The sequence below is a fragment of the Rhinatrema bivittatum genome, chromosome 14 (genome assembly GCF_901001135.1).
Source record: "Rhinatrema bivittatum chromosome 14, aRhiBiv1.1, whole genome shotgun sequence".
Lineage (NCBI taxonomy): Eukaryota > Metazoa > Chordata > Amphibia > Gymnophiona > Rhinatrematidae > Rhinatrema > Rhinatrema bivittatum.
Genome location: NC_042628.1, coordinates 13,216,662 through 14,342,135, shown reverse-complemented (window position 1 = coordinate 14,342,135; position 1,125,474 = coordinate 13,216,662). Strand labels below are relative to the sequence as shown.

General features: G+C 44.3%; 20 protein-coding genes and 4 long non-coding RNA genes across 50 annotated transcripts; 12 read left to right on the top strand and 12 right to left on the bottom strand.

The window, feature by feature from the left end:
• Positions 1–6,126: 6,126 nt before the first annotated feature.
• Positions 6,127–33,580, top strand: GET4 (guided entry of tail-anchored proteins factor 4). Of its 2 annotated transcripts, XM_029576677.1 has the most exons (9): positions 6,128–6,358; positions 16,293–16,371; positions 16,515–16,596; positions 23,737–23,886; positions 25,643–25,781; positions 28,750–28,890; positions 28,990–29,065; positions 30,639–30,711; positions 32,128–33,580. In XM_029576677.1, exons 1-9 carry the CDS (start codon positions 6,210–6,212, stop codon positions 32,214–32,216), a joined length of 978 nt encoding a protein of 325 aa, XP_029432537.1. In that variant the 5' UTR covers positions 6,128–6,209; the 3' UTR covers positions 32,217–33,580. The 2 variants fall into 2 exon arrangements, with proteins under 2 accessions (XP_029432538.1, XP_029432537.1); XM_029576678.1 differs by lacking the exon at positions 30,639–30,711 and having other exon boundaries at positions 6,127–6,358.
• A 10,149-nt stretch (positions 33,581–43,729) lies between these two features.
• Positions 43,730–141,353, bottom strand: ADAP1 (ArfGAP with dual PH domains 1). The gene is made up of 11 exons (XM_029576634.1): positions 141,092–141,353; positions 101,038–101,168; positions 98,937–99,028; positions 96,426–96,508; positions 59,844–59,956; positions 56,460–56,606; positions 52,219–52,302; positions 50,679–50,741; positions 50,315–50,386; positions 49,830–50,058; positions 43,730–49,389 (listed from the first exon to the last, which is right to left on the bottom strand). Exons 1-11 carry the CDS (start codon positions 141,333–141,335, stop codon positions 49,361–49,363), a joined length of 1,287 nt encoding a protein of 428 aa, XP_029432494.1. The 5' UTR covers positions 141,336–141,353; the 3' UTR covers positions 43,730–49,360.
• An 8,479-nt stretch (positions 141,354–149,832) lies between these two features.
• On the bottom strand, positions 149,833–152,035 carry LOC115076233 (cytochrome c oxidase assembly protein COX19). Its single transcript, XM_029577454.1, has 3 exons — positions 151,833–152,035; positions 151,203–151,314; positions 149,833–150,683 (listed from the first exon to the last, which is right to left on the bottom strand). The coding sequence occupies exons 1-3, from the start codon at positions 151,912–151,914 to the stop codon at positions 150,596–150,598; spliced, it is 282 nt and encodes a 93-aa protein (XP_029433314.1). The 5' UTR covers positions 151,915–152,035; the 3' UTR covers positions 149,833–150,595.
• A 5,617-nt stretch (positions 152,036–157,652) lies between these two features.
• Positions 157,653–175,550, top strand: LOC115076100 (cytochrome P450 2K1). Its single transcript, XM_029577216.1, has 9 exons — positions 157,653–157,853; positions 160,254–160,416; positions 162,693–162,842; positions 164,480–164,640; positions 166,394–166,567; positions 169,825–169,966; positions 172,021–172,208; positions 173,362–173,503; positions 175,316–175,550. Exons 1-9 carry the CDS (start codon positions 157,653–157,655, stop codon positions 175,501–175,503), a joined length of 1,509 nt encoding a protein of 502 aa, XP_029433076.1. The 3' UTR covers positions 175,504–175,550.
• A 3,619-nt stretch (positions 175,551–179,169) lies between these two features.
• C14H7orf50 (chromosome 14 C7orf50 homolog) lies at positions 179,170–311,326 on the bottom strand. 6 transcript variants are annotated; one of them, XM_029577037.1, is made up of 5 exons: positions 311,118–311,326; positions 308,687–308,822; positions 199,223–199,425; positions 187,637–187,718; positions 179,170–181,641 (listed from the first exon to the last, which is right to left on the bottom strand). In XM_029577037.1, exons 2-5 carry the CDS (start codon positions 308,819–308,821, stop codon positions 181,456–181,458), a joined length of 606 nt encoding a protein of 201 aa, XP_029432897.1. In that variant the 5' UTR covers position 308,822; positions 311,118–311,326; the 3' UTR covers positions 179,170–181,455. The 6 variants fall into 6 exon arrangements, with proteins under 6 accessions (XP_029432897.1, XP_029432895.1, XP_029432896.1 ...); XM_029577035.1 differs by lacking the exon at positions 311,118–311,326 and adding an exon at positions 310,796–310,946; XM_029577036.1 differs by lacking the exon at positions 311,118–311,326 and adding an exon at positions 310,759–310,938.
• On the top strand, positions 210,299–259,503 carry GPR146 (G protein-coupled receptor 146). 2 transcript variants are annotated; one of them, XM_029577031.1, is made up of 2 exons: positions 210,299–210,381; positions 252,708–259,503. In XM_029577031.1, exon 2 carries the CDS (start codon positions 252,751–252,753, stop codon positions 253,750–253,752), a length of 1,002 nt encoding a protein of 333 aa, XP_029432891.1. In that variant the 5' UTR covers positions 210,299–210,381; positions 252,708–252,750; the 3' UTR covers positions 253,753–259,503. The 2 variants fall into 2 exon arrangements, with proteins under 2 accessions (XP_029432891.1, XP_029432890.1); XM_029577030.1 differs by lacking the exon at positions 210,299–210,381 and adding an exon at positions 249,105–249,335.
• LOC115075993 lies at positions 265,218–272,914 on the top strand. The gene is made up of 2 exons (XM_029577029.1): positions 265,218–265,596; positions 269,587–272,914. Exon 2 carries the CDS (start codon positions 269,640–269,642, stop codon positions 270,690–270,692), a length of 1,053 nt encoding a protein of 350 aa, XP_029432889.1. The 5' UTR covers positions 265,218–265,596; positions 269,587–269,639; the 3' UTR covers positions 270,693–272,914.
• Positions 278,323–284,956, top strand: LOC115075997. Its single transcript, XR_003852665.1, has 3 exons — positions 278,323–278,456; positions 278,618–278,703; positions 284,554–284,956. It is a non-coding gene; the product is annotated as an uncharacterized LOC115075997 (long non-coding RNA).
• GPER1 (G protein-coupled estrogen receptor 1) lies at positions 285,037–286,263 on the top strand. The gene has a single exon (XM_029577028.1). It carries the CDS (start codon positions 285,142–285,144, stop codon positions 286,231–286,233), a length of 1,092 nt encoding a protein of 363 aa, XP_029432888.1. The 5' UTR covers positions 285,037–285,141; the 3' UTR covers positions 286,234–286,263.
• Positions 311,327–311,382: 56 nt separating the features above from the next.
• On the top strand, positions 311,383–315,030 carry LOC115075996. The gene is made up of 3 exons (XR_003852664.1): positions 311,383–311,576; positions 312,849–314,014; positions 314,894–315,030. It is a non-coding gene; the product is annotated as an uncharacterized LOC115075996 (long non-coding RNA).
• An 8,279-nt stretch (positions 315,031–323,309) lies between these two features.
• On the bottom strand, positions 323,310–326,764 carry LOC115075953 (histone H3.3). Its single transcript, XM_029576936.1, has 4 exons — positions 326,618–326,764; positions 325,516–325,661; positions 324,779–324,932; positions 323,310–323,716 (listed from the first exon to the last, which is right to left on the bottom strand). Exons 2-4 carry the CDS (start codon positions 325,641–325,643, stop codon positions 323,588–323,590), a joined length of 411 nt encoding a protein of 136 aa, XP_029432796.1. The 5' UTR covers positions 325,644–325,661; positions 326,618–326,764; the 3' UTR covers positions 323,310–323,587.
• An 8-nt stretch (positions 326,765–326,772) lies between these two features.
• Positions 326,773–347,002, top strand: LOC115075954. 2 transcript variants are annotated; one of them, XR_003852656.1, is made up of 3 exons: positions 326,773–326,908; positions 343,924–344,078; positions 345,362–347,002. It is a non-coding gene; the product is annotated as an uncharacterized LOC115075954 (long non-coding RNA). The 2 variants fall into 2 exon arrangements; XR_003852657.1 differs by lacking the exon at positions 326,773–326,908 and adding an exon at positions 335,327–335,448.
• A 4,783-nt stretch (positions 347,003–351,785) lies between these two features.
• LOC115075813 lies at positions 351,786–355,554 on the top strand. Its single transcript, XR_003852612.1, has 4 exons — positions 351,786–351,826; positions 353,544–353,628; positions 354,446–354,583; positions 355,454–355,554. It is a non-coding gene; the product is annotated as an uncharacterized LOC115075813 (long non-coding RNA).
• A 698-nt stretch (positions 355,555–356,252) lies between these two features.
• UNKL (unk like zinc finger) lies at positions 356,253–445,740 on the top strand. 3 transcript variants are annotated; one of them, XM_029576614.1, is made up of 16 exons: positions 356,253–356,387; positions 357,665–357,874; positions 390,540–390,716; positions 390,879–391,012; positions 392,482–392,617; positions 393,260–393,377; positions 398,406–398,490; positions 401,231–401,388; positions 406,447–406,635; positions 411,267–411,332; positions 412,709–412,886; positions 425,199–425,291; positions 427,484–427,711; positions 432,559–432,761; positions 435,439–435,696; positions 440,457–445,740. In XM_029576614.1, exons 1-16 carry the CDS (start codon positions 356,323–356,325, stop codon positions 440,610–440,612), a joined length of 2,454 nt encoding a protein of 817 aa, XP_029432474.1. In that variant the 5' UTR covers positions 356,253–356,322; the 3' UTR covers positions 440,613–445,740. The 3 variants fall into 3 exon arrangements, with proteins under 3 accessions (XP_029432474.1, XP_029432475.1, XP_029432476.1); XM_029576615.1 differs by lacking the exon at positions 406,447–406,635; XM_029576616.1 differs by lacking the exons at positions 356,253–356,387; positions 357,665–357,874; positions 390,540–390,716; ... (6 more) ...; positions 411,267–411,332; positions 412,709–412,886 and adding an exon at positions 421,873–421,905.
• A 1,116-nt stretch (positions 445,741–446,856) lies between these two features.
• GNPTG (N-acetylglucosamine-1-phosphate transferase subunit gamma) lies at positions 446,857–462,219 on the bottom strand. 2 transcript variants are annotated; one of them, XM_029577625.1, is made up of 11 exons: positions 461,979–462,219; positions 458,330–458,384; positions 456,537–456,604; positions 455,767–455,821; positions 455,552–455,635; positions 454,613–454,706; positions 452,246–452,360; positions 451,692–451,774; positions 450,983–451,108; positions 450,308–450,389; positions 446,857–448,758 (listed from the first exon to the last, which is right to left on the bottom strand). In XM_029577625.1, the coding sequence occupies exons 1-11, from the start codon at positions 462,043–462,045 to the stop codon at positions 448,631–448,633; spliced, it is 957 nt and encodes a 318-aa protein (XP_029433485.1). In that variant the 5' UTR covers positions 462,046–462,219; the 3' UTR covers positions 446,857–448,630. The 2 variants fall into 2 exon arrangements, with proteins under 2 accessions (XP_029433485.1, XP_029433486.1); XM_029577626.1 differs by having other exon boundaries at positions 446,857–448,755; positions 461,979–462,218.
• A 53-nt stretch (positions 462,220–462,272) lies between these two features.
• On the top strand, positions 462,273–468,480 carry TSR3 (TSR3 ribosome maturation factor). 2 transcript variants are annotated; one of them, XM_029577628.1, is made up of 8 exons: positions 462,273–462,323; positions 462,514–462,624; positions 464,320–464,462; positions 464,813–465,029; positions 465,872–466,065; positions 466,809–466,979; positions 467,893–467,956; positions 468,060–468,480. In XM_029577628.1, exons 3-8 carry the CDS (start codon positions 464,336–464,338, stop codon positions 468,229–468,231), a joined length of 945 nt encoding a protein of 314 aa, XP_029433488.1. In that variant the 5' UTR covers positions 462,273–462,323; positions 462,514–462,624; positions 464,320–464,335; the 3' UTR covers positions 468,232–468,480. The 2 variants fall into 2 exon arrangements, with proteins under 2 accessions (XP_029433488.1, XP_029433487.1); XM_029577627.1 differs by lacking the exon at positions 462,273–462,323 and having other exon boundaries at positions 462,469–462,624.
• Positions 468,481–470,067: 1,587 nt separating this feature from the next.
• Positions 470,068–622,196, bottom strand: BAIAP3 (BAI1 associated protein 3). 2 transcript variants are annotated; one of them, XM_029577623.1, is made up of 34 exons: positions 622,044–622,196; positions 584,370–584,510; positions 549,669–549,756; positions 545,645–545,731; positions 543,731–543,838; positions 542,553–542,612; positions 539,787–539,853; positions 526,557–526,770; positions 525,559–525,603; positions 524,833–524,910; positions 521,498–521,603; positions 520,063–520,170; positions 516,241–516,333; positions 511,631–511,734; positions 507,359–507,476; positions 505,471–505,595; positions 505,259–505,349; positions 500,991–501,047; positions 499,705–499,802; positions 496,501–496,552; positions 495,007–495,158; positions 493,825–493,948; positions 492,304–492,447; positions 489,433–489,528; positions 487,666–487,881; positions 486,609–486,677; positions 482,673–482,752; positions 480,123–480,231; positions 478,699–478,770; positions 478,145–478,228; positions 475,786–475,906; positions 474,225–474,348; positions 473,671–473,876; positions 470,068–470,920 (listed from the first exon to the last, which is right to left on the bottom strand). In XM_029577623.1, exons 2-34 carry the CDS (start codon positions 584,504–584,506, stop codon positions 470,817–470,819), a joined length of 3,537 nt encoding a protein of 1,178 aa, XP_029433483.1. In that variant the 5' UTR covers positions 584,507–584,510; positions 622,044–622,196; the 3' UTR covers positions 470,068–470,816. The 2 variants fall into 2 exon arrangements, with proteins under 2 accessions (XP_029433483.1, XP_029433484.1); XM_029577624.1 differs by lacking the exon at positions 516,241–516,333.
• An 84,434-nt stretch (positions 622,197–706,630) lies between these two features.
• On the bottom strand, positions 706,631–757,155 carry UBE2I (ubiquitin conjugating enzyme E2 I). Of its 2 annotated transcripts, none has more exons than XM_029576668.1 (7): positions 756,745–757,155; positions 727,009–727,085; positions 726,688–726,771; positions 718,759–718,831; positions 713,902–714,011; positions 713,700–713,779; positions 706,631–707,323 (listed from the first exon to the last, which is right to left on the bottom strand). In XM_029576668.1, the coding sequence occupies exons 2-7, from the start codon at positions 727,072–727,074 to the stop codon at positions 707,260–707,262; spliced, it is 477 nt and encodes a 158-aa protein (XP_029432528.1). In that variant the 5' UTR covers positions 727,075–727,085; positions 756,745–757,155; the 3' UTR covers positions 706,631–707,259. The 2 variants fall into 2 exon arrangements, with proteins under 2 accessions (XP_029432528.1, XP_029432529.1); XM_029576669.1 differs by lacking the exon at positions 756,745–757,155 and adding an exon at positions 756,363–756,548.
• A 23,621-nt stretch (positions 757,156–780,776) lies between these two features.
• On the bottom strand, positions 780,777–841,659 carry KCTD5 (potassium channel tetramerization domain containing 5). Of its 2 annotated transcripts, XM_029576387.1 has the most exons (7): positions 841,147–841,659; positions 810,343–810,451; positions 806,224–806,315; positions 803,367–803,462; positions 799,234–799,350; positions 791,881–792,006; positions 780,777–787,094 (listed from the first exon to the last, which is right to left on the bottom strand). In XM_029576387.1, the coding sequence occupies exons 1-7, from the start codon at positions 841,360–841,362 to the stop codon at positions 787,065–787,067; spliced, it is 786 nt and encodes a 261-aa protein (XP_029432247.1). In that variant the 5' UTR covers positions 841,363–841,659; the 3' UTR covers positions 780,777–787,064. The 2 variants fall into 2 exon arrangements, with proteins under 2 accessions (XP_029432247.1, XP_029432248.1); XM_029576388.1 differs by lacking the exon at positions 799,234–799,350 and having other exon boundaries at positions 841,147–841,639.
• An 11,875-nt stretch (positions 841,660–853,534) lies between these two features.
• On the bottom strand, positions 853,535–932,002 carry PDPK1 (3-phosphoinositide dependent protein kinase 1). 4 transcript variants are annotated; one of them, XM_029576382.1, is made up of 15 exons: positions 931,586–932,002; positions 894,403–894,660; positions 888,741–888,783; positions 887,946–888,083; positions 887,386–887,530; positions 886,180–886,277; positions 882,100–882,429; positions 875,526–875,601; positions 874,477–874,545; positions 874,103–874,199; positions 868,320–868,493; positions 867,308–867,525; positions 863,183–863,240; positions 860,464–860,616; positions 853,535–855,821 (listed from the first exon to the last, which is right to left on the bottom strand). In XM_029576382.1, the coding sequence occupies exons 2-15, from the start codon at positions 894,601–894,603 to the stop codon at positions 855,708–855,710; spliced, it is 1,914 nt and encodes a 637-aa protein (XP_029432242.1). In that variant the 5' UTR covers positions 894,604–894,660; positions 931,586–932,002; the 3' UTR covers positions 853,535–855,707. The 4 variants fall into 4 exon arrangements, with proteins under 4 accessions (XP_029432242.1, XP_029432241.1, XP_029432239.1 ...); XM_029576381.1 differs by having other exon boundaries at positions 931,591–932,001; XM_029576379.1 differs by lacking the exon at positions 931,586–932,002 and adding an exon at positions 931,193–931,458.
• Positions 932,003–990,844: 58,842 nt separating this feature from the next.
• IL21R (interleukin 21 receptor) lies at positions 990,845–1,028,736 on the bottom strand. Its single transcript, XM_029577247.1, has 10 exons — positions 1,028,165–1,028,736; positions 1,019,170–1,019,282; positions 1,018,106–1,018,191; positions 1,015,953–1,016,067; positions 1,014,639–1,014,844; positions 1,013,498–1,013,643; positions 1,009,064–1,009,235; positions 1,007,059–1,007,170; positions 1,003,749–1,003,833; positions 990,845–994,121 (listed from the first exon to the last, which is right to left on the bottom strand). Exons 3-10 carry the CDS (start codon positions 1,018,170–1,018,172, stop codon positions 993,237–993,239), a joined length of 1,788 nt encoding a protein of 595 aa, XP_029433107.1. The 5' UTR covers positions 1,018,173–1,018,191; positions 1,019,170–1,019,282; positions 1,028,165–1,028,736; the 3' UTR covers positions 990,845–993,236.
• A 13,410-nt stretch (positions 1,028,737–1,042,146) lies between these two features.
• Positions 1,042,147–1,077,528, bottom strand: LOC115076257 (interleukin-4 receptor subunit alpha-like). The gene is made up of 10 exons (XM_029577498.1): positions 1,077,382–1,077,528; positions 1,065,911–1,066,031; positions 1,062,971–1,063,115; positions 1,056,501–1,056,670; positions 1,054,350–1,054,501; positions 1,052,707–1,052,857; positions 1,051,460–1,051,559; positions 1,048,028–1,048,106; positions 1,046,115–1,046,200; positions 1,042,147–1,046,017 (listed from the first exon to the last, which is right to left on the bottom strand). Exons 2-10 carry the CDS (start codon positions 1,065,978–1,065,980, stop codon positions 1,044,199–1,044,201), a joined length of 2,772 nt encoding a protein of 923 aa, XP_029433358.1. The 5' UTR covers positions 1,065,981–1,066,031; positions 1,077,382–1,077,528; the 3' UTR covers positions 1,042,147–1,044,198.
• Positions 1,077,529–1,079,305: 1,777 nt separating this feature from the next.
• On the top strand, positions 1,079,306–1,102,110 carry NSMCE1 (NSE1 homolog, SMC5-SMC6 complex component). Of its 9 annotated transcripts, none has more exons than XM_029577503.1 (9): positions 1,085,427–1,085,531; positions 1,091,294–1,091,486; positions 1,092,224–1,092,368; positions 1,096,917–1,097,038; positions 1,098,171–1,098,248; positions 1,099,647–1,099,793; positions 1,100,049–1,100,165; positions 1,101,021–1,101,141; positions 1,101,938–1,102,110. In XM_029577503.1, the coding sequence occupies exons 3-9, from the start codon at positions 1,092,251–1,092,253 to the stop codon at positions 1,102,033–1,102,035; spliced, it is 801 nt and encodes a 266-aa protein (XP_029433363.1). In that variant the 5' UTR covers positions 1,085,427–1,085,531; positions 1,091,294–1,091,486; positions 1,092,224–1,092,250; the 3' UTR covers positions 1,102,036–1,102,110. The 9 variants fall into 9 exon arrangements, with proteins under 9 accessions (XP_029433366.1, XP_029433363.1, XP_029433368.1 ...); XM_029577508.1 differs by having other exon boundaries at positions 1,091,294–1,091,531; positions 1,092,293–1,092,368; XM_029577507.1 differs by having other exon boundaries at positions 1,091,294–1,091,531; positions 1,100,052–1,100,165.
• A 494-nt stretch (positions 1,102,111–1,102,604) lies between these two features.
• ZFAND2A (zinc finger AN1-type containing 2A) lies at positions 1,102,605–1,109,928 on the bottom strand. Its single transcript, XM_029577509.1, has 8 exons — positions 1,109,720–1,109,928; positions 1,109,284–1,109,378; positions 1,107,980–1,108,111; positions 1,107,238–1,107,389; positions 1,104,885–1,104,992; positions 1,104,734–1,104,797; positions 1,104,307–1,104,381; positions 1,102,605–1,103,715 (listed from the first exon to the last, which is right to left on the bottom strand). The coding sequence occupies exons 1-8, from the start codon at positions 1,109,772–1,109,774 to the stop codon at positions 1,103,686–1,103,688; spliced, it is 711 nt and encodes a 236-aa protein (XP_029433369.1). The 5' UTR covers positions 1,109,775–1,109,928; the 3' UTR covers positions 1,102,605–1,103,685.
• Between the last annotated feature and the right edge of the window lie 15,546 nt (positions 1,109,929–1,125,474).

The following is a 1,125,474-nucleotide window of genomic DNA, read 5'->3' as shown; positions in this document are numbered from 1 at the left end:
ACCCACTGCTCCAGAATAATAGGAATTTTTTTTTATTTTTAAATACTAATGTGCTCTCTAATGGAAGTTAGTTGACACAGTGACGTACATAAAACATGAAAATATATGGTTTGAGGGATAGCTGATTAGTATCAGCAGAGAAAACCTTATGAAATGCTCTAAAGAATACTTTTGAGTTGCACGGTTAATATACTTGGGAAGTCACATTTTGGGCACATACCTAGTACCTTCATCACCATACATTAATACAACTGATTCAGTTGTCTTTGGTGTGTCTGCTTTCTTTTGGCTGACTCATACGCCATTTTGTATGAGTCTCTTAGGAAGAGCACCCTCTTCATTAATAACTGGGAGTGTTGGCAATAGCCTGTTTTCTAACTAGAGTGAAATAACACTTCTCACTTGTCTCTTTAAATATACTGTTTCTGCAACTTGTAAATAAGTGTAGGGAAATGCTGAAGTTACTCATCCAGGCACATTTTTTAAAACCTTGTTACACTGTAAATGGAAATTTGCAAAATATTTTTTCATTCTATTAGGCCAGGACTTCCCAAACCTGTCCTGGGGATGCTATACCCAATCATATAGTCACTGCAGATATCTTGAAACCTAAGTGATAAATTTGCATACACTGGAAATCTAATACATGCAAATTTACCTCATTCATATTCTTGTGGAAATCCTGAAAACCTGACTGGCTGTGGGTCCGTAGCACAAGTTTGGGAAGCCAAGAAGTCTTTCATGTGGTTCAAAATAATGTTGATTTGGAGTAAAAGAGACTTAATGCATGGAATAATACTTTGCCATCTTAATTACCATGGTCTCTGTAACTGGTGAAGCGAGTGTTGCAGAGGGGTTAGCAGGTTTCTTTTTTGCAGCTGATACCAACATCTATAACAGCTGTTCCTGAGGGAAAGGGCAGAATGAGATGCGAGAGGAAAATGTGGTTCGTTCTTGCTAATTTTCATTCCTATAGTACCACAGTTCAGTCCAGACTCCTGGGTTTTGCCTCCCTTCCAGCAGATGGAGACAGATAAAGTTTTACTGACACTGTAACTTAACCCGATGTGCCACCTGCAGTCCCTCAGTATTGACCTGTACCCAAGCCAAGATGGAATAATCAAAAACTCAATGTAACCCATTCCCCCTCTCCTGCCGAACAAGCAGGAGGTGGAAAAATCTCTAAATCTGAACAATCCTTTCAACATATAAAACGGCATGTACGGCCATCACCTGAGCCAAAAAATCCAAATGAAAATACGTCAGATTAAACACAAATAGCACAGATCAAGCGGACTCTCCAAACCCAGGCAGGACTCTGGGCTGATCTGTGGTTCTACAGGAATGAAAATTAGCAGGTAAGAACCAATTTTCCTTTCCCTATATGTACCCAGATCAGTTCAGACAGCTGGGATGTACCAAAGCTTCCCTAAACCAGGAGAGACTGCTATGTGGGAAGCTGCCAGCACCTCCATCCCCCATAGAAATCAGCCTTTTCAAATCAAAATCACTGCAAATCATCCTCCTATATGCCCCACCCGGAAAACTATAACACAATATATCCACCCTAATAGAAACCATCGCCACCAACATTGACATGGCCATACCTGCAATCGTTCTAGGGGACTTCAACCTACACATGGACAAAACCCCACTCTCACCAATCGGCAAACTACTCCTAGAAACCATGACAGCCATTGGATTCAAACAAATAATCAACACCCCCACCCATAACTCAGGACACACCCTAGACCTAATATTCACCAACAATCACATAGACCACCTCCCAACAGCCTCCACCATCCCCTGGTCAGACCATAAACTCATCCACACCAACCTACAACTAAGTCACCCACCCACAGAAGCAAACCAAACCAACAAACTCATCAAATTCACCAAACTATGCCCAATCAACGAACTCACCGAAATCCTATCAATTAAACTGAAAGACCTCAACATGAATGACACAAACACCACCACGAACTCTTGGACAGCCATCAACACAGAAGTAGCAAAGATCAAATGCCCAACTATCAAAAAAGTAATCAAGAGTGCTAACAAATACAAAACATCCTGGTAACCACCTGAACTAAAACACATCAAGCACCTCCTAAGCCAATCAGAAAAAAATGGAGAAAAGATCCAACCCCTCAACTAAAAGACAGATACAGAACAATACTATATATCTACAGAATAGACATTGAAAAAGCCAAAAGAGATTACTAGGCCAGAAAGATCCATGACCACCAATTTAACCCCAAAACCTTATTTACATATGTCTCAGACCTGATACAACCTAACCCCAACACACCTCACCAAGATGACTGCCAGAAATTGCAAAGAACTCGCCAACTACTTCAATGATAAAATTACTAAAATAATCGCCACCAACCAGCCTCCACCTAACTCAGCATATCTCACCACACCATCCTGGACCCCATTTGAAACAGTTGTCTCAACCGAAGTAGAATCGATAATCCAAAAATTAAACCCAGCTGCACACCCCATTGACGCCATCCCTATAAAACTTCTAAAGCAAATCCCAAACATCATAGCCAGACCCATAGCAGACATAGTGAACATATCACTTGAACAAGGCACTTTCCCTGACTCCCTCAAGTGTGCCAGCATCAAATCAATTCTCAAAAAATCACAACTCGACAAAGCCGATCCATCAAATCACTGACCCATCTCCAACCTTCCCTTCATCGCCAAGATCCTTGAAAAAATTGTCAACCATCAACTCTCTGCACACCTGGAAAATCACAACATCCTATCCCCATCCCAACATGGATTCAGAAAACACTTCAACACCGAAACACTCCTCCTTTCCCTCACAAACCACATCCTCAGAGACCTGGACCACGGCCACTCCTACCTCCTCATCCTACTTGACATCTCTGCCGCCTTTGACACTGCCAACCATGAAACCTTACTAAACAGACTAAGTGAAATCGGTCTAGGCAACACCACACTCAACTGGTTCAAATCATACCTACCAAACCGGTCATACAAAGTCAGACTTAACTCTGCTGAATCCAAACAAATGCCCCTTACACATGGTGTACCTCAAGGTTCATTCCTTTCCTCCACCCTCTTCAACATCTACATCCTTCCCTTATGCACGCTTCTGACTGGATTAAACCTAACCTTCTTCCTATATGCAGACGATGTACAAATTCCACTCTCCATAAAAGAAACCCTCTCAAACACTAAAAACCTGCGACAACCACCTTCTGAAGATAACACAACTACTGTCTCAAATGTTCAACCACAACAAATCTGAAATACTTCACATTAAGAGATGACATTGTTTTGTTGTTAAAGACAACCACGCAGCAGCTGCAATAGACGATAGAATATCCTCCTCAGCCAGAGATCTTGGTATTTTTATTGACAATGAACTCAACATGAAGAAGCATATCAGCTCCAATACTAAAGGATGGATTCTTCAAACTGTAAATCCTCAAAAAAATCAAACCACTGCTCTATGCCCAAGACTACAGAACAGTACTCCAAATACTGCTATTCTCTAAACTCGACTATTGCAATGCCCTACTCTTGCACCTCACATCCAATTCTCTCAGGCCACTACAACTGCTCCAAAATGCAGTGGCAAGACCACTCTCAAACACCAAAAACTCTGAACACATCTCACCAATCCTCAAAAACCTGCACTGGCTGCCTATCACACACAGAATTCAATACAAAGTCCTAACACTCATACACAAAGCACTATACACTGAAAATTTTGACTAGCTGAGCCCTGCCCTTCACTTTCAAGCCACCCAGAGAATACTCTGATCCACTAACACTGGACTCATTCCTCCACCATCACCAAAAAGCCCCACCTAACCTCAACAAGGAAAAGATCCCTAACAGGAGCAGGTCCACCACTCTGGAACAGCCTGCCACATCAACTTAGCCTCAACCCCACAACCCAATCATTCAAAAAGAACCTCAAAACATTGATCTTCAAAAAAAGCATACCCAACTACCACCCACTACAAGAATACGAGCTCTCCCTCACACACCTCCCAACCTGCTCCCTCAACACCCACATCAGATCTGCATAATGACATATTACCATTAACCCCAAAAACACAAGCTGTCTCACTACACTTGATGCAAAGTTTTTACTAATTTCTTGACATTTAATCTATTTCATAATCCCTCCCCACAGACCAACTGTTATGCAGGCTACAAAGTTTCAATACAAAATGTTATAAAATTTCAATACTTGTTCAATGCAAAATGTTACAAAGTCCAATGTAAAATGCAATATCTGGTATAAAATGCAACATGTTATAAAGTTCAATGTAAAATGTTCAATCTTAAACATCACAATGTTCCACTGTAAAACAAGCAGTTATGCAGATAGACTCCTCTGTTGCACTGTAAACCGGTGTGATATGTTTGATGAACATTTGTTTGGTTTTCTATACCAACCAATCAAACAAACAAACTGAGATGAGGAAAGCATGGCTTGTGCACAATTCTGAATCTTGGGTGCAGCAGAGCCAAAGTTCTAGCAGCCATATCCCTTACCACCTGTGGTATACAAGTTCACTAACCAAATCGGCAGCCCATATACCACTCACCTGTCTTCTTGGGCATTTATAGGTAAAGTGAGATGGAGTCTAAATGTATTGAGGTCTGCTGCCATTGAGTCATAGCAGGAAAAGTCCATATGGGGTAAGGGTAGGGAAGAAGCAGGAGTCCAGAACCACCAACTGATGAAGGATGATGAGCTGAGGGAGACAGTGTGCTTTGTCCACCTTTAAGACAATGACAGAAGAAGAGATGAGATATTAAGGCCAACTTGTGGCTGAAGCCTACGAAACTATTACTGAAAAATGTACTTATTCTCTAGCCCACCTTCAAATTCAACTTATACTTTATCTCCTCCCGTGCCAAAGCAGCCATGATTCCAGGGGAACATTCATAGGTAACTGCTGCTTGTTTTGTTTCTGCAGTTCTCTCCAGCCTGATTATGTACCTGTTGATCTGTTTTTGTTTTTAGTGTTATATATGAACAAAGGCATGAAGTGCCCATCCAAAATCCATACAAGTAAACTGTAAATCAGTAAGATACCAATAATGGCCATGGTTGTCTTGGCCCTATTTCTCCCTTTGTGTTAAAATTTGGAAGAGATAGTGGTGTGCCTTTCAGGCCAAAATAACCTCTTGCTGCAGTATAAGTCTACTACCTGCCCTTTTTTTTTTTAAAAATATATAAAAACCTTTTTGTTAAGGTAGGGATTCCTTAGTCCTGAAATATTTTAGCAACACTGAATTTATACTATATGAGCTGTTCTGCGTCCACTCTCCCTGTCCGTTGATGATGCTGAGAGATAGCACTTGTAGCTCTTTGGGAGTCACTGTTCTGGTCATTACTTAAAAGTGATACCTACTGCCTGATTTTAGCTTTCAAGACTGCATAGCGCCTATTGTTAATAAGTGGACTAGGTCTAAAAAGAATTTAATAAATGGATAATGCAGTGTGCATGCAACAACTGATTAGAGAAGGCTGCTCCAGTACATCACCTTCAGGAGTAAAAAAAAAAAATAAATTATTTTCCCGCTGCATTCATTATCTCTCCTACTACCAATGTCAAACACCACTGAGGTTGGTATCAACATTTATCCATGGGAGTGTGGAGCGTCATCCTTGCAAGCATAAATAATATTTCTAATTTCAAAAATGTTCCTCAAGGGCTGTAAGATACAATCCAGCTCCCACTAGTAAGAATATTCTCCCTCTCAGTGTGTTAAATTATTCATCCTAAACTCCTACCGAAAAGCTAATCATATGTGCAACACAATTAAAATATGCGGGTAATTACAGCCGTTTATTATGTCTGAATCTTCCTGCTCTCTTTTTTTTTTTTTTTTGGATCTTTATGAAGTAATTTTCCAGTAGGGAGAGGATAAACTAGGGATGCTGCACTACTGCCCGCCTCCTCAAGACTGACTTCATTAAGGATGACGGTAAATACGAACAGTGACTTTTTCAATCTCAAACAGGAGCCCACTTCCGTTAGCGATCACATGGGGAACGCTTTTACGTCATAACGCGCAGCTTCCGTCGCGCGTACGAGACGGGGAAGAAAAATCAGAATTGACTCCCGCGCGCCACCGTATAAGTCCCTTCCGCAACCGACAGGTGGACGCAGCGCACTTCGTTGTATGGGTGCGTGCGTCCAACGATGGCCGCGACGATGGCGGAGCAGGAGGGCTCCAAAAACAGCGCGAGGAATCGAGGTGGGGTACAGCGGGTAGAAGGGAAGCTGCGAGCCAGCGTAGAGAAGGGGGATTACTACGAGGCCCACCAGATGTACCGCACCCTCTTCTTCAGGTACGAGCGGGACGTCCCGCGAGCCGACGTTCCAGAGCTTTCGGGCCACTCAACCGAACTCCGGCTCTACACCTAGCTCCGCCCTCCAATGTCCGGGTTGGTGGGTTTGCCCGACTGCGGCTCCGTCCTTGGCTGCTGATTGGGCTTCGCTTACTGTCAGTCCGTTAAAGGCCCGATGCTAGGCTGGGGTTGTAGTGAGGCAGTGTCCCCGTCGCCTGGGGAACAAGCCCCCACCCCCACTCGCAGAGGCCTGGGCTCGACCTCCCACACTGGTCTGGGCACAATCCCCGAGGATGGGGAAAGTTTATTTCTAGCCGCCCTTGCTCTGTCCAGCTGTGTTTACAGCTGTAGGGAAAGAACAGACCATCAAAATAAAAGAAAGTGTTTCCCCAGAGCCAGTGTCTCTTTGGTTTCAGCGTGTGGAATTTAAAGCTACTAGGTAGCTGTTGATGTGTGGCCAGATCATTACGACACATGTTAGTCACTGAGGCGCACTCTCTGTCCTCACCCTTAATCACGAAGTCTCTGATGGTGGCTGGGTACAAGAAAACTTAAAACCACCATCTGAAATGGGTTTGTCGGGCATAATTTACTTCACATGTTTTGTAGTGCTTTGAAGATTGACAGTTAAAATAGAATGAAAAAAATATTCAGTCTGTATCCAAGGCACAGAAATCCAGGGGAGCAGGCAGTGTGAGATGATAATGGGCACAGAACAGAGAGATGGGGAGAGGGTGATTATATCTGATGAACTCAAGGTATCAGGCACTGATAATCATAACTATGGTAAAACTTACATACAAAATGTAATATTCTATAATCATCTCTTCTTTTCTGAGCATGCTATCAAAATGCTCATCCACTGTCACCTCTCGCTTAACTACTGCAATTTCTTTGCGGGCCTCCCACTGAACCATTTTTCTCCACCGTAGGCTATTTAAAATTCAGTTGCATGACTTACCTGCTTTCAGCATGTAACCCCCTTTTTCTCAAGTTATTACATTGGATTCCTATCTGTGTCCGAATACAATTCAGGGTCCTCTTACCCATCTACAAATGCATTCACTCAGCAGTTCCACGTTACCTATCTTCTCTCTCTCCTTGCACTATTCCTCATGAACTCAGATCATTGAGCAAGTTGCTCTTATCTGTGCCATGCTCTATTGCCAACTCCCAGCTCTGTGTTTTCCATCTTGCTGCATCTGTGCCTGGAATAGACTTCCCAAGTTGGTGTTTCACACTTCCTGTCTGGCCTTATTAAAATTCAGTCTCAAATCTCACCTTTTTGCAGCTGCTTTTAAATCTTAACCACTTCTCTATAATAAATACGCTGCCTGTAGATTCTTCTTTGTCTTGAATAGATTGTAAGTTCCATGGAGCAGGGTCTGGCACTTATGTTATCTGTTCAGTGCTGTGTATGTCTAATGGTGCTTTTGAAATGATAAAGAATAGTAGAGTACAGAAAAGGAGGTAATAAACAGATCTATTGGATGTATCTGCAAAGCTAATATAGATTTGAGGCAGTCTAGAGAAGGGCTACCAAAATGGTGCTAAATCTGTACCATGATCCCTATGAAGTGAGGTTTAAAAATCTAAATATGTTTAGCCTGGAAGAGAGTAGAGAGGGGAGACATTTGGATACCTCAAAAGTTTTAATACACAAGAAGAAGCAAGTATTTTTTAATGGAAAGCAAGTTTTAGAACAAGGAGAGTTAGAGGCTCAAAGGGAGTGGATTTCAGAGTAACATAAGGAGAAATTTCTTTATGGTGGATAAAAAGATTCTTCCATGGAGTCTAAAACAGCATCCAAGAAAGGATAGGTTAAGTTCAGAGGATCACTAGATACCAACTGATGTGAGGCTAAATCTGGTTAATGAGTAGGCTCTGCAGCCTTGCATCAGGATGGCCAGACTAGATAAGTCTTGTAGTCCTTTATTGCTTGTCATTTCTCCTCTTTGAGATTTTATTTTGGTGGTTGTTGAGGTACTGTTATCTAAGTAGCTTCCTGATTAATAAGATTAAACAGGGTTGGAAAATTCCTGAGTGCTGGGAATTTGGTGTTTATTACCTGCTTCTAGCTCAAGCCCAGGAAACGTCATTGTAGCTGCTACTACCTGGGTCAATCCCTTCCAGGCTGAAGGGATAGGGAATGAGAAGCTAGTAGAGTGGGAGAAAGCCAAAAAAATACAAGCAAAACCCTCACCAGACAAAAATCCAAATAAAAAAAAAAATACCAAAAATGACAAAACACAAAAGCAAGAAAGCAAAAATGAAAAAAAAACTTTGAAATAGTCAAAATGGATAAAAAAAAAACAACCCAACAAAAAATAGACAAGACAGCAACAAAGCCCCAAAAATAGACAAGACAAAAAATTACAAGAAAAAATGTTATTCCTGGTCTCTTAAAAAAAAAAAGTGGCTGTCCAAGTTTTGTAAATATTTTTGCACCCTTGAATTTGACTAGTGAAGAAGCTTACATTTAAATCTTGCTGTTGCTGCAAAGCCTTTCCCATTGTGGGAAACAGGTGCATTTTGTGGTATCTCTGAGTGCTCTGTTCTGGTTGCAAAAAATATTATGACATTTCAGCAGAAAGTGCTCTTCATGTAAGGTAGCTCACAATCTGCTTGGTTTTAAGACTTTTTTTTATTATCAAAGGGGGATGCTTTCACATTACTGAACAATAAGGTATTTTGAATTCTGAGCATTGTTTGGCCCTTTAGGGTCCAATGTAGAAAAGTGTGGTGGGCTGTATGCACCATGAATGTGCACCCAAATTTGCTTGCAGACTTTACTCCTGATGCAACCGTGAGCTTTGCTCAAAAAAATGTGTATGCAGACTTGCATAAAACTATGCGCACAAATTAGTGCTCCTCTGTTTAAATCCCATGTTAATGAAGGTATTAAATATTCCTCCCTAATGCAAAGAAGCACATAGGATTAATGCATGGTTTATGCACATAAATAATACTTTGTGTGCAGAAAATGTTTTCTATGCCGCAAATGTATTAAATGTTTTGCAGAATTTCAGCACACAGTTTATTATGTTGGCCCCTTAGTGTCAATGTGCTGAGCAAGATGTAAATGGAAAGTATATATTACGTTAAAAAATGTTTTCATAAGTTTTTCAGTTTCTTTACACTTATGAAGAGAAGAAAAAGGGAAAGGGAAGGAGTTTGTAAATATTAATCTAGACCTTAGTATATTCTTTGACCTTGCATACTGATATTTCGGGGGGGAAAAAGAGGAGGAAGACTGAAAATATGTTGGTCATTTTCCAAGTTTTAGTTAATTTTAACAGAAGATACATGTTTCTCTAAAATAGTATTGTTTTAGGGCAGGACTTCCCAAACCTGACTCCGGGACCCCACAGCCAGATGGGTTTTCAGAATATCCACAGTGAATATGCACGAGATAAATTTGCAGATCATGGAACCTCAGTATATGCAAATTTATCTCATACACATTCAATGTGGATATCCTGAAAAGCCAACTGTCTCTGGAGTCCCCAGGGCTGTTCAGCTTGGAGAAGAGACAGCTGAGGAGGGAGGGATATGATAGAGGTCTTTAAAATCATGAGAGGTCTAGAACAGGTCAATGTGAATCTGTTTTTTACTCTTTCGGATAATATAAGGACTAGGGGGCCCTCCATGAAGTTATGGACTGATGAAACAGCAAGAGAGGCTATCTAACCAAGCCTGGAGGTGACAGTACAGAATTAGAAGCCAAATGTCCGATCTGGATTCTTTATTGACAGAGACAGATATCTTTAGACAAGCCCGACTCGCCCTCTTACAATGGGGCTGCTTCAGGGGCTACAACATACAAACAAATAAGACACATTAATAAACAAATATAAATCATAAAAAACACATATTTTAAAACTGACATATAAAATGGTAACATCCATATATGTGGTGTAACATGTAAAACAGAAAAGTGATAAATGAATATGTGTATCTGGAAACTATTAAATGTTCTTAATTAAAAATTGTATTGCCTTTACCTCAGCTTTATCATTTTAGGATTTCTGAGTATCCGGGTTGAAAATTGTAATTGTACATCAAATGGTCTGAAACGTGTTAATAGAAACAGGGGTTTAGAATTAATAAAATCATCATTACAAAAACACTTTGCGTTTGTCCAATCTCATAAAGAATGTACCTCTGGCAGATTGTATTATCCTGTGTCGCAGTTTTTTTTAAAAACCAAACCAACGCTCTTCAGGACTGTGAAAAATATCGAAAAATTACATCACTTTAAAACAATGGCACTATTCTTGTATATATGGTTATGCATTGCAGAAATGTCACAGTCATTCAACCAAACTAATGGATCCATACTATTGAAAAAACAAGCGTTTTACCCCAAAATATTCTAAAATAGAGAATCCAACATAAATACCACTTTCATAATCAGACAAATAGTTTAAATATAAATAAACAACTGAAACCTAGCAATTGCATCACTTTGAAACCATGGGTACTATTCTTGTGTATAAGGTCATATATTACAAAAGATTGTCACGGTCACTCGAAAAAACTATACTGAACCCATACTAACTAAAAACCAAATGCTTTGCCCAAGAAAAATTTGAAGATAGAGAATCCAACGTTAAAGCTGCTGTTTTAGTCAAACACATAGTATAAACATAAATAGAAAGCTAAAACATGGCAAAGATAATTTTTATAATTTGATGCGCTGAAAAATCTGTGGTCTCGTTGCAGCAACAAACACTCGATCTCTCTCCGATCGTAAAAGGAAAACCTAAAGATGCCGGCAACCTTTAAAACACTTAAAAAAAGGTGCCAAAAAAGTTGTCAATCAAAAAAAGAGGCATGGACTAAAAATACCCGTATGTACATAGTGATTGAGTGGCTGTGGATAGCCGTTTAGAACTTGACACGTTTTAAAAAAAACAAATGGGTGCCTATAGATTACTTGAGACTAACCTTATTCTTGATTTAAAATAAATAATAATAAATATGTAAAAGTACGATGAAATTTGGTTAAAAAAAATGAAAAATGAACAATGCCACAATATAAGCACAGGGAACTGATCGAAGATGAAACAAAATAAAACCTCATCTATAAACTGAGTTGACTACAGAGATATAAACAAACAAGCTAAAAATTAAACATAAAAAATAAACAAAAATAATGATAAAAAACCATAAATAATGGAAAAATAAATAAATACTAAAAACACAACCTAAAAAATGTTTTATAAAAGAGGAAATAAGAGAACAATAAGTGATAAACCAATACAAACATAAAAATGTGAAGCCACACCTCAGTTAAAAATAAAACCAAAAAATGATTGTACTCACGCCTGACCTCTAAAAATAACCGGGAAAAAGTTTATGAAAGTGGTATTTATGTTGGATTCTCTATTTTAGAATATTTTTGGGTAAAACGCTTGTTTTTTCAATAGTATGGATCCATTAGTTTGGTTGAATGACCGTGACATTTCTGCAATGCATAGCCATATATACAAGAATAGTGCCATTGTTTTAAAGTGATGTAATTTTTCGATATTTTTCACAGTCTTGAAGAGCGTTTGGTTTGGGTTTTAAAAAAAACTGTGGCACAGGATAATACAATCTGCCAGAGGTACATTCTTTATGAGATTGGACAAATGCAAAGTGTGTTTGTAATGATTTTTATTAATTCTAAACCCCTGTTTCTATTAACACGTTTCAGACCATTTGATGTACAATTACAATTTTCAACTCGGATACTCAGAAATCCTAAAATGATAAAGCTGAGGTAAAGGCAATACAATTTTTAATTGAGAACATTTAATAGTTTCCCAGATACACATATCCATGTATCACTTTTCTGTTTTACATGTTACACCACATATATGGATGTTACCATTTTATATGTCAGTTTTAAAATGTGTTTTTTATGATTTATATTTGTTTATTAGTGTGTCTTATTTGTTTGTATGTTGTAGCCCCTGAAGCAGCCCCATTGTAAGAGGGTGAAACTCGGCCTGAGTTGGGCTTATCTAAAGATATCTGTCTCTGTCAATAAAGAATCCAGATCGGACATTTGGCTTCTAATTCTGTACTGTCTCCTCCATGAAGTTAGCAATGTAGCACATTTTAAACTAATCTGAGAATTTATTTTTCACTCAATGCACAATTATGCTCTGGAATTTGTTGCTAGAGGATGTAGTTAGGGCAGTTTGTGTAGCTGGGTTTAAAAAAAGGATTAGCAAAATTCTTGGAGGAGCACCGGCCACTCACCGGTGCGCGCGATTCAGTATTCAAATGAGGTGGTGCGGTAGAATCGGGCAAAAGGAGGCTCTATGAACACTAGCGCGTCCATAGTGCCTCCTTTTAGCCCAGAGCGGCGGCTGTCAACGGGTTTGACAGCCGACGCTCAATTTTGCAGGCATCAGTTCTCGAGCCCGCTGACAGCCACGGGCTCGGAAACCGGACGTTGGCAAAATTGAGTGTCTGGTTTTTGGCCCGACAGCCACAGGCCGAATTCAATTTTTTTTTTTTAACTTTTTTTACTCTTTGGGACCTCCGACTTAATATCGCCATGATATTAAGTCGGAGGGTGCACAGAAAAGCAGTTTTTACTGCTTAGCTGCACATTTTACTTTCTGTATCCCACGCGCATATCTAATAGGGCCATCAACATGCATTTGCATGTTGAGGGCGCTATTAGTTGCCGCGGGTTGGACACGCGTTTTCCTCCCCCTACTGAATAAGGGGTAAGGAAAAACCGCATCCAAGAGCAGGCTAACACTGCGCTCCGTTGGAGCGCACTGTACTGTATCGGCCTGTTAGAAATAGCCACTGCTATTACTGGCATTAGTTCATGGGATCTACTTAATGTTTTGTAACCTGGATTGACCACTGTTGGAATCTGGATGCTGGGCTTGATGGACCCTTGGTCTGACCTAATATGGCAACTCCTTATGTTCTTGTGAGGTGGTAGGGCTGTCATAAGGACTATCAGTACACGCCAGCTCAGTCTTCTGCTCAGTGCAACCTTCCTACTGGCTCTCTCACTCTGCTGTGGTATCAGTCAGCTGGAGTAGACAGTGGAGGGTGGAATCAACAATGGCAGTTGCCAAAAAAAGCAGTAGCAATGGCCATAGTGATGGGGGTGGTATTGCTGGCCGCCTGAGTCAGATTTTCTTTTCATTCGTGCTTCTTTGCCTTCACTTGTAAGGGCTAGTTGCCTGTTTGTGTTTAAATTTGAATTTTGCTATGCGTAAAAGAAAGTGTTTAAACATGGATAAAGCATTGTGTTTAATAAGTTATGGGGCAGTGTTGATGTGTGCTCCACAGGTGTTTAAATATAATAAAAAGTTATTTTCCCTCTCCTGGTTCCTGAGCCTGTTAGAGAGCTGTTGTGGGAGCATGCTGCTCCTGATATGCTCAGGGGGGTGTTGAAGCAAGAATTTTCTTGGTGTACACCACGCCCTCATCTGAGGAAGAAATACTAACGTTTTCATAAAAATATAGCTGTTCTCTCTTTGTGAGATGGTTAAGAAGAGGTGGTAGAGGTACGGAACAGCCTCATTTTAGAGATGGTTGGGGGGGAAACATTGTTGAAAATCTAGAAATATGGGAAAAGTACTGAGAATCCTTAATGGTGGGAAAGTGTCAGTAAATCTGGAGCTCATGTAATGTGTGTTTTTGAAATAGAGAAAATGGGCAGAGTAGATGGACTGTGTCATCTTTATCTATGTCACATTCTGTGTTTACAGGTTTCTTTACTGGACTTTAACATAATATACAACCATGGTAGGACATTACAAAATGGCCTATTTTTGAGTTGTACACATTGAGCTACCCCTTTAAACATGCAACCAAAGAATCATCTTGTTAGCTACATTCCAGAGACCTGGTCTGTGGCGGCTTTGAATGATTGTGTTTCTAATGGAGTTGACTGTTTGATAAAGTGAACTGAGATCAACAAATTCTCTTAATTCCTACCAGTTTCTCCCCTAGTCAAGGTGGCATTGTAATGAAATACATCTGACAACTTGAATTTGCCTTTTAATCAACTAACCAGTGGAAGGGCCCGGCAAAAAGAAGTATAGACTTGAGCTTCCCAATCGCCAGGAAACCCCTTTTCTCCGCTGAGGACAGATGCGTGTACTTGTCAGAGCGAGTAAAAGTCCAGTGCAAGAAATACAGTTTTGGGTGGGATACTGAGACGAGATCCTAGTGAAAATAAATTGACCATTGAACCTCCCAAATAGGCAGTGCATATATGCTTTTTTTTTTTTTTTTGCAGCACATAGCAAATAATAGAGAGAGAGATGCACTGTGTAAACCAAAGAGATGCTGATGGGTATAGCACACACATGGATGTTTATCTTGTCTGTGAGATTAGGAGGGATTCTGTGGTCCACTTACTGAGGCCGTGGAGGATCAATACAACTTTTCATCTGTTAGTTTTCTTATTAAGTTGATTTATTCTAAATTAAAGTAAATTGTCAGTATAGGAAATTAAAGAAAATTGTCCATTTTATATTTTCAAATGGAGTTCTGCAGCTTAACCTCCTGCACACAGTAGAACCTTTCTTTATAAATATTCAGCCTATTGCCAGTACACCTGTTTTATGTAGATTACAGCATACAAATAATGCCATCTCATGGCAAAATAAAGCATAAACATTGAAATATAATCACAACTATGAAGACACAAAAGCTTCTTGGAACGGATATGATTTTAAAAGTTTTCTAAAAGATTTATGGTTATCTATTCGACATAACTGTAAGGGAAGACTTCCATAGTGTGGGGGCAATCTGGGAGAAGGCTGTAGAATTGGTGTCCTGCAAGCGAGCAACATATACATAAGAAGCAATCAACAAATGTGAGCCCGCAGATCGCAATAACCTAGTTGGACAATACCAACTAAGCAAATCTGTAGGATAAGTAGATCTTTCTTCGTACAGCACACGAAAAACCAAAAGGAGTATCTTACATTTGATCCTCTGTTCAACTGGAAGCCAATGCAGGACTTGGAGAACAGGTGAAATATATTCTACAAGTGGCATCCCAGAAACTAAAAGGGCCACAACATTCAACCAGCTTGCAAGGCCCACAGTGCAATAATCTAAAGTAGTCAAAACAAATCCTTGAATAACTGATCTAAAGTTATGTGTCTAAGAAACACTTTGAAGTTTATAAGGCCTTATCACAGATGTTTCTCCCATTCTGTGCCAGTAGTAAACAATCTTTTAAAAAGTGGGCTCAGCATGATGTCTTACATAATAATATAGTAGGAAATGATGGCAGAGGAAGGTCAGTTGGCCCATCCGGTCTATCCACGACTTCTGGTCTACGCTGCAGAAGTTTGACCAAATCGGTTTTTGTTGTCTTTCCATCATGGATCTCATTTAAAATTGACCTGATGGGCCGTGTCATTGTTGTGCACTGTCATTAGAGAACTTGGATTCAGTTCCTTGGGCTGTCCAGGGGCTGTGGATGTTGCAGAGAGAGTTTCAGCATTTGCTTGATGATGAATTCCCACATTAGCCTGGTTCTGGATGGCACTTAGACCAGTCATTTCAGGCAGCCTTTGATCGATTGCCAGAAACTGGCACAAGTAGGGAGGAGTGTATAAACCCCAGGGTAGTTGGGCTATGGCATCTGAAGCCTTCAAAGTAGAGACCAGTTCAAGCTGGTAGCCTAAAAGAACAGGAGGAAACAGCTAAGCCAAAAAAAAAAAAATGACCTGATGTTCTTGCCTCCTTGAGATTAACCTTCATGTGGCAGAAAAGTATCATTGTAGTAAGCATGGATTCATTTTAAATAAAATTGCTTCCATGCTTGCTTTTCGTTACAATGCACGTAATCATATGTAAATTCCTTCTAAAACATTAGCTGGAACAGATTGGCAGTATAACTGTATAATGTCATCCTAAAATTTTTCCAATTTGTTTTTTTTCTTTCCAGGTATATGTCACAAAGCAAGCACGTAGAAGCGAGAGAATTAATGTATTCGGGAGCCTTGTTGTTCTTCAGCTATAGTCAGGTAAGCTATTTTGCTTCATTTTCATACCGACAAACTGACACACAGGAATGTGTAACCCTAAAACCAGTTTTCAAAGTTGCTGTTTCTGTATTGACTTTACAATGGCACACTAAATTTGTTCTCTTTTCTTGCACTCGCTGTAGCAAAACAGTGCTGCAGATCTATCCATGCTGGTTTTGGAGTCCTTAGAGAAATCGGAGGCAAAGGTAACTGATGAACTGTTAGGTAAGTGCCTCATATGTTTGAGTGCATGTAGACTCAGGAGAAAGGCAGTATGTTGCTTTTTGAGCAATAATTTGGTGAGATCTCTTTTTAATATATTAATCTCTTTTGACTGAGTTAGTTTTGTTACTGAAGTGATGATGTGCATGCTTTTCACAAAATGAAACATTAATTTTACTGAGAAAATATTGGAAAGAAATATACAGGTCATTTTTATCCTACTTTTGTTCTGGGAAATTGGCCTTACAAAATAATCTGTTCCTCCCCCTCCCCCAATAGCTACTGAACAGTTTATATGATTTCCTCTAAATTTGTGCCACAAATAGTGCCCAGTAACCCCCAGAATGACAGGGAAACAAAGCAGACCAGACCAGTTTGGTGCTGTTGAAATCTCATGGAATACATTGTGATATCACTAAGCATTTTTAAAGCTATCCTGCCATTGGTTAGTGCCTGCCTGTCGCCACCAGCTAACTGTCTAGTTCTTGCCTACGTTTTGCCTCTCAAATGATAACTTTTTTAAACAATATTTGCATCCTTAATAAGTGTAACCATTTTAAACCAGTTAATTTAAACTGTTAACCATGTAAGTGATAAGTACTTGGAAGAGCTGATTCCCCAGGCTGGAGGCAGGGAGGGGATGCACGCATCCACCCTGCCCCTTTCCCAACATGCCCACAAACTCCCTGGTTGGGCCACTGGGGGAGCCATGCAGCATGCCAAGGAACGAGAACCTTGAAGTTGGCCCTGGCTAACTCGAACTGGTGCCCGACTCATGCCAGCCAACATTAACAATTTTAGAGGTTCATATTCAATAACTTGTCCCATATATTCAGTGGGATAGATGTCCCTCTGAAAATACTTGCTTAAAGTTATCCAGCTATGTTTGAATAGAACTGATTAGATTTTTAAGTTATTCAGCCTTGTGTAGCTGGATAACTTGCTACGTAACCAGTTCCTGTTCATACCTTGATCAGTCCAGACTCCTGGGATTATGCCTCCCTTCCAGCAGATGGAGACAGAGAAAGTTGCACTGGCACATAACCTGGAGTGCCAGCTGCAGTCCCTCAGTATGTCTCTATCTCCAGCAGATGGTAGAGGTGCAATCCCTGCAGTCTGGGGGGAGGGAGAAGAGAGTGAAGATATTTGTTAGGGTCCCTCTCTGGAGGTTGTTAGGCCCTGGTGGGGCTATCCCTCCTGGTGTTGAGGGGAACAATCAGGGGGGTAGGGGACCCTTCTCTGCCTTGGCATTTTGCCAGCGGGGGTGGGGGGGGGGGTGATCTAACTGGTGGGGCCAGTTCCCCAGGAGAACAGGTGGAATCCAGTCGCTCTTCAGTCAGAGAAGTACCCTTTTTCATTCCTCTGTCTTAATAAAGAATAAAAAAAAAAAAAAGAAAAGCTTAATTGAAGGCAGGGGAAGAGGTACTAGTGGCCGGGAAGGCTGCTTTTAAGTTTTGGGGCTGTTCGGAGGTGAGTTCTCAGGCACACTCGGCGGCGCGACTGCTTTTGTCACGTGGTCAGATTCACCTCAAGAAGACATTTGAGGTGTCTGCCCTTGGCATTCATGCCGCGGTGTACAGTAGTTTCATGCAGAGGGCCAGTTTACGCTGGGTGCAGCAGTTACAGGCTACTAGAACGCTATCTCCGTCCAACGCTAAGCAGGTGGACTGCCTGGAGGCAGCAGCGACCTATGTTGTGGATGCTTTATATGACCTTATCAGAACTTCTTCCAGGGTTATGATATCTGCAGTGTCAGCCAGAAGGCTCCTCTTGTTGAGGAACTGGTTGGCGGATGTTTGGTATAAGGCTCGGTTGGGAGCCCTACCATTCAAGGGAAAGCTTAGAGGAGCTAGTGAAGTGGCTCGGAGAGTCCAAGGGCCATAGGCTGCCAGAGGATAAGCCAAAAGAGAACAGGCGTTCCTTTGCTGGGCATTCCCTTGTTCGGTGAGCAGGCAATTTTGTCCTGGTAGGTCCTGAGTAGGAGCTCAGAGGCAAGGCACCAGGAGGCAGCAATCCTGGAATCAGCCCTCTTTTTGAGGGGGCAGGAGATCAGGCAGAGAAGGCCTTGGCCAGGGTTCTGGTGGAGCAAAATTCTCACAATGAAGTGACTCCGGTCCACTCCTCTCTCGCTCCTGTGGGAGGACGTCTGATTCTGTTTTACGAGGAGTGGACCAAAATCACAACAGACCAGTGGCTCCTCAGTGTGATAAGAGACAGCTACGCGTTAGAATTCTATCGTCCGCGCTGGGACTTATTTATGGTTTCCCCCTGCACCCCTGGCTGCAAGAGAAAGGTGGTTCAAGGTACCATGGATCAGTTACAAGAGCTGGGAGCCATAGTTCCCATTCCTATGGGGAAACAAAGGATGAGAAGGTATTCCATTTATTTTGTGGTCTTGAAGAAAGAAGGTCCCTTCTGTCCAGTTTTAGATCTGAAAAAGGTGAATGTGGCTCTCAGGGTTCCTCTCTTCCGAATGGAGATTCTGAGGTTGGTGATTGTAGCAGTGCGCAAAGGAGAATTCCTGGTTTCTCTAAACTTGACTGAAGTGTATCTGCATGTTCCAATCCGCCCAGATCACCAGCGGTTTTAGCAGTTCATGGTCCTCTGGGAAACATTTTCAGTTTTGTGGCCCTTCCGTTTGGGCTGGCCATAGTGCTGCGAATATTTCCCAAGGTGATTAGTTGTTGTGGCAGCAACACTCAGGAAGAAGGGCTTCTCTGGATGACTGGCTCATTCGAGCGAAGTCTGAGGCCCCGGGAGCTCAGGCGGTGTCTCGGGTCTTGGAGCAGCTGCGGTCTCTGGGCTGGGTAGTGAATTTGACGAAGAGTCATCTCACTCAGTCTCAAGTTCTGGAGTTCTTGGGAGCACGTTTCGACACTGGAATAGGGAAGATGTTCCTTACGGACGCTCATATTCTCAAACTGCAGAAGCAGGTGTGCAGGTTGTTGGATGCGGCAGGTATTGGGCTCTATGGCCTCGACATTGGAACTGGTCCCTTCGGCCTTTGCCCATATGATGTAACTGAAAGAAGGAGATGGACTTTAAATCCATCTCCTTCTTTCGGTTACCTCACGGCTTTGATAGATCAACTTTCTTGTTTCTTTGCCCATATGAGACCTCTGCAGTGGTCTCTCCTCTCACATTGGGATCCGTTGTCAGAGCAGTTTCACCTTCCTTGAGGAGCCTGCCAGGCCCAGTCTTTCATTGTGGCTTGGTCAGAACATCTTAGGCACAGAGTGGACTTGGAGGTTCCAGACTGGGTGCTAGTTACCACCGACACCAGTCCCTCCAACTGGGGGGGGGGGGAGGGGGCGGTGTGCCAAAATCAGTCGGCCCAGGGGCAGTGGTCCATGGAAGAGAAGTCCAGGTCTTGTTTGGTGACGAGGGCAGTGTGGTACGCGTTACTTGCTTTTCTGCCTCTCTTGAGCTGCTCAGTGCACATATTGTCGGTGACTACATCAACCAGAAGTCGGGAGCTAGCCCAGGAAGCTCATGACTTGCTCCACCTAGCAATGCTTGCAGCATCTCACATTGCCGAAGTGGACAATGTACAGGCGGATTTTCTCATTCTGCTGAAATCGGACCCCGGGGAGTGGAAGCTGTCGGAAGAGGCGATGGTTTTGATATTTCGCCGGTGGGGTACTCCCAGCTTGGACCTGATGGTATTGTGAAAGAATGTCAAGGCACCCCGGTTTTTCAGTCGCGGAAGAAGGCACAGAGCAGAGGGCACAGATGCTCTCGTTCTACCATGGCCCCGGGGAATTCTACTCTACATGTTTCCTCCATGGCCCCTGATAGGGAAACTGATAAGGGGATGGAAAATTACTATGGAGAAGTGATTCTGGTGGTGCCAGAGTGGCCGAGGCACCCTTGGTTTGCAGATCTGATCAACGTGGCAGTCGAGTGTCCACTGCGGCTCGATCATTTGCTAAACCTTCTGTGGCAGGGCCCAGTATTTTCGGATCAGGTGGATCGCTTTTGTCTCGCAGCCTGGCTTTTGAGAGGCAGCATCTGAGAGAAAAAAGGATATCTGGAGGATGTCGTCATTTCTACTTTGATGCAGGCTAGGAAGACTTCCACCCCTTTATCATATGTCAGAGTCTGGAAGGTTTTTGAGTCCTGGTGTACCAGCCAAGGGGTAGTCTCCACTCAAGCCTCGATATGTCACGTCTTGGATTTCTTGCAGGAGGGTTCGAAGAAAGGTTTGGCCTTTAGCTCTCTTAAGGTGCAGGTTGCGGCCTTAGGCTGTCTTTGAGGCAAGGTGCACAAGAGTGTCGTTGGCTGCTCACCCGGATGTGGTTCACTTCCTTCGCAGGGCAAAGCATCTGTGTCCCCCGTTGCGGAGAATATGTCCCTCATGGAACCTAAATTTAGTCCTCTGAGAAATGTGGGGGCTCTCTTTGAACTTTGAGAGAGGCAATGGTGAAGGATCTCACGTTAAGTGGTGTTTCTGGTGGCCCTTTGTTCAGGGTGTCTGACCATCTTTTTGTGTTGTGGAGTGGTCCTAAGGAAGGGGCAGAAGGCTTCAAATTCTGCAATAGCATGATGGTTGAAGAAAGCAATAAGCTCAGCTTATATCTGTAAAGGGCGCCCTGTTCCGGTGGGATTGAGGGCTCATTCGTTTCAGTCTCAGGTGACTTCTTAGGCCAAATGCCAGCTGGTATCACCGCAGGAAATTTGTTGGGCGGCTACTTGGAAGTCTTTACACACTTTCTCTAGACATTATCATTTGGATGTCCAGGCTCCAGAGGCCATTGGTTTGGTGAGAGTGTTCTTCGAGCAGGACTCTCGCAGTCCCAGCCTAATTAGGGAAGCTTGGGTACAACCCAGGAGTCTGGACTGATCTGAGTATGAACAAGAAAGTAAAATTGGTTCTTACCTGCTAATTTTCGTTCCTGGAAAACCACGGATCAGTCCAGAATCTCGCCCTTCTGCTATGGATCTATTTATATATAGGCTGCAGAGCTACTTCAGATTTCAAGTGGGAGTTACAAAGTAAAGAGTTTTCTTTCAAGGAAGAGTTTATCCTCTTTCCCCTTGCTCGTTTGTGGGAAATTGTTTTGCATGTTTGTTAGGATTGTTGTAGGAATAGTCTTGGCTTGGGTGCAGGTGACACTCCGAGTTATATGCCAGTGAAACTTTCTCTGTCTCCACCTGCTGGAAGGGAGGCGTAATCCCAGGAGTCTGGACTAATCCATGGTATTCCAGGAATGAAAATTAGTAGGTAAGAACCAATTTTCCTATGTCTTTGAAGATATCTGGTTAAGTAGCACTGTAAAGTTAAAAGAAAAAAAAAAGTAAAGCAGGCTTATGGCACAGTTTTCTCCATCCCTCCCTCCATCCTCCTCAAATTTCATAAAAGGCCCTGCTGAGCTGCACACCTCCCACTCCTAAATGTGATTTAAAATGTTGCAAAGTTCCTAAGTCATGGCCCCACCCACCCTCAGTCCCTAAGTCCTGGGTCACCCACCACCCAGTCCTCACAACTTGCCTGGAACCTGGGAAAACCCGAGGTGGGAGTGAGGTGTGCAGTCTGTCAGAAGCACAAGCTCCCCACAGCTGGCAGTACTCCGTGCTGGAAGTGTGAGCTGCGGGGAGTTTGTTCTTCCGCCACTGCTTCTGACAGAACAGCGGGTGGGGAGGGGTCCGGGGAGCTGTGTCCCAGGGTTTAGGGATTAGGGGTGGGAAAGGGGCTGGTAGGGCGCAACCTATGGATCCCGCAACATTTTATTGCATTTAGCAGAGTTGTGGGGAATGAGGGGTGCATGGCCTGGCAGGGCCTTTTAGGAAATTTGGTAGGAGGGGCAAATTGTGCCACAGGCCTGCTTTACATCTTTGGGGGTTTTTTTTGTTTTGTTTTTACTTTATAGTGCTACTTAACGTGGATATCTTTTGAAAATGGCCCTCTAAACCATCTAAGACTTTACTGATCTTGTAATCATTTGAACAGTTAATATTTTAAATTCCTAATACAAATTCATAAACAAACATTGTCGTAACCATATGCAAATTTCTGTACCAGAGGAGAAAACTAGGCTTCAGGAAGTCTTCACACATTTTTGTTTTTCAGTAAGGGTTATTATTTATTTTTTTTTTTATTCTACTGTAGTCTGGGGAGGTAATTTGGTAACATTGTGCATAAGTTCCCACCAGTTTTCAAAGTGGATTTAATTTATATAAGTGCTCTCTGCAAATGTTCCCATCATAATCTGCCTGCACAAGTTAGACTTACTAAAACATCTGCACCAAAGTTTTCAGGAAACTTTCATTATGTTTTGTTTTTTTAAAATACATATTCGTACCTAAATGTACTTTTGTAAGTTCAGTCCCAGTGAACCTGCACACGAACATGACTTAAAAAGCGTAAGTTTAGCTGCATATCAGCCCGGTAGTTTTATAAAAGGGACAGATGGCCCTTTTGAAAATTATCCTCCCTGTGTTCTCAACCCTGAGGCACTAAATCAGACTGCCAGTACGGTTTTGTCTTGCCCATCACACAGCCTTTACTTATTGGTTAAATAGCCATTAATTGAAGTAATATTATAAAGGATAGACTAGTTCCCTGGTTGCAGGTTAAAATTTCCTTAACTTACTTATGTCTCAAAAGTCTAAAGGTATTGTCAACCATGCCCTCATACACTTGGGGGCAGATTTTCAAAGAGCTACGCACGCCGGGCCTATTTTCAAAAGGCCCGGGACGCGCGTATGTCCCCGGGCTTTTCTGAATGGGCGGGATGGGGGCATGACGGGGCGGTCCGGGAGACATGGCCGAGGAATCCGGCATAGCGGCCTGGGGATCGCGCGCCAGCACAGCACTTGGCCGGCAGGCATAACTTCTAAAACAAAGGTACAGGGTTTTGGGGGGTTTTTTGGGCTGGGGGGGAGGGAACAGGGAAAGCCAGCTGGTCTCCCCGAGGGCTTGGCACCCCCTTGCACCCGCCAATTCCTGATTTCATAACATGTGCGCGGCTGCGCGCGCATGTTATAAAATCAAGCATACATTTGTGTGCACCGGGTAGTGCACACAAATATACCCCGTGCACGTACCTTTTAAAATCTGCCCCTTGATGTACAACAAAGAATGACAGAGCCTTTAACCAGTAGACAAAGCAATTTTGGATTGTTTACTTCTATTTCTCATAGAAAACTTGGCAAAATTGTTCAGTTTGATGGATCCAAACTCCCCTGAAAGAGTGGCTTTTGTATCCAGGGCACTGAAATGGTCCAGCGGCGGCTCAGGAAAACTGGGACATCCAGTGCTGCATCAGTTGTTGGCCATTACACTGTGGAAAGGTAAGAAGCAACTACCGACTTTCTGGGAACCTCTAAAGTTAAAAACAAAACTGATAGAACACGCACAAGGGGCCGCTGAAGGATCAAGATGTGCCTACGCAGCCCAACCCCCTATGGTATGGGGACTGTGTGGGCTCAATGTGCCTGAGCAGTGGCATAGCAGACTGTAGAGGGAAGGAGAGGAGGAGGCTGGAAGTAAAGAAGAAAAAATCAAATAGCAACCCACCAAAAGAAAATATGATCAAAATAATATAACACAAAAAAGAAGCAATTAAATAATTCTTAAAAAAAAAAAAATTCCCTGGCTGCTATAAAGTTTTAATTTAAAGGGTTTTCTCAACAGATCTAGAGATTTGAATTTCCTGTCCATTTCACCAGTAAACTTTTATCTTAAGTCATTACCTGGCTAAAATATAGCCAAAGAGGCAGGACAGGGGTCGTGTCTAAAATATATGCAGCTAGCATCAATATTCAGTGCCAACCAGGTAAGTCTGGTCCAAAAAAAATCGCTGTATCTGGCTAAATCAGTGGTTCCCGACCCTGTCCTGGGGACCCCCACGATGAATATGCATGAGAGAAAATTTGCATGCAGTGCCTCCATAACATGCACATTTTCTCTCATGCATATTCATCGTGGATATCCTGAAAACCCAACTGGCTGGGGGGTCCCCAGAACAAGGCTGGGAACCACTGGGCTAAATGATCCTGAATTAGGGTTGCCACCTGACTCCATGCCATAAGGAACAGGCTAATCCGGTCCTGGCTTTGCCTAAGAAAATCAGAACTCCAGGTCCCTGCATGCAGTGTGGTCAAACTAGGAATGGATTAGCCTGTAACTTATGACATGGAACCAGGTGGCAGTCCTTGCTGAATATCCGGGTGCCTTTCACACTCCCCAGCCCAGTGGCTATAGACTTAGGTATATTGTCTGGTACTTCATTTTTCTAAAGCTGTTTCCACCTCTGTAAATTGAAAAGCATGCTGCTTTGGTTATTCATAAGCTGTGAAACGTTGACCAGCTCCTGCTGCACAGTGGGTCCTAAATTGGTGTGGCGCTGTCTAGCAATGCAGACTTGTTTTGCGCAGAAGGGAAACTGATTTGTTTGGGAGGAAAAATGTGTCACTGGTGTTGCATTAATTTCAGAGCACACAGAGCTGCTCCTGTTCAGCCGTGTATCTTTGGTCAATATCATTTGCTTTTCTCTTTTTATCCCTTAAATAACTATTGCAGAGCACCACAAGAAAAGCTACCAGTAGAGGAAGTGTGAAACATCTTTCGTTTAACCCTTTCTAATACAATGCATCTTGCACTGTTTAGTTGAGGTCTCATGGCTGGATTATGCATATATTCCAAATCGAATAATCAACACCCAGCGGTTTTCTGTAGTCTGGGAAAGATTAAATACTCTAGAAGTACCAAGATGTTTCCAAAGCACAAGGAAGTATTCACTTAATGCTTAAGATAAAAAAGGAAAATGATGGGAGAGTTGTGGAATTACACAATTTAGGTATATGAATAATTCAGATGCATTGTACAGTCTCATACCATATTTGATGACGGGGAAATTAATTCCTCACAGAGATTTCAAGTGGTACCTTGAGGCTTCCATTCATTCTCCAACACTATCAAAGAGCTTTTCACATGACCGTGTGTAAAAATGTCACAGAAAGTAATTTTCATTGGATCAGTTGCCCTGACTCGTGAACTTCTTCTCTTCCCCACTTCATTTAAAACTTTTTATTTTTATTTTTTTAGAGCAAAACTATTGTGAATCTCGGTACCACTTCTTGCACTCCACAGACGGAGAAGGATGTGCTAACATGTTAGTAGAATATTCTTCATCCAGGGGATATCGCAGCGAGGTGGACATGTTTGTGGCCCAAGCAGTCTTACAGTAGGTGTTCAGTGGCTCCATAGGCAGGCCTTGTCTTTTACCTTTAGATAAAATAATTAACATGATCTGTCTAACTGCATACAGAGGTAGAGGGATACAGTATGAGAAGGATGTTAAAGGCACAATGGCACTAAAACAGAGTTGAAAGTTAACATAGATCCTTTTTTGGAAGTAGCAGGTAAACTGTGAATTTTGGCAACTGCAGCGAGCAATGTATCCTGCTTGTAACTTTTCCCTCGTGATCTGTCAAAGGCAAATCATTCGGTCATAGATAAAACCAGGAGAGAGGAGGGAGGCTTGCTTCACGGTAGACTTTATTTTGCTTCCTGTGTTTTTATTTTAGCCTCACTCTGCTGACAGTTTTCCCGTGGGAAAGCATCTGAACTAGAAAGCTTCATTTGTTCTTCGAGCACAGATTCCCCTAATGTGGACAAGGTCCTAGTCGTTTTAAGATGACTCCTGTCATCCTCCAAGTTCCTTCCCATCCTCCCATTTGTTTTAAAATATTAGTAGGGAAATGCCCCTTAATATATTTTGATATTTGTAACTCTAAAATGAATACACTGAGAATTGGCTTTATGTCACCTAGAAATTTTAAAGGCTGCCTGTGTACCATACTGAATGAGCAAACACGTATTAAGCCTGAATCAAAAAATAAAGAGCCACCTATACAACTTTCCTCTGACCAAAATAACAAACCAAAACAGAGAGTATCATTTATTTATTTAAGGTTTTTATATACCGGCATTCACGAAGTGATCACATCATGCTGGTTTACAAATAAACAGGGGTGCAATAAATACATCAAAACAGAAATAACGTGTCGAAGAAAGCAGTTACAATTAACAAGGACTATTGAACTGGGATCAGAGGAAATAAAGATAGTTTAGCAGAGACTAAATTATATACAAGGATATATATATAAGGATATATACAAGGATTTATAAGGATTATATACAAGGATATATATCATCTAAGTAATAAACAGGCACTGAAATCTTATGTTTATGTGAAATAGCAGGGTGTCAGCAAGCCGAGAATTGCTTGAACATCACAATCGCATAACACAAAAGGGTCAAAAGAATGAGACAAACCTGGTCCTTGCTATTATCCATCCATATAAGGAATAAAATGTTTGGTCCTTATATATCTTTTGAAGTCAATTTTAATGCATATAAAAATAGTTCATCACATATATACAGCCCCTCATAAAGTTCAATTTGATATTAGCTAATGTTTTGATACATCTGCAACAGGGGAAGCAAAATTCAAACATTCACTTACCACTAAATATTATTTTTAAAAATTTATAAGGACTGAACACGTTTTGTCCCTTATACTGGTGGATGATTATCTAAAAGGACCAGATCCATCTCTTCCTTTTGATGCTTTGTTGCTATATGATTGAGAAGTTAAAATAATTCCCGGCTTCCTGACACCCTCCTATTTCACAGAAATCTATGAGTTCAGTGCTTGTGTATTGCTTAGATGATACTCTCTATTTTGGTTTATTTTTCCCCTGAATCAGCTTAAGTTCAGATATGTTACCCTGTGGAATCGTTTGGTTTTTGTCAGTATTGGAGCCCCAAGTTTTACTCGTGTCCCATATCCTCAGAGCACCTGATTCTTGTGAACTGTAGGTTCGTATTGCACAGTGTAGAACTCGCATCTTGAATGTGTCAGAGGCAGTTTTTGCATGGAGGGAAAGAAGAATTTTAGCAAACAGTAACTTGATGTCTGCAGTTACCTATGAGCACTGATCACACCAAACCTCTATGTTCATGTCAACCAGAAAAGAAACCAGCCAGGCACAATGAGCCCTTAAACTCTTCTTTATTCAGCGTTCCGCCGTTGCTTCAGTTTGAACGTGGAATGCTATGTTTAGCTGTAATAGGCTCCCGCTATCAGGTGGAATGACTTGAAACTGCATGGCGCACGGCTTCACTTTTCCATAAACTGACATTGGGTGCTTGCATGCTAATCCAGTGGCTTCTCCTTATATTCAGCATCCCAATGTGCTGGTTCCTTTGCAGGTAAAGCCTGTGAGCATCATCACTTGATATTAATGTTTGCATTACTTATAAAGCATCGCCAGTGCTCTACATTCTGCCTTCTATTCTCCTAAGTATGTTTTTAAGAAAATAAAAAATCTAGTGACAGAATTGGCTGTAAGGTTTCCTGGAAATAGAGCTAGCAGTAATTCAAACGTAAACTCCTCAGCATTTTGTACAGGAACAACGTCTGCCATCTGATCCATGGAAATACACATGTTTGTTTATATACGATGTCCACTCACCACCCATGGAGGTTTAATCCCCCCTTGGCATCTGTGCCAGAGCCTCATGGTTAGTTTTCCAGCACAGTTTAGGAATTTAAGCTGCTGAAATGCATAGTGCTGATCTCATTCTGCTCATATTTGTTTTTATTCACATATTGCAAATACTGTAAGTTTGCTATTAAAAAATCATAAAATAGCCAGATGAATTCGCTCCTGGCATAGCTTGTCCTGTCAGCACTGCCTTCTCCACATGCTCTGAAAGGGAATTTTCTGAGTTTGTAAAATGGCTGCTTAGAAAGGAGCTGAGTAAAATTTAAGGAAGGTGTTGATAAAAAAAAGTGTATACTGTATGTTCCCCAGTTGCGTGATTTTCAGAACGTGTGATGCATGCATGCCTGCATCTAATGTTGCTGAACGTTATGAAAGCTGCCTAGAGAGTTACTAGTGCCATTTTGCTTTGGAAAGTGGAATTACGCACATTTAGTGAGTCAGTCAGATTTCAGGATCTTCTAGGTGAGCTATGTAAGAGAATGCTATAAGCGCTTTGTAAAATTTATTTATATAATTAAAGGATGAGGTGTGGTTTTGTGTTTGTTTTTCTTTTGCTTTGCTTCTATTTAAAACAATTATAAACAGAAGAGTAGCTCTCACAGCAGAGATTTGTTTACATGTTTTACTTTTCTTTTACAGATTTCTGTGTTTAAAGAACAAAACCAGCGCCTCGGTGGTTTTCACAACATATACACAGAAGCACCCTTCCATAGAAAAGGGGCCTCCCTTTGTACAGCCATTGTTAAACTTCATCTGGTTTCTCTTGCTCGCTGTGGACGGGTACGGCGAATTTTCAGATTCCAGAACCATTTTTATTCTGCGTGCATTTTTTTTTTAAAGTTGTATCTGGTTACCATTTCTTGCCTTTTTGTCTTTCAGTGGAAAATTAACAGTTTTTACAGTATTATGCGAACAGTACCAGCCCTCACTAAAGAGAGACCCCATGTACAATGAGGTAGGTTTGCTGACATTATTACTGCACTGTGATTTGTTAGGATGTAACCTCATTAAATAGCACTGCTATACGGTGAGAACATTGGGACAAACTTCCTGCATCTTCTCTAAGCCCACTGTCTGCTCCCGTTAGAAGACACCTCAGTGAGGTCAGAATGTTGTGACTTTCTGATTGGATCTCACGGTAGGGTTAGAAAATAGCTATATCTATCTTTATTTTCAAGTCAAAGGTTTTCTCATTCAGCAATTGGTTAGAATGAAATTTGTAATGTCAGGTGTTTTTTGTTTGGTTTTTTTTTGTTTTTTAATCATAGTTTGCTGTAGGATAATTTTAAAAACATATTAAAAATTAGGGATGTGAATCGTGTCCTCGATCGTCTTAACGATCGATTTCGGCTGGGAGGGGGAGGGAATCGTATTGTTGCCGTTTGGGGGGGTAAAATATCGTGAAAAATCGTGAAAAATCGCAAAACCGGCACATTAAAACCCCCTAAAACCCACCCCCGACCCTTTAAATTAAATCCCCCACCCTCCCGAACCCCCCCCAAATGACTTAAATAACCTGCGGGTCCAGCGGCGGTCCGGAACGGCAGCGGTCCGGAACGGGCTCCTGCTCCTGAATCTTGTTGTCTTCAGCCGGCGCCATTTTCCAAAATGGCGCCGAAAAATGGCGGCGGCCATAGACGAACACGATTGGACGGCAGGAGGTCCTTCCGGACCCCCGCTGGACTTTTGGCAAGTCTCGTGGGGGTCAGGAGGCCCCCCACAAGCTGGCCAAAAGTTCCTGGAGGTCCAGCGGGGGTCAGGGAGCGATTTCCCGCCGCGAATCGTTTTCGTACGGAAAATGGCGCCGGCAGGAGATCGACTGCAGGAGGTTGTTCAGCGAGGCGCCGGAACCCTCGCTGAACGACCTCCTGCAGTCGATCTCCTGCCGGCGCCATTTTCCGTACGAAAACGATTCGCGGCGGGAAATCGCTCCCTGACCCCCGCTGGACCTCCAGGAACTTTTGGCCAGCTTGTGGGGGGCCTCCTGACCCCCACGAGACTTGCCAAAAGTCCAGCGGGGGTCCGGAAGGACCTCCTGCCGTCCAATCGTGTTTGTCTATGGCCGCCGCCATTTTTCGGCGCCATTTTGGAAAATGGCGCCGGCTGAAGACAACAAGATTCAGGAGCAGGAGCCCGTTTCGGACCGCCGCTGGACCCGCAGGTTATTTAAGTCATTGGGGGGGGGGGGGTTCGGGAGGGTGGGGGGTTTAATTTAAAGGGTCGGGGGGGGTTTTAGGGGGTTTTAGTGTGCCGGCTCACGATTCTAACGATTTATAACGATAAATCGTTAGAATCTCTATTGTATTGTGTTCCATAACGGTTTAAGACGATATTAAAATTATCGGACGATAATTTTAATCGTCCTAAAACGATTCACATCCCTATTAAAAATAGATAAAAATGAGGTCATTGTCCAATTTCTGTAAAATAAATCAGTGCTGCAATGCATTTTAATTCTGCATTTTTTAAATTCAGGTTATTGATCCGATCTTAAGTGTATTCAGCTTATTTCCATGTCTGTATTTCAGTACTTAGACAGAATAGGACAGCTGTTTTTTGGGGTACCACCTAAGCAGACGACATCTTATGGAGGTTTACTAGGTAATTATGATAAGAAGGGAAATGTCTTAACTCTTTTTTTTTTTTTCATTTGTACACTGCTTTGTAGCCTCTTTAGGAGAGGTGGTTTAAGTTGGAAATATTTTTTACCCTTTATTTATATAATTTCATAAAACAATTACAAGCAATATAGATAAACAGCAAAAAAAAAGTCATTGCAGATTACAAACACTAGCAAGAAAATAAACAATATACAAAAGAGAATAGATTAAACTGCAATCACAAATATATACGCACAAAAATAATGGGATGAAAGAGCCAATGGGACATTATCTCATAAGAGAAAAAACAATCAAGAAAAGACTGCAAAGAAAGTTACCAATTGCACATTCCTGCAGTCTTGAAGCTAAGGTGTAGATGTGGGGTTTACAATTATCTTACTATCCAATAAGGATTTTAACTGATTGGGTTCAGAAAAAGAGTATCTGTTTCCATCTAACTTAGGGTGGGGGGCGGGCCTGCAAAAGCAGGCAGCGCTCGCACCCCCGCGGTGTTATCGCTGCCGGCTTTCGCACCCAATAGCGCCACCGTGAAAGGTGGCGCTACTGGCAGCGATAAGGGGTCTTACCTTTTCACCGTCAGCGATGCTTTTGCCGCGTCCGCCCTGATCTAGCTATCGCACGCGAAAAATCCCTTTTCACGTGCGATAGGGATAGAAAATGACCCCCCTTAATTAGATGCTTTGAGGGACAACGCAAAAAAAATTCTCCCCCAAGACCAAGAACAGTTTCTCTCAAGTGGAGAAAAGCCTCTTCTCAGTTTTGAGTCTGTCTTGAAACATCTAGGAAAATCCAAATTTTTTTGTCCCATGATCAGGGCATTCTTGTTAGCTAAAAAAAAAAAAAAAAATCAAGATCCAATTTTTTTCTGGTACAGAAGAACAAGAAATGTTATTTAAGATGATTATTAACTCCATTAAAAGACCAGGCACCTCAGTATCATAGCAAGTCAGTATTCACTGCCTTCTAAGTTCTCTAAATCATTAAAACTTATTCCTACTATAATAATTTAATTGTTACTATTGTAATGACCACATAGGTTAGTGGAAGTACATTTCACAGGAAGAAAATATTCTTTATCACCAAATTACCAGCGTGTGCGTTGAGTGCATGCAGAGACGTACATTTTGTGTGGTTACTATCTGCTACCCTCGGTGGAGTAGGACTCTTGTAAGTGGCAGTAATACCACTTTAATGGACACCATTACATAAGCATAAATATAACAGAAGGGCAAAAGCAGGATTGCTCTGTGTCCTGTCCTCTGAGACTTTCCCAGTCTGCCTGCGAAACAGGGACAGCCTCCTCCTGTAAGAAGCTCTGCAGCAGAGAAATTCTCAGAGCAGATTGGTATATTGTGGAAATAGATTCAGGATAATGAGCTTCCTTTTCCTTTTACAGGAAACCTGTTGAACAGTCTGATGGGTGCAGGAGAGGAGGAGGATATAGGAGATGGCCCAGACGATACTAGTCCCATTGAGCTTGATTGAAAGAAGGAGATCTTATCAGAATAGGAGCTGCATGGATAAGAAAATTGGATAATTTAAAAAGACAATTTCAGAATTTCGGTTCTGCAAGCTATTTCCAATTGATTATGAGGACGCCTTCCATCCTGTTAAAAAGGTGGTTTAAAATGTTTGGTCTTTTATTATTTATGTCAAAAGGGTAGCCAGCTGAACTGCTTGGGATACTTACTGGCAAACTTTCAATAGGCTGACTGATTTTGACTGCAGATTAGTCCTTTATGGTTTCAAATGCAGTATTCCCTTTTGGAAAATAGTACAAAATAAAGTATAAAAATATGTACCGTTTCATTTTAAAATGCATCTTCTTTTCAGTTGATCCTGAACAAAATGCAGTTCATGTCAGCAAGGACTAATTTGAAAGGCAGGGTTAATAGTTTTACTGCTTTCTATGAACCTGGTGCCAAGTCTGTTAGCCAAAGAACATAAAAGGCCGTTCATGACGCACACAAATGTAAATAAGTCAAAACTAAAAGTACCTCCTCCTTAAGTCACTCTTCCCCAGGCCATCAAATTGGATGATTCATGCAGCATGGAAGGAAGTCCGTAAAGTCCGTCTGTAGGTGAAGTTGAGCTGTAGCGTGCAGCTTGTTTAGTGTTTTGACTTTCATTCATGCTTCCATGTGAAGTGACGTTTCAGGATGTATCCAGCTGGATCTGAAAACAGCCTCATCCTGGTTGTGCACGCCACATTAACATGTACAAACACACAGGCACGGTATGTAACCCCCACCACAAATAAATTTCAGGCACCTGGATTCTGTGCTTGGTGTGGATTTTTTTTTTCTTAAGTTCTGTAAAAGTGTATAAGGGTGAAAGTTGTATCACAAAAAGCTGCATTGTGCTGTATGGAACAGTTTTTTCAGTTGCTCTTGAAAACAGTTATTTAAGAGAAAAACTGCTACATAAAGAAAATTATTCTTGGTAATATTTATTATTTAGTGGGTGATCAGTTCCTTTAATGTTTTGTGTAAAAGAGCAAAATATACAAGTGTTAATTAAAAAAAACAAAACCTGAAAACTTTGAGTTAGGCATAATCCCTTTACACGGTTTCATCTTTCAGTGTGATGCACCCCATGTTACCAGTCTAATCAAGGGAGGGAAAGCAGAAACTTCCTTTTCCAATAAAAGGCCAATGCTCTAAACTCAGATAATGTAGGCATTTAATGCACATTAATAATCACAAACAGCACTGTTGACACACACAAAGTAGCTTGGATGAGTGTTGGTGCAAAATCTATGCGAATGAAGTAATGATATGCACAATAACTCATTCCCTATTAGCACAGTAAAAAAAAAAAAAAAAGTACAAATGTTAAAATGTGCAAAATGTAATGCAGATGCATTAATACCAAAAATTTCACTACATCTTGTGTAGCTAAGATTTTTGCATCACACTGCACATTAACACATGTACTTTACTGTCTGCTGTAACTCATGCCTCCTGTACATCTCATTGGCATCAACCATTAATAAGTGGGCCAGTGCAGTTTAATACATCAGCCCCCTATATGACTTAGCATCATGTGTGCAGCCTATATATTTTAATGTACTTTGAGGTAAAAAGATATTTTGTGTTCTTGTAGGGTTGAAATAAATGGGACTGGTGGTACTGTTTTGTAAGAGATGCTGAAATACGCACCACACTTTATTTTTCGTCCAGTTCTGTGGACGTGGACAGGTGCATCGGCTGAGGAATTGGAACATGCAGAATATAGTCTTTTAAATAAAAAGTAAAGAGTTATAGGCAGCAGTTCCAGAAGCACTGAGGTTTTGGAGTCTTGGAGAGATCATTTGCACCTAGCCCAGGGACAGGATTTTACAGGCAGATTTAGCATAAACATTGGTTTCTTGTTTCATAGGCATATATATATATATATCCACAGAAGAACTTCACCCAGGAAAGGGGTGGAGTATTTTTAATCACGTATTGTTTTGAATATTGAATCCTATTTTTTTTTCAAATTGGTTAAAAAAAAGTAGAATAATCTAGAAACTTATATCACAGAATTCTATCACTATCCATTTCATATAACAGGCAATGCTTTGCTAGGTGAGGGTCTGCACATGTGACTGAGGTGAGGTATTCTGCTGGCGTGTCGTTTCTAGGTAGGGCTCTATAGCAGCCTGGCTTGTTCCATTTTCCTAATGGGAGGAGTACTGGTGTCTTAAGGCCTGGTGTAGTATTTTCAGTGTTGCCTTTTCTTAGGTAAGGTGGTTACTGTGTAAGTGCTGGAAAGTGGTGTTTTGGTATGGGATGTTTACTATTTATGCAATTTCTGTTCAGACAGAGTACTTATCTTTCCCTTGTGTCATTCTTAACAATAAAAATAATACTGGACCTTTATTTTTTTTATTTCCGCCGTGAATGGTAATGAGCAGTGCGTCACACATGTGTGCATGGTCTGTCAGGTGTGTCACGATGGGAAGAAGGTTGAGACCCACTGAGCTAGAGGATGCAGAGTTGGCCCCAGCACCTAATGGATGGGGATCTATGCTCATGTGGCCCCCAGCGGATCCAGTAGCATGAGGAGGGGGCTTCACGTAAGTGGTCAAAACAAAACAAAAAAAACCCCACAAGATACATAAAGAGAGCTACTTATTTTGAGTATGCGTGGCCGGGGAGAAAAGGCCCAACTCAAGCTGCGAGTCGGGCCCTTTCTCCCCAGCCACGATCATGCCCAGAGGTTTGTCTTGCCGCGAATGCAGCTCCTCACGTGACGGCCTCTGCACTTCGTGCTCGCAGGGGCGTGAAGGTCCAACTCGCGCGCCAGTATTGTCCACACGGTCCCGGACAGGTCAGGCAGGCTCAGCGCGGGAACGGCGAACGTTTTGGGATCGCTGCAGGCAGTGGCGTGAAACGCAATGGGGGGGTGGGGGAGAAGATTTTACCCCCGGCACTGTCTCCACAGCGTGGGCCTTCGGGGGAGGGCACCCCCTACGGCTCCAGAGGTTTTTTTAAATGAGGATAGCCCTGAGGGGGCTGCGGATTCCTCATCTGACTCCTTTTCATCAGAATTTGTACTTCAGATGCACAAGGCTTTTAAAGCCGAAAAGTCAGGCTGAGGAGCAGCTTTTGTGCCCACCGTCCCGCAAGCGGTCTCTGCGCCATTCCGGTTCCAAAGGTGAGGCAGAGCCCAAGGAAAAAAGGCCTTTGCGCCCAGGGCTCGTTGACACGGACACGGATTCTTCTTCATCTGGGACTCCTAATAATCAGTCCCTGCCCACAAGGGGGGGGGGCGGACGGAGATCCTGACTACCAGCCCAATCTCCTCCAGGGGGGCACAGTGCTGGAAGGGGATGATCCAAAGGTGGTTCGTCTTTTTAAGAAAGAAGAGTTGAACCCACTTATCCCAGTCATCCTGGGGGAGTTTGGCGAAGGGGCTTCCAAACCTGAGTCACGATTGGAGTCTATGGATCTGGTATTACTGGGTCTCAGGGGTCCCACAGTGTCTTTTCCTTTTCATTTCTCGGCCACAGACCTCTTTCAGGAATGGGATACTCCTGATTTGGGGTTAAAAGTCAGTAAGGTGATGGATAAGCTGTATCCTCTGCCGGAGGATGCTTTGGACCTGCTGCAAGTTCCGAAGGTGGATGCTGCGGTGTCTGTGGTTACAAAGAAGTCAACTATACCGGTTACAGAAGCGACCGCCCTCAAGGACTTGCAGGACAGAAAGTTGGACTTGCAGCTCAAAAAGGTGTTTGAGGTTTCCGCGCTGGGGGTCCGAGCAGCAATGTGCAGTAATTTCGCTCTGCGTGCAGGGCTTCGCTGGGCCCAGCAGCTCCAAGCCAAGTCAGACCTCTCTGAGGGGGAGGCTAGCCAGGCGAAGCAGCTGGAGGCGGTCATTGCATATAGCGCCAATGCTCTACATGATCTGTGCACAGCAGCCAGATCCATGGTCTCAGCTGTGTCCGCGCGTCGGCTCCTCTGGCTACGGCATTGGGCTGTGGATACTTCATCCAAGTCCCACCTCGGTTCCCTTCCTTTTAAAGGCAAGTTGTTCGGGAAGGAATTGGAGGATATGATCCAATCTCTGGGGGGAGAACAAATTTCATAAACTGCCAGAGGATAGGCCTCTGTCCAGGGGATCGTTCACAGCACGGGTGCAGTTCCGTCGTAATCAGAGACCTCAACTGGCGCAGTCCTCAGGCTCCTTCTTTCGTCCTAGTTCCACCAGACAACCGTCATGGAATCAGTGCTTGTTAGTGTTTGAGGTAGTTGTGGGTGGATCCTTCGGCCCGTAGCAGATGACCATGGCCCCAGGGGAAGATCCCCAGAGGGACCACCAGTCAGGCTCAGAGGATGGAGACAGACACACACTAGTTCTTTTATTAAACAGTATATTGAACCACCAGAGGTGGCAGTAGTGAGCCAAAGTGCCCAGCTGGGCTGTAGTCCCTCAGCTACTGGAACAGCAATCCTGGATAACTGAGCTGTAGAGAAATTGAATATAGTGAGTAGGCAGGGTATGCAGAGTTCAGGAACAGAACCTTGATGGTAACACTCACACAATAGTCTCTTAGAAGCAGCCCAGGAGCTGGAATGACATAGGCCCTCTAGGAGCGAGTACCTGGGTCCAGGGAATGCTCTGAGAGAGAGACAACGTAATTCACTGATGTTGTAGGCAGCGATGACTTCCTGGCAGAAGTGGTATTCAGTAGCAAGTCCGGGAACGAGGGCCCTCAAGGAGCAAGTACTGGTTCCAGACTGCGATCTGAAAAGCAAAAGAGAAAGCGAGGCCCCCGAGGAGCAGGTACCCCTGGTAAGTCCGAGGAGGCAGAGTAGCAAGGTATGCGGAGAGCAAATCCCATCCGCAGATACCTGGAGGAAAGCCCTTGCTAACTAGATACATTAGCAATTTCAGAGCCCTTAAATATCCGGTGAGGATGACATCACCTCAGGGGGACGCCCCTGAGGTTCGCACCACTGCTGGTACTTGAGTTGGGGCCGCGCTGCGCACACACCCCTAGGCTGCTGGGAACATGGCAGAGTGCAGCGTCCAGCCGGTCCGGGGATGCCGGAGGGGAACAGCGAGAAGACGCCGCGGCAGTCAAACCTCCAACAGGCAAAGAGGGAGTCGCCAAAGCGGTAAGGTGGGTGTAGTGGAGACGGGCAGCGACGGTCGCAACAGTCCTTTCAAGGCAGGCGTTTCGGCAAGCCGGGCAATTCCCTGTCAGCAGCGGGGACTAAGGCCTCGCAATGAGATACTGCCGGTCCAGCCCTCAGTACCCATCCTCCACACGTGGGAGCCAGGCTATCGCTCTCCTAGGAATGGACCAAATTAACGTTGGACCAGTGGGTCCTCACCGTGATAAGTCAAGGTTATGCATTAGATTTTATACACCGTACTCTGGACAAGTTCCTGATCTCTCCCTGTGGGTACCGAGAAAAAACAGGAGGCGGGACAGGGAACACTCCAATGCCTGCTGGCCCTGGGAGCTATAACGCCGGTTCCATCTGCAGAGCTACGCAAGGGTTGCTACTCCATTTACTTCATTGTCCCGACAAAGGAAGGAACGTTCTGTCCCATCTTAGATCTCAAAAAAGTCAACCCATGTCTTTGGATACCGCGTTTCCGGATGGAGACTCTTCGGTCCGTCATCGCCTCGATTCGACAAGGCGAGTTCCTGGCGTCTCTGGATCTCACGGAGGCGTATCTCCACATGGGCATTTGGTCCTCTCCTCAGAGATTTCTCCAGTTCTGCATCCTGGGAAAACATTTTCAGTTTCAGGCTCTGCCCTTTGGTCTCGCCACCGTTCCCAGGATGTTCACCAAGGTAATGGTGGTGGTGGCAGCACAGCTCCGGAGGGAAGACCTGCTGGTGCACCCTTACATAGACGATTGGCTGATTCAGGCGAAGTCCAAGGCTCTGTGTCGCACAGCCATCCGCAATGTGCTTCAGCTCTTGCGCTCCCTCGGTTGGGAGATCAACCTTGCCAAGAGTCAGCTAGTCCCCTCGCAGACGCTGGAGTTCCGGGGAGCTTTGTTCGACACTGCACAGGGGAGAGTGTTCATCACCACGGCGAGGATAGTCAAGCTTCAGGGTCAGGTGAGGGACCTGAAGCCCATGCAGATGCCCATAGTGAAGGATTACTTGAGAGTCTTGGGGTCCATGACATCTACCCTGGAATTGGTGCCCTAGGCCTTCTCTCATATGCGTCCGTTACAATCAGCATTGCTGTCCCGCTGGAACCCGGTGTCGGAACAGTTCCATCTCCCGCTGCCGCTTCTGGATTCCGTGAGACACAGTCTTGACTGGTAGCTGGTCTCCGAACACCTCGAGCGGGGTGTTCCCCTGGTCATGCCCGACTGGACGGTCGTCACCACGGATGCCAGTCTCTCCGGCTGGGGAGCAGTTTGTCTGGGGAAGTCTGTTCAGGGGCTGTGGTCCCGAGAACAATCTCAGTGATCGATCAACCGTCTGGAAACCAGAGCCGTAGCTCTGGCCTTGGAGGCCTTCCTTCCACTCCTTCGGTGGAAGTCGGTACGGGTATTGTCAGACAATGCCCCATCAGTGGCCTATATCAATCGCCAAGGGGGCACCAGGAGTCGTCCAGTGGCAACGGAGGCTCATTACTTAATGGACTGGGCGGAACTGCATCTCGTCAGCATTGCGGCTTCCCACATTGCCGGGGTGGACAACGTACAGGTGGACTTCCTCAGTCGCCACCATCTCCATCCCGGAGAGTGGGAGTTGGCTGACAACGCCTTTCAGCTCATCTGCGACTGGTGGGGCAGGCCGTGCATGGATCTGATGGCCACGTTTCAGAATGCCAAGGCTCCGCGGTTTTACAACCGACGCAGAGAGATGGGGGCCGAGGGGGTCGATGCCCTGGTTCTTCCCTGGCCGACAAACATCTTGCTGTACGTGTTTCCTCCTTGGCCATTGATCGGCAAGGTGCTCAGAAGAATATAGCTTCATCCGGCACAGGTGATTCTGGTAGCTCCGGAATGGCCGAGACGTCCCTGGTTTGCGGATCTGCTTAATCTGTCCATCACTGCTCCCCTGCGGTTTCAGGAGTCCGCAGCTCTTCTTCATCAAGGGCCCGTCTGTTTGGAAGAGGCGGATCGCTTTTGTCTCGCAGCTTGACTTTTGAAAGGCAACGCTTGAAGAGTAAAGGTTATTCGGATGCGGTGGTCACCACACTGCTGCGGTCGAGAAAACCATCTACTTCCCTGGCTTATGTTAGGGTCTGCACAGTTTTCGAATCTTGGTGTTCGGATCGCGAGGTGGATCCTACGAGGGTGTCGGTCTCTGACATCCTGGCTTTCCTGCAAGCCGGTCTTTCTAAAGGTCTTTCATGTAGTTCCCTCCATGTACAGGTGGTGGCGCTCAGTTGTCTCCGAGGCAAGGGCCAGGGGGTTGTGTTGGCCTTACACCCAGATGTGGCATGTTTCCTAAGGGGGGGCTAAGCACTTGCGTCCTCTGCTTCGCCTTCCATGTCTTCCTGGAACCTCAATTTGGTGCTTTCGACCCTGTGTGCACCACCTTTTGAGCCCATAAAGTGGTTGACGCTAAAGGATCTCACGCTGAAAGTGGTATTTTTGGTGGCGATTTCTTCGGCACGTCGGGTGTCGGAATTGCAGGCATTGTCGCGCCGGGAACCTTTTCTTGAGGATTTCAGATTTGGGGGTATCCTTACAAATGGTCCCCTCCTTTCTCCCAAAGGTGGTGTCCTCCTTCCACTTGAATCAATTGATCGAACTTCCTTCTTTCTCTGATGTGGATCGATCTGATCTGATAGCCAAGTATTTACAGAAGCTGGTTGTCCGCAGGGCTTTGCTGCGGTATCTGGAGGTTATGAATCCTTTTCGGGTATCGGATCATCTCTTTGTTTTGTGGAATGGTCCAAGTAAAGGCGGGATGGCCTCCAAGGCTACCATAGCTCGTTGGTTGAGGGAGGCCATCGGCTCCGCGTATTTACTGCGTGGTAAGACAGTACCGATAGGACTCCACGCTCATTCTACGTGTTCACAGGCCGCTTTTTGGGCGGAATGTCACCAGGTGTCACCCCAGGAAATTTGCCGAGCGGCTACTTGGAAATCTTAACATACTTTTGCAAGACATTACAGATTGGATGTGTGAGCTTCGGAGTCTGGGGGATTTGGAGAAGGGGTGCTCCGTGCGGGCCTCTCCGGCTCCCACCCTCTGTGAGTTGGCTCTGGTACATCCCAAGTGTTTGCACTGATCCGGCTACGTACAGGGAAAGGAAAATTAGTTTCTTACCTGATAATTTTCGTTCCTGTAGTACCACGGATCAGTCCAGAGCCCCGTCCTATAGCTGTGTGCACTTAAGTAACAGAGAGTCCGCTCATATACAGTTTGGTTTTTTTTGTGTAAGGTTACTTACCATGCCTTCTCGCCTGTTCCGTCGGTTCTGTTCTCAGTTGGGGTTTTCAATGAACCTTAAGTTAGTTAGCTGTTGAATTGGGTTTTATTCCATTCTGCTTTGAGATTACATAAGACTGAGGGACTGTGGGTGGCACCTTGGTTTATATGCCAGGGTTTGTTTTGAAAAACTTCTCTGTCTCCATGTGCTGGAGGGGAGGCAAAACCCAGGTGTCTGGACTGATCCGTGGTACTACAGGAACGAAAATTATCAGGTTAGAAACTAATTTTCCTTTATAGCAGTAACTAAAAACAGGTTTAGTTGAGCTGGCCTCAAGAAAGAAACTGTTTCATATTCTACAGCAGTATTCATGCATATCATTAACGTTTCTTACTCCTGTTGCATATGTCAACCCTTTAAGCTGTCAACAGCTTGTCACAACCCAGGAGAAGCAGGATTTGCCTTGGAATACAAAACATTTTCACACTGAATTTAGCTGGCATCTGATGCGGGGTACGTAGCCAGAGCGACCATGTTGGCGTCCAGTGAATGTTCCTTTGCGGAGGTGAGTGGGAAGAAGAGTGTGCAGCATGGCAGCAAATTACCACACAAAATTAACTCTAATCTTATTAGCAAATCCACCCCGTAAAACTTCAGGGTGTTCATTTTAGCGGTGCACCAGGAGTTTATAATGAGGTCAAGTGTTATGATTTGTGAAATGCAGCAGGAACGCGGGGAAGGTTCCAAGGAGAAGGCAGAGTTCATTGCTGCTTTTTATTAATCAAAGTTTTAGCAGCCACTTTCTCTAAAAACAAAGCTTTCATTGCCCATTGGATAAGTTTTCCAAGGGACAATGCACAGGTATTTTACATTAGCAGTGTTTCCCACACTAAGGGATTGATTTAAAAAAAAAAAAAAAAAAAAGGGTGCATGCACGTCCCGGTGCACTCACATGGACGCGAATGTTATAAAAACTGATGGCCACACTCGCACGCCCACCGGATTTTAAAATCTGCGCTCGAGTGTGCGACCGGCTCGCAACTCATGCACAAAGGGGAGGATTTTATAACCTGCACGTGAGGGCGCAATTGGACATCCCACTCCACTCAAATAGCGGACTGGGAGGGAACTTTCCTCTCTCCCTACCCTTCCTTCCTCATCCCCTTCTCCTCCCTGATCCCTAACCTAACCCTACCTATCCCTAATTTTTTTGGTTACTTTTGCTTATGCTCTTATGTTGGTGGAGCAGTAAGTAATCTACGTGCACCATCGGGCTGCCGGCGCCTGCTTCCCCGGGACAGCAGATAACGGTGCTGTCCCAGCCTGCCCCCCCCCCCCCCCCCCGGGTCCCCTCTTTCTTTAGGCCCGGCCCTTCTGCGGGTATCGCTGGTTACATACGGGGCCGGGCTCTTTAGAAAATGCATGCGGCTCGCACAGGGCCTGGCCGCACGCGGGCCTCTCAAATTTGGCCGAAATAAAATATTTACCTTATAGTGCAAGAAAATACATTTTACAAGGATGCTTTGATCTATATTTTGATACAGGCAATGGCCTTGGCTATGTGGGAGCAGTTGTTAAAGCCAAGATTGTTGCACCAGTGCTTAAAAAAAACAAAACTGGATTCCTCTGGGCTGCCGATTTCCCTTCCACGCAGGTGTGAGGTGCGCGCAACAGAAGCCCCTGCGCAGGCTCTAATTTGCCATCCAGATTCCTTTTTCTGATGGGATCCGCTAGAATGGAATGGCGCCTCCCTCCTCCTTCAGCACCACTGGAGCCAACAGCGGAAGGATTGGCTTTTTCTGGCCAAGCGTTGAAACAAACTTCTTAAAGGATGAAAATGAAGAAAAGGGTGCGTGGGCGGGTGCGGACCTTCCTAATGCAACTCCGACCGTGCTCTCTGCCTCAGAGGGAACGGGGAATTGGACTCAAGCAACCACCGAGGGCCCCTTTTTACAGTCTGTAAACGAGATACGCGTGGGGGTAACCTGCACGCCACGGCAGCCACTACCCTAAGCTTGCTGGGGAGACTGGATGGACCGTTTGGTCCTTTTCTGCTGTCATCTCTCTGTTTCCTTGTTTAGTTCTGCTGACGAGGCACAAGGGCTTGCTTTACTCCACCACCACCACCACACTGCCGGAGGCTATTTTCCCCTTCTTTCACGCTGTTTCCTTTAACTTTAGAGCAAGGGTTCCCAACCCTTCAGGGAACATGGACCCCCCCCCCCCCCCCCCAACACTTCTCTAATTGTTGCCATAACAAAAGAAATCATGAGACGCACGCCAGAATCAGTCACAAGTCCATAAAACTTTGCTGTAGATGGGTGAAGGCCATTTCCAAAGCTATTTAAAAATTGCCTTCAATCCAGCTGATGAAGCATCCGGTTGAGCGCAGTACTGCTCTGTTCAACTTGAGGGGGGAAATAAAATGTAACACACAGGTGCAGACACCAAATCAGCATTTCTACACCTCGGGCTGCTGTCTTAACTCAACAGCAGTCCCCAGCAAATGATTCTGTCATTGGCATCCTGTGCAAACAGCAGGGGAAGAGAACCCGTGCCTCAGCCGCCACGAAACCCAGTAAAAAAAAAATGTATCCTTGGCTACAAAGCTTCCCAAACCTTCCCCACAGGGCCTTCCACCCTCCAGGAGAAATGCTGGAGCTTTCCCTAGCATTTAAGCTGCCCAAGTGAGACCACAGGCTCTAAATAATTTACCAGCAGCTCCCTTTGCATTCTGACCAGGACAAACTCCAGCTTGGAAAAATCTGCATTTTCTCTTTGCCCCTCTTCCCCTTCCCCAAACAGCATGCACAGACGGTCCTGAAAGCCCTCCGTGTCCTGAGCTGCTAAGCTTCAGGTAAAATAATGTAGCTTGAGATTTTTTTTTTTTTTTTTTTTATAAACAAGCTGTGTTATTTGATGTGCATTGTTTAGGATATTAATGAGCAGGTTAGCATAAGTTTGCATGCCAACCGGCTCATTATAATACGTGCACTACCGGGCTGAAATAACGCAAGCTATTTCAAATACCTCACATTATCCCTGTGTAATATGCTGTTTCTCGTGTGGTGATTGGCCTAATATGGCTTTTTTAAGGAGCCCCGTACTTTGAGCAAACCACCGCGTGAAATAGTCAAAATTCTGTCATCTCTTTATGCAACACAATAATTTATTAATTTGAACATTGTTTAGTACCACAATTGTATTAACAATGACATAACACATGTATACAATCAATATGATGACATTCACCATACAAACATTGACTTAAGAAATGCAGTTTACACTCAAATGTGTTCAGTTGTTTAAATTGTCAAGTTTAATTCGTAGGTAAAAATTCCATCATGCTATCTACAGTATGGTATTTAAGTTCCTGCCTGCACCGAGGCAAGATTTTCCCTTTTTTTTAATTTTCCAAGTTGGTTCGCACCTCATCACCATGTTGCAACATCGTATTACACAGCACTTGCAGACTCGTGAAAACAGGAGCAGTGCACGAATTAGATGGCAGCCTTGGCACACACGGAGCTTGCAGTAGGCAGAAGGCGGCATTAAACCACTTAAGACCTTATTCAAAAAAGGATGTTTCCCTATTCTGTGCTTATGAAAAAAAATATGGAGTGAATAAGGCCTACTGGGCATTCTACAAGTATGGACCCTGGCAAGTCGTGTCAGTATTAATTCAAACCCTCCAGCACCAAAAGTGTTTGCGCCCAAGTAACCCTGGCTTGTCTTCCACTCACTTTTATACTCAACAGCAAAGCAGCTCTCTTTATGTACCTTGTGGTGTCAGCTTTCCAGGGTGCACTGGGCCCTATTTCTAAAAGATTTCCTTCCAAATGTTGCCTACAGATTCTGTTTCCTGTAGGAAAACAGAGACATCCCCTCGTTAAGAAGAGCCCTATAAAGACACAGCTGTCCTTTTAAGCTACTGAAAACCAAATGTGTGTCCAAAGCCTGAACCTAGCCAAGAGCCTTGGGTTATTTCTTGTCTCCTTCAACTCCAATCCACACGTTGCTCTTTTCCAAGCCCCTACTTGCCAAGGTACAGAATTTGTGCTCGTCCAAGTATACGCATACAAATGGAATGCCGAGCTTGTCCTATCAAAACTGGCTACGTCCATAAACACACACACATGTAGCCTAAAATCTAGCTCAATGCGCGTCTGCCCGATGATCATAGCCTGAAAGGGGCCTCACAACAAGCAGCTACCCAGGAGAATGTCGGTTTACATATTACAGGAGGAAGAGGCTTGGGCTAAATTCACTGCCTCCTAAACCACTGGATGCACAACCGTCGCACTGCAAACGCATGGAGCAGGTTAAGCATGGGGGAGGGCAAGTTTAATAGCCGTTGATGTGCGTAAATCGTGATTGGTCCGGCTAAAATGGCTCGGGTGGCACATGTTCATCTCAGAGCGGCTCAACATCTGCAGTAGCTTTAGCCGCAGGAAAAAGGTCCCTTGTGGGTGTGTTCATGTCACATGACGCCCAGACATGTGCTAGTTTCCTCCCCTGCTCCTTTCCACTGCCCGCAAAAAGTAGTAGGCACACAGTATGCACACGCCTTTTAACACACAACACACTTTGCAGTTGCTCGTGCCAACCGTGCATGTTAACGGCCTCTACGTAGCTCGCCACCGCGTGGGCTCTTTGAAGCTTGTTCCGAGAATAATTTGCACCAGCCCCAAATCTATCAGCAGGAGGATACGCGTCTATTAAATTCAGTGCTGTGTAGCTGCTCCTTCTAACGATAATTGATGAAGCCGCCTCCCCATCCTTTCACTTTCTTTGGGGAATATTTCATTGAGGTGTTGGAAATAGCCTTTAAGCCCCTATAAAAAAATATTTTATTACAACTGAGAATGTTCAGCTATGATCACTGATTTTCAGTTTGTTGGTTTGTTTTAAATGGATAATTTCTATGCAGCCAGGGAGGTTAATGGCAACACGCCCTGACCTCCGTTGTATTTGCAGTTGCTGGGACGGGGAAGCTCATTTTGATGGAAGTTAAATCATTTATATTAACTTTTTTATACCTTCCAAATGATTCATCAGTTACTGATTGTAACAAGTAAATGTTGCATCAAGCATTTTTGTCAAATCTGGAGGAAAAATAAACCTATCATTGGGTAATCGTTCAAAGCCTTTCCCTGCCTGTAGTCCTGAAGCTTCTTGCATAATTTTGGGACGATGTAACTTGTGTGAATTCTTTTCTTTTTTAATCCATGACATGGTTTCCCCTTCAGAACTTTTGAAGTGCTCTATAAGTTATGGTCCTTCACAGCAAAATGTACAAGAGAAATAATGCACATCTGAAATCAAATCTATATTCGCCTCATAAGTAACAGCTCTGGTCCTCCAGTGATGCTCTCTGTAAGTTCACAATGCACAGATTGCATACAGCTGTTTGCCGTTAGTGTTTTTCAATGCATTTCATACAGCTACATTTATTTCTAGAGGAATATGATGCTGCCTTTCAGTAACTGAAATTCTCTATTTTTTTTATTGCCTACCTGACACAGTGATGTGTACCAGCTGGCACTATTAGTAGCCAGGAAAAGCTTTAAATCATTTAGAATTCATAGGAATTCCTGAGAAGATGAGCAAATGATTGCACATGGCTGCAGCTTTCCATAAGCACTGCCATGGTTTTCTGGGATGTTCCACACAAAAGGGCAATCTGGAATCTAAACGGCAATTAAAGCAAGAAGCAGGAAAATGTGATTATGGATGACCTGGCTCTCAGTCTTTTAAAGGCTAACATTTGTTTTCTGCCTTTTAATGTTAGTTCCCGTCTTTTTCACAACTTGGTTTGTGATTTCTAGATCTTTAGCGTCACCCTTCACAGAATCACAAAGTATGCTATATAGAGCTCTGCTGTACACAGAAGGCAGCCATGCTATGTGAGAAAAACCTATGAGGGCCTAGTTCTACTACATGAAATGCAAATCTTCCAAAGAAAATCCTGAAATCTCACACGAGGATGCTTGCATTTCCTTTCACTATCCAAAGGCTTGCATGCTGGGTCTTCTCATATCATGGAAAGATCGGCAATCTGTACCCTACGTCTCCATCCCTTAATGCACCATAACTTAATGACTTGTGGGAAGAGTTCACATTTCTTATGCAGTGATTCTGTGATGCCTGAGAGTTTGAGGCCACCTCAGAACAGACATGAGAAGAAAGGGGAAAAAAATCCCAAATTATAACCACCGTGAGTGAAATAGGGAATGATAGTACCAAGACTAGGGGACACTCCATGATGCTAACTTGTAACAGATTCAGAACAAATTGGAGAAAGCATTTTTCACTCAGTGCACAAGCAAGCTGTGGAAATTGTTGCTGGAGGATGTGATCAAGGTATCTAGCATAGCTGGGTTTAATAGGGGTTTGGGCAAGACCCTGGAGGAAAAGTCCATAAACAATTATTAGCCAAGGAGACTTGAGGAAATGCACTGCTCTCCCTGGGAGTGAGCAAGAAGTAATGGATCTACCAGGTAATTCCTGCTGACCTGGATTGGCCACTATAGGAGACAGGAAAAATGGGCTTGATGGACTCTGGATCTTACCCAGCATGGTATGTTTTATGTTTCTAACCTGTGATACTATGAGAAGGATGAGTGAGAGGAACAAAAGATGTCCCACATGATTAGCAAAATAAATAAGAGCGGGAATGTACAGAAATATAGGAACCCAACTTTGAGAAAAAACTATTGGGCTTCAGAGCTCTTGGATTCACATAAGTGCTTTTCTTCCCTGTGGAATGACAATATTTTATGTTTAAAACTTAAACGATAAATCTGTACATGAACATTTGGTAAAGCTCCTTGTTTTGAGTCAACATCAACTCATGCAATATTTTCTACCGTGATTCTTTTCTTTTTTGCTCAAGCAATGTCTTACTACAACTTTGGACTTCCACCTCAACCAGACCCTGCCCCTAATGGAGCTATGACAATGAGTTTTCATTTGAAAGTACCTTTTTTTCCTCCTAGTTAGCCCAGACATCACAGCAACAATCCTTGTCAGATGCCACAGACTGTGGCTCCCTCCAGGACATTATATGTTTGTACTGGTCTGGCAAGGTGGGTGTTGCTACTAAGCAACTTCCTCCCCAAAGGATTGGGAGTATAATTTTTAAAAGACAGAAGGATGAATGCAACAGGCCTCTTGCTTGGAGCTGAGCATTTCCATCAATTAAAACCTTCATACAGGTGGCGTAGTCGGCAGGAGCAGCATTCCAAAGTAGTGCATGTCATACAGAGGTGAGGCAGGAGCCAACTGCTTTTTTTTTTTTTGTGTAACTTACACACATCTGAAATACAGTATTTGGCACATGTGCGGTCACAGAATCAGCCCATAATTACCAAAACATTATGAAAGATCAAGAAATACTAAATGCAGTCATTAACCAAATTAGTTACAGAAAATCAGGACATGAAGATACAAGGATGAAAAAAGAACAATCCCTACTTCAGATCCCAGTGCACAGAGTGATAGTATAGGCTTAGCAAGCTTCGCCTACAGCTTATGAACACAGTCAAGCCTTTCAAAGCTTCAGGGAATGCTGTTTTGGGCACTCGATGCAAATGGATCTGAATACTCGAGCTCTTGACTTTATCGCAGTTTTCACGCCAGTATATCATCTGCGACTGTACACAGCTCTAGTTTCTAGGACTTTGACTTTGCCTTTCAGATAGTTGCATTGACATAGCTGTAATTAGAGTATAAGTTTGCAAAAAGTAACTAAGGCTCAGATTCAGTAAAAGCTTTTCTCCCATTCTCTAGCTGTAGAGACAAAAGCTTAGTATATCAGGCCATAAATGTACCATGATGGGGGTAGAAGAAGTCCAGCAAACACATTTTCAAGACTTCTGTTCAAAGACGGGAAAAGGAAATGCGCCTCTAGAAAAAGTGTTAACTAAGCAGACGATGCAGTGCACCCACAAGGCATGGCTACAATTTTTCAGCTTTACAGTTTTACCTGCCACTTGCCCATGGAACTCATTACAAATGTCTTTGATCACCAAAAGGACATGTGTTGCTCATCTCTATATTTTATGTGGGATTAGAGGGCCAAAGCTTGACACGTTATCCACATTCCGTAATTTGTTTCTCCACTAATGATTATCATGCAACCAACTCATCCCGGTGTGGAAGCAAGACGGCGTGGCATTACTATAATCACTTGTGCTCTGAAGGGCATTTCATCACTGCACTGATGTCCCACAGTTGACATCGGATTATTGTTTTAAAACTCTGAACACTTTTTTTTTTTTGCTGTACCTAGTGTTCTTCTCATAAAAGTACTCAAAGATTTATCAGAAGCTAGTGGAGAGGAGAAGCGAGAGCAGTACAGTACACCAGATCCTCACCTCATTGTGTGGAGCAAAAACATGAATGCAAGAGCCACCAGTGTGGGTTGGGTCATCACGGGATAGCATCGTTCACGATGAATGTCCCAACACACGTTGCCAGGAGCACAGATCATCATGCTGACAACATGCTAGGTCTCTCTGGTAAATCAAGTCTCTGAAATGTTGTAGTGAGGAACGACGTAAAAATCCTGGCCACAAAATTTTTCAGTTCTACTGGAAAAGCCATGGAGGCTCAGCAGCTTGGCCATCTCCTTCCTCATTTGGCCTTTCCCTTCCTTGTCCGACAAGATTACATGAAGTATTTTGTTGTTTTTGTTTTTATTTCTTTTTTTATTTACAATTCAAAGAAAATCATGTAGGTGTGCAAACAGAAGTAGGCTCCTTGGTTCCACCCCCTTTAGGGTTTATGTTTGAAATGGGCTTCCACTGAAATGAAAAGGAGAAACACAGCTGAAAGAGTGAGCTGGCAAAAATTAACCGAGCTTTTCCATTCCTACCTACAACAGCAAGGTTTGGCCAAAAAAAAAAAAAAAAAATTCTGAAATTTCAGTTGCAAAGAGAACAGAAATCCTTACAATAGTTTCTTCACTGCTATTCCTCCACTATGTGAAAATTACAAATGTAAATCAATGGGTCCATCTTCTGCCCTCTTCCATCCCTTGGCCGTACAGTGCCTGAGAAGAAACTTTAGCAGTCTGGAAAGCATCTGCTGGCATTCATGAGACTAATAATGGGATCATCTCCAACTGCCTACTTTATTTGCTTTCTTATGACAAAATGCACACATTCAATTGCTTCTCCGCACAGCACCACACAGCTGACGTTCTAGCTAACGGCTCTACGGGTATATAAAAGGCATCTCCCACCTGCGTATTCCTGAGGCAGCATGGGCCTGCTAATCACTTTCTGGAAAGCCGTAATCCAGCTCTGCTGTTCATCTTCCGATTCGCAGGCAAACAGGAACTTTCTCTCCGGGGTGACTATGGTGATTCCGTACTGCCAGTGGCTTCCCTGCGTCGAGGCGGGGACTCCTCCCAGCACCTTATACCCGTGCTCTTTGCTGCCAATAAAGACTTCGCCCCTGGCAAAGGCATCCTAGGGGGAGATGCAGCGGCACACGTTTATCTTCTCATACAGAGCATTCTCGCTCTACTCCATCCCTTCCCCCCTTAGTTTGCTGAACGTATTGTGATGAGTGTTCAGTACCAGCGCACAAAAAAAAAAAAAAATCAATAAAACCCCGGCAAATCCAATAAGGGCACTTTGCCGATAACAAGCCATGACAGAAGCGGATAGGGCAACGTCAAAATCCTTCCTTATGCTGTCACTTACCCTTAAATAAATGTCTTACCAGAGGATCTTTGAAGTACATCAGCCTCCTGTTGTCTATAGTGAACCATCGTTTCTTAAAACCTTCAGTGTGCTAAAGTGAAAAATATGAAACAGACAGAGAGCAGGATAAGTAGTAAGAGGGCAAAGGAGGAAAAGATTTCTTCAAGGCAGCCTAACCCAAAACGCCAGGGGACACCGAAGCCGCTAAGGAATCCTTTAAGAGTTTAAAGTTAGCAGTGAGGGGTAAATTACCGCTTTCTCCGTAACCTCACGAAGGATCAGAATCCTGAATTCTACCCTTTGCTCTGGGGATTTACTGACTTGGGCAGCGGCTTAGCTTCTGCTCGTCAATGGTTTTTGCTCAGTTTGGAGGGGTGACTCACCTTTGGCCCGGTCTTTTCCATGTACCCTTCCCTGAGATAGTTTCTAGTAAGCTTTGGCACCAGCTAGAAGTGGTACAAATAAGAAAATAAGAAAAAAAAAGTCTTATTAGAGGCATAGCGGAAATGTCTCTGAACAAAGCGACGTCTTTACACTGCGAAGCGAGGGAGGGAGGGGACAGATGGTGGCTTTCTGAGTGACGGAACAGACCTTTTTTTTTTTCCTTCAGCGCTCTTGTGAGAACAATAGATAGCGCTGAAAAAAAGAAGAGGTTAATTGCTTTAATTCAGAATTTCAGGGAAGTCGATGTAAATCTGGGGTCATTCACATGGTATGGAAGGCACGGGACATGAGCCTTCGGGGGTAAAAGCCTAATGGTCCCTTGCTATGCTTGGGTCCGCTGCGCTCTTAAGTCACTCAGTAACCTTGTAAGCTCTTCTGGCAGGGACAGGGATTTATCGAACCTGAAAACTAATAATGCATTGCTTGGAAAGGTGGACTAAAAATCCAAAAGTTATTATAATTATATTAGCAACAGATTTGTAGAGGCAGTTCCTCCCCACACTTTCTCTTTACAGATTCGGTGGGAAAACCTACGGTTACTGAAACATTCTTCATTCTGCTTTTCCCTAGTACCTTCTTAGCATGCAATGTCAGTTTTTCCATCTCCCAAGGTCACCAAGGCACAATTAAGCAAGGAAATCAGCTTGGTAGAAGAAATGCTTGCTAACCTATGGCCGAACATAGATTTTTTTCCTCCTTGCCCTGAAGGTGATTTTAGTCCTGCCTGCAATATTCAGGTTCCCTCAGGCACGCAGGGAAGGGATTTCAGAGACTGCGCGAGCGGGCAGACCCCAGAAACATCACGAAGCCGAGTTCCCAACGAAAGCGCCATCCCGCCAACTGCGCACCACCGAGTCAGATTACGGCATTTAACTCCGCCGATAAAGAATCCAGAAGCGGGGCTTCCCGAGCTTGCTGGGAAAATATCCAACCCTCTGTGCGCTCCTTCAGTGCTCCTAGAAAAGCTGCTCTTTCTGAAACTTTTCATTTTCGTTTTATAAAAGAAGAGACATTCCTAAAACTTTAACGATCACAGCAAGTACAATGTCAAAAACGTAAGAAAATAGCAACTCCGTATATGACATTTGTCTAGTATGACAAATTTGTTCACCTTCCCTCCATCCATTGGCGAATAACTTTCCCATCCCAAAAACAAATTCCTTCCCACGTCCATTAGAATCCACATAAAGCAATCCCTCAGGGAGTGGCCCTCTTCTGTCACTCCCAGTACAATAAAAGCTTTTTGAGTAATACATTTCCCAAGAGAAAATCCCAAGTGAGGTAATAACAGGTCCGGCGCCCCGGAGAAGACTTTGTGAGAAAGTCGCAGCTCACGTCTTGCAATAGACATGGCTTTCTTTTTTTTTTTTTTTTTTTTGGCCTGGCTCCTTTGGACTTCCAGCTCAGTCGGAACCAGGACGGAGATCCTGACACCCTGAGCCTTCATATGCACAACGAGGCAGCAAGGGAGAGACTTACATCGATGTCGCTGGCTCCGGGGAACGCCACTTGCAGGTAGTGGAAGCGAGCGGCCCGCATGGCGTTGAACCAATCCACCATCTCCTGTTTACAAAGGGAACAGCAGCAGCGGCAGCAGTCAGACCCCAGGGGTTCAGAGCACAGAAGCCCAACTTTTCTAAACGACGAGGAGCGCTAAACTCAAACACACAAAGCTCCCTTGCCTGGACACAGTGAAGGCATTTGTTCAGTACTGGGGAGGCTCGAGCACCCAAAGCTGCTGGCAGATGTGGTTCAGAGGACACCAAACTTTCTTGTGCATCAACCACTAATCCAACAGATTGACCTGCAGCAATGACCGGGAATGTTCCTTCAGACAAGACGGGCACACAAAGTAAATAAAAGGGCAATATGAGCTAGAGTTTTTTCACATTTCTCAGCTCTGCTATTCTGGGATTGTCTTTTGTCTTTTTCTTCATTCTCCTTTCTTTTATATTTCAGTACATTTTCGCATCTGACATTTTTTATTCTTTTTTGGGGGAATGAGAGTTGTGTGCTTATATTATTATTTTATAATGGTCATGCCACCTCTTTTTGTAAACCTCCTTTCACAGGTGGCTCAGTAATGTGTTTAAAGGGTCTCTGTGAAGCCCGGGGACCCATCTGAGACACACAACCCAACATAAAGCCCCTGCTCCTAATCACACACCTTCCCAGGTCAGAAGTCCCAGCTGGCGAGAAAATGGGCCGTTTCTGGCTGGAAACAGGCCAGCTTTGCACCGAAACCTGAATGCTGGCCTTTGATTTTTGTGCTTAGAGTTAACAAATTAATAGTCCTTTGAGAAACTATTTGAGCCGGGATGGTTTTAGGATTTTGCCGCCCCTGGGGCATTTTCGGTGCTTTCCCACCCCCCCCCCCAGCCTTCTGTATGAGGGCTGCTACAGGGCAGCAGAATGAGATTCAGCAGGGCTGGAAGGCAGCGGATCCTAGCCAGCCCTGGGCACAGGCATAATGAGGGTGGCTACTGACAAATCCAGGGCTCTGTTTCAGTCTGTTTAAGAAACGCCTTAGCTAATTGGGATTCCTCCAGTCTCGGGGAGGTCCAGGAGGTTACACATGGGACTGCGCGAGGCTCTCTGAGGGCGCTCTTCTCTGGGCGATGCAAGAATCAGCAGGGGCTATTCCTGGCTAGAGAAAACCCTCACGCCCAAGCCCCTGGGCCCCTTCTGCTGCTCCTGGCAAAGCCACTGTAAGGAAACTCCAAGCCGCTCGTGTCGTGCTCTGGAGTTCCTGCAGAGGGAGCTAGAGGGCCATCGGTGTTCTCCCCACAGACCTCTCTGGGGAAATCTGCAGCCCGTCCCTGGGAACCTTCCTGTTGTCTTTGCCCTGAGATTTCAGAGCCTCCCTCCTCCCTGGTCTATATATTTTATTTAAGGATTTTTGAAATGTTCTCTTTCTGTCCCCGTATCTGTCACTGCTCTGTTTTACACTGATAACCTTTGCATTTTTTATTTTATCTCTTTTTTACAGTCTCCTGTGATTTTCTTTGGACCCTCCTCTTTTTTTCCTGCTCATTGGTTTACATAATTTAAGATTTATTATAATTGCTAAATGCTGTAATTGGTGTTAATTGCTCATTTAGACTTGGTGACGGTTCTGCGTTTAAATACTCTCAGCCCTGTATTTAGTGCCAATAAACCCCTAGGTCACCTCTTCACTTGCTTTTTTTCCCTGTTCTCCGTCTGCTTTCCCCCTTCTGTTCCAGCTTATCCCTCCCACTTTCTCCTCCCTTCTTCTCACTAGCCCTCTCCTCACCTCCTCCCACATATGCATTTTACTCTCTCTTGCTCAGACTGCCACCTCCACCATCTATAGAAGACGTGTAATTATGCTCAGCATCTCTAGATGTTTCCTGCAGCTGACAGAGCGTAAATCTGGAATCAGCATATTTGGATTCCCTTGCCATATTCGGGTCTGATCTAGACCCTGTGCACTAAAGAAAAGGACACTCGTCTGCTAAGGGAATTTGCTGCTATTCCTGGCAATAACTTTCATGTGTATTTTACCTCCCTATCAAGGACAAAGCACCTGGACCTTTTCATGTCTTGAAAAGTTTTCGTATAGTTTTGTTTTTCATTTCCAGTTTATTCCATCATGGGTCCGTGGTTCTTCCAGGGGCCGGAGTCATCCCCAGCTCCTAGCCTACTGCCCCAGCTTTTCAAGATGGCCACCGGTCAACCAGAATTGGCCTCGAAGCATAATGGCACGGGGCTCGGTTTGGCCAGTTGGAGCAGTGGGGGATCGTTTTTGCCCCTGGAAGACCTGTGATGGGTGGAAGTCAGGGGATGCTGAGGGATGGAAGCCCCTTTGCTTATGCGAGTCTGGTGGGCACAGAAATAAACTGGGACTTGTTTCTAAACCTGATGTTTATTTATTTATTTATTTTATTAAACCGCAGGGGTGATTCAAAACAAAACAAAAGAAAAAAAACAAACTAAATTTTGTTTCATTCCATTTTGAAAATGAAACGAAACAAAAAAGGAAAGCCCTTGACGTTTCTTGCAGGTGAAGGGATGTGCAGAGTAAGATCTTTATACACGGAGGGAATGCAGTAAGGAAAAATCTTGTCTGCTTCTTGTGTCCTCACGCACCCAGAAAGAATGGAGCAATTCTTTCGTAGCCCCTTGAGCTACCTCTCTGTCGCCAGCTAGGATTGCCACCTGGCTCTGTGTCATAAGGACCAGGCTAATTTTGTCCTGGTTTACCCTACTGCATGTAGTTCCAATTGTCCCAGGAATAAACAGGACTGGATTGGCCTGTTCCTTATGACATGAAGCCAGGTGGCAACCCTACTTACAGCTCCAGTGATTAAAAGGTGTTTAAAGCATGTCATTGACATGCCCCCTTACTGCCTGCTTTATATGTAAAGCAGCACTACTGGCCCTAGTGCAGGGGAGGCCAGCCTGGTCACCCAAGAGCCACAAACAGGCCTGGCTTTCAGGATATCCACAAAGAATATATATGAGATAGATCTGCATACAATGGAGGCAGGGCATGCAAATTCTCTCATGCATATTCATGCAGGATATCCTGCAAAGCAGGCCTGTTTTGTGCCTCTTGAGCACCGAAGAAGTTGGGCCACCTCAGCCCTAGTGGATTGAAAAGACAGGTTGAAAAGCCCTACAATAAACAGAAAATATCACTTTTCATTCCAGAGCAAGGTTTGGCACAGGAGAGAGCTGATAGCTTCCCTTCCCTACAAAGTCTCAGGCTTTGGCTCAGCCTGTCAGGTGGTCCCATGCTCCTGGGGCAACCTCCTGGTAGGCCCCCCCTTTTTTTTTTCCAAAAAACCTAGAAACTTGTTTTCCCTTTGTGCGTGTATGAATAGCACTGCGTTAGCCCCAAAGTGTCAGCCCAAGCCGCAGGAAAAGCCCAATATCAGTGAGCTGCCTCTACTGTCCTACAAACACTAACCACCAGACACCACAAAATCATTGTATATTGTGGGGTCTGGGGTTTTATGTTACTGACGTACAGGCTTTTCCACCACTTATTTTGTTACCTCTAGCCAATTCATCTCTGCAAGTTATGACACCTTTGTGATTATGAAAAAAAGGGATCCAAGTGGACTCCACAGGTCCCATACAGTGAGATCCTTGGAAAATCCTCAGGCTGAGCCGAGGGAAGGTTTAACAGCCTGCAAAGGATCCCGTTTTCTCCAGAACAGCTCTGCGCTTCAGCTCTTGCCCGATAGGTGTGATCGCACGATTTGTGTAGTGCGGGGCAATCGCAGGACAAAATGGCAAAGGATTGATTTTGGTGCCTTGGCTCACGTGTTTGCAGACTGGCACAAAAGGGTAGTGTGATACCGCCCGCCCCATCTCGGCTTGCCACCCAGGGCAGCTGCACTTCTTGCTCACCCCCTTAGGACAACCCTGGTGTTATGGTTATGGGATCACACACACTGAGCTTTACATGACTGGTGCCACCTGACGCTGGGGGAGAGCTGCACGAAGCCCACAGTGCACGACAGCCGAAAAGAGCGGAAACAGGAAATGAAGCCAGAAGCAATCAGTTCGCTGCAGCTAAAGCCGATCAATTTGCCATGGCCAAAACTGAACTGAAGATTCGGTTACAGCCATCTAAATGAATGGAAGGTACTCAATGCAGAAAAAGCCCTTCCTGCCAGCAAGGGGCGGGACTGGGAGAATTTTTCATGTCAGCTCAGCCCATGCGGTGTCGTGGTCGCTCCTGCTCTTACCTTGCCATCTTCATGGTAGACAAAAATATTCCTTGTGCTGTTGTCTTTCAAGTAAGTGATTTGCAGTCCATTTGGATTTCCGATTTTAGTGGGCTGGAAAGTGGCGTTTAAATGCTCAATCTTCATAATTGCTTTGGGCTCTCTTGCCTGTAAAACACATTTAGGTCACTGGGCATCTGAATAAAGCAATGGCTTTTAGACCAAATAAAAACATTTCACGTCTTTTTTTTTTTTTTTTTAAACCCTTGACTTTAGGCTTTTATCCAGAGCGCCTTGGCTACTACTCAGCTCAATGCAGCTGCAGAAGGTGCTTTTTACAGAGAGAATTTCTAACAACTGCTGTCAGTGCTTCAAGGCTGGGTGACACTTCTGCTAAATGCAGCAGAGTTTGTGATAACAACATTAAAGTAACTCTCAGGCTTTGTTTTAACACCCAGGACACTTCACAGTCCGCAGTGAATGGTCCTCCACCAGGGCAGATGTGTTTCATTCACTGGAAAGTAGGAACCTCATACTGTCACACCAGACCTGATTTAATAAGGGCATTTCTTTCACTGGCACAAAAACAGAGACCACCCTTAATAAATCATATTCAAAGGATGGATTCAGAAGATTGCCAAAAAGGAAATGTCCTGACTTCCCTTGACTCCTGAGAGACCGATCTGCAGCACTCTAGGCCCATTACTCCCTCAGTTTTTCATACAGTCTCACCTGAACCCATAAGAAACAGAGCGCGATGGCAGATAGGGACCCCAAGATACCTGGAGCCTGCCCAATTCATTGGCTGTTGCATTAGCAAAATCCATTCCCTTCACATTCTCTGCTTATGCCAAGCTTAACTGAATTCTCCTCCTCTTTCTGTCTCCATCAAATAAATACTTTCTAATTTTACTCTCGAGTCTTCCGTTCCACTCTGTGCGTGCCCTTCGGTGACACAGCAATGCACAGCAGGGACTAATTTGATGTCTTTCAATATGTCAGTCGCATACACTGCAGATGTAAATGCTGGCAAATTTATGCGAATGGGCTGCACCAAATGGGTGAGGGCGAGAGAGAGCGGGAATAGAGGGCTTCCTACCTGAAACGCTCTCATCCCGCAGGCCTGCAAATCATCCAAAAAGGTGCGCTATGAGCAGCCATGCCAGGCATGGAGAGTGCACTGTTTTGCAGCCTTAAGCATTACCCTCTGCCTGAGAAATGTCAGTGATTTTGTGACCCTCTTTAAAGCTGCCAAAAATAAAAAAACTTTTCGTTTTCAGCCTGAACCCAAAAGGCTGTTTCTCGGAGGGAGTGCACTGCAGCCTGGGTAATGACAACGGGACATGCAAGGCTGAGACACTGACTGGGGGAGAAGTCACAGTACTGAGGTCACCATCCGAGACTGCTGATATTTCCCCATAATCAGAAATGAGGTGAAGGGCGGGCTAGGTGCTCAGTTGGATCTTATCATTCAGCACAGACCATCGTACCGAAATCTACAGGGAGCGTTTCAAATCCCGTCAATGACGTACACCCTCGTCCCATTCCTGCCCCACAGACTAGCCCTGCATTTCCAGGGCTGGCCAACCAAACGAGCAGCCTAAGAAGCTCCTAATCCTTTCTCAGAAGGCACCTGTTTGAAAAAGTATTTCATCCATTGTGACAGAGCGGAATAAATATGAGCACCTTGGCTAAAACAGAGAAGGTTCCCGTATGAGCACAGCTAAAGGGGAACGCAGGCCCTGGCTTAAAAGCTCATAGCACTCCAGTTAGAAAAAATAGCCCCTGGAAGTGCAGAACTCATGCACCACTTCTGAAACCACCTTGGAACTGCTGACAAACAAAAGCAAAAAGGACTGAGAGGCTTTAGCAGACATTGGGACAGAAGCGAGGGGGAACTAAAGCACCTGCAAGTCCACTGAGCTTGCCCAACCTTGAAAGCAGGCAGCTTTTCTCCAAGGATTTAATTTAAAGCAAATTCCGTAAGGAAAAAAAATCATGGAAGTAAAAATGCTTGTTAAAATTGTACCTAACTCTTAAACTGAGCACTTTGCCCAGAACGTTTGGCTGCAGGGGTGGATTGGCCTAGCGGGGCATCTGGCATCCCCCAGTGGGCCGGTCGCACTGGTCACGTGGTCTTCATCTCAGCTCCTGCTGAAATGAAGCCGTAGAACAAGGCCTTCGGTAGGGCCGCGACAGAATCCAACCCGTTGCGGCCCAAGGGAGATCTTGATGGGGCCGCGACGGAGCCCAATCTGCTGCGGCCTGAAGGAGGTCTCAGCAGGGCTACGACGGAGCTCAACCGACACAGCCAAGGGAGGTCTCAATGAGGCCATGATGGAGCACATGCCGATGTGGCCCGAGAGAGGTCTCAGCAGGGCCATGATGGAGCTCAACTGACACAGCCAAGGGAGGTCTCAACGGGGCCATGACAGAGTGCAAGCCGATGTGGCCCAAGAGAGGTCTCAGCAGGGCCATGACAGAGCCCAGTCCACTGTGGCCAGAAGAAAAGCCTACGGCCCGAAGTTGTCAGAAAGATGCATCTGGCGGTAGCAGGGCTGCTGCCTCCCACCTCCCCTCCTGCACTAAGTAAGGGCATCGCGGGTGCAGCCAAGGCATAGGAGGATGCCTGAGAGGGGGGGGGGTGTGTGTGTGTTTGTATAAGAGAGTCTGCATGTGTGCATGAGAGAGAACCCCTGCATCTGTGTATGAGAGAGACAGAGCACCTGCATTGTGCATGAGGGAGTGCGAGCCTGCATATTTGCATGAGAGAGCGCCCCTGCATGTGGGCATGAGAGTCTGCGTGTATGAGCCTGGCATGTATGTATGAGAAACAGAGAGAGCCTGAATGTGTGTGAGAGCCTGCATGTGTATGAGGGAGGAAAGAAGGTGGGAAAATGCTGGGGTCACTGCTGAAGGGGGAGAAAGTGGTGGTGGTGGAGGAGAGATGGTGTGGATTAGCAGGGATGGGGTGAAACAGAGAAAGATGATGCAAATTATTTGTTGCCAGAGGATGTGGTTAGTGCAGTTAGTGTACCTGTGTTTAAAAAAGGTTTGGATAACTTCTTGGAAGAGAAGTCCATTAACGGCTATTAATCAAGTTGACTTAGGGAATAGCCACTGCTATTACTGGCATCAGTAGCATGGGATCTTCTTAGTGTTTGGGTAATTGCCAGGTTCTTATGGCCTGGATTGGCCACTGTTGGAAACAGGATGCTGGGCTTGATGGACCCTTGGTCTGACCCAGTATGGCAATTTCTTATGTTCTTATGCTCCCCCCATCCCCTTGGCTAATCAACAGCAATGTCACGTAGACCACAACTCAAAAGTTGCCAGGTATGGCCATTGGACCAGTAGCCAACCTCAGGAACCAGAAGGGGTCCCAAGAAGGCACCAAGCACTTACATCATTTTTGTTGAAATACTTTAGCGCTCCTTCCCGTTCGGACAGGATAAATTTCCTACTTAGGAACTGCCCGTTGTCACGACCTCGCTTCCACAGAAGACCTTCCCTGTATCCTGCAGGAGAATGAAGGAGAGAACGTTATCAACCCCGAAAAGGAAAAGCATAAAGAAGGCTGGCAAAACACCGAAAAAGTCTTTTACTCCACTGCCCCGAGGGCCCTGCAGCTCCAACGTCCCTTCAGCAGCACTACAAGTCCCTAGATGCACCGGGACGGGCTCAGCCTGACCCTTACGACAGGGAGCTATCTGCTGACCTTTAGCAAGGCAGCAGCACGCAAGCTTCTACAGAGAAGTGGGATTTATAGCCGGAGCCAGAGCACAGAATGAGATAAATCACAAGGCCCAGGTGAGACTGGTAGGTGACGGGGCCGTTGATGGGCTTTATTTTGCTTTCTGGGTACAGGCCGGTGTCTAAGAGGGCACTTAGTAGATCGGATACATTTTTGGGGGCTTGCTGTCCCCTGTATACAGAAGGATGAGAAGCAGCTACCAGCGTCCCAGAGCAAATCTCTTTTGCCTGAAGGAGGTGCTGCAGGCTCTCTGCACAGCACGAAGAAAACATGGCAGACATTTGTTTTGGGGTAGGGTTGGGGGCAGGGGGGACTTCCTGATAAAAAGGTTTGTACTCGTGCAGAAGACCCACCTTTCCCCAACTTTGACTTGATGCATTTCACATGTGTTAACCCCTGGGCTGCTCGTCCCGACTGAAGCCCCAGGAACCCCCACCTCACATGCAATCCGTCCAGGATTCCCGGAGCGGAGGGGAAGACTTCTCTTCCAGGCCCTGGCATTGCACTCGGCGAGTCCCGAGTTAAAGTTCATGTGTAAAACAGCAGTAAATCACAGCAGCAATAATCACAATCAGGCCGAGCGCAACGTTAGCCCCCGTTTGGCTGCGCGTTTTTGACGCGCTATTATTACCCCTTATACTGTAAGGAGTAGTAATAGCGCGTGGAAAACGCGCGGCCAACCCCCCTGAAATTAATAGCACTCATCACATGCAAATGCATGTTGATGAGCCTATTAGGTAGTCACCCGCGATACAGAAAGCAAAATGTGCGGCCAAGCCACACGTTTTACTCTCAGAAATTAACGCCTGCCTAAGGCAGGCGTTAATTTCAGATGGCACTGGGCAAGTGTACAGAAAAGCAGAAAAAACTGCTTTTCTGTACACCCTCCAACCTAATATCATAGCGATATAAAAAAATAACTATTTTAAAAAAAAAAAATAAATCTGCCCACAGGTTGGAAAACGGACGCTCGACTTTGCCGGCGTTTGTTTTCCGAACCCGTGGCTGTCAGCGGGTTCGACAACTGGCGCCGGTAAAATTAAGCGTCGGCTGTCAAACCCGCTGACAGCCACCGCTTCTGTCAAAAAGGAAGCGCTAGGGACGCGCTAGTAGTGTCCCTAGCACCTCCTTATTAGCGCAGGCCCTAATTTAAATATAAAGAATCGCGCGCCCAGAAGAGGTGCCTGGGCTCTCCCGCGGACTTCATTGAATGGGCCTGAATGGAAGCACTGGACACGTTCCAACAACTCTCACTGGTGAACGGTGAAACTGGTGAAAAGTCTTTACAGCTTTATCGGTTTCAAATGTAATGTTACAAATTGAAATTCTTTAGTAGATTTGTAACTGTTCCCCTTTTTAATAAGCTGAACTGATGGTTCAATTTGAAATCCAATTAATAAATCCAATTTCTCTTGTCTCTCCAAAACATGGGGCAGTTTAATTACCCTTCAGTCAAACTGATGATGTCACAGACACAGTCCAGAAACCCCCCCCCCAACCTCTCCTGAAGTTCTTCCTCCTTTTCTCCTTACTACTCACAGTAAGGACTGCCTCCATTGTATGCAAACCTACCTCATGCATATTCATGTGGATGCCCTGAAAGCCAGGCCTGTTCCTCAGTAGCTACCTTAATAGCAGCAGTAGCCATTTTCACTCGCTCCAGCCCCAAGATGGAGGACATTGCCTCTGCCGCGCACCTAAATCCCTGCTGTTGCCATCAGACAGAACGACAAACTCAGTCCTCCTATATCACACCATAGCCTAAGCCATGACTTGGCCCCAAAAGCATCTCCTCTATGGTGAGATTCAGTGACTGGATCCTACTGAAAGTCAGAAGGCAATCTACCAAAATCAAGATGCCCTGCTGGATGAGTCTGTGCAATGCCTGCAAAGTGCCCCCCCTGCCACCGATAACTTTTTTTTTTTTAATTAAAAAAAACATTTTTTCAGACTGCTAGAGATTTCTTTTACATACGGAACTGTCAAAGGAAACAGTTCATGCGTCGCTCCCATATTCTGAACCCAGCTAAGGTGTCATTTTAAGAGAAAGCAATCGCTCGCAGACGCTCAGTGGATTGACAACCTCGGCAAGAGGTATTTTCACTTGAACGGATCTCTGGACTGCAGAAATTCCAACGCACGCATTGCAGCCCAGAAAGAGGACTGTGCCGAGATCAGTCACTGCAATCCAAGACTGAGGCCAGCTCTGGAGGAAACTTCCCGTTTAGGATCATTTTCACCCACGTTTTGCTGGAGGGAGTTTCCCTTCCCAACCACTTCTCCATAAAAAATGCCATCTCACTACGAAAAGGGGGCGGAGGAGCCTCGTGACTGGCATTACAGCCTGTGAAATAGGACAGCCACCAAGGGACCTCAGATTGAGTAAGACCTGTGACAGAAGAGCAGGGCGTAACGGCAGACTGAGAGGAGCACGTAGTCTTTAACTGTCAACTTCTTTGGCGTTTCTGTGGAACCAGGAGACCAGGGTCCAAATCCCCACTTCTGCCACCTGCACCCATTATAACCTTTCTTGGGGAGGGACCTGCACAGTACTCTCTCTGGTGGAGGGCGCTATATAAATGCTGAGGTAAATATCATGCCCACAAAGATGCTCCAAAATCTAATTTGGTACAGTACGGATTCGGTATGTCTGCCATCTTATCTAAATGGACCAAATCAAAACCCAGAATGATTTTAATATTGAAAAAAAAAATCCAGTTTTGCTATCGTCTAAATTCAAAATGAACATTTCAGATTGCAAGAAGCTGCATATTTTGAGCTTAACTTTAAAAAAAAAAAAAAAAAAAAAAAAGCCTGGATGATCCCGTGCTGACTGCAATCCCCCTGCTCCCCTCACTCCACCCCCTCCCCAAACAGTCTGGTAAAAGTGGCTACCCTGACTTATGGAAAAACAGTACCATCTACAGACCACGTAACCCAATCTGCTGAACCTTAAGCCCAACTCTCTCCCTGCAAAGCAGCTTCCAGTGCATAAACGTTGACAGCTGGCAGGCAGCGCACACTGGGAACACGTTAAGAGACAAAATCGTGGAAGGCAGTCTGCAGCTTCCTCTCCGGACCTTCTGTACCCAGACAGGAATGCTGATGGTTTAATGTCAGAGAGAGAGGCTGCCCCCAGGAGAAATGCGACTCGCAGAATATCTTCCGATTCTGCTTTTCCCTTTGGCGCTCAGAAGTGGCTTCCCTAACTTCATGGACAACGTGTGCATTCTATCATTAGGAAAGACAGCATTCAGTACAAGGATGTCCAGGGTTGCACGCCCCCCCCCCCCCCACCCCACGAAGCCTCATGTTCTGCACAAAAATTAGGACTGGGATAGTGTCGCACATCCTAAGAAGAAAACCAGGCATCCCAAACCCTGATAAGAGCTCTGCCCAGAAACATTGCCGAGTTAGGGACGAAGGAAGTCCAAGGTGCTTTCATTTTGACTCCTTTTGGTGTTTTTTGTTTTCTTCTTTTTGTTATAAAGAAAATAGTTAACACATCAGCCAGCAGGTTGCACAGCTTGAGGCAAAAATCTGGCTTTGGATGGCCAAGGGCTCAAATTCTCAGTATCTCCGGGGAGAAATGCCAGAGACGGATAAAAAGATGATGTGAAACAAGAAGAAGTGCAGCCTTAGTTCCTTTCCCCCCTCCCACAGGCCCTGCAGTGACGTCAGAAGCGACCCTCCACCTACTCGCTGCAAGGCCGGAGTGACAAGCTTTCCCGGGGCTCCCAAATCCCAGGCCAAGGCGAGGTGTACATTGGGGGTGCAGCAGGCAGATCCTCGCCTCAGAGGGTTTACACAATCTAAGGACTTCATTCAACTAAAGCCTTTTCCTCCATTTTGCGTCTATGGGGAAAAAAAAAAAACCAAACTTAGTGAATCTTTTTATTGAATATCAATATTTATCAAATCTAAAAAGCGAACTAACATCAAAAACAAAAATACAGGAGATTACAAATAATTATAATCACATATAACAGATTTTGAGTGAGAAAATTACAAAATCTTCTTTAGGAATTAAAATAATTGGACAAAGGTTTCCAAATGACGTAGACTTGCCTTTTTTTTTTTTTGGTTTAATTTCATTGCTACCGCATTTTCATACCCATGTATCATATATATAGTATTCACCAATAAGCACCACTCAGAAAACCATTATTTTTCCAATTACTAAATATCAGTTACAGGGCATGCGCAAGGAGAATGTCCAACATCTGCCTCGGATTGACAGTGAGGGTTTCATTGATAGCATAAGATCGTAAAATGATTATTTTAGATGTTGTAGGCATAAAAATTGGCAAGATTTTAATAACATAGTCCAACTCTCGAGTCCAAAAAGGCCGTATCTTAATTCAGTCTTATAGCATATGTTGTAAGGTGCCTTGGGTTTGTTTACAGTGCCAACAGTTACTGGACCTAAGCAGGTCCGCTCTATGCAGTCTCGCTGGGGTCCAAAAAACTCAATGGAGTTTAAAAAAAAAGAAACTGTGAGGCTGCCTGAGTGGGAGATTCTCATATTTTGGGCCCAAACTCTTTCCCCAAGTTGGTGTCCGAGGCAACGGCAAGTGATGGGGCTTGCCCAAGGTCACAAGCGGCGGCAGTGGGAGCAGTAGGATTTGAGGATTCTCGGCCTGCTGCTCTATGTAGGCTCCTAATGCTCGTCTGTTCTATGGGAGATGCTTATATCCTTATTGGTTTTCTGTCTTGCCAGCCCGATCAAGAGTTCCCCTGAAGTGAATGTAGGAGAAAGAAAAAAAATCCTCTCTCATAAAGCGCTGCTGGCTCTGAAACAGGTGAGGACCAAAAGCCCCACTTCCAGCTCTCAGACAGGTAGAGGGTGTGGGTGCAGGTGAGGCCTGCTTCGGAGATACACTTGTATTGGGAAGGGAAGGGAAGCCCCAGCTGGCTCTGGGAATCCAACACTTTGTCAGTCGCAGCTTAGTCTGTGCCAGGAGCCTGGTACATTTCTCAAAGCCCACTGAGCTTTAACTTCCCCTGCCATATTTCACATTAAAATTGTTGTTTTCCTCGATACTGCAATTGCTTCTTTGACTGTGAAGCTGGAGATACGAGAGGCAGAGCCAGATTTACCTCGGATGCGCCCATAGGCCAGAAGTGAGTGGTAGCGGGGTTGGATGGTGGTGGGGGGAGATCCCTTCTGAAGCTGCACTGGAATGAGCAGAGGGATCCCTTCCAATGATGGAGAACATTGGCCTCCATGTTCACACTTGGCAAGTAGCCAGCAACCTCCTCTTTCCTCTCTGGGGACTCTCTATCATCTCAAATCAGTCCCCCTTAAGGGCACGCAGCACCCCCTCCCCCTAGACACAAGGCAACCCATAGGCAGATGCCCACTCTTCCTCATGGAAAATCCAGCCTCAGCGATAGCCAGGAGAGGAAGTCATTCTGCGGACTGGTACAGTGAAAACTGCCGAGTTCTGCTCACCATCATCTCCGTGAAAGTATCTGAAGATCTTTTGACCACCAGGCAGGCAGAGGCGGCTTTTTTTTTTATGTCTGTCAGATGGCACATGAGCCAAACAAAGTGGAATACGTTACATGTAGATGTGATGGCTCTGATTACCCTGCAGACTGGAAGAGCTTTAACATAAGCTCCATGAATAATTCAGGGCCTATTACCTCACTGATCAATACTTCTGGCAGAGATATCCATCAAGGACTCCCTTGTGTTGCTTGTCATACAGAGACTCCCCGGAGGTTGCTTCCTCACTGCTGAGCCGCCTGCCTGGCAGGGGATACTGCCCCACACCTCCTGGACTCTGAGCCCTTAAAAGCAGGGAGTGGCCGAGAGGTCGGCTTTAAAGACATCCAGTGTGGGCTGCAGCTAACAAGTCTTGGAGTAGCTTCAGGTTTTCCTTCCTCCCAGTCCTGAAATGTTCGCATGAGCACTGCTTACAAAAGACACACATTCTCCGCCACGGTGTCCCTTCCCCACAAATACGATTAACCTGTGACATTTTGTAGAAAGTCACAACGTATAATTGTGCGCCACGGATGGCAAGGGGGCGAGAAGCAACGTCCCAAAGAACTGACAAGCTGATCACCCCAGTGACTTAGATATTTGTAGGGCATTTCACAGACAGATCTGAGAAACTGACCACTGTCATTTTATGCTGCTTTTTCTCACACACACTCTGAACTGTAACTTCTGCTTCTAGTCATGGCCTCACACCTCCTCAAGGCACATCTGTCCAGAGCCAAGCACTCCATGACTGCACATGAACTCAACGAAACGCCAGTCCAATGAGACTTTCTTCCACGGCCACAGGTATCGGGGCCACTGGCTAGACCCCGCCCCCCCATCTGATCACTTCTTCCATTGATCAACCCACACCAGTTTCGAGCCACATCTGGTCAGCACTGGCTGGTAGAGGCCCCACTAGAGAGAGTTGCAGCTGAGGGGCAGTGGCCTCTCTCTCTCCACCTTTGCATGGCACAGCTGAGCCCTCATCAGTTTGGGGATCCTTCTTTTACTGGCTGAACCGTGGCTAGAAGACGCCATCATGATCTCAGTCTGCACACAGCCGGTGGATGTCTGGTGAATTTAACTCCGGCAGCAACTTCTTGGCAAATATCAGGAGGGACTTCCATTTGCAGAGCTGGTGGCAGCAGTGGGCTTCTGTGTTCCTGCAGAGTCCAGCTCCTTGTGGTGGAATGTTCTGACTCACGGCACACGTTGCAGAGGAGCAACCAACACAACACAATACTAGAGAGGAATACGCAACGTACAGCATGAGGGGCATGCAGGGCATGGTCTCTGGGGACGAGCCGACAAGGAAACTAGTCCCATTCCTTACAGGGGGCTTGTAGCTTCATTTACTTATCTTATTTACATCCGTTTTCAATCGCCATTTCTTCAAATGCCCAAGGTGATGCATAAGATCAACATAAAAAAAAAACCAACTGCAATCTTAAAAACAAAATACAGAACAAACCATAAAACCAGAAGCAACAACAAACTACAAATGTCCATACACAACACCCTACAAAACCCAGGATGGGCACAGCTGGAGGACTAATTCACTAACCCACAACCCAACCTGAATCTAATAAGAGCGTTGTCCAAGTTGCTCATGCACGGCCTCTCCAGTGATTAGCAAACGGGCCCCTCCCCCACTCTCTGTTCTGCTGTATAAAAAGAGCACTGTTACCCAGGGATCTCCTTTCCTGGGACCTCATCAAGTGCATTACTCCTTAATGAAACCAGTTATGATTAGCATAGAGCATTTACAGCAAAAAAGATTTCCTGCTGCTGCTCTGTTTTTGACATCTGCTAGGCGCTCGCCAGTGTGAATAATTATCCCGCTCAGCTCCAGCTACTCAGAAACTAAGGCATGTCAAAGAGCAGACAGATTACTTCCGCACTATGCAATTAACCTGCTCACCTGCTGTATGATCAACTTCATCATGGCCAATTACTTCTTCCACATCCAGATGACTCAGGAAGGCAATGCTTTCTGAAAGATGACTCAAGTCAACACAGACTAAAGATGTCTCAATTGTTTTCAAAAGGATCTCACTATTAAAAACCTAACAGTAATAAAGCATTCAAGGGGACGGCTGCTGAAACAGGAGCTGTGCTTAACTTTACGACCTGGGACGTAGTGAGGGAGACAGGGGAATGCCTGCTGCTGGGTTTTCAACATGGCGGCTTGCATGCTCATCTAGCTGAAAGGTGGCGAAAGTGGGTAAGACTGGCCCGGTGGCTCGGTTGGAACTGCAGCTCAGGCCCTTCCTCTCCCCGGATGCCAGAATTACAGCCCACGAGTGCAGGCTTCTGGAAGAAGCTTTACTGCGTGACCCCTGGCTAAGGACTATCTCCTTCCCGCCTGCGTTACGAGCTTTAGGAGGGGGCGAGGGGGTGGAATTGCTGGGTGGGTGTGAGTGAAGGCTCGGGTTGCTGGAACCCAGCCCTAGTTCTGATCTAAGGCCGAAAGGAGCAGGAGGAAACTGCCAGACCCAAAAAACCAAGGCTGACTTGGAAAAGTTTATGCAGCAGACAGCTGGGGCATGCATGCTTAGCTTAAGCAGCATAGACGGAACGGCTGAGCCGGGATGGTCCTTATCTGCCGTCATCTACCGTGTTTATCATCTTACTAAGGGAGCTTGAAACTCTGCAGATCATGTGACCTGGAACCCTTAAATTCTCTCTGCTTCCATCCCCCTGGGATGTGCTCAAACACCAAGAGATACAAGCTCAGCCTTCTAGAAGGTACAGCCACAGGCCAGCCTCGCAGGCTGAGCGCAGAATGCTCGATACCAGGCTGATATTGCCTGCTTCACCCAGCCTGACAGCGGGTATTGTATAATTTAGCGTTGTAGATGCAGAGCGTTGGCAATCTGCTGGCATCTGAGTGCAGCGCATCAAACAGGAACAGTACGGATGGATCCTGGGGCCGGGAATACTGCGGAGGCAGTGCTTACAGCTGCTATCACACACTGGTGGTACCTTGTGGCCTGGCTCGGGGTGCACACATACCGGGTATGTCTGTGGCCCCAGCCGAGGATTGTTGATCCAGTGGCTGGGCTAGATGGGAGCAGGGAAAGAGACAGGGGAAAAGCTCCAGCTAGTTGTGCACGAAGACTCACGGCACCGTAATGCAGCAAAAGTTTGATTCCAGTCAAACAGAAGGAAACCGCTGGGCCCAAATAAATACACGAAAACAGTGCCACAGAATCAGTTTTAGGAATATTGCCTAGAAAGGCAAGTGCAAAGTCGTCTTTTCATGCAACCAGAGATGCCTCGGACGTCACAGTGAAAACTCAGGAGGGGGCCGTCACGGGCTGTGCACTTTCCCCCTTATATAAACTTATCAGGTGAGAGTCTATTGATATTTCATCCTTCCTACAAACTCGGTTGCGCGGGAGCAAGTGTTCCCATTTTTATGATAATGCTGCGATTTGCTATTTATGGGCTGCCAGATTGATTCTGCTAAGGGTAGGCAGAACTATTTTGCTGCACAGAAATATTTTATTGAAAATCTAATAGTTACCTTACCTTTTATGACGTGGTTTTCATTGCAAAGCATTTTGTTTTACCAGCGAATCTATAAACATTTAACACCTTTTCTGGTATAAACGCTGCTCCGTATCAGGTTTCTGTCTAAGATGGAACGCAAGGGGTTCCAGAAGCACAGAGGAGGGGGGGAAGACGCCCATCAACGTTTCATCTCCAGCCAAGCTCTCTCACCTAAACTAACGCCATTCCCCGTCTCGCCTGACGTGCCCAGAGGTCAGAGGTCCCTCGGCTCCTGTAAGCGCAGCCCCTTCCTGTGGCTGAAACCTGTTCCTGGAGCTGGGCCAGATTAGTAATGGCCCAGCTCCAGTAATGGTCGCCGGAGCACAGGCTCCGTCCTCACCTTCCTTAACTCGGCAAACATTCCCTTTTTCCTTCTGATAAGGGGAGCTGTGGTCCCCTCTGGTCTGGCTGGAGACTAATTAACCCCTGGGCCTAACTGCCATAGCACAGCCAAGGGAAAACCGATGAAGACAAAGCTAACTAATATTATTCTAAAGATGAAACAGGCGTCCAGTGCGGTTTCATTTCTGACTGACTGGAGTGCAGTATTTACTTATCAGAGAAATGTTGTACTTCACAAATATATCTATCCTGAATTTTTGGACCTCTGCTTTTTAAAAAAAATATACATGCATTGGTGCCACAGCACTACAGATACATTTTAGCCTATACAATTGATTTACTCTTTGCTGAGGCTTGAGCCCTTACTCCAGGGGACTGGGCACTGCTTGCCAGTACCCTCAGCCCATGGGGATTATTGCTTAAGAAAATATCGCACATTTGCCCCAGGTCCACATCCCAAGGATCTAGTCGGTGTTCCGAAATTACCAGGGCATGGCAACAATGAACAATTTCAAAGAGCGGGACTTTAGCTGGAAGGCTATAAAACGGCGCAGCCGATGAAATGAACGCAGGCTCCTTCCAAAAACAGCCTGCAAAGAGCGATGGGTGCTGCAAGCTCCAACCGAGGGAAGCCAGGGTTCAAATCCCACCACTGCTCCTTGTGACCTCGGGCAAGTCACTTTACCCCCCGGTTCTTCGGGTGCAAACTTGTGGGGTCATTAATAAAGGATTTTCTTCCATTTCATGTCTATGGGAAAAACGCTTTATTAAATAGGGCACTAAGGTCGTGAGCCCTTTCAGGACAGGGAATCACTCCAGTACCCATTCTGAAGTGTCACTAAAGGCAGATTATTATTTTTGTGATGTAAGAACCATTGCTTTTGTATTTTTCTGTGATGAATTGTCTTATTGTATAAGTTGGAAAATCAATAAAAAATAAATTAAAAAAAAAGATTTGTTTTTTTATTTTTTTTTAATTAAAATTAACCTTCATACACAAATCACATCTGAAAGCCAGGGAGCAATTTGAAAAGATGAGGGCTCCGGCTGCAGCACGGCAGAATCTCTGGCTACAGACAAAGAGATCCTTGATCCAACCTCAACCCGCTGTCATGTCTAACCAATGCACCGCTTTTGGGGTGACGCTTGGTTTTCTTTATAAAATGTGCACTGCTGCAACACAAGGTGTCACCCACTTGCAAAGAAGGCCGCACCCACAAAACGGCAGACTCCAGCTCAGAGTTTTCACGAATGCCTTTTGTCTGAACCGCCCAACGCTTTCTTACTTCTGCAGCTCAGGCATGGTTGCCTGAGATGGGTGCATTGTGGGCGAGCTACCGCGTGAGGGCAACCGCTCCTCCATCACCTGTACATAAGAACATAAGACATGCCATACTGGGTCAGACCAAGGGTCCATCAAGCCCAGCATCCTGTTTCCAACAGTGGCCAATCCAGGCCATAAGAACCTGGCAAGTACCCAAAAACTAAGTCTATTCCATGTTACCGTTGCTAGTAATAGCAGTGGCTATTTTCTAAGTCAACTTATCCAATCCTTTTTTAAACCCTTTTTTAAACCCAGCTATACTAACTGCACTAACCACATCCTCTGGCAACAAATTCCAGAGCTTAATTGTGCGTTGAGTAAAAAAGAACTTTCTCCGATTAGTTTTAAATGTGCCCCATGCTAACTTCATGGAGTGCCCCCTAGTCTTTCTACTATCCAAAAGAGTAAATAACCGATTCACATCTACTCGTTCAAGACCTCTCATGATTTTAAACACCTCTATCATATCCCCCCTCAGCCGTCTCTTCTCCAAGCTGAAAAGTCCTAACCTCTTTAGTCTTTCCTGTGCGTGTGCTCCTCCCAGGGGAGGAGCTCCGAAATATCCACAAGCTCCGTAAAACACTGAACAGGCCACCCTTGTGCGATGGTCGTGCACAGCATTGGGGTGGGTGCTGTTTTCACATCCCCCCTACCCCTTTCCTCCATTCCCCACAAACTGCTGTGTGTGTCAGGACACAGGTAAAGAGCCAATTGTAATTCAAGAAAATAATCAATTAGGAATACCGAATATGAATACAGGGAGGAGAATGAAAATGAATATCCCTGCAGATGGAAAAAAAAAAAAAAGAGTTTGATTTACATTTTTAGTGTCATTACATCGGTACAGCATTTTCCCAGACTAGATTAGAGCTTTCAACCGAGCTCCTCATTTCTAAGATGTATTTGGACAGGTAATTTTACAATGCACCAATTAGCATTTGATAAACGGGTGAAAGATCCATTAATATACAGACGCTGCTCGTTCCGCAGATGCAGTCATGAAGCGGTACAGAGCTGGGGATTCTCCTGGCTCTTTTGCTGTAGCAGGACTCGCCCTGCCTGCAAGGAGCCTCCGTCCCGAGGAAGAGGCAGACGTGCAGTGCGGGCGCAGCGTGGGCGCCTCTGCTATAACCAGGGGTGGGCACTGAGGGGCTGAGGCAATAAGACGCGCACGCAGCCTCATCCCCTGGGCGCCCAAAGCAATACTTAAATGGGGACAATTGTGCGTCCCTAGCGCTCAGATGCTTCGGGCGCCCAAGACGAGCGTCCGTTTTTATCCCGCTCCTTCTGGTTGATTTTGCTGAGGGTGCTGAAGACGCCCATGGTTAAGCGCACCTTGCTATGGGCGTCTAAATTGTGCATCCGGAAGAATGTTTTGTTTTTTTTTTTTAAATCAAGCCAATATACATTTATTTTTCCACACCGCAAGCAGTAAATTTAAGTCTCAAAACAATAATGAGTAGGAGGGACCACAGGGGACTGTATGTTTTAAATTTCTCACGAGCCCTTGACTTGCGGAGTGAGACTTTACCCCACCTCCGGGGTTGGAGTTAAATTTTGCCACAGTAAGAAGTGCGCATTGGGCGCCCAGCGATTTTCTGCATCGGGGACGGTAATAGCCAATAGCCTCGTCCACATGGAATTTACACGGGATGAGTGCCAACAGCCGTGCGTTTGTCTGGGCGCGCGTTTCGGGCTCACTGATCTCCGTATTGCAAGGCGTGCTAGTCTAACGCGCCCAAAACAGGCGTCCAACCGCGTGTAAGCGAGGTGCGCCAGGGTGGATGCACTTTCCTGCATCGGTCCCTAAATGATACTAAAGAGAGACCGAGGGTGGCCTCTCAGATGCAATTCCCAAGAAGGGACCTGAAGCTGAGCTGACCGCAGGACTCCCAGTATTTCTTCCAAACGCCTTCCTGCACTCCACTTCACCACCCCAAATCCATCCATACAAAATAAATACGTGAGAAAAGAAATATCCTATACTTTTTATCTCAGGATAATGGGAGCACCACTTTCCAGAAATATACATTTAAATCATGTGAGAAATTCAGTAGGAAATACTGGCTCCTTATAATTTGGAGAACACATCATGACACAGCGTTGATTATTTTCACCAATTCCAGAATGGTTGACTTCCAATGAGTGAAAACCACTGTGCATGGCCTTCAGTTCTTTCCTCTATTGCCTCCCACATCCCCTTTCACAGAGCGCAGTACTTCTCCGCCTGGTCTAGCTTTCAGGCTATTGCTAATGAATATGCTGCATGCATGAGATATATTTGCATACATGGGGGGGGTCTCACTGCCAGGTTGATATATGCAAATGTGAAATTCAGATCTGCTAGGGTGCTCTCCTCAGGATCGGGTTGAGAACCACAGATATATAAATCTGGTACTGCAGCACCCTCTTGTGGCTGAGACAGCAAGCTGCTGCTCTCTCATGAGCTACTTCCAAATGCTGCGCCTTTCCAAGCGCAATCTTTGACTCGGCCGTCATTCCATTTCAGACTTATATTGTAACATTCACATATATGTTTTAAATTTCTCAATTTGGCGATGTCGACGATTAACGAGCACTGCATTAACAGTGCATGAGGACATTTGCTGCAGTGTTCACACTGGGTAAGTAGCCAGCATCCAATGTACACGTCAGCTCTATCGCACAGGCCGCTACTTAATTTTCCATAGTGCTCCCCATCTCATATTATTTTCCAGTCACTCAGAAATCCAAGGAGGAAAGGTCCCAGACAAACAGCGCAATCAAACTCTCTCTGACCAGGGAATCGGGCTAATTAAAACCTTCGTAGTATTGTAATGAAATTGTAGCGGCTGTACAAAAAAAAGTGCACGGAAGCAGCCTGTGGGAGCTGAATGAGTCATCCCCTCAGAGCCTGTGCGATCTCAGAAGAATTAATAGCAAAAATAAATGTATTTAATTTAAAAGGACAACGCCAACCAGACATATAAAGCAAGATATGGCACCCTTCCCCCTCCCTGTGCATGCCCAGGTCACATGAGCTCTTTTGTCAATAAGAAGAAAATATTAATTCAGCCCCCACACAGAGACCCTTACCATTCAATAACCCTTCAGCTGCATTCAGTTTCGGCCATGCCTTATATAGTTTCAGCCACTCGCTCCGTGATACTGGGCATGCCAGTTTCACACGACACGGTGACATCGAAGCGCCTTACCGTGATAACGAATTGGGGGCTATAGGTAAGATAAAACTGCAAAGGATTTACAAAAATAAATAAATATAGGTAAAAAAAAAAAAAAATTGCTTTCTCTAAAGGGACCCAATAAGAATGCAAGAGGAAAGGACTGGGAGCCCCAGAGCAGCAGCAGTGCCCAGCCTGTCCCCACCGGCCGGCTCAGCGATGCGGAACTGCAGAGGACGTCAGGGGTCCCAGGACCGGCCTCTCACACACAGAGCTCAGAGTCTGGGCCTCGGCAGATCCTGCCACGACGTCTCTCAGGCTTGGGTGTAAAACTGGGATTCGGTGCTTGCGCCTCGCCAAGTGTGAAAATCTCTAGATACCTCGGGAGCTGCTATGGAGTGGTGGGCACGCAGCATGCAACGTTTAAAACAAAATTCATTTAGTCCTATGTTTGCCAGGAAGAACCTCCTTTGTGGCTTAAAACATCTTCTCATGCTTGTTCTGTTTCCCTCTTTGTCTCTTGGGACTAATTGCAGCATCTTCTGGATCAGAAGTCAGTTGCTGTAGCAAAATATATTTCTATAGTTCAACATTTTTTTTTTAAAAATTCAGCATTTCAGCCAATGCAATGGTCTGCTGTTAAGAGCCGTGGGCATTGGAGTCCTTGCACTTCCTGGACCCAGCTTAGCCAGGGTTCACCTACCAGGATCTAAAGGGAAGCCAAGCTCTTCGGCACCCCCGATCCTTTCCGAGGACCAGCACTGTCATGGCTGAGTTATAGAGGGGAGCCGGGTGGCCTAGTGGTTAGAGCAATGGGATAAGAACCAAGGTTAAAAGTCTATTTGCCCCACTGACCCTCCCTGTGACCTTGGACACGTCATCTCCTATTGCCTCAGGTGCCCTCTTAGATTGCCAGCTCTCGGGTTTCGGTAAAGCTGCTACCGCGATCAGGACCGGGGGAGAGGGGCAGGGGCCCTGGAAGCAAACACTTATTAAGAATTCGGCTTGACCTGGATAACTTTGGGTCTGCTCTCAGGCATGTCTAGAGTTAGCCAAAGAAATTAGCTGGCTAGCGCCAAATAATCGGAGTTAACCAGATTAAGTTATTTGGCTATCTCAGCTCCACCCCAGAATGCAACCAAAATGCCCCTTTCTTATTTGGATAAATCTTAAGTCAGATGACAACTTATCCAGCTAACGTTTAGTCAGATAAGGGGAATATTCATAATCTGCCATTTCGACAAATAACTTGTGAGTTATCCATCTAAACGGATGTGAATATTGGCCTCAATCCATTTGCAGCCCAAGGTCCACAAAATTACATTATATCTCATGGGACTGAACCTTCACATAGGACCCTCAGTGCTTCACGTCCTACGTGGGTCAGTATAAAAAAAAACTCTGCTGAAATTAAAGTGCACGCCTGCTCTCCCAATCAAAGAAATTGATCAGCATTGTCCGACTGTAAGATCTGTGGAGCCTTGTTGCTGTGGTGAGATTGGCGCAGCCTACAGGGCAGGTCACGAAGGCCCTCACCGACAGATGGTGGAGCGATGCAGAAGACTGACTGAATCGGAGCTTCACCTATAACCAAAACCCTTTCTTCCTTGGGTTGAGCTCTCAGGTTCCGGGGGCTGGCGGGTCTCAGGCCAGGGTCTCTGTGACAATGCTGCAGAGGCATTGATCCAAGGCCAGACTAGGGTGCGAGGCAGGGGAGCCAGCAAAAATGATCAATGTCCAGGCAAGGTTCAGATCCAGACGTCAGTCTGAGGGAAGGCAGGGAGGCGAGGCAGGTAGCAGGAACAGCAAAACCACACACTACACACAACGATGCAGGAGACCCCTTCCTGAGGCCCTGGTAGGGTGTCTGAGGCTGGATTAAATATCAGTGGCAGCTGACGTCAACAGAGGCTGCCCGGACCCGAACTCCCGCCACAGCTCCTTTAAGAAGTGTTGCGCACTGTGTGGGCACGCCTAGAGGGAGCGTCCGCCGGAGGAGAAGAACAGCGGGGCCTGGGCGTGTGCGCCACATGGCGTGGCTTTGACCGCAGGGAACAACATTCCTACCTCGGATTCAACTACTATATTATCTTTTCCTTCTACATTAATGTATTCACCAGTGAGGAGAGGCTAACTGGCCTGTATTTCACCACTTACTCCCTAATGCCATTCCTTAGGAGAGGGAAACCTCCAGCCTGTCTCCATTCCTATGGAAGCACTCTCGTCTCAAAAGTTCAATTAAACAGATCAATCAGCAGGCCCACGAGAACTTCTCGGAGCTCCCTTAATACTGAGGATACAGTCTATACAGCCTCATATTTGTATCCACTTTTAGTTTTGCTAGTATCATACACTGTTCCACAAATGCTGTGACATCTACCCCACTACCCCACACGAACTCCTCCTCTATCAACTACTCTGCTGAAAACTGAAGAAAAGTATTTTAATGCTTATTCTTTCTCCTTTTCTCCTCTCAGTCTTCTCTCTGCATGTCCTCCTTTTGCAGATATCCCTTAAAAAAAAAATAGTCTTGTTCCCTAGCTTTGTCACTATCTATCCCCCTGTTGCATGTTAGCCCATCCTGACTACCTTCCCTGTATTTCTCGGCTTTTCTAGATATTCTTTCCTGTCCTCCTCTTTCTGAGATTATTTGCACCTTTTGAATACTAATCTTTTTGCCCTTGATTTTTCAGCCACCTCCTTGGAAAGCCACGCAGGTCTCTTTCTCCTCTTGCTTTTATTTACTTTTGTAGCATAAAAATAATTATAAATAATTATAACTTTTACTGCTGGGAACAAAATAAATTGCAAATCCAGCTCCAGGCGTCACAATTTCATTTATAAGGCAAAACACATCTGAGGTCAGAATAACGACTGTATTTAACATTCTAGAAACACCTTCTTTTTTTGTGCTGACCTTTAGAGAAAGAAAAAAAAAAAAAGGAGATTGAGATATACAAATGCAATAGCTCTACTCTGCCATGGATACTGGATCCCGACACAGCAGCTCCGAACCACCTTGAAGAATCAGGTAATGATTACAACAGCTTGGTCCCACCATGAAAAAATCGAGTGATGATTATATGCTTTGAAATGTTATGGATGTGAGGCAAATAATAATAATAATAGAAAATTACAACAGCTTGGCCTTGTGTTGAAAAATCAGGTAAGGATTACAACAGATCAGGTCCCCCAATAAATAAAAAAAAAAAATCAGGTAATGCTCACAACAACTTTGTACCACCTTGAAGGATCGAATCTTAATGCTTACAAGGGCTCAACTCTGCCTTGAAGAATCAAGCAATGATTTCCCCAGCTCGGTGGCACCTTGAAGAACTGGGTAGTGATTACAAAACACCCCCCTATCATCTGGCCAGGTTTCAGGTAATGAGAGAAAGGAGATTGAAGTAGGTTTTGCACAGAATGTCCTGTGTGAATGCGCGTCATCAGCCTGAGGATTTCAGCGTTTAGCTGCAACCGTGAAAGGTGGGAAAGCAAAGCTCCCAGGCTAGGAATTTTCCGGAACCGCGATTCTGGCTACATCACAATACGAGAAACATCGGAGTCCTAAGTTTCAAACTCTGATAGAAAGAGGAAGATGTGTCAGGACATTACACATCTCGGCAGTAATGGACAGATTTTCAGCCTGAGCAGAATGAAACCCCCCCCCGAGGACTTGTGTTTTCAAAACTGGAAAAAAAAAAAAAAAAGCTAGATAGATGGAAAGTGTTTGCATATTCTCTCTCGACATTTTCTTCTTGTGCTCTCAGCCTTGTGACAGAGGTAAGAAAGGTTGCTGCTAGATGGGAGGTAGCTGATTATTTGGGCCACGAACTTGACAAAACTAAAAGCCAAAAAAGATCTGAATTGGTGACAGAACTAGAAGGTCGTGGGCACAGGAATTCCTCCCAGCAAGGAAAGGGCAGTGGGACTTTGCTATTCCAGAGGGGACGGACCCAGTGGCTGATTGAAGGTCGAGTTTGAGTTCCCTCTCTCTCCAGACAAAGCAGGAGCCCAACAGCAGAGCCAAGGAAATGACCAGCAGCCAAGGGTCAGCTTGAAGACAATGGATTCCTCCCTTATGGGAAAAAAAGGGGGGAGAGGATCAAGAGAGAGAAACAAAGGGAACCAAGGAGGGTTTTTTTCTGAACAGTTAATTCCCCTCACTATCTGAATGGGCTGTTTAATATTTCATAGGAATTGATATTTACTTAGATGTACTTAATATTTAATTAAACACAATTTGGTATCTGCCAGGAACTTATACAAATTTAAGAAAACTTGTAAATACTGTTTATAGTCCCATTTGTTTTGGGGAAGGGGTTTTGGTGCTGCAGCTCCACCTTGAAGACTCAGTAATGATTACAACCGCTCCACCGTACCTTGAAGACTCAGTAATGATTACAACCGCTCCACCGTACCTTGAAGACTCAGTAATGATTACAACCGCTCCACCCTACCTTGAAGACTCAGTAATGATTACAACCGCTCCACCGTACCTTGAAGACTCAGTAATGATTACAACCGCTCCACCCTACCTTGAAGACTCAGTAATGATTACAACCGCTCCACCCTACCTTGAAGACTCAGTAATGATTACAACCGCTCCACCCTACCTTGAAGACTCAGTAATGATTACAACCGCTCCACCGTACCTTGAAGACTCAGTAATGATTACAACCGCTCCACCGTACCTTGAAGACTCAGTAATGATTACAACCGCTCCACCGTACCTTGAAGACTCAGTAATGATTACAACAGCTCCATCCTACTTTGAAGACTCAGTAATGATTACAACCGCTCCACCCTGCCTTGAACAATCAGTAATGATTACAACCGCTCCACCCTGCCTTGAACAATCAGTAATGATTACAACAGCTCCATCCTACTTTGAACAATCAGTAATGATTACAACAGCTCCACCCTGCCTTGAACAATCAGTAATGATTACAACAGCTCCACCCTGCCTTGAACAATCAGTAATGATTACAACAGCTCCACCCTGCCTTGAACAATCGGTAATGATTACAACCGCTCCACCCTACCTTGAAGACTCGGTAATGATTACAACCGCTCCACCCTACCTTGAAGACTCAGTAATGATTACAACCGCTCCACCCTACCTTGAAGACTCAGTAATGATTACAACCGCTCCACCCTACCTTGAAGACTCAGTAATGATTACAACCGCTCCACCCTACCTTGAAGACTCAGTAATGATTACAACCGCTCCACCCTGCCTTGAACAATCAGTAATGATTACAACCGCTCCACCGTACCTTGAAGACTCAGTAATGATTACAACCGCTCCACCGTACCTTGAAGACTCAGTAATGATTACAACCACTCCACCCTGCCTTGAACAATCAGTAATGATTACAACAGCTCCACCCTGCCTTGAACAATCAGTAATGATTACAACAGCTCCACCCTGCCTTGAACAATCAGTAATGATTACAACAGCTCCACCCTACCTTGAAGAATCAGTAATGATTACAGCTCAGCCCACCTTAAAGAATGAGATAATGAATAAAACACCTTTGACCTGCCTTGAAGATATGAGTAATGATTTCAACAGCTTGGCCGTGCAGGAGAACCCAGTGAGAGATTCGGGAAGTCTTGTTTTTGAAAGTAAGTTGTGTACATGCTTGAAGCGAAGGAATTGAGTACCTGGAGATTCTGACCTTGGTCCAGTCTAGTGAATAATGTGAACTGAACTTGTGTATTTTTCTGCTTGGAAGCAAAACCCCTGTTGACTAAAGTCCTTTGAAGTTATTGGAATTGTGTTTATTTTGAAACCTGCTACATGTAAGCCAGGACATTGCTGCTGTGTTTCCGTTTTGAAGACAGCCAATTTTGAAACCCTAAAATATTTTGGTTCGCATTAGCAGAGGCTCACACCTGACAACTGGGGAATGATTCCAACAGCTCAGCCCCATCCTGAACAGCAGGGGCCTGATACAACAGCCTCGCTCTGCCTCGTCCAACCCAGCAAGGGGGAGCTATTTTCACCACAAGTTAATATAAACTTCAGGGAGACAAAAAAAAGAAGAATAGTGGCAGATTTATACAACTAGCTGCTCATCTCCCTCCCCCCCGCAGCTATCATATGTGATGTGATGATATGTGAGAAGGAAAAATAGCCATAGCGTCCAAGATCCACCCCATCACATGCTTAGAGAAGACAGCAACACAGCTGATGATGTAAAGCAAGTGAATCACATAGACCAAGGTGGCTGCCTACAGGCACTTATCTACTCTGCCCACCGGCAAAAGGGAGAGACTGCTTGTGTGTGTGTGTCCTCCCCACCCCCAGCCACTCTCTTACTCTGAGCGTTGTTCCCGGGGATCAGAAGAAGCGTGCCCTGTAAAAGCCACTCTAGTCTTACAATGGGCATTCGCACATTTTAGAAAGTAGCAGATGCCTTTAGAGAAACCTTTGCAACTGATACTTGGTAAAGTACAGCACCCATCCCTCCTAGCGCAGCACTTACCTTCCAGCTCATTGTAATTGCAAATTTAGGTTTCCAGGTTTGGATTTATTCATGATTTCCAGGAGTCACATAAAAAGGAAATTTAAGGGCTCAGAGACCAAGCCTGGCTGCCACCTTTTTTTTATTTCCTGCTCCTATTTCAACATTATGGGCCTGATTTACACAAAGCTTTTTCCCGTAAGCTCACGACGGGTAGAATGGTTTTATAAATCAGGCCCTGTCTCCTGTCTGTGTTACTGTCTGCGCAGGTTAGTTTGGTTTTTTTTTATGGCTTCTAGCATTTGTTATTGTTATTTTTATTTAGAATGCAGTTATTATTTGTAGGTTTTTCCTCTTTCTTTTCTCTCCCCCTGGCAAAATATCTCCTGGTACTAAGCACAGAAATGTCTCATTTTCTCAAATGGTTTTCATTGCAGGAGGCCACATCCCCAAGAATTCATAAAGGTAAAATGGAAACAAAACAGAAACAAAGGGGGATTTAATTAACAAAAGAAGACAGAGGCGTAGCTTCAGCTTGGTATGCCATCATGTCTCAGACTAATAAAAAGAAATAAGAAAGTAGGCTGTTTGATTAATCGCCTTGGAGACCTGCAGACTTGGTGAAGAAAGGCAAATCTGCTGCTGCCTATAGCAGTTCCAGCTAATGACTTTATTTACAGCTTGCAATAAAAAAAGAGCAACAGAGAGAGAGAGGGAGGGAGGGAGGGAGGAGAGAGAGAGAGAGAGCGCGAGCGAGGGGGCCTTGGGTATTTTCCCCAGTCATGCTTGGCTTGGAAGAAAAGGCCACCGAAGAACAATAGACAAGTCCCGATACGGGAAAGGCTGGTGTTTGTTTTCCAGATTAAAAAAAAAAAACAAGCTAAACCCATCTTTTTTCCATGCTGTAATTTGCATTTTGTTCCTAGTGCTTTCCTCGAAATATTTTAGCTGTATCATGTGTGTCTACTCTCCCCTCTGACACGGAGTAGGACCCTGCTAATAGACCAACAGGACGATGCAATATCGGGCGCCAGGGTCAGCGGCGCCGCCGAACGCGCGGTTGGACTCGCGTTTTTGGACACGTAAGATTTATGCCCGGTGCGATGCCAGGATTAGCGCGTCCAAAACGGGTCCCGACAACCGACGCTCTATTTTACCGGCATTGGTTTCTGAACCAGCTGACAGCCACAGGTTAGGAAAACAGAAGCCGATAAAATTGAGCGTCTTTTTTTCTAACCGCTGACCGGCGGGCATTTTTTTTTTTTTTTTAATTTTTTTTAATTCCTCCGACTTAATATCGCTAGGATATTAAGTGGGTGGGTGTACGGAAAAGCAGTATTTTCTGCTTTTCTGTAAACTTTTCCGGGTATATGAGGCTTGGCCGCACATTTTACTTTCAGTATCCCGGGGACTAATAGCCTCAGCCGAGCGCACCGTACTGAATCGGCCTGAAAGTGCAGCCTATGCCCTGCTATTTGAGAGCTCCTGCGGCAGACCAGTACCACACGACAGCGGCACAATAAGAACAACACGATCTCGAGATCGTGGTACCGCAAGCTTCTTTGTGAAGGGATCTCATGGGCTTTGAAAGAAAGCTCGAGCACTGCAGCATCTCTGAATTATTCTTAGTGAGCCAAAAAAAATGGATCATAACCTGAAAAGAATCCAGTTTCCTCCAAGCCCGACAGGACTCTACCCGTACGAGAGTTTACGACACAATAAAAATGACGGTCAAGGTTGCTCTGGGTGAGAGAGCCCCCAGGAAATGCTGACTCAGCTGCCAGTCTTTTTCTGATCAGCTGCAATGCATGGAAAAAAAAACAATTAAAAGAAAACCAACAAAGGAAATGGGTGTGGAAAAGATCATCATATTAGCTTAACGAATATCTTAAGATGACAGCTTTCAGGGTTCCTGAGGCGCTCCCTTCCTGTCACCAGGTGATAAGTAGAGATTACAATGCCAGATGGAGGGAGGCTGAATAGTGAGGTAGGGAACTTGTCCTGGGTTTCTTTCTACCAGGCCCAAAACTTAGACTGAACGTTGGGATTGCTGAGCTCAGGTTCTGCTCTCTGGCTTGGTTGGGGCCCCGGGAAGTCTCAACCACGACACCTTAAAGGTTTGGATATATTGGGTTCTAGCATGGGCAAGGAGTAGCTAAGCAGATAGGAGGAGGGGAGCGGGATTAACGTAGCTAAATAACGCAGGCTGGATCAAACCAAGGATCACGGCCCTGCAGCCTCACTAAAAGGTCCAGTGCAACTTAGCTGGAAGTCGTGAGGCACAAATAAATAAATAAATGTACATACAGCGTTAGCTTTCAGAAAACAAATAATGGTATCGCTCGGATTTGGAGGTGGTTTTGCACTACATTAAAGCAGTGGCAGCCTTCAGGCTCAGTGTGTGACCCATCGCTCATCACCTGTCACACACACGGAGGTAGCACCTGCTTCCCAAGCAGCAGTTACAGGTAAGGCAGCCACCTGGAGCCTCAGCTCTCCCAGATCAAAGGGCCTTTCATTCTGCTACAGTTTCCTACCCGTGAGATCAGATTTCTGGAAACAGAAAGGAACTTGCTGCTTGGCTGTCGTGAGATGTATTTATAACAAAAAAAAACCTCACACATTATTTTCTTGGCCAAGATCCTAAAAAGTAAAATCCATCATAAGAAGCAAAGTTTAAAAAAACACAAGGAAAACCAATTAATTATTTTGGAATGAAATGGCAAATGGATGAACTAAGTATTACAACGGCTATATACATATTAACATAAATCACTCTCCAAAAATGAAGGTCTATTGATGAAAATAAAAGTTAAAAAGGAATTATATTCTTGCACTTTATTATTTATTAATATGCACACTGTTTGATGGCTATTGCCATCGGGTGAGTGTGATGTAGCACTGCAGCTGCCAGTGGCTAAATGCATGTCTTCCTTGCCTATGCATAAGTCTTCCTTGCCTATGCATAAGTCTTCCTTGCCATTACATTCCTTCTCCACCCCCAAGATTCCTCCGGTGCCTCTCTGCAGCACATCACAGGCAACTGGAACCTTGTAGCCCCAGGCTAACTCACTCAAGACCCCAGAGAGAATATGCACAAGCCTGAAGATGTGGGGGACATGCCCTGGCATCTTGTCCACCATGCCCCAGCTATGGGTGAAACAGGCTGAGCAGGTAGGGCTTCTGAGCCTTAGGCTGGAAACCTACCTAGGAGAAGGCGTCCGCATGCACTGCTCCACTTGTGGCAGCTTTTGCGCCAGTCAGCACACGTAGGTGGACGAGAGAGCGAGACTGGGACTGCGCGAACCTCTCGCGCTATCACCCACTCATGTGCACCAGATGACCAAGTCCTGCGGTAACAGGCAAGCGGGGACAGGGGCAGGTTGGAGAGTCTCTATCCTCAGATAGCCCACGTATCATGGCCATTTGCCACAGACTGGGGTAGATGTGGCACTCGTATTCTCCATGGGTAACAGAGCAGCCCTATTCAGGGATAGCACTGCTCTCCTATATGGGAGAAGGTATTGAAAAGGAACCCTAATAATTGCCTACCCAATCCACAGCCTGCAGGATCCTGCTCCTGGCTGGGCATCCAATGATGCAGATCAAATGCCAAACACAATATGAACTTTGCCATACGAAACGTGCACCCAGACCGATCAGAGAAGGGCTCCAGCCTACTAAGCAGAACGATGTGGCAGCTCTCAGAAGAGCTGAGTCTGGTGGAGGCTGGGGCAGGCGACGTGTTTGTCTTGATAATAGGAGCATGCACAGACCTTTTTTTAATTTGTATTTTTTTTTTGTTTCATTTATTCAAAATGAAAAACAAACAAAAAATAAATAAAAAATAAAACAAAAAAAATTGTCTGATTCTCTCCATGCCCCCCCCCCCAAAAAAAAAAAAAACACGACACCTCCCAGGCCCTTTCCCGATGCCTCAACCTCCCTTGGACCTTCTAAGCCCATGAAGTGCTTAAAATCCATTCAAATCTTCACAGAGCGGGAGCAATCCCCGGCTGCAGCCGACGCCATTATTGCCGGGGGCGGGAGTACTCGTGAAGGACCCAGGACATGGTGTTTGTTTGTTTGTTTTACTGGGGGAGGAGGAAATTTCAGTAGATTAGACCATTCTTTTTAAACAAAACAAAGGAAAATACATTTAATGTAATTCATTTTTCTTTCATTTCATTTTAAAAATGAAATTTAAGAAATTGTTATTTAAATCTCCCATTTAATTTCAATGAAAGCAGAGAAATGGGAACGTAAACCAAGAACATTTAGAGGGGGTTTTACAATTTGTACATCTCTGTGATGCCTGGCAGATATTTATAGCAAAGTCATCACTCTCCCTCTACCATGGCTCATACTGAGGATATCAAGGTTGCCTTCTTCCAGCAACTGGACAGAGCCATAAAGCCTGTCCCTCACAATGATAAACTGATATTCATGGCTGACATCAATGCAAGAGCTGGTTGTGATATAGCCTCATGCAACAGCGTGCTGAGGCACCATGACTGTCAAAGCCAACTCAAATGGTCTCTTGCTTCTGTCTAAATGCACGAAATACAAACCTGCAGTCACTAACCCCATGTTCTAGAAGCTAAACAGGTACAAGGCTACCTGCGGATGAAGCCAGACTCCAAGCAATGGTATCTTCGGGACTGCATCATTATCAGATAGAGGAACGTTCCTCATGTAACCGCACTATGAAAGGTGCGGATTGCCGGTCCAATCACAGACTAGTTAGAAGCCAGATGTCCCTCAATGTACAGCCGCATCACAGACAGAAAACTTCAAAACATTAAACATCTCCAAACTTCAAGATTTAAGAACGCAGGGGCAGTTAACAACATAAACTAGCTGCACAGGTCCTAAGCTCCATCTTCACACATATAGACTATGAATTGGCACCGAGCAAAGTTTGCAATGCTCTGCAAGTGCCGATATTCTTGGCTTCATTAAAAGGAAACCTCCGACTGGTTTGGTGAAAATGACACAGTTCTAGACAAGGTGAACATACTTTCACCATGCACACACTGCTGACAAACCCCTGGGAACGAAGACTCACCACCTCCGAGTCATGCATGAAGTTCAGATTCAACTTGGGCAAATGAAAAACAAATGGTGGCAGAAGAAAGCCAGAGAACTTCACAGCTAAACACAACATCACACTTTTCTGTCAGAGCTGCTTATGGTAGTTCAACCTTTCATTCAGCAGATGGTGCTAAAATCCTGACAGAGAAGACCAAAATCCTGAACTGTTTGGCATAACACTTCAACTCTCTCCTGAAGCTCCTTTTCAGCATCTCTGAAGAAGCTCTGAATAAAAGGTAGAGTTGGAACGCCATCATCTTCGCGTGAGCTCCACAAAGTCCTTAGCCAGGCTCCACCAGGGAAATCCCCAGAACCAGATGGCATGCTGCCCAAGATTTTCAAACCAGGAGATGATTACATGCTCCTGATACCTCCACAATTCAAAGCATGGGTCTGTGCCCCAGAATGATGATTAAGATGCATTAATCATCGTCCGTACAAGAGGAAGGGCTCCTGGAACAGATGTGCTGGCAGGTAGGTGGACTATAAATCACTGTAAATAAATAAGGGTGACGGAGCTACCTGCGATCACCAGCACGGAATTTCTCTGCTGTCTATGACCGGGAAGAATGGTGAAGCCATTGAGGGACAGCATTTTCCTGAAATCACTATTTGTGGATTCAGAACTTGTCTGGAGCAAAATCAAGATGTAAACACAGTTTCTGGAAGAACTACATTAAAAAAAAACGTAAACTCTGCCTGGGTAAATATCAGGTAAAAGGGTAGTCTGAAGCTTGCTCACCCTTTACCCGGGGCACATTCAGGTTGGGGGAAGAAAATAATGCAATTTATTAACCTTTCACATCTATGCAGATTACATTCCTGTATCTTCTGAAAAACATCTGCAAATCTCTTGGCAGCTTTACAAAGTGAACGCACACTCTCACTTAAAAAATGGGCGCAGGCACCTCGATTAGAAAGAGCCGATGGAGTCTGCAGCAATGCGGGCAGTTTGAAAATTGCACCTCCCCCCAAACCAGAGCCACGGGCCGATACAGTAAAATCGCGCCTCTTTTTGGACAGGAGCGGCGGCTGTCAGCAGGTTTGACAGCCGACGCTCAATTTTGCCTGCGTCGGTTCTCGAGCCTGCCGACAGCCACGGGTTCGGACGCCGGCAAAATTGAGCATCCGGTTTTCGAGCCGCAAGCCTATTTCAAACTTTTTTTTTTTTTTTTTTTTTTTTTTTTTTTTACTTTTTTAAACTTTCGGGACCTCGCCATGATATTAAGTCAGAAGGTGCACAGAAAAGCAGTTTTTACTGCTTTTCTGTGCACTTTCCCGGTGCCCGGAGAAATTAGCACCTACCTTTGGGTAGGCGCTAATTTCTGAAAGTAAAATGTGTGGCTTGGCTGCACATTTTGCATTCTGAATCGCACGCGAATACCTAATAGGGCCATCAACATGCATTTGCGTGCTGCGGGCGCTATTAGGTTTGGGAGGGTTGGAAGCGCATTTTGGACGCTCTATTACCCCTTACTGAATAAGAGGTAAAGTCAGCCTGTCGAAAACGCGCGGCCAAATGCCGGCTAACAGTGCGCTCCGTCGGAGCACATTGTACTGCATCGGCCCGTCAGTCAGTCGCAATGGCCTGAGGCAAAGCCTTGACGCCCATCGCGAGCTCTCTCCACGGAGGGACAGTAACAGGAGTGAGGGACGGCAGATAAAGATGAAAATGGAGCGTCCAGTCTGCTCAGCAGGTTTCTCTGAGATGTAACAGGAAGGTTCCCCCCATTTCTTTTTCCTCTTTAGGCAGAAATGTTTTGGTTGATATTGAAATTAATATTAAAGGGGCAATTGTCAAAACTGTGTGCAGGGAGGTGCATAGTCCGGGGGTAGTTATAACCGTGGACTCCGCAATAGTTCCCGAGGGAATAAAGCGCCCGCAGAGGCTTGCACTCGCTTCTTTGGTTGATAGTTTTAGGACAAAACAAAGTGCGCATGTTTGATGATGGAAACCTTTGTACCCATGTAAGTAGCCAGTGGCCAGGGTTACTAACTTTGAAAATCACCTTCTAACATAGAACCATAGAAAAAGACCAAATGGTCCATCCAGTCTGCCCAGCAAGAATTTTATGAAAGTGACTGCCGCTCCGTGCAGGTTACCCCTATGAGCCTGTTAAGGGTAGTAACTGCCGCTCCGTGCAGGTTACCCCTATGAGCCTGTTAAGGGTAGTAACTGCCGCTCCGTGGTTACCCCTATGAGCCTGTTAAGAGTAGTAACTGCCGCTCCGTGCAGGTTACCCCTATGAGCCTGTTAAGAGTAGTAAGTGCCGCTCCGTGCAGGTTACCCCTATGAGCCTGTTAAGAGTAGTAAGTGCCGCTCCGTGCAGGTTACCCCTATGAGCCTGTTAAGAGTTGTAAGTGCCGCTCCGTGCAGGTTACCCCTATGAGCCTGTTAAGGGTAGTAACTGCCGCTCCGTGCAGGTTAACCCTATGAGTCTGTTAAGGGTAGTAACTGCCGCTCCGTGCAGGTTACCCCTATGAGCCTGTTAAGAGTTGTAAGTGCCGCTCCGTGCAGGTTACCCCTATGAGCCTGTTAAGGGTAGTAACTGCCGCTCCGTGCAGGTTACCCCTATGAGCCTGTTAAGAGTAGTAAGTGCCGCTCCGTGCAGGTTACCCCTATGAGCCTGTTAAGGGTAGTAACTGCCGCTCCGTGCAGGTTACCCCTATGAGCCTGTTAAGGGTAGTAACTGCCGCTCCGTGCAGGTTACCCCTATGAGCCTGTTAAGAGTAGTAACTGCCGCTCCGTGCAGGTTACCCCTATGAGCCTGCTAAGGGTTGTATCTGCCACTCGGTGCTATCAGAAGCCTTATGTTAAGGTTGGTAATATTTAACAATCAAAACTAAGCAACTGTCAAACCCATAACAAATTTGCTGCTAGCAACATTATTTCAGGGTGAGCAGCCTTCCTGATAATTCAGACAATGCTGCTTGAATGGGCTTTGCTTTTGGACGTGGCCTCAGAAGCAGCCCTGTGTTTTTTCCCTACAGCCTGCACATCAGTACCCCACACCATAAAAGTCAGGGCCCGGTACGGTCTGTCTTCTGAATTCAATCCCCCCTTTTCCCCTCTCCGTCATAGCAGAGAGCAATGCTGCATTTGCATCAAAAGCGTCAAGTCTAAGTGGTTAGGGGTAGTAGCCCCCATGCCTGCTGTTGAGGGTAACAACTGCTAAACGTGCACCGCCAAATTCCAGCCTCAACCACAAGGGACACTTCCCAGCCTGGTCCCCCACACGAGTACTTGGCCTGCTTTTTGAGGATATCCAGAATGGCTGTGCCAGAGATAAATCTGCATTCAGGGGAGAAGGTGCATGCAAATACATTTCATAGGTATTCATTCCGGGATGTCCTGGAGACCAGACTGGTTGGGTGGTCTTGAAGGCCACTTTGATAACCACTGGGCGACCCAATGGATAACTTGGTCTAAAAAATAAAAGAAATGCAGAAAATCAAGCGATCGCTCTCCCAGAGCTTCAGTCTCTGATCTGCAGCTGGGCTCTGGTGACTTATGAAGCTCACGTGAAGAAGGGGGTGGATCAGCCAAATCCCTGCCCTAAAGTTATCCGGATAACTTTAGACGGATCTATTCGGCTGAAGGCTTTTTCTTCAGGCTAAGGTTATCCCTGGCTAACTTCCCCACTCGCTGACTTACTCAAGAGAGGCCTAAGCTCCCGTGAATTCCTGCCCATCGTGAGTGAAACCAGCAAGAAAACGCTCAGGGAACTTCACCGTGAGAGCGAACGAGGCACTGCCCCGGCGCGGATCCCCAAGCGCGTACACAGAGCAGCTCTCCTCGTTTGCCGCCACCCTCCGGCTCAACACGTAACACCCCCCCCCCCCCCCCCCATGCTGCGGGCAATGATGCCGACGTATTTCCCCGCTTTTTTTTTTTTTTTTTTTTTTTTAAGGGGCATCAGAACTAGATCACAGAATCCAGAACATTATGACATGGAGCTATTCTGAGCTCCTGCTAGGACCTGTCGCTCTCCCTCCTGATGCGCCATAACGAGAGCCCCTGAGCCTGAGGTAGAAGCTGTGGCTAAGACAACATCCCCGGGCTCTGGGGTGCTCTTCTGCCAGGGACTGATCTCCTGCCAACACAATAGTTTGAGCCAGAGTACTATTTATCGCCTCGCACTGCTACAAGTATTGATCGCTTCCTTCTAATGCAATGAAGGTGATGAGAGTGCAAAGGAACGGCCCGGGCATTCCAGAAAGCTGTGTTTGCTGCTGCAGCCCGGTACATTTATCTTGTGCTGCACAATCGCTTACAGACCGACGGGGGTTGCGGCGCATGGTGAAGCAGGGATCTCAAATATAAAAATGGGACTGATTTACACGATTTTACTTTCAACAGTGAAGCACTGCACAACGGTGGCAGCACCTGTCCCAAAGAGCTTACATGATGATTAGACAGCTGCACAGCAGCGCTGCTTAATGGTGACGGCTCTGCTACTATAAGCACCTGCCCGCAGGAGAAGAATTCTTTCCACTTTATGCCTTCTGAGTTGCACGCACAAAGCTCGGCGTTGGCAATGCGTGCTTTTTCAATGCTATAGTAATTTGCCTGCCACTAGCTTACTGGATCAGGAGTTAACTCATGTTTCAGGGCATGAGCAGGAAAAATGTGGGCTAATACTCAGCAGACATTTTTTTTTTACTCATGTGTTATTGCATCGGCTGCTTCCTTGTCTCATACAGCGCTGCCTGGATAGTTCACAACTCCCTGTCTGATTCTTTTTATCTAAGTGAACGATGAGATGGGGGAGGGGCGGAAATGTGCCAAATGAATAGGATCAGGGTTTGAAAACCTCACCCCTCAGGGAGGAAAAGCAGGTGCCGTGTGTCCCTGCCACTGCAACCCCCTCCCAATATGTGTCAGGGAGATGGGAGGTGAGTGTGCATCTCTTCCCCCTCCCCACCCACAGCCCTCTCACTCCTCCTCCTCCACTCCCCACCCTCACCCAGGTACATTCCTCTCTCCCCGCTTCCCCACCTCACCAGCTCTCTCATTCTGCTCCTCTCTCCCCACACCCCCAGCCCTCTCACCACTCCCCACCCTCACCCAGGTAAATTCCTCTCTCCCCGCTTCCCCACCTCACCAGCTCTCTCATTCTGCTCCTCTCTCCCCACACCCCCAGCCCTCTCACCACTCCCCACCCTCACCCAGGTACATTCCTCTCTCCCCGCTTCCCCACCTCACCAGCTCTCTCATTCTGCTCCTCTCTCCCCATACCCCCAGCCCTCTCACCACTCCTCCTCCACTCCCCACCCTCACCCAGGTACATTCCTCTCTCCCCGCTTCCCCACCTCACCAGCTCTCTCATTCTGCTCCTCTCTCCCCATACCCCCCAGCCCTCTCACTCCTCCTCCTCCACTCCCCACCCTCACCCAGGTACATTCCTCTCTCCCCGCTTCCCCACCTCACCAGCTCTCTCATTCTGCTCCTCTCTCCCCACACCCCCAGCCCTCTCACCACTCCCCACCCTCACCCAGGTACATTCCTCTCTCCCCGCTTCCCCACCTCACCAGCTCTCTCATTCTGCTCCTCTCTCCCCATACCCCCAGCCCTCTCACCACTCCTCCTCCACTCCCCACCCTCACCCAGGTACATTCCTCTCTCCCCGCTTCTCCCCACCTCACCAGCTCTCTCATTCTGCTCCTCTCTCCCCATACTCCCAGCCCTCTCACCATTCCCCACCCTCACCCAGGTACATTCCTCTCTCCCCGCTTCCCCACCTCACCAGCTCTCTCATTCTGCTCCTCTCTCCCCACACCCCCAGCCCTCTCACCACTCCCCACCCTCACCCAGGTACATTCCTCTCTCCCCACTTCCCCACCTCACCAGCTCTCTCATTCTGCTCCTCTCTCCCCATACTCGCAGCCCTCTCACCACTCCCCACCCTCACCCAGGTACATTCCTCTCTCCCCGCTTCCCCACCTCACCAGCTCTCTCATTCTGCTCCTCTCTCCCCATACCCCCAGCCCTCTCACCACTCCCCACCCTCACCCAGGTACATTCCTCTCTCCCCGCTTCCCCACCTCACCAGCTCTCTCATTCTGCTCCTCTCTCCCCATACCCCCAGCCCTCTCACCACTCCCCCACCCTCACCCAGGTACATTCCTCTCTCCCCGCTTCCCCACCTCACCAGCTCTCTCATTCTGCTCCTCTCTCCCCATACCCCCAGCCCTCTCACCACTCCTCCTCCTCCACTCTCCACCCTCACCCAGGTACATTCCTCTCTCCCCGCTTCCCCACCTCACCAGCTCTCTCATTCTGCTCCTCTCTCCCCATACTCCCAGCCCTCTCACCACTCCCCACCCTCACCCAGGTACATTCCTCTCTCCCCGCTTCCCCACCTCACCAGCTCTCTCATTCTGCTCCTCTCTCCCCATACTCCCAGCCCTCTCACCACTCCCCACCCTCACCCAGGTACATTCCTCTCTCCCCGCTTCCCCACCTCACCAGCTCTCTCATTCTGCTCCTCTCTCCCCATACTCCCAGCCCTCTCACCACTCCCCACCCTCACCCAGGTACATTCCTCTCTCCCCGCTTCCCCACCTCACCAGCTCTCTCATTCTGCTCCTCTCTCCCCATACTCCCAGCCCTCTCACCACTCCCCACCCTCACCCAGGTACATTCCTCTCTCCCCGCTTCCCCACCTCACCAGCTCTCTCATTCTGCTCCTCTCTCCCCATACCCCCCAGCCCTCTCACCACTCCCCACCCTCACCCAGGTACATTCCTCTCTCCCCGCTTCCCCACCTCACCAGCTCTCTCATTCTGCTCCTCTCTCCCCATACTCCCAGCCCTCTCACCATTCCCCACCCTCACCCAGGTACATTCCTCTCTCCCCGCTTCCCCACCTCACCAGCTCTCTCATTCTGCTCCTCTCTCCCCATACTCCCAGCCCTCTCACCATTCCCCACCCTCACCCAGGTACATTCCTCTCTCCCCGCTTCCCCACCTCACCAGCTCTCTCATTCTGCTCCTCTCTCCCCACACCCCCAGCCCTCTCACCACTCCCCACCCTCACCCAGGTACATTCCTCTCTCCCCACTTCCCCACCTCACCAGCTCTCTCATTCTGCTCCTCTCTCCCCATACTCGCAGCCCTCTCACCACTCCCCACCCTCACCCAGGTACATTCCTCTCTCCCCGCTTCCCCACCTCACCAGCTCTCTCATTCTGCTCCTCTCTCCCCATACCCCCAGCCCTCTCACCACTCCCCACCCTCACCCAGGTACATTCCTCTCTCCCCGCTTCCCCACCTCACCAGCTCTCTCATTCTGCTCCTCTCTCCCCATACCCCCAGCCCTCTCACCACTCCCCACCCTCACCCAGGTACATTCCTCTCTCCCGCTTCCCCACCTCACCAGCTCTCTCATTCTGCTCCTCTCTCCCCATACCCCCAGCCCTCTCACCACTCCTCCTCCTCCACTCTCCACCCTCACCCAGGTACATTCCTCTCTCCCCGCTTCCCCACCTCACCAGCTCTCTCATTCTGCTCCTCTCTCCCCATACTCCCAGCCCTCTCACCACTCCCCACCCTCACCCAGGTACATTCCTCTCTCCCCGCTTCCCCACCTCACCAGCTCTCTCATTCTGCTCCTCTCTCCCCATACTCCCAGCCCTCTCACCACTCCCCACCCTCACCCAGGTACATTCCTCTCTCCCCGCTTCCCCACCTCACCAGCTCTCTCATTCTGCTCCTCTCTCCCCATACTCCCAGCCCTCTCACCACTCCCCACCCTCACCCAGGTACATTCCTCTCTCCCCCGCTTCCCACCTCACCAGCTCTCTCATTCTGCTCCTCTCTCCCCATACTCCCAGCCCTCTCACCACTCTCCACCCTCACCCAGGTACATTCCTCTCTCCCCGCTTCCCCACCTCACCAGCTCTCTCATTCTGCTCCTCTCTCCCCATACCCCCCAGCCCTCTCACTCTCTTCATCTTTCCCCTCCAAATCTGAGCCCTCTCTCTCCTCCCCGCACCCTCTCTCCGTCCTCCAGGGCCTCAATTGGAGTTGAAGATGCAACTTCTTCCTGACGGGACTCCGAGTGTCCTCCTCCTCCTGCCAGCTCCCAGTCAGGGCCAAAGACAATAACACTTCGCCCCAGAGAAAAATGCCAGTTGCTCCAAGCAAGGGGGTGAGTGAATTTTTCAAACCCTGGTTAGCATGATGGGCCGAGAAGCATAAAACCCAGACTCAAATCCCAATTCTGCAATCAACAGACAAAATGATTTGGGGTAAATCACCTTATCACTGTCAATGGTCGTCATTTAAACTGTAAGCTCTTTGGGATAGGGACTTGCTGTACCTGGATATAATTTATTCCGTAGCACCAAGGTTTAGGGCACGCTGTAAATGCCAAAATAAATAAGAATTACATAAAGCTGTGACTGTATGAGCCAAGACGACAGAGGTCCAATAAAGAGCATTGCAAGCTGCTAAGAATCCAGAATTCCCCAGAGCAGAGCAATGCGGCTCCTGGGACTCTGCCTCGGAGGGCATCGGCGATTCCAGAACTGGGCACTGGAAATGCCTGGGAGTGCCCGCGCCCACCAATGCTTTTAATGGGCATCTATGCTGCTGATTCTTCGGTTGGCTCTGCTGAAATGCTGAACGTTCACAGGAGGCCTGGCTCCGGCAGGGCTGTAAAATCTGCCCACAAGCTTCTGATCCCATCCATCCACCTCCTAGGGGCTGAGCAAACTCTCTCCACCTGCTCTTTTATGACTTTGTTAATAATGCAGTTCTGGGAAAAAAAAAGCAAACTGCCCATTACCCAAGCCGTGCCATCGACCCGCCTCACGTGACAGCACACAGCACTGAATGCTGCCTTCCTCAGCTGTGAACCTTGGCCCCAGTCTTATGAGGGATGGATCCATGCCATCTGCATCGGCTGGGAAGGAGGAACCATTCCAACCGAGAAGAGAGCGAGGAATAGGACCTGCAGCACTCAAAGACCCAGAGCCACCCGCAGTGCCCATCCCCCCCTCTCCGACTAAGGGAGCCGGCCAATTCTTTCACCCCCATGGTCCTCAGGATCTCAAAAATAACTTTGTGGCATCTGCCTAGCACCACTGTCCCTTTCTGCTCGCCCCCCGAGCTCTCCTTTCGAGGTCCCAGTGTACTATGGAGGCTCTAGTCCTGACCATAAGAAGGTAACGCTAGACAGAGCACAGAAGGTTGAACATACAATTTAATGTTTACACGGAATAATAAAAATCAACAACCACCACCACCACAAACCCCATTGCCAGCCTGCGAAGCAATCTCCTGTCTCAACCAAAAAGATCCCACGGCTACCCCGGCCAGAGGTCCTTGCCACTCCCCTCTCCCCCAGCCAGTCGGGCCTTTCAGGATATCCCTAATGAATACGCTTGAGAAGCGGTGCATGCAAATATATTTCATGCATATTCATTTGGGATATCCTGAAAAGCCACTTGGCTAGGGGAGCGCCCCAGGACCGGTTTCAGCACCGCTGCTAAAAGGCAGCAAGCCTCAAAGGCGGGAAAACCAATGTGACAGCTCTACGGAGGTCCTCTTCCTCCTCCCCCCCCACAGGCGTATCAGGCTGTTTATTTATCACTCTATACCCTTTTAAGAAAGGTTTCTTCATCCCATCCTCCCTGGGGGTGCTCAGGGCCCAGCCTCAGCAGGGTGGGTGTTCTCAAAGGACTGTCCGACTCCCAAAACATGGAGGCAAGGAACTTTTCCTAAAGCCAATTTCAGGTACTAAGAGAGCAGTAAACACGTTAAAGAAGGATCCGTGCTCTTCAACAAATTCAGCTGGTTTAACACAAGCAAACACAACCACCCCCAGGACCATTTTAAGTCTGATGATGCGAAACAGGAAACTACTTACATTTAATTTAAAAGGACCCTTGACCTGGCATGAGGTCTGACTGCCTCTCTCTTCTCTCAGCTGTCAGATCCTAGACACCAACTGGTTGCTTTGGAGAAGTCTTCCCAAGGTCTGCATAGGATCATTCCCCAAGCATCCACATCACTGCTACTTTACCAGCATTTCTTCAAATGTTCTACAATGCTCGAGATGCAGCAGTACCACGGTCTGAACCAAATGCCCGATTGACGTGCGGCTTTCTCAAGTATTTACCATTAGTGTTGTGGTGAGCACAGAACCACCCAAAGGTGACCCCTGTCCATGTTTTTCCGACAATGGAATGCTGCCCTCAAAAAGACACAATTTCCTTCCGTTCTAATCCAGCAATACATATCCGTCTCTGTGCGGTGTGGCTCATGCACATCAAGGCTCTGGTTCAGCTGATCCCACTGACCAGGTCAGGTTCAGTCTGTGGCCTGCAAGGAGCCACCCTGTTACCTAATGTCCCATGTGTCCTTCTACCCTCAGAGCCTGGCTGAAAAAAGAGCCTTTGGTCTCAGTCGAGCTTTTCCCGGTCAACAAATTTAAACAAACACACACTACTACATATATCGCTGGGCCAGGCCATCGGGATTTTTGACTCAAGCATACACAAGGGCTGAACCCTGTGTCCTAGATGTGCACACAGAATTTTCTGATGCAAGCATAAAACAGAAGGGAAAGCTGTGGCTGGAGACATGCAAAGCATAGATCATAGAGAGCCAGAACTGGAAGAGGCCTCAAGAGGTCATTTTGACAGTCACTCCTCTCCCCGCACCCGCCTCCACTCCCCACCTAGACTTGATAACAGAGCAAGCAGCAAATCATGCTGTCAGGGGAAAGTCACAAATACAGCATAAAGTCCACTGTCTAGAGAGAAGAGCCAGGCGTTTACTACCTGCTGAATACGACTCTTGCTTCTCTATGTAAATGAATTCCTTCCTCTCGTACTTGGCTCTGATCCACTGCTCTCGAAGAACTCTGGGAAAACACAAAGGGGACAGTTCCAGGGTCAGAGAGGCAGAGAGGCTTATTTCTCCCATAAGAATATTCAGCAAACATGCACCGATGAAGGCACAGGAGCTCTCGAAAGCTGGTCTCACCTAGAGCTTGCCTGTTGGCCATGTCGTCTAGGTCTCCGCGTGGGCAAGCATAACAAGCACGCCATTTCTTACGGGCATAAAATTGGAAAAACCTCCCAATGAACTGGAAGCTACCTGAGCGTGCTTTAAATTCTTACATCTTTATTTTCACCAGAGTTGTATTTAAGTGACGAAAACCCAGAAGCCAAGGTGCAATCTTAGAGATGAGAGGAACACAAAAAAAAAGGCAAGGCTGAAGCCCTAGTGTCAGAGAGGACCGAGACTGTGCCCTGCACCGGGCTGCTGAAGTTGGACACTGGGGCCACAAGCGGTGCTCCTGGCAGTGCCGACTGAATATAAAGCTTCAGGGGATGTGGGTGGCCTAGCGGTTAGAAAGGACTGGAGCCTGGAGGCTCAAGCGGCAGTGGTCCACGCTGCCATGTGGCGTGACCAGGGTTCAGCTCTCGTCGGGCTCTCTGCTTCCCAGTTCGGCAGTGGCAGTGCTCACAGCACCCCTGTGGGGAGGAAGGGAGTCTTGCTCCTGGTGAAATGGCGACACCTGGTGGCTGGATTCAGGACTGCTGGCTTCCAGAAGGAGCCCTGCTGCATAGCTCCTGGCCAATGACCATTTGCTGCTACAACTGAACCAAAGTACTTCGGGAGGGCATATAAAAGAAGGAGGGAAATCCCTAGGTGGTTGCAAATGAAGGCTCCTGGCCTCAGATCCCAGTCCTGGTTCCAAATGAGCTGGAAGTGCAAAGGAGCAGTAGGAAACCGGGAAGAAAAAAAAAAAAAAGGGAGACCTGGATTCAAATCCTGCTTTTGACACTCATCATTCATTTTGGGGAAAAGTCATTTTATTGCTCAGATACCAGGCTAGATTGTAAGCTCTCTGCAGCAGGCACTTGTATCTGCATTTAATTTGTTGCAAAGTGTCCTGTGCAAACGCTGGAAACAATGATAGAAGCTGATGGAAACAGCAGAAAGGTCTACGACAAGCAAGCGTCTGTTCTGGGATGCAAAGGCCCGGGATTCCTCAGCTCCTTCTCCCTCCTGCCTCCGCAGGCCATCAGAAAGAGCACCATTGTTACTCGCATATGTACGCTCCGCTCTCCGTCCGAGGTCTGGCCTTTGGATACTCTTCCTCGGGATGGGGAGTGCGGGGCACTAACAGGTTGGGGTTTTTTTTTTTATTCCTGTACAGCCCTGGAAGTCAAGTTGTAATGTTTTTTTCTGGCTTCCAAGGTTGCAGGAGATCCAAATTGATTTTATATTAGTTTCACAACTGTGATTTCTCACCTCAAACCTGTCTGACAGCAAGGAGGCATTAGAGGACTTTGTTAGCCTGGCAGTGAAATTCAGCCATGAGAATGCACTGGAAGCCTGGGAGTTAGTGCCCTAGAAACGCCCTCGGCATGTCTGTGTCAGCTGCTGGAGTTTGGAGATATCACAGTGGGGAGCACCAGGTAAAAGCACTAAGCGGCAATATTCTCAGCTGCATGGGGCATTTCCTGGCCTTAGGTGTCTTCTCGGGTTTCTAGGGAATTCCCTGCACTTTGGGGATTATTGCTTTAACACAGGAGGCAGGGAGAGGTGAGGAGGCTGCTGCTGGGAGCCGCAGAGGGGCATTTCTCGCAGTCTGTGATATCCTCTGTCGGACCAAAGCAAACACAGAAAGCAGAATCTGATGGCAGAGAAGGCCTTGTATGCTCCTATAGTCTGCCCAATTTATATCCTCCTGCAGTGCCACACGCCTCAGTGGATCATTCATTTATGTAGGTAGCCCGCTAGCATGAAAATAATGCTCCTAGCGGGTAACCACAGAAAAAGTCACCACAAATGCAATCATACAAGCATAAAATAGACATTTACAATTTAAAGCAGGATAAGTACAAAACTAATCCATAAGCAGCAAACAACAAAAAAAAAACCATCCATTACATTCAGCATTACAAAATGCAAGAAAATTCATAGAGCAAGGGAATGAATGAGCAGAAATAACTCCCGTAGATGAAGATTACATTCCCCTCATGACTTTAGTGCTCATTAAAAATAAACTTTATTAATGCATTGAATGCAGCGAGGCGGCGTGGCACTGTTTCATGCTTGAGGCATTGCATGTGAAGAAAGTATTTTGCAAATGAATTTAAGGAAAGATTAAAAATAAAAATGACAATTTGAAAGCCTCAGTGATCAGAAAAGAAAACCAAAACACTTCCTAAGGCACAGCCAGTTCTGATTAACCCACAGCACCGTATCATGCAAGCCCTCTCCACCTGGAAAATGAGGAGAAATGTGGCCCAGGCTGGAAGCGTTTGGCTACTTACTGACAGTCGGAGAACACGGGCTTGTAGTAGAAGGGCGGCACCTTTGATTCGTACTTCACTTTTGCTACATTGTTTCCGGTGCAAGCCATAAACTAAACAAAAAGAAAGAAAGAAAGATTAAGCATTTTTACTCTCTCTTTTTCTTAGGTCCTTGGGACCTGCCTGGCCAGTCTGCATTTCAGGATTTGCACAAGGAATATGCAATAGACCTGATGCATATTCATCGAGGAGCCCCCTTTAATAAGATAGTTCCTATGCTGATCCAAGAGAAGGTTTCACAATCTCATTTTCTCCTTCATTAGAGAACTGCGAGTTTCCCAGCACAAATACTTGTACCGTGCGGATGCAACGAATGTTTGGACTTCCTAAAAGCATTACAAAGTAACTGTATCCCTAGGTTCGTAATTCACAGGGCGTGAGGCTGGACAGGTCATGGATTGGGATTGAGGTCATGGTTTGTTCTAGCCAGGTCCCTGTCTTGTTTAGCCATCCTCAAGAGGAACAGACACAGAAAACATTACAGTACAAAGGAGGGTTTGGGTGCCGACACTTTTTAACACAAAAAATGTATTAAGGAAGGGTCAAGCTTGACCCCCCTGCTCCTCCGGTCAGCTGGAGCTGGGAATGCTACCCAGGCAGTGTTCTTAACCACCGGCGGTAGGGAGTCTTGGTCAATGTTCAAGGGCGACACCTAGGGGTCGATTATGTGCCCATCGGGGCAGGGACGGAAAGCAGGGGAACAGTCCCCAGGTAGTTACGAATGAAGGCTCCTGGTGCCGGATGATTTAGAGGTCCAAAGGGGCAGGTTGAAAACAAAAAAGTCAAGGGGCTTACACCCAACGTTAAAGAATAACCGAGGGGTCTGTTTTCAAAGGATTTGGGATTCTAACTTTGGGAGTTAGGCTCCCAAATTGGCCCTTTTGAAAATTCGCTAGGCTGAGTCCCTAAATTTAGGAGCCTGAAAAAGTGGGTGGGGGCAGGGAAACAACTTTAGGAGCTTAGTCCCAATTTTTCAGCACTAGGCCCCTAAATTAGGAGCTGAAAATCTAGGCAAGAGAATAAAAGGCCAGAATTTAGGCTCCTGAATTTTAAATCCTTCACTTTACGGTGAATTTTTAGCTGAAAACAGAGGCATTTATAGCTGGACAGCCCATTATTTGGCTAAAATGTAACAGGATAACGAAGGGCATTTCTGGGAGGAGTTAGCGTAACTGGGTAACTCTGGTCATGCTGTGGAGTAATCCTAAAGTTAAGCGGATGAACTTAGCGTGGCCACACCAGTGAATATCCCTCCAGAGTTAGCCTCAATGGCTTCTAAGCACACTGCGGCACGTGCGGCAGTGCGCGCATGTTTTAAAATCGGGTGTACATTTGTGCGTGCCAGGTAGCGCGCACAAATGTACCCCACGCATGCTGGTTTCAAAATCTGCCCATATATATATATATATATATATATATATATATATATATAATGTATTCAGCAACATAGCAACTAATCTTAAAGAAATCATAATATCCACAAGTGACGTTTTACCCCATTGCATGCAGGGATATGTAGTCTTTGCTTTTCTTAGGGAAATGAAAACTGCAGTTCCCTGCATGCAGTGGGATAAAAGCAGCGCTGGCTCAGCTTGTCGCCTTGTATATATGGAGCTCTATGGCCACCCTATGATTGGAGCAAATCCCTAAATTAGTCGCCATCATTTAAAAAACATCCATAGATCTGGTTACCCTCAGCCACCGGGAACTCCTCTAACTTAACCTTCAAGAGGTTTATGCAACGCCTCTGAAGGAGCTTACATTTTCTTCTCATGCAAATAAGGAGACCCTTGTTCCTTCTACTCTGCACAGATCAAGGAAAGGTCCCCTTGGCACCTCCTTCAATCTCCTTTTTCTCTCCCCAGCCTCGGGTTTTGGCGAGTTACTGTAATTAGTACGTATAATTTAACTGGTAAAAAAGCATTGAAAATAAAAGCCCTCCCCGGGAAAGGTTGGAGATGGAAGCAGGTACGATTCATGGCCCGAATTCAGGCTCAATCCATTGGGTCCCTGGGCGGCAGCGGCGGGTACCAAGCTAATCACTGATGTAAGACATTCTTACCTCGACTTGAATATCATCCCAGGCATCTAAGCGGACGGATTTCACTCGACTGACTTGGGGGATGTTGCGGTGAATCCCTGAACAGTTTAAGCAGATAAACGTCCCCAAGGTATGCGATGCCCAGTCTGGATCTAAAAAACAAAAACAAAACAACAAATTAACCTCAGCATCTGGAAATGCAGCCAACGAGCAGGAGGAATTCAGAACCGAATGTGACAAGCGCCAGCCCTGCTGCTGGGATTGCTAACTGAGTCTCTTTCACCAGGAACTGGCAAATTCAGTGCTGGTTTTCACCCCCAATGGATCTGCGGTTCTTTTAGGGAAATCAATGGGACGATCGGATCTACGAGTTCAGAATAAAACCAGGCCCAGACAAGCCTGCTCCTTATGGCATGGAGCCAGCTGGGAGCTCTATCTGCTGACCTTGGATCGAAGCAGAGGTCAGCAGCATGGCTGAGCCACGGAGCCAGCCCGAAGCAAGGCTGGTTTACATCGCCTAGGAAAATACAGTAACCAGTACAGAATAATCCTAAATATAAGATACGATGATCAATACAGAACGATCCTGATTATACACAACAGCCCTATGCCCACTCTCAGTGGTGAACAGGCCAAGCTGTAACAATCATCCCAAATAAACCCACCCCTGCCTCACTCAATACAAAACTACCTCCCCTACACCACCAGAAAAACCCAGCCCCATCACTTCAAAATCCCCCAGGGGACTCCTACCCTACTCCATCCTGAGTGTTTCCAGGTCATCCCCAAAGGAGCTCTCCAGAGAGGATGAGCAATCTACCCTTGAGAAACTCATCAAGAAATTATAATTATATAAATGTGCTAAAATTAAAATGTATGAATTACTGCTGCCTGAGCAGTAGGGACTAATTCTGCAAGGTGTTGCACGTATAGAAAAAGAATTAAATAAATAAATAGGGAACAATAACCCTTGCTGTAGTTACACGATGTTAGGTTCCATATTAGGAACTACCACCCAGGAAAAAGATCTAGGCATCATAGTGGATAATACTTTAAAATCGTCGGCTCAGTGTCCTGCAGCAGTCAAAAAAGCAAACAGAAAGTTAGGAATTATTAGGAAGGGAATGGTTAATAAAACGGAAAATGTCATAACGCCTCTATATAGCTCCATGGTGAGACCGCACCTTGAATACTGTGTACAATTCTGGTCACCGCATCTCAAAAAAGATATAGTTGCGATGGAGAAGGTACAGAGAAGGGCAACCAAAATGATAAAGGGGAAGGAACAGCTCCCCTATGAGGAAAGGCTGAAGAGGTTAGGGCTGTTCAGCTTGGAGAAAAGACGGCTGAAGGGGGCTACGATAGAGGTCTTTAAGATCATGAGAGGTCTTGGAACAAGTAGATGTGACTCGGTTATTTACACTTTCGAATAATAGAAGGACTAAGGGGCATTCCTTGAAGTTAGTAGGTAACACATTTAAGACGAATCGGAGAAAATTCTTTTTCACTCAACGCACAATAAAGCTCTGGAATTTTTTGCCAGAGGATGTGGTTAGTGCAGTTAATGTAGCTGGGTTCAAAAAAGGTTTGGATAAGTTCTTGGAAGAGAAGTCCATTAACTGCTATTAATCAATTATACTTAGGGAATAGCCACTGCTATTAATTGCATCAGTAGCATGGGATCTTCTTAGTGTTTGGGTAATTGTCAGGTTCTTGTGGCCTGGATTGGCCTCTGTTGGAAACAGGATGCTGGGCTTGATGGACCCTTGGTCTGACCCAGCATGGGAAGTTCTTATGTTCTTTCGGAAGGGATACTTCACAACAGGTCACAATACAAGGAAACGTCAACACTTCCTTTAATAAAACACAGTTGCAGAGAATGAGCTTTCCAACATAAGCAGCCTCTCAGTCACCGCACGACAATCCAGCACAGACTAAGAAGCTCCAGCTCGCGGGGTCTGAGCCAGGAGCAGAGGGTGGCTAGGGCTGTGCTTTGGGGTCCCTTTTCAATGAGTTTTATTTTTGTTTGGAAATGAAAACGGGGCCCTCTCCCCTCTCCCCAGGTGCCCCTTAGGGCACTGCTGGCTAAAGTCCAATTAGGGAATTTAGGATGGCACCGGCCGGCCGGGATGCAAGCACCGTTTTGTTGTAAAATGCGCAGGCCGTGCAGTTTTAAAATACCGACCTGATGGGCTACGAGCGCCTGGGGACTGTTTCTGCCCCGTTAGCATTTTAAAGAGCAACAATGGGGTAAGAGGCATTGGGGGGGGGAGGGGCAGGGTGCCTCTTTTTTATTTTTTCAGTGATGGCAAGAAAGCTACTCCCTAATCCCTGCTTGGCATCGTAACTATGGGGCGAGTTAATGCTCTGCCAGCCAAGCCCGCTGGGGACAGGATGAGGTAATGTCCATTGCCCAAGTAGGAGAATTAAACCCCCCCCCCTCCTGCTTAAACTCCACAGCCCCTGGCAAGGGAGGGATTCGGTAATTGCGCAGTGAGGACAGCGAGCCAGGCGCGGGGTCCATGGAACGAGCCCTGTGCAGGAACTACTGCTGCTCTGACCGGACTAAGAGGAATCTGGTATGAGATTAGGAGCCTGCAGGCAAAAAAAACACAAATGTTCATTTCGGTTTGTTTCGTTCAGGGGATTTTTTTTTCCAGTGCCCTGATCTCCCTCCCTCCCTCCTGCCCCCATCCCCCAAATTACATTCAATATAGCAGGGTCGTGGCTCCCCAGTCTCACTACCTGCCACCCTCCAAAAATTAAATCCAAGGTAGCCGGGCTGAGTGTGCTGCAACCTCCCTCCTTCCATCCCTCCAAACCGAACTGAATGTAGCCAGACCCTCCCTCCCCATATCCCCCCCCCTCAAAAGGGGGCCCTGGACTTGGAGAAGCCCTCACAGCTCCTCCTGCTTTGCGAAATACTAAGGGGCAATACTCTGGACGGCCTCTGCACTTAAGCATTCATTTCTTTACCTCATGGCCGTCTCACTCGGTCCCGACCTGGGATGGGTCCTGTTAAAACCACAGCACACGCGACACCGCTCTGTTTGACTCTGACGCTTTTAAAAATAGGTCACATCTCGGTCATCTACTCTGTGGTTTTCAACATATCACACAGTCGAAGCATTCACGTTAGAAAAAAGTATTTGGGCGTCATCTAAACGTGGACGCGAGGCTCACAGGAGGCCTTTTATTGATCTGAGAATACACTGGAGGTATCGAGGCTTCCTGCCTCACCTGCAGGGGCCCTCACACTCAGAACAAGGACACACTCCACTCTCTCCTGAACTCTCTACTGAGGTACAAAATATTGCTTTGTGCTCATCACGGCACCTGTGGTCCTGGGCAGGACTAAAAGTGCTCCGGAGCCAAACCTGACAGGAACCACAGCCACCTAACTGCACGTCCTTTTGCTGGCAAAATTTGAGGCCCTTGGCACCTGCCCAGCGATGTGATATATTCATAAAGATATTCCATGACACTTCAAAGCAGACTGCATTCAGGTACGAGAGGTGCTTCTCTGTCCCCAGGCGGCTCACAGTCTAAGTCTGTGCCTGAGGCAATGGAGGGTGAAGTGACCTGCCCGAGGTCACTAGGAGCAGCACTGGGATTTTAAACCCTGGCTTCTCTTATTTGCAGCCAATTGCTCTAATCACTGCGTTACTCCTCCAGCTCCAGCCTACAAGAAAGGCAGGATAAATGAGGTCAAAGGTTAGACAACACTGACACTACACCAAGGCACTCTTTACTGACCACGCAACAGCACTATCACAAGCCTCAAGACAGAGTAGGGGAGGATTCTGTGGGAGATCAGATGCAATTAGGTGGCTCGGCATGAGAGGCTTTGCTTTGTGGGGGTTTTTTCAAATCCAAGAGAAAACGAGAGGCTGAGGCTCTCTCAGACGGTGTAGTATTTTTGTCCAAGCTAAAAATATATTTGCATGGCACTTGCTGGGATTTGTTAGATGTTGCAGTTCACCCCATGCTGCTGGATTGCTGCACAAGGTAAAAATATTGCCAGGTAAAATATAAAGAAACAAATATCTAAAAAGGGAAAAACAAGGGCAGAAACTGCAGAAAAATCAGAGGCAAATTCTGGTAACATCTGAAGAGTGACACATAACACACGGACGGAAAGGACAAGATGTAAACCAAGATTCGAGGGCTTGCAATGATCCCTAATGTAGGATCAGCCATCATCAGAGAGAACCTTCTGGTAAAATAAAAATACGAAACAACCAAAATATCACCAGGGATGAAGGGAGAGGGCTCTTAATAGCCCGCATCAGTCAGACGTCTTGCCCTGACTGCACGCGGATTGATGTTTTACTCATAAAAAAAGATTTAGCAATAACTCCGGTCAGCAATACTGCACTTAAGGCAGAGCTGGGTGAGCTGGCAGCCAGGAGCCCAGAGGCCACTGATCAGCAAGAGCGGAGGGGCGAAAAAAAAAACTCAATGCATTTATCTCTGCTGTACATGGCAGATTTAGTTTGGATTGCACAGCCAGATTTGGGTGTTGAACTTAAAACAAAAAAATAAAATAATAATCAGGGGCTCGATTAATCACGCATGATTTGTATCAATGAAAGTTTACACAGATACAGGGCTGTCCTTGGGGGGGGGGGAGAGGCTGGTGAATAGGGACAAACTCGCAGGGCCCACACCCCTAATTTCAGCATCCCAGGGCTGATGATGTGCCCTGGGGCCTCCCCTGCAGGATAGAGAGTAACTCAGGACCTCCTCTCCCAGGGCAGGCTGAAGGCGGCGACAGCACAGCAGTGAGGTGAATCTATCACCCCAGAGCAGCTCCCACCGCATCCAGAATTACTTCTGAAAACCAAGGGCCTGCTTGTGTTTCCTTAAGCGTACGGGAGAGACGTTTCTCTGGGAGGGATCTTTAGGCTGGGCCGGGGTTTGCTCCGCACACACATCATCGCGGATTCTCTCCGTTTACTGCTTTCCTCTCGGATCTCCCACCTCGCCTGCAGTTCTCTCTGCGGTGCGTCAGGAAAACTTACGTAGAGCGAAGCCTCAGGATTAGCCCACCCTGCTGAGCCAGTGATAGTCCCCTCCGGGGGGGCGCCAGTTGGCACCATAGGTGCAAAGAAGTGTCCGCTGATGCCTTTCATGAATTTGCTTGGGCACCAGTGAGGCAGAAAGTCACAAAGGTGCGTAGGGCATCGCTCTGGCAAGCGATACAAGAAGCACTGGCAGACCTGCAGGTTTTGAAGCAGCGTTTGAAATGGCCCCAAAACATTAAGGATTTAGTTAAATGAGAATAACGAGGTGCCTCTCGGGAATCATTCGGACACAGTACGTAGAGAAATATCCGTGTGCAGTCTATTGCGTCCTCCTTCCCATAAAAAAAAAAAAAAAAAAAGGATAACTCAGCCAACACGTCTCCCTTTTGGTAATTTCAGATTGTTCCCAATTTATTCTGCATGTTCAGTTCTGAAACCCACCATGGGAAATAAACACCTCGGTCCAGCGGAGACAGCCGGCCAGCGTCTGAGGCCATGTTGTGCCCTGATCAGTCACTAACGCTGGGGGGGGGGAGGGGGCACACAGAGGGCCTCAGAGCGCAGCGCGATTTGCTTTCAGACGCTGGAGATGTGGGGGAGAGACGATGCAGCTCCTTTACCTGCCCCCCTCTATTCTTCGGGTTTGCTTCATCTCGACCAGAATTTCACCCGCAAAGTCTGCTGGAATGAAAAGTTTTCAGTTTCGGGGGTAAATGTCGTTTGCCTCTATGTACGAAGGCTTAGAGAAATCTGAAAGCATAAACCCAATGTCGGAGACTGTTCGGTGGCAGACATCCCATCCAGAACCACAGGCCGTTGGGGCCGCCAGGACCGGTCATGCATGCTTTGGACCAATACTGCCGCTGCACTAGCCACGCAAAGCCTGAATGCAGTTTTTCCTTCAGGGCCCACTAGCACTGTATGTTTTAGGGCTGCACGTTTAAACAGATTCATTCTGCACAGCGTTTGCAAGTTTAAAAGTGCTGCTTGATATGCTTCACAACTGGCAAGCCTGGGAAAGGATTTTGCCGGGAGGACACTGAGGTAGCCCTTCCTCTAAGGGGATGTTCAGAGTGGGGGGGTTTCCCCCCCCCCATAAAAGTTAAAAGCTTATCCTATTTCCTGAACTGGGAAAACTCCAGATAGTGTTCGAAGCGACCCAGAGGAGGAGATGTGTAAATTGTGTGCGAGGGGAAAGCATGAATGGTTGAAGCTTGGTGTCTGGTATAAAACTGTGAAGGAGCAGGAGAGTCTGAGGAGGTTGCAGGCCACAGGAGAAAGAAGGGAGAAAACCGTGCGCCAGCCGGAAGCCCTGCTCAGAGCGTGTAAGTGGGTTACAAGTGGAGACTGAAGGAACAGCTGAGAGCACCATCTGCTCTGCGGGGACTTTGAGAAGCCCTGCAGAAGTCAAGGACAAGCGAGAGAAAGAGAAGGTGGTTTTGTGCTTGGAGAGTTCTCCTGAGGAGCTGGGGGGAGGGGGGTGTGGGCTGCAGCTAGGGCAGAGGCACCAGCTGGCTATTTTTTTCGCAGAGCTTGAGACTAGCACTGGCTCCAGAACTGCCCCAGAAAAGGAAGCGTCTGAAATCCTAACAGCTTCTAAAGCGGGAGTAGAAGTTTTGCACTTCTGTGGCAGAAGGAGATTACTATCCAGGACCCTCTCTTGGGTCCTCAAATGAGATAGAAAGAGAGACTGAAAGGTGAAGAGTGTGGGGGAACCAGATGTTGTGCAGAGGTGAAGTGGGCCCTTGGGTGCGTTGGGAGTGACCTCTACAAAAGCTGAGCACAGGGAAGGTGAACCGGGGTTCCCCAAGACTCAGGGAGTAACCTACACCCCAAAGGAATGCCTTTCAAAAAGAGCTTGGGACTGAATTTTGGGGATTTGAACACAATGGCCAGATTGTGGACTAACTGTTGATCTGTTTTGGCTAGCCATTTTTATTGACATACCAACATTATTTATTTTTGGAGCACAAAAGCCTTGTGACCAGTGAAATTCACAGGGATGTATCTTCAGTCAGTGTCCCCCCCCCCCCCCCCCCCCGGGATAGCCGGCCAGATGCTACCCGGGACTGGGATGGTAGCCCCTTGGCACAGGGGCTACTTATGAAAGGCAGCGATGAGGAGCGCGTAGCCTTGGCCCAGCGTTAAAGTACTGCCTGGCCCGGTGACAGAAGCGAGGAGCACTCCTCACAAGTCTGGGAGGCTACGCTCGGATAAATGCTTTCCAAGCCAAGAGGATTTCATTACCACTGCACTGTTTTGCAAGCTTTCTATCTGGCACTTCATTTCACTTTTTCAAAGTCGGTATCCGTCTCCACCCGTGGTGTACAGACTTCTGCTCCAGGACTCTGAACATTAAACAGCGGCAGTAATAACGTTTGGCACCCTGTAATGGATTCTGGTTGAGGTCTTACGTACCAAGACAGTTCCAAGGTTTTCAAGATCTCCTCGTGGAAGAGGCAGGTACAGCTCTTTAACAAACCTCGTGTCAACCACCTTTCTAGATCATTTCACACAAGCCCCCAGCAGCAGCAGCGGCTGGAAGAGGCCCTGAAACAGCCAAGCCTCGAGGGATAGGGTGGACACTGCGCCAAAAAGGGAGCAAAATACCCCGCAACGTAAAAGTCAAGCCACCTCTGGTAGTGCTTCATGCGATCCCGACTCAGTGAACATGGGTTCACCATCCGGGGATGACCGTGTGGCTCTGTGCAACCCTCACTGTGCTCTGAAAAAGACTGAAAGATTAGCGCCAGCCTAAGAAATACCCGACAAGGGGCCAAAGGAATGAGCTGAACTGAAAGCAAAAAATGCAGACCCCCCGCTTTACAGTCCCAACATCAGAAGGCGGCAGACGACGACTGCAAATGTCAGAAAAGGTCATGGCAGAACTGGAAACCAGTGGTACAGATACAGTCCTCTTCCGTCAGGAACAAAGATCAAATCCTCAGATTCTAGAAGGGGCTGAAATGCCTCGCTGACTTACACCGATAGCTCTCGCTGTAGCTCAGTGATAACAAGCACCGGTGTTCAGCTTCTGCCACCAGTAACACGAGCTATGAGCTTCCTGATAAAATGCCACAGATTCTGATGAAAAGGAGTTGGCTGGACAAGAGCTTAACTCTACCTGGTATCTCACAATATAATCTCAAAAGCCTCCAACTCCTGCAAACTACAGCTGCTCGAGGTTTGGGAGAGCCACACGGCATCGGAATGACCGCACAAGCAAAGTGCACCGGGTCCCAGGGGGGAACGGGACACAATGCAGAACACTTTGCTTTGTCTTCAGATGCATCAACGCCACACCCAGCCGGGGTATCTCTCCTACACTCCCGCAAAAGAAGTCTGATCCTCCTCTTCTCTCCCGCTCTGGCTTCTTCCACATTAACTTGAACCAGACCACACGTTCTTCTGCTTTGCCCCTGAATTCTGGAATAAGATAATCTATCTTATTCCACTATCCCGATGCCTGGAGACATCACACCTTGCCTTCAGAAGTAAAAAGTGTGGTTATTCAGCCATACCTTTCCCTGAATTTCACTTCAGAGGGTACCCACTTTAACTGTGATAGCCACAGAAACCACTTTTTTTTTTTTTTTTAAATCACTGATTAATTACATCTTATACAGCCTCCAAAATATACCCCCCCTTCCATGTCCTTATGCATATAACTGGGCACTTTTGATTTCCATTCATCCCAGAGATTGTTGTGGATTAACAGTGCATGAGTTGGGCAGGTTACGCATGTACACACACTTGCGCAGTCTCTCTCACACACCGTAACACATTCACACACACACATGCATGATCAATCTCACTCCTATCATGTTACCATTACCTGCTATTAATTAAGTTGACATATAATAACCACCGCTATCATTAGCAACGGTAACATGGAATAATAGACTTCGTTTTTGGGTACTTGCCAGGTTCTTATGGCCTGGATTGGCCACTGTTGGAAACAGGATGCTGGGCTTGATGGACCCTTGGTCTGACCCAGTATGGCATATTCTTATGTTCTTATCCACCACATATACATTCTCTCACACATGCTCACTCTGTTCTCTCCCTTTTATACACACACGCACACACATCCCTACTCACTCTCACATATACATTCTCTCACACATGCTCACTCTGTTCTCTCCCTTTTATACACACACACACACACACACACATCCCCACTCACTCTCCCCTATGCCATGCCCACTCACATTCCCTTTTCTCCCTCTCATACCATTGCTCACTCACACTCACTTCTATCCCTCTCTGACACACAAACAGCATCACACACACGTTCACTCATTCTCTCTCCCACTCCGAACCTACCAGGGGAAGCAACCTCCTCCTGGTTTGAGCCCGCAGGGCAGCAGTAGTTTCCTCCTCTTTCTTTGTTGGGTTTATTTGGCGTTGGCAACAGCAGCAGCAGTAGCCTTTTTCTTCAAGCCCGTGTGACCAAAAGATCTCCATTTTCATCTTTTTGCTGCCTGGGTCGATGGGAGACCACCTTTTTCTGTCACATGGCTACATGCTGCTGACTCTCCACCTTCTTCCCACCTGCTCAGCCCAAGTAACTTCCTGGGCCAAGTGGGCTAATGGGCTGGACGCTCATCTTCCTTTCAGCCAAGCAGCTGATTCCCTGCTTCCAAGGCTTGGTCTAGGTGTCTTCCTTCCAGAGCCACGCAGACCTGGTTCTGCAGCCTACCCAGAGTTTTCTGGTGCTGGCTTGGAGACCCGACAACCCCTTTAGAATTCCGGAGCCTCCAGGCCAAATTCAGAGAATTCCCAGGAGTGTTTATGCCTACTTAACTGAATTCAAATTTAACCAGTATTGAACTATAAATCCGATTGTAATCAAATGTTTATAAATAAATAATAAATATTCTGTAGGGCCTGCCAGACGTCTAATAACCAGACCTTGATTTACTGTGCTACCATGTTCAATATTTCTCTGCTCACCCCTCAGGGATCCCACCAGGCCAGCTCGGAAAGTAATACTGCTCTAGCAGGGCCGATGTAGGTCTGGATCCAAATGAGAAACACAATATATATGCAACAAAGCAAAATCCCCAACCCCGATAGCAGATCAGGTCTGCTCAGCTTCTCTCCTGGTCTAATACCCCAGACGTCAGCTGATATAAGAAGGGCTCCCCAGAATGTCAGGAAGGAAAGGGCAGAGGCCGTGCCCCCAGAAGGCGCCCAAACAGCTGCATGCTCTGGTGTGGCACTCAGCACACCTCTTGGATTTAGACATTGAACTCGGTGGTGGTGCTGTGCACCTGCATGCAAGGGACCTGCCTCTGATGCCCAGTTTAGGCTGACTGGGGCTGATGCAGGGAGCCCCATTCACAGCCCCCTGAGGGGGAGAGGAAGTCTCAGTCATTCTACAATGGCGCCATCTAGTGACCATACTCAGGACCCACGATTGCAGGGCTTCGACCCTAGTGCATGACTCTGGGCCCAGGCCTGGATATAAAAAAAAAGATCCCTGGGCAGTTGCGAACGAAGGCTCATGGCACAGGATCCCAGCCCTGATTCTGACTCAGCTGGAAGTCCAAATTAACATGAGGAAACGGCCTGGTCAAAAAGAGGAAAGTGGATTCCCTCTGAGTGATGATCATTGTGAATTGGGGGATTTTAACAACAAATGCTCCAGGTGCATTACCAGATGAAAAGGAAGTCAGCCCAATGATACTGTTAAACACCTTGTCACAGGGGCTGTCAGAGAAGTAATAAGAACATAGAAACAAATGCACCTCACATGCCTTGATTTGTCTCTTCACCCTTGCTTTCCCTTCCTGCCAGCATCAACGTTTGTACTGAAGCTGATAAAACAGGCGTTGGTTGCTCCATGGGCATCAGCTTTGCGCCAAGGCGTACCCCTTCCTGTTTGGCAGACCCTACTGATTTCCCCTGAGAAAAACCAGGACTGCATCAACATCTCAAGTTGATACGGCATTAGGATGGGCCACTCTGCGATGCCATCATGGCCGCCAGTCATCAACCAACCACTTGGTGAAGTCCCGGTTTGCCTCATGCCAGTGAGTCTTGAGCCGCAGGTCTGGCCGTCCACCTCTTGCTGTGCCAGACTTACTGAACAAAGGGTTGCCACCTCACGGGCCGATTTAGTCCCGGGGCCACTTTGATGCTGACGCTATTTAAGTCCTGAGGCGGCATCAGCCCTTGAAGTGTTCGAAAGCTCCTCCCACCTAGATTTACAACGGCGGGAGCGGGTAGAGAAATCAGGGGGGGGGGGCACCGCCGTGCCCATCGTCATCATCAGAACCCAACGCAAACATCACGCAGATAAAAAGGTGCAGGATGAGTGCCACCTGAAGACCTTTCAACTCAGGGGGAAGGAGGAGATGTGGCCACGATATCAGGTCCACCACCTTTTATTCCCAATAAAACCCTATTCGTGCACAAGAAATAAAACGTTATGTGGACACACAAGACACGAGAGCCACGGCTCAGGCGGCCACAGGGAAAGCAAGGTGGTATCCCGAGCACGGTACGCTAACAAGGTCTCCGTTGCTTGCAGATACCGCAGCGAAGGCCAGTAGGGTTTTGGGCGTTGACCAACATATTAAGAGTTCCCTGGTGCAGTGACAGGAGAGAGAGGGCGTTAAAAGGATATCCCCTATAGCAATCTGCCTGGCCCTGCATTACCAAGCGTATAAGGGTAGGAACAAAACAGAATTATTTTAATAAAGTCGGTTTACCACATTGGCCTTTGATAACCGTTGACTTGGGGTTGGGTTGTTTTTTTTTTCTGTTCTAAGGCGTTAAGTTGAAGATCATTTTAAGCACAGTTGTCTACTAAAATAAATTTCTGCTGAACTAGTCAGCGCTGCATGCACACTGCACACCATCAGCAGCTGAGTATCCTCATCCATAGCCTCTTCCCCCCCTCCACCAGGTGGACAGGCGGCGATGACCTGTGGAGAACAGAGCAACGTAGCATCCTCTACAGCCGACAGCGAGCTAGAAGCAGCAGCAGGTCTGTAAACACTCACTCTCGCCAGGTCGGTGCAGTAAGCTGAGCGTTAAGAGCCGGTGCGCTGAATTTATTTATTTAAAAAGGACTTGATCTGTGACAAGTTAGTGCTAAGCATCAAAGCCAAGGGAGTTCAGCTGAGAACGCTCAGAGCCCTCACACCATCCCCATGAGAGGCCAGAGAGATGCATAAAAGAGAGAGAGTGAACAAGCACTCACTCAGATTCGAGTGCTGAGGATATCAGAGCATGAAATGGCGCATCATGTGAGCAACCACAAAATGCAGCAAGCAGTAAAGCACCGACCTGCCAGGTCTCCTGCACCGGGCAGGAGTCTCCCGCTTCGGACGTCAATTTCGAGCTCTCCCGCGCAGGGGCAGGAATGGAATGGGAGGCATGGCCCCCCCCCCCCCTTCAAGGTGTACGGGGAGCGCAGCCGCCACTCCTCTTTCACCCACAGCATCTGTAGGAAGATCAGGGGGAGCAGTCCCCCTCCCCCCCCGCCGCCAGCTCTGCACTGTCTCTGTCTGTCACTTCTAGCTCCTGCTGTTTGATCCCTCAGCTCCCAGGATGAAGAGCAGGCAGTGCCATCCCGGGAGGCCGAACCTGCTCTCGCTGCCGGCAGTGCAGGGGACCTGTATCCGCCGCTCAGATCAGAAGATAAGGAGTGCTGAGGGACGATGTCGGAGCAGGGGGAGGACTGGATAGGACACACGAGCTGTGAGAAGAAAGGCGGGGAACAGATGTTGGGGGGGGGGGGGGGGGGGGGGGGGGAGAGATTCTGTGTAAGGGAAGAGAGAAGCAAAATAAATGCCGGAGAAGGCAGGGAGGGCAGGGGCATTGCCTGGGGACAGATACCAGGTAAGGAATGAGAGGAAAGGGGCACAGGCAAGGGACGGGGGGGGGTGAAGGGACAGCTGCTGAGATGGGAAGGGGGTGTAAGAGGTTTCTCATGAGGAGATCAGACGTACGGTGAATTGTTCCCTCACGGAGGACCCTAAGCAGGCAACAGTGCCACCCATTTCCAAGACTGGTAAAGGAAGAGATACCCTCGTTCTCACTACCTGCCTCCCAAATTTTGAATCTGCTCACTCCGGCCAAGATTTTAGAGCGAGCAGCATTAATTCAATTGGATGAACGTCCGCAGGATCACGAGATGCTTGACCGTAGCCGGTACGGATTTTGCAAGCTTTCTAACGCTGAACGTTTATTGCTTGCTCTGTGGGATACCTGGTTGTGTGGTTTTGTGTATTAGTTTTAGCACAAAAATTATTACGATCTGATTCATCTCGTTTTTTCAAAGGCTTTGCTCAATGCTAAGAGCCTTACCCGCACATTACGATCAATTGGCCAGGGTCAACTTCAAGTGCCCCCCCACCTGCAAAATTACAGACCCCTGAGGTCGAGGTCCAGGACTGATCCAGTTCTCTGCCAGCTGGGCTCAGGATCGGCTAAGTTTTTAGAAGACAGTTAAAAGGAGGAGTTTGAGCGACAAGTCTGTTTTTATTATTTTGTTTTATAATTTATGTTGATTTATTCTGTATGTTTTAATAATGTTTTGTATGTATTGTTTTATATTATGTTTATTTGAATTTTAAAGGTCTGCTTACTCCGCACTGAACTCAGCGTTGTTGGAAGATGCTGAATATAAACTTTGTAAAATAAATGAACAAAGATACTGCGGAAGGGAGAAAGGCAGAGGATGGGAGCAGATGTTGGGGAGGAAGGCAGAGGAGCAACGGTGGTGGAGGCAAGGGGTAAAAGGAGAAACTACAGATATGAGATGGGGAATAGGAGGATGACGTAGAGAGGACAGGAATGGAAGGGAAGGTGAGAGAGAAATGGAGTTGGGTGGGTGACAGATGTGAGAGGAGAGGAGTGAGAGGAGAGGATAACGAAGGGAAGAGAACTGAGGAGGGCAGAGAGCATGATGGATCGGACCTGTGATGCAGGAAAGAGAGAGAAGGGGACCAGGAATGAAGGAGAGAACTGGGGATGGGGGTGATAAAGAGAGGACCCTGGGATCTGGGGGTGGGGGGGGGGGGGGGGAGGGAAAGGAATCCAGGATGTTCATGTAAGAGGAATGAGGAAACTATAGAGAGGCAGAGAGAGAGAGAGAAAGGGGAAAAAGAAGGCAGAGCCAGAACAGGCAGAGGTTCAGAGGGCAGAAATAGAGCTACAGACGCACAAGTTGGAAAACTGTTGATTTGAATTTTGGCAATGGAGCTCCTGATTTATTTTAACTCTGCTAGGCAGAGAGTCCAAGGCAAGGTGCCCTCCGAGGCGGGGGAAATGGATAAATCGGTCTCTCTCATTCATTTCTGCTGTCACCGGTGTAAATAAAGTTTTGGGGGGTCATCCCGTGTTGCGTTGTGCGGGGGTTGCACGGCTGAAAATCTTCATCTCAAAAGCTGCTCCCGCCTTTGGCAGTTCCGAAGGCGGCACAGAGAAAAAGCCAGCATGCCGCCGGCTACTGCGGTGCACGGCACGAAGCTGGCAAGTGCCCACGTAAAAACCGTGGTAAAGAAATAAGTGCTCTGCCAGGGGTCGCAGACAAAAAACAAACAGCAAAGAAAAATGACGCACGGCCTGGTTGAGATTGATGGCAACAACCTAATCAGCAACCCCGACGGTGAGATCCTGTCCATCTACGACATCGGAGCAATGCGGGGACAGAATTCAAAACGGTTTGGAAACCTCGCACTCTCACCTCGCGGTGCAGAAGGAAATTACGGCCGCACACAAGACAGTGATAGATAGCGGTGCGTCAGCGAGCGTGATGGGGTTAGGAAAACTCTCTCAGCATTTTGCAGGCTGGAACAGCAAAATCACAGCCAAGTCAGGCACAAGCATCGCATTAAGTGGTTCAAGGCTTCTCTCTGCCACTTGCGACTGATTCGCAAACTGCATCGGGTCCAGGTAACGCAGGATGCGCACGCTAGTCACTAATGGAACGGATTACTGCAGCCTTCTCAGATGTCTGCAGATGGGTCCAGGACACCGCAGCCCCGGGTAACGATGGGCCTGAAGAGCTCTGAGCACATTACCCCTGGGTTGCCAGTATTGCAGTGAATTAACTTTTACGTGCTTTCCATTGCGCACACACGTGTCTGTGCGGCCAGGATCCCGATTACTCAAAGAATCTTTGCATTCACTTATTTAAAAAATGTATACCCATCGGGTCAATATTTCTTCCGATGCCTACTGTATTCTTGTTGTTGATTTTTTTCTTGTATTGTCATGCGAATAAATAAAAATTAAAAAAAAAAAAAAATGTAAACCCGCTCGATCTACAATTCTCGGTGGTTTTACTACTCACATTTATAAAATTATTGTACATAAAACAAAAGTCATAAACATAAGATGGCTGCACCCGCTCGATCATCCTACAGCATCAGTTGCAGTGTTAGCAGTAAAACCCTCCATACGGCACACTGCTATTTCAGATAACAAAAAATACAGGCCCTGCAGTCAAAATCATTATTCCCTACATAAGACTGGTAGTGACTGAATGCCTGAATAAAAAAAGCTTTCAAGCTCTTCCTAAAAAGAGTTAATAAGACCTCATTTGTAAGCTTCTGCAGTAACAAATTACAAAGCACAGGCCCTGTCACCCCACACACACACACTGAGGGGACCTCTCTAAGTCTAATCAGCTTGACAGATAGAACATCCAATAAATTAAAAGAAGACTGTGATACATGGCTTGGATGATAGAGTTTCAATACAGTATCAAAGCAAGCCTATTAACAGACAGAGATCAAGGTTAATACTCGATGTAGCCTTTTAAGAACTGGCGTAATATTCTCTCCCAGTACGGTTCCAGACACTATGTGGGCCACTGCTTTCTGGACCACGGCAGGCCCAACAATAAGGCATTACAATAATCTATCTGTGCCATTATTAGGACTTGAACAATGGTTCTGAGGTCAGACATCTAAAAAAAGGTTTGTAATTCCTTATTTGTCAGATTTTTTAGCATTTGTTTAACATGAGGTGAAAAGCAGGTGCCGAATCAAAAAGAATGTCCAAATTTCTGCGCTGATGATTTGTCGAGCATCGTCATCGTGGGCACCTCAGGAACAGGAAAATGAGCAAGCAAGAATGATTTCGGACCCAGCTTATTCAATGCAAGCCATCTGTCTGTTGCAGACAGGCATTCGGCAATATAGGCCAAGGCATTAGGCACCGAGAAGGAAACGGAAAAATTAAAACTGGATATCATCAGCATAGATCTTATAGCCAACGCCTAAATTCGAAAGAACACGCCAAAGCGGAGAGATATAAACATTGCAAAGAACAGAGGGCAGTGCAGATCCCTGAGGTACTGATATTTTGCACTGGCCACGAAGTCGACTTTTTGATGGCGATCCTTCAAGTAAAACGTGAACCATTTCAGAACAGTGGATTTAATACCAAATGATGAAATGCCTTCAAGCAAAATCCGGGTCTCTTCAAGATTGCAGCCCATCTCGGTTTAGGGTAGCAATCGCTCGCAGCATGGCTTTTAGACACAATGCGTCTGCTTTACGGAACAGCGCGGCATTGCACCTACTGGCAGGGGTCCGGTTGAAGTTTGGAGAAATTGCTGAAGGCCCGGTGGTTTGCTGAAGCTTATGGCAGTTAGCGACAGGCTGAGGGAGGAAGTGGGGTAAGATTGGGACATGGAGGGCAAGGGAGGGACAAGAAGTCATAAATATGGGATCGATGGGGGATGATACGTTTGGAAAGGATTATGTTTGGATAGGTTTTATTGGGGGGGGGGGGCCTATGAGATTTTGGTGTTTGGGTTGTGGATTATGTTTATTGCTGTAAACCCCCTAGAGATTGTTTATATCAAAGGGTACATAAAATCAATTAAATAAATAAAATAAGCACCACTGGGACACGGTGTGCTACAAAGAGAAGATGAAGGGAAACCATACTGCAGAAAATTTCACTCTAAACAGAAACCACTTCTGCAATCTAACACTAGTAAATGCAGAAATCTTCTAGAAGGAAATCTTGTGCCAGAAACTCATACAACAAACTCATGCCTTGGTGCAATCAGTGCAGAAGAGCAAACGCAGCAAGGTTCACTATCTTGAATACAAGGATGCACGTGAAGACCTGAGGAGTCTCCAGGGCACATCACGCCTCCAAATAGACAGATCTATTCAGTCTGTGCCACATCTGCCATGTCAGGTCCCAGCGGCACCGAAAGGGAAATTATCAAGGGCTGTAAAACAAATGGAAAAGGATAGCCTCATTAGCAAAGTGACAGAGCCCACAGAACAAGTAAGCAGCGTGGTAGCCATAAAGAAACAGGTAAAGCTCCACATCTGCACAGATCCAATCAATTTAGAATGAAGCGGTGCTCAGGGTTCACTACCAGATGCCCACAATAGAAGAAATTCTACCAGACTTAGTCAAAGCAAAAGTATTTTCAGCTGTGGGTGCCAATGACAGATACTGGCAAGTTCAGTTAGGTGAAGAAAGCTGTTATCTCACCACATTTTGGACGATGCAGATGGCTGAGAATGAAAGCTGCTGCAGAGAACTATCAGCATCGCCATGATAGGCCTCAAAGGAATGAGCATCATAGCAGGTGACAGTCTAGTGCATGATGTGACGACACCATGGAAGAAGCAATAGCCGACCAGGGCAACGATTTCAGGAAACTCTCAGAAAAAGCCGGAGTGGTCAATCGTAAACTCAACGAAACAAAGCAGATGCACCACATATGGAACCCCTGCTGACGTACCAGAAAGTGAGGGCAGAGCAGCCAATGCCCATGCCTCTACGTGCAAAGTCATTTCAACAGTTTTACGAACTGTAACCGCCTAGCAAAATCTCTTCTTTATCGGATGCAGCGGAACTTCTTGAGAATGATAGTGTGGACTTGGCCACCCCAACATGACACAGCTCTCAACCACATCAAGCAATCAATCACCAAGCATCCTGTACTGAAATACTGCGATGTACAAGACAACGTCACCATGCAGCGTGATGCCAGTGACACTGGACTTGGAGCAGCTAGTGGGTTTTGCTTCCAGATGCTTATCACAGAAACGTGTGCGGATTGAAAAAGCAATTGCATTTGCTTGTAAAATCTTTGACCAGCAGATCAGAGTACAAATATGCAGATGCCAAATCTCGAGGTAACTTTTAAAATACCACTGCCATCAGCTCTAAAGCATCTGCCAGGTATGCTGCTACGGCTACAGCGCTACCATCTAGACACTGCCTACAAAAAAGGCAACCAAAATGCATCTCAACCTTACTTACCTATTACCTGCAGTTATCTTATCATCTCATTCATGTTATTTGACAAATTTTTACTGTCTATTTTATATATCTTTCACATTTATTTTAATATTTATTGATTTACGTTCTTTTGTTCAATAATATGTTGATTGTTTTAATGTAACACCGCACGTTATCTGTTTAATACTCTGTCTATTGTTTCATGTAACGCCTTACCGGCGACAGTTTTGTTCTATGGAAACCAACTTGATTTGATATGTATATCGAGAATGTCGGTATATAAAAACTCTAACTAAATAAATAAATATATTGCAGAGTTCTTATCCGGGGCAGCACTGCCACAGCAACACAATGAAAACGGACCAGAGGACAAAGTCCTGAACCTGCTGAAAGAAGATAAAAAACACAAAGAGACGTTGAGAGCAATCAATCAAAGGCAACTATGTTCCCATGTCACAGCAAAGACTACGAAAGAGGCAGAGTACCACACGCTACTGGATAAAGAGCTGCAAACCTTGATATCTGTTGTTTTACAGCTGCGAAAGAGCTCCCGGGGGTCACGCGAGAGTACTGGAGCCATCGCGGCAAGGAGGTCCATATTCGCTAGGCTGATGAGCAGCAGTTACCGGGGTGAAGTTATCGGAATATATCTGGGCAAGTTATATCCAAATAACTTTGCCCTGATCCCAGAATGCTCCCTGGATTTATCTGGCTAAATTCAACCTGGGATATTTAAACCTTGGGATTTATCTGGGTATCTCAAAAATTACCTGGACAAACCCCTTTGAATACTGACCTCATTATATTCAAAGGCAACCAAATCATAGCCGAAGCCGTGAAGAAAGAAAGAGACGCATTATCGCGGATACACAGCAGCCACTCAGGGTCAGAAGCCTGCATACGAAAAGCAAGAGATGTACTATACTGGCCAAATATGAATAATGGCATTAAGGACTTCCTCAGGAGTTGTGATGCATGCACAGAGTCTCAAAGAAGGCAGCAGAAAGAAACACTGAAGACACAAACTATCCCCGATAGATCTTTAACAAGGTAAACTGCATGGGCCATATGGTCTTTGTGTGCAATCGTGTTCCCTGTTTTTATGCAGGAATTAACCTTTTTGTTAACTCAGACTTCAGGGTGATAGTCAAACTATCAGATACCCAAGCAGTCACAGTAACAGAAAATAATGCAGCACTTCAAGAGATATGACACACCAGACTGTGTCGTCTCAGATAATGGACCACAATTCACAAGCAAGGAATCTGCAGAGTTTGCCAAAGAATTGCAGTTTTGCAATATCACGGTATCTTCGTAGAGCATCAATGTAATGGCAAAGCCAAATCACCGGTCAGAATTGCAAAAACTGTACAGAAGAAAGGTGCAAAGGATAATGGATGAATATGGCAAAATCTTCCTGCTGAGAACATGCTATGCTGTCCCGTCCGATGTCTGATGCCCAGATGCACACGTACCTTAGTGCCAAAAGCCACTCAACTATTGAACCAGAACTGGTGGAAAGAGTCAACAGACCAGGTAGACCAGAAGCTAAAAACTACAAAGACAGCCAAACCAAGGACCATCTGGAGTTACAACCTGTGCAAGTCCAACTTTTTCATCAAAACAGATCCAGACCCCGGAAACAGGTAACAGGCGAAGAGCAGGTCAATCCGCGGTCACTCACCATCAAACATACCGCCAAAATCACAGCTTCAGCCACCCATGCTACCCTCCACAAAAAGAGGACACTGCAAAAGATGCGTCATTCCCGCAGCATAGGCGAAGGGCTGTCGGAATCAAATACAGACGAAATGGAATTAAGGTAGGTTGCAACTCTCCCTGGAGAAGAGACCAACACCATTGCAAATATGAAGACCCAAAATGCAGCAACATTAACCCACCTGCGAGATTCAAAGGCTACGCAGAGAGCAAAGGATGAAATAGTCACCCATCACGACTTGGATAGTGCTTCCCAAAGTTACAGTTCTTGTTAAAATGTGATTTTTTTGTTCTCTCTCTCTTGTATACAGTTTCATTGGGATATAGGCTTGCAAGGTAAGGTGCTGTCTCAAACAAATACGAGAGAGGGGATGTTAGGATAGAGAGCAGACGTGCGGCAACAACCTGCAGAGAGCAGAGCAGCATCAGATCAGAGGGCAAGCTGCAGGAAGCAGACCTTGAAGCTAAGCTCTGCCTTTCTGAATACAATCCAAGTTGTTGTAAAGCCGATGAGCCTGTCTGGAGAGGCTGACGGAAAATTAAAACCAGATTTACTAGCCCTGCGAGTTTTCACCCAACTAAGTCAGGATTGGTTGCTCGCTGGCCTAACTTCTCTGCTGCTCCCCATCCCGCCCTAGGTTCTCACCAATAGCAAGTGCTCCTCTCTGACAGAAAACAGCAAAAAGCATTTTATAAATAAGGTCTCCTCTGGGGGTAAGCGGGCAGTGCCCCGGCCTCTATTCTGTGAAGTTCAACGGTTTGTAAAACATTCGGCCCAGTAATAAATCTACTGCAGCATGAGGAGAGAGACCTGAGAACTGTCTGTAATAATCCCCCACCCCCAGTTACTGCTCCTTTTGGATTATTCCAGGCCCCCCCCCCTGTACAGAAGATATGGGTGTGCTCTGGTTATGCTCCAGGAGGAGAAGGAGACTGTTCCGGAGATGGAGGAGTTCTAATGCGAGAGCTGCGTGAAGACTCCCAGCCTGCTGATGGAGAAGTCAGGAGGAAGCTGCAACGTTCCCAAGGTGTGCGGGGCACAGACGACACCTTTCTCCCTGCCAGGTGCATTCCAGCTGGGGCTGGCAGCTCCTGCAGACCATGGGGGCCCTGCGTGGTTCACGCTGTGAAACGGCTGGGGTGGGAGCAGACGGCCCTTGGAGAACCTGATAGGGAGCACTGTTTGAAAAGCACTGGCTGTGTGAGAACACGGATATTTCTCAGTCTGGACTAGAGAGACAGAGGCTAAAATCTGAGCACAGACATCTACACGCATATCCTGCAAACTGGAAAGTGCATGACCCGGATTATGCAAAATAAAATCAGTCGGTCTGGAACTTTACCCTTGGTGTGGACGTCTATTTTGCATCACTGCACCGACACACAGCAGGAAGGCTTTCCCAAAGTCCATGTCCACGTCTGTAAGAGCCCCATAGTCTAACCCAGAGAAGGAAGGCTTGGCAAGGAACAGATATATCCATGACCCACCAATCAGAGAAAATCATTTTCCTGTTTTAATCAACCGGGTTGAAATTCTGCTTTAAGGGGCGTTTGCCAATTTCAAAGTGGCCACTTGTGCACATCACAAACCCGGCACAGCCAACTCTGATCAAGGCAGCCCTGGGGTTGAAATCAAGCACATGCAAAAATTTGACAAAAAAATAAATAAATAATAAATTAATTAAAATAAATAAAAGATTCATAATCTGAAATTTTACCTTTCTAAATTACTGGTGAAAAAGATGCTGCTGCTTTTCACCTTCATTTCTCGCCCCGCAATAAAGCGATCAGTGATTCGCTGAAAGACGTTATAATGCACCACTGCAGGTCAGGTGAGCTAATGCTGTTACCTATCTTAATCTTCCTGCCCTTATGTGAACTCTTCTGGTTCTAAGTATCTCTTCTTTTTGTTAAACCGTTCCGTGTAAACCGATATGATGTGAAAACGAATACCGGAATATAAAAGCTTGAAATAAATAAATACAAGTGTCAAGGTGTTAGGCACAGGGATCCCTCTTTGCGCATGTGAGCTCTCGCACAACGCTCGCTGTCCTGGCACTAAGGATCCGCGGAGTTTGTCTCGCGCTTTCCCAAGGCTGAGGACAGCGGGAGAGGCCAATATTCCAAAACTGAGCTGTGAAATGCAGGCTCCTATTTTCAGCCAAACTTAGGAGCCTAAGTTTCCAGCTGTAAAGTCACAAAATTTAGGATCCTAAAACAGAGGCTCCTAAGGCCAGGCCCGCTCTTCATTTGCCTAGATTCAGGCTTCTAGGTTAGGTGCCAAGTGCTGAAAATCAGGGCTAAGCTCCTTGTTTTGCTTCCTCGTCCTAACCTCACCCCTGTAAGTCACCCACATTGTAGGCTCCTAAATCTCGAAACTCAGACCTAGTAAATTTTCAAATGGGCCCATTCAGGAGCCTAACTCCCAAAGTTAGGAGCCCAAAAGCTCTTTGAAAATTGACCCCATAGTCTCAATAGCTCATCCCAAATGTTTAAAGTTGATCTGAGGAAAAGGTCTCACCCACAGCTCATTGGTACAGATCCAGGAGGACCAACGAGGCAAGGGCACAACTTAATTCCATTTCCCCCACCCGTCATGGCTCCGAGTTCCAGTCATTCCACGGCACTGGAATGCTTCCATCAGATCACACCTCCCGTCTCCCCCCCTCTGCTTCTTTACAGAGCCTCCCACCCCCAGGAGCACTAAAAAGGACTAAATGGAAGGGACAAGATTTTAAAAAGCCCTTATAAAACCCAGGGAAGAGAGGATTTTAGGTAGGAAACGCATTACCCTGGTTCTGATCTTTTAATGAACGTTAAACAACTTGACGGTGCTGCTACAGTAATTTTCGTCTAATTAAATTCTTTAAACTAACTGAACCAATAACAGTAAATTAATTTAATGGGATAAAAGATCCGAGTTGGTAGAAAGTTAAAGAACAGCCAGAAAGGAGTAATTTAGTTGCTTGTATGCACGAAATAGTCAAAAACATTTCTCTATTAAAAACTTAACCACTCAAGTGAAGACTTCCAGTAATATTTGGAAACAACCTTTTACCCTGTTCGTTTCTCCTCCTCTTTAGCAACTTTTTGGCCTAGCAATTTCCTCTTATTCGTTTCAGAACCAGTCTCTACTGAACTTTCATTCACAATTACCCAGAATATTCCCCCATTTTATAACCCCTATAATTCCACCCCCTCCCCCTAACTCAGCCCGGCTTAGCCAAGGATCATAAACCACAGATCCTTCTGAAACCCAACCAGTGCGGACTGACAGATTCCCCTCCCCCCCCCCCCCAATCCCCATCCCAGGGGCCATGAATGCTCCCCTCTGAGGCTCCAGCTCCAGTCGGCCCAAGGAGCAGAAAACCTCACCCAATCAGCAAACCCCCTTTTCCTTCTTTACCACTTTCTTAATCTCATTCATCTCTTTCCAAATATTTATTAAATTATATTCGCAAAATCTATCAGAGAAATATATACATAGACGAAAACAGGAAAATCTTTTGTATACTTTTAGATTATTTCACGTTTTTATACATTTATAATATGTTCAATAAAAAAGTACAGAGAGATGCTGGTCTAAAATGTTCTGTCTAAAGAAGATTTGAGTGGAATCGGACCAACCATGTTAGTACTTACAGTGCAGAGCTGTGAACCATTATAGAGTTAGAACTGAATCTCACACCTTCATCAAGCACCAGGAGATCCCGAGTACCTCCACCGATCACCAGGACTCCTCGAGTAGCTATTGCCAAGCACGAGGAGACCCTGGTACCTTCACCAAGCACTGAGCAACCCTACGCACCGGGAGACCTTCCAGCAAGCAGCAGAAATTCCTGAGCAGCTCCGTCACACTCCAGGAGACCCTGCGCATTTCCACCAAGCATCAGGAGTCCTTGAGTACTTCCACCAGGTATTGAGAGACCCTGAGCACGTCCACTAAAGTATCAGAAGACGCTGAACACTTCCACGAACCAGCAGAACTCCCATTAGCAAAGCACAGTTAAATCTTTTGGATTAGTGTTGTTACTTGGTCCTGCTTCAATGTGGCAGAAATTTTGGATGACCCTCCTTATCTTTAATAGAGTACACAGCTCCATAAACTTGTTCGCAGAAAGCAGTGTTCACAGTGCAAACTTGCCCAGGGTTTTCCAGTTTATGAAGAGACAAAATGCTGATACATCTGACCTTTAGACAGGTACATTATTGTCACTCTTCAGTGGGTCAGTTTGGGAATTTGGTCAAAGCAACCCTAGAATCCTATTTCCAAGAATTAGGGAATATCGGGATTCAACGCTTCTCTCCTCAACCTCTCTGGGGCAGCCGCCGCTCTTACCTGGCTGAACTACAACTGACCGCCCCCCCTGATGTCATCAACTGGGCACCAGGATAAGAGCGAGCGTGACGCCGTAGGCGTTGCGGGCTGAAGGAGCATGCACAAGAACCATGCCCCTTTGTGCCGACCCAAAAACATCAGAAACTACCGCAGAATTGGATTGGGAACCAGCCACCACTTTTCAACAGTTGCAAGTAACTTATAAGACTGCTTTAGGACTCAATTTTAAAAGTCAGTTATGAACATGAGCCACAATAGTATTCAAACAATATCAGGCCAAGGAAAATACAGACACTGGTCAAAAATGCAAACAAAATTTCTCAAACAATATAACAACAATATAAACCAGTCTACTACGCTGGTATCTTATATGACGCTATCGTTAATTCTAATAAATGCACGGTGTTTAACAAAAAAGATCGATATTATCAATGACTTATTGATATATGTTCATCTTACAATAAGTGGTATAACTGAAACATGGTTAAAAACAAGTGATACTGTACTAATTAGTCAAATCAATTACCATCTATATAATGTTATCTCTGTACCAAAATTAGGACACAACGGAGGGGGCTTAATGGTAATAGCTAAAAAAGAACTAAAGATTAACCTCCTAAAACCCAATATGGTACCACCATTTGAAATCATTTTAAAATCTGAAAAATGGAGTCTTTGTCTAGTCTATTGTCAACCTGTACTATCAGAATATAGCAGCTCCCCCCTGATAGAAGTGTTAGCTAATAATATTAATAACCAAACCCCAACTGTTATCCTGGGGGATTTCAACCTACATATTGATGCCACTCCCAAATCAACTGCATGGGAGGATTTTCTAGATTTAATTACTGCATTAGGATGGGAACAATTAGTAACAGGACCTACACACAGAGCAGGACACACTTTAGATCTGATTTTTATAAATAAAAAACGTTATTGCATGTAACAGACTTGATTCACAAAGCATTCCATGGTCAGACCATAAACTTATTATTGCTAAGCTATCTATTCATAGCAAAATCAGCTCAGTAAAAGATGAGCACATAGCCTTTTCATACCGAAAAACCCATGAATATAGATGATCTACACAAGAAAATATCTGAGCAATTGATAAATATTTCATATGATAATATTCATACTGCAGTTGATTCCTGGAAGCAAATAACCACACATTGGTGGCAATGAAATCAGTCCTATTACCAAAAATGTGCAGAACAATAAAAACAGTCATCCCTGGTATAACTCTGAAATAAAAGAATTAAAGAACATTATGAAAAAAAGAAAAAACTATGGAGAAAATCACCATCTCTCATTAGGCTAGGAGCATACAGAGCACATCTTAGTAAATGCAGAATGATCATAAACAAAGACAAAAAAAAAAAGACAATTTCATCCAAAAAATATATCAAATTCAATCCAAAACTACTGCTTAAGGTAGTCACTGATCTAACTAAAGGTCGCTCAATATCTCATGAAATAAATATTTCTACGCCTCCATTAACTTGCATTGATTTTGCAAACTTCTTTAAAGAGAAGATTGTGAAACTAACAGAGTTTACCACCTCCTTGTCTAAAGAATAACCCTACACACACACACACGCACACATCTGGCACCACTGAATGGTCAGCAGCACATCTGGAAATACAACAAATTATAAATAAAACGAACCCAGCAACGCATCCTGATGATGCTCACTCACTCCTTACATCACAAGCATTGTGAATCCGTTGCTATCTGCGGGAGAACGTCCCTCCCCTCTTAAATGTGCATCAGTTCAACCTCTCAAAGGCAAACAGTAATGACACTTATAGTTTAAATAGTTATAGGCCAATACCCACCTTACCATTAATTGCAACAGTTATAGAAAAAGTGTTACATGCACAACTGTCAGACTTTTTAAGAGAATAACAACAACATTTTATTCCGAAATCAATTTGGATTTTGAAAAAATCCTAACATGGAAACCTTACTTTTATCTATGGCAGATTTCATCCTGCGAGGATTTGATGCAGGACAAGCTTATTTGCTAATCTTATTAGATCAATCAGCTAGCTGCATTTGATACTGTAGACCATCTTCTTCTCCCTCAGTGATCAATTGAAATTGCTTTGTGTGGTACTGCACTAAACTGGTTTACCTCTTTTCTTGAATGCAAAACTTTCACAAATAACATCCCCATGAAAACTGGTGTTCCACAGGGGTCTTCACTGTCGGCAACATTATTTAACATACATCTACTTCCACTGTGCAGACTATGTGCAGGCTTGGGCAAAATCTTTTATGTTTATGCTGATGATATTCAATTTTTAATTCCAGTTGATACCTCAGCTGAGCATACACTCAATACATTAAAAATGTATCTTGCAGCCATACAAAAACTGTCGCATTCAAGACTGGTTCTCAACTTACAAAAAACAGAGATTCTGTGGTTAGATAGAAGACAATAAATACCTCGTTGCCTTTTCCTATGCAAACACAGAATATTAAGATTGTTGAATTTACTCGATTTGGGAGCAGTAATTGATTCCAACTTAACAATGAAAAAACATATTAACAACATTTAAAACAAATCGGAGAAAGTTCTTTTTTACTCAACGCACAATTAAACTCTGGAATTTGTTGCCAGAGGATGTGGTTAGTGCAGTTAGTATAGCTGTGTTTAAAAAAGGATTGGATAAGTTCTTGGAGGAGAAGTCCATTACCTGCTATTAAGTTCACTTAGAGAATAGCCACTGCCATTAGCAATGGTTACATGGAATAGACTTAGTTTTTGGGTACCTGCCAGGTTCTTATGGCCTGGATTGGCCACTGTTGGAAACAGGATGCTGGGCTTGATGGACCCTTGGTCTGACCCAGTATGGCATGTTCTTATGATCAGAGCAGGTTACAATAAACTACGGTTGCTAAAATGCTTAAAGCCTTTATTATTCCAAGAAGACTTTTGCACAACTTTACAAACACTAATATTCTCGAATCTCGATTACCGTAACGCTCTCTTGCTTGGACTTCCAACATCTACTATCAGATCCCTACAGATGTTACAAAATGCCACAAGAAGGGTGCTTAAAGGAAGTAAAAAAATACGATCACATAACTCCAATTTTGAAATCTTTACATTGGCTACCCCTAAAATTTCAAATTCACTATAAAACATTGTGTGTAATTCACAAAATCATAAACCAAAAAGCTACAGAGTGGCTGAGTGCTTCAATGCACTTTCGTACCCTACAATGTAATCTGAGCTCTGCTAACGACGGTTTATTGGGCGTAGCCTCCCTGTGGAGCCCCCATCTAATTGAGGTAAGAGACAGGGCACTAAGGATAGGAGGTCCAAAACCGTGGAACACCACGCCAACAGAACTGAGGACGCAAAAGAATTCAAAGCTTTCCAAAAAGATCTAAAAACATGGCGTTTTCACAAGCATTTGAGAGTGAGGTAATTAAATAATCTAAGGAGAAAGAGAATATGCAAACCTCGTTCTTCGTGACATACATTGTATCTTTTATTGGTTTAATGGTATTTTATATTTCTACGAGTTAAATAGATAATAATTGAAGGTGTTGTTACTTATTGTTTGCTGTGAACTGCCGTGATTGAATGTAACAGAATGATGGCAGTTAAATTAAATAATTAAATATAAATAAGTAAAATCTGCCAAATGCTACTTAAGCTGTGTGTGAAAGCAACACGGCAGAGGTCCACAGTGACCCGCATTCACCAGCAGTGAGAGGGAAAGTGCTCCCAGGCACAGGCAATGGTCCTTTTCTTTCCATTCACCTCTTCAGGGGATCTCGGCATTGTTCTTTTTTTTTTAAGACATCGTAGGATGTCTCCGGGGTCAGACCTGCCTTCATGTACAGAAATACACATGGATGATTATACAGTCACAGGGAACACTGGAGGGTTTTACTTTAGGTAAACCTCTCCCATGGTTACTTTTTGTCAAGCATTTTATGCTTGGTGTACTGTATTCATTTTTAAGCTGACTGCAATTGAAAGAGACAAAACCCACTGGAGAAACAAAATAAAGAATCACACTGCCTAACATTTTACTTACAATAAAAGTGGAATCCAGAGTCTGCCCAGGACCCCAAGAGAAGAGGACCAGCTGCAGGAAGGATGCCAGGGGATGGGGACAGTCTGAGGGTGTTGAACAGATACCTCCATTTTCAGAAGACGTGAATTCTGAATGTAATGCAACAGACGGCATCTTCAGTAAAGTCTGCTAAAATTGTTCTCTTTCTTTACACGTTGGCCCTTGCTCAGATTTAATTCTTGCACATTGCCAAAATGCTAAGATGACGCTGTGCTGATGCCCCAGTCATGAGCAAATATGCACATCTGACAGGGGCCGGGAGGGCTCTCTGCACACAAAGCTTTGCCCCATGGCACGGAGCTGTCTCTGCACAGCGCAACAGGCTGCGCCGCCCCTCCAGAGTGCTCCAGGCTGTAACAAATTATAATCCAGTTAAACCTGCAGCAGCGAACACCTTCGCATGCAGTAACTGCTCGAGGACGGCAGTTAGGGGCCCCGATTCAGTGCAGAGATATATATATAGACTGTTAATCTTGGGTTCTCCCAGGAGCTAAGTGATTCAGGGGGAAGTGCAGACTGAAACTCTGTTTCACTCAATTTGTTTGAGAACCAAGGATACCCTGAGGGAGCAGAGGGGCAGAATCTGTCTGAGGAAGCACTTAAAACATCGCCTGCGAGATGTATTAGCTAGCAATATCTCTTCAGAAACTTTTCCTGGTCCCTTCATGCACATCTGGCAGCAGCAGCTGGACTGCCCACGTGGGCTCAGATTTAACACTGTTCGAAGGCTGCGTGGAGCATCTCCTGGTCCTCAGTGGCGGATACGTTCAAGAGCAGCCCTACCGAATGAGGAGCCAGATAGAGAAAAGGAAGCCAGACGGGGCCGAGCTAATAGGCCGTGTGTTAAGGGAGTAGCAGGCTGATGCAATTCTGTGCGCTGGTTCTAAAATCGAGCGTCCATTTTCCTAACCGGCTGACGGCCACCTCTCCCGGGCACCTGCTGCCGAGGAGGCGCTAGGGACGCGCAATTTCCCCTAGCGCCTCTTTTTTTTTTTACCGCAGCACCTGATTTCAATATTAAAACAGGGCGCCGGGGAGAGTTGGATCGGCGCACGTTAAGGGAGCGGGCGCTCGGTCACCAGCACCTGTTTTTCGTGCTCAAATTCAGCGCACAGTTTCTCAACTCGCGTGCTAAAAAAACAAAAAAATGTAATTCCTCATGCAGTAAGCAAATTGTATGCTAATGTACGAGCAGTTAAAAAGGTACACAAACACTAAAATGTGCACATTTTAATTTGTGCAGGAAGAGTGGTGATTTATGTGCACAAAGAAGCACAAAATCGCTGTTCTGCGTGCACAGAGGTACTTTAGGCGGGTGTTGGTGCGCACAAACTGATGATGCAGGAGAGGGTAAGGACGTAGACAGGAGGCAGGACCCACGCCCCGGGGCTGCTGTCTCCCCCTCTCCTACCTACACCCTGCAGGCGGCCTCCTCCGGGAAAGGATTCTGGCACTCCACCACCATTTACTTTTCTCTGTTTGCTTTCTTAGAGATTTCAGCTGTGGCAGCAGGGCTGATGTTGGTCTGGATTGTTGGTCACTCGTTCATCAGGTGGGGGTGGAAAAGTAAGGTATCAGTCAGGTCTTATAGGCAACACCTTGGCATGATGGCAAAAGGCATGCACATCACCCGGACGGGCAAGCAGGGGATGAAATGGGAGCGGCCGAGTTCCCATCATGAAGCAGTGGACCAGCACCTTGGTATAACTGGACTGCATCGTTCATGGTGGTAACGATTTGGGCCCCCTCTCATGCATATAACATATCAGGAGGATCTGGAGCGATTTACCTAGCAGGAAGAGACTATGCTCTAACATTATCCCCCAGACCTCACTGGTGCATCAATACAGTTAGGAATAGGGGACTAGGAAAATGTGAAGCAGTGGGTTGGTCTTTAGGTAAAGCATTATGGTGAGAAGACGAAGCATGAGGAGATAGCAGCCACTGGTTCTGGGTTGGTCTTTAGGTAAAGCATTATGGTGAGGAGAGGACGACTGGTTCTGGGTTGGTCTTTAGGTAAAGCATTATGGTGAAGAGAAGACGAAGCATGAGGAGATAGCAGCCACTGGTTCTGGGTTGGTCTTTAGGTAAAGTATTATGGTGAGGAGAAGACGAAGCATGAGGAGATAGCAGCCACTGGTTCTGGGTTGGTCTTTAGGTAAAGCATTATGGTGAGGAGAGGACGACTGGTTCTGGGTTGGTCTTTAGGTAAAGCATTATGGTGAAGAGAAGACGAAGCATGAGGAGATAGCAGCATGAGACACAGTGAACGTAAGGAGGAAGGCAGGGTTCCAAGCCCAACCAAGCTCTCATTAGAAAAGCTTGGCCACAGAAAGGCCATTCCAGTCAAGAGAGATGACCTGCAGAAGGGTCTTCAGCCTGTTTTAGAGAGAGTCTTCCCCCCAAGGCCTGATGCTACTGCCTTGGCCTCCACATAATGACATCACTACCTCAGGTCCCTGCATGATGATGTCACTGCCTCAGACCCTGTGTAATGATGTCACTGCCTCAGACCCCTGCATGATGATGTCACTGCCTGAGCCCCCTTGAGAGTCGATGCCTCTGATCCCAGGTGACGATGCTACTGCCTCAGTCTGCAGCAATATTTTCTAGTTTATTGTACAACTCTTAGAGGTCTTAGGAAATTGTGTGTTCCGTCAAATTACCTAAATAAATAATAAACTGTGTCATGAGTGTTGACTACCTATGATGGAGGACAATATGGAGAGAGAAAGGATTTCTGCAGCCTGCCAAAGATAAAATCTCCAGACCCTGAGGAAGCTGAACTCCCACGGTCAGATCTCACAGTGTTAGCGTCAGAGAGCTCCGGCTAACTACACACACACACACACACACACACTTCCCCTGAGTAGTGTCCTGTATCCCTCGCTCAGAGGTTGCAGACTCTCACCACACTGTAAATTATTTCCAGGCCGGTGCAGCACTCTAGGCATTAAGAACCTGGGTGCTGGATTTCAGCTCACAATTTTAACGCCCAGATTAACTTTTTTTTTTTTAAATCCTGATGCAGTAAGCTAATGATACGCAAAAGCACCTCGAGTATAAAACGTGTTTGGCACAGGTCGATCAGCGCCATTAGTTGCCACCACCACTTACCCGGATAAGTTAAGGTGGCAGCAAAATGGGATTTTTTATTTATTTATTTTCCAGCACGGCAGCGCTGGAAACTTAACTCAGTCTCTGACCCAGAGTTAACCCTTTCAACCCTAGGTTCCTATGGCGATAAATCAGTCAACCCTAATTTCCTCGGGAAAACCAATAATTTCTGTCAATGTGCTATTTTTAATATTAGTATTGGTTATTCAGTGTGTGATTATACCAATTACACGGGAGATAACGGGTGTGGATATTGATATTAGGCCGTCCCTGAATTCAGGGACAATGGGCTCAAAGGGTTAAGTTTTCAGCGCTAAGAAAAAGTGCGTTTGGCCAATGTGGCTCTCTGCATCGGGAATAATACTACTTAATGCAAATATTAGAAGAGATTTCCTTGCCAGAGCGCTATGCAGCACTCCCGGTTTTACCCGCACCCTTTTCTGCTGGTAAAACTCCTTTCGGCATCAGCCTGTGACTCATGAACAACCTTAAAAAAAAACAAAAAAAAAAAAAACTACAGCAATGCTGGAAGCCAAAACAGAAGCAGTAACCACAGCTCCTGTCTGCACAGTCATTCCCCACACTACTTAAGCATCATCCCAGACTTTTACACCTACTGAAACAGACGGTTGGAAGATATTTATTCTATCAATATCTCCACGCACATCATGTGCTACACAAGCGGTTTGGGGACTATACAGATAAGGCATCGTGTCCCTTTGCCCCTCTCTAAACAGCATGCTCAGTAGGAAACTAATCTCGGCAAGCAATATATAGCTTCCAGCGAAGAGCAGTTCCTCAAACACGGCCGAGATAAGACCGACACGGGCAAAGGATATTACACGTGGAGAGAGAGACGAGGTCGTTCTGCAAAGGCGGCAACATGATTCAATACATGGCAACAATAATATCAAACATTACAAGATAACCTAGCAAAGGGTACCTTCCTCCTGCTCACAGGTGGTACAGGACGACTCTGCAGCTCGCACGGTAAACGTCCCAGACGTGGGAACTTGCACGGAATACATACGCAAATGATGCGGGACCATCACTTAATTAACAAATCTCGGGACAAAATGATGTACATGGGGATCTTCCCCTTCAGTTTTTAATTTTTAGGAATTTCAATGTTATAACAAAAAACAAAATATCAGTGGAAAAATGACTTTGTTCAAACACACAGGGAAAAATCATTTTTCCACCGATCTCATTTTTGTTGTAACACTGAAATTCTCAGAAAAAGAAAATAAAAACTGAAAATTAAGGTCCCTACATGTACGCCACTGGCGGAAGGAGACACGACGACGCATCATTTCCACAAGACACGAGTGCGGGCGCGGGTTTTTTTTTGGATGCTGCTCTGATTTGGGCAACGATGCTGGACATCCTTCATGCCTCCCGTCTGAGGCTCGGGGCACGTGTGAGTGGACGTCTGCAGGGACACGTGAGACGGTAACACAGTGTGGGCAGAGGGAGCCTTTCTGACCCTACTCGGGCGCTCATGGAGAAAGATTTCTGAGTCGCACACCTCCTGGTCACCGAGCTAAAGTTAGTGGGAAATACACACACCAATGCCTGCCGTGACGTAAAAGCTGCGTTCTAACTGCGCTTCCATTTTACGCCCATTGGGAAGGGCGGCGGGATGGCTTCATAGGCCACATAGTGGCACAGCATGCAGATACTTTTACCACATCCACATTTGTAGTAATTTTTGTAAGCAGAAAATCAGGCCCTAAAAGCACTCATGGGCTTTGCACCCGCCGTATGTGCAGGGGGAGAGGAAGTGGGGTAAAATGGCACGCAGTCTTCTGAAAGTGGCCCGTAAGCGTGCCGGCTTCCCTCCCCAACCAAACACGCCCCTAGGAAACCTCTTTTTCTAATTCGGCTACAATGGGTGCCCTATGGAAGCCAGCATTGCACTTTTAGCTGGAAAAAGGGAGCAATTTTCAGCCAGGGCAATTTCCTCATGTAAAAGGCTTTAAAAAAAAAAAATCGCACCTCCCCCACCCCTTTGAAGGCAATTTTCAAACCTGTGCGGGGCAAGTGATAAGATCGCAGATACCTTCACCCCTGGATTTTGCACCAGTTTTGAAAGAGAAAGTGCACGCAAACTTCCTCTGACGGTGACTTTAAATCAGGCGCACATGTGCATGCGCTTGCCAGCTCGTGTCCAGAGAACATACGTGCGTAGATGCACGCGTGCTATAAAATAGCCTGGAGGTGCATCCACATGCGCGCAAATCCTGTATCTACCGCGTGAGTGGGGGATTTTATAAGGAACTTGCACCAACGCCATTCGCCATTTTCCCAGTTCATTCCCAGTTGGCCCAGTTTAGGGATGGGACTTGCAACCCTCAGTTTAATAGCCTCCCTCTGCCCCGTTAGCTCCAACCCTTAAAACCCCGCCTGACCAGCCTAGAATTTTTTATTTTATCACTTACACGTCCATCCACGGCAAAACTAAAGTTCCACAGCAGGGGAGCCGGCGCGCGCCTGTGTGGGTATTTACACGCCAATCTCTTGGCCCTCTCCCCATGTGCCTACGCCCCCGCCCCTTTCTCAAAACCTCGGGCTTGTGCGCGAAGCGGGAGAGACGCGGGTGTTCGGGCAGCTTTTTAAAATCCTCTCGGCGTGCGCCGAGGCAACTTGTGCGCGCATCTGCCGCTCCTGGCGTGTGAGAACCGCCCACGGACCCTCGATGTTCTTCTGCGCATACACGCGTAGCAGTTTTGAAAATCCCAAACTGTGCACGTTGGTGCCTCCTTGACCTAACCCCATGCCGGGAACGCCTTCGTGAAAATGCGGGTAAAATTGCACGCATTGTGGAATCGGCGTACAGGGTGGGCCATTTTTGTAAGAGTCCTTTTAGATGGTAAATGGCCTTTGAAATTTGCCTTCTGCATGTATTTTTGCTTGGGGATTTTCAAAGTAAAAATGTGAATAAAAGACATTTTTTTTTTTTTGACAAACACCTTCTGTACCTCGATAACTTTTGAAGTCCTTGCTCACTCTCTCTCTTTCTCCACTGCTTAAGACTGCATTTTGGCGATGTGATGGATGGAAATATAACTTTGATAACTAATCATTTCCCTGCTGGTAGCGCCCTACACCCGCAGAGGGATCTAGCAAAGAGCTGGCGCTAGCTGAAGTCTTTGCACCTAGGTTGGGTTTTTTCTGGGGGGGGGGGGGGGGGGTGAGGGGGTCCTCCCTTACCGAGATTTCAGGAAATTAATTCCTAGCAAAACACAGATGCACCATTTCAGAACTCTTCAAGGATCCTCTGTGAAAGGATTGGTGCGTGTCGCCGATTCCAATTACAGCTGTTTTACACACTGCAACATATTCCAAGACACAAGGGTTTGCCAGGAAGAAATGTATCCCTTTAAGCATCCAACTCAAAAGAGGCTGGGGCTTGCTGATATATTGCAAGGATTTATTACTCACTCTCCCACCAGAGTACAGGACTATAGAGTGGTTCACATCCATGAGGCAAGGTACATGTAATGTAATAAATAATACAAGATGTGGCGAGAGGGCCCCGATGGAAGATGCAAGGACACAGCATGCAGGATGTCAATGCTGACAGCGGTAGAGCCTAGGAAAGAGCGTGGAGGTGGAAAGAGCGTGGAGGTGAAGGGCGTCACAAATCATTGGTGGTCTGCTTACTGAGGGAGACCACGGCACTGTCGTTGGCTAAGAAGGGTGGGCTGACATGAATCTGAATCTATTCAATTATCCAAGATAATTAGTATCATAAAAGGAAAGCAGAAAGTGACCCAATTGGTCCAGCCAGTATGCCCAGCAGGTTTATATTATTTTTATTATTTTAGGGTGGTAACTGCCACTCTCTACAGCAGCGGTTCTCAACCTGTGGGTCGCGACCCCGGCGGGGGTCGAACGACCAAAACACCGGGGTCGCCTAAAGCCATCGGAAAATACATATTTCTGATGGCTTTAGCCGCTGAGAAGTCGCGCCACCGTCTGCAGCAGCGCTATTCAGCTGGAACGCACGCCGTTATGGATGCGCGTTCCAAACTGAATGCCTGCGCGCATGCGCAGACGTGCTTGCATCATCCTTCCGGGGCCTAAGGGGCGGGGGAAGCGGGGGGAACGCTCCACAGTCCATAGCAGCGCATTACATGTGTCCGGCGCTTGCTGACGTCATCAGTGGGCGGACGCAGCAAGCGCCGGAGGACAGAAGCCTAGGAGGCGGAGAGGCAAGAGGCGGAGAGCCAAGAGAGCCTGCGAGACAGCCTACTGGTGTAAAAAAGGTTAATAATGTAAAAACAGTACACACACCATACACACAATACTGTGTAAGTGTAAGGTGCTTTGTGTGTAATCATTACACAGTACACAAAGCAGCTTACACAAAGCACCATACATTTAAAAATGTGAACTACATCGGTCTTATACTATAAGAGACCACTATAAGATGTAGTTCACACTGTTCCCCGATGTATAATTATGTTTGATTTGTAGCAATGAGAATACATAATGCATATCAGGTATTTACATTCCGAATCATAACTGTAGCAAAATTACAGTTTTGAAGTAGCCACCAAAATTATTTTTTGGTTTGGGGTCACCGCAACATGAGGAACTGTATTGCGGGGTCACGGCATTAGAAAGGTTGAGAACCACTGCTCTACAGGGTCCCCTCATGCCTTCAGTTAAGGGTAGAAACTGCCGCTCCCTGCAGGTTCCCTCCATCCCTTCTGTTAAGGGTAGAAACTGCCGCTCCCTGCAGGTTCCCTCCATCCCTTCAGTTAAGGGTAGAAACTGCCGCTCCCTGCAGATTCTTTCCATTCCTTCTGTTAAGGGTAGAAACTGCCGCTCCCTGCAGGTTCCCTCCATCCCTTCAGTTAAGGGTAGAAACTGCCGCTCCCTGCAGGTTCTTTCCATTCCTTCTGTTAAGGGTAGAAACTGCCGCTCCCTGCAGGTTCCCTCCATCCCTTCAGTTAAGGGTAGAAACTGCCGCTCCCTGCAGGTTCCCTCCATCCCTTCAGTTAAGGGTAGAAACTGCCGCTCCCTGCAGGTTCCCTCCATCCCTTCAGTTAAGGGTAGAAACTGCCGCTCCCTGCAGGTTCCCTCCATCCCTTCAGTTAAGGGTAGAAACTGCCGCTCCCTGCAGGTTCCCTCCATCCCTTCAGTTAAGGGTAGAAACTGCCGCTCCCTGCAGGTTCCCTCCATCCCTTCAGTTAAGGGTAGAAACTGCCGCTCCCTGCAGGTTCCCACCATTCCTTCAGTTAAGGGTAGAAACTGCCGCTCCCTGCAGGTTCCCTCCATCCCTTCAGTTAAGGGTAGGAACTGCCGCTCCCTGCAGGTTCCCTCCATCCCTTCTGTTAAGGGTAGGAACTGCCGCTCCCTGCAGGTTCCCTCCATCCCTTCTGTTAAGGGTAGGAACTGCCGCTCCCTGCAGGTTCCCTCCATCCCTTCTGTTAAGGGTAGGAACTGCCGCTCCCTGCAGGTTCCCTCCATCCCTTCAGTTAAGGGTAGAAACTGCCGCTCCCTGCAGGTTCCCTCCATCCCTTCAGTTAAGGGTAGAAACTGCCGCTCCCTGCAGGTTCCCACCATTCCTTCAGTTAAGGGTAGAAACTGCCGCTCCCTGCAGGTTCCCTCCATCCCTTCTGTTGGTAGGAACTGCCGCTCCCTGCAGGTACCCCTCATGCCTTCTGTTAAGGGTAGAAACTGCCGCTCCCTGCAGGTACCCCTCATGCCTTCTGTTAAGGGTAGGAACTGCCGCTCCCTGCAGGTTCCCTCCATCCCTTCTGTTGGTAGAAACTGCCGCTCCCTGCAGGTACCCCTCATGCCTTCTGTTAAGGGTAGGAACTGCCGCTCCCTGCAGGTTCCCTCCATCCCTTCTGTTGGTAGAAACTGCCGCTCCCTGCAGGTACCCCTCATGCCTTCTGTTAAGGGTAGAAACTGCCGCTCCCTGCAGGTTCTCCTCATGCCTTCTGTTAAGGGTAGGAACTGCCGCTCCCTGCAGGTTCCCCCTCATGCCTTCAGTTAAGGGTAGGAACTGCCGCTCCCTGCAGGTTCCCTCCATCCCTTCTGTTGGTAGGAACTGCCGCTCCCTGCAGGTTCCCTCCATCCCTTCTGTTAAGGGTAGAAACTGCCGCTCCCTGCAGGTACCCCTCATGCCTTCTGTTAAGGGTAGAAACTGCCGCTCCCTGCAGGTTCTCCTCATGCCTTCTGTTAAGGGTAGAAACTGCCGCTCCCTGCAGGTTCCCCTCATGCCTTCAGTTAAGGGTAGGAACTGCCGCTCCCTGCAGGTTCCCTCCATCCCTTCTGTTGGTAGGAACTGCCGCTCCCTGCAGGTTCCCCCTCATGCCTTCTGTTAAGGGTAGAAACTGCCGCTCCCTGCAGGTTCCCTCCATCCCTTCTGTTAAGGGTAGGAACTGCCGCTCCCTGCAGGTTCCCTCCATCCCTTCTGTTAAGGGTAGGAACTGCCGCTCCCTGCAGGTTCCCTCCATCCCTTCTGTTAAGGGTAGTAACTGCCGCTCCCTGCAGGTTCCCTCCATCCCTTCTGTTAAGGGTAGAAACTGCCGCTCCCTGCAGGTTCCCCTCATGCCTTCTGTTAAGGGTAGGAACTGCCGCTCCCTGCAGGTTCCCCCTTTTTGTATTTTCATCCTTTAGCCACTAGGGATCCTTCATGAAATGTACACTTAAGTCGGCTCACCCTTCCTAGGCAGTAACAGTATTATGGTCTCCCCAAATAAGCAAAACACTGGAAGCACAGCAAGTCTGGAAAACAGATGCTAAATGGTGAGGTTTCAGCTTTGTAAACAAAAAGTTGTAGTTTTATCTTTGCCTGTGCCTCAGCAGCAAAGTAAATAAGGTGCGAGGAAGCTGGTTTTCAAGCTATCCCGCCTGAATATTCATCACGTATGCTGCACACCTAAGCTTTAGGCCCCTAACTACTTTGCATACCTGGGGTATCCTACAGACCCGACATGACTGAAGCTCTGGAGGAACAGGGTGACCTGCTCCCTTGTTCTTCTTCTCGTAATCCTATACTCAAAACACAGTCCATTGGCTAGAAATCACCAAGACAAATGTAAATTTCCAAGTCAGTTATTGTAAATGCACAACAGGTAAGTATTGTTCAGGAGAAAGGGCGCTTTCTAAGAAAAGATGCTGAGATGAGGCTGGAAGAGGTGACGGTAGCGTGGCACTAGAGGGTAGGGGAATTCTAGAAAGTGTGGGACAAGCAGGGAGGAACCCCTAGAAGGGGAGAAAAGTGAAGCTAACACCGGAGATGAAACCAATTCTGCTGTAGTGCAGGGCAGGTAAAAAAAGGGCTTTGCAGTTTTCATGTGATGGGCACTGCTGACGCTGCTCTGTTTATCCTATGATAAATGCAATCTACCACATCTGGACAATACCCCAGATGCTCTATTTCTATATATGAAGCTCCTCCTACAGGCTTTTAGACACTCTGTTAAAAGAAAATGTTTCTCCAGTGTAAGATCTACTTTTCTGTGCTACTGATTTCAGAAGGACCTTTATCTGTGGCATCAGAAGTGCTCATGCAGTTTTTGCCTGTGGAGATATATTTGTGTGCTATAGATAATTAGACAGCCACAGAGATATAATCCATTTTTTACATCTGGTGCACTCACACCTAGATGAACACTTTTCTTCTATTAAAAAAAAAGGGGGATTAATTTCTTGTGAGATCTCATGGAGGTGCCCTGACTTATTCTGAGCCTGAAGCCTGGGGGCTGCACAGGAAACTCCAGGGACAGATCTTAGATTCCTGGCGTGCACTGCAGTCACAGGCTCCTTCTGCATCTGTAATGAGACCCACTCAACAGACTTCCTTACGATTAATGTAATAATCGGTGCATCCCGGCCTGCATTCCCCGTGCCAGGATGCTCAGGCAGGTGCAACCCCTGGCTGCAGGGTGGATCCCCCCCCACCCCCACCCCGGGGCGACGGTCTGCAGTTTCACTTTCCCAGGTTTGCTAAGAGTTGCAGGCAGCAATGAACCCGCCCGTGTGTGGCTATTGCGACACCGAGCAGAAGTGAGAAGCAAGCCTGGCACATGGAGAGCATTCAAAGGAGCAGAAGGCAAGCGCAAAGTGTAAAGTCCAGCGCGTGCTTAAAAGGCCCCTTTTGGCAGCGTTAATCCGGGCGTAGGAAAGCCCGGGCAACGCTGCCAGGCAACAAAGCGGCAGCAGCCCAGCCAGAGAGAAGCGGAAAGTTTCCCCCCCTCGCTCTGCAATGCAGCTGCTCCCGCCCCGATCCCCGGCCGGCAGCACCCACCCGGCGTTTCCAAGCCACCTCTCCCCCCCCTCGCACGCCTGAAGGGCGCGCGTTAAGCAGCGCTTCCTCTTTCTATGGAGCTATTGTTGTGCAAGGACACAGCGCGAGCTCCTGCTCTTCGTGTGGAAACTGATGAAATTGCTTCCTAGAGAAAAAAACCCCACAAAGTCAAAAGAAAAAAGAAACTTGAATGCTAAGAGCTTTCCAATGAACGCCCAGGGCAGGCTCAGCGACCCGGTGCAAACCTTCCCACCCCGCTCTTACCGGGTGCCCGGCAGTCCGCGCACAGGCTGTTGCCGGGTCTCTGGAGCAGCTCCAGCAAAGCCCTTTTGTTCCGTTCCTCGGCCATGGCCCGGCGAAGGGGGGGCTGCGCAGGGCGGGGAGCCGGGCTCATTTGGTCCTCATGCTGGCTGGGGAGGGAGGCTCCGGCCGTCCGGGAGCGGCGGCGGCTCTGCCCAGGCTCCTCCTCGTCCCTGCCGGGGCGATCGGCGCAGCGCTGGTTCCGCATTCCTGCCCAGGAGCGTGGCCGACGGGAGCCTGCTGCCCCCCAGCGGCCGTTCCGAGCAGCGCAGCGCCGCCCTCCCCCCCCCCCCCGTGTACCATGCGCCTAGGGGAGAAGCCCACGTGCGGGCTCCCCCGCTGGAGTCTGCCCCCACAGTCATTTGGGCAAGTGTTAACACATTCAGATCCCCAGGGGGGGGGGGCCAAGGAGGCAAATACAAACCAAACCCCCCTCCCCGGAGAATATCATAAGGTCTCCCCTCCCCCAGTATTAGAAAACGTGCAGAGAATGAGGGCTCCCCCCCTGACGAAAAGATAAACAACTTGGAGAAGAGGGCACAGGATAGAGGAGTGGAATAAGTTAAGAGGCAATGAAACAATAGTAAGACGAGGTGAGATTCCAGGTGTAGAAAGATATTTGTTCAGTTAATGAACAAGCAGAGCAGGGAAAGTGTTGCCATAGAAGGTTTAGACAGGTTTCTAGGCCATAAACAATCATTAGTCGGCTATTCTTGAGTATCTCCAGCGTGACCACTGTTGGAGACAGGATGCTGGGTTCAGCTGAGCATTGGTCTGTTTCAGTACATCTCTTAGGCTCTTCATCGTGCAACGATCGGAGCTTGATTTTGAAGCTTTTTTTTTCATTCCAGGGCAGGTCAGAATCAGGTCCTAAGGGGTTTCTTACTTTTCCATACACAGTGACTCATCCCATTACTATCCTCATAAAAACACGAGAATCGCCATATTGGGTCAGATCAAGGATGCCGTAAGCCCAGTATCCTGCTTCCAGCAGTGGCCACGGACCAATTCAGGTCATAAGTACCTGGCAGGATCCCAAACAGGGGTTGCTTGCAGGAACAAAAGCAGCCTGGGGAATTTTTTCAGAATCCAGGCCTGGGTCTGATTCCCTTGTGGCCTTCCCTGCAGCACCTGCTCCAACAGTTTTCCCAAAGCACAGCAAGATGTCTCTTGAGAGGTACATCATGTGACCTGAAACGTGACAGAATTCAGCCAAAAACTCTCCAACATAAAATTTCACATTCTTTGCTTAGTAGAACACATCCTAGAGCGGGGTAAGCAAACTGAGCTGCAGTCCCCTTCCATCCATGCAGGTTTAGGTACATGATTCCTAATAAACCTATATAGGTTTGTAGATACTGCCCCCCTAGTGCACAGTGCCATTTGTGGTCCCTAGGCTGAAGGAAGGGAAGTCCCACCCACTAACACCTTCTGCCCCAGGCACCAAGAAGGTGAGGACCGGAGTCTGTCCGAAAGTGGGGAGGGCTCCCACCAGGCTGGTCTCAGACCCAGGAATGGGCCACTACACTGGATTCCTGGGTTGGTTTTAAAGGCTCTTGCCAACTAATCAACTCTGGAACCAGTTGCCAAATAATGAGAAAAGCACACTGCCAGCCAGTGGCAGATTGAGGAAACTTTACTGGCACAGACCCACCGACACAGATAGACAGACAGACTCTTTCGTTCTCAGGGTGGGTCTTTGTATCTGACAGTGAGAGAGAGAAAAAGACACCGCTACACACTCTGACACAAAGAGAGAGAGAGTGAATGTGTGGGTCTGAGTGTATATAACCCACTGACCCAAACGCAGCACAGCTCAACCTGCAATCTTGCTTTCTCACAACGTTAGTACAGTCAAGGCTGGTGCAAGAGGATGAGGTGCCAGAGATCCTTGCACCCCCCCCTCCTGCAGCTCAGAGTGACCTGCCATTGCCCCCCCCCCCCCCCACCAAAATTTTAATATAAAAAATGTTATAAATGCATAAGGACAGAGTACTGTATTCTAAGATAAAAACTATCACAGCAATATGTGTGATTATATGTATGTGCACTGCTATGGTGCCAATCAGAAAACCCTAAAAAAAATAGAAACTTGGAACCCATATTACATAAGGCCTATTGTAAGACTTGGGTGTGGGTTTGGGCATCAGGAAGCCTTAGGTAAACTGACTTATCATAATATAATAAGCCTCCTATGCCAAAACGCCAGCTTTTAAACAACAAGCCTACCTTTGAAAAGCCAGCACCGCAAACATTACATCAGGCCCTAAAACACCAAAGCACTTCCTGTTAGGAAAACTGAAAAAAAACAAAAACAAAAAAAAAAAAACCAGGCTGCTGTAGAACCCTAGCAGAATATCTCACCTCAGTCACACATGCAGAGCACAGACAGATCCTCACCACATATGGACTAAAGAGACCATAAAGTAACAATGGAAATATGCAGGCAAACACTGAACAGGAAACTGCAACAAATCCGATCCCGTATGTGGTACAACAATGGACAAACAGAATCACCAACATTCCTCATAAAACATCAAACAAAAACATAAGATTTCTAATCATAAGTGAAACCACGTTAAGAAAAAAAAGAAATTTCAAAACAGCTGACAAATAGAACATCCAATAATTAAAAAAACTCATATCAAAATTTAATTTTCCAAACATCAATAAAATACTTTAAACAGCAGACACTTCAAATAACATCCAATAATTTAAACTAATAAGGACTAAACATAAACCCTGTTCTCCATACCTGAGAACTTTTGATTACAGTCATGCTGAGTGTCATGGATTTCTCCTCTCACTTTTATACACACACACACACACACACGTACATTCATTCTCACTCACACATGCTCTCTCGTGCTTGCACACAGGCTCACTGACTCATTCCCACTCTCACTCTTCTCCCTCAATAAGTTAAAAATGTTTTTATTTACATGCGGATTCAGGCAGGACCCCAAAAGAATGGGGACTGGGTGGGCTCCCTGTGGCCGCTCCCAGAGGGGGTATCATTTGATGCAGGAAGGCGCAAGCTGGAAGGCCCCAAGGCTGGTTGTGTTTTGTTTTTAATTATTTTTTTTGCCACAGCCCAAAAACATGAGGGAGGCTGCCGCTGAGAGGCGTTCAGCCCAATAGTGAGGCAGCACCAGGCAGTTTGTGTGCCGCTTCCTGCCGGCAGAGGCAGGGCGAGGGTGAGAAGAGGCGTGTGTGACGGGGAGTACTGCTGTGGTGATGGTGGGTGAGGGGAGGAACAGGAGAAGGTCCCTACAGCTGCTGCCACATGAGAGGTTCAGAGGCTGGAAGGAGAGCCTCCCGCTACAACAGAAAAGCTGCTGCGGGGCCTGGTGTTGGTCGCAGGGGCTCTGCGGGCATCTGGCTGCTGTGACCAACACTGACCACATGATTGGCCTGACCAGCCCATGGGGGGTATATGCTCAAAGCCCCAATAGGCCAATCCACCTCTGATCCCAAACGGGAGCTAGAGTCCGCGCTGCTAAGGTGCAGGGATAAGCAGTGGCTTGTAAGTTTTAAAACAAGAATAAAAAAAAGCAAAAAAAAGGTAGGGAGGGGGGGAGGGAACAGGGGAAGGCAGCGCGGCCTCGGCGCTTGTGCAACGTAGAAAATCGGGCACACGTGTGCAGGCACCTGTACGCCCGCACACCTCTTAAAATCTACCCCTTAAAGTGGGTCTTTTTCCACTTCGTGTTAGCGATGTAGATCAGTCCTGATCTACATGAGTGGTTCTCAGATCGGCAGGGGTCATGTGATTTTTGGCTTGACCTAATTTTAATAATTTGTAGTGCAATTAAAAAAAAAAAGTATCACAGAGAATGAAAAAAAAGAGAGAGGGGCGGGACCATTCAACCTATAAAGACTGAGATGAGAAGCACTCACCTGCAGGAGTCCCAGCATCTCTCTTCAGCAGGTAATGCCAGTCCTGCTAAGCTGAGCCCCGCTCGCTGTACACACCCTGGGGCTGCTGTACGTGCCATGTGTTAAGGCTGTGCACACGGTTTCTTAAACACACACGCTAAAGAAATTTAACCTCCGCTGCAGCAAGCAAATGATATGCCAACGCATCAGGAATTTAAAAGGTGTGCAAACCCAAATTTAAATGTGTGCTCAGCATTTTACATTGGCTGAGCGCACATTTTAACTAAGAAGGGGGAGGGGGAAGGAGCGTATGTGCACACAGGAAATTGTAACGTGCACAAAACCTGATTTGTGTGGATAAATACTGAGGTGGGAGGGCAGCATGGAGCACAGCAGGGTGCAGAGGAAGCTGGGAAGAAATTGCCAAACTGCAGCTTCTTGGTTGCCATCCCTGCCAGCTCTGCTTCAGAGGCTCAGGGAGGTGTCACCCCCTACCCCATCGCCTGCCCTGGACACATGGCTGCCAGCTGGCAGAGTCCGTGAGCCTCCTGGGAGATGGGAAGTTAAAGAGGGAAATACAAGGACAGAGAAGAGAGAAACAAAAGGGACTCAAATCCTTAGTGCAGGTCCAGTACCAGAACCCCAGCTTCTGCCCATTGGCTAATGGTAGCCCTCCTCAGACTAGGAGTTACATTCCCAGCACTAGGAAGATGTGAGCTACTCCAGGGCACCTCTCTACCCTGGGGGGGGGGGGGGGGCAACAGAGCTACACCTTCATTAGCACAGGATTGCCATGTGACGGCTCGAAGCAATACGCAGTTTTACCTGCATGAAACTCCTCACGGCACTGGGAATAAAGAAGGCACAGAAAAAATGTCTGCACCACTGAGCGCATCTTATAACATGGGGCTCTTTACAAGCTGGGAGAAGATCGCATTCAGACTCAAACCAACACATTCATTTTTCACAGAAGGTTGGCAAAAAGTCAAGCGGAAGAGAGGATTGCCAAGGAGATAAAAAATGGTGACAAAACATTTTTCAGATACATCAGCGAAAAGAGAAAAGTCCATAGTGGTATAGTGAAATTGAAAGGTGGAAATGATCAATGTGTGGAGAGAGACGAAGAAATGGCAGAAATATTAAATGAATACTTCAGCTCTGTATTCACTAAAGAAGACCCTGGAGAAGGACCATTTCTACACAAGAAGCTGGAGGGTAGTGGAATAGATGAAAATCATTTTACAGTAGAAAATGTATGGGAAGAGCTAAAGAATCTGAAAGTGGACAAAGCCATGGGGCCTGATGGGATTCATCCAAGGATTCTGAGGGAGCTCAGAGATGTGCTGGCGGGTCCGCTGTGTGACCTGTTCAATAGATCCCTAGAAACGGGAGTGGTGCCGAGTGATTGGAGAAGAGCGGTGGTGGTCCCGCTTCACAAGAGTGGGAACAGAGAAGAGGCTGGTAACTACAGACCGGTTAGCCTCACTTCGGTGGTGGGAAAAGTAATGGAGTCACTGTTGAAAGAGAGAATAGTGAAATATCTACAGTCCGGAGAATTGATGGACCAGAGGCAGCATGGATTCACCAGGGGAAGATCCTGTCAGACAAATCTGATTGACTTTTTCGACTGGGTAACCAAGGAATTGGATCAAGGAAGAGCGCTAGATGTCATCTACTTGGATTTCAGCAAAGCTTTTGATACGGTTCCGCACAGGAGACTGGTGAATAAAACAAAAAGCTTGGGAGTGAGTGCCGAAGTGGTGACCTGGATTGCAAACTGGTTGACGGACAGAAGACAATGCGTGATGGTAAATGGAACTTTCTCTGAAGAGAGAGCGGTTTTAAGTGGTGTACCGCAAGGATCGGTGTTGGGACCGGTCCTGTTCAATATCTTTGTGAGCGACATTGCGGACGGGATAGAAGGTAAGGTTTGTCTTTTTGCGGACGACACTAAGATCTGCAACAGAGTGGACACGCCGGAAGGAGTGGAGAGAATGAGACGGGATTTAAGGAAGCTGGAAGAGTGGTCGAAGATATGGCAGCTGAAATTCAATGCCAAGAAGTGCAAAGTCATGCATTTGGGGAGTGGAAATCCGAATGAACTGTATTCGATGGGGGGGGAAAGGCTGATGTGCACGGAGCAGGAGAGAGACCTTGGGGTGATAGTGTCTAATGATATGAAGTCGGCGAAACAATGCGACAAGGCGATTGCAAAAGCCAGAAGAATGCTGGGATGCATAGAGAGAGGAATATCGAGTAAGAAAAGGGAAGTGATAATCCCCTTGTACAGGTCCTTGGTGAGGCCTCACCTGGAGTACTGTGTTCAGTTCTGGAGACCGTATCTACAAAGAGACAAGGACAAGTTGGAGGCGGTACAGAGAAGGGCGACCAGGAAGGTGGAGGGTCTTCATCGGTTGACATACGAGGAGAGATTGAAGAATCTAAATATGTACACCCTGGAGGAAAGGAGGAGCAGGGGTGATATGATTCAAACTTTCAGATACATGAAAAACTTTAACGATCCAAAGACAATGACAAACCTTTTCCAACAGAAAAAAATCAGCAGAACCAGAGGTCACGAGCTGAGGCTCCAAGGAGGAAGACTAAGAACCAATGTCAGGAAGAATTTCTTCACGGAGAGAGTGGTGGATGCCTGGAATGCCCTTCCGGAGGAAGTGGTGAAGTCCAAAACTGTGAAGCACTTCAAAGGGGCATGGGATAAATATTGTGGATCCATCAGGTCCAGAGGACGCATATAAAGAGCAGGTAGTAAAATACTGCACGGAGCGGCAGTAGCCACAGAGGCATTCACGGAGCGGGATGCCAGTGGCCAGTGGTAGGTGTCCACCTTCATGGAGCGGAAGGATGTAGGGCTGTCATCTCCCAATTAAATAAAAAACAAAAACAAAAAACAAAACAGGGATGGGATCCATCAGGTCTAGAGGACACATATAAAGAGCAGGTAGTAAAATACTGCACGGAGCGGCAGTAGCCACAGAGGCATTCACGGAGCGGGATGCCAGTGGCCAGTGGTAGGTGTCCATATAAAGAGCAGGTAGTAAAATACTGCACAGAGCGGCAGTAGCCACAGAGGCATTCACGGAGCGGGATGCCAGTGGCCAGTGGTAGGTGTCCACCTTCACGGAGCGGAAGGATGGAGGGCTGTCATCTCCCAATTAAATAAATAATAAAAAAACCCAGGGATGGGATCCATCAGTTCTAGAGGACGCATATAAAGAGCAGGTAGTAAAACACTGCATGGAGCGGCAGTAGCCACAGAGGCATTAACGGAGCGGGATGCCAGTGGCCGGTGGTAGGTGTCCACCTTCACAGAGTAGAAGGATGAAGGGCATCCATCTCCCAATTAAAAAAAGAAAAGAAAAAAAAGAAAAAAAAACAGGGATGGGTTCATGGGCTTATAGGTATTACCAATTATTAGGCTTTTCAATATTTGATGATAGTTAATGTGACTTTCAAGGCATTCTTCACTTTCGGTGCATGTCCGGCATGACTCCTTGCTTCAATGACAGGGGAAAAGAAAAACTGATACTTCACACATTTCCAGCATTGCCCTCTGCTTCATGGCAGAGAGCTATGCTGCCGCTTACCCAACTAATCAAACTTAATATTTCACTTGGAAGCAGCTCCAGCACTGCTCTCTACATTAATGGTGGGGGTGAAAAGGGAATTAGAACATAAGATTACTAAGAGCCAAGAGAAACAGTTAAGTATGAGAACAAATGTGTGAAGCTTGCTGGGCAGACTGGATGGACCGGTTGGTCTTCTTCTGCCGTCATTTCTATGTTTCTATGTCATTTCATTTCATTTCTATGTGAGAAGATTTGAATCCTGGGTAAAGCAGTGGCCCACCTCGTTCTCATCACTAGTTTCCCCCCTTACTAACGTCGGAAAGGGCTCGTGTTTGCTCCCTTGGCTGGCTGGACATACTGCGCCACTCACAGCCTTTAGGCGGGAGGGAGAGAGAGAGAATCCCAGACAGACAATGGTAACACCTATGCATTAGGCAGTGCCCATGGAAGGTTATAAGAGAAAGGAAGAGGAGGCAGCCTGGGGCAGTTATGAATGAAGGCTTCTGATGCTGTAGCACAGTAGAGGCAGGTCCTAAGGCTGGAAGAGAAAACAGACTCTTCCATAGCAGAGCTTGGCCACTTGCACCCCAAATAATGTCAGTGATAAGCTGAAGTCCAATATCCCACCGTGTAAACACTACTGGAAGGGAAACAGACAGCGAGCAGATGTGATTTTAGGGAAACAATTATATAGGCAAAAGCAAAACGCTCTGCCTTTGTAGACAAGACAGGCATAAGTAAGCCATTCTGGTCTCACACCAGTGCTTCTACTGGACCATTAACACTGCAGCTACATCTTGCCAGTTCATCCATCAGTATATAATAACTATTACCAAAGCCTTACTGTTACTGCATTACCACGGAGAAGCCTGGCAGTTCCTCGTGCAGACTCGCAAGTATAACTATTTCCTACTTAGCTAATACATGGGGGGGTGGGGGGGGGGGGGGGGGGGGGGGGGGGGGGGGAGGGAGAACACATTGCACAAGAAGTTGTTTGCAAGCTGGTGGGAATATTTACATCCAGCCAAGGGGAGCACCTCTCTCAGAATTAGTCTTGCTCCAGTCTCTTCTCCCACTGTCTCGCACCCCACTGAGTGAGTGAAGCACAATGGGTGCGCTTAGGTTCTAATGTCAACAAGAAAGGCATACGGAACTAAGAATGGCTGCCCACACACGTCAATCACAACCATTTAAAAATAAAAAATTCTCCCGCATAACAGAAAAAGGAAGCACATATGAACTTAAATCTCCCTCAAATTATTTTATTTCTCAAAAGGGTTATTGGCAGAGCACAGCTTTATATCAGCACTTTTATTTGAAAATCCTTTTGCATAGCAAGAGGGGCCCACAAGCATTCTCTACAGCAGGGTGGCAAACTCCAGTCCTCAAAAGCCACAAATAGGCCTAGTTTTCAGGCCATCCATAATGAATATGAATAGAGGCAGCATGAGCAAATCTATTTCATGCATATTCACGGTGGATAACTTGGAAGGCAGACTTGCCTGTGGCTCTTCAGAACCAGAGTTGGCTACCCCTGCTCTACAGGATAAACTTGGTCACACAGAGCTGAAAGGCTAGAGATATTACAAGACATCCAAAATCCCACCCTTGGGGACAGAAAGCAGACAGGCAGGCTTCCAGCACCTTTCCTCACCCTTGTGGCAGAAGGCACGCAAGAAGGCTTCTGGTACCTCTTCCCATACTCTGAGTAATGGTGCTGGCTGGAGTAAAGCATGCAGTTTTGCTATTTGAAGTCAGTCCTGTCCATTGGCATATAAGTTGAGCCACCAAACTTATTCCATTTTAAATTCCAAATTCGATTTGGCTTTGGTGTCAATTAAAAGTGGTATTTACATTTTCTTCTGAAAGGACATACAAGTCATATTGTTCAAGAAACTCTGAGTTCTACCATAGCATCCAAGACAGAAAATCTCCACATGATGTACAATATGTACTAGAGCTCTGATTTACTGATAAAGTGCTCAGAATAGCTTCCTTTTTATGACTTATTGGGCTCTGCTTCTTTTGACTCATCCACGAGATCTTTAAAGCCCAGTTTTTCCAGAGGCTCTTTGGCCATAAGTTGTCTATGTAAAAAAATAAAATAAAATATTTTTTTAAAAAAACAGCACGATGACAAAGTCATAAGCCACAAATTTTAAATTCAGTGTTTAATATCTGTAAATAAAATGGTTTACAATATAAGGTAGTGACCACCTTTCCCTAAAAGACTGTTACCTAAAGGAGCAGCTACCAGCTGAGTACTGAAAAAAAATTTCATTTCAAACATGTAAATATGTTCATGTTTTTAAATGTGAAAACATAAGAGGCTATTAAAAAAAAAAACAGAACAAAACAATAACACATGCCTCTACCTTATGTTTTAAAGGTTTTATGCATAATTAGCTGTAAGGGAAAACCTTCCCAAGGAGGTTAATTAAAACCTCGATTGCATCCAAGATCAAACTAGAAAAGATATACATTTTTAAGCCTTTTTTTCAACCTAAACTTCTGGGGGTGCTGCTGAATGCAGTTATCCAAAGCAGAAGCATGGTCCGTATTATCACCATCGGTCACGCCGCACGGTTATGCCAGCTGTGTCTTACCTTTCCATTCTGCACTCCAAGTAGGATTTGGATTCGGGTCTGCACAAAGTACTTTCAAAGTGGTTTTCTCTGAGGCACTTCATGAACCTCTCTTTGAAGTCTTTACATTCACCTGCAGTACAAAACAATCCATGCTCAAATCTTCAGGTCAGGAAAAAAAAAAAAAAGACATAAGCACAGATTTCCCTGGTTTACACCCGGGAGTGCTTTACTGGTTGAAGCCTTAAAACAGAAGCCCTATGAGACAAGTTTCGATTGCCGTTTTGCCAAGCACAGTGTCAGTCCACTGGCAGAGGCAGGCAGGCAGTACTCAGCGAGTTTATTGACGAAGCACACAACATCCGCCCTGGCTCTTAACAGTCAGGATCATCCCCTTCCCCCTCACTTAAAGAAAGCCACCAGTTAACCCCACGGATTTCAACAGCATCGTCCATCAAACCTAACAAAACCGTTCTATTAATTATTAGACAATGGAGAGGGACAAATCGTTCCCTTCTTTGGAACGAATGGGTTTGAGCGATCACGAGCTCCAGGCGCAATTAAACCGAGCAAGCGTGGCAGTGGATCAGGTGGGCCACACACAGTGACGCAGGGCGAGGTCCCAGGACCGCGACACCGTGGCGCACTCACCGAAGTGGTCCAGCGGGAAGGAGCCCTTGTCCGGCGGCTGGGGCTTGAAGCTTTTGGCCCCGAAGTTCATGGCCGTGGACATGGCACCGACTTTAAAGGGGGAACGACGAGAAAGCTGCGCCGGCTACGGCCTCCCACGCCTCCCAGGACTCAGGAGACACTTCCGGATTCCGGCTGTCAACCGGGCCCCGATTGGCTACCCCAAGCACCGTTTCATTGGTGGTTTAAAGCCTTCCTTCTGATTGGCCTGCTTTTGTCTTCTGACTGCTTTTTGTCCGTACTCTCCCCTCTCCTCTGATTGGTTGCTGCCACGTTCCCCTTGCACGTGGCCAGCTTTCCTGCCCCTTTGATGTACTGTTTTTGTAATTTGGAATAACGGTGCAGGTTGTGATGTATTTTGCTGCCCCCTAAAATAATACAAAATGAAAATAGATGTTTGCATACGAGCTGACAAAGCGTACAATAAACAGCCTTACTTAAGTAATGCCGTTGCAATTTTGGGGGATTGTTTCTTAACTATTGACCGAAGGCAATTGTATGTTTTGTTTTTATTTCTCTAAGACAGAGGTTCCCCCACCTGTCCTGGGGGACCAGCAGCCAGTTAGGTTTTCAGGATATCCACAATAAATATGCCTGAGATAAATTAGCAATGCCAAGGAAGGCTATGGACTAGAAGTAGGCATCTCTGTTGCATGATGGCCAGAAGGTCCTCCCTGCAAGGGTCCTGAGTTCTGCCTATGCAGCATTTCCAGCTGTAGGGGTCAAACAGAGGTCCTTCATATGGCAGTGCATGGCGCTAGCTCATCTTTAGATGCAGTTGTCAGAAACTGAGAAGGGAGCTGGGGCTATAGGGTGGTTCTCTGTACTAGTTATCTTTTGCAAGCTTTCCTATTCATTAATGTAGTAGATTGCTTTGTCTGTTAAGGCCTTGTGGCTCTACCCTCTGGACCTCTGCTTTCCAGAAGGAACACCCGCTAGATTGCTTTCAGCTGAGTAGGGTCCAAGCAATGAATGGACTAAGTGAATTGGGCAGAGGATATAAAACAGGCGGGAGGGGACGACCCCAGACAGTTCTGCATGCTCATGCTGCCATAGCCCAATAGAAACAATTCCTATTCAGCTAGATACCCAAAAAAGCAGGAGGAAACTGCCCTAGGCAAATTAAAGATAAAGTGCTTTTGGAGAAAACAGAAAGGCGATCTGAGAATAAGACCAACAGAAGGGATGAATTAATTAAGAAGCAAGGAGGTTGAGATTTGAGAGGAGTGGGGGTTAGTGCTGCTTGTGTCTTCTCAGCTGCTCTTCTGAACTCCTTCCACTAGAGACTGCAAAATGTTGCTCATTCTACACAGTAGTAGTAGCAACTCAAGTAGCAGAATAATACAAAACATTTAATTTAAACCAGTAGTTCCCAAACCTGTCCTGGGGGACCTACAGGCAGTTGGGTTTTCAGGATGTCCACAATGAATATGCTTGAGATAAATTTGCATGCAATGGAAGCAGTGTACATAAGAACATAAGAAATTGCCATGCTGGGTCAAACCAAGGGTCCATCAAGCCCAGCATCCTGTTTCCAACAGAGGCCAAACCAGGACACAAGAACCTGGCAATTACCCAAACACCAAGAAGATCCCATGCTACTGATGCAATTAATCCTCCAACATTCGCCGATTCAAGGGAAACCTTGTTCAGTGGTATTTCTTGTGTACGGTGGCTCTGTTCAAGGATAACCAATTTGTGGTTATCCTTTTCATTCGCCCTGTATATTACTCTTTATTATTCATACTTTAGTACTTATTTTCTTTATTTTATTTTCTCCTTCCTCAGGAGCAGCCTCTGAGGGAACTTTCCTTCCGCGTCCCCCCACCTTCCCCTCCCTTCCCCTATCTAACCCACCCCCCCAGCCCTACCTAAATCCCCCTCCCTACCTTTGCTGTACAAGTTACGCCTGCTTGAGGCAGGCATAACTTGTGCATGCTGCCTCGACATCCCCCGGCACATGCCGCAGTGCCGGGGGACTCGGGACCACCCTCCCGGTCCGCCCCCGAACCATCACCACGCCCCCGGACCCACCTCAGACCGCCCCAGGACACGCCCCCAGACACACCCCCGGTCGGCCGACACGCCCCTCCCGCCACTTTTACGAAGCCCCGGGACTTACGCGCGTCCCGGGGCTTTGCACGCGCCGGCGGCCTATGCAAAAGAGGCGCATCGGCGTGCGAGTGCCCTGCGCGCGTAAATCCAAGAGGATTTACATGCGCAGGGCTTTTAAGATCTACCCCAAAAGTTTTTAGCAGAAAGTAAAAAAACTCTTTCATCTACTATTTTTATTGAGAACAAGAAATCAATATGTCCAGCGGATGAAAAGTAAAGCCTTTGAGATTCTGAATTTAGACAATGATCAGTTAGTTCTGCATGCTTTAACCTGAAAAGATGGGAGCATAGTCCGGGGAGGTTATATTTATTTACTAAAAAAAACTACAGAAGAGACAATCAGGGATGTGTTAACAAAATTACAGTCAAGAAATGAACAATTGCCTAATAACCAAATGGTTAATCTGATTTTCAATTTCTTCTTATAAACAATCCCTGTTTGTTTACCTAAAAATTAGGGGCACCCTTTCATACAAGGATTATAGAAGAGACTGTCCAAATCAGCTTAGTGGAAAACTGGCTGTACACATTATTACAGATCACAGAGTTGCACAGAACACCATGTTCATGGTTACCCTGATGGCCTTTGAGCAACCATGTTTAGTAAATGATATTTGGACAGGGAAGCACATATAATAGCTCTTAGTACCACACAGTGATTTAGAAAACATGAATTCCAGCAACAGGAACTTATCTTAAATGTTCAGATTCAGATTTGCTGAGCTATCCTATATTTGCCTTTTTGTAATAACAAAGATATTCTTTAGATTCCAGATGTAATTACATACAGGATGGATTCTGCTTATAGGAGCTCTCAGTAAAGTATAATTTAGTTATGATGGAAGCTTTGGATATTCCCAGAAAGCTCTTTCATTTACAAATACCTCCTGGTATTCCTGCTTGACTCCAACATAGTTCCTAGAGAAGTCTGTTGAATGTGATATATCATTTCTGAATCTGAATACAGGTGGAAATTCTTTTAATTAGTTTGTTCCATTTTATTAATTTTGAACATTTCTATCATACTAATCTGAAAATATTTGTTCCTATAAGTAAACAAAAATATAACAATAAAAACAGGATAATACTCTACTCAAAATAAAACAGAATATAAACAAAATAATGACAAAATATAACAAAATATATAACAAAATATAACAATAAAATCAGGATAATACTCTACTCAAAATAAAACAGAATATAAACAAAATAATGACAAATAAAATAAAACCCAAATTCTCAACCCTGCTTAATTATGAAGAGCAACTGAGATGTAATCTGGAAGAAACCCCTCAAATTATTACATGGAAATTATTAAGGAGGACATGAAAAGAAAGGTAGGCCCGGCTCAGGCCCTCCATTATCAAATTCTGTCTTAGACATGGATTATGCTGATAAATATCCACATTGGTGCAGCTGCTGCTTTAAAACGAATTTCAGAATCAAAACAAGAAGAAAGTCATCAAAATCATGCATATGCCTGGGATTTTGTTACACTTTTCAACATTTTGTTTTTGTCATTAACTCAACACAAGGAAGGAAAGGCAGCTTTGGCAAAGTAATGGATAGTTTGCAACGGCCACTGATCAGATTCTGGCAAATTTCAATTAAGTCAAACTCCAGGACCACAGTTGACCTTCACATGAAGCTTGAACCAGATCATTCATTTTAATAAAATTATTGTTCCTTCAGATGGACCAACAGATGCATTGAACCACAGCATAAATGCTTTTCAGACATGTTGAAAAACACAAAAAATAGGAAGTGTTCACTCCTTTATTACAGCAGAGATCATTTACAAAATATTTTGTAACTGGTTTATGCTCCATTTTATATTCCTGGGAAAATAAATCAGTCATTTAAACAATTGTTCCAATGTCTCTACAGCATAAACCCTATTACAAAATGTTCCTTTTTTGGAAATGAGAGAAGATAATTATTGCCTGATCAGGGATAAGATTAAAATTCTATACCTGCAAACAAATTATAAAAACAAACACCTGTTGATCTCTTGGGAATATCTGCTCTACCAGCAACACCTGCTCAGCCAAACTCTTGACAAATGTCTATCGAGTTTCTTTTGGAGTGAAGGGAACTGTTTCTTACATAAATGTCCATAAGGTTAATAGTTCACTAACATTTTAATTTTTGGAAGTTATAATAATAGTGAGATATCTCTGCTATGTGGCCCAGATGCTGTAAGATCCATGCTCTATTCTATGAAACGTGGAGAAGTGGAAAACACCATCAGCATGACAGAATCACACTGGCCTGAATATCTTTCTTGCAGCCTGAGAAATTCACTGGATATTTGGATCTTCATGTGGCTGAGGAATTTTGCATTTTAATCCATTGGTTCGAGGCACTGGCCATCCAAGGGTATATCCATTTTTTTTGGCTTGTTTGGGCTTCCAGCTCAATCTGAACCAGCCTTTTGGGCAATTGCATCATAAACCTTCCTGTACCCCAAGATTCTTCACATCGTCTGTCCGTATCTAATATACTTCCCTAGTCCAGGCATTGCAGTGATGGTCCGCGACCAGATTCAGCAGACCATGATTCCCTCCAGAGCCTAGTATGCAAGCACCCCCCCCCCCCAAGTCTAGCCAGGAGGGGTCATCAGTGACCATGACCAATGGTTTATTACTTGACTATGCTCATTGACTGTACCTCACCTTGAACATTTATTATAAACGCAAGTCATAAATAATAATAAAAATAATTGATTATTATTAATGGCTGAAACTATCAGAAGCTATGAATGCTACCTCCGAACCTTGGCAGGCCCAGGAAACAAAATCCAGATCTCGGACTTCAACCTGGGTCTTCCACATTGCAGTGCAAAGCCTTCCACGAAGCCAGCCTGCTAAGAACCATTTTACATGGTATTCCTGCACTGCTCCACTTGGGTTATGTCTCAGCAGTGGTGCCCTCCTCCTCCTATATTTGACTGGTATCTCTCTTAATACTTGTTCATTCATTTTTGTCTAATTAAAAGTTCACCGATATGTTTCTTTGGACCAATTTAACCTTTATTGCTATCTTGTTAGCTGTTGCATAGCCCAATATCATTGGAGGGTGTATTTTCTTTGGTGAGCTATGGTATTTTAGAATTAAATTGGGGATGGAAAAGAGAGCTAATTAAAGTTTTACTTAGGCAATACAATATATAATCCTACTCTAGATCCTGAGGATGAACACTTTCTCGAGAAACAGCATGTAGCAAACCGAATGCATCAAATAAGCAAGCGACTTCCACCTTAAAGACCCTCAAAAGTGCATGAGGTGGAATAGTAGGGATTTTTTTTTTTAATCAATTTCTAAAATTTGCAGGCCATTCAGAGTACAGAGAAAATATGTATGAAATTGCATCTCCAGTTTTGAATTTCTACAGTTTGATCATACTAATTCGACACTAATCTCCCGAGTAAATAACGTGGTAAGGACCGAGGTAGGGGAAAAGGCAGATGGCTCAGATGGAATTACCCACAACAAAATACCTGCTGCCGATTGTATACTTGGCGGTGCAGAGGCCTGTGGTGACGAAACAGTGCAATTCACCTCCAGGTATGATCGGGGTGTTCTGAGGTGAGGAACTCTGCCTTTATAAATACCACTAATCCTGCAAATCCCAGCATCTGTACTCTTATCCTCACTGGAGGGACCATGACGCTCATAAACTTCATCTTGCAAAACTTGAGTATAAACTCGTTGCTATGTTTTGTGACAAGTTTAGCAGCCTTCCTTTACTTTTGGAAAGGCTCCAGGAAATCAGCGGTCAGAATGCCCCCGGGTCCGTCTCCCCTCCCTATCATCGGGAACCTGAACGTGGTGGACCTGAAGAAACCCCACCAGTCTCTGATGGAGGTAATTAGAAATAAGGAAGCGTAATCTGGCTCCGATTATTGGCTCATTCCAAAATCCATTTCAGGGAGGGCAGCTGTCCAGAAAGTTTCTGCAGAGTTGCTAATTTAAATTCCTCGCAGACGGTGGTAACATTTATTGACCCATCATGCAAATTATTCAGAGACGATGCTGTACAGGAACTCTGAAGACCACACAGGTTCCTGTTTCAGATGTTACTCGGTCTCTTCCTCTAAATGCTTTTTTTAAATTTAGATTTATATTCTGCTTTTCAGGCACTTCACCTTCAGGTATTGTAGGTATTTCTCTGTTCGCAGGGGGCTCACAGTCTAAGCTTGCAAGGGGCATGCGGTCTCAAAAGCTCCTGTACATCATAATCCGGTTTTCTCTGGAATACTCCGCAACAAAAAATGGTGTGAAACATTTTAAGTAGATGGAAAGTGATACTGAGTGGCTTGGGATGCACCTTTCAGATTTCCAAAAAGGTTTCTGTATCTACCGCTGCAGGCATGTTTTTGTTACAATGGGTATTAAATGTTCTGAGTAAAGATCCACTACTTGTCTCCAGAAGCCTAGCAAGGATTTTAATTCATGACCACTAACCAGGACTTAATATGTAGACAAAAGGAAGTGGAGCGGGGGCGAAGGGGACTAGAGCCAGCGCTAGGTGTGAACTCTCTCTCTCTCTTTCTCCAAACATACAGACCAGAGCACTCTCTTCACATGCTTCCTCTTCCATCCCCAGCCACTCTTCACCCACCAGTGCTCAATGAGGGGGTCAGGATGGAGGATCAGCGGGGTATGGATAAAGAGGATGGGGCTCTTTTTTGCTACCATCCTCATCTCTGCCCTGGTGATCCTGGTCCTCTATCCCCAGCCCCCACCGCCTGTGATTACCCCCGTGATCCTTGTTTCCCTGTAGTCTCTGTTCCTATCCAGTGGTCCTAGAGCCTCCCAAATCACTTCCTCAATCCCTGGTGATCCTCAAGTACCCTCCCCCCAAACCTAATGGTCACTAATTCCCCCTCCCCAATAACTCTTCTTCTCTCTCCTTGACAACTAAGGCACAGGCCTCCTCTTCTTTGTGGGACAGGGCAGACTGGCTTGCACCAACTGCTCCAAGCTTCCTTGGATGGAGTAGGAGGAACAGGGAATTCAAGAGCGTCCTGCTGTTTCCCTCTTCGATGCAGAGCAGCATTGCCTGCGCTCTTCACTCACTCTCTGCTCTCTTCCTCTCCCTCCCTCCCCTGGTTGCCTCTCTCAACGACTAACCTACCACTCTGCTCATCCCACAGTCCCGCTGATCCCCTCACTGCTACCCACAGCTCCATCAATCCCATCACTCATTCTTTTGCCCCCCACAAATCCCCCCTCCCGCAGTCCCTTGCTCCTCGTTCCACCGTCACATCCCCTCTGTTCTCCCCTTACCTCCAGTATGGTCACCAGTGGCAGAGGCAGTGGGCGCTGGGAAGCCAGAATGATAAGGCACCAGGAAGCGGACAGACCTGTAGTGGCAGCAGCACTGGGGTTGACAGGAGTCCACCCTCTGTCCCATCGACCTTGGCCTTTTCTCCTTTATTGCCTCCTCACTTGTGCCGGCAAATCACACAAAAAAAAAAAATCAAGGTCATGTGACTGCTCCCATCTCCTACTTCTCTGCTCTGCTTCCTCTGCAGACCGGGGGACCAGAAATGATCCATGCCCCTACCGGCCCTGCGCCTTTCTCGCAGAGAGCCAGAAATGATTTACACCCCCGGCTCTGCCCCACTTCCTCAGACCCTAGAGAAAATGTGGCAGAACAGGGTTCTGGTTCATGCTACCAGAAATTAAGCCCTGGGAAACAAGACACACAAGGGGATTGAATTAACACAAGTCTGAAACTTGTAAGCAGTGGCGCCAATCATCCAAGCCAGGACTGAAACCTTAATGATTGGCAGTCCTGCTCACGTTTCAAACTTTCTGTGCCTTTTCTTTGCTCTGCAATATTTGCTTCAGGATCACCCCCCCCCCCCTCCCGAAGAGGTAGGGAGGAAGAACAGGAGGAAGTGGATGAGGGAGCAGAGTGGCTGCTCTCTGCCTCCTCCAGACTCACCCTCTGCCCTGAAGGTTACCTGGAGGGGAGGGGCTGGAGCCCAGCACCCCTGCTGTTCTCTCTCTCTTATGTCTGAAAAGAAGTGGGGGGAATGCCCCTCTGAGCCCATTCCCCCACAAATTAAACCCTGCTACCACCGCAGTATACAGATTCGCAAAAGCCACAAATAAGTTAGGAAAACCCACCAGTAAGCAAAAGAATGTATTTCTGATCCATTTGAAGGAAGGTTGAATGAGGACAAGTCCTGTATTAATGACACCGTCATAAACTTCGTTATTTTTGGGGTTGTTTGTTTTTTTTATACCTTTAAGCTGTCTGAGAAATATGGCGATGTGTTTACCGTGCATTTCGGACCCAAGAAAATGGTGGTGCTAGCTGGGTATGAGACAGTGAAGGATGCCCTCGTCAATCATGCAGACGACTTTGGAGAAAGAGCACATATCCCAATCTTTCACCGAATGACCAGAGGAAACGGTAACGCACCTGTTCTCCAATTTGTGCCAAGTGCTCAGATGTCAGCTTTACTCGGCTCTCTCTCTCTGTCTTTGAAGCCTGTTTGTTCTCCTGAGCTGTTGATTTTCTCTTGCAAACTTTCACCTATAATCTGCTGCCAGTAAGACCTGTTGCCTTAGCTATAGCTCTTAGTTTATAATAATAATAATTTTATAAGAGGGAGCAGCTTCAGATGGGCCTGATTTTACCAAGCATCTTTCCTACATGCAGAGAATGATGAGGTCCATATTCAAAAGCATTTAGCCGGCTAACTCAGCCGTTAGCAGCTAAATTCATATTTGGGCACATATCCAGCTAAACTCTCGCCACCCAATAAGTTAGTTGGCCAGAATTTAGCTGGCAACGTTAGGGGCGTTCGAGGGTGTAACTAGGAGGAGTTGAGTTAGCCGGCTACTTTAACTGGCTAATTTCAATATTCAGATTTAGCAAGATGACTTAGCCAGCTAAGTCTGATTGGGCCAAAGAACTGCCCTAAAGTTAGAAGGCTGTAGTGAGCTCAAATTTTAAGATAGCCGGCTATATTCAGTTTCACTATTGAATATACCTCCGAAGCCAGCCGATAAGTTTATCCAGCTAACTTTGCTAACGGGACTATATTTGAATATGGACCTCGAAAAATCCAGTTACGTGTGTATAATGTTAGGGTACCCTGACTAGTAAGGGGGCAGTAAATGCAAATTAGACTTGGAATGTTTTCTCCAGTCAATTAAAGATTACGTTCAGCAGACACCTAGCCTGGAGCTTATTTCAAAAGTGTCCAAAGCACTAAGTTGAGAGGGGGATATGAAATCAGTGGGAAAGTCCCCCAGTAGCTGTGAATGCAGGCTCACGGCGGCGTAGAAAATGGAGGCTGCTTCCGACTGAGCTGGAGGCTCAAACTGCAAAGGTTTCCTCTCCCCCCGTAGGGAGCTGCCCTGTCTGTGGCACAAGACATTTCAGCATTAGAACTCTTTACCACTTGACGTTCACGTAACTATAAAGCTGAGGCCAATGTTCCTGTCTCAAAATAGAGCCTAGAACAGAGGTTCCCAAACCTAGCCTGGGAATTTGCATGCACTGCCTCCATAGCCTGCAAATGTTATCTCATGCATATACATTGTGGATAACCTGACTGCCTGGGGGTCCTCCAGGACACGTTTGGGAAGCACTGGCCTGGAATATATTAATTCCACTCCACTAAATAATTTCCAGTGTGTAGGAAAATTATTTCTTCTGTGCCAGACGCGAGCCCGGAGTGCAGATTAACATGGACATAGGCTGGGCTTAATGGCTCTCTGGCCTTCCTTCAACCTAATCTACTCTGTACAATATAAAAACAACAACTTGTTTAGACATTTTTCAGATATTAAACAAACCCATAGGCCCCCGAGCCCTTTGTTTTAATATTTCATATTTATAACCCAGGTGATCTAAAGATCTCTCCAGTTTACAAAGGAATATTCATATATAAATACAGACAGCAGAAGGAAAACAACATACAGCAAACGTGTCAAAGCCCAAACATATATACTGCCCTTCTTTAAGAGAAAATAAACTCAATTATTGACACATGCCCAGCCTATAATGACCCTAGGTCAAACACAGAGCTGCCCTGACAAAAGCAGCAGCTAAATATCAAAAGCTTTGAGCTGCTTCCTGAAACTCCCAAGAGATGTTGCATTCTTGAGATCCTCTGGAAGCCTTTTCCAGAGGAGGGAGCCAGTGACATCACGAGCCTCACCAAGTCGCACCAGTTTGACTGAAGGTACATGGAAAAGACTGCGAGAAGATGAAATGGAGCGTGCGACCAAGGCGAGAGATTTTTAATATGTGAAAACATCGAGGGACTAAATATCAACACTAGGACTTTGAATTAAATTAATGTTAAGACTTAATCTTAAATGATTTTGTGAAAACAAGGCCCGTCTCGTCACAGTGAGTAGAACTGGCGAGTGTCTCTTGATGAGAAATTGGTAGCGCACCTCAGGCTGCTGGGAGGAGGAACATGGTTACCCCGTGTCTCTGTTTAGGGGAGTAACTGCCGCTCTGTGCAGGTTCCCCCAGGCCTCTGTCGCTCCGCCCTGGTTACTCCCCATAATTATGTTAAGGGTAATAAAATATTTACAATCGGACAATGCTGCTCGAAAGGGCTTTTCTTTGGGTCTTGGCTGTAGAAGCAGTCCTGTGCTTTTCCCCTGATGTCTGCGCTATCAGTCCTGTTGAACGCCTGCTGTTGCTCTTTCTACCTCTGTCTCTAGGCATAGCCTTTAGCCACGGGGAGTCCTGGAAAATCATCCGGAGATTTGCCCTATCCACGCTCAGGGATTTTGGGATGGGAAAGAAAACCATCGAGGCCAGGATCCTGGATGAGCTGCAGCCCCTCATTGAATATTTTGACTCTCATCAGGGTGAGTTTTGTTCTGGTTTCTGCTGGCAGCTGAGGCACATTTTATGATCCACACGATACAAGGAGAAGAGCTGAAACCTGGTGCTGGGGCTCTTAAATCTGCTTTCCCTACAGGGTCCCCCCTTTCTTTCTCGCTTTCAGACCCTTCTCCTTCCCAGTCATTTTAAAAGCAGTTTGGTGCTCATTGGTCCTCAGTTCTTCAGGATCTTCTCGGCCTTTCCACTTCTTGTCTGGGTCTCGCTTGTCTAACACAGCAGCGATGGGAGTGGAGCTCACTCACGCTGATGTGGCCAGTTCAGTTTTTCATGCATAATTTAGCACCGGCAACCTCTCTATCCACCCCCTACACCCTCCATCTCCCCCTCCCCGCAAGGACCCTCTTTGTATTTCTGTCTCCCTCACCCACAAACTTCTCTTCTGCCCTCCCAATGCCTTCTCTCCACAGCTCCCACTCCTTGAACCACCAAGGACTGTACGGTCATTCTGTCTTCAGACTCTGCAGGCTCATGGGTTAGGCTGTAAGCTCCATGGAGCAGGGACCATCCCTTATGTGTATCAGTACAGCGATGGGTATGCTTAGTAGTGCTTGAAGTAGTCTGGAACTGGGCTATAGGTTGCCGAGGGCAATACCTTTGCAGTAGCCCTGAATGTTCAGAGACATGATGACAACATTTTAAGCCTTTCCTAAGCTATCAATTACTTCATTGTGACATATGTTACATTTTTAAATAGTTACAGTTACTGGATGTGCTCAGAAACAATGTAACTGGTTATCATAACAGTTCTAGCCACAAATCAGCCCATTCAGGTGGACGTGACATGTATGTTCATATCGGGTGGATATTTCATGGACCCCGACACAGGAACTCAAGAACCATATGATCCAGAATGGATTCAGGACACAACACTTCAGTTTTTGTTGAATCTGCTGATACAGTTAAGAAATAGGAATTCTAAGAATATAAGATGCACCATGCTGCTCAGATCATAGGTCCATTGAGACCAATATCCTGTCTCCGACCATGGCTAGTCTGGGTCTCCTGGAGAGGTGGTAAAGGGGAGATGTATTCCTTGTTGATCACTCCCAATAGTGAGAGGTGATTGTCCCCTGTAAAGTGTTTCTCCCTCGCTGGGACTTGAGTGTGTTTTCCACATTACAAATGCTGGATAAAAGCATCGATCCTGGTTCCATCATGAAAACATCCTGGTATTCCCCTTCCTCTGTCACCTACACAACATTCTTTGAAATAATTGAAATGCTACCAAACATTACCCGTTTCTTTGCCCCAGTAATTCATTAAGGGCCTATCTATCTTTTCCGCACATTTAAGGGGGTCTGATCAAGGTATATCTTCTCTGGGCTTATTTCGTGCTTTTCCACAACAAATGCTCAAAGCATGTTAAAACAACTAAATACAAATAAAAAAAATACAGCATAATACATGAAAGAAGACATCATATAGCATTAAAATATAAACATTTTTTTTAAAAACTACTCCCCAACACCTGACTCCTGCAACATAATCCATCATAAAATACAGCTTAGCTGTAAGAAATGCTATTTGAACAGTTATATTTTGGATTTTGACATCTTAGGTTTATGAAGCTGTAAATTTGTTTTAAATGTCTGCCATGTAGGTAAACCATTTGACACAAAGGTTATTGTGAACAGCGCTGTGTCCAACGTCATCTGCTCCATTTTATTTGGAGGAAGGTTTGCCTATGAAGATCCCACATTTTTAACTCTGTTGACATTGTTAAGTGAAAACGCCAAGCTGCTGGGAACTCCTTTGGTGCTGGTAAGGTTCATTTTACTTCCCCCTGTAATACCCGAATCTAAATTCAGTGCACCTTCTAACAAAATAAATCTTCTTGATAAAATATAAGTTTTACCATGTGCTCATTAGTTGCATAGTAATTATCGCAAAGGTGAATCAGCAATTAGAATAGAGATTGCATAACGTGTTCTGACTTTTGGATTACTCACAGCAAACTAAAAAGGATTATGTTCATTGTAGAGAGCAGTTTTGAAACTCTCTGCACAGGGACAGAGACCGTGCGTGCTTTTTACCCGCAGCTTTGCACGAATTCTCAAAACAAACGTGCAAGTCTGACTTTTGCTTTGAATCTTTGCCACGAGCACAGGTCACGCTCGGTCACGTGCACCCACGTTTTCTGCAGCAAGTGGAAAAGGCCACACGTGAACGTGGTTTTCCTCCCCCCCAGCCCTGAACACGACACCTGCCCTCGGAGGATCGAGGAACGCCATGCGCTGAGGAAAGGCCATTTTCAGACCCCTAATCTAATGCACAGAGATCATTTGGAACATCGACTGCTCCATGATCAATACCCAGCATGTTACTATCGAAACAAATAACTACTTTGCAATAGACACAAACAGTTTAAATACGTAGCATGAGGCATTAACCTTCGGATAGTGAGATTATAGCTTTTCCTCCTACCCTAAAAGACATGGTGATGTGGTCACCAATGTATTCATTCACTGTTTCTCTCCTGGGATTTTGGCTTGCTTTGGTTTTCCTCTTGCACAGATTTCTCTCTTTAAGGTGATTCCTGACCTTCTCCAGATGGAGCACTATGCATGTGAACTCTTTCATCTGGTATTCACAACCCAGGCTGTGACCGTGCCATGCTGGTTCAGACCGATGCTCCATCGAGCTCAGCTGACGCCATCCTGGGTTTAACTCCACTGCATCTAAAGCATCTGCAATTCTGAATTCTCTAAGTACAGCAAAATTACAATTTAAACATTGTTATTCTGCTTTACAAAGCTGACATGGTTTCACCAAAGCAAATTACAATTGCAAATAATAAAAAATCACCCCCTCCCCCATTAAAACCCAATTTATAAAAAACAAATCTCAATGTAACTGTAAATAAATACTGAATAAGGGGTAAAGCTAGTGCATCGAAAACGCGTGTCCAAATGCGCGACCACTGGAGCGCAATGTACTGTATCGGCCTGTAAGAAAGCCAGGTTTTCAGGGCTTTGCGAGATATCAGAGAATCAGATGCCTTTCTAAGTCCTAGATGCATGGGAGTAACACTGAGCTCTTTGCTCATCTTATGATAATACGTTCACAGACACTGGGATGTAATCATGGAGAAATATTCAGAGCATAGTCCTCTGAGTCCAGACCCCTTGGATCTAATCAGCTTTCCTTACTTGAAATGTAGAGGGATTTTGTCTCCATGGGATGCGCCAAAATTTGGATTAAAAAAAAAGTTTTTTCATCAACAGTCTGCAGAGGATCTTAATACGGATAATGTTTCAGAAACGTTCAGCCTTGTACTGGGGTAAAAAGATGAGAAGGAAGAAAGAAATGTGATGCAAGGACTGGCAGCCGGAGGGAAGAGCGATTGGGCCAGCTTGTCACGAGACTGCCATGCAGTTTCACCTCCCAGGGGTGCTTCAAAAATTGGGAAAAATCCCCCTCAAAAACCTCTGTAGTCATCGTAAATGTTGCAGTAAATTGAGCAAATGTAAAATACTTACCTGCGACCGTAATGCTTTCTGGTTTTGTTCGATAGCTGTACAACTTCTACCCGTATCTGGGATTCCTCTTTGGAGCTCAGAAGAAGGTGTTAAAGAATGTGGAACAGCAAAATGTCTTCCTGCAGGGCTTCTTCAAGGAGCACAGGAAGGAATTCAGTGCCAATAATATAACCGGCTTCATCGACGCCTACCTGCTGAAACAGGAGCAGGTATGCATTCGGAAGTGCTTTCTGCATTCATTTGCTCATTCTCTTCAGGTGATGTTGACCTGCATTTTGTAGTGAACAAGATATGGGGGGTGGGGGTGAGGGTAATCGCAGAAACAATTATTTTGAAAATTAAACACCCCCCCCCCCCCCCCCCCCCCACAATGTGTCCGGATCAACAGGGCTGCAGAAGAGCCACTGCAGCAGGAGCATTGCTAGGGGATATTTACCCCCTGACTGCTGGGTAGCTATAGACACCCTTGGAAGATCCCCCTGGCTCCACACAGGGCATCCTCTGACTGGTGATAGTTTATAAGGGGCATTGCTGGGGGATATTTACCCCCTAACTGCTGGGTAGCTATAGACACCCTTGGAAGATCCCCCTGGCTCCGCACAGGGCGTCCTCTGACTGGTGATAGTTTATAAGGGGCATTGCTGGGGGATATTTACCCCCTGACTTCTGGGTAGCTAGAGACACCCTTGGAAGATCCCCCTGGCTCCGCACAGGGCGTCCTCTGACTGGTGATAGTATATAAGGGGTATTGCTGGGGGATATTTACCCCCTAACTGCTGGGTAGCTAGAGACACCCTTGGAAGATCCCCCTGGCTCCGCACAGGGCGTCCTCTGACTGGTGATAGTTTATAAGGGGCATTGCTGGGGGATATTTACCCCCTGACTGCTGGGTAGCTATAGACCCCCTTGGAAGATCCCACTGGTTCCACACAGGGCGTCCTCTGACTGGTGATAGTATATAAGGGGCATTGCTGGGGGATATTTACCCCCTAACTGCTGGGTAGCTAGAGACACCCTTGGAAGATCCCTCTGGCTCCACCCAGGGCATCCTCTGACTGGTGACAGTATATAAGGGGCATTGCTGGGGGATATATACTCCCTGGTTCCGCAGTATATAAGGAAGGGAGCCACAGAGGCACACTGGGCTTCACCCAGTTTTTCACATGGCCCTATTCCCAGGGGCATCATCCAGGAGAGTCCTTCAGAATCAGAACATTCTTGCCCATAGCCTACTCGGACCCTTCCACCAAGAACATCTGGATGAAGCAACCCTTCAGGCCATAGGAGGTACCAGTGGAGAGGGAGGGGACTTGAATCAGAGAGCCTAAAAGGCAGAGGCCAGGAAGCAGCAGAGAAGGCATAGGAAAGCCAGGGAAAAGCCAGCGGACATTTACCTTCGGTTGCCAGGAAGGCACCGTCAGAAGGGGCAGTGCTGGGAGCAGGCCTGGTGAAGTAGGCACGGGGATATAATTTTAAAACTCTTGAGCATTCTACCTAAGGGGAAAATCCTCTAGGGAGCTGCTTGTGGGGACAAAGTGCCTACCCCATGCTAACCTCCTGCATTAGGATCCGCACCACAGCACGAGACCAGTATCATCAGTTTATCCGAGCTGTACAGACACCACAGTGGCAACGTCTTGGACAGAAAGGTAGCTTGCATGGGTGGTTTTGGTTTTCATAGCGATTAAAAACCTAGAATCAGTAATTATCAGCACTGTGCTAGGCTTACGGTTAGCATTTAAACTGGTTAAATAGTTTTAATCACCTTTACTTTCACACAGGATATACTTTTACAAGAACCCTTCAGAAAAACGTGCAGCTCTGTGTGGGCTGGTGGATCTTGCCACTAATTTTAGAAGTTTGATCTGGTCGGCTGCTTCCAAAAGAGAAAGGGAGGAGGAAGTGGAGGAGGAATGCATTATTATTATTCAATTCCGGAGAATAAACGGAAGAGCAAGTAACTTGGCTACCCAGTCAGAGCTAGTGCAGATTCCGATCAGCTATCCAGTCTGTTCTCACCATCAGGCCAGTCTCCAGTATTCATGGCTTTTAATTACTCATGTCCTATCCCGAACTGCTGCCAAATAGCCCCAAAAATTAACCAAACAGGCAAACCTGCAGAAACAGCATCCTTGATTCCTTTTCTGGGTCTGTTGCTAAACGAACACCTTCCTTCAGACGGTAGTGGTTCATACATATGCTGCAGACACTTACGGTATGTAGAGGCAGGTATAAACCTCTGTGTAATAGCTTGTAGCTTCCTTCAGGGCTGTAGCCTGCCACACTCCAAGACAGATCTCAAGCCGTAGGCTCCCCAGGCTTCTTGCTAGGATAATCCCGCCTGCAGTGATAGCTCCAGGTTTACTACACTCTCCTTCCAACCAGCCCTTGCTTTTCTGGCTATCTGCCTCACTGGCAGATTCCTGCCCCTTGCACGCTCCTTGACCCTCTGATCCTCAGCTGCTCCTTTCCCATTTTATCAAGGCCTTTTTTTCTCTTTGCTCAAACCACATCGTAATTGGCCTCACCAGGCTCCAACAGGCTTCTGAGCGTAGCATTTCAGTTTTCCTACTTGCAGTGCTTTCTGCTGCCCTGGCAAGATAACTGCACCTTATCCCTGCTCTGCTCCCTGCTGGCAGAGTCCTAAGTGTATTACGCACTACGATCCCCAAGAGTCTCTTCTTTAAAGCCACATTCTTGTCTCAATATCCAACTGAAACAATCTTCTGGGTAAGTCGGGAACTCTGGAGCTGCTGAAACAGATTCAGACTCTGGCCGTCTTCAGGGGACTCCGCTTTTTCCAACTTAGAAGCACTCTTCCTGGACAGGTGAAGAGCAGAGACCTAGCCTTGTCTTCCATGAGACGACGTCCATGTCTCCACCAACAATCTCAGGAATCCACTCTCCCCATACGAAGGAATCCTTCATACGGTACACGGATATCCAGGAAACCTCGGAGTCCTCCTTGGACTAATCCCGGAGGCCTGGGCACCCCGACCTTGGATCCTAGCCACCTCCTTCAGCACCTCGCTGTTGAGAGAGACATCCCCACGCCAGGACTTCTGCCCTTGGAGGAGACCCTGAAGAACCCTGCACTCCTTCATCTGCTGACACCTCCCACTCCCACTCCGACGTCACTCAACATGCAGGGGTCTAGTGAAACCTGATGCACTCTAGTAAGGGGCAAATTTAGGAGCCTCTTATTCTAGTATCTAAGACCAAAGCACACACACAAGAATGAACGTCCCGAGCTAAAAGTCATTCCATTGCATACTGGAGTCTGCTGATTGGTAGAAGGAGCCAGTTAATTACCTCATTTGACTGGGGATGCTATCTGTTCACAATGGGCAGGAAACAGTTTTGATTTTTTTTTCTAGCAATAAATGTGGCACGTGGTACCCTTGCTTACTTTTCCTAATAACTACATTTTAACCCATTATGTTTTGTTTTTTTTTTTGTCTTAAAGGAGTCTAAAAACTCAGATACTTACTTTCACAATGAAAACCTTCTGTATTCAACATTAGACCTTTTTGCAGCCGGCACAGAAACGACTTCTACGACTCTCCGGTGGGGTCTCCTCCTGATGATGAAGTATCCAGAGATTCAAAGTAAGGCCTGCTCTCGTCTTTAGCATTAAATAAGGAACGGGGGGGGGGGGGGGGGGGGGGTCAGGCTTCTGCAAATGCAGGCAGCCAACCAGATGGCATATTAAATGGTCCAATAGCTTGCTGACTGCCAAATCTTGGATCAGCGGGTGAGACTCTAAACCATATATATATATATATATATATATATTTATTTTTTATTTATTTATTTTTTTTAATCAGATTTGCTATGGAAAACAAAATAATAAAAAAAAAACCATCAGAATCTTTTGTGATTGCAATAAAAATACCGTTGTGGTTGAACAGGTTCTGCTGAGATTGAACTCTATCATTACTGGGTGGGTGCATATCTGCTTCCAGGTGGTGGTTTGGGGTAGTTCTTAGGACTTTTATGGTTACTTTTCCCAATATTGTGTTTCCTAGGGTACCAAATGCATTAGAGTCAGGCCGGCTCAGTGACTTAGTGGCAGGTGCTGACTTCCATAATACAAAAGGACCTGGGTCCAATTTACTGGGCATCTGGTCTCTGTTCCCCCTGGGTCAGCCAGGGCTGGAGATGCTGCAAAGGCAGTGTCCTTAGCACCTGGAGAGGTGGCCTGGGGAAGCTCCAACCACTGCTGTTTGACCTGGGAGAGGAACTGAGCTGCTTCCAGCTGAGCTGAATGCCCCTCAAGAGCAGGAAGTGGAAAATAAATAGCAAAACAAATAAGGAAATATAAAATAAAATAAATCCACTAGGACTTCTGCTTCCTTCCATTAAATTCAAAATGTGCACAACCTGGAGGTGCTTATCAATTGATGCGAGGCTTGATAATTTGGAAGCAGTGATCCCGCCAGCACATTCACACCCCTTCCAACGCCCTTGTGCTCTCACCTAGTGATTTTGTGGCACGTTAAACCTGATGAGGACTTCTGGATGTATCAGATAATTTACGACGCCTGAGTTTTATGACTCTAAGGGCTATGGAGGGAATGGTATGCACTGCCCAATGGAAATATATCATCAGAAATTCCTTTTTTTCTTTTGAACAAAGTATTTTTTGTGGAGCAAAGGAAAAACATCAGTTTCAGCAGACTCCTACGCACTGTGGTTTTTAAGTTGTGAGTTTGACTCTGTAGCTTCCAAACCAGGACATCAAAGAATCATGAATGTATTCCAGAAGCAACAGGAAAGATTCCAGCGAAGTGAATAAAATGCAGAGCTAGAGAGAAAGGGTCTGCAAGCTCTGAAGTCGGTAGGTTTGAGTTCCTGCTGATAGCATATTTTCCAGCCTAAAATAAAATGGGAGTCAGAGGTCACTGACCTGCCTGGCCCTGGAGAGCTGCTAATAAAGGCTCAGGGTGAGATGGCCCAATAGAGGCTGGTTCTGATTGCGCTTACCCAGCTAACTCTGGTCAGCCCATACACCTGTACTAAAGGTAACTGGGTAAACTTATCTGGCTAATTCTAAGATAGCCAGATATATTTAGCAGTGCAGCTAAGTAAGTTTATCCAGTTAACCAGCCCAGCCACTCAGTGGCTGAATGTGGGCTTCCTGGGCCTCAGTCCAAAAGAGCTTCCCCTATGTTTGAGCACAGAGAGGATGAAGGGCTTGCTTAGGAGGGATTAAGATTTTTGACCAACAGCTTCATACACTACTCATCACATGAAATCAGGAGAAATGAATTAAAGCAAGGTCTCTTGTAACAGCATCGAGACCCTACAGGTTTGTACTGTGCTTGGACACTTCCTGGGGTTTCTCGGCATCTAGTCTAATCACTCATGAGGTACCTGTGCCAGACACACACCTGAAAGACTTTGTAGTGACTTGAGAAATAAACACTTTGCAGTGTCCCAGTGCTATAGGATCATTTTCTCCTGACAGCTTTAAAACATGTGATAATGATGTGAGTATTATCTATTTGTCATGCTTTTCTATTACTATAGGGTATGATTAGTACTATGAATATTATTTTATACAGCAATTTCATTTTATATTTATAAAGGTGATTAAATAAGAAACTAAACTAATATATGGTCCTATTTCACTTTCTCTCCCCCCCCCCCCCCTCCAAAGAACGGGCTCAGAAAGAAATTGACACTGTTATTAAACCAGGGCAGGTACCCAAAGTGGAGGATCGGAGAAATATGCCCTACACTGATGCAGTGGTGCATGAAGTACAAAGGTTCGCCAACATTATTCCAATGAGCGTATCACGGGCAACCTCCACCGAGGTGCACTTCAGAGGTTACTGTATCCCAAAGGTAGGGCATTGTTTCGTTTGAGAAAAACTTGACTGCCTGATGTATACTCAGAATTGGTTTTTATTATCTAGCAACTTCAGGCCCTGAAGTTAAAGGCTTCTGGGTAGATTCTAATCTAAAGGCCAAGTACTGGGAACAGCAGTCCTATGCCAGCTACCCTGGGTCAGCCAGGGCCGACGATGCTGCGGAGGCAGCAACTCCGAGGGGAGCTTCGTGTGCTCAGGGTATTAGGATGTGGTTAGGTGGCTATTCTAGTATTACATGATATTTTGTTAGCAGGTTTTTTACTTAGCCTCCCTTAGTGACAGTAGGTTCGGTTTAAGTTGGTTCCAGTTTGATATAGCGACGTATTTACTGTTTTGTATTAGTTTACTTTACTGATGATTAATGATGAATTGAAGATTGTTCATTGTACTGTTTTCCTCTTTGTAAACCACTTTGGCTTGTACTTTAGTGCAAGGAAGGCAATCTGGAAATGCAAATTAAATTAACATAAAACCCATCACAGAGTTTGTGGAATGTAAAAAAAGATAAATGCTGCATATGTGATTATTGATTTATCATAGTAACAACTACTCCGCAACCCCAATGAAGATTCTTACCATCATGAGCGATGGCTGCCAGCTTCTGCCTTTGCGTAGTTTTGTCACTTCATGAAGAAATGCCCCTTTCTAAATATCTGCTGGTTGGAAACCATTTTAAAAGGCTGATTCACAACAGCTAAACCCTCCCTCTAGGTCAGTCAGCTATCAGCTGTGCCTCCATGGGCCCCCATCTCGAAGTGTTATGTGTCAGCTTCCTGTCTCTGTCCAGCACTGTCCTATCAGTGCTAGAGGGAAATAGAAAGGCTAATGGGAAATCCTTCAAACCAGGGCTAAAGTGCCTGTGATCAACAGTTAGGTCACGCCCCTGACATGCACTAGTTGATGTACCAGACTTTAAAAAAATATATACATTTTTAACTGATTGTAGAAGATATTACTGTGCAACATCCACCTACACAATAATAACTTCTAAAATGCTTCTATTAACATTTTTCAAACCATGTTTGTGCAAAAGGGACTGTCTCTAATGAGAGAACGAAAGAGAAATGCATAATTATAAAGGTACATCACACTTGCACTACAGCACCGTCCATCTTTTGTTTCTATAGGGAATCGAAGTGGTGCCTCTTCTGACCTCAGTACTATATGACAAATCCCAGTGGGAAACTCCATATGAGTTCAACCCTTCTCACTTTCTTGATGCTAATGGAAAATTTTTGAGGAAGGATGCATTTATACCTTTTGCTGCAGGTAACTACATTTTGTATTAACATAGTAAACGATGGCAGATAAAGACCCAAATGGGCCATCCTGCCTGCTCAGCAAGTTCTTTAGGGTTGTAACAGCCACTCCATGCAGGTTACCCCCTTGCAGAAATGTTACCTCAAGTGTTACCACAGGTTACTCGTTTCTTCACCTCCATCCTCTAGCTGTGTTTATCTCCCACCCTTTTGAATTCATCCTATCTTCCGGGAGAGCATGCAATGCATCCACTGGTCTGTCCATGAAGAAATATTTCTCAACATTGTTCTCAAATCTACACTTGGAGTTTCATCTCATGAGCCCTAGTTCTGCAATTTCTTTTCCATCAGAATAGGTTTGATTCAGGTGCATCATTAACAGTTTTCAGGCATTTAAAAGTCTGGCTCTCCTCTCCTCCAGGGTATTCATATGTAGGTCCTTCAGGCTCATCTCACATGGCTTTCGGTATTGATTCTGGCACAATATACATATGTTCAAAGCCGTCAAAAGCATAAGAACAATTCAGTAATATTTTCTGATGAACACGTTCCTACAAGATATCCCACTGGGTGTTCACTTTCAAAATTACTTGAAGGGGAATAATTAGAAAGGCCAAGCCAAGATTCTTGCAATCACATTCAGCAGCATTTCCGTGGAATGGCAGAGTGGGCTAGGCTGGGTCTCACGAACCTGAGGGGATGCTTCCGGTTACACAAGCAGATAAATTATGTACAGGAGCCGCTAGGGAGCTGCTGCTGCTGCTGCTGGATCATCACATTGCAGATTGCTCCTGTGAAGCATTGAGTTTGAGTGAAGCAAGGGGGCTGAGTGACGTAGATGTCGCCTGGGCAGCTACTGACCAGAGGAAAACAAAAGTGAAGCAGACGGTGCTGCTCTGTCACTAAGGGCCGGATTTTTAAAAGGCCCGGCGACACGCATAAACCCCAGGGACGCGTGCAAGTCCCAGGGCTGGCAAAAAAAGGGGCGGGGTCAGGCTCCCAGCACAGTGGCTGAAGTAAGTTCGGAGATCATAAAAAAAGCAAAGGAAAAGGTAGGAGGGAAAGGGCGGTGGAGGTAGGGGAAGGAAAGGTGGGATGGGGCTAGGGAACGGGGGAAGGCAGCACGGCTTGGCACATGCACATGTTATAAAATCGGGTGTACATGTGCGCGTGCGCACCTTTTAAAATCTACCCCTAAGTTCCCAACGCCTAGAAAAGCACAAGCTTCTGTCACATTTAAAGAAAAAAAGGTTTGTGGATTACCAAACATTTGTGAGTGACTGCTGCCAAGCGGCATTTGCTGCTCGTCCCTGATGCAGAGCTGCCTGCTTACCCAAATTCTGGGGGGGAGGCTTTTTAGCCAGCCCTGATTTTGAAATTACACCCCAAAGCTTGCTGGCATTTGTGGTCCCCGATGCCGAACTCCGCGCTGCAAGTCCCATAATGCATCAGAATGGGCCTGTAAACCAAATCCAGCACTGGCCTGAAATCTGCCTCCTGGAACTGCAGCTCTGCTCACGTATTCCGGCACAAATTACCGTTGTGCATTAAACTCGCTGTTTGTGTGTGTGTGTGTGGCGTTATGGGCTGAACGTCCCCAGTCACCCGAGCCGCCAGCAATGCCGCTAGGGATGGCAGCTGATGCCCTTCCTGCTGATTCACCACTTGGTCGTCTTCTCTAACTCTTACCTCTGCAACAGATGCGCCGGTCCCCCATAGTCTTTAAGCGAATGCTGGTTGCAAAGAATCAAAAAACGCCCCACGCACTGCGCGCTCATTCCTGGCGAAACCCGTGCTGAACTCTGTTTGTTCACGTCCACAGGAAGAAGAATTTGCGTGGGGGAAAGTCTGGCCAAAATGGAGCTCTTTTTGTTTTTCACAGGCTTACTGCAAAGATTTACTTTTCAACCCCCTTCAGGGGTCACGGAGTCGGATTTGGATCTTACCGCCGACGTTGGCTTCCTCTTGAGCCCCATGCCTCACTCCGTCTGCGCCGTCGCCCGGGCCTGAAAGGAATGCTGGCCACAGGCTGCGACCGCTGGCCCGAATTAAAGTGACGCCCCTGCCTCAAAAAGGACTTTTCCTTATTTGGTGTTGGGGGGGGGGGGGGGGGGGGGAGGGAAATATTTCTTGAACAAGGCCTTAAGAGTAGCGCCCGTAAGGGAAGGAGGCTTAACTGCATTTTCAAAGCTGTAGTGATTAGGCATCTTAGCAGTTATAGGATGGGGATGGGAGGTTACTGTCTGTTACCAACACTCAGGATACAGAAGGAAAAGCCAGCATGCAAACTGCAGGCAACGTCCCTTCAAGCTGGAATGTAGGACATGTACTTTGTTGTGGTTTTTTTTTAAGGTTGCAGCAAGGATAACGCTACCAAACTTTGTATCCAAAAAGCCCCAAATCCTGGAACTTAGGCTTTTAAATGTTTACAGCTAATCAAACTTACGTTGTATCACTAAATACATTCTGTGTTACTCTTCTTTTGTGCTCGTTTTCATTTTAAGCTTAGGGAGCGTTTGATGGTGCAAAAGCTCTAGCACCTCTGCTCAGCACCTGTGACTTGCGGCAACAAGCATCTCCCCTCTTCTACTAAAACTTTGACACATGCCACGTGACTTTACCACCCGTCAGAGGTTTCCTCCACTCAAGTTAAGCTGCACCCCTGGCAAAGGCTGCCTTCACTATTACTGCTTGGTAAAAGGGCACTAAAATTAATGCTACTGTCAACCACCACACGATTGTAGCCATGGTAAATGTGCAAATGTACTATTCACACCTTAGTTGTTTCATACCCAGAACTCAAACTCATGTGAATTACCACAGGGTACACACCACAGACAGCAGCACATGTGGTTGGACAGCACCTATGCCCTTGTGTGCGAAACAGAGGACAACACGCACAACCATGAAGATCATGGTACCATCTGCATCGGACACACTTCACAACACCTTCTAGAGAGGCTTCAAACAAGTTTTAACCTCATTTTAGGATGGGTAAAGGCTGATCTGGAGTTAGCTTCCAAAGCCACATGAAACGGTATGAGAAAAACACTCCTTGTGGCTTCCAAATAAAGTCAGCCCTTCAGAGGATAAGAACATGTAGAGTTAAGGTTCACAGTGCTGTAGCAAGACATAGAGCCTAGACCAAGGCACTCCTGAGCAACTTCCCTATGACATTCCCCGCTCTTATGCACTTCTTATGGTCTTTTAGGCCAGTGTCCTAAAGTGCCATAAGATGGGTCATTAACAGGTGCTAATTGGCTCCTGTTACCTGTTAATGACCCATGCTAGTGGCAGGCTGCAGCAAGGGCGTTGCCCAGATCCTTTTGGAAGGAACATCTCTCACATTAAAGTTAGTGCATTAATGTTACGATTAACACAAACGCCCTAAACTAGATCTCACCACGGTGTACTCAAGTGCACAAACACTTGCACATTTTATCACGTTATTTCACTAGGTATTCACGGGTAATGAGCTAGTTTGCATAATTATGCAGCTCGTTACCCAGTTTGCATAGATTTTGCCCCAACATTCACAATAGCTAAATAACTTGTTAAAAGCACAGATAGTGTGCATAATCGACATAATGCACATTTACTCCATCATCAGCAGCAGCACAGTTTGGGACATCAGCCTCTTTATTAAGCTACCTTTCCCCTTAATTAATTATTTATTAATTATTATTTTTATATACCAACATTGTATCTGAGATATCACACCAGTTTACATTCAGGTACTGTAGGTATTTCCCTATCCCCAGAGGGCTTACAATCTTTTTATTCCCTCCTACCTCAGGCATCCCATTGCATCGGAGGCTCGTAGTTACCCTCCAGAATTCACAAATAGGCTCTTTAATTGCTTGAAAATGTCTGTTGACTTAAATGGTCGGAGCCCAAGCAGACATTTGGTAAAGTGAAAACAGCTGCACTCAGAATTGGTGGTTTCAGGCTTCAGAGCAGGGGACCCTACCCTCGGTCCTTTAGGGCTGCAATCTGGTTGGGTTTTTTTTGGATTTCCACAATGAATATACCTGAGATGTGTTTGCAGACAATAGAGGCAGGGCATTTAAATAGATCTCATGCATATTCATTGTGGAAATCCTGAAAAACCCAACTGGGTTGTGGCTCTCAAGGACTGAGTTTGAGGACTCCTGCTTTTGAGTGATTTATAGAGTGCCATCAGCGTACATAGCACTATACAAAGGGAGAAAGAAAAGCAGTCAAAATGTACATCAAGCATAAAAAAAAAGGATGGCATTGCAAGGGAATTAACTTCAGGACGATTACCATGCATGGAAACAAAATAGGAGTAGGAAAACCATTTGTTGGATATTTTAAGTCATTCCTCAAGTGGAATAAGATATTGGACATATCTTACTCACAACCCAGTTGCACCATTTTTGTCCTGAAGCTGAAGAATTTGCAGAGAAGTCCCAGAAAAATAAGGCTGGGAACAGCCAGGACGTCCAAATTTAGCATCTCTTTGGTTTGCTGGGAAGAATCCATCCCAGTATGCCCTTAGCTTATCCCCCAAGGACGGCTGTGCTAGTGACCGAGCTCCAAGTGCAGGCCCTGCTGCCAGGGATGGGTTGTAAGAGACTCTCACTCCCCTATTATTCACCTGGGACCTTCTCCCAATTCCGAGATGTTCCAGCCATTCCAAGACTTTCTCACGCTGCCAACTATCACCAAATTCCAACGTGTATATATATATATATTTATATATATATAAATTCTCTGCTTGGTGCCGGGTGAAAGCTGGGGGGGGGGGGGAGGAGAGGGGGGTTGCTCCCACAGGCTCGGTTCTGCGCCCTTCCCACACCTGCTCACACTTCAGCGAGAACAATATCTTCCCTGCGCAGGTCTATGATGTCCTCTGCTGCCCTACATTCTGCCTTATACCTAATGGCACTGCCTGCAGCAAACAAATCAGTCTCCGCCCTGGCAAGTGGATGTCCTTTTTAGCAAAGGAAACCACTATTTCTTGAAGCGACTCGTGAAAAGACTTATGGAGGCCTCAGCCCTCTGCCCCTACTCCTGGACAGGCCGTCTATAGCAGTGCAAGTCCATGCAGGCCCGGTGGCTTTGCCAACCATTCCGCCCCTCCGCTGGGGACTTTTTTTTTTTTTTTTTAACCAGGTCACCAGCCTGAAACCCTCAAGTTGCTGCTTTTTCTCACTGCAGCCGAAGATAAAGGTGCAGGCTGCTGCTGCTTACTCCTACCTGGTACTGTTTTACTTTAGAAAATCATCATTGCATCCTTTCCTGAGAGTTTGTGTCAGCAAGTTCACCTGGTCCCATTCCCAATATATATATATATATATATATATATATATTCCCCCCCCCCACCCAGAAATGGCCCCATTTTCCTCCTGCATCAGAGAAATACAAAAACAGAGTTACCGACACGCTGCACTGGCCTTCAGACGTTCATGCAGGCTGCAATAGTGGGAGAAGCCTTTATTATCTGCGGTGCTGGAGACGAGGAAGCAGCTGCGCGGGGTTAGGTTATACCCCCAAGCACCAGATGATGGCGCTCACATCCCACCAATGAAATCTCTCTGGTTGGCTCCATTTTCTGTGGTTTTGTCCTCAGGCTTCCAATAGGCTTAACTGGGGTCAATAAGGAAATTGGGGGGAAAAGTTTTAATTAAGAAGGTGGGGATTTCTTTATACTTTTTTTTTTTTTTTGCTTTGTATTCCCAAGCGTGGGAAATCCTAAGATGTACTGGATCCAGGTGGGTTACTGATAGGGTAGATTGGCTGCACGCCCTTGGCTTTAGGTTAGGCTGGCACTGTTAATAGGTAATTATACCCTTTCTTTGTTTGTGTTTTATCTTTTAATTTTTTGTGTTTTGATGGCTGGTACTGGATTATTTTGTTGCGTGCATTTATTATGAACGTTTGATTGTTCCCTGCAGAGGTTTGTGGCTCAGCGGGCTATAAATTTTATAAGGAAATAAACCAACTTGTGATCAGGGCACGGGTAGACAGAGACCGGAGAAGACTTTTTCCAGATCATGTGATTTCTTTTATCTCCATCTTCCCAGCTTATCATTTATTGTCAGATAAATGCCACCTTGTGTATGTTGGAGGGGAGGGGAACAGAGGCAGTGCGGAGAACGTGAAGGCTCCTTTAGCCACTCGGTACAGCTGTGTCCTTGTGTGGGGGGTGAATTATGTGGATTTCATGCACAGGCAACAGGAGTCTTTGATGCCAAACATAGAACTTTATTCTCCTTTCTTGTGCAGATACAGAGACCCAGTAAATGTCAGCAGATGACGACCAAAAACACCCAATCCAGTCTGCCCAGTAGCAACTGTAGGCGCAGCAAGCCAAGGCCGACCAAATTACCCCAGGGAACCCAAGCCCCATGCCTGCTGTGTCCCCTTTAGGGTTGCACCTGCTGCTCTGTGCAGGTTGCCCCCAGGAAGGACACCGCACCCATATCACTGCTGCCCCGGGCTTCAGTACCATTCTCTTACCACTAAGGATCTTTTGTGTTTATCCCATGCTTCTGTGAAGTCTGGCACTGTTACAGGGCAACATCTCATAGCGAGATAACTCCTGCCTGCCTCCTCCGATCACGCTCGCTGCTTTGCTGAAGACCTGGTCAGGATCCCAGGCAGGATTTTACCTGAATACCACAAGTACTGGTGACCATATTTCCCAGTTTGCGTCTGAGTGCGACTGCGGAAGATGCTTCAGTTCGTACACCCCTCACTGGCACGCTGCATCGTCTCCCCCCGATTTCTGTCCACAAGATCCTGGAAAACAGGAGCGGTAGCTTCCTCCTTCGACATTCATGCTTTTATTGTTCATTTGTTCGGATCACTTCCTTTTATCTCCTCACCCGAAAAATAAGCCAGGCCTGGGCGCTGCTCTACGAGGAACATCCCCCTCAGCCGCAGGACAGGGCAGAGGCCGGCAACGCCGTAGCTGAGAAAGGAGAATACGCTCTCCTCTTCCTGGCCCACTGGGAGGCTGTTTCCTCCCTTCACCCAGATCAGAGCGAGGCAGCGCCTACTCCCGCTCTTCTGAGCCCGAGGGGACACCAACTTTATCTTCCCCTGCTGGGCCTGGAAGTGATGCTGCCTATGGGGAGCAGGGCAAACAGTGCAAATACAAGGACTCCCCCTCCCTGCATTTGGTGAAGTAAGAGCACAGACCCTCCCTCAAATACAGAATGAATGGCCACAAATTGCAAACAAAAATCACATTTCTCTTTGCTCTGCTGTCCACGCCAGGCTCACCCCTCCCCTTCCTGTTCCCTGCCGTTGCCTGGGCAGGGCGGGGCTGGACCAGGTAGCAGGGGGGGGGGGGGGTTTCTCTCGGTTAACTGGGATTCAGGGCACCGGCCTAGAGAGTCACGAGCAGCGTGGCACACCTCCGTGGTCAGGCAGTGGGACCTCTGCCATGCAGGGGCTGGGGCACCTGCCTCTTTTGCCCCCATAGGTTAAAGTGGCCCTGCAGATCGTCCCCACAAATCAAACTCCAAAATGACATCGGGGTAGTCTGAACAAATGACCGCATGCCAGGAGACCAAACGTTGTTGAATGAGCTGTTAAAAGTCCCCAGAAACCTGACCCCGTGTGGTGTTCACTTATGGAACGGGTTTCCAGAAAACGTGGTGGTTTCAATGATCCGTGATTGCTGAGTTACTCTTTTCAGATCTAAGCTAGAGGCGAGGAGCCTGCATTTATACAACAGACTATCCAAGACACGAGGATATCAGAGACTCGTTTTTAGGGGCCGCGGAGCAAAAATATCTTAGCAAATTGTCAACCAGATGCCTACAAATTCAAAATGCCTACAAAAATGTACAAACGAAAGAAGGCAGTACAAAGAGGTGCCAATAAAACCAAAGACACTTTGTCAAGAAATGCAAATAGTTCTGAGAGATCTTTACTACAAATGCTGACAGAGAAGTTTTGGGGTGACCGTGAACTGCAGGGGCACAGCTACGACAGCAGTTGCAGGATTTTTCGGGCCCTTTCCAGCTTCTCCAGGAGCGCGCCGTCTTCAGAGTCTGCGCCATCTTCGTCTTTCTTCATGATGGCTTCTGCTTTCTGTACGGTGAGCTCGCGGGCGCCGCCCTGCAGGCCCTCCAGGTACTCCAACAGAATGGAAAAGTATTTATCTGGAACCTAAGAGAATACAACAGAGGAAGCAAAGACAAGTGAGGACAAACCACATCCATGTAAGAAACATAAAAAATTGCCATGCTGAGTCAGACCAAGGGTCCATCAAGCCCAGCATCCTGTTTCCAACAGAGGCCAATCCAGGCCACAAGAACCTGGCAATTACCCAAACACTAAGAAGATCCCATGCTACTGATGCAATTAATAGCAGTGGCTATTCCCTAAGTAAACTTGATTAATAGCCATTAATGGACTTCTCCTCCAAGAACTTATCCAAACCCACATTCAGAGCGCTGCTCAATTTCAGTCCCACTGAAGATGACCCCACCTTCATCAGGCCATGGCCCTTGATCCAGCTTCTCCTGACATCACCGTCTGATTGGTCCACTGGCAGGGACTGTCCCTTTCATGCCCGAAGACCAGAGAGGGGCCAATGCAACGCCAGTTTTCAAAAAATGCTCCGGAAGTGACGCAGGAAGCTATGGACTAGTGAGCACGACATTAGCGCTAGCCAAATTGGTAGAAGCTATCCTTCAAAACAAAATTGCTGGCCATATATATATCTACACATGGCTTAATGGAAGTCAACATGCTCTTAGTAAAGACAAGTCTTGCCTTACCAATCTATTAGATTTTTTTTTTGGAAGGCATTAACAAATATGTGGATAAAGTTGAGCCAGCTGATTCAGTGTATTTAGATTTTCATAAGTCATTTGAGGCATAAGTCCCTCACATGAGAGACTCCTGCAGAAATTTAAAAAGTCATGGGATAAGAGACAGTGTCATATGGTGGATTGATAACTGGTTAGAAGACAGGAAACAGAAAAACTAAATCGTTAATTCTCTAAATGGAGAAAGGTCAATAGTGAGTGCCCCAGGGATATGTACCGGGACCTGTGCTGTTTAACATATTCATCAATGATCTGGAAAAAGGATCAACGAGTAATGTGCTGAGATTTGAAGATAACATTAAATGATTAAAATCGCAACAGATTGTGAGGAATTGCATAAAGGGCCTTCTGAGACTCGGAGACTGGGCATCCAAATGGCAAATGAAATTCGATGTGGACAAGTGTAAAGTGATGCACTTAGAGAAAAATAACCCCAACCGCAGCTTCACAATGCTGGCTTCCATATTAGGAGTCACCACCAGGAAAAAGACCTCTGAGCCCATAGCTCAGTGTGCGACGGCGGTCAATAAAGCAAACAGAAGGTTAGGAATTATTTGGAAAGGAACAGAGAATATCCTAATGCCTTTATATCGCTCCATAGGGAGACCGCACCTTGAGTTCTGTTGCAGTTCTGGTCCCCACATCCGCAAAAGATACAGAGCAGGGCAATAAAAATGCCAAAGGGGGGTGGAATGACTAACAGGTTAGCGCTCTTCAGCTTGGAAGAGAGAGGGCTGACAGGGGATTTGACTTAATTTTATAAAATCATGAACGGGGTGGAATATTACTAAATCAAGAGCACACGCCATGGAACTAACCACCAGAAAATTTAAAGCAAACCATAGAAAGTACTTTTGCACTCAACGCACAATGGAGCTGGACGTGGTCAAGATGACGAGCACAGCGGGGTTTAAAAGAGGTTTCCTGGAGGAAGCCCATAAACTGTTATTAGTCAGGCAGATTTGGGAGCGAGCAAAAAGAAGCAGATCTACTTTTGGGATCTGTTGGGTTAGACAGGATGAGGGACAGATTGTCCCATCGGGGCTTCGGGCATGTCCTGGTGACCTGGTCAGGCCAGTCAAATGCCTGGTGTTGACCACAGCGGCCCCCGTGCCTGCGGAGCTGCTACGACCAACACCGGGCCCCACCGCACTTCTTCTCACAAAGAGGCCTCCCCCTGAGGCTTTTCCGCTTACTGGCTCCTTATCTACTTTCAATTTTTCATGAAGGCAGTGGTAGGGCTCCCTGGCCCTGGTGCCACTGCTGCGCTCTCAGATCTCCCCGTCCCCCATCTTCAGCCATGGTGGTGGCAGCAGGAAACGGGCCTGCAAACTCTTCTGACACCTGCTTCAAGGTTTCCTACTGATCTCCTCTATATAGGCCCCCCTTACCCTCGGGATGCATTATGGAGGCCTTGCAGCTCACCCCTTCCCACACTAAGGCACACCTTTTCCTGGAAGCCCACCCAGATCCCATTCTCCTGGGGCCCGATCTGGATCCCCTCTAACTACCAATCAGGCCGATGCAATAACGTGCGCTCAGGCTGGCGCGCAGGTTGACGCGCGTCCATAACCCCCGATGCAATAAGGGGATCGGCGCGTCCACAACGCACGTCCGAACCAGCGTGTAGCTAAAAGCGCTCATCACATGTAAATGCCATGTTGATGAGGTTATTGGCTAGTACCCCCGATGTAAAAAAATAACCGTGCGCCCGACGCGCACATTTTAACGCTCAAAAATTGACTCCAGTTTTGAGGAACCCCAAAAGTAGAACTAAAAAGCAGAAATTACTGCTTTTCTATGGTTCCTCTTATTTAATATCGTGGTGATATTAAGTCAGAGGAACCGCAGAAAGCAGCAGGTCAGGTTAGGAAAACGGATGCTCAATTCATGAGCGTTCGTTTTCCTAACCCGTGGCTGTCCAATTACAATATAGTAAAACTCCCATAGCAAAACAGCACTAACTCCCAACACTCAAACAATAACAATCCTACCTATGAAAAGGCAACACTGCAAATAAATTACACTGAGCCCTAGAACACCAATATATCTCTTACTGGGAAAATAAAACAAGCTAGACTGCCTCAGATGCCTACAGAAACACTACACATTAGCAGAATACTACACCTCAGTCACACAAGCAGAACACAGACAGACCCTCACCAAATACATAATAAAGAGTCCAAGAAACATAAATAGAAATATGCAGACAAAAATTAACTGGAAACTGCAACAAGCCAGACTCTATAGAGTGCAAGAATGGAAAACAGAACCATCACCATTTCTTATAAAACATGAAAAAAATCAAGAAATATAAAACATCAATCATAACAGCAAAACCATACTAATAAAAAAATAAATACATTTGTAGCAGTTTCCAAACACCAATAAAAGTGCCAGACACATCAAATAATGGTTAAAATGAATAAGGATTTTTAAAAATCCCCCACTCTCCATACCTGGGAACTTTTGATTGCAGTCATCCTGAGATTGTCATGGATTAGTCTGGGGTGCGCAGACACCTCCTCCTCTCTATTTCTCTCACATACTCACAAATGCATGCTCGTTCACACACACACAGGCTCTCACATGCTCACATACATGCTCACTAACACGCACATGCTCTCTCACACACAGCTCACTGACGTAAATAAAAAAAACGTCTGCTTGGACATTGATGAAGAATAATCACCTCAGTCTTGGCCAAGTTGAGGGCAAGCCTATCATGCAAAAGCCGATGGAAGAAAGACATACTGATAGCATCAAATGCGGCAGAGCAAGATGACTGCACAGGAACAGAAAACTGTATGCCGTCCATGTACAAGCCATACCCTGAACAGAGTCTTGCAAGGAGTCAGCATATCGGGGCCATGCAAATGTTGAAAAGCATGCTCAATAGCGTGGATCTCTGGGGCACTCCAGTTGTGAGTGGGGTGAATTTTCTGTTTTCGCCCCCTAATCTTCCACTGCAATACAGTTTCTCCAGTCATAGGCTATTGCCCAGAAGGTAAGCCAGAGTTGACTGCATAGCCCTGCTAGTGGCGTCCTCAATCTGATGAGCAGGGGTGGCTTTTGAGAGATGAACATTCCTCATCTACACTGCAACGAGCATTGCCCGCCCAGCCCAAACCACCCAAGGAGTGGGAGCCCAAGCTGGACTGTGCTTCCTACATTGGTAGGAAGCACAGTAGAATGGCTAGGACCTCATTTTTGGATTTTCGTACTGAAGCAGGTCCCATTCTTGGAACAATGTGCCTCGGGCAGAATATTTTCTGCTTTCATGCAGGTTCTCATCAGAAGAGTGCTTTCTCTCTTTTCCCTCTTCTCAGCTTTTGCGCCTTACATCTGTCTGGGCCTCTTTCCGTGCGCTGGGGGGCAAGCCATAGCTTTCACTTCTGCACTGGACCGTGGTTGAAGGCGGAAGGATCTCAGGCCTTTGTGTTCTCAGGCCTTTGAACGGACTCCTTTCTGCACAAGTAATCCATCCGCCCAGCCTGCCCCCTCTGTTTATTTAAAACCTCATTTGCAAATAACTCTAGAGGTGCTCTCTCTCTTTCTCTCTCGCTCACTTCTAACGAAACAAACAAACAAAAAAAAGCAACGGCCAAACTTTGCCTGCGGTACCCAGATTGCTGGCAGAACCCCAGACCGTGGAGTGGGGAAGCAGAGCAGGAAAGGCACGCTAGAGAAAAAACCACAAGCAGGCCTGCGGGCACTTTAGAAGATCTTTCCAAAATAAATCCTGGCAGAGTCCCTGAGATGCAGTGGGGCAGGCAACAGCATAGTGCGACTCCGGCGAGGCGCTCTCCTTGTATTTACTCACAGTGTCTGCGCCTTTGTGATCCTGCACGTCAGTCGCTTGCCTGCCACGGTCTGAGGGAGCCAGGGAGCCGGGCAGACTGCTGAACACTTTTCTTACGGCGTGGGAGCTAAGACGTTGAATGGAGCAGGAAACTGCTCTCTCTCTCTCTCGTTTCTCTTTATTTTGGCTTCCAAGTTACAGAGAGAAGGTGCTCGCACACTCCCCCTTTCCCAAGCTTGGGCTACAGTGCCGTAGGGTCTTCACAGGCAGCTGCTCAAAGCTTCTCTCTCCCTCCCCCCTCCCCCCCCCCCCCCACACACATCTAGCCACTCGCTGTGGCACTGGCCGAGGGGCACGGCACAAGTAGGCACTGCTCTGAGCGAGGGCTGGGATTCCCTCTGGGGGGCTGTCCAGTCCTTGCTGGCAAGAGGAGCAGGGACCTCACTTGGGCAACCTGCAAAAGATCTCGGTTTCAACAGTGTGAAGGGCCCCGGGTGTCACGCTGCACAGCAGACGTTTGTCTGTTTAAAAAAAGAGCAGAGAGCAGAGCCAAGCACAGTGACCCTAGGCCTGTCTTCTTTGTGGGGAAACCGACGCAAGGCGCAGCGATCGTCTGGCGCTGGAGTAAATCCTGGCCAACGCTGGGGGACACGTAACTCGGTGTGGGATGTTATGATAGCTCAAGTTATTGGAAAATGAAACTGAAGACATGAAGCAAATGATTCCAAATCTGATGTATAAGGAGGGAAGCACGAGCTGCTAGTAAAGAGACTTATTCTCTAAGGGTTAATCTGGTCAAAAATCACAGAGGAAGATGACAAGACCTGAAATGGTGGAGACCGGCATGTCAACAGATTCTGGGCACGCCTGGGACTGACGGGAGGGCAGTGGCAGGAAAACGGGTGCGAGGACAGGTGAAAGACATGGGGGGTGCGGGAAAAGCAATAGTATTGTCGGCGGGTTGATGGCTTTGAGAGAAGGGAAGAAGCAGTGCTGCCGGCAAGCCTGGGAGCAGCACTGTCAGTGGTGGGCTTTGAGAAGGGGAGGAGTCATTTTGGCCATGATACTAAGATGGACATGCAAAAGTATCCATAAAAACCTGGTCTTACAGTTTGGCCAATATGGTGCTGTTTCAGGAAGTCTTACAGAAAAGTAGGATTAAAAATGGAGTCAGCTAGTGAGCAAAGGCAGTAACCAATGGCCAAACAGCTTTAAAAATACTGCGTGACATCACACTGTGCTCAGAGTTCCCTGCAAATTTCAACTGAACCTTACAGGAAAGAAAAGGAAACAGATTCTAAGTATGGGAAGAGTTAGACGGGTGTCACTGGCTACTCTACGATCCGCGGCAGAAATCTGAGTGAAATTTAATGAATGGTTTAAAAATACGACAGCTGTTAATCACCTCCTCGGCCAAATTGAATCTGAATGTGTATTTGCTTAGTAATCTTTTGGTTGCCAGCCCAAGGCTTCGACTCTTTCACATCCAAATCATCCTGTAACTTGAGGACAATAAAGCGATACAAACCTTCTCTCGGTCGTACATGTGCAGGAGAAGCCAGGTCTGCCTTGTTTTCTGAAACTTCCAGTGCTTGGGTCTTTCAGACCAGCTGCGAAAAACATAAAAAAGATTGAAGAAAAGTACAGTTAGTTAAATATATGCTCAAAGCTTCGTTTTCTTTCCCACAGTATGCGTCAAGCAAACATTTCACAGCTGAATGCTCAGAAGGAACAACTGTTGAAAGGACATTTCAGGTCATCTCTTGGGCCCTAAGAGCAGAAGGGTGGATTGGATGTGATTTCTCAGGGGTTTGGTGTGCAACATGACCTTCAAAGTGTAGCACAAGCGGCAGTCGGACCAAACTGATTTTACCAGAATGTGTCCCGACAGACTCTACAGTGGAACCAGGATGACTAAAGAGTGAGGGGCAAGGAAGGGTTAAGGGAACAGCCACCCCAGCAGCCAAGAATTCCTGTCGTCTATTGGTCCTGGAGAAAAATGGAGAGTGGTCTCTCTAAGCTGTGATTCCTTATAAAGGAAGGGGTGGGTAGGTGTTGTCTCAAAAAACCCACGTAATAGAACAACGTGTACACGATATACTCTGTGCGACAACTCAACCAAGCAGCCGAAAACGTCTGCTCCCGGTGATTCAGGGAGTGGGCACGTGTCAAGAACTTACGCCTTCCTTCCTGTGGTGTTCTCATCCCTGTGGGGGCTGTGGTGGTAAGAAAGGGGTCTACTGAGGGGAGGTGGTAAGGAGGTCCATGTGAGCAAAAAAAGCATCAGAAAAATTTGTCAATTATTTTTTCTGGCCTGGTAGTTTCCTCCACCCCTTTGGGCTTCCAGCTCAATGGCAACAAGCTTCTGTTGGCCTACGATGTCATGAGCCTTCATTCCAGGTAGCCTGGCATTTTTTTTCCCCCTCACTCAGCCAGGCCATCACAGCTACAGCCCTAGGCCGGGGCCACAAAACATGACTCCCTCTGAATCTGCTCAATGAGGACCCCAAGTCCAGCCACTAGATGTCGCCAGTGTGCAGTGACAGACTCCCTCCTACCTTCACTGCCTCGGCAGCCTCCCCAGGCCCCTGTGGACTCAGCAAAACAGAAGATCTGATTCTGGGAATCCAACCCTGGTCCTTTCATGTAGCAATACGCAGACTGCCACAGAGCCACCGGGCCGGCCCAGCCAGAGTAATTCTCTAATGTCTTCTTGGTTGGTACTTAACTGCCCCCCCCCCCCCCCCACCCCAGCAAAAACAACTGCACACTGGAGAATAATGAAATGCCCTGCGGTTTCTCTATAATCCGGCTTGAAGCAAAAGGAACACAACAGCATTTCCATTTCTGGATTCGACAATATATAATAGAATCACCACCATTACTCACAGTCTGTGTACATCCTTCAAGTTATTGCACTCTGCTGGGAATTTGAAAGCCTGCCGAGTTCAAAGTTATTAGATTTTCAGCGGGAATGTGCAAAACAAGGTCCATGGTAAAATGTTATGTTTTAAATAATAATTAGAACAAACATCACTCGTCCAGGGGGACCAGCTGGCAAGAGCGCTAACACATGAAGGATTTGTTGCCTCACACTGTCAACAAGCCCAGATATGTAATTACAGAATCATTTGCATCCTCTCGGCACTGTTCATGCACACGAGGTCTCAATGTGCTGTTATGTTCACAGCGCGCAGACACCTCCGGGATGGATGACTGCACGCGTGCCGGCCTGCATGCTGCATGTGGAAGCTATGACTACGTGCGGGGGGATGCCACGGCACGAGGTGAAACAGCTGGCCCATGGCCTGTGACGGGAAGACAGAGGCAGGGTGCATCCATTTTAAATATATAGTATATAATCTCCCCCTCTTTTATACTGCCCTCCCAATGCACTCAGCCCACCAGTGCAACAATCCTCCGTTGAGGGCCCACAGATTGCGGTGACAGAGACTCCCTCACCCTGTCCCTTCCCGCTGGGTGTCACCTTGGAGGGATGGCTAAGATTCACACTGACCCCTTCTCTCCCCCCCCCCCCCCTTCGGGGACTGTGAACGCTGCCTCTGCAGCATCCTCAACCAATCGGCCAGCTGGGAACATAAGAACATACGAACATAAGAAATTGCCATGCTGGGTCAGACCAAGGGTCCATCAAGCCCAGCATCCTGCTTCCAACAGAGGCCAAAACCAGGCCACAAGAACCTGGCAATTACCCAAACACTAAGAAGATCCCATGGCTACTGATGCAATTAATAGCAGTGGCTATTCCCTATGTAAAATTGATTAATAGCCGTTAATGGACTTCTCCTCCAAGAACTTATCCAAACCTTTTTTGAACCCAGCTACATTAACTGCACTAACCACATCCTCTGGCAACAAATTCCAGAGCTTTATTGTGCGTTGAGTGAAAAAGAATTTTCTCCGATTAGTCTTAAATGTGCTACTTGCTAACTTCATGGAATGCCCCCTAGTCCTTCTATTATTCGAAAGTGAAAATAACCGAGTCACATCTACCTGTTCTAGACCTCTCATGATCTTAAACACCTCTATCATATCCCCCCTCAGCCGTCTCTTCTCCAAGCTGAACAGCCCTAACCTCTTCAGGAATAGCTGAAGATTCTCAGTGCAGACCAGCATGAGCCGCTCCAGCTTTTATTGGGAGGTTAATTAGCAACCCCTGAACTGGGAAGAGGAGAGGCACCTACTGAAGCTCAAAGCAAAAGCTGGCATGGCCCATGCTACTCTGCAGCAAAAAAAAAAAAAAAAGAGCCAAAATCGGTCCTGTATAAACAATATCAAAAAAACACAAGGAATCCGCCACTAGATAATTTAACTGCACTCTCCACCAAGCTATTGCAACTGAAATTTAGAAGAAGAACTTTGAAAATTTTTTAGAAAAGTCGCATCAGCAAGCCTGACAACGTGTTCTGCTTTATGCAGAGCTGTCCGGTCTTTTAATCATTTGTGGCTATCGAATTTTATCAGACAATACCGGCAGGTCCTGATGAGGAGATACATCTAACAATATTTTCACTGAAGAAGCAACGCGACGCTGCGAAACACCGGCCACTGTCGGGTCAACGGTGAATAATTGTTTAATGGGTACAGAAGGCCATGGGATACAATTTAAAGCTTTTCTCCAAATATATGTAAGCACCTGCTGGTGTTGACTGATAAAATTCGGTAGCCACAAATGATTAAAAGACCGGACGGCTCTGCATATAATAGAACACATTGTCAGGCTTGCTGATGCGGCTTTTCTAAAAAAAAATTTCAAAGATCTTCTCAAATTTCAATGGCAATAGCTTGGTGGAGAGCGCAGTTAAATTATCTATGGCGGATTCCTTGTGGGTTTGTTTTTTTTGACCATGCTACTCTGCACCAGGAGTCTTAAAAACAATTCCTGCCCTTCAACTAATAAACCAGTCCTCCCCCCTTGAAACAAAAACAGAGGGGAAGAAAGGAAGTGGAAACTTAAGTGACCCCTTCCAGAAGCTTCCGGGTGGCTTCCAGCACTCCTGGCCTACGCTGCTGCCAGGGCAGAGTCTGGAGGAGAAGCACCTACTTCGGTCCCCTTGAGACGAAACCACTAAGAGCGCGCTGAAGGCTGGAAGGAGGAGCGGCGGGGTCTGGCTCCTGCTCTGGGAAGGGACCCAGACTTTCTCGGACAGCTCCTCCTGACAATAAATAACTTTAACAATACTTGGGGGGGGAAAAAATGCTGGAAAACCAAGGGGCTGTGGTGAAGGGAGAATGGAGCATCTCTGAGCTGTGCTGGAGAAGACGCCATGCATGAGGCGGGCACAGACCAGGTTACAGCCTGCAGCCCCTCGGAGGTCCGGGGCTTTATTTCATGCCCATTACTTTTTTTTTTTTTCTCTCGTGCACTTGCAAAAGGTTTACTTCCACAAACATCTGCATCGATTTTCCTCTCAATGTAAACTTTCCCACAGGGGTCATCGATGCCAGCACAGCAGACAAGCGACGGCTGAATCTGGTGGCTTAGGCCCAGACTGGGGCAAATCCGCAGGTCAGCTCCATTCAGTGCAGTAGAAACTCGTTCTGATGAACTTTCCCCCCCCCAGACACAAGAGAACTTGCAGGGCCGGTTCTTCCCCAGATGATTTCACTTCAGAAAAGCTTTGCGTCGCAGTGAATGAAGCACAAATTCTAACAGAAATCCGCGGGTGCACGCCGCGTCACTCTCGGGGCCGAGATGGGCACGCAAAACTTGCATTCAAACGTCAGCGTCACGGAATGCAAATCAAACGCACGGGACTGGGTCAAGGCTTCGGAGAAAGCTGCCACTGTTTCCACTCGTGGATCTTTCTCGAGGCAGCAGAGGGGGCCCTGAGGAGATCAAACACCTTTTCCACGGGGCTCCATTCTGCAACGTTATGACGGAATTGGAACGAGCACGCCGGAGCCGGGTTTGAGATTCTGACATACGTCTGGGGCAAACGTCTGGGCCGCGTTCGGAGCGAGCCCCAGAGAGTTCCAGTCCTGTCAAACATCATTTGGGGGCCCTGGTTTACCAAGCATTTTTCTTATCAACACAAAATGGGAGAATACCTTTAAGTAAATGAGTTTCTTCGTTTGTTTGTTTGATCATGCAAGTTATTCGGTGTGAACTGGATTTCTGCAACTCGGCCACTGCGGTGTGGCACACAAAGTCGAAGACTTCAAATTTTTCAGATGGCCATTTAAGGGGGAAATTTTCAAAGCTCTTTACACACATAAAACTGGGTTTTAAGCACACAAATGACTGACCCAAGCTCGGTGCATATAAAAGCACTTTGCAGGGGGCAAATGATGGGCAGAGTTAATAAGAAAATAAAAACTTGCTATACTGGGTCAGACCAAGGCTCCTTCAAGCCCAGGATCCTATTTCCAACAGTGGCCAATCCAGGTCACAAGTACCTGGCAAGAACCCCAAACAGTAAATAGATCCCATGCTGTTATCACACAGTGATAAGTAGAGGCTATTTCTTAAATCTACTTAGTTAATAACAGTTTATTGACTTCTCCTCTAGGAATCTGTCCAAACCTTTTTTAAACACTACTACGCTGTCTTCACCACATCCTCCGGTAATGAATTCCAGAGCTTAAATATGTGTTGAGTAAAAAAAATGTTCTCCAATTTGTTTGAGTGTGCTACATACTAACTTCATGGAGTGCCTCCTAGCCTTTGCATGTTTTTTGATAGAGTAAATAACCGATTCACATTTACCTGTTCTATTCCACTCATGATTTTATTGACCTCTATCCTATTCTCCCTCAGATGTCTCTTCTCCAGCCAGAACAGACCCAACCCCTTTAGCCTTTCCAGGTAGGGGAGCTGTTCCATCCCCTTCACCTGTACCAATGCAACTATATCTTTTTTTGAGATCTAGTGAGCAGAATTGCAGACAATATTCTAAGTGTGGCTTCACCATGGATCGATACAAAGGTATGACAATTAGCTGTTTTATTCTCCATTCCCTTCCTAATAAGGGAATGACCGCCGCAGCACACTGATGTCCACCGTGAAAGCCCCAGCTTCTTTCCCTGGCACTCACTCACATGCTTTTTTTATTTTAAAAAGCGTGTGCTAAGTGTAAATGCATAAGTCATGCCCTCCAGAGAGTGAACGTGAGCGCGTGGCTCGGGCAGTTACCCAAAAAGCTCCAGAATGAATTTGTACGTGGTCAGTGCGCTTTGGAAACACTTTAGTACGGCACAATGTCCACGCAGACTTTACTGCCGACGGGCTACCACAATGGGCCCAGCCAAACAGCTGAATGAAAAGCAACAAAAACAGCGAAGGCCCAGTGCGGTGGCGAGATTTACCTTTCAGAGACTGCTAAATTCACAGCTTATGAGCCTTGGCAGTGTCTTTGCACAGGGATACATTCCTGCAGGTCGTTTTAGCTCTTCCACAGCCTGGACAAGGAAAGAAAATTCATTCACAGTTGCATCACAGCGCAGCGAGCCAGACAGCCACGCTGTACGTCTCTGCTATACTTTTCCCATGTTCAACAGGGGCAGGCGGGAAACTGTTAAAGTGATTTTCTTGCTCAGCGATTAAATCCATGGAAAAAAAAAAAAAAAAAGCAGCTCCCTAGGAAACCATACATTGCGAATCAGGAGCGCCAGCTGCAAAGCTGAGGCACAAAGCGAGATTATTGTGCACGCACGTGTCATGCAACACAGGACAAACAACCTGTTTACCGTGCACAGAACACTAAACTGGATTCCCGCCGGAAGGGAGAAGAAAGAAGACGCAAAACAGAAGGGATGCAGCTGTAGAAGCCGCAACTTTTAGTTCTCCTTAACGTCCAAATTTTTAAAAGAAAAATACAAATTCCGTAAAAGAGAGCTGCTCAAACTCTCTGGATTCCTAAAACAAAAATTATAAGTGCATGCAATTTGACCTGTTCTGGAGATTCACATGCACAGTTTTTTGTTACGTTTTGGGCAGATTGTTCCGTCAGCCGCACGACTGCTCAATAAGAAGTCTTCTATATACACAATTACTACTTCGCTGTTTTCATAAGGACTACCAGATCTGAGGGTGGCCCTATATGTGCCCGACTTCAGTTATTTAAGTTGAACAGATGTTCTGATGCTTTCACGTCGTGTCAACAGCTTGCACTTTCACTAACTTTTCCAGAGGTTCCTACGCCCACGTTGCACGGGCGGGAAATCAGAAAGAGCGCCAGGGGAACTCCGTGGGGAGAAAGAACAGGAGAATTGTTATTGCATTAAAACCGAGCGGAACCCGTGACAGAGGCAGAGTTGGAACACCAGGATTAGAATCGGGTTTTGGGCACTGTTGCCCAAAACCCGATTCTAATCCTGATTGCCCAAAACTCTCTAAAGCTAGTTTTGCTGCTTTCTGTCCAGTCGCAATAAGCTGCCATGCATAACTTCCATCTATACCGCCATCCACACACACAACCCCAAAGCTGATTAGCTGTGCAGCACTCAGAAGTGGTCGAGATAGCAGGACAATTCAGGGCCATCAGATCGGTCCATCAGGAATCGTTCTCTGTGAAAACATTGTCTCTGCATTTGGATCCACACAGGAACCAGCACCAACAGGGTCGGTTCTGTACCGAGGAATAGGCAGCAGTGACAGAATCTGCAATTTTCCTTCTGGGAATACCACGGGGCATTAAGGTTGGATTTAGGGTCCTGATCGTTTAAGGACCTTTCATTAAAAAAAAAAAAAAACCTCCACTCAAGTTGCAAACTGAGTATCCTCTCTCAAAGCGCATTAGGCGCATCATGCACAGTCGCCTTTCCCAATGGCTGGAAGGAGTCCATCTTGCTCGGTAGACATCCAACTCGCTTTCAGTCACCGCAACACTTCCCAACCATCCAAACTGGTATTAGAGCACAGCACTTGATGTTCCTTTTCTCAATTTTCACCGAGAAGGTGATGAGAAGGTGACCTCTTCTACAGAGGTGCGCAGCCCATCCTAAGAATCCTGTAGGGTTGTCCCCCTCTCCGGGGGACAACCCTACAATAGCAACTGAGCCTTCAGCCTTTCATTGGGAGAAGCTGGCGAAAATGAACGAGCAGCAACTCGAGGAGGATTTTGGGCTTGCTAGAGATTCCCTCCCAAAAGGTAAAATAATTGATGGCCCCCCATGAAGAAGGACTTGGCAGGGACTTGGAATGCATTAAATTACCGAATATGATCTGACCCATAAATCTCTCTCTCGCTCAGCATAAACAAATCCAGATGACTGAGGGGCTCGCAAAGGTTTGCACAGTAATACAAGAGTTACAGTCTGGCATACTGGGGTTTTTTTCGTTTTTATTGCCCAAAGACTTCTCTCGAGACATTCCGGCCTGAGAGCCAGGAATCGACCCCTGGACGGTCCGCATGGCACTGCCCACTGATGCACCAGGCTGGTCTCTTGCATTTCCCAGGAATATTTTATCCATCTTAATCTCTTTTTTGGGGTTTGCAGCTTCTTCGCAGTTAGTGACTGTTTTCTAAAGGGACTATTATCTTTTCTGACCGATTACATTATTTTTAAACCCAGTCTTCTTCCATTCTGTTTGAACTGGCGGGTCTGTAACCCTGGCTCCTGCTATCTCCATCCTCGGCAGCAGCGCGCAGGGTTTGTTGGGCCAATGGCGCAATGCGTCTCGGCCTAAGTAAGATTTCCAAACAATCCGTTAAGAAGCCCCAGAGCTCTGCAGAAACAATGGGAGCTTTATTGCTGCAGGACCGGCACCGTTTACACGTCAGAAACTGGAGCCGGATCACCGATCAATGGCGGTGCCACACGCTGCCTCGTAGCGGGGCTTGATTCCCGGGCTAGGTCTTCCCTTCCCTGGGCGAGCAGGGGCTGGGGGCTGAAGCGGAGGCAGCGGTCAGTCTCACGCGCCACCCAGCAGCGACGCCCAATGGCCAGACTCAGCGTCCACCTGACTGCATTCCAGAGGGAGCTGCGGTCTGACCCCCCCCCCAGCCAAGGACTGTCCCTGCGATGACTAGGCTAAGAGAGTTAGGATGGGGAGAGAAGACAGGAGAATAAAAGCCAGGGTGGCTGCAAATCAAGGCCCGACAGAGGCCAAGATCCAACTCTCAGCCGGAAACGCAAAGGAGCAGAAAAGGAAAAATTAGAAACGAGATTTTTAAAACTACAATAAGATACGGTTACTGTTTAAGATACAAATAACTAAAACAGGCATCAGTTAATGATTAAAAATTTCATTCATATCAAAGACAAATATCTATTTTCAATACGTAAGAAAAGCCAGTTTTCTACTGAGCAATATAAAATACAAAAGGACTGTAGGGTCCATCTCATCTGCCCGGCTCTGTAATCCCCACCACTTCCCCAGAGATCTCCTGTGCTTGCCCCCGGGCTCTCAGACACCGCCCTTGCCTCCCTCACCTCCACAGGGAGGCTGCGCCACGCATCCACCACCCTCTCTGCAAAGAATTACCCCTGAGAACGCCCCCCCCCCCCTTCACCCTCAGCGCTCCAGAGCCCCCTCAGACTATTTATAAAGGCTGCAGCACTTGGGGTTGTGTTTTGTTTGGGAGGTTTTTTTGGGGGGGAAAACTATTCTTAAGTACAACAAGAACACCTGTTTTGTATTCTTCCTGTGTATTCAGAAATGGAAAATCCACAGCGGGGCTGAATACCAGCCAGTTGTTGGCGCAGTTTCCCAGCTGTTGCACTTCATCTGTCCAGAGGTTTTGGGCCCATCGAAGGGTTGGAGAGCAAACAACCAAGCCATTATTATAAGGTTTTCATCCGGGGCAAAGATGGGAACAGAAGCAATCGGGGGGGGGTCAGCTGCCCTAAAGCTCAAGATCTGGAGCTCTGAGCTTTTATTTCTTATCCAGATGGAACTCAAATTTTAAAAAAATGACTTCCGCTCCAATACTAGTGTTTTAAACACACACGGTCTGCTAAACAGTAACTTTCTGTGCAAAAAAAAAGCATACGGAGCTGTCCAAGGACACCACAAAAGAGAGCGTTAGGAGACTACTGAAACCTACCAAGCTATGGGGACAGCGACACTTGTGCCAGATGCTCTGCCCTGAACAGAGGAAGAGATCTCGTGGAGGCTCAGTCACCAGAAGGGATGTCCTGGCTGATTATGTGCAGCTACTGCTTAACTTTAACTTGCTATCACCATTCTACTCTATTTGTATTACAGAAGCACCGGAAGGACTCCTGGGCTAGGAAGACTTCAATTCCCAAAATGCTCTTTGTTTAATTAATTCTGCAGGCCCACGTGGGGTTAAGTAAGCGTTAACTTCGAGAGCTGAGTGAATGTTGGGTCGGCTTTTTCTTCTCTTCTCTCTGACAGGAATGCGGTCACAGCCAGAGAGTTTTGAAGGCTGCAGCGAAGTTGGGGTTCACCCCCCAAGGACTTCGCATACCATTAGCTTCCTCTTTTTTTTTTTTTTTAGCAGATGACTTAACTCTTGCCTTATTACATGAGCTGTAAGTGCTCCACGCCAGGGCTCTCACCTCCCTCCACGTGTAGTGTGTGCCTTGCACTCTGCTTTTCTTCCCAGACCTCACTACAGAAATAAAGGAAAACTTATCCCTCGCATCGCTGAGCTGACTGCGTCACGGCGCACATGAAACCTCCTTCAGAGCAGGCCTGAGGAGGTCCCAGCCCGCATGGATTTTAAAGCAGCAGTGCACACACCACCTGTCAACGTCTGATCACCGAGCCCTGGGGTTAAGGGAAGGGAGGTGCGAGGGGGGTAGCCTAAAATACTTTGTTTGCCTCGCTTGCATCCACACCAGCTTCAGTTAAGACCCCAGCACTTCTGCAGGCAGGTTAAACCCCAAGAGGTTCTGTTTTCTTGAAGATTTTCTCCCGTTCTATTCTTATGCCAAAAAAAAAAAAAAATCTGTTTAAACCGTATAGGGCTGAAGGTTAAACCTTCAGAGACTCAAAGTGCACGCACGACTGAAGTCCTGCTCCTGCCTGCCAAGTATCTGAATCTCTTCTTGGCACAAAAACTCCTCAAGATGACTTTACAAGTGATGCTGGGGTTTATTTACAGCTCTGTACTTTACCCAGCCAGGAAGGAATGCCAGCCATGTTAACAGTGCTACGGGAGGTGTCCCACACAGATCTCCGATTTGTACTGTACAGAACGCCTGGGGCGTCCCAACAGCTTGGAACAGCTTCCGTCTTAGGAAGGAGTCTCCAGCTCAAACAGGCCAGCACGAGATGCACGATTCAATGGCTGGAAAGCACAGGACTGGGCTAGCTATCCGGCCAAATAAAAATCCCTAAATAACCTCCAGGGGGTTAAGATAACACTTGAATCCAAAATTAGCTGTGTCCGCCAGCTCCTCCCTAACTGGACCCTGATTGCATGATGCGGAAGGCACCCTCTGAGGCAGGGCAGTCACTGGGCTAAAGAGAGCCCTGATGATCAGGATAGGGGAGGGGAGAGCTAGGGTCCCCCCTACAATCCCTTCAGGTCCCACTTGGGCGAAGGTGGGAGTGGAGGGGGTTCCCTCAGATGATGAAGCTGCAGGGGAGCAGGCACGTGGCAGCTTGCGTCCACCATTGCAATGACAACAGTGGCTTGGTGCACTGGCGCCAGTCTCCCTCACCCCTTTAGGGATTCTTCAACCTAAAGAAATCTGCCTGAATACCACTCTTGCCACTGCCTCCGCATCTTAAAGCTTCCGTTTCAATTAACCTCAAATGTGTGCAAAGATCTCTCTTGCATATTCAAGGCGGATGGTTTAAAAACCTGACCTGTCGGGGTGGCTGCAAGGACTGAACTACAAGCAGTGATCTTCCTGTCCAACACGTAAAACCTCTAGGTCCTCTCGGAGGAAACAGATGCATTCACCTCAGGCGCGTAGAAGCGGCGTCGTACCTGGGCTGATCCGGGGGACAGCTCTGCTGCTGTCCAAAGATCCAGCAACAAAAGCATTTGTTGGCCAGACCACAGGAGAATAGCGGTAAGAGCGCAGCACAATCCACCTGCATTTACCCACTATGCAATCACTTCCTTCCTGTAATATAAATCTTACACTTCTAGACAGATGTTACATTTCAAAGCAAAACAATTGATGACATCAGAGCAAGCGCCTTGAGTAGCGCGAGGAGCAGCCTCACCTCAGTAAATACTGCAGCGCCAGCTCGGAGCCGGAGGGCTTCTTGGGGTCTTCTTTCTTGCCACCGACTCCAGCTTCTCGCATTAGCTTCTTGGCTTCCTTCTTACGCTCTTTCTTTAATTTCCGTTCTAGTACCCTCCTCTCCTCCGGGCTCAGGTCCTCTCCTCCGGGATGCTGCACCGTCTCACCTTTTGCTTCTGTTGCCTGGAAGAAAAGAACAGCCCAGGGAGCGGTCACGGCAGGCTTCCCCCCATTTCCATCCATCAAGCAGAGCGGAAGCTCCAGCGGAGGCGTCCCAGACTGTGCGGGACTGCACGGGTTACTGTAAACGCGGCTCGGAGGAGGCTCAGGTTCTATCATTCTGGCTCCTGCTAGAGCCGGGGTGGATGAAGTGTTGGCCCTGGACAGTATCCCAGGTAAGCACGTCTCGCAAATTAACCCGATTCTTGGGTCCAACTTATGCAAGTTGGGTTAGAAGTGGCAAATGGCATTTATTCTGCTACACTAATGTATTTTACTGTGCTCATGAACCAAACAACTTTTGTCCCCTTTCTGGGGAGGAAGGCAGTATATTTACTTATTACTAACAGAGATTTGTTACTCACTTTCCTACCCGGGTACTCACAGGGAGGTGCAGGGGGAGAACAGAACCAGAAATGCCTTGGGGGATATCTGCCCCCCCCCCCCCCCGTTGGCGACTCTGGAGGAGCAGCAGCAGCCGCCTTTTCAGGGCCAGCTACAAAGGTGAAAAGGGCCGGCCCGAGAATGCAGTACAGGAAAGAGAGGACACGAGGAAAACAGCGCATGCATCTTCCACTTTCAAACGCGCGCCTGTGGCAGGTGGAAAGCGACCGATGCTTGGCACTTATTAATTTGCAACGAGAAACAACACGAGTGATTTCTCTTTTCTGTACCTGAAGGTGACTCCCCTCGAGCTTTCAAGTGAAAAGGCGAGCGCTAAACAGGAGCAAATAACGTAAACAAGCCTAACGTACGTGGGCTACTTGACCTTCTCCTCCCCCACCCCAAACCCCTCTCACTCACCCCTAAAGCGAAAACCAAAAGGCCCTGGAGGAGTAACCCAGTGGCCAGAGCAGTGGCCTGAGAGCCAGGGTCGCTCCTTCAGACCTTGGGCAAGTCACTTTCCCCCTCCAGAGTCACCGCTGTGAAGAAGGCTGTAAGCTCTCCGGGGACAGGGAAACACCCACAGTCCCTGAACTGTAATCCGCTTTGAGCCACTCACAAACGGTGGAATACAAAACTTTAAAAGCAAACGTTGCCTCTTAGATTCCCGTCTTTCCGCCACTGCAAAAGATCAAACAAAAGCTTTCCAGCTTATTTGGGGGAATGTGGACTCTGTACTGCCTTTGTCTCGCTCTGGAGGAAGCTCTGCACCTGTTGGGGTGCTTCTCACACACGGGGGTCACACACACACACCCCGGCACTGGAGGCAGCAGGAGACCGCGCCAGCTGTTTGCTCCAACTATTGCTTTTATTTTTGTTGTCCCGCGCCTTGAGCAGGTTAGTGATCAGGCGAGCAACGAATGCAAAGTAAAGAAACCAAAACACATTAAAAAGCAGCGTCAGGGAAGGAAAAACAAGAGTGACGTGGACCACAACTTCCAATCCAAAATTTAAAACAGCATGCAAATCAAAAGCAAATAAAACTAGAGAGGTAAACAGGAAAAGATCACACGCACACACAATAGGATGCAAGGGAGCCAAGAGACTGTGGCTAATGCCGGTCTGTTTCTATGGAGAGCATCGCATTACGGCTGCAGCAGCCGTGCCTCCCTCCCGCATTCTCACAGGACTGTAAATGTGCCCCCCCCCCCCCCCCCAACACATTACTCACGGCATCAAAACTGTCTCCTCTCCACCGCTCCCAAAACCCTGGTCCCCTCTCCTGAAATAGCAAACCTTGGGCAACCTTTGTTTCCAAGTCAACCAAAAAGCAGCTCTTGGCCCTATCCCTGGATGTCCTTCACAGCTGGGACGTCAGCAGCCCCCCCCCCGTGGACTGTGCCTACACCATGGCGCCATAGAGCCACGCCGAAGATGGCGCCATGGTGTAGGCACAAATACCACCATGACCTCTTCCCAAGTCATTTCCCCCTAAAGGGAAAGATTGAAAGGCACAGAGGCAAACGAAGGCATCTTTGGAGATTAAAACATTGCATCAAAGAAGGTTACTGCTCATTTCTCCCCCATTGTCTTCATTCAGATGACGACTAGATGAACTTTTCTTTATGAACTACTTTAACAGAACTTTATGTAGGAAATTCCCACACCTGGAACATCTTCAAAGGTTTGTCGAACCAGCTCAATGCAGCCCTTCTCAGGTAACCTTCAGATACCTGAAAGGTTTTAATGATGCACGAACTTCGGACCTTTTCAGTTGGAAAGGAAACAGTAGAACTAAGGATCATAAGAACATAAGAAAGAAATTGCCATGCTGGGTCAGACCAAGGGTCCATCAAGCCCAGGATCCTGTTTCCAACAGTGGCCAATCCAGGCCATAAGAACCTGGCAAGTACCCAAACACTAAGTCAACTTCATGTTACCATGTATCACAAAATGAAACTCCAGGGGGGGACGATTCAGAACCAACGTCAGGAAATATTTCTTCACAGAGAGGGTGGTGGATGCCTGGAATGCATGAAGACAAAAACAGTGAAAGATTTCAAAGAGGCACGAGATAAACCTAAAGGCTAGAGAATGGAAATGAAGAAAACCATGCATGGGGGTAACCCGCCCGGTGCGACAATTACTACCCTCAGCAGAAGCACGGGGATTACTACCCTCAACCAATAAGCCTCGATACTTTTGACGCAACTATAAGGTCACTCTCCGCTTTGACGGCAGGGAGGGGAAGGGGAAACTGGATTCAGACGGCAACCAACATGGGCCCAGACTCTTACGGTCTGGGGTACTGATACGCAGACGTAAGGGGAAAAGCACAGGACTGCTGCAACGGCCAAGTCCAGAAGCAGAGCACGTCAGCATTTGCCTGAATTTTCAGGAAGGCTCCTCACCCAGTAAAAACGTCGCTAGCAGTAACAAGCTAGGGGAACCTTTAGGTGCCTTTTAGATGCTCGTGGGCCCCAGACGGTAAGATACTTAGCATGCTCATTTTTAAGGTCATAGCGTAACATTTCAATATCCGCTCTGTCTGCGATCTCCAATATTCAATGTCTGGGCACATCTTCCAAAAGGTTGCCTTGGTAAATCTCGCTGCCGAAAGCAACTACCCTGCCAAAGCCCAGTATTTAACAGGGATTGGGACCCATTCCAAGTGCCCAATAAGCCCAGCTTTGGCAACATCCGAACAGGAACTCCAAGTATACCAGCCAGCTCTTGTGTAGCTTGCTCCCACTATGTCCCAGCGTGACCACAGCCGCTCCAACTCTGAGCTCCGGCTTCTGAGAAACACAGAGTAAAATACAGGGATACGATATGTCCTGTTTAACAACTTGAGAAATCCAAACACACCAAAGCACGAGCTAGAACTGCACTTTAGCTATCGGTTAACACACGACAAGCGCAGACAAATTCTCTGTTTGTCCAAAGTTTCTTTGCATCAGTAATCTCTTTAATATGGCAACTCCACTGTTAGACACAAAACATTTCAATTTAAAGGGTCCCCGACACGGACCCCGTGTTCGCCAAGCTGGCTGCGTCGGGAGAGATAGCACAGTTAGGGAATTGAAAAAAAGATAGAATCAGACGTATCAGCAGAAGCAATTGAAACAAACTTTACCGACTTTAACCAAAAGAACGCCTCTTCAGCATTTGACTCCTGGGATAAAATAATCAATGAAATAGCTGACAATCTAAGCCCAGTCCAGACGAAAATCCTGCAAAATATACAAAACTCCACTAAACAGAAGAAGCCATGGTACAACGTTGAGCTAAGACGAACTAAACATTCACTGAGAAAACATGAGAAACAAAGGTGAAAATGCCCATCCACAGACTCATCATGAAAATTCAGATCCCTCCTAGCAAAATATCGTACACTTATAAAGCAAAAAAAAAAAAAAAAAAGAATACTACGCCAAACAGATTTACGGAGTCTTATTTAACTCCAAACTACTCTTCGATGTTGTAAATTACTGACGGGATATAGGATTAACCTGCTCTTACATGCTGACGACATCCAGTTCTACATTCCATCTGACTCATCATTTGAAAATACAGCATCACCACTCTCAAAACACATGAAGGCCATTCAGCAAGAACTCTCTACAACAGGTGAGAAGAAAGGGCAGGCCGATGACAGAGGCAACATTTTTTTTTTCCCTCGGTAGACTCAGTGGTAAGTGAGGAAAGGAGCAGTGGCCACCCCCACTGGCCTGTGCACACTCAGCCCTGCCCTTCCCCTCATGACCGGTCCAGTGATCTGCAAGCAGCAACAGCTTTAGTAATGAAAATCAGTGCAGAGCCTCTGAGCCACAGCGAGCTCACGATCCCTTCTCATGCAGGCCTTCTTTCAACCACAGAAAGTCACGCACGGGCAGGGCCTGTACACGTGCACTGGCTCATAGGCCCCACGCTGATGTCTACCACTAATGCGGCTGCTGGTGCTTGAAGAGCACTGCCCCTTCAGGCACTTCTGACCCCATTCGAGGTCCAGACCCACACCATGGGAAGCCCTGCTCTAGGAGGTGGAAAGTAGATTGAAACTGTCCGTGCCGGGGAAAAAAAAAATATCCCAAGAGCACAGCTAAAGAGGTGATGACACTGTTGCATCCTCACAGGGCAAAAATGCTACAACTCCTAGAGGTCACGCCACTCACTTCCATACCAGGGGTCTCCAGGCTCAACAGCAAGGGCTTCAAAGCATACACCCCCCCCCCCCCCCAATACCAATCAAAAGGTGGAGGACCACTAGCCATAGAACATCAGTGCTTGACACAGCAGCGTTATCACCCGCAGCTCCACATCGGACTGGTTCTAACTCACCATCTCCACCCTGATCCAATTTCACCGAGATCCAAGGAGTTCTAGGTCACCCAGTAAAAATGTTACACCCCCACTCAAGTAGATTAAACGATTTGTCTTTTGTTTGCAGCTGACACAAGCAGCGCAGAGAAGCATGCACACATCTTTCATCTATTATTCAAAGACGCAGACAAAGTATATCCAGGAAGAACTGAGCCTAACCCTTAACGGAAGAAAAGAAATACCAAGCGCATGGTAGGGCCAAGATCAGTTGCACAGGAAACAAACAAAAAAAAAAAAATGTGATAATTAGCATGGCTTGGCATCAATTGTTCATGTTTGATTTAAGATGCAGTAGAAAATGCTTGAAGCCAGGTTTAAACAGGAAGGCATTCACAAGCTGTCACGTGACCAGAAGCATGCGCATGAATGAGATATGCTGGGAGCGTGCAATACCAGAAAATGCTCCGCCTTTCGCTACTGCGAGTAAAACTGCTTTGCCAGCAGGCCGCGATACAATTAAATATCACAAAAATGTTGTAAGTGCGCGACTCTTTCAGACCGCAGAGGTCCCCTATCCAGACGGGACCAACGGCTTTCAAAGGAACATTCTTCACGTGGCACCTAAGGCCTTCAGAGGGGGCTCTGTTCGGATGGAGCTCCAGGGCCTGCACAGGGACTTTCTTTGGATGGGACACCCCCAAACTTTCAGAGGCCTTTTTTCCAGATGGGATCTAAAGAAGGAACAAATGTAGTCTCAAAGCTCACATGCAACAAGGTTTGTACAATTCATATGATGGTCTAACAAAAAGGTTCACGATCTGCAGAGAATCATGGTGGGTTTTTTTTTACAATATCAGTACAACCACACAAACTCTGCATAATATCAAAACCTACATACACACACACACACACACACACACACACACAGTATGTATATTTTTTAAACTTGGCGTGTTTGGTAGCAGACCTAGTACAGAGCTGTCTACCATCGTTCCGACATGGTCATGTCATAGGGGGATACCCTAAGAGCAACGCTTGCCTCAGGCATACTCAGACATCCTCCTCAAGGGTTGAAGAAGAGTTTCCAGCTCCTGCTGGCCTTAGCAGCAGGAATCTCAGCAGAGTTTTAAACATGTATCCAGCACGAGTCCCCCCCCCCCCCGAGCTGCTGCTACAATCCACTTTTTGTTCTGAACAGCACAGCCCTTTCCCAGTCATCACACACGTGCGTGGGCTTAATACCCGTCACATAAAACTTTCACATGAGCAAACATCAAATACACTTCTAGAGCGCACCGCATTCAGTTTTAGAAATTTCCAGGAATTGCTGAATAATAGAAGTTACAGAAGTAGAGAGGTTTATTCACAATGTTCAACTTGCTCCCCCATGTGGAAAATAGAAAGAATCTCTGGTATCTGCCACAAGTGAATGCATTTCAGAACCACTGCCAGAGTTATATTTAATCAATATTCATCATCCATCAGCCACTACTGGGGAATGCAATTTACTCCTCATTTCTTTCCAGACATTTTGCCCAGAATGTTTCAAATAATTTGTCTGAAGGATCCTGTAATCTCAGTTTCCATAACATATCACCACTGCAGTTTCATTTATTGTAAGATTTTAGGGTTTGTTTAAATTTGCTTTTTATACACTGTGGATTTCAAAAATATGACCTGAAACAACATATATAGGCAGTGTCTATAAATATTTATATACCTGTGATACCAGGGGATACAAATGATATCAAAATGATAGGCTAGGTCAAAATGGAGGAGGGGTGGCACTATATGTTAAAATTAGCATAGGGTCAAACACATTAAAAGTCCTGCAGGTGACAAAATGCACTGTGGAATCTCTGTGGATAGAAATTCCATGTGTGATGGGGAAAGAGTATAGCAATGGGGGTCTACTACTCTCTACCTGGCCAGGATGGAGAGACAAGATGATCAAATGTCAACAGAAATTAGAAAAGCTCTCATATCAGGAAACGCGATAATAGGTAAACATCTCATCGGGATATGCATGGAAGATGAAGTTCCTGGAATTGATGAGATGAGGGGGACTACATTAGATCTAATCCTTACTGCAATGCAGGATCTGGTATGAAATGCAACAGTGGTGGGCTGCTTGGCAAAAGTGATCACAATGTAATCAAATATAAAATAATTGCTAAAGGGAGTAAACTTATTGAAGTAGCATTTAACTTTAAAAAGGGAGACTATGATAAAACGAGAAAAAAACAAAACCAAAAGGGGACTAAATGTATTGTATGCATTAAAAAAAAAGGTAGAAAGACCACCAAATGATTGCCAGCATGGTTAAGTGGGGAGGTGAAAGACTCTGAAAGCCAAAAAGACATCTTTCAAACACTGAAGGTGGATGCAAATGAAGAATTCCTACTGTCAAGTTGGATGCAAAACATTAATAAGGCAACCAAAAGAATTTGAAAAGAAGCTTGCCAGAGAGGCAAAAAACTCAAAATAAAATGTTTTCAAGAGTAGCCCCTGTCCCGTTCTGGGTACAGGGGCAGGGCCAAGGCCCCATGACCGTTCCGGGGGGCCCACACAGAGGGGAAAAAATAAGTTATCAAGGCCCTTAGGGTCTACTCACTCACTGGGGCTCTTCTTGCATGCCAGCCAGACCCACTCCAATGATCACGCTTCACTCCAGACCGTTCAAATTAACGTCTTTACCGAAGAAAAACTGATGGCAAAGCAGAAAGCCCAAACTCATAGTACACATAGGGTCGTGCCCCATTGCTGCAACTAACAAAGCCTCAGACAGGTCAGCTCTCTGGGACAGGTACCCTCCTCCAACCCCAGGTTTGGTAGCTGTAATCTCTGTCTCAGCTGGGACTCTTGGGGGCTGATGGTATTAAGAGCAGTCTGACTCGGGTGACTTTCTCAGATGGGCTGCCCCTACTGGTCCACCAAATGCTACACAAAAACATCTTCTTCCTTCTCTCTCTCTTTGGACTCCCAGGCACTCCACTCTTGGAATCCTCACTCCTCAACTCTCAGCAATCCACTCGAGAAGACTCCCCCCCTCTCATGTCGGAACATGGGTTTTTTTTATATTACTACTTTGCCCCTCCCGATGGGGAATGGTGCTCCTCCCTAAAACCTCTCTGACATCACCGAGCAGAATCTGCTGAGACCCAGTCATGCTGAGGGCACTCGAACCATCCTGCACGCTTGTAAGGGGCAGGGATATTTTCTTAGGGGCTGAGGAGATACATCAGGACACACTTGGAAAAATGGCCCCTGGCCCACTTCTACAGTGCTGCTGGGTTTTTGCAAGAAACTATTTGTGGATGTGAGACGCAAGAAAGAGGGAAGTAAATACTCACTGTTCCCTTCCAGTAGGCACCAGAGGAAGCGTAGCAAGGCAGGGGACATGTGCAGGCCCCTGTGAGCGATGGACTATTTTTGACGATACAGAAGGGAGAATACCATAGAGGGAGGCAGATGCTGGGGAGGGGGGAGGTAAAGGAGAGAGGTAATAAAATATACACATGCACGAAGTTATGATTCATTATGAACTTTTGTACCTTTTGTACAATGAAAGAGAGGAAACTATGCATACTTTGGAAATAAATGATAAAAATAATCAACAGGGGTGCAAGGGTGGGAGCACTGTGTAGTTGACAGGACAAAGAAAAATATGTATCCTGGTGCCAAGGGTCGTACAGCGAAAAACGTGTGTATAAAGGGGGTGCAGAAGACCCGAGAACTTGGAGAAGGCTAGGACTCTATCAGAGTGCACGCTGCCTTCTCCCCAGGAAGACATTATTTACGTATAATGAAACATATGCTTGCTGTTATGATTCAATAGTAATAAAAGATAAATTGCCTGTGAAATTCCAAAAAGGTCTTCCTGTATGTTTTCTGAGACATATTTTACAGAAAAGGGATCCGGGAAGGTTTAGCCACAGCAAGCAGTCTAATCTAAAAATACAGATAACTAATTAGGGAACTGAAACCCTTTGTAAAAAGGAACAGTAAAGCTGAGGCTAAACAGGGCAGAGCCAACATGGATTTAAGCAAAGGGACATCTTTCCTTACAAATCTGTTAAGATTTTTTTTGAAAGTTAACACATATGTAGATGAGGGCAAGTTGGTTGAGATAGTGCAAGATTTTCAGAAGGCATTCATCATAGTCCATCAGGAGAGACTTATCAGTAAATTTAAAAATTATGGGATAGCAGGCAATGACCTATTGTGGACTGGAAACTGGTAAAAGATAAGAAACAAGTAGGACTGAATGGTCATTTCTCTGGATATGTACTGGGATCAGTACTTTTTAGCACATTTATAAATGATCTGGAGAGGGGAATGAAGAGTGAGGATTCAAAGTTGTTAGATCATGAGCGGATTGTGAGAAACTGCAAGAGGGGGGTTGAGTGTTTAAATGGCAGATTAAATCGAAGGCAGACAAGTGCAATGTGATGCACGTAGGGAAGACTAATGCAAGCTATAGTTACCTGCTGCTGCTGCTGGGCTCCACATTCGTCATCACCACCCGGGAGAAAGATCTTGGCATCACTGTGGAGAATACTTTGAAATCCTCGGCTCAGTGCACGGCGATGGTGGTAAAAGCAAATCGAATGCCAGCAATTATTAGGAAACAAATGCAAAAATAAAACAGAGAATATCATAATGTTTCTGTATCGATCCATGGTGAGTAGTGTGTGCAATTGTGATAGTGGAACTAGAAAAGGGTGACCAAAATGATAAAGGGAACTAGAAAAGGGTGAGCAAAATGATAAAGGAATGGAGCAGCTTCCCCTATGAAGAAAGGTTGAACAGGTAAGGACTCTTCGGCCTGGAGAACAGCCGGCTGAGATTATGGGGTGGAACAGGTAAACAGGGAAAGGTTACTTACCCTTCTGGTCTGTGCTAGGACGAGGGGGACATGCCATGAAGCTTAATAGGTAGCACATTTATGACAAACTGAGAAAAAAAAATGTTCTCTCAGCCCACAAACTGTGGATTTATTTTTGCCATAGAAAACAATGAAAGAGTTAGCATTGCTGGGTTTAGAAAGGTTTTGGATAAGTTCCTGGAGGAAAAGCCCATAAAACGATTACCCTTGTAGGCTTGGGAAAGCCACTGCTTATCCCTGGTGATGAGCGAGGATTGGACCTGTTCCTTGGGACCTGGATTGGTCACTACTGCTGGAGACAGGCAGCTGGGCCGGCTGGCCCTTTGTTTGGCCCGGGATGGTGCTTCTAGTGTTCCTTAATGGACTAATTTAATATATTTCCCGACTGGCTTTCTCTTCCCTAGGTCAAAATGCATCAGCTAAACAAAATATTCAATCTGATTTATGGGAAAATACCGAAAAATCTAGCTCTGGAAATTAAAAAAAAAAAAAAAGTCATACTTCCCCCTTAGCTCTTTAAAAGTAACTTTCATAAAAGTTGACTTGTTCCTATGATCTTACAACTTGGCAGCAGAAAGCCTGGGAGGAAATAGTAACTTGCTTTGGAAAAGATTTTGGAATCTCAAGTGAAGCAGGGAAAAAACCCCCAAAACCTCAAACACGTTCTGGAAGAAGTCAGACGGAAATGAAAAGGACTCTTGAATGTGTAGAGACGAGTTGGGTTTTTGCAGGTTCCAGGGCATTTGTATTTCCTGCCAAGCGACCCTAAGCCCGGAGTTTTCTGCGGGCACTCACTGTCGCCCTTCAGATCCATTGATGCGGGTTTTTTTTTTTTTTTTTTGGGGGGGGGGGGGGGTTTACATCGCTGGACTGTTTACTACTCGTACCCTCCATAATGCAACTTTGCACGCAAACTGCAAGGAAAAAAAAAAAACATCCACGAAAAAAAGTAAAACCAAATGTGACTCGCGTTACATTAAACCCTCGGAAGTTACAAACACCCCCAACCCGCCCCCGCCGGCTCGGATTCGCCACTGCTGTGGCTCGATTTAACGCGCTAAGGGGCTCCGAGAGTAAATGAGAGCCAGGAAGCAGAGCAGCTCGCCAGCCTCCACCGATCGCTAAAAGCCCTGGGCGAGGGGCGGTTGCTTTATTTACGTTCTTGTGCTTCTCCTGCCACTCCGTGCCGCCTCCCTCCCCCTCCCCTCTCCTCTGAACTCGCCAATAAACGCGATCCGGGGCTCCCCGGACAAGTGCAGCGGCGCGGAGCGGAGCGCGAGATGGCATGCGGGGCGCTGAGGGCCCGATCGCACGGTGCTGCCTGGGTAAGTGCCCCCTGCCCGGCCGTCTGGCAAGCGCGCGGCTCTGTTTGTTTTTTGTTTTTAAGCCCCAGGGCCAGCGTGCAGCCCCCGCACCCCCTGCAGAGGCAGTCGCCTGGTCTGAGCAGAAAGGGCCTCCTCGTTGTTTGAATTGGGGAAGAAAAAAAAAAAACAAAAACCTTTGCACACCGCAGCTTCAAATCAAATGCATCTTGGGGAAATAAACCAAAACGAATTCTCTAACAGGGTGCATCTGCTCGGGCTGGTTCCTGTACGGTGCCTCACTTTTTACATGACAGGGTGCATCTGCTCGGGCTGGTTCCTGTACGGTGCCTCACTTTTTACATGACAGGGTGCATCTGCTCGGGCTGGTTCCTGTACGGTGCCTCACTTTTTACATGACAGGCTGCATCCAAAACAGATGTGCCCGCAGCAGCAGCTCCCCGAGGCAGGGCTGCATGGTCTCTCCCAGGCTATTTTACAACTCTCTTCAGTTTTTAGTTTGTTTTTTACTGCCTAGGGCGGGGACTATGCCGGCTGAAAGTGGGCACGGTCGGGTTAGTGAGTCTGAATCTCAGTTCCTGCGGCGATCCTCATAGGTCAGTGATGGCCAGGTCCTGCCCCTCTGGGCTTCACTGTAGTCGGGGGCTGGGGAGTGGACCCGCAGCTCTGATGAGTTGCTATAGCACTGACGGCTCGATCCAGTAAGGCCGCGGTAAAAACAGTGCGGTAGTGTCAGGCGCACCCTTCCTCCCCGCACGCACAGTTCTCTTCACTAACTCCCCGATACTCTCCTCTAATCGCATGCAAATGCATGCCGCGGCTTTAAAGCGGTAGGGAAGGGTTATGGCCGGGTAACCCATTTTACTGTATAGGCGCTTAATACAGCGCCTATACAGTAACCTGGGTGCGCTGGTACCTGTCATTTCAAATGACATTTGAAATGACAGGTACCAGGAAGTGTAAAAATCAAAATTTTTAAATACCTGTCGGAGGGCCGCGTGGGTCCAGGCGGCCGGCGGGATCCGGGGGGGCCGGTGGTCGCGTGTTAAATCTAGGCCGCGGGCGGGTGGGCGCCTGTTCCAGGCGGCGGCGGCAGCGGGGGGACACGCGTTAGTTCGAGACGGCCGGCGGGCGGTGGGTGGTCGCGTGTTAAATCTAGGCCGGGTCCGCACAGGCGCACATTCACTGCCGGTGGGGGCTGCCTCTCCCGGCAGCCCCCACCGGCAGTGAATGTGCGCCTGTGCGACCCCTGCAATTCAGCGCTCAAGGCAGTCACATGCCGTGACGTCACGCCTTGAGCGCCGACTTGCAGGGGTCGCACAGGCGCGCATTCATTCATCCAGGCGGAGGAGCCGGTGGCGAAAGCAGCCGGCTCCTCCGCCTGGATGAATGAATTCATTCACTGCCGGTGGGGGCTGCCTCTCCCGGCAGCCCCCACCGGCAGTGAATGAATGAATGCGCGCCTGTGCGACCCCTGCAATTCGGCGCTCAAGGCGTGACGTCACGGCATGTGACTGCCTTGAGCGCTGAATCGCAGGGGTCGCACAGGCGCGCATTCATTCATTCACTACCGGTGGGGGCTGCCGGGAGAGGCAGCCCCCACCGGTAGTGAATGTGCGCCTGTGCGGACCCGGCCTAGATTTAACACGCGACCGCCCGCCGGCCGTCTCGAACTAACGCGTGTCCCCCCGCTGCCGCTGCCGCCCGGAACAGGCGCCCACCCGCCCGCGGCCTAGATTTAACACGCGACCACCCGGCTCCCACCGCCTGGACCCACGCCGGCCGCCTGGACCCACGCGGCCCTCCGACAGGTATTTAAAAATTTTTATTTTTTCTTCTGACAGGTTTTATGTGTCCCACATCATTACATTTTCTCGATCATCTCTGTATCGCTTTTTTTTTAAATTGTGTTTTATTGTTTTTGAGTGTCTTAAGCGGTGTCGATGGATTTGTTACTAGACTCACAGTCCTAACTCCTACTAGGGGGAGGCGGTAAACTAACACGTTACGGCCGCGGCAAAACAGTGCGTTACTAATGAGAGAACCTGAGCGCGCGTTACGGTATTGAAGGGGAATAGCTAATTCCTTCATTATACAGCTAATTCGTTCATTTACATGCCGGGTGCGGGAAGGCTTACGCGTCTGTTTTAAGAAGCACTACGGATGCGCAAAACTGGAGACTGTATCGCTGGTTTGCCTTACGCGTCCGAATTGTGCGCAGCGAGCTCGTTACAGACGAGAAATCTTCAACTGAACTTTACTGGATCGACCTGTGAGTCAGGGCTAGGGGTCGCGGCAGCAGTGGACACAATCCGTGCCTGCTGATAGGGGCGATCGAGGGCTCTTGGAAGAACGTGGCAGAGCCCAGAAGTTCGAGATGACCATGGCAAAGTTTACCTCGCTATTAGTTGTGAAAGGACCTATCTTCCAGAAACTCCTCCAAACTTGTTTTTTTTTTTTTTTTTTTTTTTTTTAAACCTAGCTCTACTACCAGCCTTGACCATGACCTCTGGCAAAATATTCCACAACTTGACTGTGCTGACTGAAAAAAAACTTTAAAAAAATTTTCTACCAGTTAATTTCATGGAACGTCTCCTCCTCTTATTTAAAAGGGTAAATAAATGTTCCCTCTTAACCTGTTGCACCCGACGCATGATTTTATAAACCTCTATTCTTCTCCAAGTTGAAGATCCCTAACCTGTTCAGATTTTCTTCACAGGGGAGCCATCACATCCCCTTTATAATTTTTTTTTTGTTGCCCTTCTCTGCACTGTTTCTAGTTTCAAGTTTTCTGTGATGGGGGCGAGCAGCACCGCACCCAATACTCAAGAGATGGTCTCATCCTAGCTGTATACAGAGGCAGGATGATGCTCTCCCTTTTATTCTCCATTCCTTTCTGAATAATGCCTGGCAGGCTGTCTGAGGCTTTCGATGTATTGTCCAGAATGGATTCTTTTCCGCCCTGTGAATCACTTTCCACTTCATTGCACTAACGTCCCGCTGCCCTGTGGAGCCCCAGTGCGGCTCGGTCCTCCTGCAGTTCTTCCCTGTCTGGGTTTTAGCTACATTGAATGATTGATTGTGTCTCAGCTGCAGATTTGTTCCCTTTTCCAGATCATTAATGCATACATGAAACACCGGATCCAGCGCAGAGAGCTGGAGTAACTCCACATTGGGGGGAAAATGGACTGTTCAGTCCTGCTCTTAGTTTCCTATCCCTGGCCGTTCCATCTTTGATTTACACAAGTCCTGGCCCAGTTTGGAAATTCAAATTTGTGTGTCAAAGTTTCTGACCCCACCTCTCGTGCAAAGAATGGATCCAGTCTGTTTCTTCAGTACTTATTCTCACTGCCTTTAAATGACGAGGGCGTATTAATATTCCGGAGAGCTGGTTGCGTGGTCTCCTTTGACGGAGGTGAAGCTCCACCTAGACCAGGGGTGGGCAATTCAGGTCCTCGAGGGCTGCAAACCAGTCGGGTTTTCAGGATATCCTTAATGAATATGCATGAGAGAGACCTGCATACACACTGCCTCAGTTGTATGCAAAATCTATTTCATGCATATTCATTAGGGGTATCCTGAAAACCCGACTGGTTTGCAGCCCTCGAGGACCGGACTTGCCCACCCCTGACCTAGACCCTGACGTTTTCACAGCTTGACCTCTTGGGTTATTGTAGGTCTTGAGTTTCTCTTTTTCAAAGAAAGGCAGAGCAGATAAGGGCAGAACTGATGAAGTCATTCTGGCCTCCCTGTCCTTCTGAATCACCACTAGAGCTGCCAACTAGCCGGGCCCAGCACCAGGCAAATCAGGAAGGGTCAGGGGAGGGGGGGTCCCCTCTCAGTGATTTGAAATCCTGCAGAAAGGGAAATAAAGGGGGGTTACAGTTGCCAGAGGAGAGGCAGAGAGTCAGTGATATTTCTAGAAAGTTGGCAACCCTGGCCCCACTACCAGAAACCCCAAGACCTGCCTCCCATCGTTCCTCAACACGCGTAGCGAACCTTATGGCCTCGCACCCACAATTTAAAAATTATAGATTTTACATGAGAAACAACATTCAAAGTGTACTCTTCTGAGGTGAGCATACCACAACATAATGTATATCATTTTTATATGCACTGCCGTGGTGCCAACCAGAAAATCCTGCAAAAAAAAAAGACATTTTGGAATCCGTATAGGGCGTGGGCTTGGCCCTCAGAAAGCCACGAGTAAACAATTACAATTAAGTAAACTCCCCCTACCAAAACAGCACTAACTGCCAAGCATGGAAACAGTAACAACAACACTGCAAGTGTTACACCAGGCCCTAACACACCACCGGGTCTGCTATTAACAAACAGAAGAAGATAAACTGCTACCGTATGATCCCTTCACAGAAACTATGCAAAAAGCTTACCTTGGGTGCACATGCAGATTACAGAGCCTCACCAAACATATAGAATAAAGTGGCCATAAAACATAAAAAGAAACGTGCAGACAAAAACTGAACTGGAAACTGCAAGAAGCCAGAGTCTAGATAAGTGCAACAATGAAAAAACAAATATCACCATTCTTCATAAAATAATAATAAAATCAAGCAATAACATTACTAAAACCATACTAATAAATATATACAAAAAATACTAACAGATCATTCAGTAATCAAACATTTTATAAAACAGCAGACACTCACGCACTCTCGCTCCGAAACGCACCAAGCGGCAGCAGCCTTCACCTTCAGCCCACACAGCTGACGGGACTTCTTTTTCGGATGCTGCTCCTTTCTTCTGACCATGATTGCACCTCCTCCTTTCCAGCTGCACAGGCCCACATGACCACTTGCTCTTCTGGGCCCACAAACAGGTCGATACAGTAAAGTGTGCTCCGTCGGAGCGCACTGTCAGCCTGCTCTGGACGCGTGTTTTCCCTTACCCCTTATTCAGTAAGGGGAGGAAAACACGCGGCCCACCCACGGCACCTAATAGCGCCCTCAACATGCAAATGCATGTTGAGGGCGCTATTAGGTATGCGCGCGGGATCCAGTAAGTAAAATGTGCAGCCAAGCTGCACATTTTACTCTAAGAAATTAGCGCCGACCCAAAGGTCGGCGCTAATTTCTTCCGGCACCAGGAAAGTGCACAGAAAAGCAGTAAAAACTGCTTTTCTGTGCACCCTCCGACTTAATATCATAGCGATATTAAGTCGGAGGTCCCCAAAAGTAAAAAAAAGTAAAAAAAATAAATAAATTTGAATTTGGCCCGCGGCTGTCGGGCCGAAAACCGGACGCTCAATTTTGCCGGCGTCCGGTTTCCGAGCCCGTGGCTGTCAGCGGGCTCGAGAACTGACGCCGGCAAAATTGAGCGTCGGCTGTCAAACCCGCTGACAGCCGCCGCTCCAGGCCAAAAGGAGGCGCTAGGGACGCGCTAGTGTCCCTAGCGCCTCCTTTCCCTCGTTTGCACCGCGTCGCCTAATTTGCATACTGGATAGCACGCACCGGCGGAGAGCGGGCGTTCGTCCACTCTCCCGCGGTCTTACAGTATCGACCTGAAAGGCGGAAAGAACGAGGCGGCGCAGTCACTGCACTCCTGCCACTGCTGTGCCTCTCCCAAAACTGTAGCGTCCTAGATAGCCTTGCACTTTCTCCTGTTCACATCCCTCCCCCCCATATATATATTCTTCCTCTCTCTCTTTTCCCCTCCCACCTCACTCACTCACCTTCCCTTTCCCTTCCCCCCCCTTCCCTTCACCTTGCCTCCTCTCTCATTTAAACCCCTCCCCTCACCGGATTTTCTCGTTCTTTTCTGCTGGTGGGATGTGGCAACCCCACTGCCACGACACCTTCCCGTGGCACTGCATGGGGCGGCTCTCTGGCCTGTGGGTTGGTGTCTCGTGGCAAGGTGAGGCAGCCTCCTCATCCTGCCTAATGCTAGGCCAGGCCTGGATTATATTGGATGTAGGGACCTTCGATTTCATTCGTTATTTTGCTGACTCCAGAGCATCCCCAATGCTGATAGCATTCTGAGCGCAGCTCTGCCACCATAGTGTGCTGGGTTGTTTGTTTGGGGTTTTTTTTACATAGTAGATGAAGAGCCTTTGGCCCACCCAGTATGCAGTCTCGTGTTTGACCTTGGAGGCTGGAAGTCTCTTCCCCTCCCCCTTGATGCTCCTCTAAGGTTGCACCTGCGGTTTTGCACGGTTTATAAACCTACGTGCTGGAGACTTTAAAACGTAGCCTGGTTGCCTTTTGCACGGCTAAAGGACGTTACTACGGTCCTTTCCATTTTATCTGGATGGGACAGAGGTGTGGGGGTTGATGGGCAGTTTTGTCCACTCACACTGTTGAGTTTTCCAGCCAAAACATGAGGCGCCTCAGCACTCCAGGCCAACCATCCTTTAATTCCAAGGTCATTCAGCTGACACAGTTACCATCACTGAGCGTCCTCCCCTCTCGTGTACCGAATTTTCTCTCATTTCTGAGAAGAGTTTGGGGGGCTAAGGCTCCCTTCCCCCCCAAAAAAAACCCCACAATCTAAAGCAGATTAGGGCTGTGCCGGGCTGCGTCTCAGACAGCCGCGCAGCGCAAACAGTGCGACAACAGTGGAGTCTGCGAAGGAAATGTAAAAACCAAAACAGACTTAGAGGCACGATTTGTAATCTAAAATAAGTCTAGAAACACAAAAAAAAAAGCCCCAAAGAAACCTAGGAATTTCAGTGGAAGAGGATTGCAACTGAAGCGTGTTCAGCTCAGGGCGCTGTTATGCTCGCTCTGCGCTGGGCTCGGCCCCGGAATTTTTTGGGCTCTGCCCGAGGTGCTCATGACGAGGAGATAAGAGATCCAAAGTCAGCCTCGCAGGTACACCTTGCATTTTTCTCTCTGGTAATTCAGATGTCAAAACGCTGCGCCCTGATTTTATAAAAAAAAGAGCGTTTTTATCCTGCGACCTTGAGCTCTTTTACTCCAGGGCCTCTCGTGGTTCGTCCTGCTGAAGCAGAAACTAGAAATGAAGTCTGTGCCACTCCGGGTGTGAACGGCGAGCGCCTGAGGCTAGCTGCAGAGCCGATAACAGGATGGCGTGTTCCAATAACTCACGCGGAATGGCTAATTTGTTCCCTTGTGGCATCCAAGCTTGGCACCAGTGTCTTTTTTTTTTCCACAATGGCTTTGCTCTAGGCTCCAGCAATTCCCTCAGCCCGCCAAAGAATGGTTCCCAGGAAGCACAAGAGCAGATGCATTTTAATTAAGCCAGCTCCTGAGAACCTGAAAGCACACGGCCTTATCTTATCCTCCTCTTCTTACCAAATACCATAAATCCCCTTCCAGGAATGTTTTTTTGAAGGTATAATGATTGCTCCACTGTGGTTTAAGGGATTGCCTGTTGATAGCACCGGTATCTTGCAATATCTTGGCATCATGCACTGCTTCCAAAAATTAGGTTCTGATGGGGATCAAAAATACTTTTATGACCTACAGCAGAATGGCTAGGACCAGAGGGTACCGCAAATCTGTCAGGATTTCAAGACACCCGTTCCGAAGATTCATGAGATGCTTTTGCATTCACTGCCTCCATGGCCTGCACATGCTTCTCATGCAAATTCATCGTGGGCATCCTGACAACCCGAACGGCTTGTAGCATTCTGGTGTTGCCTACACCTGCTGCAGATTGCGAGGGAGAGAAGTGGTTTCTGGTGCAAAGGATTTTGGCAGCTGTGTGCAGGCTTTCTAACGTCCTTCAGATAAACAGCTTCAACATCTCAACCTGATCTGTTCAGGATTAGTCCTTACCTACAAGTTTTCTTTTCAAAGTATTTTTTTTGTCTAAGGGGGGGTGTTAGCCTCTTTTCACCTTTTTCTTTAAAAACCCAACCATCAAAGCCCTTTTAGATCACCGCTCCATCCTGTTCCCCACATGTACTCTATTGGCCAGGCTCAGGTATTATTGTTGCTGCACAATGGATGAGTTTCCCCTCCCTGATGGGGGCCCCCACCACACTCCTAGCCTCGACCCACCCAAGGATGAGAAGCCAGGGCTGGGATTTGAACAGGGGGGAGTCTCCTACACGGCAGTGCTGTGCATTGCAAGTCAGCTGGGCCCTTCTTCAAAGCAATACAAAAAAAAAAGGTACTTTGATACTACATTCCTTAAAAACAAAGCTACAGCACCGTATAAGTATCCGAATGACAGCACGTCACATCTTGCTTTAAAGGGTAGAGCTTTCTTTTATGTTCGGTGTTAAAGATACTCCTGGAACATTCAGAACATCTGACATGAAATGCTGATCTACAAGGCTGCACCATCTGACACGAAATGCTGTCAAAATTGTTCAGTGAGGAGTCACAACTCTGGTGTGTGTTGCCGCTTCACAGGGGCAGGCTCATGGGAGCTGTCCTGCCCAGATGCTATTTCGTCTCCAGGCTATTGTTAAAATCCACAATGGCTGCGGCTGTTCCAGCCCTGCAGCTTTCTACAAAAAAAAACAAAAAACCGTTCCTGAACTGGCAGCCACAACCAGGCCAAGCCAAGTTTGGCACATTGCACCGGCTTCACTTCTTTAGCAGGCCGAGAACGACCCTTTTTTTTTTTTTTGCTCTCTAACATGCTCCCCCCCTCAAACAAAAAAACTGGCTGCTGGGAACCCCTTCTGAACTGGAGCAGGAGACAATGAATTCAAGCAGCAGCAGCAGTGGCATCCCAGCCCCTGGAGATCGCCCCTGTGCTTCCCGATCAGAATATTTGGGCATGGAGCCAGCTCCGATCTCCCGTGCCCCGGGGCTGGCAACACCCAGTGGCCAGATTGAGGGCCCGAGATGGCAAGGGCTTCAGGAGCAGCACTGGTGAAACGGCCACCGGCCCAAGGCCTGCCGCTGCTAGGACCGGGATGGAAAGGGGGGAGGGGGAGAGGAATCGAAGGCTCCTGGCGCCAAAGCAGGAGGAGGAAAGGGCCAGGTCACAACAATGCTTGGCCTGTGCTGAGGGGAGGACAGGTGGGCACAGCGGGACCAGGTCAGCGCAGGAACTCGGGACTAGAGGGCCAGCTGGGAAAACAAAAGGCCGGATCCCGAGCCATGCCTGGAGGTGGGAGTTGTATTCCCCTCAAACTCACAGCCAGTTAAAATACGCTGAAGGCAGCATTTGATTGGCCTTTTAACCTCTTGACTGCTTGCCAGTAAATTGGGTTGAGGTGAAGAACCTAAGACAGCAAACAGTCGGGGAGGGGTCCATCTTGCGCACCCCTCTCCCAGGAAGTGCGGAGGCTCTAAGCAAAGCCGAAGCCTCAGATCGGACACAAGGAAACTGCTGGGCTGGCTCCCGACTTCAGAGCTTTGGATAAATTGTTCCTTGTGCAAAGGACCCCTCCCCACCTGACGCTAGTGGGGGGGGGTTAACCTGGATCCGGTGCAAGGGACCCACGCGCAGCACGAGGGTCTCTTCCCTGCGCTACAGGCGCGGGCCTAGCTCTTCTCTGCATGGGCAGAGTTCCCGGAGGGGGATGGGTTTGTACGTAGGCGTGCAAGTTTTCTCACTAATCCGCTGTAAGTGCGTGCAGGTAATTTTTCTGGTGTAGTCTTCAGGTGGAGGGGCGGTAGTTGAATACTTTCACTTTGCGAATATGTGCAGGCTGGCAGGTAAGAAATACTAATTATTGATAACCCTCTCCGCTTGAGATGAGAAATGAAAATGTAAATGTATTCCTAGAAATCCCGTGCTCTCACCTACCAAAAAGTTCAAATGAACTATCTTTTTGATCTTTACCCAATTCAAGGTAAGAAATACTGGCAGGCTTTCCACCAGCATGGGCAGTTTTAAAATTACCCCTAGAGCAGGGGAGGGGGTCCTGGCACTGGTCAGATGGTGGAGGAGGGGCGCACAAGATGTTTGGCCTTTTGTAACTGAATCTAATTTGACATTTGGCGGGGGTGGGGGAGGGGAGAGACTGTGACCTAAAAACACTTTGAGAAACACCCGATCCCGAGCAGCCGCTGGTCCAGGCTGGTTTCCTGCTTCTTTTCTAATGCATTTTGGCATTGTCCTTTTCAGTCTGCAGGCTTTTTAGTCTCTCCATTCCTCCAATCCTTTCAAGTAATACTAAAAAACAAGGGGACATGACATAAAACCGACAACCTGCAGATTCAAAACACATCTGTGGAATCTGTTGCCAGAGGGCGTGGTCAGGGTGAGGAGCATTGCGGGGTTTAAGAGAGGTTTGGACAAGTTCCGGGAGGAAAAGTCCACAACCCATTATTAGCCAGGCAGACTAGAGAAAGCCACTGCTCTCCCTGGGAACGAGTGACGGGAATTAGATCTACTTTATGGGATCTGCCAGGTACTTGCGAGCTGCACAGGCCGCTGCTGGGCTCAGTGTCCCTTGGTCTGACCCAGCATGGCGGTTCTTAGGCTCTTGATAAAAGGCAGGAGAGAGCAGGTCTTGGTGCACCGTTGCTTAATGGGCTGACATCCCCCACCCCGATGTTTGCACAAACCGAAGCAACAGAGACTCGAGCAGCAGGATGGACCAATCTGGTTTCTTCCATGTCCACCTTTGATGCTGCATCTAAACATCAGAGATGTTGGCAAATTCCCGAGCCGCCATCACGGTGCCCTATAATCCAGACACGTCACTTTCCATGATCATTCCAAACTCCTCCAGGGAAATCTAACTAGGGTTGGAAACCCAATCTGGTGTTCGGTGAGCTGCCTCTGTGCATTCAGTTTCTGTGTTGTCGGTGCTCCATAGAATCCATCCCTTTAACTCTGCCCCTAGGCATCTCCATTTTTACATTTTTTTCTTTTCCGTCTTGTCCAGTTCTATGTGATCACTGCCGTCGCCTGTGACTAGGTAGTTAACTTTCACTTATGCACAAGGACTGCAATAAAGCCTTGAACACCCCAACAATGTTCATAACTATTCAACTTGGCCAAAGCTGCCAGTCCAGAGCCTCCCACCTCGATGCCTTGTGGTTCTTGTTTACAACCCAAGATGGTGAGGAGCAGCAAGGCTGGCAGAAGCAGATACCAGAGCTGCCTGGGACCAGGTTGCAACCCCAGCCTTTGAGTAAAGTGAAGGGAGGGGGAAGAACGGACATCATCCATCATGGGGCGGGGGGACGTGGTAGGATGCAGGTGCCGCTGCCATTTGGCTTTTCTCATCATTAACCGGCGTAAATTTTGTCAGGTTTCTTTTCCTAACTATCATGCTGGGAGGTAAAGCGAACCATCACTGTAACCAGCAAGACAAATTACAGCCGACGGCCGCAGCAAACCGTGGAGAAGCGCTCAGGGCAGCACAGAGAGTCTACAGGGTGGCGGCAAACGTGACTGCCTGAGGCTACAATGCATTGCCCCCTCCCCAAGAAAAAAAAAAACGACAGCATTTACAGCTTGACAAGTTTAATACCTCAGTTTCGGTCCTGAAATCAAAAACAAAAAGACACGACTCGCTTGGTCATCATTGCTCGGGAGAGGCAAAGGTTGCCAACCCGCCCTCAATGCCCGGGGGACAGAGAGATGCTTTAGGGAGCTTGGTGAGCGAATCCAAGAGAAAGCCGGCCTGTCGCTTGTGTGCTCGCTCGTTGGCTGCCCACGGAAGGCCAGGTTGTAGCACAGCCTGCGAGATTTTACAAGACAAAAGATTTTTTTTTTTGTTGCACTTTGAAGACGCCCAGTACTGTATCAATTATTCCCAGGGCCAGAAAGAGTTCAGGCGGAGGCTATGCACAAAGCCACCGGGGCCCGGTTTATTTAAGGAGTTTCCCCATAGGCCCAGGGCGGAAGCGGGCCCTTTTGATGTGCCGAACACCTCCCGCGCCTCACGGAGATGCCACGTTTGATAGCCGGTATCCACCGCACCCTGCTTCTGATTGTCCTACATAAAGTGGAAGTCAAAATTGTACATGAAAACGGAATGCGTCCAACAGCCCCCCTCCCAAGCAAGACGTTACCCGACAAGAGGCGCCAACTAAAACTTGCTGGTGAATTGGCAGCAGCCTGAAATGTGTATCAGAAGAAAAAAAACCACCAAAACTTTAAATCGGGTTTATCAATCAAATGTCATTATTCCAATCTTAAAGGCCCTGGCGCTCCTGGCAGAGGCAGAATAGGTTAAGGAGCTGCGTTTTTGGCTCCAGATATTTAACCTCATTTGTGGGCACATTCCTGGGGATGCGTCCCGCTACGGTGGGGATGTGACACTTTAAATATGGGAACAGTGGGGCAGATTTAGTAAAACATTCTTTTAATTTTTAGACGCACACATCACACAAGCGCTGCTGCTGCCTCCTTTATAACATTAATTAAAGCAGTGTCGCTGCCATCGCTGATGGGAGATGGGGGATGTATTTGTTATAGAAGTACAACTGTACCGTACTGAGGTCCTCGTCAGGAGGACTTAACAGTTATTATTCAAAGCCAGGACCAAAGGCTGAACTGCACTCAGAGCTGCATGTGTAGAAAAACAAAACCCAAAAAACCAGATGCAACAGCTCAAATCATTTCAGATATGGCTCCAAAAATAATAATCACGCTCACCTCTCCTCAACCCCTTAATTTCCGCCTGAGTTTTAGTTTCTGTCTCTTGTATGAACTTTTGGGGATTTTTGTTTTTTGAAGCCGTGTGTGAGGGCTGAAAGAACAATTCTACAAGTCCAAACAGCCAGGCCGTGTGCAGAAACCGCCCCCCCCGAGCAGGGAGATCCGTTAGAGAAGTGCGGAGCCAGCCCCGCTTACCGGAAAAGGCCACGGCGGGTCACTTCCCCCTCCCTGTGCTCGCTGGTCTGGGCATTGTTGCGGCCTGCGCTTTTCCTCTGAACTGCTATTTCTGGGCGAGCAGCGTGCGCTTCGCTTCCTGCCCACCCCAGAGCCGGAAAGAAAAGGCAGGAAGCGAGCACAGCAGCAACCAAAGGGCTCAGCGGACCGGAGCCGGGCAGGAAGAGGGGTAGTTTGCTCTCCTGGTTGGTAAAATGTTGCTTGCAAGCAAATGCTGCACTGGGAACGTTATTTCACTCCTACTGCTAGCTATGACTTCTATAGCCTCCCCTGTACAAATGCGCACACGAGACTGCTCCTTACAGTCTAGAAAAGGCCAATATTCGGGCAAGTTTTCTTTCTTAAGAAATAGCTTTAAAAGCCACAAGGCTAGGATCAGGAGAACCAGGCGCTAACAGTGAAGAACAGCTTCAAAAAGGCGAGGTTTTAGGCTGAGCAGGAGCACGAGGCAGGGTTTCAGGAGGTGGGAAGCACAGGAGGGAGATGGGGGTGGAGGGAGACTGCAGAGTGAGTGCATTGCTGGGTGACTGAGAGAACCTGAACTCTACGCAGAAGCAGCTGGGGAGCCAAGGGTAGGAATTTTTTTTTTTTCACTACAGCATTTTGTTTTGCCATCCAGGAATTAAAAAGAAAAAAAGGTGTTTAAAAAGAAGTATCTGGCTTATTTTTCCCACGGATATTTATTTAGATTAGAAACTGCTGTCATTTCAGGCATGGACAGAGCTGGTGGCGCCCTAGAGGAGCGCCAGCCGGCGACACCTTTTCAAAAGCCGCCGCTGCGCACAGGTCGCTGGCCCCCTGTACACAAGCTTTATGGATCATGACCTGGCCACATGGACCGGTGAGGGTTTGCGATCTAGGGCATGGCAGGAGGGGGGGGGCGTCTCCTTTTCCAAGCGCAGCTACAGTTCAGAGCCCAAGAGTCCTCTCTGGTTCCTGTAATTTAAACCATCCTCTGCCCAGGCCGGCAGGAGTGCGTAACAAAAGTGATGCCTGAATGGCTGCCGAGGGCCATCTAGGAAATCTTAATCACATTCCAGGGCTTTCAGAGCCCAGATGCAAGACGGCTCACGAGAGGCAGAAATTCCTGCTCATTATTTCTAGAGCGCTACCAGGCAGTGGAAAACTGTGTTTCGGGCCTCTTTCTATCATAACTCGTTGCCTTCCACTTTTAAAGCCACAGCTCCATGCTCACTTATATCAAGAACCTGATGGGCCCCCCCTTCCCACTGACAAGTGAGCTCAGAAATCGGCACAGCTTGCCTTTCCCGCAAAGGGTTTCCAGCGCTACAGATAAACAGCTGAGCTGGTTCAGTGTGGCCTGCACTGCAAGAAAACAAAAAGCCATGTACACGGCGATAGAGTAACATGAGAGACGAAGCTTCCTCTGGCCAGAGATGGTCGGAGGATGTGTGAGTGGTTACTGAAGACCTAGTCTGCAAATGATTTAAAAATAATAAATTACCCTGACTTGCATGCTTTTTTTTTTTTTCTGACCCAGCAGTTTCCTCCAGCTCGATCGGAACCGGCCGCTGTTGGGTCACGGCATCATGACTTGGGGAGTTCCCCCCCCCCCCCCCGCTTAACCCAGTCACTGCAGAGCCGGCCTGTCGGGGGCCACACGCCCGGGCCCCTTCTCGGAACCCTGCGATCACGCGGCCCCCTAAAGCTGACCGCTAGGCATCGCCGTTGCACACTGGCCGAAACTTCATTTCCCCCTGCGGCATCCCCAACCCAGCCTGGGGATAAAGGCGGGCCCCCTCCGCCAGGCCAGACGCCGGTTTTAAGGTGCAAGCGAACGTTAGACATGGCGAGAGGCGGGAAAAGGTGCCCGGTGCAAGACATTAAAAGGAAGGCTCGTTCCAGTCACAGTCATTCCAGTCTTCTGCTTGCAAGCTGGGATTTTTTTTTGGGGGGGGGGGGGGGGTTGGTAAGTGGACAGATTTCAAGGCAATGTTTAGAATCCAGAACCAGTGCCTGCAGAGAGCCCCATGTGTCGGACCCAGCTCAGAACGAGAGTAAAAGGCCAGAAGCTTGTTTACAAAATTTCAGATGGAAAAGTGAGGGATAATGGAGTTGCACTGCTGGCCCGAAACTGCCGGAGCAGGAGATTTAACTCTCTCTTTAAACACATTTATTTATTTTATTTTTATATACCGACATTGGATCTGAGATACCACATCGGTTTACATTCCGGTACTGTGGGTATTTCCCTGTCCCCAGAGGGCTCACAATCTAAGTTTTGTACCTGAGGCATTGGAGGGTAAAGTGACTTGGCCCAAGGTCATGCACCAGCCGCAATTTTTAAAGCCTCTTTTTTTTTTCCCACAGGCTTGTGTGTTTGGCAAATGCAAATCCACACAGCCAAGCGATGGCCACCTCCGTTAGTAGAGTTCAGAGTCATTAGTCCACCTCTAGGGTGTGGGGAGGGAATGCTCCTCTAGAAGACGGGGAGACATGGAGGCTGGCTGCGCCGCGGCCTTAGCTGGGCGAGATCCTGTTGCAGCAGGGACCGCTCTCAGCGCGCTCCTTCAAAGCCGACACCTCGGCGAGTGGGATCTAACATAAGGAACCTGTGTCTGTAATTTCCATCCGTTCCTTGATTCAAAAGAGTCGTGGAACTTAACTCCACGGCCTGGGGGACCAAGAATCCTGGTTTGTAAGCTGCCTTCCCTGCCAGGATGCTGGGATTCGAGGTTCTGGCTCAGCGCAGACCCAGCACGGGCGCTGCTTAAGGCAAGAGGAGCCGACTTTCTGGGATGCCTACGTTTACAATCTGCACAGAGGCCCGCGCCGTGACCAAACTCCTCCTCCTACCCCCCTGGCATGTCCTGAAAATCTGGCCTGGGCAGGACATACCAGGGGGGTTTGGAAGGAGTTAATGGATCTGCATGCGGCAGGCCAAAGCTGCTCATCTCCGTGATGAGCAGCAAAGCTTCAGAAGTTTAGAAGCTTTTAAGAAGAGGCTAACAGGTCTTGGCTGAATTCTAGTTTTTTGGTGTTTTTTTTATTTGGAGAGGAGGTGGGGGAAGTACAGACTTCCTCTTCAGCCCAGGTAGGTACTGAGGATGCAGCGGTTCCCACTGGGCCAGGAAAAAAAGTTTGTGTGTGTGTGTGGGGAGCCCAGGGAACCACCAGGACTAAGTTTAAAAAAAAAAAAAATTCCCCACAGAAAATAGCTTTTTACAAAGTATCGTACCGTAGCACTAATCTTTTATTTGCTTTTCCAAAGAAAATATTTTGCCTGAAATGTTCATAGTGTGACTGCTTTAAAAGCTAGACTTGCTGGAGCAGAATGAAGCAAAATAAACACGTCAGTCGGCCTGGACTTGGAGAAAATGTAACAGCATGGAAGCTAAGTGAGCTCTTCAGCTCAGCTGGTGAAAGATGCACTGCATGCGCTGAGAGATGGGAGAGCATCTCCCTCTCACACGGCTACTATTACATTTTGACATAAATAAATCTACGTTGCCCGGCACAGTGCTGCTTCCAAACAAGAGCTCGGTACTCTCGGACAGCAAAGCATGCATGCTGTCCAGTTTGGGGTTACTCGGCCCTGCAGACAAAGATGTGCCGGGTCGTCCAGCAGCAGTGCAGAGTCCTGCCTCCCTCTGGTGACCAGCAGGAAAGCGGAGCATCTTTATTCTCCAGCACTGCAAGATCTACACCCCGTGCTATGAAGCTACAAAAAAAATCACTGTAAGCACCACAGGGCAGGGAGGGTCAGTGGAAGAATCAGGCTATAAGATTTTAAAGGCGGGCCACTCAACAGGGAAATATCTTCAGAGGGAGAGCCGTGTTAGTCTGGTGCAGCAAACACGACAGGAGTCGGGTGGCACCTTATAGGCTTACCAATTTAGTGAAGCACGAGCTTTCGAGGACAGAGTCCACTTCCTCAGATGCAGGAGTCTATAAAAGGTGCCACCCGACTCCTGTTATTTATTTATTTATCTATTTTGCAACATGGTTGAAGTAATGGACGTCTGCCATGCACCCTGATGCTTGGTCGCTTTTACCCTGGTTTCTTGGGTTTCGGTTATCATGATCCAATGAATCCCCACCCCCGTTGGCAAAGCACCCAGCTCCATAGGTGGCGTTTAGGATCGCAACAGTTGAGTATGTGGCCAAGAGAAATATTTACCTTTCTATAGGTTCTGGTCCTGCCCCCCTGCAGGGGGAAAAGGGAGTTGCGTGACCCTGAAGATCCGCATTAGTTTGGTTTAAACGACAAAGTTGTTACATTAGTTTTGCAGCCCAAGACTATAAACAGGGGAGGATGGAATCAAACATGCTCCCATGCTGAACTGCTGCTTGAATAGTGGGGGGAATTTAATCTGCTGGGGAGGTCTCTAGACACTGCTCAAAGAATAAACGAAGAGCGGAATAGAAACGAATCCGTTAACCTCCACGAACGGAGATCGGGGGAGGCCTGGTTTATCAGCAGCCCTAGACTTGCTGTGCTACAAAGCTGGTCTGCACCCATGTAGTAACCCGGAGCAGGGAAGCATTAGCAGTTATGTACTGCACGGAAAAATGTATCTGCCGTGGAACGTCGTGCTCTCTTTTTTTCCCCCAACAAAAGGCCCTTTGTGCCCTCCCCCTCGCTAAAACGGCTGAACCTTGACCAGCAAGGGATGAAGATATTTCATCCATGGAAATAAAATCCTGCAGAACAATGTGGGTCTGTTCTGGTGCCCCCAGTGATATATAAATACACAACGCCAATTAGTGAGCAATTCCAGTGCAGAAGGGTTTTGCTGGTGTCATAACTTATGGCTGGATCTTTTCGTTAGACTCCTTGCTGCCTCCATATCACCCACCCCCTCCCCAAAAAAACACACAAACACGTACACATTCCAAGAGCCCAGTATGTAGCTGCTAAAATTCTGTTCCCATTCACCCCTAAAAAAAAAAAAAAAAAAGCAAGCCTTGTGCAGGTTATCTGTGGAGGGAAGGAAAGGGGGTCTTGGCGCCCCCAACTCTGTCAAACGCTGCACCTTTCTGGTTAAATTGCAGGTTAACTGACGAGGCCCAGACTCCCATCTTCCAGCAGGGCGGCCCACTTCCTGTACCTGAAGGGATGCTTTCACATTTCCGATGCTACTGCATCCTGCATCCACTCTCCCCATCCCCGTTTTTAACAAACTTCAGCAGACCTGCCCCCAAAATGCCTTTGCTTGTAAATTCTGCAGTTTGACCTGCGGTGAGCGTATATTACGATTGATAAGCTTTCTATTCTTGTTCACTGCATTGGAGCCAAGTGAGAGATAAATAATTGTTGTTGTCGTAGTGGTATAAATACTTTTTGAATGCAGGCCACTCTTCCATCCAGGAACAGCTACGGTCCGGGTCCCTCTCCCGTCCCTGTCCAGGCAGGCTTTAGACAGCCTTGCTTTTCAAAAGATTTGTTTTTCCCTCGCTCCACGAGAACAAAATAATTTTGGGGAAAACTGATCCCTGACTTGTTTTGGCGAAGGGCCTAGTGCAGATCTGCTTATCTGCTCGGGGATCGGGACTCTCTGTAATTTCATCTCTGCCTCACGAGGCCTACCCAGATATTTCCAACAGGGAAAGCTTTTGCAGTGCTGCAAGCGGGGGGTGAGGGGAAGAGAGGACCTAGCATTCAAAAACCTTTTGGCTCGGTCATCTCCGGGGAAATGCTGCAGTTAAGGTTTCTAGAAGCAAGCGATAACTGGCTGGAGCGGCACAGTTCAAGCAAGCAGTGATGCTCTTTTGTTTTAAGAGAGAGTCGCAGAGGCGTACACTAGGGGAGAGGGGTGCCATTGCCGCCGGCAGGAACGTCCCGAGGAGGCGCGGCAACGCTAACCCGAGGAGGAAAAACCCCGTCAGCAAAAAAGCAAGAACCTGCAGCTGCGCCCGCCGGCATTCCCTGGAGCCGGTGCGGCAGCAAAGAACAGGCCCAGCCTTGCCGCCGGCGCTCCGGGAGCCAGTGGCAGAAGAAGAGGCCCTGCGGCGTATCTGGGAACTCTCTCCGGCTCGGACTGTAGAAAGGGACTTTGCACATAACATTCAACCATTAAAATATATTAAATCTTCCCACGGTGGACCAAGGGGGGGTGACAAATTCCTCTTAATTACAGTAGAGGAGCTTTGAATCCTATTTAGAGGAAAGCTCCCTCTGCAATTTAAGACACTTTACTTTTATCGGATATTTTTCAAATTGCTTTTTGGTCTGAAACTTTCCTGTAAGGTCAAATCATGTGCTGACCCCTTTGAAAAACGTAGGCACACAAGCAAACAATCCCTTAACCTGGCAGGCTTCTCGTTCTGATTATCTGAGACGTATTCTCGATACCGATGGACCTTGCTTTTAATTTGATGACTATTAGCCATTTTTTTTGGAACTGTGCTCGGTTTACTTTCTCATCTTTTTTTGCCGAGGACGGGTGGCTCCGACGTCGCCACTTGTCTTCTGAAATATCCGCTGGCCGCCCTCAGCCACTTTTGTCTTGGAGTCGACAGGATGTACCTGAAACGAAGCGCATAACATCTCCTCCTGCTCCAAACGCTGCCTGGTGTCCGTTTTATCGTATGCGCAGCCAGCACAGGGTGAGGTAACGAGGCGTCCCTGCCACCATGCTGCAGTGGGCCAGGGTTATTTAGGTATCCGCCAAGCCCTTCAAGGCGGAAAGGCAAAAAGTAATTGTATATTATTCTGGTCCATTCGGTTTCTAAGAGAGGCGAGGTCTACGATTTCATTCTTTTCCCGGTGTGACTATTTCCTGTCGGCCATAGCTTGCTTTTTTTTTTTTTTTTCCCCCTCCATGTTTTATGAAGCGATTTTACTTTTCTTCCTCCCTCATCACCTCTGCCAGAATTCAGCCAGATGGGCGTCATCCTCTGAATGAACCCTTTCACATAGGCACCCGGGGGAACTTCCTGCTGGATTCCCCGCCCAAGTTGTTTTGAGCAAATGGCGCAGGAGGACTTCCCGTAAAGCAGAGTTCCAACATAACCAGCTAAAGGAGTCACTGAAATGTAAGCTCGTGTGATGCCGAGGGCCTCGTTCCTGCGGGCGCTGCCTACCCAGTGACACGGCTGCACAAGGTCAGGCCCCACTCCAGCCGGCCGGCGTCCCCCTCTCCCTCCTCTGTCCTTCCTGGGGCAGGCAGGCTGCGGTCCGGTCACTACAGCTCATGGGGGGAGGGGACCTGACCATGCACTTGGCACGAAATAAGGGACACGCGCCTCAAAAAGAAATAACTTGTTGGTTTTGCTACCAGAGGTTACTGGGACTGCACAGTACCCCCTCCCCCACACGCTTTCAACCTGGCAGGGCAACCCTTCCATCCTACCATTAGAAGAAATCACGCCTGCAGAGTCATTGGAAAATGCACCGAGCAGTGAACCTTTAAAGTGCTGAGATCATGGAAGGTGCACCGGCGAAGGAGGAGGATTTAGGCACACAGGGGATCCGGATCAGCCAGCCTGCTCAGTCACAACGTCAGGAAGAGAGGAAAGGCCAGCCCAGCATATTCTGGGCAGGAGGGCATCTTGCTTCATGGAGCTGGACATTCGCCGGCATTACGGACCGGCCAGCACCTTGTGTGGCTTCCTACGGCTTTGCACTGTGCCGAGTTTTGAGCTTAACTTTTAGAGAATGCACAGAGGGGGGTCACATCCAAATCTTATTCTAAAACTGTGCACCAGACACTTCATAAAATCCGCTCTAGTGCTTTAAGTGCATGCTCTTCCAAACTCGCGCAAGCTGTTTCAGGCAACACGCAGGAGGCACTGGGGGGGCGGGACGACTTTTGAAATGGGTCCTGCATACGCAGGTAAGGAGCGTGCATATGCTATTTTACAAAACAAGAGTACACACGTATTTTTAGTTTTGCACAAGCATTTTACCGGGGGACGGGGAGGGGCAGTCTACAGGCGCTCCCCAGGACAGGGTTCAGAAGTGTGTGCGGTAGTTGCTATTTTGTAAGAGATGTACGCACTACAATTTGTTTGTATACTTTTACACCTGCTAATTGACTCGCACAGGTGAAACTGGACCTGGCTGTAGTTTCTGAATGGGAGAACTGGGGGAGATTTATGGTGAAGTGCTGATTCCAAGCACTTGCACATGCTTTATGGAATATCTGCTTCGGTGAGTTTAATTCTGGGTGTGTATCTGTGCAGCGTCAATTATTTTGCACATAAAATACACACTCGTGTGCCTAGGGAAAGGGCGCGCTTTCCTGCATTGGAAACAAACACGCGCACTTTTGGAGCAGAATTTTATAAGCTGCGGCATTTTATAAGCCGTGCAGCTCCTGCCACACTGTTCATAAAATGCTAGCATAAGTCTCCGTGCGTCTCACGGATGAGGACCGTAAGTCTCTGTGCGTCTCACGGATGAGGACCGACCGGCCCATTTCCCCATCTTCTGCCCAGCTCTATAGTCACTCGGAGATCCTCTGTGCTTGTGGCCAGCTTTCCTGGAAGTGTAATGTAAGTCACCCGAGCACATAACCTTGGTGAGGTTTGGGTAGAATCTGCCTTCTGCTCCAGATGCTCAGCACGCACACACACACACGCGCTAAGACCACTTTCTGTATTCGCATCATACATATGCCAAGCACCTGGTTATCTCCAGCTGTTTTACCACATGTGTACCACAGAAGCAATTATATAAAACTTTATGTAACTTGTTTTGTATTCTGTGTCATAACAAACTGACATCTCTCAGACTTGTTTGCTTTCTACAAACACCAAGCAAGAGTCTGACCCTGCCCCACGCTTACAAGTTACACTGGGGTCCTCCATGTACACAGAAAGAGAGAACGCTCTGCTGGCAACAGGGCAGACACGGGGCAAAAGGTCTCAAAAAAAAAAAGCAGTGTGATGTCCTCCGCTCGGGCTGGACACCCCAGGCAGTCACCCTGGTTGTCCAACCCTTGTGACAGCCCTGATATAGGACAGGTTCAATCACTTAGCTGTACAAGTGTTTGGTACATATTTCGTTTGACCCAGTAGTTTTCCTCCTGCTGCTTCAAGCTTCCAGCTCAATCAGAACCAGCCTAGCTTTGCGTTCCTCCCTCCAACTTAGCGCTCCGTCGTTGCGGCACCAGCCAGGGGCCACAATGGTTCCAGGATCAGATTTTATGTGCCCCCCCCCCCCCCCAAGGTCACCGCTGAATGACAACGAAGACTCCCTCACCCCTCAGAGGCTGTGAGCACTAGGGGCCACAGCATCCCCCAGCCCTGGCGGAGGACCTGAGGCAGGAATGAAAGCGGAGGCTCTCCGCACGGCAGCACGTGGCACTGCCCTGGGGGCCTGCCCTATTCACATTATTATTATTTTTTTTTTTTTAATTTACTGCAGATAAATACTTGCAGGAAATACCATGCAGCCCATCCATTCAAGAGAGGGTCACAACCCTGGCAAAATTAACAGTACAAGGAATCAATTTCCCGCAGCTTCACAAAAGGGGGAGAAGTTCACAGAGAATAAAGAAATCAAAACAAGCTGAATGCAAACTTGTGCACAAAGCACCACGGAACATTCGCCCGGTTCTTCAATTTGGCGCTTTTCTTTAAAAATCAGCCAACTCTCGGGGGCGGGGGGTAATTTTCAAACTGTCCACCTAGATCAGGTGTCTGCAACCTTTCAAAAGAGGCGGCATGTCATTTATTTATTTTTTTCTTTTGTTCAAAATATTCTGAGAACCACAACCCTGTTGTAACTCGGGACATTTGTGTAAAGGTTTGAAAGAAATTTAACACATGGCTTAAATGACAACGGCCTGGTGACGGACTGGGAGGAGCTGTCCTTGGCGATAATGATCTGTTGAAATGTTTTAGTGCCTGCATCCATTTAATGTTGTTATGAGTATGCTGTAATGTAATTAGTAAGGAGATTAAGTATTTTTAAATAAAATGCCGCCTCCCATTCAGCCCCAGTCATTAGTCACTTTCTGTCACTAGGACTCTCCCTCTCATTTCCCCCTCTTCTCAGCTGGCAATCTCGCTCAGGGACCACCGTTCAGGCATGTGGCGCGCCCCTCACCTAGCTGCAAGGTTTGTACCTGATTTTAAAGGGGAAAGTACCCACTTACTATCCCCCACCCCCACCCCCTCCGAAAACCGGCACAGACGCCAAGGACTCACAGACTTTGCACAAGCAAAATTCCTACGTTAAATAATAAAAAAATACGAACCACGCGTGCCGTCTTCTGATCCCGCACGTTAGCCGGACAGAGGGAGATTGCCCGAGGGCTTGCTTCCAGGTGCAAGGGGCTCGTGAAATCCGGCTCTCTGGGCGCGCACATCCCTTGCTTGCAATTTCTCCTCCTCCTCCGAGGCCGCAGGAATGAAATCCTTGGAGGAAAAGCTGCGAGCGGACCTGGTTCTTGCCCTCTCTCGACAGAAAACGTAAACCTGGACCTAAATGTTTCGGTTTTTTTTTTTTTTTAATATGTAAAGAATCAGACTCGGTCCCAAGCATCATCGTCTATAAGAACGAGCTATCCCTTCCTATTAATGGAATCGCAGAAACATGACGGCAGAAAAAGGCCGAACAACTCATCCACTCTGCTCATCCGTTCAATTCATTTAGCGTCACTCCCCTTAGAGATCCCCTGTGCATATCCCACGCTTTCTTGAATTCAGATACTGGTTTTGTCTCCACCACTTCCACTGGGAGGCCGTTCCACACATCCGCCACCCTCGCTGTAAAGGAATATTTCCTAGGATTACTCCTGAGTCTGCCCCCTTACATCCTCATCTCATGACCTCTCATTCTAGAGCCTCCTTTTCCATTGTAAAAGGCTCAGCTCCTGTGCATGGAAACCTTTGAGATATCTGAATGTCTCTATCATATCTCGCCTTTCCTCTAGGGTATATGTGTTTGTTTAATAATGCGATGCGCGTTGGTTGCATTTTTACTTTTTCCAGATCATACTTTCGCTTATTACAAATGGGATAAAGCAGCGTGGTTGCCCCATTAGTCCACCTGAACGCACGGAAACAGAGGTCAATAAACAAAGAAATATTAAGGGATCTCTCTTTGAATGAGCTGCATACATTCCTGGACTAGCGTGTATGTGTTCAGGTAATGTCAGCTTTACTTTCCAGCTGATCACTTTGACCTGAGGAAGGGATTGTACCTCCTGAAAACTTGTCAAGAACTCCGTTAAGTTGAGCCAGTGAGAAGGTAGCATCTTATAGTTGCTGGTTTCACTCATTACATAAAAAGCGCTGACATTTTGAGCAGTGGCTCAGCCTGGCACTGTTGGTAATTAGAGAAGCTCCTGTGCCCAGCCCAGCACTGCTGCAGAACAGGTTCACCCCCCTTCTCTGCCCCTCTCCTGGTTGCATCAGACGGCTGCTCTTTGCCACTGTGAAAGGTCAGGTCAAGATCCGAGTCCACTCACCTTCATTCTGCCCTTCCACACCATGCCTGCAGCAGAATTACTGTTAGGACAATGACTGGACAATTAACGCCTCTTAGACATGTCACTGTGGAGGGGGGGGGGCCTGTGCTTCTAACGGAGCACAGCTGAGGCTCAGAGGACGTATGCACACGTATGTGCGCGCACCCGCGTGCGGTCGCAAATTCCGCCAAAGAGCCTGCTTTATCTCGCTGAAACGAGGAAACCTGAGCTCCTGCTGAACTCCAGTTAAACGGACAATTCAAAGAGACAGTGGGGCCTGGTCCAGTCAGCTTTCCTGCCATAGATACGGAGTGGGAGAAAAGCCTCCGAGGACCAGGCCGGCGCTCTGTCTGCTGTCCCCCTCTCCAGATATCCAGGCAGGGCTTCCCAGCAAGAACCAGGCCGGACGCTCTGTCTGCTGTCCCCCTCTCCAGATATCCAGGCAGGGCTTCCCAGCACTTGCCTGCAAGGTGAGGCTTATCTTATCTAGTAGCTTAACCAGAAAATCTCTCTCAAAATCCACATAATCACTAAAGACTATTATTTGTTCGTGTGTGGCAAGCTGATATATTTCTCAAGTCCCTACCTGCAGCACTTAAGCCACTGTTTAGATGTTTTGGATAGCTATTTAAAGACACGGCTCCTTGTACCTGAAGCAGAAAAAGGTTGCCAAAATCAAAATTAGTTACATAAAAAAGCAAGCTGATAGAAACCAAACTTTTTTTTCTTTTTTTTTTTTAAAGGTTTCAAACTTTAAGGATTCAAACTTAAGGCACCGGTAACGGTTTCCTTCCTCAGGCAATGGATTCTTTAAGCAGACGAGTCCTAGGCCCCGACAGGAGAGCACGCCCTGCACACCTCCTGCAGCCTCTGGCCCATCCGTGCTGCGGCGCAGTCTCAGCCTCCCTTCACTTGGTATGGGAGGATGGACTGACGTCGCACTCATTTTTCCGGCTTGTGCAGAGGAAAGCGGGAAGGTGCAAAAGCTGCCTCACCCCGCGCCATCTCTGACAAACCACTGCACGGCCCACTTTCTGCCCCAGCACAACAGCCCTGCACAGAACCGGGGCGACCGTAGCCGAGGACCTCGGGTTTCAGATCACTCCCCCCCCCCCCCCTTACTGTAACCCAGTCAGGAAGACGCAGGCCTGGGAGACATAAGTTGCCTTTTAAAATTCCTAAGGAAACCCCGCCGACGTCTGCATCGGCCTTACAAATCCACCACTCGGTGCCTCTGTGTGCGTTACCCGTTCTGCACAGCTGGCCCGAAGGTTTGTGGGCGGACAAGGCAGGCTCGCTGGGTAGAAGTGAGGCACTGGCTTTCTCCCCCCACCCCTTCCATGCCTCAGAGGCTGTGGCCCCGCCTGACTCTGTCACTTGCCCTCGCAGACAGTCCCTCGTTCCCCCAGGATGGTGCGCGCCGCCTCCGCAGCACGCCAGGCCCAACCAGCCTTCAAGGGGCAGCAGACTCAAACCCAAGGCTTTTTTTTTTTTTGCCTGGCACTTTCCTGTCGCGCCTTTGGTTTCCAGTGTAATTGAGAATAGTCTGTTGGGCTACGGCGCCACGAGCCTTCCTTCGCAGCCAGCTGTATCCTCCTCCGTGCATCAGGGCTCCCTTCCAGAGCCCTGCAATCATGGACCGCAGTCTGGTCGCAGGTGGTCGCACCATTATGAGAGGACGGCGGCTCCTGCTGCCAACACCACCCACCCCCCCCCCACCACCACACACACTCTGCTATTAATCAAGTCGACTTAGGGAATGGCCTCTGCTATTACTGGCATCAGTAGCATGGGATCTTCTTAGTTTTTGGGAACTTGCCAGGTTCTTGTGGCCTGGTTTGGCTTCTAGGATGCTGGGCTTGATGGACCCTTGGTCTGACCCAGCATGGCAATTTCTTATGTTCTTATCTTCAGCCCCAGCTGACTCAGGGAGTGGAAGGCCTGAATTTAACCTCCTCACAGCACTGCCACTAAGCCACCAGGCTGGCCCTAACACCCAGTATTTTTCTAAGGCTGGATGTTCACGTGAACATTTCCATAATATCATTGGATTCAAACACTGTGCTTAGGTCCATGCGAAGAAGTCCCAATCCGTATATTGCTGGCTCAATCACACCAGAAAACCCACTGAAACATGTCAGAGTGCTGTAACCACCTGAAGGGGCATCTGTGTACGTCTGCTGCTGTCACTGCTGCTTGGACTGCACAGAAAGCACCAGCGCTGTCGTGCGCTTCAGGGATGCAGACATCCAAAAACAAAGCTGCAGATTGTGAATAGTGGCGGGCCTAACTTCAAACCTAAAGCCTGCATAGATACTGATCCCTGACGCCAGCATGCAAAGCATGCTGTAGCCCGAACCCGTGGAAAGGCGTGTGCGCCCACATCCCCACAGTTACCATGCACGTCCAAATAAGCACACCACTACCCAATCCGGAAAAGCTGCACTACAAAGCATCTTAAAATGCCTGTCAGGGCTGCCTTGAGGTGCACACTATGAACAAGGTTTAACTAGGCCAATGCTAGTAATTATAGACTAGGTGAATCCTAAGATTTATTTATTTATTTATTTATTTAAAGGATTTATATACCGGAGGTTCCTGTATAATATACATATCACCCCGGTTTACAATGAACAGTAAATATCGCTTCAAGTTAGAGGCTTACAATGAACATTTATTTATTTATTTATTTATTTATTTATTTATTTAGAGTGAATGGTCCAATGTGGTTTACATTAATGCAAAATGTTTAAAAAAAAAACAAACCACTTTAAAACAATGGACACTGTTTCCCTCACCCCAGCAGCAAATGTTATATTCTGCAGCGTGAGCGAGCCCGCACATAAGAGAGACTGTGGACCCTGCTCCCTCCACACAAAGCTCTCTTTAATGTAAGTGTTTAAACGTCAGTAGGACCATTTACAGCTAAGATAAATGACTCTGGGAGACATGGATTCACTTCTATCGTTCCTGCTCCGATCTTTTTGCAGAGCAGTAACTGGACAAAATGTCACCTCAGGCAAGGTTTGATTTCTGTGGCTCCCCTGCCCTTAACGGGCTCAGGTACTCGCAGATTGGCTCACAAGGACAATGTAGCACCCCCTCCAGCTTGGTGACCCAGGGGGGGTCACCTCGCTTGCCCGTCCCCTGCTATAAAGGTTACTTACAGCCTTTCCATTCGTCTGTCTGCACAAGTAGCTGGCCTAGGGTTTATCTGGGAATATTTACCCGGATACCTTGCCTGCTCGCCGGCTGACTGAGAACGGACCTCGCAGTGCTTCCCGCAAACACTTGCACTGGATACAGCAGCAACGCACCATCTGCAGCCGATCGTAGCGGTCACTAAGATGCAAATGCATCCAGACGCACTCCCTGCTTTTAAACCCGGAGCAGACAAAAGTTCCCATCTGCTGCAATAAAATCACAGGACACCCCCCCCCCCTCCCAAATGAACGGAGCCCACAAACTACACCGCTGATTTGCTGACTCTTCAGTGCTTGGGGATGGGCGGCCTCCTTCCATTAAATAAAGCACACCCCACGCAAGCTTGCATGTGCGTGAAGCTCAAACTGGCCGCTCAGGCTCAGAGCGCATCAGTGAGCTGATATTTCTCTCTAGGTCGGGCCCAAGCTTGCAGTTCGCTAGCGCATCTGGTTTTGACGGACTTAAATGCGTTTCAGTTTGCCATAGGTAGAGAGAGACACAGCTGGGGGTGAAAAAAAAAACCAAAACTGTCGGCAATTACTTTAAGGGTTTTATCCGTCAGTACACCTTTAATGTAGCTTAGAAAGCGCATCAACTTCCCTGGAACTGTGCAAACTGCAAAGGAGTTTATTTAATCCAAAAGCAAACCTCAGGCTCTGTTTCATTTGCAGTAATAATAATCTCTCTCTCTCTTCATTCAGGGTTGTGCATGCAAACCCTGCAAAGATGAGAGAGTCCAACCTATAGCTCAGCAGTGGTGCTTGTGGAGATGGTGCCAGCTGGGTAAGTAAACAGATCCCCAGCTGAACCCAGACCTTTTCAGCCTCGGCAACTTCAAATGGCGGAGAGAGCCCTATGCCTTCACTGCAGTTCACGGCCCCTTTCGCTGAAAGGTTGATTTTTTAATTTTTAACCAAAAAAGGAAATGCAAAACTCCAGCAGCTCTGTTCCAACACAGCTTTCAGGGAAAACCGATGCATTCAGAGAGGTCTGGTGGCCTTCGAGGCGGCAAGGCCGTACATCAGAGCTGGCCAGGCTAGACCTCAGCAGGTCAAGGCCGGAGTCTGCTTTCATTTCCTCCTGTTGTTGGGGAAAACCAGCACAGCCGAAGAGCTCCCCGGAAAACCACAGTCTGGATCTGACATCGTTCTGGGGCAGCCGATAGAGGAGCACGCACAGGACTGAGGACAGCCAGCCTGCACTGGGCTCCCCCGCTATCAGCTTCCTCCCACAGCATGAGAAGTTTCAGTCAGATGAGCGGTGGTGGGGGAGAGTTGGAGAGGAAGGGGGGGGGGGGGGGGAAGTGGCTGATGCTTCCTTCGCACCAGACGTGGTGTGATCTTAATAAGACGGATGCGCGCTGGTGGGAGGAATACATCCGGCCACAAACAGAAGCAGCAGAAGTTTCTAATATTAAACCGAGAGGTCGATATTCAAAGAGTTTGTCCAGGTAACTCACAAAAGTGTTACATTTTCTGCCTGGTTAAAATTTAACCAAATTTAAAAAAAAAAAAATGGCAAGGTGGGGGCATGGATATAGTTTATATGGCTAGCACAGAGAATCAGCTGTAGACACATAAGGCTGTCCTAAAGTTAGCCAGGTAAACCTACCGACCTCAAGTTGATTTCTAACCCGCTAGGCAGAATACTTTTCCCACGATCGGGTTCAGTTTTTCACATTTGCAAGGCTGGGGTGATTGGGCTTGCTAGCAGTGCGAAACGAAAAGGGATGGATTTTCTTCAAAATATCTAATTTTTTTTAATTAAGACATACAGAGCCATCAGGCAGGAGAAGCAGCAGGACTTGGGGACTGTGATCCGGACAGAACTGTCTAGAATGAGATCACCTGGGGCATTTCCCTTTCCGACAGATTTAAAAAGCTTTCGGGGAGTCCACTCACCCGCACGTTATTCTGACGATTCCTGTTCTCCTGATCGTCTACCTTTTTCTATTAAGGCCAAATTTTCTTTCTGAAATATTGCGATCTGCGCGTCCATTTTCGCCACGCACTCTTCAGGATCATTCTTTGACCTGGAGCAGTCGCCGATTCTGTGCCTCCAGCCCTTCTTTCATCGATTTGGATTGGGGAGAGATGATCCTCTAGAGCTGCCGAAACTCCTTTGGAGGGTGTCTGAATTACCCTCTTCAGAGACGATCGCCAGCGTTTTTTCAGCTTCCAGAACACGACTTTTTGCCTTAACTGATTTCACCGTTCTGACCCTCATTGCTCCGTGTTATGTGCAATCGGAACGTCCAGTCAGTTTTTCCCTTTCCACCAGGGGAATCGTTCTGGTAGAAAAGATTTGCAAATTATCCGCTCTGGGCACGGCGTAGGCAGGGGAACCCCCGGAGCTCACTCTCTCTATGCGTCTCTTTAGTGTCCTTCCATAAGCAGAAGTGCATTTAAGGATTTGTACTTCCAATTTCTCTAGGAAAAAAGTGGTCTGTTTTTAGTCTGATACAAACTGATCCCACCTAGTGGTGGAACCAGTCATGATTATAAACTTAATTCTGCCTTTAAAAGGGAACTAAGAAAAATCGGTCTAAGTCAAACAAAAACCAGTTATTACGTGACAGTTTAAAATAGGTTTTGGATAAGTTCCTAGAGGAAGAAATCCATAAACTGCTATTAATTATTAAGCAATAGTAGCTTGAGATCTTTTTAATGTTTGGGTACTTGCCAGGTACTTGTGACTTGGACTGGCCACGGTTGGAGACAGGATGCTGGGCTTGATGGACCCTTGGTCTGACCCAGTACGGCAATTCTTATGTTCTTATAGAAAGAAAAAAAATAATCTGACACCGTGGTAAAGGAGAAAAACAGAGCGACACTGCTAACAGAAGTGTCAGTATCAAGCAACTATTCTGTATACCAGATGGCAAGAGACAAGATCCTCCAGTACCAAAAGATGCAATCAGAGACCAGGAAAATGTGGCCGAAAGATACAGAAACATTCCCAACTGTTTTGGATGCCTCTGATCTGATAATAAGAGCCTCCAGGTGCACCATGATCTCTTGCCTGTACATATTAACATCCGTGGATCCAGAAGGAAGCTCTCTCTGGCACAATGCGAGCATTAAGAAGAGCATTAGCAGTGAATGTGAGGGATTAAGATCATTCCCAGCATACCCTGGCTTACAAGGGAGGTACATTTCTGGCATGGTGTGTGTAAAACAAACCCGTCTGGGAACACTACCCCCTCCCCCTCACAAGAGAAAACAAAATTGCATAGACTCCAGCAAGCTGCAGTGTGGACAGCCGTGCCAGAGAAATGACTGACGGAGATTTCCCAGTTCACTAAAAGAAACCACAAAACACAAGGAAAGACAACAGTCTGGCCCAGAGGCCCAAAACAGGCCCCCAAGTCTAGAAAAGAAGAGGAGAAGCAGCTCCCAGCCTGGGGACACGTTAGGAAAGTCGTCTTTTTTACAGCCTCCCCCGTTCTTCCCAGATCATCATGGACGTGCACCTTCACGGTCTTCTCAGCCCTTAGGGTCGGCACACGCATGTGGCTGTCCCCTGTTGCAACAACCGCAGCAGAAAATGGTCAGGGCTGTGTCAAGAGTTTTGTTTCTCCTTCCTGCGAGCTTCCTCGTCTCCCTGGATCCATTTCCAGCCTCTCTCATATATATATATATATATATATATATATATATATATATATATATATATATATATATATATATATATATATATATATATATATATTTATTTATTTATTTATTTATTTTTTTTGTAAAGCCTCTGTGGCATTCGCGCTCCCAGCGACTGCAGCTTGAGCAGATGTTTCCCAGCTGTTCGTGTCAAAATAAAGGCTCAGGGTCCCTGTTACGGAAAGCCTTGAACTGCAGGTGCAGGCGGCCGATCAGCCGTTCGCTAGAGGCCAGCTCCCCCCTGTAAGATTTTTCCCTACGATGGGCAGATGCCTGAGCCATTGACCGTGGAAACCTGAGCCTAGATTTTGGGGGGTTTCATCCTTCCAGAAGATGCTAAGGATATGTCACAGGCAACGCGCACGTGAACACTGGTCAGCTTCTTCTCTTGTATCCTTGTCTCAGGCATTACAGGCCCTGACTCGGGTGTGGTCTGCAAGTCTGTTGTTCTTTCGGACTCTGTTGGTAACCCTAGACAGCACGGGGCTAGGAATTTGTAACCCATTTGAACAATCTGAGAACCAATGAGACTCCCGGTGGGAGGAATTTTATTCCGAACTGATTCCAAAACCCACCGGGGACCTGTGTTGGCCCGACGGGCAGTCTGCTGGTCCACATAAGGGGGGGAACAGGAGGAGGGTGCGAATTCTGCGGGGACGAGGACACGCTGGCTCACGCCTTCTTGCGTCGTCCAATACTGACGCCTTTCCTGGCAGAATTTAAATTCTGGGTACACTTCAGCCCACATCTGCTCATTTTTGGCTGCACCGCCACAAAGAGCCCCAAATTGAAGGCTAGGGACCGCCTTGTGAATTTCGTTCTTGCTACCGCAAAACATGTCATCCACAGAACCGGAATTGCGGGGGTACCCCGGAGGATTGTGCGGTCCAGGATGGCAGCAGAATTCGAACACGCGGTGGCCAGAGACAGCACTGAGGAGCTCGTTTGGAAATGGGCAATAGGAAATGGACTGGGCAGTGTCACCCCTGGCCTTCAGCCTTCCCTGCAGTTACATCCAGGTCGAAGAGAGGGTTTTCTTTTGGGCAGTGGTGCATGGCCTCCTTCGGGAGCAAGTGCACGGGAAGTGTGAGGCGTTCCCACCCTTAGTCACGAGCCTTGGGGGTCCCACTTGGGCAGATGGGAGCAGCCCTGAAGTCGGCCGCCCCCTCTTCAAAGTGGTCCCAGGAGTGAGACACCCGAGCAGAGGTAACTTCCTCCCCATGCTCAGAGCTCGAGAGCTAAACCACCTTTAGGCAGCCAGTCATAGTACCATCTAGGACTTCAGTTTTCAGTCATTGTTTGCGTCTCCTGCGGGATGCAGGAGCCGCAATAGAATTTTTTTCTCACGTTTCTGTCGCGGGGGAGCCATCAGCCTCCCTCCCGGAAACTCGTTTGCGTTGGACTGAAATATCGCAATAGGGAAGTCAGAACTGCAAGTCCCTGCATGCAATGGGATAAAAGCAGGACCAGATCAGCCTGTCCTAAAAATCTGGAGCCAGTTGGCAACCCCTATTCTACGCTGATCGCTCTTCCTGGCCGCAGTGTCAGCAGGTCCGGATGCTTCTTACTTTGTAACTCACAGCCTGCCCTCTGCATTTTAATCTGCAGCTCCAGCTTGCTTTCATGCTTTTCTTATTTCTGTCACATACAAGAGCCACAATGATGATAGTTGTTTCAAAGTGTCTGGTGATTTCCTGCCTCTTTGAACCAGTGGCTATGTAACAGGTTTTGGTTTTTTTTATACAGTAAGCTTTTCCTTTTGGCTTGGAGTGCTGCCTTCAAAAATCATCAACCTTGCAATATCACAAAGATACGTTATTACTGAACTTCCCTGCTCGTAGTTGGGTGCCTCATAATTAAACTGGGGTTCTCTCTCTACCACTCTTCATGGTACACCACAGCGCATTCTCCAGACTCTCAGGGCTTCCCAAATTAACAGGTTCTCGGACTTAATAAAATGACGGTTCTTGTCCAGGCTAAAATGCAACATCCTCCATTAAGGATAAGACATTGAAATCTTCGGCTCAGTGTGCTGCGGCGGTCAAAGAAGCAAACAGAATGTTAGGAATTATTAGGAAGGGAATGGTGAATAAAATGGAAAATGTCATAACGCCTCTATATAGCTCCATGGTGAGATCCCACCATGAATACTGAGTACAATTCTGATCACTGCATCTCAAAAAAGATATAGTTGCACTGGAGAAGGTACAGAGAAGGGCAACCAAAATGATAAGGGGAATAGAACAGCTCCCTTATGAGGAAAGGCTGAAGAGGTTAGGGCTGTTCAGCTTGGAGAAGAGACGGCTGAAGGGAGATTTGATAGAGGTCTATAAAATAATGAGTGGAATGGAACAAGTAAACGTTAATCATGGGAGTTCTAGAACGGGTAAATGTGAATTGGTTATTTACTCTATCGGATAATAGAAGGACTGGGGGGCACTCCATGACGTTAGCAAATAGAACAAATCGAAGAAAATTATTTCACTCAGCGCATAGTTAAGCTCTGGAATTCAGTGCCAGACGGTGTGGTTACAGCAGTTAGTGTAACTGGGTTTAAAAAAGGTTTGAATACATTTGTATAGGATAAATCCATATACTGCTATTAATAAGCAATAGTAGTTTGAGATCTTTTAATGTTTGGGTACCTGCCAGGTACTTGTGACTTGGATCGGCCGCTGTTGGAAACAGGATGCTGGGCTCGATGGTCCCTTGGTCTGACACAATATGGTATATCTTATGTTCTTAACACAGGACTTGTCATACTCTGTCATCCCAAAGGTCCAGCAAGCCCAGAATCCTGTTCCCAATAGCAGCCAATCCAAGTCACAAGTACCTGGCAGGATCCAAAGGGGTAGATAGATTTTGAGCAGCTTATCCCAAGAATAAGCAGTGGATTTCTGCAACTCTACCCTAATGAAATTTTCTTTCAGGAACTTATCCAAATCTTTTTTAAACGCAGCTACACTAATAGCTTCCACCACATCCTCTGGCAACAAATTCCAGAGCTTAATTATGCATTGAGCAAAAAAAATAATTTTCTCTTATTAGTTTCAAATATATTACCTAGTAACTTCATTGTATGTCCCCTGGTCTTTGTACTTTTTGAAAGAGTAAACACCTGATTAACGTTTACTTGTTCCATTCCACTCATCATTTTATAGACCTCTATCAAATCTCCCTTCAGCTGTCTCTTCTCCAAGCTGAAGAGTCCTAACCTCTTTAGCCTTTCTTCATAGGGGAATTGTTCCATCCCCTTTATCATTTTGGTCACCTTTCGTTGTACCTTTTCCAATTCCGCTGTATCTTTTTTGAGATGTGTTCAGTTCTGGTCACCACAATACTCAAGATGAGGTTGCATCATGGAGCGAGAGAGGCATTATGATATTCACGGTTTTATTCTCCATTCCTTTCCTAATAATTCCTAGCATTTTATTTGCTTTCTTGGCTGCTGCTGCACACTGAGCAGATTTCAATGTATTTTCAATGATGACACCTCGATCCTTTTCCTGAATGGTGACTCCTAATGTGGAACCTTGCATTGTGTAGCCATAATTTGATTTACTCTTCTCTAAATGCATCACTTGTCCACATTAAATTTCATTTGCATGCCCAGTCTCACAGTTTTGCAAGGTCCTTTTGCAATTTCTCACAATCCTCTTGTGATTTAACAACTTTGCATAATTTTGTGTCATTGGAAATTTGATCCTCACTTCTTGCCCCCATTTCCAGGTAGTTTATAAATATATTAAGCATGGGTCCCAGAACAGATCCCTGGAGCACTCCATTAGTCACCTTTTTCCATTGGGGAAAATGTACCCTTTAGCCCTACTCTCTGTTTTCTATCTTTTAACCATTTGGCAGTCCCTAGTAGGACACTACCCCCCATCCCATGACTTATTAATTTCCTAAGAAGTCTCTCATGAGGAACTTTGTCAAATGCTTTCTGGAAATCCAGATACACTAAATCAACTGACATCTTTATCTATATATTTATTTATACCCTTGAAAATATATAGCAAATTGGCGAAGTAAGACTTCCCTTGGCTACACCCATGTTGGCTTTGCCCATTAAACTCGGCCTATCTATATGTTCAGCAGTTTTGTTCTTTATGATAGTTGCTACCATTTTGCCTGGCACAGACGTCAGATTCACTGGTCTGTAGTTTCCTGGTTCACCCCTTGATCCCTTTTTAAAAACTGGCGTTACACTAGCAACCCTCCAGTCTTCAGGTACCATAGACGATGGCAGCTCTTCTGCACGTGGACCACCTTTTTTGGTTAGCAGTCACCTCCCCCAATTTTTTTTCTCTTTTCCCCTACCTCCTAGCCCCCCCTATTCGGTGAACATTTTTTTTCCATAATTATTCGTGTTGATCGTCTTGGTTGTCACTTTCTGTTCTAAGGATTCATTTTGTGGTCGTGGTTGGCGGAGGACCCAAGTGAAAAAAGAAAGTTTTAGTATTTGGAATCGATGGTGGAGGTGATGTGCTGTGGGATGGGCTCAGCCCTGCAGGTATTTGGCTCCTTGCTGGCTGTGGGTTAAACAAGCCTACAGGGTCATGAGCCCTGGGGGGGTAGTCTTAACTTGCTGGTTGTGGCGGTTAAGCTACCAGGGCTGGCTTAATTGGGTATAGTTACGTTATCTTGCTTGGGGATTGAATTTTGAATAAAAGCTGCGGCCTTTGATCTACCAAGCAGTGGCGGTGTGCATTTATTTGTGGCGGATGAGAGGGGATGGGAGCATGTTGGTTGGTCCAGGGTGCCTTCATATCATTTAGGCTTCTAGTATTTGTATACAGACATTTCAAAGTATGTTTTTTGTTTGTATTAATGACCTGCTTATCCGTTAATGGGTAATTTGGAATCTTTCTGCTCCGTCTGCACTTTACTTAAAGGCATCTGATCCCATTTGGTATTTATTGCAACCTCTCTACTGGGATGCCCTATTTTCCCTGTTCTCTTAGTATCCGTCAGATGCATCATTCCGAACCATGCACTTCTGAGCAACCCATCATCTAGTTCAAAAGCTGCGCTATCTCCTTTTTAAAGATGAATGCCAGCAGCCTGGTTCCACTATGGTTAAGGGTGGAGCCCATCCTTTCGGAAAAGCACCCCCTCTGCCCCAAAATGAAACCCAGTTCCCAACAACCCTGAAACATTGTCTCATCCATGCATTGAGACTCTGGAGCTCTGCCTGCTTCTGGGGTCCTGTGCATGTGGAACGGGGAGCACTTCTGAGAATGCTACCCTGCGGGTTGTGGATTTCGACTTTCTGCCTAAAACCCTAAATTTGGCTTCCAGCCCTCCTCACCCATAGAGGTTAACCTCCAAGAGATGAGGGGCTCTAGGCAAGCCACGTCCCAAGCAACCTTAGTGTCCAAGAGTTCATGGTGTAACTTGCTCTGGTGGAACGAAGTTGATTTTGGTTAAACTGAGCATTTCTTTGACTTGCTTGTTCTTTGCATACATTACATAGTAGATGATGGAGATAAATATCCATTGGCCTATCCCGTCTGCCCGATCACTTTGGTGTACACTAGTAAGGATATATCCCAGTTGTAGAAGATTGCGCTCCTTATCCGTGTCAGGTTTTGTCATCTTCCCGTTCTGATATTTAATCCAGCATCCTCGGCCTTCCCCTGCCTCCCCCAGCTCCTCATTATACCAGGCTTGGTCATACTCTGCACAGGGATGAAGCTTGTTATTCAGACATCCAGCCGCCTATGTCCCTCTGGTCACCACCAGCATTAACCTGGTTGGTTTCTGGGGAGCTGTGACCTGCTGATTTCCACTTGGCTAGCGCGAAGCCTGCAGTGTTGCTAGCTGGAGCTTCCTTTAGCCATAACCTGGTTATCCCTTTGCCTCTGCGCCGGAGGGATGAAACAGTGGGCTGTTTGCAAACCTGCATCCTTCCAACCTGCATCATACCACTGTCCTCATTATCTAACCCCCCCAGCATGCTTGAAGTCTTTCGTCGTACAGGTTTCCACCTCTGCTGGGGAACAAGTCCAGACTTCGGCAAGGCAACCGCCTCCGGCACCAAATTCGTATAAGGCACCAGAGCCTTGCCCAGGTCCAAATCTTCTGCTGTGCCGGTTCCCTCTTGGAACAGAAGGAAGATGAATAAAAATCAGCACAGGGCCTTCAGCAGCCCTCCTGCACCGATGGACCCTGTCGTGTCCTGCCCCTCGCGTGGGTTTTCCTGCTAACAAGAAGCTCGTGGGGCTGCTGAAGGCACTGAGGTGATTTTTGCTTTCTCTTCTGTTGCTGCAGCAGCTTCGAGGGAGGGCAGGAGAGAGGCCCTGAGAAAAGGATTTAGGCAAAGGTATCCTCCCCGCAGCCCACAGCGAGGTGGATAACGCCTTCCCCCGTTGCCTATGGGCGCAAATCCCATTGATCCAGCCCTGCTGGCGAGTTACTTGCAGGCATCTATCACATTTTCAGTAAAGCAGCATCTGATAATGTTTTAATTCACCAAATATGGACTTGACTACAGTATTTGCTATTTAAAGCAGCAGTGCCTTCTACACGATTCGTTTACTGCCAGTGGCACAGCAGGAAGTGGGGGCGGGAAACCAAGGGCCTGGGCACCCCTGTTCTCAGCTTCAAACCCGTGCTCCCAAAACCATGCTTTATTTTGAAAAAGCAGCCCAAAATATCCTGCACCCCCTGCTGTAGTAAAGGGGCCGCCCTCCAGCCCCTGGCAAAAAAAAAAAAAAATCACACATTCCTTCCCCCGCAGCAGTGGGCAATGCTGCGTCAGAACAGCTTGCACAGGGGCTCAGTGAACTGGAAAGAAAACGTCTGTGCCTGTCAGCCAGCCAAGGAGGGGTTGGTGTAAGGCGGCTCCTTCAGTTTACTGGAGCGCAGAAAACACCAGGCCAAGTCCGCCATGAACAGAAATCCCAGGGCTGCTGCCAGAGTGTACTTACCATCCTCATCAATTTATTAGTATACCCAAAGGAAAAGTACAAGAGCGCAGAAGAGATGTCATGAAAGCCAGAGATTCCACGCAGCAGGATCCCACCGCTTGCTAATTCCGCTCAGCACTAACTTTACAGGACCTAAAACGTTACTTACTTCTCTTCTGGGAGAAATAAAAACTGTCCTGAAAAGCAGCAACGGACTCCATGCCATCCCTAGGAAGGGTACAATATACTCTTTGGGGATCTGTGAAGTTGGTGGTTCACATCCTACAAACTATGTTCTTTTGCTCAGCTTCATGCTGCAAATGTTATTTAAGAGCCCTTGCCACCTGATGAAGTGGCTCTTGTAGGGCACAAGGCCCACGGGAACACCCACGCACCTTGCGTTCTGCTGGAACAGGGATGCACAGTGCATGCAGCAGGTCCCTAAAAGCTGCAGATTCGTACAAACGATTTCTGCCTTAGTTTTCTCACTATTCATCTCTACAGCCACATATATATAAATACAAATCTATAAAATCTAGATATGCCCACAGGGAGAAAGATATAGCTATAGAGAGTGTATATGTATTAAAATAGCCTCTGATGATCCCATTGAGTTCTCTCCTCCTATGGGAGAAGAGGGAACCCCCGAAGCTCTGGCAGCCTGTCTCCTGCACCACAGATACACTGCACTGTACCATTCACTTGCTTAAGTTCCACGCTTGGCACGGCCGTGCGTTGGGCTGCAGCTTTCTGACCTTCCAGCCCGTTTTCTCGATCCGCAGCTGCCCAGATGCCAGCGCCTCCTTGCTCACCTGCAAGCCTGGAACGGGTTCCGGTCCCCCGGGCCGACTCCCCCCCTCCCGCTTCTTGTAAGTGGCTGCAAGCAGAGCCAAGGGAGGGGCCTGTGCAGCTCGCCAGGCGGAGCCAAAACTTTCGGAGTAATTTACTGGATGGGAAAACAAGTGCAGCGGGCAGACGGAGCAGGGGCTGCCGGCGAGCACCCAGCCTCCGGCCTTCCAGCACCGACGAGGAGGAGGGGGGGAACCCCCCCCCCCGAGCGGAAGGTAAGGCAGCAGCGCCCGCCGATTAGCGCGCCCTTCGCAAAGCGCCCTAATTAGGACTGGCGGAGGGGGGAGGGGAGCCTGCCCTGCCTGCCTGGCACGCGCAGCCACTTCCAGCCCCGCAGCTTGAAAGGGAGGAGGAGGAGGAGGAGGCGGGGCTGCCGAGGCACAAACATTTCTTGCAAAAGCTCGCGCGCGCACTGCTCTTTGATGGTGGGGGAGCTCGCGCCCGGTGTAAGGTTTCACGTGCAGCAGCAGCAGCAGCAGGGCTCCCTCCCCCCCCAGGCCAGTCGTCAGGTCCTGGGCAGCTTCGGCCGCAATAGTGACTCGAAGCAAGGGGCGGAGGCTCCTGCCCGAAACAATCCCAGTTTAACACAAATACTTCGAGGTATTTAAGAGAGGACGCACGTCGTCTGCAGAAGGCACGGCTTTGATTTCGTGTCTGCGTGCGCTAATTCTGCAAAGCCCGTGGCGTTTTAGTGCGCTCATACCAGCACCATGAACGCCCTCCCTAACTATTCACACCCTCTCTCTCCCCCCTGTCCAAATAGCTGCGGGTCTAACTGTGAAAGTTAGAGGCAGATTTCCTAACAGGAAAGCACATGGGTACTGCGGTACCTGCGCCCCCGGTAGCGAAGAAAACGGGTCGGAACAGGAGGTGGGGTAAGAGCGAAGCTGCTATTCTGCTCCTGCTGCAGATGGAGGCAGGAAAAACAATGCACGTTTGAGGTTGAATAGAGAGACCCCGCCGCCACCTCCTTAAACGAGGACGCTAGAGTGAGCTGCTCTGCAGAGGGACCTTTTCCAAAAAGGGATTCTGTGCAGGGGGGGGCTAGGTCCTTTTGGAAAACTCGCCTTCCACATGCCCTAAACAAACTGATAAAAAAAAAAAAAAAGGAGGGGAGGGGAGGCTAATGAACTCTGAAAGCTGCAGGGTGCACTTGCATCCCAGGGGCCGGAACGTGTCCTCTTCCGGTGGGGGTGAAGAGGAGAGGCGCACGGGCTTTAAGGAGGGGGGGGGGGGTGCACAGTTCAAGAACAGAGTCAGGGCAGTGCTAGAAATCAGCAGGTAGTAACACATCCTAGCCTCTGAAGAGAATTACACACAAGAAGCACAAAAAAAGATTCACAGTAAACAATAGTAGGATTCAGTTCCGAGGGCAAGTCTTCTGGTCACTGGGTCAGCTAGGGTAGGGGATGCTGCAGCGGTAACCATTCAGAGGCTCTCGGGGGAGGGGAGAAAGTCTTCGCCATCACTCAACCGTGACATCCAGCATGGCTCCCTGCTTCAACGGCAGGGGAGAAGAAAAACAACCAATAAGGGCTAATAACATACAGGTCGATCCAGTAAAGTGTGCTCCGTCGGAGCGCACTGTCACCCTGCTCTGGACGCGTGTTTTCCCTTACCCCTTATTCAGTAAGGGGAGGAAAACACGCGGCCCACCCGCGGCACCTAATAGCGCCCTCAACATGCAAATGCATGTTGATGGCCCTATTAGGTATTCCCGAGCGATCCAGTAAGTAAAATGTGCAGCCAAGCCGCACATTTTACTCTAAGAAATTAGCGCCGCCCAAAGGTCGGCGCTAATTTCTTCCGGCGCCAGGGAAGTGCACAGAAAAGCAGTAAAAACTGCTTTTCTGTGCACCCTCCGACTTAATATCATAGCGATATTAAGTCGGAGGTCCCCAAAAGTAAAAAAAAAAAAAAATAAATAAATTTTGAATTCGGCCCGCGGCTGTCGGGCCGAAAACCGGACGCTCAATTTTGCCGGCGTCCGGTTTCCGAGCCCGTGGCTATCAGCGGGCTCGAGAACCGACGCTGGCAAAATTGAGCGTCGGCTGTCAAACCCGCTGACAGCCGCCGCTCCTGTCAAAAAGGAGGCGCTAGGGACGCGCTAGTGTCCCTAGCGCCTCCTTTCCCTCGTTTGCACCGCGTCAGCTCATTTAAATACTGGATCGCGCGCACCGGCGAGGGGCCGGTGCGCGCGCCGGGAGAGCGGGCATTAGTCCGCTCTCCCACGGACTTTACTGGATCGGGCTGATAGTCTGGGTAAAACAAATAAGCATGGGTGTAGCTTGCTTATTGCAGCGGCTACTACCCCTAACGAATCAAGCTAGATATTTCACTTGGATGCAGCTCCATCACCGCTCTCTACATTAAAGGTGGGGGTGGAAGGGAAATAGAACCAAGAGCTAAGAGAAACAGATAAGTATGAGAGAAAAAATGTGTGAAGCTTGCTGGGCAGACTGGATGGGCCATTTGGTCTTCTTCTGCCGTCATTTCTATGTTTCTATGTGACACAAACCGGCCAGTACCATACCGATGCTCTAAAAATGTGCGTCCAAACCGGGCATACTTTAACGCGCAAAGGAGCCACCATGCTGAAAAGGCCGCGCTGGGGGTAAATAGTGCGTCCCTAGCACGCCCAGGAGAAATGGTCAGGTGGCAGGGTTCCGGGATGTGCGCTGGTTGCTGCAGTAGCTGGCCCGACGGGTGAATTGGGAGGGGGATAAATGCCTGGATAGTTGTGAACGAAGGCTCCTGCCGCCAGCCCAACCCCAGGCAGTGGTCATTGAGCTGGAAGCCCAGGGCAGCAGGAGGAAATGGCCGAGGCCAAAGAGAACCAATTTTTAAGCAGAGGGTGCTGTGGGAAGGCAATGAAGCATGGATTGCAGCAGCAGATAAGGACTGTGAGGCCCATTTAGCCAACCCAAGGTGTGGAAAGTAGTTTCCTGGCCATGTCGTTCATTTATATGGTGCTATTGGTGTACTCCGTAAGCCATTCGGCTGCAGAGCTAATGACTCACAAAAACCTCTCTTTGAGAGCTTTCCCCCAGAGGCACATAAGGGGGAAACGGATGAATTAGGCCCTGTGCACACCAAGTGATAAGTAACTTAGGGAAAGCCACATGGTGAGTGATGGATAGTAGAATTGGACCAGGCATGGTGCGTCACTGACGCACAAGGGAACACACCTTAATGAGTAACTCGGCATCATTCCACTGGAACGGAGGCATTCAGTGTTATTCCCAACAAATATTACAACACTTGCTGAGGAATGTGCCTCATATGCAACTACTTTTCTGCACGGCTGTTATTCAGGATCATTTCCAAACCTTTTTTTTTTTTTTTAAATCAGATGACTCAGTGAATCCAGTAAACTCCCACCAGCACGTTTCTGGCCATCAATCAGCTCTGTTGTAGTAGCATCAGAGAATAACTGTTTTCTTAATGCTAATTTGGTTAAAAAAAATAAAAAAAAAAAATGTGAGCAATTGCAAATTCGTAGTTTTACTGGAACATAAGGGAGCTTTTCTATTGTAACATGTACAAAGCCTTGTGTTACTTAACTCACCCTAATTCTGTCCATACAGCCCAGCTGGTGACCAGCAGTGAAGAATAGAAGCTAGGATCACTATGTGGAGCTGTGAAGCCTTCAATGCTACCAAGAACAGCGAGGACCACCATCTCTGTCATGATTTCCAGCTTGTTCTCTTCGTCTTCTCAATACTCTACCTCCTCATCTGTTTTCCAGTTGGACTCTGTTACAATGCTCTATTGGTCCTAGTCAACCTTTACAACAAAGCTACCATGACGATGCCAGATGTTTACTTTGTCAACATGGCCATCGCTGGCCTTATCATCAATGCCGTGGCACCCATATACCTGCTGGGACCTACAAACACCAAGTGGGCAATCTGGACTTTTAATAATGAAGTTTACATTACCTTAATAATTTTATTCAACATCTCCTCCTTGGTTATCATGTACTCTACAACGCTGCTCAGCCTGGACTACTACATTGAACGTGCTTTGCCAAGAACATACATGTCAAGTGTGTATAATACAAAGCACGTGTGTGGATTCATCTGGGGAGGAGCCATGCTGACCAGTTTTTCATCGCTCCTCTTCTATGTCTGCAATCATGTGTCTAGTAAAATTATAGAGTGTTCTAAAATGCAGAACAAACAGGCAGCTGATGCCATCATGATTTTTATTGGGTACATAGTCCCAGCTATTGCTGTGCTGTACGCACTTGGGCTAATCATGCGAATACGAAAAGAAGCCACGCCACTTGACCAAGACACTGGAAGACTAGATCCATCTGTGCATAGGCTTTTGATCGCTACAGTCTGCATGCAGTTCACTCTGTGGACACCTTACTATGCCACACTCTCCCTGAACATCTTTACTAGTACACAAATCAAGGCAGTAGATGAAAACTCTCTCCGCCTATTCCATTTCCTCAAGAACTTGTCCAAATTCTTGGCCTTTACCAGCAGCTTTGCGATACCTCTGCTCTATAGATACATCAACAAGAACTTCCCCAATAAGCTGCGTCGGATGCTTAAAAAACTGCACTGTGGCAGTGAAAGCTGCTCCCATGAGCGCAGCACTGTTCAGCCAGTGATGACATAGCGCGTCAGAGAGGTTGCAGTGCTTAGGCACTGCAGGAATTACAAAACTGGTTCTTGAAGACATCCTGCTCGGAGATTACGGTGGCGGAGTCTCCCAAGACTGCCTGCTCTAATAGGGCTTCTAGTACCACCAAGAAAGCGAGTCATATTTTATTTTAGGTTAGGATGCAACTAATTGAGCGAGAACCGCATGCAGGCACGGCGGCAGCTGCCGCATTCTTGTCGTAACATCGCTCGTTTAGAGAATTTGATAAAGGGTTACTGGAAGCTTTGACTGAACACTCAGCACTTTGTCAGAAGGAAAATCTTTTCACTTGCTAGAGGAAAGAATACTGTTAAGTTAAACAGGGATTATGTTCTTAGCTAAGAATACAAGACAAAATGAAATTCCGAGCAGCTAAAAGTTAGAGTTGGTGCACTGTAATAAGCTATATTAATAAACCAGCTTGAGGATGACCCGGTCTACATGTGAAGGAGACTTGCCTAGCCTTACCAAGTTAATTACAAATCCAGCACTATTTATCTTTCGGTTTTCATGACTATGTTACTGTACACAGATGATCCATTGTTCCCCACGTAGTGCATGTATCCATTTCTATCTGCATAAAAATTCACAAACTTGAGCGGAAGGGAAAACTGTTGTGTACTAAGCTGAAGGCGCCATCTATCTTGATCTCAAGGAAGCTCGGTTTAATTTTACAAAGATTCCAAACGTGTTCTATCTACAGTTGTGGGGAGACAGATTTTATATATATATATCATATATATATCCACACATACCAGAAATGGTCATTAAGCTTAATCGAGTGTCCCAAACGAACACTGGCAGATAACGGCAGTCTACGCCAGGCTTCTGCTGACTGTAGCGGGAGGGGGGGACCCCTTTCACTGCTTTTCCTTTGCTAGTGCAAAGCAGCTGATGTGGCAAAGAGCAGAAAGTATGTGGCTAGGAATTCTAAGCATGGGCTTACTGAGGCAGATTAACGTTGGTTGGGTGCAGTATCAAAGAGGAAAGAATCTTACTTTCACCACAATAAGCTACAGTACGTGCTCTGCAGCCTTACAGCAGGGGTTACCAAGTTCAACCTTTTTAAAAAAGGAATTTAAATTTTATATGTGGATAGAACTGGATGGAGATCGGATCTGCTTATAATCCCCCCCTGGCTCTGCTGATTTAAAGGCACACGCGGGGTCTGTTGGAGCTGCACTGTTTTCTACTTCTTGCAAATCGTAGTAAGCTGAAGGCCAAGGGAGGGTAGGACGTAGTTAGCAGGGCCGGATTTAAACTAAGGGTGCAGCACCCTTCTTCCTCGGAATAATTAGAGAGTGCGAGGCAGAAACCATTATAATTACACCTACCCCCCCCCCCCCCGAACTCCGGATTGTCCCTGCCTAGATCTTCCCCCCACCCCTGGAATCATTGCAGTGCTTATTATACAGAGCGGCAGTGGCCCTTACCCCCCCAAGGAAAGCAACAGATCCTGCCCCCTCACGTCCTCTCAGCATGAAAACCCATAAGAGGTGGGCGCACCGCATGGCGACAGCTGGCAGGGGGGCGGGGGAATCCTGGATGGAAGCTACAAGGCGTGTTTTGGTGCCTAATAAAATGTAATGCTGGAGGGCAGCTGTTTACAGAGGACCAACCACCACGGGCCCCACCTCTTACAGTCTGGGCTACTGAGACGTAGACCTAAGGGAAAAAGAACCAGGATTGCTCCCACGGCACAGCACATCAAAGCAGCATCGTCTGAGTTTTCAGGACAGCTGCTCCCCCAGTAAAAATGTTGCTTTGTTTTAATATATTAGGGGGGGGGGGGTTAACCTGCACGGAGAGGCAGTTGCTACCATAGGACACTTGCTGGGCAGACTGGATGGACCATTTGGGCTTTGTGCCAGCGCTTCTCTGTTGCATTGCTTGTGCCCAAGTCATGGCCCAATAGTCACAGGCGCCCATGGGTTGTGTCAGAAGCATCCGCTCGGGTCCCCGGCCTGTGGGAAGCGCTGAGAGACAAGGTCAGACCTGGCTCTGGCTAGCACGGTCTCTGGACCCAAATCATTAACTGCAGCTATTCCGCCGATAAGCGACGTGTTGGAAGAAACAACTCTCGTTCCCCACCTTCCCTTTGCCCCGCGTGTCCGCCCAGTCCAGTCTGTTGCTTGGCGTGAACGTTTCTACGTTCCTGGCTGTTCTTAAACGCTGAACCTGGGAGGCCCTTCTCATTCCAGACGAGTTCCACAGCAGTAAGGCACTGCCGCTCAACCATCACATTTTTTTTCTTGAAATACAGCACGGTATATGGTTCTGTGAAGCAAAACTTGCATGCAGCCTGAGCGGAGATGATAAGACTTTCCACACTGTTAACCCTGTCATTAAAATGTTCAAATGCGGTGCTACAAGACCAGTCACGATGGTTGCCTTTGCAGCCTAAGTGTCTGCTGGCACCGCTATGGTTTTAACAGTTAAAAATTCAGTCTAAGCCATCCCCGCAAGGCTGTAAAACCCTGTCTGGAATGTGCTCTACAGCAATCAGCAAATGCAAGGCGCTTCTGTGTTTTATAACTTTACATTCCCTCTGTCTTTGAACTTCTCTAGTTGCTACAAATACAGAGGGGTTCACTAGATTTTTAGCTGTAATCATCCCTATGTTGTCAGTGAGCCAACGTTAAGCAGGTCTCTTTTTTTCCCCCCCATCAAATATCTCAGTTCAGTCCTGCCGCTGGTTGCGATGGAAGGTCCCCGTGACGTAACCACGCAGTCTGACCAAAATGATTCTTTCCTGGTTTCACCATCTCCTTTGACTGACGGCGATGCGTTTCGGCTAACTTGGGCACGCCCTTTCGTTTGCTAGGGATGCACAATGCCTCTCACATTGGCGAAATCCCACTGCAGGGAGTTTTGTTACTGGGCTTGGGGAGGGTGACTTTCAGAAAATGCTGAACCGGGTACATTGGCACAGGTGAAAGGGGAGAACTGCCCACCCCTTGCCAAACTAAAAATACACATTGGGGGGGGGTGTGTGTGTGTGTCAGTCACACAACATGTGAAGGCTCACTTGCAGTGTGAGGAGGGGTTCAGGTTGGGGGAGGAAAATCGTAAACAGAGATGGCACTGGAAAATCCTTGCACGTTGCCCACTGGAAAGGCAGGTGGTCTCTGCAGGCAAGAGTGCGCTCACAGCAATGGTCAGAGGGAAAGCATGAATATTCTTTCCCTTTGAAACTATGGGCAATGGTTTTATCTCATTGCACGCAGGGTCTTGTACTTTTGACTTCCCTAAGAAAAGTGAGTGGTGGGGCAAAACCAGGAACTCATCAGCCTGGCCTGACAGTTGGGAGCCAGATGGCAAGCCTAGTGCAAAGACCACAGGAACTGGATTGGATATTAAAAGGTTACACAGTTTTCTTTTTAATTTACGCGTGCATGGGGCAATTCTCATTTAATTTCAACAAAATTAAAAAAAAAATAAAAAACCCTTCCGGAAGACTATAAAAGAATTCTCCTCCATCCCTTACCCATGTTTCTGTCTCTCTGCCTTCGTGGCTCTGTACTGCAGCATTCCTCCTCCTTTATCCTACTTATTGTCCCTCAAAGCTAAACGTCACCAGCATCACACACAGGGAGGGTAATTTTCAGCAGCCCTCGTAGGGTTACAGCCTGGGGGTGCTTTGTGCCGCTACAGGTGTGGACACAGCCGCAGAAAGCAACCCTGCTTGCACTTTCCGTGCACGCTTCTAAAAATGAAAAGTACAGGCGGAAATGCTTCCCCCCACCCCGCTCCCCAGAACGTTTACTGCGTGAGTGTGGGGCAAAAGGAGGCACAACCTCCCCCCCCAATCTGTGCACATAAAGCGAGGTTTATACCCGTAATTATTATTTATCAAGTAATGCATGCAAGACATTTTGCTCCTGCTCTGAGCTTGCAGATTTACTTCTCTCGCTCCCTAGCAGGACCTCGGCACTTTCTCTCTCTCTTCCCCAGGGTAAGGAGCTTGAATCCAGCCCTTCCGGCTCCTAAGAAGCTCTCCCCGTTGTGCGCACACTTTTAGACTGCTGCTCCTTGTGGGCGCCGGGAGAGCGATGTGCTAATGCGATTTACAGGTCAGCCTCGGACGGCAGCGGGTGCCGCGCACCGCTAGCAAAAATCCGTGCACGCCGCTTACTCGGCTCTAGAAGGGCGGTTGTCCCTGAAAAACAGACCCGCTGTACAAGGCTGCAGAGAGAAAAGTATTATTTCACCAAGATGCTGAGTCCTGCAGAGCAGAGAAGACTGACATTTAAGTCACAACGCATTGCGTACGACTTCCCATATAAGTATTACCTTATCGTTGTTACAGAGCATGATAGTCAAAACTCATTCACGTCGGGGGTAAGGGGAAGGAGACATGGTTCTCTTCTCTTTAACCTTCTACAGGGATTTTGAGACTCAGCCCTTTTGATAAGTCTGAGGCAGGATTGGGGAATTTGATTCTTCCATTGAGTTTCGGTGTACGAGAGTTAGCTGCCCTCGGGTGTCCTGTTTGCTTAGGTCCCAGCACCTCTTTCCACACAGCTCACAGTTTTAATCTTCCCTTAGACGCCAGCTACCAAGCTGCTTATGCTGAAGATACATCGTAGTTAATGCAATGCCAGGAGAGAGACACCTGCCCTGCACCCTCACTCGTATCACCACATCTTTCTGCCGAAAAAGGAAAAACTCACAGGCTAGGGCATTGTTTTATTTTGGTCCCACATTAACAGCCTACTAAGAATCCAGATCTTAAAGAAAACCCTCTCCCAGTTCATTCTGATCAGTAAATTTTGTTGTTTGGTTTGGGTCCCCTGTGGGTAACTTCGTTTTTTCCATGGTTCCCGAATCTCATATTAGTGCACACTAAATCCAGTTTGTGCGCACTAACACGAAATATGCATTTTTCTGAAATTTCGGAAAAATTTCCTTCGTTTCAGAGCACTCCCGAACCATGATGAATTGGACAATTTCGTTGAAATTGTCTAATGCGTTTAAAATGAATGCACCTCTCTAGTAAATATATCTTGTCATGCTAACCACCCCACCCTGGGACTGCTATAAATTGGAACAGCCTGACATTACGGAGGTCCTTCTGTGCACTACAATTCCAAAACATTTTCCCTAGCAGGTGTTCCAGTGTGGGCATTCCCGGCACAGGACTATGCAAGATCTTAACAGGAGACTCTGCTGACATTATGGCTTCTTGGAGGGTTTTCTTTTTTCATTTCTATACCAGTAATAAACCACTAAGAAACAGCAAGTCAGACGCAGAAATTCTAAAATGTAAGGTATTCAGATGGTTAGAAGATAAGAGAAACGTGTGCGCACAAATGGTGCAGCTACCAGGAAAAAGCAGTTTTCTGTTTAAATGCCAGGAACAGACTCTGCCGTGGCCCAATGTTCTCTCACTCTCGTGTAAATAGATCTGTTTGGTAAGTTAATAAAAAGTCCAAGTACTGTATATCCGAGAAAACAAAAACCAACCTACTGATGTAAAAAGCAGAGTTTATTAAGTTATTTCATTTAAATGCTAACTCTTTGGAATGTATGAAGAGAACTGTATGAGAATGTATATGGAGGTATTGTCTATTTAGGAGCTCAGCACAGGAACGTGCCGTTATTAACACAGTATTATTTGCAAGACAGAGTTACGTTTCCGGATTTGTGCATCACTCGTACTGCTTTGTAGTTTATCCTTCTACTGAAAGATTAACCCTGTCACACCAATAAACTTAATTCACCTTCTCCAGCCGTGCCGGTGTTTTTTGTCTTGGCCAGAAAACTGTGGGCGGACCTGCGACAGCTCCTCTCTCACTTCCTCACCCGAGAACTGAGCTTATGGTACTTTTGTGCAAGGAGGAGACCAATCGTTTGGATCCTGTCCTATTCACAGTAAGCGCCTAAACCATAACGTGGCGAGTAACACCAGAAAGCGGTGGGGCTCGGAGGCATGCAAGTAAAAAAATGTTTCATGGGGGAGGTTAGTTTCATTTTACTGCACATTAAAATTTAGCATAAGAAACGGCCGCGCGTCCCCGGCGTATGTAAATGAGGAGCGCGGTTCCTTTTGAGCAGATACTGCGGGGAGCACCTCTGCTGCCTGGCAGGACCAGGACTGGGGTTAACGCCTGGCTCCAGCGCTTGGCCTGATTTTCCCCTCCTCACAGAAATTGTAAATCCACGTGCAAAAGATACAAGTGCGACCAGAGCTGGACCTGCCTGCCCCTGAAAAAGAAATGGAGACACTTGGCAGGCCTTGATTCTGGGTGGAAAAATAATTAGAAAACCTGAGCACCAGCCAAACATTTTAGGGACCGGGGCAAAAAAATATTTCTCAGCACTTTTTTGGTTTGGGGGTTTTAGACAGAGCAAAAAAAAAAAAAAGTCAATTTTTCTTCTTTTTTTTTTTTTTTCCACTTTTGTAGGTGAGGTTTTCCCCTTTTTCTGTGTGTGAGTTTTAGATTTTTTGGAGGCAGCCCAGTCATAGCTACGGCGGCATCCTGGGCCTGATGCCACAGCAGAAGCTCCTCCTGGGCCCGAATCGGCGGAAGGTACCATTTTTTTAGGCACCTCGACCTCTGCCAGGCCTGGACACCCGCTCAAGCAGAGATCATAACATTTTGGCCTCTAGAGAGGTAGGACCCCTTACATGGAGCTTGGGCGCCCCCTGCAGTCCCCTCCACTCCTAGCCGCCCTGCTGGCAGAAACCCCCTCCCCACACCCCATTCTCAAAGATTCGCTGTGGACCCTGACAGGGTGCGGCTGAACATCTCAGAAAACGGGGAACCCCCCATGCTCAGAACCTTAGGGAAAGAGGGTGCACGCCTCCTAAATGTTTAATGAGATGTCTGCTTTCATTGTGTTTGTTCTCATAAAAATGCAAGGGACTCCCTCCTACCAGTGCACACACACACACACACACGTTATGGTGCTGTTATTGGCTTTACGGGGGTCATGTGCAAGAAAAAGACCAAGCTGCCCATTGAGAAGGGGAGATAAGGCCAAAGCTGAAGTGGTTTGTCCAGGGTGTGCCTGGGCACAATGCAGCAGGAGCTAGCAGGCTCCTTCCCAGGAAAAACAACAACGAGAGCCTCCTCGCCGACAAGCAATGCAGAAAAGACATTTCCAGCAGAGGGATTGCCTGGAAAGATCAATAAATCCCACTGCAGTAATTAACACTATCCCCTGTTCACAACTGCAGAGCATCTGTGAATTAAAAGCAGCAACACCAGCAAAAGCAATAATTATGAAGTACCGTAATTCTGCTGGCGGTGAAACAGATTGTGCCTTCCTCATGACGCCTTTCTGAGACGTCCCTGTCTGGGAAAACCCCTCCAGCTTTTGCCCATTTCCCATTGTGTGTCTAGGGACCAAACTGACGTTTTCAGCACATGCAGAGCAAAACAAAAACAGAACAATACAATACGAGTGTCTGCTGCAAAATTCTGAAGCAGCACATGCTTTGTCCTGGAATTTAATCTCCTGTAGCTCCCAGCAGGAAAAAAAAAAAAAAAGTGAATCCAGAGGAAAAATAAAAAACATTTGCAAGAAAGATGTGCACAAAACACACATGGGAAATAATTTTCATTTGATTGCGTGGTTTAGCCAAGGATGCCTTCCCCAAGGTAGAAGATTACAGTCCACCTTGATGTCAAACACCTTGGAGACAGTCGATGCTCTGCAGTTAGGACGTATATTGGGCCTGCACAGCAAAGCAGGTGAAGAGAGTGATTTTAAAGTGAGTTTTCGGGGTATGTATTGAGTGATGACTATTAGACTCAAAACAGCATTGTTTCCTGCATCGCCATGCAGTCCAGGCTTGTTTATTCATTAAACAGCCCAATATATACACACTTTTATTTTATTTATTTAAAATTGTTTATGTACTGCTTTTACAACTGGGGCTGGTCAAAACAGTTTACCAAAAGATCTGAGAGGCCACAGCTGGACTGATTTCCTGGAGAACTGTACCTCAGATTTATTGGTCCCCAGTGCATCAGGGCAGACGTGGACCTGTGCTGAGGCGAAGGAGGAACAAAAATCTGTTGACACATAATTTTGCATTTAACACAAACTACTCCGCTTCTGCCCAAAAATACCCCTCCCCCTCCCAAACACCCATTGGTCTTCAGATGTCTGACAGCAGGAGACGGTACAGAATGGGAATTAGCACGTGTATGGCCGGTGGGAGATCCCATTTCCACGTGATCATCGCAAGGCCCTTGTTCGGCCACGTTAAAAGGGGCTCCCAGTCTCCACAATATACAAAGTTTGGATCGGTTGCCATCTATTTCTGTGGGTGTCAGAAAAATCAACTTACTTCCCAAAAGAACCCAAAATTTGTCTGATGAGCTGGAAGCTCCTTGACACAATGGAGTTGCCCCTCTTTCTCCAGCCTCAAGAGATTCTCCTGGACCCTGCCCAAATAATATTAACCAGCAAAACAGGTTTATGAGTCTCAGTTGGATGAGCTAACCTGGCTGCCAGGCCACGCCACTTAAAAATGAGAAGTAAAAATTAGTAAACGCTGCCAATGCTGCTGCCTAACTGGACTAAGCCAACGCGGAGGTGGCTTAGCCCATCCTGCAAACATCCAACGAAGGAAGTCTAAACTCTCAAAAGCATCCCATGAAGGGATTAGGCCAGCACAGTACGAGAATATCCACACCTGCACCTGGTTTGACAACCTTTAGTTCAGCAACAATTGGAAATATTTGCAACTAGAAGTCATTAAAAAAAACCCCAAACAAACCCCGCCTTGCTGAACAATCCTAAACATGGTCTCCAGATGATCACACACACGTTCTCTTTCAGCCCATCGCTAGCATGGCACATTTTCCCCTCAGATTTGTAAGCAAAAAGCACGCTTGAAAGTGCCACCTTGTGGCCAATGCCAGACACTGCCAGTGCCCTCCGTAAAGGGGAGAGCGTATTGTTCCCCGAGTCCACACGCTGAGGCCCTGGATGCACTAAGATGCCCTGGGCTAGGCTGTGCACACATCTGTATAGGTAGAGCTTTACTGCTAATGTAGCAATGAGTTCTGCACATACAAAATGTGCACATGGCTTAACGCTCCTCCATGCAAACTCCATGTTAATCAAGGCATTTGCTATTACTCCTCAATGCAGAGAGATACGTACACTCAACTTATTCATTATGTTGTGTTTCTGCTTAACCATGGGAGAAATGAGCTGACTGCAATTAATGAGCTGCAGTGCAGTTTATAAATCAGGCCCCAGAGGGCACCTTTCGCCTACTTGCTTTTTCTGGCAGGTTGCAAAATGTGCATGGCTATAATTTATTTTTTCCAGTGTTTGCACTATCCCTGGGATTGGAGTTCTAACTCTCCTAAGCTAATCACAGATGCATTAGGTTAGGCTAATAACCTGTCAGCTTCCAACTGTTTGTTGATTTTTCTTTCCAGATATCTAAGCAATCACAATACATCAGCTACCCACCCTCTGCACACTCAGACCTTAGGGTTGCCTAATTTTGTACTGTAAACATCTGCAGGGGTCATTCTGGCAGTTAACTCTTTCCTACACTACACGCTGCCCTGAAAGCAGAGCTGCACCTTGCTTAGCTTTACGGGCAGAAATCACAAGCAGTTTCCTGCAGATCTGAACTGGATTGGTTTCATCTCCCTTGCGCAATGATTGTTCTGGCTCTCTCTTTGCTTCAGTTTTTGGTATCGATAATCTCTTAAACTGAGAGATAAGTAGGTGGCAATCAAAAGCAAGGACTCATCCAAGTGGAGGAGCAGCCTAGTGATCAGAGGAGAAGCAGGGGAGTCAGGGTTCAAGTCCCAGTCTCATCCAGTGAAGCTCCTCGAGACCTTGGTCCTGATGTCAAACATCAGTGCATATTTTCTTTATTTAAATGCTAAAAATAAATAAATAAATAAAGGAGTTAACTAATGGAATGCTAATGCATCAGGAGTTTAAAAAAGCACTCTGATCCAAACATGTATACACAAAAATATACTTAACATGAACAAATCATGGTTTCTGTGCTCCCAAAACACCTTTCATGTGTATAAAATGATCTGTGCACATCCACCATGATTTATGCTTTAATGTGCACATACATTCTGAGTCCAGGACCCCAAGCCCATAGACTAACACTAGCTCCAGAAATGATCCTCAACCTTTACAGCATTAAGCACATCCGAGTTAAGCCTGCAATAACCAATGCCTTGATTAACATGAGACAGACATGGAGCTGTGCTAATGTGTGCTTTACTCATGTTTTTGCAAACATGTTTTGTGCGCTAAACTAGTTACATTCGGGCCGATTCAGTAAAGTCCGCGGGAGAGCGGGCGATTCTGTATTTAAATGAGGCCCGGCGGTAAAAACGGGCAAAAGGAGTCGCTAGGGACACTAGCGCGTCCCTAGCACCTCCTTTTGGACCGGAGCGGCGGCTGTCAGCGGGTTTGACAGCCGATGCTCTATTTTGCCGGCGTCGGTTCTCAAGCCCGCTGCCAGCCATGGGTTTGGAAACCGGATGCCGGCAAAATTGAGTGTCCGGTTTTTGACCCGACAGCCGCCGGCCAACTTCAAATTTTTTTTTTTATTTTTTATTTTTTACTTTTAGAAAGTTTTGGGACCTCCGACTTAATAAGTCGGAGGGTGCACAGAAAAGCAGTTTTTACTGCTTTTCTGTGCAGTTTCCCAGTGCCAGCAGAAATTAACGCCTACCTTTGGGTAAGTGCTAATTTCTGAAAGTAAAATGTGCGGCTTGGCTGCACATTTTACTTACTGAATCGCGCGGGAATAGCTAATAGGGCCATCAACATGCTTTTGCATGTTGTGGGCACCATTAGTTTCGTGGGGGTTGGATGCGCGTTTTCGACGCGTCGAAAACGCACATCCAAACGCGGGTTAACAGTGCACTCCGCCGGAGCACACTGTACTGTATCGGCCTGATTGGGAGTAAAGTTGAACACACAAAAATGTACACCCAACTATGTGTTAAATACGTTCAGTCAAGCGCCTATTATATCGGGGTCTTACATTGTAAGCCCTCTGGGGCAGGAAATTATCTACTGTGCCTGAATTATAATTGGCCTTGAGCGCCATAAATGCCACACAATCCCAATTCAATGTTTTCCCAAAAAATTAAAGATTTGGGTTGACAAATCTGCAAAGGATCTCAGCAGCTTGCCAGGAAAACATTGATTAACAATGAGCACCAGGGGCCTTCTGCTTTCACAGCTGACTTTTTGTGGGGCCACAAATGTGAGCAGAATGGATTCTGTGTTCAGGCTGCAAGAAAACAGAGAAGTAAATCACTGCTGAATGCTTGAGGTTTTCCTGCAGTATCTTAAAAACACAGGCACATGACCCATTCCCTCTGAGTCATAAACTAAAAATGTGAAGCTGCTCACTTTAAATAAACTGGACATTTTCTCTGGCACACGGTTTGTTTTCTCTATTTCTCCCTTTGTTTAAAAAAAAAAAAAAAAAAAAAGTGCTTTTCAGGAACTGGAGCAGCAATCGTTCCAGCGCAGAAAAGTTAAAGATGTAGGTGGCATCAAAGAACCACTGGATCTCCTAAAATAGGCAGCAGCACCGCGCTTTCCTCTTCTGTAGCCCTGAAATGGACAGCACTGGATGAAGCAAAGTCACATGGAGGGGGGGGAGGCTTCCTGTCCTGTTTCTCTAACTCTGCATTTACTTACTCACTACCTGCTTTGCTTTTCCATGGTAAAGGAAGGAGCACGTTCACTCAGAAACCGGATTCTGGACTATGAATTCCTCTGCAGCCGCGAATGCACAGCGACTTCTAAAACTTTTGGGTCGCTGAAAAAAACATAACCACATCTGTCTTCTCTACGGTAAGTGTTCCATTTAACTATTTATAAAGGCCGTGTAATTATGTGCAAATACTCACTTTAAGGGCCGCCTTGAATATTTTAAATTTTTCTTTCCTATCTAACCAAGGCGTAACTTCAAACGTGGTAAAAGAAGGTGCCGAAGGCATCCTGGTCCCTAAAACTAGTTTGCTTTTCAAAACAACAACAAGAGTAGCGGGGCTGGAGAAAGCTGCCTTGTTTCCTTTGGCTGCTGCTAAATGTTAACTTCCATCTGGCACCCACAGCTCTCTGGCCTTGTGAGCCTGGGAGTTTCCAGCCCGCCTTTGTGTTAGCAATAACTCTGCTTTTTATTCCAGGGCATCACAGTGAACAAATAGAACAAGATGGCAGGCACACAAAAAAAAACAAAACCATGCCCGGCCCATCTCAGGGACGGGAGACGCAGAGCACCTCTCGGATTAACCTGTACAGGGGGCAGATGGAAAGCATCCACCCCCCTGCGAAGGAGTTTAACCAGGAATCATGGATAGACTCCCCTCCCCCAACCCCGGACTCTCCAGGGGGTTATCCTACACTTTGCAAATTGCCAATGAATCACATCCTTTGGACCAAATTTAGGCTTCGAGCCAAAACAGCGGAAAATAAGTCTGCTTTTTAAATAATGTATCTTTTGCCCAAAGGATTTAATATCCTGAAACCTCTGGAAGGGAATACATTTCACAGAAAAAAACGGTGCAGGTAAAGTCAGAAAAATTACTGCCTGATATGCTATCCAAAGACATATTGAAGGTGCAAAAATTTGTGAAATCATGTTGGACTAGAGGTCTCTGTGCTAAGTCCGAGACATTGCTCTGAAGTGCCTGAAAAGTGGAATATAACTAAAAAATAAACATTCAAGATGAAAATGCAGTAAACCAGAAATACATAAAACACACACACATACCTCGAAGATAATGTATTCATGGGCCCTTAAGCACCATTTGCTCCTACATGCTTTCCCCGACCAGTGCGCTCAATAATCAACTTAACCAAGTCTATCTTATTCTATTTTATAATTTATGTACTACATTATTTATTTTATACTTAATTTGTTAAAGTCTCTCATTTTATTTAGGTCTCCAATTAATACATTGTCTTTATTATTATTTTATCCAATGTATGTATTCTATTTAAAATGTTTATGTATGTATTGTTGTTACCCGCCCCCCCGAACGGCACGGGCTATAAATACAATTAAATAAATAAATGTGTGCAAAATTAGCACAAAAAGCAATATTCCTTTCCCAGGACCAGATTGAGGTGACTTGCCCATAGGTACTTGGGGGAGAAGTATCAGCCTCCTCCTCCCTGTGAGGGATTGGGGTAGGACACTCCCTCTTGCCAAAATCCCCCCCCCCCTCCAAATTGTGTGCCTGAGGATGGGCCCCCAGTAGAGCTCACACACTGAGGGGACCCTGCGATGCTCCGCCCCTTGCACTGGCTGCCATGGCAACAGCAGGCTCCGATTTCAGTGGAAACGCTCTGGTGGTTATAAGAAGGATTGGGCGCTGGTTGCCTGCATTGCCTGCGCCTAAAATCGGGGCCTGCCCCTTCCTGCAGACTTTTTGTGAATAACACCCGAGTATGGCAGAATGCTCCGAAGAGGATTGCACCTTTCTTAGCATTGAAAGGAAGGAGCTCAGGCTGGCCTGGGGGCAGTGCCACGTGGACAGAGCTGCGTTCAAGTCCCAGGCCAGACGAAGGTCGAGGCTGCGTTCACAGCCCTTGCGGAAAGGGGGTCCCAGTCTTTTGACCTTTGCTCTTCTTTCCCCTACCCCCCAATTTCCTCCCTTCTTCTGCAGGCCGGTCACCGCTCCTCGCTCCTGCCCCTCCCTCTCTTTCCAGCCCAGGGCCACTGCTGCTCTTGGCTGCGGTCACTCCTTCCAGTCCAGGGCCTTTGCTGATGTCCCCTATTCCAGTCCCATCTTTCACTGCTCCTCTGCAGCCCCAAATCCCTCCTTCTAGCCCAGGCCGACACTGCCTTCTACGGCCCTGGTGGCTGCTGCTGCTCCTCCCTTTCTTGGCAGGACCTGAATTTGGGCAACCTGGCACCCAAAGCTTTTTTTTCTTTTTACAGTTTTGTATCTAATGCTTCTGTGACTCCAGAACAGAACGCTTTGTGGCAATATTTAAAGCAAAAGGTTGGATTAAAAAACCTGATCCAGAAAAGGTTGGGATACAGCCGAGATTATGGTTCTTTCCTTGGAGAAACCCCCTACCTACAGATGCCAGTCTACGTTAGTCTTGGTACAAATCCCTAGCTTTGGAGGTCAGACCAGGTGTTGCAGTTAGCTGCTGTTTTGCAAAGCCGTTTTCATGCGCTTTGGAAGCAGCTCTGCAAGCTTCAAGATATCTATTTTTACTTCTTAACTACAGTACTCTGGCTACCACTTTCTGTTCCAGTTGGAGCCACATTCCTTGTAACCAAATGCTAGTATCATTATACAGAGACTCTCCAAGTCCTAGAGCACACAGAAAAATAAAATTACCATCTAAAGCAGGCAGGCTTTTAAAATGGCCCATAAAGAAAGCAAAAGCAGGATTTATTGCCATCAATGTCTCCTGAGCAAACATTGATTTATGGCTCTTTTGCTCGCCGCCTGTTTGTTTAAATGAGACAAGCAGTGACCATTTCTCCAGCAGCAATGTTATTTAATAGCACCTTCCAGCCATCATATTTTGGGCTACTCAGCAAAAAAGTGTAATCTTTCTTGCTTAGAAAATACATGTGGCTCAATGTAATTAAACATAGAAACATGTCGGCAGAAAAAGACAGCAGGGCCCATCCAGTTCGCCCATCCGTCCAATTAATTTAGCATTAAAATGCTCATCACTTCCTTAGTAACTGAATTCAAGAAAGCATCCCATTCTCCACCACTTCCACTGAGAGGCCGTTCCACACATCCACCACCCTCCTTGTAAAGAAATATTTCCTAAGATTCTACCCCTTACATCCTCATTTCATGTCCCCTTGTTCTAGAGCCTCCTTTCCACTGTAAAAGGCTCACCTGCAGTGCATGGAAACCTTTGAGATACTTGAATGTCTCTTATATTTCCCCCAGGGTGTACATGTTTAGATCTTTAAGTCGATCCCCGTACGCTTTAGAATGAAGACCACTCTGACCATTTTAGTAGCCGCCCTCTGGACTGACTCCATCCTGTTTATATCTCCAGAACTCTACACGGTATTCCAAGTGAGGTCTCACCAGGGACCTATATAGGGGCTGGGGAGACTGCCAATGCGCAATCATACCTTTTTATATATCACTGGCCCAACATAAGAATTATCCAGAGATGAGGATCTCCACGAGCTTTCCAAACCACTTCCCACTAGACAGATTAGGCTTCTCCATTCCAACCAGCAGTTTCTTCTAAGTGGCACTCAGCCTAAGCAGAAGCATCCCAGGCTGGTGGCTTTCGAAGCACCAAAATGCCGCTAGCTGTCCCTTCCCATAATTAACTTTCTCAATATGCAATGCAATGCTATGCGCTAGTTTGCGATATCTAAATGCGTCTTTTGTCTTGGGATTTTTAAGTCTGATTTTGTTTGTTTACTTATGTGATATGATTAGGTTTGTGATTTTATTGTAAGCTGCCTGGATATTTCAATTAAATGAAATGAGAAGGTGCAAAGGCTAGCTAATGGCCGGCCAGTGCCATTTTGGAAACTGGCTGTTGCCAGGTCTGGAGCCTAAGGGCTATATGGGGAGGGGGTGGAGATGGGCTGTACCCAGGGTTTCTATAACTGAAAACATTTAAGCTATGTCAAACCACTGGCATAATAAAAAGGCAGAAGCACCAGGTTCCCCACCATTCATTAGTCACTTCTGGCTTTAAATGCAGCTGGGAAACCGCCCTGCCTGGCCCCATGCATCTGTCTGCATAAGATCTTCACCCATTTAATGGGGACACGTAAAGTGTTTGGCAACGTGAATCCATTCCTAGCTGAATGTGTCTCTGTTTCCATGGTAGGTTGGGATCTGTTCTTCTGATCGGCACTGCAGAGGAGCCACGCTGGAAGGAGGATGGCCCCGTGCAACATGACATGGATAAAATATCCAAGCCACGACTTCCTGAATCCCTCCATAAGCATTGAAGATGTGATTGCGTCTCAGAGCATCATCTCACGGGCTCTGCACTGCTACGTTGCCTTCTTTATCCCAGCAGGTTTAATAGCAGGCTTACTGATCCTGGCCATCTTTTTCCGGCATTACTCAAGGCACAAAACCTCGGAAAAGCTGGCTATACTCATGCTGGACTTGGTTATTACCGACATAGCAATTGTCCTTTTTTCATTCACTACAATAAGCAGGCCTAACTATTTAGAAGCAACCAACCTCAGCTGCGGCCTTCTCTCCTTCGTCTTTAACATCTTCTATTTCAATTCGCAGTTCCTTCAGACTCTGATGCTATTCCTTCTGCTACTGCAAGGAAACGAACACAGGGCTTCACTGGTGACGGGTGCAAGCCCCCTGCTGTGGGTGTCCCTCCCACTAGCCTTGGCCTTCCTGGGCTCACTGGTAGCCGTGGCCTTGTTGGGTACGGCCGCATGCCTTCATGAGAAAACCTACTGCCAGACGGACCCCCTCAATGCCTGGCCAGAATACGACATCGTCAAGTTTTCCTTTGGCTTTGCGATTCCCTCTTTCTTTAACGTAGTCTTCCTGGTGCTCATACTGGTTAAGCTGGTGAAGGCCGAAGCTCTCTCAAAGGAAAACGTGCCCAGCCCCACCGTCATGCTGTGCATTGGCTTCACCACGCTCGCGTGCCGTCTGTTTTACAACGTCATGCTCCTCCACAGGACAGCACTAAAGCTGCAGAGGCTCAATGGCTCCCCCAGAGAAGAGCTGATTATGAATGCTGCAGAGTTAGTGCTCTTCAGCGAGAGCTCTGTTACGTTGCTCTTCGTCCTTTTTCTCCACAAGCCCTACAAGGATGCAGCATGGAGCAGCATCCAATATCTCAGGCAGAAGTGCAGACGGAACGAGACGGCCAACAGCAGTGGTGCAAGCCCTGCTGCTATTGAAATAGAGGACGTGAACGTTTCCAGGAGATCCCACACAATACCTGCCACCTAGAGCAGCAGCCGAACTGCCCTTAAGTTATATCATCCGCTGATACCAAACTGGCATTGAGTCACGGGTGGAGGGGGAGCACCGTCCGTGGAGCCGGAAAAACAACACAGACTGGATGTCTCTAAGAATTATTTCAGAAGTGGCAGTAATGGATGATCAGGGAGATAACAGAGAGCCAAGAGGCCTTCAGTCTCCCCATGTTAATTGAATTTCATCTTGTTTTTTCTTTTAACAGATTTGCCCTTGTAGTTATCAAAGGCTGCTTTAATACACCTGCATGAGGCTATGATTAGATAGACCAGATATATTTGATATACCAGCTCCATAAATATGAACAAAAAAAAACCAGTTTTCTCCCATGTTGTGTCTATAGGAACATGTGTAGTAAACAGAGCCCTTAACTAGTTAGAGGGACCATATGTTTAACTAGCCAAGTAAATCTTTTGAATATCGACCCCTTGGAGCCTGGTCAATTTCCAAAAGAAGCATTCCTAAAATATACCGTACAAGGGCAGATTTGAATGCTCATATCCTGCCAGGATTGTAATCATCGCCTCAGTGGAAACAGAGGCCTTCTCATTTCATATGTTAAAGTGCTCCTGGTTATTTATCAGGATTGTGTATTTGCTGGTGTAGTGTTTAATTTGCATTGGCCTGTAAAAAAAAAAAAAAAAATGGTACTTTAAAAATCAAAAAGATTACAGCTGTGACTATATAATGAACATTTATTTTTATTTAAAAACTCTTCTATACCTTTGTTAAGTTAGATAACCATCACAATGGTTTACAGAAAGGCACTATAAAGAAAATTTTAAGTGGTATAGATTACAAATTAAGCATGTGCTATCATAGTACGGTAACATATTTTAATACAATCAACTATGTGCTTAAGTTAAGCCTATATGTTGGTAAGGAAATTGTTATGCGGTTCAAATCTAACATTACTATGCATTTGTAGGTAAAAAAAACAAAACAACTGTCTGCTTGGTGCATCCTTATCGACTGTTTTTCTCCTTCTGTTTTTATAAAAAGCTTGTTTAAAGAGCCAGGTTTTCAGGTTAGTTTTGAATATTTTCAAATTCCTCTGCAGCCTTATTTCGAGTGGCGTGGAGTTCCACAGCACGGGGCCAGCCAGCGACAGGGCTCTCTCCCTTACCTGAGTGAGGCGTGCTGATTTAACAGCGGGGACAGTTAGTAGCGCCTTATTGGCAGATCTCAGGTTTCTGTGTGGAATCAACAAATCTGCCCACATATCTAGGAATACCAATTTCAGAAAAATTCACAAGTATTAATTTTGTTCATAATCTTACTTGTGGAAATAGCCGTTTTGTTCTTTTCTAGAGCTGCGCAAATTTTATAGGAAACCCACGGCTTCAACCAGAATTTATAAGGTCAACGAACAAGTTGGGGGGCACGACCCTTTTAATCGAACCACATTATTTATTGCTTCCTGGGAAAGTATTAAGATTTAATTAGTAAAAATTGAAGATCTCTCTTTTTCAAACTCAAAGCTCTTCCCTGCAATCCCAACGCAGGGCTTCAAGAGGCCGTCAGGAGAGCAGTTATTCCAATGGTCACCCTCCTGTGGCCTGCACAGTATAGAACGGGTCTGCACGGCTGCAGAATGCATTCTGGATTACTCACCCTCGTGAGGCAGGGAAATCCCTAAACACAGGCACTCATGGTCTGACAGTGAGTCTGGGCCAGGAAATGAAAATCCTGTCTCCATAAAGGGAGAAGGGGGGGAAAAGGAAGCCATAGGGAGAAGGGGCAGCCCAGAGGGAGCCGAGATGACCCAAGACTGGCCTTGGAGACTCAGCCCACCAGTTCCATAGGTCGGTGAAAGAAAGCAAGGGAAGCCCAGATCATCAAAATGCAAAATACTGGGCTGGCTGGCACAGGAACCCTGGCTGAGACGGGAAGGGGAGGGCGGCATCCATCCAAGCACCCTGCATGCACGGCAGCTCTTCCTGGAGGGAGGCCAGGATTAGGTATCCCTCAAAGATTTCTGTCTCAAAGGGCACAAGAAGTGAGCTTTCGTTTGGATGGAGGCCCTTCAGATGTCCGATAAAAACATTTTTTTTCAGGTCTGCTTTTGGCTGAAATGGGGGTTTATTTAATTTCTTCTGCCAGTTATTGGGTGTCCATGGACTGTACCATCTGACTCAATGTTGTTTCTTAGTCTTAGGACATTTTATCCATAATATATAGATATATTTTGTTGACTTTCTGTGCTCTTATGTTGAACAGTTGCCCTTGGGCTTCATTATTCTGTTTGGTTTTTTTATCATATGCCTATTTAATTTAATTGTATTTAAAATAACTGTTTAAGAACAAGATAACAGAAGAGACATGTAAATTGTTTTATATTTCCCATGTTTATGTTGCTGTGCATTCTAAGTGTATCTTAGGTTTTTATGGATTCTAAAGCCACATTGGGTTTATGGTAATTGTTTAAAAAATTAAATTTAATTAAGGGGTCGATTTATAGAGAGTTCAGGTGCCCAACTTAGGGAGTTAGGACTTGGACTGAACACCTAAATTCAGGCTCTTAATTTTACCTTAAAAAATGGGCAGCTACAGGAGCAGAGCTAGGGCGCAGAAAATAAAAAAGTTAGGTTCTTAGCATAGCTTTTCATTACAAGGCTCCTAACTTAGGGCCTAAAGTTCATTTGCCTAGATGAAGGCACCTAAGTTAGGGAAGGCTCTGTGCAGGTGACTTTTCAGTCGAAAACTTAGGTCCCTAAATTCTTAAAATTTAGGAGCCAAACTTTTTTTTTTTTTTTAAATTGACCCCTAGGAATCCAGCAGAATGCTTGCCTCTACTCCCTAGTTTATTGTAAACCAGTACGATAAGACCTGGTCTTGAGCATCGGTATATTAAAAGAACTTAAATAAATAAATAAAATAAAATACTAGATGAGATCATGGCAAAGGCTTACTTAAGGATTATTTTGTTTTAAGTTTTGCCTAGCAATTGTGTTTCATTGTCTGCACTAAGGCAGTGCATCTCCAAGGACTTTTTAAATAAGCTAACCCTTTGTATTCGTTTAGAGCGGTCTCCTGGTGCCAACAAGAGTGGAACCAGGCTGCCGGCGCTTAACGCTTAAAAATGGAGACAGAGCAGCTTTTAAACTAGGGGAACGCCGTCAGTCACTCGGACGCACATGGATCAGAGGGATGCATCTTCCAAAGATATCTAGAAAACAGGAGAGAGAGAATATCCCAGTAGAGAGGTTGTGGGCCCATTCGGCGATGAAGTACTGGAGCCACTGAAGAATCCGCTTTAGCCTGTCTTGCTCCATGAAAGCAATGAAGCTGTGGCGACGTACACTTTAATTGCTGTGAATGCCCTAAATTCCCTAAAATGCCGGCATCTTGGGCCTCAAGGGCCTGGCCGAGTTTTGCCTTCCAAGAGCCTCCAAGGCTTTGATTCCCCTAGGCCTCTGACTTAACTTTTCCAAATCTTCCCCAAATAGTAGGCCTCCTTTGAATGGTAACCTACAAACGGCGAGTCTTGGATACAGAATCTGCCACCCAATTATGCAGCCAAAAGGCGCCTCCTGCCTGCTGCCCCTGAGGTCATTCGGATGAGAACATGCACAGCACCAGCCAAAAACGCTAGGCTCTTCCCTCCCCGGGAGCTGCTGAACCCAGCATGCTACCGCTCAAGCAACACAGCCGCCACAGACGGCAGCCTGAGGAGCCACGGTGTTAGCTGGAAAGGCTGGTTTTAAAATAGCCCCCGTTTTTCTGTATCGAGGGTCCTTCAAAGCTGTCCCGTCTAACTGGTACCATTGTTTTGTGGGTTAAGCACTGAATGGGCAGGGCGTCCACCCTGGGAATTCTCAGATTGCTCCTTTCTTCTAACAGCAAAGGGGTAGCTCTTACTCACGATTCCACCTCGCTTTAAACCTCCCTGGGGGGGGGGGGGGGGGGGAGACGACCCATTCTATCAATATCATGCCCTGTAAGACTGGACTGTAGGGGAAAGGAGACCTCTGAATTCCTTGTAGGATCGGATCACTTTCCATCTGGTCCCTCAGCCTTAGTCCCTGAAATTCTGAGAGCGGCCATTTTCTTACAAATCAGGACCGACGTTTCTTCTCTGTGGAACAGTCCTACTCTCAAGGATTCCTCGTCCCGTGAAGAATGGGTCCCGTCTTCTGGGCTAAGACTCTTCCCCCCTGAAACAGATCCCGCCAAGGATTCCTGTGTAAGGCTCTGCATGGAGGAGGCTGAAGCCTTTAAAGCAGCTGGGAAGGGGGCCACCGGGTACAAGAGGCACCATGCCAGGTGCATAAGGAGCACAAACCTCAGGTGGAAGGGCTTCGAGCTCCTGTGGGGCTGAATCTGCCCAAGGCTGGCGAGTGAATCCCCTCCCTGCTGAGGAGGCGGCGCCAAGGGAGGTAAATTGCGAGGGAGCTGCAGGCTTTCTGCCCCTAAATTTGCTCCTGTCTGCTGCTCTCAAGGAAGAGTTCTGGTGCTGGGAAGCTCCTATTTTGCGGGGACAAGGAGAGCGTTAATTCTTCTTTTTAAATAAACAATGCAGACAGAAAGATAAGAAGATGGTCAGAATCCACCTGGAGCTGCAGGTCGCACCCCCGTGGTGTCTATTAAGCACGGCGCTCCCTGTAACTCCCCCACCTTTTTTTTTTTTTTTTTTTTTAATAAGCTGCAATAAGTGCTGCAGGCTGCCATGGGGAGGGACCTGGGCTCGATTCTTGGGTCAGCCCATGTGTTCGTAGCCCATGGGCGGGGGAGAACTCATCAGGCAATGGCGATACCTAGCAGGACTCTGGAGAAAGGCCTAGTGCATGGCCCCTGCTCTAAAGCGAGTTAAAAGCAGGATATAAAACCCTGGGGCGGCTGGACCTGGATAAATGTCAGCCCACCAAGTAAAATGCAGGCACCGTCTTGGGTTCTGCTCACAAATCAGTGAGAAGGTTTGCTGCAAAATTCGAAGATTTATAGTGATGCAAACATTTTTGTGCTGTGGCCCCCGGGCCTAGATGGAGACCACTGGCTCATTTCGCATACGTCACCTTTTGAAGTCCACACTGACCTGAATTTGAATCATCGACCTGGAGGTGAAAAGCTGGGTAAGGCAATGATAATTTCCCTGAGCCATTAAGCACTTAAAATGATTACATCAACTTCTGAATGCAAGCAGTGCAACACATTTGAACTGATTAAGAATCTATTAAAATAAAACTGTGCTCAATTAATATCACTTTGCACCATGATGGATGCACCATGTCTTAAATAAATCTACCCTGACAACATGGGTAACTAAGAATTTCTTCAGTGCAAGGAAATGCAGCTTCTCCACAATTCCAAACTCTGCGATTATTTTGTATTATGTTCTCTAATTATTTCATGTCTGCTCCCTTGGCTCCATAAAACAGCATAAAATGTTGCCACCGTGATAAAAATGCTCGTTTTAGTTTCAGATGGTATGGGAAAAGCGGCGGAGAAATTAAATTACAGGCTCCTGTTTAAGGTAAGCGAGCGCATTTTCAGACGCATCGCCTTGCGTTCTGCACTACAGCACAAAACCCGTGCAAAGCTGCACTGCCCCCCCCCCCTAGCAGAGGTCTGGCTAAGCCGAGATGGGGTTTCGGATCTTATTACCCCCGCGCCTGTGTGCAGAAGCCATGCTCTCCAGGCTTTTGGATAACGTAAACCTAACCACTTGGCCTCCAGACTCACGGTTCAGAGGATTAAACCCAAAAGGGGTATCCAGTGCTGATTTTCTGTTCAAAGAAGCGCCAACGCCTAGGCCTTGAGTTTCAAAATGCTTGCAGTGCTGGGATGGGGGCGGCTGTGGCTCTTATTCCACCAGCCTCCAAAAATATCAGGTCTCCCCCCCCCCATCCCACCGGCCGCCAACCCCCCCCCTCCCCCAGTTGGCAGGGGCTCATCCCGCCAGCTGCCAAAGACAGGAGGCTGCCGCTGCCCACCCACCTGACCCCCTGCGGGAAGATAGGGAGACAGGAGGAGAAAAGGCCTGGGTTGTGGGTGGTAAAGGAAAGATCCTCAGAGGCAAAACACACACACACACACACACGCACCCTCCACCCGGCACCTTTTGTTTCCTCACAGACCTCTCTCCCCTGTCTTTAGTATCAGACTCAGGAGTCCTTGCAACGAAATGGGGTGCAAGGAATCAGAATCAGCGAACTGGAAAACTGCACTAGAACCTGCAGGGCCTGCTATTTCACAGGCAATTATCTCCTCTCCCCTTCCCGGGGACTGAAACCAGGCAGGCTAGAGGGGGGACCTGCGTGTGGACTGGGCAAAAATGTGTTGATTTAACAGCCTTTCACTCTAGAGAAAACATTACAGCTCAATGCTTCACGTGTTATTTTTCAAAAGTAATTTTGGCCTCATTCAAAAAAAAAAAAACCCAAAAACTATTTTTATAGTTTGCAAAAGAATCACAAAAAAAAAAAAAAAAGCTCCTTCAGCCCTGCATGTAAGCTAACCTTTTCCCCCTCAGCAGTTACCAGCAGGTGGTGCATGCGCTCCCAGACCGGAGAGCTCCTGTCTGGCCTGGATCCCTGAACACGCTGGACACAATCGGCAGAGCTGCCGAGCAGCGCCGGACACTCGCAGCACCCGTACAGCACAATAAGAGTACGCAGCAAGCTTGAATGGTCGTAATATATCAGCAACAAACCCCCCAAAAACCACAGGCTCCTGCTCTGGGATGTCTGGATACTTCTCATCACATTACAATTTATACTCTTAGAATAAATGTTATTACTGCTGTCATCATTTGTGTAGACAGAGATTGATGCACCGGGTTTATTACTGCGGTATGTCCAAGGTGACCAGACAGCTCCCTGGCATCTGAGCCAGTCCTGGTTTTAACCCTTTCGTATCCAGGGACCTGGGGCAAACCGGACCTAGGAGTTCACAGGCGGAAAGGGGGTGAGAAAGCAGGGCTGGATGAGCCTGGCGCTGACAAACGTGGGAGTTGTACATCTGCACTTAAACACCGGGGCCTACGCTATCCTTTTTCTGAGGCTTGTATTAAAGTTCTTTTTACCGTAACAGTTTCACTCAGCAAAAAAAAAAAAAAGTTTAATATAGAATTAAAATCCATAATTGATTGCAAAAGTGACGTCAATATTCACGAGGAGCTGGGGAAAAGGCCCCGGGCGGGTGCAGGAGGAGACACCAGAGCCTCGCCTTCTTTTCTGAATGTAGCAATTTCCCCTACAATATAATAATACCCAGTTTAGGAAAGTGGTAGGAATTCATATTTCACGGCAATCTGGTGTGTGTTGTGTGTGTGTGTGTGTGTGTGTGGGGGGGGGGTTAACTAAGTGGAGGGCAAGAACCTTTATCGCTTTTAAAAGATTCTCCTTAAGAAAATGCATTTCAAATATTAAAAAAAAAAAATTTAAAAAGAGAGAGAAGGAGCAGCCTGTGGATGCAAATCTTTTCTTTATTTTACTTGCCTGCACCGATCACATCATCCGAAAGCGCTTAGCACTCAGGGGAAGAGCTCCCCCCCCCCCCAGAAATCCTCTTACTGCCAAAGCACGGCTCCGAGAGGTCAGCAGAAGTGGGGTTAACAGCAGCCTTAAGAGGAGGGCTCCCTTCAGCAGCCCTTCCAGAGCAGCGGGGACCCTGGGAAGCTTCAGAGCTGCTGCTGCTGCTGTTGCCAAGGACAAGCGGCACGAGCGGGACCAAGGCTGCCAGGCTGACAGGCACCTGATGGGACCCGGACGCTTTGGAAATGAACGAGCAGGCAAGGTGGGGCTGGGTTTCCTTTCATCGTTACTGAACCGCTGCTAGGGAGCAGCAAAGCCGGGTGGCATATCCCACGGCCGGCTAGCGGGGGGGGGGAGGGGGGGGGGGGAGAAGGGCCCGGAAAGTTTGGGAGACGCTAACAGCTCCATTCACGGTAGGTACAGAAGGACGCGGACACCACCGGAGCATCTGGACGAAAGTGACTGCGGAGAAAAACGACAGACGCTCCGACGCTGAACGGCAGCTGAAGGTAAACCAATTCCTGTTTTATGGCACAAACTTTACAGAGAGTGTTTCTGACAGATGTAGCACTGGTTCTTTTGCCAGGCATTTCCCTTAACGTTAGAGGACGGATGATGGCACTTGGAAAAGGCAGCACACAAGCTCAGTCGAGATCACTCTTGTTTGCGGTGCATCAGGACAGTTGTGGCTCCGTGCTGGGGGGGACTGATTAAGGCACAGCTGCAGGCAAAACCCGGGAATTCTCTATTAAAAAAGAGTGGCTGCTTTAATGAACCATTTTTGGCTGCTTTCCTGAATGCCAGCTCTCAACGTGTGCCAAAAAAAAAAAAGTGGGAGATGTATAGAACAGCCTAACGTGGGAGGGGGTGAATTGTACAAGTGTGGGGAGTCATTTTCAAGAGCAGGGGGCATTTGTGGGCACCTGTTGCTCGGGGGCCAGTGGAATTAAATAACTGTATAGCTGTGTTACACAATGACATAGGGGGGTCCAGCACATTCAAACACTGACTGCCTGAAACCCTGTATGTGGTAATCCAGGGAGGAAGGAGCGCATTTTCAGCCGGCTCTGCAGAAGAAGAACAAACGCCTTCCGAACCCTGAATGCGGCGATGACCAGACCGGCATGTAGCGAGGTCATCACATCCAGCGGCATCTTTTCCCTTCTGAACTGACCCGACTGCAGTCCTACGCTTTCAAAGCCCAGGCAAGAGTCCCCAAAACTTTACGCGAAGTGTCACGGCACGAGCCACAAGATGATGTGGTCTCAGGTCAAGAGACGGACACGTGGGTGGAACCAGGCCTGGCGCAGCCACTGCCCCGGAAGGAGCGGATATAAAACAGGCAAAAAAATCCCCAAATAGTTGCACGTGAGGGCTCCTGGGGCCAAATCCCGGTCCTGGTTCCAAACTGAACTGGAGATCCGGGTCCAAAAAAAAATAAATAAAAATTTACAGCACTACCGTGGAGAGCCGAGATGAGCTTAAGTGGGCCCGCAGCTGACCTGTGACTCTGCCCGGCACGAGTATTTACATCCTTAATGAAAACACACCAGATGGAAAAGACCACACTTTTTTTTTTCCACCAGACTTGAAACGGAGCTTTGCCAGGTTCATTCAAAGAAAAAAAAAGCAAGACTTTCAAGGGGAGGAGAAGCCAAGAAAGGCACCTGAATGAAAAAGGGGAGCTGTTTCTTCTCATTCTCTGGGTTTCCAGAAACTGGGGCACATCGGTATAACTGGTGCGGACAAATACGTTACATTTGTAGCGCCTGCTGTAATTAATGCATATTATCTACATATTTTAAAATGTGTATACAGCTAGGGAATCTGGTTCTAAACAGCAGGCGCACTGGGACTTCTGGCAGGATTTACATACGTGGGGTGGATGCACATTCTAAGAAATCTCTAACATGCACCCCTCCCCCTCAATCCAGATGTGGGAGAACAGAGCCCTGGGGGGACTGACAGATGTGCACACCTATTGTTCCTAACCTACCCATTTTCTTAATTCATAAAACGAGCACAAGCCACTTCCTTTCTTTTGGTAGTGAATTTTGGTTTTTGTGAAGGGAGCGGGATGGGCCAGGCCTTGGGGAAACTGAGGTCCTTTCGTTTATCCACAGGACAGGCAGCAGGGCAAGTGCGGGTTTCTCCCACCCTCTGCCCCGAATCAGATCCAGGGTGGGGTGCGGATTGCACCTCCAAAGGGTGCAATCAACCTCCATTTTCAAGTGAAGGTTCCCAGAGGCCCATACTGTCTCCTGTATTTTGAAATTGTCTGACTGAACGTATGTAGGGGAGAGGCGAAAAACAGTTTGTTCGTTCATCAGAGTAGGAAAAAAAAGTGGCTACTCGAGCCACGGACGCATCGCAAGTCTGACAGCATGTCATCGGCACAGCTAAATGTGTTCTGGCTCCAGCACGTCGCAGACATGTTTAGACCTCAGCTCGGCATCTGCCGTCTTATTACTGTGCAGGGTCAGACAGCCACCGGGCTTCACCAAAAATGCTCTGTGCGCTCTACATACAGAAGGCGGTCAGAACTGGAACAAACCGCATGGCAGCCGCCAGTGTTAAAGGGTCCACGGAACGTGGACGCATCACCTCCTCTCTCAGTGGGTCTTCAGGGCGGTTTCGATAAACCAGCCGACATGCAAAAGGTTCGTTCTAGGCTTCCAAACTTTGCCCCTTGAGTGAGATCTGCCAACACTTTTGGCAGCTCTGCAGCGTGGCCATAAACCCATTTAGATAGACTGGTCTGAAACTTCCAGTATGGACAGAGCCGCTCCAAATACAGATTTCCCAGCAGGCGCACAGGTTTGGGGGCAGTAACGTTTCTGCCACACGGACCCGCGAGCCTTTCCCAGCGCTCCATGCAATGGCTCCACTGTTATCAGAAGGCAATGCAGGGACTGAGTCGGACCGGGCCTTATGCTCACAGACACCCCCCCACCCCCTGCATGGAACCCAGAGGCGGAGGGCCCTGTGAGGGCCACCACCTGGTCCTCCTCGGTCCCCGTGCTCCCTGAAACGGGGCTAGAGCCAGAGCACTGAGTCTGCAGAAGGGCAGCGAGTGAGAATCAAATGGGAGGCTCTGAGATGGAGCAGTAGGCGAGTCAGGGGGCGAGGGACAGCATGACCCCAGCAGTGCCCAGGAGCAGCAGAAGCAGATATCCATCCCGGACATTACTAGACAATGATGATCATTCATGCACAGACCTGCAGCTCTCCACAATAACAAGACAACAGGAGATGAATAGACAGGGTCTATCACACAGCGCACAGAGTACATCACAATGTACCGCAGACAGCCTGCAAGAACTCATTTCATAAGAACAGGACATACTGGGTCAGACCAAGGGTCCATCAAGCCAACAGTGGCCAATCCAAGACACAAGTACCCAAACATTAAATAAATCTCAAGCTACTATTGCTTATTAATTAATAGCGGTTTATGGATTTTTCCTCCAGGAACTTATCCAAACCTTTTTTAAACCCAGTTACACTAACTGCTGTAACCACAATGAATTCCAGAGCTTAACTATGCACTGATTGAAAAGGAATTTTATTCAATTTGTTTTAAATGAGCTACTTGCTAACTTCATAGAATGCCCCCTAGTCCTTCTATTATCCGAAAGAGTAAATAACCGATTTATATTAACCTGTTCAAGTCCTTTCATGATTTTGTAGATGTCTAGCATATCCCCCTCAGTCGTCTCGTCTCCAAACTGAAGAGCCCTAACCTCTTCAGCCTTTCCTCATAGGGCAGCCATTCCATGCCCCTTATTTTGGTTGCCCTTCTCTGCACTTTCTCCAGTGCAGCTATAACCTTTTTGAGATGTGGCGACCAGAAATGCATGCAGTATTCAAGGTGCGGTCTCACCATGGAGCGATACAGAGGCATTATGACATTTTCCGTTCTATTAATCATTCCCTTCTTAATAATTCCTAACATTGTTTGCTTTTTTTTTTTTTTTGACTGCTGCAGCACACTGAGCTGATGATTTTAAAGTATTATCCACTATGATGCCTAGATCTTTTTCCTGGGTGGTAGCTCCTAATATGGAACCTAACATCATGTAACTACAGCAAGGGTTATTTTTCCCTATATGCATCACCTTGCACTTATCCACATTAAATTTCATCTGCCATTCAGTTTCATGGGGACAATCAGGGTATTTTATTTCTATTAGGCGTTCCGTACATTAAAGACTGTCCAAGTAATTCAGAAAGTTCTGAACGTGATAAAAATAAATTAACATTTTTTGGGGCCATTTCTGAATGATGAGGCGGCCCCCTCTGTTTAATCTGGATAAATGTCCTCGGTGTAATCAGGGTGGATCCAAGGAGTCGCGTTTCTTCCCAGATATGCTGAAATGCACGAACTGGGCTCAGAAAGCCAAGGCTGATGTTTAAAGTAAAATTATGATTCACCATCCCCCCGACATAGGAAACATTAAATTCCATACTGTACACTAGTCTCCTAGCTTGCGAGCTCAGCTGCTCTCCCCTCCCCACAGGATGGGCCGTAATGCACTTTGCTCCTCAAGCTGGGGATTAGCGTTAAGACCCTCACTGTTAATTGGAAGATTCTGCTATGCTCCAGGGAAGGCTGAGCAGAAGAAGAAGAAGAAAAAGTATCTTTTGGAAATAACCAGCTGGGCTGGCTCCTCACAGGACAATGCTGACCAGAACCAACGTGGTGGCATCGCCCAGCGCCAAAAGACCCCAGCCAAAAATGTTATTAAGGAAACAAAAGTAGGATCTGGGCAAAAGTACTTTCCAGTAGTAGATGGACAGCCATGTAAGAATAATATAGTAAAATTATTTGGTTTCTTCGTCTCCTCCTGCGGCTCAAATATATTAAAGTTTTACAGAACACCCTCTCCTGCCTGACGTGGGAAAAAAAAATCTGTGAGAGGGAGAAAGGATAAAAAGAGCATGCAGGCAACGGATAAAAGAGAAGGGTGATGAGAAAAAGAGTGGAGAGACAGAGAGGGAGGGATAAGCCTGGAGTGAGAGAGGGAAGAGGCTTCTTCACAAAATAACATTTGGGCATAGGAGAGCTTCAGTGTGATGGGGGAGAAAGGAGATTTTAATGGGGGATCTCTGCCCTAGGGTACCAGCTCGAGAGACACACAAACAACGGACCATGCTAGAGGGGGAACCGGGTCGCTCCCTGTTAATCAGATTCTCCCCTTTGCCTCCCAGTCGCCACCGCAAATACTAATGCCGACTGCAGATCTCTCTCTATACCAGGAAACAGAGACAGACAGCTGGACGTGGGTTAAAGAATTAATGCCAAGGTGTTACATTATTTAGACATGGATTTTTTTTTTAATTTTTCTATAAAACCTGCAATGCTCATAGCTGCTCGAGCAGGAAAGCTGCAGGTAGTCCTTGAAAACTTGGGTCTCCAGCAGTCACAATACAAGGGAGAAGGTGAACAGCTAGATGTGCTTCTCATCACTGCACTGTCCAATCTCTCTGCACAACTGGATCTTAACATTGTTGACCATGCAGTCTGACAACATCAGCATCCAGAACTAATGAAGCTGTAAATGAAATGCATACAAAAAAAAAAAAAAAATCACACACACAGAACTTTATACACACAGCAGGAGCTCATCAGGTATTTTGCAATATCGAAACATTTTTATAAACCAAATTATTGGCTTAACAGGGAAATCCACTGGTTAATCTATCAACGGACTTACACATAACCCGGCCACTGAAAGAAAATACCCAACTAACCGCAATCTATAAGGGTCACACTGCATCAGTCCTAGTTTTTCGGAGCTGCAAGCCTAGAACTGGCTCAATATGTGCCTAATGGATGGGAGCTGTGTCTGGGGTCAGCACATGAAATTACACCAAGGGAATGGATCCCGCATCCATGAAAGAAATCTACATTTGCATGCACGCACCGGGAGCCCCATTCAAGCTGGAATACAAAAGTGCTTTTCAAAACGGATGTGTTCTGATGCAAAGTCCAACGGTCAAATAAAAAGAATGAGTGCCAAAAGGAAAAGGTAACCCCCCAGGTATTCCTATAGGAGGGTAAAAGTGGCGGGTGACGATCTTCAGACAGGGTAAAAGGCTTTCGAAAATGGCTCCTTCCCCACCATGAAAGCCACCGCGCTGGCCACTCTCACTGTGTGTGATCTTTCCCTCTGAATGAAGCCCAAAACCCAGACTGATTTAATCAGAACTTAAAACAGCTATGAAAATAAAAACAAAAAACAGAGGATGTGCACTTCCTTACATCAATTGCTCGAATGTCAGCCAAAAGAAAAAATGACGCCAGTTAGTTAGTCGGGCAACAATAAAATGTCATTTTTTTTATTTACCAATTACAGGTTGAGGGATGTACAGATCAAGCACACAGTGAATCCTGAGGGGAAGGGAACGAGACATCTAAGATTTCATTGCGCTCAAGAAAGGAGCAGAAGAGGTACCCGTGAACGCGACAGTACATTACAGCGCTGGGTAGAACCGGTTTCTGGGATGGCCAATGGCTACTGAACCAGGACGACGGGCACCCGTTTATCCACACTGCGAACGACTCTCAAAGAAAGCCAAACTGGAAGAAAACGCTATGCCGGACAGAGAAACTGCAAGCTGATTTAACCCTGCGAAGACCGCGCGTGGACCCAGCCATGGCTCAAACAAGCATCTATATAACGGTGCTTTGGTTCCTGTTTTGTTTTAAACACTGAATGAGGCTGCAAAAGCCCACTTAATCCACAGCTGTTTTCTCAATTTCTTACACAGCTATCGCTTCTTTTTTTTTTTTTTTTTTTTTAAAGCATATACATGTAATTTTGAAAACAAGAAAAAAGAAAATTCAGAAAGGAAGTGATAATAAAAGTAACAAAAATAAAAACATTTTGGCACTGAACCCAACCAGTACCCATCCATGCTACTTTTACAGCTGCACCTTTAACATGGAGGTTTACACAAGGACGGCACCACCTGTTCTGTACAACATCACCTCTTTTGACCTAAATGGCTCGGAGCTGTGCAACACAAGTGTGCCATTAAGCCTGGCTGACACATCAGACGAGCAGCAGAGTTATATTATCAGCCTCTTCCTATCGTGCCTCTATACTATTTTACTCTTCCCAATTGGCATTTTAGGGAATGCTTTGATTCTGGTTGTGAATATCAGTTTCCGTGAAAAGATGACCATCCCAGACCTTTACTTCATCAACCTTGCAGCTGCTGACCTCATCTTGGTGGCCGACTCTCTCATTGAAGTCTTTAACCTGAACGAGAAGTACTACGATATCACCGCCCTCTGCACCTTCATGTCCTTATTCCTGCAGATCAACATGTACAGCAGCATCTTCTTCCTCACCTGGATGAGCTTTGACCGGTACATTGCACTCGCACGGGTGCTGAAGTCCAACCTCTTTCGGACTATGGATCATGCCCGGCTCAGCTGCGGCCTCATCTGGATGGCTTCCATCTCGGCTACACTAGTGCCTTTTACAGCTGTACAGCTCCAGCACACTAAAGACGCCTACTTCTGCTTTGCCAATGTCAGAGAGATCCAGTGGGTAGAGATAACTCTAGGGTTCATCATCCCCTTTGTGATTATTGGGCTTTTCTACTCATTAATCATCCGTGTCCTTAGGAAGGCTCACAAGCACAAGAGCCTTCGGCCTCGTCGACAGAAGGCGCTGAGGATGATACTGGTGGTAGTCCTCGTGTTCTTCATCTGCTGGCTACCTGAAAATGTCTTCATTAGCATCGGTCTCCTTCAAAGGAACGAAGACGCCAATTCCAGCAATCAGTCTTTCATGCACAGTCATCCTTTGACCAGGCACATTGTGAACCTGGCAGCATTTTCCAACAGTTGTTTAAACCCCATTATCTACAGCTTTTTGGGGGAAACCTTCAGAGAAAAGCTGCGAATGTACTTCAGACAGAAAAGGAACGTGTCTGCCTTGAACCAGTTCTGCCATGCCGCAGTGAAATCTGTTATTCCTGACACCTCAGAGCATTCTGACGTTAGATATAACAGCGAGGTATAATGACGAGAGACAGCAGAGAGATGGCACATTTATAAATATGGAAGGAAAAAAGTATCCACTATACAAATAAAAGTAGAAGTTTAACCAGAACGTGTTTTGATGTTGACGTCAATGTGCAAATGAAACGACCATAGGAAAAGCCTTATTTTAATTGGGCTAAGTAGTATGACAGGTAATCCCTTTAAGGCTTAGTTTTCAGGTGAATAGTAATGAGGATGTTAGTGTTTAGATTACACCCAAAAACCAGCTTGGAAAACAACAAATGGGGCTAAATAACGTGCATGATGTGTGATGGGCGCATACCATGTGACTGAGCTCAGACCCTTAACATGGCTTGTCAGAACTGTATTTTAAACTGCACGAAAATTAACAGAGCTCATGCTTAAAGGAACGCTGGACTTGACACACTTTTAGAGAGGCTGCCTGCCAGATAATCTAAATCTGAAGAGTTTTGTCTAATACCTCTCCTTTAAGATCAAAATTGACAAGGTTTGTATATCTTAACCAGGATGGGGCAGCTCCTCTTTAAGGAGCCGCGATGTTGCACTATCACCAGATGCTGCTCATCGGTTCCAGGAAGCAAAACTATAAAAACCAAATTTACTCATTTCCAGCACTTTAAACAGATTTAAGCTTCCTGGCTTCTGAAGTAAAACTTGCTAACTGATTAAATCAGTCTGAAGTGTTGGAATAAATGCCAATCGGTTTTACATTTCTTTAGCTGCGGCCCACACGTTGGTGGATCAGTTTATAAGCCGACTGATTTTAGGGCACACCTGGCAGACTTATCCAATCCTGAGGCTCTCTGTGAAGGAGCAAGGATTTATGCAACTGAAACATTTTGCAAAACTGTAACTGAAGGAAGACAGAGATGCCATTTTATCACCAGGACAGAAAAAGGACCGAGTTTAGAAAGAGTTCAGAGCTAGTTTTTAATTAAAAAAACATTGTAAAACGACAGTTAAAACCTGGGATGCTTTGCCTGAGTTTATTTTGCTTGAAGCATACACAGGTAGCGCCAACACAAAGTCTGTAGTGAGAGCCGATTCATTTGCAGTGTTAGGATCCTGCGCCCACCATGAACCTAGATCAGAGGCCACGGGGCCACAGTGTGGCTCAGCATTCACGTTTCCCCAAGGTTGCGGAGTGGGCAGTCGTGCCAGGTTCATTTCTAAAGACTGGTCATGCAGAGACCATGACTGCTTCAGAATCTGTTCATGAAATTATTAGATCTTGCTCATACCATAGAGCTAACTATACAAAAATAGACTGTATTAATGCTTTTTATGTCTCCGAAAGTAGACTCTATAAAGATACTTTTAGGTTCATCAAACCTGAGTTAAGCACACCTGATATTTGTCTTTAAGGTTTATAATCATCAGTCACTTATTTAAGATGTGTTATTATTTTTCTATTTTTGTTTGTTTTTTTACTGATCGACAGTCACTTAACTTCCAAGGTGCTGTGTTATCTGCAGACTTCCTCGTAATGCTCGTTTCTTTTCTGCTCTGTGCCCGACACAAAGTTATAGTGTTCTGTACAAAACACAGCACCTCGGAAGTTAAGTGACTATTGATCAGTTTTTTGAAGTTAAGTGACTGTCGATCAGTATAAAGACAAACAAAAATAGAAAAACAACACCACATCTCAAATAAGTGACAGATGATTATAAATAAACCTTAAAGACAAATATCGGGTGTGTTTAACTCATGTTTGATGAACCTAAAAGTATCTTTATAGAGTCTACTTTCGGAGACATAAAAAGCATTATTACAGTCTATTTTTATATAGATAGCTCTATGGTATGAGCAAGATCTAATAATTTCATGTTTATTTAATTCTTGTACACATTGGGTTCTTTTGAAATCATCAAAATCTGTTCAGGCAGAGATCAGATAGGCAGCTGGAAGGATAGGGTAAAGAAAATGTCTCCATAGATGTATCTCAACTAGGTACTTCAGCTCACGGGGGCTGCTACAACGTTACAAGAGATGAAGGGTGTTAAAGAGATGACTGTATAGTTAAAGACTTGGGTATGCACTAACTCTCCTGCAGACCTAAATGTTTCATTGCACAATGACCCCCCTGCACTCTCTAATATTACTAACCGATAATAAGTTTACTTAAGTCAGTAATTCCATTCCAATCTACACAATTGAATTTGTGGTGTACGTTCTCTCATGTGGTTGTTAAAAATGTGAAGCTTCTTAACAGCATGGGTCTAATGAAACAGAAATAGTAAGCATCTCAGGGGGCCTTACCTAGGTGCACCCCAAATTTAACTGTCCAGTTGATCAACAGTGTCAGACCTAGTGATTCTACCTATGTTGTTCCCTACCCCTATGACTGGCCTCCTGATGCTCTATCACTTCAATCCAACTAAAATGAGAAACATCAATGCATGCTTCTCCATAACCAATAAAGCCACTTTACACCATGGTAATGCATCAAACAAATCCATTGCTGCCTATCAGAGGACAAAATACTGAATAGCCCATGCCTTAACATGGCTTTTCTTATGTTCAGGCTTTGAATGATAAATGAAATCAATTAAATCATTGGCTTTTACTAATCAAAGACAAATTTTTACTTCAAATACAAAAAAAAGCCACATTCATAATGTATTTTGGGAGCTGTGACTATTCCACATAGAAAAAGGATTATTCTAACAAGCACATTCTTGAGTTAGAGCTCAGGGCTGAGGAATTATTGATTAATCGCCTATTAAGTAATTTAACAACATCTCTCCTACAAACACGCAGTCTCTGCTCTCTGACATGACATAACAATAAGAGTAGACAAAAGCAGAAAAACACCAATTGGCCTATCCATTCTGCCCAATTATTCTTATCCACACTGCAAGGATATCTCCTAGCTGCCAACCACAGAAGTTTGACCACTTGCAGGATATTTTCTCCTTATCCAAATCAGTTTTTATTTTTTTCCCCTCATTGGTTCCCTATCACTCTGGGGAAATGTGCATACAAGATCCCATATTTAATCTAACACCAACCCCACCTTCACCTCAACACATCAATATCTTTTACCAGCAAGCTTTGTAAGATCTCAACTGCTACCAAAACTAGCTAGACTGTTGCTCAAACATCTGGCCTTGTTTTACAGTACCTAGTACCAACAATCTGCTGGCAACAACATGGTTGACTTCTGGAGGGTCGAAGTCTGCCAGTACCGACCTGGTGAGAGGCTCCATGGCCTGCAGTATCGCTAGGTCATAATACCTTTATCCGCCCTCTGTTTTATCCTATTCACATCTCCTCTTGCCTCTGCTCTTGAGGGAGTTTACAATACTGCAACCTCCCAACCTTGTTCCAATCACTGTCAGAGACTATGATAGTAGATAAGGACCATTAGGTCCATCTAATCTTCCCAAGGTCATCCTGGTACAGTTCATCTATCATAGAGCTCTTCTTCCTCCCAGGCATGCTCCCATGCTTTCTGAATTCCATTAGAATTGTTGTTTCTATCATCTTCAATTGAAGGCCAATCCGTGTATCTACCACTCTTTCAGTGAAGAAGGATTTCCTGATGTTTCTCCTTTTTGCCCCTGGAGCCTTATACTACAACTTCCTGTTCTAGAACATTATTTCCTCTGGAAAATGATTTCATTTTGTGTGATTTAGATCTTGGAGGTATCCAAATGGTTTTTTTTATCATATCCCCCCCCTCCCCCCATCTCTCTTCCTCCTCCTCTGTTTAAAAAAGATTTTTCTTCTACATTTAATAAAGAATCCATTCTTTAACCCCCTTTATATACAATGCCCCTGCAATGATTCTCCGGTCATATTCTGCTGCAGTGCATTTGAGAAACCTTTGGACACTCTACACATTCCTTTCATTGAAATCTCCCAACAAAAACACAAATGCACTTGGGTCCCAGAGGCCAAAACTTTGCTCACGTCACAAGCAATAACACTATCCAGGGGTCGTCTTTTCTTTTTATTTACCCTGGAGAAGAGGAGAAAGACGGCAATCTAAACAATCTGACCATATCCGAGACGATGATGCATTAAATAATGATCAACATTTATATGCTACAAAAGTTTACACCACAATGTGTTATTCGCAAAGTCTAATCCCCTTAAACATGGCCTCCTTATATAACAATAAAAGTCTCTGTACTGCTACAGCACTTAAGAGCCAAAGAAACAAATGGACTTGGCCTCTCGTTCTCCTTTCCATTGTAAAAGGCTCACGTCCTGTGCATGGAAACCTGTCAGATATTTGAATGTCTCTGGCCTATCTCCCCTATCTTGCCTTTCCTGTAGGGTAATCATGTTTAGGCCTTTAAGTCTATCCCCACATGCTTCAGAACTAAGATCACAGACCATTTTAGAAAGCCGCCCTCTGGACAAACTGCATCCTATTTATATTCTTTTGAAGGTGCGGTCTCCAGAATGAGATGAATCACAGATAGATAAAAGCTGCCCAGCCAGTAATGGGCAACGTTATCTAGGACTACTCACCTGTGGGCCTAGAGTTTTAAATATTGTGGATGCCACCCCCTCCACAGTTTGTCCTAATGCCATCTTCTGACATAGTCTCCAAGAGAGCCGATGTTTTAGAGGAAGATTTCCAACTTAAGTGGTTGGATTTGGCAGTCCCATCTGCCCCTGGGGCAAGCACAGATCATTTTGAGGGCTCTCGACATTCTACAATGACAATGTTGAGGAAACAAATACCTTAAATAAGATAAATAAGATATTTTTCAGAGGCCAACCAGGACTGTAACATTTGGCTGGCTGCGGGACGGCCCCACAAACAGCCGCACTTACCCCAAATGACATGGCCAGGATGCCGCTAGGCTGCTCCTCCTGCAGGCTTTCCAAGGTGTGCGCGCACAAGGCCCGCCACCCTTAAATGCCCCACGGCGGGAATCAGGACTGCAGGTGCTCACTGATGGTGAGTATTTAAAACCCCAGTTGCGCTTCTAAGCCTTGCCTCAGCATCAGGTCCTCCTGCCTAGCAGTCCGTGTTCCTACTTCCTCTTCTTGTGCCTTGCCTTGTCTCCTTTCTGTGCCTCGCCCTGTCCTGGTTGTCCATCTTGTGTCTCGACACTTCCTATCTGTTTCTGCCTGACCCCTGGCTCTGACCCTTGCTTGAAACCCGATTAATCTCTTGCCTGCTGCCTGGTACTTAACTTCTGCTACCAACTCAGACTACTCCTTTAGATTTCTGCCTGCCCCCGACCTTGGCCTGGACCCTGCGTACTCGCTGCCAGCCCTGGCCCCATCTAACCGCTCCTGGCGGAACACTGCCGGCCCCTGGAACCCAAGAGCTTAACCTGCGGGGAACGGGGCTGGTACTGGTGAAGTCCTAGTTCCAGTCCCAGTAAGGGCGTGACCACCAGCTCTTGGCAAGGGCCTAGCAGGTTCACTGTGTCAACCACGCCCCAGCCCAAGGGCTCACATCCGTGACACGGAACTCAGCAAGCGTGCCGCTTACAGTTTCATATTAAACCCCCCCCCCCCCCCCATGTCCGGTTCTCAGGGTCATCAAAATATGTAAGTTAACCTAGTCTCAAGACCAAATGCACGCAAACTTATTTCAGGAACACTCATTGTAGACAACTTAAAACTCATTAATGCTTTCCTTTCAGCAGCAGCCATTGAGCTGGATGAACTCCTGGATTACCTCAAGCTCCCCGGATTTACAGACATGGAGGGCTCTTGGGAACATTAGGCACATCTGTCCACCGTTCACCGCAACTCGTGACAATGTCCTCGCACACACATTACATGCAAGTGCTGCACTGTTAGCTGCATCTCACCGAGGTTTTCAAAATGAGAAGCAGCTGAAATGGTAAAACCCTGAGACAGGCACATGCAGCCTTACTACAAAGGGTGTCCACAGCTGGGCTGCTGCTCTTTGAATGCTTTCTTTGCCTGCTGGCATAACATCAGTCCTGCTTACCATCTTTTCTTCCCTGTTAATTACTTTCAATAAGAGTTGAATTAAAGCATAATGTAATCAGCATTTGCTTGCTGATTGTTTAAAAGCATATCAAACAGCAGTTCAGATAATTACCTTTGTGCTTGAAAATCTACATTTCCCCAGGTGAGCACAACAACTCAGTCAGGAAACAATAAACACGCACTGGCAGATAATTACCTGCAGTAGCTGCTGGTCCTTTAATCTCGGGGAAACAGTGTTTATAAGATACTGAGCAGCAGGGGCCACCAGCAGGCAGATGCGTACAGAGGGGGGCTAGGGCGTCTCTGCCATCACTCACCGGTGACAATTGGTGGTCAGATTTAGTGTTAGCATTAACCAAGGCTCAGGGGAGGAAGTCGCAGTCTGCGGCCCTTGGAAGAGGACTGGGCTGAGATGGAAGAAGCAGGGAGGTAAATGGGGGGGGGGGGGGGGGGGAACACATTATAGCCCAGTGCAGGCAGGCTCCCCAAAACCAAATAACTTTTCTGCGTGTGAACGGGAGGCCGATTCTAACAGCCACAATCAGAGGATCACGCCTTCACGCGCCAACCACCGATACAACAAATCGTGGGTGCCCTCCACGCGCCTCCCCTGTCCTAACACTTCCTAGACAAGAAGCCGGCAGTGACCGTACTCAGGGCAGCTTTACCGGCGCAAAATGGCGGGCCCTCGTCTGCAGCGAGAGCACTTTCACGCGAAAGCCACGGGTGAGCGTCAGCGAGCTCAAATTCTGTCATCGCTTAGCTGCAAACCGTGCGCTTCTGTGCCCACAAAATAATCGAGCGTTTCCACTACTGCTGTTAATCATTTCTAGAGCACCACCAGACATAGCCCTTTTACTGGAAGAAGCTGCCTAACGCACAACAATCCCTTCGGCCGCTTCCATCTGTGGTCTGGACAGAACGGCAAACAAGCAAAAAGCCCAGCGATATTCAGTCTGGGAGACCCATTCAGAAGCTGCTCCCGCTTTCTGATCCCTTGCCCCTTCCCGCAAAGAAAGGTACAAAAAAAAAAAAAAAAAACTATTTCCCAGATTTGGTCCTTGATTTGTCTTTCATATATAAAAGTCTTTAGTGCCTCAGGACAGCAGGATATTACTTGAGCTAACCAGAGAGCTCCGTGTCAAAAGGCGAGACACTAAGATAGCTCTGGTTATTTTTCCCCAGTGCATGCAGGGAGGTGCAGTTCTGATCTCCATAAGAAAAGCGTTTCCCTGCAAGCAGTAGGGTAAAACCAGGACTGGCTCAGCTTGTCCCCTCTGACGTGGAGCTCTCTGATTATTCTAGTAGTCTCACAGCTAATTGAAATAGAAAAAAAAAACAAACGTCTAGATAAGAAGGATTGCTGCTTTGTGGGGCAAGAAAGGAGGGAGCAGTTCTTACTCCCCTAGGGATCCAGGCACACAATATACTCGCTAACATTTCCAGTTCTGCAGGAGCCTGCGGGTCCAATGGGGAAAGCGCTATTGTCGATGACTAACAGGCTGGGAGTCCAAAATGCATAAATCAACACCACGCGGGGTGGTGTTCACTCGCCGGGGGCAAGTGAATGCTGAAGGCTGGCAGGCTTGCACGCAGCATCGTTGGCTCCAATAAAAGGTGCAGAGAAGAAGGAGATTTAGATTTAGGAAGCAGTGCCTGCTACTTGGAGCAAAAATTAAACCTTGCAGCAAGTGAGAGGGGCCACTTTACCACAACAGGAGAGGGGAGGGAGAGAACCCCATTCTCCAAAGAAAAACCCTTTCGCTAATGAAATGTAGCTTGAAGGCCCCCAAAAGTGCATCGTCCTCCTCTGGTCATCGCAGCTCCCACCATAACTCGGGGGTCCTTGGAGGTGGCAACCAACCAGTGCTCTTGGAGGGGAGGATCCACTGGCTCGCCAGTTATTTGAATTTTTAATCAGTCCACAGGAGCCACTTGGGTTTTCATTTAAATGAAAACTTTTAAGGGTAAAATCCAGTTGCGTTGGAACCAGTCATGTGAACTCCTGAAACCCCATTTTAGCACAGCGAGCACATTTTTCTTTCGATACTTCTTGTCCAGAGGTTATTTTTGCCAAAAGCACAATATGCAGCATATTTTCTCTTTTTTTTTTTTTTTTTTTTTAAATATTTACTCCATGGGGAACTGGAGTTTAAAAAAAAAAAAAAAAAGGCAGAATGACGCAGGCCTTGCCACACAAAAATCACCCATTCATGCCTAACAGAACGCGCATGCCTCCAGCAGAACGGGCCACCATGAGGCAAGAAGTAAAAGAGGTGAGCAAGAGACATCTCCAAACTTGCCAAAGACAAACCCTGCAAGTCAGGCAGAGAGAGAGGTTTCAATGGCTTCACAAATCTGGAAAAATTAAACCTTCAAAACTGCAGTCAGATTCCACAGCGTTTACGCACGCCCGTTCCTTTCCAATTTGTTGTAAAACGGCAGAGATGAAATGCACTTTCAGTTTTTGAAAGTATCTCCGACGGGAAGGTCCGCCAGGAACCAGAATTCGTCCTAGGGTGCATCACTGGTCCACATATGAATTCTGGAAAAAGGTGGTGATGACCAGGACCTGACAAGACCAGATTTGAAGATGGGACCAGTGCGCTCAGATACAACTAACAACCTGGGAATGACTCTTCTGCTGGCCCAAGAAACACAACCTAAGAAGACCAATATGACTGCACCTGTTCTGAAGGTTACCATTGAAAACTGAGAGCACACGACTTCCCCGGCTCAAATTCTGCCATCTAGCTATGAATCTCTGTTATTTAACCTTCTCTGCTATAATGATTTGGAGGGGGGAAAAAACAACTCTGGGCACATAGATGAATCTAGTGTACTCAGAAGAATTTACCGATAGGATTGTTGACATAAGTGAACATAAAAATGCTTTTAAAGATAAAGTGAAACCTTTCTGAACTGATCTAATAAAGGCTGTCAGCACGTCCATAGTGAAGTGCTTTCTCCTGGTGTGTTTACATACCCTGTGCAAATTAAGCCCTGCTCCCCACGGTCCAACTTCCATGAGCAAACTTAAAGGATGGTATAGATCCTTTGGAGTATATTTATTTATCGCCTGGGAGTCTGGTGTAATTACTCTGGTTGCCAAGATGATGAATTAACTGAGAACATCTCCTGCTAGGTTTCTGAAGTCTGTTGATTTTGGAACATAACACGACAGGACCTTTCCAGAAATCTAAATTCTAAGCTGAGAAGATAATCTCCAGAGCCCAATGTCGGTGAAGTATGGCGTGCCAGCCTCGTGGATAGAAAAGTAAACATGCTACGACGTTCTGAGGACTCAGAGAGGCACAATTCTAACTACAGAAACAAGGGCTGGCATGATCTTTCGGCAGCATTCTCTTGAGGATGCTACTTTGAAAAATTAAGTGCTAATTGAGTCATGAATAAAGCCATAACCAGCAAGATAAGAAGGGCTGACCTGATGACCCAGTGGTAATGCTGCATGTTGCCATGTGGAGGACCTCCTGGTCCGGCTGGGGAAGCTGTCCCAGTCATTGCTCAATGGCGACACCTACTGGCCAGACTAGGGATTTGTTAGCCAGTTTCCTGAGTGCGCCACTGTTTGTGGCCCCTGGTCAAGTTCAGTCCCCATAACAGTTGAGCTGAGCTGGGTTTATAATACTAGGAGAAACCCCCCCCAGATAGTTGTGAAAATGGTTTCCAATTAGGCACGCGCCTAGGGACGCCTGGTCCACAGAATGCTGAGTGGGGTGGAGAGGAGAAGAGGCAGCATTTTCAGCAGGGTGCGCTACCCCCCACTCCTGGGGATCGTGGGAGAGATGCCGCCCCCCCCCCCCCCCATCTAAGGGTATGAAAGCTGCAAATCCACCCAGCCCCCCCCCCCCTCCATGTAGACGAATACAATAGCCACTACTCCGCTCCCAGATTAAAGGACAATTATTGACTATGGTTAAAATCAGGAGAACAAGGATGCCAAAACTAAGATTTATCACCTGGAGAACGAGTTTACAACAACAACAATAGAAAAAACAAACAAACCATGAACAAATAAATTACAAATATCAAATCACAGAACTCATGGGGGAGGAGTAACGCTTGCACAGGATTTCACAGGCAAAAGTTGTCAGCACTTACATTTTCTTCTGTCCTAACTCTGCTTTAGACATACGCAGGCCAATGCAATACAGACGCGCAAAAACGTGCATCCAAACCAGATGCACTTTTTTTTTTTAAACACATGCACAATCATCTCTCCTGGGCGCTTGATGCAACAGGATAATGAGCCGCTGCGCTAAAAAGGATGTGCTAGAGATAAATTGTGCATCCTTAGCGCATCCATAGCATCGAGCGCCCAGGAGACGTGGCTGGGTGCGGGTTTGCAAAACGGAAGCTCCTAAATTGAGTGTCTGTTTTCCTAACCTGACTGCTGCTAAGATTTTTTTTTTTTTTTCACATTGCTGCTTTCTGTGGTTCCTCTGACTTAATGCTGCCATGATATTAAGTTAGAGAAACCAGAGAAAAACTGTATTTTCTGCTTTTCTGTAAACTTTTGGGGTTCCTCGAGACAAACGCCAGCTCTGGAGCAGGCGTTAATTTTTGAGAGTAAAAATGTGTGTGTCGGGCGCACATTTTTTACATAAGGGAATACTAGCTACATGGCATTTACATGTAATGAGCGTTATTAGCTACTTGCTGGTCTGGACACGCTAATCCCCTTATTGCATAAGGGGTTATGGATGCGTATCCAAAATGCACGACCAACCAGGGGTTAACCTGTGCGCTAGCCTGAGCACATGGTATTGCATCGACCTGCTGGAGGGCAAACATGTAACACCGCAGGTTAACATATGCAGCAAATACATGGATGAGTTACACCAGTTTTGAAAAGGAACAAATGCCCACACATTTGCTTAGAAAATTATCGCGGCGAAAGGACCTGCATAAGTTGCACGAGCTATCCAGGGCGCACGCATAAGCATAACCTCCACTCCATCCTGGCCCACAGAAACACTTTTGCACAGACCGAGTAAACTTGCAGATGAACATGACGTCTATGCGCAAGTTTATTTAATCAGCACGTCTTAATATACTGCCCAACTCCGATACAGACCTGTCCGGGCGCTGTACAAAAAAACAATATGCAACAACAAAATTACGATAACCCCCCTGTGAGTGGAAAACATGGCCCCCAATGTCCGACGACACACGGGAGAACCTGAAGACGGGTCTATTGCTTGCTCAGTTGGCTGCTCCGTTCCCAGTGCAAGGAACATTTTTAAAAGGGGTCTAAGCTGGGTAAGTAAGAAGTTAACCAGCTAACTCCCCTGGGCTGTGAATTGTACCTCTCAGCACAGCTAAATGTAGATGTCTAGTTGTAAAAAAAAAAAAAGCACTGCCCCAGGGGTGCAGTGGAGCAGGCATGGGAAAGCACACATCTAGATTTGATTTTCAGACCTACATTTGTGGGTATACAAGGTGCTAGACCTCCTGTGTAAAGGTTTCTTTAGCTCCTGCTGGTGTACCACTGACCGGTGCTGTGCACACAAGAATACTAATTCTACATTTAATATGGCAGTGTGAAAACCCCAGGAAAACCGTAAATTAATGCAGTAATGGAAAGATGACCAAGATCATTGCAATGGCCACTGACCAGACAAGAACAAACTGATAAGCAAAAGCTACAGAAAGCCATTCTCCTTCTCGCAGTCACTGCATTGTCCTTGTATAGTGCGTTCAATACTTCCAAGTTTCTTCCTTACACACACACAAAAAAAAAAAAAAATGTAAGTGATGACATGAGCGAGATTTATCCCCATTCCTCCCCCTCCAACCCTGATACTAAGTAGCACAGCCTGTAATTTAGAAAAAAAAATATTTAAGCAAACGTAACTTTCACATGGGGTGGGCCACTGATGAAGAATGCAGTGGAATAATACTGACTTATTCTGCCTCTCACAGTCAAGAGGACATTTCAGCTTCTCTCTGGGCTTTCTGAAATAATTAAGCATTCATTCTAGGACTTGTTTACACAGCACACAGTTGGAGGCTCGTTTCTTGCCTGGGAAAAGTATCTTCAAAGTACTGCTATTTTCCCAGCTGCAACTACCCCATCCTGGGAAATCTGTTCACGCCACTCCATAAATAATTTTCAAAGGCCGCTCAGCCCAAGCTTCACGTGTAATGTGTCCGAGACACGCGGAGCGCGAGAGTTTATGGATACCCACTATCAGTAAATCAGAGCGCGACTGTCACAGAGTAAGAAAGTGGCCAGGAACCTGTAAAACCAGGCCACGCTGCTTGGGATTTTGTTTTTGGCTTCACACGTCGGTGGTCTTCAACCCTTTGCTGCACGGAGCCTGCTTCAATAGTGTCACGTGGGCTCCGAGCCGCTCCACCCACCAGCATACTTTGTTTAGTTAAATTTAATATCGCAGGGAGCAGTGCTTCTCCATCCGGTCAGGTTTTCAAGGTACCCCCACAAGGAAGATGCACAGGAGAGAGCTGTATTCAAATCCATCTCGTGTATCTTCATTGTAGCTATTCCTGAAAATGAAACTGGCTGGGTGTGCCCCAAGGACTGGGTTAAGTCGCCCACAGTGCGGTTCTCATGCAGCAGCTACCAATTTTCCAAAGCAAAGTCATCTGCACGAGCTCATTTTGAAGATCCATCTGAGAGAACACGCACAAAGTTATACCTGCTCTGTGCGTCTCAATTCCGGGCAGGCTTGCAAAGTCTGCTTTGGGTGCACATAAAAGGTGCGTGCCAAAAGGGGTTACGTACGTGCTTTCATACACACAAATCCCGGCCAATTTTTATAACAAGCCATTTTGCATGCGTAAACACGTTTTATATGCGCAAATAGCTTTGACGTTATCTCCAGAATTATTTCAACCACCAAACCTACTGAGAGACAACAACATGGTCAAATGGAAAACCTCTCTGCTTCTTCTTCAGCTGTGGTGGAGCAGGGAGGAGGAGGAAGCTGCTTCCTGCACGCAGTCCCCACCTCCATGTGCACCCCACCCCCGGGTTGCAAATCGCTATTCTAGTGAGGTCCAGCACAAAAAGGTGAGAATCAGAATCCATTACACGTAAAGAGAAGTGAATTTTCAGGAGAGAGAAAGCTTGCGTCTAACCAGTTGAGCGCCTTCCTGATCCTACCTCATGGGTTAGAACGCCCCTGTACTGCAATGAAATCCACATGCTCAAAACATGAAGCACAGTTTTACTTTAAGACCATGACTCCTACCGGTCAAACACAGGATTAACCATCGAACCCTAGAAGGATGGGCTTGGACAAGACTTCGGGAAGTTTTCTATCCCAGCCCCAAGACACAATCCACTGTACCTAGTCTGCTCAAACTTCAGCCATGAGGTTTTCACCAAGACACATTGCTTTCAAGGAAACCCAGAGACGTCCTACCTAAATATCAAGACAGCACAGCACCTTTGTTTGAATGTCGTTTTTTAAATTTTCTCTTTCTAAACAAGGTTGGGAATCCCAAGCAGAATTTTATGGGAACAATCACAGCAGATGTCGCATGCTGACACAGCAACACAGCAGGCTTTGATAGTATTCCAGTTCTGAAGACCACGTCTCTTCCAAGTAGAAAGTTACAGACAGAACAAGATCTGTACTAGTTTGTTTTTTGGGGGGGGTGGGGGGCGGGGTTGTATTCTTGTGCCAAAAGTTGACATTTTGGATAATACTGCTCTTCATTCTAATCTGGTAGTGGCAAGATGCATCTCTTTTTTTTTTTATATTTAAATCTTTTATTGGCAATGTCATATAACCTAGACACAAACCGCTAGTACAAAACAGTGAGAACAGGTACATAAAAAATTGTGAAGTAACCAGCTAACAATAGACGCCAGTATATATGAATGAGATCCCCAATTCCCCCCCTCCCCCCTTAGAGGTGTACAACCAGATGCAAGTTATGAAGGACAATGCACAGGAAACCACATTAAGATGCGTTGATAGGACAGTTGAAAATCCGAACTCAACACTGCCGGCCAAAAGAAGGCCACCAGAGCTCCCCTGGTCCCAGAGGATGCCGGAGGCCGCGAGTGCTTTATTGCAGGCGCCATTTTCCAGCGGAATACATTAGACCAGACAGAGTAAGCAATGATCAACCAAGAAAGCCCCGTTGCCAGCATTCATATAGTCCCCATGTCTTATGAAAGGTATGAAGTGACTTATTCTTGTAGGCTGTAATACGCCCCAAACTGTGCATATTTTGAACAGAAGCTTGTATCATCTGCAACTTTGGGACTCGTGGATCCTTCCAGAGGTGAGCTAATGAACATCTCGCTGCTGTAACCACATATTTAATAAAGTAGTCATGATATTTATAGCCATCTTTCCTGTCATCATTGAGCAACGCTTGCGATGGGGTCAACTGAAACGGAATTCTCAATATTGTAGCAATCAAGATGCATCTCTTTAACGTTAGCATCATCCACTTTCCAGTCTCAAAGCAACCAGTTTTTATTTGTGGTCTACGAAGTTAGATCACACAGAGTTTCAAACATATCCGCCCAGAAACCAGCTGAGTCATGCCCAGCACCACAGGACAAATGAACTAAATTCAGTATTGTCCAACTTCCTCACAAAAACACAATATTGTAGGCAGTTTGTTCTCTGTTCTCCGAGTGAGCAGGCAATGGAAATAAGGAGCCAGTCAATGGGTCTATATAGGATGACATGCTGGGCCAGCACTGCCAGACTTGAATTTCAAAAGGACCATTGACCAAACATAGGCCTGGATTCACCATTCTAGCGCAGAATGGTGAATCCGGCGAAAATGGGGGGCGGGCTTGCGAAAGCCGGCAGCCTTCGCACCACCATGGTGTTTTCGCTGCCGGCTTTCACACCCACTATGAAAGGTGGCCCTATTGGGCGCACTACTAATGATATCATATCTTACCTTATCGCCACCAGCAAGGACACCGCCGCGTCCGCCTCCTCACCGCCCAACTCCGCCCCCGGCAAGCTATCGCACGCGAAAAGGGACTTTTCGCGTGCAATAGCGGCTTAACACATGCGATAAGCCTTACAAAATGACGCCCATAATTAGAAAACGTCTCCCCAGAAGTGGTGGAAGCAGCAGACTGAAGGAGGCAGAGGTAGATACCATTAACACTAAACCACCCCAGGTGGCCAAATTGAGCCTCAGAGATAACCAATGAACTAAGTCCATTTTGTGGGAGGTGAGGGTAGAGGAGGACATTCTAGTCACTGCGTCAATATTTATTTATATCACTCAATATCCCGCTTTTCCCACAACATCAAAACGGCTTGCAAAATTCATCACAATAAAATCAAAATAATCCCCCAGCCTACCCCATAACATAAAATCATATAATAACCCTCAGATCAAACCATTGCCCCTATTCTGCACCCACATTACAATCAATCAAACCCAGCAAACCTCATCCTTCCCACAAACCCTAACCATTAAGCTAAAACCCCATCCCCCACCCCTCATGACAACTCTATATTTAAACACCCTGGCTACACCCCTACCTTCAGAGAACATCCATCTAACGGCCCAATCAGTACCATAATAAAAGATCCAAACAAGTAAGTACCTAACCAAAGTTTTGAGCTCCCCCACCTCAGGTCCTATACAATGTGCCACCGCTCTTACCCCATTAATGCTGCACAAAATCGGTGTAGGGTAAGCCCCAGGGACCGCATTAATTATCCAGGGCTAGGACTGACCACTAGTTAGAGAGGGGCATGTCAGAGGTCATGAGATTAAACAGCATTCTGGTACACTCCGAGTCAATGACAAATTGAAAGCAGGAGAGAGCTTGTAAATTATTTGACTTCAAAAAAATCCAATATACAAAAACTGCAACGGAGGGAAAAACCAGGTTTTGACACCGACTTTGAAGCAATTATGCTGAATTTCCTAACTGTATTACAGTTCTTACATAGGACTCAAATGGAAAAGCATTTGGGAAACACGAACCTAAGGTCCTGATGGGGTCCACTCGGGACTTTCCTGGCAGATTTCCAAGGGCAACAATGCCTTTAGTGGACAATACATCACTAGAGTCTTAAGGTTACTGACCTTGGAATGCCTGACACTGGAATTATACGCCATGTACTGCACCACCGGACAGTCAAAACCATTATGCAAGCCGTGTTATAATCTTGAAAGCAAAGGCATTACTAGCACAAGGACCCCAGAACTAAATAAAACACCAGAGGTCAAATGGGATCGATGGCACTAACCAAAGGAAGCAAACAGGGCAGACCTTGCACACCCCCCCCCCTAAAAATACGCTTCTAGTCTTAAAATAGTTTTTGAACGCATAAGATGTGGGTAACAGTTTTGTTGCACAGGGCGGCTTGATGCTGGGATCCGCTGTGAGGCCTGGCTTTCACCTCATCATGTGCGATACCCAGAACGCCCCATGCAAAGCATTTTTGTTCCCCTTCATGCAGTTTAAACAGCAGCCGGGCTCTGTAATAAGTTCATCCTGCGCTAAGGGCTTTCACTGGCTTACTAGAACATGCTTTGCAATTTGGTACAAAAGAAAAAAATTAATTCTTCCAATAACAATGTCCATGATAAAACTATTTTTTTCCCCTTTGCTTATACCATGATTACAGGATGTTAACTAGTGAAGAAATCTGGCTAATTTGTAATGATGCAATTATAATTTCCCATATTCTTGTCAGGTTTCTGTGTCCTAGTATCTATGGAAACTGTCACCATGGATGACGCAATGCTTCTTAACACTCCTGAGGCGGCACCGCCGATTCCAAACACACAGGCCAGCTCGGTGCTTTCATGTTAAGCAGATCCACCCTCCTTCATGGCATTCATCCTCTCCACAAAACTACGGGTTTTACAAGACAGCTCCCGGCTCCAACACATGGGAGTCCAGAAACGCTGAGTTATCCATTGCACAAGACAAGCAAAGAGCCGAACCCCATGGCAGTACCCCAACTCCTCCTCCTACGCATCACAGAATAATGCGTTTCCATCCTGGGGATGGCTATCCCGGCACGCGCAAATCTACAATGTATACAGAGCTGAAAAACGTTTCTCTGCTGTTTGCAGGGTTTCTTGGGAATAATCGTCCACTAAGCCCGCCGCAGTGGCAGCCTATCTAAAAGCTCCACTGGCAACTCAAGACCCCTGGTTAGGCCCCAGCGGAAAAAGGACTGGGGGAAGGGCACGTTTGGGGCTTTACCGCTTTGCGGTTATAGAAACTGACAGAGACGATGGCAGGAAAAGACCATAGGGCCTGTCTGGTCTACCCAGCCACCCGACAGACAGAAGTAACTTTGCTCTTCTACCAAGTGCAAATCTCTGTATAACAGGAAGTGCCTCCACATGGCCTCTTGCTCAATCAGTGACACTGAAGGGTGCGTTAGGGCCTGTCTGAGGGTCCATTCGTGGCACTACGCACATCGTATCTTCTAGGCCCTGTGTCGGCCAGGGGATGCAGTGGAGGCAGCATTCACAGCCCCTGGAAGTGGGGGGGGGAGGGGGGAGGAGGAGTTGTGGGTCACTGTAAAGGGTGACACGGCTACGACAAAGGGGTCCAGAAGGAGCCCTTGTGCGTGGCTTCCAGCCACAAGTCCGTTGCTACAATAACCAGTGAGAGGAGCCATACCCCCAGGATAGAAATGAATGAATGAAGGCTCGTGGTACCAAATCCCAAATAAAGCAGACAAACATAAGCCAGTGAGCAGCACCCGGCGCAGGGCTTTCCTGGCAGGTTTCCACAGCCAACACTGCATCGCCAGCGTCTTAACGTCTCTGACCCTGGGATGCCTGAAACTGGAATTATACTCCATGTGCTGATTACTGGTATAATCTTGAAACCAAAAGCATTATTATTATTATTGCAAGGATATTTCGGAAGTATTCAAAAAGCAGAGGAATCCTTTTCAGATTCTGCTTATTGTCGGACACAGGAAAATAATTATTTTTCATCACTCTGTATGCCAGCAATGCAAAAACCTTTGAATGGTGTGACCACGACTTGCTATCCTGGAATCATTTTTAGGAAAACTTGGCAATACATTTCCAGTATCGTTCTGGGCGAGGAGGAGAGATTTGTATTACACTTTGGCTAATGTAACACTCAACAAGTACATTTCACAGGCTCTAGGAAGCTGTCCTCATCCAAGTTATTGATTCCTAAAGTGGAATGCTATCATGTGCCATACACACAGGGAATTCTCTACGTGACTGGAGGAAAGAGACCCGCTGCCAGAAAAACCCCTTAGGATCCACCAAGCCAAACCATCCTCCCCAGTTCAGAAAAAAAAAAAAAAAGTCAATTACAATTTACAAAATCAATGCCAGAATCTAGAAAGGCCACCACCCTCATATGATGCTCAGTGACAATGGTCTTGCATGCATTATCATTCCCATGTCTTGCAATTAGTTCCCATAACCAATCTTCTAGCTGAAAATGCATGCATTTGCTAATGCTTAATTCTTACATTGATTATAGGCACAATGGATGTGCAATTAGCAAAATGACTATTTAGAATACAATGTTTAAAAGCAGCGGTTCTGCTATTTGTACATTGCTGGCTACGTGACAGTGCAACCTTCTAGCCCTCTGCACAAAACCTCCAGTCAATTCCTTCATTTTCAGAAGTACTTTCAAGAGTAGTTTTTAAGCCTCCCATGGCTTCCCAGTTTGTAATCATTGCTCCCCTGCTGGTTCAGTAGAAGCGGGGGATGTTCTGCCAGGTCACGACCTGGAACCTATTGGAACTTTCTTCCTTTTTCCCGCTGCAGAAGGAATGGAAGCTGGAAGCCTCCACTGGCCTTGATCTGGAACTTTATTTCTTAGAAAATGATCACTATTGAGAAGAAATGAGAAGTCCAGGGATATTACGGATACCCTGGGCAGAAACCGGTAAGATGTGTGGTAGGTGGCATGACCAGTAAAAGAAAAGTGTTTTAAAATATTTTTTAAAATCTGAAGGGAAATATAGAAATGTTTCTAAGGAGGAGTAAAGATGTGTGGTTGCCGTGTTCGCCCACTTGGTGATGCAGAAATAAAAAAAAAGACAAGATGTAAATCTCCAAAGCTCATAAAAAATGCATTAAGTTAGTCCCATAAAAAGATATTGCCTATAAATGTATTTGTTAACCTTTATTTCAGAAGAGGAAAAGCATTTTAAGACTTTTTTCGGTATGCTTCTAGGAGACACTGCTACCTTCAAGATATCCTTAAATAATAATTACTAATTAACTAGCGTGCAACGCAAGCATTTTTTTTTTTGATTGGAGCATTTGAAGTTTTCCCTCTGATGCCCATGCCTGCAAACGTGGAGAGTAAATAAGGGTGTGTCACATAGCAGTGCTTTCTTTTTAAATTTATATTCTACCTTTCTTGACACTTCAGAGCAGATTACATTCAGGTACTGTAGGTAATTTCCCAGTCCCCAGAGGCCTCACTAGGAGCCTATGTACTACTGATTTTCTCCCTTGTGTCTATGGGAAAAATGCTTAGTAAGTCAGGCCCTAGGTTTGTGCCTGAGAGGGAAATGACTTACCCAAGGTCACAAAGCATGTCAGCGGGATTTGAACTCTCTTCCCTGGTTCACAGCCTGCTGCTCCTCCGCTTCTTTGTACTATTTTATTTTATTAAATCTATTGAAAGTGATTAATGCTTGCACTGCACACTACTTAATATATCTCTATATATCAGCTCTGCAATGATTTAATTTCAAATGCTGCTAGTCTCACTCAGAACCCTGACAAAGGGGCCACCAAGCGTGTAGTCTTCCGAGTTAGACAATGGCCAACACTGTCCTCTCAGAAGACGCTTATTGCAAAAGTTCTCCAGCTCTTTGAATGTCAAGTAGTTAACATTTGGGCTCAGAAGTAACTGAAATTGGTTTGGTTTTTTTTTAATCATCTCAGGTAGGCACCTTAGAAACAAGCACACACTGGGCATATTATGTACTCTGTTCATTTCAAGTCATGGTTGCAGACGTCCAAAAGAAACATTAGGCTACATTCATTCTGCAGCACAAACCAGATGCCTCGCCTTTTAATTCCAGCCAGGTCAAGCACAGCAGTGTCCTAAAAGAATCCACCCAAAAACCCACCTCTCCCATTGCTTTAGGTACCCGCTTAGATTATCAGCTCTTTAGAGCAGAGACTCCTCATTCCTGAATACTTATATCTTCACTATATGGTCAGTAGCGCTATGAAAATTATAAGTATTATTATTATAGTATTACAAACAAGGTAGAAAAGAAAGTCAGTGCATCTTGGGAAAATAAAAAAAAAGCAAATACTTAAATATTATTCCATGACAGCTGAAGGATGCTGCTGGTGGGACAGACCATTGGTCTCCCATGAGCAAACACTCCTAATTGTGCTAAATGTGATTCGATGCCTATAGAAGTAATGTGAATCATTATCCAACTAGTGTAAGGGATCTACTGCCCCTGGGAATGAGCACTGTTACACTACATGTACCCTTTCATCTACATAGATGGACAATGTTCAGAAGGGAATTTTATGTGCATACTAGGAGTAGAAAATGGATGTATTTTTGTGTCCCACAAAAAAATAATTTAGTTTGTGTTTTATGTTCAATCGAGTTTAAAAGAACAATTTTTGTTGGGATACTGAGAGTAGATCCTGCAGGAAAAAACTTAGGGACGTTTACTGAATGTCCTGAAAGTCAGTGCAAATATGTTTTTTGGAATGTGCCTGAAAAGGTGACAACATAAGAAATGATACAGAGAAAGATGGGGATCTCTTCCAGGACTTATGAACCCCCTACTTGCAGCACAAGTCAGCCTTCTAGTGCAAGACCCCACCAGACTTTAAAACATCAATTAGTCCAGTCCGCAAGAATCACAAGCAACCAGTGCGTCTGGTTTTTCCATTTCATAACCACCAAAAATATTCCTGCGATATCAACGCACACGTTACGTTGGTAAGAGGAACATTCATTTGCATAGGTTCATTATCTTGAATACACAAGCCCATTGGTGACCCTCAGTCATCCCTGCACTAAATCCACTAAGATCAATATTTATAAGCGTTCTCTGGTATTCTGGTACATATCTAAAAATAAAAAGGCATGACAGAAATTAAGAACCAGCACAATAAATAAAACCTGTCAGTAAACGCTCAAAGAATTTCCCCCTACATATAGCAACTGACTTGAGCAGTGTTTCTTCCAGAAAAAACACATTCAGTTGTATTTCCAGGCAAAAAGCACGATAATGCAGTCAAACTATGCTGAGCTCCCAGAAGGAGAGAGAACATCGTCAAAGTGATTTACTTTCAGAAAAACAAGAGTCCCTGAAGTCTCGACGTGCCGGCTTACTGCAGCTAGAAGAGAACCACATTAAGAGGGAAGAGCAAGCCCCTCCAGGCTCGCAAACAAGAGGGAGAAACAAAATATGCAAATTCACCTGTCTATTTGAGTGAATACGTACAGATACATTCATTGGAGACAGCCTAAAAGCAGACCTGCTGGAGAACAAGGGCTACCAGAACTGGGAACCATTATCAGTTTTGGCAACTCTACCAGCTGCTCTGTTATCTTTCTATTTCTAGGTTTACTGGGATTTTCTGCTGTTTTTGCTCAGGAAAACGTACACATTAACATGAATTTAAAGAGACACTGCCCATCCTGTCTTTTTTAACCTAATATTCAAAATAGCCTGTCAGGTGAGCCTAACTTCAGTGACAGGAAAAATCATGGAAACTCTTAAAAAAAGAATAAAATCACAGAACATATAGACAGGCATGATCTAATGGGACACAGCCAGCAGGGATTTACCCAAGGGAATTCTTGCCTCTCAAACCTGCTACATTTTTTTTGAAGGGGTGAATAAACTTGAATCGGTAGATGTGATGTATTTGGATTTTCAAAAGGTGTTGGACAAAGACCCTTATGAGAGCCTTCTAAGAAAACTAAAAAGTCATGGGTTAGGAAGCGATGTTTCATGGATTACAAACTGGATAAAAGACAGGAGACACAGGTTAAATGGTCCTGTTTCCAAACAGAGGCCAATCCAAGGCTCAAGTACCTGTGCTTCTGAATTCTACTACTGCTCTGGTCTTCACCACCCCCTGCCCGAGAACATTCCATGCATCACCACCCTTTCTGTGAAGAAAGACTTCCTGACATTGTTCCCCAGTCTTCCCTCTTGGAGTTTCATATCGTGATCCCTAGTTTTACAGCTGCCTTTACATCGGAAATGATTTGATTTTTTGTACATCATTAATTCCTTTCAGCTATTTGAAGGTCTGAATCATTTCTCCCCTACAGAAAGCAAGGCCACAATGATGTTTGCACAAAAGAAGCCACTGAAAAATCAGACTTGGTTGGAGCCAACAGGTCATTTTGCTACTTGGATAAGGTTTAGTGAGGTGGGCTCACTCCACACAGGAAAGCTTTTAAGAATGCAGCAGTTATCCCATGTGCATCAAGTCATCAATCCGAATCAACATAATTTAGAAATTGCTTCTTGAGAAGCACACGCTTTAATCCACACTCAGGTTCTTACCTCAGAGTCACGTTTCTTTTTCTTTTTTCGAGGTTCACTTTCATGCACAAGTTGTTCTTGTTCCTCTGTCACTGAAAGCAACTCACTTTTCTTTTTCTCCTTAGATTCTGTGGGTTTCTTTTTATTCTTTGCCATCCTGAAAGAAATAAACCCACACTCTTGACAATAGGTTATGTTTACTTTCATGACCAAACAAATAACACCTCTCCTCCCCATCTGCTAATGTAGCTGACTTGTACCCTGATTGCAAAAAAAAAAAAAAGCAAGCACACAACATACATGCACAATAGTTTTAAATTCTGAAGAAAGGATCTATGTAGACTTGAAAACATAAGTAAATCATTTCCTCTGGATTATTTTTATACTGATCCAATAAAAGCCAGCAAAGAACATGGAATACAACAGCTGTTTTCTCTTCAGAAACATGTATAGTGCTGCAGTTCAGTCAAATATATATTTTAATAGTTTGTAAATTTGTATGTCAGCTTATTTGCATATAGTACAATTCAGTACAGTAACTAGGTGATTTCACTGTTTTACTGGAATAACCCCCAATATCCACAAAGTCAGTGGAACAATATGAAGGCAACAGATGTGGGGTCAAGGGCAACATCCTTACAAGAAGGATTGAGGTAAGCTAGAAGATCTGCATAATTTACTAAAAGGTTTTTTTTCCCATGCTGACTGAATCTATGGGAAAGATGCTTATTACATTTGGCCTGTGTGTGTGCCATTTATCCAGGGCACACTATCATATAATGTATCTGTAGTGATCTATAGCAGTCTGATTTGGTTCTGTTTTCCTAATAGGAAGTGTATTAGTGTTCTAGGGCATGGTGTAATATATGTGCAGTGTTACCTTTTCATAGAAAAGATGGTTACTGTTTGAGTGCTGGCAATTAGGGTTCTTTTTAGTACAGGAGGTTTTCTATATTGTAATGGTAATTCCGCTTATTCATAGCTTTCTGAGGGCCAAGCCCACACACAAAAATGTAATTGAATAGGAATTCCAAGTGTCTTTTTTGCAGGATTTTCTGGCTGGCACCTCTGCAGTGCATATTGTAAGTGATATTTGCCTCAGAAGACTGTACTTCTGAATGCTCTTTTTTCATGTTAAGTCTGTTATAAATGCATAATTGAATTGTACATCTGTAGAGGGGATGGGCAGATAGATGTGGGTGTGTAATGTTTACTTGACCATGGGTTCCAAGGGGGGGGGGGGGGGGGGGGGAGAGAGAATCAGTTTTTTTTTAAATATAGATTGTTAGAGAGAGCTGGACTTTTTTTTTGATGGATACAGGACTGAGACTGCATGATGCGGGGGGAGGCAGGGGCAGCACAGGAATTGTTCGCACAGGGCAGCAAAAAAGCTAGCATCGGCCCTGAAAGCCTGCCAGGACACGGCAGAGCCCCTCCTGCCAAGGCAAGATGATACATGTGTTGCAGGGAAAGTGCATGAGGACGTCGGATACCCCAGGGGCCAGTTTTGAAAAAATCCCCCTGTCCAATATTTTCCTGCAATCCGCCCCTGCATTTATCCTTAGGCACTTTTTGAGCAAGAAAAAATAATTGTCCATCACACCATCATTTCAATAAATTGTAAAATACTGAAAGAATTCGTTTGGTTAAAAAGAGATAAATTGCCTTGTTAACGGCTTTCCAAATGCAAGTCTAGTTGTAAATAAAATGCTGCCGTTGTTTCCATTTATTTCTCTTTTGCACGTGTGTAGTACCACGTTTGGTTGCAAATTCAGAACCACGTTAAGACGGTACACTAACTCGCTTTCAAGAAGAGCAAGCATAACCCAACACTAACTACCATGAGTTGTGTGCTGGCGGCAGCAACTAGCGCTATTCGTCACGGCATTAGTTGCGTATCACAACCTGGGCGCCGTGAAGCAATTTACCAACCTGCCCAATCACCATCTTAACCTGCCCAATATCACAGAGGTTTCTGAAAATAGAACACCAAGGAACTCGGCCATCGTTCCGGGCTTTGCTGGTTGGGCAATGCTCCGAGCCGGAAAGTAGATCTTCCCCAAGGTGCCTACTAGAGAAACCTGGCCACTCACTTATTTTAGCGATTAAAAGCACATAATCGAGCCTTACTCTCTCGCTTCCTATCCGACGCTGACGCCCACGTGCTCCACGGCGATGCAAGCTCTTTAAGTGAGCGCCTTTGTAAGATCCAGCCGCCTCTAGCCAGGGATTGGACCGTCACCGCCCGAAGGCGAATTCCCATTAGACGCCTGTTTAACCATGAGCCCATCAGCCAATAGCAAACTGCTACAGTCTAGCAGCTCCCACCTCCTCTTTCCCGCCCCCGCAACGATTAAGTTCTTCCTGATGAGCTTGAAACTGGGGACGTAAGCAAAGGGCGCCGGAATAAGAAAACCGGCGTCGGCATAGTTCGTGGCTTTCGGCCGCGCACCTAATTCTGGGTAGGCGCCGTTACTAGCGCTTGCTGACAGGTGTTTGCGTGTCGCAGTGCAGCAGCAGCAGCTGGAGAGAGGCGGTAGTGAGAAGGGCGCCTTGTTAGAACGAGGGTGCTTTCCGCTTCTCGTTGTTTGCCTCCACAAGTCCCGTGCTCTGCCTGCCGCTTCGCTCCGTTTTCGAAGGCTGGCCAACCACAAGATGGCGCCGCGCTTAGGTTCGAGTAGGGGCTACTTTGAGAGAGGGGGGGGGGTGTGTCTCTCTGCCTGTGACGCGAATTGTGTCACTACCGCTTCCGGCGACCTTCAGCCAGCCGGGCGTGGGTTTGAACTTAGGGATCATGGCCCTGGCGGGTGATTGATTCATGTTGCTGTAAAAAGCCTTCGCAACGGCTTCTGAGCCGAGAAAGCTATAGCAGGACCATGCGCTGGAACCTATTCCGGGCTATAAGATCGAGGTAGGGACTCCTGACTCTAATATCGATGTCTCCCTGAGTTTCACATCCACGTGAGGTGTAACATAAATAAATGAAGATGAAAGATGCATAGGGGCCATCATGTTAGCCCTAGCAAGGTTTTATTAGGGTTGTAACTACTGCTGCTCCGCGTAGAGTAAGCCCACGCTTTCCGTTTAGGATTCTAATTGTCACTACCATCCTTATCCTATGCCTTTCTTTGCTTTCCGAGTGTCCACCACGCTTTGCGTGAAAAAAAAAATGCTAATGTTGGTCTGGAGTTCTTGCAGCTTCATAAAAGTCTGTATTATTTCCCCTGTCTTTCCTGTTCTCGGGTATACATGTTTAGATCCCCCCACGGCTTATCTCATATGACTTAGATTGTAGGTGTGCTAGAGCTTTTACTACCTGGTAGGATGGTGTTCGGATTAGAGTTGGTTGTGAACGATGATGGCTCTCGCTATCCTTCTTTAGTTGAGTATAATCTTTTAAGTCAGATGTATATAAATCCTCATATAACCCTTACATCATTTTTAAGAGACATGTGTAAAGTACTTATAAACGGGACTTCATTGTCACTTTGTTTTCATTGAACGATTGTTTATTCAAACGTCCATATTTATCCTAGGTCCTTTAAACTTTATGTACATTTCTTAATTTTACATTAGCAATTCATATTCTGTGTGAACTTTATCTTAGAACACCCCCAACACAGGACCGTTGTGATTTCTGCATCAGGGGGATCAGGCCCCTCTACTCTGTTTAAAAATTACAGTGCTGTACCATTGGAGCGTTAACTTTTTGTAGTAGAAACACAGCTCAGGTGAGAATTCGTTTGGTACAGCATTGTATTCACCACCTACATGAGTAAAAGAGAACAATTTTAGATTTATAGTCTTGCACACAACGAGGGAATGCAGAAAATTGAAATCGGTCCCATACTTCAAATTTCATCAGGAAAAATCTTTAAATTATTAACACGGCATACTCCATTGCTTATAGATGCACAATTCCTCAGACACAAGAGGTCCCCCTTTTCGACACGGACCCATGTTTTCGCAAACGCGGCTGTTATAGTCTTAACAGTTCAACCATTTGGGTTTGATCATGGAAGTAGAATATCATTCATGAATTCTTGCAATATGCCAATATGATGTAATTATTTAAAGTTGTAGCATGTGAGTTAGCGAGTAGTTTAGCCAATGTCCTGTAGTGATTAGAACCATTCCATGGCAAATATCTTTTAAACAACTATTCCTAACTATCTGTGTATAGGAATGCAGTCCACGGAGTGAGAGGCCTGACGCAGGACATCACAAGATTTTCAAAACAAGGATGCATGTCGGGATGTTCTCCTAAACTAAGTTAAGAAATCTACATAAAGTTTAAAGGACCTATGATTATCATATGGGCGAGTGAATGAACAATGAACTGGTTGGGGGTCCCCCAGGATAGGTTTGGGAACCTCTGCTCTAGACACTTACAGACTGGTGGCATAATATATCTATAATATAAGACAAACAATATTGATATAAACTAATACCATACACTGCAAAAAGCTATTTAATAGCTTTTTGCAGACATCACAAAAGAACTAAATCTCATCTAACTGTTGATAAATTTGCATGACAATTCAAAAGTTCAATAATTTTCACCATTTTTTTTTTTTTTTAAGTTGATGGTGTAATGGATAGGTACTGGTAATAAATTGTGTGGGTAAGGCAATGACACAGGAGATCAGCAGAAATGTTTACTTTCTAAAACAGAACTGTAGTACAAAAGTATTCTAGCAAAAAACATTATACGTGGCATAGACCATACATCAGAGACTCTAGCATATGTACATATAAGAAAAAGATTTACTACCAGTACCTACCCATTACAGATGGCTGTTATAAAAATATTTTCCGGGTTAACTATGGCTTAAAAATGTAGTTGCTGGTAATGCTGTTGATATGCTGTTTTAAAAAAAAAACCAAAAACAAAACTTAAATCTGCATTTAGCTATAAAATAATAATCTGAGCAATATCATAATGCAAAAAATGCAGTTTCAATAACATTAACTTCTTGAAAATTGACACTGCACAACAATTGGCACAGGTTTGAAACCTGTGGGCAGTAGTGCCAATTGCCAAGGCTCCTGTGCCCAAATAGACAATGACTACGGTTGAAGCCGTAACAATTGGGGGGGGGGGGGGGATACAGCTCTTGAGTTTCAAACTTGTACTAATTCAATCCCTTTTGCTTGCCTGCTATTATATGTGCAATGTACATGAAGATACTAAAAATTCTCTTTTCCCCGTAGGTTGTCAAACAGTGGTAATTCATGAATAGGGACATTTTAGAATTTAACTTTAAAATGCCTTTCAACATAGTATTGTGTTTTGTTTTTCAATGGCATTTTCAGAATAAAAAAATATCCCAGCTCCTGTACTTTGAGGTTAGTTAATTGTATTTATTTAAGACATTTATAAACAGTTATTTCAAATGATCTATGGTGGACAGATAAGTCGTAAAAATGAAAAGCGAGACAAAGTGGTTTCTTTATTGGGAGAGTACAATGTGCTTTTAAGTTATTACAGACTCTGTGCATAGTTATTGGTGCCACAGAATAGCAATCGAAACAAACACAAAATGTGGCATTTACTGAGTGAGCTCATCTTAATGTTTTGGGGTTTGGTTTTTTTTCTCAGTCCTGCATCAGCAGAGAGTTGCTTGATGGCTCCAAAAGCTGTGAAAACTATTGTGTTGTAGCCACCATGTGAAAGTCACTGCTGTGCCCTCACAAAATCCCCTCAAACACATAAACTCTATCTATAGAATAATTTTAGCAGTGTCTTTTATTGTTTTTTTTATTTGGGGAGGGGCAAATTTGGGAAAGTGCACGCTGGTTACTTCCCTGAGGGTCAAGGGGATTTCTAGGGTATGTTTATACACTACCCTCCATATTTTAATGCAAAAACACGTTTAGATAATTTAGTTCATACTTAAAAAGATTACAATGATTGTATTATTAATTTAATTCAGTCCTTAATAGACAGCCCATTTTGAAGGTCTGTGAACCTTAGTTAGGCTCCCCACCATTGTGATACAGAGTTTAGGTGCTGTTTTAGTAACTCATCAGAACATTTGTGCAGACATCATTCCTACATGTGAAGTACAAATATTAGCATGAACAGGGAAAATTAAAAAAAAAAAAAAAAAAGTGAGGTGTGACCACGTTTTATTCCAAAATTTGGAAAACTAAAACTATAGTCCTATAAAAGAGAGGAAATGTAAGACCCAAAGATGCTTTTACTATCTTCCATCTCATTTATAGCTCAGCCCAAGCCTTTAGAACTGTGGCTACAGCTCGAAGAATTCCTCAGAAGAGCAACCACGATAGTACGGAAGACAAAGATTCCCAACCCATTCCGTTTTCCACAAGTAAAGCCAGCCACCGGGTTTGGACCGTGGCCAGATCTCTAGGAAGTGATGAGCAACGGCCCTGGTGGAAAGTTCTTCCTCTTAGCCTACTTCTGACAGGATTTGTGTTCTGGTGCTTTTGGAGAGAAGAAACGGAAGTGGATGAACTGTTCAGTAGCCTTCCACCATTCCATGAAAAAGATGTAGAGGACAAATCCCAGCCTCCCAAAAAGGAAACCTAACTGGCTTTGCTTAGGTGCAGACTATCATGAAGCAAATGACTGTTTTAAAGATGCGGGCTGAAAACTTACTGTAAAATGTTTACTTGCATGAGAGCCCTTTAAAATATCTCACCAAACAATGTCAATAAATATTTACTAAAACCACTTAATTTGTGTGACTTCTTGAAAGATCCTCGTTAAATTAAGTAATGGCAGTATAAACCAATCTAAAAGCAGGCCTGTTTGTTTCCCTTTCATTTGCTGTTCCCATTTAGTCATTGCAGGATGGCATTGGAATATATCCCAGCTGATCATCAGAAACATTGACATCAGTGGGTATAGCATATATTAAGGGAATTTAAATTTATTAATTATTTAAATTCATTAAATTTTGAACTTATGTACACTGTTCCAAGTTTCATACCTTGTTCTATGTAATGCCTTTTGGCAATTTTCATGTTCTGTTTCAATGTAAACCGATGTGATCTTTATTTCATATAGGAACACCGGTATATAAAAATCTAAAAATAAATAAATAAATAAATTTAATCACTGCTTTTCTGTACACCCTCCAACTTAATATCATAGCGATATTAAGTTGGAGGCCCCAAAAGTAAAAATTAAAAATCGACCCGCGGGTCAGAAGACGGATGCTCAATTATGCCGGCGTCCGTTTTCCGAACTCGTGGCTGTCAGCGGGTTTGAGAACTGATGCCGGCAAAATTGAGCGTCGGCTGTCAAACTCACCGATAGCCGCCACTCCTGTCAAAAAGGAGGCGCTAGGGACGCGCTGGTATCCCTAGCGCCTCCTTTTACCGTGGGCCCTAATTTGCATAGGCCACCCGCCCAGGAGAGTGGCCTGTGCCAGGAGAGCGGGCGCTTTCCTGCTATCCCGCGCGTTTTTCTGTATCTGCCTGATAGCTTGAAGGTATTTAAAGTCTATCAATTGCAGGAGCAGGGCCTCTTTCAATAGAAAGGAGGCTCTGGAGCAACAGAGTATGGGATGAGGGTGAAAGGGTAGACTCGGGCATAAGCTAAGGAAATATTTAATGAGGGATACACAGAACAGTCTCGCGGTGGAGATGATGGTACTCTCTTAATTAGGGATAGCACAGGGTATCTCAGAGTGAGTGAGAGTTTGTAGAGCTAAGAAATTGTGGAGGGCAAATTAGATATAGTGTGGTCTTTTTTTTTTTTTCTACCATTTTTCTCGGTTCCTGGATTAATTGTTCATAGGATATTTTGTTACACATGACTTCAGGAAATAAGGGCTATTAGAGGGAGGGAAGAAATAATTTTAATGTTTTTGAAGAAGTTCATAAAAGGGGGGGGGAGGCCTTATAAAGTGACAATCCTATGTTGAGGGTGATTGGAGAAGTGTTGAAAACTAGACCCTCGTCCTTTTTTTTTTTTTGGCACCCACGATTCCAATTTGGAGAACTGGGTGTCTTAGGCGTGCTAGTCATGTGTTTTATTGTAAGGAGGGGGGGAAGATAAATATTCAGAAATTGAATTCTCAGGTCCTTATAGGAGGTTCAGGAGGAAATTGGAAAGTAAGGATATGTTCAGGGAATGGAAAGAATTTAGCTTTATAATTGTTGCTTATGACAAGCTTTTCAAGATTTGGCAGAAACTCTTGACTTACCGGGATTGTTAGTTATTCTTAAGATAAACCATTTCGTGCAGTGCTGAGCTACGTGAGTGAAGGACAGGCTTAGGTGGTAGGTTAGAAAAATGATAAATTTATGACAACATGGAACAAGAGGGCATGTAATTGGTTTCTAGGTTTTTCTACATTTACTTACAGGATGTCCTAATATGTCTTCAATAATTACCAAAATTAAGGCTATTAAATATATTAACATAAGAACATGCCATACTGGGACAGACCAAGGGTCCATCAAACCCAGCATCCTGTTTCCAACAGTGGCCAATCCAGGCCATAAGAACCTGGCAAGTACCCAAAAACTAAGTCTATCCCATGTTACTGCTGCTACCACGTTCTCCGTCCTGGCTAGGTACATGGCCCCGAGCACCATCCCATGGAACGTGGGCCACAGCCAGATCGTGACTGCAGCCTGACACAGGAATTACAATCCTGTGCCTGTTGATATAGCTCATGGCTAACTGGTTGTTGGTCTGCTTCAGGACAACGTTGTTGGATCTCTCAAAGCCCATAGCATGTACCTGATCACCCTGAGCTCCAGCAAGTTGATTTAACAAGAGCATTCCTGAGCGGATCCCAGATGCTGGGGATCAAGCCCATCTCCATGAGCTCCCCACCCCCTAGTGTAAATGCATCCCTAGTTAGCACAAGTTGAATAGGGAGACTCCAAAAGGAAATCTGTTCCAGATTGGAAAGTACTCGCCCCCACAGCAATAGGTCCCAGAGAGATGGGGTGACTCAGAAGGAATGCTGGAGGCTGAGTGGCCTTGTGCCACTGTGACCTCAGGGTCCATTGGGTTTTGCAGATATGTAATTGTGCCAAGGGAGTGACATGAACTGTTGTGGCCATAAGGCCTAGCCTCAGCATGGGACAGGCTGACACATGCTGGCTCTGTTGAATTTCTGCTGCCGTAGTTGCCAAGGTGACAGCCCTCTGGTGAGGCAGAAAGGCCTTGGTCTGAGCTGTGTCCAGCAGGGCTCCTATGAAGTCCAATTGCGATGACGAGCTGAGGTAGGACTGGGTAGTTGAGAACAAACACTAAGGGACTCCAACACCCAAATGGTCAAGTGCATGGATCTGACAGCCCCTGCCTGCGACATGCCCATCGTTCAGGTACGAGAAGACAGGCACTCTGTCTGCGGCATTTCGTGAAGACCCATGGGATGAACGTGAGCCTGAACAGCAACACCCGATACAGGGAAGTGCTGTTGGCCCACCACGAATCGGAAATAGTTCCTGGGACCAGGGAATATCTCACTATGTGTGTATGTGTCTTTTAGGTTGGGGGGGGGGGGGGGCATAGCCAGTCCCCTTTTAGCAAAAGGGGAATGAAGGGGTCCAGGGAAACCATCTTAAACTTTCCTTTTTTTTTTTTTTAGAAACATATTCAAGACCCTTAGATCTAGGACAGAAGAGTACTCCTTTTTGGAATCAGGAAGGACCTGGAGTAGAATCCTTGCCCTCTTTGCCCTGGTGGAATGGGCTCGACCACGCTGGTCGTTAAGATGGAGAAAAGCTCTGTTAGTCGTACCACCTGATGGGCACAGAGGGCAATCTGGCAGGTTGTGCAATAGATTCAATTGGTATCCCTGGCAGACAAGAGACAGAAGCTACTGGTCTGGGGTTACACTGGGCTACTGGTTTGAAAAGAACCACAGTCTGGCCCCCAACTGGAGTGTGTCCTGGGTATAGGCAACGGGCAGATGCTCCCTGTGGCCCAGTCAAAACCTTGTCCAGCAAGGTAATTGAGGAGCCGGCTGGGGCATGGGGGGCTCTCTGCTGCCTGGGCCAGCCACAGGAGCCCTGATGGTATTGACAGAAGCGAGGTGGCAGAGGATCATTTTTCCTTTGGCAAAAGAAAGTCTTCCTTGGCCCTGGTCCTGCCAGCTTCCTGAGGATGGATCTGGAGTACTGGTAGAAAAGTTGTTGGAGGGTTTCATGGTGGTCCCGAAGTTGGACCACAGCATCCCTCGCCCCATCTCCAAAGATTCTCTGCAGTACACAGCCCGTCAGAAGTCATGCCTGTACCTCGGGTTGGAGATATGAGGCCCAAAGCCATGCCAGACTGCGAGTACCAATTGCCCCTGCAGAAACTCTTGATGCCATCTCAAAAACATTATAGGTTGCACAGACCTTGTTTCTGCACTCAAGGCCCTTATGCACCAGCGACATGAGGGTGTCCTGTTGCTTGGCTACCTCCTGCATTTGCTTCCAGATATCCTGAGAGTACTGGCTCATGTAGAGCTGGTAGGCAGTGATGCGGGCAATAAGCAATGGCACCTTAGAACACCTTCCTCCCAAGAGTGGCTATCGCTCTGTGGGCCTTCCCCAGGGGTGCCAAGGAATGCCTCCAAGAGTGCTTGGCCCTCTTGAAGGCAGATTTGTCCACCACTGACTGGTGAGACAGTGGATTCTTATCAAATCCAGCAGCCTTCTGGAAGTGGTAGACTCTATTCTCCTTCTTATTAACAGGAAGCAGTGTGAGGGGGGGGGTGTTCCTATATCCTCAGCAGCAACTCCTTAAGGTTCGCTTGTACTGGGATTGCCATGATCTTCTTAGTATTTTGTGCCTAGCATCCTCCTCTGTTAAAAGAAGGCCTACCAAAATGATAAGGGGATGGAACAGCTCCCCTATGAGGAAAGGCTGGAGAGGTTAGGGCTGTTCAGCTTGGAGAAGAGACGGCTGAGGGGGGATATGATAGAGGTCTTTATAATCATGAGAGGTCTAGAACAGGTAGATGTGAATTGGTTATTTAGTCTTTCAGATAATAGAAAGACTAGGGGGCACTCCATGAAGTTAGCATGGGGCACATTTAAACTGAATTGGAGAAAGTTCTTTTTCACTCAACGCACAATTAAACTCTGGAATTTGCCGCCAGAGGATATGGTTAGTGCAGTTAGTGTAGCTGTGTTTAAAAAAGGATTGGATAAGTTCTTGGAGAAGTCCATTACCTGCTATTAAGTTCACTTACAGGCCAATACAGTAAGGAGCGGTAGGAAGAGCTGCGTTACTGCCGGGCGCACCCGCGGTTGTCGCACGCACAGTCCAGCTCACCTACCGCTCGATACTGTATTTAAATAGCTTGCAAATGCAAGCTGTGTCCAAGAAGCGTCCGTGAAGCGTTAGGCCTGCGCAACCCATTTCACTGTATAGAGCGCTATACAGTATCCTGGGTGCGCTGGCCTAACGCTTCATGGACACACTGGTATCTGTCATTTCAAATGTCATTTCAGGAAGTGGACGGTTCTTCTACGCTCGGGATTGCCAGTCCTCTCTCCCCTCCTCCGGAAGCAAGGCGCAGGGAGGGGGGGGAGAGAGGACTGGTGAAACGACATGTAAAGTGTAAAGCAACGAAGCGACTTACTTTTCTTGCAGCCCTTCTCCAGAGACGGACCGCGGCTCCCCTGCTTCCTGGGGGCAGCCGGCGGCGAAAGTGGCCCTGCCGGGGAAGATGGATGCCTGCACGGGCGAAAGCGGCCCCTGTGTGTGCAATTGGGCCGCTCAAGACGTGACGTCACATGCCGTGACGTCAAACGTCGTGACGTCACGCCTTGAGCAGCCCAATTGCACGCACAGGGGCCGCCTTCGCCCGTGCAGGCATCCATCTTCGCTGGCAGCTGCCTCCGGGAGGCAGGGGAGCCGCGGTCCGTCTCCGCCGATGTCCGTCTCCGGAGGAGGGCTGCAAGAAAAGTAAGTCGCTTTGTTGCTACTTTTTATTTTTGCTTTTTTCCGCTTTTGTTGTTTCGGGAGGAGGGGAGAGAGGACTGGGGCTGCCCCGGAGACCAACATACATTGACGCGGCCAGGGCAGGTGAGCGGGGGCTGGGGGAAAGTTTGCCGCCTACCCTTACCCCTGCCTCTAATGCAGGGGTAAGGGTAGGCGGTAAGTTAGCAAGTTAAACGCGCGGCAAAACTGCAGGTTAAAAAAGCGATAGTCGGGGCGCTTGTTACTGTATGGGAGGGAATAGCTAATTCGATCGTTTACATCTAATATACATGCCGCGGGCGGAAGGGGTTACCCGGAGATTTAAAGAGGCGGTAAGAATGGGTTAAAGGGGATAGTGTATCGCGGGTTGGACTAACGCGGCCGAAGAGTAGAAAGCGGGTTAGAAGCAGGGTAACCGCGGCTGCACTTTACTGTATTGACCTGTTAGAGAATAGCCACTGCCATTAGCAATGGTAACATGGAATATGCTGTTTTTGGGTACTTGCCAGGTTCTTATGGCCTGGATTGGCTACTGTTGGAAATGGGATGCTGGCCTTGATGGATCCTTGGTCTGACCTCTTATGCCATGTTCTTATCCTCTGCCATCACCCTCAAGTGGAGATTTCCTTTACTCATCTGAAGGGTCTGATGGGAGACCACCCATAGCCTTGGAGGACTCCATCTGATCCTTACCCAGAGGCCTAGGGACCATTGATACAGGGGACGGGGCCCTAGCTGCTGGGCCTTTGACCAGATACAGGCACTGGTAAAAGTAACTGGGGGACTACAGACTTCAGCTTCTCTGGCAGCCCCTAATCACTGAGTAGGGAATGGCTTTGGTGCCCTACTGGACACTAGCACCAGCTTGGATGGTAATGCACCAATGAGCATGTAGAGCTTCTCCAGCAGCAGTAGGTTGACAGGTAGCACTGGTTCTGGTGCCATAGGCCTGATGCCCACTCCAGTTCAACTGTTGCTGATGCCAACACAAATTGGGAAGGAGGAGGGATGGCTAGATCTTCGTTGGATTCATAACATTTGAGTGAGTGGCACAAGGAACCATACAGTTGCAGCCCCAGCACTGATTAATGAGTGACCCTCCTTCCCCAGCCTTAAATTGGTCACCACATAAGCTAGTGCATCCCCAATGCTTCTCAGCCCTGTCTTTCCCTGCTACTGAGAATGATGATCCTTTGTCTTAGCTCCTCTGGGTCAAGAGCAATAGTCAATCTCCAGTCCACCTGACAGTCCTGCTGATGTTATGGTGGCCATTGGTGCAGCTCCAAGGTCCACTGATGCCAATACCTTGAACTTTGACCTGAAGAACTGCTTCATGTTGCCTACTTGAAGCCAATGTCCCTTCAGGGTCAGTTCTGTGTGCAGATGACAACCCTGTCCCACACGTAATGGCCCCAAGCACATGCTCCATGTCATGGGGAACTATAATAGACATATTCCTTAGGCACCAGGGGCATTGAGAGAAACTGGATTGGGCATGAAGAAATGAAAGGGCCTGTAGACACTAAATTATGGTAGTAGCCATCAATGGCTGCCAGGCACTAGGACAGAACTGCCTGTGGTGGGGGGGGGGGCTGAGCAAATTCTGTTACGTCTCCATTTGTGGAAAAATACCCAAAACCCTGACTAGGTTACTAAAGGCAGGACTGAGAGGGACCTGCCTATGCAATACTGAAAACCATGATGGAAAAATGTTTTCCATGAGGGTAGAAACAAAGTGAGCTCACTCAGCCCGTGAGAGTTACAGCTCATGGGAGAGGAGAACCTGTGTGAATGGATGGTGTATAGGTAGGCCTAATCAAAGTTCTAGAAACTGGTATGTTTTCTAGAGTAGGACTTCATCTAATGGCACCTAACCCTGATTGGGCTTGTCCCCTACAACTCTCCTTTACAAACTCCACCCCTTCCTTCCTTCCTTGAGATTTTTTTTTTTTTTTAATAGTAAAGTGCATTTTATGGGCTACTTAGTACAGCAGCCAGGCCTTATTATCTTGGGTAAGTTATTTCACGCTATTGGCCCAGGTCTAACCCTACAGTGGGGCTGATGTAAAAATGTGCCCAGAACATGTGTGCTCACTTGTATGCTACTTTGCCATCACGGCTGGGCTTATAACCCACTAATATAACGATCCTACACAAAAGGAGGGGCTAGGACAAATGTACAGCCCTAGTACCCCCTCAGCCTGGAGGTACACAGGAGAGATGGTTGTCAAGCTGGGTAGAAGATAGATGCTCTCACTGTCTTTGCTTGTGGTACCAGCCTCTACCCCCCACCCCACAAGGTCCAGGCTCTTTGGTGATAAGGTTTCCTCCCTCCCCCCCAGTTGGTTCCTCCTCCATGGCATCTGACAGGAGGATTTTTTTTTTTTTTTGTTGATTCACCCTTTAGTATAACAGACCCACGCTGGTATAAAATTGTCCCTGTAGCAGAATTACAGAGAGTAGCACCCACCTCCAATGCAGCTATTGAGTAGCTGGTGATGGCTGTACTAATCCCCTATGGGCTGGGGTTATAGACATGCATTCAATTTGGTTAAGCCATGGGTAGCTACTACTGTACCTCATTGTAAGCCCTCTTCTTGGGTTAGAAAAATAGCTACAGTACCTGAATGTAATCTACATTGAGGACTAGTGTTCTATTCACATTTTTATAGTCAATGCCTCTTTGCACTAGCTTTCCATCAAGGTACAGCCCATTGCCAAATTCAAGGGCAAACATGAGGTAGCAGAAAGTTTATTTACAACAGTTATCACAATGTAAAAAGGCTAGTTTAGAGCATGCAGACTATTAAATCTAATAGCATGGATCACAGATAAAACTGCTCTTCATACAAACTTTGATTCTGAAAAACCTGAGCAAAGATTGAGGGAATGTTTGTTTTTATAAAAATTGTTACTTTAGATGTAAACCACTTAAAATTGAACAAACTTATAAACATGACTTTATACTGGTAGTTTATTTACATTATTAAAAAAAGTGATCGGCTCATGAAGTGTCAAGCTCTCTCTCCCCGAATTCTTCTAGCCAACTGGATGTCCTTGGGCATGATTGTAACCCTTTTAGCATGAATGGCACATAAATTGGTATCCTCAAATAAGCCAACCAAGTAAGCCTCACTTGCCTCCTGGGGGGAAAGAAAGCCATAGTTTAGATAAATTGGCATTTTAGCCATTATGCAAAGTTTTAGAATTGCATTCCTCCTACCCCCCTCATGTTATTTAAGCACCTTCACACTGCAATAGGTAGTAACAAGCATTAATGTTATAATTGCATTTATAGACTACCAAAACCTCCAGGCACTAATATCTAAAAAAAAACCAACTTGCTTTCACACAACCCGTTCAGGCCTTTTGTATACTTTAGTGAATTTATAACTACTTTCCTTGCATGAAGTTGAGCTCTAGTAGGTTAGAACCCAAACTATAACAGAAGTTACCTAACATTGCTGTTCTCTAAAGGTATGCATTCATATTTCCAAATACCTCACAGAAGCAGTGACTGCCTGGGAACTGTTCTAGTGAAGTATGCCAGTATGGAGAGCAACTTCAAGTCTCACATCAGCAGCAGAAGTGCCACCCACAAGGGCTGCAATTGCTCCATGCTGGCACATGCAGTGGAGCAGTTGGCAGACAAAGGCCAGGAAGCTGTTTAGAATGATAGGTTTGTTGTGGCAAGGTGTAGCATATGAGCAATAATGGAAGTGGAAACAGAAGCAAAGTAAAATTAAGTGGAAAAGGTAGGCAGGAGTAAACTGGCAATGAAAAAAGATAGCAAGAGAAATGGGAGAACAAGGAAACGTGTCACCAGTTCATCCCACGAAAAGTATTAGCATTAAGGCTTTGACAACTGGAGGATTGCAATTTTGAGCATATGCCTTCATGAGTGTGCACTTACCTCAGTTTTAATAGCCTGGGAGGTGGAAACCATTTCAGCTAACTGGCAAGGTGTTACAGTCCTTGGCTAAAATGAGTGGCCTGTGCTGAACACATTTTAACTCCATACATTAGCATAATTAGCTTACTGCATCAGGAACTTAAAGTAGCTTGTACATAAGGAAACTGCATTGAGTTTCAAGTACACTTTGAATGTACAGCTTTCTGCATCAGCCTGGAAGTTTGCTAGCTCTAAATGCTTATCAGAACGATGGTGGCCATGAATACCCCCATTAAAAAAAAAGTTAAAATACCTGCAAAGCTCCAATAGCAGCACTTTGAAACCGCAAGTCTGTTTTGAAATCCTGTGCAATTTCTCGTACCAAACGCTGGAAAGGGAGTTTCCGGATCAATAACTCAGTTGATTTTTGGTACCTCCTGATTTCTCTTAGGGCAACTGTGCCTGGTCTGTTTGAGATAATGATTGCACATGAAGTAAATACTAAGCAAGGCATCTAACAAGGCAAGTTACCCTATACCAACCTCACCAGTATGCAAAACTGAGCTCTGCCCCCTCCCATATGGAAGTCTGAGCCCAGTCTGGAAGAAACGTTGCGACAGTGGACAGTACAGCCTACCATTCCTCCCCCTCACTTACCAGCTCCTAGCAGCTATACAGGACAACAGCAACCTTGCAGTGCCTTCTGGCACATCTTCCCCAAAAGTACTGCATGGCCCCTGTTCTCATCCCATTGACCAGGAGCCAATGAGCGAGGTTGGGGGGAGGGGTTAAAAGAGAACCAGGGGGCAAGAGGCAGTAGAGGATCTTTGGGAAGGGGGAGAAGGGAAGCAATTTTAGCATCTCAGTTGCACACTTCCTACATTTCATAGTTATTCCTCATCCTTGGACAGGCTTTTACCACTAGTCCTTTATAATTTGCAGTTCTTCTCTCCCCAAAAACAGAGTACATAGAAAATGGCTTTAGAACATTCTAGCATATATAATCTTAATACACATTACAGACTAAAAGAGATAAGAAATCATCCTTACCTATATCTATGAGGTTTCTTGACACCACCCGTAGATGGGGCACTCTTCCTAGCAGCCTTAGTTGCCAGCTGCTTCCTGGGAGCCTTCCCACCAGTAGATTTACGGGCTGTTTGCTTAGTACGAGCCATGGTATATCACTTTCAATCCTATAGAAGGGAGAAACCAGTCTATTAATAGGTATTATAGAAGCTTCACAGTTAGCCCACTCTTAAGTGATATGGAAGCCTTTACCGCTTACTGTTTCCCACCCTGGAATAATCAGACTACATGTTTACCAAGAAAGTGGTAAAAATAAACTTGCCAAAAAAAAAAAAAGTCATAAACAGGAAAAGGCTAATCCCATAGCTCGCTGACCGTGAACCCTTCCACATTACGAATGCAATCCGCCAGATAAGTCTGCTCACCGCTAGGGGAAGCCCTCACGGTCACCGTAAAAATACGTTTTTCGTTAATTAACGCTCCCTCTCCCCTCACAAGAACTACATGCCCCCAATATCCGTCTACTATTAGGACCTGATACATCACCCTTCCCCCCACCAACCCTCGAAACTCACTTTCCGCGAAGCAAGCGAATTGAGATCTTACTTTTAAGTTCACGAGCCGTTTAAAAAGCCTCCAACTGCCTTACAGAGAGCCCACCGAGTGTTGAAGAAACCGGGGAGAGGGCTTCAGAGGAAGCGGAGGTGGGAAGCGGTGGATCTTATACCTCCCCCTCCGCCGTCTGCTTCCACCATTACAGAGCAGCGCCACTACACGTTACCTTCCTGCCTACAACCCGGCGCCGTGCAGAACATGGCGACCGCTGGGCCTACGGCAGCCTCCCGCCTCCCCCGGCTCGCGGGCCAGCGGCTTCCCTCACCCGCCCGCCCGCCACCCGTCCCTCTGACCGCCCACCCCCCCACCAGAGCCAACTCCTCAGCCGCACCGAGGCGCGAACCACGCGCGGTAACGGCACCGCCGCGTACCCTCCCGCTCGCCACCAACGGACTCCCGGCTCGGGGGGGGGGGGGAGGGGAAGAAGAGTCACGCACCCCGTACAAACCAAAATAAATAAAATAAGCTGCTCTATCAGCAAGCGCTCAGCCGCTGACTGGCTCCTTACCGAGCACGAAGAAACAGCGGGCGCGAAGCGAGACAAGGCCAAGTGAGCGGCGGCTCCGTCGACAACTACACCGACACCTTCCCAACGGCGGCAATTCTTCGTGCCGAGCGGGCGGCCCGCCATTTATACCAGCTGTGACGTCAGCACGCTAGCGCGTGCCGCCTCCCCGCCACCATTGACTGGTGCGTCCGCCTGTTAAACTAGGCCCGTCGGCGCCAGTGTTCTCTCTCGCTCGAGACGTTGCTGGTTAGTGCACGGCTACGAGAGGGAAGGCTGGTCTCAGCCAATCAGGTACGGACTGCCGAAGGCGTTAATGTAAAGTCAGAGCTGTAACCAGGCCATGTGCTAGAGAACTAGAGATAGGTATTGGGTATTATCTGTCTTTGTCCTTGCCTATTATCTGTTAACATTGGCTTATGTGTATGACTCTTTCAATTGTAGACTGCTTTGATTTCCTTGATAGAAAATGAGGTTTAATTAAATTAATTTGAGTTTATAAATTGATTAATTTGATTGAGTTTATAAATTGTTTAATAATAATGATAGTAAATAACAAGCTAAGCAAAGAATCCAATCTAAGAGAAGCTCTATGGCTAAGTAAGGATATTCCCTAAGTACACCCAGACAGTGAGAACTCAAGTGCCCAGTTATGTATTGGACAGACAAGGTCACAGCCTCACCCAGACACAATTCTGGCAGCCATGGTTTGTAACAATTGTAACTTTCTTATAGTCTCTTTAGGAATTCCTAGATATAGACTATTAATAGACAAATCTTGACATGATAAATGCCCATGTCACAGTAACTAGACTATAAGCATCTAAAACGTTGCACAGCTGATGCGTCAAAGATATAAGAATGATCATATCAAATTTGAAATCTGTACCTTCATACTTCTCTGGATTCAACAGGAGTTTGCTTTCTAACATCTGTAGCGTAACACAGTGTTTCCCAACCAGTGTGCCTTCAGACCTGATCAGATGTACCACGGAAAAAACAGATCCAGGCCAGCAACTGGCTCTGCTCTTAGAACTTCACAGAGAGAAGAGACACCAGCAGTGGCTCTTAAATGTCTAGCAATTCCTTTTTTTGAACCTGTGCAGACATGCATGTCTCTTCATGCTACAGCATGAGCCCTGGATTGTGGTAATGGGTAGCATGCAGGGTCTGGATAGTGGGGACCCAAATTGTGCAGCACACAGCAACTCATCTTTCTCCTCTTGAGTCGCCTCCTTTGAGTTTTTCCAGCTTCTGTCTTATTCCCAAATTCAGTGAGATGGGGAGATCACGGTAGAACTCTGGCAGCCAAGGTAGCATACCAAGTCAGCTGTCCACACTACATCAACTTCTCCCGTCTTCTGAACTTATATATATATATAGAGAGAGAGAGAGAGAGAGAGAGAGGGTGCTGGTCCACTATGATGAACTTATGTGTCTCCATCCCTTCCCTCCCATTAACATTTTGAAGAGTCTAGCAGGGCTTTCAATGCTTCCATACTTTTTCTTGTGACCATAATAGTCCTCTCCATGTCCGCATCGCCTGCTCTGTGAAGACTGGTGTGCCATGCAACATTTTTGTTAACATAGGTGTGTCTTGGACTTGAAATGTTTGGGAAACACCTGCGTCACAGATTCAAGACATTAATTTTTTGTATCTAGGCTCTTCCATCCTGATCAAATGCTAGGTATAAATGCACATCAGCAAAAATGTGAACATTTAATCCTTGGCATGTGAACCGGTCTGTCAGAGGCCTCATAGAAAGATTGAACAGTAAAGGGAACCAACCAAGGAAAAGAAGCTTACTGATCTAAAACAATTTGTTGCTCCAGAAAAGACTGCAATCAAAATACTAATCCACCCTCGCCTTGATAGGTATGACCGTAAGATGCTGTGATCGAATATATCAAATGCTGCAGAGATATGTAATAATACTACATGTGGGACTGTGCCCGTATTTCATGGGTAGCACAGATCATTAACCAGAGAGGCTAACAAAGTTTCAGTGTAATAATATTTCTTAAAGCCCAACTGCCTACAGTCGAATAGTTTCTTTTCATTTCACATTCATAGACCTCCTTATTCATAAAAACTACAACCCAAAGTGGTTAACAGTAAGTTACAAAAACCCAATACATAACATAAGCATAAATCCCCTTCCCTAATCCCCACTCTCACTTAGGGTAGAGCAATATTACATAATCAGCAGAGAATACAATAACATCAATATAACACATCATGATAAACATATAATCAAATAAGAGTATACAGAATATTTACTAAGCTTCCCAAAAGTACTTCTTCCTTCCAGAATCCTTTAACTGCCCTTTCAGTTTTGACAGAAACAGTGTATTAGATACAGGGCAACAGCTGTTCAAATCATTAGGATCTAGGGAACTCTTTGTTAATAATGGATGCACTGCCACCATCACCACCACTTTCAAAGCTTCATAAAGCCCATCTTCAGTCCTGAGCAGGAATCAACAGATTATGAATGCTTCACTGTCTGAAGTCTCACTCAGCAAATGTTACTATTTATGTGATTTTTATGGTGTTATCTAAGTAGTCTGCAGTAGTCGGAATGCAGCTGAGATTGAAAACAGGAGGTAGTAACCTCCCCTGTGAGAATGAGATAACAGAACAGAACGTCAGAAGGAATTAATCTGGTCAGTGTCCCTGAAAAGAGTTCTGGCAATACTTAGTACTTTCAGTCACCAAAATAGCATTCAACAGAGATTCAAATAGAAACTTATCAATGCAATTTGCAATTAATGGCAAAAAAGACATAGATATCGTAAGCGAAAAAATTGCAATTGGACCATCATAACACACATGTACGTGCAATTCAATTTTCCAGCAAGAATTGCATGTATGGTGACTTATGTCCAAGTTCTCCTACACTATTTGGAACCTGCTTAAAGGTTGGCAACTCTTACAACAATTGTTGTGGATAACTTGGGGAGGAACAGAGGAGAAAAGGAGAGACTTCAGCCCAAACAGCTATGATTTCCCCCTATTTTGACTACAAGTTTGGTCTCTGCAATGTCCTTGTTTCACTTTAGCGACAGTGTGTTGAAGGAGCCTTGCTGCTTTTTTTATATTACCCGTGGAGGTACAAACACTGTGATTTGCCTGTGGAGGTGGACAGTGCAAATATTTCTGCTGCTGTGAATAAAACAGGAATGGTTGGAAGCACCACTACTGCCCTCTGTCTGAATTGGTAGCTGATGACCATGGTGCTATTTATGCCGCCAGCCATGGGTGAGGGCCCACCCATAGGCTTCACCTGCACTGTGTTAGAGTTAATGCACTAACAGGAGCTGCTTCCATGCCAGAGGGGTCTAGTCGAACCGTCACAGTGACGGTTTCTCCTTGGATGGTCCCATATTGCTTTCAGTTCCGAAAGAAAAACTCCGGACAGTATTGTATCACAAACCAATTATATTGTTTTAAAAAAAACTATGTACCGGACCGTTATGGCACCTGTGTAAATGAATGTTTCGGCATCCTTATTTTATGTGCCCTATTGTAAACCGTTGTGACGGAATCTACTTAACGACGGTATAGAAAAGACTTAAATAAATAAAATAAATAAATCATTTCAACCACGGCTAAATAAGAACCCAGTAACCCAAGCAGGGGTTGAGATCTGCCTACCAGACTAGGGTTACGTGTATTTTTATGTGCAATAGATTCACTTCCAAGAGCAACAAAAGTCCTCTGTTTGTCCCTCATCCCGTGAAGCAGATTTCTGTCTGCTTGTGTAAAGTCTGACTTATTTAGAAACCTTGTAAGAATGGGGAAGAAAACTGAAAAGTGGTCCTACTATCCCAGGAGGATGGAATAAAGGATTCAGGGAAGGGAAAAAAGTGAAAATAGAACAGGGGAGAGAGCAATTCTTATGAGCACTTTTTTCCCCCATAAGTTTTATGGGAAAACATGATTTCGGTTTCTAGCTTTACATAGATATTGTGAGGAAGCTCCTGTTATTCTGGTGCGAATCTTAACGCAGTCCTCACTTCCTCTTCTGCTTTCACTCTGCACTACTCCAGCTATGGCTTTTCAATTCCTAGAAGCATTCCAACTCTAATACAATTCAAGTTCAGTTCCCAACAGCTGCAGATTCTCCCTTCCTCTCTGGGTCAATGGTCAGGGAAAAGCCATGTTCAATAAACACAGTTAAAAAAAAAATAAAAAAAAGCAGATGCAGTTCCTCCCTTCCTCCTTTGACTCAATATTGCAGGGGAAAACAATATTCAACAATTGCATTTCCAAAATAGCTGCAGTTTCTCCTCTCCATGCCTCTGCCTGTATCGGTCAGGGAAAAACGACGCTCAGCAATCGCAGTTCAGAATCAGGTGCAGTTTCTTCCTTCCCGCTCAGTACTACAGAAAGAAAATCACATAAAAAAAGCCCTAGTTCAAACACAGTTGCAGTTTTGCCCTAACTGGGTCCTTTTCACTTATTCCATCCCTGTGCAGACCTCAGACCGTTTGTCAGGGCCTTGCAGGTTTTGCTCTTGCTCTGGTTCAGGGGAAAAGCCAAACACTCTTTCTCCTGTATTTCTCTGTCCACTTCTTAAATGCCTCCCCTGTGCCTCAAGTGATGTCAGAGTCCTCACTTATCCAACTCCTAGTGAAAATCAGAGAAAATTCTTTTTCACTCAATGCACAATAAAGCCCTGGAATTTGTTGCCAGAGGATGTGGTGAGTGCAGTTAGTGTAGCTGGGTTCAAAAAAGGTTTGGATAAGTTCTTGGAGGAGAAGTCCATTGACGGCTATTAATCAAGTTTACTTAGGGAATAGCCACTGCTATTAATTGCATCGGTAGCATGGGATCTTCTTAGTGTTTGGGTAATTGCCAGGTTCTTGTGGCCTGGTTTGGCCACTGTTAGAAACAGGATGCTGGGCTTGATGGACCCTTAGTCTGACCCAGTATGGCATGTTCTTATGACATTCCCAGAGCTAGGAATGGGACCCAGCATGTTTTTATGACATTCCCAGAGTAGTAATGGATTAAGACATCTTTGGGGCACCTAGCACCAAGACTTTGTGAGGGAGGAGGCCTTTTCTTGTAGTTTGGAATGGTATTTAAAAAAAAAAAAAAACCCCCACAAAAATTCAGTGTAGAATCTGAGCCCAAGTGCACCGACAGGCTTTGCCCCTCGCATAGGCTTTCTAGGTAACAGGAAACCCCTTTGTGGAGGAAGGGGCAGGACCGGAGCAGGGTCTGTGAATGCATTCAGGTTCAGAGACTCTGCACTTGAATGTATTCTTTTGGCTTTTAATAATTCTGCCCACTTAACAGTCAACCTCCAGGGGTGGGGTGGAGTGAGGACTCTGGGCACGTACCTACTGTTCCTACTGAGTCATCTAGCACTGCCCAGTGTGGACCCTTTGTTATATCTCTCCTTAAGGTTTCTAGGAGATTTAGTCTCTTATATTTTTCTTCTTAGCTTTCCTCTGGGGGCCTGCAGCACCATTCCTGTCTTCTATAGTGGTTCTGTTGTCTTGCCTACCCAGTCTTTGAGATGATAAGAGCCCCTACTCCATCACACTGTCCTGAAAACTTAGTTGCTGTAGGTTGAATGGTTCAGAAAATGTGTACACAGACAGGCAAAGTGAATACATAAACAACTTTTTTTTTTTTTTTAAAGAAACAGCATTACTTCACTCTCCTTCCTCCCAAGAAGAAGGATTTACTTGTTTCTTTCAAAATGTTTAGTTCAAGTAAGAGGATCCCTCCTTCTTAACTGATTTAGTTGGCTAAGTCGAAAAACTGTGAGTGCCTACCACTCTGAAATATGGCTCTGTGCTCTCATTAGGAAAATAATTACTTTTTCATAAAAAGTCAGTATTTCTGTTATGCGGAGTTTGGGCTGGTGGGTCTCCAAGGACCGTCTGAACCTGTTATCCCTAGGGCCATGTCCTCCTGTCCCTGCTTGCAGTGATCCACCCTAGCCCAGGATCCCTCGCTGGGCTGGGAGTTCAGGAGGACGGGTACAGATAGCTGTGGCCGGTGCTTTAAGGTGTTCTGAGGGAGTTTCTTATGCGCCCTCACAGGCAGCTAACGGCCATGAGGGCCAACTAATCTGCACATTTTCTTCACCTGCTGAATGAAATACTTCTTCCTTGCTTGATCTTGGATTTATCCTTGCTTTACCACCACTCAGGAGCCTTTATGCTTGGCCCATGCTTTCTTTCATGTTTATTTTTTATTTATTTTATTTATTATTTTGCTATACCGGCTTTCATGACAGGAATCACATCAAACCGGTTTACATTTAACAATGTGTGTAAGGTAGAGAGAACTCAAACCACAGTAACAAGAGCATGGTTAGGAGAGTGAAATAGTTACAATAAAACAGGGAAGTAAATAACTGGGATCTGGAAAAGAAAAAGGGGGGGAGATAATTGAGCAGTAAAATATTTACAGGGTAGCAAAATCGATTCCAATATAATACAATTGTATAGCAAATGACATTAATAACACGGTAATGGAGATGACGGAGAAGTTAGTGGTTTCTTATTTAAATCCATTTTTTGATAAAGTGTTTGTGATGTTGGGTGAGGATCTCGCCCAATGTTGTTACTGATGTTCCCCTTCTCCTCACACAAACGTGATTCACCTTTTGAAAGTGACCATAGCATCCTTGTTTTATAATCTTACATTCCATACCGAGTGGTATAATTGAAGTAGATTGTGTTGCGAGGTTTGTGTAAATTGAAAGCAATGACATCACATGAACACACTATTTTTGTCTAAGCTACGATCAGCTAAGAGCAAGAGGGTCATCAGAAGAGGCACTATGGACAGAGAAACCTATTTTTATCTGATTTGTATTTTTCTCTGCTTAATTATGATTTTAGAAATTGTATGGATTTCATTTTTTTTTAAGTAAACCTTTATTATTTGAACCCCACATATGGATTCTGAGCCTTTGGATCATCAGACCCTCTCACAGTATTGGGCTACATGTGAGAGCGACTGTGCAGCCTGGAAGTCCCTAGGGCCCTGGAGACTTAGGCCTCCTCCCCTTGATCCCCAGGGCTACTTTTAGCTCTTATTTGCATTGATGTCTCATTGAACGTTATTGTTAGCCCTTAATTAGGTTTATTCATGTTTTATTGAAAGCTGCTATTGTATAATTGTTTTAATTATTGTATTATTTGTATTGGGCCCGTTGCACATGGCCTTGAGAGATATGTATCAGGAAGGTGATGGATAGGTGTTTTATAAATAAATAAATTTAAATATTTAAGTGTTTTTTGTGGATCCAGAGCGAGTGCAGACAACCCTGGGACTGTGCTGTGACCCTTTGATAAGGTGGCCCGAAACCAGAAGGGAGTTACAGGGGATTGAGCTAGCCCTTGCTTGAAGCAGGTTTGAATTTGATCTCCATTGCAGAAGCAGTGCACATCAGGCAAAAGAAGGAAGGAAATGCAGCTGCTGCTATTGTAGCCATAAAGATTAGTGCTACCACATATACAATCTAAAGTGAGGGTGGGGGACACAAAGAAGAATAAAAAGGGGAAGGGGGCCTAGAAGATGTATGGAGGTTTGTCCCCTTTATTAGTTGCTGTCTTTTGGAGACGGGAAGCCTTCCTTTTTTGGCACACACAGAAGTGTGGTTGAATTAGCACAAGTTTCAAGTTTTGAGCACTGCAGTACACTGATCATGAAGACTTTAATTTTGGACCCCTCGTACTCAATAAAGATTACTTCCATGCAGGCCAATTCTGAAAAACGCGCTGGAGAGCTGGCGAGCACCCGCTCTCCCGGCACGCGCGATTCAGGAGGGTGGCCTATGCAAATTAGGGCCCACGGTAAAAGGAGCGACGGCTGTCGGCGGGTTTGACAGCCGACGCTCAATTTTGCCAGCGTCGGTTCTCAAACTTGTTGACAGCGGGTTCAGAAAACAAACGCCGGCATAATTGAGCGTCCGTCTTCTGACCCGCGGGCCGATTTTTTAATTTTTTTTAATTTTTACTTTTTTTTTTTTTTTTTACTTTTGGGGCCTCCGACGTAATATCGCCATGATATTAAGTCGGAGGATGCACAGAAAAGCAGTTTTTACTGCTTTTCTGTGCACTTCCCCGGCGCCGGCAGGCGTTAATTTCTGAAAGTAAAATGTGTGGCTTGGCTGCACATTTTACTTTCTGTATTGTGTGGGAATAACTAATAGGGCCATCAACATGCATTTGCATGTTGCGGCGCTATTAGTTTTGGGGGGAATGGGCGTGCGTTTTTGACGCGCTATTACCCCTTACTGAATAAGAGGTAAAGCTACCATGTCCAAAACGTGCGTCCAAATGCGGGTTAACAGTACTGTATTGGCCTGATAGGCACGACTGGGACAAAATAAATCCCTTTCTGAATATGGCTCTTAGGGCCTGATTTACTGCAGATCCCCTGCCAATAAACACTTGGAGGCCAATTTTGAAAGCCATTTACCTGAATAAAATAGCTTGGCTGCCAACTGCCCTCCTCCGTTCAGCTAAAAGCTTGCACGGGCTTCCATAGCACGTCTAACTAAAAATATGCACCAAGAAGTGTCCCTAGGTGGCACTTCAAACAGGACGCGCTTATTTTGTCTTCCTCTTGGCCAGCAGCACCAATTGCAGATGAAAATAGCTTTTAGCGGCCAGGGGGGGGAAAACGACTGCGATACAAGTGGGATAAAAATGCCCGCGTATGGCTGCATGTTCGAAATTCGCCCCACCTCCACGCCCGGCCCTACGTCTTCATCGTCACTTCCGGCAAGTATTTTGTGTGCGCGCTGACTGGAGAAGGAAGGCTTGCGTGAGGCGCGGGCCCGTGAGCGCTGCTTATGGTGCGCTCGGGATTCTTTTAAATCTCTTATTAGCTGCAAGCGTTAATTTTTTCCCTAGTTTCCTCTTTCCCAAAGTACTTCAGTAAGGCAGGGCTCTCTTTCTCTCTCACTAGAAATTTCCATCTTCAGAAAATATGCCATGCACTGACACCGGCACGTCCCTATGATCCCCGAGCCTCTCCCACTAACAGCTTGGCCTAACATTTAACACTGAGCAGGCTCCGATCGCCTGCCCTCTCGCTGAGATCTCCAGGTTTGCTCCTTCGCTGCCATTAAATGCGTGCAGGGGCGCACGCGGTCCCTGCGCCTTGCTCTTTGCAGGGCACTGGTGTCCGGGCCACACTTCTGCAGCCCACAGATTTGGAGAGAGATCAAGTTTGAAATATGCATAGCTGTTGTTTAATTTTGTAAATAAGAAAAAAACCCCACAATCTGCATGACTTCATTGCAACGGTTTACTTTACAATTCAATAAAAAAAATGTATCATTTTGAAGGGGTCTGAACGCTTCAACCTGACAAAGGACTTCATGTACCAGAATTCCCTGCTTCATGACGGGTTTACTTACAGTCTGCAATACAGCTGTAATTAGGACATTGAGAAACTCTCTGTCAGCACATTGCACATTTTCATTTTTTGGCTTCGCTGTTCTTATTCTCTGATAAGCTTTCACTGCTGTAACCTAGAATAGAACAATGGATGTATTATGTGAAGGGCTGTATTACTGCAGACTCGCGAATTCCTTTCCAGAACTGCAAGTCCCAGCAGCCTCTCCTGCAGAACATGGGAGAAGTTTCACGAAAGTTCCAGGGTGTCTAGGGAGGGGGTCAGTAGCCCCTTCAGCCGGAATATGCTTGCTCAGCAATGCTTAGAACGCATGTGTAAAAGATAAGAACTGTAAAGTGCATAAGAGTCTGCTCCTGGAGGGGAGGGGCATGCAGTTGTACTGAGCCTTTGTCTTAGCTGCATCTTGCTGGCAATAAAAGTCTATCTTTACGGATCAGTTGTCTGGACCTCCTTACTGACTAAAAAAGAGACGGTTACATTTGGCGAGCCTCAGCCAGGAGGTACCGGGGACGCTATTTTAGCCCCCCAGTTGGTCCAGGGGATTTTGTGGCGGAGTGATCCCCCAGACTTGCCTGGTGAGTGGCCACCGCTGAGTTCAGTGATCAGGTATCTGAGGGGGTCATTCCACGGAGATCCTCTGAGACCTTTGGGCTGGTGATCTGGGAAGAAGGCTTTCGTGACGATCGGAAGAACCCTGCAGGCGAGTATTATGGGAATGATGGGAAAAGTGAAGAATAGCTAAAAGAGTAGCAAATAACCGGTCCATCCGTGAGGGGACCGAGGGGGCTTTGATCACACCCCAAGCGGTGGTTTGGTAGGAATTGCATTCCGAAAACCACGCGCATAAAAAGAGGAAAAAGAAGTAACGCATACGATAGTGGGAATAGGTTTCTTGTTGTGTGAAAGTGACCCTTTTGTGTCTGACGGATACGGACCCCTTACCTATCCGTCTTCCCTTCCCTCCTTTGTCTGTGAATTCTATCCTGATGGGAGGGGGCGGTTCGACTCCATTAAAAGTCATGACGGAACACTATAGGGAAGTGTTCGATAGGCATAAATGTACAAAGCCCGGAATGATTCAACAATGTACCCATAGGTGGCCCAGTTTGTGTGTAAACTGGCCTCCGGTAGGGACTTTCGATTTCCAAACGGCCACAAGGGTCCAGAATATAGTTATACGAGAAGGGAATCCGGGTTGCCCTGAGGATTAACCGTACATAACTGCTTGGATTGCAGTTATTGAAAATCCTCCGTCGTGGGCAAAGAAGCTAGTAGAGGGAGCCGCCCTCGTAATGGTAACTCAAGTACGCAAAATGGGGAACCGGAAGTCCCCAGTGTCTGTCTGTCTGTAAGGTACCTGTAAAAAAAAAAAAAAAAAAAAAATATTCTACTGTGGTAGATCGGTTAGACAAATTTCTTTTTGTGATCAAATGCATTATTTCTTTTGATAACTGCTATCTGTGAATTGCAAGCACATGTACCAGGGATTTTTTTAATTGTTTTAAACCCTAATAAGAAGAGTTTTGGTTTACAGATGCTGCACAAGACTACTATACAACTAATTAATTTACAGTGTTAAGTTAAAATACTGATTTGATTGCTGAAGAATGCATTTACTGGTGTTGAAGTTTAGAACTTGATGGCAGTTAAGGGTTAACGGCAGAGATAATTACAGGAGAGAGGAGGGGATCGAGCCAGAGAGAGAAGAAAAAAAAAAAAAAAAAAAAGGGGACATTGGGCTAGCCTGGGTGAATGAAGACAAAGAGAAAGAAAAATTGTTTCGTTTGTTTTAACAGAACATTATTGAAAGTTAGTTCATGGTGTGCGTATGTGAATAAAGATAGAATTGTGGTATGTTAATTAAAAGAAATTGTAGCTCCGAGTTTCTGCTGATTAAATTTATTCTCCAAGGTCCTTGCTAAAACTGTCTGTAATCTGACAAAGGATTGCTACTTGCAAAGAAATACCAGAACCAAGGGTCCCTTACAAATCATTTAGTGCCTTATGATGCAGGCTATTTTTAAGACATTTTATAGCAGCAAATTAATTGTTACAGTACAAAGTGGAATGGTGGTGCGTCCCACTGCGCGTCAGTACGTAGTGCGTAGGCATTCAATATGGCTGTGCGTTTCATGCTGGCATTGCTAATCAGAAGTTTTAGTTTTCTCATATCTTCTATCCCAGTGTCCTCCCTATGCTTATCTTTCTATTCTCTAATACCATGTTAATTATTGTTCTTACTTGTCTCCTATATATTATCTGTTATTTAAAAGTTACATTGGAACGCATGATAAAGTATGAACTCTCTTTTGCTGACGCAGTTTATTTTGAAGCTGTCTCTGGGAAATTTAGAGAAATGATTAAAAAAAAAAACCAGAGAAAACGAAGACTTAATATTAAAAATTTTGATTCAGTGGCAGGCGCAAGATAAGGATTATTGGAAGTTGTGGGCAAGAGAAGGGGCCACTATGCAAGATTAGGAACAAGAGCAAATATGAGTCGGCCCAAATGATAAAGTAGTGGCCCACACACACACACACACATATATATATATATTGCAATTATGTTCTTTTACCACTGGTGGGGGCTGGGCTCTGGCTATTACCATATGTTCTTAGTGTTTGCAATGTAATTGGTACAAGGCTTCCAAGGGTTTGATCATCACTCCTGCACACCTAAAGCCTGCAGATCCAGGTTGACTTTATTGAATTAACCCAATGCCAAACTTACAAGTAAGAAGGAAGCAATGTTTTGCAGCTTCTCAGCCTCGTCAGAACTGATTTGCCTCCAGGCGCAGGTCACCTATTCAATTTCCAGATGGACTATGATCTTTTCATCATATTTTGAGGTGTATTGGAACAGGGATCAGGAAGAGAAGAAAAGGGCCCGTCCCTGCAACCAGGAACTTAATAATAGAGACCCGACATCCGAAAGAAGCTGCAGAAGGCCGAAGGCTTTGAGGGCATGAGCCTCAGCCAGTTAAAAGCTATAGCAGACCAAGTATGTGGAAATAGAGAAGTGGAAGAGAAAAGAGAGAAGCAAGTAGAGACATGAAGGAGAAAGTGACTGTTAGCCGCCGCTCTCGAGGACACGCGGACGGGAAGGAGCCAAGACAATGGCAGACCGCGAAGAGGAGGGGGAACAAGACCCCCCCCCTTTGGGAAAGAATCAGTGTGCGTACTGCAAAAATGAAGGCCATTGGAAGAGAGACTGTGAAGAATGGCAAAAGAAATACAGGAGCCCTGCAGTGAATACTAACGACAAAAATGGACCTGCACCGACACAAAGGGGCCGAGGAGGAAGGAGATCGGACAACCCCCACTGGCAGATGGCGGGGGAGGCGACAAGGAGCATACAGCCTGAAGAGACCGGGAGGGAAGAATCCCCACTGACCCTCTGGTGGAGATCCACGAGGTAACACAACAAAAATCAGGGGCCTGTTGGACTCAGAGGCCAACGATCTGTCATGACTGCACCAATCGGCCCCCCCGACGAGAGAGACTGTTTTTATAGTGGGCGCCTCAGGTCAGGTACTCACTGCCCCTCTGCAGAAAGAATGAACTATACAAGTAGGCGGGACCATGGTATCCCTTATCTGATGGAACCTGCTGTGTAAGCCTCAGACCACATTGAGATTTCAACCAACAGGGGAAGTTAAAGCCTCCTTCGGGGACCATCCAGTGATACTCATCTGTCCCCTCCAAGAAGAATGGAGACTACATCTTCCCATAGTCGAACGAACCATCGAACATCGATATGAAAACAACACCCCCCTCAACAAAAACGAAGACAACTGATGGATAGCGTGCCTAAAGTATGGTCCGAGCAGAACCCGGGAGGAATAGCTATCGACGCTACCCCCATATGGATAGAGATGAAACAGAATGCACAGGTGATTAATCAACCTCAATACCCCATTCCATATATGGCCAGACAAGGAATCCAGATACACCTGCAAAGACTGTATGATTTGGGCATTCTTCGGCGAATCCGATCTGCTTGGAACACCCCTTTGTTGCCAGTAAAGAAGCCTGGATCAAATGACTATCGACCAGTACAAGACTTAAGAAAAGTGAATAGTCAAGTAGCAGATCTAGTAGCCCTCGTCCCAAATCCGTATTCAATCTTGGCTCAAGTCTCTCCTGCATCAAAGTGGTACAGTGTCATTGATCTCAAAGATGCCTTCTTCTCCGTCCCGGTGGCGGAGGAATGTCAAAAGATTGTTGCTTTCACATGGGAAAATGCAGATACTGGAGTAAAGCAGCAGTACACATGGACTCGGTTGCCTAAAGGGTTTAGGCACTCACCTACGCTGTTCGGTGAGCAACTGGCAAAAGACTTAAAGATGTATCAAGTAAAGTATGGGCCAGTCATACAATACGTGGATGACCTTCTGTTGTTTCGAGAGACGTACCTCGAATGTGCGGTATCCACTCTTCAGCTGCTAAAGACGTTGTACTCAAAAGGGTATCGTGCAAGTAAAAAGAAAGCGCAAATCTGTGAATTGGAAGTAGAGTATTTAGGCTTCCAAATACGTGGAGGAACCCGATGTCTGGGGATTTCTCGCACCAGTTCTATAAGAGATCAACCTGTACCCACTTGCAAGAAAGAGCTCCGGGTGTTCCTTGGAGCTGCAGGATACTGTAGGCTGTGGATTGCTAACTATGCTGTTATGGCCCAACCCCTATACGACAAGCTGCGGGGTAAAGAGGCAGAATCTCAACCCTTCCAATGGGAAGGAAACGAACTGGCAAGCTTACGTCAACTAAAAGAAGCCTTAATTGAACCACCTGCTTTAGGATTGCCAGATGTAATGAAACCATTCCATCTATTCGTCGATGAAAAGAAAGGAATGGCCATTGGGGTATTGACTCAAACTCTAGAATCATAGGAACGACCTGTTGCATATCTGTCAAAAGGAATGGACAATGTTGCAAAAGGATGGCCTGGTTGCCTTCAAAGCATTGCGGCTGCATGCTTACTAATTCCAGAAGCAGTCAAATTAACTTTTGGTCAAACTCTGAATGTAACAACTCCCCACACCATTCAAGGACTGCTAGAGACCCATGGACCAAAATGAATGACTAATTCACGTCTCGTCAAGTATTAAGCCTTACTGTGTGAAACACCTGAAATTCAAATACAAGACAGCAAAAACTTGAACCCGGCCACTCTTATGCCGGCACCTGAACCAGTTGCCCATGATTGTGAAGAAGTCATGACTACAATACATTCCAGTAGACCAGACCTGAGGGATCAACCCTGGCAAGGAGCTTGGACTTTATTCACTGATGGGAGCAGCCAAATCATTCATGAGATACGTTCTGCTGGATATGCTGTTGTATCCGAAGATGAAATCGTTGAGGCTCAACCTCTTCCCCCAGGAACGTCTGCACAAAAAGCTGAACTAATTGCCCTTACTCGAGCTCTGCAGTTGGCAGAAGGACAAACTGTAAATATCTATACAGACTCTAAATATGCCTTCCTTACAATTCAAGTGCATGGAGCATTATAGAGGGAAAACAATTGAACAATGCATCAGAAGTACGTGAATTACTAGACGCAGTTTGGCTACCTCGCAAGGTGGCTGTAATGCATTACAAAGCACATACCAGGAAATCAAACCCTATTGTCAAGGAAATCAGAGAGCAGATGAAGCAGCAAAAAGGGGCAACTCGGGAACCCTTCCAAGCAGTATTAATTGCATCGAATCATCAGGCTTCAGGCAGTCCTGGAGCTCATCACCAACGACTGCTTTCGCTCTTAAACTCTGGGCAAAACAAAATACCAAAATTATGACTGCAGTGTACCAGAATAGATTGGTTTTAGATTACCCTCTGGCCCAGGAAGGAGGGTTTGTGGAACATTTAACCTCTCCAATTGTTGTTTACAGGTAGATGACCAAAACAAGGTTATCCAAGACATCACTGATCGCATGGTCAAGATGGCACACGTCCCTGTCCAGCAATGGAATAGTGCTTGGGACTGGACCAATGGATTCCGTGGTTGGTTTTCCATGATCGGTGGATTTAAGAGCTTGTTTGTTATCCCAGCCAGTTTAATTCTGTTTTGTTTTTTAGGACCCTGAATTATTCCTTTCTTGCTCAAACCGCCTTCGTCGGGTGATGAAGGACATTGCTGAACGCAAAACAGCCACGCAGCTTCTGTCACTGTACATTAACCATCCTCATGTTTTATCCTGGGCCATCTTCCCATACATGACAAGTTCGGGCTACAAAGGGGGGTGGAGCCATTAGGGCCCATCCGTCTCAAACCCGTGAAGAAACCATCGGACTGTTTGGGAAATTAGGGCCCCCTGAGAACTCAAATTGCTAATTTTTCTTGTTTCTGTTTCTTTCAGCTCCACAGTTGCGTTGTGATGGTGTGATACTTTTCATAGAGAATGATAAGTATCAAAGGGGGGAATGAAGGGGTCTGAACGCTTCAACCTGACAAAGGACTTCATGTACCAGAATTCCCTGCTTCATGACGGGTTTACTTACAGTCTGCAATACAGCTGTAATTAGGACATTGAGAAACTCTCTGTCAGCACATTGCACATTTTCATTTTTTGGCTTCGCTGTTCTTATTCTCTGATAAGCTTTCACTGCTGTAACCTAGAATAGAACAATGGATGTATTATGTGAAGGGCTGTATTACTGCAGACTCGCGAATTCCTTTCCAGAACTGCAAGTCCCAGCAGCCTCTCCTGCAGAACATGGGAGAAGTTTCACGAAAGTTCCAGGGTGTCTAGGGAGGGGGTCAGTAGCCCCTTCAGCCGGAATATGCTTGCTCAGCAATGCTTAGAACGCATGTGTAAAAGATAAGAACTGTAAAGTGCATAAGAGTCTGCTCCTGGAGGGGAGGGGCATGCAGTTGTACTGAGCCTTTGTCTTAGCTGCATCTTGCTGGCAATAAAAGTCTATCTTTACGGATCAGTTGTCTGGACCTCCTTACTGACTAAAAAAGAGACGGTTACAATTTCATGTAACTCATCTGCATATTCTATTCCAGTACATCAAAGCACATTTAATACTCTTCCTCCTCTCCCTGCACCATCTGTCACATTATAAGATGGAAATGCAATTAGCATTCAAGTAAAACTTTCATTCTAGTTCATGCAAGGAATCTTTTATTCTTTAGATATTTTTTAGTTTCACAAATGTCGCTGTCTTTGACCTCTTTTAGAATGAAGAAATGGATGTAGCTAGTGTATCAGTTATACCAACAGATAACCTAAAACGAATCTAAACTGATCTGTTTCAAATTTTGTTAAGAATTATTAGTAATTTTCGTGTTTTGCCCTTTGGTTTCCTCGTTACTTTTTCAGAAGCAATAATGCTGTAATAACGTGCATGCTGTTTCAAGGGATATCGATATACAAATGTACAAATTTTAATTAAAAAACAAAATTAACATGACAGTAATTTGTCAGTGCTTGCATTTTTTTTTTTTTTTTTATAAGAAAGGGAATTCACCAACTTAATTTAAATTTGTTAGTGTTGGGTAAGGAAGACAAGGGAAGTGCTCCAAAGTTCAGATTTTAGATATTTTGCATACCAGGAGTAAAATCTGGGCTTCTGCTTTTCCAGCTCTTCCAGAGTTTGATTTCTCTGAGGTCAAATAGTTTGATTAGAGACTCAGAAATGGTGTTTCAATGATTACTTATTTCTAATCATAAAAGAAGGCAAATTAAGTTCTTTCTTTGAACTAGAGAAAGTAGTGGAGGACTGGCTGGGGTAGCAGGCTAAGAACTAGGAAACCAGCTTTCAAATCTTGTTGATGTTCCTTGTGACCCTGGGCAAGTCATTTTATCCTCCATTGCCTCAAGTACCATATTGATTGAGTAATACTGGATCTGAAGCTTATTTAATTTGTTATTTATATTCTACCTTTCTTGACTATTCAGCCACTTCAAAGTGGATTATAATCTGATGATTTGCCCTGGATCACAAGACCCATCATCAGCGGAATGTGAACCCTGGCTTCCGAAGTTCACAGCTTGCTGCTCTAACCACTGCAGTACCCCTCCACTGAAATGTCATTCATCTTTGATTTGGAAAGGTAAGTCAAATCCAAATCTGACAAGCACTGTCAATAATATGCCTTTTAAGTTTACCACTTAAAAGTACAGGCGTCTCAGAGGCTTATAAAATTAGAATTGGGAGTCCCTGTGAAATAGTTGCTAGTCTTGCTGTTTCTGTGATTCATTTGGCCACAGTTCTGTGCACTTCAGGCCAGCGGATTTATGTTTTAAGTCTGAGGTAATGTGCTTGAGCCCTCCTATGGAAAGTGGGCACAGGAGTTAGAGATCAGGGAGAATGAATGCTGCTGCAGGCCAGACCACACTTCACTTTCCCCCTAGCCAGCAAAGGGTAATGAGTCTCCTGGGTAGTTGTTATGGGATGGGTGAAGTGGTAAAAAAAAAAAAGAGGATAATGACAAACCTCTCCCCCACCCACACTCCAGTTTGGGCAGTGCCATGTGCTGCATTGTAGGAGATGGGTTCAGTGCCACAGCCCAGCTTCTGTTCCTTGGGCAAGCCAAGGCTGGGGTTGCAGTGGAGATGGTGTTCACAGCCGGTGGGGGTAGAGTGGCATCCCAGCTATTGTGCAAAAGAGACGTCCACTGGCACTTTTGACTAATTGTGGAGGGAACTGTGCTCCATGACGCTTAACCAGAAGACCTCAGCAATGGTTGGGTTAAATCAGAGGATTAAAAACGGCAGAAGTTGGAGCTCCTGGGGTTTCAACCCTAGTAGGAGCTGGGTCGAATTGAGATGGAAGTGCAAAGGAGCAGGCGGAAGCTGGCAGGCTGAAACCTAATAATCCCACTTTCTAGTTATTGCTGCTATTAATATCCCTAAATTCCACTTTTTAATGTTTTACTTGGCAACAGTTGCCAAGTGCATTTGTACACCGACTGTAATTTCAGAGTTTTATGCTGTAGCAACATCTTGCATCAGAGGAATGCAGATGAGAATTACAGAATTCCGTAATCCACAAGAACGTACAGGAGGTGGTAATCTAAATAAAACAAAATCCTATCTGAATTTAGCACAGGGAAATGACATGGCTGAATGTTCATGTTAATCATTTACTGCAGCTTTGTTCTGAGAATGAACAGACACACTGTATAAGCAAAATAATTACGAGCAGACCAAACGTAAAGGTTTGGAAATGAAAAAAAAAAAAATCAATGGCTGATTCAGCCTTGTAAATCCTGGGAGCATGTGATGTAACTAATTATGATGCTTGATATGTACTTTTGTGTCCTATGTATTTTCTTTTTATTATATGTTCCATTCATTCTAATAATACTTGAAAATTAAACCTACAGACGTTTAGTTAGGCTTATGTCTTGTAGGATTACTCTTCGAAGACCTGTAGCTGCCGGTTGCAGAATAAGAGGTGGCTTGAAACTTGATCAAATGCATGTGGTTTACAACTGTGAAACGGAGCCGATAACTGCATGAAAGAAAGAAAGAAAGAGTTTTGTGTGGTCTGCATCTCACTGCAGGCTCAAGCTCCTGGCCTGCTGAGACAAAATAGGATACCCCTGATATTTAGTTTGAAACGAACAGAACAAAATCACATTAAAATGCAGAATATAAATACATAAATAAAATCAAAAGGAAGAAGATTATGGTGCCCGGTTCTGCGTGATGCTGGAGAATGTGCTTTATGTGGACATTTCTTACTGTGCTAGTCTGCTGCTTCTGCATTACTAGCCATGACATTATGTTTGCAAGAGCAGTACAGTATCAGTGCTGATTAGGAAACATAACGTTTTTCCATTTAGTGCCATAAAGAACCCAGACTACAGAGGGAATCTGCAGAGGGTGAGGCCTGCTTGAGGAATCGGCATCACCAGAGATGGATAAAGAAAACTCCAAGGGGCGGCATGGAAGGGAATCATCCTAGTGGATGGGGGAGAGAGAGTGCTTTTAGCAAGGTTTGGTGGTGGAAAGGTTTCTTTTTAGTGCTTTCAGCCACTCAACAGCACCGAAAAGCATTGTTTACCTGCAGATAAATGTGATCGACAAGGTAAACGGATTGTCCAAGACTGTTATGTACCTGCACGGCGTGGAAACAGGAAGAAAGAAGAAGGGTCTGCAGCTCCAGTAGGCCCTAGGTAATTCTAGTGGAAGGTTATTGAATACAATTCTCCCCAGTTTTGGAGGAATGATGCTAACAATTTCCCCTAAAGCTAAAAGCTTGAACTGCAGTTTTTTCTCTATATTGGGTTCGTGGCTCAGAGGCCTTATCTGCAATCAAAGGGTTTGATTTATGAAGGCTGCTTTCCCATTCTGTGTCTAAAAGAAAAATGCTAAGTACGTGATGGCCAAAGTTAGTTCACAAACTTCAGCCTTTCCGTGATTTACAAGCTTTGAAAGTGGTGCTCTATGCATTAGCAATCTCAGTCCTAAAGTGCTGTAATGTTTTGGTGGTGAGATTGCCAGCAAAACTGACTTGCAGGTTACAGCTTTTACAAAATATTTTGTGGTTTGGTACTTGGGATAAGGATGTCACCCATGTTGCAGACATTGCATTGGCAACTGATTGTAGAAAATGTAAACTATTAACAATAGTTTTGCACTCGGTGAGATGGCCCTAAATATAATGGGAAAAACTGACCTGGCATAGACCCAGCCATAAAGATCAAATGCCTGTTCGCTACAGCCTATTCTCAAAAATTGTGCCTTCAGCAATATTTCAAGTGGGCTTTTTCAACAGCAGCCCCTGGAATGATTTGCCCTCCATATAAGATCCGAATTGAGCTATCTAAAATGTCATTAACAAGTGAAGGCAGGATTGTTCCCTGAGTTTATTTTGTTGACTGTAAACTGATATGAGGTTACTAAACAAATGTTGGTATATAAAAACTGCAAATAAATAAAATAAAAAATGTTAGTTTATTACTATTAGACCACCTATCAGCAAAAATAAAAGTGGTTTACAAAAGCAAACCCATAATAAAACAATATATTACATAAATGTGAGGAGGATCACTCTAGGAGTGAGGTTTATGAGTTTTGTCAGCAGTTTTATTTTTCATTTCTTTTATGTTTATTTATTATTTTTTATATACCAACATTTGATCTGAGATATCACACCAGTTTACATTCAGGTACTGTAGGTATTTCCCTGTCCCCAGAGGGCTTATAATCTGAGTTTTGTACCTGAGGCAATGGAGGGTAAAGTGACTTGCCCAAGGTCACAAGGAGCAACAGCAGGACTCAAACCCTGGTCTTCTGGTTCTTAGACCACTCCTCTAACCACTAGGCTATTCCTCCTCCCTACACCTCCTCCTACACCTTGTGTATTATGCTTGATATCTTGAAATTTTTTGTATGACTTGTATGTTAATTGTTAGCCACTTTTATTGTATTTACTGATTATGCAGTTTATGAATCTGTTAAATAAACTCTTGGATCTTTAAGTATCCATTAAGCCTTATAAAAGGTATTACCATTATCTGTGGTACCTAAATGTGATCCACTTTCAAGTGCCTGAAAGGTGGAATATAAATTGAATCAAATAAATAAACCCTTTTGCTGGTGTTTTGACTTCATTTCACTTGGGTCAGTTTAATGCACAGTAACAGAATAGCGTAGATGGTGGCAGATAAAGACCATTTGATCTGCCTCCCTCCCAGACGTCCCCACCTACATGGCAGTAGCTAAGATCATCTCCCAGCTGTCAGATGGACAAACTGATTGCAGATCCTGCCTTATCCACAGATGCTGTCCCATCCCTGTTTCCTGCAGCAGCTCAGGGGCAAATGCTACGGGCATTCTGCAGCATGTTTGCATGAATTGCATCCAATGTGCATTCTGTAATATGTAAAACTATTTTACATGACAAACTATCAAGTAGTTTTGCAACCTTTCTGGTGTGTCTGGATATATATTTTTTTTATTTTCTTTCATTCGTTTCTCTCTTCAGTTTTCACCTTTTTTTTAAACATTCTATTGTTTTTCTTCACTTTCTTATGATTACTCCTCTCTTCACACCTGTCAACGGACTGGGCTCAGGTAAGCTGCCTGGTCCTCCTTAAACTGGGATGCCCCAAGGGATTATGGGAGAAGGGAGAAACCCAGCCCTGGAGTATAAAACCTGAGGGTATAGAGAGCATGATGGAGGTCTTGGGAGGAGAGTTAGAATAATCATGTGGTTGGATTTGGCATCTGTGAGGTGGGTGAACTTTTATATAGGGATTATTTAGGCTTGAGTGTGTTTCTTGAACTGGGAACTATTTTATACTGAAGTAAAGGCTGGATGCCATTTTTGTGTTGAGCATTATTTCTCACTGAATAAGAGTTATTATTGCATAGCCAGAAGCTTCCTGGTGGCTTCTGGCTGTGAACTGGCCACTGATTGCTTGGCTATGTCACATATGGTGGCAGTAGTGAGATTACCTGGCTAATGGGCTGATACAGTAAGTTTATTTAAATTAGGGCCCGTGGTAAAAAGAGGTGCCTCTTTTTGGACAGGAGCGGTGGCTGTCAGTGAGTTTGACAGCCGATGCTCAATTTTGCTGGTGTCTGTTCTTAAACCCGCTGACAGCCACGGGTTTGGAAACCGGATGCTGGCATAATTGAGTGTCTGGTTTTTGAGCCGCGGGCCCATTTAAAATTTTTTTTTTTATTATTATTTTTAACTTTTTTTAACTTTTGGGACCTCTGACTTAATATCGCCATGATATTAAGTCGGAGGGTGCACAGAAAAGCAGTTTTTACTGCTTTTCTGTGCACTTCCCCGGTGCCGGCAGAAATTAACGCCGACCTTTGGGTCGGTGCTAATTTCTGAAAGTAAAATGTGTGGCTTGGCTGCACATTTTACTTACTGTATTGTGTGGAAATGACTAATAGGGCCGTCAACATGCATTTGCATGTTGCGGGCACTATTAGTCTCAGGGGGGTTGGATGCACGTTTTCGACACGCTATTACCCCTTACTGAATAAGGGGTAAAGCTAGCGTGTCAAACGTGTGTCCAAATGCCTGTAAGTGGGAAGCATAGCCAAGGACCCACAGCTGCAGCAACACAGCAGAGGAGAAAAAAAAAACTCTTCAGAGTGTGGGTTTTTTTTTTTTTTTTAAATTCCTGGGGCTCTCCCAGCTCTGATGCAGTGTTTGTGGGCCAAGGGGATTAGCCCTGCCTGGGTTAGTGAGGATTCAAGGAGTGAATTGAGAGGCCAGCAGGCTTTTTTTTTTCTGGCTCTTCTATCTCTGGTGCAGTACAAAATGGAGCAGGTGATCCAAGCCCTGGTTGCCAGTCAGCAGCAGCTTCAGGATGCTATGCAGGCCCAAATGGTGACAGCAGGTGTTGCATGTACAAGTGGTACAGATAGCCTAAGTGGTACAAACCATGGTAACTTGCCCAGCTCCGGTAGTGCTGACATTCCTCAAAATGGCCTCTGGAGAGGACCCAGAGGGGTTTATGACAAGTTTTGAGAGTACTACAAGACTGGCAGGTTGGCTAGAAGACTGGTGGGCAATTTACTTGGGGAACTTACTTACAGGACTGTGTCGATAGGCTTATCAAGGAGCCAACCCAGAGGGAATGATGCTGTACTATGAGGTTATGGTAGTGATCCTCTGAAGAACAGGGATTAGCAGAGAGGCCTACTGGCAAAAGTCTTGTGAGGGAGTTTTATGGGCTGGAGAGAATCCTTGGGCCCTATTCTACTGCCTTATAAAGCCCGCCTGGAAATGGCTACTTCGGGAAGAGAAAACTTGTGAGGAGGTGGTGAAAGCAATTCTGCTGGAGCGGTTCCGGGCTGCTCTCGATCCACCCGTGTGGCAGTGGGGTTTGCAGGTATCTAGACCTGACCTTGGAAAAGGCCCCGGAAATAGCAGAGGTGTATTATCAGGCCCAGACCATGCCTGCACTGATATCCTGCTGAGGAAAACCCCTCAACGTGGAAAAGGAATGGAATGGTGGAACTGGGAGCAGGCCCGACTGGGTCAGGCTTCACAGTGGCCACCTTCAATGGACTTGAGCTTCTGTTGTGGTGAGTGAGGACACTTTGCAAGAGACTGTTCCTGTGGGGAACTGGAGGTTATGGACACTAACCTGGTAACTGCCTATAGTTGCAGTGTGGTGGATGGCCCCAGCCAGAGGGCTCCTAAGTGTGTAAAAGCAGTGGAGCTGCATGGCATCCCCACCCAAGTGTTACTGGGCTCTGGCAGTGAAAAAATGCTGTTGTGAAGCAACTTGCTGGGGTGGCCCCGAGTCAAAGGAGGAAAAAGAGTGATGTGTATTCATGGGGGACCATGAGCAGTGTCCCACCACCCACATATACCTAAAGACACTGACCAGTCAAGGGTTGCTGGAGAGTGGAGTACTGCCTAGCTTGACCTATCCTGTGGGTAGGATTGCCTGAATTTCAAGGCCCCTTTGGGTCTGCATGCAATGGAGCCTTATAAGCATCGGTGACAATGCTGTCAGGACAGTTACACCTTGGCATGGGGTAAAGTCCTTCCACAGAATTGGAAGCTGAGGTTGCCCAGGTGCTATGCCCACAGAGGAAAGCAAAACCTCTCAGGTGACTATGGCTAAAAAGTATATGAACATGTTAGGTAACGAGAGTAACTTTTTTTTATGCCTTCAGTACATTTAACTAAGTATAAAAAGAAAACATAAAATGTGCTGTGGCATTCTTTTTCAAATATACCGTATATATATATATATATATATATATATATATAACATACACATGCAATTAAAACCTTAACTGCAACATTCATACCACATGCTCACTCATCCACAACTACAGTTCTCTAACAATATACCCCTTCTAATTAAAAAAAAACAACCCTCATTTGTCTATACTTTTAATTGCACTCTTAACATATGTGAATGAAACTTCCTGACAAAGGAACTCTCCTTTCATCAGGAGCTGATGGTCCAGACTCTGACACAGTGTCTTTCAAACTATCTAAAGACTAAGCCTCAATTCATTCTCCCCAGATGACTTAAAAAAAAAAAAAATGCAGCTTCCAATGAAGCAGCCTATCTCAAACAGTTTAAATAACTGATATTCTACAGCACACCTCAAACCATTTAAATTACCAATATTCCCTCATTTTCACCAACGCTAAAATGTGATCCGCCCAAATGTTTCGCATTTCAGTGTTGGCAAATAATTTCCAGCTTGATCATGCCACTTCTCAGTCCCGCTCGCTTCTGTTTCTTGGAACACAGTCTTAACAATCACATCCCACTTCGGAAAATGGTAACCCTACAAACAGTTTATAATACATCTCAGGCAGTGCGAATCGCCGATCATGCCAGCTTTTTAACGGTAGGGAATCCCGCTTCTACTTGCTTCCACCCCCTAAAACGCATTCTTAGCAATTAAACAACGAGATACCAGAAGCGGCTAAAAAGTGCCAGCGAAGGCCTGTAAAGCCTGCGAGGAGGTGAGGAACTTGGAGTTGCTCCAGTTTGGACAAAAATGTCTGTGGGCCTCTATTAGCTGGGCGCTAAGACCACAGAGAGGACAATACTTCATAGTGGGTTCCCTGGCAAGAGAGGTGTCTCTTGGACAGGGAAATGCTCAGCCTGTCAAGGCTGGGCTGAGGAGGGTATGTGAGGGAGGGGGGGGGGTGCATAGACAACTCACTCAAACTACCTTAACAGTCTGGGCTCAGGTAACTAGCAAGGTCCTCCTTAAGATGGGGAGCCCTGAGGTATTATGGGAGGAGGGAGGAACCCAGGCCTGGAGCATAAAACCTGAGGGCATAGATGGCTTACTGGAGCCCCTAGGAGGAGAGCAAGAGTTCTTATGTAGCTGAACATGTGAGGTGGGTGAACTTATATAAGGATTATTTGGACTTGTCTTTCTTGAACTGGAAACTGATCAGTCTGGGGTTTCTTTAAAGTGCACTGTTATATTGAAGTGAAGGCTGGATGCCATTTTGTGTTGAGCATCACTTCTTGCTGTAAATAAGTCACCATTGCATAGCCAGAAGCTTCCTGGTATCTTCTGGCTGTGAATTGGTTGCTGATGGCTTGGCTTATCTCTCTGCCCAGGCCAGCACTCTCCTTCTCCCTTCTGCTAATCCTCTTCCTCAGCTGAAGAAAGAAAGAGTCATTTCATTGTGCTTCTACTGCCTCCTGCTGTCCTAGGCCAGACTTGTGCATTGACCACATGGGGCACCAATGAGCCATTCAGTTGAAAATGCCAGTTGGGCCTGGGCAGCAGCAGGAGGAGGCAGATTTGGCACTGTGGTGCTGCTCCTCTTTGGGTTACCAGGTTAGGGGGGAGGGGTACTCAAGCACCTAGTGAGCCACTGCCTTGCTGGGACTGGGGAATTCTGAGGTAAAGGACATAATTTTTGAACTTTGCTACAGCTGTCAAATTGCAGGAGACCAGAAGGTGGCATCCTGCTTATCCATACTGTCTTTCTCATCTCCCCTTTATGGTCGGCTACCATTCTGGTTAGATAATAAAATAGATTTCAACACCTACCCTCTGTGTTTGTCCTGTGCATTTTATTCTTCTGACCTGGCAGTTTCCTCCTCCAGTCTCAGCTCAATTGGAACCAGGACTGGGAGGAGCCTTCCTTCTCAACTACCCAGGAAGTTTTCCTCTGTCTTTATATCCCCTCCCAACTGACCTTAGGCCAATCATTGCAGCAACCGTCCTCAATCAGGGCTAATGCACCAGGGCTCCTTCGTGGAATCCTGCCATTGAGGGCCCTAAATCTGACCACTAGGGGTCGCCATTGCATGATGACTATAACTCCTTCCTCTACCAGGGGCTGTTAAGGCAGCTTCCATGGCATCCCTATGGAATGACCCAGGGAGCAGAAGAACTGACCTGGGATCCAACCCTGGTTCTGCCATGGGGTTATTTTATTTTTTTATTTTATTGATGTGTGATAATTTTTCTACTTGCCATGTGCACTTTTGAAATAGGATGCAGTGCACAGAGAATGCAAATTTAAAAAGGGGCTTTCCAGAGAAGAAAGTTGCTTTCAGAATGAAAGTGAGAGAACCACATGCAACCAGTATGTTGGATTAATTGTTTTTTGCACACTCACTCTACAGTAAAATGTAATAGGAATGAAAGACCCACTGTTTCAAGAGCTGGTATCATTAGAAAACATCCTCAATCTAAAGGGAGCATTCTGTTTTTCTCACTGAGGAACAACTTTAAAAAAAAAAAAGGGACATTTATTATTTATTTATTTAAGGGTTTTTTATATACAGAGGCAAAACGTGCCTCGGTATATTTATTATGGCAGAAGACTGAGTGCATGGCCATAAGTGCATAATGATCTTCCACTATTTACATCATGGTGGTTAGGAAGGGTAGGTCACTCTGCCAAAATGCTGGCAAACACTTTGTTATGTTAGACTATTGCCTGAACCCTGAATCATACCTTACCACCGTCCTTATAGTTCTAGAACTATCTTGCTCAAGGAGACCCAAAGTGGTTTACAAAACATCATACAAGAGCAAGAAAACCAAAATGGCATAATACCCAGTGTGTTCCCTCTTTATTGTTGTTGTAGTGATGATGATGATAGATAAGGACCAATTGGTCCATCCAGTCTGCACAGTTGTCTTCCCCTCTGATGCTCTGCTACTTTTGGGTAGGTAAGTATATATGTCCGTAACTTAAAACAAGACCCCTATGTCTACCTGACCTTACAACCCTGCCCTATCTCTGTCCAAAACACTTTCAAATACCATTAGTTACAGCTGGTCAGTTATTCCAGGCCTTATCTCGCTCTTTGGTCCTTACAAATCCCATACTTCAACACCTAGGTCCTCTCCTCCCATGGCTTACCAAGTTTTGTAATCCATATAGCAACAAAACTAGGCTGTTGTCTGAAACATAATGGTTCTGGTGCCTCTTGATGGACAGATTGCCCCAGACTTCTTGGATGTAGTTGCATTTACAGTTGTGAATGAGATTCGTCAGAAGGCAGCTGTCATCAACTTCCTGCCTATGATGGGAAGTGGGTGCTGCTGAAGATGTTAATTCTGGTGATACTACTACTACTACTCCTTGTACTGCTGATAGAAATAAGTAGAAGATTCATATGTAGAAACACTCCAGCTCTCCACTAGATGGTCCTAGTCCAGGCCCTGCGGTTAGTTAAGAGGGGGGTGTACCATTCAATACAGCACCTTCTCTGAGGTTTACTGTAGAGGTAAGATGCCTAAGGGAGGGGGGAGTACAAAGAGCAGTTTGGCATTTTGGTTTAGAGTTTTTGAAAAGGAAGTAGCTGGTTTTCCACTGTCTTTTTAGTTTGGGTTTTACAGTCTCATTTTATTCTTTTTTTGTAGAGGTTTTTCACTTACCAATACTTTCCCTGCCTGGAAGGGTTTGCTTCAGAGTTTGAATACAGTGGACTCTTCTTTTGTGGAGTCAGTTTTTTGTTGCTTTTTCCTCTTGTCCATCCTCCAGGTAAGACCAGGTATTTACAGGCCCTGTCTCAGGAGACCAGGGTTGAGAATATCTGCCGCGCCTCTCTCACCATCATTGGAGGGTGTGATGAACGACGTGAAACAGCGCTTAAGGCTGCGTCAACTACACCACAGCAACGTAAGTGAACCTATGAGGCCTACATTGACAGCTGGTGAATGTGCCCTGAAGCGGGACAGACTAGAGCTTCACCTATACCAGCTGCCTCCCCTGCAGGTTACACCCTTGGGTTCTGATGGCTGGTAAGTGGGTCCCTAGAGTGGTGGAGAGAGCAAGAATCCAGAAGCACGCCAGGGTCAAGACAGGAGGTAGACTGGGAACAGGTCAATTGTCAGGGTAGACAAACAAGCGTAAATGGGGTACAATGCAAGCAGTCAGGTCCAGGAGATCAGGCCCAAGATGGAAGAAGACAGACAGACGCTGGATGAGACAGCTGGGCTAGGCAAGGCTGGAGCACAGGAACTTTCAGGAAGAATCAGGAATGTAGGAGCAACATGTGCTGCTCTCAGAACACTCTCCTGCCTCGGTGTCTGCTGTTCCGCAGAAGGGACCTTAAATAGTGGGGAGCTGTGATGTCGTCAGAGGGTGCTCTGGCTGAGTGCCTGTCGCAGGCCCTTTTAAGAATGGAACCATTGGGCATGCATCTGCCTAAGGAAGTCAGGGGCACTGGAAGCTGCCGGCATCCCAGTGCCGTGCTGAGCAGCGTTTGCAGTGCAAGGCAGTGTCCTGGCCGTGAAACTGGTCCAGCAGTGTTGGGGTGAATGTGGAGGCTCGTGGGGCCATCCCGTGAGCTGCCAAATGTGACAGTGGTGACCTTCTTTTTTTTTTTTTCCCTGAGTGGAAGTTTTTAAGCCACCCTTCCTTACCTACAGAGTCTGAAAAAGGAATGTCTGACTCTCTCTCCCCCCCCCCCCCCCGCCTAAAAGCCATTCCCTTTTAAGAGGAGATGTGGAGTAGGAGAGTTGTCACATCTGGAGATCTTCACCCCAGAATCCAGGACAGTGTCTGGCTTTCGAAAATCAGGAGTTCAACTGGAACCGCCGGTTTGATTTGGGGAAGGGATTCCTCCATGCCTAGGATACCCTGGCCCACCTGGGAGCGAAGGGTAAGCAAATCTCAGGACCCAGTACTGAGGGACATTTTTATATATTTATTTATTTATTTGAGGACTTCTATTCCGCACAATCCTAACTACTCAATGGATTACAATAGGAACATACATAATAAAATACAAAACAAAAATTAAAATTGTTTTAAATGGTTTATAGTCTTATGAAAGACATACCCAAGACAAATAACTTAATAAAGGAACAAGCACAGAAAGCACGAAAAGATGTTTGATCCCAGCTAAGTTTGAACATGGATGCAACTGGGTCACCTCTTTGATGCAAATGGATTATGTTGAACCAAAGTAAACTTTTAATTTGGAACATCCCACCACTGCGTCCAGCCTGTTCTTTTCGATGTACCTATTCCAATGAGATGCTAATAATACATAGTGGGAGAGATTATACCTACCTACTTTGAGTCTTGAAGGATTACCCCCCATAGAGAAGAACCCACACAGCAGGGCAAAAGGACCGGTGATTGTACAGTTGGGACTCAGCCTTGGGATAGAGTGTGGCCCCTGCAAAAGTTCAGTGAAAATTGGGGCTTACACGTACAGCGTTGAGGTGTTGGTGATAGTCATGGTAAAGATGGTGCTGGGGTTGGTGGCCTGCCCCAGGGTGGACTTTAAAATCTCCATATAAGGCGAAGTGGGCGGTGTTTGTTTATCCCGCCAGTTGCCCATGCTGCCCTACTGCGGTGTGTGAGCCAGTCAAATCCTGCGCATGCGCCGAGCATTGTTTTGACTGAAAATGCCGTCGGTTTCGAAAACGGCGCTGAGCGGTTCTCCGCAAACCGAGAAGCCGACTCACTACACGTAAGTACGGGGGCGAGAGGGGCGAAAAGCGAGCAGCGGCACGGGGCCGGAGGGCTCGTCGGCCTGTTCCCGAAACGGGGGGGGGGGGGGGGGAGAAGGAAAAAAAAAAGGTTTGGGATCGTGCTGGCCAAGCAAGTCTGTCTGCGGCGCGCTTTAAAAATGGTGCAATTTCTCCTTCGAATTTTTTTTTTTTCCTGCGGATTTGCAAGTGCATGCAAGAGGCAAGAAGCGTGAGGGTCGAGCAGACTGGGCCGGGAGCCGAAGGGCTGTTGGCCGGGGCTGCACGGAAAAGGTCGGGCGGGGGTGGGGAGGGAGGCTGCGTTTTTCTCCTCTCTCTTTAATTCTCCCTCCGTCTCGGCCCCATTTGCAAAGCCGCTACGCCGCTGGCGCAGCGTAAGCAGGGCAGCGAGGCATGGGGCTCACGGCGCTTCGTGGCGCAGTTTGGCTCGGAGAATGCCTCTGCGGCGCCTGGCAAAAGTAGGAGGGGCTCGCGCGGGGATTCTTTGCAGCGGCCAGAACGGCTTTTTTTGTTAAAATAAAGACGACTTTCTTGTTCGGCCTTCCTCCAGGAAAAAACCCCCAGTAAAACGAGGTTACTTTATCGGTGTGCTTTTTTTCACTCTATAAGAAATGTAACTATGATTTAGGGGGAGGGGCTGGGAGAAAGCATTTCGTGTCTGTCGTTGCCATCTGGGTCAATTACACTTGGATGGAGCGAAAGCGTTCTCGATGATAAAATAGTTGTACCAGAGGCAGCTGAGTGCATTTTTTTTTCCTGTCTTTAGTTTCACATTTATGAACGTAAAAAATAACAGAAAACAAAATTGGAGTGCACGCTGTTAAATCTTGCAATGTGCAGTGTTCCAATCAGATAAGCAGTCTCGAAAATATAATTTTCAGTTCCAGATGTGGAAACTTCCTTGTGTTTTTTTTTGTTTTTGTTTTTTTAATGCTAGGTTGGGAGGGGAACGAAGTAAAAGCAGATAATTTAGTTGTGTCAATACGGAAGATGTTAAGTTCGAATGCTTCCATTTGTTATGGAAAAACATTGATATATTGAACGGCAAACTTAACGGAAGTTTCCCTCCGAAATTGCCACGTCTGTTTAATAGACAGACAATGTCAACATTTCGAGACTGCACACTGAAGTTTACAGTAAGTTGCACATACATTTGTAGTCTGTTACTCTGTTTGCTGGCCATGTTGACATGGCCAGCAAATAGAGCTTAAGAAGGCTTCCTGTTGAAGCATTTCTAATGCAGTTTTGTTTTTCCTAGGTATTTAAAGGAATTTAGGACAGAGCAGTGCCCCCTGTTTTTACAGCACAAGTGTACCCAGCACAGACCATTCACCTGTTTTCACTGGCATTTCTTAAATCAGCGTCGCCGTAGACCCATAAGAAGGCGTGATGGGACTTTTAACTATAGCCCAGATGTTTATTGTACAAAATATGATGAGACTACAGGCATCTGCCCAGATGGAGATGAGTAAGTGTGCAGTTTTTAAATCTTTATAGGGAACTGTATCCGCGGTCAACATGGCTTTCTGTGAGGATGTGTAAGAATTTTTCAAATCATTGACAGGCTGACGCGATATAGTGCGCCTGGCCGAGCGCTCTGCTTTACACGTGCTTGGATGCGCGGTTTGGGCAATTTCCGAAACCCCTCCTGCAGTAAGAGGATTAGCACGTTCGAAATGCATATCCAAACCAGAGCGTAGCTAATAGAACTCATCACATGTAAATTGAGGCTATTAATTATTACCTCCCAATGCAAAAAATTGCCGTGAGGCCACGGTGCCCATTTTAATGCAAACTTAATGCCTTGCTGGGAGCAGGCATAAAGCATGTGGTGCACAAGGGCTGACAAAAACAAAAAAATCTTCCTTCCTGTGATTTACTCCTATTAGTATCCCAGCGATACTAAATAGGAGGAACCACAGCAGAATTTTTAAGTCCCACTCAAGAGCTTAACAAAAAAAAAAATCCTGCTTTGTGTGGTTCCTCAAGGCCTGGCCCAATTGGAACCTGTGCCAGCAGTTGAGTGAATACATTGATATTAACTTATTCACTCCTTCACTTCCTGCCGATTGGGTCATTCACTCTTTTTACATGTCTGTGAAAGGACCAGTTGGGAACCTTGTCAGTGATGGGGAGGGAGCTTCAGCCAGGCTGTTTCTAGAAGCACAGCCACTCCTCCTGGGCACCTGATGGAGAGTGCAAGGGATGGACAAATTACCCATTGCCCGGCAGCTCATTTGCCTATTGAATCGAGTGCCCAGGACAGGTAAGGATGTGTGCGTGTTAAAAAAAAAAAAAAAAAGCACCCGGCTTGAACACAAGTCTCTTTATACATGCTGATATTGCCTTGGTTTGTGAGTTATTTTGATATTTGTAGGTTGCCTGGGATTGAAGTGTAGCTATAAGTCTCTATGTATAGATTGGAGCAAGAAAACATCACCTTTTCTTAGATTATTATTTTACAAATAGTATATATTAAACAGATATGTGAGATGCAAAATTGTTCCAGCAGGTTGTTTCAGAAAATAAATGTGATAATTAACAAGTTACTCTGCTTTACTGACAAAAGTAAGGGTGTGTGTGCTGCTGTAGTTGGAATAGGCATGCACAATTCCTTTATAGGATGACTTGGATACAAGCTTAAGATGTGTGCTGCCAGTGAGGAAGCAGCAGGATGTGTCATGCATTTATACTTTTAAGTGCAGGCATACATTGAATACGGAGATGGCAGGTGCTCCCCTAACTGATAATGTAGTTTGCTACTTAACACCTTACTTTGCAGTATCTTCTGACATAATGCAAATGTTTTGGCCAATGTGCCTGATTAGAAAGCTCTTTGGTGTGACCACTTTAGGAAATGATCCCAGTGAACCGGTAGATGTAGTGTACTTGGATTTTGGCGTTTGACAAAGTTCCTCATGAGAGGCTTCTAGGAAAAGTAGAGAGTCATGGTATAGGTGGCGATGTCCTTTTGTGGATTGCAAACTGGCTAAAAGACAGGAAACAGAGTAGGATTAAATAGACAATTTTCTCAGTGGAAGGGAGTGGACAGTGGAGTGCCTCAGGGATCTGTATTGGGACCTTTACTTTTCAATATATTTATAAATGATCTGGAAAGGAATAAGACGAGTGAGATAATAAAATTTGCAGATGATACAAAATTGTTCAGAGTAGTTAAATCACAAGCAGATTGTGATAAATTGCAGGAAGACCTTGTGAGACTGGAAAATTGGGCATCCAAATGGCAGATGAAATTTAATGTGGATAAGTGCAAGGTGATGCATATAGGGAAAAATAACCCATGCTATAATTACACGATGTTGGGTTCCACATTAGGTGCTACAACCCAAGAAAGAGATCTAGGTGTCATAGTGGATAACACACTGAAATCGTCGGCTCAGTGTGCTGGTGCAGTCAATAAAGCAAACAGAATGTTGGGAATTATTAGAAAGGGAATGGTGAATAAAACGGAACATGTCATAATGCCTCTGTATCGCTCCAAGGTGAGACCCCACCTTGAATACTGTGTACAATTCTGGTCGCCGCATCTCAAAAAAGATATAATTGCGATGGAGAAGGTACAGAGAAGGGCTACCAAAATGATATGGGGAATGGAACAGCTCCCCTATGAGGAAAGACTAAAGAGGTTAGGACTTTTCAGCTTGGAGAAGAGACGGCTGAGGGGGATATGATAGAGATGTTTAAAATTATGAGAGGTCTAGATCGGGTAGATGTGAATCAGTTATTTACTCTTTCTGATAGTAGAAAGACTAGGGGGCACTCCATGAAGTTAGCATGGGGCACATTTAAAACTAATCGGAGAAAGTTCTTTTTATTCAACGCACAATTAAACTCTAGAATTTGTTGCCAGAGGATGTGGTTAGTGCAGTTAGTATAGCTGGGTTAAAAAAGGATTGGATAAGTTCTTGGAGGAGAAGTCCATTACCTGCTATTAAGTTCACTTAGAGAATAGCCACTGCCATTAGCAATGGTTACATGGAATAGACTAAGTTTTTGGGTTCTTGCCAGGTTCTTATGGCCTGGATTGGCCACTGTTGGAAACGGGATGCTGGGCTTGATGGACCCTTGGTCTGATCCAGTATGGCATTTTCTTATGTTCTTATTCTTCACCTTTTTAATGCTCTTTGGTTTCCATCATTCAGTACATGCAGACGCATGAAGCCAGGCAGTCTCACCCCCAAAGGGGACCTGAAGCAGCAAATCACTTATTGCTGATCCCTACGTGAATCCTGAAATCATTGCATGTTTTAATGGGAGGTTTATTTCTGTGATTTACCTCAAAGTAGCACGGTGGCTACTTTGGATACATAGAAATAAAGCTTAGCAAACAAGGTATGTGTGTGTGTGTGTGTGTGTGTATGTGTGTATGTATGTATGTATGTATGTATATATATATATAATAAAATAATACATGTGCAGCTAGCTTTTAAGGGTTATGCTTTCTTTATCAGGTTTCTTGGGGTTAGGAGGGAAAGGTGACTTGTGTTAGAATTCATTTGCCATTGCCTGTGTAGGTTGTGATTTTTTTTATTTTTTTTTGTTTGAAAACTTATCAGATAACGGATTTTAATTTTTTTGTGAAGAATGCAATTTATTGTTAATGATTTACTGGGGTCATAATGGGGTCTTGTTTGGTCAGTTGGAGAGGTTAGTCTGAATAGTTTTGGGCAACCCTTTAGTGAAGTTCTGTGTTTGGGTTTGTGTGTGTGTGGTTTTTTTTTTTTTTTTTTAATTTCCCACATGGTCTCTTTCCTCCTTGGCTTCTAACTGGCCCCCCCCTTTCCATTCGGCTTCTTGTGTAACACACATTTTACAATAGACACTTTTTAAACTCCCGACGCTTTGCATAGCATTAGCTTACTGCATCAGGAGTTAAAGAGAAGTTTTAATCTGAGCATTATTAAACTGTGCATTGTTTTTTGTTTTTTTTTCATCGCAGTTTTAATGCTCAAGATAAGCGTCCAGATCATCATCCTGTCACATAAGTCTAGTCGTTGCTTCTCCATAATGCAGCGGTGTGGACTCAGAGTCTGGCTACTAGGTGTCACAATTGGGCAATGACTAAGACTTCTCCCCCCCCAAATTGCGACTGCTGCTTCTGCAGTGCCTCTGTCCATCCCAGGGATTCAAAATTGGGTCCTCCACATACCAGCCCATGGCATTGCCACTGGGCTGGCTCCAGTTTAATAGGATCTCTTGAGTTTGGACAATTTTCCTAGTCATTACACTGTGAATCAATCCACAGCTAAATCTTAACTTCTATAATCATATTTAGTAGTAGTAATAAACCATTAATAGCCAGCTTTTTGTAAGTAATCACAGTTCTGTCTAAATACAACAAAGGATTATTAAATGTATGCACTTGGTATTCCATCGGTGATCTTCTATATTCTGCTCTCTAGAAGTAGAAAAAGCCTTTAGGATATTTTATTCACTTTTTTTGTATTACTAGCAATAAGCTTTGGTGGTCTGGCTTGCAAATTGAAATAACATACACTTTTGAATATATATATATATATTTTTTTTGTTTTGTTTGGATAGTGCTCAGCAAATTTTAAAGCACTGATAATTTTCTTCTTTGCCTGGGTGCTTGTATAAATGCCTTTGAATGTACAGAGCTCCACTGTAATTGGAGTTCTCTATGTTAAGTTGCAGCTTCCTGTCGTTATCTTTCTAAAAACTGTGTGGCTTTGTGGAGGAATTAGAATAAAGCACTAAAGCTCGGATGAAGCAACTTTAATAAATCTAAAAGCATTTGCACCTTTTTTCCTCCAAAAGGTTTCTAAAAGGTTACTAAAAGGTTTCCTCCAAAAGGTTTCCTCCAAAAGTTACTACTAAGGTAGTAATTAAAATTGCCGTAATTAGAGATCTCCTCTTGGAAAAGAGCGTGTGCTGAGCAGGTCTGAAGAAATGGCTTGCAGCTCCTTCAGCTGTGCAGTGTGCAGCGGACAGGAATGCACACACCCCCTTCTGTACACACCCCTTCAGCCATGCTTTTCAAGGGCCCGACACGCCAGAAGTGTGGCGCTTTTTTTTATTTTTCCAATCTTGTGTCTATAGGGAAAAATGCTTAATAGAGCTGGCTGTGTCTTAATAATGCAAAGACCTGCTGGAAGCTACTCAAGACTTGAAGCTTTCACTTGCATGCTTTTTTTTTTTTTCCCCCCTTACTTTGCTCTTCCTAAACGGCAAAGTGGTAAACTACATGTGGCGTTTATATACAATTTGCTTTGTAGCTGTGATGTGTCTCCTGTCTGTTTTTGGTTTTTTTTTTTTTTTTGTATTAAACCTGCTGCAGCCTGTATGTTAATCCTTGAAGTATCTTCCCCATGCAACTAATTATCAATAAATAAAAAAAAAACTAGGATTTTTTTTTCAGCAATAGAATGTATGGAATGTTTTTCAGTGTGTACTTTTATTTTCTCAAACTTAAAAAATTTGTTATACAGGTAACAAGTCTATTCAGTTTTAACTGTTCATTCCAGGCATTTTTGTTGAATTAGAGATGATCACTAGGCCTCTTTCATTTTCACTTTCACTTTGATGCTGGCATTCTAATGTTGTTGTGACTTTTTTTTTTTTTTTTTTTGCAAAAGGTCAAATCTGACTGCATCTAAAGTTTCACAAAAATTGCAACTCTAGGACTGATAAGCAAAACTGATCTGTAATCTCTGGCTCAGGCTGTTCATCATATGCTTCAGTTTTGGAAGCATGAACAGTGAGGTTGGCTAAGCAGATAATAAATATGAATACTGGATCTAAATGGGGTAATGAAATTTTTGTTGTGGTGCTCTGTGGAATACATATCAATATTTCAGGCTGAGTGTCTCATTGGGGTATCTGTCTCTTCCTCAGATTAAAGAAATGTGGTACTTGATGATAAACATCCATTATAATATATAATTCACTTTGACTCCAGTTTTTTCCTCGTGATTTATCATAAGCTATGGTACTGCTGACTTCTAGCACTTTCTTCAGCTTTCATCCTCCTCTCCTGTTTACAGTGCTGGCACTTCCAACCATTTTAGAGCAGGAGTCAGTGACCCCTGGCATGTGTACCACAAGGGGGGGGAAAATAAAACTTCCCTCCCACTGTAATGCTGGCATTGCTCTCATTTTACAAAATACATGGACCAGTCCTGGAAACAAGGCACGTCTGCCCATCCTGCCTGCGTGGAAAGATTTTAATGAATCTTGGTCTTTTTTTTTTTTTTTTTTTAATTTGAAGAAGGGGGGAACTATGCTGTTTCAAAGCTCATGTGACATACTTTTTATTTATTTATTTTATTTTTTGGAGAATTATGTTGATGTCTTCTCCACTTGAAGTGTGACTGAGTAGTACTTACAAGGAACTCTATCCAACCTGTTGAAAGGTAGCACTGAACGGGTGCCGATCCCTTCTTAGGAAGAGTTAGTCACTCGCAGAGGAAGGGAAATCCATCTTTAACGTAACTCCATTGCAGAAATAAACAAGCTGTTTGTGGTCCTGTTTTTTCTCCCTTCTCTCAGCAGGACCCCGGCCTCCTTCCGGACCAGACTGCTTGTTTTTATTTCTGCACGGAGTTATATTTTAAAAATGGATAGTCATTTCTTTGTGAATCCCTAACCCTTCCTAAGAAGGGATCCGCACCCGTTCACTGCAACAGTCTCACATTTGAGATACTATAATCGCAACCCATGCAAAAGCTCATTTGTAAAAGGTTCCGAGGCACGCCTTGACTATATTGGCCAATCCAACTCTACACTTGTTGCATAAAAAAAAAAGTCCATGCTAGCAGAATATTTCTGCCTGTATTAGTCTAAATAAGCTGATACTTTTTTTGAGTGCCCTTACTGCTGTTTGTTAACACACACACTGACCTGCTCAGTCCATACTCCACTCCTCGCATCTGTGGCAGGATTTGGGCATCGTTGAAGGAGTTCTATATAGTGATATCCTTTTGTTAGGCATGGACTAGTCTCCCCTTATACATAACTCTCATAGCAAGGCTCACTAGAAGTGGGCCTCTTTCCCTCTGCGTTCCAGAACCAGTTCTGCATAGCTCCTCTTAATCGGCATCTGTGGTTACAGGTGGATTGTTTGTAAGGCATACCTCTGTTGTATTGCACCAACGTAAGAATTATCCAAAGATGGCAAGTATGAGCATTTACATCAAAGCATCGGTGGTAGTGTATTTATTTTTTTAGCTGACTTAGGTGGTAGTAAAGACTGACAAAAGCACGGAGATTTCCCCTCCTCCTCTTCCCTCTCCAAGCTTGGATTCCTAACATCTCCTTAGACCTGAGTGAGAGAATTTCTCTTGCTGCCTCTTATGAATTTAAGCAAATTTGGATGCAGCTGTACTGATCCTTGTATACCTCCATGCAGGTATCATCATACAGCAGATCTCGAGTAACTAAAACATGGGTGACAGAGAACGCGATACTAGAGATGGAAATGCAAAAAGAATTTTGGGTTAGGATGTACAATCCCGAAAGGCCCTAAAACTTTCTCCTCGGCATTCCAGTGGTGGATGCTTCGTTCTCAAAGCTACGTCTTGGTGCCACAAATTGTGATTGCTGCCAGATGTGGCTTGTGGAAGAAACCTCCGCTGATTAGTGCGGTACGTCAATAACTACAAACGCTGCCCTATACAGAGAAATTGATGGCTACGGGGCATAATACTCTTCCCAAATTTCTGGTGATCTGGGACCCTTTCTTCTCTTGATAAAGGAAAGTTTATGATTGAATAGGGTCCATGTAAACTTGCTGTATGTGGTGTATATTTTTTTTTTTTTTGCCTGTTTTCTGTTGGGAAATATTGCAGCACCTGATAGACCACAGTGCAAAAGGGAGGTTTAGGGGGTGGGGTTAGAGAGGAGAGGGATTTCATGCTTTGGTGTGTAATGGGAGAAATGTTCTATTATAAGTGCAATAAAGTTTTAATTACAAAAAAATTGGCTTATTTATTCTTTTGGCACTTCCTAGTTTTTTGTTTTGTTTTTTTTTTAATTTGGTTTGGTAGATTACACATGTAAATACACTTTTTTTTTTTTTTTGCACACAAAATTAATTTTATACACACAGGTAGTAGTTTGCATAAAACTTAAATCTTATGCATACAAACTACCAGAACAAACACACCTCCAAACGAGGTATTTATAATTTTGGGTTGGAAGGGATAGCCAGAATTAAAGTTGTTCATCTTTCATGCTAAAATGGGGCAAAATATAAGAACTAGAAACTCCAGGGAGGAAGACTCAGAATCGATGTCAGGAAGTATTTCTTCACGGAGAAGGTTAGTGGATGCCTGGAACACCCTTCTGGAGGAAGTGGTGAAGACCAAAATTGTGCAGGATTTCAAAGTGGCGTGGGATAAACACTGTGGATCCATAAAGGCTAGAGGATGGGAATGAAGAGTAGAGCTATGGGGGTGGCTTGCAGGAATGTTTACTACCTAGTGATTACTACCCTTACTCAAAAAAAAAAATTCCTTGCACGGTTAATGCAACACCAACATTGCTCTCTGCTTCAACGGCAAAGGGAAATGTGGAAAAGAGGATTTGCATTCAGATAACAACAACCAAAAAGGACTGAACTTCACAATCTGGGTAAACAAACGTGGGGGTAGTTTGCTTATTACGGCGATTACTACCCTAAACCAATTAAGCCTGGTACATCACTTTGAATGCATACACAGCGTTGCTGTCTGCTTCTACGGCAGGGGGTAATGTGGAAAAGAGGATTAGCATTCAGACAACAACCAACAAGGCATTGATCTATGCAATCTGGGTAAACAAGCATCTGGGTAACTTGCTTGATGCAGCAGTTACAACCCTTAATCATAAGCCTTACGCTCACCTTTTGATGCAACTCCAACATTACTCTCTGCATCAATGGCAGGAAATTTGAATCAAACAGTTACCAACAAGAGCCCTGAAGTTGGTGGTTGGTGAAATAGATAAGTATGGGGAAGTAAGTGTGGAAGCTTGCTGGGCAGACTAGATGGGCCGCTTGGTCTTTTTCTGCCATCGTTTCTATGTAAGAAAAGGAAGGAGATCTAAACCTGAAGCAACAGATCCAGAAAAAGACAAACTAATATTTGGCTAAGCTGCCTCCTGCTGCTTTCGGTGGTGTTGGGAGATGCGTGGCCCAGGTTCCTTACACTAACTGCAGAGTACAGTTAAGTAATATCACGCCTTTTTAATGAAAACAGTGGAGCAGACTTTTTTTATTCTTTAAAAAAAACCCCCAAACCCTCAGAAATGAAACCTAACTGGAAGAAATATCAAACTTTTGTTTACTTAAGCCTTTTTTGTCAGTGTTGGCGATGTTACATGTTTTTATTGAAAGTTCTGCAAAGTAATTACCAACAGTAGCTGGATCAAAGTAAAGAGGAAAGTTTGGATTTTTTAAGTTGAAGCTCTTTATCTGCAGTGTACTAAAACAAATTTACTAATAGCGGACATGATTTAGAACACTTTGTATTGGGTAGAATATTATACTGCTTTTTTGTAATCAGAACCATTTACATATGTTTACTAAAATGAGAATTTATTCGTGAGGGCAGTCATCTGTTTAATACACAAAATAGCATGACTGATGTGTCTTTGTTCCATGGCAGCCCATCATTTGCTGAAGAATGCACTTGTGTTTAAACGTCTTATAGTCTGCCTTTCTCAGCGGTGCTGTACGTTAGGGAGACGTGCAACACCTGCTTCAAACAAAAATAAGATGCAGTAAAACCAGTTTCCTAAAAAAAAAACCTCAGCATCTCGAAGATCCGACTGAATTCCTCTGAGAAAAGGCTTCAGCAATCAAATCCAGCTTTTTCCTTAATACTTTCATGTCATGCTCTTATCTCGGGCAAGTGGCAAAATATTCCGCAAAACAGTCCATCCTATGGAATTCTAGTCCCCCGGAGCTCAGACAGGAACCCTGCCTTTTGACTTTCAGAGAAAGACTCAAGCCATGGTTATTTCAACAAGCCTTTCCTTATGCACAGGTCCACCCTAACCACCACTGCCTAACACTCAGTAAACTGTATATAATTTGTTATAATCTAGTTCCTTTCACTCTGGCCTCCTCTTCCCCAAGTTCCATTACCCTTGTTTTATTGTAACTTTTGCCTTTCTCCGTTATGTTAGTGCTATTGTAACTGTTTTAACCCCGGTTCCTTGTAAACCGGCATGATATGATCTGCATCATGAAGGCCGGTATAAAAAAGCATTAAATAAACAAATGTTGGGTGGGACGCACATCGTCCTGGAGAGCCCTCGGCAGGCAAGTAATCAAATTATAATGTATAGTGGCTGGATTAGAGGGATGCAATTCTTTCCGTAATGTTTTTACATCTATCATGAATGTGGAGGACCCAGATAGGCGAGTGGTTCTCCAGACTCTGTTTACCTGAGTAGTGTGTCAACACCAGGCAGCAGAATTCTGATTTCACAATATTTTATGTACCTATTGGCCCCGTAATGAAAGAGCATATTGCATCATAGAAACACATAGCATCTTTTTTCTTTTCAACATCAGCCAGCGGTCACTTAACAAACAATGGATCTCAATGGCATTGCGGGGGGCGGCGGGGTGTCAAACCCCCCTGGACTGTAGAAGGTGCCTGGGCCTTCTCTTGCATCCTTTTTTTTTCCAGCTGCATGCATGGGGCGAGGGTGTCTTGAAATATCTCTGCTCTTTCTCTGACCTTAAGTATTTCCACGAGGAGCAGGGGGGAGGCAAAACAAATATATTGGGGGGGGGGGGGGCCCCCAGGCACCAGAGACCCTTGCTATGCCCCTAACAAATCTCTCCCAGTTCCCGAAGCCTAAGCAAGCTGAATGCTGTCGGACCGCAGCGTGGCTGCTTTCCAGCCCCCAAGGTTGAGATGATGATCTTGCCCAGAGGCCCTGATACGCCTCCTGGCACGCCACAGTCTGGGAGCTTGGGATCGTGTGACTGCATTTGCGCTCAAACGCTTGCACACTTCGTTTGATTTTCGAGAAGGGGATATCTTATCTCCCCCCCCCCCCCCCCCCAATTTGCCATCCAAATGGGGAAAATCCCAAGAACCATGGCCTCTAAGATTTGGTAGCCAGAGCCTAAAATTCAGGAAAGCGAATAAGGCAAAGAAAAGAAGAAAAACTGTAAAAAGGGCGCAGCCAAAACAAGGCAGAGAAGGAACTACAGCAAAAGAAGAGGAGAGATTTCTGATGAGTGCCCACGGTTCCTAAATCTATTGCCAGCCCTGCCTCCTTGCATTTATGGCAGCAATAAAACCACAGAACTTTCCAAAGGGCGTAGGATGCCCCGCTCGCCTTGCGCGGGTGCCGCCCGTTAGAAAGAGTTGTGCCTTGCTGAGGGATTTGGGGGGGGGGCAGCAGTGCTTAATGATTATTGCTTTTTGAATGAATTCGTTACAAAATGTAAACCTCGGGAGTCCTGAGTGCAGAAGAGGGGAAAACTCTTCTGCCGGTCTCTAACACCCGTATGGACTTGGTTGGGATTGACTGACTGAGGTACTTTGACGTACTTTTTGAAAGAGATGCACAGTTTTTTGTAAGATTAAGATTATTAAATTTTTTGAGCCTTGTCTAAAATGTAGGACTGCTGCCCAGCTTTTTTTTTTTTTTGGATCCAGCATTTTCCTCCTGCTCCTTTTGAAGTTCCATTCATTTTTTATTCATGTAAAACATGATCAGCATTTGTAGGTGGAAGCAGGGCTGGGATCTGGCACCGCGAGCCTTCCTGCGCGTGGATACTTTATAATCCCCTCTCCGTTTTAGGTTTAGTCCAGGGGGGGTCATTGCTGTGATGAGCTGGGGGCTATGCGCCGGGGCTCCTTCTGGATACTGTGATCGGGCGTGCTGAATCTGGCCACTGAGTTTGGGCCTCACGCAGCGGCCATGACTCCATCCTCCCGTCCTGCCCAATTCAGGAATTGAGCCAAGGGGCCAGCTCTATGGCTGTTTTGATTGTAAACCCGTGCAGCCTCTCTGACATGTTCAGCTCCGTCGTATCCAAGGTTGGAGTCTGCCGAAAGTTCTTCATTTAAAATATGATCTTCCAAGTTCTTGGATCGGAGATCTCTAAAGAGGCCCATATTCTGTTTTTGGTATTTCCAGAGAGACTACAGGCTCCTATCTTGGAATACTCTACCCTTTGTACCTACAAACTCTGAGGTTGTCAGTGGTTTTTGAAGAATAAGTCTTTAGCTTTTATGCAGTGTTAATACTCCTGTACTGTTGTAATCAGTTGTAGGTTTATGATTGTTTTGTATGATTTTTATGGTTAATGTTGCTGTGTATTTTACTTGTAAATTATTACTTTTATTGTAATCATTTCGAATTAGAGCCATTTCGACTGCGGCACCCAAAGTTTGGAATTCCTTGCTGCCCAAACTCAGTTTACAAGGGGATCTAAAACTGTGTAAAAAAAGAACTAAGGACATGGCTTTTTAACGAGGCTTAGACTGAACCAGAGTCCAACGTAACCATCAGCCTTTTCAACATACCAGCTCTTTTATATATCTCCATGTAATTAACTCCATTTTTATTGATTCTTTTCATTTTAATTGCTCCTTTTTATCTTAAATTTTATTTCATTTGTATCTGATCTATTTTATTATTTCTACTACTTCTTATCATTGCATTTCTGAGTTTATATATTTATACTATTACTGTCTTTTTATATTTTTTTATGCAATCATTATTGCCCCCTCTAAATTATGTAAACTGTTGTGATGGTTCCTTCAAATGACGGTACATAAAATAAATCATTTTGAACTTTATAGAAAAATCGGTATAATTATCCTGACACAGAAGCTTCTTAGCATCCAAGATGGGAACAGTGAGAGGGATAAAGAGCTCATAAAATAGGAGGTCACTTGAAAGTAGTCCTAAGGGGGAATAAGGCAGAGTGTTCTCAGTATCCTGCACTGTTCCGACCCGAGCTTCGCATGGCTTATGGATAAAATTCCTCTCTTCTTGTGTTTTTTACTAAATAGTGCAACAGGAAAGTTTTATTGTAACATTCAATCTTCTAGATTCATTTCATATTTACTTATTTTTCTTAGTGAGGAGATTAAAAAAAAATAATTCAAATAAAGGTTTTTATTCCAGAAATGCAGTTGGTAACAGACTTCAGCTTTTACAAAAAGACTGCACATACTGTTTAATGCCTACTTTTCCCAATCTGGCCATTTAAGAGAATCAGTGTGTGTAGGTTTGTTTACTAATTCCCCCCCCCCCCCCCCCAAAACAAACAACAAAACAAAACCAGAAGCCTAAATGCATCCCCAGACCCTGTTCTGTGTCCCCTGCTGGGCAAAAGCTTGTTCTGGTATAGTAAGTGCATGGAAGTGGGTTTGCGGGTGTTTATTTTTTATTTTATTTATTTATTTTATTTTTAAGCTCACTGAAGCCTTGTTTTTGGTGGCTATGCTTTTTATTATTTAATAGGCATTTTTATCTATGAAAGTTCAGTTGTATTAAGAAACAGGTTTTGGTACAGAGCAAAGCTATTCATTTAATAGATTTCTTCTTTTAATGGAAGATTTTTTGTTTTTTTTTGTTTTGTTTTTACTGCTTGGTGACCCAAAGAATTTCATAGAGCATTCAGCTGAAAGATCTTTGCAGCAATTTTGGGTTGACGATGGAAGACAATATCTCTAAGACAGTGGTTCTCGGCCCTGTCCTGGGACCCCCCCCCCCCCCCCCAGCCAGTCGGGTTTTCAGGATATCCGCGATGAAATGTGCATGTTTTATGGAGGCAGTGCATGCAAATTTTCTCTCATGCATATTCATCGTGGATATCCTGAAACCCCGACTGGCTGGGGGGGTCCCCAGGACAGGGTTTGGGAACCACTGCCTTAGGAAGTTTTGAAGCTTAGGGAACTACATGCGGACCTTCAGAATCCTCAGGGTAATTCTTTTGCATCATAGAAACTATAAACCAGCCCTGATTAAAAAGGGCTAATAGTTAATGAAAAAGGAGATGACTTGGTTAGATCACGGACTCTTTGCAAAGCAAGGATTGTATAGCACTTGATATGCAAGTGTTCCGTAAATGGGTACTTTTTTTTTTGTGGACTCCCAGGTGCCTGTGGTTATGTCCATATCTAAAGCTTTGCTCTACTAAGCAGATTTCATTGGGGTGGGAATTTTTGGTGACAATCCACAGAAACCTCCATTACGTGGGCAGATCCCCATTTACAAGAATTCCATGTCAACAACTGGATGTTTTGTACTGAAAGAATGCCTGTCTGTCGGAGGAAAGCCTGATGAAACCGTGATGTTTGTAGCTTGGCAGCTCACACAGTAACAGTAGTGGTGGCGGAAAAGGACCAAATGACCCATCCCAGTCTGCCCAGCAAGCTTCTTACGGTGGCAGCCGCTCCAGCGTGCATTTATTCCTCAACCTTTCATAATAACACACAAAAACGTCACTGCCAGCATCATTGTTCCTGGGTGGTGAGCCGCCTTGAAAATTCAGACAGTGCCGCTTGCTGTGCTTATTCGTTTTACCTCTGCGTATCAGTCCCCCAGACCATAAAAGCCAGCGCCTGTGTTTGGTTGTCCTCAGAACCCAATTTCTCTTCCACTCCACTCATCGCTGTCTAAGCATCAAGCTAACCAGTTATTTTTCAGGAATTTTAGGTGGTTTTCCCCCCCTTCTTGGGTACCTACAGAAAACACCATTTACCTGTGACTTTTTTTTTTTATGGATTGCCCTTTTTATCAAAGCGAATGGTAGAACTAAAATAACTTTTTGTTTATACATGGCTCGGTTTCAGAAACCGTGACGTTGCTTTTTAAGTATCTTTTTTTACTCGCTCCAGAAACGTCGGACCATCACGAACCTTGATGCTCAACTCCTTGTTTTATATCCCCCTCTCAAGACACTTGTCCCCCATCGTAGTGATGGTCCTAGGCTGGGGGGGCCCATGCACTAGTGCTGCTGCCAGGACCCTCAAATGGTGCACTCTTGTCGGGCTGATGGAGAAAGCTGAGCATTAAAACTCTGCACTGAAATTCAGCATAAGCTTGCTAATTTTTTTTTTTTAAACTCCTGATGCAATAAGCTACTGCATTGGGATTAAAATATGTGCTTGGCATAGGCTGAGCATCCATTTTTTTTTTTTTTTAACACGGGAAGGGGGGGGGGGGTTCTCGCAGGTGGTGGTGGGGAGTAACTCAGCGTCTCGCTTGCTCCACCATCGCAGCACAGAGGATACTGAGCCGCTGTTCATCGCCCGGACAAAAAGGAAGACCTGCGCTTCAGAGGGAAATGGAGAGCGGCCTCCCCAGAGCCTCTGCCTTCGTCCTTGTTGGTGGGGGGGGGGGGGGGGGGTGTCCTGGCCACCCCCTACCTGGGTTTTCAGACTTGGTGGAAGGAGGACAGAGCCGCACTGCAGGAAGGACTGGTGTAGGTTTGGTCCTATCTGAGAGGACAACAGCTGTGGGGAGCCAAAAGTTGTAAGCAGGGATCATATCTCAAACTATTTGGGTGGTGGATTTTCAGAAGGCGTTTGGACAAAATCCCCCATGAGCTTCTTCTCTAAGAAAATAAAAAAAAAAAGTCATGATGTCCTTTTATGGCTTGCAAACTGGTTAAAAAACAGGAAACAGAGTAGGATTAAATGGTGTGTGGTGTTCTGAGTGGAGAGAGGTAAACTGTGCGTCAGGGATCTGTACTTGGACCGGTGCTTTTTAATATATTTATAAATGATCCTGGAAAGGGATGCGTCGAGTGAGGTGATCAGATTTGCAGATAACGCAAAATTGTTCAGATTAGTTTGATCACAAGCGGATTTTGATAAATTGCTTGAGGACCTTGCAAGCCTGGAAGATTGGGAGTCCAAATTTATTTATTTATTTATTTGCAGTTTTTATATACCAACATTTATTTAGTAACCTCACATCGGTTCACAGATAACAGAAACATTGCAGCTGTGCTTTACAATAAACATTTACAATAATCAATAAACTTTACAATAAACTTGTTAATGAAAATATGCAACAGTGCTTTACAATAAACTTATTTAACCAATTAATGGCAATTAAATGGCAGATGCAATTTAATGTGGATAAGTGCAAGGTGTTGCATATAGGGAAAAATAACCCTTGCTGTAGTTACATGATGTTAGGTTCCATATTAGGAGCTACCACCCAGGAAAAAGAGCTAGGCGTCATAGTGGATAATACTTTAAAATCGTCGGCTCAGTGAGCTGCAGCAGTCAAAAAAGCAAACAGAATGTTAGGAATTATTAGGAAGGGAATGGTGGATAAAGTAGAAAATATCATAAGGCCTCTGTATCGCCCCAGGATGAGATGCAGCTTGAGTACTGTGTTCAGTTCAGTTTTGGTCGCTGTATCTCAAAAAATATTGACGCACAGGAGAAGTTACAGAGAAGGGCGACCAACATGATAAAGGGGATGGAATGGCTTTGCTATGAGGAAAGGCTAAAAAGGTTAGGGCTGTTCAGCTGGGGTGGGGGACTATGTTGGAGATAGATAAAATCATGATAGGACTAGAACAAGTCAATGTAAATTGTTTATGCTTTTACATAATACAAGGATTAGGGGGCATGCCATGAAGTTAACAAGTGGCACATTTAAAACAATTCTTTTTCTCACTCAGTACATAATTAAGCTCTAGAATTCGTTGCCAGAGGATGTGGTTAAGGCAGTGAGCTTATCTGGGTTTACAAAAGGTTTGGACAAGTTCCTGAAAGAAGTCCATAGACTTAGTCAAGTTGATTTAGGAGATAGTCACTGCTTGTATCCTGGATTGGCCACTGTTGGATGCTGGGCTTGATGGACTCTCGGTCTGACCCAGTATGGCAGCTTATGTTCTTATTTTGCTTTTTGTTACAACAAAGGGAGAAACCCCCCCCCCCCCCACCCATAAAATCAAAATTTTTAAAGAAGGCTTAACTAGTGCCGGAATCTTTTCTCCCCTTCAGATCAGTGCTAAGAAAATCTGAGTTAAGCCAGCATCTCTCTCTGCATCAGGGGTAATGGTTAATGCCTTCATTCGCATGGGATTTCTGTGTGAGGGCGCTAAGCAGGACCCCCGGCCTTACAGGCGTATTTTATGCACATAAAACTCCTTGCTGCACTGCCAGTAAAGTTTGTGCACACAATGAGGGGTAAAACCGTGTGTTCTGCTGAATGCCCCTTATTGCATCGGTCTGTGTATGTTTTGGCTTCTCGTCGTCTTTGACCAATGACGGGGAATCTCTCCCCCCTCCCCATATCTCCAGCCCCCATCCAGTCTGGGGGGGGAGAACCCTAGCCTAGGAATGAAAAGCAGGTCCACTCCTCCAGATATCAGTTCCCAGCACTGGCCCCTCCCTGTGCGGTTTAAGCCTCTTTAAAATCCGGAGCGAGGGCGACTTTCTGCATGTAAGTGACAAAGTGTACGGAATGGTTGCTGCTGTTTGTTCGTGATTCTGTATCATCGACCAATGTTGATGTCTCATTACAGCATACTTTGGTGTGCGTCATTTCAAGTATAATACTTTAAAAGTAACATGGATGCTGGGATGTAAAGTTTTCGGCCAGCAACATCACAGAGATTCTTGCTCCCTGCTTTATAATCTCATTTAGTGAAATTTGACCATTTAAGTTTTTGTGTGCAACTAATGCTGCCCTTCAACACACAAAGAAAAGGGTGAGACGAGCACATGTGTTGCACACCAGCAGTAAGTAATTAAAGACTTCACTTACATTTTTTGAAATGGTTTCAACTAACATGAGACTTGAGCTGACCCAAATGGAGGTTGACCCCAGGATTTTGCACACAGTTGCACCCAGCTTGAAATACACAAGACCATCTTTCTCTTCTTAATCTCACCTTTCCCAGCTCTCTTTCCAGAATAAACTGGTCAGGATGCCCTTATATATATATATATTTTTTTTTATATTTTTGAAGACCAGTTCTCTTGTTAAAAAAAAAAAAAAAAAAAAAAAAAGAGCCAGCCTACCTACCAAGTTTAAAGCTACACAAACCCTTCTAGGGTTCATAGTAAAAATAAACTCCCTGCCCTCATCGGGGGAGGGAGTGTGTACAGAGTCTTAGTCAAAAGACTAAAGTCCCTATGGACTCTTACTAAAAATGAAACTGAAATTGTAATTCAGAGATGGTATCGCTTTTGCTCCAGGGGGTTCATTCTGGAAGCAGAGCTGAGAAAAGCCAATTAAATATACCAGAAATGAAGATGGTCTCATATTTTGGGTGCAACGGTCTGCGACATGCTGGGGATAAATCTCCATTTGCGACAGCTCTGACTCATCGTAGTACAAACCATTGCAATAAAAAAAAAAAAAAAAGTGATGTCGAGTTACTTTTGGCTTCTGCGCACAGGCTGCATTTCGTTTGGTGGGCAGCTTTTGGTCGCACACGAACTTGGTCAGTTTTGCTAGATTAAATTATAGTGTTGGGATGTCAGTACTTCTTTGGTGGGCTAAGAGTGCAATTATAGTATATGCTATATATATATATTGGGGGGGCAGGGTTTATGTGTGAGGATCCATGTGCAGTGCTTCCCTCCTGCCAGCAGGGGCTCTCACCAGGCCATAGAGTTCTGTGGCAGCCTCGGGATAAACGCCTGCTCCTTCATGAGAATTGGGCCTCAGCTGGGAGTTCCTAGTTGGGTTCCTCGGTATCCGTGCTCTTGCCTTGCTTTGTCTCTCTGTCTTGTTACTGGGCCCAACTCTGTGGCCTTCTGGTATTCTTTGTGCTTGTTCATGTTTTGCCCTGTATTTTGGTCCAAGTTCGAAGCTGCACGCTCTTTGTTTTGTCTTGTTCTGTTTTGTCCGTTTTCCTCTTTACCTTGTTGTGCACTCCCTTCTCCCTTGTTTGATGTTGGATACCTTTTTAGTTTCCAGCAGCCCAGCTCTACCTCAGTCCTGCTAAGCCTTGCCAGGGTTAAGGAAGTTCCCTCCCAGTCCGCTCCTTAATTGGAGCGGACCGGGAGGGAACTGGGAAAAACAAAATCACATCACCGCGCGTAAAGTAAAAAAAAACAAACAAAAAACCTGCATGTGCGAGTTGCAGGCTGACCGCAGATGCACGCTTGGATAGCGAATTTTATAAAATCCGCATGCACCGGGAATTACCCCTATTTTTTTTTTTTTTTTTTTTTTACACATAGGACCTCTTCCCGTTTTGCGACTTTCTGGACATCCCTGAAGATTTTCCAGTCTGTAATTCAACAAGAAAGCATAGCTCATGTTTCAAGTGCCTAAATAATGTTCATTAGGCTAGAGCACGTGCGAGGTTTCTAAAATAGCGCCAGCGTTACTTTGTGCGTGCGCGTCTCTAAAGCTCACCTTTAAGGGCTTAGCCGCTGCTTATTATGGGCATCAGTAGCAGGGGATTTATTCACTGTTTGGGTACTGGCCACCACTGGAAACAGCATATGCTGGGCTTGATGGACCCTTTTTGTTCTTAGGGGAAGTTTTCTATTTTTCTGGGATGGCAAAGGTTGTGCAGGGAGTGCTCCTTTCTATTGAAATAGTCTCTCTTTTTATCTTAAAGTGCCCACTGAAGTTCAGGAGGTGGAAAGCTTACTACAGCTGGCACAAATTTACATCACTGTGTGAAATGTGTGCTAAACTGCAGTGGCCAGGAGTGATTCCAAAGCATTCAAACTCTTACAATTTTTTTTTTTTTCCATATTTTATAATTAAAAAAAAAAAATCTAATACCATTTTATTGGTTGCAAGTGATGATTATTGGAATGGTGGCAGGATTTTGAGTGCATTTCTTCTTTAAACAGTTGTTGGAGGAACAGGAAAAGGTGTGTGTGGGTTTTTGTTTTGCTTTTTTTTTTTAAAGCTTTTATTTCCTTTTTTCTGTTTAATTGTATTTGTGACATACTTTTAGGTTTTTATTTCTGGTCTAAGGAAATACATGCCCCTATGCAATGGATTTTCTAGAACAGATAAAAACCAGCAGTGGTTAAAGCTGATCAGGATACCTGACCTCCATCATTTTATAGAAACAGATCCAGAAAAACTGCATTTAACTAGCTCAGTCCTAAGAAATTTTAGTCAGTTTCCTTGGAATGGACAAATTCTGCTTTGAAAAGTTATTTGGGGTTTTTTTTTTTTTAAATTTTGTAGCTAGATTTTTATAGATTATACTTTTTCTTTTTCTGGTTTTCCTTCTCGAATCATATTCCATGCTCTAGCGAGTTATTTATGTCATGCTTCCTGTTTTATTTTTTTGGGGGTGGGGAGGGGTTGGCTGCTGGATTTTGGATATTTAAAAAGTAAAAGGGATACTCTGGACCACAAGTTTTGGCGCCTGGCAGCTAACGCTGTACTAACACAAGACCTCCCTGGAGGGCTGATCACTATTATAAACAAGGTTTCGGGTGAAAAACAATAACAAAGAAGTTTAAACTTTTTAAGTATTTTTACCTCCATGGCAGAATGCTTTCTTGCTGAGTATACATTTCCTGTGAGTAGCAATTTCGGCTTATAAAAAAAACCCCAAAACTTACTGGGAAACCGGGGAGGCCAATAGAATGGCTTATTTTTATGGTGCCTGGAAGTGAGCAAATCAAAATTTGTTCTTTTGTTGAACGGCTGTGTGAGAGCCAGTAGGGAGAGCTAATTTATGGTGTTGGCGGCCGGTAGAATTGCTCGTCTGTTTTATTTATTTATTTTTTTTCCCTCCTGTACCTTGGTGGCCTATAGTGAAGATCCTCTATTCAAAAACTTGCCCATCCCTCTCCCAAACTTTTTTATTTATTTATCTTTTTGTAAATTGAGCAAGCATTGTTAATTGTCATCAAAGACCCTTGCAGGCCAGCCAAGTCTTTCTTTTGGCTGCATGAACATTTTGGCAGCACGAAAGGGAGAAGTGCCTTTTGCAGTTAAAGGAATGACATCGCCGAGCCTTTAACCCCCCCCCTCGAAACATAGCGTTAATTCTTACTGCCCTGGACGTCAGCAAAAGGAAGTATATAACATTTTTTATCTGCATATGAAATATATACAAAAAAAAATGGACATTGGAGACCTATGATTATATGTGACTAAAATATATGGTTCCACATGGGTGGGTGGTATGAGGTCTTAAAATATCATTGCTTATGTGATGCCTCTGTACTAAATTGTTTATTTGCTTTGAATGCTTTGATTGGCTTTTTTTTCACAAAGCTTTCCATGCATGTGGCGCTAGTGAAGTTTCCAACCGTTTTAGACCTTAGCAGTGCTGTTGGGCTAAACCCCCCATTTCAGACATCTGATGCCTCCCTCCGTTAAATGGATGGCGGCTCGTCTCCTTTCCTGTTGCAGCATCTCAGGTTTTCCGTGTGTTCCCTAAAGCAAGCAAGACGCTGGTTATTTATTTTTAATTTTTATATACCGACATTCTTGTATAATATACAAATCATACCGGTTCACATTATAACAGGAGATGCAGGAATAAAGTTACCTTTGTCAAATACATTTAACATTAATAACACTGGTTGCCATAGCTGTTGCTCCTGGAGCTATCACAAAAAATGAATATTCCGGCACATTCCTCTGACGTAACAGACAGCCAATAGCTATATTGGTCTGGGGAATATTTCATGGATTGTTAAAAAGTAGTCTGGCTGTTCCCTTTATGCTGCACACGTGAACCCTGCTGTCATGTTAAAAGCTTTCTTTTTTTTTTTTTTGTTTAAATCTGAACAAAAATATCTGCCTTAAATATGGGCTAAATTCCTGTGTCTCTCTACATTGAGGGGTTTTCCTCCCAGAAATATTTAGATGCAAGCTAAATAAGTATGTTTTGTTGTTTTTTAAATTTATTTCTCAATCATGCAGAAATTTTATAGAATGGCGTTACTGGTGTCTGCCTGCTAAAATGCAGAAGTTGCTTTGAATCTGTGGTTATAAAGCAGCAGTCTCACTTTCAAGGGTTGCAGGTGTCACCTGCCTTGAAGTTTTAAGGTTTCTTGGAAGTTTTTTGGGAAAAAAAAAAAAATTTCGGTTCATGTCTTTTGGAAGGTAGTGGACAGTTAGAAGGAATCATTTGGGAACTGCAGAGCTGTCAGTCACAAACTGCTTTTCCGGGAGAGATCTCATTCCTCAGACCCCAGGCCTCCCAGCTGATGTTCTGTCCTTAACACAATACTTTGTCACATACTCTCCCTGCACTTTGATATTTCAGCCCAAAAATGTGCCTGAAAAACGGAGTTAGGCTAATCTGCGGATCCCAGCCAAAGTTTATGGTTGCTGCACATTGTGGGCACGCCGTGTACAAGCTGCCAGTTAGTATATTAGCAAAAATATGAACTAGGTAGTCTAATAATTTGAAATATATTTATGCACCTTTTTTTTGTTCTGTTTTAAATGTCAAATCATTTTGTGACATGCGAATGAATTATGGTGCCTTGTTTGTATCTGAGGAAACCTGTTCAACATCATTTGCGTACATTAGGAAAAGAAGACCAAACCACTTCAGGTAGTAAAGATGAACTGACGGGACACGCTAGCTTTGTTGTTTAAAATTAACTTTTCCTTTACTACAGTAGGGCATGGAGATGCTTGCAAAGTGAGTAAGGTGGAGGTGTAAGCCTGTATCGTTAGGGTGGTGTTAAGAGACAAAGACGCATCCCTGGCCTGTTTCTGACAGTTCCTTGCAATCAAATTTTGAACGTCCATCTGTACGCGGGTTTAGGAGGTTAAGAAAGATGGTCACCTTATACATAGATATATGTGAGTATTTGTGGTGCGTCCCTTTTACTTGTTTTCGCAGTTCTATAGTATCTTTTGTTAAACTGCACTCTTCATCTGAATGGTTATAACTGGGCACTGACAAACCGCATCATTGTGGTGATTGATTTATTTTTTGGAGGGAATGGGGGTGGGGGGGTGATGTTTACTGTTTGCAGTTTTGCTTTGTTTGTTTAAAAGACCAGATTGCTTCTCGTAAATCATCACTTAGCCCTTCATCGCCACTGTGCTATATATATATATTTGTGCCTCAATTGATTCATACTTTGGTTATTCTTGATTATGTGCAATTGCTGCTTTTAAATTGGATCACTGTAATTTTCCACTCCGTGCACTGTCAAGGGTCTGATTGCAGCCCTTTCGTTTCTCTCTCTCTTTTTTTTTTTTTTTTAAGTGAACCTGTTTAAGATCCTATCATTTGTGACCATCTGACCTACATTTTGGTTTTTAATTTCAGCCTTATGGTTTCAGTCTTGCTCATTGCTTACTATGAAATATAGGTGAGAGAGTGTATTTTCCCCATAGAGGACCGCTGTGGGTTTTTTGTGCCGGAAACTTCCATATTCTGTATCTTGGACCCATGATTCTTGCTCTCGGGTGCAGACACAATGATAGCACTGCATATATATATATCTATATGTAAGGCTGGCTGGATTTCCTGCTTCTTTTATAACTTTGTCTTCTAGATACATTCTGGGTCTTTTTTCTAGACATTGAGAACATTCCCTGTTTGAGGGAGGAAATTACTCTTTTTTTAGTAGTAGACTGAGAGTTTGGTTCAGTTTGGGACGCAATGCTGATTTTATGATGCGTCTCGAATTAAGCGTGACAGAGGTTCCCCATGGTTGTGGTTTGATGAAAGATTTATTTGGAACACCTGATTCAGCCCTGAGCGTCGAGAGCGGTGCAACGTGCTTTCTTTCTTGGTGCAATCAACTCCCAAGTCAAGCGGCGGAGAATCTGAGCCGGGCAGAGCGCTTTAAAAGCACAAAACCATAGTGGTATGCAGGGGTGGAGAGGATGGGCTGCTTTTACCCCCATTCCCACCCCACACCTTTTTTTTTTTTTTCTCTCTCTCTTCTGTGTCGACCTCCTTCATTCAGGGTTTTGTAAGGATGGTGATGGGGGGAGGAGGAGGGCACCGACCAGTTAAATCCAACAGTTTGGGGGCTTCTGTGTTCTACATTTTCAGTTTTTGTTTAAAAAATAAAATAAAATCAGAACCATTTTTCAGAGTTTGTTCCAAACGTAAAAACCAGTTTACAGCAGGATAAAGGGAAGGAAAAGAATTTTATTTTTACTATCTGTATGTTTGTGGGGGGAGGAAGGGTGAATAATAAAGTTTAACGTACATATATTCCATCTTCACCAAGCATAGGAATAGAGGGAGAAATTTGGGATGGTGGAGGATGGGGTAGGGTTCCATGCCTCTTTTATAATATACCATCCTGACACACTGAAGCAATTATTAACTGAAACTAATTCCAGGTACACGATGGAACAAGGTTATAATATAGTGTACCTGTTCATATTAAAAAAAGGCATCGAGGCTCTTTTTATCTTTATAGCACTGTCTGCTTCATTGCTGTTTGTTTGTTTTTTTCACGTGAATAAACTGTACTTGATAAAATTGTATGTATGGGGGGGGGAAAGAGACCAGAAAATCTACGCCAATCAGGAGCAGTGGGGAGTGAAATAGTCTGGAAGTGACCCGCATTTCCAGATGTGGTCCTAACCCATGTGTGTTTTGGACTCACGGCAACGGCGGAAGTGTAGGGGCCATCAACCCGTGCTCGACGCTGGTGAAGGCCATGCGAACTGGACGCAAAAACTGAGCATGAACGCTGCTGTAGAACTGGTTTCTTTTGTACGTTTGGGGTTTGGTGATGCAGCCCGGGAGTGGTTTCTTCCTCCCGCGCTGCTTGGTGCGGTCGGCAGGGAGACTCTTGAGGATATTCTATCTTCTTCACCATTGTTGGCTCAGAATGAGCCTCTTCCAGCAAGTTTGCAGGGATTGGGGGCCAGCCCAGTCCTGCTTTGGCAGCCTTCCTTCGGTGCGTCCTTCTGTTTGATCAGCAAACCGGCTGTAGTAACTGGATGATATCTGGATTCTGTTGGAAGGCCTTGGGGAAATCCCTTACAGCCGCTAATAATAAAATTGACCTTCTCTCTTCTAAATTTGAGGTTTCCAAGTGTGGATGTGACTCTCAGCTTCTAGATATTCAAGGAACGCTGGCTAATGCTGAAAGCAAGATTAAAGATTTACAAACTTCGAATGCTGCAGTTCTTAAGGATTCGGACATTCTATCCCGATGAACGGAACATTTTTTTAGAGAATCAAGCCAGGCACCTTAATCTTCAAATTCTTAATTTTCCTAAAGTTTCTGGAGAATCTACACTCGCTTCGCAAGTATTTTGAGGACGTGTTACAATTTTGATTCTGCAAAAACTCCCTCCATTTAATAAAGCTTTTTCTTCCTTCACGTGGAGGGAGCACTCGGAATCCGCAACAAGTTTCCTTTAATATTATTGATAGTTTGTCTGAGTTTCTCGAAAGTTCTGGGGTTGAGGTTGTTGAGCGCTCTAGTCTCCTGGTTTCCTTTATTTACGAGCAGGTTGTTAATGAGAAGATTCTTCAGGTATTTTTTTTTTTCCAGGTCAGACGATTTGTATGTTTCCTGACTTTGCTCTTTCTACCCAAGAACGGTGCAAGAGATTTATTTCCTTAAGCTCTAAAGTTACCTCCATGGATTATTCCTTTACCTTACATTATCCTTGCAACGGTATTATTAAAGAGGGAGAGAGGATTCCTTTATTTTTTTTTTTTCTTCCTGCGCATCTAAAGTCCTTCATAGAGTCCAGAATTGTAGCTCCGCCTTCCAAATGTTCTTTAGTAGGATTGCTATTTGTATAGATGCAATACTTTTTGTTTTGGATAAAATTTAAATTTTAATAAAGATAAAGTAAAAAAAAAAAAAAAGTTACTTTTTCTGCCATCTTTTGTTGCAGTATTTATTTTTTTCTTTCTGTGCAGATTTGGGAAAAGTGGTTTTGTAGAGGATCAGTGCTTGGGGGATATGTTGTGGGTGTGGGGGGAAATTTTTTTTTTAAACATAGATTACTACTATGAGATTTACTGACATTTAACTAACAAGCAGCCCAGAAGGAAATGCTTTTTTTTTCTATATTGACTTCAGCGCATGTGAAATGGTGTTTGGCAGCCTGCCAGCCACGAGCCTGCTCTCGGTTGCCATGACAGTTATTCCTGTACTCTGGCGTGATAAATGGGAGCTTGCCTGCTTATTGATTATACTATAAAATAGCGCAGAATTGCATGCCAGCCCGGTGGCTCAGATGGTGAGCCCTGTGCCCTGCCAGTTTCGATTCCAGACTAGATTTGTTTATGAGGGGGATGCGGAAGAGAGAAAACGAGAGTGAATGAAGGACATGGTTGCAGCCCTGGTTCAGATTTGAGCTGGGAACTACCAAGGAGCAGGAAGAAATGCTGGGTCCGATTTTAGTTTAAGGAAGAAAAACCACAAATCCTTTTTGTGCGCTGGGTAGTTTGGAGATGAGCCTTGGTTATCGCTAAAGGCAGCACAGAGTGGCCAGATTTAGAGCCCGTGGATGTGGTGCGTGACTCCCGGCCTCGGGGGCATTGCTGCAATTCAGACTAGGAAGTTGGGGAGGAAGAAGGGGATTATTTTAAAATGTGTGTGTGTGAATCCCCAGGCAGTTCTGAAACTAAAGTTTGACACCACAATCCCAGCACTGGTTCCAGTTCAACTGGAAAGAAAATAAGAAGCTGCAGGGCTCCCTAAAAAAGTGAACTGTGTGGCTCGTAGACTGGAAATCAGTTAGTGGCTGTTGTAATTGTCAAGGAGTGACGTTGGGTTCTACTGAGACATCTATGTGTCGGATGACCTCTTCAGTATAAACTCTGAAGCATTTGAATAAGTTTTTTTCAGTTGCGTTGTAGAGTTGTATGTCCTTTGCATATAGGAAAAGGTTGATTCCTAGATTTGCTAGTGATGTGCATATGGGCAGTAAATAAATGTTGAATAGTGTGGCCGAGAGTGCTGAACCTTGAGGGACACCTGTAACAATTGGGAAGGTGTCACAAATGTGATTGCCCAGTTTGACTTGCTTACATAGTATCTAGAAAGCTTTCACATGCTGTCTACATGTAGATTAAAGTCCCCCTACGATTAAGAGTTGATTCTGAGGTTGGAAATGCTAAGTGAAGATTTCGATTAGAAGTGAGCAGTCTTTTTTTGGAGTGTACCAGGTGGGCAATAGATCAAACCAATATTTAGAAGCAGTGGTTTTAGTATTGCAACTTCATAGGGAGGGTTTATCTCAACCACCTTTTCATTTGTCTGGGGAAGTGAAAGATATCCTAGTTAGGGTGATTAGTTTGGTTTCGGAGGACATTATCATTGCCTTTCAGCCATGTTTCGGAAAAGCAGAAGATAGTGGGATTTCATTCCTCTAGCAGATCATTTATCAGTGGGTTTTTTTTTTTTTTTTATAAATTGTACATAGAAGATTAAATAAGGCAGGTAGAGGTTATAGGAGAGTTGTTACTTATCTTGGGGATAGATCAGATTTTTGGCCTCTTTGCTTGTGTTTTGAAGTTCTCTGTTGATTTCCATAGATTCCTTGTCCTATGATGGTTTCAGTGAGGTGTGCTGGCTCCATTTTATGATTTGTTTGAATACAGCTAAAATTAAAATTTACTTCAGGGGCGCACAAAGGGGCAGGCTCCTCTGTTGCATGCCATGCGCTTTGGCGTTGCTGCCTCGCTCTTTCTCCTCCCTCTGTGGTGGGCGGGCGGAGGAGTGGCCCTTGGTGTGCGGGTGCAGGCCGGCTAGCGCCGGTGTTGACAGCTTTCTCTGACCTGTGGGGGGTGAGGGAGCATGCTTCTCATACGCCTCTCCCGCTGGTGTCTTTCCATTGGGCTGGAGAAGCTTTGTCGGGGTTTGGTGAGGAGCGAGCAGGCCGCTCGCTCCTCCGGCCAGCTCGTGTTAGCTGAGTACTTTGCATGCAGTGTGTTTGAAAACTGGAAGAGGAGAACCAGGAATGCAGCCTAGAAGGGGTGCTGTTCACTTGTATTTCAGTGGGGTTCAGTGTCATGAGGTGCCTGGCTGGCATTAGGATACAGAACTGCAGGGCTGTGCAAGGACTGGTCTTCTGCCTATCCAGTCTCTCCTCCCCTGCAGGTTGAGCCCTTGGGTTCTGGTGGCCAGTAGGGTTTGACTTGGGCGACAGAACATCATGGCTGGTCACAGCTGGAAGCTGGGCTGGTCTTCTGCCTAGCTATCCTCCTCCCCCTGCAAGTTGAGCCCTTGGGTTCAGCAGACTGGTAGGGCTTAGCTTAACAAGGTTGAGCAGGCACAAGCTGGAACTGAAGTCTGGCATGGGCTGGACGTTGTGAGCAGAGACAGATTGGAAATAGAGCTCTGGGTATGGACACACAGGGAGCTGAGGATTGGATACTAGAACAGGCTGGACAGGATACTTAGCAGGGATGAAGACTGGTTACAGACATAAGCTTGGACAGTAGAGACTGGGCCTGGATACAGACTGGGGCAAGGTAGGGAATAGATACTAGGAACTGGACTGGGCAGGGTTAGACAAGACAGACCAGGATAGGACTGGACATGGACTAGACAAGACAACGCAGAACAAAGAACAGTGAAACCTGAAGGCTGCTAAGCATATAAGGCCCAGAGGCTACTAAGTGAAGAAATGCCAGAGTAAGCAACAGAGCAAGGTCTAAGATAAGAGCAGGCCTAGAGGCCACAAGGTGAGGTAAGGACTGAGTAGGCCACAGAGCAAGATACAAGGAGACAGAAGGCCTGGAGGCCACAAGACATGGAGCAAGGTAAGAGCAGCCTAGTCAGAGAGCCAAGGGTGACATGAAGAGGCATTTAGGTTCTGGCAAGGCAGGGTTAAATGGGGCTGGAGCTTGGGTGTGGTGTGAGCAGTGAGGAGGTGGCTCACTGAGGACCCCTGGTGGAGGGGAGGCTGAATAAGGGCACGGGGAGCCTGTGAAACAGGCAAAACCACGACATTCAGCTTCAGCTCTGAGAAGTTGGGTTATTAAGAGGATGTGATGTAGGCGCATAGAATGACGGGGGACGCCACGCAATTGCCTTCTGGTTTTGGCATGGATCCTTCTGCGTTTTCTTGGGCAGAATGTTTTGAGTGGTTTTTTGTTTGTTTTTTTTTTTCCCTTTTTTCTTTTTCAAGATGTGGTTCTCAGCCCTGTTAATCCTGTCAGGTCGCATGCTCATGCGGTGGCCTCTTCCTCTTCTGGCATTATGTTTAAGCGCTGAAGTACCCCTCGAGCTGCAGGTGTATCTGACAGGAATCCAGAGGGTACTGATGATGAGGCAGACCCTGACTCTGGAGGATGGCGAAATCCCTCCGGGATTGGAGCCATGCAGGGCTGTGTTGTGGCTCTTTCATAGAGATGAACTTCCGGCCCTGAATACCCAGACACTGAAGGTGCTGGGAGTCCTGGGGACAGATTCCATTGCCTGAGCCAAAGAACACTCCCATTTTGGTTTCTTTGCGTAAAGCCTCTTGTTCTTTGCCGGTTATGGAGGCCGTTCAAGAATTGATCTTGAGTGGAATGCCCTGGAGGCATATTTTAAAGGGGGTTGGACCTCGGAGGGCCTGTACCCCCTGGATCCGGTAGTCTGTCCTTCATGATGGGAGGGAAACGGGGTGAGCCGGCTCAGCGGGCTGCAATAGCTCGCTAGATTAAGGAGGTGCTCACGGCCCACGTAGGTGTCTGCTGAAAAGGGTAGGGCTCATTCCACTAGACTCGGGCAACGTCATGGCTGGAGGTTAGATTGTCTCCCCTCGACTTTTGCCGAGCTGCACCATGGTCCTCTTTACACACCTTTTCCAGGTATGATCGTCTGGACGTGCAGGCCCGGGAGGACGCGGTGTTGACTGGGCTGAGGGCAGCCTCCCGCCCTATTCGGGAGTAGCTTGGTATATAAAAATGCGTGCACAACTTTTTTTTTTTTTTTTCTCTTGTGCAAATACGTTTTTGGCATAGCCCCCCCCCCCCCCCCCCCCCGCCTTCAGGACTGCTTCTGCAGGTGTGTGTAGAATTAATTAACAAAAACGCTTCTCTTCCGCAATACTCGGTAAAATCATGCATTTCTTTCCGTGTAGACAGATGGACTCAGGACCAGTGGGATTATGCTCCCCTGCCAGCAGATGGAGACTGAGCAAGCTGACCTCACAGTATATATAACTCTGCACTGACCCCAGCCTGCCAGTATTCTCAGTCTCCAGCAGGTGGTGGATGTGCATCTCCCTATGGGGATTGCTTCAAGCGTTTTTTGGAAGGAGAAATCTGACATTCTAAATTCAAGAAGAGAAAGCCCCGCTCTCCTGTGGTCGTGCCTAAAGGTCCCTCCCCAGTTGAGAATTCCTGAGGTGATTTCCGTGGTCCTCCTTACACACTTTTATTTTCCAGGTTTTATCGTCTGGATGTGCAGGCCCGGAAGGATGCGGCCTTTGCATGTGTGGCGTTGACTGGACCGCAGGCAGCCTCTTACCCTGTTGGGGAGTAGCTTTGGTACATCCCACTGGTCCTGAGTCCATCTGTTTAATTGCTAAGGAATGGAGAAATGATTTACCTAATGATAATTTTGTTTTCCTTAGTGTAGACAGATGGACTCTGCTTCCTGCCCTCGGCTGCCGCATGAGTGTGTTGCTAGTCCTCCTGAGGGGCTCTGGGTCCCAAGGGATTACTGATAATTGTTCATCCAGTCCCTAGCTTGGGTTACCTAAAATCGTATGTGAATTTAGTGTTTATAGTTTGGTTGAGTACTGTTGTGGTTATGTTCTTAATCAAGTTTTTTGCTAGTCTGTCCACAATTCATTTGAAGATAATACTGGCAGGCAACTCTGACCTGGTATTGAGTTTCATTTGTTTCTTATCTTTGATTTTATTTTTTTTTTACCTTAATTTTATTGTTTTTGTATTTTTTTTATAATTTAGAATGTTAGTTTTATATATTTATTGTACATATTGATTTATGTTGAAGGTTTGCGATTAATCAAGTACCAAATAAACACAAACCTGCATAGCCAGTCAATCCTGGCTACAAGAGTCCCTTCGTTTCTGCGAGTTCTTACAGTGCTTGCAGCTTTCTAGAGAAACTCAGCCATGTGGATTCCTGTATTAGTGAGGATCTTTTACATGTTAACCACTTTGCCATTCGTTCTGGCAGCCCCAATATTTCTTGTTGAATCAGTGAAGTACGGCGCTGTAAATACTTAAGCATTTGCCTCTAGATCTTGTCTTTCTCTGTGTTCACTTTCAGCAAATGAGGATCCTCTGTGCATGTACCTTGCTTGCTTAAACTTCTGTCGGGTTTTATCTTCCACCACTCTTTCTGGACCAATCCTCATCCCTTTCGAAGTTGATCTAGGCATTGTGAGACTGGAAAATTGGGCATCCAAATGGCAGATGAAATTTAATGTGGATAAGTGCAAGGTGATGCATATAGGGAAAAATAACCCATGCTATAATTACACAATGTTGGGTTCCATATTAGGTGCTACAACCCAAGTAAGAGATCTAGGTGTCATAGTGGATAACACATTGAAATCGTCGGTTCAGTGTGCTGTGGCAGTCAAAAAAGCAAACAGAATGTTGGGAATTATTAGAAAGGGAATGGTGACTAAAACGGAAAATGTCATAATGCCTCTGTATCGCTCCATGGTGAGACCGCACCTTGAATACTGTGTACAATTCTGGTCGCCGCATCTCAAAAAAGATATAATTGCGATGGAGAAGGTACAGAGAAGGGCTACCAAAATGATAAGGGGAATGGAACAACTCCCCTATGAGGAAAGACTAAAGAGGTTAGGACTTTTCAGCTTGGAGAAGAGACGACTGAGGGGGGATATGATAGAGGTGTTTAAAATCATGAGAGGTCTAGAATGGGTAGATGTGAATCGGTTATTTACTCTTTCGGATAGTAGAAAGACTAGGGGACACTCCATGAAGTTAGCATGGGGCACATTTAAAACTAATCGGAGAAAGTTCTTTTTCACTCAACGCACAATTAAACTCTAGAATTTGTTGCCAGAGGATGTGGTTAGTGCAGTTAGTATAGCTGTATTTAAAAAAGGATTGGATAAGTTCTTGGAGGAGAAGTCCATTACCTGCTATTAAGTTCACCTAGAGAATAGCCACTGCCATGTAACAATGGTTACATGGAATAGACTTAGTTTTTGGGTACTTGCCAGGTTCTAGTGGCTTGGATTGGCCACTGTTGGAAACAGGATGCTGGGCTTGATGGACCCTTGGTCTGACCCAGTATGGCATTTTCTTATGTTTTTATTGCCATAAAATCCAGGGTTGGTCGGCATTGTGAGGAGGGGAGCTGTAGCTTGCGGGCAGCAGCAAATCGCTCAACCTTTTTCTTATCAGGTCAAGCGATAACTTCAAGGACTCCTCTTTGGCCAGAAACCTCTGGCATATTGCCAGCGTTTGTGCTCTTCCTGATGTACTCAGTTCTGGCAATGAGACATCTCTGCCAATATCTGTTAGGGCCATAACTGGAGTATGTATCGAGCTGCCCATGGAAGCAGGCTTTTCAGGTATCCCAGTAGTGTGATAAATGCTCTGTAACTTTTATTGTAAACTGCTTTTATGTGTGTTATTTTTTAATACTTACTTGTTCCCATTATTATTATTATTTTTAATTCCCATAAGAAACCAAGCAGTTTATATTAAAATATTTATATTTATATTATATTTATATTTATATTAAATATAATTTATATATTATATTTTATATTAAAATATCATAAAACATTCATAAATGAAACATAAAGCAGAAATCGCAGTCTGACATAAACAAAAGCCCATACCTCTTAATCCACTAGAATTGCCACTAGAATTCAGCAAACTGAAAATCAGCCCTGGAAATAGATCTCATCACTCAAAAGCCTCTGAGAACAACCAAGACTAAACTGGTAAACTCTGCAGTGACTCAGTGTGCCACATTGTGGTAGGACTAAATTATCTCCTGATTAGATGGCAAACTGTTTTAGTCACAAGTTGTGCCTCTCTTATTTTACTAAATTTACAGGCTGGTACGAGCGCCGTATATATTCGACTTCAGCTGATTTTTGCATTTAGGAAATCACTGCAGTCGTCCAGCTTGATGGCCAGTGGGTAACAGAGGATGGAACCAGTAGTATTTAAGGTGCATGTGTGCTAATTGTAACATACATACGGGTTTAGGGGCGTTTTGATCCGGAAAGCAATATCTTTGTTGGCGTCACAGAAGTAACGAAGTAAACTTTTTTTTTTTCTTTTCCTTCATCTTGTTTCTCCCCCTGAACAGTTGTCCTTACTTGCATCGAACAACCGGTGACACGGAAAGAAAGTATCACCTGCGCTATTACAAGACCGGTACCTGCATCCACGAGACGGACGCTCGCGGGCACTGCGTAAAGAACGGACTCCACTGTGCCTTCGCTCACGGGCCCCATGACCTTAGGCCGCCCGTGTACGACATAAGGTAAAGGGGTCCAGCGCTTGCTGAGTGGTGCCAAGCTTGAGGCTTTCCCGATGGAGGAGCAGGCGCTCTCGCCCAGGAAGCTGCTTCTCTCCTCCACCCTGCCATCGGCTTAAAAGACCTTTTCTGTTTTGTTTTTTTTTTTTTTTCCCCTCCGCATTTCAGAGAACTTCAGGCACAAGAAGCCTTACAAAACGGGCAGCTGGGAAGTGGGGAAGGCATCCCTGACCTGCAGCCAGGTGTCCTCGCTAGCCAGGCAATGATAGAAAAGATTCTCGCTGAAGATCCCCGATGGCAGGGTACAGAACTGTTGTTATATAAGTCCGCAGCCGGTCTGGTAAATGTATTAGAAGCCTGTTTCTCTCTATTTTTCTCTTTTTTTATTTCCCGCTTTTATTTTTATTTTTTTTCTCTCACGATGCGTTGTAAGAAGTAATTTATGGGAGGGCAAGCACGTTCACGCTGGTTTTAAGTTGAGGGGTTTCTGTGCTACAGGAGAAGCCTCTTCTTTGTATACAGAGAGGCACCTGGACAGATACTTGGGGAGAGCAGCATTAACTGGTATTCAATGCTGATACTAATTCCTATTTCTAACTCTTTTGGCATCAGATATCAATTTTTTTTTTTTTTTTGTAATTAAATCTTTATTGATACCTTAGTCTTGAATAAAAGCCAGTGTCAAACCTCCCCTAACCGCCCACTACTCTTGCACATGAAAACTTTGCAAATTTTACGTGGACACGGATGGAATATTCCTCCTCTCATACTTGGTACTTGTTTACAGGATCTCGTTAAAATCGCTCCGTTCAACTTTGATTTATAAAAACGTCTAAACCGCGCTATTGATGCCTCTAGACGGTTTTGAAGCGGATTTTCTTTGAAAAGGACCCCCTAGTTCCTGTGTCTGTCCTGCCGAATGGCCGTCCTGTATACCCTCCAGATCCTTTTGAACCAGCCTTACGGGCATGTGGCACTTGGATAAACACTGCCTTGCTGGTGTTAGAGGTGATATTAAGTGGAGCTCCTGCTCTGTAAATTCCATATTGTATGAACATTTAAATATCTTATTTCCCCAGATCTAATTTGCCAGCACAGAGCAGTATTTAACCAAAGGGGGGGGAGGAAGGGAGCTGCTCAAAGTTAAAATGGTGCCCTGAAACTTTTTTTTTTTTTAAACCCCTCCCCCCCCCCCCCTTAATAAACGGCGAGCAACCTGTCGGAATATTTTGATGGCTCTTGGGTAGTATTACCATCCCCTGCATACATACCAGTGTGGAAGGTACTGTAAGGATGCTCTTTCTGAGGAAAAAAGGGTTTATTTGCCTCTTAAGGTTGCACACAGCTGAAATGAATCAAAAGTGGTAGTTGCTACTTACAAGGACACTGCCCTCTGCTGGAGAAATATGGGAGTACATTACAGATAACTCTCAAGGGGGCTGATGCAAAAAAAAAAAAAATGCGCTGAAAGCGGGCGCCGAGTGTTCAGCGCCCGCTTTCCTAATGCGCCATGCAACATTTAAATTAGGGGTTGCATTGTCGTCTGAGCGCCCTGTATTGCATCGGCCTCAAGGAGTGTTTTGACCATTTCTTTTTTTCTGGCCTTATGATTTGGCTGTTGGTGCGGTTTTTTGTGTTTGGTTTTTTTTACGGCGTTATCGTGTTCTGACAGCTAATGGTGTAGGGTTTGCTTTTTGTTTTTAGACCCATATGCTTTTTCAGTGCAATATTTAATTTGATCCTAATTTTCTTGTGCACCTCTTGTTTGCAGATACTAATTTTGTCCTAGCGAGCTACAAGACGGAGCAGTGCACGAAGCCACCAAGACTGTGTCGCCAGGGCTATGCTTGTCCGCATTATCACAATAGCCGCGATAGAAGACGGAACCCTAGGAAATTCAAGTACAGGTGTGTCTGGGGTTACCCGAGACGGGCCTTGCAAACCCAGTGGCTTGGAGCCACCATAAGTTAAGAGACCACATACATGCTGTGGGGGTGCGCTAAAATTAATCGTGAGCAAGCTAAACAGAAGCGGAGAAAATGTTTAAAATATCAATAAATACTCCTGAGGGTGAGACCTAAATGTAGATAAGATGAGCAGCATTTCTTTTGACGTTCTTCAGTAACTTGTACCTAGTTTCAGAGAGTTGTTTTTTTTTTGACATTCAGTTTGAAATTTAATGTTGAAGCTAAGCCTAATTGGAGTGCATTTATTTTACCTAACTTTAAATGTTTTTGGTGCAAAGGCTTGTACAACACAAAATGGGCACATTAAGGGGTAGATTTTCAAAGGGGTACGTGCGTAAGATACTCGTGTACCTACCCCAACCCCCCCCCCTGCGCGCGCCGAGCCTATTTTGCATAGGCTCGGCGGCGTGCGCAAGCCCCGGGACGCGCATAAGTCCCGGGGCTTGCATGGAGGGGCGTTTCGGGGGTGGTGACACGGGCGTTTTGGGTTTTTGTTTTTTTAATTAAGAAATTTGCAGCAAAATTGCTTTAATTTTGCAAATTAGAGGGTGATCCCTGAATATTGTGCGTTTTTTGTCGTAGATCTACACCATGTCCCAGTGTTAAACATGGAGACGAGTGGGGAGAACCCTCAAAGTGTGACAGTGGGGACAGCTGTCAATACTGTCATTCTCGCACCGAACAGCAGTTCCATCCAGAGGTAAAAATGTACTGCATTTGCTTTGCGCCTTCCGCTGTCTCTTGATGCAACAGGGCCTTCATTTATTTTTTTTCCTTCTTGAATTCAAATGCTTCCTGAATTCTTGATTTATCCATGGACACTATGAGTAAAGTTGATCTCCTGGAGGCCCCCTGTAAAGCTGAAAATGGAATAATGTTTAAATGCTTAACTTGGGTTTATTAGAAACACGAAACCATTAAAATAGTTTCATTTTCCCTACAGTGAGAATTCACCATTTGTAAGCGAACTGTTTGAATAAGTGGCCATTGCTTTATGACTTTTTATAATTTCCCAGTAAAGATAGCAGTGAGGTTTCCCTTAAGGAGTGTAAAAAAAAGACACAAGAGCCAAACCTCTTTCAGTGGAAAGGAAATTTATAGAACAAGAGCCTATGATATGATCCAGTGGGGTCGACTCAGGAGTAACAGAAGAACATTGTGTTCACGAAAAGGGTGGTGGACGTAGGGGGACAGATGGTGAAGGCGAAACAGTAGCAGAATTAAAAAAAAAAAATGCATGGGATCAGCACAGAGGATCCCTACTGGCACAGACTGGAAGGAGGATGTAGGCAGACCAGATGGGCCTTATGGCCTTTATCTACTGTAAGAGCTGCAGCAGCGCACACTGTGGACGTGCATGCCTTGTGATCGGTGTTTGTAGAGTCTGTCTCTGCACACTGTGGACGTGCATGCCTTGTGATTGGTGTTTGTAGAGTCTGTCTCTGCACACTGTCGACGTGCATGCCTTGTGATCGGTCTTTGTAGGGTCTGTCTCTGCACACTGTGGACGTGCATGCCTTGTGATCGGTCTTTGTAGGGTCTGTCTCTGCACACTGTGGACGTGCATGCCTTGTGATCGGTCTTTGTAGGGTCTGTCTCTGCACACTGTGGACGTGCATGCCTTGTGATCGGTCTTTGTAGGGTCTGTCTCTGCACACTGTGGACGTGCATGCCTTGTGATCGGTCTTTGTAGGGTCTGTCTCTGCACACTGTGGACGTGCATGCCTTGTGATCGGTCTTTGTAGGGTCTGTCTCTGCACACTGTGGACGTGCATGCCTTGTGATCGGTCTTTGTAGGGTCTGTCTCTGCACACTGTGGACGTGCATGCCTTGTGATCGGTCTTTGTAGGGTCTGTCTCTGCACACTGTGGACGTGCATGCCTTGTGATCGGTCTTTGTAGGGTCTGTCTCTGCACACTGTGGACGTGCATGCCTTGTGATCGGTCTTTGTAGGGTCTGTCTCTGCACACTGTGGACGTGCATGCCTTGTGATCGGTGTTTGTAGAGTCTGTCTCTGCACACTGGTGCTGTGCAAAGTCGAGCAAGTTTACAAAGTTCCCGGCTAAAAGGGATTCATGGGCCATTTGGGCCTTTATCTGCCCTTCCTTTTTCTTTCTGTAATACCAATCCAGAACCATTGGGTTTAGTCCCTGGTCCAGCTGATAAGAGGCAGAGAATAATCTTTAAACCTGTGGCATTGTGTTTGTACAAACATTAAGTGTGTTCAGACACAATAAAGCAATCTTTAAAAGATAACGAAACAGAATTAATAAGCTCATCACTATATGCTACTGGTCTAGAAATAACTTTAAATAGGTTTTTAGCCTGACTTGGAAGGTTTTTGTACGTGTAGTGAGGCGCAGACATGTGGTAAAGAATTCCACAGCATGTTCCCGTGTCACGGCTATGCTGTGCTGTTCATCTCCTAGGCCTTGTTAGGCGATTCAATAAATGTTAATAAATGTAAGCGATTCGCAGTACACCCCTTTCAGAAGAGCACAGGGATCAGTAACGATTGTAAGCTCGCAGAAGTGAAATGAGTCTCCCCTGGAAGTTGTTAAAAGCCATTACGGAGGGGATGCCTTAGTTTGACTGCTGAAGACTGACTCTAGGAAAAGCCAAAGTGATAAGTCTTGGATAGGACATTAAAGCAGTTTTTTAAAAAAATATTTCTATTATTCCTACTTGTAAGATTTTAAGCACAGTTTTAGACTGTATGCAGATATTCAGTTTTTTTTTTATCCCTGTTCAAAACTCCATTGATGGTGCTCTCAGCAAGATCTCAAACTGTCTGTTAACCTTGAAAACTTGGTTGGCTAATCAAAAATCTTGCTGGATTTCCTTCACCCAATATGCTAAACCAAAGCTTTGTAGATGGTATTGCCTACTGCAATTTCCAATGAAGTACTGGACCCGAGGTGACTTTTGATACCAGGCCGCGTATTTTAATAAGGTCATGAAAAGTTATTTTTACAAATTGCGCTTACTATGTAGGCTGTGCCCTTTTTGTGGATGAGATAAACTTGAAGACTGCCATGCATTCTTTAGTAATTTCTGCGTTTTTGATTACTCTTAGTATAGGGCCTGCTACTGAATCTTACAGAATAGCCAGCCAACAACTGATTATTCTCCCATTCCCATGAGAGTTACTGACCGAGTCAGTTCAGAGCACAGAGAGGTATATTAAGGAAAGGAAGAAAAGCATCCTCTAAGACTCTAGAATTTTCACTGCCTTTCTTTACGCGATTTAAAAAAAAAACCAAAAAACTTAAGGGCATTCAACCAATGAGTTTCTAATTTTTTTAAAAGCAATGCCAGCCCTCTTCTCTGATATTATAAGGTCGTTTTAAGCCCTATATGGGTCGGATCATTATCGCCATAGTCCTCCCTGCGGCAATAACAGAATAGCCATGGCAGACAGCTGAACGTGCGCTGCATGAAATCGCAGCAGAAGACACAGAGGACGCATTAAAAAGAGAATCTAGGGTCCTAGAACAGGCTTTAAAGTTAGGATTATTATTTATGTAAAGCAGGTTAAAACAAGCTGTTTTACAATAAAAACCTACATAAAATCCAATCAAAAATACGTGCAGGAAACAAAATATTGTTGTTCGATAAGACGATCACGAGACGAAAGACACAGCCCGGTGAAGACAAATTCTGCGACAAAGGTTATTAACAATCATAGGCCTGACTGTGTACCATGAGCCATTTTGAATTAATTTCACCCGTTGATTTTTGAACTGCAGCCGTTTTGTATACAGCCCGAGCAAAGCGCTGCACAGCCGCAGATTAAAAAAAAAAAAAAAAATCACAATCTGCTTTTGAATCCTGGAATTTATGTCTAAATTAGATCAGTCTTATCAGTCACACACGTATGTTTACAAGGTTGGTTTTTATTTGGTTTTTTTTTTCTCGGAATTCCTTAATTAGCATTCTGTGCTTTGCAAGCAGGATGAAGGTTTGGAAGCATCGTCTCCAACAATACAGATTCTGGAAGAGTAGCCTAGTGTTTAGAGCAGCGAGTTTGGACCCAGGGAATCCAGAGCTCAAGTATCTGTATAAACCTCCCAGGAGTTTTTAAATCTCTAAAGAAACCTTTTATATTAAAAAAAAAAAAAGTAGTCCCTTTCTGTTGCTGGCATAGAGATGGAATTGGGGGAGAATAGTTTTGATTCCCTGAAAGAAAAGAGAAATTTTATCAAGAGAGGAAAGAAGCTTTCTGTAATTCCCCTGTTCATAGCGAAGTTATTACAGCTTTATTGTCGCAGGATAATTCTTTCCTAAAGTTGGCAGAATATAAATTAGATTAACCTTAATTGCGATCTGTTTTATCCGTTTTGGGAACAGTTAGGTCCCTCTCCATTACTTCGCCACAAAATACTTTAGTTTTAAACTTTCATTTAAATTTAATTTAATTTTGAGTATTTCAATTTAGTAAACAATTTTAGTTCAGAATTTGTCTATAAAAGGCTGTAACCAAAACAGTGCATTTTGCGTCCAATTCAATCCGTGAATCATTAAGATTGGATTCTAGAAAGGCCGCCATAAGTTGCAGAACTGCAAAAGTTAAAAGTGGTGATGAGTTTTAATGTGTGCAACAGGATATGTGACGCCGAACCCCCATCGGCGAAGGAGCACAAGCGCCTGGCGCGGTCAGTAGGAAGCGGAAGTGACGGCGCGGAGAGATGTCGCCCAGAACTTGGCAGCAGTGCATTCTCTGGAACGTTGAGGGAGCAGACAGAATGAAGTCTGGGAGTTAGGATTCAGCAGAAATCCAAGGGAGTGGTACCTGTTGGGGAATACAGTACTAATGTGCACTAACCAGGAGAGAGACCTCGTGATGGTTTTTGATTTCAGGGTAGCAGGACACTGATAAGGCAGTGGCCACAGCCCAGGGAGTTGGTGAAGCCTACGTATAGGTCAAGCGGTGAGACTTTACCTAGAATATTTGTGTCCGCTTCTGAAGGAGGTCCAGAGAGGCCACCAAAACGATGCAGGGTCTATACCAAAAGCAGGATGAGGGAAAGACACAGGTCAGCTGAGAATGAAATGGGGCAGACTAGATTTTTGTCTGCGTCTGTAAAATCTTGGGAACGAGGCAGGTTAATTTATTAATGTCTCGTGCATTTTACATATTTTCCAAGTGATAGCAAAATACCCGTAGTCTGTCTTGCAATTTTCAAGCGTTCCTTCTACATAAGATGGTCGGGCTTAATGCGAATCTTTCATAAAATGTTTAGCTCCGCATTTGAATGATGTGTGTGGTTTTTTTGTTTTGGTTTTTTTTTTTTAAATGAACTTGCATGATAAAGTACCTCTAAGGGCCAGAAGGCACTAAAGGGTTTTCATATTTTGTATCCATGGGGTAAAAATGATTAGTACATCTGGCCCTAAATGTTTCGTTAATGCAAAGGTCAGTAAAACCCTTTGCCAAATGTCAGATAGTTGTTATAACTTTATTTTTCTTTTAAATTAGAAAGGACACTCTACAGAGTTCTTGGTGCATTCTGAAAGCACCCTGTTAATTGTGGTTTAAACTTTATTTTCTGGCACACAGATTGTGTTTTGTAATAAGCGCAGATGAAAACGCAATGCTTGCATATCTTGCCACTGATCTTCCAGTCTGCAGTGTGGTTAGAAGAAGCCAGAAACCTTCGCTGGCGATCGTTTGTGAGGCATTTTGGAGTGTGCTAGGTTAAAGAGCTGCCTTTTTATGTCTCCATAGATCTATAAATCCACAAAATGCAATGATATGCGACAGACAGGTTACTGTCCCCGGGGTCCGTTTTGTGCTTTTGCACACGTTGAACGTAAGTAACAATAAAATGTAAACGGATGTGAGTGTCCTGAAGCTTTCAGACGCTTGGCTACATTTGATATGTTGGTTTAAAAGGTATAATTTAAACTGATTGGTGGGTCTGTGTGTTTTTAAATTTAGTTTCCTGTTGTGAGCCTTTTAAGCTTATGTGTATTTAAGCTTCTTTCCCAGCTGTAGACTTACGCCTATCGCTGCTTTTTTTTTTTTTTTTTTTTTTTGCTAAGCTTGTCTGAACGGTTATAAAAAGTTCTGTACTTTTATGGTGCGCTGTGTTAATAGGATACATTATTTGTACGTATGCTTTCCATTGGTTTGAAGAGGACAGCCTGTTTCTTGGCTTAACTTTAGTACACAAGTTTTATGTACAGTGTGTGTGGTGGGATTTTTTTTTTTCGTGCTTTTTGTCCTGGTAGGTTTTCTCCTGCTCATCTAGGACTCGAGCAGAATTGAAACCACAGCCACACAGGGTTTTTCCTGTGACTTCTTTGTTGTCTGTTTTTTGCTTTGTTCTTTACCCTGTCCTTCCAAGTTTGTGACGGTCCTCGGCCAGGGTGGGTCCAGACTGTGACTCCCTCCGCACCTTTTAAGTCCGGCCACTAGGCAATGGTGTTTAGAAACTCCCTCCTGCCAGAGACTGTAAAAACTGGCCCAGTTGTGCACAAGCGTCTTAAAAGTATGTCAGGTTGGCCAGCCCACAAGCTCCGTGTATTGTAAGGTTCCCTGCTTTTGGTGGCAGAATTGCTTCAAACTTTTCTCTTTAGTTTTCACTCATACACTGGTGTCGGTTCCCAAGAAGGGCCCCTATGAATTGCCCCAGGAGCGAACCCAGGCCGCAGCACAGCCACCCGTGGAAATTCCCCAGAGGCTCCTGTTGCCCTCAAGCCCCAGCGTAGCCTGCCTTCGCCCCGCAGCAGCCTTTGTGCCAGCCACCAACCCGAGCCTCAGCCACTGTAGCCTCCAGATATCGGACTCGTTCTCTGAGAGCTAGGAGCTCTTTGCACCGACTGCGCACACAACAGCCTCTCACCAACTGATAGGTAATCATACATCTAGCACTGGCTGCAAAAGACCGGATAGCCCTTCCCTTTCACTGCTGGACCACTGTCTCTGCATCTTAATTTTGTTAGCGATTTAAAAAGTCTAAGGGAGTAGAAATGTTGCAAATTGACCTAAAGTACTTTTAATCTGTTAGTTTATTTTATATTTATCAGTCATCCCCTAGAAACAGCATTAATCTACCTTATAAATACCCGGCAACACACCTTATTAACTCTTGTATTGAACTAATTCCCTGGAATGTCAAATAAGTCTGTTGAAAATGTATAGGAAGTGGTATTTTGGCACATGCCTTTTTATCCTCTGCTGCTGCTGGAAAGGAGGAGGGATGTGGAAACTGATCTGAGAGAATGAAGGCTATATTGTTTACAGTGTCCTCTACTGAGGCTGCTGGGTGAAGTATGCGGATGAGCCTTCTGGTTCTCTGCAGCTAGAAAGAGTGTGAACACTTAAACCTAGATGTCTTGCAGTATCTTCTGCTGGGGCTGCTAGAAGTATGTAAATGAGCCTTCCAGTTCTCTGCAGATAGAAAGAGCATGGGGTTGTGGAAGATGAGCCCGGTCAGCCCACAGTGTCCTCTGGCATCCTCTGCTGGGGCTGCTGGAAGAACATAACAGTGTCAGCAGAAAAAGACCCAGACGGTCCATCCACTCTGCCCATCAAGTTTCTTATGGTAGTAACTGCTGCTCCATGCAGGTTACCCCCCATGCCTTATGTTAAGGATAGGAGTAACTTACAATCAAAACCAAGTAACTGTTAAATGCATAACAAAACCCACAGCCGTGTTTTTACGCGATGAGCAGCCTTCCTGATAATTCAGACGATGCTGCTCGAATGTGCTTTGCTTTTGGGCTTGGCCGTAGAAGCAGTCCTGTGCATTATCCTTAATGTCAGCGTACCGGTACCTCAGACACTGTAAACGTTGGGGCCCATGGTTAGCGTCAACTCCTCTGGTGCGAGAGAGTGCAGGATCTGTGAAAGCTGGAGCCTAGGTAGCTCAGTTTGTCCTCTGGAGTCATTTGGTAAGAAAAGTAAGCAAATTAACTTTCCCCCCCTTTCTTTGTAGCTGGAAACAGTCTGGGGGTCTGTGGAAGCTGAAGCCTAGGTTTTATAAGAGAGAGAGAGAGAGAAATAATTTTACATCGCTGTGAAAATGTATTCCTAAGCGTCCATGGCACTTTTGTACAGCATTTTATAATCCTTTGCCAAGTTACAATAATTTCTCTGCATTTTGGGATTCCTAGATGCTAATTTTTTAAAAATGTATTGTAACTTGGCAAAGGATTATAAAATATGAACAATATGTTCACTGCAATACTCATTCTGATACCTATTCCATTCAATCACGATGACCTCACTTTAATGTACACTTTGTAAATAGCTTGTTACAATACCTGTTGTATTACCTGTTGGAATTTCTTTGTTACTTTTATTATTAACCTTCACTCTATTCCTTGTTCTTTGTAAAGCTTGTTGCTATTTTTAAGTTATCTGTGAACCGAGATGATGTTCCCAACATATCCCGGTATACAAAAACACCCAAATAAATAAATAAAGTGCTAGGGATGGTTAGGAATGCATTCTCATGGCAATGGAGAATTATTTTCCATTTTTTTTTTTAGCATTTGCATAGTCTTCCTTGAATACTAATATACTTCCTTATTTTTATTTCTTAGGGATTCCGTCAACAGAAGAGGCTATGAACGTGGTCATGATGCAAACCAGCTGTCACTCAAAGCCAAGCCCTCACCTGTACTCTGCAGGGGATAGCGAATGGAGCAGCGCTCACACCTGCACACACAGCCTCGGAAACAGCAGCGAGCACGGTGTCAATGTGAGTAGCAGGTGCGCAAGGGAGAAGGTCGGCATGACGCCACTCTTTTTTTTATTTTTTTCCGTCTTCAGACCTTGACGGTTCGGTCTTCGTGGTGGCTTTGCTGCCCCTAGCCCCTGACCCCTGAAACCTGTTTTACCGACATGGGAGGAGAACAGCTGTAATATCTTTTCCGTGTTGCTTTCCTGTTGTTCCGGTGCAGCTTAATTTAGACGAATCTTAACTTTTAACCTTCCCAGCTGCCCTTTCTTTTATGTAACAAATAGAAAAGGGATCGTCTTGTCTGTAGGAAGCAGTATGGCTGTGATCTGCAGCGGGTTGGCAGTTCCCGTGACTGCGTTCCTTGTATTTTTCACAGTCCATGGTTTGTAGGTAAGGGCATGGCTGTGCTTGGCCCTGCAGCCCTGGGTTGGGTTGTTTTTTGCCCTTCCTCTCTAGCGTTGTACAAAGAGAGCCGGGACCAATACTTTCCTCTTCTCTTTTCTGCAAGTCCGTTTTTTAAGGAGCTGAAAGAATTCTTGGCTCTGTTTTCCTTTAATTCTGAAGAAAAGCCTTTTTTTTTTTTTTTGGAAAAGAGCCGCCAGCTCCACAGTCATATTTTATTTTTTTTTCTTTTTGGCTTCGGCTGCCAGACCGTTAACACGCTGGCCTGTGCAGATGAGCATGGATGGGACTGGGAGGTAATCTGAGAGACCGCACTATCAGCAGATGCCTTGTGTCTGGGAGGGATCAGAAGGCAGCACGGGCCTCAGACTCGGCACGGCAAGTCCGCCTCCGTTGAGGTTGTGTTGTGGAGAAGCTTTGATTGCACGTGGCCAGGATTGAAGAGCATAATGCGTTACAGCAGTGGATAGAGAGAGAGTATCTTTAAAGCAGCAGCAGCACTAGCTAGATTCCTCCATATCAAAAGCCTGTTCCCTACCTGTTTAGCTCCTTGTTTTTTGGCTCTTTTTGCTTTGCCCGCTACCCTGTTTGGTGTGTACTTCACGTTCCTGGTAACACCTATCTGTCTATTTTAACTTCCTGTCATATTCATATTTCACGTGTGGTGTGTCTGTGGGCTTTTGATTAGAGTTCTGATTTATGCATGACTTTTAATGGTGGATTGGCTTTCAAAAGCCCATTGCCTTACAAATTAAAGAAAATCCAACTGCTTTATTTTAACCAGTGACCTGAATTATATATGCGATCTATTTGCTAGCCCTGCTGATTTAATTCCTGTGTACGAAAGACTTTTGTAGGTGCTTCGTGGAAGAACTGGATGTTGGAACGTGCAGTCCTACCTTTAAGTTTACAATCAGGGTTGCAGTAGTAATTGGTTTTAGGATTATGCTAACACTTGATCAGGAAGGTTGCAGATGTGGCTGGCTCTGCTTAGATGAAGGCGCATCACTGTTTTTTTTTTTTCTGTACTGTGACCCTTTCAGGTTATTCTGTGTTTCTGGTGTTTCTCATGCAAAGGCCGGTCTGCTTCAGCAAAGCAGGGATTAGCACCTACATGGAAAAGTTTGCAGTTCTTATCCTTAAATCTAAAACTGCTAATTGCTTTGCAGAATATTGCAGCTTTAGATAAGGTGGCCAGGTTGCTAAGCCATTTAGGGACCAAGCTCCTATTTTTTAAAGTGGTAGCTCATCCAAAGCATCCAAAAAAAACCAAAACAAACCCCCAAATCAGCCGGCTTGACAAGGCTTCCTGAGAGGGTGGAGCAGTACAATACAGGGCTGGTGTGATTTGAAATACAGAATATAACTGCAGACTCTTGGACTTTTTGACTAGAGGTCTGCTTCTTCCTGCCTCCCACTCGGCTGCCCCTCTGTGCCTGAGCAGCAGGGGTTTCTGATCTGTCGGTGGAGAAGGTAAAGGTTGACGTGGGAATGTGTCTGTCTGTGGTTACCCCCTGCTTCACAAGAGGCTGAAAGGGATTTTAATTTTAAATACAGCCTTTACTCCTGCTGCATAACTTCAGCTTTTCCAGTCCCTCTTGGCTCTTAACTGTGCATTTTTCTGTCCTGTGCATAAGGAGAAAAGTGGAATTTCTGGATTTACCCGAGAGCTAAACTCGTGGCATTAACCTCTAGGCTTCAGAGTTCAGTGGACGTTTTATTTAAATGTTAAACCGAGAGCCTTAAATAGAAACCGATAAGATGAGGGCCAGCAGTAAAATAGTGGTTCTCATTTTGGCTTCTCTTGACTCCTGAACAGATGCGGTTTTCAGGAATAACAAAACTTGCATCTTGCCTTCAGCTCTCTCATGAGGGTTCGTTGTACTTCTCCTCAGAGCCGAACCTGTTCGAGGGACCAGAGGAGCAGAATTGAGAGCCACTGCCCTAAAAGGAAAAAAAAGAAATCTCCAGGGCAGAGTCCCAGTTCTGGTCCTTGTGAACCATCCCAGAGAGGAAGGCGCTTTGGGTCCGACTGGCCTCCCCAGTTTCATTCCTGGTCCAGGACCCCGGAGCCCGCTTGATCTCTGTACCGATCCCAGAATTCTGTCACAGGAAGTCCTCGGGCTTAAGACGCAATTGGTTCCTGAAAACTGCCATAAGTCAAAACAGATTGTCCCCATGATAACAATGTTATAAGCGGGGGGCGGGGATTGTGCTTCCAAGCAGCAGGGCCACATACCCTATTTTCACCACAATAACGTGGAGTTTAGTAATACAGCGTGAAAAGCAGCCACTCGTTTTAAAGCGTTGAGGAGGAGGAGGAAAGTGCCTGTGGGATATTTGTTTTATGGAGAGGAAGGCTCTGCCGCTCTTGCTATGCGCATCGCCTCACCAGGTCTCATGGTCGTCAGAAGAAGTGGTGTAAGTTGGGTCATGGGTTTGAATAGTAAAACGTAACTCCGAACCTTAACTCGAAACACCTTGAATCAAGGACTTCCTGTAAAGGTTTTTTTTATTCCCTGGGAAGGCCCCTCCATGTAATCAACCGGTCTGGGTTTTTTGGGTTTTTTTTAGGTTATCCACAATGAATCGTCTAGAAAGATTTTCATGTGCCTGGGTCTGTATACCGGTTGCCCTTCTTATAGAAACAGGACGGTAGAAAAAGACCATATGGCCTATCTTATCTGCCCATCCACACAACTGCTCAGCCCTATAACCCTTACCACTTCCTCAGCGACCATCATAGTCCTCTTTTTACCTGAAGACCAAAATCTAGCTAAGGAATCTGCTTGTGGCTCTGTTGCGCCCGCTCATCCAAGAAAGCACAATTGCTTATTTCTGACCGCAGCGCCATGATCCACACAACCCACCAGCCCTCCCGTTAGAGAACTGTTCTGTCAGTTTTTCAACTTTACTAACTGGGAAAAGGTGCATCTGAAGGTTGGAGACGCTGCACGGGGGAGCCAGTGGGGCACACCCAGGAAGCCTTCCCTGGCAACATCCGCTTTGCTTGGCCGTAGGCCCACGGTCAGAGAGCACTTGTTATTACAAGAAGGCAGTTAACGTTGTTTTTGGTTATCCTGACCAAAGACCGCTGCCCTAGGATCTGAGCAGCAGCCAGGGTGACTTTCAGAGGGACTGCTGCAGGCGAAGTAGTGCTTTACCCGCAGAGCTGGCCCGTAGGTGCGTACATTCACATGCATGGAGGAAAGACGTTCCGGGGAGTGCAGGCCTGAGGAGCGTGCACGCTTGTAGATTTTAAAAAGTATGTCCAGTGGTTTGCCAGCATCATTTTCAAAGCTGGATTTGTACACGTAAGACTGCTTTGAAATTTGTTGTAACTTGTGTGTGTGTGTGTGTGTGTGTGTGTGTTTGCCGGCTGACTTGCGTGTGATGGTACAAAATTACCCCAAAATGCTAGGTAAGCAGAGGGAGGAGGTCTTCCTGCTTTTCAACAAAATATATATGTTAATATCTTCTGTCCAAAATATAATTCCTCCTCTGCTCCGAGAGCAGATTTCTTTTTGCAGTTGTTTCTTACAAAATGAAAGTTGCTTGTCTTGAGTTGAAAGTTGAGGTTTCAGGGGTCATGGGACAGGGCCTTCCAAAACAGTTACCTGCCCATGAAGTGCCCGTGCGGGAGTAATGGCGCGCTTTCCCTTCCCTCACCGTGTCTTACCCGCACTCCTCTGTTCAAACTGCGAATGATTTACCTTGCTGGCCAGTGGAGGTCAAGAAGTCGTCATAAATGAACACACGCGCAGGGCAGTTGTTGGGGCTCTCATAAGATTATTTTTGGAGATGGTTTAGTTCTTTTATTTAAATCGCTGAATAGTTGCATGCATCGGGAATCTTCTGTTTTGCGGCCTCGACAGAGGTGCCAGAGATTGTGAGGGCACGGAAGACTGACCCTCTTGCTCCTGGAAGTGGTACCCCCAGAACAGGATGGAGGTGCAGTGGTAGTTCTGTGTGGGGAAGCTTGCACCTCTGCTGTCTGTGCCGTGCCTGTCCTCCAGTGCGCTCAATCGGCGAAGCCCCCCTACCGCCTTCCAACTTGTTTCCGGATGATGGGCAATATTCAGTCAGACTGCTTCACAATGTCCTGCCTCATGATTGCTGAAATATATATTTTTCAACTTTTTTTTTTCTCTTTATCATTTTTGTCTTAAATATTTTTCAACTGAATTTGTCAGGAAAAAAAACAAACCATGCCGATGGTGTCATCTGAATAAAGCACACCAGAAATTTAAAGGAAATGTTACCTTTGTTGCATTTAGAAGAGTTTATCTCAACCCCAGCAGGATACTGACAGGTGGTTCAGTCCTAGCTTGTTAGGAATTGTCCTGCAGCCACTTCTGGGGTGGGGGGTGTGGTTAACATATATAATACCCCACTGGTACATAAGCAAGCTCTGAAGCACCAGGAAGTAAAGTGACTTGTCCAAAGGCAGAACCTAAGAATTACTAATTTTATTTTCACGTGTGTTGAGTTTTTGTTTTTTCTTTTTGGTTTTTTTTTTTGTTTTTTGTTTTGCATACAAGATGATGATTTTCCTGGATTAAAGAGATCTGTGGATTTATGTTAATTTATAACAAAAAAAAAAATAAATAGTATAGCGGAAAGTACCAGGCAGATCCATTATTTGTTTTCTGTATTCATATCCTTCTTCTGCAGATCTCATGCTCTAGTAGTCCAACAGTAACCTCAAGCTCAGGTAGCAGTAGCTCCTTGTCGCCTATTGGACCCATAGGCAGGCCAAAATCATTAGCAAATGGTGGTTTGTGTTCTGAGCCCACCTCATCAGGTGTTTCTTCACCAACTTCTAACTATCCGAAAGCGCCAGGTTTTGAACGAGAAGATCAGGTATGTCAAAAGTGGCTGTTGAAGTGTAAATAAAGTTTCTGCAAATAAAAAAGGAAAGAGAAAATGTTTTGGGGTTTTTTCCACCCCCACTATGTTTGAACTGCATTTTCCTAACTTAACAGCTGGGGGGGAGTTTTCTAGATGCCAAATCGCTTTATTTGCCAACTCACAGAGGGAAGACTCGCCGTCTTGTGCTTTTGAAGACGGACGAGAAACGGCGCAGGGGCTCGCGGGAGCCGGTTCTGCAGCAGGAGTCCACATCCGGGATTTCAGCTTAAAAGCACACTGTGGGGGCTGGGAGACATGGGGAGTTTGGAAACCTCCGAAAGATGGATTTTGTTGTGTGTCAGGCTTACTTTGCTGGCACCTCTTTTTTTAGCTCTGCGTTAGATGTTAACGTCTACAAATTCCAAAATAAAAAAAAAAAAAAGAGAGGCTGGCAGCGTGCCTCACTGTGCAAAATTCGATTTTACCTTTTCATGAAGCTGCCCGTGCACAACCTGACCTTTAACACCAACATTAAGAGTGAAATCTATAAAAAAAAATGTTTAAGCATAATCGATCCAAGGAAGATGATGAGCGCAGGGCCCCTCTAGCCTGCCTGGTCCTGATGCTCCTGTGCAAGGACCCTCTGTGCTTAGCACACGCCTGCTAGATTTCTCTTATTGCTTTGGTGTCTGCTGCATGGATCCAACACCTCCTCTTCTTTCGAGAAATTAGTTCCTTATGGTAGCTCCTGGGTCTACGTTTTTTGGTTAGTTTGGGTTTTTTGGGGGTTTTTTGGCCACACAGCATGACTCTTGCTTTGGAACTTATTTTCCTTTTGAAAAATATTTGCTGCTTGTGCATTGTTTATACCTTTTGGGGCATTTTAATGTCTTCCCATATTCTCCCCCCCCCTCCCCTTCAAGTATATGCATATTTAGAAAGTGAAGTCTCTAGGGTGCAGACTGCACCGTACTAGCAATCCTCCTCTGGACTACTTTTAATCCTTGAAAGTGTCTGTCTGCTTTCCCACGAGCAAGCACCAGCCACACAAACGCTGCAGACAATGCAGGTAAAAGTTGCTGCTGCTGCGTTGTTATCCCTGCTCATACTTTTACCTGCAGTTTTTAAAAAGCCTCTTTTTCCACAGAAATGGCTTTGAGTATTGCCCTGCCCATTCCAGCCGAGGTCTCGCTAATAACGCCCCCCCTCCCGCACGTTCTCTCCACACGCCCACCTGCATTCTCTTTCCTGATCCTGGGGGGTTTGCTACTTTTGAGGTCATTGGATAGGAGTCTCTCTCAAGATCTCGCTCGTGTTGGGCGTGGAGTAGCTGCCTAGTGGATAGAGCAGCGAAGGCAAGATTCAAATCCCACTGCCCCGCCCCTCATCACCCTGGGCAAGTCACTTCACCCTGCATTGCCTCAGGTACAAACATACAGGCTGGTGGAGCGCACTGTTACCCCGCGCTTGGATGCACGGTTTCGACGCGCTAGCTTTACCCCTTATACAGTAAGGGGTAATAGTGCGGTTGAAAACGCGTGCCCGCAACATGCAAATGCAGGTTGATTGCCCTATTAGTTATTCCTGCGCGATCCAGAAAGCAAAATGTGCAGCCAAGCCGCACATTTTACTTTCAGAAATTAACGCCAAAGGCAGGCGTTAATTTCTGCCGGCGCCGGGGAAGTGCACAGAAAAGCAGAAAAAACTGTTTTCCTGTACACCCTCCGACTTAATATCATAGCGATATTAAGTCGGAGGCCCCAAAAATAAAAAAAATTTAAAATCGGCCCGCGGGTCGGAAGACGGACGCTCAGTTATGCCGGCATCCGTTTTCCAAACCCATAGCTGTCAGCGGGTTTGAGAACTGTCAAACTCGCTGACAGCCGCCGCTCCTGTCAAAAAAGAGGCGCTAGGGATGCGCTAGTGTCCCTAGCGCCTCTTTTTACCGCGGGCTCTCATTAGCATATTCTCCCCCCCCCCCCCCCCCCCGAATCGCGCGCACAGGAGAGTGGCCTGAGCGGGTGCTCGCCCGCTCTCCCACGACTTTTACTGTATCGGCCCAATAGATTGTAAACTCTCTGGGAACAGGGAAATACCCGCAGGACCTGAATGTTAATCTGATTTGAAGTGCCTGAAAGGTGGAATATAAATTGGATGAATGAATAATTAAGTAGTTTGGAACTTTTTGGAAGGTTTGTGGCTGTAGAGCATTGCACACCAGTAGTGGACCGGGGCGGTTCCATAATGAGGCAGGGTGAGGCGGCAGAATTTTGAAGGGGCAAAAAGTGCCCCTTCAAAATTCTGCCCAGCCCCCTGCCTCGTCCTGCCGTCACCCTCCTGACCCCCACAGGACTGTCACATGGTAGGGGTTAAAGGCCATCGGCGCCATTTTGGTTAGTGGCAGCCGACGGCCCGGGAGCGGCAGATCGCTCTCGGGGGGGGGCGAGGGGGCGCCCCTCGCTGGACCACCAGGGTTTTTTGTGAGTCTTGCGGGGGGGTCAGGAGGGTGGGAGACGGCACATTGCCTTGAGGCCACCCCTGGTAGAGGATGATTTTGCAGAGGTGCAGCTTCTCAGTCGGGGGAACCAGTCCCGTGCTGCTAACGTGCAGGCCACGGCTGCTGTAGCTTAAGTCGTGAGCCCTTGTCCGGGGATTTTTCAAATTCTTATTGCACCAAACCCTGACACTTGTCCCTTTTTTTAAACGGGGAACAGAAGAACAAATGCTAAAGAAGTAGGATTTCAGTAGTTAGACTTACAAATAAGGAAAGGAAAGGCGACATGAGCTGAGTACATGTTTTGGGGTCCTGCAGCCCTGCTGCTGTTATCCTGCTTTCCTATCACCACTGAAAATAAGGACTGCAGAGGGCCAAGTTGTTCGCTTTCTGCTAAATGTTTATCTTCCAGGAGGGAAATACTGCATGGTCCATAAAAGGTTAATGCCAAATCGCTTACTAGAGTGCCACCTCAGCCCTTTGGCTTCTAATTGGCTCCCAAGGTAAATAATTTCACTGTTTAGAGATGAACACCTTTCATTAACCAGCTTTCCTGGCAATTTATAGAAGCTTTTATTTTTTTGCTTTTCTTCTACAGCTTTTTCTTTAAAAAAAAACCAAAAACACCTCGTTTTAGGAAAACTTATGGTGGTTTCTCTTGATTGCCATTAATTATTCTACATGCTTAGTACTTTTTATAAATTTTGCTTCTATGCAAGCCTCACCCAGGTTTTTCAGCTCTGCCAGCTCGGACCCACGCTGCTGCCTTGCAGGACTGGTTACTTTTGCTTTGTAATTGCTGACAGGGCACACGATTTGGTTTATGTGCACGGCCAAGGGAGGGAAGGGGGGAACATTTGTCATAGACTAATTTCTTGGGCCCTCATGAGCAAACAATATTTCTCTTCGCCCCGTGGTTTGTATTGTCCGTTTCTAGTCCTCTTTTTTTCAGGCTTGGAAAATGCATTTCCAGCAGATCTATAAATCAAAATTCCTCTTTTTTTTTTTTTTTTTCCCCTCTCCTTTTTTCATTACTCCCAATCTCATGCCCCAGGAAATTGGGGAGCTCATCATCCCCCCTCTTCTGCGCATTTGTTCAGATGAGGCCTTTTCGTTCTCCAGACATTTTACGAAAAGTAGGATCAGCTGATGTTATAGACACTCCAAGATCTGCGCTGCTGCAGTCCTGGTTTTAGTTACATCATTATATTCCTTTCTAGTTGGACTTTTTATAATCGGATTTGTGCTGCCTCCAGAAAATAACTATCTCCTGTTCTGTGCTTACAGAAAAATTTACCTTTTACTGAGTTAAGACCCTTCCTTTCCTGGCTTGTGAGGTGCTCGGGACAATACCTCAGGCGTGAACCCAGGCCTTGTAATAACACTGGGGGAATGGGCAAAGTGTTTCTTTCCGAAGAGCTCGTAAGAAAAGTGACTCGGCCGCTTGGGTGCAAGGGCGCATGCTCTGTCTGGGCCCGGCACGGCCCTTTGCAGGTTGTAAATAAATCTGCCGCTGGGTGGGAAAGGGATGCATTTAAAATTCTTTACTTTCGGGTGGCGACAGGAAGAAAAGAGAGTGCAGGCTGGTTCTAATGTTTCAAAAGGAACGCACTTTCCGAGATCAGAACCTTGAGGAAGGAAACCTCAGTTTGAAACTATTCAGGGAAGAAGAGATTTGTCTTTAAAATAAATCAGTAAATTCTGAGCACTTTTTTTTTTTTTTAGATACTGGGTTCCAGCCTCTAGGGGACAGAAGTGCTTGGCTTGACAGTTTTTTAACCTAAAGAAAGGCTGATCTTTGTTAATAGGGCTGTCCGCGATGTGCTGCTTATCTTCCTTGTAATAGACAAGTTAGCAGTTCATATTTTGTATTTTCATGCCATAACTTTAAACGAAACTTTTTATAAGTGGTGGTTGTTTCTTTTTTCCCTGACTAGCAAATATGCTCATCTGTCATCACCTGAGAAGAAAAAAATATTGCAGCAGTGACCTGTGCATGCTACCTAAATGTTTGTGCCTCTAAAATGAGTTTGCTTTTCTAGGTTTTGTTTTTGGTTTTTTTTTTTTGTGAGAAGCTCATGTTGCATCCTTTATCAGGCCAGGAATGTAGAAGACATTGGCATTGACACTAATTTTTTTTCTTTTACAGGCAAAACAACTCAAGTGCCTGCCAGCAGAGAATAATCAGAAAGTTAGCGAGCATGACAATAAGCAGGTACTTTTCTTTTAACGTGGAAAACAACTTTTTTGGAATTTGCTGTCCTGTGTGGGGTCGGTGGGGGTGGGGGAGGTTTTTAAATGTACATTTTGGATTTATGGATGTTCAGGTCATAGGAAGGGTAGCAGAAGTCGGTAAAAAAAAAAAAAGTTTTTCAAAACGCTAATGTGAAATTAATTAATACTTTGGTTATTTTGTAGTTTTAGCTAGTCATGTATTTTTTTTTTTTTTTTTTTATTTTTTTTTAAGGTAAACATTTTTTAGTCCAAATGCAAATGTAGCTCCTACCACTGGACATATAGGTGTGTGCCACTGAAGGCTGAACAACAAACCTAGCAGAGAGATCAAACGCAGACACTGTTTCTAGAGTCACTACCACATAGTTTTTTTTTATCAGCCTCTTACTTTCATTTTCACAAATTTTAAGAGCGACTGGGCACAATAGCTTCCAAGCTGCATGCCAGCATTTCCGGAGAGGCCACTGGAAAGAGGTTTATTTATTTGGGTCACTTTTTGTGGTCTCTCTCCGAGCTTGCTGGCGAAATAGTATGAAACTCCCTGAGTGTCCAGCTCCTTTTTGAATGAGTGAAACTGTAAGCATGGAAGCAGGAAGAGGGCAGAGGCACTGAAAGCAGCACTTACGCCCCTCTGCCCTTGGGACTGCAGGACGCGACCTGTATATAAGAAGCACGAGACGTAGGAGATTGAAAATATGAACCACTGCGCACATATTGGCTGCCTCACCAGGAGCTTGGCGAGAAGGAGTGAAGAGCAAGGCGGGGGCTTAATTTGATGAGTTCTGAATCTCCCGTTGGGGACTCTGCCTCACTGCAGTTATGTTTTGTAAAGTGGTGGCATGGAGCTCAGACGCTGCTCCTCTCTCAGCTGCGCAGTTTAGACGGTGCAGCCAGTTACCAATCCAGAGCTGCTTTTTTTTTTTTTTTTCCCGGCGTTTTCATTAAGGGAAATCATGCAGCGTTCAGAGATGAAACTGTAGCAGGATGTAGTAGTAATAGTCTAAATGTTTTACTCTTCTATTGCAGCTTTTTCTCTCGGAATTTCTCAATGTTTATTATAATGAAGAAAAATGGGAGAAAATCATTGGAGGGGACGGGAAGATTCACTTTTTTGTCCCATTTTTATTATAATAAATACTGAGCAGTTCCTGGGAAAAATAAAGTGAAAACAGATGTCCCTAATTACAAGATCTGATACTTTGGGTGAGGGGTTAAATGAGAATATTATGCGCATGGGTCTGTGTTCCTGTTTTTGTTATGTTCACTTTCTTAATTTCATATGATTAAAATGTTTTTTGTTTTTGTTTTTTTGTTTTGTTTGTTTTTTTTTACTTTTGTATATTATGTTTTAAACAGAGCCACCTCAGTGTTTTTTCAGTGGCTAACCCACTGGCTTCAAGTATAACATCCAGTATAACTTCTAGTCTGGCATCCAGTATAGGATCTGATAGTTCATCCCCTACAGCGCTATCAAGTATTAATGCCAAAACTCTCCCATTCTACCCTGCTAGTAACACAGTTGAATCAGTAATAGGTAAGCCTCTGCTTTACTTATACAGTATTGTAGCACTGTTAGGATTATTCTCTTTAAATTGTGTGTGTGTGTGTGTAAAGGTTTACTTCACTCAATATTTAGGCGTGGTGGAGGAGGCTGCACGTGGAAAGCACAACGGATGAAACGAGGCTAAAAGTCTGGAGACCTAGGGGTTCGGCAGTGCAATTCCCCGCCCTCTTGAAAGGAATTGTAGCTTTTAGAATCTAATGCGATTTGTAATCTGACCTGATTTATGGCTAAAAAGTGTTTTTACCAAAAAAAAATAAAATAATTATCCTGTAAACAAAGGATGCAGCAAACAATCTCATCACACTTTCACCGAAATATAATATGCGAGGGATGTCTTTGCTAGCAATTTGTGTATCCAGTGCAGCAGGATGTTCTTATGTCTGAATAAATGGCCACCGTGCCATCCGTAAGCACTGCTTGTAAGGCAATACAAGTGTTAGCTTTCAGAGCTTAAAGAATGAATTTGAGTGCAAAATGTACCACCCAGTTCCTTTTGCCCCTTGTGACAAAATTCAGGAAAGGAGCCCCAGACTGACACAAACATTTGTGCAAGTGATCAAACGCAGGATCTGTTACGGGTTTTTTTAAATTAACTTTAAATTGCAGCTGTGTCCCACCTCAAGGCTGGTTACCTCTTCCGGAGCTGACAGATTTCCCTTCCCCCCCCCCCGATATTAGCTATAGTACATCTCGCTGAAACCGTTTTGTTTTCCCTGTGTAGTTTTGTAATGTATACAAGGGGGGGTCCAAAGGAAGTTGAATACCTGCAATAGCGCAGATTTTTTTTTTAATGTAATTTCCTAAACGTTGCAATAATAGGGCACAGAGTGTCTTCATCCCCATCCCATCCCATCTTTCTCCAACATAGAAGTGAACAGTTGGTGAGCTTGACCTTGCTGAAGGACGCAAGGGCAGATGTGGATACAGCCGGGGGCCTGCAGCTCGGGCTTTCCTCCTGGCATCCACTCCCCATTTGTGTATTTCCAGCAGTGGCTGGAGGAGTGCCCGGCACTGGGCTGCAGACTGGGCACCATTTGGCCTTCAGCACAAAGAGCCTCCATCTGCTGGGTCTCGGCGCCTGTCGCCTCGCTGGTGAGCTCTTTCAAGCCCAGCCAGAGCTTGGGCCTCCTTCAGGGGGGGGATGCTCGGGGGGTTGCCCTTCTCGCTGCAGCTCAGCAGGGTCACAGCTATGCAGGAATTCCCCCCCCCCTCCCACTTCATATTACTTCCCAGCTTATCCCATTGCAGCGACAGACTTTCGCTGGGGGGGGGCCCCATACACCAGGGCACCTCCCAGAACACTGCAATCATGGGGGCCTAAATCCGGCCACTGAGTTGTGACCGTTGTGTGATGGGCGACTCCCTCCCCCCCCAGGGACTGGCCGGTCTGCTGCTCCTTATGGCATTGAGAGCCACTGGCCTGGCATCATAGTCTCCCATTTTTTTTTTTTTAATGTTTTTAGGCCATCAGTTTCAACAATCTCTCTCTGCTGCTTCCAACATCTAAATGAATGCGTAGATTGAGTTTTTTTTTGTGAGAAATCTGGGTTAGGCCATGGCAGGTCGACCCCTCTGATCCGTGTCATGTAGAGCGAGTCGCGTGGTGCATCAAAGTGCCTGATGTGCTTTCAAGTTAACGATAGATCCAGAGAGACTGAACTTGAAGCAGCCTGTCCTAGGCTGTTCTGTGCGTAAATGTGTGCAGGTCCCCCCCCCACACACACTCACTCACAGCAGGAATGTTAAACCTCAGAGTGCATGTGCATTGCACAGCGTGAGGTCAGATCTAAGTCGCAGGGCAACAGGGGCTCTGTGTGTGCAGTGCTCTCCTGTCGGAATAATTCCATCTTTTATTCTCTCTGAACCCTTCATACTTTGCCCCACTTGCCTATGGTTTGAAAGATGATTAGTGATTTGGGATCAATGCCTGTACTATCATGATCTGGTGGGGGGGGGGGGGAGGAGATTTCTGGGATCCTATTGTGTGTATTTGGTATAATGTGGGCCTGGTTGCCTTTGAACCAACCCCCACCCAGGCTGCTGATAGCTCTACTACTGTTGGGAGGGGGGGGACAGTTTTGAAACTATGCAGGTAGATGCAGAGTTCACAGGTATATTTACCTGCAAACTCTGCACCTGTTCTGAAAGGGGAAATACAAAAAGTGCCTAAGTCAAGAGACCCACGAAGATTTGCACCTGGGGATATTTTTTCCCCTCCAAGACAGTGTGTAGTTTTTTTGTTTTTTTTTTTCCAAATGCAGAAACTAGGAGCATTGCCTCCCAGTCTTACCTCTGACTCTGAGCTCACCTACTTTTTTTCCGTGCAGGTAAAAGGTACGCATGGCGTTCCCTGTACATACCAGGATCAGTCCAGACTGCTGGGTTGTGTCTCCCTTCCAGCAGGTGGAGTCAGAGAAAGTTGAAGGCACCCTCTGATAACCCAGTGTGCCACATGCGATCCCTCAGTATTTCTCTGACTCCAGCAGGTGAAGGAAGACATCCCCTGCGGTCCTCTTCCTTTCTAAAATTGATTAACAAGGGGTTCCTTACTCCTTAATGATCATTGACTAGATCAGCCTTAGTAAGTACTTAAAAAAAAAAAGTTTAAAGCCTGCTCTAAGTACCCGGCGCTCCGGAGGAACTTACTCATTTTTTCTATTTCTGTCATGCTGCGGGGATCGCGGTGTTCGGGGTGTGGAGAGCCGGCAGCGCGGCTCTCCCGCGAGAGCCTCTGTCACCGTTGCCTCCCCGGGGGCGAAAGGCCTTCCGAACTGCCTGTTTCAGGCAGAAGAGCGTCTCTGCCGTGTTCGTGCGGCTTAGGCAGGGCTCAGATGGCTCCTCTCCATCGGCCTGCCCCGTCCCCGCTAAGTGCGGGAACGGCGGCCTTTTTGGAATTCTCGGGCGCCGATGCTGCACAATGTCCCGGGGGGGAGGGGATCTCCCTCCGCCGCTTTCCCCTCATAGTTTAAGCCCCGAAAGGCCTTTAGAAGTGGAATCGGAAGCCTTGCCTCCTTCTGCCTTGCCTCCGGGGGGGGGGGGGGGGGGGTGTCTTAAAGAGACAGCGTCCTTTCTCATCACAGTTTATTTTGCTGCTGCACAAAGCGTATTTGGAGGCAGAGGCAGATTTGGATTGGCTGCAGTCTCCACCGGCTAAGGTCCCTAGACCTGTGGAAGGGCCCGCAGTTCCTATACCCTGTCTAGCCCCTGTTCAGGTGGTTCCGCCACCAGCTATTCCCCTGGACCCCACACCCCAAGACCCTTCCACAGTGGACACTGCGGGCGATGATGTTGCAGGGGATGACCCACAGGTGCTCCGCTTATTTTGCAGGGAGGAGCTGGACCCTCTAATCCCTCATGTTCTGGAAGAGCTTGATATTCTGGCACCGCAGCCAGTGGCGGATCCTTCCCCAGGGGACCCTGTTCTTGCGGGGCTGAGGGCTCCGCCTAAAGCCTTTCCCTTTCACCCGAAGCTTTGGCAGCTGCTTACTCGGGAATGGAACGCGCCAGAGGCCAGTCTGAGGGTTAGTATAGCCATGGAAAAACTCTGTCCGCTTCTGCAGGAGTCCTTGGAGTTGCTGAAGGTCCCTAAGGTGGACGCGGCTGTCTCTGCGATTGCTAAGCACACGACCATTCCAGTGACGGGAGGCACTGCTCTGAAGGACCTCCAGGATAGGAAGCTAGAGGTTCTTCTCAAGCGGATTTTTGAGGTTTCGGCGCTCGGTGATAGGGCGGCTGTTTGCAGTAGCCTCATGCAGAGAACTACCCTTCGGTGGGTGCAACAGTTGCTCACCTCTCAAGATCTCCCCCAGGCAGAGCTGGACCAGGTGAATCGTTTGGAGTCTGCTGTGGCATATACTGCTGATGCCTTGTATGATCTTCTACGTACCTCCTCTCGCACGATGGCTAGGAGGCTTCTTTGGCTCCGCCTCTGGACGGCTGATGCTATGTCAGTCGCGGCTGGGTTCCTTCCCATTCAAAGGAAACTTGTTATTCGGTGATGAGCTGGAACATCTCATTAAAGACTTGGGGGATAATAAGGTTTACAAGCTCCCGGAAGACAAGCCTCGTTCTTATCACACTTTTGGATCGTTCAGGGGTCGTTTTCGGGATAAACGCCGTTTCCGGACAGGTAGGGCCCCGTCCTTTGCTCCGAAGCAGATGCTCACGAGGTCTCAGGCTTGGGCCCATTCCTTTCGTGGGAGACTGCCTCTGCGTGAGGGAGCCTCCCAAGCCTTCTCTGCCACCAAGTCTGCCCAATGAAGGTGCGCAGGCCCATTCCTTGGTTCCAAGGAGGACGTCTCTCTCTGTTTCGCGAGGAATGGGTCAAGATCACCTCGGATCAGTGGGTTCTAAACATCATAGAACATGGTTATGCGTTGGATTTTGCTCGCCCGTTACGGGACCTTTTCTTGGTGTTGTCATGCAGGCCCCAGATAAAGCAACAGTTGATACTCCAGACCTTGAGCCGGTTGAAGGATCTAGGGGCAATTGTCCCGGTCCCAATGACTGAACATCGGACTGGACGGTACTCCATCTACTTCATGGTGCCCAAGAAGGAGGGATCCATCCGTCCGATACTGGACTTAGATGGTCAACAGGGCGCTTCGGGTGCCTCGTTTTCGCATGGAAACATTGAGGTCCGTCATTGTGGCCGTCCACAAAGGCGAATTTTTGGCCTCCTTGGATCTGACCGAGGCTTATCTGCACATAGGAATTCAGGAGCGTCATCAGAGATTTCTCTGGTTTATGGTCTTGGGCGAACATTGCCAGTTCGGTCTAGCGCCGGCTCCTCAAGTGTTTACCAAGGTGATGGTGGTGGTGGCAGCAGCCCTCAGACGAGAGGGGATTCTAGTTCATCCCTACTTGGACGACTGGCTCATTTGGGTGAAGTCGGAAGCTCTTTGCAAAGTGGAGGTTCAGGCGGCCTTACATCGTCTTCGCTCCCTCAGTTGGGTAGTCAACTTCGCAGAGAGTCAATTGGTACCTTCCCAGAGATTACAATTCCTGGGAGCCCGTTTCGACATGGCTGTGGGCAAGGTTTTTCTCCCACAGGACAGAATGCTCAAGCTGATGTTTCAGGTGCGCTGCCTTTTGGCCCTCCTTTTGCCCACGGTGTGGGACTATTTGCAAGTTCTTGGTTCTATGGCATCTACTCTGGAGGTGGTCCCCTGGGTGTTTGTGCATCTGCGACCATTGCAGAGGGCATTGCTTTCCCGCTGGGATCCCAAGTCAGGAGTTCCATCTGCCTCTGCCCCTCATGGAGCCCGCCAGGTCCAATCTCGAATGGTGGTTAGTTCCCAGTCACTTACAGAAGGGGATGGGTCTAGAGAATCCCCAGTGGATAATTGTGATGACGGATGCCAGTCTTTCCGGCTGAGGAGCAGTCTGCCAGTCACAATCGGCTCAGGGAAAGTGGTCGCCTCAGCAGTCCAAGTGGTCCATCAATTGCTTGGAGACGAGAGTGGTTCGTCTAGCGTTACAGGGTTTTCTCCCACTTGTTCATCGTCGATCGGTGTGAGTTCTGTCTGACAGTGTGACAACGGTGGCGTACATCAACAGGCAAGGCAGTATAAAGAGTCGTCCGGTTGCCACAGAGGTGGACAGGTTGATGGTCTGGGCGGAACGCCATCTGGTTTGTTTGGCAGCCTCTCACATAGCTGGAGTAGACAACGTTCAAGCAGACTTTCTCAGTCGCCAGCAGCTAGACCCCGGAGAGTGGGAGCTGTCGGGGGGGGGGGGACACCCCGAGTGGACCTGATGGCTACTCGCCTGAATGCGAAGGTGGCTTGCTTTTTCAGTCATCGGAGGGAACACGGGGCGGAAGGGGTAGATGCCTTGGTCATTCCGTGGCCCAGCGACATGCTACTTTGTGTTTCCTCCTTGGCTGTTGGTAGGAAAAGTCTTGAAGAATAGAGTCCCACCGGGGTCCTGTGATTCTCGTAGCTCCGGAGTGGCCACGGAGGCCGTGGTTCGCAGACCTGATCAACCTAGCGGTCGACTGTCGTCTTCCCAATCTGCTTCAGCAGGGTCCGGTATTTTTCGATCAGGCGGCTCGTTTTTGTCTAGCGGCTTGGCTTATGAGAGGCGGCAGTTGAGAAAGAAGGGGTACACGGATGCGGTTATCTCTACTCCCTGCTCCGCGCGAGGAAAACCTTTACCTCTCTTACTTATGTTCGGGTATGGAAGGTTTTCGATTCTTGGTGCAGCGGATTGAACGTGTCTCTGCGCCAAGCCAGTATAGTACACATTTTGGCATTCTTGCAGGAAGGTTTAAAGAAGGGACTAGCTTACAGTTCACTCCGCGTTCAGGAAGCGGCGTTGGGCTGTTTGCGAGGTAATGTTGATGGTTCGTCTCTTGCAGGACATCCAGATGTGGCTCGTTTTTTGAAAGGGGCCAAACATTTAAATCTGCCGATTCGAGCACTCTGTCCATCGTGGAGTTTGAATTTGGTACTTCGTGGGCTTTGCGGCCCTCCTTTTGAGCCTATTAAGCGTACTACCCTGAAGGATTTAACCCTCAAGATGGTATTCCTCATGGCGATCTGCTCAGTTAGGCGTATATCGGAAATTCAGGCCTTGTCCTGCCGGGAACCGTTCTTACTCATCTCGGATTCCGGGATTTCGCTGCGGACAGTACCCTCCTTTCTGCCTAAGGTGGTCTCTGCGTTTTCACATCAACCAGTCTGTGGAGCTGCCGGCGTTTCCAGATATAGATCGGTCTTCTCTTCAGGCCCAGGAATTGAGGAGGCTAGATGTATGCCGGGTGCTTCTGCAATACTTAGAAGTAACTAATGCTTTTCGTCTCTCAGACCATCTTTTTGTCTTATGGAGCAGTCCTACGAAGGGATGTCAGGCTTCCAAGACTACCATTGCGTGATGGCTAAAGGACACCATCGCTTCGACATACATTTTGTCATGGCTGGCCAGTACCTGATGGTCTGAAAGCTCGTTCGATTAGGTCTCAGGTGGCATCATGGGCTGAGAGCCAGTGTGTTTCGCCGCAGGAGATCTGCAGAGCAGCGACTTGGAAATCGTTGCACACATTTGCTAAGCATTATCGTTTAGATGTCCGAGCTCTGGAAGTTGATTCCTTTGACAGCAGTGTGCTTAGGGCGGGACTCTCTGGATCCCACCCCATTTAGGGCAGCTTGGGTACATCCCAGCAGTCTGGACTGATCCTGGTACGTACAGGGAAAGGAAAATTGGTTCTTACCTGCTAATTTTCGTTCCTGTAGTACCAAGGATCAGTCTAGACTCCGCCCAGAGAGAGAGTTTTCCGGAGAGTCTGGTCAATTGTTTCTTTTTTTTCTCTCTCTCTGCAAGGTTTAGGAGACTATGAAGAATGACTATTTTGGATACTATTTTATATCCGTGCTCTTTTTCTGTATATAATTTTTAGCGCTCTTTACTTGCGTTTTTTGTTCTTGATCTAGTCCTTGATCGTTCAACTTAAATTTTCTGCTTTGATATTGGCACACTGAGTTATCAGAGGGTGCCTTAAACTTTTTTCTCTGACTCCACCTGCTGGAAGGGAGACACAACCCAGCAGTCTGGACTGATCCTTGGTACTACAGGAACGAACATTAGCAGGTAAGAACCAGTTTTCCTTTAATCTTCTCCTCCACACCCCCCCACACCCCTCCCCATATGTTCTTTTGCCGAGGGGATAGGGTTTCCAGATTGTTTTTATCTGGCTGACTGACTTTTGAAAATTGCCCTTGTTCTGATATTGCTGCCCTTTCAGGATTGCAGAAACCTCTGGGCTGAGTCTTGAGCCTGTGTTGTTCTCCTGCAGACTGCTAGCATTGACGAGAACAGCTTTGGAAATTTTAACAAACCTAAGTCATAGCTAAAATTTGCTGTAAATTAATGTATGTATCATTTTACAGTTTTGAGTCTGGTAACAATGATACAGTCCATATTCCACGCTGTCATTTTTTTTTTTTTTTTTGAGGAAGCAACAGAGGTGCAGGGGGTCGTAGAGCGTGGCCTTTTTTGCCCATAGTCTCCCACCTATAAGGGAGTGATGCTCCAGAAAAGATAAAACTCCAGCCTGCCTTTTAGCCTTTTTCTGGTATGCAAATTTCCTTTTGTGGGGGAGACAGGCTGGCCAGCTGTGTAGTAGCCAGAACTGCGTATATTTTATCAGACAGATGTGCTTTTCTCATGATCAGCCATTTAAAGATATTTGGGAGAATTATGTGGGCACTTAGTCCATGTGGTTTCCCAGTGAAAGATAATCCCAGGGCACACAGGTCCAAATGTAGGCATACATGTTGGCTGCAGCAAACCTATATAAAGCCCAATTTCTTATCATCCTGCCAGACCAGATACATGGATTTCTACCGTCTCCTAGCAGTAGATCCCTCCATGGACAAAATGTTTTGTGAAGAGGGTTCTTTTTGTTAGACGTGATTACAGCATTGCACGCACACATATTTGCTTTGTGTATGCATATACAGCTTTTAGCATATTTCTTACTGATAATGGCTGATAAATCCCAGCTCTTTACAGTATTTTGTAGCAGAAGAATATTTTAAACCAGTTTTTTTGTTGTTTTTTTTTAATATTGCCATTTTATATGTGGTAAACCTAAAAGTCCATTTGCTACACACATATAACTGTGCCTTTAAAAAAAAAAAATAAATTAGCATTGATTTTCAAATTTGTGTGCCTCTAAAACGGGAAGAATAAAATGACGCTCATCTTAACGCTGGCTTCTTGCTTGCTCAGAGTCTCATCACATTCCTCCTCGACCCCCACCAAGTAAATAGGGCTTTAGGGAGGATCTGCTGCATCTCTGTCCAGCCACCTGGTGTCAGGCGCTGGGCGGGCGTGTGGGTGTGTAGCTCCTGTCAGAGGTCTGGGACTCGGGTCATGTGATCCGGGGGTTGCCGGGATTAGCTGGTGCGTGTGAAGCATTCTGTGTTTTAAAACTGCTGGGCAGAAGCAGGAGACTGCAGACAGTGAGTCAGCACTTCCAGGACGGGTAAGCAGCCGGCACCACCGGGCCTCTTCTAGGTTTTATGGGAAGAAATTAAGGCAGTGCATTTGGTGCTGCTTTAATCATTAGCCTAATTATTAGCTACTTTATAAGCCTGTAGGTGGATGCACATAATCCCTTTGTTAGAAATGTCTTCTCTATACTGAAAGGTGTCGAAGGAAAAGGGAGCTTTGGAAGGTGCCTGTAAGTTCTGCATAGATTATACAATGCATACAGTAGTAGTTCTCCAAGTGTAAAGTATTTAAACATTTCAAGAGATTTTTAGTCCCTGTATTTATTTCTTTTTTTAATAAGTGTAATAATTATAACTATTTGATGCATGTGCTACATTCATTGTTTATACTTTTGGTGCATAATTTGTGATATGACTTGATATATACTTTGGTATCATAAAAAAAAGAAAAGGCTTCTAGACTAGCTTCTTGTTCATTGGGTGTTGGCAGTGAGCTCATTGGCTTGGTAGATTTTTGCCTTTTGTAAGACAGATTTGCTAAAAGCCATGGCTGAGTCCCCCCCCCTGCCAGCGCTGCTGTAGCAGAGATCTCTGTATCTTGGCTAGTGCGACAGACAGAGGAGACTACAACCAGACACATTTATTTTAAAATCACACATGATGATAGAAATGTGTAGTCGGAGGAGACGTCACTTTACATTTTATTGAGTTTTTCACAAGGCTTCCGGAATCACTAAGTGAGCTTTCACTGTGTAATATATATGAGAGCCTAGTATAGAAGTTGTATATAATTGCATAATTGTGTGCCATGGTTTTAAGAGGGGGAAGATTTTAACTGAAACCCAAAAGTGTGCAATCTAGACTGCTTTTCTGAGTTTGAGAAAAGAAAAACAAAAAACCCCCAAATTTTCAGTGGATTTGATAAACTCAGAATAAGTACACGTCAAGGAATATTTTGGTCATTGATAATCTCAACTGTTAAAAGTTCTCTCTCCCCACTCACTCCAGAGGTTGCTCTTCTAATATAGTCTTGCTGGGGTACATAATTGGTAACCAGATAATTTTGCTAATTTTTTATCAGATTAAGAGTTCTCTATCAAATGAACAAGATAATGATTAATCAGTGTAACAACTGTGCAGCCTTTATATGGGAGCAAACATCTGGGGCTTAGGATTTGCCCTTTTTTGTCCACAACTCTCCTCAATGAAAATGGAGCTAGCTCACCTTAAAGCTGAATTAGCTACAATAAAAATGGAATTAGCAACTACCAAGGAAGCCTCATCCACTTCACAGCATTCAGGAATCTATCTCTCCCCCCCCCCCCCAACCAAGATTCAGAAATCCAGAAACAAAGGGTTTACACTTGAGTGAGGTAGGATAAGACCTGTGACCCAAAGACACCCATTCTTCACAATAGTGCTGCCCAGATGCCCTCCTCCAGTTGCACAGAGCATCCAGAAACCCAAGAATAAATAGATTACAGTGGGTTCTGGTAGGATAAGACCTGTGATGCAGAGACATTCGCTCTCTCAAATGACACAAGTACAACATTACTTCTCTGCATTGGGAAAACGAAGAAGCTCTAGTAATGGAGACTGATGTGGGATCAGAAAGGAAAGAAGAAACGCAATGCGCACAGAAATTCCGTAATACAACCAAAAACCATAAGAAGAAGCTTTTTATGCTGGAGACTCAATCATCAGAGGCACTAATTTGGGAACTCGAGGGGAACACTATAGTTAAATGTCTCTTCCAGGATCCTCAGCTGGTAGAAATGCTAATCAGGTGCTCACTGCAATCAATGAAGAAAGTAAGGACCCTGAAGTTGACCTTCATCATCCATCTTGGAACCAATGACTTTGATAGAAACAATATCCAAGCTGTACAGAGCATTTTCCAGACTGTGGGTAAACAGATTAGGCTCATGGTGAAGACTGTTGCCTTTTCAGAAGAGTTACCTGTTCATGGGATGGAGAGACTAAACAATATAAGTAATTCCGCTGCATGGCTCAAAACCTGATGTAAGGAAGAAAGTTTTGGATATATTGGGGGCTGGGGCCGTGTATGGAACAGTAAGAGGCTCTAGGTCAAAGGTAGGAAAAAGGATCCTAAGTGAAAAACTCAAATCCTATACGGCTGGCAAAAGGAAATTAAAATGTCAACCCCAAAATCTCCAAGAAGTGAGTGAAGAAATTGACAAAAATCAGCTGAACAGGGCAGAAAAGACGTCCAAGGAGAGAAGCTGGAAAGCTATGAGCACAAATGCCCATAGGTGTTCAATATCTTTGTGAGTGACCTTGTGGAAGGGAGAGAAAGTATCACCTGCAAATAGACATACTTTACCAAGATCTGCAACAGAGTGCCCATGCTTGAAGGAGTAGAGAGAATAAAAAGTGACTTAAGAAAGCTGGAAGAGTGGTCGAAGAACTTGGCAGCTGGGATTCAATGCCAAGAAGTGCAGAGTCATGCATCTGGGATGCAGTAATTTTTGGGGGGGGGGGGGGGGGGGTGTGTATGAAAGACTTATGTACACGGACCAAGAGAGGGATCTTGGGGTGAGTGTCTGGGGATCTGAAGATGGCGAAGCAATGTGAAAAGGCGATAGCTAAAGCCAGAAAAAAGTTGGGCTGCATAGAAGAAAAAGGTGATAATGCTCTTGTACAGGTCCTTGGTGAGGTCTCACCTGGAGTACTGCGCTCAGTACTGGAAGCCGTATCTCAAAAAGGAGAGAGACAGGATGGAGGCGGTCCAGAGAAGAGCAAGAAAATGGTGTGGGCTCTGTATCAGAAGACCTATGAGGAGAGGCTGAAGGATCTGAATATGGACACCCTGGAAGAGAGGAGGCGCAGGGGAGATAGGATACGGACCTTCAGACACCTAAAAGGTTTTGATGATGTATGGATTTCGAAACTTTTCCATTGGAAAGAAATCAGTAGAACTAGGGGTCATGAAATGAAACTCCGGGGGATGACTTACAAAAAAACCGGGCAGAAATTCCTTTTTGTATTAAAATGAATTTTGTCCATGTTACTCGGCCTATGGCCTAGGAAGCACGCTGCGCATAGCATTAAATTAGTACTCTGATTAAAATTACTCTCTTAAGGCTTGTATTGTGGTGAAAATTGAGTACCGGCACTCTGTGTTATTACATTGCTAAGCTGGCAAGTTCCTGAAAGACCTAAAAGTTACTCGATCACATTAAACTACATGAGGACCTGAGCTGTGTGTTTGCTGTTATACTGAATGCTACTCAGATTTTCTTTTTTTTTCTGTCTTAAAATGTCTTGTGGCTAATATACTTCTTTGCATATTTTCGTTTGACAGGTTCTGCATTAGATCTGCATTTTAGTGACATACGTGTTGCATCCCTAGATAAAGAATTGGAAGATCCTGAGAGCAGGGAGCTGGCGTTGACAAGTAAGAGGGCCTGCTTTGCACGCATTATCAGTACCTAATGCTGTACTTCTCTTGGATATGTGCTCTCCCTTGCCAGGTTCTTATGGCCTGGATTGGCCACTGTTGGAAACAGGATGCTGGGCTTGATGGACCCTTGGTCTGACCCAGCATGGCATGTTCTCATGTTCTTATGTTCTCTGAAATTTAAATTACCAAGGTCTTTAAGTGAATGCCCATATTGGTGCATAGGGAGGGTAAAACTAGCAGGAAAAAAGCGATGCCCCTATACAAAGCATTACTGAAACCTTTAATGGCTGGATAGAGGCAACCTATAGGCGAGGTATCGGAATGGTGCCTTATGATATACTTAAGGATCTACACTCACACTCACACTCTGCAAACACTGAATAGTGGACCAACAGAGGCAAGGGGGGAGCAGGGTTGACATGAAAAGCAAGTGGATACAGAAAGAGTGACGTAGCGATGCTGCAGGCCACCTAGTTAGACTGGGGAGGGGGCAGGCTGTCGTCGTACATGTGAGCACCAGTGACAGAGAGAGCTTCTGGAAGCCAAACTTAGGATTTTAGATAGAAAGTTGAAATACAGGACCTCCGAGGTAGCACTTCCCAGAAATGCATCCTGTTCCACGCATGGGAACCCAGAGGCAGGCAGAACTCCATAGTCCACGAGCGTGGATGAGGCATGGCTTCAGATTTGTTAGGAACTGGGTGTCAGTAAGTCCTGAGCAACTTAAAAGGCACAGCTATGTATCCTGTTCCCTCCACCCCTCCTCTCCTTCCCCCCCTCGCTCCCTCCCTCTTCCCCCTGCCCCTGCATTTAACTGTACATATGTGCACTTACCTCCTTTATACTGTTAATAAGTTTATATGCTAAGTTTATAAGTGCACATACACACCTCATGAACATTGTTTATGCATATTTAATCTTAACATGGATTCCCAAATCCATGTCGTTCAACAAAGTTGTAGCCTTGCTCGTTGACTCTCTCTCCCTGTACCTTCTTATATTATCCAGTTTAGTATATTATCCAATTATCTCCCTGTTAGCCCCCCTTCCTCGTTCTTTGTAATTTCCTTTCTCAGTTACTTGTGAACCGACATGATGTGTCCTACGAATGCCGGTATATAAAAGTGTTAAATAAATAATTAATAAAAATTTCCCTTGGACTGACTATTTACTCTGTCCTTGACTGTGTTTGCTTTTTTAATTATTTATGATTGATTATTTTTAGGATTATTTTTTCTTGGGCACAGATAGGGGTGTTTTCTCAGTTAGGGACTTCACTTGATAAGTTGTTCCATCATTTGTTTTCTAAATTTTAGATTCTTCCAGTATAGTTACCTGATGGCACCATTAGAGACAGACCGGCTTCTCTTTTCACTTTAAGGAAAGTGTGAGCACTACAAATCTCAGTATGCCATGTAAATATGGGGAAACAAAAAGGCTCCAGCTATTTCCAATAATCTGAATTAATTTTGTGGTCCTGTTTTCACGATGTACATAACATGGAAATGCAGGAAATGTCACCTGTAGAACACCTTTCTTGTAATTTCTTTTCAAAGACAAGTATTGCCACTTTCATTTTGGTATCATTGATTTTATTTTCTTAAACACATCGTCTTCTTTTTTTTTTTTTTCTTATTTTACCAAAATGTTTTTGTTTTTTTTTTTAGTTGTTGTAGTTGTAGGGGTTTTGAAACAGAGTAGAGAAAGTGGTTTATTTTAACTTTTATTTTAAAACATTTTATATGCTGCAGGATCCAGTAAAAACAAGTGCACACAGTTACATAAAATGCAATACTAGTTAGAAACAGAGCTGCTATGGATTAAAACGTGCTATTCTTACTGACCACTGTCCACTAAGGAGTCGCTGCAGAACCGGCTGCAAACGAGAGTTCACGAGCTCCAGGCCCTCGAGATGCTTGGAGTTAAAACCCCAAAGGCATCCTTAGTTAAAGGAAGGCGGCCATCGCTTGCTTTTCTTTGAAAGGGGAGACGCGCGACGCCTTCCGAATGATACTCTGGGAGAGAGTTCAACAATTGTGGTCCAGCCACCGTAAAAGTGTTTTCCCGGTATTGTAATAGTCGGATTGATCAAATAGAAGGTGCGTTTGAGGAAGACACAATGGCCGACTGATCTTAAGTTCCTGGCTGTCGTCTAATCCTTTTTTACTTTTTTTTTTTGCACTAAGGTCAGAGGTTGCTGGGAAGCTCAGCGCCGGTCAATATTCCAGGATCCCTGGCTCGCTCCTCATCTTTACATTCCTCATCTTCCCTCTCCACCTCTCCACTTAGCTCGCTGTCCCAGTCTTTCCTGTCGTCCAGCATGGCCCCTCACCACCAGCAGCAGCAGCCACCCCAGCCTTTGAAGTCTGAGCATGGCGTATTGGGCACGTCTGCCTCCTCTCATAATTCCTTAGGTAAGTAAGGCTGAAGGTGGCTGGCGCCTGTAGCAGCTGTAGGGAACATCTGTGTGATCCTGGGGGGTGCCCAGAGTTTATGCACCAGATTTGAAAAATCTGTCCATCTAGGCTGAGTGGATCTTTGGTCGCAGTTGGGGGCTGCATTGCGGGAGGGGGAGAGAGGCCTGCATTTGGATAAGGTGGGGAGTGAGAGAGGAAGGGCTGTATAGGAATATGCACTCATCGGAGAAGAAATGGTCTCCCCTCCTGCATTTCTAGTACATGGTGAATGCATTTGTCCTTGACCGAGTAGGTCCTGAAAACATTGTTTTAAACCTGCATATGCACATAATATCCGGGTAAAGCTGGATTGTCCAGGTTCAGTTCTTGACATAAGTCAATACGACCATTCATCCTTCTAAGGCATGCAAAGTAAGTATCAATTATTATAATTGGAAAATTATTGCCGAGTGTGTTTGTGAATCATATTTTATAAAACCATGACATTGAATATATTCATATATTAAGTCATCTGGGTTGTAAACAACTTTTTTTTTTTTTTTTATATTAGGGAAGGTGTTCTAAAAAAAAAAAAAATTTAGTTCAGTGGTTCCCAAACTCTGGATGAGTTAGGTTTTCAGGATCACCAAGCTATGCAAATTAACCTGGTTCTTAGACAAAATGGCCCTGATTTTCAAAAGCAATTTTCAAAAACTGGGTTTTACACGTGTAAATGCACCTTACCCATGTAAGTGGGCTTTTGAAAAATTGCTACAATGTCATTGAATTGTCAGTAGGTTTTACTCATGTAAAATGCACGTAAATGCATTTTTTTTCCTTTGTTCAAATGTATTTTATTAAATAACAAAACAAAGCATACCAAATGGCTTTTTTGAAAATTGCTACGATAGTTTGTTAAATTTACAAGTGCAACTCCTTCAGTTCACCTGAATGTGTGCACATGTGTTGTGAATTATGGACATCCTTAAACCAGATGATGGTGATCTCGAGCAGTCTAGAAATTATTAAAAAAAAAAAACCAAAACTTAATGTAAAATGTTCTAACCATCGATTCCCAAACTCTTATCCACTGTTGGAATCAGGATGCTGGGTTTGATAGACCCTTGGTCTGACCAGTAATGCAATTTCTTACGTTCATAACAAAATATTTCTCTCTGGGCAAACAATAAATAAACAGAAAAGCTCTCTCAGAGCTCAGAAAAACTGAGTTGGTTTTCTCAGCAAGTAGGAGTATTCCCGTGAAGCCACCGCCTCGTCTCCTCACTTTTTTTGTTTTTGTCTTCTATTTTGTGCAAAAGGTCCCACTGTGTGTGTTCTTTAAGCTATTTGTTGAATTCCTTGTTTTGCTCTGCATGAAATATTTTAATTTTGTCCTTTTTTTTTTTTTTTTTTTTTTTTTGTGAGTGCAATAAAAAAAAAAAAATTTCGTTTCAAAATAGTTTGACCTCACCTCAGCCATCTTTACAAGCAAACTGAGCTTTAAAAGATGCCCTTGCCTGATCAGCATGACTTACCAAACTGCTCTGTGGGTTCTGTTTTTCAGGTCTGAATAGTTTTCAGGCAGTTCTGTTGGAGATTTTTTCTTATTGTTGAAGACCTTGCCTTGACTCCAGTACTTCAACCCTTAGTGATTCATTGAAATGTACAATTAGACCAGGTGTGCCTTCTTTTGCACACAACTGTATATCAAAGCCCCCAAAACAAGTAGTTACTGCTCCGATTCACAGAGTATTACAGGAACTCCAAGCAAGACACTCTTGTCTACATTGCCAGTAAGATCTCAGATACAAAGTTCAGCCTTGTCCTGGCTCTTTCATGAGTCGCCAGTAGTGGAATCTGCTTTGTAAAAAGCAATAGCGTTGTCTGACTCATGCTGATGAGTAAAGATGCCAAGTTTCTTAGACCACATGGCAAAATACATTTTTCCAGTCAGCTATATTAACATCTAGAATAGCTGCTCATTAGCTCTGTATAGTACAATATGGGCCGGATTTTAAAAGGGTTACGCGCGCCGGGTCTAAAGCCCGGGGACGTGTGTGAGGCCCGGCGCTTGCAAAAAGGGGCGGTCCGGGGCGGGGCCAGAGGCCTCGGACACTGCGGCCATTTGCCGCTGTGTCAGAGCTCGCGTGCCGGCAGTCGGCCAGCGCACGCAATTTATGTCAGCCCCAGTGCTGAAGTAAGTTTTGAAATAAAAGGCAGCGCAGCTCATGAATTTCCCAAAAATCAATTTGGAACTGAATCATATAATAGACTTCACAGGAGCCTGCCTGGATAGCACACAAGGGAAAGTTGTTTTGTTTTGGTTTTATTTTTCTTTTCCTAGCAGAGAGTACAAAAGCTAACAAAAAATCTTAAGTCTTTCAGATCAAATATGGGCATCTACTCATTTCTACAGGAAGATATTGGACCCCTTTTTTTTTTTTTTTTTTTGCACATCTCAGCATTAGATAGGCTCTGACGTTTCAGTGCAACCAATGCCTACATCCACTGTTTCCCACACAAGAAATGTATCCAACACTCATCTGTTCTCTCACATGGGGAATGGATCCTGTGCACTTGTCGAAGAATCATTCTTTTCCCAAACTTCAATTTCAAATTGCCACCACAATCAATGCCCCCAATGATGGAGAACTCATCTGAAGAACTTTTTTTCTCTCAAGGACCTTGGTCTCCACAGAAAAGAGAGCAGCACATAAATCCGTCTAGAGTGACCTATAAATATCTAATCTCTGGCCAAAGGAAAACAAAGCATTTGATCTAAACAGACAACCAAGTAATGATAGCTCTATATTAATAAACGAGTAGAAACAATCTTTGTCGAGAAGCCTACAAAATATGGGAATGGCAGTTTCCCAGAAGATATATCTGAGAGCTATCTTCCCAGGAGCCGAAACCAAATAAACCAACTAAGTCGCCAACTGCAGCCATGCGAATGGTCATCGAGCCATCAGGTAGCAACGGAAATAGTTCAACAACTTTGGGGAACTCTACAGATATTTTGGCAACACTATTGAACAACAAAAGTTCCCATCTGCTGCTCCAGGATGCCAGCGAGCAGCAGTCTAGTGAAGGAAGCCTTTTCAATCCCATGGAATCAGGGGCTCCTGCTATGCTTTCCCTCCAATTTTACTTTTATAGCCAAAAAAAGTTAAGAGAGAAAGGTCCAATGATTTTGATAGCCCTGATTTTGGTTCACATGGTTTCAGTAACCAGTAAAATTGAAAATGTTCCCAACCCTGATCCCTCGGTGCGGTGGCGCTCCTCTTCATTCCAGTCTTCAAACTTGAGCGCTGACTGCATGGATGTTGAAAGTCAGCTAGTATCTTCTATGAAGTTGCTTGCTGATGTGAGCAAGGTTATTTGTAGCATCCACAAGTCAGTCAGAACCATTGTAAGTGTCTTGCTCCTCTTACTTCAATACCTCTTAAGCCTATCTGACTCAGGATTAAAAGCAAACTTGGTCAGAGTTCATCTTAATGTTATAAGAGCCTTCCACGAGAATTTGGGAGGAATTCCTGTATAGCCAGATTTATGAAAGGCCTAACTCAGCTTAAAACCTCTAGTTAAAGATTCTTGGCACAGCTGATGAATTCACTCTTCCAGCCTCTAGCAACATCGGATGTGAAATTCCCTTTTTGGAAAGTTCTTTTTTTCTTTTTTTTTGTTTAACTGTAATAGTTTCTGCACAAAGAGTAAGCAAGTTGCAAGCACCAGTATCATGCTCACTGAATATTCAGTTTTTCCAGGACAGCTCACCCTGAACTTCTACCAAAAGTGATCTTTTGATTTCACTTAAATCACTGCATTGTATTGCCTATGTTTTTTTGGGGTTTTTTTTTTTTCCAAAACCACACCAATAGTATAAAGGTGAATAGGCTTGTCATACTCTGGTCTGCAGAAAAGCTTTACTGTTCTACTCAGAGAGAACAAAACCTTACAGAAAGTCTTTACAACTACTCTCCTCTTCCATGAGTCTCTTCAAACTGGGGTTCTCTGCTACAAAAAAAAAAACCAACCCTCTTTCCATGTGGATTTCAGGTTGATGACGATGACAAGAGATGCAATCAGGGCAGTAACGTCAATCCAAGGTGAAAGCCCATCAGATCAGGGCCGTGGCAGCGTCCTTAGCCCATCCTTGCTCTAATTCCATAAAAGATATTTGCAAAGCTGCCGCCTGGTCTTCCGTCAGCACATTCAGTGCTCATTGCCACCTAGAAAATGCTTCATGTCAAGACAGCAGTTTTGGCCAAGCAGTTCTCAACAGCTTGTTTAATTCCTTTAATGCTTTCTCCAACCTCTTCTAACATGGGTTGCAGGTTATTCACTGCTATATAGGAACATAACACTTGTTTTCATGCAGCTCTCAGCTTGGGAGTCCTTACTTGTGTGGCTGACTGCTGTCCCGCTTAACCACGGAGAAAGCATGTTGCATGTTCTCTGCAAACAGCAGGACAAATCAGCCACGCAGTGCCACCCTCCACCCTTGTTACTAGTACTTAGGAGACTCGCATGGCGGTGGCTGCACGGGAAGACCTATGTGTGCTCAGGAAACAACCTTGGTGATCTGAGAGCCCTTTCTGGCTCATTTACCATCAAGACATCACTCAGTCACATGACCGATTTTTGTCCTGCTGTCTGCAGAGAACACCTGTTCCAGGTGACCAGTTTTGCTTTATTTTTATATACAGTTGGGGAACCTGTAGCTTATTTTAGCACTGATAATGAATTGTCGTTCTTGCTCCCTTCTGTGTGATTTTTTTCCTGAAGTGTAAACTGTGCCGACTGGTAACTTGAGTGCTGTGCAGGACGCTTCCTTACCTTCTTCTCCCTGAAATGTGTGACAGGATTGAACGGCGTTACTGGCAGCATTTGGGATTTTGTTACTGGGAGTTTCTCCCCCAGCCCTTCCCCCGTATTCACCAGTGGGACGACGCCCTCCACAAGTACCAACTCGAATGGCAGTGAGCTGGCCCGAGTTCGCCGGGAACTTGATGATGCAAAGAGGAAGATAAAACGTTGGGAAGATTCTTGGCAACAAGTCAAACAGGTAGTGGGTCTTAACGATTTGGGTCCTTGATGTGCTTCTATTAGTGTGTCAACAGAGGGGGGGGGGGGGGTGTAGAATCTTTTCTATATTGATTGGGAAAACCAAATTAAGACCGAGTACTCTCTCAGCTTGCTCAGAGCAAGCATGGAGGGCAGTGGCATCTGGTGCTACTAAACCGCTCTGCCTTCCGAACAAGGCTCCGTGTAAGTCTCTGAGGAGGTCTCTCTATTCTTACCTCAGTACCAGAGTCGTGTGTACAGGAACGTCTGGTGTTACCGTTTCTTTCTCACATCACTAAAACTGAGCATCTAACTTAATTTTGATTTTTCTGACACACGTTCAGCTTTGTACAGTTTACTTGCCTGTCTTTTACAAGTGCTTACATATGAATAAAAAAAAAAAAAAAAAAAGTGCCACTGCATGTACACATTACAGATAAGGCAAAGATGTAATATTCTGTAGTTGTCACGGAATATGTCTTAAGCATTGTGCTCTTATATAGGTGCACACTATTCTTACCTTTTCCTTTTTTGTGTAAAGCAGTGTGTGGTTGCCATGTTAGTCCACGTGACTGCAGAGAAATAAAGGTTAGCAAAAAACATATATGTAAGATGATACCTTTTTATTGGACTAACTTAATACTCCTCTTCTGGTCAGAACAGATGGAGCAAAAGATGACACAACAGGTAAGTGAATCGCATCAGGTATTCCAAAGGGTGAGAGGGGTTGTGATGGGTGATCAGAAGGTGACAGGCAATACAATTTTATGGCTCTTACCACAATATGAAACCTGAGTCTTTTTTTTTTTGTCAGTTCAGAAGTGTTTGATCATTTTAAGTTCAAAAGTCTTGCGTTCCTGGATTGTTTTAAAGTTACTCTTTTAATTATTCGGATCTTAAGGTCATTGATGAAATGGTTTGGTTCCAAAACATGCTCGCCAGACCCCACTTGCATGAGTGACCTTTTAAGATCAGGATAATTTAAAACAATCCAGGAGACTTTTTTTTGAAGTTAAAGTGATCAGATGCTTTGGAACTGACCAAAAAAAAATAATTTTTTTTTTCAACAAAAGACTTAGGTTTCCTATCACATTGTGATCCATAAAATTATATTGCCGGTACCTCCTGATCATCCATCGAAAGCCTTCTCGCATTCTCCCTATCGTTGGAATGCCTTACTTCCTGTTAGTGTTAGCTTTTGCTCATTCTATTTTGATGTGAGGAAGAAAATAGTAGCTCTTGAAAGCTGGTACAGAAATGTATTGTTAGTTCAATAAAAAGGTATTTGTTGCCTTATATTTTATTTGTTTTTGTTAACCTTCTGTGTGTACTATGTAGCAGCACCTGCTGTAAATTTAAATTAAAAAAAAAAAAGATTGTTCACAAGAATTTACATACAAGCGTATTGTTTGTATCTGGTGCCTTTTCTGCCCCCTCTGGTATCCAGCTGTAGGGTCAGCGTGACCACCACACCCAGCTACTGGACTTGGTGGGAAGGGTGCCATCTAAGTAGGATATATTTCTGCTGCTGAGGTTTACCTCAAAATCGGCAAACTACATTTTAATATTCACATAAAATAAATTTATTTGATTTTATATACAGATACAATCATATCGGTTCACAACAGCGTAATGAGCATTATTAAAAACACATAAATAACATAGATTTTAAAGTACATATAAGAAAAATAAAAACACCATAAAAGAAAATTATTTAGAATTATCATGATACTAAAAAAAAAAAATAAAAGCAAAGGCCCTGTCCTTAATCTCCAATATAAAATTATAGAATTGCTCCCCTTAAAATCAAAACAATAAAAATGCCATGCTTATTCTGGAAGAGCCTTAGTTCAGTCGGGGGTGTATTCCACAAGTTCAGTCTAGCTAACGGCAACGCGCGCTCTCTTACTTTATTTAAATGGGCCAATCTGGGAGATGGAATAGTAAGTAGTCTTTTATTACCTGGCCGCAAATTCCGCTGTGGGGCATGAATATGAAGCAATGCATTTAACCGTTCAGCTTTCTCGTTGTATATTGACTTATGAATTAGGCATAAAACATTTATAGTGAATTCTGTATGATAGAGGAGTAATATGATGGCATTTCTTGGTTCCAGTTAATACTCTCGCCGCTGCATTCTGGTGTTGTACGGAAGTCCCAACAATAGGGCATTACAGTAATCCATTTTAGAGAAAATTAAAGCCCGTAAAACTGTCCTAGAATCGTTAAAATATAAAAGCGGTTTTAATCATTTGTTTGAATAGGTCGGTCATGGAGCACAGGCTTTTTAATTCGGAGGTCCGTGCCAGGCAGGGAGTATACACAACAGAGCTGAACAGGATGCTGGGTATCAGCCAGTGAGGATACAGCATTTCCATGTTGCCATCTTGGGGCCCAAAACTTGACATTTTATAATCATTGCCCACCAGAAACTTGCGGTGATGGGCAACGGTCGTCTGCGTCCGTCTTTCGACTCTCGTTGTAGTGCTGCTCACTAGAATACTTTGAAACCAGAGTTCACCTACCAGAATGTAGCAAAGCCAGAAAGTCACTGAACATAAACACTTCACGGAGAGTTACATTCCCCCCCCCCCCCCCCCAGTTTTCCCATGCGTCTCCTAGCATTAAAATTAGCTTTGCTAATTTTGTGCGTGTCCTCTTGTTTTGTCTTGTCTAAGGCCTGTGATGCATGGCAGAAGGAGGCTCAAGAAGCAAAGGAGCGAGCCAAGCTGGCAGACACGGACAGGCAGCTGGCCCTGCTCAAGAAGGAAGAGGTGGAAAGCCAACTGAAAAAGCTGCAGGAAGACTTTGATGTTGTACGTCTGTCCCCAAAACTTTCCCTGGGGAGAAAATACGGGGACATAGAAAAGCTCCCTTTACCAAAGCTTCATTCTCTGCAGAACCAGCTGCGGTCGGAATTGGAGACGATAGACGGGGTGAGTATCTCCCTACTTACTGCATGGATGACAATGGGGCTGTGGCAGCATTTAGCTAAAATGCACAAACCATGAAATCAGGAGACAGAGCCTTAAAAGGTCACTCTGCTGCTTCTGTTCCATTCCAGAAGTACAACAAACAAAGAAGAATATTAAAAACCAAAAATATGTACTTTGTAAGAACATAAGATGTGCCTACAGTGGCAAGTCCCGGGTTACTAGGAAGTATCTGGCAGATCCCAAAGACTACATCCATTCCTTGTTGCTTACTCCCAAGTGTAAGCAGTGGCTTTCCTCGAGTCCACCTGGCTAATAATTATGAAATTTTCCTCCAGGCCCTTGTGTAAACCCTTTTTAAACCCAGCTGTGCTAGTCGCCTTGCCCACATCCTCCAGCGACAGCTTCCACAGCGTAATTGTGCACTGAGTGAAAAAATAGTCCCTTAGATTTGTTTGAAATCTGCTTCTGGCTAATTTCATGGAGTCTCCTAGTCCTAGAGAATGGTTAATTACCCTTTCAAACAGTGCTGTTTTCCACCCCATTTGACTAAAGAAGAGTTTGAGAAAAACATTTATTTGTAGATGATGGTGGTGGAGGCTGGGGGGTTACATATCACTAGTAAGGACTCCCAGAGATGGAAAATGCGATTTCGGGATAATTATTTCACTCCACCACTTGGCCACATTGCAGAATTACAGAAGCTGTTGAGTAAATGAAAATTGGTTCGTACTTGCTAATTTTTGTTCCTGTAATACCACAGATCAGTCCAGAGAAGTGGGTTGTGTATCCCTACCAGCAGATGGAGTCAGAGAACAAAGCTTGGGGCACTGCCATACATACAAGAGTGCCACTTGCAGACCCTCAGTATTGTCCCGTACCAAAGCCCATGTTAACAGAACTAACTTATAAAAAAACTCTAACCAAAACAACTGCGAATAACTGCTCCATCAATCCATTCTGCAAAAAAGGAGCTTCGTGAAAAACATAGCCAAACTCTAGCCAATGCAGTCTTTCGGTATCTGAAGAAAGGGGTGGGCCTCTGGACTGATCTGTGGTATCACAGGACCGAAGATTAGCAGGTAAGAACCAATTTTCATTTCCTGAACATACCCAGATCAGTCCAGAGAAGTGGGATGTACCCAAGCCACCCTACACTGGGCGAGACCCCCGAAAGACCCGCACGCAGAACACTCTCACCGAAGGACGATTCATCAGAGGCCTTGACGTCCAATCGATAATGCTTAAAGTGTGAATAGAAGACCACACTGCCGCCCTACAGATCTCCTGAGGCGACAGTAGCTGACACTCTGCCCAGGAAGTAGCCGGGGCTCTAGTGGAATGAGCTCTGAGACCCAATGGAACTTTCTGTCCACTGGATGCCTTACTGCCACAGTATGGCAGTAAGGCATCCAGTGCATCCGCCACATAAGCGACACCCGCCTCTAAACGGGCAGACTGCATCGCCCTGCTGCTGCTGGTGCCGGCACTGGATGCAACCTCCTGAGCCCACCACAGACGTGCTCTCTGCATCAGGCTAGCGCAGATCGCCGCTCGTAGACTCAGAGCTGTGACCTCAAATGCCCGCTTCAACTGGATCTCCAGTTTCCGGTCCTGCATGTCCTTCAGGGCGGCCGCCCCAGCGACTGGGATAGTGGTCTTCTAAGTGACTGCCGAGACCGCAGCGTCCACCTTAGGATCTTCAGCAGGTCTAAGACTTCCGTCGATAGGGGCTGTAGCTTTGCCATCGCTCTGCCCACCTTCAGTCCTGCATCAGGAGCCTCCCACTCCCGGGTCACCGGTTTGCTTACTTTCTTCGGCAGAGGAAAAGAAGTAGTGGGACCCCTAATGCCATCGAGGACGGGGTTAACCCCCCTCATTGTCAGACTCCTCCTGTACAATTTTAAGGCCAAGGACCTCCAGGACTTGAGGAATGAGGGGCCGCAGCTCCTCCCTTTTAAACAGTCTGACCACACCGGGATCGTCTCCCTCCGCCGGCGGGGTATCGGGGTCATCGGAATCATCCGCATCCGCCTGATCCGGGTCCGTCCTCGCAGCTGCTCCCGTGGGCGGGGCCGATCCAGATCCCAGACTCGGGCCTTGAGCCCCATCATCTCTCGGGTGAGTCTGATCCATAGGTTGCTGCCCAGGGTCTGCGCCCCGATATATTTTCCCAGGTGGATGACCAACGTCTCCCTGGAGACTGGGTCTCTTTACCGCCGAACGTTTGCGAGCCAAAAAGGCCTCGTGCATGAGGAGGACAAATTCCGGGGAAAACCCCTCCGGGGAAACGACTGGAGACGCGGCGCCAGCTCTCCCCGTGATATCCTCCCCTACAGGAGCTAAAACGGGAGAGGAATCCTCCTCCCGCGAATCCATGTCCAGGGTACCTGGCCCCTCCCTGAGAGAGGGGTCCTCAGGTTCCAAGGAGCCCTCCAACTCTGGAGCACAATTAGGACATAAGGAGGCTGCATCCAGAGCCCGACTGCGTGTGCCACACACGCGGCAGGCCGGTGATTTTGAGCGCGGCCCCATCTGAGAGAGCGCACCGCCTCGTGGAGCCATGGGGGAGAAGGCTGCGATTGCTTTAAATCCTGCTCGCAGCCGCGACGCGGGAAAAATTCAGACAGGCAGGCCGGAGCAAAACCGCTCCGAAAAAAAAAAGTTAACAACCCCCCCCTCCCCCCCCTGCAGCCAAGCTGCGGCCAACAACAAGAAGAAACAGCCTGCTCCCGTTGAAAAACACCGCCACAAAATAGGACACCAATGGGCCTAACAGGGAAACTCACCCCTTCTCCTTCAGTGCAACCCGGAGCCGAAGGAAAACAGAGCTAACAGCCTCCCTGCTCGGTCTCCGAGGACCCGATCCCCCTGCACAGACTCCTTACCTCAGAGCCGAAGGCAGCCAGCCAGACGCGCAGCCTGTGTAACTTTGGCCTTTTTTTTTTTTTTAACTTTACTGAGGCACAACAGGGGATGCTGTAGCAGGGATCGAGGGAGCAGCTGTAGCAGTGTCTGTACCCGTGGCGGACGAGACCCTGACAGGGATCCCCAATCCCCCGGATGCCCGGTTTCTACTGAGGGATGGCCCACGAAGGTGCCTAACACCTCAGGAAGCAACTGCCACTAAAAGAAAAATTCTAACTGAAAAACTTAAACTAAAAACTTGCGGAGTGCATCTCTACCATCTGCTGGAGTCGGAGAAATACTGAGAGTCTGCAGGTGGCACTCTTGTATACATGGCAGTGCCCAATGCTTTGTTCTCTGACTTCATCTGCTGGTAGGGGTACAATACCCACTTCTCTGGACTGATCTGGGTATGTTCAGGAACGATTGTTTTGAAAATCTAGAGAATGACAGACTTTATGCATCTGGTATCGTCCCCTACACGCCTAACTAATATACAGCCCTAACAATGTGCACTACATTTTTTCTAGGTAAGGTACATGGAAATGGACAAACTGTGCCATTTTAATATAGGTGTGCTACCAGTATATCTAGGGGGTGCTTTTCAGCTTTTCTCTGACTCCATCTGCTGGAGGGGAGGCATAACCCAGCAGTCTGGACTGATCCTGGTACGTACAGGGAAAGTCAGGGTTTTCAGAATGTAACTCCATCCATATCTTGTTACATAGCTCAAAGCTGGTAGGTGCCATGAAGGTGAATTTCCTGGTAGGAAGCCCCTTGCATCATTTTGCATTCCTTTTCGCTCTCCTACCTTTTTAAGGTCCTCTCACACCGTGGGCTGGATTTAAGATTTTGGTATCCATATTCTGGACTGGAGCACTGTGTGATGTCAGGGGAGAGGGAGGAGGAGAAATGAGTGGCAGAGTCCCTAAAGCAGGGCTTCCCAAACCTGTCCGGAGGACCCCCCACAGCCAGTCGAGTGTTCAGGATTTCCACAGTGAATATGCATGATATAAATTTGCATATCATGTAGACTCTGTATATGCAAATTTCACTCATGCATATTCATTGTGGGTATCCTGAAAACCCGACTGGCTGTGGGGGGGTCCCCAGGACAGGTTTGGGAAGCTCTGCTCTAAAGCAAGTGGGAGCAGGCTCTGCTCTGGGCCAGCTTTTTGTGTTGTCTGTGCCCAAATCTGGCTCTGCTTATGCCCTCCCTGCGCTTTCATAGAGCGCGTAGTACTCTACTAAAATGTGAATTATTCAGTCTGCATTTATTTCTGCATGTGTGTGTTTCACCTGCCTCTTTCCTGCAAGAAGTCCTGCACTATCTCCGGGCTCAGCACATAGATTAGTATTTCCTGGTGGTGTTTATGGGGGCAATTACAATTCATTTCTTCAGTTTATTTTTGCTTACATTCAGCATCTCGGGGGAGGATGTATCAAAAGCTTTGTTGTGAAAATTCTGAAGTAAAAGTTTTTTTGTTTTTTTTTTTAATAAAACTCCCTGTGTCTGCAACAGCATCGTTGTATGCTAGACCGGGGTGGACAATTGCACACCAGTTGGATTTTCAGGATACCCTAATGAATATGCATGAGAGATTGCATGCAAATTTATTTCATGCATATTCCTTAAGGATATCCTAAAAACCCGACTGGCTTTGCAGCCTTCAAGGACTGGAATTGCCCACCCCCTGCGCTAGCATGAGACCATAGTTTCTACTAACAGATGTGGCTTGAAGGACGGGCTTGGCTGCTTTGCGTTGCCTGTTGGGAAACCTGCAGCCGGTGTGGCCAAAGCCTCTGCTGTGCTTTTTTTCTTGTTCACAACTTTTCTCTCCTCCTTGACACGACAGGTCATTTTTCAGCTTCATTCAAAGAAGTGCGTCGTCTGCCAAGAACGCGACCGCAGCGTGGTCCTGCAGCCGTGCCAGCATTACGTACTGTGCGAGCACTGTGCACCTACCAAACCGGAATGTCCTTACTGCAAGACGAAAATCATGAAGTGGTGACAAATTATTCACGGTACCCGCAGTCCGCCGCCCTCGGAGGGATTCGGACTCGTATCCTGTAAACCAACTCAATACAGCAGTTTTTCTTTTTTATGTTCTTCTAGTTATTAAAATATTTTTTAGATGTAGTAAGTAATCCCTTTGTTAGTGCCAGACTGATCTCTGTTTTGACGCGGACTGAAGTTCTTTTAAGGCTCCATATTTTTTTTTTTCCTCTCTTTCCCTGCCAGCATCTCCCCTCCACCTTTTCAGATTATTTATAAAGTTATTACCTGCAACTTGTTTTGTCCCCTTATTTCTACAGATGTTTTTACCAATAGGTTTTCCTAAGATGCACAGTGCAGCCTGCTTGCCCCCTCCCTCCTCCCTCCGCTAACGCTCGGATCTCGGCTGTGACCCCAGCAGAGAGCAGAAGCGGAGGTTTGAACACCCGCAGTGTGTATTTTGCAGTCTGCAGCTGGTATTTTGGGATCAGTCTAACACTACTGGTTACTAGGTTATTTTAAAGAAGTTTAATTCTTGTAAACGCACTTTGTTAACCAGTTTTGTTTTTGTTTAGGTTATTATAAATTTGCTTTGAGCTGCTTTGTAGGTTATTTTTAAATATGCGATATGAAGCTTTATATGTGTACTGTGAACTTTAAAATATTTCATGTCAATTTATTATTACTGTTAAATCATAGTATAGTAAATATATTGTTAGATTTCATATTCTGAAATTAGTACTTATTAAATGAACATTATCTTGTAGTGAGATACTTGCCTAGGATTTTTACAGTTTTCAAGTTAAGTGCAAACAAATAGTATTTATAAGCATAACCAGCAGAGAGAATGATATCAGGAAGGCACAATATACTTAGGCATTCAGAAAAGTAGTTTTTGTTTTATGAAAGGAACTGATCTTCCTGAACATGGGTGCATTTGCACATTGTTTGCAATCCTTTTTATTTTAATTTCTGTAGCTGTTGTAGTAACATTTGTATAACTCCTAACCTCGTGTTATCCTGCATTTTTATATCACTCATGGAGATGTGGACAGAGGTCACGTAGCCACTTATACTTAAGTGCCTATGCCTTACACCTATTAAACTTGCAAAAGGAGAGAGAGAGAATGTTTTGCAAATACCTGCAAATCCTATTTTTTTTTCTTTTCCACTTAACTATGTGCTAGACATTTCGAATCCATGTTTAAACGAATTAGGAAAAACCCTTCTTCCTTAATAATGAACTTTTAATTTAATAATATTGAAAATAGTGATGTATCCATTTAAAGTAATTGAGATTCTTGATTGTTTTATTCGTCCTTGCTATGAAATGGTTTTGATGTATAACAAGGCAGTGGTGCTTTTGATGTAGGATTTTTTATATGTGTATTTTTTTTTTAATCTTATTCATCGTGTTAATGTTTCTCCATTCATATTTAATTTTGATGGTTAGGAGTATGCAATTCAGAAGAGAAAATTACTGTATGTTAACACTGCGTCTCGTTACATTTTATAGTGTAAACTGTGTACTTCTTCATGTAGAGAAGTTACTGATTGGGTTAACTTTTCTGTGTGGTTTGGGTGACACAAGTATAGCTTAAATTGAAATGACCTACTACTGTGTTATATACTATGTACATTCATATGCTCACATTCAGTGCAAGAAGTTCATTTGTATGACCAGCAAAGAGCTCCAGGTTCATCTCCTTTTTCACGTGGACGTAGAGAGGAGTTTGAAGCTCAGCCGCCCTTTCCTGTCTTGACATACAATATTTGAGACCAGTGTTAACAAGCCTGACCTCATAATGATTAACTTCTGGTGAAAGAATCTTGAAAAAACACTTTTAAGATTTTAGCCTTTTAAAATTAATATATATATATATATATATACACACACACACTGATCCACCTTTTGGAATTTTATACTTTGTTACGCATTTTTCATATGCAATGCACTTATAACTGAATGGACATGCAAGTTAAGATAAAATCCACAGTATCTGTCCTCCAGATCTGTTATCCTTACTTAATGCAATTTTTACTTGTTCTGGGGCAAATTTTTTGTAGTCTGTCTTACTTGGGTGGCACTAGTTTAGGATTTATAAAATAAAGGAGGTGCTGAATTCTTAGACTTTGCTGTGAATATCAATGGACTTCTGCTTTCTTGTGTAGTCTTTTTGCCAAAGACTTCTAATGAACATTTTAATAGCATTTGTTTAGCTGAAAGAAAGTGCAAAGTGACTGGTAAGAATTTTTAACAGTGACCAAATTAGAAAGTAATGTTGTTCATGAGCCTTTTTAATTTTTGTTTTTAGACTGTGTTAAAAATACTTGGTGATTTTTATTTTTTTTTAGGCCACGGCTGCTTATCATTCTAGAATGTGGAACAGTCTGCAGTGGTATATGCTAACAAAGAATCTAATATACATAGAAGTTATTTAGTGAAGGGTTTTTTTCTGTTTAAAATGTTGGTGAAACAAAAAGCAGTTTAGATCAAAAACGTGACCATGCGCATCAATGCTTTGTTTATATTTCTAGAAGTTTGTTTTTTTTTGTGTGTGCTGTTGTCACAATTAGTAGTAAAGCTTTTTTTTTTTTTTTTTCCTTCTCTCCATATTAACATTTGTAAACCATTGGTGAGGAATTAGGTGCTTTTCTTTGGTCTTTCTTTTAATCATGAGAGCATTTTTGAGTTTGCAGCTTGTCTGGTAAATAACTGGCACCATGTTCCAGTTGTATAACCCTTAACTGAGCCTCTATAGCGTGTATGTCTGTCTGTCAGTGCTGGGTCCAGAGAGAATGTTTTTCATTTTTCTCTGTATACATTTCTCTCCTCTCTCAGTAGTTATAAACACTTCAGCTGACAAACAAACAAGTTGGCTAAATTTGAGATGCTGGCTAAAGGTTTAACAGCACTAGCATTATACAACTTACCCGACCATAAAAAGGCAGCTTTATTGGAATGTGTGTGGGGTTTTTTTCTCAGCGTCTGGGGCATTTTCCTGAGTTGTGTGCACCCAGTTACCCTCTCGCAGACCCCCTTCATCCTCTCGTTGACTCTTAGGGTGGCCAAGACAAGAGCCCTGCTTGTGTGCATCAAACCCTGAAGCACTCAGAAGGCAACTTTGAAAGAGTTATTTTCACCTGTTGTGGAAGTGTGAGGCTGTCACCACGTTTACTTAGGCGAGTCAAAAAAAAATGTCAGCCATGGAGAAATATGTAGTTTATCCAGATAATCTACTCCTAAAAAGCTGAGCAAAGCAGCATTCCAATAACTTTTACTTCTGTGGGGTCAACGCTTGGGCAGCTACTGCTGCTTAAAATGCTAGAAACCATGATTTTAAGTGTCCAAAAGGACCATGTCTGTGTATGCCATTTATGGCTTGACTACTTCAGAGTTACGGAAACTACTCCTTCAGTCATGGTCAGCGAGTATAAAGCTTTCAGTAGTTACAGTACTTCCAACTGTTGCTGTCATTTTGAAATGGCACTGGTCACTGGTTCAGATAAGATCACATAAAATGAACCATTGACCAGATGATAGTCAACATGTGGTCGTCAAATCTCCTTTTCCTGCGGCAGTTTAGGATGATGGCAAACCATATACTGTTGCATCTGACCTTCAGTCATTGCCCATTCCTTTTGGATCAACATTTTCCACTACTGCTTTAAGTTGCGGTCCCTAGTGTGTGTGTGTCTGTGTGTATACACATTATTTATGCTATGAGGGGGTTGAATAATGTGAACGGTAGCTGACAATTCCAGTGGTTACTGCTGCTGTTCAGTTACTGGTCACACTGTCCCCATTCCTCAAGTTTGTCTAACGCATGCATTTAGACCAAAGAAATGTACCTGTCTGTGAGATCCCCAGCGTAAGCAATGTTTTGTTTTTTATTTTTACTGTAAATGTGACAGGAGCACTGGGTGTTACATGGACCATGTACAGCATTCACATAAAAAATACAGAATTAATGGCTCTTAGAAAAAAAATTTATTACCGAAAACTGAGGTTACTTGAATAGTATTTTTACAAATGTATTATTAATGCTCAATGTTCTCAGCATGTTCGTTAGCACAACATAAAAAGTACTTACAAATTATACTGTATGGAAGAAAATGCATTAAAAGGGAAATAGGTAAAAATGTATAGTCTTTATTCTTGTTTATGCAAACACTATCCAAGGCCTATATAAACTAGGTCTGGGCTTCCCAAACCTGTCCTAGTGACCACATAGCCAGTTGCATTTGCAGGACATACATACATGGTGAATATGCATGAGCTGAATGTTGCATATAGTGTGGATCCTCCCATGTATTCAGTTTCTCATGCATATTCATTGTTGGTATCCTGAAAACACAACTGGTTGTAGGGACCACCAGGACAGGTTGGGGAAGCCCTGTAATAGGTGCACTAAAAGCCATTTTCAACTTGTATCAATATGAGCTAACTTCATAAAATATAGTCTAACAAGTAGTCCTAGAATGGAACTGTTTTATGTGGCTGAAAAGGATTTGACCAAAAAATTATCATGTCTGCAAGTGTTAAAAGTGGCACATATTATGTTTTTTATGTGAATGCCATAAAGTTGTGATTCAGCTGTTTTAGCCTGGGGAGTAATAGAATAAAGTTAGTTTCTCAGGGTTTTAACAGTTAAGAACTGTAAAGTAAAGTTTAATAGCTTCATAATGGATCTCAAGCTGCATATTATAGGTCTGTTTAAATTTAGTCTCTTAAAATAGATTAAAACACATTCTTTTGTTATCAAGTTTTGCCATTCAGAGTAGCTCTTATCCTAACTAGTGTTTGAATATCAGTAGTAATATTGTCACAGTATGTTTTTGTGTAACTGTGCTTCACATAAGACCTTAATTGAATATTATGGAAGTTCATGTGTATTAATTTATGGATGCCGCAGATATCGTTTGAGTGTCTAGCGAAGAATGGGATTGTGAATGGAATGTCCTTACAGCAGAAGGTGGTATTTATGATGCATAATCATTTACTTGTAGTGAATTGTTTAAAATTGTTAACACTTGTTTAAAAAAAAAAAAATTTTTACACTATAGCATTTATGCAATGGTTTACAGAATTCATGGAATTATTTTTATTATCAATATGGGAATTAAAAAATTTTTGATCTTTATTGCTTGCTGTTTTTGTTTAAGACTTTTTTTTTTTTTTTCTTGAACACAGAACAGTATAAAATCATTCAGACACAAGCAACAGCTCCACTGTTATCAGGAAATCTCTAATCTTTACAGTTGATGCATTGGGCATCAGAAGCTTAGTAAACTGAAAATCCATCCGGATATAGTTAAATTACAAGATTTGAAAAGCTTGATTTTGACTGGGCATTGCTTGGTCTTTAATAAAACTTGTAAATTTAAAGATTCACATTTTGGATTATTGCTCCTTGCCCTCAAGTCATTTGCTAGGAACTACTGTTTCCAGAACAAGGTTATCAATGAAGAACATTTACCCCATTATTAGAACATAAGATAGGATACTGGGCTTGATGGTCTGACCCAGTATGGCATGTTTCCAACCGTGGCCAATCCCATCACAAGTACCCAAACATTAGATAGATCATTAATTACCATCATAGCAGTTTATGGATTTATCCTCTAGGAACTTATCCAAACCTTTTTTAAATCCAGTTACACTGACTGCTGTAACCACATCCTCTGATAATGAATTCCAGAGCTTAATTATGCACGCAGTGCGGGAGAATTTTCTTATTTGTTTTAAATGAGCTACTTACTAACTTCATGGAGTGCTCCCTGGTCCTTTTATTATCTGAGAGAGTAAATTATCACTCTAGCTAATGTAAATCGGTTAACATGAATTTAGTTTCCACTCACTATCTTGCTCCTGGATCAGTTTTTATGCAAAAGAAAGAGACGTCAAATCCTACAAAACAGTTTTAAATATATCTATGAAGCCACCATGACACAGGGTCTTTGATGTAGGAAGCTACAGTAAATAAAGAAAGTCTGGACAGCTGAAATAGTGTGGGTTGGCTCTCTTGTAGCAGATAACCACCCCCCTCCTTCCCCACTGCTTAAAGCCTAGTTGTAGTCCAAAGCTTTCCTGCATGACCCACTTTTGCAGGTTTAACACAATGGCTTTCCCCAACTCTGTCCAAGAGTGCTAGTGACCTGCTCTTTAATATATATCCACAGCTATTACAATGCACCTCTGAGCCTGGAGCCCAAATATTCTGAAGTGCCTCCTACACTATTAAACTGCACACTAAAAATCACTGGCATGCTGTGTAGTAATACCACAACTTTTATTGCAGATATCTTAGAAAATAAGACAGTACTGTGTTTACAGCAAAATAGGTCAAACTTTAGCCATATTTCAAAATCCTAATTTAGTTCTATGGATCCTTTTTATGTTCTAGAAAGAATATTCTTACTGAGCTCCTCCATATGCCACCTGCAATGTTGCTTGTACTCTTACAGATACAGCTGAAATGTTTGCAGCGCCATCATTCAAATTTTAACTTGTGCCAGAGCAGGCTCTTAGTTTGTTTTTCATAATGTTGCAGCTTTGAATAGCAGTTGCTTCTGGTTAATGGAAAATGGTGGCAAATTAGGAAATGACGACAGCAGAGTACTAGCATAAGCCCCTGGGCCAGTACACAGACATGCAAGGCTAGAGCCCCAACTGGGAGGTGTGGAAGTTACTTCTATCAGAGGCTAGGTACAGTTCATAGTAACGTACCCCCAAATCTCCTGTCCATACCAGGGTCAAACATCTAGCCCGTACAAGCACCCTCCTACACCAGTTTACTTTGATTTCTGCAGGGGTGAGACTGTATCGCTTGAGTCCTCACGAGTGCAAACAGGAATAACAGAGCAACTGCAACCTGAGCTAAAGATTTCAGTCACTCTAGAAAGAAAAAAAAAAGCCCCTAACATGCAAAGGTGGGTTAGTGTGTGGTTGAAGCTCTAGTGTACAGGGAGGGAGAGTCTTAGATTCAGTACAAGCTGCATCACTCAGGGCTCAGAAAAGATTTTTTATGTAACTTTCCCCCTCATCTTCGCTACTACTCACAATACGTTGATCATGTTTCACAGTTGCAAGCTTCAGCATGGAGGTGAAACTTGCATTGAGTGTTATTGAGATGTTCCTAATGCTTAAATCCTGAGCCAAGTTCCTGTTCCTTACCCTTAGGGCGGACAGCAAGAACTCTCAGTCCTTTCATGATCTCTCTTCCTGTACAAACAAACTAAATGCTAATCAGTTCCAAACTCCTAGTAAGAGGGTAAGACTGACAAATATTGTTCAAGCCTTCCTTTTCACATAAGCCAAGGGTAGCTGAAGCTTTCTCCAACTGTGAACATGTCCATGACAATTACAATGGGAATTAATCTACAGTACAGTGACTGAGAAGGCCTGGAAATGTCTACTTCCAAGGGGTTGGTTGTAGGCTACGGCATTAAGGCAAAAGGAGAACAGTGTTTCAGCTTTCTAGCAACAGCATCTCTCCCACACCCTCAAGCCCCATCTCTCTCATGTGTCAACTGATTTCTTTGCTACAGCCTTGGAGAATATATTATTTTAGAAAAAAAAAAATTACTAGCAGGGAATCAGCACATTAGCCCCTGGGGAAGGGGGAGTAGTACTCTGCTCTGTCCTCTTACACCTTCCCCCCCCCCCAGTCTGGGAAAGCATGAAGCAGAGAGCAGTTATCTGCTAAAGGAGAGTTGGGACTGGGTATGGGTCCTGAGTTTCCAAGAACCTGACAGCAAACAGCCCTCTCTGCTCCCTTTCCCCAACCCTTACCCTCCAGAGGAGGACATGGTACAAGGAGACAGATGAAGCAGGGGGCGGTGGAGAGGGCAGCAAGAGTCAAAAAGCACACGGCTTCCCTGGTGCTATTTACCCTGAACACTGCTCTCATGCTTCCTCATCCATTAAGTCCATCAGGTATATAACTAGCAGCTCATACTCTAACAGCAAACAGTTTCCTTCTTATCCCTAAATCTCAAACCTATGGCTCAGTTGACTAAAACCAAAGCAGGTCATTTGCCATCAGTGTGAAGGTTTTCTTGCACCCCTGCATCTCCTCGGAGGTGGCTACTTCCTCTTGTTCCATTCACAACAGGTGCAGCTGTAGTAATCTGACTCCTATTTCCATTTGTAGTTTCTGCTAAAATAAAGGGAAAAGATATTACAACAATGTTCCTCATCCTAGCAGAAGGGCTGCCCTAGAAAACCCCATCCAACCTCCCAGGGCTGTGGGCTTTCTAGAATCCTATTCTTTGCTACAGCATCCGTCGCTTCCGTCACCATTTCTACTCGCGTTTCCAACAGCTTGAGATCCACTCTCCCAAAGGCAGAGAAAATTACCCTCAGCAGACAGCCCAACCCAGGCTGTACTGCCGCTGAAGGAAGAGCGTGGGGGGGGGCTGCTACTTTTACTGAGTGCTCCTGGATAAGCACCACCTTTTGTTTAAATTGTTTGTTTTAATTTTGTATTTTAGTATGATGTACTGGTTACATTTTAATTTTACATACTGCAATTCACCTAACACCCGTGTCTGCTCTAAGAAGCTTTACTTATTAAAAATATTTCTTAATTTTTCAAATGACCTTAACTATGACATGGAGCTGCAATGTTTATTTTGTACTTATGTGCATTTGGATACTTTGCAATCTACTTCGACTGATGCATCAATCACTGCAGCTAGAATATAAGAATTTTAAAATGGATTTTAGAACCCGGACAGGTTGTCTTCACCATAGCTTGAAAGATTGAAAGAATTCCGGGCGCTGCTCTCTCTAGTTTAGAGGGTGATGCGCACACTCCTACTCACCCTATAGAATATTGAGGATATCACAGCTGGAATAAAACTATTCCCAGCCCTTCTCCAGAACACCAGCCTTGGAACCCAATTTGCTTTTACAACACAGACGGGAGGACTCGATTTGTTTGGAGCAAGTGGGAATGGGCTCAAACACAAAGCCTGCGTGAGGCGCGTGCTGAATCTGGCAAGTTTCAGCCAGAGTTTAGTAACAGCACCAGGATCTTAGAGCAGGGCTTCCCAAACGGGTCCTGGGGACACAAAAGGAGATACATGAACATACACTGGGGTAGATTTGTGCGTGCGCAGCCACACGCATGTTATAAAAGCCAGGGTCTGCGCACGCAAGGGGGTGCACCTTGCACACCAAGCCCTAGGGGAGCCCCGATGGCTTTCCCTGTTCCCTCCGCCCCCCCAGCCCTACCTAAACCCCCCCCTTACCTTTGTTTTGTAAGTTGCCCCTGCCTCTGGCCATGCCCCAACCCCCAGGCCAGAGGTCACCGAGCCTATACAAAATAGGCTCAGCACACGTAGGGCTTTTAAAATCTGCCCCACTCTTTAATGTGGCTCCTGCCTATTCCCTGTTGAGACCCCTGGATCGGTTAGGGGAGCCCCGTCTTAGATGTTCTACTCTACCATCCCGCTGCAGCTCTGTGACCTTGGCCAAGCCCCATCACCCTCCATCACCCTCAGGTACAAACTTAAGATCGTGAGCCCTCTGGCGCCAGAGAAGTAACTACAGTACCTGAATGTAATCCACTTTGACGTGCAAAAAAACAGAATATAAATAACTCTGATAAACAACTGAGTTTTCCTCTCTCTGTACTGGGCGCTTTTAAAAATACCTCCAACAGCAGGCTAACAACATAAGCCTGCTGCAGTGAGATTACACACCTGCTCTGCTTTCATGGGAAATCCCATGCTGCGTTAACAGACCTTCTAATCTCCTTATTTCTTTAGATAGTTCCTCATATTCCTGAAATAAAAATAAAAGACAGTGTTTGGCAAAGTGGCACAGTAGAAGTGGAAAAATATATCCCTTTTTGTTATAAACCTAAGACCAACTGAAGCAAGCAAGGGTGGTGCAATTTAAGATGAAGGGAAGTAGGATGCATGCAGCAGACGCCCACTGGAAGTCCCGGACTGAAACGAAGGGAAGTAGGATGCATGCAGCAGACGCCCACTGGAAGTCCCGGACTGAAACGAAGGGAAGTAGGATGCATGCAGCAGACGCCCACTGGAAGTCCCGGACTGAAACGAAAGGAAGTAGGATGCATGCAGCAGACGCCCACTGGAAGTCCCGGACTGAAACGAAGGGAAGTAGGATGCATGCAGCAGACGCCCACTGGAAGTCCCGGACTGAAACGAAGGGAAGTAGGATGCATGCAGCAGACGCCCACTGGAAGTCCCGGACTGAAACGAAGGGAAGTAGGATGCATGCAGCAGACGCCCACTGGAAGTCCCAGACTGAAACGAAGGGAAGGAGGAATGGAATTGGGCAGACTAGAGGGGCCTTCTGGTCCTATTCTCTCGTTTCTACGACTGCGGAGGACTGAACTCTTTCCAGACCTTGTTGCACTTCTCCAAGGAGCCAAACGTGGTGGCTTTTGATTTTACTTCTTCAGTCTCTTTTCCTGCTGTTGCCTTCAAGTATCCTGCTTCTTCAAAAAGTGCTTTCAACAATTTCTTGTACCCCTGGAAGGACAAAATACAAAGATGGCAGTGAAAAGTGTTTTACAAGGAAGAGGCCACTGACCTGCAGAATGCATTTCCAGTTCGTCTTGCTGTACTTAAATATTCATGAAAGCATCTCTTCCAGCCGAGAGAGAGAGCAAAGGGAGAGGGAAGGAATAGGCCCCTAACTTTTGAAAAATAGTACAAGATGTATTTATTTTACATGACCCTTTTTCTTGGCAGGAGTGACCTGCGGCATCAAGCTTCTGTCCTGGCTCCACGCCGTCTGCCTTGAGTGGTAGTGACGAGCCAGGCCCTGAAGCAGTGAGCTCAGAATCGTGTGCAGTGTCGGCACCAGCCCTTCGCCTAAGAGCCCCAATAATTTCTTGGACCACACACAAGCCGACGTTCCTGGTGGTGAGCTACATCAAGGGCTGGGCCCAGGTAGTCCCAGCGCCAAAGAGCCTAGAAACCCCTCATTCCCTTTTGACAGCACTAGCCCCATTCATGGTCAGGATTACCAAACATCCGTAAAACAACTGTATGCGTATATGAGATTTTACTATTTTCTAGCACATTCTTAAGCAGATTACATTCTACATACCTGTTCAGTAATCAGCTCATCATAAAAAGCCTGTTCTAGGTCATCCCATTTTCTCTGTAGTGGTTCAAGCAGTGTTGGATAAACTGAAAACACCAGGCAGAGCTATTGTAAAAGCAGAGTCACATCCAAAATCACAACCGTTGATTAATGCTTGGCTCAAAAGACAGCAGCATGACCGGCTCTGCAACTCAAACACAGAGCTATGCAATGCTACGGCTGGCGGAGCCCACAGGGTCTGCCCAGTTTCAATGCTGTAGACCCTGGTTCATCTCGGTCTTTCCTTAATAAAACCAAACCTACATAGAAGTCATTTAGTCTGTACAGGATGCAGAAAATCTGGTCTGAAAGCTAGAACCAGGCTATAAAATGCTATTTACAAAAGCGTTCAAGAGCATATTGCAATGCTTTTGCTCCGGCTGCACGTGTATGCACACCCATCAATGGGGGGGCTAGTAATACTTTTCAGGATATGCTCCAAGCCTCCTTCATTTGAAAGCACATGGTGGTCCTCATTTTATCACTTTTATTAACGGTGTCCAGACGTCGTGCCTCACCTAGCAGGGAATGTGGGTGGCAAACCAGAGGAGTCTCGAAGGTCATCGAGTAAATGCAGGTAGTAGGCTCTGACACTTGGGCCAGTTTATTACTTCTTCCACAAACAAGAAGAACCTGCAAGAAAAACCACAGGATGGGTCACTTCTAGTCTTGGGCGACTCCCACAGAAAACTGGAAATTACCGACTAAAACGAGCAGCTGTTAAAAACACAACATTTGTCCCAGCCCCATCTGTGATCTTTGCTGGGCTGAAACCTCACAGAAGGATTGTCAGATGGACAGAATGGTACGAGAGCGCTACTGCTATGCCGGGGTCCGAATTCCTAGTCACATGTGGTTCTACGCACCCCCCACACAGATACACACCAGAGACAGTCCCTGCTGCCTTGCTTGAACTGCAGGCCTCAATACCTTGGTGAACTCTCAATATTAAATCAGTGCACAACAGGACTGCCGCTTTCTAATTCAGGAAGTCTAAGGCTGACGGCTAGGGCACTGCAAGTAGCTCCACACAGGTTGCACACTTCACAAAGGCCTATGAATTCAGAAGTGTTTTGATTCCATGAATTTGCTGGCATATCTGCCATATCTCTCTCGATCTGATGAAAAATGTCATGAAGACAAAAGAAAGAAAATGCTAACTTCATATTTTTTTTTTTATAAAATGTGGACAGCTCTGTACATTCTGGCTGGCGGAGGGAGGATCGATAGTAGAGTTCCTACTCAAGCCATAGTCCCATCAAGAGAGAATTGCAGTTCCAACTGTCCTGGTTTTTGATAAGGCTGCAGCCACAGCTCTCAAGGACCACTGCAATTTGCTGATTACAGGCAGTTATTAAAATCACTCACTATTATAACATGACAGCAGCAAACTAAAGTGGCAAAGCCCAATTCTAACTTGCGTTGATTGCTTGGACGAAGTTTTGTAAATGTAGTGATCGCATCGTAGACACATTAAATGCAGACACCAATGTTGTGACTTTACAGCAAATGCAGAGATCTGGCAGTTTTGAGTCAGCTCTTCATCTTTGCTTGTACACTGTCTCAAGACCAACACTGTCCAGAGTAGCAGAGACCGACTGTGTATCTGTCCATAAATCCAATAACACAATATACCGATAGACCTTTATTATTATGTCTAATTTAGCAGTGTTTGTCTATTTTAACCTTCATATGTAAATTTGCTGTGCTTTACTTTTAACTTATGTATGTATATTTGTAAACCGCCTAGACGGACATGCAAATGTCTTATTGTTTGCGGTATATAAACATTTTTAAATAAATAAATAAATAAATAAATCTGTCCTCTTTAGGCAGAAACTGAACAGTAAGATACAATGCTTAAATGCCTGCACTGGTGCAAATTCTGTGGTACTATTTTTACCTGCACCAATCAAAGCAAAAAAAACTATACAGCTTTGCTTTGATTATTTTGCCAGAGAAAAGTAGCAGAGATTTACACCTGTTTATTCAAGCAAAACAATGCTGTTTTGAAAAACCAGAACTGCACTTCCCTGACCTAACCCTTCCCGCAGGAATGCTGCCGCAGCACACTGTTGTTGAATGTACACACTTTTACCTGCATACATGGTGGGCACTTTTCAAAAAGCTATTTGTTTTATCATGGAAAAGGCTGTGAAAATTGCCCTCTGTGTAGAGGAAAGAATTCTGCATTAACTGCTATGCTATACAACCAACTAAACAGGTGTTACATCTTTTTCTTTAATAAATAGCAGGTATGGACTATAAATTGATCAATACGTTTTGTGAAAGAAAAATATTTCTGTGCCAGGGGTTATTTCCTGTCCACCAGGGAATTAGGAAATGATCAGCACCAGAGGACTTAAGGACAAGGCCTAACCAAGTTTCCAGTAGAAGTAATGAGGCCTATTTTGTGGGACATGCGTGCGTGTGTCCACACATCTATGCGGCTGCACAAGAAATACCCTTTCAGGATCCCCTTGGACCCACAGATACATTGAAAATGTGGCATGGAGAGAATAAACACAAAAGTGAAGGGAAGACGCAGACATGCTAATCTCATTAACCTTCCCTATCTAACGTAGGTTAAAAATCCACTATCACTGCAAAGTTGTGTTTTGTTTTGTTTTTTTTTACCCCCTGTAAGCCTAGAATGCAACACAATGCTACTATGAAAGCATCTCAAAGCCAACTTTCAGGTCCGTAGTGTTGCGGTACTGCTGTAACCCCTTCCTGTGTTTTCTTGGTCTCTAGAAATAAATTATGCAGCCTAACTCATTCAGGCAGTCTCAAACAGTCCATAATCCGACAGCTTGGTGTTCACTCGACCATGCAAATTACTTCGCATTCTATAAAACGTAAAATGGTTTACACGTGCGTCGTACCTTAGTCTGCCTGTTCTTGTTTCCACAAGAATCTCCTTCCCTCATCCACATGCCAACAAACGTGCTGTTCTCAACTGCCCACTCCTGCCAGATTCTGAAATGCAGCAGAAGCACATTTCACTTTATGTTTTCTTGAGAATGAAGGATGCCATTAAACAAAATATTAAGAACATAAGGTTTGCCATAGTGGGTCAGACCAGTATCCAGGTCACAAGTACCTGGCAGAATCCCAAACGGTCAATAGATTCCAAGCTGCTTATCCCTGGGTAAAAAATGGATTTTCCCAAGTCCACTTTAATAATGGTTTATGGCCTTTTCTTCCAGGAACTTGTCCCAGCTTTTATTTTTAAACCAGCTACACTAACAGCTTTTACCACATTTTCTGGCAATAAATGCCAGGGTTTAATTATGCATAGAGTAAAAAAATATTTTCTTCTATGTCTTAAATGTACTACTTCATTGCATATCCCTGGTTTTTAGTAAACAACCAATTTATGTTTACCTGTTCATTGATTTTATAGACCTCTATCATATTTCCCCACAGCTGTCTCTTCTCCAAGCTGGAGTCCTAACCTCGTTAGCCTTTCCTCATAGGGGAATTGTTCCATCCCCTTTTATCATTTTTGTTACCCTTCTCTGTACCATAATTGCACACAAGACGCAGTCATGCCATTGTACGATACAGAGGCATTATGATATTCTCCGTTCCTTTCCTGAAGACTGGAAGGCACTGCTGGTACCCAGAGGCCTTAACTGAAATGAAGTTTTAGCATCAGCCGTACACCATGGAGCTGACTAACATGCAGAATGTTTACTGCTGAAGCCAGGCTGAAATCTCTCTGGATCTTCCCAACGCCACATGTATACACACGGGAGCAGGAGGCAGGAAAGGCCTTTAGCCAACAAGCTCTATCAAGAAAGAAACAAGACCATTCTCACCCTAAAATCCCACTGTAGGCATTCCATCGGAAGGACTGCTCGTGCTGAGTGACATTATGAAAGGGACAAAATTCATATTTATATCTGTAACATTAAGAAAATATTTTAGATTTTCGGCATGAAAAGGGATCTTTAGCTTTTTTCCCTGTACATAAATATGAACAGCAAACTAAAAATGTTTAACACATTTGGAACATTAAAAAAAGTTTACTTACGAGGATTCCACCAAATTGAAACACTTTCCAGCAAGTCTGGTGAGATGGGAGGGCCCTGGAAAACAAAGATTACCAGGCACACCGCAGGAAAATCATTAAATATAGAGAGAGAGAGTCGCCTCTGGCATCACAGTAAGACACAAAACCCTCTGAGCAGTAAACATTTAACGAGCTGCAGGAATCTCTCTCTCAAAACCGGGACCTAAATTTCAGATAATGCCAAGAGACCGTTACCCCCCTGGTGTAGGACTGCTTTCATCTCACCGAGATGCCCAGCAATCAGCCCTGACGGTGTAAGCCCCATGAGAAGGAAAGGGTGGATTTCACCGGGAAAAAGTGCCGCTCAAAGTGGAGGAATCTCTCCAGTACAAACGGGAGTGCTCCAGAGCGGTAAAGGAACTTGTCTTCTCCTTTTACTCAAAATTCTACTTCATTTACCCTCTATTTCCTTGTATGTTTACTAAATCCTCTCTTTAAAAGCAAAGGTCTGAACCCGATTCTACATTTAATGGGCTTGTTCTAATGAAAAACAGAATCTTTAACCATTAACAGTTCCTCTAAACCTGCCCGGGCTGAGGAGGGGGTCGCTTTCACTCTCACAGCTGTACCTGGCCCCGGCCCCTTCCTCACTCCTCCCAACCAGGGTAGTGGAGGATGCACGTGGCCCGACAAACCCTTCGGTCAGTGCGCAGGCCGAGGTCTGCCCGACTAAGCAAAGCAGGAGGCATAATATTATCTTCCCCCCCCCCCCCCCACAGCCAAGCCAATACCTGAAACTGGCGAGGGCTCCACGTTTGGTTGCAGTTTGCTTGTCTGAGGCAAAAACGGATTGTTCAACCTTTGACAGACAAGCAAAAGAAAACCATTAGAAGTGCTTCAAATAATGCAGACAGAGTACAATGCAATAGGCTAGGGAACTGGAAAAAACCACCAAAACATTTTATTTTATACTGGGGCTCACGCTGCTCTGTGCATTTAGCTGAAATCAGGTTTTTGGTAGCTCCTCCTGTCCTTTCCAGCTCAGTCAGAACCAGGCTGGGATTCATTCACAGCTCCCTGAGGATTTCTCTTGTGTTAAGACATACTAAGATAAACAATTAAACATGCCCATGAACAGAAGACAACTTGGCTTCTACATGGGACCATGAGGCCCCCATCTACCAACAAAAGTGGCTGTTGAAGGAGGTGTGCTGCCTGCCAGGAGCCCAAACTCGCTGGGGCCATCTGACCTGTACTCCCTGCTGCTGCTCATCCAACAGGTAAGGACCCTAACTTTCCTGAGATGAAGAAAAGAGATTAAATGATACTGAGAGTCCTGCTGGAGGAGGAACAAGCTATAGGTTTGTCTTGCCTTTCAGTCAGGGGTAAAGATATGGCAAAGCATAAACACATCAGGGCTTTGGGGTTTTTTTTTTTGGATCATAGAGTGGTATCTCAAGAAGGTTTGCAGATCAGAGGCGAGATGTGCCTTACAAGGAACGGTAGGATTATCTTTGCCCACAGACTTTTTAAACGTATTGAAAAGGGATTTCAGCTAGATTCACTGGAGATGGTGACAAAAGCCTATAGGGTAAGCAGAAGACGCAGTGACTAGACTGAAGCACAGAAAGGAGGAGGTTTTACAGCGTTCCAGACTTTATCAAGTGGATGCACTGAAGCAAAAGGACGGAGCTAAGTGAAAAGGAGGATCAGAAGAAAGCAGACACTGTAAACACTTTTGCAGGAACAAACAAGACTAACTGGACTGACAAAGGGCTTCAGCATTATTCCAGCAGACACAGAACGTGAGAAAAACCTTAGGGGCAAATTTTAAAACCTGCGCAACCCGGCGCGAACAAATCTACGCCCGATTTTATAACATGCGCACGCAGCCGCGCGCATGTTATAAAATCCAGGGTCGACGCACGCAAGGGGGTGCACAATTGTGCAACTTGCGCACGCACCAAGCCGCGCAGCCTGCCTCTGTTCCCTCCCGCCCCCCGCACCTTCCCCTCCCCAACCCGCCCCCCCCAGCCCTACCTAGAACCCCCCCTTACCTTTGTTGAAGAAGTTACACCTGCCTCCTGGCCGCCCCGCCCCTTTTTGCAAGCCCCGAGACATAAGCGCGTCCCAGGGCTTGCGCGTGCCGCCGAGCCTATGCAAGATAGGTTCGGCGCTTTTCGGGGGGTTACACGCGTAACCCTTTGAAAATCTGCCCCTTAGTGAATTCAACCCACCGATGTACAGAGACAACATTTAAATTTACAATAATGCTACACATACTGATGTACATAAAGCAGCAACTGCAGGGCTGTTAAAATGAGGTTTTCATAACCACCTAAGAACACTGGATGACAATGCAAATGTTTGCAACAAAGAAAAACAATGGAAATGATCCCTGTTATAGCGACATTAAGAGACTTCAGGTCCTGCTTTATCTGCACATGACAACACCTGAATGACACCCTCTTTGCTCCCAGAACATGCTGTAAGAAGTCTAAATTGTGCACTGTCTGAAGAACTAAAATTCAGGTTTGTTTTTTTTTATATCTATACATATCACTTCTGCGACTGCACCACATACCCAAAACTATTCGGTTCTTCAACAATCTTCATCTTTCCAGATGACACCTGCTGAGCTGTAAAAGAATTGACAAAGTAGAAAAGACTTTGTTTGGCTGCGTTTATCAAATATTACCATTCAGAAAAATGTTGCAGAAAGTACTTATACCAGACTTTAACTGAAGCAATAGTGCCTTCAGCAGTGAGGATCATCATAAGATTACTGTATCTTTAATTACGTCTTTATAAACGATTTTTCTCTGGATGTCAAACTATCTCATATACTATAATGGCAAATAAAGATAGACTACTTTGTAATAGAGAGACAGAGCAAGAGATATTTATAAAAAAAGGCTTGAATTGATTGGTTGTGTTGGTCTGTGGCCTCCAGATGGCACCTGGAACAGTAGAAAGTGCAATGTGCAAAAGACAGTATGCTCTGTCTGCAAAACACTGTCACAGACACACATGCACAAACTGTTTTTAAACAGACAACCCATGCAACGTTGCATATTTGTATTTATTACAAATTATTAATCGCTTAACACAAAATAGGCCTAAGCGATTTACAATAAAACAAGCATAAAATTATTGACGAAACAGTAATGTTTGCGAAGCCCTCTTACACCTCCACAATGAGCCAGACAGGCATAGGTGCAAAGAGGCAGCTGCACACAAGCTCAATGTAGCATGCATGCAAGTTCGCAGAAGTTTACACAACCGTGCAGAAGGAGAAGCCTAGTGGTCAGAGCAGCAGACTCCAAACCAGGGAAGCCAGGGTTCAAATCCACTGCCACTCCTTGTGAGCTTAAGCAAGTCATTTCATGCTCCATTGCCTCAGGTACAAATTTAGATTATAAGCCCTCTGGGGATAGGAAAATACCTATCCTACATGAATGTAATCTGTTTTGAAAAGCAGAATGTATAAATCAAATAAATAAAAGCGTGCACACCCGCATCCAGAAGCACACACACATGGTTGCTCATGTACACAGCCCAACACCTCCCCACCCCCACTCAGAAGTACCAACACAGGCTGCTATAGACCAGACTACCCAAGCAGCTCCAGGCACTTCTTGCTGGTTATCATATGAAGTATTTTATATTTCACCAATTAGCATCTCATAAAATAAATGCGTTTATTTAAAGGTCAGCCTCAAATAAACACATGCCAAGTGGCCAAGAAGAAGCAAAAGTTCAGATACCAAGAATAAAAAAACATAAGACCCCATTCCTCCCTCTCCTCCCCCATTTCTGAGACTAAAACACTAAAACTGAAGAAATGGGAGGAGCCAGCAGAGCAAGCAAGAGCCGAGAGGAAATCCACTGCGCCATCAAGGGGTCCATCCCACTAAATCTGAGAGGCATCCAGTCTAATACATTATCAATACACATTGGTTGTATAAAAGGGGGTCAGGTATTCATACAATGCTAATACTCATATCTCAGGGAGACTATTTTCTCAAAATCATGCTTTCCCCAAATTCTTGCAATCCATCCCTTGTTTTACTCTTCTTAGCAGGTGCCAAGCAGACAAGTGTCTTCTCAAATTCAAGTGTGGCAGATCCTCCCGGTCTGGCCACTAGATGCCTCTATCATTGTCCTTACAACATACTTAGTAGGAGCCATCCATCCCTTCAGGCCCTCCCCACCAGGAGCTTTTGGAGTGGGCGACTCAGTGTTATTTAGCCCAGCCTTGTTAAGGCTCGGGGTGGGGGAGTTCAGTTAGAGATGACAGCTGCAGAGACAACATATATTTGTTCCATATTCTAGGAATTTTCTTTTTAGAAGAGCTACCTCACCATGCACACACCTTGCCAGAGGGTCCCTTCTTATGATTTACAATGAAACAGACTTTTAAGCCTGATACTGGGCTCTCTTCAGGGGACCAAAGACCTGTGAGCCTACTCTACTCCCTAGGCAGGCAAGCACCAGTGATGGATCCTGTTGCAAGAGATTGTGGTGGTACAGAAGCTCTCCAGATTAAGATTTAAAGCATTTTTTGGAACTTAAGAGTAGTGAGGAGGTTTTCGGATCCTCCTTCCCCACTGGGATTGCAGTGCTGAGAATAGCCTGATCTTTCCCCACAAGAGAAATCCCAGAAGTAACAACTGAGGATAAAGGAACTGCTGAACCAAAGGAAGGAAGGATAAGAGAAGGAGATCCCATCATGATCTCTACACAACAAGGAACCAGGACACGCTGGGTGTCTGAGGGAAAGAAGCTCTCTAAAGATAGGATTTTTGCAATATAACGTGGACCCCTCCACTAGGATTCCCACACAGCCACTGGGAGAGTTGTGCACATTTAAAATCACAATGGACTTTACCCAGAGGTCTGTAATAAACATAGAAATGACAGCAGAAAAGGACCAATAATCCATCCAGTCCGCCCAGCAAGTTTCCCATGGTAGTATATATCACACCATAGAGGTTACCCCCATGTATCAATCAGCTTTACTTATGGACTTGGCCATAGAAGCAGTCATGTGCTTTTTCCTTTATGTCAGCGTAACAGTAACCCAGATCATGGAAGTCATGGCCCTCTGTTGTCATCTGAATCAAATTTCTCTTATTCCCTTGCCATTTAAGTGGGAACAATGTTGCAATTGCATTAAAAGCATCAAAGCATATTGGCTTAGGTTAGTAATCTCCATGCCTTTTGCTAAGAGTAGTAACCACCGTACCAGCAAGTTACCCCTCCTGCACACTTATCTCATTCTGTCTTCTAACCTTTAGAGATCCACAGTGTTTATCCCATGCCCCTTTGAATTCTTTGACTGTTTTCTTCTTCATCACCTCTTCCAGAATGGCATTCCAAGCCTCCACCACCCTCTCCGTGAAGAAATATTTCCTGACGTTGGTTCTAAGTCACCCGCCCTAGAGTTTCATTTCATGACCCCTAGTTCTATTGTTTTCTTTCCAACGGAAAAGGTTTGAAGTCCATACATCATTGAAACCTTTTAGGTATCTGAAGGTCCATATCATATCTCCCCTGCATCTCCGGTCTTCCAGGGTATACACCTACCCACACAGAAAGAAACCCTGTAACTACAATCAGATGAACACTTATTTTGAACAAATGGACTTAATGTGTTTCCCTAGAAGTAGGAGTATGTTAATAAAATCAACAGAATCCAGATTTGTACATTTATTAAACTAGTGTTATTTATTAAGCTTCATATATCGCTTGAATCTATTGATTCAAAATCACAGGCACCTACAAACTTGTCCATCTATTGACAGTTCAATCTATCAAGAAAATTCCTTAAAAGTTTGCAGCATACATGTTACTAAGGCAGTTTTGAGCCGAGTATGAGGTAAATAAATAGGAGGAGATCTATTTTCCATGTTAGACAGATTTTTTTTTTTAAAGATGACCGAATTATGAAAACATTAAAACTGGGTGATTGGACAGTGGCCTTGATGACTGGCGCTACTGCTCACAGTTTCTGTGCTTGTTACCATGCAGTCAGTGAATGCGCCCGAATTTCTCGGTGTGGGGTAGCCGCCGGCTCTCGGGCAATATCCTGCCGTTTGCCGCGAGGCTCGTCGTTGGGGTAAAGTTCCCAAGCCCACCCGCCCTGCATGCTGGAGTCTCCAGCGGTTTTGGTCCGTGGCCCGGTGAGCTCAGAGGATACATTGGGAGCACTGCGGCCGGTCGTTCCCTACCGTTCAGCACAAACAGCAGCAGCAGCAGCTCCCAGCGCCGGGCGCTGGCGGCCCTGCACACGCCCATGCCCGGCTCCTCAGCAAGCCGCCTGACAGGCGAGCAGCGACGCTAGCTCCGCAGCCTCTGCCCGGTGACGCTCATCCCCCTCAGCGCCGCCTCGCGAGCAGGACGCGTCAGCCCGGGACTCAGGAGTCGCCGCCCTCGTGATGGGAAGGGAGTGCGGGGCATCTTGGGATAGAAAGTGACTGCCGGGAGTGCGGGGCATGACGGGATAGAAGGTGGCGTGCGGGGCATGACGGGATAGAAGGTGGCTGCCTGGCGTGCGGGGCAGGACGGGATAGAAGGTGGCGTGCGGGGCATGACGGGATAGAAGGTGGCTGCCTGGCGTGCGGGGCAGGACGGGATAGAAGGTGGCGTGCGGGGCATGACGGGATAGAAGGTGGCTGCCTGGCGTGCGGGGCATGACGGGATAGAAGGTGGCGTGCGGGGCATGACGGGATAGAAGGTGGCGTGCGGGGCATGACGGGATAGAAGGTGGCTGCCTGGCGTGCGGGGCAGGACGCGATGTTGCCTGGATTGGCTTCTGTCTGAGGGCTGCCTTAGAAGCCTCCTGATCACTCGGTTTCTTGGTAGGGGGGAAGTGAGGTAATCGCTCCCGAACGGCTTTTTTGCTTATTATTACATTGCTGAGACCATGGATACAATAAAGGAATGCCCTCTTCTTCCACTTGCCTATTCTCGAACAAATACCTAAGGCTTGATTCAGACTCCTGCTGGGCCTTTTCCATTATTTACTGAGTCCTGCATTTATTTGTGCTTGCAAACCCCTTAATGCATATTGTACATGGTTTGAGGACATCACCAAGACAGTATAAAACTGTAGTGTAATGGTTAGAACAGTGGGCTATGACCCAGAGAACCAAGGGTTCGCATCCCAGTGCTACTCCTTGTGACCTTTGGTAAGTCACTTTATCCTCCACTGTCTGAGGTGTAAACTTAGATTAGTGATATAGTAATGACTGTAGAAAAGGACCAAATTGCCCAGCAAGTTTCCTATGGTATATCTGCTGCAGTGTGTAAGCTACCCGTATCTTTCTCATAAGGATAGCAACTGCTACTCGGTGCCCCCAAGCCTTATGATACAGGTGGTAATATTTACAATCAAAACCAAGCAGCTGTCAAACCCATACATTACTGCTAGCAATGTTTTTACTGGACAAGGAGTCTTCTTGATAATTCAGATAATGCTACTTGAAGTTTTTTGCTTTGGGACTTGGCCGTAGAAACCATCCTGTGCTTTTTCTCATGTCTCCATGTCAGTACCCTAGACCGTCAAAGTCAGTGCCCATGTTGGTTGTTGTCTGTATCCACTTCTTCTCCTCCAACCCCCCCCCCCCCCCCCCAACAAAGCGGGGAACAATGTTGCAGTTATGTCAAAAGCATCAAGGCTATTGATTGAGGATAATAATCCCCGTGCCTTCTGTTACAGGTTGTAACTGCCGCTCTGTGTAGGTAACCCCCATGCACCCTGTTTTCATTTCCATCCTCTAGAGTTTAGGGATCGATTCGCAGACCCACGCACATGGATACACCGATTTTATAATGTGCGCCAGATTTTAAAATCTGCGCGTGCATGTGCAGATGGCCCACAACTCATGTGCACAGGGAAGGGGGTTTTAGCAAAATACGTATGGTGATGCAATCGGGCCTCCCCAGTTCCCTATCCCTAACCCTACCCTTCCTACCTCTTCCCCTCTCCTCACTAACCCTATCTATCCCTAATTTTTATATTTTAATACGTACTGCTTCTTGGGAGCAGAAGTAATTGTGCGCCGGCCGGCTGCCAGCGCGTGCTTCCCTAAAGCACTTGAATGTAATCCGCTTTGAAGTGCCTAAAAGCGGAATATAAATAAATTAATAAATAGCAAAGTTTGACCGCTTTTTGTGAATAACCATAAGAAAGGCATGTCAAGGAGACGTCAATCATTCTCTGCCTTGAGCAATCTTGCCTTGCAATGCTCTTCTGCTCCTTCTTTCCCTAACTTTTCTGTTACACTATTTAAAAAAATATTTCATGAGGGGACTGTTGTTGTTTCGAAGAATTAGGGGTTGTACCAGCAGATTGTTCAGCACCACTGCGTTGTAAGCATGCCCTACCCCCTAATGAAATCCAGGAGCCTGGATTATTCTGACGGAGAATATTAGCAATTTTACCAGCCTTTAACGTAAAACTACACACTTTTGAAATTTTGGAGGCAGCTTTATTAGTGGCAGATATATATTAAAATGCATGATGATTACAGGCATGTTCTAAAACATTTCCATGTTTTTAATTAATAGCTGTTAAATTTATGCTATGGATCGGAAGAAACATCTACAGAAATCGGAGAAGACGACAGCAGCCAAAGGAAAAGAAGCGAGACGTAAACGAACACCAAAATGCCTGGAAGCCTTTACTGAGGAAGTTCACGATGCTCTGCAAGGTCAGGAATGGCTGAAAAGTCAGTTTTGCATTTGAGTTTGCATAGGCAGCAGAGCAAATGATTACTAGTTTCGAAAACGGCTCAGAGGCAAGTTTAAACCTTCAGTCTGATTTGATGATCTTGGGTAAATGACGGTGTGCTTCTCGTTACCCATCTGCAAATGCGTAATAATATAATTGCTCCTTCTCCATCAGAAATTCGCAGTTCCCTGGGAGGTTTTATGCACTTTTCTGAAATACTAAAATTATACTTCCTGTTGGGATCCTTTCTCACTGAAATATGCCACCTAAATTCAGATTACCATCATATGCAGCACTTTTAACTTTTCTTTTCTGTGCATTTTTTCATAGCCAGCCTTCAGGAAGATGCAGCAGATATAGGAGACCCTCCAAAATTTAAATTCCCTTGCCCACTTGCCATGTGGGAGCTCAGTCATTGTGACCCAAATCGATGTACAGGAAGGAAGCTGGCTCGCAAAGGTCTGGTCAGAAACCTACGAATTAATCAGAGCTTTAGTGGGATTATTCTGAGCCCCATGGGAACTCAATATGTCTCTCCTGCAGATAAGTATGTTCAGAAGCTTCTGGAAAACTAGACACACAATTACAGGATATAACTTTCAAACGAGTCAGAGTGCGCTGTAGCTAGGACCTGTATATGTCCGTGAGATACAGTATATGTGAATGTATGTTACAGTCTTCAAAACACTTGAGATTGAATGCAGAATCGGACCCGTTTCTTATGTGCTGTGCAAGCGCCTCTTGCAAAAGTAAATTTCACTGCGAATCCAGCCTTGTCTTCTGAAACAGGAGCGTGTTATTTCTGCTCCGGCGAGACCTCCCTGCCGCACTTTGATATTCACGGTGGTCCTGTGGCCAGTTTCAGTGTACGGCCATAGATGTGGAGAAGTAATAGTCCAGAAAAGTGCTTGAGTGTATCCCCTAGAAAGCAGTACTTTGTGTTTTATGGCCTCTGAATAGGAGTTTGTGGGTTTCTGCTGAATGGTAATTTGTATGCAGTTTCAGCTTTTTTGTTGTGAATTGTGCTTAACGATGCTGGGAATAGCCAGTTATGTGTTGATCTGTAGATCATTTTTCACCTCTTAGGTTTCCTAAATGCGCAGAGCCCCCATTACATTTAAATGTGCTTGGTTTGCTAAAATGCTTTTTAAAGGCACTTTCAATGTTGATATTGTTATCACAATACACTGGATGTTTTCCAAAACTTGCATCCTTTCCATGACTTTCTGATACTTTATCATCCTAACTTAGTCTTCCTTTTCCACGGCATTTGTCATATGAAAGTCAGCGTCCATTGCCTGAAAAAAGAGAAATGCATAGCTGAAGCCCTTGCCGTCACACAGCGGCTGGGGTGTAGATGCATGGCTGTAATGCAGATTCTGTTTTTAGGCAGATCGTTGCGGACTGCGGCGTTGCTGTAATAGACTGTTCCTGGGCCAGGCTGGAAGAGACGCCGTTTGCTAAAATGAGGGGCAGCCATCTCCGGCTGCTGCCATTCCTAGTGGCTGCAAACCCTGTTAACTACGGCCGCCCCTGCAAGCTCTCCTGTGTGGAGGCGTTTTCTGCCACATTCTGTATTGTCGGTAAGCAGATGGGATGGAGGGTAAGGAAGGGAGCCCCTGTAGGCTTTTTTTTGTCAAGGTTTTTGTATTCTTACTCCTGTTATTTTCTCATAGAGCTGCATAATCTGGACCTTTAACAGACTTGTATTGTTTCATTTCATCTGAACATCAAAATACTCCAAGAAATTTATTTTGTTATTATATATTTTTTTTACCAATAATAGTTTAGCATTGGGAGATAAGGCTCTACCCAGTGTGTCCTTTTCCTGTTCTGACTCTGGGGAAATGTCACTTCTGTGACAGTAATAGTATTGGACCTTGTTCTGTCAGTTTATCTTGCATCACAGTCTCTGTTCTGATGTGTTTATAATGCAAGCACTTCTCCGAGCTGGGGAGTATGGGGATCCCATTTTTACCTCAGCTTTTCACAGTGCTGCCATGGTCCAACCAGGGTTTTCGGGGTTTGAACTGATCATTATCTTGCTCTGAGTGTTGCTGAGCACAAGGAAGAGCTCATCCAGCTGGGTCTAAGCTTACCCCTGTGTAGTATTTTAATCGTATTCACCTCGTCGCAGGGTGTGACTTGGAGTGCGCACTCTGTAACCTGGGTTCGAATCCCTGGCATTCCGAGTCCTAGGTTGCAGACTCCATACTGCTCTGCATCTGCTCACGTCCTCCCACATCTGGAGCACGTTTCTTCAAGAATATGACACGTGCAGGCTTGGTGTCGCGATTCCTTTTAAAATGTGTGCTTCTTCTTGCAGGCTTTTCAGAACTAGCCACAATTCTTCTGAGGAAATTTAAATGGGGAAAAGTGTTTCTGGACCTGAACAAGGACTTGTTGGAGAAATATGCAATGTGTCAAACTGTGGAGGAAGTGATGCAGGCTGAAAAGGACTTTTTAGCCAATTCTCAAGAAGAGACAGAAGAAATAGGTATGGATTCTAGCTGCAACGTAACTACTGCATTCTGAGTTTTATAAAATAGACCCATCCTAGCTCTTTGTCTATCCACACGACAATATGTACATTATGGAATCTCTGTTCCTGTTCTAGTGATATTAGTGTTCATTTACAACAAGTGCTGTACCGCTGATGGGTTACAATGTTAAGCCTGAGAGATGAAATCTTGTGCCCTGAATAAAGTCAGCTTTTTTGCAGATCTAGATTTGATTCATGAGCTTAACTCTGCTCCTTGGCTGAACAGAGGCTATGGAGGCAGTGTTCAGAGCCAGGAGGGAGGAGTTCCAGCCATCAAACAGTGCCACCTACTGGCCAGGTTGAGCATACGTTTGCATACCAGGGAATCCCTGGACTCACTAAATGAAAGGATGAAGTGAGTTATAAAAATGGGGGAAATTGCCAGACAGGTGCAGATGAAGGCTCGTGTCACTGTTGCACCCATTGTGGTATGTTTTGATTGCGTTGAAAGCCCAAAGGTGAAAGATGATGATACTGGGCCAAAATCAAGAAATCTTGTGTTCCTTAAAAAGTCATAACGTTGTAAAGCCTCTTGTAATTCTGACGCTTGAAAATATCATTTGTTTTGGGGCAAGATAGCAGCTGCTGTTGCTGAACTTTCACTTGTGGGGGGGTAGCCGCTTAGGATAATTGCGTACGATAAATACAATTACAAGAGAGTGATTTGGACCCTTGCTTCATCTTTAAAACGTTACAGAAACTGTGAAAAATGCCCCAAATCCAGAGCAACTCACCTGAGCAATGCTGGCAGTGCCCCCGATTGATGTCAGCACAACGCCCAGAAGCTCAGCCCAGACTCCCCACTTTCCAGGAGATGGAGTTCCTGGATCTCCGCCCGACGGTAACGGTTTTCGTTTTTTGTGTTTAGATCCATTTGATGTTGACTCGGGAAAAGAATTTTTCAATCCTAACAGGCAGATCAGCTCTAGAGGGTAAGCAGATCCCTTTCGTAGTTGCTTCCAGAAATCGGTGGCTTCTGCTTCTGTGCAAAAATGGTGAGATTTCTTGCCTTTTTTTTTTTTTCCGGAATGAAAGCGACGAGGACGAACACAGTGACGAGGACGATGGTGACATCGGAGAAACACAAGAAGGTTCCGAGGAGGGGGAGGATGGAAACGGCGGCAGCGCAGAAGACGAGGAAATGCTTGGAGCCGCGGCCAAGAAACCGGTTATTTGGAAAGGAATTAAAAAGAGGCTAAGGGATTGAAGGACTTGGGAGCCTGGCAATTCAGACTTTCCAACCGCCGAGGTCAGGATATCCTCTGAAAATGGCCTAGGAGTAAAATAATGCTGCATCCTTAAAATATTGCTTCTCTGTTCTTATAAGATCTGGTGAAATGTCTGCCAGGACCAGCCCTGGTCTCCTGTAGCCACGTGGCTTGTACAGATTTCCTTATAATACTCCCAGGTGCTGATATTTAATATACTTTGCATCATAAATTCTTCTTTTCCACTCTTTGGTTGTTAGATTGTTTTCACTTTCTTTGGCCCTGGGGGTTATTGTTACGTACCATGTTTCCTTTGCTTTTCAGATTTAAGTTACTCACATTGCAAACGACACACACCAGAGCCTGTTGAAATTCAGATTTTGTCATCACTGTATTGGTGCGAATATCAGATTAAACTGAAAGCTGGACCTGAACTTGACGGTGCCTTGTAACAGGCATAGTCAGGTTTGTAACATACAGTGTGAGGCTCTGAGCCTGGAGCTCTGCCAAGGTGCTAATTCTAACACCTCCAGTGACAACTTCTGCTAATTAATACATGAGAAATCCCGCCTCTAGATATACATGATTTCTCTTTCAGGCTTTACATCTAAAGACAGGATCTTCAGTAGTCTTGAAATTTCAGGTACCTCATCATCTTTGGACCATTCAAAGGGAGCCAGAGCGCTGTTGACACTACTCATATTTCCTTGCATTTTATTTCAGAATATACATATGCCCTATATATGGTGTAAGGCATCTGTAAATCCTTCAGCTTTGTTGCTCCAAAGCACTGACGATGCGAGCATTGGTTGAGGTGTGGGGCTCTGCCTGCCGGCCTGAGGAGAAGATCTGAGTCTGGGATTTGAACGGTTTTGTCACGCACAGTGTGTAAACACTGCTGCTGAGACGTCGGGCTGACCCTGCTGGAGAATTATTGATTATGAATTATTTACTTGTAATACCACTTTTTAATGGAATACACCACTTAAAAGTACAGTATTTCAAAAAGATTTGTAAAGTCACTTGATATGAATGTAAGTTTTATTATTTTTGCTGGAGGCCTCTGAGGGATATGAGGACTCAAAGCAGTGTCCTGAAGCTGTCTCATTTATTCATTTCCAAATATTTATAGATGCTCTCTCCATTTTTTATTTATCAGGGCAGTTTACAATAATAAAATATAAATAAAATATAGTAAAAAACCCCATTTCAACAGTTCATAAAAACAAGGATTAAAACAACTACGTATCTTGGCTTCTGTGCCTCATGGGATTTCATATGTCATTCTGAAAAGCCATGTTCTTAAATCTTTTTGAAAGCCTTTACTTTCTGGCTTCGTATGGAGGGTTTCCAGCATCGAGTTCCATAATTTGGGACCTGCTACGAAGATCACACAATCTCTTCCTTCGCTTAGATGAACGCTTCTTAAAGAAGGAATATTTAGTAAGCCTTTGTTGGCTGATCTTAAAGCTCCTTGCGGCATATGAAGATGAAGAGCTGCTCCAAGCCAATTAGAATAGTCGTGGTCGATGGTTTTATGTATCATGAGCAATATTTTGTATTGTAGTGTTAGTAGTCAGATCGTGCCTGCCAGAGATTTAAAAATCTTTTAACTTAGCATTCTGTCCTCGGCATCCTTTAAATACAGCCTAGCAAAGACCCAGCTAATGTCTGTCTGTAATGCTACATGCTAGCAAAGAAGTGTACTTAAGAAATAACTATGACTCGGCCTACTGCTGACGCCGATGATCGAATTCTGCATCAGGGTAGCCTTTGTGTAGCCCCGCATACTACGTAAGGCCTGTGCTGTACAGAGAGAAGCGACAAAACACCACTGGTGCCATCTTTAAGGAACAGAGTTTGGCATTTCACATTTTATTAGATGTAAAATACAAATATAAAACATTGTAATCAAACATGTAAAATGTACTTTACTGCGCCTCACTCAAATTCTTCAGGTAAACAACGTTTTTCAAACATCAGGTACACTGAAATGACATCAGGACTGATAGAAAAATAGAGGTGGGGTTAAGGGCTGGCTGAATTTCATTCAAGAGGGGACAGAAAGTCGAACTGAGCAACACTTCAGTAGTGTCACGGAGATAGCCTTGCAGCGTTGTGCAAAACGGGAGCTCCCACGCGCTGGCCGGAGGCAAGGGCATTCCACGGTCGGTAAAGTTGACATCTTGATTTTGGCTTTTGCTATCCGGATCACATCGATTATACACACAACGATAGGCAGGAATCCCCGTCGAAAGCTTATTCTGATGAAGCGTAAATCATGTTAAACACAAAAGAAACGATAATACCAGGCTCCACTTGTAACGTCCAGCGAAAGGCTGACACTAAAACATTACTTTTATCGGGTAGCAGTGGGAACAGAAGAAGGCTTGTAAAATTAAATGATAGCACTTAAAAACCTTATCACAATCACTTCGTCGAAGAAGCTGTGGAAAACGTTTGTGTCTGATAAACGGACGTTCCTTCAGCAATAGATAACGAACATTTCAGGATACCAAATGAAAAATTTTTTTTTTTAATTTTTATTTTTTCTTAATGAATGGCATGTGCTACCCTGTATGCCTTATTCCTCCTCTCCCATGTATTTCTCCATTTCTTTCAGCTTTTTCACAAAATCCTGGGCTTCTTTGTCCATTCTTCCATCTAGCATCTTCAGTATGGATTTCACTGAAAAACAAACAAAAATCAGTTAAAACAGCGAGAGCGATTTAAAATGTTTTGTTTTTTTTTTTATTGCTGGCGTTCCTCTTTGGCCTCCAGACACAGTATAGAACGGATAACGAGTGCAGGGCAGAAGAGTTTTCTTTTGTCCCCCGTTATTGATAAACTGTACCTATCCTTCATAGGATGCCAAGCCGTGTACCAGCCCAAGTGAAATACCCAAATCTTGACCCCCGACCCCTATGTTAGGGTTGGCTATATTCAGTCCTAAAAAAGCCACAAACAAGCCTGGCTTTTAGGATATTCACTATTATTATTACTTGGATTTAATACCAGACTTTGTGAATACAAAATTCACTCTATAGTGGTTTTCAGCCTGTTAAAACAGAATACAGAGGTTGCTTGCAGCTTCACAATAAAAAGGTGCATAACCTAATTAGAACAGCAGCAAAAGTCACATTACAACTTGACACAATATGCATCAGATATACTTACATACAATGGACATTGTGCATGCAAATCTATGTCATGCATATTCATTGTGGATATCCTGACAACCAGCCTTGTTTGTGGCTCCTGAGGACCTGGGTTAGCCTCTATGAAGTTGTATGAAGCACTGCTAACCAAAGAATTGGGCTGGCACTGCAGTCTATTTTCCAATATATATGTCTGACTGCATTTACAGACTTGCTATGAAAGGGGAGGTGCTATTGCTAGGCGACGTCAATCTGCCTGATGCTGATTGGGATGTTGTCTTCTTGGAAGCAGGGAGGTCCTGCCTTGGCTGCAGGGAGAACGGTTCAGGCAAGTGGTAAAAGAACCGACACACGAGGGGACAATATTGGACCTGCTGCTTATAAATTGAGAGTGATCCTGATATTATAATGGGGATTCAAGGATCACAGGATGGCGTCGCTCACGATCAGAACACAGGCAGAGGTGTTTCATTCAAAAGGTGAGGGTCCTGGACTTGCAAAAAAGCAAAACTTTATTTAAGATGGAGAATATTGCAAGGGATAAGCTAAGGGACGGGCAATGGTAGGACCGCAGCCTGCCAGCGCCATCTGGGTCCATTCCCATAGGGGGTACTCTAGGCTACCAGGGGGAGGCAGGCCTGGTAAGGACTGGGTGGGGGGGGGGGAGTGTGATTGGTTACCAAAGGGGAGGGGCCTTTATTACATTGTTTACATATTTCTTTGGCTGCCTCATGTTGCAGCAGGGATGTGAAATAGGGCATCTCAAGAGTTATTCTGTCCACTAAGGCCCCTGGGGCTGCCATTAAGCGGTGGTTTTTGGGAGATACTAACCTACGTTATTTTACCATGGGATTTACCACAACTTATTAACTCCTGTATTTTCAGCCTCTGAGCAAATGACTGTAGCTTAGAAACGTAGAAAGGATGGCAGAAAAGGACCAAATGGTCCAGCCAGAGTCTGCCTAGCAAACGTAAGGTAGTAACTGCCGACACATGCGTGTTATAAAATCGGCGCATCCGTGTGCGTGCGCCGGGAACCGCGCACACATGGATGCGCCTGCAGATGTTTTAAAATCGACCCCCTAAGGGAGGTAATCTTCATGCCTTCTGCTAAGGGTATTACCTGCCGCACCAGCAAATTACCCCCGTGCATCCTTTTTCTATTTCCAACCTCTACCCTTTAGAAATCCACGGTGTTTATCCCATGCCCCTTTGAATTTTTTTGACTGTTTTCCGCATCACCCTCTCCGGAAGGGCCTTCCAGGCGTCCACCACCCTCTCCATGAAGAAATATTTCCTGACATTGGTTCTGAGTTCCCCCCCCCCCCTGCAGTTTCATTTTGTGACACCCCCCACACCCCCCCCTAGTTCTACTGATTTCTTTCCAATGGAAAAGGTTTGACGTTTTTGCATCATTGAAGCCTTTTAGGTATCTGAAAGGTCTCCCCTGTGCCTCCTCTCCTCCAGGGCATTACATGTTTACATCCTTCAGCCTCTTCTCACAAGTCTTTCGATACTGACCCTGCACTATTTTGGTCGCCCTTCTCTGGGCCGCCTCCATCCTATCTTTATCCTTTTTGAGATACAGGCTCCAGGTGAGGCCTCACCAAGGTCAATTAATCACCTTTTTTTTTTCTTCTTACTCGTTATTCCTCTCTCTCTGTGCAAGCCAGCCTTCTTCTGGCTTTGGCTATCGCCTTGTCACATTGCTTAAGCCAGAGGAATGCTGGGACTGCGATCCCCATAACTTTGCATCTGAGACGATAGAGGGTGACATGACTCGCCCCAAGGTCGCGAGGAGCAGAGCAGCAATGGGACTTGAACCCTGGCTTCCCTGCTTCTCAGCCCTGCTGCTCTAGAGGGCAGCTCCTAAACTGGGCAATGGTTTTCATAATAAAGACAAAGATCTAAACATAAATAACCCGGAGGAAAGAGACAGCTAAGGTATAATAAAAGCCATTTAAATACCTTCAAAGAAAAAATGCACAGGAGACAGGCCTCTTTCAACAGAAGGGAGGCTCTGGAACAAGGGATCATGAGATGAGGATGAAAGGGGTAAAATCATGAGTAATCTAAGAAAATATTTATTTAGAGAAAGGGTGGTGGCCACGTGGAATAGCCTCTTTGTGGAGGTGAGATAGGAAACCAGCCTTACACTTGGCTAAAGCATAAAGCAGGGGATTGTGTTAATTTGCAATCAATATTACCCTTGGTGGCGGAGCAATGGACAATCAAAGAGAAAAAAGGTACAGCACCACAGAACGACATCGGAAAGCTTACCATTGGCTTTTGGCCTCGTCAGTTTCAGTACTGTTGGTTGAACATTTTTCACGCCTCCAGACACCTGAGGCTTGTTCAAGCCACAGATTGCATTCATGGGCAAGATGGCCTCTCCGGCAAAGTCATTGGTTGACAACCAATCATGATCCATGACTGTGAAGAGAATGCAGGCCGACTTTCTCCGGCACTGTTCTGATGTCACTGAACTGCAAAGAAATTAAGAGAAAATCAGGCCAACATGAAGGGAATCTGAACTTCAGTGATAACATTGTCTTTAATTTTCAGGTTTCCATGAAGACAAACTTGGACTCTTTGAAGGTTCTGGTGTCTTTTATTAGGGCACCCTAAGCATTTTCAACAGATGTTGTTATATATGAGCTTCTGAGACCATAAAGTTGTCCTGAATTTATTGTTTGCTCAGAGGGACATTTCATGGACAAATCAAAAGATCTCCCTCGGCTGTGACACACTCGCCTGTGAAATGTTTTCACTCACTTTTGATTCTTTTGGCAAATGACAAATTCTAAGCAAAGGGAAAAGATGCAGGCACTTACAAATGAAAAAGCTCATCATAGACAGGGTGCAGTGTTTTAGCTTTGACTTGTGTTCTTTGCCCTTTAGCCAGTGGGAAGATATGATGCGGACACAATTCAATAATGACAAAAGGATCACTGAGACCTGCAAGAGAAAAGCCAACAATGGTGGACACTTAACAGCTGCATAGAGATGACTGCTTTCTGGGCTTGTACTGGTCGGTGACACTAGATTACTACTGCCTGAGTAAACATAGTAACTTAGTAATGACGGCAGAAAAAAAAGAGCAAATGGTCCATCCAGTCTACCCAGCAGGCTTTTTATGATAGTAACTGCCGCCTGTACAGATTACCCCCATGCCTTATGTAAAGGGTAGTAATATTAACAATCAAAACCAAACAATTGTCAAACCCTTATCAAGTATACAGTAAACACAGCCTTCAGAATGTTGCATCCATCAAATATACAGACAATATATCAAAAACATATGTCAGAATATATGTTAAAAAAAAACCGCATATACTGATAAGGGCACAAATATACACAGGACAGGGAACAGAAAAAACTACCAAAATAAGAAAAAGGGAAGACATTTAAAAAAGGGAAAATTTTCCCCTTTTTTTTTTTCTTTCACTGCTCTGACCAGACTTGTTTTCTGATTTGGCACTTTAAAAGAATCAAGAAATAAATATATTTGTCCCTATCGGTACATGTCCGACATATGTATTTTGATCTATTATATATATACTAGACGTTAAGCCCGTAACAACGGGCTACATTAAAAAAAAAATTTCGGTCCATTTCCTCCCCCCCCCTCATTCTCCCCTCACCCTTTATTCTCCCTCCCACCTCCCCCCTCTAGTCTCCCTCCCTCCTCCCCTCAGTCACTCCCTCTTCCTCTCTCCCCTCCCCTTCCGGATAGCACAAATGGAAGATCTTCGGGGGAGGTCCCTCGCGTGCGCGTGCCGCTACTGCGGCTTGCCGCTGCTCCTCCCAGCGCCATTTTTTGTTATGGGCAAGCTCTGGCCGACGTGCTCGCCCGCGCATGCGCTGTAGAGTTGCTCTCTACTGCGCATTTGCGGCACGTCGGTCCGGGCTCCCTTATCTAGTAGATTTGATGGTGTTGGTGGCTTATACTTCATATATGGTTTGGATTAGTTAAGGTTCTGAATCTTATGACGTAATGTGTTATGTATTGATGATTTAATAAAGATTTTTGGCTTAAAAAGTTTACTTTGCATAGCTGTCTACTTTGTGAACCTTTCATAGTAGCTATACATTTTGATACCATTTTGTTATTTCTGTTGTAATAATAGTACAAATAATTCATGTGCAGCTGTAGAATCAAACGGAAGGCTTCCAGGCATCTGAAAAGTGCAAGCAAATGGCTTGGAGTTCTCCAGATTCCTGCTGTCCTATTGCAGCATCGCTGTCTGCTTGACTGAGGATATTCTATTAGCCATTTAATAACTTATCAAAAACTGATTTAGCTAATTTCACTAACAGATTACAGTGCTTTCTTAATCTCATGCATGTGATTTAGCACAGCGTGGTATTTCTCATATTTACTGGTATTTTTACCATTAGCGTCCAGGGCAATGAGGTCTGCTGCATGCAGGACTTCGACGTAGAGTCGCTGCTCGGAGGCTTCATAGTAACACTTGATGCTTATTCTTCCATATTTATTCTGCTCCGCTGACCTCTGGAAAAATATGGATCATTCCATTACAGAATTGATTTTGAGGTTTCCTAAGAGAGATTTTTTTTTCCTGTAAAAGACACTATTTTATGGATATTTTGCAGCACTGCTAATAGTTTAATGCAGAGATATGGCCAGTCTAGAAACGACACAGAGAGACATACATCATCATACCGACACAGGATCCAGTTCACTCAGCTGAGAGTAAAGCTTTAGTGAATCAGGACCCTAGTGCCTTCACTGGACATTTTTGCCTCTGTTCTTTTCCTAACACAGGGGCCGATACAGTACAGTAAACTCCAGTGGAGCGCACTGTTAACTGGCATTTGGACGTGCGTTTTCGACGTGCTAGCTTTACCCCTTATCATGGCGATATTAAGTCGGAGGTCCCAAAAGTTACAAATAGTTAAAAATTTAAAAAAAAAAAAATTTTTTAAATGGGCCCGCGGTTCGTGGGTTGAAAACAAGACGCTCAATTTTCTGAGCCTGTGGCTGTCAGCGGGTTTGAGAACAGACGCCGGCAAAATTGAGCGTCGGCTGGCAAACTCGCTGACAGCCACCGCTCCTGTCCAAAAAGAGGCGCTAGGGATGCGCTAGTGTCCCTAGCGCCTCTTTTTACCACGGGCTCTAATTTAAATAAATTAATTTACTGAATCGCCCGCTCTGCCGCGATTTTTACTGTATCGGCCTGACAGAAAGCGATATTACGCTGTGGCTGCAAACATCCAATATGGGAGGAATTAGGATGGCTGTGGATCCAAAGGATTTTCCGACCCCACCCTAGGGAAACTCTGATCCACATATATGGCCTCTCTTTCCTCCCCCATCTCCCTGACCTCTGCTGACCTGAGGGCCTTCAGCTGCTGGGCCCCCACGATCCAGAGTGAGGTTTCACTATCCATTTGGCTAGAACCCTGCCTCCTCACTTTCCAGAAAAAAAAATACAAAGGCAGGGATTTTCAACCAGACCTTCCCTCAGTCTGCTTTGTTAAAAAGAACAAAGTTCCTTCCCTTTATTGCTAAGATATTGTTCTGATATTGGATGTGTTAGTCCATTAAAATAGACTTATCTGCTGTGAGGCCATTTGTGGGGGAAAAAAGCAGCCTATCAAATGTTTGATAATAAATACATACATAATGGAAACATGTTTGACACACACGGTCCTTAGGATAATACGACAATAAAACTGTATATGTGGTGACCTAATGTAGGCCACACTGCAGCAGGCCTTGCTGCCCGGCTGCCTTGAATTTCAGATGAAGCCCGAGGTTGCTTCACCCTGGACTTTCAGAAGATAAAAATATATGTAAATCAGACAGGGGCCAATGCACTAAAGCACGTTAACGGTAACACAAGTGCTAATGTCCGTTAAATGTCTCTGTGTTATCTGTTGCAAGCAGTTAGTGCTCATAAACTTGCTTGTAATAGTGCTAATGCAAAACTATGCTAATGAGATGCAAAACAGCCCATCACCATGTAGCACAGCAGAAATGTGTGTGTTAAAATGTGGAGACACAGTAACTACACCTCAAGGAAGTTAAAGTTTTTGTGATACCATCTGTATTAATGCATGTAATTTTAAGTGCATATTTTATTGTCTGGAGTGACATGTGCTTTATTTGCATCTCATTAACATCAGCCATTAATTTGCATGTAAAACCCCATCCCATAGTTACGAAGCTTAGTACATTGGCCCCAGAGTCTGAGCGAGAAGCATCTAAGGGCCCTATTAAAAAAATAATTTTTCCATACCGAGAACAGGAGAAAGTCCTTTTTAATATGCTTTGATCACTCTTTGGCATTTCCAGTTTTGGGGATGCTTTGACTTTGTGCAAGTCAGGGGGTGCTCAAACTGGTCCTTGCCCCCCGGCCAGTCAGGTTTTCAGGATATTTCTAATGAATATGCATTTGCTTACATAGGAGGTAATGCATACAAATAGATCTCATGCATATTCATTAGAAATATCCTGAAAACCCGACCGGTGTAAGTGCTATGAGGCAGTTTCAGGAGTACAGTACATGTGTGGTTGGAAAGAAATAAGAAATGATAGTAAAAAAAAACAACCTAAAAAGAATGAGTAAAGGTAATCTCTGAGACTGAGGTCCTGTGTCAAGAAACTGCCTCAGTGCAGCAAGAGAGCCCTTGACCTAACAGTCTCCCAGAGACAGAAGACACCATGGCCAACATAGTGCAACAAAGTATCACCAGCTTTAGACGAAAGTCAGAAAAATATATTTACCTGTTCTTTCAGCTTGTCCAAGTAATATTGTTCAATGAGCTCACTGGTAGAACATTTATGTAATCTCAGCTCTTCCTCTAATATCTGTAATTGGGAGATATCAGCCAGATCAGAAGCAAAACTAGAGCCTGCAGTTATCAGGCAAGACTTTCTCCCACCAGAGGCAAAAGAACCCCAAATATGATGGCTAGGGTCTCCTGCAACAACGGAGTTTATCTGAATGCAGGGAATATTAACCTCGATTAGCTAATCCTCACACCCCCCAGACTCTGTTACCTGAAACTGCTCCTTATTCCCCCCACACAGCCACCATCTTTCAGCGGAAGCTCAGTTATTCAAATACCAGTTTATCTGAATATTTCATCTGCCACCTCTCCAGATCTGGAGACTCAAATTTACTCTGCAGTCTAAGATGTCACCTTTCTCTGTTTCTTTTCCAAGTAATCACCATCACCAACAGAAAACAGCATGCAGAGAATCTTACAGAGCTTTTCGAGGTGACTGTGATACAAAAGTATCAAATTCCACTCATAGAGGTGAAAAATTATAGTTACTTTGTAATCCCCATTCCGTAGAGATTCAAGAGGCAAACCTTGCCCTTCTGCATGGAAGAACTCAACCAGTGCCTGTAAGAAGGAAATAATCAGTGCAGGTAGGAAGGAGTGAAGTAGATTTTTGGAGTTTATTGCTCAGATACACAACCCTGAGGCACCATGCTAGCTCATGGAACCCTCACATCACTGAAGAGACAGGGAGGGACACAGGCACAGCGTCCTCTCTCCAGTTTTGAAGGTCCATGCATGCTTGTAATTCCAGCCATCTGTCTGGAGGCTTATTCATGAGAATACTCAGCTATAAGATGTGCCTTGTTTTCCTCATGACGGAGTCCTTTAATGATGTCTGTAATTGCTTTATCTAAAAACACGAATTTCTCCCACTTAATAACCCTGCCTACCCTTTAGATTAATCTCTGTTAGACATTAAACTATTGTAAAGCTTGTTGCTACGTTATGTTACACGGTGAACCGAGGTGATGTTTCTAACGTGCCCCGGTATATAAAAATTCTTTAAATAAATAAATAAAATAAATGTCATGGTCTGCTACCTATGACATCACAGTCCTTTCCGAGGAGGAAACAAGCAGATGGAAAAGGTTTCCTGTCCATGAACAAGCTTAGTTAAACAATTGCATGCCTGCAAGAAGCAGCAATGGGGAAGTACAGGAAAAAAAACAGTTAAACATGGGGAAATTATATTCAGCTGTAACTTCATAGTTAAGACAGGCATAAAAATATAGTATAAAGGAAAATGTCTGTCACTTAGTCACAAAACATAGCTGTTCTAACCAGTTTTAATTACAGCGCATCCACTGTCAGGAAAGAATAATCAAAATGTATCTCTGTCCTTTAACCAGCAATTGTGGTTTGCTCATTACCGCAGGTATCAACAGATATGTGATGAATTGCTTTCTGCGGATATTTAATCACTGCGGGGAGAGCCCTGGTCTTATGGCAGAGATTTTAAATAAATGGAAAATTTGTCTAGAACAGATATGGGGAAAACGCTGACATTAAACAAGCAGCTCTATCTATAATCTTTTATTACGCACTGGGAACATCTTTAATTTTAATTTGGCTTCCCGACGCTGGCTGGCAGCTTGCATTTGTATTTCTTCATTGAATGGGTGTGCGCTAGGGCAGCGCTGTTTGCGTCTGCACAGGGGCACCTAGGAGGGGAAGGCGCACAGCTCATTGTGGCGGTGAGTACCCCGACGACTGAGGGGTGCCAAAACATATTCTGCAGGGTCCTGGAGGCACTGCTGGCAGGAGGATCTAATGCTTGTGCCAGCAATTCAGGTGCACCGGGCTGCCTCTCAGACTCCAAACGTGCTGCAAATGCTGGAAACGCCAGCAAACTGCTGATAACTTGGGAGTTATGCTGAGAGGTTCAGCTTCTGGGGAGCTTGTCTTATACCAACCTCCAAAGTATAGTAAAATCGTCCGTAGAATTCAACAGGTACACCCCTATTAGCATCCATGGCATCAATGATGAATTTCAATAATAACCACCAGAGAGCTTCAAGTACCCTAAGGAGAAAAGGAAGAAGCCAATTACAAAAATATTAATCCTTAAGAGGCCAATTTTCTAACAGCTCATGTAGGGCTGAAGTCCGTGGGTATTCGCCAGTTTCAGGCCACATTTCCAAAGAGAACTTATGCATGTAAGTATGCTTTGAAAATTAGAGGGACCACGTGTACCTTGGTGAGGCATGCACGACTATATTTACGCCTTCTAGGGAGCACGTGTACACTTTTACATTCATACTTTCAGAAAATGGATTTCCCTTCTCCAACTATGTGGACTGTCAATAATTCACTGATGATCCAAGTCTACTCAAAGCTATAATCCTTAAAATGTGTGCATTGTTTCCCAGTTATTATAAAGTCGCTTATCGGGTTAATATTGAAAGAGGTTTGACTGGCTAAACCAGACAAAGTTATACCCAGCCAGAATATACCTGGAGATATACCTGGAAAAGAAGGTGCAGGGCATTCTGGGGGCAGGGCTGATATTCAGATGGAATTATCTGGTCATGCCAGAGGGGTGACTCTGACTTTAGCCAGCTATATTCAGCAGAACGCATATCTGGTTATGTTGCACTGAATATCCGAGCAAAGTTACCCAGTAACATGGGTGGGTACTTACATACAGGTCTAGGCCCTACTAGTTCTACTCTTACTGTTAAATAATTAGAGTACACCTGATAATGGATTTTTATGTAGTTTCATCACGAGTGACACTTTAAAATATTTTAAATTATATTATTTCAAGCACTTACCAGCATTAAAAATACCTTATTAATCTGTATTAATTTATTTTATATTACAGTTTATAAATGCACAATATTATGTAAAAAGTTAATAAAGAACACTTACAGAAACATCAGATCCAATCATGTAATAAAACAAATATCATTGCATTCTTTTATGAATCCTTTTCCCAAAAATGCAGAGAATATCATAACTACAATAAAACAGCAATAATTATAATAATCATCATAAGACGATTTGCAACAGGTGCAGAACAGAACTAGGACATGCAAAAAAATATATTCAAATTCTGGTGTCACCTCAGTGATAGCAAAGCAAACTCCCTCCACTGCCACATACAGGTTCCCATTCTGATCTCTCTCACATGCTGTCTCACACATGCTGGTTCCCACTCCCATACACACAGAGACTCTCACTCTCACATGCTCTGTCTTACATGCTGGTTCCCACTCCCACACACATGTTCTTACTCTCACATGTTCTTACACGTAGGCTCCCATTCCCATAAACACACACATACACAGGCTCTCGTTCTCTCATATGCTCTCTCTCACACACAGGCTTCCACTCTCATTGAATGGGTATATGTACATGTGCAGGGCACATGTTCTCTCTTGCATACAGGCTCACATGCCCCACCTCACACACACACACACAGGCTTTCACTCTTACATGCAGGCTCCCATTCCCACAAACACACACACACACACACACACACAAAGGCTCTTGCTCTCACATGCTCTCTCTCACATGCAAGCTCCCTATTGCCACACAAACTCCCATTCTCATATGCTAGCTCTCACATGAAGGCTCCCATTGCCCCACCCCCAAAAGAGATACACAGGCTCTCACTCTTACATTCTTTTTTACTCACAGGTTCACATCCCCACACCGGCTCTTGCATGCTCTCTCTCACATGCAGGCTCCCATTCCCATTCACACACAAACCCATACAGGTTCTTACAAGCAGGCTGCCATTCACACACACACAGGCTCATACTCTCATAATCTCTCACACCCACATGCACCCAGGCTGTCACTCCAACATGCTTACACACAAAGGTTCTCATACCCACATACTCTCTGTCTCAACTCACACACAGACACACACAGGTTCTCCACTCCCACATGTTCTCTCACACACATACACCCCCTTCCCCCAGGTAGGCAGGCTCCCATTCACACAAACACATCCCCAGGCAAGCTCCCATTCACACAAACACATCCCCAGGCAAGTTCCCATTGACACACACACACACAAAACCCAGGCAGTCTCCCCATTGGGAGCAAAAAAAGGGAGCCTGCTCTGTTGCTCCTCCTCATGTGCCAGCCCTGCACTATTCAAAACTCGCAGGGCTAGCACTTCCTCTTTGCTGATCTTCAGCATTGCAAGGTCAGCATAGAGCACCTGCTAGCCGCAAAGTTTTGAATTTCATAGGGCCAGCATGGAGGCAAAGCAGGGGAACCAGCTCTCTCCCAGAGGGGTCCTCTTCTTTCTTTGGTCACTAGTGGGATGGGGTCCACCGGTGGTCTTGCAGGTGTCCTGTTCCTGGCAGCTTTGTGGCCCTCTCTTCGACCACCTCTTCCTCTTCAGCCACCGCTCCCCCAGGAATGCACACCTAGCTGCGCCACGGCAGAGAAGTCTGAAAATAATGAACTGATCTGACTTTGTAACATATGCAGCCTAGTGAACTTACCTGTATAGATTTTCCTTGACTAATGATTCACTTAGTATAATTAATTTGTCATCAAGATATTTCATTAGAGGGGAGACAGCCTAAAACCAAAGACAGGATATTAATGATTTATGTGATACTTACAATTGTCATTTTACATCCCAAAAACCCTACTGAGAAGCCCACTACAGCTGCCCATAGAAGGAGGCACTCACTATATCCAGTCTCCAAGCCTTCCAGAGCAGTTATAACACAGATGTCAAAAAATACACCCATGAAACGTTTTGCAACACCCTTCTCCATATTATTCGGAAATGTAACTGTATTAGCAGCTTGTTTTTTTAGTCAACACCTGAAACAAAATTGCTGTTTCCCTGACTGCTTGTTGTTGCAGAAAGACAGTAGTGTCAGTGACTAGCTGAAAATATTTCCAACAGTTTTATTCACACCGTAGATGCTTATCCTACTTCCACTTCCACATCAAACTGTCACCCAGCCTTCCAGTGGGGCTTTGTTAGTTTGCACATACAAAACAGCCTCTATCTGTGAAATCCGAATGGGTGCAAAAAATGATATGCAAGAATAAATATTCCCCAAGCTAAGCCATATTTATTTTGCAGCATGAGAAAGCATTTTTATTTGTATTTATTCATTCAGTTTTACAACCCATTTACTTTATGACAGTGCAAAAAGTAGAGAACAACATAAGCACAAAGTAGAAGCAGTATTACATCAAAATAATATAAATGACAAAACAAAACAATACCAAAATAAGACAAATATCAATAATGTGCATAAAAATAAAGTATAGACATGTGCATAAAAGATAACAAATAACTATAACAATACAACATAAAAGATCAAGAAACTTAACAAATCAACTAAAAACACAAAATCAGAGATCTGTCAAAGAATATCAAAATACCAATCAAATCCCGTCTAAAATGTCAAGTTTTACTGAGTCTTCTAAATGCCAATAGATGAACATTCAAAAGGTTTGTCTGGACACAACGCAGAGCTTTAGCTGCATTAGAGCAAAGCCCACAAGATCTCAAATATTCCAGATCCATGGTCCTTAAAACTTTGACCATGAAAATCAATCATTTATATTTGATCTGGTAACAGACTGACAGCCAATAAGGCTCCTTGAAATTGGGAGCAATTTTTCTGTAGGTGCAGCCAATTACTAATCTAGGAGTCACATTTTGAATTAATTGTAGCTTTTGAAAACTTTCTTTGGGAGCCCAGTTCATAATGAGTTACAGCAGTTGAGTCTCAACAACACTGTTTTTAAGTCAGATAAGAATTAATGTGATAATTAAGGTGAAGTTTACAAAAAGCCATTTTGGAGACGGCACTTAACTGAGCATCCATATTAAGCATGGAATCTACCACTAAGAACTTAGAATTTGAGGGCAGAGAATGGCCATTGACTTCTGTTCCAAGTTTGTCAGAGGCTAAAGTCTGCTTCTTCTCCCACGGACCTTCAGACTTACTTAGGTGTATGTATAGTTTACTCAACTTTGTCCAGTTTATGAGCTTCAGACAATTATTTAATCTATTTGTAGTCATATTGTAGGACATGACGGCAGATAAAGACCATCCACCAGTCTGCCCATCACATCTCCTGCTCAGCTTTGTAGACCCTTCCCCTCATTGATCCTCTGTGCTTGTCCCATGCTTTCCTGAATTCTGATACCACCCTCCAAAGGCGGGCTCCAATTGTAAGTCATCCACATGTGTAGGAGATTGGAAAACAAACTTCTTAACTAGTTCATCCAACGGTTGAAGATAAATATTGAACAGCAGGGGGGGGGGGGGGGGGAGAGGAGAGCTTTTGATATGGGGTTTTAAGCACTTGGTATGCCTAAACTCTTCAACTGATTTGGTGAACCAGTATGATTTATAGTATCAAAAGCAGGGAATAGATCCAGGATGATCTCTGCAACAGAACCCCCTTCATCCAAAGATAGGCAAAGGTCATCCAAATGAGAAAGCGAGGATGTTTCCGTACTGTGACCTCTCTCAGTTCCAGACTGTACTTGAGCTTCTGCGTTCATTCGACACAAAAGGCCTGGCGGGTGCTGGAACCCTACCCTCCCAATAAAAAGGGTAGGTCACAGACAGGTCTGAAATTAGAAACGTGACAGACAGAACATCTCCAGGTTTTTAATATGCGCCAGCAGTTTTGCAGGATAGACACATCCGTGTTAGGTTCCAGTTCCCTGATCACTGGAAATTCCAGCTCATGTGCAAGCTGAATGCAATTGATTGATGATATATAAATATATCCTGCTGTGTTTTGCTGCTGTGATCAATATGGAGAATATATATATATATAAAAAAAAAAAAAGGGCAACTAGACATTATTAGTTTTGAATAAGGCTCCTAAATACATTGGCTGTTAGCCTTGGAAAATTACCGACCTGAACAAAATGGCCAAGTTTCTGAAGATTCTCGGCTTGCAACTATAAGACAAACCCTCTGAGTGGCACAGGGGAAGATGCAGATCAGTTCCACTCAGAATGACTCTGGTGGGTTAATTCATTAATTAATTTTTTTTAACACATCTCTGCATTTCACAGAACAGACCTAAAATATTGTGGCTGCTGTGTTAGTCCACTCGAGCACGTAGACATATGGGTGCACAAATAAGCTGTGGGTGAGACCTTTTTCGTGTAGGAAGTGCCGTGCTGCATCAGACTGGTTTGCCAGCAAGCCCAGCATCTTCTCTCTGACAGCAGCCAATCCAGGTTGCTCAGAAGTACCTGGAAGATCCCTTCTTTTCACTCCCAGTCGTAGGTGGCGATCTGTTCCGAAGAAAGTTGCCCAAACCTTTTTTTTTTTTTAAACCCAGCTGGGCTGTTAACTTTGACTTTATCCTCCAGTGACAAACTCCACAGCTTAATGGTGTGTTCACTGGAAAAATACTTTCTTAAAATTGTTTTAAATCTGCCACCAGTTAGTTTCAGAGAGCGTGTCCCCCAGTCCACATACTATTTGAAAGGATAACTAACCGTTTCCTAGTGACACCACTCATGGGTTTATAAATCGCAATCCTATCCCCTTCCCCTTTATTATTTTTGTTGCACTTCTCTGGTATCTTGTGTAGTTCTGCTATACCTGCACATAATACCCAAGGTGCAGTCGCATCATGGATTTATACTCCATTCCTTTCTGAATAATTCCCAGCATCCTATATGACTGCTGCGGTGGCACCCCGAGCTGAGGATTTCAAAGTCTTGACCATGGATCACTTCAGGGTCCTTTTCCTGGCTGGTAACTCCTAAGGATCATCTGTGACAAGCTTTCAAGAGCTGGGCTCCATTCACCAGGTCAGTGCAGAGACCCATGCACAGTTATACTGGCGTGAAACAGAAAAAGGGTCAGCTGGGCATAACACGTGTCGGGAGTCTGCAGTCGTAAATGTACTGTAACCTGCAACTTCCTGGCACTTTCAGACAACCTCAGGCACAGCCGACTCTGTCCTGTCTAAGCCCAAGGTAAGTGCGCTGATCTGATAAAGTGAGCACCACATTGCGTTAGTCCACTCGTTTGTTGACCTTTATTTCTGCAGAATGGAGGCGAGTGTTTTTTGGTGATGACAGCAAAAGGGATGAGAAGTGGCCATTTATCTACTGCCAGTGTAGGCTTAAAAAAATAAAAGGCATGTGACTGGACACTTTCTTATATCATCCCAGTTTCAACAGATTCAGTAAACCTTGCCCGTGGGGAAATCCCTGGATCTGGGGTGATGTTTAACCATAATTTGTGAGCACAAGCAGTTGGGCCCATCACTAAGAATGACGACAGATGCCCGCACAGGATACCGCGGGAGAAGTTCTGCACCTGTTTACGGTCTGAGGCTTTTCTCCAGGATCACACTGTGCACAGTTACCTATGCCCTCGCTTAATTTATTGCTCATTAAAATGTGGCAATATTGAAAAGTTACTTACATCATCGTTCTGTATGGAATCAGGTGACAGGCTTATGTGCTGAATGTATTTCTTTATATCCCCAATCATCTGTTTGCAAAAGCAACAACAAGACAATGGAAGTCCCTGGTAAGCAAAACTAAGGCCAGCAAACACTACATGATAATAAACAAGTTTACCATATTTGGAACAGTTCTAAAATTAAAGCATTTTCTCAAGAACGCATAATTAGAATATTTCATAGCATAAGAATTGTTCTCTCAATATATCATTCTTGTTGAAAAAGAACATTTCTCATCATGAAAATTCAACCCACTATGAGGCCAATGTAGAAAAGATGCATTAAAATGAACCACTTTAATTTACATGCTATATACAAAGCGCCCCCTCCTCCGACTGGCAAATAAAAGTGTATTTAAGTCATATGCTGAGCCGTTAAAATGTTAATATGCTAAATAGGTACATAGCAGGTCCCCAGTATAGAGGTTACATTTAGAGCAGATTTTACTACTGCTCAGGAGCTGAAGTACACTGCTAGGGTGCTGATCCTGTCTTCCAACTGATCACCATCTCGTAATGCCCCCTCCCTCACACCACCCCTGCTCCCCTCCCAGTCTCTACCGTGATCCTTGTGCCTACATCTCAATGTGCAAAACACCTCCAGAATTCCAAGCCATGCCCCCAGTGCCAAGCTGGCAGGAGGGGGGAGGGGGAGGGGTAGAGGGCCAGTTTGGTTTTGCAGACTGGAGGTAAGAGGGGAACTATGACTGGGAGGTGTGATTTGTTTTGCAGATTGGGGGTCATAGAGATTGTTTTTGTTGATTGGGGGGGGGGGGGGGAAGGATTTTAGTTTAATTTCTTGCCCAATAATTTAAGTGCTATGCATATCATTAGGATACTACATTGGTATTAAACCAAATGATTAATGCTTGTGTGAAATAATGAGTGCTAAATTTTAATGCACATTTTTTTTTTGATATAGTTTCATTTGTTCTATAATTTCATCTTTGGAAAGGCAGAAACAATAATGATATGTCTGTCTGTCTAGAGCAAAGATTCAGGATTTGCCTGCAAGTACCTTTTCTGTCAGATGTGATATTACATTCTTTGCCTCTCTCTGCATATCCAGATCAATATTTAGCAGCTGGGTGTTCAGGGCTTTTTGCATCTGTTGTTTGCTCTCAGGTCCACAAGACTGTTCCACAGACATCTCCAGGGACTTCCAGTCCAAATCCTTCAGTAAGTTTGCAAGGAATTTTCGCACATGCTCTATATTGTTCAAGATAATGCAGAGCTAGAAGTAGAAAATAAAGACTTTTAAACAACATACAATTACTGAATACAACATAAAAACATAAGAAGTTGCCATACTGGGTCAGACTGAGGGCCAATCAAGCCCAGCATCCTGTTTCCAGCAGTGGCCAATCCAGGCCATAAGAACCTGGTAAGTACCCAAACACTAAGTAGATCCCATGCTACTAATGCCAATATAGCAGTGGCTATTCCCTAAGTCAACTTGATTAATAGCAGCTTATGGCCTTCTTCTCCAGGAACTTATCCAAAACTTTTTTAAACCCACCTATACTAGTTTCCTTAACCACATCTTCCGGCAACAAATTCCAGATCTTAACTGTGCATTGAGTGAAAAATAATTTTCTCTGATTTGTTTTAAATGTGCTACTTGCTAACTTCAAGGAGTGCTCCCTAGTCCTTCTAGTATCTGAAAGAGTAAACAATTGATTCACATTTACTTATTCTAGTCCTCTCATGATACAAGTCTTTTTTTTTTTTTTTTAGCTCAAGTAGACTTAAGTCTTAGGCTTAGGGTGCCAGGAGCTTTTAAGCCGAGCCACGAGTGGTTTTTCTCCAGTTAGCCTCTCCTTTCTGTACTCCACCCACTGAAGTGGCATTCTTCTGGTTCTGGGACCCAGTCTGCAGTTTCCATAAGCCAACCAGTAGGTGTCGCTACAGCATAATGGCTGGGTCTCTTTTCAGAGTGCTAAGATTGCCACCTCCATGGCTCTCTTGCCTCACAAATCATTTTTATGTAGTGTGTGCTTATTTTCATTGATCTTTGGCACTTCTGATCCAAGTTTCTGACACCTCAGAATTTCAGCCAATAAATGATCTCTCACCATGACAGGGTAGGGAGTAAGCTCAGTGTTCCGCTAGAATAGTCTTCTCAAGGACCACTTTTGCCTGGCATGAAACATCAGTACATCACCCATAATGCCCTCATCTTCATGCATGGGCCCAGCAGGAGAATACCCTCTGTGAAGCTCCCGTTGCACCTCTCTGTGTCCAGCACACCTTTCTCCAGCTCTCAGCACAATTTTACACCTGAAATAGGGGCTGATTCATTAGGGTTGAGCTTCTTGGATTTTGAAATGTGACAGAGATCCTTACCCACTATTCCATGTGCTTTTTTTCTTTTATAATGTTTGGAAAAGGTACCGATGGACTTTAGAATCGCCACAATGCATTCTGAGCTTCCACATTGATCCTGTTTACTTGAGTGTGCTGTGCATTCATCATCCACAATGTAAATCACCCTTTGGGGCTGCCCGGTAGAGAAACCTTCACGCAGCTACAGAACCCAGGCATGCAATGCAACTGACTGGCACCTGGCGAGCCAGCATTAGGTAACCCCCCACCTCACCCCCCCCCCCGTCTGTCTCCCTCCTCCCTCCTAAACCTCAGATCCAAGTTCTTCTTTTAACCTTGGTGCTGGGGGGGGGGGGGTGTCAAGACACAGGGAAGCTAGGAGACCTCAATAACCCAATGGTTCCTTTTGAGCTTCCTACTTGCTCCCATCTCCTAAAGAGCGCGTGCATTTGGGGCTCACCTGCTCCGTCATAACAGTTTGCTCCAAAGACTGATGACCTCTGTCGACCTTTCGCTTAATTGCTTCCGAGTACTGGATCGCTGAGTTACATATGTTCTGGAAAGGGAGATCAGATAAAGCATTGTATATTAAATACAGAAATACAGTAGATTGCATTGTTTTCTCCAACCTGGAACAGCAGCTCAGCTTCCCTTCCGTAGCCCTCCAGAGCTGCCACTTTAAGAGCCCCTCTAATTGGATTCCCGGCAGCAGCTGTCAGCAGGAGGGAGGCGCAGCTACTGCCCAGACGTAATTACAGTGATGTGGCCCTCTCTCGAAACCAGCACGTCTGGCTTATGAGCTGATCGTGCTGACAGGCAGGCCCCGAGCTCAGGAGACCCAAAACGATACAAAATATATTTAGAAAAATCAATAACGTAGTAAAGAAATAATTGCGAGGAATGTCAGGGTAAGTAAAACTTATCCAGTCGGCCTTCAGAAACGGATTTCAACTCATTTCACATGTTCAGATAAAGAGCACAGGAAATAAAGCAGCACAACGGGAACACGTCGGGATCTAGCCCCCCCCCCCCCCGCTGCCGCCAGTCAGTGGTGTAGGCTGCCATGCAGGAGACCTGGGTTCCTTTCACGCCCCTGGCTGGCAGAGGTGGCGTTCATAACCCCGCCCAAGGGTAGAATTCAGGGGGCGGGGGTTACTTACTTCCAAAGAGGGTTGCACACCTACTGAATAGCGTTTCTATGATCACCGGGTGATGGAGAAAGAGAGAGAAGGAATAAAAAAACACGGTGCTGAGGCAGGGGGACCCTTTCATGTTTGCAAATGGAAGCCCAGAGCAGGGACGGGCTCTGATTGCACTGGAATTGCAAAATAATTGAAGGAAGCTGCTGTGCTGAAGAAAGAAAACGGGGAAAAGAAAAATAGTATTTGCAAAATTTGCCATATGTCTGTTAAATGGAGGGGCAGCAAAATAACATTTTTGCATGTGTGTTATTAAATGCTAAGGGCCTGATTTAAAAAAACATTTATAGGGTTAAAACTGGGACTTACCTGTGTATGTGGGCTTTTGAAAATTGCTACAATATGTGCCATTGAATTGTCCTTAGGACATTCACTGTAAGTGCACTTTAGGCACGTAAATGGCTTTTTGAAACTGCTATGACAGTTTGTCACATTTACAAGTGTAACTCCTTTTACAATTTCCTCCCAAGGTAATAGCTGGGAATAAACCTCAGATAGATTTGAGTGCAGAGTCCCTTTGGGATCCCCACTAGAAGGCCCTAGGAAAAGACGCGGGGTAGAATGCGTAAGAAAGGAGCAAACTGCTTGCTACAGCTCCCCCGTGTGGTGGCTGCAGTGGCGCACTCCAGCCTGCCTCAGAGATCCGAGTGGCAGTTCTGGTTGGCTTTTGAAGGAGTAGAGCCTGTTTCTTTTGGTTTGCTCCAACTATCCAAGCCCATCCTACTGAGCACCTCCTCCCCTCCCCCCGCACACACCTCCGGACTCACCAAAATGTCCTCTGTGATCTGGCGAGGGACCCGGGCTCGGTGGCTGCCATTATTCAAAATGACACTGGCCACTATTTGCCCCATCATGTGATGGGGGCTACTGGTGCCATTGGGTAGCTCCTGTCATCTGATGGGGCAAAGGGCGGCCGGCACTATTTGTGACTTTGTGGAGGGATTTAGCTTTGGGAGAGTAAAGTTCAGATGGATTTGAAGGAGCTGGGGCCCCCAGATTTCTCTCAATGGGTCTGTGTGCTGCATTAAAATGATGTATTAGTGTGCAGGCTATCCAGATGAGAGCAGCTGCTTTCTTTGTCAGTGCAAGAGATGAGGGGCTTATGATGGCAAAATCTGGGAGACCTCGAGCTGCTAACTCCAGAGACAACGCACTTTCTTACCAGGGAGAAACCTAACTCAAGAGGGCGGTACAGCGTCTCCTCCTGTAGCAAAGAACTGGAGAAATACTGTAAGCGACCCAGTTCCTGCGGAGCAATCAGCGGGATGATCCCAAAATGTCATTCAGTGCTGTGGCAACAAACCTACAGCAAATCACATTCGCTGTCTGATGCAGTGCCTGCCACGTGTCAGAATTATTACATCTGAATGAAAAGAGATGAAATTTCACTGGCGCTGCCGTCCTCACGCATGGCAAATAAGGCAGGTGCTTCAGAGCAGCTGCTCTCAGAAAGGTTCCGCACGTGCAGGGCCGGTGCGTCCCATCAGACAAACTAGGTGGTCGCCTAGGGCGCCAACCAGTAGGGGGTGCTACTGGAACCTATCCTGCTCGCAGCAAAGAGGAGTAGAGATTCAGTGGGCCGCTAGAAGCGATCAACCTGCTTGCGGCCCAGAGAAGCACACACTTGGCAGGCATGAATGAGGTAGGATTTGGGACCGAGACGGTGGTGGTGTTGGGGACACCTAGGGAAGGTTCGCTTAGGAAGCCAACCCTTGCACTGGCCCTGTGCACATGATACTACCTCAGCACAACCCAGATGTTGCCTCTGCTTATGACCGATTTATTGTACCTGAATTCCAAAATTGCTATTCCATGAGCAGGCAACTCTGGACCTGGAGTGCCACAAACAGGTCTGGTTTTCAGGACATTTACAATGAATGTGCATGAGGTATATGTTTGCATGCACTGCCTCCATTTAAACAGATAACTTGCAAGTTATCCATCTAAATGGCTTTGAATATTGACTTCATGTTGAACAGGGCCAAAAAATAAAAAGCAGTTTGCAAAATGTTTTGCAACAGTGGTCATTTTCATACAAATTGCTAATCTCTGGTCCCCCTAAAGACATTGACATTTTGATCAAGAGCAGGAAACTGGAGCTGACAGACTGTCGATTCATTTCTGGCACTTACATCAGTAAGCTGAGTCATAAACACGAAGGCTTCAGCAGAGTCCGGCCAGGCGAGCTGCACCCAAAACTCTCTGATCTGGGAGAAGCAGGTAGTGACATCCACGGCAGAACAGCTGTGCTTGGAAAGCGAATCCACGTACTCCAGCTGTTGCAACAAAATGGTGATTCTGGGTAACAACAAGTCATGTTAACGTTCCTCGAGTACACATGGTTATTTATAGCAGAGAAGACAAACCTGCACCGGAAAAATACAGCCCTCACCGCAAAGCCGACTGCCTTCAAATGGCGCGGCTTAAGATCAGCCATTCTGAAAGAAGTACCTCATGACGAGCTGGGCTTCCTAAACCCGTCCTGGGGACCCCACAGCCACTCGGGTGTTCAGGATCTCCACAATGAATATGCATGAGATACATCTGCATATACTGAGTCTCTATGATATGCAAATTTATCTCATGCTTACAGCAGTTGGTGTAACTGGGTTTAAAAAAGGTTTGGATAAGTTCTTATAAACTGCTATTAATTAATAAGAAATAGTAGCTTGGGATCTATCTAATATTTAGTACTTGCCAGGTACTTGTGACTTGGATTGCCTCTGTTGGAAACAGGATGCTGGGCTCGATGGACCCAGTATGGCATAGCTTATGTTCTTATTGTCTATCCTGACTGGCTGTGGGATCCTCAGGACAGGTTTGGTAAACCCTGATTTAGGGCTCTCATATGCAGACTGGGAGAAAAACCTCACTGAATCGCACCCATTATGACATGCCAGATAACTGTGCATGCCGACTCAGTGATGAAATGGACAACACGAATAGAGCAAGTTGATATCCTCCCCGTTTCATTGTCATCATGGAGATACTAATCCAGTTCTTATTTTATAACTCCCATCCCAATGCATTCAGCAAGAAAAGAAGGACAGGTCTGTACTGGGATTTCAAACAGAAAACCAGGAATGGCCTCACATCCCTATAAGGAACAGACTCAAGACTGGCAGCTCTGTACTCAACCTGGAGGAAGATAATGCAAGCTCCTTGAATAATCAAATGGCCTTTGCTGCTTTCCTATTCTTTCAGTGGCTTTAAAATGCATTTCTATAGAGGACCGGCAGTGAAACAGAGAAAAGGAACAAATGAGAAAAAAAACAACAAATCAAGCATATGTCTGTGAGGGAGAAAGAGGCAGGCAGAATATGAAAGCGTGGAAAGGAACGAGTCCAGAGGAAGCCTGCTCCACTGGCAGGTGCTGGGATCAAGGCAGTAATCCTCCTGTTTACATGGGCCATGTTCCATTATTGACACAATTCATAGTAGCAAATCCACCTTAAATATTAAAGAAAAAGCTGTTCATGACGTTGCAAGCTGCATTTTGAATTTATTTAAACACTTAAGACCGCCGCACTGAGAAGACCATCTCGTATTTCCATCCTCATCCCGGGCATAAAACGCACACACAAAACTTCAGTGGACAGAGCAAGTTTCAACAGAACAGAGACCTAAAATAGTTTAAAGTAGAGCATAGTCACCTTATCCATCTCCACAGCCATCTGAATTCTCTCACAGGTTTTCTGATACACTGTTTGCAGCCACATGTGGATTGATGTCTGGAACCACTCGTGGAACCCAGCCAGGGCTAGGGATTTGTTGTCCCTGCAGAGAGAGAGAGAGAGGGCAACTTAACTTCGATGTACGAGAAGAAATATCTGGCATGGAAAAAAAATACAAGAAAACTGGAAAACGGCAGGCTCTGATTGACCAACGGCCCAAACCATGCAACTGCAGCACGCGACACCATCAGACACTGCTACGTGGCGTTGACATTTCTAAAACCTGCTCTGTGATAAAGAAGATGCTGGAGTTTCTCCTCTGTGGGTCTGCTGGGACCGCCAGCTTCTTAGCAGCTGAGTTTTCCAGGCATTTGACTTTTCCCACAGCGCTGATCATCTTTGCCTTACCGCAGAAGGCAAACCCAGCCAGATATGTACAGAGAGGAATACAATGAACGGTCAATCCGGATCTTACGGGTGGAGTCAGCGAGGGAGGAGCCAATTCAAAATCGCTTATGTTTTAAGAAGGAAGAAAGGTAGTTTGGCGCAGCTGCAGGAAGGACAGAGGAGACCACGGAGGAGGCAATGAGTTTGGTAGAGTGGTGGAAGGCCCTCCGAATGTCTGCGTCTTCTGGCAGGGGGGTGGGGGGGGGGGGGGGAGCTTGAGTTTCAGAGATAAAGGACAGCAAGTGAAAAGACTTGGAGATTTGTGAGCTGAGGAGACAAGGGGGAGTGAGCTCAGAGAGGGTTGTAATCACCATTTTTCCCCCCTCTCGGTTATTGTTCAATGACAAGAGCATATTACTAAGATCAGACACGGCCTTCCCTGTACCTGACATCCTTAGCTGGCAATGAACTGGAAAAAGAGAAATTTAATTTCATTGACGGAGTACAGATCTAATCAGAAAACCGAGCAGATAAGACCCAGAAGTCATATATCAAACACGCACACCGAACGGGGAGTTCTTTTCGGGATCACTTTTCCTGGGCTCAGACTCTTTAACCTGACTTTTTTTAAAACTCTCATAAAACAGACAGGAAACTATCTGAATAATATTTCTGTCTGCTGATAACAGGACATTGTTTCCTCTATGTGGTCGGTGCTGCCCCGACTCTGAAGAGATTTGATGCACAGGGGCTGGAAAGCGATCGTGCACTCACTTTAAGGGAAGAAACTCCATAAAATGCTTCAGTTCATTCAGCGTGATGTAAAGCTCAAACAAGGTCTCCCCCATGCTGTGTGTCATTCTGGATCCCTCCTGCTCCGACCCGGTCCTCAGGTCCTCCATGGCCATGCTGACCTCATCAGCCACCTGTTGCGAGCACGTAAAAAGAGAGATTTATGAAAGAGGAACAGGATATGCCACAGGCGGTTTCGATTTTACATCTGACACACGGATGACACCGACAGCAATCAGATGGCCGGGTTCGTGAGGTGTGTGGGCACCACTTTGCTTCTGTAAGTTACTCTTCTGCCTGTGAATGACATCAGAATGATTTTATACCAGTTTTGGGAGGTCACTATATATTGTTACTGGAATGGCTGGGCTAAGTGAGCTGGGAAGGGTGGGGGGTTATAAACGGGGGCAGCAGCTCTGCCTGTGTCAACGCCATTGTGGTGCCAGCGGAAGTAAATTCCAGTGGCCCGGCTGTGTCATCGCAGGGGGACCACCCCGCCCACGATGGCCATGCCTTTGGAGGCGGAGCCCAGCCGGCTGCAATGTCAGAGAGCAGCCAAGGGGGGAAATCTGTACAGAAACGGAGGAAACATCCCCTCCCCCCTCCGATAGTTGTTGCATGGAAGTTCTGGGCGCTAGAGTCCAACAGAGGTTGGTTCTGAATGAGCTGGAGGAAACTGCAGTGTTTATATCAGTCCAGTGCAAAGGTCTTGGAGATCTTCTTTGTCTAACGCTAGGGTCACTCCAATTATCCCCTATGGGTTAGGGGGAGAAGGAGAATAGTGGAAAGTTGCTTTTCAAGCCTTTTTTTTTTCAGGTGTCAGGAGAGGCCGGCAAGTTCCTCCTCCTCTGGACTTGCGGCTCAATCAGACCCAGGGCTGGGAGCCTTCATTTGAAGAACCCATTCACATCCCCCTCCCAGCTGACCCAGCCCAGTCATCAACTGGGGCCTGGGCTCCTTCCAGAACCCTGCAATTACAGGCTCTGGGTGTCCCCTCCCTCCCCCCACAGCATCACCTACCCCTGGGTATGGAGCCCAGGTTCTCAGGACAGCAGTGCTCAACACTGGCACTGAACACTGAACTAACTGTGAAAACAGGCATTGCACAAATAAGAAAAACTTACAGAATCAGCTGAAAATGGATTTTGAAAAAATGGTCAGACTGCAACAGTTGCACACTCCCGAGAGAACCTTAAGGTTGCAGAAGTTGCAACTTAATTATATTGGCACTTTCCTGGTGTCCCTACACATTAGTGCAAATCACGAGTGAGGCAGCAGTAAGCCACAGCCAGGTCTGCGATGGAGCAGATTGTAGCACGCGCCCTGCGGGCAAGATGCATGAGGCACAGTAAGGGTACGAGCTGGGCACAGGATCTGGGGGGAATCAGTGCAGCCCAGACCCCTGCCTCCCGGGAGACCCCCACAGCAGCAGAAAGGGACTGTGAAACCAACGCAAAGAGAATATGCAGGCCTTACCAGTTTTTCAAGCTGGCGGTAGGTAATACTGAACAGGTCCACCTTTACAATACTGAGGGGAAAAAAAAAAGCATAAAATGGTTGCAGTACCTGGTGGGAAATTCTTTTAAACAGTGGAAGGAGTCGATGGCCCATACTGCGCGATTAGAATCTTTTTGGAAAAGAGACTTGGCATCCCACAAAGTCTTTCACGCTCTCAAAGGCTATTTTCTTTCTGGGAATAAAGTTCTCCAGCACCGTGCATAAAACTCTGTACTCCTGGTTACCCAGCCCACCCCCGCTTGCTCGTCTGTAAACGTGCGCTGTTCTCAATAGGTGTGTGAATGTGTGAAAATGTGCGGTGTGAATGTGGTGTGCTTGATTATCTTCTATAGGGGGTTTTGTTGTTGTTTGGGACTGGGGGGAAAACAATTTGTAAAAATGTTTTGGATCATGAGAGATCGACCAGTGTTAATGGTTCTATTTTTCTCATGGTTGTTGATCGTTTTATCCAATGATCCAATAAAGATGAATTAAAAAAAAAAAAAAAAAAAGAGGATAACTTTAAAATACTTATCTGGTAAAAGAGAGAGAGAGACTCTTGGGCCAGTTAGTAACTTGAAATGAGGATTTGGTGGTGATCTAGGGTTTAGGGGCCAGTTTGACATGCAGAGTGAGATGTAGAACAGCACAGTAGACCTCGGTGAAGATTTGACATCATTTGGAGTGAGGAGAGTCAGACTAAGATGAGATTTCTTCAGTGTTCTCTCGCCCTAGCTTGATACTACCCTGCTAAGTATACGCGAGTAAATTGCCAAATTTACATGCGGAAATTGCTTTTTAAATAGCAACTTCCTCTCGTAAACGTTGGCCCTGGCCCACCCCTTTCTCACAGCTGCACATTCACGCGTGGACCCTGATTTAAGCGGGCATGTTGAGGTGTCTAAAATAGCATACACTTGCACGCATGATAAACTGCTATTTTTTTTTTTTTTTTACACGTGCAGCTTCTGAAAATTCACCTTTAAGGTTCTTGGTGGGTATTTGCTTTCGGAAAGCCTCAGCCAGGTAGTTAAAAGCAGTAGAATGACAGAACGTGCTTGATGTGCTTCAGTCCGATATTACATTCTGGGGGAGGGGAAGGAGTTCAGGGGAAATGCCTGGGAAATGAATATTGCAGTCCTTCCCAAAAATCTCTCCTGCTATAAGTATCAAGCTAAACATTTAGAAACAACCCACTGCCTTTAGGGTTTGGGTTCAAGTCACATGCTCTGGTGTATTTATTTATTTATTTATAGGCATGTCATATTCCGCTTTTCACCAAGAATAACCTCAATATCATTTCAGTTACCATTTAGGCATAGCTGTCTCCCCTAGGGTGCCAAATCCTCCAGCCAAAGAGGAACCTGCTCCTGCTTGCTTTGGGGGTCATGTATATCCCCCCAAAGAAATCACACATCTAATACTTTGCTTACAGTCCGCACCACCTCAATCACCCATGCACAAAGTGTAAAAGGAGTCACTATTGACAACCAGCTAAATCTTAAGAAACATATTAACAATACTATAAAAGACGGCTATTTCAAATTACACGCTCTAAAGAAGTTGAAACCCCTTCTCTATCAATGTGATTTCGCACTGTGCTGCAATCCCTTATCCTAACTAAATTAGACCACTGCAACTCCCTCCTCCTCGGCCTTCCCAGAGTGACCATCCTCCCTTTGCAGCTGCTGCAAAATGCTGCTGCACGTGTACTCACCAACACGCGCAAATCAGAACATATATCACCCCATCGCCCAGCGGATAAAATACAAGACCCTATCCATTATACACAAAACCCTATACACTGGAAACATGGACTGGCTCAGCAATTCCTTACACGTCCCCAAGCCCTCCAGACCACCCAGATCACAACAGGCTGCCACCCCACAGAAACACCTTCCTTAAAACGACCAAAGAACGCGCCATGTCCATAGCAGGGCCAGCAACCTGGAACAATATGCCCCCTGACCTTCGACAGGAATCATGTCCAAAAAAGTTTAAACAAAAACTTGAAACATGGCTTTTCTCACAAGCATTCTCCTAATTCATCCCCATGCAAATAAATCAATAGGCACCCTCCCCCCTGAATTCTCCAATTCTATCATATTTTGATGTATCCCCTGCTTCCTTTCCTTTCCTGATAAGGGGAATGGAACAGCTCCCCTATGAGGAAAGACTAAAGAGATTAGGACTTTTCAGCTTGGAGAAGAGACGGCTGAGGGGGGATATGATAGAGGTGTTTAAAATCATGAGAGGTCTAGAATGGGTAGATGTGAATCGGTTATTTACTCTTTCAGATAATAGAAAGACTAGGGGGCACTCCATGAAGTTAGCATGGGGCACATTTAAAACTAATCTGAAAAAGTTCTTTTTTACTCAACGCACAATTAAACTCTGGAATCTGTTGCCAGAGGATGTGGTTAGTGCAGTTAGTATAGCTGTGTTTAAAAAAGGATTGGATAAGTTCTTGGAGGAGAAGTCCATTACCTGCTATTAATTAAGGTGACTTAGAAAATAGCCACTGCTATTACTAGCAACAGTAACATGGAATAGACTTAGTTTTTGGGTACTTGCCAGGTTCTTATGGCCTGATTGTGGCCTCTGTTGGAAACAGGATGCTGGGCTTGATGGACCCTTGGTCTGACCCAGTATGGCAATTTCTTATGTTCTTTCTTTTCAGCAATTTCCTCGCTCAGGATCACAAATTATATTATACCTGATTATATTTATTAATTACCTCTCAGTCTCTTATTTGCACAATATTTCTCTATTAATTACGTTATCTAGATTGTCTCTGCAGTTTTATGTGTAAAGCACTGTTGCTATCTCTCCATATTTATTCCCTTTAGTTAAATATTTTATTGCTATTTATCATTAATTAGTTGTATTGTCTCTATTGTATTTTTCAGTTTCATATTTGTCTTCTCAGTTTCAATTGTAAAGCGCTGTTGCTATTCTTCATGTTAATTGTGAACCGACGTGATGTTACTAAACGAACGTCGGTATAGAAAATCATGCAAATAAGTAAATAAATAAATGTGCCGGCACAGCTTCAAAGGATCAATGGCATGGCATTCTGACCCCCCCGCCCTGCCCGTGGGTGTCAAGGTCTTAAATCCGGCCCTTATTAGTAATCCATGTGGCACCGCACTATGCCACGAGGGGAGGGTTTGTGCCACGTACCTGACAAACAGCTTGTTGTACACGTTGTGGCTCCTCTGTATGTCCTCGTGCACATCGTCTGCCAGTCTGACCAAGCACCTGAGCCGATCCAGCTCATTCTGCAACAAGCGGGTTTGTCATGTCCCAGCGCGCTCACATCGTACAGGCAAAGCAAGTGCAGTAAAGAACTATTTTGTCCCACAGCCACACCAGGTAAAACTCTGTCACAAATGTTCCTAGTTTACATTCAGCTTTCAGTAACAAAATACAAACGCTGAGGATGAAGTCAGAGCTTTGCCGTTACTTTTCTACAATAACTGCAGTTTTGGCCAAAAAAACCCCCAAAACACTAAAATGTGTTCTATTTTAATCAGCAACATTTCTTTAAAGAAGCAGATAGCTTTTTTTTTTCTTGTATGCAAATGACATAACATCTTTCCTAAAAAGCATTTCAAGGCCTGATTTATCAAATTCAGAATTGGAAGCCTGGCCCGATAGCCCAGCAGCAGCGCCAGGTGAAAACTCAGGATCCGATTCCTGCATCCTACTCCGGCTCCCTGGGCTGTCAGTGCCCAGAAACATTGCAACAACATAATACTCTTTATTTATTAAAATGTATATCCTACACGTGTCCTACATTTACGGCGGGTAACGCAAATACATACAAAATAAAATCCAAATGCACAACTGAGGAAATGTTGTACAGCTGGGAAACAGGGCTGGTCAGTCTAGGGGTGCAATCAGCTCATTATTCAGCTGAAAATCGAGACCAGCGGGAGAAAATCCTAACCTGTCCTGCTGACCCCTCAGCCAGCCAGAGAATACCATATGAGATAAATCCGCATGAAGTGGAGTCCAAGTATATGCAAATCTATCTCATGCATATTCACGGGGGATATCCTGAAACCCCGACTGGCAGCAGGGTCGCCAGGACAGATTTGGGAAGCCCTGACCTAGCTGTGCTTAAACAATGAGACCTCCCACTCCTGATATCTCAGGAGCGCACTTGCACTGGGTCCTACACCTGTTGGCTGGAGAACTGTCCATGCGACGGCCAAGCTGGACAGAGGAAGGGAAAGGGAATTTTAAGAAGCCTCAAATATCCCCCTCCCCCTAGTTAGTCTACGAATGAAGGTGCCAGAGCCTCAATAGTTCCCGGCAAGCTAGAAAAAGGGTCAAAGGAGAAAGCCCTGAACCCAAAACACCACAAAGCTGAAGAAATAATGACTGTGCTTTATATAATCTTTGATTTAAGTAAATGACTGGATCCTGAATCAAGCCGTTCTGCCTTGTTGTGGTGTACTCACCTTCTCTCTGGGCTTCTGTTGAGAATATATCGTCTCATACCATTCTAAGGTGCCTTTCTAGAACAGGAAAAAAGTCTGAAATTGTCTTACTATTAAAGACCAACAACCCAACCTCAGTTCCCACCTTAAAAAGATCATCAACTACTAACCATATATAGGGAACTCCCTAATGTGTGGTTAAAAGACAACAAAACATGTACTGAACCTAGGCAGAGAGATCGGTTTCTCATTCTTGCAATACAATGTTACAATGTTGGTGCTGCAAGTCGTGAGTAAATGGATGGTCTGACAGTCTTTAGGATCTTAGTCCCTGGTCACAGTAATGGCCACTTTTCCAGTTAAAATACCATAAATATAACTCCCAGTTTTCAAGCTGGGTCAGATTTTCTGTCTCATATCTGCTGTTCTCCTGTGTTTTTCATCATCTCTGATTCCGTTCCATCCGGGATCCACTTATTTGACCCTGACTGTGATCCCTTGGCAATTCAATGGGTCAGAAGAATTAATTTTGTTTCTATGGTGAAGACCCTCAGATTTGCAGGGTATAAATGTCAGTCAGAGGTTTCTCCTGACTCTGGGGTTCCAATACGCTCTCCCCCTCCCCTCCTATCTTTAGTCTGGGTGGATCACAGTGATTTTACTTTTCAAGGGCTCACCTGGGATATCTGAGGGAAGTTGTCATTTGTAAAACCTTCCATTTAGGCAAATGTCTGGAATGATCCATTTTGTTACTGTTAGGGTCCAATTCATGAAAGGTCTTTCCCATAGACATAGAATGGCAGAAAAGACTTAAGGTTTTCTCCAGTTTTATGTCTATGGAAAAATGTTTAGTACATAGGCAGAGTTACAGAAGGCTTCAGGTCATCAGGGACAAGGCTGAGCCAGTGCTGGTTGTGCCCTGTTGCACGGGTGCACTTGGATTGCTCATTTACTTTGTGAAATGATTGGATCTACCAGCCCAGGCATCCAAGAATGGCTAAACATGTGCATGGTGCCCTGGCACTCATCTGGTAGCCCTAAACATAGTGAGTTGGGCCCTAAGACCAGTCCAGGTCTCGGGACATGTCCAGCCAGTTGGGTTTCTAGGAAATGCACGATGAGATCAAGACTCAGCAGGGGGATCGGGGGAACGCTACCCAGGTACTGAGTGAAACCTAGCTGGCGAAGGCTGCTGCTGAATATACTTGGATAACTTTACCTGGATACTGTTATCTGGTGATATTTAGGGCAGCGTTTTCCCTGACCAGAGAATTTCGGAGCTAGATGGATACATTTTGTCCATGCCTCTGGAATGCCCTGCCCAGACTCTTTTTATTCAGCTAAATCTTGCCAGTGAGAGGGGTGGGAATTTCAAATTTCAATGTTTGTAAGACAAACCCTTTTGCATGTTGACCTCAACGAATGTATATGAGGGGTTCCAGCTAAGTACTGCTGTATATTCAGCAGTGCGGTGTGCCACTGAGCTGGATAAGTTTATCTGGCTATCTTTAGGACAGGTGTACGGGACATAGCTAAGGTAGTTGTTCTCCATCCGGTCCTCGGGACATACACAGCCATTCTGGTTTTTAGGAGATCCACAATGAATATGCACGAGAGAGATTTGCATGCCCTGCTTCAAATGTATGCAAAGATATCTTGAGCCTGATAATCAAAATGGACGTAGCCAGATAAACAGGACTTATCCAGCTAAGTGGCACCACTGAATATTCAGCTATGGTCAGCCGTCACCACTTAGCCAGATTCCTCAGGGGTGGGGAATGGACAGATTGGGGTTATCTGGCTAACTCAACTCTCCCCAATCTGTCCATTCCCCACCCCTGAGAAATCTGGCTAAGTGGTGACGGCTGACCATAGCTGAATATTCAGGGGTGCCACTTAGCTGGATAAGTCCTGTTTATCTGGCTATGTCCATTTTGATTATCAGGCTCAAGATTGGAGGCAGGGCATGCAAATCTCTCTCTGCATATTCATTGTGGTGTCCAGAGGACCGGATGGAGAACAACTACCTTAGCTATTCAGATTTTTGCTGTTGTTGTTGATGAATATTGAAAGGAAATGGCCGCATGGTTTTTGTCGCATGCTCTCAGGGAATTCTTCTTGCCTGTCTCGGTCTCACTCCATTGTGCTGAAAGCTCTCAATAGCATTTGTCTGTGGCATAACTGAAATGTTACTTTTTATCAAAAAGGGCTAAACCAGGGGTTCTTAGTTCTTCTGGATTCAGCTTTTGCTTTCTTTGAATAAAAGTGTACAAGATAAAGGCCAGCGTGGCTGTGAATATACAGTCACAAAAGCTGGAAGAGGCTTCCCTTTGAATTTTAAAGAGCTTTTTCTTCCTGACCTTCCCTGGGGCTCAGCTATTAGGCAGGAATTTTTTCTACCTCTGAAGTGTCAATCAGGGCCTCTGTTTTACATGGCTGGGATTTCACAGCCCTTTAGAAAATCGTTGTTAAAGGTGTAGGGGGTGCGATATGTGCATATAGTGCGATTTGTCACTGTAATTCTCACTTAGCTTTTTTGTTTTTTATAGGCTTATGCACGTTCCCTAACCTTCCACTACCCAGAACTGGCGCCTATCGCCAGCCATGGCAAAGCGAGGCCAATTTATATCACACTATGTAAATAAGCAGAGTGTGGATAGAGGATTAATAGTAAAACAGGACATAACGGCAGATAAAGACCAAAAGGGTCCATCCAGTCTGCCCAGCAAAATGTTTAGGGTTGTAACTGCTGCTCCATGCAGGTTACCCCTGTGCCTTCTGTTTAGGGTTGTAATTGCTACCCTGTGCAAGCTGCCCACACGCGAAAATGTTACGCCAAAATTACTACTTGTTATCTCAGTTCTTCATTTCCTTCTTCCTGCCACTATGGATCCTCTGTGTTTATCCCCAGTCCTTTTTTAATTCCGCTACTATTCTTGTCCTCAACTTGTCTTCCATGAAGACATTCCAGGCATCCATCATCCTTTCTGTGAAAAGCCATTTTCTAATATTGTATCTGAATCTACCCCCTTGGAACTTCATATCATGACCCCTAGTCCTACAGCTTCCTTTTGATTGGAAAAGGTTCAATTCCTTTGCATTATTAATTCTTTTCAAGTATTCAAAAGTCTGTATCGTATCCCCTCTGTCTAGGGTATACATATTTTATTTAGGTCCTCAAGATTCATCTCATATGTCTTTCAGGGCAGAACCCACACCATTTTGGTTGCCTCTCTCTGAACCATACTAAACTTTCTGAGATGAGGTTTCCAGAACCGAACCCAGTATCCCAGGTGAGGCGTCGCCATGACCTGTACAGAGGCATGTTCACCTCTCTATGCAGCCCAATGTGCGCTACTGTGTGCTGTGTTACAGAGAAGACATTCAACCATTAAAAAAAAAAAAAAAAAAAAAAGTATGGAATAAGCACAGGGGATCCCAAGGTGCAAAGAAGTGAAAGGAAAGCCAGACATCTACTGAAGTCTACGGATTGCACAAGGAATGAACGTGGGCAGACTGGATGGTCTTATCTATGTGTCTCTATGAAAATCTGCCCCATGATTTCATCCCTTCATAGAAAAGGCTTGACTGGATTCTAGCAACCTGGCAAAGAGTCATCACAGCCCTGGGAGATGGGACGTTTAACCTCAAACCTGAGAGCATCATTCAATGCACAAATTGCTTTTGCTCTTAATTCCCTCTTTACAACTAGAAAGATAAGTAATCTCTAATGAGTTCATAAGCTGGAAGACAAGCCAGCTGTCAAAGCTGGTTGCCCATAGCGTCTAGGGAAAAGTGGGATTCACCAGCATGCCCAGGTCTTTGGCTTTTTGAAAGAGCACAAGGAGTGCCAATTCTAGCCAGGAAATAATGCTAATTCTGTACTCTGTCTTTTTATAAGTAGAGCAATATTGAGGCCAATATATACAATAGGCCGTTTAGTGGAGAAGTTATCTGGCTCAAGTTAACTTGTAAGTTATCCATCTAAATGGCTTTTGAATATCTACCCCACTGTTGTTACTAGAACGTCTCATAGCATCGGGGGGCAGCAGGAGGTCATGGTTGGACAGAAGACTGATGACACTGCATCCATGATGCTCAGAGATCCAGCTGACCTTAGGAGCAGAAGTCTCAAAGTCTGACAGGTAATTCACTAATGAGCAGGCGACATTGCCAATGAGCCGATGATATGCAGTTAGCATCTGAAAGAAGCCCTCATACTCACAATATTTACAGACTGCTATGCCCCAGATGATGCAATGCACACAGGAACGTATTAAATACTGTACCTTTAAAACTGCTGCAATTTCTAGGTGAAGCTCATTATGAAAGGGACACACCATTTTAAAAGTCTTCATGGTATGGATTTCACTGAGACACCTAAGAAGAGGGAAGAGAAACCAAAACAGGATGTAAACTAATTTGGGTATAAATCAGAGAAGTCCCCTTTGAGTGTTCATCACAGTTTTGGCAGACATAGCCTTTGCTCATTTCCTGTTACCTCAGCATGAATTCCAGGCGGGATACTGCAGTGGCGTTATGGACAGGGAAGATGTCCCTCAGTCTCTTCAGCAGCGAGAGGCAATATTCGGTGAAGAGGTTAAAGCTTTCGGCTAAGCTCTGCTCCTAGAAAATAAGATGCAAGATTAGGAAGGCTACTCTAGAAAGACCCCATTCAGCTGACAGCACATTCAGTCCCTGAATCAATTCACTTTCATACGGTGGCCACTCTGATACATTTAAGACAAACAGGAGAACATGTTTTTTTTTACTCAACACATAATTAAACTCTGGAATTTGTTGCTGGAGAATGTGGTGAAAGCTGTTAATTTAGCGGGGTTTAAAAAAAGGTGGACTTGGGCAAACCCACTCCTTATCCCTGGGATAAGCAGCTTGGAATCTCTCTACCCCTTTGGGATCCCTGCCAGGGACTTGTGACCTGGCTTGGCCACTGTTGGAGACAGGACACCGGGCTTGATGGACCTTTGGTCTGACCCAGTATGGCAAGAAGAAATATAAAGTATAGGTTTAGCGTTCCTCTACCCACTGCTGTCTATCAGGTGAGCCACATCCGAGATGCTGAATGTATAATGAAAGCTAAAATGTAGAAGCTGATATTCAAAAGTGTTTGGTCAAATCCCTTCGATCTGACTTTCCTGCCCCTCTCATCGGCAAAGTTTTAACTGGGTAACTCATTACCTGGTTGAAACGTAGCCATTCTGAGGGGGTGGCCATAATTTATCCAGCTAGCACCAATATTTAGTACGAGCTGGATAAACATAGCTGGGTAAGTATTGTTGGGAAAAAAAATTAATTGCGCTAAAATTAGCCAGGTAACTGCACCTAGATAAATGCAGCGGCAGAGTCACCTGGCTAAGCGCCATGGAATATCCCGGACAGACGAGGCCTGGCACAGGCAGCAGGAGTGCAAGCTGCCCCGCACTGCCCTACTGAAGTGCCCCAGTGCTGCTCCTGAGGGAGGGGAACATCATTTGGGCCCCATGTCTGGGCAATCTTTGGCCTCTGTGCTGAGACTGCCGAGGCCTCATTGCCAGATGGAACAGGGATTGCCCTTTGTGATGTGGGCACTGGACTGAGATCACTTGCTCATTATATAAAGCAGCTGTGACTTTAAATGATCCCCAGCCCCCTCCCCAAATGAGGACATTTTCCTCTAATGCAGCGTAGCCAACTGTCTCTTGTGCCCTCCACGGCCCAGGAGTATGCACTTCCCTGAAAAGACCCTGCAGGGGGTGAGAGACTCGGCAGGGAAGAACCAAACCTTATTCGGGCAGCTGCCGAGTTATTTTCTGCTATGGGGGATGCTTAGAGCTGAGGGAGGTTTTTTTGGACTCCTGAGAAGCAAATTTCTCAACGACTGACCCGCATGAATTGTGAAAACAGATCTTGATGATGCACAATTAAACTCTGGAATTTGTTGCCAGAGGATGTGGTTCGTGCAGTTAGTATAGCTGTGTTTAAAAAAGGATTGGATAAGTTCTTGGAGGAGAAGTCCATTACCTGCTATTAAATTCACTTAGAGAATAGCCACTGCCATTAGCAATGGTTACATGGAATAGACTTAGTTTTTGGGTACTTGCCAGGTTCTTATGGCCTGGATTGGCCACTGTTGGAAGCAGGATGCTGGGCTTGATGGACCCTTGGTCTGACCCAGTATGGCATGTTCTTATGTACTTATGATGATCACTTATGCAAGAAATAATTGATCAGGGTTTTCTATGATCCTTAAGCTCAGCTGCACCCAGGGTGTTCCCACAGACCCAATATAGGGGAAACCATTCAGTCCACGTCCTCATACCGTAGTAGAGGTTGGCGGGCAACCACAATTTGGGCCCTGCGACTTTTAGTCTGAGCGTTGCCAAACTTACTTGCTCCCTCTGGCACATGTCTGGATCCCACTGATCTTCGATGCGTCTCAGGAGCTCCAGGAGATAGCTGTAGTCCATACCCTGCGTCTGGTGGTGCTTACTGCAGGCCCGCCACCTCCTTGGTTTGCAAGAAATAAACAAAAGGTCTCTCTCAACACTGCGAGAGCTCAAATAATCTGAGTTAAAGGCAGGCTCACTCTGCGGGTGTCACCATGCACACGTAAGCACGTCACAAATCACTGAGGCTTTCATTTTTTGTTGGGGGGGGGAGGGGTGTGGTGGGGTCTGTCAGTATCTTCCTGCTCCTTTGGGCTTTCAGCTCAGTCAGAACTAGGCCTGGGATCTGGCGCCATAAGTACCTCAGAAGCAACTATCCAGATATTTTTTGTTTCCCCTTATTTCACCATCCAGGTCTTCCCAACTCACCCAGCTCAGTTTTTGCAGCAATGGTCTTTGGCCAGAAGCTAAGCACGAGGGCTCCTTCCTGCAAGCTAGGGCCCTCAGTCTGACCACTGGGTGATGTCTCTGAGTGAGGACTGCAGTTCCCTCTCCCCTGGGGAAATTGAACCCCGGTCCTCGGCACTCTGCCACCTGGTTGGCCCATCAGTGAGATTTTTTTAATGTTCAAAAAGTGCCTTGGGGAAAGGATTTTTTGTGACCTATCCTGTAGCTACTGGATTATAAGCAAGAGGCAGGTCAGAGGAATGCCCTGGGTGCTTTTACACTGGCCCATGGGCTCTGCAGTTGAATGGGACATGGACAGTAAAGCATCACTCACAAATGATGGACCTGACTGCAGACACAGCCCACGAAATACGCCGCGGATATTTTTCTCCTGCTGAATGGATAAACTGATCTGGCCTGGTAAGGTCCCCATCACTGCCACCTCACCCAGCTGAGAAGCCTCCGGAGCACGCAGGAAACATGAAAGTGTCTTTTCTACTCACCACCCCCAAAATTCTTTTCAAAGCTATTTAAGTGCATAAAACCCAGTTCTATGTGAGTTAATGGCTCTTACAAAATATAGCGGGGACCTGCGCACATAAAAGTGTGCACATAACTCGTATCCTTTTATGCAAAGTGCCCAGAAGTGTTCCCATGGGAGGGGAGGGGGGAAGAGAGTGCGCAGATGGAACGTATGTGTTTATATTTTGCTTTTTAAAAAGTATGCATATAATCTCAAGCGGACAGTGATGAATTGCAGGAGGACCTTGCAAGACTGGAAGATTGGGCTTCCAAATGGCAGATGAAATTTAATGTGGACAAGTGCAAGGTGATGCATATAGGGAAAAATAACCCATGCTATAATTACACAATGTTGGGTTCCATATTACGTGCTATCACCCAAGAAAGAGATCTAGGTGTCATAGTGGATAACACATTGAAATCATCGGTTCAGGGTGCTGCGGCAGTCAAAAAAGCAAATAGAATGTTAGGAATTATTAGGAAGGGAATGGTTAATAGAACGGAAAATGTCATAATGCCTCTGTATCGCTCCATGGTGAGACCGCACCTGGAATACTGTGTACAATTCTGGTCACTGCATCTCAAAAAAGATATAATTGCAATGGAGAAGGTACAGAGAAGGGCAACCAAAATGATAAGGGGAATGGAACAGCTCCCCTATGAGGAAAGACTAAAGAGGCTGAGGGGTCTATAAAATCATGAAAGAACTTGAACAAGTTAATGTAAATCGGTTATTTACTCTCTCAGATAATAGAAGGCGTGTACCGCACCAATTAGCACGTAAGTTTGCTCTTTATGTGCTGGCTAAAGTCTGGTAAAGTACAAGTTACACACATACTTCAGCCCTAACCGCACAGCTATAAAATCAACCTCCATTTGCTTAAATACGTTTTAAAACTCATGTTGGTGCACCTTTGAGTTAATGGGGGCAATTCATGATTATCATCAGGGAAAATCCTTTGCAAATAATGGAGGCCATTTTCTGCCTGGAGCTTCTGTCAGGAGCTGTCAGAGTCCTTTAGTTATAACTGCATACACTAGAAATCAATAAATATTATGCAGTTCTTGCTTCTAAAGCAGCTCCATGGATGTTTGAGTCTCCCCTTCTATAACAAAGGAATAGATAAATCAGGGTTTGTGACTTTTTCCTTTACCAGTGGAGATATAATAGGCTCTTTAACTGCAGCCTGAAAGAAAAACTAGTTTATGTCTTGAAGACCAGCTGCATTCTATTGTGATCACATTTTTCTTTAAAGAATCATCATGGGGCTTTTTTTTCCTAGATATATTTCTAACTATGCATCATCAAAACCAAGCATACACAATAATAAAAGCCCACTGGAGAAAAATCCTTACAGAAATAGAGAGAATTTGATTGACAAACTCTGTTTCTATAAAAATGATCTCATTCCTTGTAGTTTATGTAGGGATAAAGTTTACATATATCGGAGCAAACATTAGTGATCCTATATGATTACAATGATGTTGTGGCATATATTGAATGCTTATGATCATTGTCTTTTGCAGAATATGCAGTATATACTATAAACTCATTCGCCAGTATTGATCTGTGTGCGTGTCTTATTTCCACTGGGTAATATGAGGCAATGCCTGCAATACAGTGCTCAAGTCATGTCGCCTGTAAAGATTAGAAGTCAATGTGTGGCAAGAGAAGAGGAGAAACAGCACGATCTACAGATATTCCCTTCTTGTATAGTCTTCTGATCTGCGTATACCTTAGACAGGCATATTTTACTTTAGAATGCTCAGACCATCATTATAGCCACTCCCGGTTATTATACCTTCAGTTGCTTTATATTCAATCATATGGTCAAAGTTCCATCATATTTTTTGCTTTCTAATGCACATAAAATTGTTTATCTTGACAAGTCTTCAGCAGATCATCTCTTATGTTACCCTCGTCTCATATGATCTGCTGAAGACTTGTCAAGATAAGCAATTTTATGTGCATTAGAAAGCGAAAGATAAGATGGATCATTGACCACATGATTAAATATAAGGCAATTGAAGGTATAGCAAACGGGAGGGGCTATTATGATGGTCTGAGCATTCTATTCTTGTCTAATGTATATGCAAATCAGAAGACTATACAAGAAATATACTATATAAGAAGGGGCTAGCTGTAGATCACCTGTAAAGATTATCCATCCTGCACTGTCCATTAGGCCATTACACCAGCAAAAGCCAGTCAGTTAATGCAGGGACTGGACATGCTGGCAGATAAGGAGCACTAGGCCAGTCCATTCTGCTGCAAATGCCATATAGACCTACTTATCTCCAGCTTTAGCTTCTCTTCCTCTCAAACAAGCAACCTTGGGGCTTATCCCCAGGTTTCCTGAATTCTGTCATTGGCTTTGCCTCCACTGCTTCCCGTGGGAGGCCGTTCGGTGCATCCACTGGAGCAGGCTGCTAAAGATTTGTATCACAGACACAAAGCTAGAGAAAATCCAGATGAGAAACTCTGAAGAAATGTTATCTTATGAACATGCCTTTCATACACGGCATGGGCAATAGAGCAACCTCCGGCGGCTGAAAGCAAAGCTGCAGAGAACGGCACAGCGGCCATGACAAAGGAGGAGCTGGGGATGGCAGATACAGCGAGGGCCTGGCATGGAACAGAGAGCACCGAGGTGTCTATATGGCAGTGCTTCTGCGGGAGCTGGAGCCTCTCCCTGGGCCAGGCTGCACTGAATTAGAGCTGCACAGCAAAACAGATGCATAGAAAAGAAAGTCAAAATGTTCCGAGGCCAATCAGTGCTAATAGACTGGAAGAGGCAAGGATGGATTAGAGCGGTAATAAATGCATTTATACCGCTGTCGCTCTCATCTCTCCAGCAGCGTTCCACTCCTCTCTCTGTAGCCTGTCACCCTGTCATTCTGCTCAGGGCTTGGTTCCCAACAACCTGAAAACTCATGGGGGATTTTTACCTGTTTTTTTTTCTATTTCCCACTATTTCTATCTAAGATTTCTTTGGATGTTTCCCCCTCACCACTAATTGCTCCAGATATTAACCGTTAGCTCCTTCCTCAGTGTGGCTGCAGGGTGGGAAATGATTCCAGCTCCTCTCGCTACCTAGAGCCTGACTGCATAGCTAGAAAGCTCATTGTACAATTCTCGTTGTATGCATTGGCTCTCTGTTTTATGGATGACCAGATGTCTGATGGCTGAACCGATGGAGCTCCTAAAGCAAGCTAGCCTCTTTACACAAATAATGTCACAAACATTTACATTTTCTTTTTTGGTTTTCACCCAATCTAGCGTAATGGACAGTTGTGGATACTCACACCACTGACAACTGCAGGGCTGACAGGTCAGTCTGCACGCCATGATGAGAAAGGACAGTAACGGCAGGCTTACTCAGCTCCCCCTTCCAGCTATAGTAGTCAATCTGCAAAAACAAAAACAAACTTATCTAAGCACTGTTTTACCAACTGTCTGATTTCCAAAATTAATCCATTCATGAACACGGTGACACAGTACATGAAGGCAGAGAAAGACCACCAGGTCCATGCAGTCTGCTCACTTATCCCAGCATGAGCACCTGTACAATATCGCTTAGCCAAGACAGTCTGGGGTCAAAGTTCAAATTAATGCTCACTTATCCCAGCATCAGCACCTGTACGATATCGCTTAGTCAATACAGTCTGGGGTCAAAGTTCAAATTAATGCTCACTTCCTAAATCAGGTGCCTACATTTTAAGAGGATTTTCAGCCAAATTATTCTTTGATTCTCATCTTGTATAGTTTACATATTTAAAGCTGTTTTTCCGTGCATTAGCACTTATGGAATAACCTTGCAAAGACTTTTAAAAATTCTTGTCCATTCATGACCATTTATTACCTGACAGGAGTCGCTCTTCCAGGCCTTTTTAAATGGCATATTTATTTGTAGATAAGAAATGTGCTTGTAATAAACCAGACCCTTGCTCTGGGGATTAGAAACTAGGAGTACAAAAGTAAGAGCTCGACTGCAATTCTCCCTGTAAGTAGATTTGGTCTTCAAGAGGTAGCAAAGATCCGGTGAACAGCAAATGTAATCAGAAAGATGAATGCATGGCAGCTTTTCATGGATATTCACTGAGGCTCACCTGGATACGTCAGCAGCTGAATACAGGTAGACATAGTTACGCGTGTAACCCTACCCAGATAAAGTTAGGGCAGCTATTCTTCTGACCTAACTTGTGCATAAAATGTTTTTGCAGGAGAAGGCTTAATATGTGTGCTCTTGGGCTAAGCTCCATCAACGAGCCTTCCGACCACATACACTGTCCACACGTAAAACGTTGTGCTCATGTGTGTATGTGGTCAGCGGGGAGAAGCATTCAAACATCAGGTTTGGTATGGGTACCCCACACAAAGCCTTTTCATTGTGAAGATTTGAAGACAGGAACGTTAGGAATGAGAACCCATGAAACAACTGACCCACATTCACAATACCCCCCGTTACATCACATGTCAAAGGCCTTGGATGAGGGAACCTCAGGTAGCTCTGGATTTTCCCATTGCGGAGTTAAAGTAGAGGAGAAAGGAGATGGAGCTTGAGATTTGTTCTGAATCTTTTCCAGGTCTGCAGACCTGATATAATCAAGGGGCGAGCCGGGGACAAGCGTTTTGAGGTTAAGGCTATAAACTCTCCGTGCTGACCCAATGGTTATCCTTTGCCTCAGTCAATCAACCTAATACGTCCTGCAGCTGGATAGCGCGGTAGCAGAAGTTAAAAGCTGGGGCTGCCATTCTACCCCCCCCCCCCTATCAACTATTCCTTGCCATTCTGGGCTTTTTACCCCTCCAAGGAAATCGACTATCAGTTGTATTTGGATACCTAAAGAGGCTTTCAGGGAGAATGTTCATTTTCCTAGCACAGGTAATCTCGTGGCATCTTGCTTTATCTCTGATAAAATCAGGGTAAAATTGAAAGACAACAAACTTGCTAAAGTTTAGGTCATATTTGCTCCCAGGTAATTCAGAAAACACTTTCTCAATTTAAAAGGGCAATTGATTTCTATTTCTGCCTTCACCGCTGGATCTATGTTAAAAACGGTAGCATTTCAGACTCATGCATGTTAACTTTCCCAACTCTTTCAATGTTAAGTGAGATAGCAGGGTCTCCAAGGGTCAACAGAACACCATCAGCAAATAATGCAATTTTCTATTCATAACCTTCACTCCCATGTACACTTCTAATGTCCTCATGGTTTCTCATGTATTAAACGAGTGGCCCCACTGCTATCACAAATAGTAAGGGAGATGGGGGAAGCCCGATCTTGTGCCTCTATGAAGAGAAAAGCAGCAGTCACCTTGACTTTGGCTTTAGGATCCCTATAACAGCAAATTATCCAACTCGGAAAATTAATTCCAAAGCTCAGCCTCCCCGTCGCTACCTTAACCAGTTCCATTAGATTCTATCAAAGGCCTTTTTGCTGTCCAAAGAAAGAATCCCTGCTTCTGAGTGGCTCAATTTGTGGACAATACTTAAGATTCTCTTGACATGATCGGATCCTTTCCTATTCCTGACAAAGCCAGTTTGATTTTTATTAATCAGGAATGGGAGGAAGTACTCAAACTTCTAGATAAGATTTTTATGTCACAATTAAGAAGTAAAATAGGGAGGGTAGGACAATCACTGTATGGATCCCTTCTGAGTCTAAGAATCGCTGATAATGTGGAAGAGGATGACCCACCCAAAACAGCATGAAACGCGCAACTCCGTTGCCTCAGGTACAGACAGACTGTGAGCCCGCTGGGCACAGGGAAATATGTACAGTACCTGAATGTAATCTGATTTGAAGTGCCTGGAAAAGCAGAATAGAAGTCAAATACAGCAATTCCCGGTATAATATAGTGAGGTGAAGCCAACACGCAACAAACCAAGCGACGTTTGTTCTACATCCCTCCTGTTCTCCAGAGGAATAAGTTTTAACCCAAGCCCCCAAAAGAATTCTGATATGTGAAATGTTCCCTTTGGATTCTGATGTGTAATTTAACTTTTAAGCACTACTTACCATAAACTTACTGATTGATTACATTGATGAACCCCATCCCTTATTCTGGGTCTAACTGAAAGCTCAGTCCCAGGGCTGAGTCCCTGATCCACTCTCCCACTCTCCCTGGTGTGGATTCTTACGATGGGGAAAGGGTTAACCTCCGGGACTCAGGGTCCAAGGCGATGCTTGACACAAGGAATGGTGCTCCAAAATAAAAAAGTTTTTATTGTTGCAGTTCAAATACAAAAAAAAATGTAGCAAGTGATGCAGTCTAAGCGTATAAAATCTCTATGCAGGTACTGAGATGTAACAAGATAGTTGCAGATCCTTGCTGTCACAGCCTCCAGGGATCCTTCACGCAGTCGTTTGGATTTAAGGCTTCCTTGCCTAGATGTCGGGGTCTCTATGGTACCTTTTCTTCCAGTGTTTGAATCTCTCCTTTTAAACTCCTCCAGACTCCTGGCTCACTGCATACAGAGCCACTGGATGGGCAGCTCCCTCCTATCCACTTCTGCTCTTTCCACACTCTCTGGTCACCTCTGGACAGCACCGGACACTCACTTCTCACTGGTCTTGGTCCAATCAGGGTCCTCCTTCCCCCATGAACCCAGAGTGAGAGGTTTGCTCCCTCAAAGTGAGGATACGCTGTGCCCCACTGCTGGCTTGTCCAGGACCAGTTACTTACAAGCCTAAATATCAAAAGCACCAGCACAGGGCACTGTCTGTGTGGCCCTCCATACTCCCTACTGAATATGGAGTCAGAGGGACAAAGACAGGTTTTAGTCCTTCTCAAATGTCGCGCTACAACCTCTGGCTCTCCACTCCTCACCTTGGTCAGGTTTCTCTCTCTGAAACCAGACCCACACCACAGCAGCCACTCCCAGAGGGGGAGTGGCATGGCGCATAATTCAGTCCCACTCACTACTCGGCCACTCTCAATGTCCCCCTGCGGGGAAGAGCACAGACCTAGGAAAGGAACCCAGGTCCCTTTGTAGACACATTTTTTAAATATTTAAAAAAAACTGACTTGGCAATGTTAAACATTATGGAATTTGATTTTTTTATTTTAATCAAGCAGCAGTTTAATGGCACCTACTGATATATTTACTTGTAAAACTTATAACCCACTGGTCCACAGTTCTTTAATGGTTGTATAAAACTGTACAAAATAAACAGCAATAATGAAACCAAAAGGAGTCAGAGTCCTCCTGTAAGAGGGAACAACACTAGCAGAAAATCCACATTCACAGCGAAGATGAACTCTCATGCATCTATCTCAAACCGAAATATATCCTCCAAGCCTTCCAGATGCTTTATTTATTTTTTTTTTTAATTTACACCTCCTCTATTTAAGTGCACAGCCTTCCCTTTGGGAACCGTGTTCAGGGCATTTGCTGACCAGTCCGCTCTCAACGGAGCACTCACTTCTGTCCTTTCCATGCCAAAGATGTAACTGAAACAGGAATATCATTAGAACATCCTAGCACACACACGTGCCAGGATTTCATTTTGTACACGTCACCCCATACCTATGAATAATGTCGCACAGCCAGACTAAATGAAAGAAGTTGCCTAGCATAATACCACAATGTTATTGCAGCTCGCCAAATCCAGCCTGCCCAATTTAAATAAATTCTGTGCACAAAATTAAAGTGTATCAGTCTCAGGTTATTAGCTGCTGATACCTGTCTGGAAGATTCAATTACCACACTGTGTTCCAGTTATCTCGAGAAAGGACAACCCCATCCATTTCCCATTTTGCCCACAAGCCGCGCTTGCTAATATTGATGCATTTTATCATAGCAGACACTTGGAGAAACCTCTCAACACAGCCAGCTTTCAAGTTGATGTGCTGCTTTAAAATGAAATATTTATTTATAATCATATATGCATGCTAAGTGCTTAGTTACCTCTGTCTGCTTGTGTTCATGCTGCAGGAGCTGATTCAGAAGCATTTCATGAATTGCAAAGCCTGAGGTTTTCTTGCATAACACCGTGTCTCGCTGAAACAAAATTGCATTACCTGTATTAGCATTTAGCTCACTGTCATCTTATAATCTTTTGTCCCATTAAATGTCAACACGCTGCTGGTGCAACTATTCTAGATGTTGGGAAGATTCAGGTGAACTATAGTTCTTAGACATGGACCAGTGCTGGCAGAAATGGGCTTCAGTATCTCATTGCTTCGGCTCGGTCCCGTTAGGGAGGCAACCCTCACAGCTTCCCAAGTAGGTGATGGGGGAATGGGCTGCACTTCTCTGCACCACCCTGTGGTGGCGCTGCAGCCAAGGCCACTTATGAGAATACAATCACATGCAATCTCCAGATGGAGGGTGGACAGGGATGGGAGAAAAATTGTACTCAAATCTCCAGCTCCCTTTGCAAGCCTATAAGAACTACACGTCCCCCCTGGTGGGGGAAGGGAGCAAGATCACTAGAGATGGCAGTGCAGAGCGTTACAAGGATTAGAGGCAGGCCAACAGGTCTAATGAAAAAAAAACCCATCCAAAACAACTAACTTCATCTAACTGTAATGACAATGTATGTAGATAAACTTATGTTCCATTGAATTTGTGGAAAATCACAACATGATTTTGTAATACAGACAAAAAAACACCCATATATCACAAGGTGTCACATCTTATCTTAATAAGACTACAAGCTAATAATACGTTGTAAAATGATTACATGGATGCTTTCTGGCAGGCTCAATCTAGTCCTCAGGACCAACCCAGATAACCACAAAGAATATGCATAAAATATATTTTTATATACTGGGGCTCTAATGTATGCAAATACACCTCGTGCATATTCATTACAGATAGCCTGAAAAACAGACCAATTTGGGTGCACCCAAGGAATTGGCTGACGTTCATTGCTCTGTAGCATAGGGCAAAATATTAATTAAAAAGAGAAACATTTAAAGTGCATCTTCTTCACATTATACTGTATCATTTATTGGGGATACAGCCCTGCCTTCTCCCAGGCTTAGGATCATCTCTAACCCAGTGTTTAATTAATGTTTTGATTAGGGTACAGGGGGCAAATGCTAAACATATCAGACGAAATTTTAATTAGCCCTGGAGCTATTCCACGAAGACTTTCTAAAGATGCGAAGTAAACAGACGAGAGCCGTCTCCCTGTCAGCTCGGCTGCCAAGGCATCAGCGCAGGGAGACAAGTCTTCACCGAGCTTCTCAGGCAGCTCCAGCGAGGGGCTGGAGAGGCTTCTGCTTTCCACTCTAATGAACATTCTCCTGCCAAACCAAGAAACGAAGCCACCGCACAGCTTCAAGGCCCCCCTCACATCACTCAGGATGGCAGAAGTAAACAGAACTGCATGGCCTCGTGGGAGAAAATCCAAGCAGGAGGCCCTGCCACACTGGGTCAAGATGGCAAGATCCAGCCCTGCGCCCCCCATCTCGGACAGAGGCGAGCAAAGGCCGTGGGCCGCGCCCTTCCCGGTTTTGGGGATGAAGTGAACGGAGGGCGACAGCCCTGAATGCCATTCAGGTCCCGTCTAAGCCCCGTCATAGTCCTTGCCTTCATGGTGTCCCTGGGCAATGAATTCCTCAAGTTAACTATGCACTCCATGAAGAAGTCTCTCCTTTGTTTTATACCTGATCGGGTCACTGGGGGGGTCCTCTCCCTTGCCCCAAATGAGCTCGGCCCGAAAGCCTACTCGGGCTTGTGCTGCCAGCCCTCCCGTCATGCCTGCAGGTGCACATTTCACCTGGAGATTTGCACCTGGGCGTTCATCCTCTCTTTTTCCGTGCAGGTGATCACTGATCAGCTTGCAGGAATCCAGCAGAGAATATCATGATCTTAAAACCATGATCTCTTTCTGGACAGAGCAATGGAGAGACGGACCAGGTAGAAAGAAGGGCGGGATTTATTTTACCTTTGATTTATTTTCATTCAATGCAGCGTCTCCTCGCTCCTGACATAGAAACTGCTTTTCTGTGGGTCTACCACAGTCCAATGACTCATTTACACTTTCACATACGTTCACTGCCTGGGGTAGCGGTGGGAGGGAGTGAGTGGGGAAATCCTGACACTGGCTGGACGTTTGGCATTGCAGTGGTGCAGCTGAATAGGAGGAGGGTTAAAATGGGGAAAAAAGTTTTCTAGGTAGTTGTGAACAAAGGCTCACAGTGCCCCCAACACAGTAGGGGAAACCCAAAGGAGAAGGCAGAATTACTGGTGCACCAAAAGTCATTTTAGAAGTTATATTTTTTCACCATAAAATTTGGGAACCAGTCCGGTACGTAATAGGAAGTGGGTGAAATTCCCTCTCCAGCACCTGCTGGGCCCACACTTTGGACCCAAAGTCTACCAGCTGCTCCCTGCCATGACTTAAGCAGGAGGAAGGGAAGCCACAGCTGGCAGAACTTTCTAACACCTGGAGAAGATGAAGATCCCTGTCGCTCAGGCCACAGCCTTGTATGCTGTACCGCGGAAGGCTCCAGCCCCAGAGTCCTGTGCCATAGGGCCTGCTCGTGTGGCAAGGGTGACCTGCTTGACCCCTATGGAGGGGAGGCAAGCCCCCCACCAGCCATAGGAATGACACGGAGCGTAAAGTCTGGGAGGAGCCTGGCTGCTGAGAACACGCCTTGCCTGGGCGAGCCACGTGTGTTGGGGCGAGCACACAAACGAGGGGAAAATGGGGAAAGCAAAAACAAACAAAAAAATACTAGAAATGAAAATGTGTACATTAAATTATTTGACCTCTGATGAATAAGTAATGCAACAGAATATAACTCAGAACCTGCACTGGACCTAAACTATGGAAAACCATGTCCCCTCCCCCCCCCCCCCTGAACTGCGACAAGAACTCTGCCCTGAAAAATTCAAACAAAATCTCAAAACGTGGCTATACACGCAGGCTTACAGTAACCACACCTAACCCCACCTCCCTTCTTCCCGAGCTGTCCTACTAACACCCTCAAGCCTCAACTCCCCCTCCCCCTCCCCCTTCCTTTCCCCCCCTACCCCTACTCCCCTGTAACACTTCCCTTTCGCCCCTCCCCCTCGCTACACTTCCCTACTTGTCCCTTTCAACTTTCAACTCTCCATTCTCTCCTACTTTCTCCTCCTCTGTCACACTTTTGCTCTAATTTTACTCTATTTTCAATCCTGTAAATAGCCTCAGCGCCTGTAAATAGATCCAGCACCCCTCCCCTGTTTGGGATCCTGAGCGCCTGTAAATAGTTTTCAGCGCCTGTAAACCTCTATGTATCGGATTATGTACCCAGCTCCTGTGAACTCTCTTATACCCGATTTATACCATCGTTACTGCTCGCTTGTTGTTTTTTCCCCCTGTTATTACCCTAACATTTCTCCCCCCTCCCCTCCCCTGTTGAAATGATCTTTATTGTAAAGCTCCGTTCCGCTGCATTATTTGTTCTCTGGAAACTGATGTGATGTCCCTGACGAATGTCGGTCTATAAAAATGTTAAAATTAAATAAAACAAGAAAAAGCATTTCTGCATTGCTAACCTTTGGAGGCAGGAATGCTAACGCAGTGGCAGCCGAGCTGAACGCATAGAGAGGACCATTTTCAGGGCAGGCGAACTGCCACTTATTCCCCACTCAGATAAATTGGCAGAAAACAATCCCAGAAGTCCACAGCCCGAAACCCTTGAAAAAAGCCCAGAAGAGAAGCTGCCGAGAGCCCCCACGTGGCATGAGAAGACCCCCCCCCCCAGCTCGGCTTGCAGGAGGCTCCCTTACCTGTGTGGTTACCAGCTTGAGGATGAGATGGCAGTCCCCCTGAACCCGGGATGAACTGGACCTTGGCTCTAGCTTGAACCATTTGTCTAAGCCCCCGACAGGGATTTCCTATAAACCAAAAAACGGTTAAGAGAGTAAATTTCATCCTTACTGAACCACTGGGGCAAATGCAAGCGCTTGGGAACATAACCCAGAGGAATCCGCAGGCGGCCCACGAAGGTCAGCCCCCTACCCTCCCTAATTGCTCTGTATTAGTGCTGGGAACATGAGTGGGTCAGACGTTATAAGAGACAGACAGACAGAAAGACGTCCCTGTGGATAGAACATGCCATAGAGAACCTGGGCCTCAGGCATCCTGCCCAGCACTTACACAACACACGGCCCAGCTCAGGTACACGCATCCCGTACTGACTGTATGAGAGACCCCCCCCTTGTCTTTAAAACATGAGCTCTAAACCTGCAGGCGTTCTCTGCATGCACAAGGTTTACTTTTCTTCAAAAGATAACAAAGGATGAGGGAAAGGAGATCCCTTCGTGGTATTAGAAGGCACAAACTATACACCGGGGGCTGGCAACCCCTGGCACGCGTGCCACCTGGGTGGCTCATTGCAAGCGGTCCGCCTCGGGGCTCAGGGGTTACGCTCCTCTCACTTCCTGGATCCCCTGCTGCAGGACAGAAGCAGACAGGAGAGCTCCAGGGTCTGTGTGCTCGGTCCCCCCCCCCCCCCCCAAATTCCTTCTGACACCTCTCCGCCTCCAGAAGAAATCCAATTTTATAGAGGGAGGCTTCTCCGGGGATGGGAGCGCCGCCTCCAAGAAGCGAGGTTCAGCAGCCCAACATCTGCTTGGGGGATGCTGCGAGATTATTTTTGGCACTTTGCCAAAAATTATTTGCTGACCCTCCCACCCTTCCTGTACCCAAAATGTCAGCGCCGTCTGCAGTGAGGCTTCACCTGCCTTTATTCACCCCGCGTGCAAATAATAAGTCTTTCCGGAGCAGACAGCTAAGAAAGGGTGACCAGGATTGCCATCTCTGAGATTCCCGTCTTCTGGAGCACCACTTACTAATGGGGCTCTGGAGCTCAGAAAGAAGGCATTTCTGTAAAAAAAAAAGGTTTCCACAGGATTTCAGAGCTGCTGGCCGACTGTCGGAAGCGGAAAGGATTTCACTCCCCTCACAGTCCAAGCCACATCGGTGCAAACCCGGGAGCTACAGGTCCTACATACGAGGCGCATGAGCATGGAAAGCGCTGTGTTTGTTGGGATTCACATTTCCCCCATGTACCGGCTAAGTCTGCACTGATTTCCTGGCTCAGGTTCTCACTGTAAGGGAATTGCTGCCATCGATAGCGCAACAGACAGAAGGAGGAAAGGAAAGGCTCATACAACGCGCTAGGAGACGGCAAAAAAAATAAAGACGCGTCCTTCAGCTTACGTTAACAGCGATATTAAGGCAGCCCAGGAAATCATCCATGTTGTCTTCGGCAGCTCCTCCCGCTGTCCCATTTGCCCTGGCTGATTTCACGATCTGCTTAAAATACCTTTTGAAAGAGGCATACGGAGAAAGTTAAATTCCGGTGGATTTTCGGCGAGTTCAGCTTTCCCTTTCACCCCCTGTGGCATGCAGTGGCCCACCCCAGGCCTGGCACTTTTGGCCTGGGGGGGGGGGGGGGGCACTGCACAGATGAAAAACATCTTGACAGACTGGGCCCAGCTTAAGTGGTGGATGTAATTGGCTCCAAGAACATTTGGATTCTTTTAAAAACATCACCTCCGGGCCAGCCCTGTGGAGACTTGTGTTCGAGTCTGCTGCCCGTCAGGGCCTGGAGAGCGTCGCAGAGACCATGCCCTTAGGCCCGGAGAGGGAGGGAAGATGGCTGCTATGAATGTGGTGACCCCTGCTGGCCACAGGGCAGTACTGAAGATTGATCTTCCCTCCAGACCTCAGACTGGGGTATCTGAGCATTGCCAAGTTGGGGGGGGGTTTACAAGTAATGAAGGAAAATTTGAGGTTACAAAAGTAAACCTAATGCTGAGCAGCAAAAGCTCATGGACTTATATTCTACGTCCCACAGATTTTGTGTCACATTTTATAGGTCACTATGTCAACAAGCTAACAGTAAAAAAAATACAAGTGAAGGATCCCCATAACTTGGGGATCCTTCATTTGAGGCTCTGTGTGGTTTTAAACAGGGATTTGCTGTGACCCAGCGTTTGGACGCAGACTTTTGACTCGTTCTTTCCTGGTGTGCAGCTGCGAACGGGCGCCAAGTGACGGCAAATACTGAAAGCTTGGACGGGCCGAGAGTTTTCATCCCAAATCCGTGTCACAGCACATTTCTGGGAAAAGAGCTCGCACCGCTGGTAGCTACTGAAATCAGAATTTCAGGGAGTATTTCTACGCAACTGGTTGCTCTGCTTAGCCGGAATACGTTCTTTCCAGGCACTGATTCAGAACTCCAGTCACCTCCAGCTATAGCCTCTGACGACAGAAGTCTTTCTGGGACATCAGCTCACCTCTGAACAAACCCAGGTAGTAGCAACAGCAGCCGTCATGCAGGATTTGTCTCTGGCTCCTCTGAGTGTGGGATTGCTCAGCCTTTAGCCTCCTTGCTTAATGCTTATTCATTTCCCCCGAGTTTTACTTTGGCGAGCGGTGCAGTTGTGGCTCAGTTAGACCCAGGGTCTCCGTTCTCCCTCGATTCCACTGGCACAGCAAGCGCCATGTATTTGGCCCTTGACGTGGACAGACTGGGACTCCGTGGAAGCGCAGGAACCAGGAGTCTCTGTCTCATTCCTAATGGCCCTGATCCCTTAATGCCCGCTCTCACCCACCACCACCGCTTCCGATCAGGGCCTCAGGAGTTTGCATTTCACACTTGGAAGCAGGGGGCGGCCCCACCGTGTCCTTTACGGTTTTCAAAACGGGACCGTGGCAGAGAAGCCAGATGCGGCTTAAGGCACAACCAGTGTCCTTGCTGGCTCAATGTCGATGGCAGGGGAGGGGAATCGCCTGGGGGTGACCGAAGGGGAATTGACTGGAGGGCTGTTACCAGGGTGAGAGTGTGAGAGAGAGGGACAGGTGACTGGCACCAAGGGATGGTGAGGGCATGAAAAAGAGGATTGTGCTGGGTCTGTGTGTGTCTAAGAGGGCAAGTGGGGTGGAGGGTCAGGGAGAGAGGGAGGAAGAGAGATAAAGAGACCTGGGGGTGGGGATGGGAGGCAGGACCTAAGCCCAGGAAGGAAGAGCTCCCTTTCCCAACCCAGATCCTCCCTCGCCCGATCCCCCTCATCCTGAAACCATCCTCCTCTTATCCTGGGCTCTCTCCCCAAGCTCAGATTCTCTATTCTCCCATCCGAGTGTCACCAGCCTCTTCCCCCTTCCCCAAACCCAGACCCCTTCATCCTTCTCCCTGCTCTTCCCTCTCCCCAGTTCCAGCTTCTCTCTTTTGCCTCTCTCCAGTTCCTTTCATTGTCCCTGAGATCCCTGTTCCCTCTTCTCTCCTCATCGTACAGATCCCCTCCCTCCCCAGCTTCCCAACAATGTTACCCAAGATCCCTTTCCACCACCCAACAAAAACAAATAAACTAAACAGACACAAAACCAGGGCTGGAAAACTTTATTTTTATAATGTAAAATAAAACGTGCAGGATTTAATCTGCACAAAGATGCAAAGATATGCAACTGTGCCACAGTATTTCAGAAACGTTGCTGCAAAATCTCTCTCTGAGTTGCCATAAGGAACTTGGGGCACTTACTATACCCCTGGTTACATCTACAGGTCTCTGAAGATCAATATTCAATAAGCTGGCAAGCGGCATATTTATCCGGGGGAAAGCTATGTGCAGAATGTCTCACGGATATTCAGCGGTTCTTACCCGCACAAGTCTCTCACGGATTATAACTTTTATCAAAGCCACGACTGCTATTTTTCCGAGCAGACGTCTGCATGTAGCTTTAGCCAGAGAGTCCTCCATACGCACTCTCACTGTCTCAAGTTTAGCCCCGCCCCTTTCCGCGCGCACAAAATGTATGCAGCTGGCGGGAATGTAGTATTTGCGCGTGTAACTGGAAAAGCTTAAACTGCAGCCTCTTGCTGTTTTACAGTACAGGTGCATGCGGGAGAGGTCACAAAAAGCGCTCGGGTAGGAAGAGGAGGATTGCTTTCCAGCCATCGTCTTAACATTTGTTTTGGGGGTTTTTTGGCCATTATTTGAAGAGCAGCGCCATTGTGTCCGCAGTAAAAAAAACTAAACTTTGTTTAAGGCTTGTAATGAACCTTAAAAATACTAACATGAATGTTGCCTCAGTGCCGGAAATCTTTCTACAATATAAGCGGCGCTATGACGCTCTATGAAGTTATGTGCGCACCCTTAATGCAGTTAATGGTAGCGCCAGGCAGTGCTTTTTTGGTCCTGAAAGTCCTTGGGGTGGGGTGGGGGTCACTTTAAAACAGCCCGGGCACAAACACCCGCAGACTTTAGGCAGAATTTCCAAAGGGGACTCACGAGTATGAGTTGTGCCGTTGCACGCGTAGACGCGGGGGCTGGAAGTTCCACCTGCTGCGCGCACATTTACACGCACACTTCCAAAAACTGAGAGTGCGGGCGTAAAAGCTTTCCCCCGCCCAGAACGCTATCGCGAGCACGGGGGGGGGGGGGGGGGGGGGGAGTAAACACAAAATCACGTTTCTGGCGTGTTTTAGGCAGGTAAATGACCCCCTCCCTCCTCTCCCCCAACAGCGTCCTGCAGAGCTTGCGAGACAGTACCTGCCCATGCCTTTGAAGCCGCTGACTTCGTTCAGTTTTTTGCAGGCCTCCGCCACGGAGACGTCATCGTCATGGTCCCTGGGAAACAGAAAGAGAGGGAGTCGATGACGTCGGTCGTCTCGTCCTGCTTCACAGAGGTCCCACTGTACGGCAGCATCGCAGCGACGGACTCGCAGGCGGCGAGCTCCCCGCGCGGGGGACTCGCATCTTGCGCCTCGGGTAGCCGCTCGGGGCTCCCGTGAACCTGCGCCGGGTGCCTGATTGCATCACACCGGGCCTTAGTCAATAAGCAGCAAGTCCTTTCTGAGTAAGGCCCCAGTGAATTTCTTTGAATTTTTTTGCAGCCCTGGCTTTATAAAATTCTATTTATGGATGCATTTCCTCGCTCAGATATACAGCACCAGCCATATTTGTGGCGCTGTGGAAAAATAAACTGATTATTACAGCAGCAAATATTCAAGAAGCATTAGAAAGAAGCGCTGAAGCACCAGTGGGTGGTACCAGGGGGGAGGGGGAATGACTCTTAGTGAAAGGATCCGCTCGCCTACAGTAAGATGTTAGGCTGCAGTTTCTGGTGTGGGGGTACATTTTCAGTGCAGCTGGATACGGTAACTCGAGGTTCATCCGCAGCCACGCCCTAGGCTACGCCGTCGCTGAAAGCTGCCCTAAAGTATCACTGGGCATGTAATGCACTCTCTGAAAACGTCCCTGTTAGCGGGCACCTACCAGATATCCAGATGAAACTGGTCGTTGTAGATATCATCTATTTCACTACAAAAGAAATGAAGACACAGATATTTAACCGCCACGCTAAGGACCGTATTCATCCTGTGAGGCATAAATCAAACCCAGCTTTGTTACTTATTAAGAAGGTGACTTGTGCGCACCAAGACCACAGACTGAGTACGTTTTTAAAGGAACGTGGTGCAAAGCTGGCATTTACGCGTGAAAGGAGGCTGAATTCCTATATAAACAGAAAAAAGGAGGCGCCTATTTTCGGTTTCATGCGCAACTTTACCTGCGCAAACAAGGCGTGGGGTCTGGGAGCGTTCCAGGGCAGGGTCAAGAGGGCACGCTGTTTTATAAGAGATTTCCACAAATTCACCAGGCAATTTACTTGTGCACTTTTACACCCGCTAATGCACTAGTCTAGTGCAACTGGTAGCAGAGTTGCCTGTTGGGCGCTAGTTTTGGCTGGGAAGTCTGGGTGAACTTGGGGGGAGTTCAGGGGTTAGGTGAACGTGCCTGCACCTGCCTCCATGTCTAAAATCAGGGTTTTACACATACATGCCATATTTTTTGCATGTATACATTATACGTGTGTAGGTTTACAAAACAGGTAACGTGCGTGCTTTCGATGCACTGAAAATATTTGCACATACTGATACATACGTGCCTACTTTCAGAATTGCACGACCCGGTGTTTTATAAAACTGTGCTGCAACCCGCTCCACAGCTGCTGAAATTGGAGGATAAACCTCCGTGTGTCTGCGTACGCGGACAAGTCCAGTAACGTGACTAGGTCTGAAAGTTAACCTCCCTGCTATGTGACAAGAAAGCTCCCCCCCCCTCCACCCACAGCGACCCAGTGATTAAAAATGGTTCTTCGCAGCAGTGGTTATTTTCTATAGGACCCGTCCCTCCTGCAAGCCAGGCCCTGCCCCTATAGAGAGACCAGGCAGGAAGAGGACCGCAGGCAGGCAGCGCTGCGCTTCACTACTTACAAGTGAAAGTTCTCCTTCCACAGCGGATTCAGCGTGTTGCTCTTGACCTCTGTGACCTGGATGTACTTGGCGGGCAGCACTTCCTTTATGCTGGACCTCTTTTCCACTTTCTCCTTTTTCTTTCGGAAGCTGAACTTTCTTTCCTTCCTTTCCTCGGTCTCCTTTGCGTTCTGCAGTATCATGATTCCCAGCATGCAGTACGGGTCACTGAAGCCTGCCCAAAGGTCAAAAGGAAGAAAACAGAGAGCCTCCAGGCTGAGCCCGACCGCAAAGAAAACGTATCCCTCTCATCCTCAAGCGAGTAACGTGACCTGGGCCATCCATGACATAAACTGAAAGGGGCTCGGCATTTGCCCTCCCTTCTCCCATTGTCCCCTTACATAGCTACATAACCATCCAGTAAAAGAAACCCAACAAGATGGCTCCTCTCGGCCACTCTTCTTAGAGCCCCAAGGATATCTGCGCTCACATAAGCAGGGTAACTCTCCCCCCCAACCCAAGAGTCCCCTCACCTCCAACAGAGTCCGACACGATAGCCAGAGAGGAGCATCTTTTACCGAAAATACCATTCTACCTTCATCACTTCAACTTGACTGGGAAGAGCGATCAAACAAACCTATCGGTAGCCCTCCACTGTACCTGGAAAAGGGTTGTCATCCCACTAGGGTTGTCAACTGGCTGGAATTCAGCTGGTCTGGCCAGTTCAAAATATTAAAGTCGGTTATGAACTGCCCCTCCTGCTGCTTGCTGGCTGTGTTAGAGAGTAAATTGTTCCTTTCCAGAGAGTTATGCATAGAAAGATATTGGATCATCATCATAAGCACTACTGGTGAAACACCTACATTGCTTTTTCTTTTTTTTAATCATAGGTCCCCAACATTGTTATCTAGCTTTTAAAATTGTTTTTTTTATGTATATAAAACCATCATTGTGAGCTGTTTCTAAATTACGTATCTTGTGCAAAGTCCGTGCTTGTACAGCCGGTCTATTCTTGCCACGTGGTTTACTCCACCAACTATGTTAAAGAGCTCACAGCCAGCAGGCACCAGGACCTCAGCCCAGCCAATCTGAGGAGGAGGAGGACGCAAAAGCTACTCCATCTCTGCCGTGCCCTCTCCCCCTACCGCATGGGCTCTCTGCTACCGAGGGGACAGGAGCAGGAGGGGATGTAGGCACGGCGGAAGCTCTTCCAGCTCTCGGGAGTTCAATCCAGCTCCTGGCGGAGAGAGAAGGAAGCCACAGCAGCAGGCCCGCTGCGTATGGTGGTGCTGGGGAGGGGGACGGGGGCAGAGGAAGGGACGAATGCTGAAGTGGGCAGGAGGGGAAAGACAAATAATGGGGGAAGTTCAAGAGGAGGTGAATGTTACGGGATGACGAGAAGGAGTGAATGCTGGAGGTGGGGGGGGGGGGGGGGGGCAGTGAAGAGGGGTAGTTTCTAGGTGAATGGGAAAGATAAGGGGGAGCGGGGAAGACAGGGTGAATGCTGGATGCCGGGGCAAGGCAAGCGGGGACAGGAGATGGGGAGGATAGGAGAATGTGTGTGGCAGGTTTTTCCCCCCCCCCATCACAGTTGGCAACCCTACCCGCCACCCTCTGAGCATCTCATCCAATGACTACAAGGTTTCAAATTTGCCATCCTCTCCTCGCACAACACTTTAGTTATTGTTGGACATCTTTGAACTCTCTCCAGCTCTGTAATGACTTTCCGACATTATCGCTGCACAAATACGCAACATTTTTGACGAGGGCCGGTGCTTCCATTAGGAAAAATAGGCGATCGCCTAGAGCACCAAAACTTTGGGAGGGCACAAAATCTTGCCAGTGCAAGGCATAAAGGGGTCCTGTGCCAGATCTAATACTGCTAAATAGGGCCGGCACAATCAGGCGGTCGCCTAGGGTGGTATCAGTGGGCACGGTGACGCTGGGGTACGCAAGGGCACCATTTAAAAAAAATGTGAAAGAAGGGGGCGACAGTAGTCGCTAGGATAGTACGACACGCAAGAGAGAGAGCACTGTAAGAGGGTGACCATAACTCTATATTTATTTATTTATTTATTTTAAGTTTTTCTATACCGGCATTCGCAATAGATATCGCATCATGTCGGTTTACAATTAACAAGTAGATAGGTAACAAAAAAGGTAAGAAACATTTATCTTAATAATAATAGTAATCGTTGTAGTAATAATAATAATAAAAACATTAAACAAGAGAAGGTTAAGGTATGCAGTTACAATAAAACAAGGGAGTGATACAACTTGGAGCATAGAAAAGAAGCTGGGGATTAAATAGAGAGAACGTAAATGTCAGTCAATGTGCTTAAAGCATTAATGAATTGTCCTTGTGAGGTAGGGATATTAATTATGCGGTAGGGATATTAATTACCATGAATGAGGCAATGTCTGGGCGCCTAGTTAATAATGGATAGATTCAGTTTAGTTCAGGAAAGGCTTTCATGAATAGCCACGTTTTGAGTCTTTTCCTGAATGTGGGCAGGCAGGGTTCCAGTCGCAAATCTGGTGGGATTGAGTTCCACAGTGTTGGTCCTGCAGTGGAGAAAGCCCTGTCTCTGGTGGTTATGTGCCTCATGGATTTGGAATGTGGTACTTGTAGTGTTTCTCTATAGGACTCTCTGATTGGTCTGTTGGATGTAAATTTTTTGAGAGGAATTTGAAGGTTGAGTTGAGAGTGTTGATGTATAGCTTTGAAAATAGTGGTTATGGACTTATAAATGATTCTGTAGTGAATTGGCAGCCAGTGCAGGTCTTTGAGGATTGGTGATATGTGGTCTCTTCTCCGTGTGTTAGTTAATATTCTCGCAGCCGTGTTTTGAACCATCTGAAGGGGTTTCGTGTGAGATGAAGGGAGACCTAATAGCAAAGAGTTGCAGTAATCTAGTTTAGAAAATACTATTGATTGCAGAATAGTTCTGTAGTCATGAAATGGAAGAGAGGTCTTATTCTTTTTAAGACTTGGAGTTTATAGAAGCAGTCCTTAGTGGTTTGATTTATGAATGCTTTTAGGTTTAACCTGTTATTTAATGATAGCTCCCAGGTTTCTTATTTGAGGCGTTTGTAAATTGGGTGGAGGATTTGAGTCGGTGTTACTGTTTTCAGAAGAAATTAGGAGGAGTTCGCTTTTTGAAGAGTTTAGTATTAGATTAAGGTTGGAGAGGAGTCCATCAATTTTTTTCAGACAAGTTTCCCAGAAATCTAGGGTTTTGCTGTAGGATTCTTTGACAGGGATGACTATCTGGACGTCATCTGCATAAAGAAAGTGTTTAAGGTTTAAGTTAGTTAGCAGTTGGCAAAGAGGGAGCAAGTAGATATTAAAGAGTGTTGGTGAAAGGGAGGAGCCCTGTGGAACTCCCGTAGATGAAGGGTAGTGTTGAGATTCTTTGTTGTGAATTTTGACTTTGTATTTTCTGTTCCCTAAGAACGATTTGAACCATGATAGTGCTGTTCCTGTTATTCCGATGTTTGCTAATTGAGTTAGTAGGGAGGAATGGTTAACCGTATCAAAGGCAGCTGAGAGGTCCAGGAGGATCAGTAAATAAGTGTGACCTTTATCCAGGCCCATGATGAGGTAGTCGGTCAGGGAAATTAGTAGTGATTCAGTATTTAAAGCTTTTCTGAAGCCATATTGGGATGGGAACAGAATGTTATGTTCCTCGAGGTAGTCTGAGAGTCTGGAGTTGACTAATTTTTCCGTTACCTTAGCTATGAATGGGAGATTGGATATAGGATGGAAATTGGTGGGATCATTAGGATTTAAGTTGGGTTTTTTCAAGAGCGGTTTGATGGATGCAATCTTCAGGTCGTCAGGGTAGATTCCTTGTGCTAGGGAGCAGTTAATAATGTCTGTCAGAGCATTGGAGATTGTGTCTGGTATTAGCAGGAGAAGTTTGGAAGGGATGTGGTCTAATGGGTGAGATGAAGGTTTCATTTTCTTTAATGTAGAAAGTAACTCAGTAGTAGTGATGGGTTCAAAGGATTGTAGAGTAATGTCTTTGTTGTGGTGGAAGTATATGTTGGATGGCGTTGAAGTGTTGGTTCTCAGCTGTGTTATTAGGTTAGAGATTTTGTTACTAAAGAAAAGGGCCAGCTCTTCTGCTTTTTCTTGAGCTAAGTTGGCAGGGATGTCAGGAGTCGAGGTTTGTGTTAAGTTAGATACATAGGCAAAGAGGGCTTTGGAATCAAAGATTATGTGATGGATCTTCTGTGCAAAGAAATCCCTTTTTGTTTTTAATGTAGCGCTTTTGTATTGGTGGAGTGTGAGTTTGTAAGCAGAGAGGGAGGTCTGTGTTGGTGTTTTCCGCCATTTGCTTTCCTTCTGTCGGAGGGATAGTTTTAGTTTTTGAAGTTCTTCTTTAAACCACGGTTGTCTTTGGAGGTGTTGTGTTCGAGTTTTTTTGTAGCCAGGGGACAGAGATTGTTAGCTGCTGTTTCTGTTATTTTGGACCAAGAGTGAATGGCTGAGTTGGGTGAAGAGATGTCAATGAGTGGGAGTTCTGGGCCAAGATGATTGTGTAATTCCTCAGATGTGCAAGATTTCCTGTATATGAATTCCGGTTGTGGGACAGGTTTTCTGCTTGCTTGTTCTAGCAAGAAGGAGGAAGATATTAGAGTATGGTCAGACCAGGGAACAGGTTGGCATTTGGGTGGAGTTGATTGAGAGATGCTAGAGTTTACAAATATTAGGTCCAGGGTGTGACCTGCTCTGTGGGTGGGTTTGTTTATGATTTACTTAAAGCCTATGGCCGACATGGCGGTTAGGAAGGATTCGCAATTGGTTGAGAGAATGGGGTCGTTGACGTGCAAGTTAAAATCTCCCATTATTATGGCGGGATGCTCCAGATTTAGGTAAGTTGTTGTTAATTCTAGTATGGGTGATGCATCGGATTCTAGAAGGCCTGGAGGAGCATAGATTAGAAGGATTTGCAGACTGTCAGATTTGAATAGGCCTGTTTCTATTTTTGAAGGTGAGTTAATTGGGAATTGAGAAATTTTTAGCTCTTTTTTGGCTGCTAGGAGGATACCTCCACCCCTTTTCTTCTTTCTAGGGATGGAGAAGATATCGTAGATTTGATTTGGAAGTTGGTTTATCAGTGCCGTGTCCGTGTGTTTAAGCCATGTTTCAGTTATGGCGCAGAAGTCAGGATTTTTGTCCAAGAGAATGTCATTGAGTATTAGTGTTTTCTTGGAGAGCGATTGTGCATTGAATAGTATCAAAGAGAAGAGAGCTAGGCCTAAAGTTTGGGTGAACGGGGAGATCATGATGGGGATGAGGGATTTGTAGGTGGGAGGGCGTGAGATCAAAGAATGTTTTCCTGTGAGAAAGGTCCTGTGCTGGAGGATTGGAATTGGGAGGCCCATGGTCATTGAGGTCAGCTTGTAAATGGAGGGCTGTGTTGTAGTAGAGTACTAAGTCTTGCTTTCTTGAGAGGTATGTATGGTGAGAGCAGGATGGGTTTGATGATGGTTTGAAGACTAGCAGTGTTGTAGAGTGGTTTGATAATAATGTGTGATTGGAAGAGAGGCTGCTGGATGACGAGTGGATGAGAGGCTGCTGGATGACGAGTGGATGAGAGGCTGCTGGATGACGAGTGGATGTAGGGATTGCTGGGAGGAGGTTGGGTGAGTGACTGCTGGAAGAAGGATTGGATGCGTGCTGGAGATTGCAGTGCAGAGTGCTAGTACTGGTGTGTATTATCTCCTGGCTCTGGGACGCTCCAAGGAGCGCGACCTAAGGGGCAAGCCCCTTAGGTCGCGCTCCTTCGGGCGTGCGACGCACGGTGCGCGACACCGTTGTGAAGATGTTTGATTTAAAGGGTTTCTAGCTGCCCTCTGATAGGCCAACTGCCGTATCGGGGGTGCGGCTACACTTACCGCTTGGCGTCTGGGTTTTTTCTGTCCCTGTCCTCTCCTCTTCCTTATTGGAGTTTGTAAAGTTTTGAAAATTGTGACGTCAGATCCTGTTCTCGGGCCAAATCCTGCCTCCTGGCTTCTGATTGGTGGCAGCGGGAGGTCGGCCTGCTTGCGGGTCCCACGTGGCCTGCGGGTTTGGAGCGCAGGTTAGCTGGGGCTGAAATCGGTGGTCGGCGGGGTTTGGATCCCGGACGGGGCGGCGCCGACGGTGCAGAGAAGGCCGGCAGAGAAGAAGGTGAGCCGCAGGTTTGGAGCGCAGGGCGGCTGGGGCTGCGATCGATGGTCGGCGGGGCAGGGTCCCGGACGGGGCGGCGCCGACGGGGCCGAGGTGGCTAGCCGCGAGGCAGGTGAGCACGGCAAAGGGACTGGCCGGAAGAGCGCGCCCAAATTTAAAGGGCTTTTACCTCTTTTTTTGGTTTTTTACGTCAGTTCCTGTCTTCCTGTTCTCGGGCCGAATCCTGCCTCCTGGCTTCTGATTGGTGGCAGCGGGAGGTCGGCCTGCTTGCGGGTCCCACGTGGCCTGCGGGTTTGGAGCGCAGGTTAGCTGGGGCTGAAATCGGTGGTCGGCGGGGCTTGGATCCCGGACGGGGCGGCGCCGACGGTGCAGAGAAGGCCGGCAGAGAAGGAGGTGAGCCGCAGGTTTGGAGCGCAGGGCGGCTGGGGCTGCGATCGATGGTCGGCGGGGCAGGGTCCCGGATGGGGCGGCGCCGACGGGGCCAAGGTGGCTAGCCGCGAGGCAGGTGAGCACGGCAAAGTTGAATGTGCCCTGTCAGAGGGCACATTCAACTCAAGGTGGGTTTGGGGGGGAGGGGCGGCATTACAGTGGTCTGCCTAGGGCACTATCACCCCTTGCACCGGCCCAGCTGCTAAAGAAGTGAGCAGTGTGGTGGAGCCACTATCTCCGGTAGGCAGGAGTGCTGTGCTGGAAGTTGCACGACCAAAGATCTGACAGCGTGCCAAGTACTCTTCCACCGGCCCTGACTAGGAATCACATCTCTGTCCTTACAAGTCATTCTTCTTTTTCACAAAGTCATGCAGATTTGGAAATCCTTCCCTATTACTTAATGGTTTTTTTCATTTAGGCTGCTCAATCTGACAGCTTTGAGAACGTGCTTGAAATGTGTCTTCCGTTTGCTTTTTGCATCCCTTGTTTACAGCCTGCAGTGAAATGTTTTCCTACATGTTTCTGACATCTTTTGAAATTTGAACAAATACTGTGAAAAATTATGCTTGCGCTTCCACACGTTAGCGTTTATTATATTTCAGGCAGCTGATCCTGTGCATAATGACTGTAATGGTACATGCAAAATGTCCTTGAATAACAGATTATATTCTGATCTATTAAACAAAATGCAATTCTTATGTTTTGCTGCATCATTTGTAGATTGAAGTGAGCTCTGGGGATTTGCATGCTACAACAGCAACTGAAACATTACATTTCCTAACAGTAAATGCAAAGAGTACATTTTCTGCTGCTCCTTGGGATAATCAGGAATGGGGATGCTGAAGAAGTCGTCAGGACCATCACAAGGGGTGGGCATGAAGGGCAACCTCCCTGGGCTCCAAACGGGGGGGTGGAGGGTTTTAGAGGATCGACAGCAGAAGATCATCCTCTAAATAAGACAGCCAGGGGATAACATTCCCTGCATGGCAAGGGCAGGACTGTAAGGTTTAAGAACATAAGAAGTTGCCATATTGGTTGAGACCGAGGGTCCCTCAAGCCCAGCATCCTGTTTCCAACAATGGCCAATCCAGGCTACAAGTACCTGGCAAGTACCCAAAAACTAAGTCTATCCCATGCTACTGATGCCAGTAATAGCAATGGTTATTCCCTAAGTCAACTTGATTAATAGCAGTTTATGAACTTCTCCTCCACGAACTTATCCAAACCTTTTTTAAAACTCAGTCACACTAAATGCCTTAATCACATCCTCCAGGAATGAATTCCAGAGCTTAATTTTTCCATTAAGTGAAAATGAATTTTCCCCAATTTGTTATAATTGTGCTACTTACTAACTTCCTGAAGTGCCCCTAATCCTTCTATTATCTTAAATAGTAAATAACCAATTCACATCTACCCATTTTAGACCTCTCATGTTGGTGCAGAAGTGCACTCATCTGAATAAGAGCGCTAACAGGGCTCTCTCATCCTATTCCATGCTAGAAGCAAACAACTTCAACCCTTTATGAATTCTGGGTCACCTACAAACCGTGAAAACCAGTCTGCCGCCGCATTAAAAAGGGAGTCTTATTGGAACAAATCCTTTCCAAATCTTTTCCTCCGCTTCTCCCACTTGAAAATCAGATTTCTCTAGTCTGGCTGAAGCATCAGAAGGTAAAGCAGGCCTCCCCTCCGCTGTCACCCGTCCTTGTTAGGCCCACATAAGGGAACATTCAGAACCTGCAGTAAAAGCGTTTGAAGCCAGGGATTTTTATTTAAAAAAATAAACGTGAGCTAAATAAATATTTAAAATTCAGTTTAAACAGCACACTTGCACGTGCCCTACTGGTGTCACTTCGAATACGGATTTGCTATTTCGCTGCTGAGTTTCAGGATATCCACAAAGACTATGAAAATTTATCTCCTGCATATTTATTGTGAATATCCTGAACACCCAATTGGCTGTGGGGCTCCAAGGACAAGTTTGGGAAAGCATCATTTTGGCTGGTGAGGTCTGCAGGCCTGTGCTAAAGCTGGGGACCGGAGGAAAAACGAGGAGAAGTAGGAAGAGATGCCACTGGGCCCAATATTCAGTCCCATTTAGGGAGCCAAGTTCAGATTTAGCTGGCTAAATGGTGCTGTTTGCATATCCAGCTGTTGTCAGCAGCTGCCACTTAGCCAGGGCTGGAAAGCTGGAGAAACACAGATATTCAGCATTATCCAGCTTAGATAGCTGGGTAAGTGTAGGACACCTATTCGATCGTCCTAAAGTTAGTTGGAAAAACTTCTGCGGTTTAACTCTAAGAAAGCCGAGTACATTCAGCAACGCAGCAGTGTCACTAGAAATCCCAGCCAAGTCAGCAGGAGAAGTTTAGGTAGCCAGAGAGTGGCTCAATATCGAGCCCGCTGGGTCTGTGGAATAACCTGACTGAGGCTATCAGTTCAAACAAGCCCACTGTGTAATACATTTGGGTAGGACTGGGGTAGATATGCTAATTACGTGTATGTACACTAAATAAGAATAGGCCCATCAGTAACATCCATAACCAGAGTTCGCCGTTAATATTTGCAGCTCCAACATCATATTTCATGACAAAATCCTCCGTTGACCGTACTTATAACCACCTCCCTTAACCCTCGGTCCTGGCCTTGCTGCCTTAACTCAAAGCCTTGGCTAGGACCGTAAGCCGCACGAAGCCGGCCTCTTCATCAAGTGCCTCTGCTCAGCGCAGAATACTGTGCATGCCAGGGGATATTTATATGTCCTATATGACATATAAATCAGGAGAATAATAATTCTGGTGGGCGGTACTGAGCTCCCTTTTCTTGCCTTCATCTATTCAGTAGCAAGGCCTTGGCTCCCTCCTTACTGAGTCTCTCGAGGCTACGTGCACAGACACGTTAACCTGCAGCGGTGCTACTCTCCTGCAACGTGCCCACTCCCAGGCCCTTCCCTGGTTATCAGCCTTACAAACCCATTGCCACATTTTACAGGTGGGAAACATTTACCCCCAGGTTAAATGACTGCACATCTCTTACAAGCATGAGGGAGGAGGAGGAGAAGTACGTCTGGCTCCCAGAATATGCAGCACGACCACCGCAAACCCATTCATTCAAAGGGGAGCTACAAGAGACCTAACGTTCAGAGCTGGCCCAAAAATTGTGTTCGGAACAAATTTAACTCTGAGACGGTTTCTGAAATTTGTAAAATCTACTGCAAGCAGTTTGCTAAAGACTGCAAGGACCACCTGCTCTGCCCGTTTCCCTTCCCGTTGCAGGTGGGCATTGTTTGTTCGGGGCTGAATATATTAAGTTGGAACGTGCGTGGTGCTGGGTAGTGTTCAAGTGCTTTTGCTGCTGGGACAGACATATTCTTCCTTTTCTTTTTTCAAACCCTCGTACTGCTGGGATACCTGAACCCTGATCTGTATCAACCGCTACTAATTCTTACTTCTTTTAAAGACAGGGCTGATGACCGCATTCCTAATGCTCCATCAGTTCCACTACCACAACATCTGAATATTTCTGTCTGACTTCCCTCTTAGCCCAAAAAGGAAAAGACGAGCACCTGTCGAAAACTCAGATTACAGGAAGGTGAGCTCTCCTTTTTCTTCTAGTTTTGGATCAGTGTCCCTGGATAGGAGACTCCGCGATGGCTCTTTCAAGCACATTTCTAATGTCAACAAAATAAGATTACTGGCTGGCATGAGCAGGAAAAAAAAAAACTACCATAACCTACAAGATATTTGAGGGGAACTAGGGAGACTTGACACTTACAATCTGGAAAAGATCCTCGAAAGGTGGCGAACACTAAATAATATTCAGATAGCCAGTGAGTGGGAAGTTATTTGAGTAAAATTATGTCTGCAACTTGTCCTGGATATTCCGTGCACAAGTCTCCTCACTGAGTATATTCAGATAAAATTATTCATGAAACTTTATCTATCTGTGCAAAGCTGGGATTGTGGTTTTTCCAACCTGACTTGTGCAGGTAACTTTACCTGGACAGTGCTCAATATGCATTCTTACCTGGTAATGTTAAATGACACCCCAGATTGCCTCCTTTGATGCTTTTTTTTTGTGCAAATAAATTTTGCGTGCACAAAAACGTTGTGCGCAAAAAATGTATGCATTCGGCTTAGTTTCTGTGCAAGTAACTCAAAAAGTTATCTGCACAAGGGCAGACCTCCATGCTTTTCCGGCTTATCATCAAATCAAAAATAAAAAAACCACTAAACTATAAAAGAAAAATCCTAACAAACATGAAAACTGTTACGTTTTTATCTCTACAAATTCACAGTTCTGATATTTTGTAACTGAGCCATGAAAAGACCTTGCAGTGGCCTGACAAATCTCATCTGCTGATAGCGACCTGGCATTGCTAGAACCCTGATTGCCTTGACATATCCCTCAAATATCAAGCCTGCTACAATATAAAAATAAAAGAATCAACCTCATAGCTGGCACAAAAGTGTTCTTCTGGACGCAGGACATGAAAGAAAAAAGCTAGATGAGCTGATGCAAGTCTTAATGAACGAGACAGCGACAGGCATCGGATGAAATGTCACTGCACTAAGAGCTGATGCGATGGAACGGGCGCACGACGCGCGTGCACCGAGAGCCGATGCGATGCAACGGGCGCACGACGCGCGTGCACCGAGAGCCGATGCGATGCAACGGGCGCGCGACGCGCGTGCGCCGAGAGCCGATGCGATGGAACGGGCGACGCGCGTGCGCCGAGAGCCGATGCGATGGAACGGGCGACGCGCGTGCGCCGAGAGCCGATGCGATGGAACGGGCGCACGACGCGCGTGCATGGAAGAAACATGGCTCAAGCTTGGGGGATACGGTGAACATCCACTTTATACACAGAATGGTGACCCTTATTTACGAGGTAGCAAATTTGGATTTTAGCTTGGGATTGCCCTCTCGCAACGGTGAACTTATCTCTAAGTTTATGCCCTGCTCTGTTTCAATTTTAATTATTTAATGCACCTCTTAAGTAGTTTTGATTCTAAAATGATATTCGATAATAATGAAAAACCAGTGATCAAACCATGTCATCAGTTATGCAGAAGTTTCTTCCATTAAAGCAGGGCTTCCCAGACCCTGCATTAAAGCCAGAGACGTATTTAGATGTTTGCTGCAACTGGGCACTGCTAGTGCTACAGACCCCCTCACCCTGTACGGATAAGCCGGTCACCCTAAAAAGCAGAGTGCAACTGAACCAAGCGGTGTGGAGGCTAGCAGCATCACCGAGTTTAAAAAAGGCTTGGGACAAGTTTCTAGAGGACAGGTCCATAAATAACTACTAGCAAAACAGACTTGGGTTTCTCCATCTCTTAATTCCTGGAAAGGGCAAAATGAAACCAACTTTCATATTCGGATTTGCTGGGTACTTCCAGGTGACCTGGGCCAGTGTTGGAGACAGGATGCTGGGCTCAATCGTCTCACCCAGTGTGCATTTCTTATGTTCTTAAGTGTGATAGCACCTCAGGTCTCTGTGGCTAGAATCTCGTCCAACCATCCCCACTAAAAGAAATAGTTATTCTCTTATTCTTCGCCATGTTTTGAATTTCCTGGTGGACCGGAAGCCAGCACAGCTGCAGCAGATAAGATACAGGTACAGACAGATCGCCTGCTTCCTAACTGCACAGCTTTATGTAATACAAATTGTCTGCCACCAGGTTTTCTCCATGTCACTTAGTTTTCTATGATGGCGACTACATATCCTAATTAACTGTAGCCATTAGCCAAGCTTCCCTCAAACCAGAAGATGGCCCATCTTCTCTTTTCCACTGAGTTACTCATACCATTTTTCTCAAAATGATTCTGTAAAATGGCAACTAATGCCATCATGTTTTTACTACAGACTAGAACAGTGGTCCCCAACTCTGTCCTGGGGGCCCGCCAGCCAGTCGGGTTTTCAGGATATCCACAATGAATATGCATGAGAGAAAATTTGCATGCACTGCCCCCATAACATGAATATGCATGAGAGAAAATTTGCATGCACTGCCCCCATAACATGCAAATTTTCTCTCATGCATATTCATTGTGGATATCCTGAAAACCCGACTGGCTGGTGGGCCCCCAGGACAGGGTTGGGGACCACTGGACTAGAACATACAAATCTAAAGCTTAGCAAGTTTTCAGGGACCAAGATAAAGATGTCATCACAAACAAAAGACATCACGGAGCAAAACAATTTGTTTGAAAAACTTTGGCTTTTCAGCATTTTAGTTCTTTTTCTGCTTAACTCTCTCCTGCCACACTCATGATATATCTGGGCAGGGCGGGAGGACACTATAACTTATACTATTTCCTCAGATATCCTCTGAGCCCCACTCCTTCCAAATTCCTATAACAATTCTGTAGTCCTCACATTTTTCTCTACAGAAAATGCTCTCATCTTGTACTTTACTGAGGTCTGCTAGACAGGTGGCACCTTAATACTGCACATGCAATCAATCTGAGTCCAGCGTTATACTTCCCTCATCAGATCAGTGCAACCTGAGCTAAAGAGGACAGTGTCCGAAGATACAGATACAATATCTCAGAGGTACCAGCTTCCTTTCTATGTAAGCGGATTGAGGCAGCACCGGCGCTGCTTCATCACGTGATCAGAAATGGAACTTACTTACCATTGGGATCTTTCGCTAGGAGGTTCTTTGCCTGCATGACAGTAACTTTTAAAGCATATACAGGAGCCTGAGGAAAGCAAGGACATTTCTTATGAAACTGATGCCAACACCTGCTCACATACTTCTATAATGATCGGAGAGGAGGGGCTGAAAAAAAAAACAGCGATCTGAAACTGCAGCTGCGTACCCTGCCCAGGGTCTCTGCGATCAGTCCTGGACGTGGCTTACCGGATCCTGAACACACATCATGATAATAAGAGCCCAAGGAAATAGAGAATAAATTACAAACTTTCATTGGGGGGGAACTTAGCCAACTAGCATGAAGGGTCAGTGCTGGCCGGCTAAGAGGCTATTCGTCAAGCTCGTCTGTTTAGTACCCGAGAGACCTCTTTTTCAATTGCGGCACCCTCTCAATGGAATTCAATCCCTATAGAATTGAGATCTATGGATGATGTTAAGAAATTTAAATCATCCTATAAAGAATTTCTCCTTGCCCGTGCGTTCAGGTTGTAATGCATTGTTTGATTCTCATTTTGCTTCTGTGTTTATGATTATTGTATCGAAGTAAAAATGTTTATTTTTATTCAGATGTGTTATTATTGCATTTTTATTATTTTATATAATTTATAATGTTTGTTTGTTTTGGTTTTTGTTAATTTTCTTGTTTTTATTATGTATGTTCATTTTGTATATCGCTTAGGCCTTTTGTGTTAAGCGATTAATAAATTTTTTTAAATGAAATGAAATGAAATAATGTGCGTTGGGCAGAACACACAATTTAACCTGCACTTGGGTGCACATTTTTTGTGCATAAAAACTTTACTGTTGATGCAGCGAGGAGTTTTGTGCACAGAAAATGTGCACTCAGGTTAGTGAATCCCATGCTAATGATGGCATGAGAGACGCGCTAGCTTATCTCGTGCTTTCTTAGTGCTGGAAGCTTAACTTCTAGTCCAAAGTGGAGTAACATTTCCAGGGTTAATTACTGTTTGTCTGCCAGCAAAAGCTGGAGTTCTGGTGCCAGGACTTCTAGTTGGGATTTTATGCACAGAAAACATGCTCTGTGCACAAAAAATGCTCTCTGTGTCTGACAACCTTTTGTGTGCGGAGCACAGACATGATTTTTTTATGTGTGGAAACCATGCTTTATGCACAGAGACCATGTTTTCCGCACATAAAATAGGATGTCTGTGCATAAACCATGTTTTGTTGTACACTAAGCCTTGTCTTTGTGCACCTTCTTTAACTCCCGATGCAGTCGCTTACCCTTAGCTTACAGCATCGAGAGTTGAAATAATTGAGCTTGTGTGTTAGGAAACTGAGTGCGGGATTTCAGTGCCCGGTTTTAATGCTCAGCTTATTACGTCGGTCTCTAAGTCAGGGGGTGATCCCTGTGCGCAGAGGAAGCAGGTTTAACTCTAAGCCAGCTAAGGTTTAGGGAAAAAATTTCAACCGGAACCTTAGCCGTCTCTCTTGCGGCTGAGCTCCATTTTGAAAATTTGCCCCATGGTGAAAAAGTGCACAACGGCAACTGCAGGGCACGGAAATGCCTCCCCCCCCCCCCAAAGTGTCAATTCACATGACAGAGTTCCAGGTGGAACACTTTCAGAACATCCTTTATTCAAAATGACTGCAAACCCTACGTTTTGTTTTTCTTTTTATATCAGGAATAATCTCTCTTCCCTGTCTGACTGGCAGTCTTTTCTTTTTATTCCTCGAGATGTTAAACAGAAGGGCAGAGGAGTCTGGAAAAAAAAAACCCCACATTAGCCTCCTATTGATGACAGTGTTTAAATGTCAGATCTTGAGTTGTCTACTTGAGTGGGTGGCTGTAGGATGCTTTATCTGCACTGTTTTTAAATTATGTATGTTATCACCAGTAAAAGCTTCTAGGGTCATGTAACGAAGGATTTGCTGAAGCTGTGCCACTTTGCAGACGGTGTACTCATATGTGAAAGGAGATTTTCTTATTAGTCTGCACTGGGGAGGTTCTCAGATCTGTGCGGTCGGGTGACAAAATCCAGACTGCTTGGACCCCCCCTAGATAAAATCCTAGATCCATAAAATTAGGCGGTGACAAGAAGCAACCACAGCTGGAGGGGGCTGTAATGTGTGGCTTCCGTCGTTTCTCTCGTCCTCCCATCTCCCACAACCAAACACAATCCCATGCACATGCCAAGCACATCTGTGTGGCTCTGCGGCTTTCTCTCTTTGCAGTTCAGTTCCTGGGCTGACCCCGCAGTTGTACAGGGGTTTAACCAGGGAAGGAGTCTCTGAGCCTGGAATCCGATCCAGCAGGGCAGGGCATTAACCACCCCTACCCCTGTCTGGCAGCGGCCCCTGCTATCACCGAGCTCATTCCTTCTTTATCATTGCTAAATATGCGGAAAGTCTCTGCGGGAGGCAGAATAAAGAGAACGAGTCGCAGCGCAGAGAGAAAATAAAAGTAAACACCACCATCTGGACCAGATGTGGATACGTTCCCCAGTGGGCTTTCTACACAGGGGGAAACTCAAAGCAGATGGTCCAGTTCATGCTTTGCTCTAAACACGCGACCTTAAAGAACTGACGACACGTTTTGGGATGAGCGCATCTTCCTTTGCCACCCTTGCTTACCACCAAAAGTACACAAAAAAGAGGGATGATGTGCAGAAAATAATTCCCACTCACTGTAAGGGAATAAGAGATACAGAACTGCTGTGTTGCCGCTGAAACGTGCTTGTCCCAGTGTATATTCTGGCTTGGGGGGGTTAGACATTAGCTTACCTTTGCTTCCTTCACCCGTTGAAGAATGGACTCGTGGTCGCTGTCACTCAGCTCAAAAGCCTGCGAGTAATAAACACCAAATAACTAACACTGGCTGTAAAGTAAGAGAGCAATAATAAAAGGTTTTACATGTAAAAACGTGTTTACGCGCATAGAAACCTGGTTTGATTATTAGTCCTTCCCCCGGTTGTTCTATGAACATTTGTCTGTCAGGGAACAAAAGACGGGCTTAGGTTGGGAGGGGGGAAGGAAAAGAACGCTTTGCACCTGCTCCCATGCAAGTGCTATGTACATGAGCCCAAAAGTCTACCCACGTTGTGTGCAACCTGAATTTTCAAAGGGAAGCTTCCTGGAAATTTGCTTGCAGGTCCGTGGGTACAAAATTGCCCTCAGACAGAGGCATTTTCAAAGGAAAATGTAAATGTAACATTATTGCAGCAATTTTCAAAAGTCCATTTACCTGCGTTAAAACCCTTTGACAATTCAATAGCATATATTGTAGTAATTTTGAAAGGCGTTTGAAAATTGCTACAATACATGCTATTGAATTGTCAATAGGTTTCATCCGCATTAAGTGCATGTAATGGGCTTTTGAAAATTGCACCAATAGAATGTTACATTTACGTTTCCCCTTGAAAATGACCCTGTTACTAGAAACTTAGGCCTGGATTTTCTAAAATCGCAGGGCTTTGTGAATCACGCGGTAATGGGGGGTAGCTGGCAGCGACTTCGCCCCGATTTAGCTATCGCACACGAAAAGTCCCTTTTCGCATACAATAGGGTTAGAAAATAACCCCCTTAGTTACTTAAAACCACTAATGAAGTAACACAACTAAATTATTTTGTTGCCCAAGCCACTCAATGTGGAACATACTTTTACTTTTCAGCGTTTTGCTCTTTCTAAAAAAATCAGTAAAAGGCAAGCGAAAAGAGACTGCAAATGGATTGGTTTCTTTCGTTTCCGTTCAGTCCCATGTCCCAGAATTCCTGGAGTAGTTTTAGTTTAGATATTGGGAACCCCGTGTGAAAGTGACCGGACCTCGCTTTCAGGTGGGTCAGAAGTGCTCTGCTGAGTAACTAACTCGAGTCCCCTCTCTGCGAGCGCGACTGCTAGCTGTGACTTTTTCTGGTATTATAAAAAAGGAAAGGGGGTGGCCGCGTTAACAGAGCCGCCCTACCTCCTGAAGGTAACGGAGCAGCTCCTCCTGACTCGCCGTGTGCTCCGACGAAGCCACCCCGCACCTGTGCACGATGCTGTAAGCAGCTTCCTCGTACAGCATTTCCAGCTGGAAAGCAATTTAAAGACAAGGAAAAAAATAAAAATCACGACTGGGCTCGGAGTATAATAAGTTAGGAAAAAAAAAAAATCTGTCGTGCTAAGGCGTTTGTATACAGCCCCAGTTAATCACTAATATAAAAGTCTTTCGTGCAGTAGGGCAGGGAGACTGGGATTGTGAGCCCCATCGGATCATTTATCATCATGTGATCCCCCGACTCTCCCCACGCTCCAACCAGCACCAAAATGAAAAGACGACATTTTACACACTTGCTGCAGAATTCTGAAACAATTGAAGTCTCACTATCACACACTAAAGGTACTTCTGTTGCATAAGCTGTGTACCTGGACATAAACAGCCTCCAGCTCCCATCCCAAACAGCCATTGCTGGATGCGGGCGACTTCTAGCCACTTTCCTCCATCAGTCTTGAGATCTTTGATTTCTGGCAACATTTTGGTATTTATGAAAGCAACAGGACTCACTTCAGCTCAGGGACAGGAGGAGGAGGAGGTCCGGCTGCAGCCCAGCAGAGCGCCTCCTGCTGGTCACGGGACAAAACCCACTTCTCCACCTCACTCCACTCCTGAACTCGGAGCAAGCAGCAGCTGCGGGCAGGCCAGCAGACTCACGGGGACCCAAGGAACCCCCCCCGGCCCTCACGCTCTCTCTCCAGAAAGGAAGCGCAGCTGCTCTGGTGCTACACCTTGCCCGGTGGAGGGATGTGGGTTCAATTCCCGGCTAAGGTCTTTCATTCCCCATGTCAGTCGAGGCTAGAGATGCTGCAGAGGCAGAGCTCACAGCCCCGAGGGTGGGGGAAGTGGGGAGAAGAGTGTCACAGTCATTGTGCCATGGTGCCACCTAGTGGCTCGATTTAGGACCAATGATAGTAAGGTTCTGGAGCCCGGTGAGTGCTCCCAGGGCCAGGACTGCCCTGGGAGTGACTGGAGGCAAGTTGGGAGGGGAATATAAAAAACAGTTGTGAATAAAACTCAAGGCACTCGATCCCAGCTCTGGTTCCCAATGTCCTGGAAGTAAAAAGGTGCAGGAGGAAACAATTGGAAGGAGGGGAGCAGTAGTGGAGAGCAGGAGCAGTCACTACCCCCTGCTCCATGGGGCTTCCAACCTAGATAGGGCTCACAGACAGGGCTGTAACTAAGGGTGGGGAAGCACAGAGCCCTTTGGGGTGAAAAACAAAAAAAGTAGGACATGATAGCTTGGGCCCAGGAAAGGGGTCGCTCTCCTCCTGCCCATTTGAGTTGAGAAGGGGAAAGGAGAGACAGAGAAAAGGGACTGGCGATCAGGATGGGGGGGGAAAGAGACAGAGATATGGGGCTAACCTGCCTAATTACCACCTGCAGGCACTGCCGCTCTGGAGAAGGCAGCCTCCCCCCTCCCCACGACGACCGTCATGGCCATCCGGAAACGCAGACCCGTTAGGTGAAGCTTGAGGTCCGAATGGGCAGACCCCGAGGTAGAACCCTCATCCACACACACAAAGCAGAAATCCAGGGACGAACTAGAAAATTCTCAAATTCTGACTCCTTATCAACTGTCGGTTAATATGTGCTACATGAGCCCTAGAGAAATACTGCTGAATCTCTGATTACGCTCTCCAAAAACATTCATCCAAAGCCTTTGCCCTCTCTTCTTTACATGGCTGCTATTATACAAAAAGAGAACTTTAAATAAGCTTTTTTTTTTTTTTAATGTGGTTACCAGCTATAACCCCATTATCCCTTTGTCTAGCAGCTCTGTTCCCTGCCAGCCTTCTAAGAAAATGTCTTGCTTTACTTTAAAATACGAGCATGCGTTACCTCTCTCCTAGTCAGCTTCAGCATTTCTGCTGCTTTATTTTCTCCAACGGTTTCTGGAGGAGGAGGAGCACAGTTATTCAAAAGACCCTGTAATAAAGATTAAAAAAAGAACTGTATGTGATTATATATACACACGTCAGTCTCAGGACAGTTACAAGTAAAAATACATCGTCCCTGTGGCCATACTGTGGGGAGGAAGAGGCCCGGTCATTACGCAATGGCGACACCTAGTGGACAGATTCAGAATTCATGATGGCAAACTTCCAGAAGGAGCCTTGGTCTGAGGCTCTGGCTGAGGAACACAGCAATGACTGGGTTAAGTGAGTTGGGAGGGGAAATAAATGTGGGGGGGGGGTTTGTAAAAATCCCCAGGTAGCCACAAATGAAGGTTCGTGGTGCCATGACGCCAGCTGAAGCGGATTCTGATTGAGCTGGAATCCCAGACTCACCTGGGTCTGAAACTTCTTGTTCAATAGAGAGGGTAACCAGCTACCTTGGTTTCTGAGGCTGGGAGTTGGTGGAGGAGCTACATCTCTCCACATCCTGCATTTATGCTGAAGCAAGTGATCCGACCTCTTCTGATGTCAGAAGAGTGATGCCTGCCCTCTCCTGTCAGGATCAATGTGCTTTATCGGCGGTCAGGAGCCCTGTAGCTCTTAACATGCCAGGAAGATGGGGTAGGGGGGGTCTGGGAATCATTAGACTCAGTCATGCCCTTTAAAACTGGAACAAATGTTGGGAGAATTGCAGCACATAGCACTCAATCCAAAGGATTTGGATTTTGGATTTAATTACTCAAGGTGAGTTACAATTCAGGGACACCAGATGGGTCTCTTCCCTAAAGGGCTTACAGTAAGTTGATATCTGAGGCAATGGAAGGCAAAGTGACTTGCCCAACATCACAAGGAGTGAGTCAGTGGGAGAATCAGGATTTGAACTCTGACTTCCCTAGCTCTCAGTCTGCTAATCTTATTATTAGGCCACTCCTCCGAAGGCTGAGGTCATGGAAGAAAAAGCAAAATTTGTTTACTGTACATGGTATTTTCTGTAAATAGTAGGATGAATTAGCCATGACATGTCATCTTGCGGCATCGTACAATCTCTCTCTGAGCATGAGTGGGATTTCCTATTCAGGCATTGCCTCGTGAGCCCCCTCAGTCAATTTAAAAGCTAATTCTAGCTAGGTAGTAGACTCTCCAGGGAGTTGAGTGGGTATTTAGCATGGCTAATTCATCCTGCTATCTATGGAAAACATAGCTTACAGTAAGCAAATTTGCTTTTCCATGGAAAAGCAATCCAGACCTATGGAGAGCGAAGTACTGAAGGAACAGGCTATGCAATACTACTTGTTAGAATTTACTGTCTGTTTGATAGATTGTCCATAAGAACATAAGGAATTGCCATACTGGGTCAGACCAAGGGCCATCAGGCTCAGCAACCTGTTTCAATAGTGGCCAATCCAGGCTACAAGTACCTAGCAAGTACCCAAACACTAAGAAGATCCCATGCTACTGATGGCAGTAATTGCAGTGGTTATTCCCTAAGTCAGCTTGATTAACAGCAGTTAATGGACTTCAAGAACTTATCCAAACCTTTTTTGAACCCAGCTACACTAACTGCACTAACCACATCCTCTGGCAACAAATTCCAGAGCTTAACTGTGCGTTGAGTCCAGATAGTAATTGGTCATGTTGCAGCTTTGCAGATGTCCTAGATATGTAGAGCTCGTAAATGGCCTACTGATGCAGCCATGGCTCTCACTCGATGAGCCTTGATAGAGTCTGATCTGAATGCTACCAGGGTATAACAATATGGTATACAGTCTGCCAGTCAACTGGACAATGTTAGTTTGGCCACTGCTATGTCTAGTGAGTTAAGACTGTAAGAGACAAAGAGCTGCAAAGCCTAACAATGTGGATGAATTCTTCTTTTGTAATATGCCAAGGCCTTTTTACAGTCTAAGGTTGCAGAGGTCTTAGGAAGAATGTAATATACGAAGATGATACTACTTTTGGTAGGAATTTTGAAACCACCTTTTGTGGAAGAACTGCAGGTAGGATGAGTAATGAACTAGAACATGACATTTACTGACCCATCTGGCTGATGTCATCACCACCAGAAATATTATTTCAAAGTTCCTAACATGGAAAGTAAGTCAACTCAAATGGTTCAAATGGCAGGTTCGTGAGTTGTGCCAGACCCATGTATAGATTTCATGGGTTTTGTGATTGGAGGTTTAGTCTGCCACGACCTTCATGAATTTGGACACTAGTGGATGAGTGGAGATAGGTCTATTCTTGATTTGAGTAATGCTGAGATGTACTCTCACTGATGAAGTGCTGAGACCTGAAGCAGAAAGCGATAGCAAACAGTTAAGTAACTCAGAGTTTGTATGAGAACAGGTCCAAGGAACCGTGTGGAAAATCTTTTCCATTTAAAGCTCTAGAAATGTATGACCTGCGGTTTATGCAATGGCTCCCAAACCTGTCCTGGGGACCCCCAGGTTTTCAGGATATCCGCAATAAAAACGCATGAGATAAATCTTCATGCAGTGGAGGCAGTGCATGTAAACCTACCTCATGCATATTCATTTTCATCCTGAAAACCTGACTGGCTGGGCGTCTCCCAGGACAGGTTTGCGAACTAATGAGTTAATAGAAGCCTATTTCTTTGCAACATGTTAAAAAAAAAAAAAAAAAACGTTCCGCACTAGAGCTGATAGATGCTAATGTTCGTATATTTCACGGCAATTCTGGTGGATGTAGCTTTTGATCCATAGCGTGTAAAGACACGGTTTCTCGGAATAAAGTGGTACAACGGTGCAGAGAGGACTGTATGTGCTGAGGTGCTCTGAATTTCCCAATAAAAGGTTTTTGATACAAAAAAAAAAAAAAAGGTGACAAATAGTCCATACATGTAAAAATCCTTCCCCAGTAAATATGCCAAACCCAGCAGGACCTAGCCAGTGAGATATTCATGCTGGCAGTCGTGCACATTTGAAAGCAGCCTGCATGTTCCTTTACATTGATTCCTAGAAGATGAAAAGAAAAATAAAGTTTGACCAGGACTCACGGTGCATGCGCCCCCTGCTCCTCTCCATTTCACCTCAGCGACACACAAGATGCGGCTCCTCCCTTCCCACGCTCTCCTTAGCTGCAAACGTCTATGCCTTTTGTACTGGAAATTGCCATTTTCTTGTATTTGGGAAATCAGACTGCTATTAAGTGTTCTGGTTCACATTTCCCACATGCGAGGTGCCTTATGGTGAAAAGGAGCCTGTAATTCTTGGAGAAGAAAAGCTCGTTCCCTTGCAAGGAAGCAAAACTGCTGGAAAGCAGCCCCGGCTGTACCTTGTGACTTTTGCGTTGTACGTCTGTGTCAAAATGTGAGGCTGCTGGCTCTGTACAGAATATTTATCCAGAGTTTGCACTTTTGTTTCAGACTTTTTGTTTGCACTTCGAGATCCATAACCTCTCACACCAAACATAAAATCACCCCCGCAGCCTGGCGAGCCTTCACGCTGCTAGGCAGAACATGACGGGTCTCAAAAACCCCCTTTCCCCCTCCTAAACCATCCCAATCTCTGCATTTCCAAGTCCCAAAAGCCCGGGTCGCAACATCGGGCCTGGGCCCTGGCTGAGCCCCAGGCTTTGGGACCTTGCCTGCGGGTCAGGCTCTAGCAGCGACGGAACCGGGCCTTGAAGCCTGGGCCTAGGCCGAAGTGGCGGCCTCGGATCCCCCTGGACAGGGAAGGGAAGGATCCTGGCCTTGGGCATTTTTTTTTCAGGTGGGAGGGGTGTGTGATGGGGCCACATTTCTGGATTTCATTTTTTTTTTTTAACAAAATAAACGAAATAAACACTAAACGATGGGGGAACACCTCCCCCCAAAACAAAAAGAAAAATGAAAGAAAATGTTTTCCTTCTTCCCACCCCTATCATCAGTAACCTCAATATTACAATCTCCATCCTCAGATTGCACGCATTGAAAAGCGTTTTCCATAACTTGCAGGCATAGGTTGTACCTCTGCTCGTCCACTGCGCCGCATGCTCTCTTGCTTTTGAAGGACGCTTCTCATTCTTTCAAAAAAATCTCCATCTCCTTTGTTTTCCCTGTGGAAAGAGAGCAGCTTAGATCTCTGTGCTCAACGTTAAATATTTAAATAACAAACTGTGGATGCTTGAATTGCCTTTATCCCCAAATGAAATAACCAAAAATAAAAATATTACTGCCACTTAAATAAGTAATTGTAATCTACCGTTAACATCTACCTCGTTTTCCCTTTTATACAGAAATGGACTCCTAGGCCTAAATTTCCAAACGCCTATGCTCTACTTAGATATTCGAAGAAGGAGCACAGACATGGAAACCAACTAGCTAGACACTAAGGGGTGAATTTTAAAATACACGCGCAGGCGTCCACATGAGCAAGGTTCCCGGCGCTCGCACATGGGCGTGGCTATTTTAGAACATGCAGACAAATCCAGATCCTTATCTACGATTGAATCATGAATGTGCAAGCAATTCTTGGCCAGTGACCCTCGTTTCCCCATCACTATTAGCTAAACATCCAGATAATCTTCTACCATTGCCAGTAACGCTGATTGGATTCTGCCTGTCCATCACACGTTTACCTCTGCAACAAACGGTGGGAACAGAAAAAGATGTTTCAAGCATTTCCATTCCCCTCGACCTCCTGAAGAGGCTCGCAGAGAGGCAACTTTAGCAGCCTTTTCGGGCGAGCCGCAGCAGTGGCTCATCTCGATGTTTTAAGGACCTGCTGATGATGTCAGGTAGGTGGGCCAGCGATAGCGTCCATCCTGGGGGGGGGGGGGGGGAGAGGGGCATAGGGTCATGACCCCGATAGTCCAGGGCTCAAGGAGCAAAGCTCAGAGAAGGCTACGATGGTTAGAGCTTCTTCCCAAACCCTCCCTCTGCACGTGTCATTTTAAACACACAAAGATGACAATATCGGGTTATGTGGTTAAACAGAGGTGCCTCAGTCTACCTGCCACAGAAGAGGGTGTCCTATTCTGTGCTGAAATGGCATGCTGGTTACGTGCAAAACACGCAGGCTCCAGCGACAAAGACGGGAGTGGTACCTCACAAGAACTGGATGCATCTGACAAATTGGACTCTTGCCTTCGAAAGCTCTGGTCTCAAAAAATTGCATAGTATATACGATGCTACCAGCCTCTTTGCCACTTTCACTGCACAGAGTAATATGGTTGCCCCTCTACAAGTTTTAAAGTCCAACTAATGTGCATAAATTCATAGCAGGTCCCTGATACCCCCCCCCCCCCCGAAAAACCCCCAAAGTTTCTTTTTTATGCATGTTATGAACTCATGCACATATCTTTTGGCAGCTGAAAATCCATTTAAGTGCACCAGACATCTAGCAGAGGCTCATTTTCTCCATCCTGAGCTTGAGCTGGCCATTTGTTCAAGGTGGGGTCTGCTTGCTTTTAACAGGCCCCATTAATAAATGGGCAATGTGTTTACCACCACAAGGACAGACCTGACAGCACGCTTAGAACTGTTCTGTGCACACAGGGCATCACACTTAGATGCACAAATGCAAACCTTTGCCATTTCAGCTCCTAAGTCTTCCTGCTGAATAATCTCTCGCTGGTCCCCAGTCATTTTAATTTGTTTTTGCTGTGGCTTGGTGGTTCCACTTGTTGTGCACTTGCTTTTACCTTTTAGTTTTCAAAAAACGGAGTTGTCTATGTCCATGTCATTTGATTTTGCAGCGGCCGATAAAGCATTTGCAATTTTTCAGGTGCAAAAACAAATCTTAACAAAGCATTGCTAAAAAAGAAAAATGATAATCTTCCTTTGAACTCTTGGCAATGCAATTTCTCCCTTTGTGACCTCTGTGGAGTTTGCTGCGTGACTCAGAAATTTCTTTGCCTGCTTAATTAGAAAACCCATTTTGAGACCTCTTTTGCTGAATAATCAATACCTCTCCCCAGCTTAGTCACTGAATAGTTCTGCAGCAACACTTTTCTTTCTTTCTCTAACTGGAACAAACATTTTATATTGAAATTCTGACCATTGGGCTTGAACTGCAGGTAACTTCCGCCCCAATACATCCAAACTGAGCTACTCCATCCCAGCTAATCTTTCTGATTTAACGTCTCCGCCCTCAGGTTGTGTCAGCCGTGACTTTGCTCCCTCTTTCTTTTTCCTTCTTGGCTAAAAATCCTGCATCTCTGCATAAATCCCTCTCTGCGTATATCTGCTCAGCTTTCAGCCATGTAATATCAGAAATATCCTTCGTCTACTCCACTCTGTCATGCCTTGATTACTGCTGTGCAATGCCTCCTGCTCTCTCCCAAAACTCTCTCTACCCTCTTCAGTAATGACAAAATTCTGCTGCCCTTCTTCTCTGTCACTGCTTTTCTTCATTCTCTCCACCGGCTTCCTGTTAGGCGAGGATGCCAATACAAAAAAAAGTCTCCTCCTTATTTAAACTTGTATTCATGACCTCGCTCCCTCATATCCATCAGCCCTCGTCCCATGACATGGCCCCTTCCTGCTCACTCCGCTAATCACATCCCACTCACTCTGCCCTATGAATCCTACCCTCCTCACCACACCCCACTCAAGACTCCTTCTACTCTATAAATCATACCCTACTCACCGTACCACACTCGAGTCTCCTTCCCACTCACTCTGCCCTATGAATCCTACCCTCCTCACCACACCCCACTCAAGATTCCTTCTACTCTATAAATCATACCCTACTCACCATGCCACACTTGAGTCTCCTTCCCACTCACTCTGCCCTATGAATCCTACCCTCCTCACCACACCCCACTCAAGATTCCTTCTACTCTATAAATCATACCCTACTCACCATGCCACACTCGAGTCTCCTTCCCACTCACTCTGCCCTATGAATCCTACCCTCCTCACCATACTTTACTCGAGTCTCCTTCCAAACTCACTCCACCCTATGAATCCTGCCCTCCTCCCTACACCCCATTCCAGTCTCCTTTTTGTTTTCAGGCTTGTCATCTATTTGCTAATTTTCAGAACACTTTCCTTCAGGTCAAACCAAAAATCTTTTTCATCCCTTCTTCAGGGAGATTAGCACATTTCCTTTTACTGTGCTTTGTGATGGACCCTGCACAAGTGCACCATCTACGTACAGAAATAGGAATACCACAGAGACTGTGTAATACTGAAAATACAAAATGGAGGTGCCACGAGAACAATGGCTGCATCTGTTTCCATAGAGGAAGGATGCTCATCACCCACCTCGCTGGATAGGACTCCCAGGAATTCCCAAGAAGCTGCTGAACTTCCTTACTATACAAGAGAAAGGGATACAAGACCCAAGGCAAAACCCCCCAAACACGCAGAAAATCCTGCAAGAGACCGAACTATTCAGCCTTACGTTCACGAGTTTCACACGTGATTACAACAGGCACACACTCGCAGCACTTTAAAATGCAAACCCAGCAGTGTTATAGGCCATTCTAATGCAGATATGGATCTCAATTCTGGAAAATTGATTGTGTGCCAAAATCTTGCATGGGGAGAAATCCCAACAGGGTACAGCTGAATACCCCCTGAGCTGGTGCCCGAATACCAATTTTGCAACCCAAGATAAATATTCTGCCTTTTATGTGGCTCAGGAATGTTGGAGGATTACTGGAAGTGGGATATAAACAAGCTGTCTTCTTGTTACACTGCTATATGACCTCTTCTGTTTGCCATAGAGGTTTGCAGAGGACCGCATGGATTATACAGATGTGCACCAATCCCTGATTACAAAAACAATAAAGAACCAAAAAGTCATGCTGCATGTTGTTCAGACGTGATATGGAGGGCAAAATTCAAAACTATTTACCCGGATAAATTGGTCTGCCTGGAAGAAAAATATGCGCCAGATTCCAGAAACACCCGGGTTAAAAATGGCGTCTTGCCCGAGACTATTGAGGTCAGAGCGGCAAACACACAGGCATTTTCAAAGAGGAGATGCAAAGTACGCACATGCCCCCTAGCTGGGGATTTCCCCCCTATGTTGTAATCCATCCTAGCTTGCTTGGGCTAGTGGTGGTCCTTGGCTGGGGGCCGTGTACCAGGGGCGTCCTCTGGAACCCTAACCATGGGCTGGAAGTCCATGATAGCTGGGGATCCCTCTCTTCCCGCCCCCCCCCCCCCCGGGGGCTCTGAGTGCTGCCTCTGTAGCTTTCCTGGCCCTGGTTGGCCTGGGGAGTGGAAGAAGGGACTCGAGAAGTAACCCAGTTCCTTCACATGGCCGCCGGTCCCTGCTTTGATTCGATTTTTAAAGCCCGGTGTTAAATAAACAACCAACAGCAGCAAAGAGTTAACTAAAACACTGGAAAAACTGGGGCATGCAACAGGCAGCACTGCAGCTTTCCGGCTCCAGCAAGAACGGAGAGTCCATGGCAAGCTGCCAACCAAAATAAGTCTATAAAACACAAAAAAGTCTAAGGAGGTTTTAAGACTGGCCAGGTTTCTAAGACAAAATGGGATCTGCTGACATCCGATTTAAACACCCCCAGCAGAATGCAGTCTCATTTCGGCTCGTCTTCTGGCCACTTCACTGGACATTATGAACTCAAGAAATCTCCTCCTCCACAATTAATCAGAACACAATTTTGCTAAATGTTTCATTCATCTGCTGCTTAAAGGGCCTACGCGCGAAGTACGTTTCTAAAAAAAAAATAAAATAAAATGAGAAAAAAAAAAGTGAGTGGCCCTTAATGCTTCAGTTTATCTTTAATTTTTGCAACGGTAAATAAGACAGCCTTCTATTTTACCACGAACAACAGCGCGCACTCAGCTTCTGCGACAAAACAGCTTTCCACTGTGTGGCAGTAATTAAATTTCCCTTCGGTTTAATAAATATGCATTAGTGATATAATTCCGTGGAAAGCAAAAACAAATGTGCTCCGCTTAAAAAAAAAAAAAAAAGCCAAGAAAAGAATTGTTCATCTACATCTGACCCTGGAGAGCAGGACCCGATATCCTCTCGCGCTCACATCTGGGATTTTCCACCTGGTAACTCAGTGGGTGAACGTTTTGTCACTCGCTGTAATGAATTAGGCAGGATGTACTGCACTTCTGAGAAGCCTGGGAAAATGCCACCTAGCAGGGCTTCTTCTCTGCTTGCTTTTGTTATCAGGGACAAGAGGAATTTATTTACCTGCTAATTCTGCCCGTCTGACTCGTGGCAGCCTGGACCACGCACAGCACAGCAGCACCTGCTGGCTTCAGCAGTTCAACGCAGATCTTCCTAGGCAGAGCTCCCATGTAATGGGCTGCTCTAAAGCATCCACGTGTTTTCACTCTGATTTCTGCGCTTACCTTACTCATGTACGTAATAAAGGTTTTAGCACTGAAAAAAAGCCATGCAAAAAAAAAAAGTCACGAAGGCCCATGCAAATGCCATGTAAACAAAGCTATTACCAGGCAATGCAGAGAGCTGTGCTAGCAGGGAGATCTGTTAGTGCCTGGTGTTTTTTTCCACACCGGTTTTTTAGCGTCTGGGACAGGGCAGGAGTAAAACTTAAAGCACTTGTCTGAGAATGCACAAAACACCCTGGGAATAAGCCATGCCAACTGTAAATAATTCTGCTTGCATATCGGAGTGCATATACCTGCCCAGTTCTCCTCGTTTTGTATTGCTCTGACTAGCACCCTGATGCCTCTGGGAGGAAAAAGGCAAAAGGGACCATCAGCCTGGGGCCCAAATCTTTTAAGCACCGAGCAACACCTCTTACAAGTAGTTCTCTCACAGTAAGCTAGAAAAGCAAAATAACCTACAAGAAGTTATCCACTGCTATTAACGATGGGACAGAGGCACAGCAGAGATTTTGGGCAGACACAGTTAATTTCTGTGGCATCAGCAGGATGGAGAATCATCCAGCAGCGGCTTGAACTGAAAAAACCTGTTTGCAGTGGCACATGAGATGGAGTGCAGTCGTTTCACCTGTGCTGTGATCAGTACAAAATAAGCCCCGTTCAGATATTTCTCAAAAAACACAGTCCCGAAAGAGCAGGCTACCAAGTAAGCATTCCAGGGAAATAAATGATGTCCCAACAAAGTTAACTAATGAACTTCTAGTTTTGTTGCGTCACTTGGACACAGTACAAACGCATCCTCCTGCACATGTGGATTTCCCCTTGGGTGATATTCACCAACACATTGATCCCCGGCCTAGATTTAGGCATGAGGTGGAGAAGGCAATCAGTAGGGAGGCTGTGCCAGAACAGCGCTGTGTTAACTTCGTAGTGCTCTCAGAGGGAACCTGAAATCCTTTACCAGACAACAAACATCCTGTCAAACGTCTGCATCAATGTGTTACATAAGAGCATAGGAGGGATCAGGCTTGGTGAGACCAAGGGTCTACCGAGCCCAGCATCCTGCCTCCAACAGGGGCCACATGGGAGTACCCAACAGGTCCTGATAGGGAAGGCCATTCCATGTTGCTCACTTCCAGATGTAGGAGGTCGAGACACCCAAGTCTATCCGGCTAATAATTGTTAATGGACCTGTCCTCCAGAAATGGGTCCAAACCTTTCTTAAACTCAGCTGTACTGCCAGCCTTGAACACATTCTCTGGCAACAAATGCCACCGCTTAATTGTGCATTGACCGAAAACCCCCCCCAAAACTTTCTTAAATTTGTTCTAGAAGTGGTGCTAGTTAGTTTCATGGAGCGTCCATTGGTCCTGGTACTATATGACAAGAGTAAAGCACCAGTCCCTTTTAACCTTTTCCATGCCACTCATTATTTTATAGACCTCTCCTCAGCCATTCTCCTCTCCAGGCTGAAGAGTCCTAACTTCTTTAGCCTTTCTACATAAAGGAGTCGATCTACCCCCCTTTATCATTTCCGTTGCCCTTCTCTGTACCTTTTCTAATTCTGCTACGTCTTTCTTGAGATGGGGGGGGGGGGTGACCAGAACCCCACACAATAGATCTATAAAGAGGCTTTATGATGCTCTCAGTTTTATTCGCTCTTCCTTTACAAATCATTCCTAAGATTCGTTTTGCTTTTTTTTTTTTTTGGCCGCTGCTGCTCACAAGCCCGAGGATTTTCAATGTATTGTTCTGAATGGCTCCACAATCCTTTTCCTCGGCGGTGACTCCTAATGTCGATGACGCCCTCCGTCCTGCGGAGGAAAATCAATGGCACGGCCGGCAGAAGTGCCCATGAGCTCCCCCCCCCCCCCCCCCCCGGAGGAAATAAGCAGAGCTGAGCTGGAGGCGCCGCAGGCCCGGCACCCAGCGGGGAACAGGCGAGCGAGGCCGAAGAATTCAGGTGCGAGGTGGACTCCTACCCAGCGGCTTTGGGTGCGAAACCGTCCTGCGAGCCCCCGACTCTGCTTCACAGGAACGCAGACGGGCAACGCCTCTTCGGTCAGTTTAACCCCCACAGATTAAGAAATCGGCTCGGCGAATTTACTGCTCCAGTTTCAATACATCCAGCGAGAAAACGTTATCAATGCTTTCCACCGCAGAATGGGATGAATAAAAAAAAAAAATATATCGGTACCCTGACATCTTGCCCCTCTCATTCCCTCCGGCCAAGGATGGCCGGCAGGCCCTCTCTCCCCAGAAGAGTTTAAAGGTAACAAAGCAAATCATTTTTAATTCCCTTCTTCCCACTCTCGCTGTTCAAGCTACTTTTACCCAGTCTGGAGCCTTTCCACAGCGGATCCAGGGACAGCAGTGGGCAGCACTGGTGCTCCCTCAACCCAAGCTCTTCCTTAGCAATACCTTGGGCATAAGAATACAGACTGGGGACAAAAAAAAAAAAAAGAGAACCCAGAAAGAATCAAAGAAGAATCCCACGTTACATCTGCACCAAGTCCAGCTACGATCAGATTTCGCCAGACAAATGGCCGTTTTAATTATTTGGCTGTGCTCGCCACCCAGGCCTTAGCTGGCTAACTCTTTTATCTGGGTTACAAAGTTTGCCAGATGAGTCGGGGGCGAGGCAGAGGCACTGCAGGGCGGAGTCAGCTTCCTGGCTGACTTAGCTGCATACATTTCTTTATTCAGCATGGTCCAGATAACGTTAGGACTGCATGTGAGTAGTTATAAAGTCAGCGGGATATACTTGTCCTGCTAACTTAGAAACAGCTGTGGATATTTGGCAGCACAGCTATGCTGCTGAGTACCCGAGCAAAGTTAATCGGCTAACTTTACAGTCTGCTCAGTGGCTGAATATTGCCCTCAGCGTGTTTATTGGATAAGCACTGTCCTGCAGTCCTGTCAGCCTGCCCTTCCCACCCCCCCTTGCCTGGGTAGTACTGCTGCTTTGTTTCTGCATCTTTTCTGCCTTGATGGCTTTCTCAGTTGCCCAATGGGCCACCACTTTCTCCTCCTGTGGGTTCTGCTGAGCATTGGAGTTGGGGGCAAGATAATAAAATAGGTGAGGCTGGAGGGAGGGGAGAAAGTTTGATAGAGCGGTAGGGCGACAACACCAAATTTTATGTTTACACGTAAAACTTTAAAAGAGCTAAAATGTAAGCAGCTAAATTTAGAAATTATAAATACCTAAAAACAGATTACGCTCATTATTCTGCAGCTGAGATTTGCTTTAGGCAGATTCCCAGGGCTCTTTGCACGTGTTTAGGGGTAATTTTGTAAAAACCCACGGTGAGGGAGTGTCAGACTACCTTAAAGGACCGGGCACAGCTGTCTTACCCGGTCCTCCTTAAGGTTGAAACCTGCAGAGGAGGAGCCCTTCAGAGTATAAGCCCTCCAAGGGTTAGTTGGGTCCCAGGAAGTAGAGAGAGATCTACTGGATACAATACCTGAAATAAGGTGAGATGTATTATTTGTTTTGTCTCTTGAATTGAAGGTGAGCTGCCATATTTATTTTGATTTTTTCAACTGTAAATAAAGTACACTTAAGGAACAGCCAGACTCTGCCTCCTGTTTCCTCTGGCTGTTATCAAGACACCTTCTGCTCGAGATGCCACACCCTACATTTTAAATCAAATGCGCACATAAATGACATCAGTTTTCAAAGAGAAAGTACTGCACATTCATTCCCTTTGACAATTATCCCACCAAAACTATATGCACACATTTACTCCTAACTTGTGCACAGATTTTTTTTTTGAGAATTTAAAATGCATACTTTTGAAAATGCAAGAGATGTATGTAATTCCAAACTCCACCTTAGCCCTGATCACAAGAACACCTCTGCTCACTTTGGGTACACATATGCATGATGGGGATACATATTCAGGCACTGTCCGATAGCAAAGTTAGCCAAATAAACTGATTTGCCTAATCTTGATAGTACTTTCAATAGTCCAACCAACACTATTGAATATAGCCAGGTATCTTAGCTAGCTGGATAAGACAGTTCTTGGTGCAACCAGACTTATCCGAATAAGTTATCTGGCTAACATAACTCCTTTCTGAAATGTCTCCGGAACACCCCTAAGTTATTCGGCTAAAATCTAGTTGAGTAAGTGTCTTTGTAATGATTTAAGAAACAGTTTAGATTTACAATTTACAGCTAAAGACAATTATGGATGATAATATTTAGAATGGAGGTTACTTTTTTTTTTGCAAGATAAAGCAAAATTTGAAGATTGTAAATATCTTTTGAAGAACTGTGCTTATATGATGTGGGAATAAAATGTTCTAAAAAGTAAATATTTAACTGGATAACTAATGAGTTCATAAAAGAGACATTCAAGCAACTGCTTTCAAGTTTGAGGACCCTTATTAATAGATCCTTAACTGAGGGCCATGTCCCATCTCAATGGAAATATGCAACTGTGAGACCAGTTCAAAAGGATCAAATCCTTCAACGAGTGACCTAGCAAACCACTGCCCTGTCTCCAACTTGCTCACCATAGTGAAGATATTAGAAAAAGTGTTTCTCTCTCAGCTGGAATGTTTAAGTGAAAATGCAATTCTCGACCCAAAACAGTTTGATTTTAGAAAGCAGCATAATGCGATGCTTCTCCTGCTTAATTCAATGGATACTGTGCTGTGTATTTTGGATTGCTGCTAAACAGGCATTCTGGTCTGCTGCATTTGACACAGTGCATCATGTCGTGTTAGAGAGATTACAGAGTTATGGCAGTTCACGGAAGGCATTTAATTGGTTTCTCTTTTTCTTGCAGAACAGAAAACAACGTGTTCAGATAGGTACTCAGGGCTCTGCCTGGCACGACTTGAATTGGGGAATGCCTCAAGGCTCAGCGCTGTCTTCAGTTTTATTTAATCTGTACCTTTTCCCATTAGGGACTACTTTACAATCATTTGGGATATTGTATTTTCTTTTCGCGGACGACATTCAGCTGTTTATACCAAGACTAATTGATGGTGAAATGCCAGACAGAAGACTGCATGATTCCATGACTGTAACAAAGCAATGGCTACCCAGTAATTATCTGTGTCTGAATGTTAAGAAAACTAGAATTCTGTGAGTAGGCAAAACTCCACTAGAATTGTCCCCGTCCACTATCCCAGCTCCATCAGAAATTCAGAGCCTTGGAAGTTTACCTTAATTCTTATTTGACTATGAAACAGCAAATTTGTCAAGTAGCTAAGGTCTCTTTTTATAAACTTAAACTGGTAAGACCTCTTAGGAATTTATTGCCAGAAGCTTCATTCCGCACTGTGGTTCAAGTCACATGGACTATTCTAGTTTCTCTATAGATAGGCCTTCCTGATAAATTGACACAAGTAGTACAGCTGGTGCATCATGCCACTCACTCCTCGCCTATTATGTGGCCTTTCGCGCTGTGATCACACTACCCCAGTTTTGAGGAACATTCACTGGCCACCTGTAAAATGGGAGGTCAACATTCAGACCGTTAGTAATTGTTTTTAAACTTTTAAGTAGGATTCTCCATGTGTCCTGAGGGACAATATTAACTGGTACACTTCTTCTAGAACCTTGCACTCTGAAGGAACGCGCCACTTACAGATTCCCTCAGTTCACAAGTATGAGTAATGAGCCAACTAGTCAACTTATTTCTGTGTTATCACACTCAAAGAATTTTAAATTAAAGTGAGGGAGATGCAGGATTTAAGGCAATTTAGAAAGTAGATTAAAGCACTATACTTTGAGGAGGCCTATAGGTGATTGAACTGATTATCAACATTTTTGCTACACCTATATTAGCTACATGTCTTAGAATTATGTGAAGCTTTTTTAGGATTATTTTATAGCGTTTTACATGTGATGTCATATGTGCGATAATTTTATGAATGTAATTTATCTGCTCTGGACAAACTGTTTTGGGAAGCAGCGGAATATAAAATAATAAATGGCTCTGAATATAGGACCTCAGAGAGACCATGTATGCACAAGTGTTGTGTTTTGGGGTGAGAAGGAGTTTGGATGCTAATGTCAACTGATCAGTGTATCAGTTTCATGGCAAATTAAAATTGGATAACATTTATGCAGCCGATGTGCTTGACCTCACCGTGTGACATTCATCTGTTCACTCAGGGTTGGCTTTTTACAGCAAACAGTAATAATTTTTAGGTCAGAAGACTTAAGAAAGTCCTCCTATTTACCTGTCAGAGACTGAACTATCTGTACAGCAAAGGTTCTCCCTGCTGACTTAGACCCTGAGATTACTGCTTTATCTTCAGTTGCTATGATACAATCACATAACCACTCATTTTCACCTTTCGTGGTCATAAGATGTTACATCTATATGCTACTCACGAAATATGAAATCTTACTATCTGCAAAGAAAAAAAGGGAAGCATTCGAATGACGAGTACTGCTATTAATTAATCCGGTATTTTGACCTAGTCCCGACAATATCCTGAGCATCTATAATCAGTTCAATGTGATTAAAACGAGCAGTGGAAGTACAGTAGGTAAGAGGGAATCTCTCGCTGCCCCCAAGGGTTTCCCAGTCTACGTGGGTGAGAAGGCATCATTTAAGAGATGTTTGATGTGGAATTTATTTATTTAAAACTTTTTTTATATCGCTATTTGGTTATAACAGTCATATCGGTTTACAGTACTTAACACTTATCTAACTAGTAGAATACATCGTATAAAAGATATAATAGACAACAGCTTCATTCTCACACTATTAAAATTAAATTACAATCTACAATTTAGTCTCAAACTGATTCATGCACAAACGTTCATACCGTTGACAATTGCATGCTTTTCAGTTGTTATATGTCCCATTTCTCAAGCCTTTGCCACGTGCTAGCAAACAGTCGTTATGTCAGATTATTCCTGTCGTGCCTTACTTTTCTTCCCCAACAACAAATGGATAACAGGAACAGGATAAGGAAAAACCTCAGGACAGGGACCAAGAGATATCTACAGTCCTGGGGATGGGGTTAGGTGGTTAGCATTCATTTTCAATGCCCGCGGGCAAACATAGGGCTCGGTGCAATAAGAGGTGAGGAAAAACTGCGCACTGAACCTCAGTGCATATTTTCTTTACTCATCATGTGCTAAAAACGATTTAACTCCCAATGCAGTAAATTAATAATATGCTAATGCACTGGAGGACTCTATCCCAAAAATGTGTGTAAAAATGATATTTAGCATAAATAAAAACATAGCTGAGATATTTAGCAGCATGGCTGCACCACTAAATATACTCAGCTATCTTATAGTTAGCGGAATAAGTTTACCCAGCTAACAAAAGGGCAGCCAAACATATAGAAACATAGAAATAACGGCAGAAAAGGACCAGTGGTCCATCCAGGCTGCTCAGCAGGTTTCCCCTGGCAGTATCTGCCGCACCGTGCAGGTTACCCCCCCATGTAATCGGTCAGTGCCGCTCGACGGGCTTTGCTTATGGACTTGGCTGTGGAAGCAGTCCTGTGCTTTTTCCTTAATGTCTGCGCTTCAGTACCCCAGACTGTAAATAAAAAAGTCATGGCTCATGTTGGTGGTCTCTGAATCCAAATTCCTCTTCCTTCCACTCTCTACCTGCCTCCTCTGAAGCAGAGAGCAATGTTGCAGTTGATTCGAAAGCTTCCAGGACTGAATCCCATGCCTTCTCTCTGTGCAGGCTACTCCCATTCTTATCAGCTCCCCAGACCCTAAAGGTTGGGACCCTCGTTGGTCGCTGTCTGAATGCAATTCCCCTTTCCCCCCCGATGTTGAAGCAGAGAGCAATGTTGTCCTAGACTTAACCAGCTAACTAGAGTGGATAAGGAGGAGAATTGGCACATACGTGGCTAGGGACCGCAAACAAAAAAGGGGCAGGAGGGTGATAGTGTGCAGCTGGCCGCATCGCGACGGTGCAGTTTCGCCTGCCATGGCACCGCACACTATCACCCCCCCCCCCCATAGTGCCAGGGGAAAAGGTGTAGTTATTTCCCACGGCGCTGTTGGCCGATTAATGTGAAAAACATTATCGTCCGCGGCGCTGCCAGGAGATAACTCCACCTAAACCCCGCCCACACACCTCCCCTTCCCTCAATTTGAATAGTAGCGCGCGATGCGGCTGGTATCGCGCGATGCGGCTGGTATCGCATGCGGTAGGGCCTTATCGCAAGCGATAAGGCCCTAATACATGCGATAAGGCCACATCGCAGCTTGATGAATGACCTGGTAAGTTAGCTGGATAAGTAGCTCCGCCCCTCACTTATCTGATTAATCATTCGACTGGATAAACAGCCGGCTAAGTGGCGGCTGGTCAGGATGGACGGATTTTCAGACGACGCCATTTACCCTGCTAAGTCAGATCTTAACCAGATAAGTGGTGCTGAAGATAGGCCTCAGGGTTATTTTGGTGAAAACAGGCTACAGGGCCATGGTGCTGGAACCAAGCCTTCATGTTTAATATTGTTTCTTATGGGAAAAGCGGTTTTGGCTTAAATAATTTTGACTTAAGGTATGATTTTCAGGAGCAATTGTGATTTAAGTCCAAGGCCTTCCTGTATTTTCATTGATAAATCTGGAAGAATATTTACGCTGGAGCAAATTAGTATAATTATTATTATTGTTCACCCAAAGCAGGCTACAACGGTTTAAGTCCATTAAGGTGTTAGAGATTGGGTAAATAAAGTGAAGAAGTATAGAATAAATAAGGAAAAAAAATTGAGGTACAGTAACAAAAAAATGTAAATAGGAATGCAGTAGTGTGCATATGGGTGAGTTGTTTGAGGTAATTTTAAGGTGGGGGTAAATTGGGGACCAGTAACAAAAATATGTAAACAATGATGCAGTAGCATGTAATAAATGCAGGCATTTGGCTAAGTGAGCCATTTGCAGTACATTAAGGGGGGTAGAGGATAACTGGGATTGGTGGACTGGGTGACTTGGCGTTTGACTCTTCCATGGGATGTCAGGTTATTGGTCTAACCCGGGGCAGGCAATTCCAGTCTTTGACTGCTGCAAGCCAGTTGAGTTTTCAAGAAATCCACAGTGAATATGCAAGAGATGTATTTGCATGCAATGGAGGTAATGTATTCAAATGCATCTCGTGAATATTCAGCGTGGATACATTGAAAATCCGACCCTCTGGAGTGCCTGTAGGCCTGCATCTGATGAAGCTGTTCCAGGAGAGCAGCTCCAGAGGGTGGGAGCTGGTCCTGAGAAGGCCTATTGTTGGGCATTGGATCTGTTGATGTCCTTCAACAAAGGCATGATTATTTACAGAGGCTCCTTGGGAGGATCACAATGGCCTGACTGGTGTGTACTGAGATAGCCAATCCTTAAGGTACTCTGGACCTTTTCCTCTCGGGGCCCTGAAAGCTTGATGTATCTACTCTTCCTCCCCAATACATACTTACCTTTCTTCCAAAGCTTTATCTTAATTTCTATTATCCCAGGAGCCTCGATTTTTCATATATATTATCGATCTGTCCAGAGCATTGTCACTGTTTTTGTTTAGTTAGTTTCTTTAATGTTTTTGATATATTGTGTTTTATTTGTTTTTATTATGTATGCTAAGTTGTAACCTGCTTTGAACTTTTTGTAGAGTGCGGGATAGAAAATGTAAAAATAAATAAATACAGCTTTCCATTTTCAAGAACCTCGATTTGAGGGGAAAAATACATGATTCTTCAGTTATCTCCCTTCATTTTATTTTTGTTTTGTTAAACTTATTCTGTCCAACCAACCTGTCTCAGATCCAGCTCTGCATATTTTATGAGTTTTACAAGTTAGTGTTGTGCTCCATCTCCAGCAATAACTGACTAAGGAGCTCACCAACAAGGCTGAATACTTTGCAGCCATTCAGTTCTATTCTGTTTAATTCAATTCAATTTATGTTTACTGCTGAAGTACCTTTGTCCCACAAAAGACCACAGACTCTGTTTACATGCACAGCGAATTCTGAGAATTTTGATATTCCAAACAGATGTATTCAGTACACTTGCCTCTTGAATAACACATTTACATAAGCCAGGGATGTAAACTCCGGGTCCAATCTTCAAAGCTCACTCAGCGCTATTTAGCCGGATAAGTGGGACTTATGTGGCTAAGTAGCTGCTGCTGAATATGCACTCATGTTCCCCGGCCGCCACTTAGCTGTATAAGGGAGATAAGAAGTGGGCGTATTGGGGCAGAGCGCGTTAGGCGTACAACTTATGCAGGTAACCGCCAGTATTCTGACTTAGCCGCATAAGTTGTACAGCTAAGCTAGACGCGCCATAGAGCAGGTCTAAACATAGCCAGTTAGACGTACATGGCTAAGCCCTCAGTTATACGAGTATATTCAGCGGCATTGCCATGCCACTGAATATACATCGTAGCTTAGCCGGATAAGTTCTAACCGGCCAGTTCTGAATTCACTAGGCCACTGTATATAACCGAGAGTTGCATTTCTTCCTGTTGTATTTGTTTCACCCTGGGTGGTCTGTGCACGTGCAGCTGCATGTAGTGTGCAGGGCTATGTGCTGCTCTACCATTTATAGCCACTGGGGGAGTGGGGGGAAGCCGAGGGGGTACAGTGGGTGCAGCTGGCAGGACGCCCAGGCCCTATCAGCTGAAGCACAAGGCCCCGTGCCTCCTGCCAGAGCACCAGGATAGTGGGGCAGATGGTGGCCCGTGTGGACCAAACACGAACAGCACAGCTGTGGGAGGGAGGTGGAAGTGGTCTACGCGAGCCGCGCAAAGATGCAGTGGCAAAGGTCGGAGGGCAGGGAGGTGCAGATGAGGAGCCCATAAGCTTGCCATTTCTGTTTTTTTAAATGGACCTTTTCAGCTAGTTCTGTATAAAAGGGAGAAAGCTTCACGTAATAGCTAGGAATTAAATAATATTCTCATGCTGGTCTGGTCGCTTACTGGCTCAAGATCTTTTTTCCCCCCCACTGAGTACCATCAATCATTCTGCAAAAGCTACCAAAACATGAAAATATCTTAGTTAATATCTTTTTACAATATTTTCTGCTTTTTGGTTTCTCCACTTGTTCACTCTTGGGGACAGCAACATGAAACTGGCTTTAATATTTTTGCTGGCTACTTCCAGACGACCCGGACTGGTCACTGCCACACAGGATGTTGGGCCTGATGGACCTTTGGTCTGACCTAGCATGGTGTGTTCTGGGACTTTTGGATTCAGGTGGTTTTATCCTATTCTCTCAGCGTGCAGAGCCTGGCAAGCAGGGCCTAACCTCCATCTAACTCAGAAGCACTGGTTAAAAATCCAGGAGCTCCAATGGGAAATGACTAAAAACGTCCCAAAACATTTTTAAAAAGTGACACAACACTGTACAAATATTACAGCACCGAAATATTTACTGAAGTTTGCTTCTGATTGGTCAATGGGTTCTTTTTGGAGGATGAGAACTATTTGCTCTATTATCCGATGCTACAGAGAAACTGGATAAGAATGAATAAAAGAAACACAACGTGTGATTAAACCAAAAAGAAATAGGAAACAGATCAGTAGCCTCCTGTATTACTAAACAAAATGTTTTTTAAAAAGTATCGCCAGATGATGGTTGCCTGCTGACAAATTGTGATGTTAGGCATTCATTTGACAGTCTAATTCATTGTTTGCATATTTCCTTCCTATAAAGAAAGCTAATTTGAAAGGCAGATCGTACGAACTCTACCTGTTTTGCAGTTCACCAACGCAGCGACAACCTACTGCACTCTGAATAAGATGATTCAGCACTGGGAGAGGCCGGAGAGCTTCTCTCTCGCCAGTAGTCATCCAATGTAAAAAACAGAATATGCTTGAATAAGCCCAGTAAGTGGTTGTGCAGATCCTCCGGGATAAGGCAGGAGATCCAGCTGCAGCTACCCAGGTTACAAAGCCTTGACTTGGGTATAAAAGTCAAAGCAAAACCTGGCTCTAGAGATACACAGCCTTCCCAGGAAAGGGATGGGAGCAAGGCTGGGAGCAGGGAGGAGCGTAAACAAAGCACAGTCAATGCCACGAGGATGAGATAATGTGTGTATAGGGGATGGATGTATGGCATGGTATGTGTATAGGACAGGTGGGTGTTGGGAATTTATTTGGATTTGTTACCCTCTGTTTTGAATGGTAGGATAGGGTGTAAGTAGGATAGGTAGGGGATGTGCAGATTATGATAGGGGATAAGTAGAATAGGACAACTCATTAGGTTCTTATTCTCTCTCTAAACTAAAATTCTTAGGCAAAACAAACAAATATTCAACTGTTTGGATGTGTCTACAGCTACATATTAAAGTATTAACCTGATTGAAAGGTACAATTTTTTTTTTGAAAAAATTTCACTTCTGAATAAATATATTTACAACACGCTAACAAATATATTTGGAACAACTGAAGTATAATGTTTAATTATTAAGTTTGCTATGCAGTGGATGTTTTCACCTGACAATGACTATAAAATTCAAAGCAGAAGCCTTGCAATGCAAGAGTTCCAGCCATCTCCAGCTCAGGACTGTCCTTCCTCTGGAAATGCTATAAATAAAAATCAAGCATGCCCAGCGTCTGCTCCTAGTGGTACAGAAATGCGCTTTTGCTAATTATCATAATATAATTGACAGAAATTTCCACATGGTGGCTTCTCCCATTCTGCATTTACAATATAACATGTGCTGGCAAGCAGCATACAAAGGCTACAGTAATGAGGATCTGAGGTGCTAATCTCTTCCTCACTCTGGACAATTAATATTCAGCCTCCTTGCCTTTTACAAATGACTGATCTGTTCAGCCTTCATAAATAGGGATCTACAGCGACTAGAGAGAATTTGCATTAAATGTTTTCCCATAGACACAAAAGGTGCAACCTTGCTACGTCCTCCCTGAATTCCGTGCTGGAATTTCTCTTCCCCACTTATCTCTGTGTCTTCCATTTCACAACACAGCTGAGAAATGTGGTCATGTTTGTCATCGCTGGCCAAAACTGATCGCATCAAACCAACGTCTTTATTGTCTGGCCATCGTGACTCGGAAACAGCAGCGACTCCAGCATTGTGGGCAGGGGTCTACAGACCGAGAGAGACATCTGAGGAACTAAGGAAGACAGGAAATGGGAGACGCGATACAAACAAACTCCGAAATAGGCAGCGGGCTTCAGTTAGGTACCAGAAGGCAGCATTTCCCATAGAAGGGAGGAAAGGAATGGGAGAAAATCCTCTCTCACATGAGAAGGTGGTAGACACCTTGAAGACATTTCCAGCAGAGCCTTTAGGAGCCAGAAGAGGGGCAGAATTTAAGCAAGCCTGGGGCAGAAAAGTGGACTGGGAGGACCAATTGGTCCTTATCTGCCTACATCTTCGAGGTCTGCACTGTAGTTTTAAAGAACACATTCTAATTGCAGCCATCTCTCTCTGTTTCCTTACGTACTGTTACATCTCCAGCGCTAGACACCATCTGGTGGGCAAGGATGTGACATATGAATTTACGGAGCTCATGTGCCTGAAAGTGTCCCTCACTGTACCACAAGAAACCAAACCATTGATGCGGCGGATGTGCTTCGTTAGTTTTTGGCTGGCACCAGGCTACAGCTCATTGCATCTCCTCATTAGAGACATGGCATCTTCCCAGGCGGGTAGCTAACCTTCTTGTTTGTACAGTATGGTTTCATTATTTCTAAAATGGTTGCTCAGCATGGGCTCATCATCTTGCTGACTCAAATGCTTTATCTTGGCATCGTAACAACAACAACACCACCACCACCACAGTGCTGGGCTGATTTCTTTAATTTTGCAGTTAACATGTTTCAGTGACAATCAGGGTGATTAAAAGTTGACTCCTATTAACAAAAGAGTCAACTTCACCACAAGCAGTCCTTACCACTGTTGAAGAGTTGTGAATAAGCAGAAAGCAATTTCAATTTTTTTTTTAAATTTTGTTTAACAAGCAAGTCCAGTATAACCAGCAACAATTTGGCAACAAATGCACAATAATATAGGTTCAAATCTGAGCGTGGCATGTATGCATAAGAAGAGAAGAGATCCAAAGGAACAACTCAAGGGCATTCATAACCAGATGAAACCAATGTTAACCCACAATTTTTTCATACATTGCATTCTCGTTCTGTGAGTTTCTCAATTAAAGCAATTTCATGCACTTGTTTGTACCCGAGCACCAGTGAGCGGGTTGATTTCCAGAAAGTAGCAATCGTGAACTTAACTGCATGTATCAATTGCGTACATAATTTGTGTTGATATATATCTAAATAATTATCTTCCCAAAGCCCCAAGAGACACAGAGCTGGCTGAAATCTCACCCTTAGCACCAGAATTTCCCCCTGATAAGGGGGCATGCCTACCATACATGTAGATAGGATCCCTCCTCACTGCAACCTCATCAGCATCATCCAAGAGGAGGAAGAAAGTCTTGCAAAAGTCCTACGCAACAATTTATACATTAATTCCACCCTATGGCTACAAATTAACACTTTATATGCTGCTTTCCAGATTCTTTTCCAGTCTTCCTCATGAAGATTGAAAACTCAATGAAATGAAGATCTGGGGCGCAAACACAGTAAAGGCTCGTTTTCCTCATAAATCTTAGTAATAGCCTTGTACAGTTGAAATATTATTCTGCAGTCTTCCTCTGCTAGCATTTTCCATCTTGGAAAGCATCCTTGTAGACCAGCCCACCCCCTTCAGTTTTAGGGAGTACCTCTCTGATCCGTAAATAAATGTCCCGAGACTCTGCCCAAGCTCACTTCCACAGCTGGCATTCCTCCAATCCTCAAGCTCCACGTGGAAGATAGAAATAAAGATACATGGATTATCTTTCAATAAAGATACTGGGGAGAGACAATCACATTGAATGCCAATGATTGAAAGAATTGAGTTTTGGCCTCATGCACAGACTATGTATTTGGAAAAAACCCTCCAGGTCTTAACCATGTGGGCAACAACAGTGTTAGACTTGAGTGCCCTCCTCAACTGATCCAGCCTCCAGAAACATCCAGGATGATGTATAATCCCTGTTTTTGCTGTTGTTTGGCGGAACAAGGACTTTCAAAACAATATTTGAAAGATAAGTGTCTGCGCTCTTTATTATGAAAGAAATGGTTTTATATGCATAGAAACAAATATTTAGGAGAACAATGGTTATAAAATGTTGGGCTAATTTTATTTTGGGGGTTGTAGGATGAAATATTCAATCTGACAAACTACGTTCGAGTGACTTCTTTAAAGCCTATTTCACATGAAGGCCTCAATATTTTAATTAGGTTCTTTGGTCCTATTGAGTGTGGTTTACATTTTGGGTAGCCATTTAAAACAGGCCTCTCTGGATGGCCAATAATAACTAGGCAACGCCATCCTACCATTCAGTTTAGTTCTCCATAATGCCCTCAATTTTCCCCCCTCAGTGCTCTCCCCTTCCATACTAAAAATGATATTGGCAATGTATAGGGGATATGTTGGAAGAGATCTATCAGTCAGGGTAGAATATTTTATTTCATTTTAGGTATTGCAATTCTCTCTGCCCATGACACAAACATGAACGTTTTCACTTCCAGCGCTGCTCCTGATAGATGCAGCACTGGAGCACTGGGGGCAAGGAAACAGACACGATGGCAGAAAAGGACCAATGGTCCATCCAGCAAGCTTCCCCTGGTAGTATCTGCCACGCCGTGCAGGTGACCCCCCCCCCCCCCCGTATCAGTCAGTTTTGCTTTGACGTGTTTTGCTTATGGACTTGACTGTAGAAGCACTCCTGTGTTTTTTTTCATTAATCTCTGCGCATCAGTCCCCCAGACGGTAAACAGGTCATGGCTCGTGTTGGTTGTCTCTGAATCCATAAGAACATAAGAACATAAGAAATTGCCATGCTGGGTCAGACCAAGGGTCCATCAAGCCCAGCATCCTGCGTCCAACAGAGGCCAAACCTTTCCTTTCAGGCCCCACCCACCTCCTTCGAAGCAGAAAGCAATGTTGCATTTGCATCCAAAGCATCAGTCCTTTTGGTTCAGGGTAGTAACTGCTGCCCCCGTGCTCATGAGTTCCATGCACCATAAAAGTCTGGGTCCTCGTTGGTTGCTGTGTAAATCCAATTCCCCCCCTTTCCCCTGCCGTTGGAGCTGCATCAAAAGTATCCAGGCTTATTGGTTAGGGGTAGCAACCGCCACAAGTTCCTACCTCAGTCCTGGCAGGATTATTGGTTTTTGTATCTGGGGAAGGGGGATGGGAGTGTTTGCCCCGGTATAGAGACAGTTTAGATGGGTGGATTGGAAGGGTCGTGGGGCAGCCATATAAGATTAATACAACTACCGAGAAGGAGAGAGGACAGCAGGTCTGACTGCCAACTTGCAATACTTTATCGTTATTTTGGGGGGTGCAAGACCCAATAGGCCAGAGAGTACATTTGGAGGAAGGGAGGTTTACAATTGGGCCACAGGCCCCTTCACTTTGTGTTTTTTCCTTTCTTTGCAGATATCCGAGTCAGTAGGTAGTTTTTCGGCCACACAAGGCCAGATCTAAAGTTATCTGCTAACTCAGCTGGATAGACCTGATATTTGGCTAATTTAGACAGATAACTCAACCCCTCGTCAGAATGCCCCTGATACGCCCTTTTTTGTCTGGCTGATATGTCAGGTTTGCCATTTAGGAAGATAACGTTTGAGTTATCCGTTTAAATGGCTTTTGAATAGGGATCCTTCTGAGCCTAAGTGTGAGTCTAAAGCCGATTAAAGAGGATATTGGAGTCTTGAGGAGCTCACATCTGCTCAGTTAGCATATCACATGACCACCGAGTCATTTCAGATTTGAACAATTCTAGTTTCATGTAAATAAACTAAATTTACTTAAAATTAAGTCTACATCCGTGGGCTTATTTTTTGTCTATTAATATGTTGCAGACAGGAATTTTGTCTCTGTTCATTGCCTTCCAGAGTCTGCTATAAGGAAAGCATTCTCAGATTCGCTAGAAAAGCAGACAGGTCATCAAAGCAGTCAACAGAGCTGGCAGATTTCATGCATGGTGCACTTGAGTGGTTTTGTGCATCCCTATCAACTCGATGGAAAAAAACAAACATTAATGGGGGAAGTGCACTAAAAATGCTGGTTTCATTCGTAATAAGGAAGCCAAGTATAGAAGGCTAAGGGAAGCACATGGGATGTGTGCTCCATTCTCAGCCCCCTTCTTGGCTCTTTCCAAGCAGGTCTGGTTTGTAGATTATAACAAATATCTGTATCCTACACTGGCACACATCAATTTCATCTTACATGCAACATATTCTAATTATTATTCTGAAACAAAAGACATGGGGAGGTTCTCCGCAATTTCTCAGGAGAGCAGCAAAAGAAGAAATAAGGACAATTATGCAGTACAACTTGCTTTTTTTGTTGCTTTGGTTTTTTTTTTAAATGGACTCACAAATTTTAATTTCATTTTCTATTTTAAATGTGTTCAAAACTAACAGAGCTAACTAAGGAAAGAGAAGCAGATGGATGAAGGAGAGAATAAATGTGGTTTCTCTGAAGAGACGAACTTTGAAATAATTGAGTTTTGGCATCATGCACAGACTATGTATCTGCAGACTTGTGAAATGAGAGCGATAAAGTCCGCGGGTACATGGCACATACAGGCTTTAACGAGAACGTTCAAAAGCGGATCTATGCACATACATTGGCTTTGAAAATACTGATAGGTTACCTGGCTGAGGACACGCACGGCGTAAAGTCAGGTCTTCGCTGAGGAGGGTGTAGCCTGTGTATGCACAGTTATGGTTACGCCCACAGTTTTTAAAAAAATCAAAAAAAGGTAAGTGCATATGTGCCGACTCCACTCCTCCTCCGCCTCCTGAATTGTGTCTGATCGGTTCACGTAAATGTGTGCACGCAACCAGGCTATGGGTGTACCTTTTATATGCAACAAGCGGCCAGCCAAACAGTGAACCCTTCTACAAAATCACTGTCATTATCTGGCAGACACAGTACAGTCTAACTCCTTCATGAAGGGGTCATTTTAAGAGAGAGTCTACCAATTTTTTTTTTCTTTTACACTTTTTTTCACTAGTACTATAAAATGCACTAGTGGAGCAGGCTTCCTCCTGGGCTAGCATTATAGGAATGGCGCACAATTAAAATTTCAGATACTTGTGAATAAATGTGAAACAAATGGCAGAGTGCGGGGTCCAAAGCCAAGGGCCAGCGCCAGCCCGTGAAGAGATGGAGACCGAGCAGTACGGTGCAATCTAAGCAACTCCCTCCAGGCACTTTCCCCTTTCCCCAAGCGCTGAAGAGGATACTCCACTTCTCCCTAGCAGACATTGTTTCAGTGGAAAGAAAAAAAAGTTTTACAAGGGGAGGGGAGGGTCCATGATACAAGGTTGAGAGAGAGAGAAGGAGTCAGGAGTAACATAAGAAAAATGTTTCATCATGGAAAGGGCAGTGGATGCAAAGAACAACCTCACAGCAGAGGTGATAGAGACATCAAAACATTAAGAGAATTCTAAAAAGCCTGGATAGGATCCTTGAGCACGAAAAAAAAAAAAAAAAGAAAGGAAAGCTGATCAGCTCTGGCATGGTTAACAGGAATGGGACTGGGCAAACTGGACAGGCCTTACAGCCCTCCCAGTCAGTCCATTACGGGGCCCATCTGGGTGGTTACTGAAGGTTATGATGCCAGGCCTATGGCAACGGAGAGATTGCTCTCTCTCTCTCCTTTCTAGGCACCGCAGCGAGCTACTGTCACTTGGGAACATTCGATACGACAGAGATTGCAATCACTGGGGCTTCCAAACCTGACCTCCCATTCACCAAAGCCAATATTCTTCACAGCTACAAATGCACAAACAAATGGGTGCGATCTCCTGGCCCTGAACCGATACCGTTTCCCTGACAACACAGCACACGGACGCCTCTGGAAAAAAAAAAAAGTGTCTGAATGTGCTCTCCTGGTATTACAATCTGTGGGTAGCAAACATAACACACGAACTAAAAAAGTCAGCATTCGGTTGCATTAAGAAGCCCTAATGACACAGCAAATGCCTACAACAAACAGGCACAATGAAGTAAAACGTATACGTATAATTGTCCAATTAGAAGAACCCAAACAGAACTGGATTGTTCGCTGTAATTTTATGGAATTAAAGCAGCGCTGCCTCCTACTCTCTGAAAAATTGAATATTGCAGCAAGTAGGAAGCCAACAGGTTGGGGCTTTATATATTTTTTTTATAACGCTCCGAATCAAAGCTCCTTACTTCTTGCCAGGAGACTTGCAGAGCCATCTGGGCACAGCATGTCATGGGCCTTCTCACTCCTCCCCCACGAGGAGCGGGTTGCAGTTGCTGGCTTGCCCAGGAGACCCGCTCCCTTCGCTGGCATGGTAAAAAAGTTTGGCGAGACAGCGCGAACAAGCTCCATTTCTGAGATCCACGCTTGGAAAACCAAACTGTGTTGAAACCACGGGAAGAGGCGGGGGATCGCCTGCCGCTCCAGTCCGGAACAGGGTTGCCCGACTGGCTTTTCATGATCTTTACCTACCTCCTAGGGCACATTTACTAAAATGGGGCAAACGTCAGTGCACGCATGCGGTGCTGTTTCTGACTCTGGTCACGTTCTGGTTTGGAAGAAGCATCGTCGTGGGCTCAATGGCACAATATCGACCTGACTGAGGGCTTCTGATCTGCGATTTCTGTGCAGTGAATCCGATATCACCATTTTTTGCATATGGTGGAATGGTATTTGCATATGGTGGAATGGTATTTGCATATGGTGGAATGGTGTTCCGAATGCCCTGCCCCGCAAGCTTTGCTTAATTTCTCATTACCTACTTTTTTTGAAAAAAGCTTAAAGCTCACTTATTCATGAGTTCCTCGTCGTCCTATGTACCTGCTTCTTCTTTGCATCGTAATAGGGTGTCTCTTTGGTCACTATAAAACCCGAATGAAACAGCTAATAGCCTGGATTTGCGAGCTATAAGCTTTATAAATTATTGTTTTATTTTACTTAACTCAGTTTTTCCAAGATGTTGTTCTGTGCTCTCTTTATTGAGAGCATGCCTTCTAGATTTAAAGTACAGATGTGGCAAGCACAAGGCACAGAAAAGCAGAGGAAAGTATTTCCAGGAGAAGACGTGGCTAGAAGAATGGGCTGGGAAGCAGGGACACTACAGTCACTTTACCTCCTCCTGTAGCTTCAGGTACCTACAGGGATTCTAAGCCCTTTGGGACAGGGACTTATCATACCTGAGTATTTATCATGACTGTACAGCACTGCGTATGTCCAGTAGCACTACAAACACACAGGCCCATATAGCAGAGTCCACGGGAGCATTTAAAATTAGGACCTGCGCTAATAAGGAGGTGGCTGTCAGCGAGTCTGACAGCCAACGCTTAATTTTACCAGCCACGGGTTCGGAAAACGGAACCCAGCAAAGTTGAGCGTCTGTTTTCCAACCCGCACCTCGCAAGCAGATTTTTTTTAAGAAGATTTTTTTTTTTTTTTTGGGGCCTCCGACTTAATATTGCTATGATATTAAGTACGAGGGTGTACAGAATAGCAGTTTTTTCTGCTTTTCTGTACACTTGCCCAGTGCCATCTGAAATTAACGCCTGCCTTTGGCAGGCGTTAATTTCTGAGAGCAAAATGTGCGGCTTGGCTGCACATTTTGCTTTCTGTATCGCGGGTGACTACCTTATAGGCTCATCAACATGCATTTGCATGTGATGAGCGCTATTAGTTTCGGGGGGGGGGGGGGGGGGGGGGGGGGTTTGGCCACACGTTTTCCACACGCTATTACCCCTTACAGTATAAGCGGCCAAACGGGAAACGGGGGCTAACGGTGCACTCGGCTGAGCGCACCGTTCTGTATTGGCCTGGCAGTAAGTAGTATTAAAATAGCACTCATTCTGACTCTAACGCAAAGTTCTAGCTACCGAACAGAATTACAACAAAAAGTTTCGCAACCAGTAAGGACTGCAGCTTTCTCCAGGATTTGCACTGGCCCCAGAGCTGTGCACTGCATAGTGGAAGATTCCACAATTCACCGCATGACCTGGCAAGTCAGTAAGCTGAAAAGAACAGAAACTCAGTCTGACTATGCCATCTAATTCTGGCTATTGCTAAGTAATATTTCAGCCATTCAGAAAATGTACATTTGTGAGCCCCTGCATCCTAGTCTGTAAATAATATCTCATCCAGTCACCCATGACTCACTTTGCTTATTTTGCTATTGTGCCAGTAATTCATCGGTCAAAAACGCAAGTTCTGGTTAATATGGAGTGATATTAGAACTTAGCAGAGGTGTTGAAGCATTAGCAGAATTTGTTGAGCTGGAGATGGATTCTTGGGCTGAGGTGGGGTTGACGTGACCCGCAGGGCAAGGGCCTACAGGTCCCCACCGTCAGCAGATGGAGTGGCCTGAAGCTGGAGGCCACTGGAGCTTCACCTATACTAGCCCACGTTCCCCTCGGGTTGAGCCTTTGGGTGCCGGCAGGACTTAGGCGGGCCTCGAGATTGGACGTCAAAGGCAGGTGATTCAGCCCAGAGACAGCAGCCAGCAGGTGGCGTAGTTCTAACCTAGACTGGTCCCAGTACAGGAACCCAAGCACCAAGGAACGAGGATTGACTGAAGGTGCTTGAGCAGCCGGAGCCTTAGGAATCCAAGTCCAGAGGATAGGGACAGAGGCGTCACTGTCGAACTTGAATGAGAGCTGGCGGCAATTGGAAGGTGTAGCAAGCAACGTAGAACTCTGGACACAAAGGAGTCTATAGCGTAGTCATCCGTAGCAATGGTCAGGGCACAGAGAAGGCAGGCGTGGTCAGGCGAAGCAATGGTCAGGCAAGGTCGGACGTAGCAGAGGTCAGGCTTGGAGAAGGCAGGCAAGGTTGGACGTAGCAGAGGTCGGCACCAGGACGTCAATCAAAGAACAGACGAGACAAAACGAGGAATCAGGAACTTGGAGACAAACTGGAACATGGATCAAGGAAACACGGAGGCAACGAGTATTCAGAACCAAACAGGGAACCGAGGAGACCTGTTGCAAAGGCAACGCTTCAGTGCGAGGCCTGAGCATTTATACGCTGAAGGATCCGACGTCAGCATCCGGGTCCGCGGCCAGGTTCCCGCCGCGGGCACTTTAAAAAGGTTTACTGATGCGTGCGTGCGCCTAGGGAGGGGCGCGGCGCTGCTGGCGGCGTCTCCTCGCGAACCCCACGGAGAGGCCCAACGGATGGAAGTCCCGGGAAGTGGAACAGGGCCGGAGGCGCTGGCGGGAACCCGAGGTCGGAGCCGGCGGCCCCACTGCCGCAAGCGGCGGGGAGCTGGAGCCTGGAAGTTGCTTGGAAAGGTGAGAGGGCCGCACCGCGGGGGCTGACGCTGCGGGAGGCGAGCGTAACAGAGTTCAAGAAAGCCTGGAATAAGCACAGAGGATCCTTGGTTGTGATGATGTGAAGGGAAAGGCAGATCGGCTGGGGCCCAAGACAGTACAACAAGAATTAAATTGGACTGATTAGATGGGGCCTTAAGACTGATTTAAAAAAAACAAAACCAAACCACAAAACCTTTGTAACCAATGCTTCTATGATTAGGCCCCATCTCTGCTGTCTGATCTGTTCTTTCCTAAAAGTCAATGAATTATTAAAAATAAAAAATAAGACAGAAAAGATTTTAGTTATGCTAAGGTCAATATTATTTAAAAAAAAATGTAGAATGGAATACTTATCCGGCATCTCTAGATACAAATATCACTGAATATCCCTGATTAACGTTATCCACTATTACAGCTTAACACTTCTGTAAGGCTACTTGGCATACATAGTGCTGTACACAAAACATTTGGGACCATCCCTGCTCTATAGAGCTTACCAACTAACTCAGACAAACCCTCAGAGCTAAAGAGACTTGGGGAAATTGTATTTATTAAGACAATGGTTAAAAATTAATGTGGCTGTAAGTGGAATAATCAGGGGTTAAGATTTAAAAAGCAGCCTCCAAAAGGTGGGTTTATAATTGAGATTTAAATAAGGGAGCGTAATGTACCAGCTCAGGAAGTCTATGCCAAGGATATGGTTGCCAGGCTGAAGACCTCTGCAGCACACGCTCACAGGATTTATGTTGCAATACAGGTTTTATTAGGAATGCAAACAACATAACAATGCCCAACTTATGCACTGCAGGTAAACAAAGGGATAATTCATAATGAAGGTAAATCTCTTCCAGTCCAGGTATCAGACTGGGTCTTTGCATGACAGATTCTTTCATAAGAATATAAGAAATTGCCAACTGGGTCAGAGTGAGGGTCCATCAAGCCCAGCATCCTGGTTTCCAACAGTGGCCAAACCAGGCCACAAGAACCTGGCAATTACCCAAACACTAAGTAGATCCCATGCTACCGATGCAATTAATAGCAATGGCTATTCCTTAAGTAAACTTGATTAATAGCAGTTAATAGACTTCTCCTCCAATAACTTATCCAAACCTTTTTTAAACCCAGCTACACTAATTGCACTAACCACATCCTCTGGCAAATTCCAGAGCTTAATTGTGCCTAAAAATCAAGGGTTGAGCTAGGGGAGGATGGATGGGAAAGACAGACACTAGAATTAACTCCCTCTGGCTTGCTTATTATCTCTCTCACACACACACACACAAACTCTAAAGAATATATCCAACTATTTCACCTCTCCAAACTTTTTTAAATCCTAAGATTTCCCAAAGCTATACTTACCAATCCTCTTCAACCACCATTAAGTTGATCTTCACTCAAAGGATTGAAAGTTTTGAGTTTCACGTGCCTAATGGCGTGCGTTTCTGGTCCTCTTCTACTGCAAAGGGTGCGGGGCCTCTGGAAGCTGGGGCTGTGGCGTTCAATTCCTGGATCGCTCGCTGTGTGACCTCTGCAGCCTTCTCCTGGGGCATGCTGGGAGCAGTATGCAGATGAGCTTTCCGGTTCTCTTCCAATAACAGCTCACACAGGATTAGAGGCAAGACTTCCAAACCTCACAGTCCAGTATGACATTCTGACACACAGCAGCAGCAGCAAGAACTCATGGGCCATCTCCAGGATCCCATGCCATCTAAATGCTGGGAACACTTGGGAGGTGTCTCAGAATGCATTTTGAGTCCCCTAAGGACCAATCTGGATCCTCAGGGGCGGGGCCATATAGTAACCACTTTTAAATTGGGATTGGCTTTGTCTGAGCCAACCTGTGGCTCTGTGCAGTGCACAGCACACCAGACGCAGACCCTGATTCAAGACCAAATGCTACACATTTTTCCATGACAATAGTGCAGCCAAGTGGAAAGCACAAAGTCAGGAATTGGCTGTAGAGAAGAAGGGCATAGCCAGATAACTTTAAATCTAATCAGCAATATTCAAAAGGTAGCCGTTAGATTTAAAGTTAACTAGCCTAGTGTCAATAGAAACATAGAAAGCACCAGTTGGGATCACAGTAGTAGCAAATCGCGATCCCTGCAAAGTTTTTGAAAGATACCAGAAGGGTTGGAGAGTTAGGGAGAGAGGAAGAGGAAGAGGGGGGTATTGCTTAAAAATTATACTAAATGGGAAGCAGCTGGGAGGGGAGGAGGTTGGCCATGGACTTCTTTCACTGTTATTTTTAAAATGCTGTCAGAGAGGTTTGGGGAAACGGTAGAAGCTTGGCCTGCTAGGGCACATATTTTTATATTGATTTGGGGACTGGGATTTAAGACCTCAGGACTATGCTTCACTCCTTTTTTTTTTTTTCTAAGTCTATCACCACTTATCTGGCTATATATTTTTTTTTTTAAATATATCCAGTTAAGGCTAAACTTATCCAGGAACACATTCTGGGATAACTTTAGACCTGCTCCAGGGCACGTTTAGAGTTGGCAGATTCATTTATTTGGCTAACGCCTAATATTGGAGTTAGCTGGATACGTTTCTTGGGTAACTCGTCCTTCCCCTATAATGCCCATTTATGTATTCAGCTAATTTTTACCTGGATGATGACTTATCCTGCTAAAATGTAGCCCGATAAGTTCCAGCAATTTAGAAAGGTCAGCATTTAGCTGGAAAACGTGCAAGCTATCTGGCTTAATGCCTTTGAATACTGGCCCGATTGAGTCCTGGCTTATTCTCCACCCAGCCGTGCTCCCCCTCTCATTCTCTGTCCATACTTTCTCTTGTCCCATTTATTTCTCACTGTCATCTGCTGTCCACCACTTGTCAGCCGTACAAAATGCTGTGGCTCACTTAAAAGCACAATCGCTCTCCCTCACTGCTGGAGGGAACACATCCTGCATTCACACCCGTGCAGTAATGGACTTTGTGCTTCTTGCATCAAGGCATTGAAATCTGCCTCATGGAAAACGCTGCTGGGGTTGGACGTCGGCATCTTTACCCCTCTATCAGCCGTATAAAAAAGTGCCACCTCCGTGCTTCTGCGTGGCTGGCCACCTTCTAGCGGTGCCTTTGGTGAGGCAAACAAACTCCCACAACGGGCCATTGTACTTGTGGTCTATGATCCATTGTGTTAACAAAGCAGTGCAATCAAAGGGAACGAAAACAATTCGCGTCTATCTGAAATCTGAAAGTGGCTCCGAATGATCCCAGTTGTCTTCTGCCTTTTCCTTGACTGCCAAAACTGGTGACGCAAGGGTGAGCAGAAGATCAAAGAGAGAATGAGTAGTCATAGTTTTTTGCTTCACGTTCTCTCTCTCTCTCCTGCCAATCTTTCGGTCCTGCACAGCCTCCATGCTCTGGATCTCTGTTGACTCCTGCTTTGGGTTTATTGATTTGCTGCCACCTCCGTTTTGTTTTCAGTGGAGCAGATGCAAATCTCAGTCTGCAGCCGAGAATGCACAGTGGTGGGGCCGCTCTCCGGAGAAGGAGCTTGCTCTTATGGAAACCACGACTGGCTTAGACACTTACCTGCCCAGGTGCACTTCAGATCCTTGCTTTCTATAAAATAGTATGGAAATGCTGTTGTATTAAAGCGACACAAAAAAAAAAAAAAGACATCAGTGGTAGTGATTCAATCGTTTTGTGTCATTTGACATCCGAAAAGATACAAAAAAAGCTGACATTATGTTTCATGCCGTTATGTCAATGCAGGCTATCAGTGGCGTACACATGTTGTAAGAATATAAGAACATAAGTACATAAGAAATTGCTATACTGGGTCAGACCAAGGGTCCATCAAGCCCAGCATCCTGTTTCCAACAGAGGCCAAACCAGTGCATGTTAACACAAGCAGACCGAAAGAAGCGATAAATGTAGGGGAATGACACCACAGAAACATCAGAAAACTGAAAGGCAACATAGCAGCACAAAATGACATTTTTTCCCCTCGCAGGCCCCTATAAAACCTAGCAGCGTGGTATAAATGTCATGTGCGGCAGAGATTTTCAGTAGCGCTGTGCGGCTTTCCCCAGTTTGAGGTCCCATTCAGGAACACAGCCTTGTATCTGTGTCCGCAAATGCAAAATCTTGCTTATAGGACTCCACAGGTTCACTTCCCCGGCAGCTGTCAGGTCAGAAAACGGGAGGCGATATTTCACGTTGCCCTCCAATTGCTTCAGCTCTGCTTCAATTTACAGAGCAGCAGAAGGCAGGGGGAGAAAGCAAACCCACTCTTTTACTTCTATTTAGTTACTCCCCAAAGTCTATTTCTGCCTGCCTAGTCTATTCACGTACATATAATTGAAATGTGTGTCTATACCCTGCTGGGTTTTGGGGTGGTTTTTTTTGGAGGAGGGGGATGCACGGGGTATTTTGGGATGCAACACAGTTTTCATTCCCTAAAATCCCAGCTGTGCTTGGCATGCATACGTTAAGAGAGAGATTCAGGCAAAACTTCGCCTCGGCTGTTTAAGAGAAAACACGTGAAATGATTTCTCGTCAATGTTAGATAAATCTCTCTTCCCCTCCGAGATTTCACTCCAGCACAGCAAGCAGTAAACAGTAGTCTTCCCTTCCACAGCTGTGACAGACAGGGATGCAGAAGTGCTAATTTTGCTTTTTAGAAAGCTTTAATCTCTGGTGGTTTTGGCAGTCATGTCTGTGATCACTCATGTGCACGGAGAGTAGCAGGATCTCTTGAAGTGGTCCTCTCATAACAAAAATCACCCTTGCTTCTATTCGGCAAAATTTGGGGATTCATAATAATAATAAACTATACGGCAAGAGATAGGGCTGAATATGCTCCGACCTGGTCAAAACGTCTTTTTCGGAAGTCTCATGCGGATACTTATAGGCTGTAGTAATGGGCATTGTATTTTTTGCATAAAGGCATTGAAATCTGCCACTAGTAAGGGTTCTGTTATATTAATGTTATAAAAGAGATTTATAAAATAAATCGATAAATAAATGCATACATAAGAAGGTGTAGCCACTGTCCTGGTCAGCTCTTAGGAACAGGGGCATACGGGAAGGTCCACACACCACAGAAGGCCCCCATGACCTACTAGGGTTCCCACACAGGGGGGAAAAATAGTTTTTTTCAGGGCCCTTAGGGTTTTGCTCTCTCCGTGAGCCTCTCCTGCACCCCAGTCCAATCACAAAATATATTTTCTCTTCACTTCAAACTATTCTTCAACATAAGACTCTTTACTGCAAAAAACTAGTGGGAGGAAACAAATCAGTGAATAGTGCACCGCACTGTACACAAAGTCCAAAAATATAAAAGCACGAATCCCCGTCTCTTACACCCACGCCTTCCCGAAATGTAGGATCTTTGGGTCAGCTACCCTCACAGGACCAGGAGAAGCATTAGGCAGGGTAAGCAGGGTGGCAGAGAGGCCTAGGGCGCTGGAGGAAGGTAGGGTGGCAGAGTAGCCGGTAAGGGTGCACGAGATGAGAAGTGGTGCGGGTGAAACACGGAGCTGGAAGGCATTTTCCGTTTTTGGGTATTCATTTCTTTGAGGAACTGGGATCGTTTGTCATGTGCGAATTGGAGAGGGGGAGAGAGAGAGAGAGAGAGAGAGAGAGAGAGAGAGAGAGGGATATCACGTGACGACGTCACCGCCTGGGGCGGCTGGACACCTTCTACTGGCACTGGCTACCCTTCCATCCTGGGCTCTCCCAATACCTTTCGGGTGATGAAAGCTCCTTCTCTCTTCCTTTCTTGGTTCTTAGCTGAGTCTCTGGCTGCTAGATCTAGCCGGTCAGCATCCCTGGAGATTTTTCTGGGACACGTTGCTGCTCTCGGGAACCTCCCAGACAATCCTCTCTAATGCACTCTGTCTCCGAAGAGATCCCTGCTTTCTGGGGGAGGGTCTTCAGATGCAGTTTCTTCTCACAACCCTTCTCTCTTCTGGCTTCTCTGGAAACACAGGACGTCACCCCCTCCAAAGGGCCATCACTCTTTCAGGCCCTGGCCTGGTCAAGGGTCCTCTGCAAGGAGAAACACCTGCTCCCTCAGCCCTACGCTAATTCTGATTCTCGACTCCCCCTGTGTCACATGGGTGCAGGAGTTTTGTTAGATCTCAAACCCCTCCCAGTAGGGAGTGGCAACCTCACTAACACACATACCTCACACTTAGGGGGTAAGATCTAGATGAAGACTCACACTGCTGGCAGGGAGACCTGTTCTGGCCACACTTGCCATTCCACTAAAGGGCAAATATTACTGGTAAGGAGCAGATTTGGGGGTCCCCCTTACAAAAGTCATGGGGCCAATATCTCCAGACGTTTGGCCTTTTAGGCTGGAAATTTGCAGAATTCAGAAGCTTTTGGAGTGAATCTTTCAAAGGATTTGCATGTGTAAAAGTAACGTACATCGTAGCAATTTTCAATCGCCCATTTACGCACATAAAGGCTATCAACACGTGTAAGACCTTTGGAAAATTCAGCCTTATGGAGTGAGTTTTTAACAGACTTAACGCGTGTAAAAGTGGCAATTTTCAAAAGCACATTTATGCACGTAAAATCTAATTTTATGCACGTAAATCCTTTCGAAAAACAACCTCTTGTAAGGACAAGAACTTACAATTACCATGAATCACTGCAGTGCGTCACAGGTGACCAAGTAGATTCACAAGTAGCCATCATGGCAAACATAAGAAGATCACTGAGTGAAGACATATTTTTAAAACCTATCCTAGACACATTCTTGGCCACAAAATAAATCCTGCTTCCATTCAGAAATGCAAAATGCCTGGACAGTGGTCTTCTACAGCAAAGAGCACAGAATAAAATACAGTTTTATATATGACACAGGTTTATATGCGATCAAAACGCTCAGACAAGTATTGCTTTGGGAGCTTTCAGCTCGTGGTGCTGTCATGTGGCTGTCTCTCAAGCTTCAGACTAGCATTTTATACTCCTTAAAAAAAAAAAGTGCCTACCCCAGCTGCAAAAAGAAGGCAACTTAACTCCCCATGGACCAGAGACCAGGTAAGTCCATGACATTACAGAGGCCGCAGCATATTTCACACCTACCTGATGGCACCCGTCACCTTGCTAGACTCTGGGGTAGAGCTGCCGGAGTCCGTCTCGGCTCTGCGACGGAAAGACTGACGGCTCTGCACCTGTCTAAGGACGCTGCTTTTTATCTCCAGCAGGGTCGACATGGTCATTAACCTGCAGACCGGAAAAGGAAAAAAAAACAACAAATGAGTTCTGTGGTTTTGGCGCCAAGCCAGCTTGTGCCGCGCTGAGTTCCCGATGACCTCCGTATCAGCGGGGCTGGATTTAAACAGTCGGGCGCCCACGGCAGGAGGAATCCCCTTAAAATGATTGTAGAATTCAGGGAGGAGGGGGAAATCCCCCCCCACCCCTGAATTAATCCTTGGAGGCGAGGAGCCACCCCCGATGCCCATATCAGATCTTCCCCTTACCCTCTCACCTCCAAAGATCAGCTGGGGGGGGAGGGGGGGAGGGGGGGCCCTGCCGCCTGTCCTCTTCTACCGGACCTGCAGCAGAAACTTTGTGCAGGGCCCCTGACCCCCAGCGCACAGTGGGGAGTCCTGCGGTGGCCCCACCCACCCCATGCTATCAGGAAAGCCCCGTGGAGAAGGCGGGGGAGGGGGACTGCAGGGCCTCAGACTCGTGCGCCAGCTCAAAAAGCCCCCATGCAAAGTTTCCTGGCAGTTAATACCCACTGCCGAGGGCCTGGCCGAAGAGGGCAGGCAGCAGATCCGAACGGCAGCAAGGCAGGGGCAGTTTTCCGACACAGTTGCCTAGGTTGCTTATGCTTAAATCCGGGCCTTCGTATCAGAAACAGATAGAAGACGAGATTAGGAGACAATACGACTATTTTTATTTATTTTTTTTTTAAAAGAACTCTTTGTTTTTGGGGATTTTTTTTTTATGTCACATGTAGACGAGTCAATAGGAAGAAGTCTAGAAACCTGAGATCACGGACGTTAATCTGCACAGAGCAGAGAAATTGCCCATTTCGCACACTAGAACATCTGCAAAATCTTTTCCAGCAGAGGAGTAAACGTGTTTTGAACAGAAAACGTCCCCTAAGTGTAAGGTGGGCTCTTGGTTTTGGCACAGCACGGACTATTGATGGGTAGTAGAAACCTGAACGATTGTGCTGTCACGATATCCTGCCGCTTTTGTTTTGATGTAAGTAGGCAATGAAGAAAAAAAGCCCCGATGAAACCATCAGCCATTAACTGTCTAGATCTGGAGGGTGGGAGGAACTTAGATTTGGTAATATGGTTTTATCATTATTATTTTATTTAATTTAAACTAGTCAATTTGGCCACCAATTCAGTGACTGAAGGAGGTACTGCAGCCTCTCTATTCCTCTCCGCTCCAATACACGACACATCACATTTCTATATGCCGGATAATAAAGTATAAAGTATGATGATGGATACTTAATGAACAACAAAACAAAAAGTAAGAAGATTATGTTTTTTTTCCCCCAAAGCTTACAGTGCAGGGAAAGCATTCAGAAACACATTGCGCGACCCCCCCCCCCCCAGATCCACTGAGGGACAAGAAAAAAAAAATGCAGTCCCTTGAAGTAGCTGATGGATTGATATGCAAGAATCCTGGTTCTTTCTAAAGAGTTTCCCCACTATCCGCCATTCAGTATGATTGCCATCATGATATCTCACCTCAGCTCGGTCCGCGGGGGCCACCCAGGCAGTCCGGTTTTCAAGACAGCCACAATGACTAAGCATGAGGTACCTTATATTTGCATGCAATGCCTCTACTGTATGCTAAACATTTCCCTTGAATATTTTTTGTGGATATCCTGAAAACCAGACTGGCTGGGAATTGGGCTGAGAAGGAGTGCCCTACAGCGAAACAGATATTGGGTACCATGAGGTGCCCCATACAGAAATCTAACTTACATTCCCTTTGCCTTGCTCCTCTGGAACTTGAATGAATCAATGTCTGCGCAGCATAAGAAAACTTTCGCAGGTTTGCTTATGAACCAAGATCAATACAAGGCAACACAGCCTGCAGCCAGCAAAGCACCTGCCCAGGATGATGTTTGCAGATGCCTTTTTAAATAGATCTTTTATAGCCAGAGAGCATTCTGTTGATTTGCTTTTGACAGTTAAATGATATTTCAGAAATGTGATTATTATATCATAACATAAAAGTGTTTTTCTATTACAGAATCAATACTTGTGCAGCCAATGCACATCGTAAATGTGGAAATGTTCCACAGTGTTGCTTAAAAGTCAAAAAACATTCAAGATCGGTTTAGATAAGCACGATGTTGTTCGTACAGTATGATAGCACCGGAAGAAAATAAATTCAAGAGATGTTATTTTAGCTTAGCTCCTCATCCGTGCCCCCTTCCTCCCAGCCCTGGTCTCCTACATGCAAATTTTTCCTCAAGATCAATAATGAATTGGGAGATTCTGCCTCATGTTTTTGGGTTTTTTGGGGTTTTTTTTACTCAGTCAGATGTAGAAGTTCACAGCTTAGACCTATTGAACAAGGCCCTGAAAGAGTAGATACTATTAACATTTATGGGAAACAGTAAAGAGCACGCGGACAGCTGGCACCCAGCACCAGTGGCAACTGGCGAGTTAAGATTCTGATGCGGCTCGTAAGCTTAGGTGGCTCCCTTGCAGCCCCTTGCCAGAAGAGTGGGGGGCGCCTCTATCTGAACAGTCTACCCGCCCCCTCACTCATCCCTGCTTCCCACATCTTCCCGCGCTCTCCCTGCCCCCAGCCTCCATCTTCTACAAATTACCTCCCTCCCAGAAAATGAACCGAGATATCGGGGGCCCTGCGGAGCCTGCCGCGAGCTGTGTTGGCAATGGCTAAAATAGGTCTCTGAGCTGCTGCGACCCTGAGTCACCAAGCAGCTACAAAAAGCCCGAGATCCTTTGCTGTGTGATAAAGCGTCTCGGACCGGACTAATGCAGGCAGACCTTCTGCTCTAGGGACAGCAGCTCCGCCAATCAGCCAAAAGGAGGGGCTGCTGGAGGTTACGCTGCAGAATGGCTCCCCCATCCCTGCTGCTGAAGCTCCGTTATTCTCCCTAAGCTAGAGTTTCCTCTCACCACTAGCAAGGGCACATCACAAGGGAGCAGTGAGAAGGGACTCATCCTCGCCAGGTGACGGAATGAAGCCACGTGGCTGCTCGGATCAGCTTTGGTGGGTAATACCTGGATTCGTTCTAGATTGGTGGCCTCCATCATTGGACACTCTGCTGTGTGAGGACCGTCACACTTCATGACTGAGCTAGGGCATAGCTGGGCTGTGAAGCGTGACTGACAGCATACTTAGGGCCTGATTTACTAAGACGTTCCCCCCCCATTTTGTGTCTATGGAAAAAATGCTTAAGTAAATGAGACCCTTAGTCTTTCTGCCTCACTTTAAGAAAAAAACCCCTAAACTTCAGTTTTTAATTTCAATCATCAAAATCTTGATTTGGAGTCACTACCCCGGGTGGCCTAATGGAAAAGTCACTCCTGTGACCAATTGTTGTTGGGTTTTTTTTGACAGTTATGTTGTGGGTGCTATTAAACACTGAATACCTTCAACCAGTATGAGAAAAATCTTTAGTCTTTTATTATAAGAAATCTTTTAATAGAATCAGTGCTTATCAAACAATGCAAATATAAATGCCAGCTCAGCTCTTCTGAGCTGTTATACTTAGTTAAATATGTCACCACCTGTAACTTACACACTAATGAGCTTGTTTGTTTGTTGACATAACATATCCCTAATTGGTTGACATTATAATTTTATCTCATATATGCTAATAAGACTAGATTCTTGCAAATCATATGCTTGTTTGTGAATTGAGCTCAAAAGGCAGAAATGAAACCCAATGTTGACCCTTAACATATTTTTTCACCTTTAATATAGCTTTTAGCATTTTATCAGCCTTGCTTATTCCCACAAGTCTAATCAGTGCAATCTCATTGCTGTAATTTATCTTTATTTCTTCATGCCACAAAACTATTTATTTATTCATATTTATATACCATTGTTCGGTAGACAATCATGGCAGTTCACAATAAAATATATCAATAAAACAATAATTACAATAGCATTTTACAAAATGTTGCAATATTGCTATTGCTGGTAAAATTTAATTATACATAAAACAATTCTCCAGTGTTGGAGAACTAGTTTGGTTTCATAGATAAATCTTCTCAAAGTACCCTTACAGTTTTCTGATCAGACAGCAATGTCATGGTTGAACCTACGTGCTGATTTTGTTGTCTTTGGTTTTTGCATATAATGTGTTCGTTTATCCAGGCGTTTTACTTGAATGCAAATTTTAATGCATGCATGCAGTTTACTAACAGCTATTGAGGCACAATGACAAGAGACTGTTCCTTTTTTTTCTCCTGAAGTTATTTATGTCAATATTGTGCAGATGGTCTGACAAAAAGCATTACTGAAATTCGAGTCTGCTCTCTCAATTAGACAGCAAATGCCATACACAATTAAAAGCTAGTGGTGATCAGGTGACCGTGTGTTTCTTCAATATACTCCGTGGTATCATATGATACATATAGATAAAAAAAAACATACAACCAATAGCAATCTGTGCAAATAGTACTAATTGTCAATTATTCCAATGGCACTGTGGGGGATGAACAATATTTCTTGGTTAGAATAAGATATGATAATATCTTTGATGAGAATTTCATGTCACCATGTTCATAAGTAATGCATCAAAATTTCATGAAACCCTTGTTTTACCCTTGACTTACATCAGAGGCACACAACCCTGGTTTTGGGGGGACAAAACAGGACTGGTTTTAAGGTTACCCTCCATGAATATTCATCATCTACACCTGTATGTAAGAACCAAGAAAATCTACAAATGCTGATTATCCTGCTGGTGGCCCTGGAGGGCCAGAGCTGTGCATCCCTCGCTTACAGATGATACGCTCCAGAGGCCCTATTTTCACAAGAGAGTTTTGCCAGAGAGAGAGAGGCAGAGAGCAAGAGAAAAAACGTCTGGAAGTTTTACATAAAGCTTAGGGTGGCCAGGACAGTCCCATGTCGCCATGGAGGGGCACAGGTTCAGTTCTTCTGCTCCCTGGGTTTAGCCAGGGCCGGGGGGGGATGCTGCAGGGGCAGCCTTCACAGCCCCCTGCGGGAGGAAAGGCGTCACAGTTACTGTGCAATGGCGACACCGCGTGGTCCCCATTACTGCTGGAAGGAGCCCGGGGCACACGGCCACCGGCCTAAATAAGCCGGGAGAGGGGAGATCCCCACGGAATCGCGCGTGGAGACTCAGGGCACCAGATCCCAGTCCCGGAAGCCCAGAGGAGCGGGAGGAAAACAGCTGAAACCACCCCCCCCCCCAAAAAAAAAAAAGCTTAGGGTGGCCAAAAAAAATAAAAAAGCTCCGTGTCACAAAGACAGAGAGGCTGAGTCAGCCCTGGCTTCTCGCCCGCTGCATGTACTGGACTTATAGCTGTTAGTGTGCTGGCTCGTAAGGCCGCCCTCGTGAAACTCCCGAGCCGGCCACGTTAGCCCACTCTCTACACGATCATTTCCCCCCCACCGTGGAAACGCGAGCTTCTTCTTTCAGTACGGAAAGCCTGGGAGAATCTTAACAGGTTCAGAGCCTTGGTTAAAAGCAAATTAAGCTAAAACACAGTACATATACATTTCATTTCCTGTTCTTGAATTTTTCAAATTGGTTTTGTTTTTTTTAATATAAAAGTAGTGCGGGGTTTATCGGGGTGGAGTGGGAGGGGAGGTTTCAATGCTAATATTCACTTTAACGGGAATGAAGCCGAACACCACCACACAGTGATTCATTAACATAAAAGTCAGCTCCTGATGAGGTACTGGTTGGTGAGATGGTAATGGAGATGTGAGGCTTTCAGACCCTTTCAAATGGCTCAAATAAAACAGGGAAATTACAGCTTTTAAAAAAACACAACATCCAATAATTTGTAAAGGCTTCATTCCATTTCAATCGAGGCAAGCTCCTGTGCGTGAAGAAAGAGCAGGTTAACTTTTCATCAGTTCATTTAAAATTCTGTCCTGAATTAATGTTTTGATGTGAATGGTAATTTTTCAAAAAAACAAAACAAAACTGTACTTGTGTCAAACCCCCCCCCCCCAAAGCAAAAGCAGATAAAATGTGTGTCAATGCATGGACGGCCCTAGCTTATAATTTTGAATTATATTTTATTACATTTTGCAATGTTATCACTCACTCTGAAATGCACATTCACATTTTTTTATTTTTATTTTTTTACAAAAGATAAAATCATGGTCTATGGGTTAGGACTCTAAATCCAATGTTACAAATTATGAGTATTACTATATTTACAGATCCTAAATTTTTATTATTGAAGATCCCCATACCAACCATAGCATCCCATTGGATGTCTCTGATGGGGCAAATAGCGATTGGAGTCAGATGTGAATTGGCTCGAGGGTGGAGAAAGATCTCCACCCCATCTGAGGGGATTTTATGTACCTGAATAGACAGGGTGTATTATTTGGGAAGGCTCATAGCAATTAAATGAGACATGGTACAGAAATTTGAAAAGATTGGGAACCATTTGGGAAATGGATTAAGAATAGGATCTCGATGTTAATAAACATGTGGATAAAGGTGAACCGGTAGATGTAGTGTATTTGGATTTTCAGAAGGCGTTTGACAAAGTCCCTCATGAGAGGCTTCTAAGAAAACTAAAAAGTCATGGGATAGGAGGCGATGTCCTTATGTGGATTATAAACTGGCTAAAAGACAGGAAACAGAGAGTAGGATTAAATGGTCAGTTTTCTCAGTGGAAAAGGGTAAACAGTGGAGTGCCTCAGGGATCTGTACTTGGACCGGTGCTTTTCAATATATTTATAAAATCTTATGTTCTTATGAGTAAGGTAATCAAATTTGCAGATGATACAAAATTATTCAGAGTAGTTAAATCACAAGTGGATTGTGATAAGTTGCAGGAGGACCTTGTGAAACTGGAAGATTGGGCATCCAAATGGCAGATGAAATTTAATGTGAACAAGTGTAAGGTATTGCACAATGTTAGGTTCCATATTAGGAGTTACCACCCAGGAAAAAATGTTCTAGGCATCATAGTGGATAATACATTGAAATCTTCGGCTCAATGTGCTGCGACAGTCAAAAAAGCAAACAGAATGTTAGGAATTATTAGGAAATGAATGGTGAATAAAAAACGAAAATGTCATAATGCCTCTGTATCACTCCGTGGTGAAACCCCACTTTAAGTACTGTGTACAATTCTGGTTGCCGCATCTCAAGAAAGATATAGTTGCACTGGAGAAGGTACAGAGAAGGGTGACCAAAATGTTAAAGGGCATGGAACAGCTCCCCTATGAAGAAAGGCTAAAGAGATTAGGGCTGTTCAGCTTAGAGAAGAGACGGCTGAGGGGGGATATGATAGAGGTGTTTAAAAATCAAGAGAAGTTTAGAATGGGTAGATGTGAATCGGTTATTTACTCTTTCAGATAAGAGAAGGACTAGGGGCACTCCATGAAGTTAGCAAGTAGCACATTTAAAACTAATCAGAGAAAATTATTTCACTCAACACACAATTAAGCTCTGGAATTTGTTGTCAGAGGATGTGGTTAGTGCAGTTAGTATAGATGGGTTTAAAAAAAAAAAAAAAAGATTTTGTTAGGTTCTTGGAGGAGAGGTCCTTTGACTGCTGTTGATTACTGGCATCAGTATCATGGGATCTACTTAACATTTGGCTACTTGCCAGGTTCTTGTGGCCTGGTTTGGCCTCTGTTGGAAACAGGATGCTGGGCTTGATGGACCCTCGGTCTGACCCGGTATGGCAATTACTTATGTTCTTATTATTAATACTTAAAAGTACGACATTTTTAGTAGATGCTCTTCCTTAGTATTTCTGGTAATATACTCTGAGGGGGCCAGCAGGGATGGAAATGGGGGATGGTGAAATTGGGCTTTTAAGTTTATAATGCTTGAGAAAACTATTAAGATTTGGGCCCAGGGCTGGTGCAAACGTATTTGGTGCCCTAGGCAAACCTTTGGTCATTCACCTCCCTCTTCCCCAATTTAAACGACTGGCGGCAGTGATTCCAGCCTAGCGCAGTCCCCTTCTAGACATTTTATTTAGCAATTCTTATATTCTGCTATCCCCACATTCTGCTCAGCAGGATTTTGCCGGCGACTACCTAGTTTGCCCTAATGGAAGCACCGGACCTGTTTGGGCCACGCTCTCTCGAATGTACAGCTTTGGGCATCTTAATGGGATAAAAGCTTGGGGAGTTGTATAGATCGGTAAGGAAAGCGGCTTCTGCCTTTATGTTGTGTTGTTACAATAGGTTTATGTCAGCAACTTACACGTTGTGGCTAAGAATATGGATTTTTTGTGGTTTGTGATGTAAGGACCAATTGGAAAGCTGCTATTGACTCAGGAAAGTTCTGTTATCATCAATAGATGAGTGTTTAATACAATTTAAATTGTACAAAAAACCCAAAAAGACAAGGGAGGGATGATATTACTCCTGTAATCTGTTGGGTGCATTATCTAAAGCACCTGAGAGTTGAATGTGGTTTCTGTCTATAGGAGAAGGGGGGGGGGGGGGAGTTAAACACAACCTGTTTTGGATGGGAAATTATCAAGGATATAACAAGGTTTGATTGTATATGATTGGAAGATGGTCTCTAGAGAAGAATGTGATTACTTATCTGTTTGTACCAGGTGCTTTTATTGTTTGATTATGTTCTCTTCCTGATTGTACATTCTGTTATGTTGAGGTTGTCTGCTAATTTAATAAACAGTGCAAATATAAAAAAAAAATATATATATATAAAATCATGAACATTTTAAACATATTTGTCCTAAGGATGCAAAACTCTAAGCATCCCTTTTTCCCTACACAGCTCCAGCTGGTACATTAAACCTCACTCAAAGTAACAGCACACATCTCGCTTTCTCTCAACACTAGCTTTACACTTACGAGTTGGAAACAGCAAGACACAGATGCCAGAATCGGGTTCCAGAAACTCCGGAAAGAAAAAGATCACACCATATAATTTTTAAAGGGTTTTGCAAAACACTAATCTGTTGAATTACTCTATGACAAATGTTTTCATGGTTAGCAGTTTGTTCCCATTCTGAAGATTTAGGAATGGTAACTTTCAATGTGGTGCACAGGCGGACATATGCACGCGTCGGCTCGTGCCCGGGGATGCGGCGATTTCAACTTATGCGCATGTAGGCACGCATGTTATAAAATATCCTGACCGTGCGCATATGTGCGCGCAATTTTAAGTGGATGTGCACCTTTGAGCGCAAATGCTGTTTCTACCGCGTAAGTGGGGGAATTTTAAAAGCCGCGTATGTTAACACCATTGGCTGTTTTCCCAGTTCAGCCAGTTAAGGAATAGGACTTCCAAACCTCCCCTAGTTTAATAGCCTCCCTTCCCCTCTGATAGCCCTGACCTGCCTATATTGTTTTGTTTTACTACTCACACGTCATCCAGAGCGGAAGCAAAGTTCCACTGCAGGGAACCCTGGCACACGACAGCGTGCGTAAGCATTGACACACAAATTAAATCCCAGAACGCCTGTGATGCTACCAGACCACGCCCTGCTCCTTTTTTTTTTTTTTAAATCTTGCATTTGGCGCGGATCTGGCCACCTTTTAAAATTCTCTTTTAAGGCCTGAAAGGCTCCCATTTGCTGAAACTTCATACTTGCCATGAATGGGAGGACAACCTATCCTGTAGTAAGACTGGGGTGTTTAAAAAAAAAAAACAAAAAAAACGACACACACACAATTATTATTATTGATGTATTTATACAGAACTTTTATTGGAACATTTATCCAACCAGAGCCAGAACATGTTTTTGACCCTAAATCAGTTGTTTCGACAGGGGAGAATTTGGTCAGCCCAGCCGGTACGACTTATTTTGGAATCTAGTGAGCACAGCGAGATTAGCGTGCAGACCTTGGCACCATGTACCATGGGACTTTGGATACCCAGAGTGTGGCAGGGGTTAGAAAAGAGCTTTACATGGATTAAAGTCCGTGGCAAAGTGGTCCTCCTTAGGCCAGTACTGCATCCTGCACTGTCCAGTGCTCCCTGGGGGATCTCCTTTTCAGGTACCAGCTAGCCTAGCTGTGCTGAGCTTCTGAGATCTTACAGCATCGAGCAGGCTTAGATTGCATGCAAATGGCTCTGGGTTGGCCGCCTCTGAGGCCTCATGCAAGATGGAAAGAAGCAGGAGCAGGAGAAGGTTTGCACTTCCCTTATAAAAGAGGAGCCATGCATTTTTTTTTTTCCTGTGGTAAGAGCTGTCCTTCCACTTGTAGATGCATTTTGCCTCAAGGAGGAATCACTGCTGCTTTAAGCAGTTCCAAGTAGCCAGCGCACCCCTAGTGCATGCAGATTATTCCCTCAATTACTTCCAGTTTCAGTCGCTTATGAAAATGGAGATCAAGGAAATAAAGTGCTACCCCTAATCTTTAACTCAGAAATTGCAAGAAACCATCTTAAAAATGCTAATTCAGGCATCTCAGACAAAATGAAGGTCTTTATAACACTGCAATAGAGAAAGTAGCTCTTGAATGAGCACTTAAGAATGCTGTAATAAATTCCATCAATATAATTAATTTCTATGGTTCTCAGACGCAGGACCAACATTTACTTCTAGTACAGGGATTCTGTTCATTTTTTCTTTTAAGGACGCCAAACAATAAAATTCCACATCAGAAAATTGTATTTTTTTTATTTTTTTTTTTATCAGAACAGCCTCAACATACAAATTATGGAAGATAAATATGTTTGGAGATGTTTATGCACACTTTGGACGTAGAATGAAAGAGCCGGACCCTTCTGAAACAGCATCTTAGCATAGCTGTGGTGCAATGGTCACTGGCCAATCACATGCAGATGTTCCTTTTTCTGGGCCAGTACGAGCAAACATTGTCCAAATGGGGCTGATTTGAAACAGGCTGAATTGTATGGGCCTTATGCAAAACAAATTACTTGCTTCTCATTCTGTGCCTATGGCAACAGGTTTTATTGCATAAAGCTATAGATGGGTACCAACTTATTTTCAGAACAGGCCAACCTTGTTCTGGTGTTTCTCCCATTGTACACATGAATTTGCAGTCCTACTTTTCTTCAGGAAATAAAAATTCCAAACCCAGGCACTAAAACTACAACTGGATCACCCATCTACCCATCCTGAGATAAAATGGTGTCAAGTTTGTAAACCTACAACTTGGGATATTTTTTCATAGCAAATATTAATACTAGAAATCCATAGCTGCAATGGCGCAGATCTAGGATCGGGGTCAGCCTGTCCAGATGGCATGGAGCTAGTTAATATCCCCTCTAGTGGGTATTTCCTAAATTCAGAAATATTGAGGCTGGGTGCTAAAAGGGTGACCTCGCTGGCAAAAAAGCCCCAACAATTAGAGGGAGCAACATTTTATCTAGACTCGGTTCCACTCCCAATGCAATTACATAAGAACATAAGAAAATGCCATGCTGGGTCAGACCAAGGGTCCATCAAGCCCAGCATCCTGTTTCCAACAGTGGCCAATCCAGGCCATAAGAACCTGGCAAGTACCCAAAAACTAAGTCTATTCCATGTTACCATTGCCAATGGCAGTGGCTATTCTCTAAGTGAACTTAATAGCAGGTAATGGACTTCTCCTCCAAGAACATATCCAATCCTTTTTTAAACACCGCTATACTAACTGCTCTAACCACATCCTCTGGCAACAAATTCCAGAGTTTAATTGTGCATTGAGTGAAAAAGAACTTTCTCCGATTAGTTTTAAATGTGCCACATGCTAACTTCATGGAGTGCCCCCTAGTCTTTCTATTATCCGAAAGAGTAAATAACCGATTCACATCTACCCATTCTAGACCTCTCATGATTTTAAACACCTCTATCATATCCTCCCTCAGCCGTCTCTTCTCCAAGCTGAACAGCCCTAACCTCTTTAGCCTTTCCTCATAGGGGAGTTGTTCCATTCCCCATATCATTTTGGTAGCCTTTCTCTGTACCTTCTCCAGTGCAATTATATCTTTTTTGAGATGCGGCGACCAGAATTGTACACAGTATTCAAGGTGCGGTCTCACCATGGAGCGATACAAACGTCCCAACTTTGTCTTCCTCTTGCATCCCCTGAAAGAACTCCAAGTCTGAAAACTAAAATGGTCTAATGTACATTCAGTGATCAAGCTCCACCCTTTCAAAAGTCATAAAAGTGGAACACAGACAGAAACCACAACACGTACACAGCCGACAGTACAATCTGATAAGCCTCTCCATCCATTGAAATGATACTAGAAAAGAGGGTGAGACTTCTCTTTCAATCCTTGGCCAACAAGGGTGTTAGTTAACCAAGTAAGCTCGCCAATGCAAAGGAGGAAGGAAAAAAAGAACAAAGCTTCTAGCAATCAATTTGGAATTGTTTAATGTGAAGGATAATATTAACGAGGAGTCTACTACCACTTTAGCAGAAACAGTAATGGATCCACTCGCTCTAGTAACAGAAAAGGCTGCTGCATTAAAATTCAGAAACATCGCAGAGTTCCTTGGTTTGAACCAGGAACTCATGAAGAAAAAAAAATCCTTACGTTACTGTAACTCTCTTTACATAGGTCTTCCTTAGTCTCATATAAAGGCACTGCGAGATTCGGCTGCTAGGCTCGTTTTAGGGGGCTTATCCTGGGAACATTGGATACCTATAGAGCAAGGAGTTAATTTTAAGGTTCTGCTTTTAGCATATAACTCTATTAATGCCAAATCACCATCTTTGTCCAGTTTATTTGTTATTGCGGGCACCCTGGAGGGGCTTATTTAAGTTCCTTTACATGAAGCTCAACACAGGGCTTTTACAGTAGTCAGCCTACCCTACGGAATGCTCTGCCTATTGATCTTCGATCGATTTCTCATCTTGCCAGGTTTTGCAAACAAGTGAAAATGCATCTTTTTCAGGAGACATCTGAGCAACTTTAAAGTGTGGGGTTAAATATGGCTGGCAAGCAGTATTTTATGCCGAGTGATTTGATGATTGTTTGCTTATTTTGGTCTACCATTTTATTATGCATGTACCATGGTAATCCATTCAATGCATCCAGACTGCTCTGAGCAGAACAGAAATATTTTAAATAAATAAAAATGACAGATGCCAGCTCTATGCTTGAGCACCCCTGATACTGAGCAAACTGCTTTAGCATGTCCAGGAAGGGGTCCATTTTATGTGAAGGGAACGGAGGGAATCAGAATTCATTGTCTGGGAGGGAAAGGAAGCACTGGTAGAAAGCAACCCTGAGAAATCTTCTCAGAACAGAACAGAAGGCTCTGCCAGCTCCTGCTGCTACTTAAGCTCAACCTTTTCAACTTTTAGACAAAAAGAAATGTGCTCAACATGGTTCAGCTTTTCTGTTATTGAGGGGAAAAGTACTTAACAGTATTCTCAGGATTATTTTCAGAGTCCAGCATAAATGTAAGTGCACAGATGATTTCTCTCCAACCTTACTTGAAAGAGCAAAACTGCACAATGCTTTAGTGTAAACAATTAGGTTAGTTAGCACCTTAGCTGGTAAATATTAGATTAACATTAGACTAATTAGGCATTTTTAAATGCAGCGATTATTAAATTTTTCATGGGTTTACTCAAGCCAGCAATGACCTTAATTGCATTTTACATAATAAGCAGATGATTACGATACAGAATATACAGGTACTGCATACGTACACTTCCCCAATGTGGGAGATGAGAAGGGAGGAACGAGGGGGATGCAGAGTCAGGTGTTTTATTGAATTAGGCAATATTACGAGATAGAATGGGCATCTCCCAGACTGACACGAGAGCCAGAGGTTCAGGGACAAGGCTCAGATCACATCCCTTTCAAAGGGCACTTCAGGAGATGCTGTGCCTAGTGGCCACAACGTTTCTGCTCCAAAATAACTTTCCCTAGCATATTTAGCAGGTGGATGATTTACACTGCCCTTGTGACCACCCAGCATATCCCACATCATTTATACCAATCAGTACTTAACAAAAACAAGCTCTCACACCTGCTCCATTTCATCATACCATGGGGTCAATTTTTAGCTGTGGCTCAGCACCCGACCTCAGTGGCCCTAGTTTTGTGGCTGAAAAGTCCCCTCAATCTAGGCCTGCTGATGCAGCACCTACATTAAGCATTTAGTGTTGAAGACCAGCACTAGGTGCCTAACTTCAGCCCCCTGCCCCCGAGAGCCATCCATCCAGCACTGCTCAGTTCTTAAGGGGGCGGATCTAGCCGACTAACTCTCAAGATCACACAGCCAGAACATCTGCAAAAACCGGCCCCCTTCCCTGTTGTCGGACATCTTTTACTTCTAGAGATATACTTTGGCATGCAATGACCACGGTGCTGCAGCGTTCTGATGGCCCTGTTGCTCTTGGAGACATCGAGCTCTTTAGAGGACGAGCTAACCTTTCCTGAACTAACACAAGAATTATCCATGAGGTTGGGTTTTTTGTTTTTGAGAACACACGGGTCCCTTCTTCAGACAGACACAGTCCCAAAAAGCTCACATACATCATTACCTTTCCACGGTTTTTTCGCTGGCCGAATAAAAGGTGTCACAACCAACAAGCAGGTCCTTTACGGGACTACAGTGGTGGAAGAGAAATGTGCCCTGCAAAAATACAGAGGCTCTGCTGAGATCCAAACTGGTGCAGCCCATGAACAAAATAAGTGGTTTTTGCTCGTTAGGAAAAGAACGTAACCCCGCCGTGCTCCTGCAGGCTCTTATCAGTTTGTAACCTTGGGGGTCCCTCAGCTGATGAAGGGAACTGGCTTACTAGTTCAAACGGTTTCTAAATTGCCCCACAAACAGCAGTTAATATAGCTGGCCACTTTCACTAGGCTGCGTAACATTTTCAGGAGGCGGTGGGAGGGGATAAGCTATGTGCATGGACAGATTTTTTTTAAATTTTCGCACGTGGTTTCCCCTCTCCCCCTCCAGCCGCAGATACAGGAGATACGGTGTACACGGGCAGTTTTATGCCCACCTAAGCTTTGGTGAATCTTCAAAGAGAAACTAACCGGGCAATCTCTCCTTGAAAGTTCACGTGCATTTTGCCGCTGGGCAGCTCAGGGTAAAAATGTCCCCATGATGGTGACTTGATATGCTCCCTGCCACATTCACCGTTTTGATAATGGACAAAGCACTCATTTAATGCTCATCTATTTATTTATTTATTTATTTTTATATACAGACATTCCATGGGGATATCACATCGATTCACATAAAACTGAGAAGTAAATAAGGCACGAGCTGCTTATTTATACAGTATAACTTAGAACACGATTTAAATAAAAAAAATAAACAAGCTAGGATTCAAATCTGAAAATCCATCCATAACCTTCATACTGGATGGATTTACAATAAATGCCCTGTACAGAACAGAAGCCGTATCTGAACACCGGATCTGCAAGGTCCGCAAAGCTCAGCTACTACAACGCCTTTTTTGTTGGCTGAATAAAAAACTTGTCACTTCTTAGGAGGACTCCAGTTTTCTTCAAGACCAAATACACCTACTACAACTCTGCACTGCGCAAGAGAGAAATATATTCTCTTTAGCCTTTACAAAAGAAATTCACCACACGGGCCTGAAAAGTAAAACCTTAGCCAACCCCGCAGCTCAAACAGAGCATTGCCATGCGATTGATCCTTGAGTTGGGTCAGCTGAGGTTGGGGCTACCGCAGAGGCAGCATTCACTGCCCTGGGTGCAGGCAGTGGACAGTGGTGGGTTTGGGGGTCGGGGGGAGGAGTCACAGTCATTGCTTAAGAGCGACACCTGGTGGCCAGATTCAGGTACCACACATGAAGGAGCCCTGAACTATCACTGCAATGACCAGACTAGGCATGCTGGGAGCGGGGCAGAGGGAAATGTAAGGTAAGGGGGGAAAAAAAAATCACTGGATAGTAGCTGTGTTGACTGAAGGCTCAGTGGTCCCAGATCCCAGCCCTGGTTCTGACTGAGTTGGAAATACAGAGCAGCAGGAGGAAACTACCAGGTCCAAAAAAACCCAAATCTCATTCAAACCACTCACATGGGATCATGTGGAATAAACCAACCCTAACAAAATAAATAAATAAATAAATAAACCATTCACAATTTTGAACCAATATAAATCTAATTTAATTTCTTTGCTGCTTTCTCCTTTAATCAGGGCCCTTCTTGAACTGATAGTTGCACATCCATGGTCATAAACTGTGCCATTTTATATGTATTTATTGCAGACTAATTTTGCATTATTCCAAAATGCCTTGAAAACATGATGACAAGCTGTCTATTAATATGGGTCAAAAAGATGAAAGAGGATGATCCATGAGAAATGATGTAAGAGCATATAAAACAGAGGCAGCAAACCGGTTCTCACACATCTAAAAGCTCAGACTGGGTTAATGTCCCCCCTACACACGCACCCCTGAATTTAAGAAGCAGCCTATGAGCCAACACAGATAGAAAGAATGCAGCACTTTAAATTTAAAAATCGATTTAAAAAAAGTATATACAAAATATTCTAAAATGCAAAGCTCTTTTCCTTTTGCCAGCTGAGGATATGAGACAGAGCAAACCATGGACAACAGTTCTGAGCTGACCCTGGTTCTAAAGAAAAGATTCTTAGCTCTTAATACTTAGTTCCATGCTCTCCTGAGCCCTTCTTTTAAAAGTAAAGATGGCCTCATGTGCCATGCAAGACAGTAGTTCTCAAACGTTTTAGGCTGCGCTGACCTGCCCCCTCCTTTTTCTTCTCTGTAATGTTTTTAGGGTCTGTTTCAGGGTAGCAGAGCGCTGGAAAGCAGCAAATCTTAGCCAATCTGCTGCTTGCTAAATGTTTGCCACCCTAGGCTGGTGCAGTGTAGCGTAACTACAGATGCATGAAAGCAAAGATCTGACCCCGTTTAACCACCAAGGGACACCTTGCAACGGGTGCACGTGTGGAGCTGTGGCTCCTCCATCTGCACAGGCCTCCCGGCCTTGTGTTGAGGATCCTGGATGATGGCTTTTGATGTGGAGGAATGAGATACTTCCATAACCCTGCCAGGGTCCCCTAGACCCGCCTCTTTCCACTCCTGCCACCTTTCCAAAGCAGCGGGTCGCATACAGGGCCTTCCAGCACAACCCCTGCTCCAACATGCAGGCTGCTGTGCCCTGTAAGAGGTACTGGTGATGGCGCCCAGCACTTCCACAGAGTCCCCAGAATGACCAGCCACGCTCTCCTACAGCCACATAGGGATATAACATGCAGGTCTTTTTCTTGCTTGATTTGCCTTTGCTTCTTTGCAGATTAAGGAGGAAGCATTTGCACCGTGTCTGCGGGAACAAGGATTATTTATTTATTTGTTTGTTTAAATCCCTGCCTCCCCCTGGCAGCCAGCAACAGCAGGGCTCTTACTGCCAGGGCGACTGGCACCGAAGATATCTCCACTGGGAAGAACCCAGGCACATTGTCCGTTTTTGCACTTACTCACCATTCCCCCTCTCAGGCTGACAGCATTTGGGGGGGGGGGGAGGGTGTTGTACTTTTTTTTTGTCTATTTTTCAGGTATTTTCATTTATTCCTCTTTTTAGGTTTTTGTCTTTTTAATTTAATTTTTCCTCTCTCCTCTCCCCCTCTTTTCCATCTCCTGTGGGGGCAGGGAACAGCTCTGCGAGGCAGCAGCTCCCTTCAGGCCCAGACCTTCACTGGATCCTCCTGGGTTTGGGCCTGCACCTGGCACTGACCTTTAGATGCTCGGGTGACTGGGAATTTTCCATCCATGCTTGTATCAGTGGCACAAAATACATAATCCTATTTGTATTAAATGTTTCCCCTAGTAACTTCATTGTGTGTCCCCTGGTCTTTGTACTTTTTGAAAGAGTAAACAACTGATTAAAGTTTACTCATTCATTATTTTATAGACCTCTATCATATCCCCCCTCAGCCGTCTCTTCTCCAAGCTGAACAGCCCTAACCTCTTCAGCCTTTCCTCATAGGGGAGCTGTTCCATCCCCTTTATCATTTTGGTTGCCCTTCTCTGTATCTTTTCTAAATTCTGCTATATCTTTTTTGAGATGTGGCGACCAGAACTGGACACAATACTCGAGATGAGTTCACAGAATGGACTGATACAGAGACATTGTGATATTCTCCATTTTATTCTCCGCTCCTTTCCTAATAATCCCCAGCAATCTATTTCCCTTCTTGGCCACCGCCACACTCTGAGCAGAGGATTTCAACATATTATTTACAGTGACACCTAGATCCTTTTTCTGGGTGCTGACAGCCAATGTGGAACCTTGCGTTGTGTAGCTATAAATGTGGACTGTTCTTCCCTACGTGCATCCCTTTGCACTTTTCCACATTAAATGTCATTTACCATTTGGATGCCCAGTTCCCCAGTCCCGCAAGGTCCTTCTGCAATCTCTTATAAACCTCATGTGATTTAACAGCTTTGAATTATTTTGTATAATCAGCAAATCTGCTAACCTCGTTTGTGGTTCCCATCTCTAGGCCATTTATAGATGGGTTAAAAAGCAGTGATTCCAGTACAGATCCCTATTCACCTTTCTCCATTGAGAAAATTGACCATTTAGCCCTACTCTCTGTTTTCTAGCTTTTAACCACTTCTCAATCCACAATAAAGCATTACCTCCTATCCCATGACTTTTAATTCCCTGAAGAGCCTCTCATGAGAAAATCCAGATACATTATATCAACTGGCTTTACCTTTATCCGCAAGTTTATTTGCGCCTGTCACCTGCATTTGAACTGGACCAGCAGGAACCCAGCCCCTAAGCTCTCGGGGTATTTATGATGACCCAATCCTGACTGTGGCTTGTTCCTTGCCTTGTTCTTGTGTGGCTAATCAGAAATCATGTCTGCTCCTCTTCTTGCGAAAACCACACAGTCCAGGAGGGTAGGTTATTTACTTTTGCTATGCCTTGTGCCTTGCCTACTGAAGGCTCATTGTTCATTTTGTGGACTTTTCCTTCCTTCATGGACTTGCTGTGTTGCACGACATGCTATGAAGGCTTGTTTGCATTAAGCAGTACCTGCAACCATTTCCTTGATCTGGCTCCAGGCTCTGTTCATGGCTCAGCTGAGGGGGGAACTTGGAACTCAGCCTCCATTCCTTGGCTGCCCTGGCACCAGCCTGGAAAATAAAGCTCCACTGAATTCTGGGAATGGAGTAGCTAATGGTCGTGGATTTCACGTAATTCCCTTCCCATTTCATTTTTGCTTTCTTCATACTGTAGTGTACTGTGGTGGATATGTGAATCTTTTGGAAAATGCTCTTGGGTCAACTTTTAGTGAAAGATTTTAATCCAAAACGTTAAGAATCTCATTTCGCAGAGAAAGCCCGAGACTTGTCACATGTGCCAATAGCAAAACTGAAATTTTGCGATGGTCTTCAAAGGAGCATTTCCCGTACAGCAGCAGCTTCTTCAATTTAAAAGCGGTGCTCGCTCCTCTCTCTCCATGACAAAAACACCCCAAGACTCCAGCAAGAACAGAGCAACAAAAAATCTTCTGTTCTAGACATTCTTGAGAACACCTATTAGTTCAAGAAGCAGGGCCGCTGCAAAGGTATTAAGCACCCTAGGTGAACCTTCTGCCTTGCGATCGCCCTCCCACCTGACCTCAGTCACTAAGACAGGCCCCCTCTCTTACACACACGTAGATTCCTTGTCTCGTTCACACGCGCAGCCTTACACAGGCTCCCTCCCTCCCTCCAACACCACTGCTCTCTCATACACACACACACAATCCCTCTCGCTCGCACATTCACCGCTCGTGGCCCGCCGAGTCTCTGCTTCTCTCCGCCACGAGCCGGAGCCTCCATTTGTGCGTAAGCGCAAGCGACCGCCTATTCGCCTGGTGGGATGCGCCGGCTTTGTCAAGAAGCCTGCATTGTTTCACCTGAAAAAAATAAAAGATACTGTGCCCATGCCTTTGCCAGCTCTTTGCCATCATTTCGGGTGCCCTCTGCTGCATACTGCTCTGGGCTCATCCCATCATAGGACACCTAACATTCAGCTTTCTTGAGTCAGTGGGAGTGTCCGATGAAGCCTAGCTTTGCTTTCCTTAGGATGCCCGTCTGTGCTTCGGGTGAAAGGAAGAGCTGGTGAACGCTGGTGGTTTGGAGGTAACACATTCTGAACAACTGCAAAAGGGAAAAAGCAGTCGAGCTCATCAGCCACTCAGACAGGACCGTTTTATGCGCCCCTTATACAGCTCTGAACATATTTTTTTTTGCAAACACAAAGCAGCTTGAGTCATTCACTGACAACCTGACATAATGAGACTGCATTAACTCAAATGAACACTTCTAGTTGTCATTGTTTCCAGCATCCCAGGCCCTCTCACCCCGGCCCATAATATAACTCGGATAATTGTTACAGCTGCAAAACTACCCCCCTCTCCCCAACCTCCTCCTAATGCAGAACAGCAAATGAACAAACCACAGCAAGTTTCAGGTTGCAGGTGCCAGGGAGAAGATAATTCCCCCAACCCCGCATACTGGATAAAATGTTCAAAAAAAACAAACTGGCAGACATGCAGGAACACGGAAATCAAATCTAATGTTCTGTACTTGACGCAGGTTAGAAGCAAAGCAATGAGCTTTCCTAACTCTCCCCGGCAGCGGAAAATCCAGGAACCTTGTGAAGATGTCCTGCACTCACTGGCCCTTATCAATTGCAAGCATCGTGGGGACAATCTGCAGGAGCCGCACAGTACGCGGGAACTCTGATATCCGTCGGCTTTCGAAGGGAAACACAGGCAGGCAGTCTGCCTTTGAAATTGCCTCCAAGGTGCACGTACCCAAAAGTATCCGTGTATGGTACACCTGCGTTATGGGGGACAAAAGTAGGGTGCGATGCTCTCAGGGAAGAAAGTGGGTCCCAGCCACATTACTCTTGCACGTGGCTTTACAGAGCCACAAGACTGAATGTCAGTTTTCTAGTCTTAGATTCTTTTTTTTTTAATGTCTAAAATCATTTCCATGCATGGAGCATGCATCATACACTCTCGGCCAGCCCGAGGTAGCGCCACAGACTGTATATTAAGTCTACCTCGGGTTTATTATTTAGGACGTCTAACTTCAAAAGTATGCCCCTACTTTTCAGTCTGCGCATATCCAGACCATTTCTGAAAACCAGACATCCGCATACATTCTCTTCGGAGATGAGCTCATTAGTTTTTCTGGGGACTTTATTCCATGTTAGCCACATCTCCCTGAGGGTGAAGTTAAATGGTTTCACAAAATAGCATTTGCGGAGCATTTTTCCTGAGTAGTTTAACCATGGCTGATGAGCCGCTTTGCATAATTTTGCATTGCAGTTGTGGTTAAAACATGCAATTGAAAAAGTAAAAAAAAAAACCAAAAAACAAAACCCAAAAAGAATTTCATACAGGGAAGGTAAGTGACCTGCAAAATTTCAAAGCGACTTATGTATAGGTCTTGGTTGACAACGAGTGAGCATGCACAGAACATGGCACAGCAGATGTGCACACCTTCACACCCTGTTAGCAGGTATAAACGCCTGTGTGTAGATTTATGTGCAAATCAAGTGTATGCATGTAAATGTTTCTCCTCCCCAATGCCTCTTGCTAGCATACATAAAAATACGTGTGGAATCACTTCTGTGCCCCCAGGGCCAAGTCTCAAAAGCCCATTAACACGTATAAAATCAGAGTTTTACGCATGCAAAGCCTTTTGAAAATCAGGCCCTAAATGCACCAACACCACATTTTCCCATTTAATGCATGTTAACAGCTATTTTAGCGGGAGAACTCACCTTTGTGAATTTAGGGATATTTTAGTACTTTTTCCAAAATGGACCCCTGAAATAACCCTGAAGATCTCTTTTCCAGTCTGAAAATACAGGCATATTTTTAGGCAACTGAAAATCTCTTTACGCAGATTCAATCTACCCACATAACTCCTTATATAAATGTATGGAGAGCCAGATTAAGCCTCTGAAAATGTAACCCTTCATGTCTAACTTTGCACTGGAGATGCTGCTCTTTTAATGTTTATGCTAACGATATAGCTCTAGAGACCATGGAGGGAATGCATTACTAAAGCAAGTTTTTAGCATCATGGAGGGGGAAAAAAGAGGCCAGGGCAGTGGAAGACTGCGGGGCAAATCCTGTCTCTTCCGTTATCACTCACTGGAAACTTGGGCAAGACTCTGTCTCCCATGACCTCAGGTACCCATCTATGCCATCAAACCTTTAATGAAGGCAAAGCTTTCCATGCTGTGAATATTGTTTTCATTTGAATGTTGCTTGCTGCTATACTTTTCTTCTGTTAAAACTGCCTTGTTCCTACAGTTTCAGTTTGATTTTAAGAAAATTAGTTGGGGGAAGGTAAACTGCAGATCCAATCATTGCTGGCTTCTGGAATGCAACTGGTCATTTTGGAAACCAGGCCTGGGGAGGAGATTTCGCTGACTGCGTCTGTAAGAGTGAGGTCCCAATGGTCACTTTTGCCAGCAGGGGCCTTTGTGGGCTTCGGGTACCATCTGCTCCTTTCCCTACAATTCCTGCCGGTGGCCCTCTTGCTTCCGCTCTAGCCACACAGTTTCTAGGTTTACAGTCAGTGGGTTCTCATTCTCTAGCCCTCTCATCGGAGTCCTGCTTGCGGAGTTTGTCTCGCTGCGTTGACTCCAGCATATCTCTCACTTCTCCAGGTCTGCTGATTCACCTCATCCAGCCTTGCTTCCAGTGTTCACTTGTACTTTCCACTTTGTTCCTGCTTAATCCTGGTTCCAAGTCTGCTACTTAAGACCTGCTGGTAGGGTAGCCAATTGTCCAGTCTGCTACACGGACCCGTGCCTAGCCCGGCATTCAGAAGGAGAGCGGACGATAGGCAGACTCCAACCCACCCCCAAAAAAAAAAAGTGCTCAAAGGAGGAAGACACTGTCACTCAGCATTCCTACCAATCATTTCACTCCCCTGGGGTGAGGGGCAGATGCGTCAGCCAAACAGGCATGGAGCCATGCAGCCAATGGCAGGAGGTGCAGACTGGGACTTTACGTTCATGTATCTGAATTGTACTCACCGGGTGCAAGTGAATTTTGTAATGGAGAGGCCTGGTCTAAATGAGAGGGGGGGGGGGGGGGGGGGGGGGGGGGGAGAGAGAGAATGTATGTGAATAAGAGAACATGAATAGCAGGAACTGGGGGGATACTTAGTATGAATGCAAATGAAGGGCCCCTCCCCCTCAAGTGTCCAGTTGGCCACCAGCACACAAGGGTTCAACTTTAGGGGAAGGTGGTCAATGGAGGCAGAAGACACCCTGCTAGCTCCAGTTGTAACCCATTAGACTCACCTTGCCAGTGTCGCAGCCGCTGGGAAGGCAAGTCGGACTATACCATCACAAGCTATGTGCTATTTTCTTGCTTTGAATATTGCTGATGCTTAATTTTGTTTTCTTTGAATATTGCTTGCTACTATTTTGATTTCTCTAAATGTTGTTAGATATTATTTTTAGTATCCTTAATACTTTGAGAAAGGTGCTTGCCATTTACAATCCCTCCCAGCCTATCCTTCATCCACTCACCCCAATACCTGCTTTTCTTAAATAGTTTTCCCTCAGCATAAGTGTGATGTAGTTCAATTACTTTAATAAATAATCTAATGGATCTTGAGATTCTTTTCAATAATATACAGTAGGTGACCACATAGCTATTACATTGAATAAGGCAGTTCGTGTCTATGGTGTTCTAGTCCTAACAAAGATCACTTGGATTCTTAAAGCTTGCATCATCTTTTTGCAGCTATCTTCATTAAAAAAATGAGTTTATGCAGGTTAAAGAAAAATTGGCTAAACTTATGAAAGCCTTCCCAACTATATATTATCCTGAAATTCTGCCCCCTACTCCCACAAGATAAAAAAAAAGGAATAAATGGGTTACACTGGATAAGACACCCTTCTCAAACAATACCCATGCAAAATGCCTTCACCGCACTGGAGACGGATGATATTCCAGAAATGTCACCTGAAGTGCTATCAGAGTTGATGGAAGATACCCACTGTATACAAAAGCCCAAAGGCAATATTAACAGATCCCCAAACAGAAAACTCATTCTATTGTGGGATTCTGTTATCAAAGACATTAACTTGGAGACATAATTCAAGGGACACAAAAAGGTTAATTGCCTATCTGGATCCTTGGCTACTAGGCATTCTTAGATCTGTCATTGAAGAAGGAATGGATTCCGATGTTGATGTTATAATGCATTGGAGGACCGTGACTTGGCTAGAAACGGAGTCCCAGAATTTAGGGGGGAGCTTAGGCACCTGGCAAGACCTTAGCTTTTTCCTCCCTCTTACCTGTTCATGGTAAGAGGGAGGAAAGGCTCTCTCAGATAGCCAACTTCAATACACAGCTGAAAACCTGGTGCCAAGAAGCTTTTAGATATATGGAGGGCTATAATGATGGCCTACATTTTTCTGTAAGTGGGAAAAAGGAGCTTACATGGGAAATTCAGAGCATAACATTGACAGGCATTTGAACTACAGGAGGGGTTTGGTAGATGGGAGCTGATGGATTCAGACTGTCAATCTGATGAACAAAAGAAGTTTTTTGGTTTTTTTTTTGGGGGGGGGGGGGGGGAACATGAAACTGATGGCCTTGCTAGTCTTCAAGAACAGGGCAGAAGTGGGGATCAGGTATGAGGCTATGCAAGCCAAGAATACCTGGAAATCTGTGAACAGAAATATTCAGAGTCTAAAAAATAAAATTCCAAATCTGCAAACCTTAATGAAGGAGGAGCTAGATATTTTTTCTATCACGGAGATGTGGCTCACTGAGTCCTGTGAATGGGTTATAGATAATCTGTTCAGGAAGGCTAAGGGTGGCAGAAACGGGGGAGGAGCAGGGGGGAGCATGGGGAAAGGAGGTGGTGCTTTGGACCGTCCTGGAAAAAAAGGGAGGCGACACTCATCCGCACCGGTGTGGTCCACAGAGCGGAACTGCACAGAGATCTGGCCGAAGGCATCCACAAGGTGGGAATGAAGTGGGCGGGAGACTTCGGCATGCCAGATGTGGACTGGAGTATTCCGCCTGCGGAATCGGTGAGAGGTACAGAAAATTTAGGGGACTTCCTCCAGAGGGCTGTCTTCAGACCAAAAAACGGTAAAGGGAACCCACAAAAGGACTGGGCCAAAATATTGGAGACAGTGTCTAACGTCTGGTTAGGCACCTTACCCGAGCACCAGCGATCAGCAGGTATGACAACCAAGGCAGAGAGGCCTCCCACAGAGCAGCAGGTGACACGGAAGAACGGGAGGCTAAGCTAAGAAGGAGCTGGGCTGATGGCATCAAATCTTTAGGTCAGGAAAAGCAAATGAAAGGAATGATTCCGTCAGGAGGCGGCCGAAAAAAGTAAGGGCAAAGAGTTTTAGTGTTCAACAAATACAAATCCAGAAGGAGAAGAAACAGCGTGTAAAATATCTGGCAGCGACGAGGAAAGAAAGCAGGACCTCAGAAGTGAGCGTGAAAGAAAAAAAAAAAAAAAAGATAGCCGATGAGGTGAAGTGAGGTGGGAAAACATTTTTCAGGTGCTTCTGTGAGACTGAAAGAAGGCAGGAAGCAATGTGTGGAAAGAGAGGAGGAAAAAGGATGAAATGCTAAACAAATATTTCTATTCCGTGTTTACCGAAGAGAAAAACTTGGAGAAGGACCACAAAATGTTGGCAAGAGGGCATGGGGGGGGGGGGGGGGTGGATACAGCCCCATTTCTGAAAGAGAGGGCTCGTGCGGAGCCTGGACCAAGCCACGAGACCCATCCTAGGAGTGGTTCTGGCGGGTCCGCGGAGAAGCACCATTTTGGTCCCCTCTTCAGAGAGAGAGGGGAGCTCTCTCTCTGAAGAGGGGACACAAAAGAGTGAACACGGCTAATGCCAGTGTTCACTCTTTTGTGCCAGCTAAAAGTTACCAACTGGTTGCATTTTAATTTAAGAAATGTTCATCCAGCTAACTGAATATTGCCTCCCATTCAAATAAAATAACCCTAGTGATATTTTTCTTACGCAATTAGTGATCCACTTCATAAGAAAATGCACGCATGCTCGTGTGCTCCTCCTGCTCATTCTCTGATCCTCTCTCTCAGTTTGCCCTGTGAATCTAGTCCCAGCTGCCTGGTCAAACACAAGGGTAAAATCCAGGCGTTTCCCTACAATCCTAAATCTCCTGGACCAAGGGATCGATTTGTTTCGTCTGCCGACGTTGCCCCCAGTGAAGCATCCTTGGGATCCCCTTCGGGAAACGGTTTGCTGTCCTCATATCCGGACGACGTCACTTTGGCGCCAGCCTCAAGGCCACCAGTGCCATTTTTAAAGGATTGCACGTCAGGGCAGGAGGGAGAGGGCAATGCTCCTGCCCCTTTTCATCTCAGAGACTCCCAAGGAAGGGAGAAGTAGGGGGGCTGTGACATTTTTCAAGAGCTAGAGGGGGGTTGGAGGAGCCCGGGATGACCCTGCCTGGGCTCCACTGCTTCCTCGGTGGGGTGGTTAGGACATTTGGAGGGCCTTGGGAAGATTTTTTTTTTTTTTTTTTTAATGAAATGAAAATCCTTTACATTTTTTTCTGGTATTTTCATGCAAGCCCATTTTTTATTCAGATGTGAGATTCATTTAAAATGAATGCACATCCCTACTGAGTAATGCAAGTTGGGAGCACAAAGACAAAATTATATGCAATAAATAAATATGCAAACTTAATCAAGGAACCCCCTGCTCCCCCACACACACAAGATAGGACCTAGCAGGAAGTCCCTATCCCAAAGAGCTTTAAGTCTAGGCATGTCACTATCTATAGCTAAGTGGCCAATGAAGATCTACAACTTGCCATACAAATGTATTTAGAAAACAAGACCCTACTTCAGTTAACCACATCACCATGGCAACGCTTAGGTAAATATTACTGATCTCATTAGGAGGCCTTTCATAGCAGCAGCAATCTGCTAGAAGGTGTTACATAAACAGGGACCTTCATGCTCCGCTTTTATTTTTCTTTTTTTTCTTGGGAATTAATCAGGGTTTATTATGTCAAGAAGAAAAACAGGAGAAAATTAGTGGGGGAAAAATGACTTAATTTTTCCAGGCAAATATTGGATTTTATTTTGGTGGACAGGACAGTAAGACAATATTAAGCAGATTCTCCCATCTGGCCACTCAGCAGCAACCCCCCCCCCCCCCTCTCTAACTTCATCCCAAGAATCTGCCTCTCCCCGCCTCCCCAGTGAAACGGCATCGTGCTTACCAGTGCTGGCTCCGGGCTCCTCCTCCTTCCTCCTTTTGCATCTTGATTGCTGTGGCTCTCGGACTCTGCAAGAATGCACCTGCGCTGGGGGCGGGGCCAGGGAGCCTGCCTGGCCATGCTTCTGGTGGGCGGAGCACCAGACAGCAGCACCTTGGCTGGTAGGGGGCAGGGGGAAAGGTGAAAACGCCACATCAGCAGCATTTTGGCCCGCACTGGCTTCCAGAAGTGGTGGGAGGCCCTGCTCTTTAATCATCCTAAAATCAGGGTAAAAATTGGTTTAAACTGAAGATGACGGACCCAAGTTTGCTGCTGATTCTGACAGCCACACCGATACAGTACAGGAAACCCCCTCCCTCTCTCCCATCTTCCTTCCACCCTCCAAAGATCCCCTTCCATCTTCTATCCCTCTTCCCCCTTCTCCAAGGTCCTCTTTCTTCCCTTCCCAACACCAATCACTAAGATCCCTTCCCCCCTGCCAATAACAGAAGCAAATAAATTAACCAGAAACCATACAAATTAACATTATTTAACATGCAAAGGTTAATGCAGAATTTTCAAGCTTTTGCCTTTTAACTGTGGCAGGCAACTGGGGACTGTGATAATACAGGAATGACATAGCAGCCTCATGATCATGAAAACTTCTAAAAAAACAAAGTTTCATTATGTTAAAAGTGAAAATTAAAAAAGAATCAATACACAGCTAAAAAGTGAAGATTCATCTTGCTTATAATAGGATTATGTAGCAATAGTTTCCTGATTGTTTTTTTCTGAATATCAGCAAAGAGCCACTCTGACGCCACAACGAAGCTCAAGGGCACTATGCAATTCTAATTATTCAGGACTACAATACCGCACTTCTTATTAATTAAAAATACGTAAAGCCTACAAAACAGAAGCTTTATGTTTCAGAGCTCCCAGTCTGAAAATACAAAAAAAAACAAAACCCTCAAAAGCTATCAGGGGGTCTGAAAGGGATTCTCAGATTCAGATCGGAGTGATGAGCAGAGGTATTCTCAATCAGCCAGAACGTGATGAGCAGAGGTATTCTCAATCAGCCAGAAGGTGTGAAAGCTGAGCTCCTCACAGCTCGCCAGCACAAAAATCAATCGCTTCAGTATGAAAGGGGACACAAGATGAGCAGGTCCGAACGCGGCGGGATAAAGAAGCCTCTCTTATAACCAACTGTACTTTCTCAGCAGAACCCATTCTCCTTCACGGGACAGAGACTGGATCTCATCTCGGTCTTCAAAAGATAAGGACGCAGCTCAAACGAAGTTCTAAGATGTCGCGATGGAATCGCCGAGCAGGGATATTGCACGCTGCAAATAAAGAGGGCGATTTAGGATGGCCTGGGCAGACCTGAACTCCACGTGTACTTGCAGACTTCAGCCTGCGGGCACATGCAAAAGTCGAACGTATGCGCATAAATGCTTCCCCTACACACATTTCCACCCCTAGGAAATCCTCTATAGTGAGCATTTTATGCACGTAAATGCTTTTAAAATTCAAAGCGTGCTTGTGATTTCTCCTCTAGGGCCAGATGTACTAAAGCAGTGGTTCCTAACCCTGTCCTGGGGACCCCCCCCAAGCCAGTCGGGTTTTCAGGATATCTGGATATCCCCAGGACCAATATGTGATACATAAGATCAACATAGCGGAAGTATCTCAAACACATTGCACGGCCTGCAAACAAGAAGATATGGCACAGTGGGCTTCTGCAATCCTTCTCATGTGCAGGCCCTGCCAATGAAAAAGGAGGAGGTCCCTGTGGGGCTGGCAGTGGAACTCATCCTGCCATGGCCAAAGAAAGGGAAAAATGAGATAAGCCCCCTGCAGGCCACCAGCAAAACTCAACATGCCAGCGGCCAAAGAAAGAAAGTAGTAAGAGAGGACCTGGAAAAACACAGCGTGTGCGCAAGTGTGAATGAGAGGGTGCGCGAGAATCGGGGGTGCTCAAACCAGTCCTATGGGCGCCCCTAGCCTGTCAGGTTTTCAGGATATCCCTAATGAATATGCATGAGATGTATTTGCATGCACTACCTCCTGTGTATGCAAATATTTCATTAGCCCGTAGGACTGGTTTCGGCACCCCTGATATATATGGGTGGAGTGTGGATGGAGATATGGAGGAGACTGAAGGGATGGGAGACAAAAAGAATGAAAAGCTAAGAGCGAGGAAAATGGAGAGGCAGGTCAGAGCAGAAAGATGCGAGAAGAGAAAGACAGAAAGACGGAACCTGGGTCCTCGGTGGTGATTAGTGGCAGTATGGTAGAAACATCTTTTTTTTGGGGGGGGGGGGGGGGAGGGACCCCTGCCGCTCATGATCAAAAACGTTGTGTGCCCCAACAGTAGGGAACATCCGCACACAACCTGGAAAAACGTAGCGGGAACGCCGACCATGACTCAGGAACCTGGCCCAGCTGGGTTCTTGCTGCCAAGGCTTGTCCAGCGGCTGCACAAGTGGACAGATTACAGCTCTCAGTTTAAGGGTGCATAAGAGGACTTGAAATAACTGCTACGGAAGAATTTCAGCCAGTTGTAACTACATTGGTGAGCTAATTTTGCTGGGGCTTACTGCATGTGCTTCCATTACTGGCGCATGTGTGTTTAAGCAAAAAAATAAAAATAAAAAAAAGCACTTAGCAGAAAAAAAAAAAGAGTGACCGATCTGCTAGTATGATCAGTACCCGCTTTCCTTTTGGTTGAAGGAACATCCCATAGTTTAAGTTGTCCCGCAAAATGTATCTTAGTGTACAGTAGGTAATGATATCCATGCAATGAACGGAAACTAAGAAATCTCTGATTATTTCTACTTCACTACTGACGTCTCCTGTAATAATGAAAGGCATCGCAGCTTACAAGTATTTTATTTATTAGCAGGTGAATTTTCAAAAGAGTTATGCATGTAAAAGTAACGTTTTATCGTAGCAATTTTCAAAAGCCATTTTCCCGCCTAAGTGCACCATATAGGTAAAAACCTATTGGCAATTCAGTGGCATATATTGTAGCAATTTTCAAAAGCCTGCTTACATGCGTAAAGTGCATTTACACGTGTAAAATCCATTTTTTTAACATGTAAATGCTTCTGAAAATCAGTCCCTTATTCTAATTTGATTAGTCGCTGAATGATGGCGTGCTGACAGTGAATTACAGTAAGAACAAAAAATCCAAATATAATGCTGCACTTAGCCTTTTTGAATCTTTATCTTTATTATGAATTTATGTATTGCCTGGTGCCAAGGCTCAAGGTGATTTACAATCAAAAAACATTCACAATAAAAATTACATAAAAACACAAATTAGAAATAAAATCATAAAACCATAAATAGGCAACATAAAACAAAACAAAACAATATAAAACATCCTATATCAGATGGGACCTGTGTGGTTTCTTCATCTGACGAAGAGGCAGATGTGACTCCGAAAGCTCAGGTGCATCGGAATTAACCCGCACAGAAGACCCTCTACCTTTAGGAGCAAGGGACATCCTAAGGTAATGGTGAAATGAGATTGTGATATCTTCCCAAAAAGCATGGGCTACATGTGCTAAGCAGTTTCAATAGTACACAGTATGGGAGAAGCCCCTTCGGACAGTAGGGCGTGCGACCTTTGCATGCTGTTTCTCACCAGGTTTTGTTTTAAACACCACTGCATGCATTTTGTGAATTTTTACTGACCTCTTAAAAAGTCAAATCCAAATGCCACAGAATTTGCTTAGCATTCTAGATAGTTGACAGATATGATAATAATGCCCCCTCTCTCCCCACACACATGGCGCAACCTTTTCAGCAGGGTTCACAAATTGGGCCCTTATTCTTCTAAAACCCTGGAGAGATATTTTATCCTCAAACACCTACTCTTCTGAAGATGTGTACTACTAGTGAGAAGACCCAGTGGGTTGGTCTTGCCTGACTTATTCTAGCAGATCTCTGGCATTCAGTGCCCCAGAAATAGAGGGAGGATTTGAATTACTTGCACTTTCAAGAGTTCAAGGCCATGGCAGGTTGATCAGGATGGAGGGGGAAGAGAATATTTGCACAACAGTGAGATGGGGGGGGAGGTTTCTTGAAATTTTTCAGAAACATTTTGTGGAGGTTTGTAACATTATTTCTGTGTATACATATATATTGGTACTTATTTGCACCAATAAGACCTTTAACTGTAACCTACACAGAAGCTTGAAGTATTCAGTGGGAAATCAAATGTTAAATAAACCTAACCAGTGAGTTCTGACTGAAGAACCATTGATTGAGTCAGAGCCTCTGCTGCTGGATTAGTGGACGGGTACAGCCAGGCAGACCTTGGAAAAGTCCTCTTGTGCTGCAGTTGTTGGGGGATCTGCTGCAGAGCGAGTTGTGGAGTGGCTCCAGACTCTTGCTGGAAGCAGTGATTCTCTTTGCCAGCTATTTCTCTGCTTTAGACAAAACTAACACACAGTGTGTGTCAATTTTCCTTGAAGGCTCTTCTAATCTAATGCATCCTTCTAAGGGTGCAATAATGCATGGCATTTTTGAGTACCAGTAGAAGAGACGTCTAGTGGCAGGCTGAGTGAACTGGGAGAACTGCAGCTCTGGGAGAGACCAAGCTGAGGTCTGCAGATGCTACACGTGGAAGGAGCTCCATGTCCACTGACTTCAGATCTCCTGAAAGAAAACCTCCTAAATCTGCCCTAATCACGGCGCCGACCTACCTCAAAGACAGGTGGTTTTCACTGATGGTCCTTGAGAGTCACAAATGGCTTGGGTTTTCAGGATATCCTTAATGAATATTCATGAAATACAAACTTTATCTCATGCATATTGATTAGGAATATTCTGAAAACCCAAACCATTTGTGACCTTTGAAGACCATTGGTGATCACTGTCATAGACCATTCCATGAAGCTTTGTCACTGTTCCTGCTTTGGTGACAATGGGTCACCAAAGCAGGCTATGCCTAATCGATATGCATGAGATAACATTTGTATGCCTCAATTATATGCCTCCTAAATCAGAGAAACAGGGCAAAAGATGTAGTGATATTTTTCTCCTTGAGAGGACTATATTGAGTGGGTTGAAAAGACTGTGCTTTTGTGGTTCCTTTGTTGCAAGCATCCCCATTATCTATTGTTGCAACGATTATCTATTTTACTCTTAATAGTTAATGCAAACTCTACCTCAGGAAAAATAAAGTAACAACCCCTTGGAAATGGCACTTAAATGTGGCCAGCATATTTAACTTTGACTCTAGAAGAGTATGTGGTTTCCTCAACACAGGGTCATGAGTGTAAGAATCTAAAATATGGAAAAATAATTTGATGCAAGCCCCTGTAGGCCTTGAACACCTTATATATATATATATTTTCTGCAATAACATGCTTTTCTATCTTTAAAAATAAACTCGAGCATTTGGGTTTTGAGGGGTGATCTTGCTCTCCGGAAACTTCAATAGAATTCTCTGCGCCACAGAAAGTTCCATCCAGAAGGAGAATTTTAAAATTGTTGTCACAAACTACTCTTCAAAATGTGCCCCAAGAAGTAAGAAAGGAAGACGTTTGAATGATGTGACAACCCAAGATTTGTCACAGTGCCATTTTATGTACAGGAAGGCAATGCTGCTTGCCATCGGGCAGGGACTGTGATGACCGACGACGCCCTCTTATGACCTGGAGAACGTGTACCCAGGATGTGCACCACCGCCTATGGCCAACTCAAAACGAGAGAGCGCAGACGACCAGACAGCCCTGCTCAGTGAGGCAGCCACCGGCAAGAAATGCTTTTTGAATCAGGTCTCGAGGCTTTTTATCCTCAAAGTAACAGAAGTAGGAGAAAACCTCATGGGAGGGGGGTGGCGCCGTGGCATTTTGTCTGGATTTAATTGTACACCGGAATGCAAATGGAAATGGTTTTGCCTTTTAGAAGGCGGATGTCTCTCTCTGAATTAGAGGGGGGGAACAGCAGTAACGATGTTACGGCAGCACATTGCAGGCTACCAATTACCATTCTTCACCTTTTTTTCTTTTGCAGCAAAAGTTCCTCGAATAAATTTGTGTAGGGAAAAAGCAGTCTCTTACATAATGTACTGGCCTGATGGGATTCAATTTTGAATCCTAGTGCTTGCTTCTCGGGCATGGTGAGGGGTGGTGTCAGGCTGCAGTTTCTCTACAGAGGCGGATTTAGGGTTTTGGCACCCCTAGGCACTGTGGGGGACTGTCGGCCCCATCACTCCTCTCAGGTTTGAACAACAGGGAGCGGAAGGTCTAAGACACACAGTCCCCTCCTTTTCTGTGGCAGCTCACGGGTAGATTCTGTGGCAAAAATTTAAAAAAATTCTGAAGCAAATTGGAAAACGTTTTCATCTTTTTTTATTACATTATAAAAATAAAAGTAGTTTTAAATTATATTTATTAGTATAATTAATCTTATTTTTATTGGTGAAGAAATGAGATCTCGAGCAGAGGAAATAGACCTCAGAGGTGGGGAGAGAAAGGGAGGAAGATCAGGAATGGGGAGAAGAGAAAGGGGGAAGAGCATGAGAAGGAGAAAGGACTGGGGATGGGGGAGAGGAGGGAAAGAGGGAGATTGTATTGAGAAAGGAAAGGAAGGAGTGAGAAGGGTGGGGAGTGGATTCCAGGAAGGGAGGTTCCAGGATCTGGGTGAGGGAGAATTTGAATTGCAGTGGGAGGGGACCCTCCTATGCTCTGGTGCTGCTCCCCCTTGCATACATACTCGGCACCAGTCCCTTCTCTCAGACACAAAAAACTGCCTCCTAGCCTCATTCTCCTCTCTCATACACACACACACACACACACACACACACACACTCTCTCTCTCTCTCTCTCCCAGCTGATCCCCCTCATCCTACAGCCTCTCCTCCCACCTCCCACCTCCTAATCTCCCCTTTGCTCTGTCTGCTGCAGATCTGATCCCTTTCCCTGCTCGCTGCCTGGCGGGGGGTGAGCTGGATCAGGAAGGGGAGGGCTGTTCTCTGAGATTCAGCCAGCCTGCTACCCCCCCAGATGTTTGCCACCCTAGGCACAGGCCTAGTGTGCCTACTGACGAATCCAGGCCTGCTTCTCTAGCGGGGGACCCCACATCTGGTCCCTGAGGGCCACAAACAAGTCCGGTTTTCAGGATTTCAACAACGAATACACAGGAGTTATGCTTATGTGCAATGGAGGCACACAACTAGATCTCCTGCACTGGAGAAATCCAGATTAGACTGCTGCCCCTTAGAACTGATTTGGGGACCCCTGCTTTACAAGCAGCCCTAGCCCGTGACCCCTGGCCAAGGACTGTCAGTGGTGAAATGGGGGAATCTTAAAAATGGGAAGGTACACCGAAAACTGGACCGAAATGTCCGCTTACTATCAGAAACAATGCTGCGGGGACTGCCACGTTGAAGGCCTGGGTTAGAGTCCAGGGTCAGGGCTCTGTTATTTGGGTCAGTTGGGGATGCTGCAGAGAGGGAGTCTCCATCATCACTCAATGGTGAAATCTAATGGCCGGATTTAGGGCCCACAGTAGCCCAGTTCTGGAGGGCGCCATGGTTAGTGGCCACTGGTTGAGAGCTTGCTGCAGTGGCTAGACTGAGCCTTATTTGGGGGGAGGGGAGGGGGAAGATAATAAAAAAAGGAAAAATAAAATCACTAGGTAATCAAAACTCATAGCATCATAAGACCATAAGAAAATGCCCTGCTGGGTCAGACCAAGGGGCCATCAAGCCCAGCATCCTGTTTCCAACAGAGGCCAAACCAGGACACAAGAACCTGGCAATTACCCAAACACTAAGAAGATCCCATGCTACTGATGCAATTAATAGCAGTGGCTATTCCCTAAGTAAACTTGATTAATAGCCATTAATGGACTTGTCCTCCAAGAACTTATCCAAACCTTTTTTTAACCCAGCTACATTAACTGCACTAACCACATCCTCTGGCAACAGATTCCAGAGTTTTATTGTGCATTGAGTGAAAAAGAACATAAGAACATAAGAAAATGTCATACTGGGGGTCAGACCAAGTCTCCATCAAGCCCAGCATCCTGTTTCCAACAGAGGCCAATCCAAGTCACAAGTACTCAAACATTAGACAGATCATTTACCAATAGAGTCCTGGCCCAATTTAGCAGGAAATGCAAAAATTGCTGGGTCAACAAAGACAACATTCAGGGTTGGTTAAAGTGCTGTGAGAGTTGGTTTCTTTGTGAAAGGATCTCTTTCTGGGAGGTGCAGCACTTCCTCCTGTAATACTGACGTTTAACTGACCAGCTCAGTCCCATGTTAATATCCCCAGAATAAGTGAGGGCTTCCCTGAAGCAGCTTTTTTTTTTACTTAATAAATATTAAATAGGTTGGTTGTTTGCATCCATATGTTTTTCATCTTGAAATAAGATGTCTGATTTATTTCGTTTTATGCCACTGTTTTCCTGCTGAAAATTATGGGACATTTCCCGTGATAAATCTGGCCCGAATCTTGCACTGGAGCAAAATTTTAATAAGCTACATTATCTGCATATTTATTCAAAATGAAATATATAAACACAGTAACATAGTAGTGTCAGCAGAAAAACACCAAATGATCCATACATCTGTCCAGCACCTGCCACTCCATGCAGGTTACCCCCAAGTGCCTGTTGGGTAATAACTGCCGCTCCATGCCTTATGTTAAGAATAGTAATACTTACAAGCAAAACCAAGCAACTGTGCAAAGTATCTGTACTTTGTCTTTTGTCATGCTTTTATCTCTTAACTCGGGTGCATAGAAGTAATGAAAATATTTTGGCTGCACTGCAGGGCACAAAACAGTCATCCGCAGACAAATATTTCTGGATGACATCTCTCAGCACATCAAGGCAGATCTTCAAATGTCAACTAAAAACAATTAAACAGGAAGGTGGGAAGGAGGAGATCTAAACAATAGAAGGTCTGAGAATTAAAAAAAATAATAATCTAAAAACAAACAGAGCTCCGAGTCGTCTTCCCAGTGCACTATTGTGAACAGCTTTTATCTCCTGAGCAAGTAGTCAGAACTGGGATGATGTGAGAATTTGGTACTGGACTCTGGCTGATAGCTTCTCTTCCAGTACCTGCAGCAGCAGCTCCAGAGCCCAGGTGGGTGGCACCATGCCATTCTGACATTTAGCAGAAATCAGACAGGAAACACTGCTGATTTAATCCTGAGCCCAGTGAGGATGCATCTGCTGTGCAGGAGCCTCAGGTGAGCGTAGGGAAGCAAGAATTCCCAAATGTGGACACAGTAAAGGCTGCTCAGGCAGTTAGTGCCTTCCTAATGAGACCATCCTCAGTAAAATACTGCTAAGCATGCTTTACTCTTAGTATTCAATCAGTTTGTAGTACAATTCTTTTCTTTTTTAAGTGTTTTATTCATCTGAATATATTTTTTTCAGTAGATAAATATCTCCAGCAATGGTTCAGGGTTTTTTTTTTTTATTATTAACAGAGAGCACATATTTCAATGTTTTCTCCTATTTTGTGTCTATGGTAAAACCCTTGAAAATCAAACCCAGAATGTTTAAACTTCCCTCTTTGTCTACTGGCACAGTTCTACTCTTTACAATACTTTGTTCAGAATAAAAGGATTCCTTTCTTCCATGTAGAATATGTAGTCTGGAGTTTTATTTAACAGGTTGCTTCTACTTTGCTACATAAATCTAAATGATATAGTAAAGATTTTTTTTTCCAACCTCCACAAGTCATTAATGATTGTGAAACAGGTAGTCAGTGACACTTCACTGACAGGTGACAATCTGATGGAAGATAAAACACAAACTGAGACCTGCAACAAATTAAAGTAATATTCCCAGAGCAAAAACAAATCCTTGTAAACAGCTAGGTTGGAACTTAACCCCAGGGGCTGCAAAATATTTTTTCCATAGAAAAATGATTGAGATTCGAATCTCAATAACTGTTTTGTTTCAACATGTGCTAAAATCTGAACAAATCTATGGAAAAGACAATCTGGATTTCAGATCATTCCCAATGCACTGGCGGGACCCTGAAATCAACCTCTTCCAAATCTATAAAATGACAGCCTCGGCTATCCCTCTCTGATTTCTCTTCGGTGCTGTTTAAAATTCCGCAAAACCTGAATTGCAGAGATTTGGGGCGGGGGCGTACAAATTCCACATTAAAATCGGGAAACCTTACAGCAAAAAACGGTGAGCAGTGCTGAATTCCCTTTGAGACGTCACTGCGTTGGCAACGGGATTGGAAAGCGAAGGTTGAATAAGCTCTCGCATGTCCGACCAAAAGTGCGCTCGCATGCTTAAAAAGTACTTTGCAGTGCAAGTGATCCGGAAGACGCCTGAGGTCGGAGTGCCCAGAAAAGTTCCAATAAAAAAAAAAGCGAGGGGGAATAACCCACTAACAAGGCAAACAAAACCGAAGCATGCAACCTGGATGGCTTACCTGTTGCAGGCGCTCTTCCTTTGGCGGTGCTTCCTCGTCTGTCCCTACGAATGAATAACAAGAGACTTGGAAAGGTGAGCGTCCTGCTGCTGATGCACCCCAGCCGGCTGCTGCACAGCGTCTCCCAGCGCGAGCCGCAGGTTGCCTCAGAGCGCGCGCCGCCAAGGGCTCCAGCTAGCGGCGGCGGCCTTTCTATATATGGGCACAGGAAGCGCTCGCGCTCCCCTAAGAAACCGCTGGATGTGGCGCGCGCTGGCCCCCGAGCTGCGTGCGGTCTTTCCGCGTGCTGGCGCGAGGCTGACAAGGCGGGCTGGCTTTACAAAGGAGAGGGGGCTGTGGGTGGTCTGCACGGTGCCAAGGGAAGAGCAAAGGGAAATGGACCGTGGGGGGATTTTTTCCCCCTTCTTAGAAGCTCTTACCTCCGTGCATTTCCTGAGGTGTACAAGGCTCTCTTTTTCTGCAGTTTTGTCACAATGTCGTAGGAGTGTGGTTACTGTGTTAAAGATGAATTATAAAAGCCCAACGCGCGTGGAAATTAGGGGATGCGCGAACATGTCGGGCCATTGTGGGCAGAGTGGATTTTAAAAGGTGGTCGGATATCCATATAGTTGCCACTGCGCACACAAATGAAAACTTAAAAAAAAAGGGGGGGGGGGGGGTGCTGGGCGTTCTGGGATTTAACCACAAAATTTGCAGGTGAATACCTATGCGCACTTTTGCATGCCTGGATCCCCTGCAGCAGGGGATCCAGGCATGGGATCCAGGCAGGTATAAGTAAGAAAACAAAAAAAATATAGGCAGGGTTTTGAAGGTCAGGACTAACGGGGGGGGGGGGGGGGGGGGGGGGGAGGGATTGGAAATCCTATCCCTTAACTGGGCAAAATGGGAATAAACTGGGAAAAGGGGCAATGGCGTTGGGCACCTGTCTTTTAAAATCCTTCCACTTACGCAGCAGAAGTAGCATTTGCATGCACAGGTGCACACCCACTTAAAATTGCACACAGATGTGCATGGTCAGGCTATTTTATAACATGCATGCATATACACATACATGTATGTTATAAAATGAGTGCATCCCTGGCCATGGACCGATGAATGCACCCACACACCACTTTAAAAATGACCACCCCCATGTCCACAGATGCTAACTTTCAAACCAGCACGCAGGCACACTTTGGCGAGCCCAGATCTGTAGCGATTTTATAACTTGCACGCACATATGCACAGATGTTATAAAGTACCTTGAGTGTGCTCATGTGTGCCAAATTTTAAGTGGGGAGAGGGAAAGAAGTGGGAGAGGGGAATGGTCAGAGAATAAGGAGGTGGGGCAGGGAGAATAAAGGCAGAAAGCATAAACAAAAGTAAATAAGAAAATGAAACAATGAGAAAATAAAAAAGACAAACTAAGAACAATACAAAAATAGAAAAATATGAAAATCAGTGAAAACAGTAAAAAAGCAAAAAAAAAAGTTGGACAGGGTGGGATGGAATTTTTCTCAGCTCCAAAAGATGTTTGGCAGGCACCTAATTTTTGTTTATTTTTAATTTCTAGCCTTTACCATTGTGGTGAGTGGATTTTTGTGTCTCTGTGGTTGTGGTGCTAGGGTCTGTTCCTCTGTTTTGTTTTTTTAAATATCTTTATTAAAGCAATATTCAATAAACCTATAAACCATAGTGAAGAGCATTTTTCCAGATGATAATTCTTAATGCTCTAGTTACATCCATAGTAAAGAGACAGACCAAGGAAACTACGGGACCAACGCCTGGCTCTTGTGCGCTGGCCCTCCAGGAGAATACGGATTTTCCCACTATCTAGCCCGCCTCATCTCCCTCCCTACCCAATACCTTAAAAGTAAGGACATACCACACTCTAAATTGAGGTAACAAATGTGATATTCAAATAGGAGTATGTAATATGATATGTTTAGATAATGATGAACATAATTAGCTATGAATGAGTGAAGAGAATGTTGAGCTCACAGTGTGGTTGGTGCATAGAAAATATTGGTTATAGAGAGAAGCAATTGCTACTATGCTTGGATATGCTATTGCTTTATTGAACTTAATAAAATATTTTTATATATGGAATATTGCAAATGTGACTTTGATAGAGATACTCTTGTATACATATATATTAAAATTTGTTGAGTACCCATATAATTGAAGTATCTAAAGCCAGTATTCATATAGAGAGAGAGGAACCCTTCTTAGGGGGGGAGTCACAACTATTGCACATCCCGGCTGCGTGGGTGCCACGACTGGGCCTACTCACCTCACGCTACCCTCCACTAGCTCCGGTCTTGCCACTGCCACCAGCTCCCAGTGCCCCCAACGCTCACCGCGGCCCTCTCTGGCTTCCTCCATGCTGCAGGCCTCACAGCGGAGCTCCTGTCGGGGCTCTGCGTCTTCGGCTGCCTCGGCCCCACCCCTAGGCACACGCACAGCCAACATCCTCAGTCTTAAAGGGCCAAGTGCGGGAAACCTGACTCAGATGCACCCCGATGACATCATGTAGCCCTAGCGTAAATAGCGAGGCCCTGTCCCCAGGACCTCGCCTTGGAAATCGGGTCGACACTGTGGTGTGCTAGTTTGCCTATTCCATGTTCCAGCGTCTCCGTGTGTTCCTGTGTCCTTACTCAGGTAGTACCTTCTCAGACTGATCTCTGATACTGACCTCGGCCTGTCTGACTACTCTCTCGTCTGCTGCCTGAAACTGACCCTTGCTTGCCTTGACTACGCTCGGACTGACCTTGGTATTGACCCCTGCTTTGGCTGACCACTTCTGGATGGATACTCTGGCTTTGACCCTTGCGCTTCACTTGGACACCCAAGTGAATACCAGACCAACCTGCTTGGATTCCATCCATGGCCTTCACCAGACTAGACCCGCAGGTGCTGCCTGTCTCGCCCGGAGAACCTTCCTGAACTGTTACCTCCCTGAGGTCTCCGGAGATTCCAGTTCGGGTCTAGTCCATCCTTTCTGCAGGAGCCGTGCACCCTTGCTCGTGATGGGCACATCCCTCCGCTACTTCTCCGGGAGACCATCTGAGGCCCACCTAAGTCCAGGCAGTCCGGGTACCCAAGGGCTCAACCTGTGGAAACCCCACACTGTTATTGGTGAAGCTCCAGCTAGCCTCTGTCTCCTCGTGTGCTCCACCTCCTGGTGGCAGGCGCTCTCTGGGTCCGACCAGAGGGCTGTACCAATCCTGCACCAGGGCACGGGTCCACCTCCAGCGCAACAACAACTAATTGCATGAATGGAAGGGGGGTGGGGGTGTGACTCACAAGGTTTGCTCAGTACCCTTCTATGTAAATCCCATGCTATTGATGCATTAGTTATTATCACCCAATGCAGAGAGGTGCACTGTCCTAACTCATGTTTTGTTAGCACTGGAAATTTTTCTCTGATCAGAGGTGGAGTAAAATTGCCAGCACTAGTGTTAGTCTATTGGCAGAAGCACGAGTTGTGGTACCAGTCAGGGTTTATGAACAAAGATTCTGCTGTGCACACCCACAGCATGTTTTCTGTACATAAATACAAGTTATGTTCACAAAAATATGTTCTATGCTGTTAATATTTTTATGCAAATAAATCATATTTTATGGGTTCAAAACACGCACAAATCATGTTCTGTGCACATAAGTCTTTTATGTGCAGAAATTATGATTTTTCTTTGCCTAAATCATGTCCAAGACATTCCTCCCATCCCCAAGTTAAAATGTGGACTCAGCCTGTGCTTTAAATGCCGCAGATCATCCGCATATTTTTGTTTGCGCACATTTTTAACTCCTGCTACATTAGCATAACATTTGCATATTGTATTGAGAGTTATAGTGCATGCGTTAAGAAATTGTGCTTTGAATTTCAGTGCAGTTTTAATGCAGAGCTTATTACATCGGCTCCAAAGAGTGTTTAGTGGGGGGAAATAGAATATAAATCCCCTTTCCTCTCATTCCTAACCCACTGCTCTAATCATTAAGCCTGTCCTCCTTTGCCAGGATTTGTAAAGCTTATTAAGAAGGAGACACTTGCAGAGAAAGATAGATGCTTTAATCTACATTTGAAATGTCATGGAGCAAAGGAATCACTGTTGTCTTCAGAAATTGAAAAAAAAAAAAAAAAGTAAATGTATTTGTCAGAGTTAGAAAACAGTCTGCAATTCTGCCACGGCAAAATTATATTTCAGTTAAATAGTGTCTGAACTAAAAAATAATCAAGACAAAGGGCTTAGCTTTGCTTCAGACTGATTTTCATAGCTAGGAGCTGCTTAAATATAAGCTGAGCATAAGTACAAACACATATTGTGAGATTATATTAATACTAAATTACATTTTAGTATTGTGACACATATCCATTGTGGTTTGGAAATCAGAGTCATTCAGAAACATGCAAGCAGCCACCTCGGGGAAAGGATGTCACAGGAGCTTTTTCAGTACAAGGACAGGGTAGCTTTTGAAGAAGACAGGGGAAAAGACAGTGCTATTAATGTTAATATTATTATCCCTGTGTAAATGCCAAATGAGACAATTATTTCAAAATAAAAATAACGTTGGTACAGTGGTAGATGTTCTGCAAGCGCTGTCAATTACTGATAGGAGTGCAGCGATACAGCTAATTATATTCTATGCTGGGAAGTTCTCTCTTGTTTTCTACGCAACAAAATCCTACTTGGTTATCTTTTTTGCTATGCAATAAGGCATGCTACTGCCTACTGAGGCTTAATTGGTAGGCAAAAAAAAGAAGGGTCTGTGAGCTCTCTCTCAGACGCATGCCCAAACACATTCTCACCCTCCTCCTTATCCCAGTCATCCTCTGCCTCCACCATTACTCGACCCCCTGGCTGCTCTTCAGCCACTAATGCTTGGGAAGCCAGCGGATAAGCAGGACCAGGAAACAGACACAGCCATGGGCAGCAGAACATAAGAAGTGCTATACTGGGTCAGACCGAGGGTTCATCGAGCCCAGCATCCTGTTTCCAACAGTGGCCAATCCAGGCCACAAGAACCTGGCAAGTACCCAAAGACTAAGTCTATTCCATGTTACCGTTGCTAGTAATAGCAGTGGCTATTTTCTAAGTCAACTTAATTAATAGCAGGTAATGGACTTCTCTTCCAAGAACTTATCCAATCCTTTTTTAAACCCAGCTACACTAACGGGTAGATTTTCAAACAGTGCGATTTGGCGTACTTTTGTTGGCGCATCAGGCGCAAACAAAAGTACGCTGGATTTTAGTAGATACGCGCGTATCCGCTAAAATCCTGGATCGGCGCACGCAAGGCTACCGATTCCTTATAGCTGGCGTGCGCCGAGCCGCGCAGCCTACCTCCGTTCCCTCCGAGGCCGCTCCGAAATCGGAGCGGCCTCGGAGGGAACTTTCTTTTGCCCTCCCCTCACCTTCCCCTCCCTTCCCCTACCTAACTCACCCCCCCGGCCCTGTCTAAACCCCCCCCCTTACCTTTGTCGGGGGATTTACGCCTCCCAGAGGGAGGCGTAAATACGTCTCCCTCCCTCTGGGAGGTGAGAATGTGTTTGGGCATGCGTCTGAGAGAGAGCTCACAGACCCTTCTTTTTTTTGCCTACCAATTAAGCCTCAGTAGGCAGTAGCATGCCTTATTGCATAGCAAAAAAGATAACCAAGTAGGATTTTGTCCTTGTCCTTGTATAATCCACAGGAGAAAAAAAAATCATTTAGGAACATAAAATTGTCACATTAAAAATTTTATAAAGAACCCTGATGTTGTGTAAATAAATTATAAACTAAATGTATTCATACTTCATCACATACATACACAAAAAAAAGCAATGAGAAATCAGTTTCTTCATTCAGTCCCTATGGTGTTAGGATATGAAGAAGAGAAATACATTTGGATTTATCCTGGAGGAGTTTATGGTGATGATCAGAAAGAGTTTTTAGGTTTCCTCTAGGTTAAACTAGTTTACTGGGTAATTAGCATAGTCTTGAATCTTGTAATAATGCCAGCCAATGTGGTTTTTAAATTATAGACACAAAAATATTTGAAATGAATACTACCATAAATAATGAACCTGAGGCTGAGTATCTGCTGTCATGCATAGGCAGGTTCAAGGTCCTGACGGGGAAATGTTTGACTTGAATAACTTGGTCAGCCTGAATCAGCTTCAGCTCTCCAGTTCAAGTCTGACTCTAGTTATTGTTTAAAATTCTGCATTTATTTGGATCGGGTTTGGAGCTACACAGATATCCAAAGGCAGTGGAAATCTTTGAAAGGTTTAAGTTTAATAACACTACTCACAACAAGTCACAGCAGTTTACAATTTTAAAAACGGGCCGAACTAAACAAGGAAGACAGGGCAGGATTTAGACAAGGCATTAAAATCAGCATCATATAAAACCAACAATACAAAAACAGCAACACAACTAAACCAATAAATAACGTAAAATATATACAACAGTAAAAGAACAATAGGCCTTACCCCCTTCAGACTTTGACTATAAGAGATACCCTGTGAATATTAACATTCAAACAAAGGCTTTAAAAAGGTGGGACACAGAGATTCAGATTGGGCTACACAAGTGAAGCAGCCAAAGGCTCAGCTTATCCAAACTGGTTTGTGGCTTGTCTTGATTTGGTCCCACTTACTCACCCAAACCCTGCCTCCATCAGTCAGCCCAGACTAGCATCGCATTCCCCATCCCTATATCTATAAGCCCTTCCTATTTTCCCTTTATTGTCATCAGGATTGAGAGTGCTTCCATCTCTCAGGTCCTCCTGAAACCAGGCTCGGCCAGTTCTAGCCAAAAGCCTCATCTCAAGAATCTTCTTCTTCACCATCTTCACCTTGTGGGAGAGGTAAGGAGGGAAGAATTTAACAGAATTTAACAGTATTTTTCTTAAGCATGCAAATTCCTTCCTTCGTTTCAATACTTTAGCAATTCAAGGTAAACAGTGCATAAAATGCTGTAAACTGTAACAGAATACGGACTTGCACAAAACGTATTGTAGTAGATGCAAAATGTCAAGGTGCATTGCCAAAGCTTTGTGGATAAGTTAACATTGTGCTAGATTGTTTACAGTTCAAGCTGTAAGTCCTTCACCTTTGTAAGCACATTTGTAACATAGTAAAATCAGAGTGAATTCTCAAAGAAATCTTGCTGTCAAAGTAAGGACTGAGCTGTCTAGATCAAAGGCTGTGAAGATTCACTGGAGTTCAACAGCTAAATTTAGCCTACCAAATTCTGGGTAGGCCCGGGGTCAGGCTTAGTCTGAGGGGAGAAAGTCAGGCAGAGTTGATTTTCAGCACTAGCTGCCTGACATGGCTGGCTAGTGCTGAAAATGAAACCTTCAGGGACATCATAGCCAAGTTCCAACTCCAGTTTGGCAGCCCTGGTGCTGCCTTGGAGGAGGAAGGCCTCATGATCAGAGAGCAACAACCTGGTGCAGCAGGAAATGATCCTGTAACAAGGACCTGGCTCTCCAGGTGGTGCATTGAACTCTCGCACTGAGGATGCATCTCCCAGGGCTACTGCCCAGGAGGTTAGGTTGGCCATCATAGTTGGTGATTCGATTATTAGGAATGTAGATAGCTGGGTGGCTGGTGGGCGTGAGGATCGCCTGGTAACATGCCTACCTGGTGCAAAGGTGGCAGACCTCATGCGTCACCTAGATAGGATTTTAGACAGTGCTGAGGAGGAGTTGGCTGTCATGGTACACATGGGCACTAACGACATAGGAAAATGTGGGAGGGAGGTTCTAGAAGCCAAATTTAGGTAGAAAGCTGAAATCCAGAACCTCCAGGGTAGCATTCTCTGAAATGCTCCCTGTTCCACGCGCAGGTCACCAGAGGCAGGCAGAGCTCCGGAGTCTCAATGCGTGGATGAGACGATGGTGCAAGGAAGAGGGATTCAGTTTGGAAGAAACTGGGGAACCTTTTCCGAAGGGATGGACTCCAACTTAACCAGGGTGGAACCAGGCTGCTGGTGCTAACCTTTAAAAAAGAGATAGAGCAGCTTTTAAACTAAATCAAAGGAGAAAGATGACAGTCGCTCAGCAGCACATGGTTTGGAGGAAGGTATCTTTGAAGGATACTAATGAAGCATTAAAGTTAGGGCATCCCAGAGAGGTTCCAAAAATAAGACAAGTAGTCCAAGTGCCTGTATTTATAAACTCACCTGAGCTAAAAGATTTCAATTTATCCCTGTCAGCTGAAAAGCAGAATGAAAATACAAACAAAAAACATACTTTGAAATGTTTGTATGCTAATGCCAGAAGTCTAAGAAGTAAGATGGGAGAATTAGAATGTATAGTAGTGAATGATGACAGACTTAATTGGCATCTCAGAGACATGGTGGAAGGAGGATAACTAATCGGATAGTGCTTTATTATATGCTATACCGGAGTAAAAAAGTTATATCGCAATGACAGAGAGGAGCATCTTAGTGGCGGGGTGGCACTTTATGTCTGGGATGGCATAGAATCTAATAGGATAAAGATCCTGCATGAGACTAAATGCATAATCAAATCTTTATGGGTAGAAATCCCTTGCGTGTTAGGGAAGAGTATAGTGATAGGGAAGAGTATAGTGATAGGGGTATACTACCGTCCACCTGCCCAAGATGGTGAGATGGACAATAAAATGCTAAGAGAAATTAGGGAAGCTAACCACATTGGTAGTGCAGTAATAATTGGAGATTTCAATTACCCCAATATTGATTGGGTAGGTGAAACATCAGGATATGCTAGAGAGATAAAGTTCCTGGATGGAATAAGCGACAGTTTTATGGAGCAATTGGTTCAAGAACAGATGAGAGAGGGAGCAATTTTAGATCTAATTCTCAGTGGAGCACAGGATTTGGTGAGAGAGGTAACAGTGGTGGGGCTGCTTGGCAATAGTAATCATAATATAATCAAATTTGAATTAATGACTGAAAGGGGGACAGTAAGTAAATCCATGGCTGTAGCACTAAAGTTTCAAAAGGGAAACTTTGATAAAATCAGAAAAATAGTGTAAAAAAATAGATATAGTTGCACTGCAGAAAGTGCAGAGAAGGGTGACCAAAATGATAAGGGGCATGGAACAGCTCCCCTGTGAGGAAAGGTTAAAGAGGTTAGGGCTGTTCAGTTTGGAGAAGAGATGGCTGAGGGGGGATATGATAGAGGTCTACAAAATCATGAAAAGACTTGAAAAAGTTAATGTAAATCAGTTATTTACTCTCTCAGATAATAGAAGGACCAGGGGGTATTCCATGAAGTTAGCAAGTAGCTCATTTAAAACAAATTGAAGAGCATTCTTTTTCACTCAATGCATAGTTAAGCTCTATAATTCACTGCCAGAGGATGTGGTTACAGCATTTAGTGTAACTGGGTTTAAAAAAGATTTGGATAAGTTCCTAGAGGAAAAATCCATAAACTGCTATTAATTAATAAGCAATAGTAGCTTGAGATTTAAATGTTTGGGTTCTTGCCAGGTACTTGTGACTTGGATTCACCACTGTTGGAAACAGGATACTGGGCATGAGGGACCCTTGGTCTGACCCAGTATGGCAATTCTTATGTTTTTATGTACATGTAGGCGATGCCATAACGAGGCCTAAATCTGGTCAACCAGACCTGCCCTTCCATTACAAAATGAGCAGAAAGCCAAGACCCCTCCCTCCCACTCAGACAAAAATTTGGCTTTGCGATCCACCATCTCTCCTACCTGATTTCTTAAAAATACCCCATCACTGACCTCCCCCCAAAATGGATACCTGAAAACAAAGCCCAAGCCAAGCCAGGAGGAGAATGCAGGTTTACCCATCCCTGACTTAGCATCCAATAGCACGATGGCTCCTCACCAGGGATTGGCCTAGCAGGGGGATCGGGCATCCCCCGGTGGGCCGGTCACGCTAGTCACATGGTCTGCTGAGCGTGGCTGTGACAGAGCTGCGCTCGGCAGACCACGTGGTATCTCCTGGGCGGTGAATCCCCGGGCTGATCTTCATCGGGAATCCGCCACTGCTCCTCACTTTAAATTTAATTGTGATGGGTGAAAGAGGGCTTAGCCAGCTGGCCGCATCGCAGCAGTGTGGTTTTGCCTGCTGCGGCGCGGCCGTGCCGCACGCTATCGCCCCTGTAGCGCCACGGGAAAAGGCGTAGTTATTTCCTGCGGCGCTGCCGGTGGAAATAACTCATTGGCATGGCATCGCATGCGATAACGGCTCATTGCAGAATAAAGAATGACCCTGTAAGTTAGGTGGCCATGACTAAGAGTCCTAAATCTAGCTGTCTACATTCATCTTAAGGTTAGCTGGCCAAATTTTGGGACTAACTTACGAACTCTGCTGTTTTTTTTTAAAACTGATACCGTAGTAACATTGCAAATGATGGCAGAAAAAAAAAATTAGTCTACGCCCATTTATTCCTGTCCATCCTAAGGATCTATCAAGGGTGATTGCTTGTAAGATATCAATCCATCTCCAGGAGAAGTTTTTTTTCTCATCTTCCTCCTTAGAAACCCACCATCCTGGATAAATTAACATACAAAATCCTCTATTTTGTTCACAGCCAGCTCCACTCCCTTCCATGTCTAACCACAAAACTTTGTAATAATCTAAATTGTTACCAATACTAGTTTCTCCCATAGGCATAGCCTGCCTGCCAGACAGACCCAGCTTCTAGTCAGCTCCATCATCTCAGCCTGCCACACAGACGCAGCTGCTAGTCAGCTCCATCATCTCAGCCTGCCAGACAGACCCGGCTGCTAGTCAGCGCCATCATCTCAGCCTGCCAGACAGACCCGGCTGCTAGTCAGCACCATCATCTCAGCCTGCCAGGCAGACCCGGCTGCTAGTCAGCGCCATCATCTCAGCCTGCCAGACAGACCCGGCTGCTAGTCAGCTCCATCATCTCAGCCTGCCAGGCAGACCCGGCTGCTAGTCAGCTCCATCATCTCAGCCTGCCAGGCAGACCCGGCTGCTAGTCAGCTCCATCATCTCAGCCTGCCAGACAGACCCGGCTGCTAGTCAGCTCCATCATCTCAGCCTGCCAGGCAGACCCGGCTGCTAGTCAGCTCCATCATCTCAGCCTGCCAGACAGACCCGGCTGCTAGTCAGCTCCATCATCTCAGCCTGCCAGGCAGACCCGGCTGCTAGTCAGCGCCATCATCTCAGCCTGCCAGACAGACCCAGCTGCTAGTCAGCTCCATCATCTCAGCCTGCCAGGCAGGTTACGTGGGTTGTGCTTCCAGTACCTCTTCACTTTTTGCAGCTTAGGATTTTGTGCGGTTAACCCATGCTTTCTTGCTTACTGTTTTAGCCTGCATCAGCTCCATGCATCCATCACCCTTTTCATGAAAAAAATGTTTCCCCCATATCATGATCCTTGTTCTAGAACTTCACCCACCTTGCCACTGAAAAAGTTTCTTCTTATGCCTTTAAGATATTTGAATGTTTCTGTCATCTCTCTCCTGTCTCTCCTGTCTCGTTCAGGGCAAACCTATTTGGATCCATAGTCAGATCTCACAAGGCTTCAGGTACTCACCCCTCTCCCCCGCAACATTTTGGAAGCCCTTTTTCAGGACAGCTTCCATTCTGTCTGTCCTTCCAGAGGTATGGCCTCCAGAACTGGACACAGTGCTTTTGTATGACCTGTACAATGTATAATGACTTCCTTTTTATCAACTAGCTAGACCCCTCCCTATATACCCAGCATTCCCCTGGCCCTCACCACCACCTTGTAGCACTGTTGAGCTACCTCAAAGTCACTGGATATAATCACTCTGTGGACATCTCAGTATCTCCCCACATCATGTACCACTCCTGCAGATTTCTGCACTACAAATGCATAACTCTGCATTTTTCAGTACTGAAACCCAGCTGCCGAAATACTCAAACAGTCCTTGAGCTCTCTTAGATCACTTCTCATTCTGTCTGCTGTGGCAGATCTTACCGTTTCAGCTCCAAACCCTCCACGATCTCTCACAAAGTTATTGGACAGACTTGCCTGCAGGATCGATCCCTGGGGCACTGCTCTCGTCACCTCTCTCTCTTCAGAGAGCTCTCTCCTCTATCCATAAACTACTCTCTTTATTATTAAGAAATCTACATCATAACAACCAACTGTTAATGGATTAACAGGTTCTATGCACTGTTCCCTGATCTACATCATAGGTACGTGTTTACTAGGAAGACTCTGAAAAAGGTGAATTCTAAATGGCATGCATTTCTACGTCATTTCTTTTTTAAAAAGTGTCCAAATAAAAGCGACAAAGTCATCCTTCATTAAAGCATAAAATAGTGTGGTTGCTGTGTTAGTCCACTTGAATGCATGGAAATAAAGGTTAACACACAAAAAAAAACCAAACATAGGTAATACCTTTTTATTGGACTAACTTAATACGTTTTGTTTTTTTTACCAACTTTCAGGGAAATTACTCCCTTCTTCAGGTCAGAATAGAATGAGCAAAAGATAATCTGACCAGAAGGACTTTTATGATTCACTTACAGTAATGGCCAATATAAAGGTATAACCTTACTTTTTTTTTTGTTAAGCTTTATTTCTGCTCATTAAAGCACAAAAGACATTCCATCGCTATAATTCTCCAAAGGTTAGCATGCCCTTCTGATAAGGGAGAAGAACTGAGACGTTTCCATTGGGAGGCTATTACCAGTCTAGCCGCTAACAACAAATAACTTGCCAAATTGTTCTTATTTAGAATAATGCTTTCAGGCGCAAGCAGCAATATACAGTATATTCTGTCGGAAGATGGCTGGCGTCCAGTAATAGAATTAATGTATGCTATCACCTCTTTCCAGAAAGCTTGAATTTTGGGGCAATGCCACCAGATGTTTGAAAGTTCCCTCAGATGCGCAGGCCCCCCAGCAGCTGTCTGACGTGTCTGGAAGAGCGCAGGGCTCAGAATATCTAAGCGCGTGCTACATACAGATGTTGTACGTAATTTATTCCGTATTGTGTTGTGATTTATTGTGGATCAGAGGGACAAGCTTGTTGTGTATCTGTCTCCCATTTTCTTCGGAAAAGAGACGTACTCTTATTACAGCTTTCAAACAAGTCCCCTGCCTGGGTGCTTATTTTGGAAAATAGTTTCTCTCTCATTTAAAGGTCTAAGAAAGTCAGACTTATTGGATGGAGGTGAAACCCACAGAATATTAGATTCTGCCAGTTTACGATAGGGAGTCTCCCTAAAGATACAGGGAACTTCTCCAACACGACGCACCACTTCAGTCAGAACTATTTCAGGCCAGCAGCTGTGGCAAAATCTCTCGCCCAGGTTTAAACTGAGGACTCCTACCTAAAACGGTTTCTAATTCAGTTTACCTCCTTAGGTTCCACCCCGAGCCTCTCATGCAGGACAGTGACAAGGACCTCAACTCCCGCCCCCACCCCAATCTAATTTACTGGTCACCCAGATGACTACACTGACCAGATTTGCCCGACGCCCTCTTCCTCTGGTAAATACACGGGCCGTGCCTCGTGCGCGGAAGACCACGACTAACCTGGGGCAGGGCAGGCTGTCGCTGTGACCCCCCCTCCTACCACGCCAGGCCCGAGGCAGACGAAGCTCTCCTGCGACTCCAGGGATATCAAGGAGACACCTCATGATGTAAACGTTTGGGATTAGTGACACCATCTTATGGGCTTTTTTGCTGTTTCCCTTGTTGATATTTATTCTCTTTGTGTTGTATAAGATGTATATTGCATAGGAAAAAAAAAAGGTTCTCTCTCATTCCCAATTATTATTGTACATTGAGAAGTGTGGCATGGGAGTGTAAAAGGAGGAGGCAGGGATGCTGCAGGGCCTGAGTGTGTGCCCGTTCACAGACAGGTCCCCGCTTTCTTTTTGATAGTTCGGCCACGGTGCAGCCTGTCTCGAAGCACCTATAGTCCTGGGACAGTTCAGACAAGCCAGGGAAGGGGGGAAGGACCCAGGATGAAGGCGAGGAAAGATGTAGAAGAGAGAGGGGAAGAGAATTATGGGAGATACTGGGAAGGGGTGGGGGAGGGAGTGGTGGGAGATGCTGAGAGGAGATCCTGGCAGGGATGAAGGAGAGGGTAATTGGAGATTTGTGGGAAGGTGGGAGATGCTGGGTGCAGGTTATGGAGGAGAGAGTGATGGGAGATGCTGGGCCAGGCAGATTTGTTATGTGTTTAGTGATAGTTTCTGAGGTTTTGTATTTCACAATCTGCCTGGCGGTGGAAGGAGCTTATTTTGCTGTTACTGAGATGACAATAACACGGAAATACTTTTGTCGCCTTGTGCGTTGTAAGGGAAATGTCCTAGTTCTGCCCTGCACACATTGCTGGATGCAGGAGGGGGCAGAGGAGATTCTGTGGTTCTGGATGTTTGTTTACAGAATGGGAGGTGCAAGCTTTATACTGGGGTTCAGTTCTATCTTGGGTTCTGTTCCACCCCAGACTTTCCTACCATTTAGGAGAATGGACGGAATGATGCTCTCAAATAATTTTAAGGATAGTTAGTTTTACCGTGCGCTTGAAGCTGGCTGGGGGGTTCTTTATTGCATAGACGGCCCTTAGGACTTTTTCTTGTAGTGTCTTTATAGCCAGTTCAAGGGTGGAAAAATGTTCCTGCTGGAAACTGCAATTTTTACTTTATCGTACACTTTACAGGGAGACCATCAAATTGACAGCTTGTCCTGTGCTCCAGACTCCCGTGGGAATCTGCGTAGCAATGTCACAGAAAGGTGCACAGCTGGGGTGGCCTGCAGTAAAGGCAGGAGGCCATGCATGAGCTGTGGAAATGGTGGTTTGGTTTTCTCCCCTTCCCAAACTTCCCCATTATCTTTGTCTAGAAGCATCACTGTCCACCACCTCCTGGACAGAGAAATAAAGGGTTAACAAACAAGCAAACAAAGAGGATGCCTTTATACTGATCCTCTTCACACATTTCTTGATCAGGTTTCGGATTGACGCTCTCCTTCTCAGGTCTGAAAACAATAACTTAGTCCAATAAAAAGGTATATTGTTTGTTTGTTTTCCTTTATTTCCATGCATTCAAGCGGACTGACCACGCAAGCATGCTGCTCTACCCATAGAACTGGTCAGACAGCATAGAGTTGGCTTCTGGATTCATCCAGGTCTATTTATTTAAATTTTGTATTTATTAAAAAAAAAAAAAAAAAAAAAAAAGTACCGCTCACTTCCTCAACAGTTCAAGGCAAGTTACAACAAAATAAAATTCAAAAATATTTCAGCACAATAATCCACAAAATATACACTCAAAAGCAATAAAACCAACCACCCAGTAAAATCAAAACCCCTAAATCAAGGAAAAAAAACTATATAAAAAAATGTTTTTAAATGGTGGCAATAAATGAATAATCAGACATATAACATGATTCCCTGCGGAGCGAATTCCAAAGCTCTGGAATTATATCAGAGAAAGCCTGAGACTCTGTACGGACCAACTGCCGTACTCTAAGATCTGGGCCCTCCATCAAATTATCCACCTGCGAGCACAACTCGCCCTTTGGTAAATAAGGCTGAATCCATTCACGCCCTGGCCCTTCGAAGTCTGCAGGAGACCAAGTAACTCTCATCATCTCCAGGGCTGGATTTAGGCCTTGGGTGCAAAATTCTGAAGGCGCCCGAAAACTGGGAACTACCCCCGACTGTTCTCTGATTTCCAGGGCGCTATAATTTTACATCCAGTCCTGATCATCCTTTACTGAGATTATTTATTCCTAAACCTGTGGTTTGCCCAGAGCATCGGTTTTCATAATTTTGTTTGTGTTTTATCATTTGCACTAATTAGTTCATTGGAGTTTACAATGTTAAATAAACCATGTCCTTCTCTTCTGATTATTTAGAAATAAACATACAAGGCAGGAAGTTCAAGTACACCTTGGAACACTGAAAATTACAGGTATAAAACTAATTGTATGTCGGCTGTTTGTGCATATTAATTAAATAGTTTGAGGAAGCCGGTTTTTAAAGGATATAATGACAAGTTAAGATGTTATATTGCAGGGGTGGCCAACTACAGTCCTTGACAGGTTGGATTTTCCCAGATATCAACACTGAATATGCATGAGATTGATTTGCATACGATGAAGGTGGTGCATGTAAATCTATCTCATGCATATTCATTATGGCTATCCTGAAAAACAGGTCGGTTTGTGGCTTTCGAGGACCAGAGTTGGCCCTACTGCTCTATTCTTTTTGGCCAATTTTATGAAAGCCTTTTATTTAAAAAAAAATAAAAATTGTATTTAGTGCTTGTGAAAGGTGTCAGGTTGACAGAACTGGAAAGTGAAGTCCTCCATTTATCCACAGAACAGGTAAAGCACGGACTGCAGAAGTGCAAGCTTCCCCACACACACTGCCCCACCTCAGAACAGGTATAGCACAGGCAGCAGCAGTGCAAGCTTCCCACACACACTGCCCCACCACAAAACAGGTTCAGCAGCAGTGCAAGCTTCCCCAGACACACTGCCCCACCACAAAACAGGTACAGCAGCAGTACAAGCTTCCCCACACACACTGCCCCACCTCAGAACAGGTATAGCACAGGCAGCAGCAGTGCAAGCTTCCCACACATACTGCCCCACCACAAAACAGGTTCAGCATGTTCAGTAGCCGCGCACGCTTCCCACACCACAGAGCATGGGCAGCAGCCGCGCAGGCTTCCCACACCACAGAGCATGGGCAGCAGCCGCGCGCGCTTCCCACACCACAGAGCATGGGCAGCAGCCGCGCAGGCTTCCCACACCACAGAGCATGGGCAGCAGCCGCGCGCGCTTCCCACACCACAGAGCATGGGCAGCAGCCGCGCAGGCTTCCCACACCACAGAGCATGGGCAGCAGCCGCGCGCGCTTCCCACACCACAGAGCATGGGCAGCAGCCGCGCGCACTTCCCACACCACAGAGCATGGGCAGCAGCCGCGCAGGCTTCCCACACACACACTGCCCTCCCAGGGTGCCTCCGTCTCCCCGTGCCCAAGCTCTCTTTAGCCTCTCTGTCGAGACTGCCAGCTATGGTGCCAAACAATGCAAAACTGAGAGGGTGATTGTGTAGTGGTATGGACACCTGTCCTCTGGAAATTGGACTTCACTTAGGCCACCAGAGCAGCTGTCAGGTGGTCATGACTTTTGGTCACAACAGACCTGAGCTGGATTTGAACCTCCATAGCTCTGTGCCAATTCCCTGAGCCATCCAGTTCCCCCAGAGATAGTTCCACGTTGACCTTTACGGGCAGAGTCTATTTTTCATCGCAATGCACTCAAAGCATGCAAATTAAAATCATTATGTTCTCAGATTTCCAGGAACCACAATTTCACTGAAAGAGTAGCGTGTAGGCTTTGAAATGCTCAGCAAAAGGAAAATAACACTTAATTTGGCCTGCTCAAAATTGGAAAAATGGACACTTATGCCATTGGCCACAAATAAATAACTGAAGAGAGGAAAAATAAGTAAATTGAAAATAGACCCTTTTAAAGTTTAATTAGATGCAATGAAACCTATGTCAATCAATGAAATGACTGCACTTCAGACCACTTATTTACTTATGGACATTAAAGCTCAGATCGATCAGAAAACAGCTGTCTTGTAAAAACACAGTGAGGGGTTTAGTTCTGTCAGAAAGCTACTGGCTAAAAAAAAAAAAAATTGAGTAAAATATTTGCACAAAAAAACAAAAAAGACCTGGCTAATCAGAAGAGAGAACTTAAAAAAAAAAAAAGAAAGCTCTCTCCACACAACAGTAGAATGCTGGCTCCTGATTGGCTAAAGGTTTTGGCTGTACTAAGTCGGTCAGACGTCAGGTTCTCAATACCATTAAACAGATTCAGGCCAATGCAATACAGTGCACTCAGCCTAGCATGCACAGCTTGCCGCAGAGTTGGACGTGGTTTTTAGATGCACTACAATAAATCCCCATGCCTATATATATTTTTCTTTTTTTTTTTAGCAGAAGTAAACTTGTGTGGTAGGGATCCCCAGCACCGCTGGTGTACATAAGGTTTTACGCACTGGTTTCATTCATAAATCCAGGAACGGTCATCCCTCGCCCAGACCATCCCATGCTAGACTCCTTTTTTGGACTTCTTCATTTGTACGCACACCAGATGTGTGTGTCCTCGGGCGGTTTTTTAAATCCACTCGGCATGGTGCCGGACCAACATATTCATGCATCTCCTGATTTTGGCGCATGTCGTGCTTTTAAAATTTACCTAATAGCATACTTTCAAAAAATGCACAAGAAAGCACGCAGGTTGCATCTACTCCACCCTCCGGAACGCCTGCTCCCAGCTCCTGCAACCTGGCTACGTGTGCACTGTTACATGCACTGACCAAGGAGCCATTTTGGGGCATAAAACGGAACTCTATGTGCAGAAATAGCTTTGAAAATCAGGCTTAAAGGGGCAGTTTCCAAACATCTCGTGTAGTCGCATACTATGAGGACACTTTTATGTTTGAACTTTTTTATTGAAGTAAAATATAGCAAACCAATACTCGGTGTACATTTGTTTCTTATGCACATCAAGTCACAAAGTACAAACAATTTACATATCGTCAACATTTTTTGCCATATAATTAGCAGGAGTTCTGGACATCTCCCACCATTCTCCCTTTACAATCTCTCAAGTAGATTATGCAAAATATACAGAACTGGGGTACATTAGTTCCACACACACCAGATGGTACAATAGCAACCAACAGTGTATGCACTAGTATCACCGCGCTTCAATGTAAAAGAAATGTAAAGAATGTTTGGAAGAGATAGGAATGTCGTTATGTAATCTGAGGTTAATACTGAATGTTGATAAAACTGTGCTTTTAAAGGTAAGTAGAAACGGTAGCGAGGACGCAAGACAAGAAATTTGTATAGGGGGAGTAATTCCGGAAGTAGTTTTAGATTCAAGATTTAACTCTGAAGCCTCAAATACGGAAGTTAGCTAAAGCAGCATTTTCTAGGCTCGCCAGTTGAAGCCTCTGTTATCCATATCAGATTTTAGGACAGTGGTCCAGTATTTAGTAATTAGTAAAATTGACTATTGCAATGCTTTGTAGTGGGTTATCCCAAAAATTATTAAGGGTTCTGTAATTAGTTATGAATGGGGCACCCGGCCCCAGTCTAGCACAACTTACATTGGCTGCCGGTGAATGGTAGGATACATTTTAAAATGTGGGTATTGCTGTTTAAAGCATTGCATGTTGAAGATTATTCATTATCAGAGTGAATCCAACCTTTTAGTAATGTCTGCATTTTACACTCTAGAAGGCAACATTTCTTAAGGGAACCAAAAGTTAAGATTTATAATTATTAGGAAACACCAAACAGAGCCTTTTCTATGAGAGGACCAAAGATGTGGAATGAAATTAACAAGGATCTGAAATGTTTTAGGGAATCTCTAAAAACTTCTCTTTTTAAGCAGGTATTCGCTGTACAGTTTTATAGTTGGTTGTCTTTCTAAAATGGTTGAATTGTTTTATATGTGGAAGATCATGAATGTTTAATGTTGTAAGCCGCACAGATCAACAAGGTGGGATGTTGCGGATTATTAAGTGTAACAAATCAATCAATTAATGCTTCGAGGATATTTATTTATTTTGATTTATATTCTGCTTTTCACACTTTTTTTTCAGCGCTGCAGAGTGGATCACATTCAGGTACTGTAGGTATTTCCCTATCCCCAGAGGGCTTACAATCTAAATATGTACCTGATAGGGTGAGCAACCAAATCTCACCCATCCCCCTCTGCACCTTAAAGGATATATTCAGATACGCGGCCGGCACGGACACTCTTTGTGCAGATTTTCTTTGAAGAGCAGTAAGTGCAAAGCTTGCACACTAAAAGCATCCCCGTGCCATGCAGCTGCTGCTTGTGTGCACGTCGGGGAAGAAGGGACGACACAGCCAACGTGCACGCCCTGCTTCCTTCCCCCGGCCTAAGAACCCCCACAGCAACGCCTCCTTTCCCCGACCCTAAACGTCTGCGCGCCAGAGAACTTTTCAGCTGAATTATTTTACCAAGGGACATCGCAACTCGCCCATGTAAGTGGCTTTCAGAAATGCCCTCAAAACACATTATTCAAATTCCACCCAGAGGCAATGTCCAACCGACAAATTAAAGCTGGAAGCCTGCAATTTGGTGTCTCTAGGGTTATCCACAGCTGCTTCTGAATGATAAATGCTCCGGTCTTACAGTTTTCAATAGCTGCTAAATTGCTTTAAAATTTATACCACAAAAAAAAAAATCAGTAAAAATACTGTATTTGTACAGATAAGATCATTGCAGGCATTTAGAATGTCAATGTCTAATTTTAAGCGACAAGCCTTTAAGACATCTATGATGTACAAATTGTATCCATTCTTTTTTTTTTATTTAATTGTTCTCAGGGAAGAGCAAATTCAAGCAGCTGATTACTCACATATGTATCGGTGTCCTAATTTCTAGAAGGTGCCCTTTTCTAATTAGGAAGTTCACTTTTATAAGAGTATGACAAAACTCCTGACCCCACTCCACTCTCCTTCCCCCCGCCCAGTTCTTCTTCTGTAAAATCAAATACTTTGAAGATTGCCCCTTAAGTCTGAGGAACCTTGGAGATCGATGCTGTGCATTTATTTATTTATTTATGTATTTATTTATTTAAGGTTTTTATATACCGGCAATCATGAGCACATATCTTGCTGGTTTACATGAAACGGGAGTGCATTAAATACATCAACTAGAACTGTGGTGATCGAAGGAGCAGTTACAAATAACAAGGGTAGCAGAACTTGGAGAAGAAGGAAGAGATAGGAAAGAATAAACGGTTGAAAGGCAACACAAGAGCAATCTTCAAACTGTCTCCCCAAGTACAAAGTGCCGGCGGATCTTGTCTCTCATTTTCAAAGAGAAAACCCATGTGTGCACATTTCCAGGGGTACGAAGCACCGGCAGACTTTTTGGCCTGCTTTTCCTGCCGGTAGAATTTCCCTGTAAAATAACATGCACAGATTTGAAACTACAATTTCCGCGCCTTATTTTCCAGTTGTGCTCAGAACACGCCCCTGAGAATGCACCGCCTCAAGATGGCAGAAAGCACACGTTGTGGAACCCCATACGTATGTTTAGCAATTTTCTGACAGCTGTTTTATCAGGGTATATCACTATTTATGCAGATGACTCTGAAATTTGCTTTCAAAATGGAAAAATAAAACCTTTACTACATCACACATCAGGCCCTTGCTAATTAGTCAAACGCTGAATCTCCTAGGGATGTGCAGCCAGTGTTTTATTTGGTTCGGTTCTTTCGTTTGACACATTTTCTTGCCATTTTTTGTTGTTGTTGATGTTTTAGAGTTTTGGGTCAATCATTTCAGCAAATGACGTGTACGCTTTGCAAACTATGTGCACGAGTTGCCGAAATGAACAGCCCAAAACATTCTGTGGATTTTTAAAATGAGCCTAGTTTTGGTTCGGTTGCAACGAACCGAACTGAAAACTGGCTCATTCAGATCAGTTTTCATTTTCAGATGATGTGAACGCAGATCCCCGGTAAGAGTGCAGTCTGCTCTTAAGAGCTGCAGCTGCAAGGAACGATTCCATGACTTACATTTCAAGACGGCGTGTTGTTAGCGTGGAAAGATGAAGTGAAGTATTCACACAAGTATTGTGTTATTCTATTATGGCAATCACATCCTTCGGGCATTTCAGCACTGAAGCAGCAGATCATATGTAGGTGGGATAGCCTTGATTTCAAACAGCATTCGCTTGGGATTATTTTCAGCCCTTGTGTTACCGCTCCAATCTTTTCATTGACTGTATCCCTTAACAGCCCTCCTACGGTTACTATGCAATATTTTCTATTGACAACTGCATTATTTCTGGGGGGAGGGGAAGAGGAGAGGGTTATAAAAATGGGAGAAAAAGCCTAGGTAGCTGTGAATGAAGGCTCCTGGTGCCCTAGACCCAGCTGGGGCCTGTTCTAATTGAACTGAAAGCCCAGAGGAGCAGGAGGTACGTGCAGGGCAGAAAGAAAACCCTCCTTTGTGAGATCAGTTTGCTTTTATAAAAATGTAAGCTGGATCGCAGGTTTTCTATGATCCTGAAACTCACTCTAAGGACGCTGAACTGCAGGAACAAATGAGAGAAAAACGGTGATGGGCAATTCTGCTGGAAACTAAGCCGCACTGTAAAGTGTGCATGAGAGGGGAAGAATGTGAGAAAAAGGCAGGGGATATACAGGAGGTGGAGGAATGGGTGCTCTGGGTGCTGGAGTGGGGGCATTTCCCCTCCAAGAATGTGGGATTTGGGGAGGTGGGGGATGTTTCCCTTGGAACAGCAGTGGACGTGCCTTTCTCTGAACATGCGCCATGCTGAAAGGGACATCTCCTCCCCTGTCCCAGTGGCACTTTCTCGCAAGCACCGCTTAACCTGAGCAACAACACTCGATCCCCCCTTCTTAAAGTCAGAGGGGTGGGTCAGTAGCAATTGTAGTTCATAATGCGCCAAATGCCACTCAAGCTGAGTGGTGCTTGAGAAGGTTCCTTCAGCATAGAATTAAAGAAACAAGATGGCAGAAAAAGACCGTATGGCCCAGCCAACATAATTATAATTCTCAACACTGCCTTAGAGATCCCCTATATTTATCCCATGCTTTCTTGAATTCAGATACTGTTTTTGTCTCCACCACTTCCACTGGGAGACTGTTCCATACATCCACCACCCTTTCTGTAAAGAAATATTTCCTAAGATTACTCCTGAGTCTGCCCCCTTTCACCCTCATCTCCTGACCTCTCATTCTAGAGCCTACTTTCCATTGAAAAAGGCTCACCTCCTGTGCATAGAAATTTTTGAGATATTTGAATGTCTCTATCATATCTTCCCTTTTTCACGTTTCCTCTAGGGTATATATGTTTAGATTAAGACTATCCCCATATGATTTAGAACGACCATTTCAGTAACCACCCTCTGGACTGGCTCCATCCAGTTTATATCCCTTTGAAGGTGCAGTCTCCAGAACTGTACCCAGTACTCCAAGTGAGATCTCACCAGGGACCTACACAGGGGCAATATAACCTCCCTTTTTCTGCTGACCATTCCTCTCCCTATGTAGCCAAGCATCTTTCTGGCTTTTGCCATTGCTTTAATCCCTTGTTTCTCCACCTTAAGATAATCAGATACAATTACCCTCAGATCCTGCTCTTCCTTTGTACGTAGAAGAATTTCACCTACAGTACTGAACCTTTCCTTTGGGGTTTTGCATCGTAAGAGGTAGATTTTAAGACCTGCACATGGGCGTTCATGTGCACATGGTGGCCGGTGCAGATTTTATAACATGCGATCGTAAACGCCATTATTTTAAAATGGCGGATGTACTTGAATCAGCAGTGCACCTTGCATGAGTAAGAAATAGTGGAAAAATGGACCATCAGTGATTATTTAGCTATTTCCCCACAAAGAAAGACAGCCCCTGAAGCAGCTCACATGAAATGTGATATCATGTCAGGTTCAACCTTTATTCTGTGAATGGGGAAGTATTCTTTTCTTACTCTTTTTTGCAATTTTTTTGATGATGTTTGGATTTGAAAAATTTAAATAATTCTCAAAAAGGGGGATTCACTCCACTTATGAAGCAATCACACATACAAGGACCAATGATTACACATGACACTTTAACGTGAAAATATTGGCTGTAGAATTCAGCAACCGGAGGATGGTATGAAGTTCCTTCGCATACACAGAGAATTTCTCTCTTTTGCTTAAAATAAAAAGTGAGCTCGGTAACAAGTTTTTGTTTTAATATATAGACATATTTCAGTTGCAACGTGTTGGACTGTACTTTGGTGAAGAAATATTTCCTGACATTGGTTCAGAGTCTTCCTCCATAGAGTTTCATTTTGCGACCTCTAGTTCTACTGATTTGTTTCCAATGGAAAAGGTTTGACGATCGTCCATCTTTAAAACCTTTCAGGTATCTGAAAGGTTTTAAAGATGTCCCCTGCACCTCCTCTCCTCCAGGGTATACATATTCAGATCCTTCAGCCTCTCCTCATGTCATTTCATGGAGCCCCTTCACCATTTTGGTAGCCCTTCTCTGGACCGCCTCCACTTTGTATCTATCCATTTTGAGATACGGTCTCTAGAACTGAACACAGTACTCCAGGTACTCTGAAGAGAGAACTGTATTACATGGAGTGCCACAGGGATTGGTGTTGGGACCGGTTCTGATCAATATCTTTGTGAGTGACATTGTGGAAGAGATAGAATGTAAAAGTTTTCTATTTGTGGATGACACTAAGATCTGCAACAGAGTGGACACACCTGAAGAAGTAAAGAGAATGAAAAGTGATTTAAGAAAGCTTGAAGAGTGGTTGAAGATTTGGTAGCTGAGATTCAATGCCAAGAAGTGCAGAGTCATGCATCTGGGATGCGGTAATCCAAAAGAGCCGTATGTGATGGGGGTGAAAGACTGGTGTGCACGGACCAAGAGAGGGATCGTAGGGTGATAGTGTCTAGCGATCTGAAGATGGTAAAGCAATGTGACAAGGTGATAGCTAAAGCCAGAAGAATGCTGGGCTGCATAGAGAGAGGAATAACCAGTAAGAAGAAGGAGGTGATGATGCCCTTGCACTTGGTGAGGCCTCACCTGGAGTATTGTGTTCAGTTCTGGAGACCATATCACAAAAAGGATAGAGAGGATGGAGGCGGTCTGAAGAAGGGCGACCAAAATAGTGTGGGATCAATTTTGGAAGACTTATGAGGAGAGGCTGAAGGATCTGAATATGTATTCCCTGGAAGAGAGGAGGGTGCAGGAGGTACATGATACAGACCTTTAAATTAAATACCTAAAGAGTTTTAATGATACATGACGTTTGAACTTTTTCCCTTGGAAAGTAATCAATAGAACTAGAGGTCATGAAATGAAACTTCGGGGGGACAACTTACAACCAATGTCAGGAAATATTTCTTCACAGAGAGGATGGTGGAGGCCTGGAATGCCCTTCCAGAGGAGGTGGTGAAGAAGAAAAACAGTCAATTCAAAGGGGCATGGGATAAACACTGGATCTCTATAAGCTAGAGGATGGAAAAGAAGAAAAGAGTGCAGGGGGATTACTTTACTGGTGCAGCGGTTACTACCCTTAGCGGAATGCATGGAGATTATTACCTTTAACCAAAAGGCCTTGATGCTTTTAATGCAAGTGCCCATATAATAAACCACGTTTTGATACAAAGGCCAATGATTATTCAAGTAATAAAGTGGTTGCAACAACAACCCTCATATACAACCCACAATGTATGCGTTCTTCAATGGGTCAATATTTCTTCACTTAAATGTTCAGGTTCATGCAAAACACCTGATGATTACATTGTATATATGGTTAACAAAATTCACTTTAAGGTGGGTGTTTAATCCCACAGTCATTTAAGTGAAGAAATATTGACCCATTGAAGAACGTATACATTGTGGGTTGTATATGAGGGTTGTTGTTGCAACCACTTTATTGCTTGAATAATCATTGGCCTTTGTATCAAAACGTGGTTTATTATATGAGTTGATTGTTATACTCTTACCACTGTTTAGTTCCAGTTATTTATAAATTTAATGCAAGTGCAACTTTGCTCCTCACTTCGACGGCAGGGGGAAAAGGGGAATTGGATTCAGACAGCAACCAAGGACCCCGACTTCTACATTCTGGGTACTGATATTCAGGCACAAGGGAAAAAGCACAGGACTGCTTCTATGGCCAAGTCCATAAGCAAAGCACGTCAAGCAGCACTGTCTGAATTTTCAGGAAGGCTCCTCACCCAGTAAATAATATGTCTAGCTGAAATTTATATGGGTTATCATAAAGCTTGGGATAACTGTACAGAGAGAGTCAGTTACTACCCTTAAGAGAAGGGTAGTAACTGCACAAAGTGGTAGTTGCCTCCTAGGGAAGCTTGATAGACAGGATGGACCATTTGGTCTTTTTCTGCCATCATTACTATGTTACTTTGACCCTATGATTCATGAATGTTTCAATCCTGAAATGCAAGAGACAAATGAGAAGATAAAAGTTGCAGTGGTTAAAGTGCACAGATGGCTGGCTGCAGTCCTTCTTTACAATGCTTTAGGCAGCAACCTGCTTTTCACAGGGCACTTAGCAGCTCATGTGAAAAGAGAGAGGACAGCGTCTGAATGCCATCCAAGCCAGCAATCAGCAGTATCCTCCCTCTCTGGTTCACTGATAACGTGGCATGGTTGCCTTGTAAGTCTGCTTGAATGCATGAAAATAACATTTTTATTTATTTATTTGATATAGCGTCGTTCCAAGTGAAGATCACAACAGTTTACAAAAGTAACATTTGTCCTTTAGGTCATTACATATTATGGTGTAACATATTTTTTGTAAGATACATAGGGGCCGATGCAACACGAGCGCACTGTTTAACCCGCTGATGGACGTGGGTTAAATAGGCGCTAATCCACCCCCTAATGCAATAGCGCCTATTTAACACGCGTCTGACACGGAGTGAAGGGGATAGCGCTCATCACATGCAAATGCACGCGAATGAGGCTATTACTCATTCACTCCGCATTAAAAAAAATGAATGTGCGTCTCAGATGCACATTTATCGCTCAGATATTAACGTCTGCCTGGAGCAGGCGTTAATAGCTGAGCACACGTAGAAGTACAGAAAAGCAGGAAAAAACTGCTTTTCGGTACTTCTTCAATTTAAAAAAAAAAGTATATATATATACATTCGGCAGACTGCCAAGTTATGAAGACCGACGCCGGTTTATCGGCATCCGTTTTCATTACTGGCAGATGGTCGGTTATGAAAACCGATGCTGAGTTTACCAGCGTCGGTCTTCATAACCGGCAGCCGCCGCAGGGTCGCGTTAGCAAGGAGACGCTAAGGTCGCGCAAGCGACCCTAGCGCGACCCCCTAATTTGCATATTGCATGGCGCTCCCCCCTTGTGGGCGCCATGCATACACCAAGAAAGTGGGTGCTGAAAAGTCAGCGCCCGCTTTTCGCAAAATTTATTGCATCAGCCCCATAGTAAATGATAGCAGAAAAAGAGCAAAATGGTCCATGCAGTCTAAGGTTAAGAAGCAAAATAAATACATATATAAGGTTATGCCTTTTTATTGGACATTCCCTGACTAGTTTTCAGGAGTTAACGCTGCCTTCCTCAGGTCCAAACAATTCAGTTCAGAGAAAAGGTAAGGTTACAGTCAAACTTGCAAAACAATTATATTTCCTGCTCTACAGAAAAGATAGGTAAAATATTTATTAAGAAAAAAAAACCATGAAGAAATAATTTTGTGCAACCTGAGTGATCCTTTGATATAGGACATTATACCCGATTGTAATACTCAGAGCTAAATTCTCGGCTATATTTTCCCTTGACTTCTTCATAATAAATTTATCCTGATCTCTGCCTCTAATTCCTAGGGTTCCTTGTACACAGAATGAGGTCCCAGATGGTTGTGATTCTGCCTACATATATTTTATAGATGGGTACCTTCAAGATGTTTTAGAAATTAATATAACATAATGAAATAAAGCAAATTCAGGTTTAAAAGTTGAAGGATGCAATTTAACTTTTGATTTTTTTTTCCCGGAAATGGACTAAACAGATTTGTGGTTTGGAAATTGACATATTAAAGATTAAGAGATCTATTTATTACATCCGTGTGTACCCTGTACCAAGAAATAAAATGAGCGCAGAGGGAAACCGTCGGGTGTGAGAGAAATAGAAAATGACTCTGGTGAGAAACAGCTGTTCCAGCAGACGCAAGTGGCAGCGAGGAGGACAGGAAGGGGTTAAAGCACAGCCGCCGCCGTTGGGAAGGGAGAGGTGAGCACGGCGCAAACAAACAGAACAGGAGAGATCCGAAATTTCATTAAAATGCAAGAGAAAGGGATATTCCAAATATCGAAATGCAAGGAGCAGGTGGAGAGGAGACAGGAGAGAAAAAAAAAATAATTGCACTGCATTTATTGGAAGAATACAGCTTTCTGACCTATTATTCTCCCGAGCATGAATAATGACAGATCACGGTTATTCCCAGCTTATGCAGCGGTAGAACAGCAGCGTTCACAATGCAGATTTATGATTCTTGGTGATGATGCCGCCGCATTTCCATGCCTCTCCTGCTCCCTTGCTATCTCCAGCCCATGGGAGCCATTTCTCTGCTCTTTTGGCCTGGTAGCTCTCCTGCCTCTTCTTTTTTTCCCCCAGTTTGTTCGGAACCAGGGCTGGGATTCTGACACCATGCGCCTTTTGCTCGCAAGTACCCAGGGGCTTTTCGCCCTGTTTGAGTGGGGGGGGGGGGGGTAGTTTTCAAACTGCCTGCATTGCTGTAAAATCCGCGGTGCTGTCTTTGCGCCAGTTCTCAAAGGAAAGATGCCTGCGCAAAAATAGAAGTGGTACCTGTGTGCTAGAGTACTCCACACTAGTAGGGATGTGCATTTGTTTTCAATGAAACAGACAATGGCAATGAAATTGTCTATTTTGTCTTGTTCAGGGAGCACCCCAAAATGAAAAAAAAAATTGACAAAGTTTCGTGAAAATTAGTATTGATGCGCACTAACTAGATGTTAGTGCGCACCAATACTAACTAGATGTTAGTGCGCATTACGTCCGTTAGTGCGCACTACCTAGTTTTCCTAATTTCAGGTTAGTGCACACTAATAGGACTTAGGGAGCACTAACTGTACGTTAGCGCGCACTAACTAAAGTTAGTGCAAGTAACTAAGGAGTCAGCCAATGGGAATGCAGAAACATACCTCTAGTTAATGAACTGCTCCCCAATTGACACTTTTTAATTTATTGGTAACATTTCTTGTTAGCGGGCAGTTAGTGCGCCCTAAGTCCTATTAGTGCACACTAACTCTGAAATTAGGAAAACTAGGTAGTGCACACTAACAGGACTTAATGAGCACTAGCATCTAGTTAGTGCGCACTAAACCCGAAATTAGGAAAACTAGTTAGTGTGCACTAACTCTGAAATTAGGGAAACCCGAAACAAATACCTCCCAAACCATTTTAAAAATGAAATTTAACAGATAGCGACCTGAAATGAAAATGACAAAAAAAAAATAAAAAAAAAATTAGTGCACATCCCTACTTGGCAGTTCTGGCTTTTGAACCCAGCCCATTTTTTTCTATAAAACCTTTTCCACTGAATTCTGGGACTTTGAGGCCAATGTGATAATTCTGGACAGTTACTGAGGGGTAGGAAAGGCAATTTTACAAAATACCCATCAGAAACCAACAGCTAAAAAAACTCACAGCTGATAATGCAGTGTACTAAGCTAGTGTATAATAACACAGTATATTTTACTACATTACTGCAGGGTATTATCACAGCTGATAATGCACAGTGTACTAAGCTAGTGTGCAATAACACAGTATATTTTACTACATTACTGCAGGGTATTATCACAGCTGATAATGCACAGTGTACTAAGCTAGTGTGCAATAGCACAGTATATTTTACTATATTACTGCAGGGTATTATCACAACTGATAATGCAGTGTACTAAGCTAGTGTGCAATAGCACAGTATATTTTACTACATTACTGCAGGGTATTATATTGGAAGACACAAACTAGCATGGTATTTGGACCAAGCAACACCCGCAAATATCAAGAGAAAAGTATCAAGGCCAGCCCTTCACAGCCACTTGCCCTAAGTGCTGTGAGAAAGCTAGAGAGAGCTGGTGGAACCAGGAAGGGAAGAAGCATTTGTGCTTGGAGAGGGAGAGACAAGATCCAGTTCCGAGTGTCTGTTGTTGGCCTCATCCTTTACTGTTTCCTCTCCTTTTGTCTTATCTTTGCGCACTGTCTTCACCCAGATGTTTGCCCTGCTGTGGTGCTTGCTGAGTCTCTCCTGTCTCTCTTGTTGGTCCTGAGGCTCCTCGTCCCCACTGCTGCTGCATCCAGGGCACCAACACAGGATCCATGTTAGTGAGCCAGGTCATTCTGCCAGATATGGCCTCTTCTCCCTAAAGTATTCTGCACCTCCCATCACTCTCGGGGGGGGGGGGGGGGTGGAAGAGGGAGGGAGCATTTCTTCTTTATTTCCTGTGGTAAAAACTGCATCACTTATTGCATTTTAGCACGTATAAGTGGAATCACTAAAATGCTCATTATTCTTCATTTGCTTGCATATTTACACAGGCAATGAAGACAGCACGATAAACATTTGGTGCATAGGGTTAGGCATTTATTGAACAGTAAATGGTTTATCATGGGAAGCAGCGCCAGCAGAGATTTGTGCCTGCGGATAATTTTTACGAACCAAAACCACATGCACACCTTTTGATAATCCAAAACCATGCATATAGTTTTCTCCCCCAATCTAACCCTGCCCTGGAAAAGCATGAGTCTTATGGAACTATGCACGAGTTTTTACCTGCATACAGGTGGACAATTTTCAGATAGCCAGTTCATAAGGATAAAACTTCTTTTTGCTTTTTATACCCATGGACATCGAAAACTGTCCTCCTAATAGGCAATCATGACCCTGAAGATGTTGCGTGCTCTTTGCCTAATAAGATCCAAGTAATTTGTTATGTCCTGTAAGGGGCAATATTGAGGGCGTTGCTGGGGTGTAGGCGGCCATGACTTTCATGGGGCCTGATCTCCAGCCCTTGGAAGGAAATTCCAGTCTTCCCTGTCTGCTAAGTGCCCGTCTTCATGAGACAGAGCCCATCTGTTTATCAGCTTCCAATGTGGCTTCAAAGTCACCACGTTCCAAGCTCAGACTGGGGGAGGAAGAAAGAACATTTTGGTCGAAGTTTTAACTGAGGAGTGGAAGAGGAGCAAGATGTTGTTTTGCAAAAGCAAAGGTTTTCCTTTGCCAGGCTTTTCTGAGCTTCAGCTCTGTGCTGAGTACCCTCACCCACAGCCATCCCCAAAGAGAAGACAAGAAAAACAAAATGTTCTGCTTGCTAAAATGGGATTTATAATTTGGTGGTAATTGCAGAGGCTGTACAGAAAATAGTGGCAGCCCTACGTACTATGAAGCATGAAGGAAGTAGAAACAAAACTCTAAGTTCTTAATGCATATGAAATGCTTCTTGTATTTGTACTGTGAAAATCCTCCTCGATAATGGTTTTATGTGCTCATTCTGATATTTTCTGGTTCTGGAGCTAGTAAAGGTATCACATCAGATTTTGCAGTTGAACCCTTCTTCTGAAGTGGTAAACTGATTTTTTTTTATTGCAGGTCTGTACTGATTACAGTACAACAGATTTTCAAATAATGGTTCAGGTTCTGCTCTGATTCATGAAAAAATAAAGATCTAGTCTAGTTATTGGTTCAGGTTTTGGATTTGGCTCCCTGCCAATAGGGAGTCAAATGGGGGGGGGTGAAGGGCTGATGTGCACAGAGCAGGAGAGAGACCTTGGGGTGATAGTGTCTAACGATCTGAAGTCGGCGAAACAATGCGACAAGGCGATAGCTAAAGCCAGAAGAATGCTGGGCTGCATAGAGAGAGGAATAACGAGTAAGAAAAGGGAAGTGATTATCCCCTTGTACAGGTCCTTGGTGAGGCCTCACCTGGAGTACTGTGTTCAGTTCTGGAGACTGTATCTCTGAAGGGACAGAGACAGGATGGAGGTGGTCCAGAGAAGGGCGACCAAAAAGGTGGATAGTCTTCATCGAATGACTTATGAGGAGAGATTGAAGAATCTAAATATGTACACTCTGGAGGAAAGGAGGAGCAGGGGTGATATGATTCAAACTTTCAGATACTTGAAAGGTTTTAATGATCCAAAGACAACGACAAACCTTTTCCATAGGAAAAAAATCAGCAGAACCAGGGGTCATGACTTAAAACTCCAGGGAGGAAGACTCAGAACCAATGTCAGGAAGTATTTCTTCACGGAGAGGGTTGTGGATGCCTGGAATGCCCTTCCGGAGGAAGTAGTGAGGACCAAATCTGTGAAGGATTTCAAAATGGCGTGGGATAAACGCTGTGGATCCATAAAGTCTTGAGGATGTGAATGGAATGAAATGAAGAGAAGAAGCATGGGGGTGGCTTGCGGGAATGATGGCTGCTACCCTTATTTAATAAACATACACAAGGTTATTGCAATTCCAACATTGCTCTAAGCTTCGAAGGCAAGAGGAAATGTGGGAAAAAAGATCTGCATTCACAAATAAGCGTGGGAGTAGCTTGCTTGTTGCGGCGGTTACTACCCCAAACCAAATTAGCCTGATGCTTCACTTTCATTGCATATCCAAGCAGCTCTCTGCTTCAATGGCAGGGGGATGAAGAAAAGAGGATTTATATTCAAACAACCAACAAGGACTAAATCACACAGGCTGGAAAAACAAACGTGGGAGTAGCTTGCTTGTTGCGGCAGTTACTACCCTGAACCAATCAAGCCTGATACTTCACTTTGAATACATATTCAGCACAGCTCACTGCTTCAAAGGCAGGAGGGAATGAAGAAAAGAGGAGTTATATTCAGACAACAACCAACAAGGACTAAATTGCACAGGATTGGCAAACAAATAGGTGTGGGAGTAGCTTGCTTATTGCGGCGGTTATTACCCCTAACCATTTAGGCTTGATACTTCACATTGATGCAGCTTCAGCACTGCTCTCTACATCAATTGGGGGGGGGGGGGGGTGTGGAAGGAAATTAGAACCAAAAAGTTACCAATAAGGGCCCTGACCTCAGTGGTCAGAGTAACAGATAAGTAACAGAAAAATAAGTACGAAAGCTTGCTGGGCAGACTGGATGGGCCATTTGGTCTTCTTCTGCCATCGTTTCTATGTTTCTATATGTAATAGCATTTGTCATGGCCCAAAAGATGATAATGGGAGTGTACAGGAGAATCTGTCAAAGATTAAACTCCCTACCCCCTAATTTCCATTCACTTAAATACACCTCCAGCAACTCTCAGAGCTGAATATAATTCCTCATGCTCAATTAGGGTTGCCAACTGGCTCCAGATTTTCAGGACAGGTTGATCCAGTTCTGGTTTTGTCCCATTGTATTCTAGGACTTATTCTGATTTCCCTATTGCATTCCCTAACAAAAGCAAGACTATAATTGCCTGCATGCAGGGGAAGTAAAACCAGGACTGGATCAACCTGTGCTGAAAATCTGGAGCCAGTTGGCACCCCTATGCCTAAGGCCGTGTAAGGCCTGGGCTGGTGTGGGAGTGATGTATCCTTGTCTGTAGCTCTGTGAGAAGCATATGACTTTACATAGCTACATAGTAGATTTAAATTGAAAGAGGATCAGAGATTAGGCTTGGGCCAGATTTAGGATGACAGCATTCATAGACAGAGATGGGATCATGGGGGATTTCGCTTTGGAGATGGGACAGTGAGGGAGACAGTTTTAAGATGCCTTCCAAATTTGGCACTCTAGGCCGATGCCTGTGCCCTACATCTATCCCTGACCTGAGGTCCATCAACTCCATCCTTATCCTGATTAGTAATCCAAGAAAAACAAAAACGTGGCTTTCTCGTCAGACTACTTGTTCACAGAGATTGATAGCTCAGAGGCTGTCAGGTACTCGTGTACATCACAGCTATCTGCAGGGCCACTGAATTTTCTCAGGCTACAGTGCTTTTGCCATCTCGAAGCTGCCGTCATCCCTTATATACCTTCTTTAGTTTGAGCAAAATGTTGTCCTGTTCGACATTTTCATAAGTGACGTTGCAGAAGGTCTGTGGGGGAAACGGTGTAATTTGCGAAAGACAAAATACGAGGAGGGTTCTTATGAAGCCCGAGGAATGGCCTAGAGTCCGGCAGCTAAGATTTAATGCTAAAACAATGCAGGGCTGCAACACCCTGCTCAGAAGCAGTGCAGGATAAGAAGAGCGGGATTTGGTGGCAATCATAACTGATGCTCTTAAACGGCAATGGCAGGAGCCAGAAAGATGCTTGGATACACAGGGTCAGGAAGAGCCAGCAGGAAAAAGGAGGCGAGACTCTGCTGAGACCTCACTTATCTACCTTATCTGGAGATTGGTTTATATCCTTTTGGAGGTACAAGTAGAGCTGATCCAGAGGGTGGCTATGAGAGAGACAGTTAAATAACTCCAAGGAACAAATTCACAGGAGGTGAGTCTCTTTCGATGGTAAGAGGAGGCTCTAGAATGAGGGGTCACGGCACGAGGGCAAAAGGGTGTAGAAATATTTCTTACAGAAACAGCTTCCCAGTGGATATTGTGGAGATAAGGACAGCATCAGAATTCAAGAGAGCAGAGGATAAGCACAGAAGAAGGGACTATAAAGCTGAGGAGATGGGGATGGGCAGACTGGAAGGTCTTTTTCTGCCGTCATGTTCTGTGTTTCGGAAGTCACTGCAGCTGTAGACCGGAATACACGCAGGCCACAGAACTCACCACCTCTGCTTTTCCGAGAGAACTTGCTCTTTGATGAGTCCTGTGAGGTTTAACTGCAATAAGCCCAACCCGATCCTTCAGCTGCTACCAGCCTAGAGCAAAGTGGAGCCACCAGCTTGAAGATGAAAGGTTTTGCATCTCCGTACCGATCCATTTAGCTATCTGGACCCTAAGCCAGATTTTCTTAGCATATACTGCGAGATCTGCATCTGTAGGGTCTTCTGTTCAAATCAGGCTCACTGTATGACATTCCAGTCTGACCATTCTCATGTTTCGGGGTTTTTAATACAAGACGAGTGCAGCTTAGTTAGCAGCTCGGGTTATTTTTGGCAGCAGCTGGTCTACCTTTGGTTGCTTAGCAGCTGTTAAACCTGCAGGAGAGCGGGTGTCCTTTATCAGGAGTAAGGTGTGGACAAAAGGCATTGAATACGGAAGAAAAAGCCGGAGAAAGGGCAAGAAGTGATGTCCGCAGAAAACAGGTCAGCTGAGCACAACTGACAGATGAAATACCTTCAGCACCACAGTCACAGCCCGACACTGTCAACCTATTAAGTGGTAAAAGTTAGACCCTCCCCATAACAAAACAAATATACCGGCATATTTTTCTTCTCCAAAATCTGGAAATCACAACAATTTTGAATTAAGAGAAATCATAATCAGCTTTAGCCAAGAACCAAGCAGCATAAACGAATAAGAAAAACAAACTACACATAGGATCAGATGGGCAAAGGTGGTTTTCAGCTGGGTCAGTATTACTTGGACAGTTCAACTGGAAAGTTGATTATAGAAACAAATTGCCAAATAGATGAAACTTTTGCCACACTGCTATGTGCCAGTATCAGGATATCATTCGCTGTAGCTGCTCAGGGTCCATGGAGGTCTCCTTGGGTACCACCTTGGACTGTTACCTCTGAGAGCATTTTTAATGCTGGCCTCAGAGCTTGCAGGCCTGCGGGGTACCGTGGATTCATGGATCTGCAAGTCTCATTTTCAAAGGAAACCCCGCCATGGAGTTTCCTTCTGAAAAACCTGCAACCGGGGGGGGGAAACGGAAACCTTTGTAGCCGTGTACTTTGTGTCTGTTTTGAAACGGGTGCAAAGCATGCACGAGAGGTTACCCACGTCGACTTCAAAATGAAATCACTCCCCCAGCCTAACTTCACCCCTTGTTTTCACGCGTGTAGAAGGAAGTGCTCTGTGACATGGGACGCAGACTTTTACCCATGCTGGAGTCGGGGAGGAGGGCAGACAATTTCACGCAGGTAAACATGTACTAACCTGTGTGCAATATTGTGCCTGCTGTGTTAATGAGTGACCCCCCTCAGGGTACCTTGATCTTCCGAGGCAGGAATCATGAATGGACTGGCTAGAGGATGGAAATGAAAACAAAAATAGGATAAGCAATGTTAGCTTTAGGTGCAACACTTCTGCATGGGGCAACGTGCACAGAGCGGCAGTCACCACCACCTTTAACAGAAACATGGGGGTAACTTGCACGGAGCGGCAGTCACCACCACCTTTAACAGAAACATGGGGGTAACTTGCACGGAGCGGCAGTCACCTCCACCTTTAACAGAAACATGGGGGTAACTTGCACGGAGCGGCAGTCACCACCACCTTTAACAGAAACATGGGGGTAACTTGCACGGAGCGGCAGTCACCACCACCTTTAACAGAAACATGGGGGTAACTTGCACGGAGCGGCAGTCACCACCACCTTTAACAGAAACATGGGGGTAACTTGCATGGAGCGGCAGTTACAACCAGAAGCAGCTCACTGGGTTACTGGATGGACTATTTGATCCTTATCTGCCATCATTTACTACGTTACTATGTCATTTGTGCCTTTCTGACTAATAAATCCCAGCTAAATATCAGATAAAAAGAATAAATAGGAACTTATCTTTAATTTTTTCTGACCTGACAGTTTCCTCCTGCTGCTTCCAATGCAATTGGAATCAGAGGTGAGATCTGGTGCCGTGAGCTTTCATTTGCAAGCACCTGTGGATTTTTTACGCACTCTTTTTAGATCCCCCTACCAGTTTACTTTGATGCGGTCACTGTAGGGAAAGTCCTCGGCCAAAGGGCCATGCCCCCAAGGGCTCCTTCCAGAGCCCCTGCAATCACGGGCCTTACAACCAACCACCAGGTGTCGCCATCGCACAGTGACCAGAATGCCCTCCATGGCATGCCCAGCTGGGGAATGATCTTCCGAGGCAGGGGCCAGGCCTAAAGGACGGAGAAGGCAGCAAATCATGGCAGCTTCATGCCATACTTGCATATCGAGAGAGAAACACATCCCCAGCATTGCCATTTCTAGAAGCTTCTAAAGAAAACATTATTTTTAGTCTGTTAGCCCTGCAAAGGTACTAAAGCATCCCTGGCTAGATGAGAGGGCCCATGTCTTAATTAGGAAGCGTCTGTGACAACATTTCATGTCTATATACATAAAAATAAAACTTGAATCATTGCCATCTGCAACAAAATTGCTAAGTTTTTCTAAACAAAATGATCTAAGTCAGTCTGGATATGTTCCCACTCAGTTTTGCTTTAATTGCGTCAGTTATCAGGAATGGAAAGAAAGAAATGACTGAGAGGCTGATAGTATAGGATTGCGTAGCAGTATAGTAACGTACATCGTTAACCCAGCATCTTTTGGCAGATGAGGACTTCTGGGCCCATCCAAGTCTGCCCAGCCACCCCTACCTACTGTGTCAACGCAGACCCTGCTCAGCCTCGAGTCTTCTCCCTTTTGCCCTTGCCACCAGCCTCTGTATCTGTCCCCAGCCTGTACCATCCCCTCTGCTTCCAGGCACATAAAGCGCTATATCCTCTGAGCCTTCCCTTTGAAGTTATTTTCCTGTGGTGAATGCTACCTTTTTGTACTCTGCTGAAGCCTGCTAGCTACTTGGATGTGTCTATCCAACCCCCCTCCCTCCCCACCCCCCCTGCTCATTCTCAGATGGACTGCTAAAATAATTAGCACTTACGGACTTGCAGGAATTATCCCACAGAGCAGTGACACCTGATGCAGAATAACACTGTGAGAATTCCACTCTCCACCGGTGGCTGACGCAGGAGGCACATCCAAAGATAGCCGCGTTACCTATCGCCATCACACATGATGTTTCTCAGACAAGTCATCAAGGTTACCACTACCTTTCTGCATCTCAGACCCTCTGTCCCTCTGCTGACCTTCAATTAAACTGGGCAAAGTCAAGAAAAGATATCCAGGATCGTTAATGTTAGCTTCAAGTTGTGGAAGTCTACTCTCGTGATATGCATGGATTTTAAAACAGTCTAACAAAACCAATTGGAAACACAAAATACTATTGTAAATGCATTTTTCTTCTGCATGAAAAGAGAGCCATGCAAGGGAAGACTTTCAGCCTGGTAAAAGCCGGCAAGTACTGTCTGTAATAAAAAAAAAAAAAAGCGCTGGAAAACTGTATTCAGGGACACATCTCACAAATTAGTTGTGTCCACAGAGCACGCCCCTGATATATGATTATGAATGGAGGGATGGGCTGACACGGCACAGCTAATTTGCTTCATTGTAAAATGTGCCTAAAAAGCATTTTAGTGCCTACATTTGCAGATAGGGGCATCTAATAAATTTTTCCTTACAATACAGATTTTATTTTATTTTTTTATTTTAAAAGAGAAGCAGAGAGTTGTATGGAACGGTCTTTCAGAGAAGGTGGTGGAGGCAAAAATCAGTGGCAGAATTCAAGAAAGCCAGGGGTAAAGCAGAGAGGATCCCTCATGGCAAAGAAGTGCAAGGAAACCCACAGATCAGCTGGGGTCTGTGACCCTGTGCCAGGGATGAGATTGGACAGACTGGATGGGCTGTAAAACAATAGAATTTAATGGCAGAAAAGAACCTGGTCTATGAACCCAAAAAACAAAATGGACAAGAATAAGAAAAGCCATGCCAATCCTTCAATTCACCTCAACTTCGGGAATAATTTGCAGAGTCCCCAGGAACCTTGCAGGTCTGTGGAGTGTCCCTGTGAAAATGTGCCAACTGGTATACTATGGGTAGAGCTTTCCAGCTACTCTCTGAAACATGGGTAGGTGATGTGACAACATAAACCTCACCACTTTATTCTGTGCAGGACTTCGATGATTTCTACCTCAGACCACCTCACATAATTCCATGATTTGAAAGCCAGTGGGTGTAAACGGTGGCCTAAAGTGGTGTTATATTACACCATAGAACACACAATCTTATAAAAGCAAAACTTAGTTTACTAAATATGATAAAAATTGGTAGAAAATTGTCTAATCAGCAAAGATAAGCAATATCAAAGTGAATATCAGTAATAAGCACACAGCATCACAATAAACATTACATAAATTAATCAAAGCAAATAGTTATTGGAATAGCAAAGACAGACAGAAAGAAAAGAGTAACCAGGAATTGCTATCTCCTAGAAAGGAAGGCCTATGCGGAAAGTATCTTCTCAAAAACGAAAGGCTGTACAAGCTCTGGAATTCCACAAACCAGCTACTCACTCTTTGTCTGTGGGCCATTCAAAGAGCACTGTCAAATGCAGTTCCTTATATTCTCATTTTTCTGGCTTTAATCCAGCATTTGCAAGTGTTATGTATTCTGACTTGCACTCATAACTCTGATACTAAGCAGCTTGTTAAGCTTTGGCTAATTAAAACTCACAGTTGCAATATCCCCTCTCGTATCCTTTACAAAACCCTTAATATTATACACAAAGCCATATACACCCACAACCCTGACTGGCTAGATGAATCATTCCAACATACTCGCCGCATTCGCCCCACTAGAACCACCAATAAAGGAACCCTCCATGTCCCTTCCCTGAGAAAGGCACACCTTACATCCACCAGGGAACGTGCCCTTTAAATAGCCGGACCCGCACTCTGGAATACACTACCTCAACCCTTAGACTTGAGCCTAGCGCTACTAGATTCAAAACTAATTTGAAGACTTGGCTCTTCAAACAAGCTTACCCACAATACTTTCCTGCCCTCTTTCTCCTTAACCCTATACAGTCCTTTGTATAAAGATTTTTAGCGCCGTATATCAGTCCGTTACATTGTTACACCATTTTACTACTACTGTTTTATCGTTCCGTTGTTCTTTTGCAATTGTTATGCCTTTTTGAACTCAGCAGTCCTCTGCTTGCTTTCCTAGTTCCTCTTTGCAACTTTGTTCCTTTCATCCCATCCCCGTAACCTGTTATTTGTAAATTTCTCAACCTTTTTAGTTCTAATGTAAACCGATATGATGTTGCTACTAATATCGGTATAAAAAAAAAAAAAAAGCTTTAAATAAATAAATAAATAAATAAATAAGGTTTATGGACCGGCAAGAGCTGTTAGGGATCCTGTGCTAGCCTCTGAATACTGGCCTTCACCAGCCTTATCTCTTGGAAAAACAAATGTTAGAAAGAAAAGAGTCTCCTGCCTTATTTTTTAGCTCATTCTTTCTATTCTGCCTAGAAAGAAAAACAAATGACAGCATGCTATAGTTTCAGGCCTTCCTTATGCTTAAGCTATGTGCAATGTACATATATTGATCCAAATTTATCAATTATTGGTGATTGTTTTGATCCACTATCAACCCACCTTTACATACAATGATCTTCCAGGATAATTAACTAATTCTCTAAAATAATCTTAATACAGTGGGTGACCACTCATTTTAGGGCAATGACGCCTAGTTTGAATTTTGTGGCAGTGAAAGCCTTGCAAGTTCATTTTCAATCACCGACGCATGTAAAAATGGCAAGAATGAGCGCAACCCAGCACATATCTTGTAGTAGGCGCGGAAGAGCCAGCTGTGCAAACAGGGGCGGGCTGGGGACAGGGTCTGGGCAGGGGCTAGTTGGGACAGTGCCGTTATGTACTGTCCCGGTGAAGCACGTGCCGGCAGCCAGCCGGTGCGCACTACTTACTACTGCTCGGGGGAGCTGGTTAAGGATAAAAACAAAACAACAACAAAAAAAGCTACATAGAAGGGTTTTAGGGGTAGGAGCGGAGAGGGGAAAAGGGAAGCAGGGTAGATAGGGAGGTAAGGAAGTTCTCTCCCAGTCCGCTCCTTTATTGGAGCGAACTGGGAGGGAACTGGGGAAGGCCCTATTGCATCGCCGCACGTTTCAAGGAAAATCCCCACCCCCCCTTGCGACTGTGAGTCGGTACCAACGCGCACATGCGTGCACAGATATAAAACCGGCTGCGCACGTGCGTGCAGGTAGCCAATTTTATAGCATGCACACGTTGACGAGCGCATGTTATAAAATCGGTGTGTCTATGTGTGCTCGCTGGGTGTGCGTGCGTTTAAACATCTCTTAGTGTGATACAGCTAAAATGTACCCATCTGACCCGCTCTGAAGTCGCAGAGCAATGGTCTGGCTCCATGGTTCAGTAGCTATGGTTGCACACTGGCCATGCAGAGGGCTTGAGTTTGATTCCTGGGCTGGACTTCTGCTCCCTGGGTCAGCTGCAGCTGGGAATGCTGAGTAGGCAGTGTTCATGACCCCCCCTGGAGAGAGGGAGCCCCGGTCATCACACAATGGCGACACCTAGTGGCTGGATTCAGGACCCATGATTGTAGGGCTCCAAAGGAACCCCCAGCGGACGTCTGTCGCTGCAGTACCTGGGCTGAATGAGTTCAGAGAGGGATGTAAAATCCCCGGGCATTCCCAAATGTAGATCCCAGATGCTAGATCCCAGCTCTGTTTCCTATTGAGCTGGCGGTGCAAAGAAGCAGGAAAGAAACTGACAGATTAAAAAGAAAAAAAAAAAAAGAAGAAAGTTCAGAGTAATTAAGGAGCTGCTGCCAAAAATTATCTGAAACTATTTTGATATCTAATGATAGACGTTAATTGTTGTTTTGGAAAGTTCGGGAGAATAACATTTAAAGTCTCAAAAAGCCGTTTTTACCACCACGCAAACCCGTGAATGACATAAAGAAAAAGGGATTCCTGCCGCCTGCTGCTACGATATTCCAAGACAAAGTCAGCCCCACCACATACATCAGTGCATGAAGGCAAGCAACAAAAAGTCAAGTTAAAAATAGGAAATGTTAGCAGTCATTTGCATGTGAAATTGAGCCATTTCCACTGTCATCCTGAACAAAAAATCTCCTAGAAGGATGGCACTAGCTCCCTTGCTGCTTTCTGAACTATTACAAACCAGAAAGGCTGATGGATTTTAAATAGACTTGTAGACATTTGGTGAGTCCAATTAAAATTTACTGTAATTAAATCCTAATTTAAGAAGATGAGCTTTATTTAGTTTATAGGACAATTGGGGGTGATTTCAACCAGGTATTTATCAATAATTTCATTGAATAAAATTTTGTATTTCTACAGGGGTTCTTATCACCAGTGGCAGGGGATTCTCTCCTGCGGGCACTTAGTGGGGGCTTTTCTCTACTGCAAGATGGAGGGGAGGGAGCAAATGCCCCCCTTCTAAGTGGCCTACTCACTTCCAGCTAATCGGCAGTGGAGATTGCAGAAAGCCTTGCCCTGCACGGTACGTTTTTGATGGTTACCGCACATGCCACGTTAGTGTGGGCAAAACTTTACACGTTAACGCAAAGACTCTTTGCATAGCACGTTAAAGTAGAGCTTCTGTGTGCACCTTACATTTTTTTTTCCAAGTTCGCACTAAAAGCGTTTTAGCCTTCTATTGCATAGGCTCCTCTGAGACGACTTTTCTATTGCAGCAGAATTTTGATGTGCAGGATTTAAGGCGGGGGAGGGGGGGAAACGACATAACTTCAGCTTGTTATAAAGTTTGTAGGACAGGGCTTGTTCTAAGGATTTGCCATTGTGATAACTTGCCTTTAAGCAAAGTGCTCTCTGCACCGAGTGTCACAACAATATCACGGTCTCAGTTCAGTTATTCAAGTTTTAGGAGCTTGCTTATCGGGGACCTGTCAGAGGTGGGGGAGGGAAGGGAGGCACAGTTATTTGCTTTTGTTACCTGAGTAAAGCATTCCCCCAAGACTAGCACATAAGAACATAAGACTTGCCATCTGAGTCAGATCAAAGGTGCATCAAGCCCAGCATCCTGTTTCCAATAGTGGCCAAGACAGATCACAAATACCTGGCCGGATCCCAAGGGGTAGAGAGAGTCCAAGCTGCTTATCCCAAGAATAAGCAGCGGATTTCTGCAGCTCCACCTTAATAAGGGTTAATGGACTTTTCCTTCAGGAACTTGTCCAAACCTTTTTTAAACACAGCTATACTAATAGCTTTCACCACATCCTCTGGCAATGAATTCCAGAGCTTAATTATGTGTTGAGTAAAAAAAATATTTTCTCTTATTAGTTTTAAATGACTCCCCAAGTAACTTCATTGTGTGCCCACTTGTCTTTGCTTTTCGAAAGAGTAAACAACTGATTAACGTTTACTTGTCCCGTTCCACTCATTATTTTATCTATCATATCCCCCTTCTCCAAGTTGAAGAGCCCTAACCTCTTTAGCCTTTCCTGTAGGGGAGCTGTTCCATCCCCTTTGACATTTTGGTCATAAAACTGATAAACAGGTTGGGTGCTTCAGCTTGGTTTTAGCCTGGGCTTTGTTGGCCAGATCTTTTAGGATCGGTTATTAGTGCCTCTTCTTTCTGGGTCAAAGTCTGCATTGATGTCTTTAAACAAAAAAAACCCAAGGTGTCATCTTGGTTGAATCAGAGATTCGGTTGATGGCGGAGCTCACGGCAACCTTCTAACTACATTTATAAGTAGCAAGGTTGGGGGCCTTCCTTGCAGGCACTGGTAAGGATATTTCCAGTCATCGGAATTCTTGGCGCGCCTTTCTTTTCTTTCCTTACACTCTGTCCCACTCATATCGAGCTGGCACATAAACAGGTGTGCATTCTGGGAAAGGAACCCTTTGGGAGTCTTTTCTATATTTGTATTTTTCTTAATACGAACTCTTGGGGACAGTAACCAAACTGCCCTAGGTGCTTCGTACCCACTGGGTTTGCGCCAATAATCAAAGCACACCTAGCCGTACACTTTTGCTTTGAAAGGGCCCACAGATCCTTGAACCTGTTTCTTCAGCCGGTACTTTCTCTGACAAAACAGCACATGCAGTTTTGAAATCCACAATTGCCCGTGTTGTCGCCTCCCTCAACCTAACCCTCACCTCCAGGCCTGCCTCCGCAGTATGCAGGCAAAAAAGCATGCGTGTTGTGGAGCCCGGCAGGTGCTTTTACCCGCATACAGGGGCTGATGCAATAAAGTGGGCTCAGCCTAGCGCACAGGTCAAAGAGCGGTTGGATGCAGGTTTCAGACTAACACCCAATGTAATAAGAGGATAAGCGGGTCCAAAATGTGCGCCCAAACTACTGCATAGCTGATAGTGCTCATCACATGTAAATGCCATGCAGATGAGGCTATTAGCTATTATCGCTTGATGCAATAAATCCCCGGGCATCCAACGCACACTTTTAACGTGGCAAATTTAGCACCAGCCCCGCAGCTGGCGTTAAGTCATTCCGTGAGTCATGGGCTTATGAAAAAAATCCAAAATACTGTTCTCTGTGGTTCTTCCACAGAAGAGGAACCACACAGCATAGAACAGTAGATCTACTGCTTTTGGTGATTAACAATAAATGATTAATGAAATGGATCAATTATATATAAAAAAAAAATTCTGGACGCGCAATGTGTTTACTTACTACTCATTCTTCAATTATTATCTTTGTCCTTGATATTGGAGTTCTCTGCATTCTGATATTTTTAAGTTAGGTTATATGCATATTTGAATAGCCAAGTTTTCAGCTCACGTTTAAATCTCTTTCTTTCTGGTGTCAAACGTAAAGTCTCAGGTAGAGAATTCCACAGCTTTCAGCCTGCTATGGAAAGCACACGATCTCTTATTTGTGTCAGATGGGTACGCCATATTGTAGGCACAGTCAATAGTCCTTTATTTTCAGATCTTAGCGTTCGCTGAGGTGTGTATGGTTGTAGTGTCACGCCTATCAGACTGGGGTTACTGGTGTGGATGATTTTAAATATTAGTGCTAATACTTTATAATAAATTCTGTATTGTATCACTGCAGCCAGTGCAGTGATATCAGCGAGGGTGTGATGTGATCAAATTTCCTTGTTCCTAATAAAATTCTTGCTGAGGCATTTTGTAATAACTGTAATGGTTTTAATAGACCTGTAGGAAGGCTGAGTAATAGGGAGTTAAAGTAGTCTATGTTTGAGAAAATTAGTGTTTGTAAAACAGTATGGAAGTCTTCAAAATTTAGTAAAGATTTCAATCGATGTAATATGCGCAACTTGGCGTAGCCTGCATGAATTAATTTATTTATGTGCTTTTTCATTGTAAGGTTTTCATCTATCTGTATACCTAAGTCCCATACTTGATCTGTGGGGGTGATCTGAATATTACCCAGGTCTAGAGGCGGCAGTTTAACTACAGAAGAATTTCTGCTTGGCCAATCGATTTTGGTTTTTTAGTGTTCGATGTTAATTTAAGTTGAGATAGTTCTTGCTGCATTGCTTTCATGTACGTTGAGAGTGTCGATGCTGTTTTTTCAAATGATTTGGCGAATGGGATGTAAAATTGTATGTCATCAGTGTATAAGAAGAGGTGACTCCTCAATCCGCTAGTAATTTACACAGAGGGAGCATATAAATATTGAACAGTGTTGCAGAGAGTGCTGAACCTTGAGGGACACCTGCATCAATATGAAAGGAATCGGTTGCCCAGTTTAACTTGGAATGACCTATTAGATAGAATGGAAGAGAACCATCTGAGAACACTACCGCCAATTCCAATTTTGCTCAGCTGATTGCATAACAGGGTATGGTCCACAGTGTCTAAGATGGCTGTTAAATCAATTAGCACAAGAAAATAAGATTCATCATCATCAAACTCATGTAGGACAGAATCCATTAAAGAGATGAGTAAAGTCTCAGCGATTTTTTTCTAAATCCAAATTGGTTTGGGTATACAATATCATGGTCTTCCAAATGGTTTACCAGTTGGGATAACACTGGTTTTTCAAGAACTTTGGAGAGAAAAGATAAATTGGATATTGGACGGTAGTTGTAGCAGTCTTCAATTCTACCGGTTTTATTTTTTATGATTGGTTTTATCACAGCTTATTTTGCCCCATCTGGAACCACTCCTTCTGAGAGTGAATGATTGATTAAGGTTGCAGTTGTCGGAGTGATTACACCATGTACTTGTTTCAAAGAACTGGCTGGAACTGGGTCACATGGGTGAATAGTAGGATTAATTTTAGCAATGATTTGACTAATTTCTAGCTTCGTTGCTCTGCTGAATTCGATCCATTTTAGCTATTCCATGTATTTCTTCAGGTTTTTTGTTGGCGAGCAGGTGGGGATTTGCATTTTCAACCTATTGATGTTATCTATCAAAAAAGTGGCATATTCATTGCAAGTATTCTTAGAGAAACTTCTCGAGATGGAGGATGATGGGTCCTTCAAAGAACAATTTGGAATTAAATATTACCCCATGAATCTGTTTAGCATAGTAATCTTTTTTTGCTTTATTAATTTGTACCCAGTATTTTGTTAGGAGAGATCTATATTTTCCTAGGGATTCAGCAGATGGGCATTTCCGCCTTGTTTCTCATATTTCCTCAGGGTCTGTTTAGTGCGTCTTAACTCATCATTGTACCATAGCTTCTTTTGTTTAGAAGTAGTCCTTTCTTTTTGAATCGTTTTTGTCTGGACTGGACTTAGGTTTTCGGCTATTTCATTGACTATCTGATCCCAGGAGTCAAATGCTGAGGAAGCGTTAGCTTGATTTAAATCAAGTAGCTTATTTTTAATTGATTCTGCAAGTACATCCTTTTCTTTTTTCTGAAGGTAAAAGTTTGATTATTATTTATATTTTTATGAGTTGGGTTGAGGAAGGTTATTTCCACCTGTATTAATTGGTGATCGGACCAGGGCAATATGATGTATTGATAAGATTATTATTGCTATTGACAAATATTAGGTCTAGAATCTGTCCTGCTTTATGAGTAGCGTCAATGACAAATTGTGGTCATCTCATTGCTTCCATTGTCTCTCAGCACACTTCACATGCTGTAGTTTTAGGTGTTCTATCTACATGTAGGTTAAAATCTCCTACAATTAAGGTAGAGTATGGTGATGGCAACACCTTGGCAAATAATTAGATTAGAGGTGAGCAGTCTTTTTGTAGTATTCCTGGGGGACAATAGACCATTCCTATGTTTTGTTGAGGTGATTTTAAAATTGTCACCTTGTATGGCGGGTTAATCTCTGCTTTGTAAGGTATTAGTTTAAGTTCTTTTTTCTTTTTTTTTTTTTTTTTACCAATTATTAATAAACCTCCACTTTTTCGTTTATGTCTAGGAAAATAAAATACATCGTAGTTGGGATGTGAAATTTGCTTCAAGAGCACATTATCTTTGTCATTCAGCCATGTTTCAGAAATGCAAAAAAAATAGCAGATCATTTATCAGAGGGATATGTTTGGACAGAGAGTGAACTTTTATAAGAGCAGTGTAAACATTAAGCAGGAAGGGATAACGGAAGAGTTGTTACTAATCATGGGGATGACAAACTTTGGGATGCTTCCTTCTTGGGATTCTCCTTAGATCTCCATATAAGCTCCGACCTAATAACTGGTTCGATGAAGTGTGTTTGATCCATGACTGTAGCAGGATGATCAGGGCGCTCTTGAATAAGCACCTTGTGTTTTGCCCCTTGCTATCGTGCGAGTATATATTGTGCATCCAGAAAAGGTTTTTATTGTAATCGATCCATTACATTCATTCTTTCTTGAGCGCCTGTAGCAATATGTAAGCGCACAGCCACGTCTCCTGGGCGCCTGATGCATTTGAGAGCTTAAAACACACAATTTCTCCCTGGCGCATCCCCTTTTAACGCGCCAGCTCATTTAAAGATAGCATCGGGCGCCCAGGAGAGCTGGTTGTGCACGCATTAGGAAAACGGGCGCTCGATACGAGCACCCGTTTTTACCTTGCATTTTATTGCATCAGCCCCTCAGGGTGCCCACCGTCACTTAAGCCGGCCTGGCAGACTCAATCCCGGCTGCAGACAGTAGGTGGCAGTGCAGTGCATGCCAGCCTCCAGCTCTGTTGCTGCAGTGGCTCTGGGCACCTCTGACTCTTGTGGGTCCCTGTGAGCTCCGGGGTGAAGCTGTGCTATGTATAGCCTTCTGCCTCCTCCTCTCTCCTACCTGTCTTCCTTGCCACTGCCTTCCTGAGTCAGGGACATCCATCTGTATGTTTGGAAGCCCCCCCTGCTGATCCCTCTCTCCTGGCCACCTGCCTCTCTACCTTCACATTTGCCTGGCTCTTGTATCAGGAGGATGCCTTCTGAACTAACATCTGCTGAAACAGTGCTTTCTCCATTGGAGGCTCTGGAGTTATGCAAATCCTTATAGGGGGGGAGAGAGGAGCTTTGACTGCAGAAATCTTTATCCCAAAAGAGAGAGAAAAAATAGCTCTCCCGTCTGTCTCTATTTTTCAGCTTCTGTCGCATCCTGCCAGTCCTGTTTCTCCTGCCCTCGGTTGGCACTTAGGAAAAATGCTTCTGCAATAGCTCTTAATCTGGCAGGGCTCAGAGCTGGCACGTCAGCCATCAAAATGTGTGAAAGGAAAGACGAAAAACAGGGCCAGTAAACAGAAGGTAGAAGAGAAGATACCGTAAATAACGGGATTCCTTTCTTAATATCGTTTATTAGAGGACTCCCAGCTGCATTATTCGGAATTTCTATTTCTAAGGATTTATTGCTCAGGGAGGAAGGGGGGTGGGGGAGGGCATCGGTGGCCAGACAGGGTCCTGGTGCTGGCAGAACGAAATGCAGCTAATGCGCAAGTCAGAGCTTGCACAGGAGGCACCGGTTCGGTTTATGAGCCAGGCGAAGGGCTGAAGGAGGGGGAAAAAGACGCGCAATTTCAAAATGAGACGAACAAGCTGGCTTGTAGGTCATTTACTCTGTTTAAAACTTGGCCCTCGTCTCCCATCCAAGAGCGCACTTTTAGAATAAACGTGTAATAAGAATTTGCCTTCCACTACACCTGTGGCTGTCTGCCCTGCACCAGGAGCGCGCGTTTATTTCGAAACAACACGAGAACAGCTCGTTTCGTTAAATACTGAAATTCCTCGGGCTTTTTCGTTTCGTTTAAAAATGAGTAGGCAGCAGCCATGGCCGGATCTCCCGCCACTCCCACAAGAACCCTCCTCCCCCGACCCCTCACCTATGCCCCCCACCATTCCTGCGAGGGCTCCAAAGTCCGAATGGAACAGGAGCGAACCCCCAGTGATTTTGTAATCAGAACCAGGCAGAGCTGGAGCGACTGAAGGTGGCTCCTGCCTCATTTGGACTTTGGAGACACCACAAATGTCTGGGGGGGGGTTCAATTTTTAAATGTTGGCGGATTTGAGTTTTGGTTAGATGGCTTCCTTTTGATTTGGGCTTTTTATTCTGATTCCCCCTCAGTGTTCCTCTTGGTATTTATTTCATTTCAAATAAAGAAAACTAATAGAAATAAGCATCAAACAAAAAGAAAAACTAGTCCTAACCCCCCTCCCGAAAGAAAAGGAAAGTTTGTGGTAGGGCCTGCCCCTCCCCCGCACTCAGTCCCGGGGTCCTCTCGCTCTGCCTCCGAAGCAATCATTGCAGCCCCTGAGCCTGAACGCTTCATTTCAATGGCCTTAGCCCTGCCTCTTTCTGGTTCTGTGTCTGTAACATGATCACAATATAAAATCTTGGATAAGTCCATTTGTTCAAATTTGCAGCAAGTCCAGAAAATTAGAAAAAAAAAAGCTTTTGCATGGCCTGATTTAGGCATAGGCAACCTAGGCAAGCAGCACATTCAAAACAAAGGGTAGAAAATTATTTTTCACTCAATGCACAATTAAGTTCTGGAATTCATTGGCAGAGGATGTGGTTAAGGCAACCAGTGTAGCTGGGTTTAAAAAAAGGTTTGGATAAATTCCTGGGGGAGAAGTCCATAAACTGCTATTAATCATGTTGACTTAGGGAATGGCCACTGCTTATTAACAGCATCAGTAGCATGGGATCTATTTAAAGTTTGGGTACTTGTAGCCTGGATTGGCCGCTGTTGTAAACAGGATGCTGGGCTCGATGGACCCAGTAAGGCAACTTTCTTATGTTCATACCTGGGAACCCTCAGGATTTCACCCTGAGTCTCAGGGAATTTGCATCAGTTGCAGGGTCTCAGGGGAAAACACTAGAAATCTCAGGGTCTCTCCGTATACAGCTCAGCCACGCCCCTTCCTCAGGAAACCTGCAGAGAACAGCGAGCCTGGAGCAGACCCTGCAAGCAGCATGGGGGTGGGGGGTGGGAGAAACCGGAGAGGAGCTGCCACATGCACAAAACTCAGTCTGCAGCTGTGATTGCAGGGCTTGGGACTCACTCAGCTAAGGGTAGAGGGAGGATGCGTAAGTCATGGAGCTGAGACTTATAGGGGGAGGGAGCAAAGAGAGTGCTGGGGTGAGGGGGAGAGGAAGGGGGAGTATGCTGGGTCATCTTGGGAGGGGGACAGGTGCTGGTGATGGGTAGGAGATTACTTGGGTGGGGGGCAGTGGAAGAGAGAAAGCTGATACCTAATAGTCCATTCCTTCCCCCTCCCCCCTCCCCTCTGCTAATCAGCAGCAACCTCAGGGTGACCACAACTCAGAAGTGCTTATGTTCTCAGACCTGTGCCTAGGGGCCAAATTCTGAAGGTGCTGAAAAAAAAACAGAGTCCCCTAGCTGCTCTTTGGATTTCTAGTGTAGAAACCCCCAGCCCCTGTCTCCCCCTCACTCAGCGGCATATAAAGGAGACCTAGCCACGTTAAACAGAAAGAAAGCCCAGCCTCTGTCCATTTCAACCATCGTTGCTATGGAAAATGACTGATGTGTTTCACACTTGCATCCAAAAATAGGCAAAGCAAAGAAAAAGATAATAATCTGATTGGAGCAGCTGCTGAGGGTTCTTGGTTGAATCTTGGCGAGTGGAGAATCCCAATGATCCCAATGCAGTCATTAACAGGAAATACGGTGAGAGAAAGGGGACAGAGAGAAGAATTTTAGTGATGTCTGCACCAATTACACAAGACTGCAACCTTTACCTAAAAACAGCTGGCATCATTCTGACAACGGAGATAAGGCTAAGGGGTCCCTTGTCAGTTCTTTCTTAACCCTCCTCACATCCAGATCTTCTGCACTAGCTGGGATGAAGGCAGGATGAAGCTTGAAAGCTGCACAGCTTTCCTCAGGCTCTGCAAGGACATTTTACAAATGCACACTGATTAAGTAAGATTTTGCTGACTTTTTGGCACCTCACTGAGATGATTAAATGGGAGAACGCCTCCTTTTCTGACTGCAGAACCAAGCAGCTGGACTTTTCAAAGCAGGAGTCTACCTAAGGGCAGGTTCTCAGGCTCTAGAGGCCCACCATGTAGAAGACAGAGGTTTGCCGGCCGTATGCATGAGCAGAACTAGAACGTAAGGGGCGAGATGGCCCAACGGCACCCACAGTGGACCTACGTCTCCTGGAAGGTGGTCAGGGCTAACAGTCAGACAAATCCTTTTTTAAACTGTTTCCATAGCATCATCCCGTCTAGATCTCTGCTTTTAAACATGGAAAATGCCATGAGACAGACTGGGGTTATTTTACTGCTTATTTGTTATGTACATATACTGTAGGCCACTGTGAACATGTGGGTTATAAGAATTTTATAAACAACTAAATCTCAGACCAATGGACAAATCACAGAAAGAGGTGAAAGCAGGATGAAGGGGCTGATGGACTTGCACCAATAGGAAAATGCTTGGTACGATGGGCCCCCAGGTTTGTAGATGCTCATAGGAGCCTAGGAAGTTAGATAAAAATAAAAATCCACATTGGTTTCAGGAAACAGAGCTGTAGGTGCAGAACACTTCATGTTCATGGAGGGGGTTGATTCACAGGCGCCTCGAGTGCCAAAATTTTGGGGATGCCAAAATCCCACCAGCTTGAGGACCAGAGCCAGTGCCGCCCAAGAAGGAAGCATTGCGTTGGAGCCTCTCCCGCTAGTAGCGCTGTATTGGAGCTGCCACCAATAGGTAAACTGGGGGGGGAGGGGGAGGGGGAGGACACATGATCAAAGATTAGCCTAGGGCATCAAATACTCTTGCACCAGCCCTGGACCTGAACGATTACCCAGGAATACAGCACGGTAAAGAAATCTGCTAGAGATGCTGGCATAGATAGATGAAGACATTTAAATAGGACTGATAATATATAAGTGATTGATTAGAAGCTAAATTATTGGAAGACACTGTAGAATCTACAGTCTCTTCTTTCATAAAAAAAAACCCCAAAAAAAAGCCGGAAAAATGCTTTGAGAGAGGAGTTAAAAGCCAGTGTTTCCCTGTACTAGCAGGTAAATCTGTATTCAGTGTTTATAAACTTGTGCTAATGTTTCACTCTGAACCTCTAAATTATTCAACTTCTGGAATCTTTTCTGTTTCTGGTACTATTTGCAAAAGGTATGAAAGCAACATATATTCAGCTCTTAAATCTTCCTTTCTTTATTTTAAGGGACAATATAACTCATTCAGAGTTATATTCCATCCCTCTTAAATAAACATTTAGTTCTGTAGGCAAGAGTCTGCCACCCATACAAAAATTGGTCAGTGTGCTGAAATTCATAAAAATCACCATTTTCTTGTTTTGCAGCTCAAACCGCCTCGCTGGAGCGAAGGATGATTGCAAAACACTCGGAGACGGTTCCCACTGCAAACTTCACCATGTGTGTCATGAGTCCCATCTGTGCTTCCTCTGGTGATGAAGCAAGAACATGCAAAGACATTTCACCAAAATGCTTTATTTTCTATTTTATGTAGCTTAGCACCTAAAAAATCCTGTTTAGTTCCCTGGGTATTTTTTTCACATTTAGGGATCAATATAGAATGTAGATTGTTCAGCTAAGGCCTAGATTTATCTGGACAAACCATGGGGTTTAAAATCCCTCTGGTCTGACCATCCCAGACTTAGCAGGCTAATATTTTATCCAATTAAAATAGTAGCTGAATAAGTCAGGGTCAGTCTGAAGCACACTTATCTGGCTTACTCCTAGATTTATCCAAATGCTAATTATAGTGGAAATAGCTCCTGTGCTAAAACAAATGGGAGTAGTTAGGAAATTGTAGAGTTACCAGATTGCATAGATAAATATTGCAATATATTGTTTGTTTTTAATGCCATGCTGGAGTGGGGAGAAAAGAAAATCTCTGTATAGTGCCAATGTGTTATTTATATTTATATATATATATATATATATATATATATATATATATATATATATACATATACATCCATACACATACCACATACCATTGTAAGAGGGGACACTTTCAACTCAGGGTGGGTTTGGGGAGGTGGTTTTACATTCACAGTCAGAGGAATTAAATGCATATTTGATATGACTGATGACTTTCTATCTTTTGAATCAATGAAAGGTACCAACAAGAGGTGTTGCATTGTAGTAATCAACTCCTCTTGTTGGTACCTTTCTTGAGGCATCGAGCTTTTGTTGAAATCTTATCCTCTTACTACATCTCACTTAGGTCCCATGCCTTGAATGTTTCTGAAAAGTTCTCTCCATGGTTAAGCTGGTTCCGTCTCCATCACTGTTAATTCTTCACTGTCTTCTGGTCTCTGTCTAGAGTTTGCTCCTCTTAAAGAAGGAATCATTAGATCTTTCCATCTTGACTAATTACAGATCTATCTCAAAACTCCCAGTTTTATCTAAAATCATAGAAAAAGTGGCAGGGGACCAATGAATGGATTGTTAATGAAACCAATATCCTACATCTATGCAAGTCAGGATTTCATGAAGGTCACAGCATGGAATCTGCTTTGCTGGCATTCATTAACAATATCAGACTAAGAGCTGATGAGGGTGGGGGAAGGACTTCCTCATTGTCTTTCTCTACATGAGTGCTGCCCCTACAGGTTGGCCACCAGATGTCACTAAGTCCCTACTTAGAACTTTACGTCTATGAGCCTTCCATCCCTTTCAGACCCTTCCAACATAAAGGGTTTGGATTAGACGCCTCATCTTATTTAGTGCAGCCATTTTAATGTTCCTTGGAGCCATTTTGATTTAGATTCAAAGGAATGAGGATGTAGTTTTTTCCATTCTTTGGTGAGGCCTTATCAAAAATTTTATATTTTTTTAAGAGGTTCCTCTCTGTGCACACCCTGCCAGAGGGTTGTTCTGTATTTAATTGCAGTGAGATAGATTTTTGCCTTATTCCCTTTGGGGCAAAAGGGCTCTCATCCCAGAGACCTGAAGACCTGTGAGCTTCTCTACACCGTAGATGGGGCACGCACCAGTGACAGATCCTCTCTGTGAGATTTTTGATAGCCAAGATGTATCCTGATTTTTTTCAGATGGGACTCCTGCTTAAACCTTGCACCATTTGGAGAAGGCTCTCCCCGAGACTCAAACTACACTCTAGATGGGGCAAGCACCAGCAATAGTAAAGCAGTAGCCACAGAGAGATTTTTCAGAAAGCAAATACTTGGATTTTGTTGTGGAAGGTTTTTTTGACTCACCGTCTCCACAGGGTTCCAAGGCTGGGATAGCCTGGTTCCCGCGTTCTAAAGACTTTTCATGACAAAGAAGTCACCAGTATTAACATCGAGAAGAAGGACCAAGATTCTAGGAGCTCCCACTCAGATTTCCACCCCATAGAATCAGAATAGGCTGGGTGATTGCAAATAAACTGGACTTAGGTAGGACTTTTATGTGTTTGAGGGGACCCCTCCAATAGGATTCCTGTTTGGCCCACTGAGAAAGCTTTTGTGCACTTTAATATCACTATGGAAAGCTGTACCCGGATACCTGAGATAAAGGACACCTACCTAGAAGAGAAAACACCTTTGTATATCAAGTCAGGTGTAATTTCATCTTTACTGGAATGAACTTTAATTCAAATGTTAAAGAATCAGTAAACATTTAATTTAATACCCAGGACCTTGTCCTGCCTGGTTTGTCTCAGCATCTCACACCCCAGGGGGTCAGCAGCTAACAGCATAAAGAGAGAGAGAGAGAGAGACACACACACACCACTGTCTCGGCCATAAGCGAGAGCTTCCCCCCACAAAAAGATTCCACCTTTGGGAAAAAGAGAGTCATGTATGGGAAGAGTGCTAGCCAGAGCAGTCCGAATAAATACAGTACGTTTGTGTGCCTTTAAGATTAAAATCCCCACTAAGACTTTCTGACACTTTTAATCACAGTCTGCTTCTTGACCATCTTAAAGAAATTTGGCTTGTTGACAAGGCATGCAGTTGGTTCAGCTCTTATCTAGTAGACTGCTCTTTTCAAGTTGACTGGGAATCACATCTTTATGATCCTTGTGCTACTTACGTCTGGCACACCTAGGATTTCATGCTGGCTCTTCTTTGCAAACATTTTCTTATTTCCATTGGCTGCTCTGATTCAGAATTGTGGGTTTGGGCCATCCATTTATGCCGATCACATATAAATAACTGCCTTATTTGATACTAAAACTGATAATTCAGCCACTAATCTTAACAACTGTCTTAACCAGGTAGCCTGCTGCTTTCTTCCTACAAACTCAAGGTCAATCTAGTTAAATCAGAGGCACTATAGAGCTATTGTTTCAGCTGTATCTCCATTCATGTTAGGTACTCCACTTATTTTAAGAGATGCGGCCTCTACATTAGATTGATTCCAAAATATCCATGGTTCACCATATCTTGAACACAGTTCAAAAATCTCTCTCTTTTTTTATGATACATCTGTTGTTTGCATCTGTTTATGGACTCTCATGATCTTCAACTTTTGGTGCATTCTCTTATTTCAAGAATCGATTGTTTTATTCATTATTTCTTGGTCTGCCAGTTTCTCAGACCAAACATTTACAGTTATTGCAAAACAATGCAGCCAAAGTAATTTATGGATTAAGTAAGTTTGACCATGTGCCTACTGTTTTAAAGAAGTTACTTTGGTTGCCAGCAATTTGTTATATCAGATTCAAAATTCTATGCTTGACCTTTTGCACCATTCATAGGGGTCTACCATTGCATTTGTTTAAACTACTGATTCCTTATTTGCCTATGTGAACTCCGTGTTTGTCCCAAAAAGGTTTTCTACAAATCCCTTTTGCTTCAGTGATTAGGCTTAAGGCCACTCGTGAATCATCTTTTGGCTATCAGGCACCAATCTTCTGGAATGCTCTTCTTCCAGACATTCACGCTGAGGTAAATGACCTGAAATTTAGGGAGGCTGCAACATCTTGTCTATTCACGCAAACTTTTGACTGTTGAACTGTGATATGCTATTCAGAGCAGATTTGATCTTTACAAATGTGATTATCATTCATTGCCTAACTCCTGTGGTTGTTTATTTTGTTTTAGGGTATTTCTTGATGAGGTTTATTTTCTTTCTAGGCCTGTGAGTTTTATAGTATTATTTTATTTTCTGTCTTAGTGAGTTTTATTGTGCATGTTACTTGATTATGTCTGTTTTTAGTTGTTGAACAGTGCTTGGAGATTTGGGGATATTTTGAAAATCTGACAGGTTTGGGAAGCCCTAATATAAACACATCTCAAAAAAGATATAGTTGCACTGGAGAAAGTGCAGAGAACAGCGACCAAAATGATAAGGGGCATGGTACGGCTGCCTTATGAGGTAAGGCTAAGGAAGTTAGGACTGTTCAGTCTGGAGAAGAGTGAACTGAGGGGGGGATATGACAGAGGTTTACAAAATCATGAAAGGACTTGAACAGGTTAATATAAATCAGTTATTTACTCTCTCGGATAATAGAAGGACTAGGGGGCACTCTATGAAGATAGCAAATAGCTCATTTAAAACTAATTGGAGAAAATTGTTTTTCACTCAGCGCATAGTTAAGCTCTGGAATTCATTGCCAGAGGATGTGGTTACAGCAGTTAGTGTAAATGAGTTTAAAAAAGGTTTGGATGAGTTCCTAGAGGAGAAGTCCATAAACTGCAATTGATCAATAAGGAATAGTAGCTTGGGATCTATTTAATGTTTGGCTACTTGCCAGGTACTTGTGTCTTGGATTGGCCACTGTTGGAAGCAGGATGCTGGGCTTGATGGACCCTTGGTCTGACCCAGTATGGCAACGTCTTATGTTCTTATGTAACACTGTCATGAAGAGGACCTGAGTTAATTCCTCAGGTCCTGGTATTTTCTGTTTCCTAGACCAGCTGGGACTGTGGATGCCACAGAGGCAGCAGCCACCGTCCCTGGGGTGGGAGGGGGAAACTCAAAAGGAGCAAGAGGAAACAACTGGGAAACCCCCCCTCCAAAAAAAAACCCAACCAAAACCAAAACTCAAACAAACCCAAAAGTAACAGGTATTTCAGTATCTCAAACAGGCACACGATGGCATGTCTTTGAGAAGCCTGGTTAAGATTAAAATGCTCCATCAATGCAAACTTAAAAAGAGGTCACCATTAATATTTAAAGGAAGCTCCCTGCCGGTTATCAGTCAGCACCGATTAACTCTGAAGGCTCGCACGTGCGCGCTCCCGGCCGGAACAGCGCGGCCTCGGCTGTTGCCATGGATACAGCCTGGCACTCCAGAACGCTGCTGCCAATCACCATCCTTCCTTAAGAGAGGCGGAAGGATCTGTCTGGCTTCCCGCTTTATTCCACATTGATTTAATCCGTCTTATAGGGATGCTTTTGTTTTTTGTTTTTTTTAAATTAGGTTTTACATTTTGTAAGCCGCCTTGAGACTGATAAAAAAAAGAGGAAGGTAATCAAGTGCGAATAAATAAATACAGGCTGAACTAATATTACCTAACCAGACAATGCTCACAGGGCTGGAGATGTACCTGAAAATTCCCAGCACTTATCGTACATTTATTGAAAATAAGAAAAAAAAAATGTCGATGCTTTTTCAGAGCAATTTTCCTCAGTCATCCCCTCCCCACTCCTTGGGACCTTCCATGACCCCTGGGGATAGGGAAATGCCCACAGTCCCCTGAATGCAATCCGCTTTGAAGTGGTTGCGATGCTTCGCTTGTAGGGGTTTGTAGCTGAGGTTTTGCCGGCTGAAACTCATAGGTCTAAGCAGGGACGGATTTGGCATTGTGCTGCCCCTAGGCACTGTTGGTGATGCCATTGCTTCCCCCCAAGTAACAGAGCAGAAGATCTAAGGCCTAACCTTCTTTGCTCCAGGTCTCACCTCCTCCCCTTAAGTCTCTGAATGACAGAAGGATTGGGGCAGGATTAGGGAGCAGAGTGGCTTTTCTTTGCTCCCTGTGGGCTCTGGTGTCGCCCCTCTCCTGCTGTTCCCCGCAAAGGTTAGGAGTGAATGGACTGGGCCAGAGCAGAGCAGGATTTCTTTGCTCTGTCCTTTCCAGCCTCGCCCCTCCCCTCCTGCACTGGGAGGGGAGAGGCTGGAGCAGGAAGCAGAAGACTGTTCTCTGCTGAGTGACAGGAAGCTTTGATTCTGACAGATCTGGAGCCAGTTCACTAAAGAACTATAGAGAATAGGACTCCAAAAGGTCACGTTTCTTACCCCCCCCCCCCTACCCCTCCCTTTACCTGAAATCAGAATCCACAGTACCTAAAGTACCCATCCCAATATTTATCTAATCTGCTCTTAAAAGCCTCCCAGCACGGAAATTACGCCGTCTCCCTAGAGAACTTGTTCCAGTGCTTAACTACCTTTACCTGCCCAACTTAAAATCTCACTCATTTCCACTTAAGCCCATCACTTCTTATCCCATTTCTGGCAGACATGGTTACTGTAAATATGTATACATTACATATATTTAGAGCTCATATCAAAATGTGCTGACTGGTACGCACTTGTCTAGAGGAAGCTGCATGCTGTAAAAAGCTGGATCAGCCAACCTGATTGGCCAAGTCAGCATTTTCCTGCACACTTCTCTCTATGTAGGAAGACTCGTGCTGGTTGCAAAATTTGACTTAGGCTTCTATTGGTTTCTTTTAAAGGACTAACAACAAAACAAAAGGTGGTGGTGCTTGGACTTTTTAGGCCTTCACATGTTGCTGCTTCTTTTTCAGACATTGGTCCTGCCAAAAGGTGTCACAACCGGTCCTTTTAGTCCCTCAGTTTTAGCTTGTTTGCTTCTCGCTGTGGGATAGCCAAGTAAACTTTCGGCTGGAGACAGAAGGCACACTCACTCCAGCCTTCTTTCTTAGACGTTCCAGCCTTATTTATAAGAAGAAACAGCATCCACAAAATATAATCTGCTTACCTCCAGCAGTACAACTCACACAGTATTCACGTCATGACAGAGATGTATCAGGAAATGCCTTCTCCTGGAGACGCAGGGCCTGTCTGTTCCCAGCTGGGCCCACATTCTTATTCCTGCTCACCAGGGTCCCACCCACAGAGCTATCTGTTAAGGTGGACCAGGCTAGATGCCTGGTCCTGTACAGCTTGAGCAGGGGTTTCAGAGACTACTCCTTCACACACACTCTTTTTTTTTTTTAAACCTTTTGTATGTATCTCTATAGTGTTGGATTATAGATTATTGCAATGTCAATTGGGAAGCTTTGTTTTATTATGCTTTCTATCACAGGATTGTTTGTTATGTTTTTAAACTAGCTTGTATGTGATATTATGCTACTGATTATGATATATTTTTGTACTATTCTTTGCTTTGAGTGTCAAATAGAAGGGCAAAACCTACATTTAATTAAATAAATATTTAGTCTTCAGTTTTCTGCAAGAAAAAATCATCTAGTGGAACTCTTATGGGCCAGATATACAAACATGAGGTTTTCCCCTAATTTTTATTTTTTTTTGCTATGAGAAAAAAGCTTCATCCATCGGCTTTTGGGGTGCGCAACCTGTACAGCACATGAGAGGGCGCTGCTATGCTGGCACCCTCTTTCCCCATAGTTTTTCACATCATGTAGGTAGAGGGGAAGAAAGGGGGGAGGGGTTGTGGGGTGATAATGGTACTGGGCAAAGGGTGGGGGAAGGGTGAGAGAAGGGGGCTGTGGGCTGGAGAGGAGAAAGGTGGGGGGGGGGGGGGTACCTTGCCAGAGCTGCCACCTCCAAAGAGGAGAGGAAAGGGGCACCAGTCCCAGTTTTTTGCACAGGCTGCCAGTTAGCCTAGAGCCAGCCCTGTGTACCTCTGGCCCTGTGCCTTTCCTGCCTGAATGCTACACCGCCTGTGCGCCGGACCATGCGAAAAGTTAGATTCAAGAGCGCCTGAAATCAGGTCTCTGCAAGATATTTATGGATTGGGGTGTTTTAGAAGGAAATCAAAGGCAGTGGCATTCGCTGAGGCTTGTCCTGATTAAGTACACCCTGCCAGGAACTATCGTCAAACTGCTGTCTTGTCGTTTTCATGTGCCGTTTGTAAGAATATTGGCAACCACTTAAGATGGTTGTTCTAGCTTAAGCAGAAAAAAATATTTTAAATGCATCAGTAAATAATGCAAAAGCTAGACCTGTACCACTCTTTTAAAATAAGACATATAGTTTAGTTTTAATTTAATAAAGATATCTGTACCTCTAGTTTACAATAGGTTATATAGCGCTAGGTACAAGTGCAGCTGCTGAGATCACACAAGCATTTTTAATTTGCAGATAGGAGAGGGAAACCCAGGAATAATTGAGTTAGTGTAGGTGTAATTATTTCATAAATGCAGCTACATTTAATTCAAGTGCCAGGCAGGAAACTGAGCAGATAATTAAGAACAGGAACTCTGAACTTACTTTTAATTTTCTTCTTTGTCATTGCAGTAATAATTACTACAAAGAAGTGCGGGTTCTAGCATTTGGATGAATTCCCGAGCTGATAGGTTCGGCGCCGAGAGGAGAGGCCCTGTCTGGGTCTCGGAGATGCGCTACCAGACCCCGTGGCCCTGTGAACAGCTGCTGCGCCCCAGAAGTGGAGGCTTGCGCTAAAGGTTGCCTTTAGTTTCAGGAAGCACCTCTGAACACGAGGATTATTATAAGGAAAAAAAAAAAAAAAAGGTTGCTGATGCTAACTCATAAACAAGAGTTGACTTTCCTGTTGCTATAGCTACAGCGAGGTAGGCAGAAGAAGGCCAGAACTGATGGGAGAACTCTCTGGGAAACACTGAACCGTTAAGAGGAGGGGCCGGGGGTTAGGGAGGTTGGGAGGAGGTGGGGGTTGTGGAAGGGGAGGTGAAAAGTTGGGTTGTAAACTGAATTGGGAGCGGAAAAATCGATTGGGGGGCCAGGGGTGGGGGTGGGATGAGATATTACTGAATGATGTGTCCAGGGTTGGCGCAAGGAGTTTTGCTACCCTTGGTGGCATCAAAATTCGGCATCCTCTATCCCATGCGACTTCCACTACACCCTTTGCTGCCTCGCTCTTCCAGACCAGCGATCCATGGGCAGCAGTGCTAGTGAGATTGTGCTGTCCCTCCCTCTCCGCGTGCTGTCTCACTAGGTGCAGCCTGAGAGGAGGTACAGGGTGACAGCAGCGGGAGGCCAACAGTGGTCCCTGTAGCTCGCTACCCTAGGCAGTGCTGGGTCTGAAAGTATCTCCCTCTGCTTGTAAATGCGCACTGGTATAAACTGGGCAAACCTGCCAAATATGGTTTGACTTGTCTGTTCAAAATGTAGAAACATCTGCCTTTACTTTGGTTGGTTATATTGTAACTTGCGACCCTGTCCTAGAGGAGTAATCCAGAAACTGCTATTAATCAATAAGGAATAGTAGCTTGGGATCTGTTTAATGCTTGAGTACTTGCCAGGTGTTTGTGACTTGGATTGGCCACTGTTGGAGCCAGGATACTGGGCTTGATGGACCCTTGGTCTGACCTAATATGGCAACTCCTTATGTTCTTGTGTGGTGATAGGGCTGTCATAAGGACTATCGGTACACGCCAGCTCACAGTCTTCTGCTGGCTTGATGGACCCTTGGTCTGACCCAGTATGGAAACTCCTTATGTTCTTGTGAGGTGGTAGGGCTGTCATAAGGACTATCAGTACATGCCAGCTCACAGTCTTCTGCTCAGTACAACGTTCCTGCTGGCTTGATGGACCCTTGGTCTGACCCAATATGGAAACTCCTTATGTTCTTATGCTCTACTGCTCTCTTTTGCAAGAAGAATGAGCAGTTAGGAACATATTAGAGATGTTTATACATGTATTCCACGTTGTGAAAGTCCAGGCTTCTTGAGCACAAATACATAAGTTTTAGGAGACAAAAACATGCACATTAAGCTGCCTCTTGGCCTGAACATGTGTATACATCTAATAGATTTCTTGTGGATATTCTGAAAACCAGCTCCGTTTGCAATCCGCAGCATAGGGCTTTGCATGCCCATGATGCATATATTGCTATTTGTGGGTAAATGTAACTAATGCAGCCTAGTATAAATGTGTGTTCCTGCAGATGAACCCAAAATGTCAAAACCATCACTTTAAAAGTTGTCAGCAGAGGGATAGTAATCTGCCTCAGATGTCACATAGCAGTTGTACTTCCTGAAGTCCTCTGGGAGTTATGCATGGTTCACTCAAGAAACCACCCATGTTGTGTCCAAGTATCATCACTAGGACACCACATTTTTACTCTTCACACTTACTTTGGGAACACTTCTCTGGTGTCATCCCGAGATGTTTGTGCAGGAAAATTCAACAGTCCCATCCAACAGCTGTTTCCTTGTATTGCTCATTTATTTTAACAGCCTGAAAGCCCTTGCTTTACATGTCTCCTACTCTTCTGACCTTTATTGGCAAATAATTAACCCATTCCTGTTGCGCCGGAGGTGGACCCTTGGGCCGAAGTGGGGTTGACGCTACCTATAGGAAGGATCCTATGGGTCCCCACCGTCAGCAGGCAGAGATGGCTGACGGACGGAGGCCGGCTGGCACTTCACCAATACCAGCCCTCGTTCCCCGCGGGTTGAGCCTTTGGGTGCCGGGGCCGGCTGGATTTAGGTGGCTTCCATCAGTGGTCACTGATGGGTGGATCAGGTCAGCCCAGAGGCAGCAACTAGTGTAGGTATCAGTCTGTACTGGGTGAGGTGGAGTCCCGGAGACCCGGGCTCCAATAGGAACACAGTCTGACAGACAGCGCCCGAGCAAGAGCAGGCCAAAGCCTGAATGGACCACGTCCAGGACAAAGGCTGAAGAGGCATCTTTAAGCAAGCTGGGATCAGGGCTGGAAGCAGTGGCAAGCAAGGCTGAGGTCTAAATGAGGAGAGAGTCAAAGGATGGTCAGATGAAGCAGAAGTCCGGGGCTGGAGAGAGGCAATGGAGTAGTCAGGCAATGCAGAGGTCTGGGGCTGGAGAGAGGCAGGCGAGGTCAAGCGATGCAGTGGTCAAAGTCCGAGGAAGCGATCCAAAAGGTAAAAGGGTTCAGGAACCAGAAGAGTTGCCAGGAGGCAAAAGGGAACCTATTGCAAAGGCAAACTGTGACTGCAAGAGCTTGCCTTAAATAGGTCCTGGTGGATGACATCACCAGGATGGGCCGGCAGCCTCAGCGCACCGCAGCCCCTTTAAACCTAGCCGGGGAGCGCACATGCGTGCCTAGAGACCCCGGAAGGAGGAAGCAGCCAGCGGCGGCATGTCTGCCGCAAGGCAGGGCCACAAAGGGAATGACAACGGCGTTTCCACTGCGCCACGATATCAAGGACTGTCTAGAGGGGGGGCAGTGCAGGAGGTGCTCCCTCCACAACACGGAGAGGCCCGCGCTTGCTCATAAGATGGCGGCAGGAGGTGAGGAAGGCCGGCCACCATAATAATTCCCTGCTGAGGACTCCTGTGCCACTCTCATGGAAACCTTAGGGGCACAGACTGCAGTGATGAAATTAACACAGCTCGAGGAAGGCTTCACAATTCACTGGTTTGTAGATGCTGTGCACCTTGAAATATGTACTAGAGAAATGGCCAGAGTGTACCAGCCTGACACGTGATTTTCCATTTGGATGGTATTTATTTATTTATTTAAAATTACTTCTTTCCTGCACTCTTCACTGTTTGGGTGGGAGGGGTACATCATTATATACATAAGTCAGACAAAATATAACAGTGCACTTAGCATAATATGACAACAAGATACCATAAAATTAAGATTTAAAAAAAGTCTTCTCAAATCATTCAGAATTAAAGGCTGCAGTGAAAAAGAAAGTTTTTAACGCTTTCTTAAAGTCCTTTATGTGGTGGATGTTTTGGATCTGCAAGTTCCAGAGAGTAGGGCCAGTAATGGAGAATGCTCTTTTTCTAGTGTTTGCGATGGGTACTTGTCTGAGAGAAGGAATGTCGAGGAGAATCCGAGAGGAGAATTGTAACCTTCGCATTGGAATGTACAGTTTCGATGTAGCACTCAGCCATGTTGTTTAGAAGGTTGTGCATTATTATTGTAATTTTGTACTGGATCCGCCCTTGTTCTGGCAGCCAGTGTAGGGACTTGAGGACCTGTGTGATGCGGTCATAGATCTTTGTACCTATTAAAAGTCAAGTGGCAGAGTTTGGTAGAATTTGAAGTAATCTAATAGAGGTTTTTGGCATGAAGTAATCTAATAGAGGTTTTTGACAATGATCTAATGATGAAACTACCAGTGATTGCACTACTGTTCTAAAGTCAGGTGGATAGAGGAAAGGCTTCAGGTGATGAAGCATTTTAAGTTTTGCAAAAGCACTTTGTACAGTGCTTTTTACATGTGGCTGTATGGATAGTGTTGGATCAAGCATAACTCCCAAATTATGCACCTTATTTGAGATGTTTAGAGTTTGGTTCTTAAAGTCAAAGGCATAGGTGAGAGAACTGTCTAAAAAGATGTCACCAGTTTCTTGTAAATTTAAAGAGCCAGGCTCTAATAGAATGAAGAGAAAGTGGTGCAAACTGTAAAGTGGTTGACCAGGTTGTTTTTAGTGGAAAATAAAACTGAATATCTTCTTCATACAGATGATAGGAAAGACCCAATGTAGATGGGGTGCAGGAGAGGTAGATGTTAAATAAGAGAGATGATAGGGCGAATCCTTATAGTGCCCCAGTGGTAATTGGGCATCATGGCGGCTGCTTTCTTCACTTGCTGTGAGCGATTAGAGAGATAAGAAGAAAACCAGGAAAAAGCTGTACCAGGCATGCCAGTGTCTCCCCGGTGTGAGAAGGATGTTATCATTCAGAGTGTTAAAGGCTGGGGTGAGATCGAGAATTAACACACATGATGTTCCCGAGTCAAAGCCTCTGCTAATAGAATCCGTCCTGGAAAGTAACCAAGATCCAGTGATGTGGAATTGCCTGAAACCAAATTGGATTTGGTCCAGAATACTATGATTGTCAAGAGATGAGGTGAACTGTTTTGAAACAGTGGCTTCTATGGTTTGTTTTTTTTGTGAGGAATGGCAATGAAGAGATGGGACAGAAATAGGCAAAACTCGTTTGGGTCAAGAGATGACCCATCAGCTAAGCTCCTGCTTCAAGACTTTTTCATGCAACAATAATTTGATTTGGGCTCCTTAAGAGGATGTGGACGGTTGGAGATTAAACCTTGTCCGACCTGTATACTCCGTCAGCCCTGGGATAGCAAACAGGGTGGTGAGTGCCACCTCTTTGCATTCTCGGCTAGTTAGATCCTGGTCAGCCTGATTTGTTTTATCACTAGCCTTGCGCTGGCGAGGGGGTAACTGTCAAAGCCACTTCTGTGCATAAAACAGCATTTTTGCCGGCAGAATTGGGATGATTAAAGAATGCTGCCCTCGCAGCCACTTGGATACTTCTAGCTGTGCTAACAAAACGGGGTGGGATTAGGCTGCAGAAGGGCGAGTAGGGGATTTCATGTTGCCGGCCCTGCGTGTTCTTTCCACCTGCTTCAGAACATTGCCGAGCCGGCTGTGCCGGAGCCAAGCTCATGTTGGCAAAGTGACTTTTAGCAGCAGAGGGAGAACTGAAGGCTGCAGGGTCATATTGCTCTCTGGTAACAAGCCAAGGAAGAGCATTAGGGAGCCACTCCATCCGTTTGGGAAAGGTGTGATTAACCAGCTCTATTTCCATCTTCCAAAATGTTCAAACAACAGACTAAATGGCATTAATGCAAATCTTCAGGGCTACAATTTAAAACGCTGTAGTTGACTTCCTAATAGCAACCATGCTTCCTGACACTGCACTGCAATTATGTCACTCACTCCTTTAGGAAGTATTATTAAAACATAATTTAATGCAAGTGGCACTGTGGTAACCAGAGAAACCCAAAGTCCAAATGTCATAATTGTTTAAAGCAATTTGGCTTTACATTCTCCGTGCCATTGCTAATAAGCTCCAAACCATCACATCAAATGGACTCCTGAGCTGCCCCATTAGTTCAAGGCTTGCAGTTTCCCTACAGGGCCTACACAAATGTCCCTTATGATTCTTCCATTCCTGTTCCCCATAATTATCTACAGAGGAAATTGCAGAGAATTGGAGAATAAGACAAATTAACACTTCCTAAGGCTGCAGCCTCTCACTGAAGCAAACCTCCAGCCAGGTAAGTGACCTTCATGGTTGCTTACATGAGGCAGCTTTATGATTTATGGATCCAAACTGCTCAGTTTTCTGGTTGAAATTCAGTTTTAATTTACACATTGCAGTCTTGCATGGTTAAAGTGCAGTCGGACTTGGGATGATGGCTCTCTCGTCCTTAGACACTGCCTGCAGATGTCAGCTCCTGAAAGAATGGCCCAGTCTCCTTAGCGGAGGAGTGCGGGTTCAGATTGCCAACCTAAACCTGCTTATCATCCAGGCATTTCATTTATAAACTGATTTTGTGGACAGCGATATTTTAACAAAGCATTAACATGAAAAACACACTCATCCCTACCACAATAGCCAAACGACAGTGTTAAAAACAAACCCCCACTATCTCATTCCCCTGGTCAATCTCCACCTTCTGTTCTGAGACCACTAGCACCATTAGTTCCCCACCCCTGGGGAGGTCCTAGTGAAATCTTATTAAAATGAGCCCAAAGGACTCCCCCCTCCTCTCTCTCCAAATTTCCCTTTATTCTTGGATTTTTTTTCCAAAATCTTTGTATGTATGGGAGAAGTTGGAGAGAGAGAACTGACGACCCAACACTATTTCACTTCCCTCCCTTCCCCAGCTACCAGATGAGTCCCAATCATGAGGCGCCGGCCGAGGCAGGGTCTGGGTTAGGTGTAGTCTTCAGGTTGATCAAAAAAAATGCAAATCAATCTGCTTCCGAGAACACATTTCTGCAGCTTTTCCTCATGAACACTGATTGTGGGTATCCTAAAACCCACCTGTCTGTGGTCCTAAAGCACGGGAAGAGAAGAATGTGACTCTCCAAGCTCTCAGACCCGAGTCCAAATCTGCTCCTCAGAACCCCACCCCCGTCTGCAGGATGTCCACAGCAAACGTTCACGACCCGCATTAACATTTCTTTCATCAAACTACAGGTTTGTCTGTATATTTTGGGTACCGAAAAAACCTGATCAGGGGCAGGGAGGAGGCGGTTCTCGACTGCTGTGGGGGGACCACTGCTCTAGAGTTTAGTTTTCTTTTTCGTGCTGCACTGGGGGTCAGCAAAATAATAATAAAAAATGACGCATGACTCAAATTAGTCCTTACAGCATATGGATGTTTTCTTTTTAAGGATTCTGCAACAGGAAGAAGCAAAAACTACTTAGATCAACACCAAGGTGGGAGAAGAAACATCTTTATTTATTGATTTTTTTTTTTTTTTACGTAGCATCCATAAAATACACAAACAACATCACTTAAGGCAATCGTCTCTTTCAATAAAACCTTCAAAGTTAAAACACCTTATTGCACGAATTTATGAGTCTTTAGTTGGAAGCCGCCCAGCACAATATACTTTGATATGAGCAGGTTAGAAATATTTTAAATATATAAATATTTCACCACTTCCGCTATTCTGGAAATGCCTCCCTATAGAGCAAGGTTTTCAACTTTACCAAAAAATTTAAATGTCCCCAGACAGTTAAGGGTTGAATTACTTCAGACTGGAAAAATGTTGTGAAAGCTTGGCCCTGTCCTGATGGATATAAAAAAACAAAAAAAACAGGTTTCAAGTGTAATCTTCTAGGCACCAGTGAATTCATGTCAGTCAGGGACGTCAAGGCAGCTGAGAATTCAACAGCACATCTTAGTCTGTTCTGAGCAGCTATTAAATATTGTCTACTATCAACCTTCACAGGGCGAGTGCTGCTGTTTTAGATGGGATAAATAACAAAAAAAATATCAACCTTACCATAAACATACACATATACTAATACCCTTATTCAGAAGAAAAAGATTTTGGAAGACAAAATGGGCCAGTTAGTATTCTGAGTTTGTGCTGCCAGAGAAGTTGTGAGTTCAAATCCCAACTTGGGCACCTGTTGCACAGTCTAGTCTAGGATAAAAACAGCATTCGCAATGCCTAGTTGATTACCGAGACTGATCTCATGGTCTTAAGTCAGCACCTGGCCTACAAATGAAAGCTGGTGAAGAGACTATGGTAGCCTGAACCTCAAATCTCTAACGATGACCCCCCAATAGATAAAGATTTCCTTTTAGTATTGACAGCTGAAGAAAGATAATCAAATATGCACAGCTTCAGCAGCAGGGGCATCCTTGGGACCAATCCAATATTTCTGATGCAGCCTCTAGGCCAGAGGATCTCGCAGGAAGGGTTGCAAAACAGGTCTGCAACAAATTCTCGGCAGATGTCTTTGCATAAATGTAGTCTAAGATTCAGGTTAACTTGCAAAGCGTGGTAAATTTGAAACCCACACCTGAGAATCAGAGCCAAGAACTCCTGCCCTACACCAGAAGGCTGCTGCTGCTGCTGCTTCTAGTCCTGGCTGAGAGATTTCCTTGCAAGTGGAGCCAGTTCTCTATTGTCATGAGATCTGTTTACCATCTTGAATTTCCAAAGCCCACCCTAAAAGATTGTGGGCCTTATCATTCTGCCCTGGCATCAACAGAACTGAGCAGAAACTAAAGCCCAAGCCAAGATAAGCCTCTGCTTCTGCCTGCAACCTAGAAACCCACAGCTTTGTAATCATATATAAATGCCACATGGGAATTATTAGTTTTGAAAGCCTGGCTTTCCAATTAGCATTATTAATCTTCAGGTGCTCTACATCCCTGCCCCGATGAGGTTATAATCTACGTGGGGTAACAGCCCTGGCGTGCAGTATGCAGGCAGTAGCATTATGGCTGTCTTTCATCCCACTGCAGTAAACAGATGAGTTAATAATCCATATACAGGGCCATGAAGCTTAGCACTGGTAGGTATTATAACCTTAATTCATAGGAACAGTTTGTTAATGAAAATGAAAAGTAAGGCTACATAAGGTATGAAATGAAGATGTGATCTTTTCCAGCTGCTTTGAAGGTTTTTGGTTTTGTTTTTTTTTAAGTTGTGTAGATGTTTTCATATTTTAATTTTATATTGTTCTTGTTTATTGTTGCTTTATGAATTGTTTTATTGTAGGTTTTGAAATTGTGTTGTTCACCATACCAGTCAGTCTATTCAAAAGTTTGAAATAAATAAAGGCTGGAGTCAAAACTCCAGGGTAGTCCCTGCCACCTTGATGCCATCAAAAGCAAAGTGGAAAAGGAAATCATTTGAGCTTGCTCAATTTAAACAGATGAAATGCAAACTTCATTGTTAAAAACAGTACAAAATATGTTCTTAACAAAATCAGCTTGGATCTTTTCGTTTCGCTCTTGGTCTCGTTCCTGGCGCATCTTGCTGTTTGATGTGATACTATTTAGATTTTTTTTTTTTTACATTTAGAATTTAGATTTTTATTTAGAATTTAGATTTTTTCAGCAACCTGGGTAGGGAAGAGCTACCCATCACACTTGTCAAATTACCTAACTTTAACCTATAGATTGAAAAGAGCTTGTTAGATCATTTTTGGGCTCAACGTCACTGGACCTGCCCACCCCACGCAGTCAGGGATACTTTAAGCCAGTCTTTTGTTTTAAACGCCCAGCTCCAATATTCTGCGGTCTGTACTTCTGTTTGCTCAATGCAAGGGTTAGTGATGGGCATTGAAAGACTAGGACAAGTGCCAAGTATCCTTGATAACTTGGAATTAGATGGCAGGTCTGCTTCACACTTCACTAGGCAAAAAGGATGGAGACTGACAAATGGTGATATTTTAACTGACTAAAGGGGTTTAATGGTTTAGTTAATTGTAGTGTGGAAAAGACTGAAGAAAAAAAAAAAAGCTCATTTTAGAAGAAAGGAAAGCCAGAGGGGAACTTTTAAAAATACTCCGATAGATGGTAGAATCTTTGAGAGCACAAGAAGGGGGAGGACAAGGAGAGATCACATGGAGCTGGAGAGAGAGGCGCAAAAGGAATAGGAAACATATTTCTCCCTGCGGGGGGCAGTGGTGGACACCTGGAAGAGGCTGCCAGCAGGAGCCAAGGCAAGGCCAGGAACAGGAAGGGAACGGAGCAGTAGGATGAGGAAGAAAGGCTGGTACTAAATTAGCCCACCGAATGGAGGAAGGCGTCCTCTGTCAATGCCTCTTTAAGAGAGGGGAATTTTCTCTGTGATCTGTTGAAGAAAGAGATGGTGAAGCCATTACTGAAAATGCACCCACCCCCCCATCTTTGATTCACAATAATAAAGGAAAACCACAGACCGATTTCAAATTTACCATTTTCGGGTTACATTTTTGAAAAAGTGGTATCTTTGCAGCTGATTGATTTTCTGGCTGCATTTGCAGTTTGGATATTTGTCAGTCGGGCTGTCGGTGGGCCTGCCTTCCCTGCTAGAGATGGAGAGAGAGAGTTGGCTAAGGGGCACAATGTGATGCTTGTGCTTTTAAATCTGACGGTGGCATTTGATGTGATGTTACTAGGTTCACCAGCAGAGGGCGTATCGGAAGTGTTTCTGCATTGGTTTGCCTCATGCCTTCAGGTAACTATGGGGAATGCCCAATCCTTACCTTGGGGGATGCCATAGGAGTTTACTCTTTCCCCATATTTTATAGTTATCTGGGCCCATTAGGGGCATTTTGAGATCACTGGGACCAAGTTTTCATATTTTTGCTGACAATATCCACATTTTATGCCAATTAAAGTGGCAGATCTAGGTAAGCTCTAAGGGGATGGAGGTTGTTGTAGCTTGGTTACATAAGTGTAAATTGAAGGTGTATCAGAGTAAAAGGGAGCATTATGGATCAGGAGGTGTGAAAGATAGCAGGAATTGCAGCCGAGAGTCAAGACTCGGAGTCTACCTTTCCCACAGGCAGCACAGAACTTGAGTGAATGGTTAGATTCCGACTTTTTTTTTTCAGGTCCATAAGAACATAAGATAACCCACACTGGGTCAGATCAAGGGTCCATCAAGTCCAATATCCCATTTGCAACAGTCCCCAAGCCAAGTCAGAAGTACCCAAACCTTATATAGAGCCCATGCAACTAATACCAGCAACAAGCAGTGGCTATTCCCTATTTATTAATAGCAGTTTATGGACTTTTCCTCCAGGAACTTATCCAAACCTTTTTTTAAATCCAGCTACGCTAACTGCCTTAACCACCTCCTCTGGCAATGAATTCCAGAGTTTAATTTTGCAGTGAATGAAAAAGAATGTTTGCCAATTTGTTTTAAATAGGAATGTCCCCTACTCCTTGTATTATCTGAAAGAGTAAATAACCAATTCACATTTACCCGTTCAAGTCCTTTCACGATGTTGTAGACCTCTATCACATCCCCTGGTAACAGTCTCTTCTGCAAACTGTGAAACTCAACATCTTTAGCCTTTCCTCATAGGGGAGTCATTCCCTGTCCTCTCTCGTTCTGGTCACTCTTTTTTTTTTGTACTTTCTACAGCACAACTATATCTTTTTTTGATAGGGATATACATTCATTTTAAACAAAATAGACAATGGCAACAACCTTGCTTATTTCATCTTGTTTCGGGAGCATCCCAAAATTAAAACAAAAAACAAGCAACACTAATTTTACAAAATTTTATTTTAGGTTAGTATGCACTAAGGGAACTAAGTCAAAAAGTAGGGAAACATGAAATAAACACCCCGACCCATTTTAGAAACAAAATTAAACTTAACAACCCAAAATGAAAAGGATACGAAAAAAAAAGAAAAATCAATGCACATCCCTATTGTTTGAGATGTGGCAACCAGAACTGCACACAGTCTCACCAGGGAGCGATACAGAGACATCATGACACCTTCCATTTTGTTTTTCCCTTCCTAATAATTCCCAACATTTTGTTTGCTTTTTTGACTATCACAGCAGTAATAGTAACTCGGCCACCCAGCTCTTTTTGCTGAATGGTAACACCTATTCTGGAACAATGGCATCATGTAAGTGTAGCATGGATTATTTTTCCCTATATGCATCACCTTGCACTTATCCACATTAAATTATCTGCCATATGGACATCCAATCTTCCAGTCACACAGGCAACTGCTGCAATTTATCACAATCTGCTTGTGATTTAACTACACTGAATAATTTTGTGTCATCTGCAACTCTGATCACCTCACTCATCATATCCCTTTCCAGATCATTTATAAATATATTAAGAAAACACCAGTCCAAGCACAGATCTCTGAAGCACTCCCCTCTTTACCTTTCTCCACTGTGAAAATTGATCATTTAATCCTACTCTGTTTACTCTCTTTTAACCAGTTTGCAATCCATGAAAGGACATCTCCTCCTATCCCATGACATTTTAGTTTTCTGAGAAGCCTCTGATTAACAAAATCCCTTAACGCCTTCTGAAAATCCATCTATAGGTTCATCTCTATCTACGTTGATTCACCCCCTCAAAAAAACATAGCAGAGTTATGAGGCAAGACTTCCCTTGTGTAAATCCATGCTAGCTGTGACCCATTAAACCACATCTATCTATCTATATGTTCTGGGATTTTGATCTGTAGAATAGTTTCAACAATTTTTCCCAGCACTGAAGTCAGGCTCACTGCTCTATAGTTTCCTGGATCACCTCTGGAGCCATTTTTAAATTATGGGCTTAAGACTGTAAGGTGCCAGTGTAAGGACTTTTATGGAGGCCTAAGAATTAAACTATGGCAACGTATGCTCCAGTTACCACTCCTTCAGATTACGGTGATGCTGTCCATGTAGGGCCAGGTTAGCCCTCCTCAAGCAGCTGCAGTTATACAGAACAGGAAATTGGAGGCGGCATTGATAACATAGGGAACGTGCAGCTGCATTAGTTACCATGCCAGGCAAGGTTTGAAATTCTGGTGTTAACCCAACAGTGTATGATTGTGGTGCAGAGTTGTTACAGGCATGTTTGACAGCATATGCCGCCCGCGCTTAGGAAGCTGCAATCCTCTCAAGATGAACTATTATATCTCTCCTGCTTTAGGTAGATCCTTGTACTGCTTGCTTCAATCAGAAAGCCTGTGTTAAGGAAGAAGTGATTTGGTTTTAAACTTTTAATACTACAAACCATAAGCAAATTCGGAAGTTCAGCCAGGGAAGGTGAGAGTTTGGGGTGGGGGATTAAGATTGGTTTTTCTTTAATGGATCAGGCAGATGTTGGATAGGTTTTGATTTGTTTATGTAGGTTATGATTGTGGATTTTATTTATGTATTTGAATGGGAAATGATTTAGTTTGTTTGGTCAGTATGATTTTATATTACAAGTCGCTCCTAGCATTTTCATAGAATTTCATATTACAAAATATAAGTAAATAAATATAGTCTCTGCCATTTTGTAAAAGAGCAGAATTGACATTTTGATTTTGGCAAAGCTGCAACTCTGATACATTGTACATGTTTACCAAGATGTGATATAGATATATTATTCATCTATATCTATGCACACACAGAAAGATGCACAGATCCAGTCATTAAATTAGCAATTACACATTTATTTTGGAGGAGATATATTATTTCCTCTCTAGCACCTAGATGGAGCCTGGAAACAAGCAGAAAAGATCTAATTGTGAAATATTCCACCCACAGCTACCTAAAGAGCACCCACTGCTCTTGATTAATTACCAACTTATGCTCGCTTTTTCTTTTTCCCCCTAAGTGTTATATCTTTTATCTTCATAAAACAAAAGGAACATTTGCCTTGGCACCAGATCCTCCTCTTTTCCTAGGCCAGCAGAGAGCACTTCATGGCAGCTGACTGCACTCTGTGCTCCTTAGTAGCCTCCCGTTGAGATTTTGTAACTCACAAACAAGGCTGGTACACAACTGCTCATTGCCTTCACAATGAAGAAGATTTAAAATAGCCAGCCAGCTAACCATTCAGCAAACCCAGCTCTCCTGCACCACAGGGGGCACACAAGAGCCAGCTTCTGAAGGAATGCAGCAGAGTTATCTTCTCTAATTTTTATTTTACTATACTTGCCTCACAAAGCATGTGAGAGGCAATATGGCCTAACTTAGTGAAAGCCAGAGTAACCCTGTCAGCATTTGCATTGCTCTAACAAATAGATGGTAATATTGATATTTGACAGTTGTGATGGGTATGCTGGATATTTTGATTTAATGGTGAACCAATGAAAGAGACATCTTTGTACTTGCTAATCATGCTTCCAACACACTTAAATTGCCCCCATCCACACCGCTAGCACAAGCCTAAATTCTGTTTGGACTAGTACAGTAAATGTAAATTAAGACAAAAAAATCCATGAGGAATTTTTTTCTAATCTCAATCAATGAGATGTTTTAGAACCTGCCAGCCTAAGGCTAGGAATGGTCTGGAGAATGCAACAAGGGTGGTATCTGAATGAGCATTGATACCACCACTGACTTTAAGTGTCCCATCTTGTCTTTTCTTTAGGTTATGCGTTTAGAGCTTTAAGGCAGACTCCAGATGCTTTGTAACAAAAATCACCAGTCATGGCTGTAGCCATCCTTTCTGCTGCCTGCACACCATAGTCCAGATGAGGGCTCAGCAGGGCCCTATACAAGAGGGAAGAGACAGTGGGTGACTGATTTAGGGTTTTACCTCCATTAATGAACCATTTAAAAACACTGATCCCAGATCAGATCCCTCAGGCACTCCACTGTTTCCAGTGGGAAAACGGACCATTGGGTCCTGGTTTCCTATCCACAGGTAGACCTCACCCCTTAGCACAGGACTCTAGTTTCCTGAGTAACATGGAGGACTATCAAATGCCTGCTGAAAATCCAAATCCACACTATGGCCTGGCTCTTTCAGGCATATGCTTGTTCACACCTTCAACGAATGCTAATACGTCAGTAAGATACAACCTCCCTTTGCTGGTTTCTTCCCCTTAAGCCATGGGTTTAGTAATTTTGTTCTTAACCATGGCACTTGAGTAACTATAGCCTGGAAAACTAGACATAAGAGCACACGCGGGGCTTTTGGCTACTCTAGGCTTCAGCTACAATGGCAGATTGGAAGGAGAAGTAAATTTCCAGTAGCAGGTCTGCAATTCTCTCTAGCTCTCTAACCTAGGCTAAATCGCATTAGGTCCTGGTGATTTGTACTATTTATTCTAGCACATCAAGAGTCACACTAGAAAAAGGCTCCTCGCAGCAACATTCCTACTCTACTTAAATAGCTGGCTATAATCAAACACACACACACAAAACACCTTATATGATAAAATTATCCAAAACACCAGTGCAAGCTTCAAGACATGGTATCAGATCATAAATGTGCTTAAGAACTTTAATTTTATTTACATTTTTTGGCACTCTAAAACTGGTTACATTCAGGTACTGTAGGTATTTTCCCTAGCACCAGAGAGCTTGTGTAAGGTCACAGAGCAGCAGTGGGCTTTGACCCCTGCATTCTAGCCCACTACTTTCTCCACATAATTCAGTCTCCTGCCTGCAAAGAGCTGCAGCATATCATTTAGATAACATTATCTACCAATTCCCAAGCTACCAAATGGTATGAACAGTGATCTTTAATATTTTACTAGATTAACCTTATCCAATTAGAAATTCCCCCCCCCCCCCCCCCATCAAGAGCATTCAACTATCTTAATTAAATTTTGTACTTACCTGTTTAGAACTGACTCACCAAAAATAGAGAAAAAAACCCAAAAAACTCTGGTCATGTAAAGGACCACTTCAGTGTGAAAATCAAGACCAGAGCCAACACTGACAATGTTTTGCCACCTTCTCCATGCCTCGCTCAGGATCCAACTTCTGAAACCTCATGGTTGGCTCGCAAGGCTCTGCTTAACTATTAAAAAATGACATGAGTTCTGACTTTTGGTAAATTGGGAATGGGTAGATGACATTATCTGCAGTGCTTTCTAAATGATACAGGCTGCAGCCCATTGCAGGCAAAAGATTGGGGATTAATGGCTTAAGCACATTTATGATCTAGTGCCATTTGCTGAAGATTTGCACTGTAGTGTGTTGTGTGTTTACCTTGTTGATATTCTCTTCTACCCTCCATTGGCAAGACAGACATTTACATGGCAGACAGATTCTGTGCATTATTTCATGCAGGGCTTCCAGTAGTGCAGCCTTGAAGACAATTTGCCTGACTTATCAAACACTGAACCTGCACAAAGAGCACTAGCAATTCTAAGTATTGTTGCTGAGTATTTCATAGTAGACTTCCAGAACACACATCTGTGTGTCTTTCAGTGTAAAGACTTTTCTATTCCTGGAATTTTACAAAAACAGTGACAGTTCTTGAACTTGCAGAGAGAACACTAAAGCAACAGCTGGTAAGATTAGAGAAATCCAGAGTATGCAAAGATACTTTCAATTGAAAGTACCTTTAATCAAGTGGGAAGGAAAATTAAATTCAAAGCGCACTTTATTCTTGAATGAAATTAACAAAATCAGTTTTCCTCCCACCCCTTTAGCATATTGCCATGGTAACCAAAAGCTTTGCCCTACGCGTTGTTAAGATGGATGGTAGAATTAACCAGCAGCAGCTTCCACACCACGCTGTAGCTGAGCATAGTTACCTTCCTCAGACAGGCTTATGCCATACTCATGAACCAACATCTTAGACTCCACTACCATCCATCCTCCTCCATGTTCCTCAGGGTCTGCATTCAAATTATTCCCCAATTTAAATCATGCAAGTTATCAGGATCTATAATGTGTAGAAAGATTTCCATGTATTCATTAACCTTCTAAAGCACCATCCCCCCAATCAATTCATTTTTTTACCTACATAGCTGACTTCCCACCTTCTCTCATGCCAGAGAACAGACTTAATACTGTTCACAAGCTGCAGGGGTTCTGCTGGGAAAAATGTCATAGCCAGGATTTGTTTTCTATTCTCTTTTAACCATTTAAAGTAGGCATAGACGCAGAAGAGTGGTATTCAGTCTTCACCATTAAATGGTTTGTATGAATTGTTTCACAATGCATTCAGGCTGTTGCAAAGCATGTCACAGCATTTGAAGATAGACCAAAGGCAGCCTGCAATTTACACTTGATCATGCAAGTATCCAGGCCAAATAGGGGCAAGGATGGTTAGTAATAGTACTAGACCATAAGTGATGCAAGAAATAGTTGGTGGCTTAGTAATTCAGTTTCCAATAGACTGAGCTGGTCTTTAACTGCCATTTTAGTATATCTATTCTGTGCACACTTATAAAGGGTAATTCTCAGCTGCCATGCCCAGAGTGCAGCTGTGTGCAAGACTCCTGGAGAAAGAGCATAGGCTTGTGCCTTCCTCTTCTGTATTGCATAATGGGCAGAACAGTAACCACTTCCCCCATGCCTAGCCATAAAGCTCTGCAATACTAAATAGCCAGTTATACCATCTTAGAAGCACAGTCCAGATGCATTCCACACATTAAGAAAGGTAGAAGAAAGGCCAAATGATTACCAGCATGGTTTAAAGGTGAGGTGAAAGAGGAGATTTTAGCCAAATCAATCATCCTTCAAAAATTGGTAGAAGGATCCATCTGAATAAAATATGAAAAAAAGCATAAGCATTGTCAAGTTAAAAGGTTAAACATTGATAGGACAGGCTAAGAGAATTTGAAATGAAGTTAGCCGTAGAGGCAAAAACTCATAAAAGCTTTTTAAAATATAGCTGAAGCAAGAAACCAATGAGAGAGTCTGTTGGACTCTTAGATAACTGAGGGGTTAAAGGGGCTCTTAGGGAAGATAAGGCCATTACAGAAAGACTGAATGAATTCTTTGCTTCTGTGTTTAGTAATGAGGATGTTGGGGACATACAGATTACGGAGATGGTTTTCAAGGGTGAGAAGTCAGATGAACTGAACCAAATTACTGTGAACCCGGGAGATAAAGTAGGCCATATTGACAAAATAAAGAGCAGCAAATCACTTGGACTAGATGGTAATCACCCCAGGGTTCTAAACGAACTAAAAAATGAAATTTCAGGTCTATTAGGTTACAAATTTTAACTATTATTAAAATGTCATCATCCATTGTACTTAAGACTGGCCAATGTAACCACACTATTTTAAAAAGGGCTCTAGGGGTAATCCAGGAAGCTATAGCCTGGGGAGCCTGTTTTCAGTGCCAGGAAAAATAGTGGAAACTATTCTAAACATCAAAATCACAGAGCATATATAAAGAAATGATTTAATGGAACACACAACATGGATTTACCCAAAGGAAATCTTGTCTCATAAATCTTTGTTTTTTTGAAAGGGTTAATGAACATGTGGATAAAGGTGAAACAGTAGATATAGTGTATTTGGATTATCAGAAGGCCTTTCACAAAGTTCCTCATAAGAGGCTTCTAAAAAAACTAAAAAGTCAAGGGGTAGGAGACAATGTCCTTTCTTGGATTACAAACTGGTTAAAAAAAGGACAAGCAACAGAATGTACGATTAAATGATACATTTTCTCACTAGAAAATGGTAAACAGTGGAGTGCCTCAGGAATCTGTACTTGGACCAGTGTTTTCCAGTATATTTATAAATGACCTGGAAAGGAATACGCTAAGTGAGGTAATCAAATTTGCAGATACAATGTTAGGAATTATTAGGAAGGGAATGGTGAAAACGGAAAATGTCTCTTATCGCTCCATGGTGAGACTGCATCTCGAGTACTGTGTACAATTCTGGTCGCCGCATCTCAAAAGATATAGTTGCACTGGGGAAGGTACAGATAAGGGTGATCAAAGTGAAAGAGGATGGAACAGCTCCCCTATGAGGAAAGGCTGAAGAGGTTAGGGCTGTTCAGCTTGGAAAAGAGATGGCTGAAGGGGAATATAATATAGAGGTCTATAAAATCATAAAGAGGTCTAGAATTGGTAAATGTGAATTGGTTATTTACTCTTTTGGATAATAGGACGAGGGTGCACTCCATGTTAGCAAGTAGCATATTTAAAACTAATCTGAGAAAATTCTTTCACTCAACACACAATTAAGCCCTGGAATTTGTTGCCAGAAGATGTGGTTAGGGCAGTTAGTGTAGCTGGGTTTAAAAAAAAGATTTGGATTAACTATCAATCAATTTGACTTAGGGAAAAGCCACTGCCATTACTGGCATAGGATCTACTTAATTGTTTTGAGTACTTGTAACCTGGCTTGGCCACTGTTGGAAACAGGATGCTGGGCTTGATAGACCCTTGCTCTGTCCCAGTATGGCAATTTCTTATGTTCAAGCCTGTCCCTGGTGCTGTAGGACACCCATGGGAAGAGGAACAGCAAGTCTATGATGGATGCTGAAGAGCACTGCCTTTCAAAAGTGGAAAGTGCATATTTGATTTTATGTAACTTTAAAATAGTACAGTAGCTTTTCTTAAAGTTACTGTACCATTTACTACAGAGAAAATCTGTGTGACTTAAGTTTGGAGAACCAGTACTTTCTTTAGCATTCATGAGGTTGGCTGCAAGAAAATAACACAAGCACGATAGATACTTTGCTTGAGAATGTGATCAAGAACTCCTCTAATGCCACCAGGAGCCCTGTACCTCATTCTTCCTGCTCATCATTAAGCTGGTTGGTCGCCCTAGTGGTCCCAGGAATGAAGGCCAACATGAAAGATCAACATGCGTGGGTTGTTCTGAAAGAATAAAAAAAAAAAAAAGTGTTTTATCCTGCCACATTTCCATTTAGTCACCCTCCCTCCATTCAAGAGGCTTGCAATAAGAATATCATTAACCCACGCTGCCCATCTCACCAGATACTGCAACTCAGCCACCCTATTAGCTACCATGTGTCCCTTCCCATAAGAGAATGAAACCCCCCCCCCAAAAGAACAGTTTAGGCCAGGTTTTAAATGAAGCACAAGCCTTCTCCAGCATTGCTGCCTTTAGGGGGGAAAAAAAAAATGCTTCTCGGACCTAACAGTGCTCCATGCACAACACTTCCCACATCTGTGACTGACAGCAAACTGTCTGGTGTGAGATATCTCCAACCTGATTTTAGGTTTTTGGTCTGCCTCCTTACTCAAATGGAATTTCCCACACTGCCTCTTCTCTTCTTCCATAGCCTACCAGGATGCTACCAATGTCTACTGGAATGCGTTATTGTGCATACAGAGAACAAAAATGGAGCTTGTAACAGCAACACTTGCTAGATGCCATTTTATCACTTTACATTATTTTTAGTGCACTTAATTTGCACTCTTTTCAGCAATAAGGGGGGAGGGGGGGAAGATTAAAAGCAGAATAAAAAAATTCCAAAGGCACAACAGTGAATTTTAACATGAAAAAATATCCCTATGCAACTCTAATTAGAAAGCAAGAGTTAAGACTTTAGTAAACACAATGCCTGCTACAGTATCTTGCTTAATACGAGACAGCACCAGGATATAAACAAAATTTAAGGGAAAAAAGTCCTCACTCACACTTTAGAGTAGCAAGTGCAGACAAACAAGCAGGACCAGAGATGTATCCGATATCCAGAAGTGTCTATTGTGGGGTCATGTGAGGGTTTCTTCATTTAAGAGGTTGCACATGGATACTGAACAAAAGTAAAGAGACGAGAGCATGCAAAGTCCTGTCCAGGGTGGAATAGGCACACTCCTTAGATTTGCCCTTGTCAATTTTAGCAGTTAAAACTCATACCCCACAAAGGGTAGTCAACTGGTCCAATCTCTGGCTAGTCCTTCCCTTTAATACATAGCATAAGGAGCAAAAGTCGAGGCAGGAAGTGGGTCAATAAAATGTGTCAAAATGTGAAATGGTATTACATGCACACAAATAAGGCAGTTGACTTGTATAAACGGAAGGAAGACTTTTATATTAAACATTCAGACAAAAAGTTTCTTGTACACTACAAATGTACCACACACATCTACGAGACTCAGGGCACATTTTAAAGGAAAAAAAAAAAGACCATTATGTAACACTGTTTCCCAGATATTTCTTCAATGCAAATGCATTGTGATGCCAGGGACGTTACTTGCCAAACTCTGGAGGTAGGGACAGCACTCACACCTTCACATTAATAGGAAACGTTGCAAAAAGGGGGGAGGTGTTATAGAATGTGTATAAAACGTTAGATAAATGTATAGCGATACAGAGATCTAACGTTTATTTTATCAACATTAACTGCTCATTCATCAGATGCTTGGCACGTTCTCCTGGTCCCCCCCGATCAAAAAAAGGCTTTTAAAAACAAGTGCTGGTGTACAGCCCCTCACTTTATCTCCTCCCGCTTCTGAGAAATGGCTCCTAAATCTTATTATGCATAAAGGAAAAAAATACATTTCCAAAGTTTACATAATCAGCATTTCTTACACATTACTACCCCCAGACATTTTCCAAAAACATGGTTACAAGCATACGATTGTTTACAATAAACACACACTAAATCAGATTTCTTGGGTTACATTTCTTTATGTGAAAGCCAAGAACAGTGGTACATACACATTAGACAGAACAATCTAATACCAGCTGAAACTATAAAATATTCTAATTCCATGTATTCAATCGTTTACACCACATTTAACCAACTAACTTTCCATACCTAGCTCACTTCGTACCAAATCATTTTGGTTGCTGGCTACAATTTTACAATGCAAGTGAAATGCTCTCCACATTATAAATATGGCAATCTAAAGTACAATATAACCAAGATAGTCAAGGCACTCAATTATAGAATCAGTTTCCATATTTTTACAGCCATAAGAAGTGTATTTTTTTTTTAATTAAAATTTAAGGAGTTGGTTAATAAAGGAACTTCTGTCTTCATGTGCCCTACATTATATATTTGTTCAGTTTTCCAGTTCCTACACAGAATAGTTATAATACTTGACAAAATTATGCCAAGTAATGATCCCATACAGTTTTCATGAACTGATGGCGTAACTTGTGTGAAAGGATTACAATGAAGCTCAAGTCAGGCTACGATGCTCCAATACAAAGGGATTTTTAAAAAGTTGTCCATGCATGTTAAGTACTAAAATAAGGGCCATGTGTCAGCTGTTGGTTTCAGAGCACATTCACTCATCAAAATGGTAAGATCAGAAGTCAGACTGGTTAACTTCAAAAGATCAGTCCTACAGAAAAAGATGACAACCAGTTCAAACCAGATGACAGGGAGAGAGAGAGGAAACTGAAGGGCATACCAGCTATGTTGCTGGGAACACAAACACTGCCCCCAATTCCGCACTAAACAAGGTCTCTCCTCAGCTTTGCCATGGTTAATGCATATATGAAAAGGAGCTATCCTAGAAGCCTGCAGCAGAGCCAAATGAAAAACTGCACAGATTGGAAACTATTGTGAAGTTCATTCTGGCATACATTTTCACTGGAAAAATCCTGTCGTGCAATGCTGCTTTAGACTTACATCCTTGAAGATTGAGACAGTATCTTATGCAATGCAACTGACACAGTTACCATCTTGAACAGCCAGAGATACTAGGAGTACCATTAAATCCTAAATTCTTAAGACAAATGATTGTTACCCACAATAATAAATATTACTTCTAAAAACTTCTATAGCTTTTTTTTTTTTACACTACAGCATACTTACAAGAATCAGACTGAACTAGGATATTTGTTGGATGAAAGTTTGATATTCTGAAGTAATATGTCAGAACAGTCACAAGTCTGGATACCAAGGCATACCATTAAAAGGAAAAAAAGGTTTTCTACCACCTATGGACCATTACATAAGTATACTGTTCAATTAGAATAGGGAATGGTACTAGTAAATACAACTCACCAGTTCTGTATCACTCAAGAAGGATCACCAACAATATTACAAAGAAAACAGCAACACTGATTTTGTACTATGTCAGGGGAAGATGTTAGCATTTCTCTATTTCAAGATTCTTTGCAGCCTAAGCAGCATCGCTTTCAAAAGTTAAAACCTTAACTGGTGCTACCGTTCAAGGTTTCAAATTAGTGTCAATTCAGATGTTACCATGTGTCCAATATGTATACCTGCATTACACACACACACAGATACAGCCAATGGAATGAACACATTTGGGTTGCCTCTTCTAGGGAACATAAAAATATTTAAAGTTAAATCCAGAGCTGGCAATCCCCACCAAGTGACACAAAAAATGTATTCTGAACAGCATACTGGTCCCAGACTACTGGAGAGAGACTGGCAATGAATTTTATTTTTTTTTTAATTTGCAGGCGAATCTCATGATGTGCCCAATAAGGACAGCCAGCCTGCAAACTTGGAAAATACTCAGTGGCAGCCTCCACATCAGTTGAGGACCGGCATACCAGGATGCCCCTCCTAGCAGTCTTCATTATGGCAGCATTTTTTTTTTCTCTTTTTCTGGATGCTCTCCTCAGAGGGCACACTTGCCAACATCTATGGTAAAGTTGTAGATTTTTTGGCAAAATGACCAAAAAAATCGTTTCCATCCCCCTGGGTTACATATTCTTTTTACAATAAGGACAATAATTCAGAAGGACTTCGATACTATAAATAGAGAGACAGAACTGGCAGATTTAGTGTGTGTAAGTTAAATGTAACCTGTTTGAGGTACAAGAACAGGCAGGTGCAATATGCAGTAGATGGGGGCAATACTTTCTCATACTAACCAGGAAAAAGTCCTGGGTATTTTACTTAATAAACTGGGAATTAGTGCACCAAGTCAAGCAGCAGCCTAAGCTGGGCATATCCTGGTGTGATTGAAACAAGGAGCAGCAGTACAGGGTTCAGTGCTGGGCTCTCATCTCCAAAAAAAGGAGATCTAAAAATGTTAGGAAAGATACAAAGGGTTTGGGGCTACTAACCGCAAGTACGATAATTTTTTCTTTTTTTTTTTGACCAGAGCAGTTACAAACCAATCAGGGGGCAGCATTTCATCATCCTCATAAAGGGAGGGAAAATAGGGCTACAATGCAATCAAATCAAAAACAACATTGGGAGAAAAGTTTTAAGAGGGGGAAAATATTGGTGCTAGGATATAGAAACACTAGGGGGGGGGGGGGGGGAGAGAGAGAGTGCTAAGGTAGGAATTCTGAGCCAACCCCTACATCGGAACACATTCCTCGGCTACAGAATTGGCCACACAGACTTCTCTCCTGGTTCACGGAGAGAGCTGTGAGACAGTCAGAAGGTGGCCGGCCTCCACATACCTTTGGTCTTCTTTCAACCTAACCAACTAAAAAAATTAGACATTAAATGTTTCCTACAGATTCCTAAATCAGCAAAGTAATACAGAATATGCAACTGCTGCATCAAACACATTCAAAAACTGAATTAAGCTCAACAAGAGAAAAAAAGTTAGAAAACAGCGCACACTTTCTGCGTTTTATGTACAATATTTTTTCTGGTGTCAGGACAGAAGTTTAAAACCTTTGGCTTTCATGTGCATAATATACATCTCTGCTATGCTGGAAATGGGTATCAGCCAAGTTCTTCTTAGCAAACTCCCCACTTTCTGTACAAATGAACCTGGTTAATCTGTTTAGTAGATGATTACCCAATCTTGCAGCACTCATGCTCTACTAATTTCAGCTAAAAGCTATGTACAAAACAGACCGGGGCCTATCAGTTTTTTCAATTTGGTAATAACCAATGTTCATTAGTGAATTTGCAAATGCACAAGACAATACCCCAAAAAACATCTGGAATTCAAGGCCTAAAATACACAATTTTTATACTAATTTTGCAATCTAATCCAGAGTAATCAGGTGTGACTGATTCTTTCAATTAGAGTACAAAAAAAAATAAAAAAAACTTGAGAATACAGTATTCACCAATTGTTTTGGCTATGAACACAATATATTTATTGCTCATTCCTTACTGAAAGTAAAACCCCAAAATGAATCACATACTATAAGCTACATTAGATAGCAAATGACATCTCTACTTGTGCTCTTCACATGGAAGAATAAGCAAATGGCCTTCTGGAGGCTGAAGATAGAAGTCCATTTGCTATCAAGGTGCTGCTGCCTTAAAAAAAAAAAAATCCCCCTTTCTGGTCACTTTAATGAACATAATGAAACAAAACCTTTATATAAACAGTTTATTTACTCTAAACAGCAACACAGACAAAACGCCATATAAACACAAAAGGAAGTGATGCAGAAGCAAGATGCTGGCTGGCTTTGGATCGGAGGCTCTTAAGCAGTACAACCTAGTTTCCAAAATTTAGAAAAAAAAAAAAATTAGGGGAGGGGAGGGGGTGAAGGTAATGATCTCTCTTTTTCAACACAGCCAGCTAAAAGGCTAAATATAGTTCTAAACATTGTTTGAAGCATGCCTGCATCAGATAGCAAAGTAAACTATAGGTACTAGTGAATTTATAGAAGTATAAAAGTTTATAATTTTACAGCAGTTGAAATACTGACATCAATATTAAAATAAAAGCAAGTTTTACATCATAACAATCAAAAATACAAAAGACTGAAGGAAGAGACCCTGTAAGAAAAACTGGGGGCAATTCAGCAAATTTAGAACTGTGTACAAGTGGCGAATATGGAAAATGGCACACACGACCCCTCCCCTAAGTGAATATTAATTGTACATAGCATTAGATTTTGCAAAATTTTGTAAACAAGTTCTTGCCAAACCAATCCCTTCCTTTTTTTTTTTGTTTTTTTTTTTTCTTGTTGATTTTTAGATGTAACAAGATTGGTGCTTTATGATGGCGCGAACTTCTTGGCTTGTGCTCGGACCCTTTTTTCATATTCCACTCTGTTTTGGCTATTGCAAAACAAAATAAAGGGGTAAAAAAAAAACAAAAAAACAACTGATTAGAGAAAGTCCAAAAGACAAAAAAAATCTTTTAAAGTCATAATAGTGATTTCACATTACAAACTGACAGCATTATCAAGTTTCTCTGAAAATAAGAGCAGCAGGAAAATAAATACAAGTTTTAAGGTCTTGTAGTCATCTGATACTATTTTATCCTTGTACTGGCAGTTTTTCCTGCTCCTCTGTCCTTCCAGTTCAAGTGTAATCAGTCTGAGGATATAGCACCATGATTTTTCACTTGAAAATACATCTGGACTTCTTTCCCTATTTTTAATCCTAGCCCGATTCCCCACCCCCCCAAAAAAAAATAAAATTACCATAGCGGTTGTCCTTGGCAAAAAAGGCCAGAGATTGCAGTTCCCTCTGAAACCTGGTGTGCATGCATTCTATATCTGGAAATATAGCTTCCAGATACTTTGAATGCTTGTGCAAGACCACCAGCCCTGGTGGTCAAGCCAAGGAGAAGCAGCAAAGCTCTAGAAGTGATCTCTGATCTCACATGGTAGCATAGAGCACTGCCACTGAGTCAGTCAAAGTGGGCCAGCCCCTTACTGATTAAATTTGGTAGGACTAGAATTTTTATGGATGCCAAAACTACGGGACACACTAAAATAAGGGAATAAACCAGCAGTGCATACCTTTCATGTTTTGGCAGTACAGCAGGTTTATTCTCTGTAGACAGGAGGATGAATTACCATCCAATAGCACCAAACAGAGCTCAAAGTTTTACAACTAAGCAGAAGTTCCCATGCTGACACTGCCTCCCGACAACCTCAGTCTATTGTAGAGCTTAGCTTTAGCTAGGTAGTTTGCTCTCCAGGGAGATGGGTGGGTAATTACGCATGGCAAAGTCATCCTGCTATCTACAAAAAGCCCCTTTTATGGGAAGCAAGATTGATTTCTTCATCAACAAGCAGGGCTGAATTAGCCATGACATGTAGGAGTCCAAGCTGAGGGCGGTATAGCAGAGTCTTACAGAATAAACAACCTGGATCCCCTTGTGAAGAGTGAATACTGGTTAAAAAGGCTGCAGAAAGATACTGTCACTTCTTGAAACACCAGACGGTAATGGACACGAAGGTATGAACTGACGACCAAGTTGCAGCTTTACAGATGGTCTTCAAGGGAAATGGCTCTTAGTTGAGGCATTGCAGTAGCCATGGCTCTCACCTGATGAGTTTGATGATCTGATCTGAAGGCCAGTCAATGCACAATACAGTCTGCTAGCCTTTTAGACAAGGTATGTTTGGCAACAGCTATGCTTAGTCTTGGTAGGAAACTTAACAGCTGAGAAGCTTGATGAGGTGAGCTCTCCTTAGCTAATAGGCCAAGGCTCATTTACAATCCAGCAAACATAGGGCCTTCTCCCCTTTATCAGTATAAGGTCTTGGAAAGAACAAAGGCAAGACAATAGCTTGGTTCAAATGAAAACACAGAAGCCACTTTAGACAAATTTTGGAGGAGGAGTGCAGAGCACCACCCTATTGTGAAAAAAAGTGTTTTGTACTTTTGGTACCCATGTCTATTGCTTGCAGTTGCCAACTTCTTGCTGGGGTGATAGTGACTACCTTTCATGTAAGAAACTTCAAGGAAGCCAACTCTAGCGGTTCATAGAAGCTTCATTAGTTATACCAGGTTGACTTAGAGATCCCATAGCACAGGTGACTTTGCAACAGAAGGTTTCATATGCCACAAACCCTTCATGAATTTTGATAGCAGAGGATGAATGGAGATCAGTTTTCCATTCACTTGTGGTTGGTTAGCAGCGATGGCACTTAAGATGGGCACTGATGAAACAGAGATCGGAGGAGAGTGATGAGGACACTAGTTGAGTGCTCAACATCTATGATACGAACTCTCCCTCAATCTGAGGTTGGGATGATACAAACAACCGTCCTTTTGAGAGAGTTAGTACAAACCCCCTCTCCCCCCAAGGGATTGGTGGAATCACTGACAACTTGAGGGAAGAGAGCCACACTTGTCTAGGCTAAGCTGGAGCAATGAGGATAAGACCCTCAATCTTTGAGTACCTTCTACACCATTTTTCATCACCGAAGGAAGTAGAGGAAATGCATCTGAGTACCTGAGCAGAAACACATCCAGAGCAGAACTTGCTATGAAAAATGGAGCAAAAGTTGGCAACCTTCCTATTGCTTTCTGATCCAAACAAGTTGATTGCTGGGTGACCCCAGAGGTCAAACAACCGGTTTACCACATCTTGGTCCAAAGACCACTTGCAGGGATAAAGAAAAACACCTGAGTCATGTTTGAGATCTCAGGAAATTAAGTTGCTTGGAGAAAAGCACTGTGACTGACAACCTAACCCTAAATCCTGAGATTTCTGGCAGAGGGTCCAGAACCATGTGTCCCTTTGTTATGTAGAGTACTGCCACTTGGTTGTTGATTTGGATCAGTATTCTTTCCCTGAAATAGATTCAAGAATACCCTCTGCACATGTTAAATAGATCAGATCTTTAAGAAGTTGATCTGGAACAGAGGCTCCAATGCAGACCAAGTTCCCGAAGGAGCCATGTGCATGCCCCACTCTCTGGTGTATGCATTCATTGCCAATGTTTATTTATTTATTGGTTTTTTATATACCGAAGTATTGGTGGAGGCTTTCACTCCGGTTTACATTTTGAACAACAAGATACAAAGAACAATCGAATGAAATCTTAAACATATAACTTTAACTAAAACAATCAGGTGTTAACTTTAACATATAATATTGAGCAGGTGTATCTACAGGTAGCGTATGTGAGTCGTTAGATGTGGATAGTCTTTAAATATGAAGAGGCTGAGTTGGAGAATACAGTGTTATCGGATGTTACCCAATAAGATAGGTTCCCCTCTTTGGGCTCTCTCTCTAGGACCCTCGATTCCAGCCATAAATGAAAGGATGCCTTCACCCTTATGGGATGTGACAAGGGCTGACATAGCTGATTCCACAGATAGTGGAGGCCCCACTGAAGAATTTATGTTCAGGTGAGTCATGGGATCGCATGCACCACTGCTGCCATGTGCTTGAGGACCACCAGGACTGCTTGGGCTGGGGCCTGCAAAGGCAGATCATCCTGACAGGAAGAACACACTGTCACATCTATTCACATTCTGGGTTGCAGCAAGATTCAATAGGTGAAAACCCATTATATAAAAAAGACTAAGGTCTATAGGATAAGAATAGTGCTTTTAGGGAATGTAACATCCCGCTCAAGACTGACCCATATCTCTCCCATCATAAGCCAGTCATCTAGGTATGGGAGATATATGCTCTGCAACAGGGGAGGGGGGGGGGGGGGGGGGGGAGTTACCACTTCTGTTAAGCATTTTGACTGAACTGCAAAGGATTCCTTCACATCCAGAGCACACATCTGGTCCCCTCCTTGACAGAAGGGCAGGATGGTTTGCAAGGAGCTCATCTTAAACTTCTCCCATAACAGTCTCAAGATAAGACCCAATTCTCCTTGAATTCTTGGGAGATGAGAAAGAAGCAGTAAAAGAACCCTTTGCTATGTTTCTAAGGCAGAATAGGCTTGATCACCAAAGGAGGACTCCACTTCGAGACAAATCCGAACTGAAGACAAGCAAAGGTGGAGCACTTGAAAGATGAGAAGCGTGAATGGAAAAACATCCTCCGCAACCTTGAGGACATGACTGTCCTTAGCGACTTTCCACCACTCACTGAGGAATAGCTGAATTTCCTCCCCCTACTATTGGAGGAGTTTGGTGCGGAGTCACAACCCAGGTGTCCTGGACTGATCCTGGTACGTACAGGGAACTGGACTTTGTACTTGTCATGAAGGGCCGGAGACTGGATTGTACTGAATGAAAAATCCCCCATGCGTGAAGCCTTATCCCTCTCAACGCAGGCTCAGATTACCCCAAATTATGGAAGTGTGGGGAAAGGTAAGTGGTCAGAGAATCCACGTAGACTCCTCTCTTCATTCTAATAGTAGAAGGATGTTATCCCATTGCGAAGCTGGGGCAGGGACATCAGTCGTCTCAGGAAAAAAACTCACCAGGGAGGGTCTGAGTAGGTTACACCCTGTACATCTTCTGACTGTTGGCCTGGAACACTGTAGTGAGGGACAGAGCAGCCAACAAAAGCAGCCAACACCCTGGACTGGAAAACCCAGCGGAAGTTGTTCCCACTGTGCAGAGGTGAAGAATTCCCACTGGAAGAAATAAATTCCCCATCCTGGACAGGAGAGGCTGAACACCAGCCTCCTTGTCACTGGCCACCGAAGAGGAAGAGAAAGCCTTCAACAATTCTGTGATATGGTCTACAAATTGCTGTCTCCACTGGGATGGAGTTATCAGAGAAGAAACTTCTTAGACTGCCCTGGCGGGGCATCTCTTTGCATCATCTTAGTTGGCTTGAAGCAGATCTTTGTCACAGAGATAAGCCAGCGTCCATTGGTGTTCTTATGTTCAGTGTTTTCCTCAATGCTGCAGGAACCACCAGAGCCATTCATGGTGATGACCTCAGGGTCACCACCATGTTGTAGAGAAGGGGAGCCCTGCTTAATCTTACCCTTTGGCACCACAGACCATGGCCTTCTTGGAACCAACTCTAAGGGAAACAAAAATGTTATACATAAAAAAAAAAAAAAAGTGTATGTAGCACTGAAAATACTGTTTGAGGGGCTGCCAAGGCAGCAATGAAAAAACAGAAGGACAAGAGAAAAAAAGTCAGAAGGCAGGAAAAAATTAAAAAAAAAAAAGTATATATCCATGAGGAAGCTTGGACAAAACAAAAAAAAAAAAATGGACAGAGTGGCTCACAAGGAAGCATACACATGCTCAACAGAAAAAAGTCTGAGCTAGAGAGATGGATCAGTTTGGTGCCATAGAATGATATCACCCATGTGTCATGACTAATTCAGTCCTGCTTGTCAGAGAATATAAGATTAACTAAAAAGAATCAAGCCATGCAGTTCACTAGTAAAAACAAAACCAAACCCGCTGGTTTCAAGATGTCCATTATCTTTAATATACTCCCCCACTCTCCTCAGTACTTCCTGTACTAAGTGGGCTTCTGATATTTATGCTCTCTCTTACACCTTCTTCCTCTGGAACAATCTCCCACCAGGAATCCAAGATGATCCTTCCCTAGTTATATTCAGGAGGAACTCAAGACACACTTATTCTTACACGGCCTACCCAAGTGCCTAATTACCTGGGTTTTTCTTCTCTCTACCCTCTCCATTAAGCACTGTTACTAAAGTTCCATATAAATACTTTTATGTCAAAAAGGGAACATACACACAAGGCACTTCAGGTGTACAAAGCAAATCAATTATAACCTTTTATCTTAAAAAAATAGGAATACCTTGTAACTACAATGGAAGTGGTGTATTTATACACCAAGTTTCTGGCAGTTTTCCCACTTTCAAATATTTGGCATTGTTTCAGGATCTCTAGCAAAATTAGACTTGTGGGTCACTGTTCTTTGAGAAATACTGGAAAATGCCATGGGAACAGTATTTTCAATAAGGAAGTCCCAGTAGCTCAGGTGATAAGTGCTGAGCATGGGCAAGCAGGTCACCAGTTCAAATCCTAGGTCTGCCTGCAGGGACCAGGGCTAGTATGTGGCCACCACCACTGGAAAGCATTCTAAAGATAAATAGATGTGGATGGGCTGCATGCTCTTATCTGCAGTCATGTTTATTTTTCTATAAATTAAAGGCAGGATTATGCACAATACATACATGGAGGTTAAATTTAAGTCTTGAAGTGTTATTTTCAAGCCTTATCTTGCCTTTGTCAGTCATGTAATCCTTGGGCTCACTTGACCACCACAATTCTAGAGTCTCAGGCTGTCATGGGCCATGAGGCACCTCAGATATAACAGCGGTCTTAGAAATGAGGATGTAATTTATTTTTCAAAATTAAGCATGTGAATTAAAAAGGTTACAAAAGCAGGTATCTATATATTTTTTATATTCCACTTTTTTTTTTCCAGCACTTCAATGAAGATTACATTCAGGTACTGTAGTTATTTCTCTGTCCCCATAGGGCTCACAACCTAAGTTTGTACCTGAGGTAACAGAGGGTAAAGTGACTTGTCCAAGGTCACAAGGAACAGCAGTGGAATTTGAACCCTGGTCTCCCTGGTTCAAAGACTGCTGCTTTAACCACTAGGCAACAGCGCAACACAAACTAGGGGTCAATTCATTAAGATTTTTGCCCCATAGGCACAGAATGAGAGAGAGAGGTGCCTTGGTGAATCAGACCTTCAGAGTTCTGAACTGGGGGAAAAACATCCCTGTTTACCTCAAATTCAACCCTGGTCACAACACCTTTTGCTGTTTCATATACTAACCAGTAAATTGTGTAAGCCTCTGCTTGAGCGGGATCTTGAATATTTGGTTCGTTTAGAAGTTCTTGAATTCCTAACAAGATCTAAAGAAGAAAAACATGGAGAAATATACTACTTTAAAGAGCCAGCTGATCACTTGTTTTACTAGCTCAATGTTACTTCCCGAATGGGTCAAACAGACACGGCATTGGCTCAGTTTCTTTACCTGTTTAATTGTGATTGCTGGCCTCCAATCTTTGTCTTCCTCTAGGATTGACAGACACACAGTGCCAGAAGGATACACATTTGGGTGAAATAATGGTGGTTCAAATTTACCTAGAACAAAAAAAAAAAAAGTTTCAATCATTGTGAACCCTTCTTTGAGCAGGATCTCAAAAGATACAGTTACAGATAAAGTATGAGAAGGCAATTACTTTTAAAACGTTCTTCAGCCAGAAAAGATACCATATCGTCTACAAATGGAATGTAAGAGGTTTAAACCATTTCCATAATTGCAAATTTGTTTAAGAAAACCAGCACATAAAACAATATAATAATAAAGATATACACAATCTCTTTACCAAGGTTCGTTACAACAGTCCACAGAAATAGCAGAGTGCACCACGCAAGTCAGACTCTCTCATCACCAGAAGGGCCAGTAAGGCTCTACATCCTAGAGCAGCAGATTATAAGTCAAAAATCTTTGCCAGATGTGTCCTGGTAAACACTTTTATTCCTACCAAAACAGACAACTGGCTATGTAAAACTAATACACATCAGTGAAGGTCCACCTGACTGACCTTTTTTCATGAAGTGATGGATTCCCATTTTCCAAGACTGATGCACAGCAAAATGCCAATATAAGGCCTCAGCTGGCATTAACCTTAGCTAAGAGAATTTTAGCTAAGAGAATTATTTTAGCTAAAAAAAAAAAAAAATTGAGTTGGTGTTTACTTTCGGTAATTGTGAATACTGTTATCATTCTTGTTTTGAGCAAGTTTGTCTGCAGCATGAACAGAAAGGCTAAAGGGTCCAGTCTCCTTTAGCCCTCCAATAGGATCCTGATGGTGACATCTCTGTGATAGCAAGGAACACTGCGTTAAAAAAAAGTGCAAAGGCTCAATTCACCTAAATGGTCTGCTGGAGGACAACTCTTGGTGAAAACCTTGCCCTGTCCCCCAAATAGCGAACATTATAAAAAGTAGTTATTCAGTTCAAAGGATCCATTATTGCATCACATGCAAAACAGTGTTAATGTAATGTGCTTAGTTCCTAGTTTCAAGTGCCACTTTTCTTTTTGGGTTTTTTTTTTGTTTTTTTTTTTTTCTAAAGTTAAGATAATTTGGAGGGTTTTTTCCTCCCCACAGGGATGCTGCAGTTTGGACTACATGCAATTTCACTACTCGACATTTAATGAAATTAGAATATCCATTTAAAAAAGAAAAAAAAAAAAAAAAAAGGAGATTACTAAAAGCAAAGCATGTTTGCTGAATCTCCCTCCCCCACAAAGTTAAAAAACAAAACAAAAAACAAACATAACACACACGTATGGAACATGCCAGACACATTGATGTCCTCCACTCAGACACACATAAAACATCCCTACTCAGATAAAGATGTACAAGCTTCTAATCTCCTCCCATTGCCCCTGCAGACGGGAGTATGGTACACCTATTCAGTTCCCAGTATAAACACTTGTAAATATCCATTCCAGTTTTCATAAGCCACAGTACTCCATTTCAGTACTTTTTTACTGAATACAAAATAAAAGTTCCTTTTTATTTTTTTTTTTTACTACTTTACACATTTTATTTCTCTTTGATCCTTTTGTAATGTTCAGAATATTTGGTGCATTCACTGACAGGATAGAATAAAAAATGATCAATTCCCCTGCATGTGATGGCAAAGCAATCATATCATGCATTTGTAGAAAAAAAATAAAATAAACTCTGGATAAGGGTAACAAGCTTTAAAAAAAAAACACACACCCCTACACCCTAAAAATGAGACACATACATGTATCTAACAGGATTTAAATGAATCAAAAAAGCAACTGCTATGTAGCTCTACACTGGACTACAACTGTCTCCCTGGCCTGTATGTTCCTACTCAACATGAGTGAAGGCAGAAAAACATTGCACTCAAAATTCTGGACAAACTATATGGAAGCTGAAAACGCAAGACAAGAACATAAGATGTCCCATGTTGAGTCAAACCAAAAAGGTCCTTCAAGCCCAGCATCCCCTCTCCAGGTGGCCAATCTAGGTCACTAATAAATACCTGGCAGATCCCAAAGAGTAGCTCCATTCCTTGTTAAGGAATGGGTTTTCCAAATCTACCTAGTTACATTTTATTTTATGGACTTGTACAAATATCTTTCAAATCCAGCTATGCTAGATGCTTTGACCACATCCTCTGGCAATGAATTCCAGAACCTTGATTGTTGAGTGAAAAAATGCCTTTCCTGATTGGTTTTTAAAGGGGCTACTTATTAGCTTCATGGAGTGTCCCCCCCTAGTCTTAGCACTATTTGAAAGGGTAAATAACCATTCCCAACTTACCTGGTCCATCCCACTCATGATTTTATAAAAAAAAGTCTATAGCATATCCCTGTCACCTCTTCTCCAAACTGAAGAGCCCAAATCTGTTTAGCCTTTCCTACTAAGAAGCTGTTCAAGCCCCTTTATCATTTTTGCTGCCCTTCTTTGTATCTTTATAGTTATGCTATATCTTTGATGAGACAGGTGACCAAAACCACACAAATACTCAGGTGTGGTCTCACATGGATTGATACAACAAGTATTAAGAATGGAGAATAAAACAGATCATAACATTCTATGTACTTTGAAAGCTGCCAAAATATTTTACTGGATGGAGACTCCTAAATACAAAACCTAGCATTGCACCTAGAGTTGGCGTTCCTCCGTCCACATGCATTTTGTACTTGTCCACATTAAGTTTACTTTTGCCACTCAGATGCCCAGTTCTCCAGACTGACAAGGCCATTCTACAGTTCCTCAGAGTCTACCCGTATTTTAACAACTTTGAATAATTTTGTGTCATCTGCAAATCTGATAGAAGAACCCAAAATATTTTGGCACCAAAGACTACAGGTCTTCACTACGCTTCTGGGTCCTCTAATTTAGAATGCACAACGATTAGTCTTAGAGAGGCACACAGTAAGAGAATATATGCCATTGGGAAAATGGAAGAGACAGGTGGCAAGAGGTGGAAGGAGAAATAAGATTCGTGCATGGAGGGGGTCCTCCCCCCACCAATAACTCCTGAACCTCTGCCCAAACTCCTAGCACTTGGAAGTTGATAGTCTAACCAAACAATTTGGGGGATATTGCAAAAAAAAAAAAAAAAAAAAAAGGCTGAAGATGGGAAAATTGGTTCTTACCTGCTAATTCTCTTTCCTCTAGTCCTACTGGGATCAACTGGATCCTAGTAACAAACTAATGTTTATTTACTTACTAGGATGCCAATTAAATATGCTGTCTCTGCATACCACTTATTTTCCTGCTGTAGAATGTATATGCAGCAGGCAATAGAACTCATGATATCCAAACACATATGTGCTTCCACCTTTCATGGGCGAAATAGCTTCCTGGGACCTCAATCTTAACTGCCCCTGTCCCTCTAGAGACTAGAGACATGCAGAGGTTCAGTAGATATTGGTGGGCAGGAAGATGGAGGTCTTGGCCTCGTTTTTCCACAGCTCCATCAAGAGCATTCTAGAACCGCCTGAAAGCAGAAGACCTGTTCCAGGCTGCTGTTGGCATAGGTGTGGCTCTTTCACCAAGGGTTCTATAAATTGCATTTCCAGCCAAGGACATGAAAGACTATTTTTGCAGTTGCTGTGTTTCACGGACCTCGTTCCTATTTCTCCTAAAGTTTGCAGACACAGCTGACTCGATTTCATTCCTGATTGGACTTTGTAAGATTTTTCATTAGTAGCTTCAGAATGCCACACTTTCAACCATTGCTTACTAAAGTAATTGAACTGCGCAAGTTGTTTTCAGCAAATTTAAACATAGCAGTGTGGTCACTGAAACACAGGCAAGCAATTTTGGCTTCTTGACCTTTGTAGCGATATCGCAATAGGAACCTTCCAACCAATCTCAGATCCTGTCATAACAGCGTAAAGTGATAAGGGTCAGGATATTACATGATGCTGATCTAAACACACTTTTCCATAAGTTATGTAGGGCTTCCAAGATAGTATGTATTTTTGTTTAACACTGGATGTGACCATTTATTACTAAACATCAATGAAAAAAAGTCATTGGTGGCAGAAAGTTAAAGTCCCATATTAGAGAAAAATCAAGCCCCTAGTCTCTTCAGCAGTAACACGGCTTATAACATACAAGGGGACCCAAACTGTCAGGCAAATTTCACATGCACACATGGGATACTTGCCGAAACAGTTTAGGTTACACATCTAGCAGAAAAAAAAATATTAAACATTTATATACTCTGACCCAGGTCTTACGGTCCCAAAACCAAATGCTCTTACAGATACCCTATCCAAAACTCACCAGACTAGCAACCCTATCATTTGGAATTCCCTTCCTGCACAGATCCGTCTTCTAACCGACCCCAAGGGCTTCAAAAAAGCACTAAAAACCCTTCCATTCAAATGTGCTTTCCCAGAACAACATTTTTTCAACTCTCCCCTTATTCGACCTCCCCCAGCCTCCTCTTCACATTCTCCATTTCTTTTCTCAACCTCATTTTTATTCCTACCTCCCTTTTAACTATTTTTGTATTTGCTCTTTATTTTTTTTATTTTGCTGATGTCATATCATATTATGTATGTTTTTATTGTAAACCACCCCAAACCTTGGAGAGTGCGGGATAAGTATTTTTTAATAAAATTCAGCAAAGTCACTTAACACCTTCAATTCATTATGTAGAAGCAAAATTTTAACCAGACCAAAACATAAAAAAGTCTTTACCCCAGTGCTATTAAACTTTGATCACTATATATCTGCAGAATACATTTTTAAACAGCACAAATATTAAATTAATAAATAAATAAATAAAACACCCCCCCTACCCTTTCAGACAATTTACTTACATTTTGGGGGTGAAGATGGGTAATCATCCTTAAAAAGCATCCTTAGTTTAAATAAACCTCCTTCCCATGGGGTCTAAAATTAAAGACAATTAACAGATTCAGAAGCCAAGTTTGCTTACTCGTAAATAGAGTTCTCCTTAGACAGCAGAATGATTAAGCCATAACGCATGGGAGACATCCAACATTGCAGACACAGACCCAGCTCTTAGTCAAAGTCTTACTGAGCATCTAAGTGCATTCCCTCGCACGCCCCTCAGTCTCTTCCAGAACATAACCTTTAGCTAGTCAGTCAACTCTCCAGGGAGCCGGGTGGGTATTAAGTATGGCCGATTCAGCCTGTCTTCCATGAACAAACCTGCTTACAGGTAAGCAAACTTGCTTTCTCTGTCAACAAGCAAGCATCCACCATATCCTAGGGAGTACCAAGCTGAGATACATCCTGAAGCAGCTACTGAACAGACAAACCAGGATCCTACTAGTAAAACGTGGGCTATTCTAAACAGTCTGCGCAGATCTGCTCGTCTATGACATGTCTAGACACAGTGGAACAAAGGTGTGAGCTGATGAGCAAGTGGCAGCTAGGTCTTCAACAGAGCTGATCCTGAGATGAGCCCAGGAAGCCACTATGGCTCTCACTTGATAAGCCTAAGTAACCCAGCCAGCGCTAGAGAGACTGCTATACAGACTGCTAGCCAATTGGCCAGTGTTCTTTTGGTAACTGCATTTCAACGTAATCAGGTTCAAAGGACATGAACTGAAAGCTTTACAGCAATGTCACTTCCTCTTCTCTTGCAGTCCAAGGAGTGACGAGCCTATTCTCCTTTGTGCATGTAGCTCTGAAAAGAAGATAGGTAGCAATTTGCATTCCACATGAACCGTATACGGTTGTGATCATAAGTTTACATACCCCTGGCAGAATTTGTAAGATGGGTAGCATTTTAAGAAAACATGAGTGATCAGGCAAAATGTGTGTCTTATTTTTAAATGTGGAGTGGATAAAATGCTTCTCACACTCATCCACTGAACTTTACATGTCCAGGGTCTACCAATTCTGGCAAAGTCTTCAGCTTTTGCACACATTTGTAAAGACACTGCACCATGTACAATTAGTAAGCCATGATTCAAGTGCTAAGCATGGATCTCTTGAAGACCATATGTCCAAACACATCCAATGCTTTTGGATCTTTAAGATTAGTTTTATATTATGATCTTCACTGAGAAGAGTTGCTGGATTGGCAGAATACAAATGCATAAACAATACATACATAGAACATTTCCCTAAATACATAACATATCCTTCCTAGTAGGCATGTTTGAGTGATCCCAGGTTTGCTCTGCACACCAATACTAACTCCAGACTGGTGCAGTAGCTGGACTACCAGGCCTCCCCAGGTTTTGAGGACTAATTCAGATAAGAAAATTCTTCCTTACCTGCTATTTATATATAGACAAGCTTATGAAGTCTACTAGTACCAAAAGTTCTGTCTGCAAGTTTCAGGGCAACTGAATCGTAAGAAAATTAAGCTGAACTCTTTCACCGATTTTTTTTTTTTTTAATTTGATCCATCCAAAAGAAAGAAGATAGTAAAAATCTATTAAAGATTAGAGGGGAACCGCAGGTGCCACCTTCATCTGCTGGAGTCAGAGAATAATGAAGGGACGCAGAGGGCGCTCCAACCTATTAGGGGCCGTCCTTACAGTTTTTCCTCTGACTCCATCTGCTGGAAGGAGGACATAACCACTGTCTGGACTGATCTGGGTACGTACAGGGAACAAGCTTTTGGGTTACTGAAAGATGGTATTGGAGCCTTCCACATCATTGAGGCAGCTATGCACTGGTATGGATACACAGTTTGCTGAGATGGGAGAGATTTCAACAGCCCAAAGACATTTACACTCGTGTCATCCTCTCTCAACACTGATTTCACATCATCTTCGCTAATTTGTCCAAACAGCATAAGCAACAGATAGTCCAGAAGAGATGTATGCAGAGGCAAGTCTGGCAGGTAAACCTGAAAATTCCTATCAAAAGTCCTCCCTTGACCATAGGTATACGCTGAGCCAGGGACCAGACGAGAAACCAAGATGATGATCTCTGCTAATCTGAAGGGAAAACATCTGGTAGAATGAGCTGAACCCACCTCTATTAAAAAAATAAATAAAAATAAAAATGTATATTCTGCATGATCCAATGTACTCAGCCAATTACCATGTCTGAAATACAAAAAAAAACAAACAACCCCAAGCATGACAAAAAAATAAGTCTGACCTTCCACATAAACTGACAAGATCACACAAGCATATCAAATGATTTTAGCCACAGGTGATAAGCATAAATACTTCATATTTAAGCAAAAATTGAGCTTTTCTGGTTTTCATCTTTTCCCCCCTCCCCACAAATTAGTTTCTGCTTTAGAGTTCAGCACATGAAGAAACTTGTCAACAACCTGATTTTTCACTGCACAACTTGTCAGCCAAAGAGTTGATCTCCTGGGCAATATTTAATCTTCAAAATACTCCACGACACTTTCACACACAAATTTCATAGAAACAAAAGCACCAGGATTAAAGATACTGAAATCTAGTGAGCCCATTTGTTCACCATCTCCTGGCACAAAGCTCTTGTGCGACTTCTCCTGTGTCTCAGAATTCATAGGAAGGCTGTAATCGCATATATTTTCCAAAGACCCCCATTAAATAGCTCAGCTTTTCTAAAATAAATTTTACTCTTTTCCCCGTGTTCCATGAGGATTTATTCAGAATGACCCTACTTCAGTGATCTTTGGGTTCACTTTGTTAATTTCATGTAAGCTCCACAATATAGCAAAATGTTCTTGTTTTTCTTCCATCAAGAAGCGACAGACACTAAAAATGAAGTGCAAAGCTACTAATGCAAAAATCCAAAGCATCAAACTTTCTGCAAACATTTCATTCTTAAAATGCTTTTTCCCCCTTCCAATTCGCCTCTTTCCTGCCCTAAAACTGAAAACACTGCACATCCCCCAACTAAAAACACACAAACACCAATGACTCTTCCCTTTTGATCCAAGGGACTCCTAGAGAGGATGAATCTACCATTTTGGGGCAGGGACTTCCTCCCATACCTGGAAGCCCTTGAGGCAGGGCCTTAACCTCTGGGGGGACTAAGTTGCCAACTACGTGGGAAAGTTCCCTCCATCCTGGAGAGAAAGGGGTTCCAACTTCCCTTGCTGGTCTTCAGGACTTGAGGCAAATAAATTCTTCACTACCTCTGACAACAGGGCTCCTACTCACTGAGAGTTGGAGAAACTCCAGCAGTACCAGGGAGGAGCTCAGAGCTGTAGTGGTTGCACCTACAGAAACGGTGAGTTCTAGCAACTTTGCACCAATACCTCTTGCTGATCACCATGAGGTCTAAACAGTCACTGCCAATAAAGCAGCCTACTGTACCACAGCTGTGTCCTCCACGATTGAGGAACACGTGTGCCTGCATGCCAAGGCACTCTGCTATAAGACTGAAGGAATCTTAACATCCCAACTGTCCTGGAGTGCAAACGCCACACCAATGACAACACCTGGGGGCCAGCTCCAAGTAGAATGAGTGGCTTTGCACCACAGGAATCTTCCACTCCATAAAATGGTTAAGGTATTTGATCCGAAGCAGCTACCTCCTGTCAAGAAAGGGGTCCATGGAGCCCAACACTAGCTTCTTCATTTAGAGGGAGACAGCCCCACAGGGATCCCTCATGCAGAGAATTCTTCCACCATCTTGCTCAAGCTGCCATAAGTAGAGGGGAGTGGGACGAGGTGCAAGGAAAATGGGGCCTTTCCTGACTTACGAGAGAGAAAAATCAAAATCTTGCATTGGCTTATGATGCCAAGAATCTGAAGTGGCTTTGCTCCAGGAGCGGGTCTGTAGTCATGCTAAGTCTTCAGGGATCTTACCCGGAGTCTTCTGCAGGGCTTTCATCATACAGGCATGGTACTGCTACACCCTTGTGGGACATCCAACCACAACTGGGAACACATCCATTCAGTAGCTCGGATGAAGAAAGATTGAGTAGATCTTGCATTTGCATGAATGCGTGGGAATTCTCAGATGCTCAGTAAGACTTACTGAGCTAAGATCTGGGTCCGTGTCTGTACCCAATGAAGTCACCTACACATTACAGCTGAATCATGCCTGCTTGTCAACAGCACAGCAAGTGACTACTAAAATTGAGGGGCGGCATGTCACTGGAGTAAACAAAATAAGGAAAAACTATTTAAGATCACTTTATGCATTGCATGAGGAGGATATGCTGTATAAGGCATGCAACCCTCTGAACATCCAAAAAGAAGTTTTCAATTTAAGATCTCTGGCAATGTGTTATGGCTACCTAATTAAAAAACAAACATACAAACTAAACTTTTTAAAAGGTTTAGTTATGTAAAGAAGGTTATTTAAAAGATTTAAAAAAATGCATCTCTATTCTTCCATTCAAAGCATTATCAATATTTCACAAGCTAACATACATCAGCTAAAGCAAGTTTGCTTACTGTAAATGGCATTTTCTGTAGATAGGAGGAATTAGCCATGACCTGTGGGCGGTGCCCTCTGGCGGCAATGGACAGAACTGTCTCTCCAAGCTATTAAAACTTTTAGTTCTATAAAGGCATATGCAGGAGTTCCTGCATGGGTATAGTCATTGCAGGAACTCCTGCATATGCCTTTATAGAAGCATTAGGGTAAATTCTGAGTCTACTATCAAAGAAGGAGTACGGGCATCTTATAGCTAATTCATCATGCTACCTACTGAAAACAGTTTAGAATAAGCAAACTTACTTTTTTCCCCCGTCGATAAGGAGGGCTGAATTAGCCATGATCTGTGGGAAGTCCCAAGCTAAGGGTTGCAGTGCAGCATGTCTTTTTCCGCAACTAGGACTCCACTGAGGACAGCAGACTACATAGATTCCATATGCTGGAAAACAGTGTCCCCCGCTGTGCTGTCCATAGACGCTACACCATCCAGACAGAAGTGGGAAGTTAAAGTGGATACAGAGGACCAGGTGACAGCTTTACAGATAACCCTGATGGGAATGTCCTTCAGGTGTACTATGGACGTTTCTGTGGCTTGAGGAGTAGCTGCATCAAATTGATGTTTTCCTAGCAGAGAGGAGTACTTCTTGAATAAACTCCGATAGGGATAATGGTGCTAGGACCGTGCTTAACATCCAAGCTGTCATGTGAAGTGACTTCAGCAAGGAGTGTAGCAGACCGCCTCTTCCTGAGTCAGTAGGGCAAGTCTGTCTCAGAGGCTGAAGGGAGATCTGATGGGCAACTCAACTAGAGAAGTAAACCATGGTTGTCTGGGCCGGGACTATTTGTATCTTAGCCTGGTTCCAGATAACCTTCTGGATAGAACACACTGAGTGGTATCGGTGGAAAAAAGTGTACACTACACCCTCTCCCCAGGGCAGGAGGAACACATCTGGAGCTTCCTACCGTCGGCTGGGATGTATGGAGCAGAAACTGTCAAGCTTTGTGTTGGTCTCTGTCAGGAAGAGGTCTAGCCACGGTCTTTCCCAGTCCTGGAAAAAAAAAAAAACAAAAAAAAAAACTACCTACTGTGGTTTGGTCTATCGACCATTCATGGGGTAGAACATTCTGCTGAGTGTCTGTCACTGTGTTGTCCACCCTGGGAAGTATGTCACCTGTAACGAGGCATCTTGTTTTCTCAGTGCCAGATGTAAAGGGCAAAAGCTTCAAGACTCGTGTCCTCCCCGCTTCTTTACACAGAACATTGCTACTTGACAGCATGATCCAGACAGTTTTCCCATGGAGGATGTGGCTGAAGGCTTGCAGGGCATGACAGAAAGCCTGCAGTTCCAACAGTTTTATATGCAATGTTCTTCTGAGCTGACCAAAACCCCCGAGTTTTGTGAAGTCCAGTGTGAACTTCGCAACCTATGGTGGAAGCATCTGTATTCAAGAGCATCTGATGAGGGGTGGGGTGTAGAGGAGCGCCGGTCTTGTACTGGTGTGGGCGAAGCCACTAACATTTTCTTGCACTCTCTCGGCAGGTCATTATCTTAGACCTCAACGGGCTGGAGAAGTTGGTTCCCTTGCGTTCGGAGACACCATTTCAGTACACAAGCACGCTAAAGGCACAATATGGATAGCCGCCACTAGGTGACTCAGCTTGAGCAGGTGGCGGGCAGTGGTGTGGAGTGATATCAGCAATAAGGTGGCTAATCTGTCTGAGGGAAGAAACGCTCTCACTTGCATAGTGTACGAGTGCCCCAATGAATTGCCGGTGCTGCGTGGAGGACCAAAACTGACTTCTTGTAATTGATAAGGAGGCCCAGAGATTAGGGATGGCCAATGGTGGCTTGGCTATGATTGCAGAGGATATTCTGTGATGGTGCCACTAGGTCGTCCAGTATGAGAATACCTGAATCCCCCGACATCTGAGGTGTGCAGAAACACTACCAGGCACTTTGTGAAAACTCTCAGGACAGAGGAGAGACCAAATTGGCTGTATTAGCAGTTGGCCAACTTGAAGCAGAGGAAGCCCCAGTAAGCAGGTTTATGGGGATATGAACATAGGCATTTTTCAAGTCTAGCGAACACATTCAGTCATCGAGCTGGAGAAGGGGAGAATTGTCCCCAGGGACAGCATTCGGAATTTCTCCCAGCGAACATACTGATTGAGCTTGTGAAGATTCAGTATGGTCGCAGTTGCCCCAACTTTTTCAGCAGAGAAGTATTGGGAACAGAACCCCTTGTTGAGAAAAGTGTGGGACACTTCCTGAATTGCATTCTGTTTTAGGAGTTAATGGACTTGGTAGTTAGTAGTGCCACCTGGAAGGGATTAGCCAGTGAGATTGTTATGTATTGGGTTGCTGGTTGCGCAAGAAAGTGTAGGCCATATCCATGCTCCACTATGCTCAACTCCCACTGATCAATCTCCAGGCTGAGAAGCAGCAGCATTATCCCCTCCCTGCCCCCACTCAAGAAGTCTGTTCTGGGCAGGTCAAAGATTGGGTGCCACTTTCAAATTGTTGCTGCTGTGGTGTTTTTTGTTGGCAAGGCAGAGGTGCTAACTGGTACTGCTGATAAAATTGGTATGCTTTCCTAGAGTAGGACAGTCTCTTGTAGGAGAAGTAGGTTGGCAGACTACATTTTGCTCCTTGATTTGGGACATCATTTCCCTGAACTTCTCCCCGAACAGACTGCACCCTAAGCATGGAAGGTCAACTAACTTCTACACACCCTCATATGAATGTTGTTGGGTATGCAGAAGATGTTTGGTTTGATATAAAATTTCAACTACAGCAAATTTTATCATTTTGGGGAGGGGGAAGTGAAAGGCATGCCAATAGTATACGGAGGAGAAACATGGGGACAACCTAAGAAATCGGAGAAAAGTGAAAAAGTTGCAACATCTGAGACTGGTTTTCAGCTCTCTGCTCTAGCTGCAAGTCTACACTGCCAACTCAAACCTTGTAATGGCTCGCCTTTGAACACTGCCAATACCACACTCATCCACTACAATAAATATAAGCTACAAAATCATAAAGCAGCTTAAAAAAATAAAACAAAGCTGCCATGTTGGAAAATCTAGTCCCATTTCTGCTTGCCAAGCTGATCCAGTCCTAGTTTTCTCTCATTTCAAGCATGGACCAGTAGCTCCAATATCCTTAAGAAAAAGAACTACAAGTTCATAAGGAAATGGTGTAAAACAAGGACTAGATCAACATGAGCAAAAACAAAGCCTACTAGCAACCCCTGCAATAAATAAAAATAACCCACAAATTTTGCATTGTCAACAATTCAAGGAGAAAAGCTGAGTTTGACAGTTCTTAGATGTATAAATGAACTTTCTGCTTCATTTCAATTTGTTAATGAAACTGATCAGAGAACAATTCTACATTAACAGTCCACTGAATTAACATAGAAGCCCTTACCCCTTTCTTTCCTGGGATAGCACACTCCCAGTTCATCAAATTCATTGTGCCATCTGGATTCTTTGTTGGTACTGCCACAAACCCCTAATTAAAATAGGAAAAAAACCTTAAGTCTTTAAAGTTTGTAATTATAGCTTATGCAGTAATAAGATAAGCTTTGAAATAAGACACCTTCATATTATAATCATCTCTCTACCCTGACCAACCTGTTTACTTTCTGTACAAAGAAGCCCTTTTCAATTACTTAAACCTCAATGAGCGTCCAAAACATCAACCTGGCACTGGATCCTGTTTATACAAATAGAACAGAGAAAAACTTACAAATGGATGGTCTTTTCGCCAAGCTTTTCTCTCCTGTGCCAGTCTGCTCAGGGCTATACCAGACATATTCAAAGTCCCTATGGAATGCACAATTAAATACATGGTTATTTTATATGGCAATACCCAATTTTCCCTTAAAAAAAAAAAAGCCCACCACAATACATGAACTTTCTTTTATTTCAACACACTAGGGTTTGTTTCAATTTTTTTTTTAAACTTCAAGCATGAATGATTTCTGATAAAAATAGCAGCAGACAGAGAATGTATTAGATTACCAGCAGAGGCAGAAAAACTTTGCAATCCCTGCATACTAACTCCACCTAGTGTTTCCTACTTGGGTTACAAAAGCACTTAAGCCATGCTGCTCTATTGACAAGACATTAGAAGTAGTAGATCAGGAACTGGACTACACATATGTAGCATGACCAAAACCCCTAGAGTATACTGCACATCTCTCCCCTTCCAAAAAAAAAAAAAAGTATTTACCTTGTCCTTCATTATTTGACTTTCCCAGTAATCAATGAATTATACTTATTGTTTCTTTTTTAAAAGGGTTTATGTCACAGAGAACAGATGAGCTGCACAATATTGGTCCAAAATTGGAAAATTACTATTATGCATAAAGGCATAATTACTCAATATTTTAAATTCACAATGAATTTTCATGCCTTTGCAATAACAGTTTACTCTATGTTAATAGGGATAGCTGCTCCTAACCATCAGCTACTAGTAAAGAAAACTGGGGTGCAGGGCCAACTATAAACCAGAAACTAGAGAACACACTCTAGAGATAATTTCTGACTCTGGGAGAAAAAAAAATATAAAAATGTCAACCTTCTCTTCTGAAATCTCTTAGAAGACAGAAAAAAAAGAGCTGTCTTATACTAGATGCTAGGAAGCAGAGGAAATACTGTAATATGAAAGTTTGCAATTGAAAACAAAAGATGTTGGTGAAAACAGAACACCTTCTACACTCAGTATCCTGCATACACTATTGCTACCCTTAGCTGCCTGTGTATGAAACACACTGATTATTTTTATAATACTGCCCTTTGCTGTTACTTCTGTTACTTTATAGGACCTTTTCTTGCTCAAGGAACCATCGCAAACAAACATTCTCCAAGGAGGTAAAGTATTACAGTGATCTTCTGTAGCCAAGAGCAAGGCGTGTTTTAAGAGATTTACAGCCCACATTCTACAAGGCTCTTTCCAATGCTTCTCCTTCATAGGCTGAAAAACAGCTTGATATGGTGGCCACAAAAGTCAGATAAAGGCAGGGGTAGGTAGGCACCTGGATTGTTTATTGGACTCTATATGTACGTCTACCTGAAATGGATAAATCAACTGGAGAGACTGGGTCATTTTGGTTTTTATCTGCCACCATTTACTATAGCAATGTCACAATTTGGGCTGCTCCTTATATTTCTTTTATAAAAGAGGTAGATGCATTCTCCCTCTTTCATCCTTAGAAAAGTCAAAGTTGCCCACATTTCTTAAGTTGAGATTAAAACCAGAAAGTTTCCTTCTGTGACTAACAAGTTGCTGCTGATGGATATTAGTCTGCGCTGATTTATTCTGGCAAGGAGTGGGATATGAAGCATGCTCTAGTAAGGGCCATGAGATTTTCAGAGCATATATACAATTAAAGTTCTACTGATGCAAAATCTTTAATTTAGCTCCAGACAGTGGTATTCTTAAGGAAGTTTATTGTAGCTGCAGTCATAGGGACACTCACCGAGGGCTAGCACTGAAAGCCAATTCAAGCTGCATTGACCTCCAGGCTCCAGAAATGATCCGCAGGGCTGCTTGAATGTGCTCCTGACTAGATCAGGGAAAGTGAGGTAGTGTACAGAACACCTGGTTCTGCTACCCCAGGGCATGCTGGCCAGTCTCTGCGCCAGGTTTATTCTTGTTTTAACCTCATCTTTGACGTTCTGGAGTTGCAGTTGGTAAGTTAATGTGCTGTCAAGAGTAATATCTAGATAGTTTGGTTTGGAGTCATGAAGAGTAAGTTTGCTTACCGTAAACTGTGTTTTCTGTAGATAACAGATGAATTAGCCATGCTGTCTGGGTATGACTTCCGTGCCACTAGGTGGCAGAGCTCTCTAAATATATCAGAGTCTTTCAGCCGGGTGCTCCCTCTTATATCCTCTGATTCATCTCAGGCTCCTCAGTCAGTAATAAAGCAAGTGCAGGTGATGCTGGAACTGTTTGGGGAGGCGGGTGGGTCAGCGTGGCTAATTCATCTGCTATCTATGGAAAACACTGTTTACGGTAAACAAATTTGCTCTTTTCACTTGGATAAGCAGCTGAATTAGCCTTGCTGTCTGGGAGTCCCCAGCTGAAGTATTGAGCTTTCATGAGATTGATTGTTAACTTGTTCAATACAAGGTCTTTAGGCGGACAGTTCCTATGAAGGCTGTATATGCGATTAACATGTGCTCTTCTGTAGGATAGTCTTACCCATTACTGCATCATTCACAGTTTGTTTGTCCAAACAGTAATGAGATGTGAATGTGTGCAGCGATGACTATGTTGCAGCTTTGCAAATATCAACGATGGGAACTTCATGGAGATGGGGCCATCGAGGCTGCCAGTGCACGAACTTGTTGCGCTATTGGAGTGGAAGAAAGTTTGCGAACGTTGCTGGCAGCAAAATTGAATACAGTTCGAAATCCATGAGGAAAGAGTTCATTTAGTCACTGAACGCCTTGAGCGTTCGGGTTGAAAGATAGAAAAAGTTGCTTTTTCTACAATGTGTCCTAGCCTGTTAGGCGAAGTAGTGCTCTGCTTGTAGTAGGCTAGGGCACGTTTACAGTCCAAAGTGTGGAGTTTTCGATCATTGTCATTTTTATGAGGCTTTGGATGAAAAATAGGTAAGGTTATGGTCTGGTTAATGTGAAAACTGGAAATAACTTTTGGAAAGAATTTGGGGTGAGTTCAAAGAGTCACTTTGTCATGGTAAAATTGCAAATAAGATGGATAGTGGACTAGTGCTTGCAGTTCACTTATTCTTCTTGCTGATGTTAAAGCAACTAGGAAGAGAACTTTCCATGAGAGGTATCAAAGGTGACAAGTGTCTAATGGCTCAAAGGGGGGGGGGGGGCGCCATTGGTTGTTCGATGACTGTTAATATCCCATGATACTGGTGGTTTTTGCACTGGCGTAGACATAGTACTCCTTTCATGAATCTGGATACTAGAGTGTGAAACGAAATGGGTTCTCCATTAATGTAAGTATGGTAAGCTGCAATAGCACGTAAATGAACTCTGAGTAAGGAAGTCGCCAGGCCCTCATTATAGAGTAAATGCAGGTATGAATGAAGTTGTTCAGGTGGGCAAGTGAACGGGTCTGTCTCTGTTGTGGAAGCATAGTGGAACCACTTTCTTTTGTAATTGAGTCGAGTTGAAGGTTTGAGGATACCAATATGTCCTGAAGAGCAGGAGAAATATCTAGATGCTGGTTTGCGATCTGCAGGGAGGAATGAAGAGGATGTAGGAGAGACCCGTTGTCCTGGGTTAGTAGCTGAGGGCTGTTTCCCAGAGGAATGGAATTGCATATCGATAGACTAGGTAGCTGTACCATGGATGTCTTGGCCAAGCTGGTGCTATTAAGATCAAATCGGCTTAGTCTTCGATGCATCTCTGTATTGTGCGGGAGATGAGAGGTATTGGTGGAAACACATATAGTAGGTTGTGAGACCAACTCACTAGAAAGGCATCAGACGCGATTCTTTTCGAGCTGGGGCATATTGAACAGAATGTTTCCAGCTGTGTGTTTTCTGTTGCAAAAAAGTCGATTGATGGGTGACCAATTCCTAAATAGGTGTTGAGCTACTTCTTTGTCCAACTGCCATTCGTGAGGATGAAAAATCCTGCTGAGTCTGTCTGCCCTGGAGTTTTGAATCCTAGGCAGATAAGTTGCTTGAAGAGATATTGAGCGTTGATGAGCCCATTCTAGTAATTGTACTGCTTCCTTGCAAAGGTTCCAAGAACCTGACCCTCCTTCCTTGTTTATGTAAAACATTGTGACTTGGTTGTCCGTGTGAATCATGACTATCTTTCCTCGAAGAGATTCTTCAAAAACTAAGGGCGTTTGACTGCTTTTAGTTCTAGAAGGTTGATGGGTTGAGTCCTCTCGAATGTAGACCATAAACCCTGAGTTGTCAATTGGTCTAGATGAGCTCCCCAACCCTGGGGGGAGGCATATGTGGTGAGTATTAGATGATGTCATAATGGTCTCAATGACTCCCATGTCTGCAGTGTTGACTGAGAAATCCACCACTGAAGATCTGTTTTCATACTGGTTGTCATAATGAGGCTGAATAATGGATGGAGAAATTGATTCCACTGGTTTTTCAGTCCTCATTGTAGGCAACGTATGTGGAGTCGTGTATGAGGAATTACATATATGGCAGCTGCCATGTGGCCGAGGAGAGTTAGAATATGTCAAGCAGATGTTATCGAAGTCTGAAGGAGATCTGTAGCCAGATTAGAGCGAGCCACTGCTATCGGATGGGGAAGGAAAGCTTTGTCCTGTATCGTATCGATGACAGCCCCTATGAATTGTAAAGTTTGAGTGGGCTGCAGATGTGATTTTTCGTAACTTATGAGAAGGCCTAGATTGTCTAGGCAAGAAATAGTTAGGAGATTGGTCCATAACAGGGTCTGATTGGAGGCTACTAGGAGCCAATCGTCCAGATAAGGAAATATTTGCACCCCTTGACAACGAAGATGCGCCACTGCCAAACACTTTGTGAATACTCTGGGGGCAGAGGAGAGGCCGAATGGGAGAACCTTATATTGGTAATGTTGATTATCCGCCTTAAAACATAGGTAGCACCAAGAACTAGTAGAAGAAAGGGAAGGATGGATTTGAGAGAAGTCATTTTGAATTTCTCCCAGTAAAGATGTTTGTTCAGGGAAGGAGATCCAGTATTGGACGCAGTCCTCCTGCTTTCTTGGGAATTAGGAAATATTGGGAGTAGAATCCCAAGCGGAATTGCTGGGAAGATAACCTCTGAATGCAGTTTTGTAAAAGATTCTGACTTTCTTTCAGCAGAGGTTCTTTGTGAGATGTTAGTTGTTTTTGTGGAACCCAATGTGGAAGAGTTGGGAGGGATGAGAAACGAAGATTGTAACCGTGGGCTATGATCGATAACATCCATTGATCTGATGCGATATGATTCCAGCGGGAAGAAAATTTGACAATCTGCCCCCTACTGGGGGGTGATGAGACGTGGTGACGGAATTCTTAAAAACCGGTCTGAGGTTTGGCCTGTTGAGGGTCCGCCTGCTGTCTAGGCTGTCGAGGGGTCCTTGTCCTTTGGAGAGGCACTTGAGGCTGGTATGGTTGTTGTCTCGCAGATTGGTAGGGCTGAGGCTTGTTATATGAAAATTGCTTAAATGGCCTAAAGGGGGTCTTCTATATGAACCCGAGGTAGGATATTGTCGCAAAGTGGATGGCTGATGTGGTGAAGTCAAGGAGAGGACAGAAGTCTTTTGCTCCTTAATCTTTGATACCGTTTCAGTGAATTTTTCTCTGAAAAGGTTGTCTGGACGACACAGCAAGTTTGCTAACTTGTCATGGACAACTTTTCGTATGGCGCTAGAACGAAGCCATGCGAGACTACGTGCAGCCAGAGCGTTTGCTGAACCCCTAGACGAAATATCAAATCCTTCGTAAATTGACCTGAGCAAGTGCCTTAATCCTTCCTCTATGCTGTGGTATTGAGGCGGTCAAGATGTATCTGGAACTTTCTGCTGTAAATCCGACTTAAGTGCCTGTAAATTGTCAAACAAGTACTGTGAAATATAAAATTGGTGATCCTGAATGTGTGTTTAACATTGATGAATTAAAGGATTTCCAACTTATGGTTGTTATGAGGTATTGTATTTGCATGAATACGAGGTCTTTGTGCCTTCTGCATCGCTGACTTAACGACAAACGAGTTATGGGGAAGTTTAGTGGAAGCATGAAAAGGAGAATCCTTCACTTTTATTTCAAATCTATTTTCCTGGATGTTGGCGCTGTGGACGGTGGAATCTCCCAGGATTTTTCTATCAGCTGTGTGAGATCGGAATGCTGAGGTAGGGCTATTGGCTCTGTGGGGGGCATCAAAAATCTTTAAAATGCCCATCATTTCCTGACGTAGGTCAGGTAGTTTCCTGGTTTCAACTTTTAAGAATTGGCCAACCTTCTCGATGAATTGAGAGTAAGATAAATCTTCTGGGGGTGAAGATTGTTCTGGAGGTATTTCCGCAGGGTCGGATGGGTAACCAGTAGAATCATCTGTAGAGGTATCAGTATCATATTGAATTGGAGATGAATGCGGTACTAGGTAGGCCTTATGTACTGGATTTGGTATGGTAGGGACCACTGGAGTCATTGGTAAGCTAGCCGGTTGAGGTGGAATATTCAATTTCTCAACTGATTGTAAGAACTGAGATAGAATATTGGTAATTTGGGTCATAGCTTGACTAGCTAGACCTGAAGTCGACGGAGATGGTATTGGCTCTGTACTTGGCGGAAGAGTAGATGGGATTACATCCTCTGAACCATGACCTGGATCTGGTTGAGGTTGACCAGGGCGCAATGTATCAATAGAGACTATGGACTCAGATGAGAAGGTTCTATGTGAAGGAGATGTAGGTGAAATTTCTGGTTCAGGATCTGCAATTTGCAGAGGAGACATTTCCCTTGGTCTCTTATGACCTGAATGGTATTTGTGTTTCTGTGTGAATTGCGTTGGCAATGCGCCGGTATGCGATGTACCTTGTAAAAGGCGGTACCGATGCCACAATGTCTGTGCATCGATGCGTTCACGTTTTTGATGCAGAGGCATCCTTGCGCCGCACCACCTCTCCTTGTACTTCTACGCTTTTTATTTTCTGAATCGCGACAATGCGCCGTGTGCATCGGTGATCCCACCAACGCATCTCCAGCACCGTGCCCAGTTGTTTTTGCGGGCAAGCAACGGTGGGCATTTTAACCCCACAGGGTCTGTTGAGGAGGCTCTCCTCGATGAGGGAGACCTCCTCCTTCTCTTTGGGCCCGGTGAAGACCTTACCAAGGCCTCAGATGGGGCATAGGAACCCGAAGTCCTGGCTTGAAGATCCTGTATCCTGGCGGCCCGCTGACGCTGGGGCTTGTGGGGAAATACATCCGCAGTCCTCACAGTTTACTTGGTCGTGGGAAGGACCCAGACAAGTAACAGGATGTGTGGCCATTGGTGGCAGACAATTTTGCCACAAGAGCAAAATTTGAAACCAGGACGTGGCAATTCTTCTCACAGCTATGGAATTGAAGAAATGCTGCTGTTTTTCTCACTGGTTTCGATTTTTTTTTTTTTTACTTCAGAAAGTTTCTCACAGGAGAGCAGAGCTCCGCATGCCAACTGCCGCGCGGAAAAAAACCTGACTGAGGAGCCTGAGGTGAATCAAGAGAGGATATAAGAGGGTGCACCCAGCTGAAAGACTTTGCTATACTTAGAGAGATCCGCCAGCTAGTGGCATGGAAGACATACCCTGACAGCATGGCTAATTCAGCTGCTTATCTATGTGAAAATGAGCAGTTTGCTGCAGAACTTGACATGAAATTCTTCCCTGGCTTTTAAAGTTGGTCAAATGAAACTCCAAACATTTGGACCGAAATGCCTTTTTTTTTAATAAAGTAGGCTATCAAAGAATGCAAATCTTTAGTACATGTTTGCTCAATGTCCTGAAATTCTTTGGCCTAGCAAGCCAAGCCCAAGCCATCTGTAACCACAAAAAAAAATAAATAAAAATAAACTTTATAGAAAGATCACCAATATATATTAAAAAGAACTAGAGTAAACAGATTTTAAAGGGCCTGAGCCGCCTGAATATTAGCACCCAAACCCTACGTTGAGTTAAACCCCTGGGAAACTAACTACAGACCGGTTAGCCTGATTTCAGTGCTAGTAAAAAATAGTGGAACATGTTCTAGACATCAAAATCACAGAACATATAGAAAGACATGGTTTAATGGAACAAAGTCAGCATGGCTTTACCCAAGGCAAGTCTTGCCTCACAAATCTGCTTCACTTTTTTTAAGGAGTTAATAAACACGTGGATAAAGGTGAACCGGTAGATGTAGTATACTTGGATTTTCAGAAGGCGTTTGACAAAGTTCCTCATGAGAGATTTCTAGGAAATGTAAAAAGTCATGGGATAGGTGGTGATTCCTTTCGTGGATTACAAACTGCCTAAGAGACAGGAAACAGAGAGTAGGATTAAACAGACAATTTTCTCAGTGGAAGGGAGTGGGCAGTGGAGTGCCTCAGGGATCTGTATTGGGACCTTTACTTTTCAATATATTTACAAATGATCTGGAAAGAAATAGACGAATGAGGTAATCAAATTTGCAGATGATATTAAACTACTCTGAACAATTTTATCACAAGCAGATTGTGATAAATTGCAGGAAGACCTTGTGAGACTGGAAAATTGGGCATCCAAATGGCAGATGAAATTTAATGTGGATAAGTGCAAGGTGATGCATATAGGGAAAAATAACCCATGCTATAGTTACACAATGTTAGGTTCCATATTAGGTGCTACCACCCAAGAGAGATCTAGGTGTCATAGTGGATAACACATTGAAATAGTTGGTTCAGTGTGCTGTGGCAGTCAAAAAAAAGCATGTTGGGAATTATTAGAAAGGGAATGTGAATAAAACAGAAAATGTCATAATGCCTCTGTATCGCTCCATGGTGAGACCACACCTTGAATATTGTGTACAATTCTGGTCGCCGCATCTCAAAAGATATAATTGCGATGGAGAAGGTACAGAGAAGGGTGACCAAAATAAGGGGAATGGAACAGCTCCCCTATGGAGGAAAGACTAAAGAGGTTAGGACTTTTCAGCTTTATCAGCCAAGGGGGGGATGTGATAAAGGTGTTTAAAATCATGAGAGGTCTAGAACAGGTAGATGTGAATCGGTTATTTACCCTTTCAGATAATAGAAGGACTAGGGGGCACTCCATGAAGTTAGCATGGGGCACATTTAAAACTAATCGGAGAAAGTTCTTTTTCACTCAACGCACAATTAAACTCTGGAATTTGTTGCCAGAAGATGTGGTTAGTGCAGTTAGTATAGCTGGGTTTAAAAAAGGATTGGATAAGTTCTTGGAGGAGAAGTCCATTACCTGCTATTAAGTTCACTTAGAGAATAGCCACTGCCATTAGCAATGGTAACATGGAATAGACTTAGTTTTTGGGTACTTGCCAGGTTCTTATGGCCTGCATTGGCCACTGTTGGAAATAGGATGCTGGGCTTGATGGACCCTTGGTCTGACCCTGTATGGCAACTTCTTATGTTCTTAGTGAAACCCGACTCTCGCTCCTTGAAACAGCTAAAGTTGTTAAATGTAGGAAAACACACACACCACATTCATATATTCAATGCCTGGCCCCACCCACCAGTTCCAAACCCTACTCCCTTTGAATTATTAAAAAAAAAAAGGGGGGGGGGGGAAGGGACTTGCCCTCCCAACCTATCTGGTTGACTAGCTTGAAGTTCCTGGTGGTCCAACAAGCCCCCTCTGTCTGCCAGTCCACTGCTGCCATTTTCAAAATGGCACTGGTCAGCCAAATATTCAATGTGACAATATAGGAATGCCTTTAGATTAACTGTAAGAACTATATTGGAATCCCAACATTCAAAAATACCTAATGTATCTCATAGACCAACCTGCAGTATTTTGGGCATTACTGCTCCATTATTGAACTGCTAAAGGGCCATTTTTAATCATTGGTCGTGTACTGTTCAACACTCAAAGATATATTTTTCTCTTTTTAATTATATTAAAACTTATTTTCACTACAGAAGCACGACTAGCTTTGTATCCGTTTGGACTTACTGAGATTCAGTTATGAAATGTCTATTTTAGTGCTATTTTCTGAAAATATATTAAGTGACAAGAAAGCTGTGACATAACATAAGATTTAAAATCATTTGTGCCTCAATTTTCTAAGGTCACCTTTCATATAGTAGATAGGATGGACCAAAGCATATCCCACACAATCTGTCTCCAAGACTGCTTGGGGAAATTCGTATTCAGAAAAAAAAGATACCTGGCGTAGAGCCATAGACGGAACAGAAAAATATAAAGCATGAGCTGCACATCACCACAATAAGTCAAGCCAAATCTTTTAAGGGAAGGTAAAAGTCACACCCCTCATATACACATGGCTTCATATTACTTAAATAAATGAGAGATTGTTTATGGGGGCGAGGTGTTACCTTTCCTCCTTGCTTACTAGGAATTTTTTTAAGCAAATAAACTGAACAAAAGCTATGTGTGAGAAATGCAGTCATGTCCCTGTGACATCACCGGTTACACGGCATCAGATCTCAGGAAAATAAAGACAAATCATTTATGGGATTGGGAACAGGTTTTGTGTTTTGTTTTTTTAACTTTATCATTTTAAAATATTAACATAAGCACGACATTCAGAAGGAATACTGCAAGAAACCAAATGGAAAATATATCAAAATCAATATTCCAAGTAGCAATAATTGAAACTCATTAGTCCACAATAAGGGGGAGGAACCTTATACAAGGAAAAAAAAAACCCCACACACTATGAAACTAAGTTTAGGGCTACAGGTGGCTTCAATACAATGTATTCAATCTCAGCTTTCCCAGAAGCCTAGGAGTTTTCAGTCAAAGAGGCAATCAGTTTTACTAGTTAAAAAGAGCACCCGGAAACTTGACAATACACTTACAAGGAAATTGTAGAATAGAAGCTGCTCCTAGCAGCAATATTTGAGGTCTCGTTAACAAAAATCACTTCCTTTTTTTTTTTTTTTTTGAGACGCATGAGCTACATCTAGAACTACAAAAACAAATACCTATTTGAAAAAGGTTTTAAGCAGTCGTTCTCAAAGTCAAAAGCCAAGTGAACCAGGATGCCAGAATATTACATTTCCAATAAACCAGTTAAATTAAGACCCATCAAAAGGCAGTTGGAATTGCTGTCCCTCGGCAACTTACCTCTTGACCAGAGGAAGGTAATGAATTAGAGTCAGAACTGTCAATACTTCAAATACATTTTTCAATGTACTGTATGCTGAAATGGATGAATTTCTGTGAAATTTGATCAGATGCAGGCAAAATTCACATTTGCCCTTAGCCGGCACCAAATCATTTGCCTCCAGTTTCTTGGTTTGTTCTTAGGAATTAGGATGTCAACACTAATTCAGCCGTTTCTTCAGTTCAAAGAAAATCAAACCACTGCAAAACTAGTTAGATAATAGTTTTAAGATTTGCACAGAAAGAGAAAAAAAAATGTAATGCAGCAATAGCCTCTCAAAAAGAGTCAAACATTTAAACCACCACCATCCATCTGTAATCCTTGCACAGCTTCCAAAGAAGTTTTCACAAACTGCTTGGTGGAATGCTCACCAACTCCAGCTTTGTTGCATTTGTCCAGCCACAACCAACTCCCTCAGGACCTCCACTGCACTTTCCACATGGCCACAATTTCCTAGGTCCAGTCAGGCACTCTCTCCCCGTGCTGCTGTGGACTACAATCACACCACACCAGCACAGGAAGGCTATCAACTTCTCTCTCTCTCTCTGCCAGAGCTGCTGGGGGAGACTGTACATTGAGGGACAAGATTACTATATCTCTTGGGACAACGTGCTGTCCTCCAGCTCCCCCGCTGCTAACGAGGACATCTTCAATGCATTAGAAGCCATCTCTCCGATAAAGGCACATTGGGCTGGAGGACACAGCTGGCCTGGATTCAGAAAGGAAGACCCAGACCTTGTTCTCTTGCTTTACTATTGGCAGATAAACAAACCAACTCCAACACAATCCCAATGAGCACAGCCACAACTGTGTGGCCATCTTTGATGCCTCCAAAGGGCAAGGGGGGGACAGTTCTTAGCCAGTGTATCTTAAAAATTTATCTACCTTATAAATGGCCTGTGACCGACGGCCCGCAAATGCGCAGTAGAGACCAGCTCTACCGCGCATGTGCGGGCGAGCACGTCGCTCTGAGGCAGCTTCAGAAAGAAAAAAAATGGCGGCGTCCAGTGGCAGCAGCGGCGGTACCGGCAGCGGGCGGCGACGGCGGTAGCGAGCGACGGCGGTGGCGACGGCGGTAGCGGAGCGGTAGAGAGGGAGGGAGTGACTGAGTGAGAGGGAGGGAGTGAGTGAGTGAGAGGGAGTGGGACTGAGTGAGAGGGAGGAGTGGGACTGAGTGAGAGGGAGGGAGTGGGACTGAGTGAGAGGGAGAGGGGGGACTGAGGGAGGGAGTGGGACTGGAGAGAGAGGAGTGAGTGGGACTGAGTGAGTGAGAGGGAGGGGGGAGGGAGTGACTGAGTGGGAGGGAGGGATTGAGTGAGGGGGAGGGACTGAGGGAGGGAGTGGGACTGAGGGAGAGAGAGGGAGGGAGTGGGACTGAGTGAGAGTGAGTGGGACTGAGTGAGTGAGAGGGAGGGAGAGAGGGGGGAGGGAGTGAGTGAGACTGAGTGGGAGAGAGGGACTGAGTGATAGGAGAGGGAGGGTGGGGAGGAGTGGGTGAGGGAGGGGGTGGTGAAGAGTGAGGGGAGAGAGAAAGAGGGGGAGGTGAGAGACAGAGGGATGTAGCCCGTTTTAATGGGCTTAACGGCTTGTATATAGATAAAATGAAGATTATGCATGAAAGTTGACTATTAAGAGACATGCATCTTTTTTTCAATCCATTTTTAACTTACAAGCAGCAAAGCTATAAAGCATAGTTGCTTGCCTGTAACAAGTGTTCTCCTAGAACAGCAGGATGTTAGTCCTCACTCATGGGTGACATCATCGGATGGAGTCCAGTCTGCCACTATCCACACAGGGTCCCTCTTCAGTCTTGTTACATAGAATTATGAAAAACCAATGTAGGAGAAGCCAAACTCCGCAGGGTGGTGGGCAGGTTTTGTGAGGACTAACATCCTGCTTGTCCTAGAAGAAAACCTGCTACAAGTAAGCAACTTTGCTTTCTCTTAGGACAAGCCGGATGTTAGTCCTCACACATGAGTGAATTTATAGCTACAAGCTGTTCCCGAACAAGCAAAACCAGACACCTAACCAGGTGCCAACAGGCACAACATAGGTGCTGTTGGTAACAGAGGGAAACAGCCGGAACACAAAAAAAGGGCCGTAGACAGGAAGAGTTGTGTTCTATAGCTGAAAAAGATTCCGAAGGACAGACTGGCCAAAACTGCTGTCGTGTCGGCCATACCCGTCCAAGCAGTATTGGGAGAAAGGCGTGGAGAAAACTCCACATCGCAGCCTTGTAGATCACAAGTGGGCTACCAAAGCCCTGAGAGTGAACCTTAACATAGCCTCGCCCACCTGTGCATAGCAGAAGGAAATTCAAACTGGCTGGAAGATTGTCAGTGTTTTCTTGGTAACCACAACTCCCAATCTATTCTTATCAAAAGAGATGAAGAGTTACATAGACTGCCTCTGGCCTGCTGTCTGCTTGAGGTAGAAAGCTAAGGCCCTCTTGCAATCCAAGCTGTGCAGAGTCTGTTTGCCCTGGTGTGAGTGAGGCCTGGGAAAAAAGGTAGGTAGAATGAAGCAACTTAAGCAGTATAGTGCTGTGTTGGTAATACTGCTCTCAATAGTTCATAAGCATATCTTTCTCTTGGGTGAACTGCCGACCATAGCAAATGATGCTCCTTCTCTTGACTTCTTCAAAGAAGTGGAAAAATGGAGACTTTGGATTAAGGTGTTTGTCATCATCAGAAGTTGGGTCATGCATGGAAATAAAACACTGATGATTTGCATCAATGTTTCTGCTATTGATTTCTGCTTTGTCGATTTTTTCTTAATCTATTTTGTACCAACAGCTTATATGGTTCATGCGTCGATGTAGTGTCTTTTTTTTTTTTTTTTTTAAGTGCATAGACAGTTTAAACTTTAAGGATGTTGACACAGAATGCATCAGATGCAATAATGATGGATGCATTGGTGATTGGATAGAGACCTCACGCACACAGTGTGTATGTATGGTGCTTCAGATGCATCAATGCCTCGTGTCACCTTTTCCAAGCACTGCTTCATGGGTGCAGAGGACTTGTGTGTTTTCGATGTAGTTTTCTTTACAAGCTTTGGTCATCGGTGCTTCTGCTTCAGTTTGTCCATCCTGCATCGATATTTTCTGCTTTTTGGAAGCCACTGCCTCTTTGTGCATTAATTGCATCGCCGACCTTCGATGCTTTGATTTTGGTGGTACGTTTTGAGTCAGACGACCATGATTACTGTGGATTGGAAGTTTTTGGTTTGACCAAATTGAAAACTCAGTCCTGGACTCAATGCTTTTTGAGGATGAAGATGAATGGTGGTTCCACAAAGCAGACCTGGTTTTTCCTGATACCTTTGGGAGGCTCTCTTCACCACCTTTGGTATTTGGGAGGGGGGGGGGGGGAGATAATGGGACATCTGTCTGTAGGCTGGTCAATTGTGTTCTGGACCTAGACCACAGAGCATAATTCATGTCTATTCATTTTCAACATAAGACAGCCTCAGGGGCAGGCCTTGAATCTGGCTGTCTGGTTTTTTGTTTTGTTTTTTTATTAGTACCAAAAAGTACTACTGAGGGTTGCTAAGGTTAAGGTTTAACTGAGTAGTCTCTCAGAGAGACTGCAGTAACTGTGTGATAGCTCGGACAAAAACAGACTTAGACTCTGAAGCAAAGTCCTGCACATGCTCAGTAAAGCTCAAAGTTCTATTGGCTTGGAAAGACGGATCTGTCCAGTTCCGCCCGATGACATCACCTATAGATCATGGGTGATTAAAACTTTATCCAATGGACATCATGTTTAGTTTATGAATAACCTCTTTATTCTACCTTAGTTTAGTTTATGAATAACCTCTTTATTCTACCTTTATTCTACCTTAGAGGTAGAATCGCTGATAAAAAGAATGAAACCTTCGACCCACCCGCTGGACCAAATACCCTCCAAGTTACTGATTCTCATCCCAGAATACATATCCAAATATCTAGCTGATATCATCAATTGTTCCCTTACACAAGGAATATTCCCGGACGCACTCAAATTGGCCACGCTCAAACCCATACTCAAAAAATCCAACCTGGACCCGGAAGAACTCAACAATTACCGTCCCATATCAAACCTCCCATTTGTATCTAAGATCATGGAGAAAATTGTAAATAAGCAACTTTCAAATTACCTAGAAGACCACAATATACTTCACACGTCACAATATGGTTTCCGAAAAGAACACAATACGGAAACCCTCCTCACCTCCCTCATGGATCAACTATATATTGGTTTTGATAAAGGACAGTCATTTCTCTTAGCCCTCCTCGACATCTCTGCGGCTTTTGATACGGTAAATCACAACATCCTCCTAAACCGACTCTCAGACATAGGAATTACAGGCTCAGCCCTCAGATGGTTCGAATCTTTCCTCAGTAATAGAGGCTATAAGGTAAAAATTAAAAACATGGAATCACCGCATACTAATGCTCCTTTTGGCGTCCCCCAGGGCTCCTCCCTATCATCCCACCCTGTTTAATATCTACATTCTCCCCCTCTGCCACCTACTTTCAAACCTCAAACTCAAATTTTATATTTACGCAGATGACCTTCAAATTTTAATCCCTATATCCAAATCATTGGACTCAACACTCAGGTTATGGAACGCTCATCTACAAACTATAAACCACTACTTATCCAGCCTCAACCTTGTGCTCAACACTTCTAAAACCGAACTCTTACTAATTACTCCAGAAGGTAGTCCCATACTTCTCCAATCACAAAATATTCCACATATATCACACGCCAGAGATCTTGGAGTCCTAATCGACAGTCACCTGAACCTAAAGCATTTTATAAAACACACTACTAAGGAGTGCTTTTACAAGTTACAAGTACTCAAAAAACTCAAACCGCTCCTATTCCACTACGATTTCAGATCCGTCCTCCAAGCCATTCTGTTCTCTAAGATCGACTATTGCAACTCCATTCTGCATGGTCTTCCAGCCTCTACCATTAAACCGCTCCAGCTGCTACAAAATGCAGCGGCAAGGATCCTGACAAATACCAATCGGAGAGAGCATATTTCTCCTATTCTAAAAGATCTCCACTGGCTCCCAGTAAACTTCCGGATCCTCCATAAATCTCTCACAATCATTCATAAAAATATCCACCATCAAACCCCGCTTGATCTGTCTCATCCTCTCAGACTGCACTCGACAGCCAGGCCTTTAAGGGATGCTTACAAGGGATCTTTACACGTTCCTACAATCAAATTAGTGCACCACGCAAACATCAGAGACCGGTCATTCTCTACTGCAGGCCCTTCCATGTGGAACGCCATGCCTCCGGACCTCAGACTGGAGACTTGTCTAACAACTTTTAAAAAGAAACTAAAGACATGGCTGTTCAGCCAAGCCTTCCCCACTACAAACTCCATTCCCTGATCTAGAATTGTACACCACACATCTCTGTAAACAAAACTTTCCAAATTTTCATGCATAATATCCATTAAAGAGAGGTTGGCTCCTTGCCCCCTCCTCTGTATATAGTATTTATTCTATTTTATTGCACTTTATATATTTATTGCTCCGCTCACCCCTTCTTTTTTTTCCTACTCCAAGTTAAGGCTTCCTTGTTATAATGTAACTGTATGCTCTGTATCTCTTGTTGATTGGTTAATTGTATATTCTTAGTTCATTGTAAACCGAATTGATTTGATTTGTATCAAGAAAGTCGGTATATAAAAGCCTTAATAAATAAGGATGTTAAACAGGTTGTTTTTTTTAGATTTTACAACACTTACAGTACTTTGGTACTTTTGGGTCAAAGGCCATATGTACTAATTTTCCCCCCCAAGACAAAAAAGGGAGAAAATCTTCATCACATGTGGCCGTTAGTAACACTGATCACAATGGATTGTTCAAAAATAGGCCGTTGCATCCCTGTATATTTTATACAGCAGCAGTGTTTGAAGTTTGTCACTTTAATTTCACACCATAATTGCTGAAGTATAGCTAATGATTAAGGACCTAAATATTTGTGTCCTAAGCCACTGGTTGGGCTTGCTATGATGATGGTTACTGAACCCACAATAGAATAAAAAAAAAATGCCAAACATCTTTAAAACTGAAGAATATAAGATAGCTTTTACTTAATTTATTGCAGTTCGATGTCTGGATGGGTCTTGCAGTCCAATATAGAAAAAAGTGAACCATTCAAGCATCCAAAAATCTGGATTAGAAAGCAAGATTTTCTGATGTATTGAGCCTGGTTAGAACATCTTTCTCTCTATCTTCCTTGCGTTAATCATTCACCTTTTCCTATCCCTTTTTCATTTTCTTGTATATGACTTGCTTTCAACTGAATGTGGTTAATACAGCTCCCCATTGAACGGCTCCATAAAAACACGTTTGTTCAGCTGTGCCCCAGAACAGAGTACTTCAGTAGCATTTAACACATTACACTCTTCTCTGCTTTGGACAATCTTGCTCTACCTTGCCTCCATACTTGTAAGGCATACCAAACACAAACCTTGGCTCACCTCCAAATTTGCTTCCTACATTCCTGCACCCACTCTGCTGAATGCCTCTGGCTGAAGTCCCATTTCCACATTTCAAATAATCCATGCTCATCTACTTCCAGTTTATTATACTTGACAAGTACTCCATTAATACAGAAGGACATAATCATCTGGGATCCACTGATCACTAGATGGTGCGATTCGGTATTAGTGAGGCAGTAACTTCACTCAAATAGGCGAGAGTCCTAGACTTCAGGGAAAATTACAGTAGTTTAAATGAGCATGTACTTCATGGAATTATTAGCTGGATAGCAAGAACTAAAGGCAGAAGAACAATGGGTAAAACTAGGAGGAGACATTGTAAGAACTAACCTTTCTTTAGGAAAGCAAATTTTAAAAAAAGTAAGGTTTTCTAAAATAGTTGAAAAAAGAATGAAAAAAGGTTAGCATTCATACAAAAGATCGCAGAAAGTAAAGTCAGGAAACATCTGGAAAAGCTAAGAGAAATTGGGAATGTTGTCAAGAGAACAACTATGCAAACAGTAAAAACAGGGGGGTCAAGACTAAGATGTTGGCAATAGGAGGAAGTGCAGAGTGCCATTGAGACTCAAAGGTGAAAGGGAGGAATACATAAAAGGCTGTTGAGAGAAAAGCCGAACTGCTTAAACACGTTTGATCTTTACTGAAGAATGGCCACAACTACAGAAAAAACAGGCACAAATAAGATTGAAGACGACAGTGTTCGGATGACTGTTCATGAGGAGCTAGCTAAACTAGAAGTAGATAAAAAAGATGGAGCTGGATGGGATACAGCAGAAGATGTTAAAAGGAACTTGAGGTATTCCAATAACTCTGCTGGCACACCTTTTCAAATGCTTTCTTTAGAGTTGGGAGTAGTTCAAGAACTGTAGACAGGCCACTGTGGCTCTTGCTCAAAGATGAAAACTGCAGGCTGGTTGGTCTGACCTCTGTGGTGAATAAATTAATGGAACTGCTGCTAAAATTGAGGGTAATATAATTTCTGGAATCTAAAAGGATTACAAAAGCCAAAGCAGCATGGCTTTAATACAGATAGGTCTTGTTAAACGTATCTGATCGATATCAAAGACTAGGGGACCAGAAAGTTGGATCAGGAGAGAGCAGTAGATGTAGTGTAGCTGGATTGCAACACCACCTTGTAAAATAGGCAGCTTATAAACTGAGCGCCCCTAGCATCACTTTCCCTGCCCCCCCCCCCCCCCCAATCTCCATGGCATCATCACCTTCTCTTCCCTCTCCCCAACGCCCCATGGCGCATTCAGCTTTCCCTTTTTCCTCCCATGTCCTGGAATGGCAGAAGTCTGAGCAGTGCTTACCTAGTGCTGCTTCCTTCTTCAATTGGAGCTGCACGGGGCGAGGTCTGGCAAGAGTACAGGGACCAGGACAGTTTCTTTTGCAGAGGAAAGTGAGCAGAGAGGGAAGCAAACAGCTACTCTCCCAGCTCCCCCTGCAGACAGGTGAACATCAATTTCTCTTTCCATCCTAGCCAGCAGGAAGACTGCAGCCAGGGCACACCAGTGTGCTGGGCACATCGTTTCGGAATTCTGCTTTAAAATTGGCTACCAATCCACTTTTTAATTTCCTGACTAGTCTAATGAAGGCTTTATAAAGTGTCTTCTGAAAACCTAGATAGATTATATCAACTGGCTTACCTTTATCCACATGTTTATTTACATATTCAAATAATTTAACATTAGTAAAGCATGGATTTCCTTTTGTCAAAACCATGCTAGCTCATAAGAACATAAGAAATTGCCATGCTGGGTCAGACCAAGGGTCCATCAAGCCCAGCATCCTGTTTTCAACAGAGGCCAAACCAGGCCATAAGAACCTGGCAATCACCCAAACACTAAGAAGATCCCATGCTACTGATGCAATTAATAGCAGTGGCTATTCCCTAAGTCAACTTGATTAATAGCGTTAATGGACTTCTCCAAGAAGTTATCCAAACCTTTTTTGAACCCAGCTACACTAACTGCCCTAACCACATCCTCTGGCAACAAATTCCAGAGTTTTATTGTGCGTTGAGTGAAAAAGAATTTTCTCCGATTAGTCTTAAATGTGTTACTTGCTAACTTCAAGGAATGCCCCCTAGTCCTTCTATTATTCGAAAGTGTAAATAACCAAGACATCTACTCGTTCAAGACCTCTCATGATCTTAAAGACCTCTATCATATCCTCCTTCAGCCGTCTCTTCTCCAAGCTGAACAGCCCTAACCTCTTCAGCTTTTCCTCATAGGGGAGCTGTTCCATCCCCTTTATCATTTTGGTTGCCCTTCTCTGTACCTTCTCCATCGCAACTATATCATTGAGATGCGGCAACCAGAACTGTACACAATATTCAAGGTGCGGTCTCACCATGGAGCGATACAGAGGCATTATGACATTTTCTATTTTATTAACCATTCCCTTCCTAATAATTCCCAACATTCTGTTTGCTTTTTTGACTACTGCAGCACACTAAGCTGATGATTTTAAAGTATTATCCACTATGATGCCTAGATCTTTTTCCTGGGTGGTAGCTCCTAATATGGAACCTAACATCATGTAACTACAGCAAGGGTTATTTTTCCCTATATGCAACACCTTGCACTTGTCAACATTAAATTTCATCTGCCATTTCGATGCCCAATCTTCCAGTCTTGCAAGATCCTCCTGTAATGTATCACAATCCACTTGTGATATATCTACTCCGAATAATTTTGTATCGTCCACAAATTTGATAACCTCACTCGTCGTATTCCTTTCCAGATCCAAGTATAGATCCCTGAGGCACTCCACTGTTTACCCTTTTCCACTGAGAAAATTGACCATTTAATCCTACTCTGTTTCCTGTCTTTTAACCAGTTTGTAATCCACAAAAGGACATCGCTTCCTGTCCCTTGACATTTTAGATTTCTTAGAAGCCTCTCATGAGGGACTTTGTCAAACGCCTTCTGAAAATCCAAATATACTACATCTATCGATTCACCTTTATCCACATATTTAGTAACCCCTTCAAAAAAATGAAGCAGATTTGTTAGGCAAGACTTCCCTTGGGTAAATCCATGTTGACTGTGTTCCATTAAACCATGCTCTACGAAACACTTATATCCCGATAATCCACAGCTCTAGGCAGATAAAAAAATTCATAAGACATAGAACAAACTTGTCATATAAAAAACATTAAGCCAAGTTTATCCATATGCCCAGCAATTGTTTTTAAATAAAAGCTTCCAAGAACTGATGTCAGGTTCATTAGCATGTAGTTTTCTAGATACCCCCCTCCTGTTTCCCTTTTTAAAAATCAAATACATTAGTGATTCCCCTGTTCTAAGGTAGCAGCAGATTTTAATGACTGGTTACAGATTAACAATGTAGGTTTGCAATTTCATACTCTAGTTTTCTGAACTTTTGGGTGAATACCACCAAGTCCTGGTGATTTGCTATTTAAGTTTGTCAACTTTCCTGATTCGCAATGACTACTTCAATTCCTCTGAATTACCTACAAAGAACAGTTCCAATGTTTGGTTTTATGATTTTATGTTTTATACATCGCTCTGGATGCTTATTGTAAAAACTGTAAAGCAATTTGTAAATATTTTGTAAATAAAAAATAAATATCCTCTATTGAAGTGGTTCTCAACTAGGTTCTAGGGACACACCTAGCCAGACAGGTTTTCAGGATATCCATGATGAATATGCATGAGGTAGATTTGCATGCACTGCCTCTATCATATGGAAATCTTCATGCATATTTATTGAGAAACCTGATTGGCTAGGTGTGCCCCAAGGACAGTGTTAACTCCTGCTTTATAGTAAAGATCAAAGCAAAGAATGTTTAGTTTTTCTGCTATGGCCTTCTTTTCAAGTGACCCTTTTAGCATCTGGTCATCTAATGGTACAAATTATTCCCTTGCAGATTTTAAGTATTTTTTTTAATGTATTTTGAAGTTATTAGTTTTTACCTCTTTGGCAACATTTCTTATCTAATAAAGACAGCCAGTTTGCCAGCACTTATGTTGTTTCCTCTTTAGAACCTGCTATGCAGCCTCCCCTCCCACCAGAGGCCCTCAGCGAGCTCCACGTTACTGCCTCATTGATCACTTGATGCTCAGCCCCAGCCCTACTTAACCCAGCCTTTCCATTCTCTCAGTGCCTCTTCATTGAATACACGTGGCTCTCTGACCTGGCCAGTCTTGCAACTTACCCATGCCTTCTGCCTTGCGGCCTACCTTGATCTCTGGCATTCCAGCCCTCTGCCATACTCATTGCCCTCTTGGGCTTCCCCGTCTTACCTTGCAGCCTTTGGGACTTCTAGGTCCACCTAGCCAGCTGTGTGCCCTGTTTGGGCTTTTTTGTTTTCTGTTCCTTGTCCATTCCTGTCTATGTCTGGCCCCTTGTCAGTCTGCCAAGTCCTTGGTTCAAGCCTTTCCTGTATCCAGCCCCTGCCTATCCTCAGTATGAGCTTTACCATTAGTACCCGGTTCCAGCCCCCAACCTGTACCAGCACCAGCCATGATTTTCTGTAAAAGGAAAGTCCTTCTGGCACTCAGAACCCAAGGGCTCAACCTTCAGGGGAGGCAGCTGGTTAAGCAGAAGACCATCTCCAGTCCTGCCTTGCAGTCCTGTGTTGCTTCTACAGGAGTGCTCCCTGATTGCAGCCTGCCAGACCATGACAAATGCGGGAAGATATCTGTTTAAAAATACCATCTTGGAGGCAAAGGTAAAATGTATTCACACCATTAAAGGTCAAAAGAAGCCCAATCTCTATGCATAGACTTAACCCTTATCACGGTTCCTTTTTATGTCATTTTAACTAAGGCACACCTCTAACTGCTATCACTTCTGGAGAATTTTGGAAAGAGTTATAAAAGGAATCAGCAACCATCCATTTGCAGGCACAATAACTTTCCAAGAAAGTGGTGGAAATTCATCAAAATTTGGTATGCAGGAGGAAATTTGGAATACATTCGATGAGTTTAAAAAGCATTCTAGAAATAAGTTTTAGTAGTAGTCTAAGTCAATGGAGGAAAACTAATTGTGGCTACCTTCTAGGCAGGTGAGCCCTGGAGATAAGAACTTAAGAGGACTGATGAGGAGGAGAAAGGTCCTGTATACACAATCACTGGTCTCATCCTTAACAGTCTTACCATCTGCTCCCATCTCTACTGCAAAATCTCTTGCAGATACCATAAATCCATTAAACTTGCTATGTCCCGAAATAAAATGTTTGCAGTTTGCTTTCTGAAGAAGTTTCACCCTACTTGACTAAGTCATCCTTACCATACAATGGTTTGCAGAAGTATTTGACCCCCAAAAACAATCAGATGTGTGGATTACAAATGACACCAAACAAATTGTTTCAGACAGTATGCTTATTGCAAACCAGTATGCTCTTAAGTAAATGTTCAAAGTCACAATTCATTCATTATTTCTCTACATAGTTTGTAAAATAAAATTTAAAACTGAAAAATGCTGCTTACATTACATATTCTACCCCTTCAGACTAGTACTTGGTAGAAATACCTTTTGCTGCAATAACAGCTTTAAGTCTGTGGGATAAGTTTCTACCAGCATTGCACACTGATTGGGAGTAATTTTTGTCCATTCTTCTTGGCACAGATTATCGATTGGATCGAGATCTGGACTTTGACTTGGCCATTGTAGAACATTCACCTTTTTGTTGTTCAACCACTCATGTTGCTTTGGCCTTGGTGCTTTAGGATCATTGTCCTGCTGAAAGCTGGACTTTCTCCCACATTTGTTTTTTTAGCAGACTGAAGCAGCATCTCCCTGTATGTTGCACCGGCCATCCATCCTTCAATTTTAACAAGATGCCCAGTCCCTGCTGAAGAAAAGCATCCCCACAACATGATGCTGCCACCCTCATAATTTACTACTGGGATGGTGTTAGCTTTGCACCACACATAGCATTTTGATTTTTGGCTCATCTGACCAGAAAACCTTCTCTCACATTTTAGCTGGGTCACTCTGATGCTTTCTGGCAAACTCCAGTCATGCTTTTGATGTAGTTTTTCTTCAGTAATGGCTTCTTTCCAACCACCCTCCCATACAGAGCTCTTGATATGGTTGACTAGTGAACCTCCACTCCAGTCTCAGCCACTGAGTTCTGTAGTCCTTCAAAGTGATTGCTGGCCTCTATAGCTTCCTTCACAAGTCTCCTTTTTGCTCTGATGTTGGGTTTTGAGGGATGGCCTTGTCTAGCCAGTGTCTAGATGGCATGATGGACCAATTCTGAAGAATTGGAAGCTGCAACAGTGCTCACTGGGTTATCCAAGCACTTGGATATTATTTTATAGCCTTTTCCTATCTTGTCCATGTCTATAACTTTCTTTAGTTTCCTTAAAATGCTTTTTGATCTCCATTTTCAAAGCTTTCCTGCAGCTTCACAGTCTGACAAAAGTACTGGGATTAGGGGATCTTGTATCCAGAAAAACTAGCTTTTTTTTTTTTTTATGATTCACAAGTAGAGGCCAATTGCAAACCAATTGTTAGAGCAATATTTTTTATCTGTGTAAACTTAGGAGTGTCCAGAGCACAGGGGTTGAGTACTTATGCAAGCAGCATTTGTCACTTAAATTTTATTTAACAAAAAATGCAGAGAAATAATGAATAGTGACTTTAAAAATTTACTTTAAGAGCATATTGTTTACAATAAAACATGCTGTCTGGCACAATCTGTGTAAGTGTCATTTGTAATCCACATAAATCTGACTTTTGTTTTTGAAGGGGAGGTGTGGAATACTTTTGCAATATAGAGCTACTCTTATTTCAATATTTTTTGTACCCTGGTATCAATATCCCATTAGTTACCCTCATTCCATCAGGTCTCAGATTAATGTCATACTTTCTAACTCTCCAACCTTATTTTCTTACTTCTGACATTGGCATATAGGCACCTAAAATGTATTTTTTATTCTCATTCACAGGGATGGAAATACATTTAGAAAAAAAAGTTTGCACACCAGATAATTGTCTCACTTTCATTGGTGCTATTTTCCTTATCTTTTTTTGCTCTTTATTATTTATTTTTGTTTATATTTTTTGCTTCTTTTCTTTTTTGTACTTTTCTAAATTTTAGGCACCAGGGGCAAAATTTTAGATGCCAGGTAACCTGCTTCCTGGGATTTTTCTAGCCCTACCTTGTCACAAAATGCCTATTAGTAGTTAATATAGGTAATTTGGAACCATTTACATTTGTCTGCTCCATTTAAATTAATCTGGACTACCTTGCCTCTCTCTTCATGCTCTATGAGGCAAGCTAAGGATGGAAGCAGTTTTGATAGGTGAAATATTAAAATGTTTAAATACAAACTAAACTAATTTCCCTATTTTAATAGTATCACTTGAAGATTGATGTGCTCCAGATACCCCATGACCTATTTCAAAGATGGCTCTATATCCTTTTTAATGCCATCAGCTGGGTTCCATTTTGGTTAAGGTGGAGCCTAATTTATAGAAATAGGCTCCGCACCCCCCCCCCCCCAAAAAAAACAAACCCAAAACTGTTTTCTAATTAATCTAAAAAGCCTTCGTTTCTGGATCGTTTCATCCACGCACTGAAGACATTGGAGCTCAGCCTGCCTGTGGGGTCCTTGAGCGGACCTGGGAGCATTTCCAAGAATGCAACTCTGAAGTTCAGAATTCAGTCTCCTATCTATTTATTTAAAATTTAAATTTATTTATTTAAATAAATCTATTTATCTATTTATTTTTTATATATATTTTTTATATATATTTATCTAGCAACTTATAACTTGGCCTTCAAAATCCCCCCCCCCTTTTTACACCTTCATGTGTCATTGGTACATACATGTGCCATGACAAGTGGCTCCTCTCCAGCACTCTTTAAAATCCTATCTATGTAATGCATGAAGTCTGCTATCTTTGTACCAGCCATGCAAAATTACCAAGCAAATCTCACGGCTATCAGCCATCTACATGTCTAATGCTCAAACCTCAAATAATGGCACTCCTGGGTATACATCCCTGGAGACTCACTCTCAGTGCAAGAGGATAGCATCGTTTGGAATGCAGATCTCAGCTACAGAATCACTTAAGAACATAAGAAATTGCCATGCTGGGTCAGACCAAGCGTCCATCAAGCCCAGCATCCTGTTTCCAACAGAGGCCAAACCAGGCCACAAGAACCTGGCAATTACCCAAACACTAAGAAGATCCCATGCTACTGATGCAATTAATAGAGTGGCTATTCCCTAAGTAAACTTGATTAATAGCCGTTAATGGACTTCTCCTCCAAGAACTTATCCAAACCTTTTTTGAAACCAACTACACTAACCACATCCTTTGGCAACAAATTCCAGAGCTTTATTGCACGTTAAGTGAAAAAGAATTCTCTCAGATTAGTCTTAAATGTGCTACTTGCTAACTTCAAGGAATGCCCCTAGTCCTTCTATTATTCGAAAGTGTAAATAACCGATTCACATCTACTCGTTCAAGACCTCTCATGATCTTAAGACCTCTATCATATCCTCCCTCAGCCGTCTCTTCTCCAAGCTGAACAGCCCTAACCTCTTCAGCCTTTCCTCATAGGGGAGCTGTTCCATCCCCTTTATCATTTTGGTTGCCCTTCTCTGTACCTTCTCCATCGCAACTATATCTTTTTTGAGATGCGACCAGAATTGTACACAATATTCAAGGTGTGGTCTCACCATGGAGCAATATAGAGGCATTATGACATTTCCCGTTTTATTAACATTCCCTTCCTAATAATTCCTAACATTGTTTGCCTTTTTTTTTTTGACTGCTGCAGCACACTGAGCCGACAATTTTAAAGTATTATCCACTATGATGCCTAGATCTTTTTCCTGGGTGGTAGTTCCTAATATGGAACCTAACATCGTGTAACTACAGCAAGGGTTATTTTTCCTTATATGCAACACCTTGCACTTGTCCACATTAAATTTCAACTGCCATTTGGATGCCCAATCTTCCACTCGTCGTATTCCTTTCCAGATCATTTATATATTGAAAAGCACTGGTCCAAGTACAGATCCCTGAGGCACTGCACTGTTTACCCTTTTCCACTGAGAAAATGGACCATCTAATCCTACTCTGTTTCCTGTCTTTTAACCAGTTTGTAATCCACGAAGGGACATCGCTTCCTATCCCATGACTTTTTAAGTTCTTAGAAGCCTCTCATGAGGGACTTTGTCAAATGTCTTCTGAAAATCCAAATACACTACATCTACTGGTTCACCTTTATCCACATGTTTATTAACCCCTTCAAAAAAAAGTTGAAGCAGATTTGTTAGGCAAGACTTCCCTTGAGTAAATCCATGTTGACTGTTTTCCATTAAACCATGTCTTTCTATATGCTCTACAATTTTGATCTTGAGAATAGTTTCCACTATTTTTCCCGGCACTGAAGTCAGGCTCACTGGTCTATGGTTACCCGGATGCTCTTTCTTGGTAACACTACTTCTCCAAAGCAGCACAAAGGATTCTAAGGTGGAGGTGGGACCATTCTACTGTGCCTCTGAAAGTCTCCTCTATATACTTTTCTGTCTGCCTCAACTCCTCTAGGGACCATAATCAATCTCCAAGAGCTATTTGCACCAGATGTACAATTTTCTCTCTGTTGGGAAGAAATCATATGTGCACTTGGTGCAAAAGACTGGATAGCTCCTATCCAGCTGCTAGACTGTTGCCTGCATTGTCTGTTCAGTTATTAAAGTGGGAAATGCTTAGCCAGGTTTAAATGCCTTCCACACTTTTAGTCACACAGTTCAGTAGTTGAACTAGTTTGCAGACATGTAATAAAACTAGTCTCAAGAGTTTGATATTGTTTAGGTTTAATAGCCTCTAGATCCTCCTCCCCGGTAGCCTAACTTTCCTGATAGTCCAATTCTCAGAAGCTCACTCTACTAGTGTGTCTCACTCAGTGATTAAAAGAAACTCTGATCTTCTACCTTCAATATTTCTCAATTTACACTACAAGATTTCATAGTCTTTGTACTGGAAAATAGAACCATTTTCATATCACACTTATGACAATCCATGTTCTCCACAAATCAACTGGGAAAAGTAGACTTAATTTAAATTTTCACCACTTCACGGAATAAGTGCCATTATTACAATTTCTCAATTGCTTTCCTGAGCCTATAACTGCCATTGACCATGAAATCATTCAGATTCCATACATATGTATACACACAAGATATACAACTAAAGCTAAAATGTGTAAGAGTACTTTTAGTTTGTCATATTAGGGTCTGTAACCTTTGCCAACCAATAATTATGATAAATTTAGATTCCAATCAGATATTCAAAAGTAGAAATAGCATTCAAAAGTCTAAATTCATCCCAGAAAAAGCAACAAACCACGTTCAAAAGACTATTTAGAAACCAGAAAAAGCAAATCAATAAGCATCAACTAAAATATTCACCAGGGGAATAAATTGGATCAGAATACAACATAGTAAAAGAAAGGATAGCAGAAAAGGTCCAAATGGTCCATCCAATCTGCCCAGCAAACTTCTTATGGTAGTATCTGCCATGCAGGTTACCCCCATGTTTCTCTAAAAGGATAGCAACTGCTGCACTGTGCAGTTATCCCCAAGCTTTGTGATAACCCATAAAAATATTTATGGCTAGCAACAATTTTACTGGGCGATGAGCCTTCTTGAAAATTTAGACAATGCAGCTTGAGGTGCATTGCTTATGGACTTGGCCATAGAAGCAGTCCTGTATTTTTTCACTTCATATTACTGAATGAAATATGAAGGAAGCATTACTTCACCATGAAGAATTTAGTAAGCTATATTCAAATTCTTTATTCCTGAAATTATATTTTAAAAAATACCTAATGTCAGTGCTTAGTATTCACAATATAAGAAAAAGGCTTAAGAGTGCACAATAAAGGCTTGTGCAGAAGGCTATGATTTGTGAGACTTAAAGAGGAGTTTAGGAGTAAATAAACTTCAAATAATAAATGACAATTTGAAACTTATCAAAGCACCAAGGATTGAAGTTCAAAAACGGTCGAAATAATTTGCTTCCTAAAGTAAGTGCATGCTTCTTCAGCATGACAGCTCCAAAACACAGACTCAGTCACAGTGAGCAACATTTCTCCCCAAACTGTTACATAGATACAGTAAACCGAGTATTATTTCTGCACAAGAAAGTTAAATGGGGAGAGGAAATGGAAGAGTTGATGAAAGTAGCACTGAGGTTAGCAAAGTCGACTAAGACACAGCATAGCCAAATGTGCAGAAACTGAGGGCCCAGACCCTTGCTTCTGGAGCGATGGCCTTTCCGGCAGCCTCCTGCCGGCAAAATGTCACAGCTCAGCTCCTGTTACACAGTTACCAGCGCGGAGGAAGGACCCCGAGCCGGGCAGGGGAAAGTGCGCGGAAATATGAAAGCTGTCCGGAGGGAGGGGGGGGGGGAGATCCTCGTCCATCCTCCCGAGCTGGAAGGCAGGACACCCCCCCCACTCCTCCGTCCACAGCCCCTCAGCAGCAACTCTGCCGCGGGACAGAGCGCTAGGCCACCCGGGCACCTCCGTCCCCCCCTCTCCAATGAGGGAAGGAGGAAGGAGTGGAAGCAGGCCAGCGGAGGCACTCCTCTCCCGGATACGAGAAGAGAAGGCGCCGCCGCCGCTGCTCGCTCGCTCGCTCCCTCCCTCCCTCGGAGGACCCCCCGGCGCTGCTCCACATCCCCGCGGCGCGAAATCCTCCTCCTCCTCCCCGGTCGGGGGGGGGGGGAGGGGTAGAAATTACCCCCGCAGGAGGAGGCCGCCCGCGCGCGCCCCTTACCTGCTGCGACCTTTCACCGCCCCGAAAAGCGCAAAGCGAGGGGGTTTTACGGCACCGCCGAGTCTCTTTGTCTCGGGACAAAGCCCCCCGAAGTTTCCCTCCTGAAAACAGCACTGAACCTGGCCCAGGCTAAATAGGACCTCATCCCTGAAGGACCCCTCTCCGCGGCAGCCCCCCCCCCCCCCCCACCACCGGAGGAGGAGAGGTAGGAGGGCATCGCCAGTACGGGTACCAGCGGCCTGACGTGCCTGCTTTATTAGTGGGGGTGGGGTGGGGGGGCGCTCCGCCCCAGCCCCGGGAGGAGGGGCAGTTAAAAAATAAATACATTTGGATACAGAGAATCAATCCCCCTCCCCTCGCTTGTTTCAATAAGACTCCTTACCAGGCTCCGGGATCCAAAGCGAAAACCGGGCAGGCCTCGTTTCCGTCCGCTGCGAGAGCAAGGAGGCTTCTGGGCGAAGTTTTCACACGGGGAAAATTGCGCGCAGCAGGCAGAGCCGAAGCCGGCTATAGATTTAAAGGAGCCGCGTCCCATACGCTTAGGGATCGGCTGCAAACTCGCCGGCGGGCAGAGCGGCCGGGCCTCGGAAAAAGAGGTGACCGGAAAAAACCCACATTGGGAAGGAGCCAGCGCACCGCTGCTCGCTATATATCGCCGGCCCTTGGCCTCATGAAGCTCTAGCTGTGTTCCGAGTGGTCCAAAAAGGAGGGCATTCTGACGAAAAACAGACCGCGGCCTAGGAAAAATTACCTCAGCGTCTTAACACCTGCGAGGTTCCACAGCGAGCGCCTTTGTAAGACCTCTTTTCATTGGCCCAGATTGAACGCTGGGCGGGGAGTGTGCAGAAATACAGCCAATCAGATTGGCTCATACAAAAAATGCATTCTTTTGGCAACCAAAACGATGAAACACTGCAGATGATCCCTTACCAAAAGCCTATTTTTCAAAAACAGATTACTTACGGTAAAATCCTATTAAAGTGTATTTAAATAGGAAATGTTTTACATCTGTTACAGGATGGGGTTTATTATTTTTAATTTGTATGTTTACCAAAAGCAGGCAGTATATGAGATGATTTGACCACTGTAAAAAAAAAAAATGTATGCAATTGAGGAATTCCTAATTTTAGTGTATTTCCACACCTCCCAGGGTTTCACTGTTGTCTGAATTTAATTATAGGTTTCTCATTCTAGCAAATAGATGTTGACAATTTAATTTAAATACATTTTCACACTACAAATAGTGTTGCTAATTTAAAATTATCATTGCTTTGGCAATTTCCAATCAAACCCAGTTATTACCTTAATACTGCTATTGAAAAGGTGACAACTTCATTTTGCAAATCCAAATGATTGATATTAAAAATAATAGTAATTTAAGGGGCAGCTCAGTGGCAGTACTGCCTATTGCCATGCTGGAGATTTGGGTTCAGTTCATGAGCCTGCTTTTGCTTCTGAGGCCAGCCAAACTAGAGGACACAGCAGAAGAGGGTTCACCACCCCTGTAAGAAGAGAAGCCCAACCATTGCATACTGTTGATCTCTAAGGGCCAGATGCAAGATTCCAGAAGGAGCTATGGCTTGTGACCCACACTATCACTGCAATAGTTGAGTTAAACAGAAAAGGGAAGAAAGTGGTTATATTCTAAAACAAGGAAACACCCTGGGTAGTTATGAATGAAGGCTCATGATGGCATATCCAAGTAGAATCTGGAAGCCTAAAGGAGCAAGAGGAAACTAGAAATAGAGAAATATGACAGCAGAAAATGAGTGTATGGCCTAACTAGGCTGCCTATCCTCCTAACCAAGTTAGCTTCCCATTACTCTCTCAGCCATGACCTGTATTGAAGCCATGGTTTCTTGAATTCAGATATCTTTTTTGTCTCCACCACCTCCAGGGGAGGCTGTTTCATTCATCCACCACCCTCACTTATGAAGAAATAGTTCCTAAGATTACTCCTGTGTCTACCTCCTTTCAGCCTCAGCCCATGACTGCTGGTTCTAGAGCCTCCTTTCCATGGAAACTTTTGAGATATTTAAATGTCCCTATCATATCTCCCCTGTCTCGCCTTTCCTCAAGGTAGACATGTTTAGATCTTTAAGTCTATTCACATATGTTTTAGAAGGAAAACCACTGGCCATTTTGATAGTCATCCTCTGGACCAACTCCATCCTGTTTATATCCTTTTGAAGGTGCAGTCTCCAGCATTATACACACTATTTCAAATGAGGTCTCCCCAGGGATCTATACAGAGCCAATATCACTTCCTTTTTTCTGTTAACCATTCCTCTCCTTATGCAGCCAAGCATAGGGAGAGGAATGGCTTTTTTCTGGCTTTTTGCCATCACTTTATGCACCTGTTTGGCCACCTGAAACTCATCAGATACAATGAGCGCCACTCGCGCTCTTCTGTCATGCTTAAAAAAATTTCATCTCCAATGTTGCACTTCTCCCTTGGGGATTTTACAGTATAAATGCATTTGCTGCAGTTTATATATCTTAACTGCTAGACCATAGAGCAGGGGTGACCAATTCCAGTCCTCAAGAGCCACAAACAAGCCTGGTTTTCAGGATATCCATAATAAATATGTATGAGATGTGCATACATTGGAGGCAGTACATGCAAATCTATTTCATGCCTATGCATTATGGATATCCTGAAAATCAGGCTTGTTTATGGCATCTGAGGACAAGAGTGGGCCACCCTAGATCACGCCTTGAGCATCACTAGATCCCTGCTCATGTTTTCCACCCCTTCCTGGATGTCTACTTTGTTGTATCATCTACAATCCTTCTGCTGTGTTGAAAAAAAAAAACCAAAACAGTCCAAAGCCTGATTCATAAGGCACAGCACTTGTAACATCCCCCTCTTCAGAGAAAACTCCATTTAGCCCTCTCTTATATCATCTCCCACTCAAGCCATAAATAAATTCTAATACCACACAAGCAAAAGCAAATAACTGAAAACTACACACTACACCTTACGTTTCTCATTTTAGGTGCCTTCAAAATAATTCCCTGCTTCCACCCAGCAGCAATATTGTGTACTTGGTCATAGTTTACAATAGAGGCTTACAAAATCATTCTTGGAGCTTGGTTAGCTAAATATCTCAAAGATTCATTTAGTTTATGCACCTGATTGATTGCCATTTCTTATGCTTGTTATTCAAGGCAATGTGCAATAAAAATTGAAACTAACAGTATATAATGCTACTAGCTCAGTTCACAACTAAAACAGATAGACACACTATACCTGCAGTAAAATTAAAATAAATTTAAAATAATCAGTAAAAGATGAAGAAAAATAAAGGGATATTAGATAAATTCAATATAATTAAGATACAGTTTGAAATGAGAGCAGACCAGCACAATTTAGATCAAGGCCCTTACTCAGCAGGAAAAATGCATGAAAAAAAAGAAAAGGTTTAAGAGTCTACCTAAATTTAAAAATATCCCTTTAGTTGCAGAGTGAGTGGCCTAGAATTCCAGATACTTAGGGCAAGATAGGAGAAACTGGATTCTCTAGTTGTCTCCAATCTGATCTCACAAAGGGTGGGATAGTTGATAACATGTTGAGAGGAGCGACAGGAACAGCAAGGATGGTAAGGTACAATAAAATTGTAAAGGTAAGAGCGGGTAACTGCATTGAAAAGCTTTACGAGCTAAACATCCTATTTGGTAACCACGGAAGCACTTGAAGATTGACACGATCATAACTTTTTTTTTCCAAATATCAATTTAGCGGCAGTATTCTGAATAATTTGGAGCCTTCTAATTTGAGTTTGGGAAAAGCCATGAAAAAAGAGAATTGCAGTAGTTTAAATGACTGAGGATAAGTGAATGGAGTATTTTAAGATCGCCTTGATCAAGAAAATCTCTGCTTATAAAGCACATAAGAAAATAAGATGTCTGAAAGACTAGAAATATGATCTATTAGTTTAAGAGATGAGTATAAGTGAAGCCCTAAGGTGGTGACGACCTATTTACACTGAACTGTGTTTCCATCTGTAAATGGGAAGAGAGGAAGAATGTCCAGCGGTAGGATATCATCGTTCATCAACGCCTGGTCATGAATCACTACCAATCATTGGATTTTGGAGATAGTACGTCACAGCTATCAACTTCGTTTTCAATCCAGAACCCCCACCCAACCTCACCCCCATCAGGAAAGTACGAAACAATCATCTGCAGCTAGCGGAAGATATCTCAACTCTTCAGCTTCAGCACGCAATCCAAGTCCTACCTACATCACTCTGGAATACGTGTTTTTACTCCCCCTATTTCCTAATACCCAAGAAATCGGGATGTCTCCGTCCAATATTGGACCTATGCACATTGAACAAGTGTCTAGTCCGAGAAAAATTCAAGATGGGTCTCCCTCAAGACCATCCTTCCTCTCCTTCAACCCAACGATTGGATGTGCTCACTAGACTAGAAGGATGCCTACACATGCATACCAATGCACCTTTCCTCATGGCAATACCTGTGCTTCCAGTTCAGTGGCCAGCACTACCAGTACAAAGTTCTCCCCTTCGGCCTTTCGGCCGTGCCACAAGTTTTCACAAAGTGCATGACAGTGGTGGCCCACCTCATGAAACAGGAGCTCCAGCTGTTTCCTTACCTCAACAATTGGCTCCTCATAGCCTCAGACCCGAGAACTCTACACTCCCATCTTTTCCAAACCATCACCTGTCTCCAGGAACTGGGCCTGATAATCAACTATGAGAAATCGAGCCTCCAACCCTCCCAAAACCTACAGTTTATTGGTGCCCAACGCAGCTCATTCCCAGGGCAGAGCCTTCCTTCCCCAGGATCGAAAGTTAGTACTCAGATGATTGACAAAGGAGTTTTGCTCCATCACAAGACCATCTGCCCATCAGATTCTCACCATCTTGGGTCATATGGCAGCGGCCATTCATACAGTTCCCCATACCCGACTACACATGTGGCGGCTCCAGTGGGGCCTCAAGAGACAATGGTTGCAATATCATCACCCGCTATCTCGGATAGTCTCCCTAACTGGGGAGATGGCTAAGGACAGACTGGTGGCTAAAGACCGAAACACTCACCAGGGGAGCGCTGTTCCGTCCACTGCCCCACAATGCAGGCCTCACAACAGATGCTTCACACAAGGGATGGAGGACTCATCTGGACCACCTGCAAACGCAAGGCCAGCGGTCCCCTAATGAACAATCTTATCAAATCAACCCCCTAGAGCTGAGGGCCATCAGGAATGCCCTTCGAACCTTTGTCACTCATTTACGAGGAAAAAGGGTTATGGTATATACAAACAATCAAATAGCCATGTTCTATAACAACAAACAAGGAGGATCAGGTTCATGGAACCTCTGCTGGAAAGCGATCCTCATCCTGGAATGGTCAGCCCACCATTCAATCCTTCTACAAGAAACGTATCTACCAGGAATCGACAACAGTCGAATGGACAAATTGAGCCGCATATTCCACCCTCATGAGTGGGCGCTACACCAACAGGTGGCTGATGACATCTTTGCCCACTGGGGAGTTCCAACCATGGACCTCTTTATCACAGAGCAGAACAGGAAGGTGCCACGTTTCTGCTTGGTTTTTCCCAGTCCTCTCCGCACAGTACAAGATGCCTTTCTGCTCCCTTGGTCAGAAGGACTGCTGTATGCCTTTCCCCCGATTCCACCCCTTACTGGCTTCCTCTAGGGACTTGTACGTAGAACAGGGAGCATTTGAGAGAATGCTACCCTGGAGGTTCTGGATTTCATCTTTCTACCTAAAATCCTAAATTTGGCTTCCAGAACTTCCCTCCCACATTTTCCTATTTCGTTGGTGCCCACATGCCAGCTGGCTCCTTTCCAATAAACCTATATAGGTGACATGTGAGGTCTGTCACCTTCGCACCAGGAAGGCAAATTACCAGGCGATCCTCACACTCACCAGCCACCCAGTTTTCTACATTTCTAATAATTGAATCACCAACCTATGATGGCTGACCTAATCCTTCCCTCCTGGGCAGTATCCCTGGGAGAGACATCCTCAGAGTGAGAGGACAACGCATCTCATGGAGTGCAGTTTCCGTACTAAAACTCTTTTCTATAATCTGATTGTTTAGGATGAAATGCAAAAGTTTTTTCAGGAGCTATTACAAAGGCAACAAACCTTAATGCAAATAATAAATTAATAAAAGTAAGAGAAAAACATCTCCTGATATGTTTTTTTCCAAGGTGGTGGCTGCGAAAATAAAGGAAAAAAGATTGCCATTCAAAAAGTACAAAGGAACTCAAAAAGAAGAAGAATATCTGATGAAGCTGAAGCAAACAAGGAGAGAAATTAGGACTGTAAAAGCTCAAGTGGAAGAACACATTTGCAGAGGTAAAGTGTGGTGACAAAACATGTTTTCAGATCTATCAGAGAAAGGAGAAAGAGTAGAGTTAGCATTGTAATATTAAAAGAAGACAAGGAATAAGATGTGGAGAAAGAAGAAATAGCAGAAATATTAAACACATTCTTCAGTTTGGTTTTCACTAAGGAAAACATTGGAGCAGAACCATTGCTGGCTGGCAAGAGTACAGATGAGAGTAGGGTAGACACATCCCCTTTTATGGAGGAGATTGCTTGGGTGGAAACAGGAAAACTGAAAGTGGACATAGGGCTAGGATGAGAAATATCCCAGTGAGCTCCGAGAAGTGCTGGCGAGTCCGCTGAAGGACCTGTTCAGTAGATCCTTGGAGACGGAAGTGGTGCTGCAGACTGAAGAAAGGCAGTAGAGGTCCCGCTTCACAAAAGTGGTAGCAGGGAGGAGGTTGGAAACTACAGGCCAGTTAGCCTTACTTTAGTGGTGGCAAAATCCATAGAGAGACTGCTACAGGATGAATAATGAACTACCTCTAATGCAATGGGCTACAGGATCTGAGACAACATGGTTTTACCCGAGGAAGGCCCTCTCACATGAACCTGATTGATTTTTTTGATTGGATCAAGGAAGAGAGGTTGATGTGATCTTCTTGGATTTTAGCAAGGCTTTTGATACTTTTCCCTAAAATGAGAAGCCTGGGAGTGCATCCCAAGGTGGTGGAATGGATTACAAATTGGCTGACTGACAAGACACCAGTGAGCAATGGTAAACTACTCTGAAGAGGGAAGGGTGATATGTGGAGTTCCTCAAGGATCGGCTGTGGGACCAGTTCCGTTCATCTTTGCGAACGATATTGTGGAGGGATTAGAAAGTAAAACTTGTCTTTTTGTGGATGACAAAGTTCTGCAACAGTAGAGAGAATGAGAAGTGATTGAAGCCAACGCCCGACTCCGTGCTTTCCACCTGGCTGCGCCATGTGCTTGGAGTAGTCTCCCTGAACTGGTGCGTCATATTCCCTTTCTCGCCATTTTTAAATCCCATCTAAAGCTCCACCTTTTTGAAGCTGCTTTTAAATCTTAGGCCCAATTGTCTGTTTTTAAGCCTCATTAATTCACTTTTTTTCTTTTCTTAACCATTGTCTTGCTTTATGAAATACCCCAAAATTGTGCAACACTGAGTACTTATATTACCATCATTACTGTATACTTTCATTGCAGCTTCAAAAATAGCACAAACTGAAAGTGAAATTGAAAACTTTCTTATAGGTCACCAAAAATAAGCCTGTGAAGGAACCCCAAATGACTTTCTTGCCCAGGGCCTAATCAACCCCTAAGGCCACCGCTGTCATCAATCTGTCAATCTTGCTAATGAGAGGCCAATTTACTAATTCCTGGAACATCTCTTGAAAGCACTAGAGGGTGCACTTGCTCCACTCTGAACCACTCAGGCCTGTGAGTTCTACTGCTGCTGTTACTACTTAGCGATTCTTTACATTCAGATCCGGGAAACTTTATTAGGATGGCAATTAGTGCCTGTCTATATTAGGATGCCAAAGTGTCTGTATTTCACGTTGTTTTACATACCTGTGCCAGTCATATGCATTTGTCTGCTGTTAAAGATACCATTGCGCAAAGCAATGTTGGGTGCTGTGCGTGCATGCTCGGGTTTCCAGGATAGAGCTGCTTTGTTTTTAAAAGTAAAATGGCTTTTGCATAAGAGTGAAAGGTATACTATGATGAATCAGATCAACGGTCCATTGAATCCAGCATCCTGTCTCCAAGAATGGCCGATCCCAAAGATCCTTGTTACTGCCAAGGGTAAGCAGTGGCTTTCCCAAGTCTACCTGCCCAATAATGGTTTATAGACTTTTCCTCAAGAACGTTTCCAAACCTCTTTTAAGCCCAACTATACTAGATGCCTTGATCACATCCTCCAGGAGCAAATTCCACAGCTTGGCTGTGCTTTGAGTGAAAAACTGTTTTCTCTGATTTGTTCTAAATTTGCTGTTAGCTCCATGGAGCGTCCCCTAATCCCCATACTATCGGGCCGATACAGTACAGTGCGCTCCGGTGGAGCACACTGTTAAACCGCGTTTGGACGCGTGTTTTCGATGCGCTAGCACTACCCCTTATTCAGTAAGGGGTAATAGCGCGTCGAAAACGCGCGTCCAATCCCCTCGAAACTAATAGCGCCCGCAACATGCAAATGCATATTGATGGCCCTATTAGTTATTCCTGCACGATACAGAAAGTAAAATGTGCAGCCAAGCCGCACATTTTACTTTCAGAAATTAGCGCCTACCCAAAGGTAGGTGTTAATTTCTGCCGGCGCCGGGGAAGTGCACAGAAAAGCAGTAAAAACTGCTTTTCTGTCACCCTCCGACTTAATATCATGGCGATATTAAGTCAGACATCCTAAAAGTTTAAAATAATTAAAAAAAAAAAATTAAAATTGGCCCGCGGCTTGAAAACCAGACGCTCAATTTTGCCGGCGTCCAGTTTCCGAATCTGTGGCTGTCAGCGAGTTTGAGAACAGACGCCGGCAAAATTGAGCATCTGCTGTCAAACTAGCTGACAGCTGCTACTTCCGTCAAAAAACGAGGCGCTAGGGACGCGCTAGTGTCCCTAGCGCCTCTTTTTACCGCGGGCCCTCATTTGCATAGGCCACCCTCCTGAATTGCGCGCCCAGGAGAGTGGCCTGTGCGCGCCCCGGGAGAGCAGGGGTTCGCCAGCTCTCCCGCGCATTTTTCTGAATCGGCCTGTATGTGAAAGAGTAAATAACCACCCCTGATCACATGATTCATCCCACTCATGATTTTATAAACCTTTATCGTATCCCTGCTCAGTCACCTCTTCTCCATGCTGTTCGGCCTTTTTTCATAAGGGAGCCACTCAATCCCTTTTATCATTCTTGTTGTCCTCTGTTCCTTTTCAGCCACAGATTCGGAAACTCTACTGTTGCAGAACTATTCTCCGTTCTTTTCTGAATCATTCCAAACATTGTTTGCTTTTTTTTTTACTGCTGTTTTCAGTGCATATTCCACGATTGAAAGATCTTTTTCCTGGGTGGTAACTCCTCGGACAGAACCCAATATTGTGCACCTGTAGTTGGGATTATGTTTCCCTATGTGCATCACTTTGCACTTGGCCACATCACATTTCATCTGGCATTTAGATGTCCTGTTACCCAGTCTTGCAAGGTCCTTCTACAATTCTTTACAGTCACTTTTGGCAACCTTGACCATCTGCAAATTGGATCATATCACAGTTAATGCAGAGGGCCATTCCATGAAACTAAGCAATAGCAGATTTCAAACAAAATTTGAGCAAGTATGGTTTCAGTCAAGAGAGAATTAAGCTGTAGAATATTTTGCCAGAAGATGTGATCAAGGCCACTAGGGCAGCTGAGTTTAAAACTGATTTGGACAAGTTTTTGGAGAACAGATCCATTAACAGTTATTAAGCAGGTAAAGAAGGACCCCTCCCTCTTGCTGCTGGGAGAGAACAGGGCAAGGATCGAATTTGGTGCTGCTGGATACTGTCAAGTAAACCAGATTGGCCACTGCCACAAACTTCATGCTGGGCTTGTTGGACCCAGCATGTCTGATCTTGTTTTAGACCAGAGGCTGACAGAATGGAACAAATCTTCACAAAAATGGGTGCCAGCAAAATTTTACAGTAAAAAAAAAAAGTAGCTCAACAGGAACCTACTGCTTCAATTCACAGAAGCAAGTCTTAAAACAAAATTAATTGCAGGTAATATCTGCTCAGACTAACAGCCTGTTCTGCTTAGTTCTACAATTCCTATCCCCGCTTGTGCCACGCTTTCTTGAATTCAGATACTGTCCTGGTCTCCCGGAAAGGCTGCTGCAATCATCCACCACACTGCCTTAGATTACTCATCTATCCCCTTTCCATCCATGATTAGTTTTTGAGAGTTGTCCTCCTTTCATCAAGCCAGCAAAGAAATAGCCCATTTACAATGGGCTCAAGTGATAGTAACATGGTAATTAGCGGCAGGTAAAGAGCCAAATGGTCCATCCAATCTCCCCATCCAGTTGTTCAGGGTATGCAGGGTACCTCCCTTGCCTTCTGTTATGAGATCTGCAGCAAAAGGTTTATGAAATTGGAGGACCCAAATCTGTATACCTTGGAGAGGATATGATACGGACTTCAGTACCTGAAAGGGATAAAGGATGCTCATGAATGTAACCTTTTCTGCTGGAAAGGAAGCTGTTAAACTAGGGGTTACGAGATGAAACTCCAAGGAGCCCGAGTTCAGGATCATACAGCATCAGCTAGGCCTTAGGTCAGTTTTCAAGATAAGGGCCACAGCGGCCCTTGCATTGGCTCTCATTTACATTCCACTGGGGGTGGCACCCGGACCTAATGGCCTTCACGACCAGGTTCATGGCAGCCCCTAATTGCACCCTTGCCCTTTCGGGAGCTTCCCAAGCATAGCAGTAGGAGCAGCAGCAGCGCTCCTCTTTCATAGATTGTGGCAGGAGCTGAAGTGCATACGTCCCACACTGCCCGAGCAGGCCGATGCTGCGACAGGCCTTAACAACTACACGGGCTGCAGCCAAGGAAGAAAAATAAAGTTTAAATGCAACTCCTCACAAGGGACCTCACCCTTGAGAGGTGAACTTTTTTTTTCACCACCTGATTAAAGGGAGAGATTGAGTGGGAGGGGAGGGGAGCAGAAGAGAAGGGAAGAGATGCAGCTGATGTTTGGGAGAAGGGGCTACTGGGCAGGGAAGGGGACCAAGTAGGAGAAGAGGGGGAGAATGCTAGGGGAGGGGACCAGCCAGCTGCGACATTGGAGAGGGGCCCCCCCTTCCCGACCCAGCTCCATTTCTGTTACGTGAGAGGTAGTAGTCAGCAGTAACGATGCAGAGGTGAGCCCCAGTCAGCCTCCTCCCAAACTCAGCTCCACGTCATTCCCATTGGATCCTAAGTGACTTCTGCTTTATAATTTAAAAAAAAAAAAAAAAAAAAGAAAAACTTCTAACTTAGGCGACCTCTACCTAAGTTGCAGCTCAGCAAAAAGGAGGCTTGGCAGAGGTAACTGTAAAACATAATGCAAAGGGCCTAGGCCGGCTTATAAGAGGATATGGCTTTCCTACGGCCTTCTGCCTTTTTTTTTTTTTTTAATTAACATTTGATCACTTTTCAACTTCTGAATAACTAAGGCAGTAACACAAGGTGACAAACCAGACAACATGAAGATAAAAGGCAGAAGGCCAGGGATGGGCTTGTAATACAGAAATTAACAGGTATGGAGGATGACCTGGAAAAAGGTAGAAATATTAAACAAAATCCCTGGTTGCAAGGGCTTGGTGAAGGACCCCCCAAAATCCGCAGGAGTACAAATGGTACAGTAATAGGTCCCCATTCCATTTACAGAACAGGAAGTTAGCCTGGAATCAGCAAGCTGCTCCTGAGTGGATGTACCTGCAACACCCACTTGAAAGTTGGCCCCACTAACTTGCGACAGGATAGGTCATAGGATCCCATAGTTGTCGCTGGCTAATAAGGGTGCAAAAATGCTTCAAGCAATTCTATAGAGGACCCCTAGTGTGGCCATGTTGTGATGTCAGTGAAAATGCATCCTCTTCAGAAATGGTTTCATTGCTCTGGGAGGCTTTTGCAGAGCTCTGGTGGCACTCCTGCAGGGGCCAGATGAAGTCAACTGCCATCCAGGGGCCAGATGAAGCCAAATGGAGCAGAGGTTTCCAGCTGCGATGTTTTGGGCTGTGAGCCCTTCCCTTGAAGCAACCAAACAGGTATCAATAGGCCTGGGATCCATATTGTATGCATTTCTACCACTGCCATTAGCAGCCAGAACAATTCAAAAAGTGATACAGGATCAAGCAGAAATGATAGTCATTGCGCCAGCATGGCTTAGACAGGTGTGGTACTCCTGCCTTATCCAACTCTCAGTACATCTTCCAATTCAGATGGGACTCACGCTCTTGCTCTTCTGCAGGAGGGAAGCTGGCTGTGGTATCCAAATTTACCTTATCTCAACATGATGGCATAGAAATTGAGTGCTTGTTGGGCACCACCTAAGGAAGTGGAGGATATCATGATTTCTGCAAGAAAAATCCACTAAGCAGTTGCATGCTTTTAAAGGGAACCTGTTTTAAACTGGTGTTGATTATCATCTCTGGATCCAACTATTTGTCATTCTAAAGATTTTCTTCAATACTTTTTCTACCTGTCTTTATCAGGTCTTTGCACTCTTTCAGTGAAGGTGCATTTACTGTAAATTCCTTTGCAACATACCACCCTACAGTGGGTAGGAAAACTGATCTCCTTTCATCCTCTAGTTTCGAAATGCACAAAGGGGTTAAGTCATATGAAAACCCTCTAATCTCAAAACCTGCTGTGCCTTGGGATCCCAATGTTGTCCCAGTGCAGTTGATGAAACCACTTTTTAAACTGTTGGAATCTATTCCTTTGAGATTCCTCACCTGAAAAGTAGTGCTCCTGGTAACAAACACTTCAGCATCTGCATTTTTTTCACAACAGAGTAGTCTAGCACATGAAGTGTCTTCCAAAAATCACCTCTGCGTTCCACATTAAATCAGGCAAACATCTTGCTGACGTTTTTACTTAGACTGCATTCACTCACTGGAGTACATGGTCTTAGTGTACTACTTGTGAAGTACACAACTGCACCATCTGGCATCCCAACTGTTTGTCTCCTATGATCCTATTAGGATGAGGATAGCAGTTGCCAAATGTACCATTTCTAATTGGCTAGCAGATTGTATTGCACACTGTTATATGTTAGCTGGCCTCCAGATTACAGACAACTGAGGGCACAAACTGTCAGAGCCAAGGCTACTTCAGTTGCTTATTTAAGAGCAGCTCCTATCAAAGACATCACAAAGCTACCACTTGATCATTTGTACACATTTTCACATCCCATTACTGCCGGACAATCTTTCAAGGAATGACAGTAACTTTGGGCAGGCAGTTTTGTGTAACTGGATTTACCTAGTAGTCCAAACTGCATGGGTAAGCTAATTTGCTTATTTAGTACGTGCTCTGTAGTGCAATTATTCAGAGGAATAGATGTTAGTCTGGTGTAGCAAAAATGAGAGAGAGAAGCAGGTGACACCTTATAGACTAACCAATTTGAGGCATGAGCTTTCAAGAACAGAGTCCACTTTGTCAGATGCATGATGGGTAAAATATATGGGAATGGGGGTAGGGGGTGGAGAGATACAGAACAAAGAGAAGGCTCTGAATTAAGGAGGCAGAGTTTGGAAAACGAGTTAATAACATAGGCTAGACTACTGCCAATCGAGTAAGTATGAAAAGATAGAATGGTTCATATTGTAGGTAGCTGTAGTGTGCAATGAAGCCATTGTCTCTTTCCAGACCTACACTCATCATGTTAATTTTTTTAATGAATTCCAATTCAGCACTTTCACACTATCGTATTTCTTTGACGTTCCTTTTTAGAAGAATGGCAATCTTAAGGTCAGCTAATGTCCCGAAAGGTTGAAATGTTGTCAGACTGGTTTCTGAAGGTTGCCATTTATAGTGTCAGATTTATGTCCATCCATTCTTTTGCTTAGGGATTGACCTTTTTCCTATGTGGACAACAGAAGGACATTGCTGGCAAGTGGTGGCATATATTACATTAGAAGAGCAGGTGAATGAGCCCTGGCTGGTGTAATGGTTGGGTCCTGCGATAGTGTTGTCAGACAGAGTTGCGGTTATTGGTGTACAATGTGTGGTTGTTGGTAAGGATCCATTTGAGGTTGGGAGGCTGTTGGCAGGCCAGGACAGGCATGCCACCCATGATCTGTGAAAGGGTTATATTGGCCAGAATGGGTTGTAGATCCTTGATGATAGGTTGCAGTAGTTTCAGCTGTGAGATATAGGTAACAAGAGGTGTCTTGTTATTTTTTATATGAGCCTGTAGAGGGTGTTCCTGGGTCTGTTATGCAACCCTCCGCTTAGAACTGCATGGGTCATGGCTCATTGAGCCTGCTTGTCAGAGAAAGTGAGTTTGCTTAGTGTAAACAGGGTTCTCTCCATAGATAGCAGAATGAATTAGGCATGCAAAATACCTACCAGCCCTCCCTGGCACCTCATCTATGACAGTTCAGGTTAAGCTCTGTAACTGAATGAGGGACTTAGGCAGCAGTGGCTGTGCAGGAACTCCCACCCATGCTCAGTAAGGAAAAAGATCTACTGCACTCACAGACAAGAGGTCCCATTGTTGCTGAATAACATCACGTCATAGTTAATTCATATATATTATTTTTTAAATTATACTTCAACAAACCTTGAGAAGAACACATATGCACATTTTAGATAGCATAAGCCCTACAGTTAAAAAAATACAAAAAACCCCCCACAAACCACACCCCCATACTCCATCCTCAAAATGAGAGAGGAACAATTAATACCAGGAAATAATCAAATAGAACAAAACTATAAGTAATTAAGCCTAGGAGAAGTAAATAATGGGAAGACATACTGAGAAGAGAAGTTAAGAACATAGACATTGCCTTACTGGGGGCAGACAGAGGATGCATCAAACACAGCATCCTGTTTCCAACCATGGGCCATCCAGGTTACAAGTACCCAAACATTAAATAGGTCTCATGCTCCTGATGCCACTAATAAGCAGTGACTATTTCCCAAGTTACCATGATTAAAAGCAGTTTATGGACTTCTCCAAGAACCTATCCAAACCTTTTTTAAACCCAGCTACACTGGCTGCCTTAATCACATCCTCTGGCAATGAATTCCAGACCTTAATTGTGATTTGAGTGAAAAAAAATTCTGATGTTTTAAATGTGCTACTTGTTAACTTCATTGAGTGCCCCCCTAGTCCTTATATTATCTGGAAGAGTAAATAACTGATTCACATTTACCTGTCAAGTCCTTTCCTGATTTTATAGTCCTCTATCATATGCCTCCCCCTCAGCTGTCTTTTCTCCAAGCTGAGCAGCCCTAACAGCTTTAGCCTTTCCTCATAGGCATTTATCATAGCAGAATAAGTTCATGCAATGGCAGGAACAGGTTTCTCCAATACCTTTAAAATCTCCATCACATATCAAACATCAAGAGAAGAAACCACTGGCATTCTTGGAAAATTAATACAAAAGTTTGCCAAGTTTTCCAAATTCTCCCTCTTACTAGTGTGAGAATTCTTTAATTAGGTTTCTCCCAGTCTCCAATTTACATATATCCAACTTGAGTACAGCCAATCTTCCTTTCTTCTCTTGAACAAAAGGTTGGAAGCTGTGTCAATGTAGTCTTACGTTTTCCCCTATCATGGGTAAAGTACAATCTGTGAAAGACTGACAGTTTCCTTATAGCTTCCCACATCTCTAAGATTATATCTGGCAAAACCTGACTAAGTTGCTTGCATTGTAGTGTTGTGTCTCCACATTCCTAAGAGAGATTTGCCACTTATCCATTCCACCGCCAAACAATGTAGAACTCTGAGATCCTTCCATCATTTCCTGTTCCTGCATAGGCTTCAACCAGCAATACCTTCTCTCCTGGCGCTCCCCCTAGCACCAGGCCCTGAAATATGTCATCTAGAACAGGCTGCCGAGGACCTACTGGGTGAGCAGCAAGAGCTCAAGACAGGGCTCAGTACAACAGTGAGGACAGAAGGAAAGGAACACATGTCCCCTCACAAATTCCCCTTTGACCATGGGTTCGAGGATGGATTTGACTTCTCCCTGGAGCAGGGCTCCATGTTGCAGAGAAAATGTCAAAGTCATTCTTTTCTCTTCTTACCAGAGTCCACAATTATGGCACAGTAATAAAAGGTAAATCAAATAAAACTAGAGAAGGGCACGCTTTACTAAATACTTCCCACACAAGGTACTCTCTTGTTCCCTTCCAATTCGTCCTGCTGTCTATAGCAATCCCAGTTTACAATAAACAAACTCCCCATCTTCTTGAAGAAAATTATGATCTGCACTAGAGTGGAAACCACATTTGAGAAACAAGAGTTTGGCAACTAAAATATAACCCAAAAACATGTAAAGGGGAGCAGAATCTAAGCAAATAGTAAATAGAATTGGGAGTGAAATATTGATATGGAAACCTAGTAGAAGCTAGCAGACAAAAACCAGTTAGTATACTCTGGCCAGTTATTCCAATGAAGAAAACATTTGATAGATACCCTGGATTCTTAGTATCTGAGGATGTAAAGATAAAGCCAGATGTGAAATAGTGTCTACACTGCTACAATAGGAAAATGGGCAGCCTAGCCAGGACTCATCATTAGTTGTCATATTGTTTGTGTTGTACAAGAGGCAAACATGAACTATAGGAAGCCTTACATAAAGTATTCCATTCAGTCATTAAAGGTTTAGACACCTCACGGAAGGAACAGGGTCTTCAACTCACTATAAAATATTCTAATTTTCTATTGTGCCAATTTTCACTGTGGTATAGATGAAAAGCCACAAAAGGTTTTGCCCTCCTCAACCTTATTCCATTTTAAAGGAGAAAATAGGACTTGCTATTATACATCACACTTTGAAGGAGGAAGACTATGAACCCACTGCTGTTTTGACTAGAATAAGAGTTGTAGAAACAAAAACCTTTCCCTTTAACTGTAGCGTCCATCCCTTTCCATACAGCTAATTGGAATTTTATTAGGTGCTGGTAGGGACCTTTGTTTTTGGATTTTATTTTTCCCTGGAGTTTATCAATGTTTATTCTTAAAAAAAGAGGAAAATTAGCAATTTTTTTCACTGACATTGAATGAACAAAAGCAGAACAAACAGATAACTTCCAGAAAAAAAAAGTAAAATCTGAAAACAAAGATCACTACCTGTTAGGTAAATTACTGCTATAAAAGACTGACAGATGCTCCCATTTTAGGTAACGCTACCCCTAAAGTTGACACCAGTTTTTGCTGCAACACATTGCCAGTTTATGCCACAAGGCTCACATTAGTCTAACAGTAAGTACATCATAGCATGGGCTGCTGCTATGGAAGCTTAGTGGAGGGATGACCAGGCCTGACTAGCTCAGAACTAGTTCTAGAACTGTTTTGCTGCTTTTGTACATTTTCATTCTTAAGGGCTTTGTTTTCAAAAGGATGGGGGAACATTCTGTAAATAAATAAATAAATAAGAACATTCTGTAAATAAGAACATTTCTACTAACAAACGTGTATATATTCCTCGACAACATTGTATATACAAATTTATACCTCCTACAAATGTTGATATCAATCATATCTAGCAGAATCTCCCTGCCCCTCTTCTGACTAACCACTATCATGTACCCCACTTAGTTAATTATTACTTGTATAACTTCCATATTACTCGTATGTTATTGTTTTTGTTATTATTGTTATTTCTACTATTCCTATTATAATCATGTGACAAATGTAAAGCCTGTTGCTAAGTTCTGTTCTCTGTAAACCGATGAGATGTTCCCAACGTTCGTCGGTATATAAAAGATATTAAATAAATAAATAAAAATTCTTTTCTATCAAATATTGGCCAATGTGGCCTTTATTCAGTAAATTGCAGGATCATACAAGTGGCAGAATATTTACCAGTCAAGCCACTACATATTTATGCAGGAAAGAGAAATAATTGTGTCAACACAAGGACAGCTTCCAGTCTACTCTAGAAACATCTACTCATCTATACTTTGTTACATTCTTCCAAATCAGCTCTAGGACAAGTTCCCACAATTGAGAAGGTAATAAAAGTATACAGTTTGTCTTAAATATTACAATGGAGTCACTTGATAGAAAATGTACAAATGGGAAGAGCTTACACAAATTAGTTACAAATGAAGCAAAAAGATTTGGTCTTAAGAGGGCATTGGATGAATAGAGCCTCCCTAGTGGCTAGAAATGAAGGAATGGTGTAACCTGTGATAACTAAATGCATGAGGGGGAACCTGCCCAGAGCAGTTCTAATCCAGGCAGACTAGATGGAATAGGTGGGTCTTTAGCTGCCATCATTAACTATATAAGGAATTTCCTCTCTTCATTCTATGAATTGTTTGCTTCCCGTTTTAAGAATTTATTTATCTATCAAGTTTTATATACCATCATTCGGTTTCACCATCATAACAGTTTACAAAAATACAAAGGATTACAAGGATAAGGAGGATAACGTTTTCAAAAAGGTTCAAAAGATTGTTAACATAGGGAAATCATACAAGGTAGTTGCTGTTCAGTTTTTTCATGTTTCAAATAATACATACTTGTGTTGAGTTTCAATTTTCTTCAGGTTAGAGCGGAGGAGGTTGGTGTTTGTTCATTGGGTGAGTTGTATGCTTTGGTGAACATCCATGTTTTTAGATTTTCTTGAGTTCGGTTGGGAGGGAGTTCCAGAGTTTTGGGCTTCCTAGAGAGATTGCTCTCTTTTGGGTTAAGGTGAGTTGTTTGGAATGAGTAGTTGGTGTCTTTAGAAGTCCTTTATTTGCTGAGCTGAGGTTTCTATTTGGGATATGTGGTTTTATGGAGGAACTTAGCCAGTTTTCTTGTTTTTCATATATAATTTTATGTAGAATGGTTAGTATTTTGTATTCAATCCTGAATTTTATTGGTAGCCAGTGTAGTGAGATAAGTGTTGGAGTGATGTGGTCATGTTTTTTGGATCCAGTGAGGATTCTTGTGGCTGCGTTTTGTAGGATTTGGAGTGGGCGAATAGTATTTAGAGGTAAGTTGAAAAGGAGTGAGTTACAGTAATCTAGGTTAGAGAAAATGAGTAATTGAAGGACTGATCTGAAGTCGGTGGAAAGGAAAGGTTTTAAAATGACAGAGTATTAGTAGTTTATGATATCTGTCTTTGATTTTTGTTGTGATATGGTTTTTGAAAAGGTTCCTGGTCACTTATTACTCCAAGATTGTGGGCATGATTGACCGGAGATATAACCATATTTTGGTTCATTAGGTTGAGTGGTGGAAGTTGAGGAGAGTTGTTCTAATATGATTATTTCAGTCTTGTCAAAGGTAAGGATGAGTTTTAAATTGGTTAGTATTTCCTTTATTCTGCTTAGGTAAGTGGCTGTTAGTTTGTATGTTTCTTGTAGTGATTTTTGTATTGGGATTAATATTTGAAAATCATCAGCATAGATGAAGTGGGTCAGATTAAGATTTGATAGGAAATGGCATATTGGAAGCAGATAGATGTTAAAGAATGTTGCTGATAAGAGCGGATCCTTGGGGATCTCGTGTTTAGATTAATTTTCTTGAGAGGGCATCATTGAGCAGCACTTGGTAGGTTCTTTGTGATAGGTATGAAGAGAACCATTGTAGGGTTGTTTCCTTTGCCCCAATTTCAGATAGATGGTCAATCATGATAGAGTGGTTTACTGTATCAAAGGCTACTGATAGGCCTCAACTACCTTCTAGTCCTACTCGACCTTTTTCAAAACCTTTGAGTACGAAGTTGTTCATTGCTAGTAGAGTCTCCGTGTTCAGTTGCTTTTTGAAGCCAAATTGTGTGGGTAGCAGGATGTTTTCTTCCAGGTGATCACTGAGCCATGTGTGGACAACTTTCTCAATGATTTTGGCAATGAATGGTAGGTTTGATATGGGTCGGTAGTTCAGTGGGTTTTCTGGATCAAGATTATTCTTTTTCATAATGGTTTTGATGATTTCCAAATTTGGGCATTCTGGGTAGTTTCCTTCCATGAGAGAAAGGTTGACGATGTCAGTTATTGTTTTAGTTATTGATGGTTCAAGATTTTTTATCCTTGTAATGGGCATGGCATCAATAGTGTGTTTGGCTGAGTTCATTTTTTTTTTTTTTTTTTTTTAAATGATCATTTGGACTTCCAAAGAAGATGCTGTCTCATAGTTGGGCCAGCTTTTTGTTTAAATGTTCTGTATTTTCTGGTCTTGTGAGTCATTTTTTAGGTTGTTCTTTTATGAGGATTTTGATTTTTTTTTTCATTAAAGAAATAAAAAAGTTGTTACTAGTGATGTTTGGTGTTGATTGGGACTGATCATCATAAGATGATTTGGTTAGGCTTTTTACTATGTTGAAGAGCATCATGGGGTTATGATGATATTTGTTTATCATGTTAGTGTAAAAGTATTTTTTTTGTTTTATGGATTAATTTTTTGTATTCTGCTAGTTGTGCTCTGTACGCGTTGAGTAGCGTGGTTGTTTCTCCATGTCGTCTCTTTTGTCCTGAGTTTCCACGTGGCAGCTCGGATGTTGTCATTGTACCAAAGGTTCTGATTTTTTAAATGAATAGGGAACATTTTAGTTGCAATGCATCACACACAGAACCTGTGAAACATGGATGTAAGGAACAACTCTCTCTCCCCCCCATGAACAGCCATAGAACTGCAGCCTTTGCTTGTATTGGTCAACCATACTGCCTAAAGTAAAGAAAATGGCCAGTGGAATGTATGGAGTGTAGCTCATGGAGGACTGTTGCACACTGCAGGAACAACATACTAGAAGCATGATATTTAGTACATGTACACATCAAGTTTTTAAGAAATAGAACTAATGGAGCAAGACTATGGCTATGACAGGCCCAAGAAATTGCTTACAATAATTAGCAAAAACTGTTAAATCTTTATTGTTGAACATCATCAAATCCATTCAGCAATATCTAAGACCTATGTAAATAATTTTTGTCTCCTCTTCACTCCTCTATATAGAGACATGTGTGTCTAACTAGGTATCATACCCCCTAAGCATCACACCAGACAACACAAACATGTATTCTACCCCCACAAATAAAAAAAGGGGGGGGGGGAAGAGAAAAAAAAAGAAAAAGCAAAGGAAAAATGGAAAAAAAGTTTAAAAAAAAATTTAAAAAAAATTTAAATGAGACACCACATAGAGAAAGTCCATTAAAAAGTTGTAATCCACTGCAACCAACAATTTATGCCAAAGATAGTTGTATTTCCTGTGCAGCTGGAACACAGTATTGCTGAGACAGAGTGTCAACGGCTGAATAATGTTCGGTCATGCAAAAACAGCACAGGCTTAAGCATTAAACGATAAACTGACTGGCTTATGTCCTAGCATGGGACATTAACATTTCGTTTTACCAAGGCCCAATCCTGCCTTCTCTCTATGTATCAAACATCCAGCAGCAGTACTGCTTGTCACATTACCCGCTAGGGATAAAGTCTGCAGAAATAACGTTTAAGTTGTGTTGCCTGCCATAGCTGGTGTGATATTTTGTGTGTGGTATGATACTAGTTAGAGAAGTGTGATTTGATGTGGAGTGAGGAAGAGACCATTTATTTACACAGGTCTTAGATCTTGCTCAATGGATTTGATGTTTTTCAATAAAGATTAACAGTTTTTGTTAATTGATTATCGTGAGATATTTCTTGTGACTGTCATATCCTATGCTTTGATAAGTTGGTAAGCAGTTCTGTGTGTTATTTTTGCTTGACAAAAATAGAACTAAAACCACCTATCATGTACAGAGGGGACTTTTCTTGCCAAGTTAGATAATATAAATTTGGGTGAACTGGAACTAGGAGGGAGGTAGAGGAGAAATTGAAGGATGCTAATGAGTCTACAGTAGCTTCTCTGCTTGCAATGCTGCCTCTTACACTTAATGTGAATACCTGAAATTTAGTAAATAAGTGAAATTCAGCAATTAAAATTTCAATCTTCTGCAGATTAAACAATTTTGTCTGAATTGAATCTTTAATAATCGCAGCCTCCTCACACAAATAAGTTAAGACAGTAAAGAAATACAAAGTAAGAGTGCTATATAAAAAACAAAAAAGGGAAAGGCTTGTGCTAGAAGGTACAAAGTTTGAATTTCAATAAGATGCTAGAATTTTGGGTATGGAGGAGAAAGATAAGTTGGTTCTGTAAGCAAGATGTGGAGTAGAACACTTGGTGCAGCAAATGGAGCTAAAGCGGTAAGTAGTGTTTTGCTGCTCAGATTTGATTTCACATGGTATCTATCTACATGAAGGATCAGCCATAACTGTGGCTGAATACAGTCTTCAGTAATGAGCTCTCCTCCATTTGGTAACCCACACAAAAACCAGGAGTACCACCAAGTCACCTTCTTGGAGTTAAGGATTTGCATTGACATCCCGTGTTAGCATAGGAACAACTATTGCATAGTTACTGTATGCAAGGCCCAAACATTCCTAGTTACATGCACAGATTAGGATCTACTAAGAACATTTCTATAGTGCTAAACATATGCAGCACTGTATTCAAATATTAATATGTAAGGACCACCAAGTGCTGGTATCCTGACTTTTGCTGCTGTGTAAAGCTTAACTGGTTACAATGCCCTCTGACAAAGTAATGTGTAGTTATACTGTACAGCATCAAAAAATAAAGTGACAAAGCAAGCTAAAAGCTTGTAGGAGTCTGAAAGATCAAACTGACATTTTAAAAGCAGAACAAAAGTTTATTTCATGCAATTTACAACTCACAATAAGCTTAGTGTTATGAAAAGGTTAATAAAATAAAAACATTTTCTCAATTGCATACTTATTCTTAAAATGTTATGCAGCTTGTCACTATTTATAAAAAAACAAAAAGGCAAACCTAACTTGAGGTTTACTGAAGGGTGCATGTCATCCAGTTCCACTACAGACATGCATTCATGGAATTAAATTTGGTTTACACTTTAATCAGGTACTCTAGTCCAGAAATGTAAACCAGAAATGCAAAGCATAAAGTCTGTTCAGCTCCAGGCAGAAGAGAAACTCATCTAAAGATTTTTTTTTTTTTAACATTCAAATAAGACTACCATTTACCCATGATCTTTTTCCTATTACTTCTGGTCAACTTTCCCTTAAGAAAAAGGGATACAATTAATCCCATTGAGATTTTGATAGCAAAGCATTAAAATAGGATTCTGCCCTACCTCACCCCCTTCCAAATTTAATTTCTGTAACTTAATCACTGTTGGGTACCCTATCTCCAATCAATAAATGGACTCAGATGTTCCAGAATCCTGCATGAATTTCACGATTTTAGCAAGTGCTACAGGCTCCAGACAAAAATGTGTCCATGAGGAGGGATTTTCAAGTTTTTTTGTAGTAGAATCTAAGATTTAAGATCCAGGATTTGAAAACAGCTTAAAAGGCTGAACCATAGTTATTTAGAAACAGTGTCATTTACAGTGATCCAAAAGAGCAAAGATGAGTTCCACAGCTGCTGATGGAATTCATAAAATAGAAGAAAAAAGGCAAGACTTTTTTTTTCTCTTACAATTGTTTTGTGACTGGATCCTTAAAAATGCACCCTCTTTTTAAACCTCTAAAGTCAAACATTACCTAAAGTGGCACATTAAAAGACTAACCTGCAACCAGCAAGAGTTTATTTTTATTTATTTTTTTTATTTGTGGTTATAACCTACATCTACATCCATAGCATTCAATTACTAATTTGCTATATCCATTTTAAAGCTCCATTAATATAGCACCAATCTTTCAAAACAGTGACATGCCTGCATTTTCAGTCACCGCATATTAAAACCATTCCATACATATTTTGCACATTTAAGTTATCCTAGCAAAAAAAAAAAAAAAGAAGTTATTACTTGCTTCATGTTAGGTCAGTATAAAGAGCAAGTATTTCAGGAAATGGCAAACAAAGTTAACTCAGTTTATCCATAAAGTTAATCCATTTTCCCAGCTATTTCCAGTTTTCTAAAGCTACTCTGCGACAAGAGATGGATAGTGCAATAAGTGTATACGACACTTGAACTACTGAAAGTCACATACAAAGAGTTTGCAAGGTAGTGCGAGCATGCAAGAGTCATTCAAAGTAATCTCAGTATAATCCCCAGTTACAACCAGAGCAAGTAATTGCTGAAAACCAAACACTTAGAAAGTTATAGCCCTTGACATTGTTCTACTGTATTAAAAAAGTGCAAAATAGGAGACAATATTAAGACAAATAATCGACAAATATGAAGTCTGTTAGATTTAGCCCTTTATAGAATCTGTAAGGTTATAAGCCTTGAAAAGGTTTGCATTTTGGTGAAATACACCAACGTGTGTTAAGCTAATGTCACTTTTTAAACAAACATTAAAGCAGAGGACTGAATTCCTGGAATATTTTAACTGTTTCAGGGATTGTGTCTGTACACTTTTTTGTATCTAAAATACTGAGATTTGGATATGGTCTGGGAATAGTTTCTTTTTTTTTTTTTTTTTTAAACAGACCTGCCTGCAATGTATATTTTTCCTTGGGTTAAAAAGTGGGAAGCATCAATAGTTGCCCTTTAGACAAAAAGGTTCTACCTTCACTGATGACAAACGTAAATTTTATAACATCTAAGTAGCAGTGTCTTCATCTGAACAGCAATAAATGCTACATCTGGCCAGAAAATGATTATGTTCTGTTTGTGTACTATACAGAAACATTTTAAAATGGCATTTAAACTTTTTTTTTACCTAACAGCCTATCCATGACAACTACTATAAAAACAGCTGAAGGACAATTTACCATCTGATTGGCCAAAGATGGCAGGTTCTCCAATTCAAGAATACTGCTTAAAATTCTGAATGCCAAGAAAAGCATTTCATGTTTTCTGGAAGCTTCATAGTTACTCAAAGGATTCAATAGTACTAAATTTAGCGACTGGGAAAGTAGATTAAGCCAAAATATTGTTTTCAATTGGGTCTTGGAAGCACAGGGAAAAAAAATAGCAACTTGGGTAAGTCACAGGAAGTCCAAGATCCATTCCCAACTTAGTCCAGCAGTCTAATGTGTACAAAAACCTATTTAACCTAAAGGCTGGGGGGGTCTTTCAAAAGTACATAATCTGCACATTTGCTTCCTCTTGCCATTTGCTGCTGTTCCAATCAATCATGGTACAAATAGGTGAGAAATTTGAGCACCTCAGCCAACAGAACAAAAAGTTAAAGGCTGTATTGTTCTCAAGGAGCTACTGTGGCTTGCTCAAGAATTTGCAGTCATTTTTTGCATTGCATTATTTCTTTAGCAAGAGCTTATTTAATTCTAGTTTATGCCATTTTAAAAATTCTTTACTGGGCCCAGCTTGGTGGCTTTGATTTTTGAAGTCATGTGTTTCATCCTCTGGGTCAGCTACCATGCTGCACAGGCAGCATCCGCAGTCCTGGTCATAATGCAATGGACACCTTGTGGCTGTATTTAGGACCCATGACCACCGGGGGTTCCCAAAGGAGCTCTGATGTATTGACCATGGCCAAGGACTGTCACTGTGATGCCTGAGCAGAGTAAACTGGGCGGGGATATAAAGACTTATGGTTTAGGATCCAGCTGGAAGCCTAAATACATACAAGAAAACTTCTAGGCACACTGTTTCCCTGCTCCCACCTCTCAAAAACAAAAAAAAAGGTTGTTTTTTTTACTATGGGAATGCCACAAAAGGCTACTGACCTTAGAGCTGAATACTGTCAATTTAAGTTACAGACAAACTTGTGGGAGAAACAGGGAGTTGGGCAAACATCAAGGTAGTACCTGAGCTATATTTTAATGAGTTTTTTGTTTTTTTTTTTTTTACAATATAGCCTTATACAAAGACACATGAATAAGGGGTGTGGTGCAGAGAGAAGCAGGTTGTGAGATTTGTGGGGAAAACAGCACAGTTTGCTGCTTACAAAAACAAAACACAATAGCCATTAACTTTTTTTTCCCCAACCCACCTTTATTTGTGCTACCAAAACATTTTAAAGACCTCAGTCTGAAACAGCAGTCAAGATTACCAATTCTCAATCCCCCACCTAAAAAATGACTTAAGATGCTCAAATAATTGTTAAATGCAGTTTAGAAGCATGAGAAATTACAAAAAAAAAATTAAAATAATATTAATTTACTATTACAGAAAAATACTGAGAGCAGGAAAATCAATATTCTGAAAGGTCTACAATATCAAGCCATCAATTTCATCTTAAGATAATTTACTCTGGCAAAAAGCATGCTCTGGATCTTAAGATCAGAGTCATCAACTGGTGATAAGACCACTCTGAAACAACAAATAGCTGGGAATCTCAAAGTTCAATAAGAACATTTGTATGTGTTTTTTGGGATGTATAGCTATTTACTCTATATCCCAATAACTCAATTCATCAATAGCATGATCTAGCAATAAATTAATGGACCATGCATGGATTTCCCAGACACCTCAAATTATTGCACATTTGAAATAAAGCCAAAAAGGAGGATGCATATTACCACAAAAATGAGAGGATGTTTAGAAGGCAGCTGTGTACACCACCTTACACTTGGGGTGTTATAGATAACTGGTCAGTATAACTGCTTACATTAATTGTACAGTTACTGTCAGCAAAATGCAAATATTTTCCCTAATAACTATGCAAAAGATGTGAAAAATTATCCTCAGACTGCTACTTGAAGAGTAGCAGGCAGGCAATTATATCAACTAAAAAACCACCACCACACAAATGTATCTAAAATATTCTACATGTTTTTGGGCCCAGCAGTTTTCTACTCTTTTGGGTTCCTTGCTCAATTAGTTGCAGGTGAAGGCTCATGGCACTGAAGTGCCAAGAGAGGTTGGTTCTGAGAGCTTTCAACCCATTCCCAAAGAGCTCAGCCACTGCAGCAACAGCCACAGGCCAGGGGTCACAGATCATATTTCTCCCTCTGGAATAATGCACAGATGTATGCACCTCGAATCTGGCCATTAGATGTTGCAACTGTAATGGCCAGGACCCTGCCTCTTAACCTCATGAAGCAGAAGCAGAGCCCAAGAATCCAAACCAAGTCTCCTGCATGGCAGCACCCATTATTGCCATAGGACTGGCCCACTAAAGTTATACATTGAGGGGGGACATTTCAGGTAAGCCCCTTTACTTAATATGTTCTGTAGTTGATAGCTGTTCTGCATTACCAAAAAAAAATCTATGTTCCACAGAATTTAAACCAAATGGTTATTGTATTGTTTGCAATTTTACACTTCCTTCGCATTAAAAAAAAAATACTAAGACAATACCACATGTCTAATGCAATTATATATAGCTGCCTGTGCAACCCATTATTCAGCTGACTGACCACAACTGTATGCACCCTATGTACAAACTGATCTTGGGATGAATCATGTGTTGAAAAAAAAAGGTTTAAGGGATTAAGTCAAAGCCCATCTTTATTTAGAATACAATTGTATTTTTACCAGCAATAGTGTTAACGTCTTTTCTAAGCATTAGTTAAAACCCAACCAAATGCAGTAGGAAAATATGCATAGAATATGCTGTAATGTTTGTCCATTAACTAAATTAAAATATCTTTAAAAATGATATTAACCTTAAAACTGAAACAATGCATTACATAAATAGGAGCATGTCATAAAAATTGTAACATTTTCTGCTATTTTTCACATAGAACACAGTTTATGCCGGGGGGGGGGGGGGGGAGGCTGAAAAGCTGAACAGCATATAGTGATGTTATCAGTGCTCAGAAAAAAAAATGGAACAAAGTGCACTATAAAATATTAATCTTTCTGGACTGTCCTTTCAGTTACAATTATTGCCATTAACGGGTGCATGCTTGGTAGCATGGAATCTTACAGAATAATGGAAAACACTGAATGGAAAAATGCAAACCAAGAAGTCTTTCAGATGTCAATTCTATAAAACTGGCCATTTATTCAGGCTGGAAACTGGGAGATACGCCACCTGCAACAGATCTTGTGTAGTAGGCAGCAATTAAAATATATATATATATTCTATTCAGTGTCGATTTATTCAGATGCATAATTTTTGCATGTCTCAGAATTCTGCAGACTAAAAGACCTAATGACAAAGCAGCGAGGTATGCCTTAGGTTTTAAGGTAATGGTCTTTACAAAACTATTCAGACTGGTAAACTCTAGGCTTGAGGTTGTAAAATTAAGACGGCAAATGAAGCTCTCTCCTGGACTTAGTATATATATATATTAAAAAAAAAATGTATGCTGCTTCAATTGTTCTCAGAAGTGTACGAAAAATGCTTTCATGTTAAAGGTTAATCAGGAAAGTACAATCCTAAGGGAAACACTTGAGAAGATGTGTAAAGGGTATAATTCCTTACAGGGAATATGAAACTGTCTCAGTGTGGTATAAACCGTGATTTTCCATGGCAGAGGAAAATGTTCTGAAAGATATCCAGACTTCTCGCCAGCACACCCAGAAATGCAAAGAATTCCAAGCTAAGATAAGATATGGGATGCTTAAGAAAGTATACAAAGTTAACTACAAACACCCCTTCCCCTTCAGAATAAGCTACATTTTAGTCAGCTAATAGGAAAAAAAAATCTAGTTTTAATTTACAGCTATCAAAAACTAATAAGCTGACAAGGCGCTTGCTTTATATTTAACATCCGAGCAGATTAAAACAAGTAGAACTCTGCATTTGGATCACTGCTAAACCCTATATAGAGGCTAGCAAAACATTTTTCTGTCAGATGTGTTTGTATTAATACAGAACAAGCCTTCAATTACAGATAATCCTATGACATTGCAAATTGACAGACTATATTTAAAAATTCCACCAACAGTGAAAGATCAATAAAAATGAATTAACTCTTTAAGCAACTGTGCCAAAAAGCACGTAGATAAAAAAAAAAAAAAAAAGAAAGACTTTGCCCACACCTTTAAAATCAGTACATGAACATTGCTTAAACAAATCAGTCTCCTCATGGTCAAAACTAATTTTAGTGCTAGGACAGCAGCCCTCACTGCAGTAAGAAAGGAGAAGCACATAAACTGCATTTTCTAATACACTTCAGGAACATACAAAAATCCCACTTGGAAGTGAGAAAATGGCCAACAGGATCAAGCATGCTCCGCCAACCTTATTAGATGCCATATCAGGCTTCTAAATGGTGGCAGAGGAAGAGATCTATTGGACATTTTCTGGGCTTCCTGTTAGATTTGAACAGTTGTAGGAACATAAAATGCTCTCCTGTGGTTCTCCTCCCTTACCGGTGTTAAGTGCCCACACTAATTCTGCTGCAGGCAGGAAGCACGTCTGCTTGAAAAACAGTCCGTCCTTTGTGGCAACAGTAGTACGTTCTATCCAGACACTCCATTCCCTAGTACTAGAAGCATTCACCTGCTGTGCAGGTAACAGTTTACATACAGCGGTAATATCAATATCAAATGATTTAAAAAAAAAAAAAAAATCCATGCCATCTTTATTCTGGTAAAGGAGATTTAGAACAGATCTTGTATATTTAAAAAAGTAAAGTCGGTACAGCTTTCTAACCAAGCTGCAATATACATCCTTAGAAGAGCAACCCTAAAATCCTTTGGAAGAACTGCAGATCTGTCTTGTGTCTGTAAAACTATCAAACCAAGCGGTCCAGAGTAAAACATCGTTTTACCTAGAAAAACATGCAAGCAGCTTTAAACTGTGCAGAACACTTTGTTCTATGCCCAGCAACAGAATCTATCCCCACCTATTCAAATACATGGTAAGCTGCTGTTTAAATAAGATGCATTTTCTAGCATATATTAAAAACTCAACACTTTTAGGCATTTCTGTAAAGTAAAACTGTAACATTTGTCATCCATAGACATTACAACAAAAAAAAAAAAGACAGACAATGTTCAGTTGCTGAGAAATATTCTTCAGATTTTCAACATTTGGCCAGGACTGGAGCTCAGCATCTTAAAAGGATGCATTTGCACAGGATACCACTTCAAGAACGACCAAGATGAAGTACACGCCGTTTCCCTTCCATATTGATATAATCTGTCAAAACCTTAGGCATCACAACCCAGGTTCATGCCAGCCCTTATTACCTGTTTGGATCATCTCTTTACCCAGTGTATAAAACTTGTTATACTTTTGGTCTGCTATTTATCTGATCTGTTCCCCTTGTTTTTCTTTATTTTATCTTTTAAAAGATAAAACAGCAATGTAATAGGATTAGGAAGCATGCTTAGCAGAAGTGTGAAGTTGCCAAGTATGTCCAAAATCAACAGTATAGGCCCAGATGTCTGTAGTTGTGGGCGCTATTTTTGCCTGTAGCACCAAGTACGTTGTAACTAATTTGCAGTGATCAATGGCAACGTCAGGCAAAGCTGATCAATACAGAGTCAGCCTGCACAAGGTCTTACAAAAAAGAGGAAAATCAGAGTGCACGGCCGATCACTTTTACTCATTTGACAACATCATTCTGCTAACTCAACAGCATAACCAAAAATTTAAAACATTCCCAATAAAGCATATATTCTTTTTTTTTTTTTTTTTAAATGAGCTTCATCGCTTTCAACTGCTGAATTCCAGCTATGCCACCTTACAGGAAAGATTTAAACCCAGACCAATAAAAAGTTGTCTAAAGCAGGTTTCTTCTTGTCAAAGCTCATCAACGTGGCAAGTCATTGCATCTTGTTATAGTTAACTTGGAATAAAATGGTAAAAATTCTTCAGCATTCAATACTGCATCTTCACATCCTTGAACCCCTTTCTTGCAAAATCTGAAAAACATAAAAAAGCACTTTAAAAATGACAATATTCCAGATGTTCTTACCACGAGTGTAGACTTTACTAAGCTACATGCTGGACATTCAATAAAGAGAGAAAGATTTCACCTACATACTAAATCCGTGCTTTTCTACACACTGTGCAAGTATTATCTGAAACAAAGACTCCAGAGAATAAATCTGTGCACAGTTTAATAAGCCTTGGATGAGTGAGGTCGTTCCAGATTGTTGATGCTTATACATCCCTTTATCCATTAATATTTAGCAGTGAACAGGCACATTCATCCAGTTTTCAGATCTGGTTCAATGATATTTGTCAGCAAACTAAATTGAAGGCCTTACTGCCAACTGCAGAGACTGCCTTAGTCTTATGATGTGTACCCTAAATGTATTTTATTGAGTACATTTATAATCCCAGAGCTAAGTCTTTGTACACTCAATTCCTGGGTCTCTTGCTTAAGAGGTTAGTGGCCTCTCCATGTAGGATGAACTCATATTTCAAAGTTCACAGACAGCGGTGCTGCAAACCTTGATAATTCTCAGTACCAGGAAGTTGCTACAAAATTAGAAAAAAAAAAAAAAAAGTTTCCAAGCGATATCAAAATATAGCATTAAACATATGCTGAAGGAAAACAAGGGGCAAAACACTGACCAGGACAGACCAGTCTGTCCCAGTTAGTACATTTTTCAATGTATTATTTCTTAGGGTATAGAAACAGAATGTGATGACAAAGGACCAGCAGGGACCATCCAGGCTGTCCGATTTAAAAATTCTTGTTGCATTGCATACACTCCACTTGTCCTGCCTTCCCCTTCACTTTCTGGCAAGTAAGGATGCTACTGAGGTGCAATTAATGCTGTGATATGGTACATAACTACATTACATAGTGCCTTACTCTTTCAGTACAGGCAGCACATGGTTTTGTCAAGGAGCATATAGTGCTACATACTCTTGAATACACAGTGGCCAAACTTTGGCAAGTCATGTTGAAATTAAAACTAAAAAAAAAAGAGAAAAGTAGGAACTAGAAAGCAAGGTGCACACACAAAGTTTCACCAAGCTGAGAAATGCTTCAAGTCGGCACCCAAGAACTAACTCTTACACAGGTCAGATGTTAAACCAGCTCTGTCTAAATGTTTCACAGCTAGGACACTTCAAAGTGATACTGCAGAATGAAGAAAGGGATCTCCAAATACACCGTCTCCTACAACTTCAAAGCACATCTCCTGCTTACACCTAAATTAAGTGTTATAAAAAGGGGATCACCTCTACTGCATGAAAGCAGGACGACCCTCAAGCCGCTCTCTTAAAAGAAGTGACCCTTCAATTCCCATTCTCCCCAAAACTAAAGATCATAACTGAAATGCAAAGCATTGCAGCAAAATGCTCCTAACCTAAAAAAACAAAACAACCCACATAAAAACCAACAATTAGTTCTGAACTAGATCTGGAGAATGAATGGAAAGCTCCTGGCCTCCTCCAGATCACCAACTTGAAGCTACTTCACATATCCCCAGTGCGTCATCTTGACATACGAGGGAATATGACTTCCAGTTAACTTAATAGTAATTATATTGCTAAGATGGTGCCGCTTAAGACAAGGGGGTTGAGAGTCAGGAAGAGTTCACTGGGTGGTTCTTCACCTTCATTACAGTAAAGGCCATCTTTTCATTCACATTTTAAAATGTTGCCACAAGCAAGAGACAGGAGGACTTGAAAATGTATTTGCTTGAACACCATATTAACTCCCTCTTTCTTCCTAATGGCCTTGTCTATTACAGGACAACAGGATTTCATGTCTAAAATGCCTCAGAAGTCCATTACCAAAAAATCAGAATCCTGTAAGCATCTTGGAAACAAAAACAGCAGTGACAGACAAAATGCGATAAATACTTTAAAAAAATATATATATTTTACAGCAGTGCCCCAAGAGCAGACTGTACTTGCTAGGACATGAGATGCTCAACGTAAACAGCAGAGTTTCATCCATTTTCTAGCAAGCTGAAACTTAATGTTGAAGTTGGCAAGTGAGCTTCGGAAAGATTTAGAAGTTAACAGCCCTGCAAGCAGAAACTATTTTTGTTTTATGTATTTGTTGTTTATAGATCACCTCCCCAGCCTTGGGAAGCTCATCTGAAGTAGCAAACATAAGAAAGCAGTTACACACAATATGCATGGTAAAATAAACAACCTAAGATTAACCACGATCTACCCACAAACCTCACCAAAGCACTGACGATAGTGTTGGGACCTAGCACCAAGTTGTCCAGCACAGCTTTACTTATTTAAAAACTGGGTTTTTCTGGTTCTTTTTGGGCCCAGCAATTTCCTCCTGATCCTTTGGGCTTCCAGTTGAATCTGAACTAGGGATGTGATTCAGTACCCTGAGCTTTCGTTTGCAATTACCTGCAGACTTTTTCCTGGTTTGATCTCCCAACTCGCCTACCCCAGTTTTTTTTTTTTTTTTTAAACTAACCCCACCCCCCACCTCTTTCTATACTGCCTCCCTACACCAATGTCGTGTCAATATTGCAGCAGAAGTTCTTGGCCAGGGACCATGCATCGGGCCTCCTCCTGGAACCCTACAATCATTGATACCGAATCCAACTGAGAGCACTGCCCCTGCACAATGACTGGGACTACTTCTTCCCAGGGGCTATGAGCTCTGCCGCTGCAGCATCCCCCAGCTGGCCTAGGACATGAGAGACCCGATTCCAGGAATAGATTCTAGGTCTTCCGTGCAGCAGTGCACTGACCCACCAGACCAGTCCCAGCTGAACTGCTTTTTTAATGCATAAGATGCAGATTTTCCTTCAAGAAATTTTTAAAAACCCCCAACCACATGAACAGATTTCCAGAGACATCTGGAAAAACATCCACCAAATTTATGTTCTCTAATTAGACATCATTCGGATAGGTCAGCCATGGCAACACCAAATTCTACTTTAAGACAAAAAAAAAAAGCCTTGTTAAATCCCCAACATGGTTCAAGTCAATGATCAGGGCTGCTAAGAGGTCTATGCTGACCAATACAGGAGAAATGCACAGAGGAAACAGGAGGGGACTAGGATTATAAATTGCAAACCAGGACAAGCCTAATGAATGCTAAAAGGTGCAAGTGAGGGTTTTCAGGGAGAGATTTCAGGAAGCACACGGGGGAGGGGGGGATTTAGGATACAGTTAGGGCAGCTACTGCTCACCATTACATTAAAACTTAATCTGAGTCATTCATTTCGTAATCCGTCTCTTCATCCTCACTCTGTATCAGCATGTGAGTATAAGAAAGGGAGGGGGGAAACAAGAACAGTTGAGTAAAGTTAAAACATTTTATTATGCTGATATGGCTATAACAGGAATCTTCTGCACTAGAAGGAAAACCCGATAGGCTTCTTTGGAAGGAAGACTTCAAGAATAAAGGAAGGGTTCATAAAAGCTAAGAAGAACCATTTAGGACAATCCATTGCCTTTATTGGACTTCTACTGGGATACAAATTTTAGACAACATTCTAGTCTTAAAAAATAAAATGAGGTAAACGTGCCGGAGCAAGGAAATCTTATCTCCAGCTACTTATCCAGGAGAGTCTTCTTATGGAGAACCTGTGTACGCAACTCCAGTCCTGGACTGCCACAGACCGGCCAGGTCTGCAGGTTATCCCCAATGAATATGCACAAAGGTAGATTTGCTTGCACTGCCTTCAATGTATGCACCAATAACTCATGCACAATTCATAGTGGAGCTCTTGAAAACCAGACCTGTTTGACACTTCAGGACTGGAGTTTCCTACCCTGGCAAAGGGCATTCTAAGTAAAATAGTTTTACTGACTACCAGACCCCAACCCTTTTGTATTTATAAAAGCTTTTCTTGCAGAGAATAGACATTCATAATTGTACCATTCTGAACTATCTTCTTGAAACCACTGCTAGGCTGCCACAATTCAGGTCAGCTACACTGAAATAACCCTCATCTAATTTTGAAAGCACTGAGCAGTGAGTGCTGCTTTACCTAATTTTTGCAGCCCTTATACAAAACCTATAAGGGAATAAGGTCCCCTTGTTAGGCTCAGAACAGGGCTGAAATGCCCCAGCAGAATGAACTAAAAAGAGTTCTGGTGTGAGCAAAGCCAGAAGAAAAAGAAATGTTCATAAAAATTCTCTCATCCAGTCATGTACAAGAAGTGCACGTCAGTGCTGTTCTTCAGCCTAGTGCACCTGTTACTTTAAAGCCTTTCACAAAAAAGGAGGCTGAAAGAAGATGGATGGAGAAAAAACACCCCCAAAACATTAGCAACTGCTGTGCTGAAGTCTGGCTCACACTAGCTTAGCACCAAGAAAATGGTTGGTGGGCCAGCAATATCATTTCTTGCTGCCATGGCCCTGAGTAGTTTGGAGGCAATAGGTCATCAGGGACCCATATCCATGCCAGCCAGGAGGTCCAGAAACCACTTTCTAACTTTTATTGCTATAATTTTCAGTTTAAAAGCAGCAATTCCCTTCATTTTCTTCCATTACTAGTGCTTTCAATCCGGCAAACTTGTAGTCTAGAATGCATCACTCCCATTTTTAAATCTGTTCCCTGGTTCGGCCTGACAGTAGATACGATGTGTTTTGAGGTCAGTTTGTGTGTCTTCTGCACATGGCCTTCCCCGTGCGGGTACAAACCTGAAGTGTTTCTTCCCAGGAATTCTACAGGTAGTTGCCAAATATTTGCCAGAATCTAATGGGTAGAAATACATCTTGCACACACTACAATTTTATTTTTAAATACCCATAAAACCTACCTTTGCTTTTTCACTGGGTTCACTGGTTGTGCCATAGTGGGTATTATGCAACTCCTTTGAGACAACACACAAAAATTCAGCCTGGTCTTCATTTCCATAGTTATAGGAAGAGCCAATGTTGACCAGCTAAAAAGAAACACAAGATTTCAGTACAAAAAAAAAAGAAAAAACACACAAAAAATTAAAATCCCCACAACCAAAATCCCTCGTCTTCAGACTCAAAAAAAAAAAAAAAATGCATCAGCCAGCCAGCATTTAAGTATGAGAATACAGCAATTATAAAGAAGAATCCATCCTGTCACATGCTCTCTGGAAGAAAGCTAATGCAACGTGAGTGGGAGCAAATGGCAGCCCCGGATTCAAGATGTGAGCAGCTGCCCTTACCAGTTAGCCCCTTCACCACAAGCCAACAAAACAAACCAAACTCACTAGAACAAACAGATTCAGATTATGAAATGTACAGCAACATAGGTGATGGGTTTTTTGCAAGCAGGAATTTGAATATACAAACCAGAAAACAGGGTGTAGGTAAAACATCTCCTTTTCCTAATAGATGAGGCTAAACACTTGTTGATTAGGCTTGAAAATTTGAAAAAGGCCTCCCATGCAAAATACAAGCAATTACCATCTTGCTGCTCTCCCAAAACAGAAACAAGACAGTGCCCAGCTGGACAACTGCCCCTTTTACACTTGTAAAAGTTTCTTCTGTAATCCTGATCTTATTTGAAATCTGATTCCTCCCCCCCTCAAGGACTCTGCTTTCTTAGCAGGATGAGAGCTGAAAAGTTGTGTCTTACAGTTTGGAAAGGGAAGGGGGGGGAAGAGGAATATCCTCCTCAACCTCTTTTTTGAAGTTACAGCCCACAGGTCAGTTTTAGGCATAAAAATAGTTTAAAAATGTCAATTGACCATGACCTACAGAAACCATACTATTTCAGATTAGTAAACAGTAAGCGATCCTCTGGGGGAAAACTGACTTCATAGGCACAGCAGAAAAAAAACCCAAACACACACTCTACTAAACACTTTCTATGCAACTCTAACTATTTCGCCATCTTACTGAGACTCATTTGTCAAATATTCTGCTACGAAAAGCATTCGTGCAACGACACCAGCCACAAAAAGGTTTACTGAACTTGAAAAGCAGGCTAAAGTTTGGTAGTTCTGTTTTAGGAATTTCAAAATGAGATGACTCAACCGTGGAGACAGGGAGGTGGGTTTGAGGGGTCAGTTGAAGAGAGACAGGATACGTCTTCTTTACGTATCAGAAAACGAGTCTGCTACCTGTTCTTGCTCTACCTTGCATATAAAATTTATAAGCACCTGTCAAGGCGTGGCCCTTTCAAGAATCCTATTAGATGCAGTTAGGCTTTATTCACACGGTGGGCTAAGAGTTGCTCAGTATTCTGGTACTCTATGACAGCTGGCAGATAGGCTGCTGGCAACATTTACATTTCTCAAAGATGGATTGCTCAGACCCATCAGCAGAAGATTCCTGGTCTAGCTCCAGAACTAAGAGCTGGATGGATAATTATGGAGCAAGACTAAGCAGGCCATGTTTATTGCCTAGAAACCTTTATCAGCCAAGTGCCAAGCACTTAGGTCTACTTCATGCCATTTCTCAACTATGATTAGGCAGCACAAATAAAACATACATTAAATAGATTTCTACAAAAACTGTAACCATATTTTCTACAAGTTACTTGGATATATATATATAGGAATTACTAACACTAATTTAAAGATATTCCTTGACACAAATTAACAAAATGCTCCAATAAAATGAAGGCATACTGGACCTCAGTGCATTTTGTTGTAAGAGCTATTATTCAGCTCTGCATAGAACAAAGTATCTGTTGGTAAAGCATGTTCATACCAACCAGGAAGATATGGAAAACCTTAGTGGTTAGAGAGAGCAGTGTTTCAGCGGAAGCAATTACCTTGCTACCAGTATGGGAGAGGAGGCCCACAAGTGACAACTAGTTTTGGTAAACAGCAAACCTCTTTAGCCTTTTCCCTATGGAGAATAGACATCTGAGGGGAGATATGATAGAGGTCTATAAAATGAATAAATGTTAATCAGGTGTTTACTCTTTCAAAGAGTACAGACTAGTGGCAACACAATGAAGTTATTACATGATAAAAAAAAAATCTTTAGTTTTAAATGTTACTCAAACTCTGGAATATGTTGCCAGAGGATGTGGTGAAAGCTGTTAGGGCAGCTGTATTAAAAAAAAAAAAAAAAAAAAAAGGTTTGGACAAGTTCCTGGAGGAAAAGTCCATTAACCATTATTAAGGTACAGTTGGCAGAAATCCTCTGCTTATTCTTGGGATAAGCAGCTTGGACTCTATCTACCCCTTGGGATCCTGCCAGGTACTTGTGACCTGGATTGGCCACTGTTAGAAACAGAATAGTGGGCTTGATGGACCTTTGGTCTGACCTAATATGGCAAGTCTTATGTACTTACAACCGAGAAAAGTTTGATGTACATGTGTTATATATAAACTTAAGCAAAAGTCAGACCTAAAATGTGCATGTTGCACTTATTAAAAAAGAATTTTTGGAATTTTTTTTTTTACACACAGGCATTTCTATAAAGTGGAAATTCCAGCATGCCGGATCAACTCATGCATAGAATGCAGCTAGCTCAGAGTTCCTAATCAATTACATTTCATGGGGCTTTCTGAATTAAAAGGGGAGGGAAAACAAATGTGTCTTTTTGTTCTGGGAAACGACACTACTTTCTTACCAGTGCTCACTGTTTCAGAATTCATTCTGTACACACTGAGCTGCCAGTTCTAACTGGTTCATATTACATGAATCCACTACTACAAAGCCAGAAATGGCACATCTGCCACGTACGTAAATCCATTCTACGTGTTTGAGAGGAGTGAAGTAGGATGTGTGTGCGCGCGTGCTGGGGAGGTGGTGATACAAAACAGAAAAGCAGCTTTCAAAAGAACAGTCTGCTCATCTCACAGGCTGACTAATTCGCATCTCAAATGTTTTCATTCTAGGTCCTTTATTTTTCTTGCCCACAAGTTTCCTCTTGCTGCTTTGGGCTTTCTCCAATTGAAACCAGCGTTACAGCATCATTTTTTTTTTTTTTTGCAGCTACCTAGGTTTATTATTGTCTAACCCCATGTTTCAGTCCCTTCCTGTCTAGCTCAGCATCAGCGAGTCTCCTGGCTGAGAAGTATGGACAGAGTCCAGCACAAGCACACTCTTAAGCCAGCAAATAAAGTGTTGCTGTGCTGCCCTGCTAGAAGTCCCTCGCCTTCTGGAGCTGTGAGAACCTTGCCTAGGGAGGCAGAAGCGGAGCTCAGAACCTGAAAGCAGGTTTCCATTACAGGGATAAGTACACCCTCCTTGTTCATTTTAGAAAATCAGTTCAAATACAGAAATGAAACCAGCGAAGGCATTATTAATCTGCTTCAACACCATCAAGACAGTCTGAAGTAGGGAGGCAACATAGGTAGTGCTGAATGTGAATTATATTAATGATTTTTTGATAAAGTAAAAAAAAAAAAACCACCCAAAACAAAACCCAAGCTTGCTTACCATAAATGGTATTTTCCATAGATGGCAGGCTGAATTAGCTATGACATGGGGTGACATCCAGTGGCTCTGAGCAAATACCTCTCCTAGCTAGTCGAGCTTTTGCTTCACTGACAAAAGCTAAGAGTTTTATGTTTTTTCCCTCCCACAGCTCATCCTTGATTTATAGGCAGGAGACACTTTCAATTTAAATAACCAGCTTTTTAACTTAAACTCAGGATTGCCCCAGGTCTTATCAAGAGTTTAATCACTCAATTTTAGATCACCACCAGATACACAGTGAACATGCCATACTGTGTCAGACCAAGGGTCCATCAAGCCCAGCATCCCGTTTCCAACAGTGGCCAATCCAAGTCGCAAGTATGCAAACATTAGATAGATCACAAGCCATCACTTATTACCATCATAACAGTTTATGGATTTATCCTCTAGGAACTTATCTAAACCTTTTTTAAACCCAGTTACACTAACTGCTGTAACCACATCCGCTGGCAAGGAATTCCAGAGCTTAACTATGCGCTGAGTGAAAAAGAATTTACTTCAATTTGATTTAAATGAGCTACTTGCTAACTTTGAGTGCCCCCTGGTCCTATTATCTGAGAGAGTAAATAACCAATTTACATTAACTTCAAGTCCTTTCATGATTTTGTAGACCTCTATCATATCCCCCCTCAGTCTCTTCTCCAAACTGAAGAGCCCTAACTTCTTTAGCCTTTCCTCATAAGGCAGCCATTCCATGCCCCTTATTTTGGTTGCCCTTCTCTGCACTTTCTCCAGTGCAGCTATAACCTTTTTGAGATGCGGTGACCAGAACTGCACACAATATTCAAGGTGTGGTCTCACCATGGAGCGATAGAGGTATTATGACATTTTCAGTTTTATTTTCCATTACCTTCTTAATTCCTAACATTCTGCTTGCTTTTTTGATTTTCATAGCACACTGGGCAGACGATTTCAACGTATTATCCACTACGACTCAAAGATCTCTTTCCTGGATGGTAAATCTTAAGATAGAACCTAACATTGTGCAAGTAGAGCAAGGGTTATTTTTCCCTATATGCATCACTTTGCACTTGGCAGATGAAATTTAACGTGGACATTTGGAAGCCTAATTTTCCAGTCTCACAAGGTCCTCCTAAAATTTATCACAATCTGTTTGAGATTTAATTATTCTGCATAATAGTGTGTCATCCGCAAATTTGATCACCTCACTCATTGTACCCCTTTCCAGATCATTTATAAATGATCTGGAAAGGGGTACAATGATCTGGAAAGGGGTACAAAGCATTTCCGGACACAACCCAATGACACATTCCAATGACTCCTAAAACACCACTCCTCTTGTATATAACATTTATTCTGTATACTATATTTAAATTGTATATTGTTTAACCATCTCTTTTCTCTCCTCTCTTCTTCCTTCCCCAAGTTCGGCTACCCTTGTTAAATGTAACTGTACTTTCGGACACCACAGTTCTAGTTTTTGTTTATAATGCACTCCTGTTCGATGTAAACCAGCAAGATATGTTTTCATGATTGCCGGTATATAAAAACTCTAAATAAATAAATAAAAAATAAATAAATAAATATTAAACAGGACCAGTCCAAGTACAGATCCCTGAGGCACTCCACTGTTTACCTTTTTCCACTGTGAAAACTGACAATTTAATCCTACTCTGTTTTCCTGTCTTTTAACCAACTTGCAATCCACAAAGGGACATTCTCCTCCTACCCCTTGACTTCTTAGTTTTCTTAGAAGCCTCTCATGCAGGACTTTGTTGAACACCTTCTGAAAATCCAAATACACCACATCTACCAGTTCAACTTTGCCCATGTTTATTCACCCCTATTAGTTAGGAGAGGGGTCCAATTCAGCGCCACTACATATCATCCGACACCATGGTTAATTCAGCCCTGCTTATCGACTGAAAAAAGACACAACATGCCCTTAAGCAGTCACAGCCTATCAAAAAAATAAAAAAAAGTCAGCTGATAGCAGCAGGCATGTACTGTGAGCATCATAAATACCTTTTTGGCCCAGCAGTTTCCTCCTTCTCTGGGCTTCCAACAGCTCAATCAGAACCAGCCTTTATTGGGTTATAGCACCATAAACCTTCATGTGCATCTAGTCAGTGTTCCCCTCCCCATATATATCTCAGCTACTGCTGACTATTCCTTGGTCAGAGACCACTCTACAGCCCACTAAATCTGGCCAACAGTTACTGCCATTGTGTGATGGCTAAGCCTCCAAGCATTCCCAGCTGAGCTGGGAGCAGAAGATGACCTGGGAATTGTAGGCCCTCTGGTAAGGCAGGGCACGGCGCGGCCATTGAGCCAATCCTAGATTTTTTTGTAATGGTAGGTCTACTTCTGGAGTACAGAATCAGGGCATTTCTAATCATGACCCTTTGCTGTACCCTGCATGACTAAATCAGCAGGTTGATTCGACAGGCACCCAAAACAAGTGGTCAGAATCCCCACAGAAAAGAGAAGACTCGTGACATGTGCTTCTTTCAAAAAGCAAGCAAAAAAAACCCCCAAAAGAATACATTTTAGCCCTAGGTGGCCATACAGCATACCTGTATTTTATTTGCAAATAAAATCTGCAATAAGCTGTTGAAATGCTTTTAAACAAAGAGAATACCCTCACACGGAGTAGAAGGCACCCATTAAAACGTTTCATTCCCTAGGTAATATAGTTTGTATATGAAAAGCCTTGAATGTCTTTTGCTTGGGGAGTCAGGACTTTCACCAGAACATACACACATACAGTACAGGTCTGCCCTATTTAAAAAAAAAAAAAAACAAAACCCCAAAAACAGCTGCCAATATGTTCCTATGGTATAACCATTCTGACAGCCTTATAACTGGCCCGATAATGCAATAGCAGCACTGCCAAGTGGAGAGCAAATTAGATTTCAGATCCTGATGTCTATTCTCTAGACCAGCTGGGACTAGGGATGCAAGTGTACAAAGCTTGCTCTGGTGCCCAAAGCTGTGGTGAAATGAGGAAAGCAGCAGGGCCAGCAGGCTCACCTCTGTGCGCTGACCATGCTGCTACTCTACCAGCTCTTACTCCAGCCAAAGTATTTCTCAGAAAGCGAGATCCCCAGGTTCATTCCGATTTCATTGCTCTGTTAAGATTCTACAGGAGAACAGCAGATCTCAAGCCAATTACCGTCCACTGAAGATCAGTTACATTTGTCTCTAGCACTTGAATACAAAAAGTATAGCATTCAGAATGTGTTTTCTGAACAGTTTTATTTAAAATTTCTTATTGAAATGTATGCAGGAGATGTTTCCCCAACACACACCTCCCCGTCATTAAGTCCTTCAGGAAAAGATTTTTTTTTTGAAAACCTGAAAAAAAACAAACAAACCCCAAACCACTCACTGAACACCATGAATATTTTATATTTTGAACAAAAAGTGACATTCTGGCAACTTATAGGGTAACAAAAATTTATATATTTTAGAAAGATGAATAGTACTTCATTTCATTTGCTCATAGGGCAAAAGGTTTTATTCCCCCCCCCTCTTCTTAATGGATTTATAGAATGTCCTACTTCAAAAGTGCATATTCTAAAGCAAATTTGGGAGAGATGAAAATGCAATACAAAAGATAACTGATCCTTGGTGTTCAGTTACATATTTGAAGTGTTTCTAGACACAAAACTGGCCGTAGCCCCATGAAAAAAACAGGAATGAAGCAATGACAAAAAAAAAAAAAGCAGGAATATAAGGCGGCCATGCACGTTAGTGTAGGAGGGAGCAGAGGGAATGGCAGGACACACCTCACTGCTGCATTTCTGGAAAGTGGACTCCTCCCCTTTCACTTCCCTTGAAACAATCAGCAGAAACTCTGACTGGTGGTCCCGCCCGTAGCCATATGGGGAACCTATACTGACCAGCTGCAACAACCAATCAGAATGGAAAAAAAAAAATAAAAAAAATATATATATATATGCACACACATATAATCTCCTCCACAATGCTAGAGCAAAATTAACATCGAATGTATATTACAAAAAAAATGAATTATTTTTCAGTTCTCATTTAAAACCAGGACTTTTCCATTTTATGCTGGTTTTCAAAAGTAGCAGCTTGGAAAGGTTAAAAAAAAAAAAAAAAAAAAAGTACTATAGCCTTGTGAAGGGCAATGAAATTTTAATGGGAGAGTTAGAGGAGATACCTTTGCATGCATTGGTTCCCCTGAATCGAAATGTGGCGAAGGTCTAGGTGAAACCATGTTAGATTGCATGGAGTGGAGAAGCAGCTAAAAACCAGTGAAGCCAGGGTTCAAATCCTGCTGATGCTCCTTGCGACCTTGGCAAGTCACCTTCACCCCTCCCACCGCCCCCAGCTACAAACCTAGGGCCTCATTTACTAAGCATTTCTCCTATGCGCACACAAATGGGAGAAAAGCCTTAGTAGACCAGGCCCTTTGGGACAGGGAAACATCTACTGTACCTGAATGCAATCCGCTTTGAAGTGGCTGACCAGTCACAAAAGGCAGAATATAAATTAAAATAAAAGTGCAAACAAAGGACAAGAGCCATTCCCTGGCAGGTTATGGATCTGGTCACTTATCTTAGATCTGGGGTAACTTACATTTTATACCTGTGCAACCAAGATTTAAGAAGGCATAGTGTGCATATTTGACACATGGGATTTTAATTTCCAAATCAGTCTTGTATGATCCAAGTGGCCTAATATATTTTATACATGAATGTGATTCTAAAAATATTTGATTGCATTCTGGATAATCATCAATACATACAAAGGGCCTCACACAAATCTTTTCAGATGGTGCACATCCTGCCATAGGTGCCCGAGCACCCCCAATCCTGAGCAAACTCCTTCACTATGTCCAGGAAGGCACACTTTGTATTGAGTTTAGTGCCTCTAATCATTTTGAAAAGTTGGCTCCTATGCAGCCTGCACATGGAAGGAGCTGATCAGCCAGAAAATAAAACTGATTGGCAGTCACTTTTTTTAAAAATGGGGAATTCAAATTGGTTAGAAAAGTTCAACTCTGAAAAAAGAAAACCTTTCCTTGCTACTAGTGAAGAATTAGGTTTGTGGATGACATAGCAGAGATGAAAACTAGAATAAACTGGATATTGTGAATAGAAACAAGAACTGAAGATTAATAGACAAAAATTGTGGTCCAGCAGGCCATTGCATTTTACTCTTCCACGGCTTATAGCTACAGCTCTTCAATATACAAACTTGCCTTTAGTTAGGTCATAAATTATACAGATTTAGAAGGGCACAATGCCCAATAGCAGCAGCACTTGGTGATGTCAAACTAAAAATTCTGCACACAGTCTCAAAAGAGACAATGAAAGTTAGAAAGGCTCTTTACATAAAACCACCCACATTCAGGCAAAAATACTGGGTTTTCCCCTCAGTGCCTACTGGTCAGGTTGGAGAAGGAATATGCATAAGGCATACATTAAGGCCTACTTTGTGTCTGGGTTGGATCCTTGGAACTTTTGCCATAGGGAATAAGGCTGAAGAAAAATTTAAAGTCCACTCACTCCAGTAGAAGTTCATGGCTGCCATGAACATAGTCCCAATTGTTTTAAAATAGCCAATGAAGAAAGTGTTAGGAATTTGTATAAACTGGCCAGGGCTATCTCCCCAGACTGAGCATTCTGCCTGGGGAAAGGATGCACCAACAGATCAGTCTTCAGTTCTGTCTGACAAAGCAAGAAGAAATTTACAAAGCAATCAACGCTACTCACAAGCTCATGTGTGTCACTGTTTGAACACACAACATAAAAACTTAAATAAAGGGTCTTGCCTTTTGTACTTTTAAAGTTTTTAAAGAGGCATTATATAAATTTAGATCAATGCTAAACATCTGATTTCAATTGCCGGGAGAAGACCAAATGTGTTTATTAAAAGTGAAAGCTACTGTCGATCACCTATCCCTGCTCCTTTCTATAACAAATAGATCAGCCTCCTCCACTCTCAAGCATTCCCTGGTTCTAGTTCACTGTAGAGAATTGCAAAATTTAACTATTTTCATTTACTGAACTATAAATTTGTAACATTTGAATATAATTATTTCTCAGAGTTGAGAGATTATCAAAATGCTTCCATACCACTCTGGACCTTTAGTGGGTGAATGAGATTGTGTTGAGTAGGAGACAAAGTATCAGATAAATGAGCCCCCAAAGCAGGCGTTAACACATTGAAACGCAGCTAGAAAAGGTTTTCTGAATTTCATATTGCTGCATTATACAAAAAAATAAAGCAGCTTTTGCATCAAGCTTTTTAAATTTGTATACAGAGAAAATCTGCTCTGAAAAAATGTCATTTGGTGATGTTAAGCAGTGGGGATCTCTTACTGAAAGGACATAACCATGCCATTATTTAAAATTTAAGAGGAATTACAATTAGTGTGCTTGTTTGCCACCTTATGTTTCTTGTCTGCAGTGCTCTTTGGAGTTGCTAACATTTTTCTAGGGCAGGGGGAAGGCTAGTGTTCTGCCAGCAGTAATATTTTAACATCAATTCCCCCATACAATATGGATGAAATTCAGGTAAGAGCTTTGTTGGTTATGTAATGCTCATCAGAAATGTAAAGCTTCTACTGGATTTCATTCAGAAGAGAGTTTCTCTGAGCTGATAAATAGCACAAGTGGGTCATGAAGCACATCCCTTTAACGCAGTGGTTCTCAACCCTGTCCTGGGGATCCCGCCCCCCCCCCCCAGCCAGTCGGGTTTTCAGGACATCCACAATGAATATGCATGAGAGAAAATGTGCATACACTGCCTCCATAACATGCAAATTTTCTCTCATGCATATTCACTGTGGATATCCTGAAAACCCGACTGGCTGGGGGGGTCCCCAGGAGAGGGTTGAGAACCACTGCTTTAACCGATGTTGCCATACAAGTGTAAACATGTTTACATGTGTAAACCGATGTGAAGGCTTGTCCGATGTGTCGGTATATAAAAACCTAACTAAACTAAAAAACTAAACTAAACAAGTGTTGAGCTAGATAGGAATTTTTGTGCGTTTACATTAATTATTTTGTAAAATCACGTGAAATCAGGAACACTGACCTCTACACTTGAAATACCAGAAGACTTCGAGTATTCAGATTAACAAACCCCAGTCCTCCCTTAAAAAGTAGCAGAAGTCAATAACACTACAACATATGACTATGTCCAATACCTGTTTTTCATATTATGTGCAACTGAGGAGGTCGATTAACAGTTTTGCCCTTTCAACATTCCATAGTTTTACATTTACCTCGATTCTGGTTAATCTATCAGCTTTCTCTTTGCAGAATAGCAAAGTAATTCAAGTTACAAGGAAAACCAACACAAGAGAATCAAACACAAGAGAATCAAACACTGGCATAAAGATTTCAGAAGCGACATTTGAATCCAACAGTGGTGACCGGTTAATCAATGCCATTCTTTGAGATGGTGGAATTTCTAAAGCAATTTACTGTTAAATACTGAAAGGGGGGGGGGGGGGAGCGAGCATGAAAATCTGCAGAAGTGAAGATTTATGGAAAATTCTGCTTAATAGGGAAGGCAATGGCTGAAGATAAAGGAGCCACTGTGCACATGAGGTGGAGCCGAGCAGCACTTAAATGAGTAGTTCGTTATTTCAGTTATCTTGCAATTGATCCATTTTTATATGTGGCTGCATCGGTTTCCAGCCAGCATTCGACCACGGTACAGACTGGGAAGAGCAGGTGGGTCAATTGCTCCTCATCCACCATCTTATGTTTTTACAGAAGTACCAGCAGCTGGCATGCCGCCCCTTTTGGTTTAAAAAGAAACTAGTGAAGAACAGAAAAAAAATAAACACAAAAAAAAAAAGGCAATCCTCTCCACTCCAGCCAGACTTGCTTACTGTTGAAAGACACTAACCTACTCTTTTTATTAGTTTAGTTACCTGCTCAAACTTCCAACCGTCAGACATGGTGGAGACCATCTGAGTGAGCTCTTCCTCTTGACACTGCAGCACTCTGTACACGTGTTTCACTGGCACCTTCAAGGAGAGAGAACCAAGAAGATAAAGCACTGGTCCATATAGTTACATAGGACACCTTCCATCTGTAATCAGGGGGACTGTCGATTATACAAATCTGAAAAATCAATGCTTAGGTCAAAGCTAGGCCCCATCGCTCTCCAGCCTGAGCACTGAATTTTTACTGACCATTCTGATTTTGGCCTAGGAATCAACTGAGCTCAACTATATGGAAAAACCCTTACTAAGGTATCTAAAGATCACCAGCAGGTACATCCTGACTCACCAATATCAGATACCAGCGATTTCCCCAGTTATGACAAGTTATGAAGTATTTGGACTTTCCTATAATCACCTTTCCAGTACAAAATCCAGAGCGATTTACAAAGAAAATTTGTACATAAACTCAATTCATGACAAAGTGATACAAGTCTAAAAACATTTTTATACTTTAAATATTTTAAGTTACAATACTCAAATCAAATTGAAATTCAGCAATATTAAACTGCTCATGTTTCATCCCCAATCACATTACAATACAGCTGATAAACCATCCTCCTCCTCCTCCCTCTGCTAGTGGATGCAACACATTGCTCTGATAATTCCAGCTATAAAATGACAGTACACCAAAACCTAGGTCTGATATAAAACCATATTTTAAATTACTCTCCCAAATTTAAATAGATTCTTTGTCTGCACATTTGTGTTTATAATTAATGGTCACTTTGTTTGGGGAGGGTTTTGTATGTGTTCTTCCTGTGTGACCAAGATGAGATTCTGCTAGCATGCAGCTTTCTCCAAGGATCTATTGCAGTACAGCTTGTTCTGTTTTTACCACAGCAGATATTATACCAGATCAGGAACAAGAATATATTGCAGGGCTCTCTTTTCCTAGTAGTATTGCTGCCATTTTAATTCTGGAAGTTAGTGCTGTTAAAAGTAGGGCAGAGTTGCTACACAGGGTTTTGTGTTCCATCACAGAGTATCTTGCAGTGGAAGGTGTTTGTGTTGCTGTTACTGAGAAGACACCAGAATATTAAAAATGTGATTTTGCATGGTGAATTGCAAGGGAAAAGATCCAAGGTCTGTTATGGAGGGGAAATTCTCTGGATGTGAAGTGTTACAGAACTGGAGTGCGGTATTAAGATTCTGTAGCTTCATATGCAGAGACTCCAGACTTCTCTCATATCCATACTGAACTGGTTCAATGAGGGTATCCTAATTTTAATCATAGTTTTACTGGGAAGAGGAAACCAGTTGGGGTTTTTTTTGTTTTTTTTTTAAATTGCACATAAGACCCTTGAAGCTTTTTCTTAATGTGTCTTTTATAGTCAGTTTAAAGTTAGGGGCCTGTCCTATGGAAATGCACATTGGCTTGCCCCCAAATAATTCTGTTTGGACAGGCCACTGATTTGGAGTTCAATCAGGTATTTCCTTGTCCCCAGAGGGTGTACAATCTAAGTTTGTACTTGAGACAATGGAGGGTGAAGTAGCTTGCCTAAGATCATAAGAGGCATCAGTGAGAGATGCAGGATTTTATTTAAAAAGCTTTTTATATACCGACATTCATCACATATATGACATGGAGGATTTGAACCCTGGCTTCCCAATTCCACCCACAGCCTGCTGCTCTAACCACTAGTCTACGCCTCCACAAGTCACTCAAAACAAGTATCAACCAGTTGTGTATCAAGGAATGCAAAAATACCTGCTGTAAAAAACAAATTAAAAAAAAAAAAGTTCTGGGAACTTAAGCAACAGAGCAATGAGCGAGTTTTGGCTGTTGGTGACCTCCTCAGTCTTCAGTGCACCGCACCTCAACTATTTCAGAACGGAGCTCCCCCTCCCTCCAGACCAGATATATTCCAGCAGCAGCAAACGCAGTTTCATCTTGACTGTCAGAATGATCACTTTTTCTAGGTAGAAGCAGTCAAACCGTTTTAATTAAGATAAAAGTGTACTCCACTTAAAACTTGTGATCAGTTTTCCCCATTATTGGGAAACCTTCGGGTATTTATATATATTAAAATGTTTTTTAATCTAGAAGAGTAATACAGGATGAATTTATTGAGACTGAGGCAATGTCAAATTGAAAAGGTTTGTTTTATACTAGGGCAGGTGCGTGTATACTTTTTTTTTTTTTTAATGACTTGTTAGGAACAGACCTGATGCTGTTGATATGGGAGGTCCCTTTAAGCATGACCTGCTTTAATTCTTGATGTCTATTACCTCAAGATATAAAATTTTACTTTAAAAAACCAGGAGAAAAATATATCCAAGGTAACTTGTTAATAGACAGATACAGTTAGTGGCTATTGAGTTAAGTAGGGATCTTTTTTTTTTTTTTCTTTTTTTTTAACAGAAGGTCTGCTGTAAGATATTCCAAGCCTGAATTCATGCAAGAGGAGGAAGATTAATTTCTTGGCTGGTTACTTTGTGTCCGAAGCTACTTAAGGATTTTGTATGAATGTATAAACCCAGCACTCCTGTGCTTGCTGAACGCAAAACCAGAATACATTTTGAATTAAAAAGCCACCGTCCTCATTCTATGTTTAAAAAAGACGACTCTGGGCAGATTCCAAATTGTACAGAATTTGCTCGCAAGGTTTCCCCCTTTTGGCGCATTTAGAGTGTTTTTACAAGCTACGAACAGTCATAAAAACAAAAAAAAACCCCACACACAAAAGCCCCCCCCCCATCCCATAATACAAATCTTAGGAGTTAGAAGAAAAACGTTGATCTTGAATGTCAAACTCAGCACCACTACGACAGTTTTGCTCACCTGTGACGTTTTGCTGTCTCTCTCTCTTATTCTGTCCTTTACAAGTTTTATTAATGATGTAATGTTGTAGAACTCTGCTTCTTCCAACACGCCTGTGAAAACAATAGCCACACAACCACACGTGCATGAGAAAAGCGTGCAAAACGTGAAAAGGGTTACACAGTTACTTACTGAAGAGAATCACCCTTAAAGCAGCTTACCGAATGTTTAAATTCCTAGCTATAATTATTCAAACAGTATTTAATTATAGCTAGGAATATAAAACCAAAACTGTCCTCAGATTGTATGTGGAGATATAATGGAATAGAGGCAGACTTTATGGCAATTTATACTAATCTTCACATCAATATCTTCTCTCACATTTCTACAGCTCATTTTTTCATCTATCATACAACTTTTCCCCGCTACTTTCCACACCAGACTCCAACAGTACTGCAAACAAAGCACAAGTCTCAACAGAAAAAAAACCCAAAAAAACTAGCTACGCTACAGAGCCAGCCTCCATTTAAACTGCACCCGATGCAATGGAGGATGAAGTGATTTTCCCAAGCTCACAGTGGGATTTGAACCATGGCTTCCCTAGTTCGCAGCCCACTGCTCTATCCACTAGGCTAATCCTCCACTCTTTAAAATATACTTTGATTATTCAACAAAAAAAGATTCAACATTGGGTATAGCTGTTTGTGTATTGTATATATTTCTGTAATACATGTTGAACATACAATATAAGAATGCTAAATACCCTTGTGTTCACTCACTGATACTACCAACCTTGCAAAGCAGTAACTTTAGCTAAACGTTTCCTATAACCATCAGTCTCACATTGCCCTTGAGGAATTCTGGCCCATTCTTCCGTTTTAGTTCTGAGACATGCGAGGGGCTTCCTGCCTTGCGTGAACAGCCCGCTTCAGTTCTTGCTGCAACCTTTCAATAAGGGTTTAGTCTGGGACTTGACCAATCCAAAACAAAATCTTCAGTCAATATTTCACTGGGTCCTGCTGCATGCAGACGGGTGGGCAACGTTCTCCTTTAGATTTCATCAATGTCGTCAAGCTGTTCAGGTCCTGATGCAGCAAAGCTGCCCCACATGACAAAACCCCCACCATGCTGGACAGTTGGGATAAGGTCCTTAACTTTGGAAGACAGTGTCTGGTTTTCAGTAAACAAAAGCATTTATTATGATTGAAAAGTTCAACTTTTGACATCTATTCAGCACGCTTTACTCCAGAAGCCTCATAGGTCATTTAGATACCCTTAGGTGAACCTGAGGCAGGCAGCAATGTTCTTTTTAGAAATAGTTTCTTCTTCCCTATCCTCTCATGAACATTTCCATTCATTTTTTTTTTTCTGAGGATTGATGCATGAGCCTTTACGTCAGCTGTACCTGCAGATCTTTAGATGTTAAGTCTGGGGTTCTGAGTAACTTCAAGGATTTTCTGGTTTGCTTTTGGGGGGGTGAGGGTGCAGATCTTAGCAGGATAACTACTCCTGGGTAGAGAATCACTATAAGTCTTCAACCTTTTCCCGTTGTGTTTAAAAGTGATCTTGTCACCTGTCCGGACAGATTAGCATCAACTATTGGGGTTTTTTTTTTGCAGATTTTCTGAATCTTTTTGATCATGGCATGAGCAGCTCCCAGTTTATGGTGAAAAAGAAAATTCAAAACCTTTTGAACCTTTAATATAAGACATAAATCACTGTTCCCTCTAGACTGTGTGCGTGAACCCTGCGCATCCAGCGAAACAAGGTGTACATGAAATATATGTATCTTATGTAAACTATATTTCACTTTAAAAAAGAGAAAATATCAAAATAAATGTTTCATATCTAAAACAAATTATATGCTGAAATAATTTAATGTAGAATTATTTTAAGACAAACACTCAAAATCTTAATATTTGCATTACACTTCTTCACGCACACTTGGCTCATAATGCACAAGTTTGAACTTGGCTTGTAAAAAGCTACACAAAGTTGTGTGCACATAGACATGTCCAGAGTTAGAGGGAACACGGGACATGATGCCCAAACTTAAATGAGAAGATTACTCCGCAGGCTGGTTTACCTGTTCACACAATTAACTGCTTGAAAAACTGGGTAAGGAAAGCAGGGGATCACCTATTTCATATACACCCATTCTGAATTAGCCTCATCGCTCCTGCGTTGTACACGGTTTCCAGAAAGGTGAAATTGTTTCGCTTACACTCTTATGCACAAGGATACTTGGTTTCAGCCACACTAAGAACTTGTAATTCTCATTATTCTTGGGGTTAATAAAACATTCACAGTACTGTATATTCATATTCCCCCTAACTACTTGTGTTTAGTGCCCTTTCCACACCAAACGTTTTCCGTACATATCATCAGGGGGTACAAAATGATCCCGATGGGGGTATGTGTTTTGGTTCCACGTATAAATGTAGATGTGCAGGTCCTGAAAGAAATTTATTGTCCATCTTTAGAAGCTTGGAGCCTGTAAGGAGGCCAAATGAACCAAGCAAGTGTCCATGAGAAGGCAGCAATAAACTTAAAATGCCAACATTAGGATTGCTGCCACAGGTTTCAAAACCTTATGCTAATGCAGCCATTTTCTGATGCATTAGCCGTTTGCTGGGTTACATAATCACTAAGAATGCTCTAAGTGAGCAACAATAGCCTCTGTTTCCTTTGCTTTCATTTTATCAGTGCTTACTATTAAACAAAAAAAAGGCAAAAAGGTTTTTAGAGGCATGGCATGAGCATCAAATGTTAAACGCGGTTTCCACAAGGTAATGAGTCAAAAACAGAACCACCACCAAACCTCTAATTTGACATTGCACTCTCCTGGCAGGATTATCTGAAGTTCTTCCCAATCTGGCTACTTTTGAAATCTTATTTTGAAACAGAACTGTTAGCCCATTCCCTTTTCTCCTCCCTCCCCTCCCCCCCACTCCACATACTTTCTGAAGTATAAATGCTATTCTCCATTCATTAGGGTAGCATGGCATAGTAAACAAATTATCTAAACACACATTCAGGCCGATACAGTAAAAGTCGCAGGAGAGCGCCACTCTCCCGTGCGCGCGATTCAGTAAAAAAAAAAAAAAAATTCAAATTAGGGCCCGCGATAAAAAAAGGCACTAGGGACACTAGTGCGACCCTAGCGCCTCTTTTTTGACAGGATCAGCAGCTATCAGCGAGTTTGACAGCTGATGCTCAATTTTGCTGGCGACTGTTCTCAAACCCGCTGACAGCCACGGATTCGGAAACTGGATGCCAGCAAAATTGAGTGTCCGATTTTCAACCCGTGAGCCGATTTAAACTTTTTTTTTTTAAATTTTAAATTTTTAACTTTTGGGACCTCCGGCTTAATATCGCCATGATATTAAGTCAGATGGTGCACAGAAAAGCAGTTGCATGTTGCGGGTGTTATTAGTTTTTTCGGGGGGGGGGGGGGGGGGGGGGGCGCATTTTCGACGCGCTATTACCCCCTTACTGTACAAGGGGTAAAGCTAGTGCGTTGAAAACTCGTGTCTAAACGCGGGTTAACAGTGCGCTCCACCGGAGAGCACTGTACTGTATCGGCCTGATTGACTGCAACCATTTCTGATAGAATCAATACTCCCAATGCACTGCAGTTCTTCTGCAATGACTCTGAAGATTGCTACCTTTTCCTTTGATATTTAGAGGCTCCTTGGAGTGGGGAGAGAGAGTCTTTGCCATGTCCCTAAACAGCGGGGAATCTTAATGCTGGCAAAGGTTTTTCCCATTCCAACATGAGAGAAACTCTTGATAAGTCAGAACTTGGGGCATGGTGTCTTACCCATTGAGATTTTGCACTCACTGACAAGATTTATAAGCAGGCAGACAGCCTGCATGCATATGGAGTTTCTGGAATTCACGGAAAGACTGCACTTCTGTTTTTGCTGCAGGGAATCGCTTAGAATTAGAGTACCAGTCACTCAGTATTGCACAGAGACCCTTCACCCCGTCGTGCCATCCAATGAAATGCACCTATGGCAATCCCAGTTCCACATTATAATATACTGTGAGAAAATACGTTATGCTAAATGTTTATGCATGTTTAAATAGTTGCAAAAAAAAAGAAAACCTGGGAAGAATATTCAGTACACAGCTTACCTTCTTCTGCTAGGTCCTTGTTAATGACAAGTTTCCCATGTCTCAAATAATTGAGTACTGGCCCAAAGTAGGTAGGGTCTCTATCTATTAGATAGGCACCTGTTTCATCCTTGAAAAAAAGGGAAAGAAGAAAGCAATTTAAATCCAACAACAAAATCTTGCCTGCTGAGATACCTACTCCCTTACATTTGTATTCAAGAACTAGTTTTAACTTATTTAACCTACACTTTTTCATTCATAGCCAGGGGTTATTTGCAGAATTGGCTGAACACAAAATGGTCCATTTGTGTCCATTCCCTGGATTACTGTTGACACACCTAATGGGCCGGTTTACAGTCCCTGGACTGAGCGCCACAGATAGTCAAATTATGCAATCTCACCTGGTTACTGGATCAAATATATCCAAATCTCTCAAATATTTTATTGTGGAAATCCTGAGCATGCATGTGCGACACTGGAGAACTAGCACTGGCCACTGTGTTAGGCAGTCACAAGTAGGCTGAACCTTGAGTCCTCTGCCAGCCAATACTATTGCCAAAGTCTTATGCTGACCAAGTGAGGAAATCTGATCTACACAGTGTCCATTACACCAATCTTACCTCTGAACAATCAGATTCGTTTGAATGACGACGATACAGAATGACACAAGCCTGTGCTTGAATGTGAGCCTATCGTACTGTGTCCTTAACAAGCTTATTACTCCCAACCCTGAGAATATACCTCCAACAAGGAGAGAGTCAAATTAATTTTCCAATCTTATTTGTATTACAAATTAAAATTTGTGATCCAAAACATACTTGCCAGCCACCATTTGGCTCAAGGCTGCATCTGCCCATTTTCTCAGTATAACTTGATTTTAGCAATTCACTCTTTAGTGAACCGAATCAGAAAGGCCACCTCTCTGAAGGGTTCAATAGAAAAAGCTTCTCAAAGATCTCCTGATATTTATAGTAGATCAAATGAATGCAAACATTTCCATAAGTCACCAATTTGCCGGCAGAGCCTTCGGTCACATTCAGAGATGATATTCTCCCCTCCACCATTTACATGACTGGCAGTGGGTGCATCCACATGGCATGCGGAGCAATTTGTTTCATCCATTTCTTGCTTTGGCCCATGAAAAGGGCCTTTAAGGTGGTGGGGGGGAGGGGGGGGGGGGAACTAACAGCAACAGTCTGAAAATGTTAAAAACAGAAGCAGCTGAAGCAAGAGAGAGAAGGATGGACCAGTTATTTAGTTCTACAGTTTTCATGTTATAATTTCTGGATACAGACAGGCATAATGCCTCACCCAGCACTGATCTGCTCCATGGGTGGGGAAAGGGTGTGTTCAAAGACTCCCCCCCCCCCCCCCAAAAAAAAAGGTCATCATTAAAAAGCTCGTCAGCCCAGGAGGACACTGGTCTGTGCTTCTCTGCCAGAAGTGTGTGACTGTAATGACCGGACAAGGAGGGAATAAACTGCCAAAGTAGTGTGCATGAGCCTTCAGGGCATCACAGGCCCTGCTAGGGGCAAGGCCTCAGATCCGCGAAGACTACAATCAGCAGTGCTCCCTAACTTTGCCCATTGGTTTCTATGAATTAAATCACAGCTCTTCTGGAAAGGTCCACTTATAAGAGATGTAGTTTGGGGGGGGGGGGGGGGAGATCTACCCACAAATTCTTAGCACGGCAAGTATACTGCATGATGAAAGAAAAAAGAGAAATCAAACCTGCCTCCATCCCCTCCAAAAATCATTCAGCTTCAAGCATATGCATTACCCACACAATTGCATTAATAAAGAATCTATGTGTTTGCTGGGAAGAGTCACTCAATATATAGTTTAGACACAAAAAAAAAAAAAAATCCAAAACATGCAGCGATACGGGTCGCACTTGGCCAGAAGAGCACAAACACATTAACCTGGTTCATATGGTTATCTATTAGAAATATCTTAATTCTGAAAGGCCCCCCCCCTCCCCTTATTTTAGCATCCAGTTCTTGGATAAAGCAGAAAGAAAAGCGGACAAACGCCGGCTTTCCATCTGTGCTAGGGATAGCCAAGTCAAGCCTGGTCATGTAGCAGACATTAAAAATGCACTGCAAGCTTCAGAAGCATCGCTGTGCAGCAGACACCAGACTGCTCACCTTACCTGTGAACAGGGCTCACCTTCCACAGAAGCGCTGCTTCTGAGGATGACCTGGTCACTACAATGGGGTGGAAGGGGGAAAGAGGCCAGTTTCCCAGCCCACAAAGCTCCCTAATGGCATGATACAGGTTCTTGGAAGTCAAATAAGATGCATTTTATTTTGATCACCTTTAAATTGCTGCAATAAATTGCATCTATTAACTGCTTTAGGTTCATATGAAGGCAGGCAGCATACAAAAATGAACAAGAGATTAGGAGAAACAGTTAAAAAAAAAAAAAAGGGCAAACATTTAAAAGTCACCACATATTAAATGAAGGCAGAAATTCTAAAGCTGAAGGAAAAAGGCATTACTTTATTAAAAAAATAAAAAAGTAGTCTAGACCACCTTCTCAACCTGTTCAGGTTGTCCAAAAGCAGTGTACAAAACTACAAAAGCTTGCATATTACTGAATAACTATTAAACAAATACAAACAAATGACAAAACATACTAAAATGCATTAAAATTCTAGAACAGGAAAACCAAAGAAAAACGTGACCGATAACCACAGAAATTCTCAAGACAGAAGTTCAATTATAGCATTACGCTCACCACAGAAGGATTTATACAAATCTATTGCTTTATTGCTGCTTCAAAATAAAAGTGAAGCCAAAGTAGGAAGTGCTAGAGAAATGTGGCAAGAAGAATGGTCCATTAATAAAGAGGGTGGAAAATGGAAGAGATAAGGAAGGTCTGACAGAGTGAAAGCAACAAATCACATCTAGAAAGTAATATTTTAGCCATGAACAGTATTTCCTTATACACACTCTCTCCTCTAGTGCTTACGAGATTCTTCATTTACATGTAGTCCCCTGATTGGAAAAATCCAAAATTGGAAATGTCAAGTGATAAGAAGTCTGCAAGCCATAAGTTTTCAGTTTCTTAGGATTTTTTATTCCAGCAACTGAAATAAGCCACTGAACAGAACATCAGCTGTATAACATTAAACTGCTTCTGTAAATTATGACAAATTTTCGTGACCAATATTTACTCAATATATTAGCATGCAAGAACCTCCCAATAAAAACAGAAGTTTAAAAAAAAAAAATGAAATGAATTGAAGGCAGCACTGGACAAACAGAGGATTCTGAGTAGCGGAGGTCACAATTTATGGTATTGCAAGAGGGAAGGAAAATGGGTAGACAAGATGGGCCCTGTGAGCTCTGCCACCATAGTCTTAACGTTTTCTAATCTAATCACCTTTGTTTTCTCCAAAGGGAGAGTATACAATATCGAAGACTTCTGCATCTTCTATTTCATGCATTGCCCATTTAGTAAGGCCATATTGAATTTCTTGGCCCAGGAGGAATCAATGGTTTATTTATTTGCTGCTTTGCATTATTTATTCTAGCTCCATTCTTCTTGCAAAGTGACATCCTGTTGTGACGTGTGTGAGCATATTGAGGAAACCATGGATTCCATATGTAAACATTATAAACATCACTGCTGCTTCTTTATATACCTTTAACATCAAGTCACACGGCATAATACAACTTAATATGGAAGATTCTATATGTTCATATTATCCAAAAGGGACTACAAAAAGTCTGCTGGATCCTGTAGCATGGCTGTAAAGATTGGTGTCCTTGTATTTCTGGTTCTGTAACTTCAAAACACAGTAGAAGTACTCAGATATGAATAATGCAGAAGCTATTTCAGACATGATTAAAAAAATGATTACTGGTGCTGGCAAAAATCTATAGGAAATACGATGTCTAGTGGTCAGAGCAATGAAATATTCAGAAGAACTTCTGGCATTCAACTTCCATCAGTGACTGTGACCTTGGACAACTGACTCTTCCTGTGCCTCTGTTTAACCCTCTAGTCTAGCTGGATAATACTTTTGGAAAGATACAAGAAACACAATTCCTAAGAATGTGCTATACAGATTGAAATCACCTTTTGAATGTATGTTCACCATCATGAACCACCCTTAATATAAGAGAGGTTTATTGGATTTTTTTTGGGCTTCCAACCCAATTGAACAGGGGCTGAGATCCAGCACCATGAGCTATCCTCACCTCATATCCCCCTCTAATGCAGCAAATCCTCTGTCAAGGGCCATGCACCAAACTCCTTCTGGACCCTTGCAATTATCTTAAATCCAGCCAATAGGCAATTGTGATCTACAATGACTGGAACTCCCTTCCCCGGGGTTGTGAGCTCTGCCTCCAGAGCATTCCCAGCCTTGCCTGGGAAATGAAGACCTGAGTCAAGAATCAAACACAGGTCTTCAACATGGTAGTGTGCAACCGTACCACTGACCCAGCAGGCTGGCCCCGTTACAATAAATGCAAATCATTTATCTTTGCTACAAAGTTGCAAGGAACCTGGCTGCACCACTAATGATGGAAATGTCTTATATTCAAAATGCCTATCCATAACAGAAACATAGGGGCAACCTGCATGGACCGGCAGTAACTACCTTGGGAAGCTTGCTGGGCAGACTAGATGGACCATTTTGGTCTTTTTCTGCCGTCCTTACTATGTTCCCAGCATCTCCTCCATTCCTCCTCTGTTCAGTATCTTATCCACCTTTTTCCCCTTCTCCCCAGCATCTCTTCTCCTCCTTCCCCCTCACCTAGGTTCTTACCTGGAGATACCTCCCCATTCAGAGGTATCTCCAGTGGCAGCTTCAGCCTCTCTTCCCAACAGCAACTCTGGGACACTCTAGCACTGCTCCAGAGGTTTCTCTGGCCTCCCTCCTCTAGCGCAACCTCTAGCAATGATGCCAGCTTTAGCAGTGGATCCACTCTCCCTCTTCCAACTGTGTAGGCGAGTAGCTGCGGCCTCAGCTGCTCTAGCACTATTTTTCTTATGCATGCCCCACTGTTTTCTTGGAAGTGAGATGCTAGAAAGCTTCATGGGCATAAAGTTTATTTCTGAAATTAGGATGAAAGTCAGTTTAAACCAATTTTTACCCTTGCAAAAACTCGGTAATTTAATTGGGGGAGGTTTAAAACAGAAAATGAAGGACCCTACTCATAATGCAGAGAAAAGCGACCAAAATAAGGGACATGGAAGAGCTCCCCTACGAGGAAAGGCTAAAGAAAGTGGGGCTGTTCAGTTTGGAGAAGAGACAACTGAGGTGGGATATGAAAATACTATAAAATCACGAAAGGACTTGAGCAAGTTAATGTAAATCAGTTATTTACTCTCTCAGATAATAGAAGGACCAGGGGGTATTCCATGAAGTTAGCAAGTAGCTCATTTAAAACAAATTGAAGAAAATTTTTTCGCTCGGCGTATAGTTAAGCTCTGGAATTCATTGCTAGAGGATGTGGTTACAGCAGTTAGTGTAACTGGGTTTTAAAAAGGTTTCGATAAATTTGTAGAGAAAAAAATCCATAAACTGCTATTATGATAATTAATAAGCAATAATATATTGTGATTTCTCTCATGTTTGGGTACTTATGACTTGGAGTGGCCACTGTTGGAAACAGGAAAGTAGTCTTGACGGACCCTTGGTCTGACCCAGTATGGCATATCTTATGTTCTTATGAATCCAACATGACAAGAGGACTTTCTAGAAACAATACATACAATCTTAATGAATAAAGACAGACTCTCTCCCCCCCCCCCCAATATTCTTGATCTGATCCAAAATAAAGAGCAGAAACTAGTAACTTGTAAGAGTCCTTTGTTATGGAAAGCCGGTCATTTAATCTGTTGCTTTCAACTTGCACTGAGAACTTAGTGCATTACCACCTCAAGGGAGTATACTGTTTTCCACTTATGAAGTCAGACAATAATAATCATGTAAATGATAGTAATGATACTATTTTTCACAGTGCTAGTCTTATAAACAGGCCTGATGTAATGCAGCCAAGCACAGATGTGACACAGGAACACACGATTACACTATGAGAGAACTAGGAAACACCAGCAATGAAGTCTGCACATACATTACCTTGTGTTAAAGCCAATGACAAGACTAACAAATAAGATTGAAAAAATAAATCTAAGACTGAATAATTGCATGATAACTCCACTTTCAAAATCTCAAACAAAAATTAAATTGTGTTTTAGCTACCAAAACCTGTACCTTTCGAAATATTTGCAGTTAACACTATTCCATTATTTTCCCTATGGGTTGTATCACATTCAAACAGATCATTAAATTTGGTTTGCTATTGTGCAACTCTGCATCGACAGACATCACAGTCACAGTCAAACACTCCATATTGACTTACTCACTCTGATCTAGGGATGCGCATTCATTGTTTAGTGCACAATAAAAATTAGTGCACACTATTTTTATATGTATACTATATAGAAATTAATTTTTTTTAAACACATATGCAAATGAATTTTTAAACAAAAATTTTTTTTTGGCTCTACATCCCTACTCTGACCTCAATTCTGCCAAAATTCCTGAGCCGCATAACTGGCTGAAAAGGAGATCTCTGGTCAAGAGTCACTATTGTGTGCCAAAATAAGATTTGGGGGCTAGCCGATTTGATATTTGATTGTCCCTACTATGCATAATTTTTTGTACATTTTCAAGTTTTGCAGAGCGATGTCCTAGGAGAATGGAGCCTTTGCAGGAGACATGTCCAATAAGTTAATGGGGGGGAAAAAATTTTGTACACTGCCTTACTCATTGCTAATAAGCAATACAGATACACAGTGTAGACTGAAAACTACACACACCTTCAAGCATTCTGACATTAGGTCAAATTTGGAAGTCTGCTGCCATAAGAATCTATTTCATATATACCTTCTGGTGAAAAGATCATGCAATGATGCATAATCAGCTTTTTACCTTACTGACAAGCAATATTTTTTGCATAAGTGCATACATGTCAAAGAGACATCACCATCACGCAACATGCCCCTAATTGACCGATTAATATAGGACCTGCAGGAAATCCATATTTACAGAGCTGGAAAATCCAGGGCACCTAAAGAGACTCAGGCCCTGGTCCCCGACAGAAGAGACACTGGTGGGGCACTGCAGTGGCCACCACCAGTGGGGTCCAGCTTTCAGAGAATCAAGGGTTGCTGCTGGCAGGCTGAGGGAAGAGTGCCCAGAGAGAGGGAGCAAGAGTCCCTGGAGGGAAAGGGGAGCTAGGGCTGGGAGAAGGTCAGGGACAGAAAAGGAAAGCAAAAAGGAACAAAAAAAAAAGCAAAGTAGTCCCAAAAAAAGGAGGGAGGGGAGAAAAAAAAAAAAAGCAGCTTCCCTGCTCCTAAAAATGCTCAGTACCTAGATTTTAAAAAAAATTTCACTTCTGCAAAATTTAATAGAAGGGGTAACTTTTTTTTTTATATCAAAAATATCCTTCTATGCAGATAACTAAGGAACAAATCTAGTGACAAACCAAAAGGTTTAGACAAATCATCCTGTACATAAATTAGGTGCCTTCTCACCTTACTGATTTCTTTTTAATTTCTCCTAAAGAAATGTTGGGGGTATAAGGACTCTTTCTAGTAGAAAATCACACGTCATAATTACATAAAATGTATTGGAAGATGTACGAGTTCTGGCCCCCCCTTCATAAAGAGGCAGGTGTGCTCTTAGTAGGATTTAGAAGAGAATCTTTTGTGTGTGTGTATGTGAGCATGCAGAATGGAGCTGGTAAAGATAGAAAATCACCACCCAAAGGTTCAACAATTATTAAAACAGAAGAGCAGGAAGGTTACAATGGGAAGCAGAATTAAGCTTGAATTATGGGCCAGCCCAATGAGCCAACTGGCACTGCCTGACTCATCTCTCTTACACTTAGGCCAGCAGGGGCTGGGAATGCTGCACAGGGGCAATATTTACTGCTCCCAGGAGGTAGCAAGTCCTAGCCATCGTGATGACAACTGGTAACCAGGCTCAGCTAAAAATGACAGAAAAAATTGCCTAGCTAACATTTTACCATCACTACCTATATAGTAGCCAGTTTGTCCACGTCACCCAGACTGTCTGCGTGAGTGTAGGGAGCAGGTAGCCACCCAGGAAAGCAGAGCGGCAGGACTGTGGGGCTCAAGGATGGCCCTAGTGAACAGTGTAGCCAGCAGAGCTCAGTCCCCATGAGTCTAACAAGCTGCCACTGGGAAAAGGATAGTAGGGAAGGTAGCAGCCCATGAGGCTACTTACATAGATGCCCATGCTATGAGGGAAGTAGCCCACACCAGTCTGCGGTCTCCACTGCTGCTTTGGTCCATTTCAGTTAGTCTTTGATAAGTGTTTTCAGTTAGTGTGAACTTAAGAAAAGAAACACTGCCATAAGCATGTTTTACGCTTTAATCAAAATTACAGATAGAATTCTAAAAAGCAGAAGTTTGGTAAAGAAGAGTGACACATTTGGATAAGTAGCTAACAGTGATGGCCAGGATCCACTGCACCTCCATTAAAGCAGCCATCGTATGCAATGCAAAGCTGCCGCAGGGGGCAGGAAGTGCTCCACTTTCAATACAAATCCTTGGAAGAGCACACAGACTGCAGGACCAGGGGAATGGCTCCTAGAAAGAACCAATGAGAAGGGAGTTAGGGTGACAGAAATAATTTGATGTCATTCCTGTGATTCTTAAGAATCAGTCATAGAAAACATGAAAATGGATCTAATCCTTCTAGAAAGTCCATGCTAAGTCTGTGGTAAAATGGAAAGCAGGCCGAGGCAGGGCTTCAGGAATGCTTTCCGCCAGGTTGGTAGAAGAGGTGTGTAGGTTGCGTTCTTGGAGGGTACTTGTATTTGTGAGGGGGAGAGTAATGTGTGGCAGGGTAGTATGGAAGTGGCTGTGGGAAAATTGAGAAGCTGCATCACTTCTCCCCCCTATGCAAGCGCATGGGTACTTTGTAAGTACCTTTTTTGTGCCATCCTTTACAGTTGCTTCACATTTCCAATTTCTCTGCCTGTGTTGCTTTGTAGCAAAAGTGCTGGAAGAGTGGAGAGTTAGAAGACTGCACGCTGGTCAGCATTTCTAACAATTTCCCAGAGAAAACTATGGAGGTTTTTTTGGGGGGGTTTTTGTTGCGGCTTTGTGCTCTGAAGTACTAGATTTGAGGTTTCTTGTTTTGGGATTCATCATACATTCATTTTTTTCCCTGCATGTCAAATTTGGTGAATTCCCATTCTTTAAAAAAAAGAGTGAGTTTTGTGCTTACAAATGAAGGACATTATCCTTTCTACAGAAATATTTCCAATACTCTGGGTGTCAGAAAGCATAAAAGATGGTAAGGAATGTGATTATATGTTAGGTCCAGCTGTTTGTACTCATGACGAGCGACTGCCAAAGTACATTTACTTCTTGTACACCTCAGCCCAATCAGTTTACACTATGGAACCTTGTTCTACTAAGTAGTCCCAGAACTTAATTTCGATCCATTTTTTCCATTATAGATTCCACAGAACTACTGGAATCATCCATGGCATTACATGGAGACTGGTAGGACTGGTTCTAAATGCTCATCAAGCAGCCAACCAGAATTATGGAGCCTACATAGATTCCTCCAGCATGTTTAGGGCTGAGCAGTGCAGGTTAAAAGCAGATTGAAAACTGGCCAAAATAGCATCTTTAAACATATTCTCTATAATGTATTGATTTACAGGAATTAGAAGAGTCATCAATTTACATTGCAGCAAGTAGAACTAAAAGGAAAAACTGCTAGAGAATACCCTTCAAATCAGGGATGTTACAAGAATTTACCATGCAGAGAACTCTTGATCATCCCTCTCCACCTCCATGCCCTAGCACCCAAATGTTTCCATAAAATCTGTTTGAAGAGTGCCACAGTCCCACTAAACTGCAAAATATGCCTTCCTTCACCAAACATACATCCAGCATCCATGCACTGCTTAAAAACTGGTGAGCTCAAGTCACCTGCACAAAATGCAAATACACATGCAAACAGGGAGCTTTGTCAGTTTCCCTAGATGGAGTTCGGCACAATGAAACACTTGCTACAGGAAGAGTAAAAAAAAATTAGCACAAAGAGGGCAACCTAGCAAAGGCATGACCTAAGACTATGACCACTCTAGATTTAAGGAGAAGGGGAAAGCACTATGGGCAAGATTTACAGAGACCAGTCTTAGAGCATCTTTCAGCTTGAATACTGATTTTGTGTAGGTCTCACAAGCCAAGTTCAGGGCATCAGGCAAAATGCAACTCCCCCACTTCCTGTCAAATTGCACACACTCAGCTAAGGCATCCTCTCTGCAATTTGCTAATGCATAGGAACAAAAGAGAAGCAAAGCTTAGTGGTCTGCTAATTAACAGCACTTCTGGTGCAAGTTTAATAGAGCAAACCATTTAAATGAGATCTAAGAGCTGAGTAGTCCAAGCTTTCACAAGTGTAGAAACTGGGATAAATATGGTACAATTGGATAACTTCATGGGAAAGCAAGTGTGTCTTTTTTTTTTTTTTTAACAGATTCCAAAATTACAAATTGCATTCTGCCTTGAGGCAAAGTCACCTTTCAGAAGAAACCATAAACAAATTCATACATTTTGTGCATTCCAAGACACACCAAAAGCACTAATGATACAAAACTTTGGAGGAAGGAGGGAGGTGATGTGGCAAGAGGTCCACCAGGGTCCTTCACTGTACGATTCTGGTAAATTTCAGCAGGGTGATGTGGAAGAACAGTAGAAAACCCAAGCACGTGCATGGTTTTAGAACAAAAACCACTGCCAAGAACCTGTAACTTGGACTAGAATAAGAGACTCAAGCTCAATATTCACCCCACCCCCAAGTATTGCCTTCAACTGATAGCACTGTATGTAAGTATATCAAAAGCAGCAACTCCTTTCTAAATTCAGCAAATCAAGTTAGTGTCAAGTATAAAAATGGATTTGCTAATATGGAAAAACCACAATATAATTTAATATTTCTAGTATGCTTTTTGTGGTTAGCAGGCCACTTAAACATGAAAGATTTAGCTTAACTGGGTCAGACCAAAAGTGTCCAACCCCAGTATCCCGTTTCCAATAGTAGCCAATCCAGGTCACAAGTTCCAGGCAGGTCCACAAAAAGGTAAATAGCACCCTTGCTGCTTACCCCAGTGATAAGCAGTGGATTTCCCCCACGTCCATTTTAATAATGTTTATGGACTTTTCTTCCAGGAACTTGTCTAAATCTTTTTTTTTAAACCCAGCTATACTAACAGCTTTCATCACATCCTCCAGCAACAAATTCCAGAGTTTGTGTGTGGAGTGAAAAATAATTTTCTATTTGTCTTAAATGTATCACCTGGTAACGTCATTGTGTGTCCCCCTAGTCTTATTTGCTCAAAAAGTACGAAACCAATTTGCATTTACCCGTTCTACTACACTTTTATAGACCTCTTCCCTCAGCTGTCTTCTCCAAGCTGAAAGGCCCTAACTTTTTTAGCCTTTCCTCACAGGGGAATTGTGCCGTCCCTTCTTATGACTTTGTTCATTTTTCTCTGTACCTTTTCTAATCTGCTATATCTTATTTGAGATGTGATGACCAGAATTGCACACAGTGCTCAAGGTGTGGTTTGTATCATGCAGAGATACAAAGGCATTATGATATTCTCTGTTTCAATCTCCATTCCTTTTCTAACAATTCCTAGTATTCTATTTGCAGGCTGCTGCCACACACTGGAGCAGAGGATTTAACATATCCATGATAACACCTAGATCCTTTTCTTGGGTGGCGACTCCCAATTGTGTACCTATAATTTGGGTTGCACTTCCCATTTTGGCATAAAGAATGTGTCTTTAGATAGTCCCATACAGACGGCATTGCAATAGTCTAGGTGTAGACAGCAATTTGATGACATCACTGGCCAACAAGTATTAAGACTTTTTTCTCTAAAGATGAAGCAAATTTAAATCTCATTGTCCAATTGTGCTACCCAAATAGCCACCACTGACAACCAGGTTTTATCGGCTCTATGTCAAGGAGCTTTTACAATAAAGAATTCTGCAATCAGTACACACACAATGAACTAAGTGGTCTCCACATCTACTTAACAGTATTTTTCTTTTTTGCTTTCTGAAGTCCTAAACATGACTTCAGGTATTTTCTTTATTGTGTTAATCCAATATTTTTAAAAAGTCTGCAAAGATTAACTTTATACCCCACAATTTTGGACTTTTTTTTTTTTTTTTTTTTTTTTTTTAAGGGGAAGGGGTGGAAATGTACGCAATTATTTGCAATTCTGAAAATTTTTTTTGCCCAGTCAAAATGTCATCCTTAATCCCTAGTAGCTATTTAAAATGCTATGCATCCCGGGGGGGTGGAGGAGGAGGATTTCAACACAGCAGATGGAATCAATGAAGCTGAAGAGCTCCCCTAATGGATTTCTGTTATCTGTTCTGCAGTTTAGTGCTAAAAATGCCATGAACAGCAGTATAATGTAAGAGAAATGTGTGTGGTGTGTTCATTAGCTAATGTTGCAAATCTTACACTCCCCCCCCCCCCAGCAACCAAACATCTGAAAGATAAGAGGGTGTGGCGGGTGGCGGGGAGGGAGAACCATCACTTTCGATCCCTGTAGTGACTTTCAAAATAGGAATTTCTAGGTTTTTTTTGTTTTTTTTTTTTTATAATTTACCTGGAAAAATGAGTCTTTCCCTACTGATCTCTCATTCTTGCTGTAATATTCAAAATTCACAGGAAAAATAAAATACTGAAACCAGTCCCTGCACATCCAGTGTGTCGATCCTTTTTAAAAGCACAGACAACCAACTACACAGATCAGACAGTGGCACATCAGGACACACCAAGCACTTCTCAACTACTGTTCCAAGTTAGTATTCTGTGCTCTTTGACCTTAAACTAAAAATAAAGTATAGCCCTAAATCACATTAATTAAAACAACTTCACAGATCTTTGGAACAAGTAAACAAGCACGTAAAAAAAAAAAAAAAAAAGGCCAACCACTGGCTGCTACATGATGTAAGCAAAAGGTTTTGGCCGAAAATTCAACACAAGAGGAGAACAAAACTCCTTTGGCTACCAAGGAGAGTCAAGGTCCATTCCCGGAGGTAGGTTTTTTTTTTTTGTTTTGTTTGTTTAAACCGCAGGGCAACCACTAATTTGTTCAATACTCAAGGTTAAAACAGAACAAAAAAAAATGGAGGATGCATATTTCCAGCAGTGAGTTTTACTGAAATGTGCTTTAAAGACCTACAGTACCTGAATGTAAACAGATGTGATCTCTCAGATCGAATGAGAAGTAGAAACCAACTTCAAAAAATCTAAGGAGCACAGATCCATTTTGATCTCCAGAAGCTGTTTCAGGCCTTAAGCTTCTCTAGTGGGTAACCTCTCTAGCCCTCGATTCTGCTTGGAAGCGGCCTTCTTAGATCCTCACTTTCTGGTCCCAAGTCTTTTATAAAATTATAAATATTTTCAGTAGCTTTCAATAAAGCGGGTTTTAAACATTAGTAGAGGTAGTATTTTAAGTAGATAGTAGCCATTTAAACACTATATGAAAGAACAAGCTCTAGAATTTCAGATTTTAAATCATCTATATTAGTTACATGAAAGTAGCTTTCAAAATTCAAACAAAACCACACACTAAACCAAACTACCTACAGAACACATTGAGTCAAGAAAGGAGGAAGAAACAGCTCAAAGGCCCAGGAGCAGATCTGTAATCCACCAAGTAGCGGATTAAAGATTCTATTGCCAGCCTAAAACTAAAAACACTCAGGTCAGCAGGACTGGAAGCAGCACGCACAGAAGGGAGTCTCCTCAATCACTCTCCAGCAACACCTACTGGGTGCTTCACGTGCACATTGTGTCCCATAAGCTAAAAAGCAGCACAACTGCAAAGTAGAATTACTAGGGCAGTGCCTCCCAATTTTCAATCCAAGGTGGCTCCACTTTAGCACTTCAAAGAGCAAACACAAAATCAAATCACCTCTAGAGGCCGACTAAAATAAAACAGACCTCCACCCCATATCCTACCATTCCCACCCAGCATGCTCATGACCCTGGCCCACCACACAGATTGCCGTTTTAACATGAAACCTTTACAGGCAGGGGTGGGGCTACAAGTGTGCACAGACTTCCAGTTGCAGGCTGGAGTGGAGGGCAGAAGCTTTATTTGTTGTGAATCTATGAATGGTCACAACAACCAATTTGTCAACCACAGGCCTAAGGATGAGGGTGGGGGAGAGGTAAACTGGAATAAAGGCCGGGCTGCTGTGAATGAAAGCACCTCAGCTTTGGTTAACTCCCACCCTTGAGGCTAGAAAGCAAGAGACCATGCATTCTGAATGTAAACAAAGAAAACAAATCCTGATCTCATGACTATCTAAACCATGGCTTTCTTGTTCAGGCAGGCAGAGAAAGAAGACTCTGGGTAGGATTCACCCACCTGAAATGAAAGTCAGTTATTAGTTTCACATAAAACTAAGGGGCGGACTCTATTTGGACAGATAGCAACTAATTATGGAAACTGGATCAAGTGCGTTATTTACTGTATTTGATATACTGTTTACAGAGAACACAACCAAGTGGTTTACACTGCAAAACATACACAGCTAATTTTAAAAAAACTGCCATATCTATATAAATAAAAATGTTAAATAGTTTGGACAAAATTGCTAATCTCAGAAACCACTGAACCGATTGCTTTCAAATTTGGACACAACCTTCATTTCACATACAGGAAGGTTCTTCTGTACTTACATTACACATATGTCACACCTGTGACAGGTAAAATAGGCTTAACATTTTTTTCCAGAAAACAGCGACATCTGCTGGACGTAAGCGCCATCTGTTACACCTTACACTAACACACGCTACACTAATCATTTTGCAGGTCCAGGTCCACGTTTCACTTCCATTTTAACACATTCGCGCACTTTTTTCGCCGGAAGATAACTATTTCCTTTACAGATAAAATACACCCCCCACACACATGCCAAATTTATTTACTTCCCAGGCCCTCACAACACACAAAACCTGACAGAAGTCCGGGAGGCTCCAGCGGGGGGCCAGGACCGGTCCGGGACACATCTGCACTATGGCCGTCGGCTGCCAGCACTCAACATGGCGCCGACGGCCCTTTCCCTTACTATGCCTGTCGGAGACACTAATGGCGGCAGTAGCCTATGTGACCTAGTAAGGGCGAGGGCCCCTTGGCGCCATTTTCAGGACTGGCAGCTGGCGGACCTTTGTCCTTACTATGTCAGAGGACCTACCGCTGCCATTGCTCCACCCCACTGACATAGTAAGGGCAAAGGGCCATCTGAACCCGTTTCAGTGCTCGCAGCCGACAGACCAACGCCAATACATTGCTCCCGGACCGCTCCTGAACGTCCGCTCCACCGACAGACATTTTTATCAGGTCTCGGGGGGTCTGGAGGGTGGGGGGGTGGTAATGAATTTATTGCCAACATCTTAGGGAGGGGTCACGAGGGGGGGCAGGAGAGTGTGGGGTGGTTAGTTTAAGAGAACTTTTCTCATTCGGTTGTTTTTTGGGGGAAGGGGGAGGTTCACACACAAATACATACACTAAACTTGCACGATCTCAGAACGCACCAAAATAGCCCTCCCCAGGCCACAAAACAAATTTGGAAGTGTAAATTTGGTTAGGCACTCTCCTATTTGGCTACATAACGCGCACAGACACCCAGGGACAGACCACATGTAGCACCAACAATTTGAATTTCCCAGGTCTTGGGAGGGGGCAGGGTTATTATTTGATTTAAAGGGTTGGGATTGGGGTTTTTTTGGGGGGGTGGGGGTTCCCACAGAAATAGAAAGACAAAGGTTTTCTGATCTGACGGGTAGGCAGTAGGCGGGTGGAGGTGACAGTGAGGGGAGGGAGAATGAGGGGAGAGGCGAGTGTGAGGGGAGAGAGTTGGAGTGGGGACAGGGGAGGGAAGGGGGGGGGGGGGTGAGTGACCAAGGGGGAGGAGTATGAGTGACTGAGGTAAATGAGCAAGGGGAAGGGGGAGGGAGGGTAAAGACCCTGACTCTGCCACTGCAATGCGAGGCCGGGTACCGCTAGTAATCTATAAGGACCAACGATATACATCATATCACAGGGAAAGCCCATCATCAAGTCGCAAACACTTTTTAAAAGGGATAATCATATGCTTGAGCAATTCAGAACACACACGTTTTGGACATCCAGCGTTGTCACACGTACCAGTGTTTGTTTCAAAAGTGCATGGGACTATGGAAAATCAGTGTCAAGTATTCTTCAATAAGCTTTCACAGTTAAAAAATCTCCTGAGTTTGATTCCTAGCTCAGTCAGGGCTGGGGATGCTACAGAGAGAGCATTTGCATCCCCAGGGGAAAGGAGAGGGTGCCTGTCACCAGAAAGAGGCCAGATTTAAGGCCCATAACTACACGGTTCTAGGGATTCCTGGTTTATGGCGCCCAGGCAAGGGTCGTCACTGCGACAAAAGAAGTAAAGTTGGGAGGAGAAACAAACAGGAATTACAAAATCCGGGCAGGTGTAAGATAACGGCTGGCTCAACACAAAAACAAGGAAGCAAGCAAAACCTTCAGTGAACCACTACAAGGCAATTAGACATAACTTGTGACATTACTACTAGAAACTTTCCTGTAGAAAACAAAATGGCACCAAGAGGACAAAAAAAACAAAACAAAACCCCACTTATGTACATTTTTTGGTCTACCACATACAAGAAACAAAATTTGAAAGGGAATATTGTCAGACCATGGCTCAAACCCAGGTCCTCTGTATCAGGTCCTCCACTCCCCCAGGTAGGCCAGGGTTGGGGGCAGGAGGAGAGGAATCCCAAGGCTATATTTCATGCAGGGGTGGCCTCAAGAGCCACAAACAGGCCAGATTGTCAGGATATCCATAATGAATATGCACATGAGAGGCAGTGCATGCCAGTCTACCTCATGAAAACTTGACCTGCTTGAGGCTCTTCAGAATCAGAGCTGATCACCCCTGCTCTAGCAAAACAGGGAACCTCTGTATTTATCCCACTCCCTTTTGAATTATGTTACTGCACCACTTTTTCCAGGGGACATTCCAGGTATTCACCATTCTTTCTGTGAAAAATTATACTTCTTGATGCTGCTCCTGAGTTTACCTCCTTGGAGCTTCATATCATGACTCCTAGATCTGCAGCTTCACATTCTGCAAGATTAGGTGACCCCAGGCAGCTTAATGACATGAGCACAGCACGGCTTCTGGTTCTCCTCGCTTACTGGCCCACTGTAATGCCTGGGTACACAACATAGCTAGACCTATCTGGGCAAAATACTAGGTTGTAATGTGGCTGAATATTTTGAAAATTCCTCTCTATTCTGCAATTTGAGAGACCTCATTTCCCCACCTCACAAACAGTGAATAATCCTAATGCAAAAATCAACTTCCTGGGCAACAAATTGGGCTGTGTGTCAAGGCGACTGCTTTAGCTTATATACATGTACACAAAAAAAAAAAAGGCCTTCCTTCCTATTCATAACTTGAAACTGAAGAGTGTGTACACGTGTATGGTGGTGAGAGGAAGGGAGGGGGTTGACGAGAGACTATGGAGCTAACAGGGTACTCCCTCTGCCACATTCATCACTTCATCTCTCCTCATGTGACTAGGCAGATTCCAACCTTACATTCTCTTGATCTCCTCGGCAGAGACGTCAAATTACAATAGGAATGCTGGTCTCTGCTCCCACTTTCTGTATATACAATGAAGGTTTTTCTAAGAGGCAACATGCACAAGTCATGTAAATAGGCCCTCAAAAGAGTCCTTCATGTATAAGAGTTTGGATAGGTCTGTCTTAGTATATTACATTTTCTGGCTTTCCATATTCCATAACAAGGAACAACACATACTTGCATCTGGTGCTGAATGGCACATGCAAAGTGAATGTGTAGCTCATTTCATCCTTAAGGAAGAAAGTTTAGCTGTACTGCTAAAATCTTCAAAATATGAGAAGAGAAAAGTTTAGGATTATGCAATCCTCATCCACTCTATTTTGACAGAAGAATCCAATCTCACAATGACATTACCAAGGCATTCTAATACTTGAAAGGTGAAGTGCAAACGTCAGTTGTATGTGCAAATTGCAAAGCATAGTTTCAACAGATTTTGGAAGCCAACATGCACTTCCCCCCAAAACTCTCAATGTTAAAACAGAAGCTCCACATGAAGCAGGATCAGAAGACACCCAAGCCATTCTGCTTTGAGTTGAACAAATTTAACAGTCTGGAGTAGAGCAGCCTACTAGTAGCTAGTAATGGGAGTTGTAAAGTTAAATTAGTTGGGTGGATGGGCAGACTAGATAGGCCCTATGGTCTTTCTGCCATCATGCTTCTGGTTGTCTATGTTTTTAGAGCAATAGGTTGCAAGCCAGGGATCAAATCCCAACAACACTCCTTGTGACCTTGGGCAAGCCAGTTCACCCTCCATTGCCTCAGGCACAAACTTAGATTGTGAGCCCTCTGAGCATAGGAAAATACCCACAGTGCCGAACGTAATCTGCCTTGAAGTCTCACAAAAGGCAGAATATAAACACAAGTTAAAAAAAAAAAAATGGTCTCTTCAGATTAAAACTGTGAAATGCTTTGCTATCATCACAGCAGCTCAAGCTAGTGGGCTAGGAGTAATCTTCATGTAATCAAGGGTAGCAACTGGTTGCACCAAGGAAAATGGGATTCCCAGTGAGCGATGCATGAGTGTTGTAAATTTTAAAAAGTTCACTGTGGGGTTTTTGGTTTTTTTTTTAGAAAAATCAAAGAGGTGTTAGTGGCCAATTACAACATGTTTAATGTGAGTTGCGGCTCTTGTCTCCTACTAGCCAGATATTGCCTGCCCACTCTTCCCAAATCAGGAGATGTGTGATGTGATGGCACAAACATTCAACGCTAGTTACTGCTGTCATTGAAATACAAGTTTAGTTTACACAGTTCAAACAGCGCTGACACAAATAGCAAAAGGATCCATGGCCAAAAGCATGAATCTAAGCTAGTGAAAAAAAAAAAAGTTAAGCGCCCCCATACCCCCCCCCCCCATGTCCAAATTGAGAAATATCAATATGAAAAAAAAAATTAAGATTCTCACAAAACCAGCAAGCAAAATGCATTTCTATAGTATATAAAAAAAGGTATCTTGCCATTTAAACAAATACCCTCTTGGAAACAAACTGAAAAATTTAATTAAAGCTATCTTCTTCAATTTCTTGCTGAAGAACATTTTAATTAAAATATGTTTTGTTAATGAAATGTCAACCACATAAAGAGTTCTTTACTATATCAGACAAGTGCAGGGGCTATTATGTTAACACCATGAATTCATTTCCAATTAGGTTCTACTAGCACTGACAGTCAATTTCAACAAGTTGGATACATTTTAGGGTTGAGTTTAAACTGATTGTGTTTTCTGAAACATTCACAAGACCAATCTGTACATACACAATATGCTCCAAGAATATCAAGTTCTGCACTGGAATCCTAGGGCCAAGGAAGCAAGTTAGAAGAAAGACTTGTTCCAGCAAGACAAAGCATTCAAGAAATGGACTCGTTCCATTGAAACTCCCAACAATTATTGCATTTTGACCTAATGGAGTTCAGAAACAAAGGCTGAAAACTGGTCAAGCAACATTTGAGTTATTTTTACGGATTTATATTTTGGGAGAAATAGGTATCTAGTTTATGCTAGCAAGCAGAACTTCCTCCTCTTTCTACACCCAATCACCATCCTACCTTCATCACATCAGACAACCAGAATGTCTGTCACAAGCCACTGGAGGAGGGAGGCTAATCTGAGCGTGCCTCGAAGGGGGGAACCACTAGACTACCTGTTTCCTATGGTAGTCAACCCTGGTCTTTGAGATCTACCAATAGGTTTGGTCTTTGGAATAGCCAGAATATACACATTCACAGGTTCTCAGACCAAATGGATTCAAATACATCTGGGACAATAAAAGTGGGGACTTATTGGTAGATTAAGGAATTCCAACAGGTCTAAGCAGAAATTACTTGTCACAAGCAAAAGTAGGCAGAAAACAAAAAGGAACAGCAGCTTTGTTACAGTTGGCTAGGCTGAAAATATTTCCAGTATTTTGCTGTGACTTAGCAGCTTGAGCTGATTTTAAAAACCTGCACTTGCCGGTACAAAGCAGAATGGCAAGCCCCACATCGACTACAAGTAACAGTCCTTCCGAATAAACTTAGTTGATTGGGATTTATAGAGCTCGTGTTTAGACATTCAAGACTAAAATCTAGCAGGGGTCACAAGCCTATCTCTCACCATCTTCCTTGGGAGACAAGTGAAAGCTTTAATAGCATGGCGGATGCTGCAAAATGGCCAGTTCTTAAGTCCTGGATGATCTGGCATTAATTATACATAAACCTTAGGCAGCTGCGCCTCCTGCTAACACCACAATTCCAAAAATGTGTCACAACGAAGACATCCTTAGTGGATCAAGCAAGCTGAACCATCAGTCCCCTTAAAGGTTTTTTTTTACATATACACAGCCACAGCTGTGAGTGAATTAGCAGGGAACCGGGAAAGTGGACAAAGGCCACTGCACTTTCCTCCTCTTAGGCTCAATCAGTTCAATTGAGTTGGTTTTGAAGATTATGTAATCTTTGTTTTTAGTATTTGATTGCATTATGTACACTTTGTATGTCATCCAGAGCCTAGCAGCAGGCGACAAAATAATTGTTTATTTTATTTAAAAGTTTTTCTATACCATCATTAAGTTATTTACAATCATAACTGTTTACAATAGGGCATGAATATTAAAAAATAGCTAAAACTTTACAAAGAAAGTGCCATTAATAAATTGGTAACAATTGAATCGTTATAAAACTATTTGATTTTTGACGTAAGATATCCATTGGTACCTGCCTCTTGGATGGGTACATTCAGTTTGTTATTTATGTTTAACAGTGTGACAAAGATAATTTCCAGGTCGGCACTTGGAGATTACGGCTCTTCCTTATCTGTTTTCAACGTTCTTTGTAAAAGGCCTGTTTGAAAAGCCAGGTTTTGAGATTTGTTTTAACCATTTTGAGATTTCTCTGTAGTCTTAGTTCTAGGGGCATGGTGTTCCAAAGAGTGGGACCAGCCAGTGATAGTGCACGCTCCCTCACCTGAGTTAGTCTTGCTGTTTTTACTGATGGGATGGAATTAAAAAGTGGACGTGACAATTGTAAGGGAAAGGAGAAGCCAAAAGGCCTGTGAAATTCTCAAAGAGGCACAGTGTCAGAAAAAGCAGCAGACAGTGGTTCTCAAACCCCAGTCCTCTAAGTAGAGTCTGGTTTATGAAGAAACATTGGAGATGGGCAGTTAAGAACAGATTGGTCCTCTCAGTTTGCTTTGGGTAGGAAACATTGCCTATGTGTTAGGTTACAGCTTGCTCATTGTGTTCCTCTATTCAGTCACTATTGTCTGTACCTTCAGTGAATCAACATTTTCTATCTACTACAAGAAAGAGCCCAGAGGTATGGAATGCTCTTCCATTCAAAATTCCCACTGATTTACTTTTTCATAAATTAATAAAAGCATTTCTTTTTAAACAGGTTTTTAATTAAATGAAACCTAAAAAAACAAAACACACACATGAGTTTAACATGTTTTTTTATTTGCATGTGTTTCTTGTTCTCTGCACTAAATACTATTAGATTTGTGGATTATAAGATTTATAAATAACTAGGGTGAAAAGGGGTAGACAGGAGTAATCTTAGGAAATGTGTCTTTATAGAGAGGGTAAAGCATGCACAGAACAGCCTCTCAGTGGAGGAAGAGGAGACAAAAACAGTATCAGAATTCAAGAAAGCATGGGATGAACATGGGGGGGGGGGGGATCTCTGAAGAAGGGATGGGAACTGTAAAGCTAAATTAGTTGGGCGGATGAGCCGACTAAATAGGGCCATATGGTCTTGTCAGCTGTCATGTTTCTATGTTAATAAAAATGTTTGTGTGGTCTAAGAACTTGTTCACTTTCATATCGGACTACTTCTGAATACACTTGGTCAGGGGACTTGGACCAGATTTGAAATAGCTTTCAAACATAAGTGTTCCTACGGTGAGTAAATTTTGGTTCTGCTGCGAGAGTAGAGGTCACTGCTATAAATATAAAGAAATCCAATTTTGAAACAATACATTCATTTAAGGCTTAAGTGAGGGATGAGAAACTAGCTTATAAATTAAACTACAATTTTATAAGCAAAATATATCTTTGCAATATGAAGACTTATGTTAACGTTTCCAAGTTCAGAATATATTTAAACGTCACAAGCATGAAACTGATTTTGAGGACCCCGCCCCCTAAAGGAGGTTTGGTCATATTAATGAAAATGAATCTGCATGCATTTGCTCAAGAACAAGTTAATTTGCATAATTGTTTCAAGACTTGCTCAGTGGCCTTGAGACCAGATTTGACAATGGTCCATGAATAAAGCAGGAAAAGAATTAAAAATTACTAATGAAGTACTTGAAAAATCATTTTCAAAACCGTTCTGAAGTGTTAAAAGTATTTATTGCAGTTTCTGAAGACAGGAAGACCTTGATCTACATGTGCTTTACTTATTGATATTTATACTGGATGCTTTTAACCAGCACATGCTGAGCTAATCCACTCAGCATCTTCAGTCTGTACAATGGATTGAGGAACATGTTTTCAGCCTCTGCTTTGCTAACATTTACTTCAAGAGCATGACTGGATTTTCAGAAGAACAGCTTTGCAGCTAGCAGGGCTTCCTTGGAGGGGGTGTGGGTGTGTGTGTGTGTGGGGAGGGGTGTAGAAGGATACTCGAGTTTTGTGCCCACACCAGGCTGCTGAAATAACTGGTCACACTTTGCTTTTTCTTTTTACTCTCTGGATGCACCTTTCCATGGACAGACATTTTAGTAATCTAGCAAAGAACTGGGAGGCATGAGATTTTTCTCTTTGGGGAAAGAGAGACAGAGCCTGACTATATACAGGTGAATGAATATTGCATTCAATCAACAGACCTAGCAGTGAAAAACCCAAATTCACACAAGAGTTCTTAGGCCAGTTATTTTTATTAATGAATATATCCAGTAAGAAGCTTAAGCAAGAGTTGGCCCTGCAGTCTAACCTTCCTAGAAATTAATATTTGGTTGCTTTACTGAGCTGAATTGATCCAGAAGGAGGGGGGAAAAGAGCCAAACTTCACTATCCCAAAAGCAGCACATCCTCACAACTAGGGATGTGCATCGGGTGCCCGATCGTTTGCGCTTTCAGGTTTGTGTGGCCACGGGAAAATCTCATTTTCCTGCGGATCGGCATTTTTAGTAAAAAAATAGTTTTTCGGCTTAGTGCTACAAGGTCTATCCTATCTGATTCTTGAACGTTTTATCTCGCCCTTCTCTCAGGTGCTTTACCATATTTGAGAGGGCAGGAGGGAAGTGCTGCAGGAACCTGCTGCAACCTTCCTACCCCACTAGGTATCACATCAGTCTGCTACCCCTCAAGCTGCAAGTAACAGTCCAGCAGCAAGGCAGAGCCAACATCCTAGAACACCAAGTATTGGAGCTGATTAGAGATGCACTGTGTGGAGAATCCAAAACATGTGAGGAAAAGCAAGCAGAGATACCCCAAACAGTGTGCTGCCTTATAAATATTGCACAATGTGCTGTCTACATAAGAATGTTTCATACAATTTAGTAAGCAAGTGTCATGAAAACTTTTAGCATTTTCAGGATATATTTTTTTCAGGAATTTTTGGTGAGGCATGAAATAAATTGGGGTTTTTTTGCTTGTTGTCCAGTAAGTCATGAACTGGCTTTTTCTCTCCTGTTTAACATTCATAATAATTATAAAAACAGTATTCAAGCGGAACTGTCTTTAATGATTGATACCTTTTTCACATATATGATTTATGGCAGTAGAGGTTTACACACATGGTCTGACTCAGCATGGCTTTTCTCCATAAGGGCCAGTCTGGGTCACAAGTACCACAGATCCCAAAAAGTAGATCCATTTCTGGTTGTTTGCCCCCAGGAATAAGCAATGGCTTTCCCCCAAGTGTACCTGGCTAATGTAATGGCGTTTTCCTCCAGGAACTTGTCCAAACCTCTAACCCTCTATGCTAATCACCCTGGTCACATCCTCTGGCAATACATTCTATAACTTGCTTTTTCTCACTCTATACACACTTACTACAATTTATTTTAAATCTGCTGTTTCGTGTTATTAGTTTTAGAATACGAAAAGGTAAACCACCATCCCTTATTTACCCATTTCACCCTACTCATGACTTTAGGAACTTCTATATCCCCATATTGTCCTTTCTGGAAGCTGAAGAATGGTAAGCTGCTTAACCTCTCTCTTTATAAGGGATCTGTTCCAACCCCTTAATCACTGTCACCCTCTTCTATACCTTTTCCAGGTCTATTTTTTTTTTGAGATGGCTACAAAAAGACTGCATGCAGTACTCAAGGTGCAGTCACACCATGGATCGATTCTGCACCCATTGGAGAAACGGAAATCTGAGATAGGAAAGCTTTTTTGGGCTGGCAGGCTGTAAATTGTGCAATTTTTTTAAGAAAGCTGCAGGGCCCTTGCCTTCAATCTCAGCTCTCTAGTCCAGTTCTAGCCTCTCCTCTCAAAGAGCCTGCAGAAACTGGAGAGTGGTGGGATAGAGTGCTGAAGCAGATTTAAAAAAAAAAAAAAAAAAAAAGGCACTTCTCTCTAATCCAGCCCCTCTCCTTCTATTGTCTCCACCCCCTTCCTCCTGTCCTGATGAGCCAGGAGGGAAGGGGGTGAAGTTGACATGGACAGTGAAAGTGTTTGATCCCTCAGAGATCTCTTAAAACCAATCCAAAGTGATGTCCGTTTAGAAGAATTTCATCATCTTGCACCTTGCTACATGTGGCCCCAACAGGCTGAGAGGGCATTAATTTAAATTCTTAGAAGCCTTGACTGACACTACTGCTGACAAGTTCCAAACATTTATATTGTATTTATGGGCCATGGTTCTATACAGCTTACATAAACTCCTTTTCTGTGTTACTATGTGCCCAATGTACACAAACTTTTTTTGTGTATAATTAACAGTGTGACTAACTGATGCAAAGGGCATTTTTAAGCATACAGAACTCATACACAAAGACAAGGACTCTCTCAAGAAACTAGAGAGGATCATTGCATTATGCCAAATCAAAACAAAGTGACATTTCAGGGTTACAAGTTTATAACTTATGTTTCTGTATGTGATAGTATTTAAACTATATACAAATGCAAAATGTTTCAAACAAATGGTTTTCAATAAAAATTTATTTTTGCATATTCAGGTATGAATCTATGCAACATTGCCACTGAATTTTGAAAACTCTGCTATGGGAAACCAGCAATTTTGATTAGAATATTCTATTATTCTCCATTCCTTTCCAAAGAAGCATAGAGGATTTCAAAAGTATTGTTGAAAAAAAAAGACAAGGCCACAAGGTCCTTTTCTTGGGTGGCAAGGCCCAATACAAGACCCAGCATTGTCTACCTGTAGCTGGGATTCCTTTGCTTGCATCACTTGGTATTTATCTACATTAAAAATTTCCTCTGCCATTTAGATGCCCAGTCTCCTGGTCTTGTAAACTCCTTCAGCAAGTTTTAGCCCTTGAAAAACAACTTACAAACCATTTCTAAAATTTAGAGATGGGCATAGAGTAAGACAGCAATACAAACTTCAGCACAAGCTATGGAATTAGGACAGCACTTGCTTTCTTTTCTCTTTGCTCTCTCACATGATAATTCTCCAAAACAGGAAACCTTTTGCATACATATATTCTAAGCCATCCAACTAGTCCTGTTACTTTCAATGGCCTCAACACTGCAAGGTGTCAAAACAAAGCAATCTGAATGTTAAAAGGTTCCAAACATGGTACCCAAAGTTAAGATATTTAATACATCATGTCACAGAAATACTGCATGGGGCCCAAACAAACTCCCACTAACTCATTAAGTTGCCCTACAGCAAAAGCTTGAAAGAGCACAAGCAGGCTAGCAAAGCCAAACTAGATTAATAAATGTTTGCTGCTGTGATACAAGGTTATTTTTTTTTTATTCTACATCCTGTTACATGTCTATATGTGGAAAGACCACACGAGAAGACTGTATATACAAAAAGCATCCTGAAATGTATTACGTTATGAAGTTAAAAGTAGAGATGTTAAAGAAAATAGATTTAAGACCATCAGCAGGCTCATTACCAAAGAAACAGTCTGACAGGCATCATCCCATCCCTAGTGTGCAGTTCTATTTTCCCTGCTCCAACTGTAAACACAGCTGACATACACGCATGGCAGAACGCCACAACTGGCAACACACTGGGAGAAAATAATAAATAAATAAATCTTAAAGCAAGCATTAAAAAACCCACTTCAAGGAGTTTGTCTCAGTTAGGAAAGAATTAAACATCTTAAAGCTGAATTTCGCTAATCAAGTTCCCTTTCAAAAAAAACACACACACAAAAAAAAAACCCCTTAGTCAGCAACAGCATTACACAGCAAAACCTAGGAATGATGTTCAAGTCACTTCTTCTGCATCCTAGGTTACCATGAAGACAGCATTCAAAGCCCGTTTGGGTGGTGATGGAAGAAGGAGCCCCAGTCATCAATAAGGGTGACACCTGGCAATTGGATTGAAAGCTCATGATACGGGCTCCCGAAGGCTCTTGGATGCATAACTCCTGGCCTCAGGGCCATTCCTCCCATGGACAATACTAGGAATGGTGGCAACGAGGAAATATTAAAATGGGGGGAGAACCTCCAAGTAATTACAAATGAAGGCTCACAGCATCATAATCCCAGCACTGGTTTCAACTGAGAACTACAGGGCCAATTAGCCCTCCCCCCACACCTGTACATCACAGGTATTTGGAAGATAAAACGTCACCACTGTAGTGCAAATAAAATAAATAAAAATGTCAGATCTGTTCATCTTTCATTCTGAAGAGCATTTCTCCGTTGGTTCTAAAGATATTTCTAGCAACATCAAATGGGGGAAATAAAGACCTTAGGGTCCTATGACTTCAGCCATATAAGATATCCCGAGCCAGCCCTGCTTTGTCCCCCATACTTGTGCTTTCCAGAGGCAAAACAGAAATAAATGTCCATACATACAATGAAGCAAAACCAGTAATGGCTCAGAGTCCTCTTCATGACATGGCGTTACCTGCTAACATGGGCTCTCACTGGGACAGCTTTAATTTCAGGGAACTGTACTCTACTTTTTACTGGATGTTGACCATGCTGCAGTCTACCTCATGCATTCCTTTTAATCAACCAGTATAAATTACAAAGAGAAACTAACAATTTCTCTACCAAGATGCATGTCACATAAAACGCCACCTCACTCAAACACAAATTCCCATGAATTTTAGATCTTGGAAGACAGCCTTCAAAACAATGCTTTTGGCCTGTAGTTCCTCCTCTCTCTTTCAGCTCAAATCAGAACCAATGATGCAAATTAATGCTCATGGTGCCAATATTCTTAGCTACCAGGGATTTTTCTTTTATTTAAAATAGCAGCCATCTCCCCCAGCCTGGACACTGCAGCAGTGGTCCTCAGGCTAGGAGTCATGTCCTTATTACCCCATCTAGAACTAGAGAATGTGCAGGATAAAAATGTTAAATAAACCTGTGCCAGGGGCTCTAAACCCAGCTCCCAAGTGTCACCCTTACTGATGGCACCCTCCTCCTCAAAGGCTGTGAATGCCGCTTCTGCATCATCCCCAGCCCCGGCCAACCTGCAGTGTAGGAATCAAATCTGGGACCTTCCACATGGCAGTGCACAGCACTGCCACAGAGCCACCAGCCTAGCTGCCCCCACCCTAAACAATTTTGGCTGAAAATTGTTACAAAATACATTGTGAGAGGGGCTTTATTTTGCTTTGGTCAGTATTACATAATCATCTGTAATCAAAAGGTGGATTTTGCATTTATTCTGTAAGTTCTCAACAAATCTTCCTGCTAGTTAATTTACACCTACATTTGCCTCTTTAGATGAAATCCAACTCCTACACCAAACCCTGAGGAAAGAGGCCAATTTGCCTATACCCAGCAACAGACTCCAAACATTAGAACCCATTAGGCTAATATTTCAGACCAGACACTAGCGTTGGGATCACCTTGCATGCTACTGCTCTGCAGAGAAAGAACTTTGATTAGTAACCCTGCAGCGCACACCAAGAATACCTAATACTGTGTCCTCATACTTAGAATACTAGATAGGCAGCCAATACAAGGTACAGAAAGGGAGGAGATTAAAGTAATTTAGCACCATGGAATTGGCCCACATTCACAGACTAGGCATGCCAGCAAAACCCTTAAAGAGATCCCTTATATAATCCCCACCACTCTTTTGCTTCTAATAGGACAGGTGCTCCATGAAAGGGTAGTCTAATGCAGTATACTCCAATCCAATGAACACAAACTGATTCCTTGAATGAAATATAAGAGTTATATTTTCAATAGTCAGAGAGAGAGAACGTGTTGCTTCTGATGGATGCAAAAAGTATGTGGGGTGAGGTGACAGTTTATAGAGCTACAACAAACAAGAAAATACAAAGAATTTAACTTATTATGAAACAAGGATTTTGTAAATAAAATAAGAAAAGAATAAATGTAAATAGATGTATAGCAAAATTTTGTTCCTTTTAAAATCTTATGGTCCCATGCAGATAAAAAAGGCATCTGCATCTTAAACTTGTATTGTAATTAATATTCATATACGTAATTGCTGCCATATTTGCATTTAGTTTATGTTATTGCACTAGTTAAGGCATAACTAGTGCAATAACCAAAATGATAAAATGGATGGAATTCCCCAATAAAGGCAGGCTAAACTAGGTTAGATATAAACTAGGTTGTATATAATTATATAATTGTTATATAATTATATAATTGTATATAATTAACCTCCTCTTTCTCTCTCTATTTTTCCTCCTCCCAGTTTACAGCCCCTGTTAATTGTAACTGCATCTCTTCATCACGTTTAGTTATGTTCTTGGTTTGTTCTTCACACCCCTGTTTCATGTAAACCGGCATGATGTGAACGCTTTCATGAATGCCGGTATAGAAAAACCATAAATAAATAAATAAATAAATAAATATCTTCAGCTTGGAGAAGAGATGGCTAAGGGGAGATATGATAAAGGTCTATAAAATAATGAGTGAAAAGGAATGAGTAAATGTTAATCAGTTGGTTACTGTTTTGAAAACTACAAAGACCAGGGGACACAATGAAGTTACTAGGTAATATATTTAACACTAATAAGATTTTTTTTTTATTCAATGCATGCTCTCAAATTCATCACTAGAGAATAAGGGTAAAAACTAATAGTGCAGCTGTGTTTTAAAAAAAAGGTTTGAAGAAGTTCCTGGAGGAAAAGTCCATTAACCATTATTAAAGTAGAGTTGCAGAAATCCATTGCTTATTCTTGGGATAAGCAGCTTGGAATCTATCTACCCCTTGGGATCCTGCCAGGTATGTGTGATCTGGCTTGGCCACTGCTGGAAACAAGATACTGGGATTGATGGACCTTTGATCTGACCTTTTTACAAAATAAAAAAAACAAAAACAATTCTATATAAAATAGAAGCTAGAGTGGACAGATTACCTTGAAAACTGACAAGAATACTGTACTAAGAATGCCATATAGCAGCTAGGACCAATAGCATATTGATATGCTGAGAAAGAGGATAATGCAGTTACTGTACAAGCTACTAACACAAGTGGTTTCCATGTTACTGGATATAAACTATTACTCATGTAAGTTTACACCATGTTATTTTCTTATTTTAATTAATACAAAATTGTTTTAAGTGTTAAACTACCTTATTTTGGTCAACATAACAGCAGGCCTGAAACAAGTTTTAATTATTCTTAGGATCTCAATACACAATAATGCCAGTGTACTGCTAATATAATTTGCTTTCAGTGCTCAGAATCAATGAACCATTGGTATTAAACAGCATCCTGGAAACAACTTATTAGACGTACTATTTACTTACAGAAATCTATGAAGTAGTGCAGAAAAGGAAAATGAATAAGTGTCATGACCACACAATTCACTAGGGGAAAAAGCAACATTTCATATTGTGCCCACAAAAGTAAGACTTCCTTCTAGGTTTTCAATTTCTGTTCCCAAAATATTACATAAAAGTTACATGGCAGACAAAATTGAATCTTTAAAAAAAAGAAACCACACACACACACACTTACAAGAGACTTAAATAAATTAAAATTAGGATTAGTAACTATGACAAGAAATCCAGATGGTTTTACTGAAGTGAATTCAGAGTCTTAAGTCTACAATTTTCTTTAATCGCTCTCTAATATAACTCAAATACAAACTATGAACAAAGCGGTTGAGCTAGTTGTACTACAGGAATGGATTTGGTAGGGTAATGGTGAAAAGGGCTCCCCAGAATTAAAAACCAAAGTTGGTGCCGAATCTTGTCCATACACCTTTAGCCAATCGGTCTTGCGATACCGACCCTTCCCCACCACCCACCTCTTTACTGCCAGCCCCTCCTTCCCCAATCTTCCTCACTCAGCCCTAGCCCTTCTCCCCCACACCATTTATCTCATCTTCCCGGACCCTCTTTAGGCAACCTCTTTCCCTCGCCCTAATTATATCTGCTTACCCCAGACCCACCTTCTCCCGCCATATAGTTCACCTAGCCCGGCCGCCTGATGTTTTCTACCTACCCCACCCCTCCTGCAAGCCTTCTCCCCCCACCCCGGCGCTTGCTTTGCCCCACCTTGTCCGAATCCAGGTCCGGGTCGGCCTGACACAGCCGGTACAGGAACGACTTGGGATCCCTGCACAGAGTTTGCCGGGTGGTCAGGAAATAGGTGCCGCCGACGTTCAAGCGGACCCACTTAGAGACGGCGCCCCTTTCCCCGGGCGGGACGCCGGCGCACCTGCGGCAGAAGGGCGCGCCCAGCCCGCTGAAGTCGCCGCTCTTCTCCGCCATCGGAGCCCTGCGCCGCGCGCGCGCACACACACACAGAGCTACACAGGAAGCGCTCGGGCTCTAGTCAGCGGTCGCCCCCCCCTCCTCAGCGCGGGCACTCGGCGCGTTCCTTCCGCTTCCGGTCTCCGTCGATGTCACGCGGCCGGGCGGGGGCCTGGCGGCGGCGCCGGTCAAGAAGGCGCTCGGGGAGGGGCAGGCGCGCTCCTCAGCCGCCCGAGGCGGGAAGACGGGGGCGCGAGCAGGGTCCGCCGGCTGCGCTTGTCACGGCCACAACGCCCCTCCCCGACATAGCAGCAGTGCGGCCGGAAAACCCATCCTATCGCGGCGCCACCGCTTTCAGCTCGGTCTGAAAATAAAAATTAAGCTGCCCCTCGCTATCATCACATTCTGACAATGTATAGCATTCGATGTCTCGCAAAGGAAATCCCGCCATTCAATTTGAACCGTCTTAAACAGAATCCCTTCTTTGAATAGACCGAAATAGAAAGATGCTGCAAAACCTCACGGGCCTGTCCGTCACCTGGAAAGTTCGTGTATTACATCTTTTTAGGTTGGGCAATAGCCCAGGCCCCCTATTTTAAAAGGGCTAGAAACGACACAATAATAAAAAAAAAAAGCCCCGCAGCGTCTTCTGCATAATCTAAATTTACACCAGCATGTCTCATCCTCCCAATAAAACTGCTGCTAGAATTATTTGATAGCCTCATTTAACCAGCTGTATGTGGATAATGGAATGAAAGCTGGAGTTGATGCAGGAAGGGTCAGAATCTCAATATAAACCCTGCACCTCCTGTTTACTAAACAGAAATTTCCTTAACAGTGGACCTTCAATTTTCCCCTTACAACTTACCATACAGTAAACATTTTCCAATTCTGGTGTCACCTTAGTAACTACCTAACCCAGCCCCCTGATCTTTTCTACTTACCCCACCCCCTCTTTCAGTCCCAGCTACTACTATGGTAGCTTCCCCTTGCTGTCTCTCATCTTGTCCAGGTCCGGGTCAGCCTCACAGGCCAGATATTTTGTGAAGTAACAAAACCTTATAAAAGAGACAGAAGCGATGAAGCAACCTTATCATACTGTAACAGCATTAACTCGCTGAATTCAAACAGCAACACCCCTACTTATAAAAAGGCAACACTGCAAATATTACATCAGGCCCTAGAATACCATTACACCTCCTATTGGGGAAACAGAACAAACCAAATTGCTACTGGTCCTTATACAGATACTACATACTAGCACAGCGATTCTCAATTGTGTCACATGCTACCCGCAGCCAGTGGGGTGAAGATTGAAGCGCTGGCTGCCGCCGGAGACCAGGTTGACAGGGCCCAAAGATTGGAGTGCTGCCTCAGGCAGAGACCAGGCCAGTGGGGGTTCCGAAGATGAGCTGTTCAGCTGGGGGCTGGTGTGTGTAGTATGTATGTGAGGGGGGAGGATGCTTCACTTTGTGTGTGAGAGACAGTATGTGAGATTGAAAGCCTGTGAGAGAGAGAGAGAACATTGTGTGACTGAGAGAAACTGGTCAGAGAGGTGACCTGTGTATGTGTGAGAAAAGACTGATCAGGGTGGTGTGGGTGTGACAGAAACTGATTCTGAGGGTGTGACTGGAGTGTGTGAGAGAGAGACAGAGACTAGTTGTGGTCCCTAAGGAAGAGGACCATGAGGAAAGCTTCAGCAGCTACTGCTGCTTCTGGTGTGGCCTGCCAGGGAAAGGAGTAGGAGAACTGCTGGAGAAGGTAAGTAAAGGTGGCTTTTTTTCTTGATTGACTGCCATTTTAATTATTGAGTATTATGTGATATGTCTGCTGTTTTGAAATTTTTAATTGGTATTTGGAAAATTTTAAATTGTTTTTAATTGTTAGATGTTCTGTTCATCAGCTGTTTTGAAACATTTATTCATATAGTTTTACAACTATAGAACTATATGGGGATCTATAGCAGCTTGGCCTTTTCTGTTTCCATTATTGGAGGTATATTGGTGTTTAGGACCTGGTTTAATATTTGTAGTGTTGCCTTTTTATAGGTAGGATTGTTCCATTTGAGTGCATGCCATAATGTAGGTATAACTTTGTGCAGATTAGTTTATGTATATTATTGCACATCCTGGGACTATGTTAGGTGCTATACGTCTCTTTCCATTTCTCCAGTTTTGAACTGCATGCAGAGTGGCTTTTTTAGGTTTCCATTCCAGTTTCTGTCTCCAAATTTGTAATCTTTCTGTACTTGGTGAAGGTCAGTTTTGTGTGCATGACCAAGGTGAGATATTTAACTAGCATGTAGGCTAGTAAAATACCTCACCTTATTTGTTGTGTTTTCTCACTAGGACATGCAGTGATGGTGAACTGCTGTCTTTTTATAAGTAGGGTTATTGCACCTGGTAGTAGAGGGAGTTTGTGTTGCTGTTATTGAGATAACACCAGAATATCTTTTTTGTATGGTGAGTTGTACGGGGAATGTTCTAGTTCTGCTTTATACCCATTGCTGAGGGTCAGGTTCCTGTGGTTGCAAAGTGTACATTTACATTTAGCCTTGTGACTGTCATGTGTCCAGTGTGCCACGCATGTGAGAACTATCTAGCAGGGGTGTCCCAACAGCAAAAAGGTTGAGAACCACCTCACTAGCAGAATTCCTTGCCTTGGTCACATCCACAGAATAGGGCAGACCTAAAGCAACTCTGAAACAAACATACAGACAACAATTTGAAATGGAAAACACAAAGTGCCAGACCGTAAGCAGTGCAATACAGGAGAGAGAGAACAAATGTATTTCAGCCTGTATTTTGCAAAATACAAAAATAGAAGAGATGCACATTTCCCAAAGTTGACTTATTCCAATCTCTAAAACCTGAAAATCATTTTATTCTTTTTCTACCTTTGTTGTCTGGGGTTTTTTTTTTCTTGTTGAAGTGGTCTTGGGTTCTCTTTTTCTCCTTTCTTGTCATTAGTCTTTTTCCTGATTTTCTTTCCATTTTTTAATTCTCTGCCTGTCTTCTTGCTTCTCTACCTGTCTCTGACATTGATATTTCTCTCCTCTGCCTATCATCACTAGATTTTAACCCTCATTCGCCTGTTCTCATCTTTCATAATCTCCTTTTCACTTCTCACACCTTTGTTCTTCATCCTAGTTCCCCATTTCCATCTTCTTCACTTGCCCTCTTTCATTTCCTCACCATCCCCAGCTCTTTTACTGTTGTTCATCTCCTCCTGGCATCTAGTTCTTCTCTTTCTTACTCCTTACCCGTTTCCCACTCCTCCTTTAACCTCTTCCTCAGTCCCATTTCCACTCACTCATCACCTTTGTAGACATTTTCTTTTCCTCTCACCATTCTTTCCCTTTTTTACCCGCCTCCATCTAGAGGCTTTTATCTCCTACACCCTCCCTCAGCTCTTCTCCCCCCTCCCTCTAGACACTCTTCCTTTTCCCCTTTCTCCTGAGCCTCTCCTTCCTTCTTTCCAGAGGCTCTTTGCACCTCCTCTTGCTCTCCTTCTAGAGGCTATTTCCTTCTTATCCCCTCCTTCTATCCCTCCAACATCTCCCCATTTTCTCCCCAGTGGTCACTTATCCTTATCTGCCCAGTGACTCTCAAACTCTCCCCCCAGTGCTCAATGCCCAGGATCCCCTTCTCACTACTCCCTTTTCTTTCCTCATCCATCACCCTAGTGGTTCTTGAGCCCTCCCCTGCACAGAAGCCCCTCCCAGTCCCTGGCAATCACCAATTGCACCCCTTTCCCTGCAAGAAAATAGGCCACCTTTACTTACCTTCTATTAATTCTCCTACTGGGCCACTACTACAGTAGCAGCTCCAAGTCTCAGGGCCCAGAGACACATGCATCCAGCTAACCTCGAGGCTGGGGACCTGGAGTGACCTGCGCTCTTGGAGGGGATTGATCTATGCTCTGGTGGCAGCACAATCCCTCTCCCCAGTAGCCCAGGCAGACCTGTTCTATTTTTCATGCTTCGCTCCAGTGGGAGAGGGGAGGAAGCAGACCACCCCATCTATGCTGCCTCTCTTCTTGGAGGTAAGCAGATTTCACCCCCGTTGATTGATTCTTGATCTTTCTTCTTGCCCGCTGGAGCCAGCAACAGGCAAAGTATTTACGTTACGTCAGGTCCTGCTCCCAAAGAGACAATTCTGTGCAAGCAGCAGCTCAGGCTCACAGCTCTTTCTGCAAGACTGGCCCCTTGAAGTGGCTGGAGCTGATGTACCTTAATGCTGCAGCCAGCTCAATGGAGGAAAAGGAGGCAGTGCATGCATATTCACTATGGATATCCTGAAAGCCAGACCTTTTTGCAACTCTCAACGACTGGAGGTGCCTGCCTCTGTGCTATACCAATCATCATAATATTGCCCTTATTTGAGTGGTGATAGCAGAGCTGCTTTAGGCTGGATCCAGAGCAGGGTTTAATAAAGGAAGGAAATGCAGAGCTTTTTGTAGTCCCACACTTACCATGGCCGCCGCCACAAGCAGTGGGCATGCAAGGCAGTTGCCCTTTTGACACTTCAAAGCAGATTACCTTCAGGTACTGTCCGTAATCAAAATCTCAGGCAAGTAGAATTCTGCTCTACCTACGTCCATACCACTAGGAGGTAAAATGGAAAGCCTAGCATTAAGCTTAATGAATTTACACTGGGTTCAGGATCTGCCAGTTGAAGCCTTTCATTTTGCTAAGTCTGACTTTTTTTTTTTTTTTTTTTTTTACACAGTGCTGGTATGCAAAATTGTTTTTTCTTCCCTCCCCTTAAAAGGTGTAGCAAATATATAGTACTGGTTATCCCTATATGTCATTTATGGCAAGCCTACAGAAGAATAATCTGTTTCTATTTAGACCCAAACACTTATACTAATAAAATATGGTATTTAGTAGTAAGAAACTGGAAGAACAGCAAAATGCATCCTCAGACCTGTAATTCTTTAACTTTAATATGGGTCTAAAAATATCCATGGTTTCTAACAGAGAAGAGGCATTCCCAGCAATCCCAAATTTACAATTGTTTTGTTAATAAACAAATCCTACAGCCTTGTAGCCTTTGGTAATTTACCCAGTATAAAGGCTAAATTTGGAAGTGGCAGGATTAGGGATACTCAGTGCTCCTATAAAATCCATCTTTAAGCCTAAACAGGTTTGTTAAAGTAAATATTACACACAGCAGGAATAAATAGTTACAACTGGATGTTATTTTTTGGTTAAAACTAGAAAAGAAAAGAAAAAAAAAAAAGAGCAAAATCCACACAACCCCAAACTAATCTCTCTTTTTTCTAAAGCAATAATGCTAGGATTTTAGCTGCAGCTCATTACATCAACTCATTTCATTCCATTGGGGATGACTGTATTCATGTCCTTGCTTTGCACACATCATGTTAGAACAGTGATGTGGCGGTAAACAGAATCATTATGGTCATTAGATACTTTGGGGCCTTATTAAAACAAGGACTAGTTCCCATTCTGTGCCTACGGAAACATGTAAGGGCATCTTGTGTTTCTTTTGCTACTTATTTGTGAGTAAATCTAGAATATATCTAAAGGTTTAATCTTGTGGCTGCAGTATTTGCAGCATTTAGTCAAGGAGTTCTCAGTAAGTCAAACATACCTGGATAGCTCACAGGAGTACACTTTGAATGTGCCTATAAGGCACTTTCATCTGACATGCTTTATATCTTACATAACTATTCCCAGTTACAACTGGTAGGTTCTCGTTTTAATTTCCTTATTTTAGGACTTGAACCTGACAATCTCTGCTGTCATATAGGTAAAAGTATTACTATTTTTATCTGATTAAGACCATCTTTTTCAAGATGTACTTCACCCATGTGGGCTCAAAAAGTTGGCAAGGCTAAAAAAGACAAAGTGGGATACAGTACTGAAAGATGGCCCTACACCTCCTCTTTGTAGCTCTGGGACTTACTTTTAAATGTGTGTTATTAGAGCACAGAGCTCCCTAATGCTCTCCGAGAACTTGAAGCACTGGCGTGGAGGAAAATGCACTAAACTCCACACTGTTTAAAAATGATTTATTCCATTGAAAGGTGTATAGTGCTATATTTTAGCACACTACATCCTTGGGGAAGATTGAGTGAGGTTCCAACTTTGCCTTGATGGTACTACATCAAGTGCAATTTAATGAAAACTTAAAAATTTGGTATCTGTGCTTAAAACAATTAGCAAGGAAATCTGAATTATGATTCATAATTATCAGAAATATGTTTCTCTGAAAGCTACTGCAGTTAGTTCCAAGCGTATTCAGCTATTCTGTCCCTAAAATATAGAACATTTAATGCTGCGCCTGGAAACATGCTACTGCACCTTCTAGAGAAAAGGCAAGACTTGGCTGTTTAACCTTCCTCTAGACTGTATAATCGAGACCTATCTTCTAGTACCTGCCCATCTGAAGTCTTCCTGATCATGAACCCTCAAGGTTCACCCTCTTCCAGGCTACCACTATCCAACTGGTTCTTAATATCTCCCTAACTGCTGGTGTTTAATTTGCTTCTTAACTATATACAGTTGTGTTCATAACTTATTATTTCCCTTATTGCTATGGTTTGTTTAATGATGGTGTTGTTCTGTGATGCATAAAATAGTTTAATTTGAAACACATTAAAAATGAGATGTACTTGTCTGATCACTCATGTTTTAAAGTGCAACACATCGTTGAAATTCTGCCAGGGGTATGTAAACGTATGAGCACAATTGTAAATTCAATTTATATCCAATGCACCCACTTCCTTATTCCTACCTAATATACACCACTTCTCTATTTATTTGCAGTCCACCTTATATCTGTATGAATCCATTCCTTAAACACTCAATTCCTTGTTACTTTAGGAAAAGATGGGATATCAAGTGCTGAAAAATAAGAGCATCCACAATAGCAATATGCAACCTTTGTCATGTAGTGAACACTGTTAGAAAAGAACAAAATCTTAATCATTCAACTATGTTTTACTTTATAAAAAAAAACCAAAACAAAACATGAGTGATAAAGTGATGAAATACTAATAAAATGTGGGTATAAATTAATTTACCCAAAGTGATGTGATACAGTTTTTTCACCCACTCTGTTCTAGGTGTGAGATACATTTTTTTTTTTTACAGATGCAAAGAGTAGCAAGGATCCTCTGGGAGCCCCCTTCCAGCACACCACTGGTTACCCAGTTATCCAGACCCAGATTTCAAAACGTAACATTACAGTCTTCCCATAAACAAGCTAAATATTAACAAAAGGACACATGTAGACAGACCATAGGGGTAATGTTCAAGAGGATTTGCGCATGTAAAAACATATCGTAGCAATTTTCAAAATTTGAAAACCCTGTTTTAAGCATGTAAAGCCTATGACAAACTAGAAAAATACAATTTTTTTTTTTTATGATTTGCCTGAAGATTTTTAGATGACAAATTTGCCCTAAATAAGCACCAACACTACTTTACTAAAGCTTAGCTCCATCATTTATTTTGCCCTTTCCAAAGAAACTGTTCAATGTGGCTTACAGTTTAACATATATAATCATGTTACATGCAATTACAAGACAAACAGGATATAAAACACTTGTAAATCGCATCTTTAACTCAAACGTTTACCCATAAACTTGCTGGAAAAATCTGGCCTTTAATTTTTCCTGTATTTCCAATAATCAGCCTTCCTTTGCAACTCACTTGATAAAACATTCCACAATACCAGACCTACATAAAAAAATCTATTTCTTATCTCCTGCAACCTAAAATCTTTACAATGTACTTGTTCCCAATTTTAATCAATGGAGCGCAAGGCTCAAGCAGCTCTATATGGCTTAAGGAAAATGTTTTAATTGAAGGTGTTCCTGACTTCTAAACAGAGTTGTACTATTCTCTTATTGGAACAATGTGAACATGCAAAGCACGATACACTACAGGTCAAAGTAATGTGACAGTAAGCTTCAGGATTCAGAAACCTAACCGCATTCTGGCTTCCTTGTACTCCCCTTCAGGAGCTTAGGAGATACACATGAATTATGAAGGCAGGGAAAGAGAGCCCTTCAGTGCTGCTATTTAAAGTTAGGAGACCATAGCCAAACTACCAATCAACTAATGTGGAAAACAAAATTACTTACGTGTAATTGCTGCTCTCGAATAACACCAGATCAGTGGTGGAGTCAAGGGTAGTGCTAAAGTTACAGCCCGAGAAATGGAGGGGAAAATGTGAACTTGTAGACTGGTAGATTGAGACATTTTGCCTGTTTATGTTCTGACATGGATCGACATTAAAGAGCTGCAAAGTTTTGAAAACTGCAAACAGTTCCTACAAATAATAAAAGGTTAGAAAATGAGACTTGTGATCTGATTGCTCGTCATCCTCCATCACCACAAAACATTCCAATTGAGCTTTAACAGAACATTTTTAGCTCTGCCTTGCTTACATCTGTCGTTTCTGTGCATTAAACCACAAACCCTGCCTCCTGTTTTAGCCCAGTCATAACAATCCCATACTGGCTAAATATAAACCAGGCAGGACCCCCCCCCCCCCCCCCCCCCCCCCTTTAGAAAAGTCAATTTGGCCAACAGTGTCCAATGCCTGCTTGTTCTCCAGGCAGGACATTGCAGATTTCTCCTTTGCCCAGGCCCTCAGGCCTCTTCGCAGTCTGGACCTGAGGGCCAAGGGGATGCGGTTACCTCTTTCTCCACCTGGGCCCAGGCTGAATGTAGACAACTTCGCCTCAGCCAGGTAGGATTAGGTCATATTCCTCCTCCATCTGGTTGAAGCAGACATTGCTGCCTTTTCCTCCACCCAGACCCATGCAGGATGCGGTTGCTGCCTGCCTCTCTGCTAGGCAAAGCAGATGTTGTTGCAGCCTCCTCAGGATCAATTACGACTGCTAATGTAAGACAAGGTAGAGTTCGGAAACAATTTTTTCCCCCAGGCTACTATAGTATTTTGAACTCACATCATCCTAACCATCCATATAATACAGAAACCGATATCCTGTTCCTACAATAGGTCATAAAAATGAAAGTCAGCATGGATGACACAGCAACTTAACAAAAAAAAAATTATACAGACTACATAGAACATGAGCGTTCCATATCTCACAGGCCTGTTTACTATTCTTAAAAAAATATATATATATGAGAGGTCAGCAGATATGGACCACTTTTAGTCTATTTGATTCTGCATCTATGGTCTCCCTCTTCCCTTCTCCTGCCCTTTTGTGTCTATGCCATGCATGCTTGAATTTTGCCACTGTTAACTCCTATCATGCTTGTTCACACTTTGTTCCATCTTCTAGCACCCTTGTAAGCGTGTTAGAGCCACTACCATGACTACCAGGAAGCAAATGTGGGATATAGACTCAGGCGAGACCAAACAGTAGTACTATTAACCCCCCCCCCCCCCAAAAAAAAAAAAAAAAAAGTAAATAATCAGAATTGCTATTATGTAAGATGAGATCATAACTGAAGTGAAATGAATACAAAGAAAATACAAAATAATGGATATTTATCAAAGTAATAAGGAGTACATGAACAAGTGAAAAAGAATGTTCTCTTTTCTTCTGCATCTCTTTCCAGCTTTACATGATGACTGCTTGCACCACAGCTTTACATTCTGTAAAAAATGCCATCTTGTCATACCTTTTTTGAAAGCTACTAAACGTTTGAATAGATCATGTACTTTTTAAAAATCTTTGTTGTGAGCTATCCTACCTGTAACACAACTGAACTATTTCAAAATCCATAAATTGATGATAAAAGAAAATGAAGAGAAGGAAGGAGAAATTTATTCTTACTTGCTAATTTCATTTCTTTGAATCCTGCTGGACCAGTCCTGCCAGCAGATGGAGACAGACAACCACACATTTTTCAGTGACATCCTTACTAGCATAAGGAGTGATAAAGACAAGGCACTTGCCAGCAGAATTCTTATGTCAAAGCAATAGAGTGGAGGAAAAAAAAGAGACCCTATAAAAGCAAACTAAGAAGAAATATTAAAACTTCTCAAGAAAAGAGATCCTTTAACAGCAATCCCCTTCTCAGAACTCAACCCTAGGAGAGAGAGAAAAAAAAAAAGAGAATTAACCAGAAACACTTTTGGTTCCCTTCCCAGAGGAAAACCATGTACTTCCGAGAACCCTACAGGCTTTTCTGCTTGATATAGGAATCATATCCATACTTCCCGGGAGGGTCCTAGACTGGTCTAGCAGGATTCAAGGAAAGGAGTTTAAGTGGTAAAACTAACGTTTTTTTCCCTTATCCTGTTAGATTAGTCCAGACATGCAAGTAGCAAAGCTCACATTAAGGGGGGGGGAGACAGGTCTGCCTGCCCCAAAGGCAATCACCTCCTTTGCTTACAGCAGGGTCTTGCAAAGTGGGGAATGGGTGGGGAGGGAGGGTCGTTAACAAACCTCCAAAGAGGTAATGGCTACTGCAAACCAATTATTTAAAAAAAAAAAAAAAAAAAAAAAAGAGCTGCTGTGCTGAGCCTGGCTCCCTAAAGGCTCTGAGGATAAAGCTTCTTCAAAAGAGGCACTGCCAGAGCATTATGGCTTCCTCTCAGTGGAAGGGGAGGGGGAGGCATTGGGAATTATTCCAGTTCTTGCCCAGCATACCTTTGAGAAACTCTTTAGATTGTACAGCTGTGTCGGGCAGCTCCAGTAGCCGTCATCAGCCTCAGCCTAAAGGTGCACTGAAGACCTACTGAGAGAGGTAAGTGTGACAGAGGGAGTGGGGGCCAGAGTGTCTCAGAGAGGCAAGAAGTGGAGAATTTAAGCCTTAAGCTGGCTGGGTCTTGTGGCTGCCCCAAGCCTCAGTTGAGCTTGGTAGCTTTTAAGAGGAATCGGCGTCCAGAGATGTCTCATGTGATTGTGAGGGAGGAGATGGAGAAGAAAAGTTAAGTCATATCTGCATACGCTGCCAGTCCCTTTACTTAATTTTTTTTTGTTCTCTTGCTGTTTCATCCAAGTTCTGAGCAACAGTAAAAAAAAAAACCCCCATGCTGCTGTGATATTTCCTCCCTGCTCATTCTGCCCTGGAGAAAGGAGGCAGAGAGTAAGAGTGAGGGGGCTGTGTGAGGATATGTGGTGTGATCTGTTTATCTTTCTGATGGATGGTGGTGTCTCTCTCTTTGTGCCTTTGTGTATATACAGTCTTGCTTCTGGTGCACTGGCACCTGCCCTCCAAGATGGCCGCAAGCACCTTAGGGCCCCTTACAGTGGAGTACCTCCAGAAAATTACCTACAACCCGTGAGGAAGAAATCCCATGCAACTGATCTGGAGGCCCAAGACATGCACTGGCTGCCTAGGCAAGGAGGCGTCTGCACAGAGGGCTGCTATTGAAAAAAACATAACCCTCTCTCTGTCACACACACTAAACTGTCAAGTGTAGTAAAAACAGTTTTAGAAAATAAACAAACAAACAGCTTTAATGCTTACAATCACTGTCATCTATGAGAGAGGTAGTGGGAAGTGTGGGTGTGGGGGGAGGGGGGGTTAGAGGAAGCAAATGTTGCGGACCCCAGAGAGACACCTGCTTGATGGTATCACTCCCATCCCCCCCACCAGCTTTGCCCTCAGCTGGGAGCCACCAACCAGGTCCTGCTCGACCAGGAGCTGACCAGGGGAATGCTGGGAGCCAGAAGCAAGATCTGGTCTACTAGGGAAAATAATCTACTTGCTCTACTAGAGGAACAACTGATGCTCTAAGAGACAAAGGTCCTCCTTCACCAGGGTAAGAAATCCAAACACCGTTGCCTTGGAAGCAAAACTAGGAATCCTGTTGCACCAGTCCAATATGTGCCCACCATCTACTGGATGGTGGGCACATATTGTGTCACAAAAAAGTGTGTGAATGTCTGTCACTAGCAAGGTAGCATAAATCATGCATCTGGACTGGTTAGCAGAATAAGGAAGACAGAAAGGGAGTCAGAAGTCCTCAAACCATATTTCAGGGGAAAATCCAAACCTCCCACACACATTTGAGCAGCTTTACATCCTTAGTATAAGAGGAAGCAAGCTGATTTTTACTCCAAATTGGAAGCACTAGTAATGTAGATGAACGGTGCCCTGAAAGGGATGTTCATCTTACATTCACGAAGTTCTAACCTAAGTCAGTAGCACATGACACAAATGACCCTTCTCAGGTCCTGTGGCAAGAGAGAACCTTGCAAGTGCATAAAATAAGGAAACACACACTGCTTTTACACCTATAACCCTACATGCTTTTTATTACAAGACTACGGAGCATATGTGAAAAATTCATCATTCAGAAACTACATCTAAAGCACAAGTACTCTGAAAGATAAGAATAAACAGATTCATTAAATTATGAGAAGTATGATTAAATCATTGACCAAATAGAAAATTTATACAATAAAGCCAGAAAAAAAAAAGTTGTAAAATACAGTTTACAATAATTATTCACATTCAAGGCTGTACATCAATACATACAACAACATGGCCCCGAACATGAACCCAATTCAAATAATTCATATATTAGAATTTAAATAACACAGACTGAACTAGAGGCCAACAATTAGCCAGCAAATAACCTTATACAAGAATAAAAATACAAAAGTGTATATCCTAATATCATTGCATTATTTGCTTTTCATAAGTTTTTTTTTTCTTTTTGCTTTGTTGTACATCACAGTCACAGTCAGCTACAAACCAGGTAGAGATTATTACACATTATAACTGACTGACTGCCACCAACCTGAAGGAGAGCTAATGAACTACCACCAAAATGTTTTGCATGTTCTATAATTAGACAGATACAGCTGATCTAGATGCTGCCACCACCACTTAGTATGTTTTGCTGACATCCAATCAACTTAGACATGGTCATTATGGGAGGCTTTTGGACAGGGAAATTACCCACATACATAATCATTCAAGCAGACAGACTTGACTACTAGGTGCTTCACACAGTTTACAAAAAAAAATGTGTTCCATTTATAAATAATTTTTTTTTTATCATTCTGCTTACAGTTTTTGTTTCTCGCGAGACTAAAAATAATGTTGTAGGGAAGAGAGGCAGATTTTACACCTGTTATAAGATTTTTTTATGGCCTCCATTTGAGCAGGAAATGGGTAATTTATCGCTGAACTATTTTTAGTGTAATCTTGTACAGACAGTGCTTTATATACAGAAATGTTCCTGACCGTAATCACTTATATTTGGAAAAAAAAATGCAATTAAACCAATATGAAACAAGCATCATCATGTCCTAGATATGACAAGTACCATACAGTCCCCCTTCCCTAACTCCAACTGGTCTGCAATTACTTCAGTGGCCTAATAAAGAAATCTTTTAAGAAAGCATTTCAGTACTGATAAAACACCAGTTTATCAGCTGTTCCACTTATGAATGGCACAATAATATTTGCATACCTGGTTATAACAGAGGCAAATCCCAAGCCACCTACCATACTGCAAAATGTTCACACCCCTCTACGAGAGTAAAGGGGTTAACCCTGCTAAAATCCACCATACATGCACATAGTGGGGGAAAAACAGGATGTAAATTATTTTCTGATGCTGTGAAAAGTCCATTTTCCACTTCTGCAATTTTATACTCCCCACTGAATTGATTAAAAGCATGCACGTAAATGTATTGTCCTTCAACTAGTAGGGCCAAATTAAAATGGAAATCACTGCCCATTTAAACAGATTCATAATTTAAAATAAAGTTTTTTTTCTTTTTTGTTGAAACATGTTCTTTCCTGCAAGCTGTATCCTACGCTTCAGACCACTAAGTCTGTGTGTTAGATGTACATTGTATTCAGTGATGCAAGCAGAAGTACCATTGTAAAATCTTATAGAAGTTATGTAAGGATGCGAGTGAGGTTCACTGCAAGTGCCACATAGCAAAGATACCACAAAGGAGATTGTTTCACCTTAGCGTAATTGTTTGAAAGCTCCCTGATAAAAAAAAAAAAAAAAAAAAATACAGTTTATTGATGGCCGGGGGAGGGGGAACACCACCCACTGAGAAACTTTTAAAGCCCTACAGGACTAGTACACATGACTGGGATGGGTGTGCATGGGGACCTGAAGAGAACTTGGTAATGCAAGCTCTACCCACTAGTCTGCAGCAGAAAGTGAACGGAAGAGCACAAAAGGCGGCGAGTTCTTCACAGCAATGATATGCATGTGGAAGCCTCAACGAAAGCACGAAGAGCAAGCAAAGCAACCCTGAATTCCATTTGTTTTCAAAAATAAACAAGATTTCCGACGCTTTCCCTTGGAGACTGGCGACTCGGTGGTCTGGGAAGGTTATTCGGACTTGCTGCCGAGTCTGCCTGTTAACTTGGTGAGTTCTAGCAGCAAGGAGGGAGGCTGGGTAGACATTCTGGAGAAGCAGCACTGCTATATGCCAGTGTTCGGATGGGTCTGGTACTGGTGCCGCCAGACTTCCTGTATCTTTTTGCACCATTTATGCGCATTGCCACTTGGGTCCATCAGGTAATATGTTCTGTTAGGCTTAAAGAAATAAACAACAAAAAAAAAAAGTGTTTAAAGATGTATCAAATGGTAGAAAAATAGGAAAGATTTCTGGAAATGTAAATACCAAGTGTAGCGTAAGACCATTATTCCGATAAGGTATTTTTGAGTCTTTCACAAAAGGTATTGAGAGAAATTTGATGAATGTCCTGTAATCTTTCATGCTTCTTGCTCCTCCTCTAATCACATCCAAAAGACAGCTAACGTGCTGTTTCTTCCACAATAAAATTGCTAAAATCCATCCGTCCTTTTCTGAGCATGCCATCAAAATGCTCAGCTACTCTTATCACCTCCCGCTTACCCAACTGCAACTTGTTCTTCGCGGGCCCCCACTGAACCATCTTTTTCCACTACAATCTATTCAAAATGTGGCTGCATTATTTATCTTCCTTATTACCATAAGAACATAAGACATCGAATACTGGATTAGACCAAGGGTCCATCCAGCCCAGCATCCTGTTTCCAACAGTGGCCAAACATTAAACAGATCCCAAGCTACTATTGCTTATTGATTATGGACTTCTCTAGAACTTATCCAAACCTTTTTTTAAACCCAGTTACACTAACTGCCGTAACCACATCCTCTGGCAATGAAGTCCAGAGCTTAATTATGCGTTGAGTGAAAAAAGGTTTCTTCAATTTGTTTTAAATGCTAACTTCATGGAGTGCCCCCTATTATCTGAAAGAGTAAATAACCAATTTACAGTTACCTGTTCAAGTCCTTTCATGATTTTGTAGACCTCTATCATATCCCCCCCCCCCCAGTAGTCTCTTCTCCATGCTGAACAGCCCTAACTAACCTCTTTAGCCTTTCCTCATAGGGGGGCCGTTCCATCCCTTTTATCATTTTGGTCATCCTTTTCTCTGTATTTTCTCCAGTGCAACTATATCTTTTTTGAGATGCGGCAACCAGAATTGCACAGAGTATTCAAGGTGCAGTCTCACCATAGAGCAATACAGAGGCATTATTTCATTCACAGTTTTATTCGCCATTCCCTTCCTAATAATTCCTAATATTCTGTTTGCTTTTTTGACTGCCACAGCACATTGAGCCGACAATTTCAATGTAGTATCTATTATGACACCTAGAACTCTTTCCTGGGTAGTAATACCTAATATGGAACCCAACATTGTGTAATTATAGCATGGGTTATTTTTCCCTAAATGCATTATCTTGCAGTTGACAACATTAAATTTCATCTGCCATTTGGGCACCCAGTCTTCCAGCCTCTCAAGGTCCTCCTGCAGTTTATTACAATCTGCTTGATATTTAATTACTCTGCATAATTTTGTATCATCTGCAAATTTGATCACCTCACTCATCGTACCCCCTTTTCAGATCATTTATAAGCCCTCTTCTCAAGTCATTATCAGGCTGATGAAATAACATGCATGCTCAAAACGAGCGTTCATAGGCTGCCAACAACCCCAAAAATCCTATTTAACATTGTCAAATCCATTACTTGTCGGCCGTCCACCAGATGTAAGTACCCTGAAGCTAACTCCCCCCAAGAACTGTGCGACTCATTTGGAAATCATTTTCAGCATAAAATTCAGATCTTAACTGACATTTATTTATTAGGTTTTGTATACCATCACTAAGGGGGTCCATTGTAATGGTTCACAACATAATAAAAATACATCAGATTTACCCTAAATATAATCTTAAACTCAAATCTAAAAAAAGTACATAAAAGGAAAAACCTAAAATTCCTTGTGATCATAAAATTATAAAATACAATTCATAAAATAAAATAAATGCAATAACAAAACAAAAGCATCATACTATCTCTCTAAAAAACAGGTGAAATTACATCGAAAATACAGTAAAACAGTAAAAGCAAAATGTTAAAAATAAACCTTTAAGACTGACTTGTATAAGCCTCACTAAAAAGCCATGTTTTTAAGTTTCCCTTAAACTGTTTAAAATTAGTCTCCATTTTAATAGATGTTGGAAGCATGTTCCAAATTTTGGGTCCTGCTAGTGATAAAGCTCTCTCTCTCACCTGATTCAGATGGGCTGAATGAACAGACGGTAACATTAATAAGTCTTTATTGGCAGAACACAGGTTTCTTTGTGGGACGTGTAGTCTGATGGCAGCATTCAGCCAGTCTATCTGTTCACCATGGATCAGCTTATGCAAAATGCAGATTGTTTTAAATTTAACCCGAGATTCTATCGGCAACTAGTGTAAATCAATCAAAGTTGGAGTAATATGCTCACTTTTCTTTTTTCCAGTTACGATTCTCGCTGTTACATTTTGGAGGACCTGAAGGGGTCAAATAGTGGAGGTGGGCAGTCCTAAGAGTAGTGAATTATAATAATCAATACTACCAAATAAAAGTACTTGAAGTACTGTGCGGAAATCATTTTAAGCGAGTAGGGGTTTCAGATGTCTCAATCGGGCCGATACAGTAAAAGTCGCGCACGCGATTCTGTATTCAAATGAGGGCCCGCGGCAAAAAGACGCGCTAGGGACACTGGAGGAGATGGGTAGCCAATGGAGTTCCTTAAGAATGGGGGTGATGTGGTCGGATTTACGTGTATTAGTAAGGATTCTGGCCATAGCATTCTGCAACATTTGGAGGGGTCTAATAGTAGAATAGGGGAGGCCTAAAAGTAAAGAGTTGCAATAGTCCATTTTCGAAAGTATTATTGTTTGTAAGACTGTATGGAAGTCTTGTGCATGGAGCAAGGGTTTACGTTTTTTGAGGATATGGAGCTTGAAGAAGCCTTCCTTTATAGTAGTGTTAATGTGATGTTTGAAGTTTAGTTGGTGGTCTAGAGAGACTCCAAGATCTTGTACGGATTGGGGGAGCAAATTTGAGGGGAGGGTGAGGTTACAAGATGTGGGTGATGTAAGGTCAGGGTGGTTAGATATGATAAGGAGCTCAGTTTTCGATGTGTTTAAGGCAAGGTGGAGGATGGAGAGAAGGTGTTTATTGAAGCGAGGCATTTATCCGAAAAAGTAAGGGCTTTAGGGAGGGATTCTTGAATAGGGATGAGGATTTGGACATCATCGACATATAGGAAGAATTTGAGACCAAGGTCGGAGAGAAGATGGCAGAGCGGCAATAAGTATATATTGAAGAGGGTGGAGGATAAGGAGGAGCCCTGAGGGACACCTTGGGTAAGAGGGATTCGGAATTTGCAATTTTTACCGAGTAGTCTCTATTATTAAGGTAGGAGGAAAACCAATGGAGGGCGGAACCAGTGATGCCAATTTCGGTGAGGCGGGTAATGAGGATTTTATGGCTGATAGTATCAAAGGCTGACGAAATGTCAAGGAGGGCCAGGATAAAAGGATTGTCCGTGGTCCATGCCCTTGATGAGAGTGTCAGTGAGTGATAGTAAGAGGTGGGATTTATGGAAGCCAAATTGGGAAGGGTGAAGAATATTGTAATCTTCCAAGTAGTCGGAAAGCTGGGCGTTGACTACCTTTTCCATATATAAGGCAGACTTGTAGCTCTTTGGATTTGAAAAGGCCGATTTCTAATTTGTGGGGGGTACTGATGTTTAGGAGTTTGAGGTGTTTTTTAGTGGCTAGGAGGAGGCCACCACCTGTCTTGCTGAATCTACACTGGTTACCAGTTTTCTGGAGGATCCAATACAAAATCTTAACTATTCTACACAATCTCATTCACGACAGTCCATGGCTATCTGCAACTCTTCCTTTTTACACTCCCTCACGCACCCTCCAAATCACAAAACCAACTTCTTCAAGATCCTTCTCCTAAAGCCACAAGAATTAATATGACAAGATAATGGGCCTTTTCCATCGCTGGCTCCATTATATGGAATTCCATTAGAATCTTAAATGATAAACAAGAATTTAAGAAAGCTATAAAACACCACTTAAACAAGCTTTCAAAAATCTTTTATGATTTTACCTTTGCTTGATTATATAGTACATGGATATGGTTTATTACGTTATGTACAGCTATAGTTACCGATTGATGCTGTTAAGGTCTATTCATTTTATGACTATTGTAATTATTTTAATTTTGTTTATTTTACAATTGGATGATGTATTTTAAACATTTTATTATGCTCATGTTTGTTATAAACCGCCCCGAAACTTGGAGGGCACGGTCAACAAATGTTTTTAAATAAATACATTTTAAATAAAATGAGAAACTGTGTTGTAGTAGCAGAACCTCTTTAAGCAACATACATTATTCCAGGTCTGTGAGTGCCTGACACATGCCAACCATTTCTTTTACACTTATGAGCTCTCCTGTTCTAACTGGGTGTCAGTAAATGGCCTCTGAATTTTACTTTTTTTGTATTTTGGAAGCAAAGCTCCTAAAAGCTAGCCAAGAAATGCAGTGTTAGTCCAATAAAAAGGTATCACCTTAATTTTATTTTATTCACCTTTGTTTCCATACTTTTTATGGGAAGCATTTAAAAAGTTTCCCCTCAAATTTAAAAATATCAACAGGATAGCTTTCAAACTGCCTCAACAATCATCCCTTTCCTTGCCCATCTTCACAGGATCTTGGTATATGGTCCACTTCTGCCAAAGTGGGACATGTGAGCTAAAGGTCAATTAAACTATCTCCTAGTACTTCCAGATACACAAAATCTCATTTAAAAACAAATCCAGCATCTGATACTCACTGTGTGGACAAAAAAGGTTTTGAAGTTCTTAGCTTCAGGACGAAGTTCTTGTGACCATGGAATCTCTCCCTTCAGAACTTTGTTGACTGGGTCTACGTAATAGAGGTGTGGTCCTTCTGTGAGAAGCAACTGGCGTCGTCGGGCAAACAATCCCTGAGGTGGGAGAGAGGAAAGAGACTGCGTAAAAATAATTGCTAAATTATTCAAACAAAAATGATACTCTCAGGACTTTAGAAAAAAGTGTGCCTGCTGCCAAGCTGGATGTGTTAAGTTAGCGTTTATTTCTACTTATTGTGTGGAAGAATCGTTTACTTAGTTCCGTTTTGCAAGTTTCTATAAGAAGAGTAATTTGAAAGACGAATCTGAATGTACAAGTAGGAGTTTAATCTGTGCACATTGCTACATAAGGAAAGCTGCAAACATTCTAGAGGATGCTACATATTAAATCAGAAAAACCTTTTTCACTATCTGTACTGTCATTTGTACTTTTTTTTTTTTACTGTACACAGCACTATAAATTTGATAACTGCACAGGTAAGTGCGCTAAATATGTTACATTGTATTTCAAATTTAACAATTGTCAAGTGGCATTATTGCAAGTTATGGCCACTAGTTTGTAGATTTTTCTTTATCAGAAGGTATTTAAAGGGACTAGCCCACAAAATCCAGTTTAATGCAGTGATATATAGATTATATACCTGAAATTTAACACTTCTGAATTTGTCAAGTCACAGGCAGAGAGTCAACGTTTAATTAATTAATTAATTCTTTCAGATGGTTAGTACAGTGTGCAGAATATGAGAACAGGGAAATATTGTAAATTTAAAGAATGTATGTATTAAACCAAAATGTGAATATATTTTTATATGTGCTTTACCAAATCTTATCTGAATGGAGACATTTCTGCTTCATTAAGCAACGTTTAGTGGGATTTACATATTTATATACATGAGCACTAGATGGTGAAGTGCTCCAATTAGTGCTCCCCTGCTTCAATTACAGTCAGGAAATGCATGGAGAGGGAGGAGTCAGGACAGACTCGTAGATCTGTTTATATCTGGGGCACATATGTACAAGCACTGCCGTAATTCTTCAGATCACCACATTATGCTGTGGGGGTTGTTCCTGCTGCTAGATGTCATGCCTGCAGGCAGAATATAAACAGAGCCATAGGAGAAAGTGCCGAAGTAAAGCTGAATGCTTATTATACAGCAACATAAAAGAATAAATTGGAACACAGAATCACATTCCAAGTCTCCTATCACTGGAGAGAAATGTGGGGCAAATTCCCTGGCTTACAGATACCAAAACTATTTTAGGGCTGTATTTACAAGGAGTTATGCTGTTGGCACATACCAGGAGAAATTGAAATTGCCTTTTTGAAGTGAGCTTTCCCAGTTTCTATGTATATGCATATGTATCAGCATAGCCTGTGTTTTATTCCAAATGTCAGTGGTAGGTTGGGAGAAGAATTTCAATTAAAACAGGGTGAGCCTGGGCTGCACTCGCCTCTGGCTCAGTCAACTTGTAAGAAATCTTGTTAAACCTGCTCAGCTTGGGGCAGAGGTGAAGATGGGGTGTGATTAAAATACATAATTTAGGAGGTATCTTTCTTTACATCAAAAAAATGTGGCTCTAAACAAACAGGCAAAACCTTTTAGTAAATCAGCAGGAAATCCTCTGGATTAACTCCATGTGCTTCACCAGTCCGAGGAGGATTAGCTAACCCACTCAAGTAATCCACCTTTACAGCTGACAAAGGATCAACACCACAAAAAGTCTCTCTCAGTATCAGAAATGAAAATCCCTGTCATACAACGTATAATTTAAATATCTCAAACAGCTGGCCAGATATGCACCAAATGCCAACAGATCAGAGATGAGAAAAAAATCTGAACTAGATATGACAGTAAACAGGTACATCTGAGAAACAGAAATTATTTAAAAAATGTCCTTAGGGTACCACACCCTCAAATGATAATTATATGGCCAAGATAGTCTCATGGACTCTTATTTGACAGCAACAAGCGAAAAGTCAAGTGTGTGTGAACATGAGGTCCATATTCAGAAGCATTTAGCTGGCTAACTCAGAAATTAACCAGCTAAATTAATATTTGGGCTAGATTTTAGCCGGCTCATAAGTCAGTCAGACAAGTTGGGGCATTCAGAGGGCATAACTGGGAGGAGATGAGTTAGCCAGCTAACAGGGTCATTCTTTATTCTGCATTGAGCCGTTATCGCGGCGATGCCATGCTAATGAGGGGAAGGGGAGGAGTGGGGGCGGGGTTTGGGTGGAGTTATCTCCCGGCAGCGCTGCGGGCGATAATGTGTTCCACATTATCACCGGGGGGCACCGCGGGAAATACCACCTTTTCCCATGGCTCTATGGAGGCGATAATGTGCACTACTGGATATACCTCCAACGTTAGCTGGACAGGTTTATCCGGCTAACTTTCGATTACATGCCTAGACCCCTCCTACCAGCTGCACAGCTACAGAAGCCTCACAGAAGCTCCCTGGGCTTACAGACACCAAAACAATTTTAGGGCTGTACTTAGGAGTTATGCTGTAGGCGCTTGCTAGGAGAAAACATTTGATAACCTGCCTTGTGATCCTATTCAATAATGTAGAAGGGGCCAGAGTTATTTTTGGTTTAATTTATGGAAACAAGATATAAATGTGAAACTTCAGCTTCATTCTTGTCATTTTGGACACTCACCTTTCTTTTATCTACTGGACCCATTTTCAGTATTAAATTATTTTCTACAAACTGGTGCCTGACAAAAAAAAAAAAAAGAAAGGAGATTTCATTACCATATACCGATCAGAGAAACCAGGAGCGACATTAAAAAAAAAAAAAAAGTCAATGCACTTGTGTATTTTATATTTAAGGTCACTTCAATGTCGGCCAAGGCAAATTTTTTTCTTCTTTGAGCGACTGGCTCTTAATATGCTTTCATTTACTTGACATCTGCCCCCTCAGAACAATCAGATTTCATACCAACTGTTTGCTGCGTTCATCTTGCAGCATCACTTTCTATAATTCAGCTGAGTCACCAAGACACAGGGCTTTCACTCACAGCCACTGTTGCCTGTGTCTATCATTTCCTCAAACAATTTTATAGAACTGCCTTTTATCCCTGGCAGCTGGCTTTGCAGTGGTTGTCACTTTTTTTTTTTTTTTTTTTAACATATACATTTTGATCATCAAATTGTGAACGGATTAAAAAAATAGCAACTTGTACAATGTGAATTAGAGCAGAAGACATGGTTAATGTGCAGGCAAAAGGAGCTGCATGTTCCAGTCTGTCATAATCTTTTTTTCCCTTCTAGGAGGATCCAGAGTCTGAATCCATTGCTTTCAAACAGCCCAAGTAATCTATGCACAGAGTGTATGAGGATCCTGACCATAACAAGTACCTGGTGGTCTTAAGTGAAAGCCTTTTAATGTTTTATCAGTGGATTTTGTATCATTTTTACTTTGCATATTTATTTGTTCTGTTTTAATAAATGTTTGATTTGCATTGTTGTTTTAGAGTTTATGCTTGTATACTGCAATCCACACTAAACATTTTGGAAATTGCAGAATAGAACATTTTATAAATATATAAAATCAATAAGGCCAGTAAAAAAAAAAAAAAAGCCCTTTCAGCATTATCAGCTGTAGCTCTAGTCCATGCCCCATTAACTGCCTGCAATGATCTGTAAAAGAGCTAGGGGAGCACAGCCTCATGCAAGACTGTGACCTACAACTGCACTTCCCTTCATGAATCGGGACTTAAGGCTGATCACTAGTCCATCTCCATCCTGGTACTGTATACATTATTAAACTGCAGCAAAATACATGCTGAAATTTTTGGGGTGCACATCTTGGTGACTTTTGGGGGGTAAGGTATCACTAAAAAAAAAGAAAATATACACAAACATAACTATATAGCCTAGAGAAAATAGAAGTCTGACAAACCATTCAGCCTTCAGTCTCAAGAGTTCATGGTTATCTTTATTTTATTTACTTCAAAACGTTTAAAGCATTTATGCAAAAGTATCAAAGCACTCGAACTCCAACAATGAGACCACAATTATTGCCACTAGGAATTCAGATTATGGGCTACTGAAAGTGAGATTTTATATATATCTTGTCCTCTGAACTGCCCCTCCACATGAAAGAGGGGGCATAAGGGGGCACCAGGTGCAACCTAATAATTACAATTTACTTATTTTTCATATTTATAAGGCTGCCTATCCAGTGGTAGCAAATTATGGCCCATCACTTCCTTTCTTCTGGCCCTTTGAGCTATTGTTAACTTATACTTTGATCACCAACTGGAGATCTGGGGCTGACATGGCCAATATTACTGAAGGCCCAAAGCTGCATGACTTCTGGTGTGTCAAAGGCAACATTTGGACTTTCAGTATCAGTTTTGGCCATGCATGCTTGCATTGGCACCAAGCTTCTTTGCAGCAGCCTGCAGGAAGCCAAATCAGAGGTAGAAAGTGCTAGCACATGATGAGCTGTTCTGTGCACTTCCAATCTCGTGCTGCCTTGTGCATGTGAGGCCCGAACCTGCTGCTACAAGCCCTGAAGCAGCAGCCGCACCTCAGAACCTGCTGCCACTGAACTGCCCCCAGCCTTAGAGAGAGATTTTAAAAGCTTTGTGCATGCAAAAATGGTCATAAATGGGCCGCATGGGAGCTACATGAATTTGTGTTCCAGAGGCTGTAGACATACATGTATGAAGAATATTTAAAAACCTACACGTATACTTTATAAAACAGCGAGTATGTTTGCGCACGGCGAGATACGCACGTTTATGGGCGCACACGCGGCCTTTTTAAAATCTACCCGTCAGGAGGTAAAATGATTTTTCAGAGGTAGGGGGATATTGAGATATGGAGCCAGGAACCTGTGCAGTATGCAGAGCAAAAGTAGCCGACAAATAAGCTGGAGGTATGGATAAGGGAGGGAAGAAGGAGGAAAACTGTAATGGATGACACTGGGGACATCTCTACTCATTCATTCAACCAAGCCACTTGCACACCCACCCTATCTGAGAGACTTACAGAGAGAGAAATAGACTAAGTAAAGTATGTTTGTTTATTTTTAGTATTTCTTAATCCCTTTTTCCAGGGGCTCACTCCCCATCCTGGACCCTTAGTACAGAAAACGGTCACTAATATGGCCCACTGCAGGATGTGTTTATGACTCACAAGCTTTACAAGGAGGTCAATATTAAGCCATAGGCTATTTGGGTAACAACATGGGTATTCAGCAATGCAGCTGTGCTGCTGAACATAGCCAAACAAACTCAAAGTCATCCAGATAACTTTAAAGACTGTGTCTCGGCATGATTAACATCATCCAGAGAACACTGAATATTGGAGTAATCCAGGGAATCTGGCTAAGCTTGGCTACCCTGAAACTCCCCCGATTTATCCTGGTAAATTTTATCTGATTCAAAACTTAGCCAGGAAAGTCAGACCCAGTCAGCACGGTGGGATTTCAGCTAGACAAACCTTTTCAATATCAACCTCAATGTGTTTTAGACTATCAGCTGTAATGCTTTTTGTGTTTTTATCTAGGACTGTATTATATTGACTTATTTAATTATGCGATACTGATAAGTCACTGCTTGCTGCATATATGTGTGTGTGTGTGTATACTTTATATATATATATATATATATATATGCTGTAAAAATAAATAAAATAAAAAATAAGCGTTTGGCGTCACGGTCTCTGCCGATGTCCGTCTTCAGAGGAGGGCTGCGAAAAAGTAAGTTGTTGCTTTACACTGCCAGTCCTGTCTCCCCTCCTCCCGAAGCAAGGCTGCTTTTCGCGCCTTGCTCCGGGAGGAGGGGAGAGAAGACTGGCAGTGTAAAGCAACGACTTACTTTTTCGCAGCCCTCCTCCGAAGACGGACATCGGCAGAGACTGACATCGGCTCCCCTGCCTCCCAGAGGCGAAGATTGATGCCTGCACGGGCGAAAGCGGCCCCTGTGCGTGCAATTGAGCCACTCAAGACGTGACGTTACATGCCGTGACGCCAAACGCTTACACACATATATGCAGCAAGCAGTGACTGGCAATCTCGAGCGGCTGCGAAAAAAAAAAGTTAGTCGTTGCTTTACACATGGGACTGTGAGGAGGGAGGAGGCCTTAGCTGCTGGGGAGAGCAGGGAATTGATGTGGTGAAAACGAGAGTCCCCCAAAAGAAAACAGGCAAAGTGCTGGAAGAAAGTGGAGGGAGGGGAAGAAAAAATACGGGAAAGCTTCAAAGCGTGTCAGGTCAATCCAGTAAAGTAAAGTAAAGCAGCCTTGCTTTGGGAGGAGGGGAGAGAGGACTGGCAATCCCGACCGTCCCCTTCGTTGCTACTTTTTTTTTTTTTTCACTTTTCGCTTTTTAGATTTTTTCCGCTTTCGTTGCTTCGGGAGGAGGGGGGAGAGGACTGGGGCTGCCCCGGAGACCAGCATCCATTGACGCGGCCAGGGCAGGTAAGCGTAGGAGAACCGTCCACTTCCTGGTACCTGTCATTTGAAATGACAGATACCAGCGTGTCCGTGAAGCGTTAGGCCCGCGCACCCAGGTTACTGTATAGGCGCTGTATAGCGCTCTATACAGTAAAATGGGTTGCGCGGGCCTAACGCTTCATGGATGCTTCTTAGACGCAGCTTGCATTTGCAAGCTATTTACATACAGGATCAAGTGGTAGGTGAGCTGGACTGTGCGTGCGGCAACCACGAGTGTGCTGGGCACTAACGCAGCTCTTCCTAGCACTCGTTACTGGATTGACCTGATTGGAAGAACTTAACCATTCTCATTCTGTTACGGCTTCAAACTTCTTACCATTGGTTTCCACTGGCTTGTTTCTCCAATAGCAGCCGCTTTTCGTCTTCGGAAAACTGTAGATCCAGCTCAAATGAATTATTGTCAAGATCATGAATGTACTGTTCTATGTTACTGCCTGACCTTTGTGATTGATTTGTCTCTTGAGCCAAAAGCGAATGTGAAGAGACAGAGGATGCTACCTGCATGCAGCCAAACTGACTCAGAAGATCATCATACTACAAACAAGCACAAGAGAAAGTTGTTTATTTTATATTCACTTTAGGAAAATTGAAACCAAAATTTCTCCCATACATCAGTTTTCAAGCCAAAGTACTTATTGCAGAGCTTCCCAGACCTGTCCTGGTGACCGCCACACAGCCAGTCACTTTTTCAGGATATCTGCAATGAATATGCATGAGAGGAGTTTTCATCAACTGGGTCTCCAACGTATGCAAACCTTTCTCACGCATATTCACTGTGGATATCCAGAAAACCTGACAGGCTGTGGGATCGCCTGGAAGCCCTTTGTTACCTACCACTGGCATAACAATCTATGCCCTGATCACCTGGTGTCTAATCCATTTCTACTGAGGGCTGGGGTGCTAATAATTGTGTGCTTTAATATATTCTCAAATTGTCACTTTCTTTTATTTCAAGAAAATGGCCATGAAAAACACAACCACCAAAATAACTATCTGCAGATTTCTAAAAAGACAAAAACAAACAGAATGCAGGCAGTGCTATATGAAAAGAAAACTAAGCAGGCATGCATTTAAATCTCTCCTACTTTGTTTGTTCTAATGCAGTGATGAATCACACACTTTTTTTGCATTTTTAATTAGGAAAACAGATGGTGAAAGCTTAGTTGGCCTATTAAAAAACCTACACCACTAAGCACAAAGTAGTGTGTACAAGGACTAGCTATTCATTCATTTTAAAACAAACAGGAGTTGCAAAGAACATTTTTTTTTTTTTTTTATCAGAGGTGCTCTGCAACACAGCTGAACCGCGTACACTGGGAGCAACATACGTTTCCGTAGCAATCCTCGTCGTCTTCCGACATAGCTGGTAAATAGGCAGTGAGTTTTGGAGGGATCTGATGATGCAGGTTCTCCCAAGTAATATTCTCAAAAAATGGATGGGCCTTGAGAGGTTCGAAGCCACCCATTTCTTCACAGCCTAACCGCTTAGTATAGTCTAAAACCTGAACATTTTCAAAAGAAAATGATATGGATTACCAAATTTAAAACGGGTATACAATAGATTATACTTTTCTAAATACAATATATATATTTTTTTTAACATACTTTTATTTATACAAACAAAAAAGGCCCAAACTCTAACAGTCATCATACAAATCTCTCAAAAGTCATTGGTGCTTGTTCTATTCGGTTTGTTGGACCTTAGTATATCAGGAGTCAAGTGATAGCATTCTCATAGGACTCTTTAGGATAAAGCAGTGTTACTTACCTGTAATAGGTGTTCTCAGAGGACAGCAGGATGTTAGTCCTCACACATGGGTGACATCATCAGATGGAGCCCTGGTCTGGAACTTTGGTCTCAAAGATTCTAGAACTTTCAAACAAATAACTACAGCTGCACATGCTCAGTAGGGTATCACCCTGCCCCCTAGGCAGAATCCCTCAGTCCATGTTACAGCTCATACAAGGAGATACCTACTCCCAGAGGAGGTAGGCGGGTTTCATGAGACCGTCCTCGGAGAACACATGTTACAGGTAAGCAACTCTGCTTCCTCTGAGGACAAGCAGGATGGTAATCTCCACACATGGGTGAATCCCAAGCTATAGGCTGTCTGAGCAGGACAAAACGGGATACCGCACAGTGCTGAAAGCACCACCTCTCTCCCTTTTGACTGTGAGGCAGCAGACCCACAAAGGGGTCTAAGGAGGAAAAATGTTGGGTTCTACAGAAAGAAAACCATAGAACAGACAGACACAAAACCCAGATGTGTAGCAGAGGCACCTAAGGCAGAGGAGGGGTGCGAATGCCAGCAAGAAACATACTCCACATCACGGAAAACTTTTACAAGCAGGGTTTCGGATTAGGAAATCCTGACAACAGTGGGTCTAGAACCTCCTGGATACAGGAAAAAGTCTAGAGATATAAACAAGATGAAGACTGCATAATTTCCTTCGGTGTTACAAGACAACTGAAAACCCAACTGGGGTCTGAGAGTTTCCCCACAAAGAAACTATGGTCCATTGGCATCTGAAGGACAGAATGCATCTGCAGAAGTGCACCCATGTTTGACTGATAGGCACAATGGACAGAAAAACCCAAGCAATGCTTGAAAGAATAATCAGCCACAACAGCAGGGTCTGTGACAGACTCTACGAGCCAAAATACCAGACATGGCTGACCATGTAAGGACAGCAACACGAGTTTCAGGGGATGAAAGGCAATTCCTGAATGGAATTGCCAGCCCAAATCCCTGAGCAGGGAGATAAGTTAGGCCTGATGCTCATTCACACTGCACCCTGTCAAGGGCAGGGCTATCCATCCTGACTACAGGATAGTTCAGGTGAGCAGGAAGGCAGTTTGGACAACCCAGAGAAGTGAGAAAAGCTAAAGGTAGTAGTGGCCAGAACTTGGTAAAAATATAGGGAAAAAATGGTGTCTTTTTCCCTGCCAGTATAAATTAAGATATACCTCAAATGCCCTAGCTTTTCTTCCCCTCCTCTCGACAGTCCAACTGGAAGTCGGAAAGAGCAAAGAACATAAGGAGGCAGACCGCTGGGGTAAGAACAAGTCACTAGGTTGTATACCTCAAGCGAATAACTCACTGCCGATTCTAGTAGGGAGCTACCCACTGAGATAGAGCCCTCAGCCTGCCTGAAACTGAGGGCGAATCTCCCAGGCAAGAAATCCAGAAACACTCCACCAAGAAACAGGACGCCGGGGTGCCACAAGTGCAAACCCCTGTCAAACAAGATTTCTTCATCAGCCTGGAAACCCTAAGGGTACCAGGGCAAGGGTCGGTGTGATCTCAGACAGACTACTCACGAACCTGGCTTAGGTATTAATACCTCCGCCATAACTATACATGCTTCCCCCAAGGAAGCATGCTGTACAGTAAATGCATGAACCAGCACTCTCCTGTCCACAGACAGGGTTATCCCTAAAATGTGGATGTATAGCTTGCAAGCCACTACAACTAAAGAGTAGCAACTCTGTTGCGGAGTCCCTCGTCCCCCAACTCCCTCAGCCATGGATATGGCAATAGGTTGAAAGGCATACTTATCAATTAGATGGACTAGAACCCCCCTCACTGAGATAGAGTTCTGCAGGAGAGAATGACTGGCAGTAGTGGTCTTCCACGAAAAATGCCCATTGAGCTCAGCAGATATCAATTATGATTCCTGGATGGAAGAAACCCCTAATCTTCACTGGGGAGCTACCCAAAAGAGGAGACTCCTAGTATGACCAGAAGACCGAATCTGGAATGGCTCCCTCACGAACTAGACCTGCTGAGCCTTAGGATGACCTAAGGAGAATGCTACTGCCCGACCGGCTCTTGGATACCGCGAGGAACCAAAAGAGACTGCCAGTCAGAAGTAGCGACATCTCTTCTCCAGCCCACGGAGAATGAGGGACACCCCTTGTAGTGGTGGACAACCAGGCATCCAGAGGGGGACCTATGCGGGTCGCTCACTCTGAAAACCCAATTGTATCTCCCCTTCCTGAAGGGAGAGAGGAAAGCAATGGGAATTGGGGCCTCACGATCCCGAAAAACCTTCTAACTCTCCAGGTAAGAGTTGAGATACAGTCTTCTTCTAGGTGGTGAACAGGTATACATACATATTAATATTCATAAAATGACACTTGGACATAATCTAATGTAAATACAATGGCTTTCATGTTTAGTTCTTAGGACCAAACACTTGTATAAATAAATTGGTCTTTAGCTGCTTTCTAATTTTACAAAGCTTCATCAGTTTTCAGTTCATCTGGCAAATAATTCCAAAGAACCCCTCAACAGAGATCATTCTTATGTGGGACTCCATTAAGCTTATCTTTTTTACTGATGGAAGTACTAATAGCTCCTGACTACAGGACCTCAAGGCTCAAACCAACTTATAGCTTTTTAGCTTTGATTTAACACAGCTGGGAGCATTCCCTTTAAAAAATTAAAGAAATCAAAACCAGCATCTTAAATTTTATCCATTAGCAAATCAGCGGCCAATGTAATTCATATAAAACAGGTATAATATGATCTATAATATGTGAATCAGGAATAAGAGCAGTCGTATTTTGCAGCATCTAAAGGACTCCAATCATTGATTTAGGAAGATCTAGATATCGAGTTTAAATTGTCTAGAGATGAAGTAACCAAAGACTGCATCACTGTCTAGGAGTTGAAAACATACCAAATTTTCCACTAATTTGGATAGGATGCAATGGCTAGAGACTGGATAATAGTGATCAACTATTCTGTCGGAACCGGGTTTCTTTAAGATGGGTTTAATCACAAACGTTAAGTGACAACGTTGGGTTAACATGACATTATGTTGGTTAGTGAAAGGGCTAAGGCTTTAGATGAATTTAGGAGGTAGGGGCTCTAAGGGGCAAGGAGACTGATAGATACCCTGGAAGATCTTCTCTACCTTTTTGGGGAAATCTCTTCTGAAAGATATAGGGGTATCAGAGTTGTGGACTTCCAGTAAAGCAAATGTTGCTTACTTGTAACAGGTGTTCTCTGGAGAGAGGATAAATCAGCCATACAAGTGAATGATGTCATTTGACAGCGCCAAGATGGAAAAGTTTTCAGAGCTCAGCAAGACCAATGTTTTTCCTGAGTATGTGCAGACATTCCCACACAGTTGCCACCATGCGAGTCTCCTCAGTTTTTATAGCAAGCTAACTTTCATCTCTGCAGGGGAGTTGGATGGGATTTTGTGGCTGATTTTGTCCTGTTGTCCAAGGACAACACCTACTTCAGGCAAGCAACTTTTCCTTCTCTATGGACCAGCAGGACAGTAATCAGCAGACTTCCAAGCTGAGGGTTTCATGTATTGGTTATGTTTTTATATCAGCGGTAGAACATTTAACCCAGACTTCAACAGAGGCTGGAGAAAGTTGAAGAAATTAATTAAATAATCTTTTTAGAACTGCTTAGCCAAAACCACTATCTTGACATTAAGAATTTTATTGGGATAATGAGCAGTGAAGGTATAGATAGAAGAACGGGGAGCAGCATTTCAGACTTCTTCTATGGAAGCAGAACAAAGATGGCCTAAAGAAACTGCCGCAGAAAAAGGAAAAACACGGTAGAATATTTTGATAAGGAAAGGAAAAAAAAGAAAATGTGAGGGCAAACTATTCCATATGCAAATGGCTATCGGTATATAAAAACCTATAAATAAATAAATAAATAAATAAATAAATATGAGGGGCTCAAAGAAAGAAAGCAGAGACATGTCCTGAGAAGATCCGTGCATGCTCAGGAAAACAGAAGGGCTCCGAGAACTTTCCTGTCTTGCTATCAACAGATGACATTGCCCACTTGTGTAGTCAAATATTGTCCTGCTCATCCTTGGAGAAAACTATGAAATTTTCTTAAAGCAACTCCTCAGGCTAGCTAACCTGAAAATAGAGCGCCATATATTGCACAATAAAACAAGTTATTTTCTCCTTATTTGCAGGTCAGAGAATGCCACACATACTTTGCTCTCTCAACAGTCTTATGGGGCCTCAAGCCTTTGTTTCTTCCTCACTTAGTACTCTACAAGGGCAGGAGACATTCCAACACATCCACATTTCAAGTCACTGAGTTTGAGCTTTTGCTTGAAAGGACATTTTTAGTGCTGGTCTTATGGTGACACCTAGTGGATGGTTAAACAGCAGCAGTGGAAGAAGCTCTAAAGGGAGCATACTGTTATTTGGCACATGATGCGGCTTTTTCTCACCTAAATGTGGGAGGGCAACATTTAAAAAATAAAACCCTAACAATTATTAATCTTAAGTGTAAAACCTTTGATGAAAGACAGTAAGGAAAAAGACTGATATTAGAAAAATGCAGTTAAATATATTGAAAAGATGTCAGTTTAGTGATATCTTCTAGAAGTGCAACCTAGTGGTTAAAGCAGCTGACAGAACTGGAGAAGCCAGAGTTCAAATCCCACTAATGCTTTCTTGTGATCTTGAGCAAGTCACTTCCCCCTACATTACCTCAGGTGTAAACTTAGACTGTATGTTCAGTACCTGAATTAAGTCGCCTTAAGCACAGGTTTGGAAAGTTAATTAAATCCAAGTCCTAGGTCTAAATTTTGACATGCTCATGCTTCAGTTAACTGGTTAGTCTATAAAGGTATCACCCACATCTGTCATTTTTAATATAAATATTTCCTGAACAATTACTTTTCTTTGTTCACTGTTGAAGTTTTATGTAGCTTTGAAAAAAATAATCACTCTTTTTACAGAATCAGCTACAATTAAAATTATGTGCAACTGTGACTCAGGAGTAATCTAAGGAAATATTTCTTTACAGACAGAGTGATGGATGCATGGAGCAGCCTCCCTGTGGAGGTGGTGGTGATGACGACAACAGGATCTGAATTCAAGCAAGCATGGGATAAACAAGGAGGATCTCTGAGGAAGCGTAGAGCTGAGGAGCTGGTTTGGATGGGCAGACTAGATAGGCTGTATAGTCTGTCATGTTTATTTTTCCATGATCCAAATGGCTAAGGTTCTTCAGAAGGGGAAACCACGGTGCCTACCTGTACACAGATTTAAAACCCAGGTAAAGAGGACCACGCACTGCACCAACCAAAATGTTCAGAAAACAGTACTTACCAAAAGTTTTATTACAAGGTCTTTAGCCTTGGGAAAGAATTTTTCAGGGAAGTCATATTCCAACTTGATTATCTTCTGAAATATAAGATACTCGTTCCTAGAGAAAACAGGAGACGGCATGACAAGACAGTCATTCATAGTGCCATGCTTAACATTTTTAAAACCTATCATAGCGTACCATTCACTTTTATCACATACACACACAAAAGAAAGCAATGTGTTGGAAGCACTTTTCAAAAGGTTTTAGGCATATAAATGTGTTTTAGACATTGCTATGGTATGTGCTACTTTTATGCACGTAACTCCTTTGAAAGTTTACTCCTATAAGAATACTGTAGAGTGTGTGTGTGTGTAAGATATAGTACTTTTCTTACCCTGCTCTGAACGGTGGTAATCCTGCGACAAGTTGGTAAATTATACATCCAAGAGCCCAGAGGTCTGAACTTAAAAAAACAAAAGAAATGTTATGTGCAGTACAGGCATTTTGCATATCATGCAGGTCACTGCATTTTATAGTTTAATAATTCATGATTTACTTAAGCTTTTTCCAGTTCTAACAAAAAATGTCTGATACTAATCCTCCAATCTCTTCTCCTACACCCCTATCCCAACTATGCACTGTCTGGAAAACACTCCACTTTTAAGTAAACCTAGGCAGCAATGACTTTACTATTCAGATGCAAAATGGTTTACAAGCTTTCTGTCATAGGAAATCTTTTAGTAAGTCAAGGTTAGGTTTCGTAAGATGAACATACGAACATCTCTATAAAATACATCACATCATGCCAGTGATATTTTTGGCACTGCACATGGCTATGCCTTGTAGTCCTTTCAGCTTGGACAGCCCTTTTTAAGCCTTTAAATGTAAATATTAAGACGTTTTAGGGTTACGGGTATGCTGCATTACAACAGTTCATATTTGTTAACAACCACGACACAATAGCAGAGATACACAAATATGAAGCAAGAGAGACTCCACAGCAGTTCAGCAAGAAACGGCTCAGGAGAATGGGCCAATTCTGTTGTTGGTTACTGCTGTGCATCATTCTAAACAAACTTCAGCTATTTACTAATTCCTTATTTTCCTACCCTGACAGTGTCCCTTTAAAACAGGGTCTGCTATGTTTAAGGGTTAAAGCACTGAGCTGTGAACCCCGCCAACCCAGAGATAAAAATCATCATTGTAAAAATGACATGGCCTCCCCTTTGCACGGCTGCTCTGTGAGCAGGGCTACAAAAACCCTATGCACCATATCTAAAATTCAGTGCCTTCTGCTGGTCCCATGGACCTGAAGTGAGAGGAGCTACTGCTGTGGCCCAGAGAAGCATGTGATTGATCTGGCACTGTGCCAAGTACATCCACAAACTAATTTTAACTAAACTTAGATGATAACATTTTTAAAATTCAATAGATGATTGGTACCTTTTGCATGCAGATTTCTCTGCCAGCAACTCTGGAGAAACATACTGTGCTGTTCCTACAAATGAGTTTGCCCTCGCTGAGGAATGAGAAAAGGAGATAGAAAAAGAATTAAGAGGGCAATATTAAAAAAACAACCACCCTAAAACAACTCTCTTATCCAGCTAAAGTTAACCAGATATATTATCGCAGATATTCAGCAGGATAGTGTCCCAATGAATATCCCCAAATAAAGTTATTTGGCAACTTTTAGCTGGATAATTTTAAACTTGGAAACATAGAAACACAGACCTGAAGGCAGAAAAGGACCAAATGATCCACCCAGTCTGCCCGGCGAGCTCATACCAGTATCTGCCGCACTGTGCAGGTTACCCTCACACTTATTAGTTTCCTAGACTGTAAAAGTCAGGGCCCTCAGATGCTGTCCGAATCCAATTTTCCCTAACCCCTGCCGTGGAAGCAGAGAGTAATGATGGAGCCGCATCAAAAGTACTGTATATCAGGCTTAGGGGTAGATTTTACAAATCTATGCGCGTGCGAACCAAAGTATGCGGGATTTTATAAGATACCTGCGTAGCTGCGCCTATCTTACAAAATCCGGGGTGGGCGCGCGCGAGGGGGGGGGGGCAAAAAGCCGGCAGCGATCACACCGCGGAGGTGCGATCGCTACTGGCTATCGCAGGACCGCCCCCCCCCCCCTCCCGCCGGATTCTCTAAGGTCTTATTCTAAGAATAAAAATTTGTTGAAATTTGCACCACAGCACATATCCTTAAACATTATAAAAGTTGATTATTAAATTGGCCCATGAAAGTTTGAAAACCGCTTGGTTTAAAGGCTTATTTTAATTTGGCACACTAGTAGGCTAACCATACAATACTGGTAAATCACTTTACGCCGTAACCAGTCTCAAGACAGTTTTTAAATTGCTCAACAATATCACAAAACAAATTTTACATCATATTGGTCAGCAGTAGACTAGAACCACTTGGCCCACCCAGTGTTTTCTGTGTATGGCACCACAATCGACCTCTAGTGCCCGTAGCATCACCCTCCGAGCCTTCCCAAGCGTGCTTGAGTTCAGTTACTGTTTTGGTCCCTACCTCTCATGCTGACAAGCTATTCCAGTATTTCCTCTGAAATTCCCTCCTTCCAATTTTGTATCAGGACTCCATACACAGAAGCTTCTTTTTTCCAGGGAAAGGCTCCTTTCTTCATGTTACTGGAGCCTGCTAGGCAGCTACATTTTTCTATCATATCCTCCTTTCCTTTCTTATACTAAAGCAATATCAATAAAAATGAATAATAAACTATAAAAAGTAAATCATCATTTTAGGCTAGTAAGTTTGGCAGGACAAACCACACAGCAGGATTTAATCCCAGAGGATCTCAGAAACATCTTTTTTAAAAGACTATTTGGGATGGGGAAAAAAGGACTCTGGCCCAGGAACAGCAGAACACCATTTTGGTTGCTGGTGGGGGGGTGGAATAAACCAACTTCTGTCCCTGCTCCCCAAGTGCCCTAGTTGCTGATGCCATGTGGGGCAAAAGATTGGTAGGGCCATGGCCTACCATATTCCGCTGCCAATAAAGCCCATCTAGCCTGTCCAATTCGTTTCCCGTTGCAATTCTATAGATCCAATTTGATCTCTAGCTTGCCCATTGCAACTTAGCAACTAAGGAGCAATCTTTATGCTTATCCCATGCTTTCTTGTTTTTGTCTCCACCACTACCCCCTGGGAGGCAGTTTCATGCATCCTCCACCCTTTCTGTGAAGAAATATTTTCTGAAGTTCCATCTGAGTTCAATACCCTGATGCCTCATAACATGAGCATTCATTTCTCTGAAAAAGGCTTGCTTCTTGTACATTACTCATACCTTTGAGATATATAAATGTATCTATCATACCCTCCTGTCTCGCCTCTGCACTAGAGTATATACATGCGAGTCCATAAGTCCTATCTCAGGGCCTCTGATGTAGAACCTGCACACAATTTTGGTAGCCGCTCTCTGAACCACCCCTCCCTATCTGTGGAGGCAGATGTAATAAAACCCATGTTAAAATTAGTTAGGTTTTAGTGCAGGTTTTTGCTAATGTGCACGGTAAAATCCCAGAATGCCACGGGATGCAGTAAGCTAATAGTAGGCAAATGCCCTGTGAGTAAAAAAAAACAACCAACCAAAAAAACAAAACACAGAAAAAACCAAGCTAAACAAAAAGTTTTTTGTTTTTTTTTTAAACACTCATGAACCATTTGCGCATGCCAATAAATTGGAAATCCATGGTAAAGATGACCTTGCCAAGTAGTGGCTCTGGCACTCAGATTTCCTCTGGATGCCCCCCCCCCCCCCAATATCCCCTAAATTCCCAACCACAGGCTAACTGAGCGGAGAACACTAATCCCTCCCAGCCACCCACCCAAAAAACAAGTACTGAAGTTTGGGCCACTAACTTCCTCCCTGCTGACCACCCATTCAAGCAGCAATTATGAACAGGAGGGCTGCAAAGTCCCCTCTGTATCCCCAAATCCCAGCAGGAGAAGGGGAGGAGCTTACCTCCTCCGCCAGCAGCTCACTGCACTCTCAGCCAAACTTTAATATGTATTTATCCACCTCACTGTTGGTCACTGATGTGAAAGGACCAATCCCCAAAGCTAGTATCAGCGTTAACAGCCACCTTTCAAAATGTTATTTATACTTATATTTTACTATCTAATCTTCATTTCCCTTCTCATTCCAAGTTATTGTTTTCCCTTGTTTTATGTAACTGCTTTTCTGCACTTTTGTTAAATGGTAAAGTTTCACCCCTGTTTCTTGTGAACCAGCATGATGGGACCACCGTCTTGAATGTTGGTATATAAAAAACTTAAATAAATAAAATAAATAAATAAATCAGCATAGCTCATTATATCAGCCCTCCGATATAGTCTCTCTCCCTCTCCATATATCTATCTATCTATATATCTAGATATATAGATGTCAAAACCTAGCCAGCTTTTGACCTTTTGTTACTTTTGTTTATAAGAATGAAAAAAAGTGCAGAAATGAAAGAGGAATCACTGTGGAACGCGCAAGTCTCATAAGAATACACATTAAGAGAAGATGTCTGATCACCATCTGTCTCCCCCCTATACTAGTTTCTCGATTACAAAGATCAGAGTGCTTAGATCAGCAGAACTAGATTTGCTATGCCTTCCCTCTTTACGGGAAGTTAAACTTGTAGTAACACGAAGATGCACCTTTCTTTTGTCCAGCTTGCAGCTCTGGAACTATTTCACATGAGATCAGGCAAGCCCATTCTTTGTTTGATATTTTAAAAAAATTGATTAAATTGCATTTATGTATCCTCACTTTTAGTCCCATCTAAAGACTTAACCTGGTGGCCAAGAATGGTGAGCTCATTGCATCTTTTAACTTATGCACTGGATGCATTCTTTTGAGTATTTGCTGCACCTTGTATTATTTATTACATTTATATGCCACATAAACAGTTATAAACAATGACAGCAATTTACAAAAGTTATTGAAACAAGATAAAGTCAAACAAAACAAACAAACAGAGAACTAGCATAAAAGTGCTGCAAAACTAAAGATGCCTGAGAAAGCCGTCTAACACTCACGTTACTTTAGCAAATAGCCAGGTCTCCATCTGCTTACTAAATTCTAAATAATTTAACTTTGATTTAGTTCATACCAGTAAATCTTTCCAAAGTGGAGGAGCCACAGATGAAAAAGCCTGAGCAGAGTGGTGCTTTAAATGCAAATTTTGGTCTGAGGCCATAACAAACTGCCCTGGGAAGATCTCAACATCCGGTAACGTGGAGCCATTGTTCCTCATAGAACAGAAGGCAACAGTTAATAACTTGAATATGGCAGTCTGTAGGCAACCAATGAAGAGTTTGAAACTCTTATTCACCTCTCTTGTTAATTACTTTTATTTATTGCTTCAGTTATACCCTTGTTTTATGTAAACCGATCCGATATGGTTATTACTATGAAGGTCGGTATAAAAAAGTGTTAAATAAATAAATAAATAAACTTGGAGGAAATGCTAACCAGTCTAGATTTTCCCCACGAGTCAGCCATGCTGCCATGGTCTGCAATAGCTGCAACCTGTAGGTGAGCATTGCTAGTAGGCCCACTTATAGGACGTTACAATAATCAAGCATGGAAGTAACTAAGGCATACACTACCATCTTCATTGCTTCTACTGAATATACCTGAATTACAAAATGTATTTTATCTTATTTAGTATCATACAATGTAATACAACTATTGTATTTTATGCTGTAATTGGTATTTTTTTTTATTCTATTGTAAACTGCTTTGTGCTCTCCATTCTTTTGTATATCATGCCCATGGCTGGTTATCAAAATCCCCTTCATCGAGTCCATGCCCGGTGGTATGTGCTGTATTCACACATGAGAAAAATACCTCCACTGGGTTCTTAAAAAGCTCAGCACAACTAAAGGGTTCCCCCCCCCCCCCCCCCCCCCCCCATATATTGTGTTTATGGAAAAAATGCTCAGTATGTAGGCTCCTAAGTGCTCTGATTTACATACATTGATCATAGTGAGAGTAGCTAAATAGGAAGTTTTCACAAAAATGTTTCCTTGCTGGGAAAAGAAAAGGCAGAATAAGAAAGAACATTCTTTTAACAGCTAACTGAATTAAGGTGTTTTCTCTAGCCGTATTCGTACATGTGATTCCCCAATTATCTTTCTACAACATGTGATCTCCGAAACCTCTCTGAGGACATGTGTTGTGTGTCACAGCCACCTCACAAGAGACTCCTTTATCCATGGATAATAGCTGGGCCTCCTACATTCCAACACTCCCTTACAACAAGTGATGCTGTACAGAAACTGTGATCTTTGCATACTAAAAGCGGAGATAGCTGAAATCATTCACTTGACAGAAATGGTTTTCTGGCTTAGATAAGCAACTTTAAAAAAAAAAAAAAAAAGTGTATGGATTAAGTTTAAACATTCCAGGGAACATCTGGTATTTCTATACAAATCTTCAGTTCTTAAGAAAAGAGATAATGTCTGTCTGAAATAGTGACACATGACCTAGGACACACCCTATACACATTTCCTCTTTGCTCAGACTTGCATGACTGTTCATGGCACTTTATTGCTATTTGCTCCAGGAATAAGAATCTTATGTGGATTACAAACATTATCCTTTATTATTAACTATTGTTTCCTTAGGTCTGTTATCATTATGCTTATAGTTGTATTTATTTCAACATCTGCAGGTATTTACATATATATTTACATATAAAAATATTAAAGCCAGAAAGTATTTGGTTTGTGCGACATGTGTATAGCTTGTGAAGAAAACATTCAAATTTAGATATTTAACAAGCTCTACTGAAAATCCAGTAGTTTACACTAGTCGCTTCTTACCTACTGTCTGGCCACAGAAAGAGCCCGAGTCCTACTGAGTTTTTTTTGTTGTTTTTGTTTAATTCTTTATTACTTTTTAGAATATTACAAATTGAAGATTTATAACAGAAATCACAGATGTCATATTGGAAATTATTACAACAGAAAATAAAAGAGAACCTAAGTGTACAAATAATGACTTCTTCCATCATACATATAATTACTCTAATTCCTTAAATCTATTGGGACAGAATAAGGGAGAATTTTTAAACATTCAAAAGAAAAACATATTGAAAAAGTTAAGAAATCTTCGGCATGGTACACCTACTACTACTTAATTATGGCTCTGGGGTTGACGTAGGTTGTTTTTTTTAACTCGATAAATCCAGCCAATTGTTCCAGTGTAAAGAAAATATTACATTCGTCTCTCCTTTTTACTAAACATTTACAGGGGAAATGTAATAGGAAGGTGTATCCTAAGGCAATTACTTCAGAACGCAAATTAAGAAACTGTTTCCTCCTTTGTTGCGTTGCTAAGGCCAAGTCTGGGAAAATTTTTACATTAGATTCGTAATATACAATTGGGTATTTTCTGAAGTAAACTTTCATAATCTTGTTTACTTCATAATTTGTGACCAATGAGTAACAAAGTACCTTTGTCAATCACCATTAGTTCTGAATTTTCTAGGAAATTCATCAAATTTCCTTGAAAAGGTTCATTTGACCTGTTATTTGAAATTGGCAAGAAGAAACAAGAATTCACCATAGGCATATCACTATCTGAAAACCCCAATGTTTCAATGAAAAATTTCTTAAGAGTAACAAACGGAGTCTCTCCTACAATGCGAGGAAAATTTAATAAACGAAGATTCAAACTTTTAGAATTGTTTTCGAGTGACTCCATCTGTCTGTCCATTCTTAAGCAGTCTTAAACTCATTTGTCTTCATTTTCCTTTTCCAGCAACACAACCCTCCTATTAGTATCTGTCACTTTTGTTTCTAAAGCAACCAATTCCTGAAATTGTTTGTTTAACATTGGCTTGGCTTAACACTTGGAAAGCATTTTTTGTCTCCTGCCTAAACCCTACGACCAAATCCCAGAGTCCTTGTAAGGTCACACCGGCAGGATTAGGGAGGATAGAAGGGGAGGCGCCCCATACCTCATTGACTTCGCTGGTCTCTCCCCTACCTGCTTCAACATGCGGTGGGGTACTCGCAGCGATCTCCCCGGTGGGTTGTATCGACAGCATCGACTCTCCCGCTACCGTCTCCGCCACAGTCACGGGCTCCAAGTTGCTGCACGCAGCCGTTGCTGCTGTCGTCTTCGGCGTATCAGGGCCAAAGCTCCCCTCCAATGCGGAAGCAGTCCCGGAAGCAGAAACACTTCCCGGGTCAGCATCTCTGACTCCTCCGTCATCTCTATGCGCCGGTGGCCTCCTCTGATCCGGACTCAGCGACGCCTCCTCCAGGGGCACAGGGGGCTCTCCCTCACTTCCTCGCCCAGCAGGATCCTCTCCTCCTGGATGGGTAGGTGCAGACAAGAAGAGAATAATTTCCTGTTGAATTGGAGAGGGGATGGGTTCCATAGGAAAAACCCTCACCTTCCCCTTGTGTTTAGGAGGCATCATTTAATTTTCAGAGGAAAGTTTTAGAAATTTTCGCAGAGATCTTAAAAACGTGTCTCTCATGCCGCCATCTTAACCGGAAGTCAGCGTCCTACTGAGTTTTACAGGAGGCGTTAAGAGTGAAAACCAGTTGACAATGCCAGCCACATTTTTACGAGCTTTATCAGAGACATAAAATAAACTTTTTTTATGAACCCCAGATGTCTAAATTGTATACTTCAGTACAATCAAACAAATAAAGCACAGTTTCACCTTCCAGTTCTTTCCCCCTCTCCCAAACGTACAATACTTTTTTTTGTAGTTAATTCTGCAGTTTCCATGGTGGATGCAAATCCTTGGTCAACGAGTTAGTCCAGTAGTCTGTTTATACTAAACAATCTAAACACTTTGAACATAAAAGCCTTAGGGCCAGATATGTTCTGTATACAGAGCATCTAGTCTACTAAAATATAAACTTTGGAAATCAAACAAAAGGACTGTTGCTCATTTTATTTATTTTTGCAGTGAAACTAAGGCTCATGAGAGGCTGCAGGTGGAGAGAACTGGAAGGCCATTCGTTTATCCTTAAAACTGGGGCTGGATTAAGGATTCTTAGGTCGCTGGCACAGAAAAATAGAGGACTCCCTTGCTAACCCACTGAAAAAGGTTGGGGTCCTGGATCCCTGGGAAATATGTGGGTTATAAATATTTTATAAATAAGTAATAGTAATTCTTGCCCTCTGTCAGGGTCCTTGGGAGGACGGACTGCTCTCTCTCTCTTTCTGGGGATCCATGCATGATGCTAGCCACAGCTGCTTGTCTCTTCAGGGCCAAAGACTGTTTCTACAGGCTACAGATTCTAAAACGACTTAAACCTCTGTTATTCTTCCATGACTTCAGGACAGTCCTCCAAGCGCTACTGTTCGCTAAAATAGACTACTGCAGTGCCCTCTTCCTAGGCCTCCCCAAATCCACTACCAAACCACTGCAGATGATACAAAACGCGGCAGCAAGATTGCTGACCAGTACCAGCCGCGGCGATCACATCTCTCCCATCCTCAGGAACCTACATTGGTTACCAGTTAATTTCAGGATTCTATACAAATCAATCACCGTAATCCACAAAACCATACATCAACATCTTCAACTCGACCTGGAAATCCCCTTCACACCCTACTCCTCTAACAGACCAACTAGAGATATTCTCAAAGGCACTCTGAAATTTCCACCCACCAAAGCCTCACGCCTCTCTTCGACCAAAGACAGAGCATTTTCGATAGCTGGCCCATCTATCTGGAATAGCATCCCATCAAATCTCAGATTGGAGCCTTGCCTTTTAACTTTTAGAAAAAGCCTTAAAACATGGCTCTTTCACCAAGCCTTCGCCGATCCACCAGACATTCTCTAATTGCCCTTCACTCTTACCCGGTCTGGCATTGACACTCACGAATGGACTCTGACTCTCCCAGGTTAAAACACCTCTAAGCTTGCAACCGTACGCTTATGGTATCAGTGGTTTATCTCCGGCCTTACCTTCCTTCCAGCTTGCTTGCAAGCTTCCAAGTTCTCTCTCTCCCTGTTGATTGTAACTTTGACTTATTCCTACCTATTGTTTATCTTTCGCTCAATTGAATTTGTTACTCCTTTTTTATACCCTTGTTAAATGTAAACCGATCCGATATGGTTATTCACTATGAAGGTCGGTATAAAAAACTGTTAAATAAATAAATAAATAAATATCTCTTTCCTCTGCCTAGGAGTGATGTCAGTACCTCCTCCACATATCACACTGAACTCTAGCACTTTCCCTGCTCTTCTTTATTTTTTCCATGCCTCAGCTTTCCCTTCCTTCTCTCTCTCAACCACAACCAACTCCACACTCCTGTGTGGTTTCAGGGTTGCACAGGCCATTATCAGCTTCACTCTGGTGAGGTGCAATACAAAGGTGTTGTGAGTGTCCCCATGGGTGCCTCACATACAAAATGCCTCCACGAGGAGGGGTGGCCACAGGCATACTCTGTGGTTCTGTACTGCTGTCTCTGAGACCCTGTTGCTCCTGGTCTCTCTTCTGATATTGCTGCTAGGTGTCTTGGCTTTCATTAACCTGGACAATCAGTAGAGAGGGGCTCTTGGCCTTCATTCTTAGCAGGGGGGAGCTCCTCGTATGGGCTTACATGGTATGGATATTAATCCTAAAAATCACAAAAGGTATCGCCACAAAAATCTCTCTATTTCAAGGTTTTTCACCATCCATAGATTATGTATATATTAATGAAACAACTGGATTGCATCAGCAAGCCTCTTGACGACGTGCTCGGTACAACCAAGCCATCCGATCTTTCCGGCTGTCTCAGCAAAAAAAATTATTTGTGTATGAATTTAATATTGTTCGCTCATATAGCCCTTATCCGTATTATTCACAATTATGACCCGACAGCGGCCGTGTTTCGCAGCTGTGTGGCTGCTTCATCAGGAGTCATCCGTGTAAAATATAGATTCAATATAGACTATGAGAAACCAGAAACAAAACGTCAATAAATAACTTTAAAAGATAATCAAGATGGTACTTAGCTTTGGATGGTGCAACCACCTACTTCTACGGGGAACCAAGTCTCCTTCAGTCTGAGTTTTCAAAACGCCGGGCTAGTCAAGTCTCCTTCAGTCTGAGCTTTCAAAATGCCGGGCTATTAAACGCCGGGATATTAATCCAACATGCACACATGTTCAGCCCGAGCAGTGGAAGTGCAAAACTCCCATACTGTCCTGCCGATGTGCCTCAACCTTGCTCTGGAGAGGCCACCTTCTAATGGTCAGAAGGTATTTCCGTTTCCCCACATCTGCAATCTTTAGCTTCTACTGAGGCTACCAACATGGGGATCAATTGTGATGGTGAATTTTGTCTCAGCGATGTCAACACTTGTGTACGGGAATTAGCTGAGACCAATCCACTTTATGAAAAGCCTTCAGACAGTAATGACTTCTGGTCACTACAGACCTGGATCTAGACATGTAAGATTAACGCTATACCAATTCCTTTTGGAGAGGACTGAGTCTTTGAAAGCCTTGTGGTTCTTTATGACCCAGCTATATTGTTTCAAATATTAACAATTTCAATTTATCACATCATTCATTGATATGTCCCAGCTCAGGATAAATTATAATGGCATTTTGATTATAGCTGTTTTTGAGAGTCGTGTTACTTGCTTTTTTTTTTTAATTTTGCCTTTTTACGTTCTGTGAACACTGTCTAATATACTTTTTGAGTGTGTTTTATTGTAATCCACCTGGTACTTTCAGACATTAGCATACTATACATTTTTTAAATAATTCCCAAGAGTCATCCAGTCCTTCCATATCCCATCTCATTTTAAGCTTTCACAACTTCTAGAATTACAAGCTGCACTCCACAAAAATTAATTCATAGCAAAATCACTTAGTATTTTGGCATGAGACCCGCTGATCTGGATTTATACCAGAACAAGCTTCACACTTAGAAGACATGATGTACCTAAGAAGGGGTTTACAAATGTTTTCCAGAGGAAGCATCAATTCCATTCTCAGACTAGATGCTAAATAAAATTCTTAACAGATTCTGACATACTACAAGAAATACTGCTATACTGAGAAGTCTGAAAGTATTTCTTTTTAGAAAATTCCATACATACCTTGTCTACTATCTGAAGATAATACTTTGGCTGTTCCAAAATCTGTTATTTGAATGTGCATGTCTTCGCTTAGCAAAATATTCTCTGGCTTAAGGTCCCTAAAAAGAGATTCAATTTTGATTACAATGTTTTCCACAAATATATAAAGTTAACCAAAAGCAGAACAGAATCAATACACCAAACAATAAGATAAATGTATTGCAAAGGGAGAGGGAAAAAAACCATGCCCCCCCCCCCCCCTCCCACACATTACTGCATAATCGGAAGTATTAACTAACATTTCATAAAGTTATATTCTATACACCTCCCACCATGCTCTCTGGTATTTCTGTGTTAGTCTGCCAAAGACTTGTTAAAAGAAACCCAGTAAAATAGAAGGTACAGGTGACCCTCTATTAGGTTAAACAGTATGATGCAAGCTTTCAGCTACTCAATTTGATTCTTTCATAGGTTTTCTTTTAATATAGCTTAAACTATGCTATCAATATTAAATCTGCAGAACACAAAATTGGTCTTTTACATTGCATCTGTATTGGCAACCAATCTTGACCTGGCCTGGCATCACCAAATATAAAAGGACTCATCTGCCCGCAGATTCACATTTAGTCTGCTAAAAAAGGCATTGTGTAACCCAGTTCACAGAATTCTGCCTTTACATTGTAAACACAACTAAGTTCCACCTATTAGGATGCATCTACTTTTCAGGTCTTACCACTGATATTCTTGCCTAATATCTATTCGAGTAATCGTGCCAGGCCTTTGTGCAACATTTACTACACCTATGTGATTTAATCACAATTCATCACCCAGCTCTCAGAGCGAACCAGAAAACCTGTAAAATGCTGCAGTGCCGTTTAGGGAAAAGAAAAATGGATTCACAACACACAGCACATCAAGGTTTTCTGGCTCTCTTCTCCGCTGAGCTATTTCTTTATAGTTCTGAAGCAGCAGAGCCTTCCATTTGTGCTAAAAACTGCATTTTTAGAAAAGATTCCTGACTGGCAGTCAGGAGCATGACAAAACGAGGGAAAGCAAGATCCTGTTCATAGATAATTGTGAAACAATTTATTTTCAAGGAGGACCACTTTAGCAAAAGAATTCCCCACATTTTTGTTCACTTTTTCCAGCAAGGGTCATCACCTTACTGCACCCCCCCTGCTGTAAAGCTACCATACTTCAGTCTAATAAGTTACTTTTGTACATTACCTGTGAATAATCCCCTTCCCATGCAAGTATTCTAAAGCAGATACTATCTCAGCAGTGTAAAACCTAGTACAATTCTCATCAAAGGAACCAATTTTGCGAATGTATTTTAGAAGTTCTCCATTTTTGGCATAGCTAAGACCAAAATCTGTGCACATGGTTAAGGCTTCACACAAGAGCAGGAATGGAGATTGCAAATCTGTAAGGTTTGTTCTATCTACCGGTATCAGCAAGCAGGCTACCAGTGCAGATGAAGCTATACAGTATTTTAGGAAAATGCTGCCAAAAAGATGAAAAAATGATAAAACTACAACTTCTAATACAATATCTAATAATTGGGATGTGTTTGAGGGCATATAGAAGGACTGGAAGACTCTCAGGAATTGTTTAATCACTGGATTTTCATCATAATTAACCAACACGACAAACATTAACAGAGAAAATGACTTCTATTTTTGTTTAAAAAAAACAAAACAAAAACCCCACCATAGATAAAATAGACCTGAATTTTTTTTTTCTCAATCTTTGATGGATTGAGTAAAGCTTTTCAAAACAAAGGATACACAGTTTTTCCTCATCTTGAAACGTGAAGTACAATTTGACGAAGAAGGGGTGATCCAGAAGAGTCATCACATCTCTTTCCCTGGTCACATACAGTACCTTTTTTTCTCTCACGATATGACGCTTTTCTAGAATTTTGACTTAAAATACAAAGAAGAATTTAGCGAGAAGCATAAAGTTCACAGTTAAAACACCAAATAGTTTCTAGAATCTCTTTTTATATAAACAAATAAATCAAACTGTCCTACTGCAGAAGCTACAATTTGATGTGAATTCAGTGTTTCCATCCCTGCCTGGCCTGAATTATAATGGCTCCTTATTGCAAACCTTTACTATGAAACACTGGGATAACAAAAGGACTTTATTTCCTCCCTGGTAAATCCCGTACAGTGTGCGCTGTTGTAGACATAACAAACCCTCTTTGCAACGAGCTTCTTGGCTTCCTAGAAGCACAACGTTGAGTATAGCACTAGTCAGTTTTACATGACACTTGCCTAAATCTTATTTGTATCACACATAGGATGGAGCTGCCTTGTAATTCATATATTCTGAATGGTCTACTGCATTTGTCCTTTAATTGCATTCCACTTTACTAAGTTACCTGCTGGTAATGGGGGATTTTTTCTTCTTTGCATCTCTGTTGACCATCTGGTAGACTGAATCAACAATAAAACCCTCTTATCTGCAGCACTACACAGAACAGAGAGTCCGCATAACTCTCCAAGAGTTTGTTTTGTAGACAGCCCTCAGTTTCAATGAACAGCCAGAATGTTTAAGCTGCCCGAATCATTACTTACTGGCATATTCTTGTCCTGTTGCCAATTCTCTGGCTAAAACCACCTGATTAAAGAAAAGAGAACAGATTCTGTAAAGCACGCTCAAATTAGAGGGGTGTATATGAGAGAATGTTTTGCACACATTAGGGCTGGACCATCTCACACTCAGCTCAGAAACCATCAGTTCTAACATCTCTCTCCATGCTCTGCTTGCACAGCAAGCCCCTTACAAATATTCACAACTTACCAAATCAGTATCAAAAGTCTTACAGTTAATGTAGAGAAGTTAAACATAACTCACAATAAGTAATTCTTTACAGTAAAAATATTTATTAAGTGAATGAGCGAAAAAGCTGAAAGCATGTATTGTTCAGTGTTCTCTTTGGTTAATCGTATTGCATTTCTACTGATATTGTTGTGCACTAACTTGAATATTTCAATAAAGACAGCACATAAATCTTAACTACATAAAGAATATGGATACAATGCCATTAAAATTAACTTCAGGGGCCAGCCTAGTGGCTGTGTATTGCCATGCAAGAGACTGATTCTTACTTTTCTTAAATATGGCTTCTATTCCTTGGCTGGGGACACGTCCTCAGCCATCGCACAATGACAACATCTAATAGACTTCAGGTGTACATTTATCAAGTTCCAGAGCAAGCTCTATGCATGGCCCCTGGCTAAGGTCTATTCTGGCAACAGCTGGGCTAGATGGGCTGTGGGAGGTTATTAAATGGGGAAAAATCCCTGGGTAGTTGCAAATGAAGGCTTATGGTGCTGTACCCCAGTGGAGACCAGTTCCGATTGAGCTGGGAGCCCAAAGGAACAAGAGGAAAAACTGCCAGGCTAAACAAAAAAAAAGATCATCAGTATTAAAATTATCAAGATACTTGAACTGTTCTAGCAAATATTAGTCTTCTGTAAAAGATTTGACTCAAGCACATCATTTCTTACACTTTATGAAATATATTGAGTACAGATAGTAGTTGTTAAACCTGGTCCTCAAGTCTCCTGGTTTTTAGGACAATTGCAAGAAACAGTCATGAGTTATTTTTGTGTATATTTAAGTAAACAGGTTACTTAGCATATTTGGTTGTCTTGAAAAGCAGATTTCCCAGAGGCCCTTTAACTCCAAACCTGGGAACTAGTCAATTTGAGTACAGCTCTTTAGAAACAAAAGAAGCAGCAGTATCTCCTAGTCCGGAGACAACTCAATTCTGCCATGAAAGGAGGCTGCTGAAACTAAATGGGAGATAAATACAAAAATCCCACTTGCAAACGAATTTTGGGCTCAATAGTAGGGCAGGCAGCATGGTATCTGTTGCCTCCACAAGGACCTACTTAAACATTTTTCACATGGACATCAAAAAGGAGACATAGGTGCCAAAGCCTGCAGGTAAGAACAACCTTTCAAAAGGGAAAGTATACACCTATGGCCCCTTGTCCGCATGTGAAAAACTATCCGCAGGCTTTAATAAAATGGTCTCAAGTATTTCAAACCGTAACAGAGAAGGATCAACAATTTTATTTTGAATCATATTGATTTAACAGCTCAATCCTTGCAAGTAATTCACTTAGGGGATTTTTCTTCCTTATATTAGTTTCTGTATCATTTCCTGAGCACATCAAGTATAAGTGGTACTTAAAAGGACAAAAAGAAACCAATGAAATGTTAAACAGGCTAGAAGTCACACACAGCTTTGCAAGATGTTGTTCACACAGGAAGTATTTATTTTCTATACAATACCATTTTCTTGTAAAGCACACAGATTCTAGATCACAAGTCCTATTAAAAAAAAAAATTGCTCATCATGACCTGAGTAATATCAAATATTCATAAAGGAAGTGGTATGACCTGGGGTGGCTCAAGGCAATCTGCTGCCTGAGGTGAGGAAAACAAAAACGCTGCCCCCCCAAAGGTGTAGCACACGTTAAATCAGAGAGAGAGAGCGGGGTTTTCCCATTTGGTCTAGCCCTCTTGGTGATTTGAAATGCTGGGGAAGGGGGGATGTGAGGTCAGGGTTCCCAGAGGAGTGGCAGATAAAGTGCTAGAGATATTCCAAGAAAAATCCTGAAAAAAGCAAGATACTTGCAACCCATATGGTATTAGGCCTATTGTAAAGTGGGTTACGCGTGAGCCTGGCCCTCAGAAAACTATGAACTGAATTACAAATTACAATATAGTAAACCTCCCATACCAAAACAGCACTAACTGCCAGAACTCAAACAGTATCAACCCTACCCATGAAAAGCAACTCTGCAAGTATCACATCAGGCCCTAAAATACCAATACACCTCCTATTAGGAAAGCAGAACAAGCCAGGAACATAGGAAGCTGCCATACTGGGTCAGATCGAGGGTTCATCAAGTCCAGCATTAAGTCCTGCAGTGGCCAATCCAGATACAAGCACCTGTCAAGTACCCAAACATTAAACAGATCCCATGCTACTAATACAGGTAATAAGCAGTGGCTATTTCCTAAGTCAACTTGACTAATAGCAGTTTATGGATTTCTCCTCCAGGAGCTTTTCAAACCTTTTTTAAACCCAGCTATGCTAACTTCCTTAATCACTTCCTCTGGCAACAAATTCCAGAATGCCCCCTAGTCCTTGTATTATCTAAAAGAGTAAACAACCGATTCACATTTACCCATTCTAGTCCTCTCATAATTTTGTATATTTCCATCATATCCTCCCTTAGCCATTTTCTCCAAGCTGAACAACCCTAATCTCTTTAGCCTTTCCTGATAGGGGAGCCATTCCATCCTCTATCATTTTGGTTGCCCTTCTTTCTACCTGGGTAACATCAAGCTAGGTTGAGAGAACATTGTACAAATCTCATCATTGTCTGAGTTTCCTCACTCCGAAGGACTTCAAATCTTCACAAGACTGTTCTGTTCTGTTTGTACATCTCACTCTGCATGTAAAAGTGGCCCCTAACCCCTACACTACTACCTAACCCTCACCTCGAGTTAGTAGGTGGGCCTCCTATAGTAGCATAAATAGCTGCATGCTATGGTGCCATCCCCATAGGCTCTCTCTCCTCTCCCCCTCCTCCCACATCTCAGGCCCTTCCCCCAATCCCCTCCTTCAGGCCCTTCCAATCCCCTCCCATAACTCAGGTGCTTCCCCAGCCTAATAATGCTCAAAATGTAATTTGTGAAAAAATTTTGCAATTTGCGTTATGGGCATATCACATGGCATTGCACAGCTTAACACTAATGAAAAAGGTGTAGTTATTTTCAGCATTAAAACTGTGTGATATCATGCGTTATGGCTTCGCAAAGTGTGAAGCCAGCCCACTTTTACAAAATTCCCTCCTCCCCTTTTAAAAATTAGCATCGCACCATGCGTTATGGTGCTTTTCGCATGCATTAAAGGCTCCTAACACTCTTAACCTCTTTTCCACGTGCAGGAAGGAGCCAGGAGTGCAGCAATGGTGGAAAAGAGGTGCCTGAGCAGAGCAGCGGCAAAGGCAATAGGCGCATGAAGCCACCACTACTGCTACTGCCACTATCACTGCCATGCCGGTAAAAAAAAAGACGGCAGAGTGAGTGCAGAGCCTCCGGGGAGGATCCCGCTCTGTGCGAAAAGATTGTGCGGGGCCTGGTCTTGGTCATAGCGGCTCCCCGGGCAGGGGGCCACAATGACCAACAGAAATCCCATGATCCTCCCCCCTGGCTTACCGCGTGCCCACTCTGTCTTTCTTACTTCCCGAAGGGACTGAGGACCCTGCAGGCCTGGCGGCAGAGCTGTGCATTGATGAGCCTGAAGGCAGGGTGAGGCGGCCGTGGATGGAGAGTTTTGAAGGGCAATTTTTGCCATGTCAAAATTTTGCTGCCTGAAGCGGCCACCTCACCCTGCCTCATTATAGAACCTGCCCCTGGGTATGACCCACCGGTATCAATTAGAAATGGGCACAAAAATCGTAGTGAATTATATTTACAAACCCTTCCCAAGGTCTTGAAATTTCTGGGTGAGGAGGGTTTTGGTAATGCCAGGCAAAAGAGAATTGCAGGGGGGAAGAGGGAATGTTTTGTTAATTTACAGGAAATTTTCACAATTTGGGATTGCAACCAACAAAACCCTGCTTACAGGTTAAACACAGCACTAAGAGTACACGTCCCACACAGAAACCTTCGTTCAGCGAATAAAGCACTCTTAACCAGTCCTTCAGTCAAGACAGCAAGACTAACACAAGTGAGCGAGAGGGCTCTATCCTTAGCAGGCCCCACCCTCTGGAACGCAATGCCGGTAGAGATCAGATTACAAAACGATCGCAAAACCTTTAAGAAAAGTTTAAACACATGGCTTTTTAAACAAGCATACTATAAAGAGACCGGAGAATAGAAAAAACACAGGAAGAGGCAGAAGAGCATCAACAGACTGCACTACTCTCAGAATGTGCAACACTATATCACTTTTCAATTGATTACTTATTCTTTTGATATATTGTAACCGAACCTTTTGCGACACCTGTTTTGAGTGCGTACTATAGTACATTCTATCACCTTAATTTATGTGCCAACATGTAAACCGTTGCGAAGGTATTTAACTTAGCAACGGTATAGAAATGATTTTAAATAAATAAATAAATACTAGTTTATAGCCGATCATCTAACATGAGCTAATTCTATCTGCAAAGTATCTGTGTGAATTAAAAGTTCTCTTTGCCAGGAACCGCTGTAGATGAGCAACATTTTTCTTACATATCACCCCTGAAGAAGAATGATTATTTTGAAACGCTGCAGCGCAGGGTTTGTTTTTGGAGCATTCATGCATACAATAGGACTAATGAAAAATGTGAATGCTGAAATCCCGGACAACAAGCATTTCAACATGATGAGTAATTCATCAGTGAAAAGATAAGTACTCCACATACAGTTAATGCAATATGAATCTTCAAAAAAAATGCTATTTTTAATTTTAATTTTTTAATTAATAATTAATCTATTTTAATGCTTAAAATAGATATATGGACATTCTCACATGCACCTGACTCCTATGACCGATAATTTTAATTCCCAAGTACACAAAAAGGGCACAAGACATAAGATTCCCTTATACAGGCCCTTTACCAATTTATGATGGTCATAAAAGAACAAATTAAGATTGAGTAGATTATAGCACTATCACTGATCTCAATTAATTTTCCATTGATAGGTTATTTTCATTAGTGTTACAGAGAAATACTTGTATTTTTCATAGGGTCTGTGATCATAATTCAGAGTTATGACTTTTGCAACTGTCAATACCAATTAAACATTCTTTTTAGGTCATTTTTTAATTTCTTTATATAGCTCTCTTGGAATTTCCTTTAATCCTGGAAGCATGGTCAGAGCTGCCTCCAACAGGTGGTGGATGAGTTTATGGTGCATGTGGGATGTTATTTGTGGTGATATAGCCAGCATGGGCTATGAGGGTGCAGCAAGTGGCAATCGCAGACTTCAGGGAAACAACCTAACCAATTAAATAACCAAGTTATGTGAGATATGAGTAGCAAAGGTGCTTATGAAATGTATACAAAAGACTATGTAAAATGTCTTCCACCGACAAATACACAGGAAGATGTTTAAAATCAGGCCTCCATAGCAGGAGCCAATGTTTACTGGTATTATAGAACTACAAAAGATTTCCAGGTTGCACAGAAACAAACAAAAAAAAAAAGAAAAGTCACTCACTGTGGAAAAAGAGCCTTCACCGAGTATCTTGCCCAGCCTGAAGTCTTCGGCCCGTTTCTTCCGAGACTGTTGGCCTGGATGCTGTAAGGAGTTTGAACTAGACCTTGCCTCAGCCGCAGTGCCGTCCATGGTAGTGTCCTGTCTGCTGCCGCTGGCGGAGAGGACAGGCGGAGTGCTGGAATCAGTCTGATTTTTCACCATTGATGGGGATGGGCAAGAACATACAAGCACACAATACTGAAGGGAAACCACAGCATACTGAAGAGAGAGGGAAAAAAAAAAGAAGATTTAAACCATTATATTCCTTTACTGCAATTAGAAATAAAAACTTGTAACACAATTGAATTTATTACAGAGAAATGGAAAGGACTATTGTAAATTATTGTGCGTCAACGCAGTTGGGGATCAGTTAGAAATTTGATGTCAGGAACCGGTTTCTAAGTGACTTGCGATAATCACTCAGAAAATAGGGCAGGCATTCATTTAATGGCCCTCCCAGGACAGGAGATTTTAAAATTGGCATCTGAGAATGCTTTAAGAACGTAAGGTCTGGGGAAAAAAAAATCTGAACTGATTCAAATTTTGAAGTTTTAAAGCATTTCTACTTTCTTTTGCGTGCTTCCTTTATGAAAACTTCACTATAGCAGAACTGCGTACACATCTACATGCAAGCTGTGGTAAAGTTCAGCAAAAAAGAAACAAACCACAACTCTGCCAATTGCTTTATATGCAGCCAAACATCAATTTTAACAGAAACTCCCACCTATTGGAAATTCTATCCATGGCGAATCGCTGCCGAGAGTAAGCATGCACTGTACTGACCTTGACGGTATGAAAATACTAAGTTAATGGGACTTTCCAAACACCTGCTTGCTGTTATTCTAGTAAAATACACCCGTGGAAAGCCACAGAAACCACTGGGTCTGCCCCCAAACCAGAGGACCAAAAATATCTTTCAATCAATACTGCCTCTCTAAAAGAAGGTAGCCTGCTTATTTGCAGACAATGCGACATTCCACGCACAGTCCTCAGAACTTTCTACAAATGGACAAACAAAGGGCAATTCTACGTCGACCTATCTGGATAAACAGTTTTATTGCATTTGAGATACACTTTAAATAATTTCTACAAATGCTGCTAGATGGCGTCAAAGTTAAATGCACAGACCCTCAATTAGATACCATTTAAAAAGAACTGTACTCTTAATATATTTTTTTTTTCAATAAACTTAGTTCTGGAAATATTTGTATTTTATGAAAGCAAAAATAGGATCCAAATTCGAGGAAAAGCTACCTAAGAGAACTAAACTCATTTTTCTTTAAAAGTGAAACTGTGATCGTGAGGGGGAACAGCTTAAACCCTGCGTCTCCTTCACACCCTTGCACCCTCCTGCAATAGAGTTATCCAAACAAATTCTAAACTCATTTTCTCTTTCTAGCCAGTTCAGCTCGGTTGCACTGGAAAGCTTGCCATAATTCTCTAAAAAAAGTTGCCCATTAATATTACAGAATTACTTCATATTTGAAAACCAGAATTCTATGGTCTTGACATTTCACGATTGTCTTATACTGGGACAATAAAAGTATTACAACCTTGGAAATAATCTAATTAAAAAAAAAGAAAAGATTTTAAACCTTCAGTAAAAGTCTTGTTTCTAGGAGTACACATTTAATACATCTATACTAAACTGACTCCAGTAATCTGTGCACAAGAAGTCAACAAACCTCAAGAACAGCATAAGGAATTACAATCTTCCAGGAACTCACCTACATGATACACATTACAGAGCTTTAGCTCCTAAAAATGGAATTTCACTGCATCTGAGCACTAGGTCAGCATGTGCTTTACACAATTCAGTGTTGCAGGCTTTGCCCGACAGCATTTTTTAATTCCCATTTCATATGACTTAAGTAGCATCTAAAAGAAATCTTTGTTTTTGCCAGGCTTCTCCTGGGCTTAGCTGCTGGTTTGAGGTAGAGCTCCTGTCATGCCCCGGGGCACTCATGCTAATTTGATTGCTCTCATGATGCAGCACTACTAAGAGAGGTTAGGGATGAAGGCCACGTATCGCAAAACAGAAGATAGAACCTTTTAGCTTTGCAGACTCCTAGTCATTCACTTCCAAGATTTCAAGCATTTTCTCTCTCTCACTGCACCAAAACAATTTGTGCTTGCAGTATATATATACACACACACATACACACAAAATCACATCCATATGTGTCTATTTTATTTTATTTTTACTTTTTGTGGTTTTTTTTTTTTTACTGGGGACAATATGATTAAAGTTCATAAGGTTTCAGTGAAATCTGATGGCAATAAAGGGGCTAATATACAAGGTGTTGTAGTGCAAAACAAAGTACTTGTTCCAAAGAATGAGGATCTGTTTTGATATTGTAAGATGATAAGAATGCAAATATCCTGCAGCGCAGTCCTACAGTATGTAAAGCAGGAGCCAGCCAGGGAGGGAGCTGCAGTTCCATGCACTAAGTGCTGTGCTGCAGATAAAACTTTCATGGTCATGGACTGCTGGCCAAGGCATTTTATGGGCCCAGCTAACCACTTCTATACTGGAACCCAGCACATCTCTTTCAAAGTATTGTAATGTGGCAAATATTTATAAACATTCATTCATTTTTGGCACACTGTTTTAGGAGTAGTTGAAGTTTAATAGAATGATGATGTATTTTTTTGTCATAAACATGCTCGTGTATGTAAAATGTAAAAAAAAAAAAAAAAAAAGTCTATACTTCAAAGCAGTTATAGCATCAGTTCAGAAGGAAAGAGAAATAAAGGTGAAAAAAGGTTTAGGAGAGACCGTTTTATTGCATTTGTGACTAGCTGGAGAACTATCAGGCCGATACAGAAAGAAGCGCGGGAGAGCCGGAGAGCGCCCGCTCTCCCAATGCGCGCACAGGCCAGCGTCCTGGGCGCGCGATTCAGTATAGGCCCGCATGCAAATGAGGGCCCATGGTAAAAGGAGGCACTAGGGACACTAGCGCGTCCCTAGCACCTCCTTTTTGACAGCCGACGCTCACTCAATTTTACCGGCGTCGGTTCTCGAACCTGACGACAGCCACGGGTTCGGAAAACGGATGCCGGCAAAATTGAGAGTCCATCTTCCAACCCACGGGGTACGGGCAGATTGTTAATTTTTTTTTTTTTTTTTTGGGGGGGCCTCCGTCTTAATATAGCCATGATATTAAGTCGGAGCCATGATATTGGTGCCGGTCGAAATTAACGCCTGCCTTTGGACAGGTGTTAATTTCTGAAAGTAAAATGTGTGGCTTCGCTGCCCATTTTGCTTTTTGTATCGCGCAGAAATGACTAATAGGCCCATCAACATGCATTTGCATGTTGCGGGCGCTATTAGTTTCAGGGGAGTTGGCCGCGCGTTTTCGACGCGCTATTACCCCTTACTGTATAAGAGGTAAAAATAGCACGTCGAAAATGCGCGGCCAAACGCGGGCTAACAGTGTGCTCCGCCGGAGCGCACTTTACTGTATCGGCCCGATACGCCTTTCACCAGATCAAAGCACAATCAGTTACTCATGAAGCAAGCAAGTTACATATTTGGTATTGACCTGAAGGCAGAATCCTTGATAGCTGGTCACAAATGTATGAAGCCAGTTAGTTCAATAAAAAGGTAAACACCTACAACTTATTTGTTGATCTTCATTTCTACATGTCCAAGGGGATTATTGCTACTTTATTGTTGAACATGTTAGATACAATAGGCTGAAGCAGGGCCAGCCAGGTGACTGACATGCAGAGGATGTGGGGTTTCATGCTCCCTGGGCTAGCCAAGTCTGTGGATACAAAGTTCTCTGCGGGGAACCCTGTTACAAAGCCCCTAGTTAAGGATTGTCACTACAATAACTGGCCTGCGAGCTGGAAGAACATAAGGAAACGGAAACCCCTGGGGAGAATAAGAAAAATACTCACATGTAGTATTTGAATACAGTAACATGATCTGTGCACACCCTTCTAAAGCATGCATAAAAAATTAGCAATTAATTTGCTACATCACTTCAAATAATACAGTCTCCAAAAAAACCACCTTCTAAATGTATAAGATATTTCTGTTTCAGGCAAACGGATTCTAATTGTCTTATACCTTAAAGTTATATCAAAACTGTGATATGGAAGTGTGTGTCTGAGATATTGTGCCACCTTCTGGGTTAAGATTACTCCCTCAAATTCACCTTCCAAGCAGTTTGCCTATGCGAGTGCATGCAGGATTCGATTACAAAGGAAAGTACTTGTAGTTCAAAAAACAGGTCAAATGAAAATACAAGCTAAATTCTTCACTTCATACCATTTCTCATGAAATCTATTCCTGGGGAGGAGGAAAAATGTTTATGCAACATTTGAGTACATATTTTGTTACCAAATTTACATCTGCTACTCTGCTGCTTCCACAGCCAATAACGAAGCTTTGAAGTTCACAAAATTAAACTTGACCCACACAGCTTCCTACTTCAGTTGGAGCCAAGTCTGCAGACCGTTTTGCTTAAAACTCACTTTGTATTTTATCCTTTCATGATTCTGAAATTGATTATTTGGAACCTGATGTGGCACAGTAGCAGTTCACTTGCCATGCAAGCCCACAGAGTCACATTTGTCTTGGAACTGACGGCTACTGCTCCTGTGTCACAAAACTAATTTTATTAATGAATGTTTCCAAGGTACACTCAGCAACGAATAAAATGGGCAATGTATGCTTCCATAACAAAAATTCAGATCCCACTTACACCACTTATAATGCGGACAAAGCAATAGAAGAAAGTTTCTCCATGTGCTGTTCCCAAGCAGTCAGAATGTGAGTGCCAACCACACAGGCAGAAGGATCCACCACCACCCTGCTACTTAAAATGACCTCTGCCTGCTTCATTCAAGCCTGGGTTAGAAGAACAAGGTGACATTCTTATTCTGCAGAATGATTTACACAATTTTACTGTAACTGCTTTAAAAGACAGCTTGGAAATGTGTTTATTCGGATCCTTTCATTTAGGCTGCCCTTGCTCCCACACCCAAACCTGGGGTCAGTGGTCAAGCAGTGGGAGATACCTGCACTAAGTGGCTCAGCACCTTTACCAGAAAGCAGTCTGCTGATGTAAAGACATACACAGAGGACTGCTGAAGACATTTTGGCCTTCTGCAGATAGTTTGGGCACCCCTTTATTGATCTAAAATAAAACCAGAGGTCCACACTGAGCAAGCCAGGGAGTGGAAAAGTTAATTGAGGGAGTGTGTGAAGAAATGAATGGATTCTGCAGAGATTTACAGAAAGTTACCTGGGTAACTTTACTCCGATATTCAGTGGAACATAACCAGATTAAAACAATAACTAAATACCTGGCTAAAATCAAAGTTAAATAGTAAAATAGAAGGAACCCAAGATATAGAAATAGGATGGCAGTGGTCAGCAAATGTATCTTATAAACCAAATTTATCAATGAAAGGTGTCAGCAAGCCTGACAGCGTGACCCGTCAACAAAAGGCTTAGGACCGCCCGGCCTGTTCAATCATCCACCTTTAGTGCAAGTGCTATTTATTTTTTAAGAGAGAACAAGCTATAGCTAGTGAAACACTGGCCATGTTGAGCTTTTTTCTTACACTTATGACTGCTGTGATTTACTGATTTTATATGTTTTCTGAAAATAAATAGCACTTGCACTAAAGGTGGATGATTGAACAGGCCGGGCGGTCCTAAGCCTTTTGTTGACGGGTCACGCTGTCAGGCTTTCTGACACCTTTCATTGATAAATTTGGTTTATAAGATACATTTGCTGACCGGTTCCTTCTATATTACTATTTGATCATTTATTTGGGTTCCTTTTTTGATACAGTCAGTTACCCAGATAATTTTAGGGCAGCCCTCCGCCATGATCAGACTCTCACTGACTATCAGTGCCACCCCGCTAAAGTTAAGCCCTGTTTCCTGAACTCCCCAACACCACCTCAGTTCTATGCAGGTAACGAGTTATTTGGACACCATTTAAATGGAGGGCTGGGGGAGAATTTTTGAAACATAAAATATATCTGGGTAACTCGAAGTTATCTGGACAAATCTTTTGAAGAAGGCCTCTGACTTTGATTCATCTTGGACCTCTCTTTTTCCTGCGTACTGTCATTTCTTTTTCTTGACATCATGGGCATACTACAAATCCGTTTTAGTAATGTTTACAGACGTTTCACTTGATTTCGCTAATACATTTCTAAAAATAAATAAGCAGGCCCAACTTAAAAGCCAACAATAAAATAACCATGTTGAACTTCATTCTTGTGATATTATTTGAAAAGAGTGCTGTATTTATTTATTTATTTAAAAACTTTTCTATACCGTCGCTAAGTTATATACCATCGCAACGGTTTACAAATAGGCACATAGACTAAGGTTAGTAAATCTAGGATATCGTACATTCTAACAGGTGCCAATAAAGTAGGCCTTCCTCGAAAGCCAAGGATGGCTCTGGGAAAGGTTCTAGGCTGAGGCTTAAATTATCAGATGCACCATACTTCCATACTCCCATCCCAAAGGAAATATGTTCCAGCCTTTGAACACCCTCTCAACCAAATATGCTATGATGGTATTGTTCGGAAAAGAAGCACACAGTACAGCAGAACTGTAGCTTGCCTATAGTTGATGTAGCCTCAGCCACAGAAGCCATCTCTCTCATAATCTGGCTAAAGAACTGCCTTCTCGCCACCAAATACAGCCTTTGGGCCTCAAGAGCTCTGCTGCCAGGAAGAGAAGAGCTGCTATGTCTGCTCTTGGTGTCCCCCCCTCCCATCAGAGCCATCAGGACAAAAAAAAGCCACCTAGCTCAGTGGCAGCCTGTGCAAACCCCCTCCCCGCAGTTAGGAGCAATGCAGCTGCAGGGCTGTACGAAGAAATATTGGCCTGTACCATCCCCCTGGTCTTGGCAGGAGCAAAGTGGCCCCCAAACCCATAAAAGAAGTGTCAGCCTTCCACCCCGTCCCAGCATGACTCCATAAGGAGAAACATCGGCCTCTTCCACCCCTTGATCCCAGCAGGAGGAAAGTTGCCCATGGGCCTTTCCTCTCTCCTCCCCCCTCCTATCAGGAACAGGAGCAGCATAACCCAGAGGCAGAATTTTGTGGGCCATGGGGGGGGGGGGGGGGCTGAAAGAGGAGGCTGCTGCCCCTTGTGCTTATGCATGTGTGTGACTGTGCACGTGAGACCGAGCGCGAGCATGTGTATGTGTGAGAGCGAGAGAAAGTGAGAGCAAATGAACATGGTATGGGTGGGAATGAGAAAAGAGAGGGGAGAAAGCTTGTGTACAACAAACCCATCCCCTCTTCCTGCTAATCTACAATTTCAGGATATTTGGAAATTAAAAGTTCCCAGATGTGGAAAACAGGGAATTTTTTTTTTTTTTTTTAAATCCTCATTAGTTTTAATTATTGTATATTTGATTTATCTGTTCTGAAATATTTTATTGGCATTTGAAAAAGTTTTATGAGTATTCCTTTTATTAGCATGGTTTTACTATAATGATTGTTTTCTTTATCGATTTTATTGTTTCATGTTTTATGAGGAATGATGTTTGTTGTGGTTTCCAATTCAGTTTTTGTCTGCATGTTTCTACCTATACTTTATAGACTCTCTATTCGGTATTTGGAAGGGGGTCTATTTGGTTTTGCATGTGTAACAAAGGTGAGGTATTCTGTGAAGGTGCAATTCCTGTCTACAGCAGCCTGGCTTCTTTCATTTCCCTAAAACACAAGGTGTACTGGGTGGTGTAATAGTTGTAGAGTTACCTTTTCATAGGTAGGGTTATTGATGGAGTACTCGCAATTAGTGCTGTTTTGGTATGGGAGGTTTACTATACTGCAATTGTAATTCAGTTTACTCATGGCTTTTAGAGGGCCAAGCCCATACCCAACATGCATTACCACAGCCTAATGCTAAATGGGTTCCAAGTGTATTTCTTTTTTTTACACAAGGTTTTATGTTTGGCACTACAATAGTGCAGGTAAATATAAACATTGTGAAATTTTTACCTCAGAAAATCCTTTTAATGTAAACATTATTATATGCATAATTTTTAATTGTGTGTGAAAAGGGCGCAATGGAGGGAACAGAGTTTGTAAGCCCTAGGGTGCCTAATACCGGACAAGGCCTCTGTGCACTATTGCAGTTCTATTTTTTACTCCATGGAACTAATTAAAGCTTCATGCACCCCTAACTCTACTGAAAAAGTAGTCTTGAAAAGGACTACAGAATATTTTACTTCTCTACTTCAGGTCAAAGGGGGGGGGGAAAGCAAATATAATTCTGCTGTGCTTAACATTAGCTAATCATCCAAAACATGCTGCCAGTGTAGGTTCCTGAACAGGGTGGCTCGAGCATTGCTGTCACAGTGCAGCAGGTAAAGGCAGATATAATAAGACAGCAGTAAAAAAAAAAAAAAAAAAAGCACAATTTTTTAGCTCCGATTTTTTTGTTTTACAACTGTAGCAAATGTTTACTTTACTTTAGTGTAATAAGGAAATGAGATTCATAGCACAAAGTAGTTACAATTGTGTGCTAGACTGAAAAGTGAAAAACTTTGAAATGTTAACTTTACTTGCGTTTTAACTTCAGTGGCTAGAGATGGAAAGTTAAACATAACTCACACCTCTAACAAATGAATTTTAAAGAAGCGGAGGCTCTCCAATCCAGTCCAAGTGGCCCCAAGGACTCTGCCCTGGTCCCCAAGGAGCCCCCACTAACCCATCTCACCAACTAACACATCCACTGAGCCTCCAAACATATTACCGCACCCCATTAATCCCCCAAAGCATGCAAATACATATATTTCCCCATACAGAAGTCCATAAAATTTATATTTATACAATCCATCGAAACAGCTTATTTTGTTTTAGTAATTGCACTGATACCTGTGGAAAAGATACAAGCCTTTTTCATATACAGATGTATCAGTCTGTCACACTGTTGTGTCTGTCTGTGGCCACCAGGTGATGCCTGGAACAGCAGAAAGTGCACTGTGCAAAGACAATATGCTCTGCCTGCAAAGCCCTATTGAAAACCCACACAGGTATAGACAGCCAAACACATGCAGACACGTACATAGGCACGTGCCTCCCCCCCCCCAGGAGCGAATACACACAGGCTGTTATTGACCAGAAAACCCGAAAAATACCAGGTAATGTTTGCCAATATGCTCTGTCTGTGACGTCCTCTCTCACACACACAGGGACAGGCAGGCATAGGCGCACACACTGGCCCCCCCAAACACACCCACATTTTCTCACACACACACACCACACTCCTACCATCTTGTGCCCTCTCAGTAAAACATTCGTAGGTGGCAGTGAGTATACATATGCCTGGAACATATGTATGAAGTTTGTAGCTGCAGTGTATGTGTATTTATATATATATATATATATATATATATATATATATATTTGAGGAACGCCAGGCACGTTTTGCTAGTGTACATATAAATATATACATACATACACACACATATACACACACGCGTGCGTGCACACACTCCTATCATCTTGTGCTCACTCTGTAAAACATTATATATATATATATATATATATATATATATATATATATAGACAGACAGACATTATACACATATATACATACAAGAAATACGTACAATTTAATAACCAAACTATGGTTAGAACAACTAAGATAAATATGTTAACAAGCATATGAATTTTTGGACACTCTGTTAAACATCAAAACTTTGTAAACCATTGTGATGGCGAAACCGGACGGTATATAAAACTCGATAAATAAATAAATAAAAATAAAACACACATACATACACAAAGTACAAGAACATTTTGTGAATTTTGCAGCTGTAGTGTATATGTATTATATATTTATAATATACACTAATTACATATATAATATACACTAAATAGTTATACACTACAGCTGCAAAAATCACAAAATTATCTTAACTTTAGATGTATATGTATGTGTATAGATTTCTTGTACTTTAGGATTACAAGGCTGATGTAATAAATAGATTTAGGATTAGCATAATGATATACTTAGGAATTAGAGCACATTTTCTATGTCCCAAATTTATTTCTGAAGCAGAAAGGGCTTTACTGCACAAAAATATGTGCTAAACAAGACGTAAAGAAAGTGAACTTATTCTGGTATAAGTGCCTAAGAATGTTTTACTGAGGGATGGAACAGCTCCCCTATGAGGAAAGGCTGAAGAGGTTAGGGCTGTTCAGTTTGGAGAAGAGACAGCTGAGGGGGGGATATGATAGAAGTCTTTAAGATCATGAGAGGTCTTGAACGAGTAGATGTGACTCAGTTATTTACACTTTCAAATAATAGAAGGACTAGGGGGCCTTCCATGAAGTTAGCAAGTAGCACATTTAAGACTAAACGGAGAAATTTCTTTTTCACTCAACGCACAATAAAGCTCTGGAATTTGTTGCCAGAGGATGTGGTTAGTGCAGTTAGTGTAGCTGGGTTCAAAAAAGGTTTGGATAAGTTCTTGGAGGAGAAGTCCATTAATGGCTATTAATCAATTTTACTTAGGGAATAGCCACTGCTATTAATTGCATCAGTAGCATGGGATCTTCTTAGTGTTTGGGTAATTGCCAGGTTCTTGTGGCCTGGTTTTTGGCCTCTGTTGGAAACAGGATGCTGGGCTTGATGGACCCTTGGTCTGACCCAGCATGGCAATTTCTTATGTTCTTATAGGAGTGTTTCTGCTAATGGCTTTTTATAATACAATCTAGATATCACTAGTATTGATTTTTTGTTATAAATGTTTTGCAGGTTTGGGTTCAAGACAAGAAAACAAAACACACCCTGGAGATAAAATAGCAGGGAAAAACCTCATTTTAAGCGGACTGTCACAAGACATATGCTAGTAGAAAAACCATGAAATGTGTGTGAAAGTTCCAGCTGCTTATTTAGGATCATTACATGTACAAAATCTGAAAAATTCCAAGCTTAGGGTCTGTTTGCTAAATGCTTTCTCCCACTTTGTACCTTAGGGAATATTGCTTAGGAAATACAGCCCACAGTTGACTACAATGTTTTCTTCTGTTGGTTAATAGAATAAATTAGACTAATTTCTCTGTAAGAAATGTGCTATAATTGGGACAACACCCAGTTGCTGGGCAAGGGCATGATAAAACCAAGGGCACTGATATTCAGTGTGAGCCACAGCATCTAAGATAGCCGGCTATGTGCTAGGTAGCTATCAGAGGCTCAATTTCAGCTGCAACCTGGCTGAAATTAGGATCAACTCTAGTAGGCTACAAAAGTATAACCAGCCAGATTTGGAGGTACTCAGAGTTGGCTGGCTAACTTCTGTGCCCTGACCTAACCCTTCCCCCAGGATCACCCAGATTTACAGTGGCTAAATACAGCTGCCTAGTGGGGAAAATGTTCACAGTCAAGGATCTAACTCCTTCACTAGCTAGCTAGGACCATATCACTCATGTTCATTGGAGCTTGGGGCCAGGGCCCCCTTAAAACTGAGTGGAGTGGTGGTGGACGACTGGGATTCAGTGGTAAATATACTCCACAGTTAAGGACCAAAGCAGCTACCATACCAATTGAAAGAATAATTCAAACATTAAATAGTTAAAACTCAAACATTTTCCAAAAGCCCATAAAATATTTCAAAACAGACATATCAAATACCTCCCAATAATTAAACTTAGTAAGAATTTAAAAAATGCCCCACTTTCCATACTTGGGAACTTTTGATTTCCAGATGCCTTAACACTGTTGTGGATTAGCAGGGGGTTGTTACACACACATGCTCACTCACACTCCTCCTCTCACTCACTTTTCTCCCCTCTTGAAGCAGCAGCAGTCTTAGCCTTCAGCCCCCATGGCCAAGAGGATGATTTTGGGCCACAGGGGCACTAAATTGTCTTTGATGAGAGAGAGTCATGCCATGCTGCTCCTCCTAACCTAAGGCCCCACTGGCCAAGCTGCCGATTCACATGGGGCAGCAATGCTCTTCTTCCCAGATTCTGGTGGGACCACCATGCTCCTGGTCTTCCCCCGATTTCATTGGGACTGAGATTCTCCTCCTCTTCAAGGCCTCGCCAGTCACGCTGCTCTCCCTATGCTAGCAATGTTTCTGAAAGAGGGACATCCCTGCTGGCTGCTGACACCCAGCTCAACATCATCAACAAAAAGGGTCTGTGATGTCAGGTTGATGACATCTTTCAAGGTGCCGGTGGACTCGAAATAATTGGAAAAATGGATTTGGCAGAAGGGCCAGAAAAAGCCTATCATTGGGCTAGGTTTGGCCCTGCGGACCGTAGTTTGCGTGCCACTAAGCTACATCCCACTGACTGCAAGAGGTACAGAAAGAGTGAGGAATGCATTGTACCAGCTACATTTTGTCTCTTGGTCAAAATCACTATATAAAAATTACATAGCAACATACATAGTAAATGACAGCAGATAAAGACCAAAATAAAATGTTCTAATTCAGAACCTACTTTAAAAATAAACATTATTCAATTTTTTTTCTTTCACTTAGTATGTTTGTGTCAGGGAAGGGGCAGAACTGCTTTAAAAAGATAATTCCCAGGAATTTATGGCCCCGGTAAACAAGTAGGGAATTCCTTGATCTCTAGTTACACTTTCAATCATAAAATAAAAGTGCAGAAAGAGAAGCAAATGTGTCAATTATGGCTCCAGCATCAAAGAACAAAGCCATCTTTTCTGGCTAATGTATGTTTTGCTGAGCAGATTTGATCATAGGTGGTCCATAGCTGATACTGTCGGAATGAGCAGGAACGTTCCTTAGAAAAAAAGTTTCATCTTTATTGGCTACTTATGGTGTTTCAGAGGGGAGGTAATGGGAGGTTGTAGATGACAAGGGCCTTCACTATTCAGCAAAACATTTTCACAGGCTTTAAAGAGCACTTTGAAGAAGCAGGAATGTTGCACAGCACTTCCTCTGCATTGGGATTGCTACAGTGTTCTGCCACTGGTGCTGGCTTATTTTAGGTCAAGAAATGGGACTCAAAATAATGACAAAAAAGTGTATCTAGAGCCCTAGTGCATATTGATATAGTCTAAGTATGAGCCCAGATCAGTCCATCAGGTATAGAGCAAACAGTAAGGGGCTGCAAAATCTACACCAAATCGATCAGTGCCTAATACCTAAAAAAAAACTAAATTATAAATGTTCTTTTTAATAGGAAACACAAAAGCAAAGCAGAAAGGTAAAAAATGTCATATTATATATGCTTTGCTTTACCTTTCTGCTTTGCTTTTGTGTTTCCTATTAAAAAGAGAATTTAGCAAACTCTAGTAAACTTTTCAATTGACTTTTTTTTCTGAACTCCTTCCAGGGTGCTGAGGCTAAAGGAGAATGGCACCAGCCCCTTCGTGTTCGAAGCTATGGCGTTGCGCATTTAGCTTGGAGCAGGAAAGTGTCTAGGAGTGAGAATACTGCATTCCTTGGCTGGTTCTGAGTCTGGCCAGGTATGGAAAGCTGCTTTCCTGCTCGGTGCATGCAGCATGATGTGTCACACTGAAAGGAATTAGTCTGCTGCTAGGTCAGTCCTGCATAGATGTAAATGAACAAGCTTTCTGGATTCCCATTGGACAGCATTCTATTTTAGCAAACCTAATTGCCATTCCCAGCAGCAGTCCTGACAGGAAATGTTTTACATTTGAAGACACAATGGTTCAGGTTCTCTCAATATTTGTATGTAAACATTTGAAATCCCCCTTTTTCAAAAAGGTAGGCACAAGACAGATTACATAACATTTAAGAACACTGAGCAAATAAGAAAATATACACAAGTACGCCATATAGGTAAAGGGCGGATTGCAAGTAAGGTACATTTGGTATAAGTGATGCATAAAATAGGTATGAGTGGGGTACATTGGGTAGCGCTAAAAATGTGGGTTAACTGGGTATAAAAATAATGCATAGATATAGTTAAGAGGTAGGTAAAGTACCAGAGATAAAAGAGATTAAGAAACAGTGGGGTACAAATATCCCCGAAGCAGGTGAATATCATGGAATTTGTGGTCTGAAAGAGTTCAGGTAGGTAGATAACAGAGGGATGAAGTCTGCTGGGAAGGCCTGGCTGAAGAGTTTAGGAAGCTGCAGGTTTATGTCAGGCTAATTTTTAGTCGTACAGGTGAGCCTAATATGTGTTCACGGCAATGGTTTCAGATTTTGACCAGAAGTGTATTTAATGTTGGTGTGTCTGAACTGCCGGCCAGACAGAAATTGCTGTCCTGTTTTTTTCCTCCTAACATACTGCCAGGGTCTTGGCTGCACATCCTCTGACCTAGAAGGTTGTGGAATGGCCATTGCTGGTAATGTGTACCGTGGGATTGTGCCTGTCAGCACTTGTAGCATTCTCTGAAGGAGGCAGCATAACAGAGGAATACATTGTACTGTGGGAATGTTTTAAAGGGGGCACTCTTTATCAAGAGGGTTAGCAGTTGAGCGTAAATGTTTCACTGAGAATCTTCTGCTTGTAACTGTTTTATATCAGGAGAAATGTAATGTGAGGTGTTTATTAAGAAACATGCTCACTTGCTCTTCATGCTGATAGGGTCTGCAATTATTTTTCAAGTTTATATACCAGAGTTGATGTGGGAGCTCTAACATTTTTGTGTGTGTGTGTGTGTGTGAAGGCCCAAATAGAATTTTGTATCTACTGTGCAGGAAACAATACATTTACCTTCTCTCTGTAGAACTGTGTTTATCCACACACCAACATGGTGGAAACGTTTTTAAGACCACTCTCCAAAGAAAGAGAAGACATGAAATCACTATGTGCTTTTTCTCGGTGTCTTGCTCTCACAAGATTTTCAGGACATGTCAGGAGGGACTGACAGGGAGTTTTCTTTCTTTTCGTAAGTATGCAGACCCTGGATTCATTCATGTCCTAGAAACAAGGCTCCTTTGGTCTTGGCCCAGCAGTTTTGGATATTTAGCTCGGTCAGAACTGGCCTTTGAAAACCAATTAGGAATGAGAGCCTAACTTTAGGTTACTAAAAAAAAAGGGGTAGCTATGAGTGGAGGGGGATGGTGGTAAGGGGGAAGTTAGATTCCTAGCATTGATTTTCAACACTAGGCACCTAAATCTAGACTCATGAACTGCAGGCCTAAATGTATGTGAATTTTTAGCCAAGAATTTATGCAGTTAAGTTCTGCTGAAAATTCATCTACATTTTCCTATGTGAAGTGCTCAGCATTTTTAAAAATGGACCCCCTAGCTCAGGAGTGAGCAATTCCAGTCCAAGAGTCACCAACAACTGAGGCAATGTGAATTCACATCTCTCATGCATATCCATTAGGGATATCCTGAAAATGAGAGTGTGGCCCTTGAAGACCAGAAGCCCCTACCCTAGTTTACTCGTTACAATGACAATCTTCAGCCAGGGTCATGGACTAGGGCTCCTTTTGGAAGCCTGAAATTATGGGTTCTCAGTTCAGCTACTAGATGTCACAATTGTGCAATGACTGGGACACCTTCCCCCACTCCCTGAAATTGTGAACACCGCTTTTCAGTATCCATAGCCCTGGCTTATCAGAGGAGAGGAGGAACTGACCAATGGTCCCTGTAAGCTGTGCCCATGCACACAGGTCATGAAACTCTGGTCCTCAAGAGCCACAAAAACAGGCCAGGCTTTCAGGATATTCATAATGAATAGGCATGAGATAGATTTGCATACAATGGAGGCAGTACATGCAGCTGTGTCATGCATATTCATTGTGGATATCTTGAAATCCTGCCCTATTTGAGGCTCTTGAGGACTGGAGTTAGCCATACCTGCCCTAGGGCTAACGATGGTGGTGGCATCTTCAGGCACAGATAAAAGCCCTGGTGCATCTATAGGCCATGGTGATGCTGTTCATGGACCCACTGCAATAAACTTCAGAAGCTAGTGAAAAAATTAAGAGGATTATCTACTACTAAGTGGACCCCAGAAGACAGAAAGGAGATGATGTACTGCTATCTTTAGGTCAGAAGTTCTCAATCTCTCAAATGTACTTTTATGTCCTTATTACTTGCATTGAACCAAAGAAAGCTTCCTTCTGGAGTTCATAAGGTGTTACCCTTTGATACAAATTGCTCACTCTTCCATTTTTGTCAGGCTCTCTTTGTGTGTACCCCCACTATCCCCAACATACCATAGTTTATGAAGGAAGTTCATTCCTGTCAAGATATGTACAAAATAAGGCTCTTCATTTTTTTATTTAACTTTATTCTGTTTTTCCCAGGAACGTAATATTTAGTCCAACAAAAAACAAGAGTAAAATCAATACAAACAATATTTTTTTTTGGGGGGGGGGGGGGGGGGGCGGCTGAATATCAGGCTTTATTTTGGTGGACAGAAGTATGAAGCATCACCCAGCCTTTTCTCCTGTGCTGTTGGAGGAGGAAGGTAAGGGGAAGGGGCAAACAAGGCCCAGGGACCATACTGGCATGTGTAGGTGAATGACTTGGTACTGCGGTGTTTGGGAAGCCAAGGCCAGTTATGAATTCTCTGGTACTAAGATAAAATTCTGCAAGTTGAGTGTTAAAAAATGAGGGTGAAAACCAGTTAAAACTGAACAATGTTATGCAACCTGACATTTTATTTTTCAGTAATAATGAGCTTAAAGTGAAAATGAAGGATCCTAGGTGTGGGAATGCCTTTTCAGAGGAAACCAGATGCAGACCAAGCCTCCATCCCAAGAGTTGAAAAGGGATGGGTCTTACACATATAGAACAACTATCATAGGCCCCAGGCATACTTAGCATCAAGAGAGCCAAGTACTAAAAAAGGAATCAAGAATGAAAGGGAAAGACCAGAAACAGGTTCCATCCTTAAACCTGGAATGTGTGAGAATCCACCAGCATACACGGGGGAAAGCAATAATTTGCAAAACAAGAGAAAAAAAAGAACTCTTTAAAGAGGCAAACCAGCAAACAAGTGGCAAATATGCATATATGGCAGGAAATGCAAAGAGTTACTTCAACTATATGCAGATCAAACCCTGACATAGGAATGGTTAAAGAGGAGATGGATTGATAATTGTAGCACAGGCAGGTGAACTACAGACAAAATGGTTTATAGCTAGCATAGAAGGAATGGTAAAAACAGACAAATGCAGTTTCTTTAGCAGAGAGCCTGAAATTACACATCTCATGCTGATGTCTGAAGGCTCATACAAAGAAAAGGACAAGAAGGTGGCACAACTTGTACCCTGCAAAGCATTTAAACTCTATAACATCACTACCTCAGAAATACTGTGATCATGACCCAGACAGAATTGCAGAGAATGAAGAAGTTATAATTACCTGGGGCATTCCCATTCCAACTGATAAAAAGATTTATGCTAGAAAAAGAAAGTTTACCTACCGTAAATGGTGTTTTCTGTAGACAGCAGGATGAATTAGCCATTACATCGGGTGATGTCATTCGGCAGCACCAAACTTTTAGCTCTACTGAGCATGTGCATGAGTTCCCACGCACATGTGCGAGCCTCCACAGAGCTAATGCTAGCTGAGTTGTCAACTCTCCAGGGAAGCAAGAGGGCATTCCATGGCTCATTCACCCTTTTATCTATGGAAAACCCCAAATATGGCTAGCAAATTTGCTTTTTCTGTTGATAAGCAGGACAAATTAGGCATTATATGTGAGGGGTCCCAAGCTGAGGGCTGCAGTGGAACATTTACTGATTAAGCAACCCAGACTCCACCGTGGAGATTGGACTACTGTAATAAATTTCACAAAACTGCCTGCCCGAATTTACTGTCAGTCTTTCATAGATTGTCCAGACGTAATAGGTCATAAAGATGCAAACTGAAGACCAGGTAGTAGTTTTGCAGATGTCTTTGAGAGACACTTAACATAAGAATTGCCATACTGGGTCAGACAAAGGGTCCATCAAGCCCAGTATCCTGTTTCTAAAAGTGGCCAATCCAAGTCACAAGTACTTGGCAAGTACCCAAACATTAAATAAATCTCAAGCTACTATTGCTTAATAATTAATAGCACTTTATGGATTTTTCCTCTAGGAACTTATCCAAACCTTTTTTAAACCCAGCTACACTAACTGCTGTAACCACATCCTCTAGCAATGAATTCCAAAGCTTAACTATGCACTGAGTGAAAAAGAATTTTCTTCGATTTGTTTTAAATGAACTACTTGCTAACTTCATGGAGTGCCACCTAGTCCTATTATCAGAGAGAGTAAATAACCGATTTACATTACCTTTTTCAAGTCCTTTCATGATTTTGTAGACCTCTATCTTATCCCCTTCTCAGTTATCTCTTCTCCAAACTGAACAGCTCTAACTTCATTAGACTTACCTCATATGGCGGCCATTCCATGCCGCATATCGTTTTGGTCACCCTTTCTCTGCACTTTCTTCAGTGCAACTATATCTTTTTGAGATGCGGCAACCAGAATTGCACACAGTATTCAAGATACAGTCTCACATTGTTTGCTTTTTTGATCGCCACAGCACACTGAGCCGCTGATTTCAATGAAGCCTAGATCTCTTTCCTGAGTGGTAACTCCTAAGATAGAACCTAACATTGTGTAACTACAGCAAGGGTTATTTTTCGCTATATGCATCACTTTGCACTTGTCCACGTTAAATTTCATCTGACATTTGGAAGCCCAGTCTTCCAAAGTCCTCCTGCAATTTAGCACAATCCGCTTGAGAATTAACTACTCTGCATAATTTTGCATCATCTTGGAGGTAAGCAATAAAAGCAGCTATAGCTCTCACATGGTGGGTGGGCCTTTTGTGGAATCCACAAACTACAATACCACTAAGGTGCAGCAGTGTCAAATGCACTTGCTATCCAGTTCCACAAAAGTACATTTGGAAACTGGTATACCTAGTCTGTTATGGTCATACAATCCAAGAGAACTGAAAAACCTGGCAATATGGCTGAGTTTGTTTCTTTTACAGTCCAAAGGTATGAAGGGCTTTTTCTCCATGCAAATGAGGTCTTGGAAAAGGCAGGCAATATGATCAATTGATTGATATGAAGACTGCCTTCAGCAGAAACTTCAGGTGAGTACCGAGCACTACTCTGTTTGGAAGAACTGCATATAAGGTAGTGAACAAGAGCATGGAGTTCGCCAACTCTTCAAGCAGAAGTAACCGCTACAAGGAACACTATTTTCCCTGTTAAGAATTTTGGCAAAGCTCACTCCAGCACAGGGCCAGCAAAAGAGTATTTGGTGTCCTAGGCGAACTCACAGACATGCATCCCCTCCCCCAACTTACCTATTGGCGGCAGCTCCTACTAGTGACAGGGGCTCCAGCACTCCCTCCTTAGACATTATTGGCTCTGGCACAACACCCCTCTGGGCTCACGCTGGTGGGATTTTGCCACCCCCAAAAATGTGGTGCTCTAGGTTGACCGCCTAATGGGAGCACTGGTCAAGTGGCTCGAAAGAACACGTCATTGGTTGAGAAAGGACAGCATTTAAGTCCCATGGAACTGGTGGTTTTGGACTGGAGGTTTGAGATGCTATAGAACTTTCATGAATCTAGATAATAAGTGAATGAGCAGAAATTGGTTTATTGACAACTAGACCATGATACGCCATTATGGCATAAAGATGTACTCACACTGAAGACATGATGAGGACATGATAAGGCAGGAGAAAGAGTCCAAAGTGTTCTGCTTGCACCACTGGGAATATCTATTCCATCTGAAGCTATAATTTCTTCTGGTTGATGGCTTTCTAGATAAGACTAATAATGTGTCTCAATTTCTCTAGACAAGTCTAGATTTACAATCACCGGATGCACAACATTCAAGCAGTTAGGTTGAAGGCTGCAAGGATGGATTTCCCTTGGATTAATATAATGTTTGCTCTAGATGTACAGGGGAAGGGGTGGGGGCCTGCTGGAAAGTTGTACGAGATATGCATACCAAATCCGTCTGGGTCACAGTATAGAAATAAGAAATAGGCAAGCATGATCCTGGAGAAGCTTTTGCACTGTTTTGGTGATCAACTCTATGGGTGGAAAAACATACATAAAAAGCTTGTTCCCCAGATGAGCAGAAATACTTCTTGAGCTGGTTGTAGATCACTGGACAGAACTGAGCAAACTTGATTTAAACTTCTTCTGCTTCATAGCAAATAAATCCACTGATAAAAACCCCATAAGTCAGTCTGTCAGCTACTGATTGTTGCAGTGACCACTCATGTGGGTAAAATACTCTGCTGAGGGGATCTGCCAGAGTACTGGAGATTAACAGCCTAATTTTCCTCTGCCCAATTCCAAATCACAGCACTTCCTAGGAAAGATGTCATGATCTTGTGCCTCCTTGCTTGACGACGTAACATGGCACTTGGTTGTCCATCTGAATTAGGATAGATTTAAGAGCGATAAGGCACACTCTAATAGATTGATCTGAAACCTGTGTTCTTCGGGAAATCAGGTACATTGCATTCAAAGGACCCCCATTTGAGGACCTCATCCTTTGGTGGAGTCGTCAGTAACTAATGTTACTTGATAGGGGAGCAAACAGAGAAGAGCTCCTTCTTGGAGAACTGGTGGCTGCAACCATCACTGCAATTTGCTTTTCTTCTGTCTTGTAATCTGAACCACAGAGGACAGTGGTTGGGTAAACTGATCTCATTGAGAGAGCACAGATCCCATTGAACGTAATGCTTAAGAAGGTGAAGTAACATAACTACATGGATGGTAGTCATCATATGTCCTAAGATTACAAGGAGTACTCTGGTGGTTGAGATCGGACAGTAAAGTAGCTTGTGAATGATGCTCTGTATTGTAGTGAGAGAGTCTATCCAGGCTCCTATGAACTTGCCTCCTAATTGGGAGCAGACACGATTTCCCGAAATCCTAATCGCTGCAAGTGATAAATCATCTCATGCAGCAAAATGGAGGGCTTCTTCACGAGTTCGTCTTGACCAATCAATCATCCAGGTAAAGAAAACCTGAATTTTTCCTAGAGAAGATGTTTGTTTAAATCTCTCAAGTCCAATATGGGTCTCAATCCTCCCATCTTCTTGAGGATAAGGAAGTATCAGGAGTAGAAAACCTGTCCACTTTGGGACAGAGGTACTGATTCTCTCTCTCACTGTTGAAGCAGCAACTGGATTTCCAGGCAAAGTTGGGCTAGAAAAGCTGAATTTTTACTTAGATCCACACAAAAGAGAAATGATGGTAGCTGAGAGAAATGCAAATGGTATCCAGACTGCTTCATCTTGGAGGATCCAGAGGTTCTTTGTTATTTGACTCCATGCTTCCCCAAAAGTCTGGATTCTGTTCCCCACTGGAACAGATAGGTAATGATTGTTTGAAGGGATCAAAAACTGGGCCCTGGCTTGGTTTGGGCCTGTTGTGTGGATTTAGACTGATGATGCTCCCATTGACAATGCCTGGCTGGAAGCAGCTGTTGACGCTGGGCTGTAAGACTCTGCAGATGGTATTGCTGAAAAGTATGGTAGGGACATCTGTGGAAGTAGGGTTGCTTATAGATGAAGAAGCGTCAAGGTAGAGAGCTGCTTGGGAGCCATTGAGAGAGAGACCTCACTGCCATATTCTGATTTTTTGTTTTTTTATTAATGACTCTCTCTCTGAGCTAGCTGCTAAATAGATTGTTTACCAAACCAGGGAAGTCCAGATGCATCTGGATATATTGCCTGTACATATTTATTTTAAAAAACGTTTAGACCAAGCAGCACCATTTCTTGGCAGCTTACAATACATTCATAATCTTAAAATCACAAATATTAATAAAACATTAGACAAGTATACAAATGTCTTCTCTGCTCCTCTACAAACATACCAAAAAGGCAAAACAATGTATATTTAAAATTAATTCTGTCACATCCTTTTCATTTACAAATCCTCCATTGCTAGAAATGCTATGTTTTGTTTTTTTTTATGAACAAGCAGACCCAGCCCTAACCTGATTCACTTAAAAACATTAAAACCACGAATACAAGACTCTTCAACTGTATATTACAGAAACCAATGTGGATACATTATCTCACTTTAGCAAATGCTTGCTCAAAAAAGAATGACGACTTCAATAAAGACAGTTCTGCTTTGACAATATCTAGAAGATAAAATAGGTGCTCTCTGAATTCGTCCAGCCTAATTGCCTTAAATGATGGAACACAGAGCAAATTATGAGGCTCAGGCTGCAAACTCCTAACTGACTGATATAACTTTAAAGCTGCAGTAAAAGTAGAAGACGCTAGACCACAAACTCCTTTATAGACCTAGCATCATTATTTTAAATTTAATACGCCAAATTATGGGAAGCCAGTGTTTAACAAAATGCGGGGGAGATGTAATCACACAAAAATTCCAGAAATAATGCGAGCAGCCACATTTTGTACCAACTGCATGGCACGAATGGTAGAATTGGGTAAACCTAAATATGAGTTACAATAATAATCGAAAGAGGATATCACAAGAGACTGCACCACAGTTTTTAGATCAGTTTCATTTACAAATGGACGCAACCTCCATAAGAAATGAAATTTATAAAATGCCCCTTTCACCACCTTAGCAATCTGTGGTTTTCATAGAAAGTTTTGTATCCAAAATGACCCCCAGATTGCAAACTCTAGAAACAATAGGAATGGTGATATCATCCACAAGCACCTCTTAAGGGATGTGCTCTGAAGGAATTCTACCAAGGTAAAGAATTTCAGTTTTCTTTAAGTTCGGAAGCGGCTCCTTGGCACAATGTAGTAAATTTTAGAGTTTGAGATCATACCCAACATGCCATGGCGTACAAATGAGGTTCATCCCTGCCATGGTAAGTGCACAACAACCCCATGAGAAAAGAAGTTATCGCCATCCTTTGAGGACATATAGGGGCGGATTTTAAAAGCCCTGCTCGCGTAAATCCACCCGGATTTACACGAGCAGGGCCTTGCGCGCCGGTGCGCCTATGTTCCATAGGCCTACCGGCGCGCGCAGAGCCCCGGGACGCGGCGTTTCGGGGGCGGGTCTGGGGGGCGTGGTTTCGGCCCGGGGGTGTGACCACCAGGGACTTTTGGCAGGTCTTGGGGGGGGGGGGGTCAGGAGGGTGGGGGGTTGTATTTAATTAATTTGGCAGATCTTGGGGAGGGGTCAGGAGGGTGGGGGTTTGTATTTAATTAATTTGGCAGGTCTTAGGGGGGGAGATTAGGAGGGTGGGGGGTTGTTATTTAATTTAAAAGGTTGGGATGGGGTTTTTCTTTTGGGGGGGGGTGTTTCCCCACAGAAATAGAAAGAAAGGCAAAAGTTTTCTGATCTGGGGAATCGACCGAAATGGCCCTTCCCAGACCCGAAAACAAAATGTGGAGAAAAAAAATTGTTATGCAGTCCCCTAATTTGCTCCGTAAGATGCACAGAAGCCCGGGGACAGAGCCAGTTTAGCAAAAATTTTTTTTTTTTTTTAATTTTCCCCCTTTGAATCCTAGGTGTATCTTATAGTCAGGTGCGCCTTATGAAGCGAAAAATACGGTAAGTTAGTGATGTCTGAACTGGCCACAAGGTAAGATCTTTCTTTAAATCCACTTGTTTAAACTGGAAATTCTGATCAATCTGGGTGTTAATTTGGAATACCCGAGTATAGTAATATTGTCCTTTCCTCACTTAATCTCACCTACAACCCTTCTGGTTTAATTTTTTCACAATCATAGCCTCACTGTTAACTCAAAGTCTCTTTTTTGTTTTTGTGACTTGTTTTCACCAACTATATTGTAAGCTCCTGGAAGAAGGGACTATCCAATTGTGTCTCTGAAGTACTGCATGAGTCTGGAATGCATATATAAAGGATGATAAAAGGACAAACTGCTTGGTCCATTTACCATAAATACAAAAAAAAATTACATGGCACACATTTTTATAAATCACACTAAATAAGCCCTAGACTTTACTCCAGAAACCTCCAAACTGTGAAACACACATCAAAAAACAAAGGAGTAACTGGTACTAATTTTATCACCAATATGAATTCCAGAACCTTGTAGACAGAAAATTTGTATATATATATATATATATATATATATATATATATATATATATATATATATATGTAGGACCTCTCAACTTAATGAGCCTGTTAAACATACAGACTCATACTTGGGTGAATTGGTCCAATTACTTTATTTGTTCAAAAAATCAGTTTTTGTATGTTTTTTTAGACCCAAACAAATAATTGCCAATAAAATGCTCAAATTAATATCTCCATGTACTGAACGAAACCAGAAACAATGAGCGCAAAACACTCTGCAACAATTTTGTTACTCAGAAAATAGTGGACTCCTTATATTTGAAACTGATGTAACGAAAAGTACTCATCTGTTATGAATGTCCACTATTTTCTGAGTAACAAAATTGTTGCAGAGTGTTTTGCGCTCATTGTTTCTGGTTTCGTTCAGTACATGGAGATATTAATTTGAGCATTTTATTGGCAATTATTTGTTTGGGTCTAAAAAAACAAAAAAACATAAAAAACCAAAAACTGATTTTTTGAACAAATAAAGTAATTGGACCAATTCACCCAAGAATGAGTCTGTATGTTTAACAGGCTCATTAAGTTGAGAGGTCCTACATACATATATATATATATATATCTATATATACAAATTTTCTGTCTACGAGGTTCTGGAATTCATATTGGTGATAAAATTAGTACCAGTTACTCCTTTGTTTTTTGATGTGCATTTCACACTTTTTTATAAATCACAACAAAATCGGCCCTAACACACTGTTCTCAAGAAACCTAAGTACAAAATATTTAAACTGGTTTCCTGGTCAATCTTTTTATGATTATAATGCGCCACATAATAAACAATTCAATACTATAGTGAGTTTTGTAGGACCAATACGCAACGAATCTGTATATCAATCAGACCCACCATGGAAAGGTCACATTACTTTATTATTGTATCTTTAAACTATTTTTTTAGGTTTTATGATTCACTAAAATCAGTCCATATTGCCACGGGAACTCAAAGTATGTATATCAATTGAAAATTCACTTATAGCATAACTTTCATGAAAATCAGCAAAATTGCAGTACTTAGCTCATAGCTAATTTTCATGAAAGTTATGCTATAAGTGAATTTTCAATTGATATACATACTTTGAATTCCCGTGGCAATATGGACTGATTTTAGTGAATCATAAAACCTAAAAAAATAGTTTAAAGATACAATAATAAAGTAATGTGACCTTTCCATGGTGGGTCTGATTGATATACAGACTCGTTGCGTATTGGTCCTACAAAACTCACTATAGTATTGAATTGTTTATTATGTGGCGCATTATAATCATAAAAAGATTGACCAGGAAACCAGTTGTTTAAATATTTGACACTTTTTTTTATAAAGCAATAAAGAAAGAATCAAATACTCACTAATAAGTATCATTCAGCATTAAACCCTCCCCCATACTCTCCAGTATTTCAGGAATGCACATAAAAACCCAGTATTGATTAAACACTTTACAGAGTCAATTGCAACTCCCCTCAAGTCTTTAGGTGTAGGTTATGTTAAATCTCATTCCACGTAACCCACCTGTAGATTCAGTGTTATGGGAAAGAAGCAGCTTCACCAAGTTCTCCACTGACTGGGCAATAAAATATTTAAATTGATAGGAGGGTGAGCAGTAGCAACATGCGTTCCATTAAGAAATGCTGCACAGTGCCCAAAGGAAACAACTTGAAGTAACGCTAGGAATCAACACAGGAAAAAAAGAAAATGAAGCTATAGTACTCCAGTGACATTGCTAAATGATAATGAATGCTGAAAGGGAAGAAAAGAAAGAACATGAAAGGGATCAGAGTTAAAATCTCTCCATCATGTCACAATTTAGACTATTACTGATGGTTTTGGAAACTGCATTGTTGGCCTTAATTTTCCCCTTTCCTCAATCTCACAATAACATTCTGAAGATCAAAGTCTATGCAGAAGTCACAGAGGAAGAGGACACTGGTGAGACAGTCTTTTCGAAAACCAAATACTTCCTCTAATATGCCATTAGTCCAGCAGGGAAATCAATCAACCCAGTTACTCTGATCAAGGAAGAGCACTCGATGTGGTTTACTTGGATTGCAGCAAAGCTTTTGATACGGTCCCCATAGGAGGCTCATGAATAAAATGAGAAGCTCGGGGGTGGACACCAAGGTGGTGGAGTGGATTACTAACAGGAATCAATGTGTAATGGTAAATGGAACCTGCTCTGAAGAGAGAATGGCCTTAAGGGGAGCGACTCAAGGGTCAGTTTGGGGACCACTTCTGTTCAAGAGCGACACTGAGGAAGGATTAGAAGGAAAAAAAAAGCTTGTCCTTTTTGCAGATCTGAAACAGAGTGGACATGTCTGCAGGAGTAGAGAGAAGGTAAAGGGATTTAAGAAAACTGGTTGAAGGTTTGGCAGTTGATATTAAATTCCAAGAAGTGCTGAGTCATACATCTGGAGTGCAGTAACCCAAAAGAGCGGTATAAGAGGAAGCACGAAAGATTAATATGCACAGACCAGGAGAGGGAGCTTGGAGCGACTGTATCTAGAGATCTGAAGGCAGAGACGCAATGTGACAAGACGGTAGCTAAAGTCAAAACAATGCTGGGCTGCATAGAGAGAGGAATAACCAGCAGGAAAAATGAGGTGATAATGCCCTTGGTGAGGCCTCTCCTGGAGTACTGCATTCAGTTCTGGAGACCAGGATGGAAACAATCCAGAGAAAGAAGACCAAAATGGTGTGGGGTCTGGTTCAGAAGACCCAGGAAGATAAGCTGAAGAATCTAAATATGTGCAGGGGAGATGTATGATACAGACCTTTTCCATTGGAAAGGAAACTGTAGAACTAGGAGTCATGACATAAATCTCTAGGGGGGATAACTCAGAACCATCAGGAAACATTTCTTCACAAAGAAGGTGGTGGTTTCCTGGAATGGCCGCCTGAAAGAGGTGGTGAAAACGAGAAAAGTACACAAATTCAAAAGGGCATGGGATAAACATTGCGGATCCCTTAAGACATGAGTTTGGAAACAAAGAAAGGGGGTAACGTTAACTTTAGGTGTAACATCTCTGCATGGGGTAACCTGCACGGCACAACACTTACTACCCTTAACAGAGCACATGGGCGTAACTTGCACAACATGGCAGTTTCTATCCTTAGCAGAAGGCATTGGAGGTATCTTGCACGGTGCAGCAGTTACTATCCTAAACAGAGCTCATGAGGATAGCCTGCATGGTGTGGCAGTTACTACCATAAGCAACTTGCTGGGCAGATTTAGTCTTTATCTGTCTTCATTACTATGTTATTTAATCTAAATCATTTTTGTATGAATTATCAAAATTTTACAATCCACTTTTATTAAATCTTAATATACAGATTTGAATGTACAAAATCAGAACAAAATATCTGAAGTGCACCCCACAATTAATACTATATATGTAATATACCATTACATCCAAATAAAGCAGGATAAATTCAATGTCCACACATAATTTTGAGTGAGGAAATGTATTCTTTTGAAACAGAAACTCCACAGTGTTATAAACAGGATATAATTCAAAGCGGGTCCCCCGACACGGACCCATGTTTCGCCACGAGGCTGTGTCGGGAGGGACAAACAGTACTTTATTTCTTGTACAAAGTAAAACAAGGATAACGTTACAAAAACAGCAAATCAAAAGGTGGACAACAAAGAAAATGATGCCGGCATAACTAAGGATGTAGAATACTATAGGTCAACTCTATGGCATACCTAAAAATACAGCTCTTAAATGAGAACTAGTGCCTATATAACCTCTGCAATACTTAACAAAAAAATTAAACAAAAAATTCATAGCAGTAAATTTTCTAGCACAAAATTTCCAACAATCAGTTCTGACAAATGGACGTGGGAAGATAAGAAGGTAAACCGGTAACGTGAAAACGAAAGCAAAACATGTCTACTTTGTTTAAATATTGTTTATCTATCTTTTGGTCCATGTCTTTTTCATCTTTTGCTTTTGTTTTCACTTTACCTTCTTATCTTCCCACGTCCATTTGTCAGAACTGATTGTTGGAAATTTTGTGCTAGAAAATTTACTGCTATGAATTTTTTGTTTAATTTTTTTGTTAAGTATTGCAGAGGTTATATAGGCACTAGTTCTCATTTAAGAGCTGTATTTTTAGGTATGCCATAGAGTTGACCTATAGTATTCTACATCCTTAGTTATGCCGGCACCATTTTCTTTGTTGTCCACCTTTTGATTTGCTGTTTTTGTAGCATTATCCTTGTTTTACTTTGTACAAGAAATAAAGTACTGTTTGTCCCTCCCGACGCACCCTCGTGGCGAAACACGGGTCCGTGTCGGGGGACCCGCTTTGAATTATATCCTGTTATAACACTGTGGAGTTTCCACAGTCAAAAGAATACATTTCCTCACTCAAAATTATGTGTGGACATTGAATTTATCCTGCACATTCTCTTGGTTTGCGTGCAGCAGTTCTCCTCTCTTGCTTTTTGGATCATATACTATTACACCTCATTAAGAACCACCATAAACTTTCAATCATACCCACACATCCTCACATACCTACATACATATACACATTAAAATGATGTATAAATAACTCATTATTTTGATAATTCATACATAAATGATTTAGATTACACATTAGACCTTGTTTATGTATTGCAGTATTTAGTTTTAGAGGGCGATATACTTATTGTATTTACCTATATTAAAGCCATTCCATTTCCAATGAGAAAACAGGAAAATGTACACAATTTTTATTTAAAATTTAAAAAGTTCTTGCTGCATTGTATTCCCAGTGTAAGCATTAAAAATAGTGACAAAAGATAAAATGATTTTCAGATGAAAATATGCAGCTAATATATTTGGACGCTTTCAAGTATGTGTTGCAACGAAAATAACTATGTTCAAATGGATCACCCGGCTGTTTATCTGTCACCACATTCTCCTTCCTGTTCTATCTAGCATTCCACAGGAAACAGAATGATTGTCATGTCAATCAGCCTAACTCCCAGCCTTCCTAAAGTAAAAAAAACTACTACAATAGTAATTATCTCTTACATACTGAAGAGCTGGAAAGTGATGCCATGATTAAAATCATCATTCAGTTCTTCAGGAAATATTTGTAATCAGAGTTCAAGTAAGGTCAATTCTGGCAAACAACCCTCAGACCAATGTAATCATTTTTAGGCATAAACTGGGGATAGTGGTTTACACTTTAAAATAGTACTAAGTCCAGGGGGCATGCCATGAAACTAGAAGGTAGCATATTTAGAACAAACCTGAGAAAGTATTTTTCATTCACCACAATCAAGTTGAGGAACATGTTGCCAGCATAGCTGGGTTTAAAAGGGGTTCAAACAGGTTTCTGCTGGAAAAGTCCATAAGTAAGTATTACCCAGGTAGACTTGGGAATGCCACCGCCTATGGATCTACTCTAGGTACTTACTACTGACCTGGATTGGATACTTTGGAGACAAGATGTTGGGCTTGATGGACCTTTGGTCTGACTCAGCATGGCAAATCTTATGTTCTTTATAGTGTGTATACTATGGGAAGCCTTATACATCTAGCATTTTCCACTCATGCATGTGTAGTACCTTACACATGGGTTTAAAGAGACATGGATGGGAATGTGAGCAGAAGTCAGGATCCAGCAAACATTTCACATTACATTTCACATTAGGGGATTGAGAGTGCATTGTGTACACTCACAATCCCCTAATTGCTCCTGCCCCATTTGGCAACTCTGCTTTCCCTGCAGCCTCTGAAAGCAGGGCACTCATCATGGGAGAATAAGAAGTCAGTTGCTGATGAGAAGTTCTCCCTAGGGGCACCAGCTGTTTAATAGTGGCAACAACATAAGTAGGGCTGCCCAGCACAGGCCCCATTTTCCTGCTCCACTGCCTCAGCACCCCACTCCTGGCTTACATGAGTTCCACTGCAGGGGACGAATAAGACATCCCTTTTTGGTCTACAGAAGAACCTCAGTTTAGAAAAATAAGAGCAATGGTGGTACGCTTGTGCTCCTATGTGAGACAGCAGCTGCCAGCCTGTGCTCCAGTGTGAAACGGCAGTCCCAGCATCAGGCAAGCAGTGTTGGGGGGCTGGGATTTGCTATAGCACTGGGTGGAAGTGCACACACCCGGAGCCTACATGGAATAGGCTTTGTGAGTTGGGTGGGTGGAGGGGGGTGTCCAAGTTACTTCCTCTGCCAAGCTCACTGGGATGTTCTCCGCAATGAAGAGCTTTTCACTCCTTCAAGATTTGTCTCTGTAAAATGTCACCCAAGAGCCCCTGGAGAACACCACAAGAATTATAGTGGGAAGCTGACCCGCTGCAAAATGTGGGCAGGGAAAGTTGTGCAGTCACTTCTACAAATCTTCCTCATGCCCTCATTATTCAAGGGTACACAATTTCCACAAACACACTTCAGAAATGTGCACTCAACGAAAAGAACATTTTTGGAAATTTTGTATATTCCATGCAAGTACATTTTCCCATCTTGTTGTAATTATTTATTTAAGTTCTTTTAATATACCGATGCTCAAGACCAAGTCTTATCGTACCGGTTTACAGTATAACTGTATAAATTTAAACAGTATTTTAGACTGCACAAACTCTGAAAGACAAAATACTCTAGCCCAATGGCAGTGCATGCAAGATATCCAAGTTCAATTCCTGAGTACAGCTTTTGCTCCTCGGCCTGCCGAAGTTGGGCATGCAACATTCACAGACTTCAGGGGCATGCTGTACCAGTCATATTTAACAGCAACACCTAGCGGTCATACTGGGGTCCAGAGATTGCCATAATGTAGTTGCAATGGCTGGACTAAATGGGGAGAGGGGGAGAGATGCTAAAAACCTTGGAGATTTGTAAATGAAGACTTGGGAACGTCACATTAAACTGGAAAAAAAATGCAGAGCCAAATTACAGTGATCTTTACAGCTTCTTGTTTACATTGTTTAACCTATGATCTGGTCATCTTAAAGTTCTGCTTAGCTAAGGTTACTCTCTACCAAGAATTCTGTATGAAATACTTAGGTATTCCTAACTGACGGCTCTATGAAATTCAAACTAATTTTAAATGGTGCCACAATTTTAGGCGACACATGTGATAAACAATGTGTGCGTCTATTCTTCAAGTCCACAGAAATCTACTTGAAATATTCATAAACTAGAAACCAAAACCTGGGACAATTTATTAAACTACAACCAGGCAGTGTGAGCAGGGGGTGTAAATTCAGAGTGCTCTGTGGGAACTCACACAATCAGTTGCCAAGTCTGTGAACAAACAATGCTTTTAGTTCCCAACAGCCAGAAGTGGTTCTCATGTTTATAGGTTATCTTTTTACTGTTTTACAAGAGTAGAACAACCTGAAGCAGGAAGTGACAGAAAATGTGTTGAGCAAGTCAGTCTCTGAAAACCACCTTTTTTCAGTCTGTTTTAATTTCCCCATCACACCATCACTGGAATTCTTACACTGTTTGGGACTTGAAGTATCTCCCAGAAACTAGTCAAGGAACGTATTAGAATATAAGACTTCCCATACTGGGTCAGCCCAAAGGTCCATCAAGCCCAGTATCCTGTTTCCAGCAGTGGCCAAGCCAGGTCATAAGTACCTGTCAGGATCCAGAGGTGTAGAGAGATTTCAAGCAGCGGATTTCTGCAACTCTACCTTAATGGTTAATGGACTTTTCCCTTCAGGAACTTGTCCAAACCTTTTTTAAACACAGCTACACTAATAGCTTTCACCACATCCTCTAGCAGTGAATTCCAGAGCTTAATTATTCATCGAGTAAAAAAACCATTTTCTCTTATTAGTTCTAAATGTATTACCTAGTAACTTCATTGTGTGTCCCCTGGTCTTTGTTCTTTTCAAATGAGTAAACAACTGATTAACATTTACTCTCTTTCCATTCATTAATTTTATAGACCTCTATCATATCTCCCCTCAGCTGTCTCTTCTCCAAGCTGGAGTCCAAACCTCGTTAGCCTTTCTTCATAGGGGAACTGTTCCATCCCCTTTATCATTTGGTCTTTCTTCTCTGTACCTTTTCTAATTCTGCTATATCTTATTTGAGATGTGGTAACCAGAACTGCACAGAATACTCAAGATTAGATATTCTCTGTTTTATTCTTCCCTAGCATTCAATTTACTTTCTTGGCTGCTGCTGAAAACTGAGCAGAAGATTTGAACACATTTTCAATTACACCTAGATCCTTTTCCCGAGTAGTGACTCCTAATGTGGAACCTTGCATTATGTAGCCACAATTTGGGTTACTCTTCCCTACGTCCATCACTTTCACTTGTCCGCATAAAATTTCATTTCCCATTTGCATGCCCAGTCTCTCAGTTTTGCAATTTCTCACAATCCTCTTGTGATTTAACAACTTTGCATAATTTTGTGTCATTGGCAAATCTGATCACCTCACTTGTTCCCATTTCCAGGTCATTTATAAATATTAGAGATGTGAATCGGAACCAGAATCGGTTTGGATTTCAGTTCCGATTCACATCTCTAATAAATATATTAAAAAGCAGTAGTCCCAGAACAGATGCCTAGGGCACTCCACTTTTCACCTTCCTCCACTGTGAAAAACTACAATTTAGCTCTACTCTATTTTCTATCTTTTAACCAGTTGGGAATCCACAATAGGACATGCCCCATATGCTAAGACTTAATTTCCTAAGAAGTCTTCTCATGAGGGACTTTTGTCAAATACTTTCTGGAAATCCAGATATACTGTCAACTGGCTCACTTATACCCACATGTTTAGCTACATTTTTTTTTTTGAGGGTATAAATAATTTATGAAGCAAGATTTCCCTTGACTAAATCCATGTTGGCTTTGCCCCATTAAACTATGCCTATCTATATGTTCAGCAATTTTGTTCTTTGTGATTTTGCCTAGCACAGACTCACTAGAGCTTGTTTGTACACCACAATTGAACTATACATTTAGAATGATGCATAACTGATGTGTGCTTGTTTATTAATAAAATTCCTTTGTTAATTGCTATTGTCTAGTGCATTGTTCACCGCACATTGCTCCTGTTGTATTTCTCCATATGTGTGTGTTGCTTATTCCGCCCTTGCTTTGTGCTCTTGCCCAATAATTTATGGGTATATCTCTAACATCTTCCTCAATGAATACCAAAGCAAAGAATTCATTTAATCTCTCTGCTATGGCTTTGTCATCCCTAAATGTCCCTTTTACTCCTTGATCATCTAATGGTTCAACTGACTCCCTCGCAGGTTTTTTTTTACCTCAAATGTATCTGAAAAAGGTTTTATTATGAGTTTTTGCTTCCATGGCAGCTTCTTTTCAAATTATCTTTGCCTTTCTTTGCATCTGACTTGCCAGTGCTTGTGTTCTTTCCTGTTTTCTTCATTTAGATCCCTTTTCCATTTCTTGAAAGATTTTCATCTTTTAACCATACCGGTAGTCATTTTGCCTTCCTTCCACCTTCTAATGTGTGGAATACATTTGATCTGGGCTTCCAAGATGTTTCTTTAAACAACATCCGTGCCTGAGCTAAACTCTTAACCTTTGCAATTGCTATTTTAAATTTTTTCCTAACTATTTTCCTCATTTTATCAGTCACCTTTTTGAAGTAGATTTCTTTAGTATGTTCCCTCCAGTATTAAGTCAAATTTGATAATGTTGTGATCACTATTGCTAAGTGCGGCAACACTGTTACCTCTCACACCAAATCCTGTGTTCCACTAAGGTCTAAAATAGTTTCCCCTCGTTAGTTCTTGTACCAGTTGCTCCTTGAAGCAGTCATTTATTTCATCTAGGAACTTTACCTCTCTAGAATGTCCAGATGTAATATTCACCCAGTCAATACTGGGGTGATTGAAATCACCCATTATTACTGTGCTGCTGATTTTGTTAGCTTCCATAATTTCTTTAAACATTTCATTGTCTGTTAGTTCATTCTGATCAGGTGGACAATAATACACCTTCACTACTATTTTATTCTCCTTTTCACCTGGAATTTCTATCCATAAAGATTTAACATTGCATTTGTTTCCTGGAGAACTTTCATCCTGTTTGGCTCAATGCTCTCTTTAACATATAGTGCCACCTATTCATCAATTTGATCCATCCTATTGTTTTGATATAATTTGTAGCCTGGTATCACAGTGTTCCCATTGGTTATCCTCCTTCCACCAGATCTCTGAGATGCAAATAATATCTACCTCTTCATCCAGTGCTATATATACTAATTCTCCCATCTTATTTTTTAGACATCTAGCATTTTGTATACATGCATTTCAAAGTATGGTTTTTTTTGTTTGCATTAAGAACCAGTTAATCAGTTGACAGGAGTAGTTTGGAATCTTTCTGCACTATTTGAAGACACCTGGTCCAGCCTCTCTATTGGGATGCCCTATTTTCCTTTAGTATCTTTCAAAGATACATAGTTCTGAACCATGTGCTTCTGAGCGACTGTCTGCTTTCCCCATTCATCTAGTTTAACAGCTGCACTATCTCCTTTTTAAAGGTTAGTGCCAGCAACCTGGTTCCATTCTGGTTAAGGTGGAGCCCATCCTTTTTTAAAAGGCCCCCCTTCCCCAAAATGAAATCCAGTTCCTAACAACCTTAAAACCTCCTTATTTCTCCAGAAAACTGTGATACCCATCAGCAGTCCCACACTAACTCCCCAATCACACAAATAAGAGATCTGGGAGTAATAATCGACCACCATCTGAATTTAAAGAAGTTCATCAATAACACAATTAAAAATTGCTTCTACAAACTACAGGTGCTGAAAAGACTCAAGCCTCTACTGCACTTCCACGACTTCCGATCCGTCCTGCAGTCCATTTTGTTCGCTAAGGTAGACTACTGCAATGCTATTCTTTTAAGTCTACCAGCATCCTCACTAAACCCCTACAGATGTTACAACATGCAGCCGCTAGAATCCTGACAAACACCAAAAGGAGAGATCACATTACGCCCATCCTCAGAGATCTACATTGGCTCCCGATAACTTTCAGAATCCTGCACAAATCCCTCACTATCATTCATAAAACTATTCTTCACCAGGTTCCCCTTGACTTACAAATTCCACTCGAACTTCACACCTCCACCAGACCTATTAGGGAGGCTTATAAAGGATCTCTACACACTCCTCCCAACAAAACCACCCATCTGTCAACCACAAAAGAACGAGCCTTCTCAACAGCAGGTCCCACGATCTGGAATGCCATTCCCCCGGATCTACGACAGGAACCCTGTCTACTGACTTTCAAAAAAAAAACAAAAAAAACCCTCAAAACCTGGTTGTTCAAACAGACTTTCCCTTAATCATTGCAACAGCCCTGTATCAGTTCAAACAGACGTTCCCCTAACCATTTTTAAGGCCTTCCAAGCTCCCCAACTCTAAAGTTAACTTTTTCCCTCTGTCTTTCCACCTCCCAAGTTCCACTCCCCTGTTTGATTGTAACTTTTTGCTCCTTCTTGTTATTGTCAATTGTTACGATACTATGTTTTTCTGTAAATTGACATGATATGACCGATGTCATGAATGTTGGTATAAAAAAAAAGCATTCAATAAATAAATAAAGCCCTCTTCCCTACACCATCCTCTCATCCATGCATTGAGACTCTAGCGCTCCAATAAAAAAAAAGTGTATCACTTTATATTGTTTAATATTTCCATACTAAACAATAATAAAGAAAATTATATTTAAAAAAATTATTTCACTGCTTTTTTTTTATTCCTAAAACACAAATAACTAATTGCAAAATCACCTCCTAAACTTAATTCAACAACCTGTTAAGTAACTATCATATGGTTGGATGTGGCTCCTTCTTTCTGAGCACATCTTTCATCACCAAGTCAGTTGAATAAATTAGCTAGATTAAAATCTTTTATTTTGTACGTTGAACACCTGTGACAGCTCAGAAAACATGAAAGCATGTTTGTTTCCTGTCATTTTCTTCTAAAGGTAATATTGTTGCAAACAAATTACAAGTGATAATCTTTCCCGTAGGCAGCGTGCAAGATATATAATCAAAGAAACAGTTTCATTGTACTAAATTGTTAAACAACAGTTAATGACAATATAGTACACTACAACACGCAAGCGAAACCACTGCTACTGGAAGAGTACTTCATTCGCAGCTAAAACTAGAAACACCACAGCCAGTGGGTCCCTCGGATCTTTTGTATGATGGGATTCCGTTCTGTGCTCAAAGTCAAGAACAATCGATAAATAAGCGCTGCTAAAAAAAAAAAAGCGTTCAAAACATGTTTACCAATGATAAGTGGCTTCGAACACTACACCAGGAAATGAGGCAGGCTGCGAGCATTTTTCTTGTCCACGTGTGCAAAACAAGCAACATCCAGCAGCTTGGAGAAACATCTCCCTCGAGCTGCTGGTCCCGTTTGTTTTTAGGGATCTTTCCCTGTCAGTTCAACAAGAGTCCTCGTTAAAAAAATATGGCTGCAATAACAGAAAGCTTCCGCTGGTAGGTAGCCGTCGACTTGCTCACCAAACAAAACTGTATTTCCACTGTCGCCATCATGTATGCAGCCAGTTTCTATTTGGCTCTTCTGTTGAATGCGCTGTCTGCCCGCCTGCGGCTTTCCCGGGATATTTTATTTGAATGCCTAGACTCATCTTTCAGGCCTTTAGCAGCCTTCTAAGACTGAACGACCTGAACACAAACAGCCGAGGGAGAGGCGGAATAAGGAAGGAGGAAATTACTTTGTACTGTGGACAAGTTGCCAAAGAGAAAAAAAAACTTATAATCTCAGACTTCCTTCTACTATCAGATACCTGGGGACGGGGGCGCCCTCTCCCCCAAGGACCAAGACGTCTTGACATTAAAGATGGTTTTCTCTCGCACGGACTTCCCGTCCAAGCTCCGTTTAGCAATAGCCCCAGTGACGAAATCTACACGAGAAGCCGCAAAGCCCTGCTCAGGCAACCCCAGACAGTCAAGCGTCTCCCACAGAGGGCGGCGAAAGGTCTCCCCTCCCGGCCTCCGCTGTCAGGTGGAAAGCGAGCCCGCCAGGCAGATTGGGGGGGGAGGAGAGAGAGGGGTGTCCCCCCCACAGAGAGAGAGAGAGAGAGAAGCAGCGACTTCCTCCGCAGAGGCCGCGCCTCGGTCTCCCGGCGCCCAGAAGGCAGAAAGCCGAGGGGGGGAGAAGGGGGGGGGGGTCGCCTCACCTCACCTCTTGCCTCAGCCGTGTGTTTACTTCCCCGAGCTGCCAGAGGAAGGGCTCAGGGCAGCGCCTTCAGAGCCTGCGGCGGCCGTTACGCGTCGCCGGCGCGCTCCCGCGGCACGCTCGCATCCTGCTGGCAGGCGGCTCGGGGGCTCCGGGCGGAAGACGGGGGGGGGGGCCGCGTCCCGGCCGCTCAGACTCCGGACTCGGATGGCCGCTATGGCGCTCGGCCCCGTCCCTCCGTCCTCGCTCCGGGTCTCCTTTCCTCCCTGCTCGCAGCCGAAAACGCCCCGAGCCTCCGCTGACAGGCCTGGCTACGCGGCGAGGAGCGCCGAGCGACGGGCGCGCTCCGCAGCAGTCTGCGGCGGAGGGGGGGCGATCCGTGCGATAGGCGCTCGCCGGCAGCCTGGGAGGCGTCGGCAGATCGCCTATCGCCGCAGATCCGGCAGCCACCACGGATAGGCGCTCGCCTGGAGAGCTCTCATGCCTGACTGGAGAGGAGGAAAGAAAATTGGTTTTTTTTTAAAATGGAGGATTTTTTTTTTCAAACTTTATTAAATGGGAGGCGTACGAGCAAGTACAGAATAAGCAAAAAGCCTCAGACTCACCCCGCACATAATCATCTCTGCCTTGATGTTTAAAGTATTTTAATAAAATCAACATAAAAGTGTAAACATACCAAAAACAGAGGGTGACAGTCGTTTGTAAGTATATTCTGTTTCAAGCATTGAGTTATTTTGTTCTCCATTAATTCCAAGTCTGGAAAAATGCAGACATCTAAATATTCAATTCAACCAAACATAAAAGGGAATAAGCTTCTACTTAGGGGCAGTCAGTTATTCATCCCGGGGTCATGCACAAAGAAATTCAAAATCTGCAGGATTCATTTAAAAAATCTATCAGTTAAACTTGAAGAGGAGGGGGACCCTATTAGTAATTTAAAAATGCAACGAGGTACTGACTTAGATAAGGACATCATGGAAGATCAATAGGATCACATGATTTGGCCGCTCATTATATATGACTATTAAAGAAAATAGATATAAAATATTGTACCATTGCTATCATACCCCCCCCCCCCCCCTATTCGCTTACATAAAATGAAACTCTGTGGCAGGGATAGGTGCTGGAGGGGCTGTGGCGAAGCAGGATTCTTGATTTACATGTGGTGGACTTGTCCTCATATAAAGATTTACTGGAAAGAGGTCATATTGTGGATATATGACCACTAAAGTCTCCCTTTCATTTCTTCCAGCCATAACTAGGGTTTTCTGTTCCAGATATCACCCCTTTTCACCCTGAGGGTACCCCATTAGTGATTAATTTGCTCGAGGCTATAAGGTGAAAGATTGCTCAAAAATGGAAGTCTGCAGATGTTCCAACTTATACATTCTGGATACAAACTGTTTAGAAGTTTTTTTTCAATGGAGATTTGCACTTTTTATCTCCAGGATAAATATCACACTGTACCACGAATTTGGGGCTCTTCTAAATTTTGCCAGTAAGACTCCCAACATCAGACCTGTGTTCTAGGTTTTCCCTTTTTAAACGTTATATCTGGACCTAATATTTGAGTTATCCATCCATATCCCTATAAATTTTGTTACTGGACTAAGATTGGTCCATATCATCTTTGCACATGGTATTTAATTAACTGAATGGACCTTTTTATTACATGCGAGCAATTCTGTACTCACTTGTTATTCAACTTTTAATGTACTCACTGTATAAGCTTTTGTTCTATGCACCTTTACCATTTTGACTGGCTTCATTGCTGTATTCTGTTCATATTTTAATACAAATTAATATTAAAAATTCTGCAGGTGGCCACCTGTTTGTACTTTTGAATAATTCTATATGTTTAGCTATTTAGAAGGGGAAAAGTGATGAACAATTGTTATTTACAACACCGTACTTTAACTAAAAGGAAAATGGAAACATTTCAAGTTGCAAGAATGGTAACATTATCACAATTATTTTGATTTACCCAGCAGCTTTACAGTAATGTAAGCCTTAGAAATACTATGACACCCCAAGTGTACAAATTTCCCAAAATAGTCTGCAGGAAACATTAGTTTCACTTTCTCAGATGTTCCATGCCCTCTTTAGTGGAAGAGGTCACTGGAGATCCAGCTCTGTCTGCATCTTTAAGCAATATAGTGGTCACAGAGTGGACAAACGGGCCTCAGCTCATACAGTTTCTGCCGCTGAGTGATGGTGAACCTAATCCGATGAAGTGCTAATGCTCTCTTGGTGCTGACTGTTGGATAGCTAAAATGAGAGAAAAATTATATTTCTTCCTATGCCAGGAACAGCCCACTTAATGTAATTGGTCAGAAGAAATGGCTTCCTGTTACAGACCGGGGCCTTCTAGACATACCCTCACCACTACAAGCTAGTCTGGGTAATACCAGGGACTGTGCTTTCTCGGTTGCAGTGCCCATCCTTTGGAACTCATTTCCTATATTACTGAGGCTGGCGGACAGTGCGAAGTCCTTCAAGATTTCCTTAAGAACATGGCTTTTCAGACAGGCATTTTATTAGCCCAGAAGTTTTTGGGATTTTGTCTTTTAATTTATCTGATATGTCTATGCCCTGTATTTGTACATGATTTTATGTTTTTGGTTCCTTATGGTTTCTTCTGCAAATCTCCTAGTTTATAGGTGATAAACACATTTTAAATAAAGATAAGGATTTTCTTTGCACCTGGGTTGTACCGGCCTTTAAATTGCACTCACTGATATAGGAAATGTTGTTTGATGGCAGGAACAATCCAGGAAGGAAATTCATATCTGTAAAAATCACAAATAATGGGAGAAGAGGTGAAACATATACCATGAAATGCATCTGATTCAGCTCAGCAGATGGCTTGCCTGATTTTCTGGTGAAACCTTGAGAAACACATTTATCAGGTAAGAACAGTCAGGTAAGCGTTCTGGATAGTCTAGCAATTAAATCCCATTGTTGTATTCCTTTTTACATTTTGTTGTGCACTTAAGGCAGCAACCTTAACAAAATGGATTTTACAACAAAGAGGAGGCCAAACCGTTATGATGGTGAATAACTTAATGACGGTATATACAAACTCCTAAATAAATAAATGTGAAATTAATACATTTCCCTTGTTTGTTTTTTTAAAAACAAAGTCATAAGTGGCATTTGCAGTTATTGAACTAGCTAGTTCTGGGTGGTTGTTTAGACAATCATTCACAGACTGATATGATCAATATATATATCAATATCAACCTTCATCTTGAACTCTAATACTTCTTTAATAAGTTTCTTCTAAATTAAGCCTTAAATTGTCTCATTCTAACATGTTATACTCTGCTGCTGCCGAGATGTTATAACTATGTTTATATTGTGTTATAACCTGTTCATTGTATGAAGTTGTTTCACTGTAAACCGGGGTGAAGGCACTCAGCTATACTTCGGTATAAAAAAGAATATAAATAAAATAAAATAAATAAATAAATCTCCCACTCCCTTCTCAGCTCTTCCTCAGTCGCTAGTCAGAAGCTGAGCCACCTGTTCCGAGCTGCTTCAGAAGTTCAGAATCCAGACCATGCCAGCAAAAAGTCTATCATTTTGAATGCATATTTTTCAAGTTACCATGAAAGCACCTGCAGGGGGGGCTCCACGTCTAATTTTGCAAGTTAAGAAGAGTTGTACAGAGAGCTTGATGGCATTTTTTCTAAACCTCGTTTCTGAACACAGATAAAATCTGCATGACATAACTTCATAGTAACATAGCAGATGACAGCAGAAAAAGATCAATTGACTCACCCAGTTTGCCAGTTTTACTTGTGCATACTACAAGGATATATCCCAGCCATAGAATGCGACTGCCTGTAGGATATTAGTGAAAGTTCTTGTCATCTTTCTCCTTTGCAATGCATCCTTTTGGGCAAACGAACATGCAAGATCCCCTATTTAATTCCCTTCCAGCATCCCTCTCTTCCCATATCTTCACAGAAAATTACGTGCGCACTTGCCAGCCAGTTTTAAAAGCCCTGTGTGCGTAAAAGTTGGGGGTTATGCGCATGGCCTGGCCCTGTGCGTGCTACGTGCATTTTCTAAAGGGCCTGGCCACGCACGTATCCCCGATGCGTGCTGAAGTGCCGGGCCTGAACAAAGGGTTGGGGTCTGGGCAGGGTGGGGGGTGGTCTGGGGCACTGTCCTGGGGAAGCGCGCACCGGCAGCCAGCTGCTGCGTAGAGATTACTTGTGCTTCAGAGGAGCAGTAAGTATGAAAAAAAAAACCCAGGCTAGTTAGGGATAGTTTAGGGGTCGGGGAGGAGAGGTGAAGGAAGGATAGGGTTAGGGTTAGAGAACTGGGAAGGGACTACCTGCATCGCCGCATGCATTTTTTAAAAATCCCCCTCATGCACATGACAGACAACTGCCCGCCCCTGAGTGCACAGATGTTAAAATCCAGCGCACATGTGTGCGCGGATATCGCATTTTATAGCATGCACGCAGTGCTGCGCGCATGTTATAAACTCCGCGTGTCCATGTGTGCACACTGGGACCCATGTGCATCTACCCATATTTGACACATGGTAACAGAAACAAAAAGTGTCGAATAAGCACAAGTTTGAAATTTGTAAGTAGTAACATCAGTCAACAAGGCTTCAACCCTGGCCACTTTCCATTTGCAGATCTTTTATATGCATTCATAATTCAGGAATCTTTAAAAAAAAAAAAATCTATCTAAAGTGGAAAGTATAAGAAAAGCCTTCCATTCACTTAGCTCATACCTGGATGAGGAATGACTTGGAAAATGTAAATACCAATAGGCGAACAGTTTGTAGGTGAATACGATTGTCCAGGAAAGGGGCAGGGGGTGTGCTTCTCTCCCTCCCCAGCCTTGCCCCCACCCCTGTGGAGATTTACATTTTCCAAGGCAACTTGTGGACTTGGCACCAAAGAGTGCAGCTTGAATGCTGTTGACGAGCCCAAGCTTGCGTTTCAGCTCCTGCTGCATTGCCTTCATTTTGCTGAGAAATGAATGAATGCTGAGAACTGGAAGCGATTCCTTTGCGTGCTTGAAGCTCTCGTCTGGTCTTCTGAGTACTAACAGAAGGTGAAAAGCAAATTAGTGGGAGAAAGAAAAGAAAGGCACCGAAGAAAAGCTATTCAGATGCACATAAGGAAAGTAGGTGTTAATTTTAAAGGAAAATTGATTTTTCAGTAAAAATTGACTTTTTGGGGGCATATTAAATTTGGTAGAATGACATGCAAATTTATGCAAATGTGCCACATTTGCTACAAAAAAAACCCCATACAAGCACACTACTAATAATAACTTTACTAGAAATACCACAACCGTCATGATAGTCCCCAGCCTCTGTTAAATTATGAATGTGCTGATATTTAATAAGTGGAGTAAAAGTTCTCTATCTTACTTATTTCATAAATGAGTGGTTCTAGGCTTTCTTTCCCATGAGACTCCTCCTTTAATGGCATACGTGATGTCTCAGTTCCGAGTAAGCTCACTGAAATACTGCACTTTTACTTCTAATTCTTTGAACTCAAAACACGCAGCAGCAGAGCCCCATAGTATAAATTAGGACAGCGCTGCGAGTTCTGTGGGTCTGTTCAGAAATGAGGCAAGCGATTAGCAAAACCACCAAAGCAGGAAGAAAGCAGGATCAGTCAGTAAACAAAATGTCTTTATTAAAAGGTAAGGTCACAGCATGCTAAGCGGTACAGGAGGCAGGACCACAGCCCTGCAAAGCGCCCTTGAGGCCTGTTTTCAACGGTAACAGCTCCAGTGGCAGCCTTAGCGTCTGGCGAACACGGCCAGCTGCCCAGGTCCTGCACTGCGCAGGGCCCCTAGGTGCTTTTCTTCTTCTGATGAGCCCTGCTCGTAATTGTTTGCTGATCAGGCTGCTGCGGTCAGATGTTTTGCAGCTGGTTAGCTTGTTTCTGGAGGCAGTCCCCCACGGTGACCTCCCAGTGTGCTGCTACCCCCCCCCCCCCCTATACTTTCCTGGTTCTCCAGCTGTGGCATCAAACATACCCCTCTCAGTCTTTGTACCTCAGGCCCCACAACTCACCTAAAGAACAAGCTTTAAAACGTGAAGTAATGAGAGAGCTGGGGGCAGACCTCGGTCTCTTTCCACTGTTTATTAGTCCTCATCATAAACAACATCTGCCTCATAAGTAGAGCCCGACTTTCCAAACTATCCACAGATCAGCATTTGTGGGCGTAAGTAGGCTCCCGGAGATGTAAGCTACCATGTTATAAAGTGCATGGCAGCCTGGAAAGGGCACGCGTGTATTGATGATACTTTCTCTACCCATTTTCTAAATTATGCACATAAAGTTATATTATCAGCATGGAAGGAATAAACGTCCTTCTTTCTGGCACCGGCGCAAGCTGTTGCGCAATATGATGCAGATGGAGAATTTAGCCTCACAAAACGTCTTTTCGAAGAGACGATAAGTACATTCAAAACTGATCTCCACAGCCATGAAGCCTGCTTCTTAATTGTTAACTAAAAAATGGCTTTGTGTCACTCTTAAATTAAGAGAAAAGATATATGGGGGGAGGAGAAGAGATTGCGTGGGAGCTGAAGCTTGGGAAAAGGAATCTCTATCATTTCTCGTGTACTATAGTGGCATTGTTGGGGGTGGGTAGAGGTTGACTTGGATAACTAGCTGTGGGGGAGGAGATAACACTGAATATGAAACTTACATATTACCTGGAATGCAGAAGGAACAACTGTACACCAGGCGACATGTGCTATGTCTTGAATAAAAATGTTTACAAATAAAATAATGCACATATAGGGCTGGATTTTAAAAGGGTTACGCGCATAAGTTATGTGTGTAACCCTTAAAAAAACCCCTGCGCGCGCCAAGCCTATTTTGCATAGGCTCGGCGGCGTGCACAAGCCCCGGGACGTACGTAAGTCCTGGGGCTTCGCAAGGGGGGCGTGTCAGGTGGGCGGCGCAAATTTTGGGGTGTTCCGGGGGCATGGCGGGGCGTGGTGCCGGCCCGGGGGCATGGTAGAGGCCTCCGGATCAGCCCCCGGGTCGGGTGATGGTGCACCAGCAGCCCGCTGGCGTGCGCAGAGTTACGCCTGCCAGAGGCAGGCATAACTTTCCTAACAAAGGTAGGGGGAAGGTTTAGATAGGGCCGGGGGGTGGGTAAGGGAGGGGAAGGTGCGGGGGGGGGGGGGGGGGAAGGGAACGGGCAGCGCGCGCAGGGCTCAGCGTGCGCAAGTTGCACAAATGTGCACCCCCCTGCGCGCGCCGACCCCGGATTTTATAAGATACGCGAGGCTATGCGCGTATCTTATAAAATCCAGCGTACTTTTGTTCGCGCGCGCGTAGATTTATAAAATCTACCCCATATTTTGCATGTGCAATACTTACACCAATATTTGTTAACAATCCAGAATTAACTGCAGAGGCAGGTATTTTATAAAGCAGGGTAAGCAACGTTGATCCCAGAGTGCCAGCACCAGGTCTGGTTTTCAGGATATCCACAGTGAATATGCATGAGGTAGCTCTGTTCACGTTGCCTCCACTGTATGCAAATCTATCTCATACATATTAATTGCAGAGGTCCTGAAAACTCGACCTGTTTGTGGCACTTCAGGACCCTGTTCTAAAGTGTGCACATTCTCCACATCTGAAAATGTTTACTTGCCTGTGCACTTGGAGTCGCCAGTTCACTGGCACCTTCACCAGTCCACCTAGGCCCAATGGCTTGGCAGCAGTGCAGGTGAGGGTTAGTGGGTGGGAAGTAAACAGGGGCTCATCTACCCAAGATGATGGCATGCTAAGGAGGAAGACTGCAAAAAGTGTCCTGGATAGGGAGTGATATCTTACTCATAGGCTGTATGGCTGGCGGCTGGGATATATCCTCAACAGTGTGGATAGAGATAACTGGGCAGACTGGATGGGGCGGTTGGTCCTTTTCTGCCATCATCTGCTATGTTATTGTGATGCTTTACCTTCCATCTCCCATTTCCCTTTTCATCTCATTTTCTTCGTGTGGTTCCTGGAGGATGTTTGTAGGGACTAATCTAGGTATGGTATTGTTGCAAAGCAATGCAGAATAGTGGTTTTCAGACCCAAAAGAAACCTGCTCTGTTTGTAAATCAGCGATGAGGTTTGCACTGAAATCATTCAGGCTCGAGCGTGTGCTGGTTGGTTCAGAAAAAGCAGAGCTACTCAGAATGGCTTTTTGATCACAATGGTCTTGCAGAAGCAGTGATACCAAACTCGCCGCCACGTCATCAGTCCTGACATACTTGCTTCCTAAACATTGCTGGAAAGGCAGATAAGCAGGAGACGAAGCGATGCAGACGTCGTCTTCCTGAAGGTCCATCATGGAGTCTTTGGGGCGGGGCGTGGCGTACGTGATGTGGGAAATGACTTCCACTTGAACTTGTAACGTGCACATGCTATAATGAGCCGGTTCTGTTCTGTGTTTCTGTTCCACTTTGGTGACCCCATCGTTTCCATCCTGGGCACAAGAGTCATGAGGTCCAATCCAGTTCTGAAAATGAAGTGGGAAAGGGTTTCAAATTGGACCTTGGAAAGCACATGCTGAGCAAATCAACTTTTCAGGCTTTTCTTGCATATAGCTTGGGAGTTGGCAAGAGGGGGTAACACGTAGTAGTACCCTAATACGCCAACCCCAAACTATCCAATACTTGGACAGGTGCCATCGCCTTCAATATAACCAGACATGCAGGGCAGCCTAAAGAATCTTGGTAGGACCACAGAAAGGCAGGAGAGTCAATCTCTGAGCTTTTTCTCTCTCCCATGCTGCGTACTCTGGGCTTTTGGAAACTGCAAACACCTCGCTTGCAAGTATGACTCTTGCATTTGGGAGCACAAGTATTGTCTGCTCACTGTTCAACAAAAAGATCATGCACAATATTTAATCTTATGTCGTCAGGTGAGCAGATTATGTCCTGTGGCCGTGTAAATAGGCTAAAGAAGATTCATATGCCTCATGTCCTGTTGTTCTTCCAGTGCTCATGCATTTGAAATGGATTTCAGATCTCATCTGAGGATTTTCATCTTTTTGGATCATCTAAAAGAACGCTTCTCTGACCTCTGCACGACCCTCTTCATGGAATTCTGGCTATGCTACTGGAGAAAAGGGGACTATGTGTAAAGCTCAGAGGTCCAGACTTTGCCGCTCTAGCATCAAGGGCAGCACTGAAAGGGGTCAAAGAGCCGTGGCTGTGGGGAAATTCTGAAATGGTCACGGTAAGAGGTGCTGTCTGCACCAGGCCCTTAAGGATAAGCTAGTACCGAACACTTCCAGGACAATTTGCCTATGAAGGGAAGATTCATGGCTGCCGAACCCATCCCTCCCTCTTGCAAGCACAGCACCAGCATTTAACGGCAATGATAATGGCACTAGCGATTACCTTGAAACTTCCATTGAACTCCCCATAGAGCGGCTGAAAAAATGCAGCGGGTGTTGGTATGTTCTTCCAAAATGACTTTCTAACTCTGCGGTAGAAAATATACATAGGATGCAATTTTTATTTGTATCTGTTGCTGTGACTCTTCTGTTTAAATAGAAATGTATGCACTAAGGATTTTCTCCCATTTTATGTCTCTGGAAAAGTTGCTTAGTACAATGGGACCCCCTGAGATATTTAGGGCAGCCTTTCCCCTGGGGAGTGCTGAATGTCTGCGCTAGCCGGATAAATCGTTGTCGCACTCTGACCTCCCTCTGTTTATCAGCTAAATTGTATCTGGATAAAATTTCACAGGTGAGAGGGATGGGAATGTCACATCTTGGGGGTTATCTGGGCAAATTCTTTTGAGAATCTCAGCCTGATAGTGCTGAATATGGTGCTGTCTGCCCCTTAAAGGAGGAAACCTTTTAATAAGAATGGTAAATGGCAATGTGTTCACCCCTCAGCCCTGGTCCATCACCCTCTCCTTCTAGTGTGAACACCAAACAAAACATTTTGATGAGGTCAATTGCTTTCTTGTTCACTAAACCTGCCCTCGCTCTTTAATTCTTACTGTTCTGCTTTTCATCTTCCTCTTTCACATGTACAAAGAAAGTTTCACCCCTGCCTTTCTGACTGGGCAATATTCTCCTCTGTTGAGTCCAGTTGGTCTCCTTGTAGGATTCGTGGACCCTTGGGCCGATCGGAGCCAGAAGAGGAGCTGCTGTAGATGTTTGTAGCAGCGACCCCGACCGGGAGGCGGAGCTGACAGACTAGTGGCAGGCCGAAGGTGGAATCCTGGGAGCTCTATGCGACCAAGAGCTCTGGCGAGGAAGGCGGTGAAGGAGGCGCTGGCACTGTGTTGAGAGAACCTTCGCCCTGGAAGCCGATCCTCCCCCGAGAGGAGCTCGTAGGAGTTCGGCCGCTGGGACTTAGGAGATTCACCCTGGAAGCCGGAGTCCCCCCAGGAGGAGCCCGTAGGAACCCGGCCGCTGGGACTTAGGAGGGCCCACGGGGGCCTGGTCAGCTGCAGTCCAAGGTAGAGTGCTGAAGGGTCTTTGCTCGCCAATCCGGAGTCAGGAACTGATGGAACACTGTCAGCCAGTCCGAGGTCAGAAGCCAGAGAATCCACGTAAGCCGGTCCGGGGTCGGAAGCCAGAGAATCCACGTAAGCCGGTCTGGGGTCGGAAGCCAGGGGGTCAACGGAAGCCGGTCCGGGGTCAGAAGCCAGAACAAATCCAATTACCAGTCCGGGGTCAGAAGCCAAGAAGAAACGTATGCCAATCCGGGTCAGGAACCAAAAGGAAGACGAGACAGCAGGAACGCAGCAACTGGAGACAGGAGCAAGCCTGGGAACCTCGTTGCAAGGCACTGGAGGAGCGCAGCTGCAGGGCTTAAGTAGCCCTGCAGCGTCTGACGTCACCGGAGGGAGAGGCAAGTTTCCCGCGCCTGGCCCTTTAAATCTCGGGCCGAGACGCGCGCGTGCCCCTAGGGGGCGGAGCCAGCCGCGGCGAGACGCCGGCTGCTCCGGCGGTGCAGAGGCAGCGTGGCAGAAGCAGGGGCAGGCCCGGGCGCCGCGCGGGAAGGCCGGGAGCGCGGCGGCAAGAGCCCCCGGAGGCCCGGGGAGGGCCGAGGAGACCCGGAAGCCCGCGGAGGTAGGCAGAGCGGCCGGGGCCGACCCGGAGCCGCAACACTCCTTGCTTCCTCATGGTCATTTTGTGCAGCCTCCTGCTTCTGTGTCTGTATTGCATGGATGCTGTTCTCTCTGCTCATTTTTTCCTATTTTTTTCAGTGAACCCTAGCGGTCACTTCACTCTCTCCTTTTGCCAACATGCCTGACCCAATGCTTTGTTGCCATTTCAATGCTCTTTTTAGTGCTGTCCATAGTTCTTCGGTTCAGAACAGGGATTGCTTAAAATTGATTTTCCTAAAGTCTGAAACCTAGGACCCTTGTTCTAGTATAGTTTGCTTGTAATCCAAATGTTAGATTGTACCATGCAGTATGGTGATCCCTAGACTCCAGACTGTCTCCTACCAGTACTCTCCAGGTCAGTTTTGTTTCGCCACAAATGAACTTCTCAACTAGTTGCTTGAGAAAGATTTTTTGCAAAAATTCCAGCATTTCCTGCTTCTAGTTGATCCAACAGCTGGTGCTCACTAATGTACATCTGGTAGATTTAGGTTCACGATTAACAGAACCTCCCCTGTGCATGCTATGTCCATATCTACCTCTTCCCCTTGTGAGGGCAGCCTGTAGATCAAACCATTTGGCCTCTTCAAGGCAACCTATAGCAACTCAGTTACTTCTTGCTCACTTGATATCTCAGTGACTTTTATTTGGATCCTAACTTGTAAAACTACTCTTCCCTTTTTGCCTGTCCCTTTTCTAAAGAGTATATCCTGGTATATTCTTCTCCCTTGCCAATGAGTGTGTTGGATAGGTCGGGAGCATTTGTTTATGTAACTTTCCAAGTTGTTTTTCTACCAATCCCTGTCTTGCTTCTTGGCTCTTCCTTTCTAGGAATTGCACCAGTCCTCTCACTGTCACTGGATCAGTGGGCATACGCCTGCCCCAGATTTTTGTCTCCGTTTGTTTGGGTGGGAATTTTTGTTTGGTTTATTTTCTTGCGGGAGAGGGGGGGGGGATTGGGGTTTATTCAGCGATTTGTATGAGCAGTTCAGTTGCATGCAGATTGGTAGTTGGCACACTGTTTGCCAATTTGTGCAGACATCTACTGAACTGTGCATACAAATTGCCAAAAATGAATAAAGCAAAAAGTTCAGAAGGTACCAAAATTGGCCTAAATTGGTCATTTTGTTTTGGGTTACACAATCATTTTAAATGATTGCACATCCCTATTGATTGGTCTTTGTACCCTCACCCGTTCCTATCCCTGCTTTCTGAGGGGCACCTCTTCTCAGAGTCATACTACACCAGGGTTTCTCAAACCTGTCCTGGCGACTCTACAGTTAGTCTGGTTTTCAGGATTTCCACAATGAATATGCATGGGATAGATTTGCATTCATTGGAGACCCAGTATATTTTAATTTAGCTCATGCATATTGATTCTGAATATCCTGAAAATCCAACTTGTCATGGGGAAGGAATCAATAATATTTTGATGCATGGCTGATCCCATCTCACAAATAAAATCATTTCTAATTGCATTATTTTCTGTTTCGAAGGATGTGTAACACTACATTTCAACTGTGTGTGCCCACTGGAAGCATTTCAACCCAATTATTGATTTTTGAAAGTGCTCCAGTATTTCTTTTCCTCAACAATCAAGCCACATATATGTTTTGGCATTCTGCAGACAGAATGTACTCTCCTGGTTTCAACCTATGTTTATAGTAGTAGCTCCGATTCCTTAATTACTGAGGTGTGAGTGTTTCCATTGTAATAACATAGATCAAAGCATTCTCTTGTGCTGTACTGTATTTATAAAACTCCAAGTTTATTTGTTTAGCATCAAAAACAACAAGAGCAGTATTTTATTATACCTGGATGAAAGTTTCAGACTCAACAAGAAATATGTAGCGATCACTGCAAGAGGCAGGGGCACGAGCAGGAAGTTCATAGTCTTGTGACTTGGCATGTCCTTTCTTTGTGGAGCACCTAGAACGATAGTTTTAAAAAAGGACTTTCTTAAACTAATCAGTAAAAATTAATAGGGAAGGGTGTGATTTTGGGTGGCTGCCACAGAGGTCAAGTGTGGGGAGCAAAGAGGTTGAGCCCTAACTGGATGGCCCATGAACTGGAAGCATAAACATCTAACTGAGGAGACCTTTGCTAGGGTCATAATTCATCAGCATGTGAGGAAAAAGGCAAACAAAGCTAAAAGCACCGCGGTCCATGTTTAAAGGGGTTTAGCCGGAAAACGTTTGAGTTACCAGGACAAACCCCGAGATGTAAAACCCCCATTGATATAAAATCCCGCCACTTTAACTAGATGTTTTAGGGGTGTTGGCCCTCTTTTTTTTCAGCAGGGCAAGAGGTCATAGGTCTGATATTTTTCCATTTAAGGTTGGGGGTGGGATTGGGCTCCTGACAACCCTTGTGGTTTTTTACTTAACTGGCTGCATGCAGAGTAGAACAGGTTAGGTTTACATTTATCTGGATAACGTTAGTCAAGTGTATTCAGCAGACAACATAACCCTAAACCCACCGAATATTTGGCTAAAGTTGCTGGTCTACTGATTCTGGGCCTCATAGGGAAAATGAATGCATGCAACGTTTGGGACTTGCGCATACAAGCCTGCTGCTGAATATACTTGTGTGTATCTTTATCCCAGGCTATTTTTCTGACCAGATTTGTGTATATAACTTTAGAAGAGAGCATCCCTAGAATGCCTTCATTGATGCCCCTTTCGGTTCAGATAAGTTTTGTGTGGGAGTAACATTTCAAAACTTGACTTTTGTGCATGCAGCCGGAAAAGTTAGATGCTCAGAGGCTTTGAATATTGACCTCTTAGTGACAGAGTAAATGATGGCAGACAAAGAGCAAAATGGCCCCTCCAGTTTGCCCAGTTGAGATTCCTCATCTTTTGGTTGCTGCACATATATAATTCCCAAATGCCACCCGACAATGGCTTCCCCCTTTCCCAGGTCTTCTCGTATCTGCCCCCAGCATGTTCGAAATCCATCACACTAATGGCCTGCTCTCTGCTTTCTTGGAGCCCCAGTGTAACCGTTCAGGATTGTAACTGCCGCGGCGTGCTGGTTACCCCGGTGCTTCATTGGAGACCTGATGTGGTCACACTTAGGGATGTAACCGCTGTTAAACTCTGCAATGTGTGTGAGCAGCAAGTTCCTGATCTCCCTCTCTCCCCCGGGGCAGGATGAATGGGCCCAGAAGTACAAAGTAGAAATGAAAAACCCCAAGGTGAAAGGTGAAACATAAACGGCTTCCGGAGTCAGATTTACCTGCTGGTGTAGTGTTGAATGTTGTCTTTGGACTCCACTCGCTCCACTGACTCTGATAATAATCGAACCTTTCTAAGGTTTTGCAGCGTACTTTCGCCTGGTATACGGCATCCGTTTCCAGCTCCATTGCTTCGATGGCTATATATTCTATAGAATTGTTCAGTTCCTTCCTCATAGCTTTCTGCAAGGAAGTAGAATAATAACACCACCAAATTACACATAAACATTAGTCATTGTATTATTGTGGGGCAATGAGTCAGTATTCAGCGCTCACTCCCTGTGAGTACCTGTCTAAGCAGGATGGGCCCTGGCTAGTAACTGGATGGGAGGGTACTGATGCTCAAAGCGGCCCTCGAGCCCCACCCAACTAATTGAGTTTTCAGGATAATCCCAATGAATATACATTGAAGGCAGTGCATGCAAAGATATCTTATGCATATTAGGAATATCCTGAAAAGCTAAATGGCTAGGGAGAGAGAGCCCGAGGATCAAATTGAGGACTGCTGCAACAGGGAATACCAGGCAACTCTTCCGGGCGAACTAATGATCCAGCCAAGCCCCTCAAATTCATTGGTCACCTGGTCAACCAAATCTTAATTGCATACAGTAAAATAAATGTGTGTTGACCAGCAGGGGTATGCAGCCATCACATTTCTATTTCATTTGGGGTTGTTTCAGGGCATTTTCGATGTCATGAGTTTTAGATGTATTTTGTTTTAATTCATTTTGGAAATAGTGCATGCTGTTTACAAATAGGGTGCACTCAATCCATGCATCATTTGCAAACAGCATACACTGTTTCAAAAAACAGAATTAAAATATTTTGTTTCCTTTTGTTTGAAATGAAACAAAGTTGCACTTTTCAGTCTGTGGGCAAACCAATGCCTCTCTCTGTCACCCCGAAATGGCACAGCAGTGGATGCAGACTGATGCTAAATTGTGCAGGCTCATTTACCTCCCAGGGTGCATCTTCTCTCTTGTATTGTACTTCATATCTTAATATGTCTCTGAGCCTCTCAGTAACCCTCCACAGTATAAAATACTTATCACTGCTGAAGTTGCATGAAAGATTATAGGGCGGATCATACTTTACTGTAACACAAAAAGGAATGAAAAAAAAATTAAGTCCACAGTTATGAAAGATTACATTTGTTTCCAAGTTAACAATCTTTGTATTTCCAGGCAAATGGTGCTTAAACGTGCATAAGAATTGTAGAGTAGGTAAGGAATTAAACTGGGAATGTAATATAGGGACCAGATTTATTTCTGGCATGCCTGTAGGTGCGGGGAAGACCTCTTGAAATGATGTGAGAGGTGAGGAGCCCTTTCCAAAGATCCTCTACCATTATCGGATGCCTCTTCCTCCTTTCTCCAAGCACCTCCTTCTCATCTCCGATCCATCCTCTTAAAGGCATACAGCACCCTCCCAGAGACAGGCGCCCCCAGGCAATAGCCTATGTTGCCTAATAAATAATCCGGCCCTAGGGCCAGGTACATAGAGGCCGATTTTTAAAAGCCTTTTATGGCTACATTTTTGAGTTAGCTAAACAAATGCCAAGAACTGATTATTTCCCCCTCCCATTGAGCACAGCATATTGTGCACAAAATATTTAGATAAACAGAGTGGGGCTGGGGGGCATTGTGAAGGCAGAGTTTGGCTAAAGTTATACACATAAGTTTGGTCAGTAAAATCGCAGTCCTAACGTTATCTGGCTAAGTCCCACTGAATATCTGGATAAAGTGACATGCATCATTTTACCCAGTTAATGTATCTACTCACTGGTTCTCTGAATATTGACTCAGAGGGGCTACTTTGAAAGCCGTTTATGTGCAGATAACCTAGCTTTATACCCATAAATAATAATAAATAATTACAAAGTCATCCAAGGCTCCTCATTTCTCACACACTTACATGAACTGAGCAAAGGTATTCCTGGGGTGAAGCTGTGGCACGTATGTGCACATTTTATTTTAAAAACTATGCACATATGCAGGGCCAGCTCTAGGGAAACTGGCCCCCCCCCACCCCAGGACATTCTCCCCCTTCGCCCCCTTTTCTATCCCTCCTTCTGGCATTCTGTCTCCCTCCATCCTGTCCACCCAAGCCTGCTTGGCCCACTCCTCACTCGTGGCTGCTGACCCTCCTGTCCTGGATCCAGGGCTGCTTTAACCATTAATGGGGCTCTGAGTCGACTTTTATGGATGGACTCCCTTTTATTTGTTCCAGATCAATCCCCTCCTTGCCCCAACAGCTGCATCTGGCATTGCCCACATACCCCCAGTCGATTTAACATTTCCCTCCCAGTCCCTGAGTCCCCCCACCTCAATCTCTGCTTGGTCTCCAAGTCCCCATTTCCCACATCCCCTCCCCTCCCCCCTCCATCTCTGAATCTTTGTAATTCTTCCACTTCCCCCACAAATACTTTTCTTCCCCCCACCCAGTCTCCCAGTCCCTGCTCCCCCCCCCCCCCATAGCAAGACCTTCAGTGAAGCCTCATCCTGTTCATCTTGCAGGTAAGAAACTACACAGCACCAAAAAATGCCCCCAACAGAAACTGGATTGTGACAGGTTCTTCACTTTCATAGGGAGACTGCTTTTAAAGAATTTAGCTCACTTGGAAAATCTGAATGGTTCTTAGGTATGGCTACTTTTTGGAGGTAGCCAGACAAACCCTGAGGTTTCAATTTTGTGCCCTGCTTCCTGGATACATTTTATCTGAGCATTTTGTTGCCCAGACAATATTTACCTGCAGAAAAATAGGTGGCACTGCCCAGACAAAGTTACCCGAGTATATAGCGGTCCTAAAGTTATCCAGACAGCTTTAACCAAGTAACGTTAGACCAGATATTCAGCTGAATATCCAGATACAGTTATCTACAAACTTATGAAGAGCCACAGGTGACAGCAAGGTGTAATAATGTGCTCCACATTGCCTGCAGGCAGTCAGACTCACAACAGTATGGAAGCCATTCCCTGCTTTTAAATTCAGCTTCTCCTTCCTCTGTGAATAATCAGGAGCATCCAAGCCAGCCTCCTTAAAGGTGCAGGGGCGCATAGGCCAGCAGAGTCTCTTTAAGGGGATGGACTCCCTGCAGTTAGCATTTGCTTGTGTTGAATATTCTGCACCAGGTCCATTCCCAGCCAGCACCTCCACTACCCAATTTACTCGCTGATCAGTCCAATGGGCAATGCCAGTGGTGCCCAGGGTGCCCCTTGGATGGCTGCCCAACTCACCCAAACCAAAGGCCGGCCCTGCGCATACTCGTACACACACAAGTTAGTCCCTTGGAAGAGACGGCATGAATCTCTGCATAGTCCTGGCTACTTACCCATGAATTTTGAAAGCAAACGTATGCACATAAGTTCACCTTGGGCCGTGTACAAATTGCTCTTCCTAAGTACAGATTTCAGAGAAATAGTTGAAAATACATTTTCAGACTGAAAACAGTAGATTTTGTTTAGGTTACTAAACCCTGTGCCCTGTCATGTTGGCGGCCAACAATAAGCACACATAATAGCCACAAATGTTTGCTCTTTCTGTGGTGCTTGCTCTATTTTTCCATTTCTCGAGTGTTTTTCATTTCTGTATGGGTAGTTTGTTTATTTTTAAATATTTTCTATCCCACACAGGACAAAGTCTAAGGCAGGTCACAAAGGCACAACCATAAAATCATAAAAAACAAACTTTAAACAAAAAAAAAAGAAAAGAAAACAAAATCTTGCTGCTTTGGTCAGGGTCCAAACAGTTTTGTGCCCTCAACAGGGGAAGGTAACAAAGGGTTACCATGCCATATTGTAGAGGCTCTTACACTCAGCTGAAAGGTCAACATGGGTCTGTCCTCCGCTTATGACTCAGACCCTGTTCTTGCATCTTAGCAAACAAAGCTGAGAAGCCATTCTAAAGGCAGATCCGATATTCTGTTTATTTCGTTGAATGGTACAAATTCCAAGATCAATTATTACGTTGTATTAATGTAGGTTTGATGATTGCTACCTAGAGTAGGTTGCAATACCTTTGAAAGGATTAACAAGAAAAAGTGTTGTAGTTCATGAAGTTTGAAGATCACTCGGTTATCAGCCAGTAATGCACATCCATGTTTTTCTTTCATTATTTCATGCTTCACTTTAGCAAATCTGTCTTCGGTACATCAACTCTTGTAGAGTTATTGCAACTGAATATACAGATTTTATCTCATAAATAATGCCTAGGAAAAGTTTCAGCAGGTCCACTCAAAGACCAGAGTAAGATATGTCTCCTGGTCTGCATCGTTTTCAGCGCAGGTATTCTGCATTTCGATGCTTGGTTAACTGGGAGTATTCTACGCTCCAGGAAAAGCAACTCATCCCCAACAGAGCCGTGAACACAAGGACACATGCAGGGGACTAGAGTTTGACGCAATTGATACTTATTATAGCATGAAGTGTTGGAGCCATCATTAAGGTGAAGCTCTCATGTTCAAAATTCAGCCAGTTGAAAGGGCTCTCTGACTGCCCAAAGACTTTTAGATACAAGTGGGTCAGGATGAATAATCGGTCTTAGAGGTCTTCCTATTGTTCCTGCTGGGGACATCTATTTTCTGCCAGGGGCAGCAAAGCAGCCAGTGATATTATCACCATGGCCCTATTTGCCACAATGAGGCAGGATGAGCGGATATTACTGGATTACTACTGCAGCCCAAAATGGATGCTCCCAGTATCAGCAGTGGCAGGGAACCCTCTTCCATCTAAACTTTACTTCAAGCCAGAATGCTTTCTCCTACCTGGTTAAGGACCTCCTCTGATATTTCAGCAAGAGAGATCCCATGCAAGGCACAATATTTATCGTCAGAGTCTAAGCTAAAGGTCATTGGTACCTATCTGATTTATACAGTATAAATGGTTAACTGTGCATTTTATGTGCTGTAGCTCTTCTACAGCACCAATTAAACTGCTAACACTGTTGAGATGGACCAGCCAACCAACCAATCAATCAATGCTCTGTGTCTTTAATAAAACAATCAGATTATACCTACTGTTTAAAGATGGTATAAATTCCGGTAATAGTACAGTATAACTTTTTCTCCCAGTACCACTCTCATTGACAGGCCTCCCAAGCAATATGGTATAATTATCAAATTCTGAAAATGTATTTCCAATGAATATTGAGCAGTAATAGGAGTTTTCCCTGTCTTCTTCTTGAATGAGAGCACTTTCATTTTCTTTATTCTGCCATCTGGTAGCAAATTCCAGATCTTCAGGGTCCACATGACTATAACAAAAAAAAAAATTACATAGTTGTAAGGAATCGTTGACAGTAGCACTTGCACTGCTGAGAGAGAGAGAGACTTTTTACAAAGCTCTCATATAAGTAAACTATTTATACCACTGTAGGAGGGTCAACTAGTAAGTCGAGGTGAGGTTTTGGTGGTGGTCTAGGGATTGGGGGCCAGTTTTACATGCACGGTCAGACATACAAACAGCACGGTACACACCAGTGAAGATCTGATGTGATTTGGAATGAGGAAAGGTTCACAAAGATGAGATTTGTACATTGTACTCTCGACCTAGTTTGAAGCACTCTCTACCTAGCTGCTATCAAGCTAGTTCAAGAGTACATTGTACAGATCTCATCTTTGTGTACGTTTCCTCACTCCACATCACATCAACTCTTCACTGATGTGCTCTGTGCTGATTGTGCATCTAAAACTGCCCCCCAAACCCTAGTCCAACCCCAAAATCTCATCTCGAATTACTAGTTGACCCTCCTACAGTGGTATAATAGTTGACTAATATGTGGGCCACCCCAGAGGCTCTCTCTCTCTCTCTCTCTCCATCCTTCTTCAGGCATAACGCCAGAAAAAAGGTGTAGTTATTTCTGCTATCACATACAATGGTAAACACCCCTCCTTTTCATAAACTCTGCCCAAACTCCTCCCCTTTGACTACATTTTTAAAATGTGCATACGCATCTCACGACGCATTATTTATCACGGGGCCCTAACGCCTGTGATAACTCCCTGACACGATTTGATGAATGACCCTGTTATGCCTATAAATTAAAGCACTGAACTAAGAGACACGAAAGCTGCTGAAGTTCCCACTCCTGTGTCCGTAGACTAGCGAGCTTCAGTGTGATAATTTTGGAAGTTTTTCTGCAGACCAGGTGCCCAGAGGCTGCAGGTACATGGCGGAGTTAGCTTATAAATCTCACTGGCATTCAGTTTGGATGAAGTGTGTTGCACACAATCATAGCGCCACTTTTATTTTTATGTTCCCTCGGGGCTAGCCAGGGTGCTAGACTATAGACCCAGCATTTGTTTCCCAGATCGGAAAGAAAGCAATTTGATTGCTGTCTTCTCTTTTGCCAGTGTTGAATCTGGCCATAGCAGTTCCCTAAAACAGGGAACGCCATTCCTTGGTCTGGGGCAGGCGCATCAGTCTTTTCATCAATCTCTGCACCCCAGCTCACCCTCCCCTCCTCCCAGGCATAGTAGCATTGCACTACTGCTGCATAGAAACCCAAACTTTTTATCCTTGGTGCCAGACTATATCAGGGGCTGTTTCTCAATACTTACATTTAATAGCATCTCTGGACTCTTCCACGTCAGAAACTATTTAGAAACACTAATAGCTCTGTTGGTTGCCTTTTCATTGTTCCTGGGATGTAGCGTTATCCGTAGAGCAAATGGTTCTGAACATGACCTGAAATGTTTGCATTTTAATGGAATAAATGTATGCTGTATTGTTTTTCCACAGTTTGGCCAGGTCCAAACAGTTTCATGTCCTCCATGGGGGTCAGTGGTTGGATGCTGATGCGTGGTCTTTCACCAAAGGTGGGACCGTTTTCCGCTCATGGCTCAGACCTAACATTTGATGTTAGCCAAAAATCACACGGGCCAAATACTGTATTGAAAAAGGCTACATAGAAGAAACCGCTCGGCACTGTCCCAAGAGGATTGTCCTGGAGCTCTGGTCAGTGAGTGTCCCTGGGCTTAGATGACGGATCTGAAATTGCTCCTGTCCTGTTACCAAAACAAGCTTGGCTGTAGGAGTTACATTGGGCTATGTGTGCTGTTGGATTTGCCCACAGCCATTGCTTATATTTTCTTATAACATAAATGGAGGAGGGAATAGGGGGCTAGGTCAGACTTCGGTTTTGAGCTGCTTGGCAGCAACCCCAGATCCTAGTCCCGAGCACACCATAATGAGAAATAAAACTTCTGACCACTGGGTGCAAGCCTACTGGATTGGCCAGGGTTGGGGGATGCTGCGGAGGCAGCACTCGTAGCCTCCGAAGGCAAGGGAATCGTAGACCTTGGGCAGCAGCAACAGCTAGCGAGTTCCGGAAAGAGCTCTGGTGCATGGTCCCTAAGCCAAGGACTCTCGCTGCAATTCCTGGACTAAAAGTAAATCGGCTAAGATCCTTTCTTTTAGGCGGTTTTGCTGCATGGGAGGAGTTCTAGCGTAGCTGGGTTTAAAAGAGGTTGGGACAAGTTCCCGCAGAACAGGTCCATTAACACTAATGGGTGCACAGGCTCTTTTCAATTTTCTTGTGTTTGTTGTTTTTGTTCTTCAAAATGAAAAAAAAAAAAAGAAATTTAAAAATGAAGCAAAATGAAAAAAATATTGGGTGCACGGCCAAGCCACCTCCCTTTCCCTCACCACACTCTCCTGGATCTCCCCTCTTCTTGCTCCTGCCCTGCATCTGCTGCTATTACAAATGGTGCTGACCCTTGTTTAATTTCTGCTGTGCAGATGGGAACTGGCCCGGGCCTGAGCTCGGTGGCACGATTTTGTATGGCAAACATTTACTGTGACGCTGAGCTGCAGGGCGGGAGCAGCTGGGGATTGCTCCTGCCTCATGAAGACATTTCCAACACAAAGTAAGAGGGTCTGAGCTGGAGAGGATCAGAGGAGGGCCTGGGAGCAGTTTATTTTTTTGACAGTAGTAACAGCCTTTTTTTATCCCCTTCCATTTTTCATATGTTTCATTTTAAACTCGAAATGGGAAATGTCGATAAAATGACTTATTTTATTTCCAGTGAATGCATAATCCTGTTTAACATTCAGTAGCTAGGCAGGCATGGGGGCTCTCCATTCTGCATCTGGTAATGAGCACAAGGGTAGGGGCCGTGAAATCATTTCAGTCATTTTGCTTTTCCTTATTGTCCAAGCCAGAACACTCCAGAGCCCACTTGTCTGGACTGGACTGGCAAGATGAAAAGAAAGGAAATTAACAGGTAAGTTCACATTTTTTCCTTCCTTATTATCTGTGCCAGATCAATCCAGACAACTGGGTTCTGACCTGGTCTGGCAGGACTAAAGGAAAGGAAATTAACACCTTTCAAATTTCACCTTTGGTGCATGCAGATATTTTTATGCACATATAAATGAAAGTATGCACATAGCTCCAGGTTTACCTTCATTTTTTTGGTATAAAAATATTTGTGCACACACAAAAAAAAGAAATGACTGAAAGAGCTGCACACCCTTTATAAAAGGAAGGTGATCTACTGTGTACTTCAAAGTGATGCAGGCTGGCCACTGTCAGATAGGAATCTGAGCTTAGCAGACCATTAATGTGACCCAGCATGACATATCTTATGTTCTTAAACATCTGCAGCTTCCGAGGACATTCCTTACCCCTACAGAGCTAAGTCCAACCAACTGGCATGCCCCTACCTCTTTCTTTAGAGATGAAGCCTTGATTGTACTCACAGGATAATTAGCAGGGAAAATGGCCCATCCCCCATGTTCTCGCCTTTAATCCACTTACAATCCATTCTGTTTTCATAGTTTACATGGCAGTTCACCGTACCAGATATTTCAGCTGTGGTGAGACAGATATTTTGAATAAGTGACATCAGATGAGCTGTGAATTTCTGGCTAAATAGCTTTATGGGGAATGCATTGGAAATGGTGAGGCAGTTTTAAAGTTCTCCATCACTGGGCTCTGTTTCGAAAAAGGTTTCCACTAGACTCAGGCAGGGCAATTTTCAAAGTCATTTCTGCAGTTAAAATGGGGCTTTACCCACAGAAATGGGGTCTTCAAAAAATAGGCGTGACACAACCAAATCTGTTCATAACAGCAAGTCAAAAGGGGAACCACAAAATATACTAAGCAAAATCGGTAAGCCTAAATAGTGGTATCATAAAGGTGTCAGCAAGCCTGTCGTTGTATCTGCTAGCTGAATGCAGATCAGCTGGACTTCTCAATCATTCACCTTGTCAACCAAAACTTTTTCTTGAAATAAATTTTTGTGTTGCAAATAAAACAAACGGTAACAGTGTTATAAGGAGAACCCAACATGGCTGATGTTTCGCAGAAACTGCTTCATCAGGGGCAAAATAACAATTTAAAAAGCAATTTGTCTGTTGCCTATAATTATAAACAAAACAACAGATTAAATAAAAATGAAATAGTCGGAAAATGATCATTTTTACTTATCTTAGAGATGGCTACCATTCAAAACGTGCAACTTGGCGTTTCAAAATTTTTTGAAAAGGTGGAGATGCCGAAGGAGACATAGATGTCTTTATAACGTCAAGGTATGTCAGCACATTTGACATCAATAGGGATGCTGCTGTAACCAGAGACAAAGACATTAGGATCAGAAAAGTTCACCCAAGGAAAACACTTAGATCTAATGCAGCATTAAGTCATTTAGGTGACACAGTGAGCTTTTCTGATCCTAATATCTTTGTCTCTGGTTACAGCGGCATCCCTGATGATGTCAAATGTGCTGACATACCTTCATTTCAAAAAATTTTGAAACGCCAAGCCACATGTTTTGAATGGTAGCCATCTCTAAGATAAGTAAAAATGATCGTTTTCTGACTATTTCATTTTGATTTAATCTGTTGTTTGTTTATATTTATAGGCAACAGACAAATTGCTCTTTAAATTGTTATTTTGCCCCAATGAAGCAGTCTCTGCAAAACATTGGCCATGTTGGGTTCTCCTTAAGACATTGAATGTGACTGTTGTCATTTGACATAATGTCATAATGCCTCTGTATCGCTCCATGGTGAGACCGCACCTTGAATACTGTGTACAATTCTGGTCGCCGCATCTCAAAAAAGATATAGTTGCGATGGAGAAGGTACAGAGAAGGGCAACCAAAATGATAAAGGGGATGGAACAGCTCCCCTATGAGTAAGAGCTGTTCAGCTTGGAGAAGAGATGACTGAGGAGGTCTTTAAAATCATGAGAGGTCTTGAATGAGTAGATGTGAATCAGTTATTTACATTTTCGGATAATAGAAGGGGGGCACTCCATGAAGTTAACAAGTTGCACATTTAAGACTATTCGAAGAAAATTCTTTTTCACTCAATGGACAATTAAGCTCTGGAATTTGTTGCCAGAGGATGTGGTTAGTACAGTTAGTGAAACTGGGTTTAAAAAAGGTTTAGATAAGTTCTTGGAGGAGAAGTACATTAACTGTTATTAATCAAGTTGACTTAGAGAATGGCCTCTGCTTTTACTGGCATCAGTAGCATGGGATCTTCTTGGTGTTTGGATACTTGCTAGGTTCTTGTGGCTTAGTTTGGCCTCTGTTGAAAACAGGATGCTGGGCTTGATGGACCCTTGGTCTGACCCAGCATGGCAGTTTCTTATGTTCTATGTTCTTATTTGCAACACAAAAATGTATCTCAAGAAAACGTTTTGGTTGACAAGGTGAATGATTGAGAAGTCCAGCTGATCTGCATTCAGCTAGCAGATACAACGACAGGCTTGCTGACACCTTTATGATACCACTATTTAGGCTTACTGATTTTGCATAGTATATTTTGTGGTTCCCCTTTTGACTTTCTTTCTTTGAAAATAGCCCAGCCTATGTGTGGGTAAAATGAAAAAGCATAGTGCCGCTAGATGCATAATTTGACCTGTAATGAAAGGAGTTCCCTAATGCGAGCTTGGGCCTAGATTCATCATGCTGCTATAAATATAGCGGAATGATGAACCGTGGCCAGAAAAGGGGGGGGGTGTGTGATAATGTGCAGCCGTCTGCATCGTGGCAGTGCACCGCACACTATTGCCCCCATAGCGCCACTGGGAAAGATGGTGTTATTTCCGCCCGCAGTGCTACCGGAATCAAAATTTTTCTAACCCCCACCAATGTACGCGATAAGGCCACATCGTGATTTGATGAATGACCCCCTCAGGAAGGTGTTTGCAAATGTGCCAGGAGCAAGTTTTCAGACTGGTGGGATATAAGTTTTCATAAATAAATAAATACTATTAAATTTTCAAAAGTACGCATGGAATTTTACCCAGAAAAAGTAATCTGCAACATTGTGCAGGTATTTTTTTTTCCTTATGCAATTTTCAAAGGGAAAACCTAAGACAATGGTATTAAAACTCTGCTGGGAAATCCGGCTTTAGACCCATTTGGTAGGAGGCATAGAATGAGAACACCCCTTACCGAGGTCCTGGTGAATAACAAATAGTCTTAGTAAATGACCCCAGTGCCTTTCCTTAATGCTGTTCTGGAATGCAGTCAATGTTTCAAAAACTGAGGTCTGTATGATTGAGATTGCCAGAGATGCCCATGAGAAGAATCAGGGTGGGCTCTAAGTCTGGGCTTGCTACATTTTGTTAATGGCAGCATGGCCCTGATGAAGGCTTTTGTGCAGTTTCCATCACCCCACAGAACTTACCGGCTCTGGTCACTCGGACAGACAGCATCAACGCATAGCAGAGCACTGGAAGATGAAGCTTCTTCAGACAGTCAGCCATAGTAAATTGCATCTGGAAAATGTGCATTTGTTTAGACAGAAAGCAGAAGCAGTGATAGAGTTACATGCAATCCAGCTTTCACAAGCAGTTTTTAAGAAGAAGACAATGCAAGGAACCTACTGAAAAAGGTCAAATATCCCAAGAGACCGAAGCAGTCATTTTACAGGTTTGATTTGACAGAGATTCCATTTCATTAACATTTCCTTGCTTTGCAAAACCGAAAACCTAATTAAAACTGAGAAATCATCATACAAAATACCTGTGCTATCAGGAAACAAAAATGAAATTCTGGTTATTGTGTCCTTTAAAAAAAAACAGTAGAAAAAAAGTTTATTGTCTGGTCTGAGCGATGGAGTACACAGAGGCTCAGGATATCTACTTCCAGAGCTATAGGCAGTGCTCCCTCACTCTATACACAACAGAGGAGGACACCATGAGCTGGGAAACTTTCTAAAATGTAAAACATAACACTATTGTCATTTATAATCTATAGGTAGTCACAAGTGTGACCCAGGTCCCAAACGTATGACCCTTAGATCTGTGTGTGGATGTGATTGTTAATATCTACCAGAACTGACCCTTAACCTCTGCCCAAGTGATTAGGAACCTATACCTTGTTAAGTAGTAGGGATTGAATATAGATGTATATTAAACTAATAAAGTTCTAATCTCATGAACAGCAGCGTAAACTGCCTGCACTTCCAGGCACATTGTGATGCGCCACGATACTGGACTGCAAACCAGGGAAGCCAGGGTCCAAACCCCACAGACACGCCTTGTGACCTTGGGCAACGCACGTCACCCTCCATTGCCTCAGGCATCATTTACTACGGGTTTTTCCCATAGACACTGGGGCCGAAGCAATAAAGTGTGTCCAGCCTAACGCACGGGTTTACACGCGGTTGGACGTGCGTTTTGGACGCGCTGGATGCAGTAAGGAGATTAGCGCGTCCAAAACGGGCGCCCTAACAAACGCGACCCCACTAGCACCAGTCAGAGGTTACTTGCATGTAGATGCGGACATTAGTTATTACCCCGATGCGATAAAGCGCTGGGCGCCTAACTTTTTAACGCGGCAAATTTAACTCCAGCCTCAGAGGTAAAGTCAGCTTGCAGTCAAGATCTCATGAAAAACATTTAAAAAAAAAAAAAAAAAGGTTCTCTGTGTTGTGATAAATCTGTCCTCCCCTTTACTATCATTCAGACACTAATTTACTGCTTTTGCTGAGAAAAATAATTGTATATTTTCAGTTCATTAAAAAAAAACAACCCCACTTTTCTTATTGCCACACAATTTGGACGCCTAGAGCAAGCCAACTCCAGTCCTCAAGAGCTACAAACAGGCCAGGTTTTCAGAACATCCACAATGAATATGCATGAGAGAGATTTGTGTACAATGGAGGCAGGGCATGCAAATCTGTCTTACGAATATTCATTAGGAATATCCTGTAGACCTGAAGAGGGGGTGTTTGGATATCCATAGAAGGGAGAAATGTCCATGTTTAATAAAGAAACACCTCCAAGCCAGGCCCACTATACCACCTGCTAAATCATTCTCATCCCAAAGCTAGGGCCACATCCCTTGATTTAAAAAAGATCCCTTATTGGGAGAGATTAACCATGCTCACCCTCGAAAGCACACAGTTTAGAAAAATAAGCTGACCACAGGCAGATTCTAACTAAATGCTTTTAATTTTTTCCTTTGCAGGACAGTTATCGAAAGCTTTGCTGAATACCCAGTAAAGCAGATTCAGCTCTTGCCTTTGAGATAATTCTCTCGTGACTCCAGTCAGATTGATTTGGTACGATCTGCCTCTAGCCCAGCAAACCACTGGATTGTAGACAGTTCCCTATCCTTTCCTTCAGTGGAGTCACCCCCGAGGTGAGCCCAAGCAGGCCCCTCCCATGCAACCACGCCCGTCTCTAAAGATCTACTGAACGCTCCTTCAGTGGAGTCACCCCTGAGGTGAGCCCAAGCAGCCCCTCCCATGCAACCACGCCCGTCTCTAAAGATCTACTGAATGCTCCTTCAGTGGAGTCACCCCTGAGGTGAGCCCAAGCAGGCCCCTCCCATGCAACCACGCCCGTCTCTAAAGATCTATTGAACGCTCCTTCAGTGGAGTCACCCCTGAGGTGAGCCCAAGCAGCCCCTCCCATGCAACCACGCCCGTCTCTAAAGATCTACTGAATGCTCCTTCAGTGGAGTCACTCCCGAGGTGAGCCCAAGCAGCCCCTCCCATGCAACCACGCCCGTCTCTAAAGATCTACTGAATGCTCCTTCAGTGGAGTCACCCCTGAGGTGAGCCCAAGCAGGCCCCTCCCATGCAACCACGCCCGTCTCTAAAGATCTACTGAACGCTCCTTCAGTGGAGTCACTCCCGAGGTGAGCCCAAGCAGGCCCCTCCCATGCAACCACGCCCGTCTCTAAAGATCTACTGAACGCTCCTTCAGTGGAGTCACCCCTGAGGTGAGCCCAAGCAGGCCCCTCCCATGCAACCACGCCCGTCTCTAAAGATCTATTGAACGCTCCTTCAGTGGAGTCACCCCCGAGGTGAGCCCAAGCAGGCCCCACCCATGCAACCACGCCCGTCTCTAAAGATCTACTGAACGCTCCTTCAGTGGAGTCACCCCTGAGGTGAGCCCAAGCAGGCCCCTCCCATGCAACCACGCCCGTCTCTAAAGATCTATTGAACGCTCCTTCAGTGGAGTCACCCCCGAGGTGAGCCCAAGCAGGCCCCACCCATGCAACCACGCCCGTCTCTAAAGATCTACTGAATGCTCCTTCAGTGGAGTCACCCCCGAGGTGAGACCAAGCAGGCCCCACCCATGCAACCACGCCCGTCTCTAAAGATCTACTGAACGCTCCTTCAGTGGAGTCACCCCTGAGGTGAGCCCAAGCAGGCCCCTCCCATGCAACCACGCCCATCTCTAAAGATCTACTGAACGCTCCTTCAGTGGAGTCACTCCCGAGGTGAGCCCAAGCAGGCCCCTCCCATGCAACCACGCCCGTCTCTAAAGATCTACTGAATGCTCCTTCAGTGGAGTCACTCCTGAGGTGAGCCCAAGCAGGCCCCTCCCATGCAACCACGCCCGTCCCTAAAGATCTACTGAATGCTCCTTCAGTGGAGTCACCCCTGAGGTGAGCCCAAGCAGGCCCCTCCCATGCAACCACGCCCGTCCCTAAAGATCTACTGAATGCTCCTTCAGTGGAGTCACCCCTGAGGTGAGCCCAAGCAGGCCCCTCCCATGCAACCACGCCCGTCTCTAAAGATCTACTGAATGTTTCTTCAGTGGAGTCACCCCTGAGGTGAGCCCAAGCAGGCCCCTCCCATGCAACCACGCCCGTCTCTAAAGATCTATTGAACGCTCCTTCAGTGGAGTCACCCCCGAGGTGAGCCCAAGCAGGCCCCACCCATGCAACCACGCCCGTCTCTAAAGATCTACTGAATGCTCCTTCAGTGGAGTCACCCCCGAGGTGAGACCAAGCAGGCCCCACCCATGCAACCACGCCCGTCTCTAAAGATCTACTGAATGTTTCTTCAGTGGAGTCACCCCTGAGGTGAGCCCAAGCAGGCCCCTCCCATGCAACCACGCCCGTCTCTAAAGATCTACTGAATGCTCCTTCAGTGGAGTCACCCCCGAGGTGAGACCAAGCAGGCCCCTCCCATGCAACCACGCCCGTCCCTAAAGATCTACTGAATGCTCCTTCAGTGCAGTCACCCCCGAGGTGAGACCAAGCAGGCCCCTCCCATGCAACCACGCCCGTCTCTAAAGATCTATTGAACGCTCCTTCAGTGGAGTCACCCCTGAGGTGAGCCCAAGCAGGCCCCACCCATGCAACCACGCCCGTCTCTAAAGATCTATTGAACGCTCCTTCAGTGGAGTCACCCCTGAGGTGAGCCCAAGCAGGCCCCACCCATGGAACCACGCCCATCTCTAAAGATCTACTGAATGTTTCTTCAGTGGAGTCACCCCTGAGGTGAGCCCAAGCAGGCCCCTCCCATGCAACCACGCCCGTCTCTAAAGATCTATTGAACGCTCCTTCAGTGGAGTCACCCCTGAGGTGAGCCCAAGCAGGCCCCTCCCATGCAACTGCACCCATCTCTAAAGATCTATTGAACGCTCCTTCAGTGGAGTCACCCCTGAGGTGAGCCCAAGCAGGCCCCACCCATGCAACCGCGCCCGTCTCTAAAGATCTACTGAATGCTTCTTCAGTGAAGTCACCCCTGAGGTGAGACCAAGCAGGCCCCTCCCATGGAACCACGCCCATCTCTAAAGATCTACTGAATGTTTCTTCAGTGGAGTCACCCCCGAGGTGAGCCCAAGCAGGCCCCTCCCATGCAACCACGCCCGTCTCTAAAGATCTATTGAACGCTCCTTCAGTGGAGTCACCCCTGAGGTGAGCCCAAGCAGGCCCCTCCCATGCAACAACGCCCGTCTCTAAAGATCTATTGAACGCTCCTTCAGTGGAGTCACCCCCGAGGTGAGCCCAAGCAGGCCCCTCCCATGCAACCACGCCCGTCTCTAAAGATCTACTGAATGCTTCTTCAGTGAAGTCACCCCTGAGGTGAGCCCAAGCAGGCCCCTCCCATGCAACCACGCCCGTCTCTAAAGATCTATTGAACGCTCCTTCAGTGGAGTCACCCCTGAGGTGAGCCCAAGCAGGCCCCACCCATGCAACCACGCCCGTCTCTAAAGATCTACTGAACGCTCCTTCAGTGGAGTCACCCCCGAGGTGAGCCCAAGCAGGCCCCTCCCATGCAACCACGCCCGTCTCTAAAGATCTATTGAACGCTCCTTCAGTGGAGTCACTCCCGAGGTGAGACCAAGCAGGCCCCATCCATGCAACCACGCCCGTCTCTAAAGATCTATTGAACGCTCCTTCAGTGGAGTCACCCCCGAGGTGAGCCCAAGCAGGCCCCTCCCATGCAACCACGCCCGTCTCTAAAGATCTATTGAACGCTCCTTCAGTGGAGTCACCCCTGAGGTGAGCCCAAGCAGGCCCCTCCCATGCAACCACGCCCGTCTCTAAAGATCTATTGAACGCTCCTTCAGTGGAGTCACCCCTGAGGTGAGCCCAAGCAGGCCCCTCCCATGCAACCACGCCCGTCTCTAAAGATCTATTGAACGCTCCTTCAGTGGAGTCACTCCCGAGGTGAGCCCAAGCAGGCCCCTCCCATGCAACCACGCCCGTCTCTAAAGATCTATTGAACGCTCCTTCAGTGGAGTCACCCCTGAGGTGAGCCCAAGCAGGCCCCTCCCATGCAACCACGCCCGTCTCTAAAGATCTATTGAACGCTCCTTCAGTGGAGTCACTCCCGAGGTGAGCCCAAGCAGGCCCCTCCCATGCAACCACGCCCGTCTCTAAAGATCTATTGAACGCTCCTTCAGTGGAGTCACCCCCGAGGTGAGCCCAAGCAGGCCCCTCCCATGCAACCACGCCCGTCTCTAAAGATCTATTGAACGCTCCTTCAGTGGAGTCACCCCTGAGGTGAGCCCAAGCAGGCCCCTCCCATGCAACCACGCCCGTCTCTAAAGATCTATTGAACGCTCCTTCAGTGGAGTCACTCCCGAGGTGAGACCAAGCAGGCCCCTCCCATGGAACCACGCCCGTCTCTAAAGATCTACTGAATGCTTCTTCAGTGGAGTCACCCCCGAGGTGAGCCCAAGCAGGCCCCTCCCATGCAACCACGCCCATCTCTAAAGATCTACTGAACGCTCCTTCAGTGGAGTCACCCCTGAGGTGAGCCCAAGCAGGCCCCACCCATGGAACCATGCCCGTCTCTAAAGATCTACTGAATGCTTCTTCAGTGGAGTCACCCCCGAGGTGAGACCAAGCAGGCCCCTCCCATGCAACCACGCCCGTCTCTAAAGATCTACTGAACGCTCCTTCAGTGGAGTCACCCCTGAGGTGAGCCCAAGCAGGCCCCACCCATGGAACCACGCCCGTCTCTAAAGATCTACTGAATGCTTCTTCAGTGGAGTCACCCCCGAGGTGAGACCAAGCAGGCCCCTCCCATGCAACCACGCCCGTCTCTAAAGATCTACTGAACGCTCCTTCAGTGGAGTCACCCCTGAGGTGAGCCCAAGCAGGCCCCACCCATGCAACCACGCCCGTCTCTAAAGATCTATTGAACGCTCCTTCAGTGGAGTCACCCCTGAGGTGAGCCCAAGCAGGCCCCACCCATGCAACCACGCCCGTCTCTAAAGATCTATTGAACGCTCCTTCAGTGGAGTCACCCCTGAGGTGAGCCCAAGCAGGCCCCTCCCATGCAACCACGCCCGTCTCTAAAGATCTAGTGAACGCTCCTTCAGTGGAGTCACCCCCGAGGTGAGCCCAAGCAGGCCCCTCCCATGCAACCACGCCCGTCTCTAAAGATCTATTGAACGCTCCTTCAGTGGAGTCACCCCTGAGGTGAGCCCAAGCAGGCCCCTCCCATGCAACCACGCCCGTCTCTAAAGATCTACTGAACGCTCCTTCAGTGGAGTCACCCCTGAGGTGAGCCCAAGCAGGCCCCTCCCATGCAACCACGCCCGTCTCTAAAGATCTACTGAATGCTCCTTCAGTGGAGTCACCCCTGAGGTGAGCCCAAGCAGGCCCCTCCCATGCAACCGCGCCCGTCTCTAAAGATCTACTGAATGCTTCTTCAGTGAAGTCACCCCCGAGGTGAGCCCAAGCAGGCCCCTCCCATGCAACCGCGCCCGTCTCTAAAGATCTACTGAATGCTTCTTCAGTGGAGTCACCCCCGAGGTGAGCCCAAGCAGGCCCCTCCCATGCAACTGCACCCATCTCTAAAGATCTACTGAATGCTCCTTCAGTGAAGTCACCCCTGAGGTGAGCCCAAGCAGGCCCCTCCCATGCAACCGCGCCCGTCTCTAAAGATCTACTGAATGCTTCTTCAGTGGAGTCACCCCCGAGGTGAGCCCAAGCAGGCCCCTCCCATGCAACCGCGCCCGTCTCTAAAGATCTACTGAATGCTTCTTCAGTGGAGTCACCCCCGAGGTGAGTCCAAGCAGGCCCCACCCATGGAACCACGCCCATCTCTAAATATCTACTGAATGTTTCTTCAGTGGAGTCACCCCTGAGGTGAGCCCAAGCAGGCCCCTCCCATGCAACCACGCCCGTCTCTAAAGATCTATTGAACGCTCCTTCAGTGGAGTCACCCCTGAGGTGAGCCCAAGCAGGCCCCTCCCATGCAACTGCACCCATCTTTAAAGATCTACTGAATGCTCCTTCAGTGAAGTCACCCCTGAGGTGAGCCCAAGCAGGCCCCTCCCATGCAACTGCACCCATCTCTAAAGATCTACTGAATGCTCCTTCAGTGGAGTCACCCCTGAGGTGAGCCCAAGCAGGCCCCTCCCATGCAACCGCGCCCGTCTCTAAAGATCTACTGAATGCTTCTTCAGTGGAGTCACCCCTGAGGTGAGCCCAAGCAGGCCCCTCCCATGCAACTGCACCCATCTCTAAAGATCTACTGAATGCTCCTTCAGTGAAGTCACCCCTGAGGTGAGCCCAAGCAGGCCCCTCCCATGCAACCGCGCCCGTCTCTAAAGATCTACTGAATGCTTCTTCAGTGGAGTCACCCCCGAGGTGAGCCCAAGCAGGCCCCACCCATGGAACCACGCCCATCTCTAAATATCTACTGAATGTTTCTTCAGTGGAGTCACCCCTGAGGTGAGCCCAAGCAGGCCCCTCCCATGCAACCACGCCCGTCTCTAAAGATCTATTGAACGCTCCTTCAGTGGAGTCACCCCTGAGGTGAGCCCAAGCAGGCTCCTCCCATGCAACCGCGCCCGTCTCTAAAGATCTACTGAATGCTTCTTCAGTGGAGTCACCCCCGAGGTGAGCCCAAGCAGGCCCCTCCCATGCAACCGCGCCCGTCTCTAAAGATCTACTGAATGCTTCTTCAGTGGAGTCACTCCCAAGGTGAGCCCAAGCAGGCCCCTCCCATGCAACCACGCCCGTCTCTAAAGATCTACTGAATGCTCCTTCAGTGGAGTCACCCCCGAGGTGAGCCCAAGCAGGCCCCTCCCATGCAACCACGCCCGTCTCTAAAGATCTACTGAATGCTTCTTCAGTGGAGTCACCCCTGAGGTGAGCCCAAGCAGGCCCCACCCATGCAACCACGCCCGTCTCTAAAGATCTACTGAACGCTCCTTCAGTGGAGTCACCCCCGAGGTGAGCCCAAGCAGGCCCCTCCCATGCAACCACGCCCGTCTCTAAAGATCTACTGAATGCTCCTTCAGTGGAGTCACTCCCGAGGTGAGCCCAAGCAGGCCCCTCCCATGCAACCACGCCCGTCCCTAAAGATCTACTGAACGCTCCTTCAGTGGAGTCACTCCCGAGGTGAGCCCAAGCAGGCCCCTCCCATGCAACCACGCCCGTCTCTAAAGATCTACTGAATGCTCCTTCAGTGGAGTCACTCCTGAGGTGAGCCCAAGCAGGCCCCTCCCATGCAACCACGCCCGTCTCTAAAGATCTACTGAATGCTCCTTCAGTGGAGTCACTCCCGAGGTGAGCCCAAGCAGGCCCCTCCCATGCAACCACGCCCGTCCCTAAAGATCTACTGAACGCTCCTTCAGTGGAGTCACCCCCGAGGTGAGCCCAAGCAGGCCCCTCCCATGCAACCACGCCCGTCTCTAAAGATCTACTGAATGCTCCTTCAGTGGAGTCACTCCTGAGGTGAGCCCAAGCAGGCCCCTCCCATGCAACCACGCCCGTCTCTAAAGATCTACTGAATGCTCCTTCAGTGGAGTCACCCCCGAGGTGAGCCCAAGCAGGCCCCTCCCATGCAACCACGCCCGTCTCTAAAGATCTACTGAATGCTCCTTCAGTGGAGTCACCCCTGAGGTGAGCCCAAGCAGGCCCCTCCCATGCAACCACGCCCGTCTCTAAAGATCTACTGAATGCTCCTTCAGTGGAGTCACCCCCGAGGTGAGCCCAAGCAGGCCCCTCCCATGGAACCACGCCCGTCTCTAAAGATCTACTGAATGCTTCTTCAGTGGAGTCACCCCTGAGGTGAGCCCAAGCAGGCCCCTCCCATGCAACCACGCCCGTCTCTAAAGATCTACTGAACGCTCCTTCAGTGAAGTCACCCCCGAGGTGAGCCCAAGCAGGCCCCACCCATGGAACCACGCCCGTCTCTAAAGATCTACTGAACGCTCCTTCAGTGAAGTCACCCCCGAGGTGAGCCCAAGCAGGCCCCTCCCATGCAACCACGCCCGTCTCTAAAGATCTACTGAACGCTCCTTCAGTGAAGTCACCCCCGAGGTGAGCCCAAGCAGGCCCCACCCATGGAACCACGCCCGTCTCTAAAGATCTACTGAACGCTCCTTCAGTGAAGTCACCCCCGAGGTGAGCCCAAGCAGGCCCCTCCCATGGAACCACGCCCGTCTCTAAAGATCTACTGAATGTTTCTTCAGTGGAGTCACCCCTGAGGTGAGCCCAAGCAGGCCCCTCCCATGCAACCACGCCCGTCTCTAAAGATCTATTGAACGCTCCTTCAGTGGAGTCACCCCTGAGGTGAGCCCAAGCAGGCCCCTCCCATGCAACCGCGCCCGTCTCTAAAGATCTACTGAATGCTTCTTCAGTGGAGTCACCCCCGAGGTGAGCCCAAGCAGGCCCCCTCCCATGCAACCGCGCCCGTCTCTAAAGATCTACTGAATGCTTCTTCAGTGGAGTCACTCCCAAGGTGAGCCCAAGCAGGCCCCTCCCATGCAACCACGCCCGTCTCTAAAGATCTACTGAATGCTCCTTCAGTGGAGTCACCCCCGAGGTGAGCCCAAGCAGGCCCCTCCCATGCAACCACGCCCGTCTCTAAAGATCTACTGAATGCTTCTTCAGTGGAGTCACCCCTGAGGTGAGCCCAAGCAGGCCCCACCCATGCAACCACGCCCGTCTCTAAAGATCTACTGAACGCTCCTTCAGTGGAGTCACCCCCGAGGTGAGCCCAAGCAGGCCCCCTCCCATGCAACCACGCCCGTCTCTAAAGATCTACTGAATGCTCCTTCAGTGGAGTCACTCCCGAGGTGAGCCCAAGCAGGCCCCTCCCATGCAACCACGCCCGTCCCTAAAGATCTACTGAACGCTCCTTCAGTGGAGTCACTCCCGAGGTGAGCCCAAGCAGGCCCCCTCCCATGCAACCACGCCCGTCTCTAAAGATCTACTGAATGCTCCTTCAGTGGAGTCACTCCTGAGGTGAGCCCAAGCAGGCCCCTCCCATGCAACCACGCCCGTCTCTAAAGATCTACTGAATGCTCCTTCAGTGGAGTCACTCCCGAGGTGAGCCCAAGCAGGCCCCTCCCATGCAACCACGCCCGTCCCTAAAGATCTACTGAACGCTCCTTCAGTGGAGTCACCCCCGAGGTGAGCCCAAGCAGGCCCCTCCCATGCAACCACGCCCGTCTCTAAAGATCTACTGAATGCTCCTTCAGTGGAGTCACTCCTGAGGTGAGCCCAAGCAGGCCCCTCCCATGCAACCACGCCCGTCTCTAAAGATCTACTGAATGCTCCTTCAGTGGAGTCACCCCCGAGGTGAGCCCAAGCAGGCCCCTCCCATGCAACCACGCCCGTCTCTAAAGATCTACTGAATGCTCCTTCAGTGGAGTCACCCCTGAGGTGAGCCCAAGCAGGCCCCTCCCATGCAACCACGCCCGTCTCTAAAGATCTACTGAATGCTCCTTCAGTGGAGTCACCCCCGAGGTGAGCCCAAGCAGGCCCCTCCCATGGAACCACGCCCGTCTCTAAAGATCTACTGAATGCTTCTTCAGTGGAGTCACCCCTGAGGTGAGCCCAAGCAGGCCCCTCCCATGCAACCACGCCCGTCTCTAAAGATCTACTGAACGCTCCTTCAGTGAAGTCACCCCCGAGGTGAGCCCAAGCAGGCCCCTCCCATGGAACCACGCCCGTCTCTAAAGATCTACTGAACGCTCCTTCAGTGAAGTCACCCCCGAGGTGAGCCCAAGCAGGCCCCTCCCATGGAACCACGCCCGTCTCTAAAGATCTACTGAACGCTTCCTCAGTCCGCTAGAACCTCTCAGAGCTTCATTTTATTTTGGGGAGGTTTCTGGTCAATTTTTTTTCACTTTCATTTTTGTTTTGTTTCAGGAAATAGCACCTGCAATTTCCTGAAATAAAAAAACCCCAAATGTGAATTTTGGTGTGATTTATTTATTTTTTAATAGTTTCGTTGCATTTTTCATTTTGTTGGCAAAGAAATGCACATTCCTTTTTTTTGCTTTTTTTTCTCCTTTCTCTCGTGTCCTTTCTAGCTCTGGCCTTCCTCTTTTCATTGACATTTATGAGAAAATGTCTTTGTCACCTTCTTTTACCTCTTTCTCCCTCTGATTTCTTTCCTTTTCAACTTGCCATGTGCTTCTTTTGTATGAGATCCTCTGTATGTTTCGAATGCTAATCCTCTTCCCCTTTCTTTCTCAGCCACCTAGGGGAAGTCAGAATGCGGCATCCTCACGGTAGTGAGAAGGGATTTACTTTTTCCTCCTGCTTTTCATCCCATTTTGCCTCCCATGTTTCATGCGCAAAGCTTTGTCTTTTCTTCATGCGATGCTGGGATGATTCTGGTCTCTCTCACTGGGTGAACAAGGAAAGGGGAGTCCAGATCGATCCATTCACTGAGCGCCAACAGGGGACTTCCCTTCCCTGGAGAAGAAGAGTATCGTGTCAGTGATACGCCTTCAGCCTAATGGATCGCTTGGGCAGACACCGGTTCTTTGTACCATGGCTCAAATATATTTTCCTAATTGTGAAAAAAAAAAGAATCTATTTATTCCTATTAATATACTCCTTTCCTCTCTACCTATATATGTGGAGATAGTGCGGAAGGCTAAAAGGACTGATAAACTCAGCAGAGCTCAGCTGCCCATGCTTCCCTCTGTAGCCTGTCGTAGACTACCCATAGCAATCTGTAACCTTATGCGATGTGCGGGTGGCTCACCAAATGCGATGCACACGGAGGTCCATATTGAATAGTATTTAGCTGGCTAAATTAATATTTGGGCACTTTTCCGGCTGAATTGTAGCTGGTTTATAAGATAATCGGCTAGAATGTAGCCAGCTAAGGGCCTTATTTAAGCATTTTCCCCATAGATAGAGAATGAGAGAAAAGCCATAGTAAATCAGGTCCTAAGCTCGGGGCGTTCCAGGGGCATAACTAAGCCGGCTAAGTTAACTGGCTAATTCCAGTGTTCAGAGTTAGCCCGGATGACTTAGCCAGCTAATTCTGGTTGGGCCAAAGAGATGCCCTAAAGTTAGCCGGCTATATTCAATGGTGCAGTTTCACTGTTGAATGTACCTCCAAAGTTAGCTGGATATGTTTATTTGGCTAACTTTGTTAGCCAGACTGTGTCTGAATATGGCCCTCATAGTTTTTTACCTCCTTGTAAGCTTCTGCTATTATTAGTAACTGTGCAATGCTCGCTTTGTAGGCAAAGATGAGCAACTGATGAGCAAGAGATGCTTATCTTTGGTTTGAATTATCACGTAATCACATGCTGAAAGGACATTTTCATCTCTTTTCTTTCTTTTTTTTTTTTTACTTGCTCTGATAAGATTCGCAGCTTTCATCCATCTGATAAGGACCCATGACCAATTGTGGAAGTAAAAATAAAAACCCCACAAAGCTTCTCAGTTGCCTTACAGTATTTGTTCAGAATAACAGAGAGTACAGCAGTCTGAGGGCAGGTATTTATGGAGCTGGTGCAGGCAGAAAGAATATGGGGCTGCCCTGGCAAAAGGGCTCGGGTGACTCCACATCATAAGGGGCTGAGTTTCGAGGGGGCTCTGGAAGGCCTGTGGAGGGGAAGGATAGAGAGAGGGGCCTTTGCCATGCGTATTTTAGATGTTTTTTATATTATGCTCTAGGGGAGTCGGCGGGTGGGACCGGGATCTCCAAGACCTCTTTGGGGGCTCTATATGTTGGTGGGGAAGGCATTCAGACCACTCTGGCCCTTTAACCTCCGGATCCTGGTGTAGCATAACCCATGAGGTGGTGCAGGTACTTGCGCTTAGTGGGATGTGGATTCCTTGGCCAACCTTGAAATTAGCTTGGTTCAGGGCTGGTGACATGCATAGAGCTGCAGAATAACGCTGATAAATGCAGATCCAGGCAGCTGGTGCATGGCTCCACCCCCTGAGGAACCTGGTTTCTCCTCAGGGACTCAAAAGGGCTGCTGGGACACCAGGAGGGCATTCCTAGCATTTGGAAGGCTTGGAGGCCATGAAGCTGTGTGCATTCTGGTGGAGACCCGGAATGCGTGAAGATGTTATATTGATGTTGAATATAAGAACATAAGAAATTGCCATCCTGGGTCAGACCGAGGGTCCATCAAGCCCAGCATCCTGTTTCCAACAGAGGCCAAAACCAGGCCACAAGAACCTGGCAAGTAAGTATGCAAACACCAAGAAGATCCCATGCTACTGATACCAGTAATAGCAGAGGCCATTCCCTAAGTCAACTTGATTAATAGCAGTTAATGGACTTCTCCTCCAAGAACTTATTACTAGTGGTGCAATATGGACGTCTTGTTTAGCAGTCTGTTTAGTCAAAAGAACCATTTACTGATAACCTGAGCCCTTGTAACAATGAACTGGATTCTGCCTAATCCCAAACAGCAACCTTTTGCATTCTAAACTGTACTGCACATTCTGTCACCCATGCAGTAGCTGTAAACCAGCACTGAATATTACCCCCTGCTGCTGGTTCCTGCAGGAGCTTCCAGGCTGACTTCATATTTCTCTGTGTCCTGCTTTGTGAGCAGCTTTAGAACTTGCTGTGACTTGCTGCCTCTGGATGACTCTTCCCTTCCGTTCATTTTTTTTTCCATACACAAGTACATTGTAGTAATAATAATAATAATCATAAGAGCAGTGTTCAGATAAAGTCGTGCTCCACATCTTGGCCAGCGAGACCTTTGTTGCCAGGGTGAACCATCTCATGTTTTTGGGAGAGCCAGGCAGGACAGATCTGGCTGGAAGATGCCTTTCTGGAACTGAGCAAGAAAGGAGAATGAAGTTCTGTGCTCGGAACGAGAGATGTCGGCTGCCAGTGCATGAAATCTGCGTAAGGCACCCTCAAGACAGGGACTCAACAATTTATACTTTCTGATTCATTTTCACCCCTAAAAGCTTCCACAAAGCTTTTCTCTGTTATCTGTTTCCTTTCAGTCTGGACTACACAATATCTGTATTTAATCTTTGAAGCCAGTATGTCATATAGCAGATTATACATTTGTCTATCCTTTTTGCAAAGACAAAACAGACAACATAAACCGTCCAGGAAAGACTCCATACCTGAGATAGTGGTAGTGTGGAGCAGAAGTCTCTTGTGAATGGAGATGAACGTTTAAACGGTGATCCCAAAATTAGCAGTTTAGGAAGCTGGCATATATCCTCTTGAGGAGAAAGGTTTGTTTAAAAAGTGGAATGATTTCAATTTCAAATATTTTAGGGTGAAAAATTCCATTGACCCTGCCCTGCAGGCTTAAAAAAACATTTCAGCTTTCTTGACTCAAAAAGTCATTAAAGTTGAAGTTCTCAGGAAAAGTGACTCATGCTGAATCATAGCTGTACATGCTCTAAACTTAATTTTCTAGGGAGTGCATTTTCATTTTTCTTTTACTATTTTTTTCATTTTTAGGTGTGTTTCGCCATTTGCAGGTTGTTTATATATTAAAAAGCAGTGGTCCTAGAACAGATCCCTCGGGCACTCCATCATTCAGCCCTACTCTCTGTTTCCTATCTTTTAACCAACCCACAATAGGACACTGCCCCTTATCTCATGACTTTTAAATTTCCTAAGAAGTCTCTCAAAAGGGACTTTTCAGATGCCTCCTGAAAATCCAAATACACTATATCAACTAACTCACCTTTATCTACAGGTTTATTTACATCCTCAAAAAATGTAGCAGATTGGCGAGGAAAGTCTTCCCTTGGCTAAATCCATGTTGGCTTTCTCTCATTATGCCTATCTATATGTTCAGCAATTTTGTTCTTTATTATAGATTCTACTATTTTGCCTGACACAGACAGGTATCATAGATGATTTTAATGATATTTACAAATTACCACTAGCAGGTCTGCAATTTCATTCTTCAGTTCTTTCAGCACCCTGAGATGTATACCATCTGGTCCAGGTGACTTGCTACTCTTTAGTTTGTCACTTTGCCCTAGTACATCTTCCAGGTTCACTTAGATTTTTTTCATTTCCTCTGAATCATCACCTTTGAATATCATTTCTGGCACGGGTATCTCTGTTACATCTTCCTCAGTGAGTACCGAAGCAAAGAATTCATTTAATCTCTCTGCTATGGCCTTTTCATCCCTAATTGCCCCCTTTATCATCTAATGGTCCAACTGACTCTCTCATAGGCTTTTTACTTCAAATGCACCTGAAAAAGGTTTTATTATGAATTTTTGCTTCCATGGCAAATGAGGAAGATAATAAAAACGGTCCTGGCCATGCACTGCCGTTGGGATATGGGCCTTTCAGGTGTGGACAAAAATAACTGGGCAAATTGGGTGGGCCAACTGATCTTTTTTTGCCACCACCACCACCACCACCACCAGTTTACATTATGCCTTTCCAGCCAGGGAGTTCAAGGCGTGAAACACTCAGTGCAGTTTGTAATAACATACAGTAGTAGGTTACTACAGATGTGCTTCCAAGGTTAACAGATCAATGTAACATACAAAGAGATTACCTTATTTTAAAAGCATTTTAAAGTCATCTGTGATCTGCCACTATTGCTTTGGTGTACTGTTTACCTTTCTGAACCCTCATGCAGAACAGAGTAGAACATAAGAAAGTGCTATCCTGGGTCAGAGCAAAGATCCACGAGCCCAGCATCCCCTCTCTGTTGGAGGCCAGCAGGATCCCAAAGAATAGATCCAATCCTTTTTTCTCATAATCAAAGATAAGTAGTGGTTTTCCCATGCCTGCCTGGCTAATAATGGTTTATGGACTTTTCCTCCAGGAACTAGTCTGACCCTTTTTAAAACTCAGCTATGCTAACTGCTTTCACCACATCCTCTGTCAAAAATTCCACAGTTTAATTGTGCACCAAGTGAAAAAAATGTTCTCCAATTTGTCTTAAATTTGCTACCTATTAGTTTCGTGGATTCCTAGCACAATCTGAAAGGGTAAATAACCTTTCCCTGTTTACCCGTTCCACCCCATTCATTCTTTCATATCTCCTCTCAGCCATCTCTTCTCCAGGCTGAAGAGCCCTAACCTTTCCTCCTATGAGAGCCGTTCCAAATCCTTTATCATTTATCATTTCCAACTTTGAATCATCACAGACGCTACATAGCAATCTTAGGGGGTGATGTAATAAACCCTGTGTTAAGTGTTTGCTGAAATTCAGCACAGTTTCTTAATGCATATGCTGAAAAAATTAATCTCCTGATGAAGTAAGCAAAATGGTTTGTTAATCCATCAGTAGTTCAAAATATGTGGAAAAGGCATGTAACAGCTCCCCCGTTAGGAAAGGCTAAAGAGGTTACGGCTGTTCAGCTTGGAGAAAAGATGGCTGAGGGAGGGATATGATCGAGGTCTACAAAATCATGAAAGGACTTGAATAGGTAGATGTGAATTGATTATGTACTCTTTCAGATAATACAAGGACTAGAGGGCACTCCATTAAGTTAGCAAGTAGCACATTTAAAACAAATCGGAGAAAATTCTTTTTCACTAATGCACAATTAAGCTCTGGAATTCGTTGCCAGAGGATGTGGCTAAGGCAGCTAGTGTAAGTGGGTTTAAAAAAGGGTTGGATAAGTTTCTGAAGGAGAAGTCCATAATCTGAATAGCCACTGATTTTTACTAGCATTAGTAGCATGGGATTTATTTAAATTTTGGGTACTTACCAGGTACTTTTGGCTTGGATTGGACACTGTTAGAGACAGGATACTGGGCTTGATGGACCCTTCGTCTGATCCAGTATGGCATATCTTATGTTCTTATGGAAACACAAAACTGTGTGCTCCTAGCTCAGTATAATGTACACTCAGCACAAATTGATTGTACATTTTAACTTGGGTGCTGATGGACAGTGCCACTGCAAGGGTCTGCAGCCACCCTATGTGGTGATGTCACAGTGTCACATGTTTCTCTCTCTTGCTTCCGTTCCCACTCCACAAACCTCCTTTCGCACACTGCGACTGCTCTCAAAGTTCACCATTTCAAAAATGGTGCCCTCGCATCCATCTACGGTCAAGGCCAGCGGGCGCAATAGGTGGATTAGGTGGGCGGGGCATCATAGTCCTGCGTGAGTGCGGCATTTTTGAAAATGAAGGAGAGTGGAGAGGCAGGCGCAGTGATGGAGATGCATATTTTGGAGAGCTGGTGTGCGTGAATGGTGCTCTGGAGGTGCATGCTGTCAGACTTGTTTGGGGGTTGTGGGTCATGAGGAGAGAGAGAGAGAGAGATGATGGGGGTGATAACATCACTACCCAGGGTGGTTGGACACCCTTGCACCAGCACTGCCTATGGTCGTCCCGTCCCCCCCCCCACTTCTGGCACCCTAGGTGGCCGCCTGTCTCGTCTAATCCTCGCACAAGCCATGCTGGTGGGGAGTCTCTTGGACAGGATCTATGCAAAAAAAGATTCATGTTTTGTGTACTAGTGCATCCCTAGCGCCTCTTTTTTTAAGGAAGCAGCGGCTGTCAACGAGTTTGACAGCTGACGCTCAATTATGCCGGCATCGGTTCTCAAACCCGCTGACAGCCACGGGTTCGGAAACCAGACGCCGGCAAAATTGAGCATCCGGTTTTCAACCCGCGAGCCTCCGAATTAATATCGCCATGATGTTATGTCGGAGGGTGCACAGAAAAGCAGTTTTTACTGCTTTTCTGTGCACTTCCCTGGCGCCGGCAGAAATTAACGCCTACCTTTGGGTAGGCGCTAATTTCTGAAAGTAAAATGTGCGGCTTGGCTGCACATTTTACTTTCTGTATCGCGCGGGAATAACTAATAGGGCCATCAACATGCATTTGCATGTTGCAGGCGCTATTAGTTTTGGGGGGGTTGGCCGCGTGTTTTTGACACGCTATTACCCCTCACCAAATAAGGGGTAAAGCTAGCGCGTCGAAAACGCACGTCCAAATGCGGGTTAACAGTGCGCGCCACCGGAGCGCACTGCACTGTATCGGCCTGTCTGTGGGGATTGATTTCCCATCTGCTCCTGCCCCATCTCCATATATTTTAAACTGTCAGCATTAGCCCTGATTCTGGTGCCATTTTATTGATGGTGTCAATTTCAGGGCCAACTAGCACCATTTGTAAACAGGAAGCTGATGGGCAGGAGTGACTGGAGAACCCTTTCTAGGATGAAGACTCCCCAGAAGGAGTCAGTGGGTGCTACATGATGCCCGTTGGCTCAGCCCAGCTCGACGAGGGCCTGGCCCCAGCCTCAGGTTATCGGCAGGGGTGGGGGAAGTGGAGGAGGACCCAGGAACTGAGGAAACAGCAGGGGACAGATGGAGGTCTCTTTTTTTTTTTTTTTGTTTGTTTGTTTAATGTTTATTTCATGTCAGCAAACAAGCCAAACTGAAATAAACATTAAACAAACAAACAAACAAACAAAATTAAAAATCCTCTCAAAATGAAGAAACAAAAAATTTTTGTGTGCCCATCCCTATGAGAATATCTGTGAGAAACTTTCTGGCTAACAAATTCCAGCAGAGCTCTGAAACTTCAGCGGCTCATACCGCAGATCCCTTGCCAGAGCAGAGCAGGGCAGACTGCTGCCTCCTCTACATAGAAGACCAAAAAGCACCCCCTCTCTCCCCACCAACATTCTCCTCCTCCTGGCCCTAGACATTCACACATTTCAGTGGCTTTCTCTGCCACCCTACTTTCCCAGTTTTGGGGGACATAATGAGTGATTAGTAGAGACCTCCTACTTACCCCCTAAGACGTGTGCCAGGAGGTCAGAGTCCTGCTGTGCTTCTTGCAGAATGCCCAGGGAGCCCCTGGACTCTGTGCCAGTGGAGTGGAATATTTGCAGAAGGCTCCGAGAGAATTTGCCTGCACCTTACCTCATTTGCAGGCAACGAATCTCTCTAGAGTCCCATTGCTCGGGCTGCCTCTTATCTCTCCAATCTGGTGCTGCGACTGCTTGCTCCTCTGCTTGATCTCTTCTGCCTTGGCTGCTGCTGCTGCTCTTCTTTCACCGAACTCCTGCGTGACAGCTCCCATGGGGGTGTCTTCACCCAAGGCTGCGCTCCTCCCTCCCCTGTATCCCTCACACTGAGCCTCCAGCGAATAGCAGACTCTCTGAGGCCTGCTTGGCTTTATGTTCAGTCTGTTTTATTAAGTGATGCATGTAATAAACCACATAGACAACACAGTCACTGAAAGACAACTCATGAACTGTTATGGAAAACATCGTAGACAAAGACAGCAGCGTTATGCCGGCATGAAATCACATTATATTCCAAGGAAATAAACCCCCTACCCATCTCCTCCAGGGCGCAACAGCCAACATTCTTGGATCAAACCAGGCCCCAAGGAGCATTGCATCCCTAAAGGCTGCTACACACCGCCCCCTACCACGTCCCTGCCCTACTCCCTTCCCACAGTACCCCCCAACCAACCCTCCGGTGATCAAGTTCATATACTGTCTGGTTGTTGCCATATCAGAAATTATTAGCCATTAAGTACTAAACTTCTCATTCTGTGCGGTAATGATTGCAAATACAGTCCCCAGGTCTGTAGAAAACAGGTTCGGTGTCTGGGCGAGCTCCCAGAGGACAAATTTTCCATTTGCATCAGTCTGTGACAGTGACTTCGCCACGCCCAAAATGATGGTGTCGTTTCTTCCAACCAATGTATAAGAATCACCTTTTTCCCTACCAAGCCTGCCTTCTGCAAGAGGCTACGTAAACTCCCTGTCTGAACTAAATATCGAGTAATACAATGAAATAGCCTTAAATATGGGGACATTGGTAGGTTGACACCAACCAATGAAGTCATATATCTTGCAATCTGTCACCAGTAACCTTGAATATTCGGACATGCCCAGAAAACGTGAGATATATATTCCCTACGGACACCTGGCAGCGTTTGCATGTGGCTGTGGGGGAAAGGTCAGCACGGAATGCAACGTGTGGAGAGATATACGCACGTCTCAAAAATTGTAGGTGCATTTCTCTAAAATACATATTGCTAGTGATTGGAAGCACACTCCTGACACTGAAAGCAAAAATAGGTGGTGTCAGCAAAAAGGCGCCATCTCGGTTCCAGCGCTCTACCACTAACTGATATGAGTCCTCAGACAAGCCACGCGTTAACCTTCGGTAATACCCCGAAAGAGATGGGGCTTTCAAATGGTCAAATTGAAAAAATTCATCTAAGGCCTTGAACGCTGCCAAGTGTGTAGCAGGGGGTCCCAAAGATCGTATATAATGGTGAACTTGCAGATGCCCAAACATGGGGGATCCCGATAGCCCATAGTACTCCTGCAAATAGCCAAAAGGTAACATAGAGCCTTCAGCATCTAGAACACGGCCCAGACTCAGAATGCCCTTTCGCCTCCAAGTTTGGAAGAGCTGCTTGGTGGACCCTGGGGAGAAATCTAAGTTTCCGCACAGGGGTAATAGATAGGAACATACTCTGGAGATCCCCAAAGATTTGGTTAAATATGCCCACGCTTTCCTGAGGGGTAGTATGAGTGGATGATTCGTTAGCAAGGATGGAATTGTTGTTCCTGGGCTCATATGAACATAGCTCAGGGCCAAGGGGGCAATCAGTGTATGCTCGGCCAGGAGACTGTCCCATAAGCCAGCCACGGAGCAAGCGGAGATTAGCCGCCAGCCCATAGAGGTTAAGAGTAGGAATCCCCATTTCCCACCCCCACCCTTGCCCATGGCAGCTTCAGCCATTTCAATGGGATTCTGGCTTTCCCCCCCTCCATATAAAGTGACGGAGTAGTTGATCAATGCGGGAGTGATCCCGAGAGGATAGTATTAAAGGGAAATTCTGTAAAATATAAAGCCATTTAAGCAAAAGTACCATTTTAAATAAGTTTATTCGTCCTCCCACTGAGAGTGGTAGGTCTTGCCAAATTTTCAACTTCTCCTGGGTGGCTCGTAGTAGTGGGGGGATATTGAGGGTATATATACTTTGTAGACCTGTGGTAAGATGGATCCCTAAATATTTAATGGAGCCGTGGGCCCATTTCAAGGGGAAGGGTCCCCCTCATCTCTCCTGGAGGGTCTCTGGGAAAGCTAGTGCCTCCGAATTATCCCAATTAATGCGCATCCCAGAAAGCGCTTCATAAAGCCGTTGCTTGGCTTTTTAAAATGCATCTTCCCAAAAAGCAATCTCCAGAACCCAGTTGGCTGTGAAAACCTTCTGACTGGGGCATCCTCAGTGCTATATGATGTATAGAGATCAGGGGCAGCTCTATAATGAGGCAGGGTGAGGTGGCCGCTTCAGGTGGCAAGATTTTGAGGCGGCAATATTGCCCCCCTGAAATCTTACTGCCACAGCCGCCTCACCCCTCATTCGGGCAAACTCTTAGTCCTGGGGGAATTCTGTGTTACTGCGGAGCGCAGAATTAGGAGCAGACACTACCATGCCATGAGTGGCCCCCCATCTCACTCACGGTGAAGAGCAAGGAGGTCCAGGCGTACTGCACGGTGACAAAGAGCAAGCAGGTCCCAGTGTGCTGCGTGGCAGCGAAGAACAAGGAAGTCCCGGTGTGCGGTGTCGCAGCAAAGAGAAAGGAGGCCCCAGCGTGCTGTGTCGTGGTCAAGAGGAAGGAGGCCCCAATGTATCATGTTACAGCAAAGGGGAAGGAGGCCCCAGTGTGCCGCGTCATGGTGAAGATGGAGGTGCAAGTCCCAGCATGCCGCAAGTGGCGCAGGCCCTGGTGCGTCTGTGTGTAGCGGTTGTGTGAGAGACTGAGAGGCTGTGTGTAGAGGTATGTGTTTAAGACTTCAAGCCGGTGTTGTGTGTTTATGGGAGAGCATGAATGAGGGTGTGTGTGTTTGTGCCAGAGAGAGGGAGTCTTTGTGAGGAGATTGTGAAGGAATGTGTATGTGTGTGAGACTGGGAGCTGGTATGCTTGAAAAAGGGAGTGTGTGTGTATATGAGGGAGTGAGGGTGCTTGTTTGTGAGAGAAGGAGCCTGTGTGAAGGGATGTGTGTGTGTGTGTGTGAGTAAGTGAGAGAGATAAAGTGCATGAGAGAGAAAGGGAGTCTGGGTGAGGGTCTGTGTGCATGCGAGAAAGAGAGAACGAGCCTGTATGAGGGGGTATGTATGTGCATGAGAGCGAGGGAGCATGTGTGTATGTGTGTGAGAGAGAGAGGGAGTCTGTATGTAGATGTGTGTGTGTGTGTGTGTGTGTGTGTGTGAGAGGGAGCCAGTATGCAGGGGTGTGTGTATGAGAGCGATGAGTAGCCTTTGTGAGGGTGTATGCATGAGAGAGAAAGGGAGCCTGTGTGAGGGGGGTGCAAGAGAGAGAGGGAGGGAGCCTGTTAGTGTGAGAGAGAGGAACAGAAGGAGCCTCTGTGAGGAGCAGTTCTAAGAGAGGGGTCAAATTCTGGAAGTGGAGATAGAGTGGAGAGGATTGAGCCTAGCGGGGAAGGGGAGAGATAGTGGAGGGTGAAGTAGTTTGGGGGCCTGAGAAAGCAAAGTGAAAGGAGGCTGGCCAGTGTTTCCCCTGCAGCCGGCAGCAGGAAAGGGTCTGAGGTGCCACCATTGTTTTCCCAATAAGCAGCCTAATGTCCAAAATTAGAGTTTATTATGTAGAATCAGAATATGCAATAGGCCCGACTCCAGCCGAGTTTCGCCCTCTTTCAATAGGGCTGCATCAGGGGAGAAATCAGATACTGTCTCGGTGTACAGCAACACTTTCAACAGGTAAAATATTCAGGATAACAGTAGTGCAAATCACAGCAATCTCTTCAGAAAACATTGAAACGCCGACGTCGGCGTAACATGACAGGAGACAAAACTAGATGCAAGTGTTAATAATCTGATAGCTACAAATAACCATTGAGCAGGCAGCTCCAGAAATCTTGCTACAAATCTAAAACTGTTGGCAAATTATTGCTTCCTCTCTGGTCAACGAGACGAGCAAAACAAATGCACCTTACATGGAAAGAAGACAACTGTAGTCTCGGAAGACCATGAATAACTTCTTTGAATAATTCTTCTGTTGGTTCAGTAAAAGGTGCCACAACTTGCAAGGGACACCTGTTTTCCAGGACAACTCCCTGTGTATTGGGGGATTTCTCCTTCCAGATGCGGTTTTACTGTGCAAAACTTTCACAGGTCAAATATGGAGCACTGGCGCCATCTATTGGCCAGGAAAGAAAATCCAAACTGTTCTCCAGACTTCCTTTACTCCTGGCCCCAGGTACTTGTGTCTTGGATTGTCCGCTGTTGGACACAGGATACTGGGCTTGATGGACTCTTGGTCTGACCCAGTATGGCATATCTTATGTTCTTATGAGAGAGTTCTTCTGTTCTCCAGTCCTTTCTTAACACGTTCCCCCTTGGCCTCAATTTCTTTTGTCTCTAAATATTAGTATTCTGTTGCCTCTTAGCTCTGACACTGTCTCTTAGAATTATTTTTCATCTTAGAAGGATCTGGTACTTGCTCCACTACCAGAATAGGCAGTATAAGTTAAAAAACTGACATTCTGAGCTGCTGGTGCCACCATAGAGAAGGGGAAGTAGAATTTAGTCAGAAGCACATAATCGAAAACAAAAATCATCATTGATGTTTAATCAGCAATTGACAATTATTCATTTTTAGGTCATATCTCCTATATAAAATGGATGCATTTCTGGAGCCATATTTGGAGGGCTGCAGCCTGGAATCACCATAATATACACTATCCTCATTGCTCATAAGCTATTATATAATTAGCTTTCTTGATTTGTGTTCAGGTTACTTCTTGAAGCATTTGCATATTATGTAATTCTAGAAATATTCTTGGAATTCATGTTCAACAAATTTAGTAGGTGAATCCTTTTTATTGGACCAACTTGATGCATGCAAAATAATTGTATTTGTGTTTTATATGATTATGTATGTGCTCCTTAACTGCTATCTGCTTAGAACATAATGGGGTAGATTTTATAAATCTACGCGCGCGCGTACTTTTGTTCGTGCACCAGGCAAACAAAAGATTTTATAAGATACGCACCGTAGCCGCACGTATCTTATAAAATCTGGGGTCGGCGCGCGCAAGGGGGTGCACATTTGTGCAACTTGCGTGCGCCGAGCCCTGCGTGCACTGCCCATTCCCTCCACCCCCCGCATCTTCCCCTCCCTTCCCCTACCTAACCCACCCCCCCGGCCCTATCTAAACCTTCCCCCTACCTTTGTTACTCTGCGCACACCAGCGGGCTGCTGGCGCGCCATCACCCGATCCGGGGGCTGGTCCAGAGGCCTCGACCACGCCCTTGGGCCGGTGCCACACCCCCGGAACGCCCTGAAAGTCACGCCGCCTATCCGACACGCCCCCGACATGCCCCCTTGCGAAGCCCCGGGACTTACGCACGTCCCGGGGCTTGCGCACGCCGCTGAGCCTGTGCAAAATAGGCTCGGCGCGCACAGGGGTTTTTAAAAAAATCTGGCCCATAGTATTTATTTTATATATTTATGTAAAAGCTTTTCTATACCGCCTATACAGTATGCAGATCTAAGCAGTTTACAAAATTTACCATACATAAAAAATTCTGACATGTAAAAAACAATCATAAAGAAATAAAAACAGATGATAAAAGAATTACGTAAATTAAAATAGACACAGTCATACAACTTGTAGATTAAAGTAACAAGACAGAAAAGAAGCAGCCATCATGCTTTTGGTTCAGGGTAAACAAGTGAGCATAGGTAGGTTTTTAAGGCCTTTTAAAAGGCTTTTGGTTTGTAAGAAGTTGGATTGCCTTTGGCAGTGAGTTCCACATTATGGGAACTGCCATGGAAAAGGCACGTTTACAGGTTAGGTCTAGTCTTGTTGTTTTGATGTTTGGTACCTGTAGATAGTTTTTATCAAGATAGCGTTAGTGGCGCGGAGGTTGATAAAGACACAAGGAGGAACATAACAGCACAGTTATTATGAATCAGACTGTGAATGGTGGATAAAATTGTATAATGAATAGGTTGACCTATTGGTAACCAGTGGAGGTGGTCTAAGACCTAAGTAATATGATCTTTTCGGCTTGTGCTGGTTAATAAGGAAGTTGCAGTGTTCTGAACCAGTTGGAGAGGACGTAATGTATATGAAGAGGCAGCTAAAAGAAACTAATTAAAATCAAGCAAACAAAATGAAATAAACTGTGGATATCCTGATAACCCGCTGGCTGTGCAGTCACTGGGACAGGTTTAGGAAACAGCTTAGATAGGGAAATACCTACAGTACCTGAATGCAATCCGCTTTGAAGTGCTGAATAAAGTGTGAAAAGCACAATATAAATAAATAAAATATAAAATATATATTAACCTTTAGGTCAACATTCATGGACAGAAGGGAAGGTGGAGAGTCCCTTGATGAACAATTTGCCTGCTTGGAACTCAGATTTTTTTTTTTTTAATTCAGAGCTGTGCATCTGCAGCACAGTACAGAAGATTTTTAAAAGCAGCCCTAGTACTGGAAAACCCGACATGATTTCGTCGTGTGGGGGGAAAATCTCGTGTTAGAAGTGTTCTTCCTTTTGAAGGCAGCTGGTGGTCGAGACGCTGGACATCGGGAAGCCGGAGGGCTCCTCAAGACCTTACACTGGGAGGGTGGGCGTGGGCATGTGGAGTTTTGGGAGATGGGGCAGGAAGGGGCAGAAAATGCACCTAATCTGTGCCCAGACTGGGATGGGAAGGGGATCATGGGCGGCTGCAGATCTCTGGAGTTAGAGGAATCTTAGCAGGGAAGAATAAACAACATCTCAGCTAAAGGAGATGACGTTTCTGTCCTGTAGAAGAAGGATTAGGCAATCTGAAACTTCTCTGTAGCAAGCGAAACTACATTTTATTAGTCATTCCTGATTTTTATTTGAATTCTGTGACATTTTCGGTTTTGCTTTTATTTTCTTCTGAGCCTGGCTTGTCTGCCTTCCTTCCTACCAGTCAGACCCCATTATGTTCTAAGCAGACAGCAGTTAAGGAGCACAGACATAATCATATAAAACACAAATACAATTATTTTGCATGCATCAAGTTGGTCCAATAAAAAGGACCAATGGTAGGATGAGATGCGGAGACTGACCACAGCCCGTGGCTCCCTTCAGAAGTTGGCACGCTGCTTCCTGAATCCCGACCCTGCCACCTCTCTCAAATGATTCTTTTAAATGCACTGATTACAGACATTGCCATATAAATGGAGATCTTAGTGTTAAAAACAGCCACATGGCTGAGGGTGAGGGGGGATGGGGGCATCCTGAGCAGAAAGCAGCCGCTCCACTCAGCTCCTGTTCCGACCCTCACCTTTTTACCCTTCAGGTTGCTTCAGGGACCTAAGTCAGTGTCAGCCGAAAGTCTACGTAGTCCCATTCCAGCACGCAGGCTGGGCTGACCCAGGATATTAGTTGGAAAAGCTTCTCTTAGAGGCCAGCTTGGAAGTTAAGACCCTTCCTGCTGAGGAATACATGACCGATTCCTCTCTCCCTCCCCCTATGCTCACCAGGATGATGAAGCAGGCATAAATCAGCCCAAACTGAGAAAGTTGCCCGGCTGGTCTCTGATCACACCACCGGATGATATAGAAGAATGGGTAGGATTGTCAGCCCTTGACACTTCTTACACGTCCCAAGACATTATGGCCTGGAAGAGTGAAATCGCTGGAGCTTGGTGGAAAAAGCCGGGGAAACAAACACGATCTTTTAAGAGAGGCTTCCAGAGGCCTAGATGCCAGTTCTGTAGGAGCCTGAGTCCCCCAACATCGATTAAATGCCTTCACTATGTCCAGGTAGGGGTAACTTGTGTTGAGTTCAACACCCCCAGTTGCTTTAAAAACTGGCAGGATTAAACCTGATTGAGTGCTCATACTCTGGACTCTGGGTCTGTTATTAGTAAGAAGGCTTGGTCACTTATTATCTACATTGGACATACTCCGGACCCTGGGTCTGTTATTAGTAAGAAGGCTCGGTCAGTTATTATCTACATTGGACATACTCTGGACCCTGGGTCTGTTATTAGTAAGAAGGCTCGGTCACTTATTATCTACATTGGACATACACCGGACCCTGGGTCTGTTATTAGTAAGAAGGCTCGGTCAGTTTTTATCTACATTGGACATACTCTGGAGCCTGGGTCTGTTATTAGTAAGAAGGCTCGGTCACTTATTATCTACATTGGACATACTCCGGACCCTGGGACTGTTATTAGTAAGAAGGCTCGGTCACTTATTATCTACATTGGACATACTCCGGACCCTGGGTCTGTTATTAGTAAGAAGGCTCGGTCACTTATTATCTACATTGGACATATTCCGGACCCTGGGTCTGTTATTAGTAAGAAGGCTCGGTCACTTATTATCTACATTGGACATATTCCGGACCCTGGGTCTGTTATTAGTAAGAAGGCTCGGTCAGTTATTATCTACATTGGACATATTCCGGACCCTGGGTCTGTTATTAGTAAGAAGGCTCGGTCAGTTTTTATCTACATTGGACATACTCCGGAGCCTGGGTCTGTTATTAGTAAGAAGGCTCGGTCACTTATTATCTACATTGGACATACTCCGGACCCTGGGACTGTTATTAGTAAGAAGGCTCGGTCACTTATTATCTACATTGGACATACTCCGGACCCTGGGTCTGTTATTAGTAAGAAGGCTCGGTCACTTATTATCTACATTGGACATATTCTGGACCCTGGGTCTGTTATTAGTAAGAAGGCTCGGTCACTTATTATCTACATTGGACATATTCCGGACCCTGGGTCTGTTATTAGTAAGAAGGCTCGGTCAGTTATTATCTACATTGGACATATTCCGGACCCTGGGTCTGTTATTAGTAAGAAGGCTCGGTCAGTTTTTATCTACATTGGACATACTCCGGAGCCTGGGTCTGTTATTAGTAAGAAGGCTCGGTCAGTTATTATCTACATTGGACATACTCCGGACCCTGGGACTGTTATTAGTAAGAAGGCTCGGTCACTTATTATCTACATTGGACATACTCCGGACCCTGGGTCTGTTATTAGTAAGAAGGCTCGGTCACTTATTATCTACATTGGACATATTCCGGACCCTGGGTCTGTTATTAGTAAGAAGGCTCGGTCACTTATTATCTACATTGGACATATTCCGGACCCTGGGTCTGTTATTAGTAAGAAGGCTCGGTCACTTATTATCTACATTGGACATATTCCGGACCCTGGGTCTGTTATTAGTAAGAAGGCTCGGTCAGTTATTATCTACATTGGACATATTCCGGACCCTGGGTCTGTTATTAGTAAGAAGGTTCGGTCAGTTATTATCTACATTGGACATACTCCGGACCCTGGGTCTGTTATTAGTAAGAAGGCTCAGTCACTTATTATCTACATTGGACATACTCCGGAGCCTGGGTCTGTTATTAGTAAGAAGGCTCGGTCAGTTATTATCTACATTGGACATGCTCCAGACCCTGGGTCTGTTATTAGTAAGAAGGTTCGGTCACTTATTATCTACATTGGACATACTCCGGAGCCTGGGTCTGTTATTAGTAAGAAGGTTCGGTCACTTATTATCTACATTGGACATGCTCCGGACCCTGGGTCTGTTATTAGTAAGAAGGCTCGGTCAGTTATTATCTACATTGGACATGCTCCGGACCCTGGGTCTGTTATTAGTAAGAAGGTTCGGTCACTTATTATCTACATTGGACATACTCCGGAGCCTGGGTCTGTTATTAGTAAGAAGGCTCGGTCAGTTATTATCTACATTGGACATACTCTGGACCCTGGGTCTGTTATTAGTAAGAAGGTTCGGTCACTTATTATCTACATTGGATTTTCTTTCGGATGGAAGAAAGGCTGGGTCTGTGCTGATGGGGCCCATATTTGATTTTTCCATGTTTTCTTTCATAATTTGTATTTTCTTTATGTCAACATTTTTTCCTGCCTCTTTTATGGCCTGGTCTCTAGCCAGGACAGAGGCTGATTACATACTCCTGAATGTCAGTTTGTGTGTTGTCCCCTCCCCCTTATAATTCTGAAGCGGCTAGAGGTAGGTGAAGGAAACATTATAGATGTATGGGAAGCTGGGTAGGGGTTGGTGGGAAGAGGGGCTGACTTTTGCAGTTTGACCTTTAAAGGCTTTATGCCCTGTAGTGAATCATGGTAATGAGCTTTGATAAGTAGGATCCTTAGTGTGGTTCAGTCATGTCAGCTCCTCTCACATAGAAATGAAATTTAGGAGCTTTCTAGTCAATTAGATTTTGATGGCTGGAACTGTATTTGGAGAAATACTCTATCATTTGTGAGGAATGATACTCTCCACGTGCTCAAGCTTCTACAGATGGCAGCTGAGCTACAGCCTTAGCAGTTTGGACAAGAATAAATGAGCAAAGTGGATGACTTCTTAATCTTTTTCTGCTGCCATGTTACTATATAAGCGCTGGGAGTTAATGATAAGATTGATTCCTCATTGTCATGTAATGCCCCTAACACCCACCACTTGGCCACTTAAAAGTCCCAACAGGCTTCGCCTGCACCTGTGCACATGCTTCTCTCCTGGCAACTAACCACCCACCAACTGGGCAAGTACCCTGCCTACAAGCTACTCCCTGAGGGTCTACTGGGGGCACTCCAACTCCACATATCTGGTGTCTTACAGATCCCAGGAAAAACCTCACAGGCCACTTGTCCAAGAAAGATTGGGATCACCCAGTGACTCGCTTACCTGGGATACTAATCAGCCAGAAACACAGTGAGGCAGATTTTTAAAAAGTACGCACGCTCGTACTTTTGTTCGCGCAACCGGCGCAAACAAAAATCCGGGGTCGGCGCGTGCAAGGCTGCGCAAAATTGGCAGCCTGCGCGCGCCGAGCCGCGCAGCCTGCCTCCGTTCCCTCCGAGGCCGTTCCGAAATCGGAGCGGCCTCGGAGGGAACTTTCTTTCCAGCGCCCCCCACCTTCCCTTGCCTTCTCCTAACTAACCTGCCCCCCAGCCCTAACTAATTCCCCCCCTACCTTTATTTGCAAAACTTACGCCTGCCCAAGGCAGGCGTAACTTGCGCGCCATGTTCCGGTCTGGGGGCTGGTCGGAGGCCGCGTCCATGCCCCTGGAACGCCCCTGGGCCAGAACCACGCCAGCGGCCCTGCCCACAGAACGCCCCCGATGATGCTCCAGCCGCTGCACGCCCCCGACACGCCCCCCCAGGAAAGTCCCGGGAATTACGCGCGTCCCGGGGCTTGCGCGCGCCGCCAAGCCTATGCAACATGGGCTCGGCGCGCGCAGGGGGTGGAAGGGGCAGCTTTTCGGGGGTTACGCGCGTATCTTACGCGCGTACCCTTTTGAAAATCTGCCCCAGTGCTAATAAACTGAAAAGTTATTTATTAAAATGTCAGAACAGTGAATATAAAATATTTAAAATAAAGCTGCATTACAAGAGGCAGAGAAAAAGAAAATAATTTTCACAGTAGCACTAAGTGGTTTAACTGAATCTTTCCACAGAGCTGAACACTGCAGCTGTCTCAGTTGAAAGAGACCTGATAAGATCATCTCAGACACTGGTAGTTTATTAGCAATGAGCTACAGAGATCAAAGTGTCTGATTGGGAAGGTACTGATTTGCCCATGACAATGTGGGCTCCTGGCTTGACCACATGCAGTCTCATGCGGGTTGTGGCCAGGTGGGGTCATATGGCTTGGAATCCCTTCCTCCCAGTGGAGCTTTGCTTCGGTTTGATTGGCTCCACTGGAAATGTTGGGACAGGAAGTGGCACGTGGGGATGGGGTATAAAGGCAGAGGTCCTGTGGACCTGTGTTTTTCTTCCCCCTTCTTTCTTATTTTTCAGCTTTCCTCCTTCTCATGTTTGGGCTTATGTTATTTTCTTTTGCTTATTGCAGCTGGATTTTGTAGTGGGTTCCGGGAGGGTTGATCGATTGTTGAACATATAGGAGGAAGGTGTGCCTGGGCATATTCATATCTGTGTGGGCGCCTTACTGGGATGTGGTGGGCACCTCACATGGTAGCAGTTTTGGGCTGCAGGTTTCATGCCCTGGGGATGGGCATCTTTATAGGGATGTGGCGGATGCTCACTGGGCAGTGGTTGATATTGTTACGCTCAGGGATACATAAATGTTGTGTAATGAAGCTGCAGCCTTTTGGATTCCCACAGTTGTTTGCTGATTTGTTGGTGGCGTGGAGGTCATGGAGTGTGAAGGTGGCCTGGTACTACAGGATGCCCATATTGTCTGAAAGTATTTCTCTCTCTCCGTCTGTCTCTGTCAGCAGCCTCTAGCTGTCTCTCAGCCATAGCTGTCTGTCATTGTAATGGACCTTCAGCAGCAGAGCAGGGTCAGCAGTCAGCTGTAGCTGCTGGTCACTCTGGAACATGGCCACCTGCTGTCCGGCTGTAGAGCATCAGAAGAAATATTCTCCAAGGGAGTTGCACCCTGTAAAATGTTGCTAGCAGTAATTTTCTTATGGGTTTGACAGTTGCTTGGTTTTGATTACAAATATTACTACCCTTAATATAAGGCATAGGGATAACCTGCTCAGAGTGGCAATTACTACGGTAAGAAGGTAGCTGGGCAAACTGGATGGACAATTAGGTCTTTTTCTGCTGACATTACTATGTTACATGGCAGATAAATAATGTTAGCAGTTAAAACTCCTGTTTCATCACAATTGTACTTACAGAAACCCTCATTTTTAATTACAAAGCAAGCAATTCTTGAAGTAGAGCGGAGAGTGTGGTGATTTTATGCCAAACTCAGGTTGTCTGTCTTATGATGTTTAAGTTGTGACAAGTTTATGATGTCTTTATATTTTTATGTTTTGATTGTCTTTTCAGGAGAAGCGATCCATAAGTGAATAGATAACCTAAATGGGAGTGGAGAAGCAGATTTCTCCGCCGCCATTAGCGATTTCTTCTTGGAGGTGGTGCGCATCGAACAACCGTGGCATTGGAGTAGGGGAGAGAGGGACAAGTACCGCTCCGTCTGGGGCGACAGCTGGATGGGACTCAGGAGCTACTTTTATTGTGGAGGATCTCGGCCCTGACTTTAGGGTTTCTGATTCTTTTGCTTCTCTGCGTTGCTGCTATGGTGGAATTGCTTTTTTCTCTGTAGTTGTTGGAAATAAAGAATTTAAAAACACTCAAAACATCCTCACCAGTGACTCTTTTTTTTTTTTTTTTTACCTCGTTCTTTTCTTGCTTTTCCCCCTGTTTTGCCTCAGTTTTGTCTGGTGTTTTGGCAAGGTTTAAGCCAAAGGCTGAGCAGCCCCACTCCGGCTGAAAGTCTACAGGGAATCAAAATCTGAACAAGTGATATCATTCATTTTTGAAAGTATTTTGCTCTCCCCTCCTATTAAGAGACCAATTTATATATTTTTTAGGCGGGGCAATAGATCTCTCCATGTCCTGACCTTTTATTTGCAGGAAAATCCCCAAATATTCCACCCAATTCTGACTTGTCCTGTGAGTAGCGTTCCAATTGCAAGTCGCTTTCATGCATAAAAAGTTCCAGTTACGCCCTTAAGGGGTAACTTTCGGAAGGCTTTCTGCTGGTGCAGTAAAGGTATCCCCTCCCTCTCTGTGTGGGGGAAAAGGGGCAGCATTGGAGAATGGCCTGGGGATTTCCTCTTTAAATCCCTGTGTGCACATATTGTGCCAAGATTTTTTCCACCTGCAAAGGAGGCAAGGTAAAGAATCCCAGCAAGACTGGCCACTGCTGGATTTCCAAAGGAAAACCCTGAAGGAGTTTCCCTTTAAAAATTGGCCTGCAAGCACTGCACAGAGGCTGCAAATTACTCTTTAAATTAGCAAATGAAACATTTCAGATGTTGAAATATACGTGGAATGAGGAGAGACTGCTCCTCGCTGGAGGTGACAGGTTTTCTGATGATAAGAAGTACTATGGCTAGCCGCCATTTTTCGGATGGCATTGTTATTTTATGTTGCTGACATTCGTTTATGATTATTTTATTGTGCAGACAATCAAGTGTAACAAACAAACAAATGTATAATTATGTAAAAGCAACAGATATGAGACAAGATATTGATGCATATGAAGTACTCGGGTCACAGGTTTATTATCTTTATTAAATTCTTCTAACAAAAGTAAAACAAGGATTAAAACATAGAACACTAAAAATAATAAGCCTGTTCATGTCGCATAAAGATAAGCCAATTTCATCAGCATTTGGTTACAGATAGATGGTGATTACCTATGCAAAAATATATTTTCTTTTTACAAGTCACAGTTTGAAATAAAACACTGAAAAAATATATTTTCTTTTTACAATTCACAGTTTACAGTAAAACACTGCAAAATTCAATCTTGGAATGAGTGAAAATGGCAGAGACAGGCCAGAAGAAGTTCTGTGGGCTTGCCTGGAAAGTGGGTTAGGACAGGCAGACAACTGCAATGTCTTTAGGATGTTGATGCCTCATAGATGGGTTTCATTGATGTTAGGACCTCCTCTGCTCCCATGTAGATGAGTTCCATGTGCTTTAGATTTTTTTTTAATAATCAGCCATGAAGTGTTTAAGAGCAGACTTGCTGGCGTGATTCAGAGTCAGTGCACTTAACAGAAGATTTCAGCACCATCAAGCCAGTGGGAAGTTTGGACTCACTTTATGCATAGTTAATTCCTACTGAATGGCAAGTAAGATCCAGCCCGGTAAGATGGAGCTTGGAGAAAGATGGTGATGAGAGGGAGCCCAAGTTAATGCAGGCTCGGTTTCCACCATCCACTGCATTGGTCTCTCGTTCCTACTTCCAGTGCACTGTAGTTTACATTAGTGCAATGTTACCCTAGCAACACTGCACTCTTCCTTCCATCCTCTTGAATTCCAAGTGAGTTAGTAGTGAGTTACCAGTGTGGCCTAGGTAGACTGGATGAGCCAAATCATCCTTATATAAAGACATCCGTGCATCAGGAGAAATCACATTGCCCCTTCTCTTGAAAGCTCTTGGTTGCAGTCCTAGTTGTGTAAAGAAACAGCACATACTGGAGGTACCTCCATGTGTGCCTGAGGACAAACTTTGCAGATAGACCTCATAGATATATTATAATTATCGATTATCAGATCTGAATACCAGCTCAAAAAATGTAGTCCAAACTAGTGCAATCCAACCACTGCTATGCTCAAACCCTCCGGGACGGCAAAATGCATTCAAAGCAGAATGAGTTTCTCTCTCACACAAATGCACTCACATTTTAAAGTGTGCTAGCAGAACAACTTCATGCGCACAGGGTTTTTTTTTTATGGCCCAGTCAAGATTTGTATTTTTATTCCTAATGCAAACAGGGATTTGCAATCATGGCATTCCTATGTTTCTAGAGGTCTACCAAACAAAAGTACAAGTCCCGGTAGCAAATAAACGGCAATGAAAAGCAACAGAAAAACAAATTGTACCTATAAATACGTAGGACCGCCACTGGATCAACCAAACTGCTCTAAATAGGTTGATTTAGGATAGGTCTACTTTTATGATTTTTGTGATTATTTTAAATACCCATAAAAAATATATATCAAATTCAATAATGGCAAAATTCCTTAGTTCAAATATCCAAAAGAGCACAGGTGAGCTAAAAAAACAAGTTAATGGCCATACAAAACCCGTCACTTATCTGGTAACGTGAACCTTTGTGGACTTCCCCAGCATGGCTCCATGTTTCGTTATCATCTGCTTCAGGGGGATTTGAATTCCTTAGATAAGAACATCATCACTGACCGTTCTCTGGTGAACTTATCAGACATCATTGTTCTCTGGCGGACCTATCGTAATTCAACCTATTTAGAGCATTTTGGTTGATCCAGTGCCAGTCCTACATATTTGCACATACAATTTGTTTTTCTATTGTCATTTGCTTGCTACCGTGACCTGTACTTTTTATATGTCAGGTCGTAGTCTCGAAATTTGTGTTTACAAATATTGCAGGCTATTTTTTTAATTTATATTAATATAGATCTATACCAACATTCGGCAACACCTTCCTCCCAGTATACTACGACATCTCCAATGCCGGCACCACAATTGTTTTAAAAAATCTTGCAGGCCAATTGGGCTTATTTTGCAGAAAATTAGCACAGCTAGTCTGTGAGTTTGGAGTTTGGCTTGCAGTTCAAGTCCTAGAAAGTGGTCGGAGGAGCATTGCAGAGACTGAGATTGTGGTGGGGAGGGGGAGCCCCATGAGACTGGATTATGTCAGGGGAAACCCTCCTCCAGAGCTCCTACTAGCAATGTTGTCATTTGTTTGCTTGGCACTTGACCCAAAAAGATTACCTATCCCTGGTGTACACACTGTAAGAGTCCTGGAAGATCAACCAATCAACAGCTCTGTGATAAACCTGGCAGGGTTGTTTTCTTATTTTTCTTTGAAATTAAAGGAATTACCAGGGCCAGTAATGATACGCAGAAGGAATACACTTAAAGAATCACTAACTTTTTTGAGATTCATTATTAGTTATGGTGGAATTGATAGAAATCCACTGTTTTACGTAACTTCTTGGGCACTGGATGTCCCCTTGCAGTTGGACAGATTCAGTGGAATCGGTCTGGGTAATGTCATTTTTTTCAAATTCACATTCAGTGGGGCTTCCACACTCAGAGTCCACAAACCCACTATCAATGGTGTCTAAATCAAGGCAGATTCTTGGATAGCCAAAGTTTTCTGCATCGGAATCATAGGAAATACTTTCATCCTCTGCCGCTCGATAAGATGCTGAACTTTGCAGGTCCCACTCATCTCGCTCCATGCAAAGAAGATCTAAAATATTCATATTTGGTTCCAAAGAACTTGCCAGGGAACCTTGCATTGGTTCACCGATTGGCTCAAGCTCACACCTTCCACAACTAGCCGTCGATGCAGAGCCTGAGAAAATGTCGTCTCCGGCACTTGAGGCAGCTGCCAGCCGCTTACTCTCACCATGGCTTTTGCTATCGTCAAAGTTCACTGCAGGATAGTTGCTGTCTTTGCTGTTATGGCCATCATCCACATGCATATCATTCCTTTCTAGTCTGTTACAGAAGCATTGCGGACAGCAAGGAGTAACTTCATCAGCCACCGTTACTGTGTCAATGGAGACGTGGCCACATGATGTGTCCTCCGTGGCACCTCCACTGAGTGCACAGGAACTCCCAGACTTGCTATGCTCTTTACAGGATTTACAAGTGGGCAGTTTGTGACGCTTACCCCCTCCTCTGAAATCCACCTTTGCAGACTCTTGTGGAATGTGCTTGTATACTTGTAGAACCTCAGGAAGTCCAATGCCCCAGTCAAAAAAATCTATTGTTGCCATGGTGTAGGAAGCACCTAGCCAGCTCTGAAAGGACAAGAAAAAAAATTACTATTTCACTCTTTACTCCTCCTCATTTCACTTCCATCGTACACCAGTGATGACCATTGGAGGGCACAGGCTCACTCGCCATCAGCCGTGTTGCTTAAATTGACCACAGAAAACCCTGGAGTGGGTGAGCTATCATCCACGCGTTACCAAAAATGCAGTTTTTGGGTTTTTTTGGGTTTTTTTTACTACTGCAGGATGACTTGCTGGCTCCATGAATCAGGTGGCAGGCAGATGCAGTCCTGGTTTTACCTCATGCTGTTCTGATTTCACGAAAGAAAGCGAGCAGCTACAAGTCCATGCACATCATGGGGTAAACCCGGGACTGGATCTGCTGACCCTGGTAAAAGAACCTGAGCCAGTTTGTCACCTTCACTGGGGGGGGGGGGGGCAAACAGCAGTCCAGGGCCTTAGCAGTCAAACATGTCTGTGCTTGATGTGTTATGATGCAGCAGTGTCACTTCAACTTGCCTTTTAATGTACAGAAAATATTTAAATAAGGGCTCGGACCTCCATGATCAAAATGTGCTGAACCACACTAAAAGTAGTTATGAGTACCCCTTTAAGTTAAAGAACATAAGAAATGCCATACTGGGTCAGACCGAGGGTCCATCAAGCCCAGCATCCTGTTTCCAACAGAGGCCAATCCAGACTACAAATACCTGGCAATTACCCAAACATTAAATACCGTATTTTTCGCTCCATAAGACGCACTTTTTTTCCCCCAAAGGTGGGGGGAAAATGTATGTGCGTCTTATGGAGCGAATATAAAAAAAAAACCAAACAAAAATCTAACAAACACCCCCCCCCCCCGACTCCCCCAAGACCTGCCGACTTAATTTCCTACAACCCCCCCCCCCCAAGACCTGACAAATTAATTTCCTGCAACCCCCCACCCTCCTGACCCCCCCAAGACCTGCCAAACGTCCCTGGTGGTCCAGCGGGGGTCCGGGAATGATCTCCTGGGCGTGGGCCGTCGGCTGCCAGTAAACAAAATGGCGCCGACGGCCCTATGCCCTCACTATGTCACTGAGACCGACCGCTGCTATTGGTCGGTCTCAGTGACATAGTGAGGGCATAGGGCCGTCGGCGCCATTTTGTTTACTGGCAGCCGACGGCCCTATGCCCTCACCATGTCACTGAGACCGATCGCTGCTATTGGTCGGTCTCAGTGACATAGTGAGGGCATAGGGCCGTCGGCTGCCAGTAAACAAAATGGCGCCGACGGCCCTATGCCCTCACTATGTCACTGAGACCGACCAATAGCAGCGGTCGGTCTCAGTGACATAGTGAGGGCATAGGGCCGTCGGCGCCATTTTGTTTACTGGCAGCCGACGGCTCACGCCCAGGAGATCGTTCCCGGACCGCTCCTGGACCCCCGCTGGACCACCAGGGACGTTTGGCAGGTCTTGGGGGGGTCAGGAGGGTGGGGGGTTGCAGGAAATTAATTCGGCAGGTCTTGGGGGGGTCAGGAGGGTGGGGGGTTGCAGGAAATTAATTCGGCAGGTCTTGGGGGGGTCAGGGGGGTGGAGGTTGTTAATTTAAAGGGTTGGGATGGGGGGGGGGGTGGTTTTGGGGGTTCCCACAGAAAGAAAAATTTTCTGATCTGGGGAGTGGACCGAAATGGCCCTCCCCAGACCCGAAAACAAAATGGGGAGAAAAAAAAAAACTATGCACTCCCCTAATTTGCTCCATAAGACGCCCAGACGCAGAGCCGGTTTAGCACAATTTTTTTTTTTTAAATTTTCCCCCTCTGAATCCTAGGTGCGTCTTATGGTCAGGTGCGTCTTATGGAGCGAAAAATACGGTATATCCCACGCTACTAATGCCAGTAATAGCAGTGGCTTTTCCCTAAGTCAACTTAATTAATAGCAGGTAATGGACTTCTCCTCCAAGAATTTATCCAAACCTTTTTTAAACCTTTGTACACTAACTGCACTAACCACATCCTCTGGCAACAAATTCCAGAGCTTAATTGTGCGTTGAGTGAAAAAGAACAAGCTGAATTGATATTGCTCTATCATAAAGCATCATTGTTGTGATATCTGAGCTTAACAAGTTGGCTCTTACTGCCTGATAGGTGGCAGAAATTCTAGAAGTAACATTTCTAGAGCATCACAAAATATAGAAAAAACAAATTTGTGTTGATAATGTGGTAATGCAGTCAATCATGCACAGTTCTACTGCACGCTGGTGTTATATATTTATATTTGAGCCTTACAATGAGCGTCTGAGTTAGAACTAAAAAAATGCCTGAAAACCTGGGAGAAGGTCAAACAGGCGAAGGAAGTAAGTGCACTGGCACAATGCGTGGTCGTCTGTTGGGTGCACCAGTAGGAATGCGTTTTCCCTGCGTCCTTGCCAAACTTTGCACCAGTCAGCTTCTCGCCTTACCATTCTGTTCCTGTAAGGGTGACCTGCACCCTGAGAAGTCTGCGCTGGAGCAGCTTTTGCTCTCACCTTCTATCGAGTTGCAGCAGAGATACCACATCCTCTGCGTGCAGGACGTTACAGTAACTGGGAGCCCGTGCACTGCACATCTGCGTGGGCGCACATTAATATATCATACAATATAATTATTTCCCACAAGCATAGCAGCCGAGATGCTCGCCATCCACTACCGCCTTTAAAAAATGTGCAGTAAATGGCTGAAAGTGAGCCATTTCCTAGAAAATTATTTAAAATAAAAAACAACTATCAGATAAGCACACTTCAGAATGAATTTTGCTAGTATCTCCATGCCCATTCTGTTAGTGGCATGAGTTGTCATTGCTTTTTGACCATTTCAACTCTCAGCTATGTAAAGAACTTTAGAATTTGCATGGACAATTTTAGTCAACATGGGTTTATTTAGGTTTTAATGTTTGCTGCTTTTGTGTCTCCTATCTGATGATACAACAGACGTGCTGGAGAGTGGGGAGGTGCTTATGAATCCCATCATGCTATGCAGAAGTCCTCCAAAATGCTGTTGCACATCTCCTCTTCACATGGACCACTAAGAGCAGTTCATGTTTTGGGGAACAGTCTGAGACATTGCACAAGACAAAATGGAATGCAGGGGTCATACGACGTTGTGAGTTAAGCTACTTATATTGTATCCTCTGATGCAGAATTGATCGAAACATCGAGCTATGTTAGGACTGAGAATCATCAGGATGAATTACATTACAATGAATGCTTTTACTTATATACTAAAAAAAAAATATCCAAAGAAATGTTTTGGTCTATGGTTCATGTAGACACATGACCTTAATTCAGCGGGACTGATAATCATAAATATTACATGGCATGGAGTATGATGGTCCATTTTGTTCCCTCAGTGGACTTTGATGGCTAATATTGTAAGTTAAAATTTACAAGAGGGGGGGACCTTTTTGATTTGTTTCCATTGGTTTTGTTTATTTAATATGCTAATTATTTTACGACAGCCAACTCAGACCCATCAATGTAATACATGTGAAGTGACTTGCGATGGTCTTTTGTGCATGACAGGTCTCAGGGGAGCCTATCAGAGTTTCTGGAAACCAGATGAAGATGCTTCAAAAACCCTGAATGTTTGAATCAATTAAAACATGCAAAATACGACTCACCAGCTGCAGTTTGGTGCTCAAAATAATAACGCTGTAAGGTAATCAGATTCACCAATCCCTTCTGTGCCCAGGTAACATAACGCCACAAAATCTCCTGAGATGCACATCACATCGGCAACGATTCTCAACAAGCCACCCAGCAAGAAAGCACGTGGCTGAGCTTTTACCCGCGTACCAAACTTTCTGTGTACTTTGCCCCTACCGTATCTCTGCAGATGGGGTTCGGCAGTTTTTGCCCTTGACTAAAATACTCTGCACAGGCACGCCTACATTAAGACTGGGTAAATCTAGCTGCTAGTGAAATTAGGTGACTAGGTTCATTCAACTAATTTTACCCATGGGAATCCAGCCAGCTAAATCCCTTTGAAAACCACCCTCGTGTTTAAAGTTTTTAATCTGGTAAGAACAGAACCATTAATCGGGCTGTTTGTGTATTGTAGGGGGTCTATGTAGCAAGCATTTTTTTTCCCATAGACACAACATGAGAAAAAAGCCTTTAGCACATCTGGCCCATAGGCATATGCAGTCTTAAAATCGAGCTGAAAAACACTGATGACATTTGTTTCATTTTATATAATTTCCCTTTGGAAATGATGCAAAAAAAAACAAAACCCTCGATAGACTGTTGCTTCATTTCTTTAGCATGCGCTAAAATGATTGACCTCATGGTGAAAGGCATAAACAAAACACAATTTCAAAGAAAAGAAATGGAAACTGAAAGAAAAGATTTTCCCCCATGCTCAGCATGAGATCTGAAAATGGCAGGCGACAGAGCAGAGCAGGACCAGCGGGCTCCCTAATCAGAGCCACGTTGGCCACGACCGTGTGCTAAGGCAGTGCCGGCCTCTCTGCTTTACAGATTATTGTCCTTTTAAACCTTTGTCCAGTAGGTTCAGGGGTGGAGGACGATTTGCACAGAAATGTGGCTGGGAGTTCAAGAAGGGGCAGATGATGATGATGATGATGCAGGCGGGGTTGGGTGGCCTACACGCGTCAGCCATTGTTTCTAGTGGAGAGGCAGAGTAGGCCCTGGACTGCTGGCTCTTGGGGAAGCCCAATGTGTTGTGCCTCCTGAGCTGGACTCAGGCTTTTCCTTTTCAAATCCCTCTACAACAATGTATGGAAGTTTGACTGCCGGGCATCCTGAATGCAAACTTGTTTAGGCTGCACCTTGTGTCGGGGTGCAGGCTGCCAGAGTCAGTTTGCTCTTGGGTTTGACTCCTGATGCTTCCTCTCCACCAATTGAGTACATTTATTTTCGTTGTTCTAAGGTTTGGCCCTGATGGTGGATCCCATCAATACCACCGAGTGTGAGCCTGAACCTTGGAGGCTTAAGTAGGGCTGGGACGAGCTACTTACTGGAGGGACTGCCCCTGGGAAAGGTCAGCTGCTGTGGATGGCAGAAAGCAACGGAAAACCTCTGTCAAGAATGTCAAGATCAGAGGGTGAACTCTGAACCCCAAAGTCTGTGAATCAATAGACGAAGCACTTTCTACCACCACCTGATAGTGGGACCTTGTGTTGGATTGTGCGCGCACGGTTAAGGTACTGTCAGGCTACAAAGGGTGTTTGGGGGCTTTGAACAGGGGTTGACCCCGGGTCTATCACTAGGGACTGTCTGGTGGAGGCCTGGTGCCCTGCTGGTGAGGTCACAGAGGCAGCCTCAGACCAGTGTTAGCCTGGGACTTGACCCCACCCCTAAGGATCCAGACTGGTTCTCGGGGGTGGGGTGGACGACGAGAAAGGCGGTTTTAAGAAAGAGCTGCTGGGAAAGGCCCAGGGTTCGGGTGATTTGATGGCTGAAGGCTGCACAGTGGCGTTGGAAGTTGAAGCTCCATTGCAGCAGGACCGGCCTGGACCCTGCTGGTATGAGCAGACCCAGACTACACACCTGCCATGAGTAACAAACTGCTGACCTGGATTCGGTGGTGTGGCGAGGGAGAACTGTGGCTGTAAATAAAACGGGGGCAACCTAATATGAAGGAGAACTGTGTTTGTGCCTGGGAGGGGCCCTAACCTGGCAGGTTCAGAGCATCATTTATAGAAACGGGAGCATCTTAAAAAGGAGATGACAGAACTCGCTTTGTATACAGGAAGGCTCTGCCTCACTTCCGTGAGGCTGCTCTGTGACTCCTGGCTCATGTCTGTAGAGTTCGGTGATTAAAAATCACCTTGTTCACGTTTAACACTGCACAGTAGAAATACAAGGTGCTGGCATCACGGGAAATGGCCACCCATGTGGCAAAAGCCCTAGCCCTAATCAGTTTTATGTATAAAAGGATGAGCAGATTTGTCTGTGCAACAGGACAAAGGCTGCTTCCTTCTGCATTGATTTAGGCTATTTTTGCAATATTTGGTAAACATCTACTGCTCTCTAACATCATTTGCTGTAAGAGAGGAAGCGAGGAAACAGGAAGATAAGCTCTGACACTCAGGCCGCTCTGTTTTGATGAGAATTTGTCCTAAGTGAGTTATTCACATGTGGTGGTGGTGTTCGTGCTTCTGTCTCTTATCAGGTCTCGATATCTGCTGCAGCCTTTGTCAGTCAGGGTATTAGGAGCACTCTGTTCTAGTGTGCCCGGGGTTTCTGAGCAGAGCGGATGCTTCATGAGTTTGCACCTGCTTTCATGTTCAGGCTTTGAGGCTTTGGTGAGATTCAAACAGCTTGGGGCAACTCATTCTAGGCAGGAAATTGTTCGAGCCCCAACAATGCGGGTGAGAACGTGCTGTTGGGTGTTTGGTTTTTTTTTTGATCCAGCAGTTTCCTCCTGGTCCTTTGTACTTCCAGCTCAGATGGAACCAACACTGGGATGTGGTACCAGGAGCCTTCATTTGCAACCACCTGAGGATTCCTCACCCCACCCCCCCAATTTTATATCCCCCTCCCAAATGGCTTTAGCCCAGTCACTGCAGCAACAGTCCTCAAATGGGGGGAGGGGGGCCATCACGATTCCTAAATCTGGCCACTAGATGTCACCATTGCATGATGACTATGAACTTCCCTCCCCCTAAGGGGGTTGGTGGACGCTACCCTCCACAGCATTCCCAGCCCCTGCTGACCTGGGAGCAGAAGACATGAACCTTGAATCAGACCTAGGTCCCTCAGAAGGATGGTGCATTGCACGTCGTTCCCCTGGTAAGAAAGTACTCTGCTCTTGAGCATAATTCTGATTTATGCCCATCAGGTAAACACATTGTGATTAGAATTTCTTGTACAATTCGACAGTGCACACAGTACATTTTCCCCAGAAGGTTGGCAGCTTTGCCTGTATAGTAAAGGTCCATTTAAGAACGTCAAGGATAACACGATCAGGCAAGCTGGCACTCCTTAGAGTAGGAAATCAAAGAATAAAGCAAACACCACTTCCGCTGGTGCAGCAAAATCCAAAAATTTCCCAAAATTTCCTCTGTTAAAGCAATAAAAACAAATGGGTTAGATTTTCAAAAGGTCTAATTGTCAACTTCGGTCCTGGCCGGTTTAGAAACGGTCCAGTTCAGAAAAGAGGCGTGGTTAGGCCAGGGGGCGGAGCTGAACCGGTGACTGCTGGTTTTGCAGCACGAGCCCGTTAATTTACCTGGTTAACACCAAGCAGAAAAATAACAGGCCAATTAGATTTAGGACCATTTTTCAGTCAAAACCCAGTCGGTGAGATTCAGCTGAAAATTCAGCTTAAGATAAGCGGTCAAATGAATTGATTATCTTTCCCTTGTCAGTAAATCTTTGGATAGTTGGGCCCCAAAGTGTAAAAAAAAAAAAAAAAAAAGACAAGTGAAAGTGATTTCCTTCTGTGGTTTTTCTCACTGTTCATAAGCCGGGCCCTGAACAGAGAAGGGCTGGGAAGCGCTGCTGTAGAGATGTGGCGAGCATGGCTGCCCGAGGACTGTCGTGTTGCTGTTCTGGGAGATGAAGACACCCTAGAAATGCCTTTTGGGACTTCTGCTGGTTTTTTCCCCGTGGTTCTGCTGTCTTCTCTTGCGTGCGTTCGCGGAGAGGTGAGCCGTGCACGTTATGACTGCTCGGATCTGTGGCCAACATGAAGGAAGAACTAAAACTTCAAGAAGCACGTCAACAGACTTCAAGCAGCAGGGCTCAACGCATCCATCTGCCAATTTCCTGGCTCCAGTACGCCTCTCTTTTGGTCATATTCCCAGGTATCCTTTCTTTTTTTTTTTTTTTAATCCGTGCTGTTCATTCGGAGGGCCGATGCAATAAGGTGCACCCAGCCTAGTGCCCGGATTTGCTCGTGGTTGGGCGCACAAGAATAGCGTCTGATGCAGTAAGGAGATTTATGCGTCAAAAACGTACGACCTAAGAAATGCGTACCTGATGGTGCACAACGTAGGTAAATTCCACGTAGATGAAGAATGTGGCTATTACCGCCCGATGCAGGAAAGCGCGCCCAAGGCCGGGTATCTGATGCACATTTTTTAACGCGGCGAATTTAACTCCAGCTCCGGAGGTGGAGTAAAGTTAACTCGCAGTCAAGGGCTCATGAGAAACATTGAAAAATATGGCCATCTGTGTTGCGATAGACGTGTCCTCCTCCTCCTCCTCCTCGGTCTCATCCTGACTCCTGAATTTACTGCTTGTGGTGGAAAAAAAATATACGTACGTTGATCTGATCAAAAAGAAGGGCACTTTTGATATGGCCGCACAATTTAGTCGCGCATAGCAACGGGCGCCTGAGATAAGAAACTTCAGCACTGAAATCAGCCCCTCAGCAAAATAACCAAAAGGACGAGCGATCAAAATGGTCGCTCATATCGAGCCCCCGCTGCAATTTTGGGCGCCCAAAGCAATAAGCTCCTTTGCGCGCCAGAATCGCACAATTCTCCCTATGCGCGTGCCCTTTTTGTAGGCTGCTCTGATTTCCCTCGCATTTAAATACTGCATCGGGCGCACAGGGGATGGGGCTGCGTGCGCATTATTGCATCAGCCCGTCAGTGTTCGGTTCTCCATGTGATATTTCTGCTCGGAAAGGACAAGTTCCAAAGCGATTAAGCATCTGCGAATACCTGCGTATGTTCACTCTCTAAAAAAAAACCGCCAGAAGTATGCGTGCGGTTGCAAAGTGCGCAAGACGAGGTGGGAAAAATACGACGCGCAGATTGTGTTTCAAATCTGAGGCGTTGTTATTCTTGCAAAATTTACCTGCAGAAAGGTGAGGTGCAGGAGTCCACGGGTACACGCTGAACCTTCGCTTTAAAACTCACCGCAGAGTCTGTGGGTGAAACGTACCTGTGGGTTTTGCCCCAGAGCAGACAGTCTGAAGATGCCCCCTCCCCCCCATGCGATAGCAGCACCCCAGTTTATTCTTGGCCATAAGGGTAGGAGGCAGCCTTGCCCCGAATACTAATGCGGCACAAAGCAACTAAACGGTTTCGCATTTCTGTGGCAAATCCAGAAAGGACTCCAGGTGAGGCAGAAATGGATTTTCCGGGTCTGCCTGCAGAGTCCTCGGGATCTACGCAGCCCACGCTTAGGAATAAAACGTAACCAGAGGACACGGGGCGCGACGGGAGAGGAAAAGGGGCAAATCAGATGAAACAGTGCCTGCTGCTCCGCTCATGGCACCGTGCAACAATGGCAGACAACGTTTCACGTCACGGGAGCTTTCGTTTCTGCAGCCTGAGCTAATCTCTGAATCTTCCTCTGCGCCAGCCCCCACCCCCCCCACCCCCCATCCCGTTCTCACATCTGTTAGAAACAAAATATCCCCCCCAAACACTGGAAACTTTGAAACAGCCCTGGGTATTGAAAAAGGGTCTGCTGGTTACTCTTAAAGATCAGTACTTTCCAGAGCTCTCAGGGCAAAAAAACAAAACAAAACAAAAACCCAACAGCGGCTGTGCAACCCACCCTAGCCAAGCCTGATGTGCATCTGCCGCGAGAGGATCCGCCCACCAGTTCCCCTTGCCCGGAAAGTACCAAGCAAAGAAAGAGAAAATATTTGTATCAACTTTGAGAAACAAAAAAAAGGGGATGACTCATTCATGAGAGCGATTCCGGTTTTACCTTAAAATCCCCATTGTGTCCCATGTAAAGAGGTTTGAAGAAGGGTTCGGGATTTGGAGTCAGGACCCACACTTGTCTCCATACCCTGCAAATAGAAAGGACAAAGATACAGAAGGTCACAGTGAGGGTTTGTTTGGTTTTTTTTTAATTATTGTAAGGCACCACAGAAAAAGGTAAAAGAGAAAAACAAAAACAGGAAGAGCAAAGCAGCAAACAAATAATTTTAAGAGTTGGTGTTTGCCTGTTAAAGGGGGTGTGGGGTAGGGAGGAGGTTAGACCTTATATGAGATGAAAACCGTCCATTCCTCCTCATTATTATGAATCATAATCCCCCATCCTCGGTTTGGTTTTTAGGACCCAGAAGTCTCCTCCTGCTCCCATGCCCTTCCGGCTCAGTCGGAACCAGGCCTGGGATCTGGTGCCAGGAGCCTTCATTTGCAGCTATTTGGGGATCCCCGCCCTTTCCGTCCAGTCGTTGTGGTGACCGCCCTTAGCTGGGAGCCCCGAACCGGGTTTCCTTCTGGAACCCCCGAAATCACAGGCCCGCTAGGTACTGCTGCTGCGTTATGGCTCCGACTCCCTCTGCCTGGAGGGGCTGTGCACGTTGCCCCTCCGCAACAATCCCCAGCCAACCTGCAGCGTGGAGGATGGTGCGATGCGGGAATCGGAGCCAGCTCCTTCCGCGCGGCGACGTGGGTGGTACCTTCAGCCATCGCCGGTACCTTCGTTCAGCCGCCGATCGTGGAACCAGGGAGAGGAGAGGCCGCTTCGCCTCTGCTCCTCAGTGGAACGTAGGCCTTGCTGCGAGGGGTAAAAGCAGGGGGATCCGCCTGGCAGTACCGACCGTAACGCAATCAGATCTGCGATAATCCCTGGAGGGTGGGGATATTAAGTTAAAGTACTGCGGTGGAATTCCAATAAAAAAAAAAAAGGGGAGACTACGATTAAATGAGGAAATCAGAACGAGACTAAAAGTTTAAAAAAGTTTTCACGAGGCTTGGACGTTGTTTAAAAATGGAAGCCCGGATATCATTTCTTCCATGCATTAAAAAAAAGCTTGAAAGGGGGAGGCCAGGAATGGAAAGCAGACTCCAATGAGCAGAGGCACTGGTACGTTCAGTGTAAAAACAGCAGCGAGTCAGGCCACGGGAGAACGTGAAAATCAGCTCGCCAGCGAGGTAGAACCTAATCATCTGAAGTACATTCAAAACAAATGTCAGCAGGATTGCAAGACTACAAGGGGGGAGAAGGAAATAGCAGAAAATCTAAAGGAACCAAATTCTTTTCCTCAGTCTTTACTGAGCAGGATGTTGGGGACATAACCCAAACCAGAAACTAAATCCAATGACTGTGAAAACAGAAGATGCAAAGGATCAAACTGACAAAATCAGCAGGATGAGATGGGATTCGCCCAAGAGTCCTGAAGGAGCTTAAACATGGATTTGCAAGCCTGTTACTAGTCATCTGTTACCTATTGACAGCAGCCACAATACCTGAAGACTAGGAGGGGCCCAGTGTAGCAGCAATTTTTAGAAAGGGCTCTAGGGGTAATGCAGCCAACTATAGACCAGTGAGCCTGACATTTGTGCTGGGAAAATGGTAGAAGCAATTCTTGAAAATAACATTCCTGGCCATGGGGAAGAGTCAACATGGTTTAAGCAAAGGAAAGTAAATAAACATGCAGATAAAGGTGATCCAGCTGATGTAGTGTATTTGGATTTTCAGAAGGCGTTTGACAAAGTCCCCTATGAGAGACTCCTCAGGAAATTCCAGTGGTCATAGGAGTAGCCCAGATAAGCAAACTTTGGCTGCAATGTCTGCTTCTGAGATCATATTTACTCCTCAGAAGGAATACAACATTCTCATAGCTACGCTGATGGAGGTGGCTAAGGGACTTTCATCTTGCTCCAGGGCATTCTCACAAAGTTTCAGGCTGCTACTAAAACCCCTCTGTACCCTTTGCAACCTTCCTGCTGCAATCTGGGATCTTACGTTCACTCTCTTTGATTCATTATTTGCTGGAACCAATTCAGGAGAAATGGACGTCTCTGCAGGTAATGATATCGTCTATGACTGGACCAAAATAAGAAGTATTCAGAGGTGGTAAGGTGTCCCTTCTTAGGCTTAGGGCATCTTCTTGCTTTCGCATCTGAAGAAGGGATCTGTGCAGTCAAGAAAGCTCATCTGCATCATCATCTTTAGAGAATTTTTTTTCTTTTTTTTTTCGACCCATAGTTCCTCCTTTTCTCCTTCTTCTTCCAGTTCATTTGAAACCAAGACTGGGATTCTGGCATCATGAACCTTCATCCACAGTGATTTGCTCTGTGATCCAGGGATTTTTTTTCCCCCTGTCCCATCCCCACTGTTTCGAGTCTGATGATTGCTCGGAGCCATGCACTGGTGCCCCACCCGCAACCATGTACTGTGGGCTCTAAATCCGGCCGTGAGGGGCTGCTCTTCTTAATTCCTCCCCCTCCCGGGGGCTGTCACTGCTGCCTCCGTATCAGCTCCAGCTGACTCGGAGTGTGGAAGATCCGGCCCAAGAACTGACCCCGGCACAGTGCTGTCACTTAACCACGGGGCCAGCCTCTTCTTTGGATGATTCATATGTTAGTCCGCTAAGTAAGAAATAGAGGAATGAACATCTCTTAATGGCAAGAATGAAACCAATTCTTGTATTTCTACAAACAAATGCACAGTCTTCAGCATCAGTTCTCAAAGAACAGACTCTACTGCAGACCAGCTGTGAACAAACTCAAGATTTCTTATTCCAGCTGCTCTTGTTGACGTTGAGTTAGCTGCACTTTGTGTTCAGTTATGTTAGTTTAATGCACATCAGTTCTGGTCAAGGATTAGTAATATGTTAATTCCAGTAATAGCAGATCGTCCTGCTGGGTGATTAGCAATGCCGTGAAACCTAACGTCTGGTTTCTCAGAAACAGAACGCTTCTCATTTAAAAAGATACCATGCCCAGGTGATGGAAGTCCGCGGTGCTGCTTTAACCTTGATCTAATCTGCTTTTCTTCCACTGTGAGTCTCAGTCAAGTGAGTCCTCACCCAAAGCTGGAGATCACCGAGGAAGCAGGAGGCAAGCCAAAAAAAATAAACCCAAAAGACAAATATAATAACTCAGCAAATTAGTATAGGATTTGTGGCAGCATTATTTGGGCTTCGAGGATATCAGAAAAGCAAAAGACTGAATGAGTACAACATGCCCCAGACAAAGGCAGGAGGAGGATTACATTAGGAATCTGTTTTAGCACTAAACCGGGGCTGTTCTGATTACAACATTTTATGCCTTCAACTCACCGCTTCAACAGGCTGAAGGATTTGTACAGAAAGATCATAAGCCCTATTGCTAAAACAAAAAGGACTCCGCCAAGCCAGGGCCTCAGTCTGTCGAGTGACTCTTCCTTCCCTTCTGCAGGCAAAAAAAGGAGGAATTAGAATATGGATACCTTTTAATTCTATGGAAAACCACCACACTGAAAGCTTTAAAGGCAAAAGCGCTGAGCATAAACAGTCAACGGGTTTATTCTCCTTAAAAGCGCAAAGCACGTGCATGGGATACCTGCCTCATGCATTCCTGTCCGAGCACTCTTAAGTGCCTTTGCACAACTTAACTTGATCAGGGTATCGAGCGAGCCTTTTGACCTGTTCTGCCCTGTGTTTCTAGTATCTTCCATCCCCTCATTCCTCACTTTAATCTATTTACTGTTTCTTCCCGTTTACTTTTGTAGAAAGCACTGAACCACATGAAGCATCCGATTGGAGCGTGCAAGAGCTCGGTGCGCTATAGGGGAGAAGCTCTCGCTGTCCGTCTGCAAGGTTGCTTGAGGAATATAACACAGAACAAAGACAAGAAAGCAAAACTGGCATTAAAACATGGAAATGGTAGTTCTGACTGAAAACGGGAAGTGCCCAGAGCAGATGGTCCTATCGTATAAGGCTAGTGTGGCATGTAGAGTGTGTTACATCCAATGTGCAAACCAGTTGGCTTGAAACAAGTTTATGTCCTATTACTTTTAAAATCCTGATTGTATTGATCCAAGCAGTAGGCGTGGTCAGTACAGTGGCATTTGACGGAAATGGCAAAATCAATCAGAAAGCCAAGGGAAATAGTATGACTTGGGTGTTTTATGAATATTAACCCCCTGTAGTTAGTTCAGGTCACTCAAGTGCTTCTGTTTTGGATTTGTAAACATTGTTCTGTCGTTTGCCAAAATGCTCTTTTTAAACTACGGATTTTTAGCGTCTCTAAATGCTCTCCAGCTGGTAAACGTGGGTGGGAGGTAGATAACATCATCTTGCCTTTGGTGATTGAAAGCCTTCAGAAGGCACCGTGATGGCACTGCAGAAACTGGACAATGAACAGGCCTGGTGGTGCACCCCGAGACAACTGTGACCGAGGGCAGGAGGACGAGCTAGCCAACATGGCAACTTTACGATACAAGTGTGGACCAGTGACACGATGACTTCTGCATGACCCTTGCCCATGGGGGGGGTGTGTGTGTGTGGGGGGGGGGGGGGTGTGACCACTCTCAATGCCATTGGGCCTGGGTAAACTGGGCTGGCTGAAAATTGCTGCCCTCTGGCCCCCTGAAACCAAGTGCGGGCTTCCCCAGCTGCCATGCATTGAGCCAGGATGAAGCCAGGGGAGAGTAAAGCAGCGCCCATTCATTCCACTTTCAAACCTACGCCTGCTTATCCCCTCCCCCTTCAGCCCGAATAGCCACCTGGACAAGTTTCATTTTATGGTAATGAGGCTGGGAGATGGGGGGGGGGGGGGGGATTTGTTTTATGCATCTGAGGAGGAGGAGGAAAAATTATTTTTTTTTGTACACCACTTTGATGCATTACGGGACCAGCAGTCTCATCCCACTTTAGTAAATAAACAGAGGTTGTAACATGCACGGGTGTTTTTTGTCCGCTTACTTTACGCTAGCCAAGTTTCCAAGAGAAGCTGCCCGGCTCATTTTGCTTTTGACAATGAGCTGCAAAGGATGTGTGTTAAACTCGCAGATGGACTTTGCAACTATGCAGGTGGTCGAAAATTGCCTCCTACATCACCTCTGCCACTGTACCTTTCACGATGATAATTTATGTGAATGGACTATTATACAAACAAACATGCCCCCAAAAATGAAAAGCACCTTACTGACAGCCTCATGTTTTTAAGTTGCTTTCTATTTCAGCCAAAGGTGAGAAACCCAGCCCTACTCCTAAATTTCATCTGAGATCTGATAAGGAAATCCATTTCTGGCCTGACACTCGGCCATTAGCATAGGAAGCCCCAGTGCATTCTGTACTGTACCATTAGTCCTCCAGGTTAAGCTGCGACTCCAGTCGCTCCAGACCCCTTTGTACTCTGAATGGCCTCCCGGCTTGGCTCGCACCTGGGCCTCGTACTCCGTGTTCCAGTGCAAGCTGGACTGCAGGAGAAGCAGCCTTTTCTCGTCCCTTGTGATAGGCACACTCTGATGATCCTGGGGACACAGGGATTTGAAGTTGTTACTTTACGGCATTCCTATAGCTTGAGGTGCTATTTTTAAAACCAAGGCAATAAATGGTGAGCCTTCTGGTCACTTTACGTGGCTGTGTTCCCCGATTTCCTACCCCCCCTTAAAACACTGATACTTTTAAACTCGGTGAATCAGGCTGGATTGCAGAGGGGGGGAGGGGGGTCAATAATCCATGCCATGTCCTCAGAAATGGTCTGTTTGATGTCGCCCGCCCTGACCGCGGGTACAAGGATGCACGTTTCATCATGGCCACGTGCATCCTTTCACTTGTGGACCACAGAGGTGGTCCCAGGAGCCTGAGACACACGTCTAGTTTTGTGCTGGGAAATTTACGCACAGAAAATTCCAGTGCAAATCTCTGCACTTCACTTTTCCTTGGAAAATTAAATAAAATCAACCCTCTCCGGATAAAAGCGCTCATGGAGTTTTCCACCAAGGTGCCCAGTTTTCATTATTTACCCCTTGCTGTTTTATTTTTTCCCTTGTAGCTGCACCCAGCATTTCTGCTAATATTTTCCCCAGAGATGGGGTTCTCAGGCGGGACAGCTGGCAGCACATGGCCTCCATAGGACTTCATTGCTGGGATGACTCCCAGAATCTCAGAAGCATCTTTTGGGAAATAACAACTCATTTTTATGCTTGCAAACTTTTTTTTTTTTTTTTTTTTTAAATCATTGTTTCCTTCTGCTCTTTCCGGTTCCCAGTTCCATTGTAATCTGTCTGAACAGGGGCTGTTGCCTTCATTTTCCTCCCCTCCTGCCCCCGGTTTCATTTCCTCATCGGTCCCGTGCTGGTGTGCATGCAGCCTAAGACCCACCTGTAGGGGTCGACCTTGGGAAAGTGCTGGGATTTTCTTCCCTACCCACCCTCAAGGATTGAGAATGCTGCCCCCTCCCCCAGCGTACTCGACCTCTACAGGCCCAGTGAGCAGAAGCTAGGTCCTGGCATTGGACCTAAGGTTTCTGCATGGCCACTAAGTCATCTGGCTGGCCCAGTGACAAAGCAGTGTGAGACTGTCTGTGGCCAGAGGAATTCTGGGCTATCATGGCGTGTCAACCTATTTTTATTTTATTTTATTAAAATATTTATAGGTCGTGCTAGTCCCTTGCCTTGTTCTAGGTGGCCTGTAGGGTTTCTGTCCTGTCATTATTACATAACCCTTACAGGTGAATTTTCAAAGGAGTTACGCACGTAAATGTAACATACTAACGTATGGATACATTGGAGCCTGCGGTTGTGTATGGAGCAGTAAAAGGCTATATGGTAAGGATGACCTACATTTATCTGTAGCAGGAAGAAGGATGCTAGGTGAGAAATTCAGATCATATATTTTCAGACATTTAAACTAAAGAATGGGGGTGGCAGGAGATGGCCAATGAAATCGACAAGTCACCCCAAGCAATACAGGAAGTGGAGGAGAAAAAAACCAAAATCAATCAGCTCAAAAAAGCAGAAAAGGTAACTAGGACATGCAAAAAATCAAGGGAGAAAAATTGGAAAACTATGAACACAAATGCATAAAATCCCAGACCTGCAGGCCCTAATGGTGGAGGCAGACTTGGACATTGTTGCTGTTACAGAGACCTGGTTCACGGATTCTCATGATTGGGATATGGCCATACTGAGTTATAACTTGTTAAGGAAGGACAGAGAGGACAGAAAAGGGGGAGGTGTAGCTCTTTATGTCAAAAACAATATCCAAGCAATTGAACAGCAAGGAATGTGGGGTAGAGAAAAAGTAATATGGGCAGTCCTAAAAAAAAAGATGATGGTGCATCCATTTTTACTGGTGTGGTTTACAGCCCTCAAACTCAACCAGAAGAACTGGACAGAGAGCTGGTCAAAGACATCCAAAAGGTGGGAAAGAAGGGAGCCATGTTGATTTCTGGAAATTTTAATCTGCCGGATGTAGACTGGAGAATCCCTTCTGCAGAATCTACCAGAAGTAGAGATATAGTGGATGCTTTGCAAGGGGCTCTCTTCAGACAAATGGTAATGGAACCCACAAGGGAGGGAGTTATACCGACTTAGGCCTATATTTTCTAAAACATCGTGGCATCATGAATCACACGGTGCAGGGGGGCGGGCCTGCGATAGCCGGCAGTGATCGCACCTCCGCGGTGCGATTGCTGCTGACTTTTGCACCTTATAGCGCCATCGTAAAGGTGATGCTGTTGGGCGCGAAATTGGAAGTGAAAAGGCTCCTTACCTTTTCACTGTTCACGCTGTCTTCGCAGCGTCCGCCCTGACTCCTCCTCTTCCGGGGCAGATGCTGCCATGACTCCGCCCCTTTTTAGCTATCGCACGCGAAAAGGGACTTTTTTTGCGTGCGAAACGTCCCTTTTCTTGTGTGCTAGCTTTAGAAAATGACCCCCTTAGTGCTCACTAACAGGGATAATGTCTCTAATGTCTGGGTGGGTGCCCACCTGAACACCAGTGAACATCAAACGGTATGGTTTGATATCGCAAATAGGATACAAAGAAATCACATGAAGACCCGAGTTTTGAATTTCAAAAATACAGACTTTGTCAAAAAGGGGATGCACCTGGAGGTAGAACTAGAAGACTGGGAGAAAATGCGAGAGGAACAACAGTGGGCCAGATTAAAAGGAGCAATTATGAAGGCAACAAATCTATATGTTAGAAAGCAACAAATCTATATGTTAGAAAGCAACAAATCTATATGCTAGAAAAGTAAACAAAAAGCATGAGAAATAAGAAACCAATCTGGTTCTCAAAGGAAGTAGCTGATAAAATAAAAGTAAAAAGAACAGCTTTCAAGAAATATAAAGGAACCCAAAATGAGGAACACAGAGAAGAATATCTGGTGAAACTGAGGGAGATGAAGAAAAAAATCAAGAAAGCAAAAAAAAATCAGGAAGAAGAAAGGATTGCAAATAGGTAAGCAGATGACAAAACATTTTTCACATGGAGGGAGCACTGGATGGCCGGCGCCATCTTTAAAAATGGCACGGCCATCCAGTTCTCCTACCATGTGACAGGGGCCGGCCAATGGCATGGATACCCTGTCATATAGTAAGGGCAAAGGGCCATCGGCGCCATTTTGATTAGTGGCAGCCGACGGCCCGGGAGCGGGAGATCGCTCCCGGGACCCCCACTGGACCACCAGGTACCTGTGAAATGTTTTTGGGGGGGTTGGGAGGGTGGGGGAAGCAAAGGGATTAGTTTTAAAGGGTCGGGGTGGGTTTAGGGGTTATTTTTGTGTGTCGTTTTTCCCGCCCTCCCCATAACGATAAGAGAACCCCCACGATCAATATCGTGGGGTTTTCCTATCATTTCGGGGGAGCCCCCGATTTCTGACGATTTTGAAAATATCGACGATATTTTCAATTGTCCGAAGCCCGATTCACATCCCTAATACTAAGATCTGAAACAGAGAATGAAAAGTGATTTAAGAAAGCTTGAAGAGTGGTAGGAAATTTAGCAACTGGGATTCAATGCCAAGAAGTGCAGAGTCATGCATCTGGGATGCGCCAATCCAAAAGAGTTTATGTGACGGGCGGTGAAAGACTAATGCACACGGACTGGGAGATGGACCTTGGTGTGATAGTGTCTGATGATCTGAAGACAGTGAAGCAATGTGACAAGGCGATAGCTAAAGCCAGAAGATTGCTGGGCTGCATAGAGAGAGGAATAACCAGTAAGAAAAAATAGGCGATAATCCTCTTGTACAGGTCCTTGGTGAGGCCTCACCTGGAGTACTGCGTTCAGTACTGGAGACCGTATCTCAAAAAGGATAGAGGCAGTCCAAAGAAGAGTGACCAAGATGGTGAGGGGGTCAGCACTGGAAGACTTATGAGAAGAGGCTGAAGGATCTGAATATTTCTTTCCTGTTCTTCCTCCACCTCCACTCCCCATCCCATCCAGCCCTTCATCAGGGCCCACAGCCCATGGCGCCCTCTGGACCCTGAGTCTGGGTATCACCTTCTTGCAATGACTGAGACATTTTCTGCCTGCAGGACTATGAAGAATACCCCGCCAGCATCTCCAGCTCTGTCTGGCCAGAAGGGAACTCAGCTCCACCCCTGAGAGCCACCAGGCCAGCGCAGGGAACCCAAAGCTGCTCTTTGTGGATCTCATTCGCTCAAGTTCACAACATACAGATAAACAATTCGGTCAACTAATCCAACAAAACTCCCCAGTGCATCCTTTTCCAGAGTAGTGTAAGCGTTTCAGGCTAAAGCAAGCAGGTGCCCTTCTTTTACCTCCCAGGGATCGCTTGTCTTTTTATATCTCAGCTCATATTCCAGTTCATTTCGGAGCAGGTAGTAGCCTTCGTACACCGTTTGCCAGGAAACATTATAGTCGGCTGAGAAAGATATGCTCAGGTTGAAGGGAGGGCGCGGCTTAACTGCGGAAGAGAGAGATGTGTTTTACACTTAGATGGTGGACATCAGACTTGCACACACCTCACACAATTCTGTAAAATACGCAGGGCTTTTTTTTTTGTTCAGGGAGTACTCGCCAGTACTGGGTACCAGGCACCTTTTCCCTCCACCTGCTTGATTTGCCCTGTGGTCCATCCAATAAAAAAACAAAAAAAAAAACAGGCATCCTACATGCGAGTACCAGCACCTTTACTTTCACAGAAAGAAAGCTCTGAAAATATGTATATAAATTAATAAAATATAATTCCTATGAATTCCCTCAACCCCCCCTACCCTCCTGCACATTCTAATGGGAGCTGCATCGTTTTTATTTAACTACCTATGAACCAGCTAAAGCAAGAACAATGCAGAAAATCGCAGGTCATCCGAGCCCCACAGAAATCTAAAAGAAAAGCAGTTTATTCGGGTGGCCAGGATTCCTTTGTCAGGCCAAAAAAGTGTTTCCAGATGCAAGGGCCCAAACTTGCAAATCCCCCCAAACTTGCACCCAGAAACATCTGTTGCCCTGCCAAATCTGCCGCCTCAACCCAATTAGTTTGTTGGTTTTCCTTAAAGCATAAAAAAGCCTATCTGGAAAGGTCCGAAGTGATGTACGGTATATTTGCTATTTTCAGTCTAATCCCAAGGACCAAAAAAGCAGGAGGGTAGGCTATCTAAAAAAGCCGTTTGGGCAAAAATGGAGGTTAGACGCCAAAGAAATGTCCAATTGCAACTTTATTAAAATGGAGACCAATGAGCACATATAAAAATCATTGGTCTCCATTTTAATAAAGTTGCAATTGGACATTTCTTTGGCGTCTAATCCCAAGGACCGACAGCACGTTCCAGTGCCCCCCCGATCACGCAGCCGGAACGTTAAGCACCCGACGGCTTTGAGTTCTGCCTTCCTCTGACCCTCCCGGCCTTGAGTGTTCGGAGCTGGAATAGGGCTCTGAAGCTTGAAAAGAAACAAACTTACAGTGTTCAATGGCAGCAAAATCTCGGCATTCTTTGGAACGCCTGTAACCCTTGGCATCTCCTTCCATTATGTGGACTGTGAAGCTGTCCTCCGACTCGAGATACCGCATGCTTAGGTTCGTGCACATGAACTCTGCGTGGCTCTTATTTCCAGTCAATTGGATGAGACTGCAGGCAGGCAGGCCTTTTTCAGGGCTCTCAGTAATCCTTTGAAAAAATAAAACGGGTTAATTCTGCCTTTTTCTTGGGTGGGGGGGGAGGGGCAGGAAGAGTTCTGTAAAAATGAAATATACAACGTAGCATAATGAAATCTTTGAGATTTTAATTCTTTCAACTATCGATCTGATTTACATTCCGTTGAGGGGGGGAGGAGGGGAGGGAAGGAGCACCTGATGGAGCTGGGGCCGGGAACTGACCTCATGAGTCAGTTCGCAAAGACCGTGGGAGTCACCACCCAAGAAGAGGACCTCAGAGACTTATGGACAATACAGTGAAATCTTTAGCTCAGTGCACGGCGATGGTCAACAAAGCAAACAGAGTGTTAGGAATGATCCAAAAAAGAATGGAGAAAAAAAATAGGGAATATCATAATGCCCCTGTACTGAGCCATGGTGCAACTGCAGATTGAGTATGCCGTGGATGATCACATCTCAAAAAGATACAGCAGAACTAGAAAAGGTATGAAAAAGGGCGATTCAATTGACAAAGGGGATGGAATAGCTCCCTTATGATGAGAAACTACACAAGTCAGGGCTCTTCAGCTTGGAAAAGAGATGGCTGAGAGGGGACATGATAGACATTTACAAAATCATGAGTAGGCTGGAAAAGGTAAATAGGTGATGGCTATTTATCCTCCCAATAATACCAAAACAAGGGGACACTCCATGAAACTAACAAGCAGCAGATTTATAACAAATAAAAGTACTTTTTCACTCAACGCACAATCAAGCTGTGGAGTCTCTTGCCAGAGGATGTGGTCAAGGCATTCAGCACAGTGGGGTTTAAAAGAGGTTTGCACAAGTTCCTGGAGGAAAAGTCCATAAACAATTCTAAGTTAGGCAGACTCGGGGAAGCCACTGCTTATCCCTGGGATCTGCTGGGAAGTTTTGTCCCGAACTGGCCACTGTCAGAGACAAGATGCAGGGCTTGATGGACCTTGGTCTCACCCAGGATGACACTTCTTATGTGCTTATGCTCAGAACATATCAAGAGAATTCTCACCTTTATCTTGCTCATTTTATAACGCTACGAAGTGATTATACTACAAGACAAACTGTTTAATCGCCTGTCACATTTTTACTGGCAAAATACCTACCAGGTTGCAGTGAGGTTGTAGAACATCCCATTCAATCCATGGTGGCTGATTTTGTAGGTACATGTCAAGGTATCAATGTAGTCTACAAAGCAAGCGAGGTCTTTACAACATGTAGCTGCAAGAATAGAAGGGAAGAGTTATGGACTCATTACAATCTTGCATGGTTCCAAAGGAAGCCTCACGAGCTGCTCTGAGCAGCTTAGCTATGGATTTCATTGATCTGCTAATACCCCCATCTGGGTATTAGCAGATCAGTTTTACTATGAGAAATGGTCATATGCTAAGTTTCTTCTAGAAGTTGTGAGAAGCATTTGCTGTCATCAGGAAATTTAATGTAGAAACAAATCCTGGAGCTAACCACAGATACGCATCTGGAAGGGAGAGAGGAAGGAAAACAAAGAAGGAATACCCTGGTGGATACAATACATTTATTAAAACCTTTCTGCCTTCTATATATGAGGTTTGGTCGAAAAATGGGCCCTCCTCCGTTTAAAATATATTAGCTTTGTTTATTCATAAGGGAGATTTTGGAACATTGCCAGCAGAAAGAATTTAGTTGAGTTTGGTAGATAAAAATACATACAGCTTACGTTAATAAAACAAAATGTGGGGCAAAGGGCATCCTATCTTGAGGAAACCAAATACATTTCTGTTATGTGGGTTTTTTATGCCAGCCCATGGTCAGAACTGCATAATACATTATTATCCATTGCAGTCTGCGTGAGATTAATGGTCCCCTTCCCAGCATGCAGCTTGGCTTTCTTGACATTACTATCATTTGGAATTAGGAAGATAAGGCACACTGAGCATGCTCCAGCTGAGAGTCAGCTGAACTAAGGGCAAGAAGCTAAAAGCACTTGCCCTTACTTAACTAATTCAAAACTACTATGCAGCCTTTGGGGAAAACACAAGGTTGTCTTTGAGGATAGATGGAAACAAGTTAGAAACACAGATTTAGACTTAAAGGGGGGGAATTTCCAAATGCTTTTGAAAATTATCTCAGTGGTAGTGCATATAAAAGCACACGTGCAAACGATTTCACATGTATTTTCATGAAAAAATGTTCAAAGGGGAGAAGTTGGGCTGAGAAGGACATTTACGTTGATCCTTTCCATTTTCAAAAGTATGCATGTAAATGTACTTGTATGTGTTCACATATTTGCTCCAAGCAGGAGCAAATATGTGAACACTCGTGCCCGCTAATTTCCAAAGCGGATTTATGTGCACAAAGTCTGCATACACCATCTACATGCGGACTTCAGCCTATGCGAGCTGCTATAAAATTATCCTCAAATCTGTTATTGGCAGTACATGAATTAAAAAGAAGATAGATAATAAGGAAGAGTTTGTAATGTCGCGATGCATAATTTTCAATATAAATTTTATGTAGACTGGATTTTGAGATTTGTTGTTCCTCCGATTCAATCTGAAAAATAGGTTGAGAGTAAAATCCTGTTTTAAGTGCGCTGCTTACAGTAACTTGGGCTTGAAGTAAGCAGAGACCCTCTTTTCATTCATTTATTTAATTTGTTTATATATACCGACATTCGATATGGAATATCACATCGGTTTACAGAGTAACTCATGGAATAATATGACAACGGTGTCTTATTATTATTACATAGTAACAGAATAGCTTATTTAACAATTTGGAACTCTCGTTTGATATACAATGTAACAGAGTAATTTATTTAGTTTCCAGCCGAGCTGTTTCTCGTAGGGCATGCTGAAAAAGTAACTTGTTTGTCTCAGCTTGGACTCACATCCCTGCAATGGACCAAGTGGTGAATCTTCTGGGGATCATGCATGTACTATTAACTTTTCTTACAGCAACGACAACAAATGCCAGAAACTCTGGCAAAATTCGGTCTCTACGCTATAGATTACACACAGCAAGTTCAGTAAATGGTGTCCTACATCATTCAGCGACCTCCCTTTCCAACAAATGAATCAATTCATTGATAGCACTATTGTCACTTAATTATATGTTAGAATCCAGTCTCTTAAAATATTTTTTTTTAAAAAGAGTGATGTGCCATGAAAGTGTTGCGAATAAGTCAATGAAGTCCCACTTCCTTTGCTTACAGGACTTTTAAAAGTTATAGAGAAGAGAAAACAGCTTTCATGCAGGTTTTCTGTATTTAGGAACTTACTGTTTTGGACAATGCCAGAAAGCAGAATAAGTAATGGAACTGCCTGCAGTGCTGGCGCGTTCTTCATGCTGATCCTGGAGCCCAGGCTGCAAGAATGGGACAAAACAAACAGAAAGCAGGCATTGATGATTTGTGCACGGGTTCAAACTACCACGGACCATGAGAGAACAGTTTTCAAAGTTATCAACCCAGGGCACTACCTGACTGCAAAAACCGTGCCCCTCTATCCAGCTAGAAGACCGTGGGGGGGGGGGGGGGATCATAATGTGCATACTTTTAACCAGATTATAACGAGCCGTCCCCGGGGGATATGTTTAGCTGGGGGTAGGGAACCAGCACATATAGACTGGATTTTCTAAACTACATGCAGCAGTTTCCTCCCGATTGGCTGCCCACAGAAATAGCAGCTGCAAATGTATGCGGCCACTTTGGATGTGCATACTTGCATCTAATTTTCAAAGGGAAAGAACTCAGTTTAGCCACAAGGTGCCCACAGAGCAACACTCAGTGCAGACTGCTGCAAATTGTCCCCTTAAAGGTTCCAACCTCAAACTTGGTTTTAGGAGCATGGGTACCATTCATTCTGTAAGGTTTCTGATCTTTTTGATTTCTTGATCACTACAAGAAAGAGGGAGCTTAGGACAGCTTGCACCTTTGAACAATAATTATGCTTCTAATCGTGCCATCACTACCCAAAACTACCACACCTGATTTGCTTACACGGTGCTATCTTTCTATCTGATCAGCACACAAAACATTTCCCTACCGAGTAATGTAAAGATGGTGGAACTCAATGAACTGCTATTGTTTTTACGTTTTAAGTATACTAGCGATGTGCAATGCCAGCATCAGTCTGTTCATTTCAATGCAATGCCCATTTGGCTCAGATGTCTCGAATTTGCATACAGAGAGATTATTTCAGCCACCCTTCAGAAATGGCTGGTCACTCCGTTCAGTTTTTTACAGTACACTTTGGTTTCCTGCTGCTTAGAGATGATGCAGCGCTTGATACCATGAAAGAGGAACAAAGCAATTATCTGTGATCTAAAATAAGAATGCCTTACCGAGCTTTACTGGACGCTTTGCCGGGTCCACATCTGGAAGTGCTGAACAGATGCTCCAAGGTTTAGCTTCAAAGAAGGTTTATTTCCATTCTCCAGCAAAGCCCCAAGAGTTTCTGCCAAAGACAAAGAAAACGATTTGGCGCAAGGTGCAATGGTTTGGTCCACTGTCCATGAAATGGAGATGCAAAGGGATCTGTTCTCCAGGCTCACAGTCCAGCAGACTCAGGACAGCCAATTCAGCCAAGAACTGGTCTGCTCAACCTAGCGGCCCCAAGCACATTTCCGTCTTAAACAAAAACCTCTAAGTGGAATTGGGTGCTTAAAATAAAGCTTCTTGATTTGGTTTATGGTTGAAGATGTTCAGTGTGACTCATGGTGCAGTGAAAGAGTAGCCGAGTGGTTAGAAGAGCAGGCTACAAACCAGGGAAGCCACGGTTAAAATCCTCCTATCACCCCTTGTGACCTTGGACAAGCTACTTCACCCTTTGTTAGCTTAGGTACAAACTCAGATTGGGAGCCCTTAGGGGAGACGGGGATACCTATAGTAACCGAATGCAATCTGCTTTGAAGTTGCTGAAAGGCAGAATAGAAATCAAATAAATATTACACTTCCCTTCCTGAAAGAGTTGAACTTTAAGGAAGGCAAAATAAAGGTGGCTTGACATGATTTATCTGTAAAAGTAAACTAAATGTAGTTTCCTTACAGTTCTATAAGTTTTAAATATAAATAGTGGCCAAATTACTACAGTCGTTCCCAACGTCTTTTCTCAGCATGCAACTTAACTCCCTCTCCACCCCCAAAAAAACCTCAAGTCATCCCAAATCACAATTTTTGACAGCTTCCCCCATTTGTGTGCTACAGTATATAATGCCAAAGGCTTTCAGGACTGCCCTGCCCAACTCATCGTTGGCTCCCAGCTACCAGAATCAGGGCCACTGTGCTCCTGAACCAGAAGGCATCCATGTAAGCAGAGCTGAACAGGAGTTCATTAGGGGATTTCAGTACCTTCATCCTGCTCTTCAGTTGTCCATTTTGTCTGCACAGAATAATCCACTGATCTGGTCATTGAGACAGAAGCAGCAATGTAGTGAGAAAAAAAAATAGTGGAAGCAAGGTTGTGAAAAGGCTGCTAGGAGTGCTTGGTACCAAACGAGTGGAAAAGTTAAATTCAAGAGGGCAAAGTGATTGCACTAGATAAGAATGCTCCTGTCTTGGTACAGTCATTGTGATGGAGGTTAACTGATGCAATTTCTGATCAAAAGGATGTGGTATTGAGTGCACGATGGAGTTACAATGAGCAAAGGCACTGCACACCCACATTGCCAGCTCATAGCATTAGCTCGCTGCTGTAATACATCTCTGACACAGTGGTGGGACAGCAACAGCAACCGGAGAGTAGTCAAGTTTTGAAAAGTGGTAAGGCTGGTCCTGATAGACCTAATAGTTTCTGAGAGATTTGGTGCCATGTTGGTCACTCTGGAATCCGGAGCCAACACTGTCTGACTTTGTTACATCATAACATCGCTTCAATTGCTTTGTTTAGCAGACGGCAAGGGTTGGGGGTGGTTGATTGTTCAGAATTGTTGTCTTTTGTGTGAGATGTCTTCTACAGTCTGGCAGAGGCTGCTTTGTTTCATTGGGCAATGGTGCAGGGCCAGCTCTTCCACTGACAAACTAGGCATTTGCCTGGAGTGCCAAAATTTTGAGGTCAGCAAAATCCTACCAGCACGAGGAACAGAGGGAGGAAGCCAATTCTGCCAAAGAAAGGAAGGCAGTACTGGAGCTGCCGCCAATAGACAAGTTGGGGGTGCGTGACTGAAGGTTCACCTAGGGCACCTAAAACTCTTGCACCAGCCCTGTCCTGCATCAGAAGTGACATCTCACAAAGGAAGCAGTAGTGGCATCGTTTGGAGATGGAATGATTTGGGGATACGGCTCACTTTGATTGTAATCCATGGGGGTAGAACTAGATTGTTTTTATATCGCTATTTGTATAGCACATGGGGACTTAGTTTTTATGTTTTGGTTCATAAAATTAGCAGGGAGGTTCACAATTGGGGGGGGGGGGGGGAACCCTATTGTGATATAATTTTAACAAATCCATTTAACTCCCATCCTGGTGGATTGTAAGCAAAACAAGCCAAAAATTGGGCCATAACTTGTCTTACTGCAGTGGGATGTAGTTAACCGACAAGGAAAATAATGACCCTCCAGCTCCATTATCTCTAGAATAAATGCAAATCATAATCTATTGTTTAGCTGCTGTGCTGCAACCCTACCTGCAGGCTGCATAAAATCATGGCTGCCCCAGTCAAACCCTGCATAACATTAACTGTCTGAGCTGAATGAAGCATTCAGCCATGACTGTCCTAATTATATCCTACACATAACCTTTCAACTGTGTCCAATTACACAATCTTAATTCCATAAAACAAAAATCCCTGAATAATCTAACCGCAGTTTATACAACAAAATGGCAGCCAGTCCCTTTACATTCTGCACAAAATTGTTACTGGCCCAGTCACCTACTCTTGTAGATGAAAACCATGCCTTCTTCAAAGCAGACAAGGTAGCTCCCTAACATCTGATTGGTGCAACCATCCAGTACATGCCTGACCCATCTATAGAGTACAGAGTGCCATTCAGTAATACCAGCTCTGATGCTGTTTAAGCAGTGGCTTTTAAAAGACCTTCAGGTTGGTTTGTGTATGGCTGCCTGTGATTTCAGGTCATTTTTGGGAGCAAATCTATTTTTTTTTTTACAAACTCTGTTTCAAAGAAAACAACAGAAAGCTGAGAATGTATTCTTTCTGTAACCAATGTCGTCATTGTTAAACTGTGACTGACGACACGGGCTTGCGAAACAACACATGCCCAGCTTTCTAAGCTGCCCTCGCTAGAGAGTCCGTGAGCAAGCCAAAGAGGCCTTAACCAGCAGCTATGAGCAGAGGTCAGAGAGCAGCCACACACCAGTGACCTGATGGTCTCATTTCCATGCAAGTTTCTGTTTTGTGCAAATCAAGAAGTCTCCGTTAATGATGATGAAGGTCCAAAGCTTAAAAATATTTGAAAAAACCCCAACCACATTCCGTCATGAGTTTGTTTATTGTTTCTTATTCTCTTCCTGCTAGTCAAAGGGTAAGTGATCATACGCTCCTGCCCCCCCCCCCCTCCCCCCTCCCGCTCCTATAGTGGTTTGCCATTTCCTTCGGTGGCCCGTGCAAGGGCAGCTCTAGCCACTCTGCAGCCAGAGGCGAGGGATGAAATGGCACCCCCCCCTCCCCTATGGTGCGGGGGAGGTGAAATCACCCAATGAGCCAGGGCAGGGGGGGGAGGCAATGGGGGGTGAAGTAACGAGCCCAAGTTCGTGACCGTGGGCTTCGAAGCCTGGCGTCCCTCGTTCCCAGCTCACTGCTCTAAGCACTAGGCTACTCTTCCATTCCCTACTGCCTGCCTGCCTCCCACCCTGCTCCAGGATCTGCCCCCTGGGAGTCTGGGTGTGTGTGTGTGTGGGTGAGTACAAGGGTATTAGATGCCCTAGACAAAACCTTACTGCCTTTCATTCCCCCTCCCCCCACAATTAAAAATTGTGCATTCTGTTCCATTTTAAAATTTATCATCCACTTCCCCAACCTAAAAAAACAGATTGTATATGGAAAAGGGACACTTAAAGTACAATCTTCTAAAATAAAATGATCACTCACAATAACGTATACTGGAGCCGATGTAATAAGCTGCCGCGGGTTTGTTTGCACGTTTTCCCCACGCAAAGCCCTGTACAGGGATGTAGTGAGGGATTTGTGCGCAGGAAAAAAGTGCGTACAAACGTGCTTATAGACTCGCGGTTTTTCTGCGCGAGTGCATGCTAATGGCATGCAAAGGAGGCGATTACCTAATCATAGGCAATGCAGGGAGCCGTGCTAATGCTAGTGTGGGCTTTTTAATGCGGGTTTCTTACCGCCATGGTCAGGGCACGAGTTAAGTGTCAGTGCCGGATCGGGGGGAGGGGGGCTATTTTATTCCATTGGTGTTGTGTTGTGTGTCCGTGCAGCTCTGGTGTGGTTTTTATAATGGAGATTTCTGATTGTGTCCAGCTGTTCCTGATGCTGTGGTATATCCCGTGGCTTCACCAAAGGATGACAGTAGCAGAAGGATTGGCAGGTGTCAGAGGTCATGGCAGGAGAGGATCAGGAGGGAGCAGACAAGCGCCTAGCTAAACAGGGAATGTGGCTGCTCGGGCAACGAGATAGGCGTTCTTCTGGCCACGAATCTGGATGATTAGGTGTCCAGAAAAGCACCTAGGTAGTCACCAATCTGGACCCTCGAGCAGCCAGCTTAGCTAGGCACCTTTCTGAGAGCCTGAGTGCCCTGAATTGTGCCTGGCTGAGCACCTATCTCGGTGCTCGAGCGGCCAGAAAAGCGCCTATCTCGCCGCTCTGAGCGTGGAGATTGGTAATTACCTAGGCATTTTTCTAGGCACCCAATCTTCCAGATTTGTGGCAAGCTGAGCACCTATCACAGTGCCCGAGTGGCTGGATTCATAGCCGTAAGAGCACCTATCTCGCTGTCATGCCAGTGTGAATTATCACCCCTGAGAATATTTGCCATTTTTTCTGCAGCACACAAAGTTATTTGAAATATTAAAAATGCATTCCAGGGTCATATTTTCACTGAATAGGGAGACCTGTCCGCTCACTCGCTTTTATGCACGGATTATCGGCGTGGCTTTTCAGCGCGGACGCAGCCGCTTATTGCATAGGGCCTTACTGGGCTTAGGTAAGTGCATTTCTTCATGACTGCGTGAATTTCTGTGCGCAAATCATTTGCATAATTTATTTTTTTACATCCTGTGGAGGCGCCAGCTTTAGCCGCGTGCGGTAATCAGAACCCGTGCTCATAACTAGCGCCTGCTTTGCCACTGGTCTTATTAGATTGGCCCCACTGTATATTATATTTCCATACATTGCAAAAAAGACACTTTCAATAATAATAGTTTAATAAAGTTAATAAACTACTTTTCTCTTAGTGATCAGGCGGTTTACTGGATCCCATATGGTATTAGGCCTATGGTAAAGTGCACTGGGGTGGACTTGGCCCACAGAAAGCCAGGAATAAATTGAACTACCATTCCAATTTAGTAAGCCTTCCATATCATAACTGCCAGTACTCACCCTCTGAAAAGCAATTCTGCAAATATTACATCAGGCCCTAAACACCAATACACCTCCTATTAGGAAAACAGATTAAAGCCAGGTTGTTGTAAATCCCTACACAGAAACTACAGTAGCAGAATACCTAAAGCCTCAGTCACACAAGCAGAGCACAGATAGACTCTCACCAAATACAGAATAAAGAGACCATAAAATATGAATTGAAACATGCAGACAAAAACTGAACTGGAAATCACAAGAATGCTAACACAATCAAGAAATATAAAACATTAAATATACCAATAAAAAGAATGTCAAATCTGCAGATAAAAAATTCTGCCAATTAAAAACTCATATAAAAATGTTTAAAATATTATCAAACACTAATAAAATATTTCAAAACAGATACATCACATGCCAATTACTATCCAACCTAAAATTAACGTTTTACCTATACACTGATGACGTCCAGATTCTTCTCCCAATCACAGATTCACTTCAAAAAACCTGGGCCTACTGGAACAGTTGTCTACAATCGATCAATAGTCTTCTCACCAGCCTAAACCTCATCCTCAATCCAGATAAGACCGAGATCCTCATCATTTCACCAGATGAAAACCAAATTCTCCTCAACTCTCCTGGCGCTTCTCAATTCGCCAAAACAGTTATCAACCATTCCCTTTCTGTCAGAGACTTAGGGGTTCGGTTCGACAACAGATTCAACTTAAAATCATTTGTCAACAACACTACCAAAGAATGTTTCTTTAAATTACAAGTACTTAATAAACTGAAACCTCTCCTGCATTTTAGAGACTTCCGTTTGGTACTTCAGTCTATTATCCTCGCTAAATTAGACTACTGCAATTCACTCCTGCTAGGTCTCCCTGCGATAACTGTCAAACCCTTACAGATGGTCCAGAATGCCGCTGCTAGGATACTTACCAACTCAAATAAAAGAGACCATATCACTCCCATCCTTCACTCCCTTCACTGGTTTCCCGTCAAATTTAGGATCTCTTTTAAAGTTCTTATGATGATCCACAAGGATATACATAACATCGCCCCACTTAAACTTAGCTCTCAATTCCGTCCACATACTTCAGACAGACCAGTTAGAAGAGCGTACAAAGGTTCCCTATATGCCCCTCCGGCCAAATCCACTCTAAGAAAGCGAGCATTAGCGACTGCAGGGCCTACTCTTTGGAACACTCTGCCACCGGATCTACGCCAAGAACTCTGCCATCAAACATTTAAGAAACAGCTAAAAACGTGGCTCTTCAGACAAGCTTTCCCTGAAACCTAAGGCCTCTCAGACACCGTTCAAGGACACAACCATGGCTCGAGGAGGTCCCCTCCTCAGTTACTTACGCCCGTTCTTTTCACCCCTTATCTCATGACCCCCTACTGGTCTACAAGGGTCCTTTTGGTCTTCCCAAACGGTTCCTTTGATCTTCCCAAATGCATTGACGTTTGCTATGCCGTTAAGCGAATGTTTTTAAGGTTTAATGATTATTGCTCTAAAGTTTTAATGTTCCAATGTTTAATACCCCAATGTTTAATGCTCTAATGTTTAATGGCTCTCCCAATTGTTTCCTTTGATGTTCTTATGTTCGTATTTCGCTCAAACGTAATGTTTTAATGTAACGCCCACCCGCAACTGTTCGGTTGTACTGTAAACCGGTGTGATCTGTATATCATACAGGAATGTCGGTATATAAGAATTCAAAATAAATAAATAAATAAATCCAATAATTAAAACTAACAAGGAATAATTAAAACAAAAACAAAAAACTCCCACTCTCCATACCTGGGAACTTTACATTTCCAGTCCTCCTGAGATTGACATAGATTGGAGGAGGGTGCATAAACATTAACCTCTCTCACACACATATAGACAGGTACTTTCTCTCTCTCTCTCTCACACACATACACATACACACACACCCACACATGCACAGGCACTCTCTCTCATAGACACACACAGAGGTACTCATACACACATGCACACACAGGCACCCTCTCATACACACACACACACACACCCTCACCCACCCCCAATCATACACCCCCCACCCCTCACTCACTCATACACACCCCCACCCTCTCATACATACACACATCTACCCTCTCACCCACCTACCCATAAATACACACACATCCTCACCCACCCTCCCTATCATACACACATCCACCCTCTCATCCACATTCACAAAGTCTCTGTCACACACACAATGGCCTCTTCAGGGGGAGAGCCACGTAAAAGTATTTTCCTGGCAAATGCAATCTTTTGGGCCAATTCTGAGATCTACTCATGATTTGAAATTCATCTGATGGTATTTTCAAGGGTTGTTATATTTATTATTTTAGATATCCGCTCTTACTAGCAGGCAATATTTGAGCACCATTCTCCAAGATGCTGACATTGTGCAATGTAAGGATTGTCCCATTTCATTGCCCCTTTGAAGATTGCATTTGCCAGGAAAATACTTTTACGTGGCTCCCCCCCCCCCAAAGAGGCCACTATTTGTGTGGGAACGAGAGCTCTTTGTTGGGGCTTTATTACTGGGACTGTTTCAAACACTATTGCATGGACTATTTTCACAAGTTTTCCGGATTTCACTACTAAGGATCACTAATAAGAATTACACTTTTTATACGTTTGCTTAAAATCATGGTTGAAGACATGGAGTAACACTGACCGAAGGCTGCTTTTGAATTTTTTAAGTGTTTGTTTTTGGTTTTTTTTACAGAGACTCGTCGTGATTATTTTTTTCCACATTGCTTCTTGCAACAACTTTGACTGAACTGTGTGTATATGAAGCAGCCGCTTTTTCACAGAAAATTGTTTTCAGTGTATCTCGTAATGAAAAGTACTTATGCACAGCAAAATTCATTGTTTTGTTTTCCATCTAGATGTGACGGGTTTTCCTTTATGGATATAGATTTGCCCGGGTGTATTGTGCTTCAGAGAAGGCCATCCTGACTGCACAGTTCAGATCAGGCGCTGAGCTGTTGAGCTCTGCAAGGGGAGAGGTTGGCTTTTCAAAATGTTTGATTGCCTTCATATAAAGCTGTAGCCCTGAGGCTAACACGGCAAAATGATAAGGGGTGCAAAGATGCTCACACAAATGTGCAGAAAGGGGAGGTGTTAGCAATGCAAATGGGGAGGAAATAAGTAGTCATAATAATTCTCGTTTAATCAGATAAACTTCTTTTTAAAGACAGATCATAACTGGGCATTATCGTATTGCATCCAAAAAAAAGAGAAAATACAACAATAAAATAAAGCAAGAGGATAATCATCATCAACTTTATGGAAGAGGAAAGATCTAGTGAAAAAGGTAGCTTAGATTTTAGAGCCCTCCACGGGGTGCACGATTTGGAAGCAGGCACCGGGTTTTCAAGTTTCTGGAGCTCATTGATAAGGCTCTGACACTTAAAGAAGCAAAGTTCAGTCATTGAAAGCTGTTTGCACTATTCGCGGAGCTGCTGGAAATAGAAATGAACTGAGCTCATTTCAGCATAGGGTGGAAAGCCAGCCCGTACTGATCGCTTTGAAACTGGTAGCCCATGGGCCCCAAATAATAGCCATTTTTGCTGCGGTTCCCTGGCCCTCATCTCCGGGGCTGCCGCGGGAAACTCTGCCGCCTTCCCCGCACGGTGGCTTTCCCCAAATTCTTCCCCTGGGACCTGGGCTTCTGCCTTCGCCATCTGACAAAGCCACCCTCACCCTAATCCGCGCAATCTTCTCAATCGCTGGCCTAAAACCTGCCGCGGTAACAGGTGGCGTTGGCTTTTGTGAAGCCCCGGAAACGCCTGAGGAAAAGGTGAAAGGCGGACTCACCGTGTGGAATCCTCCCCTGCCTGGGATCCGGCCGCGCACAGCAGCAGACAGAGACCTGAATGAATCGGGCTGCCGAGCTCGTGCCCCCGGGCGGCCTGCTGGCTCCTCCCACTCCGGAGCCTGCTGGCTCCTCCCATTGACTTCTGTCAGCAGAGTTTATCCGCTGTGTCATGTAAATAGGAGAGAGGGGCTCAGGTTTCAGGGACTGTCACCTCCCCCCGGTTAGGTGGCCCTGCTGGGGGGAACCTTCCAGTGCCTCTGCTGCAAGCAGGTGGCCTCCGCCAGAGCAGAACTGGCCACTTTTGGACCGGTGCTTCCTCCTTAGAGCAGCATTTTCGCAGCCTCGGAGAAGGGATGGGATTAGCACGAGCCTGAAGCTGCTCGCAGGGGCTGCGCCAGTCCTCAAGGCTTCCACCCTGGCTACTGACCTATTTGCCCATCTTTCATCAGCAACCATAATTCCATTGCCTTAAAAAAAAACAAAACCAAAGCAATCTAGCGAGCACATCCGGAGACCAATTTGTAAAAGCATTTGCCTGGATAAAATGACCTGACTGAATACAGCCCTGCTTAGATGTGGCTAAAAGTAAGCCCTTGCGCTTTGGCTTCCTGTGCATGTGGTTAGGTCGGGGGAGTAACGGAGCATGGGTACATTTCATTTCCAAATAAACGCACAGTTATCAGGATCATTGCTAGGAAGCGCGGCACCGCTGGTCTGTGCCCCTTCCCTGCTCTTCTGGTACTTATTTGCACCCCTCGTTGGACCCGTCCTTAGGTGCACTCACGTCCCAAGCCGATTCCCTTAAAGAGCCCATGGCGGGAAAATCGGCAGCGCCCTTGGATGATGTAACAATCACTCGCCCTATAAAAGGGCTCCAGACGCTCAAGCCTGGCCTCAGCAATAGGTCATCTGTTCTGATTTCAGCCTCATTCCAGGTCTTCAGCTTCAGCCTTGTTCTTCAGCTTCATCTTCAGTTTCAGCCTTGCTCCACATCTGTCTTCACCTTCAGTTTCATCCTCAGTTTTGCTCCACGTCTGTCTTCAGCTTCAGCCTTAACCTTGCTCCACATCTGTTTCCAGCTTCAGCCTGGTCCTTCAGCCTTGTCTGGTCTCTAGCCTTGTCCGGTTCTTCATAGCTTGGCTTTCCAAGACTCATTCGCCCTGCTGTCGGCGTAATCGTTAGGGCCCTGCCAATGAGGTTGCATCAATTGCACCATGGCAAGAAGGGTTCATGCTTACCCCACACCCAACATAGAATATAAGCCCTTGTGCAGGGACAGCTAATATTCTAGCCTGGGCATGTCTAGAGAGATCAGTGGGTGAGTAATTATTTATTTATTAGTCAGAGGGAGGGTGGTAAGAGAGAGACGTTTTGGTGAAAGAGAGTACAGCAGCCTACTGTAGAGAAGGAGTTGGAGTAAGAGAGAGTAGTTCCCTTGCTAAGCAACCTCAATGCTCCTAGGAAGCTGAATGCAAGACACACAGATGATCACTGCAAATTAGTGCCTAAGGTAAAGAGTACCAGGAGGTGCCTCCCAATGGTAAAAAAAAAATTGGTGTCACTACAAATCTAGGTCCCAGAGACCTCTGCTGGCATGGTATGGTGAAGCTTCTTATCCAGTCTTGTTCATAGTTTAATTGTTCTGCTTAGAAGTTAAGAGCTCAAAACTCTTGGAGGCCAATATTGAAAATAAGCCTAGCTCCTAAATTTAGGCACCTAATATAAGATAGGTGCCTATTTTCAATCAAATTTAGGGCCCTAAATTTTGGCTGAAAATTCACCTAAATTTAGGGACCTAAAACGTAGGCTCCTAAATTCAGACCTGCTATTTATTTGCCTAGATTTAGGGGCCTAAGTTAGGTGCCGAGAGTTGAAAATTTGGGCGAAGCACATAACGATTTTCCCCTGCCCTAACTCCACCCCTATAGCCATCGACCTTTGAGGTTCCTAAATTTAGGAGCCTAGTGAAATTAGCATCTTAAATATAGCCCTAGTAAATTTTCAAAAAGGCCAATTTAGGAGCCTGACTCCAAATGTTAGGCACCTAAACCCTTTGAAAATTGAATTAATTGTCCCTATGAAATGCAAATTGTGTACTAGAGATGTGCATGGAAAAAATCTTTGTGTTATTTCAATTTTTGTTTTGTTGCTCATTTATTTTGTTTTGTTTGGTTTTTGTGTTGTTTTGTTTTGTTGGTATAAAGTCAATGGAGGAAGCATTGCTCCTGGCAGGCCAGTCTGCCCTCTGAGAGACCCCTAACATCCTGAGGTCTGGGCCCTTGCTTCCTTCTCATTCCTGCACTGGTTGCTCGTGATGCTGGTAGGAAGATCTATACCTGCTGGTGTTATTAGCAACCAGTGTGGGAGCAAGGGGGTGGGTTGAGGAATCTCGTGGGTGGATCTGAGATTACCAGGGAAAGGTCAGGAATGTGGACAAATGGGAAGTTGGTGTTTCTTTAAAACAAAATGTTATAAAACAAATTTTTGTTTTGTTTTATGTCATTTTGGGTGCAAAATGAAACAAACAAAACAGTGTTGTTACATCTCCCAGTAGTATATATATGGTTCATGCATAAAAGCAGCTCGGTTTTGGTACCACTTCTGCACTGCAGTCTATTGCTCTTTTCCAGGGCTTACACTAAGAACCAGAGGGAGGAAATTGTCCTTCACAGCGAGTCACCACCAGAGGCCACTTTCCTGCTGATAGACCTAACTGTGAAAGAACCCCACAGCTGTATGAGGAGACTTACTCTAAGCCGCTACTACACATTAACTTGGGGGATGAAGCTAAAATCACAAAAATAAGGAAGGAACTATAAGGTGTCACAGATCCTGCTACAATTCTCATGCTGAAAGAGGACTTGGATGATGGTGAAATGCATAGAATTGTTAAACAATCACCATTTCAAAGTGTTAGGTGAACAGCTGCAGGCACTGGTAGGATCTTTGTGGGATGGCTTGTAGCTTCCCCCATGGTCCTCTGTTGTGTTTAAGTGGTTAGTAAGTAAGTAAGTGGGTTGAGAAGCAGGTGAAGAACCAGCGGGACTGTAGTGAACTTTCTGGGCCTCAGCAGTGTGGTGGGTGGCCTGAGAGTGAACCCTCCTTGCTGTGGTGGTTGTTGCAGCCTTGTAGGTGAACCTACAAGGCAGGCCAAGGTCAGGAGAGGCTGCAGACGGACATGGTCAGGTGCAAGAAGAGGTCAGGTCCAAATGGCAGGCAATCGTGGTCAGGTCCAGGCCAAGGGTGGATGAAGACACACACAAGACATTGGATGAGACGGAAAGGAAATGGCAAGGCTGGACAAGGCTGGACGATGAAGGCTGGATGAGGAGAGAACCAACAAGAACCAGGAACACAGACAGGAACCGAGACAGAATAGCAAACACGTACTGCAGATGCAGGAGACCTGTTTCTGAGGGAGAGTTTCAACGTGCAGCTGGGTCTTCTATACTCAGCCGCCTGACATCATCAGCCAATGCCAGCAGCCTGGGTTCCCGCTGTGGGCTCTTTAAATGGTGGCATGATGCCTACGCACACATCTAAGAGAGCCCGCAGAGGAGGAGGACATCATGTTGGTGGCATTCTGCTGTGAACCAGGAGCGTAGCAGCCTTCAGGCCATGCCAGAAGTCACGGCAGTCATGGCCTTCATACTGTTGATGCAACTGCATCATTGCTCTCTGCTTCACTGGCAGGGGGAAAAGGGGAATTGGATTCAGACAGCAACCGACAAGGACCCTGACTTTTACGGTCTGGGGAAAAAAATAATCATGGGGGTAACTTGATGTGACTGTTACTTCCCTTAACCAATAAGCCTGATACTTTGGATGCAGCTCCAACATTGCTTCAACAGCAAGAGGTAACAGGGAATTGGACTCTGACGGCAACCGATGAGGGCCCGACTTTGATGATCTGGGAAACTGATAAGCACAGTGCAGCAGATACTGGTATAGGTTTGCTGGGCAGACTGGATGGACCATTTGGTCCTTTTCTCCCGTCATTTCTATGTTTCTATATTTCTGTATGATGCCAGTCACGCCCGGTGAATGCAACAAGCATTTCCTGAAGGTATCCCACTTTGCTGAAGGAAGTTTTGGAAAAAGGGGCTTACCTGTAATTTGTTTGATAACACCCGGGCCTGGGCATAAAAGTAAGAAAGCTTGAGAGAACGGTTTTGTTTTGTTTAAAATAAATCCATTGTGTCATTTTAGATGGAATATGGGAATTTTAAAATAAATAAATAAGAAATGAAACTTAAGTGGAAAAAAACAAAAACAAAAATGAACCCCTGCCCCCAATGATGTGTTTCTTTCCGGGTGCTTAACCGCTTTGCAGACACGTTGTGACTACGTTTGCGCACACAGAGGCATGCAAAAAATTACCGTGGATGGTCCTGGCTCGGTCATGAGGAGCATTTTAGGGACAAAATGGAGGAGAGCCCTCACGTGCTTTACAGGTCTGTGGGTTAATCACAAACTTACACTTAGCAAAATCATTGAACGAACGGCAGCCCCGTGTGCAGATCCCCCATTCTGCAGAATGATGGTCTCCCAGGGAAAAAGGCCGGGCTAATGCAGAACCTGTCTTGCCTGGTGGGTGCCTCAGTTAACAATTATCTGCGCCTTGCAATGTGGTGTTACTGGTTAGGGACTGTGGATGCTTCGCATAGAATCAGCTTTTCTTCGGTTTCCCACATTCTGTCGGCTCCTCCTTCTTAGGGCTCATGCTTAAAAATGCATTATATTTAGATAAATGCATGCTCATAGGCTGTGCCCAGGACCAGTACAAGGGTATTAGGCTCTCTGGGTGAACCTTACAGCCTTGTGCCCCACCTGGCCCTCCCCACACACAATTAAAAATTATGTATTTATTATAACAGATTTTACATGGAGGAAAGCCTTTCAGAATGCAGCCTTCTGAGGTAAAGCTACCACTTACAACAACGTGTATATTATATTTACATGCACTGCTGTGGTGCCAACCAGAAAACCCTGCAAAAAAGCAAAAGAGAACCCATATGGTAACAGAGCTATTGTAATGCTTTTTGGGTGTGGGCTTGGCCCTCAAAAACAACCTTACAGGTAAACGAGAGAGAGAGAGAGAGAGAGAGAGAGAGAGAGAGAGAGTCAGAGTGCCTCTGTTAGAGAGACAATCTGACACTCTAGGAGGAGCACTTTCAATAGGGTGGGTTTTTTTTTTTTTTTTGGGGGGGGGGTGTTACAAGGTTCTACAAACCCTTGTGCCCTAAGCAGACCAATGTAACACCACCCCCCGTCCCCCCAAAAAAAACCCTCCCTGAGTTGAAAGTGCCTCTCTTACAGTGGGAGATATACAGAGTGTCAGATTCTCTCTTTCTCCCCTTATTCTTGACCCGCGCACTTCCCAGCTTCTTAAAATTTGCGTTGCTTGCGCACGGCCCACATACTACGGGTACGTGGCCATTTCTGCGTGAGCAACGCTTTTAAAATCTACCTGTTACCTTTGAAAAGGTAAGACTGCAAATATTATACCAGGCCCTAAAACACCAATATACATCCTGTTAAGAAAACAGAACAAGCCAGGCTGCTTTAAATACCGACCAGGAAACTGCCTACTAGCAGAATATCTCACCTCGTTCACACAGGCAGTGCACAGACAGACCCTTGCCAAAAACAGAATACAGAATAAAGAAACCATAAGGTATAAATAGAATCATGCAGACTGAACTGGAAACCACAACAAGCCAGACTCGGTATGCTGTGCAACAATGGAAAATAGAAGTATCATTATTTCACAAAAAGCATCAAACAATAAAATCTAAAATAGTAAAATTATACTAATAAAAAGAATAAATATTTCAAAACTGCTGATGAATAGAATAATATCCAATAATTAAAAATGTATACACACAATTTTAACAAATTTTCCAAACACTAATAAAATATTTCTAAACAGCAGATACATCAAATAACACCCAATAATTGTAACTGTTAAGAATAATGAAATCTCTCACTCTCTGTACTTGGGAACTTTTGATTTCTAGATGCCCTGAGATTGTTATGCACAAACTTTCTCCTCTCTCTCACATTCACACTCTCTAACATACACACTCATGCTCTCTTTCTCATACACATGCTTACTTACACATGAGCATTCACTATCTCTCTCATTCATATGCTCACTCTCGCACACACATTCTGCCTCTCTCACACACACACACACACACACACACATTCTCTCTGTCACTGACCTGCTCATTGTCACACATACATGCTCACGGCTGGCTTTGTCGGAAGCTTTCAGAGAATACAGCAAGGATTCAATGACCAGCTGTGTGCCCTGAGCACTCTGAACTTGGCCAAAAGTTGCTTAGGAAAGATTATTTAAAATTTTGCTCCATGTCATTTATTTTTTATTTTGAATTTAGCTGACATATTTTCGTTGGTAGCAAAAAGTGAGTTACATTCAGACAGAGGCTGAGGATCTCTTATAGATATGAGCACACTCCAGCTCAGGGTAACAAGGAGGTTTTATGCTGGAAAGCTCGTAGTACAATCTAATCAGTCCCTGACTTACATTCTGCAGGTTAGGCAGGTTCCCCTTTCAGTACACATGCAGAGATGTAAACAACTCAAGTTCTCCTGTGGATCCATGCAGCTCACCCTCGAGTTCCCAGCAACAGTTTGGAATGGCCTTCTGGGTTGCTCGGCCTCTGATCAGCGGAGAACCCCATGGCTGAGAGACAGGGCGCTCGGCTCCAACCTTCTGTCCTAACACGAAGGTAATTCCCTGTCCCCAGCAGACTTACAGTCTGTAGTGTTTGCTAAAGCTTTGCTCCCATTCTTACGCCCTAGGTTTTCACCTGAGGCAGCAGAGCATGAAGAGACTTTGCCCACGGAGCATCCGTAAGATTTGACCTGTAGTTTCCACCATCCTCAGCCTGGTGCTCTAACCTCTAGGCCAGAGGTAGGCAACTCCACTTCTTGAATGCAGCAAGTCAATTGGGTTTTAGAGATATCCCCACTGAGTATTCATGAAATGCATGACCTCCATTGCACGCAGATGTATCTCGTACATATTAATCGTGAATATCCTGAAAACCTGACCGGTTTGCGGTGCTTAAGGACTGGAGTTGCCTTCCCTGCACTGAGCTCTAACCAGGCCTGGTTTTGCCCCATTCCTTTTCTCAGAGAAATCTGAACTCTGAGTCCGCAGATGGAATGGGGTAAACCCAGGACTGGCCCAGCCTGTCCCTGATGGCACGGAACTGTCCGGTCACTTTAAGGTGACCTCATGGGTAGGTAGCATCGCTCAGAATAAAGCCCAGCTTACGAGGCTTGATGACACCAGAGGCCGATTTTACTGAAATCCACTGGCCCACTCTAAAATAGAAACGTAAAAGTTGTTAGGATACTTCAGTTGCAGAAATGACCAGGAGACTGATCTCGTAGATGCCGCATTGGTGCTGGAGAAGGCACAAAACTTTTTTAAAGGACCAACGAAAGAAAGATTTTGTCGCACGCGAGCTTTCAAGAGCTCCCAGGTCCCCTGAAGGAAGAACCTTTTTATGAGTCTGGGTTTATAAACAGCAATCATCTGCAGTCTCAAAGGGAAAGCGAAAATGTTTGCAAAGACGGCCGGAGCAGGCTGCATCGAGCCACCTCATGCACAGCGCACCCCTCACTCCTCTCTGTCGCTCCCTCTTTCATCCATGTTCCATGTCATCTTAGGAAGAGCTCTGTCCGCAAGGAGCATCCGAGGATGAAGAGATGCCAGCAAAAGCAGTCAGATTTTGCTACTATCGCTGCACCAAGCAGTGCAAATCTCTGCCCGTCAGAGGTAGAGTCTCTGTGGCGGTTGGCTGGCTGTGGGACGGCCCCGCGATTGGCTGCACTTACGGGAGATGCTTCCTCGCGGCCCCCATAGGCACGGGTGTGCGGACTCCTACTTCTTAAAGGCTCCGTGGGGGAACAGAGCCATGGTGCCATCCGATGATGGCACTGGGCTCCAGGATAAAGGATCTGCCTTGCCTGCAGCATGTGTTGCTTTTGTTCCTGTGCGCGTCTCGCTTCCTGCGTCTTCCTTGCCCTGCCTTGCCTTGAATTGCCCTCCCTTGCAGTGCTGTCTTGTGCCTTCTGCCCTGCTCCTTGCCTCTCTGCTTCCCTTTGCCTTGTCCTGGTCCACCCTTGTCTGTCCAGTTGCCTGCCGCCTGCTACTGGCCTCTGCTATCGCTGCCTGCCCTGACTCTCAGCTTGGACCCGGTTACTGTCTGCTCCCTGCCAGTCCCAACGTCAGCCTGTTCCTGGCTCTCTCTTTCTCTCTGAGTGCTCTTAAGGGACATTCACCTAAGTCCTGCCGGCCCCTTGGAACCCAAAGACTCAACCTGCGGGGAACGGGGGCTGGTATAGGCGAAGCTTCCACTCAGTCCCAGCATGGGCGTCTCTGCCAGCTGAAGATGTGGGCCTGATAAATTCACTTACCAGGCTGTGGAAACCACGCTGCAGCCCAAGGGCTCACAACTCTGACAGTCTCAGGAATGAATTCTGTGCTGTAGACTTATGTTATAATTTTGCATAGGATTTAAGGCCTGGAATCAGTTCGGCATCTGAGTAGAACCTGGTCACCTTCTCAAGTTCTCATCTTTGCCCTAATTTTTTTTTTTTAGGGGTGGTGGAGGAGGAATTTTAAAGCCTCCCCCATTGGTGCTTTTTACCCATGAACTCCGCACAGATCTCAAAGGGAAAGTATCTGCTTAATCCCCCTTTGAAAATGATCCCAGAGACGGCAGCTGCACACATTTGCGCCTGCTCTCTTGTGTGGGGAGCTTTTTTCTGAGTGAAAGTCGTCCCCCCACTCCCGGGAATGCATCCCCTCACTGCCAGTAAAGTTATATGCAAAGGGGCCGAACGCGTGCATTTTTACCCGCGTACAGGACGGGCAAGTTTCTGCAAGCTCATTTCTGCGGGGAACGCCCTGCTTTGAAAAGGACCCTCCCCCCGTTAAAGAAAGAACACAAGGTTGAATTGCGTCGGACAAAAGAGAACCAGAACTTGATCCCAGCCCGCGTCCCATGTGGAAATTATTTCCTTGAGATCCACAAGAACCTAGCAAAGGGAACCCTGGGAGCGCCTTCCTCCCCCGTCATGCCTCCGGGAGGGGAGTGTAAATGATCCCACGCCTGAAGGATCAAACACCTCATGCAGCAGAGGTTCTGATTCTCAATGGAGAATAAACCTCCAGTCCTGAGGTCGCTCTGCTTCAGAACCTTGGAATTATCTTCATTCTGGACCAGCCAGCGGAACTCATTTTATCCATCTCCAAGGCCATGGGCTTTAGGCTGATCGTTATCTGACATGCAGAGGTCCATATTCAAACCCTACTCAGCCGGATAATTCTGCCTTATGCAGCTACGTGGCGGCCATTGAATATCTGGCGATGTTCCACGGCCACCACTTACATGGATAAGTCATTTATCTGGTTAAGCGGTTAGCTGGATAGTCAGTAGGTGGGCAGTGGGTGTAACTGGGCAGTGCCACTGATCTGGCTAGCTTACCCCTAGATTCATCATATTTATAGCAGAATGATGTGTTCTGAAAAAAAATAAATAAAAGGGGCTGGGGGGAGGGGGGGTGCGATAGAGGGCACTACACACTGTCGCCCCCGTAGCGCCAGGGGAAAAGGTGTAGTTATTTCCCACGGCGCTGCTGGCGATAATGTGAAAAACATTATCGGCCCGCAGCACTGCCGGGAGATAACTCCGCCCAAACCCCGCCCACACCCCTCCCCTCCCCCTCATTTGAATAATACCACTGTGATACCAGCACATGGCAGAATAAACAATGACCCTATTAGCCGGATAAATTCACTTGGTAAGTTAGACTTTCTCCATATCAGGTGTAAACTCAGCCGGATAAGACTTATCCAGCTAAGAAGTGGCAAAATACAGGGATATTCAGTAGCACAGCCCTACTGCCAAATATTCTGTGTAAGTTAGTCGGATAGGTTTTACAAAAGCACTTTTTCCTGCATCCCCCATGTGCTGTTTAATTTTAAGCCATTCCCCCACCTCTGTGACCTGCTATTTGATATTTGGGAGGGGGGACGACCCCTTGTCCTTCTTTTTGATGGTCGCATCTGTGACCTTTTGTGATGATTGCATCATTGTCCACCTACAGTCATATCCCTCGCTGCTCGAGTTGTCCTACCTGCTCAGTCAATAACATCCTTCTCATGTGGGTGCTTATCTCATGAGGTGACTTACCGCAAAAAATCCCCTCATGTGAGACATGGCAAAATGGCTGCACGTGGGAAACCCCCCCCCCCCAAGACGTATGAATCATTCTGTATTCCACAGATAATCCACCGCAGTCCCCAGCCTAGGTGTCAAATGGAGAACAGAAGCTGCTTTTTCTTTGAATTTGTTCTGTTTAAACAGCTGATCATGGCCAGTGCCTCCTCTCCAAAGAAATCAGGAAGCCACGTGCCTCGTCCATCTATGAATTCCCTGACAGCCAGGGCTCTCCGCGGGTCTGAAACATGGATTCAGAATCTGAACAATTGCTGGTTTAAGCCATTCTGGTTTGTTTTTTTTGCAGCTGGAAAGCAGACGGCCTCGGAGTAGCCGTAAAAGATGAATGCCACAGCAGCCCAGCTGGCCTCGTGGTACCGGAGTGCAAGCCCTCGATGTGCACGCGTGCGCAGACGGAGGGATTATCGCTCGGAGGGGACGCGCTACTGCGCCGCTTGCCGCTGGTTGGCCACGGGGCTGCCACGGTATGCGCCGTGGCTCCACTGCCACCAGGTGGCGCAGGGAGGTAAGTGCAGTCTAGGACCGTTCCCGTTCCATCAATCGCCGCGGCTTCCCGCAAGCATTTTTACTACCGTTTCACGGCCAGCTTGGGGCTTTGGTGCAAATCTTAACATTAAGCAGGTTTAATCTTGGGGAGACACTGGTTGCGTTCTCTGCGTGGCTTCTACTTGACTTTTTCCTGACATTTTAATTTGCTGGGCATATCGTGGTCTTCTTTTTGGTATTATTTGTTTTCGTTGCGTAATTGTATCGGTTCATTTGAGCTATTTGCAAGCCGTTGTATTTTATAATTTCTAATGTCTGGCTTGTAAATTGTAATTCATTTTTGCTCTGCCATGCCTTGCGTACAATCAGGCAAAATTAAGCGTCGGCTGTCAAACTTGCTGACAGCCGCCGCTTCCATCAAAAAAGAGGCGCTAGGGACGCGCTAGTGTCCCTAGCGCCTCTTTTTACCGCGGGCCTTAATTTAAATAAAATAAGTTACTGAATCGCGTGCACAGGAGTGTGTCCTGGGCGCTCGCCCGCTCTCCCGCGTGGTTTACTGTATCGGCCCGAATGGGCGCTCATGACTGAGCACCCGGTCTCCTAACGAACGCCCAGCCACCTCTCCTGGGTGCCTGATGCATTATTTAAATGAGGGGGTCACGCTAAAAAGGAGGTGCTAGGGATAAATTATGAGTCCCTAGCGCGTCCATGGCATCGGGTGCCAGGAGAAGTGGCTGTGCACCAGTTACAAAATGAACGCTCAATTAATGGGCATCCATCTCCCTAACCTGACTGCCAGCAACATTTTTTTTATACAGCTTCCTGTGGTTCCTCCTACTTAGCATGGGGACAATACTAAGTAGGAGGAACCACACAAAAAATAGTATTTTGGGCTTTGTGGGTTTTTTTTTTTTTAAACAGCTTGATGTGCGTAAGACTTAACACCAGTCCTGGCACATCCAGTGTATGGTGATTTTTTGCATGGGGGGGAAGGGGGTAATGGCTAATAGCGTCATCTACATGCATTTACATGTGATGAGCACTATTAGCTACGTGCTGGTTTGGATGCAAGTTTTGGACACGTTAATCCCTTTATTGCATCAGGTGTTAGCCTAGCGCATCCAAAATACGCATCCAAGAGCTCATTAGCCTGTGCGCTAGGCTCAGCACATGATATAGGATCGGCCTGAAGATGCGGTTGCACCATGGAGTGATTATGATATTCTCTGTTTTATTCTCCTTTCCTTTCCTACCAAGAATTTATCTGTAAAGGTAAAATGGATTTAGATTGACAACATGGCGTCAGACTTAAGGAAGTGTCTGTCAAGGCAGGCAAACCATTAACAGCTGTGGCTAAGTTGTGCTGAAAGTATTTCTAAGAAAGGGTATAAGCTTCTCAGGACTTTTGGAATGATAAATACATCTCTCAATTTCTTCTCTTGGGTAGCATTCGGTTTATAATCTCCAAAACTGTTTCACAAACGCTTTACTTTTCCATTCTGGCTGTGGGACAAACCCTGGTTGAATCGGGCCCTGCGGGGTCTCACAGGAGAGATCACAGTACACAGATAGGAAACTGTGAGCGGTTTTAGTCACGTCCTGCTCCTTGAAGATTTCACATCATTCTTGAGTAATGAAGTAAACACCGACGTAGGCCTACGTGCTCAGCAGATAAAACCCCACTGAACATCCGATGGCCTGCGTCTGCTGGGGTTTCTTACGTGAAGCTACGTGGCTGGAAATCTGTGTCTACGTTTCATTCAGTCCATTCTGGCACACAAGTCCTACAGCATAAGATGTCAGAGCGCTACTGCAACTGTGCTAAAAAATAATAATAAAAAAAGGTGACCACCCTTGCAGTTTTATGTCTTACAGGTCACAGTGCTGGGTTCTCACTCCTGTACACAGCACATGCATTGGTGAAATTACCATTGCATGAATGAAGTTGGTTAAATGAAGACTAAGAACCTAACCTGTCCCGAGCGGGGGTCGCTCAAATCCTGTTCTGGCTCTGGTTTTCAGGATTTCCACCGTGAATATGCCTGAGATCTCTTTGCATGCCTTATCCCCCCCCGCTGGATGGAAAGAGACCTCAGGCACATTCAGGGTGGAAATCCTGAAACCCAAACTCGTTCCCAGCCCTCACAGACCAATTTTGGGGACCTCTGGTCTAGAGATAGGCCCAGTACTTATCTTGGAAATATGACTTTATCCCAGTAAATGCATTTATTTTTGCCATCCATCAGAGTGCCGAGTGCCTTTCCCTAGCAGTGCAATACATTCATCTAAGAGAAAATGCAGGATAAATGCTCGGGTTCAGCCCAACCCACAGGCCGATGCCATACAGCGTGCTCAGCTAAGCGCACCGTTCGACACGCGTTTTGGACGCGCATCCACAACTCTTTATGTTATAAGGGGATTAGCACATCCAAAACGCTCATCCAACTCCCCCCGCGAAGGTAGCAGCACTCATCACATGCAAATGCATGTTCATGCGGCTATCAGCTATTATCCCCCAATTAAAAATAAACCAAACCAAACCATGCCCAACGTGCACATTTTAACCTGCAAACATTAACGCCTGCCCGGAGCAGGTGTTAATTCTTGAGGAGCCTCCCCAAAAAATAATAGAAAAGCAGAAAATACTGCTTTTCTCCTCCTTTTTTCAGTTCCTCTGACTTAATGTCTTTGCAATATTAAATCGCAGGAGCCAAAATAGGAGAATTAAAAAAAAAAAAAAAGTGTGCCGGAGGTCAGGTTAGGAAAAGGGAAGTTCAATTAACGAGCGTCCATTTTCCTAACCCGAGGCTGTGCACGGCTTATTTTAAAACAGACGCTCATAAAACTGAGCGTCCGTTTTCCTAACCGGCTGAGAGCCGCCTCTCCAGGGTGCCCCCTGCCGAGGAGGTGGACGTGGCACGCAATTTCCCCCATGCGCCTCCTTTTTACTGCGGCACGGAACCCGGGAGAGGTGGATCGGCGCGCGTTAATGGAGCGGGTGCTCCCTCGTGAGTGCCCATTTAACGCGCGCCCATATTGCATGGGCCTGACAGAAAACAGGAAAATAACCACTGGGATAGGTTTTTTTAGCGCTTCCTGCCATGGCCGCAGAGCGGGCGTGCCACGTTTCGGCTTCGGCTCGTTCTTTCTGCATGCATGCGATGGGAGTTGCGTGGTGGAAATAAACGTCAATAAACAAACAAAAAAAAGAGATTAGATAAGGTGTTAATCTTAATTATTGGACTAGATTAATACATTTCTTGCAGGAGTTAACACACCCCTCCTCGGTTCAAAACAAAATGAAATCGGGGGAAAATGAAGTTTTGTGGATTTAAAAACCCGATGTTTTCTTGGCAAGGTTCCCCCCTCATGCACCCAGTTTGCAATGAACCCGACACCCTGGGGTTCAGCCGGTGCTAAATCAGTGGTTTATGATGATTCTGGTTTGGGTTTTTTTTTTGGGTCAAGCCTTATATTTAATTATTTACTTCCTCACGGGGTACAACACAGAAACACAGAACATGACGGCCGAAAAGAACCGAATGGTCCATCCAGGCTTGCTGGGCAGACCGTGCCGCGCTGGATCAGGCCAATGGCCCACTAAGACCTCTTGGAAGACCCCGGCGAAGGCTTAAGGGGAGGATCCGTTCCACGCTCACTCCCAGACCCAGGAGGCGGCGATCCTCCAGCTCCCCTGGCTGCTAGCGCCCCTCAGCAACTTCTTTCATCCTATTTTAACCTCGTCTACGCCACTGACCTTGAGCAAGTCCTCCGGCAACACCTTCCACAGCTTAATTGTGTGTTGACTGCCGAAATAAATCTGCTCTAAATCTGCTCCCATCCAGTTCCTGGGAGCGTTCCCTAGTCCTGCTATTAAAGAGGGGGCCTGTCAAGCCCTCTCAATTGGGATTCGCAGACCTGGCACCTGCATGCAACCTTTGGCTTTGAAAATGGCGCATGCAACCCCCATGCATTATCCTCCCCCCCCCGACCTAAACTCGCCTCTGTACAATGCGGCTAGCAGTGTGCGCGCTGTGAATGACACACACGCTTTTAGCCATGCTGGGTGGGGGAGGGGAGGGGTGCATCTCAGGCATTTTTTTTTATCCATGAGAACAGCTTTGGAACTTGCCCTCTGAAAGGGTAAATAACTGCTCCCCGCTTACCCCCCTCCACGCCCTCTCATGCTTTAATAAACTTCCAACACATCTCCCCTCTGTCACCTCTTCCGCAAGCCGAAGGCAGCTTTAGCCTTTCCTCGTAGGTAGGGATCTTGGTTTTCGGCTTTTATTTTTTTCCCCATTAATTTATCAGTGTTCATTCAGTCAAGGACAAAAATATGTACCCGTAAAAATGACAAATCATTTTTTTCCCACTGATTTCTCCCAGAGGGTAATTTTGTGGTGGCCCCGCGTGAATTCTCCGTCAGTTACATGCCTACGTAACGGCAATTTTCAAAACGAACGTACTCCACCCCATGAAATGTACCGGCACAATTGCACCTTCTAACATGTGCGCAGACATCGTCAGGAAATTTTACGTTCATGCCTGGGAAAATGCAGAGCCAGCGTGTAAGCGAGCCCACGGGAACGCCTCCACTCAGTCCCGGGATGTTTACGCGCACCCACGTTACAAAACACGCGGGTGCAAGTTTACCTGCCTACAGGGAAATTGATGACATGCGATTTTCACGGGAAAAAAAGCAGCGTTCTGCCTCTGGAAGGGGCCCAGCTCACAATCTCCTCGTGCCAATCGACACTGGTCCCAGTACGAACCCCCTGGCCCGTCCGCACTTCCGAGTCACCCCTGTGGGACTTTCCGCTGTTCACCTCTCTCCCCTGGGGAAAAAAAAAGGACCATTCAAGTCTTCTCCTCTTACCGCTCCACAGTCGGTCATTGCCTCCTAGCCCAAGACTTTTTAACTTCCTGAGGAATCTCTCCCTGAGAGGCTTCTGAAAATTCAGACACGCTATAAAACTCCAGTGTCAAATCTGAAACGGATTGCAAAATTGTACCGCCAGGTCCCGGTCTCACAAAAACAATATAAAAAATAGATCACGTTGATGCTGATGACAAGATGATATAAAAAGTATGAAAAGGAAAAAACTCGGTTGCTGTCAGCTCTCATGCAATGTCCTGTTCCGTAATGGCGTTAAGACTTCAGGTTTACAGCCAGGGACAATAAACAGAGGTGAGCAGATACATTTGGCCGTAATGTCGCGGGACAGCGGAGGCTTTTCCACAGCAGTTTCCTGCAGGCGTTACCGGGACAGGGTTTCTCTTGCTTCGATTGTCTCCTGCGGTTGCAGATCCGCCTGGGTGGTGACTTCCATGTAAAAATTGCCTTCACTGTCAACGTCTTCTGTGAGCTGCGCCGCACGCTGCTTAGCGCCGCCGCCGCCTTCGTCAGACGGAGAGATCTGCTTTCGTTTCAAGGCCAGCACGGTTTCACCGCCCCAGGGCTGAATGAAGTAGGAAATGTTTTCGAATTTGGTCTGGCATTTCGGGGAAGGGGAAGGGCGGGTCGGTGAAGGGGGAGAGGGCCCGGGAGGGATACACCCTGCCGCGGCCCGCTCCCTCGTGCCAGAGTCCCAGCTTTTCCTTCGCTGTGCAAGGGACGGATTGGCTGTGCCAGGGTAAGGGAAGGGTGGATCTCCTCCTGGTTCAGCCAAACAGCCCAGGGAACTGCATTCTCTGTTTCCCACCTCACTGAGCAATGGATTCCCTGGAGCGGAGTTTCCAAAATTCTTCAAATGGTCCCAAATATCAAATGTCAAAGCGAAAAAGATACTACTGTCTCCCTCTGGGGTTTTCGTATTCGGGGGGCCGTTTCTGGTCCCAATGCTGTTATAGTATTGGCTGCCACTGTCCCTGCATCCCGACTGATTTTCTGCACCCCCAGTTTCAGCATTCTGTCCGTTCTCTTTCAGGGTCTCCTTGAAAAACGCAGTGACCGGGCCGTCAGCAAGGTCGCATTCGCCGTCCTTTCCCGACGGCGAATCGGGGTCACCCATACCCCTGTCTGCATAGCTGCTTTGTAGAGATTCACAGTCAAAAGGTTTATAACCAGACCCCTCTGGATCAGTTTCGTTTGGCGATCCGAGGCTAAATGTGTCATCGCCCTGCATTTTCTCTTGTTTCACAGCGCTGTTGAAACTTTGGTAGCCAGACATGTTCAGCAGGACACAATCAGCTGGTGACACACTACCACTGCTGCCTCCTCGTGCATGCATTGCTTCATGCGGGAAGAGTGGAAGGTCTTCTCCATCTTGCGATGAACTAAGGTGAAGGTCCAGGTTCTCAGGGCAACCTTTGGAGACGGTGCTCTCAAAGCTAGTATAGTCAGCATCAACAAATACGTCTGGTTTAGGGGTACATCCCCCGTGCCCTCCAGGAGCAGGCGGGTCCTGGGAGTCCAGCATCAATCTGAGTAGGTCTTCCTGAACTTCAGAGCAGCTCTGGTGGAGAAATCCGTCACGGCTCTTTTGCTCAAGGTACACAATGTCACTTTTACAACCATGGTGACTGGACTCTGAAGCTTTTATTGACTGCAGAAAGTTATTTTTGTTGGCTCTGCGGTTCTGCTCAAGTGGAAATTCGTCCATGCAAAAAGAGAAAACATTTGAGCCCGATTGATGATCAGGGACCCTGTAGATCTCTTGCTTCACATTTTCTATTTCCCATCTGTTAAAAAGTTCAGGTTCATCTGCAAGAATGTCCGAGTTTGGCTGCCAGGTATCGGCTTCTATGAGTTTCTGAAACAAGTCATGTATAGCAGAATCGAAAGCAAACTCATTCTTGTCCTTGGCCTCCTCTGTAGCTTTATCTTCCAGTGTTTCAGGATCTTTAGGCACAAATGCTTTATCAGCAGCTTCCCGTGGGCAGATCTCAAACCTTTCCACCAGGACATGCTCTGGCACGAGCGTTCTTCCTGCCGCTCCAGGGACCTTGGCTCTCTCACCTTCAGTTTGAGACCCGCCTTGACAACTGTCCACTCTGCACTTAACACCCTGGGTATAATCTTCACGCAGACCGTATTCACCCAGTGAGCACGGAAGAGATTTGGCGAGCCACTTCCCACTATTCAGGGTAAGAAGACAAGCTTAATTAGTGTTGGCGTGCCAGCAAAATCTTGAAAAGACTGAAATGTGCGGGTTCAGAAAATGGAGACACTTACAAAATACTCTTCACATGCCTTGACCTTGAGCCGTGAAAAGATGTCTTCTGATCGTGTATACACTGCACTTTTCTTAACGATGAAGACTAAAAGAGAAGTGAAAAATGAGTTGCAACTATTAATAAAAATAATCGTAAGGTCAAATATGCATTATGTTGCAATAACAAAGTAAGATTCATTTTAGTATGTATACAAATATATTTTGACTATTTTTCCTGACATGGCATTATATCAGAAGTATATCAGAAAACAAAGGTTAAAAACACAGGAGGTCCACACACTTAGAAGTACCCAGCCAGGTAACTCAGAAGTTATCTGTCTAAATTAATATTTGGCCGAGTAAATTGAGCTGCATTCTGGGGCATACCTGAGTTAGTCGCATAACTTATCTGGCAAACTCTGGTTGGCCCATACACCTGTCCTAAAGTTAGTCAGATAAAAACATATCCGGCTGACTTTAAGATAGCTGGATATATTCAGCAGCGTGCCTGCGCCACGGAATATGTAGACTAAAACAGCTGGAGGATAAGTTTATTCAGCTAACTAGTCGAACCACACATGGACCTCACGGTACCTATATAACAACAACTGTACAAAGAATAAATCAGTGGTGTACAAATACATTTTTAAACCATTTATCATCCAAAGAAGGAATTTATCTACTACATTATTAAACACAATTACTACAAAACCATACATGATCAATTGTTCATTCTATTTTTTAAATTATACATTTTTTATTTATTCCATAGAAGAACATAGATTCACACATTTTTTTAACAAAATTACCTATAAAAAAAACAAACACAAAAATATATTTATATATCCTTTATATAGCTAGCGCATATCTCGGAAGAGCAATCAATTTCCACCAAAAAGGCAAATTCTTTTTTCAGACCAACTAGGATGAATCAAAAACAGCCAGAGTCAAGTTTCTCTGCTCTTATGTCGATAATCTTTCGGGCACTCCTCTGATAGCGTGGACTGCTTTCCCACTCCTAGGGCACCCACAAAATCCAGCCCAAGCCTCAGGCTGCTTTCCCTCCTACCCAAGCTGCATTTTGCTGACAGCAGCTGCTTCGGGGAAGAGTAAGACCCAGACTCTCTCCTGGAGCAAGTTACAAAATTATTTTACACAAAGGAAGGGTAATTGTCAACAGTGTGCATAACTCAACATATACAGGCATGAAATTAGACCTCTATTTCATAAACCGTGCAGTGGGAGCCACACAGTGTAGAAAATACTGTCTATCACTAACCCCAAAATATATGGCTTTGTTTCAGTAATGCAGGGATCTGCACAGTTTGTAAAGGTGCACACATATATTTTATGTAACATGAGTGCAGAATAACTCGCAGTTTATGCGCAGAGGCAGGCATTTAATAAAGCTGGCTGGGCTCTCCAGGCTGTGGTGCTCATAGGCAGAGGATCAGGTTTAGGTGATTTTGCTCCCAGGGTCACCTGCAAAACCCGTACAAAGGTAGAAGAGAGATTTGACATCCCAGAGAAGGTGAAGATTTAGTTTGGCTGCATCACAATCAGAAGTGCAATTGTTTGATTCCGAAAATAAATAATCACCCAATCCTTAACTTTCAACATTTGCTGACCAGCCTTAGATCACCACGCACCTCCTACACAAAAGGAGGGGAAAAAATCCCTATAGCCTGAGGGGTCCCTGGTGTCTAAAGATTTTCCAAATTGTGACCCGGAGGGCATGACACGCCGGTTCTGAGCTTACTGGTATCAGGCACCTCAATCCACAAACTAAACTGCCCTCGATGCCTCTGCACCCCCAGATCTAACAAAGGATTTCTAGAACAGCAAAATGTCAGCTTTTCAACCTACAGGTATTGTGATTTCAGACCCGAGCTCTCAACATGCCAGCTGAAAATATTTTTATCTGTTACCGTACCTGTGACTTATTAAAATTCTTCACAGCAAAATTACTTTTAGCTGGATCTGGAATATTGTCCCACCACTCTTTCTTATATCTGCAAAAGAAAGAAAAAAAGTAAAACCCAACAGTGCTTGTCCGATTTGCATATTCTTTGGTCTTGCAAACTCCTGTGCCTGTTTCCATGCTAATGAGAACATTGTTCAGACTGAAAACCAGTTCATGCTTTCTCAGCGTTTTGTGCACTGCGCAGAAAGCTATGAAATCAAAGGGGGAAGGGGGTTAAGATAAGAGGTGCATTTCTGTATTAAAAGATGCACAGTATCTGGCTGATTAGGTCTGCTGTTAATAAAGCAGTTAAAAGAACTGAACCTGTCTGAACTGCAGCAAGCTGCCACCGGACCCTGCTTCTGAATACGAGACTACGCAGTGTCTGTCGTACTGCGCCCTCGTTTAGCCTGCTATAGAAATGAACGGAAAGACCATACTAATAATAATAATAATGATAATAATGATAATCAGACGTGTGGTGGATAGATAAAAGATCCTTCAGATCTGATGGCTCGATGAGTTTACCTCATCATCTGCATGGTGGCAGGGGAGGGGGGGGGGAGTTGCTTTACTCCTGCAGATCTCTCTGTGGTAGAAAATTGCTCCCAAGGGGGTGAATGTAAGAAAAAGCAGCAAGGTTTGTGTCTCACTCTGTTGAGAGGTGGGAAGGGAGTCTAATCCCCAAGCACAGGACATGCTTGTGAGGAAGGGCAGGGTAACTCCACGGCTGCTACACCAGGGCAGAATCTCACGACAGCAACGGAAACCGTACAAAGATTTGTTGAGGGATGTGATTTGGATTTGCTATACAGGGAATTACCATTGAACTTAAGGATGTGGGGCAGGGGCTTGATCCAAATGGTTTTCTGGCACCACTTCACTTTTATCTCAATTTGCCACTGGAATTTTGCAATCTGAAAAAGAAGGTTTCTAAACCTCATGCATATTCATTGTGGATATCCTGAAAACCCGACTGGCTGGGGGGGGGGGGGGGGGGGGCACTTCACTATCTCCTCGAAATCTTATTTTTCACTTTTGTTGTTTTTTTTTTTTAATTTATAGGATTCATTTTCAGATGCAAACATGCCAGTCCTGGAATGCTTTGGAGAATACCCGGATCAGGTTCTGCTCACTTGCATGGCCGTCCAAAGATTGGTCAACCTCTAAATGTGTTCTTTCATGAGGTTCGTGCATCCCTGCTTTAAAAAAAAAAAAAGGACTTTCTTACTAGAAAGTCTGAGCTTATTCTTCAACTTCAGTGCATCCTGAGCTGGATTTACAGTTCTGGGCGTGGGGAGAGGCAGGAGGGTCAGGGCACGCTGGGGTGGGGGACCGGGGGGGGGGGGGGGGGGGGGGGGGGTCTCTCTGGTATAAGAGAAGCAGAGAGTGAGGAGGGGTCTGCCCCGGCTTCATGAGCCCACCCACGCCTTTGTCCTCCGCATCAAGAGGGACGCAGCTATGGGTGGAGCTGAGGTGGGAGCCCTCTGCTCCTTCACATTTGACCCCTAGCAGCAGTAGGAGGATACATTGAGTCAGCCCTTAAAGGTGCAGCAGCTGGAGGGCCCCGGACGCATTGGAATCACTGCCAGTCCATGATCCCCTGTGCCTTTAAGAAGCATAACTTGCACAGGGAAACAACACTGCCCTCGGGTTCATCCTGCATTTTTTTTTACTTATTGATTTATATTTTGCTCTTTAGGCACTGAAGGTGGATCACACTCAGGTACTGTAGGCATTTCCCTGACCCTGCTGGGGACACACACATACAACCCGGCTCTGACTGCATAGTCTCCGGCCTCCAATGTTGTGCGTCCATCGCTGCAGAAACGTTATCTGGAAACCAGCCGGATCACCCTGGCACACGGCGTGCCGCAGCGACCTGGCCCGGGAGCGGCAGCCAGTCGCGGCTGGCGTATCTGTGCCGACTGTGCTGCAGAGGGCCGACAGGAGGCGGCATCACTGGGGGTGGGGAATGGAGACTGATACCACGGCTAAGTTCTGTCATCCGGGGCCGGCGTTACAATCAGAAGTCAAAGCAGGCACTCTTATTTATCTTTGCTGTCACCTTTCCAGTGCACACACAAACTCTTATACAACAAATCTGCCCGGGCCACTAAGATGGAGAATGCGACCACATGGAAAAGACCACATCCACCCACCTCGGTCGAAATTCTGAGACGTTTAGCTGGAGTATGCACTCTCTACCGATTAACTGCGCTGAAGTACCAGCGTCTTTCTAAATTTAATCTTGTTTGGCAGCCCTGCATCTCCTGCAGACATCTGAACTTTACATCTCTTTAATGGAGTTTTTCAACCTAAGCTTGACCCTTGGTCACACGCAATCTGCAGTCGGGAGTGACAGATCAATGACTCGACAATCTCTTGTTTTTTATCTAGCATGATGGGGGGGGGGGGGGAGGGACATTGTACGCTATGTTTTAACTTTCAATTGTATGATGCTGTCTGATTCTATCTTTATTGCACGTCTTGTTTATCAATGCTCTTACGTAAACAGCAATAAAAATTGCAAATTAAAAAAAAAATTAAAAAAGAAGTCAGGGTCCAGGCCCACTGGGCCACATCAATAAGCAGGCACCTTTTCCCCCTCCTCCCCATGACTGCTCAGGGCACTATTTACCACTATTAATGTTCCTGGCGCTCTCTCTCTTGCCTCATACTCGCCCCCTTCCTAAGAGCCTTAGCCAGCACTTTCTCCTTTGCCTTGTTTTAAATGCCTTCTGCCCCAGGGACACCGCCAGGACTGTTCCCCCCCCCCCCCCCCCTATTTGTTCACAAATGCCCCTCAGAACCGCTCTAGCATGGCCGATGCACACCGACGACGCCTCCCCCTTCTTTGCCACCAGCAGACTTGGCAGCTCACGCTGCCGCCTCTTCGGTTCAGGCCGCCGTGTTCCCGACAACGTCATTGTGGTCGCGATCTGGGGGGCAATCAGCCCGGTTCGCCTGCCCCTCCCCACGAGGTGCAGCCCTGGGCTGCTGGGGCCGGGCATGGGTTGGCCGGGCTCGATGTCTGGAGGAGAGAATTCTGGAAAGTGGTAACTGGGCGATCAATAATCCCGCAGCTCTTTTAGGCGAACAGGCAGAATAGGAAATCCGGCCCTGGAGCCAGAGTACTGCCTGTGCTTTTTTTTTTTGCAGGTGCTACCTCTCCGGTGCACTCGTCGCATCTCCCACCAGAAACGAGATTCCAACCCAGGTCTTCGACGCCAGGCAGCAGATCAGGCCTGCGTCATTACATGCGTCACCCAGGAATGCTTTACCAGCTCAACAGAATACCCGGCTAGCTCCCTTTTTTTTTCCCTCACCCAGCGTGGATGCACGCCGTCGATTTTATTAGCCCTGAAAACCTGCTGTCCACCCGAGCAGTGGGAAACTTACGTAACGAAGCAGACGTAACAGACTGCGATCAAAGCCAGGGTCAATATGGAGAACAGGGGTACAATTATCTGCAGCAGCCTCTGCAGCGACAGCTCAGATTCTGAAAAAGCAAACAAAAAAATACATATATTTTCGGGTAACGGCAGACCTTTCGAATATTCTTATGTACAGAAAAAAAAAAAAACCTAGCAGTTCTGAACGGCAGGCTGCATCTTGCAAGAGAAAGCCTTCCGCATTACGCAGGCAGCAAACCAGACTCGGCGCACTATTCAACAGCGCTTCCTGTGCTTCCGCGGCTCTTCTCACCTCGTCTTCTGTTGCCCAGCGATGGAACCGTGCTGGCCAATCCCAACGGAGCCATTTATATAAAGAAAGCCCCTTTGGCTACGCGGAATGGCCAAGCACGGACAGCGCGTGAAGGCAGGGCGGCTATGCAAATGATCGGCCAAGTCCCATTCTGCAACGGTGCCCTGCTACAATCCAAACCTATAGCGGGCACTTTAAATAGAAAAACCTTATTTGCCAGATTACATAGAACAGAATTTTCTGATTTTTTTGTTTTTTTTAGGCAGTTTAACAATGCTAATGCCAGAGCAATCCACAAGACTTGGCAGTGAGACAGACAGAGAGGTCCATGTTCAGTCAATATCCGGCCGAGCCAGTCAGCTGGATAAACATATCTGGCTTAACTCAGCCGGGATATTCAGTGGCGCAGCAGGGTGTGGCTGCGCTGCTGAATATATTCAGCTATCTAGAAAAGTTAGCCAGATAAGTTATCTAGCTAACTGAATAGCAGAATTAGCTGGATAACGCCCCCATCTACCACTTAAGCCGGATAAGTAGTTATCCAGCTGAGTGGCGTTGAATACGGACTTCACAGTAAATATCTCCCGGCTATCATGCACACTGTCCTACCATCACCTCACGATATCCCACCACAAAAACTACATCCAAGACAATAAACAGTAACATTTCTTAAAAAGAGAATCCACACAGCGTGTTTGGGGTGGAAATGATGCCTGTACAAGCTTAATGAACATTGTTTTTTTAAATGCAAATTAACTAAACAATTAAAATCCTTTTCCTGTTTTAACAAATGGTACCATTTTTTAGAAAACATTTGCATGCACTGCTGTTTCAGGATATTTTGTCAAGCTTCAGAAATGGATGCTGAAAGCCCGCATGGCTTCCGCTTCCTCCTGATGTAGTCCCCCCAAGGGATACTGAATGGAGATCAGATTGCTTACCTTTGCGCCATTCGAACGCACTCCATTCACTCCACTGCCCTGAGAAATCCCTCGGCAGGGACCGGACTTTGGCGACATAGTCACCCGGCTCCAGCTCGCTCCCCAGAATCTCATGTCTGCTTTCCAGCTGCTCGTGCCTTCGAAGATGGATCTACGGAGAGTTCGTAATGCAACGTGAAGGAACTCGGCACAGAAGCGGGGCAGCGGTATCGGCTGGCCACGCACGGGCTCAGCGTGTAACGTGCAAACAGAACCGGGAGCCTTACATAAATTCAAAATGAGGCCTTGGCCATCAAGCTCAGACTTCCTGGGCTCCACCCCCAGGGACTCCCCAGCTTGGTTTTACGTTTTAATATGGGATCGCCCTTTTTGGAGATTCTTGTTTTATTTAATGTTCACATCTCCTTCTGGGCTGCGTTGCTTTATATTTTATCTTATTGTTTTAAATTTTCCAGTTTCTTTTCATTGGCTGCACCTCGCCAGGGGAGGTTTTGCATTCTGGCGAGTAACAAGTTTATTAGAATGAAGGAATGAAATGGATCCCCGAGCGGGTCTGCTTTTCAGAGAATATTCTTGAGCTGGACTTGTATACCCTTGTCAGTTTGGTCAAGGGGGGCCGAAGAAAAGGCTTTGGCAAATCCCGCTCTAGATATTTGCTGCAGATCCTCTTGCTCTTATACAACTCTGTACCCAGCAATGTTTCGAGCTTGTAAGTGGACAAGAATTACATTTTCCCTTTGCTTTGGACGGTTATGGGTCAAGGCAGCTGGGCAGGTCATTCAATCGCACATTTATTTCTCGGTTGACCATGGCTGGGGATGGAGGGGTTAATTCAGGGCTTCCTAAGCCTGTCTTGCAGGTCCCGTCCCCCCCCCCCCCTCCAGCAGTCAGTCAGGCTTTCAGGATACTCACAGTGAATACGCAGGAGGTAAATCTGTATATTCTGGAGGCTCACTACATTCAAATGTAGATCCCGAAAAACCCAACCAACTGTGGGGTCCCCAGGGCAGCTTTGGGAAGCCGAAACAAAACCTCTGCAGCCACCTTCTCAAATGTACAAGTGCAGCTGCTTTTGAAGAGTCAGATTTACGAAGCTTTCTCCTCCCCTAGACGCAGGGTGGGAGAAAAGCCTTAGTGAATCAGCCTCCTGCATGAACAACTTTTAGGGTGCAGTCAATACCAGAGCTAAGTGGGAGCTGCTGAAGCCCCGCTTGGATTCTCAGATCGGACCATCCGCACCTCAGGTCACTGGACTTCAAGTCCAAAGCAATCCTCGCTTTGATGTGGTGACTTTCACTACCAATGACAGAGTAAAAGGCGTCGGGAGAGGGGGTTAAGGCCTGAGGGGTCTCCAACTTTTTTAATATCTGAGGCACCGAGATTTGTTTTGGCAGAAGAAAAAGGGGGTCCCAGTTCCTTTTGTTTTGTTTCGTCTGTATTTCGTTTCATTTCTAATGAATGAAACGAAACAAACCCCCCCCCCCCCCCCCCAAAAATGAAACGAAACAAATACAAGTGCAGATCCCTAATCTCTGCCTACGACTCGCTCGGGGATCTCCTACACGGTGGCACTGAACAATGCCCACCACCAAGCTGCGGGATGGTCATTGCTGGTTTACAAAAGACAGAAAATTCAGGATTACCTTTTCAGGATTCTGCTTGTTGTAATAAGCAACTTCAAAGCTAAGTCTGTCATAAAGCAAGTTGGGTTCTTGGTAGCTTTTATCCCAGTGTAGGATGAAGTTGCCATTCTCATCCTTTTCAACTGTGAGGTTCCTTGGTGCTTTTGGTTTAACTTTTAAAAGGAAAAAAAAAAAAAAAATCAGAGAAAAATACACCATAAATGTCCTATTTATCTGAAGAGAGAGAAGCAAGTCAGGGATGTACAGGAACAGCAAACCCTGCAACAAAGTCAGTGTCTCGTTGTAAGATGAGTTCGTTAAATTTTAACAAAGTTTTCTATGTTTCACAGCTTTGAAAAAAAACAAAACATTTCAAAACAAAAAAGTGTAGCCTTTAGACCCAGTGCATTTGAGACTGGCAATGAGACCTCCTCCCTTTCCATTGGACTGGACTGGTAGGTCGGTGGGGGTCCACTGGGGGCAACGCAGTCCTCTACTCCGTGGCTCTGCTCTAAGGACGTCCATTTTGAAATGTGGAACTGCCGGGCGGCACCACTTTGGGTTACGGTGCCATGGGGCGGGAATGCCTGGGGATCACTCCTGCCCTATCTAGGACCCATAGCAGCGGCACAGGATTGTAAGGTCGGGCTGGGTCTAGAGTTTCTTTTTTCAAATCAGCCCGGGGATGGGAGAGAGCACGCCAACGACATGCCAGGGGGGCTTAATGTGTCTTCCAGGGGTTCTCTTGGGAGGTGGGATGAGGGAAGACGCTCTAAAACTGCATGGACAAAAATCAAACAACATTTTGCGGGGTTCTGTCTTGTTTTGGATTGGAAATGGCACAAAACGAAACAAGAAATTCTGTTGACTTTTCCTGTCCTTTAAAATGAGGCAGATTCTAGTACTTAAGGCTATTTTTACTCTGACATCTTCCCCAACCAATCCAATATTGCATCGGGAGTTATTCTAACGCGTCAAACTGTGGGCACTACGGCATCGGCCTGCTTGTGATTCTCTCTCAGGTATTTTGATCACGTCTACCATCTCATTTAAGAAAAGACTGTAAAATGTAAAGAATGATGAATTAGGGGGCCATCTCAGTTTCCTAGGGCCTCAGCTGCATGTGAGGAAGCACTGGAGACACCAAGGAGATCGCTTTACCACAGTCCGTCTTAAATCTGCACCAGTGTTCAAAGTCAGCTTACACGTGTTAAGTTCACTTTGAAAATTATCCCACAAAAACTACACGCACAGCACAGCACAGCGCAGCACAGCCTGTTCCTTTCTGCAGGAAAAGGTTTTGTGGGAGGTTAACATGCATACGTTTCAAACCCTGCCCAGGCTCTGTCCTTCCCCCATCCCCTCATAGAACGCTCAATCTTAAAAACATGCAGGGCGCAGGCATGAAATTTTATGCACATATCAGCATTTTCCCCACACACAGAGCCTTCTGCATAATTGCCTGCCCAATGCGCGGGTAACCTCACACGTGTAGGTCATGTTTGTGTGTAAATTTACCCGGAGCGAGCAGAGGCGTTCCCGGGGATGGGGTGAGGGTTGCATAGACACGCATACTTTGAGATTTTCATAGAAGTCTGTGCGTGAAAGTTTGCAGAAAGATTTCCGCGTACAATTCAGCAGGTCTGCGGGTCGTTTTGGCGGGATCGTTTTCGTGATGGGAAAGTACCCCGTAAGTTTGCTTGGAAAACTGAAGCGAGTTAAGGTGCCTATCGGCAGTGTAATTTATGCAGGCCGCTATGTAACACAGCGATGATGTACAAGACCCCTCTCTGTGCTTCCGTCGATGACAGGAATGCCTGCTCCGCTCACCCCGAAACAAATACAATTCCCTCATTTTGCTACGAGAAATAGAAACTACTCATGTTTATCGACACAAGCACAGGTCGTCTATTCCCACCCTTGACCTGAAATGGCACCAAGCATAATTTAGAAGATGACTGAACGCATCTAAGCAGAGCAGTGGCATGGGTGCAACAACTGGAAAGATTAGGAGATTTTAGATGCCACCCAACCCAAGACAGGTATAACAGAAAAAACCCTCCTATTTACGGACTTAATTTTCTGACCCTTGTGACTGCTAAGAGAGCAGAAAGCTACGTGCAGGGCAGTATATGAGAATGCTAACGACTGCACAGATATACAGCATCTTACCGGTCTGCCACGGCAGGACTGTGCCACTCAAGGCCACCGTCTCATTGGACAGGATCTCGACCACGTATTCATCAAATACTCCGAATTTAGAAACCAAAATTGTGCAGGTGCACTTGGACAACGATAGGGAGTCTCCCACTTTCAGCTTTTTTGGAATGCAAGTATAATTCCTGAAGAAAAGAGAAAAAAGAAACAATGATTGGATGAGAAATATTCTGCACTGTACTTTCAGCTGCACGGGTCTCTTGTGACAGAAAGTTCTCTCAGTGGCTTGCAGGTTGCTATCTTGGTATGGGCCAGTCACATTCGCCTGTCCCGTCGAGTAGCCAGTTTTGGGGGGTGGAGGGAGCAGGTAAGGCAAGGACTGAATAGGAAAAACTTTACACAGATTTGCCATGGCAAGAGTAAAGGCTGGGGCCTGTACAAGGTTTCTGGCTGCCCTGGATGGCTTCAAAATTTGATGCCCCGACTCCTGGCCAACACCTATGCTAATGATGCTTCCTTCCCCAGCAGGCCCCACCTACTCCCATTCCTCTTTGCGCCTCTTCCCAGGCCTCCATTGCGGCTGACGCTCCTGCTCAAATGGGCAACAGGCAATTGCACAGGGGCCTGAAGGCGGGGGATTCTGAGCCGCCCCCCCCCCCCCGCTCAGGATCCCCCGAGGCGACGTGGCCCTTGCTTCCTCCTCTTGCCTTGGAAGCCCGCCCGGGAGAGGCAGGACTGAAGGGGCACAGAGACTCTGAGCCTGCTGCAGCCCACAGCCTGATCCACGGCCGTCCTGGATGGTGGGTGAGGAACGGTGGTGGTGGTGGTGGTGCCACAGAAGCGAGCGGGGGACGGCAGCTAAAGGTGATTTTAAATCGCTGCTTGCAGCCTGCCGCCTGGGCCGTGCTGGCCCGGAGAGGAAACGCACATTCAGGCGGCCTACGTTGGGATTAGGTATTTCAGGGAGACCGGGGTTAGGGGGGAGGATGTAAGGGAGAGAAGCAAGTTAGGGTGTGCAACACTCCCCCCCCCTCCCCCACCCAAAACTGCAGGTCAGAGAGCTAAGGTGTCAGGCCTTCCAGTTAGATTTTCACAAACACCTAAAAGATGACTTTAAAAAACTCTCCAAAGTCCCATAATCAGATATTTAAATTGAAAGCGGAACATTTTGCCTTTTCCCCATATCGTATTGTTCTCTGGCTTCTCCTCGCTCCTTTCCCTATTTTTCTCTTTATGATTCTCCTCCCTCCCACCTTCCATGTCACTTCTCCATCCCATTTTATTTTTTACCTCACCCTTCTCTCCCCATCATATTCCTCCACCTCTGGTCTCTCACTCCCACCCAGCCATCTGTCTCTTACTCCCCCTGCCCACAGTGTCTTCCCCCTTTCTTTTCCCCCCTCCCAGCCTTCCACCTCTCTCAGTTTCCTTTGTGCCTAACTCATCATTCGCCCTCCCCTCCCATGCCTCTTAAATCCTGTCCTTCCTCATTCCTTCCCTGGGTGCCCTCTGTCCCTCTCCCCACAGTCTCCTTCTCCTCAATATCCCACGTGAAATCAGAGAAAATTCCTTTTCACTCAATGCACTGCTGGAGGATATGGTAAAGGCAGCTAATGTAGCTGGGTTTAAAAAAGGTTTGGGCAACTTGGAGGAGAAGGCTGTAAACTGCCATTAAGCAGTCAGACTTGGGAAAAGCCACTCCTTATCCCGTTAGCCGTATGGAATCTGTATATCATTTGGGATCCTGCCAGGCACTTGTAACCTGGCTTGGCCGCTACTGGAAACAGGATACTGGGTTTGATGGACCTTTGATCTGACTCAGTGTGGCAGATCTTATGTTCTTATCACCCTTCTGCTATCTTTCCTCTCTGTCCCCATCCCTCCCACCTACTCATGCCTCCTTTGTTCTTCTCCCTCCCTTGTGGCCACTCCTCTGTCTCTCTCTCTGCCCCCTCCCTCATGTCCTCCCATCTCTCTCTCCCCTCCCTCCCCTGTGACTCCCCCCCCCCCATACATTTCCCCCTCATATCCCCCTCTGTCCGTCTCACTCCCTTGGGGCCACCTTCTTACTCTCCTTGTGGCTCCCTGCCCTCCCCAGATCCTCTTCCTTCCCTCTCCTGTGACTTCCTCTCTCCTTCCTTCACCTGTCCCTCACCCCTCCCTACAAGACTGCCAATTTTTCCAGCAAGAACAAGCCCTATTGGCTCTATAAAGAAGCGATATAGCTCTTTTATAGAAGCTTATTGTAATACAAACCAACAGGAGGGCGGTCGCTCTTTAAATGCACCAAATCTCCTGGGAAGCCTCTGACGTCGCCGCGGTTAGGAAGCAAAGCAAAAGAAAAGGTTATGGGGTATTAAAGCAGAAAGCAGAGACTGAACAGGAGAGGGTACTACAGTGGCTTAAACATTTCCGTCGTCAATGATTGCAGCTAGCAGAGGGAAGAATCAGCAACTTCCAATCCTCTCCTCTTTCAGGGGGAAGTCAGCCTTTTCTCTAAGCACCTGGTAACAGTACAGAACTGAAAACCACCAACTCATGGTCCTGTCCGAGCTGTAGATACAAGGCAAGTCAAAGGACTTACAATATCAAGAAGCGCCACACAAATAAAAAGAAGGCACGGTGAAATGCAGCACTTGGCATGGCCGTAGAACTGCACACCGACAGGAACAGAGGTGAAGAAGTGATTCTTAGGAGTTTCAATACCTGTCGGGACCTGTTTTGACACTGCCCTTTACTGGTCCCCCCCTGGAGTTGCCAGCCTGTGCAAGCACACCATTTGCACACCAGGCAGGGCCGGCCTTGTACCTGCCACGATCTCATGCAAGATGTGTGCGAGTCTCATGCAGTTGGAGGGGGACTTACAGTCACAGGCAGTGAGCCCCCTCCTCGCATGCATTCAAAGCTTCTGGCAGCCAGGAGGGAAGAGAGAGAGAGCGAGAAGAACCAGCAGTAGTGGGCGAGGTCTCTGAAATGCACGGAGCTGCTGCCACAGTACTGTATCCATGCAGGAAACCAGCAGGGCTGCCCCTCCCCCCAAACATGAACAGACAACAGCCACAGTAGGGAATGGTGAATCAGATAAGAACAAGCACCAACCTGACGCTACCCTGCCCATAGGCAGCCAGGAAAACGCCATCCAGTAGCCCTGGTGCATGCAAGGAGCTGGCCTGGCCACTCTTATCCAAGCCTTGGAGACATTGCAGGTGGACTACTGCAACAGCTTATAAAGAGGTCTATCCAATGAGACTGGGGCATTTTCACGTTTATTATCCAGACGTAGCCACCGGGAAAATGTGACTCCTAGTTTGAGGGAGCTTCACTGGTTGCAGGTGGACAGCCGAGTGTGAATTAAATGGACCCCTTTCATTTTCAAGGCGTTGCATGGCGAACGTCCGGTCTGGGTTATTATGCTCCCAGGAGGACGTCATACTAAATGGGCCTTGCTCTGCAAAAAGCTAGGGCGTCAGTGACCCATAACGGGGCCTTTTCCTGTTCTGCGCCAGGCCTGTGGAATAAGTCACCTAAGGAGATCAGGGTCTTGCAAACTTTTGAAAACTTGTTTTTTCCAGCCAACCTCTTGCTTCTTTCATGTTTCCTTAGTGTAGTGATGTTTCTGGGCTTTTGGGAGAGGGAACGGGTGGTAAGGGAGTTGTAAATCGGGACTGGGAGAAGCTGATGACCGGTAACTGTCTAAAGATTTGTAGTTATTACCTTATTGTATTCTGATTGTTTTGGTTCCTATGATTTTATGGTTTTGCATATTTGGATGCGATGGTGCTACTGCTGGTTTTGGAATATTTTCTCTGTATTTATAGACTTTTCTTTCACTCCAAGCACCTTGCTTGAGAAGGCGAGATGAAACAGCTTTTCAAGAAATAAATACAATTTTGTGTTGCTCCTTTCATTTGCAAACCAATAAAACAATCAGATCCTTCCAGATTTATACCCCGGACAGAATGCCTGAAAAATCCCTTCTCTCTGGCTGGGGCAATGAATTTCACTATCAGGCCGATATAGTACAGTGCGCTCCGGCGGAGCTAATTTTACCCCTTATACAGTAAGGGGTAATAGTGCATCGAAAACGCGCGGCCAACTCCCCTGAAACTAATAGGGCCCGAAACATGCAAATGCATGTTGATGCGCGATACAGAAAGTAAAATGTGCAGCCAAGCCGCTCATTGTACTTTCAGAAATTAACGTCTGCCCAAAGGCTGGCGTTAATTTCGGCCGGCACCAGGAAAGTGTACAGAAAAGCAGTAAAAACTGCTTTTCTGTACATCCTCCGACTTAATATCAATGCGATATTAAGTCGGAGGCCCCAAAAGTAAAAAAAAAAAAAAAAAAAGTAAAGAAAAGATTAAAAAAATAAAATAAAATAAAAATCTGCCCGTGGCCTGCGGGTCGGAAGATGGATGCTCAATTTTGCTGGCGTCCACTTTCCGAACCCGTAGCTGTCAGCGGGTTCGAGAACAGACGTCGGTAAAATTGAGCGTCGGCTGTCAAACCCACTGACAGCCGCCGCTTCTGTCAAAAAGGAGGCGCTAGGGACGCGCTAGTGCCCTAGCGCCTCCTTTTACCACGGGCCCTCATTTGCATGTTGTTCTCGCCTGAATCGCGCGCACAGGAGAGTGGCCTGTGCGCGCGTCGGGAGAGCGGGCGCTCGCTGGCTCTCCCGCGACTTTTACTGAATCGGCCTGTATGTGGGATGCTCTAACCTCAGTATCTCTGGGGCTACAGAAAAGCACCAATTATACACTACAGCACCGTTGTGATAGAAATGCACGGCGTAACAATTTAACAATTTAATGAAAGCATTAACTTCAATTAACCAATGAATTTTTTTTAATAGGGAGAACAGTGCTTTAATACGAGGCAGCTCGAATCGGAAGAACTGCGCACGCACACACGGACCTTTTTGTGCAGCACGGCAGATTGACATCTTGTTTAGTATTTGATAATGTTTAGTAATGTTTACTAAATGTTTAGTTTAAAACAATTACTGGAGCTGCTGCTTATTTAATTGGATGTCTTGTTGATATTAAACTTTTTAAGTCAGCTGAACTACATCTTTAATCCTTTAAAATAAAGTGCAATTGTTCTAACCACAGTCCTTAATGTGGTCACCGTTACATCATTCATAACCTATTAATTCCTCACTCATGGGACAATGCCACTCACTCCAGAAAGCCACTTGCCCAGATTGCGCAACTGTTTACAGCCTTAGAAGCCGGCTAGAAAAATGGTCTGAGCTTTGTCTCTAGGATGTGGGTGTTTCCCTCGTGAGATGTGCAGATAACAGAAACATTTAATCTCCCTAGCCTGCCCTTTGTGCCCATCATAAAAGGGGATTTTGTGTCACTCCTGTGGCACATGGTTCTTTTTCCTTCCAATCACTGCTTAATGAGTGGAAGCATGAACTTTGCTGATGAATTGTCATTCTAGTCTCTACGAAATGCACCACAGAGAACAGGAAACTTGCTAGCTTCCTGGGAATGCGTCCTTCAGCCAATCAGTTTCTTCAACTTTGACTCTTTTTTTTTGTCCTCGATTGGGTAGGTTTCTGTATCTCTGTGTGTGTGTCCCCCCTTATAACCCAACCAAGCCTGGTGTGGCACAAAGTCACTGGGGGGGACATTAGGCCATATTAGTTTTTGAGTACTTTGCGGAAATGTAGTAGTTGGGACAAAGCTGAGGTCTGCAATAAGAAATGCAGTAGGAGCGGAACCGAGGCTGGACAGAAGGCTACTGCTTCTATTTGTCTCTTCCTCGTCAAAGCGCTCAATGTCATCCAGTTTCGTGTTTTAGTGGGCTGTGATGCCAACAGGGTGGCAGCCAAAAACACAACATGATATTCCCCAAGAGTCAGGATTGTTCACGACAAACCATGGAAATTAACACCAGAATCTCAGAGAAGTTATTTTGAGCGTGCTCCCGCAGCCCCCAGAATGATTCGGTGCTTCACTATCACCTTACGAACACAAGACGCTGCTATACTGGGTCAGACCGAGGGTCCATCAAGCCCAGCATCCTGTTTCCAACAATGGTCAAATCCTTGAACTATTTCTGCACATTCAAGTGGGCTTACACGGCAACCAAAGCACTGTCTTTGAGCTTTGAGACTGTTTTTAAATCATTCTCTCTCTCTCTCTCTCAGCATGAGGGATTTTAACCATTTTCTCAATAAATGGCGTTCCCAAAGTCTCTTTTTGTCTCGATCAGATTGTAAGCTCTATAAACAAGGGACTGTGTTATGTGTTTCTGTCCTGGGCTGTGTACGCCGAGTAGCGCTATAGAAGTAGAATATAAGGAAAGTAGCGCTATAGGCAGAATGTAAGGAAAGACTCGGGTGGCATGAATACCATTCCTTGCAGACATGACAATGTGGGAGTGCTGCTCTGAGGGGCCAGGAACAGTCCGTCATTTGGATACCCAAGAAACTCTTTCATGATAAAGGAATGCAACAGATGCAGTGCACTGCTTACCGCCATTCGTTGACCGGCACTTTGTACATTCGCAGATACTGGTCTCTGCAGTGAAATGCCAAATGTTCCAGCTCCCAAGTACAAACCATCTCTTTGTCATAATCATTGTAGCACTCCAGGTTCTTTGCCTGACCATCTGTTTTTACTAGATAGAAATGAAAACAAGACAAAAAAAAAAAAAGGACAGGTATATCAGAAGCCACCTGCAGAATTACTAAAAGGTAAAAGGGGTTTGCAGTGCTGGGGAGTGTGTGAAATCTTCCCTTCAAAATCCTAACCGAAAAGGCATGCAACCATGTCAGAGAACTGCACTCATGCAGGGGGTTTCAGTGGCTCCAGTCATCCAGAGGTCCTGCCTCATACAGGAGGGGGTGTGGAAGACTCGCGGCAGGGACAGATCCGGGGCCTTCCGCGGGCGCACTGGCACTTAACCGGCCTGGCAGTGCACGAGTGCAGAATTCTGAAAGAAAGGTTTACTCTCTGGGCTCAACGCACCCTCACTTCTGGCAAAGATGCATTGCTCAGCAGGGGTGAACATGTTTAATTGTAGCCCCAATCTGAAAAAGGCTGCCAAGTGGACCTGTGCAGCTGGGATAACAGGCCTCCTGCCATCTTCGGAGTGACAAGTTTTGAAGCATCCTCCCTCCGACTGCAATAGGAAAACTATCGCTTTCAGCCAACATGTTAGAGACCTCGGTGTCACCCTAGATAATCATATGAACTCCAAAAAATTCATCAATTCCACACTTAAAGACTGCTTTTTTAAATTACATACCCCTCCTTCATCTTTCCGATTTCCGTACAGTACTACAGGCAACCATTTTCTCGAAAATTGACTACAGCGACTCCCCCCTACTAGGTCTCCCCAAGAACACCATCCACCCACTCCAAACCCTCCAAAATGCCACCGTCCGCACCCTCACCAATACCCGCAGAAACGAACACATACCATCCGTCCTCAAGGACTTACCCTGGCTCCCCATCGAATACTGCATCCAATACAAAACTCTCTCCATCATCCACAAAAAGCCCTCCACAACCCCGACATGAACTGGTTCAAAGAATCATTAACTTTCTACACCTCCACAAGACCGACCAGAAATCAATACTTAGCCACCCCTAAGCACACCCTCGCCCAAACTCTACAACCTTGCTTCAACAAAAGCTCAATCGCTTTCTTTAGCCGGTCCCGCCCTATGGAACTCTACGCCAGTTACCCTACGCCAGGAATTCTGCCCAAAGAAATTCAAACAGAAACTTAAGACCTGGCTAAATACCTCCCTGAACCCCTCTCTAGCTCTCACCCCCCCCCCCCCCCCTCCCTCTCCTTCTCTCCCCCCCCCCGTACCCCCCCTTGTTCAACCTGATATTTGCTTCATCTACCTACCTCTTACAAGTCGCTCTTTGTATAAATCCTCTGTAAATACTGTAATTCAAGCTCACGTTAATCGCTTTAAGCTAAGTTTCTGTGTTCGTATTTATTCTTTTGCAAGTTACATGTTTATACGACTAGCTCCCTGTAAAGCGCTACTATGCCAAGTTCATGTTTTATGTAAACCGATGTGATACTCCGTGTATGTCGGTATATAAAAATCTTTAACTAAAATAAATAAAACATATTTTGTACGTACTTATATTGCTTGTGATTTTAGGGGTTCTTACACCTTCCTGATGTACCCCCATGAGTGTTGAGAGGATGAAAGTGAGCAGCATTGGAATTTAAACTAAGGCCTACATTTTGTTAGTTTGGTTTATCTTAATAACACTGCCTAAATCAAAGGGGTGAACAAAACTATAATCTTAGAAAATACAAAAAGACAATTTACAAATATAGGTACAAATAACAACATGTAATATACAACAAAACTAAATAAATCCTTTTAAAACTAAAAGTTTTGTGCAGAGAAGGCTGGACAGGTCAGGCAGTTCTGAAAGCTTGGCCTAAGAGTTTTCCTAGAGTTAGTGCAATTCTTCTTCTCAATGTCTTTCTTCAGGGGGAGCAGGCAATGGTCATGGTTTGGAGCACCAAGCAGGGAGCCCTCCTCCTGAATATTAGGAGTTTCTGGAGTTGTGACCTCTCTTAAAAGGACCAGGAAAAAGAGCTTGCAAGACCGCACACTTTTGAAATCCTACGTCGTATATGGGGGCGGGGGAGGGCCAGGGGTACAACTTCCTTTCAGACTTTCTGCTGCAAAATGCAGGGATGAAGAAAAAAAAAAAACGTGTACACAAACAAATAAATAGCTTTAGGGGTTTCTGTAAGATCCCAGTATCCTGTTTCCTTCAGAAAAAAAAGAAGACAAATAATGGCTGAATCCTTGAGGCAGATATGTAGATTAAAACACATCCTAAATGTCATCGCAAGCCCTTTTTCTATTTCTGAAATGATTTTAGACCTGACCTGATCAGCGATCCAGTTGGTTGCCCGTCTCTGGGCCCAGCCAAACATTACAGGGCCCTTCAGTGTTCCAGACGCATTGTGACACCCAGTGTCATATAAAACATGCACCCCACACTCTGGCATTATGCGGACAGATTAATAAGGTTTCCAGTTTTCGGGAAAACCACCGATAAAGGGAAGGGTAATTTTGTAACATTGCTGGCAACCTTTGCGACAAATACGCGCATAAGTTACCAGTGGTAATCTCTCTGCGGTGCAGCATTTCTGCACGTAAGTGGACGCACGGAGATTAATGCTGGCACTTCATAAACTATGAGCCACGCATCTCTGCTCCGCCCACGGGAGTGCCCCCACAGTTAGGCGCCAACGTGACATACGTGAATACATTTCCCTTCAATTTCACATCAAGCCTATTCTACGCTTAAAATGGGGTCTTACCTGCAGAAATGCTTTTGAGAAATACCCGCAAAGAAATGCAATGTATCTTTTGCCTTGAACCTTATGGCAAAAAGAAATGTGTGGATGTCACCAGATCTTACCTTGCTGGAGTCCAAGTGAAATAAGCAGCAGCCAAAAGAGGCTCATGCTGGCAGGCTGGCATCTGCCCATTAGGCGTTCCACAAGTCACTTTGGAGTTCTGCATGAGAAGATATCAACTACCTGAGGACAAAGAGAAAACGACCTTAATGATCTGACGACCGAGCAAACTTATCAGCGAATATAACTTCATACAACCCAACCAATAATTGAACTATATTAAATATGTTAAAGTGACTGGAAGGAACGCAGTCCATTTCTTCAAATCAGTCTGCGTCTACAAGTCATACTACTCCCAGCACCGTGCTCCTCCGCACTCCCTCCCTCACTGCCTCACTGTAAGCATAGTGATTCTGAAACCTGCCCCCGATTTACAACCAGCCTAACCTGTTTGCTTTTCAGAATATCCATAATGAGCAAATCTATCTCATGCATATTCACTGTGGCTATCCATGAACATTCCCACCCATAACACTCTAGCTGACCTCACCCACAACATTTACTTCATCTTAGCCACATCGCCATGTTTCACTCCTCTCCACTCCACCAACGGTATCCATCATGTTATTCCATCTTACCTCATCCTATTCTACCGCATTCTCCCTCACGCTACCCGATCCCATTTCTCCCCAATGTCCCCAATCATCTTAAGCTTTGGTATTTGGCGGGACGTTTGCAAGCTATTACCCTAAAAACTATTACATGTTATATTTCTAAGCTTTTACATTCCTCAGTTATGTTACCAGCATTCTCATGAACACGGCAGGGGAGAAAGTCTGACACTTCACGCATATCCAGCATAGCTCTCTGCTTCAACGGCAGAGGGGAATGAAGAAACGTGGATCTATATTCAGGCAACAACCAACAAGGACTGAATTACATAGTCTGGATAAACAGATAAGCATGGGTGTAGCTTGCTTATTGCGGTGGTTAATACCCCTAACTAATTAAGCTATTTCACTTAGATGCAATTCCAACACTGCTCTCTACATTAATGGCGGGGGTGGAAGGGAAATAGAATAAAAAAGGTTATTAAGAGCCAAGAGTAACAGATAAGTATGAGAGAGAGAAAAAAAAAAGTGCAAAAGCTTGCTGGGCAGACTGGATGGGCCGTTTGGTCTTCTTCTGCCGTCATTTCTATGTTTAACACCTTAACAGTCTTGTTCAATTTTATAATTAAACCCTAAGTAATTAGAAGCAGGCCTTCATCAAAAGGACAGAAGAAACATTCTGATACAGAGCCCCACAGTAGTGCGAAGTGTACGCACATCGACCAAAAAAGCAACGACGAGACCCACAGAGGGCGATTTTCAAACAGCCTGCATTTTCACTGTGCATTGCCACATTAAGTTCACTTTGAAATAGTTGGGTGATTGACAGAGTATGCGCACACATTCAGTCATATAAAGTTACACCTCCTATTTAAAAGTAAGTACCATCTCCGCCCCATAGAACGCCTCTGCTCAGGTTACACGCATACTGTGATATGAACTCAAACCCCGGGCTATTTTAGTACAGCCATTCGCGCACATAAAACCGCTTTGACGATTGATCCCATGAAGACACAAGGCCAGCATTTCATTGGGCGCACCGTGCTCTTAGGGTCCAGGCTGCTACTGCAGTAAACGCCCATTAATGGGGGCGGGGCAGATAAAGTTAATCATGGACAGTTCTTTGAGAACTAATGCAAATGGGATCTCAGTTTGCTTAACCTGGACACCATACAAGTGCACAGACTTCACGGGGGATGGGAGGACACAAAGAGATATGTGAAGTCCTTCGTGCTGTGGATGAGGGATAGACACCCTAAGTTCAAGCTTTGCAACCTGTTAGAGGGAGGAGACCAAACGATGGGAAATGTATATATTTCAGTGGGTGGCAAAAAAAAGAGTTCAATTCTCACCCAGCAGTTAGGTATGAAGTACCACAACATTGTAATACAACTTAGCATGACTGCATAAGAAAGATACATAACTGATAGCCAAATGTCCCCACCAACAGAAATGACTTGCATGTCACCACAAATCTAATCCTTGACTTTTGGTTAGCCCTGTGCAACCCCCCAGTCAGTCAGGTTTTCAGAATATCACAATGAATATGTATGAGACACATTTGCATGCACTGCCTCGATGGTATGCAACAGGTCTGGGAACCTCTCTGTGTTATCAGGGAGCCAAAATAATTATTTGTACTTAACATTACCTATCAAAAAGAGACAATTTACATACTGCCCCAGCACGAGTATTACTACTCTCCGCTAGAATCTATCTAGTGTTATTTTATTGGTTCCGTTGTCTGTTTTTATGTCATCTTGTTGTACGGTATTTTTGCATAAAATTATGTTTTATATGCTTCCTGTGCTCCACCAAGAACATACATTTTGGACTAGCAGAATAACTTTTTAAATAAACAAACAGGATAATGACAGGCATACAAGACTTATAACAAGGTCACCTTGTCACAATGTAATTTTCATAAGAAAACAAATACACCGTTTCCGTGACAAAGACGCATCTTAGGAGACCCAATGGCTCCGTGCTTGGCAGAACAGCTTTGATTCATCCTGATTTGATTTTTAAATTTTTAACTCTAGTCCACGAATTCTACGGCTGGGAATTTCTAGTCTTGTTTTTCTTTAAATGCCCAAATTTTAAAAGCCCGGCGGGATACGCCGGGCCTTGCGCGCACAGAGTGCATTTTAAAAACGTCCTGGCCACGCGTGCATCTCTGCAGGCACCAGAAGTGCTGGGCTCGATCAAAGGGGCGGGACGGAGGCCGGGACAGCGGCCACTAGGCCCTGTTCTGGGGAGCTGCCGGCGCGCGGAACTTAATTCATCTATTGAGATGTTCCGAAATAACAAAAAATAAAGGTAGGGAAAGAGGTTTTAGGGGTCAGGGAGGAGAGGGAAAAAGGGAGGCAGAGAAGGAAGGGGGATAAGGAAGGGGGATAGGGAAGTTCCCTCCCAGTCAGCTCTTTAATTGGAGCGGACTGGGAGGGACCTGGGGGAGGCCTGATTGCGTCGCCGCGCGGTTATAAAATCCCCCCCCCCCCGGCGCGAGAGTAGGGGCCACCCGCACAGATTTTAAAATCCGGTGTGCATGTGCGTGCGGCCATCGGATTTTATAACGTGCGTCCGCTGGTGCGCGCATGTTATAAAATCGGCGCGGCCGCGTGCGTGTGCCGGGAACCGCGTGCACATGGACCTGCGCGCTCCTTTTAAAAGTGACCCCCTAAGCACGCTTAGCGAGATACTTAATAAAAGACAGGGCAGTCTGAAAGTGGTCTGGCCATCCCATGGCTTGTGTCCAGTCTACCCTGACCTTACCTAACCCTGCGATTCAGAATCATCCCGGGCTTTTGCTAACAGGCAGCTAGACAGGATAATGCTTTTCAGCTGAACGAACACGGAGGCTCTAGAATGAGAAGTCCTGGCGTGAAGGTGAAAGGGGGTAGAATCAAGAGGAAATATTTCTGCACTGAGAGGGTGGTGGCAGCGTGAAGGTGGTGGAGAGCGCTAGAAGCTAAGAAAGCACCGGATAAGCACAGAGCACCTCTGAGGGACAGTAAAGGATTATAAAGCTGAGCAGAAGAGGCAGACTGGATGAGTCGCATGTTCGTTATCTGCTGCCATGTCCTATAACATTTTTTTCACTTGTCTGTTTCCTACTTCTCTGTGAGTCATGGATTTTCCAAGAAACAGCATGAAGATACTTTTCACAGAACTGCATATTGCACAATATACCCTGTGGACAGATAGAAAATGTCAGGCAAGCTTCTGCATTCTGCAACAAACCCTTCATTTTTTTGCTGGCAAACTGGCCGATTCAGTAAAGTCCGCGGGAGAGCGGGCGAACACCCGCTCTCCCGGCGCACGCACAGGCCACTCGCCTGTGCGCGCGATTCTGTATTTAAATGAGGCCCGGCGGTAGAAACAAGCAAAAGGAGGCGCTAGGGACACTAGTGCATCCCTAGCGCCTCCTTTTGGGCCGGAGCGGCGGCTGTCAGCGGGTTTGACAGCAGATGCTCAATTTTGCCAGCGTCGGTTCTCGAGCCCACTGACAGCCATGGGCTCGGAAACCGGACACCGGCAAAATTGAGCGTTCAGTTTTCAACCTGAAAGCCGCAGGCCGACTTCAAGTTTTTTTTTTACCCTTCGGGACCTCCGACGTAATATTGCCATGATATTTAGTTGGAGGGTGCACAGAAAAGCAGTTTTTACTGCTTTTCTGTGCACTTTCCCGGTGCCCGAAGAAATTAGCACCTACCTTTGGGTAGGCGCTAATTTCTGAAAGCAAAATGTGTGGCTTGGCTGCACATTTTGTTTTCTGAATCGTGCGGGAATACCTAATAGCGCCCTCAACATGCATTTGCATGTTGAGGGCGCTATTAGGTATTGGCCTGTTTGTCAGTCCGAGACACAAAGGTGTTGGAGGGAAGAGTTCATACAGCCGGTGGTAAATGGATAGAACAGAGCCCCCCAATGGAGATGGTAGAGATGAGAAAAGCACAGGATATCCTTAGTGATTGGGTGGTGAGGGTATTGAAGATCAAACAGTCATGCAGCAAGAAAGCAAAATGCACAGGCTATTTGGGGTCCGGTCACGGAAGACAGTTTCTGACTTCACTTATGCTTCCCCTGGAGTTTTTCTACGTTTTTCTGACCATCCTTAGACAGGTTATTATTTTCTGAAAAAAAAAAAGAACATAAACTTCCGAGATGTCACGCAAGCGGGTCACTGCTTTATTTCATTTTGAGCCTCAGCAGCTTCCTCCAGAGAGTCCCCAACAGCAGCGGGCTAGGGGACCAGAGCCAGGTCCTCTGCACAGCACTGCACCCGAGCCCCAGCTCCAGTCCTTCATTTGCACAAAACTGCAAGCTATCCTGCTGTGTTTCTTTCAAGTAGCCTTGGACCGGGTTCAGATAACGTACAGCATAAACAGGGATTGCAGAATGCTTCATTTCCAGGCTGCAGCTTCTTTTAGATCAATTTTAGCAAAGTGTTAATTGAAAAACACCCTGTACTTATTTAAAGACAAGGTAGTACAGTGATAAAAGTCAGATCGAGGAGGAGACGAGTGAAGTGGAACAGCCAGTGGGATAAGCTAAAAGGAGCTATAACAAAGGCAACAACCTTTATGCAAAAAAAATAAATAAATAAAACGTAAAGATAAGTGAAAAAGGAAACCGATTTGGTTCTCCAAGATGGTGGCTAAGAAAATAAAGGAACAAAAGATCGGCATTCAAAAGTAAAAAGGAACGCGAAAAGAGGAACACAGGGGAGAATAGCTGAGGAAGCAAGCAGAGGAGATATGATACAGACTTTCAGATACTTGAAAGGTTTTAATGATCCAAAGGCAACGACAAACCTTTACCATAAGAAAAAAATCAGCAGAACCAGGGGTCACGATTTGAAGCTCCAGGGAGGAAGATTCAGAACCAATGTCAGGAAGTATTTCTTCACGGAGAGGGTGGTGGATGCCTGGAATGCCCTTCCGGAGGAAGTGGTGAAGACCAGAACTGTGAAGGACTTCAAAGGTGCGTGGGATAAACACTGTGGATCCATAAAGTCAAGAGGCCGCCAATGAAGAGTGGGTGACTCGCCAGAATGATGGCTACTGCCTGGACACAATACCCTTATTCAATAAACATACACATGGTTACTGTGACTCCAACATCACTCTAAGCTTCAACAGCAAGAGGAAATGTGGAAAAAAGGATTTGCACTCACAAAGCTGGGAGTAGCTGGCTTGTTACGGCGGTTACTACCCCAAACCAAATGTGCCTGATACTTCACTTTCGATGCACATCCAGCATAGCTCTCTGCTCCAACGGCAGGGGAAAAGAAAAACTGATACTTCACGCATACCCAGCATAGCTTCAACGGCAGGGGAGAAGAAAAAAGGATTCACACTCACAAAGCGGGGAGTAGCTGGCTTGTTACGGCGGTTACTACCCCAAACCAAATGTGCCTGATACTTCACTTTAGATGCATATCCAGCATAGCTCTCTGCTTCAACGGCAGGGGAGAAGAAAAACAACCAATAAGGGCTGTATAACATAGTCTGGGTTAAAACAAATAAGCATGGGTGTAGCTTGCTTATTGCGGCGGTTACTACCCCTACTACCCCCTAACTAATCAAGCTTGATATTTCACTTGGATGCAGCTCCATCACTGCTCTCTATATTAATGGTGGGGGAGGAAGGGAAATAGAACCAAGAGCTAAAAGAAACAGATAAGTATGAGAGAAAAAATGTGTGAAGCTTGCTGGGCAGACTGGATGGGCCGTTTGGTCTTCTTCTGCCGTCATTTCTATGTTTCTATGTTTCTATGAGAGAAATCAGACTCGAGTGGAAGGAACAATGGCCAAACAGGTAAGGAGTGATGACAAAATATATTTCACGTACATCAGAGAAAGGAAGAAGGCCAGAGATGGTATTAAGAACATTAGAGCATAACAATTTTCCATACTGGGTCAGACCGAGGGTCCAACAAGCCCAGCATCCTGTTTCCAACAGTGGCCAATCCAGGCCATAAGAACCTGGCAAGTACCCAAAAACTAAATCTATTCCATGTTACCGTTGCTAGTGATAGCAGTGGCTATTTTCTAAGTCAACTTAATAACAGGTAATGGACTTCTCCTCCAAGAACTTATCCAATCCTTTTTTAAATACAGCTATACTAACTGCACTAACCACATCCTCTGGCAACAAATTCCAGAGTTTAATTGTGCGTTGAGTGAAAAAGAACTTTCTCCAATTCAGTTTAAATGTGCCACATGCTAACTTCATGGAGTGCCCCCTAGTCTTTCTATTATCTGAAAGACTAAATAACCAATTCACATTTACCCATTCTAGACCTCTCATGATTATAAAGACCTCTATCATATCCCCCCTCAGCCGTCTCTTCTCCAAGCTGAACACCCTAACGTCTCCAGCCTTTCCTCATAGGGGAGCTGTTCCATCCCCTTTATCATTTTGGTTGCCCTTCTCTTTACCTTCTCCATCGCAATTATATCTTTTTTGAGATGCGGCGACCAGAATTGTACACAGTATTCAATGTGCGGTCTCACCATGGAGCGATATAGAGGCATTATGACATTTTCCATTTTATTCACCCTTCCCTTCCTAATAATTCCCAACATTCTGTTTGCCTACATTGCCAAAGGATCAGCCTTACCATAGAAACATAGAAATGACGGCAGAAGAAGACCAAACAGCCCATTCAGTCTGTCCAGCAAGCTTTCACACTTATTTTTTTCTCATACTTATCTGTTACTCTTGGCTCTTAGTAACCTTTTGGTTCTATTTCACTTCCACCCCTGCCATTGATGTAGAGAGCAGTGCTGGAGCTGCATCTAAGTGAAGTATCTAACTTAATTGGTTAGGGGTAGTAACCGCCACAATAAGCAAGCTACTCCCATGCTTATTTGTTTACCCGGCCTGTGCAATTCAGTCCTTGTTGGTTGTCTGAATATAATTCCACTTTACTTCATTCCCCCCTGCCACTGAAGCAGTGAGCTGCGCTGGATATGTATTCCAAGTGAAGTATCAGGCTTAATTGATTCGGGGTAGTAACTGCCGTAACAAGCAAGCTACACCCATGCTTATTTGCTTATCCAGACTATGTAATTCAGTCCTTGTTGGTTGTTGTCTGAATATAATTCCACTTTTCTTCATTCCTCCTTGCCATTGAAGCAGTGAGCTATGCTGGATATGCAGTGAAAGTGAAGATTCAGGCATTATTCGGTTTGGGGTAGTAACCGCCGTAACAAGCAAGCTACTCCCCTCTTTTTTGTGAATGCAAATCCTATTTTCCACATTTCCTCTTGCCGTTGAAGCATAGAGCAATGTTGGAGTTGCATTAACCGTGTGTATGTTTATTGAATAAGGGTATTAATCACCAGGTAGTAGCCATCATTCCCGCAAGCCACCCCCATGCCTCTTCTCTTCATTCACATCCTCAAGACTTTTTGGATCCACAGTTTTTATCCCACGCCCCTTTGAAATCCTTCACAGTTTTAGTCTTCACCACTTCCTCCGGAAGGGCGTTCCAGGTATCCACCACCCTCTCCGTGAAGAAATACTTCCTGACATTGGTTCTGAGTCTTCCTCCCTGGAGTTTTAAATCGTGTCCCTTGGTTCTGCTGATTTTTTTTCAACAGAAAAGGTTTGTCGTTGTCCAGGGCTCTCTCTCTCCCCCCTCTTTCTCGCTGTCTCTCCTTATACACTACAAATGCTTGTGGAAAAAGAGACGCTCCCTCCCTCTGAGTTCTTATCAGATTTCAGTTACAGCTGTGTGGCCTTCATTTTCTCTCTCAGGCTTTAGTATAAGTTAATTGCTTGCTTTCTCATCATAGACTTAATGGAATAATTAAATAAATACACTTGCCTGTTCGTAAACATTTTACAGTGCAAGACGGTAAACAGGAGTTCACTCAGAGGTTGGCCTGTGGCCTTCAAACTAGTGTGTCTGGGTGAGAACTCTAAATCCAGATGCCATAACCTCTGTAAACATCCTCAGCAAAAAGTGACTCCAACATTCCCTTTATGGAAGAGGAAGTTTGGGAGGAACTATGAACTCTGAAAGTGGACAAAACCATGGGGCTGGATGAGATACACCCCTGGATTTTTAGAGAGCTTCAAGGAGTTCTGGCGAGTCCACTGAAGGACCTGTTCCTTGGAATGGGAGTAATGCCACAGGACTGGAGGAGTGGTCGTGGTCTTGCTTCACAAAAGTGGTGGCAGGGAGGAGGCTGGAAATTACAGGCCGGATAGCCTCAATTCGATGGTGGGAAAATTACTGGGGACTGCTAAAGGAAATGGGCTACCAGTGGAATCAGATTGATTTATTTGATTGGGTGACTAGAGAATTGGGGCAAGGCAGAGCATTAGAGGTGGTTTACTCGAGTTTCTGCAAGGTGTTTGATTTGGTTGTGCAGAGGAGGCTCATGAATAAAATAAGCCTGGGACCCAAGATGGTGGAATAGAATTGGCTGACTGAGAGGCGTCAGCAAGTAGTAGTAAAGCAACCTATTCTGAAAAAAGAAGGGTGATAAATGGAGGGCCTCAAGGATTGCTTCTGGACCCACTCTATTCAATATCTTTGTGAGTGAAATTGCAGAGGGATTAGAAGGCAAAATGTGTCTTTCTGCAGATAACCACTAAGATCTGCAACAGAGTGGACGTGCATGAAGGCGTAGAGAGAATGAGATGTGAAACGAGATCTGAACCAAAATCCCACTGAGCACTTCTGAGTTGGGCGGACGTGACTGGGGACCCACTGCCCCCCTTAAAACCCCCCCAATCCAAAACAAAGAGAAGGCAAGGAGCTTTAGAGGAAAACTCTGGATGAAATATTTATACATTTATTTATGTATTTTATCCCACCTTTAATCGACAAAATAGTACAAGGTGGATGCCGTAAAAAAATAAACAGAAAAATATAGCAAAGAGATACATTTCAGCCTGCAACCTTGCTCCCCTCAGTAAATGTCACCTTTGCATCTTTCTTTTTACCATCGTAACCTGAAATGAGAGTCCCCAGACAGAAAGGTAATCCTTCCGAAAACAAAGCCAAGCGGGGCCGGGGCTTCCATTAGGCAGAGTAGGCGGTGGCCTCAGAGTGCCGAAATGTTGGGTGCAGCAAAAGCCCCCCCCAGCGTGAAGGCAGGAGGGGCGCTGTGCCAGACCCGCACCATTAAAGAAGGGCGAGAGGCGCTGGAGACTAAGTTGGGGGGTGGGGAGTGGATGCCCAAAGGTTCGCCCAGGGCGTCAGACACTCTGGCACCGGCCCCGAGCGCAAGCCCCCTGCCGCGAAGGAGCCGAAATCTGGCGGCGCGCAGAGCGGGACGGGACCTCCTCCCGGGAGCCTCTTAAGGATGCCCGGCAGCGCCCGTCCGTCGCCTGCAGGGTGAGTGCCCTGCGCCACCTCTATCATAAGAACATAATAAATTGCCATGCTGGGTCAGACCAAGGGTCCATCAAGCCCAGCATCCTGTTTCCAACAGAGGCCAAACCAGGCCACAAGAACCTGGCAATTACCCAAACACTAAGAAGATCCCATGCTACTGATGCAATTAATAGCAGTGGCTATTCACTAAGTCAACTTGATTAATAGCAGGTAATGGACTTCTCCTCCAAGAACTTATCCAATCCTTTTTTAAACACAGCTACACTAACTGCACTCACCACATCCTCTGGCAACAAATTCCAGAGTTTAATTGTGCGTTGAGTAAAAAAGAACTTTTTCCGATTAGTTTTAAATGTGCCCCATGCTAACTTCATGGAGTGCCCCCTAGTCCTTCTATTATCCGAAAGGGTAAATAACCGATTCACATCTACCCGTTCTAGACCTCTCATGATTTTAAACATCTCTATCGTATCCCCCCTCAGTCGTCTCTTCTCCAAGCTGAAAAGTCCTAACCTCTTTAGTCTTTCCTCATAGGGGAGCTGTTCCATTCCCCATATCATTTTGGTAGCCCTGCTCTGTACCTTCTCCATTGCAATTATATCTTTTTTATGAGAAGCGGCGAGCAGAATTGTACACAGTATTCAAGGTGCGGTCTCACCATGGAGCGATACAGAGACATTATGACATTTTCCGTTTTAGTCACCATTCCCTTTCTAATAATTCCCAACATTCTGTTTGCTTTTTTGACTGCCGCAGCACACTGAACCGACGATTTCAATGTGTTATCCACTATGACACCTAGATCTCTTTCTTGGGTTGTAGCACCTAATGTGGAACCCAACATCGTGTAATTATAGCAAGGGTTATTTTTCCCTATATGCATCACCTTGCACTTATCCACATTAAATTTCATCTGCCATTTGGATGCCTAATTTTCCAGCCTCACAAGGTCTTCCTGCAATTTATCACAATCTGCTTGTGATTTAACTACTCTGAACAGTTTTGTATCATCTGCAAATTTGATTACCTCACTCGTCGTATTTCTTTCCAGATCATTTATAAATATATTGAACAGTAAGGGTCCCAACACAGAACCCTGAGGCACTCCACTGTCCACTCCCTTCCACTGAGAAAACTGTCCATTTAATCCTCCTCTCTGTTTCCTGTCTTTTAGCCAGTTTGCAATCTTTCCTGCACGAAGTCTCGTGGCGCACGGCAGCCTCCCCCGCCGCTCGCTCCCTTCCCAGAGGCGGAGAGAAGCGCGCACCTTTCTCTCCCGGAGCTCCAGATTCACGGAAAGGGCGCAAAGGAGGAGAGAAGCGGGAGGTAAATCTCCTGCGCTCCCCCCCCCGTGGGACTCCGTCTTACCCCTCCCCGAGTAAATAAATAGCCTGCAGCCCCTGTGGTTGTGTCCCAAGATCCTGTCCCAGGCACGGGTTGCGGGATCGCGAGCGCTGCATGAAAGCAAGGCAGGGGCAGCAGCAGCCTCGATCGCTCCCTCCCGGCTCCCAGCCCCCAGGGGGCGCACGGCTTGAAAATGGAAAAGCGGGGACCGACTTGCCTGGGGAGCGCCTCGGGGCTCGGACCGTCAGCAGGCGCCGCCGGGCTCCTTTCCCCAGCAGCTTCTCGGCTCCGCTTTTTTTCCGCGGCGTTCGCGCTTCCTGTTCAGCCCCGATCACAGGGTTTCCCAGCACTTGCACCACGTGCACGGGTTCACGACCTTCCCGGCTGCTGCCGTAACTTTGAGGAAATTGCGCGCGTTATCGAGGGCGCGCTGTAAGCGGAGGGCTGGCAGAGACATCTGCTCCAATCGCTCCTTACTTACCCTGGCGGCTGTCGCGTTTCTCTTTTGCCCGGCAGCGGGTCGTGGCTCCTGGCTGCTTTCGGAGAACCAGGACCACACCACAACCTTCCTCAGTGTAGTATGAAGTCCTTTGTATTGTATTGAATTAGCTCTGGATGTAGGACCTTCATGAGAACAACCTGGAAAAACGAACAAGTTGTGTAGCCTTCTGGTCCACTTTTATTTTATTTATTCATTCATTTGTATGCTTTCACTTTTATATATATATATATTTTTTGTCTTTTTGGATTTCTTAAAAACAGTCCCAACCCATGAAGATCCTTTCATCCGGTCCCTTCTCAAACAACGCGCCTTATTTCAATTATCATAAAGAGAGCCGCTACAACTTATCTTTTTTCGTCCAGTTCCCTCACAACCCCGACAAAAAAATGGACAGATTAGATGGATCCCTGCCATCTTTTTCTGCCGTCATTTACTATGTTACGATGGGGCCGATGTAATATTTGTGCGGAGAAAATGGGCGCTCAGCCACCTCTCCCGGGTGAGAGGGGTCACGCCAAAAAGGAGGCGCCAGGGATGCCCTAGCACCTTCTTGACATCGGGCACACAGGACAGGTGGCCATCAGTGCGGGTTGGGAAAACGGACGCTCGATCTATGAGCATCTGGGTTTTTTTTTCTCCGGCCACCGGCATATGCACACGTATAGCGCAGGTCAGTAGCAGACAGGAGAGTGGTCAAGGTCCACAGCAGAGGTCAGTAGCAGGCAGGAGACTGGTCAAGGTCTATAGCAGAGGTAAGCAGGAGATGGTCGGACCAAGACGCAGGCAGGGAGGACGGACAAGGCGAGGCAGGACATGGTAAGGCAAGGCAGGGCCACAGCAAATAGCGCCACGTACTGCAGCGTAGGAGGCCTTGTTGCCGAGGCACCGGCTGGAACGCGAGTCAGGCCTATATCCCCCCCCCCCCCTGGCGGCACTGACATCATCAGCAGGCACCGCTCCAGTTTTCCCACCGCGGAGCCTTTAAGATGCGGCCCGATGCCCGCAGATGCATCCAAGGCAGGCCACGGGTGGCACCCGTTGGTGGAATCCTTGCCGCGCAGGAGATCTTGTGGCGTCTTGAGGTTGAGCGCTGCAGGTCGCGGGACGGTGCTGCGACCGGTAAAACGTTACACACACATGGAATTTCAATCCATGTTCCAAGTTTACCAAGGTAACTCCTGAATTATGAATGCATAGGGAACATATGGACATGGGTAGAAGAGGGGGTTGGTGTGTGCATTTCCATTGTACTCAGCACGTTTACATTTCAGCAGAAAAAGGAACCTGTAATATTTTCCACTGGTGACTTCAGAGTATCTGCTTCCCCTTTCATCAGCCGGGCTTTTGTCAACAATGGGGAGTTTCTATAGTAAATATTTTTCTTGAGTTCAAAAAGTCATTTGGCGGAGTAATTTCACATAAGAACATCTGAAGAAAAGGATATAGGTTTCTACAGCACCATTAAAGCACCCACTCAAAAAGTCTCCTGCTGTTATGTTTGTATGAAAATCCTGGGAATGGACATGGGAGGCAGAGAAGGAGAAAAACTGCGCAAGCGCCTGTAGCCACTGGAGAACAAATGCAGCGAACAAAAGGCAGTCAGGTCCTGGCCAAGGCTGCAGCGAGCAAAGAAGGTCCGGCAGGGAGAAACCCACCCAGGCAGGGGTTAGAGCCGGTGCGAAACTGGAGATGTGGACATCAAGGCAGATCTGCTGCCCCAGCCAGGAGGAAATTACACAGTCAACAAGGAATGGCTCCCTCTGGGCCGACTGAGGGACCCGGTGAGCTATCTGCCAGCCAGTTTTCATGTTCTCTCCAACTCCCAGGAGAAAACATGAAAACTGGCAGATACCTCGGCAGGGTGGGCTGCAGGACGGGAATTTGCCTTGTACGGGCACTAGGATTAACCCATCCCCTCTATAAGGTGAGCTCTGATTTTTCTTTTTTTTTTTTTTATTCACAGTGGATAAATGCAGGACTTTGTGGGTTTTTTTTTGCCTGTCTTTTGGCATTTGCCGTGCTTCAGGTAGGTTATTGAGATCATGTTAACGTGAATCTTCAGTGCCATCGCACAGAGGATCCTAATTGTAGAGACTTTCCTGCAATGTAAACGTTTCCAGAAGTCCCTGCTTCCTTACTGCCGTTAGGGTGAGTGAAGCGTGGGTGGAGCTCTGTGATAGTCACGGCCTCTGGCCACAGAATCACAGCGAACTGCCCCTCTTGCCCTTCACTCACCGCTGCTACTCCAGCATCAACCCAGTGGCTGCCACTTGACTCCTCCCGGGCTGAGAGTAAGCAAAGCCTTGCGGCATCGGAGGCAGCAGTGGGCGAGATTAAGGGGGGAAGGAGGGATGAGAGGCCAGAGAAGTGAGATGGTAGAATGGGTAGAGTGGAGGTAAGGACAGGCTGGGTGAAGGAGGGTTGAGCGGTTGGAGGGTGACGTGAATCTGGAGGTAGGAGGTGGTGATGACAGGGGGACAGTGATGAGAATCCTTGGCAGGGAGAGACAGGCTGTAGTGGGTGATAGGGTGGGGTATGAGAAGGGGGCTAAAAAAAAGATTGACAAACAAATAAGGGAAAATGCTTTGCTGCCGCTGTGGGGTCTCCACTAACGTCTCCCTCGGTGTTAGGTGGGACCTGTGGGGAGTTGGGAGTTGCCACAGCGCCTCCTGTGTGGTTGCTGTTCATTGCGGCACTCTAGTTCAGCTTTTGAAGAAGGATTTGTGGTGTTGTTGTTCCAGTGTGGCTGGGCCTTCCACCCCTGGCCGTGCAGAACAAGAAGTGAGACAGTTCCCTTGTAGCCCGAGACGTCACTAGTAAGCGCGTCTCTGCGATTTTGGATTCTTTAAGGATTTGGAGCTTTGGGGGGTTTTCCTAGATCCCCTGGCTCTGCTCAGGTGGTGGAGTCCCCTGCTGTGGGAAGAGAGAAACCCGTTTGTTCCTTCTCTCATCCAGCAGTTGAAAGGGGGTAACTCTACCGCATCTTTAGGGAAGTTGTGGGAGATCTTTGTGCATTCTGTCTCTGGTTTCAGGAGGAAGTTTTCTGCCTCCCTTACTGCTCAGGGGTGAGGAATTTGTTTTGGGTTTTTTTTTCCTGCTGTGCTGATTTTGGGACTTTGAACCAGAAAGCCCCAATGTAACATCTGAGGAGAGCGTGGAGGTGTGTAAAGAACATCATCTGGAGACCCCCCAGAGACGTCTCTGCCCCTGGAATGGAAAGGATTTGGTGACCTCAGCTGTTTTTCCTGTTTTGGGGCAGGGGGGATCCACCACATCTAGGAAACTCCATTTCCGCCATTTCTTCCCAAATCCCTCGAGGAAGGGTAGCCCAGGACCTTAAATCCTGAGGGAGACTTGTACAGATACAGAGGATTTGGGGATTGAAGTTGGACACGGATGCTGCCCGTTGATAACCGTTGAAGACCTCCTACAGTAAACTTTTGATGTGGAGCACCTTCCTGGAGTGTCCAGCTCGGTTATTTGGCACAGGGACAGAGAAAGCCCAAACAGACTACGAGGATGGGATCATCTCAGCTGCGGCCCTGCAGGTGGAGAGGAAGGCTTTACAGGAGGAGGGGAAAAAACCCCCCAAACCTAACCTTTTAATAGCAAACTCCTCGCTTTTACCAATCGATCTTCAAGATGCAATTTTGCTGCAAATTTCTGCACTTTTGAACAGAATAAATTATATCTATAAACATATCCCTATATGTAGAGAAGAGCAAAGGATATTCAGATATTGCACGTAGGAATAATGAACGAGCTTTTCGATGAAAAGAAAGCCCTAGAACCGGGGGCCATGTACAGTCCGTAACAACAGGAAGTGAAAATGAGATTAGAAGGCCCGTGCGCAGGCACGCTATCTGTTAACACGCTTTCCCTTCTTCTGTTTGTACAGTCTCTGAATGTGCCCGGAGAGGAGATAATGTCACATTTGGTGTTTGCTCGCAGAGTGCACAGGGTGCAGTTCTTCTGTGCATACTTAACTCCAGATGCAGAAAGGAGTTTTGCTCACAAACATTGTGCACCCAATAACGTGCACACAAGTTGGTGCCCTCTGGCATAAATAGAAAGGTAATGGGGGCAGAGAGGTGTGCTGACTTGGCATGCGTTTCCTTAGCAATGCAGTCCTCCTCCGGTGAGCGATGGAGGGCATGGTGCTGGGGACCTGCACTCCAGATTTATGCTCCCAAAAGCTGATTTGTGCGCATACCTCTCCGCTGTAAATATTTTTTAAATACCCCCTCTGGGGCACTCTGGCCTGTTGGAGAGCCCTGCTGCACTTTGCCTGTGTACGACTGTGCATGTAAAATTGTCCCCAGAACCCACCCCACCCCCACAAACCTCACCCTGAGTGACTAGAGGCCCCTCTCACAGTGGTATAAATAGCCAACAGCCCCGATAAAAGCCTATCTGGTCAGTAGCGCGGCGCGCAATAGTTGCAAAAAAATAGCCATGCAATGCAGTACCAGGAAAGCTAGCTTAACCACACCCCTTTTTTTTATCGTGGGCACTATTCTTGCTATATTTTATAGCAAAATGATGAATCTAGGTCTTAATTTGCAAAAAGTGCAAAGCAAGTGTATAGGATAAAAACGTTTCTCAGTCTTTTCTGTTTAAAAAACATTACATAAGAATTTTTTTTTCAAAGAATTAATCAGTAGCTAAAGAAAAGGGAGCCAGTCGACAGCTTCAGCTTCTTCTTACTCACACAAGGAAACAGAGGCTGTCTCATCTAGCACGGGAGCAAATATTTACCATGAAGGTTCACGTCACATTCTGTTTCCCACAGTTAGGGCTGGTTAATACTTCAGGCAGTTTGCACAGTGATACAGATCTAGCTTTAATAAGCTATAAGGGAGTGTAACTGATTTTTAGTTCACAATATTTTTTTAAACCAAGTAAACAGGTCTCTACTCGTTTAGCGATGATGAGTTCAGCTCTGTTTCCAATTTAGGCACCGGAAACAATACTTTCAGACTAGAAGGAGGAGGAAGATAAGAACATAACTGCCATGCTGGGTCAGACCAAGGTCCATCTAGCCCAGCATTCTCTCTCTGACATTTTACTCTTGGTTTGTATGTAACAGAGGTGAGCAAACTTTTCCAGCTGCTGCCCTCCTTCCATTTATACAATTGGTGGGGACCCACTCTAAAATTTGGTTACATCGTGAGTGGGCGTGTGCGTGTGTGTATGTATATATATATGTGTGTAAGTATAAGTATACACACACATACAACCTGTTAAATAAATAAATCAATCAATAAATAAATACATATTCATATAAAATACATATTTATATAAAATAAAATAAATTCATTAATGTTGCAAATGCCGTAACTTAGTTCACACCATTATTTGGCATATTTGTTCTCTCTGTTAAAATCCCTGCTTCTTTTCTCTGTTCCAAGTTGTGCAACTCCCTTGTTTTATTGTAACTACAACCTTTTTATCAGTACTTGTTAACTATTTATTATTATTATTTATTACTATTTTTGTTCCTTCTCCACTTGTTAATTGTAAACCGGCATGATGCGATATCCATCGCGAATGCCGGTATAGAAAAACTTAAAATAAATCAATCAATAAATAAACATATCTACATCTATATATAAAACAACAAAGATACTCAACTATTCATAAGAAAAAGGATGAAAAGCCACTCCATAGCCTTATGGCAACGTTTTGCTGTAGCTGTGCCTAACAGATGAGACTTTAATCATCACTGGCCAAAAAAACATCCAAAATATCCCACCATGTGCAAATTAAGGGGTCGATTTTAAAAGGAGTGTGCGTCCAGGTGCACGCAGTTCCTGGCACGCGCACATGGACGTGCCGATTTTATAACATACCCGCCGGATTTTAAAATTGCACAGGAGTGGGGGTGGGGGAATTTTACAAAGCAACGTGCGGCGACGCAATCGGGCCTCCCCCATTTCCCTCCCAGTCCGCTCCAATTAAGGAGCAGACGTAATCTGCGTGTGCCGGCTGGCTGCCAGTGCGTGCTTCCACAGGACAGCGGCTAATGGCACTGTCCTGGTCTGGCCCCCCAACCCGCCCCTTGTTCCTCAGCCAGCACTTCTATGTGTACCAGGGTTTCCGCGCGTGGCTGGGCCCATTGTAAAATGCACGCTGTGCGCGCAGGGCCCAGCCACTCGCATAAACCCCGAAATTTACGTACGTAGCCCTTTTAAAATCAGGGCTAAAGAGCTCATTGCATTTAATTTATAAAATGTGCTCGCTGAAAAAATGAAGTCCACCACGCACAAAAACTACAAAGTAAAGGCCTTTCTTTCACATTACCAGGCTTCTTCAGGGGGAATATGTAATGGTGCGTGATAACTGATCTTGGGGCGTGCATGTTGAAAGTTCATATTCACATCTTAGCTGTTATAATATCCGCAGGGCCAGAAGTAACTTGCATTATAGCGTGTGCATCCTAAAATAAAAACGAAGCAAAAAGACTCAGCATCAGTTTGCCAGAAAAGCTAACTTCACGAAGACTAAGGACTCCACAAATCCGGCACTACTTTTTTTACTTTTGATTTCAAATCAATTATTTATTTAAAAATGACACTGGTGCCAATAAATATTGTCTGAAAAAACAGAGCATTAGCTGTGACTATGTACTTTCAACACGTACGCCACAGGATAAGTTATCAGGCACTATTATTTATTTTGATTTATATTCCACCTTTCAAACAGTTCCCCCTGAAGAAGCCTGATACAGGTGAAAAAAAGGCCTTTGCATGTTTGTGTGTAGTGGACGTTTTATAAATTAAGTACCCCACCTGTCTCTCTCTCATCCCTTCACCCAACCAGTCTCTCTTTCCCTCCACCTCCACAATGTTTTCTCTATTTCCCTCCCTCCTGTCGCCATACTGCTGCAGGCTCTTCTTCATCTATCAGCCTGGGTCAGCTCCTGCTCCTCTTTCAGGCCCATGCAGCTGCCTGCCGTGCGCTGTCAAAAGCACAAGCTTTCTGGTGCCCCTTCAGGAAAGGAGGACGGAAGGGATGTGCGTGGCCATGACCAATGGTGCTGCTGGGCTGTTGTGTAGCAGTGTTTTAACTTTTTATATTGACAGCAGTGTCTGTTACGAGATGAATGTATGGGATAGATGTGTGAGCATTGAGATTGACTGGTGATAGTTTTTTAATGTTATTTTAATTGTATTTACTCTGCCCCCCCCCCATGGCCAGCCATGCTACCCGCACTGCCTGGGGCACTGGGCAGCCCAGCGACAGGCCTGAGTGGAGCAGGGAGATTATAGGTGGGGGGTGGGGGGAGATTAGGAAAGGGCCAGGAAGGGGGTACAGGAACGGGCAGAGAGGGAGCGGGGGTCGCTGCAGTACATTATATGTTTTTGTTTAACACCTGGACAAGGTGTGGGTCCAGAGTGAGACCTGAGGGAGGAAGGTACAGCTGCAGCTGAGGGCTGTACCGAGTGTGAGATCCTGTGACCCATTCCCTCCCTCCATGCTTAACCATCCCATGCTCCCCACCATGTGTCTGTCTCCCCTTTCATCTCTGTGTCTCTCTCCCCTCCCCAGCCTCTACTCCTGTCTGTCTCCCCTCTGTCTGTATCTCTCTTAGTAGCCCTCACTGCAGCCCCTCTCCTGGGTCCTGGCCCAGCACCGTGTGAGGGAGGGGGTGGGACTCAGAGAACTGTTGCTGTGGAGATCGCAGAGCCACTGGGAGCTGAGGGCTGTGCCGTGTCCCGCCTCCTTTCCCCATGCCGTCCAATCACAGCATCAGGGAGGGGCCAGGGATGCTGCACAGCTCTCCTCTGATAGGCTCCCACCCTGCCTTTCTCTTCCTGTCGCTGTGGGGCTGCAGGAGTCAGCAGTGGTAACTCTTATGTAAGGTTAGAAATTGCTCTTTTCCCCCACCTCTGCTATTCTTTTCTTCTTCTGCCGCTCCAGATTCCCCCCCCCCCTAGGCGGGCTTCCTCCCCCAGCCCTCCTTTGGGCCTTGCGCTGCTTCCCGGCTGAACGCCCCTGCTTCTCCAAGAAACAGGAAGGTAAGTCCCCCAGGGAGAACTGTGAGGGCAGGCACCTGGAGGAGAGCAGAGGCAACAGCCAAAAGAGGTTGTGCCCTTCCCTCCTCTAATTGTTTTCTCCCTTTTTTGTTTTTCCCCGGGAGCAGATTAAGCTTCCCTTCCCCTCACCACCCTTGGCTCATTTGTTCCCTCCCCCAACTTCCGGCCTTAGCTAAAACTCCCCTTAGTCCATCAGGTTTTTCCACACCACTTCTCCTAATCTCAAAAGTCCCAAGTTTTTTTTTTTATTCCCTTTTTAACCAGAGGGTTTTTGTTCTTTGCTTCCTTCCTTCAGTCCTCGTGTGTGTGTTTGAAAGAGCTGGGTTGAAGCCCATATAAGTTTTTTTTCTTTTTCTTTCTCCCCCCATATAAATAAGCTTGAGTCAAACAAGCCTTATCCCCTCTGTGGTTTAAACACAGGAGGCTTTGTTGTCGTTCCCTCCCCCACGTGCAGCTCATTGCTTGCTATCTATAGTGGTCCCTTTCCAACTGCCCCCCCAAGTACTGCTTTCTGACGGGCCAATACAGTAAAGTCCGCGGGAGAGCGGGCAAACGCCTGCTCTCCCAGCGCGCGCACAGGCCACTCTCCTGTGCGCGCGATTCAGTATTCAAATTAGGCCCGGCAGTAAAAAGAGATAAAAAAGAGGCGCTAGGGACACTAGCGTGTTCCTAGCGCCTCTTTTTGGACAGGAGCGGTGGCTGTCAGCGGGTTTGACAGCCGATGCTCAATTTTGCCGGTGTCTGTTCTCAAACCCGCTGACAGCCACGGGTTCGGAAACCGGACGCCGGCAGAATTGAGCGTCCGGCTTTCAACCCACGGGCCGACTTCAAATTTTTTTTTTTTTTTTACTTTTTGTAACTTTTGGGACCTCCGACTTAATATCGCCATGATAGTGCACAGAAAAGACGTTTTTACTGCTTTTCTGTGCACTTTCCCAGTGCCCGGAGAAATTAGCGCATTGGCTGCTCATTTTCCTTTCTGAATTGTGTGGGAATACCTAATAGAGCCATCAACATGCATTTGCATGTTGCGGGCGCTATTAGGTTTGGGGGGTTGGACACGCGTTTTCGACCCCTTACTGAATAAGGGGTAACGCTAGCGCGTCAAACGTGCATCCAAATGCTGGCTAACAGTGCGCTCCGCCGTCTCACCCCCCCCCCCCTTTATTTGCAAGCCCCTGACTGTAAGCCAAGCCAAAGTTCTCAGCTTCCTTTTTGCTCTTCACCACCAGCCTCCCACAATTTTTCTTTTTCCCTGCCTACTGTCTGGAACTTTAAATATATATTTAAACTTACAGTTCCAGACTCCTGGGTTTTACCTCCCTGCCAGCAGATGGAGACAGAGGAAGTTTCACTGACCCTGTACATAACCCAGTGTGCCACCTGTAGTCCCTCAGTATTTCTCTGTCTCCAGCAGATGGTAAATGTGTAAAACCTGCAGTCTGGAGAGAGAGAGAAAAAAAAGATTAAAAATACAGCATTTCTGGATCCTCCCAGGGGGTTATGAGGGCCTGGTGGGGCCACCCCCCTGGTTTGAGGCAGATGAGCAGGTCCAGATGTCCGTGGGGTGGACGTCTGGTGGTCCAGATCCCTCATCCCCCATGAGACAGCGGTGGAAGCTGCTGGCAGTTCTGTACTGCAAGCCCAGTGGAGCAGGGAAGTGTCCCTTTTATACAGTTTGTCCTGGGCTGGGTCGCTAACGTTTGGCAAAAGGAGACTGAAATAGCCAGTGGTCTGGCTCTTTTCTGCTCTGCTAAGTGGCCTGCGCTCCTGGAACATGAACCTGTGCACCAAAGGAAAGTATTGGTTTCTATCTATCTTTATTTTTTTTCAGAGTAAAAAAAAGAAAACAAGGAGCTAGAAAGAGGAATCTGTGCAGTAATGTGGTTCGGGGGGGGGGGGGGGGGGGAAGCTACCTCAGCGATGGGATTTTTCAGCAGTTTCTCTGCCTGTGGAGGAGACCAGGTGTTGGCTCCATGGCGCTGAGGGACTGTTCCCCTGCTTGCTGTTGAGGTGCTGGTTTCGCGGATGTGAGGTGCGTGCAGGCAAAGCGTTGGGTGAGGGTCAAGCATAATCGCACCGGTAGAACAAGCCTCACCAGTGACTGGGTCTAGCGCTGAGGCTTTTCCCATCAGCATGGAAACTGTAGCCACGTTCGATTCCCTAGCAGCTTCGGCGAGAGGCAGGGGCCTCCTCGGCTATTGCCGGCGGTTCCCTGTGCCGCAGAAAGGCACTTGCACTGAGGAGTCCTCTCTGTTTCTGGTAGAGGTGTTCTGCCGTTTTAATCTGCTTTTGCGCAAAGCACGCTTAGCGAGATGCTGGCTCTTGGGCCCCAGTCTCCATGGATTCTCAGCCAGTCAAGCGGCCTGAATTGTTGAGAAGCTCTTCAGGCTGATGATTTTCGGTGCCGGATGTTAATCTGATCCGGGCCTAAGCGTGCTGAAGGAGCAGGCAGGCTTTACTTAGCTGTATGGTAAGAACCGCTGCAGCGGTTCTTTTCTCGCAAGCGTAGGCGTGTGCGTGCGCATTCTTGCCGTATGACGGTTGCATGTGCTGGGACCTGGGCGTGTAAGGCCACGACCTAGATCCGAGCGTGTACGACTGGGACCTAGTCTTGAGTGCATATCTGTGCGTATCCTGGGGGGGGGGCTGTGCATGTACCCCCAGGTGGCATTGGTGTGCGCACAGGAGGCCGCCTAGAGCCGAAGTTCAGGAGAGGTAGGCGCTGGGGACGGAACAGGTCCCAGGCCGCATGATCTTCGATAACATCTTTGTAATCTGGGACCCAATCCATGTTTGTTGTAAGAAGGCCATGTCTGTTTTTTTATTTCTCTTGACCAGAAGAAGGTTTTATGTTTCATACTGTACATAAAGACCCCCACAGGCCTAATGTATCCATTAACACCTTTTTGGATATTCAGTTTTACGCTGTTAGACATCTTCCATCCATTCCTGAGTGGACCCCATTGGATGTGGAGCCACGGTTATACACGTCACTTCCTTTTTGCCCGCCCCAGTGTCCAGTGTAAAAGTAGGCCTAAGTAAGAGGCTGTACGAGAGAGGAGGAACTATCTAGCAAATCCGGACTTTTAGCGTACGGTCGATACTTGTGACCGGACGCTGCACACAGTACCTGGCTGACCTCTCTAAAACTGGGCAGTTGTCACGCCTACGAACAATACAGTAATCTGATCAAACGTGTTGGAAGGTTGCAGACTAAATATTATCAGCCTGAGGCTGCAAGGCAAAGGAGTCTGTGAGTTTGGAGCATGAGAACAAAGCATTCTTTGTTTTGGACCTGGCAGATTCCTCCTATTCCTTAGTACTTTCAGCTCACTCGGAACCAGGGCTGGGATCCTGTGCTATAAACTAAGCCCTCATTCAAAACTACCCGGGCAATTTTCTCTGCCCCCTCCCTTCACGTTTAACAGACCTAACGGGTCACTGCAGTGACAGTCCTTGACTGGGGGGGGGGGGGGAATCAAACACCGGGAGCCCTCCAAGCATGGACCCCCAAATCTCGCCATTAGGTGCTTAAGCAGTGACTTCAACTCTCGGTGACATTCCCAGCTGATTCCAGGATTGATCTGGGAGCTTTCTGCCAGGACTATTGCCTGGGGTGCCAAGCTGGGGGCAGGAGAGGGTGTCATACTGCCTTTTTGTGTCTGTCTGTGAGCCTGCAATCATGCAAGCCCAAAAGGGAAGGGGGCCAGGGCAGAAAGCAGCCCTGGGTGCCGTTTTGCCCAGCACTGACCCTGTAGCCGTGTGCATACATTGCCGCTGGGCTTGCAAAGTAATATCCTCCATAAATACATATTGAATTGACCTTTTTCACACTCTTAACTCGCTGGTCCCCCTTCCCTTACCAACTTTCACAAGTATGAGGCACCAAGTTAAAAGTTTTGACACGTAGATTGGTAGAATCATACTCAGTTTTGCATGCGAGCTATGATCTGTCGGTAAAACTCAAACAATCCACTGCAGATGTGCTCTAATGGCGAACAGGGTTCGGCCGTGCACGTATTGAACATCTGATCACTAAAGTTCTACGCCACACAAAGGGGTTTTGTCAGATTACGTTCCTTAAAATTTGGGTGTGGAGAATGCAGTCATGGCCTCTGACTTCTGGGAACTGAGTCATAAGATGTGAGCAAACTCTAGGCCTCATTTACTAAGCATTTTTCCTATAGACACAGAGTGAGGGAAAAGCCTTAGAAAATCAAGCCCTCTGTTTTTAATGATGTGCTTAGCAATTGTTATTTACTAATAAACACAAGCAAAATGTTGAATGTTGCTGATTGAGACTCGAGGTTCTATGTGCAGGGATGGTAACTTTCAGACAGGTGGGTGCACTTATACATGTGATTATGGGCCTGCGTCCAGATAAGCCGCAACTTTCTATCTATCGACAAAAACCAAATCTCACTCTGAGCAACAGGATGCTGTGTATATAAATTCAAGGAACGTGCTTTGCATAAGAAAGACCTCATAAATCACATTTCTAGGTGCCTTTATACCCTCGTATTCTAGATATAAAATGCCATGGTGTTCCTAATCAGTGGTCTAGAATTCATACATGGGACTTGGAGGAGCCATATTAATTTTTTTCAAAAACCAATTTTTTTTTTTAAATGCAGTTAAAATTTCTTGCACGCACAATCGTGTGCATGTTATAAAATAGCCCTGGCATGCGTATGTGTGCTCCTAACTTTAAGCTAGTGCGCACACAGCAGCATGAGCTGGCTTTGGGACGGGCAGGTGAGGTGAATTTTATAACGGACTCATGTCCAGGCCATGACCAGTTCATCCCCCAGTTTGCCCATTGTACAGCTAGGTCCTACGACCCCCCTCCCCAGGTTCTTTAGCCTGCACTCCCCACCAGTTAACCCTCAAACACTTCAGAGATGCCTGGAGATCGTTTTATAAAGACTTACTCCTCATCCGTAGCAGAAGTAACTCTGCGCTGACGCATACGCACAGCTTCTCGTGTGCATGGCTCTTGGCCTTGCCCCGGAACGCCCATGCTCCGTCCACATTCCGCTTTTCTTCCCAATGCGAGAGATTCGCACCTCGGTACTTGTGTGGGCTGCTTATAAAATCGGGTGGATGTGCGTGCCCGGATTTTAAAATTCACCTTTAAAGCAGTTTTTTGCCTCAAAACACAAAATGGGAGAAAACGGCCTAAACTAAAACACTAGCAGGGAATTTCGTGGTGGTTCCAAGTAGTAAAAGTTAATTTTGTCTAAACTGGAGGTGATTTATGACTGCAGGGCTAGAATGTGCCTCTTTTTAGGTGGCGTCGGTGTTGCCATGTCTGAAATACGAAATCTTTTATGGGAATTTCAAAACTATCAAATTCTATTTAAAAAAAAATTATGAACCAAAAAGAAAAAGTTAGAGGAGATGGATAGGGGTCACTGAACAAGCTCTAAATGTAATTTGAAATAAATAAATAAATGTAAATGTTTAGCTCATGGACTGGGTGGGGGGTGAGGGGATGGAACTTTGGCTGGGGGATGGGTCCAGCACTGAAGGGGTAAAGAGAATGAGCAGTAAATTTCTTTCTTTTCTTTTTTATTTTCTTTCAGAGCTTCCGGCTCTGCCTGCACCAGCATCGAGTGAGGCTCAGAGCTTTGCATATCTCCTCCCTGGGGCTTATTCATTTCCCCTGTTTGAATTGGCTTCCTCTCACCGTAGGCGACGTATAAGCTGGTGACTCTGACTCGCTCCTTTGACAGTGGCAAGGGACTAAACTATCATACGTTTTGTCGTCATTGATGTGTAAGGGGTGAAGTTATTGTACAAATTTGATACTTACACTACCCGGTAAGATAATTAACAGTCTGAAGCATTTGAGGATCTGCCTTACTGCCAGGTCTGAAGATTGCTGTAAAACTAAGGTTTTGCTATTGAATTAGTATGTTCTGGGCTTACCTATGTCATGCAGGGCTCTGGCAGAGGAAGAGGCAGATGCAGGTGGGGAAATGTGGCTCTCCTGCTGGCGGGGGGGAGAGGATGTCACCGGAAAAAAAAGAGGAGGATTGTACAAGTGCGCATATGTGGGAGATGCAGATGCGGCCTTGTGTTAAGTCCTATACAGTCAGCGTGAACTGCTTTCTTGTTTTGTTGCAAATTCAGTTTTGCTGAAATGTTATAATGCAGTCACAGGATGCACACTAATAAATCAGTTATTGTTTTTCTCATATATTTCATATTTTCTTTAAAAAAACCAACCAAAAACCCCTGAGTATTGGGATGTCCTTGTGACACTGTGGGTCAGTTGTGCTGTGTGTGAGGCTGTGTCCACTCTGGATCCGTTTGAACATTTAAATTGCATTTTGGGGGAGAAAGTGGGAGAAGGAGAAAAATGTAAACTTTTCTACCTCAGAGAGAGAGGATTTGTCACACATTTTTTTACATCTTTCCTAAAATTTTAAGTGTGAGAAATTTATCTTTGAGTGTGTGAATTTTTCACTAGTTATTGAATATGAATTCTCTTGTCTTTTCCTTCCCCCCAGCTTTTGAAACAAAATATTTTTTAAAAAATGGGTACTCAGATGACTGACAGCCATCGCCGCTTCCTACAGGTGTTGATGTCCCATGGAATACTGGAAGGCTCAGAAGTGAGGACCCTCCACCGGCACTGTTGTGAGGCGCATAAAGGTTTGTATTACGTGTTAGCAATGTACCGGTAAGCATGGCTTCTGATTTTCTGCCATCGAAAGAGCAAGATGTAGATCTGCTTAAAGGTTCACAGTGTAATAGAGCAAGGTTCTTGTGCGCAGGAAGCAAAAAGAAGGTGGATTCTGCAAAGAGCTTAAAAACCTGCACTTAAAAAATATATATTGTATTAGCATGTGCCATACCGAGCCATGGAGATCATAACTTGATTTTAGCACTGTCTGCCTGTGGGAGCACTTCGACTTGGTTCACCTTCTGAATTGTCACAGCTGAAGCTTCTTTGAGTGAGTGGACAGAGAGAGTTACTGGCCCCTGGGACTCATGGTCTGGTTAGGAATTTTCTGATTTCTCCACTGCCTTGCAATCCCGCACGCAGTTCCTAGCTTTCATTTTGCGAGATAGCCAGTTTTGCTGTTTTTCACATTTTTGGTCCATGTGAACTGTGTTGACAGAGTTTGGATACTCAGCAGGAGGAGACCTTGTCAGGATCATTAATCACTCTTCCTAATACACTGTAACATGTATCTCTTAGCAATGATTAGAACTGAACATCTAAATATATTCTGTGCTGAAAATATGAATGCCAAATTCAGTAGCAAAAAAAGTGTATTTAAATAGGCTATAGGGAAAGTCTGGATGTCTGTTAACTATGTTATGTAAACCGGTATGATTTGCATTTTAATGTAAGAATGTCGGTATATAAAAATTATAAATAAATAAATAACTAAATATTAGAACAGAATCCTAGTCAGAGGACATGGAAATCATAAAGTACATGCACTGCTCTCATAACTCATCAGCCTTGGGTTGAATTGCTAAACAGTTGGCTAAACCTTCTTTTTCCAAATATCAGAGAACTTTGTGAATGCTAAAACATTTATTAGAATGAAGAAATGGTACAACACTCGCTGTGAATTGCAACAAGAATACAGAGAGCCGCCTGGTTCTGCTGTTATGCGTCCTGGAGCTCAGTAATCAGACAGTGACAACTGCAGTTGAAGTAGAAGTTGTGGCTGCTAGTGAATAGTAAGCACTAGCAGCAGATGGGAAAATAGGTGTAGGTGAGAGAGCGATGCTTCTAGGAGCTTGAAGAGGACCCAGGAGAGCTGTTAGATTGCCAAGAGCCTCTTTTCAACTGAAAGCCCCACAAGCAATGAGTCAGTGCCAGGTTGTTTTTGGTCAAGGAATCAATAGAAAGCAGCAAGGAACACAAACAGAGACAGAGCAAAACAGGAAAAGATCCAATAGGGAGCTCAGAAACATTCAGACAATAACCAATCAGAAAAAAAAGCTCTACAACATGCAGAGAATCTAGGCTGAGTAACATCATAAATGAGACCTGGTGTTAGCATAATACAGAACCATATACATACACTGTGGAGGCAGAACAACACTGTATAACTAACAAAAAGCATAGGACAAAGAACCAAAACATTCAGTTGGTTTCATTTGTGAATGTTCAGGGACATTTCATTTCATGATTTAATAGTGCAGTGGACTGCGTTTGATGATTGTGTGGCCAGAGTTGAATAGCAGTGATTACCAGAATTTGTCCACTGATTAGTTAGATATAAGTTAGTATTATGGTTTTTTCCTAACACCGCTCCCTTTGTAGCTCGGTTAACGGTGCACCAGTCCTTGGCCAGGCGCCACGGACTTTGGTTCCCTTCAGAACTCGGTAAGTGGCAACCTGGCCAGTAAGCGTAGCTATTATGCAGTGACTGGGCCTACTTCCTCCTGGGGGCGATAGTCGCAGTGCTTTCAAGGTCCTGTGCATGGCAGCATGCGGTGCAGTCACTACATTGGCCCCAGAGTTTCAGCTTTAATGCATTTATTCTGCAGACAGAAGTGCATAATCTTGTAAATCACCATGAGCTGTGGAGGTGTGCAATAAATACATTTTATTATTATTAATAAATCACTTTGGAACTTGATATTCTTATGGCTGCTTAATGGTGAAAACTGTCGCCCTTTTAGGTTTAAGAGGCTTTTTCCACTTTTGATCAGTTTGAAAGTCTGGGAGAACACGGACATGTTTAGATTGCATTTTGGGGAGAGATGTGGAAAAAAGTTTACAGTTTTTGACTTCGGTTGTTTGGTTGTCATTTGCCAGTAGATTTCTACCACACACTGAATCAGGCAGCGGAAACTGAGTCCAGTGATATTGAGAAGGATCTCATTTGTGTTTTAGATTTGAATATTCTGCAAGAGCACCTAGGGTATGTTGGCTTCAGTTTAATTGCATAAACTCCTTTTAAAGCAGCAGTAACTCCTACTTGTGCCAAACTTAAAAATGCACCATAAGGAGGAGACCAATTTTTAATATAGCAAGCCAAGAGAACCACTGTGATTATGTTTGCTTTCTAAAACTGTTCCTTTTTAGAACTAAAATCCTTCCCAATTAAGTAGCAGGTGCCTTTTCTCCCCGCTGTCCTATTTTTCTTGCCCCAGACTTCCACTTGGGGGTGTTTGTTCAGGTGGAGGAAGGAGCCATCGGGCATTTTCTTGGCTGCCCCAGTTGATTCAGTTCAAAACTAGCCTACTTTTATGGTTGTTTCTTTCATAGTTCGACAAGGCATGCTTGTCAGAAGGCAGCTGTTTCCTTATTTGTAAGTGGGTCAAGTAATGCGTTTTCTAAAAATAGGTCTTTCACATAAACATGCATGCCGTGGGGTAATGATGTTGAAGGAGTGTGCAATACTTCTGCTTTGTACTTTCTTGGTAGAGCTTCTCACATTCTGTTACTTGGCATTACTGGAGGCGTTGCTCTTAGTCTCGGCTTTCAAATGTTCAGGATCGTGAGGATGGTGCTCAGATTGAAGAGTGCAGAAAAAGCTCATGACCAGCTCTCCCCTCACTGCAGTAAAAATCTTTCCATAATTAGAAGAGAACATTGCAAATGGCAAAAAAAAAAATCCAATAAGATTGTAACAATTATTTGAGTTAACCCTGGAAATACTGAAGTTACTGATTCTATACAGATTATTCACCAAGTACCAGCATAAAGAGGAATGGCGGAGATTGGTTGGTCTGTATTCCGGAAAAGCACTTCTGGTGGTTCTTGTTTTTGACATTAAACATAGTTCCCACAAGCAAGGGTCTTTTGAGGACTGCAAACCACATCTCCCCAATGAATGTGCAGGAGACTTGTATACAGTGGAGACGAGGCAAGATTTGCAGCTTCATCTCCTGTATACTCACTGCGAAAATCCTGGAAACCAGACTGGTTTGCAGACCCCTGCCACAGAGATCCAAATAAGCCCAGCTTTTGGGTTTTTTTTTTTTCTTCTCTTCACCTCCAAAAAAGGCCAGGGCTATAAAGAGGTATAAAACCCTCCAATTCCTGGGGAGCTGTTAGTTCTTGCAGCGTGGTTTTGGAGTGCTGGGGAAAGTGAAGCAGTGTCACACGTACCGTGGAACGGATTACTTCTGTGGCGGAGCAAGTAACGATGTGAATGAAGAAAAGAGGCATGGGGGTGGCTTGCGGGAATGACGGCTACTTCCTGGTGATTAATACCTTATTCAATAAACATACACACGGTTAATGCGACTCCAACATTGCTCTATGCTTCAACGGCAAGAGGAAATGTGGGACAGAGGATTTGCATTCACAAATAAGCGTGGGAGTAGTTTGCTTGTTGTGACGGTTACTACCCCAAACCAATACTTCACTTTGAATACAACACAGCTCACTGCTTCAATGGCAGGGGGATGAAGAAAAGAGGATGTATATTAAGACAACCAACAAGGACTAAATTGCACAGGCTGGCAAACAAATAGGCATGGGAGTAGCTTGCTTATTGTGGCGATTACTACCCCTAACCAATTAGGCTTGATACTTCTTAGATGCAGCTCCAGCACTGCTCTCTACATCAATGGCAGGGGTGGAAGGAAAATTAGAACCAAAAAGTTACCAATAAGGGCCCTGACCTCAGTGGTCAGCGTAACAGATAAGTATGAGAAAAATAACTGTGAAAGCTTGCTGGGCAGACTGGATGGGCCGTTATGGTCTTCTTCTGCCGTCACTTCTATATGTAGAATTTCTCACTGGCACAGTAAAAAAACAAACAAAAAAAAATACAGCTCCGTTGAATCATTGGCGTACATTCCTGTATTATACAAAGTGAGGGGGAAGAGAGATAGCAGGTGTAGGGCATTGGGCTTCACTTTAGAAGATACACAGTGGGCATCCTTCTCTTAAATAAAAAACCAAACCTCATCACTGTGGTGTTTGCAGGTGTATGACCACTTCTGCAAATGTTTTTGGTCCCTGGAAGGAAATTGCAAGGTTAATAACAGATACTTTAAACCAGATTCAGTTGTTGGCTGTGCTGAGGCTTCTACTGCCACACGCTGGCCTTTTAAAAGAACTATTTTCAGTGAAAGTTTTGAAGTTTTTGCTGGACAGCCCTCAAATGCACAGTAATAAAATAAGCTTTCCTGCCACTGAATTGGTTAAATGGAACACGTGAACATGATGAACCGTTTAAAAAGGTCACCTGTCTTGGCTTTCTTTTTCCCAATCTCCAGTGCACTATGCTCATGACAAATTGGATGACTTTGTCAGTGTTATTAATGTCCAGCTGCAGTCTCTGTTCATGCAAATCAGAAAGGGAATGGCAGAAGATGACGGACGACAATACTATGCACTGGTAAGTGTGACATCGGCAAAAAAAATCAATTTAGGAGCTTCCATGAAAAGCAGTCCGCGAGCAAAACTTTGGATGATGTGGTTAGTGCAGTTAGTGTAGCTGGGTTCAAAAAAGGTTTGGATAAGTTCTTGGAGGAGAAGTCCATTAATGGCTATTAATCAATTTTACTTAGGGAATAGCCACTGCTATTAATTGCATCAGTAGCATGGGATCTTCTTAGTGTTTGGGTAATTGCCAGGTTCTTGTGGCCTGGTTTGGCCTCTGTTGGAAGCAGGATGCTGGGCTTGATGGACCCTTGGTCTGACCCAGCATGGCAAGTTCTTATGTTCTTAATTCAAATACCAGGCTTAAAATCTTGGTACAAACAAATCTTTATTCCAGGCAGAGCAATCCAAAGCAGAACCCAGCCACAATAAAAGAACCTGGATGCTGCTCTGGCTGTTTATAAAAGCTCCTTTAAACTATATAACCGAGTGTGGTCCTTGCTTTTTTTTTTTCCATTGAAGTGTAGTATACCCTGCTGATCTTCTAGGTTTGTCTTTCAAATAGATATAGCAAATTTAAACAGAGTAGATTCACAGTTTTTTGTACTTGGGACAGTGAAAAGTTCCAAATAATTATTTGGACAAACTGGAAATGAACCTCCGCTAAGACTACACCTGTTTTATTTACTTTTTGAAAAGTCATCAGAGTGACACGGAAAGATTATACAGTCCCTAATTAAAGCTAGCTGACTCAATTCTGTGTTTGCATCCACGTGTAAATGGACCGGCTCTGATGATGGCAAGCAATGTTTCGGCACTTTCCTTGCTTCATGCTATTATTTTCTGTGATCCTTCCTGTTTGCTCCAAGATTCCTCTAGGCAGCTTGCTAATAAGTATCTCAGTGGTGAGGGGAAGCATGATAAAATTCCATGAGAGGAGTGAGAGCTGGTGCTGTTGGTTGCCTTTTGCTCAGACAGACTCAGTTTTTGCATGCTCCTTCCTAAAGCACATGAAGAATGTTTTGATCCCACTCTTGCTGCTTCTGCTTCCTCCTTCTGTTTGACAACTTTTGGAGCAAAACTAGTTTGACATTTGAGACGTGATGTTTATAAAAATCTGTTTTACTGAAACATTTCTATTTGTGTAGGTAAATCTTGCAGAAACAGAAATAACCAAAATGGCAACAGATTATGCAGAAAATGAGCTGGAATTGTTTAGAAAAACAGTAAGTAAAAAAAAAACCATAACAATTTGGCAAGAAAAGGAAAGTCTGCTCTATTTAGAGAAAATCAGCAGCCAAGTGGCCTTGACTTTTAAAGCAGCAATCTCTCTGCGGCTAGTGCCTGTATGCTTAAAATAAGCCAGAGCAGGCTTGGAAATTATCAGGAAAGAAGAATAAAAAACATAGCTGAGAGCAGATACAAAGAGCCATTTGACCACTGTCTGCCCACTTCTTTTGGCCTTCGGTACTAAGGATATATCTCAGCAATAAAAACTGCGCTGCTTGTAGGGTATCGTGCCTTATCCAAATCTATTGTTGTTGCCTCAGCTGGAGTAAACGAGCATACAAATTGCCATATTTAATCCAACACCCAGGTCCTCTACTCCCACCTTACCATCGTGTTTTTTGTAAAACTCTAAATGGCTACCCAAACTAGCAAGGCTATTGCCTGAACATTCGGCTGCCTGCCTTTCTATACCCGTGCCAGCTAATGCTTGCCCACACCAACCTGCTGGCATTTTGACTCTGTCTGTGGGAGTTGTAGCCTGCTGGTTTCCATCCGGCTACCCCATGACCTGTAGGGCCACTAGCTCCTGTTTCCTTGTTGTCTCCTCATTGCCTCTGCTCTAGAGGGCGAGAAGGGAATGGTTGTAATGCTGAAACCTCCTGCCTGTGATCCTGTCACTCGGTCAATCCCATGCATGCTTGAATTCCATCTAGCACTCTTTACTAAGAGGTAGTGTTTGTAACATTAATTTTGAACCTTCCTTGAATTTCCTTTTCTATTAAAAAGTTCACCTTTCCCTTCTTGATTAAAATCTTCCAAATATTTGAATGTTGCTATTATCTCATCCTTTCCTTCTGCAAAAGCATTCTGCGTATGCCAAGTCTCTCTGTAAAGTTTGTGTGGAAGGCCTTGTATTTGTTTTATTTCTGTGTGAAATATCTGATTCAGCTAGTGGTTTACTTATAAAGAGCTGTAAAAGGCATAAGAGAGGGACAAGTGGGCTTCAATATACATACAGACCCAAAAAGAATCAAAATGTATTCTGTCAAGCATAAATTATCCGAGGTGAGATTATTAGATTGGGCCAGATTCTTGCCTAGGATTAACGTTGAGTTAACCCTTTCAAACAACGGAACTGCTATTTATCACATTCCAAACAGTGACTTTGTACTTGGTGTCTGAGCAGTTAGTTGGATTGCTCATTTTCCCATATGGAATAATTTGGGGAAAACAGGTCACTGCTTCAAGTCATAGCAACATTGTGAGAAGCTGGGTTAGCAAGGGCTCAGCTCTCCTTTTTGTTTTGGGATTTATGGGTTTAATTCTGTTGCTGTATTCATGTGTACCATTGTTATGTTACAGGCCTTAGAAGAACATGTTAATGTGTTTTGTAGATGGATCTTATTATACAATCTGACAATGGTTTTGCCTCTTCTACAAGCATTTTGAACCTTTCCGACCAACTTCAGACCAAGAAAATGAAGAAAAAAGAAGCCGAGCAAGTGTTGCAGAGTTTTGTGCAGGATAAGTGGCTTTCTGAAGTAAGTACGTCTCGGTGTGGATTTGCCTTATCTTTCCTGCCTGTTTATGTGGAATTCTGGTAGCTGTTGTGGAGCCCTGGTGGGTTGATTTTCATTAAAGTAGAAACCTAAAACGGTTTGACTTCATGAGGCAGAAAATGTTAAAAAGTCTAATAATGTCTAAACTTACTCAAGTAACTGACATTGCAAACGAGCCAGCAGACGTAGTGCAGTTGAAACTTCAAGAAAAATGTATGCTTTTTTTTGTTCTGCTAGAAGGAGGGTGAATACACCTTGAGCACTCGCTGCCTCATGGAGATGGAGAGCTACCTTTGCAATACATACCAAGATATGGTCAGTAAATGTAACCTGTGCGGTACCATCGCCATTCAGGTGAGAATCGGAGATCAGTTGTGTTAAAATGTTTTGTATTGTGTACTAACAAAGGAGATAAAGACCAAATCAGCTCATTCTGTCTGCCCAGTAGTTCTGGTAGCTGCGCTAGTGCTGGAGAAAAGAGTCTAGGTCATGCTCATAGTAACTTAGATGACAGCAGGTAAGGCCCATTTTGTTTCTCTGTCATCTACTGTTCGTAGAAGTCTTGATCCTAGAGTCTCCAGGACCTACATACATTACCGTATCATACTGTGAAAGTGCTACTGAGCCATTATGATATAATCAAGAAAAGTAAGAGTTCCAAAGTATGCTTTAGATGACCTTGTTTACCACTCCTTCCCCTAGTGCTTTGGGGTGATACTGGGGAGCCTGGATTACTCACCCTAGGAGGCACCTGACAGACAGGTTGTGTTTAAAAAAAAAAAAAAGTTTACATGAGAGAGAGAGAGGTGTTCAGTCGAGGCTGTGCTTTTTTTTTTTCTGGAGTGCTATTGCAAGGGGTGAGCCATCTTGGATTTGTTTAATGCTATACATAAACATGCAAGGAAGGATGATTGAGATGACCATCTCAACTGTTCTGTTCCTAGCCCTCCATAGAAAGGGAGCCTGCTCATGTAAATGTGTGATGTAAAAACATTTACACAATGCAAATGATAAGCAGCTCTGGCTAACAGTAGCTGCTTTGCTTTAGCCTCTCTACCCCCTTGTGGTTAGCAGCTTATTGATGGGTTAGAAGTCACTCCTCCTGACTTGCATACTTAGCAAAGATTGGCTGTGAGCTGCAACTGGCATGTTTCAAAGCTGTTAGCTAAATAACAGAGGGTTAGAAACCATCCGTCTTTTTATTTCTAGAGGCAAATTTGTGAAACCTGTGGTATCCAAATACACTTAGCCTGTGTTGCAACATACTTCAAAGGCCAATCAGAGCCACACTGTCCTAACTGTAATGAATTCTGGCCATATGAAATACCAGGTATGTTAGTTAATATTTTATTAAACAGCATTGTGCATAGCAGTAAGACTTAACTGGACATTAGGAGGTTAATGCATGTACCTAATGAATGTTTTATCTGTGTAAAACAAGCCATGTGAGGACTATTCACTCACCTTTTATTTCTGGACTGCTGCTTAGTTTGTCACTTAAGTACTTATTTATGCTTAAGACAATACAAAAAAAAAAAACCCACCACCTTGATCATACTCGTTTTCAGCTGTACCATGTAAGAATGTCATACAGGGCAAAAAGGTGACACTGCTTTCTAGCCTCAGCTTTATCTGTCATGTGACGAGCTAAGGGTGGCCTATGCATGAAGCAGTCATGAGTATGAATGTAACTGAATTTAACAAGTAAAGCCTGAGTCAATGATTGCTACTGGGAACATTGCACAAGAAGGGTTATTTAAGAGTGTCTTATTTTGGGTTGATAGTATATTCTTAAGTTCTACCGTATCCCACCTCTTAAAAAGGCAAAGGCTTTAAAAGGCTGCCTGCTTCAGGCCTGGAGGGAGCTTGTGGTTGTACTGTACACAGTTCTTCTGCTTGTCAGGGGCTGTTTCCAAAATTTTTCTGAAAAGTCCAAATCTGGTTAAGATTGGTGGAAGGTTATGTACCATGAAAAAATGAGCCCTGATTTTGCTGGCCATAGGGATGGGAAGGCTGGAACATTTTTTTGAGGGAGAGTGTCTGTCTGCATGGCATAGCAAAGCTAAGAACCCAAGCCTAACTTATACCTAGAAAGAACCAGACTATTTTGTTTAATTTAAATACAGTGCTTAATCGACCTGACTATCCAACACCAGTCACAGCAGCAAGAGACAAGAGAAGAGCAATCCCCTCAACATCAGGACAACAGCGCACCGGATCTTAAAAAATAAAACTTCTCTAATGCCTGGTTAATACTGTAATTAAAGTTTTGGCTAGATAAACAGTACTCTACAACCTTTTCATTTGGATTTTTGTTAGTAGGTAATAGTCCTATCTTGTGACCTCCATTTGTAAGGCATCCACTCTAATAGCTGCTGGAGGTGCTACTAACCATGTTTAAGCTGAATTCCATTTTCTGAACCACTCTTGGGTGTGGCTCTCAGCACAATACACATGGTGGTTCTTTTAGCTGAAGTTTAGGTAATGTATGTGCTTCTGAAGTCTTATTTATAGATGCTGTAGCTTATGGGCTTAGCTTTATGGGTTGAAGGGTGCTGTTACAGTAAGATAGTATTTGTATTGGTTTCTTTTCACAATGTTTTACAGTAAGACTGACTTATTTTGACACCATGCTTAGGAAGAAGGTTTCAGCCACATACAATTTCAGTTCAACCAGTACTTGTCTTTGCTAAGTGATGTTAGGCTGAGAGCATTAAGGCTAATCTGAAACAAAGCAAGGCTCCCTCTAAAAGCTATGTAAATCTAAAATGATTTGTCAGAGCAAAGTCATTCTTCACTGTACAACACCTTTATTTTGTTAATGCCTATTTGAAAAAATAGAGATTCATTCTTTGAGATTATGATCATAAGAAAATATGAAGACTTTCCTTCAGTAGTGCACCCCCTAAAATTAAGGTCTAAAGGTACCACTCTTTTTTAAACATGAAAAAAAAAAAAGCATACAGAAGAGTTTCAAGTCCTGAAAAAATATTGAAAGGATACTGTATTTACATTTGCTAGAATGTCTCAATCCCATCCAGACAACAAGAAAAACATATCAAAATATTTTATATAATACACTTGTTTTGTAGTGGATATGGGGGAGGAACACACAGGCCACAGTGCCTAAGAGACTATGGGGGTAGGGACAAAACTCTTTATAAAACTTGTAGTCCTTTAGATTACAAACATCTCTGTAGAGAACATAATACACATAATAGTAAAAATAACAAAACATTAAAAGTTTAAACACGTTACCACCCTTAACCTTGCCAAACTGCACTGATCCTGTATGAAGGATCAGCCACATTTGCACAGAAAACTAAATCACCAAAAGCAATAGTAAAAACCAGTACTTTCCTGAACTGCATTGCTTACTGCTTTGAAAGATTCAGGCTGCTCCTTCCACTACATAGGCCTAGCCCCCCCCAAGGATCCATACAATTAGTTATCAAGTCTACCAATGGTGTTTTGCCACTAGCCTCAGACACAATAGGTATAAATAAAGTAAGGGGATACTTTTGCACCCAGTTTTCTAAAGGGAACATTGTTTTCCTTTCGCTAATTTTCTAAAAGGCCTGCAGTAAACTAATACTCATACTTTAATGTAAAAGTGCATTAATCATGGCACAGGGAAAAAAGTTAACGTTTTCTTCATATAAGCATCCAAGGGCACTACACTCTAAGAAAAGTGATATTCCAGGCAACAATCACAGCCATTGGTACTAACTTGTTCTTAGTCATTACTATTTCAAATGTTAAATAATTCACACAGGTTTCACTGGCAGCGTCAACACTTGTAAATAAGCTGGGATTTCTGTTAATATGCACAGCTCATCAGCAACTCTAGTCACCTTGGCCTGTGAGTAATGCTTCAGCAAACACCAGATCTTCTTTCTGAGGACTAAAGAGATCTTTTATCAGATACAGAAACAGTAAGAAAGTTTAACTGTACAGAACTAAATTAAGCAGTTTGCATAACATGCCACCAGAATAAAAAATAAGTGTACATAGACATAAAAGGGGTCAAATTAGCATAAGTTTAAATCTTATGAGTAATAGCACTAATTAGGAAGGCATCAACCCTAGCTACTGATGTTTTGTGCAAGTTAGACGTTCATAATTCAATCTAGCATGGAGTCTGATTTACTTGGATCAGAAATAGTTGAGATTTAGAGTGTAAGCTATTGAGTTTCTTGAGAAATTTAAATACTAAAAACAGATTGGTAGGTGGATGATCATAAACTACAACTCTGTTCCCCTATTGCCATTTAAATTTTGCAAGGAAACACCTTAAGAGCTTGGAGCCTGAATGGAGCCATTCCTGAGCCTGGCATGAGATAAGTATCTAGAACAGAGTATCTTTCATAAAATGATTAATCTGAATGTATATTGCAGATGCATGCTGGAGCATAGCCAGGGTTAGTGCTACTGCTCACAAGTTTCAAATGAGGTAGTGCAACATGAGGAAGAGCAGTTCCTTTCCAGCTCATACCTGTGAGATGGTGCAGTTTCTCATAGCATCTGCCAAGGATAGCTCCAGTGCTTTTTGTAGTGCTTCCTCTTCACTCTAAATGAAGCAAAAAGAGAAGTGTCAGTAACACTCCACTATTGAAATTGTACAAATGGATAGTGGATTAGATAGCTAATAAACTTTGCAAAGTGTAGTATAAAACTTATGTTCGCTTAACATGCGAATGCATACATACTAAGAAAAAAAAAAGCTAGAGAGAAAAAAATTGGTAAAGTAAGCTACATTTTAGTCCAGCTTGAAGCTGACTAGCATAGAATTCAATTTAAATTTGAACTCCCTGATGAAGCATGGTGCAGGCAAGAATGCATGGGAGCTGCCATCAGGAATTTCTGCTTTAGCATACAGAGCCTAAGTTGTCCACAAGTTTAAATGCTTGTTTGTTTCTTACCAGTCCTTTCTGTAAGGCATTAGCATGAGAAACACCCAGCAGCTGCTGCAACCATGATGCATTTCTGTGAGGAGATAACATGAACAATTACATGAGCTCTCAGTTTCCACCATGGTTACAAGTAAAACCCCTTTTTCCATTTGTCTGATACCTGTTTTGCCGAGGTGGCTGATTTTCAGATTCTTCAGCTTTAACAGGTCTGGAGACTACTTTGCTGGAAGTTTTAAAAGACTCCTGGGCTCTCATTATAGCAGCGTGTCTACAACAAAGTATGGGAAGTCAGAATGGATTACATAACTACATGAATGAAGCTGAAGTGCTCCATTTGCTCATATTCCCCACAACTTTCTGCCCACTGCACAGAAAAAAAGTTAAGGTTATGGGCTGGCCCAGTGGCAGTATAGTACTGGTTACCTGCATCAAGTCTGCCATTCCTTGGGTTGACTGGAACTGGGGAAAGGAGTCTTAGCCATTTCTAAATGGCATTATGTACTGGGCAGACCTAGAATGCAGCTGGAGTGGTAATGAAAGTAGGGGGAAGAGGTCTTGGGTAGATGCACATGAAGGCTAATTGTACTGTAGCCCAATAAACCAGATCTGATTGAGCTAAAAGTCAGAAAGGACCAAGCCCTATTCAAAAATCTCAGAGGTACCATTACATTCTTTGGATGAACTGAAAGGGATATGAATTATGGCAGCAAAACTATGTGTAATTTCCTAGCATGTAGACAGATGACTCAGGACCAGTGGGTTTATGCTTACCTGCCATCAGATGGAGACCGAGCAAGCTGACCTCACAGTATGTATAGCCCTGCAGTGACCCCAGCTTGCCCGCACTGTCTCCACCAGATGGTGGATGTGCATCTCCCTATGGGGACTGCTTTGAACTTTTTGAAAGGAGAAATTTGAAGTTCTAAATTCAGGAAAAGCAAGCACCGATCTCCTGCAGTGGTACCTAAAGGTCCCTCCCCAGTTGAGAATTCCTGAGGTGATTTCCATGGATCCTCAGGTGTGCTATGGAATGGTAGCTGGGTTTCCTGGCGTGGACTTAGCTGCTAGTTCAACTGAAAGGCGACAGGTACAGGAGGCAGAATGCAGTGGTGATGGCAGATGCCTTCTCCCCTGGCAGCCAGAGACATTCTGTACTCAGCTGGTAAGCGTTGGGCTTAGGTAAGGTTTAAAAAAAATAATAATTTTTCCTGAAGCAGATAGCCGTTTCAGGATTTCCTCCTCTCTCTGGTCTTTGCATGCCATGCTGATTTTTGTTCTCACTCCTGTTGGGGAATTGAGCAGCCTGGCAGGTTGAGCGGCCCCTGGTTGGCTAGGCCTGCACTTAGGTTTTTTTCTTGCATGCCACATGATAGGCCTCTGGCAGTTTTCGCACGCTTGTGTGTTCTACCCTCCATAGGCCTGTGTGTGCAGTGTCTGCTCTGCACACTTGTTGTGCACACTCTTCACACACACGTTTTTACATGCTTGGCACAGGTGCATGAGCCTTGCCACACTTTCTATGCACTTATTTCTTGGATGTGCAGGCCCAGGAGGATGCGGCCTTTACATATGCTGTGGTGACTGGACCATGGGCAGCCTCCCACCCTCTTGGTGAGTAGCTTTGTTATATCCCACTGGTCCTAAGTCCATCTGTCTACATGCTAGGAAATGGAGAAATTACCTCAATTTCAGTTTCCTTAGTGTAGACAGATGGATTCTGCTTCCTGCCCTCAGCTGCTGCATGAGTGTCAATAGTCCTTCTGTGGGGCTCTGGGTCCCAAGGGATTACTGACAAGTGTTCATCCAGTCCCTAGCTTGGGGTACCTAAAATCTTATGTGAATTCAGTGTTTATAGTTGGTCGAGTATTGTTCTAGTTATGTTTTTTGCTAGTCTGTCCACAATTTTTTGAAGATAATACTGGCAGGCTGTGATCACTGCAGGGTTATAGATACTGTGACCTCAGCTTGCTCAGTCTCCATCTGCTGGCAGGGGAGCATAACCCACTGGTCCTGAGTCCATCTGTCTACACTAAGGAAAACAAAGTTATCAGGTATGCAATTTCTCCATTAAAAGAGTACCAAAAAGGTGGACTGGGGTTCAGAAGTGCTAGTATATTTAAACAAAATTTGTTACATGGACATTTGAGGAAAACAGCATCCTGGCATTTCTTTACCCTTGTTGTTCTACTCAAATTTAAAGGTAAGAATTTTTCTATTGTGGAGATTTATATAATGTTTTAAAATGCTCTATGGTAGATTAATAGTTTTACAGGAGAGAGTACAAAATTGTGACAATCTTTTGGATTCTATAAATTGAACCTTTCCCTCCAAAAATAGGCTAAAAGTGGCAAAGGTATGTGGGCACCAATCTAAATTGTGTGTTTGAGTTTCAGCATAGGTCAGGAGGGACTTGAGGACTATGGGGGTAGGTTTCGCATCCAGGTGTAAAATTCTCAATTCTGCAGGGCCTGCCCTATGTGCAAATTGCTTTCCCCCTTGCCCAGTTTCCTTACCCTGCTTTGGAAAGTGAAAGATGGCTCCCACTGCACTCATGGTCTAAAGGATGCCGATGTTTTATACAGAAGTTTTGATGGCATTGATCACACACCATCTTAATCAGTTCGCTCTTTTTGCACCCCGTTTTTAAGCACTTGTTTGTGAAAATCTAAATTAGAAAGGAAAAAGCACAGCATCATTAAAAACAAAAAAAAATCCTCCAGGTCCTCACCATTGCTTCCAGATTATTTTTAAAATGTTATGAACCATTAGATTTTGTCTAATTACTTCAGTTTGGCTATTAAAAATTGTCCTGTTACTATATTTCTACTTGACAGGGTCTCTTCCCATGTTAATTCTCAGTAATCCCCCTGCACTTTAAAAAGGGTTCACTATAGCAGACTGCGCTTTAGAATTATCTGTTCTGATGTTTTCTTGTTTCCTTTTCCCTTCACCTTTTTCTTAGAAAAATTCACTCTGTTCCTCAGAAATGTTATTTTTCATCTAATTCTCAACTCCCTCTGTTCAGCCTTTGAAAGGCTTCCACCTCTTCACATTTACTGCTATTTAAAAATCAATGACTTTCCTATGCTACTCACAACTTTTGTATTGCAAACTTGCAGTTTATTGCTCATGGACCCGATTAAAGCCAGCCCTCATCACCTTCTAAACACTTAAACTCTGTCCTTAGTCTGCAATTAGTTTAGTCAGGACATAATTCCACATTTCCTTATAATAAGTGCTAGAAACTTTGGGTACCTTCTGTCTGTACTGGGAAGGGTTGTATTTACAGTTCTTGTCTATGTGTTCACCAACTACGAAGTCTGGCATTTCTCCCCTCTTTACTGCAATTGGGGTATTGCACAAGGGACACACAGGAACCTGTACATCCTGAAAAACATTATACAGATCAGTTAAGTTGGGGGCTCTTCCACTTCAGCAGAAGTTTCCAGTGGGTACCTGTTAGATGTAACAGTTAATCTTGAACCAATACTTCATTTAATATAAGTATTTTTGGCCTTGGTTGGAGAACAAAGCTTAGACAATAAAATGTTGCAGTGTGTGCTTCATATCACTTCAATGGGTCTAGCTCTAAAACTGTGTGATTAAGTCCTTGGTGGTAAGACATCAGAATTTCCCACTTTTCAAAAGCTGGTAAATTGTGTGTGGGGGGGGGGGGGGTGTTTGCATATGGGCATGACAGCACTGAATGAAATGAACTTCAGATTGGACTGTTTCAAAATACATCCCTAATACAGGGGAATGTGTGGCTATAGCAGGTAGTACACATCTTTAATGCAGTCTTAAAGTCAAAAGAAGTTAGAATACTTTGTCCATGAAGTTAGTAGATGTCCTAGTCATTTTTGACTATGTATAAAGTTGCAGAGTATACTGAAAGTACATGACATGTTTAGGTCATTTTTAACACTTTCTAGCAGTAGTCACAGTGCAAGGTGAGTTTCTTTCAGACTATTTAGCACTTTACTCAGGGGGAGGGAGAATTCTGGGTAGTACAGACTTCCCCTCACATACAGAATTCTGGAAGGGAAGCAGAAGCAGTGGAGGTCTGTGCAGGAAGGAATAGGGTTGGTGTTAGCTGTAAGCGAGAAAGGAGTACTGCCACAGTGGCCTGCAGCGTCATCCTTGCTTGTGTTTCCTAAACAAAAGGAGGGAGCAGTGACGGTGGAGCCTGAACAAGAGAGCTTTTTAAATATGTTCAGGCTGTCCTATGACCAGCTAGAGCTTTCTAAAAAGTTACTCAAGTTGGCTCTCTCAAAGCCACTATAAAATTTGAGCAAACACGTAACTAACCAGAACAGGGAACAGGCAAGCCTTAGAACCGTACAGCAGATCCATGCTGGCTTGTTGAAGCTCGGACAATTATAAAAATGTATAACTACTATTGAATTGGATAGTTGTAGTATTTAAGTTGTAAAGTATGTTGCCCACTTATACACGTTGCAATTTTTTAAAGTTGCTTTTACAAGTATCGTATGTAAAAATCTTATTTCATAATTTGGGAATTAAAAACTATTTTAGAAAGAAAAATGTGTTAAAATTACCTTTTTGTATGCAGATGTACATTTGTGCTGGGGATAAGTGATATGATTTTTGCAGAAAATCTGTTCGCACGCATCACATTTTAAAGGAAGGAAATCTGCAACGAGAAATTTGTAAACAGACTTGTAGAAGGACACTAGGAATACATAACACGATAGCCACGGCAAAAGATATGGGCAGTAGTTTCAGTGCAGTAGACAACTTCCTTAACCCAACCACTGGGGGCTTCTTTCATCCGGGTCCTTAGTCAGAAGGCACAGGTGCTATAAATAACTAATAGTTTCGGTCGCGTTCAGCACTACCCCTGCTAAAGCTCGAGGGGGGGGGGGTTATATTCAGGAAGTTATCTTTGCACTAGGTTACAGTTTATGCAGTCATTCCTAGAACTTCTTGAAGCGCAGAAACGAACAGAACGTTTTTCAGACCTCAATTTCTTACCAAGCTGGTTGCAGGTGTTTTGAGAACACTGCTGCCCCAAGTCTGGAAACTCCATAATGAAAGAGCGCCGCGGGAATAACTGCAGTTGTACCGCTCGCGAGCAGGCTCCTCGCAATCCCGCGCCTTCTCTTCGTTAGCCCGCTCCCGGCCGGGCACCGGCCCATTTATCGCCGAATCCTGCCGAGTCATGCTCCCCATCCCCATGGCAACGCCTTGCCTCTGCCCCGTCGCATTCTTTACGTCACCACGACCGTTCCCCGCCGAGTCACGGCGCCGCACGTTGATGACGTTCCTCCCACGCCGCTCCGGAAAGGCTTAAAAGTGTCGCGTCATGGCGGCTTGTTGTAATCATACGGGGGTCGGTGGAGGGTCGGATGGGCAATGAGAGGCAAAACCTAGGGCTTTCAGCTTTTCCAAATCCCGAGAATGCTATGAAATGTGAATTAGAAAGCCGGAACGGCTGCATCTACTCTCCGTAACCTGGAGTCTGCTGAGTCACTTCATATGGGCCTTTTGCACCTGGGGTCAGCGTTTTCGTGTTGGAGTTAACAGAACATAAATTATTATAAAAGAACTACTACGTTCCCTGCGGGTCACATGTTGCACCTTTCCAAGAGAGGGGAGCAAGATAAGAAAAACAAGATAGAGAAAGCATTGCCATATTCGTGTTTCTTTGTTAGAATCCTCCGGTGGATAGACCACCTTGAAGCGGATTTTTCTTACAAAGAAAGAAGGCTGAGAGTCCAGCAAATTGGCCGGCCTTGTCCCTGTACATCTGAAAAGCTAACAATGAGTAATTGTATTTGACTTAAGTCACTGAATGAGCTTGAACATTCTAGTAGTAGATAAACATACTCTCCTATTATGTTAGTCACAGAAAATGTTTTTATTATACACTTTAGAGCCATATACTTCCTAGTTTCCATGTGAGTGCAATACACAGGTCTTTACATAAGATAAAAAATAATGGAAGAAATACTCTTACATGCCTACTGTACCTGAATATCATCCGCTTTGAAATGCCTGAAAAAATATAAATCAAATAAAATAAGATATGTCATACTGGGTCAGACCAAGTCTCCATCAAGCCCAATATCCTGTCTCCAAAAGTGGCCAATCCAAGTCACAAGTACCCAAACATTAAATAGATCCCATGCTACTAATGCTGGTAACAAGCAATGGCTATTCCCTATTGATTAATAGCAGTTTGTGGACATCACCAGGAACTTATCCAAACCTTTTTTAAACCCAGCTACTCTAACTTCCTTAACCACATCCTCTAGTAATGAATTCCAGAGCCAATTTGTTTTAAATGTACTACTTGCTAACTTCATTGCATGCCCCCTAGTCCTTGTATTACCCCAAAGAGTAAATAGTTTCACGTTTACCCATTGAAGTCCTTTCATGATTTTGTATACCTCTATCATATCCCCCCTCAGCCATCTTTTCTCCAAGCTGAACAGCCCTGACCTCTTTAGCCTTCCTCATACAGAGCTGTTCTATGCACTTTATCATTTTGGTCGCCCTTCTCTATACTTTCTCCAGGGTAACTATATCTTTTAAAAGATGTGGCAACCAGAATTGCACATAGTATTCAATGGAGTTGGAATGACTAAGAATCTCTAAATAAGGTGGGAATAATAGGGCAAGAATAAAGCTAAAACCCCCTCACTGTTAATATTTATAACGTCCTTATTTAGTTCATCATATTTTAAATAAATAGCCAGATATAGATAATGCTGGATTCCATTCATTTCATGGGATAAGTGATTTTAGAAATACAGTGTACAGCAAGAGAAGCATAAATTTACAGATTATTCATTAAAGTTATTTAATTGTGTGCCAGTAACAAGAAAGCCCTGGATGAATAGCATTCAGTATAATCCAAGTACAGGAATAAAAAAGACACAAAATACACAGTTTAGCAAACAAAATTGTAATAGCATTGTTGAGTATATTTTACTGTAAATATGAATGCTTTTATGTACCTTGCTAAGAACTTTGGATTGGTGGGTTAGAAATCTTTTAAATAAAATAATAAATAAGAGTCCACACCTTGAGCACTGTGTACAATTCTGGTCACCGCATCTTTAAAAAGATTCAGTTGCACTGGAGAAGGTACAGGAAAGGGCGACCAAAATGACAAAGGGGATGGAAGGGCTCCTCTATGAGGAAAGGTTAAAGAGGTTAGGCCTGTTCAGCTTAGAGAAAAGATGGCCAAGGGGGGATATGATAGAGGTCTATAAAATCATGAAACGACTAGAACAGTAAATGTGAATTGGTTATTTACTCCTTCAGGGGGCACCCCATGAAGTTATCAAGTAGCACATTTAAAACAAATTGGAGAAAATTATTTTTCACTCACACAATTAAGCTCTGGAATTCATTGCCAGAGGATGTGGTTAAGGCAGCATAGTGTGGTTTAAAAAAGATTTGGACAAGTTCCTGGAGGAGAAGTCCATAAACTGCTATTAATCAAACTAACTTAGAGAATAGCCACTACTTATTACCAGCATTAGTATTATACACCCTCCCAACTGAACTCCGAACACAAGAAAACTTAAAAACTTTAAAAAAACATCTAAAAACCTGGATGTTTACCAAAGCCTACCAACTCATCCAATGACTCTAAAACACCACTCCCCTCCTATTGACACTAAGCAAAATTGTGCAACCAATGTAAGAAAATAACATAATAATGAACCGAAATATGTATAGACTAACCTAAAAACTAAGTTTATAAAATGATAATATCTATGTAAAATGATAATATCTATGTTAACAACCATATGAACGAACCTTTTGAAAACTCTTAAAACATCGAAACCTTGTAAACCGTTGTGATGGCGAAACCGAACGACAGCATATAAAACTCGATAAATAAATAAATAAATAAAATTAGTAGCATGGAATCTATTTAATGCTTGGGTTCTGGCCAGGTACTTGTAACCTGGATTGGCCACTGTTGGAAACAGGATGCTGGGCTTGATGGACCCTCGGCCTGACCCAGTATGGGAATTTCTTGTGTTCTAAGAGGCTTCATATGGCAGAATTATAGAAAAATGAAATAGATTAAAATCATTTTGAAATGTCTCGGAGTTCATGCTCCTCTGAGAAACAAACACAGGAAATGAGACCAGTGAGAGTATGCAAGTGATAAAGAGCATCAATGGAAATACAAATAAACTTCAGTCAAGTCAAGGATCTGGAGACCGAAAATAGCAAGTTAATATTTTTAGATGATGGGGAATGTAAACTGGTGATAAAAAAAAAAGTAGCAGAAAAATGAGAGCAGGATAACCAAGAACATCAAAATTATTGATAGGAATTTTTTTTTTTTAAACTTGTGTATGAAATAAAAAACTGAACCAGAAAAGAATTTGGTTCCCTTACAACAAGAAGACTGGAAATGGTGCTGAGATGGGAAGCTTGAGGTAGCATACAGTTGAAGTAAGAGCCTCCGTGTTTGTCTGTACAAAAGAATCCGAAGAAATGTATCAAAGTATGACTCCCTTTCAGAGGCTGCAGGAAGAGTGGTAACATCAGGTGCCGAGACCCTAATCAAGGATGAGAGAGACAAGCACAGCTTACTTGGTAAATATGAGTCCAGGCTTAATAGGGGCAGGCAATGTCAAACTTATCTGGTAACCTTCTCTAAAAGAAGGTGCCATAGATACCTATCTAGACTTTGGAAAGACATTTGACACCGGACTTCATGGAAGGTTAATATACAAAGGAAGCAAGTGCAGCATTGAAGGTTATGTTTTGAAATGGATTGGAAATTAGTTGGAGAGGTGAAGGGGAAAGAAATTCAAGCATGGGGCGAGCAGAATTGCTGCAGATCGAGTTCAGTGAGGAGGCCTGTGACAAATGGTTGTACGAGGCGTGCGTTTTAACGTGTTCATCAGTGACCTAGAGAAGGGAGGGTCATAGGGTGAGGAATGCACAATGTAATTGATGTGCAACACAGACTGGAAGAGCAGTGGTACAGTAACATGGAAAGTGGACAAAGGTATGGCGGAGGTAATTAATGATGTACAAATGCAGAATTGTGGTATCTTTAAAGATCTACACTGAATGAGAAGATGATGAGAATTGCAGAACTGGAAAATACTCTGTGAAGTCTCAAGAGAAAAGCAATTTACCAATAGAATCAATAGCTACAGGTTGTTTTTTTTTAAAAAGGTTGGCCATGTTTAAAAATAAAAATTTCTGACTTAAATGTTACTAAAACTGTTTCCACTATACTGATGGAACACTTAAAGGCTGAAACGTAGAGCTGCAGCACCTGACTGAACTGGAAGTCAAATTGAGCAGAAGACAATATTTCATTTCAGCATTACCAAGAGTATTAGTGGAATTTTCTATGTATATGAATGAGCATCAATATGTTTTGTTCTTCCTCTATCATATATATGTAGTTAAAATCTAGCAGGCTTGGCTTAGTTTAGTTTGCCAATTAAGGGGGCGATTTTCAAAGCCATTTATGCAGGGGACAGGTTTAGGATTTTGCCTCCCTTTTGCCACCCTATTGGTGCTGTTGCCCCTTTCCTCCTGTAAGGAGCTGTTACAGGGCAGCAGCAAGCTGTTGTCTGTTGAATGAGCTTCAGCAGAGCTGGAAAGCAGCAACGTTTAGCCAGTCTGCTGCCCCTAAATCTTTGCCAGCCTAGATACAGGCCTAATGTGTGTCTATTGACAAATCCAGAGCTGCATTTACAAGCATAAAAGCTGGTTTTACAAAGAAATGGCTATTCTAAAATTGAAATTAATGCAGGAGCCAAGACCTTCCACCCAAATGACACAAAATCTTATCTCACTCCGATAAATCAAGTAGCAATTTATTAGGAGTGAGCCACTTCCTGATAGAGAGGCAGATATAAATGATCTCTGCTGTCTCTTACCATGAATTGTGAACCAGTATGAAAAACAATATCATCAGTATATGACCATTATCCCACACAGAGACCGGCTAATAACTTGCAATAGGTGACATACAGGTGTTGAAGAACACAGATGATAAGGACGGTTCCTGAGAGACGCCAGTGAAGATGGAATGCCAAACTAAAGTATCTTTAAACGAGCTGCATCTGTTGTGATGTTCAGAGAGAAAATATGAAAACCACTGCAGTACTGAGCCATAAACACCACACTCTTAACTGGTAGAGATGGATTCGATGGTCATCCATGTCAAAGACTGCAGATATAGCCATAAGAGCCAGCACAAAGCTCTGCCACCATCAAATCCTCTTCTTACTGTGACAACGGTAGAGAGGAGCAGTGTCTCGCTGCTCAGAAGATCTCCTAAAACCAAATGGGTATTAGTCAAGAATCTGATTATCCCCCACAAAATCTGTTAGCTGGCAAAAGGACAATAATTCTACGATTTTAGCCAGAAAGAAAAGTGGAGAAATTGGCCGGTGGTTGGTCAAATCAGACTGGTGTAAACCTGGCTTTTTAAATCATGGTCAAATCGATGACTGCTTCAGAGCCTTAGGTACAAATCCGCTGTCAAAAGACAATTTCGTAGCATTCTTTAAAAATGGCACAATGAGGTCCTTTACTTATTCATGCTTTAAAAGGACAACACTATAGGAATCCAAAGGACAGAGGAAGAGATCAAGGAAGAAATAACTTGTATCACTTCCGTCTCAGAGACTGATGCAAAGTGCGACCACTTAGCCTCACCTTCAGGTATATTAGAGAACTAATGTCGTACACAAGCAAAGATCCCAGAGATTTAAATAATCTTGACAGAAAAGAAAACAATGAAAGCATCGCAACCAGGAATTCTAGAGCTATCTAAAGTGCTCTTGGGCTGGTACTCAGAAGAGTTAGTCAGATTCTTAACCAATCTGAAGAGTTCTCGCCAATTCCTACCCAAATTCTTTCATGCACCGAAAAAGGATCATTTAGCAGAATCTAGGTGTCTTGGATGCTGGGATCTGAGTACACCACCCCAGGAATTGTGCAGGACTGCAAGGCAGGACACTGGGCTAGACAAGGGCAGGTCTTTCGCCTAGCCACTCCCTCCCCCGCAGGTTGAGCCCTTGGGTTCTTGGGGGTCAGTAGGTCTTTGTGGCAGCAGTGCATCAAGGTGAGTCCGGACAGACTGGAACAAGGCTGGACAGACTGGAGCGAGGCTGGATAGGCTGGAGTGAGGCTAGATAGACTGGAGCAAGGCTGGAGCAGAGAGCATGAACTGGGTCAGGATACTAGAGTAGTCCCAGAAGCCACAAGGCAAGGCCTAGAGTAGGCCACAGAGCAAAGAGCAAAGAATGGGCTAGATAGGCTGCAAGGCAAGGTTCAGGCCCGAAGGCCTCAAGGCTAGATACAAAACAAGATAGGCCAGGCAGAAAGACGAGGGTTTCCATGAAGAGGCAAGGTGGTTCTGGCAAGGCAGGATTACATAGGACTAAAACTTGGGCATGGCGAGGGCAGGGAGGAGGCGCTTAGTGAGGCTCGCTGGAATCATAGGCAGGATCAGGGCAGGGAATGCTTGCATAGCAGGCGAAACCATGACATTAGGGAAGTTTTATACAAAAATAATTGGTTCTTATAAGCCTGAAGTACTGTCATTCAAACACAGTGAAAATAATGCTCCACCTTGTGAAGCTCGGCGATAATCCAGCCTTTGCTTTGTTGTAAAACTTTTAAAATATTTTAAAGGTGCCAATTTGTCAAGAGTGTGATTTAGCGTGGGGTTCCAGTTTTGGACAGCAGAGTCCATATCTGGGGGAGCTAACCCAAAGAGATTAGAACCTAAACCTTCTTCAAAAGCCTCTCTATCAATCCTACCTCTTTTCAATAGAGGTAAGCAATTCAGCTTCCCAAAGATAGAACAGTCTGATTAATGCATGGTTGGACGAAGGGACCCAATTGATAAGAGTGGAACACTAGAGTGATTCAACAAGAGAAGCAGTTTGTGTGTTGATTCAGCAGTGACCTGTTTCCATCCAAGACCTGACATTCCGTCAATAAGTTAGTCAGAGATATGCGCTAGGTTGAAATCCCCCATAATAATCATTTTGTTTAAGTTGGCCTTAGAATGTAATAACTGATAAAGCAGACTCAGGGTGCATAAATGTGTGCGTAAACTGGTTTCAATGTTCTCTTGATGTGGCTAGACATTTTCTTTTAAATTTAGTTTTTAAATTTTGCTTTAGAGAGATGAAAAAAAATGAAAAAACAAAACAATATCTGTGCATCCCCCTAATAACTAGATTACCTTCCCAGTGTAAGCCCTTATTGTAACCTGGTACTAGAAAAGTAATTGGGTTATAAATAAGTAGTTATCTTAACTGGCCTTAGGATAGCTGGTGCACAGCATTCCCTCTAAGATGTGCAGAAGACCCATCAGCAGCTTTTCCCCCACAAAATGTGCTCCAGTCATCCCTGTAGTCTGTGGGAGCTGCCGGCTGGTTTAAACCGCAAGATGGCTGGAGAGCACCTGGTGGGAAAAAAAAAGTGTTGGCAGTCTCCCAGGCACCTTATATCGAATGTTGCTAATGTGCATCTACCTATCTGTCAATAGCCCTTAATTTGATCAAACCATTATATTGGTGGAAAAGCCCATGAAAAATGATCAGGAAAAACTGTATCTACTTGAGTACCCTCCCTCCCCTGACAATATTCTTTGCTCCTGGGGATAGCAGGAGTACTTTAACACCGATTGGCTGCCAGACAAGCACCCCACATACCTCCGGGAGTAGGCGTAACATTGTATGTACTGTCACGGCCAGACACACTGCTAGGATCTCCAGGAGCAGGCGTACCACCTGCGGGACGTGCATAAAAAGGTAATATCATTTTAATTGGATTTCTTCCTTAATTAACATTCCCAAGGGACAATTTTGGGGTGGGATACTGAGAGGAAAGCCTAAGGAACCTAACTTGATCATTACATATCCCAAAAAGCGCTGGTAAATACTGTATGCACGTTTGAGCAAGATATATTCAGCGACCAACTCCTGTATCTACTAAATTATATAGAGAGAAATAGAATATCTAATAGTTGCAAATTGGACTATTCTCACTGATTATAAATGAAGAAAAGGTTTCTCTAACTTGGGCAGGAAAGATGTGAATGACGTAGCTATGAAAACTTCCTCATGAGTGAATAAACAAAGAGTAAAATATATCGACCTTTTTTTGTAATTTTTCTTTACATATTGGAATATCTGATCCAATTATGGAAGGACTGGTTACAAAAAAGTAAATATCAAACATAGTAAAATAAAATTATTCTCTGGTCACTTTGGGACATATTTACAAGACCCACCATAGCTGAATCAATTATTAACTTTTGTAAAATCCGAGAAGGAAAGGAAACTAATTGTCAGATGTGGTCAATCTAGTCTTTTCTGTTTCCTGTCTTAAAGACTAATGGTGATCATTATCTGTCCCCTTACTTTAAAAATAAAACATTAAGAACTGCTGTATCCGGTCTACACCAGCTTCTGACTTCTGTGTCTAAGCTGACTTCAGCTTGGTTTCCACACCCTGGTGAAAAGAGAGCTTCATGTCATTGGGGGAAAATGCTCTTATGGTTTGATGACTTTTGTTACGACCTCTTCAGCCTGACTGAAAGAGCTGTAATCCACAACTCTTCTAAAATCTGGGGCAGTAACTTTCAAACCAGTGCGCGTGCCCACGCATCGGCCGCACCCAGGGACGTGGCCGTTTTATACCATACGCACGCATACGCGTGCATGTTACAAAATAGCCCGGGCGCGCGCATGTGCGCACAAATCCCTCTTCTACTGTGACAATCGGGGGATTTTAAAAGGGGTGTGTGCCGACACCATTCCTAGTTTTACCAGTTTGACCCCAGTTCTCCCAGTTAAGAGAGAGGTCCTCCAAACCCTCCTGATTTAACAGCCTTCACTCCCCCAGTTAGCCCTGATCCTTAAAACCCCGCAGGTCTGCCTTGTTCTCTTTAATTTGTAACTTATACCTCATCCGTAGCAGAAGTAAAGTTACGCGGCAGGGGGACCTCGGCGCGCACTGTGGCATGTTAAGTATTTACGCGCACATCTCATGTTCATTCCCCGAAATGCCCATGCCCTGACCAGACCACGCCCCGTCCCCTTTTTGAAAACTTTTGAGATGTGCGCGCTGCGGGAGATACGCGCGTATCTCGGTGGCTTCTAAAATCTGTTCGGCGTGCACGAGCCCAACTTATTCGTGCACCCCCTAATTAATGCATGCGCCAGGCTTTTAAAATTCCCCTCAAAGTGTTTTTAGTGCAAATGTGAGCAATGTAATTAGAACAGAATAGCAGCAGATGGCGCTTTTCTACTGATGTTAGCCTTTTCTGCATATACAGACCGATGCTAACTAGCTCTCAGTCAGTAGCATAACATTCTTTATTTCAGTAAGTGTTCATAGGCTTGCATGATATTAGAAGACATTGTTATAAATGGAATCCAACAGGTTGTATTCGTGTTTTTTTCTGCCTGTGCTACCACCCTCCACCACACCAAACTTTGGATGGTGCAAAAGCATGCAATTATAGCCTAGGTTCGATTAAAAGGGAAACACCATTTCCTTAAGTTAGACACAGGTTTTTATTTCGTAACTGAAGGCTGTTGGCATCTGCCGCTGGTTTTGTGATGTTTAGATGCCTAATATAGCCTAGCAGGCAGTCCTTATTAGTAAATGTGCAGAGACATTTGACAGGAACATTGCCATGTTAAAAGCACCTTCATTGGCTTCCAGTGTATTATGGGTCCCAATTTCAGATCCCATGCGTGGCTTTCAAGGAGCTGAAGGACTTGGCTCCACTGTAACTTAGCTGCCTCCTGAAACCTCATTTTATGTTATTGCATATTTCACTGCCTGCATTTATTTGCAATACTGCAGATGTTATTGTGTTGTCAGTTTGTTCATTTTTATTTAGAAGCGTGGAATAAATAATAATGATGAGACCATTTTTGCTTTAAGTGGGTATCAGATGGCTACTGATTGCAAAATTCAAGTTGGGCTCCGTTCACTCAGATGTGGAACTTAGGGCTTTCAGACAATAGATATTTGACAGTTATGGCAAAATGAATAAAATAAACACATCCTATGTTTAAAAATGTAACTCAGAGGTCCTGGAAAAGTGGATCTAGCTCCTTTCTGTGGGCTTTTGGACTGGCTCCTGCCCAGAATCACTTCTGAATCCAACTCCCCTTTTCCCCCCTGCTCCACACCCCACTTTTCAGGGACTTCTAATAAGTCATTGCACATTTTCACTAATTTAACAGATTGCCTTACAGTTCCTTTCTGATGACACCCTGAAGTCAAAGATGCGTGCTCCCTCGTCACTGACCACACTGCCTCATGTAAATATGTTCAGAAAACAGGATGCAACTACATAGTAATCAATGGGAAGAAAAGGAGAAATCTTTCCTTCCTGGTGAATAAGCATTGTCACTGTTAGAAAAATATAAAAGAATGCTACATGGGAATTAAGGGGATTTCACTTATATACAGAAATGTAAAACAATGAAAATAAAATATTTCATCCCTGTTATCCTCTTTGCCACCTTCTCATTTATTTATTTATTTAAAATAATTTATAACCCGCACTCTCCAATGTGCGTGGCAGGGAAGAAAAATACTTTCACAAAATCAGAATATACAAATGCACAGAAAATACAAAAAAAAAAAAAAGAGAGAACGCCAGAAAGAATTTACTGAAAAGCGACTAAGGAGGGTGACTCGCATGAACAGTGCCTAGGAGTCAGATTCTCAAAGGCGCGAGGGAAGAACGTTTTTAGTGCATGTGTATCGGACAGGGATCGCAGCTGTTTGGGTAGGGAGTTCCAACAGAGGGGACCAGCGATGGAAAATGCTTGCCCGTGGATTTCCCCAAGTGCGCTATTCAGGATGAGGATTCCTCCAATAAACTATGGTGAGCGGACTTCAGAGTGCGCCTGGGGATTGTAAAACCGAAGAACAGCTGTAACCCGTGGTGTGGGAGAGTTATTTAAAAGTTTGTGAGCAAGAATTATTAATTTAAAATTAACCAACCAGATGTGGACAGCAGAAATCTGAACTAACCTGAGGGCTCAAAGAGCATTCTGAGGAAGACCTATGTAAAATTAATTGCAATAGTTAATACCTGTCAGGACAGGAGCCTGAAGTGCTGTGTGAAAATCATCTGGCTCAAGCAAAGATAGTCTTACAGCAGATTTGATAAGAGAATACAGGGATCCGAATCCAGAATTATTCCAAGATTCGGGACGTGGCCAGCTATTGGTAATACATGACCTTTTAACATGATAGTATTGGGCATATCAGTTGGATGGAATCTGCTAAGTATCTTAACCTCTATTTTTTTTTTATCATTGAGGGTGAGTTTGTTGTGTCATAGCCTTTACCTGATGATGGATAATCAGATGGAAATGAACCCAAGTGCGGTAAGCCATGAGGAGGTCACTGGCACAAAAAACTGGATGTCATCAGCGTAGATTTTATAACAGACCCCCGAGTCCGGCAGGTAGACGTCATCAACGCTGCACACCAAGGAGGAACAATCCTCGCTGTAACAACACGTATCTGCTTGCTACTACCTCAAAACGTCAGTATTCATTGCACCCCTTTTAGGATAGGATGCCTTGACAACTCAGAACTGATTAGACAGAGCAAGTTAGCACAGGAAGGGTGATAAAGAAAGATTCAAATCTGCCTCGCACAACAGAGCCTTCTAAAACCTTCAACAAGTCCATGTCCTGAAATGCACGACATAAAAAGACAGACTACGAGACATGATCCTAGGAAAAGCCTACATTCAAGCAGGCCTGGAAGTTTGTTTAGGTGTTTTTTCCCCCAACCTGCAAATAAATCTTGTATACTTTGTATATTTCCTTTATTGGATTTTGCTTTTCACATAGGTTGTACTCGGGAGTAGGGGGCGTGCTTGTGAGCCCCTGTTCCACTCAGCTCTGTGGGCACGGAAGCACACAGGGAGGATCATGGGCCACACGAGGCCCCCACAACCTCCTGGAATTCCCACTCAAGGAAGCTTCTCAAGGCCCATAGGGTTTTCTTCACTTTCTGGGTCACTTCAGCACACTAGCTCGGTCACCCCAAAAATCACACTCCACTCCAGAGAGCTATAGTTCAGGAATGAAGTCTTTAGTGAAAATGGGGTGGCAGGAAAAGCAAACTCCCCAGCAGTACAGCAATAGTAACAAAGTCCCAAAATGGGAAAGGTATACGTCCCCAGACAGGTAGGCTCTTGTGGGCAGGCACCATGCTTCCTGGGCCCTCCAGATACCTTTTGGGTGGCAAATCTTCTTTTCGTCTTCTCTTCATTTGCCACACAGGGAGCTTCCTTGTGATCTCTTTATCGGTCAGATATCCTTTTAGATCTCCTTCAGACAGACAATCACTTCTCTCTGATGCCCCCTCCACACCCCTCCCCTCCTCGCTTTTCCAACTCCTCTGCTGCTGAACTCCCGTCTTCTTGCATCGGCCCCTGAAGAGGAGAAAAGCCTCAGAGAATCAGGTCCTAGTGTTTATAGGGAAAGGCTCTTCAATTTGTTTTTATGTTATCTGATGCAGGAAAAAGAAGAGGTATTATTTCAGCTATCTTACCTATTGCCACGTTTGACTTACTAAGGTGGCTTTTGTGCTATTAACATCATTTTTGAGACCTTGTATTAAAACTTATAATTTAAAGCGTAATATTTATTCCAGATCACATTTTTTAGTGTTGCTTTCTACAGTTTGTGGATATTTTAACCAACATTGGCCAATCAAATCCAGTATAAGATGAATTTTGTGGTACTGTTTAAAGGATGACCACACCCAGGGCCTAGATGTTATTGAAGCATATCAATAATCACACATTAATGGTAAAATCTGTATTAATTCAAGCCATGTGTACTTTTGTTGTATTGTACAATATGTGATTTATGCTATATATTTGTAAATTCTGTTACATTTAAACAAGTGGCTCTGCAACTTGCAAATTAGGCCATCATATATAGAAATCTAGACATAATAACATAAATGCCATGCTGGGTCAAACCAAGTTCCACTGAGCCCAGCACCCTGTCTCTGACAGTGATCAGTCCAGGTCACAAGCATCTGGTAGATCCATTAATCTATTTCCTGTTATTTATTTATTACAGTAATTTATATTCCGCCTAATTTCCAGAATGCCTGTTCTAGACGGATTACAAAATAAAAACAAAAAATAAAAATATACTCAACCCATAAAAGAAGAGGGAACATCTACAATTAAGACTCCCACCTTCCTCTTTTGATGAGAAAAGGAGCAGGAAAAACAGATATCAGAAGCGGCTTCATATGCACAGACCATATCTGATGATTCATGTACGTCATGTGACTTCATATTGCCATCTCCAGATCCACCGTCGGACTTGAAACCTCACCGACCCAGGAGCCTATCACCACCGGAGGGCTCCAGATACCCAAATTTCCTACAGAAAGTGTCAGAAGCAAAATCATTCAGCTTGGAGAAGAATGCAGAGGAAATTACAAGGGGGGTCTCCAGATTCACCCAGCCTCTGAAACAGTACAAAGCACTGCCAACGCCTGACACGCTAATGAAAGTCCAAACTAAACTCTGGAAGGACTCCCTAAAAATACTGGCGTATGATACAGAATTGAAAAACGCCCAGGGCATGAAAGAGTGCAACTTCTTACTCTCAGAGATAACAATAGCTCTCCTTAGTCTACCCAGGCTAATCTATTTATTTCAGTTTGCCATGAATTTTTCTTCTAGGAACTTGTCCAATCCTCTTTTAAGACCCACCCCACTATGCCAGTTGCCTTAACCACATTCTCTGGCAACGGATTCCACAGTTTGATTGTGCGCTGAGTGAAAAACTATTTGTATCGCATCTGCTGCTTGTTAGTTTCGTGGAGTGTCCCCTTGTTTTAGTGGTTTTTTGGAAGGGTACATAACAGTCCTTTATTTACCTGTTCCTCCTCTTCTATCACGTCCCCTCTCAGCTGTGTCTTCTAAACTGAAGAACCCTAGCCTGCATAGTCTCTCATCGTAGGTGAGTCGTTCCATCCCCTTTATCATTTTTTTGTCACCCTTTTGTGCATCTTTTCTAATTCCACTATGTCTTTTGAGATGGGGCAACCAAAACACTACACAAAGTGCAGTTGCACCATGGCTCGATACAGAGGCAGTATGATATGTTCCATTTTATTCTCCGTTTCTTTTTGGATCATTCCTAATGTGCTGTTTACCTTTCTGACTGCTGCTGCACACTGAGCAGAGGATTTCAACATATTGCCCACAAGGACTCCAAGGTCCTTTTCCTGGGTGGTATCTCCCAATACAGAGCCCAGCATTGTGCACCTGTAGCTGGGATTATTTTTCCCTATGTGCATTACTTTGCACTTTTTCACTTTAAATTTCATCTGCAGTTCAGGTGTCCAGTCTCCTAGTCTCCTTGTCTCACATGGTCCCTCTGCAGTACCTTGCAATCTGCTGCTGTTTAACAATTTTGAATAATTTGTTGTCGTCTGCAAATTAAACTGGTCATTACTAGTAACAGATTAGCAATTTCATGCTTAAGTTCTTTTAGAACTCTGGGGTGCATACCATCTGGTCCCAGTGATTTGTTATACGTTAGTTTGTCAATCTAATCTATTACATCCCCATTGCTACAGATATTTGTTTTAGTTGCTCAGAATCTTCATCATTAAACAATGTTTCAGGTGTGAGTATGTACCCAATATCCTTTTAAGTAAAGATGAAGGTAAAGAATTCATTCAGTTTTTCTGCTATTTCCTTATCCTCCTTGATCACCCCTTTTGCCCCTCGGTCATGTAACAACCCAACTGATTCCCTCATAGGTTTTTTTGTTTATTTATTTAAAATATTTATTACCCACTCATCTCCATGGTTCAAGGTAGGGTATAACTTAAAACATAAAAAAATGATAAAACATAAAAACAAAATGACATAAAAATAGCTAAACATGAAACAATGAAAAACATACACAAAAAATACAACACAGCTATAAATAACCACTCCGATCACAATCAAGAACTACAGGTTATGATTTCTAGTCTCAAAGGCTTATTGAAACAAAAGGTTATTAACTGCTTTTAAAGGTCAGAGAACAGATTTGTAGGTGTAACTGTACAGATAAAGAGTTTAAGAATAGGAGGCCTGTGATTGAGAAAGCCTTCACCCTTTTTTCAACAAAATGTTTTTATTGGTTTTTGCCCTACTGGCAAGCTTCTCAAATTCTCGCTTGGCCTGACTTATTATTGTTGTACATCTAACTTGCCAGTGCTTATATTCTTGCCTATTTTCATCATTTAGATCTAAGCTCACTCTTTTCCTCTGCCTAAGCTATCCAGTACTGATTTTTGCCTCATTAAAGCTATGATAACCCACATACCTTCCATCCCCTTTCTCTTCAACCCTTCCCTTAGATTTCTCCTTTTCACCCCAACAAGACAACTCGTTTAGCTCTTAACAGTTCGATTTGTTATATTTTCCCCTTGCTTATGTTGTATCCAAGTTTATCCTCCTGTTCTATGTAAGACAATTATTTTGTCACTGTTTGTTCAATTGTTGATATGTAAACTGGAGTGATAATTAACTCTGTTATTTGAACTTCGGTATAGAAAAAGTTATAAATAAATTAATAAATACTTTGCATTTTTTGAACGATACCCTTCTAGCTTTAACTGCCTCCTTTATCTCATCTTTAAACCATGCTGGCAGTCTTTCAAGCTTTTCAAATGCATGGACTACATTTTATCTGGGC

What these genes read in the sequence shown, in the direction of transcription:
- GET4 (XM_029576677.1), top strand. Translation starts at nt 6,210, where the DNA reads ATGGCCGCGACGATGGCGGAGCAGGAGGGCTCCAAAAACAGCGCGAGG. An exon ending in GGTAACTGATGAACTGTTAG is followed by an intron (nt 16,597 to 23,736) that starts GTAAGTGCCTCA and finishes TATTTCTCATAG; the next exon opens with AAAACTTGGCAAAATTGTTC. An exon ending in ATCTTATGGAGGTTTACTAG is followed by an intron (nt 30,712 to 32,127) that starts GTAATTATGATA and finishes TTCCTTTTACAG; the next exon opens with GAAACCTGTTGAACAGTCTG.
- ADAP1 (XM_029576634.1), bottom strand. Translation starts at nt 141,335, where the DNA reads ATGCGGAACCAGCGCTGCGCCGATCGCCCCGGCAGGGACGAGGAGGAG. An exon ending in CGCGGACTGCCGGGCACCCG is followed by an intron (nt 101,169 to 141,091) that starts GTAAGAGCGGGG and finishes TTTGTTTTTTAG; the next exon opens with ATCCAGACTGGGCATCGCAT. An exon ending in CCGGAGCCAGCGACATCGAT is followed by an intron (nt 50,742 to 52,218) that starts GTAAGTCTCTCC and finishes TACCACTTCTAG; the next exon opens with CTGGTGCCAAAGCTTACTAG.
- LOC115076233 (XM_029577454.1), bottom strand. Translation starts at nt 151,914, where the DNA reads ATGTCCACGGCCATGAACTTCGGGGCCAAAAGCTTCAAGCCCCAGCCG. An exon ending in CTTCCCGCTGGACCACTTCG is followed by an intron (nt 151,315 to 151,832) that starts GTGAGTGCGCCA and finishes TTTGTACTGCAG; the next exon opens with GTGAATGTAAAGACTTCAAA. An exon ending in TTGGAGTGCAGAATGGAAAG is followed by an intron (nt 150,684 to 151,202) that starts GTAAGACACAGC and finishes TTTTTTACATAG; the next exon opens with ACAACTTATGGCCAAAGAGC.
- LOC115076100 (XM_029577216.1), top strand. Translation starts at nt 157,653, where the DNA reads ATGACGCTCATAAACTTCATCTTGCAAAACTTGAGTATAAACTCGTTG. An exon ending in CCCACCAGTCTCTGATGGAG is followed by an intron (nt 157,854 to 160,253) that starts GTAATTAGAAAT and finishes TATACCTTTAAG; the next exon opens with CTGTCTGAGAAATATGGCGA. An exon ending in TGGGAACTCCTTTGGTGCTG is followed by an intron (nt 164,641 to 166,393) that starts GTAAGGTTCATT and finishes TTTGTTCGATAG; the next exon opens with CTGTACAACTTCTACCCGTA.
- C14H7orf50 (XM_029577034.1), bottom strand. Translation starts at nt 208,850, where the DNA reads ATGGATCGATACAGAAACATTATGATATTCTCTGTTTTATTTTTGCAT. An exon ending in GAGCCCAGCAGCAGCAGCAG is followed by an intron (nt 199,426 to 208,655) that starts GTAACTATAGCT and finishes CTTTTCTTCCAG; the next exon opens with GCAACAGAAGCAAAAGGTGA. An exon ending in GCGCTGCAGTATTTACTGAG is followed by an intron (nt 187,719 to 199,222) that starts GTGAGGCTGCTC and finishes TGTTTTTCGCAG; the next exon opens with CTGGTCTGAAAGACCCAAGC.
- GPR146 (XM_029577031.1), top strand. Translation starts at nt 252,751, where the DNA reads ATGTGGAGCTGTGAAGCCTTCAATGCTACCAAGAACAGCGAGGACCAC.
- LOC115075993 (XM_029577029.1), top strand. Translation starts at nt 269,640, where the DNA reads ATGGCCCCGTGCAACATGACATGGATAAAATATCCAAGCCACGACTTC.
- GPER1 (XM_029577028.1), top strand. Translation starts at nt 285,142, where the DNA reads ATGGAGGTTTACACAAGGACGGCACCACCTGTTCTGTACAACATCACC.
- LOC115075953 (XM_029576936.1), bottom strand. Translation starts at nt 325,643, where the DNA reads ATGGCTCGTACTAAGCAAACAGCCCGTAAATCTACTGGTGGGAAGGCT. An exon ending in AAGAAACCTCATAGATATAG is followed by an intron (nt 324,933 to 325,515) that starts GTAAGGATGATT and finishes TATCTCAAACAG; the next exon opens with ACCAGGCACAGTTGCCCTAA. An exon ending in CTGCTATTGGAGCTTTGCAG is followed by an intron (nt 323,717 to 324,778) that starts GTATTTTAACTT and finishes CTTTCCCCCCAG; the next exon opens with GAGGCAAGTGAGGCTTACTT.
- UNKL (XM_029576614.1), top strand. Translation starts at nt 356,323, where the DNA reads ATGCCGTCGGTTTCGAAAACGGCGCTGAGCGGTTCTCCGCAAACCGAG. An exon ending in TGAAGATCCCCGATGGCAGG is followed by an intron (nt 391,013 to 392,481) that starts GTACAGAACTGT and finishes TCTTGTTTGCAG; the next exon opens with ATACTAATTTTGTCCTAGCG. An exon ending in TGCTTTTGCACACGTTGAAC is followed by an intron (nt 398,491 to 401,230) that starts GTAAGTAACAAT and finishes TTTATTTCTTAG; the next exon opens with GGATTCCGTCAACAGAAGAG.
- GNPTG (XM_029577625.1), bottom strand. Translation starts at nt 462,045, where the DNA reads ATGGGCGTGTGCAGGGCCGCCAGCGCCCGGCGCTGGGAGCTGCTGCTG. An exon ending in ACAAGAACAGGCAGACTAAG is followed by an intron (nt 452,361 to 454,612) that starts GTACGACGCACG and finishes TTTTTCTTGCAG; the next exon opens with GTTCTTCTTGTTTGTGGAAG. An exon ending in CCACCCACATTCCCTGCTAG is followed by an intron (nt 451,775 to 452,245) that starts GTGAGGCACGAC and finishes TGGTGTTTTCAG; the next exon opens with TTTATCCAACACTGCTTGAA.
- TSR3 (XM_029577628.1), top strand. Translation starts at nt 464,336, where the DNA reads ATGGATCGGAAGAAACATCTACAGAAATCGGAGAAGACGACAGCAGCC. An exon ending in AGTTCACGATGCTCTGCAAG is followed by an intron (nt 464,463 to 464,812) that starts GTCAGGAATGGC and finishes ATTTTTTCATAG; the next exon opens with CCAGCCTTCAGGAAGATGCA. An exon ending in AGAAGAGACAGAAGAAATAG is followed by an intron (nt 466,980 to 467,892) that starts GTATGGATTCTA and finishes TTTTGTGTTTAG; the next exon opens with ATCCATTTGATGTTGACTCG.
- BAIAP3 (XM_029577623.1), bottom strand. Translation starts at nt 584,506, where the DNA reads ATGACCATGTCGACCCTGCTGGAGATAAAAAGCAGCGTCCTTAGACAG. An exon ending in AAATTGCAGCAGTTTTAAAG is followed by an intron (nt 501,048 to 505,258) that starts GTACAGTATTTA and finishes TTCCTGTTCTAG; the next exon opens with AAAGGCACCTTAGAATGGTA. An exon ending in CATTGCCCTGGACGCTAATG is followed by an intron (nt 474,349 to 475,785) that starts GTAAAAATACCA and finishes TTTCTCTTGCAG; the next exon opens with GTCTCAGTGATCCTTTTGTC.
- UBE2I (XM_029576668.1), bottom strand. Translation starts at nt 727,074, where the DNA reads ATGTCTGGTATAGCCCTGAGCAGACTGGCACAGGAGAGAAAAGCTTGG. An exon ending in CAGCAATCACAATTAAACAG is followed by an intron (nt 713,780 to 713,901) that starts GTAAAGAAACTG and finishes TTTCTTCTTTAG; the next exon opens with ATCTTGTTAGGAATTCAAGA. An exon ending in GAGGCTTACACAATTTACTG is followed by an intron (nt 707,324 to 713,699) that starts GTTAGTATATGA and finishes GTTTTGCAATAG; the next exon opens with CCAAAACAGAGTGGAATATG.
- KCTD5 (XM_029576387.1), bottom strand. Translation starts at nt 841,362, where the DNA reads ATGGCGGAGAAGAGCGGCGACTTCAGCGGGCTGGGCGCGCCCTTCTGC. An exon ending in ACGGTTGGAAGTTTGAGCAG is followed by an intron (nt 799,351 to 803,366) that starts GTAACTAAACTA and finishes TGGTTGTTGCAG; the next exon opens with CTGGTCAGTATAGGTTCCCC. An exon ending in AACCCAGTGAAAAAGCAAAG is followed by an intron (nt 787,095 to 791,880) that starts GTAGGTTTTATG and finishes TATGTTTTTCAG; the next exon opens with ATTTTGCAAGAAAGGGGTTC.
- PDPK1 (XM_029576379.1), bottom strand. Translation starts at nt 931,240, where the DNA reads ATGTCAAGACGTCTTGGTCCTTGGGGGAGAGGGCGCCCCCGTCCCCAG. An exon ending in GGGAAGGGGATTATTCACAG is followed by an intron (nt 886,278 to 887,385) that starts GTAATGTACAAA and finishes ATCTCTTTTTAG; the next exon opens with GGACCTTAAGCCAGAGAATA. An exon ending in ATCTTCAGATAGTAGACAAG is followed by an intron (nt 882,430 to 886,179) that starts GTATGTATGGAA and finishes CTACCCATCCAG; the next exon opens with GAGGAGAGGATCCTGCTGGG.
- IL21R (XM_029577247.1), bottom strand. Translation starts at nt 1,018,172, where the DNA reads ATGAAGAACGCGCCAGCACTGCAGGCAGTTCCATTACTTATTCTGCTT. An exon ending in TTTTGCTGCCATTGAACACT is followed by an intron (nt 1,013,644 to 1,014,638) that starts GTAAGTTTGTTT and finishes TCTCTTCCGCAG; the next exon opens with TTAAGCCGCGCCCTCCCTTC. An exon ending in GACACAATGGGGATTTTAAG is followed by an intron (nt 994,122 to 1,003,748) that starts GTAAAACCGGAA and finishes TTGTCCTTTCAG; the next exon opens with AGCTGGCTAGGTGCTTCCTA.
- LOC115076257 (XM_029577498.1), bottom strand. Translation starts at nt 1,065,980, where the DNA reads ATGGGCAGATGCCAGCCTGCCAGCATGAGCCTCTTTTGGCTGCTGCTT. An exon ending in AGTCCTGCCGTGGCAGACCG is followed by an intron (nt 1,054,502 to 1,056,500) that starts GTAAGATGCTGT and finishes TCCTTTTAAAAG; the next exon opens with TTAAACCAAAAGCACCAAGG. An exon ending in ACAAGCAGAATCCTGAAAAG is followed by an intron (nt 1,052,858 to 1,054,349) that starts GTAATCCTGAAT and finishes AACTCTCCGTAG; the next exon opens with ATCCATCTTCGAAGGCACGA.
- NSMCE1 (XM_029577506.1), top strand. Translation starts at nt 1,092,251, where the DNA reads ATGGGTACTCAGATGACTGACAGCCATCGCCGCTTCCTACAGGTGTTG. An exon ending in GACGACAATACTATGCACTG is followed by an intron (nt 1,097,039 to 1,098,170) that starts GTAAGTGTGACA and finishes CTATTTGTGTAG; the next exon opens with GTAAATCTTGCAGAAACAGA. An exon ending in GCGGTACCATCGCCATTCAG is followed by an intron (nt 1,100,166 to 1,101,020) that starts GTGAGAATCGGA and finishes TTTTATTTCTAG; the next exon opens with AGGCAAATTTGTGAAACCTG.
- ZFAND2A (XM_029577509.1), bottom strand. Translation starts at nt 1,109,774, where the DNA reads ATGGAGTTTCCAGACTTGGGGCAGCAGTGTTCTCAAAACACCTGCAAC. An exon ending in AAACACCTGCAACCAGCTTG is followed by an intron (nt 1,109,379 to 1,109,719) that starts GTAAGAAATTGA and finishes TTCTCGTTGCAG; the next exon opens with ATTTCCTTCCTTTAAAATGT. An exon ending in ATGCCTTACAGAAAGGACTG is followed by an intron (nt 1,104,382 to 1,104,733) that starts GTAAGAAACAAA and finishes TGCTTCATTTAG; the next exon opens with AGTGAAGAGGAAGCACTACA.